At 42.7% G+C, this 1,153,433-nt stretch overlaps 35 protein-coding genes, 6 long non-coding RNA genes and 3 other non-coding genes across 76 annotated transcripts; 26 read left to right on the forward strand and 18 right to left on the reverse strand.

Annotated features, from left to right (window-relative positions):
• The first annotated feature begins 2,321 nt into the window (after window positions 1–2,321).
• LOC135255100 (V-type proton ATPase subunit d 1) lies at window positions 2,322–12,611 on the forward strand. The gene is made up of 8 exons (XM_064335850.1): window positions 2,322–2,551; window positions 3,786–3,957; window positions 5,162–5,340; window positions 7,545–7,624; window positions 7,797–7,874; window positions 8,891–9,067; window positions 9,663–9,740; window positions 10,335–12,611. The coding sequence occupies exons 1-8, from the start codon at window positions 2,425–2,427 to the stop codon at window positions 10,494–10,496; spliced, it is 1,053 nt and encodes a 350-aa protein (XP_064191920.1). The 5' UTR covers window positions 2,322–2,424; the 3' UTR covers window positions 10,497–12,611.
• Window positions 12,612–18,971: 6,360 nt separating this feature from the next.
• Window positions 18,972–20,689, forward strand: LOC135256120 (uncharacterized). Its single transcript, XM_064337976.1, has 2 exons — window positions 18,972–19,152; window positions 19,531–20,689. Exon 2 carries the CDS (start codon window positions 19,576–19,578, stop codon window positions 20,287–20,289), a length of 714 nt encoding a protein of 237 aa, XP_064194046.1. The 5' UTR covers window positions 18,972–19,152; window positions 19,531–19,575; the 3' UTR covers window positions 20,290–20,689.
• An 8,958-nt stretch (window positions 20,690–29,647) lies between these two features.
• On the reverse strand, window positions 29,648–61,983 carry LOC135255101 (11-beta-hydroxysteroid dehydrogenase type 2-like). Its single transcript, XM_064335851.1, has 5 exons — window positions 61,557–61,983; window positions 48,124–48,336; window positions 42,135–42,320; window positions 38,187–38,324; window positions 29,648–33,260 (listed from the first exon to the last, which is right to left on the reverse strand). Exons 1-5 carry the CDS (start codon window positions 61,828–61,830, stop codon window positions 32,881–32,883), a joined length of 1,191 nt encoding a protein of 396 aa, XP_064191921.1. The 5' UTR covers window positions 61,831–61,983; the 3' UTR covers window positions 29,648–32,880.
• Window positions 61,984–139,905: 77,922 nt separating this feature from the next.
• tppp3 (tubulin polymerization-promoting protein family member 3) lies at window positions 139,906–149,152 on the forward strand. 5 transcript variants are annotated; one of them, XM_064335853.1, is made up of 5 exons: window positions 139,906–140,091; window positions 143,285–143,371; window positions 145,552–145,750; window positions 145,931–146,084; window positions 148,175–149,152. In XM_064335853.1, exons 3-5 carry the CDS (start codon window positions 145,560–145,562, stop codon window positions 148,364–148,366), a joined length of 537 nt encoding a protein of 178 aa, XP_064191923.1. In that variant the 5' UTR covers window positions 139,906–140,091; window positions 143,285–143,371; window positions 145,552–145,559; the 3' UTR covers window positions 148,367–149,152. The 5 variants fall into 5 exon arrangements, with proteins under 5 accessions (XP_064191923.1, XP_064191922.1, XP_064191924.1 ...); XM_064335852.1 differs by lacking the exon at window positions 143,285–143,371 and having other exon boundaries at window positions 139,909–140,091; XM_064335854.1 differs by lacking the exon at window positions 143,285–143,371 and having other exon boundaries at window positions 140,082–140,217.
• Window positions 149,153–153,642: 4,490 nt separating this feature from the next.
• On the forward strand, window positions 153,643–159,584 carry LOC135255104 (leucine-rich repeat-containing protein 36-like). 2 transcript variants are annotated; one of them, XM_064335861.1, is made up of 11 exons: window positions 153,643–153,856; window positions 154,166–154,260; window positions 154,368–154,492; window positions 154,935–154,986; window positions 155,409–155,828; window positions 156,373–156,671; window positions 157,240–157,387; window positions 157,884–158,083; window positions 158,326–158,428; window positions 158,558–158,669; window positions 159,132–159,584. In XM_064335861.1, the coding sequence occupies exons 1-11, from the start codon at window positions 153,825–153,827 to the stop codon at window positions 159,310–159,312; spliced, it is 1,767 nt and encodes a 588-aa protein (XP_064191931.1). In that variant the 5' UTR covers window positions 153,643–153,824; the 3' UTR covers window positions 159,313–159,584. The 2 variants fall into 2 exon arrangements, with proteins under 2 accessions (XP_064191931.1, XP_064191932.1); XM_064335862.1 differs by having other exon boundaries at window positions 157,944–158,083.
• Window positions 159,585–159,777: 193 nt separating this feature from the next.
• On the forward strand, window positions 159,778–171,340 carry LOC135256146 (BTB/POZ domain-containing protein KCTD19-like). The gene is made up of 16 exons (XM_064337990.1): window positions 159,778–160,527; window positions 160,806–160,957; window positions 161,123–161,399; window positions 162,601–162,854; window positions 164,301–164,446; window positions 164,560–164,675; window positions 164,868–165,101; window positions 165,151–165,164; window positions 165,573–165,656; window positions 165,841–165,973; window positions 166,514–167,021; window positions 167,199–167,339; window positions 167,562–167,594; window positions 169,560–169,714; window positions 170,820–170,921; window positions 171,248–171,340. Exons 1-16 carry the CDS (start codon window positions 160,246–160,248, stop codon window positions 171,338–171,340), a joined length of 2,724 nt encoding a protein of 907 aa, XP_064194060.1. The 5' UTR covers window positions 159,778–160,245.
• A 118-nt stretch (window positions 171,341–171,458) lies between these two features.
• On the reverse strand, window positions 171,459–247,811 carry LOC135255103 (uncharacterized). 3 transcript variants are annotated; one of them, XM_064335860.1, is made up of 24 exons: window positions 247,690–247,811; window positions 232,344–232,541; window positions 224,479–227,391; window positions 222,942–224,385; window positions 217,652–217,870; window positions 217,280–217,403; window positions 217,085–217,178; window positions 213,063–213,149; window positions 211,817–211,933; window positions 211,484–211,582; window positions 208,711–208,859; window positions 203,310–203,448; window positions 201,327–201,449; window positions 200,912–201,103; window positions 185,177–186,066; window positions 181,922–182,171; window positions 180,734–180,823; window positions 178,938–179,162; window positions 177,163–177,333; window positions 176,510–176,690; window positions 175,876–175,992; window positions 175,288–175,518; window positions 173,802–173,986; window positions 171,459–172,519 (listed from the first exon to the last, which is right to left on the reverse strand). In XM_064335860.1, the coding sequence occupies exons 1-24, from the start codon at window positions 247,690–247,692 to the stop codon at window positions 172,514–172,516; spliced, it is 8,247 nt and encodes a 2,748-aa protein (XP_064191930.1). In that variant the 5' UTR covers window positions 247,693–247,811; the 3' UTR covers window positions 171,459–172,513. The 3 variants fall into 3 exon arrangements, with proteins under 3 accessions (XP_064191930.1, XP_064191929.1, XP_064191927.1); XM_064335859.1 differs by having other exon boundaries at window positions 222,942–224,328; window positions 224,398–227,391; XM_064335857.1 differs by having other exon boundaries at window positions 222,942–227,391.
• A 25,830-nt stretch (window positions 247,812–273,641) lies between these two features.
• Window positions 273,642–280,109, reverse strand: LOC135255106 (uncharacterized). Of its 2 annotated transcripts, none has more exons than XR_010330081.1 (3): window positions 280,039–280,109; window positions 279,337–279,463; window positions 273,642–275,102 (listed from the first exon to the last, which is right to left on the reverse strand). It is a non-coding gene; the product is annotated as an uncharacterized LOC135255106 (long non-coding RNA). The 2 variants fall into 2 exon arrangements; XR_010330080.1 differs by lacking the exon at window positions 273,642–275,102 and adding an exon at window positions 277,581–278,229.
• A 341-nt stretch (window positions 280,110–280,450) lies between these two features.
• LOC135255107 (uncharacterized) lies at window positions 280,451–286,304 on the reverse strand. The gene is made up of 3 exons (XR_010330082.1): window positions 286,171–286,304; window positions 281,864–281,953; window positions 280,451–280,603 (listed from the first exon to the last, which is right to left on the reverse strand). It is a non-coding gene; the product is annotated as an uncharacterized LOC135255107 (long non-coding RNA).
• LOC135255105 (uncharacterized) lies at window positions 286,285–290,786 on the forward strand. The gene is made up of 3 exons (XR_010330079.1): window positions 286,285–286,449; window positions 286,554–286,612; window positions 290,120–290,786. It is a non-coding gene; the product is annotated as an uncharacterized LOC135255105 (long non-coding RNA).
• Window positions 290,787–306,411: 15,625 nt separating this feature from the next.
• On the forward strand, window positions 306,412–431,036 carry LOC135255108 (synaptotagmin-7-like). 3 transcript variants are annotated; one of them, XM_064335865.1, is made up of 11 exons: window positions 306,412–306,968; window positions 365,589–365,692; window positions 386,925–387,004; window positions 391,672–391,806; window positions 403,446–403,562; window positions 420,279–420,402; window positions 423,122–423,389; window positions 425,033–425,202; window positions 427,796–427,910; window positions 428,652–428,851; window positions 430,395–431,036. In XM_064335865.1, exons 1-11 carry the CDS (start codon window positions 306,935–306,937, stop codon window positions 430,497–430,499), a joined length of 1,452 nt encoding a protein of 483 aa, XP_064191935.1. In that variant the 5' UTR covers window positions 306,412–306,934; the 3' UTR covers window positions 430,500–431,036. The 3 variants fall into 3 exon arrangements, with proteins under 3 accessions (XP_064191935.1, XP_064191934.1, XP_064191933.1); XM_064335864.1 differs by lacking the exons at window positions 391,672–391,806; window positions 403,446–403,562 and having other exon boundaries at window positions 306,414–306,968; XM_064335863.1 differs by lacking the exons at window positions 306,412–306,968; window positions 365,589–365,692; window positions 386,925–387,004; window positions 391,672–391,806 and adding exons at window positions 395,202–395,330; window positions 399,552–399,923.
• Window positions 431,037–446,213: 15,177 nt separating this feature from the next.
• Window positions 446,214–447,060, reverse strand: LOC135255116 (uncharacterized). The gene is made up of 2 exons (XR_010330085.1): window positions 446,630–447,060; window positions 446,214–446,547 (listed from the first exon to the last, which is right to left on the reverse strand). It is a non-coding gene; the product is annotated as an uncharacterized LOC135255116 (long non-coding RNA).
• Window positions 447,061–449,554: 2,494 nt separating this feature from the next.
• sdhaf2 (succinate dehydrogenase complex assembly factor 2) lies at window positions 449,555–538,939 on the reverse strand. The gene is made up of 5 exons (XM_064335872.1): window positions 538,934–538,939; window positions 455,071–455,140; window positions 454,171–454,394; window positions 451,373–451,482; window positions 449,555–450,139 (listed from the first exon to the last, which is right to left on the reverse strand). Exons 2-5 carry the CDS (start codon window positions 455,095–455,097, stop codon window positions 450,009–450,011), a joined length of 492 nt encoding a protein of 163 aa, XP_064191942.1. The 5' UTR covers window positions 455,098–455,140; window positions 538,934–538,939; the 3' UTR covers window positions 449,555–450,008.
• LOC135255110 (cleavage and polyadenylation specificity factor subunit 7-like) lies at window positions 455,489–474,567 on the forward strand. Its single transcript, XM_064335870.1, is given in 11 exon segments — window positions 455,489–456,007; window positions 457,321–457,530; window positions 461,780–461,883; window positions 462,148–462,293; window positions 467,930–468,025; window positions 468,028–468,134; window positions 468,137–468,297; window positions 468,761–468,879; window positions 472,522–472,669; window positions 473,064–473,337; window positions 473,965–474,567. Coding segments are annotated over 10 exon segments (1,449 nt in total). The 5' UTR covers window positions 455,489–455,923; the 3' UTR covers window positions 473,965–474,567.
• LOC135255111 (leucine-rich repeat-containing protein 10B) lies at window positions 481,786–484,773 on the reverse strand. The gene is made up of 2 exons (XM_064335871.1): window positions 484,691–484,773; window positions 481,786–484,514 (listed from the first exon to the last, which is right to left on the reverse strand). The coding sequence occupies exon 2, from the start codon at window positions 483,663–483,665 to the stop codon at window positions 482,412–482,414; it is 1,254 nt and encodes a 417-aa protein (XP_064191941.1). The 5' UTR covers window positions 483,666–484,514; window positions 484,691–484,773; the 3' UTR covers window positions 481,786–482,411.
• On the forward strand, window positions 484,808–486,961 carry LOC135255115 (uncharacterized). Its single transcript, XR_010330084.1, has 2 exons — window positions 484,808–484,894; window positions 485,628–486,961. It is a non-coding gene; the product is annotated as an uncharacterized LOC135255115 (long non-coding RNA).
• On the reverse strand, window positions 486,861–488,526 carry polr2l (RNA polymerase II, I and III subunit L). 2 transcript variants are annotated; one of them, XM_064335873.1, is made up of 3 exons: window positions 488,282–488,526; window positions 487,797–487,951; window positions 486,861–487,167 (listed from the first exon to the last, which is right to left on the reverse strand). In XM_064335873.1, the coding sequence occupies exons 2-3, from the start codon at window positions 487,889–487,891 to the stop codon at window positions 487,059–487,061; spliced, it is 204 nt and encodes a 67-aa protein (XP_064191943.1). In that variant the 5' UTR covers window positions 487,892–487,951; window positions 488,282–488,526; the 3' UTR covers window positions 486,861–487,058. The 2 variants fall into 2 exon arrangements, with proteins under 2 accessions (XP_064191943.1, XP_064191944.1); XM_064335874.1 differs by lacking the exon at window positions 488,282–488,526 and adding an exon at window positions 488,170–488,279.
• On the reverse strand, window positions 490,007–538,389 carry LOC135255109 (epidermal growth factor receptor kinase substrate 8-like protein 2). 4 transcript variants are annotated; one of them, XM_064335867.1, is made up of 21 exons: window positions 538,050–538,389; window positions 524,801–524,851; window positions 524,007–524,053; window positions 510,419–510,483; window positions 507,399–507,560; window positions 505,274–505,423; window positions 503,327–503,406; window positions 503,121–503,230; window positions 501,995–502,047; window positions 501,671–501,797; window positions 501,049–501,137; window positions 500,779–500,850; window positions 500,499–500,647; window positions 499,377–499,530; window positions 499,153–499,187; window positions 497,141–497,246; window positions 496,489–496,620; window positions 495,601–495,691; window positions 492,749–492,932; window positions 491,985–492,117; window positions 490,007–491,613 (listed from the first exon to the last, which is right to left on the reverse strand). In XM_064335867.1, exons 2-21 carry the CDS (start codon window positions 524,833–524,835, stop codon window positions 491,536–491,538), a joined length of 2,052 nt encoding a protein of 683 aa, XP_064191937.1. In that variant the 5' UTR covers window positions 524,836–524,851; window positions 538,050–538,389; the 3' UTR covers window positions 490,007–491,535. The 4 variants fall into 4 exon arrangements, with proteins under 4 accessions (XP_064191937.1, XP_064191936.1, XP_064191939.1 ...); XM_064335866.1 differs by having other exon boundaries at window positions 538,046–538,388; XM_064335869.1 differs by lacking the exons at window positions 524,801–524,851; window positions 538,050–538,389 and having other exon boundaries at window positions 524,007–524,166.
• Window positions 533,399–533,470, forward strand: trnae-cuc (transfer RNA glutamic acid (anticodon CUC)). Its single transcript has one exon. It is a non-coding gene; the product is annotated as a tRNA-Glu (tRNA).
• On the forward strand, window positions 534,589–534,660 carry trnaq-cug (transfer RNA glutamine (anticodon CUG)). Its single transcript has one exon. It is a non-coding gene; the product is annotated as a tRNA-Gln (tRNA).
• An 8,052-nt stretch (window positions 538,940–546,991) lies between the features above and the next one.
• On the reverse strand, window positions 546,992–551,052 carry LOC135255114 (uncharacterized). The gene is made up of 2 exons (XR_010330083.1): window positions 550,848–551,052; window positions 546,992–549,910 (listed from the first exon to the last, which is right to left on the reverse strand). It is a non-coding gene; the product is annotated as an uncharacterized LOC135255114 (long non-coding RNA).
• An 812-nt stretch (window positions 551,053–551,864) lies between these two features.
• Window positions 551,865–599,585, forward strand: dagla (diacylglycerol lipase, alpha). The gene is made up of 20 exons (XM_064335875.1): window positions 551,865–552,718; window positions 568,972–569,073; window positions 569,953–570,164; window positions 571,582–571,683; window positions 572,308–572,446; window positions 576,271–576,358; window positions 576,645–576,779; window positions 578,043–578,120; window positions 578,345–578,469; window positions 579,966–580,116; window positions 580,679–580,762; window positions 581,546–581,623; window positions 582,145–582,225; window positions 583,217–583,359; window positions 583,844–583,912; window positions 584,194–584,266; window positions 584,517–584,722; window positions 585,526–585,652; window positions 592,709–592,872; window positions 594,341–599,585. Exons 2-20 carry the CDS (start codon window positions 568,979–568,981, stop codon window positions 595,455–595,457), a joined length of 3,267 nt encoding a protein of 1,088 aa, XP_064191945.1. The 5' UTR covers window positions 551,865–552,718; window positions 568,972–568,978; the 3' UTR covers window positions 595,458–599,585.
• A 3,123-nt stretch (window positions 599,586–602,708) lies between these two features.
• myrf (myelin regulatory factor) lies at window positions 602,709–654,099 on the forward strand. Of its 5 annotated transcripts, none has more exons than XM_064335876.1 (27): window positions 602,709–603,553; window positions 625,658–625,748; window positions 626,800–627,060; window positions 628,528–628,589; window positions 632,004–632,232; window positions 632,441–632,541; window positions 632,868–632,982; window positions 637,034–637,229; window positions 637,424–637,500; window positions 637,691–637,801; window positions 638,692–638,791; window positions 639,924–640,124; window positions 640,531–640,639; window positions 641,229–641,338; window positions 641,453–641,613; window positions 641,859–641,931; window positions 643,282–643,364; window positions 643,676–643,744; window positions 645,025–645,108; window positions 645,570–645,640; window positions 645,815–645,931; window positions 646,065–646,295; window positions 647,160–647,253; window positions 647,659–647,733; window positions 648,219–648,324; window positions 648,460–648,534; window positions 649,051–654,099. In XM_064335876.1, the coding sequence occupies exons 1-27, from the start codon at window positions 603,508–603,510 to the stop codon at window positions 649,138–649,140; spliced, it is 3,138 nt and encodes a 1,045-aa protein (XP_064191946.1). In that variant the 5' UTR covers window positions 602,709–603,507; the 3' UTR covers window positions 649,141–654,099. The 5 variants fall into 5 exon arrangements, with proteins under 5 accessions (XP_064191946.1, XP_064191947.1, XP_064191949.1 ...); XM_064335877.1 differs by having other exon boundaries at window positions 602,710–603,553; window positions 638,692–638,782; XM_064335878.1 differs by lacking the exon at window positions 602,709–603,553 and adding an exon at window positions 613,330–613,499.
• Window positions 654,100–655,410: 1,311 nt separating this feature from the next.
• tmem258 (transmembrane protein 258) lies at window positions 655,411–659,057 on the forward strand. 2 transcript variants are annotated; one of them, XM_064335883.1, is made up of 4 exons: window positions 655,411–655,561; window positions 656,725–656,834; window positions 657,354–657,482; window positions 658,576–659,057. In XM_064335883.1, exons 1-3 carry the CDS (start codon window positions 655,559–655,561, stop codon window positions 657,478–657,480), a joined length of 240 nt encoding a protein of 79 aa, XP_064191953.1. In that variant the 5' UTR covers window positions 655,411–655,558; the 3' UTR covers window positions 657,481–657,482; window positions 658,576–659,057. The 2 variants fall into 2 exon arrangements, with proteins under 2 accessions (XP_064191953.1, XP_064191952.1); XM_064335882.1 differs by lacking the exon at window positions 655,411–655,561 and adding an exon at window positions 656,138–656,191.
• Window positions 658,822–668,551, reverse strand: LOC135255119 (transmembrane protein 138-like). The gene is made up of 5 exons (XM_064335881.1): window positions 668,430–668,551; window positions 664,807–665,753; window positions 662,469–662,640; window positions 662,178–662,253; window positions 658,822–660,101 (listed from the first exon to the last, which is right to left on the reverse strand). Exons 2-5 carry the CDS (start codon window positions 664,932–664,934, stop codon window positions 659,989–659,991), a joined length of 489 nt encoding a protein of 162 aa, XP_064191951.1. The 5' UTR covers window positions 664,935–665,753; window positions 668,430–668,551; the 3' UTR covers window positions 658,822–659,988.
• A 2,208-nt stretch (window positions 668,552–670,759) lies between these two features.
• On the forward strand, window positions 670,760–692,570 carry LOC135255121 (CD151 antigen-like). Of its 2 annotated transcripts, XM_064335884.1 has the most exons (9): window positions 670,760–671,068; window positions 677,388–677,472; window positions 678,074–678,265; window positions 686,013–686,087; window positions 687,213–687,236; window positions 687,947–688,051; window positions 689,262–689,420; window positions 690,012–690,098; window positions 691,147–692,570. In XM_064335884.1, the coding sequence occupies exons 2-9, from the start codon at window positions 677,389–677,391 to the stop codon at window positions 691,204–691,206; spliced, it is 786 nt and encodes a 261-aa protein (XP_064191954.1). In that variant the 5' UTR covers window positions 670,760–671,068; window position 677,388; the 3' UTR covers window positions 691,207–692,570. The 2 variants fall into 2 exon arrangements, with proteins under 2 accessions (XP_064191954.1, XP_064191955.1); XM_064335885.1 differs by lacking the exon at window positions 687,213–687,236 and having other exon boundaries at window positions 670,768–671,068.
• A 2,326-nt stretch (window positions 692,571–694,896) lies between these two features.
• taldo1 (transaldolase 1) lies at window positions 694,897–705,438 on the reverse strand. Of its 2 annotated transcripts, none has more exons than XM_064335886.1 (8): window positions 705,226–705,438; window positions 701,672–701,795; window positions 701,421–701,528; window positions 700,775–700,906; window positions 700,068–700,243; window positions 698,616–698,813; window positions 696,566–696,711; window positions 694,897–695,296 (listed from the first exon to the last, which is right to left on the reverse strand). In XM_064335886.1, the coding sequence occupies exons 1-8, from the start codon at window positions 705,326–705,328 to the stop codon at window positions 695,264–695,266; spliced, it is 1,020 nt and encodes a 339-aa protein (XP_064191956.1). In that variant the 5' UTR covers window positions 705,329–705,438; the 3' UTR covers window positions 694,897–695,263. The 2 variants fall into 2 exon arrangements, with proteins under 2 accessions (XP_064191956.1, XP_064191957.1); XM_064335887.1 differs by lacking the exon at window positions 705,226–705,438 and adding an exon at window positions 704,887–704,907.
• Window positions 705,439–708,872: 3,434 nt separating this feature from the next.
• Window positions 708,873–714,743, forward strand: LOC135255124 (zinc-binding protein A33-like). Its single transcript, XM_064335889.1, has 6 exons — window positions 708,873–709,345; window positions 710,966–711,061; window positions 711,233–711,463; window positions 711,644–711,666; window positions 711,751–711,869; window positions 712,492–714,743. Exons 1-6 carry the CDS (start codon window positions 708,941–708,943, stop codon window positions 713,040–713,042), a joined length of 1,425 nt encoding a protein of 474 aa, XP_064191959.1. The 5' UTR covers window positions 708,873–708,940; the 3' UTR covers window positions 713,043–714,743.
• A 5,238-nt stretch (window positions 714,744–719,981) lies between these two features.
• Window positions 719,982–730,552, reverse strand: LOC135255123 (fatty acyl-CoA hydrolase precursor, medium chain-like). Its single transcript, XM_064335888.1, has 13 exons — window positions 730,394–730,552; window positions 729,289–729,478; window positions 728,684–728,822; window positions 727,176–727,309; window positions 726,694–726,847; window positions 725,338–725,442; window positions 725,060–725,161; window positions 724,623–724,766; window positions 723,317–723,394; window positions 722,721–722,868; window positions 721,666–721,824; window positions 721,462–721,534; window positions 719,982–720,636 (listed from the first exon to the last, which is right to left on the reverse strand). Exons 1-13 carry the CDS (start codon window positions 730,470–730,472, stop codon window positions 720,453–720,455), a joined length of 1,689 nt encoding a protein of 562 aa, XP_064191958.1. The 5' UTR covers window positions 730,473–730,552; the 3' UTR covers window positions 719,982–720,452.
• A 2,604-nt stretch (window positions 730,553–733,156) lies between these two features.
• trnar-acg (transfer RNA arginine (anticodon ACG)) lies at window positions 733,157–733,229 on the forward strand. The gene has a single exon. It is a non-coding gene; the product is annotated as a tRNA-Arg (tRNA).
• A 28,465-nt stretch (window positions 733,230–761,694) lies between these two features.
• On the forward strand, window positions 761,695–971,598 carry LOC135255125 (zinc finger protein 469). Of its 2 annotated transcripts, XM_064335890.1 has the most exons (5): window positions 761,695–761,808; window positions 792,774–792,805; window positions 835,809–835,862; window positions 918,106–918,233; window positions 957,744–971,598. In XM_064335890.1, the coding sequence occupies exon 5, from the start codon at window positions 957,905–957,907 to the stop codon at window positions 970,481–970,483; it is 12,579 nt and encodes a 4,192-aa protein (XP_064191960.1). In that variant the 5' UTR covers window positions 761,695–761,808; window positions 792,774–792,805; window positions 835,809–835,862; window positions 918,106–918,233; window positions 957,744–957,904; the 3' UTR covers window positions 970,484–971,598. The 2 variants fall into 2 exon arrangements, with proteins under 2 accessions (XP_064191960.1, XP_064191961.1); XM_064335891.1 differs by lacking the exons at window positions 761,695–761,808; window positions 792,774–792,805; window positions 835,809–835,862 and adding an exon at window positions 886,391–886,626.
• A 4,848-nt stretch (window positions 971,599–976,446) lies between these two features.
• On the forward strand, window positions 976,447–988,502 carry LOC135255126 (junctophilin-3-like). Its single transcript, XM_064335892.1, has 5 exons — window positions 976,447–977,201; window positions 980,370–981,174; window positions 983,198–983,322; window positions 983,917–984,749; window positions 986,293–988,502. The coding sequence occupies exons 1-5, from the start codon at window positions 976,820–976,822 to the stop codon at window positions 986,371–986,373; spliced, it is 2,226 nt and encodes a 741-aa protein (XP_064191962.1). The 5' UTR covers window positions 976,447–976,819; the 3' UTR covers window positions 986,374–988,502.
• A 686-nt stretch (window positions 988,503–989,188) lies between these two features.
• Window positions 989,189–998,018, reverse strand: klhdc4 (kelch domain containing 4). Its single transcript, XM_064335893.1, has 12 exons — window positions 997,819–998,018; window positions 997,407–997,498; window positions 996,918–996,996; window positions 996,672–996,770; window positions 995,172–995,308; window positions 993,617–993,709; window positions 992,683–992,845; window positions 991,800–991,878; window positions 991,324–991,532; window positions 990,708–991,122; window positions 990,288–990,416; window positions 989,189–989,866 (listed from the first exon to the last, which is right to left on the reverse strand). The coding sequence occupies exons 1-12, from the start codon at window positions 997,915–997,917 to the stop codon at window positions 989,697–989,699; spliced, it is 1,764 nt and encodes a 587-aa protein (XP_064191963.1). The 5' UTR covers window positions 997,918–998,018; the 3' UTR covers window positions 989,189–989,696.
• Window positions 998,019–1,001,502: 3,484 nt separating this feature from the next.
• Window positions 1,001,503–1,011,454, reverse strand: ccdc135 (coiled-coil domain containing 135). Of its 3 annotated transcripts, none has more exons than XM_064335894.1 (18): window positions 1,011,178–1,011,454; window positions 1,010,689–1,010,825; window positions 1,010,330–1,010,498; window positions 1,010,043–1,010,168; window positions 1,009,579–1,009,773; window positions 1,009,270–1,009,428; window positions 1,008,953–1,009,171; window positions 1,008,032–1,008,145; window positions 1,007,788–1,007,866; window positions 1,006,938–1,007,066; window positions 1,006,573–1,006,701; window positions 1,005,556–1,005,779; window positions 1,004,678–1,004,893; window positions 1,003,732–1,003,842; window positions 1,003,474–1,003,584; window positions 1,003,142–1,003,336; window positions 1,002,480–1,002,619; window positions 1,001,503–1,001,789 (listed from the first exon to the last, which is right to left on the reverse strand). In XM_064335894.1, the coding sequence occupies exons 2-18, from the start codon at window positions 1,010,823–1,010,825 to the stop codon at window positions 1,001,708–1,001,710; spliced, it is 2,535 nt and encodes an 844-aa protein (XP_064191964.1). In that variant the 5' UTR covers window positions 1,011,178–1,011,454; the 3' UTR covers window positions 1,001,503–1,001,707. The 3 variants fall into 3 exon arrangements, with proteins under 3 accessions (XP_064191964.1, XP_064191965.1, XP_064191966.1); XM_064335895.1 differs by having other exon boundaries at window positions 1,011,309–1,011,453; XM_064335896.1 differs by having other exon boundaries at window positions 1,010,330–1,010,495; window positions 1,011,178–1,011,451.
• Window positions 1,011,455–1,012,099: 645 nt separating this feature from the next.
• LOC135255130 (zinc finger protein 319-like) lies at window positions 1,012,100–1,023,517 on the forward strand. 2 transcript variants are annotated; one of them, XM_064335899.1, is made up of 3 exons: window positions 1,012,100–1,013,023; window positions 1,015,932–1,016,049; window positions 1,018,316–1,023,517. In XM_064335899.1, exon 3 carries the CDS (start codon window positions 1,018,695–1,018,697, stop codon window positions 1,020,453–1,020,455), a length of 1,761 nt encoding a protein of 586 aa, XP_064191969.1. In that variant the 5' UTR covers window positions 1,012,100–1,013,023; window positions 1,015,932–1,016,049; window positions 1,018,316–1,018,694; the 3' UTR covers window positions 1,020,456–1,023,517. The 2 variants fall into 2 exon arrangements, with proteins under 2 accessions (XP_064191969.1, XP_064191968.1); XM_064335898.1 differs by lacking the exon at window positions 1,015,932–1,016,049.
• A 912-nt stretch (window positions 1,023,518–1,024,429) lies between these two features.
• LOC135255131 (casein kinase II subunit alpha') lies at window positions 1,024,430–1,034,194 on the forward strand. 3 transcript variants are annotated; one of them, XM_064335900.1, is made up of 13 exons: window positions 1,024,430–1,025,180; window positions 1,025,283–1,025,442; window positions 1,026,043–1,026,154; window positions 1,027,034–1,027,135; window positions 1,027,850–1,027,900; window positions 1,028,311–1,028,370; window positions 1,028,478–1,028,561; window positions 1,029,436–1,029,546; window positions 1,029,837–1,029,938; window positions 1,030,114–1,030,214; window positions 1,030,781–1,030,929; window positions 1,033,216–1,033,288; window positions 1,033,404–1,034,194. In XM_064335900.1, the coding sequence occupies exons 2-12, from the start codon at window positions 1,025,339–1,025,341 to the stop codon at window positions 1,033,278–1,033,280; spliced, it is 1,041 nt and encodes a 346-aa protein (XP_064191970.1). In that variant the 5' UTR covers window positions 1,024,430–1,025,180; window positions 1,025,283–1,025,338; the 3' UTR covers window positions 1,033,281–1,033,288; window positions 1,033,404–1,034,194. The 3 variants fall into 3 exon arrangements, with proteins under 3 accessions (XP_064191970.1, XP_064191971.1, XP_064191972.1); XM_064335901.1 differs by having other exon boundaries at window positions 1,024,430–1,024,598; window positions 1,024,937–1,025,442; XM_064335902.1 differs by having other exon boundaries at window positions 1,024,430–1,024,598; window positions 1,025,048–1,025,442.
• Window positions 1,034,195–1,037,856: 3,662 nt separating this feature from the next.
• Window positions 1,037,857–1,049,469, forward strand: LOC135255132 (fatty acid 2-hydroxylase-like). Its single transcript, XM_064335903.1, has 7 exons — window positions 1,037,857–1,038,529; window positions 1,042,208–1,042,294; window positions 1,044,689–1,044,831; window positions 1,045,458–1,045,558; window positions 1,046,010–1,046,182; window positions 1,047,218–1,047,470; window positions 1,048,058–1,049,469. Exons 1-7 carry the CDS (start codon window positions 1,038,251–1,038,253, stop codon window positions 1,048,216–1,048,218), a joined length of 1,197 nt encoding a protein of 398 aa, XP_064191973.1. The 5' UTR covers window positions 1,037,857–1,038,250; the 3' UTR covers window positions 1,048,219–1,049,469.
• A 2,153-nt stretch (window positions 1,049,470–1,051,622) lies between these two features.
• On the forward strand, window positions 1,051,623–1,065,724 carry ano10b (anoctamin 10b). The gene is made up of 13 exons (XM_064335906.1): window positions 1,051,623–1,051,839; window positions 1,053,639–1,053,844; window positions 1,054,033–1,054,206; window positions 1,055,046–1,055,186; window positions 1,055,486–1,055,605; window positions 1,060,499–1,061,125; window positions 1,061,223–1,061,278; window positions 1,061,379–1,061,459; window positions 1,061,732–1,061,896; window positions 1,062,344–1,062,535; window positions 1,062,799–1,062,936; window positions 1,063,693–1,063,809; window positions 1,064,765–1,065,724. The coding sequence occupies exons 2-13, from the start codon at window positions 1,053,643–1,053,645 to the stop codon at window positions 1,064,771–1,064,773; spliced, it is 2,022 nt and encodes a 673-aa protein (XP_064191976.1). The 5' UTR covers window positions 1,051,623–1,051,839; window positions 1,053,639–1,053,642; the 3' UTR covers window positions 1,064,774–1,065,724.
• An 845-nt stretch (window positions 1,065,725–1,066,569) lies between these two features.
• On the reverse strand, window positions 1,066,570–1,087,498 carry LOC135255134 (E3 ubiquitin-protein ligase znrf1-like). Its single transcript, XM_064335905.1, has 5 exons — window positions 1,086,415–1,087,498; window positions 1,071,646–1,071,741; window positions 1,070,280–1,070,385; window positions 1,068,889–1,068,967; window positions 1,066,570–1,067,876 (listed from the first exon to the last, which is right to left on the reverse strand). The coding sequence occupies exons 1-4, from the start codon at window positions 1,086,800–1,086,802 to the stop codon at window positions 1,068,910–1,068,912; spliced, it is 648 nt and encodes a 215-aa protein (XP_064191975.1). The 5' UTR covers window positions 1,086,803–1,087,498; the 3' UTR covers window positions 1,066,570–1,067,876; window positions 1,068,889–1,068,909.
• Window positions 1,087,499–1,088,796: 1,298 nt separating this feature from the next.
• LOC135255133 (olfactomedin-4-like) lies at window positions 1,088,797–1,095,549 on the reverse strand. The gene is made up of 5 exons (XM_064335904.1): window positions 1,095,391–1,095,549; window positions 1,092,972–1,093,106; window positions 1,091,855–1,092,094; window positions 1,090,133–1,090,289; window positions 1,088,797–1,089,879 (listed from the first exon to the last, which is right to left on the reverse strand). Exons 1-5 carry the CDS (start codon window positions 1,095,448–1,095,450, stop codon window positions 1,089,053–1,089,055), a joined length of 1,419 nt encoding a protein of 472 aa, XP_064191974.1. The 5' UTR covers window positions 1,095,451–1,095,549; the 3' UTR covers window positions 1,088,797–1,089,052.
• A 4,890-nt stretch (window positions 1,095,550–1,100,439) lies between these two features.
• Window positions 1,100,440–1,105,338, forward strand: LOC135255138 (olfactomedin-4-like). Of its 2 annotated transcripts, none has more exons than XM_064335910.1 (5): window positions 1,100,440–1,100,597; window positions 1,102,111–1,102,272; window positions 1,102,520–1,102,732; window positions 1,103,708–1,103,840; window positions 1,104,477–1,105,338. In XM_064335910.1, exons 1-5 carry the CDS (start codon window positions 1,100,541–1,100,543, stop codon window positions 1,105,286–1,105,288), a joined length of 1,377 nt encoding a protein of 458 aa, XP_064191980.1. In that variant the 5' UTR covers window positions 1,100,440–1,100,540; the 3' UTR covers window positions 1,105,289–1,105,338. The 2 variants fall into 2 exon arrangements, with proteins under 2 accessions (XP_064191980.1, XP_064191981.1); XM_064335911.1 differs by having other exon boundaries at window positions 1,102,114–1,102,272.
• On the reverse strand, window positions 1,105,309–1,121,620 carry si:dkeyp-50b9.1 (uncharacterized). 4 transcript variants are annotated; one of them, XM_064335907.1, is made up of 14 exons: window positions 1,120,838–1,121,615; window positions 1,113,226–1,113,404; window positions 1,112,560–1,112,695; window positions 1,112,299–1,112,470; window positions 1,111,179–1,111,343; window positions 1,108,661–1,108,748; window positions 1,108,090–1,108,214; window positions 1,107,802–1,107,863; window positions 1,107,167–1,107,266; window positions 1,106,871–1,106,955; window positions 1,106,281–1,106,356; window positions 1,106,133–1,106,201; window positions 1,105,724–1,105,824; window positions 1,105,309–1,105,626 (listed from the first exon to the last, which is right to left on the reverse strand). In XM_064335907.1, exons 1-14 carry the CDS (start codon window positions 1,120,872–1,120,874, stop codon window positions 1,105,309–1,105,311), a joined length of 1,713 nt encoding a protein of 570 aa, XP_064191977.1. In that variant the 5' UTR covers window positions 1,120,875–1,121,615. The 4 variants fall into 4 exon arrangements, 3 of the variants coding, with proteins under 3 accessions (XP_064191977.1, XP_064191978.1, XP_064191979.1); XM_064335908.1 differs by having other exon boundaries at window positions 1,113,226–1,113,382; window positions 1,120,838–1,121,614; XM_064335909.1 differs by having other exon boundaries at window positions 1,105,428–1,105,626; window positions 1,105,728–1,105,824; window positions 1,120,838–1,121,617.
• Window positions 1,121,621–1,122,597: 977 nt separating this feature from the next.
• On the forward strand, window positions 1,122,598–1,138,333 carry LOC135255139 (sphingomyelin phosphodiesterase 3-like). Of its 2 annotated transcripts, XM_064335912.1 has the most exons (8): window positions 1,122,598–1,122,713; window positions 1,126,561–1,128,801; window positions 1,129,834–1,129,909; window positions 1,131,273–1,131,413; window positions 1,132,004–1,132,093; window positions 1,132,196–1,132,259; window positions 1,132,777–1,132,939; window positions 1,135,014–1,138,333. In XM_064335912.1, the coding sequence occupies exons 2-8, from the start codon at window positions 1,126,822–1,126,824 to the stop codon at window positions 1,135,113–1,135,115; spliced, it is 2,616 nt and encodes an 871-aa protein (XP_064191982.1). In that variant the 5' UTR covers window positions 1,122,598–1,122,713; window positions 1,126,561–1,126,821; the 3' UTR covers window positions 1,135,116–1,138,333. The 2 variants fall into 2 exon arrangements, with proteins under 2 accessions (XP_064191982.1, XP_064191983.1); XM_064335913.1 differs by lacking the exon at window positions 1,122,598–1,122,713 and having other exon boundaries at window positions 1,126,529–1,128,801.
• A 13,380-nt stretch (window positions 1,138,334–1,151,713) lies between these two features.
• Window positions 1,151,714–1,152,679, forward strand: LOC135255143 (C-C motif chemokine 3-like). Its single transcript, XM_064335925.1, has 3 exons — window positions 1,151,714–1,151,894; window positions 1,152,043–1,152,160; window positions 1,152,292–1,152,679. Exons 1-3 carry the CDS (start codon window positions 1,151,822–1,151,824, stop codon window positions 1,152,425–1,152,427), a joined length of 327 nt encoding a protein of 108 aa, XP_064191995.1. The 5' UTR covers window positions 1,151,714–1,151,821; the 3' UTR covers window positions 1,152,428–1,152,679.
• Window positions 1,152,680–1,153,433: the final 754 nt, after the last annotated feature.

A 1,153,433-nucleotide genomic window follows, 5' to 3' on the forward strand; every position in this document is an offset into this window, starting at 1 on the left:
ATGAAAAATGTACTATTTACTTTAAGAATGGGTAAAAATGAAAAATGATGTTGGCCAAATGTCTTTGGCATTGTGTGGAGCAGCTGTGTGGAGCAGCCCAAATAACCGTGAACTCAAGCTTAATACAAATACCCCTGTTTGGCTGAAAGTCTCTATCTGTAACCCTTTTTACTTTTCTAAACTAAAAAAAATAGTTTTTCTGGAGCAATGAATGTCTGAGTTGAGTAATTCTCAGCATGCTGGCATGCCAGCCACTGGGGCGCATACATGAAGGGATTAAAGGTCCTGCTGCAAGTTCTATCTCTGTATAGAAGCATGGGGTGTCTTGGGGGTTTCTCTCCTTTGAAAGTTTTATTACACGTCACAACAGATTCATTGGGGGTCAGAGACCTAGCATGGCCATGGAGACCACAGGAATAATGGTTTTCTCTTGGTCTTCCTGAACAAATATCACCTCTGTTGTTTGAAGCAGAAGTGCACGTTCATTTTTATAGAGATATTCAATAGCTGAGCTGGATTACCTCCCAACCTATTCATGTTACGTCTTGCTAGATAGAGGCTAAAACCATACATGTTTTGATAATATCATAATGTGTAGCTCTGCTTCCAACAATACAAGGCACATTTAAAAACGTGAATTTGTAAGCTTTCAGATAAGCCCGTCCTGATCTCTGTAACATTCTTTATTTGTTAAGGTTTGTACCTTCATCTTTTAATTAGACCTTGAATATTTGTTGTGGCTTAATAACTATTCTAGTTGTGAGTTGTATATTTTGATAAAGATTGATCCAACAGGCTTCTTTGCCTATCAACTATTTTGGCAATTTAATTTATAATTGATATCTTTGATAATAATTACCAAATTAAATCAAATAAATATATTTTATTTGTTGCATAAGTGAGAAGTTTTAACTGTTGATGCACTTGTATTTGGTATTCAGAATGCCAAACATTAAACAAGGCTGAACATAAAGTAAACAAACAAACCGTCTCTTCTCTGACACTGAAATATTGTACCAAATACCATCGCAACTTCACACACGGTAAAATATTCAGTATTAAATCAACTGGACTCATACGTACTCAGTTAGAGTTGAATTAACACTGGCAATTTTACTGTGTATGTAAAACATAGAAAGGCAAGTAGGCTACTGCAGACGACTCTCATGTATTAATCCAACACAAGCAATACTGATATTTGTTCTATATTGCAGCCCAAATACTGTCGGTTGCATTCAAAAATAAGTGAGAGATGCTGGAGCGAACTCACAGGCACAACAAAGGCTGACCACCAGATGTTCTATGCCAGTATTTGTACTATAGCAACAACCAGTCGGTTTTGACAGGAATTGGCAGGAATGTGAAAGAGAATGTAACTTTGTCTGACTGACCAATGAGCTTATATTGAAAGCCAATGGAGAATGATGTTTGCAAGCTGATGTTAGATTAATATACAATCAAAATATATGAATATTTACATGAATATTCAATAATAATGTTGAGAGCTAGTTTGAAAGATAGATAGCTGCCCTTTCTATCTGTCAGAAGTGTATGAAAATGTGAAAATTTGATCGAATTCATTATTATTGAGTCTGGCAGAGTGGGGAAGCTGCCAGACTTCATGTCAAAGTATCAGTTTAGAAATCAAATTGGTGTCACAACATCTGTTTATGTGATGTTGTGATGTTAAAGCACTTGGTTTTAGGCTGCTTTATCTTGTGGGTGGGGAGTTACTGACAATTTTTCATAATGAAAACTCAACCATGAAAGTATATTTTGAAAAATAAATTGATGTACCAAAATGTTTAGTGTCTGTGAGGTAAACACACTTTGTTTTAGACTGCTACAGCTTGTGGTTGGGAAGATATTGATGATTTTATTGAAAAGATTTATTAAAAATTTCAAAATTTCATAAAAATAAATATAAAAATAAAGGCTTTAAAAAATAAAATGGGTGTGTCTCAATGCCTCTTCTGTAAACACTGGGGATTTTTGATTGCTACAATGTGTAGAAAGAAATGTATTGGCATATTTAAGGTTCGTAATTTTCTATCAAATACATGAAACACAGTTTTCAATTATGACTGTGGACTGAGGATAGTACCACAAACTATAAAACGAATTTCACAAAATTCACTCATTGTCACGTTTGCATTTTCATCAGAAGATTGCTGAGCAAATCCCATGATTTCTGATTCAAACCCGTGCATAGGCAATGTTTTAGTTTAGGTGAAATAAATTTTAAAAAAATCCAACTTGTGTATCTTGCTAGCTCCTCTACCATCTTGGTCAGTGATTGGTCACATGAAGCTGTCATGTGATCGCATTTCCTTGTACAGCCGGGTATCTTTTCGTCTGTTAACGATTTGCGGAGCTGTGTGGTAATATTGGAACGATTTTATTTAATCGGTTTGAGAAATAATCATGCCGTTCCCGGAGTTATATTTTAATGTGGATAATGGCTATTTGGAAGGGTTGGTGAGAGGATTTAAGGCTGGAATCCTTTCACAGGGAGACTATCTCAACCTTGTGCAATGCGAAACCTTGGAGGGTGAGTATCATAATTTAGGACTGATGCGAGGATACTGACAGCGATGCGTTTAAATACTGCTTGTCTAATATATATAAGTACATTTTGAAATATTGCTACTATTCTGCTCGATTTTTTGCTTGCAGAAGTTGACTAACGTTAGCTACTTGTCCCCCTGTCTCTCGTCAAAGGGGTCGGTGTGGATCCAGCGTTCAAAGGTTTTGGAACGCTGGATCCACATATCTGGGCCGTGGTGACACGACAGCGTTAGAAGTGTTCGTGTTATCGGGAAGAGAAATTACGCATATTTACCTGATAACTAGAAATATAAGAGACAGCCACAAGTACGTATCTGTCAAATTTTAGCAAGATATAATTTGTGACTTCAGTTGTTAAGCTAACGTTAAGCCAACGTTAACTAGCTAGCGAAAATGGTTGCTAGCTTCCTGGGTAGCTAACACTAGTCGACATTATGCACTAACGACTGTCCTCCAAATTATGCAGGAAGCTAGCAACCATTCTCATTAGTTAGTAGCTTAGACACGTTAAGTCGCAAATCTCACCTATCGCTAGCTAAAGTCTGACGTATCAATTTATGGGTCTGTGTGTATGCTACCTATCCATGAAATATGTAATTTAGTCTATTTCATTATGGGTAATTAACACATTATTAATTAATACTGAACAATTTGCTCACTCCTGTTCTGTAGACTAGTAATTTAGCCAGCAATGCTGAGACTTTATACCATTATATAATTTCGAAATCACAGGTTAATAGTTGATCAACGTTTGACGGCTTGCATTCCAGGGAATATTGTGTTCGAATAATGTTTAGTTCTTTCAAGAAGAATAAGAGCGTGCATGGCCTAAGTGTATTTTAATAGCGACTGTTATGGTCACTGACATTTTAATCGCTTCTCCGGAAATGAATGGAATGTTTTCAATTAGCAACCGTATGCTAACGTGAACTCCATTATACAGGGACGTTGTTTCTGTAAGGTGTGCGTGTCTAATTTGGATTTTCAACACCAAAAAAAAAAAAAAACATGCCTCGAGATGCATTGGTGTGCGCTGTTGTCACTGACATTCTGTAATTGAGGTTAATACACCAACTGCCTCTAATCTAAGGGGAAAATAAAGGTAAATTTAAAGGAAATGAACTCCCGGTCAACGGAGTAGAGCCTCCTCTGACATGGTTAATCAAGAATTAGAAAATGCCATTTAATTTATCTCATGTTTTCTTTGTTTTCATTAGACTTGAAGCTGCATCTGCAGAGCACGGACTATGGGAGCTTCTTGGCGAATGAGGCTTCGCCCCTCACCGTCTCTGTAATCGACGACAAGCTGAAAGAGAAGATGGTTGTGGAGTTCCGTCACATGAGAAACCAGTCCTATGAGCCACTAGCTAGTTTTATGGACTTCATCACGTAAGACCGAAAAGTCCCACTGTAACACAACACTGTCTGATATTGTGAAATGTATGAAGGACTGCTTCCTCTCTGAAAGTGTATGGCTGCAAAGCAAAACCACAAACACCCGTGATAAAATTAAACATGGCACAATTTTAAATGAAGCTGAATTTGCCATTTATAGAATGGATACTTTCTCACTTGTACACTGGCATACATATTATATCAGTTTTGGTAATCACTTAGGCAATGCGCCTTCTAATACATAATATTTAGCTTGCCTTCTGAATGAACTGTTAAGTCAAACCGTAACTCATTTCTGGGCTTGTCATGGGGTTGCGAATACAGTAGTCTTTTAACGAAGTTAAATACCACAGCTGCCTGTGACATTGTCATCAGCCATACCACCCTGTAGCCTTTCTTTCCTATGACTAAAGCTAATAGGGGCTTGGCTAGCATTGGTATTGACTGGGAGACCTCCCAGGGAAATCAGCTGGTGTTGCCTGGTCAATGAAGCCCGGTCTTCCCTGTGAATCAAGCACAAAACCAGCAAATTGGTATGAACATGGCCATGAGAACGCCATGCTTTGTGTGAGATCATGAATTAATGCCCTGACTCGGTATGATTGTTACAGGTGGTGTGGATCTTATTAAAAGTGGGGGAGATTCCTGGAAAATGTCTCAATTTGACTATATGGGTATCTATTCATCCCCTAGTGGTGTGGCCAAATGGACCCCCCCCCCCATGTATGATGAACCACCTGGTGAAAAATAGCTGCCGTGCATCACTCGCATACTATGCGTTCCTGGTTTTTCATATGGGTCCCCAGCCTCAGTGTAAAGCACTTTGAGGTTCAGAAAACTTTTCGCTTCTTATTCTTTTTCTTCTTATTTTTTAAACACAGTTATTCCCTGTGTTTTTTTTAGATTACAACAGGTGTGGACCAGAATTTAACCACAAAAAAATAATGACTCCTGTTTCTTTGAGCCTGTTGTCTTTCGGTTTCTGACATTTGTGTTGTTTATCGATCATGATGAACACTTTCAGTTCCCACAGATAATGATGTGTGTAATCTATTAAAACTGTACCTAATATTTTCTTCATTTGGAAATAAGGAAAACGTTTCCCCGAGCTACTATTTCTTGTCAGTTAATGCTTTGGAACTTAATTTTGACTTTACAGATTTTAAAACTGGTACTTAAATGCTTGTCCTCTCTTTAGGTACAGTTATATGATTGACAATGTCATCCTCCTGATCACGGGCACCCTGCACCAGCGTGCCATCTCTGAGCTGGTCCCCAAGTGTCATCCCCTGGGCAGCTTTGAGCAGATGGAGGCCGTCAACATCGCACAGACCCCAGCCGAGCTGTACAACGCCATCTTGGTCGACACCCCCCTCGGTAAGGAAATGGGTGATTCCGTTACCATTCAAAAAAAAAAAAAAGAAAGAAAACTTTATGTAAATGAGGTGAATGCCTGTATTCATTTTTTGATGTTTTGACACATTTCAAAACGCAGAGATATCAAGTACAGTCAGAAAAACTACAGAGAACCTACAACCCTCTGGCTTTTCAGGTTAAACTTTATAGTCATCAGTATCCCAGAATATTACCAGTTTCATTAGAGCTGGAAATGCATCTTTTTACTGCCACTATAGTAAGCTTTCATGTCTGGAACTTCAAATGTACGGTATTATTTCCTCTGCTGTTGTTTAAAATATGGTCTTAGTCTTGATTCAGGGCTGCATTTTGTCACAAGGTTTTCTGGGAAATAGAGTTAGTTTGTGTGAAATGACAAGGGTAGTGTTGCTTGACTGCGAAAGCAGCCATGACTGAGATCATGCTTGATGTATGCTTGATTGTCCCTGTGTATGCTGGTTTAGTCAAAGTTAATGTGAAAATTTATCATTTGCTATCTGTAAACCCACACTCTCAGCTATTTCTGGAATAATGTGGCCTTCAGAGGGTAAATTGTTTTTAAATAGATGTAACTAGGCTAATTAAGAACAATTTGCGTCCAATTAAGAACAATTAACAGCTTATTAAAATACAGAGCCTGTTAATATGGTTGGAACAAAAACCTGTGTACACAGTGGGTCCCCAAGGCTACTAGGGTTGATAAACACTTCTCTAGGCCATTTCCTTCTCAGTCTTGAAAATTTAAATAGCCTACATTCTTTCTGTGATGCTGGAGGAGGACAGTTTGCCTGGCAGTGAACTGTAGACCTTTGGCTAGAAGGCTATAAGCTATTAGAGTTCCCATTGCTTTTTGTAGTGTCGGTTAAAGGCTGCTCATTGTCTTGACCATGTAATCGGTGTTAAGACTGTTTTGGCTTGACCTAGAAGTGAAGGAAGCGCTGTGTCTAATTGTGTATAAATCGGTTTGAATGGTAACTCCTGTAATGTATGTACAGGCATTCCATATGGCGCAGCTCTTAATGGCAACATGCATAATGCAGTAGCTAGCACATTAAAACAGACAGATTGTCTTTTTCCTGTGACTGGTGCATGACTGAGATGAAAAAGTGAGAACCAAGTCAGAGGGAGAGTGAGTTCAGGGATTCCATATATGGCAAATGCATGTTTTTTTTTTTTTTCTTTTTCTCAAATCTATATGTAGGCACTCTACTCAAGCTGATTCACTTTTCACTGCATGCAAAACTGTAAACTAGTAATATCTTGTCTAGATAGTGCAATAAATTTTAAAAAAAGTCCTTGTGATATTGTTGTAGAAAAATAAAACCGGAACAAGAAACATAAAAAAAAACTTCCACAAAATAGCGTGCAAATATACATGTCCATTCATATAAAAAATATAGTGTCATTATGCATAACAGTGCACAGTGATGCATAATCCTGCCTTGTCATCCGGCACTGTGTTCAGCCTGAACATGAACACCCCAAGGATCTTTACAAAATGGCAAACTGTTCCATGCACTGATACATATCTCTTTATCAGAACAGGCGATTTGATGTTACATGTATATAACTTTCATAGTTTTGAAAGCAAGCTGCAGTACAAGTCAAAACAATTTCAGAAAACATTGTTATAGACACTAGAGGGCGCCAGACATTGTCACTCACACCTCTGGAAAACTGTAAGAGGACTTAGTTTTAGGTGCAAGAAACCTGTAGTTTGCATAATTTTCCCTGATAATTTATGTTTGTTCATCAAAATCAGGTTATCAGTTTTAAGTTGTCTGTATGTGTTACATTGAACAAATCAGAATGGCAACGCAATATTCTAAATTCAGCACAATTGCATATTTATATCAGTCTCCAAGGACCATCTTAAGATAATCCCGAAGTTCCTTTAAATACATTGTTTATTTAAATATTTCATGTATTTAAATTGAAAAGCGATTTCTGTCACAAATACTGATTGTTCTAGTTTGCTCTGGCTCCCAAGGGCAGTTTGAAGACAGGACCAGGGGTCATAACATTAAAGACCCACTACAGGATAATGATTTAGATGCAGTGCTGTAAGTTTTACACAGAGTATGCTAAGTATCATCAGGTCTCTTATGATTGCATCAAGAACAGAAAATGGCATTTATTTATCTACACAATGCTGATGAGCGTTGCCTTTTCTCATTGTGTTACAGCTGCATTCTTCCAGGATTGCATATCTGAGCAGGACCTGGATGAAATGAACATTGAAATAATTAGGAATACCCTTTACAAGGTGAGCAGTACCATTCGTTTAAAAAAAATGTATAGCTGTGAGGTAATTGTTGTGTCTTGCTCTACCGTACAGCCTGTTTTTGTTACTACACTGATAACACTGACCACAGTGAACATGCTAAATGCTAATTCTTTTTTTCAGAGAAATTTCAATCATTATCTTATATTTTTAGGCATACTTGGAGGCTTTCTACAAGTTTTGCTCTTCCCTGGGTGGAACCACTGCTGATACTATGTGCCCCATTCTTGAAGTGAGTACAGTAAGAGCACACACGTCTCAACGTTAAAAAGCAGGTGCTCGACAAAGATTGTAAGACAAATTAAGAAAATAATCCGCACACTGCAAAATGCTTCCTTGTGCCAATTTAATTTATTATGGAATGCGAGGTTTCAAGCTACCACTGTCTTCATCAGACTTTTGAAAAAAGGCAAAAAAACAAAGCACCTCTATTTAACCTGTGTAAAAAGGTCACCTGACTGTTTATCGGACAAGTCATAAGAAAGAAGATTACCAAATTCAAATAAATAGCACACACTCAGTTATTGCAGCCTTGTAAGAGTAGACTACGCCACGCATGCTTTCTATTTGGGGGTTCAGGCCTGGTTTTTGGTCTTTTCTGCTGCTCTGTAAATCATCTTTGTGACAGCTTTCTGTGAAAACCGCTATGCAAAATAGATTTGATTTGATACATAAATAGAAGTAGCAAACACCACAGTCGTTAAATATGTATATACAATATAGTCTATGCAATATTTACAGTACGTGAACAGCATCGCGAAAAACAATGAATGATAAAAAAGGACATGAAAACAGCGACAACGGGGGACCAGTTTCTGCGTTTTTAAAGGGAAAATCACAACGTGTCTAGTGTCCATGCCAGAGGGGCAATGTGAATTCCCAGCTTCTCAAAAGAGATGCCCTTTGGATTTGCACAATTGTTACCGTAGCTCTTAAAGGCTTCAATGAGGATTTTGATTTACATGTTCCTTACGGACTCTGGTCCTATGTTGTGCCAATCGTATCAGGATGCATAGTTTTCAGGTGCTGTACTTTACACTGATTATTTGGTAAATAAAATGTTTTATTTATTTAGCTGTTAGCTGTGGTACATTTATTTATTACTTAGAGGTGCCTCTAACCTACTATACTGTCAGCAAATATATTTGTTTCTTCTATAAGGTCATGAGTGTATACTGTTTTTTTCGTGCAAAGTGAACGTAAGGGGTTTGTTGTAACGCGCTACGGTCTCCCTGCGTTTGCGCGCAGTTTGAAGCGGACCGGAGGGCCTTCATCATCACCATCAACTCCTTCGGGACGGAGCTCTCCAAGGAGGACCGGGCCAAGCTCTTCCCCCACTGCGGGAAGCTGTACCCCGAGGGCCTGGCCCAGCTGGCCCGCGCCGACGACTACGAGCAGGTCAAAGCCGTGGCCGACTACTACCCCGTGAGTTACCCCGCGAAAGCTTTCAGCTGAATCTGCTGATCTGTGTAGTCCCAGCTCAGAGAATGGTGCCTCTTAGTTGGTATGACAGGACGGAGTGTGTGCACAGTGGTAAGGAACTGCGCTTAACCGAAAGGTCGCAGTTCGATTCGGGTTGAAAACTGCCGTTGTCCTTGAGCAAGGTACTTAACTGCATGCTTCAGTATCTTATCCAGCTGTATAAATGATACAAGGTAAAGTGCTATTAAACAGTTGTGTAGTCGCTCTGGATAAAGATGGTCTGTAATGGGCTCTGTATGTAATAAGTCTGTATGAGTCTGCAGCAATTCTGGATAGTTAAAAACATTTAAAGCTGTTTGTAACAGCTGCTTATCAGCTGGCGACTGCATGCTTCATTTGCATATGTTGATTTCGATAATCTCGGCGTTCTGTCATTGTGTAAAGTAGCTCTACAGATGGTCAGCTCCATCGCTCCTACCGGTTTATAAATATTCACAAGGGTGCCCAAAGACTGAGCATCTATTCCCACTGTATTTTCCTCAGACACGCCTCGGAGCAGCTGAAAGATGTTTAGAATCTGTATTTGTGCATCTTGCAGGAATACAAGCTCCTCTTTGAGGGTGCTGGCAGCAACCCAGGAGATAAAACTCTGGAAGACAGATTCTTTGAGCATGAGGTAAGCAGCAGACCTTTCCTTAAAGGGGTGAACCCTCAGCAGAATCTTTGCCAACACACGTCTGAAAAATTAAATCTGGGAGGATAGCAGGCAATTGTGTACAATAAAAAGGGTTTTTCATTCGGAAAGATTTTTCATCTGTTGATGTCGAGCATCAGATAATTGAGAGATTTACAATATAGGTGTTATGAGTTATGTATTTTCGAGTTTTGGCAGCAAGGTCATGGTAAGTTTCTGCCGAAAATCACGTGGTTATTCTCAAATGAATCGATTTGACAGAATATCTCTAGGGTCACGAATGCAAAGAGGCAAGAGTCACAAGCGCAATTCGGCGAGGGTCAGCTAAGGGCCTTTTACGTATTTATGCATTTGACATTGTACACTTGCAGATCACGGTACACAATGTGTATTCGTGAATTGCATTCTGCATTTGCGAATCATGTTCCCTGTATTCACAATGCTTTGGCAGTTATCTCCATGTGTTTGTAATGTACAGTGGGCAGTTCCGTATAGGGAGAAAAGGGGAAGGTAGAGGTGCCTTTCTAAAATGGGATTTTTTTTTTTAAATGACCCGTCCGACTCCTTGCCTGGCAGGTGAAGCTGAACAAGCTGGCCTTCCTGAACCAGTTCCACTTCAGCGTCTTCTACGCGTACGTCAAGCTGAAGGAGCAGGAGTGCCGGAACATCGTGTGGATCGCCGAGTGCATCGCCCAGAGGCACCGCGCCAAGATCGACAACTACATCCCCATCTTCTAGCCCAGTCCCGCAATGCGTCGCGCCCGCTGGATTCCACACGCGGCGGTCCGCCGCTTCTTCGGCGTCTGGTCGTTTTTCGGAAGAAAAAAAAAATTGTCGCATTTACCGATTTGCATAGTTTACATCTTGATTATAGGTATTGCTCTTGAAAGTGAAATTCCTAATTCCCTCCCCTGGTCCCTTCCCTTTGAGTCCTTAATGTATTTAAATGCCTTTAGTCCAGTGGTTAGCATACCTTTTTTCTTTTTCGTCTCTCAAATCCCCAACTTTTCTGCAGGTGCATTTATTTATTTGGCATTTTTCAAAAACAGCCAGTAATGAGTAAAAAAAAAAAAATTTTTTTTAGGTTTAATGTACCCGATAGACAAACTACACTGAATACTACTCCATACGCTACTTCTCGCCTGCATTAACCCTCAGGAGCTGTTAACCTCTTGAAGAATGACACAAGTAGATAAGAATATCACTGAGATATTGGGTGTGGTGTCATTGCAGTACATAACCTTCACAGCCTATACCTGAAATGTAAAACTCAACCTGCCAGCGTTGGCTAAATCTCAAGATATGCTTTATTATAGAGCACGGAGCAGGTCTTGAAAGATTAATCCAATGGCGGATAATATGTCGAAGAGATTGCTGTCTGCACATTTGGCATTTGGCATCACAGAAGAAAAGTGTAAATGTTGCCGATTTAAAAAAACAAATGCATTCCACACCACCAAGCACTTTTTACCCCCACATTCACAGGCAGACAAAATATATCTTGTACATTTTTTCGCTGTCTAGCTTTTCATTCTCGTCTGCCAGTAGTCACAGTATTTTCTTTATGTGCAGGATTCTTTTGTGTCAGAATGTCCACACAATGTTTCAGCTGTGTCCAGAGCGATGTTTACATTTGAGAGGTACCGTTCATATAGTAGGTGTCGTGTAATGAATTCCATCCCAAATGTCTACTCTCTGATACGTAACTGCAAACTACTGTAGGTTCAGAGAAGTAGTTTGTCTGTAAATACTCAGAATAAGGTGATTTAATGCCAGACAGTGTGTTGCAGTAGTACACGGTGTAAATAACAGCATAATAAAAATTCAAGTTTATAAAACCAGATACATTCTGCAGCTGTTTTACAAATGACATCCAGCATAAAAGAGGTTAAATGTATGCGCTAGAGCCGGGGGTCCCAACCCTGGTCTTGGAGAACCCCTGGGTATACTGGTTTTCATTCCAACCCGCTCTTAATTAAGGTTATTTGAAGAAATGGGATTAAGTTCCATACATTTGTGCTGAAGCAGACTTTAGCACAGTACATTTTTGGCTTGTTACCAATTGTTTTTTTCATTTTCCACAAGTGGATTAGTTATAAATGGCCAGTTGTCCACCCTTTCAGCATTTAGGATCCATCAGTAAAATAATACAAAACATATCTTTCAAAAGGAACCCTTTTCCCCCCATGAATTACAGAAAATGTAAGCATTAGTTGCCTGAGAACTGATTTGACTGATTAAAAATTAATTGATTAATATGGAATATTCCTTTTTATATCTGATTCGGACATAATGTGCCATGATGAGAGAATAAACCGTCTTTCATTAGACACTTGCATTGAATTAAAAACAATTAAAGGGTCTTTGTACGTGCAGTTGTAACTTGGAATTAATGTTGACAATAAAACCAAAGTACACAGAGACCAGGGGTTCAGGACCAGGGTTAGGTAACCCACCTTTGCTATGGTAAACTTTGCTTTAGTAGGGACACCCTTTTCATGTAATTTCTGTGCTCATTGAATGCCATCTTGTCTAGATTGTCCACTGAAACTAAGATGTGTGTGAATTGTGCTCTTCTGCTCTGTAAACCTGTAGACTAACCATTATAAATTTAAATAATCAGATGTTAATTTATTGAAAGGAACAGATTTTAATGTTCTTGTACGAAGTTGAAATATGAAGCATTTAAATTGATATGCATATATTTTAATTTGATGACTTCTTCAGGTCTTTTCTCTTGTAAATATTCATATACTGCGGTCAGTGACTCGTGATTGAACCTCGAGTGTATTTCTTATTTTGTGATGTTTCCCACACATATGAGAGTATAAAGTGTATGTCCTGTTCCTGAAAGACTGTGTGTTGTACAATGTGTTTGTTTCTTCTATCTGTAGATTTACAGTTTTCGAGTTTCCCGCAATCTGTGTTTTGGTTAGCAACTATTAGCCAGTGTTACTGTATGTTACAGGTTATTGATTGCGGTGGCTTGCATTGCTGCCTCCATCTGGAGCCCCACTACATGAAATGATCAGAAGTAGTAACTGACCACTGGTTTATCTGCAAGGCACATCCCCCTAATTTTGACAGACATTGTTAACCTGGCCAGGCTTACAGTACAATACAAAGTCAGGCTGAAGGTCTTATGATACATAATACATGCATACAAAAAGTATTTGAAAAAAACAATATGAAGGTTTCTGTGTTTTGATGACCTGTCCAGGGTCTATTCCTGCCTCTTGCCCAATGCACGCTGGGATGGGCTCCAGCACCCTCCGCGACCCTGACCAGGTTAAGCGGGTATAGATGATGGATGAATAGATGGATGTGTTTTCATAATTTTCTGTTACTGAGAACTGTTGTGATGTTCCCATTTTCTATTTGAGCGTTTGATTTAATAGAATTTGTGTGACCTTGTTCATTGTATTCTTAACAATGGGGCAAAATTGAAATCCTGATAGCTGGCTTTACAAAAATATCATAGTTGCACTTTCTTCCCTTGTGCCACTAGAGGGCAGTGTTTGGCTGGTTATTGTTCTCGGATTCACGGGTGCCACAGATGCCATCGATGAATAACAAAACACTAGAGCTAAATGGAAGCTCCTGTGATATGCCTGTAACCTCAGCCTTCACATAAACATTTGTCAAAGTATGATTCAGGGGAATGTAAGAATTCAAAAATGTTAGATTTAATTGTCGAGTAGATTAAATGTGGAAATTTCTGAAAGATTACTTCATAGTCTTCAATTTAAGGTGAAATTTTACTCAAATTCAATTTTTGATGTGCCTTTGTTAATGCTCTAGTATATATGCAACAGTAGAACCTTGGAGATGAAATCCTCAGCAGTTACTGACTGCTCAACTGAACGTGCTATGAAACTAGAAGTGGGATACACAATTACGCCTTGCCAATCTGTTATTACTGATGCACAAAGGTGAGAATTAGGGTTAGAACTAAAACGAGCAGCTCTTCCCCAAGCATGTCAACGTCTGCCCTCTGCAATACCGATAGGAGATGTAGTGTCACATAGGTCCTATTTAAAAAGGTACAGTGAGCGTGGTAAAAAAGGACATTTTCTAACGAGATTCGGATTGCCACTGTTTCGAATAATAGCTCATCTAATTTAAAGTTGCTGCTACAAAATGAGAGCAACCTTTTAAAAAAAGAAAAGAAGGTGTGAGTCATTTTGCTAATGGTTCTAATTAGAGCCCAGCATGCTCACCCCAAAGGAATACTGCTGGAACCGAGTGCGTCTTGCTACGTAGGACGAAGCCTTGCGGGAGAAACTTCCTGCCCTGTAATGCAGCCCTCTAAATTAGTAAGATGAGTGTTTTGTCATCACTTCAAGTTTAAGTTACAGAAAAGTCTAATGGAAAAGTCTAGAAACGTCTGTCTTTAATTCATTCGGGTCAACCATGAGCATGTACCTTAAGACCCTGCACTGAGGCTCACTGGATTCAAAGTTGAAAATTCAGTTATCCATGAATGTTCTTGCCTGTTCCCTGACCCAAATTACTAAATCTTTTAGGGGGGAAAACACTCAAGTCACAGAAAATTTTATAGGCTTCTTCACAACTGTCTCAAATGTAGTATTTATACTAAATGTAGTAAATGTACATTTTGGAGTGAAGACAATTTAGTGGAGACCCAAAGGTAAGTCCCCAATGGAAGAGTACTTGCTGACTAACAGCAATGGGAGTAAATTCCATTGCAGGCAAACAAATAAAAAATTCCATAAACTGTCAAGCCTTTCCCCTGCTGTAGGATGGCAGTGGTAACCCTTGCATGCCAATTTATTAATTTAATTATATTCTCTTTTGTGACACTACCAATGCACTCAAACAATAAACTGGGAGACGTAGCCCTTCCATATCTTGAGTAGCACTCCCAATGTTAAATTGTTTCTGGCACATAGGCAGGTGCAAACCATTGCTTAGATTGGGTCTGTCTTAAGGAATGACCTGTCTTTTATGGGAATCTCACTAACATTAACTTATTCCACTGCAGGCCCTCCCTTTCACTGTGAGAGATGGCTGGCACCATAACTGGGAAATCTCACCTCGTCAAAGTGCATATTGCGTGGTCTCTATTTCTTTTCTCCCCCACCCCCCCTCTCTCTCTCTCTCTCTATTTCCCTGTCTCTCAGTATAGTCAGAAAAAGTGGTGCTGGAACAGCAATAATCTGTCTAAAATACTCTTTCTACAGAGTTTCGCTTTTTTGTTTCCATGCTCTCATAAGCCATCAAATGTCCCCAGCTTCTCATCTCAGTTGTAATAAAAAGTAAAAAAGAAAAATAGAATAAATAGGCTCATTAAACACTCTTAATTACTAGGAACAATTGTGGTAATTTAGCTGGGCTTGCCAATGTTCCAAAGAAAATGTGTGAGGGTGAAGGAAATTTGAATGTAGCAACTGTATCTAAAACAAATGCTCTTGGAAACCCTCTGACCCTTACCCATGGCTCTCTGCTATTGTAAAGAGAAGAGTGGATGCGACAGTGGTTTGAAACTATGAACCATTTATTGTCAGCCGGCTGCTAAATATGTTTGTAAAAATGCCCACTGCCTGCAAGTTTTTAGAGCTGCAGTACTCCTTTCCTACTCAATGCTTCCGCTTAAACAATGTTTTAGAAGACCGCACCTCAAGCACACCACAATGTGCATTGATGAAGGTCCTCACGAGTTTCACACATCAAAAGCATGTCATGGTGGTCATGAATTCAAATGGCGGTTTTCAAATGTGGAAAATAAAATCATGAAATCTTCATTGTTGACAATCAATATACATGTATTTTACATGAGCTAAACTAAGCATTCAAAATTTTTATTCCAGTTTTTGTCTTCATTTCCAAATGAGAAATACTCATGCCACAATATAATCCAATCTGAGAGGGCACTGACTAGTGCACTTTGACTCTGACGCCATGCAACTGCATGCTACTCTGTGGGTGAAATAATAAAACTGTAAGTCAGGTGATGTTCATAATACCTAGCAATAAAATTGTGCAGAAAGTGCACAACATGCATTAAGACAGAGGTAAGCACATGAGCTTGTTAGCAAAAAACATGAGCTTGTTATTTCATTGGAAATCTTCCATGCTCTCCCAGGCCATCATTCTACCTTTTGCTCCTTAGTGTTAATGCGTAAAATGTGCTAGAGAATTATTTTCCAAATTCATTGATACTGTAGCTCATTTACTAGCTATCTGACTTAAACCAGGTGGTCCACTTACAATGCTTGGGTCACAGACATCATTGTCGGGAAAATGTAGAGCCCCTTGGATATATGCCACATCACAAAAGGCTTGGTTATATAAGTGGTATTTCATCATGTTTGGCATGGAATGCAGTACAGGGGGGAGATATCAAATGGCTTGGGCGCAGTGAAAAGTGATGCTAGATGAACCATTATTCACTCTTAGGTTCTTTAGGTTCACTAAGTGGAAATGCATTCGGATGATGTAAATTCACCCAATGGCTCATTTCCGTGATAGTAAAGTGATGTTTTCCACCTACGTGTGAAAGAACATGGCGGTACACCTGATACCTGATATGAACTTGACAGGACCTATCTTCATCCGGCATCACGGTTGGGAGGCAGTGCTCAAATGTCTGCTGAGGCCATAATGAAGACATTCAGGTTACAAATAAGATCTTATAAGTTGACTATATCACACATTCAAAACATTTTATACAATGGCATAATGGGCATGGAAAATGTTTTAAATACATGCCTTAATCAATTATAGTAATCTACTGTGTCTACTTTGTGTCACATTGAGCTCTGCAGAGGAACAGAGCTGTTTTTATAAACTATTAACACATGTGGAGTATAGAGAATACAGTGCTGTGATAAAAGTATTTCCCCTTCCTGGTTTCCTTATTGCATATTTGTCACACTGAATGGTTTTAAGTTTTTAAACAAAATATATTATTAGACAAGGGGACCTGAATAAACACATCTTCAAAATGATTTATTTGAAAATAATTATTTATTGATAACTTTGTGGTGACTACTTCACTCTGATGGTAAGGTTCAATATGAGTGAAGTTTAGATTCAACCAGGCTGGCTGCAATCAAGCTGTCAAGTGTGGCTGTGTTCAGTCATCTGAATCTAATCATCAATTAAATTTGGTTATTTGGTTCATCTCGTAACTAAGGGGGAAATCACCTTTTTTACATGGGTAATATGACTGTTTGAGAAAGTATTTCATTAAATAAATGAAATAATGGTATAAAAATATAACATTTTGTCTAAAGATCTAAAACCATTCAGTGTCACAAATATGCAATAAAAATGGGAATCAGGAAGGGGGAAAAACTTTTTCATCATTGTAGTGATTGAACTTTTAATGGAACTTTTAATATCAGTTCCTGACACTCTCTCGACCCCTATTGATAAGCTCATTGTAATGTCTCATTGTAATATCATACTCTCCTCATATCTAGAATCACTAGCTCCTCTTAAATATCACACTCTCTTTCACTCGCACTGCACCCTGGTGCACTCACAGTCCAGAATTATAAAGTCCCATGGCCATCATTTAGGATGTCTGCCAAAGATAACTAGTTTAGTTGTTCATGCTGAGGCCTATTCTGAACACTTAAGAAATTATTAAAACACCCTCTCATTTGCCAGATCTGCTTACTACTCTAACACTATTCCCAGTATTGGAAATACTAAAGTTTTTTCTCTATTTCTGTTAACGAATTTTCAAAATATTATTTTTTTCCATTAACCAAGTTACTTAGCTTCATTCACGTTAAAATGGAAGCAATCCACCAACAGCTCCTCTTGTCTCGTACTGAACCTGATCAGCTAGCTAGCACAGACGAGTTCTCTCTCTCCGTTCCTCCCTGTCAATGATTCTACTTAATCTGAAGTCATCTCTAAATCTAGGACTTTGACATGTCAACATGATCCAATGCCTACCCCACTGGTCAGTTCTCACCCCCCTGCCCTATTTCCTCTGTTGCTGGGTATTATCAGCTGCTCTATCACCTCTGGCACTGTACCTGTCAACCTGAAGGAGGCAGCAGCCACACCTATTCTCAAAATAAAGGTACTGAACCTGAAAACCTACACAACTTCAGGCCCATTTCACATTTTCCCTCATGAGCCAAAACACTAAAACAAATAGTTACTGTTCAACTTCAGGGCTACCTTTCCACCAATCAGTTACTTGAACCGTTCCTATCCCGTTTCCATGCAAAACACAGCACTGACACAGCCATGGTAAAAGTTACAAATGATCTTCTCTGTGCAGCTTACAACAGCCTCTTAAACATCTTAGGGCTACTGGATTTGAGTGCAGCTTTCGACACAGTCTGTCCTAACCCTAACCCTAACCCATCTTGCTATTGTGTTATTTGAATCATACCTATCTGGTAGGCAACAATACTATTAGGAGCCACCGCTATGACTTTAGTCCTGTCACTATGGGTGTTCCACAGGGTATGGTGCTGGGGCCACTCCTCTTCATTATTTATGTTCAACCACCGGGTCAGATATGCATCGTCTTGGTGTTAGTTTCCACTGCCACGCAGATAACACACAGCTTTATATCAGTTCCAAACCCTCCTCTGAACGTTCTCCCACATTTCTCATCAACTGTCTGCAGGACTGTAGAATTCAAATGACCTGTAATTTCCTTAAACTTATTGGTAACAAATCTGAAGTCATGCTTGCTGGATCTAAGACCACATTATCCAAAACCCCAAGTTTCCATCCTTATTGATGGTTTCCCTACCCCTCCTTCCGCTAAAGTGAAGATCCCTGGTGTCATTCTTGACACTCTCTCTTGTGAACTTCCAATAAAATATGTATCCAGATCTGACTTCTGTCTCTGCGACATACAGTATCAAACCTCTGGCCCTTCCTATCTTACTCCACCAGAAGAAACTAATCCATGCCTTTGTTACATCTCAGCTGGATTACTATAACTCCATTATCACTGGCATTCTAATCCAATCAATCAGAAAATTTCAATGAATCCAAAATAATTAACCTAACTTGCATTCTGATGTTTCCCAGCTCCTACTCTCCCACCACCCTACCACCTGTGCTCTTGACCCTATCCCTTCCTCCCTCCTCCAGACTATCACACCTGACATCCTCCCGTTTGTCACCTCCCTTGTGAACTCCTCCTTGTCTTCTGGATGTTTCCCCTCTCCCTTCAAGCTGGCCCACGTCACCCCACTGCTGAAGAAGCCCATTCTGGATCCCTCCGTCATCCAGAACTACCGTCCTTTTTCTCTTCTCCCTTTTTTTATCCAAAACAATTGAAAGAGCTGCTTCTAACCAACTCTCCTCTTTTCTCTTGCAGAACAACCTCCTAGACCCCCACCAGTCCGGCTTCAGACCTGGCCACTCGACAGAGACTGCACTCCTCTCGGTCAGTGAGTCGTTTCACGCCACACAAGCAGCCTCCCGTTTGTCCGTCCTGATCCTCCTAGACCTTTCTGCTGCCTTTGACACAGTCGACCACCCCAACCTCCTGTCCTCCCTGGAAACTATGGGGATCTGTGGCATAGCACTAGACTGGATCGAGTCCTACCTCTCCGGTCGCTCCTTCCAAGTCGCCTGGGCTGGTGCAGTATCGGCACCTCGCCCCCTTGCCATAGGAGTTCCCTAGGGCTCAGTCCTTGGTCCCCTCCTGTTCTCCCTGTACACCCAATCTCTTGGTCCTGTAATCTCTGCCCATGGTTTGTCTTATCACTGTTATGCCGATGACACCCAACTCTTTCTCTCCTTACGCCCCTCTGACACACAGGTCTCCACTCGCATCTCTGCTTGCCTGAGGGACATCCAGAGCTGGATGGATAACCACCATCTTAAGCTGAACCCAGGTAAGACAGAGATGATCTTCATTCCTGCTCCATCCTCTAACCTCCTTGACTTTTCTATTTCCCTAGGGGACACCTTGGTGTCATCATTTCCCACTGCCAACATCGCGGCGGTGAGTCGAACGTGCAGGTTCTTCCTGTACAACATCCGGAGAATCCGTCCCTTCCTCACCACCTACGCAACCCAACTCCTGGTTCAAGCGAGGGTCCTGTCCCACCTGGACTACTGCAACTCGCTGCTGGTTGGTCTGCCAGCATACGCCATCAGACCCCTGCAGCTCATCCAGAATGCTGCAGCTCGTCTGGTCTACAACCTCCCTAGACATTCCCATGTCACCCCCCTGCTCACTGACCTCCACTGGCTGCCTGTTATGGCTCGCATCAAATTTAAGACTTTGGTGCTTGCATACCAGGCGGCTAAGGGGTCAGCACCAGGATACATCCAGAGGATCATCAGACCCAACACACCCGCCAGACCTCTCCGTTCTGCCACCTCTGGACGCTTGGCACCTCCCCCTCTTCGTGTCTGTATTTCCCGTTCGCGTCTGCTGTCTGTCCTGGCCCCTCGCTGGTGGAATGACCTTCCCCTGGCAGTCAGAACAGCAGAGAATCTGACAACCTTCAAGCGCAGACTAAAGACTCATCTCTTCAGGCTGCACCTCTCCTCACCCCTCGCTAGCCTCTAGTTTAGCTCTACTCTATTTACCTCAATGTACCTAGTTAGGCTAATGCGATCTCGTTTTGTATTTCGCAGAATTGTTTTTTTTTAAATTCTGATTAGGCAAATGTGATTTCAGTGCTAGTTTTGAACTTGGCATGATTGTTTTGTTTATTTGCTCAACAGGTTACCCTACAGGGTTGGAGTCCTGATCTATGTGGTCACTTCTGGCACTGCGATCTTTACTTCACTCTAGTGTGTTTTTCTGCACCTCTGCACTTTGAACTGATGCACTTGTTGTACGTCGCTCTGGATAAGAGTGTCTGCTAAATGCCTGTAATGTAATGTAATGTCTTTGGACTGTGATAGGAAACCCCTACAGACACGGGAAGAACATGCAAACTCCACATAGAAAGGCCCTGACCAGGATTCGAACCATGGACCTTCTTGCTGTGAGGCCATCCACTGTGCTGCCCCATTAGTATTATTATTATTATTATTATTATTATTATTATTATTATCATTTTGCAACAGATTCGTTTTTTTACTAATGATTTGCTTCCTTTTTTCACACTGCAGTTCACAAGCGGAGCTTCAGCTTGTGTCAGGGGAAGATGTGCAGTTCGAGCGAGCAGACTGTGGCTGCCCAATCGACCGTCGGTGACCAGCAATGACACATGGTCACCTCGACCAATGAAATTCCTTGTTCCTGAGCAACACTACGGCCAATTATGTAATGTCCTATGGAGCTGCTGGCTGCCGTCAACTCGGGCACAGTTCAAATTTGACTCTAGACCAAGGGGCCCACTAACACACTGGAACAGTGCCACAGGATGAGTCATCCAGCAGCCCCACTAGCAAACAAAGCCCAAAATTATATATCTTAATAACTGTCTGGAGGCATGTCTACCAAAACATGATAATGATAATGAAATTAATTAAATTGCCAAATTATAATTACTATGACTAATTATAATAATATTATATAACAATAATGATAAAATCCCTCTCATCAGGGAATGCCAAACTTGAGGTAGAACCAGGGCTACATTTTAAACAGATGGAGTGCTATGAACAAACATCCATATCACTCCAAACGGTGAAGATGAAATTGCTTGCAAGAACTGCCAATTTTTTTTTTTTTAACTGCAGTTTCTATTACATTTTGTGTTTTATAATCTTGTTTGTATTTCTTCTGAGGGAACAGTAAAGCTGTTAGCTTTACCTATCATTTATAAGGCATGCTAGCTCCAGGTGTCTTATAACCAAATAACAAGAGTATAACTGCAATGCAGCCCAACTAGCTCACTAGCTATCATTACTGTCAGTACAAGACATAAGTTTTGTGTTTTATAACCTTACTTTTTTTTTTGAGGGAATTACACACAGTGGCCACTTTATTAGGTACATCTATCTAGTACCTGTTGTCTTCGGAATAGCCTGAATTCTTTGCAGCATGGATTCAAACATTGGTGCTGGAAACATTCCTTAGGGATTTTGGTCCATGCTGATAATGCAGTTCCTGAAGATTTTCAGCCTCACATTCATGCTGCAGACTTCCCGTTTCTCCTCATCCCAAAGGTGCTCTATTGGATTGAGGTCTAGGGACTGCAGGCCATTGGAGTAAATTGAAGTCTCTGTCATGTTCGTGGAACCAGCTTGAGATGATGCGTGCTTTGTGGCATGACACATTATTCTGCCATTTGAAAAAGTGGCCTGTGGACAGTGGCCACAAAGGAATGAACATGGTCAGCGACAATGATCAGGAATGCTCTGGCATTCCAGTGGTGCTCAATGGACATTAAATGGTGTAATGTGTGCCAAGAAAACATTCCACACACCATTACGCCACCACCACCAGCCTGAACTGTTGGAAAGGATCACGGACAGAGGGATGGTTGAGACACAAATTCAATACAAACTACCAGTAAATTTCTTTCATCAGTTACCTGGACTTTAAAACACAGATTTTCTGCCTCTACTACATGTCCTGTCAGGCTATTCCACACATTTACTACTCAATACATTTAGTTATATTGAATTTCATTTCCAAATCTACTAAATTACTTTAGTAGATTTGGAACTATTAGCTGGGCCTCCCAGTTTTGTACTGTAACTAATGTACTTTCAATGTCCCTGTCAAGGTCATTGATACAAATGAAGAAGGGCAGTGGTCCCAGCACCGATCCCTGTGTGACTCGACTTTCCACTGTACCCTTTCTCAGATAAAATCACTCCTACTACTCTTTGTGTTCTAGCCAGTTCTGAACCCACTCTGAAATCCTGTAATTCCTACTGTTATCACTTTGCTAATAAGTTTCTCATGTGGTACCTCATCAAATGCTGACGCACACACACACATGCACAGTCACTGTCTTTTCTTTCAAATGTGGAAAGTATGTCTTTATAGTGAACTCTTCATAATTCCTAACAACCAGGCACAGACAGCCCACTGGTGAAGTTTCCCATTTTATACTATCAGTCTCTTGAGATTATGTGGCATTTACTCAGGGAACTGTTGAAGTTTGTCCCACTGTTTCTATGGCTCTTTTTTCCGTGGCAACAGCTCCCACTTGGATACCAGAAACAGGCCTTCCAGCAAAATTAATCGCTGGTGTGGGGCTTGATGGTATGCCTCAATAAATATCCTTCTTAGGAGTTCTGGACAAAAACTGGTATGAAAAAATATACAATGCTGATTCAAATATCAGGAAAGGAATACAAGGTTACGAATGTTTGAAGCAGACTTAGAGTTTATACATTCAGGAAAATTAAGTGAGATTCATGGAGAATTGTTGGCTGGGTATTGAAGACAGCTCTGTTCACAGTTTCCTTTAACAGGTTTTGGTTAGCAGAGTGCTGGCCCTTATGTTCCCAGGACATCCCACACACAGCAAAAAGTCCAGTGTTATTTCAACTCTAACAGATAACATTTGCTCCCCATTGGGGAACCAACAACTACTACTACTACTACTGCTACTACTGCTACTACTACGACTACTACTACTACTAATAATAAACTTAATTTGGAATTTCCAAAAATGTTTAATTTAAGAAATGTTGTCCATGCAATATCAGATAAAACAATAGAGGAAATACAGAATCGACAATAGACATACAATCAGCTTAATAATAGCTTAATAACCGTAATATTAGAAACATTTCTAAATATATAGAGTATTATATGTTTTATGGTGGCTTTTTCGATAAAGTTCTGTCAAGAGTTCACTGTGTGTTTTCTTTACTTGCCCTTCTGCCCTCTGACTGGCCTCCCTCTGCTTTGTTCATTTGGAAAAAGGGACCTCAAAGTAAAACAAGGGACCCAACTGTGAGAGGATAGCATGGCCCTTGGTTTTGTCAACATCTTTTTCAAACCTCTTCTTCAGATGATGCCTTTAGAGATCGGTGGGACAAAAGCACTCACCTCTGCATTTCTGCCATCTCAAAAATAAAGGTTTTTTAATACATAAAATGAAAGTCTGGTAAAAAAGAAGAAGAAGAAGAAGAAAAAAAAACTGAGATTCCCTGTGAAGATGGTCTGTACTGTAGAGCTCTGAAATAATGGCACTGCAGCTGTTGCACAGAGAGCAGACTGGGTTAAACAGGGTCTTTGAGAGAGCTGTAGCAACTCAAAGTCAACAGGACATACAGATAATAAAAGAAGGCTCCAAATGTTCTGGTTTTGAAAAGCAGTTTGACTTGGCCGTGATGGCTTTCATTATTCACCAATTTGTTAAAAATGTGGGAATATGTGAGAACTCCTACTTCAGAACAGATGTTTGAATGTGTTTGTGCACAATGTTTGTGTGTGTGTGTGTGTGCTTGTGCATGTGTGCGAGTGTGTGAAGTCAGTCCTTAAAATGAACAGTAAAATCTTGTGTAGGAGCCTCAGGGATAAAATCGGATTAAACATTTTTCTCATAGAGAAAAAAGGGATGTTTCTTTGGCCTGGATTCAGTCAACTTTGACATTTCAGTGCAAACTCTTTTTTTCATGAATTGAGCTGATTCAGTAGAATGATTCAGCAGAATACATTTCCATCCAAGAGACTCTAAAGAGTTCAATAAGAAATGCTCTACACTGCATTCCAAACATTTCAATACAAATGATCTTTGGCTTGGAGTTCAGAGACAGGACTGCAGCTGCCCATAAGGACAACATAGTTGTATTTGGACAGCAATGATGACAGAGAAGATAAAAATAAAAGACATAATGTATGTGGAGCGGGAAGGATACCATAAAGAAGTGGAAGTACATGGCCATTTATACTTGTAGGAAAATAGGTACAGCAGTTTATTGTATTTGTAGGGGTTCACTGAAAATCCCAGCGAATCAAAAATATCTGAGATATCAAAACATATTAAAAAATCAATATCGTGTGGAAAGAGGAACAACTGTGAAGAAGAGCTTGTATTTGGCTATAGTGTATAGTCAGTATTATCAATTTGTTCAAATGAGGCCATGAAAGAACTTTAATTGGTTAGTAGGCTGCATCATGTTAGCACTACATAAATATCAGGAGTTTTAGAGCTTGTGGGCTTGTGGTATTTCTCTCACAAAATACTTTCCCGTATATGTTCAGGTGCAGTATGGTCAGTTTGTCGCTTTTCGCGATAGTGCCGAGACTTTAAATGTTAAAATGGTTGGCATGCAGTTATGCAGACCTATAAAGTGCTTTGCAGTAGATTTCCCCAAAACGTATGCTGCTGCCTGCATTATGCTATGCCCAAACATGCTCTGCCAATTAAAAAAGTACAAAAAACATGCTTCAAGTATATACTTAGAATTAGGACTCTCCAGGCTGTTCTTGGAAACCCCTCGTAAATTTGGACACATTCCACCAAAGTGAATAAAGCAGATGTTTAAGCAAGCATTTCCTTTTTTTTTGAGATGCCATTAAATTAGTCATGGGAGGATTCTAGAACTACAACTGTATTTCTCCTCTGCATCTGTTCTTTCTCGAAAGCCCTTCTGATTATTCATGGTGTTCTGAAGGTCTAAGCCTTCTTATTTTAATATGGAGTCCATGTGTTAACACCTGTTAACGCGGATTGATTAGTCCACACAAACAATGGGAGGCATGCTCCTAATGTGGCAAGCAATGCACAATTGCCACATGCCTGCACACTGACACTTGATCACTTGATTTATTTCACCACCCTGACCCCCCCCCCCCCCCCCACCAGTAAAATGACTTTGAGTTTTAACGTAAGCAGACCCTAAAGACAAGATTACAACCAATGCATTCAACTTTTGCCATATTTTTGTGATCTTTACAAAAGATAGAACTTAACTGAATGCAACCAAATTCTGTATTTTTATGTATTCTTTGGTTTGCAACCAAAATTAAATTCAACCAGCTAAATGAAATCATGACAGGGAGATTCTTTGTCTTGACAGTTGATAGATACACCTGGAAGAACCAGTGTTGCATAAAGTCTTCCACTGAGCCTGCACAGGTTTTACTGCCATGTTCTACATAACGTGGACAGAGACATTTTGACTGCACTTTCAGAAATACGGTCCAATAATGCCTAGAATATAGCACATTGTCAATTTTGAATAGATTGCCAATAGATAATCCTCTCTCTCTCTCTCTCTCTCTCTGTTTGTAAAGTATGAAATGTTATTCATTATTCATAGATTAAGCAAGTGCATATATTTATAGCCATAACATTTCAGAGAAATAAACCATGGAACTTTGATTGGGTGGTCTTGAATTATTTTGCTTGCTTTTTTTTTGTGTTACATAAAGCAATTGTCATCCCCCTGCCCTGCAAACAAGGGTTGTTGGTAGTGTGGGGGGTGGGGTGGCAGAGGACATAAACATTTATCTCAGAGGCCCAATAGTTATCATTTGAGGCTGGGCAGCACAAATTTCGTACTACAATTGGACGCTATTGCCCAGCAGAACATGGTTCAAAACATGCACTGCTCTCAGGCCTGAGGCACAGCTAAACAAACACGTTATCTCTCCATCCAGCACCAGCCTTAAAATAACTCAGTAATTATCCAGGGGGCCCTCATTATCTTAAGGAAGCACATAAAATGTTTCAAAGAAACTTCCAACTGTACAAAGTAAACAACAGTAGAGGAAAAAACATCCAATTTCCTTATGGGCTCTTGGTTCTGTAGTTTTCAGCGGCAGTTCTTGATGCTCATGATCTGTTCCCGTTTTATTTGTGTGCATTACCCAGCGTGACTGCTCCTTGACAAGGGCTGAATTCAGTTTCAATCAACTCATTACAAGGGCCAAATAAATAAAGCACGTATCTGTTTCTGCTTCATTACTTTTTATGTTTTACTGTAAAGCATTTTGATTTATGACAATGTATTAGAAGTGTGATATAAAGTTTATAATTATAAAGACATATAAAGAGCTGTTCTGTGTTTCACTCATTGTTGTTATCCAGATAACTCAGTCATCCTGCTTCATGATAGAGCCCCTGTTGATGGTAAATATTTTGCAATGATGTGTTGTGTAAATCTGACTAAAGAGGGGAATAAAGACGTTTGGATGATTTGAATGGAAAGCAATTTTCTTTACAGCAGTTGAAAGACTTCATAAACTGAAGCTGTTTATCTGGACAATATTCGATTGAATCATAAAACAAATTGGAATCAACTGAATGCCCATTTGTGATGATAAGAAATATTTGAAACAAATGAAAAACATATGAATTAGCAAAATAACACATTGATGTTCCATAGAGTGTATCATGTTCCAACAACTACAAAAATGCTGCAAGCAGCAATACATGGGGTCCAAGCACACAAAGCCAATATTATGCCACTTAAGTGGCCAATCAGTGCCAATATCACACAGTGGCCAAAAGAGAGGTACCACACGTATCATAGGTCTTACCAATGTGGTTAGGCCAAAACGGGACAGAGGATGGGACAAATGGTTAAAGGGGAATTGCACTTTATAATACTTCTGGGCTCATTTTCACACCTACCCGGAGTTTTGTGTGCATCCCAGGCGGTTTTTAGGTTGCTTGCTTCAATATTTAGATATTTGTAGATTTTCGACCCCCCCCCCCCCCCCCATCCAATAGAAGCCCATTAAAAATCAAACTCCACGTTAGACTCATTGTAAACACACGTCCCTGTTTCTCATGGCTGATATTGTCCTTCTAATGAAATCGTCGCCCTTCATTTTTCGATTAGTTATTTCATTTAAAATTTCCTATGAAATAAAAAAAGGGGGACAATTCCGGTTTCATGTATTTTGACCATGGTAACTGTTGTACTGTAATACACTATGGTCTTGAAAAGACGTTTGTGGTGATGTTGTGGATTCACTTGACATTTGCTAGCTTCTGGTCGAGTTTTCCACAGCAGTTTTCTCTAAAACTAGCGCGAGCAAGTAGTTAGTAGAAGAAGCAGAGTGATATGAAGCTGCTATAGCGAGCAGCCACCTTTGTTAGCCAAAACAAGCACAACGCGATTGGGAGGTCAACTGGTATGCTCTGCTGCCCGGGCTTTCTTGCCACATAAAATATTATTTCACTTTGCCGTCTGTTTTTAACGCACAGTTAAAAACAGGGACATTTCCGGGGACAGGCCACCAAAAACGGGGGCTGTCCCCGTAAAACGGGGACATCTGGTCACCCTATCGGGAAGTGAAGTGCCTCGCTGTTTTTTATATTTTCACGATGTCTGCAAGTGCGCACCTGGCGGAAAAAAATTTTTGCACCCCAAATCAACCTGCAAATTAGCCAGCTCTTCTTCTGTGTATTCCAGCTCGAATCAATAGGGAACAACAATCCCTTCGTCCTCAGAAATTTTTGGTTTCGCTAGCTAGTAGTAACACAACACTACTTCTACAACCAACCTAATGTTATTGTCTGCAGGTACGCCCACATCAGAAGTCGCGTAATAATATGCATCCTGGAGTTAGACACTAAACTGCCTGGATCTACTTCCTGCATTTGTGAAGGAAAGCAACAAAACAGCCTAAAATATTAACATAATGAAATAATAACTAATTGAAGAATGAAGGGCGACTAATTTATTAGAAGGACAATATCAGTCATGAGAAGCAGGGACGTGTGTTTACAATGAGTCTAACATGGAGTTTGATGTTGAATGGGCTTCTATTGGATGGGGGGGGGGGGATCAAAAATCTACAAATATCTAAATATTGAAGCAAGCAACCTAAAAACCTTCTGGGATGCATACAAAACTCCGGGTAGGTGTGAAAATTATCCCAGAAGTGTTATAAAGTGCAATTCCCCTTTAATTGCATTTCCAAGATGAAAGCAAATCAAGATGGTGTTGATCAAAACGGTACTGTAATATTTTCCAGATGATGACATAGATCTCTACAGCAAGTTTTAAATGTCTAAACAACAACAGTGAATTTTCATGAATTTATGAATTTAAAAATATATTGTGACCTATAGTGCCACCATGTCATTCATTTGAGCCAATACTTTGGGGTGGCGCTCGGGTTATGAGTATGAGTGCCAGTATAGAGCCAAATTTAATCAATTTACATCAAATCCAATATGGCCAACTTTAAAGGTCCTTGAGGCAAATTTGTTTGTAATGAGCCTGGGAATCAACGGAAAGAGGAATTTTGATGATAGCCAAAAAAGTCACTTTTCTGCAATAGTGCCACCATCTGGCCAATTTGGGTAATTTTTCTTATCCCTTGGCAGGTGGGAATGAGAACCAACCTGCCAAATTTTGTACAAACACTTTTAATGCAGAAATAAATCTGAACAATTACATTATGGTTCCAGAACCTGTGGTGCTTGGGCCCCTAAAAAACTCAAACCATTTGTAAACTAGCCTAATGTGGTGCTTTGTTACCCTGCTGCTCCTTGGTTTATAATTCTTTTTGTCTAAAACAAAATTACTGCTGTTGAAATTAAATGATGTGACATTTCGAAAAGCAACAAATGATAATGAAAAGGAAAACATTTGGGATCACAGAAATCTGGCAGCACCAACCAGCTACGATGGCCAAGGTTTCCATCCATCCAATTTGGGAAAACTCGGTTAGTGCAGCTGGCATTGCTTCCGTCAGATATTAACTTCTAGGAACCAAGAGTTAGCTCCAAGAACAGGATTGCCAGGTGCTGGGAATGGTCATTGTTTTCAGAGGCCAGGTGAAATTACATCTGAAAGGTTTGTATTGCTGGGCAAGTCAAAAGTCCCTACTCTGTGGTTTTTCCCTATGTTTTGTTTTTACAATTCTACCAGTGAAAAGAAGAATTTAGCTTGTATAGAGCTAAATACTAATTGACGCATTTCAAGCACACAACACAAGAAAAAACAAATAAACAAAAAAAATATCTTCTAGTCTGCAAACAGGTACCATCCATTACAACAAAAAAACTTTTTTCTAAAATTGTAAATACCAGAGACCAAATGCATAGTTTATAAAGGTGAATTTAATACATTTAATATCAAATAAATTGAACAATTGACAAAGTTTTTCTTTTTTTTAATAAAAATTCACAGCTCTAGAAGTTATTGAAGAAAACTGGCATGAATAAATTGATTTGAAGAATTAGTGGGAAATAAACAGAACCCTCCCCCCAAAAAACAAAAACAAACAAACAAACAAAAAAACAGTTGCACAACAAAACAACATAAACAACAAAACAAATAAAGAAAAAATAATAATTGATATCTTGGATCACTGAATACAAGGTGCAGTGAATCTGCAGTATGTACAAAACAGCTATTTGAGGTAATTTCTTGCTGTGTGTGGAGCATAGTATTAGCCAGAGTATTGTTGGAGCCTCTGTATGTGCGTGTTTACCCATTTCCATTTGACAGAGGGCTGTAACCAATTAATTAAGTCCATATCAATGGCTGAAGACCAATGAAGGAAGAGTGGGGTTAAGGTCAGGGGAAAGTTCACTCAGTAAAAATCTACCTGAATCAAGAGAATCAGTGCCACGGAAATGGACCTGTAATGGCAATTGAGCTTGGCTTGTGAGCAGAACCAGATGAAGACAGGCCCTCACCCCAAAATACTGTGTGTCCAGTCCAGTGCAGTAGGATGAACACATTATGGTGTAGTTTGATTGGTGCAGTAGATCCATTCAAAAATATAATACACAAGCAAATAGCATAATACAATGCCAAAAAGGCCACTAAATGTGTCCAAAGTGGTCCTATAACTTGTCTTTGTACAGTGAGCCAATGTATAATGAATTAAGTCAGGCATCAAGGTAACTGTTCTCTGAAACCCTTATCAATGGATACAAAGGGGCAAAAACTCTGAATTCCATCATCAACCTTTATGGAGACACATACATGTTGAAGTGTTCCTGTGTTGGAAGTTGCAATGCAAATAAAAAATGAAAGAAATACAGCTTTTTGAGACCAAGTGAAGCTACAGAGCCAGAGAAGAAGAAGAAGAGGCAGCTGGAAAGAATTAAATGGGCTGAATACAGACTAACACAAACTAATTTAGTCAATGCATTCATGTTAGCTTGGCTATTTAACCTCCACTGGTTGGTGTCCTGTTAATCATACAGCAGCATTTGCTAACTTAGCTATGTATACTCTAGCCCGTATAGCATTAGATGTTAACTCTGATGGGATCCCCAGTTTTCAAGCAAGGTATTGTATTTGATGTTTGCTACGTAACTATGTAAGTTACCCCAAGTAGCTACTGTTGCTGTATAGGAGGTTGGCTAATTAGTCATTAGGTAATGTGCCAGCTTGCTGAGATGACAGCTATGCAACTTCAAACAATAATAATTAATTATATAACAGTTACACAATTATAATTCACCACAGATAAATTGTATTGGAAACCTTCATTGAATCCATGCAGGTCGTTTTTGATTGTAGAAATGTATTTATCCTTTGCTGCAAAATTGTGGCAGTACTGAACAAAACACAATCTATCTTTGCATTACTGTTGCTGCATCTGAACAGAAAGCACTGGTTTTGGGTTTAAATTTATGCATTTATACAGTGCAGTTTGTACGTATTTGGACAGTGAGGTTTTGGCTCTGTACTCTGGCACACTGTATTTTAAATGAAACAATGATATGAAGTTAAAGAGCAGACATTCATATTTGGTGATCCAAGTAGGAATTACAGCCATTTTTAGTAATTTGACAATTAACCATTTACCAGTTTCTTGGCCAGCTGTGTGTTGCATTATTGGTTCATGCACAAAAAAAGCTAACAAAAGGTCTAGAGTTGATTCTAGGTGTGGAATTTTCACTTGGAGCCTGCTGCTTTTGTCTCTAAACAGGAGAACCAAATAAGTGACAATACCAGTAAGGCAAACCATAATGGGTATGAAAAAATCATATCATAGAATAAATTAATCAGAGACACAGCCAAAACATTGTGTGTGTCGAAATAAACAGTTTGCATGGTTAGGAAACAAGAACACACAGGCCAGCTCAGCCATGGCAAACAACCTGGGAGACCACGATCGCTCACTGTAGTGGATGACCAAAGGATACTTTCACTTTTGAAGAAAAAACCTTTTTCAACTGTCAAACAGATAAGGAATCTTTCCAAGATGTAGGCATAGATAGATGTGTCAATGACTAAAATAAAGAGAAAGCTACTCCAGCCTAACCTCAGAGGATTCATTGTATGATGAAAACCACTGGTAAGCTTCAAGAACAGAACAGCCAGGTTAGAGTTTGCTAAAAAGTACATTTTAAAAACTCCAGTTTAGGAACAAACTTTTATAGAAAGATGAGATGAGCATTAACCTGTACCAACATTTTTAAAAAAAGAAAGAAAGGAACCTCATCTTTGAAATTTGTTATGGCTTGGTCATGTATGGCTACCACTGGAACTGGATGAATTGTCTTTATTTTTTTCAACCAAGTGCTAAATTTGCCCAATTACTTTTGATCCGCTACAATAGGGGGAACTATGCATAAAAGGGCTGTCATTCCTACATGGATTACTAGATATAAATGTAAATAAACTCAAATTAAAGATGACAGTCTGCACATTAACCTCATAGTCATTGATTCAATTCAAATCCAATGTGCTTGAGTACAGAGCCTAAACAACAAAAATGTGTCACTGTAAAATCCAAGCTAAATTTTGTATAAATGTAGATGGCCCATTTGTTTATATAGCTGCCTTTCCCTGTAGGCTCTAGCTGATTGTTTGTAATTTTGTCAAGACCAGTAACTATAATAACTGCATAGTAGCTGCATTTAACGATATATTTTACATTACAACTGATGTAATTAACTTGACAGGACGATGGATATCCTTTGACTATATATTTTAATAATCACTGTACATGCTAAATATTCAGTCCCTAAATTACATGGGAACTCAAGAAGGTAATGATAAACAGGAATTTGTTGGGGGCATTTCTTAGCATTACAGATCCATGGCTACTTACAGTCCCTATGGATATTTCCAAAGCCTAAAAAATGTGGCAATTTACCTTGCTAGTGACCTGCCCAAAAGACTGTCAAAATACTTGTATAATATCCTGACAGAATGTAACAGTACTGATGAACTACAAATTAATTATTTAATTTAAATCTATTTTCCCCACTGAAGTCAATGAAGCAGTTGCCCCCTTCCTCAGTCGTGGCTGGGGAAATCCCATGATACCAGGTGTCACATGACTTGTTCCATTTGCGGTAATGCCTCTTCATGTCTTGTTAATGTTATTGTTATTGTGATGGCTGCCACTGTCTATCCTCAGGCCCCGGGGCAGGACCTTCTTCTTCAGGAAGTGCATCTGCAGGAACCTGTCGCTGATGTACATGGGGAAATAAGTGTAGATGAAGTACATGAGGCTTACGCCCGGCCCGGCATAGTAGCGCAGTTTGGGATTCGGGGATGTGAGCGCCTCAGCGATGGCGTTGATCACTGGGCTCAGGTCTTCGTTGGCCGTCTTGGAGAACTCCTGGTAAAGCTCCATGGTCTCCAGCGTGTAGTCTTCCCCATACTCTTCCAGCAGCTCTGGTGGCAGGTTTTGGATTAGGTGCCTGTACTGCTCCTCCCAGTACTTGCTGTTGCTTGTCTGGGCTAAACAATTGAGGTGAGAGAACGCCATTTTAGTTACAAATAGCAAAACATCAGTACAGGGGGCCACTACAACACCCCCAAAGATGATCTAATGTATCTAAATGTTCTCTTACAACTACGTAAATTGAAACTGCACATACAAAGATTGAGACATGCATGCATTTTAGTATGTGTACCAGGTCTGACTATTAGCCTTGGTATTTTGGATTTATCAGCAATGTTGTTGTTGTTGGTTTGAAGACACAGGGAAATTGTTCTAAAATAATGTGTATATTAGAGCAGGAAAAGCAAACAGTGCTGTGAAAAAGTATTTCTCCCCTTTCTGATTTCCTCAATTGTTGAATTTGTCACACTGAACAGTTTCATATCTTTAGACAAAATGTAATATGACACAAAGTGAAACACATTTTTAAAATTATTTCATTTATTTAATGAACAAAGTTATCCCACCCATATCACCCATGTGAAACGTAATTGCCCCCTTAGTTACTCAATCAACCAAATTAACCAACTTTAATTGATAATTATATTCAGCTGATTGAAGACAGGCTTGATTGCAGCCAGCCCTTTTGACTCTAAACCTCACTCATATTGTACTTTATCATCAGAGTGAAGTCACCACAAACTTTCTACAAGCATACTATGCCACAATTGAAGGAAATTCCAATAGAGTTGAGATAAAAAGTTGAAATATATCTGGAAAGAGTTACAAAGCCATTTCTAAGGCTCTGGGACTCCATTGAAGCACAGTGAACACCTGGAACAGTGATGAATCATTCCAAAAATGCCCAAATTGAAAATAAAATAAATTACTCAATAAATGAATTAATAAATAAATATGAATGCAAGAAAATGTAAAAATAAGTGAATGTACACAGAAATAAATTAATAGATAAAATCTGACGAATCGGTATTTCTCCATTAATTATTTCTGTATTTATTTCGGGGAAATGTGAACCACCACTGAAAAGTAGGAGGAGCTGGTCTGCTGGAAAGTGGTCTAGCTATAGAGCGGGGAACTGAAATAGTTGTTGCTCTGTTTTACTTTATTTTGTCTTTGTTATTTTAGCTTGTTGTTTTAGTTTATTGTTTTTGTCTGGAACCTGTGAGGAGGAAGGATGAAGAGGGTCGTTTATTTTATTTTGTGTTTGTATGGGTGCGCTCTCACTCTCTCTCTCTCTCCATGCAGCAACCAACGGTGTTTCCTGACACTGCCACATCTCCCTCCCATTATGCCAAGCTCTGCCATTCGACGGTTAAATGTTCTCTCACCAACAACAAAAGAATTGCGATGTCAAGCTAATAACTCCCCACAGCTTCCACGGGCAGGGCCGTTGCTAGGAATTCTGGGCCCCCTGAAAGAATATTGGTGTGGGCCCCCGCCCCCTGACTTTTCATCGCCAAAGATCAATTTTACACAACTTTTTTCTTAGACTATGTATTATCATTTTTTCTTTATTTTTCTGTTCACTTTATTATTGTATGAGGAGGGCAAGCTGTAAGATTAGCCCCTGCTTAACGTTAACAAGACTCATGTCGACAGGCTAACGTAGCAGTTTAATTATAGTAAACACTCATGTAAGAATGGAAAAATGTGTCCTGCTGCTACTGGATTTTTTTTTTTTACAGCGTATCGTTTGGCGGATTATAACCTTACTGATCTTTTCTGTGGATGATATTTAGTGGATAATTTAGTAATGTCAGCCTTGTCAGGCGACTATTTTACACCGCTGACCGGATGTAGCGTTAAACGTTAGTGTCATTTGGTCAACGTAGTAACGTTAGTTGCTGGCTAAGCCGCAGGCAGCCACAGGGTGCCTGTACAGATAGCTTAATACTCTCACCTTTTTTCAAAAAAATCTGTTATATTCTGGGCTCCTGATCTGCTCCTGGCCTCTCTTTCCTTCTTCTCCACTCTTTTTTGGCATCCCGATTTATGTTTCTGTTTCGGCATTGCGCTTCTCTATTAATAACCTGTTGGCTGCTGCTGCAGTTCGGGAGCAATAACTTTACATGCAAATTCTCAAAAAAGGAGTGACCAAACCATTTTTTTTAAAGAAGGGGGTTATTGCTTGGAAAATAGAAACTTCTTTCATCAATATTGCATGATTTTGTGGCTTTGTTTTAACTCTGATGCATTAGTATGAGAATTAGTTAGGCCTATGCATAATAATTTCGTCATAGAAAGGGGGGCCTACATAATAGGCTACTAGGGTTTTTGTGGGGCCCCCCAAGGACTGTGGGCCCCTAGAATTGTCATCACCTGTCACCCCTAAACGACGGCCCTGTCCACAGGCAGTAGTTGTGCGAGAAGGGTGTCCAACTGATTTGGCATAATCTGAATTTTGGAGTGAAACCACTAGGGTCAACCCCTGTGATGCAGCTAACTGGGACAAGTTGTCAAAGCATCCATGAGTAAATAAAAAACAAGGAAATAATCAGGATTAGCATTTTCAGCTATATTAGCCAGTCTCAAATCTCTGGCTATCTCTTCCCAGTAGGTTATAGGCATTAGTGTGGGGGAGATCAGGGAAATAACTAACCTAGCCCATATTACACTAGGTCTTAGTAACCAAAACCAATCTTCATCTTACATTTAAAACCTTTAAGACTATATTTTTACTCTGTATTTGACATTAAGACAGACAGGTCATGAAAGCAAAGACATTGGATTCCTTGACATTAACACACAATACAGCACCCGAAAAATACTTCCAGCAAAAAAGAAAAAATCACTTAAACATAGTCAAAACAGACTTTTATTTGAAAATATCCCTCAGTATATTTATTGAAATCTCTCGCCATTTGACAGCCCCCTCCTTATAATATGGACAAAAAAATACAGAAATAAATAAATAAAGAAATAAATATATACAGAAATGAATTATTCAATAAATAAATATGTAAACACATTCATGCTGGTTTAATTAATTAATTTCTGTGTATATCAATTTATTTTAATATTTTTATTGCATTTAGATTTATTTATTTATTCATTAATTTATAGCGTCATTTATTTATTTATTTATTTTGGCATTTTTGGTCCTCCATATAGAGTGGTTGGCCAGCTAGAATTTATCCAAGGGCACAGCAGTAACTCATCCAGGAAGTCACAAAAGATCCCAGAAGGACATCCAAAGAACTTCAGGCCTGGACACCCCTTGGTCTGTTTTTCATGGTTTGGGCTAGACCCCTTAGCTCCAGTAAAGGCAAATCTTAATGGTACAGCATACAATGGCATTCTAGATGATTCTGTGCTTCCCTAACAGTTTGGGGAAGGCCCTTTCCTGTTTCAGCATGGCAGTGCCCCTGGGCACACAGAGAGGTCCATATAGAAATGGTTTTGTCGAGATTGGCATGGAAGAATTTGACTGGCCTGCAAAGAGCCGTGACCTCAACCCCATCCAACACTTTTGGGATCAATTGGAAAGCCAACTGTGAGCCAGGTCTAATTGCCAAATCAGTGGCTGACCTCATTAATGCTCTTCTGGCTGAATGAAAGCAAATGTCGGCAGAAATGTTCCATCGTCTAGTAAAAAGCCTTCCCAGAAGAGTGGAGGTTGTTAAATCAACAAAGGCGGGACCAACTTCATATTAATTCCCATAATTTTGATGAGATGATGGATGTTAGGTGTCCACATACATTTGGCCATATAGTGTATTTTGTCTAAAGATCTCAAACCATTCAGTGTGAAAAGTATGAAATAATAGAGGAAAATACTCTTTCATGGAACTGTAGCAAGCCTTTCACTCCATGTTAAGTGGCAGTGCCTTCTGATAATGTGGTAATGTTTCAGCATCATGGATCGGGAGACCTCACTTTCCACATCCAGTGCGGAAGCTGTTCTTCATGGAACCACATTACTGAAAATACACTCTGAACAAGATATTTTAAATCTCTGCTTCTCTTACCAGCAGTGTGAATAAATGTGACTTGTCATGGTTTTCCATTGGGTGCATTACAGTCTAGATATGAGAATTTAAAAAAATTGATACAGTTGCATCATGCGCCAATACAGAAAACATACAAAATTGATCGAAAGATAATGAAGAATTGGCTGGAAAACCGTGAACAAAAAATGAGTTTATCCACGAGGTTTAATTGATCAAAGCAACCTTTCATAGATATATAAACCAAAAAGTATTGTATGTAGATACACAGCAGTTTGTCAGCTATTTTGAATGTATCTGGAAAGTGCGAGGACAGCTTTCTCAATTCTAGATGCTATTGAAGAGCAGATTCAGATCAGAGGTCTACAGGTGGCTTACAGCTTAGATGTCTCGTCGATGGATGCATTCTTCCGTTCACTTTCCTCTGCTTGTTATTTTGTTTGTCATAGTGTAAGGATGCATTGAAAACTTAGCACAGGTTCTCTAATTTTTGATCACCCAGATGGCTCATCCCATTCATTTCCGTGAATAAGCACAGCACAGAGTGTACAGTCTCTGTGCAGCACAGCTCCCAAACACACTACTTGTGCTTCTTGAGCAGCTGGAACACATCACATTCTCATACAGTGGGACAGTGTGATGTCAGCACCTTGCCACATCCTTGGAACAAACAAAGAGTCCTTAGCAACTATTTCCAAACAAAAACAACCAATTAGATGACTGTGAAGAATATAGAGCAACTTATGTTGTGTTATCTCAAATAAGCCTACAGCCTTTACTTATGGACCCCCTAACGTGGGTTCAGGAGAGCCACATGATCTGCTTAGTTGATCAGCAACCAATTAAGACACAAAAAACCACATGAAGTGAGCTATCTGTGACATCAGCTGTGTTAATCAGACAATTAAGTGCTCAATAATGACAAAAACCCAGAAGACCCTGTGGCTCCCCAGGGACACGGTTGTCCTAGAACTGCCACATCAAGTTCACAGAGCTGTGACAGATAGAAAGGACCGGAGTGTGGACTATCCTTACCTGTTTTGAAAGCTGAAGGGAGGACAGTGGACACCTTGACCCCCCAAGGCTCCAGCTCATGGCGTAAGGTGTTTATGAAGAGACCAAGAGCCGCTTTGGAAGCTCCATATGATGCCAGACAGGGAAATGGCTGTTCCCCTGCAGAAAAGTACATGCAGGAAACAGCATACATCACATTATGACATCACATTGCACGACCTGAGTACCATTTTTGTAGTCCAAATATATGGACTGTAGCTCCACGTGCCCAAGTTCTGACCACTTGCCATTACCCTTATGAAAAAATCACATGTTAAAAAAAAAAACAGATATCTTGTTTTGATTATTTGATGTTTGGATGATTTTAAATAATAATCTGTAATACAGTATTTAAAAATAAACAAAATAAATGAAAAAAATTATTACATTTTTGTACATGAATTTCATATTTCCATAAATAATGGAAATACATTTTTCATTTGAATAGGTATAAAATATTTGATTATTTGACCCGATTGCAAAGTGAATTGTTTTCAGGGCTATTTAGTTTAGGGATGCCAATAATAATGTTAATTGTCTATTAGCACTGATCCAAATAAACAAATGCCTCTAATGAATTGACCACAACCACTAGAGATAATTGATTATATCTAAACAGAAGTGCAAACATTTCAATAGCAAAGAATAGGATGAAATACATTGTTCGGACTGGTCTTAAATTAAAGTAGGAAGCCATTGTGGAAGGCTTACATGTATCCTTCCGCAATTTGTCTGAGTGCTCTGATGAAGCTGTCATCAAGCACAAAGCATCTAGCCTTGACTTTGCTTGTAGGCCTGTAGGTGATTTCCTGGGGAAAGAGGGTTTCAGCTGGAAGGATTCTCCCTGGCTCATTGCATAAGATTGACTCCCTTTGTTAGCAAAGGCTTACAGTCTATCTGCACCAGAGGCAGCATAGACTTCAGATAGAAAGCATGGCTGCCAGGTGGCTAGTTTCATTAAGATACTGTTTCAGCGTGTAGATGGGCCCCACAGTCTGGACAATAAACAATTGGCTCTAGTGTTGCCCAGGGATTAGAGTTACAATTGGTTTTACAGCTAGCCAAAATACAGCACCTGATTGCCCGCTAGTGCCCACTGAGGCCTGCTAGAAATCTGTGTGTTGAGCTCCGTGTGAAGTGTTTTTCCCTGATTCATGGCTGCGCAAACCTAACTTGCAAACTCTAGTGTGAGTGGCCGCTGACATCGCGTGCTTCTGGGATTTGTGGTCCAAAACAACTATAAATCCCAGTTGAGAAATAGCTGCAACAATCCTAAATGTGACCTCATTGCTTCTTTTGGCTGTCCACACTGACACATCTGTTATCTGTGTTTCATAATCAGCCCTTTTCATAAATGCTGAGTGCTTGGGTTCTGCATTTCAGCAACATGGGCACTATAGCAATAAAAATGGTTTAATTATAATACAGTGAAGCCCCGACAATGCCTGTCAGTTAAAAAAAAAACAAAAAAAACAATGATTAATCCACATGGTGAAATAAAGCAGCAGAGTGTACAATGCCCCTCTTGTTATTGACTTGTTGTTCCCCAAGTAGTAAAGGCAGTAAAGACAGTTGCAGGATATGACAGGCTGATGACAGAAAACCTGGGGCAGATCATCTTCCTCTAGGATGCAAAACCAACAAGTAGGATCAAGTACAGAACGTGAAACATTATAAGGACAAGGGTCAGCTGAGGGCTTGGCATATTTAATCAGGTTTTGTGCACACAGTGCGTTCTAAATCCCCACCCACGCCAACACACACACACACACACACACAGTTCAATAATGGTTTGGCTACCAATCAATAATAACATAAACGCTTCATAAAACTTTGAACACAGGGAGTGTCTGGGCTCATCAAAGCACCATTGTGATACAATGGCACAATTTCAGGGCCATTTGGTCCAACTCTGGATTTGGTCAATACAACAGAAGAGTAAAGCGATGGGAATGGGGAAATATGCACATTCAATGCTTCTTTTGGTGTTGCCAACGTCTAGTGTCTGACTTTTGCAATTGATGTCAATCTGTTCCAACAATTACCTGACACATACCAAAAATACTCTGCCATATCTCATCAGAACAAAAGCCAACAATCGGATCAGAATATGTTGTTACTAGCTGTGATCTCCCTAAACATTATGCTTGCAGCTATGTGAAATATAAAGGTATGGTTTCTAGTAAGGGCAACACACAAAAAAAGCTTATATTTTAGGTGAGGGGTGTCAAACTCCAGTCTTGGATGGCCACAGTGTCTGCTAGTTTTTGGTGTGTTTCAGCACAAGTGATTATTGGAAGTCATGTGTCAAACTGAAGCCTTGCAGGTCAGATAAGGCCCCACATGAATTTTGATCTGGCCTGCATGTCAATCCAGATAATCAATTAAATCTGGCCCCTGAGATAGGCTGGACATTTAGTCTCTGGCAATATAGAGTGCTGAAGTCCCGCCCACTGCAAAAAAGTGACTTGACAGAGGAAATGGTTTGAAACAATGGGATTTCCCATAGAGGAAAACATTAATTGTATCTTCTCATGAGCAAACAATTATACAATGTGTTCCTCCAAACAATGTGTTTCACATATCAGTTGATTGTAAAAAAAAAAAAAAATCCTCTGATTTATGGTATTGTTAAAAAACAACAGACGTTTACGTCACTGAGCTCTCCACAGCATTCTTGGCTTCGTTGTTGCCTAGCAAGAGCTCGATGACATAAATGCTCATTGTGTAGTTTTTAAACAATATAGTAAATCAGAGGATAAAAAATGCTTATATCATTTTTTGCAATCAACGGATATGTGAAACACATCATTTGGAAAAAGCGATTGTGTAACAGTTTGCTCCTGAGAATTTTTTTGTCATGTTTCAAACCACTTCCGAGGTCCAGGCACTTTTTGTGGTGGGCTGGACTTTAACACTCTGTTACACTTTGCAAAAGGAGACAAAATGACCATGTTCACGTCACATGTAACGTTGACCAATTGGAGAAAAACTATGGGCCATTGAAAAAGTGCCATTTTGAGAAAGCAGTTTCCTATACAGTTCTGAGGCTATGTGAGAAAGATACATATAGATTCACACATGATGCGCAACACCATTGTAATAGTTACTGCAATCCCAACCGCCCTCCCACCCCCACCCCCACCCCCCACCCCCCAACCACCACCTCAGCCTGCAATCGCATTCCATAATAGTACTTAATGTCTAGTCCTTGATTTGATAGAAAAATCTCTATATGGCCCTCACTATGACTGAGCTTGATCCCCCTGATATAAGTCACTGATTGGATAAAGTTCACACACCTAGTTCTCAAGGCCTTAATTGGCTGCTGATTGAAAGGAAACCACAAATACCTGTGACCATCCTGTACTGAAATTTGACACCTGTTTTAGGTAATCAAAATCTCATTAGTTGATTCTTCCCTTACGAAAAAATCATAACATCATGTGAAAATGTGGAATTTCATGTGAGTTCATGTCACTTTTGTATTCACATGTGTAAATTTCCATTTGCATGTGAAAAAAGCCAGTTGTGAGAATGTCCAGTTCACAAAATGTGAAAAGAATGTCATATGTGAACTGGACATTTTCTCATGCTTTTTCACATGCAAATGAAAATGTAAACATGAGAAAACAAAACCTGCGACTTGAAATAGCTTAGGCAACCTTTTCCTGCTCTCATCTTATAAGTTGGATTATTTTTATAGTACATATGTATACTCTTCACAAGTTGTGATTTTTGGACTCCACTACACGTGATTTTGGTCTCCACGTGTGATTTTTGGACACATAGTTTTTTCATAAGGGTTAACATCCTAGCTTCTGCCAGACTCACTTCACCAACAGTACAAATATAATAAACATATTCTAAATGAATACAAAAAAACATACAATTAATGACATTCCTCATCATTTGTTTTTTTTTTTTTACCTGCAGGGCTGGAAATGGTCACAATCCTGCCTTTGGCTTTCCGTAACAGCGGGAGGAAGGTCTTGGTGACATTCACTGTCCCAAAGAAATTGACCTCCATGCAGCCTCTGTAGTTGGACATGAGTGATAACTCTGCATCGCCAAAGTTCACACATATCCCTGCATTGTTCACGAGCCCCCATAGACCTGATGAAAAAAAAAATAGAGAAAAGCTATCAAGATTATACATTATGTTCAGAATGACTTTCCAATCAGAATCATGATTGTTTTACATTTGATTGGCTGTGCATTACTACAACAGAGCTAGTGCCAACTGGAGGGGAAGTGCACATGTGTACATCTCGCTGTCAATCACTGGTAGCCTGTACATGTCAGTGAAAAGAGCAAGTACAGCGGTATTTAGAGTATACCTATCCAATGTATAACTACCCTGCGACTCCAATGCCAGTAGTAATCAGCTAATGACAGCCCAGACTGAAACTGATCCACTTGAGAGCTTGGATAAGAAACATCCTGTGGGAAGAAGCTACTCAGTTCCAGTTTCTTTTGTATCTCCATATTATACTGAATACTGAGATAGAGCATGTACATTTATTATACCAAAGCTGCAGGTACTGGGCAGAGTCCAATTCAATAGGAAAAAACATGGAGTCCGCACACAGTAGCTACTATCCAGAGGAAGACCAGTTTTGGGTCTGATTATTGTAATTAAATCGGACTGACTTTGTGTTTTTGCCTGACATTGAATGCTTAAAATTATAAGCCAGTTTTACCAATTTCAAGCAGGGTCTTTTCATTTTTTCCTTGGTGGCACCCCTATGCCCTAGCCAGAGGGTTAACTCTTTCATTTTTATCTATACAGAAGGACCAGCCTCTGTCTTTTTTCCTCAGTAAGTCTTTCAGCACAGCGCTCTTCACAGTAGAGTTGTTGGTGAACATATTGGGGTGTGGGGGTCAAGGAGATTATTATACTGGTAAAAAGAGGAAGGGGAAAAAAACGACACATCCTGTTTCTATGGTCCACACAAGTGAATTTGGGGTTTAAAGGCTTTGTTAAATAATCAAAAGGAGAAATCTGTGCTGTGTTAACATCTTCAGTCTTTTCAGCACCTCTACTTCCAACTGTGCCGAAAGCAATATTCTCTTTTATGGCAGAATGTGAAATAAATGACAAAATTTATGTTGGTATCCCAACCCCCCCCCCCAACCCATAATCCCTGGAGAGAGGCAGCTGCATTGCACTGCAGAGGAAAGGAAGGAGGCGAAAAGTATTACAACAGGCATGTGTGGTGGCCAAGAGCAGAAAACCAGATCAAGAATGAAGAAAAGCTGAAGCCCTGCCATAGTAAGCAATGAGCTGTGACCAACAAACTGTTCTGTAGCACTATTTCAAGACCCAGTGATACACTATATAGCCAAAAGTATGCGGACACCCCTTCTAATGAGTGGGTTTGGCTACTTTAGCCACACCCATTGCTGACAGGTTCATGAAATCAAGCACACAGCCATGCAATCTCCATAGATAATCATTGGCAGTAGAATGGGTCATCCTGAAGAGCTTCGTGACTTTCAGCATGGCACTGTCATAGGATGCCACCTTCTCAACTAATCGGTTCTCCAAATTTCATCCCTGCTAGAGCTGACCCAGTCAACTGTAAGTGCTGTTATTGCAAAGTGAATCATGCTTCACTTTCTGGCTGTCTAATGGACAAATATTGATTCGGAAAATGCCAGGAGAATGCTACCTGCCCGAATGTGTTGTGCCAACTGGAAAGTTAGGTGGAGGAGGAATAATGATCTGGGGTTGTTTTTCATGGTTTGGGCCAGGCCTCTTAGTTCCAGTGAAGGAAAATGTTAATACTAACAGGATGCAATAATATTCTGGAGAATTTTGTGATTCCAACTTTGTGGCAGTTTGGGAGAGAACCGGTTTCAGGATGACAATCCCCCGGTGCACAAAGCGAGATCCATAAATGGTTTTCCAAGTTTGATGTGGAAGACCTTGACTGACCTGCTCAGAGCCTTGAGCGCAACCTCATCGAACAACTTTGGGATGAATTGGAACGGCAACAACATCAGTACCCAACCTCACTGATGCTCTTGCGGTTGAACGGAAGCAGCATGTTCCACAATCAAGTGGAACGCCTTCCCAGAAGAGTGGAGGCTGTTATAACAGCATAGGAGGGACCAACTCCATATTAATGCCCATGGATTGCGATGTTCAACAACCTATGGATGTGATATTTGGGAAGGTCCATATACCTTTGGCTATGTAATGTACCTATAAACTTGGAGCCAGTAAGGACAGGTGCACAAAAAGACGTGTGTGGCCCTCTGATAACCTGACACATAGCCATTCTTACCTCATGCATATAAATTGTGGTTTTGGCTTCAGGGTGTGCTAATGTACATTAAAGGCTGTTCTGGATCCAAACTGAACCATAACATGCAATCAGTGACTGGCAGGTTTATTTTCAATTTGGCCAATCTGTATTCCGGTTTTATGATGTAAGAAATGTGAGTTCATTCGCAAGGTGCATTGGATTGCTGCTGCTATACTGCTTCTTTCTAGAAAATGTTAGCCATCTGGAAACAATACAAACTGTGTGAAGCAGGCATTAAAGGTCTACTTTTTCAACCAGGGTCTTATTTTCATAATATTTTTCACCAATCATATCAGTTCTAATAGTATTTTATGTAACTGTTTCATTGTCAAGTTTTGGCTTTTCGGCTTTTTTTTTTTTTTTTGCCAAAACTTAACCACAGCAACTATGGTACATGTCAAGATAGGCTACACAAGTCCAGTTTATTTAAACCTGTTATTGGGAGGTGAAAATGAATATGAAATTTGAAATGTATTTGTTGAAATGAAAAATAATTCCTAACCCTAACTTGCAAAATTGACCGTAAGCTACACTATTCTGTGCGCACACAAATTTAGCTCTTCGTCTGTGTATTTCGGTTCAAATAAATATAGTCGCCATCAACGTGAAGAGGTTTGACAACATCCTCGCAATAGACTGATGAATTAGCTAGTGTAGCATGTTCAGGATTTTGATTTTCAACATTATCTCATAAAGGTCATCTACGTTAAAGGTAAAACACGTTGACTCTACTTGCACCTTTTGAGGAGCTTAGAGAAATCGACTCTTCTGCAGCGAACGCGGCAGATGCCATTTCGTCGATCTCTTAAGATGTGAAGCCTTCAAAAAGCATTCTGCTGGAAGCAGTTGAAAAAAGATTCAGCCACATAGAATCAGAGCTCCTGCACTGTCTGGCTATGACAACAATATAACAATAATGCTGTTAATAGTAAATATTATATATCACAAAAATATATCTGAATGTATTGGTAACCAAGAAAAAATTATATTTTATTTGTTACCTGTTTATCTAAAAGTAAATTTAAAAATGTAAAAAAAAAAAAACTTTAAAAATCGGCTATTGGAATTGGCTGATTTGGTATTTAAAAATCGGCAACCAGAATCAGCCAAAAAACTAATGATTCGTGCATCCGTAGTCAGTGGCTTTTAAGCTCCTGCTTTCTGTCCAATTACGCACGCAGTTCTGAAACAAGATCTTCCTGTGTTTTGCCAAATATGACAAAATTTTGCTGAACTTGTTTTAGTAAAACATGCCTTTTCTTTGTCTTTGTAAAGCCAATAAATCCAGGAAATTAACTAATTTAATCAGGACTACAAAATTCCTCATAAAGCCAAAAAGAAAAAAAAGCTTTAGAAATAAGACTGGCATACTCCCAGTCACATCCTGTCCCTGATACTCCTTTGTGTGTGGTAACCTCTCTGGGCAGGAAGTATTTATGTCCCTGCTGTGAACCCTAGATCCCTTTGTCCCTCCTGGGACACTCACACTACAAGCATGACGTCTGTTTGCTCACATTTCCCAGGTTCAAATATATACAGTAGTGAGCTCCATTATGGTTGGAACAAAGGCATTTTCTTTATATGGCACTGTACTAAACAATTCTAGAATTACATGTGGTTAAAATGCAGATAATCAGCTTTTATTAAAGGATTTAAAAAAAAATACATTTTGGTTTCACCGTGTAGACTATACATAGTCCTCCCATTTCAGTGCACCATAATGTTTGTAATGTGTTCAATTGCTTCCTTAATGCAGGTATAGGACAGCTTTCAGTCCCTAGTCTTGATTCTATGCTTTTGATTGCCTTTGGAGTCTGTTATTGGCATTTGTCCACATGAGGACCAGAGTTGTGCCAATGAAAGTTAAGGAAGCCATTATGAGGCTGAGAAATAAGAAAAAAAAAAGTCAGAGACATAGGCCAAACCTTAGGCTTAATAAAATGAACGGTTTGGAACATCTTTAAGAAAAAAGAGAGCCCTGGTGAGCTCAGTAATCGTAAAATGGCTAAAGAAGACCTCAACAGTTGATGATGAAAGCATTTTTGCGGCCAAGGGCGCAGTATTTATTAAGTTTGGAAATATTAACATAGTGTTATGTGGATTAGGGTGAATGACACAGCTGACCAGCTGCAATAGCCCATCATAATGCTGGAACCTAAATGCACTTTTCATGCAGTGAGTGGTATGCCAAATTGCAACTGAAAATCCTGTTTTATAACATTGATAATGTTTTTAGAAATCTTATACAAAATATTAATAAAAAATGAATAGTGATATAGTGTCTGCCTTGCAGCTAGCTACAGTAGATGGTAGCAGAATTTCATGTGGGCTTTGTTTTTCTTTGTTGAATATCTCCTCTTTGATAATGTTTTTGATAGCTGATAGACAACTCTGTAGAATCGGAACTGTTGTGCAATCTACCATTACCAATGGAACTATATTTCACTAAGTGGTGGGTTTTAGTTTTGTACTTGATTAGAAGTTTTTTATTTTTATTTTTTACTGTTTTTTAAAATACCACCATGCCTGTGTATATACAAAAATATATGGCACTTCAGGGTGTTTAATCCTGCTAGGCCATTTATTCTTGTATATGCATGGCATGTTGTGGTTCATATCATATATATGTGTATATTATGTTTTATAGTGTTAAACTTTGCCATCAAATAAAAGCAGGCATTACATTCCTCTTCTGTAAAAACATTGTTTCACTTTTGCTTCTGAAGACAAAAGAAAATTAACGGAATCCAGACCACTTTTATCTAACTCCCATTTCAGTCGCAGTAACATGAACAGTACTTTTTAACGGCGTAGGATGTGGCTGCAGAAGAACAACAAAGAAGAACAAATAGCTCTTGTCGTTCTGCAGCCGTTTTGCAGACATTCTGGCATTAATGAGAGACTGCTGGACACATTACATGCTTGAGATAAAATGCAGGAGGCGTAATATTGCCTTATCTGTAATTTCAGATCGATCGGGATTAAAACACACGTGCCTGGCACAGACAGAGGTGTTCATGATGAAAAAGAAAATAACCAGTTCGTTGATTAACAGTCAAGCAGCTCACAGCCAACGGTGAAAGAATGAATCCCAGGATGGGTTTGCATCCACTCTACCCATGCTCTTTCCCCAAGCTCTCATATAGCATCTGACCACATGATGATCTGACCTTACATGACTCCCATAAAGCAATACAACTCCAGTGAAATACTTTCTTAGGCAACATGCTAATGGGTAAATGATTCACTTATTGTCCTTATAAGTCTTCTATCTCTGCTTCCTTTTGAAGGCACTGTGCCTCAAGATAAAAAGTAGACAATCCATTAAAGGGGTCGAATAAACATTTGATCCATCCCGGAGTACACTACAGTTTTATTAACAATTGCTGCATCAATGGAACTGGCCTACTAAACAGTCTGACAGGATTGCTTCATTATAGAGTGAAATCCACAGTGTGAGTCACTGTGGATTTAAGAACTTGTTGTCCACATGTACACTTATTAATGAGGAGAAAATTAGACAGGAGTCTCCAGAGCCCTTTCTCAGTCGATGTTTTGGCAACCTAAACAAATGGCTTCTGTACTTCAGCAGAGTTTTCTCTCACCTCGTAGGCCCAGTTTAGCCTTGGTGGTGAGCAGGGCCTGCTGGACATCCTGAGGTTTTGTCATGTCCATCTGTAAGAGTGTGAGCCTAGAGGAGCAGACCCGCCGCAGTTCCCCGGCTCCTGGCCCGCTCAGGTCCAGCACGCTGGCGAACACCTCGAAGCCCAGCGCGTCAAGCTGCTGCGCCGAGGCTTTCCCAAACCCAGAGTCACAGCCTGCAAGAGAGGCCATCGCTGTCAACCCCAGAGCCCCACAGCCAGCAACAAGACCATTGCTGTGAAGCCCTGAGTTACGGTCCACAAGAGAGACTATCATTGTGAAGCCCAGAGTCACAGCCTGCAAGACAGACCATCACTGTGCAGCCCCGAGTCACAGCCTGCAAGACAGACCATCACTGTGCAGCCCCGAGTCACAGCCTGAAAGAAAGACCATCACTGTGCAGCCCCAAGTCACAGCCTGCAAGACAGACCATCACTGTGCAGCCCCGAGTCACAGCCTGAAAGAAAGACCATCAATGTGCAGCCCCAAGTCACAGCCTGCAAGACAGACCATCACTGTGCAGCCCCGAGTCACAGCCTGCAAGACAGACCATCACTGTGCAGCCCCGAGTCACAGCCTGTAAGACAGACCATCACTGTGCAGCCCCGAGTCACAGCCTGCAAGACAGACCATCACTGTGCAGCCCCGAGTCACAGCCTGCAAGACAGACCATCACTGTGCAGCCCCGAGTCACAGCCTGAAAGAAAGACCATCAATGTGCAGCCCCGAGTCACAGCCTGCAAGACAGACCATCACTGTGCAGCCCCGAGTCACAGCCTGCAAGACAGACCATCACTGTGCAGCCCCGAGTCACAGCCTGCAAGACAGACCATCACTGTGCAGCTCCGAGTCACAGCCTGCAAGACAGACCATCACTGTGCAGCCCCGAGTCACAGCCTGAAAGAAAGACCATCAATGCGCAGCCCCGAGTCACAGCCTGCAAGACAGACCATCACTGTGCAGCCCCGAGTCACAGCCTGAAAGAAAGACCATCAATGTGAAGCCCCAAGTCACAGCCTGCAAGAGATTACCTTGCATTTGAAGATAGTTCAAGGTTTTAGTTGTAAACAGTAGTTTTAAAAATTAAGTTCAGCATACAGTATGTGCAGTAAATACAAATTTTATAACTGAAAATGAATTGCAGTGATTTATAATCTGACATGTATAATACATTTATAAAACAAGCTGTAAAACAATCTGTAATCTGTAACATACAGTGTACAATGAACGATAACTATTTACAGTTTGCATTCCTGGAATTTAAGCTAGGGACGCCCCATTACATACCAAGCTGCTTTCAATGAATGCTCTCCATTACCTTTCCAGCCCACTCAGACAGGCTAATGAAGGTACTTGACTCTCCAAAACTTGCGTACTATATCTGAGGTCTTGTTTTCTGTACTTTCTGTTTCTGTAAACATTGATCATAAGAAATACTCAGATTGTATCATGTAACTCAATAACCACAACAGCAGCACAACATTATCAACTGTCAACCCCTGCGGAAAAATAAAAGCATACTTCAGTACAAAATACTTTGAATTTATATTGTAAAATATGATTGTAATAAAATTCCCATTTCCTGAATCGAAGTGTGTGTTGTAATTGTAAGTTGTATCTGTGTAAGGGTCAATGTCTTTTACACACACAAAGTTGCTCTGCAATTGACATTTAAAACCAGATAAAATGCACTCAAGATAAAACAAAAGCGTAAGACTACAATTACTGTAATCTCAAATGTTGTCCTCAGTTATCAGCAAAGTAACTTCTCTTATCACACATCCTGTGATAAAAAAAAACAAAACACTGACAGTAGTAGTAAGAAAACACCGGTGTCTGTATGCATACTGAGAGTGCAAATTAAATTTGAATAAAAAAAAAAAATCTTGATACTAAAAGTTAAACTGACATAAGCACAGCAACAATAAATAAAGGGTTAAATCTAAATACACAGTTTGTTTTACAGTACAGTGCTGAGGGATGTCTAAGCATTATGCACAACACATATGCCCCCTACCACACCCTTTTCTTCCTTCAACCTTTTGCCTGGATCCTGTGAGCAATGTATAAGTTTAGAATGCGACATTGTTATCATGACTACACTTTAACAAAAGCATTTCCGCCAAACTTAATTTAAGGGACAAGGTATTTTGAGGACACTCACACTCTAGCCTCTAGGCTCTCCTCTCTGTGGAATTCTGTAACAGTGCATTCTGTTCTCTGCAGGATTCTTAAACTTGCCAGGAACTCTGAGGCAGTTTTCCAAGGGGATATAACAAGTAAGAGGGGAGACACATGCAAACACAAATCAGACAACCATATAAACCGAAATAAAAGTCTGCTAAATGCCAAGCGTGTTTGCGCTTTGAATCAAGTGTCTTTATTTTCCCTACACACCATGCAGGTGTTCCCTACACACCAGTGTTTCTGTATGCAGATCGGTGGACATCTTCCAAGTTTAAAAAGCAAAATTTCACAGTGCAGAGGGATGCAAACTTACAGATGGGATATATATAGGTTTCAATCCCCAAGATACATGTTTATAATTCTGTGTAAGCGGCACAGAGGCCGGTGGGAGGTGTGAAAGATTAAGGGATTCAGGGAATGGGTGAGCAGACAGGGGTGTGAGCAGTAACTCAATCTCTTATGTTGTTTTTATTCCTGCAATACTCAAGCAGCGTTTTGGTGCTGTACTAACTGAAATATATAACAGTTCACCACACAAACTCAGCAAACGCCTCCTGCTTACTAGATTACTTTATTACAGCTTAAAATGCCACATGACTGTTCCTTGCCTATTTACCTTTTCAAGTAGAAAAACACATAATCTTTAAATCATGCATTCAGGCCCCACAGATTGTGTTTTCCTTGGCCAATGTGCCAGGTGGAAACTCACAATGAACTAGTTATGAGTTTCTAAGCCCAATGCCAAATGGTAACTATGTCCTTCGAGGCTTTGATCCAGTGCAGGCCTGATAAATTAATTTCTGTTCCATCTTGCTTGTCAATCATTGTCACATTGACAGAAGCATTAAAATGTCCTCGTTTACACCCTCCTCCCCACCCCCACCCATGCTCACTCTTCTCAGTCCCTGACCCCTACCCCGTCTCCTGCTCACTGTGTGTTGGGTTTCTGAACTTGGATGGAGATGGAGATTTGGGTCTGCGTTACCACACAGCTGGTCTGAAGCCGCTTTACTGAGCGTACGAGCAGGGAGGGCCCAATGCAGCTGTTTCTGTAGGGTGCCAGAGGAGAAAACCACATGCTCCCCCATCCTGAATCCACTACATGCCTTTGAGGGAGCAAAGGGCTTTCATGGGTCACAAAAACGAGAGGAGGCTCATAGACTGATACCAGCATTACGCTGGGGAGGGCAAATGCTGTTAAGCACTCCAGCATGTACCTAGCTTCCTGGAACTATTAAACTGTTACTGCAATAGGTCATGAGAAACCGGTGTTCTTAGGGACCACCTTAGTTTGACCGCTTTTATGTAACAACTATTCAAAGCATCTGCATGGGAAAACATTAGATGACCTGAGGTTACCTGAGTTGAGTTGCACCACAAGGCAGACACAATTGTACAGCAAAAAATGTACTGTAGTTGCGCATATCTTTGGTAGTGACAGTGTAACAGGTGAAGACAAAAATTTGAAAATCAGCAGCCAGTTGGATTGTCCAGATAGCCATGCAAACATAGCATTTAAAATAATCATAAGGCCATGACATTAGTATGCCTTAGTTTCTTTAAAAATCGTTTTCTAATTTTAAGAAACGTAATTTAAATTGTTTGCTATTCTCTGCAGTCACCTAAACTAGCAAGCACATGCTAGTTTAAGTGGTCAGTGAAAAGAACCTGAAAGCTAGGGTTGCCAGATTTAGAATTTGTCAAAACCAATGCTGGACTGGGTGGCTGTTCTATCAAACCAGAGTGCCGCTGCCATGCTAAATTCATTAAAAACTGCCAGTGAGTTTCATTACATTGTCTGGTTGGGACAACATATCGGACCTGTATAAATAATTTCAAAACCAGACATTCCAAAAAACCAACTGGAATGTTTCACTAATTAGCTATGCATTAAAATCTGGCATGGTGCATTGACGCAATTCCCAGTATTTCGACTTCTGAGAATTGTCTCTTTAAAGTAGATTAAATGCAAAAACATAAATCAGGAGCAAAATTAAGCTTTGTGAGGGCTGCATTTACTCCGAGACAACAAAAGTATAGTGGGAGAAAAAAAATGTTTACTCACTGAGGCATTGAGTTTTACACTTGAGAAAATATCGGTTTTGCTAATCTGACACCAAAGATCTGGCAATAGTACAAGGCAATGTCATTTTCAGTCCCCATACTAAACATTCACAAAGCTGTTTGTCATACTAAACATTCACTGTTTGGAAGGTCTTCGATTCAATTTTATTTGTATAGTGCTTTTTGCAGAGAACTGGTACAAAGATGCTTTACAGAATAGCAAGGCAAAAAAACAGAGCAAAAAGAACAAACAGAGCAAACACCAGGTCTTAAGGACCACACCAGGTCTTAAGGACAACATGACTTTCATCTTACAAGCCTTAAAGGTGACATTTTAAGATACAAGCTTAATATTTACAATTTTATAGAGTAGAACTTTCAGAAGTGGAACAACTTTTGCAGTTTGGCAGTCATTGAACACCATGCTTGAATAAACCTGAGTCTGCACCAAAACACTGAAATTCCATTGATTGTAACCTCACATTAAGCTGAAAAGAATGTTTTGCACTTCTGCTTTTATCATACATCAGTGAATGGCTAATATCTGGTATAAGATTGTGGTGCAAAACACTGCTCTGTCTGTCCTAAAGGAGGTTAGTTACGTCAACAGCAGGGTTATGACCAGTCTCTGTCTATGTGCATGCTCTCAAATAACTTTTTTGTTAAAAGAAAATGCCTGTTGCTTTGAAATATTTAGCAGTGGATTCCATTTGGGAACGCTGTGCTTAGTCTGGGGAACACGCTTATCTGATCACATTTTGTCAACAAGTAAATGCCAGTCTCCTCGGGTAGCCTTGGCAAGGAAACAGAACAGAAGACTGTTTAATCTCTCCTGACAAGATTTAGTGCAAGCACGTATTTCCTAACTGAAGTATTAACAAATTCAAAGCTAATCTGTTTGTATTCAATCTTGACTGTAATGTACCTTAATGAAGAGTAGCTATGTGCCAACCGCACCATGGGAACAATAAAATCTATTGGAGAAGGCAATCAGTTTAATCTATTTTAATCAGTCATAACCAACAGACAAATAATGTTTCGTTATTAATAACTCAGATATAAATAAATGGAAAATACACAGTTTTGATTATTAGTCTAACATTAATAAGTATCTTTACATTTGTTATTAATAAGAATGACAGGGAGCCAGATTCATAAAATTCCCCATAAGGTTGTAATTTTACAAGACAGTGTGGTTGCGTAATATATCCTCTGCTCAATCTGGCAACATATAACCCTTCCAAACATCTGTTATCCATGGGACATCAACAATGTATCTGCTAAGAGAGAATACATATAGTAATTGAACTGGTTTTTAATGTTACAGAGGAATATAAAAAATAAAAAAATAAATTAAGAAAACTATTTTATGCCATATTTTCTGCCCTGATTCCGAAGGTGCAGTCATTGCAATCATAGTTGCTAAAATATCTTCCCCCACTTCAGGAGAGGGAAATTAGTATGCATGTCCTCAGAAATCAGGTCTATGGATGCTGAAATCCACCAGGTAAATGTTTGCTTTACTTAACACCACAGGAATGAGTATGTGTCTGGTGCAGGCAGATAAATTGATCCCGATTGACCAAAAAAGTCACATTATTGAGAAATGAATGAATCCTGGATTGACACCTATATATACCATTTTGGGATGGCAGAATGCAATCCCTCAAAGTTACGCCTTATGTCTTATATAGCACAGATAGTTTGGCACTTTTCAGGGTTTCCTACAAAAATAACCACAATACCACAGGCTCTCAGCCCTTAAGGACATCAACTTCAACTCAACTGTACCTTCTGACCTCATGTAAACAGACAAAATTTGCAAACAACTTCACACGTCCACACAATAAAGCCCCAAACTTGGGTGATTTTGTGTTTTTTCTTTCTCATGTTTCCTGCTGATTACATAACCACAATTGCTACAGCACCACAATCAATAATTCTCCCTAGTAGACATTTAACTACATCAGCCAATAACAACATCGAATACACATGCAAAATGGCATTGTAAGGAAGTGCACACGTTTATAAAAAAACGTTGCTGTCACCATCTTTGGTTTGTGTGGAAGCTAAATTGCTTGCTAACTAGTAAAAAAATGAAACTATTGCTTTTACAGCTGTATAATCCTTGTGGGAAATCTTTGTAGGAAATTTATATTTATGAAAATCATTCTCTATTATTTCACATGCAAACCCTACATAGTATCATTTCATGACCAGGGATGGGTATTGCTCACATTTTGACGATACCCCAGTTAAAACATCAAATCTGAACTGGTAATATAGCTACCTTCTTTAAAATAACAAGCAAACGAAAACATTAAAGAATGTATTTTTTATTGTAAATGCATGTCCCATTGTTTGAAGGATAAAATACAGCCACACTTTATACAGTTTTGCTTTTGCCATTTTGACTGAGTTTAACATTAGCTAGCTTACTAACGAGTCAACCAAGAAAGTCATAACTTTAGTAGCCTACAGATGGCAACAAAATTAGGCATTGAAATCTGCATTGTAATTCAGTTCGGTAGGTAACATTACTAGTCATATGGGAACTGGTGTCTGCTATCGGGTTTTGGTACCAAATCCTATTAGTGACTGAGACAGCTACATGACTACAAGGTAGGCCAAAAACCCTCGGACTACTTTGCCCATCTAGGGACTTGTTCTGTGGGGCTGCAGCAACAATGTTATACAAGCAGTGATCTAAATCATCAAAAGCACACAGGCAGGATAAATGAGGGTCAATTTAACCATTCGTAGCCATTCAAGTAAGTGTACAACTTTATTTCCTTACGTAACATTGATATTAAAATTATATCCCAATGTTCAATATATTTGTTTAGGAAAAGTCACGAAGGGGAAGCCATAGACTATAGATTTCATGACGGCAGGTTTACTGGTTTACTTAAAGCAAGAAGGGTCAGATTGTCTGTTAATTTGTTGTGTTTGAGCTTGTCTTGCGTTTGCTAAGACTTACCTTTTCTAAATAGGCTAGCTGTCCAGGTCAACCTGGACCACAAGTCAGTGTTTCTTTAAATTAATGTTAACTATCCCTATAGATCCTCTACTGACATACAAACACTTAGAACAGTAGGTCTGTTGTGTATACAATACTCCATTAAAACACTTACATTTAAACATACTGTATGACAAACACTGCCATTTATTTGTCATTCATGGCTGTAGGGATTACTGAATCCATGCCTATATGTTTCTTTGAGCTAAAATGTATGTGTGATTACATGTATTTATGTGTATGCATGTCACTCTCATAGCCTGTATTTACATGCATTACTACTATTAGTTACTCATAAAAAACACAGTAGGGGCCTACAAAATAAATTATATCTGAAGAAAAACATATTTCCAGCATACAAAAATAAATACAGATAAAATATTTAGGCAAATGAAATACTAAATCTCACAAACCTATCCAGACATATCCTTGCCTCATTAATATACTGTTTGCTTGTGGGTCAGACAAGTTTAGCCAAATAAGTACAACAGTAAAAGTTCATCTAGAGTGTAAAATAGTAAAAAATCTTTTTTTGTGAACATGATTTTCAAACAATTTGCTAACCCTCTATCACTACAATAAACAGTCTGTTTTCTTTTGTAGGTCTGATAAGGAGCACACTTCTGTAAACTGCCTTACATTAGTCTCCTCTTGAATGGTGCAGACACAGAGACACAGTCAACAACACAAAGTTGCAAATTCAGCCAGTTTAATGACTATACCCTTCATCCTCAAAAGAATTCAGTCTGTGTAAGAGGTTTAAGACTCCCCCCCCCCCCATAAAAAAAATTTCCACTTATAGAGTCATTTAACACAGCTTTAGATGAAGCCATTTAACAAAATCTCTCCATTAAAAGTCATTCAGAATGTATTACAACTATTTCAGTCCGCCTTGCTCTCATTCTCAGGGGACAACACTTAAGCTTCCAGTACTATTCAGCTGACATCTTTAAAGTGTCCAGCTTTATTGAAGACTCAAAATGAGTGTTGTGTCATTCCAGGCAAAGATGAAACAATTAAAATAAGCAAAAACGAAGCTGTTGGCTGAAAATCCCTTTTCTTCTGTGTTGGAAGCCGTGTGCCTAGGGACAGAAGCTTATTACTGTTTGTAATCTCTGTTTGTACTAAGGTGGGGGGGGGTTGCAGGCCCAGTGGGATAATTTAAATCTTAAATCAAATGAATTTCTAAAAGGGGATTCTGGTTTCCATGCCACTAGACAGCCTCCAGGAGTTCAGCCCCAGGTTAGGCCCAAAGCTGAGAGCACCTTTCTCAATCTGATTTTGTTATTAATATGGTGGGTGCATGCACAGTTAAAAGCATAGAATTCACAATGGACAGCTTTGCTGGAGCTCTTTCAGCATGTTGGCAATAATGGGAAAGTTAAGCCCATATAGGTTAATAAGACTGAGTGTGTACTTTTTACAGTAACTTTAAGCTAAACAAATGTTAAAATAAATAAATAAATAAATAAATAAATTGATCTGAGTTGTTTGGAGGAAAGACACTAGAATAATAGTTTTGAAGCAGCTCTTCGCCAGGTTACAGTGGTAACAGAAGCCATGGATGACTGAAAAATCCTATGACAAAAGTACTCTACACAGTGGGTAGTTGGGCTGCTTGATGGACTGATGCAAAGTCCCCATATGTTTATTGTAAGGTCATCACGAAAGCAAGACTAAATGATGCACTGACTTTTGCATTACCCTCAGAAATGCAAAAGGAGAAATGTATTCACATGGCTTCATCAGTCTCCGGACCGGTCTCAGTCATTACAACGAACCACCTCTGAGCCACAGCTAGTGTCTTTTGAGAGACAACGAATTCACAACATCAAACAATGTCTTCATTGGAGCAATGACGACCATGCAAAGAACTGGCCAAGATATGGCTAAATCTCATGAAGCTATTTGCAAAAATGACCTGCAAACCATCAGGTCTTCCAAAGCGGTGGACCTGACCACACCAGAGGGGTTAATGAATAAAGTGTGTTTTCATACATCCTCTTTGGATACAAGAAGAAATCTATGAGTCATTTCAGGTCACTGTGGACGAAAATGCCCAGCAATATGTCGCCTTGACATTTAACGAGGCCACCAAAAATCACCAAAACCCACAGGAGTGCAGGAAAGACAGCAGATGGGGATTCATGTATGCGATGCCAGGGGATTAATGCTGTCCAGTCACTTCTCAGAAGAAGTACTTGTCACTTCTGCCTTCAAATTTCCCTGCATTCCACCTGTACTCAGATACACCAAACAGCATCAGGGTCACCAACTGTAAGAAACCAGAACTTATCGCGTCGAGGTCACCAACTGTAAGAAACCCCTTCACAAACCAAAGAGCAAAAGATCTGAGTGGCGAAGGAACTCTCGTAGTCTTATCCAGTGCTACTGAAATGGGATGTTATCTCATTTATCTGATTCCAAAATAGTATTTTAACCTTTCCTCTGTTCTAACAGTTATGGATAGATGAAGGAGTCTGCTGTCCACCAGTAGTGTGGCTCCAGCCGAATTGCTATATAACTTACACACGGACGTGTCTCTGGCTTGTGTAGCCTGCATAAATACAATTGTGTATCCTGCTACAACACTAGTGTATAGGCAAATGACTATGGGGTGCAGACATCCTGAGTTCTCTGTGTATGTTAGGACCTTAAAACTGCCAGGTGTGCAGTGGTAAGAGTCAAAGAGGAATGCCAGGTTAAAATGAATTCAATGTATTGTATAGAATGTTAATAATGACAATATACAATGGCGTAAAAGTGTGTGTGGAGTTGAATGGCTATACGCATATGCATAGGAGTCCGTGTTGACTAGTCTCCCCGAAAAATTGCATGTATCCCCATATATACCCAAAAGATAAAAGCAAAACAGCAAGTTATTAAATCAATACACATTCATGAAAAAAAACAGTACAGATCAATGATCTGTAAGCATATCACACCAGATTAACCTTCGTATCTGGCTGGGTGCTGACCCATTGATACCAAGATCTTTAGTCAGCACCCCACCACCAAGACATCAACTTGTTCCCCATGACATCAGCTTTCCAACAATACAAAGTATGATTACATTGTATTATGGAGAACTTAAGGTTCACATAATGCTGATCCAGTAGGATGTTTTGCAACCAAGCACTGTATCCTTATCACACCTACTGACTCCCTGTCAGTACAGTAAACAGTCTGTTTTCCTTTGGAGGTCTGATAAGAGGCAGACTTCTATGAGAGGCCGTTTAGGCCATAAATCATACTGCATCTCACACACACACACACACCATTATACTCTCCACAACACACCATCAAACTCTCTCACATGCACCATTATATTCTTGCACTCACACCGTTATACAGAATAGTAGTTTGTGTGAGAGAATAGTAGTATGTGCAAGACAGAGTGGTAGTATGTGTGAAAGAGTATGACTGTCTGTGTGATAAAGTATAGTAGTATGCATACAAAAGAAGAGTAGTATGCGTGAGAGAGATTGAAAAATGGAAGGTAGTTTGATTGAAACGGAAAGGCAGTTTTGGAATCAGTTCCTGATTGGCTTACAGACTTTTCACTGACAAGGCCTGCCCCCTCTCAGTGGCCCCTCAAGCGTTCAAATTGACAGGGAGCATCTAAGTCAAGCTAGTTTAATAACACTGCTAGTTTCGATAACACTTCACAATTCAACTAGCTTTGTCAATACGATAGCAAGGTCTATAGCGTTGGAGAAGTGCCAATAATCAGACTGCTGAGCGGCTGGTGGTGGCTATATCCTAACCAAAGATGGCATCCAATCTAGCTACTGATGGTAAATGAAAGGTGGTCAAAAGCAGCTTGTCAAATAGAATTTTTTACATGTCTGTTTACGCCATTTAAACTAAAACCCTAGCTTCTAAATTATTAAGAATTATTTGGACATTAAACTCTCATGAACTTGAACACAACTGAGAAATACAACAGGGATGATAGCATCCCGAATTAGCAGCAAAATGATCTTTGTTCGAATACCATATTTCTTCATTTACTATCAGGGCCGGCCCAAGGCATAAGCGAACTAAGCGGCTGCTTAGGGCCCCCGTGGTCACCAGGGGGCCCCCATGTGGTATTCTTGCCTTATTGCAAAACTAGCGGTAGTAATTTAAAATGGAAGGACTACGGAATATTTCAGAACAATGTAACGTGAGATGGACTTAACAATGCAACCCCACCTCCCCTGGTCGACAGATTCAAACGGCACCACCACCTGCCCCCCCACCCCCGGTCGACAGGATTGGTTAGGGCCCCCGAAATCCTCAGGCCGGTTCTGTTTACTATTATTTTTTTGCTTTTTGGAGAGGGGCACTGCCTATTATTCAACATTGCTGTGAATGTACCAGTATTAGCCATTTTGTTATTGGATAAGGTTTGAAATTTCTGTCTGATGTATCCAATTTCTACTGCTATAAATTTTGGATAAACGCTGCGATTGTTGCTGTTTCAACAGTTCACTGGAATCAGCATGGCTATAGCATAATGGTAGTGAATTGTAATACTAATATGATTGCATTTACGAAAATTAACTCAAAAACGAGTGGGCTTTTGGTTCTCCCTGAGAATATGTTTCATGGCTTTTAGAAAAGCAGCTGCATTGAAAAACCTATAAAATCACAGGTTTTAAAGCTCAAAGTACCTCTAGCATGCCACTATATGTTCCCATTTTATTTGCCGTGAAACAGTACTAAAAGCATCTCAGTGTGAAACAGTACGAAAAGCATCTCGGTTATAATATTCCCGTTTCATTTCTGTAAGTTTTTCTATGTTATTGTTTTACTTGATTTTTCTGATAAAGAATACAATGATTGACAACTAAATGAGTAAAGTTCAACTTCATGTCAAATTTATATGAGATGGAAAACTGGTTGAAAACAGATTCATGTTTGATTTATCCAATTACTACTGCTATAAATTTGGGGAAAACGCTGTTATTGCTGCTGTTTCGACAGGTCACTGGAAACAGCATGGTTTTCCTACAGCATAATGGTAGTGAATTGTAATGCTACTACGATCACATTTACCACACACTTTTTTGTGAGTCGTTACTGGTGTTTATTTTTCCTGTATTTTGTTTGTTCATCCCTTCTTCGCCCAGCTCTGACTGCAGCTCATAACATATTTAGTTAAGCAAATTGGGGGAAGGGATGGTGGGAGGACAGAGACGTGATACACATTAACTATTTGTAGGAAGCTGCATTACTATCTTCTACCATCTAGCTAGCAGCAAGACACAATCTATATCACTCTTAATATTTTAAATGAATATTTAGCATGACATTTCAAAAAGTTATAATGTTTATAAAACAGGATTTTCAACTGTAAATTGGCATGCTGTTGCATAAAAAGTTAACTTAGCTACTGGTATCGTGAAATGCTATAGCAGCCAGCCGGTTGTGTCATTCACTTTAATCCACCATGTTAATATTTCCAAACATCCTTTACCCTGCCTATACACAAATATAATGTACAGCTGTCAACCAATCAGAATTGAGTCTTTAACCAAGCCAAGGTATATGTATCCATTTAATTTCAGGGTAGGCTATTTACATACAAATCTATATATGTATGTATAGCAGCCCATCATTCTGCACATTATATGTTATGCAACTGCTATGCAAGCTTATGCAAAATAGTGCTTATACTGAGCAATTAAACTGCATAAACCCTACAATGAACAACAGTGTGCATCTATGACAGCATGTGAAGATATGCAGCAGCATTACACTTTATTTACTGAAGTTGATGCATTATATTTTAAGCGTATAACCACTGTAAGCCATTGCACTACACATATTAACACTGGCTTGCATAGTATAGCTGCACCAATCACAATGAAAAGATGACTGCAGATGACAAGTCTGCAATGGAAACTCATCATAGCACAACACACAAGGCAGTTAATAAGCAGATCTGTTGCATAATAAGAGTAAGCTTCACACTGTCCTCCTCAGAAGAAATGTAACTTGATGCATTTATAAATCCAAATCAGCCGCACGTGTCCTAGAAGAGCGGTCCGCTCAAGCCGCGCCAGCCCCCCGGGGTTACGAAAGAGGAGAGAAAGGGAGAAGTTGTGTAACTCCAGCGCGTAGCCGTAAATGACCCACCTGTGATGAAGACGGCCCTGCCCTCGGCCGGGAGGGGGAGCCCGCGGGCCCCTCTGCCGGAGAGAAAGCAGCACCCGGCGTAGAGCACAGCCAGAGCCAGGACGGCGGGGGGCCAGAGCGCGCACAGCCTCTCCACCAGCACCGCCGCCCCCAGCCAGGCCACCAGCGTCGGGGCCGCTCTCACCTGGGATGCCAGGATCTTCTTCACGGCCCCTCCGACGAACATGGACATCACCCCCATGTAAATCCAGTACGAGAGAGAGCAGTCTTCCATGGCCTTTGGGATCAGAGCTGCAGCACACACTGTCCCTCTCTCTCTCGGTCTCTCTCGGAAGGGGTGTGTGTGTGGTGGGGGGGGGGGGATTACTTACAAACGAATAACCACGTGCCTCCCACTATGCTCACTCACAGGCAGTGTGTGAGCCGATGAATGGGCTCTGCACACTGTTTATATATAGAGCTGAGCTCCCTGGCTGGGAGGGGAGGGACTAATCTAAAGGAGATCAAATCTGCGACCAATGGTCAAAGTTTCCCTTTAGGTTTGACCTTTTTAAATGTATTATTCTGTACTGAGAGGGGTGAGTGCCATTTAACTTTTTTATTTTTTGGGTGAGGGGGAGTGGGTGGCACATAGGCACATACGTCAATTGATCATGTTTGTTGTTTGGAATTCAGCATTGATCTGAAAAAAGCTGGATTCCTTTAAGCTGAATAGGAGACAATAATGTTGACATACATCTGTTACAAAATATTATTCTAGAAAATTCTAAATGTAGAACAAAACTTCTGCCTGTTTGACATAATTCATTATTCCTAGAAATGCTTCATAACTGAGCCTGATTTTCACAGGTCTTCAAATGTTCCTTATATTTGAAAATACTAAAGATTTTTCTGGACCATTTAATGTGTAATTTTAACACTCTCCCTGGGGCACAGCTGCCTACCTACTATAGTCTCAAGACTGCAACAGTGATGCAGTGAGGTTCACAGGGAAGACCATATTGTGGAGCCATTCTTCCAGCACAGGAACTCACCAACAAAATGAAAGCATGACACAAATGTAAACAGACAATACAGCAGTGTTGACCAAGTGACCTGTTCACATACACCAGGAGCTCAGATTTCCTGTAAGCTTTGGATGCAAGACAAATTTTCGTGGAAACGGACAATAAAGTTTTATCTTATCTTAGCTTATCGTATCTTTAGCGTAACTTAGTGGTGGTGATGGAACCTTCACTAGCCACTGCTAGCAGGCCACAGCTTTCAGCCTGCTGTTGAGCCTGCCTTCTTGGAAGCACAGTGAAATTCTGTAAAATAAGCATGCATACTCACAACCATACAGTATATATCAGTTGATCGTCCATTTTATTTCTTTGTTTTCTTTTGCATGTTAACCTTGTGTATTTTTTTACTCGCCTGTGTTAGATGTAGCCTAAATGTTATTAAGCCAACATTAAGTCGTTAGCCACAGATCAGATGTGTAGGCTAGCCCACAGATTTCAAAGGTCAGACAGAACAAAGAAATAAAGCAGTTTTTATTGCAAAAATGAATGTACACAAACAGTACAATATGTAGTACATCATCAAACATACATGAAAAGTTAATAAAATGTATCCAACATTTACGCATTAAAGCTAAATATTAGAAAGCAGAACAAAAGAAATTAATAAATCTTTTGTGTTTGATCATATCTAGGCCTACTTGAGTACAAGTTTATCATAGATCATCCAGCTATCCAAGTTGGAGCAAAGTAAGATGAGATGATACATTTATCATAGCCACATGATCCATGCATGCATGGGACTTTATGATTGGCTAGCTGCCTTTAGGAATGATCTAGCTAATCAATTAAGAATAAAGATCAATTTTTCAAAATACAAATTAAATGCGCAAAGCAAATATGGTACTTACATGTTGGTGCTATGGAGCAGCGCATCATCCTTCAGTTAATTGCGTTTAACTCTCTCCCTCCAGTGCTGCTAATATTACAGAACAGTGAATTCATTGTTTCCACTTTTTAACTCTTGTATCTGTATAATGATGTTCATGAGCCATTTTGCAGTGAAACAACACCAAAAACAGTGTCAGACACAGAGCAGCATGCATTTCCTTTTTCTTTTTTCGACTCTGACCACAACTACTGGGGCTTGGGTTCCAGTTATGGATCTGACTCTGACATGGTCAGCTCAGGCCTAGTAGCTGTTATCTACTATTTGCCATATAAATATTTAGATTAGTTAACCCCTTGTGTATCGCCCCCTTTTTTAAACACAAGACTGACATACACAAAATAGCATAATCCTGGTCTCTTCTGAAAGGTAAGTTTGTTTTCCACGAGTCAGAGAAAGAGTTTTTTCTCACCTAAAACATTTTTAAAAAAAAATGGATACAGGCGTTTTTTGGGAACCACAGTCAGAACACTGGACAAATACTGGTTCAAATTTGATGACAATACCACCAAATCTGAGCATTCTATGTAGTTTTTTTCTAAGCTGTGTCTAGTTGGGTTTCCAAAAAGGCCATTTGGAGACTCCAAAAGGAAACTTGGTAGGTGTCGGCAAAGTGAGGATTAAGTGAAATATGTACAATTTTCTGAACCCCGCAGTTTTAACCGCTAAGACCTTCGTTTGATGCCTGGCACTCTGAATACCAAACACAAATGTATCAACAGTTAAAACACCTCACTTATCCAACATGTAAAATATATTTTGTCGATTTAATTTGTTCATTGTTATCAAATATACCAATTATAAATTCAATTGTCACATGTGCTGATAGGCATAGCAACCTCTTGGATCAACCTTTATGCAATGTACAACCCACAACCAGTTAATACAATTAAGAAATGTATTAAGTTACAACAAATATTCACGTTTGATCTGAAGACGATGTTCAACTACCCTGAGCAAATGTTACAGACATTTGGTTAGTCACACAAGAAATGAATGAAAGAAAATACCAAACCACAGCTTTCTCCCAAAACAGGCCCATTCAAAACCAAGATCAAAGTCCAAAAACCAAAAGACAGCCGAATATTCCAAAAAGCCAGGGATGAAAATGTAAAAATGCCAGGTGAGCTGTAAGACAGAAATGTCAGATCCTGAGTGCATCGAACACCATACAACACCAGGCCCAGATGCAAAGTTAGAATTCCCCCATTGGCAACTGCAAATATCCATCCTAGAATGTCCACCATAACAGATGTTACTGGCTGATGTTAAGCCTCACCAAGAACAATTTGGTTCCTCCTGACTCTGACTGACTAGCTAAAGAAAAGTCTGCATTTTAAAGTGCTTCTGTGAGGGAGGAGGCACGGTTGCAGACAGGGACTTATCTCAAAACTGATCAAATTTGCATATAAAAATTTCATTATGTTATTGGAAGCAGAGCTAAGAACTATGATATTATTATCAAAAGATCCCTCGTCTTAAGCCCTTTATAAAAAGATCAAACATGTCTATGTTGGAGGGGTAATTCAGCTCAGCTATTCAAAGAAAAAAAGTTGCAAGTTTACGACTGCTCCTGACAGCAAGAGCTGAATTCTTGTAGATGAAAAATTGGGAAATCTTGCCAGGTGTCATTTCCACCTTCAGGTAAAATATTTTCCATGTAACAAAAACCATCTTACCACATTGTTTTCTGCTTTTAAATGGAATGCCATCATGCACTCTGCTCTTGCCGACTGGCTGAAGCTAAGCAGGTGTGGGCTTGGTTAGTTCTTGGATGGGAGACCACCAGGGAATACTGAGTTGCTGGGGGAAGTGGTGTTGGTGGGCCAGCAGGGGGCAATCTTCCCTCTGGTCAAATAAACGCCAATGCCTCAGTGCAGTGACGAGGACACTGTGCTGTAGGAGATGCTGTCTTTTGGATGAGACGTTAAACCGAGGTCCTGACTCACTGTGGTCATCAAAGATCCCACGACACTTTTCGCAAAGAGTAGGGGGTTCCCTGGAGTCCTGGCTAAAATCCCAGATCTGGCTCTCGCAAAAACTTGCCACCTAATCATCCCCTGATTTATATGGCTAAAAAAAATGTTCTATCCCTCCAGTGGAGCTGCTCAGTGGCCAACAATAGAGAATTGTGGTTATACTGGGCAGCTCCCAGGTGTGAATGTGTATGAGTGTGAAGCAGGGCGTTGCTGCAAATGAGCATCTGTGCTCAGGGAACTTACCCTGGGTAAATAAAGGTTAAATAAAATAAACAAAAATAAAACGCAAATTTCAATAATTAGGCCTCAACAATCCTTATTTATATAGACATTAATATTTTCACTCAGTGATTTCAATAAAATCACATATGGCATTCAAATGTCAGATCACTAGGAGCATACTTTTTGTGGCATATAGCTCCAGCCTCTGAACTGCCTTGCAGGACTGTAGAGAAAGTAACTACTAGTTAATACCTACTAGATTTTTGAAGCAGTTAAGGTTAGCAATACGTTCTGTGTGGAGTGCAACTGTCCGCTGGACATCAAGTGCAGTTAAACCAATTATTTCGTTTTTTACTCAACTGACTACTCAATAAAAACCTTTAAACATTTTTTTAACCATGCAGTGCTCTTTTCCTTTTGGCAAATTGCAAAAAAAATTGAATATCCACATCTGAGCTGTAAAAATATGCACTAATCAAAACATAGTTAATGAGTGCCACAGATGTTTTCTGTGTTCAAGTATTCTTGAACCCAGTACTGAACTTCAGTGTTGTTCTTCATAAGAAAACAGAAACAAGAACTCCCACTTGGCTCAACGGAGATCACAGTGATGCACAGTCGTCGTTAAATCTCCAAATAGACTTGTATAAGTGCTGCCAAAGTCAATCAGCATGCTCACACTCAATTGCTCCGAGGGCCATTCTGAGCACAGATGAATAATCATGGAATAAGTACCTCCCTGATTATTACTCAAAATTAATGAGCAGGTTCGTGTGAGGACTGGCACACTGATGTCTATCTGCAGTTCACCCTAAGACACCCAACTCTGAGAGTTACTGGGAGGCACAAATAAAGCAAACACAGTGCACATTTGAAAATAGAGGGTTTCCAAATAACACAAAACATAAAAGGTAAAAGTCAGGTCCACATGATTAAATCAAATAATTTAGCACTGAACTGCAATCTCAACAAATCCAAACCATTTCCCAAAGAGAAAACATTCTAAATGCATAGGAGTGAGTTTGTTGTAATTCATGTTTCAAGCAATACTGGAAGCTTATGTGCTCTCTAAATGGGAATTAAGTGTTCAGACTAAGCAAGAATTAGTTTTGTTGCATTGCTCTGTAATGATGAGCAATTATGAATGACAAACAGATATCTTTATTGAGGAGTATATGTTCATTCCAGGAAGTTGTCCGTGTGTAGAATTAGAGATGATTTCAACTTTTGTCACCGATTGAAGAGGCTTTATAAAATTGAGGTCTGGTTAAACACCTCTTCTTGTTCCAGTGTCTGACTGCAGGAATTTTCATAAAAGGACTGAAACAGGACAGTGCAGCGGGTTTACTTGAAGCATGTTCAGTGTCATTTAGGTTCAGTTCCAAAGGCCAATTCGTGTTGTGTAGGTGGTATGAACTTTTATACAGAGCTTTACCAAACAACATTGTGGTTTCCTGAAAAAAAATATTCACTTTGAATATCTGAACAGATATAGTCTGACACATTCTCAGCAATTACAGCCAAAAAGCAGCATCTGCTCAAAATGGAAGTTCAATATTACTGTATGTTGAACCATTAAAAGCTTATGGGACTAACCCTGAACAAATTTGTCTGTTGAATTCAAAATGTCACCATGAACTATGAAGGGTAATCATCAGCAAACTAGCAGTAGGTATTGACAAGATGTGGATTCCTGTCTGGCTGCAGATAACATCACAGATAACAATACCTGCACAAGTGCTTCAATGGGATATGCTGCACTGGAATGTGTTCCATTCTTTCATTATATGAAAAGTGCAGGTAGGGAGAAGTGCACCCACTAACGTCCCGAACACATTTTAAAATAACAAATACAGAAAAAGGTGCACAAATTTGATGAAAGTGCATACAGGCAGAGATGTTCAGTGCATCATAAATATGCTTTAGCATGGCTATTTTATAATGTTTTCAAGGTAAAAAAAAAATCCTGCATAGTATGCCATCTGTAAAGTTTGGCGGAGGAGGAATAATGATCTACGGCTGTTTTTCATGTGAATGGAAATCTTAATGCTACAGCGTACTATGACATTCTAGAGAATTATTTGCTTCCAACTTTGTGGCAACAGTTTGGAGAAGGCCCTCTCCTGTTTCAGAATGACAATGCCCCCGTGCAAAAAGCGAGGTCCATAAAGAAATCGTTTGCTGAGTTTAGTGTGGATGAACTTGACTGGCCAGTCCAGAGCCCTAACCTCAACTCCATCAAACATCTTTGGGATGACCTGTAACGTGAATTTGCGCCAGGCCTAATTGTCCAATCAATGTCTGGCCTCCACTATTGCTCTTCTGGCTGAATGGAAGCAAATCCCTGCGGCAATGCTCCAACATCTAATATAAAGCCTTCCCAGAAGAGTGGAGGTTGTTATAGCAGCAAAGCGTGGACCAACCCTCATATTAATACCCATAGTTTTGGATGAGATGTTGGATGTCAGGTCGCAAGTCCCTACAATGAAGTATGCTGGTGATGGCATCATGCTCTGGGGATCCTTTTCATCTGAAGCGTGTCTGGTTAAAATTGAAGGAAAAATGGATGGAGCTAAATACAGGGAAATTATGCTAGATAATTGCTAGACACCATTAATCAGTCTGCTAAAAACTAAAGCTTTGGACAAAGTTCACCCTTCGGCAGGATAGTGATCCCAAGCACAAGGCCAAAGCAACAACTGAAGAGGCTCAAGAACAAAAGGGTGTGGTGTACAAGCATCATCCAACCATCCAGAACTACCTGAAGAAAACCTGTCCAGAAGAATGGGCAAAAATTCCCAAACAGTTTGCAAAGCTGTTGTTGTATGTTGGAGCTGCACTAGGAGTCTATACCAAATGTTACTGTGTGGGGTTACTTATGCAAGCAGTATACATTTAGTTTTACGATTTAAAAAAAAAAGTATCTGCCAAAAAACAGTTTTACAGGATTGTAACCATTTTATTCAATACAATAAAATTGTTTTTACTATTCAATGTCATGGTTCTGTGTTTTCCTGTCTGTGTTTCCCTTGTTGGGCCGCCAGATGGCGGCACTTCTGTTTTGTGTCCTGCTCTCCCCTGTTAATTGTATTATTGTTGTCTCGTTATTCTATCATTGTTCCCACCTGTGTCTTGTTATCCCCTCCTTTTCTGGTTTGAATGTTTTTTGAGTTCACCTGTGTCTTGTTACCCCCTGTCTATTTAAGTTCTTTGTCCCCTTGACTTGGGTGCTGGTTCCTTGTGTTCGTTTCCGACTTGTGTTCATTTCTGAATGTATGTATTCTGCCCGCTTCGGTCCTGCTTGTGCGTTGTTTGTTTCGTACCTGTGTTTGCTTCCGACTTGTGCTTGTTCCTGACCTGTATGTATCTTCTGGTGTTTCTTTTATGTGTTTGCCTGTGTGTTCCACCTGCCTGTACCCTGCCTGCACCCTGCCTGCCTGTGTTCTGTTCTTGTTCTGTTCTGTTTTTTTTTTTTTTTTTTTTTTTTTTTTCGTTCTTAAGAATGTTGAGTTTGTTGTTTTGCCCTTTGTGGCCTTACCTGTTCCCTGTTTGTGTTTGCCTTTTTTTTTTTTTGTAGTAAAGTCCTTGTTCGTATCTATCCTTTTGAGTTTCCTGAGTTTTTTCCCTCTGCTTTTGGGTCCGTACCCCCCACGAGGCCTGACATTCAATTAAAAAAGTATCATTAGTAATCAAACTGTCAAGAGGTCTGAGTACATTGCATGGCACTGTAAACAGTTGCTAGTACAACAGATTTTAAACTTAAATCCAAGCACCTGTAATTAATATAAAATTGGAATTTTTAAATTAGTATTGCATTATGCAATTCCCCAATACATATGAGTAACATGTTCATGGTGTTTTTATTTGTATTGTGGAACAACATAAAATGAGTTCATGAGTTAACCGACTACAGAATACTGTTTTCAATTTTAACATGCTAGGAACTGCCAATTGAGAAATTAGGCCTAATTTTAGTGTGGAAAAAATACAGCTTAAACCGAAAATGACAATAGGCCTCAAGTCGTGTCGTCATTCCCTTCAGGTTTGTTAGCATTTTCGAGACTTCCGTTTCAAAAAATAGATGCCCCTATGGGACAAATGAATGGTGATTTCCGAATTCCTTTAAAATAAATTATGACATTTGAACGTTTTTTTGTATATGAAAAAATAATGCTTTTTACCCATTTTTTTATAATCTGAAAATGTGTCATTTTAAAAAGCCAATTGCTAACGGCTAAGTGGTTAGCCACCTGAGATGACCCGTCGCACAGTTACATCACACACAGAGCTGTTTCGATACATGCACGAAAACTGTTTTATTCCCGTTGTTTCCCGTTAGTGTAATAAATGATACATTTTTCTATTTTTACAGTTGTATATATTGTTGTAAACACCTTAATATAACTAGGCTACTTGCGCTTCACAAGCGTTGCCAGGGAACCGCAAGAGCTGTGACGTAAATAACATGCGCAGCAGTGTTAGCTTTTTGTTAGCAAAATAATTGTTTCGGTTGAAAAACGACATCGGAATTCAGCGGATCCTGTGTCATTTAATAGAGAAATGCGTCCGGATAGAAACGTCCAAGTTTTAAAGGCCAGCTTAAATCACAGACTGTGACAGGGATGGTTATGTGAAAATCCATTAATTTTTTTCCATAGAGAAATTTCCCTTTGAACCGGAATTCCATATTTGGGTAAGGTTTTTGCTCTTCGTTGCGTCAGACTTCTGAGGCCTATGCTGTTCTCTTTGAAGTTAGGTCTGAGTTATTGTTTTCCAGAAGAATAGTTTGCTATTTGTAGGATAAACTATTTTTGAAGTATAAACATGTTACATTTTACTTTGACATGTCTGTTTATGGATTTTGTGTTGGGGTTGTTTAAAACAAAAATTCCACTCCTTGTGAATTGTCAGGCCTGTTTCCCTTTCTTCCTGATCCTGCCAGGTTCAACTGGATGTCATACTAAACCATTCTTCACCAAAAATGGTGGTTGTCTTTGGAGACAAAGAAGTCCCAGAGGCACTTTAGGTCCACATTACAGATTCAGAGACGAGCACCAATGTTTTTTTTTAAACACCAAGTAACACCAAAAATATAATTTATCATTCTAAAAAAATTAAAAATAACACATGTACCTCACTATCTTGTTCAAATCCTCAGAATTATGAATTTAAAAATGATCCATCCTTCTGGTTATTTTTTCAGTGCCAAGTCTCTCAATATATGCTTATATTTGTTTATTTCTTTATTATTGTGTCTTCCTCGTGTCTGCCATCTTCATTTATATTGAGTTCATCTCTGCTGATGCTTTTATGCCTTCTGTTCTTACCCACTTGGTCTCAAAATGTATTTTTCAGTCAGACAGGTTTGTACTGGACTATTTGGTGGGTTAACTGTAATCCCAGTCTCTTTGGCCTCTATTTTCTGGAAGTAATGCTGCACGACAAAGGGCAATGGCTCAGTGCATCGATGCACTGGGCGTGGCTATTGAATGTTTGAATTTTGGTGAACAGAGTGCACAGCTCAAAGGGCGCGGTGAAGGTCGTAAATGGACTGGATTATGCTGAATATATTATCAGTGGGTGTGCAGCAGATGGATTCATTCATAGCCAATCAAACAACCTCTTTTCATTCCCTTTAGGAGCCATGCTTTTTGTGCATGATGTACTAACAATTTCCGTGATCCGCCACTGCAATGGAAGATAAGGATAAGGACACATTAATCAGACATTTCTCTCAGGCTGTTCTTCTGCAGGAGGTGCAGATTTGGGCTGTCACTTATTTCAAAAATTTAGTTTGAACGAATCTAATCTAAATTTGTTCAAATTTGTTCAGATTTTCTTCCATCATGATTAGAACATTGCCTAAACATTTATTATGAGCCATTTCCTGTTAAACTTATGGAAATGGCTTATGCTGCAACTGTTGACCAATGGCAACAGTATCTTTTATTTTATAAGTTTATTAAAAATAAATCCAGAGGAGACCATAACAATGCCAGTGATTTTGTTCGCAACAGTAAAATGACTCTGCATGAACTGTTGCTCAAACTAAAAGAAATAAACACACAATTCCTTCATTATTTCACAACAGTGGCATTGCTTACTTAAACTAAACTTATCTGAGAGCAGAGAAGGGCATTTTTCACTAGAGCTGCTTCATAGTTCTGCATTATACTGTTTCTCTGCATGCTATCAGAAAACAACCAACATCCATTCACCCTATCAACATCACATATTAACCAGCCTTGGAATAACTTTCTGATAATACTGAAATCACACGTTCTCTTTAGTTTCATATAACTCCACTTTCAGCAGTCAATATTAAGAACAAATGTTTATTGCAGTGGTGCATACCTCTGGTCCTGGAGGGCTGGTCTGCATGCTAGTTTTTGTTGCAAATAGTTACATTAGATTTAGTTTTCTGACAACTCTATGAACTATGCTGGTTCAACTCCTATATTTGAGCACAGTACAATCTTTAGTATATACTTGCAGTTTTAGCTGGTGCTTATACAAATGTTACATCACAATATGATCGAGCTACTTAAATAATTAAGAGCAGAAGTTGTCACGAAATCCTGAAAGGGTTGGCCCTTGTGTACCGCTGGTTTAGTGAATCCTACTGAGAATGTATTGCGTGAATGTATTACTCAATCAGCATGTGATACTATGACTTCATATCACAGTGGGTGGCACATATTGACAGGAAAATCCTGCTATTGCTATGTGTGGCTCACATCAGTGTAGAAAAGCCAAAGCCTTGCCATAAACCTATGTGAAAGATTATATTTTTAATCCTGTATGGTCAAACATGGTCAAACATTCAGTGAGATTGGTGTCTCTTTCTACATTACAATGTATGTAATGAGGATAATCACACTCCACTTTTGCATGTAAGAGCTTTTAGTGTAAACTCTAGAAATGATCAATAATGGTATGTATTGTTATGTGGCAAGCAGCTGGTGGGGCAGCAGTGAAAGGAGATGAGAATTCATGATAGAATTTTAACATGGGCCCCCATAAGCCACGAGACATCCCTGGTTGAATGCTAATATAATTGAGTAAATTTCCCACGTTTAAGTAAAACATACCACTATACAACATACTACCTTGTGACTCATTAGATAATAAGTGCCACACCTCAGAGAGACACTGTAGAACAATGACCACAGAAGTCACAAGAGCAGGTGAGGAATTACAGTCCTGGAGGGTCGGTGTATATGCAGGTTTTTGTTTCCACCAATTACCCTGGCTATATGAGGTAATACACACCAACTGTATACACCAACATTGGTTCACTTGTAGATTAGATCACAGTAAAATGTTTCAAATAGGGACACAAGCAAAGTCTTTGGCTGTCATTATCAAGGAATGTAGCTGAAATGTCAGATGGCATACTGTAAATGCTAGGGCTTATTAGGTTTTCAAGGCCAGAAGTTTGCAGGAAAACCAGAAAAAGATACTTGCCTGCCACTGCACCGGGGTTACAGGGCAAGTATGATTGAAATAAGTCAAGCCTCAGACATGACTCAGCACCCTCGATTTTGCACTGGGAAAGATTTAGACTGTTTGAAAAATCTGGATATTTCAAAACGGCTGTAAACTAGGTCCAAACATGCCAAGCGCCCTTGCGGTGGTATAGAAGTCTACTCCATGGTAACAAGATCATTGCAACAATCAAGTGCTACAGCCTTTTAAAAAAAAGAGGCTTATTCAAGAGCGCAGCCTTATAGCTGGCAACAAGCTGATCCGTGGGCCCACACACCTGGGTTCAGTATCAAGTTATGGGATAATCCACAACTGATGTGAAGGCAGGAGGGTGGAATGCAGGCAAGTCTACGGATTAGTCAGTATTAGAGGGAGACCCTTATTAAAGTGTGCTATGTGCAGTATATTTCTGAAGGTAATTGTGACCACGTGTGGCACTGATAAATTCTTTTTTTGATATCCCCCTCAATCAAAAATAACTAAACTGTGGAGTACCTTTGTGTCAGATATTCACTGCGGTATTAGTGTAAATACACAAAATTTTAGAAGCAAACTGGAACCATTCAGGCATTCAGATGACTGGTGTTGTAACATAGAACACAGAAATACAAAGATTTCCATTCAGCTCTGTTCATCACAACGTTGTTATTATCTTTGGGGCGAACTGCAGGGGGGCAAGAGACACTTAATCCCCGCTGCTGTTACTCAACTCCCAGTTTGGTGAAATACGGGAAACATAAAATGACATTTTTAATGATTCCAAGCTGACGTGGGGGTCAGGTGTAGGTGAGCCCAGCGAAGAGGGATAAGGATATTACAGAGGTTGTGAAGAGGCCAGCGGCTTTAACTCGCCCAAATGACGTGAGCACGCTCCACTACAAAAACACCGGAGGAAATTGGGCACACGCACTTTCAATTCCTGAAGCGAGTAAAAATGCAGATCCTTTTTTTTCCGAATGCCCAACCCATATCCATATGCAGCCTCTTCTGTGCTGCTTCAGATTTACAGTGGTTTTTAGTACCGTTTGTAGCACTATAATCCGTAGTAAGACATAAAATTGACTTCAGAGTTACAACAGAGGTATATATCCTCATGTTAAATAAAGTGGATGTGCAACAAGGTTGCTGCTGGGGATAAAAAGAGGATAGTAGCATAGCGGCGGCTGGTTTACTAGCTTGCCGCCGCTTGTGTGTATAGTTTAATGGTCACGAATGACTTCCTTGTTTTGATGTAACTAGTCCAAGACTGGACTGTGAAGACAGGCAGTAAGGCTGTTGCAGCTATGTGTTTGGCAGATTCAAATTTGGGCACCAGGTTGCATTATAAAAAGAGCAGATGACCTACGCTTGCTCCCAGTTCTACTCTTTCTGTGCTTGTGTTTGAAACTGCATTCCTCTGCATTAATAAATGAGCACAATGGTTCAAAAAAAGTGAGCCGCCTGGTATGTCTCTTGCTGAAATCCCTACAATATGTTATAGTTGAGGCAGAACTGAAATAGTCATTTTTAATCAATATTGAATTAATAAACCTTAAATCTAGATTTGAAAAAAATATGCAGAAGTAGCATTCTTAATAAAGTCTGATTATCTGTTCCACGAGTTTTGTCCATAAAAACAAAACAGCCTTTCATTTCTTTATTTCTTTTGTACAAATGGTATACAGCGTAAGCAAGCAAAAACAGATCAAATAATTCTTTGGCCAACAGGGAATCAAAAGTTCTTTTTTAGTTATGAAAGGAACTGAAACTTTAACAAAACTGTAAATACAAACTGACTATAAAATTATGATTGACACTCCAATAGTGAACAGTGAAAAGAACATTGAAAAGAGCTTTAAACAATGGGTTGTGTGTGTGTGTGAGCGTGTGCATGCTGAAGTGTGTGTGTGTGTGTGTGTCCATGTGCCTGCATTTACCCTGAAGTATAAGTTGTCTAATGGTGCATGTCTGTAACACATTCTTGCCAGTCTGTCCCTCTCTCCTGCTCTGGAGGCTCAAGTGGAAGGGCGTTATCTGCCCCTTCTGGCTCCAGTATGTGCCCATTTGACTGGCAGATGTTGTACAGGACTGTGCAGCAGGCAGTGACCTCTGGGATATATCTGGGATATATTTGGATGTCGACTTCCAGTGCCTTGAGGAAAATGAAGCACTGCTTCATCTTCATCACTTCACTTCATCAAATGCCCTCTCCACAACAGACTTGACTTTTGATGGGTTGTGGTTAAACCGTACCTGTCTTGCATTGCAAAGGAGATGCTCATGGGGTTTCAGCCGGGGGATGGGTACAGCTGCTGACTGTGTAGAGGGCTGTGCTTCAACACCATACTCACTCATATTCATACACCATCACTCACATCATACAGAGACCCTGGGATGACAATGAACACATGAAGAAAGCTCCTCGTGTGGAAAAGCATATAATTTGGTTTATATCAAAATGCTGGAGGATTCTAGTTGCCAGCAATTCTGCATGGATTTTGTCCAGAAAAAAGGACTGTGGTGCTGACCTCCAGAGAAATTAAGACATTATACTGATTCCTCATCAAAACAGCCAGAAGGAGAGAAGGCTCTTCTGCCACAAGCCAACAAGAAGCCTGCTATGCCTTTCCAGGGAGGCAATTCAGGCCATAACAGCTTGGGGTTATATCTACAGGGATGCTGCAAGCCATACAAATTTTGATGTTTTGTTAGCAGACTTTTAAAGAATAAGGACATGACATTTAAATAAATAAATAAACAAATAAATAAATAAATGACCACCATGGGAGTATCATGTTTCTTTGAAATATAGAAAAACAACACAGATCTAAACTGCCTTTTTGCAAGGTAACAGTACACTTGTTTAAAGTGGGACTACAAAAAGATTAAACTAAACGCTTACACTTTTGAACCCTTTAAAAGGCATTATGAAAGCTTATGTAGTCATTCATTACTCATGGTACTTGTACTCCATTTTAATCCTCGCAATAATTCTGAATGTCCGGTCTACCTCTTTACAAAGTACAACAAAATAAGCACCACATCCATCTATCAGTTCATCAAAGTTTTCTATCCAAGGACCCTTATAAAAAAAACTATTAAAAAGTATTTCCTTTGGAGAAAAAATGGTTATTTGTCTTTCACATGTGGAGAAATTGCATCCACAAATCACATGAGGTATTCTCCACTGCACATGGCCAGCTCTTTTAACTGACAGTGATTTAAACAGTGCCTTCTGTGTAGGCCTTCCCTCATAACCTAGCCACAATTTAGCTCTCCAGAGTATATCTCAGACACATTAGGATCCACCGTAATATTCAAACCGGGAAATCAATGTTTCTTCCAGAAGTAAAATGGACTCACTGGAAGTAGAGAAAAAGTATTACCTTTTGCAAGTTTTAGCTACATTTACAAGTTAGCTTTTGCCATTAAGCAAACGTAACCATGAATGTGATTATTGAAGTTCAAAACAAGTGCCAAGATTTTTTTAAAACAAGCCCAGAAAACCACAACCTATGACCTCTGATTTTTTAAAGTGACTTCAGAAAAAAAACAAGCCCAAATTCACCTATTATAAGCAAAACTTTGCTGAATTAAACATGATGGTGTCTAGGCCGAATGACTGCAGTGCAGTGTAATAATCCTGAATTTAAGGCATTTTCAAAGCTATAAAAGAAATACATTCAATGGATTATTGCAGACACAAAAATGCACAACAATGATGATAACTAAGCAAAATTGGTAAAAAATAAATAAATAAATAAATAAATAACAAAAAAACGATAATAATTATCCAAAATCGCATCTCATCATGCATGTTTGAAGGCTGGCCAACTTCTCATGATACAAAGCTGACATTGCTCCAAAATCCATTGTTCTCCCGTTTGTCAGATGAAAAATGAAATGCAATTGCCAATTGGAATTTTAATTTGAAATATGACAGAATTATTCTTTCATACCTGTTGATGTCGGTGCACATATTGTAAAAGGGCTTTATGGTCAGTGACTTTTTTTTATTAGAATGATGCTAAAAGATGCATTTAGGCTAAAAGTTAAATTCTCAAGTCTTAATCTCATCTCCCATCCCTCTCCAATGCACTGATGAATGATAATTCATGAATCTACCATCTTACAATTAAACGGTAATACCTTACTCTTGCTCTCTCTGATTCTGTGTGGGAAAAGACTGGGTTTTTATCATTATCCGCTATAAACCATAAACCGCTGAAAGAATTATCACTGAAATTGAACTCAATTAATACACAAACCTACACGGCTTAGTCAAACCAAATCATCTATAATTGATCTGATATACCAAGTAAATAAATATAAGATCTATCCATTATCTATACCCGCTTATCCTGGGCAGGGTTGCGGGGGGTGCTGGCATCTATCCCAGCATACATTGGGCAAGAGACATGACAGGCCTCCAATCTATCGCACACACCATTCACTCATACCTACGGGCAATTTAGAGTCTTCAATTAGCCTACCGGCATGTCTTTGGACTGCGGGAGGAAACCAGAGTACCCGGAGGAAACCCACACGGACACGGGGAGACCATGCAAACTCACACAGAAAGGCCCAGGCCAGATTTGAACCCAGGATCCTCTTATTGTGAGGCAATTCAAACTAATATATCTGGTCATTTCCTAATTTAATCCATCAGGAAAATTAAATGGCCAAATAAACAAGCAAAAATGCAACCCGTACAGTCTTCTAGAATCCCAAGAAACATGCTGTCTGCTTACAACAATGAAAAAGCAAATAGTGAAAATCCTGATGAGATACTTGCAGCCTTCTATGAAACTATTAACAGTATTAGCAAAACGTATACAAAAACCTTCAAAGGTTACAAGTAAAACTCCACTCTTCCCTGGATTGATGCTGAGATTTTACAAATGGTAAATGTACTGTATTTATCCAAAGCGCTTTACAATTGATGCCTCTCATTCATCCATTCACACACACACTAACACACCAACGGTGAAAGGCTGCTATGCAAGGTACCAATCAGCTCGTTGGGAGCAATTAGGGATTAGGTGTCTTGCTCAGGGACACTTTGACAAGCCCAGGGCAGGGGATCGAACTGGCAACCCTCCGACTGCCAGACAACCGCACTTACCTCCTGAGCTATGTCGCCCAGTGCTCCAATTACTAGATACTTGCTACAAAACAAGATGTAATCTAAACTACAAAATATCAAAAGTCACAAAAATACAAATTTTCTACTCAGATTCTGAAAGTCAAGAAGGAGTACTACCAATTAATTATAGCCAATGTTGCTACACAACCGAAGAACCTTTGGCAAATCTTGGTGGCTAATGCGCTGAATGAATATTTAGCCTCTTCTTTTCTAGAGCTTGCAAATTAATTTGAATCTCCTCCTATCACTAACCATGAAATGTATTATGAAACAAATTCTACACAGTAAAGTACCGTTATCTATAGTATCGAAAACACTTAGGTCACTGAGCAACTCAAAAGTTAAGGACATCTACGGTCAAACAGCTATGTTCTTAAAAGAACTTCAACTTGGCTCAGTAGCAAAGCTCAAAAAATACTCTCATCTATTACACCTTGGACACATCACTGTTTAGTATTACAGAGTTCACACCCTCAGTTTTGACAACTATTGTACCTTATCAGCTATGAAACTGTGTACTATCAAATCCAACTCCAGCCTGAAACCATCTGTCCTCTGCTACCAACTGACTGACAGACAGTCACAACTCACTAGGTCCATAACCCTACAAAATAACCCAGTTTCAAAACAATTATGAAAAAAAAAAAAAGAAAAAAAAAAGATAAATGTATGTGTTTGTGTTTATGTATACAGTATATGTATGAGTATGTACATATATATTTTTTCCTCAAATGTACTCTTCCTCACTCCCCCTCTTGTCTTCTCTTTTTTATCATAATTTATCTTTCCTTTTCCTCTTTATCCTCCCTGTCCCTAAACTCACATTTTCCCCTTTACTCACTTTGTAGGAAGGAACTCACTGAAAATCAGATGGTCTGAGTTGGACCTCAGACTTTGTTTGTTCTTTTAAATGTTGCTTTTATTCCAGAAAAATAGTAGTAAATTCAAAAATAAAGTATAATAATTAAAGTTGAGCTACTTTCGTATTACAGGACCCATAACTGCAGTGGTATCCATAATATATTGTGTCATAACTGCTCCGAATTGTTACCTTCCTGCTCCACCTTGCCCAGTGTTGCCCAGGGTAGCTCCCTCCTGTTCCCCCAATAAGAGGAGTCCAAGGGACATTGCTGCGGCATAATATAGAAAAATTAAAGGAACGGGGAATTTTTGATTCCATACATCTGGTGTGCCCAGAGCAGCAATTTAGATCCCATTTTCCTGCTAGATTTCCAACAGTATTCCAGACCTGCCAAGCGTAATCCAAGAAATGCCACAGTGAGTTGATTTTAGTAATTGTGAGTTGCTGCCACAGCACTGTTTTTGCCAGCTTTGGTACATCCAGATGAAAGCCATGAGCCAGGGGCTCCTACAAGAAGCCTATGGAGAGAAACCTGAGCAGCCCTTTGTGCTTGCAGCAGATGCCACTCTTCCACTACAGAATGGCATCAGCTGCAGAATTGAAGCAGGAATGGTTACCCAGGTCCTTTCTAGCAGAAATGGTTTCAAGTCCAAAACTGTGCGGTTTCAAGTCCATAAATTCTGCAGCCACCGCAGCATAAATTCTGTTCTCTAGGGATCATCATTATTGGGAAGCATTAGCCTCTGCCCCTCTTCTTCCAGAAGTAGAAACAAGACACTCTATCACTCTAATCCACACGCTAAGCCCACAGCCTTATTAATGAACATATACATGTTTGTTTCCTACCCCTCAAGGAAAATGTAGCCTTAAATATGTTCAAACATGGAAGCAAAATGTATTCAACATTTCCAAACAGTGCCTGTATGCTGCAACTAGTTTGGTGCTAATAGCTAGCGCAACATTTGATTTGACAGTTGAGAATGTCTAGCACAACATTTGATTTGACAGGTGTGAATGTCTAGCGCAACATTTGATTTGACAGGTGTGAATGACACCTATAAGAACTATAAGTTTTCTCATGTGTCATATTGTGACCAACCTCAGCCTATCCCATAACCCACAACTTCTCCCAGGCCCAGTGTAGGTTGTCTCAATAGCATGGCTCCTTAGTTTCACAGAGGGAAATTGAATACATACGACATTAATTAAATATGAGCTTTGCGTGGTCTTTCTGGGTGTATATGGTTTGTAAAGAATAATACATGAACATTTGCTTTTTTAATGCATTTCAGGTACAATAATTTTAGAATGACTTATTCAGAAGATACCATGTATAGTAATATTTTTAAAACACTGTTTTCAAGTTGAGTGGGTTGGTTTTGACCCTGTGCCAAAGGACACAATGTGGTTTGTGTCCTGAGCTACTAGAATCCACATGTTCTTACAAGACCAGAACATAGGTCTGGATTCTGTCAACACATATGCCTAACTTTGAATTGCAAATAAATGAAACTGGTTTTTTTTCTCCTCCAATTGAAACAAATTTATACTTTCATTAATTGCTGAACTCACTAAACTTTGTTTTGGAGAAAAATACTAGCATTCAATTTGTTGAAGCCAATTTGATTGAATCCAGGCCGCTGCAAGGTAGTTATGTGAAAACAGGTCATGTTATGCAACACAGTAAAAGCAAAATAAAATGCCTCCTTCAGTAAATATCAATTTTTAGAATACACAATTACACTTTCTACAGCAACAAAACAACGCTTACCAATGTAAGTGTATTGCAGCTTTGTATTTAGAGTCAATCAGCTGTATATCTTGAGTTTACAGTGCTAGTTTCAATTGAATTTTACTGAATATTCTCTTTCCCTTGATTTGTACTTGTGGTGGTGTTTGTTTACATCAGGAAATAGGTTTCCATTTGTAATTAATATATGAAGGATACTTATATATATATATAAGTATATATAAAGCAATATTAATGATAAATTTGGACTCAATGTAAACACATATTTATGAATTGAATTTAAATGAAAACTGTCTGGATGAAAGAAATAAATGAAAGGAAAAATATTTAATAAAATAAAATAGTATATTTTACTACTTTTTTACATTTCAGCAAGTTTCAAGCAGCCTTAGCAACATAAGGACTTCTGGAGAACATTCAGTTCAGGTCCAAATGAGTATTTTTCCTGTAGTAAAGCAGACTATTATTTACATCTGTGTGTGAATCTGACAGTTTTAAAGAATATGTTGATAGGGGTGGGGTATTTGACATGAACTTCATACGATGGACCTCAATCAATGGATTAGTAAACTAGATAGCTAATGTATTTATTTTATACAATCTTCAAGACCTGCTGCTGTCAGAGGTTGCAAGGCAAGAGCCAGGAAGGTGGAGAATGATAGGGAGAGGGGGGGGGAGGGTGACAGACAGGGGGAAAGCAAGCCAGTACTTCTTCCATAAGCATATATTATAAAGTACATATAATTTTACACTTCTAATAACCAATAATACCAATTGGTTACCAAGTGTCATTTTGGGAGTCTGCAAATGGCTTTTATGGAAACCTGCCTAGATATAGATCAGAAAAAAATCCACGCAGAATGCTCATTTTAGGTGGTATTGTCATCAAATTTGAACCACAGCTTGTCCAGCATTGTGTCTGCATTATGTTTCTAAGCCCACCAGGTACAGCCTTAAGTATCCACTGAAAAATCTTTCAGTTGAGAAAACTAATTTCCACTTCCACTGTGTTTGAGCTTCTGGTACTTTGTTTCAGTAATAATTAAAGTGTTTCTTACTCTTGGACAGGGCAACCTGCCCTGGGGGTATTCCTGCCTCTCTCCCAAAGCATGCTGGGATAGGCTCCAGCCCCCCAAGACCCTAACCAGAAATAAGCAGGTAAGATAATGGATGAATGGATGGATAAACTGCAGATGGATTAAGTTCACCATATTGGATTTCTAAGCTTTTTAATTAAACAAATTGTATCTCCTCTGAGGCTGTGCAATGTATTGACATGTAACTTTGCAGTTGTTTTGCAAATGTATTATTTTGACCCTTGTCTTTAAAAGTGAAGACCAGAAATGTGGCGAATACGTCATGGCTGCAGAATGCAGAATACATGTAATATGCAAATGAGGTGCACAAGTAATAGCCATTCAGCATATCAGTACAAAGCTTGATATTTACATAAAGCACTTGTGTAAAGCATTTAAGCATTTAAGATGTTTTCCAGATAATTCCTAAGCTCTTTACCTCTAAATGCACTTCACAGTTATGAGGTTCTGTTGCAGCAAGAACTCATGTAGGCCACTTCAATAAATGCTTTTGTTTCTCTTTTCAAATGTGGCATATAACCATTAAGATATATGTATAGTACACATACATATCTACAGTGTTATTCTCTGGAAGATTATCTTCAGAAAATGTATTACTGTCTATTTATTATAATATTGTTCTTTTTTCATAAAAATATCCAATCCTCAAATGTAAGTCAGTCCACATTATAAACTCTTTACTGTAATCCTATTTTCTGCCAAAGATTGAAACAATGGAACAGAATTTCAAGATCAGAAATACTAGGAAACCGAGAAAAACCAGGACTCTTTCATAATGTCTGACCTTAAAAAATGAATGTTTCCTGGAATTAACTTCTATAGTACAGAGAACCAATGGGTTTAACATCACGCATTATAGGATGATGAATCCCTGCCCAGTGCTATGCGATTACTCATTCAGCTCTTGTGCCATTCACAAATTTTCCAAACTTTGCTTACCTTCCTACACTATGCCTTGTGCGCATTCTCTGCATCAAGAGCAGTTTCAGTTTTAACCTGTCGGTATTCCAGATTGTCTTCACTGAGTGGCTGACAAACTATACCACAGCTATTACATGGGTTATGGTCAGTGCAATAGACCCAGTGCTGCCCTGAAGATATGACAAACAGATTGGGAGGACAATAAATGGCCAAATATCATTTTACTCATTTGAATGATTTTGTTAAAACTCTAGGCATCAACAGCAGATGGGTGGTAATTGTTCATTCTTCATCTTCTTATATATATGAACACCTTAAAATTACCTGGATTTCTGCATTAATTACACATTAAATGTGGTCTGATCTTCATCACAATAATACACTAGCGCAATCTGCTTAAATCTTCTGGTCTATACTGAATGCATCATTTAAATAATCTTAGTCAAGTTTGGAAAATGTATGTGAACCTCTCAGCTAATGACTTCTCCAAAAGGAAATTGGAGTCAGGTGTTCTAGTCAATGAGATGAGATTGGAAAGGGCCACAAACACATTTCTAAAGGCCTGGGTGTTCATTAATCCACAATGAGTTGTCTTCAAATGGAGGAAATTCAGCACTGTTGCTACTCTTCCTAGGAGTGGGTATCCTGAAAATATCACGGCAAGAGAGCAGCGAGCAGCCATAGGAAACATTTGGTGGATTATTGCTGCTAGAGGCACTACCAGTTACTAAATTCAAGGGTTCACATATTTTTCCCAGCCTGAACCGTGAATGTTTAGAGAATGTTTTCAATAAAGACATGAAAAGTGCAATTGATTGTGTGTTATTAGTTCAAGCAGAATGTGTTTGTCTATTGTTTGTCTACACATATAAAGGAAAGATTTTGTCCCACAGCTTGTCCCACAGTGGTGGACTGATGAACTCATTCGCCAATCAAAAATGCAGTATTTTTTTCTTTTTCCAACATCCAATATTTATTTTTTCTCATAACTCTGCTGATTTAGTTTATTTATTATTTATTATCTTTATTTTTCTCCTCCAGTCCTGGATTTGCTTAAGGAAAGTTGCCACTAAAGTGTTTATGGAAAACAGCCAAACAATGCAGTTTGCTGCAAGAAGAATCCCCAGAAACCCCTAAGCTAGAGAACACAAAAAAGAACAGGTGAATTGGATTGTTCTTCAAAAATACTGTAACATCCAAGTCTCAAAATATTACTGTACTTCATATTGTTTTAGTATTTACAATTATATATATATAAACATTTTAAATTGTATTTAGTAATGATTAAAAATGATCTTCAGTTATAAGTTATGGTTATGTCAATACCAGCAGCCAACTGAAAGTCCTGACTTATTTAATACCCCACTTCAAAAAAGATTTCAAGGGTACCATTTGACAGGCTGCATGAGGATCAGTATGAATGAGTAGCTGATTTAAAGTGTCAAGAGGCCATGATTGCAGTGTTTCTCAAAGGAATGATGCAGTCTACACAACATACAAAAACATCTAATAAATTATTCATCAGTAATCAGTATATTTTTTAGTTTTAGTACTTTTGGAAATGTGCAACCTACCATTAAATCACAAACCTCTAGTTTCATTAGCATAACCAAAATTAAGACACTTGTGTTAATTCAGAGCAAACGGGATTTTATTCTTTGTTAGCCCTAGCTGACCACCAATCAGTGCTCATTTGTACGACATGGCTCAGGAGGTAAGACTGATTGTCTGGCAGTCGGAGGGTTGCCAGTTCAAACCCCGCCCTGGGTGTGTCAAAGTGACTTTGCGCAGGACACCTAACCCCTAATTGCTCTGGTGAATAAGAGGCATCAATTGTAAAGTGCTTTGGATAAAAGCACTATATAAATGCAATCCATTTACCATTTATGACAACTGTTTCTAACCAGCATTAAGCTTTTGTTTCATGGCATGGTGTGTTAACACAGCAAGTGCTAGGAACAGCATACATTTGTTTATTTTAAAAAGATGAAACATTGCAGTGATGGCAGGTATGCCCATCAAATTAATGGAGTGGATTTTATTCCATTCCTCAATTTGTGGTTTAATTTAGGGAATTAATTATGTGTGAATTATGGGGGAGCTAAGTTCCCCTGAATGAGACATCAGTGGCCTCTGAAATATTGAATTTATTACTTAATTATAGCACGGTTAGAACGTTGTATTGGCCAAGCAGCAGCAAGGACTGGAAATATCCATTTTATAACAAACAATTCAACATCGTAACAAGAAATTATGTGCTTAAACTGTTTGAAGAATATCATTTCATCTTTTTATATTAGACTTTTATCACAACTGCAACCTATTTGCATGCTCGGTCTGCAGTCATTTGTAATTTGAGAATACAAAGTCCATTTTAGTACTTTCTGTGGAAAGCCTTATTTATATTGAGTGCAGAACTCAATTAAAAAATTCCTGTCATTGCAATGGGCCAGATTGTCTTTCTTGCATCTCATCTGGGAGTACATCTTTGTGCACAGGGTGCAGGTGTGATTAAAGGATGTCTCAGATTGTAAGAATTATTTTGGTCATTGAAACTATAGGGTCCATGATTATATCTTTGTTTTCTGCCCTGTTTAGGTCATTTAGGGTCTGGTGGGGGAGTGGTTTGGCCAGCTGGCAGTCGCAGCTGTAGGCAGTTACGTGATTGGTTCAAACCTTTATCTGTGCTGCCTGCAGTGAGACCCGAGGAGTTCACGACGGATGCACATGGTCATGGACAGCAGCAGCAACAGAAACTGCAACAGCAGTAACAAGAACTACAACGGCGGTGACAGTGACAGTGTTGTGGCTGGTTTAATCAATAAAACCGTGTGCATCATACAGCTCCGTGCCTGTGTGGTTGTGTGGGACTTTACAACGTCCTTTTCCAGAAGTTGCTTCATTAATTAGTGCCACATTAACCAAAGGCCAACATGTGGTTTAAGAACCCTCAGGGTCCATGTGTTCCCTGTCCCAGGCACGTACGGGAACCTTGGAACTTTAATATAATTTGCAATTCAGAGCTTTAGCTGTATAAAAGGGTTTATACATGTCTGCATTGTACATCTGCTGAGGACGTGTAAATAATGTAATGATCAATATGAGGACATGATGATTCCATTCTCACTAGATGCGTAGGTAATATTTCTTGGTTCTTAAGATATTTTGCATCATGAGGTATGAGCAAAACAAACTGTCAATCATGTTATGTTTTTTTTTTTTTTTTTTGCAAATGTAAGGATGTAAGGTGAATTATTTGTGTTCCTCTGTATCTCCTCAATTTTCATCCATAAAGACTAGCTGTTGAGCCAAGCTGGGCATGATTAATAGTAACAGAAAATGTCCATTTGGATTGGGAATAGTTCATTTGTGAAATTTCTCAAAACTCAAAAAAAAATTTTGAACAATATTTTGTTTATGTAAAATCATGGGTTATCCCAGATGCATTTCAGTCCTTTACCAACAAATGAAGCAATGGAGCTACTATTTCATGTCGTGTCAAACAATCATTAAATGAATTGTGATTATATTTGTGGCAATCATTCTCAGTGAATGATTCGATTTGCTCTTAGTGAGACCCATGAGAAGAATAACATCACATTTTTACTCCTCCAGTGTCACTATGCAATGTACCAGTTGGCGTTCACATTTCACTTCCACCTCTGGCATTTTATTGTTGTGGACTGAACATCTCAAAATGAGTCCCTAATTAGTCATGTGTCTGAGCTGACTGCCAAACAACTGCTGGACATGGAGTGACTGCAGAGATACCTGTAGGATAACTGCTGAAATGTATCATGGCAGCACAGATACTACACTCTACACAAGTACTACTTGAAGATGGTAAAGTAATGGACTGTTATATGCGCTTATCAAGCGCTTACATGATCCTGCATGAGATGATGAAACCGATGAATAGACCACACTAATGGCATTTGCAATGCCGAACTTGGCGCATGCTCATTGTGTAGCTTGCCAGATTTGGAAGTATGTCAAGGGGCAATAATAGTACCTAATTTGCCTTTGGGAAAATCACCTTGAGGCTGTAGCCTTCAGTCTGACTTTTCAGTGAATTAATGTGGCAGCTGAACATAAGTAGTCTCCTTTACATATTGTTATACAAATGAAAGTGACAAAATCACTTAACAAATAAGCACATAGGGAGATATTAGACAAAGAGAAAACAATTATTGCAACTACGTGTTTTTGTAGGGAAAAAAATGATTGACTTTGTATTTTAACCACATTGAATTGAAGTGGGTGGCTGAAAGACCTGTACTGGAGCCAACCACTGTGGCTAGAGAGCAACTCACCAAGACCCGGTCTTAGCCTCTTGGCTTTTAAATTTTAAAATTTTGTTGATGCACATTTTTGCATGATCATGTTAATAGAATAATAAAAATAATCCTCACAGAAAAAAAGAGTTCCAGCACCTACAGTGTTTGGAGCACTAATACTTAGGTAATTTTATTCATGGAGCAGCCAGCAAGAGCACAGTTTACAACTATTCTCAAACTTCCCATAGCTCTTTTCCTTCCAGGACTACAGAACATTAGTATGTCAGACCTACAGTCATGAGACCCATGAGAAGAATAACAACACATTTATTCAGTGTCACTATGCAATGTACCAGTTGGTGTCCACATTTCACTTCCACCTCTGGCATTTCCACCATTCATCTGGTATGTCTATCCACTTGTGTGGCCCCAGACACTAATTCCAGCCTTGGATACCACTGTCCAAGACGTATGCATTTGCTATTAAGCACCTGCCTAAGTATTAGGGGGATTATGAAGATGTATTAGTATCACAGGCCTATGGTACAAATACAGTTGGTTTAACTGCAAATATTAAGTGACTCAGTGGATATATAAAAAGTAGTTATAAGTGCTACTGCCTGACTGAGCCTAGCATTAAGTGCTGGCATGAACTTTTTGTGATAGCGAAGACTCATTTGTGCTTTTAACATTCAAGTCCTACCTTCCTATTCCTTTACCTTTCCACATTTCTGGAACCAGATTTGATTTTCTTCATGCAGTGGTCCCATCCAAGTCATCCACCAGCCATGACAACTCAATGAGGTTACTCTTGGACCCAGAATTGGAATGGGATTCCCTTCCTCATGTGGATGACCCCATTTCCACTTTGTACCTCCTAAGCTGTACTGCACACAGAAAGAGCAGAATCAGATGACTGACAACTTCTTCCAGGAAAATGAACTTTGCAGTTGTCATGGGGACACAAAGGCTTTGGAGACCCTTGCATCTTGTCAGGCAGGGTTCTTGAAGTTTCTTTAAGTTCTTGAAGACCAGTTATTCTGATCCCCCTCCTGTCTATCTGCAGTGATGGCTTCTAAATTACAGGCCATTAGGAGGCATCTTTCGATATCTCATTCTCTCAAAAATATTGTTGTTCTGCTTATGCCTCCTGTAGTTCCTACTAAAGTAGTAGGACTTGGAGTTGTTGATATGCTGAGATACTCAAGGGAGACTGAGATGCGTAATTTGGGTTTAAGTCAGCTCAATATTTCTGATTATTGAGGAAACTGATAAGGTCAATGTAAAATGTTCATTGAATAAGGAAAAACAGAGTTTTAAATTTAAATTAACATTTCAATATGTAATTCTAAAAAATCTTACGTGTGTGCTGAAAATCCAACATGTTCCATGTTTCAAAACATGATCTTCTGTATCTTCATTACTTTTGAATGACCATTTTTTCACCACTGGTGCATATATGGTTTTGAATAACAAAATACCATAGCTGACCAATGATCTGAAGCAAGACATGATGGTGCATGGAAAGCAAGCACCACTAAGAGTTGACCAGATTCCTCTCTTGTGATGGAAAACCATTGCACAGCGAGTCCATAAATATCAGTGTCTTCCTAGCACTTCTGCATTAGCTGAACATTTCTTTTTTCTTTGCAGGGTACATTGTGAATGAGAAATGTGCAGCACTCTCTTGTGACAGTGTGGATCATCTTGTGTTTTGGCAAATATACTGTCAAATAGCATGGTGCTAATGCAGTTTCTCAAACTGAAACAGAACTGTTTTCAATTTTTCATCAAAATATAGGCTATTTTGTTCCACAGGCCATTCATACAGAATTATAATATTGTGTTAAATATAAAATAAGGGATTGAATGTTATGTTAGAATACATCACCTAGACTGCTGATACATGATCTAGACTTTTTATGTTATGACGCAATAGTGCAGCCCTTTGTTTACTTCAACGAATAATTACAACAGTAATTCCCTGTCAATTTGCCAGTAGTAAATAAAGATTAACCAACCTACCTTTCTGTTTTTGTACTGTCCATTGATGCTTTATGTAAAATCGAGTAAGATTTAGGAAAAAAAGGCATAACATTACTTTCTTTTACCTTTCTGTCCTTCTTAGTAGGTCCTGAAAGCACCCCTTACATTTTATGGCAATGCAATAATTAATCAAATTATGCATTAACTATTCAAATATATTCTAATCTATGTTATTTATTTATTTATTTATTTATTTTGGCATATACTATTCAAGTTTAATGTTTTGGTGCAGTTGACAGCCCTAATAAATGCAATGATCATCAAAAAATATATATATATAAGCCACCCCTACATTGTATGTGAGCTGACAGTTATTTTTTTTAAATGTTTTGAAAACAAATAATATAAAATGAAATAAATAGCAGTGTACTATAAATGGCAGGATTTTCTTTAAGAATAACAAAACGGTGCAGCTATTTATCCATTGTTGGGGAGGATAATGGCTGAGATTTTAAAAAAAAGTTTGTTTATTGTAATTGCTTTTGAGCTTGGGAACCCTATACCACTGCCTAGATGGTAAAAGCTGAAATTCAAAAAGAACATAGAAGGCAAATGTACAAGGTAAATACCTCCTCTCTGGCTAGCCTGGTCTTCAATCCAAATGATATGTGTATGTTTGCCGTTAAAAACATATTCAACCTTAAGACACAGAAGAAAACACAATTTAACATTGTTTTATTAAAATTATTTCGGAAAACATAGTAATCTTCTGGAGGAGAGGGTATGGGGTTTAAATGGATGACCAAATGTTGTTTGATTAGTCTGTGTGGGAAAATGATCCAACACAAAAGGAACCTTATAATGTGCAAATGCATGCCTATTCTGTGTGCAGGGTAAGACCTTTTTGGATAGTAATATATAGATACAAACTGGAGTGACTAAGATTACAATTACTGTTCAGTATTTCTTTCATTCCCAGAGTCTTCTCCTTTTGGCATGTAGGAATTTTGTTCATTAGAATTCCTTCTGAGGGCAGCATTAGATGTGATTGGTTCTATCAGGTGCCAATCAGAAAAAGGAGCAGGTGGGGTCATTTGCATTAGGAAATATGAGCTTGATCTCCCATCAAGACATGAATATATTACCTTTGGGCAATGACCCATTTTTATGTTTTGTTAGACAAGGGACGTCGCTGAAATTAAAATTAATGAACAAAAATGATAAAGCAAAAGAAATTAAGATTGTTTCCTCCAAACCCCCATCTGTTGAACTGAATTGAATAATATCAAGCATCAAGATGTGTTATTGTAGCAGTTTTTAAAAAGTGAGCAAAATAAAGGCTAATGGAAAGGATTCAGTGGGTCTTGAACACAGGTCTCCAGCAAGAGACATCATCATGCTAACCACTACACGAAACCAACGGGGGTGCTATGGCCGCCACTTGAGCAAACGAGGCTGCAGTCCAGGCTGTTGTAGTCTGTATCTCCCGGTCACTTGTCTCCCCAGTACTGTCTCTGTGTCTGAGTTCCCTGAGCTGCTTCACTCCCCTGTATTTGTGTGATTTCACTATTCGGGTGGTTCCGGGTTTTCGTGGTTTCCCCCCCCCCTCCTTCCAGTCTCGTTTTTACTTACTTCCTGCTTATATCTAGTTTTACTAATTTCTACTAATCCTTACTAACTTATAGATTGTAAAGTACTAACCTCATTAATATACTAACATGTAAATATTACTAATGGACTAACACACACTAGTTTTGGGTTTTTGATAGTTTAGATCACTATACTAATACATTAACCATTCTCCCCTTTTCCATGCTGCGCTGTAGCTCCGCCCCTTTTCTTTCTAGCCTGCTCTAACGCTGAGTTCTGCAATTGCCTGCACCTGTCTCTTGCTCTGACTGCACCTCTCTCTCTCTGCACGCGTTTTTACCTGCTAAACCCAGGCCGTCTATTATCATTGTTGTCTATGTGATTCCAGTCCGCGTTTTGTCAGTCCCCTGTCTTTTAATTAGTTATCCTAATGTTCTTCACCTGTATGTTGTTTGTTACTCCGCCCTCACTCACTTAACCCCTCCTTGATTGTTACCTTCCCCAGTGTATAAATGTCAGTCTTTTCCACCAGCTCCTGGTCAGAATGTTGATCGAATTCACTGTGCCGATGTTTAGTAAGCCTTTGATTATCGAGATTCCTGAGACACCCTTTCTGAACGACTTCGAGTTTGCCTGCCCCTTTTGGTTTGTTTGCTTTCTGGTTTGACCTTCGCTTTGCTTTGACTTCTCTTTTGCCTGTCCCTTTGTACCTTCGCCGATCTGATCTCCTGGTTTTTGATTTTTTGCCCGTTTACCACAATTCTTTTGGGAACTCGATTTTGCACCGTCCCTGGCTTCGAACCTCTGACTGAATAAAGACAACGTTTTTCGGATTTCCCTGGTCTGCGTTTGGGTCCTTGCACAGAACATCACACAGGCATGTTGAATCATGACCCCACCTCCCCCTTTTTTTGATTGGGTGCCTGAACCAATCACATCTAACGCTGCCCTCAGAGGGAATTCCAATAAATAAAACTCCTATGTGCACTGGGTGACCTGAGTCTGCATAGTTTGTTTTGTCTGAGTCGCAGCACCTGCAGTCTCGTTATTGTTATGCTTGATGGGCGTTCCTATCCCTTGAAGTCTGTTTATAGATTGTGCCTCTCTTCAGCATCTGTCGCTTCATAAGTTTGTTCAGTGAACTCATTTAATTATTGATAACCTACACTAAGCAAAAATCTGGCCCGGTTAAGATTTTTGTGACATAGTTTCAAAGATTTTAGAACAGTGTGAACAGCAACAACAGTATGTGGAAATGAACTGAATATGTAGCCACATGACTTGCATGCGATTCGTGTGGACACTCGAAACTGAACTGGTGCATGCTAGCTGGGCAGGCTAAGCCCTCAATCAAAGACAGGCTTAGTACAAAATGCCATTTCCTGTCCAAGGGGTGGCACACTGGTGAGATTTATGTCACTCTCTATGTGAGATGATTTTTTTTTTATAATTCTGCTGGGCTCAAAAAAGAATATGGACAGTCAGTCTAACAAATGAAAAATGAAGAGTACGGTCTGCAGGATGAATGTAGCCTTAGCCACACCCCCAATGTAAAGGTAAAAGACTACATCCTTTACTCACAATGTGTGATAACGACTGCATTACAGGCACAAATGAATTGAATATCTGTGAATCCTGTACAACATTCACATTATATTCAACCATATATTTTCACTCGTGCAAGTATGACAAGCAAACGATGCACAGCCAAAGCAAAATCTCTGACACATTTACTTTGTTATATTCAATTAGAAACTGTTCAGTTTCCATTGGCTAATAATAATAATAATAATAATAATAATAATAATAATAATAATAAAGTATCCAAAGACTACACATTTCAGGTGTTTACAGGTATTTAACTTCAATTTCTTATTTTCCGATTCACTAATCAGTGAATTTGTGGTGCAGTATCTTAATGGTGCAGTATCTCAGAATATATACATTCTCTGTGGGGATTATTTCAGCACAGCATAACTATTTTTAACCTACTTTTAAGTGGTGCTTTAAAAATGACTTTTTTTTGGCATGCAATCATACTGCGCGGGCACCTTAAATGCCCGTTCCCGTTATGGCCTGAGTTTTCGTCACATCCGTGTTTTTGGCCAGTACAATGAAAACCGTGGCCTGCAGCTGCTCGCTGCATCTCTGAGAGAAATATTAGCTCAGGGTTAAGCAAGGACAGAGATAAAAAGCGTGGCAAAGTGCCATTGCGGGGGAAAAAAATCCATCAAGCGTTTCCAAGCGTAATATTTCAAGACCTGTGGAGACGTCTGTTTGCAGCGGTGAAACAGTATTTATGAGCATTCATTTAATGCAGACAAACTCGGTGTACCGACTACCCCTCTGAAAATAGCACTCTAAAAATGCATGTCACATAATTTAGAAGTGCAAACTGTATAATATTCTACAGACATTTTGAGCTTTTGTCTTATGAAATATGGGCTTCTGTCTAGAAATATAAAATTGCATTCGTGAGAAGAAGTTGTTAAATACCGAGACTCGGAGAGTGTGTCAAAAGATATAAGCGATTGCTTTTCGGTTTCTTTAAACATAAAGTGAGAACAAAAGTGAGATGTGTCAGCAGGAAACTGGGCCCTAGAGTGAACCAGATTTAATGCTGTGCTGTGGTTCTGCGTGTTGCAGTTATGACAGCACATGAAGACGTGCAGTGCTTACTTAGGAGTGCTCGCAAAAAAAGACTTCGTCAAAGACTTCGCGCCGGCCAAGGACTCAAAGCACTTTACAGCGATGAGGGGGAAACTCGCCTCAAACACCACCAACGTGTAGCACCCTCCTGGGTGATGTACGGCAGCCATGAGGTGGCAGGTTGAGAGAGCCCGATTGGGGATTTAGCCTGGACACCAGGGAACACACTACTCTTTGCAATGAGTGTCATGGGAACTAATGACCAGAGTGAGTCAGTACCTCAGTTTAATGTCTCAACCAATAGACGATGTCTGCTACAGCAGTGTCCCCATGACTGCACTGGGGTTTATTTAACCAGAGGGAAGATCGCCCCCTACAGGCCCACCAACACCACTTCCAGCAGCAACTTGGTATTCCCAGGAGGCCTCTCATTCTAACCAAGCCCACATCTGCTTAGCAACAATCACTTGGCAGGAGTGAACCAGATTTCATGCTGTGCAGTGCTTACTTAGGAGTGCTCACAAAGAAGACTTCGTCAAAGACTTTTCACCAGCCGACGACTCGAAGCGCTTTGCAGCCCTAACCCTAACTCGCCCCAATCACCACCAATGTGGAGCACCCTCCTGGGAGATGCACGGCAGCCATTAAAAAATGTGTGCAAGTTGGGTCTGAATACCTGCTTAGGGAGACACATATAGTGCCGACAAAAACTAAAACAAACAAACAAATTAAAAAAATTAAAAAAAACAGTGAAACAGGTGTGTAAATGAAACAGACCCTAAAAAAGCACCAAGGACGTACTCTGCAGTATGTAGGATGCAGGCTTTGGACCATCACGGATAGGGTGAGTGAGGGGAGGTCACACTCATTGGCTCAGGTTGGAGATTAAATTGTCTGGAACTCATCAGCTTTTAACTTTTCCAGAAATGATGAGCTGCTACTATGCCAGAATGGTTGAATAATGACGCATATTCTGAGAGCAATATAAATCCTGGACAAGTAGCTCTAAATTACACATAGCCGTGATTTGGAGATGTTTTCCTTTTTGCAGTGAGGTTACATTCAAGTGAATGAAGGAAAAGTTGCTCGTCACCATGCTGCGTGTAGATACATATGAAAAAATTGTACCTCTGTCCCTCAGCTTGGCCCAACTTGCTAACTAGCTTTTGGCAACTCTGCATTAACAAACTGATTTATTGATTCAATGATGTCATACTTTTTTGGTAGGAGTGGCCTGTAACTTAGGATAACATAGCATGTGACCGTAGCAAAGGAAACAGAGACACATTTGTGAAACAAAGAAATGTGCCTAAAAAGAGCAGCTGAAAACCCCCTACAGATTGGACACAAGCTGTGGAACAGCTGTTCACATTAGTGTCTAAGCAGATACACACAGGCAGAGTCAACTTAATTCCAGAATCAGTCACCTTGATAATTAAACTAATTCAGAGACCAAAAGAGGTTTCTGTGCTGGGTCTTGCTGCTGACTGCTATTGACTGCATTCCTTGAAAAGTAGCTCATTCTTCCTCAGTTCACTGACTTGGTTCTCTACATCGCAATTACAATGACGACAAGGTCAGGAAAAAAAAAGCCAAAGCCAAGCACAGCATCAGCACCCTAGTTTCTCTAAAAAGCCCTGTCCTGTCACATTAGCTTGCTACCTACCTAAACTATATAACATTATTTGACTAGACTTGATGCAAAGTTGCTAGTAACTACAGTAGCAACAGAAGAAAACATAGCTAGAAAACTTGCTGCCACATGTGAATTCTTAACACTGATCTGCAGGGCTATTCATACAACTACTTTTACTTGGTCATTAAACATACTCCAAACCAAAACTTTATTGTGTTTATTTTGTTAGTAGTATTGCAGTGTGGTTTGCTTCATTGTATTGCCATCACTGACAGTTTTCTTTTTTAAACAACATTGTAATTTTCCATGTGTTCTCAATGACTGGAATACTAGTCCACAAATTTCCAGGTTTTCCGGCATGCGTGTTAACCCCAAGCAAGTAACCCACCTGGCTGAAAGCTGCAGGGCAGTAGCTACCAGAAAGCTAATTTTACTAACTGGATAACAAGCAGTGAAAATAACTAGATAGGCTATTTTCCAAAGGTAACCAAAAGATGATTTAATGTGTTTTTCATCATATTCATTCTCACCATTCTATTTTTATTTTATTTTTTTCATTTTATTGTGCAATAAAGTGGTAACCAAACAAGTGGAGACAAGTACAGGGACGCCTAAACAAATGAAAGGGATTGTACAAGTAAGACAAAGACAAACAACAAAGACAAAAGGGGCAAAAGCAAACTGAGGAATACAACATGGGTTCAAACTGGTGGGTATGTAGTAAGAGTGAAGAATTGAGAGGGAGGGAAAAAATAATAATAATAAAGTAGAAAAATAAATAAATAAATAAAAACAATAATAAACAAAACCATGTTAAGCAGTTTGGTATGAATGTGGTTAGTATCAGGGATGGGGGAAGCTTCCATACACTACACAATGAAACAGGATTGCACAGTACTCACCATTCTAGTTAGCCAACTGACTGGCAGAGCTGCCTCGATGTGTGCCACGAATCAGGTACCAACAAAGGTGTGCTAAGATGTTGTAATGGCCGCTCATTCCAATCCAGTCCTAATGTGCATTTAGGGTCGAGGTACAACCCTCTCCCATTGAGGTAAAATCTGTTTTATTATCTCTAATGCCAACTGACTGGAGGAACGAGCAATATGTTTTTATCTGTGTTCTCAGCCATATGTTGAACAATACTTTTGACTCGTATAATCAGAGATCATCATGCATACATATTAATATTGATGAATTTGAAAAAAGTGTTCATTTGATATATGGGAGAAGCCAAACAAACAAAAACAAATCGGAGGAGTCCTGAGAAGCCCATTCAGATTCATATTTCTAATTTTATTTTTCATGCACATTTTACTCAAAAAAACCTGGGATATCTAATGCTCTCCATCAGGGAATGCTGTGTAACTTCAAGTCAACTGAATAAAATGCTTTGTATTTCATATAGAAAGCTTAATGAGTGATTACATGTTTAGCTAATTATTAATTAAAATTATACTATAATTGATTAATTCCAACATTAATTTAAAATGCTTACATCAACCTTATATGAGGATTTACTGTTCTTCTGTAAATTTTATCTCACATCTCTTTAACTAATGACTATAAAGTGTTTTTTCAATGATTAAAAAATTAACACAAGAAATAGTACATTTACCCAAGATTAGCAACCATAATTTGAGAAATGCATATAATGGATATGTCAATAATTGGATTATTGTATTCAAATTGTATTGATCATAAATACATGAATAAATACATAAATATAAAAATACATAAATACCATAAATACAGCTCACCTGACAATAATATGTAGACTATGTCAGTGATGAGTATGTGCAAAATATAAAGTGAAATGAGATAAACACCTTTCCTAATCTGTGCATAAAGGAGTCAGAGATACTAGAAATGTAATTCATTGTTGTGTGCTTAACCTGAGCAAATTTACTCTTTCCAGTGCGGGCAAAGAAAGTGCCTCCCAAAAGCACATGCACAAGCCGAGTCTGAATACCTGATGAAAAACACATCTTCAGTAACTTTATTTTTGTGTTATTTAAGTTTCTTTAATCTGTTTGGTGTACCAAGCAATAGTCACACTACACTACAGTCCGTGTCATAATCACTAGGATACTGCAGTATCTCTGGGCCCCCCTGCAAGGTTCCCTCCCGCTGAATGTAAGGAGCCACATACACGTCCATCATTATTTCAGAACTAACAGTGATCGGAACATCACATAACAATGAGGAGTAAAGTAGGCGATAGGAAAAATTCAGTCATGCCTGGTCTTTATTGTAGACAGCAGGCTTTTGTCTGGCTATTACACAAATGGGCTGCAAAGCTACAGTCAAGGTAAAAAAATCACATCAAAATAAATCAGCCTACTCCCATTTCCTTTAGTCCAGTCCTCCTGTCCTTCTATAGTAGCTGCGTTGCCTTGCATGTCTTGTCCTGTGCAATTGTTTTAACCATGGCTTGTAGGTCCAGCTTGAAAGCCCAACTGTTTTCAATACTGAGCACTGACAGCCCTGACAGTCTGTCCTGAGACATGATGCTTCTAAGGGAATTCTTGATTGGTTTCAGTGAAAATGATCTCTCCCCACAGGAACAAGAATTGTTAAAAAGAGCTTAAATGCCATGTCAACGCCAGGGAAAATGGGACAGAAGGGAGTGATTCTTTAAATAAACCAGATCAGCAAGATCTTTAATTGAGCTCATCTTATTCTCCTTAATTTCTGGCCTCAGTGTGTTACAGAAAGAGATTAACTGTATAGGAAACTCTCAAGACAGCCTGACTCTGTTGGGAGGCAGCAAGATACTGCAGTGAAGGTAGCAACCTGCGATTGCTTTTCGTCAGTAGATGTGGACTGGTTGGAATAATAATTTTCGGTATTTTAGCTTTAGCTTGTTCAGGTAATGTTTTGTGGTGTTTTGTGGCACCACTGAGAAACTTCTCACTATCATGTTGAGAAATAAATCACATAATCACTGTAATACTGATTTAGCAGTGACCAGCTCCAGATTTTCAATTTTTTAGCTGTCTTTTTTGAGGCTCGGATATTTTCTCTTAATTTTGGAAGTGTTCCTAGCTAGTAAGCAAACGTAGCAGCCTTTGCAACTATAGTTTTGAACATGATACCTATCCATTCATTGGTCAGCCACAGAGGGATATGTTCTACTTGGGTCAAACCAGACATGATTCAATTGTAACATGATAGATGGGTCGGGGGCCTCGCTATGATGCAGCGTATTGGCTACTCAGGGTGGTCAGGGGGTGTGGTCTATTTGCTGATAGCGGCCCCCTGCTTGTCAACACTACAGTCAAATCTCGCTTGTTCAGTCAAGTAAAAAATAAAAAGTAAATAGGTTATAAAATAATTTAAAAAACAGATTAGGGTGGGGCTCTCTGTGCATGGGGCTTTGGTTCCACGGGAATAAGGGAGACTGGTAACCAAAAACGCACTGGAAGAGAGGCAGAGATAGTTCTGGGTATACTCTGCTTAGGGAAGAACTGGGCCCACTCACCCTGCTGGTCCTGACAGTGGCTTTGGTGGAACCACCCAAGTTCCTGATTGGTCCATTCCACCTGCCTGTTAGCCTGAGTGTGGTTACCAGAAGTGAGGCTCACCATGACTCCCAGCTTCTTCATGAAAGCCCTGCATACTCATGATGTGAACTGGAGGCCACGGTCTGGCCACACAAGAAAACAGTTTTGTGAGTTACCATGTCTTTGAGAGAGAGATGCCCCCACACCTACCTCTGAAGCATCCTTCTCCGGAGTAAACTACCACATTGGGTCTGGATATTTCAGTAGTGACGCAGGGGTGAAACATGCCTTCAGCTTGTGGAAGGCAGTGTTACTTTGTTCCATGACTACTTGGCTCCCAAACATGTCCCGGAATAAGGATCTTCAACATATTCATAAAGACCAGGGGTGGTGCTGAAGGCTGTCTTCAGATACGAATGTCAGATATGGATGAGGTTGTAGGCATGCTGAAGGTCCAATTTCATGAATAAGTGTAAACCCCTGTTTGATAGCTGCAGGCATCAGAGGAAGCAGTTTAGCAATATTTAACTGCATCGACTACAGTTCAGCCCTCTGTAGTCGATGCAAGGATCCATTCTTCTTTTCCACAAAGAAGAATCTGGCTGATGCTGGAAGAAAGGCAGAGGGTGATGAGAAGAAAGGCAGGTGGTTTTAGACTTGGAAAACATCTCCATGACATGCTGGTAAACTTATGAAACTTCTGGCTGGAAAAAAGCTGATGGACGATTCACTGAAGTGGAACCATACTGTAGTTGCAAACAGGTCTTCCAATGATGGGGTGACTAGGTAATGATTGCCATCTCAGTCCATGATAAGGTGTGACAGAGTAGTTGGAGCAAGGGGAGACTAAGGATGACTTTGTTGACAGGTGCTCAGATGACTAGCAATGGAAAGCTCTCTTTGTCAATGACGTTCCCTGCCCTTTCGGAGTCACAAGAGCTGTGGTAACACAGGAGGGCATGAGGCAGTAGAGAGTAACAGGTGCCAGGAACGGCTCATTCCACCCACTGGAGGTGGTCACAGTGCGGAAGTATTTGGCATAATCTGCAGCAGCGCTGGAGCCTTGTCAAAGTTGGAGAATCCCTCTGTTTTCCCTATGGTGGATGGTCAAAATCTGCCCGAAAAAGAGCCATGAGCCTGTTAAAAAAGCAAGTCCCGACATGTCCTCTCTCCCAGATGGCTGTTACCCACTCCAGCACACACCCAGTTATCAAGGAGATGATCGTTGCAATTTTGAAGTCTGGAGTAGGGGCTCCGGACTGGTGGGTGAAGTACAGAGAGCACTGAAGAAGAAACCCCCAGCACTTAGAGGGAGTGCCCTCATACCAGTCTGGGAGTACAAGTCGCACATCCAGAAAGGGAGTAGCCTGAGGGGCAAGCTGGCCAGCTGGCTGGCTGCCCGGAGAGGACAGCTGGGTGGGTGCAGCGGAGGGGTATTCACCCTCAGCAGCAGCAGTCAAGAGGCAATGCAGCATGTGGAGGGCCTCCTCTACATAGCTAAGCCCTGCTGGGCCGGCTGGAGATGGTGTTTGCCAAGGAAACAATCCTGCCCGACCACAGCCTGGTGGAGACCCAGTTTATCTGCTGCGTCCAGCTTCGAGGTAACATTCGGTAATGACTCTTCCTTAACACAGGATGCAATTGCAGGTACAATTTTATTCCACTATGAAGGCAGGCATAAACACTGGCTACTTTAGAGGAAAAATAAAAACAATAAATCAAGGGAAAACCAGAGTTAAATTTCAAGAGGAAAAGAAGGAATGGAGATAGTTTTTTTTTTTTTTTGTTTTTTTTTGCTGAGTACTCATAGCAGCCAATAAACACAAAGGAAATCAAGTAATGTTACCCACGGAAAAAGAAACAAACTGAGGAAAGGGAGAGCAATCAGTCCTATATACAGGAAATGGGTGCAGGTGATAATGGGGAACAGTTGCTGATGGACTGCTGCTGAGGGGGGTCAAGACAAGGGTGTGCTGAAGTGTCTGAAATCGTATTGTGCTTTATGTGCCTGTCCACTTGAGATGCTGTCATCTCTGTTTCTGTCTGTACTGCTACTAGTGCATCATTGCTGTATGACCTCTTTCTCTGCTAATAAAGTTAAATGAACATGATCATAATCAAATTGGTGATTTACTTTTGCCTAGTATTCCTGGGACAAAACTTCAAAACATGTATAATGTGCATAAAGCATCCAGAGGTTTACGGATTTTTTAAGGCAAATGTGCCCCATGTGGATCATATTGTGCACCCCCCCACTTTGCCTACTTCCTTAAACAAGCAGGAGGCCAATTCTCTCCATTTGGCTTGTGGAATGCAGGTCAGCATTGTATCATTGCAAATGAAGCGTGGTGACTGGTGGGCCTTTGGAAAGCTGTCATGCCAAAATGAAGTCTTTCCCTGCATTACCAGATGCTGCCAGATACGTATTTAGTAATTGCACAGATGCACGGGCCAAGTTTTCTCATAGCTTGAACTTAGATGTTTTTTTTAAGCAAATGCCCTTTTGTTTTATGGTCAGTATGTTGAATGCTGATTATTAAAAAAACGAATCCTTGACATATCTTTTCCCTGCTGGAACACCCTACACAATAATGATTTTCACTTTGTTCTCATTGAGAATAATTATTTATCTTCAAATGTCTAACCTGAAAATACATACACTTCATTAAGTATTGGATTTTATGTCATTATGGAGCAGAGAATGCCAACTGAACTGATAAAAATCATCGGACCATAAATGGCCAATCCATCAAAGGGGAACTTCACCCTAAAATGTATTTCTAAAATTGAATTAGTCAGTCCACATGTAAGGAAGATAGTTAGACAGTCATAGCTTTCCCCCAAAAACTTCTAGATTACAAGATTCTAGATAAGTGTTGGATTTGAGGTTATATGCATCCGAAGACATTCACATAAGTGTAATATTCTGTAAAACATTATTCTGACGCAATGTGAACAGATCTGTTCCAGTAAAGTGTACATTTCAATGACATGATATGGAGTTGTGTCTGCATCCAATATTTAAAAAAATGTTGGGCAAGCATTCAACCAAGGGCAAGCAATTTTTGTCAACATAATTCATTCTGTGATTACTCCAATAAAGTCTAATGACTACAAATGCTTTTTGCAACTCAAATCAAACATCCTAAAGGCATATCTACATGAACACAATAATATTTGTGTGAGGGTTGAAAATACACCTCAAGGAAATTCCTTTCTTGCTCCACAAAAATGCTGCCAATATTTGTCCACAATCAAGTCTCATCACTTTGTGAAGGTTTTTGTTGGGAAGGACCTTTCCTATCAAAACTGTGGATTGATCCAAACATTGTTTTAGAAGATCCTCTAGAGACTTATTCTTCCTTCCTTGAGGTGGTTTCCCAAAAATAAAGTGTGTCCTTACATGCCCTGGATCATCTGGGGAAAGAATAAAAGAAAGTGAACTGACCAGCCCTCAATATTTTGGGAAAAAAGCAGCTGCTTTGTGACCTCCTGCATCACTTGGAATTGATGAAAGTCATTTTTATTTACATATTTTATTATAAATCAATCTCAAAGTGCTTAGAGTACTTTAAATAAGACTGTTTTAAGTAAGGAAATGGAACAGTTACATAATAAGCACATTTAGGCCTATGTCGCAGATGATGGATACAGTTCTTTTACAGTTAAACCATGGTTTACCAGTCATGGTTGAAAAGTTCAACAATTCTCAGTCAGTATACACTGCAAATTGCTACTGAGTATCATTAGTCTTCCAACCATATTTACAGCTCAAAACACTCGTAGGGAGAGGTGTTCACAGATAATTATTCAGGGCCCTTTTGCTGTCACATTTAATTTATTCAATGGCCATTGACATCTGTGTAGAGAACTTCACATTTTGTTCTGCTCTGAAATTTAAATTATTGGTTAGTTGTGGTCTTTGCCAGGGCCTGACATTTATCTTCAGTGTGTGCCTGTGCCAACAGAGGAGCAACAGTCAGGAATCACTGCCACTTGGCTCAGGCTCCACCTGTCAAGGACACCAGCCCTGCACTCATTCCTGGAAGTCTCAATCAGAACAAGATCTGGACGGCGGCCAGTGCAGCACGGGGGGTGAATGCGTCACGAAAAGCCGGATAGCTTCTGGAACATTGCATAAAAGTTTCTGTTTCTGATTTATTGTATCCTTAGCAACGGTGTCTCTCTCTTTACCAAATCCTTTCATTTCAAAGTGAGGTGCGCACAGAGAAATTACACTTTCCTCTGTACGTTGCTACTAGTGGGTGACAAAGTTCACAGTGGGACACCAATGGCCCCATTGATCGTACTTCCTGGAACAACGCGTCAGGAACAGAGCCAGCCAGGGTCACCTCAAGCTAACTCTGCTCTCGGCCCAATCCCATGGCTCCCTGCTGCAGGGGAAGTGAGTAGTTTAGCCAGAGGAAGTGTAGCCCCGTCTGCGTGGCCTGCCGTGACAATAACCCAAACTTTCATTCAGACAGAGGAGAGGCTGTTGATGAATCTGCACACCTACACTTGCTGTGATCTCAGGAGCAGTACAGACTCAGACCTGCTGACTTTCAGAAACTTCTGTGCAGCAAAGGCAATGCATCATTTAGTATAGTCAAAGAGAGGAATATAATTTAAATCCATCCAACCATTCAGCTGCAATGACACATTAAGATCAATCCGCCATTCCCTTACCGTACATTTTATTAAAGATACCAAGCACTATTCCAGTCCATACATGTACATTTCAACTCTATCCATGTAGAATGAAAATAAACATAAACAAATATCTGTAAAAATAGTACTAACCTTGCATATTGCTGTTGTGTACTTTTTATTTTAATAGCTCAACCAATTGTTGTCCATATATCTATCCAATTTGAATGCATCATTCCCATTTTTAACGATGAAACTCAGTTAAGCCCCTGCGGAATATAGCATGTAGCATGGGCAAACTAGGTAAAAATCTACCACTGACAATAAAATATTCAAAAGGTACAAGGGATAAATACCCTCTATAGGTTCTGTATGTGTCCTTTACAATGTTTCTTTATTTTTTTACAATTAAAAATAAAATTCTATAAAAATGAATGTGCCAAAGTATAAAAATATTAAATAGAAATAAAATATAAGCCCACTCCAGATCTTTAACACATATTTGTTCATCTCATATTAAAATGTTTAGGTATGGTTGGGCTTAATGGATACTAGGCCTGAGCTGACGATGTCATAGTCGAAGTTGGCTCCGTATCCAATATCCAAGCATCAGTACTGGTGGTCAGTCAGAAAAAAACAGGCTGCTCCATGTAGCTGACACTTGCTGGTTTTGGTGTTGTTTTGTTGTAAATTGGCAACATCATCAAGCTGCAGAGTGAGGAAGAGGAAATCGTTCTGTAGGTGCTTAGTTCAGCCCTGGAGGGAGGGAGTTAAATACAAAGCAGATGGATGATGGCCCCGCTTTATTGCACCAGTCTATAAATACCATATTTGCTTATGCTCATGCCTTTTATATTTTGTTTAATTGAACTTTATTGATCTACTGTATGTTAGAAGCAGTGGCATTCTGTAAAACAAGCACGCACATTCACACACATAGATATCAATTCATCATCAATTGTATTACTTTCATTTATATTCCTTTTATCTTTTATACTCACCTCTATTGCAGAAAAGTTAGGCTGTGTCATGCAGGGGTAGCTTTAGCTTAGCTTGGTGGTGGTGGAACCTTTGCTAACCACTGCTAGCAGGCCACAGCTTCCAGTCTGCTATTGAGCCTGCTTTGTTATTAGCAAGGCGAATCACACTCATGCACACAAACACCTTTGTAAATCCTTTCTTTGCATTATGACTAGTGCTGCATATGAGACACAGGTGTCCAACGAGAACTGGCAAGCAGCAACACAAATGGAGCCATGGTATTTATAGATGGGACTCAGGGGAGCATCTAGCCTATCATACAGCAGCTTTAAGATCACTTTCCATTCAGCACTGTGTACACATTCAACTAATATATGCAGTGTGTTTCTCCAATCACAGATATTGGTCCATAATAGTCAGACAGCAGCCATATCATATCCGGAAAGAACACAATATCTGATCAGATTTTCTGACTATTCAGCTCACCCCTAATAAGTGCACTTCCCTTATGTCAAGTTTGAATAACATAATTCATGGAATTATTAGTACTGGCATTCCTATTCAATATGCCATATAGATTTGTGTCAAAAGGTTCCTGCTCTGCCATTCTCTCAGCTAATAAACTGCACCTTGATCTTTAAAAAATATATATATTAGCAAACTTTTAAAGTATTTTCATAAATGTATAGTTTTTACAAGGAAAATGACCTGTTTTAACCTGTTTTATTGTCTGTAAAATAATATTTATGAGCTTTTCAATGTAAAATAATAGGAAAAATTCTGGACTTCTGGAATCGTGCATTTTTGGAGCATTTAACGTTATCTATACTTTCACTTTTACATTTTAAAGATATTATATGTTATAATGAAAATTCAGCCAACAGACCTTTTGGATATGTGGTAAATTTCTTTCCCCTTTTTGTTAAGTTTTACATTCACATACAAGCAGTAATTTATAAAGAGAGATTAGTCTCAATATTGACAAATTTGTGTATAATGCATAAGAGACCCATTACAAATGTGTTTTACTATCTACAAACAAATATCTCTCAACTTGTGTATAGTAAAGTCATTTAACAAGATGTGCAATGATTTGTACAAATGCATTCATATTTGTGAATGCATATTTTCCCTTTTGCAGAAATACCTCATACTTTTTATAAGGAAAGCAAATATATGTTTCCTATTTCTGCATTCATTTTTTGCCATAAGACGTTCTCAAATGTAAAATTGGCTGGTGAAGTGTTGAATCTGTATTTGCGGATCAAGTGACGTGTGCATTTAGTGACGTAAGTTTGTGAGTTTCCTTTGATTTTGAAAATTCCCTTTCACTGTTCCTGTGCCGCAATTTACGAACAATCTTGTTCTTCTTCTGTGGTGGTCAGGCCCGGATCTGATCATTTTGCCACAATTACGCATGACAACCATGATAAAAAGAGAAACAAAAGAAAAGAAAAAAAACTACACTAATGACTGCACATTTCTATCAATAGCAACATTTGTGTTACAGTATACACATCATTATATAAACATAGTTTTAACGTAATCTGAAAGAACAGAACAAATAGTAAGACTTTAATGCTATTTACTTTGGCCTACCAGGGCAATTCTCGCCTAGTTTTCAAAAGTCTCATTTAAGTGTCAATATCTCAAAAATTATTCAGTATACATACATTGTTTAAAATTTGAATTTAAAAGTTGCAGTTTCTTTCTGAACAGCTGCAATATTGTGAAAATCTAGCTCCGCATCTGTTCAACCCCACCCACTCCCAAAGCTCTCACCACCTTCTGAATTGTGCTCCTATGTTTATTCAAATTCTAGAGTTAACTCTGTCCAATTTTGTTATTTTGGCATTAGATAGGGTCGGCGATGCAGGAGCATATTGTTTTTTCACCATTGCTGAAACTCTCTCAACATTTGCATTGAGCTAAAGATACTTGATCAAGCTACAGTATCTGTACTGTTATGTGAAAGTGCAAGGTCAATCAGTCTCAAAATCAGCAGCTCTTTCTAGGATTGCTACCAATTAAGCATGACCGTTCCCCAATATCGTTCCAAAAAAAAAGAAAAAACCAGAATAAATTGATGCCATAATGGTTTATGCCATACAGCTCATGCATAATATACATAAAAATACAAAACAGTACAGGTAAAGTCAGGTGGGGAGGGGTATCTTCAATGTCCTCTCTGAAAAAGACAAATTCAAGTGCATGACTAACTGTAATCACTAAAAACGAACACTCCAATTATGTCAAAAGAATGGCAAGTATTACAATTGAAAGTAATTCTATGTATAAGTACATATAAAAAATGCATGTATAAATTTTTTTAAAAAGCTAAATATTACATCCAGTTGTGCGTCTGATATTAGCTGCAACGTAACAGGCAAACCTTTTTGGTTGAAATCATAGCTAACTAGGATTTATGGATTCGTTTTTGATAGTCAGCTTGCACCAAATAAATTACATTATTATAATTAGTCCCTCCAGGAATTAATCTAAATTCAACCAAACTCCGCAATATTTGCGGGGGCTTGCAATTTTGCAAAATTCCCGCGATTTCTCCGCATCAAATGTCCAAATCCAGAGCCGTATAAATGCGTTAACGCATATGTGTGGCGGTCTGGAGAAACCCGTTGGATGTCGCTGCGAGTCATTGTTGGAAAAATGCCAAAAAATTCGTAAAATGAGTTTTTTTGGGTAAAATGAGATATCACACGATTTAGATTCTGTGAAGTCTTTACTTTGTCATGGTAAATAAAGATATCGTGAAAACTTTTATTGTAAAAATGTTTATTTTTAGGTATTTGTAAATGTTGTTTGCTAGCAAAAAAGCAACGTTGTTAGCTTGGGACGGCGGTCTGTTTCTGTAGGTAGAGATATGCCTGCCAATTCAGTCTTGTCTTGTGTCCAAACAAAGCACTACAACAACGTTCAAAAACACTAAATCAGTAACATAGTGTCTGCAAATTTAGCTGACTTTAAAGAAATCTGTCATTTAATATTTCTGAAGACGTGTGTGGTTTCACACGTCTTCAGAAATGATGCGAGATGAATTCGAGTTAGCCGACATGCCTAAATTTGGCTGTTATCCTCTCGTGATCAACAGGCTAATATTGCAATTGCTAAGGGGTTGTGGATCACTCAGTTAAAATTAAACATAGGTTATGTAAACATTTAACATCAATATACGTTAGGTTAGTGTTTCATTTTCACATAGCCTACTTTTCTCTCTTGATCAATCAGATTACACTAGCATGTTGGTGGTTCAAGTTACGGGTTCTTTCGACTTCTTATTCCCTTTCCATAAATTCACCGTCAACTATTTTGATTTGTTGGAATTGGCGTTAACTGGTTGGAAAGGTTAACGTTACAAGTTACAAAACCGCAGTTGGCAGTCTTAAACATAACACAACAGGCACAAAACACCAACAACAGCTGCGTTCACGCGCAGATCAGCTGACGGCTGACTGTAGTTGACGGCTGCTGTCAGTGAGAGATGGCGTCTTTACAGGATAGCGATGTAGCCCGCTGTTTGAATGAATTGTCTTCTATTAACATGAGTAATGTTTCCAATAGCTTTGAAGCAAGACAGTTAATCAGTGGTTATTTCACAAGTGGTCCTAATCTCAGAGACAGTGACAGTAAGGTATCTGGATCGAGTGATTAATCAAGTGACAGGAATTACGATAGAGATCCTGCTCCTCAGAAAACGGCTCATCTTGTTTTCGCGCCCGAAACTAGAGAGATGGACAGTGATGAAGACGATGAGCTGTCATGGCTTATAAATAAATTATGGTTATTATTCACTATACTGACCATGAGTGAGAATAAACTAGCTAGCTTATTTGCATGAAACAGCTGCATCAGCTTTCTGTATGAAAACATCAAACATGTCATATGGTAAGGTTAAGCCTAAATAAGTTTAAATGCAAATAAATAAATAAGGAGTTACCCTATAATACATTACAAACATTACATAAGGCTTGTGAAAATAAATTGTTCTTTGAGGGGTGATTGTGTGAATGAATTATTATTATTATTGTTATTATTATAGTAGTAGTAGTATTTTTTTATTATCAATACCAAGGACACAAGGAGATCCACTTGGCTCAGTAGTAGACTTCGGTCTATGAAATGCATTCGTTTTCACATTGACTTTCTTTTTTAAAAAAAAACAGAGTCACATCCAACTCTCGAAAATCTGGCCGATAAAATCATTCCTCCTGGCCATGGTGATGCTGGCCCTTCTGTAGTAGATTGTCATTGCTGCTGCAAGCTCAATGAAGGAAAGCCTTGCCATACCAGATTCCCTAAAGAGGAGCTCCTTGATGTTCGTCTGCAGTACCTCAACTTGTCTCGTGAAGAGCTTGACATTGCCATTCTCTCCAAGCTCTCTTGTGGAATGCATCTCTCTGACACAACATAAAGGTCCAGGAAGAGAGAGCAGACACAGCGTTTAGCCCAACGTACTGATTATTACTATCATGGGTATAGGATCTGCCATGATGTTTTCAAGTATCTCTATGGGGTTGGGCAGGACAAATTGAATGCATTAATGAAGCATTACAAGGCTGCTGGGGTGGAAGCAAGGGTCCACAAGCTGAATAAGAGGCTTCCTGCAAATGCATTAAAATTTCAGGATACAAGAGCCATTGTGGATTTCATCCTCAACTATGAGGCCAATGCAATCATTCTTCCAGGCCTCACACCAAGGCATTGGAAGGCTGATGTCAACTGCAGCAAGAGGAAGGTCTATGAGCAGTACTGCGCAGCAGTGGGGAATGCTGGCATGCCAATGGTAACCCTGAGAACCTTTCGGCGAATATAGCAGCAGTTAGTACCCTTTATGTCGACCATGCGCCCTGCCACTGACCTGTGCTGGTACTGTCAGTCAGGTGTCGCTAAACTTACACATGCTGCCAATCATCCAGAGGCTGAGAAAAGTGCAGCCGTGATATTGGAGAGCACTTGGCTAAAGTTGCAATGGAGAGATCCCTCTACCAACAAATCTGTAAAACAACTAAGGAGGAGATGCCCTTTGGTGCAGAAATAGGACCCCATCCTGCCTGCAGCTTCCCTGGGAAGATGCATTACAATTTTGATTTTGCGCAGCCGGTCCATTTCCCATCAGACCCCTTACAGCCTGGTCCAGTGTACTTAAAGTGCCCCCGGAAATGTAGTCTCTTTGGGGTGGCATGTGAGGCTGTCCCAAATCAGTTTAATTTTTTACTTGAAGAGAGCTGCCAGTCAGGGAAAGGTGCCAACTGCGTAGTGTCACTCCTTCACTACTTCTTCGAGCACTATGGCATAGGTGAAGAAGATTCCATTTACATGCAGATAACTGCAGTGGACAAAACAAGAACTCCACAATGATATGGTACTTGATGTGGAGGGTGCTAACAGGGCATCACAAGAACATCACCTTCTCCTTCCTGCTAACTGGACACACAAAATTTAGTTGTGACTGGTGCTTTGCTCTTGGGAAACGCTTGTTCAGAAGGACAAGGGTAGACTGTCTAAATGACATTGTCAAGGAATCCTCCCATGTCAACATTGCTCAAGCCTGTGGCAAGGAAAATGGAGAGGTCATTGTGCCAACATATGACTGGGCGAGCTTCCTCAGCACATACTTCAGGAAAGTTGGAGGAATAAAGAAAAACCACCACTTTCACTTTCGTGAGGGGTCAGGCATAATTGAAATACACGAGTTCTGTGACAGTGGTGCAACCCAGCAAGATCTTCTGAGAGGAGGAGTGCCCCTGCTAAGCAAAATGCCAGACCAGATCCTACCAAAAGGACTTGATGCGAAGTGGCAGTGGTACCTCTATGAATAAATAAGGCCATTTACTGCTGATACCTATAAAAACACCACCTGTCCGTGTCTGTGTCACTGTGCAATGTGTATGAATGTAAATTCTTAATATGCTGCGGTTAAGCTTGGTTGTGTGCATGGATGGATGGGGGTGGTGGATTGTTCTGTCTCTGACCCCATAGTATGCTACTGGCTATACAAATGTGCATCACTGACACCAGCTACTGAAAATACAACCCATAAAAATGATCAATGTGCTCCATTTTAAAGTAAATTTTGTAAAAACTACACTGGTCAGAGATTTTCGTGATAATAGGCTGTATTTTATGAAAACAAAAACGTATCTTTCTAAGGTGTATTTCATTATTGTAGCAGAGGCTACTGGTAGAAGCAAGACGACAAGCTCGGTTATTTACGTCATCAGCTCTGGAAAAATATGCAGACCTCGGACCTGAGAAATAAATAGGAATAAGTTTCAAATCGCATGTACTAGTAAATGTACAAGAGGCTTATTTGTTTGTGCAATACATCGAGAATGCCTGTGGTCTAATCCAGCGGTGCACAAACCATGGGCGATATCTATTTGGTCAGGAAATCATTATGAGTAACCGGATTTACACAGAACACGGCATTCTGGCAGCGCTCGTGCCAAAAGTAATTTATTTTCAAGAGGCTGACCCATGAAATTCACTTTGATTTTCATAAAGTTTATGGTCTTAATAAACAGGAACAATATGAAAATGTATCTTGGTAATTTCACTGACATTTTAGCTTTATTATTATTATTATTATTATTATTATTATTTATTTTTAAACACATATACATTTTAAAACAGGTTTTACTGTGTGGCACAGCCAATTATGCTTTGCATGTTTTATTTAATACAATGTACATTGCTGTTGTAAATTACTAGTTGGACTTTGGCATGCATTTTGGCAATGTTATTGTGGCATTGGCAAGTAGCATTTAGCCAAGCAATTCCACCCAAGAGTTGTCAAACTTTTTGTCAGTTGTTGAAACATGGTTTTTAAAGCAGAACAGAAAGTTCTAGTAAACAAGGAATTCATTAACAGAACACATTTCATACCAACTAATAAGGTTTACACTGCCTGGTAAAAGTGACGCAATTCCAAGTTTTTGCTCACATGTGGCACAGATTGGGTATTATGAATGTGTAAACAGGAAAAAAGCACATGGAATTTGATGTTTTCAGATCTGTTTTGGGCCACATTCATATGCACAGATTGGAATTTCCTGGTCATTGCGATTTGCACGTCATTCAAAATGTGATATTCTCATACTTTTTTCATATTTGAATTATAAGTAATATATATTACATGCACGGCCACTCTCTGCTAGTAACTAGCTAGTATGTTTCATGAAATTTCCTCAATTGGACTGTACTCAAGCGACCAGCAGGGGTGTTTCTAGTGATCTGTTTTCCTGAGATGTGTGATTTAAAAATCATATTCAACCGCAATTTAACTTAAAATACAAAGTGCGATAGGTGCAGACAATCATAGGAAACAAGCAGACATGCGATATATGAGAAGCCAATAATCCAATTACAATCAACCAAAGTAGACACAAGACACGAAACACAAGGTAAAAACAAAACAAAGCACTAGCGTTCTGAAGCCGGAGGCATAGCTGGACCCCATTACCATAACCTTCCCAGTCCGCCAGGTACTGAGTTGACCTTTGCACCCTACGACTGCCAAGGATGCAATAGATGGTGTAGGCAGGCTGTCCCTCGATTGGAGCAGAAGATGGGTGCTCAATGGGCGGGGCCAAGGGACTGGACACAACCCAGTTTGAGGCGGGACACATGAAAGGCAGGGTGGACCCACATGGACTGTGGCAGGAGGAGCTTGTATAGTAGGTCACGATCCACAGCAGGATATTGAACGGGCTAACAAACCTGGGGGCTAACTTCTGGGGCTCCACCTGGAGAGGGAGATCATGCGTGGATAGCCATACCTTCTGTCCCGGTTGGGAGCATGGAACTGGGTATCACTGGCGGTTGGCCTGGCATTGGTGTCTGGTGTTCTGCTGGAGAGCCGCCTGGAAATGCCTCCACATCTGGCCGCTGTGGTGGACAAAGTCTCGGGCAGAGGGCACACCTACCTCTTTCTCTAATTCGGGAAACAGAGCATCCTGGAACCCAAACTGGCACTCAAATAGTGGCAGCCCTGTGGATGACCATTGAAGGGTGTTATGGACATACTCAGCACAGGTGAGTAGCTTACTCCAAAAAGACGGGTTAGCTGCAACATGGCACTCCTGGATGGTTTACAGACATTGATTGATGTGCTCCATCTGCCCATTAGACTGAGGATGGAACCCAGATTACAAGCTGGGAGAGGCCACTATGAGGGAAGAGAAGACCCTCCAGAACCTGGTGAACTGAGGGCCAAGATCAGATACAATGTCCAGTGGGAGACCATGGACTCTAAACACGTGTTGTACCATAAGTTCAGCAGTCTCCGGAGTGGACAAGAGCTTAGGCAGAGGAACAAATTGAGCAGCCTGGGAGAACCGGTCCACTATCACAAGGATGGTGATAAATCCATCCGACTGAGGGAGACTAATGATAAAATCTAGTGACAAGTGAGACCAAGGACGGGTGGGTATGGGCCAGGGATGTAATAAATCCACAGGGAGCTAGTGAGAAGTTGTACTTTGTGTGCAGGTGGAACAGGCAGCAACAAAGGACTAGACATCAGGTTTCATCGAACCTCCTCCCCAGAAAGCCCATAGTCTGCCGAGTGGAGCATTGGCAGCAGCTCTGTCGCACAGTCAAATGTAACATGGGCCATAAGGTGTTAACTCCCTGAGCAATGTCTTGTTGAACACTGCACAGAGATCCTAGTACTCTAGTGGCACCAGTGAGACGTCCGGTTCCTCACCATCAGCAGGTGCAGGCTGAGACGCAGAAACACGAGCGCAGGAGAGCTGGGAAAACTATCGGACACTGTTAGACAGTGAGATATACAACTGACCCCCCATGTTATCACAATTCCTGTAGACCAGTAAATGTGGGGGTTGTGCTGAGTGAGCCATGGATGTCTGAGCATTGGGGGGACCTCTGGTGAGTCCACCATGTAGAACTGGATAGTCTCCATGTGGGAATCGCAAACCTTGAGCAAAAGGGGAGAGGTGAGGGATAGCAACTACCCACAAGAGTTAAGGCAAGTTAATAAGTGGTACTTTCCACTGAAGGGCTGGCGAGCCTGTAGTGCCAAAGTCAATAAAAACTGCAGACTTTACTGAGTGGTGGACCAGCGGAGGTCAGCAAGTTCAGGGTGTGAGAAACCGAGGGGATGGGGGAATTGAGTTGACTTATCAGAGGTATCCTAGTCACTGACAAGTCTGCTCATTTTCCCAGTAGCTCTGGGCAAGAGTTATGGAAATGACCAGACTAAGCATAGTAGATGCACAGCCTCTCTCACACATACCGTTCCCTTTCCTGGGGTGTCAGTCTGGTTCTGCGCAGCTGCATGGGTTCCATTCGCAGAGGGGGGGGGGGGGGGGCGGGGGGTGATCTGGTGAGTCTTGTCGGTGATTCAGTAGGGGTAGAAGGAACGAGTGAGGAACCAGGCGAAGCCCATGGGGCATCAGATGAGGCTGACAGGAGGCGGTGTAATCCTGATCTTTCCCTCACTTGCTCGTGAAGACGCCCATTGACACAAATGGTGAGGTCGGTGAGCGGATCCAAGCTGCTGGGAAGGTCCCTTGATGCCAGCTTGTCCTTAAGTGCCTCCTGATATCCCTTGCTGGAACAAAGCCATGAGTGCCTCCTTGTTCTGCCTGCTCTCCGCAGCGAGACTGAAAAGCTCCACAGAGAAGTCTGCCACACAGCGCTAACCCTGCCGAAGGGAGATGAGCTGGCTAGCAGTCTTGCTGGGGAAACCAGCGGCTGGTGAGGCTAAAAGTTAATGTCAAGCCCTGGCTGTGTTGAACCATTCTCAGTACCGCAAAATAATGTTCCAGATCTACAGATGGACATAGTGATGTGTTTTCACCAATTCCTATAGGTAGGCTATGAAAAACATTGCAATGCAATCAATAAATAGATAGTCATACTGTGTTTGTATCTCATGACATCAAATTGTGTCGTGTTAGTTTTTTCCCTACCCACGAGGTTAAATGTAACATTTCACTTCCCTGTACTTTATGAACAACACAACCCTGTGCAGTATAGACCAAAATAATATTTACTGTTAGCCTAATAAACCAAAACATGACAAAGTCATTTGGAAGGCTGAAAAGCCAAGGTCAGTGGTTTGAGTATCCCCAGCTGGATCCAGGTATTTAATGTGTTCCACCTCAAGCACACCCGATGGAACTAATGAAGCACTTGATAAGTTGCATCAGGTGTGCTTGATGGAACACATCAAATAACTGGATCCAGCTGGTTACAGGAGGCCTGGCTTTTCACTGGCCTAGATTAAATAAAACAGGTAACGGATATATCTGCTGTACTTTCATTTAATGACTTGGAACAACAACGCAAGGCATTTCTTGAGAAGCCAAGCTACGCACTCTAAAGTTCTAAAGTTACATAAATGGAACCCTTGTATGTGCAGGTAACCTTATTCACTCACATATTCTTCCGAAAAATAAGCATGTCTAAGGGCTCAGATGACTGACAGGACCTGAATATATTGATTATTAAGCCATCTGGTACTACAGCTGTGGGCACGTAGATAGCTGTTAGCTAGATGTCTAAGTTTCTTTTGTTTTGGGTTATTTCACACCAAATGAAACTTCAGTGTTCCAATAAGGACACTTAAGTGCAGTTAATTCAGAATGCTGTTCGGCAAAATATTTTTTAAAATAGATAATCATATGATTTAATTTGTAGGTATTGTGTTATACATAATACATATTTGTGGAAAGTACTTTGAAAACCTGCATGAGAAGGATTGCATAAATGAAGCCATGAAATATCCAGCCTCAGTGGCAGTTTCTCATTTAGGTTATTCCATGTCTTTATTTATGTTTCAACAGCCTAATACAGCCTAGCATTGTTAATTGCGAATATAGACACTAAAGCAATCTGCAATCATTGAAATAATTTGTTTAGGGAAAACAAAAGTAACTTATAATCCTTTAACACACATGGAAAAGGTCCATAAAAAGTGTACCACAATTGTTCTTGTTACGTGTGCCATGTACGGTTTAAGTTAGCAAACTTTTATAAATGAGCCATTGTGAACATTAAGCTACTTTTCCTTCAGAGAAAAGGACTTGCCTCAAATATGTGGCAATAAATACATCATAGATATCTGTGTAACATCTGTAGCTTTCTGGAGCCTGTAAGGCATACTGCCTTTCTTCAGTTCACACATCATTTAGCCACATCCTTTATCTCCACTACACCAGCCAAGCTCAAAAGTCTTTACATTGTACTATTCAAGGAAATCCTGTTTCTTATTGTGTCTTATACTTATTCAGTTGTGATTAGCATTCAGATATCATACTGAATTATACTTAGTAATGTTAGCTTCATCCAGCCTTTTATTGCCTTTATGGCTAAAATGTACGTCAACCTTATTCTGAACCATGTTGAAGTATTTGACCATATAGTTTATTGCTTCATTAAAGTGTGTATTTAATGTAATTTATACATAAATACAACAAAAATAAATGTCATTCAGACAACAGTGCAATTAGCGTGTCATGTAAGAAAGTGGTTATATGATACAGGTGCTTTAAGGACATTTTATCTGGGCTTTTTCAGGTCAGATTGGTTTCTGTTTTGTGAAAAACAACAGCTCCATCTCCTGGTGATATAAATACCAAATGACTACTACAAATAATCTTCCATCACATTAACCTGACAGAGAATATTATTTTCTGAATTATAAGTAGTGCATTACTGCAGTTTTCTGGTCTTGCATTTGTCTGTGGGGACAGGTTGAAAGGCATGCAATACTACAGAATATAATATAATACTGCAGACATGTTTTAAAAATAAATACAGATTTTTGTAATTTGACAAAAATGACAAAGAGGTGCATCAAAATCTTTATTATAATTATTTACCACACTGGTGCTCACATTTGCAGAATGAGTGATTTGGTATACTATCTATACATTTTGACGGAAAAGAACATTTGGAGATTGAACCTGCATGCATGTGAACTACACAGCACTATAGAATCCAGTGTGAATGGGAACATTTTTATTTAGCTAGTGCTTATCCCAGTTACCTTGCATTGGACCTGCAGGCTGCATAATATCGTCTCACACACACAACATCCCTGTCTCTTTTTCTAAACAGTGCATGTGGAAATGAAACATAGAGCTGTTCATCAGTGGATCCACATGAATGCAATTACAGCATATCCAATGGTTATACACTCTGGAAAATGGTTTAACTTGAAAATCTCTTCTAAATGTTAATAGCCTGCTGCTCCATTTCCATAGTGGCTATGGATCCAAATTGCATGAACATTTAAATAAACAAAACTGATGGGACTGTTATGTTTGGGAAAGCAGCCTGGCAGGTTGTATCTTCCTGAAGTTTAGGGGAAAGATTGCAGTGCACCAGTTTAGAAAAAAGCATTATTGGTTGTTTTACAATTCAGAAATAACATGTTATACTGATACTGGGCTTACACTAGAAAACTAAAGTTTGATACACTCTCACATTTAACAAGAGTCTGTCCTAAATCATGGGTTTTTAGTCTTTGAGGTGCACACATCTTAAGACTCTAAATCTTGCAGCTTCACACGGTAAAAGACTCCAACAGGATTCTTTTGGCTATTTTTTAACTTAGCCCTCCTCCAGCCTGCTGGTGTCAGACAAAGACACCGCATCTATTGGCAGTTGGCAGTGTAAGATTATAAATTGCGTCGCTTGACCATCACAAACCTTTTGAGCAAAGACTAAAAACTTATGATATTAAACATGTTTGATTTTGTCAGAACTGTCAAGATGAGGAAAAAGACTGTCAGTTGGAGCCGTCTTAATACAATCTCACGCTCAGTCCACACATTTTCTATGGGATTCAGGTCAGGGCTTTGTGATGGCCACTCCAATACTTGAAAACACCTCCGTCTTCATTGGGAACATCAGTGCAGGATTAAGACCCATCAGTGGAGCATAAAAGAGGCAGACACGGCAACAGGGACTGTGGGAGATAGGAGTTGCCTCAGCTACACTTTGCCCTGCATTTTGCCTCATTGGGGATCTTAGCAAGCTCAAAACTACTAAACACTCCAGTAAATTGATACTACTCTCACTGACCATAGTGAAAAAAAAGTCATATTATATTGGATTGACAAGCAAAATCTCTCGCATAATGTATATCGCTGATGTTTGACAACTTTCAATTAGAAAAACTGACTATGACCATTAATAACCAAGCAACATAATTTCAAGAAATCTGGCACCCGTTTATCACATACTTCAGTCTGGGATGCATTGATGCCTGATCATTCACCATGTATTCAATAGCTCCTTTCCTCTGAGGTACCAAATCAGAGCTCTTTTGACCCCCCCCCCCCCTTCTTATTACTTCTACAACCTACCATCCCTCCTCATACACACAAATACACACATACTGTATGCGTACACACTCACGCACTTACAAACATACACTCACTATCCTACTGTGCTTCTGCCTGAAAATTTACAAACCTAAGTATTTATTATTACTTAGTAGTAAGTAATTGTGTTTGCCTGTGTGAGTACCCCCTTCAGGTTTCGACCATCGCCTGCCTCCTGACAATTCTTTGTGCTTGTTCCTGGCTTCAGCTGCTAGTAAGCACCTTTGCTGCCCAGCGTTCCAATTAGGGACTGCTGTGAGTTAGTTTGGCTTGACTCTGAGCTAGCGTGCTGGACTGGTCCTGATCACCCCAGACTTCACAAAGGGGCTGGTTCAGATGGATGCTTCAGAAGTGGGACTGGGGGCTACATTCTATTGGACTGATGGTGCATGACCTTTTTTCTGACAGACTACCCAATTGAATCTCGTTTGAATCCTCTTCAGAATATTTGCATGACAGTAGTTGATGGAAACACACACTGATTCTTTTTTTTTGCTGACTTTTTGTAAATTTGCTTAACATTTATGAAACATATGGATGGAAACTATTGTTACACTCACAACCCTCAACGGCAATGCAGAAGCTGCAGCAAGCAACATATGTAGCCTGCAACTTGTCCATTAGTGTTGTTGATCAGCTTGAAGTAATTGGGCCAACTTTCGACAAAGATGTCACCCTTCTTATGCACTGCTCTAATCAATCAATGTAATTGTTAAAAGAGCTTCCTAAATATATTGGAAATCCTCAGTATTCACCTGTTACTGATGAGTGAACATACATTGCATCCCTCAAGCAAGTAGTAGTAGTAATTCACAATTTGCGTGCATCTCCTCCTTTTTGGGATTGGTGAACTTGAATGGTGTAACAGTAAAGGCAATTGCATCAACTCTCACCAAGTTTCTCTAGATTATTGACCTTCATTTCAAATAGTGCATTGAGATACAGGGTGATGGTGAAGAATTCAGTTTTCATCTTCAAACAAAAAAAAAAATCTTCAGATGCTCAAGTATGCGTGCCATTCCATACAACTGTGCGAGCAAGGGAGTTGAAACACATCCACACAATCTTGAATGCTTAGTTCCACATTCTCACAATTGGTTCTCACACAGTGATCTGAGTCATCGTGAGTATGCAGGTAAAGGTCTACAGCAGTGGTGTCAAACTCGTTGCCATGGAGGGTCGTGTGTATGCAGGTTTTCATTCCAGCCTCAGATCTTGATTATATAATTAGTTTAATTATTTGCTGAATTAGGGATGCAGGTTTGTGCACAATGGTGACCCGACGTCTATGGTGACCCGCATTGTCTAAATAAAAATTTTCTTATATTCTGTGCTTCAATGCAGTTAAACGCATATGGCTGAATGAGTAATTGGACTCAATTAAGGCAGCATTAATTGGTTGGAATGAAAACCTGCATACACACGGCCCTCCATGGCAACGAGTTTGACACCACTGGTCTACAGCCTCATCAACCCTGGTGAAATGCCTGATGCTGATGCAGGTACAGTTGTCAGGCACAAGGTGGCGTTCTGTCCTTGACTGTTGCATGTGCATATTATATCAGTGGGATGAACTGAAACTCCATTTTCAGTTGAGGAAGGGCAAGCAAAGATGCTATGATGCAGATATACTGTACCAGATGTACAGTGATCCTATCAACAAAGTCTGTCTGTAGTTTTTAATGTAATTTATCAAATAGGATCAAAAACTATTCTAAATGGACACTGGAAATCCATTCAAAACAGTGGACTGTCTGCTCCTGTTCTTTTGTCCTCTTATTTTCAGAGTGGTGCAACCTGATAAAAGTTTGGGGAGGAACTACAACAGGTGCCCACTACTCCAGCGACCCCAGTGCCCAGCAATCACAGCCAAAATAAGCAAGCATTATGTGAAGGCAGCTGGACCATAAATCATTCACATGACTCAGCATTTAAACTTGAATTAAAACTGCTGAACTTGAGGGTGGTGAAGTTGCATGACAATAAATGATCTACAGCGAGGATTTACTGTTGTGTAATGTTGAATCTGACAACAACACTGGTTCTCAAGTTTGGTCCTGGGGGACCCCCATGTATACTAGTTTTCCTTCTAACAGAAATTTCAATCCCAGAATTTTAACAAGCTGTTAATTTACTTAATTACACATTTAATGTTTGGAGGGATTAACCACATGTCAGAAATAACTGTGCATGCCAGAAAGTCCCCTATTCACATTGTGCTATATTGCACATGATTACATAATTTTTTTTTTAACTAATCAAATTAGAGATGATTCAATGAGATTAAATTTAACCATTTGCTTGATAATGATGAATTAAAAATCAATGAAAATGTTAACGGGCAAAAGCTGCATTGTGTTAACAACATTTGCACCATCTCCCCCTGAGATCATGTAGCTTTTTATGGAGAAAACAATGTTGCAAAAGGCATGCAGCCAAAACACAGTTCTTCCAGTTTTCAGATGTGGTGTCATTTTATGTCTCTGGAGATCTAATAGTAGCAAATGAGGTAACAGAGACAAATGGTTTTCAACTTTGAGCATCTGAGGGCAATAGTCAGACCACTCAGTTCTGTAGTTTACTTTGCTTACTTTGACATAAAACACGACACAGACTTTTAAATACACAGCATAGGAAATCAATGTAGAACACACTGAGGTCATTGTATTTTGGGCGATTCCCAGAAAAGAACATCAGTGGAATAGTTTGAGTGTGGGTTATGCAAAAAATTCTGCCTTCAAATTTAAATTGTTTTCTGGACATCGTCCCCAAATGCAAAAATTGAATCAACACTGCATGCGCTACGACAGCCTTGAAATGTATCAGGATCCAGTGTGTGTGTGTTCTACGTGAAAGCTATTTGAATACTGGTATTGTTACTTACTACTGTTTTAACTGCAAATTTAATTTCATTTAGATTCCGTTGTGGTAAAAACACCCTCAAGATGTATTTAATGCGCACAAAGATTAATGTCTGCAAATATTTAGTCTTTTAAAATGATCCCCAATGTTAAATGTATAGGTTACAGTTGTCCGGGGGTCTGAGATGTGGTAGGAGGTTAAACAGAGAACCTCTTTCTTTTCCCCCACCTAGATTTGAACTGGCAGTCCAATCGTCTGTGTTTATTTGAGTTACCTCACTGGCCTCTGTAACTGTGTTTTTTGGCTGGTGGTACACATGATTTTGCGCGGCTGGGCTGCTTCGTCACAGCTGGCCCCAGTGTCAACCCTTCACTCCCCTTCCTGCGCCTCTCTCCGTGATCCCAGGCCATGTTCCCATTGCCGTGACAACCTCCTTGTTAGGCTCTTCGTCCGCAGCGTGACTGAACACAGGTCCTCCACAGCCACCTGCACTTGACCTCAACACAGAAGAGCGAGGTTGAGGTTCAAACTTTGCAATTTTAAACAGTAGTTGCAATGCTTACACTCTTTTTATGATGTAATGCTGAACCAGTTCTAACACAAACGGCCCGATTTCCAAATTTGCGTGAGCCATTCCATTGAATATTGCTGCTGGGTTGGAGTTTGCTGTAAGCAGCCATAATTAACACTCTTGTAGCTGTATGCAGGCTGTGATTATGTCAACATCAGCCTGATGATGAGAAGTAGTTTAGGCCACCCCATTTGCTGAATCCTCCTTAGTACAGTGACTCTTGAGTTTATCTGAGTAGACATGTTCATGTGCATCACCCTGACTTCACTACAATGTGCACATTCTGTCGCAATTGGCCCTTCAATCAGTCAATTTGTTTACGTTAGCAAATTTATTTTATTTATTTTTACTAAATTTTTACATTTTTTACAAATGCTTTGCAAGCATTCTATTTTTTTTTTTTACATAACAAAAATTTTTAGTACATGTATTTTTAAGTGTATATTCTTGAGAGATCACACAGAATACTTAAATGAAGTCCAGCTATGTTGATTTTGAATCCACCTTTGTACAGCTGGATGGTTACATAATAAATATCACCGACTTCATGAGGTCTCGCTGAAACAGAGATCAAATCAGTTACACTCTCATGATGACCAAGGAACTGCCTGTGGAACATCAGGATGAAGTTGTTAGGAGGCAAAAAGTTGGAGAGGGTTATAAGAGTTTGAACCTTCCTGGGAGCACCTTTATATCCACTGTATAAAAATGTAAAATAAATATGGCACAACCCAGACACTGAAATATTAGAACATCCTGAACGAATGCAAAAGTCCCAGCACGGGTCCAACGCAGGTCTGGCTTCACTTAAAAGTGCCAGTGCCAAGAGGGTATTACTGAGCCTTCAGTCTCCTCTATCAACACTCAGAAAAGAATGCTATTATTAGGGCCATTCTCCTTGAAAATTAACACTGGTCTAGACTAATCTGATATCTGTTATGTACCCAAAACTCTGTTGCATAGGCCAGTTTAACCTGCATTATCAAAGTGTAATTTACTGTCTGGAACACAAACACAGATCGCAGTCAGGGTGATGTATTGGATAGAGAGAGGCATATCACATGCCATTGCCTTTAAATAACTGTGGTCTCTCAGCCAAGACCAACCAGGCCGGATATTTCATGCACTCTTAGGTGAATGCTATATAGGCTTGATTTATTGCTTGTTTTGTTTGGCTGCTAAGGGGGTTGAAACTACTACAAGCCATTAAGATGTTTAATGTTCTGGGTGATTTTCTATGACATTTCTAGATATTTCTACCATTTTTACATTACATTAATTCCATGAACTTAGCAGACACTTATCCAGAGGGAACTAGAATGCAGGAGAGTGCTCACGTGTGCACCAGTAGTGATAACAGGTGGCAAGGAAACTATCAAACCCTGAACATAAATGAGAAAAAAAAGAGAAATGAGGAGAAATTCTCAATAGGCAGAACCACCTTAAGGGAAAACAGCAGTTAGCATTACCCTGCAAAGACAGAAACCAGTCATTATGCAACATGCGGTCAAGGGTCAGAACATTTGCTCTTCATCACCACTATCATTGTACACGATTATCATTCACAGAAGTGATGGTAGAGGGCAGAGGACACTTATTCTCAAAGTTTACCCCAGGATGGTGTGGTGATTGGACTCACTATCAGTTCACCCACCCCCACTTGAACATGGACACCTATTAGGTGTATGCAGATGTGATGGATGTGTGTATGTGGTAATTAAAGAAACTGGTCATTTGGAGCAATTTGATTGCAATGGTGTGCTTTGGGGAGTGGGTTGTAGCTCAACGAGATTATGCTGTTAATTGCTGTAAGTGATTTATAATAATTATCTCCCTTTATTCCAGATGCATTTGCTAATCACAGTGGATAATTAAGGACAGATGTCTGTCATACAGGCAATTATCATTTTAACCAATCAGTGTGGGAAGGCTTTTTCCTCTGAAGTCTATGTGAACTAGGAAACATGTGACATTATTTTTTTGTGCTGCGATATTCTTTTAAACTGTGATGACTATTGCAGTAGTACTGGTAGCAGCTGCTTTGTATACGTGTTCTAAGGAACAGTATTTATACAGAAGTTGCCTGTGAATGTAAGTTAATTAATGGCACTTTCTCATAGTGTGGATGAGGCTTGTGGGAGCGAGTGTGTCACTTCCTGGTCTTTAAAATTGTGTCCCCCAGCTTGCATAGGTTTTAAGCACTATTTATTAATTTTTTGTGTGTTGGACTGTGAGTGTGAGAGGTACACAGCTTGGTGGCTGACTTATGATGAGGTTGTTGGGAGGAGTGGTGATCTGAATTTATTTATTTGTATTTTTGTTTTTATTAATTCACAAAATGTATTAAAGTGTAGTTATCCAGACTCTGTTGCAAATTCCCTGTACATTTGGTGATACTCAGATTGGTCCTTGGGTGGAGTGAGTCATTTACTTGCTGTGAAATAATATCACTGTTTTATCACATTGATATTTTGCTGCGTAGTGCTGTTTAAGGTGTTGGTATTGTGTCAAAATTTTTTAAATTGACTTTCCTTAAATTGTCTGGTCAATGAAGTCCCATACCAGAGCGTTATGTGTTTGTGTTAGTGCGCATTACACATACTTTAATGCATCTGTAGAAATGAAACTTAAATTAAGTGGATGCTACTTATTCAGATACATTTGTGGCTGCTATGGGAAGTTACACAGTATGGTAAAAATGTGTCACAAAATCACATGGGGCTGCTGGGACTTGGAAACTGTCTGCTGGCCAATTCACTTGGCTATATATAGGTTAGATGTCGAATAAGATACCACCTATTCCACTTCACACTCTGAAGAGATAATGGCAGGGGCACAACGAGTTCTAAGAAAGGTTCTACCCCATATGTCTTTCAGTTGACGTATTGTGACTTTTTTTAAACAAAATATATTTGTGTTAGTAGTACTCACTGTTAGTGCTGGCTGTAGCTTGTTACCTGCTTGCCTGCTGTCCCCCTCCTCCCTCATTATAGCTAGCTACTTGTAGCTTGCGTACAACTAGCCCCATCACTATCTTCCCCTTTCTGTCACTGGCGTCAAGACCATTCATCCATCCACCTATAAGCAATATAGTCTCCAATTAGCTCACCCTGCATGTTTTTGGGCTGTGGGAAGAAACTGGAGGAAACCCATGCAGACACAAGGAAAAAATGCCAACTCAAACATTTTTTAAATTCCTTCCTCTTTACTGCTTTTATGTTGTGGTTTCTGGGCTCCTGACAAGTGCCTTTTTGCTTCCATATTTTTCATAAAGTGCGCCAGTTCTTACGTTCTGAATAAAAGTGGTGCGTCCCATGTTGCATGTAAAATTTACTGGAGAGACAGGAAGAACTTGTTGCTGAAATCAATATGGTGCCCAGTGCAACTTTGCCACTTCCTCAAAACTATGAGGTTTTGCTCTAGTCCATACACATCATCCTCTTTCCATCACGGACCGGTTCTTGGAAAGTTTCAGCTTCCATTGGTTCTTGGTGATAGCCCTTCCAGCTACTGGAAGAATAATCATATTTTTAGATGTTAATAGTCTGGTTATATTGAATAGGCTGATGGTTGAGATTGTTTTCCAGTTGAAGGTTATTTATTCTAAACTTACTTCACATTGTTTTGCCATCACATTGGTTATAAGCTATAGGTAATGTGCAGAAAGCTGGCTTAACCTATTTAGCCAACAAGCTATATGTGTATTCCATGATGTAAATAGGTTAATTTTGATACAATGCTTTTCATCGTCAGATGCTACAGTGTACATAGTCTACAGCACTAAAATTGAGATGTGAAGTCTGTCCTCCAAAATAATATACGCAAAGCATTTGAAAACATTTTATTATGCTCAGGATAATAACATAATGGCCATTGCCACTAGCTAGCTAAGTTAGTGAAATTAACTGTAAGCTAATATTAAGTAGATAGCAAGCTAGTTAGCTGTAGGCCATTTGTGAGCGAACTTGTGTAGTTTGGTGGTCAAGCGGCAACATTGAAGCTACAGTTGGGCTAGGACTCCTCACGTGATGAAGCTGTGACGCTACTACGGTCGCCATGTGATGCTGTTACAAATTGAAATGCATGGTTGAGTTAATCAGTAATACTATTTCTTGCCGTGGCAGCACTTGAGGAAGTACCAGATAAAATAGGGTTGAATGGAACCACATGACCATTTTACATTTCTAGTTCTTATATGCTGTGTCCCAATACTTTTCACTCCTCACCTCCTTTCCGCCACTCTCCTCCACTACCACTCATCTCTTGCATGGAAGTACATGGAGGAACGCAGCGAATGAAGAAGTGTAAAGACAATTGGGACAGCTTATCTGCTTCTCAAAGTCAATGTCAACTATTGATGAAGCAGACTTTGAGGGGTTGGCAAAAAAATTATGCTTATTATCATAAGGGTTTTTTTTTTGCCAAGCCCACAAGTAGTCACATAGCCAATCACAGTCCCATACACATGATCAGTCCATTTAAATCTGCAAAGTAGCTTGTAAGTTTCAGGTACAAGTAGTTGCAGGTAAAGTATACAAATATGTACCCGGCATTGCGATTTGCATTGTGACTCTAATAAGTAAACATCTCATAGTATATATATATAGGGCCAAGTTACCTGAAACTATTGGGTAGCACCGCTTTGGAATAGAGCTTGTTCAATTTGTGTAGCCAATATTCTTTCATGTAACTTGGCACAATTTTGATATCAATACTTTTGGCAGGCCTAGATTTGAATGAATGAATGACTTATAGACAGTGCTTTGTATGTGTGAGCAACTTGCCATTTTCGTATGTTGAAAACGTGTTTTTCATCAGATTGAATATACAGTAAGCACATTATATTCACATAATGCTCAATACTATCAGATATAGTCAGTTGTCTTCAGCTGTAGGGGAGCAATAAAATAATTTCTGTGGATTGTGGATACATGTACTCTTCGTTCTTTGCACTGAGACTGACTCAAAACCGAGCGTAGGTGGCACTGCAATTGGGCTGGCTTTGCTGGCACTGTCAATACGCAATCTCCCTATATTTAGTTACATTTAAAATGTCAATTTCTTGTCTTCAAGAGACCAGGACAATGCACTGAGATGTGGGAGAAAGAAAATAAAACAGTACAGTATCATTCACAACCAAATAGTGGGCTAACAGTAAATGCACTGACAAATTTCGAATTGTTTTGCAGCCTTTTTTTGCACAATTTCGCTTACACACACACACACAAACACGCACACGCATAAGCATACACACAGTTTACTCAGGTTGGATAGCTGTTCAAATAAAATGTTATGTCCAAACAAATGCATGCAGCTACATTGTCCAATTGTTTTTTTTTCCCTTTACATACATTGTCCAATTGTTTTTTTTTTCCCTGTACATACATTGTCCAATTGTTTATTCTTTTTTTGGGGGGATGAGGGATTTTGGCTGGTGAAAACGCTGAGTGACCGATGACTGGAAAACCACTCGCCACAGTGAATGGTGAGCCAAAAGGTTAACATCAGGCTCCAAAATATTTCTACCCTACTGGCTTAAGTGGGCCTTTTAATGGGCCTGTTTGCAATGGCCATGATTTCTGCATGGACATGCCATATGGAATGAATTAGTGAGCTTGCAGGATTAGGTTAATTGGGAATTTGTCTGTCTATACTTTTTAACACTGAATTAAAATAAGATAATGTACTAATATTTGAAACTCTTCTGATTTTCAGTATGAACCAGCAGGTGCTTTCTGTACAATTTTTTGGTTTACTGGATTTTCTTGCACCCCTATGATAATATATTAAATTACCTTCCAATCTGGTGATTTTGGGGCCCTCTTGTGGTGTCTGGGGGCTCCATTCCTTGCATACCGTGCATATACTATAGTAGTACCCCTGGATAACGGGCCTTTCTAACTAACAAAAAGTAACCAGATCCTCATCTATCTCACAGGGTTACCCCTGGGCCTGTTGCTTGCAGATAATCAGCTCTGAGGGAGCGGTCTTGCTGTGGGGAGAGTGTAAAGTAGGCCTGTGTCAGTCAGCAGAACACTTCTGGTGATGGTTACCGTTCAGGTCCTGACACAGCTCAGCTCGTCCTTCAGGTGTATTGAGACCCAAGTGTCAGATGAAAGATCAGAAAGAAAAGCTGAGGATCATTCATTTCTGTCTTATTTAGACTACATTTTAAAGCTGAAAAAGTGAGAACATGATCTTCACAGCTGTCATAGATGATGCAATGTTTTATACTTGCCCAGTATGATTTTGAAAGCTTTACCAGCATTGCCGGAGCATTCCAGGTCAAAGCTGGGCACGCACTCACAGTTCAGTACCGTCCCACAAAATATTATCAGCACAATGCCAGCTGCAGGACCGGATGACTAACCCAGAGGACGAATCCTGGCTGTGTGCCTTCCGTTTGTTTTCCTTTCCTGTTTCGCTGGCGTTGGTACCCTCAGTCTGGCTGTCATCTGCCGGAATGGAAATGGAGGAACCGCCATCCACGCTGTCTGCGGAGCACAAACAGGCCACCCACCCTCATGAACATGTCCGAATAGAGGTGTGCCCCCCACAGACACACACACGTTAAAAAAAAAAAAAGGAGCAGGAGTAGATCAGCAATAGGGGTCACAAATTTGCAATTGGACACCCCACTGGCTCCAAGCAGACGGAAAAGATAAAGTGGCAGACAACGATATACCCATTATACTGTAGGAGACCGATGCAAGGATTGAATGCTACCACTATGCTAAAAACAAAATAAACATGAACCAGTAGCTCATCAGAATTGAGTTTTCACTAATGGTCATCACACCTTTCTGGTATGCACAAGTAGCATGGATTTTGGCATAAACCAACAATCTCATATCACAACAGGTGAGATTTGAGGTAGCTTCCTGTTGGATGTATCAGGATGACAATGCAGCTGTGCAAACAAGCTCTGTAAAAACTTCCATATTCTTTTAAACAGAGGATACAATAAGCAGAGCTGTTTAAACAAATAGGATGATCTTCACTCCTGCATTATATTATTTCAATGGTAAAATAAAAATGAATCTTAGTGAGAGGTGGAGAGCATAGAGATTTCTGGAACCCTGCCAGCGGGGTCCATTGTTACAATGAAAGTATCAATTTGTGGGCTACCTTGCACATTTTGATTTGAGTTGAATAAACATCATCCATAGTTGATAGAGATAGAAGATATTCTGTAAAGAATATTTTCATTATTACCCAGGTGGTGTCTTAATAATTGAGTAAAAGACAAAACGTGTCACAGCTGTAGGTACTCTCTATCAGTCCTGTACCATCCTTACGCAAATAATGTCTCTTTCAGAACATGAAGTGCATGACATCATCTTCACACAAAGCCTTCTTAATCTTTGATACACAACACCAGTGTGGTGACTCTCTTCCCCACACCCAGTTAATGAAAGTGACCAACAGCAATCACTTGCTGTCTCTTCCTGCCCTTTCATCCAAGGTGCCATTGTCCTTTGAGGCAGTGCCGGCGCTAGTGTCCTTTGGGCCCATATGCAAAGCGGGTGAAATGGTCCCTCCACAAAGAACAATATTGGGAAATTACCGAAAAGAGTTAACCATGACGTAAAGTATATGAACCCTTTAAAATGAGCTATAGTATCTCCGCTTTGACGTTAGCCTATGTACCAGAATGCTTTTGAAAACAGTCACGCAATAATCAGGTTACTTTCAGTGGTGTAGTGGGAATTTTTTATAGTGGAGGAACGCTATTTTAATTACGTCATCACACATTGCGCTATAATAATAATAATAATAATAATAGACTGTATTTATATAGCACATTATAATACAATGTCTTCTCAAGTTATGTGGGCATTAAGAATCTCTTATTTTCAGATAAAACACTGATGGATAAACAAACAATTACAAATGCCACAGACCCACACTGACACACACACACACACACACCCAACCAAATAGACTGTTAAGATAATCGCCAGATACAAAAGTGAGAAGGTAAACAAACTAGCTACTGTATTAAAAAAACTAACATCATCAACAACATTCATTATGCTACTGTGTGCAGCATTGCTTCATAACCACACAAATAATCCCAATTAAATAGCATTAGCAGACTGCAGAGTAGACAGACAGGATCCCCAAACTAACTCTCTAACCGGTACACAGAGTTGCCGTGCGTGTTTGTTCTGGGATAACGTTAGCCTCCGTTTGAGTTGCATCTGACGCCAGTGACGTGGACGGTGTCGCCTCCGGTTGAAGTGCATTTACCATGGATGGTTCAGGCTCCAGGGAAGCCTCAGCTTGGGGTAACGTTACATCTGCCGATAGCATTACTAGCATCGTCTCCAATAGAAGCCGTGGGCGGCAAATTCGCCGCTGGTGCTGCGCCTGTGAACCACGTTGAATAAACCTCTTTGGCATTTCTAGCCTATTTTTCTGTAATTTCAAGCCTTCTTTATTGTCTTTTCGCTTTAGAAAGCCCGATTTTGACTTCTGCATTTTTGAGAAATAACTTTCAAGAAAAGTGTAAGCTAAGTTAGCTAACGTTACTGTAATCTATGTTCAGAAATGCACGCAGCCGCGATCAAAAACCTTCCATTAATGACAAGATAATAATGAAAGCTGCTATTTGACAGAGACCCCCTGCGGTTACCGGGCACACCCTCATTATCCACATATTGTTCTCTGATTAGACAAAATGTGTAGTTACTTTTCAGAGCTGAGATGTTGCGAGTATTTTGCGCAAAGGCTATTCAATGCATTTCACCCACCATTTCAACGGGCCCTATGGGCCCCTGGTCAAGCTCGGGCCCCCGTGCAATTGCATACGTTGCATACCCGCTAGCGCTGGCTCTGCTTTGAGTTCCCACATAATCTTTGATTTAATTATTTGATCATAAATATTTATAACTCTGATTATTCATTGAAGTTATCAATTTATGGTCAGATATTGTGAATAACTGTAATTTTTTTTGTAAATGATTTTTAATTGTGCGGCTGCACCACTACACTTACATAAGTGGTGGCTTATGTATGGCTATAGAGTCATTTCCCCTACACAATGCCATTTTGTCTTTTTCAGACAGATCAGTGACAGTGGAGAGAGACAGGAAGTGAAAGGTTTTTTTGTCATCTTCTCGAGGGTTTTACGGTGTGGTGTGTTGCTTTGGCTCTGGGAGAGAGGCGGTGAATCTGGGTGAACCTGTCTCGTTTGGGTCTGTTTTTCGCAGTTTTGGGGTTGGGAATGGCGCTTGAGATTCACTGCAAGGCAGCCTTGTAGCTGCAATGCATGTTGCCAGATTGTTTAGGGGGGCTATTATTTCACCCAAAATCATCATCTGAAACTCCATCAAGCAACACGGAACACGTGATCACATTACTGAATGTGAAGACATCTTCAATATTTAAACTTTATGACATTTTAAAATTATAATGGACAACTATTCTGCTGTCAAAGGGACAGGAGGCAAGATGGATTTGTATTTTGGATCCCTCATCTGGGGGCCTCCATTCCATGGTGGATTTGTATTTGTATTTTTATGGATACCAATTTATAGTTTTAAATGATTTTATAGGCATTTTAACACATAAAACAAATATAGAATACCAATTAATTAGAAGTGATGAATGCATTTTGAAATACAGGGGCTTTGAAAGATTGGAGTGAAACAATTCTCATTAAGTAAGCAAATTAATGTAGATGTCTTGCTAGCTAGTTGGAAATTTTTTTTTTATTTTCTAAAAATGACTGCTTACAATTCATTTGCACAGAACAGTTTACATGAACATAAGATAAATTCATCAATGAGTCAGATTAAGTGTGAATTCAGGCCAACTGGTGTTTCATACCTGATAGTGTTAGACAACGCTAAAAGGATATGTTGCCAACACCAACATCATTAACTAATTTGGAAGCTACTGCAACGATTACAAGATGATTGTGCACTGGTACAAAACACAAACATGTTAACAACATTCAGCTTCCACATCTGCAGGTAATTTATCAGCCCAATAGAAACAGTGAAAGGGTTTGGTGTTTTAAAAGCTGTTTTATTTTGTCCTGCTTTGGAGTACAGTATGTGTTGTTTTCAAATAGGTAAGCCTATAGTACTCAAAATGAATACAACTGAAAGCTATAAATACAGCGGATTTGACAATATACAGTATATTTAAAACATAGAGATTACATCAAGTGCGGTACTGCAGTTTCTTACCTATTGTCAGTTTCATTGACTCCAAGCTGATTTTTATTCTTTTTTTTTTTTTTACCTCCGACTTGTGCATTGACACTAGGTGCTGATTGAATACTCCCCATACACAGAGCATCCCTAGACAGAAAATATGCCCAGAGGAGTGAATCAAGCTGTAGAAACTCAGAATAACATTAGTAGTACTTGATTTGCTCCTAGTAATATGTAGCTTCAGTATGAATGGAACTCTCTTGCTAGGTATTTGGAGTGTGAAAATGAACTTTTGTGACCACCAGTCACCACAGATGTCACCAAATCCACCAAAACTGGGGGACCCAGTATATGTATTCAATAACAGCATCTACAATAGCTGGAATTCCTGCAAAAACTGTGCACTTGTCAAGGATTTTTCTTTGTACAAACCAATACTTATCCTATTGATAATGTCTGCCATAGCAAATATCATTGTTATACCGGATTCTCCACTGTTTGCAAAATAGTTTCATATCATGGAGCCAGAGCAATGCAATTCATCCCAGAGTGGTGAAGCATACAAATGAGATTTACTTCGTAAGCAGACACAAGGTGGTAAGCGAAGCAGCATGCACACGAGTTGTAAGTGGACATTCATGAAAAAGGATAGAGCCTCAAATGAGGAAGAAACTCATCAATGCATGAAGCCCCATGTTAGAAGCCCTGTTTTGTGTCAAGTGCCTCCAGCTACCTCGTTGGAATCTCCAGTGCGGCTGGTGTTGTACCCAGTGTGGCCCAGGCCATCTGGAATTGCCTGGTTGGAAAGTTCACAGCTGTGCCAAGGAGGGACTTTTTCAAGGAAGTTGCAGATGCCTCCCAGCAGACAGGGAACTTCCCTAGTCGTGTGGGGCATTTGAGGGAAACACATGGTGATCGAAGCACCTACCTCCTCCTCTTCCTCTTCCTCCTCCTCCTCCCAGTGCTTCCACTACAATGCAACATTCTCACCATTGTTCTCTTTGCACTGGTTAAGCTCACACCTGTCCCAATCCAGATGAATGGTGGAGCTATAACCAATCAACAGAGAATTCTAAATAAGCCCTATAAAAAATGTGTAAGAAATTTACCATCTGCTATTTTGACTGCTCACCCTTGCTAAATAACTTTCGTAAATGACAGTAATCGATCATCAATAATTTCTCAAAAATTTTAAAGGCATTGATGTTGTGATGCTTTCTTTTGCCCAGAAGTTGCATAATATTCATGCCTTTCATAAGACACAAAGTAAGTAAGTGAATTATGATTAAAGACTGAAAATACAACAAAAAGCATTCTTATATTCAAATGGTAAGTATATTCTGGATAAGGTCTTTGTAAGACTAATTTTCCCATATAACAGAACCATATCCCATTCTTACAAGTATACTGGCTCATTTGGGTTTTTGAAATAATTTGCACAACTCATAGTCGGAATGCTTGAATATTTAAGTTAAAACAGGAATATTTGTGTGTCTAAACACAGTCACTGCCAGATCAGTCTTCTTTCATGGATTGATGTTTATGTGTGAACGACACCGGTCATATTGAGCAATGAGATGAAACGGTTTTCCCAAAACTGTACGTGTCTTCCAACAAGGTTCTAAGCTCCTTTATGCACCAGGCCCGCGTGTAACATCCAGCTCCACCTCTGCAAACCTTGAATAAAACATTATGCATTTAAAATGTTTACCCAGTACCCCATCTGCTATTGCACAGCTTAAGAGGGAGACTTATTGGCAGAGAACAACTTTCCCATGCGAATGCAGACGTTCTGTGTAACTTATTTTTCTATACATTTAACACATTTCTTAAACATTCATACCATTCTGGCTGATCCACTTTTCAATAAGAACATTTGCAGTGACAAATGCCTCCATTAAATGATAATTTAAATCGTGCCACCTCTCTCTTTTTTCTTTTCGTATGCTTTTTGACAGCTGTTCAGCTGGTCTGTCTCTTGCTGTCATTTCTGTGTTTCAGCAACTTGAAGTGCAGCCTGTTGTAATGTTTGTCTTATGATCTTAGTATAAGTTGCACTGCTCAAATTTGTGAGAGGCACAATGTGACTCTACATTCTTATCCAAGCAATAAACGCGACATTTATTTCTGCTGACAACGTCCCACACTACTTCAGTTATGCATATGCGGACACAGTAAGGGCATGAGGGTGTGACACAATGACAGTTATTTGGCTTGCGTAACAAGTGTACCGATTGTCTTCATAATCCACTGGCAAGTTTGCCCATTCTCTTCAAGTTAGGGAATGTATCTAAAAGACAAGACAGAGCTCAGTTCAGTACAGTAAAATGTATTTACCAAGTACAAGCTACACCTAAAAGATAAATCCCTGTGTTATCTCTTTGTGCTCTCTGTGCTTTCTCATGGGGAAGGACGAAAAGCAAATGAACATACAGTATACAGAACCCCAAAGATAAAAACCTCAGAGTTATGGATTGACTAGCCGACCAATTAAGGAATGAACCTGGAGGCACCATAAGTAGGTATGCCTTTTCAAACTCCTTACTATACAATACACAGATTCTCTTTGTTATAACACTTCTCCCTCCATCCTGTTGGATCCATCTTAAATAAGTGAGTTGGTCATAAATTTCAGAAGGAGCGGCATGGCAACATAAAAACAGTACCTCCTCCTACAAAATACAACAGGTTTTAATAAGATTTCCACAGAATGACCACATTAACAAGTGTGCTAATAATAGGATTTTACTACAACAACAAGGCAAAAGCCATGTAAACACCTTACTCTTATTATGCTACTGTGAACATCTTAATTTAGGTGAACATAATTACAGTAAAATGTAGAGTACTCCAATTTTACCCAAATCATTGTGTAACAATTAGAGCATGTAAACCCCCAAATCTGACTTCTTCATTAACACTGTGTGGTTAAAGCTGCAATCTACTAGCCTTGCTACTAGCAATGGCCACTATGGTGAGTGGAATGCCCTGGGAAGGCAAATGTGGGGATGTTCAGGGTTATTGCTAGTCTGCACAGATGAATTCCACTGCAGAGTTGTACCATTGTCTTCTGTGTTCAAAACCATTTGTCATAACTGGATGAACTTTTTGATAAATGAAATAAATAAATAAATAAGATAAGATAAGATGAGATAACAGTATAAACATGCAGATATAGGCCTGTTTTTTTGTAAACAGAAAATATTTATAATTAGATATAAGTTTTGAGTATATCTCTAAATTGAAACCAACTTAACAGTGTGGTAGACATGAAAACAGTTTCAATTTGAATGACTGTGACAATTATAAAAAGTAAAGCTTAGTACCAATTAGTAAACAAAAAAAGGCTTACAAAAAATTCCTGGTTTAAGCTTGACTTTTTTAACAATATTTTTAATCAATATTGTTTGTGCAGTTTTCTTCTATGACAATACCTAGGAATGTCTCAGTAGTAATGGCATTTCAGATGATGTGTATTCCACACCAATGTATTATGCATTTTAACCTGTTGAGCATTTACTATTACATGTTCCTCGTCTATTTTCACAGTTTGTAAAAAGCGTGCTTTAATCCTCATTGCATTTATCCTGATGCTGCATCATAGGGGGTTCTCACACCCTGTCCCTCTGATGTTACAAAGTTGGGTTTGATTTTCATATGTCAGCATGCTTGCCATGCCCCATCAAGTAAAATTCATACGTGAATGGGCATTTTAGCCATCATTTATACCCTATTTAGGACAAGAAAAAATGAAAACTATTTTCAATATGGTTTAAGCAATGTTTAAAAATGGCACAGGTATCATCCCTGCTCTGTACAGGCTGACTTTTATTGAAGCTGTAAAGGAGTTTTCATGTGGACAGCATTTTGTCATGGTTTAAAGTAATCTGGCTTTTCCAGATTGTTGCACTTACAAATGCAACTTATATTTGCTATCACGTTCCCATGGTAACGTCACTTGTCTGTCTTTTGAAGCACAGTCGTTATTCAGTCTTCATGGCAACAGTTCAGACAACAAAGGCTGAAATCACATGATCTAACTGTCAAGTATGTCGATGTATGTGGCACAGTTCACGCAAACTCAAGAGTAGCGTTTTTGAAACAAGTTCAGAAGGGCTATGTAAGCATATTCACACACTGCACGTGTTTGTAATGGTGGTGACCCATCCGATTCGTGTTTCCCAAGCCGTGAGTCGATGTCTGTTTCCTTTCATTACCATGCCTGCTGCCTCTGTTTAACATGTGCATGATGGGATAATAACTAGCAATGATGAATGCTCCCTATTCAGCAGAAGCACATAAAAACAAGAGAAGCTGTTTCTTGTTAATGTCAGAAGCAGGTCAATGCCCATTAAAATGTTTCACCTTGCCATACACTGATAGGATGTTAAAGCACACTGTCATAGAGGTAGGTTTGCAGCCACTAGATTGAAGGATTCAGTGTGAGTATGCCTCTTCAGCTTGACTCTTCCTTCTCCATAGTAATAGAACAGTCTCCTGGTATAAAATGAAAGCTGCATAAGCCTTAACAATTCAGTAGGGAAGCATTGGCTGTTAGGAGTCCCTGCTGCGAGGGCTTTTCATGCTGAATTTCTTCCTTAAAAACATTAACTTCTGTAACTTCTGACCTCGTGTAAACAGACAAAATCTATCAACAACTTCCACGTCCGCACAATAAACCCCTGAACTTGGGTTATTTGGCTTTTTTTCATCTTCTTTGTCCTTGTTTCTTTTCTTTTTAAAAAAAAAAACAATATTACCTTTGTAAAATAGATACTGTACAGAGATAGATAAGTAGATAGAATACTTCTACTTATCCCCATGGGGACATTTTTCTAGCAGCGTTAACATTCACATTTACAAAGCAGACATTTGTACCAAGACACATACAGCCATTTATACTAGAGAAAGGGGGAGATGAGTAAATTAAAAAATATATAATTATTAAGGCCAATTAAATAAATATTGAATCTTACAAACCCATCCAGGCATATTGCATTAGGCATTTAGCAGCAGCTCTTATCCAGAGTGACTTACTACACTTTTTACATAGCTTTTAAATTGCATCCATTTATACTGCTGGATATAGTATACTGAAGCAATGCAGGTTAAGTACCTTGCTCAAGGGAACAATGACAGTGTCCTACCCGGGAATCAAATTTGTGACCTTTAGGTTACAGGACCAGTTCCATACCCATTATACTACACTGGTACCTGCAGCGTAGCATGATATGTTTGCCCAATTGTTGTATGTTTGTGGATCATATCAAGTTTAGCCAAATAAGTACAATAGTATAATTTATTTGATTGTGTAAGACGCTAGTCTAGCTAAAACAAAATGGTAATTTCAGAGGAGTTGACCAACGTACTGCATTTGCGTCCCGACGGGAGGTCAGTCTGCACAGATAAAGGGTGAACACGCAGAGAAGTTCAGGTTTTTTTATTCCCAGGCCCATTTGGTCTACATAGCCATTCAGAGATGTGCAGATATGGTTTACCACTATATTAAAATGAACTGTGGTCAGAGCTCCCTTTAATTTCAGACATATTTGTCTACCAACAACTTAAATGTACGCTTACTCAAAGGCTTGTCTGCATTTGGATATTTCAGACCTTTCATTTTCAGTCCAGATAATGTTTTATTGCAAAATTTGGCCAGCAGAGCAAGTGGGATTGTTTACAAACTGTTATCATTTTCCATGGATCTAAAACCGGAATTGTAATGGATAGTCACGCCTAAATGTTGCCAGGAGTTCTACCAAACAGAATTTCAACCCTTGCAGCTGCTGTCACAGGACTGAACCACTACAGAGGACTTCCCTTCATCTAATTGTGTTCGTATTCGGAAACCCAAATAGCTGTCAGTCCCAAAGGACTCATTGTTCTATAATAAATTATCAGTTGTGTTCCATGACGTTATGCTGTTAGATTACATTACATTATATTCGCCTTTCAGGCATTTGGCAATGTGTGGCTTGCAAATTTATATTCATTTGACACATAATCCATTAATAAAGCTGGGTATCTACTGAAATAATTCAGGTTAAGTAACTTGCTTAAGGGTAGGCCACAACAGTAGCACCCCACTAGGGAATGTAATCATTTCTCTAGCAGTTATGATTTGGTGTAACCAAAGGGTATACACATACGCTTAAATAAAAGCTAAGAATGTGCACTTTAACCACAAGTGAATTGTTTGATTACAAGTCGAAAATTTCAGAGTACAGAACCAAATAAAGATAAAATATGTCCTTGTCCCCAACATTATGGAGCTCACTGTAAACGTTTAAGTGGATCTCTTCAGTATTCAGTAGTGGACCTGGGTGCAAAGAGTTAAAAAAGTAAATGTCCCATGTAGTAAGGATATAGATCATGAAAGATCCTGATTAATGGCTCCACTGTAGCTGCGGTACACACAACACTTGACATGCTGGGACTACTGTTTCCATCAGTACTGGCTAGATGCAGAAGGGTGAATCCCCAAATAAGCAATACAGAACATAAACCATGCCTTTTTCAGTGTTAACACAGCGAGTGTCTTTATAAACCAGGGATTCCCAAACCATTAGGGCTCCCTAAAATGACCACACAGTGCCAGAGAAGCCCTATCTCAATAGCATGCTTAACTTTTGGCACCTTTATATAGCACCCAGTGCAGAGTGGTATAAAGTTGCAAGCCATTCACACCTGCATCTGCTGTAAAAAGAACACTTAATATTCCAGCAGCCGGTTTGCTATTGTTAGAAATGCCAATTAATTTTTTCCCTCGTCCCTCTGCTGAAATGCAACTGTTATAAGGAGGCAGAAGGAGAGAGATGTGAGACAACATAAAAGCTAACATTAGTTTATACCACCGCAGGTCATTAAGAAAGATTCTCTTTTTTATTAAATTAATATCAAGATAAAAAAAATTCAAATATATGTCTATTATCTAATATATCATGCGAGTTAGGTCACAGTCACATTTGGCACTGACTCACGTAATGGCTCATGCTCTCACGCGTTAATGTCGATCCTAACTATAGAATGGAGAGGAAAAGGGAGGGAGGGGTGGCGTCGGCCCAGAAAATTCTAACAGCTTAATTACCTGAGCGGTGCCGGGGTGGGCGAGGCAAGGACTGAGCATGTCTGGACGGCCCAGTGTTTTAGACTGAATAAGTGCACTTGCTTACTATTGAGTACAGTTGTTGAGTACACTTGAGGCAAAATCTTCTCTAAATGTAGAGTACTTAAAATCCTAGAATGTTATACTTATTTCTGGGGTTTGACTGAGGGTATTCAGGAGCATTTTTATAGGAGAAAACCATTTTGGTCCCATAAATATGAGGCTTCTCTTTAATGTGGTGCAGCTTTGCTGAAGTTTTCCTTGAACCTTGAACACCTCCACAGTACAGTTGGAAAATAGTGTGGAGGATATTTTTATCATACTGCCCATCGCACACTAAACAGTATGCAGTATACTCAGTACACACTTTCAGAACACAGTAGCTCGGAGGCTGATTCGGGCACCCTTGCCCCATCACAGCACATCCAGGCTAGAAGACCCTGTGCACATCCTGCAACAGTGTTAGTGAGCACCAGCCCTGCTTATGCTGCCTTTATATTCAGAGGTGGAAATCCAGGTTCAGAAAGTAAAAGTCCTCCCCAGTATTTTGTTCAAATCAACTGGACTTGCTGCTAATTGGCACAATTCTTCAGCCAGGAGGCAGACCTAATGAGTGAAATTAGCTGGCTGAGTTCATGGATGGAAGAAACACATGGCCAGACTTTTACTTTCTGACCCCTGGACTTTCCAGTGTTTATATTAGATTTCAAATGCTGCCTTTGCTGCAGAAATGGTAATGTTTTTTTGTCTTGTTTTGTTTTGTATTACTTTGATTTTTTGTTACTGGTCGTAGAATATTTCATGTGCTATTTACAGACACATTGGCTGAATGGATGTCTTTATTGACAGAGCTGCTTTGTGCTTTGGAGTAAAGCAAGGTCCACTTGCCTTATTCACTTTACCTCTCTCCATTCACAGAAATGTTCAATATCTATAACCAATTTAATACAGTACCTAGATGACACACTATCATTAATTCTATAACATATACTTTTTTTTCACTACCATTTAATGCAAACTGCTGCAACTTTTATTTACAAAAATATTATTTACACAAATCACACATTTAAAACAATCTCATAACCATTTTTAATAATCATATTTTGTGATATCCTTTCATGGGAGGTTCGGAACATTAGTTTCGGTAAAAAATGAATTGTGTACATATGTTCATGTACAATTAAAGGGTAATTTACATCACTCATAAATGTTTGATGATATGCATATTAAGTGTGCTTCATCAACATGCAGTGTCTGGAAGATCTGATCAGATCATCTGACGAAAACAGGTGGAAGTCCAATTCAGCCACACAACTCTCTCTCTCTGTGGTTCCTTGTTTCTCCCTGTGTACACAAACTGCTGCAGGCTTGCAACTTCTTACCAAAACTTTTTTTTTTAAATGCAGCAGTCCCAGTTCCTCTGCGCTACCTGCATGGCAGCCCACACCGTCTTGCTCGCTCGAAAAAAGGGGGCCACTGCTGAGCGTCTGATAAATGACCCCGGTCACTCGGTTATGGAGAGAGAACTTTCTCTCTCTCTCTCTCTCTCTCTGTCTCTCTCTCTCCGGCTTTTTTCATTGCTTTCTCATGATGTGCAACAGGATGGTCTCTATGGATACGAGGACAAACAGAAGATAACAAGTCCTCGGCCACTTAAAGCGCACCGGAGCCGCGGAGGACGCAGGCGAGCAGGCAGGTGGCCAGACGGGGCAGGCGTGGCGTGTCGCGGTGCAGGCGGAGAGCGGTGCGGTGCAGGCGGAGCAGGCTCAGCAGCGGGAGGTTTGCAGAGGTAAGCGGAGCGCTCGCCCCCGGTGCTGCAGGGACACGCGGCTCTCTCTCTGAGGGCTCAGCTTTCTCTGCACTGACCCACGGCTACGCACACGCTCATTGCATCCATCCATCCGTCCAACACATGGTATGCATTGCTCCACCAGCGTGGAGCATTTTATGCACTTGCTTGCAGTCTTTGGTTTACTTTGGAAACTTACTTTTAAGTTACTTTTAATGCCATGATGGCCAACAAGGCATACATGTGTTTAGCTGTTATGTAGCCATATTGTTTTATTGAGTTGAAACATTGGGAGCTGCTTGTGATACATAAAATACGTTTAGTATTGCGAGACCTTATAGCTTTTTTGAATGGTTGACAGAAATGCTAGATCTCAAAAGTGCGAACCCAATAGAACATGTTTCATTTGTTGATGCACTGTTAAAGGGCAGTGATATCTATGATAATTCTATTATTATACTTGGTGGCTGTGCATGAGGATTCAGGTGTCAGTTCTGTTTCTTCCCGGTTGGATGATGTAATAGATATATTTTACTGTGTTTAGAGTACAAACACACCCATGTGTTCACTTTACCCATGTGCTTATGACTAATCCTCAAAAACCTGAATAAAAATGTGGGGAGTTATATTTGAGAGTGAATACAAAATTATGCATCCAAAATAAATACCACAAGCTTCATGTAAACAGAATTTTTTTAAGAATCTTGCTTTTATATATAAAGTAATTCATTCATTGCAATCAGTATTAGTAGCATTGGTTTGAGATATAGTAGCTGTGTGGTTGGAGTAATATTAATACAAGCCATTTTGTAATATTCTGCTAGTAAATTTGGCGTCGTAAATCTTTCATTGTCATTTTTTCCAAAATAATATTACCTTACCTTGTGTACATTTTACAAAGTGGTGTGATTCCCATCCACAGATCATTAATGGGAATTTAAGAGCACCAGAGCATAGATCAGAAAAGCAGAGAGACGTGTCATGACACAGTGGTGGCAGCGATAGAAACTCATTAGGTTGTAAACGTGAGGTCTGTAAATCAGTGGGATTTGCTGTCCTGACAGAGGGGTGGGGATGACTAGCTTTAAAAAGCATCACAAGCTGTATCTGCTGGCCTCTACAGTAGCACATTTTGGGGGTTTTACTTCTGCAGTGTTACACTGATGTGAATAAATAAAACCACACTATTGTAAATTTCACCACAGAAATGACAGTGTACCTTGCAAAATTTGTATGTGATTTGTATAGGTTTCAGCTCACTTTTGTGAGTAAACCAAGAATATCATAGAAAGGTGAATGATGCTATCAATAACCTAAAGTCGGAGGAAAACAGCAGCATAAATAGTGGGATTTCATTGTGGCAGAGCAGTTTCCCATGACAATGTTCTCTGTACAAGCAAAAAAGTACAGGCAGAATTGAAAGGAAGTAATCAAAACAAAATTAATCTTCAAGATGCCCATTGGTGTGACAGAGCACAGCTACGTCAGCTCTTGGCTTCAGTGTCAGGGCAAAAGAAAAAGCTTGCAGGTGGATGAAAATGTCTGTAGAGTGTTTTCATCCACTGACTGCCTATTGATATATACTGCAAACATGGTCTGGGCCAGTATGGCCCACATACGAGAACAAATGTGGGTAAAAAATCAAATAAAATGGTTATTTGAAAAGCTGTAATTCTAACCGCAGTGTAAACATAATTGTGAGTGTAATTGTTGGACTATTTTAAGGTACTAATCACAGGCTAATCAGGCTTCTGTCTGGTCATAAAAATAATGTATTCAAGTATGTGTCAATGTTAGTATTTGCCATAGGTTAACTCAAATTAGTTGTGGTTACAAAAACATCTGTTTGGGAAAACATCTGATTGCAAGTTTTTAGAATGCTGTCATTGGCTGCTGCTCAATGACATATGGCTGGGGAAATATTGTATGGCAGTGCTGGACCAATACTAGTTCTGGACATGTTACTAATTGATAGTTGATTACAGCTTGGCCAACAATAGTTGGCCTCCAACAGTGATTGTCGCATTACCCACCATAACCACTAAATCCAACCTGGGACCAACCAGGTCATGCTAATTGGGTTGCTCTTGAGTACTCAGTACTCACTGATTGTGTAAGCAACATACACTTAACCTGAATCACTCTGGTGAATATCTCACTACATAAATAAATAATACATAAACATCTACAGTAACCATTGTCGGTTTCCCTGGGTAGGAAAAGCATAGGATATGGTGTTCATCACAATACTGGGCACCATAGCCTTGACATTACAGGTTTCAGCCTGCATCATTCGTGCAGTAGCCAGCTATGATTACCAAGAATCCACAGTGGCAGGACAAACAGGTCTTCATTTCCAGGTTGGTTTAAATCAGCCAGTTTTCCTCTTGTCACCATTATATTAATTCTTCCCACTGGACCTGGCTCTATGTCTGGAGATACCATAGCTTCTCTGCTCTCTCCTCAACAAGTCCAAAAGAACTGCTATTACATTAAAAGTACTGGTGATGTCTTCAAGTTTTTAGTGGCTAATGAGCTTCCTCTATGTGGGGATCAGGAGATACTTTGCAGTGAGCACAAGGAGGATTGTCTAGCAGCAGGGCTTTTGGCGAAGTGCACTTTGGAAAATAATCAATTCCTTACTGACATTGCATCAGGTATCCCCCAAAATGCATAAGTGCTCAAAATGAAGTGATTGAAATTTTGGCTACTATAGTCTTGAGCGATATAAAGAAACAGTATGACATTGCAGATTCTGCTGCTTTCTGTTTAAAGAGTGATGGCATGAGGGATGTGTGCAACACTGAAGATTTCTCTGTTGTTGTCTTCTTTGTGTAATGGTGTGCCAGTGAAATTCTAGTTTGCAAACCGATGTTTGACGCTGATTGATCTGCTGTTTGCAAACCCCTGCAAGAATATAGAGAGCACTTACAGGCCTACATAAAATGTATGTGTCTGCTCCCGTCATGGGTGTTTCTACAGCTGCTTGTGAGAGCTCATTCTCCACGCTCACATGAGTAATGACACCCTCTAGACACTCAATGCTCCATGACAGAAATAAAAACCTGGTAATACTAGCTCATGAAAAGGCAGAGCACTCACGCACTGGACCTGGATGAATCTGTCTCTGAATTTTCTGAAAGAAGCAGAAGGTTAAAGGTATATTATGAAGGTTTTTTATGGGCCTTTTTAGACTCTGTGTTCATCTCCTCCTCCGTCTTCAACCCCACCCAAACCTCCATTGAAGACGCATCCTTGAGCGCTACAAGCAAGCGAAGAGGTGAGGTAGTCAGAGATATTGAAAATAGCATTTTTAGCAACATGAATGATTCCATATAGATGGTAACAGTATAACAGTGTTATAACAATCTTTAACACTGAGTGGACCCCTTAACGTGTGAGAACATCGTATGGTACACCGTAGTGCAGCTATTTTGTTTCTGGTATTTAGCTATTCTGGACTTTTAGTTATAACTGGGATGTAAACATGGAATCGTGTGTGGAATAAGTAACATTAGCAGGCCATTGGTACAGCACATTATTGCTAGCTGATTCACAAAGTTATCCATATCCTATTCAAATATTAGCCTCTTAATTTTCTCAAATACAACATAATATGCATATGTCCATGGTTATGGCTATGGTATTTATGCAAATTGTAGCTGCCTTACCTGACCTGTGTTCTGGAGTGTTCTGTGTTCGGTATGCAGTAATTGTGCGTTGCTTCAGACAAAGTCACTGCCCAATAAAATGAAATGTAATATTGCATTGTTATATTCCTGAGGTATTAAGGTAGAAATAAATTGTTTAAATATTTGAAATTTCAAGTTATGCTGTGTTTTATAATCTGTGAACATTGATGAGGACAAGACTCTTTGTTTGCAACTTTGTTAGTGAAGTTGACTACACATAGCTAGATAGCATGCATGCTGTATCAAATTCATTTCCCCTGATTGAAGTAAATGCAGGTGAAATACCGATGCCTAGCCAGTTATGTACAAAACTACAAACTGGCCATATTTGAAACAGTTAATCTTGTAATGATAAGGGGGGAAAAAATCTTTTTCAAGCATGCCTAATTTTTTACACTATTAAGTCTCTTCACAGCTTATTAAAGTGAATTGACTGAGCCAAAATTATTTCAGTAATCCATTCTGAAATGTGAAACTAAGATACAGAGGAACAGTACTTGGATACAGTTGTCCAGTAAATAAGTGCCTGATGAGAATCCCTGCAGCCAAGATGATCACAGCAATCCCTCAGGAAATTTGCTACCAAAGTGAACAATACAGGTCTAGATTAACTCATATTGCATGATTTATGATACAGAACTCATACATCTGCTAATACGGCCATTTAGAAAAATGGTTTAATTTAAGAAAGTGACACATGCTAGAGTATTTATACTTTTTCCGGCATAATTTTATTAATATAAGTGCATTAATGGCTTCAGAGGTGGTCCCAAACAACAGGTCCCCACAGTGACAGAGAGGATTGCCTCACCATGTGTGGGTGCAGGTGTGGGGTGCAGACAGGATGAAGTCATGTCTTGCAGTCACATGGTACATCTCTCTGCAATTAACAAATCAAAAGATCTGCCATCTCCAGCCTGCCCTTCTATTAAACCAAAACATCTGTACCCAGTAAATGCACATTATAAGCCTGGGGTTCGTTAAATAAAGCACCAAATGCACCTATTCATTAAACTCAGTTTGTTTTTAAGGATTTTGAACACGGACATTTCAGTTAACAGATGGGTTGGTTGTGCCAGTAACTTTTCATTACACTGTTAAATCAGGGCTTCTGGTGGGTTCGTAGTGTTTCTCCTCTCTGCAAGTAGTGACGCCATATGGTATCAGGCAACATTAAGGGCATAGATTGTTTATGTACAAAACAGACGTCATTAGGGAACAAAGAGATCGCAGATAGGATGGACATGCGTACCCAGTCAAGGCCCCAGAGGGTATTTAAACCAGGCTAGAAGACCAGTGCGGTGTGGGTAGCTGTACCGCAAACTTATGTTGTGTTTCAGTGACCTTCCCGTTGGCCAGTGTGATTTACAATAAACTTTTACTTTCTTCAGTAAATTGTTTGTTGTCTTAGTGAGTTCCTGCATTGTCCTGACTTTGATTCCACGGGAAGAAGCTGGGTCCTAACACTTCCCAAACCATGCCCTGGGCTATATGACTTTAATGGCCTACCTAAGCACTTGCCACTTAATCTAAGGCAGAGCCAAATATCTCATAAGAATAGAAGTATTCAGTATTCATTAAGTGTAAAACAAGGAATTTAGTTAGGGGAACTCTCCTCTCCATATGCATAAGTGACTCTATAGTTATTTTCCGCACACTTTCATGTGATGCTTCTAAACGTATTTTCTAAAATATGTTCTGACTATTGTGGCTATCACCTTGGCATATAGTATTTAGAGATTAGGATTTATTTGACTGTCTTTTCCAGATTTTCTCATGATGGCACAAAACACAGACATGGAACTGCTCTTGGACTCCTTCAAGAAGTTTGCCATCCATGGAGACACCAAAGCCACTGGGAAGGAGTTGAATGGGAAAAACTGGGCCAAACTTTGCAAAGACTGTAAGGTCATTGATGGAAAGAACGTCACCAGCACCGATGTAGATATCGTATTCACTAAAGTGAAGTAAGTGAATATGTTCACTTTTAAATGTATCTTTTAAACATTAGAAGCTAAGGCTGGACCATTCTTTGTTAATATATTCAGTGTTCAAGACAATAAATTGATACAGTGATTAAACATGGCATTTTCTTTGACTTGTTCAGACAGCAGTGTGTATTTATTTATTTTTTTGTAAATGTTCAGAGCAAAGACTTCTCGGGTCATCACTTATGAGGAATTCCAGAAGGCTCTGGAGGAATTAGCACCAAAAAGATTCAAAGGTCAGAGCAAAGAGGAATCCTTGAAGTCCATCCACAAGTTGATCGAGGGCAAAGAGCCCACCAATGTTGGCATAACGGTAAGAGCAAGCAAAACTAAAAATTTACTCATTAATCTGAATAAAGGTTCCTATGGCCGCGGATCCCACGTGCTTAATGTTGTCAATGTCTAACATTAATTTTGCCAAGCATGCTACCGAGGGTCGGGCAACATACACTCTACAATACCAAGTACAAGCAGCAAAGGTTACATTAATTTTATTGACAGGTATATATATTTTGTTTAGTTGGCTGTTTACCCTGCTGGCTGGAGAGCAAATAGCTTTTTAATTGTGCTTAACACTCATCTACGTATCACTCACTACCCCAGTTTTTGTGACCAGATATTGCCTATTGGCAAAGCTAGTCTTGCTGGCTACATGCACTGTATGCAGTTTTATGAATTACATTGGAGGGATGACAGGAATTGTTTTATAAATGGGATTATTGAAAGTGAAACATCAATAAGAGAAACTAAACATGCATATTTAAATATTTTTTTTAACACAAAACTATGGTTCTACAAACTCAAATATTTCAGAACAATCTAAGCTGCAGTTTTATGCAAGTAAAGGTTAAAACTCAATCCAGGCATTGTAACCTACAGATCATTTTTCAAATCTGCCAACTGAACATTTTGTGATCAATCCTATCAATCCTATGCTACTGGGCTTGCATGAGCATGCCACAAAAAGCCTGTCCAACCTGCATGGATGAAACACATTCTCACACCTTATCACTACCAGTAATAAAACCTGTAAATCTTTGTTAATGTTTTGTGGTGTAACTGTGGTGATATTTTGCAGAGCTGCAAGCACTTCCAAATGTCAACCTGGTAATTCTTGTTCTTGGTGGCAATGATTCATAATAACTCTGTTGCACAATATCCCGTTGCCGTAAATCTGTCGGTGTGTGTGGTCACAGCCTGCCAGATCCACACCAGAAGCTCATGGTCTTCTCCTACAATGACTTACAGTGTTACATGGCCTATCCTAATTTGTTTCTGTCAACCTGTGCTTAATTTGACACAATACACCAATTCCATACTCATACAGTAATTACATTGGCAACAGTATGTATTGGGCCACATGATTCTCAAATGTCAAAGCCAGTACTCATTCAAAGACATATACTAAATACGGCATAGTGTGAATTGCGTTATTCTAATATGGTATGAAGGATTACGTACTGACACAGAAATGCTTAATTGATACAAATACTATAATGTGTAAAAATTCTTTAGCATTTACATTTTTATTAAACTGTTGTATCATGTCATTTAAATCCCAAATTGTCCTGACAAAAATATTTACCCTTGGTGTATTGGTATATCCAGAGAGTAGAAGACTGGAAGTGTCAGATGATACAGACTGATGACGGCACTGTCTCAACTACTCTTTTGTGATCTTTTGTAAACTCCACATCACAATTATAGGTCATTTACGCTGCAACTTCCATTTAAACCCATTGATTTGAACTAAATGGCTTTTATCCTTCTGCACATAACAGTTGCCCCAGCTCAGTGTTCATCACTGACAGGCAAAGTGAGCATTTGAATTTGGGAATAAAACCCTACCTATGCTAATTGCTGCATTGATGTGAGTGCTTAATATTGTATAAATTCAACCATGTTTCTACACAACTCTTTCTCTCTGTTCGCCAAATCGGAATGTCCTCTCATGACCGCAGACCTGTCACATAATTGCAGTTTCAAATGCTTTGTGAAATTGGGATGAAACATGTGTGCTATAACAGCCAAGCAGTAAGCCACTGTCTTATCACTGTGCAGTTCACCAGCTGAGCTTGGCAGTTAGCATACCAGAGAACCGCACAGCTAATACAGCTGCAATTAATGAGAGGAACTTCTATTTTGCGATGAATGTTACATGGATCCAACTGCTGTTCCCTGGCCTACTAGGCCTGTGCTCTCATACTGTATGACTCCCTGGGGACACAGTTAGGGTTTGATTCTGGACCATGGGAAGAATCGCTGCAAGAACCAGTGCTTTAGCAGGATATATCAAGATTCAATATTAGTACATTGTGCCAGTTCATGTTAGCATATGAATTATGACACTTTTGCAGGAACATTTAAGATATAACTCTATGACTCATTTGTTTTCGTCTTCAGAAAATAGCCAAGACTGCCACAGTGGAGCGCTTGACGGACCCGTCCAAGTACACGGGTTCCCACCGAGAGCGTTTCGATGAGAGCGGGAAGGGGAAAGGCAGGGGCGGGCGGGAGGAGCTGGTGGAGAACACCGGCTACGTTAGCGCGTACAAGAACGCGGGGACCTACGAGGAGAAAACCAAAGCCAAGTGAACCCTGTGACGTAGGGCGGAGTGAGACGAGCTCGCTCATCCACGTTCGGGGGCTTGAGACTGAATCAGAGCTCGGCCAACATCCGCGGCCCGGTAATTAACGGCGGAGAGCCGCGGTTTCCTGGAGCTAACCGGACTGCAGAAACGATTGCCTTTTGATCTCCGGCAAATATCCCGCGGCTCAATTTCAACGCATAAAACGAGACTCACAAAGCGGGAGCCTGCTGATGGAGTGGATCGTCTCTTTATGGAGTCATCTTATTAATTCTCCCTCTTTGTTTAAAACCCAGAGGAGTAATAACACAATCTGCTCTGTTTTGCTTTGTATGATTCTGAATATTTCTGTGTTAATGTATTGCTTTCAATTGCTGACTTCAATCATGTAATTCATGACATACTTAAATATGCTCCTGTTTGTAACCTATGCACTGCTTTTTAGTTACTGTTATACTGCAGTCTCATTCCCCATTTCTGGTTTGTAACTTGTTAGTTTACTGTCTTGTGTAACTTTGTAACTTTGTGTTTTATGTGAGGATCCCCCTTGCAAAAGAGATTTCGATAACACAAATATCCTTTTCTGCCAGGTTGTTTACCAGCCAATTACAACTTCATTTATCAATTGCACATCTTTATTTGACCTCTTTGTCCCTTAAAGCTGTTACCTTCAACATAATCAACAATTCATTGTACTGTAATTACATTTTCTAAATACATATTTTAAGACTATGCTAGCATTTGTTCCATAATCCAGGATGTTCAAAATCTATTAAACAATTATTTGTGCTTACTGCTTTATTGTATATTTCAGAAATGTTTCTTTTTAAAAGTGATGTCCTTATTCTTCCCTATTATTGTGGTATAAGCAAGCTGTGTTAAAACTGGAAAAATAAATACATTACAATAAATACATACATAATACATACAAGTGAAGTGTCACTACCTACAATTTTTTATTGATAAACCATATGGCTCTGCAATGTTCAGGTTGTGAATTTCAATAGTATATGGAGTGTGAGACTGACTGATAAATACTTTCAAAACTGGATAAAAAAGTAAAAAAAAGGATAAGAATTGTTCATAACCCAGATATATAAATAAATATATAAAGGGCATTTTCAACATATTTTGAGAGTTATGCCATTAGCTTTTCATTTTCTGTTTACATTTCTTCATGGTCATTTGACATTTAGGAGCAATACAGGAGCTTCTGCATTATGGCTGTATGCATTGTAGCTTCAAGGCTGGCAGTCTTCCAAGAGAAATGCTGCAGGTTTTGAAGTCACGCACACGCATGCACACACACACACATGCATACACACGCACACATCTGAATGAATGCACCCAGTGAAATTCAGCAGACTTCGAAGAGCACCTGCATTTCATTCTCGCACATTGACAGTCCTTGCAGAGTGTGCATCAGCATAGCATACCTGTGTTTATACCACACATTTCATCCACTCCTTCCCTATAATTAGCCACATGGCCAGAGGCGGTTTAAAAGCTCATAGGAGCTTCTCCTTACCGAAGCAGTATATCAGACCCGAGTTAACGACCTGACGACGTGCTCCGCCCTGAGACGCCGGACCCAGACAGCTGATTTGAGGTCAGGGCCCCGTAGCCACTCCCCACATTTTGCTCTTCCCTCTCCGCGCCCTCCAGCGGGAAGCAGGAAGCCGCTGTGGGTGCCTCGTTGCCACGGCAGCCGGCGCGTACACAAAAAAACACTCCGGCACCTGGCCCCGACGGACCTCTCTCTCCGCTCTGTGTTTGCAACCAAACACGGGCGTTCATGGCAACGCTTGTTTGGGACATCTCTCTGGAAGCCCTAATCAAAAACATCTCGCAGACGAGGGGCGGCCCTTCGCGGCCCCTCCCTTCGTCGCCGCCTGTCACAGGCTGACGGATGACATCACGGGCAAGTCCGACGCGCTCTCGTGAAACTCCTGGGGGCGTTCGCAGAAGCTGCTAAATTGGCTGATTAATTGCCCATTAGCTCTTCGGAGCAAGACAAGCCTGACCGGGTCTGCAGACGTAACCAGCCCCACATGTCAAGCCCCGAAGCCCCGGCCATATTTCACAGGAGCTCCTTCTGGCTGTTCACCTGCCTCCTGACATCAGGCTGAATTTCAACACCCTTCCGCGCCGTTTTCGGACGCGCGTCGGTGGCGCTGAATCAGCCCGAGCGTGCCTCGCTGCTCGGTGACCGGGCTTTACTGTGAGAGAGGGAGAAAAAGGGGCACGGGGCTGTGAACGTGTGATGTCATTACCGCGTGATGTCATCGCTAAATGGCTAAGTGTCATTTCAGACACAAACCTGAAACCTTCTTCAGGTGCTTTATTGTTTGTCAAAGGCAAGGAATTTCACTGGGTGCTAATTTTATTCATGCGTGAATTTAGTTTTTATTTTTTAATTTTTTTAAAATAACTGTTTTTCTCTGTTGAGGACAATCAATAACATACGTGAGTGGACTACTCTTGAAGCCTGATCTAATGTTTATTTTATTCTTAAAGCCATTGTTTCAGCAGTAAAAACATTCCCTTGCAGAGGGCTCGGTGTTAAGTGCACTGTGCACATTCTGCACTATGACTTCTTAAACAATGAGCGATGGAAATCTAGTCCAAGTGCTATCCAAGGGCCAAGGGAAAGAATAAATATTATTCCCCATTTTATTCGTTGATTAGGAACAATGCCCGCAATTACATAACAGTTAATGATCGTGCAAATTACACCACAGCTCATGCATGCTTTGTTAATGGGGGCTATTATTTTTGGTCTGTAGTTTTCAATTGAGACTGAATTACTGTCACAGAGAAAAAAGGAAAACAACAATAAATTACTTGCATGGATTACATCCAAATATAAGAGAAGTGGTACTTTGGCACAGCCTTTTGTGCTCTGGCTACACACATTACATGAAAACAAATAAAAGCACAATACTATTTTAGGGACTGCCTGTGTTTTTAGTACCCATAGAACTGCTGTACAGATCTATAACATGTTCTCTGTTAAAGTAATTTTAAATTATCCTGTGCTCATACAGTATATGCTTATTATAATGTGCAACTAGATGCATTCAAACAAAACAGAGCCTCCAAAAAGTCAGGCATGATTGGGACAACATGATTCCCTTCACATATCTATGCATATATTCATAGACTGACTTTATGCCCTTTGAGTGGATGAATTCAGTTCATAGCAGCATATAAACTGTCGCAACCTGACTTGCTACTTCTAAAGCAAGGCAACAACAGAGAGCACTGAGTTGCATTGCCAGTTCCTGGAATTGAGCACAGATGAAGGCAAACTTTTGAAGGTTTGTATTTACCACATGACTAATCAGGCAAACACCTCAAAGGCTAATACAAATGATACAGAAAGAATGCATTCAGGACCAGTCGTACACGTACGTTAGCCAGTCTGGGCATGTAACAGTCATGTGCAGCTTTGTTCAGAATGGCGGTATGTTTGAGACCAGAGTTTGACCCCCACCTCCTTTCTTCCGCAACTTTGTATGTTGGCTTTGTCGGTGTTATGCCGTCATTGATTCTCTTGTTGGGAGGATCATAAATCATACACTCGTTAAATTCTCTTTACATTTCAGAAGGTGAAGAAGAGTAATGGTGGCTTTCAGAAAGGGGTCAAGACTTTAAGGTGTGCCTTATAATAATTATGGAATTGGAATAATTAATGTGCTCCCAAGGGAAAATGACAGTCACAAATGATTTCTACTACAGTGGATTTCAGTCTTTCTATTGTTTTCTAGTTTTCTTGGTACGAGGTGATATTACTGGGTTTACTCCGGGTACTCCGGTTTCCTCCCACACTCAAAGACATGCTAGTGCTCTAGTTGTCTTGACACCTGCCTCGGGTGGTAACTTAGAGTAAACTGACCATTTGTCACCAATCATAACAGCATTCTATTGGTCTCTCATGAACTTGAGTTGGGTTTTCCTCCGGCCTTTTTACTAGCACCTGGCTCAGAACTGAGTTGCCCGGGCGCGGCACTGCGCTGCCACTGCCAGTAACTAGGATGGGTCAAAATGCAGAGGACAAATTACCCCACGGGGTTCAATAAAGTATATCTATCTATCTAATCTATCTATTAACCAGATCCATGTGTGTAATAATACAAGAACTTGAATTTGAAATTACCTTTTAAAATGCATTTTAAGTAGTTTCATGTTCATTGCTGGACAAAAATCATTTTACATTAAATGAAATTCACACATTCATTTTATAAGCTTGCTTTTACTTAAATCTCACTTTTTCTTTTACTTATTTTAATTGACTAATTTATATTGTGTTGTATTCTAGCCTTAGGCTATGTTTTATTATTATTATTATTATTATTATTATTATTATTATCCAGAGGAACTTACAATATAGGCTAAATACCGCATTGAATTCTCCCGATCAATATGAAAAATAGTAGCAATGCCACTTGCTTTTCAGACCTGGATCAGGGGCAGGCAGGGGTTGTTTCGGTTTTATTAACCAGAAATCTGACCTGGCAGATATCCTGCATAAACTTCTGCCAGTTGTTATTACAGATCTAAACAAGCACACAAGTTAGCATCAGGCCATTTCAACTACCTGTCCCTGCAGAAAAGTACCGGGAGCCCCATAAAAACGGGTAAGATGGCTATCAATTGGAACTGATGGAATTTTAGCAAAATTATCAGCCAATCCAATATGACTTCTGGTTAGTAATCCAGGGTCTAACACATGTGCAGATCTTTTAAATTTGACTTGGGAGGAAGAGGAGGCAGATTGGTAATGAAATAAAACGAAAAAATTCTCTCTCTCTCTCTCTCTCACACACACTCGGTATCATTGGCAAAGCTATGTTATGAAAATAGATGCAATGAAAACACTGCAAATCAGATTCTAGCACAATCCATCTGACAAATGATATTCACTTAGGTAGGTTTCTTTTTCTGCAATTTTTAAATGGTTAATTTCCAAAGCTTTCCATCCTTAGTACAAAGATGTATGAAATAATAATCAGCATCCACAATAAACCACTTAGAGACACATCAATGCTTCTAGTTCTAATTCTGTTGCATGTGTATTTCATAATAATCAGAATCAATGAAGAGTCGTTTGTGAGAAACTGAAGAAACAATCTTCAGCAGTATTACTGCGTTGCACTTCAAATTGTTTGCCAGTGTACGCACCTGTGAGCAGTGAGCTGGGATTGGCCAATGCAGTACTCTCCTCCCTTTCACCTGTTGCAATGTTTATCCACCTCAAACTGTATCCATGGCTACCAGGAATGCTGTATGAATTGCATAGGAACCCAACTGCTTTTAACTGCAAAGAGCTTCTTGTGGAGGTCAATTTGTAAAACCTATTTTTCAATCAGTTTGTCATTTATTTGCATAGCCTGCTTCCATGAGTGGCCAGGGCAGAATTTGTAAGCTAATAGCCAAAGTTTTCTGATAAAGAAGACAAGGAGATGAGCCAGGAGCTTGAAAAGAAACCAGGAAGGTGAGAGAGACCAAAAGAAAGGCATTAGGGGATTATATAATGCTTCTGTTAACTGAAAAGCATAACGATAAAAATAGACCCAGAACAAAACAATCGTTACTTGCAAGTTAAGACAAATGGATTATTGTGGCTGTAACCTGAACAGTTACCGTTAGAACTGGTATTTTATTTTGGAAGCATGTTTTTATTTTGACACAAAGCTGGGTTCTTTAGAATGGAATGGTGTTTATTTTCTCATGAAGAGCTTGAGAAATGGAATGACAGGGTTATTGAATAGCCATTGCTGAGGTACGTATTCTTTATTTTCAGTGCCATGACACAAAGTGAACTTCAAGAGGACAGAATCCACAAGTTTGACGGAAAGAACAGATTCCAATGGAAAGGCAACTCAGACTCTGGCTCAGGTACTCTAGGGGCCGTCAGCTGACTTCTTCTCTGAGGATAGGCTTGGTCTCAGGCCCGTGAGAGTCCTATTCACAATGACATACACTTTTATGATTTCTGACTTTAGAATTAAAGAAGGACATCAGCAGCACTGGACTGATGAGAAAGGACATGAATGCTGACCCCTTGAAATTCAGCCCTGGTACACTCAGTGACAGACACTCTGCTTCGTACAGGGCACGCTGCCCAGAGGTATGGAACAGTGAGCAAAATCAATCTGAATCAGTTCAAACAGACAGACAGACAGACAGACAGACACGCACGCACGCACACACACACACATACACACAGCGGTAAAGGGATGCCAGAAGTAATGACCATTAAAGATGCTCCCCAATCCAATGGTTTTAAAAATAAAGAATCAAATGTGTGGCACAGTGTTCTATATGAATGCTTATTACAGCTAGAAATAATTCCAAGTACTTTGTATAAAATTATATAATTACTGTCAAATGGGGGAACAGACTTAACAGGATTTTAAAGGTGCTTTTCACCACTAATGTATTTCTCCAATATGCAATTTTTCACATTGAAAAAAATGTAAGCAATACAAGCAAAATGAAACATGTTTAATTAATGCTTCTTTTTAAAACTGGCTTCATCATGTGGAAAATAAATCTTCTGTTTCTGACAGATCTTGGAGATGAAGTGTTACACAAAGCTGAAGAGTGCAGCTTTTGAAGATGGTAAATTCATTACAGTTCCATCAGTCATTTCCCTCTGAGTACAAAAACGCATTGTCTGGCAGAAGAAGTAATAAGTTGCATGTGGGTGTGATGTGGGTATGGAATGGTGATTATTAAATGATTTTGAAAGGAGTAATTTTTATTGTTTATTATGAATTTTATATTGGTATACTGTTTATGCAATATGGGTTATATGGTTATATGAGTCATTGGTTTTTTTGAGTGATTTTCCTCTCATGGATAAGGATATTTTCATAGTGCTGTAATCATTAAAGCAGTGTGGGGTGTTGCTCCAGGTTAGTTAGCATGAGGTGTTCCCTGTGATTAGAGCAGGACACTATAGGAAGACGAGGCAGCGCCATCACAGGGTAGCGCCACCCCCGTGATCGGTGCAATAGGCGTGTCCAATCTGTGTGTTTCAGAATATCGGCCCCTGCCATCTTCTGCACGCTTCTCTCTGCGAACAAAGCGCTCTCCGTCCCGGTCCAAAGAGGGGGCGCGCGTAACCTTTGCTGAGGACCGTTCCGATGACCTCCCCCCGAAAAAAAGCTCCGGGTCCCAGACAGAGGCTCTGCCGTCCTCTATGGCAGAGAGACCGGAGGCTTGGTGCTTCTCCCCGCATCCCAGGAGAGGACACCCCCGGTGGGGCTCCTTAACCGGGCCTGAGGCTCTCACTGATAGCCCTGCGAGGCGTAGGGATGTTAGGGCCTTCCAGCCCTGCTCCGATCTGTGTCCCTGCAGCACTCCCAGTCAGCTCACACTGACGCAGCCCAAGACTGCAGCCCCTGACCCTAAGCTGGAGCTGGAACCAAACTCCAGAAGTTTTTTCAAACGCACGTCAGGTAAAGGAGCTCATTCATCACATACAACCACAGAATACAATTAAATGTACTGTATGATGTACGGTGATTTGGGTGGCAGTGTATGTGTTTACACACTGCTCTTGTAACTCAATGGGAGTCATAGCTGGCTGCTGCTATTTCACCCAAGAGTAAATAATAATAATAATAACTATTAAATAGTATATAAAACCTTTAGCTAAAATTTAGCAGTTACAATATAGCAACATAAATAGCACTATGTAAAATAGAATGGAATACTTTTAAAAGGCTGATAATTCAAAATAAGTGACTGTGTAGGCTTACTTTCATCCACTAGATGGTAGACTAACCCAACTTTCATTTGTTGATTTGAAAGTGATCAAATGTAATCCCACTCGGATTTATTAAGGAGGACGGAGATTGGAAGACAAATGGATGCACAGAATATGACTGCATGTTATTCTTACTTTTCCATAATGTCTTTTGCATCGTGAACCAAAGCGTTAGACAGGTCTCTGTATTTGCAGAAGTGAACAGGAGGACATGTGTTGTTGTCCCCATTTAGATCTCTACGTTGCCACTCACCTGCCAGAAGAAGCGTCACGTTTCCGGAATTTTCTGGAGGTGTCTCAGAGCTGCGGTTCTTCCCTTCGCAGTCACTCGCTTGACAGATTACTGGACAGCCACTTACCTGGGACTCAAGGCGCATCTCAGAGTCACACCTCACAGCGTCCCAGTCCTCCAGCCTCTCCCTCTGGACTGGAAAGCACAGACCTGCAGTCCCTTTCCTCTTCACTCTGCACCACAGTATCTGCATACCAGCCCCGGACCGCCATCAAAAATTACCCAGCCAGAGGCCGAGAGGTCAATATCCGCTTGCCATTTTGTCGCTCTTTCTTCATTTCAAGACTTCCCCAAATTGCTTTATTTGATACACAAACATGGCTGCACAGTTTCCATTGCACACAGCTGAGTGACTGGTCTAAAGTATATAAAGTGATGAGAGCTATCAGCTTGTGCATGAACACCATCTGTCATTAATCTATCATTAGGAAACAAGCTGTTTGCACCAAAGGAGACATTTTGAGATTGATATTGAATAAAAATTTGTGATTGGAGAGTGAGGTTTCCTGAATCCCATAATGCGTGGAGCTATGATGTGATCTGTCAATTACTAATCAAAAATTTAACAGTTGTATTTGATCAATGACTCATATAATAGCGTAGTACTTTTTATGAGTCATTAAGTCTCTGTAGGTATTATAAGGTAAATACAGAAGCAAAACCGTGCATTGATGTCTTGTTGATTTCTAAGGGCCGTGGAGTTCTTGGTTGACCCTATTTAAAATGACAGATTAGTGAGTGATTTATAGCCTGTGTTTAGCACTGTGCTTTTTGAAGTCTTGAAGGCCTTCCTCTTTATTGTTGTCAGGATTTGGGACTGAGAGAGGGCGAGTGCCTGGCCAGGACCCCTCCACCCCCAATCTCGGAGCTCTCCTCAGTGCTCCGTCAGCTGCTGGACCTGGTGGACCAGCACTGGAGCGGCCCTTGCTCCCTACAGCTCAACCCACGATTCCTCAGTATGAACAGCCTGATGGGAAGGGGGGGTAGAGGGAGAGGGTATTAAAGCAGGATGGAATGATGGTGTAATGCTGGCAGGTTCTTCATGCTTTCTGTCCAACAACGCACACATACCTTGTGTCTGTACTATAATATAAAGTAAGGAAGAGTAACAAGCACTCACAATATGATTTATCATTGCGCTTATTCAGAATCTCATTTTATTCAGCCTTCAATTCTTTTAGCCTTCACCAGACAAATAGATTTGGAAAGGGCATAACAGCAATGATACCATCATACAGACTTAAGGTAATTAGCTGCAATTAGCTAACTTATTAGTAGTTAGATAATAGAGGTTGAGCATTTGTTCTTTACAACTCTGCTTGTATGCTGCTAAAGACTGACTAGCATCCTGTTGCATTGTGTCCCACTGTGACTTTGTGAGCAGAGCACATCATTTTCCTGTTAATGCTAAAGTATATTCCACAACACTGTCTGTGCTGGTATTTCCTGCAGCTCCTGCGTATGATCTATTAGCTTCTCTGACGTCACCCTCTCTTGCCCGGTTTGAGAGAGGCAGGAGCCCATGGAGGATGAAGGATGTGGATAAGAATGGAGATAAGTCAGAGAGAGTGAAAGACAGCATTGCCCTGGGCCTGAACAGCTCTGATCTGAAGCACCAGAAAAACCAACCAACACAAACACATCAGCAAATGGTCAGTCATTCCAGTCATACATCCAGTCACATATACTCCAGTCACATATCATTGTATCTTTAACAGAGGCCACAATATACTTTCATGACCCTTATTTAAGGAACAGTTTTAGTTTTCAAATGAATTATAACTTATTTGATTTTTAAACTTTGACAGTTAGTCAGTGTATTAGCATACATACAGTAATACCGTGTTTCATATCAAATGCAGCTGATAAAATAATGTAGTATGTCATGTTTCAGGAGTCACTGAAGAAGAGTGCTACAACCGCAATGGGGGAAAGAAACAGTTTACACTGTGAAACAGTCAACTCAAAACCAGAGTCCGCCTTGAACATTTTTGAAAGTGGGTTAGATTTTACTGGCTCTGTTCAATTTCACTACCTCCATATGCATTCCGTAATGTTGACTTGCTCATGACTGAAAGCTTTGTGTGTGTGTGCGTGCGTGTGTGTTTGTGTGTTTTCTTATCTAGCTGGCAGGGAATGGGACAAGTGTCTGCAGAGGCAGGTGGAAGCTCTAAGGGAGCAAGAGAGACACTTTAAACGACTGGAGGAGACAATGGGTTTGCTTCAGGACAGCCACAGGTACTTCATCAAAATGCAGAGACACTAAGTCAGTATACACGCATGGGAAAAGGGGTTACAGTATAAACAATGTCTGTTTCCTCAGCAATTATATATACAATAAGCTCCATAATGCATTCAAACAAAGACATATTTCATCTTGATTTGGCTCAGCACTATTATTTAAGAGTATTTCTATGCTAATTTTGGTTTGACCATGTAGAAAGTGTTTAAACTTTATTCTTCTCCACCTAAAGTAAAAAAAACAAAACAAAACAAAACACATGTGGGCTAATACATTTGGCCTGTAGCCTACTGTATATGTGTGTGTGAGAGCCACATATGTGTGTGTGAGAGAGCTTGTGTTTGTGCATGTGTGTGTGTAATGACTATTGTGCAGTAATTACAAATGGAGTATTATTTGTTTTTAAAATCATTTTAAAATCGTTTTCATTTTATTTTATATTTACTTTTCTGTTACAGATCTCTGCTCTCCAGCAATAACTCCCTTATGGAACAGTTTAACAATCCAAGCAGCAACCAAAACACAGACACACATAAATTTGTGTCACACCATGAATTTAGAAAGGCAGCTAATTTATTGTCTCCTTCCTCAATGCAGCACTCACAACAGGACAAGGGCTCCTTGACAGTTACTAAATAACTTGAAGTTCTCTGAAAAAAATGTGTAGCCAAAGTCATTGATGGCGTCCTGGGTGTCAAGATAAAGAGAATCACCATTTTCTGTTCAAATGGGGAATGATATTGCCTACCTGGTGTTAATCAGCAGCTGATTTAAAAATTCCCATTTTTTATTGAATATCTCCAACATGGCTAAATTGCCTGCGCTATTTTGGGAGAAAGACCTTGCTCCAGTTCACTTAATCTTCTAGTCTGTTTGTTTAAATATTTGATATAAACACCATCTGTTTGTGTGTCAACGTGTTTTTGTACTTACTAATAGTTTTTGTTTAATGCAAAATAAAACAATAATTGAATGAACAATTCACGATGTCTTTCTTTTAAAACGGGCTCATGACAGCAGATTTAACGAAACAAAAATCGTTATTACACTGATATCTAATATCGTTAATAAACATTGTATCGCTTTTATGCAGAGTATTGGCCTTCTTGTTTTCTTGATACGTTGAAAAACTGGTCTTCGATTCTACACGCCTAGCCTGCTGATAAGACTGACTGGTGGCGCGTGGAGTTATTTTGGTTAATAGAACGTTCCACAGAAAACGGCCGAATGTGATAAGCTGACGTTACTTTTGAATGCAAAACTCTGTTAATGACATCCGAAACTAAATGTAAATCTAGCGTGTTTGATAGCGGATGTTGGGATCCGAAAGCTGCATATCTAAAATCTAACGATCTTTCCTCAGAACGACATAAGTATAGCATACACTTAGCTAACTAAGGTCAAATTATTTTGATCCGGTTGATTTTATATTATAGGGCGAACAAGCTAACAATCTTGGCTTCATAAATAACGTGAATTAATTGCGATCTTGCTAGCGATCTTAACATCCTTTTCATTTTTTATATACTTAATTACATGTACTGAAATTGTGTCACAGAATAGTCGACAGTGATGGCATCAAGAGAGAATAATCAGACATCTCATTTCTTCAACGTTGGAGGATGCTTATTCTCGATTCCTTTGAGCAGACTCTCCCTCTTTCAGGATTCTCTGCTATTCAGAGAAGCTCTCACCGTTGGTCAGGGTTCAAGATTATTTATTGACAGAGATGGTTGTACCTTCAGGCATGTACATTATTATATGCATACAGGGAAACTGGCATCGTCTTGCACCACAGAGGTAAATATTCTCTATGAGCAAGCAGCAGGTCTACACCTAACATCGCTGCAACAGGTAATTTAATTGGCTGACCAAACCACCATGTCTATATTTGCAATACCTTTCAGTGTTACTTTTTAATGTTTTGCTATTTACTGTCAAAAATTTAGTAACATTGGGCAAGATATTTGTCCATAAACTATTTGTCCATGCTAACAGCTTTGTTCAGTACCCACAGGGAACAACAGATTGTCCCAATGCTATTATTGCAGTGTTATCATAATATTGTATTAGTAAAATGAATATTTATTGTTTTCCCTTATTTATGTTTCACAACTATTAATGTTTTACAGGCTTTAGAAAATCTTCAATCTGGCAAGCACTTCTTGCGAGCTCGTCCTGAGGACCTTCAGGTCACAGAGAGAGCGACTCTGAATTACTGGAAGACACGCATCTGTAACCCCAGGCTATCAGACCCCATGACTAGTCCTGTATCCACAGGTGAGTCCTGGAATTAGACAGTGTTATCATGATGTCTGGCTCAAAAAATTGAGCAGGACTCCACTTTCTCAGGCTTTCGAGTTGAAACAAGTTATGCTTTACTGTGTGAGGACAGACTTAGCTTTCGGTTAGTAGCCACCAACTTTTTTTTTTCTTTTTTCTTTTTGAGTGCAGTGCATGATGCCATTCCCCCGGGATTGGTTGGTGCTCCCCTGGTAGACAGTGATGAGGAGGTCTACTATTGCTTCCTACCACTGGACCAGGTCAGGCTGCATCCCAGTTTGGTGACACAGGACAACCTGCTGTGGCTTTGTGAAGATGTGGTCGTCATTGAGTGCGGCAGCCGTCTCTTCAGGTTCTTAGGCAAGCCTCTCTGCTCCTTGCTGTGTAAATCTACAGTGCCTGCGCTCATCAAGCAATTACATTTTGCAATTTGGAATTATAGGGCAGTGTAGTATAATGGTTAAGAACTGGGCTTGTAGCCTAAAGGTTGCAGGTTTCATTCCTGGATAGGACACTGTCGTTGTACCCTTGAGAAAGGTACTTAACCTGCATCGCTTTAGTATGCATCCAGCTGTATTGGATGCATTGTAAATGCTATGTGTAAGAAATGTTGTGTAAGTCGCTCTGGATAAGAGTGGCTGCTAAATGCCTGTAATGTAATTTCTAATGTTTTTTTTTTTTTTTTTTTTTGCTAAATAAGACAAAATTATTGACTGTGAGGCAGGACAGTTAGACTCATTTCAAGATTTTCCAATGGGGCAACACTTATCAAAAAACAGTAACTTAAAACAATATAATATTTTCTACTTGAGAGAAAAAAGATTTTAAGTCTCATTGCAAGAATAAAAAATTTGTTAAGACAGACTTGACAGACTGCAGTGTAACCTTGATCCTGTTTGATCCAACATAATGAAACTGAAAAGAAACCAACATTTTCTTGGTTTAATCACACCCTACATACACATTTCCTTTTAATACACTTAAATCACACCTGATTTTTCCTGTTTCAGCCGTTTCCACTCAAAATAATAAGAAAAAAATTGTGACAACACGTTCATTTTAGGTGCTGCCTTAAGTTACTCAGGTTGTTTCATAAAATTTATATTTGTATATGAACTTTTTGGCACCAAAATCCCTGGCACAGACTGTACAAAAAACCCTTATTGCTTGACATCTGGTTTTCTTTTGACATAAAGCCTTGGCTTGTCATTGTATTTTACATTGTACAGTTATTGTGTATTGTATCAATCATTACTCTTGCTGGAATTATATCTTATATGAAATTATGTCTTTATGTCTTATATCAAACTTACTTCCTTTTTAAGCCAACTTTCTTCATACTGGAAAGATCCTACTGCCAGAACGGTTTCATGACTATGAAACGTTAATCTGTGAAGCAGAAATGGTTGGGATTACAGAATTCACAAAGGCTCTGCAAGACCTCCAAGGTACAGCAGAGTTCATTAATTACCACACTAATGATAAATGCCCCTGGAGGGTGAAATATATTACACAATATTATATCATTAAATGTTTTATTGTACTTGTACTAGAACTGCAAATGGAATATGCTGTGAAAGATATCAGGTTACTTACTAATGTTTTTTTGTTTATAAAAAATGTAGTGAATTGTGTATTTGACAGCCAGGTATAAACATTTGCCCAGGCATCTCTAACATGCCATCAAACACAGGGGCCACTTATAAGGAGGACTCATTGATCCAAGACTGGTGCCCAGAATCAAAGAAGCAGTCCAGTTCACTGCCTTTATATGTCATGACCTTCAACCTCCTGGTTAAGTATCCGGACTCTTCGCTGGGGCAGCTCTATGTGGACAGCAACGTGGATGGGAGTAAAGTGTACATCACTGGAAGTGGGGTCATTTTTCAACATGTGGAGTAAGTCTATGATATCGATGGTCATAATACATGTATGTGAAGTGAGACATTGAAAAATATGTAAAGTAAGATTACTGTGAAAGCGTTTAAATGATTTGATAAATAAACGATACATTAATTCTAAATCGGGGGCTGCTGGGTGGCATGGTCTAGGACTGAATCCAGACTATGCCAGTGCCATCTGTGACCGGGTAGCTCCATAGGGCGATACACAATTGGCGATTGTGTCGCCCAGTGTGTGGAAGGGTTCAGTCAGATGGGGGTCTGTGATTCATCACAATGTAACAACCTCTGCTGATTTATTGGAAGCCTGTGGACTGTATGTCGAAGTTGCATATGAAAGGTCTTCCTCCAACTCCACTCTGTGTGAGCTTAGCTGTAGTCTGCGGTGTAAAAAGTGTGCATCAGAGGAATTGGCAAAATGAGATTCACGCATGAAACGACTGTGGTTGCAGATAATTGGACATTCTAAATTAGAGTGAGAATTGGACATGATCCTCCCCACATTGGGTGCCAAATAAAAATAAATGTTTCATCCATCCATCCATTCATCCATTATCTATACCTGCTTATTCCTGGTCAGGGTCTGGAGCCTATTCCAGCATACATTGGGCGTGAAAAAAATATTCATATAAATAAATAAAAATGATGTGAAAATACAGAACAGAACTTTCAAATATAAATCAGTCTGTAAAAAAACCCATCTGGTATTACAGATATACTTTGTGATGTAAATCAGGAAGTAAATCATAAGTAACAAATAAAATATTTACATTCAGACAATGTCTGGCATATTTATTGCTTGTGAACACAGTAGCTGTTGGATCTGCTTTGCAAGTGCAGGTACAGTCATGACTCACATTTTGTGGACTAATTTATGGCCATGTGATTTTTGTCAGTGATTTCCCATGTCCTTGCCACCAGAATAACTCACTCACATCTCTCCTTGGTTACTCCATAGAAAACAGCTTTGCATGACCAAAATAATATTGCTTCGGGTTTGTGATACAAAAACAGTATCCCATTTCTGCTTTGCACTAAAATTTATCACTGCCAGCAATACTAGGTCAAATACGAATTTGAAGTACTGAACTCTTGAAGTTAAATGTGGGCTAAATTGTAAAACACATGGATCCCTGAGAATTTGAAATTAAATTACTTGTATAAATGTACTGTACAATCATATGAAAATGATATATATATATATATATATTTGTTTTGTTAATTTTTTACATTCAAAATGGTAATCAACAGCAATTTACTGATTGCTGAAGTGTTCAAATATAAGTATTTTGCCTAGTTTTGGACTGTCCGTTTCATAAGGTATGTTGTGGGCAATTTCATGAAAAGGACAGTGATACCTGTGTGCGAGTAGCTGGAGGGAAGCAGAGATTTGTGAGTGTGCTTTTGATGCCGAGCCTCAGCGAGCCTTTGGGAATGTTTCAGGAACTGGCTGGGAACTTGCCGTCTCCCGTTGACCGAGACTGCATCCCAGCAGAGCAGACTGTGCGAATACCTGGAGGGACAGGACGAGCTCTACCTGGCCATCAAGGAAGCTGTATGGGAGTTCTTCAACAGGAAGGCCTCAGGCAGTAAGTCCTTAGTTATACTCATAAATCCTTACTTATTTTCTTTTTGAAGATATAAAAAAATAGTTTTTACCTTTCTGTGACTGTGGACCGATGTCCCCCCCTCTTTCTTATAGGGTCTCTTACAACAGGACCCTGGTCTGCTTCAGTCTCAAAGTTCACCATTTATAAAGTCATTAAGGTTTATGTTGGAACTCATTGGTATGCCACTTATTTAAAAACCCTTTTAAAGGTACGTAAACTGGACAAATGTCTTTCTAGGGGATTAAGTCTGTCATGATATGGGATGATGTTTATAAAGATGCTACAATAGATATTTATTGAAATGTAGAACCACATTTCTTTATTCTTCCAAAATTCTTTTGCATTGTGCTTTATATTGACGGTTCACAGTATAGTAAGTCTGGTTTGTTCTCCCTTTCAGTACCCTGAGCTGCTCTCCAACTCCAGAAAGGTCAGCTGGATAGCATACGGGCAGAGCCTCTATGTGAAGGGTGATGGACTGATGTTCCGACACATCCTCAACTTTCTGAGATGCGGTCAGCTCATGCTGCCAACTGAGTTCAGGTCAATATGTGAACTCACAATCAAGTTCCTTCATTGTGTCATCAGTAATAATCACTCATTGCAAGGACAGAATTTTCTTTTGGTAACTCCAGTAAGAGGTATTGCATCACTTTCTATTAATGTTTCCTGCAATCTGGCAGAAACATGAGGTGAAGTATTTATTCCAATTAATCCCAAACACCTTTGGGATTAATTGGAAAGCCAACTGCAAGCCAGGCCTAATCGCCAAATCAGTGTGCAACCTCACTAATGCTTTTCCTGGCTGAATGGAAGCAAATCCCTGCAATAATGCTCCAACATCTGGTATAAAGCCTTCCCAGAAGAGTGGTGGTTGTTATAGCAGCAAAGGTTGGACCAAATCCATATTAATGGCTATAATTTCGGATGAGAAATCATCATCATTGGATGTCAGGTGCTTACGTACTTTTGGCCATGTTGCGTATGGTTCATGAGATTAAAACCTGAGTCGTGTGTCCCCTACAGGGGACAAAAATGAATTGTTCTTAGAAGGTTAAATCAAGGATTGAATGTTTAGCTGTTTGTACCTGTGTCAATGCTGTAGTGAGTGGCCTCTGCTTCACCATGAAATTGAAGAGTTTCAGATCCCGGCTCTCTCTGATTCCTTGAAGGACTGCGCAGACTACAGGTGAGAAAACCATTTCTTTGTTTCCTGGACTGTAACTGCAGTTGTTGTTTCATTAGCATTTTTCTTTCTGGCTGAGGATTTGATCTTTGAGAGTCGGAGGGTGCTGAATTTATCAAACGACGGAGGGTCTGGGGCGTGGTCGATCACTCTGCCCCCGGACTCCCCTACTCCCCCCGGGTCACAGTGCGGTGCTGTTTCCATGCAGAGACTGGCGAAAGAGCCAGGGGTCCACCAGAGACACGTCTGCCTTTTCGGAAGAATCCCTGCTTATTTACGATGAAGATGAGGATGAGTTTGTGCAGATAACTTATGACAAAGTACGTTGTCTTATTATGTTACTTACATGGCGTCTTTGATAGGAATACCTCTGCTAATATTAGACTAACCTATTAGTCCTATTTTTCCAGGACATTCCTTCTTTTTGGGACTAAAAATAGATATATAAACATAAACATATAATCTGTATATGAACAAATAGCCTAGTATTATGTTAATAACGCTCGTTTGCCCATGGTCCTTTTTTAGAAATCCGATATATGGTCATAATCATTAACAACAAACAAAAATTTGACTGGAGGTCACAACTACTTAATAAATTACCTGGCCATAAAATATTTGCAATCGTCTGCTTTTTTTGTAGCAACTTGTTCGAGGGAATTAATTACCAAATTCTGATTAATTGTCATGTGGAGTGTACTCAGTTCAGGCAGCTAAATTCTTGATCAGAAGAAACTACACCTCAGGATGCACATGTCCAGAGTTGGGGTGTGTTTCTCAGCCTTTAAAGTAGTGGGGCTGGGCTATACTTGTGTATCAGTTGGTGTGACGCTTCTGTTCATGCTGGTGTCACTCTACAGGACCTTCAGTTCTGCGTCGGGCAGCCACAGTGGGACAGTCTGGATGACTCAGCAACCTCAGACATCATGGAACTCCAATCATCCTCCTGCTCCTGCACAGATGTCTGCAAGCCTCAGAACGCTGAGATGGCCAGTCCGCCCAGCGATGCCACGGGCAGGAAAGGGGAGGTCCCGCTTGGTAACGAGATCAAAACAGAGGGTGCTAGCAAGCTGTTAGCCTCACCGGAGAAACTAGAGCCTCTGGTGCAAGACACTGCGTGGACCAAGCAACAGGCAGGTATGAGCCGGGTGCCAGAGGGGCAGCCAGACAGTGGGCCTACAGCGGACCAGGCGACCGGGTGGACGGAACATCTCCCCAAGCAGGACCCGGGTCGGCAGCCTAGCATGCCCTCGGAGCTCAGTGCGAGTGGGCAGCCCAACACTTCGCTCAGCGCACAGGAGAGGGGGATCTCCAGGGAACCTCAGCAGAGCCAATGGGAAGGCAAGCTGCACACCTCTACCATGACAGGCAAGGAGTTGCACCAATAACCTTGCCACCTGTGTTTTGTAGTTGTTCCAATGACCTTGATATGCACTTTTGTACGTCACTTTGGATAAAAGCGTCTGCTAGATTAAATGTAATGTAATGTAATGAAAGATGGCTCTACAGTGCAAATGGCTGACTTCCTGTATTACGTGCTCACAGGAAGAGGTGAGAGGAGTGGAAGGAGGCCGTCGGCCGGAGGCTGTGTGCTCAGGGTGCGCCATCCTCCTGTTGTTGGGAAGGGTGGGGCCAGCAGCTGCTTCATCGAAAGCATCATTTACGAGGCCACGCCTCCACATACAGGTGAGAACTTCTACTTCAGTAAGATGATTGAGAGCATAAATCATGATTACAGAAATTTACTGGGTGATTTACTGGTTAATTATAGAAAGTGGAAATGATCACCAGTGGTAATTGTAACTGATATTGCTGTTTTCAGCATACTGAATGAGATGGATGTGTGTGTTTGTATGACACAACAGAGGCGAATTACGTGGAAAAATTACATTCTTGTTTTTTTTTTAGTGCATCCTTCACCAACGACACAAGATCTTCAGAGTAAGTCCTGTATGTAAGTTCTTATGAATGAGAAAAGGTATTTACATTTATTTTATCTTTATCATATTTTTCCTCCAGTCTTAAGTAGTAAAGTTCATAATGGCCAGAGGAACCATGTGGAGTTGATCAAAGGCATGTGACACCGTAGTTACCATGCGCACACGCAACCCTCGCTTCCTCAATCACTTCTGGAGCAAACATGCACTCTTCGGAGCATTTTAGTGACATTGTTTTTATTCGTTTTAAAGTTATTGTGGATATCGATTTAAGTGGCAAAATGTTGATGGACCTGTTTCTCGATGTTTCTGTATGTTACTTACATGTTCTTCTCTGCAATGTTGTGTACAGAAAGCTGGAACACTGAGCACAAAATTAAGAAAACCTCATTTGAAGCTGGTTGATAAAAAAAGCTTTCAAACCAGTATTTAACAGTCTGTCAGTCATTACTTGGATTTATGGAAATGTTCTGAAACTGAAGGATCTGAACTCCTCAAAAACTCAGAAAGAAAAACTGGTGAACAATTTGGGGCCTTTTGCTCTACAAGAAAATCTAAATTAAAGAATTTAGGGACTCAACCTGAGTTTTAGAACACAAAATATTAGTAATAACCTTTTTTATTTCTGTACTAATGCTTCTTCGGAGTAAGACCTTTTCTTTCACAGCTGGATTCTGAGAGGTCAATTTATGCATTTATTACAAGCATACATCATTGGTCCAATATTCTTTTTATTGTTCCTCAAAAAGAATATTGATAGATTGAAGGCTGTTCTAAATGCAGCTGTGAGAATTCTATTCAGGACATATAAGAGCTCACATCATTCGCCCTTGCTACCTTACATTGGCTACCCTAGTCCTCTGGGATTGATTTTCTTTCTTGAAATTATTTTACTTGTGTAAGAAAAACAGAACAAGGTGCTCATTGAACAGAAGGGCAGAGATAACTCGAAGGGAGCAAAGAAGGGTGCCTCCGTGCAAGAAGTATAAAACTGGACTTACTTCAATGCAGTCGAAGGCCCTCTTGTTGGAGGGAGGAACGAGTTTAAAAAAGCCTTTATTCAATTGGCATGAGGAATAAAAAAATAAAAAAACAGTCAAAGTGTTTCGGCCACATCAGCCTTCATCAGGGCATGAAACGCGTTGGCGTTAGACTGGGTTATTTTACTTGTCTTTAAAGCGCAAAATGGTTCATTCCCAAAACAGGTAATTGCTGGTTCAAATGTCCCTAGTCGAGTCATACTATCCTCTAGCACTGATCAGCGAAACATTTTGACGGTACTTTTTTTTTCTTTTTCCTGGTTTTACTTTGTTTATTTAATCTGTTTTTAAATGAGCATATGTTAAGCAGTTTGGGTGTCAAATCATTCTATACAAAGTGCTCTATAGTCTTTATTAACGAGACTTTCAGCAAAAAATTGCTTTCCATAGCACTGATTGGTTTAAATCCCATTAAGGTCACTGGAAACATGTTCCACCCGGTTGTAGCTCATCAAGCTTCACTGTCCTGTCACCATCGGTTATAGGTTTATCTTCATATTATTGTGCCCCTTCATGAGCATGTTTTCTTGCCAACTTTGTGCAGTACATTTATTCTACCACATGGTGGAGTTAGAGCTTTCTTTAAAAAATTTTTAAAAACAGCCCTGTTTTGTACTTTCAACTCTCTGAAGAATCCCTATTTTTAATATTAAGTGATGAGAGATTTGCTAAATATCCTTCCTGAAAAGCAAAACTCAGTTGGAAAACCATGCACTGAAGGTGATATTTTGTTTCCTGGCATGATAAAGCTTGTGGAACTAAGGTCTCATGAGTTCTTAATTTTGCTAATTAAACATCCTACTGTGATTAAGTATTGTCTGATTTGAAGTTTTATCATTTTAGATGAAATGGAGCAAAATATAGCTTTGGAAGACTATTTGTTGTCACTGCTATTGTTACTGGTAACTGTTTGACATCTTACCTTCCAGACATTGCATTGGTATACTTCAACATGACTTATGATAACATGCTGTATGCCCGTGAATGCCATGCATTCTTGGCCGGGATCATCGTAGACTCCAAAAGGCTGAAAGATCCAAGGAACTGTGGTCTGAAAATGGCTGGTCTTGTCTATAGTTTATGGGTAAGAAAACACTTGCGCTTCAAGTGTTTTAATCAGACCTGGGTCAAGTACATATGCATTTGCTTTTTCATCTACATTTTAAATGACATTTTAGATATAACTGAAGTATTTTCAGGTTTGATGCGAAAAGTGTTTTGTATCTAAATAGCTGAAATACTTTATTCAGAAATCAAATGCATTTTAAATATTTAGCAAATCCTTTCTGAATCTATTTCATCAAGTATTCATTTATAAGTATTTGATGAAATACATATCAATTATGTATAAAACTTTCAATGCTTGCTTCAAGACAAGGAATTTTAATCATGTTTCAAATAGTGGAAAAAATAAATTCTGCTTACAGTTTGGGTTGCAGACCCAGTGTTTAAGTGCAACATGGTAACTTGGCTTTGCACTGGGCCACATTCACAAAACTTTTCTGAAATTATTCTCTCTTTTGTTCTAAAAATTTTCTTATGAAAAACCAATATGGGATTCATGACACATGTGCAGACCTTTGGTTTTGTGCATATCCCAGGTGTATGAGATGATGAATGCTTACTGTTTAGAAATTGTATGCGCTATCCTGCTCATGTGATTAGCATAAGGAAACAGCCATGAACAAGTACAGATACAAAAAAATTGATGAACGCTCTTGGTTCTTGGAAACGTACTTATACACAGTTTACAAATACAAATACAAAGAAATGTGATCGTACACATGATTTGTGAATGAGGCCCAATGACCGTAAACATTCAAAAAGAAAATCTAAACTATAAATGTCCAGATTATGTTTGTGGTTTTTTAAAAGTACAAGCACATGAATTTTAAAATTCACCAAAATGAAATACAGTGTATTATGAGATTATGGCATATCAAATACTACTTAAAAGTAGTATTTGTGTTCTCAAATGAATTCTTTCTAAATGCACTTTCAAAACCTACAGTATATATTCCTGAATTCAAATACTCTTTAATTCAAACACAATCATGAAAAGTGAAAATACAAAGTCCTTTTCAGCACCTGTTAAATCCATGATATTGGATGTTTGGTCTTTGTGACAGTGAACATAGCAGGAAGAGTCTGTCATCCGTGGTACATTGCTGCCTTTTTTCTATCTCCAGACTGAGCAGGCTGAACCAGAAGACTTTGTGGGGGAGCTAATGAAACTCTCTTGTTTTGAAAAACAAAAGCACATCCAGGACAGGCTACTACAGTGGGTGAAGGTACGGTGCTTTCTGCCTCAGCGATACTTGTTCCTGTTTCCACACTACTGCCCACTGATCCTTCGAGTTTTCCAAAACAATAAGTAGTCCTTGCATCTACGCTGCTACCTATGAGTGTTTACTTCCCCTGGAGCCAGATATCCACCAGCTTTCAATATTATACATTGTACTGTAAAATGTATTTAATTATTGGCTTTGTTGATTTTTTCAGATCGTACTCAGGACTTAACCATTTCAATGACTACAGGTGGCAACTGTTATGATATTCATTGTTTCCAAGACTTCCTAATAAACATCCTGACGGTTTCGTCTCATTGCTGTTACAGTACACACTGAGATTTGCAAAGCAGTACAGCAAGTGCATTGAACTACTAGGGGAGGACCTGTGTCAGATAGCCACACTGTTTCCTGAAGATTGAACTGTGCCATCTCTGTCCTCATACTGGTAGGTATGGCCTCATTGGTCCAACATAATCTTCATTCAAAAAAAAATATTATTAACTGTCAAGTCAAGAGAGATTAAAGAAAACTCCAGACTTTAATTTTGGATACAGGACTATCCATCTTTATTAAATACATGTGAACCTGTTAGGATTAAGGTATCTTGAGACTTGGTAAACATTCATGCTCCAGCTACAAATTTTTTTTCTTGTTTTTTGTTTTTTTATATATGTTAAGAATAGCACTTCAGTGATTCCCTGCTGTGCTCGTTAATACAAAGATGTTCAAAAGTTATCACAAACATTTTTCCCTATTCTTTAAGAAACTAGAACCACAGAGCATTGCTGTCCCAAACTATTTACAAACAATGTACATTTTTGTCTTTTTTAACGTTAACAACACAGCGAAGTTAAACTTGGCTCCTCCCCTCCGAAGAGGCCACTGGATTCCCTGTGATTGGTCAGTGCGGTGCAAGGCTCCAATGATGGGCGACCAGCTGTTAACTGCCTTGGAGAACCAGCAGAGTTATGTTCACAGACCACCTGCTTTACCTTAAGAGTACACAGAACTGGATTTTTACAGCCACAAGCCTGACATACCTGTATTATTGAACTGCGTTACCACAGCATAATGCCATCACAGTAAGAGAAGTCATAGACATTTGACCAAGGGTCAGTTCAGCAAGGACGTAATACAGCCATTGTGTGAAGACCAAAGGAAAGAAAAGCAAACAGCTTTTTAAACTTGGAAGAGTACTTCTGTACCCTCTCTCCAATTTGGAAGTACCTTTTCTTTTGAAGGTACATATATTTCTGCTGTTTTAACTGCAGTCTGCAGCAAAGTGGTCAACAGAACAGGACAGTTTTTAACTGCGTCGCAAGGTATTAAAATAATTATTTACAGTTTTTCAGTATAGTACAGGGCACTACTGCACTGGTGCGTTTGAAAAAAAGATAAATACAAGAATATTTAAATCAATTTTTTTAAAACAATATAAAAAGTTATGCTCAAAAAGTGGCTTTTTTTTTTTAAACAGTGCTATGTCCCCACTCATTCAGTGTCCGTTTTAGATGAGACGTGCTGGCACAGTGTCGGAAAATAAATACTTTCTTCTGGGGCGGCGTCGCTGTCTTCTTGAGAGCAGCCGGATATTAAACCTGCGAAACAGACGAGGGCCGCGTTACAGGGTGCTGCAGGGAGAATTCCCGAGGCAAACAGGAAAGGCCTCAGATCCACATTTGTACACGCTAAGTGCTAATATGAGCGTCTCGGGCAGAAGGAGAGTGAATGATGAAGCTTAACCAGCGAGGGCCTCGCTTAAAGCAGATTATCACACCGCGGGGGATGAGCTCATGACCCGCTGTCATTAGGCGGGAGCGGAGAAGCTTCAGTTACTCGTGCATTGTGGGAATGTTAAGCGCAGCGGCGGAACGTAGTATTTTAAGAAGAGGTGGGAGGAATTGACTTTTCACCGATTAGCAAAGCGGCAGTGTCTTCCATAACATCTTTTGTGCGTTTTGTTTCTTTTATGTGAATGGGCCACGTTACGGATTTAGATTAATTTGGCCAAAAGCAAGCGATTAATCATGTGCTCGCTGGATAAGACTTTGTGTGGCTTTGTTTAGCTATGAGGCTGAGCGATAATAGATGAGTACATTTGGTAAAATGGGTTTGGTGACCTTATCTTGTTTTAACCATTTGGTAATACTTCAACTGTCTACTGTATGACCATTCTCTATAGGCAAAGAATGACTTTCAGCAGAGCAATACTGTGAGACATTGGTGTAATTGTAAATGTAAGTCTTTTTACACCTACAAATAACTTTAAATTAGAATGTACTATCATCAGTAGTGTTTCTTAGTGTTAAGAGTATATACAGTGGGGCTCAAAAAATCAGAGGACACTACCAAGAACTGGAAATCAAGGGCCAATAGAATTACGCTACTCTGTTTATATTCCTTATTCATGACTACATTTTTAAAAAATATAAGTCAAAAAGAGTATGCAGGTATTAAAATAAAAAAAAACTGTTCGTACTTAGTGTGCCTTTTGCCTTGATTACTGCCCTCACTCTGTTTGGCATTGATTCCACTAGCTTATGCAAAATCTTATCTTCCATTTCAACTTTCTCAACACTTCCCATAGATGATTTGTTTATGTTACTGGAAGTTCTCCCTGTTCAGCTGCTTCCACAGATGTTTGATTGGGTCCAGGTCCAGGGACTGTGATTCCAATGCCATCCTAATAAGCACCCTGTGTTCTCAGTAATGCATTCTGGAAGAAGTGTAATTTGCATAGCGTAATTGCATTGTTCCTTGATAAAGATAAAAAGCCAGGACTCGGTAGTGTCCTCATACTTGTGGTCCCCAAAGTAAGTGTTCCCTGCGCCCGCAAATGAGGGGTGACAGACAGTCAGGGTGAGAGGACTCCAGACTCACTGCGGAGATGTACTGGCTGTTGAAGCAGGGTTTCTCCTCGATGGGCGAGGCCACGGCGGAGTAGCAGGGCGGGTGGCAGGGGGAGCTGGGGTCCTCCGGGAGGTGGCTGGACACGCAGCCGCTGTCCGAGCCGCTGGAGCCGCTGCCCGACATGCAGTGGGAGGACGACTCGGAGCTCTCCGTGGCTGCGGGCGAAAGGGGCGGGGATCAGAAAACCGCTGCGGTGGCACGTCGAAGCCACGCATAATTAACGAGGAGCAGGTGTGCGTTTTGCACTCAAAAGGATGAGTTACTTCACTACTTGTTACTACTTACTATTGCTACTTGTAAATGGTTTACTAAGAGACACTTCAACAGAAGCAAGATGGACGTTCAAGCCATCAATAACGTGGGTGACGCAGGAATGGGGGTGTTCATGGACGAGCGTGTTTGTGACAGAGGGCTCTGTCCCTAGCCTCGGCCTGCACTTGACAACATTTCCCCATCAGAGATAAGTTTGTGCTAATGTTTTCTGTTTTAAATGTTAAATGTCATACACTGCTAGTTAGAGTCTTTATTATCCCCATGGGGCAATTTGTTCTGCAGGATAGTATACAATAAAAAACCATAAATAACAATAAACACCCACAACAGGGGTAACAGATAAACATTAATAAAACATTAAAAACGAATTACTTTAACTCATTAAGAAAGCGAATGGCAGTTGGGATAAAAGAGTGTTTAGTCATGTTTGTTTTTAATATAGGTAGCCTACTGTATATCTGCGCTCTGAGGGAAGTAATACAAACTGATTGAACAGGGGATGCTGGGGATCCCTCAGAATGGACTGGGCCTTCCTTATGGCTCGTATGCTACCATTTTGTCATAGACTGCATTAGTTTCAGGGGTGGACACCTGATTCCTGGCTCATGTTCCCTGGTACACACACACAAACATACCCACTCCATATTCACCTCTAACAATTTGTTCTCCACACACACCTGTGTGTGTGTGTGTGTGTGTGTGTGTGTGTGTGTGTAAACCAGAGAATAAAGCTTGTTATTGGATTATCTGTTTCTGGTCTTGGATGATCATTCTGTCTATTTTTCAGTATTTTTCACCGTATACATTATTTCCCCTTTTCACAATTTTTGCACTTTGTGGATTTCTGGGAGAAATTTTAGCACCAAATTGCTGTTGCGGCAGAACCATTTTTTCATTAAATATAGGACTGCGTTAGAACCCTTTGGCCTACCCTAGACCACAATGTTAAAATCACAGGTATAGGTTCTCATAAATTTTAGAGCTCTGTGTAGCTACTGTGTAAAGAGAGATCACTGAGGAGTCCATATGGCAGGGCTCCAGACTGTGTCAATTCAAAGTTTCAAACTAATCTGAATATTTAGGGGTGGCCTGCCAACCCAATGTAATGGTAGGGAAAGTTCTGGACTGGTTCCTGATTTTAAGGGCTATCAAGGCTGGGTTGACTCAGTCACAGGGAGCTTACTCATGGAGGGCTGGCTGCTGGTCTCATGCTCCAGCTCGTCCTCCTCGATGCAGGGGCTGACGAAGGGCTGCTCCCTGGGCAGCAGGGCCTGGTTGCTGTACATGTGCAGGTTGAGGGGCCCTAGCAAGGACGAGGACAGGGGCCCGCTGACTGCCGTGTTCACTGGCGCCCCCTTGAAGGGGGTGGAGTGGTCGAATAGAGACACTGCTATCGACGCTCGTGTCCGAGCTCCTAAAAGGCCAAAAAATGTTTTTTTACTAAGACTAGAGGAAAACATTTCTTAAGCAAATTTCAAGGGGTTTTTCAGTCTTTTCTGCAGTGATTTGAAGTATAGCCCTTTTTTTGCTGAAAAGAAGTAATACTTCAAAGCACAACGTAGCTGTCGCACTAATATGGGAAAAATAGTTTTAAATACATGGGAAAGTAGTTTCACACACCCTACAAGGGGTTGAGCTACCATTCTCTGCCACTCACAGACGCAGATTAACAAATTTAAAAAATGTAGTTGCGCTCACACTGAGGTCCATGAAACCGCACTCTCCCATCATGACATAAAAATAATAAACACACCATCACCATCAATATTACCTCTTCCTTTCATGATGTAGTCAATGGCCCTGTCGTTGATAGCAGCATCACTTGGTTTTATGTCGAGGAAAGGTTTGTTACCCACTCCCATGGATACCATCTCCTGCATTCGAATTTCTGGACAGCAAACACCAAATATATTTAGAGTGCCTTACAGTCCAAATGGGATTACATATGAAGGAAAACAGCAATATTCTCAGTCTACATGAATATAAATGTATTCAAGTAGCTGACAGCACAGCTGAGATTGTATCTGCAGCTATGCATCTGAAAGGGGAAATTATATCATTGCGAGATGAAAAGTAGCAAGCATTATTTTAGAGGTTAATGGTTGAGTTGGATTGCTGCCTATATTTGAAGCCTAATCTGCACAAGCTCATTATTCATCAGAAGTAACCAACCATCGGTCCATTGGCCACAGCCCTAAAATCTGGGCTGACTTATCTCAATCAGCCTGATCAGGTTTACAGTATCATTAGTAAATAGAACCGCAAGGTTATGAGCCTGATAAATGAGTCTGTAATAATACAAATCATGTTTATGTACTTGTATCATTTAATAGCACATGGTCGAAACAACGCCAGTGACACACAATGCATCTGCTGTGTACAAAGTACTGCGCTTCCTGGGTCACCTTTGTTTCTGGTGGCCTGCTGCCACAGGATCCTGGCAATGTCGGAGGTCCAGGCCTGTTTGATTTCAGCCGTTCCCGCCTGCAGCACATATGTCTGGTTTTTGGTGGTCCTCCTCCGGAACCAGATCTCGAACCGCAGTCCACTGTCGCCCGAGGTTTCCGTCATCCCCACGTCGGCAGACTGAAGGGAGGGGACAATCGTCATGTCATTGTTGGTTTTACTAGTCCACCAGGTGTCTTGTCAAGTTGCTGTTTTTCCATGACAACCAGTCACATAATTTGAGCAAACCTCAAAAGTTGTGTCAGCAACAAATGAATCATTTGCATTAGAAACAGTTGATTTTTTTTTTTGCAAGGCCTGGGTATGTTTTGTATGAGCTTCACATTTCAAATTTCCCAAATTGTTGACTTACAGAATGTAAGAATCAGAAGGTCTACCATATTTAGAATCTTACATACAAAATTGTGTATCAAATGTCCAATGTAGCATACCTTCATACTAATGCATATGTACTAGTAACTGTGTTTCAAGCATAATGATAGGTGACTTATGCCGAAGAGTTCTCATCTCACAAGACAAGGACAATCATGTACTTCAGTCAATATTGCTTTACTTGATGAAATTGAGGGCTGTGGCATTTAGATATTGGCACCTTAAATGAATGCTTGTAGATGTAGACGTCGAGCCCTCCCTCAATTTTTCTAGGCTTGCTGAAGAGCACCAGGTCCTCGAACAGGAAAACGTGTCTCTGGCACTTCTTCCTCCCGTACCAGATTGTAAACTCGTCCTGCCGTACCAGCTGCCCCTGTTCCTTAAGATTGACCTAAGAGAAGGAGCGGTAACAACGTATTGCATCACTGCACTCTACAGTATATTATATTTACAACATTCTTATACTCTGAGTCTCGTCAAAAAAATCAAGTAACACAGTTCAGATAAAAAATGTCAGCTTGGTACAATACACTGTTTACTTTAATGTTTGCAGAAAACAATGTCATTTAATCAGGTTTTCTGATGAAAATACAAAGAGCATGTGCTGTAGAATTCACAGAACATGTTGAATATGTTACAAGTATAAAGTTCATTAGGTCTCTTGACACATTTCTCATGAAAATCTTTTTTTTTAATTTTTTATTTGGCATCTTCAATCCCATCTGAATTTGGAATGTCCAAACTGCAAACTATGCACACGCATGCTCATATACGCTGACGGGAGAGAAGAACTCATGGTTCTCCCTCAAAATATATGGTGTTAGCAAGCTGCTGCTTTCCACACCGCAGCCACAAGCAGTGCACACTCACAGAGTAGGGGGGGAGGAAACCCAATCATACATGTCAACAGAGAGCAAGTCACAGGTGCCTGCACAGCCAAAAGGGGTTACTTGACCAATGACCACAGCTATCCCCATCAACTGAATTCCTCCCATATATCTCTTGGGTGACGCAAAGCCAATTGTGCAGAGCTACCGGCACTGGCTCTGGCACGGATCAGACTCAATCCAAGACCGTGGTGCTGTGAAATAACCATGATGAAATACAATAACTGTAAAACATCAGTGAACAAAATTACCTGCGTATCAGGAATTAACCCTAAAAACATCATATGGTATGACACTAGATGATTCCACATGTGAGCCCACAGAAACAATGGACAAGGAGAGAGCAAAGTACCTCCTTCACTTCATTTAGAAATTCTCAGTCCCAAATGTGCTGTAGCCCTGTAGCATCAAAGTTCCACTGTCAATTTGGGAGGGCACACATGCAAGCGTGTCCTCGGAGATGTGTACAGTCAGCCGAAAGGTTGTATTTCACTCTGCAATCCACCATCTGCGAATATGGTCCTGGAGGACTGCACAACCGATGCAGCTGTCGCAAGCAGATTGCAGACACCAGACTGACTTGAGGGGTCACTTTAGTACTGACTCGTACCCCGTTTACTAATGCCCTCCCCTTCCCACTCAAAGCCATATCTAATTACAGGACTCTTGGCTCTTTGGGCAGTCTGGACTTGATCCAGCCTGATGGGTGTGTCGTTGCCCAAAGAACGAGCGCTAAGACCGGTCACCACCATTCACGGAATTCCATGTTTTTCAACAACATTCCAAAGGAGGGTTCGAAGGTTCCTGATGGTTGCATGTTCAGGGCTTGGAAGCAATGAACGCCTGCCCTTAAATTTGATTTACAACTACAATTGTTTATTTTTTCCCCTCACAAACAGTTTGGCAAGTTCAACAAGTTCCGTTCATTAACCTGAACAACCGACGCATGTTTATGGAGGAAAAACAGCAAAAAACACCCTGTATTTGTAAACCGAAGCGAAGGAGGAGCATTGATCGAAACCAGGCCCGTAATTTGTTTTTGAAAGCATCACCCGGTGAACGCGCGGGCAGGGAATGTCTGGGGGGGGGGGGGGGCGGGGCTACTCACATCGCAGTTCCGGATGGCGTCCATGGCCAGCAGGTCGTTGCCGTGGCGCAGCTGGAACTTGACCATCTCGGCGGCGGCCCTCAGGTAGCCCAGCTCCTGCTCCTGCGCCTCGCTCACCTCCTTGATGAGATCCTTGAGCAGCAGGGCATACTTGCTCATTCGCTGGATGGGCTTGAGCAGGTAGGACGCCAGGTCCATCTTATCCTCCAGCTCCAGCTGTTTATTCTGTGCGCGAGGGGGCGGGAGCATGCGTCAGACAACTGACAGTTCGCTTTATAATTTATAACCTTCTTCATTCCATTATGCAGTGGGTGGCCAACCCCGGTCTTGAAATGCTGGGTTTGCCCACCCTGATCTGTTCTATTTAACGAATAAACAACATAACAGCACAGCACTGTAAGTAAAGTACAGTCCACACACGGTAAAATTTTAGACCAGATATTTTGCATCTTTGCACAAAGATCAAGTGTACAATTGGCAGATCCACTAAGAAAGAATACTGAGAAAAATTAAGCGTTGCTTTTTTGCATGCTAGCTGTTAATGCTTCCCCCACTACCGAAAGATTAAATGTGAAGTATTTATGCAAATCAGGTAACCACACAACTCCACCGAAATAGTCAGCTAGTGCAATTAGTAATAGAATAGAAACACAAGGACATATGGGAATAAGTGAAAACTGTGTCAGGGGGAAAGTGAAATGTTTGGAGGTCTTGGCAGTGCTGTAGTTGCTCCTTCATGCAATGCGGCAGATGTAAAGAATTTAGGGAAAGATCTTAAAACATTTAAAAATGGTCTTCAGTTCAAATCAGGTATTAGGAACAGATGAGGACCCTCCCTCCAGAAACTTATATGGCAGTTTTTAAAATAAACATTACATATTTTTTCACAATAAATAAACATGCAAAAAAAATTTAATAGAAACAAAAGCAGGAAAGCAGAAATAACGAATAAAACAGTAAAAAAATTTTAAAAAAATAAATAAATAACCAGCTGCCAGTCTGTACAAGCCTATTAGCTGGGTTCAAATACACATCACATATCACACATAAGAAAAATGGTCCTCAAATAGTGGAATATTTTTGGGATCAGGTAGTCCTCATGAATCAAAATTCCTCCATTTGTATATTGGAGGCCAACTAGCGATCCATCTTTGCAAAGGGGGAGGGGGGGGGGGGGCGGTGGGGGGGAGATTCTGAGTGAGATTCTGTCAGGAGATTCATCATCTTTGCTGCATTAAGTTACATTTGAGAGTGTTTCAGTTGTCCAAGCACATTTTTGTGTACTCAAAGACAGGTATTTTTCATTCAAAGTCATCTCTCAACGCACAAATAAAGTAAAAAGCTGGCTTCATTCACACCTATTCTTGAAGTTGGCCAACTGCTGATCCAACAGCATTCATTGAGAACTTGTCTGTCATTTCAAAAGGGATTAATTTGAAAGGTGCCTGAACAATAACAACCAAAAAAGGAACCAAAGAGCCATTTTAAATTATCCTTAAATATGTGTCCTTCTTTAAATAGACTCCACCTATTTGCTGCAAGTTTCCAGGTCATATTAAAAAATCTGTGCCAATTGGGTGTGGCAATTTGTGATCATTGTTTTGAAAGGACACGCCCTGCATTGAGCCCCATTTGTAAAACCTTTTTTTAGTATGTAAGAAAACAAAGCAACGCACCACAATCACAATAGAAAGAACACCTTATTACTGAATGACTGCACCACCCTTACAATAACAGTGAAGCACTGAACGCTGGCTGTTCAGTCAGAGCATGTTCAGTACCAGTCGTCCACTTACCCTGAAAAACGTGTTCCCATGGCTGGCCAACAGAGTGTCAGACTTTGGCTTGTTCTTGCTGTACAAGGCATACAGCCCAAACTGGTCTTGCTGTGATGAATAGAAAAAAAGTAGGCTCTTTTTAAAAGTGAGGCATTTTGCTTCAGTATGCTTTACTTGTAAATGAAATTCACAGCAAGAAATGTAAATTATTTTTCCATTGGCAGAGGAATTTATAGTTTTACTTGGATAGCTTTTTGCTTGATGGCAAAATGTTTTATAAAGGGTTACTTGCCTTGGAATATGCAATATTTTAAACAAAGTACTTAATACAAAGAATAAGGCCAAAAGCAAATACATGGGTTTTAGCTTACAGGATGATCCTCATTCACTGTGGCTGCTGTTCTGTATGAACCTGAACAGCAGAAACCCTGAACTTCCTGCCCACATAAAAGTTTTAAATTGAGCCTCTAAATCGTGCCAAGTCTGAATTCACCACAAAAAGGAGAAAAAAAGCAAGGCATTTCTAAACTAGTTTGAAGTACATGCCTAATGCGGGCTTCTCCGATTGCCACTCGGTGACTTACTTTTATGAAAGAGCTACATTGCCTGGAGAAATGGCTATATGTGATGAATAGATGTTGCCAGAAGCTGAACCACCTACTGAGACTGATCGCACAGACAAAAGGCCGCTTGGCCTATTTGAACAGCTGGGTTTTTAATTTTCTTAAAATAATCCAGGTAATGCACCACGCTCAAGGGCAGATATTGCCCAGATATTAACCCTATAGCCACTGGCTAACATCAGCTGAACTGAGGTAACACAAAACATCTCTGCAAGTTTTTTACAACAGTGCAGTAAGCTTGTGTAAGGTGGAGGTGAATAACAGCATTACAGCAGTTCTTTTTATAACCACCACCAAATGGTGGCCGGATTATGAATTTAAAATGGTGATCAAACTGACTGGACCTACTTGCCACAGGTATGTGGTTATCAGTTTTTAATGCACACCTTCCAGTCAATCAGAATTGAGTATTCACCCAGGTATAACAGGAGTTAACCAGTGCGGTTCACCATAAGTATTGTGAAAGATTTTTCTATTGTTACATGAATGCCCACGGTTATTACTGGGCAGTTTGAGCCTTGGTGCCTACGCGACGATGGTGGAAAGCGGGGCATGGGGCGGGGCACGGGGCGGGGCTGCTCACGTGTCGGAGGAAGCAGTGGCTGACGCGGAGGGGGTGGTTGCAGCAGCTCTCCAGCTCCTTCAGGAAGTACTGGCTGTGGAAGTCCACCAGCTTCTCCAGGTTCCCGAAGATGACGCTGCGCTTGCCCCGCAGGTCCTGGGGCAGGTCGGGCCGCTCCATCTCGGGGAAGTAGTAGTTGATGATGTAGCGCAGCGAGCGCACGTACTCCCGCTCCGTCGTGACCATCTCGTCCACGATGTGCCGCAGCTTGCTGTGAGAGAGAGAGAGAGAGACAAACAGTTAGGAAAACGGATGAGACATTGTAGAAACCCACCCTGCAGAGACCTGCAGAAAACAATGGTTCTTGTCCTCTGAAATACGGTGAATTGTTATTATTATTATTATTGTTGTTGTTATTATTGTTATTATTATTTTTACAACCTATGGCTCAGCTGTTTTGGTGGTAGTACATCCCTTAACAGCACCACAGCATAAATGCACAACCAGCAAGGAAAGCTGAACAGATCAGGACAGTAACCATGTTACAAACATGTCGTTAAAGAAAAAAAAAATGCTTCTGACGGCAGAGCTCTGACTCACAGTTCATTTGTTTTTACAGACTTCGAGGGGGCTGCTCTCCTTCTCCATAGCCTGGGTCGCTACTGTGCTTTTCCTATGAGGCCCTCCCCATCTGTCTCTCATCACAACCCTCCTCATCCCAAGCAGCCATGCTTACACACTGCAGGCTGTGCGTGAGACACAAAACAAGTCTCTCTCCCCCTGCTGACTGCATGGCAATACCAGTGTGTGCTAAATGTGAGCTGACACACACACCTCCCAGCACCTGTCTCTGCTGAACACCAATACAGGCCCAGATTTGGCCTTGGCCCGAAAGCGGGTCCATGCGTGATGTCACATGGACAACTCTCTTGTGACATACATACAGTATCTTTCATACACTAGCATCTGCAATGCACTCCTTTCACATTCTGCTTTATTGCCAAAGCCCCTTTCCCACTGGCCCCACTCACTTAGCACACTACTTTTTCATTCGGAATTCATTCCAGAGAGTTATGCAGAAACCAACTGTTACTGTATGTGCCTGTATTTCTAAACTGGGAATTTGTGAAGGGAGCTTAACTGTGGGTAGTAGACATACTGCTTTTTCAGTATTTCGTTATGAATTATTTAGGTTTCTGGGGACACTACTGCTGACCTACTTTCTACTACTACTTTCTACTTTATGGAACCTTAGGACAATATATAGGCAAAGTTAAAAAAAAGGAATAAAAATTCTATATTATATATTTCTTTCTTTCTTGCTTAATTTCTTTGACCTGTGCTTACGGCACCATAGCAATAATATGGGGACATGTATTCATGATACATCTGCATATTTGCATTAAGCCCCAACAAATGAAAAGTACTAAATATATTGCACATCGTCATGTGTAAGAATAGAACCAATCATTTCCAAAACAGTCTTTAGCGGATTAGGCTACACAACTAACTGGTAAAACAGGTATGCACAATATACCGCCCAACCATAATTGAAACAGTGTCCAAATTGTTGCAGTTGAACTTTGGTTTGAGAGTGTAAAGGTAGGGCTTGCATTTATTAAAAATGTAATAAAAAAAACAATAGACTGGAACAACCTACCCTCACTCAGCCAACAAAATACAGTGAAAGACCAAGAGGTCTAGGTAGGTCTAAAGCTTTATACTTGGTACACAATAAAAACCCCCTCTGGACTAAACCACAACCCACACTGGTCTTCCACTGGCTGAAAACCCTGAGATCCTTCACATCCTGGTAGGCTATTCCACACATTAAATCATTCCTTAGCACTCAACTGGTTTTCTTGTCAGTGGAGATCCCTGTTCACAGGAAGTTCACAAGTGAGAGCTGACACTGCTCGTCAAGTCATGGTAAAGCCATTAAAACAATGGAGTGGTTTCCAGCTGTTAGTTCAGAGTTCAAAGTTCAAAAGGTTTTGGAATTTCTTTGATATTCTTTCAGTTTTATTGTGTGCTTTTGATCAGCCTAGTTCGTTTTTGTGTGCTATGAATGATAATTTAGACACATACATAAGTTCCTCAAAGCAAGAAAATACACCTCAAGTAACTCCGAAACAGCTTGTATAGCAGTGTTATGCCTCCACAGGTTGTATGTGTGTATTCTTATCTTTGGTGGAACTATTTCCTATGACGCATGCAGCCTGAGACCGCTGTGCTCAAGGAAAGAAGTAGCATGACTTCCTGTATCAACAGTAGCACGTGCTAGAAGTGCCTCAGAGCAACACCAAGTTGACAGGACTGAAAATGATTCCTGCTTATGCAGTTCCAGCTGGCAGGGGGGAAAATGACACATCACTTTCACCAGATAGCCTTGACCTATTGAAAATGTGATGTCATAAAACGGGATGCCGGCATGTCAGTTCACCTTCCCTCTTGGACCTTACAGCCTGTCTGTTACAACTTCTCATCAGGCACCAATTAATAATGTTTGTATCTGTTTCATAGACAGATATAATCAAAGCCTCAATTTCAATTTGCACGTAGCTTGACGTATGATAAGACATGCAAGAATGGGCAATGTGGTAGCTACGCTTTGGCCAGGCCAGCAGCATGTCAACCATGCCTCTCTGGTCTTTAACTTTATGAGTGGAGAGTTTGTGCCACATTAACTGAAATAAAAACTGAATTTTATGTTATTCATTGTGAATAAACACTATTCAATTATGCAAGTATATACAAACATGTGTTCATATGTATAGAAGTGTCTTTTGCTTTAAACTATGACCCCACAGCCACTGTAAAGGCAGCAGGTTGTTAGAAATTTTTGTAAATATATAAAATAGGCTTCACACAAATCCGTCTGGGCTAATCAAGATAATCATAGCTATCACTCAAACTGAGATAATACTTTAAAAAACTCCAGAAAGTGAAACATCATTTTAAGGGGATGAGCTCACATAATTAATTTAATCTGTCCATTTTCATCTTACATTTTTACACTTGATTTCATTTGCCAAAGCCACTCAGGAAAAGGACAGATGTTCCATTTCTGTGAGTTCAGGATGAAAGCTGGTTTGTGAATTGTAGTGCTTTGTTGGCAAAGAAGAGACTTGTCAGGATACAGCTATGCTCCAGTGTACACTAATTGGCAGTATTTTTTTCCTCATAAATCAGTTCACTGTACAAGCATTTCTCTGTACAAGTATGGTTTACAAACATATCTGTGTTCTCTTCAAAGACGGGGCTTTTGGTACATACCTGCCCTTGGCCTTGGTCTCTGGAATTGGGGTGCTGTTCTTCGGGATGTCCGATGTGGCCCAGCCCTGGGGGGGCAGCCGGGGGCTTAGGCCGCGCTCCACCACGTCCGTGCTGCTCACCTCCAGGCCCTTGATGAAAACGCCCGTGTGAACCCGCCTGGAAGGCTCGGTCAGGTTGCGGTGGCAGGACCCGTACCGGGCCGAGTCCACGGGGACGTCGAAGCTCTGGGTCTTCCTCAGCACCCGTCGCCCGGGCTCTGGCGCGGGCGTCCCGGGGCTGTAGGCGCAGGGCGGCGCCCTGGACTGGGCCTCCAGCCGTACCGGGAGCGGAGGCTCCTCGGTGGAGGTGCTCCGGGTCAGCCGGTGGGACCGCGACGCTTGCGACACCCTGCGGTCCAGGCCAAAAAAGTTTGCGGTGGGGCTTTTTAAGTCGCCGGGCTCCGGGACGTGGGTGGTGGGGCTGTCGGGGGGACGCTGTCTCCCCCAGCCCCGGGAGAACACCCTCCTGCAGGGGGAGGACACACTGCTGCTCCGCCTGGAGTCGCCGGCCTCCGGTTGGCGCCCAAGCGATACGTTGTCTCCACCCCCCTCCGTGAGGTCGCCGGGCTGCGAGCGGCGGGTCCGCAGCGCGGCTTCCAGCTTCTTCTCGAACATCTGCTTGGTCTCCTGGCACTTGGACCAGGCGAACTTCCACTGCTTCAGCCCCTTCTCGCTCTTCAGCTCCCCCGCCAGCTCCTTCATCTCCTGGAAGCGGGCGTCCGGGATGGCCGGGTACTGCCGGCGGTAGCTCTCCAGGCACTTGATGATGGCTTGGCACCTCTCCGGCGTGCTGCAGTCCTCGGCGCTGATACACGCCAGGTGGCGCATGCCCTCCAACGCCCACTCGTACGCCTGCGGTGAGAGAGAGAGGGACGAGAGAGTTTTAAAACGGGTAATGCGCTAGCACTTTACCCCCCATGCACTTTGACCACTCCTTCCTGGTCACAAAGGATGTCCAGCTGGTCTGGGCAGGAGTTGCCCCCATCCTAACTATGTATTTATTTATTTATTTATTTACACCTAATTTATTGCGATGTGTGAAGTACGTGCATGGCTATGTCTATTCGTGATCTTTGTGATGTTATGCTGAAATGCCTTGTGATTATGCTGCAAACCAACTTCCCCACGGGGACAAAATAAAAGTATCCATCTATCTAGACGCCATGGGGTCATCTTTAGCGCCAAAGAAAGGAAACATTCACCGGCGGTGCCGCGGAGCGCATGAAAACGACACTGTGTGGTACAGGCGCTGGCAGCCGGGAAATGGCCTCGCCGGTTTACAATGGGGCCGTTTCTCCGTGCGCGTTAGAGGGCCAACAACGGCGCCTTTATGGGCGAGCGTCAAGCTAAAATGTAGCCCGAGCGAGGGAGTCCTTTTCATGCGGTGGGATCTAGGAGAGCCGGTTGAGGCCTAGGTGCTCTGGAAGGACAACAGCTCTTATCTGAGGAAGACGGGAGAGGCCTGCAAGGGTTGGGGTGAGGGCCTCTCAGGAAAGCTCCCTTTCAAGTAAACAAGGGAGGAATTTACAGAGGTGCTGGGAGGTCTTAGCACTCAAGAATCCTAGCAGACGCATCACCAGGAGGCAAGGTAATGGATTTAGCACATCAAAACACTCCTCCTTAATGAAGTGAAACAGCTCGGAGACCACGGTCTCCCCGGCCATTATGAACACGGTCGTGAAAGGAATGATGGACATACACAGACTTCCACAAGATGTTTCTATCAAGATGCGTACATTTTCTATCTCAGTTGTGCAGTTGAGTGCAACATATTGGCTAAAATGCTAATACTAATGCTAACATCATATCTTCAGAAAAACTACAACAAATTCTGGCATCAAGTGAAATTAAAATTATATATCCACAAATAAGTATTGTCCAAATGGACCAAAAAAAAAACTAAAAAACAAACCACTAGTTTCTGTATAGACTCAAAATGAGACTAAATTTCAAATTAAGAATGGAACCGCGAGAAAATAGCTTCGCTCACTCAGAAACGTGACAATGCAATCATGCTGGCCGCTGTGCTCAGAGAGAGATGGCCCTCCCTTCTGTAGGCGCTCTCTGCTGACACACAGCGCTTTTCCCACCTCCCTTAATAGGTGACATTTTCAAGCTCACCCCAATGGACCCTGACTCTTCTACCCTCGCATATGACACATGACCTTTAGGGGAGGGCGAGGTGACACTCTGGCCACATACCAGCGCTTCAGTGTGATAGCACTAAGTTACTGGTGTCAAAACGTGGCCTAGGGGTCACCCCCCAGCAACAAAGGGGGCTGTTAATGGGTAAAAGTCTGGAAATGGCAAAAAAAAAAAAACCAGAACGAAGGTTGACAATATGAAAGTTTGTAATCGAATATTACAGACTATTGTCAAAGCGTTTTCATGGGGAGAATTTTACAGCATGAGACCATACGTAAAAATATCATTTTTGGGATTTAAACCTATTCAATGCATTTTGGAGAGATGACAGCTTTCCTTCTGTATCACAGTGTGAGTGCAGGTGTGAGTTCTATGGGAAAACTTAGAAAGTCCACAAGTAACCAGAATGTGTGCTGAAAACTAAGACAAACAACTGCATAGTCGCTTCAATGTAATCCACTGTAATCTGGCCAAAAGGAATTATCCTGCATTCCTATAACAATTTACCCCTAGTTCTGAAAAGCATTCCTGTCGCTGGTTTCAGGTTTAAAAATGAACACCCGAGCCGCGAATCGGAATCGGTCTCATTATGGAATTAAGAATGACATCATCCCCCCGGAGTCATTAGTGGCCTGCGGGCTTTGAAGTCGGAGTGATTTGTGTTGAAAGGCGCGTTTGATTGGCGAGGGCCCAGGGCGGGTTTTCAAATAAAGGCTCGGAGGAGACCCGCGCGCGCGGCTCAAAAGCACTAGAATGTAGCCTCGGCTTTTCAGAGGGCACAAAGAGGGGCGCTCTACTGAGAGCGCGGGGGGTGGGAATGGGGGGGCGACCACGGAAAAAAGCCTGGGGGTTGGGGGGGGGGGGGAAGAGAACGCCTCTACCGGGCCCTTAGCTTTTGTGCACACATAAAGTGTAACTTCCAGCTAAGTGGGCCGAGGTTTGCTTTTCCTCAAATTAAGGTTTTTAAAGCCCTATTTCATTACTTCTGAGCTCACGTCTGAGTCATTTCAATGATCTATTCTGGCCGATGAGGTAGATAAGTTCTTGCATTGAGACACCTGAGTCCATCAAGCAAAAATGAGGATTAAAGAAAGACTTCGAGTAAAGTGTTATGAAAGAGATATTAAGACCTATTTCTCAGACCCTGAAGATCCCGGAGATGGTCACATGCGATATCCGTGTTTGTGAATAAATGAACACTTGCTTTTATTCAAGAGTCACGGCGAAAGACAAACGTTAGATTCACGGCCAAAGTAGCATGACTAGTCCAAAATTACCTCATGTACTCAGGTACAATGAGCTCGACCAGATTGACATTCTCAGAAGATGTGCTAATTAACTAAGGGTTACCAGATACTTCTCTGTAAATTCCCTTGTAAAGACAGAACAACTGGGGCTGAGACTATGGGTGTAGTGAGCCCATAAGGGAAAAAAGCAGTGCGCAGGACCGATTGGGAAGTGCAGGGCAGTTCAGCAGTCCATACGCGGGAGAGCAGCGATAAAGATGACCCGACTCTAGCACAAAAGGAAATGCAGGACCGAGCACTTCCATGTTCTGGAGACAAAAGACCACCCAGCGAGAGACAGACCCTTCTAATTAGCAGGCTCGACGGCGTGCCACAAATAAAGCTGCATGATTTGCAGCTATTATGAAGGAAACACATTCGCCGAGGGCATATTCCCAGATCACCCTTTCACAAAATATGGACGCATTTATGTGTGCTATAAAAGTTTTCAGTCTGACGGGTTCAAATCTGTTTGAATTTGCAACGGACCCTGAAATGTTTTCGGGAGGCTACTTTTAATGAAAAATAGAGAATTTAAAATCCAATAAAAAGTAAAAACGAGAGATATGTGTGTCTGTTGTTCGTGTGTCTGCATGTGTGTGCATGCACGTGTGTGTGTGTGTGCGCATGTATGTGTGCTTACAGTTGAGCCTACGGCACTGTAAAGCACATTGAACATCACTGGAACTCTCTGTTGTGCAGTTATGCATTGAGTCCCTTTGTTTTGAGGACTTTTCCCCTGGCACGTTTAGTTCATTCTTCATGGAATTTAAATGTTTAAAAAGACTAATGGGCTAGACCCCAGTAAACTGAACACTGCTGTCACACTGAACAAAGATCATCCCACTTGCAATTCCTCTATGTGACAAGAAGTGGGATTTATTTTTATTGTTGGGGTGACACGCATGCTAATAAAATGAATGGGAAATGCATCAGGCCCATCCATCGCTGGTTGGACAACAACCACGCACGGCTAACTTTAGTTAGCCAAAGTCAGTTAAAATGGAGAGTGCATCGATAACCTCACAGGATATGCAGACAGATTAAAATGAAGGCCAGACAGGAGAGGCAGGAAAAAAAGCCTTTCCCCCCCATGTACTAAATCCAAAATTTGCCTGGTCTTTCTTTTGCTTGGCATCCCCCACCTCTCTTCATCCACATTATGAAACCCAAACCCAGATGCAAGAGCCTTTGGACTCCAAATGAGTTAAACTTTAAAATTCCGAGTAATTTTTGGCGTGTGCCGTCTGTCTACATTGTTTCCCACCAACTGCGCAGTAACCATGACACACTTCCCAAACATGTTTCCTCCAACTTTATATGTTACAAGGGTGCAAAAATATAGAACAGATGTTTAAAAACATAGTTAATGCCGAAACCCGTCCCTCATTCACAAAGGTTCAGTGCTTTTACTGCAGCTAATGAAGGCTCGGGAAGCAGAGACAAGCGATTGTCCGGGTTCTTTCAAATATCCCACTCGATCCCATTCACGACCAATTAGACGCCGGTAACCCCAGGGTTTACCTTCATTTCTTCAACAGGAAATGGTTAACGGGTTAATTCCTTCCCACTGTCTGGACACTTTTTTCACACAGAGGGAAAAGTACCCAGATAAAGCTGTGAGCGGTGTACATAACTCTTCATGAAGTTTCACTACAATTTTGCCAGCATTTTAAATGCAAAAAAAAAGATGATGTCTTTCAAAACTCTATACATGACAGAACTCTATGCATCAAATCAAAAAAAAAATTCAAATCAAATCAAAGCATGACATACATGACAGGCTGTCCATGACTCTTTAAATGAATTAGGTTCATTTTCCACATTTGGGAAATGAGTCAGGGAACAGGTATTAAACAGCATGGACAATTTTTACAAATCCACAGATTTTCAATATAGGGTCTCATGGCAAGTGCACATGGCTGTCCTGGATATTCATAATAATGACAACAATACTTTTTTTTCAATAATCAAACTTTACACAAAAACTGAAGATGAACAAGGCATAGCAGAAAATGACAAATGAAAATACATTTTATATTGGCAAACTTCTCCTTTAAAGGTTTGAGAACACACAATGCATTTTTATTAACAATGTCGTTTTATTTAATTTAAAATATTAAAATGACCATCTTTAATGTACACGCCTTGATTATCAGAATGTATTGAAAGAATTATCAGAAACCAATCAATGACTATAATTCTAGCCATCTGGCTTACAAACCGCGTGTCAGCGTGAACTGTACGTTCTGATGAGAAACGCATATCGCGAAGGTAAAGGGAGAGCTTTGTGAAACGCACAAACCGACAAAGCGCCGTCGAGCACCTTTATTACTTTTTCGATATTCAAAAGCGAGCGCTTTCAAAAGACCCGTGGGAACGCCGTTAAAGCACCGCGGTCTCATTTCACAGAAAGGTCGTCTGGGTGTTCGTGTTACGCGGTGCGGGAGCGCGGGCCCTCGGGCAGTGTGTGGGAGGGAGGAGCCGTTACGGGTGATTTGACCGAGTGGAGCTCGGGAGGGGACTGAGAAAACAGCGCCTGCAGAGTGAGGCTTTCACTCCGCATCACCGGTCAGCAGCCAATCAGCCGCTAACAAGGTGGTGCCCGCGTCCTTGCTATGCCAGCGCGGTCTGACACACATTCGCTGCCACACTTACTGATTAAGCATGGCAGCCGAGCACAAGGGGAGCGCCCCGGTTTAGCGCCGTGTTATCGGGGTTCTTTCTCCGCTTGACAAAGGCGCGCCTTTGTAAAGCAGGGAGATCGCTATCGAACATGACAACCACATTTACCATTCGAGACTGCCAAATTACCTACCCGTCTGTCAATCTATCGGTCTATGTCCTGCATCTATTTACAACACACATTCTTTTCATATTTAAAAGCCATCCAAATTCTCAGAATGAATGCACCTACTCAGCTGTCCAAGAATCAAGACTCTCACCCTAACTTTCATCAATACTGCACAAGCCACCAGCCACCATCAACACACATTTATCTAAAACAACACATGGCTAATTTAAGCAGCTGCTTCAATTCACAATAAATAAAGCCTGTTATTCACAATTTAACAACAGAATATTTGGAGAAGTTTTGGAGGGTCTGCCAATTTGTGGTTTCTGGAAGACAGAATGCGCCTTGAGCCCTGCAGCCAAACACTGTGAGGGTTAAGGCCATGTTTGGGGGTCATGGAGAAGCCAGTGACCCTGCACACCTGCACCGCCTCAGTCTAGCTGCGCATCATGATCAGAGACTTGTTCATTCATCCACAGTACTCAGCAGACTAGAACAGAAGGACAAAAGGAGCTGGTTGAGTTAGTGCAGGTATGGATAACTCCGCCATTAGAGTTCTTCCTGGCCTTTCCAAACCCATTACTGGACACACAGAGTGGATAACTGTCACTACTTTGTCACGCATAGTAGGTGCTACAGGCAGTGACCAAGTATTATCTTGAGTCAACACAACTGAGGCTCTTCATTTTCAATGAAGGGCTCAACAATAGTGGATAATTGTAGCCTGGCTACTGAGTCACTGCAAATGAGCAGTTATGGCTACCATTCTTTGCTACATGTTTGTAGGATTGCCAGATGCCCAGTTTTCAACTGGAATGTCCATTTTTAAATTATTTGTACAGGTTGGGTTTGTGGTCCTGATCGACAATGTAATGTCTGGTCGGAGTAATTGATTGAAAAAATGTACCATTATTTGTAATGAACATGCATCTCAACAACCCCTGGTCCGTTTAGTGAATTTGTGACTCAACTGCCCCCGGTCCGTGATCCATTCCAGTACTTCCACTCTTACCCCTGAATGCAACCAACCCCCCACCACCTACCCCGACCCCGATCCACTATCAGTTCCGATCTTCTGACAGCTTCCCCCCTGGCTTCCAGCTCTGCATGTTGTCCGGTTTTGACAAATTCTAAATCTGCCAACCCTACCTGGTTGTCCTTTTTAAGCAGAGATGTAATTATCACAAATGTAAATAAAAAGGGCAGAATGTAAGACTGAGTTAGGAATACTATTTCTGTGAGTTGATGGTCAGTTAGCAGATCAGTTAACATTAGCTATGCTACCTAGCTCGTTAGCTGTTTCCCTCCTAATTTTGATGTCAAACTGAAATGTGAAACTGAATTGTGACTTTAATGTAAATGTAACTTTAGACAGCATCTAAAATAAACACAACTAAAAGAGAGAAAAACGCAATACCATTAAATTAAATTAAATTAGTTAAATTAAGTAAATAATCACCCAGTTTACTTAAACTTTAACAGTCAACAAGCTAAAAAATCAGATTACCATGAACATGGTTAGTCCACGAAGACAAGCAAGACAACACACGATTGTGAGTTCATAAGTAGTTGGAATGTTTACAATGTTTTGGTCAGTTATTGAATTCAACATCAACATTCTACAAGCAGATTTCATTAATCAGCTTACTTTTTGTCAATCAAGTCGCTGTATTGTTCTTCTTAAAATACCTAGGTTTCTTAAATTGACCCAGGACTTTTGGGCTACCATCTACCAAAAATTATTGGTAGCGTGATTAATCAACCAATTTTCAATATAAGAGTCAGACCCTACTGTATTTCCCATTATTGAACTCCCATCCACCTTGAAAACCCTAACCCTGGGACACATTAGTGAGAAGAGCACTTTATAAAGAATTACATTTTTTGATCCAATTGACTACCCATACCCTAGATTCAGCTGCTCAGGACTAAACCCATTTTAAATCAAAGGGGTTTTAGCTTTGTGGTCATCTGACCTTCAATTCACTATTCTTTGCACAATTGTTTATAGGACGATGGGTGCCACTTGGATGAATGTGTTCTACACAGTCCACCCAAAGTAAACTGTGAAATATCCCTTCGCCACTCCAGACAGGAACAACTGCATTGCCCAGGGCTCAACATCAAACAGTAAGGGTCCTTAGAGATTTAAGCGCAACAGCAGAATCAACACACGACTCTCATTAAGCCATAAACTCGGTACGCCTCGTTAAATCCAGGATGGATTTAAACACTGCCTTAAAGTAAACACTGCCTTAAAGATTAGGCGAGTTCCCTCTACATTCCATTGATAATGGATTTTTCATATTTAATTAAGACGGCTCTAGTACACTGAGCAATGCTACAGTCTGTGTCTCAGCGGCAAAGCGCTCTAATGTGCCAGTGAACCTTCGCTACAACCAAGCCAACAATTCAGGCTGTAACTGACACCCACGCAAAGCGTTCAGGCTTCCCACACATCACACATCTGAATTTTACACATACACAGGATTCAGAAAGAGAAAATAAGTACCCACACCACTTCACAGGCCAGCTCCACGTCCGCAACCATCATGGTCCAGATGACCGCTACTGTGCATGTCCAGAAGCACACTTCATAACCGAGACGGCGCGCAATAAGAACTGAAACTGCACGGAGCCTGAACTCTGTGCGGTCAGAGAATGACCGCATAAAAAGCACTCAGTGGAAAAGAAAGCCCCACCATTAAAACCTGCTCAATCCAAGGAAAAAGAGACAGATCTCAGCACAATCCTGTGAAGATATGGGTGGGGGGGCTCCTACCTGGCTGAGGTCAGGGGCCTCCGGTTCAACGCATGGAGCTGCTGTGGTCATCCTGCTCTAGGAGCGCACTGAGGCTCTGGTGCCTGGGTCCCCCCTTCTCCTGCTACCCCACCCGCCTCCCTCTATTCACAGGCAAATGCTACTCTAAATACCAGATGGGTGAACCCCAGTAACGGGGGCGGGGGATGGGTGTCGGTTGCCGGGACTACAAAGCCACTGGAGTGTGGAAAGTGGGGTGGGTGGGGGTGGGGGTGGCAGAGACAAAACTTGGCACATAAGCACTACCTGGATTGAAAGATTCCCCAAGAAAGCCCACAGCCAATGGGTCAGCCGGATTATGTCCCTACCTTGCTGCCCTACTGTTTGGGGTTATATGCTGTGTGGGTTTTTGACTTAAGTGGTGAAAAATGCCCAGTTACAACGTAGCATGTGTGTTCCTGAATATATCAGCGGTGTAATCTAATTAAATTAATTTCAAAGAATTCAAATACTCAAGGGATGCACAGGCAGCATGGGTAGGAAGGGGGTGGTTTACTTTCCCTTTGCCATTTTCACTGTATCATTGTTATTTGACCAGTGGTTATGCATTCAGATGCTAATATCCCTCAATACTTAATGGGGAGGGGTAAGTGTGGCTGATCCCCTTGAGGGTAGTGAGGGGTTCTCTGGGCTCTGTAAGGACGCTTGGTATCGATGTACGGATCAGGCCGCAGCAGGGCTCATTATAACACAGCTCGTATCAACGCTGCCTCAATCAGTTCTTCACCGGCACCCCGTCACCTCCCTCATATCCACTGAATATTTCAAGAAAGCTTTCTGAAAGACTCCACAGACATGGATTCAGGATTGCATTAAAGGTGCTTTTCTGGAGGCCAACAACCTAAAAAATATAATCTTGCAAAAAGCTAACTCAGCAGCCTAACATCTGATTATTATTATTTTGTTATTCCTCACATTCTCAAACACTTGGCACACTTACAGGCACACTAATACTCCAATCTTAACCTGATTATGACAATACTGATTATCGAAATGGTCATGTAAACTCTCTATCTGATTATCTTTATTGGTGCAAGGTCATGATCGGCATGCTGAAATCCTGATAAGACACCTGGATTTTCGCGGAGTCTTTTTTGGTGCACGTCTTACTCCGATTTCTTTTGGCTTTTGGAAAATGTGCATGTCAGGCAGAAGCAGAAGATTCTGGATGAAAACAGGCATGGCTGACGTGTACACCATTTCTGCTGAGCACATGAAGATTATGGAAAAAATCATGTAAACCAAATCATTGGAGTAATTGCATCCTCATTGCATATTTGTATCCATGTGTATTCAATAATCAAAATACTTGCATAAACTGGTTACTCCCAATAATCGGGCTATTGGTGTGCGTGTGAACGTAGCCACTGGTCATTTGTTGTACTCCCGAGTCCAGCACGCTTGCCTCTTTAGTGCTTAAAGTGCTGTGGTTTGGTTGGATGTGTGCAGGCGGTAAGAGGGGCCTACTCCCTCATGTCATATTCCTTTGTGGACACATCACCCGCGACTGGAATCATCTCGCTGATTCCCCAACACCCCAGCGGGCCATCTGCCACGGTAAGGAGGTCAGTGACAGCGCGCGTGACAGCGAGCGATGTCCAACCTCTACACGCCCCCCCGAAAACCCCCCACCCTCGCCCCTGGGGCGTATTACAGGATCAATGCAGGATCGACACAGCACCCACACTTTCTCACAAAGCCATGCTGCTCCTCTCTGCAATCTGTCTCAATTGATTTTTGATGTCTATAGCTGCAGGGTCTTCCATGTAGACATTGAAATAACATGTTCACTGCACAATTTGTGTCAGAGGTCTGCCATGAGTCTTTGTTCACAGTCCTGAACCAAGGGGAAAACCCCCTATAGTCTAGAACAGAGATTATATTCATGATTCTGGTTTATTAAGCCATAAAGCAAATGGTTTTTTATTGCCAATTACATCATTGTCATTTTATAACGGAGGAAATGGTGTCTACATACAGCCAATATTCCAAACACTCTTGGAGACTTTGGACAGAATTCAAAACACGTTATGAAGGAGCTGCTTCTAACTCTCGTACTCTTATACCATTCACCATTATCAACATATCACCATAAACACTCCTCTTATTGCCTGCATGAACATACTGGTATGGTTGCAATGCACTGAATTGCATGAACTGTATTCTACATTTGAACTGGGTTTCACTCTCATAAGTGATAAATTAACAAAAGGGATGGGTCGGGCCACCGCCCCTCCTGGGGTTTAAACAAATCGCATATGTGCATACACACACACACACACACACACTCACACACACACAAAACTCCCCATGAAACATTTTATAGACAAGCAGCGCAGACCACACACAACACAAGATAAGCAGTGGTCCACTGAGAGATGAACAGTTAAAAGGGGTTTCAGGTTTCAGGTGCTATATTCTGTGCACTTGCTTGCTTCAAGTTATTAGTTTGACTCTGAATGTGGTCTCCAGAACAAAGAGAACGCTTGAACGGATGTGAAAGAAAATGAGTTTTGATAGGAAGGGGGAGAGACGGCAGACTAAGGAAAAACTGTACTTGGCAAGCGATAATGAAACATCTGTTCGAACTGTGAGCATATATACCAAAATTATATTAAAATGCAAATTCATTTATTTGCTCTTTCGTTTATAAAAAAACAAAAAAAAAGGCAGCCCACGTCAGCAGTCTGTTTGGGTTACACCAGGTCAAAGACGCATTTCCCCCCCACGGGACAGGATCTCTGTTTACATTTTCACACTTACACACTATCGTTATCCTTAAAATGACACAGTATTTCTTAACCTGCTGATAAATTAACATTCAGCACTAAACAATACATGAAGGCAAACACACATTTGCAATAGTGCTTCTGTGCCATATCACATATATCAAGATTACACTACAGTTCAATACATGGCAGCAGATGGTAAAGACTTCAGAAAACTTCAGTTCAGGAAATGTAGGCACAGCACATTCGTGGTTGGGGTGGGTAAACCACGTGACAGTTGAGGAGGGAAATATAATTATGCTAATTTATAAAATCTGACACTGGTTAACCTCCCTCACAGCTGTCATAGACATCAACGTGTGAGACTAACTGCCAGGCAGGAGGACGTGACCACCATGTACAGCAGTTTTTGTGAAAGTCTAGACTTCACTGTGCAACTGAGGAAGCTAATCATTCAGCTGAATGAACTGAACAGAAGACTCATCAGCAGGAGTGATCTTGCAGAAATGACTGCATTACATTTTGAGAGGTTCAATACCAGCCTGTCTCTCAGAAGATTTTTTTTGTGTTGAATAATTTGGTGGTGGCATGATCCGTACCGAACCCAGACTGTGGGGTTCATCCATCCACCGCAGTGTGGTGTCTCAACCAAAAGAGCCACCCAGCATCCCTGTCTTCAAGAGGGAGCACGAGTTTGCTTCTGATGCGTATTTGCTAGCTGGTAGGCGAAGAACATAGGTAGGAATCGTAAGCACATCACTTCATTGCTAGCTTTTTAAGTTTACTGGTTGTAAATTGATCTAGCTCACATGTTGCTTCATTCAGTGCCTAGTTTGCTACAGACTCGTATCATAAACATGCATTACATTACATGGCTCAACATTAACAGTAGCCCTGGGCTACAAATCCATTGCAAATGAGCAGTTTTGGTTACTTTTCTTTGCTAACTGGTTGCTAGGTCAGGCTAACATTATCAGTTTCCATTACTTTTTAGTATGGTTGAAATTATCGAAAGTTAACTAGCTAGCTAGCTACCTTGGTTCCTAGCACTAGCTGCAACTTGCTTGAATGGGTGAAATGTTATAACTAATCTGGGTGAAGCCACACAACCTCTGACGAGAAGTTAATTTCACAGGCGATGGCAACACCTCCAATCATTTTCAATGAGAGGCAATTTGTCATGCCTGCAAGGCATGTTGGGATAGCTCGCAATGTGAGAGAAGCCGGCAAAAGCAACCAGAAGCGACATGGTGCTGGGGGAACTTTTGACCCCAGAGTGGGACAGCTTTGCGGCAGGATAACCAATCAGATTAAAGATCCGACATATAAGTAGTTCCCCATTTCAAATTTGATTTCACTATTCCATAGTTCTGTCACTGAAGATGCATTAATTATTGCTGTGCTGGGATTAACATAGTATATGATTGTATACATTTAACAAACACAATTTGTCAAAAATAGAAGACACCCACAAGCAACCAATCGTGGGAGGCGAGTGCAGTGCCAGTGATCTCAGTGAAGCCACACACTGCCTCCGACTAGTAGCAAATTTTTTGGGCAAAATTATTTTCTGATTTTCTTATGAAAAGTCAGTTGTTCCATCGCTGAGCTAGATCGATTTGCGCAGTTTTATGCCACACACAAACGCATTTTATTAGCTGGCTAGCTCTCTCTGCCTTCTCTGTCACACAACTACCTGAAATGCAATGAAAGATGGTGTGAAGGGGGATATTCCATTGCATTCGTAGCCAAACTTGACCAGCTCAGCTGATCGATTAGGGCAAATGAGATGTTTGTTACAAAGTAATTTGATCATTCTGAGAAGTTCTATTTCTAGGCCTTGACACATATACTTTTGGGCAAAATAATTAAAATTATTTATTTGCTGTAGATTTTACAAAGAAAATAAAATAAACATATTTTCACAGTCTGCATTTCATGTGAAAAGTAACAATTGTTAATGGAGTTTCCCTTTGGGGAAGTTTTATTTCACCTTCAAAAGTCAATATTGCGCTCACAGCGCAAACATACACGGCACAGGCATATTTCTGGGTGCTTCACGGCTTAGGCTGGCTGAAGGCGTTCTTTCCTGTCTCGTTAATATGCATGTCTATGGCGGGCACCCTGCTCGAACTGCAGCCTTTTGGAACTTGTTACCGACAGTTGAATGATCTCACTGGCACACATACAGCAGTGTCTTTATGCAGTGGGTTTTCTCTCCTGAAACAATGCCAGCCCTGCACACCGTACATTTTAATCCTTTTTAGTCACAGACTTCAACCGACAGTGAAAAGCACAGTCGCATGAACCACTCCATACCAGTCTGCAGCCCAATACAAAACAGATAAAATCCAATGGTCTAAAATACATGCTCTTGCATTTAAAAATGGAAGGAAATGGCATGTAAACAATCAGTACTGCAAGTAAATGCTATTGCATGATTTTCGGGAAGTGGAAATTTCCTCTTCTTCCCTTGGGTGACTACCATCTTTCCATGAATCTCTGCATCATGTCATTCATTCAACACTGTGGCCATCAGAGCCCAGTCAAGACAATGGCCACATAGAGTATCATCAGATTCTAATCAGAGGCTGTTCATTGTTATGGGTTTATAGTGAAGTCACACTAGAGTAACATTAGCTGCGCGAGAACTAAAAATTCCTTCATTTGAAAATAGCACCCACTTCAAATTAAACCAGACTTTTGGATTTGCCCAACAAGCACTGAAATTGCTGTGAGTTAATCAAAATCAAACAGAACTGCATATTTAATGAGATTCATCATCAAGCACCCGCACAAAACAGCTCTGTATCGTTATCGGCACTACAAACTCCCAATTAAACAGGAGCAACAACACCTTCATAAAACTAATTTGCACATTTCCACTTATTAATTCTAATCATGATGGTTTAGCCTGTCTCAAGAGGGGAAAAAACTAGAGCTGTCACAATTATCTGTTAACTCATGCAGTTAATTAGAAAACCTGTTTTTTATTTTTTTATTTTTTTAAAATTGTAATTAATAATAGATGTTACTTGTTGAGTAAATTTCCACAGCTAATTTCAGCCTCATGGTTGTAGACTGAGTATTCAGTTACACAGTCCATTGCAAGAAAATCCATTGCTCAATATGTAGAGGGTACAGGTTGGATCAAATTGATTTTATGATGACATTTATTAAATTTGCTTAAAGCCTTACATTCAAATGAATTATTTAATTTGACGCATTTACCAAATTCTTGAAATTGTTTGAATGACTACTGAATTTGTACATTTTGTATCAGTTTACAGCTGATTGGTGTAGCCTTGTGGATCACAGTACAAAGGTTTTTTTTATTTTTTATATTAGGGCCATTCAACCACAGCCTGTGCATTTCAGGAAGTGACTAATCGTTTTAGTCATTTAGTCATGTTTCAAAGTCCAAATCAAAACTGCGCTGTTCCATTGCTGCCAAATCCTCATATTTACTAAAACATATGTGCTCTGTATGCAGTCCAATGACCTCCTCTCCTCCTTACCGCAATTATCACACTGTTACCATTTCGTTTGCTGTGGCTACCACATTGCTGCTCATTTATCTTGCAATTTTTAAAAATCAAAATAATAAGAAATCATTTTACAGCCATGCAATCTTCCTCAAATCCCACTACAACACATTTTCTTCAGTCAACACTGCAGAACTACAAAGCATTTCATAGTCAGATCGTCAGCCATAATTATTCAGTGCCACTGTGCAATTATCACTCTACAACTCTCAGCACTACTTTTATCTGGCATGTAATTTAAGCCCACTTATGTTCTTCCAAAACAACACAATAGCAAACAATCTCTAATAAGCATTGAATGATTGTATTTCTTATTTTCTTTAATGCAGTTCTTGATCGGAAAAAAACAGACCGAAATGGCGCTTCACTACTTTTACCTTGTCAAAAAACTCATAGAGTTTGACGGTCTTGTCGATTTTGTCCTTGGTGTCCTCCACTCTCTGGGAGAAGTCATGGAGGTGCACCCAAAAGGAGCGCACCTTCACCTCGTACACCTGCAGCTGGGCCGAAGACACATCCTCCCACCTCTCCAGCCTCTTCAACAGGGCCTCTCCGCTCTTACAGTGCTCCTGTAACCAGGGGAAACGGTGAGTAACCATGGACACCAACACTTTGCCTCCCCCTCCAATTAAAATGGTAAACGCCTCAATACCGAAGCCTGCTATGCAGTTAGGCAAGACTATGGCCAGTTTATGCAGACTATGGATGGAATTTTTCGATAGCAACATTGGAAACAGTGTTGTTATGCTGTCTAACTGCTCACAGAAGAAAGGGACTTCCATTCAAGCTTACGTATGCGGCAGAGTAGAAATCTCTGAAGTGGGCTTGTTTATGGTGGAGCTCCTCCAGGGAATCCTCCAGCTCACTGAGGGTCTTCAGACGCCTCTCCCCCACCTCCTCGATCCAGCCTCTCACCTGACCGTGCACACAAGTCACTTCCTGTTAGTCTGAGGAACTATCACTGAGTCACCACACAGCATCCACCAGCGGCTCCTCTAATAATCACATAACTTTCTGTACGATACCCAAAATCTCTGAAGTGCTCTACACATAAGGCAATGGGAGAATGAGCAGTTACCCAGTAGCATATTTTAGAGCATATATACATAAGAAGTACAGGAAATATTTTCATAAAATCTTCTACTGCTGTGTCAGTGATAATATTTTCTGGTTTAACTCTTCAGTAATTGACCTGCAGTCAAGACACTTTCAGTCTACCTTATCACAACACTCTGAGGAAGACATTAGTCAACATGCATCAACATTTTAATTATTGCTCTGCATGATAAATTACATTATAATCATTTGGATGGTAGATCCTTTTTGTGGGAGTTACAGACCCCTTTTGTCATCATGTTTAGTACTTGGTGGCATATCCTTGAAGTCTGTGACCCATATAAATCACCAGGTGTTGAGTATCTTCTCTGGTGATGGTTTGCCAGGCCTGCAATGCAGTCATCTTCAGCTCCTTCTTATTTTGGAAGATATTTGCCTTGAGGTTTTTATTTTCAACATATGAAATGCATGATCAATTGGATTCAGATCAGGAGAATGACCATTCAGGAATTTTCCCGTTTTTGGCTTAAAAAACTCATTTGTTGCTTAAGTTGTATGTTTAAGATCATTTTCTTGCTGTAGGGAGAAGTTCTGTCCAATCAGTTTGGAGGCATCTGCTTCAACATGAGAAGATGAGAGGCTTCTGTACACTTCATTATTCATTCTGCTGCTGCTTTCAGTAGTCACATCATCAATGAAGACAAGTGAGCCAGTAGCTGTGGCAGCCATACATGCTCAAACCATTGCGTGCTATTTTGTGCAGTTTGCTTCGGACTCCATGCTTTCCTCTAGGCATCACTGATACAAGCGAATCTTGGTCTCATCTTTCCACAAGACCTTTTTTCCAGAATGCAGCAGGCTCTTTTGGGTACTTCATGAAAGAGACCATACTGTTTAGTGGTTTGGATCTTGCAAAACTAACTCTGTAGTTAGTTTGTGAAGTCTTCTATGAACAGTAGTCACTGACACATCTGTGCATGAGTTCTGAAGATTGTTTCTTATGACCCAACACAATCATCCACCCTGAAGTCAACTGAACATCCGTTTCACTTGCCGAAGACAAGACTGCAGGAAAAATGCCCCAGAAACAAACAGAAACTGAAAATGACTACAGGTCTGGCAGAGCATCACAGTGAAGATACCCAGCGTCTGGTGATGTCTACGGGTGGCAGACTTCAGGCAGTCATTGAATGCAAAGGATTTGTAACCAAGTACTAAATTTGATGACTTTATTACAGATTATGTTAATCTGTCCAATTACTTTTGCTCCTCAAAAATTATGGGACTGTGTGTAAAAAAGGGCTGTGTACAGGTCCCCCAATATGGATGTAAATACTATAAAAATAAAGCTGACAGTCTTCACTTTAACATTATATTCATTGTATAATTTCAAATCCAATACCCTGGAGTACAGAGCCAAAACAACAAAAACTGTGACACAACTTTTTAATTTAACTGTACACACACAAATATATTCAATGATACACACATTTTATGTCTGGCTCATTTCTAACTTTGAACATTTGAGTATGGCTTGTCATAAGACATTTTCATGAATCCATTCCACTGTTTTTCTCATAGTTTCCACCAGTAAAGACAATATAGCCACAATCTCTCAAAAAATCAGCTTGTCTGATAAACTTTACCATGAAACATTTGTTCTATAACCGCAGTAAAAGTGTGCGTGTAGAGTGTTATGTACGTACGAGTGGCCCTCACCTCAGTGAAGCCTTCCTCCAGGGTTTTGAACTCCATGATAAACTCCAGCTCCTGGGTGCACCTGTTGGAGAGCATCACCAAGGTGTGCACCAGCTCGTCCACCTGGTTGTACAGCTGGCTGACTGTCTCGATGGCATCTCTGAAACGACACCGGTCAAAAACACGGCTTCAGCCTTCCCCATCCAAAAAACAAACAAAAAACGCCTTTGTTTTGCCCTTCACCGCGACAGTGCTGCCGGGAAGAGGACTGTCATTGTCTCTATTGTACCGAATTCATATCTGTAGCTCATCTTATTTCTTTTATTCGTATGACTGAAACAGAAAAACTCCCTTTGAAAGCTCCGGGTCACTGTTGATCCTTTGTAAGAAAGAATTTGTTTTAAAATAAAGATTCTATGAACAGTGTAATGTAGTAACTGCTGAGAGTAATTTCTTTGGCTGAACCTGGTAGGATCCGATGTGATCTGAAGAAGGCACTCACCAGGGCTGCCTGGGTGGGAGGTTCGCAGTTGGTGTGAAGTTAGCGAGTTGTGTGCGTGCGTGTCTGTGTGTCTGTGTGTGTATGAAGCTTCTGTGTAGCAGAGAGAGGCAGTTCTCTGTCCCTGACCTTCTCAACCCTCATTCAGTCACATGGGGCAGCTGCACACACACTGGCCCACTGTAAGCGTGTGTGCATGTGTGTGTGTGTATGTGTGTGAGCGTGTGAGTGTAGGTATACAGTATGTGCGTGCATACATGTGTGCCCCTGGGCGTGCACATTTACGTACGCGTATGTGCGCATGCATGAGTGTGTGTGGGTGTGCATGTGTGTCTGTGAGTAGGAGTCCGTGTTTCAGCGTGTGCTTCTGTATGTGTGTGCACATAATAGATTTTCTCAATCTAAGACTGTGTTTAACTTCCTGAGGAAATATTTGCCCAGCACTGAAGAGCAGAATGACAGAGCACATTGTAAGGGATGCCTGGTGATGCTGGTTTAAAGAAAAGAGAAAACATGACATCACTGCTTGAGCTGTTCAGTCATACAGTACTACACATTGTACTTTGTTTAATATATTCCTCTGTCTCATCACACTTGGACTCTCAGAGAATCTCACCAGTTCGGCAAGGAAAAGATTTGGGACAGGATTCAATGAACTTTTGTCCTTAAATTGAAAATAAATTGCCAAAATTTAATCTGTGTTTGTGAAGAAAAATTACATTTATATTTTGTTTTCAAATCAAAGTTAGGGACAAATTGGCAAACTCCAAAACTCCAAAAGTTCTAATAAAAAGTTTTGCAATGATGACACAGAATAACCTATGTGAAATTACATATAGAATTTTATAACCACAGATTTTGAGATAACCAGAACAGTTTTGGTAAATAATTCTGATCCATAACCAAACACTTGTAAACTAGAGAGCCATGCCCCCTGCTGACAGAAAATTACACATGACAGCACACACACACACATACACACACGCTAACACCCAAATACAAATTTAAAAACAAACTCGTAAAAAATTGTATTATTAATACAACCAAAAAACCATCTAAATTAGCCTTTATTAAATTTCCATCACAGCACTGTCAGTAATAATATGCCACCCTAGTGACAGCGAATGATTTTCAGGGAACAGCACCCCACTGACGCCTGGGAGTTCCTGCTTGATTGTTATGCAAACCGCTGTGCGCAGACAGGGCCGTCCTTTCAATCACAGGCCTTTGTCATCAGCTCCGGCTGCAGAAGGGCACTGCATGATATCAGGGAATATTGAGTCCCCTTTGCTCCGGTTACACTGGAACGGGCAGCACAGATTCGAATGCAATTACGGGTAATCGGTGCTAACAAGGTAATGAGCCTTTTCCTCAGAGGACAGTCCTTATTTGACTGATTGTTTAATGTTTTCATTGAACTCTATTTTCCGATGAAGACCTCAAGGCCTCAATCTTCCCATTTCATAGCTGACGGTCATGAGTGCTGTGAATTTGTGCCTCAACCCACTGGATTATATAACTATGTGAAATGTCAGACAAAAATTTATCAGCCATTAAAGAGCATAGGGGGAATAATTCTGTAAAAAAGTGTCAAAAAATTAATTGAATCCCATTAGCAATGACGATTGATATTGCTTACAGTAGGCTGCATCATTCTAATAACAAATATTTCTGAAATCCCTTTTAGTATTTAGACATACTAATTTTGGTATAATGTAACGTATTGGTGGATATGCGGATGACGTGTAGCCCGGCAAAGTCAAATTAGACACATCAAATACTCAATGTATAATTATACACAATGTTCAACAAGCCATTTTAGACGCCCCACGTGTTAGGGAAACAGGGAGTGATTCGTGGGAGGAGGCTCAATATCAACGATGAAAGACAAATGACTACTTCACATGCCTCTGCAGAAAACTTCTCTATAGCTTGAAAAAAAGAGGACCAACCTTGATATTCCTAGACGGAGAAAAATGTTGCACTCACACAACAGGTACAAATCACAGCACAGCATTTTCCAAACTGATGTGGTTCTAATTGCCAATTGAAGTCAAAGTGCTTATTAGATGGTTGTGCTCTATGATATTTGAAAATAACACACATCTGAATTGAGCATAGGTAAAACAGAGAGAATATGGTTAGATGAACTTCAATCTATAAATTAACTCTCTTTCACATAAATCATAAATTATGAGGCCAGTATAAAAGGCTAGCGCCATTGCTTTCCAATACACTGCTTTCTCAAGTTTTCTGTGGTGTATTATATTCCTTTTCCAATGAAAAAATGTGTCAATTCTTCAGGCATAACAGTCATTTCTCAAGCTTGGCAGAACAACACACACTATAGCTGTGGAATAAGCACTGTCATCAACGCTGTTGAGAGGACAGGCAGCGGCACGCTCGCCCAAGGGACGTAATACTGGAAAATCAACCTCATGAAACAATATCTCTTCATTTCCTGACTCTACAAAGGCAAATGGCAAACCTTCTGACAGGGGGGAAATGCCAGCAACGTTGCTTCTATTCCAAGACCAACACCGAGCAGGAATGACGTGTTCCCCGTTAAACCCACGGGAGAGCTCAGTGGTTCACAATAGGAGCACAGGGGCTTGTTAGCCCATTTCAAAAGAGGAGGAGACACCCTTCTTCACCTTTCACTTTTAATGCATCACAAAGTGGACTCAAAAAAAGAGGACAGTAACTCGAGCGTTGATTTCCCTCAGGCGTCAGTCGAACGGCTCATTCAGGAAGCCGCGATAATCCCCTCCGCCTCTCGGCCCGTAAGCTTCGCCGCGACACGGACTCCGCCGACGTGAGAAACCGAGACGTTTTAATCAAGAAAGGCTCGATCAGGAAAAAGAGAGAGCCAAAGAAAAGATTTATCAGAGCGGAGCTGGGAAAGAGACTTGCTCACTGCTAAAGAATGGGGCTGCCAAATATACACTTATCCCCAATAGACTGGTGTTTGATAGGGCAAATTCTTGGTGCAACACAGGCGTGGACAATGGGGTTAAAAGGAAAGGCTAAGAGTGAGGGAACTGAAACAAATAAACAACATGAAATCCATTCTACTCAAAACTATTTAAAACATGTAGTGTGGCATGTGCTGACAGAATAAATACAAATTAAATTTTATAAGCTTTAACTAGCCAAGCATCCAGAGGACTGCTAGCAGCCAATGAATTCTGTGAAATAAATAAATACATAAATAATGATAATAATTATACACCCAGGATCTACAATGAACTGGTTCCAAAGGTTAGGGCAAAAACATTTACTTAAAGACTTAAACACAATATCCAGCAAGTCTGCAAACAGACAACAACAACATAGCAACCTTATAGTAATTCCCAGTGCTAATTTCATACTAGTTCCAGGCCCAGACAACGGTGAGAAAATGTGAAAGGTTGTTTTGATGAGAAGCAGAGCCACGGAGGGATGAATGCGGACTGGCAGACGTGGCATCTGACAGCTGCCTGTGAGAACGCCGAAGAGGATAAGACTGTATAAACAGCGAGAGAGCCGGGCCCGTGACGAGGACTTCAAAGCTTTGACCTCGGACATCTTTCACCTCAGCCCCGTACGCAAACAGCTCTATTATTGTGTTTATAGATTCAAAATCTCTTTCAGGGCCATTAATAGAAAAAAAAAAAACATATTGCAATTTACAACTGCATGAGTAAATGGGACACCGCATTTTACAGCCAGAATAAGTTTAATGTGACAAGTTTTTGACGCATCACAGGGTCAACATTAACAAGACCTGTCTCACCGATGACCACTGGCAACAGCAGCCTGGACAAAGCTGTTCTGAGTGAGACAGTACGAAGGACTAAAAGAGATACATTCTCCTCTCGGCTCTCGCTGGATGAACACACTCATGGTTACACACAGCTGCAAAGGTCTGCCTTAGAGTAATGGAAGCACTGCTGATTTAACACCATCTTTGTAAAGCAGAAGCCACACACTATTTGTCAAATTTCACTATTTATCTTGCCATCTTCATAAAACCAAAAAAAAAACTTATTTTGCAGCTTATTGTGCACACATTCAACACCAAAGAGAACTTAGGGTAGGGGTCATAAGCTGGTAGATTTAAAGTCTGTGAGTGCAGTGAATCACGGCATTTACCAAAAGAGTAACTGTGAGAAAAAAACATGAAGGCAACAGGAGCTGATCTTGTAACCTAAAGGTCACTGGTTCGATTCCGGGGTGAGACACTGCTGTTGTACCCTTGAGCAAGGTACTTAACCTGCATTGCTTCAGTATATATCCAGCTGTATAAAAGTCACTCTGGATAAGAGTGTCTGCTAAATGCCTGTAATGTAACAGTAACTGTGCAAAAAGAAGTGCTTACACTGTCCTGTACTGCAGCATAGTCAGTGAACTTTACAGCAAATCTAGTATTAAATTAGGTTTGTGAATTTGTTGAAGTGATAAAATAATTACTGGAAGAAACAGAACATTTTGCCTAAATGTCCAGCTCTATAATACAGATGTAGCTAAACTGGGGACCAAGGATTCCAGGGGTATGAAAAGAAGCCTGAGGGGGTCCACAAAAAATGCAAAAAATATATATTTTTTATAATTATATATTTAACACATTATATGTATTCCACTTTCCAATAAAAGAAACCTAGCTTTAAAAAGTTTAAGGCCTTGGTTATATTAGGATCCTTGTAATTTATAACATATTTTTATTGTGCTGATCCATAGTATATGAAATCCTGTTTCTAAGCATGCTTCCATGCGTGAGTGTGTTAAGCAGAAAAGGCCTTGATACTTGTACAGCATGGTACTTAAAGGTCTCCTCCATGAGCTATTTCATTGAGATGGAGGTCCTCTGCCTGAGGGTGCTCATTTTAGGGAAACCGTGTCATAACGCATACCCGTGAGAGCCAGGGAAAGAGATGATGGTACCTGTAGTCCTCGGTGAGGCTGATGCTGGACTCCTCCCTCCGGAGGCGGGACAGGGTGGCCCCTCCCTGCAGCTGCAGACGCACCAGCCGGCTGTCCTCCAGCACGCTGCGCATCAGGGTCCGGTACCGGCACAGCAGCTCGTGGGCCTCCTGCAGAGACGAACATTGCAATACATTACATTCATTCAGCAGACGCTTTTATCCAAAGTGACGTACAAAAGTGCATATCAAGGTCATTGGGACAACCACAAAACACAGGTTCGATAAGGCACAATACTCATTTTGTAACAGTTATTCATAGCCAAAGCAGGGTTGCGGGTCACCGCAGTGGCCCCGGGCACTCGCGGCAGGAAGGGGGAATCGTGCTGGTTTCCCCCAGGGCAACACAAACAATCCGTCACTCCTCAGGTGCACGCGCAATGTCAGAGCGTTACCAAACACAAGGCCTGGCCGTGGGTCCGGCTTATACTTTCCCTACTTCCTTCAGTTTCCCTGATTACAGAGTACTTAAAAGTAAATAAAACGATACAATGTTGCGAGCAAATACAACGGCAGGTTTCTTAAGAATGAGCGAGGCAACATTTACCATAGATTAAAAACACACACACACACACACAAAAAAAACAATAACTCAGTCAGCCAAAAAAAAAAAAAAAAAACTCACAAAGCCACTGAACCAGAAACGTGAGCACGAATCAAGGCTTTGTCTAGCTTTAATTCATTTTAATCTAAGATTCATTTCCATTTAAAAACACAACAGCAGCACATCTAGGATAAAAAATATATATAATTTAATTTACAGTCATCACATTTATGTAGTGTAGACAATTCTGAGGTTTATATACAGCCACAGGGAAATTACTTTAATTACGTGTTTGGATCCCTTGTTAAGAGTCCCACTTGAATGCTTCAGGGTAACATCGTAATACAAAAGCACCGAGAACGCAAAAACACAGAAAGGCTGTAGAAGCTAGACTTTTAGGATACGTAGCTGACTGAAAACTCTTTCCAGGGGCAGGTTGCTAAGAGTAATATGTAGGTTGCCTGCAGAAAGCCCTGGTTGTCAAATACCTTGATCCATGAGGGCCCCTTAATCCCGAGGAGGTAGCCTCAGGCGCTCATGAAGGAGGGAGGGCCCGAGAGCCTGGACTAGCCTTCAAACAGAGCCGCCCACTCCCTGTCGGTGCTAAACACGCCCTCAAGGCGTAAAGACTCCTGTCCAGCCCGTTTACCACACCGACAGAAATCAATACCTAATAAACGAGCCGCTCGCTCGCCCAAACACCGAAATTACCGAGGAGGCTTCTAAAAAAGACTTTTTAGAAAGCAAAGCTCCTGTCAATTACCAGCTCCCTGTGGACTCTCAGTCCTCTGTGACCATTGTGACCCACAGTGACAATGAAAGGTCACCTACAAAAGTAAAATTCAGAGATGGCTTGAACCAACACTAAACTGAAGGAAGGTGTTTAATGTTTTTTTTTTTTTTTTACCTCTTAATACACACAATAATGTCTGCCTCTGACTGTATTCTGAGACAGAGACAGCACAGCCAACCTATCCAGTGCTGCTTTGCTTTGATCGCCAAACAGAACATTCCAGCATGTCCTCATCATGAGATTTGCTTAATTAAGAGATGGCTGCCATCTAGAATGTAACAGATACCAGTGCCACAGTGATACGTCTGGGTAAATATATCTCGGGCACTGCTGAAACAGATTAGTCCTTAAACTCAATGCCCTCCAACACATACCGCTCATACCATTAATAATAACAATGGCTTGCATTTATATAGGGGTTTTTTCACACTCAATTTGCTTTACAGTGATGAGAGGAAAACTCTCCTCAGACACCACCAATGTGTAGCACCCACCTGGACATTTTGTACCAGAATGCTCACCACACCTCAGCTGAGAAGGAACAATTTTAACCAATAAAACAGGGGGATGATTAGGTGGCAGGTTGAGAGAGCCAGATTGGGAATTTAGCCAGGACAACAGGGAACCCACTACTCTTTGCGATAAGTGTTGTGGGAGCTTCAATGACCAGAGTGAGGCAGGACCTCGGTTTAACATCTCATCAGAAAGACGAGGGACTCCTACAGCAAAGTGTCCTGACCAAACTATGGACCGCAGAATTATCGGACTAAAGAAAGGTTCATTCTTCTGCTGTGCCTGTAAATTTAGGAAAATAAAAGAACAAAAGAGTTTGCATCACTGCAGGACTGAAATGGAATTTGCAAGTTAATTCCATTTCAATTCCTGAAACAGAAGTGGAACTGAAAACAATATGTAGTTGTGTCAGGAAGCTATTCTCCACAGGAAATGGAATACCGTGCATTGATAGAAAATTGCACGGTAATACCATATGTAGAGGTAAAAGGGAATGTCAAGCAGATGCTTTGTCCATCCATGGATCAATCGCCAACCTCATTGAAAGTCCTCATTATGATTGTATGCAAGAACAAATTTAAGATTAAAATAAGGGTACAAGAGCAGTGTGGTGTGAACAGTAGTATGAAAGCAGTGTAGTGTGAACAGTAATATAAAATCCATCTGAAGTGAACTGTAAAATAAGAGTAGTGAGAAGTGAAGAGTAGTATAACAGTAGTGTGTGGTGTAGCATAACAGTAGCATAAAATCAGTAGAGGATGAACAGTGTTATAAAACAAGTGAACATTGGATAGTAGCCTAGAAGCAGAGTGGAGTGAAGAGTAGTGTAAAATCAGTGTGACGTGAAAGAGCCCCTTATCCCAAACTCTATGCTTCAGCAGTTACCTCAGCCGTAGTGGGCAGTGGGGTGGTCTCCAGGCTGGAGATGGTGCCCTTGAGGAGGGAGACAGCATCCTGACAGCTATTAGTCAACTGCTCCACTCTCTGTGTGACAAGCAGTAAAAAATATCAATGAAAGTCATTCATGGAATAAACTTTATCATTCAAACATAACGGAAGCTTGTTCTTCAAAGCTATGCAATGAAGTATGAATGAAGTAAAAAATACCAACTGAATTGTCACTTCTGCAGTTAATAGTACTGCTGCAGAACAGCACATTAACATCCATTTTATATCTAAGTAACCATTCTGATGATGATGATGATGAAAGTATCTCACCATTCTGAAGTTAATCCAGCTGCCATGGGAAAAGGGGAAGGTGCCATCAAACTCAGTAGGCAATTGGCTGATGTCCACATGTTTATGGAGAGACTTGAGGGAGGTGAGGATCTCAAACTGCAGGGCAGAAAAAGGGGCAGAGCAAACATGGCTGAAACAGAACACCTTCCCTCCAACCGCACACAATTTGCCAATGAAAACAATGCTGAATGAAGAAATAAAAACAGAATAAGAGTCCAAATAAAATGTATTCACACTGGCAAAATGCTGTTGAACAGCATGCAAGCAATTCTAAATAAAAAGGGATTTTAATTTGGAGCCTTGTGCACCTCTGGGAGGTGCTGGGCTAGCATGAGAATCAAGCCAAGTTGGAAGCATACTTCAGCGCATGTTTGTCAGCTTGAAGAGATGTCAATGCTCTACATAGATACTTGGGTTTTAAAATAACTTCCTATCTCTTACATTGAGTGGACACACACAAAAGAATTTGGGCCACCGCAAGTTCAGTGTGAAGCAAGCTGTTCATGTTGCCCTTGAAAATTGGTTTCACTTCTATATTTTACACACAAGCTAGGGTTCTGACATAAATATGTCAGTACAAAATTCAGAGAGCTGATTTGCTGTGTCTTGGTGTTACTCAGACTTAGTATTAAAATGTCCAGTAACAAGCTATGTATCATGTGAAAAGATGCTTGGAACCTAAATGAGTGGGAAGTTAAGCTACTTGGGGCTAAGTCCAGGCAACTGTGTCAAAGCCAAGGCAACTGATCCTAATTCTGCAAGAGCAGGAATTTTCCAGTAATAATAATTCTGCAGCACGATGTACAAGCATAATTGCTTTATGATGGGTGGGATACTGTAACAAATTCTGGTATTTATTATTTTTTAAAAGCTATTGTTTGTTCCTAATTTCCCCAAAGAGGCATATCAATTCCTGAATTAGGAACAGATAATCGTAGTAATGCAACTACAGTATGTAATGTGCACTATGTGTTAGATGGTATTGTGCTCCAAACCAGTTTCAGTTTGTCCTCATTAACCAGTAAATATGCGTTCCCAGTACAGATATAAAAAACGTCCCTTAAAAAAACTGCTATAAGAATGAAAATTCAGGATTTGCCTAATACGCTAGCTGCTGCTGATACAGTGAACAGTATTCACCAAAGCAATTTAATTATGTTATTTGCATCCTTAGATAGGGCAGAAGGTATAAGAGAAAAATTAAAGAAATTGCATTGTGGGATACCTGCATAGTGGAAGGTTTCTCCATTTGGAAGGTGAGGTCCCTGTCAGCCAACAGCAGGATGGTGTGAATACATTCTGGCACAGCATCCTGTTGGAGGAAGAATAAGTCTTTCTTAAAATTTCTTTAGACATTTTTTTTTAAATAGCTTTTAAAAAAAATAAATAAATAAAAATAAAAAAAACAAATGCACTATAAACGAGCCTTTGCAGGAGTTTGTTTATAATATTGCAATCTATTTTTATAGCTGTTTGACCCAGATTCTCATAAGAAACAAAGAAAGTTGATATTCTGTGGAGCATCTTTGGCTATTTCTAGAACTGAGTGAGACAGGACGGCTGTGAGCTGATATATCTTCTATCTGTGGTGGAGTATTACAGCTCCAGTTCACCAGGGGTAATTGGTGCACATGGCTGCGCGTTCTCTTTCCAACAGGCCACTGCAGGTTTATTAGGGTTCTACAGGCCTACAGGAACCTGTTACAATAGGCTACCCTCCTCTACTGAGCAGTGTGAGCAGTGGCACTATATAGGACACAGCCTTTCCAGGTTTTGTTTTCAAGCTTATTTCCTCTGAGGAGAATGTTCACGTTGCTATAGTCAGGTACACAACCATTAGCTCAGCTTATTTCTGGGGGAGTGAATGTTTAGGTAGTCTAGACTAAATGTTTACAGGAGCACACTTAGAGAGGAACACAGGAACAAAACACAGGAGGAAATACATTTGGAAACAGAAAATAAGAAAAAGGCAGAAGAAAGGATGGTGTTCAAACGAACCACAATATGCCTTTAATGGCTGAGTAGGTACGTAAACAATCTTCAAGTTCAGGCCTTTGAGTGATTAAAACCTTCAGAACTAGGAATGGCTAGGTTAAGTATGGAAGTGGTCAGGGACTACTGTGGAAGGGACTAGCTGATCTCGTCAAGCTACACTGCGCATTTCAATCTTTCCAATGGACAATGCTTTAAAAGATATATTCGCCACAGTAAGTATGGTCGTAAGGCAAAATAAATGAGCAGCTGCAATAATAAACCTAAAAAAATCACCGGCATTGTCATTAAGATTATAAGAGCTGCAAATAATAATGGGATCGTAGTCAGGCTAAGAGCAGGTTGCGGCAGTCATGCTTGTGCTCGTCCTTGCAGAGGAATTTGATATGGGACAATGAGTCGCGGAAGAAAAACAAACAGTACAGAAGGCCTGTCCCAACTGAGTCTCCCTCACGGTCTAAACATGTGCCAAACCAAGACAGATGGCCAGCTTTAACAAGAGACCAAACTTACAGTCACAAGCCAGTGCTCTTGGCATGAGAATTCTATTTCATAATTCAAAATGGCACAGGTTTGTCAAGACTGAGGCCAGTTAGTTCTGCGATTATTTTATTTATTTATTTATTTTAACTGGCATTGCAATAATATTCTCACAATAACACAGCTGCACTTTGCAGGAACCACCATAACAATCAAAATGCATTTGGTCTTCTTCAAAGAACGAAAAATGCGCTAGAAAATTAAAAATAACAAATGTTACTTAAGCGCAATTTGAAACCAGGTCTGAAGTAATTTGACTTTCTGTTAAATTATTTTCGGATTTACTGACCATATTCTGATCTCCCTGACAGGAGTTAACATAAATATGAAAGTAGAGACTTTTCATTTTTTTGAAAGTTTACGTAAGAACCTCTCATTCATTTATGAGGGGACAAAATTTATTGAATGCAACAGGAATGGAGTGAGACAGCGGAATATTATTTTCATGGAATCATATACAACTTTTCCATAACATTTTCCGTACTTCTTCCATACAACTTTACCCATAACATATGATTAATGATATACTTCAGTTATAAATAAATTAATACAGGGGGCTCCAAATGAATAATGCATGTAATAGCCTTCATTAAAGAATGATAAACAGGTGACTTCACTAAAGAACTGTAAGCATGCAAGTACTAGGAACTAGGAATAAATTACAAATGGTAAATCTTAATACTGCCAACACTGCACAGTAGGTATGCGGCACTGCACATACTGGCTGTACTGTATTTACTTCCACAGCACATGCTACAGTATTGCCCTGTGCAGCTTTTGTACAGCAGCGATTTAACTTATTTTGATAATGCAAAAATACTGCCTACATGCATTTCTTCTGTTAATTCATACGGTACTGCATTATGCTTTCAGAGATTCTTGTCTCTGGACTGACACACATCCACCCAGAAAAGAGCCACGGTATAAAACACAGGTGTTGGGAGTATGCATTGTGTGTGTGCGGTGATATCATAGGGTGTATTTTTTTTTATTTTTTTAAACTTGGCAGCAGTAGGTATGTGATTCATTATTCCCTAAGGTTTAATTTCAGTCCTGCCGCCCCTCCCCCAACCTACCACACACCCACACATACACACACACACACATACGCACACGCACATGCAAACACACACGCACGCACACACACACACGCACCTGACTCACATGCCTAAATCAGGTTGTCACTGAACCCATGAGTCACCCAACAGTACCAGTTGTGTCATGTTTCTTCATTTTATGAACCATTGAAAGAGGGTTGGAGTTTGTCATTATTTCAGAGAGAGCAAACCCAACTGCTTCTTCTCAATAATTGAAACAACAAATCGTTTTTCCATTAGGCACAATGAACATCTGTAAACTACATGTAAAAGGAGACTAAATCTGACCAGAAAACCTTTATCAAATCAATAATGAGTATTAAATATTTTAGACAACACAGATAATAGACTGAAGCAAAACTAAGTACTCCGTATTGCACAATAGGCCACTTCTTCCGTATAAAAAATGTATCGGCACAGGGTTACACTGTCAGGTCAAGGACTCAATAAGAGATAGTAGCTTAAGCAGTTGTCCATACAATAGAACCAGAGGCTATTCCACTGAGCGGAGTATTTGACTGCATTCATTAAAAGGGGGTGCTATGCTGCAAATGATTTCAATGGTATCGCTGACCTGAAACAGAGTCAAGGTCACTTTTCAGCACAATAAATGCTAATTCTCAAACCGAAAAATAAAAATTCAGTATTGTCAAGTTTCCACAAATAAAGGGGCTATCTGTGATGTCCGAACATCTGCAACGAAAGTTTCTGAGCTTGAACAAAATAAAACCATCAGGATTTGAATTTTCTTTTTTTTACAAATTTAAATATAAGCGCCTTTGATTCCATATCCTATTTTCACTGCCAATCCTGTTTAGTATTATAAATAAAAAGGTTGACACACAAACGTAAATAGCACACACTCTAATTGGAATTTAGTTTGTGACCTAGATTCACAAATGGTTTGACATTATAAATGATTGGAATGGGACCATAAAGTAAACACAGCAGTCAGTTGGCGTTCTCCACCAATCCTAAAAAGCAGGTTCAACGTTTTTGTCACAGCATTTAATTTGCTAAATAGGTGTGGCGCATGTGCTGTCCCTCAGCGAGTGATTTATATCAGTCTGTGAGCCGCTGAGAGAAGTCGTGGGGAATGAACAAATAGACACAACAAGGCAAGCCGTTAATTCCCTGTGCTGAGCCCCATTCATCAAGGTGCTGCGTTAGCCACCAGGACTGCCCCTTAATAAAGCACAGCCCAGTCTCATTGTTCACCTCAGGCTGGCTGTGACCAGCTAAGGTCAAATTCAGTTTGTTCACAGCGAGCACAAATCATTCACAAAGCCTGTTTAATATATGCGCTGCATTCATCAATTCATCAGTCAAGGCTGTTGGGGGGGGGGGGGGGGCTGGGGAGTACCTTGTGTTTTTCATCCAAAGAAAGCAATCAGAAATTATATATAGTTGTTCTTATGGAAAAAATGCCTCTCACTCTACAGGTGCTTCATTCATGAAAGTTTACTACACATTAAGGCCTATGCCAAACTACACACTATTTTCAGGTCCAGTGGCTGAATTGCATTGCTCATAGCAGCAAATATCCTCAGAAAACTAGAGCTCTGCAATGGCTTGGCTTCAGTCAGGCAGGTATTGCGTCTGTGCATGACTGGCTTACCTGTATGATACTAAAGGCTTTGAAAAGAGCAGGAACAGGGGAGCATCTACGCCCGTCCACCAAAATGGTAAAACCCAGGGAGCGGACCTCCTTCCTGTGGTACACAGGAAATGAAGTCACTGGTTTATAGCTTAAATGTGGACACAGAGCCACCCAAACAACAAGGCTTCTCTGAAACACAGCCAGATTCATTACCTGAGTATGGCGTAGAAGTAGACCAGAATCCGTACCAGCTCGCTGGTGTTGCAGCTTGGATTTAACCAAATTGTGTTTCTAGTAGTCACGGTAACCAGGGCACGCCCACATTTGTCTCTTGTTCCTATTAGGGAGATGAAAGAGGTAGAGCGAAACCTTCAGCAAAGCTGATAATTACAAAAAGTGATATTTACATTCAGATTTGGCTGCTGATTTTTCTTTTTACATGACCATAACTGCTTGCATTAACGAAGACAAAAAAACAAAGACTTGCATTCACTTGTAAGTTAAAGGCAAATACGGTGCCAATGTGCCCCCTGTTTTGCCACTTGTACCTTGCAGATTCCTGATGTACAGACGCACTCTACTCACCAGGTAGAGAGAGCACACCAGAGGCCAGCACCTCTGTGTTGATTCCGTTGGGGTCAGTGAGCAGAGGCTGGGGCTTTGAAGATGCTGGCAGGAGACAGAGAGAGTCCTGCTGCTTCTCCGTCACAAGACCCTGCTCAATGCCGGCCCCGCCAGCCTGCCGTCCCGGGGAGAGGGACTGGTGGCCTGGCACTGGGCTCTCCCCCGCCCCCTGGCCAAGCCCTGCAGGGCAGAGACACACAGGAGGTCACTTTCACACACACGCACATGCACACTCACATGCCCACACACACACATACACACGTGTGCGCACGGACACACACGCACACACCCAAACACACATGCGTACACACACACATACTCTCACACGCACACTCACGCATGCATGCACACACAAACACACACAGCCATTGATAATTCACTGATACAGTGGACGAACAATAAATAAAAAGATGTAAAGATATGAATCCATAAACATCAATTATAATGATTAAACCTGGATTACAGAAAGCATCAAAGTTTCAACATAAGTAGATTTGACTTTCTATAACAACAATAAGCAGCAGGGATATTTTCCACTCAAAGAAAGAAAGAGTCATTCGTCATAATGCTGGGGATTATTTCTCCGCCGCCAGCTCATTGGTCGGGCTTCTGAACGTGTTCTAAACCATTCCGCAACCGCCGAGGCACACGAGACGCACGTGAGACGTGGGGGAAAAAGAAATCCAGAGAACATTCTGGAAGTAAATCCCCGCTAACTCCCAGCGCCGTCTGCGGTAGGCCGCGAAGGCCCCCCGTACCAGCGCCTGCCGCCGGCAGGCTTCGGAGCGCGCGGCTCCGGCGGGCTAATCCGGCGCATTCCTAGCGGCGCTCGCCAAAACCGTGGGACAGAATCGTCTCGCGGAGCCTGCCGGCGGGCCGCGTTCGGAGGCATGTGCCGCGGAGGAGTCCGCGGGCAAAACGTGCGCTCCGAACTCGCAGAGGGCGATAAAACATCGCCGCAGACGTTCTCACGAGGCCGTAAAAAAGCTGCGCGGGATCGAAAGCAGGTGGGACGAGGAATTCCAAAAGCTGCGCCGCTGCTGTAAAAGCAGCTGACAAGTGTACGGGAGAGGAGATAAAGGAATAGGAGTAAATCAGCGGGGCGTAATTTGACAGGGAAAGCCGTATTTCACACCAGAATCTCCGCGGGGACGCCCAGAGCATTCGTCAGCAGGAGCTATCTGGAATGCTATTTCCTGCAGATAACGCACTACGCGATCAAAAAAAGGAACATGCGAAACAATTTGCTTCACAGCTGATCTCAAATCCCTCCGCTAATATCCTCTTCCCTCTGTGTAACTGTGCGGGAACAGAAATGGTGACAGCAGGGCCTGATTTTCAGCCACTGGGTTTCCACTGTAGGGTGGATTTATACTTCTGTTTCCCTCAGCCAGAAGCCATATAGCACAGCACGGTACAACCACGCTAGCATTGCTCTGGGCCTGTCTATGCTAGATCATACACAGCGGTTTTATATACAGCTCTGGTCATAGCTATTACAAATCACACAGAAAAACAGTTACACTACACTGGCCAAGTCTGTTACAGTCTGTACAGGCAGAGCATTGTACTACACTGATCATGTCTGATACAGATTACACAGGTAAAGAGCTAAACTTTAGTGGTCATGTCTGTTGCAAATTGCACAGGTGGAGTTATACTACATTGGTCATGTCTGTTACAGATCACGGAGATAAACCGTTATACTACACTGGTCACATCTTTCACAGAACTCACAAGTAAAGAGTTATACTACACTGGTCTGTTATATTCTGTTATATACCACACATGTCTGTCATAGTCTGTACAGGTAAAGAGTGACATATTACAGAACATATACAGTTGTGTGGGCCATAACTGTGGTCATAGCTGCAAACTATCATGTGCCCTACTCACAGGCTGGCAGCCAATCAAGCTGTAAGGAAGTTTATTCAAGGAGAAGGAATTTATTTCCTCTTGCTTTGCTCTTTTTACAGTACATGTTCTGAAACACTGCTGTTGGCAATGAGCGCCATTCAAAGAGCTAATCCTAGGGATTCACGAAACATATTTTTACTTTGTTTTGTTCTGCTTGCCTTTCAGTAAAAATGAACAGTTTGGCTCTGGGACAGAACACATTTGTTGCTGCTTGCTCTCCAAAAGCTTGAGAAAGAACATTTGTGATTTATAATCCTTGAAAGATACTTAAAAGTGTGCCCACCTCCCATGTGTGGATTTGTGTCACATTTGATTCATTTTAATTCAGGCAAATGAGGCACTGCGTTTTATATTGAAATAGGCTGAAATGAAGAAACGCCACACACAGTCTAATTCAATCATATTTCACCAGCAATGACTAAATGAAAAATATTCAGCAAAGAAGTTGCTTTTCCCTTCTGGGTGAAATTTAACTCGATATCCCTACAAACAGTGCAAGTGATCCCTGAGGAGATCTGCTGGAGAGCAAACACCAATATGAAAACTGATTATTACAGCAATCTCACATTTGTACCACTCTGTGCAGCTATTTCTTTAGCATTTCTAAGTGCAGTTAGCGACCCACAATAGTGCTATCCATCCCTCAGATTTCACAACAAAGCCAGCATGCTTGGGCACGCCTTCTTCTCGACTGGGGCTGGACAAGTCCCAGAACACAATCAACATGCCGCTGCGTCACACCAGGATTAAACACTCTACACCTCCCTGAATCTCACTTAACTCTAGAGTTGCTGCATTACACCACTGACACAGCACTGTCTCAAACCAGAATGATATGCCGCCCATCTCCCTGAATGTCACTGAGCTCCATAGCCGCTGAGTTATTCCATCAAAATGCCAATGCGTCACACCAAGGCTAAACACTGTACACCTCCCGAAACACTGTCAAAGTAAAACTATAAATGTGGGCCCACATAATGCTGGCTCTATAGTAACAACATTTAGATGTTGATTATTTGGTCATTTGGAATTCATTCATTCCAATGGACATTCTGCTTAAACTGTATGTATGACCGCTGCATTACTACAATAAATTTAAAGGAACTGTTTACATGTCAAAACACGAAGTCTGAACAGAACCGTATTTGACTTGGCATATAAACATGTTTGCCTAGTTTGCATAATACTGGTGTTTTATTTAAGACTTCTGGCTCAACAGGAACTCATCCTACTTCAAATACTGAAGACAATGACTTGATAGGCTAGAGCTACTCGTGCTATTCCAGTTTAGCCTTTTGTACTTTCTTGCTTAATTTAGTTGACCACTTAAATTAGCCAATAGTTCTTCAGAACTCAGCTTCCTTAATCTTTTCTCACATGATTTAAGTTGTTCTTGACTGTATGAGCATTGAAGTGTTTTACTATGACCAAATATCTCAACATTTACCAGCTATACCAGCAAGCAAGTTAAATAAAAGATAGTTTTCTCCATAAGACGATAATTTGGCTAGCTAGCTTGCATTGGCTTCGGTTAATTTAAGAGTGAGACGACTCCTAACTCAACAATAAGGCGGAGAATACCCTCTCTCCCAAGGTGATGCTGCAGCTAATTATCTGCCACAACACTCCCAAATACAGGTCAGGATTTGATCGAGACCATGGGGCATGTCCCCGCTATTGGGGCTAGTGTTTTAACAGGACACATCCTCTGGGAGTGGTCCTAACTGCCATTTCAGGGTTTGCCACAAAGCGCTCATTCAAGAATCTTGGCAGATCCACACAATGGAGCACCTTTTCTGATTTAATCAAACAAGCCAAGAAACTAGTCAACCAAGATCTTGTATTGGTAGAAAGCAAAACATAGATAATCATTCATCCTCCAGAGTCGTTCCTTCCAATAGACTTGAAAATACACAGTGATACCACACAACATTGCAGGCCAGTGAAGTTCATTTAAGCAAGCTTCTGTAGTGCATCTGATGTCTAAAAGGATGAAATCAGATAGTCTATTCACTGGGATGACATAAAGATAAGATTTGACATTTAAGGAAAATCTGTCACCAGGACAGGAGATAAAAAATGATGCAATATTGAGGTGGTAGAAGATAATCCATCTTATTGACACATTTACAAAACGAAAAAAGAAGTCCTTCATCTTAAGACAGAATCTATGAACAAAAGAGGATAAAAGTATTTTCGGGGGTTATTGTAAGCCACCTGGACTGTACTATATATGCATAACAAGGGCAAATGTTAGTTTTTAATTGAGAAGTTAAAACGTTGCGTTAAAAGTGGATATACAAAATTAAATGAAAACATGATTTATCGTGGTCACAAAGGAGTATAAAATATCAACTGTGTGAATTTTATCCTCCAGCAGTAGAAGAAAGTACTAAATACTATCCAAAAGAAAGGGAGACAAAGAAATAGGGAGTGTTTAAATTAACACCACATTAGGTGCTGTGTGTCTACATGTGAACATGAACAAGATGTGGACGCATAACACATTGACAAGTGCGTGGGTGTCTAAAATAATGAAGTGTCTGTTACACTTTCAATACCAGTGATGACATGACCAGGCATTCATTCAGGGTGTCACATTTCTTATATGGCTTTCAAAAAACATATTTTTAATCAGGAGAATTTTATATCATACAACTGTGCCTTATGAAGATTTATGTGCCTTAAGAATATATCATTTTAACAGAAGCGTCTTCATTGGGAAATTAAATCAAGTAACACAGCTGTTTGAAACCTTTCTGAGCTCGTAACAAAAGCAAAAACATTTTACACTTCCAAAGGTACATACATCGCTGCGTGTAAAGTGTAAACCTGAGTTCACCCCATATTGTAACTTCTGAACATAAAACAGAAATGCAACAGTCCAAAAAATCTAAAAAGAAATGATTAAAAAGGGAGAAAGGACAGGTGGAGCACATGCCTCTTTATAAAAGTATGTTGTTTGTTAAACGGTGCAGGGGAGCGATTATGACATGTTTTTTAAAGCATACCGATGAGCTGAGGTAAAAGAGGAAGAAAAGGAGGAAGGGGAGGAGGTGAAGGAGGAGTGTGCAGATGAAGGAGGGAGCAGGTCATTCAGCATCATGGGAAATGTCACATCTTCAGAGAGAAAAGAGAGCTCTATTTTTTTTTAAGCCAGTGGTGCAAAGGTAGCATCTCACCACAGAACATTCACTTGCAGATGAGCACAAAGCACAGTACTGTAGTTCTCAAAAAATGTAGTGGCTTGGGAAGGAGGGAAATAATAGATGGAATGTGGTTATATCAGGTGAGATGTGATACAGCCTGTTCTACATGTGAATTAAAAATCTACCTTTCAGGCGGGAGTCCATGGATGGGCCTTGAAGTTCCCCTAAAAGGGGGGTGTTAGAGCTGGGAGATATCCGAGGCTCACTCCTCTTCTCCTCCACCTTCTGCATCCGGTCTTCACCCACGGCTCCATTCTCCTGCCTCCGCTCGCCTACGGCCGCCGCGGGTGCAGCGTGGCTGTCATGCGGCTGGCTGGGGCTGATCTGCGTGCGCTGGGTGTGCAGGCAGCTCAAGGCAGCTTCAGCCCCACCCACAGGGGCTGGGCCGTGTGATAGTCCTGTCTTGGCACCCGGGGCACTGCTATTACGAGCTTTCTCACTTTCCTCTCCACACTCTGTCTCCCGTGCTATTGGCTTACCGGATTCTGAGCCCTCCTCCATTAAGGTCCCTCCCTGCAGTTGGCTCCCTTCCTCCTTTTCCTTCTCTTTTTCCTTCTTCCAGCAGCCTGAAACTGCCGCAGCCTCGGCTGCTCCAATGGCTGAGCTGCTCTCCTCCTGAGGTGCTGCTGGCGCTGCTCGCTCAGGCAGGGGTGACATTTCTGAAAGACACGTCTGTGGCTCCTCTGCTGTCCCCACCATGGCCATGACTTCTTCAGGTAATGAAGTTTCCCTACCCTCCTCCACCTTCTGTTGCACACTTTGTTGTTCTGTGCCATTTGATGTCCTCCTCATGCTCTCACCATTGATCGAGCCCTCCCCCTGCTCATCCTCCAGACCCTCCCCCTGCTCATCCATAAGGCCCACAACATTCTCACCCACCAGGCCCTCCACCTCCTCATTCACCAGGCCATCACCATTCTCACACTCCAGGTCCTCCTTCTTATCCACCAGACCCTCCCCCTGCTCATCCTCCAGACCCTCCTGCTGATCATCCACCAGACTCTGACCATTCTCACCCTCCAGACCCTCCACCTCTTTATTCACCTGTCCCTCACCATTCTCACACTCCAGGTCCTGATTCCTAGCCACCAGACCCTCCCCCTGCTCATCCTCCAGAGCCTCCCGCTGCTCATCCACCAGGCCCTCCACCTCCTCATTCACCACGCCCTCACCATTCTCACACACCTGGTCCTCCTTCTTATCCATCAGGCCCTCACCATTCTCATACACCAGGCCCTCCACCTCCTCATTCACCAGGCCCTCACCATTCTCACACACAAGGCCCTCCTCCTTATCCACCAGACCCTCTACCTGATCGTACAATAGGCCCTCACTATTCTCTCCAACCAGGCCCTCCACCTCCTCATTCACTAGACCCTCACCATTCTCACACACCTGGTTCTCCCCCTTATCCACCAGACCCTCTACCTGATCATACAATAGGCCCTCTCCATTCTCTCCCACCAGGCCCTCCACCTCCTCATTCACTAGACCCTCACCATTCTCACACACCTGGTCCTCCTTCTTATCCATCAGGCACTCGCCATTCTCACACACCAGGCCCTCCACCTCCTCATTCACCAGGCCCTCCTCCTTATCCACCAGACCCTCTACCTGATCGTACAATAGGCCCTCACCATTCTCTCCCACCAGGCCCTCCACCTCCTCATTCACTAGACCCTCACCATTCTCACACACCTGGTTCTCCTCCTTATCCACCAGATCCTCTACCTGATCATACAATAGGTCCTCACCATTCTCTCCCACCAGGCCCTCCACCTCCTCATTCACTAGACCCTCATCATTCTCACACACCTGGTTTTCCTTTTTATACACCAGGCCCTCACCATTCTCACACACCGGATGCTCCACCACCTCATTCACCAGGCCCTCCCCCTGCTCATACACTAGGCCTTCCTCTTGTTCATCCACCAGGCCCTCACCATTCTTGCCCTGCAGGTCCACTTCCTGCTCATCAACCAGGCCCTTCTCCTGATCATCCACCAGGCCCTTCTCTTGCTCATCTACCAGGAGCTCACTATGCTCTTCCTCCAGGCTTTCCTGCTTCTCATTCACGAAACCCCCTAACTGCTCATCCACAGGGCCTTTCCCCTCCTCATCCACCAGGCCCTCCTTCTGCTCATCAACCAGGCCCCTACTATGCTCTTCCACCAGGCTTTCCCACTTCTCATTCACCAGAGCCTCTAACTGTTCATCCATAAGGCCTTCCATCTTCTCATCCACCAGTCCCTTACTATGCTCTTCTGCCAGGCTTTCTCGCTTTTCATTCACCAGACCCTCTAACTGCTCATCCACTGGGCCCTCCATCTGCTCATTCACATGGCCCTCCCCCTGTTCACCTGAAGAGCCCACTAACCTGGGAGCATCAAATTCTCTCAAGTTAATGCTGTTTTTAACATCTTCCCCTTTTTCTGTCCCTGAAAACAGAACATCGTCTGAACTGAAAAGGATATTACCCTCCTCCAACAGGGTATCTGGTGGAGGCGCCAGGGTAGCATTATCAGTACTGTTTTTGGAGTGTACGCTTTTCTCTAGGGTAGAGCAGAGAACTGTAAAATCAGGAAGTTTTGGCTCAAGAGTATTTTGCTGTCGGATAGAGAAAAAAGCTGAGGCATCATGAGAGTCCTGGTGTGGGGCAACAGTGAGGGGTATGCAATCATTAAGATTTTGTTGTGGGGGTGAGAATATGGGCATCTCATTTTGACATGGGACTGGAGAGGCTGGCAAAATCTCAGGAGTGTTCTGGTAGAGAGTAGGGGAGAGAGGTGACACACTGGTAGAGTTTTGGTTTGGAGTAGGGATGGGGAGAGAAGTACTGGCACAGATCTGGTGCAGAGTGGGGGAGATAATCAAAATATCAGGGTGTGTGTGGGAGAAGGAAAAACTGAGAGGTTTCTCATGGGGAGTAGAGTAGGGGTATAGAGAAGAAACTTCCGAAGTGTTTTGATGAGAGGAGGGTGAAGTGTTATCAGGATGGTTACAGTGGAGAGTGGGAGGCAGGGGTGGAAAATTGCTTGTGTCACTTTGTGACATAGGGGGTGAAGTTGTGGGAATGTTTTGATGAAGTACAGATGAAGTAAAAGGAGAGTTTTGGAGTGGGGTAGGGGAGGGGTGTAAAGAATCAGGAGTATTTTGGTGTGGGGTAGAGGAGGGGTGTAAATTATTGGAAGTGTCCAGGTGCGTTGTAGGGGAGGGTTGTAAATTTCTGGGAGTGTCTTGGTACGGTGTAGGGGAGAGCAGAGAAGTAGCCAGAATGCTTTGGTTTGTTGTAGAGGCGGGAATACAATCTGAGTCCCCCTGGTCCTCACCTATACTGTCCTTTTTCAGCAAGTACTCTGTCAGCAGATTTGCATCAGGGTGCTCAGGGTCGCTTTTCTTGCCAACATCACTACCAACATCCCTATGCTTCCATGCCACTTCTGCCCTGCTTAATGACTCGCCACTCTGGGCCTTCACAACCTCCTTCAAAGCTAGACCCTCCCTGCACTGTTCAGCAGCCACAGGGCTGCTCTCAGAACTCATCACCTCATTTGTCAGTTCCAAAGGAACAGCAGAGCCATCTGTCTGGTGAATGTTGGTGCTACTGTGCAAATTGTGCGAATCAATAACAGATTCCGCTGCGGGCACGACGACAGCATTCTCAGAGGATGTACCTTCCGAGCATCTTGCCTTGGAGTCATTTGGAGCAATGGTCCCGCTCGCGACTTGTGTGGTAGTAGGGGTTAAGATGACAGGGTGGTATGAGTCCTCCAGGTTTTCTATGAGCTTTGTGCAGATCATAGTCTGAGAGCAAGTGCTGCTTTTGAAGGGGGCGTTTGCATTGTTGTTCTGCGTGTGGCCGTTAGTCCTTGCCTTGTTTTTGTTCCTGTAGTTCAGGCTAATGGACTGGGTCAAGGAGCCCTTCTGGGGGAAGAAGCGAGGCAGCGAGATGTCAGCCAGCTCCACGTACTCGCCCTCCAGGTCCGAGTCATCTAGCGGTTGGTTCCCACGCGACTGTCCCAGGACAGGGATCCTGATGCCCTGGTTATGACTGCTCTCATCTTGCTGGGCCTTTTTGTTTGTTAAAACATTGCTATTAGCCAAAAAGCTTGTGGTCCTTCCTGAGGGTTGGCTCTCCTGTGCCTGACTTTGAGCTGTCCCCTCGCCCTCGACCTTCCCCACCCCAGCCGTGCGCTCCGCCCTTTTCGGCCTGCTGATGAATTCTGGGCGCACCACGTCCTCCCAGGGCATCCGGAATATGTCCTTGTCTGTGGCAAGAAGGCAGCGCGCCAGCGGGGTTCCCCTCCTCCGCCCATTCACCGAGTCCAGCCAGTCCATGGTGAAGATGGAGGCGTGGGCTATCTTCGGCACCTCCAGCTCCTCCACATCCTGCCCGTCTTCAGACAGATACCTGACCAGCACGCAGGGGTTATTCTTTCGGGAGGGCGCCACCTGCAGGTAGAAGTCTCCAGGCCGCAGCACACGCCAGTCCAGGGTAGACAGCTGGATTATAATCTTTTCGTGAATGCACAGGGGCCAGCCTTCAAAGCGGAACAGGAAGCCGCGGAAAGGAAACTATGGAGAGACGGAGAAGAGAACAACATTTTGAAAGCAATAGCAAATTATATTCTTTACATAGTTCTTTTAAGGAATTTAGCACCAATCACAGCACAGGACCGATAAAACAAGTATTATAACATAAAAGAGGACAAAAATGATTCAGTAATGGAAAATTGACATATAGGAATGATATGCGATGAAAAGAAAAATAAACTGCAGAGAAAATAAAAAGAAAGCTATCTTTAATTTTCCATTCACAAAATGCTGTCAGACACCAAGACAAACTGACCATCACAGGGAGTGCGTTATCACTTTTATATAATTTTGCTTTATTTTGTACTGTGGTTTTAGTCTTGTGCAATCATGGTTCTCAGAAAATTGTGAAAGTTAGGCTTACAGTACATATATTTGTCACGTTTCTTGTCATGTCCCTCAAACATTATCACATTAAGTTTCAAAGAACACTGCAGGAACAACTTTAAAACATTTTTCAGTCTTGTCATTCAAGTTGTAAAATATTATTTGAATTCTGGATGGTCATTCATGTTAATTTAATGAAAATGTTAGCAATATTAGATACATCTGGCATTTCATTTAGAACATTCTGAAAATGTATTTTTCACATATCCTTGATGATGTTTTTCAGGACTAAATGACTTACAGGATGTTGCCAGTAAGTCTGTATGCAGCCCGCCTGGGAAATTTATTTGTGACTATGACAGAACTTGTTTGGAGCAATAAAATGCTTGGATTACATTCTCCCTGAAATCATCACAAAACCAAGTGGGAACATTGCCCATTGTTCTGGAAAAGACTTGTATTAGCTGGTTTAACACCTTAAATAACTGGTTTTCTTAAATAATGACTAGTGAAAAGCACAAGCTGCTTTAGGCCAAAATCACAGACCATAACTTGGCAAGATTCTAAAAATAAAAAATAAAAATAAACAGTGATAGACAGCACTCCCCATGACACACCTCTGTATTATTAATACATTTGTTCTACAAAAGTTAAAGTAACCCTGTTTTTATATTTATTTTTTTGAGTTGATGTTTTCACCTGCTAATACTACAACCAGCGACACCACTTCTGCTCGGAGCTTGCCAACTATTAGGCCTATACGCACCACAATGGGACAGCAAAGTGTGTGCCTATTAATGGTTGAGTCGTACCTTGTCAGAAAGCTAGAACGCGAAGATAGCCTATTGTGACTGTGACATTTAGATCATGATGGAGGTATTCTGGATAGCCTAATATATTGTTGGTGATGCTTTGCCAATGTCTTTGATTTTCTTACTGAAAATGAGTAGGCCAGTCAGTGCATGTCATTGCAATGAGTTCAGGCCCTAGCTGCCAAGCGATTGCTTGGCTGTGTGAGTGGTATCATTTCATTTTTAATGTTAGGCTACTGTGTAAGTTACCCCGGTGCAACTGTTAGAGGAAACAATGCTGATTCATATCTCTCGACTTGGACAATGTTGAAATTACCTTCCATTTATGTTCAAGTCATTGGTTGGATGTAACTTATGGAGTTAGTATAAGGCCTGTATTTCAATGAGCTCGGTAGCTGCTGGTACACTACTCCTTGTAAATGCCTGGAGTTGGAGTTCAGATTATTTGAATGTGTTTCTGTTGCTGGGTCACTTCTGATGGGACTGCCCCCAGTCATTTCCCTGTATAGAATCAATTCTAATCTGAATATTTTGTTGTGGTGCTATATTTGCGGTGTCAAGTAATTCATTTCGGTGTCATATTGTTTGCAGCTGTGTTTTTCATCATCCACAGAATGTGTTTTCTAAACCAGTGTTGGGTAGTGATGGGGTGGGGTGAGGGCTTCATGTAGGCAGTCATATTAATGCAACAGTCAAAAGCCATGTGCATCTCAGAGGATGACTGCTGCCACACTAAAAAACAACTCTTCACTTAACCCGTACTTATTATTCTTTCTGGAAAAACTGTCACGAAGATAATAGGTTTTGAGATAGGTAACTAGGCTGGTTTCAATGTTTAGGAGGTGGGAAAAAAAGTTACAAAATTAACCATTTTGTTTTTTTTTATTTTGTTCAGGAGGAACAAAAGAACATAAATATTACAATTCTTATTCTGCTTACAATGAATGGAGAGGGAAAAATGTTTTCAAGCCCTGGTCACCACCCTAGGACCAGGCAACAAATTCTGAACAATATGGTTCTGCAAATCAGATAGAGAATACCCTATTCTGAGCATAAATGTCAAACAGTTCAGAGAACAAAGCGGATGACTAAACTAACTGGAGCTGCCCAGCTATTTCCTTTTATGTGTAACTGTTTTTTTTTTTTTTTTGTTTGTTTTTTGTGGTAGGCATCTGCAGATGGATCAAATAGAATTCAATTTCTCACCAAACAGCTCAAAAAGTTCCTGTTCTCCCAGTGGTTTTGGGTTCTTTCACTGCTTCTGAGTCTGACTGTGGTTCTACAAGACACTGCTTGCAGAATAAAACTCTTTCAAGAAAGTCAAGAACTACCTGGCATGTGACACAATCTGTGGTGTTAAACAGGGGCACAGTTTCAGTGCCAGAATCATACATTTTTGAAAGGACTCATTTAAAGCTACAATTGCTCAGCTGATGTGTTCACATGGTCTTACTGCTGTTCATGGTGTAAAAAAAGGTGTATAAAAGTTCAATAAAACATTTTTTTCTTGTATAAACCTTCTGGCCATTCCCACAATATACTCTGCTCAGAGCATTAACCTAACATAACCTTAACAAAGACTTCAGCAGCCTACCAAAGGATTATTCTCCAAGAGCCTGACTTTGAATTGTTTAAACCTGTCCTGCCCTTTGAAGTCAATTCAAAGAAAGGGAGGTAGGACAGGTGGCTGGTGACCTTGAGCGGGGCTACAGAGTAGGCGAAAAGGCTTTGACTCCCGGCTTCTGTTTTCAATTACCCATTTACAAACGCGCTGCTTAACAAATGTTTCCAATTACTCCAGCCCATTCCCAAACAGTCTTTCTAAACAAAGGCTGGGGGGGGGGGTTTCAACTACACGCGATTACACAGGGTTTGCCCTGACCTCAGGAGAGTTCACATTTCCCCAACACAAGAGAGACTAAGCACACGTGGGGATCTCCCCAATGACACTGAAGAGACGGGTAAACAAAACAAACTTGCCATTTCTGCAGTACGGGTCATCTTTCAGTCGGACCGATGTTTAGAACGAGTTCACGCATCCTGCACAATTAGACCGAGCCTTAGGAAATCTGCTATGCGTCAGATACCCTGACACCACCATACAGACCTCTTTGTCTTTGTGCTGGTTTCCCTTTGTGGTGAAAGAATGAGCCAGAGGTTCAACATGGCAAGCCCCTCCAGCTTTATTTTTTTTTACAAGGTCGCTGAACCGTCTATAGTCGAGGCCCGACGATGCCAATTGAAACACAAAAGATCAAACTGCCACATTCTAGTACAGTGCATATCATGTTATTTACTTCTGCAATCAGTGCAAAGGTACTCATTGGCCAAAAGTCTGTTCCTCATTGCAACAATTAGTGGAACGATGTTGTCTCCTTGCATGCAAAGTTCATTTAAAGCTGCCTCAAAGAGCTGTTATCATTGGTATACTATCAGAATGAGGTCATCTCATCTATTCAGGCCTTCAATACTTCCACCAATAGGACAGGACCAATTCTGAGCATATAAACTGGCAATGGAAGCTTTCTCTCCTAACAAATGACAAGTCTGATGACAGCAAGATATTATTTTATTGCTAACCTTTGTGTAGCACACCTGCATCCTTTTTGAGAATATTTGTGTGAAATACAGTGTGCCCCATATTGTCTGGGAAAAATAGATTTTTTTCTTTATTTGGCTCTGTAGACCGCAATTTTAGGTTTGTAATCAAACAATTCACATGAGGTTGAAGTACACATTCTCAGCTTTTAATTGAGAGTATTTATGTACACTTTGGTTTAACCATGTAGAAATTACAGTACTTTTATACAAAGCCTCTTTCAGGGCGCCATAATGTTTAGGACAAATGGCTTCACAGGTGTTTCATTAGTCAGGTGTGTTCAATTGCTTCCTTAGCGCTGGTATAAGAGAGTTTTAGCAACAGCTATCAGAGATGGAAAATCCAGGTTCAGAAAGCAGAAGTCATCACCAGTATTTAGTTCCATTCACTTACATTTGCTAATTAGCACAATTCTTCAGTCAGCAGGTAAATATAATTAGTGAAATCATCTGGCTGAGTTGATGGGTGAAAGAAACACTTTCTGATCCCTGGGCTTTCTAGCTCTCTTAACTATACACTGTATGCTACCACAGCCCAATATTCAAAATTGAAATAGAATATCTTAGCTAGGTGCTAGGGCAAATTTGATCTTAGTGAGTGGCTAGGGTTTGTGAGAAACTTGTAACTAAAAGCTGGATCACCACCTTTAAGAGTACACCATGTCATTCCAGAAAACAAAAATGGCAAGTATGTAGCCAGCTGGCTTTAAATTAAAGTAATGAAACACTGGTGACAAGTTATTCATTTAACATTGTTTAAAACTGGTTAAGCTAAGAAGAGAAGTTAACCATCAGAAAGCACATAGACATTAACTTACTATCCCAACTACTACTGAGCAAACCCTCGCAGGGTCAAACGGGCAGTGCACACGGCCAGCAGAAAGGGGTAATTATTCTTTAACTCAAAACGCTGTCAGTCTAATGGACATTTTTACGTGTTTAATGGCACGTGACACTGAAAACTTTCAAAAACTATTTAAACGGTTGGCAAACAGAGAATGTTTTGAAGCTGAACTCATGGTGGGGCCTTCAGGCATTGCCCACATGTGGCCTCATTCTCAGATAACCAAATAAGTGATGACAATAACAGCCAGGCCCCTTTACGCACGGTCTTTGTTTGCCTGGTTTCTCTGCTATAGCTGAACGCACATGACTAATGGTAGAGCGGGAACGGTCAAAGGGGTGGGTGGTACGCACGCATGCATCCTGCTGAATGCGCTGGAGGATGTGCTTGGCCGGGATCAGGAAGTCGAACAGGTAGCGGAGCCCGTCCCCGTGGTACGTCCCCTCCACCACGTCAAACACCTGGCAGAGCGCGGTGGCGGCAGTGGCCCGGAACGGCGGGTACAGCACAGAGAGGGCGCTCTGGATGCAGCCGTCCAAGGAGTCAGAGTCCTGCACAAAGACATCAGTACTGTTATCGTCGGTAGGGCCAAATGCACAAGGACAGTGAAGTTCTCCTTGCTGTCATCAAGAAGAGCACACACACACACATACACACACATACGGAAAGAAGAAAACAAGGAAAGAAAATGAACACATCCACATGCTCAGCACGGAATGTCTGGACTCTACATGAAACATGACTCCAGAAGAATAAAGAGAAGCATGAGGTCACAGCCTGTTAAAGACATCAGCTGAGGTCAGAGACATGGCAACTGAGAATGGCCCTGGTGGTCGTTCCTACTCTTCCTCTGTCTCTCTGACGGACCAGACATAGTGGCATGGGGTTCCTCTTTGGCCTAAATAGAGATTTCCCATGAGATACTCTCATAACCCAATGACACACTTAGTTGTCTGTGCAGATTCCTCGTCCCCTGGCGTCTCTACTCTGACCCTTCAGTATGTGCCGCTAACTGTCATGCCAAACCAAACCAATGGCAGCATTGTAAACAAATAGTAATTTGCCCTAGACGCGATCATTAACTGACCTTAACTGACTTGCTAATATTATATGTTAATATTTTAAAAGCCTTATTTTTTGTTGTTGTTGTTGTTGTTGGAAAAAACAACAGAAAAAATGTTTTTAGGACCACTTTCAGTCCAGACCCTTGGGATTGTCATACAACCACCCCCCCCCCCCCCAAACCGAATCCCACCCCTTAACCACCACCACTCCTCACAGGTCTGCACTAATCCAGGTTGTGCATATTCCATATTGAAACCATTTGCTTTTCCTTGGTTTAAACAATAATGTTTTTTAAAATAGGAAAAATCTCAGGTTTTACCAATTTTGAAAAAAATGTTATAAACTACAAAGCGCATGTTTCCAGTGAAAACAATCATTCATACAAGGAAAGGACTAACTTGGAAAGCAAATTCAATGCATACATGCCAACATGCTGCACAGACAGCCAAACTGCTGTTCTCCTTCAGGAATAACAACATTCACCACATCTACTTCCCTGAGATAAGCTGATCATAGCATCTTCAGGTAAATTATTAATTAGGTTCAACATACACTTAATAATCAGAAATAACTGAAACCACTGCGATTTAAAAGCATTGTTTACTTTTTGGGTGATTGCAGGAAGTCAGGAAAGCATAGCAGCCTCAGACAACATCACCTTTTGGTTGCTGTGGCTTAACTTTCTGTTTAGTTCTCTTCCCATACAAAATGCATTCAGGACCAAAGTATCAGACACCAAAATCCGATTCATTTTGATATATTTTGAAAACATTTACAATAACTCTACTAATTGTTTTCATGGCTACATCAGTTAATAAAACTATAAATTTGATATGTTTTAAGATTTAAAGTTGGGAAAATATTTTTTAAAGAAACAATACTTTTAACAACTATGTCTGCAGACACACTCTCAGATGTTTCCAAGTCTCCAATGGCTTTTACCGACCACTATAAATGTTCAAATTACTAAGATTGCCAATGTGCAATCTAAAGTGTATTTGTGATATCTTTAATGAGCACACTGACATTCCTAGATTTGATAGTGAACTGCATTAATGACTTAGTAAGATAAATATATTTTTATACCTTCAAAGAAACTTTATTTCCTTACTAGATTTAGGCAGCTTTTTATGAGAACGTATCCAAAGAAAGAAGACTTGTAATACACATCTGAGGCACCATTGACCAAAACGTCTGCATTCTTGTCTACCTTATCAGAGATAAAATCTGCAGGAATAGAGGTAGATCCTGGCTCTTCAACAAAGGCTCCTATTCTTAGAGTGCTGGGATATCACTTTTTATCAATTTATTTTATCAATCCTCCAACTCACTGTTTATATAAGGTAGCAGGTTTACCTTCCTCTTTGGCTTCACATTCATGAAGCATTAATGCTATATATCTGTGCTATTTTAATTGCAGCCATGATTGTATTAATAACTATTTGAGCCTACTGACTTGAATCGCATATGAGTATGTGGGAAAGAAAAATCACTCTTACCAAGAATTGATCTAAATGAATGTCTTTTACTGTCTTTTCGCGTAATGATCAAAGAAAACAGATTTTTTTTCTCATACTAATTTCAGGAGCCTCAAGTAAAAAATAATGTGTCATAACTAAAAGCAGCACACTCGTTTGAATACATTACTCAAACAGACAGTAAAGTGCACAGCGATTAGATTGAACTGGGCTAAACCATGATAAAGTTAAACTTCCTTTTCCTTTTCTAAATTCTCTTGATGTGCTTTTTATTATCAATACTTTTTTACATATAACAGACCCTTCTGTTTGGTGGTTGATGTTTGGTGGAAAGAATGCAATGAAATGCTAGCAATAACATAAACAAAAGTTGACACAGGGAAAACACTGAAACAATTCAGTCTTTCGGAATAAAGAGTGACATCTTCCTCAAACGGATCCTGAGGGATAAATCTAGAACAAATTCCCAAAAGAGATCCCAAAATGTCACAGACACCTCTTTAATTCCCTGAGATGGGAGCCAACAAAGCATCCATCTTACGCCGAGGGGCCACACAGCAAGAGTCCATCCGGAGGGGATTACGTCTTATTTCCATTAAGAACCAAAAGAGGTCGCTGAATAATGCAACGGATCATTAGGGCTGCGGTTTCAGCCCGCCACTGTACAGAGGAGGAACCCAGAAGGGACCCCTTCATCCTCCGCACAATGTCTCCCGACTGAATTGGCAAACAAAGTCAAAATCTGCTTGAAGGCTAGCTGCGTTTATTCAGACGTGTCTGTTCAGAGGCCATCTGAGACCTGTTACCCCGTTGCCCCTACCCTTTGCAGCCATGAACATTATTTTGCCAACAGACATTTTAAGCGATTGCACAGGAATATACTGAGCTGAACATGGTGAAACAAAAATATTTTGTGGATTAAAGCAGATAAATGTAAAGAAAATATACTTCCTGTTGACAACAGTTTTTGGGTTAGGCTTTGCTGGCTACCCATTACCTACAGAAATACATTCATCCTTGTAATTGTGTTATGGATCCCAGTTGTCTGCACAAACCAAAACCTAGTCAAATAGGCTATATGAACCTCACATAATGCCAGTTTTCTTATGGAGAAGAAAAGACAAACAGAAGTAGAATTATTAATATCACGAAGAACAGTCTGATTGTTCCAGCGGCTTCCTTGAGTGGCCATATATAGTGTTTGAGAATAAGGGTGGTGTTCACAAAAGCATGATTCAACAATAAAACCACAGCTTTGCCTGCAGGATTAACACTGTGCATTACCGTGGAAGACAGTCTTTCAGGGTGCCAGCACCAATTAATATCAAGGAATTACATCATCCCAAATGCTATAAAAGCCCACTGTGCATGCTCATCTACAGCAACATACAGGACAAGTCCATCAATAACTTGCCAAATTTACCAAAGCAGCTTGAAGACTATTACATTAGTGCTAATCTCATTTCTCCTGGTTACATTTAATTCAATGGATAATCAATAAGGGCCTTCTCTGGGGAGCTGAGTTTCACTCATTTTATAGGTTTTGTTAAAAGCTTTGCAGCAGTAACACCGCACTGAAACTAAAGCTGATATTGCTTCCCACACCCGTTGACTTTCCAAAGCTGAATCCAAGGAGGATTTGAGGGAAGAGCAGAATGTGATTACATTCTAAACGGTGTTCACTACATTTAAGGCACTGATAGAACCGAACCAACAATCTCAAAGTTATAAGCCATTATGCTACATGTGCCCATTATGTGTATCATACGGAGGCAATGCCACGACTGAGTATTTAAAAATACACTAAATACAGTGGCGCTAGTCTTTCATTGGAGCAATAATATTCCGACATAAAATCTGGGCCAGGATGGGAAGTGATGAAAGGAATATTTTTTTTCGATAGCAGCAGGTCAGTGAGTGACTGTCAGATGGAAACCCCACCTCTACCCTGTACAGCTAAATATGAGAGGCCAAGAGGAAGCCAGGTCTATGGGCATAAGACCATCAACAGGATAACTATAAATATCACTTTAGGCAGGACAAGCGGGTTGAGGATGATACCAGCGAAAGTCCTGGTGAACATGTACCTTTTGTGTAACACTTTTCCTTCCCTGAAACAGATGTTAACCTTAGGCAGCTTCAGAAGTTCCACTTTTAATCAGTGTAGCAATGTTTCCGTTTTGACTGGACCTGCATTGTATCCAAGTCAATTCCACCTAGACCAAAAAAAATCAGGTTCTGGAAAATGTTCTGACTAAAATATAGGGCAGTGGCCAAAAACACTTTACTCAGGAAGCATTATTAAGGTAAAAAGTGCTTGCCTGGCCACACAGATCTAAATTTGGCCTTCTGCATTCCCTTGGAGCTACTAAAAAGGCCAGTGCACGTGAATTTTGGGAATACTGGCTGACAAACACTACTCACTGATTTGCTCCATGAAGTTTCCCAAATAAACAAAGGGTTGTTGTATGACAAATAACTTGATGTTCTCAAAACAACACAGCATGCAAGCTCTGACCCAACACTCTGGCCTGGATCCAATCAACATTTGCTTTCAATCCTGATTGAAGATTAAACGCTCGTGTCAGTTCTTCATATTAACAGTTTAGTAATAACCAAACTAACACACCAAACTATGTTCACAATGGGAGAAACAAAAACACTTGATTAAGTTTGAAAAGTTAAGGACAAATGTGGCCCAATGAGGTCAGTCCTGGCCGTTGACAGATGTGTTCACAATGCATGTACTTTTGCTTATTGCTTATACTGTAAGTCAACAAATCTTCCATACAATAGCAAAAATATCATGTTCTAGAAAGCTTGGATTATGAAGTTTATTTCTGGGGTCTCAAATGGGAACTAGAAATTGTTCATTGTAAAATGGGATCAATAAGACAACAAAGCATTCATTATTTAAAAGTACTGTCCCTAGGAAACTTACTTAAAAGCAAGTAACAGAATCTATATATATCAGTGATGGTAGTGGAGCTAAATTAAGGCTGTGACGTAGGCTTGAGAATATTGGGATAAATAAAATTTAAAATAATGCAGTACAAGTACCAAGGACAGACAAGAACGAATCAAATTCTACAAACGAATGGTCAGAAATCAGACAAAATAATTCCAAACTTCCTCTATATTCTTCAAAAACGAAATACGCCATCGTCTAATGTCCTTTAGTTCCATTCATTTATTAATTAATTAACTTTTTGGAGTGAATTTCAAAAACAGCATGCACATATCCACAGAGAAAACAAAATCTGCGATTGTACCTACAAAAATGAAATTTCTTGCACTGCCATCTTTTCGTCCTTCACCATTTTACTGAACATTACATACATTACAGGCATTTAGCAGACGCTCTATCCAGAGCGACTTACAAAACTACATAGCACTTTACATTGTATCCATTTATACAGCTGGATATATACTGAAGCAATGCAGGTTAAGTACCTTGCTCAAGGGTACAACGGCAGTGTCCTTACCCGGGATTCGAACCTACGACCTTTCGGTTACAAGCGCAGTTCCTTACCCACTGTGCCACACTCCGTCCTAAGATATTGGACAGTACGTGAACAGTACGTAAGATATTATTTGTGGAGGTTTATTATGAGTTACTACACTATTATTTTTCAATTATGTTTGTATCGATTGTGACAAGGAAAAGTTGCACTTATGTGTAAATTAGTCCAATAGCTTACCCTTAAAATCAAGAGTCACTGTCTCATTCAGTGTGACCTTGAGACACCACAGAATACACATCTCATTTTCTTACCCTCGTACTGTGTCTAAGCACAAGGACAGAGAGCGAATCACTTCCCACTTTACCGGGAAAGGCATGTGTAAAAAGCCTCTGACCAGAGAAAGCAATATTGAACGAATCAAAGATAACAGATGATTATACAAACGCTGACTTGACCTACAAAAGAATATCCCATCGTGAATTTCAAGAGGTTGCAAGCACAGCACAAGAGACAACCTGATCTAGCCACCCTTAAAGAACAAGGAGAACAGGGACAAGCCCAATGTTAATTACTTTCACACTTATCCATCTTCATTCTTGTAGCAGACCACGTACCAGCCAAGCTGAATGTGAAAGGCTGCAAGAGTGGCTGCAGATATATCTTGGAGAATTTCAGAAAAAAACTAAAGCCAGCCAGTCTTTTGTAAGTAAGGTGACTGACGAGCTAACAAAAGGCCTAGCCAATGCTTGCCATTTCTCTGCTGACAGAATAAAAGCGACACAGTGAACTGTTTGCTCATTGGCTTTATGCTGTAAAGACAAAGTAAACTAGAGCTAGTCTATTTAACCTTAAGGAGTCTTATTTCAATGGATAAGTGGTTATTTATGATGTGATTGGACAGTGCAATGGAATGGGCGTGGAAACAATCTCAGGAACAAGGAGGAGACAGCAGCTATAGCATGGCTGTGGGAATACAGCACCAGGACCTTTCACAATGGCAAAATTAGCATGCAAATCACAGTACTTAGCCTAATGGCCCATGTTGGTTAGTGTGCTAAGGAAATGGTCAGACTCAGAGGGTGGTAACAAAAAGGGGGTAATGGGGTGCACGCTCACCCTTTGAACCATCCCAGAACCAAACCAACAATATTGTGGGGACACACGACTAAAGAGTGACAGGTGTCAAGGTAACAGAGCTCCTAAACCATAGCTGGGGATACAGGTAGTAAAACCATGTTTATGATGGCCTAGATTCTGCACTCCATATGCACACAAGAACCCAACTCTGGCTGGCTTGAACCCACTGTATGCCTACTGTGTAGCACCACTGCAGACTCACAATCATTGCTAATGACAACAGATGAGGTTTACATTTGTGGCTACACCACAGTCTCTGCTCAGGGTGAGGGCCTTCATAGACTGAGCCACTGGGAAACCAACTGTTATCCAACAGCCCATAACCAGTGCATAAAAGAGAGAACTGTCCTCATAAAACAAGAAATAAAGCCAAAGTGTCACTTCTTTGGTATGCGCCAGCATGCCGAGGCAAGAGCAATGTACAGTAAAGCAATGGCATTACCACTAGTACTCCATGCATTTTATTAACCCGTGAAATGCTGCAGTTTTCTATGCTCACCCCACCTCCTGCCTGTAAACAGTACATAGGATTCTCATCATTGTTTCCAATGCTTCAACTCTGAAAGGCAAGCGATCATCCTCAGAAACGTTTTTTGGTGGATATTTTTTCGAGCATTGTCATCATGAAGATTAATAAAAAATATATTTAAAAAATATATATATCTAACTTATTGCTCAGTCCAAACAGGCTTGGTATGTATACAACCAGGACAGATGGCTTGAGATTGCTTTAAGTCTTTGTAGAAGCCCAAAGCCTCAGTCACTACCATTTAGATTGATTATATTGATACAGTGGACATACAATTTGACTAATATACGCACCTAGTATTCCTCCTCATTAGTTACTTTGCTTTTTTCTATAATAATCTATAATGTAGCCAAATCACAGTTCTACAGTTATAATTATGGACTTAGTAGCTATTCAGAAGTATACAGCATTGTATTACACAACAAATAGCAATACATATTTGGTCACAGAGCGTGCATGGCTAATGATCCATCCAAATAATCAAAGATAGTATGGTGCTGTACTACCCTGATTACCAAAGTTGCCTAATATAGCATTCAAACTTTTTATGCTGGTATAAACTCACAATACCTTCAGGGGAATACTGAAGAAAGAAACTGACACATTATTTCTTGTTTTTCCGCCAAATCACCAAAGCTTTTCAATATTGTTTTTTTTTTTTTTTTACATATGTGTAGTAATTCAACCATGTAGTAACAGCAATAGCACAGAACAGGCAGTCATTTGGAAAGAGACAGTCTGCTGTCCATCTATTTTTATCAGCCTGCAAGTATAGATGTTTTCACCTTTCTTAAAATAGATCACTGTTTTAATTAAGCAAATGGAGAGCTGAGCAATGTGACCCATTTACAACCACTGAACTGAGTGACACACAGATGCATTTCTTCTGTCATCGGGTCTGTTTCCTGTGGACAATTCTCTGCTCAGAAGTTTACCACCCAAGTGATTTATTCACATTAGTTATGTACATTAACACTAATGAATTCATATTCTCTGGTACTCTGGTGGCATAAGGTATCTTGAATAGGAATTTCAGGGATAAACCAAAGGGCTGTCTTGTATAATGATTTATATAGCTATACAAAAAAAACAACATATGGTACAGAAATCCACACAAAATTTTGTTAACACTGGCAATTCATAATGACATGATTGTCGTGATGACTGAAGTCACAATGCTTACATGGTTCAAAATTACAGACGACGAGCTAAAAAAGTACAGTTTTACGGTTAAATACCAGTAGGAGTATTAAATGAAAGACCATTTTTTATGTTTCTATGCAAATAACGATATTATCAGGGATCATATTTTGGTCCAATTTGCATTAAGCATGTTCATGCAAGAAAATAGGTTCATAGCATGTCTGTCGACATGTTCATGTGAATAGTTAATAATACTATAGACATAAAATGGCTTGTTTAAATTAATGTGTATGTGGAAGAACATTTTTTTCACTGTTTTATTTATTGTGTGTTTGGGCCTATCAACATTTGTTATTATGATGTATAAAACTAATTGAGTTAAATTTTATACAGTGAATTTAGTATATTTTAGTAAATATACAAACACTGTTTATTTTGTATCCTGTACCATTACACTTAAGATATGACAAGTATCTCTGTGACATTCCACTAAAAAGTAGTCATGTGTAAAGCCGATTTTTACAATTTTTTACCAAGGAATAATGTTTTGATATGTTCAGTCTTCAGAAAGGCAGTGCAAAGTTTGGTGCTCTCGGGACAATCGCTATAAATGATAAATTACTTCACTGTTCTCGAGCATAACATTTTAAAAACCTTTCTTAAAAACAGATCCAAAGTCCAGTTCTCTGCTTCCACTCGAGCTATACTTTGCAGGGGTATAGAGGTCTGGTTGCAATATATCAACCACTTTTAAGTAAAACATCAAAACAAGTGTCATCTTCTGATTCTTTTATTTGTTATGAAGAAATAAAGTGCCCTCCAAAAGTATGGTAATGGTAGAGTTAAATTTGTTATTTTTGTTATCTAGTCAGGGCATTTGTATTTGAGGCCAAAAGATGAGAAAGAGTAGTACAGGCAATCACCTTTTATTTCACAGTATTTACATGCTTATATGTTTTACCATCTTACAAAAACAGCTGCTTTTGTCTTGAGTCCCCCCCAAGCTAACAGTGAAACTTAAAAGAAAATCAAAGCAATAAAATGTTATATTTGGTTGCATATTCCTTAAACATTACCAAAGATCTGATATCATATTTGGAAATGCCTTTCCAGGCCTTCACTGCAGCCACTTTCAAACAGCTGATCTTTGTTTTAGGGGGTTTCTGTCTTCAGTCTCTTCTTCAGAAAGTGAAATGCATGCTCATTGGATGTAAATCAGGTGACTGACTTGGCCAGTCCAAAACGTTCCACTTTTTCCCATTGAAGAATGCATTGATTGCGTAGGCAGGATCTTTGGGGTCGTTGTCATGTTGCAGGGTGATGAGGTTGGAGGAATTTCTTTGTACATAGCCAGACAAAACTTGTCTGTACACTTCCAGTCATCCTAATGCTTCCATCTGCCATAACATCAGTAAGGATCACTGAGCCTGTTCCAGAAGCAGTCATACATGCCAAAACCATACCACTACCACCTCCATATTTCAAATGAGGCTGTATATTTTGGATCATGGGCTGTTCCTTTCTCCACACTTTTGGCTTTCCATTGCTTTAGAAAAGGTTTATTTTGTTCTCATCTCTCCATAAAATTTTGTTCCAGAACTCTTCTGGCTCATGTCTGTATTTTTTATTTTTTTTTATTTTTGTGAAATCTGGGCATTTGATTCTTGCTTCTGATGAGAGGTCTGCATCTTGCAGTGTAGCCTCTATAATTCTGCCCTCAAAGTCTTCTGTGTATGGTGGCTTGTGACATTTTCACCCCTGCCCTCTGGTCTGATGGTGATGCCACTGACCGTAGCTTTAGGGTGTTTCATCACAGCTCGTTGGATGTGTTTGTCATCAACGGCAGGTGTCTTCATTGGCTGACGTGTATTGTGCACACCAGTTGTTTCTTTTCAAACCGCTGTACTTGACATACCCAGTTTCTGTGTTATCCTTCTTAATGAATTCTTCTGTTCTCTCTGGTAACAGAGTTGTTAGTTGTTTTTCAGCCATAGTAAGTTCTCTGGTCTTCATGATGATGTATGCCTCTGACTCCAAAGGCAATCTCCACAGATGAAAACAAAGTCTAAAACCAAGACTAGGCACTCACTTATGCATGAACAACCAATCCAAAAATGAAACACCTCAGCAACAGTTAACACCTGTCAGTCGTCCATTAGCATATTTTCACACCGATGAAAAAATGTGGGCACTCAAAACGAAAACAGGCGCTTCTGTAAAATGGTAAAATATGTACACATTTAAACACCATTAAATAAAAGCAGATTGTCTGTACTTTTGTTTCATATTTATCTTTATATCTCAAATCCAAATAAGTATATAGAAAAAATTGCAAATTGCACTCTTTTGTTGCCATACTTTTGGAGGGCACCGTATATTCCCAGACAAAAACAAATACTTCTTCACATCTGCACTTTATCGCTTTGCATACTTTGATACACACAAGCATATTTATGAACACCGATACGCAAGCATGATTGTGGGTTAGCGCGGTACATTTACAGAAGGGTTTTCTGTACTATGGCATATCACCAAGGCATTAGCTGAGCCCGTGTTGAACACAAACAAGAGGCAATGCCAATTACAATCATAAAAAGAAACATAGAAGACTTTTGTCTGGTGTCCTGTGAGATCTGTATGTGAGAATGGGTGAAACATGCCTTTCCGCTGAATTCCACGGGCAGGCCAAGGGTATGACAGTTGAGCCCCTGCGGCAAATGATGGATCACTCCCTCGCCCATGTTATGCTGGATTTCATGCACTGCGCTCTATTCGTGAGCACATGGCTTTAGTTTGATGTGCATTTCAAGCCAGTTACGAGAGGTTCCAAGCATAATGCAATATGCGAATGATTTAAGAGTGGCTTGATCTAAAGATGCCTTTCAGAAGGAAATTCTGAACTTGTAAATGTGTTTCCAATGTTTTGAAAGCACCATTGTGCATGTTTAAATGCCTACAAGTTTGAAATGTATATGTTTGAACAATTGCCTCAGAGGTGTTTAGTCCATTTGTAGATCATTAGAGAACCAAAAAATAAGAAATGAATGTGTCTCAAAACCACATTAATGATTCACCACGACTGCACTTGATCTTAATTGGCAGGTCTCTCAGATTATAGCCAATCATTCAGTGAATAATGTCAACAATTGAACTAATTCCAATAATTGATACCACAGAATTCTGAGCTGATGATAGCTAAGCAAAACACGAAACCCAAACTCTGCCACTGATCCTCATCGTAAAGAGCTCATCCACCATCTTCCATTGTATTCATTGTATTGTCATTGTATTATTTGTTTCTGGGGGAATGGGTTTTATATTTGATATAAAAAACCAACCATGTTTACACAATTTCAAAAAGAGGGATCTGGATTCAGCAAACTTGTTGCCGCAACAAAGCTACATCAGCAAGCCAAGAGAGGAACACCCTTCAAATGAGACAGGCTATTACTGAGATTAAACCTCTAAAGAGCTGAATGTTGATGTTTGCTACCGCTGTGTTCTCACAAGCCAAATACAATTGAACTTGGCATGTTCAGAATGGCCATTTTTGACTAAAGAGCAACTTCAGAGGGGATTCATTGCCCCTTTTGCTTTTCTTTTTTTTTTTTTGAATGATGCAAGCGTAAAGTGGGTTGCTTTCGTCTGCGATGACTCACAGTCTGTAGAACAGACAACAAGCTTTGAAACTTCACGTAGATGCATGTGTATCCACAGACTGCCAAATGAGGCTAGACACACCCACTCCACCAACCCACCAACCTCAATCCACCTCCTCGTAGCCAATGATGCAAAGACATGAGACAAAAATCTGTGATTATCAATGGCTTATTCCTACAGAAAGCAAATTATGTATTTTAGGATCAAGGTCATTGGACTAACCATATGTCTGTCACCTGACATATGTGGTTGTATTTATTTTTAGCACTTAAGTTATTCTTTAACTTCCGTAGGCAAAACTAGTCATAGACTCAAATTATTTCCAAATAATTTGTACAGGTCCAGCTAGTGGTCCCAGCCGGACATGATAATGTCTGGTTTGACCAATTGATGGAAGAAATTTACCAGTAGTTTATAATGAATAAGGGTGTCAATGCCCATCCAACCCCAATCCGCCCAGTCCAACATTGGTACCGAGAGGGGACCCCCGGCCCAGTCCCTCAGCTTCCAACGTTATTTCTGATTACGCTTCCAGCTGTGCATGCTGTCTGGTTCTGACAAAAATAGACACTAAAATGGATGCAACATTACTATCCTACAGTTCTATAATATATATGCTTATAAAGGATGTTTCTTTACCTGCCCAGTTCATTCTCGTTCAGCAAGCTAGCAGTAATGAAATTGCACATTATTATATTCATTTTAGTGCCATACTAAAATGAAACATTTACTATAACATATAAATATGCTCATTCAAGGTAATCAAGGTTTCAGTCGTGTATTTAACTACTTTGATATGTGAAATTAAACTGCACTTACACAATATTCTCCAGCCCCACCTGAGCAGATCCTACTATCCCTGAAATCAACTCCAGGAGTTCAAAGCATTCTCAAACACTTTGCGAACCTCATTACAGTCTGGCTGAAATAATAAAAATAGCAGGTAAAATTTTTTGCCAACCTGACAATTTGGCAAGTATTGTCTTGGATAGTAAGCCGGTAATGTCTTGGTACTTTTAGCCTGGCTGAAGCAGATTTGGAGGCAATATAAATTAGACAAAAACTGAAGTCACATGTAGCTGAATATCATAGCAGCACAAGAAATATGACGATAAAATGTGTGTGGATCCTTTGAAGATCATTTTTTGGGCCCAATCAAATGCAATCAGCTGGTCCCTGTTTTGTATATTGTATTGGAGCATAAGTAAGTGTTCAAAACCTGAATTAAATGTGACTTAAAGTTGTTGGGAATACTTTTTCTGCAATACCTACAGATTTTACAATGATCACATGACAAAAATGATATTATGTATGTCTCAAAAAAGGCATTGATAGAAAACTTCCCTCAGTGCAATCTATGAGACAGATAGGGGAATTTGAACAAGAGCAGAACTGGTGTAAAGGCTGTGGCATTTTAATCTGATTAGCAAATTATGCTAATAATATGATAATAATTACAGTATCCTTTCTCAGCAAAGTGAGGAAACAAATGTTCAGAGGTGTATGCTCATTTTAGTGCTGGAATACTCTTTCCCAAAAACAAAGAATCGCTGGAATATTACAGTGGCCAGGAACACAGTCTGTCAATACTGTGAGACAATAAGGCTTATGGCAGTATCACCTGGAAAGCTTGTTTATTTGATTATAAATTAAGTTTCTTAATCTTCATTTTTTCATCAAATCAAACTAGATTGATTTTCTAATCTGACTTTCCTTAGCTGCATGATAACTAGGCAACAAGAGTAGCTATATCTTAGCTAGTTGACAGGCAGAATTTGACTTCTGACAAAAGCAATTTCACTGTTAGCATAGCTAACATTTTGTTCTCAACACAAACAGAGGGGTTAGCCAAGTGCTACTCAACTAAAAATGACTAATGAAGGAACACCAATCCTACAACCATGTACAACCATGTTTATTTTGAAACTCAATCTAGCAGGCTTGGTAATGCAGTAATGATAAAAAAAATCTGCAGCCTTTGAAGAGTATTTAGTCTACATTTCCTTCATTTTTCTAGCTACTCTGGCAGCCTTTCACACACCACATTGTGAGAGCATTTCCCAAAGGTGCAACAGACCTACTGGTGTGTAGGTCTTTTTTCAAGGTTAACACAACACTAACCAAGATCTGGCATGCCTCTTTAAAAAATGGCACCTTGGTTTTTTCCAGCCTGAACCCTACAACTGGAGACAAGTAAACCAGATGGCAACATAGACAGAGAAAAAAAAAACTAAAAAAAACTGAGGAAGCTCACAATTTCTCACAGAAACACCACAACATTATAAACCTTTTATAAGGTTGGAGGTAGCAAAATACAAGAACAACACATGAAACAAAATTAATTAAATAGCACATTGGCATCAGTAAGTAGCCATGAAGTGGCAGAAATATCATGGAATAGTAATTATGGAGAGTGGAAAATAAAACTAGGCCTATGTCAACAAAAACTGAACTATTTAAAAACACCTACACTGTACATCACAAGCTGAAACTGAAACCATTTTGACTTTATTGGCGCATTTGTTTTTAGTAATTTACTCAGATACAGTCTATTAAAAGCCAGACAACTGAGAGAGGCATTAGGATATTCTTTACGAACTGAAATACAGCCTTGTTCCATTTACAGATTGCATTTTAAGAACAACCATTCTGAAAGTTCTTCTTGAATTCAATTTATACTTCTACATATGCTGAAGATGTGTTTTATAAGAGTCTGACTTCTCCGAACAGATGCACAATTCAAGCCACTAAAAAAAACAATAACAAAAAAAAAAAAACCAAGAGCTCAGTTAAACCATCCAAAAAAAAAAAAAACTGTACATAGGAACAGTCATCTGCTGGGCTTCAGAGTCAATCCAACAAAATCTCCCAACTCCAAGGACAAGAAAAAATAATCCAAGGGATATCTGCAAAAGGGACTATGCACACACACACAATCTGCAGTGCTCACACACATGAACTACGGGGCAGGCCAGCCCTCAAGAAAATGTAACATCAGCAAATGCACCTCCTCTCCCAGAGGTTTTTCATATTTCCAACAGCCTTAGTTTTGGCACTAGTGCTGGTTTCCAGCCAACCTGTATCAGCAGCCCCTCAGCGTTGGCACAACCCCTGCCCCCACCCCATCCCACTAGACCCAAGAGGTGAAGTTATTAACACCTTAAGCAAACAACAGGGAAAAACCCCCCCCACACAGTAAGCATGACCCAGTAATTCAGCTCACCATTTTCAGCAGCCTTTCCTATTTATGTGGGGAATTTCCTCTGGTTTAGCCATGTTGTAACTCTCCTTTGGTATCACAGGTTCCAGCCTTTCCTTTAAAACTGCAGGTCTATGGCTCGGGTTATGTTGCTGTGCATACTGCAGCAACTCTCAGGGTTGGCCCCGCCTCCTGGCCATCTCCTGTCCCTGCCCCTGCTGCTGCTCCTCCCTCTCCACACACTACTGCTGCTGAGGCTCTATGGGGGGGCTGGGGGGGAGGGGCAATTCTACAACCAAAAGAAAACACAGCCTGTGCAGGATAATCTACTGCCAAAATCATTGCAGAAATTCACTCAAGCACATCACCTTTTTGATTCGAAAGGACATGTTTTACTTGTTGTATTTTTCCCCCAGAACTTGTTGTCTTCCCACAGTACCTCACATTTTGTCTTATCCAGTACATTTATTTCAGTGATACTGCTTTTTTTTTACTGACACAATCTTTGGTCAGAGCTGCGGAAGTTTGGAGCTTCCAGAAAATACCAGGGGTCCAGTATCACCCCCAAACAGAGCATTTGTTCCCTTGTAGAGTCAGCCACATGGACTTGTCATTCAAACATGCTAATTTAGGGGTCACACAGGGGTTGAGACAAAGCCCTGTCTTTCAGTACTGAGAGAGCAGCACAGTGTTTGCTGAAAGAAAAAAACAGGGCCGGCCCAGGTTTTCACTCGCAACGCTGGGGAGAGGGAGCCGGACTCCAGGGGCCGCTGTGGTGGACTCGCCTTTGATCCACAGAGCGTTAAACCTGGCCCCGACCCGCTCTCTCTCAGAGTTTCCCAAGGTCTCACAAACACCGCGAACCATCCAACGAATTCGCGAACACACCGGGAGACACACTCACAAAACTCTCACGCAGCCAACACCAGCCAAGTGCACGGACTGACCCCGCTCCAGATGTCAAATACTCGGCCCAGCTGTGGGAAAAGACCCAAAAGGCGATGATGACAGACGTGGACTAATTTAAGAGCGGTCCGCACCGAGCGGGGCCAGATATCACCTTGTCTCAGAAGTGATTGATCCACGCCCTGGAATCTCCTTCCCGTGTAACCCTCACCACTGTATGACCCAGATGGGAAACAGAGGCGACCCTTGGGTGAGTTCATCTCCTAGGCTGGCCACATTCTGAGATTTAAAGGCCCGGTTTCCTTTCGGTCTCCCGGGCCTTCTCTGGCACAGCTGCAGAATCACTCTAGCAGGTACGGAGTCCCTGTTTTACGGCATACTGACAACAAAGCCATGTCTGTTGCTGCTTTCCGCACTCAGCTTCAGACCTCCGCTACTTCTCAGCCTTACAAAAAAGTTTTAGTCAAGATTAGCAATCTTGTTAGGATTTTGATGCAGTCTCTCATATGAAAATAGATAAAAGACACAAAATTGTTGTTTTCAAAAGTCTTGCATTAACAAAACACAGTTGAATTTTGTATTTATCGGATAGACTCATTTTAAAACCGACAGAAGACTTTTAATTTTTATGTCAGATTTCATGAGCTATGAAAGTTCTTCCACTTTCATATTATTTTAAAGTTTATCATTGTAATCTGACACCAAAATAAATAGAAAAAAATTCTGCTTCTTATCCATTAAATTCATCAGTGGCTTAAAAATGCTCTAGGGTTGGATGGTATCCAAATTTTCACAATGTTATACCATCATTGAAAAATATTGCTGTGCACAGGTATGCGGTTTCAATAGTAACAGCTGAAAAATACCACATTTGTACTTCTACAACCTGTTCACAACATTTACATCAGATAATATTATTACACATATCAAAAAAAGAGTTGCTCTTGTAATGGTTCTATTAACATTTCATAAATGGCTTGCTAATACAGTTGGGTAATCTGCAGCCTATCAAAGGCCTCGTTGTACAGTCCGTTAAACGCTGGCTACTTCAGCTGCAGCAACAGACAATGAGCTTTGGGTTTTAGGCAAAATGTGGCCATTTACATGCTTGTCTGTTTCTGCACGACAGTTTTATGGGGAGACATGTCACTACACATTCCCTTCTCTTCCATGGCGAAACTGAGAAAGATATATACTTGGCTCTCTTCGCATTGCCTTTGAGATATTCACCCAGGTGTAGGCTACATTCCATTCCCATTTATATATTGTACTGTACCAACAGGTTTGTTTCCTTTTAACTCCATGAATTTTTCTGACAATGATCTACCCATATAACTACCCATATATGGCTAGCTATATGAAATTCTTAGTGCATGACCAACTATATTTGACTTTGGTTTGGACGGAATTGAAATAAAATCGTACTTTAATATATCAAAGTATATGGTATTACCATATATTAATCCATCTCTATTGTACAAAATGATGTCACCTCCGATCCAATCATTTAAAATCAGATCGCACACTTTAATCGAGTCTCTGAGTTGGACTACTCCACAGATATTGACAGAGGAAGTGTTGTCATCTATGGATTACTATGGAGTTGTTACTTTGCGTGTACTTCAATCCTACATCAAAAAGGGGTGGATAGACTATTTCTATTTCAAGCCACAGGTTGAAAAACCATTCAGTAAACTGCCGCAGTCATCTTGGTTAATCATTCAATTGCCATTTTAACCCAGCACATGAGAAAAATGACAGCACAGTGTTTATGTTCCTTGACGTTTAACATGTGTCAGACTCAGTGGTGCGTGTTAGTGCAACAATAAATTATAACATCCACAATTAGGGGGTGAAGGCGCAACCTGCTCTATAGAGTTCAATAACATTGCTGCAATATCAGGGGAATATCACACGTGAGTAAAGTAAAGGATAAAGTATATATGAGTGGCATGGTGGTGCAGTGGTTAGCACGGTTGCCTCACAAGGAAGAGATTCTGGGTTCCCGATCAGCTGGATTCTCTCTGTGTAGAGTTTGCATGTTCTCCCCATGTTCATGTGGCTTTCCTCCCACACCAAAAGACATGCATGTCAGATTAGGTCTACTTCTGCCATTGCCCTTGACCAAAGCATTGGCCTCCAAACTGGAACCAGGTTAAATGCAAAGGAAAAGTTACCCCATGGGGTTTAATAAAGCATACCTTATGTATATATGGCTAGCTACATGAAATAGTTATATATAGTGAGTTCCGTATTGTTTGAAATCCAGTGCACTTCAAATATCAATTAGTCTGCAGCCTAATTCCAAGTTTCCCGTCTGGTTTTGAATGGCTCAGGGGTAGCATTTTTGACTGAGAGCAATCTTCCCATGTGAATGTGTCTCTTTGATGTTATATATCATTGTTCATGCTTAGACATGTCCTTACATGTATACCGTCTTTAAATAATGGCTTTAATTTTTGGTCATCCACTTTCTCAACCAGAATTTTTCCACTGATCAATTTCTGTTGTTAAATCAATTCCAACTGTGCCACCTAAGCTGATCTGTTTGCATTTATGCTTTTTGACAGGCCTATCACCTTTGCCTTTGTTTTTGCAAAATATGTGCAAAAAATGTAACACATAATTATGCAATGTATGAGGAGATTTTTTTAGTGTTGTCATCGTTCCTGACATTGTTTGTGCTGTATCTCCATTTCCCCCAGAGTTATCAGAGTGTCATTTTATTGCTGTGCACTGATTAGACCATAAATGCATATTTAGTCGCATGTCTTTTGAGACCCCAACAATTTCTAGCGTGTGTACGGGGACACTAGGGGGATACCTGCTGAAATTCAAGTTGATGGCCCAGATGGTCACATGCTCAGTTTTCTCTGGGCACCAATTATCACCATTAAGGAAATGGAGGAGACAAGCAAGGCCAGGGTATAGCGAGATGCCCTTCAGGAATAGTTCCTTAAGACCAAATGCATGAAGCTCCAAAAGCAGCAGGAGGAGTCAATGGCTAAAGGTTGCACCATCATTGACGTTTCAATAGTTTGAGACAACAAAGATGAGTGTTGTTTGTCGTTTTCTCCCTGACCAGGAACTTATGGACGCACCGGAAATGTGTTGCTCCTTAGAATGTCGGAGGGTTTTCCGTGATGGTGACTAACGGCATGCTAGTGTCACATAACTGTATTAAGTTTTAACCCCTAAACCTGAAAACCATCCATTGTGAAAAATGTCAGCCTTGTCAAAAGTAAACTTTTACACATATGTCATATGTGTTGTCAGATGTCATATGTGTTGAGAACATGTACGGTATAACCAAATGGCGATGAGTTTATACACTCAATGGACCAACAGACTTTAGGGAAATCCATTCCCAACTAACAGGTAACACTCCACTGTCGGCAAGAGAACAACAAGTTTGGAACACAACAAAACTTTGGCAATGCACATCTGCATGTTAGAAATATCTGACAGACCACAAGTGTTGAAGTCCAAACAGGCTAGCGGTGAGCTGAGAATGCAGAGGTTGTCTACCGGCATGCCAAAAATTGCTGTTGCTAAATCTGATAGCTTCAGGCCCTGACCTGAAGCAAGCATGTGAGAATCCACAGATGGCGGAATTTCATTTTTATCTTGTCCTTATACTTATTAATTTTACCAATTAAATACAAAATGGTTTGTTTCATTTCATTTATTAAGGGACAATGTATTTCATAGAAACTTTCATATGGCTCAGGATGTAAGCAGCATCCTATTCATTTCAGGTACACGTGAATGATTATAGCTGGAAAGGTGCATTCCAATGGCATTCATATGGACGGAGTGTAGCAGAGTGGGTAAGGAACTAGACTTGTAACCGAAAGGTCGTAGGTTCGATTCCTGGGTAAGGACACTGCCGTTGTACCCTTGAGCAAGGTACTTAACCTGCATTGCTTCAGTATATATCCAGCTGCATAAATGGATACAATGTAAAAATGCTATGTAAAAAAAGTTGTGTAAGTCGCTCTGGATAAGAGCGTCTGCTAAATGCATGTAATGTAATGTAATGCATTCAGGCATTATGTAATTGGTTAACCGAGGAAAAAAACAGACTAACCTGAGATTCTTGTGAACCCAATAGCCACTGTCCATGAACTGCCTTCCTTCTCAGCAATAAATCATCCCATGTGCATCCTGCTATTTGACAAGAGTATCCATCAGCCAGAAGCAAGGCATTTTCTAGCCCCTTCTTACAATTAATGTAAGCCAATAATGGGGGTTCAAGGTCCAACAAAAAAATATGCTGTTTGACATTTGCATAAACCCAGTTTTAGTATGTGAAGCAACAGAGCCAAGATTGCCCTAGCTTGACAAATGAACATTACATGAATATTATATTCCTGTGATGGAATGCAACGTTCAGCTCAGAACATGCAGAATGCCACTGAAAACAGGGAAAAGCATTGTGCAATGCTTGGCTCGTTTTTCAAACATGATACCTGCCTGACACAGTCACTGCCACACAAAACAACAGAACGCAGGTAAAATTCCTGTGCCACTTGACACAGGAACACCCTGGAGCTTACTCTCCACTCCACAATGTAGCTCTGCTAAGCTCTGTGTATTACCAAAACACATTTGTGCACGTTTTGCTTATCGAAAGCATTTTTTCACACTTTTTTCCTCAAACATTAGAAGGCATTGGTTGGCACTCGCAACAAACCTTAGATTTTTATATTTTAATGAACAACTACTATTTCTCCCAATCCTGGGAACTCACCATGTATACTGCTATTCTTTCCCACCGTAATTGTAAACTCTGAACCGCACTGGCCTATGGGGGTATTATTATAATAAATTAACAATCTGAACTTTCTCATGAAGAGTATGAGATTCACAAATCTGTTTTGCAACTTACAAAGATATGTTTATTATATTACATTGCCAAAAAGACGGATTGTTGACTGTTTATAATTTAGTCTATCAATAATCTGTGCTAGTACTGTAGCTATGATTTTAAGTACAGCCAATTAAAATGAAAAAAAAGAAAATTGTTTAAGTTGCCTTTAATGCCATTCGTCTCATTACAGATGGGATTGCACTGCACTATGCGATACTGACTGACACATCCCCAGCAGAAGCTCCCCTCCCTGATATACCCTCTAAAGGGGACATTATGGACAGCTATGTATGCTATGAAGAAGAAATATCCCACATTTACATCCCAGAACTTTCAATTTGTGCAAAAAAATAATAATTTTATGCAGTATAATGCATAGTAGATTATTCCTTTAGAAAGACTATAGGCTGACTAAGGTGAATTCATTGGGGTACTACCTGCTTTTCAGCAATGTTAACTGATCAGGATATTGGCTTTGATTAAACAGAGCAGACACAGCGGATTCTCAGGGAATTGACCTATTTATAGTAGAAAATAAAGCAAGCAAATAAATAAGGATCTGTTTTTCAGGGGATTTAGTCATTTTCAAGATATGATTAAAAATAGAGACAAAGACTTTTTACTTTATTCTTCCAAAATGAATTTACTAAAGAGCTAATCTCAAGATTAAATAGAGCGTGCTATCCATTATGCTCCTAATGGGTCCGTAATATGTTAAATCTGACACGAAAGGGGCTGCCGTGAGTCAAATTCAATTATATTTTCAAAGAACGCTACAGCTGTCCTCTAAGGAAACCAAGACAAATAGTCTATTAAAGCAGAATCTGACAAGCGCCTTGAAATATGACCAAAATTAAGAGTCAAAAAGCATGACCTGGTACTTTTTCAATATACAAACAATGGCAGGTTTTATCTGATAACCAAACCAATATAACAGCCTGACAAGAATTCATTTGAATTGTTGATTACAGCTGGATAAAGGAAAGCCATTTACCATCATTTAAACAAACACCACAATGCTGCCAAATGTTGTGACAGGTAATTGTCTTGATTATATTGGATGGAAAGAAATATTTGCATTTAAAAGCAACATTTAAAAGCAAAATGTGATACATGTACATTCATTCAAAAAGTAAACAAAATACAATAGATCAATATTTAACTTCCTAATGCATGCTTTACTGACAATAGTATTATCCTGAAATGCCTCAAATTCAGAACTTGAAAGGATTTGCAAATCTCTTTGGCTTTTCAACAAATAATTTATGCAAAAAATGCGGAGTTGTTTATTTTTCTTTTGCTTTGCTGTTTCTCTCTGTAATTATACTAAAATGCCAAAATTAGTATGCTCACTAAAGCATACTAAAAAGTATTTTATCGCAGGGGATAGTAAACAGAATGCATTTAAAAAATCCCACTTCCAGTTGCTCTTTCATCAACAGCAGACTATTCGCTGGTTCGGAGGCTAAAATGTAAACTATTTAACAGCTGTGACTGAGCTCTCACCTTATCCGTGAAGAAGGAATCCCAGGCATTCCCACTGAAAACACTCAATAACTATTCACTTCAAAGTACACATTTTCTTCAAAAGCATAAAAATGTAGTCTAAATATTACAATTCCACATTCCATTAAGCACTTTGATTTACAATAGTTCAGTGACCTGGGAATATTATGAAAGGACTATTTTGCTACTCATTAATAGATGTTGTTTTTTTAAACCAGGAGCATATTGAATTTCACTGCAGGACCATAAAGCATTGCACAGATCCACTGATAAAGAATGAGCCTCTGGCTTTTCCGCAAAATCCATGCTCATTCAGACTGCAGGTGTAACTACCACAGAAATGCAACAGGAGCAAGAATAGCAGTAAGAGGATATTAGCTGACTGTACATGTTCAAGTTTTCCAGCCTCAGGACCTGTTCAAAAGACCCTTAAGTCATAGGCAGTATATATATATATATATATATGGTAGGTAAAATACTGAGAATCAATCTCATAGAAACAGTGGTACCATTCAATGTTGAAGACATAAGTCATGTGTGATCAGTTAATTCAGTTTATGTATGCGCTGGTATATTTAAATAAATAGGTCACATATGTATGAGGTAGCATCTTGGTATTATTCACCTAATTTAAAAAAGATTAAAAAATAAAAGATTAGAAACAGCTTCTCTCTCACGACAGGGTATTCACCCCACCACTTCAGAAACCGCTACTCAAGACTCAAGGTCACCCAGCTTCTTTGTGTGCCGAAACCCGTAACATCCTTGTGGGAACATGAGCTCACCCCCTCCTCAGTGAATGGCTAACACAAGTCAAATATTTGCTCTTCTCATGCCAGGGGCTTACTTGCCTCTAGACATTAGCAGGAGATGGACCTTCCTTATAAACTCTAGACATTCCTTTTTTCAAAAAACTGCTTTCAGGAAACATCAATACAGGGGACCTTTAGAATTTAGTCATTCCAACAACGTACAATGATTCACAACTAACAGAACACGTGTGTAAGTATTTGTGAGGTCATCAAATGTAAGAGTAGTTTTGAATTGAAAAGGTCAAAAGTTTTGATTCAGTAACTCACATTTGCACATTAATTCTAATATATCATTAGAATATGCACATGGATCTATAATCAGGAGTCAAAGCAACAATAAACGTACTGGTATACCAAGCCAGGTATGGACTCGTGTTTAATTCTGTTTTGACCTAAAAGGCTACTTTAAAAGGTTGTTTTTTGTATTCTCGGTTACAGCATTCCCTCGTTAAGTACACACACTGCCATTTTGTTCACATTTATAATATGGGAGAACCTGTAAAAAAGAATGTGTAAAATGCACCTATGGTAATAAAATATACAACATCTATATAAGGACCATTTGACTCTGTATTTTCCTGTCAAAGATTTTTTCATATTCAAATTTACAGCTTAAGGTGTCCTTTCGACCCTGTGAGAGACAATTTGTTACAAATGAAAAATTAACTTGTCAGTAGAAGCAAAATACCATTATGTTTACTTCCACTCCTGCACAGCGTGAAACAGGAGCTTTCACAGCAGGCTTGTGTGTCTTCCTGTCCGCTGCACCCTTTCACTGTGAGAGGCCGAGTCTGGCCACTGGGTCTGTCTGAATCCACCCTATCTGATATGGCACACTGATATGGTGACATAACTGAAGAAGCCAGTCTGATAAGCAATGCATAGAAAACCAAGTCGATTACAGAGAAGGAAAACCAAGAAAAGTTCCCACTCATCACCATAAAGCACTTTGAGCATTCAGAAAAGTGCTATATAAATGCAATCATTCATTCATTCATTCATTCATTCAAGAAAAGAGCAAGATACATGAGCTGGACTGTGAGTTCAAAGAAAGCAAGGGACTCTAGTCATATGATATCCACAGACACAGCAATAGAGAAGGCAACCCTGAAAAGATAACAGAATTGTGCCAACAAACAGATAGCATCTAACTACCCAAATCCACTTAAACTGATTTGAGCAAGGTTAATAATTATTTTCTAGTTATGTTTTATCAGTGAAAAGTGTGACTCATTTATGGTTATTGGCCCTTTTTTGCGTCGGTGATATTAACACAGAATCTGCATATTGTATAAAACAAATTGAAAATGCACAACTGCTAATGCTACTTACAGGTTTATATCCTGTTCAGTCTACTGGTCAGTCTAAAACTCAGCTTAGTGTCTTTTAGGTTCTACTAAATTATCCATAAGAAGTGCCCTAAATGCTCATGTTAAAGACAGAAAAATCGTCTTTTGAACAGCACACAATGCACAGACTACTGCCTCACTCTCATTAAGGAATTTGGCATAATTTCACAATGCGATATCCAACAGAGGTCCAACAATATAAGTGTGCAGATTAAATAAAATTTCAGGTACATGTCAGTTATCCAATTTGGAGACTCGGCGCTTACCAAATTTGCTGATTAAGTTAAAAAAAACTCTGGTCTTCCAGCTCTCTAAACACCAGACACTCTCATAACTGGAGGAACACTAAATTGGCCCAATCAAGACAGTGATTAGTTGAATTAGGCAGTTAACCGTCTGGATGGATTCAATCCCTGGAGACAGTCCAGCTTCCTAGGACCAGAGAGGCATAGCAAGAAGTGTGACAAATATTTTGTTGCTAGCACAGATGTGCTGTTGAGTTTACAAGCAATAGTACAGAAACAAATATGTAATTTAGCTGTGGCATCAGGGGGTTTGTAACAAGCCATTTGCTACAGAGTACAATGAGTACAAAGAGCTGGAAGAAAGCTTTCAGTGCGAGACAACAAAAAAAGAATTTGATATATAAGCTTTCTTACACCAATGTTATGCTTCTCCCTTGCACTTTATGTGGGTGAAAAACAAGTGAACATGAACTTCACAAACAAAACCCTACTTTAAGTATTGATAGTACAGTTATGTGATCAAAAAGCTGCAATCGCTACAGAAAGTCTCGTTAGTCAGGGCGCCATGACAGAATACATTTTGATCATTATTGGTTACCTTGCACAACTGCATTGTGAGAAGAAGAAAAAATCCCGCATAAGCAGTTTGCCAAAAAATAGATGTACACGCCTTGATTTGCATGAGGAAGAAATACACTGGAGCTTTTGTATATACCCATGACATGACACCTGTTGTGTTTTGTCACAAAAAACTTGTTTGGCCAGATGAAAGAAAGAGATTAATCTGACCGTTCATTTACCTCACCTGAAGGGAAGGTATGATGACCATGTCAGAAAGGCAGGAGTGACATCGCCATTGGATTTTCACATTTCCTTAGCCTCAAGTCTTTTGTGGGTGACATGCTTTGAAGGATCATGGTTTTAAGACTGACAGACCTGGTCACTGTAAGCAGTAAGCCTTGCGGTAGGAAATACATTACATACACAAAAGGAAGAGAACCGCAGTCTTTTGATGATAAAGATCCAGATCTGCCTCAGTTTCCTTCTCTGTGCTCAAAACTATATCTGATACCCTATACTGGAATAGCATGATAATTATACTGAATATAAGACACAATTTCATTAGTAGATAGATAGAAATGTATTAAAACTGAAGCCTTGGAGTTGTCTGGAGAAAAAAAAATGCAAAGACATATGGAACACCACATCACCATTACAACGGCTATCCCAGATTTTAAGGGACTGTGGATTCAAAACACAAAGCTGTCAGAACAGAACTGCTTGTTTTTGACTGCCACAGACCATTCTGTGACTTTTTTATGCTTTATTATATTACATTATACAGTAAGTGTGCAAGATTCTGGCTTTTTGGAATTCACAAAACATACTAATGCAGTTCTAAAAGGTAAAACAGTGTAACACAAATGGGATTACACTGTAAATGAAGGTAATAGCATTACGGTGCCTAAACTCAATAAGTGGTTTCTGGCTTTTTCAGAAAGCCAGGGCAAGGTAACGGCCAAAATTCTTAAACAAGGGTGTTGCAGACGATGGCAGGGTTTCAGGGAGGAAATTAAACTCTGATGTGGCTTTGACTAAATTAGTGGGCATAACCCCGTCTGGAGATACAGTAATATCCTGTGTCTTCACTGAAATCTCATCGTATACTTAATATACGTTTAGCACGCAGTAACAAAGAATTGTAAGCGAAAGCTTTTATGTATAAAAGCTGACCAGAACAGAACACTAAACAGAATAATTGCAATGGAAAAATCTTAAAAAAAAACAAGAAATGAATTTCTGCCCAGCAAAACCTTCCAGAAGTATTCCTCAGATCTTTAAATAACCTCTCACACAAATCACATAACAGCAGCTAATTTTCTTCTTCGTGGCTTTGCCCTTAAGGATTCATTTTTGGCCGCAGAGACAATATGCACATTACCTTCAGAACTTGCATGTAAGCAACCCTCCACACTGAGCCAAAGCCCTTCATTTCTAATCCGTTCTGCCTCCAGTTAATCCAAGGGCCTCTAGCCCGCTACTTCTACTGAAGGAGTTAAACAGGCACCCCAAACAGGAATCATCCAAGCACACACCTGCAGCAAATAGCCCAGTTCCTAACGACTTTGTTAACATTTCAGGCCTGACTAAAGTCTCTATGGGGCTCATGCTGGGCACCTATTTGCTGGGGAGATGTGAGCCTGCGCCTTGCCAGATGGAGGGGAGCCATGCTGGATCCATTAAGCTTTTCCACATCACAATACTGAGAAAGCTACTGTGGTGTAAAAAGATGTGCCCAGCCAGGACCTGGCAAAGTTTGCAAACTCAGTTTGCCAAGCCAGGGAAAATCCACACTGCTGCTCAACTCAACGGTTTTTAACAAGAGGCGCTCGCAGCGCTGAGACGTCAAAGAAAGTTAATGTTGCTTCTTCAGTTATCTGTGTCAGTGGCTAAAACTGTAAAGAATGTTTCTTTTTAAAAAACCCTGTAGGACTCTGCATGCGCTTGCTACCATGATGCCCTTTGGTTTTGCTTTCTGACATTTAAAAAGGGATAACTAGGGTTATTAGTTTCATATAAAGCCGTGAGCATGTTTGCTTAATTTTGTAAAGGCAGTCTATAACATTATCTGTTCTGAGAAGGCTTCTTTAGTTCAAAGGAAATAATTTTAGTAAGTACACACACTCTGAAACCCCTGAAGCAAGTCTCAACACAATGCAGTCTGTTCCAACCTTAAAACATTAAAAAACTCAGAAGTCCTACTCCGTAAACGGTGCCCTAACTAAAAATCTCAGATCAGTTACAATACAACATTGGGGGTATAGACACATATCAAATGAATGTTTGTGGTCTGGAAAAGGTAACTAGATCTCACACAAGTCCGCCTTGTGTTAGCCTGTGAGGTTTTTACAGCAGTCTGAGCTCGGATCTGCGCACCGAATTCCAGAGACAGGTGACAGGAGGCACTTACCCATGAGAAATCACAGCCGACACGACTCTCAGTCTCTCAGCCCGGCCACCGAACTTCGCAAAATCCAAAAAAGTCAGGTGAGGAAAACGGATCAAAGTGGCACAGGGGCAGACCGGTCTGGTTTCCTCCCCAGACAGTTCTGAAGAAGCCTACGGAGAGGTGTAAGGACAGATCACGGGGTGAGAACGCACGCCTGCTCTTCACAGGGCTCGCTCGCTCGGTCTCTCTCTCTCTCTCTCTCTCTCTCTCAACGTCAGCCTGGAAACTCATTCAAAGCGCTCCTCCCCCTCTCCTTTCCACCTCCCCCCTCCCCCCATCCAGAACCCTAGTCCCCCTCTCTCCCTCATCCTTTGCCTGTTCCAGCACGTGAGGTTGCCTATCTGATCTTGCGCGAATGCAGCAGACAGCTGGATGGAAAAGAACCCCCTCCCCTCACCCCATCCCGCTGGACAACAGCACATACAGGGGCAGGGCTCTATGCTACCATTTTTTTCCTAGGAGCTACATGTGCTTCAAACTTTTTTTAGAAACGCACAAATGCATCCCAATTAGTAGACGTGCTCCTGAATTATTTTTCCAGTTAGCACACACCCATTTTCAGGGGCAAATGCATCTAAAATAGGAATACCATTGAGCCCTGAGGGAGCATTTTACACTTGCCTCCACGGTTAATGGTTGGCAGTCAGACTCTGCTCAAAGTGTGTTCTGTGACAGGCCAAACAACTGATAACATCACGGACCCATCTAAAGTATTACACCGTTTTTTTTATCCACATCATTAATTTGTCCCAATGTAATCTGTTCCCAAATTGGTTTGCTATGCAGGTAATGTCAATTAAATAATGTTTCTTTGTTTTTAACGTTAAATGGTGAATTTGAATGTTTGCATCTGGCACAATATTATTATATTTGGAAACTGTATAAATGGACAAAAATTGTGCAGATTAAACATTAGTACTAGTCGGGCCTGGATTACGTTTTAAATGTTTAGTACTGTATGCTCATGCCTACAGTGCTTTAAAATGAGAATACATATTTATTCAAACATTAGCACTGACGGAATCTGCATAATGAAGGGAAATGAGACCTACAAGTCAAGAAAGTTGATAGCAAAGTCACACTCACAGTCAATACAATGTAATTTAGAGCTTTTAAAACATCAAGCTCTTTATTAGAATAATAAAAGGCCATTGTGACAACAATTCTACAAATCCCTTCTGACAGGATGTTTTTACTTCCGTTATGTTCGTATTGAATTAAATTCATGAAAGGAGAAAAGAGAGTGTCTTTAAGATGAGTGTAATTCCAAAAATGGTGCTCAAGACACATGCTGAAATGTAGCTATGCCCACCTCCATTTCCTCTTTGCATGTCTTAAACAAAGAGCACGGTCAGGACATTTGAGCGTAATTTATGTTACCTTTCCGGAGTCTTGTAACCATCTAAAACAGCTATTACATCTTTCCAAAGCATGTCAAGCGTTGTCAGGGGAAAACTTAAACTGAGATCCACGGAGCTACTTCCCTCTCATGGGGCTCGACCAAATGATAGTGTTAACGGTGTTAACGGGACTAGTGTTCATGCAATTCAGAATGCTGAAGAAAATCAGTAAGTCAAGTGATGTTCCTTTGCATGTATTTACATGTAGCTTCCAACATTTTGCAGTTCAGTAAATAATCAAATGACTTCCTGATATGTACATAAACTGTTCCTTACTGTGTAATATGCAAAGACAAATGTTGGGCCTGGATGCTTTAGACACAGTTCCAATAAGGAACAAAATAATTGGAACACCAATGTGAAGTCACTTCATACTGTAGGAGGCTGGGCTATCAGTTTATCTTTTTAAACTGGGTGTAATTGCTCACATGTTTTGCCTTGCACTTACAGTGAGCTCTGTAAAGTTTTAGAGAAAGACATATTTTTCTTGATTTGGCTTTGTACCCCACAATTTTAGACTTGTAATGAAACACTTCATATGTGGTAATTCTCATTTAAGGGTATTTTCATACAGAGTGTAAACAAAGTGTGCAACCCTTCTTTCTTTTTAAGTTATACATTTTGGTTTCGCCATGTTGAAATTACAGCACTTTTTATACATAGGCCCTCCATTTCATGGCACCATAGTGTTTGGGACAAATCTCTTCACAGGTGTCTGTTATTAGTCAGGTGTGTTCAATGGCTTCCTCAGTGAAGGTATAACAGAGTTTTCAGTATCTAGTCTTGATTCTAGGCTTTTGATTACCTTTGTCAAACATGCCATTATGAGGCTGAGAAATAAAATAAAAATGCTGTGTGGAGGTCAAAAGGAACACTTTGTCATATGTATGGGTCACACACTTCAAGCAGTCAATGTATGCAAAGGATATGTGGACTTCAATAGTACATTAATATGTCCCAAATATTGTTTGCGATGGGGGGCTATGTAAAACATAGTGCAACCAAAGTATGTAAAACATGTGAAATGTTTGATGACAAATCTAAAAGTGTGGAGAACCATATAAAAAAAAGTCTTTGTCCCAAGCATTATGGAGTTCACTGTATATTTAATCTCAACAAAAACATGTTTTCAGCGTGCAAAAATGGCAAGTTACTCACGCATATAAAGCACTGCCTATAAGCCATTAATTAAAACTTGAAAAATCTAGGCCTGCCATTAAAAGTATTGATATTATAATGAGGCCAATTTACAATAAACAATATTGACTGTCCTAGCTCATGCAGAATAAATAAGCTTTATTCCAAAGCAATGTTGTGCAATGTTTTATAAATTATTTAATGTAACTTGGCCCTGTGTTTTTTTTAAATCTTATCATCTGAACACTTTATTTATCACATGAAATGCAGTTAACAATACATCAAATAGGCAGACTTCAGTCTCAGTCATAATTTGCAAACACTTTAATCACTTTGGCTACTTTCATCAGATGACTTTGATCCAAGCGGTTGGCTCCAGTATAGGTATTTCAGCCACCCGTTTCAATGCAAGTCAATGGTAACAATATGGTCCAAATACAAAGTCAATAATTTTCTCCCACAAGAAAATGGGACTGGGGCTTCGCAAGCTTAGGTTAGCTGAAGACACGTTGGGCTGGCCTGTTTAGTTGAATATGCATTGCTATGGTACTTCCCAGGCTTCAAAAGCGCTTTTCACCAAGCTGATGGGCGATGTCACAGTGACATTGTGCATATTTTTTCTACTGCCTATGCTTCGATCAGATGTTGTTATTGGCAGATGTAGCTAACTGTACAATTGGGAGAATTATTGATTGTGGGACTGGAGAATTTGTGATGACAAAATCAGCAGGAAAAATAAGAAGGAAAAAACACAAAATAACCAAGTTTGGGGAATTATTTTGTGGCTGTGTGAGGTTACATCTGAATTCAGTGTGTTTACATGAGGTCAGAAGGTACAGAGTCTGCGGTCATTGCGATTATTTTTGTAGGAAACCCTATAAAAAAGTGCTGTATACGTATGGATCATATCCCTCCCCTCTCCACTCCTCCCCCACCCCAAGGCGCAACTTGGCGGATGGCATACCTGCCATCCAAATAAACATCTTGATACTGGAATATGTGCTTCCTGCTCATTATCCACCCTTTGCACACACAGGGCGTCAGAGTTGTGTACTGACATCACCTTAGACTCAATCGAACTCGAAACATCAGAAATTTGAAATTTGAGTCATCTTGGTCACCCAAGCTCACGTCAAATGTGTCTCCGCAATCATCCACCCCTCTTTCAGTGTCACCAAGACCTCCTCTTGCAACCATTGGGGTCATATATATTAATGGACAGGCTGTATAGAGTTGCAATGTGTAAGGAGCGAATCTGCAACAAAACTGTCTATGCTGCAATTACGGTACTCTTATCAGTGATTGGACAGCAAAATTCAGCAGCAAAACAAAATCTCAAAAAAACTGTGAAATGAATTTCGCTGAACGATAAGCTAAATTTGCCCTGCACATTAATAGAGCACATCATCAATATTAATATTTTTCATTCATGGTTTTTAATGTAATTTTGCTCTTGATTAATAATTTTTTTTTTTATTGTACCTGTTGATCAAGGTTATCAAACAACTATGGAGTTGTAATTATAAAATACATTCTTTGCTTGAACCTTAATCAAATTCATAGTACTTTATATCTCCACAGCACTGATTTCAAATGACTACTTTCGCTTAAGCAATGAACACAATATAATTTCTAACTCTTATTTAGCCGTAATAACAACCATTGTGAATTTAATTATTGTTTCATGAGCACAGGAATTATACATTAACAACAAAGATCTTACACGTTCTCCACTGTAATGAACCGGAGAGAAAATTATCTCGGCAACCTCAAATTATGTGCTTCAGGTCTGCAGTATGTAATTTTTTTTTATTCATATCATATAGGCCTATTCTGATTGGACAGCCTCACAATGTGCAATGCGGGAAGACCAACTGCCCATTTCTACAGAAACGATTGTCATTTGGGCAAGCCAACTACAGAATTTATTGATCTGCTGAAATACATACATTAATGTAGTACATTATTGCTGCATTAGGCCCTACTTCTATTTAACTTTTCATTTATGCATTCCTTCGTAAATTTGAGTTACTTGTATGAGTTATACCAGACCATAGTTACATGCTGATTTAAGCACTCCCGTCCTCTCACTGCATCACCGCCATGTTTAAATGTTATGTTTTTTTCAACATTCTCTCTGTCCGATCCCAGATTACTAACAATTATTGACTTCAAATGAAATTCCAGTCTAACGGTCGATGGAAATCTGTGGTTGGCTCAGCATTCAGAATTTGCAATCATGGGCATGCAGGAACACAGGCAGGCCTATAAAACTAATTACAACATTACATTACATTACATTACAGGCATTTAGCAGACGCTCTTATCCAGAGCGACGTACAACAAGTGCATAGGTTTCAAGATGTAGAGGCGCAAAAGAAACACTAGAGTGAAGTAAGGATCGTAGTGCCAGAAGTGACCACATCGATCAGGACTCCAACCCTGTAGAGTAAGCTTGTTCAGCAGCAAGAATCCTACCAAGTACAAAGTACAAACTAGCACTGGAATCACACCTAATCATACAAAAACAATCCTACCAGATACACTAACATAATCAAATTATCCTAGCTAGGTACAATGAGCTGAACTATAGGCTAGGGAGGGGTGGGGAGAGGTGCAGCCTGAAGAGATGAGTCTTCAGTCTGCGTTTGAAAGTGGTGAGATTCTCTGCTGTTCTGACCATCACGGGGAGGTCATTCCACCAGCGAGGGGCCAGGACAGACAGCAGACGGGAGCGGGAAGTGCAGACGCGAAGAGGGGGAGGTGCCAAGCGTCCAGAGGTGGCAGAACGGAGAGGTCTGGCTGGTGTGTAGGGTCTGATGATCCTCTGAATGTACCCTGGTGCTGACCCCTTAGCTGCCTGGTATGCAAGCACCAAGGACTTAAATTTGATGCGAGCCATAACAGGCAGCCAGTGGAGGTCAGTGAGCAGGGGGGTGACATGGGAATGTCTGGGGAGGTTGTAGACCAGACGCGCTGCAGCATTCTGGATGAGCTGCAGGGGTCTGATGGCGGATGCTGGCAGACCAGCCAGTAGCGAGTTGCAGTAGTCCAAGCGGGACAGGACCATCGCTTGAACCAGGAGCTGGGTTGCGTAGGTGGTGAGGAAGGGGCGGATTCTCCGGATGTTGTACAGGAAGAACCTGCACGTTCGACTCACCGCCGTGATGTTCTGGGAGAGGGACAGTCTGTTGTCCATCACCACTCCAAGGTTTTTGCGGTGGGTGATGATGACACCACAGTGTCCCCCAGGGAAATAGAAAAGTCAAGAAGGTTAGAGGATGGAGCAGGGATGAAGATCATCTCCGTCTTGCCTGGGTTCAGCTTAAGATGGTGGTTATCCATCCAGCTCTGGATGTCCCTCAGGCAGGCAGAGATGCGAGCAGAGACCTGAGTGTCAGAGGGCGGGAAGGAGAGAAAGAGTTGGGTGTCATCGGCATAACAATGATAGGACAACCCATGGGCAGAGATTACAGGACCAAGAGATTGGGTGTACAGGGAGAATAGGAGGGGACCAAGGACAGAGCCCTGGGGAACTCCTGTGGCAAGGGGGCGAGGTGCTGATACTGCACCAGCCCAGGCGACTTGGAAGGAGCGACCGGAGAGGTAGGACTCAATCCAGTCAAGTGCTGTGCCACAGATCCCCATAGCTGCCAGGGAGGACAGGAGGATGGGATGGTTGACGGTGTCAAAGGCGGCAGAAAGGTCTAGGAGGATCAGGACAGATGAATGGGAGGCTGCTTGTGCGGCGTGAAGCGACTCATTGACCGAGAGGAGTGCGGTCTCTGTCGAGTGGCCAGGTCTGAAGCCAGACTGGTAGGGGTCTAGGAGGTTGTTCAGGGAGAGAAAAGAGGAGAGTTGATTAGAAGCAGCTCGTTCAACATAAAACGAAACTCTGTAACAGCAACTGGTTTTCAACATATTTTTTGTGTAGTTCAAAAAAGATAACAAGCAATATCACATTAAACTACAATGCAAAACTGTAGATGGGACCAACATTGTATTGACTGAATTTTATTCCCCCTAAATGTAAGTTAATCTCATGTCTGTGGATGTAACATCAGTATATAGTCCATAACGCAAATCCAAGCAACCTTATTGGAGTTATATGCAGTATGAAGTTAACATTGAAGCATAATCTGCTGAACCACTGGCCAAGTTGCATACCAAGATCTCAATGTTCAATGAAACAATATTAATTTCCTAAATCTCACTGGCCGTTTTCAATCCGAAGGTGGCAATCGGACATGAATACATTTTTCAGTAAATATGAGTACCCTGTATTTCTAAAGGTCAACTTGACCTTTGAACTCCAACAGTTAACCCTGACAGCATTAAGTAGCACTGGCCTCCTTGGAGACTGGCAAATGTAGAAATAACAAAGAAAAGAGTCATGGCTTCATTAATATCTATAAATATTAAAATATTTCTTTTAGATGGACTGTTAAAAATGATGGATCTCAAGTTTTGTTGAATAATAAATGAACCACGTATCTATTTGAAAAATAGAATGGCTTAACTCACACCATACATAAGATTAATTGCATGTCACAAAAGATTATTAGATCCTTTTTTTCTATGAAAAGATGAAAGCCATCCAGCGGTATTCCAGAAGTTGAATTCCAAGTAAATATCAAACCATTACCAAGGCTGATGATAAACAATAAAACACCTATTGTGCATTTCATCCTACCTGCATCTAGTGTTAAAAGGATGTAACAGCATTTGAGTATCAACATACATTGCTTATTGCTGACCCCTGCTGGTTTACTTGCCCTGTCTCTTCCCTACTGAACCTAACAAAGAAAGCAGACAAGCAATTAAGAAATTATTGAAAGCATGTTTCAACTGAAAGAACACATTCTGACGGTATGATGTCAAAACAGGGCCATATAATTGCAACTGTTTAAGAAACAGCAGGCTGCATTGCTTGTTCATTTTGTGTTTTGACTGAAAGCTGGATTGCTGTGACAACACTTTGTTCTAAATTATTTTCAAACGTACCTATTTTTTACTAGTTATTTATTTACTGACTTTAATATATTATGGTGCATACAAGTAACCAGCCATTTTCTTAATGATGAAACTGTATAGCTGCCAGCTAGGTGTTGGTAAAGCTGAAACTGAAAAGATGTATACAATTAGTCAATGCAAAATCTACTGGCTGATTATGCTAATGTTTGTTTAACTATACATTTTACATCTAATAACAGACTAATGGTGAGAAGAAACATCAAATCATATATTACTATAGCAGTATATCCAGTTTAAGTGTGAACATCCAAGAAAATGATGAGCATGATTGTAAGTTGAATTCCTTCTGTTCATATTTAATTTATATGAACTCAGCCCATTATACTTTCAAACTGGGCCATGAAGGATGCTGCCACTTTTGGAGGTACCCCATTTTCAATTTCCAAAGTTCTCCATTGCTTGAGTCTTCATTTTGTTTTTTCCCCATGGGCACTCCCAGACTGGACCTTGCCACACAAGTACTTCCAAAGAAAAGGACAGTGTTCACAGTCACTTAAAGATCAACAGCGGCTCCCCGACCGAAACCTTTTCATCTCTGTGATAAATAAACATCAGGGTGAAAGAGCTTCACCCCTTGTGTCACCTGATTTAATGTGGCTTCACTTATAATGAGCTGCACTTTCCCCTTGGAATAGCCCCACTGTTTACACCCAATTACCAGTTTATGGCTGGCATCTGAAATGTAGGTGGGAGTATCAGCCTTCAAATAATAAGATTATTTTTCCTTTACTTTGTACTACTATCCACCAATTTCATCAGTTACTCTAGGACAGTGGTAACAAACCCAGTTCCTGGAGATCTACCATTCTGTAGGAGGCCTCTTTCAACAGCTAGTGATCTTTGTTGAGCAACACATTAATAGAGAAACAAATTAATAGAGTCAGGTGTACCAAATTGGGGTTGAAATGAAAACCTACAGGATGGTAGATCTCAGCATGGGACAGGGTTACCACTGCTCTAGGAGAAAGTACTGTGTGGCAAGGTCTAGTCTGGAAGCGCCTATGGAGGAAAAACAGAAAGAAGGCTCAAGCAATGGAGAAGTTTCTCTAGGAGAGAGTACCAGATACTCACAGAGAGCTTTCAGTAAGTGGTAATATCCCAAACTGAAAGAGACATGCTTCTGTAAACAAACTCTCTAAATTGTTGACACAGTGACATAATAACATGACAATGGAAGATAGCACTGGAGTATCTAGCGAAAGCAATCCAAATGCATGCACATCTAATGTACATCGACCAATTTTAACTTGTGTTATATTACAGGCCTATTATTTTCTGGCAGAGCTAAGAACATGGCTCATCACTGGCCATTTTCCAATGAAGACTGATGACCTCTTCAGTCTGCAAATCCTTCTTCCTCCCTTCCTATCCCACACTCTACCACTCTTTTCTCAAGTTATTACTTTAGGATGGTAGCACGCTTTATGTTTTTATATGGATTCTAGCAGTATAAATCAGTGGCTTGTATTTTGGATGGTTCAACTCGACTTAAGCTTAAGATAAATTAATGCTTTATAGATGTAGTAATCTCTGGTCTGGAAATGGCATTGGTTTGCCTCTGTTACTGGCATAACTCAGGTTAAGCTGGGTGAACAAGTAGCGATTTCTGTGAAACAGACCATGTGAATCAATACCTTAAAGCCATTGCACTCATTTATTAACATACAAGATCAGTGCAGCTTTAAACATGAACACAGACAGCGACAGCAACGGGTTCGCACCTGGGTTAAAGCACCTGTTGTCTATTGTTGGGGGGTTGTGAAGAAATTGGTGCAAACTCCCAAATTTGGAAGGAGACAATATTCAGGGGGAACGCATAATTCAAGTGCTCCTCCATGTTGGAAGCGAACCATGCATGCATGTTGCATAGTGTTTGCAACACACTCTCAAAATAAAACAAAATGTTTTCATGGGTGTTTGTATGGAAGAGATGGGTTACAATACCAAAACCATCACACATTTAATATGTAATGCAATAGTACTGGTAGCAGGTGAATATAGAATATTCAGGTCCAAAGAACTTAATTACAAATGGGATTTCCCCCCGATGGGCTATTGAACAAATAATGCCCCTAGAACCTGTAGTCTCCAGCTATCAAGAGATTATCAAGAGCACTGAGCACCTATGTGTCACTGGACCTACACTGTACAGTCTGAAACCTTTCTGAACAAAGCCTGTCATATTTTGTTCTCTTCCTCAGTTAAACTGAAGAGTTACTTTTACCAACAGAAACCTAAGACCAGGTTGGACTGTGAGGTTTATAAATTCTCTGTGCCAACAGTCCTTCGCCAGACACAATATGGATGCAATCTGACACCGCATGGTTCATAGCAAGCCGTGCTGACAGAATATTGCTCCCAGTGAAATCTGGTTGTGCTTTATAGCTTACAGCAATCCAATATGGTTTTAATTATCCTACATAAACTGAAAAATATTGAGAACGAGGGAAATGACAATTAAATTAAACATGAACTGTAAGGTAGTTCTGTCAGTATAAACACCAGACACTGATGTTTCTGAGCAATTACAGTCATTACAGGTGTGTAAAGTTTTCACTGGATTATACCTTTTTGACAATTTTGACAATTCTTTTTGGCAACTTCATTTTGAGAGCAAGTTTTATAATTCACTTTATGGAATCTTAAAATCTTTGCAGTACATCATCTAGTGTGGTTGTGAAATTCCAAAACTTTTTTTTTCAGTTTTTTCCCTGTATTTCTTCCAAATTAAAAACACTGCAGTAGCACAAAACAAAGAAAAACTGGAGAGAAAAATATAGCAAATATAGCAAATAGGAATACAGAGGCTAAAGCTAAGATATGCTTAAACAATTTCAAAAGAAAGATTTCAAAGAAACTGGTGATGTTTACAAAGGTGAAATGTTCTTTCGGATTTAAAATGTGCAGGCAAGTGCAGGCAATATCTAGATTAAAGTACATATCTACATATTAGACATCAATAGATCTTGGTTCAACAGAAAGATTCGTTCCACTTGGAAACCAATCTCTTCTGTTACAGCCTCTGGGGCATAAATTACAATGTGAATGTGCAGACAGGATATGGAGCCCGACATTGTGCTCTCCTTGGGTAAACTCCATTCAGCCCATTGCTTGTCACTCTGCTGGGGAGTGTGAAATGAACAGCACTGTTCACAAACTGTGAGGGATTACATTCTCATGCAAGCAGTTACCACAAACTGGACAGGGCTTTTATATTCATGTCATTACATCAGACCTCTATTCATATTTTAAAAACAGAGAGAGAGAGAGAGAGTGAGAGTGGAAAAATAAACTTGATCACGGCTGGTGAAATGAAATGCCAGGCTGATTGCCCCTTGCCTGGAAGGATCCCAGTCTGGATGAATGACTGTATATCAGTAACACTGTACTGCTGAATAAAAAATATACACATAATAAGGGGGTTTTGATTGTCTCACTTAAATTATTCTACCTATGTTAATGTACCAATCAGACTAGATGTACTTATTTTGACAGCAATACATTAAATTAACAATTTCATACTATTGCTGACCAGTTAATAGTTAGAAGTAAGATGGCTAACTAGTGAACTATGTTTCAACACCAATTTCTTAATGGTTTTAAGAGTTTTTATTTTTTAGAATTTCAGTATCGATAAAACTATCATTTGGAGGAAGCAAGGAAAATTTTGATATTAACTGGCTTATCTGATATTATGAGAAGCCGTGTATCTAGCGAATAACATAACAGCTAAAACTCAAATTTAAAGATTTTGAGAGCAGGCCTGTATCTAATTAAAAGAAAATCTCTTCTAATCCATGACAATTGCACTCACCATTTAAAATATTTCCATCAGCTCTTAGATTCCATCTGCATGTTAAATTCTGAAAATTATTTACATCATCTACCCGACAATTTCCATTATGAATAAAGTAATGATTTGAAATGGAATTTAGTTTAATAGATATGACTACCAGTGTATTTATTTTTTATGTGGGAATCACAATAAATTAAGGTTGTGAGTCTAGTTATAGATGTAATCCAACTGGACAAAATATTGCTTTTGTGCTTGAGTCAGTGCTTGCTCTTGCGGGGGATCTGGTTCTGTTAAAGCACCATGTGACAATCCTGTTTCATTAAACATGCCATTCAGTAAAACTGACTTGACTTGAATTGGGCATATGTAACAAAATTGTAACTTCCAACCAGCTCAGCAGAAGCCAAGTCTGGGCTATGACTACATTACTTTCATCTGTTCTCTACACGTGTGTGGGTTAGGGCTTAGGGGACTATTTTGGGATGGGGCCAACAGCACTTTCCCCCTCCTCTGACACCTTTAAAAGCCATCATCTACTTTTAACTTTTATGCATTTTTTTCTAAGGAACATGAAAGTATGTTACTTACTTTCAGGTAGAATTTACCTGAACAATACAGTAAGTACTACAAAGGCAATCATTTTAAATTTCTCATTTCAAAAGATAATTATTGATCATTTTCATAAATATCTTTTGTGAATTGTGGTGGTAAATACATTATATCTGATAGACTACATATTTTGGACTTATTCAGTCAATATCTTGAAACAAATACTGTATTTCTATTGATTCAAGTTCCCCCTACATTCAGTTTCACTACAGAGACAGCATGTATAAAGTAGATTAGAAAGTTTGCACTAAAATAATAAAGCCATACTCAAACTCTATTACACAAACTGCATTCATTTAAAAAAGCTTAAAATAACGCATTTGTGTATTTGCACATACCGTAGCATGAAAGCCAGAAACAGAAATTTTAAACACTTTTAAACACTGGGTAACACCAACTGCCAAATGAAGCAAACGCCATGTTGTATGTACTGTATTTTGAATTCATCCATGCAGTACATGTGCAGGTTTCACTTGGTGATATGACAGAGGATAATATTTCAACAATGGTAAGATCAAGCTTATGGGCTCTTTGAAATGAAGTTGATGTTTCTTTCAACAAGTGTCGAGTCTCCTTTGTTTAAAATGGTGCAACCGTACATAGGTATGCAAGCTCTATTCTCTCATAGCAATATCCATGAGCCCTACCTTGGCTGCTGGTATTGGGCAAAAGGTGGAAAATTCTTCTGTGGAGCAGATGTAAAGACAGTGGTTTAAGAATAATAAATTATTGTCAGAGGTTATGGTGGTGGTTTGATTTTGTTATGGCTGATCAGATCAGGCCCTTTATTTCCCTTTAATGCTCGTGCATAAAACCCATATAGAATAAAATGTAGCAAATTCAATTTGCTGAAGAAAATATTTCAACTTACTTTATTATTACAAAGAGAGCATGAGTCTAGAGAGCAAATGAGTCTGTACAATTTCACTTGTGCGGTTGAATGGTAAAAATGGCTAATTAAAAGTAAATAAAAAGGCAGAAATATTCTGCTGGAAAAGGATGAAATGAGATATTATGCCCAGTACCCAGACCCATTTGTGCTACTATGGTCACTAAATTATGGCCCATTATTCTATACAATTCTCTGCAATCTACATCTAACTATTATATCTGTTATGTGATTAATTGCTGACTTCTGTATAGTTACGATAAAGCCAAAGCAAATTTAGACTGAATAATGGCATTAGAGAATGAAGCGGAACAAGTTCCTACTGCTTATGAAGTATGAGTTCAATTCCATATTATTCTTTTGTATATTGGCATTCAAATGTCTTGCACAAAAAAAGACATAAGCATAAAAAGTATTGGTTTAAAAGTTGGTTGAAAGTCACTGAATGCTGTATTCAAGGGGGCACCATATTTTCTGTGGATTTAAGCATGAGGCTTGGCCCTACCTATAGACCTAAAGTAGGTCAAGTGGAATCATTGCTGTAGTTATTATTGACAGTAACTATTTCTGGTTATACTTATAAACGAATAGAAAGAGATTCGCCCCATTTCTGCTGCATGTCTCAGTAACAATGTAAGGACCACATTCTAGTCCAAAGCCATACGGCAGGCACATAATCTACTCTGTTACAGTGCACTAGCTCTGCCAATTGTATTTTATTAAAGGAAGGCATCTCAGCTGAGCTGCACTCTGTCTGACAGATTTGTTATGGTTTTGTTGGGATTTCCAATTTGGACCATGTCATAGCCATTTACTACCTTTAAACTGTTCCAAATATTATATTTCCAAGGGGGGGGGGGGGTGTTAGAGGAGGGGTTGGTCCTCATAAAACCCTTCTTGCTGACATGCCCAGGGAGTCTGGGTTATATGAGGTCTGGACAGATTTATATATTTACCTTACTTTCAGATATACCTTAAAAGCATTTCTTAAGATATTTGCTTAAGCTTGTTCAAAAAATCAAGGAAAGTTAGTAGGAATGAGAGAAATAAAATCACACACATATGCAACTTTTTCTGTCTCCTCCACTCAGTGATTAGTCCTGATCATTTGTTCATTCCTAACTTAACATGCCGTGTGTAGATGTGATCTATAACCATACTGTCAAGATTTCATTATTGTAGAAGGGCACAACATTCTACAGCTATTGCATTGTAATTTCACAGCAGGTTCGCTCTTCTGTTTTACTCCTTTAAGTGTTGGTATAAATTATCAGAATTGCAGTTGCCACTATACGGTATCATTTTGTAAGTGTGGGCATGTTGGAATGAGTGAGCTGCGAACACTTTAAACTCATAACTAAAGTGTAACAGCCATGCTGTGGATTCACTGAACTGGACTAAGGCAGGTGTGCAAGCAGTGAGAATGGAACCTGAAACACAGCAGTGGGACACTAAAGCTGGTGGGTCCCCACCAGGAGGGGGCGCTGTCACCAGGCTCGTCATAGTCAAGCATGGACTCTCGCAGTTGGGCAGGACCCTGCTTTCTGTGCCCGGAGCAGAGGGAATGGGAGGAGCTGGAGGAGGCAGCGTGGGAGGCATGAGGTGCTGCACCTCCTGCAGCTCTGGGGACTGAATGCCAGGCTCTCTAGGGAGGAGATGGTCTGGTTCCAAGCCTGCAGTACGTCAATGGGGATGATTTTGGTGGTCTCCACGGAGATGCAGACAGGGAGGGTTCTGTTCTCCTTCCAGAGGAGGTGTTTCTCTTCGCAGGTGAGGGGTGAGGGAACGGCCAAGGGTTCCGACACACCTCCAGTACAGCGCATTTCCGACACACTTCTCTTCCTCACAGTCCAAAGGGTCAACCACAGGTGCTGAGTGGGGAAGGCCAGTTTCAGGAGTGAGTGGGAGACACCAGTTTGAAGAATGAATGCAAGAGACAGTTTGAGGAGTCAATGGGGGAGACCAGTTTGAGGAATCAATGGAGGACACAAGTTTGAGGAGTCAATGAGGGAGACCGGTTTTAGGAGTGAATGAGGGAGACCAGTTTGAGGTGTGAATGGAAGAGAGCAGTTTAAGGATTCAACATTCCCTCCTCTTCTCTTGTCAAACTCAATTTAAAATGACAAGCTTTTCATTGCCACAGAAATGGACATTACTAGGTCCTAATTAAGTTTTAATATTTTTTAAAATAGTCAGGAAGCATATCATAAACAGATATATATGCCACCAGGAAGTGAGCAAACTGTATTGCAATTGCAAAGAATATGCAACACATTCACTCAAAATACGTTACAAACTATGGCACATAGCTCAGGAGTAAGACCGATTGTCTGGCAGTCGAGGTTGCAGGTTCAAACCCGCCTGGCGTGTCGATGTCCTTGAGCAGACCTAACCTAACCCTAACTGCTCTGGCGAATGAGAGGCATCAATTGTAAAGCGCTTTGGATAAAATCGCTATATAAAATGCAGTCCATAAAATGCAGTCCATAAATGTAGTCCACAAACTGGAACTCTGCAGCACTCACAGGTACTTAATGACCTCAGGGAATGATGACCTACTGGCCATGGATAGTAGAGAGAACCTTGCAGAGCTAGGCACGTTGCCTCCTTAGAGAGACATAAGAGAGCCAAGAGACTATAAAAGTTCTCATCGTTCATTTCACCCTGGAGTCTCTCCCTTTCTAGACTGACCACATTTTACATACAGTTATGCACAGGTAGGCAAAGGCTTGGAACCATCAAGGTAATTAGTTGACAATGTTACGACATGTATGCTACCGTAGCATTCATACCACTACCTTACACCTGAACCCTGAACTGGCACTTTACACTGTGAAGAGTGTGAAAGGTAATGCATTCCCTCTTTGACCAATGATTAAAAATAGACTTCCTCGTTGCTTGAGTCATCTCTTTAGTGTTTACACAACACTGACACTATGATTTTTGTACCAGTACACTGCAATTATGGGATACGATTCGGTTCTATTACCTTCTCACACCACAGGAATAGTTTGTGTTTCTGGTTTACATTTGTGGCATGTTGCAGATGCCAAAGCTTTAGACTTTCATATAAAAAGCTGTGATCATTCAGAGGAAGAAAGGCAAGCCTGTCAAAAAAAATCTAACAAAAATATGGAACCACAGGCTCACGGATTAACTCAAGAAGAAAGGAAAATCCATTAGCAATCTTGTCATTACTTGACAAAATCACATAAATCACTCATTTCGAACAGTTGAAGCCAGTTTAAATGGAACTAAATTGTACGAAAGTTCCAATAACATCATATCAGTTATTATCCTTTCATGCCAATATTTCCCTTCTCTGTGCTGAATGTTTGGACTGTTTCCTACCTCCCTGCAGATGAGAAGGTGGTCTGCTGACAGTTTTAGGAAGCACTTTTTTAGTGCTAATATTAGCTGTTAAATTGGGCTCAGGAAGCTATGTGGAATGAAACTCAAGGATACAGGAAACTACCTTTTTAAAGAAATCTAAATCATCAAAAATATTTTATGGCATGTGCCTCAGCACCAGATTATTATTTTTTGTGCTTGCCCCTGCCCATGGTACATCATGTGCAAAATCCCCTTTAAAAATAGCACAAAATGGGCTGGGACTTTAAATATACAAATGAAAAAGATATATTACTGATATTCCTATTACTGTGGGCCATTTCGTATACCATGATTCATCAATGGTAGCTATGTGGCAAGATACCAATGCCCTGAACTCCTTATCAAGAATTTTGATGATGTGTGTAATTTGAGTGAGAAACATTAATATTTCATATTGAATATGAATGTATTGCTTCATTGTTGGTGTACAGATCGGTGCATTAGTTATATGGTTTTTCTGTTGCTAAGAGGAGAAGGAGGAAAGAAGAGAAAAAGAAAAGCTTTGAGGTGCAAAGAGAAGCGGACATGGGGGAGGGGAGTGTAGTTGAAGAGAGGATAGAATGAAAAGATGAGAATATTCTTTTCATCCTTTCTTTTCAAAAGGCATGACAGAAGAGAGCAGAGTGGAGGAAAAAGAGAGGATAAGCAAAGGAACAGCAGAGGAAAGAGTAGAAAAAGGAGTTTCAAAAACTGGAGAGAGTTGCAGAGAAGAAAAGGCTCAATTCTGACACCACAGACAGGCAAAACTCAGCGGATGGAGGGTTTACAGCAGAAGCACATTTGATAATTATTTGAAATACTGTAAACCTTTTAGGTCGTAGAATCTGACACATCCCTGCAGATTCTGACAATCTGACAACGAGCATTTTCACCAGTATTCAGAATAAAATTCTTATTTCATGTGATCACACATTTTGGAGAGAAACATGTTTTGTGAAGAAATACTCACTCAGGGGTCAGCAGGACAAATTTACCATTGAAATTTACAGGCATGTGAAGAACAAGGTTCCAGAATTCAAAATAAAGTATTTGAAGCAGACCTGGCTTACAGCATACAGTGAAGACGTTTACGGTAAACTCCTCTAGATGACTGCGCCATTTCAGCATCCGCGCGATCCCTCGTGTATCCCCAAAATCCACCTACTCTCGCTTACGCACCAATTACAGCCTGCTGGCTGTAATGGCAGTCATGCTCCTACCTGTTTCGAATGGCCTTGCATTGCATACCCAACCCTTACCCACCACAGCACTCTAAACTGGGGACCAGTCTCAAAGACACACCAAAGACACACAGGCAAAACCACTGAACAGAAGGACAGAATACAGCACTTCTCCCCGTCTGAGGGTTGCACAATTACAGTGTGCTGCAGTCAGGCCTGGAATGATATCACCACCAGAGGAGAACCTATACCGCGTGCTGGTTTTTGTTGATGCTCGGCACTTAGTCATTAAATTAAAGCTTATTACACAGGTAACTTGCCTCAACTGCTTTCTTGGGTACAAACTGGTTGCTGACTTGCAGGGGGAAAAAAGTCTGTCACTCTGCAGCAGTCCAAGGGCAAAAGTTGCATCCTGGTCAGGTTTTTTTTTAAATGTCTCCGTACACTGTGCAAAAAAGCATGTTATTTTCATCTTCATTGTAGCATTCTTGTCATGTAGACTTGGGCATTATTTTATTTTCCTCATCAAAGCTTCTCATATTGCTAGAGAACTGTTCTGATGTACTATGTCTATGGAACAATGACTCATCTTTGACAGTTGACAACTTACCACTGACTCACAACTGTGTGTTTTGGTAATGTGTTAAGGCACTACTCCACCTAGTGGTCAAATGTGGTACTATTATCCAGGAGTGCCATAAACTTTACACACTGCATCTCACCTAGAATAGATGTTCCCATAAATCAACATATGCTGTTCATTGATTTAAATGAATTATTATGAGATTAAGTCTATTTCAACCACTTCAGGTTCAATGTTGCCTTTCCCTGGTCCTTAATATAATAAATTCAGTTTGGGACAAAGATATATATTTTATTTATTTGGCTCTATGATTACTGAGCTCACCATGACTCTCTTTCTTTTTAATGATGTTCTAAACAGTTGCTTTTGTTAAGCCTAAAGTTTGGCCTATGTCTCTGACTTTATTTATTTTCATCCTCATAATGGCTTCCTTGACTTTCATTGGCACAACTGTGGTCCTCATGTTCACAAACACCAATAACATGAGCCCCAGACTCCAAAGGCAATCAAAAGCCAAGAATCAAGATTAGATACTAAATGCTGTCTTATACATGCACTAAGGAAGCAGTTGATCACGCTCGACTCATCAGAAAGACCTGTGATGGATTCCCCTGGGAAAATAGTAGAGGGTTAAATGCCTCAGGGTACCGAGGGTAGAGAGCCTTGGTATTCACATTGTATAGCCTACACCTGGCCTGGTGAAAACATAACGACACAATGCCCATATTTCTTAAATACCGCATATTTGATGAATGGTTCAACATAAGATTATGGAGAGGTTTTATTTATTTTTCTCATGTTCGTGGAGGCCCTCATGAATTCAGCATAGGTGCGCTGCCTGTTATTAATACCTGAGGGAAATCATGTATATCTTCCTTCGGTGAGAATTCTTGATTTTTGATTTGTGGTCTTTGATAGGGTCACTGGAATACATCTCATCCCATTTTACGATAAATAGGAAAATCTTACCTGGTCAATGATGGTTATGGCATCTCTGATGTTGATCTTCTAGTACGCGTCCCATAGCTCACCCTTGCGGTACACAGACTTCCTCATTAGCAGCTTGCTCAGATACTTCTGATCAAACTGCTTGCATCTACACGCAAGAGGAGAATTATAAAGGAGGAGAGTTATAGAACAGCAGTTATGCAGTGCAATAATATTACAAAAACAGAAAAATAATATTAAAATGTATAAAGGGTGTGATCATGGGAAACACAGCATTAGTGCTGTTTCACCATGCTGTAGAGCAGTGGTCTCCAATCCTGGTCCTGGAGAGCTACAGGGTCTGCTGGTTTTTGTTTTTACCTTAAAATCAGCACCCAATTGAGACCCAAGACACCAGGTGAGTTGAGTTAACTGCGTAATCAACTGCTCTAATTGATTCATGAAGTGCAGAGTCACTATGAAAACCAGCAGACCCTGTAGCTCTCCAGGACCAGGGTTGGAGACCACTGCTGTAGAGTGTGGTGAAACAGGGTGTGAGATCAGGGAACAATTGTACACTCAATCCAAAAATGGTTACGAGTGACAGGGTTAAAGAGCAAATGAAACTGTAACTGTGAAACAATGACAGCTGGATTGTTGGATTTTTTGTGAAATGAATGAAATAATTGTTCACAAAGAAATAAATAAACAAACACAGGACTGTGTGAACAGAGTCATACAGACTTGTCTCTCCAGTGGTGGTAGCCGCTGAGCCCGACAATGTCTCCCACTGCAGTCAGGGTGTGGTCAAAGGTTTGAAGAGGGGTAGAAACAAGGAGGTCATTGTCTAAACACAAACCCAGTAGCACCGGAAAAATCACAAATCATGTATCTGGCTTCAGAATGTGCGTCTATGCTGTTGGATAAAGCCAGGTCATGAAAAGATCAGGCCAATACACTACAGGATAAAGATCGGTTTATGGCTGTATTTCAGCTGTCTTAGTGGCAATATATTTACAGTGTAGTCCGTAAGTATTTGGACAGTGACACAATTCTTGTTGTTTAGTAATTCTGTACTCCAGCACATTGATAAATTAAAGTGGTCTTAAAGTGCACTGCCTGCTTTAATTTGTAGATATTTAAATCAATTTTGAGTGAACCATGTTGCTTTTAATACAGAGATCCCCCATTTTAGGGGGATCATAAGCAATTGGACAAACCAACAATCACATGAAATAGCCGCAAAGCTCTTATTCCAGGGTCCATGCAGCTAGTGCAACTTGACGCTGCACAAGGCTGGAGACCAAGTCTGAAATTATACAGACCAAGAATTAGTTGACTCAGCATTGTACGCTAATTTTCATGTACTGAAATATGATTGCTGTCATTTTGCCATCTTTGACCGCATAAACCTTTTTAATTTAATTAGGCAAGTTGAACAGTTGAAGTGCTCATGTTCCAAATTGCATGTTGATCAAATTTACGCTTTATGAGAAGATGATATTTACGTATTATTCTTTCAGACGGAACAATGGCCCACAATACTAAATATCCAATTTTTCTATAGTGGCCATGTTTCTCAAAATCAACAGCGTTCAAATTTGGATTCATTCATAATTAAGTGCCCTATGATTCAAAACATGTTTCAAGGCCAAAGACCAAGTCTGGAATTAGTCAGACCAAGACTTAATGCTGTCACTTAGCATCACATGTGAATTTTCATATAACAAAATATAATTTCCTTTGCAATTAATTACAGACAATAGTAACAGACTCCAGTTGCAAACTGGAGACCAAGAATCAACTCCATACTTTTTCTTTGACATCCATGGACATCTACTGTAGCTCATTGCTCTATTTGCTAAAGAAAGATTATGTTCCTTAGGAAAACAAGTCCTTCTCCTTTCATGTCAAAGGGGGACTTTCTTGTTGGTTGAATATTGGCAAATTAAACAATAGGTTTATTCCCCCTTTTGTTAATTTTACCCCAATTTTCACTTGATTTTGAACACTGTTTTTGAAAACAAACGTAACAGTCACTGCTTTCGTTCAGTCAGCCGTTCGTCAGTTAAAGGATAGTTGAGGACACTCATTTTCTTGCCTTGAAAAAACGTATTTTGACAGCAACTCTCCGCTGCACCTTTAGGCAAATCTTTTGAAAGGCTTCAAAAGCTGTCATTGTCAAAGCGTATTTCTCTTATTTTAAAAGAATAATAAAGTTTTTTTTTTGGGGGGAAGTATCCTTTGAAACTTGTGCAGACCTTTATCCATAAAAGTACCCTCCATGTGCCATTTGTGCAGGCAGACTGTGGGTGACTGGGATTAAAAATGGAAGGTATTAAAAATCAAATGCCAATAAATTCAAATATTTGACATCAACTCTAATATTGACATAAGGTCAAAATGTTTAACTACTTAGTGCTGAATCCTTCAAAGGACAACACAGAAGACTAAGAAGTCTATCTGAATAAGTACTTCTATTTCATCTTATCAATTTAAACGCCATCAGCTTCTAAGCACATCTCAGTATTTCAGCTACATGCAGTTGTCTAGCTGCTATAGCATTCACCCTCTTGTGAATCTCCTTGTTAATGGTGGGCTTGAGATTTGTGCTTTGTGGAAATTCAGGCTACTTCACCAGTGGTGTAATGGTCAGGGCCTGTTTGGGACAGAAAGAAAAAATTCAGTTTCACTTTTCGCTCCATCCAGCAACTGACCTCAGAACAGCTCATTCTCAGATCCCAAACACACTATCAGCCTGCTCCATGCAGCAACTGACCAGAGAACAGCTCATTCTCAGATCCCAGACACACAATAGAATCAACCTGCTCCATCCAGCAACTGACTTCAGAACAATTCATCCTCAGAGCCCAGACACACAATTGAATCAGCGCACTCCATCCAGCAACTGACCTCAGAACAGTTAATCCTCAGATCCCAGACACACAATTGAATCAGCGCACTCCATCCAGCAACTGACCTCAGAACAGTTCATCCTCAGATCCCAGACACACAATAGAATCAACCCGCTCCATGCAGCAACTGACCTCAGGCAGACCTGATGCACAATGGCATCAGCACGCTCCACTTAATGGGTCATGTAGTGACTGGGAGGCAGTCCCAGTCTTCAAAGCAGGATCAGCAATTGTGCCAATGCTGTACTAAGAACCCAGAAAATTACAGCCCCACCTCCATTAAGCCTCTTTCAGAGACCCAGCTAAATAAAGAAGAATGTGCAGGAGTTTACAGAGGTACAGTATGTACGCGGGAGAGCGAGAGCTGGTGTTAATATGAAGGATTGATTGCACAACACATTGGGCTCCGTTTTGCAGCTAGCGCATGGCATGTTGCAAGCTGTCACACTAGCAAAATGGTATTTTTGTCATAGGTTTTGATGTGCCTGATCCATTTAATAATGTTGTGCCTCATCGTGCGCCGAAGTGGGAGGGGAGCTGCAGTCAGTATCACATAGCGCTAGGCAATTATCTTCAGAATTTTGGTGTTAGTTAAGTCTGCCATTTACACTTTTCGACGCCCGCCTGCTCAAGCCACGTCTATCGCGCAAAGTGCAGGCCCTTGTACTGCGGATAGCTAATTTTGGGAATTTTCCAAGGAATGCGTGGATGACCACAGTCCTGCAGCTGCTCTTGACCAAGGCACTGGCCTCAGAACTGGAGTTGGTCCCCGGGCGCTGCACTGTGGCTGCCCACTGCTCCTAAGTAACTAGGATGGGTCAAAATGCAGAGGACAAATTACCCCACGGGGTTCAATAAAAAGTATATCTTATATCTTATGTATTCAAAAGGCAATCAACAGTTTTAATGGATCATATTCTGTTGAATTTGACATTGATACACTCATCCTTACTTAGAACTGCATAGTAGGCTATGAACTACATGAACCACATCAACACCCCTACCTGAGGTACACTGAAGTCAATTAATTTTAAATTATAAAATAGTTCCTTATCTTCATTATGAATTATTGTATGCAATTAACCTGCAGAATGAAAAAAAAAACTGCAAAAAAACTGTATCAAAGCATCGGTCATTCAATTGCTAAATAGTGTGCTGGAGTAGACAGCGACACATTCACACCTGGGTAAAAGCACCTATTGTCTGGTGGGGTTTTTGTGAAGAAAATGACAGAAACTGCCAGTATTTTTTTACTGAGTTTATTTATTCTGAATTTTAAAAACACAGTTATTTAAATCCTAAATAATTAAGAAAGTAATGAAAAGAGGATGATATAGCATTTATGGTGTTGGATTAATTTAATTATAAAGTCCCCAAAGCGCAATGGCCTTGCTCTAGCCCATCTAGTGTATAAGGAAAATCTCACTCGCTGTTTCTCTGCTGCTGGGTTTCTAATAGAGAAACTTGGTGCTGCCTTCTGAGAAAATCACATCAAAGAGATTGGAAAATAGATGCAAATCTAAATAATATTGGTCAAATTCAGGAAGAGAATGCATTATCCGAGTGTTGCCAAATATGATATTTGTATTCAGTACCATCTCTAGTGTCCACTCTGCGCAGTAGTGCTGCACAATTTCTTCTGGCAACTCCAGAGACAAAAGAGCAATACATTAAAAACACAGAGATGCTATAAAGACAACAAAGCCATTGTATTTCTCCAAAAGTCACACACCATATGACAGAAAAGCTAACGTATGTTGAGAGGTAAACTGGAAAGGTATGCTCTCACTGGTCACATATACTGCTTCTCATTGTAAGAATAAACAACAATTCTAAACAATTTGTATGACCTGGTTGACTTCCCTGTTTAATGTAAACGTTAATTGATTGGTACTGGGGAGACATAGCTCAGGAGGTAAGAGTGGTTGTCTGACAGTCGGAGGATTGCCGGTTTGATCCCCCGCCTTGGGCTTGTCGAAGTGTCCCTGAGCAAGACACCTAACCCCTAATTGCTCCCAACGAGCTGATTGGTACCTTGCATGGCAGCCTTTCACCGTTGGTGTGTGAGTGTGTGTGTGAATGGGTGAATGAGAGGCATCAATTGTAAAGCGCTTTGGATAAAAGCGCTATATAAATGCAGTCCATTTACCATTTACCATTCGATTTGGTCTGTTCATTCATCAGCTAGTCACATCACATTCATAGTATGGCTATCGTTGTGTTTGTGTTTGTGTTCGTAATGCCAATTGAATAAAGGCTTTTTAAAACTCATTCCTTCCTCCAATGAGAGTGCCTTCAACTGCATTGAAGTAAGCCCAGTTTTATACTTTTTGCACTAAGGCACACTTCTTTGCTCCCTTCGAGATATATGTAAAGGTGTTGGGCCTAACCACCCACATAGGACTGTAGCTGGAATACAAATGTCAGATCAAATGGGCTAAATAAGAACTGAAGTTGACACAATATCCCAAAATAAATTGGCCCTTGTTGTGTACCCCTGGACTAATACAGAATCTGTGTCAGGAATGTTATATTTTGGTTACATCTCTGGAATGTTTAACCCCAGACAACTTTTGACAGAGCTATATTGTATATAACTACACACAAATTACAATGCATATTGTATCATTTAAAGAGCATACAATACGATTCAAACGGTGTCACTAATTACTTATCAAAAGGTGAATTGTTTCAGACTTCCATATTCAATTACATCACGTCACAATTCGTTAAGCTAGAAACGTAGCTTACAAAAGTGTCACCACATCAAAGCAAATCAAAAAACATTTATTTGTATGCGCTTTTTGCACAAAACTGTCTCAAAGACGCTTTACAGAGTGGCATAAAAGAACAAGAACCAAGCAAAAAACCGTGCCTGAATCTCCGAATATGAAGCACACGAGGTAAAAATAATAACAAAAACTCTCAGTGGGGAGAAAAAACCTCAAACGGAGACAAGAAAAAACTCCCTGATGAGAAGAAATCTTGGGAGTAACCCGGCTATAGCAACACCTATGCAGTATTCATCGGTGGAACTAGAAGAAAAAAAGTCCAGGAATATCACATTTCTTACCCCTGACGAGAAGCTATAAATCCTCTGCCGAGTCTTTCCCGAGCAGTGCGTTCTGGGGTCAGCTTGATAACCCAAAGAATTATGCCAAATTCTCCGATCCCATTCGTTTTTGACATTACCATATTCGCAGACAACGGATAAACCAGTTCAACTTCGAAACGCCACCACAGTGGCATGCATAGGCTACTTATCAGTCCTAATAGTGTTGCTCTGCAGGCTATTCCGAAACATTCAACATGCGATAAATTCATAATAAATGTCACAGAGCCTATTGAATACACTGCAGGGTTCCCCCCCGCAATAGCATGGTAAGTCACTGAGGATAACACAACTGCCCTCACTATTATATTATAATATGAATAGGAATAGACGGTCTGAATATGACATGATAATTGCACTGACAGAAACAATGTATATTTCAGGTATTACCCATAGGCCTACAACTAAATAATAATAATAATAATAATAATAATGGGAGAAGTCTTATCGGTTGATTATAATCACAGTGGTGAAAACGTTGGTGAACTTGCAAACGATAGCGTTTATTTTCGTTTTAATGTTCGCTTACCAAGACGTGTATTAAGAGAAAAATCATTCTTGCTTATACTTGTTCGTCATGGCTTAGCAAAAACTTTAATTAAATCGCACCCACAACTTCTGCAACCAAGAAGGTAGGAAGTGTCACATTACGAACACTTCTGGCCGGATACATTTATTGACGAAAGTTCTTAGCCTGCTTCAGTCACGGGGTGGTATTCACTTTTCCCCTTTTGTTTTCAACATTGTATTAACAACCGATTCAGACCCAAGAAGTTGGGTGAGGTGAGTTAATGGCGATATCACATTTTCAGCACAACAATTTAGTGATGAGTAAGAACAGAAACCTACGCTTCCTGCAGCTCTCAGGATAGAATTCTATTAGTTATGAACAGTTTTAGAGGCGGAGTACTGAAGGTTTAAGTCTTCTTTCAATTAGCAGTAGATTAGAATCTGAATCACCAGGTGAATGTATTTCATGTCAAAGAGTCTTCAAAAAACCACTAGAGAGGTAATATAGAAGACACAGTAAAAAGCAACATCTTGTTCTAGGCTTGGATATTTTCCCTAGCTGAAGTCTAGTGGATGCGAACTCTGAATGATAGTTATGTCTCATGGATTGTGTTTAGGGTATGTTGCTTTTTGTTGCCATTTTTTAACATTAGGTAATCATGTCATCGTATCATAAAAATACCTTGAAAGTGTAAGGTAATGAGTACGCCTTGTGTCTGCAGGATGCTTCTACTCTGCTCAGTTTGGGCATTGGGTGTTAATTTTGCGGATGCCTCTGCAGGTAAGAATCACGGTTGAAGGCACATAAGCTACGTTTACAGGCTACATGCACACCGATACTCTTATTAAGGCTAATCAAGTTAATGCAATATTCAAATTAAGGCTTTACATTTTTTGGATTAACATGATCTCTCTAGTACCAGGATCCACATTGATTCTTTAAAAAATTGGTCGAAGGTATGCGGAACTGACGTAATCACCCGCTCTTGCAATGTAAGAATGGAGAGTTTCTTCATCTGTTCAAAAAAGATAACTTACGAATTCTATAGCCACTGCTCTGCTTTTTATTCACCATGTTAGTTTGAGTTTGATTAACCCAAAATGACTCAACCATTCTAATAAATCGAAAGAGTGAGCAAAAATCTAGGTGTAAATTGCAGCGTGTGTTCAGTTTTTTTGTAGGCTACACAGCTGCATATTAACGAGGATTTGCAAAGTACCGTACTAACAAGGGGTTTACTGCATATTACGTTTAGGAAGGTCTTGATTGCAGCGAGCGATTGGAGTTCCTTATCTCAGTGGTTCTCCAGCTCGGTCCTGGAGGCCCCTTTGTATGCTGGTTTTCATTCCAACCACAATTGCAATCCCAGAATTTTAACAAACTGTTATTTACTCTTTTAAACCATGTTATGCCAGAAATGGCTATGCATGCCATGAAGAATAAAATCCCCATGTTCATATTGCGCTATATTGAATTATACTGCAAACAGTTACAACCCAAACCTACAAATTGCTGCAACCTGCACGCTATTGAATAAGTCAACCTAGTTGTAAAACTTTAAGACCCAAGTGAATCAATAGCCTCCTAATTGGGGAAAGTGGACACCTGACCACGAAAACAACCATCTGCTAATATTAACGTGCCAACCCTGCACTGTGCTAATATGTTCAGGATCTTACAGAAATTAAGCATGAGTTCAAATTTGGAACATATCAATTAACCTCAGTCTTTCATTTGATTAAAAAAAAAAAAAAAAAACTATAATTGTATGCAATATAGCACAATATGCACATGGAAATTTTATTCTTCATGGTATGCATAGTTATTTCTGGAATTATGTGTTTTAAGAGTAAATAATCCCTTTAAGGCATGAAATGCAAATCTCTTGCCCTGAGTAGGCCTATGTGCCTCCTACTCGCGAAGTTAATTTTTTTTCCGAGGTTTTGCGCATATTCCGGAGATTTAAAGGTGACACTGGTTCTGTGTTTGGCACAGCCAAAAACAGAGAATGTAAAAGTTTAATATTTGGCATGGAATATTTTTTTAATTCCTGAAACATCTGCGATTGTAACGCAAAGCCCATACTAACGTATGTAATAAAGATACATTTACTTGTTTTGTCACTAGGTTTTTCTAAATGAATGGTACAAATTCGAAGTTTCCCGGTCTTATGTCCAAAATGGAGTGTTGGTAACATATTGAGTCCTAACTCAATAAGTAACGGAAATGTTGTGATGACAAAATTTGAAAGGACAATCAGAAAATTATTATTATTTCGTATAAAAAATAATTAAATAATAACCTATATCCATACACTAATTAATATACTTAAGAATGGTGACTTTGACTGAATGTAGGCCTAATTAAGTTATCAGTAGGCCTACAGCTTAGCCTACAACAACTGCGGTTAATAAAACCCTGACCAAACACATGCTGCAATGATGATTTTGGGCTGATCAGGGAAATTATATAGGCTACAATCCGAAACGTGTGCGAGTCATTGTTTGTCAATCAAGCGAATGATGAATGAAAGCTGTTGAGCGGTAAATAGTGGTGGAAATTACGAATCGCGTTGCTCCTTAAAATTGGTTTGTTCAGTTCAGTACAACGATTGGAGTCACTGTCGTGATTCGTTCACTGATGGGGGACTAGCGTAACTATGTCAGCAAGACATCATTTGTGGTATTTTGTTGTGTGACGTAACTGCAGTTAGTACTGTTTTCAATAAGTGTGCAAATGAGCAAGCTAACTAGTGAAATATTAAGTTATAACTAGCAAACTGTAGACTGTTATCAGGATGCTGAGAATATGTTGCACGTCTTTAAGTGCAGCTATGTTTGCCATTTCAGTTTGTTACCCATCAACTCGTATCGATTGATTGAAGGGAGGACATACGTGCTGTGATTGGTTGGAGTAATGTGGGCATTAAGGAAAGGATGTCGTAAAAACTCAGTGGGGGAGAAAAAACTATTTGTGGATTTATTTTTTATTTATTTTTGTTTTTTATTTTTTGCAACTCATGCAAAAATCATGTGGGGATTGTCTCAAAAATACACAAATAAATGCAAGTGATTCCACATTTTCCAGGCAAGGCATAAATGCACATTGAGTCATTTTCCAGGAGAGATTTGTCCGTGATAACAAAAAACACATTTGTGAACCAGTTCTTTTTATTTGTGGATCAGCTGCATTTGTGAACAAAATATTTTATTTGTAAGTTATGAAAAATATTTGTGAATCATTTTATTTGTAAAATGTTCATGCTATTTATTTATTTATATTTGAAACAATAATACCCCCATAGAGCACCCTCTCCATTCTTCTGCAGGGTTCTCAAAGAACGGATATGCGATGAAACAGAACCAGTCAAAAACATTCATTTTTATACCCTACATAATTGGATCCAATATTTCCATGAATTACCGTCTATGCTGAGAACATCTGTCATAGGTCCGCAGACCACTTTGCCTATTTCCCGCCTATAAAATATTACAGAAAGGCTTCTTTTGAAATATGTTACAAATAAAAACCACATTTTAAATGGTTTAAGCACGTTAATCTGCTCCTGACAAGGTTAGCTCAAACGGACATGTCACCTTAGCAACATAACTGGCATCTATTCAAGCTTGCTTCGTTAAACAGAGCTATGCAAGAACCTATCCCATTTAATGTAACTAATCAAATCGTAAATCACGTTCACGCCATGCTGATAAAGTTTCATTTAGGGCGTTTTCACTGCTGTTAAACTTATAAAATGGTAATTTGACAATTGGAAGTTTATGATAATCAAATGTGTTTATATACCTTCCATACGTGGAGTATACATTAAATATTCTGTCTTAATACAACTTTTACAGAGTACATACAAGTCAAATAGGGACCATATGTACTCTGAAACAGATTTAACAATGAAGATTTTCCTGAATTGCTATAATTGGGTTAAAATTGAATTATTAGTGTGCATGTAATCATGATGCTTAATTTGTAAATGTGTAGACATTACATCTGGGGTGAAATCAATAATTAGCTTGACTTATTTTGCAGTAATGCTTGTAGGAGTTGAATGATCTTCCAAAATTGTGCCTTCCATTTGCACATCTATTACTACACTTATAAAACATGACCATTTTGACTTCCAAACTTCTGTTTGGACTGTAATACATAAATAGTCCTTTATTACATTCAGATTTTAGTCTAACAAGGACCAAAACATTTGTAATGTATTTCCATGAAGCAACTGTGTCTTCAAGCAATTCATTCTGACATTCTGACTGAATGTTTTATTAGCCCACAGCCTTGGCTCTACCCAGAGTGGAAGTGACCCCAGCAGCAATGGGCCAAGAAAATGTCAGCATCGACTCAGCTATACCCCCCATGCAAATGGCCTTCCTACCATCCGCTTTGGATCTGACGGCAGTGTGCGTTTCCCACGTGTCAACAATCCTGGCAAGAGAGGAACTTCCTATAATGTATTTGATTTCGGTCAGAGAAGATTAATCACCACTGTCTATAAGAGAGTTTGTTTACCACATACCTTCCATAGGGGCTGTATCAGTAGCAGAGATGATCATTTCCAAGGTGGAAGTGCCACCAACGGATATGCACCCAGGAATATTGAACATCAGAGGCATTATTCTCCAAGTGTGGTCAATTCTGGCCACACTGGAAATGCTTTTGTCCGCTTTTGGTGTGGACGAGGCAGAAATGACCCAAGTGGCTATAATTGCAAGTATGTCCCCTGTATTGTCAGTCCTTCAGCCATTCAAATAAGGTCTCTCCACATTGGGAATCCACCCAGTGTTGATTACTCTGGCCTGAGTGCCACCGATGTAGCAAATCATGGACAAAGTGGACATTCTTATCGTCACTTTGGGTCTGAAGCTAGTGGATCTATTCCCAGAAGCATGCCTAGGAGTGTTGTTCCTTCCACCATACACTTTGGGTCTGCCCACAGTGGGAACCATGGCACATCGGAAGTGTGCAAAGACAGTCAGGGAACACAGTTGGAAAGGTGCAAACAGGTCAACCCCCTGGAATGCTGCCACAAAGTACAAATGATGGAAATCACTATGATCATAGCAACCTTGCCCCAAGTGAAATCAATCCTCCCACCATCCACTTTGGGTCTACCCACAGTGGGATTGCTCCTAGTGTAGACAATGCAGAGCACAGAGGAAATGCACACAGCCAATCTGGTACAAATGGCTATGATCACAGCAGCTTTTCCGCAAGTGAAATCTATCCATCCACCATCCACTTTGGGTCTGCCCACAGAGGGACTGGCCATGGTGCAGACAATCAGGGACCCGGTGGAAATGCATACAGCCAAACTGGATCTGGACAAAGTACGAGTGAAGGAAATCACTATGATCATAGCAACCTTGCCCCTATTGAAATCAATCCTCCCACCATACACTTTGGATCTGACCACAGCGGGATTGGCCATGGTGCAGACAGTCAGGGACACGGTGGAAATGGATACAGCCAATCTGGATCTGGACAAAGTACAAATTATGGAAACCACTATGATCACAGCAACCTTGCCCCAAGTGAAATCAATCCTCCCACCATCCACTTTGGGTCTACCCACAGTGGGATTGCTCCTAGTGTAGACAATGCAGAGCACAGAGGAAATGCACACAGCCAATCTGGTACAAATGGCTATGATCACAGCAGCTTTTCCGCAAGTGAAATCTATCCATCCACCATCCACTTTGGGTCTGCCCACAGAGGGACTGGCCATGGTGCAGACAATCAGGGACCCGGTGGAAATGCATACAGCCAAACTGGATCTGGACAAAGTACGAGTGAAGGAAATCACTATGATCATAGCAACCTTGCCCCTATTGAAATCAATCCTCCCACCATACACTTTGGATCTGACCACAGCGGGATTGGCCATGGTGCAGACAGTCAGGGACACGGTGGAAATGGATACAGCCAATCTGGATCTGGACAAAGTACAAATTATGGAAACCACTATGATCACAGCAACCTTGCCCCAAGTGAAATCAATCCTCCCGTCATCCACTTTGGATCTGCCCACAGCGGGATTGGCCATGGTGCAGACAGTCAGGGACATGGTGGAAATGAGTACAGCCAATCTGAATATGGACAAAGTACAAGTGAAGGAAATCACTATGATCATAGCAACCTTTCCCCTATTGAAATCAATCCTCCCACCATGCACTTTGGATCTGCCCACAGTGTGATTGCTCCTAGTGTAGACAATGCAGAGCACAGAGGAAATGCACACAGTAACTCTGGTGGAAATGACTATGATCACAACAGCTTTTTGTCAACTGAAATCTATCCATCTACCAACCATTTTGGATCTCTCCACATTGTGAATAACCCTAGTTCAGGCAGTCTAGGCCATGGAGACAGTGCTCCTCCCAGCAATATTCCCAGTGTAGTTAATCCTGTTCAGCTGGAAAGCTCTTCTATCCACTATAAACCAAGTAAAATCAGTCCTGTTAACATCTACTTTGGGATTGCTGAGAGTTTAAATGACCAAAATGCAGCAAGTAAAAATGATGCCAACAACTATGACCAGGGTACATTTGTCCCCAGCGCAGTCAGCCATCAGCAGAGTGAAAGTTCATATAGTCCATTAGAGTCTGAACAAGTTACACATTCACCTAGAAACATTGTCCCAAATGTTGTTAATCCTTCCACCATCCACTTTGGGTCTGCCCACCATGGAACTGCTTGGAGGGCAGACAATCAGGGACGTGGTGAAAATGCATACAGCCATTATGGATCTGGACAAAATACATATGATGAAAATGGCTATGATCACAGCAGCTTTGCCCAAAGTGCAGTTAAACCATCCACCATCCAACTTGGATCTCTCTACACTGGGAATAATCCCAGTTCAATAGGTCTTAGTGACAGTGCAAGCCATATTCCCTATGTAGTTAATCCTACTAATCTTGAGAGCCCTTCTCACCACTATAAACCAAGTGTTGATCCTGTCAACATGCACGTTGAAGCTTCTGAAAATCTAGATAGACTAAGTCATAGCAGAAATTCACTTGGTAATTTTGGATTTGTTCAATTGAGGAATAATCCAGCCAGTTACAGTCATAGCAGCTCTGTCCCGAATGCAGACAATCCTAGCTATATATACTTTGGGTCTGATCATAGTGGGACTACATTTGATGAAGGCAACTATGTTCAAAGTACAAGAGCTCCTCGTATCTATGAAGTAATCAGTCCAGCCCCTACTTTTGCAAAGGAATTTGTTCCAAATGCCTTGAATACTGATACCAGAAGAATTTACCCCATCGGTGCATATGAGAGCATCCATCTTCCTAGAACAGGCAAACCACTCTCTAGGCTTTTTAAATCTGCTCTGCAAGAGAGAGTTGTCGGCTACAATTCTCCCCATCCACAAAATCCTTCCACTGGACACTTTTTTCATGATAGATTTGTCCATCACATTCATGCATTGAACTCAAACAACTTCAAGCAAAGCACAGCGTTGCCAGTTCAGGGTACAATTTCCACCAGTGCTTCCAAATCTGCGCCCTACTGGCTTGGTTATGGTCAAGGTAGAAGTGCATCCCATCGCAAGAAGAGAGGCTGATTTGTGCATTTAACAGCTTTGACCCCATTGAGACTGAGAACACATAATGTATGTTTTTAATCCAGCTACACTACTTGCACTACACTATCATTCCAATCAAGATATAGTTCCAACTAGTTGCCAACTAGTTTGTATAATATTAAATGCTTATAAACACATTTGCATGACAATAAAGGTAAAACATAAATTGAGACAAAAATATCTGCATTCCTATCCTGAATCCTGAAAGAAATAATTTTATTTTTCTTCACAAATGTGATTTCCTGTCAATGGTTAAAGCATAATATTCTTCTCATTTTGTTCCCTTCTACATTTTTGGTGTGTTATTTACATTTCAACCTTGGGACAGACAAACATTAATCATTTGGTGTGCCTACCCCATCAATGTTAGTTCAGTAAAAGCAAGAACAACTATGCTGAACACACCAGGAGTGAGTTCAATACTTGAACAATTAAGGCTTTGTGGAATTTTTGGATATTAAGTCAACAGAGTGGTATTTTTACAATATGTCATGACTATGCAGATCTGTCTCGGATCTTGCATGAAAAATTCACCTTAGTGTAAATTGTATTTATGTATTTATTTTTTCTCCAAGTTTTGACCATGAAAAAATTGAGAAAATCTAAAGCATTGCCTTTTATTTGCAACATCTCCCAAGGGGGATTTTAAACTCACTATTGCATGCAGTAGCCTGTTATCAATTCATTATACAAAAAACTGAAATCCTACTTAAGATGACAACTGTCAAATAATAAAATAAAAAGTCTGAAAACTGGAGAAAAAAAACTGGTTTGTAACTCTGGAAACCATCTATTCATGAGGACTGACTACATCCAGTTTTCCCAGTGTTGTATTTTCCTGGTGAAACCTGTTGCAATCCTGTGAACAGATTATTTATAAAGTGACTATAATTCAGTGGTTTGTAGTTAGCAGCCACCCTTCAAAACAGTGACTTAAACTGATGTATAAAACCATATGGGTTGTAGATCTCTGGATTCAGGGTTGGAGAACATTGTCTTACTGAATGATGAGTGGAGCTGCACATGCCATAATTCCTGTTGGTTGACGTCCCAAGGTTGCCAAGCAGGATGACATTAATCCTTCCCCTGTTCGTATTTAAAATAGGGTATTTTAGAAATGAATGGGTGGGTGGTTTATGGAGGAAGAAATAACCCTTCAGAATGTCAAGTCTTTTAAAAATTTTTGTAAAAAAATAAATAAAGAACAGAAAATGCAGGGGGTTGCTGTGTGGCTCATTCTGTTAAGACATCTACTTCATGAATTTGCCTCACAGTCTGCTGATAACTCCAGACTGTGCCAGTGCCAAATGTGGCTGGCTGTACCACATGGCAATGTATGCTGGCTCTCAGGTCACGCAGGTTGCACCAGCAACCCTCATTTGTCGATCGGGCACCTGCGAGTCCACCTGTTGTCCTGTATGTCTTCCTGTGACTCATGCCTGTGCAAGCTCGACTTGCAAACTGTGGTGCGATGAGAAGCGGCCCTTGGCATCGTGTGCTTCAGAGGCGAGCACATGCTTGTCTGCACTCTCCCGAATTGATGGCAGAAGTTGTAGCAGTGAGTTTTGATATGTACATATGCAAAATGGCCATTCCAAATAACAGAGAAAAAAGGGGGAAAAGCATTTTTAAAATTTAACAGTCAGCAGAGCAGTTGGATCAAGACTGTGGATGCTACTCTTCTGTGCCAAAACGCGTATCTAGAAGGTGCATTTATTTTTATTTGCATACAGCATATTGCACCAGTATTAGATTGCATAGATGACAGCCTCTGTGACTGTAGGCAGTATATTTAATATAATTTACTTGTTTTTATGCAGGTGTGGGAATGAGGTTGGGACAACATGTCAGTATGTACTCTGTCTGCACGTGAACTGTCCATTAGGTGCAGGACTGTGGTCATCCAAAGGTTGTGGGCTTTGAGAGGAAGGACCATATACTGGATGGAATTGTAACGCATACCCACATGCCAGCCTCCAATGCGTGAAACTAACTAGGCTTTAATTCCTATTCAGGTTTCATAACAGCTCTGTCTACTCCTGATGAAATTCATCCTACTATTCATACTTTACACTGCTCATCTTTTCAATTCAAACATTTAACATCCCTAACTTCAGCGACAGTGGACCTATAGTACTGTAGGTGCCATCTGAAACTAACTGCAACAGCACTGGAAGCATGTCCTCGCACAGGTTATACAGTACTGCCCAAAAGTCAGAGACCACCTTTTCCTTTATTTTCCAGTGAAAACAGGGTTCTACAACTATGCGCAATATCAAATATTTCAGTATTTAGTGTGTCCTCCCTTTTTTGAATAGTTCCATGTTTCTTGTAAACACCTTCAAAGTTCAGTCTTAGAAGTTGGTTGCTTTTTCTGCTTCTCTTGATCCAAGTAATCCCAAACACATAGAGTGATTTTGAGGTCTTGACCTTGGGGTGGCCAGTCCATTGTTTGGAGAAGGCCAGCAGCTTTATCTTCTTAGCAGTGAGCATGGGGTCATTGTCTTGCTGTAGAATGAATTTGCTCCCAATAAAGTGTTATCCAGATGGTATTACATTATGTATTAAGAATTGTTTGTATTGATCAGCATTCATGCCAATAAAAACCAAATCACCAACTTCAGACATTGTTATGCAACCCCAAATGTGCACTGATCCTCCAACATGCTTGTTTGATGGTTGTAGACATAGTTCTGGAAGTCTTTTATTGCTTCAGTGCCGTACATACTGCCCTCTCTTCCAAAAATCTTACATTTTGACCCATCGGTCCATAGAACCTTACTCCATATATCAGGTGTCCAGTTTTGGTGTACTAGTGCAAATTTTCTTCTCTTTTGTTTATTTCCTTTTCTCAGTAGTGGTTTTTAGACAGCTACATGTTGTATCCTTTCAGACCCAAGGCATAGTGTTGTCTTTTCAGTGATTTGACAAACGCCTGTGGATTTCTTCAGATACGAAACAAGAGTGGAGCTTGTTTTTCCCCCATCTGTCAAAGATAAAATCTTCAAATACTGTCTTTGTGATAGTGATAGTGATTCTGTGGTCTACCAGTTCTTGCACGGTTGTTAGGAGCCCCATCTTGCAATAATCTTTTGATTTTAACCTTCCTTGTGCAGTTAAATTATCTTGTATCTGATCTCATCAGAAATACTATATCTCCTTTACCAATTTTATATGCACAAGACAAAGAAATCTGCAAGGCAGTGTGTTTGGGTATGTGTTTGAATGTTGATCACTTTTTGAAGAGTTCTAACATAACATCATTAACACTTTTGGCAACAACGTTTGTTGGGAGAACAAAGCTCTAATTTGTTTATTGATTGGAAGGATGGATGATTTAGTTGTACTAGGGTGCACAAAAGAAAGAGCTGACAAACACTGATAGATTTGACTGTCACACGTCGTGACGACCCTGGTAGGGACAGAAGAGCTGGACACATGGAGAAGCGGGAATTCCAGGATTACTTCGTGGGATTTATTAAGAGAGAGAGAGAGAGAGAGAGAGAGTGTGTTCTCAATACATGAAAATAAACAATGCAAAGACTTCACCCATCATCCTCATGGGATCGGGGTAAAAAAAAAAAATTTTTAAATGAGAAAGACAAAGTAAATAACAAATCGTAGCTCTCAGCTCACTTCTCTCATTCCGTGTACTCTCTCTCTCTTGGTCGTGGGGGATCCCCGGTCTCAGACGCCTACTGTGGAAAGAAGCACACTTTTAAATCCTGGACTGATTGGTGACACGATCCAGGTGAGTGCCTACTTAACCAGTATGCATGATCCTCTCATTGCCCTGAATTTCTCCCGCAAAACGAGCCCTACCACACTGACACGTAGTGGTGGAGGATTTTCTGTAAAATGTTTCCTGCATTTTTGACTGACTGAAAAAATGGCAGCGAATGGCTGGGTTGACAGGAATTTGAATAAACGAACAGGTGGTCTCTGACTTTTGCACAGTACTGTATGTTTGATATAATGGCAGGTTTAGCAGTGTAGGCTTACATCAATACAAATCCCATCATGTCCTTCTTTATGACATAATGCTCTGTGGGCAAATGTATTGGGCATTACAGATTGCATCTCCTCCTGTCTTATGTCTCATAGTGTCTCCACAAAAGGCAGTTTTTTTTCCCTCTTTGTGTCCGACCTGAACTATTTTTGGCCTTTCCTGCTTTTCATACGAGAGAAGGAGAATGACTAAGTGGAAATGAAATGGAGAGAGTGTAAAGGCAGGCGGGGGTGGCAGGGGTGGGGTGGGGGAGTGTGATGCTAAGAGCTGAGGGGAAATGGGATGGACAGAAAGCAGTCGTGTGTGTGTGTGGGATGTGGGGGTGGGGGGGTGTGGGCTGTATATAGGTCACCAAATCAATGGGAATCAGGTTCTTGGAGAGAGGATGGAGGATATTTATAGATCTAGGGTGGATGATGTCACTGTGAGGCCTGGAAATTGGCAATGCTTCCTCTGATCGCTTAAGTGTGTCTATGGGGAAGCAGTAATTTCTTCTCTTAAAGAGGCAGGCTTAAATATGATATTGTTGGGCAGAGAAAATTATCCCCTTATAATAACCAGGGAAAAATATTATCTATGTACAATATAAGATTCATTTCTGCAGAAAGAGTCTGACACTTACACACCGCAAAATGGACAAGCCCAACCTGAAGAGAGACAGTAGTCCCAGCTTCTAGTAGGGTTCACTTCTTATAATTGAAAAGTACAAGCACATGATTTGTTTTACTAATAGCATGCATAATACTAAATCTGATTGGGAATGGTTAGCAAATAGTGAAATATTAGCTATATCTAACATACATCATGAATACTGAATACCAAATAAGCACACAAGGACCTCTACCCTTATGTACACATTCTCTAGATCTACAAAAACATTGTGTAAGTCAGGAGCCAGCCTTTAGTTTTTGTCTAACATAGGTTTTGAGAGTCCAAGGCAACATGGCTCACCCATCTGGACACCTGAGAATGTATAAGAGAGAGCGAAAACACACACACACACGTACATGCATGCCAGAGGCCCCTAGAAGACCTAAGAAATGCAATACATACTTTTAGTAATAATAAAGATATTCTCTAATATCCCCTTCAATATACGGTATGAGGTTGATGGGGACCAGATCTGCAGCTTTCCACATTATCAGCATGTCTCGTGTTGGGTGTCTGTCTATTCTGCCGGACACAGAAAGGGGAGACCAGTATCCGTTGAACCCGGGGTTGTCCCTCATTTCTTTCAGCCAATAAAAGACATCCTAAACTGCTGCTATTGATTACTTTTAATACCTTTTATAATATCCCCTTCTGGGTCAAGACACAAGTCGCAGACCCACAGAAATGTATAAGAACAGCCCACACATAGTTGTGGAGATTGGGGTCGGATTTTCCCTGGGGTTGGTTGTTCCTTGGTGTTTTCACCCAATACAAAAACAACTTAAAGTGCTGTAGATCATTTTTTTTACAACTTTTGTAACATTCCCTTCTGGGTCAAGGTGCGAGTGGCAGAACACACAACGAGCATCTCCTTCTTTTGGCAAAACATCCAAGAACTCAATGCAGCTAGCGAGGAACCAGTTCCCCTGACTACGGTGAAACTGAACTATGATCTGGTCTAAAAGGATATTTTTGGTCCTGTGTAGATGGTGCCTCCCAGTGGAGTCTTTTTTCTTGTTAACGGCGTATAGCAAGGGCTTTTTCCACATCCTTTTGGACCGGCAGATCATAGTTGCTGTTTTCCTGTAGTCAGGGGAACTGGTTTCTCTCTAATTGCACTTTGCTCTAGCTGCTCTAGTTGAACTCTAATTGAGTTCTTCCCATAGTTGTGGTGCAGTTTTATGACGGATTTCTCTAGCGGGACAACAGAAGATATTTGTCTTCTGTCTCTTGATCTTCCTGATCTTCTGCTGTTAACATTATTGCCCATCAGCTGGAACCTTCTGAGTGTGTACTGAACTCTGCACCTGTAAATCGTAAACTTCTTTGCAATTTATCACTGGGATGAACCCTTTTGTCACAATGCATATTTGGCCCCGCACATCTAAGCCTAACTCCTTTGCCATATTTCTTGCAATTTTAGGACCTATTTTACATGCACTACATGCTAGAGGTACTAGGCTATCCGGGGTTTTAGAAAAACCTCAGGCAGATATTATTTCACTGTTTATTTACCCCTCCCTCCCTCCCTTCCTCCTCCCACTTTGCAAAATGATTGGATAGACTTCCAATAATTAATTTCATTGTAATTAAAGCCAAAGGAGACTATTGGAAAGTGATGTCTAAGATTAGTTAAGTATGTCATCTTTTTGTGTTACTGTAGGTAAACATGGAAAAACAAATTGTTTGGTGGATATTCAATAAATGTGCATATATTGATTGAATTCTTCTCTACCTGAAGTTAAAATACAAACTACAGGTGGCCTAATACTTTTGGCCTGTACTGCGTGTACACACACGCACACACACACACACACACAACTCTACAGGCCTATAGCGAACACTATAGTGGTTGCACGCAATATTAAGTAGACAAAAAAATAGTTGGATTTATTTAGTACACAGTAAAATGTCCAGTGTTATTCAACTCTAACAGAGTAGCACATTTTTTCGTTACCTTTTTATTTAGGCTACCTTCACTTCGTATTTATTTTCTTTTGGCACCAGTTCACGACAGAAGAGGTGCTGCTCTACCTTTCATCCCATTTCTGTGAAATTTTATTGTAGCGTTTTCAAATAATCCCATTTATATGTCGATTTAAGGTGGACCGGAAATTTCTATTCGGGGGCTGCGAATCCGGGAGCCGACTTCAGCGTTGTGCCCAATTACGATTTTTTATTTTATTATTATTATTATTATTATTATTATTATTATTAATAATAATAAATTTCATTATTTATTTAGGGGGGTGGGGGCGTAGATACGTTTAAGACAAGCAACAAACTATGTTCAGTTTGCTATTCATGCTCGTTTATTAGCAAGATATGGGCTTGCAATGTCCGGTCCGAGTAACTGATGGGATAAATTTAATATAATGAATTCGCGTAACAATGATTCCCTGGTCCGATTTCCCCCCTCGGTCAACCCGATATCACTACACTGGTTGGTAAATCACGTTCTGTTGGCCCTTGGAAAAGTAGACCTCAAGCCAAAAAAATAGAACACCCTGCAAGGTTTGAAATGCATCTAAATCAATATATATTCTCCATACATTTCACACTTGTATAATGAGTAATTATGACAAAGACCACAATTATTTCAGTTAATAAGGTGGCAAGACACATGATGTCAATTGCAGCATGCTTAGCTGGAGCTTAAATCCCAGGTTTAAACCACAGAACAGTATTAGGCCTTCAACTAGAACAGCTAGTCTGTATTTCACAGACTTTGATAGCTGTTCCAGTTGTAATGTACCTCTGTGGTTTATGGGTTTAAACATCCGGTTTAAACTCCAGCTAAGTACATTGCAACTGACCCATTGTTACACAAAAGAATATCATGTTAAAAAAGGTAGCTCATTATATAGTATCGGACTTGCACACACATGTTCTTGGCAGTAGGTGGTAGCAATGCACTTACAATGGCAGGTGTTCAAGCATGCAAAAGAAGGAGGTGTTTGGGAAGAACTGAAATTAAATGCAATAGTATACGGGCTATTTTGGCCTAGATTGAGTAGTAGATTGAGCATGCTAAGTTTAGCCATAATTAGTAAGCAATATTGAGGGAGCAGTCTATCATTTAGTGATTTCAAAAATGATTACAGGCTTCACCATTTCACATGACGCACACTGTTGTAGCCATGTTAGAATTCACTTTCCCTTTCAGGTAGATGCATATTATAATTACTGAATTAGTGTAAAATTATGAAAAAACTATGAATAATAAAGTTCAGGGCTTTACTGTGTGACAGTGTGTGAGGTTGTATATGTACATTCTGTGAGCTTACATAAAAACAGAGGGTGCAGAAGTATATTGAAGAATGTTTGTAAGGACTTCAGGAGTGAGAATCTGTGGTCATTGTAGTTATTTGTTTGGAAAACCCTGAAAAGTTCTGAGGTGCCAAAAGGTAAGAATAGTGGATTTAGATATGAAAAACCATAGGACACAATTGTTTCTATTCAGATGCTATGTAAGTATGCAACATATAATATTTAAGCATTTATATCAGTCATAACATCAATTATTCATACTAAATCTGTCAACACCTCAAAATGCCTGTTTTTATGTTCCCATGCACTTTTGCAATACATTCAGTAAACTGTGGCTTCTAAATTTAGCAAACATCACATGTAGTATAAGGGCAAATGATTTGATGTGTAAATACTGTGTCCAAATGCAACACTTTCCAAAATGAACAATGCATACAAATACATCCTATGTTATGGAACTCTACCCTTTTTCATTTACCAAAATATAAAGTGTTTATGGAAGCACATGACAAATTCAGTAATAGACTTTTATTGTTATCCTACATTAAATACAATGCAGGACAACAAATCCAAACCACAAAACTGGCAGGATTTTATTGGAGGATATAAAAACAGCACCCTCCAAAAATTGTTCACTCCCTTGATAAAAATGTGCAAAGAAGAATGTATGAAGTAAACAATACAAGTGACAGCTACATTTTATGCTCAAAACCATTAGGAAATAGTTTCCTTATATTAATTCAAAAAGTAATGTTCCCCCCCTCCCTACCCCCCACCACAAAAAAGATTTGTGTCCTAATTAATATTTTAAATAAAATCCAGCAAAAAATAAATCTGCATGTTACATTTTTAAATTAATTAATTAGGCCTCCTGTCACTCATGTAAAATCCATGTGTCATCCATCAACACTGGGTAAATAATTCTTAGAAGAAACAAGTCAAGGATTGATGGCCTTCACGAGTCAGGAGATGGTAACAAACAAATAAATATTTAATAATATATAATATATATAATATATTTCCAGTATTAGGTCGATAATGAGGAAGATTCACGGAATCGTGGTAGACCTGCCTAGCAGAGTGCAGCAAGATTCTGCTTGGAGGAATTGTCAAAGATCCTTCCAAAATATGCTAGCTAGTCTCATAATACATAGTAGAAGATGACTTAGTATTCCCTTGTAAAGGAAAGGTTCACAAAGTATTTAAAACATGGGTATGAATATCTATGACACCTATAACTTATGACACTCAACTTTATACTTTGAGCAGTGTTATTTTGCTTGATTCCATTGAACGATTGTTGAAGTAAAACATTTTCCAGCTAAATACTGTACTTGTATTATTCATTTCATACATTCTTCTGTTCATCTTTATCGAGGGTGTAAATAAATTTACAGGGCACTATATAAACTGCAATATGGTTAATAAATTATATGTAGAAATTATTGCATTGTCTGGAATGCTTTTTTTATTTTTAATGTTTCATTTCAGTGCTTGAATTGAGCCAGCACAGCCCACCAGTAACTGAATATCAACTGCTCACACGCATTGCATTATGTCAGCGCCATCATCAGGAGACCTGTCATTTTCTTTTTAAAATTTTGGAACCTACAGATTTATAAAACTGAAAATACACAAGCTGCTAATACTATGTATACCATCCATATTGGCCGGCCCAGTTACAGTAATAAGGGGCTGAAAACGGGGGACTCAAGACTAAAGATCTCACTGCTAAACCTTTTGGATAAATCAATAGCAAATCTAACTCGGTCACCAGGTAATGATTATGAAACAAGACTAGGAAACCTAGTATATGGCTGGACCTAACACACGTGATCCGGCCGACCAATGGTGTAACTTCATAACTCGGCTGACCAATGGTGTAACTTCATCACTCAGTCATTCAGTCAGTCACAGACATTCACGTTTGTAGGGCTGGCCCCGCTGTTGCGGTCCAGCCAAAAAGGTAATCGCCAAACTGATACTTAATAACAGGCTGTGCCCAGTCTGTTATCTTTTCAAAAACATTTTGTAATGCTTCTCTTTTTTTTTTTGGTTTTCTCCCAGTTGTATTTGCAGGCCCACGCACTGCAGCGCCCTCTGTCAGTTTGAGAGAGCACATGCAAGCACGCATCTCTTCACAGCTGCGCTCTGCCAACCGTGGCTTCATTTAACTGTTCAGACCACCAGCTCAGCTTCCACAGTTACATTATAACAGGACGTTACCTGAAAATGCTGAATGTGTGCACAAAGGAAATAAATGACCCTCATCAAAAAATGTTGTTTCAAAGTGATCATGAGGACTTACGAAGTCCCATATGTAAATTTAAAATAAACAAATATAACAACATATGTTTCACTTAGAGGGATATTTTTAGCCTGAAATATTTGTTATAAAGAAAAAAAATCAAGATCCGGTGTGGGATGAGAAGGGATGAGAATGGATGAGAGAACTTGGGATGGGAATGCACCATACCAGTGACTTTGGAATAACCGTACCAAATGGGTCAAGACACTATAGTGATAAGACACTATAAAATGGCTACATGTCTACTTCCCCACTTCCATGTTTCTGCGAATTTAGAGATGATATGCCCCACACAAAAAACTCTATTGGTATTACACCAGAGAATGTTATTAAATCTGCATTGGTTTTACAATGGCTTTTTCCATGGAATGAAGTTAAGTGTCCTGAGAAGTTGGGTCTAACAATATTGTTGAACATTACAAGCTGGAATAGATGACAAATCAAACATGAAACTTTTTAGGACAATTTAGGACACTGTAGAGTTTCAAAATGAATTCTTGATTGCTCGTCATAATGTTTATACAAATTGAACGGATTCCATGAAAGAATTTTGGAGTAAGGGTTTGAAGAATCATGGGTAAAAGAAAATTAACATGCGGGAGGCTATTCATTTCAATTACAGAGATTGTGCCATGTAATAAAAGATTCAAAGGTGACCATTTAGTTAAATTCTTCATATTCTGTAAAGTAGATGAAAAAGTGTCTCTAAGAGAATAAAAAAGATGGAATGAAGAGTAATGTGAGTTCTTCACCCAAATATGTGAAGCTAGATTGTAAGCATTGATTTTAGATGAAAGAAATATGAGGATGATGGTGCTTATTATTCTTATTATCATCATCATCATCATCATTATTATTATTATTATTATTATTATTGTTATTATTATTTGTTATAGTAGTATTGATCCTTTAAGATCTTTTAAATTTGTAAACCACTGAAATAAATTATACAAGTCTATACTGTATGTGCTTATTGCCAAGATGTGTCTTTGGTTGGCCTTGTATCAAATACCCTCAAATTGAATATGACTACATTGAATGATCCATGTTTGGTACACAGCCAAGTGCAGATGAATTCTGTTAATTCGTTATGAACCTAAATCTTCATTCAGACATGCATGGGAAAGCATTCCAGGCACCACTGGCCAATTTCTGTTGAGCAACGAACCATCTCATAATCTGTTGATTTTGTAAAATTACTTCATGAACCACGTAAATGTATGCACATAGATGTGGCAATAATGAAGTATAAGAAGAGTTATATGAGACTCTGTCTGAGGGTGGGTGTGTGCTAGCCTTTGGAGGAGATTTATAAATAGTTGAGAGAAAACTGGGAGAAGCAAGCATCCAGAGAAAGACTCTAACCAGCAGACGTTGGTGGTGGCTTTTTAAAAATATCTTCCATCAGAAGACCTCCAATTCAGTGAGAAAAAGCACACTCCAAGGACAAGACTATAAACTTTGATCTTGGAAACAGTACATTTCCAAAAGTTTGTGGACACCTGAACATCACACCCATATGTACTAGTTGAACAAATTTCAAAACCATGGGCAGTAACATGGACTTGGTCCCTCCTTTGCGCTGCAACAGCCTCGACTCTTCTGCGAAAGCTTTCCATAGATTTTGGAACATGGCTGTGGGGATTCACTTCCACTCAGCCAGACAAGTATTACTGACATTGGGCACTGTTGTTGGGCATTAAGGCCTGCTTGCAGTTGGCATTCCAATTCTTCCTAAAGGTGTTTGATAGAGTAGAGGTCAGGGCTCAGTGCAGGCCAGTGAAGTTCTTCTCCAGAAAACTCAGTAAACCATTTCTGTATGGACCTTGCTTTGTGCACAGGGACATCGTCATGCTGAAACAGGAAAGGGCCTTCCCCAAACTGTCGCCACAAATTTGGAAGTGCACAATTCTCTAGAATGTCATTGTATGCTGTAGCATTAAGATTCCCCTTCACTGGAACTAAGGGGCCTAGTCCAAACCAGGAAAAACACCCCCAGACCATTATTCCTTCTCCACCGAACTTTACAGTTGGCATTATTCGGGCCAGTACAGTTTGTACTATGCATTCCGCCAAACCCAGTTGTGCATGTGTCATTAGATTACACTATAAAGCACTCAAAGTTAAGCCCCAAAATATAATAAACAAATAAATAATAAATAGATAACAAAGAAAAAACATCATTTGAAATCCAAAATCATTTGATTTCATTGATTCCACTCCCCGAATGCATAGTATGCCTCAAAATGTATAGACAGAGGGTTTAACGTTTCTAAATAGGAGGCAGGCATATATACATATATATATATATATATATATATATATATATTATATATAAGAGAGAGAGAGAGAGAGAGAGAGAGAGAGAGAGAGAGAGAGAGGACAAATAGGACCGCATGCAGTTCGTATGTTGTGTCGCTAGAAGTCTCTGGTTAGCCATTTAGCTTGACTTGCCCCAAAGGGACAGGCGTGTACATCTGTGCGGGCGAGATTGTACGCACAACAAAAATTCCGAAGGTATATACAGTCTTCATTGCATGTACTTCTTGCTATTACTGGCGAAGAAGAGAAGAGTATTTATGGTGAAGAAAGGGAGTACAGTAGACCATGTTCCCCAAATCAAATTCATCACTAGCCATTGCATCTATGTCCCTACCTGCAGAATGACCTCTATGGAAATCAACAGTTGGACGTTTGGAGAAACTTCTTACCTACCGAAATATACCTTAACAAATGCTATAGGGGCCATGGATCAATAACATTGTGCGAACTATTAAATGAATCGATGTACAACAAAGTGAAGATAAATTATTTACTTTATCTTTGCATGGCGAATCTGCTCTCTCCATCGCATACGAAACACGAAACAAATAAATAATAAATTGTTCCATCAGTTGGAAAGCACATTACTCCAGTGAGCGACACAAACGCACGAGACTGAGACGCTGGACTGCCCGCTTCATCTCCTCCCCGCTCTCTGCGCACACTTTCTCGCGGCACTGACCGGGAGGACTTTGAGAGAGAGAGAGAGAGAGAGAGAGAGAGAGAGAGAGAGAGAGAGAGAGAGAGAGACTGACAACCTACCTGCTCAATCGGAATACGGAAAACACAGTAGCGCGCGCGTACTACTGAGCAACAAGATTATAACCAGCAAGAACAAGGAAAAGGAATTTGAAAGAGTTCCAACGGGAATTGATGTAATCTAAATAACGTCGTTAACCAAACAGATACTGAAGGGGAAACTCAACAACCATGTATCTTAACAGGGAAGAGGAGAACAGCAAAGGTACGGTGGGAATGCGTCTTTGTTTCTACTTTGCCCACTATGAAGCTCTCCTGTTTTTAAAGCCAAAATGTACATGATGTTTTATTGACATTCACGATTTGTTATTGGCTTCAGTTGGAAACGCGTTTCTCTGTGGGTCATTACTACAGACACTCCTCATTTGTACATTATTATTGCATTCCCCATTTTTACTATTAATAATAACAACCCTTTCCAGATGTCTGAATATGTTTTTGTCTGAGAAAATCATGCACTGGCACAGGCGTTTGTCTCACTGTTGTGAATTTGTGAAATGTGTGCATTATTGCAACGATGACAGCCTTTATAATAACAGGCAAACGGTTTCAACAGTGCTTGCAAATTGACGTGCGTTACTTGTTCTCCCAGAGGATGTGCCTTGGTTGTGTCACTTGCATGCTCACATCGTTTCACTTCTAGTGAGGAAAACAATACACAAGGTCATAGCGTTCACAATCATGGCCATGAGTAGCCTGTGTGTACACAAGTGTATTGGTGCGTGGCGCTCTGGTCGCTGGCATTCTCATACGCGCCTTGCTCGTCGTTGTGGTGCGCGACGTAACCAGGAGGCTACCCGTTGTAGATCCATGAAGGAAAGGGGACATCAAGCACACAGGGTGGTATGAGGAGGCATTTATTTCAGACATTTCCCCCACGTGTTCCTGGGGTGTGATTACCCAATTTAACAGTGAGTTCAGTACAGCCATCTGCTTTCAGTGTCTTCCCATATGAGCAAGCTAGATATCGGGCGTAATATCGACGTGATTAAGGAGGTTATAATAAAGAAAACACAAAAGATACACGACCAACACCTGCTGCTACTGAGAGAGAGCGAGAGAGAGAGACAGAGAGAGAGAGAGAGAGAGAGAGAGAGAGAGAGAGAGAGAGAGAGACGGGCAGGGAGAGGGGGCGTATATTTTGCTCACTTCTTTTTGATGTTAGATAATGATTGTGTGAAGTGTCAATGATACGGTAATGAGACATTTGCGTGAATCATGGTGTGTGTGCGCGCGTCTGTGCGTTTGTGTGTGTGGAGCGTACAATAAAACAGCACATTTTTGAAGACAGGCAGTCCTGAGAAATGATGCCTGCCTTGTCAATGAAGGAGAGGACGTCTTCCGTGGATTTTCTATTATTGCTGTATTATGGCGGTAGTGCGTTTTTGAATTTGATATGACACCGTAGTTCGTATATGGGAAATTGAGCATACTTTAAGGCTCTAGGACTTACTTAGACAGTCCGTCGTGAAGGCAGAACCCTAGAAATCGAGTTCTAGTGAGCAGATATGTAGAGATGCCGTGCAAGGCCGAAGACGTCGCTTTTTTGTTGTTAGAAGTTGTTTTATCATACCTCTGTAATTTTGGTGGTTGAGCTCGTATATTCGAGCGTGAGCGGTGGTGACATTCTCCTGATTGGCTGTTCATTAGTATGACTGATAAGCGCAGGGTGCGAAATCAAGCGAAACGAGATGGGAGGGATCATTGTCTCACTCTCGGGCTGGTGGTTTCCACACCGCGTGCCCTCCTTGTTGTGAATTCCCTGCGCGTCTCAAGGTGGAGTAAGAGAGAAACATGGAGTGAGTGTGTGTGCCTGCGCTTCTCGGTTGAGAACAAATATTGTTTCCAGTGAGGGGAGACAGGCAAATATGACAGTCACAGATGAACACGTGCTCAGTATTATTAGAACGAGAGTCACCACCGATAGTAAAGATACCTCTTGCCACCAAAGACCGGTAATTGGACTCTCATTGGTCTCTTGACTCACTTCTTTGCACATGCAAGAAGTGAATCAATATCAGTCAAAGCATCACTTTATTGTTAAACATGGTTAAGCATGCTTTCAGTTTTCTTGCAATTTGTCCACTTGTTGTTTCCTGTACCCCTCACTTGTTTCACACATTTGGTGAATTCAATAGGCCAGAATTATTTTGCAACAGATCTGATCGTTGGATGAGGTCAAGCTGCTAACAGATTAACGTGCTGGTTGATGATGGGTACATTTAAGTCCTTTAATCTCTCCCTCCCAATTCTTTTTGAAGCAGCTGCTATCTGTGCAGGGTTAATCAAACATCATATGTGCAAGTGTTTCCTCTGAGAGAGGACAGAGGTAGGACACTTTCTCTCACTCTCTCCCTCTCACAGCCTGTCAATCAAAGCATGCTGGAGTATGTAGCAAGAGCTTGTATGCAATGAGAGATTAATTTATTTAAAATTTGTATTTTTTCTTAACATTTTGTTTTTTTTGCATAAACCTTTTTTATTTCATTTTGAACAAACTATGTTAAGCAAAATCATGTGGAAAAAAAAACAATATACATTAGGGAAAATGTGTATATTTTCAGGCCCAATACATAATATTTACCTTTATTAGATGTCCTTTTATTTGAATAAGAGATGTATTGAACAAAGTTAGATTTTATGGATTCGGAAGTGCAAAGGTCAGATTTATCAGTCATTTTCACTATTTGTGTTATGATGTGGTAAACCTGTTGCTGTGCATTGGATAGGATAATGATAATTTGAATACAGTGAGGGGAAGTAGCATTTTTGCCAGAATTTTGATGACCTGATTTCATTCATTAAAATTCCTTTCTAATGAATTAAATCAGTTGTACAACAAATAGTTGAACAATGTCAACTGTCAAACTAGAATAAAGCTCAGTGTTTTTAGGAATCTCATGTTTGTTCAGTGTTAAATCAACTCTTTTCAAGTACATAACCGAAAGTATGAATACACTGCCAAATCCAGGTTTTTCCCTTATTTACAAAGGATTCATGTAATTATGATACTCCAATTACATTCTTTCTTCAAGAATACATTCTTGAGAACATGGTTGAGATTACTAGGATGGTATTATTACCACAGTCACTGGACTTGATACCTATCAAACATTTTTGGAAGCAGTTCAAGGGGGGAAAGGCCAAACATCAAGTAACTTCCCCACATCATCTATGGGAAGTGTTGAGAAAGTGCTGGAGTGAAATGGAAGCTGAGGTGTTGCATAAGCTGGTGACATTAATGCCAAGCAAAGTGAAGGTGATTATCAAGGTAAATGGCATATACACTTTTATATACTAACAATTGTTGACCTTCAATAAATACCCGTGTACTTTTTAAACTTATATTATTCAAAAATAATGTATTCTTGAATAAAAAGTATAAACGGAGTAGAATAATTGTATTAGCCCTTGAGAAAAAAATTAAAACAGTGAGTTCTTGGTTGAGTCCTCAGGCTTTTGGTCCCCACAGAATGGTCCCTATTGGACTCAGATATAAAGTTTGAATTAACACTGGACATTTTACTGTGGAAGTACAGTTGACTATAAATGGATTCCCCCTTGGGTTAAAAACAGATGCATAGCTCTAGGAATTCAGTAAGTAATATTCAGAAAAGGTATGTTCAGTCGGTTTTTTTAATCCATCAGACTTACATTCACGCATTGGGGCATATTTCCTTCCTCTGTGAAAAGGTATTGTTTGTCGATAACAGTCGTGTATACCTAATTCTTTTTGGATTTGCTGCCTACAGCAAAAGTGTAAAACATGTATTTTTAGTGGGTGAACATTCATCCGTCGGTTGCTATTTCATTTTGTTCCATTGTGATTTTATCAATATGTTTTCCTAATCTTTGTACTGTTGATCATCTACCTACCTCTCTCCAGCCCAGACAGGGCAAGACTTATGTATTGACTATGAAACCAATGTGGTGTCATTGGGAATGAAATGCCTGACCTCAGCAAACACACTGCACAACTTCCAACAAAAGATGTGATTAAGTCAGTGTGCGAAAACCCCAGGCACTTCGCACTTCCTTTTCTTGGCTCGAGGGGATGACATCACCATCTGTGGCAGTCTCATGCACCAGGCTCTGCTACACATGTCACCCATTTATAGAGATGGTCTGTTACTAGGACACATCTGTCAAAATGGCTCATAAAGCAGTGAAGCCTCAGCATTCCATGAAGGACAGTTTAAACTCAGAACCCTGAGGTCCGGTATCTAGTGTGCCTGACACCATGTCCTGCGACTGGGGCAATAGGGATTTAACGTCCGCACAGAAAAACTTGCTAAGGTTCGAGCAGAATTAGGACAGCGTCTTGTTGGAAAAAAACAGCTAAAGAAGCGATTTCATTGGCTCTGACCATTCAGGTTTAATACTTTGGTGTTTTTCAAACAAGGGCAGGCAAATTCAATACAGTAAAAGGAATAAAGAGCTTGCAAACTCCATGTATTGATTGGTCTTTTCATTTGTTCACTAACTGATGGATTTGTAGGGCAGGGGGAGTGAGTATTGAATGATTAAAGTGTAAGGGGCAGTCTCAGTTGGGATGGGGAGAAGTGGTAAAGTTCAGATCTGCCCCCTTCTTGTAATAGACAAGGGCCGTGATGACTATGATGAAGTGGATCACAGGAGGATGATTGACTATCATGTATAATACATGTAATCCACACCGCTCCGCACTTGGTCTGTGTCAGCGCAATGCTGCTATGGCAGCGCAATATAGCTGAGGGGCCAGGATAGGGCCAGCGGGGGCCTTGATTGAGGTACGTGATCTGCTCGGGTTGGAACCCGGAGTTTAAGCGAGCCTGAGCGCGCTGCACAGCGTAAGGTGCCTTTTGCAGTGAGGTCACGATGAAAAATGACAACTTTCAACACCGCTCACAAAGCAATGCCTCAAAGCATTGCCATGCTGCTCGCACACCTGGCCCTGGTCAGCCTTGATCTAAGGCTGACACACACATTTGGGCAAGGCCACCGGCTCAGCTGAACAATTCAGTCACAGATTAATGATCTTGTTGTTTTAAATACTCCCTAGTCAGCTGACTCCTGGATGGCACGTTCAGCTAAAGAGGCAATCCTTGGTGCGGTGACACAAACACGCCCCACGGTCTGGAAGACAACCCTGAACCGAAATGCTGACTGTTGCTGGTATCCCTGCAGAATGAATCACCGTCATTTATATTGCCCAGGGAGGGAGGGTGTTTCTGTTGGCAGAACTCCATGTTCTAGCATGTTTTATTTGGGCAGGGAGGGGGGGCAGACAAAGTTTGGGATGGAATGGGATGGGGTGGGTACTGAGGGGTGTCAAAAATGTGTTTTGCTTTTTATTACAGTGCACTTTTTTCATGCACATTAAAAAACACCTTCCTGATTCAGCGAGCACTTCCTCTAGTCATTCTTTCAGTTCATCCTTGGAATGAAGGTGCTTGCCAACTAAGCTATTTAGTAATGCAAGGCACCTTTGGTGAGTTCGTCACTTTGGATTCATGAAATCATGAACAAAAAAAGTGGCATAAATGTTTCTGGTTAGCTGATATTAGGCCTTTCTTTAGTAAAGCTGACCAACATAAGTTCATGAGAACGTACCATTCACATTTATTCCCAGAACTAAACTTGAAAAAACATGTAGCTAAATCAACTGTCAACATAATAAGTCATTTATAGAGGGTCTGAGCAAAACAGTGGAACTGGCCTATGTCTGGCATGGCCTGTAGGTGACCCAAGTTTTTCCATGAAGCAACTCAACATCGTTAACTAAACAAAACATACTTTTTAATAAGTAGTGAACTCTCTTTTCTCTTATTGGTAGGTGTGCTGTAACTTAACTACTTCCAGTGTTGGGTAATTCATCGGCAGGTTAGTTAACCACATTATCTAACCTACCTACAGTAGCCTAGTAGTCTGTTGTGACACACAGACAGCCTATGTAGCATATTCCCCAGAATTCCACCAACTAAATGACAGAGACGCAGTGATAATTCAAGCTGTATTGGTGAATTTATCAGATTGAATTTTCTTTATTTTCTTATGTTGGCCTGCTGCTCAGCTATGCTGCTCATTTGTGTGCAATTTGCAGTGTAGGCCTAATGATAGGCTTAATAATTGAGCAGCTATATTCTTACCCATGAACTCATAGCATGAAGGAAAACTGGCCTGAGGGCAAACGTAGTTGCCGACCCCTGCTCTCAGCTGCATCCCATTCTGGGGCGAGTACTGACCTACCTTAGACACTCATTTGAAATGATACACCAGTGCAAACTGCAGTTGAGACAGTAGCAGTAACTGGCCCCCTGAAAAAGGGTAAATTATATTTGTATGCTTTCTAGATTTGAGTCCGCCAAGACTCCTCAGAAATGAAAGACTCCTTGAGTGACACTCTCACTGTCTGACGGGGTGTCTGGAAATGGTCCAATATTTGAGTTAGACCTGTACAAAAGTAGTACATTTTGAACAGATTTTGAACTGGTTAAATGATGAAAAATGTGTTAAAAGTAAAAATCCACATGAAATGCGGATACATTTGTAACACGTTGAATGATAATGAATGCAAGCTAATGCTCTCAAACACTTTTTATTTTACCTATGTAAGAAATCATGCAGTGATAATCTAGCTAAAATGCCCCAATACTCAAATACAGTGTATATTTGTAATGCAGCTCTGTTGAGTAAAAAATAAGTAAATTCTTAGATGAGGTAAACCCATGGTATGAATCGAAATATATGAAACTTAGGTACTCACTGCTCCCCGACTGCCAGTAGCTTTGCTTATACAAGGTGGAGTTTTGTTTGGCAATTTACTTGAAAACTTAAGCAGAGTTCAGGTAACTGTGCAGTGCTCAAATATCTTTGCTTTAGAATGGCTTACTTGTAAATGTCGGCACTTGAATCTGAAGACGAGAGACTGGGAGACAGGTAGCTTAGCACACTCTTCCATCATCTGTACAAAGCCGCTAAGTTGTACAGCGTCAGAAAATAACTTTGTTTAAAATGCAGTAGCAAACGAAATACCCACAATGTCATGCAGTAAAAAATAGCAGCAGTACAATAATAAAATTAGGTGATTAAAAATGGAAACTCCAGGTGTCAATGAAGCGCATTTAAAATGCATTGTGCCCAGGGGTTTATGGGAAGTAGGGTCTGGAAAGAATACTTATGGATAATGTCTAAAATCATAGTAAATTATTATTTTTTTAATTACTTAATTAATAAAGAAAAAAAATCGATCGAAAAAGTAACAATTGTGGGTTATTTTAACATTTTTTGGGCAATGTTAAACAATACCTTCTTATTGTTTAAATATTTAAAACATTCAACAATTAAACGTTTGAATTAATCACAGAAGGTCTTGTGCCACTGATCTGTACATACCACCTTAAAGGTTAAGCAGGCATAGTAATAACTAGGCTTGTGATTTATGTTTACTGGGAAGGAGAAGGATTGATGTACTGTAATTCCAGTACAGGGCGCATGATTAAATAAAAATTATCTGGCCCACCCAGGTGACATGATCTGTGTAGTGAGTAGACAATTTTAAGGTGGAACTTCCAAATGAAACAGAAAAGAAAATCAGCTACTGTTAAGTGCTCTGTGGGTGTGGCTCTACTCTATGAAAGGAAGTGGAATATGATAAACAGTGGAAGTATCCAAGGCAACAGCTGAACCTGAGGGAGAGCCTTGGCCCTCTTCCATTTACTCTGCAAAACTGTGATCACCCCTACTCCACAACATTGCTCTGTGATTTTGAAATGGCAAGAAATTTGTTAACCTGGGGGGTGGTGGGTCGGGGGGGGGTATGGGGGTGCTGAGGATGTATTTCAAATGGAAAGGGCAGTGGGAGCAGAAAAAAGATGGGGGGAAGTTGACAGGAAAGAAAAGACATTGAAGCATCTTGCTGCTCAAGGGTTTGCATTTTTATCCAGATAGTTTGTACACGTCTGTGGTAATTGCTTATTAATAGTGGTATCTGGCTGTACATCCAAGCCTTTGTCGCAAGCCCTGTTAATATTAAACACAGAAAAGGAGAAATAATTGCTTGTAAATGATGTGCTTATCACTCTTTTTTGAGAAATGGAAAGGGCTGGAGAGAGAGGAAAACAGTCTAATCATAGTTATAAAAGGCTGAGATAAATGTATTTATAATGTATTTGGTCACATTACATTTGGGGCTAATGCTGTGAAGGGAATAATCTCCAGTCATTTTACTGCTTCCATGGGAGTTGTGCTGTGGTTGAAACGACACTGTAGGATAATGTTGTGGTAAATCTAATAGCATGTTTATTTTAGTCCCTAATTCTGGTACACCTGCACATGGCCTTAGGTATTAAATTTTTGTTTTTGTGCATTTGCATTAACCTGACGTGCATACTAACTTGTTTTGTAGGCATACATGTCACCTTAAAAATATGAATTGTAGAAGTTATAGTACTACTGATGACTTAAGTTCAAATGAAAATAATTCTGTTGATACTGTGCAACCCAAGATAATAGGTGTGTAGACTTGTAGAAATGACACATCTAGCCTGCTGTTTTGTACTTCACAGCATGTTTATTGAAGCAAGTAATGACTACAGATACATTTAATCATACGTTGAGCAATCACATGAGTGACAGAAGAAGAAACTACTGTGCATAGAACCTACAACCTAATTGTGGGAGAGGAAGAAAAATACTTAATTTTTGCATACTGAAACACTGACTGGATCATCTACTCATTATATTCTTTAGTGATGGTGAACCAACATATTTGACTATATATGGAAACGTATATCATTCATTTTATGTATTTAGCCACCTGTTATCATGCTGTTCTTCCTCTTCAAAGTGATACTAAACCCCAAAAACAAATGTAATTTTATGTTGTTTCTTACCTTATGATTTTGTGTGTTTCTAACCTTACTTGTTAGGCTCACAGACTGACACTGTTGTATGAGATAAATCCACTAAACGTCTGGTGATGTGCATTGCTTAGAAACACATCAGTTACTTCTGACATAACATGATCTTTTGTACATGCGGCTTCAATTTGAAGAAGTGGTTCAAACCAGGTCAGTCATTGACCCTGTAACCTAACAGTGACTAAAATTGGTAGAACAAATAAGATTCCAGGAAACCAGTGCCACAGACGTATCTTCTCAGATGCTCCAGAGACATTGTTTCTGGGGATGAGACTTGGGGGGTCCATTCAGTAGGCAACAAAGCATCTCAGAGGGATGGAAATCTTCCTTTCTTTGTTCAATTGTTAACCTATATACTCTGATGTCATTATTTGTTTTCTTCAGTGAGAAGTGAATAGACTCCTGGATTCAGATTCAGTCGCTTGCAACAAGGCAGGATTTTACAGCATATAAACACACCCTCAAAGCACGTTCAGGTACCTGCCTAAGTCTCATTAAGGCACATATATTTTTAGAAGGGCATTATTGTTAAATGAATTTTCATAAATGGATGTCTTTGACCTTGATCCTACTGCCATTCCCCAGCATGCACTGTGTTGTAGTGTGTTACCATTTCCTCTCCTCCCCATCAAACAATGTTCAAACAGTGGGCTCCTTTAGTCAGATGTACTCTGGAACAATCTAGCTGCTGCATTTGCTCATAAGGTTTATGGTGGCTGCTTTTCCTAGTTCTGTGGTGAGCTCGAAGAAACCTTGCTTGAACTAAATTGATCAGAGGGTGAAATTCAACTGTATAGATTTGAACCAGAATATTCTGAAGAGCAGATGAGCCAAAGATTTTTTTTTTAAATGCTCTGATAACAGAGACGGAAGACATTCAGGTCTACTGAAGACATTCAAGCATAAAGAAGTGACCATTTTAGTGCTTATCTGATGTGTAATGTATCATCCATTATGAAAGACACTTCTAACAATCTCTGTCTCCATCTCTGTCTGTAATCCTCTCTGCTTCCCCCGCTCTGAGTAAAGTAAAAAAAAAAGAAAAAATATAAATTGGATGTTGGTACAATTATGGCTCATCACTGCCAAATATGACCTCCCCCCCTTCATTTGGCCCAAAGCTGGCCTTGTCTCATTTGCCCATCAGATTTAGTTTTGCTTCTTTCCAGCATAAAAGGTCAAGTGCTTCCAAGATTAACTACTAACAAAAACAATCACAGGTGGGCCCTTACTTTCATCCATCCATCCAAGCTGTCCCGCTTATTCCTTGTAAGGGTTGGAGCCTATCCCAGCATGCATTGTGAGAGAGGCAGGAATACACCCTGAACAGGTTTCCAAACCACCGCAGGGCAACCTTAGTTTACTTTGCTCTAGGAATTCAAACAGCATCAGTTACTAGACAATTCAAATCTATCAGTCCCAAGCCAACATGTTATGCTGGCTGATATTCACACTTGGTCATATTAGGTATATGCAGCTGTGTGCTGATGGTGGCAGTTGACAGATGGCCACTTTGACCTTGACATTGGTTGGTCACTGCTGCAAAATACCTGTTTCCGGGGAAATTTATTGGGCCGTTCTGAATGCCAACATTGGCCATTGAATGACTGATGCGATATTCTTGTGGGCTTACTGGACCAAACCTGACGGCTATTAAATTAGGGATTAGATTGGTTACAGCAGGACTGTCATGCTGGCCTTGCACAAGGACGGTCATCCACCAGACCCACCATTATGGAGGGCAGTTGCAATTGATAGAGTAATGTTTTCTGACCACGCCCCGTATGTCTTTTTGGGTGGGGCTTCAGTTCAGCAAGAGAGACAGAAAACGCAATGCATTCTGTGGATTGTATGACATAGGGATTGCTGGTTATGGAAACATGAAATAACTTGATATAAGCTTGTTCTACTGCCTATTCAAGAAGAAGAATGTTTTAAGGCAGCTGGTTTTACTAAACTGAAGTAGCCCCTGCCATTGTTGTCCAGAGTCTAAAAGCCTGAATTTGGCCAGCGGTCCGCATATAAAATGGCACTCATTGATTTTTATTCTGGGTAAATGGACAGAGACTGCCCAATGTACAGTGCTCTTTAGCAAAATTCACCTTGAACTTTTTGCGGAATGTCACAATAAATGGCAGTAATCTTAATGGATGGGGAGCTGTGCTGGTCCCAGTAAGGTGGTGAGTATTGTGAAATGACCGTGAGTTAGGAGAGGCAGCACTCACTGGTGTAGCACACACTCCTGCAGGCCCTGTGTTGTAAGGGCCCCCATGACCAGAGGGCCCTGCCCTAGTCTGATTTTTTTTTTAATGAATAAGCTATTATTTATGTGACTGAACAAGGCGAGATTTGACAATATTGTTGATGCACAAGCAGGTTACTCTTATTGGCTACAAGGCAGTACAATACCCTGCATCATCGCGGAGCACTCTAGCTTTCTATCGTGCTACCATTGAATCATGTCTAGTTCAACCCAAGTTACAACTTACCCCTCTGGGGCTGACCACTGTGAATGGTGCTACATTCAAAACATATAGCAGCAAAGGTTGTAACTTTCTTTTGCTAACTATCTAGGCTTACTTTTAAAATGATGAGAAAATATCTCAACAAAATGCGGAAGGAAGCTAAAGAAGCTATATCAGGTGAGTGAGTGGCATGTGGTTTATTTCTCGGGATGACTAGTAAAGTCTCTCAGTGGTGGCCAAAAATGCCACAAAAACATCTGAATAAGCTAAAGCTAAATACCAATGATAAAGCCGTTATTCCAACCAGTACAAGGCAACAAAGCTTCCACATCAACTGATGAAAAGCAATCTCAGGTAGATGTACATCTTCTGCAGCAGGCTGTCCTCAGAGCTTCCTAGTTAATCTCTTTCTGTAACACACTGAGGTTGGAAATTAAGAGAATAAGACAGGCTCATTTAAAAATCTTTTAAAACCCCACTCCCTTCTGCCTAGTTTCCCTGATGTTGTCACAACATTTAAGCTTTTTTCCCCAAGTATTTATTTCTGTGGCCTGGAGCTTCTGCAAATGGGAGGGCCCTACCTACAAATGGGTGTGGCCTACCTCCAAAGAGGACGGTTATGGTTAGGGTTACATTAAACTCTGCCCATTTGGAGCTCGGCCACTGCCCTTTGGAGCTAGACCAATCACCTTTGGAGCTGCTCCAGGCGTCAGTATTACCTTCTCTTCTTTTAACAATTCCTGTGGCTGTAGTTTCTACAGTCGGGCAGGTGTTTGAGGTTTTTTGAGAATTCTTGTCGTCAACTGTAGAGGTTTTCCTTAGCCTACCTGGGCCTTTGCGATTACTGAGCTCAGAGGTGCTCTCTTTCTTCTTAATGTTCCACACAGTTAATTTTGGTAAGCGTAAGGTTTGGCCTATGTCTCTGACTGTTTTTTTTTTCTTTCTTATTTCTCAGCCTCATAATGGCTTCCTTAATTTTAATTGGCACAACTCTGGTCCTCATGTTGACAAATGGTAAACAGACTCCAAAGGCAATCTAAAGACTAGAATCAAGACTAGATACTGAAAGCCCTCTGACACCTGCAAGACAGTAACTGGACATACCTGACTAATCAGAAACATCAGTGAAGACATTTGTTCCAAACATTATGGTGTCCTGAAATGGGGGGACTATGTATATGCTTTCTGCATAGTGAAACCAAAATGCATAAATATGCCCTTTAATAAAGGCTGGGTGTCTGCACTGTAACCACATTTGCATTGTTTGGTTACAGATCAAAGAAATTGTGGAGTACTGAGCCAAATAAAGAGCAAATATGTCTTTGTCCCAAACATGGAGCTCACTGTTTGTCCTATGCTGTGTCTTTTTGGATCGTAAGTATGACACGCTGTGTGGAGTGGAGAGGGAATAAGAGCGAGAATGGAAGAGAAAGAGAGATGAGGAGAGAAGGATGAGTGCAAGCCAGTCAAGGGCACATAGAGGAGAGGAGGGACAGTGTGTGGGTGTATGCAGAAGGACAGAGAAATAGCTAGAAGAAGCTAGGAGACATTCAGGGATGAACAGCAGATGATAGACAGCTGTTTGGGTTATGAAGCAGAGAGAGAGAGAGCATGAGTGAGAGAGACAGAGAGAGAGACTAAGAGAGAGAGAGAGAGGGGGAGATTCAGAGTGCAGTGGATGAAAGGGGCTTGGGACACCCTGAGTGTGTGTCACCTGCTAGGGGTTAATTCTGTGTGCGGCATGCTGATGGCTCCCGGGGTGCATGGACCACTTCAATAAAGCCATTACGGCTTCACGGGAAGCTTGCGCCCGACTTGAATTGAAGGAATTTAAATTGAACGATGGGGAAGGGAGGTGGTCCGCGTGCGCGTGCATCCGCGTGCATGCGTGTGTGTGCATGTCATTACATAACGCTCTCTCTCTCTCTCTCTCTCTCTGTGGTTCAGTAGAGCCACAGAGGTGTAGAATTGCTAGCATTTCGTGCATGAGAATGCTCACGTATTTTCACTGCATTTCTCGTATTTTTTTGCTCACACTTTTCCTCGCTGTCCTCCTTCCCTTCAGCTCTCTCTCTCGCCCCTTTTGGAGCGCACCTCCCTCTGCCGCTCCTCCCTCCGCGTTGGTCTCCCTCTCTTAGCCGGCTCCCCTCAGCCCTCTCGATGTTCTCAGAGTCGGTCTTTTGTTACAGCGAGTGCAGGTACAAATTTAAAAAGTAAGAGCACGCTCAAAAAGTAACGGACGAAAAAGTCTGAGGAGAAACCTTTGAGAAATCGGCCTCCGTCAGCCGCCGACTTGGCTTCTGACGAAGAACGGAATGCGTAAAAGAGGGGGAGGTGGCGCAGAAAGTCGGTGTGCTCTGGATCGGCTGCCGCGGATCCCGTACTTCTGAAGGGGGAAAGAGACGAAAAAGAAAGAGGGAAAAAAAACCTGTTTTAATCAATGTGCTGGAAGCGGTGCTGGTCTCCAGAGGCTGAGCTCTGAGAGAGAAAGACAGACTGAGTCGCTGTTTGTGAGAGGAAATCAGTGGATTCATTTGATTGTTTCTGTTTTTTGTGCGTTTGTACGGTTGTACGTGTGCGTGTTCAAATATGCATTTGTATGCATTTACACAAACCGTTGTCACGTGTGTGGTTCTGTGTTTGTGCATGTGGGCATGCATGTGACTATGTATATGATGGTGTGTATATGCACGTGCTACAGTATGTGTGTACTGTACGTGTGTATGTGCACGTACACTATATGACCAAAAGTGGGTGTTCTATGGTTTGGCTAGGCCGGAAGCAATCTAGCCAGCATTCAGACAATTCTGTGCTTCCTCTGTGCAATTTTGGGAGGCCCTTTCTTTTTCAGTGAACCGGCAACAGCAAGGTCTTATAGAAATTTTTGTCCAGATCTGTGTGGCAGAACTAATGGCTGCAAGGCCCTATTACCCATCCAACACTAGGATCAATCGGAAAGCCAACTTCAAGCCAGACCTGATCACCCAGTCAGTGCCCGACCTCACTAATGCTCTTCTGGCTGAAGTGAAGCAAATCCCTGCAGCAATGCTCCAACTTCTAGTATAAAGCCTTCTCAGAAGAGTGGAGGTTATTATAGCAGCAAGGGGTGTATCAACTCTATATTCCCATAAGTTGAATCACGCAGTAGTGCCACACTTGCAATGTATGTTGTGTAATGTGTAAAGCATCTCTGAGCTACAGCTTTCAACTTTAGCTATAAGCCTTATCTCACAGAGCAGTGGTAGGTGTTTTAGGCACGCAGCCAGGGGGGTTTGAACGTCAATCCCTGCAATGCCAAGACATCAAATTTATCCACATGTTGCAACTGTAGTGTATGTGTGTTTGTGCATCACAAGTCATTGTTTGAGAGAGCATACAAGTCATTTTTTTGTGCAGCAGACTGTATGGTTCTCTACAGGAACCATCTATCTCACCTGGGGCCTGCTGGTTGGGATGCCAGTGTTTTAGGCTTGCCCCAGTAAAAGCCTGCGGTGTTTGTCTAGGTTGTGAAATGTAAGCACTGCAAGCTGCCCCGGGCAAGGATGTCCGGTAAGCTCAAATAACCTTATTCACTACACATTAATCCACATACTCATAATTCTTGTGAAATGTGTTCACAACTTTGTTGGTGTGGATTTGTGTAAAGAGATATAACTATGCAGTTCCTATGTGTTAGTAGCTGGTTTACTCAAAATGTGTGTGTGTGTGTGTGTGTGTGTGTGGAGTGTGTGTATTTACGTGTGTGTTTGTGTGTATGTGTGAGAGAGAGAGAGGGGATGTGGGTGTGTGTGTGAGAGATAGAGAGAGAGAGACAGAGAGAGAGCGCGAATGTGTGGGTGTGTGTGTGTGTGTGAGAGAGAGAGAGAGAATATGTACCTTTTGGGGTGTATGCGTCCATGGGCCAGTACCTGGCTGCATGTGTGTGTGTGTGTGTGTGTGAACGCGAGTGTGTTAGTATCTGGCACCGTGTGGAGACTGGCAGATTGTGCTGACCGCACGTCATCTCCTCCACCCCTGACGCCTGTTGCGTTGGCCTGGCAGAGGACCTGCTCTCCCACCCACCCCACCACCCCCACCCCACCCCACCCACCCACCCACCACCACCCCCACCGAACCCACCACCCTTAATCCCCAGCCTGTCTACGAGACTGCGGGCTCTTCCCAGCGTGGCGGCGCCGGTTCCCTGTTCCCTTCTTACCAAGGAGGATGACGGAAGCGCTCCCGGACCTCCCCGCCCTCCCAAGGACCGGGAAATGGCATTACGGAATTACTGTGCGATCACCGTGGCGACGGGAATACGGGGTGTAGCGAGGGTATTAAGTGTACTGTACCTGTCCGTCAGGTGCCTGGTCTCCTGATTCTTCACACAGAAGGACAGAGAGAGAGAGAGAAAGACAGAGAGACTGAGCGAGAGGGAGAGAGAGAGGGCAAGAGAGATAGGGAGAGAGAGACAGACAGACTGAGCGAGAGGGAGGGAGAGAGAGAGAGAGACTGAGCAAGAGGGAGAGAGAGAGGGCAAGAGAGATAGGGAGAGAGAGAGAGAGAGGGCAAGAGAGATAGGGAGAGAGAGAGACAGGGAGACTGAGTGAGAGGGAGAAAGAAAGAGAGGGAAAGAGGGATAGAGAGAGAGACAGGCAGACTGAGCTAGAGGGAGAGAGAGAGAGGGAACGACAAAGAGTGTTACCCTTTGGAACGGCGCTGCGTTCCACTCAAACATCCGGCGAGGGAAAGCAGGGCCTGCGGCCGGGACTCGCCCCCGCCTCGGAGTGGGGCGGGGGGAGGAGGCCTCGTAAAAACGAACGCCGGCGTCGTGATTAGCGATGTCAGCGGCCGGATTACAGGCGGCGCGCGCGGCTCTCGCAGCGCGGCCCGGGTTTCCCCGCTTTTAAAGGAGGCCGCCGGGGGGGAAGAGCGACGCCGCGGCGCTGCTAAGCCCATCAATGCGGAGGGGGAAAAAGAGAAGGGGGCGACGCCCGCGCTCTTACCTCCCCGCGGGGAACACCCACCCCTCCTTGCCCTCGCGGCGTAGGCACAAAACGCGGAGCGGAGCGGAGAGGGGCGAGCGAGGCGGGCAGGCGGGCGGGGCACGGATGCAGCGCTGCCTCCCGTAATCGGATTAGGGGGGATGGCGACGGAGGGAGGGGAGGTTTTAGAAAGAGACGGAAGATAAGACGGAGGTGGAGGGGAGGGGGGGGGGGTGGAGCGAGATGTTCCCTCTCTCTCTGGCTGCCAGGCTCCCGGGTGAGAGACGGATGGAACGGAGGGAGGAGTGGAAGTGGCAGCACCCGCCGGGGGCCGGGGGGGGGGGGGGCAGAGCGGTCTGGAGTGGGAGAGGCAGAGCGGTCCGGGGAAGACGAGCGGGCGGGCGGGAGGGGCGGGCGGGGCGAGGCGCGCTGAAGCGATCACTCAGGCGCACGGTCGCGAGGATGACACGCCGACGCCCGCGCGTGGGCAAAATAAATTAAACGGACTGTCAGTGCTGTACCCACCGCAGACAGCTCCCAGTCAACGCCGCCTGGAGGAGTGAGGCTCACACACTCAAACCCCCCCCCCCCCCCACCCCACCCCCCCCCCCCCCCGGGCAACAAGACGGGGGGGGGGGAGTTTTTACTCTTAATCTGAAAAAACTGTAACTGTAATCCTTTAGACAAGCAGAGAGAGAGGCGGAGGATGGAACATTTTCATCATGTGAAATTTTTTTACTGGTGAGCCGTGACTGCCGCCGTGACACGGTCCTCCGGCGCACGGTCGCTTCACGAACCTCGCCGTCTCGCTGGGGCATCGCCGGGGGAGAGCCGGGAGAGCCGACGAAATCGGCTCGCCGCTCGCGACGTTCCGCGAGAGGGTCGCAGGTGAACTTCGATAGATGGGAGACGCGCGGGGACAGATGGTGCGACAGATCTTTCCGCGAGAGAGAAAACGAGTCCCTTTCAGACGTTCGGAAAGGACGGCCTTAATACCAAAGCCTGTTCGTAGATAACAAAAATATGGCAGCTGAACAATAAAATTATGGCGGCGCACATTTTCCCTTTCCCTCTTGAACACCCACAGACACATGTACATGCTTATTCTCTCCTGAATACACACACACAAAATAGAGCTCACGCAATATGACACACACACAACTGGCACATGAAATAGAGCGCGTGCAACGTGACACACACACAGATAACTGGCACACAAAATAGAGCGCATGCAACATGATACACACACACACACAACTGGCACCCAAAATAGAGCTCATACAATATGACACACGCTCAACTGGAACACAAAATAAAGCGCATACAACATGACACACACACAACTGGCACACAAAATAGAGCGCATACAACATGACACACACACAACTGGCACACAAAATAGAGTGCATGCAACATGACACACACGCAGCTGGCGCACATGAACAACCACAATAGCTGCTTTTACTAGTCGCTGATTGAAATGAACGTTGTGTGTATACGTGAAAACGCATGGTAAATATTCCTCTGCTGTCTTCATCACAATTCTTGGGATGTTCTTGATGTAGATGCATCCTGGTGACTGGTATCAGATACCCAATGAAAAAATGTCTTTAGTCTCCAGCATCATCAACCAGTGCAGCAGTTGTGTTACTGTGAGCCATGGTTCTTTTATGTGATAATCTACATACACGCAAGCAATGTACACATACAAACACAAACATTTGCACACGCACACAATATGCACACGTGCACACAATGCAATACGCAATAAACCTACACACATACACAAATGTATACAATATACAACATACATTTACATTTCACAACATTACATTTCACAACATTTCATCAACACAAAACCACACATACCCGCATGCCTATACACACATACACACATGCACACGATACATGCACACACAAAAGCAGACATGCCTACACACACTTTCACACAGTATACACACACAATACGCATGCACACGCACACACACGCATGTGCGTACACACAAACAAGCAGGCCCAGTCGGGTTTGTGGTGGCTGATGCCGTCCCTTCAAACAGCAGGATGAAAGAGAATCCAGGATGCTGTGGGCACCATCTCTCTACCTTCTGCTCTCCCCCTTCCTTTCCTCTTCTCCCTCCCTCCCGCTCCCTGTGCCATCTTCTCTCCCTCCCTCTAACTTCTCTTCTCCACCCTTCATCCCATCTGCCTCCCCTCGCTTTCCTCCCTCTCTCCCTCCCTCCCAGCATTGGAACCAGATCTGAATCTGTCGCTTAGTTCCCCTAACGTGATCAGTAGTCATCTCACTTATTGAATGTGCGTCGTCTGTTATTTGCTTTGCCAGTACTGTAAATTAGGAGAGTGCTGTGAATTGGAATTGTGTATTTCGTGAGAGGAGATCAGGTATAGTGGAGGGGGTGGGGGTGGGGGGGGTGGTGGATTGTCAATGCTACGCCCCAGTTTGTAGCATTGACTCCTCTGTTTTGGCCGGCTGGGCGGGCTTTAACTGCTCAGGTGTAGTTTTGGTTGGTTGTTTATGTATATTGATTCTACTCAAGTGCTGTGGGTTTGGCAGCTCTGGCTAACGGCCCGGTCTTTCAAGTGTGTGTGCTTTAGATCAGTCTTTGATTCTGCGCCGGTCTACTACAGGCTGATCTGGTTTTTTGCACGTGGCTGCTCATCAGGTCTATTCTGGACTCTACCGTGCCAGTATGAAATAGACCGCCCTTAACTTTATTACAAATAAGTAAGTCTGAATTGATCCGGACATGTGATAGTTGCTCTCTTCTTTCTCAACACAGAAACTGACACACATATACACACACATACGTGCGCACATACACACACACACACATGCACACACACATACGCGCGCACACACACACACACACACACAAACACGCACACACATCTCACACATTCACATCTTGTCATACTATAAAGAGCTGAAATAAAAAGAAAAGTCTTTAATACCAGAGTCACTGTATAAATTATGAGCGGGTACATCTGTAGCGATTGCATTGTGTTTTGCAGACTGGCAGGCTGAGCACGCCCCTACACACAGACACGCCGCGCGCGGGTCAGCGTTTCGCTTCTGAACGCGGTCCCCGGGCCCCGAGCGCTCCGAGCCGCGGCGGCTCCCGCCTCTGTGCGCGGAAAGGCAAACGCGCTCATCGAACGGGGGGGCCGCGAACCCGGCGGCGGCGAGGCACGGCGGGAGCGAATCGCGGCGCGCCGCGCGGGTCCCTCCCCTCCCAGGTGCAGCGCGGTCGCGGCGATAATCATCTTGTGCGCTATCGGCGGCGATAATCCACCGGCAAAGCGGCTCAGCGCCGCCGCTTCGCGCCGCGGGGGGATTCGTGCTTCTTTGTGGGCGGGCGCGGCCGCCTGCGCACGCGTGCGTGAGCAGCTGCGATCGGCTTTTGTGTCACTTGTCACTTTGTTGTTTGTTTTTGTGCTCGCGCAGGTGGGTACCGGTCTATATCGCTTTCCAGAGTCTCTTGTCACCTGCCTCGGTGTCTATATCAATTAGTGTACGAGTCTGCATGTGTGTGTGTGTGTGTGTGTGTGTGTGTGTTTGTTCCTGTGTGTGTATTGATGTGCATGTGCGTGTATCTGAGCAGATATCAGTGTCACAGTAACTGCTTCCCCAGCTGCCCCCCATCTCTCTCTCTCCATCTCTCTCTCCCTCTGTCTCTCTCTCCCCCATCTCTCTGTCCCTCTGTCTCTCTCTCTCTCTCTCTCTCTCCATTCCTTGCTCTGTCAGTCCATTGCACTCTCAAGGAGAGCTGGGTGGGGCTGGGCGTGAGGGGAAGGGACGGAGGCAGAGCGGAGAGAAAGAGACAGAAGGATGAGAGCCTGTGGAGGGAGAGGAGAGAAGGAGGAGGGGGGGGGAAGCGAGACGCGAAGGAGAAGGAAGGAGCGGCGGGAGCAGAGGTGAAACGGAGGGAGCGGTAAAAATACCGAGAGAAGGGGAGAGTGTGATTATAGAAAGCCGGCCCGTGTTTATTTATAAATCAACTCATGAATAAATCATAGCCGCGTTTGAGCGGGCCACATGGGTTCCGTCTGAGCCGAGAGTGGAGGGGGGAGGGGGGAGGGGAGGGGCGGGGCGGGCGGCGTGCTTCCACACGGGCCAGACTCGCTGATGGACAGACCGCAACGGCTAAATCTCCTGTCTTCATTTCCCCCTTTCCCCCAGGTTGCACACTCGGAGCCGTTTTCCTTTGCTCCATTAATTCAATAAGGATGCTCGTCTGTGTCTCGGTGTTTGTTTGCGTGAGAGAGAGAGAGAGAGAGCGAGAGGGAGGGATAGAGGGAGACTGAGAGCGGGAGAGGAAAAGACAGAGACAGATAAGAGGCGAGGAGGAGTGGGGAGAATGATGTCAAAATAGGTGACGTATATTCAAATTAAATCAGTTATTCTGTACTTGTATGTAAATTTAAGTGTACGCGAATATACAATCACGTATATGATTGTGGCAGTATATGTATGGCATATTTTCACACTAATGCAAAGTTTTTTTAATATTTTAACATAAATTAGTTTGCTTCTTTTTCATAAGGGACTGAGGCAGAAAACCAAATTCCCTGGAGGACCTGGGGTCAGATAAATCAATTCAGCAGACACACTGTAGGGTATCACCAATTAGTTATACTGTATGAAGAAATTTGTCAATATCCAATGATGGGACTTGGAAGTAGAGGTCATTCAGTTTTTTTTTTTTTTAAGTAATTTGCTGTGAATGTTTTGTCGTTCAAGGTGTAAATATATTGAATATCGCACTGAATGAATCCTTTTGAGTTGAACCTACTAGACCTTTAAAACGATGAATTTTATGGAATGCCTTTTCATCAAGTATATTCCTGGCTTTTTGTCATTGTGGAGTGTGTTGTCAAGTTTGATTTACTTTTTTTTATTATAAAAGATTGTTTTCAATGAGTGAGAGGTGAGAGGGGGAAGATAGAGAGAGAGAGAGAAAGAGAGAGAGAGAGATTTTTTTTGAGATTTAAAAACCCCTTTTATTGGGACATCATTCAACCACAGAAAATTACTGTACTTCTAAATAAAAATAATAGATAAGCAACATAAAGAGAAAATCAAAAAACTAACCACAGGCAGAAAAGAGGGAATAGATAGAGAAAAGAGAGAGAGAAAGAGAGAGAGAGAGAGAGAGGGAGAGGGAGAGGGGGAGATAGAGAGATCCACTGTCTCCCAGTCGCGCTTCTCTGTGTTTTAAGCGTAGTTCACTCCCCCCGGCTTCGTGTCCCAGACTTCACTTGGGCCGTTCCTTCTCCCCCTGCCACTTCCTGTCGATTACGCGCTCTTTACGGTGGCCGCATTGTGTAATGCCCTCCGAGACAGCTTTGGCAGAGCAGCCCAGGACTATAAAGCATCAACGTCCTCCTCCTCCTCCTCCTCCTCCTCCTCCTCTGAGAGAGAGAGAATGAGAGACAGAGAGAAATGAAGAGGGAATGAGAAACAGGGAGAGAGAGAGAAAGAGGGAATGAGAAACAGAGAGAGAGAGAGAGAGAGAGGGAAAGAGAAACAGAGAGAGAGAGAGAGGTGGACATGGTGTAAGAGAGAGATGTGCAAACTGGCCAAGAAGGCCAGGGAAGGAAAGAAGACGAGGGGTCATGGGGTGAGAAACAGAGAGCCAGACAAGAGGGTCAGAGAGAGAGAGAGAGAGAGAGAGAGTAAAAAGAACGAGAGAGCGGGAGAGAGAGAGAGGGAAAAGGGCGATGGGAGAAATAGCAGTATCGAGACTGAGAGAGCGGTCAGTGACCATAAGGAGTGCGAGACAGCCTCACAGGCCGAGGCGCAGATGGACAGAATGGCGCTCTGCCACGAGCAGCGGCTGCGGTATCCTCGCGCTCGTCGGGGGCGGCGACGGGGCGGATCCCGGGCCCTCCCTCTTGGGGGGGGGGGGGGGGGGGGAACGTGCGAGTGCCGCGACTCCGGCCGGTCCCGCCCCCCACTCGCTCGCTCGGCCGAGCACACATCGCCCCGCCCCGCGGTCCCCGCCCCCAGCGCTGTGTACCCACAGCCAATCCGGAGTACCGCTCAGTTCCCCCTCCCCCTGCCCGGACCGGGGAATTAGCATTTGTACCAACGAAGTGTATTGTTTGTACTGTATATCGCTCTGTTTAGCAGGCTCTCCAGTGTAACCAAGCTACAAATTGAACATGCTCTTCTGGATCCTTCGGTGACCTGGAGGTTTACGGGGTCATTTCTCATTTAAGTCGCTACCGCTGTTCCCTGGAGCCCGGAGCTTTATTAGGATTGCTCCGGACTGAGCGTGAGCACGCCAGGATGTTTCCATTCGAGAGTGTCGTATCCTGCAAAGTGTCGGCGCGGCTATATCTTCCTGTAATTTCCTCGCGTAGTTCACGTTCTGAAAATATTTTCTTAGCTTTGTACGCTCACTTCCAAGCCACCAGCCAAGTTTTAGTCGCTAACAAAACCCGTCAACAAAACTTTCAGCAAAAAAGTGTTTGAAATCCACAGATAACATATTAGAATAAGCAAAATGCTACGCAGCTAATTTACAGTAAGTGAGTCTTAGTCAGACGCTGCAAAAACAAAAGTTTTCTTTTTTTTTTTAACTTCGTTATTTTCAAGTTGAAACCTGAAAATAACACAGTCTGCGGCACACAGTCTGTGAATGCAGACCCAAATATAGTTCAGGCTGAAGGGGAAAAAGCAGTGATCCGATTGCCGAGCTTCCGCTTCCCCCATCTCTTTGGCCGCGCCGCGTTTATACTGCCGCCCAACCCCGCGCAGCCTAGGGACACGCTCAAAGTGACCACTCTCAGCTCACTGGTCATCTGATGGCTGGGGCTGGGGGTGGAGTGGGGGTTTCCTCTTCATCTCTCTGACTTCCCTTCTTCACTCCCTCCCTCCCTCCCTCCCTCCCTCCTTCCGACATCCCCCTTTTTCCCCCTTCGGCCTCTCGGCCCCCGCAGAGTTCCTCCGCCGCGGCTGGGTGAGTCACCCCGCGTCCACTGGCTGAGTGAGCCTGCAATTATGCGCAGCCACGGGCTGTGACCCCCCCCCCCGCTCACGCGCAAACATGCGTACGCACGCACACGTGAACACGTGAACACGTGACGCATGCACACGAAGACACGCAAAGCACACGACACCATATACGCAAAGACACGCAAAACAAATGTATGCAAACAGAGTCAAACCTGTACATATACACACGCTCACACACTCACACGCATGCCCATACTTGCACACACCAACAAATAACATGCACAGAATGCAACCTCAACACAAGATATGAACGCTCCACACAAAAAAACAGCAAACACCAAAAATGCATGTTGAAACTGAATGAAAAACAGAAGTGTACAGATGCACACAGTGTCATGTCAGAGTAAAAAAGCTTTTGATCTTAGGGGACTTTTTTCTGGTAAATGGATGAAAAAATAAATACAATTCACACAAAAGCCTACACAAACTCACATGACTAACACAATATGTACAAAATTACAATACACTCACAGTTCACGCACACAAATCACATTAATGCAAACAGTAAGACAACACAATATACACACAAAATGTAGTACAAAACACAAACAACCGACACATACACACACAACATAACACAGAAAAAACATAACTCCACAGACAACATCATCATGCACGCAACGCACAGATAGCACACTAGCACATACATAAGCACACACATGAGCACGCATGCACATGCACACACATACATGCAGGCACATGTGGACACGCATGCATGCACACATTCGTGCTGGCACTTTGAGTTATTCCACAGAAATATCCGCTAACTGCTCAATGCCCTGCCCATTTGAAATCGTAGAACATTGCTGTGATTCACAAAACCGCCATCACACACGATAACATCAAGCTCAGCTGACACCATAATGGCTCCTTGGACGTTCTTGATCTAGAAGCATCTTGTGCACAGCTGTCAGATGCCCACTGAAAAGTGTGTGAATCAGTACCTTCAGTCTCAAGCATCCCCTGTGTCAGGCAGTGCAGGGGAATTGTGGCACATACCATCCACGTTGATCTGGGGATGTTAGCCACCAATAAAAGTGTCAGATAATCAATGATACAGTGAGAATGACCGCCTTCAATCTCCACTATAGTAACCCAGTGTGAGAGGAGCTATTGTGGAGGCACTTTTTAAAATATCAACCGAAAACAAACTTTAAAATATCAACCTAAAACAAATGTAAAAATATCAACTGAAAACAAAATTTATTTTATCCCATTTACGGCAGAGTTAACATGATCTTTGTGCACATATAATGTTACTCCAGAGCAGTAGTACTGCATAAGGGTATGCTCTGCCTTCACGTGTATTTTATTATAGACACAGTAATGAATGAAGTCACGAATGAGAACTGCACAAGAAAAATTGCATTCTTCGAAGCATTAAATCTTAATTCACTCACAGGAACTCATTATGGTTTGAATTATAATTTTGTTTCAGTGCGCATAATCATGTTAACATTACACAGCAGCCATGGCCTTTGGCTCTTTTGCGATCAGTGCCATGTCTCTGCGCATTATTTCATAAGACCCTGTAACCTTGAAGACATATTGAGGAAGAAAAATTACAAGCGCACAAATATGAGTTCTCCACATTTTGTTAGCTTTTATTGTGAAAAAATATTTGCCTTCTTCGTCACACTTTTTTGCCGTGAGTGTAACTGTGAAATTATTTGTGCGGAGATATATTAAGAAATAGTTGAAAGAATGAAGAGGAAACAGTTTGAGAAAGAATTGCTTTCCTTGAGGAATGTGATGGTGGAACCACCGGTAGGGGAGCGCATGCCATATCCTTTGATTTCAAATCGCAGGGCTGTTACACAAATTAAGCGAGGAGGACCGTGTGTCGAGCTCCATTTTGGATTCCGTAGGCTTCGGGTCCGATTCTGCCATTGTCACAGAGATAATGACTTTATGCGCTTTTTGTTTTTTTTGAATTCATTTGTATTCCGACCCTAGCTGCACACCTGCACATCTCCGAATTTGGGGGCGGCCTGCCGCCGTTCACGCTGAGGTAAAATTAAATTCGCTCATCTTTCAACTTGCCCGTAGCTACATGGCCAAAATTTCCGCAGTTCGACTTCACAACGGCTGTTTCACCTTTAGACATGCGAATCCTTAATAAAACAACACAGTGAGCAGATGCTACATCCAAATGCTAAAAGCAGGGCCGACCAAGAGGGTAATGAATATCATCATCCGTGTAATGGGAAATGGTCACATGAATCAGTTTTATTTTAAAACAGTCGGTTTTCCCCCCTTGTGTTATAAATGCTCAGTGCACATAGCATGAGAAGATTAATAAAATATATTTTGACCTGCTGAATTGCTGGGTTCATTTATATATTTTTCGTTTTATCCTCCAATTTTTCTCACAATTTGTAATACCCAATCACTACAGCAGTCTTGTCCTACCGAGTGCAAACCAGCATGCGCCTCACCCAGAATGCATCCTGCCAGCCGCTGGCACGCAGCTATTGTACCGGAGGACTGTGCTTCTCGCAGGCAGATTGCAGGTGCTCAATTGACCGGCGTTCCAACGTAAACCCCTCCCACCTCGCGCAGCGCCGTGGCCAATCGCCCATCAGCCCGTGGGACTCCTGGCCGCAGTCGGATCGAACGGGTTTCGATCCCGGACCGCGGGACACATCGCGACACAAAAGACTAGCATTTTAGCCAGAGGTACCACCTGGGCTGCCCAGAATTGCGCTTTTCTTCGAGCCGCATTTCCAGTAAGCTTCGGGGAGACATGGCTCTGATTGTGTGACCTTCAGAATCAGCGCTGAATAGCTCACTCAGGTGGTATGTTGCCTCTGTGTTCCAAACAAAATGGCAGCATAAACTGGGCAGCTGGTGACTCTGTGTTATGGAGATATGGAGGTTAGATTCCATTGGTTCCTGCCCTGCTTGCTTGATCCTCACTTTGTCTGCTGCCCCTCCCATTGATCCTCCCGTAGGCATTACTGTGGACATTCTCAGGAGCATCTGCATGTTGTGATACTGTCTCAGATATGGCTGTCGCATATATGTCCAGTTAGTTTTAGATCTGAACTCTCATGTACGCACAATATGCAGTAGTTCTGTGAGTATCAAAGCTTGGCCCTCATTATCCAGAGGAAAAAATCTAAAACTTTATTCAAACTCCGGGATAATGACATCAACTTCTGCATGACGACTTTACATGCTTTCTTCTACTGCCAGATACCTCCAGATTATATGAGCTGTTGGCAAATATCAGTAATGAAGGCATTAGATTTGAGCTTGGACTCTTTATTCCATGTGTATCAGGTTTTTCTTTTGAATTCATCTGCACGTAATAGGCGTAATGACGTTACAAGTCTTCAGGAAAATATGCATTTGTGGAAGTAGCATGCTGATATAATAAACAGTCCCCGAGGGGATGTTTAATTGTTTCACACATTTATCCAATATTGCGTAAAATCCAATATGGCATACAACATAATTAGCAACCAGGTACATGCATGAATTTCCATGGCTCAATAGCATCACGGTTATAGTTTTTATTTAGGTTCAATGTGAAAAAGCACAGCATGCTGTAATGCCACAATAAGCACAGACTGACATCATGTTGTTGAGCTACAATACTGTTGAGTCTTTTCACAGATCACACACTAGCCATGTTTTATGTGGTTTTGATAAACTATGGTGACTTTATTAATAAATGAATAAAAAATTGTACCATAACAATTGAGAACCATGTTGCCCTAAGGTGCTTGGCCACTGACCTAGAAGCTATAACGGGGTTATATCACCTTTCATCCATCCATCCATCCATCCATTATCTATACCCGCTTATCCTGAGCAGGGTCGCGGGGGTGCTGGAGCCTATCCCAGTGTGCATTGGGCGAGAGGCAGGAATACGCCCTGGACAAGCCGCCAATCTATCGCAGGGCATATATCACCTTGCTGACGCTTATTTGTTTTCAATAGTCACAATATTGGTGTTGGCTAAGGTCAATTTGTTATTTTTTTCCACCGGAACAGCTTCCGTCAGGGCAACTGTCGAGAACCCTGCACGCCACCCCTATGCCATTTTTCACCATGTCAAATTCCAGCTGCAGATGCGTTTAAAATGAGTGTTCTGAGTGTGCGTATGTCTCGGAGATAAAAGCGCACGAACCCCAACTGTTTATATTTGAAGAACATTATCGCCTTGTGCACCCTGAATGGTAATGTGAAGACTCGTCATCGGTTCGTGTTTTGAACTGTTTCAGTTCATAAGGCTGAATCGATGAGGCTGCGGTGCTGGTGAGCGTCGCGGAGCTGAGCTCTGTCAAATCACTGTAGTAAACGGAAAACTGCGCTGAACAACACTGGGCACGTCTCCGCCCACATTCTTTCTTCTGCTCTCAATCTCCCTTGAGGCCATTTCATTTCTCACTGTTAAAATCTAATGAATATATTTCCATTATTAGTCTACTAGTACATATGTATGTACTCCTAGAGGGCATCTATAGCCTAAGTGCTAAACACTGTAACAGCCTTCACACAGTATACGTCAATAAATATTCATAACATCTTTTGACAAATGACCTAGATTTTCATTTTAAATCTGGCTCTATGATGATTCATGTCATGTTTCATATGTGTGGTGAATGTCCCTGGGTGTTTATGAATGGTATAATGCTGTAAGAGTTTTATTGTTTAATTTTTTGCAAAACTAAAAAAATACATTTTTGCAAACCCCTGGTTTATGCAGTAGGATGAGTATTCATTTGCATGTGCTTCGAAATGTGAAGGAAAAGAATGGGAAAAGCTCCCTGTCAATCACATAATTGCCTTGACTAGACATACCACTCCTTCTGCTGTGTTTTGAAATAATAATGTGGTTTTGCGCCTTCTCCTTCTGGACATGGAACACAGGACTCTGAAGATTGTACTCTGTGTGGAATCACTGTTTGGGTCAGACCTTGGCCATTTTTTTTAGCCAAATTTAAATCACTCATGTCTCAGGGTCTAAATAAATTGCTTTGTTAAATATTCCAATAAAAGCTGTACCGCCGTGGCCTTGCTATGGAGGGTACTGAATATGGATGAACTCAGTCCCACGAGCTTCAATTATGGCACGCACTTACGTGGAAACGTTCCCCAGACGGCTTTAAATTTTTAAAAGCTCAAGGGTCAGAGTGACATACAGACCGCGCAGTGGGTGTCCGTTCGCTGGCGGCCGCTGTGATTGGGTTTCGCCACGGCTGCACATAGCTCACAAGAAAAATATAGTCCATATTGCCAGAGTCCTCTCACGCAGGACTGAGAGGCCTGTAAAACTGTTTATGCGTTTACACTTACTTTCCGTACCTATGACCAGAAAGGATGCGCCGTTCACTGTTTGCTCAGTCAGGATGATTTATACCGCCGTACCTTTTCAAGCAGATTTTATATTGGCGGGCCGTTCTGGGAGCCGTTCTCATGCTGGGGCACTGAAATAATGATCCTTCTGGTTAAATCCTAGGCAGCGTCTCTGAGTCCCGCAAGACGGCGGAAATAGTTCCGAACCTGTGCATTCGTCACATTTTCCACGTGTCGGTTTCAAAGCCCTGTGGAGAGGAGAGATAAATAGGGAAAAACGATGCAGTCATTCATTAACACGGACGACTATAAAAAGTGTGCGTGTTTACACCGTCAAGCCGGGTGATAAAAAGAATGCTGAACGAAGGGTGTGTACCTTGACGAGCACTATCACTTGCACTTGCTTCTCGAACGCCCCAGGCCTCTGTTTCTTTTTGAGAGCAGCAGCCTCGGAGGCAACGTGTTGAGGGATTTTTGGTAAAGCATCCCACACTTGCCCTCCCACTGTGCTAGGATCTGAAACAGGGCCGCCCAACCCAGTTCCTAGAAGATCTACCATCCTGCAAGTTCTCACTCCAAGCACACGTCATTCAACAGCTAGAGATCTGCTAATTGGAGGAATCGGGTGTGCCAAATTAGGGTTGAAATGAAAAGCTAGAGCTCCACGAACAGGCTTGGACAGCCCTGTTCTAAAAAAGGATCTAGTTATGTCATCAGTGCAGCCGTGTCACGTGACCAAAGGATCTCACCTTCCTCCCTGAGATTAACGGCCTCCGCTAAGATGGCTGTCCTCTCCCGTCCTTCCAGACGCGAACTCCCTCACGCCGAAGGGGAGGCGCGAGGATTCCCACGGTTTCTCGCTCACTGTTGGTGCCCAACGACAGCGCTGAGGGTCATGCAGCTCCAGTCATCATTTTCAGTTTTGTTTTTAATGGGCCGCAGGCTGTCCAAACTCCTTTTGTATGTTTTTTTTTTTTTTTTTTTTTTTAACAAAAACTTTGTTCAGAGATGAAGAAAGCAGAGAGGTTTACGGATGGAGACGGGGGGGTCAAGGCACGGGAAGCGTCACGGGCCGGGGATCGAAACCCCCCCCCCAGTCGCGCGGGGGTTTGCGTTGAGGTTTTGAGAGTCAGCTAGCCCGACGGGCCCCTCCGCGGCCCCGTTCGATACCGCCGTTATTAGAACGTCGCGGCCCGCCTGTGCGGGGAGTCAGAATATCGCGGCTGTGGCGGCTCACCGGGGTCCGCGCGGCGGCGGAGCTGGGAAAGACGGCACTAAGGTGTGGGTAGACAAGTCTGGGCTGTGATTAATCTAATGAATCATGCTGCAGATCAGGGTATGGGGAGAAGGGAAAAAAACCGTGTTTGGGAGCTTGCAGAAAAACCCAGGCTGGTTACAGGGAGTTTGAAGAGAGACATAAAATCGGATCCGCCAAATCTAAATGATTTGTTTTCGGACGCCAGGAGCAAAGTGCTTTTTTGTTGAATCGCTCTCACCCGGTATAAAAATCTACCTGTAAGTCGGTCGTATAAAACGTCAACTTTAATAAGCACGCCTCATCCTCGAGATGCGTTTTTTCCATTGCTTGATTTTTCAGGGGTTTTTTTAAACAATAGCATCCTCCTGTCCTTTGTACTCCGTGGTAGGAAATAAGGTTTATAATCTTTAATTGTATAAATTATAAATGGCAGAACAGTGCGCTTTTGAATTATTCCCTTTATTTCAATGCAGATATAGACAGCGGTAGTCTGACTGCATTAGCACAATACAATTATCTATGGAATTGTCATGTGGCCAGAATAAAGAGATGAATTATAATAGGGTTTAAAAAAAGACTAGTTAGCAACAACGCTCAAGGACGAGACAGTATTGTTTACCTTTCTGCTGGTATACATTTCCCTTCATTCCCCTTCAATACGTAAACATCAGCATTTCATATAGCCATTGAAATTAATGAATGCAAAAAAAAAATGTGTTTTGAAAGAGCCAAAACTTTCGTATTTTTAGTTTTGACACGTCACTTTTGATTACACTCTGTGTCGGAGGTTGAGCTGGAAATTAGAGCAACATCACTTCCCTCAATTTTGACCCTGATCTCGAGAAGCAGAGAGGCTTTCGTATACAGCCTTATTTAAGGGAGAGGAGGACACTTGGAGTGAATATAAAGAGGTACAACATTTTTTTCAAAAATATATCAGCACCAGTAAAGCACTGGGCAACTATGCTGTTTTCAGCACAGAAAGGACAGTGTTGCCTTGCTGCATTCAGTACTGAGAGCATAGGGCAGCTTTACTGTGTTCAGTACTGAGAGCATAGGACTGCTTTATTCAGTACTGAGAGCATAGGGCAGCTGTACTGTGCTCAGTACTGAGAGCATAGGCCAGCTGCGTTCAGTACTGAGAGCATAGGACAGCTTTACTGTGTTCAGTACTGAGAGCATAGGACTGCTTTATTGTGTTCAGTACTGAGAGCATAGGCCAGCTGCATTCAGTACTGAGAGCATAGGGCAGCTTTACTGTGTTCAGTACTGAGAGCATAGGGCAGCTGCATTCAGTACTGAGAGCATAGGGCAGCTTTACTGTGTTCAGTACTGAGAGCATAGGGCAGCTGCGTTCAGTACTGAGAGCGTAGGGCAGCTTTACTGTGTTCAGTACTGAGAGCATAGGGCAGCTGCGTTCAGTACTGAGAGCATAGGACTGCTTTATTCAGTACTGAGAGCATAGGGAAGCTGTACTGTGCTCAGTACTGAGAGCATAGGCCAGCTGCGTTCAGTACTGAGAGCATAGGACAGCTTTACTGTGTTCAGTACTGAGAGCATAGGACTGCTTTATTGTGTTCAGTACTGAGAGCATAGGGCAGCTGCGTTCAGTACTGAGAGCGTAGGGCAGCTTTACTGTGTTCAGTACTGAGAGCATAGGGCAGCTGCGTCCAGTACTGAGAGCGTAGGTCAGCTGCATTCAGTACTGAGAGCGTAGGGCAGCTGCGTTCAGTACTGAGAGCGTAGGGCAGCTTTACGGTTATTCAGTACAGAAAGGGCAGGGTGGCTTTACTGCATTCAGCACTGAGGCCTTATGGCAGCATTATCGTGTTCAGTACTGAGAGCATAGGGCTGCTTTATTGTGTTCAGTACTGAGACCATATGGCAGTTTTATTGTGTTCAGTGCTGAGACCATATGGCAGTTTTATTGTGTTCAGTACTGAGACCATATGGCAGTTTTATTGTGTTCAGTACTGAGACCATATGACAGTTTTATTGTGTTCAGTACTGAGAGCATAGGGCTGCTTTATTGTGTTAAGTACTGAGAACATAGGGCTGCTTTATTGTGTTCAGTACTGAGACCATATGGCAGTTTTATTGTGTTCAGTACTGAGAGCATAGGGCTGCTTTATTGTGTTCAGTACTGAGACCATATGGCAGTTTTATTGTGTTTAGTACTGAGAGCATAGGGCTGCTTTATTGTGTTCAGTACTGAGACCATATGACAGTTTTATTGTGTTCAGTACTGAGAGCATATGGCAGTTTTATTGTGTTCAGTACTGAGAACATAGGGCTGCTTTATTGTGTTCAGTACTGAGACCATATGGCAGTTTTATTGTGTTCAGTACTGAGAGCATAGGGCTGCTTTATTGTGTTCAGTACTGAGACCATATGGCAGTTTTATTGTGTTTAGTACTGAGACCATATGGCAGGTTTATTGTGTTCAGTACTGAGAGCATAGGGCTGCTTTATTGTGTTTAGTACTGAGACCATATGGCAGGTTTATTGTGTTCAGTACTGAGAGCATAGGGCTGCTTTATTGTGTTCAGTACTGAGACCATGGCAGTTTTATTGTGTTCAGTACTGAGAGCATAGGGCTGCTTTATTGTGTTCAGTACTGAGACCATGGCAGTTTTATTGTGTTTAGTACTGAGAGCATAGGGCTGCTTTATTGTGTTCAGTACTGAGAGCATAAGGCTGCTTTATTGTGTTTAGTACTGAGAGCACAAGGTAGCTTTACTGTGTTCAGTACAGAAAGGGCAGGGTGGCTATACTGCATTCAGTACTAAGATCATAGGGCTGCTTTACTGCATTCAGTACTGACAGCATACGGCAGCCTTATTGTGTTCAATACAGAGAGCATAGGGCAGCTTTACTGTGTTCAGTACAGAAAGGGCAGGGTGGCTTTACTGCATTCAGCACTGAGGCCTTATGGCAGCATTATCGTGTTCAGTACTGAGAGCATAGGGCTGCTTTATTGTGTTTAGTACTGAGAGCACAAGGTAGCTTTACTGTGTTCAGTACAGAAAGGGCAGGGTGGCTATACTGCATTCAGTACTAAGATCATAGGGCTGCTTTACTGCATTCAGTACTGACAGCATAGGGCAGCTTTACTGTGTTCAGTACAGAAAGGGCAGTGGCTTTACTGCGTTTAGTACTGAGAGCATATGGCTGCTTTATTGTGTTCAGTACTCAGATCGTAGGGCTACTTTACTGCATGCAGTACTGAGAGCATAGGGCAGCTTTACTCTGTTCAGTGCAGAAAGAACAGGGCACCTTCACTTTGTTCAGCACAGAAATTATGAGCAGCTTTACTGTATACTGTAACGCTGGCTATGAATTGCAAAAAAAGTAGCTTGACATGTCCATAGCTACGATGGCAAAGGGCAGTAGCCAGACAGCTGGACTGAGGGACTGTCTCAGACAGATGGACAGGCGGGCCGCAGCCTTAGACAGGTGCCCCTTGTTTTTTTACTTTATGGATGCTCCTGGCAGAGAATCAGCTCAGAACCGCTTGGGTCAATATTACATCTCCATACTGAGGGGGCAGGGTTAAGTGGGCCCTGGGATTTTACTGCCTGTCCTGTCCAGCTTGGTGATAAAGACTATTTAATTGAGAGAGAGCCGGTAATCATGAATCCACAGTAATCGTTTCACGATGTTGTTTATAGCAAGTCCTGTTACCTGTTATTGAGTGGGGTCTGTCTGAGAGCTTTCAAAAGGGACCGTCAGGTTTTTACTGTAATATCCACGCCGTACGTAATAGGTCGCACAAATCCACACGTTTGCAATGGAAATACAGTTTTAGAAATAATAGGCAGCTTCATTTTTTTTGTCAGTGCAACAACATAAATCTTTTTTTGTACAAAATGGGTGAACTCAATAAAAAGTAATTTATCATATACAGTGCCATTCAAATGAGATAGTCTAATGTGGCTACATTCAAACTTCTTTTGAGGAAACTACCAGTCTGAAGGAGCAACAGTTGCAGCCATATTTAGAGTATCACAAAAGTTTGCAGCATAACAACAATTTGCCTCCAATGACAGTTCTAATAATGTCATACTATAAATAAGCATGAAAGCTGCACTGGGAACTTCTTGTCCTCTAAAATGAGCCAATTCATTGAAGTTTCACTCTTGATTTATTATTTTTAGCTAGGAGGTTCTCAGTTTATTGCACCAACTTGCAAGAATACAAACTGTTCGCTGAGCGGCTACTACCAGTTGTCCACCACGGTTGCCGTCCATTTGGAGCGACCCTGCTAATCTGCATATTAACTGGACTAAACAAGTGGTTTCGCAACCTGCTTCTAGCAACGCTAACTGCTGCCGATATCACTACCCTCCAGAACCTTACTGTGTGTCAATCTGTCCATTTTAAATGCTACAACGAGGACTCATTTGTGTTTAGTGTTGGTGTGTCCCAGTCCTGGATGAAGTGTTCTTGAATAACTGCGAAGAAAAATTCATCTTTCAACTTAAGTGGGAGAGAAGCTCAGCGTCCTGTGTAAAAAGAGATGTGGTGACAGAATTGCTGTGAAGGGCCAATGTGCAGGAGACCACCACCCTCTTCATGCTGGGAACTGGCGTATGACTTCTGCAGCATCATAACCAAGGTTAAGCTGTGTGTTGTCTTGAAATGCATTCTTCAAAGAAAAGGCACATTCCTGATGTACTCTGGTGGTCTTTGTGATAGATTGTGCTGTGTGTGTGCGTTTGTGTGTGTGTGTTTGTTCAGAATAAGACTAGAAAGAGAAATCATACATTCTTGATTATTTCATATGACCATGAAGTTTTTGTTTTTTTTCAAATATCACAAATATCACCGTTATTGCAATGCAAGTGGCCTATTTTATTCACCGTTTTGGTCAGGCCTTTCAAAGGTTGTCAGATACAGTAGGTACACTTGAATGCTCCATGGACCGTGAAGGACATGCCAAATTACTTATTCATTATGATTTTTATTTTAGATATTCCCCCTTGTTCAAGATGACTCCAAATATGCTACTTCCTAGAATAGTTTCTACTTTCACAAATTGTGAAAAATGTTCCTTTTTATTTTCATCTTGCTTTTCCGAAGGTTACTCATATTTTAAAAATATTTCAAATTTTTTAATAAAAAGGAAAGGGTGTTCAGAATTTAGTATTCTGAGTTTCTTTGTTTCAATAAATCTAACTCCCTGACTGATTTATACCTTTCTCAGTTGTCTGACTTGAATTACATGTGAGAGTTGAACTACTGTATATATTTTCTAGGTGGTGTAAAGCATGGATTTCAGTAAAGAGCATTCGTATGTGTAATAGAATGCGTGTTTCCCCTGTGCCAGTTGTTTGTGTGCCTTTAACTGGACACTGTATGGTATGTGCGTGTTAGGGAAATCATGACATGACTATGTATGTTGTGCTTTGACCATCTCTCACTTTATCGTATAAGCTCAGTTATTCAATTACCATCATTAATTAGATCTCGGCTCACGACTGATTTCCTGTCCCAGAGGACAGAGCACTTGACAGATGAGTCTACCTGCGTGAGTCACTCGCGTGGTTCCAGTGCGATCGACTGACACCCTTCGCGCAAGGACAGCGTCGCCTACGCACGGCCGCGGCCTCGCCGAGGACCCCGGCGCGGACCCCCGACGAAGACGCAGACGCTCATCCCCGCAGATACTTATCCCCGCAGCCACTTCCTGTTGACCCCTGTGCCGCCCGGGTGTCCTCCTGCCGGAATTCTGACTTCATCAGAGCCGAGCGTGACGCACGGGCAGGCGGAGGAGAATCCAGGGAACGGCCGTTTCCCGGAGGGACCGGGATCGATCCCGTCTTCGCCTGCCCGTGATTTCCTCTGCCGCTCAAAAGAGAGAGGAAGTGCAGAGGACGGAGGGAATGGCCACACCCCCAGGAATAAAGGTACAGCGGAGGGAAAATCTTTGTTCTTTAAAGATCAAATTTCCCAAATGTACCGTGAAAGTACAATCATTTTCTATTTTGGTCCTAATAAGTACCCTTTATGAGCAAAAAGGATCCAAATGAATTATGTTTTTCTGGCTAAGGGTGCAATTTTATGTAACTATAGGGTATTATCCCCAGTGACAAGCGTTTGTACCTTTTTAGGCATTTTTTCTAAGGAGAAAATGTAAAAAGAAGCCCTGGACATATACCGACTATAAGAAGCAGGTAGATGGTGAGTGGAGGGAAGGCTGGTCCAGAAGAGTGAAGAAGGACTTGTTGTGGTCATCGTGAGACCTTTTCCAATGCGACTTGTGGAGCAGCAGAAGGAGCGGGGATGGAAGAAATATGACCTTTGCTGCTGCCACTAATTAGAGCGTTAACGGGCATGCTGATTACTGGAGTAGGGGGGTGGTCACGAAACGGACACGTGCGCACATGCAAGCAAATCTTTGTAACCCCGGAAAAAGGCTTGAGTGCGTCTACAGAATAGCCTTCCTTTCTTGCTGAGCACCAACACAAGGCAGGAGGGCAGAGTAGGGCTAGAGCTGGCTATAACACACACACACACACACATATGAACACATAATTAAGAGCAACGTTAGGCAGGAGGGTGGAGTAAGGGTGGAGGTGATGGACTCCCGGCCCGAATGCAGCACGATCAGTCTCCTGGTGGTGAGGAGACTGCTGCCATATCCCGGAGCTGCTGCAGGCACTTAAACAGCATTGCCTCTGAAAACACCCCACCGTATAAATAGGTAATACAGGAAATGTGAGCTTTGTGAGCTGCTCGTGGCAAGGGCATCCATCCGCCAAGCAAATGGACGACATTATGTAATGTAATAAAGCCAACGCGCCTAGACAGTGGCTCCTGCAAATGGGACGGAGTGGACTCCGCTGGCCGGCAGTTCTCCTTGTCATACCGCGGCCCCTGATCTGTACTCCAAGCACTACCTGTTCCACGTGACAAATCGAGCTTTTTTTGATTTCCCCAAGACGAGTAGTCGTCTAATCTATCCATTCTGAAATGGAAGATGTCTGTGCATTAGATTTTAGATGACCGTTGTACAATGTTCCTGCTGTGTTGCAGTGGGCGTGGGGTTGCCCAGGGCGACATTTATATTACCACCTGCGCTTGTGACGGGTGCGCTGCCTTACCCTAATTTTTCTCCTGGAGTTCCCTGTTGTCTGTAGTATTTCATAAAGTTTAGCTGTGGTATCTTATGTAAACAGCTACTTTTATTGGAGTACGTAAGTTTGGAGCACGGCTACATTAGGAATAGATGGACAGCCCCATCGGGTTCTACTGCGGTGGAATGGTTGTCTGAACCATATGTTGAACCGTCTTCGTTCTTGCAGCGAAAAAAAAAACGCAACTTTATATTCAGGAGGTGTTATTGCCAGAGGCTGGTCAGGCTTGAAACGCTGCTGCAATCTCTCCCTCAATCTCTTTCATCTCCCTGTCTGCCCCCAGCTCTCCCCCTCTCTCCCTTTTAAATCCCCATCTATTTCTTCTGTTCCTCTCCGTAAACACATACCTATAGACTTGGTCTTGTTGACCCCAACATCCCACCCCCCACCCCTCTTTCTCTCTATTTACTGTGTGTAAATATGATCTGGCTGGTTTCCACAACACAAGCTACCCACTGGCGAAACAGTCGCTTGAAAAATCCTTGCACTAGCAGAATTATATCATGTTGATTGAAACGGGATTTGGTGCATCTGTATGTAGATCACACTGTTACATTTGATAGGAAAATAGAATGAGGACCTGCCTTATAAAATGAATGTCTGCATGGTTAGGGGGAAATACACCAAGAAACAGATTGCAGGCCATCCCCTATCTGTATCGATATTTATGATATAACATGGGTTCATGTTCCATGTCACCTTTTTTGAACAGATCCATTCACAGATGTCCATAGAGGCTCAGAAAAGTTTGATAATTTGACAGAATTATCTCCTTTAGCAAGTTGATATCATTCAGCAAGCAGTAAGCAGTAAATTCCATTTCTGATATTAGCAAACATTTACGCAAATCTGTATTGATTCCAACTTTCACTGTTGTTCTGAAGGTTTTCACTCCTCACACCAAAACGTGTAACACTGAACAGCCCTATGGTGGTTCAAGGAGATGTTAAAACAAAGATATTGATTGTACCACAGACTGCAATCTTACTGGAAATCCCATTCACTTTTATGGGCGGCTTCCATCATGGTCTCAGTCAATTTAAAATATCAATGGATTAATATACTTAATTGAGCTCTTTGGGTTAAAAAAAACAGAGGTGGGCAGATCTAAGCAGTTCAGCTACATTCAGTGGTGTTATTGTACACTTATGGTCTTATATACCTAATTTAAAGCATCACCACTTGTGCAAACTAATTAGAGAGGAGAAAACAATCAGAGCCTCTATTTTCAGGTAGACTAGTAATGAGTCATGGCAGAAAAATAATAATAATACAAGACTATACAATAGTCGATGCATTGTTTTTGCGTGATACTCTAGCTAACAACAGATGTGCTTAGTTGAAGAGCTATTCATAGAACCAATTATGTTCCTGTTGGAGCTCTGCACTTTAATGTCTCTGTGGCTAGAATATAATGAGCTGCCCAAGTTTGAGAAAAAATTTGAAAAATAACACACTGGTTGCATTTGTATCATTGAAACTCCCATCTTTCAAGACCTGAAACTTTTTCATCTTTAAAGTAGTCTCTCTTTGCACACAGCTACCCCGGTTCAGACTCCTTGGGGCTTTGAAAAGCGTTCTGTTTTTTGAGCTTTTGAAAAATCACCTTCCTTGTGATATGGGAGGCTTTAAACAATGGCACAAAGTGTTCTGGCCCAGATTTCTTTTCAGCAAGAACAAAAATATGAAGTGAATTATTTCTTGGGCAGAAAAAAACAAACTGCGTCTAATGGCCGGGCACTTTGGTCACATTAATTTTCAAAACTGTATTGAAATTGAAGTGCATCCTCCATTTACTGATAGCTATGATTGTGTAAGCTTTTGTTTCTCTGTAGGAGATTAGTCTCTTCTCACGGGGGATGTTCCGCGTAGTTCCTGATTTGCCGGTGGCCATGGCCAATCTAGAACATCCCAGAGGTGCTCTGTTGGGTTTCTGTTGTGTAAAGTGTGTTGTCCTGGTGTGACCAACATTGTTCCACACAAGGAAAGCCTATTGGAGCTGCCATTTTGCCGTAGGGGAGCTGATTTGTTTGCAGCAATGTCCAAGAGCATTGAAGGCAGTTTGGTTGGTATCAGGATGTCAGATACACCAGCTTTGAGCGGAGTTGTGACGCACGGCTGCCCTGGCCAATGGTGGTCTGGGGTTGAACTCATCGGAATATTTCACAGATGCAGACGTGTGTGATAATGGTGTCATGCTAAACAAAAGTCAGATCCTAGATACAAAACTTCCTGTCTTTGGCATCCAGATTCCATCCACACTACCAATAATAATAATAATAATAATAATATACTTTATTTTTTGAACGCTTCAGTGCCATTCTGTGTGCTTTTCATAAAAAGTGAGTTTTATTTAATAAAATACTAAGAACAATAAGATGGCAGAAAATATAAAAAATAGAATTAAAAGATAAAAGCACATTTAATTTAGATCATTAGATTTCTCTTAAAAATATCAATATCAATAAAAAATACCAAGAGGCAATGATGCCATTTCTGTTTTCAGTTGGAATTAAATTTTGTTTACAGTTTTCCTACCCACAGTCAGAGGTGCAGGAAAGTATAAATTCATGGTTACCTCTAAATACATCTGATAATCACTGCATATGTTTGGTGCCAATGGAAGTCACAAAATTAGTTTTTCAAACACTGTTATTTGGTAGATAGGTAATTAAGTGAACTTGGATATTTTTAATGATAATTTGTGAATTCAGTGTGTTTGTCTATTATATGCATAAGAATTACTTAGTATTTAAACTTTTGTGAAACACCTTTGATAGAGATGAACAAAGAATGCTGTATCAAATAAATAATATAGATACACAAGCTAAATATATTATACGTTCAAAAAAGGGAAGTCTATTATTTTTTTAATAATATGCTTGCACAACAAAAAACAAAAATTTGTTTAACACAATCATTCACACCCCAGCTTTCAGTATTTTGTGCACCATTCCTTCACAAAGATAACACTAGTCATCTTTTATAGTGTTTTATGAGATTGTTGAATATATTGAGATTGACCTTTGACCATTCCTCCATTCACTGCATACACTGACAGCGTCCTTCAGTCAGTTTATTTGGCATTTGTGATCACCACATTGGAATTTAAAAAGTGCAGAGTTCATCAAAACAAATAATACATAAAAACACACGACGACAAATACTTCACAAAAAAATAAAAATAAAACATGAATAGAAAAAGGATAAAATGGCAGCAATAGGGGAAAAAAATAGATGACCATACAGTGCTAGTGCTTGTGTCTGGTTAAGCCTTGCGTTCACAATGTGTTGCACATCCACCTATTCAAAGCTTATGGGATTGCTCTAGAGTGCATTTGGCCCATAGAAATTTTTAACACTTAAATAAATTGTTTTGATCACTGCCAAGGTTGCTCTCCTGTTGCTTCATAATAATATGAGCTATGCTTTGGATCTTTCGTGGCCAACTCTGAGCTTCCTGGAGGAATACCTGTGTATTTCCTAATATGTGTTAGTACTTGCTGGAGTCTCTGATTCTATTGACCTTAATTAAAGTCCCAGGACCAACAGATTCAAAACAACAATGTAACATCAATGATCCACAAACACACAATTGTGTTACATAGAAACAGGCAATAGTAAAGACTGAGCCTGGAAATGGATTATTATGTACAGTGTCTTGAATTGATTTGATTGCTTCCTTCGATTATTGCATATTTGTCTCACTGAGTGGTTTCAGCTCTTTAGACAGAATGTAATATTGACAAAGGGAAATCTGAGTAAACACAAAACACATTTTTTAAAATATTACATCATTTATTTAATGAAAAGGGTTACCAACACCCATATCACTGATGTGAAAAATTAATTTCCCCCTTGATTGCAGCCAGCCCTGTTGGATCTACACCACAGTATTGAACTGTACCATCAGAGTGAAGTAGTCATCAAATTTTCTGCAAGCACACTATGCCACAACCGCAGGAAAGTCCAGAAGAGATGAGGCAAAAAAGGTTGTTGAAATATATCAGTCTGAAAAGGGTTACAAAGCCATGTCTAAGGCCCATGGACTCCATTGAACCATGGTGATAGCCATTATCTCCGAATGGAGAACACTTGGAGCAGTGGTAAACCTCCCCAGGAGTGGCCAGCCTGCCAAAAACTCATCCATAAAATTACAAAAGATCCCAGAAGAACATCCACAGAACTACAGACTACTTTCTATCCTCAGCTAAGGTCAGTATTCATGATGCTACAATAAGAGACTGAGAAAAAATTGTATTAATGTGAGAGTAGCAAGGCAGAAACCACTGCAAACCAAAAGAAACATCAATGCTTGTTTTGCACGATTATCCCCAAGACATTTGGTATAATGTTCTGAGGGCACGTGAGTCAAAAGTGCAACTTTTTGGATGACATTATGTCTGGTGTAAAGCAACAACAGCATTTCACTGTAAGAAAATAATACCAACAATCAAACATGGTGGTGATAGTGTGATGGTGTGGGGATGCTTTGCTGCCTCTGGACCTGGATGACTTGCTGTTATTGAAGAAACCATGAATTCTGCTCTGTACCAGAAAATTCTTAAGGAGAATGTCTGGTCATCTGTCCATGACCTGAGGCTGAAGCATAATTGGGTTCTGTAGCAAGACAATGATCCAAAACACAAAAGAAAGTCCTTATCTGAATGGGTGAAAAGAAACAAAATTTAAGTTTTGGAGTGGCCTTGTCACTTAGTTACAGTTATTGCTGCTAAAGGTGGTGCAGCCAGTTATTAAGTTTAAGGGGAAAGTGCTTTTTTACATGGGTGTTTGATTAATTTTTTGTGTTTACTCAGGTCCTCTTTGGCTAATGTCACATTTTGTCTAAAGATTTGAAACCATTCGGTGTGACAGATATGCTATAACAGAGTAAATCAGGAAGGGGGCAAATACTTTTTCATGACAATGTATATTATTTATTTTATGTAGCCTTCTTTTCTTATCTTTATCAAGGCTATAAATAAGTTTAATGAGTTTAGAGGGCACTATGCATGTTCAACCAATCTAATCTATTCATTAAACATTTATTAAATTCCACATGAAAATACAAACACTTTTGTGTTGCTCCATAATGGCTACTAACTACGTAGCTAATACCTTAGCACTCTGAAAATTATTGCATGTTGGAATGATGTGCCTCAATTAAAATATAGCTAACTACAATGTACACACACTCACCCTGAAGTCATATTATTTCTTAATTTAAAATTAAAAGGCAATATGCACATAAAATGTATCCCCACATGCACACAAATGATCCTGCATAGAACAAATACATTGATCTATGATATACACACAGTGCAGTCTGTGAGTATTTTTGGACAGTGACAAAATGTTTCACTCTGTACCCCAGCCCCAGAAATGAAGGAATTACAGTCTTATGTATACATAGTGCCCCAAATTTAGGGGCACAAAAGTAATTGGACAATTGGGTGTTCAACTGTTTTTTGGCCAGCTGTGTGTCTTAGTGCCATTAGTTCATGCACAAGAATGGTAAAAATGAAAAAAATAATAAAGAAAGCAGGCCATCATGAGGCTGAAACATAACAATAAATTGATCAGGGACGTAGCCAAAAGATTGGTTGAGTCAAAATCAACTGTTTGATACGTTGTTATGAAGCAAGAAGTGAGTTCGGCCATAGCAAATGACCTGGTAAAACATAGAAGACCACTGTTGTGGGTGACTGAAAAATTGTTTCAATCGTAAAGATAAAACCCCTTTCAACTGCGGAACAGATCAAGAACACTCTCCAGGATGTAAGCGTAGAAGTGTCCAAGAGTACTCTAAAAAGAAGACTACCAGCATGACCTTGGAGGGTTCACCACAAGATGCAAACCACTAGAAAGTCTCAAGAACAGAACGGCCAAGTTAGAGTTTGCAACAAAAAAAAAGTGCATGGAACAAAGTCTTGGACAGATCACAGATCACAAGTATTAACCTGTACCAAAGTGATGGAAAGAGGAGAGAGTGGATAAAGATAGGAAATGCGCATGATCCAAAGCACCCCCTTATCTGTGAAACATGATGGAGGTAGTGCTATGGCTTGGGCATGCATGGCTGCCACTGGAACTGGTTCAATTGTCCTCATTGATAATGTGACTGCTGACGGCAGCAGCAGGATGAATTCTGAAGTATACAGAAACATCTTATCTGCTCAGATCCAACCAAATGTCTCAAAACTCATTGGAGGGCATTTTACTTTGCAACAGGACAATGACCCTAAACATATTTTAAAGCAACCAAGGAGTTTTTGAGGGCCAAAAAGTGTAATGTACATGACTGGCTACGTAAAGCACCGGTCCTGAATCCATATGAACATGCATTTCACTTGCTCAAGATGAGACCGAGGACAAAATGCCCCAGAAACAAACAAGAGCTGAAGATGGCTGCAGTACAGGCCTGGGAGAGCATCACCAGGGCAGATACGATATCCAGTGTCAAGGAATGCCTATGGGGCACAGACATCTGACAGTCAATAAATACAAAGAATTTGCAACCAATTACTTTTGCTCCCCTTAAATGGGGTACTATGGAAAAAAAGACTAAGTCCTACATGGTTCCCCTGACATGGATGTAAATGCCCTCAAATTAAATAGTCTGCATTTTAACTTAACATGTATTGTTTTATTTGAAAACAAATTTGCTGGAGTACAGAGCCAAAACAACAAAGGTCTCTGTCCAAATACTTACAGACTGCACTGTATATAGTGTGTGTGAGCGTGCATGTGCATGCATGTGTGTTTATATGTGTGTGTATAATATTGATGCTTCCCGTAGGAAGAGTGAGTGAAAGATAAAGTACTCTTGAATGCAGGCTGGAACTGTGTGAGGGTCTGTGGTTCTGTACCAGAGATGGGAAAAGCAAAAGAAAAGGACAGCATGTTTTCCCCTTTATTACTGTGGTAAGCCCTTTTGTCAACATTCTTCCCCAGTCTTCCTCTGGGCAAGTGCGCTTATTTATGCTAGGGTTCACGGGTTCAAATCCACAGTTGAACAGTGCTGCTGTGCCCCTGAGCAAAGTTCTCTGTGGAGATTGCCCTCACAATCAATGCACATGAGCCTGTCCACATTTGTACGGCTGTCAGGATATAAATATCTGTTCAACAGCACCATGTATGCTCAGAATATTTTTTTAATGCCTTAAGAGGAGACAGCACTAAATGGTGCACTGACTATATTTATATATATATTTATATATTTTGTTTTATTTGTTTGGTCGGGGGTGGGGGTGGGGGGGTTCTGTCTGCAAATATATTTTGTCTGTGGTCAGCTTTTAATTGCGTTATCGCTAAAGCTTTTTTAATAATCCAGGCTAAAATGAGCGACAGGAACTTCAGCTTCTTCTCCTCTCTCTCACGCCGCATCTTCCGCCTACCCTTGTAGTCTCGGGGAACGTGAAGAGTGTGGGGGGTGTGAAGGGGGGGGGGGGGAGGTGGGGAGGCAGTAAAGACATGGCGAGTGGGAGGGAGAGAGATGGTAGCTGCTGTTCTGGATAAGGAGCCTAATTGTTCCTGTTTAGAAAGTGTAATCGTTCGAGGAGGGAAAGGCGAAGGCGGCCGGGCTGACACGGTGTGGGCTAAGGAGGGAGACGGCGAAATCTTAAAAAAGGAAAAAGGAGAAGATTTTTGAGAGACGGAGACGAGAGATGGTGGGCGGCAGCCGAAGACGTAGGAGAATGTGACAGATGCGGGCGCAGCAAGACCGCGGCGGTGGCATGTCGTGGAGGGGGTGGGGGGAGTGGCGGGGGGGGCGGGGGGGCGGTGAAGTGCGGGGTGGTTCTCGATCTGGGGGGGGGGGGGAGAGCTAGCCGAGGGTTTGCCGGCTCGGGGGCGGGGGTTAGCGCGGTGTGGGAGGTTTGCCCCGGCAAGCGCCCGACAGATGGGGAGAGCCGCCGAAGCGGGTCGGGGGGGTGACGACCGCGCCAGGTCCCCGCACCTTCCGCTTTCGGGGCAGAGCGTGACGGCCCTCCCCTCAGAACCCGGGCCGCTTGCGGAGAGGGGGCAGAGTGCAGCTTCGCCTGTCCGTTTCGCTCGCTGGGAATTTGATGTCTGATTAGCCGTGACTGAAACACTGGCACCTGGGGGTTTGCGGTGGAGGGAGAAGTCGGGGGGGTAGTCGGTGCTGTCAGTGTCTTGTGGCCAGGCGGTCCATCAGACTACACGGCCGAGGTCAAGAATTCCCAGAGCCAAGAAGTTTAAGTCTAGACATCACGACTTAGGCTACCAGTCTTTTTTGATAGGGAACAGGTCTCCTTTGAGGGAAAAGGCTCTTCTGTGTGATCCAGTTAGAGCAGCTGGCTAGTTTTTGCATCCCACCCATCACTCTGATTATAGGCCTGTGCTCAGCACCTGCCTGACAACTGCAGCGTTAGCCGCACCCCGTTGGTAGAGCTACATCTAGACCGCGACGGGGTCTTTCCTCTGCCTCTTCTCCCTCACTGCAGTGGGGGGAACGGTAAATGTAAAAAAAACCCAGGGCACCGAACCCTCAGACGCTGGGTATTTTACTTGCCGCCCTCAGCGCGGTGCGGCCCGGTCCAAAGAGGCGAGGCACCTGGGCTTTGTCTGAGCCACAAAGGAAAAGCGACGTGTTGTGTAAGTCAGTGATGTTGAGGGGAGTGAGCGCGTTCATTTAGGCCGGGGCCGGGCCCGCAGAACCAGTCAGCTCAGTTTGAACGGCCACGCCTTGCCAAAGGAGCACGCGATCGCCTCAATCAAGAGGACCGGGAGCAGAATGAAAAAAAAGGGGCGAGGTCACGACGGTCGTCCGGGGGGCCGGCGTTTAGAGGCCGAGCCCGGCGGCCGTGGATCATCCTGACCGAGGGGAAAGATGGCGGTCGGCAAAGGCGGGCCGACGGCGAAGACGCGGGCAGGGAGGCTCTGCCCCGCGTGCGTCAGCTCCATCGTGGGAAGCCTCTGTGGCAGGTGCGCTGACGGTGGACGCGGCTCGTCTGATAAACAGTTTGCTACCCGCCACCACCCCCACCCCCACCCCCCAACCCCCCCCCCTGGGGAACCGGGCTGTCCGCTCACCCACATGGGAAACCGCAGTTTTGATGAATTCACTCCTTCCCCAAGACCTTAACCGTTATGCCTAACATCTTGCCGTTTGCCGTCTGTCTACCTCAGGTGGAAACCATCTTTTTCGTAATGACTGGAAAACACCGGATAATCACTTCCCCAACGCTGACACCAGCGCCACCGGGGAAAGCAATCTCTCCCTCGCAATTCCGTCGCCACTCAATCTTATCAACCCTGCGTGCGCATGTATGAATGTGAAGCGTGCACGCGGGAAATAAGCTCATGTTTGGATTATTTTATGGGGAGGGCCAGCGAAATTAGAACATTCTTGGTCTGAAAGACTCGGAAGTAATAATATGCAGGATCCATCATGATCTAGACAAAGCGGTGAAAATTGCAAACTGGTCTGCTGGAATTTATTGCAAACCATATCGAGTACAACTCAAGGGACATTTTATAAATACTAATGTATTACAGATGATATTTTGGGATTATGTCAGCAGAACAGGGGGAATGGGCAAAATTTAGCTCAAGTAATTTTAGTCAGTTTTGCTCTGATATCAGAAAGTATTCTTTCACAAAGAAAATTGTTAATATGGTTAATACCTTTCCAGGGTGCTTATGGCCTTCAGAAGTCATGGCATCATTCCCGACAGGTTCCTTAGCATTTTCGAGGTTTCCGGGTCAAAAAATAGACAACCTACTGTATGGAAGAAATGAATGGTATTTCCTAATTTCTTCAAAATAATTTATGACCTTTAGACAATTGTATAGGAAAAAAATCAATGCTTTTCACACATTTTTTTTAATCTAAAAAATTTTTGTGTAATATTTTTTAATAATTGCTAATGGCTAAGTGGTTAGTGTTGCATAATTACAACATCACATATAGGCTACATTTCCTGATACCATTCACATGCGTAAACTGCTGTTATCTGTTAAATCTGTTTTTATTTTGTATATATTTGTATATATATCGCTGTGAATATGTTTATTGTTGCTATTCTCAGTAGTAATTTCAATTAATTTTAATGTTATTTGTTTACTTTCTTTTAATCTCTTTGCTGGCTAATGGTAGCTTTGACCAGCTTGAAAGACTACCAGGCTAGTTGCGACGTAAATAAGCTTGCTGTTAGCAAAAATAATTATATCGGTTGGAAAGCAGCATCGGAATTCAGTGTATCCAGTGCCATTTATGAGGGAAATATGTCCAAATTTTTACAGTATTTTTACAGGATCACACACACACACAGACATGCTCCAACACACACTCATAAATACAGCAGAGCATCATTTCTGTTCACACCTAACCATTGATCTAACCATGTATAATAAAGAAAAAAACTTGAAAAATAAGTAAGTATTTTTATATCAGAGATATGCATACACATATTTAGATTCTCCCGTTTTGACTCATCTGCGATTTGAGCATGAACATGACTCAGCCGACAGCAGCGTTTGGAATGGTTAGTTGCTTCTCTGTAGCAAAGAATTTCCACATGAGAAGACCTCCTCAGGCTGGTTTCAGCAAAGACGGTTCCATATTGTCACCTGCCTCTCCCTCCCACATCCATTTCTCCTCTCTCAGACGTGAGAGAGATCTGTCTCCTGTGTGACAGCAGGCACAACTCCCCATGGGGAAATCAACCATCACTGGCATAGCTAATCCATCCTAATGTGGGGTCATTTCTCCTCTGTCCTCAAAAGAAAACTAACCCTTTGAGCAGGACTATGACAGAGTGGTTTAGAGAAAAAGCTGTAGCCACAGAGTTTCAGATGCTAATCCTGAGCGGAACAAGCTACTATTGTAACCTCGGGTAACAAGGGACACACACGCAAGTCACAGGGCAGATATTGCAAATTGAATATCTGTACTGCATGTCTAGCTCTGCAAATTGATATATCTGTAAAAATGTGCTCCGTCAAGGATGAGGACAATTTCTATCCAAATGAGTAATGCTTTGTAACGTGTGGTTATCACGTACCCCACGCACGGTGCGGGTCGCGGAGCTTGCGCTGAGCCCCCTCTGTCCCGACCTTCAGTGTCAAACGCGGGAGTCCTTCCCTGTTATCAACGGCAATCAGCGCCGCCCACCGAAGACAGGACGTGCCTCGGCATCGCCCCGCCGGCCGCCCGCCCGGCAGACTCCAGCTGCCGGCTGCTGACTTGCTGAGCAGCGCGCTCTCTGCAAACTCAAAGGCAGGGCCTCGGTAACAAGGGATGAACTGAACCCGGGGGGGGGGATGGCCAGAGGCCTGCATTGCAAACGTTTCTGTCGCTGCAGTACCTGGGGAGCATCACTGCAAATAGGTGCAGGCACCAGCCTTTCAGAGGACATTTTAGTAATGATAACCGACCTTAGGGAAATGTTAATACCTCCTGTGTGTGGAAGAAAAGTTGTGGAAATATCAATGGAACCATTTGAGGAGAAGAGTATGACTAGACTATGATTAGATTATTATCTAATTGCAGTCTGTCACAAATATAACTATGATCAATTAATCTAGAGGGTGTTTGAAAATCACAGATGTAAGATTTGATGTACTTGTAATATCAGAGTGTGGCGTACGGTCATTAGGCCAACAACGCAGCCTGTCTTCCAGCAAGAATCCCTCAGACCATGATGTCAAAGGACCTCAATGCCTGTTGTGGGAGAGTGATCAGATGGTTACCAGCTGACTGCATTGGGGTCACCATCTGGAAAAGACATGTGCGCTGCTCTGGTGTAGGGTTGCCAGATGCTCGGTTTTCGACCAGAACGTCCGTTTTCAAATTATATGTACAGGTCCGGTTTGTGGTAGCAACTGTGAAACATGACATCCGGTCTGAGTAATTGATTGAAAAAATGACCATTAGTTTGTGGTACCATTAGTTTGTACCCATCCCACCCCACCCAACCACGGTCTACCATTGGTTTTGAAGTTCCCCAACCTTGTTTGCGATAAGCTTGGTTAAGCTTCCAGCTGTGAATGTTGTCCAGTTTTCACAGATTCTAAATCTGGCAACCCTGCTCTATTGTAAAGGCCTGGCTTTGGACCCGACTTGGCGTTATGTGGAACACTAAGCAGAAATATATTCATACTGTTTTTCAAGATACCAGCTCGCCTCAAGCTTACACCTGCGGCCACCCTGCATCCGATTCCTGTCTGATGGCTATAATTTAGCGTGGCTGGGCTCGGTTAGTACGGCACTTGAATAGGAGACCCCCCTGGGAAATCCCACAGCAGCACCTCAGAGATACGAGCCCTTCGGGAATGGGGAGTTGTTCGGAACTTGTGTAACTTCGTAAGTGAAGAGAACTTTTTAAAAGTTGTTATACTACTTTTTTTTGGAAATTTCATATTATTCCACAAGGTCTTCCAAACCTGTTGGTGAGGGTTTTTAAGGGAAAAAATACTGCAAAACAATTTGAAAATATATAAATCCAGTGAGCTGCCATCCCCTTCCAGCTGAACTGGCCATTTCGGGTGGATGTCGCACAATGTTTTTCACATGCTCCGTGTTGATTGATTAACCGACCGGGAATGACACGAGCGCCCCTCCCATCTCCTGCCCGGACTCCCGCTCCCGGAAAAGCTAACGAACAAACATGGCGTCCGTAAATCAACCGGCACGCCATATGGTTGAGCCGGAGTCGTATCTCAAATTTAAAGCCCCAGAGGACAAGCAAGCACCGATTTAAGAATCAGGGGCTCTGCAGGAAACCTTTTTATATCTAATGGCAAACTGTAGGTTACCAATAGCACACCTGGCTACTTTGCTCGAGAGCTGTGAAGAGCATCAATTGACAGATTGATTGCTAGTTGTAGCTCCTTCGTCATTGTCCTGCAGAATAAACTGGCTCCCCCTTTTCCAGACCTTCTGTTCCTTTAGAAGGCTGCACAGTGAGTTACTTGCTGACTGACAACCTGACACAGCACATTTAGCGTGTCCAGTTTCAGTCGCTTGCTTGTTTGCTCGCAATTATACTCTGTAGTCGCAGATGCTAAATCATGGAAAGGTGGGCGTTACTCTGTTCTTACAAGAGGCTGATGGGCGGGTTTATGTGAACAACATAATTTTAAAATGATGGGCTGTTTTCACAGGAGCCCAGTTGTGAGGCAGAAACTGGTGGTGATTCTGGACGAACCGTTTAGCCTGGTGATATTTTTTCGTGGGGGTGGCACGGTGGGTAGCACTGCAGCCTCACAGCATGATCCTGGCCTGGGCCTTTCAGCGTGGAGTTTGCATGTCCTCCCCATGTCTGCGTGGGCTTTCTCCATGCTACACTGCACAATCAATGCCAAAACGAGGATTTCTAAGACATGGGACCTTGAATAAAATGAAATTATTTGAATGTATACATACACCATAAATGCAACACATTTGATGTAAATAAGGTGAAAATATTATGCTCCAGTAGTAGCCTAATTATAGTCGTCTGAGCCACTTGTAATCATTATTTATTTTTCATTTATTATTTTTATAAGCCAATTCATCAGCAAAGCTATAAAGACTCAACAGCTTATTAGAATAATGCTCTTTGCATAATAGTAAATAATTATTTTGTTTTACAAATGTAATTGGTTACATTTTACCTTTAAGTTTTCTACATTTGTGCTCATTTATTTCTTCCATGAATGTGGAAACTTGGTTGTACTTTGCACGCATACAGTAATGTACAGGACAGTATCAATATTGGCCAACATGCACAGACAAATATCAGCTATAAATATCAGCCCGTAGTTTAAATATCATGTGTCCCTAATGAAAACATTACCAACTGTTAGCGTCATCCAGGATGTAGTATGCAGTACGTGTGTACAGAAAACGGAAACTATGGACAAACAAAAATAGCTAGAAGGACATGGGGCTAAGTGCAAGTTCAGAACAATCAAGGTATGGTTATTGTTGTGTCCTTAAATACATGGCATTAGTGCGGGAACCTTGAAAGGGAAGCAGCAGTCTGCGGATGAACAGGCACCTTCTGACTACCCAGCTCAACTACCGTACATGAGTTTCCTTTGTTTTGTTTCATTACGCTACTTCCCTAGAAACTCGCTTCCAGTTTTTTATCAATGGGAAATGCGGCTCAGTTCTGTGTAGCGTTCACTCATTTTGCACCAGCTATGATAACAAAGAGAATCCGTGTGTTACATAATAAGGCATTTGAGGTTCCGCTGCATGTTGTGTACAGTAAGTATTATTAGCTTGTCAGGCCACTACAGTCTTCCCTCTGGACCAAGCAGAAATACAGCACCCCAAAGCAATGACTGGAGCGCTGCTGTATGCAGTGCTGTCTTCCATATGAGAGTTTAAATCTAGGTCCTGCTCATGGTGGTAATTACAAATCCCCCAACTAGCTATCTCAATCTGCCCAGCTAAGCACCTCACAGTTTAATTGGCCTAATAATCCCTCCCTCTCTACCTCAGCTGAAGTGCGGTAAGCGCTCTGGCACCAAACAGCTGCTGCATGTTACCCAGGGGGTGGCACGTATTTGCCCGTCGTTGAGGTGAGGGCACCCTGCCTTTGCCGTAAAGTGTTTCGAGATTAAAAATCTCTAAATAAATTCTTTTTATTTTTTTTATTTTTTTTCCTGAGCTGCCTCTGCCAGTCGTTTAGAACAGACAGAGGTGAAGTGCTGAATGTCTACCCTTTTGGACCTGGCATATTTTGAGGTACTCCATGTTCCTAAAGGCGATTTATTCTGCTAGTGACAATGAGGGAACAGAAAAAGAAACCCCCTGCCACCAAACTCCCAGCATGCTTAGAGAAAAGGAGGAGGTGTGTGTGTGTGTGTGTGTATAGGTGTGTTTGTGCATGTGTGTGTGCATGTGCATGTGTGTGTGTGTGTGTGCGTATACGTGTGTTGTGCATGTGTGTGTGCATGTGCATGTGTGTGTGTGTGTGTGCGTATAGGTGTGTTTGTGCATGTGTGTGTGCATGTGCATGTGTGTGTGTGGGTGTGCGTATAGGTGTGTTTGTGCATGTGTGTGTGCATGTGCATGTGTGTGTGTGGGTGTGCGTATACGTGTTTGTGCAAGTGTGCAGTGGGTGGGCTGTCATGTTGTAAAGCTAAGAAATAAGAAGGAGAGAATTAGAGAGAATGAAAGAAAGTGGAATACAGAGAGATGGCATGAGAGTGAGGTAGGATGAGAAAGGAGGAGTGCACACAGGGAAGGGAGCTGAAGAAAGAGCGGATTGCTAACCTATTGTTTATGTCAAGCTGTTTGGCAACACTTGTCATTGGTTTTGAATTCAATTCAGGAGAGAACGACAAAAAGAAAGAAAAAGCAGATAACCGTGAATAGAAATGTGCTTCTCTTTCCTTCTTGGAAATTCCAAAGGAGCTTTTATCTGTCATGATTGTGCTGGTGCTGCAGATGAATTAACAAAAGCAGGAAAAACACAATGGATGAAATCAAATCGCAAGCAAAAAAAAAAAAAAAAGAAATATGCATTCTGCTAAATGTACTGTGAGTACCATCAAGTGATTGATTTAGTCGGATGTATTGTCCGAATGGCCTTTTCTGAACCAACTCCAGTTGTTCTTCATCTGACCAATGTAATTAACATACAGTAATAGGTCTGTATCAATCAACCACAAAGACTGACTGTATTTTCTATTTATATCGGCCTCCCTTTTTCTTTGACATACCTCACTTTGGGCTTTCTGTGATAAATAGAGAGGTATGTTACCATTCCTTCTCTTTGTCTCTTGCTCTGTCCTCCCCTCCTCTCCCCACCCCTCTCATTCTGTTTCCAGAAATATCCATAAATCATTCACACTCATATCCTGGGACCTCTTCTCTCTCCCTCCCTCCCTCCCTCCCTCCCTCACTTGCTCTCTCTCTCTCTCTCCCTCTTCCCCTCTGTTTTCTTTTACTTCACATCCAGTCTAATAGTAAACAGACCATGGCATTTTGACAATGATAAGTGTGTGTTTGACTGAGGCTCTCATCCATTTTTTTGGAAACCGTTTATTCAGATGTTTTCCCGTATCTCTGCCTCAAAGCTATGGTGACAGCACAGTTTCTCTCCAGCCAAAATAGTGAGTTTTTAAACAGGGGTGCCGCCCCCCCCCCGCTCAAAACAAACGCAACCGGTAACATATCACGGTGGGTGGTACTCAGAGATCAACGTCTTGAACAGCCGTGGGATGCAGCTTGTTTGCTGTGGGTTGCCTAGCACTTTGATAGCGACAGTGCTGTGTCGCATGGGGCTGCTAACTTATTTCATAGCGCCAGTGTAATATAGTGCACTGTCTGCACGATGATGTCGGGTTACAGTACAGTTACTGTGAGCCAGTGGTGTGTGCTGGGCCTAGAGGCAGGTCATGCTGTTTGGTTTTTTTTTTTTTTTTTTGGTGACAGGACACCCCCCCTCCCCCTCCACTTTGCCAGAATTGCTTTCAGAAATTCAGATTAAATAATTCATCCTGGCGACTTCTGAAAGAGGGATATTACTGAACGCATCTATTAAATATGGCAGCCATAAAAAGATAGCTAATTATTTATTATTAAAAAATGCTATTATTTTCATAGATTTTCTCTGTGCATCACAACATGTTAAATCCTAGAAAGAAAACACTCAGGTTGTTTTACTAAGGACTAAGAAGCCAGAGAAATCAGGCTTAATAGAGGGATCACATCCAACATGTAAGAAGGCAGTAAAGTGCCCGTAACACAGAAATTGATGCCTTTATTTAAACCTAAAGGATAAGCACTCAAAGTAATTACCGCTCGATGACTGTATAAATGGCACAGTTGCGTGCCTGTCCAATATTGGGCAGCTGCCTTTCTCGTGGTTGTACAAAGTATTTTCTGTTCAGAAGTGTCTTGTGAATTCCTTTATTGCATGCTATCAGCTGTCAGTTGAATTTGGATTGTTAATTGCAAATGGAAAAAAACATGAAACACACATTCAGAGGTTGCATTGACAATAAAAAATCAATATCTGACAAGAAATGGAAAAGTAAAGGGATATATTTAATGAATATACCGAACATTCAATTGGAAATTCACAGATGGTTTTGATTTTGTCCTTTAAATGTGACTTCAAACAGCTTGCTAAGAAGTTTCAAGCATTTTCCCTGTAAAAGTTACAATGCATGAATTACGTCAAAAACCAGTCTCTGTGGTGCTTGGACACCAAAATAGGAAATAGCTAATAAAGATAAAATAAACAACATATCCATGCCCTGGGGCTGCAAAATGTTATAATATAGGCTGGTCTTTCACTAGAGTTTCCAGATTTGTTCATAAGATGCAATGAGCCGTAAATGTTCTGTTATTCTGGGCTGCACTACTCTTTTTGACCTAGTTTTAACTGAAAACACTGACTGAGAATCTTTCCTGACTGTAGTCACTGAATTCTTTAGATCAATGAACCTCTATTTTTAACCAAGACGGATTAAATAAGAGCGCAGACCTTTTATATTTAAAATTACTTTTTGGATTTGCTACCCTGAGTTAAAAAGATTATTATAGACAAACATTTCTATACCTGCACCTTGATAATTGAATTGATATTTCAAAAAAATGGTAGAAGTCATTTTGATGTCAATGTTTTTATTGCTCAAAAGTATTATAATAAACTGAGGTAAAACTGGTCAAATTTTCATGTTTTGTAAAAATGGAAAAATTTGCATCCATGTAAATTCATCTTTTCTTTCACAAAACTAGAAGTGGAGAATCTGGAGACTTCGCCCACTACCTACTCAACCTAGCTCTTTCTCAGCCTAGCCATTTCTGGTCATTTCTGGTCTGGTCACTGGCTCTGGTCGTTTCCTATCTGGACTACTGCAACTCCCCCCTTGCTAGTCTCCCTGCTTCCCCTACCAGAACTCTACAACTCATCCAGAATGTTGCTGCTCACCTGACCTGCAGAGTACGCAGACTCAACCATGTCACTTCCTGTCTCCTTCCACTAAAAAAGTAACAGAAATTCTGGGGTTACAACCCTAGTTGGAACACAAACACAGGGGGGTCCCCAGGACCAGAGCAGGGAACCACTGTTACAACAGCACATAAAGTTACTTGCAAAAGACAATAACAATGTACATTTATATTTTTAATAAATGTGTTATCAAACTTTATGAATGACTTTTATTTTTAGTTGGATAGTCTAGAGTATTTTTTCGATCACCATGGTTTTCTCTCATCCTTAAATTTCACCTCAGCCATATCGATCGATTCATCTTCTCATCTTACAATTTCTTAATAGCTATGAGGCTTTTGTGGGGTTTAGTCCGCTTTGCGAAAGACATCGTCAGATTGATATTTATATTCAATAAAACACAAACAGCTAAATCATCCCTCCTATAATAAACTCACTCATAAACTGTGTTTATTAACAATAAATGCACATGTATCATTTTCTTTTGCCCGCTACATGCTTAATTATTGATAACAAACCCGTTGTACCATTGTATACGCCTTTACATAAATTGTAATAATGGAAAACGTATAAACCATGTGTCATCAAAGACCTACCCTTAAGTTTTTGTTTCAGCCAGTCAGATATGTCAAACCATACAAGGTAAACTTAGCAGTACTAGCCTAAGTGAAAGTCAAAGCATGAAAACTAACCAGAGTTCACAAACCTAGCTAACATTACATTATTTCACTTGCCCAGAACATTTTAGATGCAACATTAGTGAGCACAGTAACAGTCTTAATATTTATTTAAGCTTTATTATCCCCTGGGGGAAATTCTAGGTGTGTAGTTGTGTACATGAACCTGTAAAAATGAAAAATAAAAATACATTTTAAAAAACAAGACACGGGAGAGACAAAACATCAAAATGACAACACAGCTAATGTGTTCAGCTAAACAGCCTATCGAGAGGAGCAATAATAATGACTGCAGTGTTGAGTAAATTGTAATAAAATATTGATATTGATGGTGTGGGCATAAACATCTGTGTCGGTTTGCACATTGCATGCCACCGGTTAAACTGAACACCATAAGCCTAGGTCTTGGTGTATGTTGCTTATGTTTCTGGTTTGTAACCTATACAGTAAGCCAAGCTGCCAAAATGGAGGCCACACGTATGGCGATGCATTGATATGTTGCTTAGCATTTCTATTCTAGCGTTAGCTAGCTCTTGAAAGCACCCGTCTTACAAACGAATCGAGACTGTAACCTACGTTCAAAATGAACTAAGGTTATTTAGAACAAACAGAACTCAGATATTCTTCCCAAAAAAGAATACAGCTTTCATGACTTTCATGCTGATAAACTAATGTTAACATTACTACAGTTCTTACACTTTTGCCTATCCGACATTCTACCAGGAAAGACAGATGGCATCAATTAAAACAGGTCAGAAGAAGTGAAGGGAGCGCCGCGATTCACTCTGGGCAATATCACCACTTGGAAAGATGTTTTTTGTTGGCTACGTTGGAGGGAGGAAGATCAAGGGATTGAGGGAGCATGGATCCTCCCTCCACTCAATTAATTTGGATTGAAATGCCCTTGCTGGCAGCGGCCATCTTACATCTGGGTCACTTTGGCGATTCTTCCCTGTAATCAAGAATGAGTGGCATCAAACAGTGAGCTTTTTTTGGGGATCTGAATGGTGACTTGGTATTAATTGGCCTAATGTGTGTCAAGAAAACATTCCGCACACCAATACACCAAAAGCAGGAGGCAGCGTAATTGACACAATGCTGAATTGACCCATTGCTTCATGTTGTTTTCGCCAAATTCTGACCTTACCATCTGTAGCACTGTTACATCCCAAATCTTCCCACAATACAATAATGACAACAAGAATTGGAATGCAACACAGTTCCCTGTGCCCAAAACAAATCAATGTTCTAAATAAATTTACCCCAATATACTATAACAAACACATTTATTATAAAGACACACAAAAACTAAACCCAAAAACCACAATACATACAAACAGTTGTGGACAAAACAGGTCAGACCAAAGCAGGGCCTACATAAAACTAGTAACTACTACCAGGCTACAATAAGTAATCATCTTTCTCCTGATGGAAACAAGAATGGTGAGTCGTCCACCAGTTTCCTACTCTGACCTAACACCTGCACATAAAAGAAAAATAACTTTCCCTGCCCAACACCACACAAAAAGACAAAAAATAACCAAACAACGCCACAAGTCTGCATCATTGTGGAGAGTCCAGCCACCCAACTGCTCAGAAAAAAACATCTCCTCTTCTTCAGCTGCAGCAGGACTTAGGTAGGGCCACCGGCAGGTGAAGCCAATCAGCAGCTTGTTAAGGTGCAGCTCCTAATCACAGGTAGAGGAGAGAAGCACAGATCACCTGCAAGGGGTTCTTCTAATCACCAGCATGTAACAGGTACAAATCGAGGAGGGATCACAGGAGGGAAGCTGTTTCTGAAATCCTGGAACTACCATGTCTAGCAGCAACAATCACACCACGGTCAGCGGTTGCTTACATTTCACATCTTGCTCATTTTTAATGTTTGGTTGAACAACAACTCAACCTCTTGACCATGACTGCATGCTTTACATATTGCAGCCACACGATTCGCTGTTTTTGTGTTAACAAGCAGGTGTACCTAATGAAGTGGGCACTGAGTGTAAAGCCAGGTTCAGACAACATGAACAATATCTTTTGTTTGTTCTAATTGCAGCAGATTTCTGCACTGATCACATGACCTGAATGATTATATATATATATATATATATATATATATATATATATACATATATACATAAAAATCCTTGAATTAATGTCTGCTAAATGCTTAGATGAAATGTATGTTCATTTTTGAACAACAATACAGGTCCTGCTACAAATAGGCTCAAGATTTATTATGCATCGTTAGAAATTTCACTTGTGCCTTTTTTGAAACCCCTTTCTTTTCTATTATAGGTCCGTACTTTCTTCTTGGTGGTTATATCAATCCACAGTAGAGGTACCAAGTGATTGGGTTATAGAACAGTAACTACGAGATATTGAGTAATTGGGTTATAGAACAGTGACTGTGAGGTATTGGGCAATTGGTTTATAGAACAGCGACTGTCTGCAGTTGGGTTATAGAACAGTGACTGTGAGGTATTCTTTAATTGGGTTATAGAACAGTGACTGTGAGATATTGGGCAATTGGGTTATAGCGCAATGAGAACATAGACCACGAGTCACATGCGCCAGGTCTGAGACAAATGGGTCACTTGCAACTTGCTCTTCGTTGTTTTCAGGAGAGAGAAGAGTGCAGGGAGCTGTACAAATAGCGCTGTGACACGGCGAAGTTAAAAATACTTGAGCTTGTCCTAGTGGAAAGTTGAATGGCCTCTGGCGCTCGTTTGCTTTCCGAGTGAAAGCCCCATCACAGTGGGGATCAATCTCACGCTCACATGCCCGCCTCCAAAAATCTCAAGGATTTCAGCGAAAGCGGCTCCGCTGGCTCTTCCCTGGCTTAGACAGCGAAGCTGGCGATTTTTAAAAGCCGACAGTAGGCGAAATTGGCATATTTTTCAACAGAAACATGCAGGGCGCCATTTTGGATTTCAGAAAGTTGAGACCCGCAGATCCATCAGGATGCAGCAGAATGACTGGAGGGAATTCAACTGGGTTACGGTGTAACTGTGAGGTATAGCACAGTGACAGGAGGGTGTAGGTCGGTGGTCCTGGGGTAGCACACAGTGACAGTGCGACAGGGCGGTCTGGAGTGGCAGAATGTAAGCTGGAGGAACTAACTTTCTAACTCCCCCCTCTCTTTGTTTCTCCAGGCTCAGTGTCTCTCAGCGTATTCCTGGTGTCTCTGGCGGTGACGGTTTGCGCCGTGTGGCTGGTGGCTCTCTGCGGCGTGTGCGGCTGGTGCCAGCGCAAACTGGTGAGTGGCTGGCCTCCCTCTGGAGGCGACACCCCTGAACACGCGGTCACGCCAGTCACAAGCACACGGACCTCCAGGATGGCCGGTTATGCCCTCCATCAAGTCACTAATTAGCGAGGCATGCCCCATACCTATACAGCATGGTCAGTTGAGCACAATTCATGGTTTCCTACAGTGGCCATACACACAGCACTCAGCCACACAGGTGAAATATGCACGGCTTTACAATCAATAGAGTCGACCGTGCATTCTATACACTTCACACTATTTATAGCCCCATTACGACATTATAACATTAACACACACTGCACGATCTCACACACATACACCGCAGTACAGAAAATTGTACACAAATCCATGCAGCACAGGTGCAGCACCATTCAGCTCAGTCCTTTCCCAGCAGGATTTCAATCATGTCATTAAATGACTTTTTACGGAGAAATGGATATCATAATGTTTTTTTTTTTAGGTTTTATAATGGAAGGGAAAATGCTGGAACATCAAAGAATTTCACATCAAATTAATTTGTACAGTACATTATGATAATATCCTGGCTTAGATGAGTATCGAGTTTTCAGACGTAGTTAGTATCCACTCTTGTGTTATGCTGTATAAAACTTACCCTCTACATCTGTATTCTACCTGATAGCTCTTCACACACACACACACGCACACACACGCACACACACGCACACACACGCACACACACGTATATATACAGTGAGCTCCATAATGTCTGGAATAAAGACGTATTTTTCTCTTGATTTGGCTCTGAGCTCCACAATTTTAGATTTGTAATGAAATAATTCACATGCGGTTAAAGTGAACATGGGGACCAGAGTTGTTCCAGTGAAAGTCAAGGAAGCCATTATGATGCTGAGAAATAAGGAAAAAACTGTCAGAAACAAAGGCCAAATAGTAGGCTTACCAAAATCACCTGTTTGGCACATCATTACGAAGAAAAAGAGCAATATTGAGCTCGGAAATCACATATGGCCTGGTAGGCTAAGGTAGACCTCTACCAAAGAATTCTTAACATAATGATGAAAACCCCTGTCTGATAGATCAGAAACACTCTTCAGGATGTAGGCCTGTGCGTCAGTGCCAACTGTTTGTAGAAGACTTCATGAACAGAACTACAGAGGCTACAATGCAAGACGCAAACCACTAGTTAACCACAAAAATGGGATGACCAGGTTACAGTTTGCAAAGAAACACCTAAAAATGCTATGATGGCATTATAAACAGATTGAGCGGGTGATTGATGGGTGTGTGTTTTTTCCATTTGTAAGCATGGTAGGTTTGATCTAAGTGCATTTACAGCATTTGGAGTTTTTTTTTCTCCCCAAAGATGGCATTTCTCTATATAATTCTGTCGCCGCGATAACAATTCTATGCTTGTGGGTTTGGCCCTATTCACAATTTTAGGACAGCGCTTCCGATAGCTATTGCTTGTGTCGAAAGTGCTGCGACAAAAACAGTGTAGGTTTACTCGGCAGCCACATCTGTCCAGAATGTAAACAAGTCAGCAATTCTTCAAGGTTGGGAGAAATTTTACGACAACGAGACGGCTACCTCCAAACTGCACTCTGGGTACAACTTGTATCCCTAGAGGCCTGGGCCAGCAATGTAGATGTTGAATTTGCTATGAGCTACCCTATAGTAATAAGTTACTATATAGTTAACTCTGGCGATATTAGAATAAAATACATGAGCCCCCATATATATATATATATCACTAAACCCACAAATCAGTTAACCCAAAGGTATATTTTAGAACAATTGTTTTACTTCACATAGCCTTCGGTACTAATGAAAAAACTACTTGCACAATACACATACATTCCACACATCCATTTTTTTTTTTAAATCTCTACAAATGGGCATTAGAATGTACCTAGTTAGGATAATACGATTACGTTAGTTTATTTGGCAGGATTGTTGTTGTTGTTTGTCTGATTAGCAAATGTGATTCAGTGCTAGTTTGTACTTGGTGGATTTGTTTGCTGAAAGTTACTCTACAGGGTGGAGTCTGATCGATGTGGTCACTTCTGGCACTACGATCCTTACTTCACTCTAGTGTGTTTCTTTTTCACCTCTACACCGTGAACCAATGCACTTGTTGTACGTCGCTCTGGATAAGAGCGTCTGCTAAATGCCTGTAATGTAATGTAATGTAATATAGAAAAAACCTGTCGGCTCACTTCTCCATGGGGTTGGAACCCACGTGTATAGTGTACTCACGGCTTCCTTCAAACTTTCGCTGAGAATTGGTGAGGAAGAACTTGGAGATTCCTGCATTAGGAGACTAATTTAAAGCCTACTGAAACCACAAACTCCCATAATGCATTTATTTTTCTTCCACCTGCAACAATGCAAAAACCTTGTAATGCATTGGGGAAAAGAAAATAATGAATCTTGTCTCAAATTAAACAAAATTCTGATGCCGTCATTTCAGTGGCAATCACTGAAATTGTCAGGACATCTGAACAGACCATGCAAATGCCTTGACCTAGCACTCTGGCTGTCTGAACTTACCTCAGATCTGAATTCACCCATTCAACTCTGCATCTCTTTAGTGAAGGTGACACATTGCTTCATTAAGTCAAAACTTATATAGCTGATATAGCATTGTAAGTTGTATGACGTACATAATGAGCAGTGTCAGTGATGGTGAGGAACTTCCAGTGGCATGTTGGTCCTGCCAGGAGTTGGGTGGGTTAAAGCTGGCCACTTCGCCTCACTTTCTGCAGCGTAACTTCCTCCTCAATGCAATTCAGGCCCCAGCAGGCTCCCAGTGGTCATCGCTGAGATCGGATCAATCCCTGCCATGGTACAGTGTGACCTTTGGTCTGGAAAATAGTCTTCGAGGAGTTTATCAGAGTCCGTACGCTTCAGCTGTGGCACTCCTAGCTATTCAGATCTGTGCAGAATTAGTGCAAAAATACTATTTTTACAAAGTGTTTAGGTAGATATATATTATGACCATCACATTTCATGTCACATTACATTACATTACATTACAGGCATTTAGCAGACGCTCTTATCCAGAGCGACTTACACAACTTTGTCACATGCCATATACTCAGTGTTGTCCGTATACAGAAAGAAAATGTGTTCGACCAGCTCTCCACTTGAATAAAAGCGAACTCATCTCTTGAGAACAAATGAAGATGACTCATTAAAAAGTTGCCATCTTCTGATCTGAGCACAGGTTTCCAGTGTAATCCCAGCTCAGGTGCAACTCTCCTAATTGGCAGGGAACAGGAAGGAGAATTATCTGACCTTCTGTCACGGAGCATGTTGACACCCATTATGCAGTATGAAATGTGATTGATTAAAAGGAAGTTGCCATTCATTGAGCCAACAAAGTTTGGCTGATTTGTTTAGTTTCTTGTGTGTCTGAAGTTAATTGAATACTGATTCATCCTACGCTTGTAAAACACTCTGGATGGCAGATGAACGACTCAGGTTCAGTTGTGGGGCACCAATGCATGTCCACAAATAAATATACTGCTGTCTTGAGGAGGTTGGTATGCAACCTCGGTTTAACCTTGTATTTGACAGATGCAATCAGTGGGCGTTTGGAATGACTACATTACCCACCATCCTTTGAAGGTCATTTGGATTGGATTTTTTCATTTACAAGCAGAGAAAAAAATTCAGGCTCACCCACAAAGATAGATCTCCCTTACAATCTTACAAAATGAGTTGGATTATTTATCTTATGTTTTATGAAATAAAACAAATTTAGCCTATTACAATGTTGCCATGGATTTGATCGGCTGGATTCAGGGGCCCTTTAGTGAAAACTTGTTTAATTTTTGTTTCTTTATACAAGTTACGTTGGATAAAGAACCAGTAATGATTAAAACAAGCAGAAGCACACGCACACACATACACTCACACGCGCGCACGCACACACACACACACACACACACACACACACACTGCAATGAAACTAAAAGAGGCAAAGGCACACTATTATTCTGACAGGAATACTGGAACACAGAGACCTAAGTGAATGCAGTGTTCTTATTCCTTTGGCATTAAAGGGTATTGTTGCCTGACACTGATACTAATGTTGACACAGTAAGAGACCGTTATGCCACATTTATTTATAGATCATTCACCTTCAGACTAGAATTTAATAATACTGAAATCATAGTGCACGCATATTTTCCTTGAGGTAACAAAAGGTTACCATAAAGCAGTCAAGTGCAGACTTCCATGTATATGCTCAGCCCCTCGAGTTTGATTAGCTGGCATACTGACACAATGATATGATCACTAGTCCCAATACACTGGCGAAAACAGCACAGTGACAGTGAGGAACAGCACAGTCATAGAGAGGAACAGTACAGTGATAGAGAGGAACAGCACAGTAACAGTGAGGAACAGCACAGTCATAGAGAGAAACAACACAGTGATAGAAAGGAACAACACACTGACTCTGATGAACAGCACAGTGATAGAGAGGAACAGCACAATGACAATGAGGAACAGCACAGTGATAGAGAGGAACAGCACAGTGACAGTGAGGAACAGCACAGTCATAGAGAGAAACAGCATAGTGATAGAGAGGAACAGCGCAGTGATAGAGAGGAACAGCACAGTGATAAAGAGGAACAGCACAGTAATAGAAGAACAGCACAGTGATAAAGAAGAACAGCACAGTGATAGAGAGGAACAGAGCAGTGATAGAGAGGAACAGCACTGTGACAGTGAGGAACAGCACAGTGACAATGAGGAACAGCACAGTGATAGAGAGGAACAGCACAGTGCCAGTGAGGAACAGCACAGTGATAAAGAGGAACAGCACAGTAATAGAAGAACAGCACAGTGATAAAGAAGAACAGCATAGTGATAGAGAGGAACAGCACAGTGATAGAGAGGAACAGCACAGTGATAGAGAGGAACAGCACTGTGACAGTGAGGAACATCACAGTGATAGAGAGGAACAGCACAGTGACAGAGAGGAATAGCACATTGATAGAGGAACAGTACAGTGATAGAGAGGAACAGCATTGACAGTAATTAACAGCACAGTTGTGATGAGGACCAATATAGTGATTTAACAGGCCCAAACAACAATGCAGTTCCGACAGTCAGGAGACAGTTCCATCAGGAGAGTATTGTGACAGTGATATTCAACAAAGAGAATAGCAATGAGAAACATCCATCTCTTCCTCCAGCACCTGCCGTGAACACAACATAACTTTATTAGCTCATTCCTCTCTTCTCCTTTATTCTCTCTTTTTCTCTCATGTTCTCCATGGCAACACTATTCCCCAACACACCATTAAAGAGGGAGGTTTAAAAAGAATGACAGTAAAACATACATAAACCTACCAACACAAATTGCAGCTCAGCCACATTGACAGATCCACAAGAAGATGTACACACAACATACACACACGCACACACACACACACACACACACACACACACACACACACACACACACACAAACACGCACAATATGCAAGCATGGATAAGCACATGCAGACACATACTCTTTGTCTTTCTCTTATTCTCTACCTCTGTTGAATTATCATGCACAGATTCAGAATACATGTGTGGACAAATACAATGCCACCATACACAAGTAACATTGGTGCAATAACACATTTCTCAATGTAACTGGCAGCAAGCCAGATATGGTTTTTGTCATAGGTGTGGGCCTATGGTTGGTTATGTAAGGAATATTTCATTTCTAGAATGATAAAAACTGTTTGTTTTTTTCATTTCCACATTCTGCAAGTAATCCTTCAGAGAAAGAGTATGACTTAAATTTTACACATTCTAATAAAATCTAATGGTAACTTGGGCGTATTAAGATAGCAGGTAATGAGAACTTATGAGATCATTTCTAATGGTTGCATCTACTTTGTGCTGAAAATAGATTTAACTATAGATAACGAAAAGTAAATTTCATGATGCATTCAGTATGTTAGTGTAGTCATCTCCACCACTGACTGCATTTCTGACTTGGACACATGTGATCCCATTTCTAAATATTTGCAACGTCTGTATCTATGTCTAACATATTTTATATGAATGGTTTAGTGTTGCTAAAGGTTTTTCACAATTTCTCTTGCAGGTTAATGCAGTTATGATGAGCAGGATTCAAACAGATTACAAAAAGATGTAAAGGGCACATTGTAGCATTACTAAGAAATATATATATATATATTCAAACAAATATAAAATATAAGAAATATATATTAAAATCAAAATTACATTCTTTGAGCATGTGCCCACCCCAGTAGCCAGGAATGTCTATTAAATTAATGAATGCAATTTCTCATTTGTTTAATTAGATTTGTCATCTTTTTAATGATTTATGTATGCTACGTAATACACATTTTATATTTTTATATTTTCACTCATTGCCATAAGATTGTTACTGCATCTGCATGAATATCTTCTTCTTTTTTTATTTCTATTTTTTATTTTTTTACAAATTTTACTCAAATAAAATGCCAACACATTGCTAGGCTGGCAGCATGCAATGTTAAGTTCTAATGTTGCATCACACCATATAATATCAGTGTGAATATTTTATCACATATTAAAATGGTGGTCAACTCAGTTAACCAGTTAACATTACCATTAACATTCACTGACATTTGAACAACCAAGCTGGCTGATTTGATTGCATGCACTATTAGAATCTCATTTACTCTGCTTCTGTAAAACATATGCACTTGTCCATGTGTGGCTATAGCTTAACATATATACACCATTATGACACTTAGAATAACAGAACTGAAAGTAAATTGTAGTTGCATTCACTTCCCATTTACACCACTGAGTCCTGACAATGAGATAGCTGCTTAATTAACATTGGTTTCTAGCAAATCTAGTCAATTTGATTAGATTATTTAGCAAAATGGCATGGTCCTATTTTATTGTATGGCACCTGGCTTCTGTAAATTGCTTTGAAAAGAATTTCTGTGAGCAGGAATCCTTCTCCATTCACTGGATCTGTCCACTTTTATCATTTTTGGCACTTATGTTCTGAAATGTGTATCACTTTCCAGACACTTACCAGCCATTTTGTTTTTGAATAATCATGGTCATTAAGAAGATTTTTGCAATGATTTGCTTAGGTTGACATTTAATGTTCTTTGGGTTATAAATACTGAAGAATTGTGCCTGTCAAACTGGAATCTAATTATTATTATTATTATTATTATTATTATTATTATTATTATTAGCGTCTCTTTGTAACTGAGCATTATAATATCAAGTGTTATAGTTACTGATATAATAGTATACTTATAATAGATAGGACATCAGGACCTTTATGATGCTTTTGCTGAGGCAGATATGCACAGGACTCTTACTGAATTGAATGAACAGTTGGGTACAAAATAAATGAATGATGGAACACGATGCATTTGGGCCATTAGGCGAGAGGAAAGAATCTCAGGTCGGAACTGAGACAGACGCAGATGTCTGCTCTAAAAAGTCACGACACTTGCCTGGGAAATGTGCATATGAAACGTTGGAGCATATCACTCAATGTAAATTGTGATAATGATGGTGGTCTATATAAACAAATCAAGTTTACAGGTATTTTATTAGCTTTTAAATACACACTAAACATTTCCATGTTAAATTAACTGTCAAACAGTACATATAGTCACAATTGGACTTATTTGTATTCTGTTAGAGCTGAATTAACTCTCGACATTTTACTGCGTAAATGCACTGTTATGATTTTTAAAAATATGTTCGATATTTCATATTGCCTTATTCATAATTATTCATTGAAAACTAAAGTTTGGTCATGCAGATGTCCAGATGAGATGTAACTGTGATTTGACCTAACTGGCTGGTCTTATATTAAATTCCATATGGAAATTCTTTTTTTGGTACAGTACAATATGAATTAGGTCAGTTAAAGGGCACCTTAGTCCATCTACAAGAAAACTGAAAAATACGCATTTTTCTGGATTAAAATCCACAGAATCACTGTATTTTTACTTTCCTGATGTTTTATCATTGAGCAATCCCACTTCCTCGGCCCCTAAAATAAATCCATGATACCCTTCAGAGATAATAGGCAAACTATTTACTGTTGTTGTGGTTGTTATGTGGATTTACTGAATTAAGGTGGGCTGCCAGGCACCACTGCAAGCCTGAAACTGTCGCCATGAGGAACTGCAGCCAACATCAAGGCATGGAAGGAAAATAAACTGTAACCACTACCTTTACAAAAGTGAGACAAGCAACCTGTATTAGGTCAAACAAAAACATAATTTGTTAATTAATATGCAGCGCTGTGAAAGCCACAGAATCCACTGTTAGCGTGTCAGTAGTTTCAATCGGACATCTTTGTTTCACCTAATACAGACTGCTGTCTTGGTCTTTGTATGAATTATGTCTCTGGACCATTTGTCAAGCAACCTCCATCACCACCATTTCGATTGTCCCGCTAACTATAACGGATCTAGCTGTCTGTTCTCTCTACGTCTGCCCGCAGAGTCATTTCGCTCTTCCGTTCCCTTGTCACCCCTGAATTTCACCCAGGGGTCTGACAGACAGATTTTCATGTGGTACCGTAATGTGGAAATACCATAATGGTTTTCAGTGGAGGCTATCTGGTGCCGTGCGTCAGAATTGACCGCGTGGCGGTACGGTAAGAGCCTCTTTGCTGCAACCAGAAATTTTTTTCAAGCTTTCGCACCGTTGTAATTTTCTCTATGTGCAACAGATCCCCTGAGGTCGGTGGGCTATCCGCTTGAAAAAAAAAAAACAAATGCTAGCTTGCGCCCTGGCTTTACACCGCCTTCTGAGCTGCCCGCTTGTTGTTCTCCAACAAACGTATGCGGCAAGGAAAACAAGTAAACAAAATTTCCATCATCTATTATTCCTCTCTGTTGGCACCCTTGGCTTCCGGCAGTGCTGTATCAGTGTGAGGCGGGTTTCTGCACACAAGGCCCGCCTGTTTCTCTTTTTGTTGTCAAACTGGCGGTTTGCTAGCACTAGCACTAGCTAGAAGCGACGGGACTGGTTCTCCACTCAAAGCGCACCGTCGGTAGCCTGTGGGGTCCCGCTGCCGGGGCCGTGTGCTCTGTGCCTGCCCTGCGTGCCTGAGGTCGGGGGGCTGTGCTCTGTTGTTCCCCTCCGTCTCCACCGAGGCGGTTTTTGTGCATCACGCCGCCATGTTTGCGCAGGTCTCGTCAACACCCATTAAAATGTCATTCTTCATTCTCGGCTGCGTGACTGAAGCTCGGCTCAGTACGGAAGTGCACTGGGAACACTGTTTTCACTGCCTGCCGCGCGCAAAGAAAACATTTACTTCGAAGACTGGGTCGGCGATATTTTGTATTTATTAAATCGTGCGTTCAGTCGTTCATACAAACTGAAGAAAACTGGAATTTTAGCTTTGTGTACTCGTTAGCCTGTTTTTATTCCTCAATTTTTATTCTTTTACTATTCCTCCATGCACAATCTTTCAAGGTTATTCACATCCTTCGGTGTTCATCTTTTGAACAGACCACATAGTGCTGTACATACAGTAGCCGCACAGTATGGTCCATTTCATTGGCATGAAGCATGAAAAGCATGCATAGCTCACATTTTTGCATAAAGTTTATATTACTTCATTGTTTTATGGACAATAAATGTGTAAGTTTATTTTTATTTTAAATGAACATTTTTGTTAGGTGGGTTTAAAGGAGACACTAATAAAAGTAACACTGTCTGAAGTGGATATAAATGAGCATAACTATTTCTCTGCATGATCAACTATTTATTGTCATGTTTTGTTAGTGCATAATATTCAGATTTAATCCATATTGGTTTTTTAATACCTTGTATGTAGAATAAGATGCCTTTTCTGTCTTTTATCCATAAAATATTCCTGTTCCCATTAAGCCTACTTGTCCGCTTCAATGAGGATTTCCTTGTTGTTGGCCTTGAACCCTTTCTCTCCCAATTGTGATTGCAGCTGACTAATTAGCATTAATAGCATTCGTATTGAACCTGCAAATTTCAGTCAGGAAGTAATCAAAAATCTTCAAAAAAAACTTTCTGTACTTTCAACAACCTGGCTGGATCAGGTATTTTTGGGCAATTTCAAATACCAAATGCAGGCCTGTAGGGTGTACAGAGTAGGATGTAAGAAGAAAATTGCAACACTTTTGAAAAATAATGTCTTGAAGAGTAATGTCCACGATATTTGTGATTCTGTATCTAAATAGTTTTTTTTTTTTTTTTTTAAAGCTATATTCCATTTCTATGTTGACAACACAGAAAATATGCAGGTCACACCGATTTCAAATGCCGTTTACAGGCCATAGGACAGGAGCGTGTACACAATGAAAATTGTAACAAATATTAAGCTATGAATTACTGAAACGATTACATTAATATTGCTGTAAACTATCGGTTTTATATCACTTTGCAATGGCTTTGCAGAGAGTATCCTCAAAATCTTTTTCACTGAGCAGTTTTTGTAGAAAGAATATAATTCTTCCTTTTTGAGCAGGCAGTATAGCTCATTACAAGTAATTTCATATTTTATGCAGCTCTCTTTGCCTGTTCTATCAAGGGTGTGAATCAGGCGTCATCGCACAATTGTATCTTGACATAGCACACATTTATTTCGATATTAATTTAAACTGCATATGTGGAGGGTTACAGTATAATGGCCATTTATCAGGATTTGAGGATTCACACATTGTTGCATAGTTGTTTTGCATTTTTTCCAAAGATTTTTTCATTAATGCAATCCACTACTCTGGGAAGTTAACTTGTGTTCTGACTTTTCTCGCCAATACAGGAAGCCTCTTTGGAACATTCTGGAAAATATTCAGAAAAAGTGTTAAATTTTAATTTTATATGTCAGTTTATATATAGGTATTTTACATAAAAATATTATTACATTTTTATTTTATTTTTTTCACAAGCGAAAAGACCATGGTCGATGCCTTTGGCAAAATCAAAAATAGACCAAAGAAAAGTTCTTATTAATATTAAACCATCGTTAGGTATGAATAATGATTAAGAAACCAATGTGAGCACAGTGTGAGCGCATAAAATGATGTAGGTTATCTTTCAAGCAAAACTCAAATTATCGTTCAGGTGCATAAAAACTTTGCTTTATAGCCCATGCAAAAGCACAATGTTCAACATTAAGCAGGTTGATGATTTTAATGAAGCGCACTTAGCTAATTAGGCAGAGAGTGGGGTAATGTTGAGAGAGGATGAAGAGACTTGAGGCCCACTTGTTCAGTACAAACAAACACAGCTGGGATAGAGAGTGCCAGCTCGCTCTCTCTCTCTATCTCTCACTCTCTCTCTCTCTCTCACACACACAGACACACACACTTTGTTGGAACTATATATTTCATTGCATTATCAAAATCTGTAAAATAAAGAAAACATCAATATCTATCAACATTACATTCATTTAGCACAGCACATCTTATCCACAGCAACTGAAAATGTTTCAGAAAATGTATTCATCTGATTAATGTAGATGACTAGCAATACTGCCAGACCCGGCTAACTGCATTCCCAGGCCAAACAGTATACACGAAACATCACATTAACTTTGTTGACTATAGAAATTTTGAATTTATGCAGGTGGCACATAAAACCAGAATAATATAACCTCGAACCAGAAAATGGTGTAACCTGAATTATTATAAAAAGGTGGGGAGTGGGAATGGGTGGGAAATAATAAGCGTCTGTAGAGGTGGGTCTTTAGTCTGCATCTAAGATGGTCAACTATTGTGCTGTTCTGACCACCATAGAAAGTTTGCTCCACCACTGGGGGCCTAGTACAGGCAGGCATCATGGCTGGTAAAGGCAGCCATGCAGAGAGGACATAGCCAGTCGCCTCCATTTTGCGGAACGGAGAGACTATGGTAAATGGACTGCATTTATATAGCGCTTTTATCCAAAGCACTTTGCAATTGATGCCTCTCATTCACCCATTCACACACACACTCACACACCAACGGTGAAAGGCTGCCATGCAAGGTACCAATCAACTCATTGGGAGCAATTAGGGGTTAGGTGTCTTGCTCAAGGACACGCCCAGAGCGGGGGGATCAAACCGGCAACACTCCGACTGCCAGACAACCGCTCTTACCTCCTGAGCTATGTCGCCCCTGGCCAGGGTGTAGGATATGACATTGATTGGAGCTATGGTGGAGCTCTTACATTCACTTCGCCTGTAAGTATGTACCAATGTTTTAAACTTGACGCTAGCTACAGGTATCCAATGAAAATAAAAAAGGAGTGGAGCTACAAGAGAAAGCTTAGGCAGACTGTAAATATGCCAACGTGCTTTATTACCAGCAGGAGTTCAGTGGCACATGCAGGGAGACCAGAGGGATAAGGAAATTGAAATAGTCCATGCGTAAGAATGCTGGGGTCTGGGCTAGGAGCTTTGCAGAATAGGTGGTGAGGAAGGGGTGGATTTTGTTAGATAATGCATAAAAGGAATGTGCACACCTGCATAGAAAGCATTGAAATGGTACGAGAAACCATGAAAGAAGATGACAGACCCGAGAGATTGAATGCCAAGGGAGGAGAGGAGGGGGGCCAAGTACAGAGCCTTTGGGCATAACATGATTATCTTTTGTTTTCTCACTCTCTTCATTCCTTTTTTGTCTCCATTGCTCTCTGTCGCATCTTTTGCGATGCCCTTGTCCATTTTTCCCCGTGTATCTCTCCATCCTCCTGTGCGGAGGATGCGCTGGTCTCATCCCTCTCTTCTGTTAACCCCCTCTTCCCTCATCTGTTGCCATTTATCTTCCTTCCTTCCTCTCCGCGCTTGTCCTCCATCTCATTGTCTCTGCTTATCTCTCCGTGTTCTTGTCTACGTGTGCATCCTTTCGTTTCCCCTCTCTCTGCATTTGCCCCTGTCCCTTTTTTCGCTCTATCTCGCGGTGTCCTTGTCTCCTGTCTCTCTGTTTATCTCCCTCCCTCTAGTATCTGTCTCCTTCCCCTCTCTCCCCTCTTCTCCTTTATCTGCCCCTCTTCCATTTTGTCCTTTCCTCTCTCTCCGATTCTGAAACTGGTAGTCCAAGCAGCGTCTCAAAGAATGTGTGTTTCTTCAATAACCCCCAAGAATACTATCTATTTTTCAGGGTTAGCTTAGCACAACTAATTCACTAATATACACTATAAAAACATTTATCACATCGCCCCCCTCCCCAACACACGCTCTCATTCACACTCCTATTATGATCAGTATTCTCCACAGATAATCAGTATAATCCCTCTGCATCTTTGCTTCAAAACACTTGCCCTCAGGAACAAAAGGACTTTTATGAACATCTCCATGTTTTCTAGATAAGAAGTTGTGAATTGCATATTCTTTCATTTGACCAGGCAATTGATAATATTCAGTCGTTTAAAGTTATAAAAAAATACTCCAAATAATATTCTGTTATATAAACAGAATGTATCAGTTTGCATAGCTATATCTACATATATATTGAAAATGTGAATATGAAATAATTAATATTGTAAGGATTTAAGGATGTCACGAGACATGCCAGGCGGATCGCATTTTTGAGGCACTGCGCTCATTTATTAATCCAGAACAGTGCAGCTTCAAACTCAAGCCTGTCACCCAAATTCAAATCTGCCAAACACATAACGGTGAAATCCACACCGACTATCTCACCCTAATCCCAGACTAGTTACATCAAAACAAGGAAGTCATTTGTGACCATTAAACTATACACACAAGCAGCGTCCTGCTAGTTACCCAGCCGCCATTACACTACCCCCTCCCCCCCCCCCCCACAATTAAAAAAAACCCTCCAACTTGTCACACGCCCACTTTATTGCAGTTCCTGCTTTAAACAAACCAGTGGGTGGCATGAACGTGAGCTTCTGCCCACTCCCGGCGACTGCGGCCTGTTGCTGGGGTGCATTGGCGGCTGCCACTAGCGAGGTGCTGAGGGACGTGGGTGGCTGCTGGGGATTGACGGCTGCAGACTGCTGCATGGGGGCGTTTACTGCAGTTCTGGGTGCAGGGACCCCTGTACGACACCAGGCACTCAACATACAGGATCACCTCCCACCAGTGAAGCTGATGTCAGACCCAGTAAACCACATTGGACAATTGCTGGAAGACCATGCAGGGACCTCTCAGTCATTTTACGACTTTGGTGTCCGGCCCTTTCGTTGGTGGGTGTTGTACACTCAGGCCGTGTGCCTCAGCTGGATCACCCTGTTGGAGCAGTGCAGTGCAGGTCGTAGTTCCTCTTCTGCCTTACACTTGCACTGCTGAGGTACTCCTGACCCAGCTCGTGGATGCAGTCCAGGCGGTCCTGCAGCTGGTGGATGTACTCTGGGCCCAGTGTGGTGGGCAGGTCAGTTTGAGGGGGCCTGCTAAACACTAGGTCAACCCAAACAGTAACCCAACCCATAGACACCTGCACAGCCATCCTGTAGAACATCAGGACTGGGGGCAGGTACAAGTTCCAGTCACGGTGATGGTGAGCTGTAAGCAGTGTCAACTGAGTAGATCGTGTACGGTTAAACCTCCACTAGACCATTGCTCTGGGGGTGCAGTGGGGTGGTGTGGGTCTTCACACCGGTGGAGGCAGACTGGCTTTTGACGTTCCTTTGAGAACATGCCTGTCACCAGACACTCTGGCATCACCAATGCTTGTTGTGAGGGAATTGCATATGCCTCTGCCCACTTCATGAAGTAGTCAATGGCCACCAGCACATAGAAGTTCCCTCTGTCGGTTGTCAGGAACATGTTAATGGCTAACCATGACATGCTACCTGCTAACAGTCCCAGCTGAATTAAACTAATGGCAGAACCTGTGTCAACTAATGCAGTTATTGGTGTGCCGGCTACCTCACAGTACACATAAATGCTATTCTCGCTGCAGCCCAAGCGACTCACCCTCTTCTTCTCAGGACACTCCAGTCCACAGACTGACAGTGCCCCAGTTATGCCAGTCTGCCCCTGTTTTCTGACTGCAGTTGCCATTGTGCATCATCCTGCAGCTTCCAGTTACACACCCTCATCAGATGACATTTCTTGCTGCATTTCTTGCAGCGCTACAATGCATGTCGCTGTGTCGTCGCCGCCCGAGTCGGAACTAATGTCACTTCCAGATCGCCCCTTTCTTCTGAGTGGCCCGCCACTCTTCGGCCTGCTCGACCTCGGCCTGCACCAGGGCCTCGCTCAGGTTGCCGCGACTGCGGACCTACTGCCTCAAGTGGCATGGATTTAGCCCCCTCAGGAACATGAAGAGGGACAAGCTGAATCTGTAGGCACGCTGGATTAGCCGCTGAACGTCCACAGCATGCAGGCACACGTTCTCCCCAGGCCTCCTCTCTTTCGAGTGTAGTGTCTTTAAGAGCACCTCCCCAACCCGACTGGCCAGTGCTGAACCGAGGCTCTCGAAAGACGCTGATGTCCAGGAGTGCCTGCAGTGCCTCACCTTCCAGGGATGCCGCCAAGTTGACATCCCCCTCCTGCTCAGTCCAGAGAGCTGTATCTGTGATGAGGCTAAACTGTGCGAGGTGAGCTTGCTGGCTCCCTTTTCCATCAAACCGCTGCACTTTCATGCTCAGTGGTACGCATCCCCACATAGCTAGTGTTAGCAGAGGGTTCCCCATGCCAGCTAAGCCATCACAGATGCAACTCGAAGGGAGATGCTACACTGGGGCTAACAGAGGGTACCTCTGACCTCCAGTGCTACAGTCAGGGGCTCCACTAGCCTCCTTGTTATTAATAGCTAGGCCACGTGACTCTAGCTCATTAGCCTGCCGAGCAGATACCAGCAGAGGATTCCATCAGTCCATGGCTTGTGGGCCATAGGCTCCAGCAATACTCCTGGAACTAGCAGTCGAACCCTGCACCACCGACTCGCTAGTAGAGCTAAATCGAGGGTTCCCGCAGTCCCCAGCTGGCCAGCCACAGGCTCCGCTAGCCCCATGTGAGGTAACCAGCTTGTCACCTCAGCGGGGGGGGGGGTGGGGTTGGGGGGGGTTTGGGGTGGGCTGCAGCCAGCAGAAATTGAACTTTTTGCTCATGGAAGCTTTGCTTAGACTCGCCTGGCAGCCAACCCATTAGTCCCACCTCCCCGCTTGCCCTTTCCCGCCATGGGGTGGCTATCCGTGCCTCTGACCTCTTGCGCTCGCTCATCCCCTCCAGTTGTCTCTCACGAAGGCATTGAAGTTCATCTTCGATTTGAAGACCTACTGCTGACGCCAGTGTAAAGATTTCAGCGAGAGACATGCCAGGCGGAGCACATTTTTGAGCCATTGTGCTCATTTATTAATGCAGGAGAATGCAGCTTCAAACGCAAGCACGCAGAGTGCAGAACTGGATGCCAGGTGGGTTGTCTGCTCTTTTTATAACGCAACCTGCTGCCCAAATTTCGAATCTGCCAAGCACATAGCGGCAACAGCCCATACGGCTATCTCACTCCAATCCCAGTCTAGTTACATCAAAACAAGAAAGGCATTTGAGGCCATTAAACAAAAAATAGACACAAGTGGCAATCAGCTAGTTAGCCTGCCATTACAGCATTAATCATTCCCTGTTGGCTGTTACATTGCTGACAATGAATGCTTGCGCGGGTATTTTTGCCAGTTATCACTGAGGGAAAAGATGGCAGTTACAATGCGTGTATGTCACACCAATGAACCACTATAATGTCGAAATATCAGTAAAATAAATGGAAAACATTCTTAGAATAGACTTGGACTTTTTCTCCCTAACTACAGCATGTGACTTTCTTTCATTTTGTTACAGTTTAATGCACACTGATCACCAGCCATACTGCTACAGTGAAAGGATGAATTAATTAGGATCACAGATATACTAAAGGTTTTGTAAGTTACCATTTATCAGGTGATTAGGAATGTTAATCGATCAAAGAACAGAAAATAACAAATTACATTTTAAAAGCAATTAGAAGCCTATGATGTCAGCGCTCGCGTGCTCTCCAACGCTTTGCATCTTCCCCCAGCTGCTCAATTAAAACGACGCGCCTTGACATCAGGTCCTCGTTTCCAATTAAGCTGCGTTAGAGGTAATTCAATCCGCTTCGCCGTGAAACAAGAGGCGCGGGGTGAAAAAAAAAAAGAAAATCGGCTGTGTGTGAAAATAGGCTTACGTCTCCACTGCTGCTGGGAGATGGGCTTCTCTTTGAGCTCATTTTCACAGGTGACATCATTTCTTTGTCCCTGGAGACCTGGCAACCTCACACCCTTCCTGGGTCAGAGGTGGGACTCTAAATGTGGGAGAGGATGGTCCACTGTAAGATCTAGCCTAAGAGAGCCAAAACAGCAGCTCTCACTGCATTGTTTTTGTATCTTTTAACTATTTTTTGATGTTGTTTTTTACGTGCAGATTCACACAGCGCTTTCGAAAACTATTATAAGTAAATACTGATATATTTGCAATGTTTTGCACTGTTATATACCCTATATTTTACCCTATTATAAGATTTTAAGATAACATTGCATCACCTAATGAGGTAAAGCGCAATCCAAACATTTTATAAGAATTCTTATTTAGGTCAAAAAGGTATTTAAAAGGATATTTATACAGCCTTTATACAGTTACTAATTAATGTTTATTTCAGTTTGAATAGATTCGCAAACAGAGGGCAGAGAGCTCGTAAAAACTGCTTTGATGTTTTCTGGGACTGAGATGGTATTTAAGACCTGTGCGGTTTCAAAATAAAAATGAAGACGTGAAGAGTGTCGGCGGTGCCTCTTGGGTAGAGGGCGCGAGGGAGGGAAGCGATCTGTGATTGAGGCCGAGCGAGCGAGCGAGCGAGCGAGCGTCCGCGTGCGGCCCCTCCGCAGCGGTGACGATTACGGGGCCGAGGGCACGCCGCGGCCTCCCTGCCTCAGCGGGGCATCCAGATCTCCCTGTTCCTCTCCTCCTCGTTCCTCTCCCTGCTCCCTCCCCCAGCCGAGCAGACTGTCATTTTCTCGCCCGCGATGTCTCTCGCTTTCTAATTCCTCGTCTCTGTTTCCTACCGGTCCTTACTCTCTCTCACTCACTCTCTCTTTCTCCCTCTCCTTCTCTCTCTCTCCCTCTCCCTCTCCTTCTCTCTCTCTCTCTCTCTCTCAACTCTCTCGCTGTTTCTATTTTTGGTTCTATTTTAATCATTCCTCCCTCCTGCTCTGTTTTTCTCTCACTCTGTCCCCATCTTCCTAAACATTTTATGATGCCTTTGAATGATAGATGAGTTGCACTTGATAGCTTGTTCTTGCCTGTCAGCAGTCAAGTCGCTTCTGCTTTCCTAGGAGTCGTCGTGTGTTTAAGTATGTGTGTGCGTGCACGTGTGCACGCGCGTGTGCACATGTGCGTGTGCGTGTGTGTGTACATGTGTATTTCACCACGTCCTGTGGGCCCTTGTACTCATAGCCGCTAATTTAGGTCCAATCTGTTAGCACAGGCATTCCACAGATAATTGATAATGACAAGGGTGCCAGGGTTTCTAATGAATCCATCGTCCTCTCAATATCATGCGTGGTGTGGTGTCATGAAGCTCGAGCACAAATTCTCACGCAAAACAATAATCAGGCTCCACAGCTGTGCGATTAAACTGGTGCCCTGGCCTTTACTGGAAAATGGAATGCAAATATGATAATGTTTTTGCATAATCTGTGAAAAAGCCATGTTTTCACGAAGCATCCATTTCAAATGTATTGCCTAATTGGTTCGGATGAAAAGAACGGTTTGGCTTTTACCTGCATCTAATTCATAGGCTCCCACATTCATTTTAAAGATAAATCAAATGCTGTTTGCTAATGGCTTTCCTTTTTGTTTTGTAGGTCAATAATCTTCTAGGTTAAGGTTAACTGTAAAATGGACAGAAATTAAACTACGGGTTCGTCAACTAAAAGCATGCATTTACTCCCAGTACGTCTCTCTTACTTAGCAGCGTGACCTGTGATTCCTTCCGAGAGCAACTCAGCCCAGCTGATGTAGCAATAATGGAGGATCATGGGAATCACAGATTTTTATAAGTCCTTGTTAAGTTACAAAATACTGCCTATGACATTATCTCTTCCAGTACTACGGTCTCTAGAGCACATGACAGCAATTATCTGCTAGATATGCTGTACCTGAATAAGTGTTACAAGAACAAGTTTAACTCAGAGTGAGTGCCTTGTGTAGTTGCATTTCTGGTTAAATGAGTGAGCAAAAAAAGGACATCTCAAATAATGTGTGTATTGTACATGAACATGAGAGAAACGTGTATTAAAAAAACAAAACCAAAATGCATTGGGGCGGCTTGCCGTCCCCTCCCTGCGATATCCTGGTCAAGGCTTGGCTCTTCTCCTGCCTGGCACCCAGGTGCTGGAGTGACCACCCTCCTTCAGTCGGGTAGTGCATAGTGACATGGGATAATTCAAGAGTATATGTTAGGATGAGTATACTGTATGTATGTCAGGTGCTGCAGCTGGGTGTGAGGTGGTGCTTGAAAAGATGAGATTTCCGTTTGAGATGAAAACCGGACAGGCGCTCATCTCTTCAAGCAACGCCTCATTCCCCGCCCTAGCCACAGCACATGACAGGGTCCATCCTAGCCTATACACTTGACTTATCACTTGTCCACTATGCCCTTATGCTTGGACTTTATGGTTATGAATATGACACACTGCTGCTTGTTTTCTATTAAGTTCAAAGTATAATTTGTCTTTTGCTTTGTACTAAGCTTTAATGTACGTTCTTTATTCCTTACGGTCAATGCACTTATTGTTTTCGTGGCACTTAGAGGTTAGTCATTGACCCTGTCAGTGTTCACTCTTGATGCTGTAAGGCACTCTGAGTGTCTGCTGAGTGTCATGAATGCATTAATGAATCCAGAACTTTTAGAGTAAATCAGTATTTAAAAATCCTACAGTTTGATAAGTTTGTGTCTTGGGGGGGTGGGGGGGTGGGCGGTTGGGGGGGGGGGGTGGTTGGGTGGCCTTTAATACATCTTGAGAGTTGTAGATATGCAAATATTGAAAGGATCTAAATAACCATCCCTAATGTGTATCATTATCTGGATGACAAGCGGAGATTATCATTACGAATATAAAGTGTATGGCTCCATTCTGGGTATTTTGCATATTGTGCTGGTTGCTGTCCAGAATAAAATATTTAATTGCATATTTAATGTTCGGATTCACTCCATCTGATGTACAAAATGTTCTTTATACGTGGTGAAATGCAAGCATCGTATAAAACAATTAAAGTTGCATTTCTTGTTGTTTGCCTTATTTTGAATATAAATTAAATTACCTACTTCTCAATTGGCCATACATTACAAGAAAGGATTTAAAAATTGGATTATAACAAAAATAATGGAATTTATTAAGGCAATTAATGAAGTATCTTACAAATACACAAAAATAATTAAGTATGGATAATGACAGCAAAAATGTGCTCTCTCAGTGTTAATTCAGGACTGGTCACTAGTTGATAGTTGATAAATTGATTTAATTGAAATGTTAATACTGAACAACTATTAATCAGATTATATTAAGTGGTGCCTTTTTAGCTTGGAAACTGTCTTTAGACTTTTTTTTTTCTCACTGACTTATTTGGCAATGATGCTTTTCAAAATATATTTTATAACAGAGATGATTGGAACAAGCTAGCTACTAGTTCCCTAATGTGTTTTAACTAACAAAGCAAATCATGAATACACTAGCATGGAAATATGATTGACTAAAAGCAGTTCATTATTTAACTTAATTGTGTATATCGTAAGGTAATTGTGTTAGTAAAGAGCACTTTGGATATATCTTTGATATTCAATTGACCTTGGTTGTGACCTTGTCTGACAGAGGGATATACACCCGACAGCAATAGTAGCCCAATGTGGGGCATATCACTATTTCTGAACAGTCGTTTGACTGCAACAGTGGCTAACAGCAAACTTACTGCCATGGTGCTAGCAATGCAGGATACATTTGCTATAGCTAGCTAAATATTTCAGATATGGAATTCACCTGTTTATTTGTAATGATATCTTTTATTTCCACTGTTCTAAGAAAGACAAGTGCTTTGGTGCTTTCCTAAGCTATGATAACGCCACCGATATTTTAATATTTTGTCTCGAAGCTCCAGTCAAACCACCCATTCCAGAACCCATGAAGTAGGACGTCTGTTGCACTGAACTGGATGTCCCAGTCAAAGAGTTTTGGTTATGACTGACACATACCTTACCACACTCTTCTTCTCTCTGCCCCCTCCCTCTATCCTACCCAGGGGAAGAGAAATAAGCCCGGAGTGGAGACAGCAGGCACTCCGGACTCTGCACGCGGCCGGGGGGAGAAGAAAGCAATCAAGTAGGTGCCCGGGTGCCAGGGGCGGGGTCAAATTCCCCAACGATACACCTTTCGACCTAGTCCAACCCATAATGCCCCTCACCCCCTCAGAAACATGTCCTCCCTGGCTCAGGCTCTCCTGGTTTTGGATTGCAAGCCTAATGTTCCAGCTGAGTTCCTGAGCTTGCCAGAAAACTTAATTTAGCTCCAGTATTTTAAATGATTTTTTTTTTAATGCACGCCCGAAATCTGCAAATGCTTCTTGAGAGCAAAACCCTGAAAAACACACTCTGGTCTTTTAAACTGCTTGGTCGATAAATTAGTACAGCAGAGCAACAGGAAGCTCAGATGGATCTCAAACCGGACACCATTCAGTGCAAGGACTAGAGTGCTTGTGGAGTACAGATGGTCCCTAGTGTATCAATATTCTCATCTACTCTATAAATATATGCCCTTCAATGCACTGTATTTATGGAGCTACGTAATGTTGGTACTTCAGAGGTGGCAGTTTTTCACATAGTTCAAAGAGTCTTCTTTCAGTGGCACATACTGCCGAATTGAGCAGTATTAAAATAGAAAAAAAGATTTCCCGATTGAGGATGTGTCTGGACACTTTAAGAAGCAATCTGCGGTTGTTAATAGGTCTGTTTCTTTTTTTCTTTAATGAATCCTTTACCAGACCCTTTACCAGAGTGTTTCCATAGAGGGATAGATGATGATCCTCAAGCTGATGATGGTGAGATGCAGGTTGGGTCAGAGAGAGGAAGGGCAAAAGAATTTAATAACCGGCCCTGTCAAAAAAACAGCCCATGTTACACGGCATTACAGAAAGAGAAGGATGTGACCAAAACATGCACAGCTGATCCCAAATTAAGATACATTCAAATTTGTGGGCTAACAGGGAGTGATGATCGTAACTGTCTTGTTTTCACATGTTTATGGATGCTGATGACATGAGTCAGCGCCTATGTGCCTAGAGTAGCCTAACACTCGGTGATAAGAGAGCCCAACTCATTAACCGCCAGAAAAAGGCGCTTGACCCAGTAGACAGGTAGCAGGATTGGTTGTAAATGACTATTGGCCACAATGGAGTTTAATAAGGTAGTCTTCTGAATTTTAAAGTCTGTGACTAGGCCCATTGGAATTCTACAGAAAGTGTAAAAAAATAAAGGAAAGCAAAGATTCATCTCTGAAAAGCAGAACACCAGGAAACAGCATTTAGTAATTGGTGCTGCTTATTTAGTGTTCAGCAGGTATATCCAACAGACATATTACTTGGGCCTCATTTGCATAGGCCCAAGATCTTCACCTTCATTTGTATGGAGAACCAGACCTATGGAGAACCAGACCTTCCCAGATACGAAATAAATAAATGAATAAATAGAAAAACAAAAGTGAAAAAAGAATAAATGTCTCAGTAAATACGGAAATTAAAGTATATGTGAAAATAAATGGGTGACTGTAAATGAATACCTAAAATAATTAATAGTTTATGTATACTTTTCTTTTTAAAATATATTCTGTATTTATGTATTTATTCATTCACCTATTTTATTTCTATCCCTGTATTTATTTTGTCTTCATCCATGTGATAATGAGGGGATGTGACTTTGACATTCAGGCATGGCAACCCAGAGGTACAGTAGAGTGGTGCAGGTCCTACATAGGTCAGTTAGTAACAAAGGACAAACAAAAAGAGTATACACTCAAAGGGAAATGGCACTCCCAATAATCAATCATTGGAATACAACGGAAATTGTTGAACACACCAACATATTGCTGACTTTAGCTGGCATTTGTGATGGTTAGCATGCTAACGAGCTAATGTTAACTAGAACAGAATACCTCTAATTAAGAACCTATTGCTTGCTAGCTAGGTAGCAGGGATAATTCTGCTAGCATCCCGCTCTTGTCTTGTGTACAGAAAAGGTCTGCATAATACTGTACAATCATACAGCATCGCTCGCTCCTCTGATTTATTTAATGCAGTCACAGAGCTGGTCAACTGTAACTCAGAGTGTGTGAATTCCATCACACAATTCTGCATCAGCTGTGTTTACATGTGGTACTTGCGCCAATCGAGGTTGGAAAGACGACCACAGTAATTGGGTTGTAAGCCTCTGTGTTCACCAGCGGATTTGAGCCCGGCTCAGCGGCCGATCATTTTTAATTAACGAAGTGTGTTTCCTCCTAGCCTGTAGGCCCATGTCATGCCTACAGGGTTGGCCTGATACCCTGTGTATTAACAGGGTTTGAGCCCTGGTACGCCTGTGTATTAACAGGGTTTGAGCCCTGGTACGCCTGTGTATTAACAGGGTTTGAGCCCTGGTACGCCTGTGTATTAACAGGGTTTGAGCCCTGGTACGCCTGTGTATTAACAGGGTTTGAGCCCTGGTACGCCTGTGTATTAACAGGGTTTGAGCCCTGGTACGCCTGTGTATTAACAGGGTTTGAGCCCTGGTACGCCTGTGTATTAACAGGGTTTGAGCCCTGGTACGCCTGTGTATTAATACTGGGCAGGAGATGCCGGATCCACACAATTAGGTCCTGGAACGCAGGCAGTCCAAAATGGATAAATCCGGGGTCCTGTTCCAGCAGGATCCGGCACAAATGAAGCACTGCCCACATCTTCTGATGCTCAAATTTGGACACATCATCTGTGATTTTCAGATGCACATTACAAACTCACCTGATGCCATATTCTGCCATACAGACGTGAACTGTCCTTTCACCCACCCCAAACAGATTGGCAATGTCCCGGATGGACAACCCAGCCAATAAATAATTCTCCAAGGCCTCCACAGGCACGAAATGAGATGGGCATCCAACCCTGGCGAAACCTGGACTTTGTGACCGATTCAGGCGACGAGCCACTTCCTCCAAATTGCGCAGCACTATGGGATCAACATCTGTGTCCATAGTTGCTGCTCTTTCCACCAAATTGTCAGCCAGTGCCTCCACATGGAACATGAAATAGTCGAGCTCTGCATTTTCAGCCAAGTTAGCCAGGAGTCTCAATTCTCTAGCTACCAATTGCCTGTCTGCAGCCATGTGTGAATTGTGTGTGCCATGTGCTTCTGTAGCCTAGCAACCGATGGGGAAGCAAGGCAATAAAAGCAATACAGAAAAAAACAGATTAAAAATTAAAAAACAATATACATAAATTGAATTATTTCTTCATATATTTGTCGATGTAAGATTTTATTTATTAATTTATTTCTGTGTACATTTATTTTTGCATTTATTTTCACATTCTTTTATTTGTTGTATCCATTAATTTAGTTTATTCATTCACTCATGTATTTCTTATTTGGCAGATGTGGTCCTCCATACACACAAGTGTAAGGTAAAATGTTATGTTTTTGATCAAGCAAACTTCAGCACAATTTAAAGTCATTCAAAAATATGAAATTCCATATTCAGTGCAAAGTTAATCTATGGATTTAGTTACTAGAACAGATACCTGAAATGCCATTCTTGGTGTCATGGTTGTAATATAGCTACTCCTTTAGGTGGTTGAAGTCTCCAGTATCATCACAAAAGTTGAAGTTAAGTGCTCAAAATGGAACACTTTTTATTTAAATAGGGGTCAGTCCGTGATGTTACAATTTTACTAGTATACTAACATGGTAACTGTGAAGTCTGTGTATTTGCTTGGATACACCAGCAGTGAATCAGTCTTAAAATGGAGGCAAGCTAATTATAAATGTAAGCAGTCCCTATAACACCTTATTCCCTAGAGTAAATCAGTACTATCTCTTTAAAAAAGAGTCAGCGTGACCCTTTAATACCAAAGGGAAAAAACAACAACTTTCTCTATGCAAATGTTTGTTGCAGCAGTAAGCATGCGAGACCTGCCAGTTACAATTTCCATTGTGACATAATGAAATTATGATGTGCGGTGAAGAAGGTTGACGTGCTGGCGAGGCTTCTGTTGTGATTGTTGATATAAGTGTCTGGACGGTTTCCTCTCTTCATTTCCTTCCCTCCCCTGTGGCAGCGGCAGTGGCGGCAGCCTCTCCTCCCTCTCCGGCTATACATTCCAGTTAACAGCCTTCTCCTTCTCTGACCACTCATTCTCTGTCTCTCGCTCACACTTTCTTTCTCTATGATGGGTCGTTGCGTCGGGTCTTGTGCTGTACCTGTGGAGTGCCAAGTGCTCTTCTGTTGTTTTCACTTTGACTTTGACTCTTCTTGGCTTTGTGACAGTGTCCCATATATTCTCTGTGTTATACATCCTTCACCTTTTTTCTTTTCCCTCTTAACAGAGAGACTTCTGGGATCTGCTGCTGAATTTAACTTTTCTCTGTCCATGTGCTGTGTTACTGGGAAATGTATTAATACTGCCTGGCGGGAGGGATTTTGGTTAAATGGCCATGCCCATTTCCCCTGGCTCCTCCCATATTTGCCCAAAAGTGGAAAAGCTGGATCTGACATATCCTGTTCCAGTCACACCCTTTCTATCCCAAGACCCTTTTATGTTTTAATGACGTCCCACACACAAATAGTCCCTCCCCTTAATGAAGGCAAGACCCCACCCATTCTGTTTTAGTCCAACCACTCCCACTGTTTAAGATTTAAAAAAAACAAGCAATTGTCCCTCTCCCGGGTATGAAAATGCCTCCACCCCTCCCCTCTCAGCTGTGATTGGTTGTGTTGCTCTGACCTGTCTCTCTCTCTGGCCACAGTGATCTAGACAGAGACTTTTGGAATAACAATGACAGCAGCACAGTGCAGCAGAAATGGAGCTCCTATCCACCCAAGGAGTTTGTACTAAACATTTCTCCCTATGCCCCTTACGGAGATCCTCGCCTTACACTCAAGTGAGTCTCAGTCGCGGCTGGTAAGAGACCTCTCTCTGTGCAGGGCTGTAATGAAGAGGGGGCACCCCCTCCCCCTGTATGTACTGCAGCCCCTCCCACCCCATTAACATCCATTCTCTAAATTACACCCACGGCCCCATTACATTACACTGAAAAATGGGAGAGCATACATCCAGTATACATGTATGCACCATAACATGCCTTTGCAGCTCCAGGACAGCCCTATCAGATTAATTACATTTGCACATTTGTAAATGAAACATGTTTTTTTCACATTAGTTAGTATTTGCTTTCAAAATTGTATTCAGTCACCATCATAGTGCAATGATTAAATGACTATTTGTATTCTGTGCTCGAACGTATTTATCCATACGCGCTCTCTGAGTCACTAACATATAAGTGTGTGTTCCAATGAAACATTAATGTTATCATCAGTCACCTTCAGTTCAGTGGCTCATAACCAAAAAGCATTTAAAAGTTTCAAGAAGGCCTCATGGCAACAACCAATTTAAAAAGTCTGGAGGAGAGCCACAATAGTGTTAGAGTTCCATGTCTTTCCATTGCTGTCTTATTAAGAAATTCTCTTTCTTGTCTGTTATTATGTTTTAGTCTCCCTCTGCAAATCTGTTTAAAATGAGATTCAGCACACGCTGAAATTACTGTCGGCCCATCAAAGCCATCAGCGTGAGAAAAGATGCACAGCGTGCACGTTGCATTGTGCGCGAAGTTACTACCTCTGTGGGGAAATTCTGTCCCGTTTCATACAAGAGCAACAAACATTACTCCCACAGGGTTGATCCTGATGCGAGCTTCAAATTGCCGCTCATGCACATAAATATTGTTTTGCTTGGGTTTTGCTTGGGAGACTGTTCATACTTTCATCGTGGCGCATTCTCACACAAACTACAGGAGCCGGCAACATTTGTCCTGTCTCTCTCTCTCTTAGCCCAGTTTACGTGCCCCGCAACGCCTTACAAATAGAGACGCGCATACATTAAAACCCCCCTATTCCCTACAGCCCTGCCAGTCTAACTGACCCCTAGCCTCTAACCTTTCACCTCCAGCCCATGGGCTGTTACCATGGAGACGGACAACCCTCAAATCCACTCATCGTAAAGAAAGCACATGCACACAAGCTCCAATCTTTGCTAGGACTGTCCCCCTTTTTATTTATTTATTTGTTTATATTTATTTATTTATTTCATGGAGGGTTGACCGTTGGACTTGGGCATGGTGTGGCTCCTCTTTCTTGGTTTTGTGTTATACAATATACCCTGTAATAGATTATTATTATTATTATTATTGTTGTTGTGCCTCTCACTCCCCCTCCCAATCTCCCCCAGCGTTAGGCTCTGGCTGTTTGTCTGTTTTAACACCAGCACTGTCTCCTAAACCCTCTCCTAAGTAATCCAGTGACTTTTGCCCTTAACCCAGCACACTCTAAAGATTGGGTATCTCATGCATTGACTTGCATGGTGTGGTCATGGGAGGCCCAATCCTGACAGTTATAAGCCATCTCTGGGCATCCAAATTCTCTAGCCCTTGCTTGTGAAGACTTCTAAGTTTGACTTCCAACTGACCTCTTCACATGACTGTCCTGGACACTCTATAGATCAGATGGTTGCTTAGATGGGCCTGACTAACATGGACCCCCAAGTTTTTAGAAGTGTGGCTGGGGAAATATGAACACTAATGGATTAATGGAGGAATGAGGGTATCTTTAGCTGCAGAGTTTGAGAGCTTTATAGCCTGAGGTGATAGCTGCAGAACTTTACCAAAATCCATCCGGAGTACCACTGCTAATGTTTCGTAGGGCTTCATGGCTGGTCTACATAGTCTGTGAAACATTTCTCAATCTCTTTTTTCATCCAAGCTTTCAAATTTACTTGCGTCTCCAATAGAATTGTGTGATGCAGTTTGTAAGACCAAGACCAGCTTTTATACCAGATTGAATTATATCAGCAGTACATGTGCATCAGGTGATCTGATGACTGTTGCTAAGCATGGTCTTCAGAAACACCATTATGACTTTAGAGACCAATTTGACCATGAGGATAAGGCTCACTTAAACCCTTGGTCACAGCCACCCTTAGGTTAACCCCACTCTTAATCCACTTTCTCCACTGTGACCAGTGTCTCTGGAACATCTAGTAACATCTGGATTTTGTTGGAATCTGCAGCTCACAGTTTTTATTCTGACCGTGGCTGTGATTTTGTTGTTCTCAGTCTTGTGGTGGTGGCTGGTGTCTTCGGTGTTAATGTTCAGCCCGAGGCTGGTCAGTTGGTCTCGGTTACACGGAGAAATATTTTGGCCTTTTGTGGATGCATTCACTGGGGTGAAGAACTGTGGACCCATTTCCCCTCGACACATGGACTAGAAAACCTAATGCTCTCACACCCTGTGCCTCCCAATGGTAAGGTAAATGATGACGCATACAGCTGTATGCCTGGCATAGATGCAAATCCTACACTGTAGTCACCAGGGGGTGCCACTATGCCTTACTTTGAATATCGCTGTTGTCTTAAATACAGTCTATATTCCCTTCTGGCCCAGAAGTAATTGTATTGCGATGATGTAGGTCGTCATGGCAGCATCAAAAATTCTTTGGGCATCCCCAGGGTACTGAAAGCTGTCACAGTGCCCCACGATTGCCATCAATCATTTACTCTTGGGTTTCCAGTCATTTGCCCTAAAACATGGAAGGTTTGATACATTGATGGGAGGTTGTGCACCCCTGGACTCCCTGGCTCTCTCCTCAGACCTTCCATGAAAGATTCTGAAAAAGGCAAAGCAGGCTGAAGCCAGTCACTGGTTCCCCTATGTGCTCAAATAGCTGTTCTTGTCTTACATTATTTAGTTCCTGGCAGATATTACATCTGAGGCCATGTTTTGCTGCATACAGTTCAGTTTCTGGATAACCCATTCAAACAGAGAGACTTTTTTTTTTACCACAGATATTTAGGTGAAGTGCCTTGCAGAGGGTGTAGTGGCAGAGCCAGCCGCACAGCTCATGAGCAGAGGTTCAGACAGATCCGGCTTGAAAAGCACCTGCTTTTTCCATTGCATGTACAGTACTGCAGACACATCCACCCACCATGTCCAAAGGGTTCGCAGATGCACCCAGTGAATCCCTCCCAGCTAACCTGGCGCCGTGACCGGACCCGATCCACATAGGTGTCCCCGTAAACTGAAACGCTATGGCACGAGAGACTACCCCCCCACCCCCACCCTTCACCCTCTGCTTTGCTGTGTGGCTTAACCATGGATTTTTTTTTTCCGCCTGCACTGACTACCCTGTCACTCTCCACTTCTCTCCCTTTCTCTCCCTATTTTTCTCATCTACTCACCTCCTCCTCAGTGGGGCGGTACCTGGGGGTCAGAGGGGGGCGTCTGGTGGGGGTGGGGATGGGGGGGGTCCATGTCGCAGTGACAGCGTGAGGAGTATGGTGTCGGGGGGCAGCAAGGCTGGGAGGTGGCAGACCGTCCAGGGTCACATGCAGTCCGGCGCCCTGAGGCCCAAAAAGTGAGTGTCGGGGGTGTGGAGGACTTTGCTGGGGCGTGTTTGGGGGAATGCTGTGTGGTGGGGAGAAGGAAAAGGGGGAAAAGGATTCTCAGGTGAGTGAGTGTGCTGTGAACTGGGAGGGCAGGGTGGTGGGTGAGGGGGTTTATGCAATGACTGTAATTGCTAACTGAGTGTGTTGGAGATACACTTTGGATAATGTGTGCATTGAAGACTAATAATAGTAGCAGAGCCAACACTGACTCACATATTGAGCTGACACGCAGTGCCCATGCTCAGAACATCCAGGAATGCAATGTGCAAGAATGCAGGAGATAGGAGATGGATCTGAACCCGAATGCCCTATTTGGAAATACGCAGTTAATGTATTTTAGACAGATATTGTTTTTTCCCGAAGTTGAACAATGACATTTGGAAGACTTTTTTTTATTTGTTACTCCAGAAATGGACTTTCTGATTTGAAAAAAAAGAGCATTAAATAGAAACAAGTCACTCTTTCCATTGATTAAATAAAGGGAAATACACGTCTCACTCTGTAACTCCGTGTTGGTCCATCTAAATGAGCTAGTTCTGCAGGAGTGGCATAAGAAAACAATAGTAATTTCCGTGCACAATAAAGCATGCATTCAAATGCATTTCTCGACACGTTGACAGATGCATTTACTCATGACAGGTGACAGAAGCAGATTTAGGTGAGCTGGGTTGTTCACAGCTGCAGACTGCTGCTCACCTTTCAGTGTTTCCTCACTGATGCCGTGCTTTGAAATTATTTGTGATTTGACTTCCTTTGCAGAGATCCAAATAGCCTATTCTCATTGGGTTCACATCGCTGTAGTAGGGGGAGACACACACACACATACACACACACACTCACAAACAAACAGAAAAACTGAGGGAGTGGGATACTGCATGGACCTACTAGCTTAGTTACACCTCTAAAGTGAGTAGTATTTTGCTGTGTACGTCTAGTTATCTCTACTCCTGTCTTGAGCCATCCACATCCAGCACCAAAATAATTTGTGCGAGGCAACACGCTTCACAGAGGCTAGCAGTAGGATCTTGCTTGACTAGCTAGCCAACAGTGACCTGCTAGCTAGTAACAGCCCATATTGTTCTTTCTGATAGTTACCAATGACTCAGAAGACTAAATAGTTGAGGTTGGTAGAGATTTGCTGGAGCTGCCTGCTCCCATAGCACCTGCAGTGTTTGAAGTGGCTGGAGCTAGCACTTGTGTTGCTCAGAGAGACTATTATAAAATACAGTTGCCTAATGCCTAATCATCTGGAACATATAGGTTTGTGTTGTTAGTGAAATACAGCTTTAAAAAGAAATGATCTGTTATAATGACCATACTTCATGATTCATGATATGTCGGTGCCAAATAATGAGTTTGGTGCTTTGAAAGCACAACAGTTGCAATCCTCATGTACATGTAAACTATAAAACTTGCATTTCTCTCAATTACGCACCGTCCAATTGAAGCCCACCACCACTTCTGGCTTTCCATCCAAATTCAGATGCAGATACACATTGTTTTGTTTGTTGAACCGATAAACATTCATACATCTCTGCACACCCCTCACACTTTGCAAATGAGTGTTTCCATGGTTTTCCACAAATGTGCAGGTTTTTTAATTACTGTAAATTAAACACAAACTCTTAAGCAGTATGTCTTGTGGTATCTAGAACAGCTTTGATTGCGTTTATCAAATCGCTGGAATGACCTGAAAGCAATGTGTTGGTGCAGAGAATTTCAAATCATCTTTCCAAATCAAACCAGAGTTCATTGCCCGAATAAAAAAATCTACACAATAATTACCAAAAACGAGGAACCTTATTCTGAAACATATGCACTAAAATGTTCAAACCTTCACAGTTTCACGCTCAACATAATTTTAATTCTAAGTATATAAATAATAGGCCTAATTATTTTAATATTCTTATCCATCATAGCTTAAAATGCATGACAAGTATGCTGTGGAAACTAAAATGTTAATTCAAGTAAGGAACAGATAGGTGTTATCTGGAGCTCACCATTCAACACAGAATTGAATAAACAGATGCTCCAACCTTATTGGGTGCTACTTCTCTGGTGGGTTATTGGATGCTACTGACAAGCCCACAGCAGCAGCCACCTCACTGCAGTGTCTCGGCTACCTTAGAGGTGCGAGCTCTGACGATCTGCTTCTTGGGGGCACTGTTGTGTAAGCCATTGAAAGCTGAGCTCCTGAGTTTAACAAGTCAAAAATAGAAACCAATTTCGTGTGCTGTATATTTAGAAGTTTGGCAAACGCTGCCTTTCAGGCCCAAACACAATGACAGCAGGAACGTTAAACCCGACGCCAGATTCTCCGCGATCATTCCGTCTTAATTTCGCACGTTGTTTTCGCACCTCGTGTCTGTGAGCCCTCCCCCAGTCTTTATGCACCCCCCACTTCCCTCCTTCTCCCCTCTTCTCTCCACCCTTTCGCTACATCACCCTTCCTGCTTTCTGTTCTATCATCTCTTTCTCTGCCCCTCCCTTTCTCTGTCTATAATTGGATTCTATTTTCAGGCTGCTATAAGTGTCTGTGTCTCCTGTGTGTGTATGTGTGTGTCTCGCGCTCTGCACCCCCCCCCCCTCCACTGTCACCACCAATCACTCTCTCCTTCCCTTTTCTGCCCTCCATCAAATATCTCCCTCGCTTATTTCCCCGCCGTTTCTGCGCATCCGTGCTGATTTTCGCTCTCTGTGGGGTCCGTTTCACTCCTGCCTTTCTCGCGCGTGTCTCATCTCTTTCTCTTTCTTACGCTATCCCTCTCTTTTTTTTGTCATTTTCATTTTTTTTTTTAAAGAATAGACATCAAAAGGGAACAGAGAGCCGAAGACTGCGATAACAAAAGAATAATTAGACTTAAACCGATATGACACGCTGAATTTACCGCTTCCTCGTGGTTATACTGAGTCTGCTGTCACTCAGGAAATGTTCTACCTCCCAAGTTCCTCCTGAATTTTAGGATTTTTTTTCGTTGCCGGAGACAGCGACTCGTGTAAGCGAAGTGAATTTGCCGTTCGGTATCTCCTCTTGGATCTGAATCAACGCTAACTCGAGGCACAGCCTTGTAACACCCCCCCCATTCAGACGAGCATATAATAAAATATAATAAAGGCTGCGCTGCGTTTAAAGTGAATCATGCACTTAGGGAGACAATGAGGGAGAAATTGCAAGCAAGGAGTTATTGCCATTATTAATTTGTTCCACAAAAGCGGCCGTTCAGAGTGCTTTTTAATGCTATTTAGGCATTAACCCGATGAGCAATGCGAGGAAACAGACTCGCGGAATTACAAACAGAGTGCTGGAACTGGATGTCGTATCAGAAAGGTTGATTGAATGAAACGTAGAGAAAATGGAGAGGGAAGGGCAGACGGATAAACAGAGAAAAGGAATATGGCAATTAAAAGGGTACACGGTGTAGAGGGGATGGAGCTCAATTAATGGGCGGGGAGGGAAAGAAGGACGGAGGACTGTTTACCAGAATTCTTTTCCTCTCGGAGAGATGAGACAGCATTTGTAAGTGGGAAAGGGGATGGAGTCATGGCAAGTTAAAAGAGATGATACGTTCGGAAGGAAAGTAAGCAAGTGTTTCGTAACTGATAGAAATAAAGTAGGACAAAGTGAGAATAGGACAAGATCGGACCTCGCAAATCACACAAAAACCCACACACAGACACCCCAGTAGTGGGCCTATCTTAGAGACCCACTCCTGGGCAGACACACCCACTGCTCAGTCCTGTAGTGCGTGCATATGACCAGGACACAGAAGAGCATCGCATACACACACCATGTGGCCACAGACGACACAAGCAAACATAACACAGCAGCATGCCATGCAGTCACACACTAGCCAATCGCATGGGAGACTGACATGCTCTGCATAGCCGTGTAGCTGTGAAGAATGGGTGTGCAACTTCTGCTGGTGCTACCACTCTGGCCTCACCCTGGTTTCTTTCTTTCTCTCCCTCTCTCTCCTCTTTTCCGTCCCTCCTTCCTCTTTCCCCATCCCAATTCCCTTCTCCCAATCCTTCCCTCCCTTTCACACTCTCTTCAAATCTTGCCCCTCCCTTCTTCCTTCCTCCTCATATTTGGATCCTTCTCTTCCGCAACCACTCCTTCTAACTCCTACCTTCCCACGCTGCGCTCTGCTCCTCCCCGCCTCTCCTCCCCCCCGCTCTGGGGCTGCCAGCTTCGGGGACCCTTCCCTCTCCTCGGCCGCCACCCTGGAGCACATCCCCTCGTCGGCGGCCGCCCGGCCGCGCACGCTGATGCGGCAGCAGAGCCTCCAGCAGCCCCTCACCCACCCGCCGCAGCCGGGCCCCAACGACCTGCCGCCCACCTCCCAGAGCCTGGGCCAGCTGCACACGGGGCCCGGCCAGCCGGGGGGAGGAGGCGGCGGCGGCCTGCGAGGGGGCCCCCGGGGGGTGAGGGGGAGCCCGGCGGGGGCCGGCTCCTCCCGGTACAGGGGGGCCGGAGGGGGGCGCTCGCGCTCCAACCCGGGCAGCTGGGACCACGTGATGGGCCAGATCCGTAACAGGGGCCTGGACGTCAAGTCCTTCCTGTGAGTCTCTCGCTTTTTTACGCTTCTTCGTTCTTCCGGGCCTTCCCTAACCTGTCTGTCCTTCCTTTACCGTCTGCGGAGTTCATTATCTGTCTGCGCTATTTAAACCGCGGGTAGCAAACTCCGGTCCTGGAAGGCTGCTGGTTTTTTCTGAAGTCCTTTCAATCAGCAGCCGATTTAGGCCTAGGAAACCAGGTGTGCAGCCGACCCAATCAATTGCTTAAATTAAGCACTTAAGTGCAGGCGCACATCAGAAAGCAGCAGGCTCAGCGGCCCTCTGGGATTCGAGTTTGAGACGCCTGCTTTATACTTTCACTGGCCTTCGGTCTGCATTTCATATCTGATTTATTCCCTGTTACCGATTCACTTGTACTTCTTTGCTTGAATTGCTACACTGTTCTTTGTTTATCTTGTACATTTGGGCTTCTGAACATTGCCTTCATTATGTACTTATTTATTTATCTTCATGCTATGTTATTATTTTGACTGTCTGTTCAGACTGTTCCTTGCTTATCCTCTTACCGTCTCATTTAATCGTAAACCTTTCCACCTGTTTCAGTTATTCACGCTTCACTTGTTTTTCATGGCTGGGTATTCTTTTTCATGTCTGTCTGCTTTCTCTATGATTTCTTTTTCAACTTTGACCCCCACCCCTAATTGTCCAATGACACTTCTTGTGCTGATGTCTGTGCATGTGTACATGTTTACAGTTTGTGTGTATGTGTGTGTGCATGTGTGTGTGTGTGTGTGCCTGTGTTTGTGTGTGTGTGTACTTATATTACTTAGCTAAGTAATATGCATGCTAGTATTATTGAAAGATGAATGTAAAACTGTGTTTTCTGGTATTCACAAGCATTTCTGTGCATGTGTGTATGTCTGTGTCTGGTGGGTGCACGTGTGTGGGTGCATGTGTTCGTGTGCATGTGTGTGCATGTGTGTGTGTGTGTGTGTGTGTGTGTGCGCGTGTGTGTGTGTGTGTGTGTGTGTGTGTGCATGTGTGTGTGTGTGTGGTGTGTGTGTGTGTGTGTGTGGTGTGTGTGTGTGTGTGTGTGTGTGTGTGTGTGTGTGTGTGTGCGCGTGTGATAGTCTGTATAATGTGTTTATATCACTGTGTGGGCATCAGTGTGCATTAGTGTAAAGACGGGTTAAGCTACTGTGCATGAATTCCCTTTAACCCCACCGTCAGCACAGCATTGATCCTCTGTCTGCAGCATCATTACTCCCACAATGAATTGTCACGGGTGGCCAGAGGGAGGGGCGGGGAGGGAGAGAGAGAGAGAGAGAGAGAGCGCGCCAGAGACAGCGGGTGAGAGAGAGCAAGCCAGAGTGATAGAGGGAGAGAGATGTGGAAAAAGGAAAAAGCAAATTACTCGAAAATTTTAATGGGAAAAAAACGGGGAGAAAAATCATTGGAAACTGCTGAAAATCGATGCTTCAAGAGGCAAGATGCTTCAGCTGCTTTGGTGTAAAGACCAAGACATTGATCACAGTGTGTATGTAATGTAAAAAAAAATAATAATGATAAACAAATCATTTATTCCCAGGTAATGGTCTTCCAAGATAATAAATTATGGTAATGAGGTAGCGACGTGTCAGATGGTGGACAAACGCAACCCATTATCGTAACCCTTTGTTGTGTTGACCGGTGTGCCCTCTTATCTAATTCGCCGTTTAATAAAACTTGCAGGTGTGAGATGTGGCCTTGAGTTTTCAGCGGAGTGAATCATGGGAGGTGGGGCGGGGGCTGATGTGGAAGTGATCCTTTTATGTGACCAATGGGACGCCCCGGTGTTAATGACACCCAAGGGCCCTACCGTATCAAGCACCCCCTTGTCATGGGTGTTTTGGCAATATTGTTCTACCAACAACACCTATTTAAGCATAAAAAGTGTGTCTGGGGGGTGGTGGAGCACTGTGATCAATGGATTAATGGAGAGCAAAGGGATGGATGAGCGAAAGAGAAATTAAGCTTGTGAGAGGAAGTGTGGAAAGGATGGGAAAAAGTGAATGGAGATTAGATGGCAAAGAGAACGAGAAATACAGAAAGGAGGGAACAGGGAACAGGTGGAATTTTAAATTTAAGGAAGATGGTCGGATAGGAGAAGGACAGGTAGAGGTTGGGGTTGCAGGATTAAAAAGAGGGGACAGCATGACTGAGCAGGAGGGATGGGTGACCGGTGGAGAGAGTGAGACAAGGGGATGGCAAAGGTGGATTAACTGAAAGAGAAATCTTGGTGAATTTTTGTTGTGTAATTGAAAGAGCGAAGTTGTTTCATTAAAAAAGGCATGGAAATTGAACTTTGGCATCATAATACCAGTATTCTTTTGTAATTTTGCATGTAGACAGATTTTTAATTTTAGACAGATCTTTAGATTTTCAGTGCATACAGTATGCTTTCACTACCAAGTAAATGTCTGTAAGTTGAAAGAGGAAAGACCTGGCTAGCTAGCTGCATCTCAGTAGTTTAATTAATTGTAATGAAGTGTCTAAAGCTAGCAAGCAAGATAAGCTACTTGTTTAAAGAAATCATGTGTAGCTAGATAGCTAGCTCAAAAAACATATAAAATGGATGGATATGGCTAGTATTATTTTCCATATAATGTCATTTCAAAAACAATTTGCATTTCTGAAGTGAGCTGTTCTTTTGAACTGCAATACAGCAATAGCAATCAGACGTGGGTCAAATTCATGAGAACATTGAGTATTCTTTTAGCTGAATCGTCTTTTAATTGAAGTTTGCAAGTGCTGGGATGGATGTAGGAAGGGGAGACGAGGAGAGGGCATGAGGAGGAGAGGAAGCCTCTAGCAAGGGACAGACCTATGGGAATGGGAGAGAGAAATGGAGACTGGGAGATGATGTAAAGAGAGAAAGAGCAGTGACCCAGAAAGCTGTGACACGCCGAGCTCCTCAGGATACGGTGACACTCAAATAGAAACAATTAGTCCAGATCTCCTTAATGAGGCTTAATTAAATCTTAACTCTGGAGGAGGGAGAACGAGAAAGGTGAATCTTAGGGGAGGAAGAGAGGGATGAGAAAGGGCACCGTAGAAGATACTTCCGTTCGTGTGCGTCTGTGTGCATGCACATGTCTGCCTCAGTGTGTTCGTACTGTATATGTGTGTCTAAGACTTGTGTGAATGAGTGTGGCATCTGTTTGTGTGTGTGTAAGAGAGACTGTGGCCAATGGAGAGAGATAGAGAGAGAGAAAGTATGTAAACATCTCTATATCGTATGTTGGGTGTGTGAGAAGGCCTTTATGCCTTCTCATCTGAGAGACTGTACCAGTGCTTATTCGCTCACCTTTTTCTCTTTTCCCCTTTTCCCCATGTCTGGTGGGATACCCATCCTTCCCCTGTCTATTCGTCCTTCTTTTACACTCTGTTTCTTTTTTCTTCCACCACTTCCTACCCTATCTTACCGCCTTCCTGCCCCACGTACTCGCACCCCCTGCTGTCCTTGGCTTTGGTTCTCTCCTTCTGTTTATTTCCTGTTCCCCTCTTGTCTCGTTCTTTGGGATCAGTGAGGGGAAGATGGTGGTCCTCTCTCTGGCAATCGGGCTGGCAGAGCAGGACGACTTCGCCAACATCCCCGACCTGCAGGAGGTGCCAGCCAGCCACGAAAACCCGCCAGACAAGAGGTACCAGCCAGAGAGTGCACGTGAGAGAGAGAGAGATGGGCGGGGAAGGATGAAGGGAGTGGCGAAAGGGAAGGAGAGAGTGAGAAGAAATCCGCAAGAAAATGTATGTGTGAGGGGGACAGGCAGATGCGGGGTGGGGATTACGGTTCATCGTAAAAAAAAGTGTGATTTAATGTCCAATATGAAGCTTCTGCAAACTATTTCCTCTAAGCTCATATAAAATGTAGAGGACATACACCCATTTGCAGATTAGCCAATTAGCTCGTAATAAAAAATTTGAAATCGGTTGCACACTCTTGCGCCCCAATTTAGCTTTGCCTATGAAATACAGTAAGATCCAAGATATCTGCATTGGCAGTGTCTTTGTCACACCCTGCCAAAGCAGTAATTACCATATTTAATAGAGTCAAATTGTCTTCTTCATCTTTTCATCATTGAGCACAAAAGGACTGATTCTAACTAGCCGCTGATCGCCGCGGTTAGCGCTGAGAGCCAATGGGGAGAGCTTAGTTAATTTGGCGAGGACACTGAGCGAAGGCCCATTGAACTGGAGAGGCTGGTTCCGATCTGATTGGCCGCTTTTGTATTTTCCTCCAGGCTGAGCAGGGAAAGAAAGCCTTGAGCGAGTGGTAATGGGATTAATCACTTTCGCCGTAAGTTGTTAATATACAATGAGCTCGTAAATCATCTTAATGGGATTCTCATCCGTACAGTCACCGGTTGATCGGCCATTGGCTAGCCCGTGAATCGGTTGAGAACGGCCGAGCCGCTAGCGTGTAATTGGCTTCCTTCGGAGCAACACGTATGCGCGCGTGTGCTACTGTTCATCTCTACGCTGCCCTTCGTTTTCCCCTCGCTCCTCGCGCTGTCCTCTTCTTCTTCTCTCGAGTCGCGGATCCTCGTCGTCTTCTCTCCCCTCGTCTCTTCCTCGTTTTCGTCTTCTGGTTTCGACATTCGCTTTCTTCCCCCCTTTTGGTCTGCATTCTCCTTTGTCGCTCCCACCTTCTCCATCGCGTCGCTTCTCCTCGTTAGCCTCCCTCGTCCCTCCATCTCGCCCTTTTTCCGTCTCCGGCTCCTCGGCGGCAGACGTGGCGAGAACGTCTTCGTTATTCGGGAATGTGGCGAGTCTCTTACGCAAAACAGCCGCCTATAAATAAGCCGCCTCCTGTCAGCCGCTTCACGGCCGGCATCGCGGAAAATTTTTCTTTTCTGTCGTCAGGTTCGGGAGAACGACGAAAAGATTGACAGGTACCGTGGCCAATTCCCAGATGGGGGGAAAAAAATGAGCTCTGTAATCAGTCTGGTGATAAATCCCTGGAAACGCCGTAAAAACCGCTATTATCTCGCACGGCGCTAAAAATGCAACGATCATATGTCTTCAGGATGCTGATGCCGTGTGAACTGTTTGCTGCATCTGGCCAATTTTGTCGTTATTACACCTGCAAGTGCTCTGCGGTTTAGTGTATTCACATACCGATGTGGTGCGCGTATACGGTTGGCAATTAGAAAGTGGGCCAAACGCAGTGTATGGGCTTTTCCTCACCTCGTTTGAGATGTTTCAAATTAACTTTGACAAGGAAAGGAAGGGACCTTAAACATTTATGCCCTTCATATATCTTTTACCGCGTTGAAACGGCAAGTGGAAAAGACGAGATTTCGTCCCCGCTCGATGTTCCTGTGAATCGGGCCAGGCTCAGAGCGAGCTCGGAAACCACCTATAGATCTCCGTGACATTTGCGCACGCTCTCCAGTTCTGTTTCTGTGGTCCTCCGGATTTGTTTTGCCTTTTGAACCTCCAATGTCGTGGTCAAAACAATAAAAAAAACCGTCGTTTCGTCTTCCCTTCCCTCCCCTCCCCCGGACATCTGTCAAGTGCTGGGTTTTAATCAAAGTGAATCCTAAATGTGGTGGGTGAAGCCAGCGAGTGGAGTCAAGTGTCCCTTGGGAACCAATAACCGCCTCTATTCATCACCGGCTTTTCCGCTCTTCTGCCCGAAACACCGTCAACAACAACTAAGACCAATTTGTCTCCCGCTTCACCTCGGTCTTGCTTCCTGCCTCCGGATGCCCTCTGGCCCTTCGATGGAGCCAGCAGGCTGAGAATGATGGGGAATTTATAATGCTTGTGAAAAGACAGGGATAGGTGGGGAAAAAAAATATGGTTCATCCCCAGAACTGAACCGATTTTTCACAGAATATTTATAAAGTTTCAAAAATAACCCCCCCCCCCCCCCCTTTTGATTTCTGACAGTGTTGTTTCAGACCGCGTGCGACGTAGCCTGTAGCTGGGCACCTGAAGCCACCTTAGGCCTATTGGAGGAAACAAAGAATGCAAAAAAATACATATGATTTACATATTGCTTGCGATGTATTTGTTAAAAAATTCTGATATTCGCTATTCTAAGATGCCCTAAAAATGTTACAAAAGGCTAACTGTCACACAGGTTACGCAGCTGATAAATTAGCTGGCAAGCAAATTATGTTCTGTTAATAATAATAATAATAATCATAATAATAATAATGTTGTTGTTGTTGCCGTTGTGCAAGCACTGAGGTTTGTTATGACTGTTGTTGCTGTCCACCTTTTTTTTTTTTTTTCTGCCACTAATTTTCAGATGCGACACCTTCGCCGCTCTGATAACATTACCATAACAGTGTACCTGCACAATATCTCTGATCTAATAACAGCCTAACCACATTATAAATGTCACTCTGGTCACATTCTAAGCACTCCAAACGTTCTGACTCTGCTTCTAATCACAATCTGATCTCCGCGTTAATTACATTCTAATTAGGCACTGAACACATCCTTATCTCAACTCCAACCACTCTCATCACATTGCAAATAACATTCGCAAACAGAATGGCGTGCCACCCCCAATTTGCCCCTGAATAAAATAATAAATAAATTAGAAATTAGAATAAATTAGAATGCCTCAAAATTAGAATCTGTTGCCCCTCCTTGTTATTGCATGTGCCTTCTGCATTTTTTCTGCCATTAATTGCTTTCTGATGTTTTTCTAATGACTCTCAATTATTACAACATCACCATTCTTATTGCCTGTAGCCATATTTTTTTCTCATTATTGCTTGTATAATTATCCTGATTTTGAATGTTTTTTAAATAACTCTTTAATGATTGTGAATGTGGGTGTAACATAACAATAAGCACCGTTTCTGGCCTAATCGTAATGTCATCAATCATTATAAATACATTTTGTCCACATTGGAATTGTAGTCTAATCTGCATTCTACCTCATTCTAATGAAGTTATAACCATATTCGAAACACATAAGAAGCTTACATTTAACCAAGTTGTACTCTTACCACATTCTCATTACACTCAAGCATAATCCAACTGCTCTCATTATAGTGTGGCTATACACACAACTGAAGCTTGAAGCTTGGCTTAATAATAAAAAAATGTAATTCAAAAATGGCTTCATTAGGGAAGTCTCCTTTATTAATTATTATTATTATTACTTTTCCAGCCATTTTCTTCCACCTTTTTTTTATCGTGAGAGAATCCCGACTTTTATCACAACAGCATTTGCATTCTGTTGTGAAAGCATGAACATCATAATGACATTCCCCATACCATCAGTACATGCCTCCCTAATATTGTCCAAAATGTTATTTAAAAGTGGGTTTATTGCACTTCTTGCAGCTATAATAATAAAAATAACAATATTATTATTGTATCTGTTATTATTATTATTGTTGTTGTTGTTGTTGTTATTATTATTATTCATTGTAGTAGTAGAAGTAGTTGTAGTGTTGGTAGTGTATATCCCTGTTACTTCCATAGAGGACAGCTAGCCGGCTTCTTTACGCTGTTTATATGCAGAGACGCTCCACATCGCAAATTAATTTCAAAGCCAGTGTAATGCGCTGCGTATTAGCCTGACAGCATTGCACGGTGGCAGCCCCGATAAGGCTTCTTGGCGGGGGGACTCGTATGACAGTGTGCAAATTGCTCGATTTCGATAAGGTTATTGAAAATTAATGTCACAGCTCAGCATTTTTACAGTGCGGCGGAAATAAAAATTTGCCCGCGTGTGACAGTTTGATCCAGGCAGACCTACAGCGCGGAGGGCGCCGCCGAACTCGCGGCGTGGCTAGCGGTGACGGAAATAAATTATTTCGCCCTAAAACTTCGAAGTCCCTTTCACGCTTGTAAAATAGAGGCCCGTCCTGAAACTGTTCAGTGCCACTTGGGATTTACGGTTCACGCGACGCTACGTCGCGGCGATACGTCTCAAGGCCGTTCTACAGACTTCAATCCCGGGAGTTAGATTTTGCTCGATTTGCTCGGTCATTCTTAGCGAAAGTGAGCAAGCCGGTGGTTTTAAGCTCGACGAAATCAAGTCCGCTTCTGACGTTATGATACATTTTCGCAGGTTTTCCGCCGCGCTTTATTTTGCGAAATCGACAAAAGCCGATGAGAACCTTTTATGCCGATAAGGGGGAAAAAAAAAAACACGTTTCTGCGGCTTGGTCGCTTCTGACATCCTCGAGAGATTGATCGAAGGGCCTGTTGTTTAAGAGTTGATTGAATCTTTGCGGCCGATCCGTCACGCGCTAGCCTTGGCCGGCGCTAACGATGAGCGGCGTGAACCGGAGCGGAGCTGTTTCCCCCATCTCGGGGCCGCGCTGACGGGTAGCCCGACGCCTGACCGCGGCCCCATCAGTCACGTCCGGCGGGGAGGCCGTCGCGCGCCGCCCGTCGGACATCGTGCCGCCGTCACCGTGGGCTAAGCGCGTGTTTATGGATGCTCGTTCCCACGCCAGGCCCGCTTCGCTCGTTCGTCAGTCGTCTTTTTCTGTCTTCCCTCGCTTCCCCCGCGCTCCTGCGCGCATCCCTTTTCCCCCTCCGTTTCCATCCTCACCTATTCACCCCACCCCCTGCCCTCCCTCCCTCCCTCCTCCCTCCCTGCTTCCTTCTCCTCCTCCTGCCCTCCTCCCTCCCTCCTCCTCCCTCTCTCCTCCGCCCTCGTCTCTCCCTCCCTCACCCTCTCTACATCCTCCACCGCTGACTGCATGTCACTGCTTCCAAGCGAGAAGCGAGCATCTAGCCCCCCCCCCTCCCCCCCCCAGCCCCACTTCACACTTGATGGAAGGTCGATGCGGTGGGAACACGGGCCTCAGGAACACTGTAACGTTGTGAACTAAGCCAGTCCGGATCGTGGTGCAACAATGGTGTCTTAGTAGAATGACAGAGTTGGGCGGCAGTGTAGTATAATGGGTAAGGAATTGGTCTTGTAACCTAAAGGTCACAGGCTTGATTCCTGGGTAGGACATAACTGTCGTACCCTTGAGCAAGGCACTTAACCTGCATTGCTTCAGTATACATCCAGCGGTATAAATGGATGCGATGTAAATGCTATGTGAAATGTTGTGTAAGTCGCTCTGGATAAAGGTGTCTGCTAAATGCCTGTCACGTAACGACAAAAGAAGGGAGTACGGCTAATACAACGGAGCTTATCAGTCGGCCATCCGGCGTGTGTTTTTCCACACGCTCCGCACGTCCTCACTCACAATGCATGCTCACGTAACCCAAACACTTGTACAAATAATGTCACTTAAAGGGCCATACATCCCAACCGACTGTTACCAGGGCCAGGGGTGTTTTCGGGGTAGGTGGAGACGTGGAGGGTGTGTGGGGGTGGCGGGGGGGGGGGGTGGGTGGCTGGTCGATTGGATAATGTCAGAAAGATCCCAGCTAAGTGCAGAAATTCCTTCCCGCCCCTGCTAATAACCACCCCCACCCCCCCCCGCCCCTTCCCACTAAACCCCTGCTTTTGTGAGGCCGGGTAACCGTCAGCTACAACTACCTCATCTAATGTCATAAACAGCTATCGCTGCGCGCTGGAACAGCGGTTCTGAGATTTCCCCGGGGACGATCAGCGGAGCGCCGCCCCCCACTCCGCGTTCGGCGACACGGCGCCGCGCCTCTCTCCGCGACTCCTCTCGCCCGCGGTGTCGCTTACGGTAATATCCTTTTAGGCCAGGCGATTTTAGCGCGGAGGGGTCCTGGTGGGAAAGGCACGTTCCGCGCACACGCGCGCCCGGCGCATTAGCCTGTCCTTCAGCCGCGTTACGGCGGCGCCGCCGCCGCCGCCGCGGCGTGAAACAGCGAGCTTTAATTAGGGCCCCGTCAAATTCCTCCTCCCGGTTGCCCACGGAGATGCATATTGCTTCATTTACAATTACGGGCTTAGCAGCTACCGGGGGACCGCTGGGAAAATGAGTCCTGTGGGAGACGGAGCGATCTCGTGATGTGTCCTTCTCGCTATTTTTGACCAGCCCCCACCCCCATCTTTGGGACCTCCAGACCTTTTTTGTATTAAATAAATAAAATAAATAATAAAAAATAAAACAGCTGATACGCGTGCTGTCTTGAATTCGAATATACTACAGAAGACAGACAGTAGTGAGCTCACGTTCTGGAATCTTAGATGCTGCTGCCAGACAATAAATAAAGATCTCCTTCTGAATTTTAAGAAGGGTACTTATTCAAGTGCTTTTAATTGATAAAAACACAACCTTTGGCAAGAGCAACAGGGGGTGCGTGTGTGTTGTTTACAAATGGTGCAGTACACTGTACGTGCCTGTTTATGATCAGGTTAGGAACAAATTTGAAATTAATTTTATGTATGAGGACACTAAGTATTATGTACTCTATGCATTCATACAGGATGTGGGAAAATACTGTATGTCTTAATGTAGACACATTCAAATACGCCTTAAGTTAGAATGAGCAGTATGGGTGTGTTTGAGCACAGAAGGCATACATTGGACCAATTAGGCATGCGGTTGACCTTTGCAAAGTGGAATAGTTTATTTGCAATTTGCGTGGCACTAACTTCATATGGCTTCATATGACACACAAGCACTTCACTTCACAAACAAAAGAATGAACAGGATGCAGCGGCTTCGGTTCCTGCCAAATTTCCACGCATTTCAACCAACGCGCTATTCCACGAGCAGCACTGGGGAGCGCGCCTACAGGCCGCGATGTGTCTGTGAGGCTGATCGCTCGCAGGAGTGAGCATCACTGAAAAGCAATACGTGCGCAAGAGTGCGTGCGCAAGTGTCCGGGCGTATTCATGCGCGTAACTGTGGTAGGTGGTGGGCAGTAAAAAGGGTAACGTGCCTTTTATTTGGTAATTATCCCGATGATATGTTTTTGCTCCGTTTTCATGCTTAAAAAAGCATTTCAACAAAGGAGGCTCACGCGTTAGTCTTTAATTCCCATTTCACTCGATTGTACTGCTGGTGGTTTTTTGTGCGATCCCATTAAATAATTTTGAAATTATTTTTTTTAAAACTACTTGTTTTGGGTTTTAACCAGTCTCCTATCTTATTGGTACACCCAAAGTAATTGCTATAATAATAAAAACGGTTAAATTTGACCTGCGCAGAGAGGCTGTAATGACGGTCTTTATTAAATACACGGCAATCACCTGCCCTTATGCGATCCTTTTCTTCAGTCGGGAAGCTTGTTAATCGTGGAAAATTGACACTCAAGAGGCAGATCTGATTAAAATTATCGGAGCGATGGCAGTGTGTCGGCCTCACCTGTTTCCAGCTCGTAAACCACGGACGGTTCATAAAATGTAAACAAGGTGTCACCTCGCTGTGAGGACGCTGTACGTGGCTGTGTGTGTGTGTGTGTGTGCGTGTTTGTCATCTGTGTGTACGTGTGCGTGCCTGCCTGCCTGCCTGCCTGCCTGCGTACGCGCGTCTGCCCGGGTTTGTTATTATTTCCTGTATGTGCAGTCAGACAGATATAGCGCTTCCTCCCCGGTGTCTTCGGCAAGCGGCACTGTCCCACTCCCCGAGGAGGCGGCTCTGCACGGCAAAACACGCCCCGAAGGATGTACCTGTGCCACCAGGCGCGTTGCCGTGCGTTGCCGGGGCGGCCAATAGGCACGAGGGAAAGGGGAGAAGAGGGAGGAGGAGGAGGAGGAGGAGGAAGGCGCAGAGAAAACGAGAGAAAGAGCGACCGGCTGCCCGTGAGCGAGGAAGGATGGAGGAAGGCTGAGGGAAGGGCGTGGGGTCGTCGGGGGATTCGCGGCAAAGAGGACGGGGGAAAGCGCTAGAGATGGAGGGGCGCGGTAGAGGCGGGGAGTCTGTTGCCGGGGGTCGCGGTTCCGCGCGCGCGGGACTTCTCCGGCGTTTCTGCGTTTCTGTCGGTGGAAACGTCTCCGCCGAGACGCTCAACGTGCGCAACGAGGCCAAACTTTGCTAAGTCTGGTTTTTCGCTGCCAAGTCGTTGCCGTGGCGTCGCTCTGACTCTCCCGCGAGGGAAGACTCGTTAGCTAAATCCTGCGATGCTCCGTGGCCCTTTTCTGTTTTTAGACCTCGATTCAATTCACTCGAGCTGCGAAAGAGCTTCTTTGTTCGCAAAAACTGCACACTTGGGTAGCCATGAGTATTCATACCATAGCACTATTTTCCAGAAAACAGTTTTTTTAAATTACTTCAAATAATGGCACGATTATGTTTAAGAGTGATGTGTCTCATGAAGGCCAAGTGAGTCTCATTGAGTCGCCTTGTTTCTAAGAGATTGCTTTGATTATGTACTGATGGGCCCCTTCCTTGGAAAAGTTGGATACGGTGTCCGTTATAAAGACATATGTGTAAAGAACACTAAGGCACAGCATTTTCTGTTAGCTAAATGTCTTAGTAATTACTGTTGGTGAATTGTTTGCTTTTATGAGTGTGTTATCATTTGTGTTTTTGTAATTTTAAGAAAAATGGGACAGTTTGCAGAAAGCTAATAGATCTGAGAATATCAGACAGGTGCATCTGCTTGCTGACGTTCGGGTTTTGAAAATACTTTTGGATGTGTGTCGGTGTTATCTGGTGCAGACTCTGCTCGCGCCTACAAATAATTCAGTCTGTGCTGCACTGCAGTCTATAACTGGATTTTTCGAGATTTCATCCAACTAGTCTGGTTGGCTGATTCCAACAGTGACACAGAGGCTATAACGGAAACGTGCCGGTCAGACTATAATCATTACCACGTTTCATTAAGGATATTGCGATTATATTTATTGTTCAATATGCCAAGGAATCCATATAAGGTCATGAGAAATGGATATCGTCTGATCTGCTCGTAATTGCTTTGTCTCTACCGGGCTGCGTCCAGGAAATATATAGCGGGGCTTCGACAATCTCGACACCGTCGCCGTCTGCGCCTTGTTCGCCGTTCGGCACTGCCCGTTCGGCGCGCCCGCCCGGTCCCGCCCGAAATTCCCGCTGTGCGGCTCCGGAGAGAGCCGGCTTTAGAGCAGGGGGCCATTAATCGCACGAGCGCGGCACGCAGGTGCTTCCACACAGCAGGGCGGCACGCAGGCGCCGCGCGCGGCTCCAGAACAGGTGTGAGGTGCGTTTGCACGTATGGGCATGTGCGTGGCTGTTCGCTGATATTTTTTTGTTAGCACATGCACGTGTGTGCGCGCATGTGTGTGTGTGTGTCTGTACCCGGGTGGATGATTGTGGGTACGTGCGTGCGGCAGTATGTCTGTGTGTGTGTGTGTGTGTGTGTATGTACCCGGGTGGATGATTGTGGGTACGTGCGTGCGGCAGTATGTGTGTGTGTGTGTGTCTGGGCAGCGCAGGCCTCTGTTCCATATCTCTTAATGGAGAGCTGTTTACAAGGATCTAAGTTACTCTGGGATATTTTCCCAGCACGCAGAGTGGTCTAGGAGTTGAGGATTTTAATTGCACTTCATGGTTTAATCAAAAGGGCGAGCTAGATCACAGATTGGATGGGGGAACTGGGAATGAGAGAGAAAGAGAGTGAAGACTAGTGGGCACCATGGTGAAAACTCTGGAGCAGGAGCAAGCCTTCCTCTGAGCAGAAGTTTCCACTGACAAAGCACAAAGGAGGTAAGCGATATTAATCGACCTCCATAGGCTCTAATAATGCATTCACTTGGGAGATGACCCCACATTAGTGAGACGCTCTTGTGTTACTTCAGTGTTTCGAACAACCTGCTTATACACCTCTGCAGACAGATAGCAACCTCCAAAGCACAGATACCTTGCAACCTCAACCACTGGTCCTGGCTCTGAATGGCTGACGTGGGTATAGGATGGGGTTAACCAATCGTGGATCAGAGGTTGGGAGCACCACAGACGCAGAACCTAACCACCTCTGGAGAGGAACGAGCCAGATTCCTTGGACCAATAGCGTGTCAGGAGGCGGCAAATCCCATCTCCCTGAAGCAGCAGATTCTCGGACTCTCTCCTTGAGAAAGAGACACTGCTGGAGCTCAGGGTACCGGTGGAGGTGGAGATAAAACGGTAGGGCACTGAACCTCGTGACCACAGGTTCCTTTGCCTGGAGGCAGTGGTATTCAGCAGGGAGGATAAAGAACACCTGGGGGGGGTGAGGGGGTGGACGGTGCTGGTCCTGTGACTTCAGCTCCTCAGAGCACCCCTCCCTCTCCCTGTTCGGTTGCAGGTGGAGAAAACGAATGGATTTCAATTTCTCAATAAAAGCTCAAATAATATCTCTCATTTAGCGTATTTCTGATGTAGCATCGTCCAGTGAAACCTCGGGAGGGTCAAGGGACTGGGACACAGGCCAGACAGCCAGGAAAAGCCTCGTGGCAGAACGTTTGCACTGTAAATACCGCGAGGCACCAGAGCTCCATCCCGTACAGTAGCTGTTATGTAAGCGGCGCCGCGCCGAGCATCGACTCCTCGCTCCGAACTCCGCGCTCGTGACGAGCGGCAGTCTACAGTAGGGAGGACCAAGGAGGTGAGAGTGAATGGAGTGTCGGTGGTGCGGACGGGGAGAGAGGTGGTCGGGGGGGGTATGTGTGCGTTCGTGTGTGGGACGCCGGTGGGTTTTTTGGATTGGGGTTTGAGGGGGCGGGGGGTGGGTGAGGGGGCGGGGGTGGGTGGGGGCGGGGGGGGGGGGGTTGGGTAAGGGTGTCTCTCTCGCATTTCTCTCCAGCCTGGAAGCGGAGTGTGTCTCTCTCCCCCTCCCCTTCACCAAGCGACTCGCCCGCGGTCAGGTAACGAAAAACATAAAGGATAGTATCACAGGTCACGGTGAAACCCAAAGTGGCCCTGCCCGCCTCCGTGTGCGTGTGCGTCTCCCCCCCCGTGCGTGTGCGTGCACACACGCGTGTGCACGTCTGTCTGTGTGTGTGTGTGTGTGTGTGTGTATCTTCTGCGAGGCACTCACCCGTACCTGTCATATATCCTGCCTTGTCTGCCTTGTTCTCAATGTGTCTGCTGTTTGCTGCCCTCTTCCTTTATTCCCCCCCCCACCCCCAAGGCCTCCCTCCCCTGTCCCTGGCTCTCTGTGTTTCTCCAGCCGTTGCCATGCCGACAGCCCACTTTCTTTGCTGGTGCTGTGGGAGTAGTGGGCTCCCGTAGCAGCTCTGTGGCCCCCTCTGCCCCCTGCTGGCTGCTACATGCCACTGCAGGCTGAACGACACCCGGGCATCTAGCTCTATGCCCACATACAGTACATGTGTTTCCAGTTACGGAGTTACACCTGTACACATTAGCAGAGTGTTGTAGTAGTCCCATACTTACTGTATTATACAAATCTATATGCCCCTGTATTTATCTTAGCTCAGAGCCTCAAAAATAAAGCCTCTTCCTTATTTATTGGGAGGGGGCATTAGAGCCTGATATACTCTGTATTTTCATGTAGAAATACATTATATTGGACAGAATAGTGGGCATAATAGTGAATGGGCTGACAAAGTTTGGATGCTCTCCTGCCTGAACGAGCAGCTCCGTTCTCAACAGTCCTTGCCAGCCAGGCATCCGGCTGCTATTCTCATTCTCATTCAAAATATGACACCATTCGGTACCTCCTGTGAACCCAATCCTCGCTCAATAGTCGATGTAATTTTACCGGTGGCAGAAAGACTCTGGCTTGGGCCTCGGTGTTCCTCCCAGGAAATGGACTGTACCTCTTGAATGAAGCATGAGGAGGGATGTATTATTTAGTCCCGACAGCGTTTTTTTTTTTTTTTTTTTTTTTTTTTTCCAGAAGGCCTCCCCTCCCTCGAACGGATAGTGGGGAGGGAGGAGGAGGCAGAGGGAAAAGGAGGAGATGATGGGCAGAGAGGTCTGGGGCTGGTAGTTTTCTGCCGACGGAGGAAGGGCCTTCGGGCCTTCCTCTGACCTCAAAGAGCCTCGCTTCAGGGGGACGTCGGCGTTCCCCTTTCGTTTCCGGCTCTCTCGCCGGGGCGCGCCTGCGGTTTGGCGTGTGGGCTGTTTTACCAAATCAAAAATTCTTTGGCTTCAACCCCCCCACCCCACCCCACCCCCCGTCAACGCACAACTCTGTGAATCGATACCTCCCGGAGATCAGAGACCTTCCCCCTTGTTGTGGTTTCGCTTCACCCCCTGTTTCTGTAACCTTCGCCAACGGTTCGTCTGCCTGTCCGTCCCTCCGTCCGTCCGTCCGTCCGTCTGTCCGTCTGCCTGTCTTGCTTTGCTTGCCTTTAACTGTCTGTCTCTCTGTCTGTCTTCTTTTATTTGACTGTGTCTGTATTTTTATACTGAGAAGAGAAACGACAGGATTTGTTTGTTGCTCATTTTGGTTAGTGCTCATCTCCACCCTTCAGAGGGTTCAGACGACCCTCCAAGTGACATCCCCTCCAAAAAAAAAAATTTGTTTTAACTGTCAGACAGACAGACAAATGGTGCACCAGACAGACAGACAGACAGACTGTCTGTGGGGACCATTCCTCTTGGATGTCGAAGGCCCAGCTTTCGCTGGAATGGCTACCGCCTGTGTGCTTTTTCCAAAAAATGTCAGTTTAAATTGTACAAATCCAATAGGGGGGGGGTGGCTGATTTGCATATTTCCCACCTTGCCCCACGCCCTTAGTGCTGCACCAGTTTAGCTCTGTGCCGGTTAGTGTGAACTCTCCATTACCCTTCCCATCTGAGCACCAGAGACGTTCCAAATACACCGCCTCGTCCCCCAGACTAATGGACAATGGGCACGGACCACCTCCTGCGGTCATGTCGCGGTCGAGCTTGGCTTTTGGTCAGAGCGCGGTCTCCTGGCAGCAGGTTGGAACAGCGCTCAATTCTAACTTTGGAACGCCCAGTCATCTGGCTTTACTCTCTCCCCCGATGGGGAGCGCTGTGCGATCCGGTCAGCTGCCAAGGATTTGACCGCGCCCCCCCGCTTTGTGTCGGAATAAACGCGCAGATATCGGCGCTGCGAGCGAGTGCGGAAACGATCGTCGCAGGACAGGGAAAAGCAAACGATGCCCTGCAGAGGATGGGCTCTGTATTTCAAATGTCTCTGGTTTCTACAGCCGCCCCCTAGATCTCTCTCTTCATTCATGCCTCCTCTAGTCGCGTAGCGCCGTTTACAAGATGCGGACATATGATCACCTAACTCTCTGTTTTCTTCCCTTTTCCCTGTGTCTTTGTATATAGTCTCTTTAATCTGTCTCTCTCTTTCTCTCTTTCCCGCTCTCTTTCGTCCTCTGTCGTTATATTTCCCTCGCTCTGTTAAGCAAGTGCTATTTCCCAGTCCCGGTTTCTTTTCTGTAACTAATCAGTGTTTTTATTTCTTTCCTCCTCCCTCCTCTCTCCTGCCACTCCCTCCCTCCCTATGGGACCTTTCAGCATCTCTGTTTCACCCTCAGCCTTTTCCTCCACTGTGTATTTTTGTACGTGTGTGTGTATTCGTCTATTTATTTTTAGTAGTAGTAGTAGTTCTTTCTTTTCTAACTGACCGAAATTAAGTCTTTCTTGTGTTTCCAGGCCTTTTTTTTCTTTTCTTATACCCCTCCTCCTTTCTTTCTTGCAGCTCAGTTTTAAAAAAAAATAGATAAAAACAGGCAAACAAACGCACTGGCGTGTGTGTTGATGTCTCACTCTTGTTTTCGTTTGATTCCGTAACCTCTCTTTGTTCATGCTATTAATCTACTGCCTCTCCTCTTAACGCAGATAAATGTCTCTCCCTCTCTCTCGCTCGCCCTCCTCCTCACCTGTCTTCTCCGCAGCGCCTTCTTATAATTTTCCGTGTGCCTCCATTGCGTGTCAGCACAACCTGCCCGCCCCCCCCCCCGCTCTTTCTCCTTCTTTCTCTCGCTTTCCTTTTCTCTCTGTGTCTGTCTTTCTTGCTAACTGCTCATTAGCGTCTTGCCTCTCGATGTGCCTTGACCAGTCAGTCTGCTCTGGAATTCTGTGTGTCTTCTGCTCACCAGACTGTAACCTAACATTAGCTGGGGAGTGCCTTTTTCTGTCCTCTCTCTCCCGCTCTCTCTCTCTCTCTCTTTCTTTCTCTCTCCTAATCTGACCCTCTTGCTCTTGTTGCTACTGGGATCTTGCTGTTGTTATTGTGCTGAGGGGCAAGGCCATTGCTAATTACACAGGAGCCTTGACTTTGCCTCTGAAAGTTTCCAAACCCCCCCAACACACACACACACACACACACACACACACACACGCACCCCTCAGATTCCCATCCCTATAAATAACTGATAGTGGTCTCTCCGTGCCCCCTGAGGTGAGCCTCCTCTCCCAAGCCGTGTATTCTCCTGGACTGTGTCCAAGCTGAATTGTGACAAATGAACGCGCTCTCACCAGAACAAACGTCGCACTACGCCACAGTCCCCTGTTGATTGTTTCCTGTCATTCTTCCATCTTTCCCCCTCTCGGCGAAATCACCTGTACCTCTTTTCCTAAAACGTCTCGGTGAGCCGACCGTGTTCACCCCAGGGACGCCGGAAATAGACAAGCAGAGAGGTCTGGGCTGTGCTAAGCCTCTGGTGCATATTGATGCGTGCGTGTGTGTGTGTGTGTGTGTGTGTGTGTGTGTGTGCGTGCGTATGAAAGAGAGAGAGAGAGAGAGAGAGAGAGGCTGGAGACATTAGCCAGTTGCACCAGGGTACAGTGTAGGCTTCCCCTTGAGGAGGGAAGATGGGCTTTACTCACTGTGTGTACTGGTACTGGGCTAGGTCATTCTTTCATCCATCTTTTTGCTTCCTTATTCATCGATGGATGGGATTGTAAGAATCAATGAATAATTTTGCTTCAAGCTCAGCTCAGTTTTTGAAATAACCTGCTATACATGTGATTTTATCATCATTAACCTGGCAATGTGGGAAGTCACCCCTACAAATGATCATCTTCGGTCTCATATCAGTTTCATTGGTAGAGCACCCTGAGTAATTGTTTTTGACATGCATATGCAATGTAATCACGCTATACCACCTAGAATGAATTTTTAATTTAAATTTAATGACATCATTTTCTAGCGATGGGGTAATGATGCTTCAGGAGCCCCAGAAATGCAGGAGTAATCAGTGGCTAACTGATCCGAACCCATAGAAAAAATATTTTGCCGCATTAATTTTACAGTCTCCCCTTTTCATATTGCTGACTATGCCCTGTCATTTCCGACTTGTCAGTTATGGAAGATTTGCCTGCGTATTGCTGGACATCGAGACCATAACCCAACATCATTGCCCAAATCAGTATCTCGGCTCTCAGAACGCTCATTTTCATTTGGTGGCACCGTTACGATGCTCCGAGCATTCCGATTGGCTGGCGACAGCTGTGTGTGAATGGGGGCTGCCCTCCCCAGTGTCATTTTGGGTTCCAGGGTTCACATTTTCACACAACAGCCTGGCCGACCGGTCTAGCCTGTCATTACCCTCGGTGCGGTATCTCAGCTGCATTGTCCAGACATCAGCCCTGGCGTGACGCCTGTCAGGCCCCAGCTACGGAGCTGTCGGGCCCCAGCTAGCGCTTAGCGTCACTGCAACCCCGTACAACACTGTAGCAAGGCCACGTATGGTTGTGCTGTTCTAGTCATTCAGTTCGTGGAAAATTCCAGAGAATTCATATTATGATTTCTTATCAAGAAATGCCTTTGTTGCATCGCAAACGTGTTCTTGAAATGTTTTCATTCAATCTGGATCTGTGCATCATATTCCTGGAAGTTGTGGTTTGAGGTCTTTGGGAAGAAAGTAAGAAAATCCATAAGAATCTGTGGAACAGCGTTGTTATCCACTGCGACTTTACACAACCTTACTGCAATGCTGTTAAAGTTTGCAGTATGCCTTGTGCTAGCGTGGTTCAAAATGCATATGCCGTGATCAGGTCCAGTCCTCAGGTACCGCTGTGCGCTTTGCTTTACAGATACAGAACTCCATTACAGGCTCCAACCGTGGAGTGTTCAGTGCTCTGGTGGGGTATTTATTTCAATGCCTGTACTGTAGTACTGTATGAGGTGTTAATGTGCGGCTTTGAGGTCATGTTAAAAATTCCCAGTACCAGAGGTGGGTAACCTGGCTTCAAAGAGTAAAAAGACTGACCATGTATTTGCGCCACCAACATGCACTAAACCAGCTGATTATAATAATTAGTTCTCCTACCATGGTGAAGAGTTATGCTAATTAGAATCAGCTGGTTCAGTGCATGGTGGTGGAGCAAATACATGGTCAGTCTTTTTACTCTTTGAAGCCGGGTTACCCACCTCTGCCCAGTACCAGACCCATCATGGTGGGGAAACACGCATGAGAGTGTGGAGGGTAAAGGAAGATCGCTCGACAACCCGCCAAAACCCTGCAGCCCCTTACACCACCCCAACCCCCCCCCAATCCCCCTCCCTTCCACCAACTTGCCTACTGACCCGTCATCGCCCCCTCCCGTTCCCGAATACCAGAGTTTCCACAGTGATCCTGACCTGTGCTCCCACAGGGCCGGGGGCAACAAGCCGGGCAACAGCCCCAAGGGCCACCCCCCCGAAGAGGGCGACCGGCGGAACGACGGCCACTCCTCCGTCTCCGACCTGGCCAACTCCCTCACCAGCGAGATGCTGATGGTGAGATACCGCCTCCCCTCCCCTCCCCTCCTCTCCTCTCCCCTCCGCCGCTCTCCCTCCTATCTGTTCATCTGTTACCGTCCCCTTCCGGTGCGGCCCCGGTGCAAGGTGACCCGCGGCGGACGTTTTCAAGCAGGAGGCGCGGAGGTAATTTGCCCGAAACGCCCTCCGCCGCCGCCGTCGACGAACGCCCCCCCCCGGAATCCGCGGTGACTCACGGCCCGCGGAGGCCGGTCGGGCGGCCGTCCGTCCGTCCGTCCGTCGCGGGCCGAGGGCGGCTGCCAAGGTGAATTACGCCTCGGCCCCCCCCTCGTTCCGGATCGCGCCTCGGAAGCCCGATCGTTAGCGTGACCGCGGCGCGATGCGAGCCGCCGCCTTGTCGAGTCATTAAGCCCTCGCGGGGGCTAATGAATAGCCTGCGCGCGCGCGGCGCGAAGCCCTTCAGCTTCGTCCTGCGTTTTTTTAGCCGCCGCTAGGGCTGAGCGTTTAGCGCCGGCTCGAGGTGCTCCTCCGAAGCACTTTCGAGCAGCGGCGATAACGGCGGTCGCGACAGAACCTGGTCGTCCCGATAAGGATGTCGAATTCGATTTTGAAATTTATCGTTTCCGGATGCGGCTTCGGTTCTCTTCCTGCCTCTGTCTTGTGTGTGTGTGTGTGTGTGTGTGTGCGAATATGCCGCTAGCTAATCCACGAGGACATTTGTCACTCAAAGCCCATAATTTGTCAAGCGAAACTGAAGGGCTAATTATATCTGACTGCGACTGCCAAAATTTATGGGTAGTTTCTCATTTTTATTTTGTTTGTTCACAACAGCACCCCGTGTGTGTAATCCACCAGCCCAGTCAATTCACTGCCCCCCTGTTCCCTTACCTTGATATTAATATCCGTTTGGATATTGCTATGGTGTGCAAAACCTGATGTTTCGATCATTTATTAAGCACTGCTGAGGAAATTCCTGACTATTTATTGCAGGGTTGCCACACTGGAGTTTTTTTTCCACCGAATGTGGGGATTTGTGGGGAAAAAAAAGGCATGGGGTGAATTAAAGATGGCAGATTGTCAGGAATATCTTTGGCATTGAACTGACGAGCATCTGGCAACACTGATTGAGGGCAGCTCACCTATTGCCAAGGAGTGAGGAAGACGCAGGTGTTCCCAGGGCGTTGCATTCCTGTGTGTGTGCGTGTGTGTGTGTGTGCTGTATACACATGCACACGCAGACATGCACACACACACACACACACACACACACACACACACACACACACAAGCACACATCTGCACACTTACCCACAAGCACACATTAGCATACATTCATACACACACACACACACATGCACATGCATACACACATACGCACACAAGCACGCATCTACACATGCACACACACTTACACACACACACGCGCACACACACACCTTTAGCCAGTAGAGTATGTGGGCTCACTCCATTAAAGGCAGCCGATAAGGGGGCTTCCGCAGGGGGGGCCGGCCGGCCGGCCGGGAGAGGCCTGGACAGTGCTGCTGAGGTGATGTCCTGCCACTCTGTGGGGAGCTGTTATCTCCCTCTGCCATCCCTCCATCCCAGTCCCCTGCTAACCCAATCAGGCCTCAGCAAGGGAGAGAGAGGGGGGGTGGGGGTGGGGGTGGGGTATGGGGAGAATACAGCAGTCTGCCAATAATGAATGTCATGAGTCTAGGAAGTCAACCTTGGGCCATGCCTCCAGTGTCTCTGCCTCTCCCTCTCTCTCTCTTTCTCTCATTCTGTCTGTCTGTATGTCTGTCTCTCTGCCTCTCCCTCTCTCTCGCTCTTTTTCTCTCTTGCTCTCGCTCTCTCTCTGTCTCGCTCTCTCTCTCGCTCGCTCTCTTCTCTCTCTGTCTCGTCCTCTCTCTCTGTCGCTCTCTCCTCTCTGCTCCTGCTCTCCCCTCCCCCTTCCTTTCCCTTTCTCCCCCCCTCCCTCCCTGTGAGACGCTGGCCTTTTAAAGGGATTGCCGTCACACTCTCCTTGCTAAGCAGTGGCGGAGCGGAGGTCGCGTGCGAGAGAAAGGTGGAGTGCTCTATCTGCAAATCTGAGCACCTCCTGCCTCTTAAAAAAATTAGCTGGGAAATTAAACGCCACCAATCTGGCTAATGTTATAAAAACATTTCAGTCACCCCCCCCACCCCCCCCACCAAAAAAGGATTAGGACTGCAGAAAAAAGCCAGAGGGGTACAGCCGCGATGCTAGCAATGAGAGTGCTTCAGGTACAAAAGATTTTCACAGCGTCGACACACATTACACCAATGTGCTTATAAGGTTACAGGGGTACAGGTTAACCAGTAGGGATCGCAGGGTAACTGTAAGTAGGAATCCAATCTGGACAGCGAGGAGCTGGAGGAAATGCTATACTGGTCCAGCCCAAACAAACTCAGCATGTGTCAAACGCAGTCAGTGTGCAAGTGATTGATTCCGGTATTGTGTATATCCCAGTTTCAGCATTTCGTTTCATTCCACATGTAACAGGATTTTCTAATGTTACTGCGATCCTGTCACTGAATATGAGGTTTCTCTGGGATGATGTCTGTGGGACATCTCTGCTTTCAAAGCCACCGACGCTGGTAATTTTAACAGAGTGTCAGTGCTTTGGTGTGATGTCAGCATAGAAGGTTCTCAGCCTGTGAGTCTGTGTCTGTGTCTCTCCCTCCCCCCCCCCCCCCCCCCCAACCTCTCCCCCGGCAGTTGTCTCCAGGCTCGGAGGAGGACGACCACGAAGGCCACGTGTGCGAGAAGCTGGGGCGCATCCAGTTCAGCGTGGGCTACAACTTCCAGGAGTCCACCCTCACCGTCAAGATCCTGAAGGGCCAGGACCTGCCCGCCAAGGACTTCTCGGGAACCTCCGACCCCTTCGTCAAGATCTACCTGCTGCCCGACAAGAAGCACAAGCTGGAGACCAAGGTCAAGCGGAAGAACCTCAACCCCCACTGGAACGAGACCTTCCTCTTCGAAGGTCAGCGCGGGCGACGGCCTCGCCCCCCCCCCCCCGTTCTTCCCCCCCCCGAAGCGCGCGTCCATCCGTCACCGCGGGGGGCTTTTGTCTTTCGGAGCCCGCTGGACCGCGGCCAGCGCTAGTTTTTCCACCTCGGAGCGGACGTGAATGCACTCGTCTCGCCGCGGCCGTTGTTCTCCAGCGAGGCCTCCTGCCGCCTTTTTTTTCTTTTTTTTCTTTTTCGCTTGGAGCTGGATGACCCGTGTTTGATATTGAAGAAATATCAAATGATGATGCTTAAGAGAGTCTGTGGCGATATGTGTGTCTAAGTGTGTGTGTGTGTGTGTGTGTGTGTGCATGGGCATCTGTGAACTTGTAATACTATCTTTGTGAGAACCAGATATCCTCACAAGGATAGAAAGATGAGGAAAGTTTATCTTTGTGGGGACCTTTCGCTGGTCCTCACAAGTTCAAGAGGCTGTTTTAGGGTTAGGACATAGGGTTAGAGTTAGAATTAGGTTAAGGTTAGGGTTAAGGTTAGGCATGTAGTGGTTAGGGTTAGGGTTAGAGGTTACGGAATGAATGTAGTCAATGGGAAGCCCTCACAAGTATAGGAGTACGGGACTGTGTGTGTGCGTATGTGTGTGTGTGTGTGTGCAGGTGTGTGTGTTCGTGTGTGTGTGTGTGTGTACAGGTGTGTGTGTTTGTGTGTGTGTGTGTGTGCATGGGCATCTGTGAACTTGTAATACTATCTTTGCGAGAACCAGATATCCTCACAAGGATAGAAAGATGAGGAAAATGTATCTTTGTGGGGACCTTTCGCTGGTCCTCACAAGTTCAAGAGGCTGTTTTAGGGTTAGGACTTAGGGTTAGAGTTAGAATTAGGTTAAGGTTAGGGTTAAGGTTAGGCATGTAGTGGTTAGGGTTAGGGTTAGGGTTATAGGTTACGGAATGAACGTAGTCAATGGGAAGTCCTCACAAGTATAGCAGTATGGGACTGTGTGTGTGTATGCGTAGGTGTGTGTGTGTGTTTGTGTGTGTGTGTGTGTGTGTGCGCATGTGTTTGTGAGCATGTTTTGCCTGCATCAATGCTGGCATTGGGTCTGTTATAGTGATCAAACGTCCTCAACAGCTTGCTCTGTAGTACAGCGTCTTCTGCTCACGAGGAGATAATCTGACATCGGCTGGGGAGGCCTTTTCTCAGATCACCTTAATCTCTCTCTCCGTCTCCGTAATCTCTCTCTCTCTCTCTCTCTCTCTCTGCTTGCCCTCCTTTCTTTTCTTTCTTCCCTACTGTCATAGTTTCCCTGTCCTACTGTATAAATCACTTTTCTACCCTATTGTCATGTTTGCTCTCTCTTACTCTGAATCATCTTTCTTCCTCTCTCACCTCCCCTTCTCTCGCCTTAATCCCTCTCTCGCTCCTCCCCCCCCGCCCGCCTCACGCTCCATTTCGGCTCACCTTCGGCTCAAATTGTTTTAATTGACCCGACAAATATATTTTCGCGTCGCCGGAGCGTGTAGACAAGCGGACAAATTAAGCCGCGGACCAAAAGGAGGCGTAGCGTTCCCGAAAAGGAAAAAAAAAAAAGGGAGCGGAACGGAGGCGTGAAATGGGAGAATTAACGCCGCGCGCGTGGCGCGACCGGCTCTGTGTTCCCCAGGGTTCCCGTACGAGAAGGTGGTCCAGCGGACGCTCTACCTGCAGGTGCTGGACTACGACCGCTTCAGCCGCAACGACCCCATCGGGGAGGTCTCCATCCCCCTCAACAAGGTGGACCTGGCGCACATGCAGACCTTCTGGAAGGAGCTCAAACCATGCAGCGATGGCAGCGTAAGATGGGGGTTGGTGGGGGGTGGGGGGGTTGTTTGGTGTTTGAGGGGTGGGGGGGGGTAGAGGGAGGGATTGTAGTTGAAGAGGGAGAGGAGAGAGTGGAGCTGTGGGGGGGTTGTTTGAGGGGTGGGGGGAGAGGAGGGATGTAGTTGAAGAGGGAGAGGAGAGAGTGGAGCTGTGGGGGGGTTGTTTGAGGGGGGTGGGGTACGGGGTGTTTGAGGGATGGGGGGAGAGGGAGGGATGTAGTTGAAGAGGGAGAGGAGAGATTGGAGCTGTGGGGGGTGTTTGAGGGGTGGGGGGACGGGTGGGGGTTGAGGGTGGGCGGAGAGGGAGGGATGTAGTTGAAGAGGGAGAGTAGAGAGTGGAGCTGTGGGGGGTGTTTGAGGGGTGGGGGTGTGGGGTAGAGGGAGGGATGTAGCTGAAGGGGAGAGGAGAGAGTGGAGCTGTGGGGGGGTTGTTTGAGGGGAGGTGGGGTAGGGGGTGTTTGAGGGATGGGGGAGAGGAGGGATGTAGTTGAAGAGGGAGAGGAGAGAGTGGAGCTGTGGGGGGGGTGTTTGAGGGGTGGGGGGAGCGGGAGGGATGTAGTTGAAGAGGGAGAGGAGAGAGTGGAGCTGTGGGGGGGTTGTTTGAGGGGGATGGGGTAGGGGGTGTTTGAGGGGTGGGGGAGAGGGAGGATGTAGTTGAAGAGGCGAGGGAGAGAGTGGAGCTTGTGGGGGGGGTGTTTGAGGGTGGGGGGAGAGGGGGGATGTAGTTGAAAGGGGAAGGAGAGATTGGAGCTGTGGGGGTGGTTTGAGGGGTGGGGTGGTGGGGTGGGGGACGGTGGTGGTTGAGGGTGGGGGAGAGGGAGGGATGTAGTTGAAGAGGGAGAGGAGAGAGTGGAGCTGTGTGGGGTGTTTGAGGGGTGGGGTTGTGGGGTAGAGGGAGGGATGTAGTTGAAGAGGAGAGGAGAGAGTGAGCTGTGGGGGGGTGTTTGAGGGGGATGGGGTAGGGGTGTTTGAGGGATGGGGGAGAGGGAGGGATGTAGCTGAAGAGGGAGAGGAGAGAGTGGAGCTGTGGGGGGTGTTTGAGGGGTGGGGGGACGGGTGGTGGTTGAGGGTGGGCGGAGAGGGAGGGATGTAGTTGAAGAGGGAGAGGAGAGATTGGAGTTGTGTGGGGGGGGGTGTTTGAGGGGTGGGGGGAGAGGGAGGGATGTAGTTGAAGAGGGAGAGGAGAGAGTGGAGAATTTGGCCAGATGGCAGCGCCAGACTGGGATCGAATAATACTTTGAAATGCTTGTAACCCTTTCGGCGCCAGTGTATCGTTGAACATTCTCAGGAACATGCTGTTTTTTTTAAAAATGTACTGGTATCTAAGCAGCTGGATTCATTCAGATATGTATTTGATCCAGCTGTGGGAACGCTGGGAGGTATAGATACTGCACATGCAGACGTTTGCTGGGTTTTTTAGCAATCTGACATTCATATTTTAGCATCATAAAAAGGGCGAAGATGCGATAAACCATGAAACATTGGTTGCATGTGTTAAAGGCCGATTGAATCCTATGGAGAACTGCTATCGCATTTCTATGCGTGGGCTATGGACGGTTAGCCGCGGAATGAAAACCGCTTCGAGATAATTGTCAGGTGTGGGTTTTCTCCATACCGAGCGTGTGTAACAAGTCCGTTATTACTGCGCGTCGTCTTTACAAATCCATCGTAAGCTTTTTTTTGCGGGCTATTTTATCGAGAGGGTTGAGCCCAAGCAATTTTGGATTTGACTGTACATTCCAATTTAATGTTTTACATAACGGTCATATGTAATCCTTCATAAACCATTGCCTTTGCATGGAACGGCATGTGAAGATATTGCGGTCTTTTAATTAGAGCATTAGAGAGGCTTTGTGACAGTATATTCCTGGTAAAATGTGATGAGGTAACTGCTTTGACACTCACGCCGGGCAGCGCGTCTGAAACTGGAATTGATAAAGACGGGGTGAAGACGTCAAAATGACGCACAGTAGGGCCCTGTCTGAGAGTTAAAACACCTGGAACACGTGTGCATGTGTGTTACTGTGTGTGTGTGTGTGTGGTGTATATGTGGGAGTTTGTGTGCATGTGTGTGGTGTATATGGGGAGTGTGTGTGTGTGTGTGTGTGTGTGTGGTGTATATGTGGAAGTGTGCGTGTTAGTGCGTGTGTGTATGTGTGGGAGTGCGTGTGTGTGTGCGCTCGTGTGTGTGTGTGGTGTATATGTGTGAATGTGTGGGTGTGTGGTGTATATGTGTGAGTGTGTGTGTGTAAGGGAGTGTGTGGTGTATATGTGGGTGTGTGTGTGCGTGTTGTACATATGGGAATGCGTATGTATGTGTGTGTGTGTGTGTGTCTGTGTGGGAGTGCGTGTGTGTGTGTGTTGTATATCTGTGAATGTGTGGGTGTATGGGTGTGTGGTGTATATGTGTGAGTGTGTGTGTGTGTGTAGGGGGGTGTGTGGTGTATATGTGGGTGTGTGTGTGCGTGGTGTACATATGGGAATGCGTATGTATGTGTGTGTGTGTGTGTGTGTGTCTGAGTGTCTGTGTGTCTGCACTTGTGAGTAACTCTCCCCGTCCCTCTTAGGGGAGTCGAGGAGACCTGCTCGTGTCCCTGTGCTACAACCCCACGGCCAACACCATCACTGTGAGCATCATCAAAGCGCGGAACCTCAAAGCCATGGACATCGGGGGCACCTCAGGTACCGCCTTTGAAGCTTAGCCGCCGTCTCCGTCTCTTACTCACGCACCGCCGTCGCTCCGCACCTGTTCACCGTCTCCTTTTTTGGGACAATCATAGGTTCAGACCCCCATTCTGACTCAAAGCTGGAATCTACCTTTTAGCATACCGAGGGCCTGCAAAACCTTTTAGCACATGCAGAACCAATAACACGACCAGTGATTGGTCATGGTGTTTGTTGTGCACCAATCGTTGGTCGTTTTACTAATTTCGCTTGTGCTGTAAGGTTTTTCACATGTTTAAGGTCTTAGTAAATCAGGCCCTGAATATACCTCACTAATCCTTCTTGAAGAACACTGCTACTGAATCACCTGCTCACCACTGTCTTATTAGCATGCTTTACTCATCTGGAATAATCAGTCACACTGTGTCATGCACCCTGCTGACCCTTTCTCTTTCGCTCTCTATCTCTCTCTCGATTTCAATTTTCAATTTCAATTTGCATTATTGGCAGGGCAACTACAGTCATATTGCGAAAGCAACACATATAACACACAGAAACATGGCAAGCACAAATACAACATGCAACAAGTATGACCCACAACCCTGACAACAAACATATTTAAAAAAATAAACAACCTTATTCATATAGTAAAAAAAATAATTAATTAACATTAGTTAAGGTGTGAAGGAGATAAAAATGATATATAATTACAATAAATCTCCCTCTTCCCCCCCCCTCCCCCCCCCCCCAATGGTGCAGACCCCTATGTGAAGGTGTGGCTGATGCACAAGGACAAGCGTGTGGAGAAGAAGAAGACGGTGACGATGAAGCGATGCCTGAACCCTGTCTTTAACGAGTCCTTCCCCTTCGACGTCCCCGCCCACGTGCTGAGAGAGACTACGATCATCATCACTGTCATGGACAAGGACAGGCTGAGTCGCAATGATGTCATCGGCAAGGTAGGCCTCATGGGTGGAGCCCACTTAAGCTCGCTGTGCTGACACTGTGACCCACTGATTCACAAACTGACTGACACTGTGATCTACTGAATCACGAACTGACTGGCACTGTGAATGAGTGATTCACAAACTTACTGACACTGTGATCAACTGAATCACGAACTGACTGGCACTGTGAATGAGTGATTCACAAACTGACTGACACTGTGACTGAGTGATTCACAAACTTACTGACACTGTGATCTACTGAATCACAAACTGACTGACACTGTGATCTACTGAATCACAAACTGACTGACACTGCGACCGAGTGATTTGCAAACGAACTGACACCGTGACCGACTCATTCACAAGCTGACCGACATCGTGCCCGACTCATTCACAAACTGACTGGCTCATTCAGAAATGAACAGCACTGAAAAAAACGAATCAGCTTCCATCTTGCATTGTGTCTTCTTTACGATCCTTTTAGGAATTGAGCCCCCGAGCCCCAGCATTTTAAATCATTTTCGGAAACCCTCTGTTGCACTTTACGCATATGGTTAGATTAGACCATAGGATCCAGTACCCAGTGGAACTGGAATAGCATTGCCAGGACTGGCCGGCGGTGACACTGTCTGGGGGAGTGCATGCACATTCACACTGATTTACTGAGTCACCCAGAACTGATTTACATCCACAGGGCTTGGGTTCTCACCCTCTCCTGCCATTTTCACAGCACTCCGAATGTGCTTAATCAAAAAGACAGGAGTGTCCCACCCCTGCCAAGCAGTTCCAAGGCAGTATAGGCATATGTGCTTTCTCTCTACCCTCTCTCTCTCTCTCTCCCTCTCTCTCTCGCTTGTTGTCTCTCTGTCTCTGTCTTTCTCTCAAATTCAAATTCAAATGAGCATTATTGGTATGACGTATATATATATATATATATACTTATCGCCAAAGCATGAGTATAACAAACAGAATAAACACATCTCTCCCTTTCCCTTTCCCTTTCTCTCTCATTCCCATTCCATTTCCCCCTCTCCCTTTCTCTCTCTCTCTCTCTCTCTCTTTGTCTTTCTCTCAAATTCAAATGAGCTTTATTGATATAATGTATATATATATATATATATATATATATATATATATATATATATATATACATATTGCCGAAGCATGACTAAAATAGGCATATCTCTCCCTTTCCCTTTCCCTCTCTCCCTCTCTCTCTCTCTTTCTCTGTTCCCTATGCAAAGTATCTTTGCAGGCAAGCAACGTGCGCTTTGCTGGCACTGTCTCATTTAGGAGTCTCTCTGTCTCTTTCTCTTCCACAAATTAAAATACAAAAAAAGGTTTATTCCCAAACTTTATGTTTTTTCTGTATTTCCTTCTCGATTCAATTCAGTTCAATTCAATTCAAATGTAAAATAGGTTTATAGGCAGGCTGTACTGCAACACTGAGTCCCGTCTGGTCTAATTTATCTAATAAAAATGCATCTCTCTCTCTTTCTCTCTCTCTCTCTCTCTCTCCCCCCCCTCTCTCTCTCTCTCTCTCCCCCTCTCGCAGATCTACCTATCATGGAAAAGTGGCCCTGCGGAAGTAAAGCACTGGAAGGACATGATTGGGCGCCCGCGCACTGCAGTCGCCCAATGGCACGCCCTCAAGGCCTGATTGCCCCGCCCACCGCCCCCTTCCCCTACGTTTAAGGCCACTTCCCCCTCCCTCCCTCCCTCCCAAAAAAAACCTGTCCTTATGCACAAGACTGACTCGCTGCCAGGCTGCGAAACACGGGTACAATTAGCCATCCATAGGACTCTTTTAAGCCCCATTGGTCCTCTTCTGTTTTTCTCACTGCGTCCCTCTCTCTTTTCCCGCTCTCTTCCCTGTCTCTGTCTGTTTGTCGATTCTCCCTCCCGCCAATAGTCCCCCTGTTTCTGACTGTCTGTCTGTCTGTCTGTCTGCCCTTCTGCGCTTGTACCCGCCCTTTGTTCTGGCCCCTCCCTTCTGTGACGTTCTTGGAGTACATTGTGGGCGGAGCCAATTAATCCTTTACAAGTCTAAAATTGGACCTGGAGTAAATGGCATAGTCACGTTAAAGCTAACTGACCAATCCAATCTGACATCTTTGTTAAGTTGTGGCCCCTCCAGGAAGAGGCTCTGTCTCTTGCTATATTCATGGATCCGCGGGTCCGCCTCTCATTTCCAAATTTGGCTAGAACCCCGTCCCCCTTCCGTCTGTGATTTATCGCTTTATCACCACTGTTTCACATATGCTCCGCCCATTTATGTGAGGGATGTCCCCGCCCACCCGTCCTTCCTCGTGTTCTCCTCCTTTCTCCCATACTCTCTCTTCCTCTCAAAAGAAAGGGAAGACAGCTAGGCGGAGTGGAAGAAGAACGTCGATGGGATGGACGGACGGAATAAAATGGATTCGCTCTTCTGGACTTGGACTCTCGGCTCTCGTCCCTCCTTCACTCTATCCCTTCATCTCTGGGACAAAGATAGTGGATCTTCCCTCTCTGGAACCCCTTTGTTGTCCATGTGTGCAGTGGGTGCTGTGTTGTAGCTCCATCAAAAGTAGAGTTTAAAAAAAGGAAACGACAAAAAAAAAATCCGAAATCCGAAAACTGGAACGCGAGTAAAACGGGATAAAATTTCCAAGGGACAAATTTTCGAAGGTTGGGAAAAGGAGAGCGAAAAAAAAGGATCCGAGAAAAAGGAAAAAATTGATGTCATTTGTTGTTTTTTTTTCCTTGTAAAAAGAAAAAACAAAAACTGAAGAAACCAATCAAAAAAAAATGTTCTTCCAGACTTCAAGCGAAAAAAACAGAAAGCAAAAAGTCAGTTTTTTTTGGGGGGGCCACGCCGTGCGCCTGAGTTCAGGGCTTCGGTGGTTCGTTTCGCCCCGCGCTCTTCGCTTTTATTCCTCCCTCTCTCGCTGCCGGGGGGAAACGCTCTTGCCGGAAGCTTCCGGGCTCTTGAGAAACCCCTTTGACGCAAGCCTCCTCCCCTCATCGGAACCCGCGTTGACTGGTGCGTGTGCGTGTGAGAGTGCGTTCCGTCCTCGTGTGTGCGCCTGGAAATCCAAGTTTGCCGGCGGGCTCCGCTCTGCTCGTCGGGCTCCTTCTTCGCTTTCCTCTCGTCCCTTGCTCCTCCCCCCCCCCCTCCGCCATTTTGGCTTCGTCTCTCTTCGTCTTTTCTTCTCTCTGTCCTACTGTCCCTCTCTTTATCTCCCTTTCCCCGTTTCTCTTTCTTCTTTGCTTTTCTTTCATCCCTTGCTCCTCCCCCTCTGCCATTTTGACTTCATATCTCTTAATCTTTTTTTTATCTCTGTCAATCTCTCTCTCTCTTTCTCTCCCTCTCCCTGCTGTCAGAAGTGGGGGAGAGGCGCTGAGCTTGATCTGCACTTTTTGATGACTAATAATAAGAACTATACTAATAATAATGAAATGCAAATGTTTCATATTTTCAAGGGAGGGGGTGCTACAAAGGGCAGGCGGTGGTTGTGGGGAGGCGTGGTCTGGCTGGGCCCGGCTATGTCACGGCAAGGAGGGGGTGACCTGCGCCAAGGCGGGGCGGGGCGGGCATCGCCATCGCTCGCTAGTTTGTTGCGAGCGCGATGGTTTTGCCGCACTGCCTGCACGTACGCCATTTCAGACAGGAAGTGAATATCACCGCGCAACGTGAATACGCTGTTACCGCTAAGACAGGGAGGCTGTTTGGCCACACCGCCGCTACTTGCTTTTGTGGGCGAATGCTGTTATTTCTGTCGGTTTCATCGCACGTGCAGCAACGGGGGCTACGTGGCGCCCCCTTGTGGCTGTCACGCCATATAATGTAAATGGAGTCGAGGAAACTCCACGGTTGCTAAAGGGGTAATATCTGGGCAGCTCCGACTGATGAAGGGAGTGTGACAGTGACGGACAGAGGAGTGCGTGGCAGTAGTGCCTCGGCCTTCTCCAGGGCAGGCGTTGAGTCACTGAACACAGGGAACCTGTACACATCAACAATGAACTGAGATAAGTCACAAACATGTTAAGGCATATGTGTTATAGTCATTCTTCCATGCAGTTATGCTGCATTCTGACAGGAAGTTTCAGAAATGGTGCAAAATTATCACTTCAAGGTGCTTCATACACTAATTCTGAATGAGCCACAAACCATTCAAGAAAAATAGGTATCAATTTATTCTCATATACATGTTTTGTCCATGTGTATGGTAGATGCCCAATACATGGTGTTGAATATTCAAAGTATCTATATTAACGGATTAATTTATCATCAGGCAGCAGTTGTTCCATTGCACTACAGAGTGAGGCAGAAGCCGTGTCCAAAGTAGCACACTTGCTTACTATTGAGTATCCAAGGTGTATACAACTTGTATGCAACTTGTATACTCAACATTAGGCAAGTGCGTTGAGATAGACACAGCCAGGGCATGACACAGCATGTGCACTACAGAGTGAGCAGGACATTAACTGAGCAAATGCACTAAAGAGTTAGCAGGGCATTACTGAGCATGTGCAATAGAAAATGAGCTGGGCATTAATGAGCATGTGTGCTGCATAGTGAGGCAGGGCATTACTAAGCATGTGCACTAGAGAGAGTGCAGGACCTTACTGACCATGTGCACTAGAGAGAGAGCAGGGAATTACTGTGCATGCCCAATAGAGAGAACTGGGCATTACTGAGCATGTGCAATAGAGATCGCAGGACATTACTGGGCATGTGTACTAGAGCTTCAATAGGAAATTACTGGCGTGTGCACTAGAGTGAGAGCAGGACATTACTGAGCATGTGCAGTAGAGCGCGAGCAGGACATTACTGAGCATGTGCAGTAAAGCAAGAGTAGGACATTACTGAGCATGTGCAGTAGAGAGAGAGCAGAACATTACTGAGCATGTCACTAGAGCGAAAGCAGGACATTACTGAGCATGTGCAGTAGAGCGAGAGCAGGACATTACTGATCCTGCGCAGTAGAGAGAGAGCAGAACATTACTGAGCATGTGCACTAGAGCGAAAGCAGGACATTACTGAGCATGTGCAGTAGAGCGAGAGCAGGACATTACTGAGCATGTGCACTAGAGTGAGAGCAGGACATTACTGAGCATGTGGAGTAGTGCGAGAGCAGGACATTACTGAGCATGTGCAGTAGAGAGAGAGCAGGGCATTGCTGAATATGAGTGAGGGAGGGGCTGGCTGCTTATTCCTTCCTGATGCTGACTTGATGACACGGGAGACCACTGAAGGGAGGCGCTGTAAATTCAGGCACATCGTAAGTCTCCCCACTCAGAGCGGTGCCGCACCTGCGCTTTACACCGGCGGGAGGCACGCAGGGTGACGGGCGGCGCCAGGGGCCAGTAGCCCGGTTATTTACGTCGGCCCGACGGCCCGTCGGCCCGTGACAGGCGGAAGACCGAAAGCGCCGGCGCTTAGAATGAGTAGCCGCGCCGCGCTCGGGCGCGCGTTCGCGGACGGACGGAGAGGCAGGGGCTGTCAGTCACGCCTGGGACGTGATTTATCGGCGGTGTCGAGCGGCCGGGGAAAGCGCCGCTCCCGTCCTGACCGCTGGCATTTGTTACGGTAGAAATGAAAAGCAGATCCTGACGCGGGGGGGGGGGGGGAGAGCGATTTGCGGCGGGCGCGGATCAGACCGCTTCGCCGCGTTAAACAGGAGAGCGCCGTGGCGTCGGCTGACTGCGCAAAGGTGTCTCTCAGAGCGGAAAAAAAAAATTAATAAAATGACCCACTTTTTGGATTTCTGACGGGGTTTTTGACAGGTTTTTGCTGTGATAATGAGATATTAGCATTTTTTTTTTCCCTGGTAGGGCTGAATTTCCTACCGCGTGTCTGCGTAGCTCGTGGGACTGCGGTTAATGAGAGGACTGGTGCTGTGTGCTGGGGCCAGGACTCTCTAAAACCCGCTCTGGGTCGGTTGCCGGGAGGGGACGCAATAACCGCAATCGGGCCCTGTCGGCGCGATGGCGAAGCCGCGGCGCTTTAGCGTTAGCCTCGCTCACGTCATCAGCGCTGCTACAGGCTGTAGTCCCAGCCAGGCGCCGGCTGCCTGAACCTCTCCAGCCCCTTGCCGGGTCAGAAGCTTTGACGGACAGGCAAGCGGATAATTGGTCGAACTTTCGGAGCGTAAGGCCGGGTGCGTGTTAAGGCGCTCGTGAGGCGTGTGAACAGCGTGTGTCCCGGCACACCGTGTTCCTATTAACGCGTCAGGGGTGCACACGCGTTCCCTTGGGGTATCCGCCCTCAGCTAGAAAACCAAAACAGGAATTGAGGGGGGGGCGGGGGGGGCATGTTCGCGTTGCTTCAAAGTATGAGGCTCACCCTCCGCAGGTCATCGTTTAGCTGTCGTTCCTGGTGCATTCTGGGTAGGCTGAACCAAGGGATGTGGGGAGCAGAGAGCAGAGTAGTTTTGAGGGGGGGAAAAGAAGGTAATGCTGTGTGGTACCGTGCTGCTGTAGTCCTCTCCTTAGCACTTTACTCGGGATTACATCATCCTGTTAGCGTTACGCTAACGCCGCGGCGGGGTACGCCGCTGCCACAACGGGTCCAATATTTTAGAGGAAAATTACGACTGTTACTGAAACAAAAATGCCTTCCAGCAGAGGATACTGGTCACACCCGTCAGCTAATAAGTGACATTTGTATAATACTGCCGTTTCTATAAAGAGAGAGAGAGAGAACAGGAAAGAGAGTAAGAGAGAGAGAAGGAAAACAGAAGGGGAAAGAGAGAGAGGGGTGCGTCCCCTCTGTAAGGAAGCCAGCCGAGCTGACATGTTTATTTGTGACACGGCAGCTCAGCTTCATCACTGTCGGTGTGGCCACGCCCTCCCCGTGGCCTCCGCTCCCCGCTTCCCCCGTTCAGACCGCCAAGAGATTTATCGGCGCGAGGAAAGGTCACGCCCATTTGCCGAAGGCGTCCGTCGTTCTCTCAATTTTTTATTTTTTTCCCCGAGCGCTCCTTTCTCGATCGGCCGCGCCTGTCAGCCCCGCCTTTTTTCCCGACGACTCAACGGTTTCCCTCGGCGCGGGAAGCAGCAGCTGGGGCGGGCGGGCGGGGGGGCGGGTCCGAGATTTACGGCGCCTCGCCGCGGCGGCACCTGCTCGCCGTCGCGCGCGCGTACCGCCCGGGCGCGCGCGCCGCGACGTTTCACCCGCCCTGAGAAATTAGGCCGCAGCGCCGGGTCGTATATATTTTCCCGCTTCCCCCCGTCCGTCTCTCTTTTCTCTCTTTCCCCCCGCGTCTGCCCGCCCGCTCTCCCTTTCAGAGTGCCGTTTTTTTTTCTCCCTCTCTGTTCCCCCGATCTGTCGTTCTCGCTCCCTCCGTCTCGCCGGCCGCCCGTCGGCTCCAGGAAACGCAGGCCGCGGGCGCCAGGGGAGGAGCGATGAGATTCTGGCCGCGAGCGCCAAAAACCTTGGACGGGTTTCATCTTTTTTTTTTTTTGGTTTCAATTGCCTTGCTTTGGGGGAAGGGGGGAGAGAGCACGCCTGGCATCGCCCGCAGTGTGGGCTACTGCCAGGTGTTTGTGGCATCGCTCCACACCTCCCTTATTTAACAGTAACTTTAATCAGCCCGTCAGTCGCCGGGTCAACGGGCCCCGCTCGGGGGGTGCGGCTGCCAAGGGGGGGGGCGAGGGGGGGGCGTTTCCGCTACGAACGCACGCGAAGTTGAACTGAAAAACTGAAAGCCGCTGCTTCCTTTGGAAGAGCAGAGAATGGCAGGGGAGCAGCACTGCTGTCGCTGGGCTCTACCAGCTCAACTAATCCATTCAGTTTGGGCAGGCACCGGGGCCCACGGTATGCAGCGCGATATGTCCCAGGTTCTACCCTGACACTCGAACACAAACGTAGAACGTGAAAATGGTACTTTTTTGCTATGGAAGCTTTTCAGGTAAAACTAACCCTAGGCGCTGCCGTCTCTCGGTCAGCACGCGATCGATTCATCAGGAAATACTATTTCGTCAGGTCTACGATGTTTCTACGCCACGTTGTTTCCTGGTGGCTTTTCTTTCCTCTCGGAGGAACCGGCCCAGGAAGTGACGCGAAACGCTGAAACCCGCCTCCGTCTGTCATTAGGTCTCTCTAGGTCACTAGGTGCTGTGGTCAGCCCGAGTGGCGATTGTGTTTGGGGCCAGGTCAGCCAATCCGGTGGCGGGAAACCGATTATTGGCGCACGTGACAGTTAGCCTGGGCCCATCCTCCCAGACTCCGCCTCCTCCGAGCTCTGCCCTTTAATTTTTTTAAGCGTCTGGCGCAAAGCCAGATGTGACCCCCCTCCCGATCAGGGTTCAAGGAAGCATTATTCTGAATAACTACATGAATATGTCAAACAGTAATAAGAGTAATAACGATTTTCTGTTTACATTTGACTGTTGGTCTATGTGTGTGTGTGTGCTTGGTGTTCTTCCATCGGGTTCATCTCTCCGCTGAAAGGGGAGACGACACCTTTTCTTCTTTTTCGGAAAACTTTTGTTCTGTACAGATTGTCGGGGGAAAAAAAAAAACGAACATTTGTTGTAAAATCAAGTTTTCATTTCTCACTTTAAATGATGACGAAAAATCACACTAATGACGATACCGATGATGATGATGATGATATTGATGATTATCATAATAATAACAATAACCGCCCTTCTTGAATAAGGGCGCTTTGATGTCTGCTGTATTTTTGTTGCTGGTAGTGTGGGGCTGTCAGGGGCGGAGGGAGAGAGAGACACAGGCCCTAGTCCTTGCCCAGCACTATAAGGACCAAATTCAAATTGAGCTCCCCCGTCCACTGAAAGACACGTGCTGATACCAGGGATGTCTAACCAAATCCCATTGCAAACGTCAGGTGACATGGCGGCACTGTTAAATTAAAGTCTGGCTGTGCGGAATTCTACAGGAGTAACGCCGGCTGGCGTGGAGGAGTATTTCGGTGCTGCGCAACGCGAGGGCCTCGTCGCCACGTCGACCTCCGCGTCTCATTGGCTGGAGGGGGCCCTCCTCCGCTCAGGGATTGGCCCGTTCTTTTGAATGCCTTCTATCAGAAAACCGAGAAAAAACTGCCAAAGTAATTATATCTTCAGCCCATTCCTCTTGTGCAAATGCTCGTGTGAAGGGAGTGCCGATCCACTTTAGCCGGACCGGAGGTGGGTACGGGTGAATAATCAGACCGCGATGGGAGGGGGTCGCTCTTAGCGCGCCTGAAAATAATAAAAAATACGAAACGAGCTAACGTTCTGAAAGGAGCTAACGTTCTGAAAGAAGGCATCGCCGTTTCTGTTCGATTTTAAGGACGTCCGTCCGCAGCGGCGTCCGTTACTGATGTCAGAACTGCCGTCGCTGGGTCTGAGAGGAGAGCTTCCCGTCCACGGAGAAATGGAGGGCGTGGTTCAGGGGCGGGGCTTCAGGAGAGCAGTCGCTGTATTTTGGGAGCCCAGGCTTTTGAAAAGCAGAAGGGGCAAGTTTTTTCCCCCTCCCCGAAAGCTTTTCTCAGTGAAGTAAATGGTAAACGAACTGCATTTATATAGCGCTTTCATCCAAAGCGCTTTACAATTGATGCCTCTCATTCGCCAGAGCAGTTGGGGGATTAGGTGCCTTGCTCAAGGACACTTCGACACGCCCAGGGCGGGGTTTTGAACCGGCAACCCTCCGACCCAGCGAACGGCAGGGCCCCACACACGTCACATGGTGACGCCCGACCGTCAGGTCTGGTCGAAAGAGAGAGAGAGAGAGAGAGAGAGAGGACGAAGTGAGTTGGCTTTGCTCCCGAGAGGTGCCGGCTCCGCGCGACCTAGCCGACCCGTCGTACCCTTCGCCGTCGCGCCCAGAGCGGCGGTATCCAGGAAGCCGGCGCCTGACGCGTTCCCGACCCGCCGCGTCCCGAGCTCCCTCGCCCTCTCCGAACCGCTCGCGCGTTCAGAGAAACGCGTACCTATTCCTGTGCCCCGCCCCCCCCCCGCCGGTTCCCCATATGCTCTCCCTTCGATCGTCTGGCCGAAGTCCCGCTTTCCGCCGGGCGCTTATCGACGTCAGGCCGGCTTTCGCCGCAGTCGAGCCAAGGGCGCGGACGCGCTCTCCGCATCAGATAGATACCAGGCAAGCCCGTGTCCCAGACACCCGGTTTGAACACCGTCCGCTCAGATAACAGTCACGTCCTTCCTTATAAATATCACTTTGGTGAAGCAGCTGGAAGGGGTGGGTGGGGGGGTGCGCTGTAGTACTCATTCTGAGGTGAGAGAAAATTTGCCTTAAATCCAAACATTCCATTACCTTGATGCTCGGAATCGCCAAAAAAAAAAAAAAAAAAACGCAGACGCCTGGATCTTAATACAATAGAAGTACGAAGCGAAGCACTTTACCGTGACTCAGACGTCCTCTTCCTTTTGAATTCTCCCTACACATTCTGTCAGAAATATGAACAGTAACTCATAAGATCTCACAAACAGATGAGATTCGGCTAGAAACAGCAGAGCCTCGCTCAGCAGCCATGGGCCAGGTCTTGTAGAGCTGCTAAGCGAGGCTAAAGTCAAAAAGCTAGCAGTGTTGCACAGATATGCCCTACGAAGCTACGCAACTGCACAAAGATTGGCAGCTTCTGTTTGACTTCTTTGTTCTGAATATACCAGAAAGTATGTTGCAGCCACTAGTTTGGTCTGTTTTAAAATGGCGTGTAGACCTTTGGTAGTGGTAGTGTGTGAGATATCGGTGCAACACTTCTGCATTGATCCTTGGGAGGGACTTCAGTTTTGAAGGATCATAGAATTTAACTCTGCATGGGGTGGAAATCAACCGAAAAGAATAATGGAGGGTCGTTCTGAATTTCTTACAATCATTAGGACTTGAGTTTTGAGAATTGAAATTACGATGAGTTTGGATTTATTCTTTACAAAGATTTGACAATGGTCTATACTCCTTGCAAGAACAATTAGAATGAGCGCTTATCTTTCCCCCCGCGGTCAGTTTCATTTTAAAAACTAGAGAAACCAAAAAAAAAGAGAAATATTTTAGCATGAAATTCATCCCCAGCGTTTTGCATAGTGAAATTGCGCCATGACTTCGATAGGTCTTCCCTTTCGCTAATTGACGATTGCCAATTATTGTCACATGCGTCAAAGAGCTTATTGCTCATTGCCTCGTCTGCCTCGAGGGAGTCAAAGACAATTTCACCTCTCTCTCCTCCCACTTTTTCTCTCGGCCTCTCCCAGCCCTACCTACCCAACAAAGTGTTTTAACTTTCAACACAAATTGTGATGTGTACAATCTGATTACATGTATTTGTTTACTTATTTATTTATTTATTTTTTGCCAACTTTGTATAGTGTAAAAAATATCTATAAATATATATATATATATATATATATAAAATAAAAAAACTGACAATACTGTATAGATTTTAGCTGCCTGGTCAAGGTGAATAGTATATACTTGGTAGACTAAAAGAAGAAACGTACTGCTGTTTAAGAGGAGAAACTCCGCTCTGTATCCGAGACCCAGATGGCACAGATGCTTTTTTTTATACCTAAGGTTTGTTTTCTTCTCGTTTTCTTTTTTTTTTTTTTTTTTTGAAATCATCTGGTGGCATCGAAGCTATGTGTTGTTCTTGCTCTTTGTTTTTTTTTCTCTCGGTGGTTTTTCTAAAAAGTAACGCAGCAAGGTTCTGGCAACCAGGAGAGTGCGGCGGAACCTGGGAGACGGGGACATTCCGGACAGCCGTTCCGTCGAACGCGATTGTCCGTACGTCTCTGTCCGTCTGTCTGTCTGCCAGCCAGCCGGTCCATATTTTCTCTGCCTTTTCATCAGCCTGTCCCGACCCACCCCCCACGACTGCATTTATGCATATTTGTACGTCACATCGGGTGTTTTTTGAAGCATTGGACAGATTTTGCAAACCGAAGCACACGCCCTCTATTTCCATCTCCCGCTTCCTCCCGGCGTATCTCTCAATCGGTCGGCCAAGACAGGGGCTCGGTAATCGTTAATCCAAAGAGCAGATAACGCACGGATAATGGAGGCTCTTTGTATCGATTCATTTGTACCTCCACCTCTTTGTGTGTCTGTGAGTCTCTCCCCTGTCTCTCTCTCTCTCCACCAGTCTGTCACTGTCACACTCCTCTTCCTCCTCCCACTCCTCAGGAACATACTGACACACACAGAAAGATAACCGAGGAAATAGACAACGGCCGGGGAAAACCAATCACAGGGTAACACAAGTCATCAGGCGCCGTGGATAGAACGGCCAAGCAAATCCATTTGACAAGCTGGGTATAAGGCTCCGCCCACTCGTATTAAACTCAATTGATTCTAATTGGTAATCATCACCAAAGGAAATGGGGGGGGGGTCCACCCACACTTCCTCAGGGAAGAGGCCCTTTCCACTGGCTTCACGGCTCCTCTGTATCCGCCCATCTTAATTTACTGATATGATTATTCTTTTCATCGGTCCAGGAATAGACTTGAGCGTCTTTGATGTCTGTTCTCGTCTCTTCCTAAATTCCTTCCATTTCCCAGCGGCTTCAGGCATCACTTGTCACGGTGAGGTGCCTGCACTTGCCCGGATTTGCCTGAGGTCCCCTCCCATCTGCGTCCCAGTCCCTTGGGTCCTTTCTCCCCAAGCCTCCCCACAGCCTTCCCTGTGCCCCTCCTCTGTCTGCGCACCCCCATCTCCATTCTTACTCTCTCTTTCTTTAGGAGAGCGGTGCTTGTAGTAGGAAGCTATCATGATCCAAAATCAATTGAAATGGACTTTCTCAGATCTTTCCTTTCTCGGTGTTTGAAATAAGAGCATAGAAAGAGATGAATACCCCCACCACTCTGCCTCACACACACGCACACACACACATACACACGCATGCACACATACGCACACACACACACTGCACTGCCAGTGTGAAGTTCATTTTTGGATGTTTGTTTAGCTGTCTGTGTGTGTGTTTGTTGCTGAGTCAACACAGATCTCTTCTCTGTTCTCCTCTCTGTTGATTCAGTGGGAATGGTGGCAGTGGGGGGGGGGGAGGTAGTGTGGGAAATCATCACCCCCCCTCCCGCCCCCACCCAGGACCACAAGCCAAACCCATTAAAAAAATGTTTGTCCTCTCATTTCCCACTGCACCCGTTGTGTGTCTCGGTGTATAAGTGTTCCCAGTGTCTGTGGATTCTCAGTAAAGTGCTGGGCTGCGGTTGGGCATGGTTGGACGCGTTCTCCCCTCTTGCCACACCTCCTTCCTTTGCCTCCAGAGGAAAAACCTAAAGACTCGAGACATTCCAGCCGAAGCGACGAGCGTTCGATGGACTCCGTGCTTTTCGGTGCGCCGCTCCCCGAGGAAGGCGCTTTGGCAAACGGAGAGGCCGTGGGCGTTTCGGCGGCGACTGAAGGAAACGCCTGCTCATCCGGCTTCGTCTCCCTCCCTCAGACGCGAGCCCCGAGTGGCACCCGCCTCTTTTTGTCGCCCCCCTCTCCCTCCCCCCCCCCGTTGGTTCCGTATGGACGCCGGGTCGCAGAGCTGCAAAATCTGTGGGCATGTGAATCCAGAGAAAAAGTTTCTGACAGGGTACCTTGAGTTCCCACCTGTACCCTCAGAATGGGATGTTAGCAGATAGTGGAAAAAGGTCATTTCTCAGACCAAGTGGAGCTCCAGGGGCTAACGGAGGGGTCTGTCATTTTGACTCCTAAGGGTGTGGTTTGGGGGAGGTAGGGGGGTGGCGATCAGGTACATTCTAGCCCCAGCCCAGAAGCGCTTGGATTTTAAGTTCCAGGTTTTCCGCCTCTCCTGTTTTTTTGGCCGAGTGGACTGTGACCTTATTGATTGATTTCTCCTCCTCCCACCCCCCTTCCCTGCAATTGGGTATGTGTGGGGGGGTGGGTTACTGGGGCGGGGGGGTGGGGGGTAGGTGGGGGCACTGTGGAGCTGAGCTCTGATTTTGTTCCACATTAAAGAAACATTTTTACTAACTTGGTTGTCCAGCCTTACTTATTTATTTACTGAGTTCAGTTAGTTAGTTCGTTAGTTACAGTAGTTAGTTATTCAATTTTCACACAAATTTCCATTCCGTCTCCTTTCTACCAATTTGGAATGCCCAATCCATCATCCCTCCCCCATCAGTGCTGTTTCTTCCATTAATTAAGAGCAGAGAAAATTACATGTACTCCTCCAAAGCACTCTGCCAGCAGCTGCCTCTTTGACTCTGCAGCCCACTAGCCAGCCCATGGGAGCACACTTCATCATGCACAGCTGCCACTGATTACAAGTATCCAATCAACCGGAAGAACTGCTATCTCAGAGCAAGACAGGGATACACTGCTAACCGAATCCCTCCCTCCCTGGGTGTCTCTGCAGACAGGTATGGAGGGAAACATGGGGGTTTTCAGTTATGCTGTTTCCTCCATCTTAGAAATACTGCACGTTGACAAGTGAATTCATATCCCATTTCAGTTTTAAAGTGTGCATACTCACTAAGAATTGTAACAGTACACATACAGATTTCACACATTGCAACATATACAATGCATTAATGCAAAGTCACAGAGTACTGTTCAAGAAAAAAATCCAGTAACAATAATGTAGAAACCACATACTGTAACATACAAACGCATTCAAAAAAAAATGCTCTGAAAACGTGCACGTTCATTTTCAGGCACCGGAAACAATCTGCAAAGAGCTCTGGTTTCTAACGGTGAAGTTCGTTCAGCCCGAGACGTTTCAAACATGCAATCATGTCTGTCACGCCAGTTTCTCCCACACCTCCCCGGAAAAGCTGAAGTAACAAAGGAGAACTTCAAATTATCGGCTTCACTTATTGCCACTTATTGCTGTCTTTCTCCTACTCGCTGTTTCCTTGTCTGCTCTCCTCCTCCGCTTCCTCTCCTTTCCCCTCAAACGCCGCTTGCCCATTCAGTCTGAGCCGCAGCTACGAGCACAAAAGCACGGCGTATGCAAAAGCAAGCGAGAGTGGAAATGTTCACTGAATTCTATTATGCCTCACAATGTCAGCGTGAAATGGAATTGTGCATATATAAAGTATATGAATAGAAAGGCATAATGAGCAATAAACTGAAAGACTGTACAACCACCCTCCTCCCAATTGCCTTGTCTTATTTAAATATCGCTAAAATTCCCTGTACACAGATGTTTAGGATGCCTTGTACACAACTGAAATTCCATATGCATAAAAATAGGTGGAATTGTTTTTACAGGCCAGCTTATGTTGTTTTACAGAATGTCAACTGACGTGCTTGTGAGGAGTCTGTGTGTTTGAAGGACTGTTTGACACAATAGATTACATGCCAAGACTCCTGTGTTTTTTTTCCTCCTTCAGGAAAAGATTATTTTTGGGGAAAATAGCTGTCTCAGACAGAGATGAACTGTTGTAAAGCAAAGATAATTTTGTTTGGTTTTTCCAGCGCGCTTGTAGACGTTCAGAGTTAGGATTTCAGCAGTTAAAAATGTTTTCGAGCATCTCTGTGGGGAGCCTGGATCCCTTCAATACAGGAAAAAAAATGCACTTTGTGCGAGTTTTTTCTTCTTTCTTTTTCTTTTTTGATGAACGAGGACAAGGGGGACGACAATGCACAATCATTTTTCCCAGCTAAATCAATATTTAACTAAAAAGGTGACAGGCAGAAAATGCTCCCTTCCACCTGGGCTCCCTACGGCTCAGTGCTGTAGACCTAGTCGGGGGCGTCCTGTCAAACGTAGGCCGATGTGCGGGAGCTGTTTAAACGATTTGAAATGTATTATTTATTTTCTTTTTTTTTTTTTTTTACTGTAATAGCTTACAAATACACTGGAGTGAAATGGAGCCTTTTAAGTGTGCGAATTTGAATTGTATTCCAAATGGGATCGAAGAGTTACCCTGCGAATACAGTAAAGTGTTTTGTGCCGTCGTGCGTTTGTGCATTCATAAATGAGAGTTCTGAGAAGATAAATATTTTGTTTATTTTTGGGCAGCCAATCTTCCCCAGTCTTCTCTCGAGGATAGGCGGGGAGGGTGCAGGGGGGGACAGAATTTTATCACTGAAATTCCGTAACAGAAGTGAGCGGTGTGAAAGTGGAGTGTTTGACAAAGATGAGGCGGCAAACCAAAAAATGATGTTCTGGCTGACAGAGCGAAGCGGCCCTGGGAGACAGACCGAAAGAAATTCTGCTTCTCGACAGGCTTTACTGGGGTGACAAGCCGTCAACACAAAATGTTTTGCGCATCCACAAGCTAATTATAAATCATTTAGCCGCGCGCAAAGCCACTGAATAATGGTGAACAAGCAAAATAAGCATACGGGATTAGCTGTCGTGAATGTCCTGTAGCTCCGACAAGGGCTGCCAGCAAAGTGGGAAAAATGACTCAGGGAGCAGATGGACAGACAAACAGAAGGAGAGACAGACCGCCGCGCTCCTGCAAACAGGGGGGCCCCGAGGTGGTGTCCTTCTCTGAACCGCAACAGAAGGCGGAAGGTGCGCCGAACAGATCGCTCAGCGGGAGACCCCTGCTGACATCATGGGAGGCTATTTAAAGAAACACCGCGCTTCCCCGTCCTCTTCCCGAGGACCCGACGCCAAAATAGAAGTTTGTCAGCGTCGCGTGCGCCACGTCTTTGTCATTAATTTTTTTCCGCCGCTGCTTTTAATGCTAAACTGCTCTACTGCTAAAGGCGTTTGAAGGCTCACGAAGTTCATCGGTTGCATTCGTTTATCTTTGAAATCACAACGCGAGCTCCCTTTGGTCCGTATTTCGGGTAGAAAGCTTCGAAAGTGTTGGCCTACGTGTGTGGGGATGTGTGTGTGTTTGGGGGCAGGGGCAGGGGCAGGGTGTGGTCATATTCAAGCATTCCTTCTGTTTCTCTAGGATATTTTAAAAAATCCCAAAGGCCAGTTGCAAACAGCGGCCTTGTAATCTGAACACACACAGTTTGCATCCCGGTTGAGATATTTACATTAGCTTCAATATGTCAAGGAAACAGAATGAGTTAAAGAACAGAGGAATTCTACTTCTGTCAATGCAGATTATGGAGAAACAGGATCCACATACACTGCTTAAGGACAGATGGAGGAAGTGACAGACGGTGGTTGGGGACAGGACGAGAGGCACATTGGCATATCTGTGAGAGACCACTGTGAGAGATGTGGGAAGCTGACTCACCTCAAGCACCGAAAAAGAACCAGGTAACAACCAGGCTACAAAACACAGGCACATCTAATGCATATTAATGTTTCTTATACATATACTATACACTCTCACTACGTACACATCCAGCAGACAGTTACAGACACATAAAATTTGATTAATAAACACATTATAACAGTTACCTCAGGCTGATATTCATTAATACACATGCACACATACACTATGTATTCACACGCACACGCACACGCGCCCGCACACACACACAGGATCCATACCTATAAATTTTTCATTTAGCAGATTGCCAGACAAATACAAGGAGGTTGATTTATACGACTTGTATGATGGTATCATATAATGACATTTATACATACTGATGTATTGCAATTCATTCTTACGCACTCAGTCAAGGAGACAGAGATGCAGGGCGAGATCTAGGAGTGGGTGAGAAAACTGAATAATCAATTATCTTGATCCACCCTTAGAAAAAATACTACTCTTTTTTCAAGTTAATATTTCTAACTTTATTTCCTACTCTTTCTCTACTCAGAAGTCTTAGTCAATCATAATAATACTCTGTACAAAATAGCAAATAAAATAATTTAACCTTGAACTAATGCACTTGTTGTACGTCGCTCTGGATAAGAGCGTCTGCTAAATGCCTGTAATGTAATGTAATGTAATGTAACTAGATACAAAAACTTAACAAAAAAAATAACTTTCGAGACATTGCCTTGGTTTGTAAGCTCTCGCTTAATTGTTGAAAACTGTCCTGAAGTTCAATGTATTAGGTTTCAATGGTCGACGGTGATGCATATCCAGTCCCCTTTCATGGACAGCCATTCCACTGTGCCACCATCTTGTATACACTCAGCTATGCTTTAGCGTCTTTGAACAGCTGGAGAGATACTTGGAAATATGGTAAATGGTAAATGGACTGCATTTATATAGCGCTTTTATCCAAAGCGCTTTACAATTGATGCCTCTCATTCGCCAGAGCAGTTGGGGGTTAGGTGTCTTGCTCAAGGACACTTCGACACGCCCAGGGCGGGGTTTGAACCGGCAACCCTCCGACTGCCAGACAATCGGTCTTACCTCCTGAGCTATGTCGCCCCATAATATCACATTTTGTTATTGTTTACCTGCAATATTAAGTTGTGTTCTGTGGTTCCTGTCATCCTTTTGAGAGTAGAGGGGTGGCATTAGAGAGAAATGCTGTTACTTTGTGGTACTTTGAGCAACGAGAGTGTCCTGCTTATTTGGGGTGCTTCCTGCTGCTGCGCTGTCACTGTGACAACCTGGGGGGAAAGCTGCCACAAAAAATACTTGGAATTGTCAACTTTTGTTATTGTTTATGAGTAATCTGAAGTGATGTCGCATCGTTTCATATTATCATTTATCCTTTCGCGAGAAGAAGATCACTGGAAATTTGTCACGTTACAAGTGAATCCTCGAGGTCAGGGGAGTCCAGTCTTATCCGAAATGGGCCGGTGTGGGTGCATGTTTTTTGTTTTAACCCAGCACTAAGACATCCGATTCTACTTATCGTCTTGATTGAAGACCATCATCAGTTAATTAGTTTAATCGGGTGTCCTGGTGCTGGGCTAAAACAAAAACGTGCACCCAAACTGGCCCTTTTTGGATAAGACTGGACACCCATTACATTACATTACATTACAGGCATTTAGCAGACGCTCTTATCCAGAGCGACGTACAACAAGTGCATTAGTTCAAGGTGCTTAGTTCTAGTTCACCCCTGCTCAAGGTGATACCTTTCTTTAGCAGGATCCCTGTATGCAGTTGCATGCTGTATGTATTTGGTTCACAATTAGGATGTGATATAGTCATTGATGTGCATATACTGTAGCTCCTCATTAACAATAATCACCACAGAGGCAAGGAGGTGTTGGGGAAAATCTCAAAGAAAAATGGACCAAAAAACAGTCGCGGCAGCTGTCTGAAATTAACCTCCTGACCACATAACCGGGTGTGTGTACAAAATCAAAGGGAAAAGATTTATTTAATGATGTTGATTTCAAAAAACCACTGAGCAATGCAGGCCTATACAGTTAGCTCATCATTTAGAAAAATAAAGTTGTATGAGACTACAACTTGAGAAGAGAAAATTATTATACGGTGCGATCCATATGCATTTGGACAGTGACTCAATTTTCGTTGTTTTGGCTCTGCACTCTAGCACACTGGATTTGAAATGAAACAATGAATATGACATTAAAGTGCAGACTGTCAATTTTAATATTTGGTGATCTGTATAGGAATTAAAGCCCTTTATATACATAGTCTCCCCATTTTAGGGGATATAATACACACTGTACTATACAAAGGATGCATCAGAGCAGTCTAGAACCAGGACAGTTTAGATAATGGTCAAGAATAACTCATTTGTTGAACACCTCATATTACACTGGATACCAGGACAGATGAACAGATGAAAAACTGTTTATATTCTCATCCAATAAAGAACTAAACCCGCTGGTCCATTTCACGTAAAACGTTGTCATGAATACTCGATGTAATGATGGATGCTGGAGTTCATACAAAATTCAGGGCGCACTGCCATCTTGTGGCCATTATAAGGATAATAATGCGGCCAAAATTCTCAATTGAAATTCAAGCCTTCACATTGGTTTTATTTACTTGGAGTCAAGTTCAAATTCAGAAATTATTAAACTTATTAAACTTTTTGAAGCCGGATGGAAATCTCTCGTGTATATTTCAGAAGACCAAATCCTCCGGCTTTTCGAGACACACGCTGGGAGACTTCAAACCCTCGGAACACGCGTGACGCAGGCCAAATGAAGCTGATCTGTGCAGCGTGATTGATGAATAAAACTAAAAAGTGCTGGGACCAGCCAGCCAAAAATGGCATTTATAAACCTTGCATACGTCTGGATTGGAATGCAGAAAAGATTAATGACTGAAGTATACACTAGTCAAAGGAACAGCATGCACGAGTACTTCTTACTTTGTGCTTGCCTCTGTCATGAATTTAGAAGAGTACAAGCAGGCATGGGGCTGTATTATACCATCTAGCCTGTAGGTAATCAGAGCACTAATGTGGTAAGAAAAATGGCGAGCATCGTTGGGCTGAATGGCCGGTTCTCGTCATTATGTTATGTTATGTTAGGTACACCTGGAACGCCGCAAGTCAGCCAACTGTTTCTTTTCCACTCTGTCAGTGGAGGGCTGCGCAGCTGAAGCAGCCGAAGCAGCCGACGCAGGCAGCGCAGTCTGAATGAGCCAGGGGAGCCGCTACTCGCTAGTGAGGTGAAGGTTACCCCTGCCAACCAAACCCCTCCCTTGCTCTATGACTACGAGACATTGCGCATCGCCCCGAGCCACGCCCACCCACCCGTTCAGCGCCAGTACGGTCTGGATGCAATCTGGCCCAACGGACGCCAACGTTCTTTTGCAGACTTCTCCTCCCTTTCCAAAGTTGCAGTGTATTTTCTGGTGTTTTGGTTCTTCCATTTGATTTCGGGGCCTTTTATCAGAGCCCTTTTTTTGGGTTTCACATTCCTGCCCGAAGCACAAGGAGTTACTATTTTAAAAGGGATCCCCTTGTGAAATTACTGACATTTGAAAGAAGCAGGCCCAGAACAAAGAAAGCTTTATTTCACAGCGATACAGAGCAGAGCTGTCTTTCCTGCTCGCTGCACTCCGTCGAATTTAAAGCCCTGAAGGTAGGGCGTCAATCATTCCGTAAAACAGTCTCTCAGCGTCGAGGTTGTTAAACACAAAGGCCCCGCGGACCGCTGCTGCCCAACAACAACGGCTTTCCGCGTTCGGCGAGAACGAGCAAGGGAAAAAAAAAAAAAAAACGCTCCCCGTCTGAGGTGCGTTTTTTTATGAACCTCGCTAACACCGCCGCCGCTGCGCAGGCGAAACCGAGAGGTGCCGATCGGGCAGGCGTGTTAACGGGATTCCGTACACGTCGACGAATACAAATATTTACAAGGACGTCGGAAAAAGGACATCGCGTGGCGATATTAACCAGCGGCTCTGCGCGCGCCGCGCGTAGCCTCCGGACGAGAGCCGGGGCGTCGGTCACTGTTTCCCGGTGTCCAGGTACTCCAGGTCGGGGGCCCTCAGCCTCTGCTCCTGGTCCCGGTTCTTGGTGAACTCCTGCAGCAAGTCCATCACCTCGCTCTGGTAGTCCGGGGGCGTGGGGTGGGCCCCTGTGCGGAAAGAAGACGGGGCCCGGTTGAGAAAGGCAGGCTGAACGCGGCCCTCACTCGAGGCCACAAGTGAACTAAGCTTAGGGTTGTAACTAGGCAGCTGTTTCGTAGGTGACTTAGGTGCATTAACTGTCTTAACTACTGCTTGTATTTTTTCCGTAGATTGCATTGTTGCCGTTCTCGTTGTGTTAGTGTTAATCAGTTTAACCTTCAGGGTCCAAGTTGAACTATGCGGTTGTTCCCTGCACTTGGACCGGTACTTCTCTCTAGGGGTTTCGTCATACTTGTTCCTGGTTATGGTTATACACTTTGTTGTACGTCGCTCTGGATAAGAGCGTCTGCCAAATGCCTGTAATGTAATGTAATGTAATGAACTGGTGCAGTGCTGCCAGATCTGGCTGCCCAATTGAGCTACTTTTTTTTATGTTGTTGTGCGGGGGGAAAAATGAGTTTGAGCGCGGTTCGCCGGTTTCAAATCTGGCGACACCGCACTGGAGTAAGCAAGGTCAAAAACTTTGCAGCAGAAAGACAAGAAATTGTAGCGCGAACCTCGTGGATAACGTGTATAATAAGAAATTATTTTATCAATTTAATTAAACGAAGAGGGAAAACATCAATTACACCAGGCAAACCTCAAATATAGGTACCTAACAGACTGCACTACTGCCCAAAACTTGCAGCGTAAGGCGGGTGTGTATGTATATATACACAGTATATCTGTAGTATTTCTGTTTAGTCAGGAAATATTAGCCTGTTCGCTATGTTCAGCCTTATAGGGCTCTACAGGTGACGCTGGATTACGGTCGTTGATGATTTGCAGTTGATGCAGAGAAGCGGTCAGGTTTCCCACAGGCAACACGAGAGCCAGCGAACAAACGCTAATCACATCGATTGGCTCGAACCTCAGAAGCGAACCCTATCAGAGATCCTAACAAGATAAGGCAACAGCAGCCCGTTTAATTTTGTCGATGGGAGGGACTCTACGAGCAGACCCCCTAATGAGGGAGCTCTCGGGTTAAGGTGGGGAAGATTGGTTTTTGTCGCCGGCCAATTTGCCGCCGTTTAACGTGGCCGCTCGATCTGCACCGGCGTGCGCGAGCTCGTCCGGCAACAGCTCGAGCGCCAAGCCTTGGAACATCTTCGTTATTTTCCCTGGCTCTCCCGTCTCTCTCCCCACCTCCTCCTCCTCATCCCCCTCTCTCCACTCCTCCTCCTCATGCCCCTCTCTCCCACCTGTGGCCCAGTAGTAGATGTCCCAGTCGTTGCTAGGCTCGTTGATCAGCTTGTCGTACTGTTGCAGCTGGGTCGCCGTCATGGTGTTCAGGTACTGCTTGGCAAACAGACTGCAAAAGAGGAATGGGGGGGGGGGGTGTTTAGCCAAGTGTTGCAGCATGTGTTTTCGAAACTGTCATCAATTCACTCAGGTAAAACTAGACCGGTTCGTAGCGCAGTCTGAATGTGAGCTATTGTACAAGTGTATGCCACTCAGCAAACAGACCATTGACTGTAGAAAAAGTATGAACCGAGTCACTGAGACGTGACCCGCTGACTTTCCACACGCTTGGTGAAAAGCGTTTTGAACCCGCGGAAGCACAGTTTTCCAGGCACCGCCATGTTCTACAAATTGGAGTCTGAGACTGTGCGGTAGAGAAAAGGGTCTGGGTCGAGTCTGGGTCGTCCACTAAGTGCGTGAGAGACAGTGACTCGACAGCAATGTCAAGTGTCCCATATTTGTCCACAAACCTGTCCAAATAACACAGTAACGTAAATTGGCACACAGGGAGACATTGGACGAAGAAAAAACACCTACTGTGAGTACCTACTGAGAATAATCAAGTGGCTGAGACTATGGCTAATTAATATTAAAACATTCAGGTTGACAGAAGGAGGGAAGCCAGTTTGGCCCTACTTCTCAACAAAGAATTCAATGCAGTGTGGCTCAGTTTGCGTTGACACTATCATTTTTATTTCACTTTTTTTTTTTTTTTTTTAAAGAGAGCAGGACAACGTGCCCTCATATTCTTCATATTCATATAAATATTCTTTGCTTTATTCAGACAGGTAGAAAGCAAAGAAGGTAACAGAGAGAGAGAAAGGACCACAGATGAGAATGCGCTGCGGTGTGGGGTACTGAGCCCCCACCCACCCACACATGGGGACAAAACGGCTCCAGTCCGCTGCTTTACGGACGGCAGCACGTGTCTCACCCATTTCTATTTCACTTTTAACACTGAAAAGACCGCAATATTTACACAATTTGTAAGCACAGTGACTGGAGCACTGCTTTTAACTGATGTAGGCTATTTATGGTTAAGGCTGAACTGACACCTGCTAAGATGCCTTCTGTTTGACTTTGAGTGCTATGTATTTACCGCGGAGACGAACAAACGGTGAGTGACATTACGGATGACGTAATCACAGGTATTAAAGTGATGCTGCCTGTCAGTGGAGATAACAGCGACCACTGGGTAACCGTGCCAACTGTGGCGAGGATGTCACAGTAGCAGCCTCTATGAAGGTTACGATGACCTAATCAAGGCGACAATCATTTTAGAACAGTGCGAAGCACAGCAAATACACATTTACAGATATAAGCTATATCTCCGACCGCACAGTAAACTGTATGACGTAGCCTACTAATTGTATTTTGCAAAAAAAAAAAAAAAAAAAAAAACTGTAGTTTGTAATTAGGCCCCAGAAAACTGTAAAGAGCAAAAACTGGATAAAAGCACATTGGCATTCATGAAGGAGGAAGCCAGTCTTTTGTAGAGTAATGACTTGATTCTGATGTGTGGCTAAAGTAACGTGCTGTCAATCAACAACATCCGGTAAGAAGAAAATAATCATATTCCAACAACTGCTATCAGGAATGTAGTATCAGTTAAGTCCAGGAGGGTTTAGATTGACAGCTGAAGCACTCAACATCAGAGAGTCTTTTTCTTTTTTTAATCAAAGAACCTTGAAGTACCTCCTAGAAAAAGGTATTCCCTGTACAACCTCCGTAAAGGGTCCTTCAGTGTTTCTAAAGCAAAATCCAAGGACTTTTCAAGGACAATTTTTACTCCAACAATATTTATGATGTAAAATTCAAGAGCTTTTCAAAGACATCTTCATCATTTGCAAACGTATGTTTCATATCAGACCTGAGTAAACAAGATTGTATTTGATAAAATCCCACCCTCACACTGGGTCTGTTTGATATAGATGGTGTGCTTTAAAAAGTGAACAGCCGATTTCAATTCAGTCACTATAGCTTGAATGCTTGTTGTGCATGATATGTAGCCTATAGCTACAGAAATAAAAATAAGACCTAAACCAACAGATGGTCCTAATCAAGCATATTATCGTATTATCAGGGGCAACATAGCTCAGGAGGTAAAAGCGGTTGTCTGGCAGTCGGAGGATTGCCGGTTCGATCCCCCGCCCTGGACGAAGTGTCGAAGTGTCCCTGAGCAAGACACCTAACCTCGAATTGCTCCCAGTGAGTTGATTGGTACCTTGCATGGCAGCCTTTCACCGTTGCTGTGTGAATGGGTTAATGATAGGCATCAATTGCAAAGCGCTTTGGATAAAACACATTGTGGCCCAATATTCGCAAAACATCAGAAGAAAAAGGTATAACAATTTTTTTTTTAACTGAAAACAACCAATAGTACGTCTTGTGAGACCTCAACACGTTTCAATCTAATTCAACAATGCAATGTTTCGTCAGCAACTCTGACAACAGAAACAGTGTGATACCCTATAATTAGAGCAAAACAGAGCCTGCTCATATGCAATGTTAATGCAATGTATTATGCAATCTTAATCTCCAACAAGTTCACTGAATGGTTTGATTTGCAATCACTGAGCTTGTCATTACTGCACATCTGCCTTTTTATTAATTATGATGATTAATTTTTAAAAATACAGATATTTTCAGACACTTCCCATTCGGTGGGCCGATTTCTGTATCATTGGGTGAAATTCCGGTGAAATAGCGTGTGAATCCCTCATAGCATTTTTAATAAACATCTCCCTCTCGCGCTCACCTCAGCAGGATGCAGTTCTCCAGCATGCCTCTCTTGCGGCTCTCGTACAGGAGCCGCCGCCTTTTGATGTCAAGCGTCTCGCCAGGCTTCTCCTGCCACGGGGGCAGGGGAATCTCTATGAGGTCATTGCCAGAGTCATCAGGTGCATCACCTCGGTAACCACGGGTTGAAACTGTCCCCAACACAGCCCGTTGCCATGATGTCCGGCAAAGGCCACTGACAACCTATCAAAGAAAAACAAATCATGATTTATAAGAATTTCTAATGCCACAATAACAAGATCATCATCATCATCATCATCTTCATAATCATTAGATTCCCTTACGTAGAAACTACGTAACGCAACTTCTTCCTCAGTTTATTTGTTAATTAAAATACAATATAGATATGCATATAATACTTAATTTACCAGAACATCGCAATAAAGTCACATGACATTTCTACAGCGGGTCTGCTAAACTGCGTAATACATAGCATGCCGGAACTGAATGTCGCTCAGGCAACCTTACACAATATCATTACAGTCAGTTACAAAACACTACGATGGAACGAGGCTCGTGTATTTCGTAAGAAAGTCACACTGCCCTCTCCTGCACAACATTGGGACTGAAGCACAAACCCAGCCAATCGTATCGCCTTGACAGCTAATTCACGAACAAAACATTTATACTTATTGTGTCTGTACTTCATGCCACTACAGATCTGGTATAGTATGCTGATTATACATACAGTATTAAAGAATACTTGGCGACTTTTGTCATTTCTTCGACCATGACCTCCCTGGTAGTTCGTTCACGGTTAAAATATTTGCTAGTCACATTTACGATACTCCTACCCAGTGCACATTTACTACGTGTCGATACACTAAATTGGATCCATTCGCTCTGTTAAATCACTCACTTTGTTCACAGTAATGGCAGAAAACATTCTTCTTTTCCTTCTCCTCACATCGGCCTCAATGCGCTTTCGCAGAGCGTTTTGTACTACGAACTACTAGGGTTGAAAGGTCGCGATGAAATCAGATGACATATTTAATCGCCATATTGGTGAGGACATCCAACTTTGTCATAGGCTGGTATTAATCTTATAGTGTGTATGAACACAAGGCACGTCATGTACAGAAACAAAATAGTTCAGAAAACTAATATATTAAAGGAAACATTATTTACACATTAAGACATCTAAGTGTTAATACATCTGATGCTGGAAAAGTTTCCGATATGGGTGTTACACAATGTTGCTACCCCCGGAACCATACGGAACGATGAGTGTTTCGCACCAGATTCTCGCACGCTACACAGCGAAGGCAGGGGTAATTGGTTCCGGCGTGTGTGGGATGTGTGTATCGAGTGCGGATGGAAAGTAGAAGGACTGTTTGAAATTGACTGAAATCCAAGAGGATGTATTTGTTTTAAAGGGACAAGAAAGAAGTACTGAGGTTTTAGGACGGTTCGGAATATAGGCATTAACTGTCACGGCACGACCGAGCTACATAACTACAGGTTATCGTTGGTGAGAGGGAAGGGAACGGGAAGGGGAGGGGTTGGACATGTTAGCAAAGTAGCAAGCTAGCTGGCTAGCTGCCTAATGCTTGCTGGAAAGCTGCACCACGAAGCGATTTAAATACACATTCAGCACGCTAAAGGGCACAAGTAAATACAAGTACATTCAGCGTGGATTCTATAAGTATTTAGTTGCGAGGCTATATTAAATTGCATAGCGCAGGGCCCACGTTGCTCATTCGAGTTTGGGGATGGCGGCTGCGGTGGGCCCGGCGGATGCAGCGGAGCTCATAGACATCTACGGTGAAGACGATTTCAATCAAAACAGTGGCGAGGTGAGACGGAGGGGGCGGCGTGTGGGCAGCATGTACTGCAGCCCGGAACATGTGGGAATTTATTCTGACTAACTGGTTGTGGCGTGGGACTAATGATAATGACTGATAAGGATAGGTTGCAAGGACGTTATATTACTAGTTTGCAGCTGGTTGATGTTACCTAGGACATTGCTAGGTATTATTGTCGGTCGATTAGCTAACGTCAGCACTAATGTAGCAAGTGATGGACAAACTTGACTAGGATGCTGGCAAGCTGATGTCTGACTGCAAATCAAGAAACATGCGGGAATATACCGCCACTGAAATCCGGATAGTATGAGCAGATTTGAATTTTGAATAGAATACCACAGTTAGCTAGTTAAGTTAGCTACGAAAGGATCAGCAATCTCGTTTCTAATTAGTTTGTCACAATAATGGCCTAAATAACAGTTATGTTATTAACTAGCTTTTTAGGGTTTATATATTATTATTATTATTATTATTATACTATCCAATACTTCAGACCAGTGATGACCATGCCTACCTTCCTCCATGCCCTTCCTAGTTTGTTGTATAACCCAATTGCCAGTGAGCTAACATTCATAAATGTTGCTAATGTCACCCATCTAACTACATGTGACAATATGTTCTTTTATAAGATGGCCTGTTAGTTCATGTAATTATCAGTTCCCTTTCTCATTTTGGTAACAGTAGTTAACTTAATCCCAGGGCTTCCTACGAGCCAGAGAATTCTACATTTATTTTGTATATGAACGACTTTTAAATAGGTGCTAGCAGCATCTATGGTAGTGGTTTTCTCAGCCTAGGGACCCGTGTGTGTGCTGGTTTTCATTTCGACCACAATTGCAAGCCCATAGTTTTAACAAACTGTTAATTTGTCTTAATTACTCTTCCTGTTTTGAGGGATTATTTACCCTATGTAGCCACATTATGCAGAAGTGGTTATGCATGGCATGAAGAATAAAAGTCCCATGTTCAAATTGTGTTAGATAGCAAGTGATTACATAAAGGCAGGTAAACATTTTTAAAATGCTAAAATTAAAGACTGGGGTGATTCAATTGGCTCCTGTTTGCTTTGCAAATGTTAACAATCCAAAACTGCTATCCCTAGTAGCTATCCTTAGCACTTGCTGCTGTTAGGACTCTTGATATTACTGGCTCAGCTGTCACCTTGCCTTTACTAATGCTCTTGTTTATTTTTGTATAGCTTTCGTGATTTTCTCAACATTCTCAAGTTTCTTTAAATGCAGAATCTTTTAAATGCTGTATTTAAATGCACAACAGAGACACTGTGTTTAATGTTTCCTTCTCAGGATGGAGAATTTGTGGGAAGAGCCGAGCCGAGTGATCTCTATGACGATGTACTGACAGGCTCCGTAAGTCAAGATAGGCTGTTGAGGGAGGAGGCCACATCTTCCAACAAGGCCCAGCCAACCAAACCTGAGAACAAACCTGCTATACTGTACACTTACAGTGGTGGGCGGAGCAAGAGGCTGGCTGTCTATGTGGGCAACTTCTCTTGGGTGAGTTTGCACAGGAGCCCATTTCCAGTTTGTTCACAATATTGGTTTGGGAAAGCAAAACTTATTGAAAGCAGACCATGTGAAACAGTTAGAATGAATAGTTGGACTAGGAAAAAGTGATGCACACAAATTGTATTAAATGCTTCCAAACAAGTTGGAAGGTTGCTGCCATTTCATACACTGTACAAGCATCTCTCTTTTCTCATTAATCTACTTCATACCCCTGGTAACTGAAATTTGTGTGACTGGTGTGAGATGGGGCTAACATTCTACACAATTAAAGTTCTGAAATAGGAAACTTTCATTGTATGCAATGAGCTCCATATTGTTTGGGCCAAAGGCATTTTTTCCCCTTGATTTGGTCTTGTATTCCAAAATTTTATATTTGTAATCAAACAATTCACTAGTAATAAAGTTCAGATTCTCAGCTTTTTAATACATTTTGGTTTAGACTATGTAGAAACTGCAGCACGTTTTTTACATACCCCTCTCCTCCATTTTAAGGCACGATGACAATTGGGACAAATCTCTTAAGTGTTTCTGACTAGTCAGGTGTGTTCAATTGATTATTTAGCACAGGTATAAGAGGGCTTACAATATCTGGTCTTAATTCTATGGTTTCGATTGCCTTTGGAGTCTGTTATTGGCATTTGTCAACATGAGGACCAGAATTGTGCCATTGAAAGCCCAGGAAGCCATTAAGAGGCTGAGAAATAAATATAAAAAATTTTAAAAAAAGAACAGTCTGAGACATAGTCCAAACCTTGGGCTTATCAAAATCGTCTGCTTGTAACATTGCTAAGAAGAAAGAGTGGACTGGTGAGCTCAGAAATTTCAAAGGGCCTGAAAAGCCAAGGAAGACTTCTACAGATGATGACCAAAGATTTTTCACCATAATGAAGAAAAACCCTCAAACACCTGTCCAACAGATTGGAAACACTCTTCAGGTGGCAGGTGTGGATGTGTCTGTTACTACTGTCCACAGAAGACTTTACAAACTATCTAACTAAACTAAAGAGGCACTGCAAGATGCAAACCACTAGGTAGTCACAAAAACAGGGTGGGCAGGTTACAGTTTGCTAAGAAGTGCATAAAAGAGTCTGTGTAGCATTATGGAAAAAGGTCTTGTGGACAGCTGAAATCAAGATTTACTTGTATCAGAGTGATGGCAAGAGAAAAGTGTGGAGGCCAAATGAACTGCCCCAGATTCAATGCATCCCCCCGTCATCTGTGAAACATTTGGGTGGGGGTGTTTGGTTTGAGCATATATATCTGCCACAGGTACTGTCTCACTTGTCAGGCATTGGTGATGTTACTGTTGATGGCAACAGCAGAATGAATTCTGAAGTGTACAGAATCATCTTATCTGCTGATGTTCAACCAAATGGCTCCAAACTCATTGGACAGCGCTACAGCAAGGCAGTGATCCCAAACATATTGCTAAAGCAACAAAGGAGTTAACACAAGTGGTCAATGTTATAGTTTCAGTTTACTTTAAAGTTGACTGTAACTTTGGCACACACTACCTTTCCATTGTATAACATAACTTAGTGCGAAAACTATGAGGTCTGATCAAACTTGCACAAGAAGCAAACCACACAATTATATGGAAGATCTGTCTATACCTTACATTAAGCAGTGTATCAGACTTAAATTATTTTGTTTGTTGTTGGATGTGCTATCACTATGAAAATAGTTATGAATTTTAATTGTTATTTTTGGAAATTGAGTGAAATCACTCACAAACTTAGCAGAATAGTTTAGTCAGTTTTTCAGATGATTATGAGCGAAGCTATAAACAATCACTTGCAACCGCCTACATTCTCTTGAGTTTTTTTATGGCCAGCTGGCAAGGAGGACTGCTAATGACCAATGAAACATGACTTTCCAAAAATGCTCAAATAGCTCTTCCTGCTTGTAGCCTTGAGAGAGTCTTGGAAAAGAAAGAGTCAAGGAAAAAAACATCACCAAGGTAAAAATAAAAAAACAAGTCACACCAAAGAGAAAGATTAGAAGGACACTTTTATTGGTCCACTCGTAGATTAAATGGACAAATCAGGGGATGATCTGTTCAAAGAAAGCCGCTTTGTGGAACTGGCAGGTCATTTTGTAAGTGGTCTGCACTTTAAAACCTCTGACCAACCTTGCAAGAAAATAGGAAGCATGCAAAGGTTTGTAAGTAATAATGAAAGTCCCCTATTTCAGAACTGGAGTTGTGTGTAGAATGTCTGCCGAATCTCACAACAGTCCCACAAATGCACTTCCCATAATGCACTCTACAGACTGAATGGGAAGAAACATGTAAGTCGTTGGACTATAAAATACAGTTGAGTTGTCTCCCTCCCTGTATAGTAAATATTAAAAAACCGGCTGGTTTCACATCCTGGGACGTACTCTGCAGTGGGATTCTATGGGTTAGGAGCGTTTGGCCCTTAATCCCGGGATCCACAAATGAGCTTCTTCTGTATACGTAACATTTGTAGTCCACATTGACTCTCGATCGAAGAGAAAGCTTGATGAAACCACGTGCTGCCCGCTGTTGCCTGTCGTTTGCGCATCTCGGAAAATCGTTACGACCGAGGTCTTCGCCTCCCCGAGCAAGAGGCGGTGAGAATAGTGACACGGTCCTCCCTGAAGATATGGAGCCGTTGACTTCTAGCGAGCTCTCTTCGCAATCTGAAGACGTTTTGTTCCGCTTCTTGCCCGATGGGATGGTGGTTGCGGGGATATTGACGTTCATGCTGCAGTATACATTGGAGGCTTTCACTCAGGCCCCTCTGGAGCTCATAGCAGCTTGTTGTTTTGCAGGTTATTGTGCATGAACAATTTTGCCATGGGTTGCAGTAATTGGGCAGGTTTTTGTAGGTGAAACCAGGGAACATTGAGGTGGTACTGAACACGGCTGAATTAAGAAGTCTTCACGGGTATATCATGATCTGAACATGGGAAACCCAAGAGAGCCAGTGGCCAGAATTTGTTTGGGGCCTTTGTGTGTTCAGGTACCACACGTGTAGTTCACGTGTAGTTCTGGTACCACATTGTGGATCCACGAAGACCTCGATGCGGAATTGTTGATGACAATGTGATGATGTGAATGTGACGACAACAGCTGCAGCAGCAAGTGATGAGGAGTGTGTATTTGCCTTTTCTGTTTAAAACAGGGCGCCCGTGCTCTCTGAAATCTTTGAGAAACCTCAGGTTAAAGGATTTGAAAGTGCTTGAAAATAACTGTAAATTCACATGCTTTAAAGTTCTTTTTTTCTGAGTGATTTTGATCAGTGCACGTCTATAGAAACCAATGTTTGTGGTTTGGATTGGGGCTGAAAGAATTGATCCCGGGATGACTGTCTTTAGCGACACTCTGGCCTGTTTTATGTTCCTCTTTCGACGGGCTGCCGCCCGTGTGATAGAGACTGCCGTAAAGTTTTTTATGGGTTCTTCAATTTGTGGGAATCAAACCTTGAACAGATTTAAAGTCCTTGAATTTGAAGCGTAGGAAGGGCATTTAAAGTATTAAATGAACCAAAAGGAATAAATAACGTTCTTCAATCAAGGGAGCGATTTGGGAGAGGCAAAGGGCAGAAATCTCTTTTCACTGTACTGACAGCCGATATAAATATATTTTGGACATATCAAAACAAATCATTTGTGCTCACCAGCAAAAGCACTGGAGTTTCTCAGAAGCTTGGTCCTCGTGTGAAGAGACTCCATTGCGGCACATTTGATTGTGGCTCTCCAGAGCTCCAATAAGAGGCAGTCGCTGGCAAGACGTGCCGAGCGGCCCACAGGCCAGCCGACTCACGGCCACACGCGATTCTCCCCGGGGCCAGGGGGCGGGGTCAGTCCCCACCGTGGCGCTTTGTCGGCTGTGGCCCCTTCCATGTGTGTCCGGTCCTCTGCTTTTTTTTTTAACTGAATAAAGCAAAATATAACGTGGACTGATCTGCTCTTCTTAGGAGGGAAGAAAAGATGCAGCCATTTTTCAGCATGGGTTTAAGCAAGCTTTGGTTCACCTGACACCCACCCCCCAACTCGTAATTGGGGAATCAGGTCATCGCGCAGTTGATTCAGGTCATCGTGTGCTGAGTTGTTGTCAGAGATTCACAGCATTAGGTTTCCTGTGCAGCCCTAGTTTCTGCCCGCTGAACGGGCTGTGCTTTACTGTTGCCTCACTCATCCAGCGCCAGAACTGAAAGAGGCGAGAGGGTGTAAGGTTCAAACCGATCTTTCTCTTCTTTTTCTCCTTCAGTGGACCACAGACACCGACCTGATCAACGTGGCGAACCGGATCGGGGTGAAGGACATCCAGGAGATCAAGTTTGCAGAGAACAGAGCCAACGGCCAGTCCAGAGGGTGAGCTTCAGGGAGAAGGGTCGGCCTTCGCCGCCGTGCGAGCTTGGGCTCTGGTGGACTCTTTGCTGCAGTTTTGGGTCTGCCGTGTCATTTGACCACCGCGTTTCATGCCGTTTGATTCGCTTTCTTCTATGAACGCAAAATGGCGGCCGAACGCTTCGCTTTCCCGTGCAGGCCGCGGGCGCACTTGTGCATCTCGTCCCTGCTAATAGCCGCGGGTCGCATCGGCGCGGCTGACGGGCGCGTCTCCTCCCTCCCCCGCAGGTACGCCGAGGTGGTGGTGTCGTCCGAGTCCTCCCTGCAGCGGCTGCTGGAGTCCCTGCCCCACTCCCACATCAACGGGGAGAAGGTGGACTGCCGCTTCGCCACCCGCCAGAACTTCTCCCTGTTCGAGTCCCAGGCCAAGAAGCGTAAGGGAGCCAGTTCGGCGCACGCGCACACTCTGACACACTGCTATTCCTGGTATTCTCAAACGTTAGGCTCACACGGTATTGATAGATCTGGATTCAGCCAACAGGGGGTGCTGTTCTGATCAGTGTCACTGTAGCAGAGTCCTATAAGCTTTCCAGGCTTTGAAGACTTATAAACCAGGCTCTCTCTAACCACAAAAGATGGCCTTCTAGATACTTCAAGTCAAAATTGGACAAATGTATTTGATGAATATGGAATAAGATTAGAAAAGAGAAATATCCAACAGACAGTCAGCTGCACGTCTTTAGTCATCAGTAAGTAATGTCTTGAATGGCAATGCGCTAATTACAAAAAGATTTCATTATTAAAAATGAGCTCGGCAGCGGTGGCTAACACTGGAAAGCGTGGGTCAGGTTTGTGTAATTGCGGGAATGGAAAGATGAAAGCGGTGCAGACGTACGTCTCTAGCTTCTTAAAGCCCTGTACTGAAGGTTCAGGGCTTTGTGGTGACGAGATGGGCCAGCCTGCCGGCCTCTCAATCCCAGTAAATCTTCCTTTATCGAATAGCTACACATGTACCTGTGTTCATTCAATTGTCTAGTCATGCATTTATTTTTTAAATAATGCCATTTCAATCCCGTTTATGTCCTGATTCTTAGCATGTTTTATTGGGTGACAGTAGAAAAACGTATATATAGTGTATATAGAGTAGTGTCTATTTAGTGAGTGCATTACAAGCAGTTGGCATTGACAATTCTCTGAATTTAAAAACTTAAAAATTAAAAAAAAAAAAATTTATATTGAATGTCAAGGCATTGACTCCTGCTTAAGGAGCACCATTCTTTATTTTGAAGCGATTTCAAAACGAACTTCGCCGGATCCTCTTTGTTCCGCAGAACTCCATTCATTTTGGAGGCGAGGCCTTGCGATGCGCTTCTGGTCGTCTGACCAAACCGACGCTTAGTTTTTCAGTGAGTCATCCCCCTTAAACACGGCCAGTCACAGCAACTGTACAAAAACGAGTTGCCGTTAATGGCATCGTAGCCCACTGTGAAAGCGCTCATTCATTCGTGCGGTGTGTCTTGTGGCCCTGTCCGTGTCGTCGTCCTCTCATACAAACCCCTTTTGTTATTCCTGCACAGTTAGACTGACAGTTAGAATGAGAGGGCCACTTATTCCGATGAAGATGAATTTTATCCTGTGACATAAGCTTTAGATTTTATAAGCATTTTTTTTCTGCAGACTTCACAATTTAATTTTTTTTTGTTGGGATTTCATTCACCATCACATGTCAAGCCCATTTAAGGGCTATGAATCTGGGGGCCTTAATTTGAAAAAAAAAAAAATTGCTGGCAAGGCATTTATTTGAATTTAGTCATCACCACAGGGTAATCTTGAAAAAGATTTGTACCCAAGATTGTGTTTACTCATTTAATTTAATGCAGAACAATAATAATAATAATAATCAATATAGCTGTAAGCAACAATGTGGGGGGGGGGCCAAGCACCAAGGGTGAAGCACTGACCATTGAGTGCAATTTGTATCTTTCTAAAAATGTCTGCAAAAATATAAACAAAGTTTTGCGACAGTGTAGTTGGCAGCATACCACAGGTGTGTTGTGGGGCTACGCAACATGCTGCAGTGGGAGAGGGATACACGCAGAGTGTGCAAGGTCCAGTCCTTTGTCGTAAATGTGCTGGTGCACCAGCCTATTTGCCATCGTGGAGCAGAATGCCCCTTTGAGTTGCTAATCACCACCCCCCCCCCCACCCCCCCCCCCGGCATTGCCTGGAGTTGCCCATCCTTGTCTTGCTGCCTGCCAGTTTGTGCTGTGATTTGCTGACGCTTTCCATGGAAATCGTAATGATTTCCCTGCAGCTAACTTTAAGCAGGTTAACTGGGAAATGATTTCATTTCCATGGAAAGCATGTGTGTGGTCACATCACAAATTACATCAGATACTGTAAGATGACTTTTTGAGGTCATGAAAACATCCCTGACCCCTGGAAGGCAACAAAGCAATAATATTGCCGTTTCTGTATTCATTAGCTTATGACATTGCCTGAAACACTGCATCTTCTAAAGAAGATCACTTTTTTGAAGGACATCATCTTTACATGGAAATGTTTTATGAAATGTCATAGTCTAGCGAATATAGAAATGGCAATATTGTGGTTTTGATGTAATTCCCGGGGTCATAAATGTTCTTTACCTGAAAAAGTCTAACGTAGTTCTTGAAATGATGGATGAAGCCATTTACAAGGCCATTATACTTATAGAAAACAGAATGTAGGTACATATTAAGCCTCAGGAACTGCACAATGCAGTTGTATGTGTGTGTGTGGGGCGGGGGGAGGAGGGGGGTTTATGGCCTGCTTGGAGCTACTGTCAGAGTGTGAATGTGCGGGGGGGCGAACGACAGGGGAGGGCAGCTCTGAGTCACAGTGATCTGTATGTGAACTCAGTCCTATCAGAAAAGTCATTGTTGTTCAGCATAAATTGATTGTAACAACTTATACTTTGGCAAGGACTGCAAACCTTATCCAAAGCTCATCCATACCAGATTAGGTGTTTATGAGTCTCGCATAGCCAGACCGATCTCCACACTTCGTTTCAGCTGTGCCAGCGCTGGAGAAAGGTCTGGCTCAACCCATTATCATTCCGGTATAGGGGGAAAAAACGCTCTGGCTTGTTTGTATTTCTTTAAACCAATCACAGTCGTCTTGGGCGGCGCTAAGCCCAGGATGCAGTGACGGTGCCCTTGCAAAAACAGTAACACGCTGATAGCAGAAGGGGAAGAGAATTCCGACTGAAATATTCGGCCAATGGGAGGCTTATACCCACAGTCTATATCCTGTGAGTCAGACTAGGTGTTTATTGGATGTAAAGGCACATCTGCAATAATGATGTGAATATTGCAATTTAGAAGGGGTACTGTACAGCCACCTTTGGTAGTAGGTTCACGAAATGAGACACATGATCTACATGGGTCCCTATTCAATTTGTATATTTCTAAACTTTGAACAGTGGCTGGATGTAAAGGAGGTGTGGTCAAATATCTTTTCCACAATTTTTGCATATTCATATTTCATTTTCTTTAATGGACGGAGGTGGATAGACTTGTCAGGACTGTTGGAGGGAAGCTATCGGAGGGTTCCTGTGAAAGAATTTGGCCTAAAGGAGTTTATGCAAATTAGCATTTTGCAAAAAGCACCACCTTCAGGCCCATTGAGCCATGACACCACGAGCCTGTGCATGCTTGTCCATAATATGGCCGTCTGTCATCCCCTGAGGTATCGCCACAATCAGCAGAAAATTGGGGGGGGGGGGGGCATACACATATTTTTGGCATGGTCAGCAATTTTTGTCTACATTGGAATTAGAGTCCAGTGGCCATCTTTTCAGACGTCAAAATTTTCTTCGCAGTTTAACACAGGGTACATGACACATGCCAAATGTGAGAATTAGGCAAACATTCTGGAAGTACGGAAAAGTTCGAACAAGAAAATGGGGGAAAAATCAATAAAGCAGACTCTGATTTTAGAAGTTCAAAATGAGGTGGTGGACATGAGGAAAACGTCTGGTGAATGTATGTCAAAAGGAATGGCCGTAATAATTTTTGTTCAAAGTTGCAATTTTGCGGGTGCCACTGTAGCGCCACCTAGAGTTCCAGTTGCATGCATAATAAATTGGCAGCAATACCAAACATGGCGGCCAGATTTAGTGAGTTTTTGAGCATGGGAAAGGGGTGAAAATGTAGGGAGAAGAAAAATGATCCTAGCAAAAACAATAGGGGTCCTATGCACCTTTGATTCTTGGTTCTCTTATAATAATAATAATAATAATAATAATGTGCAATTTATGAATTGTACATGTGAAAACTTCAAGTTATTCAGTATCAGATGTTGCAACCATTAATTGCAATGCAGTGGAAACCCTAATCTTAATTTTACACTAGTGAAATGAGATGGCATGTATTCACAACAGAAGACACCTGTCAGCAGCAGTAGTCCATCGTACAAAGCAAATTTAGAAATTAGCTGTAATTAAATGAGGTTCTGGTCCAGTGGCCAGATGTGGGTGGCTTTCCTGGACGGTCATTAAGTCGTAGACGTATTGGCAGGAAATGCACTGCTCTTAATTTCACTATGCTTATAAAGGAGCCTGTACTGATTTGTTTCTGTCGAATTTATAAGGAAGAAGATAAAGGTTGTGGCCAAACACACAGAAAGCAAATGGTGCCATCAAGACTCAGTACAGGGGTCTTGACCTTCAGTCCAAGACGGCCAATGGGTTTGCTCATTGTTTGGCGTTTCAGCACTTCAGTGCTCATTGATTCTGTTATAACACAGAAAGTATGTGATATGCAGATGGCTCATTGATAAGATCACATCTTTGATTGGCTTATTAGGCAACAAACCTTGTTTGCAAGACCTATACTGACTGCTTGTTGACAGGAAATCAGAAAACCCAAAGACCTCAAACCCCCCCCAAGTCCTCCAGGACTGGAGTTTCTGATTCCTGCCCTAGTGGACATCTTAGTGCCATTTCATTCACGCTTCGTAATCAACGAAAGATACAGCAGCAGGCTGAGTAAATACCGGAACCCTGCCATTTTAAAGGAAGGATTTCCTCGCCGTACCTAATTTGTGTGCAGAAAGCTTACTCCGCCCATATTGTCATAGCTGGGCTGTCGTATTTGTTCTGTTGTTGCAAGGAGTTTTGGGTACAGATGAATATAACTGCGTATTTGTGAGCACACGTGGTCACTCTTGTTTTTGGCTGTGTCCGCACCTCACCCCCCAGCCCCCTTTCGCCTTTTCAGACTTCCTACCTCCGTTCTTCTCAGATGAGAAGGGACGTGCGTGGAACTGGCTGTAAAATTCTGAGATGTCAACACGGGGTTCGACTTTCAGCCGTGTGTCCCGATACCCGCTTGAGTTTCAGAGCACTCAGCAGTGCCGTTGTGAAAACGTGCTCGCATCATCCGTTAGGTCCAGAAGGGCGCGTACTCACGCCACCTGCTGGTGTTCTACATGAACTGGAGTAGCGCAGCATTGGGATCCCATTCATTGTCACTGGGGACGCCAAGGGGAGGGCTTCAAACTCAACTTGGGCATTAGCTGGTTCAGGGTGTTTTGTTGCTTGCTACTTGATTCATTTAGTCATAGAACAAAGACAGAATTGTGTGTAAATTCTAAAAAATAAAAAAAAGGTTTAACTGTTAACTTTATTTAGTTACTCAGCTGAAAAAAATTATTCTAAATATTTTTTGACATGTCTATTATTAGAGATCTAAGAAGTAGGCTGCCAATCCATTTTAATTTCTTCCTGAACGTCCTGCCACTTTGACTAAAGCAACACAGCAGCTGTTACCTTGAAATTCTATCGCAGGTAAACCAATTCTAGGACTGATCTATTGAGATCCTTCCTGACAGACTGATTCGGTTATAAACTGACAGGTACACGCACATGTGTCAATGGTGATGTACTAATCCACTGACAGGTGTAGAAAATGGATATGGTACCCAGAGAGTGATACCAGCGATTACTCATACAATGACTGACAGGACTGACAGCCTCTCTCTCTCTCTCTCTCTCTCTCTCCCCGTCCCTCCCTCCCTCCCTCTCCAGGTGTCCCACAGCGCTCCAACTCTCGCGAGTCGGACTTCACCGACGGGCGGCCCCCCGGGTCCTCCCCCGAGCACCCGCCCCTCACCCACCCCCACCCCCACCCCACCCCCACCCTCCCCACCCCCACTCCAGTAAGCCCTCCTCCCTGCCCCCGCCCTTCTACGCCCGGCCCCCTCCCTTCGGCGGAGACCTGCCCCCACATTTCAGCCACCCCCGCCGCCCCACATCCCCCCTCCGCCCCTGCCCCACATGTACCCCCCGCCGCCGCCCCACATCCCCAGCCAGCCCGCTCCCACCCTCCACCTAAACCCCGCCTTCTTCCCCCCGGCTCAGGAGAGCTACAGCAGCACAGCCTACAGCCGTAACAGGTGAGCCCCTCCCACTCCTGTTACCCAGCCCCGCCCCCCCCCAATGACGCGGTCACTGTCGGGGGCAATGCAATTATGAATGTTGGGAGGATGACTCGATCAGAATCACTCTAAATTGCCCTAAATTGGATGTGAATAGTGCACTTAACAAGTAATTCTATTATAAATGGTAAAGGAGAACGCTTATGCTATTATCATTGCAATAATGACGTGCCCATGAGTTTTGTGGGCAGACATTGCAGTGCACTTTGTTGCGGTCTGAAGAGAACAGTATTTACTGCCTCTTGCAGTAAATGGCTCGCTAACACTTTCAGCGCATGTTTTATGTCCGTCTTGGAGTCTTTGGTTGGCCACGTCTTACAGTAAAGCAGGAGTAATTTGCTCCAGTGGGAAGCGGAGAGTGTTCTGGGGTCACCACCCTCGTGAGCGCGTGCGGTAAAACGCGAGGCGTGTGTTTCTTCAGCAGGGACGCCGACGCCCCCACGCCCCCCATGCCGGAGGGGGAGTACGAAGAGCTGATGAACAGGAACCGGACCATCGCCAGCAGCGCCATCACCAAGGCTGTGACTGGGGCCACTGCAGGTCAGACAGCGCTCTGAGACTGAGTTAGGAGACTTCTCACTGAGGCTGAGTTAGGACACTTCTCACTGAGACTGAGTTAGGAGACTTCTCACTGAGACTGAGTTAGGAGACTTCTCACTGAGACTGAGTTAGGAGACTTCTGAGACTGAGTTAGGAGACTTCTCACTGAGACTGAGTTAGGACACTTCTGAGACTGGAGACTGAGTTAGGAGACTTCTCTCTGAGACTGGAGACTGAGTTAGGAGACTTCTCATGAGACTCTGAGACGAGTTAGGAGACTCTCTCTGAGGCTGGACTGAGTTAGGACACTTCTGAGACTGGAGACTGAGTTAGGAGACTTCTCTCTGAGACTGGAGACTGAGTTAGGAGACTTCTCTCTGAGGCTGGAGACTGAGTTAGGAGACTTCTCTCTGAGGCTGGAGACTGAGTTAGGAGACTTCTCTCTGAGGCTGGAGACTGAGTTAGGAGACTTCTCTCTGAGGCTGGAGACTGAGTTAGGAGACTTCTCTCTGAGGCTGGAGACTGAGTGGGTAGGGACTTCTCTCTGAGGCTAGAGACTGAGTTAGGAGACTTCTCTCTGAGACTGGAGACTGAGTTAGGAGACTTCTCTCTGAGACTGGAGACTGAGTTAGGAGACTTCTCTCTGAGGCTAGAGACTGAGTTAGGAGACTTCTCTCTGAGGCTGGAGACTGAGTTAGGAGACTTCTCTCTGAGGCTGGAAACTGAGTTAGGAGACTTCTCTCTGAGGCTGGAGACTGAGTTAGGAGACCTCTCTCTGAGACTGGAGACCTCTTACTGAGACTGGAAACTGAGGTAGGTGACCTCTCTCTGAGGCTAGAGACTGAGTTAGGAGACTTCTCTCTGAGACTGGAGACTGAGTTAGGTGACCTCTCTCTGAGGCTAGAGACTGAGTTAGGAGACTTCTCTCTGAGACTGGAGACTGAGTTAGGAGACTTCTCTCTGAGGCTAGAGACTGAGTTAGGAGACTTCTCTCTGAGGCTAGAGACTGAGTTAGGAGACCTCTCCGAGTCTGGATACTGTGTTAGAAGACTTGTCACTGAGAAGGGAGATTATTTGACTGTAGAGTGAAATGGGAGACTTCTGAGATTTACCACTGAATTAGGAGACTTCTCAGACTGTGGACAGAGCTAGCACCCACAACACTACAGCCACTTGAAACGGCTCCAAACTGATTGAAAATAAATCTGCCACAGACTGGTTTTTTAATAGATACACCTTCATGTAACCCTGTAGCCCAAGAAGAAAGAGAGCTGCACTTCAGCTCATAATTTTTTTATGCGCACTTACATAACAGGTCATTTTGGATGCCTGAATTATGAAGGTTTGTCTGGACAAAGGATGATCGCTTTAAACAAACAGCTAGTTTCAACTTTGAAATAGCAACTGAATCAAACTACTTGTAAACTAAGCATACAAAATGTAAACATATTGTATGATGTAATTGGTTACTAAATTCCATGCAACATAGTGATAACATTGTAGTGTAGGGTCCAGTCATATTTTGATATATCGATATTTTTCTCTGAGAAGCTCATATTGATATTGACATCATGACAAATTCACTAATATTGAAATGTTGATTACAGTATAAATATTAACCAACATTTAAACTGTATTCAACATTTCAGTATTAGTGAACCCACCGTAACCCTTCAATTTAAAATGATCATAAATGAATACCATGAATGCTGCAATATCGTTCCTAGTCCCATCCCAATACAGTCTGGGTTTCGTTGGCATACATCAGGAGTAAATTTTGCACATGGCTAGCTAGCTAGCTAACTAACCAGCTAACTAAGGCGTGTTTGCTAGCAATCCACCAGACTTTTGATACATTAAAGACTTATTGTTACTCACAATACCGAGCCCATACTATCAATATCTTCTGGGATAATCAGGAATACTTCTGTAAAGTTTAATCCAAAGGTCATTTTCAACTAAACAAAAATAGTCCTTCAGAATTTGTTCTTTCAGTCGTCACGCTGCTAAGTTAAGCAAATGCTGACAATGCGATCCAAGCAGGACCGTTTTACCTCTGAGGGTATTCAGAGGGCATGTCCCACCAATATTCAAAATTCACATATTCAGTTAATATTTAGAGGGTGTGTCAGGCTTGAGTGGCATGCAGGTCTTAATCAGGATATGATTTTGAGTCAAAAAATGTGCTTAATTCTCCAAGTAAGGATTCCCCCTGTATTATCAAATGTTATGTCACAACACAGTTTTTTCAAACACCTCTGGTAACTGAAACATTTGATGGGGGAAGATAATAATAGTTAAAGAATTAAAAAGTGAATTGTTAAAGAACCATAATGTTTTATTTCCAGTATACACACGATCACACGCTACGGTTCGTCGTAAAATTTAGAATACATTAAGTTATTTCGATATTCTCCATCAACATATCGATACTGTAAAAAATCCCAGTATTGCTAGACCCTACTGTAGTGCGATATAAGGTTTCACAGCTGCCTAAACCGTGCTGTGAAAATGACAAGAATAGAAACGTTTGGATGTTTCTCGGTCTCGTTTGTCTGTTTCTGATCGGAGCGAGCGGCGCGCGGTCGCGGTCAGAGCCGTTTCGGTGGCCCGGAAACGCCGTTCGAGGAGCGCTCCTCGGGGCTGATTACGCTGATTGCGGGCGAGGTCCCCCCCCCCGCGCGGAGGCCTTCCAGACGCCCCCCGGTTTGAACCGGCGAGTGGGTACCGCGTAACTCGAGCAGGGGCGACAGAAAAAAGCTTCCTTCCGCGACACCGGAGGCGGAGCCAGGGACGCGTCTCTTCCTCGCGACGGCGGCGCGTCGACCTCGCGAGCCGCTCGAAGGCCGCGCGCCGAGCCTTTGTGTCGCGTGGCGACGTTTTCTTCATGAAATCCTGGGGTCGGCTGTCCCAAAAGTTTTATCACTTTCGTACAAAAGAAATCGCGCGGCGCTCCCATTGCTATTACTGTGAGTGCATTTTTCTTTCCTCTGTGGTTTGATACTGACCCAGAGGGCCCATGAAAATCGAGCAACTCCAGACATTCGTAGATTTTGATGACGCAAATAGGTTTTTCTGCGTGTTTTTCTAGTTGGTCTTGGATCTGCGTGTCTCTATAAACCTAAACGAACGCTTCCGTTTAGCTAACGGTCCAAACTGGCAGACAAGAAAATGCCTTCTACATGCTTCGAAATGAAATGCTGACAGTAAATTATTGTGTTTGACCATCATTTCCAGATTGACCGTACTCGTGTTTCAATCAAACTTGGATGCTTTTGCTTTAATACTCTGCAGATATTAGGCAGACCACATAGCTAGAGTGCCAGAGTTCTCTGATCGTTTGACTTAATCCAGGGGCTTTTTTCCTCACTTACCGTTTCACTATCGTCAGACCTGCCAGAACAAACCCGTGAGGAGGCACTTGCATGTCTTGCCTTCGCTTGGTGACTCAGCTTGAGCAGAGCCTCTAGTGCCTTGTGGTATGGTTCACCTGGAACAGGCCACTTGCATGTAGCTTATTACCTTCACGCGTTTGGTGGACTCGGCTGTTGGAGCAGAGCCCTCTAGTGGCCATTGTGTGTATGGGTTCACCTGTGAACGCAGTTCCTTGCTCATCGAGGCGTTTCCCCCTCCCCGTCTCAGGAGACTTCCCCCTGGCCATCGAAACCCTGCTAACGGCCATCGCCGTCATCAAGCAGTCGCGCGTCTCCACGGACGAGCGCTGCCGAGCCCTGGTCACGTCTCTGAAGGACTGCCTGTTCTCCATCGAGAGCAAGTCCTACGGGTCCAGGTAAGCGAGTGCATCTCTGTGCGCGTGAGTGTGTTTTCGTGTTTGTGTCCGTGTGAGTGTGTGTGTGCTTGTCTGTGTGTATGTTTTATGCGTTTGTGTCCGTGTGTGTGTGTGTGCGCGCACTTGTCTGTGTGTATATTTTATGCGTTTGTGTCCGTATGTGTGTGAGTGTGTGTGTGCTTGTCTGTGTGTATATTATGTGTGTTTGTGTCCGTATGTGTGTGTGTGTGTGTGTGCACGCTTGTCTGTGTGTATATTTTATGTGTTTGTGTCTGTGCGTGTGTGTGTGTTTGAAGGTGCCTGTGTGTGTGTTGGTGTGATGTGTATAGACAGCTTAGTGGCCTCTGTCAGGTCGGCACTCTCACATAAAACTGACGCTGGGATCTCTCAGCAGGAAAAGGCACCGTTCCCGGGACAGAGACAGAGAGCGGGACCGGGATCGGGACAGGGAGCGCGAGCGGGACAGGGAGAGGGAGCGGGAGAGGGAGGGCTCCCACAGCCAGTCCTGGGACATGGCGGGCGGCGGCGGCGGTGGTGGCGGCGGCGGCGGCGGCGGGGGCGGGGGCGCGTCCCGCAGGCACCGGGACCGCTCGGCCAGCGGGGAGAGGGACCGCATTCGGGAGAGGGAGAGAGAGCGACACAGAGAGTACAGGGAGCGGCATCGCTAGGTGAGCCCCCGGTTCAAGTTCGCCCCTTTCTCGAGCGCGCGTTATTCAAACGATCACCTGACAGAAATGGCTGCTCGCGCGGACTGATTGTCACAGTGATTGATGAGCGCAGCAACCATTTTCCTCCCCTTTTCACCTTGTACTTTCTCTGCGTTCTCTGCACTACTTTCCGCTGCCCCCCGCCCACACACACACACACACACACACACACACACACCACTCTTTTCCCCATCTACCCATTTCGTTCATTTCTGTCTGCCGCTGTCATCTTATATCTCCCTCCCTAATTCTATATTCCTCCCTTTACCTGTGCATCTCTTCAGTTTCCTCATCCCCCTCTTTTCTCCACTGCGCATTCTCTGTCCATTCGTATCTCACAGATGCGCCACTTAGCCTTTCTGCACGCTTTCTCGGTTTTTTAATGTATTTTATGTAATTACATTTCTTTCTTTTTTAAGTCTGTGGGTATTTTTCCTTTTATTTTTTTTGTTGTTTTCTTCTTTTGATTTCTTCTCTCTGAATATTTTGGATAACAATAATGGTATGTCTCCTTTAACTGTTAAATAAAGGGGAGTCAAAGGTCTCTCTCTCTCTCTTTCTCTTCCTCCCTCTGCTTTTCTGCTTTAGGACGTTTTCCTGCCCTCCGACTCCCCCCCCGCCTCCCCCTCCCTCTCCCCAAAGTCACGTGACGGAGCGGGAGAGGGTCTTTTCTACTCGACGCTGCTGAGGAACGTGGGATAGCTGGAGGACGGAGACGGAGAGAAAGAGAGACGCCGAGAGAAGGGGGGAGGGCGGGTTTTTACGGAAAGAGGGGGGAGGCACTGCTCATTCCCCATCCAGACTCAGCTGCAGCACCTGCTCCGATCTCTCTCAGCCACGAGCGCAGCTCCTCTGAAGAACTCGGCCTTGTGCTCTCCACCTTGTTCTCTCTCTCGCTCTCTTTCTCCGTCTCTCTCTCCCTCTCGCTCTGTACATACAGGTGTCCTTCGTGGAGAGCCTTTGTTTTATTAGTATTGTTTTGTGATTTCATTTTGATTGCAGGATAGTGGGCGTAGGGACGCGGGAGGCAACTTTCCCCCCCCCCCCCCCGACCCAGGACACCGCTAAGATTTTTTGATACGTCCGTTTGTGCGTTCGTTCGTCTGTATTTTGTGTCCTTATTTTTTCTTTTTTTTTTGTAATAACTAAGAAACTGAATAAAAACAAACAAATCAGTTCAGCCACGATAAAGGGTGTGTGTGTGTGTGGACTCTTCTGTTGGTCTCACTATAAAAAATTATAAGGAAAATTATAATCTAGTGGTTGAAGGGTTGACGCCAATGACTTAAATCAGGTAGATACGCCAGTCACGAATAGGTAAGATGAGTTAATGTTTTTATTTGGGCAGGTAAATCTTTTAGTGGATTTAGATTATGCTTCAGCCTGTGAAGGGATTGTTGTGTGAGGGATGCGTGGTTTGCAAACGACTTAGTTTGCGCCCCTGGGATGACATCAGGGTCCTCCTGCCCTCAAGCGGCAGAAGGTGAACCTGGAAGAGTGAATGCTGCGCTCGTGCGGACTATGACCGTTCTACGTTTCTGCGCCTACGGGAAGCGTCTTGTCAAAACAAATGCGTTTATAAACCCGGAAATACAGAGATGAAAAATATCACCCGTGCGTCAGAAAATATTCCGCATATTATTTGTTTTGTCACGTTTGTATTTGGATGATTGTCAATTCTTTTGTGCAGTCAAATATTGTAAGACTTTGGCAACAGGTGCTGAATTTAGTGATTTAATACATGCGTGAATGGCGGACGGGTACTGTACACTCCGTAATTTTCAGAGAATGCTATCGCCTACCATAGGAATAATTAATATTAAAACGTACAGACGGAGTAAACACACGGAAATCCAATCCATAAAATCAGAATGCAAAAGGCAGTCGCTGGCATCTCTGCCAAAATGAAGCCATGCTACATAACTGCCCCTCTTGCTTTTCGTTTGTGGTGATGATGCCAACAGTTCAAAAGAATTAAATGACTCGGCGCCCCCCTTTAATGGAGTTACAAGAACCGCGGGGGAGAGGTTCGTGCCTGACAGTAACCCCTGCCTCCATCTCGAATAAATGCCCTGTCGCCCTTTAATGTGAGTACTGCCTTGCGTTATGTTGAAACAAGTGCATACCTCTGTCATTGACACAAATTCATAAAAGGCGTGAATCACTGAGCGAGTCGCGCCGGCCTGCGGAATCCGCGACGATTCAGGAGTCTTGATTTTCTTAAAGCTGCGCAGGGCACATTCTTCTCCAACTTGGCCTTGATCTCAGGCGGTAGAATCCAGGTCTGCTCGATCGCAGCGTCCGCAGCATTCGTTCCAGCAAGGCACTTACCCGCCCTACTAATTGCCGATTGATCCGTTTTGACTTCCTTCCCCTGCTCGGAGAGTAGCCTAGTGTTTTTATGGAATTGGAGAACATGGTCGATGCCAATACGGATGGACCACAGTTAGATCTATTGCTAGTCTGCTAGTCTTGATTAAAATGTAAAAGTGTATTTATTTATAAGATGCTCATACCCAGAGCTAGCTACGTGCACTACTACCGTATCCCCATGATTCACTACTCGCACCTCTCGATTTTAAATCTTGAGTACAGAATTGAACACTGAACAAGACTTTCCACGGTAAAAGTATAGGTAACCGATAAGCTAATCATAGATAAGAGATCGCATACTTTTTCACTGGAAGCATTTATGAGAAGGTTGCTGGTCTTGCAGCATTTCTGTCACAACTGACATAAAGCACCTCAAACATGTGAAACGGCTTCAGGGAATCAAAACTGTCTACGCCGACAGTTGATTTAATATACGAACATCACTTGGGTGAATGGCATTTTGCTATTAAGGAAATAACGGAAAGGACCAATAATAAGATGTTGACTGAGTGACCAAAAATAGCATTTTCATTTAAATGTAAAAAAATATGTTAATTTATATAACTTAGAAACGATGTATAGCCTACTGAATGAAAATATGCATGATTGTGTGCAATGAAATGAGTAAAGAAACTCAGGGTTCTCTTTAATTTTTTTTTTTTTTTAAACTAGCACTATTTTGTGCTCTGTTTTCACAGTTTTTCCAAAACGACATTATTGGTGAAAATAGGATTTGAATAAGATAAGCACAAAAAATACAGCACAGTATATCACGTTATATCAAAACACCAATGAAAAATTGTCATTAAAATCATGAAGTTTAAAAGTCACCTAAAACTGTTATATACCAACAAGATTGCATTGTTAGAACATTCCAGCAACATTGCAAGAATGCTGATGGTAAGACAGCCTTGAATTTGCGTTCTTTGTCTTCACAGGAACACTGAGGGTGTACTGCCATCACTAGTGAGAGAGCTCTTAATCTATTAAAGCAGTCAGAATTCTACATTTTTAATGAATTTATCTAGCTATGCATCTGTTTTACATGGCGGTGTTCTGTTTCGTGCTTGTCGATTACTCTTTGCCATATCTGTAATTGGATGTGCGTGCTCTAGAGTTTGCATGTTTGTCCGCGTTCGTGTTCTGTGTACACATGTCTGTACACAACTGTCTAGAGACTGTTTCCATGACAAGGGCTGTCTGTTTCCATGGTGATGGAACAAGCCATCTAACAAAGATATGCAAGTGGTAGAGTGGAAGTGTTGAGTCATAATCGTTTTTGCACTTTCAGCAATGAGCAGAGAGGAGAGATAATATATGGATGATTACATAAGGAAATTTGAATTTCTATATGGAATTATAGACATGTTTTCCACTGCTGTTTGAGCAACTCCATATCATACTAGTGACTGCACTCTAATGAATGTTACCACGAGCTGGTAATAATTAATTTATCTTGAGTTATTTCTAGACCTAGGGCACACTTTAAATTAGAAGTGTGAGGGCATCTTTGGAGTCACAATGAGGAACTGATGTTGCAACTGAAAGGAGGTTGATTCTTTTGGACTCACATAATTATTTAGCAGTTATTTTACCATTGTGATTCACAGAGAGTGAAAGATCTAATAAGAAACCAAAGCTGTGATAATGTACATTGACATACAGGCTCCTACAGAACCGTGTTCCCCAGCAAAATGCTAACACACACACACTCAGATACACACTTACCCACACTGACAAAACTGCCAACTGATAAACATGTGTACACATCCCCATATAAATTGCCCTCCATAAACATATAACCAGATGTGTAGCAACAAACCTGATATTTATTCCATTTTTTGAGTATTCAATTGTTGTAGAATGTACCCGTAGGTCAAAACAGAGATTAATAATTGTTTAACATAACAATAATTACAGCACTAAAACAATTAATTTGAAGCTGGCTAAGAGTCAACAAACTTTTAAATAGCATCTGGATTGAATTTGTCAATATAATACACTACACAGAAGAAATCATTTAAAAAATCAGGAACTAATTTCACATATTATTTGGAGGCCACCGCTAACCAAGAGAAACATCAATTCTTGCCTCACATTTACAAAAAAGGCACCTGTATGATCCCCAGCCTTCTGGGATAGTGTTCTATAGACAGATGAATCAAAAGTTTTTGAATGACATAGGTCCCCATTATGTCTATCGTAAAGCACATACAGCATGTCACAGTAAGAACATCATACCAACAGTCAAACATGGTGGTGGTAGTGCGATGGTGTGGGGATGCTTTGCTGCCTCAGGACCTGGACAACTTGGCAGTATTAAAGAAATCACAAACTTGGCTGTGTTCCATAGAATTCTTATGAAGAATGTCTAGTCATCGGTCCGTGAGCTGAAGCTGAAGTATAATTGAGTTATGCAGTAAGACAATGATCCAAAACATAAAAGCAAGTCTACGTCTGAATGGCTGAAAAAAAATGGCCTAATCAAATTCCTGACAAACCCAATAGAGATGCTGTAGCAGGACCTGAAACAAGCAGTTCATGCACCAAAACCTACCAGTTTGTTTAATTAAAGCAGTTCTGCGAAGAAGAGTGGGCTAAAATTCCTCCACAGTGATTTGAAAAACTGATATCAAATTATAGGAAGTGTTTGGCTGTAATTATTGCTGCTAAAGTTGGTGCAGCCACTTATTAAGTTTAAAGGAGCAATTACTTATTCACATTGACGATATGCAGGATTGATAACTTTTCATTTAATAAATGAAATAATTTTTAAATTGTGTTTTGTGTTTACTCAGATTCCCTTTCTCTAATATTATGAGAATATTATTTTGTCTAAGGATCTGAAACCATTCAGTATGGCGACTATACAATAATAGAGGAAATCAAGAAGGGGGCAAATACTTTTTCACGGCACTGTATGTGGTTCTTAATATTAAGACCAGAGACTCATGTCCCCTGCAGGGGACAAAAATGAAATTCTGGCTGATAGGAGGATATGGAAGTTGTCTGACCTAAATTGAATACCTGAATGGATCAATTTACTGTAAATTAGTCTGTTGGAAGTAATATATGTGTGACCAGAGATATCAGAAGCAGCTTGTGAGAGATATAACAAATAGGAATGGAATGAGGCCTATGTGTGAACCCTTTTGGTTTATAATAGCAGTTTTGACAGTTCATATAACTCCTAAATATAGTAAGTTATGAAACTGACACAATAAAGTACTTTGAAAAGGTTTTTTTCTTTTTAAAATAAAGTACATTGCATTGTCACTTCTTCTCAGACCACTTGTAACATTTTGCCACTATCTTAATTTAATATATTCATGAGTCTTAGTCAGTGTCCACGGTTGAACCTCAATGTTCTGGAATAAAGTAGATGATTTCATGCACATTTCAGAGAATACTGCAGTCACTGCATTGAGAACCCCCTTGAATTGCCCTGTTTCCCCCATTTTTAACCCAATTTGGAACATCAGACAACAATCAGAGAAACCAGTACAACACAAGGCAGGGAATATCCTGTGTGAATCTTCTCTTCCCTACCCTTCCAGTTCAGGAAGAGTCCCCACATAAATATTCACAAGGGGGTGCTGCTTTTGCTTCAGCAACCACAGTGCGTGATGACGGTCGTTAGAAAAGGGGCACAGGTGGGCATGCCCGTGCCGTACGGCCCAAGGGAAGTGGGCCATTAGCATTCAAGGTGCCCAGACGAATTTACGATCTGCACTCCCAGCACTTTCTCAGCCAGGGAGACCAGCATGGCAAGGACCCAAACGAAATGAATTAAGATGTGGGCCCTGCCAATATTTCTGCCCTCGACAACACAAATCCAAAGTACTGCAGATAGGTGCATTTGGCATCTCATGACTTAGATTTATTGCATGCTGTTCTTCAGCACTCTTCGCTCCCTCATATGGGGGAGTTCATTCAACTTACCTCCTCCCTCAGGCTGAATTTCTCACATTAGCACGACAATGTCCATCACTGAAACTTTAGTGGGCCATCATGCGCCGGCTTGGCACAAAGGCCGTCCCAGGGCTCTTTTAAAAAACCGAGAAGGGCAAGGGAATAAATTCAGCGTGGGGTGGATGCAAGTTCCCTATCTGCCGCGGCCAAAGATCAGTTATCTGCCGTGAGTCACAATTTTTCCATTCATTCCTGCAACTGATAAGGAGTTCCAGGGAAGGCCTGCCCTGGGTCCCTGTCCACTCGAACGCTCACGAGCGTTCAGGTTCCGGGACCTGTGTTATGTTCCGAATGGTTTGTGGGAGTAAAATGCAGCATGTATCCAGTGGTCAGAATCAGAACTGAAGGGCTTATGTTTTGGCAGTTCATGAATATTCAGAGACAGCTGCCCTCCTCAGAACTGTGGGTGCGGAGATGCGGGGACGTATCGGTTCGTGTTAACGCCGGTAGCGCGCGGTTGGATATCAAACAGAACGTCCCTGGTGCTTCCGTCTTCAGCAGTCGGGGGAGAAGGCCCTGGAGGCAGGAGAAGCAGCATTGTGTATTTCTCCATAAATATTTCAGGGCCAGGATACATATTTCACACATACACAGTTTCAAAGGAGGGTTGTGAAAAAGAGGACGGGGCAGCGGATTCACACGCCCGGCACGCTTTACGTTCGTTTCCTCGAGGGGCTTGAAGCTGGGAGGGAGAGAAGAACGGTCATCAGAATGAAAGACAGAGAACAGCTGATGAGGAGAACAGGGGAGGAAATCACAAGTACTGGAGAGAGCTGCTAAATAAAGGTGGATAAAGAAAGTACAAAATGTGGTGTTGAGTGGAAAGGTGAAAAGAGCTTAGAGAAAGCAAAGCAACACAATGAGGTGAATGCAAGGGAGGTCAGACAGAATTGTAAACTGACCTCTGCCCTTCCATATTCCCTATTCACAATACCACAGTGTCATCTCTCTCTCTCTCTCTCTCTCTCTCTCTCTCTCTCTATCACTCTCTCTCTCTCTCGCTCTCTCCTGGTTCCTTGGTAACATTCCATCTTTTGTTTAAAACCTCTCCCTCTGCTTGTCTTGCCCATTTAAGGAGAAGTACCCCCTCTGCGTCTCTTGAAGTTTCCTCCCTGGACAGCTACTGTGTAAAACTGTGAATCACACCCCCCCTCCCCCAACTTAATTCAGCATAAACATGGCCACACTGTCAATGTAAATGATATTACTCAGTGCTTTCACCAATCAACAGACTACATTTACTTTGGATTCAGAAGAACAGAAAGGTTGATATTATTTACACATTGTACCATTAATCAAGGGACAGCAGATTAAATTTAGCTTGATAGCTAATTCTAGGACAGCCAAATGGTTGTGCACTGTCTCTGTCAACTGTATTTAATAGATTCATTGGTTCACTGCAGTTTGTCTTACAACTCATAACACAAATAGATAAGCATGCCTATAATAACTGGTTAGCTAATTGTAAGGGACTATAGGAGGTAAAGAAGAATGGTGTATACCATTAGATTGAATGTTGTTTGTTGTCCCATGATTCCACATCTGTGGAGACAGAATGCCATGCTACACAACAACATAGCTGGCCCCAGAGTGTGACACTCAAGAATGCTAATTGTATGTTGCCAGTTTTACTTTTACTTTTTAAATTTATTTTTAAAATGCGCTGAACTGCTTAAAAACCTAGCACCTGGTTCACTGGTTCCAATGCAATCATAATGGCTGATACAATACTAGTTCCAACAGCTCCTTCACAGCAGGAGTACAGTGTAGTGACTCAGGTTTTGGATAGTAAAAGAAAGAGTTGTGGATTCCTAAACCAGGTGGGCAAGTGATGTATCCTTGAGCAGGGTACTTAGCTGTAATGGCTCCAGAACAAATCCAGCTGTATAAAAGGATTACTAAAATGTGTGGGATGTAAACCCTTAAGCACTGAGTCATCCTGGATAAAGGCATCTACTGAAGAACCAAATAATGTAAATAAATTGAGGAAGATAAAAAACCCACAGTGCCGAAACAAGCCTCCCTCCTTCCACTGAACCACGAATCACCACGGTAGACTTCTGGTCAACTCAGTAATTATTTAATGAGGCGAGATCCGGTTTCCTGAACACATATCACATCAACAGGCAGTATCGCGTCATGGGTGAACCACACCGCGGATTGACATCACAGTCGTATCCCTGTCAGGCGACACAGTCAACTTCGCGAGGGTTCATGTTACACCTCGTCCCAGTTCCCCCCGCTCTCCATCGTCCTCTTTCCGCCTCTCCGAAAGAGGACAGCGGGGAGGTGGGTTTCTGGGTTCTTTCAGGGTTTCTGCCCATCCTAAAAGTGCACTCATTGCTCTTCCTCACAAAAAGGATTAAAGATCGTACAACACATAGTGGTAAGACCCTCATGTTACTTGATAAAACCGCCAGTCTTTCAAGTGTCCAGTCGTGCTATTGCCGTTTCCCTGAAATTTGGCGTACCTCACTGTAGCCAGGTTTGCAAGGGAAGCTTTTATCAGACAAAAGAAATCAAGATCAGGAAAACAGTAGCATGACCGTTCATGTTGAAGGTTATGCTCTAACATAATTCCATCGATTTGAGGTTAAAAAGGTCCCCAAATCCTCCCCCACCCCATTCGTCAGTCTTAACGAGTGCAAAGATACAATTAATGAGAGATCAAGTAGAGGACAATTTAAACATCATGCCCCCCTTCCCTGCCTTTCTGTGTCATCAAACTCCTCCTCTTCCTCCTCATACTCATAGTCCATCTCCGCCCTCTCATATACCAGCTCTGTTCCTTCCTGGTCAAACCCCTCCCCTTCACACACTAGCTCCTCCCGCTCATACTCAATCCCCTCCTCCTCGTACTCCAGCTCGACCTCATCGTACTCAACCACAGTTTTATCACACTCTACCCCTTCCCAATTTTCCTGTTCCTCCTCCTCCTCTTCTTCTGGCGGTGTAGCATCCTCTGCTAAACCTTCCTCCGTCTCCGCCGAAACCCCGTTGGACGGGTGGCTGGGAGCGGAGCTACTGTTCTTCAGGATGCCGTGAATGACCGGCTCATCGGCGCCTCCCCCGGCGGCCGCCGCCGCCTCCTCCTCCGCCTCCTTCTCGGCGGCCCGCCGCCGTGCCTCCTTTCTCTGGGCCCGCGCCTCCAGGGCCTCCTCCGCCCCCTCCCCCACCAGGAGCACCTCCTCTCCCACCTTGGGCGGGCCCTTGACGGGGTTGTGGTCGTAGGAGAGCAGGCGCAGGGCGGGAAGGTGGGCCAGGCTGGGGAACTCCGAGATCTGGTTGCGGTCGAGGTCCAGGATCTCCAGCCCCTCCATGCGCAGCAGCACCCGGGGGAACTCCCGGAAGCGGTTGCCGTAGAGCCAGAGGCCGCGCAGCGCCTCCATGCGCCACAGGTCGGCCGGGAGGCTCCGCAGGCGGTTGTCCCCCAGCTGTAAGGAGCGGAGGTGGGGGAGGTCGTAGAGCTGGCGGGGGAAGCGCTGGAAGTAGTTGCTCTCCACCCACAGGCAGCGCAGGCTCTGCAGGTTGCTCAGCTCCGGGGGCAGGATCATGAGCCGGTTGCTGCCCAGGTAGAGGCGGGTGAGGTTGGCGAGCTGGCAGACGGCTGGCGGCACGTCCTCCATCTTGTTGAAGTCCAGCGCCAGGATGCGCAGGCCCTGCAGCTGGGCCAGGCTTTCCGGAAGGCCCCGCATGCGGTTGCCGCACAGGTACAGCTTCTGCAGGTGCTCCAGGGTGCAGACCCGCGAGGGCAGCTTCCGCAGTTTGCGGTAGCTCAGGTCCAGCACTGGGTCCCCACTGTCCAGCAACTCGTCCACCCCCATCGGCAACTCCTCTTCCTCCTCCTCCTCCTCTTCTTCCTCCTTCTTCTTCTTCTCGCCTGCCGTGCCCCCGTCCTCCTCCTCTTCTTCCTCCTCGCCCTCTTTTCTAGATGAGTTGCCCATGCCGTGCCCTGCCGGCCTCCGCTGGCCTTCCCGCCGGAGCTTGCGGGGTGTGGTCAGCGAGCACGGGGTCGGGCTGACAGGCCGGCCCTGGCTCTGGCTGTGCGGTGCTGGTGGAGGAACCCGGGTGGAGAGCTGGCAGGGAGGGGGGGCATGGTGGTCCCAGCGTGCCAGTGGCCAGCGCACTCATAGGCTTGTGGAGCCCATCTCATGCACAAACCCCAGAGTCAGCGTCTACGTCTGAAGGGATTATTTCCCCTTCTAGTTTTTCTCCTTCACCTTCTGTTTTTCTAACTTGATCGATCCTTTCTCACCAATCCTCTCAGACCATGTTACATGGACTTAAACAACAGCAAACACCAACAACAAAAATGTGATGATAATAATAATAATACTAATTATATTTATAAGCTAACATTTCTTCGAATCAGTGCAGCATGTCTTGTTGTCCTACGACAACGTCCCAACGGCAGTGTAGTAGAGGTTCTCCCAGGTCCTGTTGTGCCGCTAGCTGCAGTCCGAACTTGACAGGACATGGGGTTTTCTGAATTGCTTTGAAATCGGGGCTCACCTCTGTATTTGTATTGCCATGTAATGCTGTCCGTCCGGTCTCTTTTGTTTTCCTTCAGATGCTTTTTTGCACAATGTTTGTACTCATTTAACTATATTTTAAATTATTTCACTACGGGCAGATGTCGTCCCTCGTGGCGGTCTGTGCACCCCGCAAATCCACCCAGAATATAGCGGGGTTGTCGCGCTTTACGCAGCGCAATGTTGGGGGTAGCCTGTCCCTCTCTCCACGCAGGTCGAGCTGTTGTGTCCGGCATCCAGTGTGCAGTCCACCACTGTGACCTGGCCGGCGGCAAAGTGAAACAGTTCAGGAAAGTCCACTGATGGCAGTTAATCGCAGCACCATTGCTCGGTTTTAGTCAAATCATAACATCCTCGTCAACTCGTTTTCAAAACTTTCCGAGCTAGATTATTTTTCAGTATATACCAGAGAGACATATTGTACAAAAAGAACGAACCGCGTGCTGTACTCTCCCGTTGTCGCTCTCCCCCCTCTCGCTCGCTTTCTCTCGACCTCTCTCAGTTTGGGTTTGCGTAAAACGTTGCCTAGGACCGTCTCTCTCCCCCTAGCAACCGAAGCAGCGAAATAGAAGTCAGCTGGATCACATGGCAGACGGAGAGGAAAAACCGGAGAGCAGAGAAGAGGTGGAAAGACCGTCTCGGTATGTCATTTTAAGCATGATAAAAAAGAATTATCCACGAAATACACGCATTTCGTTGCACTGATGAAAATACTACAACTGAAAGCCATTTTGATTTAGTAGCAATTCCGCGTAAATCTTCAACTTTTAGGATAACTCGCATTTAAACCCATCCAGTTCAGCATCTTATTCCATATAGACTGTTGAATACCTGTCAACGTTCATCAAAATATTATAGCACAAAATATGATAGTGTCTGCTACCCACTAGACTCTCTTCCGCCGAACTGTCGATGTGCTGTTATGTCCTGCTGTAAACCGATGTAACTGTTCTGACTCATGTATCACCACATTGAAACACTGCGATTGTTTCTGTATACTTCATTGTCAAGGTCACTTTGTTCCACTTGCTGTTACTGTGCTGTAAGCCTACAGCACTTTTCTATGGCATCTTCACAGAAACCTGAACCAGGAAAATAACATCTGTATCTGTGATGTCCGTCCACATATTGGACCAAATCCAAATACAGCAGCACAGATACAATCACACCACTCCCGATCATCATGGGTATTCCTTAATTCTGCTAAGATTCATAAAGATGTCTGAAGTGGCTCAGTACCTACAGTGGAAGATTGTTAGATGTAGGATCTCTTTGGAGTAAAAGAAAGGATGCTCGCGCATGAAGTCTGCTGTCATCCAGTGGACAAGCAGACATGGAGCCAACCCAAATTTAGGAATGTTCCCAATATTCCAGGAAGCAAGGAACATCCAGCCGATCCGACGTGAGAACCTGCTGCGTCCAGTGGAGGTTTTCAGAAGCAGCCGTGGCCTCCCTCAGACGGAAATAAAGAGCTCCAAAAACAGCAGAGGAAGAGGGCGGCCGTGAGCCCAGGTTCAGAGGTCGCACCTCGTTAGACGATCGGTCCGTCCCCCCCTGACGCTTGACAAATTGGACTGAGGCACGCAACCAGTGACAGCGATGTGCCCGTCACATGGCAAAGGCAGGGGGTGACTCATGTTCCCGCGTCAAAACAGGCAGCGCACAGCTGGTGCGGAACAGAGCGTAGGTGCATCTTCTGTGTACAGATACAGAGCCCTCTGGATTACCTCTTCTGCACATGCTCAGAAACCTTGCTACAGACAGTCAACTTCTGAGGAATAATACAATTGTGATGCTATATTTGGATTGTCAACAGCACGAATGTTTGGATCAGAACTCGGTCCCTCCCACAAAGCAGCATACTTACGAACAGAACCTGATAGAAAGACCTCGCCATTGTCACAGCTGCTATTGGGATGATGTTCAGACATGTACATGAACGGATTGTCACAAAATTTTGGCAAAGCAGAGGTGCGAAGGAAATCGATTAACAGACACCCACTCCTACGGGTGGCTCTGATCACTGATGCACGAGCACTTTTCTAACATCACGACCCTGTGCTGGAGTCAAGTTCAAGCCAAAGATAACGACACTATTTGCAGTGTCATTCCGAGTCTGATTCCACAATTTAACAAAATGACATTTTAATAGTCACCATGGCAGCACACGAATGTCGACATTCTAAACTTACTAAAATATAACTTGCCATAAAAGTCACTATTTTGAGTTCAGTTTACTTAAGTGAGAAAATAACAGGCCAAACCAGTAAGGATAGTCAGACAGAAAAAGACAAAGCAGGTAAATAAGGTATGAAAGTACCTTCTCAGATACTCAGAACACTATTAGTCCATTACATTTTGGGTCAGCAGGCCAATAATTAAGCTCTATAAGAAGGATCACCCCCATTAAAGTTGACCATAAGCCTTTGGGGGGACAGAAAGGAAAACTGTGTTCCTGAGGATACGACTCACAGAAGAGATTAGTTTTAGGAAGCAAGACCTCAGCCTTTTTGGGAAATCAGCTATGCATAAAAAAAGTTCAAATGTAAAAAAACAAAAAAAAACAAATATTGCCTTTCATAATAAATCACTCCAAAGAAAAACAAATGGAAGAAAAATCTTTTATTCAGAAAACAACCTTACAAAAATAATTTAAACTGAAAATACAGGGTGTGAATATCCATCTGTAGACGTGCTCCCAGCCTGTACACGATTCTGTATGCATCAGTTTGTGAGTACCGGTTGATGTGACCAGTGACAGTGTGTATTCAGAGTGCAAGTGTCTTTACAGATTCCGAATAACACTCATTTCTCCAGAGGCGCGTAGTTAAGCAGTTTTTCAATGAGATCCACGTGAGCCAGCAGCATCCTACGACAGCAGTACCTCTTCAAGCCGAGGGCATCCAGAGCATCGCTAGCAAAGACACAGGAGACCTTATTAATGCAGTCGTTATTACGTGGGTGGGTTAAGACTAAATAGAGTCGTTTTATGCGATCTACTGAAGAAACAGGCAGTGAACTTGAAGCAATACTGCAGAGTGAGGAAGAGAACACAATATAATTTGATAACTTTAATATTCTGATAAAATAATGCATTCATTAAACATAACTATCAATACTATTAAGAGCACTATTAAAAGCACCACTAAACCTGGTGCCGACAGTCGAAAGAGGCGTGCAATATTCATTTGACGTTACTGTGGGTGGGGAGAGTAGTAGACACAGAAGTGTTTTTAATATTACCATTACACAGAGATTATCGTATGCATGTTGTTAGCGTCAAAGAAAACAAAATGGAAGGGAGCGGCAACTAGCTACTTAACTTGGACATTAAAAGAACACTAACGTTAATTTACAAATGGAAGATGTGAACCAGCCTGCCAATCGTTAAGTACGCAACACGGGTAGGAGGCTGAGTGCTAAGCTAACTCGATAGCTACATTATTTAGGCGGTTTCTAAGCAAAAAAGAATGTAGTAAATAACATAGTTCCTGTGGCAAACTAGCTGACGTTAGTACAACAGTGTTATAGAATCCTTCTCACCCTTCTGTGTACTCGGCTTGAAGCAGGCCAAGGTACGCCTCCCACTTGTTTCCTACGATCTTCCCGCATGTGAAACACCGAACTGGGATGATCATGGTCGCGGCGCTAATTCTAAGGTTTCTTTTGAATTTCAGCGGAGAGATGAAGCTCGATGACTGAATAATCAGAAAGGAAAATGGGCAAATATTAACGTCTATAACGGTAATTATACAAAATATAATTTAATTTTTTAAAGTATTACATCAGACAGAAATAAGTCTGCATTAAATTAAAACCAGCACGTTTTAGCAACAGAAAATACGCAAACAGCTAACGCTAACAGAGCCAATTTAGCTTTAAGTTATTCGACAGGCATACAAAGAACAATTTTTACTTTTAAGTAATGAGCTTAATACATATATATCTTCCGTTTAACTGCACACTGACAAATTATGAAATTATGACTAGCTAAAACGTATAAAAATGAAAACGTTCAACACGCTTACCGGTCCTTCCCACACCAACAACTATCTGGCACAGTTGGTTTGTACCATTTTAGGTATAAGGTATGTACCACCAAATAGAAAAGGTCAAATAGATTTTTAAAGTTTTTGTAAATTGAGACAATTTAATTATAGGTTTTGTAAAATAAATAAATAATGTTAACTCATTTTTGCGTTTATAATTTGTGCATTTCTTTTTTAATTCTAATTTCACTAAGTAAGACGTTACCCCAGCTTTCCCTACTTTTGGAACGTGCAAAGCTACGGTGCTCCGTTTAGGTCTTATGCGTTTGCTAATGTTCTGAACGTTACAGTGATGGCGTCTTTTTGTAGGCCAACCTTTCCACCATGGGTTTGCTCGGCAGATTTCCAATCTTTTGTTTTACATAGGGATTTCGTTTTCTGGCAAATAAATAAATAAATAAATAAGGTCTGTGGGTAACGTATGTCTTGAGACAGTTTCACATTTTGTTCTGCGAGATAAATTTATATCCATTAATATCTAAAACATGAATTTCGAAGCCGTTATGTGCTTTAAAAAACTAAGTAGCTAACGAGTTTATATATTGAAACTACAATGGTTGTCGCGTGCAGCTGGGCTAGTATTGAAACTGGAGTGGTGGTTGCCAAAATGCGACCATTGTTGTAGTTTCAATACAGCAACTCGTTAGCAACTTATTTTTTAGAAGCACATAACAGCTTCGAAATCCACAGTTGAGATATTATTTTGTGTAATTTGTGTAATTGGCTCAAAATGCGAACTTACTTCCGGGTTTAACATTCTATTGGTCTCTGTATTGGCACAGTTCAATAGCAAGTGCTGTCATCAGAATGTGTTTATGATGATGATACCTTATGTTTCTCTGGGAAAATGGTATTTCCTCAGACCAGTGAGCCCCAGAGCCAGTGATTTGTGATTTTCAGTGAATTGTGTCATACGAAATCATAAATATGCTCAAAATGCTGTGTTAAAACATGACACATTCACACATACCAGTGGGATTGATTCCTATCACAGACTGAGAAATGTAGCATTTCAAATATTCATTGTTTGATGTACTACACAATAAACCAAAGTACATTTGATTTGGGAGTCTAAACTATGTCTACAAATAATTGTTTATTTTTCCTGAAAATGTGCAACTCTCAATGAATCATGGCACGAGCCCTATTACAGGATGTGTGCTCTGTGATTGTAACTCACTGAATCACAGAATGAGCCCTGTCATCAGAGGCTCAGGAAGTAAAACTCTTCAGTATTTTGTTCCAATCATATGGATTTGCTAACTAGCACAATTGTTCAGCCAGGAGGTAGAACTAATTATTAGTGAAATAAGCTGGCTGATTCTATGAGTGGAAGAAACACATGGCAGGAGTTCTACTTTCTGAGCCATGGACTTTCCACCTCTGCCTATCTTGTGTTCTGAGATTGTAACTCTCTCACTGAATCACAGAAAGAGCCCTCTTTTGGGCCAAGTGCTCTGTGAGTGTGTTGGAATTTCACTGGACTTCGCTGCTCATTGTGTAACGTCCAGACTTTTACAGTGATCCTTGAGCTGTCTCACTGTTTCACTGCCGCACCTTTGCAATGTACCATTATTACTGTTTTGTGCCTAACTTGCTTGCCTTGTTGCTATCCCCTTCACTTTCCTAGTGCTTGTTCTAATCTCAAAACACAAGTACATACACGGATTTACACAACACATAGATAATCACGCAACACCAGTATCAACCCAGTATGTATTTATTAGGTTTTCTTAAACTACATCCATGACAACAATATAAACAAATGTATTACTTGATTTGATGGATCTTTAAATGATGCTTGGTCTTGACATGCAATGAAATCTCAGGAATTAGAACCTTTACAACAGACCTAAACCCTTTAGAACATTTATTTCTGTCATGTACCACAGACGCATCGCAGTGTGTCCTCGGTTGGACAGCTCCATGGAATCATAGAAAGAACAGAGGTACACTGAACCGTCATAGCTTACTTCCTCCCGATGGCCCTTTACCTCAGATCTTGCCCCACTTGTGGTCTCCAGTTGTGTTTAGGAATGGCATCTGCTTTGTGATCTCCGGCAGATGAAACTGAAATGGCTGAATACCCTGCTATTTTTTTTTGCACAGAAAAAGCAGACAGCAAATGTGAAATGAAATGGAAAGATTTGCTCAAGCCAACTTGCTCAATTCTATTGTTATTCTAAGGAGGCAGGGGGCAGGGATTAAAATCAATGGTTTCCATGGGCCGTAGCTTGAATGTGCTCGCAGAAAGCAAGGCAAGCACAACCGACCCGCTGTGTGAAATGTTAGATTCTCATACCCTGGCACAACCATGCGAATGTAAAAAAGTGGCATTTGTTGAGCTAAACATCATAAAATGGAATAGAGTGTATCTATTCCATTAAACAGAAAATGCTTGAATAGTTTTCCAAATGTACTCATGTCAATAAAAAAAAACATTTACTGTAAAAATGTAAAATCTGAATTTCATTTTAGAAAACAGCTGTTTTTGCTTTCTGTGTTTTGCTTCATGTCCATTTGCACTGATTTTTGATATTGATGTTGACATGTCAACTGAACTGAAATATTGCAGGTTTCCAAAAACAGACACATGATTGGAATACGATTACACTGATAGTATTCTCATTTAACACTTCTTACTTAATTTACAATGTTCTTACTTAATCCATTAATATACAGAATAACAATCATCTTATGTTTATGGTCAAGTCAGTCACTTAATAAACATATTCAGCAATATTTACAGGCTTATCTTTGAAGACCAGTACAAAAAAAAGACAAAATCAAATGTAATTTCATCCCAATGTCCATGATATTCCACTGAAGCACTTTTAAGCACGAAACCATGCATGCACTCAACAGAAATACACATAGAAACAACTTGCTCTTACGTCTTGTGTCATCCACACAGTTAACCACAAAGACATTTTAGAATAACAGACTTAGAAGTGAAAGACTATGGACTGAAATGAGACATATACATTCCGTAAAAAACAAAATTAAAAAATAAATATGCAATTAACAAACATAATATATCAATATTTTAGGAGTTTGCGGAATCTTGTGGTGGGTTGCGGTAAACAGGAACAAGAGGATATTAAATGAAGGCATATGGTGTTGGGGGGGGGGGGGGAGCGGATGTCCATGGATTGAATGAGTGAGCTGCTGATATCATTATGATGAGATGTTAGCCCGGTGCAACTGGCATGGCTGACAGGGTGTGAGCGCGCTCACTTATTGGAGGAAGACTCAACCTTTTCTTGACGTCTCTTCATGATCTCCTGAAGCTCCGAGTCCCCACGGCTCTTCTGTAAGAGGTTAAAACAGATGATTGTATGATGTGCGCGCTAATGAGCCACGTTCACAGAGCAAATTCCATTATAATCAGTGCAGTATAAACAAACATATGGGTGAGTGGTCTCTTTACAGATATCACATATATAATCGGAAAATTTGGGAGGCATATGCGTGCGCACATTCTACACTGGACTGCTATCCACTTTTGTTCTTACGGCAGTTAAGTCTGAACTGGTTTGATCTGATAGGGGGCACACTGTTGCACAAAAGCTATTTGTAGCTAATCCGGGATTCGGACCCGCGTCCCTTGAGTGTTCTGAGAGCGTTAGCCCTAACCCGGCCTCCGCGCTGAGGCCGTGCGCGAGAGTGCGGGGCGACGGACCTCGAGCTGGGCTTTCTGCACCGTGATCTGGCTGTAGACGCGAGAGCCCTCGTCGCCGCACACCGCCTTCAGCTCCTCCTTGTTGAGAGAGAAGAGCTGAGCCCCGGTCAGGATGCCCAGGCAGTCCACCGTTCTGAGAGAGATCCAGGCGAGAGTGGAGAGGGTGAGAGAGAGACAGAGAGAGACAGAGAGAGAGAGAGCAGAGAGGGACAGAGACAGAGAAAGTTACAGAGAGAGAGGGGGGTGAGAGAGAGACAGAGAGAGAGAGCAGAGAGGGACAAAGAGAGACAGAGAAAGTTACAGAGAGAGAGGGGGGTGAGAGAGAGACAGAGAGAGAGAGAGCAGAGATACAGAGACAGGGACAGTGGTGGGGGAGGAAAGAGGAGGAGAGACAGGAAGAAAGGGGAAGGAAACAGGAAAGTAAGAAAGACAAAAAGTAGGGGGAGTAGGGGGACAGAAAAGAGGCTCATGGGAGAAAATTAGGCTAACACAGTTCAGACTAATGGGAGTGATCAATGACAGAGAAGTACCCTGGTGGCACTGGAGTTCATCGTGACCACAAAGGGACATCAGCAACGCAGATGCCAATAGGCACGAGGGACGACGTGCACACACAGACGCTGTCTGGCAAATACGTTCACAGACACCTTTTACAAGCACACAAAAGCGTGTTCACGCGTACAGCATTGAACAGTACACAAAAATTCTATCAGATGTACTCCCACACTCGAATGCCACTCTCTCACGCACACTGGGAGACTCACGGTTTGCTGAAGCCCTTGGCGTTGAGCCAGGCGGTGACCTGCTCGGGGGCGGAGTCGAAGCTGAGAGGGACGGTGGTCGAGGACTGCCGCTCCACCCGGAAGTTGCGAGCCGGCGGCAGGCTTTTGTTAGTGGTGATCCTCTGCAAAAGCTCATCGTTCACCTCATCCATCTGATGTGTCAGTGCTGAGAGAGAGAGGGACAGAGAGATTATTAGTCCCTAATAGCAAATAGCTTATGTGGTAGTCTTTATGGTTATTGCTGTTCACTACCATTATTTTATTTGTTAATAAAGTCCCCCCCTTACCCACCATCTCTGCCCGTTACTGCTAAGGGTGTACGCACCACATTGTTTACATTATTATTGTTTATACAGCATATAGTTTGCCGCTACTGTTGTTTTATGTAAACAGTCCCTTTGGAAGTAGTACGCTGACGTGTGGATGTGCCAACAAAGCTTATCTGAATTTGAATTTGAGAGACAGAGAGAGAGGGAGTTTCTGTGTATTGTACGTGCTGCTTTGACTATATGACTGTAGTTGTCCTGCAAATAAAGCAAATTGAAACTGTAACCAAGGGAGAGAGAAGGTGGGATTCAATGAAATGGTACGGGTATATGCAATTCAATCAAACCAAAACAAACCCTTCCTTGTTAATCCAACTATTTATAACGTCTGTTTTACTCACTGTATTGTTACAGCAATACAGGTGCATGAATTAAGTTTTTGACCAATGAAAACTTGCTTTTATCAAGTTATGGGAGCCAAGGTCAATTGTTCGACCAGATATTAGTAAAGAAGAAAGTGTGAGCATATGGCCACAAAAACTGACAACTTGGTAGATTAAACGAGACAACGCAAAGCAAATGATAACGAGCCAAACCTGCATTGCATTAATAAATTTAAGGAAAAATAATGAACAAACTGAAACACGTGTGTGGAACAACGTAAGTAGGTTTGCAATATAACACAATAAGCACATTGTGAACACACCATGCATAGCTATTTCTGATATAATATGGCTTAAGAGGGTAAATAATTCATCTAAACATGAAAATCAGCACAAATAAGAAAAATTAACAGCTTGTTAAAATTTGACTGTGACTTGCGACACTGGTTGGGGATCACTGACCTAAACATCCTGGGCAATGCAATCACCAATTGCATGTTGCCTTATGGAGCTACTGGCCACAGTCAGCCCTGACACAGTCCAGATTCCAGAGACCATGGGTTCATCCATTGCACCACAGCATGTAGCCTTAACCGAATGAGCCACTCAGCAGCCCCCATTATTTTTTTTTTTGTTTTTTTTTAAACTATGTTAAATTGTTATGTGCATGAATGTGCACAAAGAGGTTTCTGTTTTTTGCCTACAAAATGAACTTGGCAAGAAAAACTATTCTTGCAGAATCATTTGTGAAGCTAATGTTAAATTATATAACAACATACTAATTGGTGGTCCAAAGTCATTCATGTATACAATCTGCTTTACATTAATATCATATAAAAATGCAACTTAGCCTATATTTGGCAACAAAAAAAAAAAAAAAGATGCGGCACAACAAGACATGACAGAACTCTTGAGCCAGAACAAACTGATGGCAAAAGCAACGTGCACTCAGCATGGTACAGCAGCCTATGGAGCAATGCAGTCGACTGGTGTGATCTTCAGGAAACTGAGTAGCTGTAATGGCTAACTGCTAAAACCAGGCACAAGCTACAGTATATGTATATGTGACCTTTGCTAAAATTCTGAACTTGTTCAGAATCATCATAAAACATCAGAATACAAATTACCGCCAAATAATTGAACTAGTAATTAATTATATGGAATATAACATTTTTTTTATTTTGTGGGTAATAATAAAACTGGCAATAATAACAATAACAACATTATTATTATTATTATTAGTAGTAGTAGTAGTAGTAGTAGTAGTAGTAGTAGTAGTAGTAGTAGTATTGTTGTTGCTGTTGTTGTTGAGCATGTATATACCACATTTTTATGCTCCATTAGTTATCCTGGTTATATAGAGTTTATAGTTTATCTATATTATTATTTATTACTGTATGCTTTCTAAATGTATGTTGTGCCAGTAAAGTATTTTGGATTTGAAACTGAGAGAGCATCTGTCACTCAGTGTGTTGATCGGTGTCATTTTTGGTGTGCTATGTCTGCATTCTTGTCAGTGCACTAGTACAGTATTACAGCAGGTACATTACTAAAGTTTATTGCTGTGCTTAATTTAGCCATAAAGTAGAGCTGAAAAAAAACAGAATTCCAGAAGAGCTGTTGTTTATATCGATTTTTTTCTTCCATCTAATTTCCCTTGACCGATTGGGCCCTTTGTATAATTACTCGGCAGTATGCATTTAAACTGGTGCGTTTCCAAATATACACTGAGCCTAAGTATTTGCGTACAGGTCATACGTGCAATCAGCGGTTGTAATGTATCATTTGGTCATGAAGTCACTGAACTGAGAAATTAAGCGGACTACTTAAGGAATTAAAAGTAGAGGCTGGTGCCAAGAGTACCGTAGACACTGGCTTTCAAGAAGCAACACCACAACTGTAAACAATCTTTTTTCGTTAACTGCTTTGGCAGCACTCTGGCGACAGCCATAAAGCACAGCGAAATTGAAACAGAATTGAAAGAACAGGAGACCAATATAAAGACTGACCAGACAAAGAATGGGCGCATTCAGTAAACAGTAAAAATCTGTTATCGTTTTGCTGTGCTCATTGCGGAAACATATTTGAATATGTTCCATAATCCACAGTGTAAAACTAGAGGGCTTGTATTTTGCAACCTTAAGAGCTAGCAGAATGAATCAGCAGTTTAGAGAGAGATACTCACAGTCTTTGTCCCGGGGAGACCTCAACCCTTCAAAGCTGTCACCTCGCCCGATGGGGCTGGAGGGGTTAGTTGCTCTGTATGGCTGGCCAGGCTAGGGGACACAGAGGGAGACATTGCTATGAACTGTGTGTGTGTGGGGGGGGGGGGGGGAGGAGGGGGAGGCTAGTTTCTTATGTGATGCCGCTCTCACATCGTGGCCTTGATGCTGTTTTTCATGACTGGAATCATAATTTAACGAGCCGCAGGCATACGTGCGTGTGTGTGTTTTTCTGTGAGTTTGTGCGAGTCGTTATGTATTTGTATAATTGCGTGTGTGTGTGCGTGCGTCCAAAAGAGTACATCTGTATTAGGATGTATGTTTATAGTGTCTGGCTGTAGGTGTCTGTGCACATGTAGTTCATGAGAATGTGTTTATGGTGTGGATATGTATGTATGAGTATGTAGTTTATGTGCATGTGTTTATGGGTACCTGGTTGTATACATGTATGTTTGTAAGTATGTAGTTTATGAGCATGTGTTTATGGGTACCTGGGTATGTGTGTCAGTATGTAGTGTGTTTGTGGCTCATGAGGATTTTCTTATGGGTACCTGGCTGTACATGTGTATATGTGTACATAGTGACTATGCAGTTCATGAGTTTTTGTTTATGGGAATACATGTGTACATGTGTAAGTGTACATGTGAATGTGTGTGAGTACATGTGTATGTGTGTGAGTATGTAGCGTATGGGTACCTGGCTGTGCATGTGTATGTGTGTGAGTATGTAGTTTATGGGTACCTGGCTGTACATGTATGAGTATGTAGTTTTGTGAGAGTCTGGTTATGGGTATCTTGCTGCCCATGTGTATGTGTTGCATGTAGTGTGTGAGCACGTGTGTTCATGAGTACCTGGTTGTAGCTGAGCTCTGGCGGGCCGTGGGGCTCCTCCAATTTCACCACGTCCAGGATGTTGAAGGGGACGTAGCCCGCCTGCCCGCTGCGGTTCCGCAGTTTCCACCACTGTTTGTCGTCCTCTAGCACCTGCAGGGGGCAGCGCAAGCACAGTCTGAGTGATGCACGCGCTCGCGCATAAATAGCGATGACACCCTGGTCCCCACATTATCAACAGAGTGACAGCACACACTAAACGCACATAAACAGACTGACACATACAAGAGCTTCACATACTGAGATCAGTGCTCTTCTACGAATGTCAACTGAATACAGTGTATAAATATCAAAGACAACCCACTGTCTGAATCCTCCCCGAATGAACAAACTTGAACCCCATAATTATAGACGCCAAGCTAATTTAAGTTTCTAATAATGGCGAACTACACATACAAGTGGTGTCTACTTTTTATGCAGTGCTAATCCATATGGATAATTCAGCTGGATGATGAGTTTGCACTATAGCTATAAAGATAACTGGAGGAGACGTGTCATATGTGAATAAGAGACATACTGTGCACGCTATATATGCAGATGTTTTAATTCTGATGGCGACTTTAAGCATGCTGCCCCCCTCCCCCCCCCCATCCCAGTTTCTCTTCAGTCGTACCTCTAACACCTCGTCCTGCAGCACCGACAGCTCGTTGGCGTTGCGGGCCACGAAGCGATAGCGGATCTTGGCGTATTTTCGTGAAGGGGAAGGTGCGTCGTACGTCCTGGACAGAGGTAAAAGGGGATAAGATATCCTAGCTACTGCTACAGCTAACACTCTGAGTGCTCTGCAGTATCCCATAATGCAACGGTCTACAAATAGCTACCGAAAGGGTAGGCACTCTCACGTCTGTGAAGGGAATTACCCTCTTGTGGCTAATAGTATGCCACTTCACTGCCCGTCACAGAATTAGCAAATATAATGCTTATATTATATACTGGAGAGCAGTATTCCAGAAAATTACCCTTTGTTCTGCAAGTTAATAGAAACAATTTTACTTTGCATTACATGTCAATCACTCAGTGGATGCTCTTGTCTATAGTGACACAGAGAAGTGGAGAAAATCAGTGTTAATCTCAGAAATATCAGCAATGAGGCATAGAAGGCCCATTCCCAGGGCCGGCTCCTGGCATAAACGCACTATGCGGTTGTTTAGGGCCACAACCGCTAGGGGGGCCACACAACCACGTGGGGGGGCCCCACACAATCCTGTTTATCTAAGGTAAATAATGTTATTTTCATAATTACGTTATTCATGCCCTGTCACGGAACTAGCGGCTCCCACTCGACCACAGATTTGTTTAGGGCCACCAAAATCCTAGGGCCAGCCCTGCCCATTCCATTAGTATAATGTTAAACTAAGGGTGTAACATTAACCTGAGTAGCACATGATGTGATTCCAGAAAACAGCTGGAGACTGTTTAATAGAGTGATGCAATATGTCAAGGAGAATCAGCTGAAATCCTACTCAGCATGCAGCCCACCAGAAACTACCAAACATGAACAATGGGTCAATGGGTACGTGGATGCAAAATTAATTTCATTACATTTTAAAGTAAATGAAATTAAAGTAAAATATTAATGCGCAGCATTTGCAATCACAATTTCATAAAAAGGCCTAGACCATTGATAGCACATAATGCCCTGCTAAGTTTTGTTTATCAGCCAAACATTTTAAATATACAAAAAACCTTTTAATCGCTAATGTTGTTCCTTTTTCTTTTGTCAACTTCTAACTTTAAACCTAGTTGGCACAACTTGAGGAACAAGTTCACCATGGAATGTTGATGGTATATATTTTCAGCCCATTTGACCCCAAGCACAGTTGATAAGGGTAATAAAACCTTAATAATCCTTCTCAAAAATCAAAGTTCTGCACGTACATCTGTGGTAGGTAGTTGATTTGCCCTGTTTAACAGCAAGCCAAAGGGTTCTATCACAGCTAAAGAGGACCCACAAGATACAAGATCACCATATGTAGTCCATCCTATCCATCCATTATCAATACGTGCTTATTCCTGGTCAAGGTCACAGGGGAGTGCTGGAGCCTATCCCAGCATGCATTGAGTGAGAGGCAGGACTACACCCTGGACAGGGCTTCCAGCACTAGGCACACACACCATTGACTCACACACTCATACCGATGGCCAATTTATAGTCTCCAATTAGGCTACCTGCATGTCTTTGGACTGTGGGGGGAAACCAGAGTGCCTGGAGGAAACCCACACGAACAAGGAGAGAACATGCAAACTCCACACAGAAAGGCCCAGGCCGGGATCTGAACCCAGAACCTTCTTCCCTTCTTGCTGTGAGAAGACAATGCTACCCACTGCACCACCGTGTCCTTCCAATACGCAGTAATTATAGTATTGTGACAACATAAGAATGTTTGTTGATAAGAACAGGCCATTCAGCCCACCTAGGCTTATAATTTTGCCAGTTGTTCATAGACAATATCTAGCATTGTTTTAAGCTTTGTCTAAACACCCCTAGGGCCCCTGTTTTTACTACATGGTCTGGTTGAACATTGCATTGTCTGTGGTAACCTATGCTAGTTCCTCATGATCAAACAGATATATTTCAGGACATTATGTTTGACTAGATTTGCAAGATAGAGCAGCTTCACCTACCCGTTTGATGGGCTATAGGGCTTCGGTAATGGAAACTGAAAGAGAGCGAGACGTGAGATGATTTTGAGTAGTGGAAATCAGATGGGAGGAACGTGATTGAAATGGTTGACTGTCTGAAACCCAAGTGGAACACTTCTAATATGAATTAAAACACGTTTCAGTTTCTTCCAATGAAATGGAACCATGTTACGATTAGAGGAGTCGTCCGTCCAACTCTCTGTCACCTCGTTGGACGTCTTCCTGTAGTCCGGGGAGAGCGGTAACGCAGACCCCTCTGTCTCCCACGGCGACGTTCGGATGAGCTCAGCCGGGGGCTCCCAGCCGTTGCGGAACTTTGGAAAGTAGGGAGGGGCAAACTGGTCCCTCGGCCAATCGGCTCTGAGAAAGAAATGACAATGGCCATCTCGTTTTTACTGCTGTCCTTATCATTGCTGAAAGAAAAACTATTTGCTACATGGAGCATAACAGATGTTCACAATTAAAAGCATATGTCCACGTTATTCACACAGCAGCTTGGACACGTATGTTTAATTGTGATTTGATTTAATGGTGACAGTCACAAATAACCTTGAGTGTTGTGAAAATGTGCACATTTACAAGTTGTGAAATTTGCAGGCATTTACTGAAAGTAAATGTAAATGAATGCTGTGTGATTGTACTGTTCCAGGTCATCTTACACCTCATCCAATAGCTTTAGTATTCCATACACGGGACCTCATAGGATACAGTACTGTTTTGTTCAGGCAAACTTAGAGTAATGTTTGAGCAGGACATACTCTCTACTTTGAAGTAATCTCTGATGCCAATGTCACCTCCTACTGACAACAATGACAGCTGCTAACAATGCTCTCATACAAAATTACACTTATTTTCCTCAAGCGCAAAAAATATGCATAGTTATCCTGCCTGCAATTTCAGTCAACCTTCATGAATCACATCAAGTCATTCATATGCATTTATCTGCCTACTCACTTCACGCAATTTTTTGTTTTTAGTTTTTACATTAGCATCACATGCATCGAAGCTACTGTAACTCAGCTGGCCTGCTTTTCTCTCATTTCATATTCATCATGTAAATCATTCAGGGATCTACTAAATAAATGAATTACATAAAAATAACATGTGAGAAATTTACAGTATGTACTGTTTGTCTATTTAAAAAATACAGATCATCAGCTTTCTTGTGTATGGTGGGAGTCTTTCATGTACTGTACTAAGCACTAAGAAAACACTTGAATCTGGCTTATTATGCTCATATATCTATCTACCTATCTATCTCTCTCTCTCTCTCTCTCTCTCTCACACACACACACACACACACACACTCACACACACTCTGACAGTACCTGGGTATGGTCCAGCTTTTTCCCAGAAGCTCAAAGAGGGCCATTTCTTTGGGGGAGAGGGTCCCTCTCAAGAAGTCCACAGCATCCCGACACAGGTGGGGCGAGTGGACAGAGCGAGCCAACTCGGGTCCCCCACAGCTCTTCAGCACCTACAAGCCACACACACACACACCGTTAAACCCTGCAGACCCGCACACACCTGTCGCACACACCACCGCTGCAGTGCTCGTCTTATTCGATCGATCGGTCTTTGTGCCAAGTCGGCATGTTTGTTTCTCACCAGCTCCATGGGGCCGAACAGGAAGTGGACCAGCTCAGAGGCGCTGGGCTTCTGGATGTGCTTCAGTTTGGCCTGAAGGGGGCAGAAACGAGCAGGGCGGGGTTTAAGCTGAGTCGCATCCGAGGTCATGGAACACAAAACTATCATACACGAAAGTGAGGTGATAAAAATCACATTTATTACACACAGGGGCAATTAAAAAGAATATAGTTGGTGACAAAATACACAGAAAGAGCTTTGGCAGAGAGGCATCAAGGGACTCAGACTCACTAGCAGATTGAAGGCCAGCTTCAGCTTCTGTAGCGTGTCAACAAACTCGGCCTCGGTGGGGGGCTTGGCTCGTAGGGTCAGCATGCCCTCTGTCAACAATCAGACCAAAGCAATCAACAACACCACCACCATCACTGTCATGGTCGTGCCCAGCCTGAATTACATCCAATACAGAGTTTAGCCCATCCCAGTTCAACCCAATAATTACATTGCACATCTCTTGGGCAGCAAACCAACAGCATCACCAATGTGAAACCTTTACTTAGGCAATTCGTCTTTAATTAACCTGTATTCCTGTGGTGACATAGAGCTTGGTATGTAAGGTTGCCATCATACCATTTCACTTACGAAGGTAGTACGCATTAAGTTAACATCTTTAGCTTTGACTCATTAAAAAAAAAACACTGAGCACCGATCTTTTATGAATGCAGTTGCGGGATCCTTTAAATGTACGCGCATCTGTTCTTAGCTTCAGGGCTAAAATAAGAGCGGGGTTTAAAAGCACACTCGGGTTCATGAATTAATGACACGTGAAAAAGTGAACAGAAGGCTGGATGTAAGAGGACCTGAACAGAAGGACGCATGGGAGGGATGAGTATAGAGGGAGAGGAGTTTGAGGTACCTGCCGGGCCCTTCTTCTTATTCTTCTTGCTCTTGTTGCGCTGGTTGAGCTGGGTGAAGGCTTCGGCGGCCTTCTGGAGCCGCGCCACGAAAAACTCGATGTCGTCCAGGGCGCTGTTGAGGAGTTGCTGGGGGTTGAAAGTATCGGTCTCAGACTCGCCGCGTGACGGTACCTCACCGGCCCCTAGCGTCTGTGTTACCGCCTCCCTGAGCATACAAATATTTCTTCCTGCGTGTCAGCGTGTTAGTGTCAGTGCTTCTAGTTGTCAGTGCCTCCTCTTGCGTGTCCTGCAGTTTTGTGCCCGTGCGACAGAGCAGGACTCACCACGTCTTTCTCCATGCGCTGGTCCGGCTGCATGGACCCCTGCCTGTTCATATCTAACACAAGGCAGAGGCAGTCAGTCACATATTGTTCAGAACTGACACATCAAGGAAAATGGACAGAAAGATGGTCGTACAGGTCTGTCATGACAGTCTGTCTTGGCTTCCTGATAAACTGTCAAGAAGCCAAGACAGTGCTATCTGTAGACATGGTAGTTTATGTGTGTGTGTGTGTGTGTGTGTAACTGTGTATCTGTGTGTGACAAAAAGAGAAACAGTGAGTTTATATTGTAAGTGTGTCTGTGCTTGTCTGTGTTTGTGTGTGTGTGTGTGTATTTATGTGTGTATCTCTGTGTGACAGAAAGAAAAAGTGTGAGTATATACTGTAAGTGTGTGTCTGTGCTCGTGTGTGTGTGTGTGTATTTATCTGTGTATCTCTGTGTGACAGAAAGAAAAAGTGTGAGTATATACTGTAAGTGTGTGTCTGTGCTTGTGTGTGTGTGTGTGCGTGTACACATGAAAGGGAGTATGGGCGTGCAGCAAGGTTATCATAGTTTTATGTTTATCATTTTATTTTATTCGTATTCTAATTTCATTTACACTTTCTAGGCTAAGTTTCGTTTTATTCAGTTTTGTGTTTTTCAATGTGCTCCAGTATGGTTTAGTTTTAGTTTTTCAACTTATTTAATTTCTATTTTAGTTTGAGACATTTTATTATTTTTTTCCATTTGATTATAACATCAAAAACACACAACAGCTATATATTTGGATTTCTCAACCAACCAATCTGAAGGTACTCCCAAACTGGACTTCAATGTTTTCTTTCAAGTTTCAATTTGACACTAGCCACAACAGGGGTCAGAGTGGGACTGTCCTAGTAGCATCACAATCTCGTGACACAATCACAATTAAAAGAGAAGGGATAATTTTATTCAGTATAATCTCATACACGCTTGCGGCCGGATTAAAAACGAAAACTGAAAATAATGAATGATCACTTTTATTTCATTTTCGTTTTGGAACAGCACAATAGTTTCAGTTTAATTTGAGTTTTTTCACGTAATTTCGTTTTCGTTTTCGTTTCAGTTAACAATAATAGCTCCGCCATTGCATGCAGAATATCAACTCACCTTGCATGCTCATAGAAGGCACCCTGCCCTTCACTCCTGGCCCTGGGCCCTTGGGGGCCAATGGCGGTAATATGGTTTCTCGATGGTGTTTCATCTTTTCCTGGTTGACTCTGAAGAGGAGGAGCAGAAATTAAAGCTAGTCATTGTATCAGAATAAGACGTAGGACTGAAACAGGAGAGCGAAGGAGCGAGCAGGGAAAGCTTACTTCAGGGTCTGTGGGCGCATCTTTTTGCCGTGTTTGTTGTCACCAAGGGCGCTGTCAATGTCAGCGTGGACCATTTCAGCCTGCAGAGGAGGGACAAAAAAAATATTTGGAGAGGGCAAGAGAAAACATTCCATAGCAATCAAACATTATCTTGTGTGCGCGGCACATTCCAGTTCAAAGTTCAGATAGTCTCCACATTGTCAGCTACTTGCACATCATGTGTGCCTGTTGGAGTAAGAAACCATAAAGAATTAAAAAATCAGAGAGAATCACTTAGTAGCACACTGTACATATATACAGTGAGCTCCATAATGTTAGGGACAAAGACATGTTTTTTTTCTTGATTTTGCTTCTGCACTCCGTGTGGTTAAAGTACAAATTCTGAGCTTTCATTTAAATGTATGTTTATATACTTTTGGTTTCACCATGTAAAGATTATAGCACTTTTTATTGCCTCCTTTTCAGGGCACCTTAACGTTTGGGACTTTCATTTTACGTGAAGCAGTTCCTTGAGCATTTCCTCTTGGCCTCTACACTTTGCTCTTGCCATCACGCTGATACAAGTGAATCTTGGTCTCATCTGTCCATATGACCTTTTTCCAGAACTCTGCAGGGTCTGTTAGGTACCTCTTAGCAAAATGTAACCTGGTTGTCCTGTTTTTGAAGTTAAAACACTATTTGCCTCTTGTAGTGTATCCTCTATAGCTCTGTTCATGAAGTATCCCATGGGCAGTAGTCACTGATACATCCATACCTGCCTCCTGAGTGTTTCTGATCTGTCAAACAGGTATTTTGGTGTTTTCTTCAGTATTGTGAGAATTCTTCAGTCATCAAATGTAGAGGTCTTCCTTGGCCTACCAGGTCCTCCGTGATTACTGAACTCATCAGTGCTCTCGTCCTTCTTGAAGACATTCCAAACAGTTGCTTTCGGTAAGCCTAAGGCTTGGCCTATGTCTCTGACTCTTGTTTTTCTTATTTCTCAGCCTCATAATAGTGTCATTGCCTTTCCTTGGCACAACTACAGTCCTTATGTTGACACTAATAACAATGCCAACTGCAATAACAGACTCCATAGGCAAACAAAAATATATCATATACTTGCAGTAAGGAAGAAATTGAACACACCTGACTAATCAGAAACACCCGTGAAGCCATTTGTCCCAGACATTATGGTGCCCTGAAATGAGGGAGGGGGGTGTCTGTGTATAAAACGTAATTTTTCCATGGTGAAACCAACGTATATAAAAATTCCCTTTAATAAAAGATGATAGTCTGAACTTTAACCCCATGTAAATTGTGGAGTTCAGAAAATGTGTCCTCCTTGTCCCAAACATTATGGAGCTCAGTGTATATATATATATATATATATATATACATACACACATACACACAGAGACACATTAGGGATGCAGTGTACCTCTTCATGTACCTCTATCTCTATCTTTCTCTGCATACTTAATATAGTTCCTTACCTCCTCAGTCAGTGTCAGTGTATTGCCTCATCTCTACAAATCCACAAGCAATCCATCATCCCTACTGGTCCCAGTGTACATAGAACACTCAGCTAAAATTTTTCTTAGTGTATGTAGTACAATCTCTCACCTCTACCAGTCTCAGTGTACTTAGTACAATTACTCACCTCCATCAGTCATAATGTACCTAGTACAATGACCTCACCTCCCATAATCTCACAGTAATTAGAACAATCCCTCACATCCATCAGGCATTGTGTACTTAGTAAAACACCTCACATCCCACAATCTCTGTGTGCGTTACACTGCCCCCCACCTCCATTGGTCTAAGTGTAGTCAGTAAGTTCCCTTACCTGGCATAAGTCTGTGTATTTAGTACTGCCCCTCACCTCAGGTTCAGTGCATGTAGTGAAATCCCTCATCTCTATCAGTCTCAGGTTACTCAGTACAATGTACTTCAGTACGTGCCCCTCACCTCCACCTCGTCACAGTGAAAGAAGTGAATGTCGGGCCGGTGCTGTTCGTGGTCCTGGCACACCAGCAGCAGCACGGACGGGTAGCGGGTCTGGTTCAGCACCGTCTGACTCATATGTACCGTGGATAGAGGGAAGTTCTCCAGCTCCTCCTGAGAGAGAGAGAGAGAGAGACACACACACAAAAAAAGAGACAGACATTCGTTTTACCTTGAGCGCTGTACATCAATTCACCTGTAGTGTTAAGGTGAATGTATTGAAAAATAGGCACTGAAGTTGCAAGAAATATGGCAAAGAAGGAGGACTTAGGCTTAGATGTGTGGAGCCAAGTAAACATATTGTGGCAAGAAGGTTATTCCCAGCAGGAAATTGCAAAGAAGCTTAAGATTTCCAGGTGCAGTGTTCGTTACACACTCCAGGATGTGTATCTGCCTTTTCCCAATCATTCCTGGTTCAATGTTGATAGCGCTTGGCTCACTGAAGTCTTTTCGTCTTGTTAACAGCACGTTGCAACAGCTTTTTCACAGATGCACTTCCTTTTAGACCAGCAGATCGTAGTCACCATTTTGTTGTAGTCAGGGAAACTGGTTTCTCTCTGGTTGCGTTGAGTTGTTCCTGTAGCTGTGGTGCAGTTTTATGATGGTTTCTTTTGCTGGACAACACAGGATATTTGTTTTATGCCTCTTGATCTTCCTGTTATTCTATTAACATTAATGTCCATCAGATGGACCCTTCTGAGTGTGTACTGAACACTACACCTGGAAATCTTAAGCTTCTTTGCAATTTCTCACAGGGAATAACCATCTTGCCACAATGTTTACTTGGCTCCATACATCTAAGCCTAAATCTTTTTTCTTCACCATATTTCTTCCAACTATAGTGCCCATTTTACTTTCACTACAGGCTAAAGGTATTTGGCTACCTGTGGTTTTAAAAAACTTAAATAGATAAGATTTCACAAAATTTTATTATATATACTATGTATTATAAACTATTATAAACTAAGTTTATACAGTTTGTTATTCAAGAAATATATTAACTGAATGAATTCTTCACTGCCTAAAGTTCTTTTTTAAACCACAGTTGAACTAATACTTTTGGCCTGTACTGTGTCTCCAAAGCTGTTTCTAAAACTGTACCTTCATGAACAAAAGACAACAATTATGTCATATAAGCATTTGATCTTGATTATTATATGTAGAGCTTTGCCCAGCCTAGGCGGAGCAGCGTTGGGCAGGGTGGAGCCCTTGTTTTTCTGTTAGTTCACAGCAGTAACTTTTATTCAATGATACCGTACATTAAATGTATAAATACGCCATTTTCATATTGCAACTAAATGAGCTTTGCAGATAATGTCTCTCCTGCAAATTATATTTTCAGTAAAATGTAAGGTATAAAGTATAATTGTACAAGTTGATCTATTACTGTATTCTGGCTCCAGATCCAAATTATGAACACTGCTGATTGAATGCTCAGATGCAGCCGCAACAAGGAAACGTTTAACAGTGTTGTGCACTTGCATCTCAGTATGTCTATGGTATTCCACATGAATTCTGGTATAACTGAAAACACTGGAAGCATTCTCAGACATTGCAATTACAGGATTTAGATTGAGCGGTTAACAAAACTGGATTGGAGCTTTCTAGAACCGTGACGCCAATGCCTGGCAGCATAACCCTGGTTTAGTCATTGTGGGAAAGCCACAGTACTGGCAGGTCTATAGGTGTTTCACAATGCAGCTGCCCCAACGACCATGATTAAAGCAGGTCATAAATATTTTAAGAAGCATACAAACCTGCTACTCTACAGCTGTCCAAGACCAGGCTTTAGGACCCCAGCCTCCTAATATGCACATGCTGTTTCGCATTACATTGCAGTATGTTCATTAAGCAGATGCTATTAGCCAAAGCAAATTATGAAAGGAAGCACATAAGGACATTAAGAAGTTTTACAAGAGCCGCAGTAACTACAGAAGAGGACAGTTAGCACCCTTAGTGCCTGTGGCAGTACCGTGCGACAGGAGCAGCCATAACCCTCCATACTATTGGGTATAATAAAGCAGCCTGTCAATCACAGTCACTCGGGGCACCGCTATTCGGTTATCTTGGCTACAGGGGCGGGACTTACCTGTGTGTCACAATCCAGAAGCCGGATAGCCTTGTCGGTGACCTGCAGTAGCATTTCCTGGGTCCAGATCTTGTCTTTAGAGTCCAGCAGTATCAGCTTCTTAATGGCATCATCCACTGTGGCAATGGACTCAGTCTTATCCATCATGAAGGTGGAGAGGTGCTGGAGGAGCAGAGGAATGTTTTGGTTTATCAGGCCTGAGGGAAGGAGCTTGCCTTATTGTGGATATAAAAGAAAGAAAAGTGTACTACTGTTTACAAGAAGAAGTATACTGGATGAGAAATTCAAGGAATTCACATTTAGATTGTACTACACTGTACAGTCAAATGTAAATGCATTTGCATTTGAATGCTACTAAATTAGAGTATTCACCCAAATTGTAGTCTACGCAGTCTATTCATCCAACCTAAAGACATTTGGAATGTATCAGGACATCTGCCCAAAAAGGAACAATCATTAACATAAGATTTGTACTGAACAATAGTATTTTAATTTGGCTGTTTGAACTCTGTTTAGGTTTTAGATGTTCTTTTACAAATAAAGAAACAAATGTGAAAGTACAGTATTCCAAGGGGTAATTTGTCTTTCTTGTGTTTCACGCCATGTTTGGCAAAATAGCATTTTATTTTGTATTTGAAGGAAGGGTATTTGCGTTTTTATTTTCACAGCTACACATTCTGTTTGTTTTTTATAATGAAATTTTTCATTTTTGTTTAAAACAAGACAAATGTATTTGTATTTAAGATTCCATGCTTTTAAGTTAAGCCGGTCTGTGCATATAGCTGGAATTTTATGGTTGGAATTTTGGAGCAGTGCAGATGGAAATAACAGACAGGCGCCATATTCATTAATTCATTTATTCGCACTGCAGTTTCATTTAATTGTCACCACAGCTCTCAATGCTAAATGCTAAACGCCCTTAAACTGCCACCATTTCCTGACTGAAACTGATCTGTTGTATTGACTAATGTTGTGCATGAAGCATATGATCTGGTTAAATTAAAAATAAATTATACTGTACATATTTCACAACTCCAGGTATTATTATCCAAGTGTATATCAATTATATGTACAGATAATCACAGTAATATTGTCAGAGAGATTGCACAAAATTGTAATCTAACACTGTAAACACTGAACGCTGGCATGTGCCAAATATGGTTCACAGCTCCTGTACCTTTATATCTATCTCAAATGAGGAAACTGAATAATTAAATATTAAAAACAAATGCATTACAGTAAAAAATTATCTGTATTTTCACCTAATTAAATAACTGTCACTTACTGCTCGGTCAACTTTAACCGTGACTCATGAACCAAATGAGGAAAAACAAATAACAATAATATTCTAATATTATTCATTGTGATTGTACACAAAATAAAAGGAAGGGCATCAAAGACCATAATCTGCAAAAGAGTGCTTGCTTTGGAAACATCAGTCTTTCTTCTCGCAAGAGCACCTCTCAACCATGCTTTTTGCTGTTTTCAGAATTTACAGAAGGTACTTCAAAGACCCTGAATGGCTATAATCCATACAATGATTTACACATTTTGACCAAAGATAGCATTTCCGCCTGGAGTACAGTTGGCCATGGTCTGTCAAGTAACTCATTACAAGCAATTATAAGCCGGTATACAGGATCCCTTTTAATTGTTAATGCTTAGTTACTGGCCATGCGTGCACACAGGCCACATAACTCTTATCACAGCCTTCCTCAGTTACAGCAGGTTTTCGTTCCAACCACACATATCAAGTCAACCAGCTCAACCAATCAGACTCAACATCCTGTCTGAATCAACTCCACATTGTTCTCCACATTTGTGAGACAGTAGACAATTTAAGGAGTGCAAAGATGCCTGTTGAACCGCAGACCTAAAGAAAATAAAGGACTCTGATGCTACTTTGCTAAACTATCACAGCCCTACACAGCCCCACACAGTAATATGGGTTGCCTACTTTGGTCACCTGGCTGGAGTGAGTTCGTGGACAGGGGAGGGGGGGGACTGAGATAATAGACCAGGGGGTCAGGAAATCAAGACTGCAGACCAGGGAGGGGGGGGGCTAAGATTGTTGATCGGGGGGGGGGGTCAAAGATAGGTAGCCAATCGACAGTCTCTGTAATAATTATGAACCGAAATATCTTTGTCCCGCAAGCTGGTACATAATCAGCTTTGGTTTTAGCCGTGGTCATTTTGTTTGCCGTGAGACAGAGCCTGAAGCGTGTGTCTCGCATCGAAAGCATGAGAGTAGGCAACCCCGACAGTGATACTGCCCGATTCATGAGCTGCATATCAGAAACATTTAACATCTGGAAGCACACTGCCCAGTCTGCAAACATAACATGCTTAGCCCATCCCTGTTGCCTGGGATTTGGTCCAGGGCTCGCCCATCGCATTGTGTTTGCAAACTGGGACGTGTGTTACCACATATTCCACGTTTAGTACAATGAATTGGGAAATAAAAACTAGATGAATCAAACAAGGAAACTGCATGAGGATTGGCTTTGCTGAGATTGACTCCTACAGGTATAGCAGGGCAAAGGACACGCCACCTCTGACAACGCAATAAGGAGTTCGCAATTTCAGCCAGGGCTTCGGTCAATGTTTACAATGCAGAATAGTTACTGTAATGATGCGTCTCAGTATGTAGATTAAGTGCATCAACCGGTCAACACGGTTGAGTGCTTCCCGTCTCCACAGGTCTCAGTACAACTTAACAGCACACAATTTCCCCATGGAAGATGTGTGTCGGTGCAGGTCAACCGGCCTGATGGGTCTTTTAACCGCACAATCAAACATTAACCCACATGTCAGCCTTTGGCTGAGTTCAGATAAAAGCAATCCCATTTTACAGCCGTCCCTCTCTTCGGTTCCAAACAGGCAACCGGAAAGAACGAAAACCGAAAGTCAAAGGAAATTTTAAAACGAGCAGAGAGCATCGGAGAGCCACAGAGGTAGAAGGAGGGCAGGATCAAAGTGAGAGAAGACAGCAGGTAGAGAGAGAAAAGGAGAAGTCTCACCTCCACATGATACTGTGATGTTTCCTGCATGATGACGTTGGAGTTTGAATATTTCTTTCGCTGCTCTGTGAGGTGAAGAGAGAAAAATCTGAGGAAGTAAGTCTCACACACACACACACACACACAAACACACAATGTAAACCCACCCACACACACACACACAAGCTCACAGCAGATAATTCAGGTACGCAGACTGTACACAAAAGCGGTAACACTGACTTGATCCCCACATGTTGCTCCTTGCGGTTCACGGCAAGCGTAGAGTGCAAAGACTGAGACGCAGGAGTCTCACTCAGAGCAATAAGGAAATGAAGCGGATCGCAAGTATCTGACCCGCGAGTGTGCACGCACGTACACACACACACACACACACACACACACACGCACGTGCGCGCCCTCCGCGCAAACAAGCCTGCCGCGCACACAGGCGGGCTCCTCCGCAGTCTCGCTGGGGAAAGCGAACCCTTTCTGGACGGGGCTGGCGTAGGCTAGCGCTCCGACGGGTTTATAGCGTGTCTCATTTTCGCACACAAAGCGCCCTGACCTCCCTTGTTTTGATTCGGAATACCTTCTTCTTCGTGTCCGCAGAGGCGTTTCAACGTACACAATAGGGTCCGACCTTCTTAAAGTACAACAACGTCGACAATGTAAACGGGACGTAGGACATTTCAAACAGAAAATTTTAAATCAATGCAGCTTTTTAAATCTCCTTTGGCCCGATCCTAATGTTGTGCGTAGGCTTTAGTATTTTGAGAATCACTCCCTCCTCTGCACGCTTATAAAACTAATAGCGTGCACTATTGTGCTTTCTGTGATCCCATCTTCATTAAACGCCCTCTTTTTAACAAGGACCACTGCTAAACGTCCAGGGCGTATTGTAGCAGCTTTGTAGAGGGGAACAGATCACCTCTTCACTGGCAGGTGCTTTTGAGTGCCTAATGCACCACGGTCTGAACAGGGACAATAGCTTGCATTTTCACTAATACAACCACACATTAAAATGATAAATCTCCACCAGCACTCCTTTACCTGGCTCCACCCTGCCCACCCCTGCCCCACCTGGGCTGGGCAAAGCTCTATAATGTTCAAGACCAAAACTGGTATTTCTGTTGCCAACTGAGCTATGCTCATGGTAGTAGTTCTAACTGTCGTGCCATTCGTGTGGCGTAAAATTTGGATCACGTTCAAAACTTTTATAACCTGGATTAAATGTTTAAAGGTCAAATGATAAGTACTGTGTGTAGAGCATTAATATTAAGCTGGTGAATTATGGCAGAATTCCTTGTTAGTAATAAAGCTGTTTGATTAGTTTTACACATAATGATACATTTGTAACCTTTAAACAAATTAATTAGCAATATAAATATCAATTGTTTGGGGCATCAAGATGGTTCACTCTAAACAATATTCCTTGGTTTGTGTTTCAAGTACTGACTATAATCTGATAGATAGTTAAGTTAAATAGAGTGAGGTGATTTCATGTACTTTATTACACTTCTCAGAAGACATTTGATACACAAAGTCCAACTGGATATGCGCTGACAGGCTGAAATGCGATTATTCAGGCATTCCATTCGCATTGTAAAAGTATGGCAATTAACATTGGAGTTTAACTCCAAAAACAAAAACATTAAGCAAACAAACAGACTTAATCAAATAAGGCTTTCTACAGCATGCTGGTAAATTTGTTGGAAAGCAGTACAGATGGCTAAACCGTTACTAAATGTGAGATCCACTCAGATCTAATGGCTAAATAATTGATGTGCCCCCAATAAACCGATTGTGGCTAAAGAACAGCAGATCAGTGACACCCAGGTATGCCACATGCTGATCCTGGGAGAAACATCTCATCCTGTTTTCCTCCTTAAAGAAGTGCAGTAAAATTTTACAGTAAATTACTGGTAACCATGTTGCCAGAACTTTACCATGTAAAAAATGGTAACAATATGTAGCAGGCTGTGCATCTAACAAATGTTATATGTATTAATGTTTCACTGTAAATAATACAAGTATTTGCATTTCAGCTGTTTACAGTTTCATACCTTCAGTATCTTACAGATTACTATAAAATTCACAGACATTTTGCTTCACATGGCAGAAGCCCACAGTCAGCAGGGTGGTGCTTTCTTTCACACCGTGATTATGTAACACTCAATGGGCATTTACGCATAATAACTTAGTCAAACTAATTAAATGCCCATTGTATTATATCTCACAAAGTACATTGCATTTTACATATACTATATGGTGCTGCCCATTGCTCTACACTGCTGTCCGCCAGTACTGATGTGAATACATGCTGAGCAGGTAGTACACAGGTAGGCAAGGATTGCTTCTCCTCACAGTCTTGACCAGTGTGAGTCCAATAGAAGCAATAGGGCTAGATGCAAGAGTTGACTATAGAGGATTTCCTTATCTATATCAGGCTCTCTACAGTTAGCTTTAAACGAAGACTGATGTACCTCTATTATCTTTTCACAGTGTACTTGCTTGATTTTAAAATCCACAATCGTGACCTTTGACCTTTCAGTGTTTTTGCTATCACTCAACCCTACCAGTCTGTGCATTAATGAACATAAATTAATTTTATTCTTAAAAAGAATCATGAATTACCTTACAGAAACCACAACCAGTCAGTCTGCAGAGGTCTGCTGAGTTCTTTTTGTTAAAAGCAGTGGTCATCAAGTAATGGTGACTTCCTGGATACTGAATGTAATCAAGCCAAATGAATGGGTGAGGCAGTTATTTGACAAAGCAGGACTAGACACCATAACTGCAAGTTACCTTGAGATGTCACAATGCGCATTCATGGGTGAACTCTATTTCACAACAATAGTCTACCGTAATTCAGTTATCTTGACTAGGCTGTCAAAGGGAACTAAGTACATGTTACAGGCATGTTAAGCCATTAAAGGCATAGAAGATACAAACAATTGACTTGGGAAAAGATGTCCAGTGGACAATTTGAACTTGAACAGTGATACAAGGAATTTGGGGACATTCTTCATTAAATGTGAAAAAAAATACTGAAGGGGCTGGGTAGGAGAATATAGGCACAGGTATTAAGCAAATTTTAAAATAGAAGATAAGCACAGAAAAAAAAGAATATTCTTATTTCCTGTGTGATTCTGCAAATCAATTACATCTTAAGCAAATTAAAATTTGAATCATTTTTTAAAACAACGTACTTTTATTTAGAATTTTCTACCACTCCACACACCTGTTGCTCAAGCTAGTTTCATTATATGCTTGCAAAGCAAAAATTCAGCCATTTTTAACGTATGCAAAGTAGTCTAATTTGTACAGTAACTGTAATTAAAGTAGCACTGAATTGTCAAGGACTACTTTTTTAAAAATAACAGCAACTTGTATAATCTGTAGTGTAGGATACGTAGTGTTTAGATTCTGGCCTTAGAGAGGGAAACAGTAAATAAGAATGTGGCCTGGCCTCCCCATCACAAGCATCAAAGCAAATGTGATTGGGGCAATTTTAAATTCCACTGATACCATAATCTAGGCTGACAATCTATGGGTCTCACCTCCCCAGAAGAGACAAACCATATGACACAGGACACCATATTGGGGGTTGGAGACCCTGCATGCCTAAAACATTTCCCATTACTTTTAGTTTGAATGCAATCTTTAGGTAGGCCAGTCCTTGCCATAAATTAGTCTGACCCCCCTTCCCTTTTCTCCTAAACCTTAACCCGGCATCACCCAATCAGTGCAAACATCGCCAAGCCATGCTGGGTAAGGTATTTAAGATGGCCACAGGAGAAAGTTGTTTGTGTGTTGCGTTTGGTTCAGAGCCTGGAAGAAGAAGAGTTTTCCTCTTTTTATTTTGGTGGTGGTTCCTTGATTGTGTGCTTGTAGCTGGTTTCCTTTCATCCTGTGGTGCTTATACTGGAAGTAGGTGATACTTTGGCAAGGTCTGGATTATCCATCTCTCTCTCTCTCTCTCTCTCTTCTGGTATTTCTAAATTAGTTGTTTAATGTTTTGTATTATGTCTTCTGTTGGGTAATTTAGAAGTAGAGTGCCTGCATTCAATAAAGAATGTATGTTTTCAATTCATTAATATAACTGACTGCTTCTCATTGAATTCAATTATTTAATCTTAAAACCTGGTATAGAACTTGTTTTGGCTTGTTGGTTGATTCCACCAGTGAACTGTAGACTGACATATCAATGAATTTGGCGATTCTAATTTTAAACATAATTATTAAATTAAATCTAATAAAATATATTTTACATGTAGGTTAAGTAAGGGGTTCTAGCAGGCAATATCGCTTGAGTTCAGTATTCAGAGTGCTGAGCATCTTAACAAGGACATTGACTGTTGGAACCGCTGGATTCAGATAATAAATATATTCTTAATTAATCCTTGCTTGTCCGACAGTAGATACAGTTATATTTGTATTATCTGGGAGAGGACTTGTGTTAGTTTTTTGTTTGACTCAGTGTGCACGGTGCCCTGCTGAATTACACTGATGTTTGTGTAGACACGGATCTTGTGTGACTGTAATAACCCAGAAATTCTACATGCAGGTGGCAGTAACATAAACAGATGTTTGTTGTGTGATCATACTACACCACACATTAGAGGTTTATTATGGAAGCATCATCCTGCCATATTTCAAATTAAAACGCAAATCAGCAATTGCATTTCATTTACAATCAATGTATAAAAAAGTCAGGACATAATTCAAAATAAAGGGCAAAAGTCCTGTTTCTGTTTTCATTTTCATACTGACACACTGAAATGGAAAATTCATGTACAAAAAATACTTTTATACTTTAATTGCACTTTAATTACATTATAAAAAAATATATTGAGTATATAGACAGATGAAGACAACACATATCCAACCAAATGAGTCACTACAGCATTGATGCCAATGAGGGGAGTGGAAAGCTTTGAACACCAATGCTGCATAACATGGTGCCCACAGATTAGCCAGCAGTGGGGTTGTGTGGTTAGTCCCCCCCCACCCCACCCCACCTCACCTCACCTACCCCATCTACCCCGCCTCTCTCTCTCTCTCTCGCTCTCTCTCTCTGAATAGGCCTTGGAAAGACAGTGGTATCCACTGAGATGTTGATTCTTGTATTTGGTTTATTGAACTATTCAGATTTGGAATGTTTGTGATGTCTGACTTCATTTTTGACTTAATCAAGGAAAGTGGCCTATGGCCAATAAGGCATACTCGTGAATTAGCAGTATAAAAACGTTTCTTCCACCCATACACCTGCATTTTCCACCACTGATAATAGGGCTCATTCTGTGAGTCAGTGAGTTACAAAGCCCATATTAGGCACATGTGGAAGGTCCAGGGGTCAGAAAGTAAAAGTCCTGTCATGTGTTTCTTCCACCCATAAACTCGGGCCATTGATTTCACTAATTAGTGCTACCTCCCGGCTGAAGAATTGTACTAATTAGTAAATCCAGGTGATTGGAACAAAATACTAGGGGGGACTTTTACTTTCTGAACCTGGATTTTCCACCTCTGGTATCGATGAAGCTGCCTGATTCTTTGGACAACTGAAGACTTTATATATATTTATTATATATAAAATAATTTATTGACAATGAAATAAAGTGGCAGCTGATCTTAGTAGAGACTTTACATATTTGTGCTACTATTACTTGTACTATTACTTGAACAAGTGCATCTAAGTTGTTTTAGAAATTTAGAAAAAAAATCAGGCAACAGCTTTGACACCATACTGCCCAAAGTGAGTTGCACAAAAATGAACCAGATAGATATTATCACGAGCATTACATGACTCTCCAGGACTAAGGTTGCAGACCTCTGCTTTCCCGTTTACACTGTTTCGATATATTTAAATAAATCATTAAAAATGCATAATGAAATGTTGTGTCGGCTGGCATCGCCCACTCCTGAAACGACAAACAAATGCCTGCTCTCTCCTAAACAGGAGGAGTGCAATGGCTCCATCACTCCAATTAGGTGGCAATCATCTGCAATCGGCGTTTTAGTTTGGGAGTAATAAAGAAGAAACTGATTTTCTAAATACATTGAAGAAATGGTTTAAACAGGCTGATAGAGGCACATATAACTACATTTTTTTTTAAAACTCCTCTTGAAGAGCTGTCTAATTCTGGTACAGTATGTCCGTCTGTCTCTTGTTCATTTTTCTTCCGTATCACCGGTTCCCAGACCCCCTGCCTCTCCTCAGTCTATTGATCTCATGCTTGTTTTTTTTTTCTCTCTATCTCACCTTTTCTGTCTATCAGGGTCAAGTAATATATACCTTTGCTTCCCGTCCTCCTGCACCTCCTCCCTCCGGACAAAAACAAAGGCCCTTTTTCCCCTCCATCTCTTTCTCTCTCTCCATTCACCATAAAGCAGACGCGGTTCATTTATTGTTTCCTCTGCTCTCTCTTTGCCCGCGGCTTTCTTGGAAGGTGAAACATAAGCGTGCCGGCAGGTGCCTTTGTGAAAGTCAAGCCAGCCCCATTTCTTATTGATGACTGACGTTTGCGCTGATCGGATCGCCGCGGCCGCGACAGCTTGCACCGGCGGCCGCACGCGCGGCGGCCAGCAGGCGCGCGGTCGGAGCTCGCCGCCCTCAACAGACCAAGTGGGCCGGCATTTTTTGGCCGGAGAATCTGGCCGCGTTCTCTCCGAGAACCTGTGGGAAATTACGGTGAGGCCGCCCGAACGTCCGCGCGCGAACGCACCGGCTAGTCTGGACTGCTCAGTCACGAACCAGCACGGGGCAGCCCGGGAGGGTGGGGCTTCTAGTGACCCTGCCCTATCGCGTGACTCGAATGCTGGTGATGTAAACATCTTGTTCAACCTAAAGTGCAGAACATTTGACCTGGTTTATTCTTTTTCAACCTAAAGTGCAGAACGTTTGACCTGGTTTATTCTTTTTCAACCTAAAGTGCAGAACGTTTGACCTGGTTTATTCTTTTCATTGAACCTAAAGTGACAGAACATTTGACTGGTTTTATTCTTTATCAACCTAAAGGCAAACATTGCACCTGATTTATTCTTTTTCAACCAAAGTGGCAGAACGCTCTGACCTGGTTTATTTTTCAACTATGATTCTAGAACATTTGACCCGGTTATTCTTTCAACCAAAGTGAGAACGTTGCCTGATTTACTCTTTTTCAACCTAAAGTGCAGAACATTTGACCTGGTTTATTCTTTTTCAACCTAAAGTGCAGAATGTTTGACCTGGTGTTGAATTAACAGTCAGTCTGCTCATTTTGAGCCCTGGCAATGTAGTTGTTTAAAGGTCAGATTGTGATGAGAATATCTGTGAGGTAAATCACCTGATATATGCTGGAAAACAGGAGAGCCAAATACAGTGAGCCCCCCTGAAATGACTCATTTTGTAGTGAGCCAGTCGGAGATAACCTCATCTACCTCCCAATTTAGTCAAATTGATTTCTTTGATCAGTACCTCTGTGTTACATTCTCTACCCCAGATGGGCCAATATGAGGTAACCTCGTCTGCTCCCTAATCCAGTCAGATTCTCTCCCGTTGATATGCAGTGGATTTCTGTGACATCCTCTGCCCTCTACCCTCAATTCTCACACACCTTGTTTCTCCCTCCAGATTTAATTCCCCATCTCCTTTGATGTGCTCACATTCAAGGAAATTACCATTTGGTCCCATGTTTCCTTTGAGGAGCAGGGTATAAGTGTGGACATTCCCCCTCAGTTGTTGGTTTTTGTTGACCTGTATTTGGGGTCAGCAAAAAACAAAATTTTTGGAACAAAAACGTACCTGCAAGTACGGAGACATAAACTTAACTCAAATTCCACAATATGATATTCCATTTGAATTAATTTTAACTTACATGAAAAGTATTAATATTGTGAACTTCGTCGAAAAACAAGATCATGCATCCATCAATTATCTACGCCCACTTATCCTGGTCAGGGTTGTGGGGGGTGCTGGAGCCTATCCCAGTGTGCATTGGGAAAGAGGCAGGGACACACCCTGGACAGGTTGCCAATCTATCGCAGGGCACACACATTATTCACTCACTATTCATTCATACCCTCATACCTATGGGCAATTTAGAGTCTCCAATTAGTCAACCTGAATGTCTTTGGACTGTGGAGTACCCAGAGGAAACCCACGCAGACACAGGGAGAGTATGCGAACGCCACACAGAAAGGCCCGGGCTGGGATTCAAACCCAGGACCTGCTTGAGACAACAGTGCTACCCACTGCCCACAAAACAAGATCAGTTTAATAAAAAAATGTAATCCTTTAAGGTGTAAGATCACAAATATGTGATTAGAATGTTCTTAACTGAACTGAATGCTGAAGTAACAATCATTACAGGTAATAGAATGTAATTCTAGAATGTTTGGAATGTTTTTTTTTTCTTCAGAAAAAAAAAACATTCCAAAAACCTCCTCTTCAAAGAGTTAAACAACTTGGGAAATAAGGAATGCAAATATAAAAAGATTTCATAGAACCATAGAACCAACCTTAGATGTGCAAGGTCATAATCAATAAAAACAGACACATCAATAAGAATCAGACCTGGGTCAAACACGTATTTATTTTGGATTCAAATACTTTTCTACGCTTCACTGATCCTGTCTGGTGTATTGGAACCACTGAAATACTCTCAAAAAGTGCAAACCCCACCTTCTAGTCATATTGCTAGGTTCAATTATACCAGACAAGATCAACAGAGCACAGAAAAGTATTTGAATCCAAAACAAATATATATTTGACCCAGGTCTGATAAGAATAGATAATAGAAAATACTCCGTTACCTATGTGGATCTATGACAAAAAGGCCTAAAAGATCCACATAGAAAAATATTTTTATATCTCTTCGGGTTTTTTGATGAAATGATTTATCAGTCACACCCTGTATTTACCAAAAACACACTTTTTGACCACAGTTATTAAACCATAGCCAGAGTTCTCTAACCAGAGGTAACAGACCCAGTCTCGCTGGCCTTTGCGGGACACAACCCTTTTTTTTGGTGCAAAATGAACCGTCCCTTTCCACCAGCATGCAGAAAACCCCCATTACCTGGTTCAATGGTTCAGAACACCAAAGTGTAACACAAACAGCGCCCCGCTGTCCAAGCTAACCGCTCCCTGTCAGCTCTCATTGTCCGCGTCCTTTTCTCCGGGGCTGGTCGTAGATTAGACCGCCATTGTGGCTCTCGTTGACCTACATCAAGCACAGGAAGCTGTGCTGTGTGCACGCGGCCGCGCACGGTCGCTGAGAGCAAGTACGTTCTTCTACAGTTCACAGGCGTCAGGTATTAGCCACAAACTCTAGAACTTTCCTAGAAAATAAACCTCAGCATTTTGTGAGCATTCCTCGGTTTTTCGCTGAGGAAGGACTCCCAGCCAACAGAAACACGTGGTTTCACATTTCACTGCCTCTACAAGAATCGCGCTCACTTGCCACAGTCTCACCCCAGTTCCCCAATGTGAGAATCTGATGAATATGCACAAAATAAAAAAGGACCAAACCAAAAAAGGACCAAAAAAAAAAAAAAACTAACACGAAACATCACTGCGCACACACGTGGACAGCCAGAAACGAAAGCAGACAAAAGCAAATTCACAGACAGGGATGGGCACGTAAACCACAAATACAAACACACATTCCCACGGGAAGACTTTGTGCTTCCACAAAGTGAATGCCCTACCAGCTCATCCCCAGAACATAAGCAGCAGCATTATTGGTTATAATGTGCACAGTACGCTGTACCTGAGTCTCTTTCTCTCTCTCTCTTCTTCTCTTTCTCTCTCTGTTTCTCCCTCATCTGCAGCTCAGGGCAGACTGTACCCGCTACCCGCTAAGACCTGTATCTCCCGTCCCCCAGCCTCCCACCCCGATCAGACAGATATCAGGGGTGGCCAAGGAGCCCGGAAAAGACTTTGCATAGAGTGCGGAACAGCATCAGATGAGCGATTGTGTGAACTTTGCATGGAAAAGGAAAGTGACCTCACCATGGAAACACACAGTGGAAGACACACCTGCACGCAAACCTTCGCTGCGCTGACAACCATGGTTACGACGGACGCGGTGTTAAAACACGGAGTTGCGGTGCGTGGCATAAGCATCGCGTCCAACACCTGTCTGCCAGACGTGTAACGTAGGCGCGCGTGCAGACGCATACACACACACGCGCAAGTGCTGATCCGCACACAAGTCTCGCAGCCTGGTACTGTGAACATATTGGAACTGGCCACCCCACGGTGTAGGTATCAGCGACCATCTGTCACACAGTCTCACACGACAACCAGTATTAAAGGGATAGTTCACTTTCTGGAGTTTTAGAAAATATTTCAGTCTAAATTTGTTTTCAGTTGGCCCAGACAGTTTCCATGTGCAGTTTATCAGTGTAATGAAAGATATTTTATATACTTAGAGAAGTTCCTGACAATCTTTATAACAGCTGGTATAGGGGATCTGGAGTTACTAGAAGTGTATTTTCTTGCTCTAAACCACAAACTCCCCAAAGCCCCAATACCAGCCATTATAAAGCTGGCAGGTCATCGTAAACTTCAGTAAGTATCTAAAAGATACTCCATCACACTCAACAAAACTATCTACCAATTTATCTACTACCAAATCAAATCATGCTCCAAACTGAAACAAACTCCAGAAAGTAAACTATCCCCTTAAGGCCATGCTTCTCCAAGTCCAGTTTTTCAACATCAACTTTTGTCTGAATGAATAGGCCCATTTCACCATTGTACAGTCCGCAGGACACAAGCACTCTAATCCCTCATAATACCAATAACTCAAAAGGATATTGCACACCATTGTCCTCGTATTGTACCTACCATTTCAAACAATACAGTTGCCTTGTATTTGTACAAAGCTCTGAAGGAGCGGACACCTGCAACTTGTAAAGTTGAGATACCGGAACACCATGTTTAGATTTTATCAGGACTCAGTCTTAAATTTCACCTTTGCGATACAATATTTGTCAATAAAAGTGAATGGGGAAAAGGCTAACAGTCAGATCCTTCCATGGTCCCCTTTAAAAAGAAAATAATTACTGTTTCCGTTGGTCACTATTGTCTACCACAGCTCTTTGCCACAATACTAGACCCTGAGAGTAGTATGGTGATGACTGGCTTGCAAATCAGGAGTTTGTGCTTGAAAACTTTTATCAAACTGCTGATGTAAACTTGCATGAGATGCAGTGCATTCATTAACTGATTACTTTTAAATGACCTGTGTTTGACTGTATTTGTCAGCTGGGGGGAAAAAATGAATAATAACTGCGATGATAGCATTGCAGTGACAGAGCAGGTCTAGCAATATGGCATGACTGATTTGTGAATATTAATTTGAAGAGAAGCAGGTATGGCAAAACAGACTGCAAAAGACCAACGATATACAGTGAGCTCCATAATGTTTGGGACAAAGGCATCTTTTCTTTCTTGATTTGTCTCTGTACTCCACAATTTTAAATTTGTAATCAAACATTCTCTGCATGTAGAAATCACAGCACTTTTCTCACCAGTACTCTCTTTCTTCTTAATGCTGGTGCAAACAGTTTTTTTCTTATTTCACAGCCAAATAATGGCTTCTTCGACTTTCATTTCAGTGTCCATTAAACACAAGTGGAGTCCCACCCAATGTCTCACTTAGGAAAGATACCTTATGAAGGTCACGACGACGGAACGTTATATCAGAAATAAGTGAGACATTGGGCGAGACTCCACTTCTATTTTATAGACACGTATAATTCCCAAGCAGAACCCCATAAACTTTTGCTATGCACTGTAGAACAGTGCATTTCGCGTATATTTATTTAACGCTCACATTTTGCCACGCCTACTGTGACAGGTCCAACGCACCCGTCACGTTAGGTGTGGCAAAGTCTTTTCTATAATTTCCCGAATTATAAGTGTCCGTGATGCTTTATGAACAGAGGCCTGGTCAGCGGTTCATTTTTGACTTTTGTAGGGTGGAGCGTGTGGGGAGTGGTGGAGAAAGGAGGGGCACACAAAGCGCCTCTGTGCTGGCGAGACGGAAGGTGGTGCCGGCGCTGCCCAGTGATGTCCTGCGTGCAGGACGGCGACGGAGGAGTGGCGGGTTGCCGTTATAGCCAGCAGTGGGGTTCTGCGGCTCAGTCCTGCTCCACTGCTCCCTCCCTCCATCTCTCTCTCTCTCTCCCCCTCTCTCTCTCTCTCTCTCTCTCTCTCTCTCTCTCTCTCTCCCTCTCATCTCTCTCTGAATAGGCCTTTCATTACCTGCAGGATGCAGTTGTACACACCCTTTTCCGACCACATAGCAATGAATGATGCACACGCCCCACCTGCCTCCTCGCTAATACAGTTATTGATGTTGTACACACACACACACACACACACACAAACCTGCAAACTGAACGCTATGTCCAAATGTATAAACCGGTACACATGCTCACAAACTGGCACGAAGTGTCTCTCATCCCATAAACACATAGTGCACACTAACTTCACAGTAACATACATACTCACTCAAACCGCAGACATACTGAGAAACTATATTTAGCAAAGACTGTATATCAAATATGCATTCGAGTACAAATAAATCTGAACCTGCTGACCCCATGAGGGGTACTCAGGTCCATTCCGGACTCTTCCAGCCCAGTGGAAGTCACAAGTCAATATTCTTACTGCTAAGTTCTAGAATACTTTTAAAAAACAAGCCAAACTTTACTTACAGTACTTCGGGGATTTTACCAAGAATGTGTCACACACACATAACACACTTCACAGTGTACCCTGGCCTAACCGCCATAAAGCAAGCCTATTTTCTGCCTAACTCACAAAGCTACTCAATCATGCTCAACAACCACTGATCCGAAACAACTATGAAACAACCAGCACAAGCACACGTATAAACAACAGGACCCAACCAACCAATGTGATATTGAAAGGGTGAGAAAGTGTGTTTGTGTGTGCGTGTGTGTGAAAGAGAGAGAGAGAGAGAGAGAGAGAGAGAGAGAGAGAGAGAGAGAGAGAAATAGACTTACTATAAAGACATAGTAATATAAGTGAAAGAAAAACAGAGAAAAAGAGAATGAGAAAGAGACAGCGAGAGGTAGAGTGACAGAGACAGAGATAGGTAATGTAAATTTGTCACCAGGGCCGCTGGAACCTTTGTCCCTCCTTATCGGTTTGAAGTGGGGATTGTATTAACAAGAGGGCACACAGCAAGGCTACAGCGAGGCTGGTCTTGATAATCATAACACTCAGAGGACTGGATTTCCTGGCGCGTTCATTTGATTTGCAAATCGACAATATTGTTTTTGACTCTACACAATTGTAGTATTGATCGCTAACTGATCGGTTAAATGCTTCAACTTCAACTCTCATCCCCATTGTTTGTGTGTGCGCATACTGTACATTGTACTGTATATTACACAATATATCCCACACACACAGACACACACACACACACATAGTCAAAAGACAAAGGGAGCATATGCAGGTATATGTACACTTTCACGCAGTAACTCAAAGAGGCTCACACCGATACAGACACACCCTTTCCGTGTCACTTTCTGTTCCGCTCTCCCTGGCACTCTCACACACACGAACGCAGGTCCACGCGCTTACCGTACAGGGCCTTGGCGCTGATCTTGCTGTCGGACCGGGCCACCCCACTGCAAGCAGAGGAAGAGGAGGCAGGGTTACGCTGTCTGCCCTTCATCTTTCCCCTTTCGGTCTCGCCGCCTACGGTTACTACGCGCCGCGCGCGGGGCCGAGCGACACGGGGCGTGTGGGCAGGAGAGCGAGCACGAGAGCGAGAGGGGAGAGAGACAGCCTGAGGGAGGGCGGGATGCTGTCAGGGAGCCAGGCAAAGCAAACATTCCCCAACAGAGCCGGCTCTGTCGGCCGGGGGGCCCTGAGACGCACCGCGCCCGTCCGCCAAACGCGCCGCGCCCGGTTAGCGGGTTACGCGTGTGCGCACGTCCGAATCTGTTTGCGTGCGAGTGCGTATGTCTCGATTGTTATGTGTGTTTGTGTCTGTGTCATTGTGCGTCCATGTGTGTGTGTTTATCTTACATTACATTACAGGCATTTAGCATACACTCTTATCTAGAGCGACTTACACAACATGTGTAGCATTTTACATTGCATCCATTTATACAGCTGGATATATACTATAGTATACTATAGATGGATATATACTGTATATTAAATACCTTGCTCAAGGGTACAATGGCAGTTGCCTACCCATTACACTACACAGCCGCCTACTGTATCTGCGGGTACACTGTATGTATGTATGGATGCATATATGCATGCATGCGTGTATATGTGTGTGTGTGTGTGTGTGTGTGTTTGTGCGTGTGTGTGAGAGAGAGAGAGAGAGAGAGAGAGAGAGACATACAGAGAGAGGCACTCACTTTGTTTCTCTCTTTGGGGATCCCATGAGATTCATGGTTTATAACATTCACCTGTCAGAAACATAGGGCGTATGTGTTAGATATACGGTTAATAACATCTGCCTGTCAGAAACAAAGATGGTATATTAGGTTAGATACATGGCTTATAACTGTCAGAAACAAAGATGGTATATTGGTATGACATAAACAGCCTTCATTTCACACATCAGAAATAGGCGCACTGTAAAGAATCCCCGATTCCTCATTTTCTTATAACCTCCCTATTTTTGTCCCCCCCTCCTCTACTACTCTTTCCCTCAGTCCCTCTGCATCTATCATCCCATCACCAGTTTCTCAGCTTTCCACCTTCCGCAAACAATAGTCGACTTGTCTTTCTTCCTTTCCTACAACTGTTGCAGGGGTAGCAAATGGACATGCGTAATTGGCCAACAGCATGGCTGAACAAGGCGGGACTTCTGTCCACCACTTTATCACCCAATACTGCCTCCATTGGTCAGTCAGGGACCTGCAATCTTTCTGTGGCGGCTGTATCAGCTGTGCAGTCCCCTGGCTGATTCAGAGACTCTGCATGCGTGTTCCTAACATCATATGTTAACACTGAGCAATGGAATGGGGGAGAAAAAAACTCCCCCAAAAAAGGAAAGCACATTCTTATTTAAACCTTTTCAGATGTTCAGCTTTGTCTTTGAGTGAACTACATTGACAAACACATGAATTTTCTTTTTGAAGCGTGTTATTTGGTATGTTTTTTTATCAATCACGGGCAGCAAATCCAACGTCCACTTCGTATGGTACATGACACACGTGCCCACACTAACAGGGACAGACAAAGCGCAGTACAAACGATGATCGGTTTCACGCCAGCGAGGTCACTGGAGCCTGACACTCTGTGAGAAGCTCGCTCCCATATCCTGTGTCACATGAGGCCAAGGGAACCCAGGCAGGAGATGCTGGTCACATGATCTCATGGCAAACATTACAGCAGGGGATGACCTCACTCCCTCACCGACTCCACTAATATCTCTCATCTTTCCGCTTTCACACAAGTCCCCACAAACACCTTTCAATTAGCAAAATAACCAAAAATTACAAAAAAACGCACATGGCACACAACATATGCAGTCAAGTAGGGTCAACTGCAGCATGCTTCGATGGAGTTTAAACACCAGCTTAAACCCCTAGACCACAGAACTGCATTACAACTGGAACAACTATCCAAATCTGTGAAATAAGGATTAACTGCTCCAGTTGTTTTGCAGTTATGTGGTCTAGGGGTTTACACAATTGACCCTTAGACATTCTATTATGAATTAAACTTGAATAACAATACTAAACAACATTCTAGCACTGTTTCAGCAATGTTCCTTGTGAATTGAAGGCGGTATAAAGTTTAAATAAAGAATGTCAATATGAACATGCTGTACTTTGTGATGGAACAGGTATAGAGCAATATAGGTGTAACAGCCTATTTAAAAAATGACAGCTCTGTAATGAAACTCATCTTCACCTATCCCGCTTCCCCTCTCCAGGTTTTTTATACAAACACAAAAACAGACAGACGGACTGTATTTACTTCAGCTTAAATGAAGGGAGAGAGTCTATCTCAGCACGCCAATCAATCACAGGGCACACACACCATTCGCTCACACGCTCATACCTATGGGCTCTCCAATTAGCTTAACCTGCATGTATTTGGACTGTGGGAGGAAACTGGAGCACAAGGAGGAAACACACACAGGCATGGGGAGAACATGCAAACTCCACACAGAAAGACCCAGCATCCTCGGTGTAAGGTGACAGCGCTATCCACTGCACCACCGCGCTGACCCACAGAATCCATCGATACGAACTGACTGAACTGGAACCCCAGCCCTGCTTCCGACCATCGCAACACTGAGTCTTTAGCTAGTCGGCACATTAGCAGCCACTTACGAACAACGGTCATGTCATAGATAGGTCTGTCTATGACATCAGCAGACTGTAACTGTAGTCAAGGAGGATGCTGGTTAGACCTAACCTGACCTTACCGGCAGCTAATTCACTTTCCCATCATAACGAGGGGGGTATTTTACAGTAGTGTTGACATTCATTCATAACATGTATTTACACATGCAATGAACTGAAGCCACACAAAGAGCAAGCACACGCATCTGCACACACACACACACACACACACACACACGTGACCCTGATAAAGCGACCAAGGTACACACTCATAAAGGAACATCTGACATTAAGGGGGATGCACTGCAGAACGTGTACAGAGGCGATTATTTGCATTGTGTCATGCCGATCGTCAGCAGGGCTATTCTTGGCAATCTCGTCCAGCTGCAGTTCCACCAGTGTTCTCCAGCGTAATTTGGAATGTACCGGAGAGAAAACGTTCCATTGATCATTTGTTTACACATTTGTTATCTACAAACAATATCCACGAATCGTTTGAAATGAATCCATGAACTCTGAAAGAACTGTGACTGTTTTACGGCTTGAGTTTGTTTACAAAGAGAAATACATCCAACAGAGCCGGATCTCATTCTCCCTGTTGATCCATGGTGATTCATATTACCAAAATAAGGTCAAGTTATTCATACTTGTCCTGGGACTTGCAAAAAAAGCATGAAATGGGCTCTCCCTCTACAGCCGGGTTCCTCCTGAGATGTTTTCCCACCGGGAGTTTTTTCTCATCACCGCTTGAGGGTTTTCTCCCCATTGGGAATTTTTTACCTCATGTGCTCGCTATTCGGGGGTTTAAGCCTGGTGTTTGCTCCGTTTGCTCTTTTTGCTCTGTCTCTTGCCTTGCTACTCTGTGAAGTGTCTTTGTGACAGTTCTCTGTAAAAAAGCGCTATAAAAATAAAATTGAATTGAATTGAACTGAAATGTGTGCCCGAAGACTATTTGCGTACTCAAGTATCACACGAGCAGGCGATTTGTTACCAACACCTGCACTGTAGAGGATTAAGTGACAGGACACCACTGGTGAGTGAGCCGTCGATGACCTAACAGCCGCTGATGTACTGTGATAACTCTCCCTTCAGAAAGTGTCATAGTCCGCAGGTCATTAAACTTTTTTCCAAAATGGAGGATAGATAGCAAACATTGCACAGCTTTTATAACATTATCACATGTTAAATGAGAATATATAATATTATCTCATATTATACTATTCATGAAAAGAACAGGTACAAAACAGCTGGAAACAGAAATAACATAACAATGCTGAGATATGAGGTCACAAGTGAATTAGTTATAAGGAATCATCCCTAAAATATCTTGCCAAAATACCTCTTGAACTGCAGAAATAACATAGATATTTTTTTGCCCTCTATTCAAAATGAGCTTAAAGCAGATTTGTCTCTGTTTAACTTGGAGGGTCACTGGAGTTTCACTTGGGCACAGTACACAACAGAAAAGCTTTCCTGTCTCTCAGCCTTTATCTCCACATCCACCTTTGTTCGCCATTGTTCTAAGTGCTGGCACACCCCCAGGTTTCGGGCGGGCAACAGTGTAAGAGGAGTAGGAGGATTCACCATGCTGTCATCAGGCTGACACTCATCTTTACAGAGTCTACTATGGGAATGCCTTGGCGCTGTCAACAATTTGTCATTTAACTAGGTAACAGACACATAGTTCATTGCACTGAATAACCTTTACATTAATAACTCATAAATTATGAACAACTTTTTTTCGTTATCGGTCAGAAGGACAAGTTATCGGCTGTACATTTCCATTAGTGAGGGCTTTCACTTTAAGTAAAAGGAAAGTTACAACTCCTCCCACTATTTCTATTCCTTATAATACTCCTGCTTCAACTGCTGTTCCTGATTCTACAACTGCCACCAAAAAGGCAGTAACCTCTCCAAAGGTCTCTATGCAGAGGTGCCAGAACTCAGCTGAATACCAGGAGACTCCCCTGGCTCCCCTTCCTCATGATGGAATTCAGCTGGGGGCATCAACTACCATGCGGCAGACTCCCTTCTGTCAGACACCAGTGAGGGTGCTGGCAAATTGCATAACAATGTCATAAAGCATTTCAAAGAGCACAAGGAAGGGCACTGATAACACAGGCCTCTTGTGTCATATTTCTCACGCTCTGAGTCAGCAGAACACACAAGAGTTACTGAGCAAAACTACTCTTACTGTACCGTCTCTGAACTTCTCGATTCAGCGCCCAAAAATGTTTAGCAGACTAATCGTACTAAACGTTCTTATCAGCATCAGTCAAGCTCATGCCATGTGTTATTCATCAGATAACGCGTTAGTGAACGAAAATATAGATAATGCTGGGAAAGTGAAGCACGGATTTGTGTGTCTGATGCAACGAACAACAGAATCTCTGAATCAAGCTTACAGTCTACGACCCCTAACTTAGCATTTAGCACATTGCAATGTGTATAAGAATATTGCTCTGTGCTTTGAATGTGCAGAGATTAAAGCATATATTTTTGGATATTGTATTAGAAAATAATTTCTTGCCAGTAAAAACCTGCTGTAAAACTGCTATTGAAAAGCTAATTAAAAATTTTTTTTTTTTTTTTAGATATTTGGTATGGGTTAAATATTGTGATACGATGGGTAGACATTCAAACAGTACCACCTACTTGTATGCAGTGTAAAAGCTTGTGTACTGAGCAAGGCTTAACAATGTGTGATGCTGTGGCACCTCATTTCTGATCAGGCATGGATGATAGTTTGTTCTAGCCTGACCATATTGCAGTATCTGATGGAAGGTCCATTCCACAAGAGTACAGGTCCCGGGTTTTCAATCTCACATAGGACTGGCACAAATTTTCTCACTTGAGCCAGTAACTAGCATAGTACGCTGATCAAACTTAGTAAAACTGTCGAATGAAATATGTTGTATCTCCGCAACCTTTGCCACATGGAAAATGTTGCGTTAGCTGGGACGTGTAAGCATTTTATAATCCAAAATATCAACCATCAATGAATTAAAACCCCAACGTAAATCTGAAATAAATTTTGACCCGCCCACTGATATGAAAGGTGGTGTCATATTACAGCTCTGCAGTACTGGGATGGGCTGCAGGTTTATAGGTTCAGATTATTGAAGATACAGTGCAGTAAAAAAATATATATATATTGCCCCCTTCCTGATTTCCTCAATTACTGCATATTTGTCACACTGAATGGTTTCAGATCTTGTACGTTAGACAAAGGGAACCAGAGTAAACACAAAAAACATTTTTATTATTATTATTTTTTCATTTATTTAAAGAAAAATGTTATCAAACACCCATATCATTCATGTGAAAAAGTAATTTCCCCCTTCGTTACTCAATCAACCAATTAACCTAATTTAATTGATAATTAGATTCAGTTGATTGAACACAGCCAGGCTCGAATGCAGTTAGCCCTGTTCCTACTTTACCAGGAACTAAAAGGTTCCTTCAGCCCATGGTTGTCTGCGTTTCCACCGCGGTCTAAAGTCCCGCGAAGATTAGGCAAATTAGCCCACTGACGTATGAAAAAACAACGTTGTCGTCGGTTCATCTGTCATATGATTTCTTCTGTAACCCCATACTACCACCGAAGTAGCCTACATTATTTTCTAATAACCGGGACAGCCCGGAGGGGTTTATTCCACTTATATACAACGGGTTACCAACAATGACTATATATGGTTACTTTTGTATTTATTGATTTTTATCGATTTAATCACCTGGAATTGAAATATTCTTCTGCAGCCGTTTGGGCATATTTTACCGTTGTCAAGCAAAACTGTCGTTGGTAGTTGAACTTGGACCGTTGTTATGGAACAAATAGGATATAACAGGCCAATAGTCAGATTGTAACTGTTTTATATATCCTCTCAAACACATTCATTATGTTTTTATGTGAACATTCGCTTTCATGTTTTGACATCCGAAGCGACCGAATGCATTCACATTTATATGTATAACTGGCAACAACAGCAGAAAACATGCACACGTTGTAAACAATTTGCTGTTTGATTACTTTCTCATCGTCAATTCCATATCGCAAATCGCAAAATGACAAGAATAGAACGAAAACTCAGACTTGCGTGAAAATTTAAATTAGTAGTGGTACAGTCACCGTTTGCTTTCCTTCGAAGTTACTGCTAGCCGAGCAGCGAAGTGTGCCCTCCAGATGCCAACCATACACCATAAATTAGTCCATAGTCTTCCTGGTCTTTTTGTGGAATTGAAGAATGGCAAAGTAAAATTACGGCAGTCTGAAAAAGCTAAAGGGACGATTACTAGAAATAACCTGTTATTTTACCCTGACAAAAAGTGCGGAAGGTGATTTCCAGTTTGCTTTTACTGTATCACCAATGTGAATTACGCAGAACTACCGCATACCTCACATAACTGTATCAAACGTTTTACGGGCTAACAAAGAAAATCCGGAAGAAAATATTCAGCAATCGAATTCATCCGTTTGAATGTTTTGGTACGTAATATGCTGTCCCAGCACGAATGCTTTTTATAAAAAAAGTTTATAAAACGAATACTAAAGCAAGAAAAGAACAGAAGAGCACACGTTATAATTCCAAGACGTTGGCAGGCTATAACCAAAACTAGACTACTTCAAATCAAACATACAAGTTTGATTTGAAGTTATTATGAAAATAAATTGGTTTGCGGCTGCATATTTTTAAACATGGCGCCTGAAAATAAACACAAAAAAAATGCTGTAAGTACTCGACCAATCAGAAATGTTCAGCGCTGCAAGCTCCACCCAAAAGGTTCCTGTACTTTCGGAAAGTACTACCCCCTGAGCAGGAACTTTTTGGGGGGTAAAACAAAGCCCCCGGAACTAAATTTAGACCCTAGTTCCTGCGGTGGAAACGCACTGAGTTCCTCAAAAGGTTCCTAGTTCCGGGGTAAAGTTCCTGCGGTGGAAACGCGGCTTAAACCTCACTCATACTCAGGGCTGTGTCAACGGGTGGGCCGGGGTGGGCGTTGTCCACCCAGAGATAAGCCTTGCCTACCCAGAGGAATCATCTGCCCATCCAATGAAAACTCTGAAAAAATCACCATTATAGCTATTTTTTTGAGCGGTCATAGTTTTCTGTAATAGTCATTTGGTCATCAAAAAATGCACTGCTTTCCTATTGGCCATTTTGAAGGTGTGGGTGTGTTTAGTCAGTGCTGCTCCTTTACGTTATCGCCAAACCACAAAACTTCTTCACACATGCGTTACAGACATGGACACGTGGTTAAGTGAACTGCAAAACCTGTTTGTAGCTAGCAACTCTCAGCAATCCAATTTAAACTGTTAATACTTTAGATTTTTGTTCATTCTTTTCTCTTGTTCTTATAAGTTATATTAGTAGTCTCATATAGTTTCACAGTTGAGTTTGCACGTTTTGCAAGCTGTGTGTTTCTTTTAAGTTACCAGCTCACTTGGTGGCCATTGGTTTAGTGATTAGCCAGCTAGCTAGCCACCATTTTTGTATAGCCATTTCCGTGGATAAAATCGCATTTCTAATTGTTATTTTCTGTTAATTCATATTCAGGGAGATAGCCAACTACTCGCAAGTTAAATGACACGTAATAGCAGTTTATTAATACCATCGCACCTTTTCAGGCTGAAAAATAACCTGTTAAAACAGAACAATTGCCGAGTTTAGAATCTTTATCGCCGCAGAATGCAGCAAAGCTGGCAGCGTTGGCATAGCAATGAACGCCACAACAAAACTTCACACGCACGTCACAACGGGTACAACTGCTGTTTAGAATGTCATTGCATCGTTTTTGCAGACCGGATCAAAATCGGCATGACATTACCAAATGAGACATTTGTTTAGTGTTACAGAGTTTAATTTTTTTTTTTTATGGGGTAATGGCCCTGGACCCCCCTACAGAAAATGGATACTGTAATTGTATTCCTTTTGCCCATCCCCCCCTTCTCAAAATTAAACTACGCCCTTGTTTACATACCCTATTTATGAAAAGCAACATGTTTGTGGTTGCCCACCCAAATAATCCAAAGGCCCACCCAAAGATGACATCCTAGTAACACCTCTGCTCATACTGAACCTTACCATCAAAGTGAATCAGTCACCACAAAGTTTCTACAAGCACACTATTCCAAGATCAAATGATATTTGAGAAGAGATTAGAAAAAAGTTGTTGACATATCAGTCTAGAAAGGGTTACAAAGCTGTTTCTAAGGCACTGGGACTCCATTGAACCACAGTGAAAATCACTATCTCCAAATGGAAAACGCTTGGAACAGTGGTGAATCTTCCCAGGAGTGGCTGACATGCCAGAATTTCTCTGCTAAGACTGCTACGACAACTCATTCAGGAAGTCACAACAGGCACTCCAGAAATACGTACTCATGAAGAGAACTGCGCAACTGCACCATGGTGGTTACAGTCTCTGGGTGGTGCCAGTATTGTAGGCGTATCATGCAAGATTCCCATTCTTGTGATACGGGTTCGATTCCCGGCTGGCGCAACAGCTCTGGACTCCTCTGATAACGTGCGGTGATTAGTTCATTTTTATTTCTTCTAAAGTGCCATAGCGTCCGCTGTTATGAAATTGTTATGTAAGTGCCAGACACAAAGATCTGCACACCGACAGGACAGCATGGGCAGATACAGGCAAGTGTCCCTGGTGGTCTAGTGGTTAGGATTCGGCGCTCTCACCGCCGCGGCCCGGGTTCGATTCCCGGTCAGGGAATGTTTTCATAACACTCTGTAAACATTGCCATCTTTACTGTGAGTATTCCAGGCTTGTGGAAATCTCAAATCATGCCTTTCACTGTGATAGCCCTACGAAGACTGTCCTATGGCCTGTAGCATTCCAGAAGAGAGAGCAGAAAGAAAACAAGCAATTCGTAGAAGCGCATTTGAACCGCTCACCTAAGGATGGCTATGATAATTATTACAGTCCTACCTTTTACCAGCTGGTCCATCGAATGCTAGCGGAGACGAGGAAGTGACGCACGTGGGCTTGAGAGACATGTCTCGCACTCCACCTTTTCACAGGAGAGGCAAGAAATGTTGCTAAATCATTATTTGGTAGAAATGTAGTTGATGACAGGATCACATTCCGGAAGATCAAATATATTTTTCACCTAAATTTATAAATTCTAATCCTTGCGTGAACATGCAAAATTTTGTTAGATGTTGGTACTAGTTAGTCCTCTATCTATCTATCTCCCTCCTTGTACTGCCCTAAATTAATCATTTCTTATTTTTCTGTGGTTGACGCCTCGCTTAATTTGGCAGTGCGACATGATGTAGCATTGTTTTGTTTTTGCGCCGCTTTCTGAAACAGATAAAAGTGATGGCTCTTGGCTAATGCTAGCGATTTTCCGGCTAATGTCATTCTGTCATTTCTGTCGACAGTGTTTTCCAGTGGAGTCTGATGCAACTTCTTTCTGGCTCTGCAATTCTTATAATTTCCATGTCAACCGGACAGCTGACCGCAAGCTTGATCAGAATGTAGGCTAAATGATGGAATGGATTGGGAAAGATGTTTGCACATTTCTGCTTGATTTCTATGATGGTTGGCTGCACAGTACAGCTACATAATCAGTCTCTTACAGGCTAAATTAGTTTCTGTTTTATATCAAAAATAAAGATCTACATTACTTACACAGCCTTGGTGTTAACACCTTGAATCAACTCAGCCAGCGTTTGGAACAGTGTGGTCTTGATCAAATGTCCCACTTGACAAACTTGAGTGGAAAACAAGCATTATCTGAAACTTGAAGATAAACAGCGGGTTGATTCGTCCTGCATGATTCAGACGCAAACTAGTCTGGGGACACGGCGGCATAGAGTGGGCATGTATCCCTGGTGGTCTAGTGGTAAGGATTTGGCGCTCTGACCACCATAGCCTGGGTTAGATTCCCGGTCAGGGAATGTTTTCGTTATACTCTGTAAACGTTGCCATGGCTATCTTTACCATGAGTATTCCCGGCTTGTGGAAATCTCAAATCTTGGCTTTCACTTTGATAGTCCTGCGAAGACCGTCCTATAGCATTCCAGAAAAGTGCAGAGAGAGCGGAAAGAAAACACGCAATTCGTGGAACCGCCTTTGAACTGGTCACCCAAGGATGGTTATGATCATTATTCTCCCTTTTACCAGCTGGCCCATCAAATTTCTAAGGCACTGGGACTCCACTGAACCACAGTGAAAGTCATTATTCTCTATTTGGAGAACACTTGGAACAGTGGTGAATCTTCCCAGGAAAAAATACTGCTAACCAAGAGAAACATCAATGCTCATCTCACATTGCAAATAAACACCAGGATGACTCCAAAGCCTTTTAGGACAATTTTCTATGGGCAGATGCATCAGAAGTGGAATGTTTTGGATGACATGGGTCCATTATATCTGCCATAAAGCAAATAAAGCACTCCACAGGAAGAACATCATACCAACAGTCAAACCTGGTGGTGGTAGTGTGCTGGTGAGGGGACACTTTGCTGCCATGGGACCTGGACGACTTGCCATTATTGAGGGAACTATGGTATGAATTCTACTCTGTACCAGAAAATTCTTACTGAGAATGGCTGGCCATCTGTCTGTGAGCTGATAAAGCTGAACCTGAAGATTATGCAGTAAGACAATGATCCAAAACACAAATGCAAGTCCACATCTGAATTGTTGAAAAGAAACAAAATGTTATGGAGTGGCCAAGTCAAATTCCTGACTTGAACCCAATAGAGATGCTGTGGCAGGACCTAAAACAAGCAGTTCATGTTCGAAAACCCACCAATCTGTCTGAATTAAAGCAGTTCTGCAAAGAATAGTCAGCTAAAATTCCTCCACAACGGTGCGAAAAATGATAGCAAATTATATGAAGCATTGGGTAGCACTTATTGCTGCTAAAGGTGGTGCAACCAGTTAAGTTTAAAAGGGCAATCAATTTTTCACATGGGTGATATGGGTGTTTGGTAACTTTTTTATCAAGTAAATAAAATAATTATTATTTTAATGAATCTTGAATTGTGGGTAAAACACAGAATACCCTTGAGTACAGTACCTGAATTGCTTCAGTATTTGCAACTCAATCTATCTATCTATCTGCGTAACATGTACAAAGCTAAGCTGACTAAGATGTCTGGAGAGGTTTGTCAGCTGAGCACAAGACTGATGTAAGCACCTGAGACTGGAAATTGACTTAAACCAGACACTTTCATTATATTGGACAGGAACTGGCCACTATGCTATATCTATTTGGTTCTACTGCTGCAATGTATAATATAAAGAAATTTAGAAGGCGTAAGTATTTGCATGGGCCAGAGCATTCATGAAATCACAAAGCATCATTGGTTGTCGCTTTGTGATTTTCTTCTCTTCAGTCTGTAACCAAATTGTCAAGTCAGCATACTTGTCAGACAAATGTACTTGGCATTCAGTTAGGTAATGTGTGGATTTACTATGAGTTTGTGTGTAGTCTTACCCGGTGCAACCGGAGCAGGATGTTATCTTGATTATCTGACTCCAAAACAGGGCTTTAACATTTCCTCTGTGCTGACAGTTATGCATAGACAGAGGAGACTGATGTCCGCCAGTAGTGTTTCTCTATACATATACGGATCACTATCTTACCTGGTAGATGCGGACATGTTTTTGGCTTGTGTAGCCTGCATAAATACAATTGTGCATCACTAGTGTATAGGCAAGTGACTACGGGGTGCAGGTATCCTGAGTTCTATGTGTATGTTAGGACCCTAAACTGCTAGGTGTGCAGTGGTAAGAGTCAAAGAGGAATGCCTGGTTAAAATGAATGTAGTTAATTGTTCAATGTGTTCCGCAATAATGACAATATACAATGGTGCAAAAGTGTGTGTGGAAATGGCTATACGCACATGCATATGCGCAGGGGACTGGGTCGACGAGTCTCCCCAAACCCTTGCACTTCTCTCATATATAAGGAAATAGTAATCAAATAAAGACGCAATCGTGAAAAAACAGTGCAACAATGAATCCTGGTTGCGCCATCTCTGTAAGCATTTCACTGGGTTAACCTTGAAGATGACACACCAATTGTTCCCCATGACATTGACTTTCCAACAATACAAAACATGATTACACTGTATTATGGAGAACCTAAGTTTTACATAATGCTGTTCCAATTGGATGTTTTGCAACTGAGCACTGTCTCTTAATCACACTTGCTGACTCCTTGTCAGCACAGTAAACAGTCTGTTTTATTTCGGGGTCTGATAAGAGGCAGACTTCTGTGAACTTCCCTACAAAAATGAGTATTATGTAGTGCTGTATTTGTCTTACATAGGATAACTGCTGTAGTCATGAGAGACAGATTCCAGCAGGCAACGAGCAGGCAGCAGTTAGCTGGCTGTTATGGCGTCACACACTCACTGGCTGTTAACCTGGCCTTCCTCGCAAAATGGCTGCTCAGTTGCCAAATTATGGAAAAACATTCCACCAAAAGCATAGCACGGAACAATAGTGACCTGCTATTCTACATTAACAGATATGGCCCAATGTTCCTGGACAGAATATCAAACCCACATAAACAAAAACAGTAAAAAGCAAGTCAGTTATAGCTAGTCCTTACAGTATCCCCTCTCATTCCTCAAGATAAATTCCAAAATCTTAAAAAATAAAATAAAAATGCTTTCAGAAATTCACATAAATGATAACTATTGCTTAAATCGGCACAGGTCCAAAAATAACATTAAGTACTCAATGATGACATGCTCTCGAAACAGTTTGCTCCTCATGTAGATTTATTAAGATCATGAACATTCATTAAGATTTACTTTCTTAGTATATTGTGTGCAGTTCTGTTGGTCTCCAATTGATAAATGGCATCTGTTTTAGATATCTGCTGTCTTACCTATACTAACCTTGCATTATACCTCAATATAGTGATAGATGCCTTATACTGGCAACACATATTAGGTCTGTGAAACGTTCTTTTAATTGCGTGTACATCTCAGTGATTTTTCCCCACCAGTGTCATGCATGCTTCATTTATTTAAACTGTTAGGTCTATCTGAAAATGAGAGCCAACTAAATTCATTGTTTAATTTATGTAGCAAAGATTCGTAGTCAGCGCATTAATTGTTTACAATTGCCGTTACCGTGATAACCATTTCAATCTTGCAATTGTGCCATATTTGTGTCATCTTCAATATTTACTCGAGAACGGAATGCATTTCCGAAACGTTTACACGCCCTCAGTGGAACCATTCAGCTAATGAACACTGTTCCGACCACCATCAGGTTTAAAAAAATTTAAAAAAAACTAGGAAAGTAAGGTGTTCTTACCCACCGCAGGATCCCAACGCGGTCTCTAGTCCTGTACACCTTTCGACTGTATGTCTTTTGATCCAACTCTAGTAGATCAGCCTATCAGACGCGGTAGGTTGCCATGTATGTCCACAAGTAGCTTACAGTAGCTATCGCTTTTGAACTTTGGTCTTCGATCTATAATTATATTATTTCCTTGGTCGTGTGTTCTCTTTGTAGTCAAGGGGGACGCTGGTGCTTGTTGTTTCCTTCGGAGTACTTTTTAATTAATGCATCGTATCGGTTGCTTGAGATGTCAGAAATTAGTAGATCATTCTCGAGCGAGACAGGCAGTCCGTGCTACTGAGCAACAGGTGACTCTGCAGGTAACTTCACCTGCGACTTTAAGGGGGAGGAGCACGGGGGCACCGAGAGGGCAGCAATAGCAATTACATAAGCCTTACGTTGAATAAGTTTTAAAATGATGGTTTTCCTGCAAGTATGAACTAAGTAATAGTAATAATGTTAATAGGGTAAAACCAGATACTGTTTGGCAGCCTGGCATTTATCAGTCTCATCCTTGAATGAAAATGGAAGTGATACTTGAACCACATTTGTATGCAGCTGTATGGACCTGGCCACTTATCAATCAGCCAATCATTTATGGTCACAGAGCAATGATCAGTGAAGGAGGAACAAAGATGTACCGCCATTTTGCACTTGCAATACAGTAAGTGTTTCCCATTAACAATATATTCACTGGACATTTGTGTATTTTACTCATTTTACTCACACTAATTTAATGCTTACTGAAATGCATCTGAAATCTGAAAATGTCTAGCACCCTCTCTCTTTGATGGTGACAGATCCTCTGGGAAAGCACTGTAGCATTTATTAATTCAATGTGTTTTTCAAAAACCTTTTCGATGAGCGTCCTGTGTGTAATCACCTGGCTTCCCATCTGTTCCGCTTGTCCCTGAAAGGCCTTTGTTCCCAAAGGTATGCGATTTAGAAAAACAGGCTCCCCTGTAAGAGGCTGAGGAAGTGGAGCAGCAGTATGGAACACTGCTCAGGGCTCAGTGTCACAGGGTGCTGGGAATGTAATCAAAGGCCCGGTTCTCGTAGCGGCCAGCTTTCTGCTTGATTAAAGTCCTTGGGCACTCTGTCTTCCTGCGCAAAACATATGGCAAATGTCAAATTTACCAAAATGGATTTCAGTTTAACCTGTTCCAGAAAGCCTGGCAATGCTAGATGTGGGCCGAGGAGAAGCGCTGGGATGTATTGTAGGGGGGGGTCATGGCCCCCATAATTTTAATCTGTTTTGTCTTCCCTCCTAAGCAGTGAAGAGGATTGTACTGACAAAACTAGCGTGCTATTCAGTTAGCCTGTGCTGTTCAACTTGCGGCTCTCTAATTCAGCTCTCCCACTAACAGTAGTTGCTACTTTGCTATCACTGCATTGGACGTGTGTGTTGAAGGTCGGGTCAGGAATTTTTCTAACCCCCCGGTCATCTAACTCCCATCTTCTGCTGAAAATAAACATTCCACAGACCGCTAACTTATGCCCAGTCACACATCAATTAGCCCTGACACTGCCATGCATGGCCTTATAGGTATTCTAGAACTATGTGCACACAAAGATAATGTGTTAGTGACAGAAACCATGGAAACCCACAGTGACCTCCTGAACCAAGCTGATCATTAACCCCAGCTGTCACTGAAAACAGATGGGCTGTGTGAGCAGGGAACTCTTTGAGGTCAGTGCAGAAGTACAGAGAGAGAGAGAGACAGAGAGAGAGAACAATAAAATGGTGCATACAGTAATACACGTCTATATTGTATAATAACACAGAGGTCAGGTCATATAACAACAAGTCATCACTGGGAAATGGAGTCTTTCTGTGGTACACAACACTGTGCTTGTGCTTTATGCAGTCTGTGTGCTACTGAATATAAAAAACTGAACTGTTACATCTTTCAGTGAAGCAGCATCATGCTGCATAAGACTATTAGCCTTATGCAAAACTCTCCAGTTGCTGAGGCTTATTATGCCCTTAATACTGCTGTGAAATTACTCTCAAGACAATGAACCCCATTGCATTAAGTGTGATTGTGAATATAGGTCATTCATAAATTCATGAGGAATATCAAAAACTACAATGAAAATAACCTTAACCTTAAATGTAAGTGTTCCAGAAATATCTTGAGAACTACCTGGACCGATCTACAATGTTATGACCTTTTTTTACGATCCTGAACCGCAACCTGTGAGACTTTTCCAAATACAATCTCCCAACCCAGCCAGAACAGTGCTACTTACGAGTCACATATTTTTAAAGGAACATGGAGTATTATAAGGGGGTTAGTGGGTCGGGAACAAAGTGAACAGTGTTGCATATTAAACTGCATTTTTGATAAGCATATGCTGGTTTAAAGAGAGCTGCAGGTGACGAATGAAATGCTTGTCACATTATTGGTACCTCTCTTCATTGTTGTTTTAAAAAACTACTTCTTCTTCAAACCTACTGGTTCAGGCATCACATTGTTGTATCATACACCTAGCACCCAGTACAGTATCTGATCCCTCGAAACCCCGCATGAAATCTAATCTTGTCACTCTACCAGATCATTGTTAGCCACTGTGAGTAATTTAATGAAAGGCAATATTGCTGTAATGGATTATATATTATCTGGTACCGTGTTTACACTGTAATGTAAGGTAATATCACTCATTAGCCTTATGGAAATATTGTATGTGCACATTAGGAAGATATAGTTATGGTGCTCTTATGGATAACTTTTCAGTGCTATGTTTCTTAGGAAAATAAGACTATTGTAAGATAGTGTTTTAGTTTTTGTAGTCTCAGGCTCGATCTATTTGTTCTGGTCTGTTTTGTGTCTGTGTTCCTGTACTGTGTTTTCTTGCTGTTGCTGTGCATTTAATGTATTTTGACACTTGATACTTCCTGGATACTGTGCACTCCCAGATAAATGCTTTAAGAAACAAACATAACATAGCTACCATTCAAAGGAAATGTTCTAGTCATACTGTGTTCCCTGAAGTTTTGTAATACTTGCTCATGCCTTTATATTGTGTGTGTGTGTGTGTATGTGTGTGTGTGTTGTGTGTATATGTGTTTTATTTGATTTATTTTAGTTACCTGTTTTTCTGGTGAGGGAATGCAACTGGACAAGGCAGGCTTTTTTACACTGTTTACAACTGCTCTCTGATGATGCTAAGGCACGAGTAGTGGATTCTAGATGGCAAAGAGGCTAATTGGAAAGACCCACATTGCACTTAATTTATTATTATTTTTTTATTTATTATATCTTTTTTTGAAGATTTTATAAATGTTCCACAGTTTTTGTTTTAAGCAGTTCTCATTAAACAAACCTCTCCTTTAAAATTATTTTTAATTTTATTATTTTTATATTTTAGAAAACACTGGTAGAAAGTAGGGCAATGAAGAGTACTCTTTCTTCCAGAATGACAGATAATGAAGAGTACTCTTTATTCCAGAATGACAGATATTTCAGTTAGCTTGCAGTACGGAATTTATTTACTATGCAAGGTCACCCTCTAGTGGTAGACTTGCTGTATGAAGACATAATTTTATTCAAGGAGCCAGGCTGTGTATTCCTTGAATTAATCCTAACATGGGCACATTTATATTTACTTCTACTCATTTTTCAGATGTTCTTACCAGAGTGACTTACAGATTATATCCTGTATTAAGGGAACATAAAAAATAAAAAATAGCAGCAATAGTCTCTCACGCAATCAAAACAAAGCCATTGTGTTAAACAATGTCATAACAGTCAGTTGAAGGGGGCAAACTGAAACAGTCAAAAACTAAAAATGCTGTAACAGCAATGGTATTTAAACTCTGGGCTGTGCTACTACCATCAGTCCAATGTTCTTGCTGGTGCTTTGTCTGAGCCTCTGTTTTTTGTTGTCTTTGTTGCGCCTGTCAGGCACACCATCATCATTGAAAATGGGAACCTGTTCTTATTTGACCCGCCGGGTTAAATAAAGGGTTGTGTGCGCTGGGCAGTGCTGACAATGACAACAAACATGCCAGCAGAACCTCTCAGAATGTTAGCTCAAGGGTGTCAGGTGCTCTTTCCAGAGGGTTGTGTTTCACAAATGGTTACCATTAGCAATTGTGCATTTGTACAGTTCCGTTTCTAGCACACGGGAAATGTGTTTCGTATGCGGCAATGTGTAAAAAGCAGCATACAAGTCATACAGAGATCTTTTCTCCTGTTTCAGAATGTTTTTCAGAAAAGTGAGAAGTATCAATGATCTCTTCCTTTAAAATCTGAGACTTGGGGGAAGAGCAGAGGTTATGCATGTGGTCTTTGAGGTAGAATGCACTGACCAGCACCAGTGCTGTGTTAAAGAGGAAATGCAGTCATTAAAACTGGCAGTGAAATAGAGCTGGGCAAGAAGCTCTCAGGAACGAATTAGGGCCATTGTTTATGATTTAGGGCACTTGTTAATGAATTAGGATCCCTTGTTAATGAATTAGGGCCCTTGTTAGTGATGTAGGGCCCCCATGGTGAATTATAGTCTTTAGTAGTAAACTATGACCAGGCAGTAAGCCCTTGGTAGTGAAGCTGGCCCATTGGTTGCTCTTCAGCCTATGGGTGATCAGGCGTAAGCCACTATAGACTGTAACATCTTTGCTGTTGTTCCATGTTCAGATATTAAAGTTTGCGACATTGGCCTGCTGGCACAACCACAGACAAGACTACTACTTTCTCTATGACCTTAGCACAGCTCCCATAGCAAATATTTTTGCACCATCTTGGCATGTAATAAATAAAACTGACAAGGCCAGCAACCCCATCTCATTGGGCAGCATCTATAAAAAATGCTTCACATAATACATTCAGTATGGCCAGTTGGAGGACTGTAACCCTATGTGAATGCGCTGTTAGAGTATGGCATCACCATACAGCAGGTGGGACCATTACAACCGATAGGACGGCACTAGCAGCACTGTGGCCTTGGTCTTGTCGCCCACAAAGCCAGTTCAGTCCCTTGCAGGTCCAGGAAAGCAGCATGATAAGCTGGACTGTATGGGCCATTCAAATAGTTTCATTTGGTTTGCTAAATAGCACATGTTTGTAGTGTGATTAGCTATATGAGCTTGTCTGATGTTTGCTATTCTGCTTGTATGTTGTGAAAGGGATTTACATGCACACACACAAAAAAATGGCTTTACTAACAGAATGGAAATATATGCTACAACGATTTACCAGAGAACTCTTTATTATCCCGGAGAGGGTATTTGAAAATGGAAAATTCCAGTGACAGGACTCACAGTAAAACCTGACTAGTTTAATTTTTCTATCCTTTCCAGCCGCCACTGAGCGGTGATTGTCGCCGTGACAGAGCACCTGAACGCGTCGGAGAGCGCACGAGTTTGTATTCCGAGTCCGTGTGACAGCCAGCCACAAAGATTCTACACACACCGCGACAAGGCTGATTAGAATCGGAGCCAAACAAGCGATGGTCTCACTGGTAGTGAATATTCATGGCCACCTGCCTGCACCGGAACATCGCGTTCAACAATGTAAGGCCAGAACTGTCAATACGCAGCATTAAGTCAGACTGCACGCCGATGAATAAACGATTCCTAATAAAACACTGCCGTCTTTGTATTAGCCATTTCCCATGCTACCCCGCATTTGTCTCTGAACATTGCATTGGTATCCTCGTTGGCCAAACAAACAAACCGTTTCAGTTATATAGCTTGCGAACACAGGGAGTCGCAGGACTGATACAAAACAAAGTTACTCCTTTTCATTCAGGTTGTCCAGATTAGAGCAGTATCTCAAGCAGTGGCACTCTTTAAAAGGGTTTGCGAACATATTTAATTGACCTTACTGTTTTTTTTTTTTTTGTTGTTCTTGCTTTTTTGAGAATTGAGGACATTTTTTTGCCCGCTGGCTCTCAGTTAATTATTAAGGTTTTGCATTTATGTTTCAGAAGTGCGCTGTTGTCTGTCGCTAACTATTCATAAGTCTTTACTAATGAGTCTTAATTCATTAAAAATAAGTTTTTGAAGTGTGCCACATATTTTGACATACATATAAAGAAACTAATTTCATCAAGTTCAGCATGGTTCATACTTCACAGTGTCAGAAGATTCAGAGAGACCGAGCAAGAGCAACTCTCTGCTTTATCCCCAGAGTGTGATGAGGTCCTAGGCTGGGCATGGCACAGCAGTAGACTGACTCAGCTAGGCCTGAGAGATAAAGTGGCTTTCAGCACAGTGTCTGACTCATTTTTTTTTTTCAACAAAGGAAGCTGAAGAGGAAGCAGACCGGGAGAGATGCCGCTGAAAGAGAACTGAGAGCATCAGGAATTGAGGTTAAGGGTGCTTCAATACAGTAGGTTAGAGGATGTGCCAGAATGACCATCATTTCCTGCTTGCGCAAGAAAGTAAACACAGTAGGAATTTTCGCCCACAAACATTCACACACGTATACACCCACAGTACAATCCCTCACACACTACATACAGTGAGATTGAGCATCTAGAAAAAAAACTTGAATTCAGTCACTGATTTTCATTTCCCCAGCGTGTCTGACTTCCTTGCGTAAGACTGGAAAACTTCTTTGTGACTCCGCCCATTTCTGCCATTGGCTGTAAGCTTTGCATTCCGCCCTGCTTCTTGGCACAGTGAAACTCTGCTTGTTGAGTGCTATGATGAAGTAACGCACACTGAAATTCCATTCATGTCGACATCATTAGTCACCTGGAACACAATGTTGTGCCATTTCTGACAATTCTGGTACTTACATCTAATCATTCATTATATTGTTATTTCCTGATCAATAAGTATTCAAATAAGCCAGTGCCTATATTAGCCATGGTTATATATGTAAATATAACATAAAAATATATATGTACATGCATAACCATGGATAATAAAGTATTATACACATAACAGCAGGGACTACCTGTATTTTAAAGAATTGAGGCATAAGACCATGTTGCTCTAGGAAAATGCATATAGGTTGTTCCATTTGTTTCCATTCTGAAAATGTTAAATTATGAACTGAATATCAAGGTAGTTGTTTGACTGATTAAATTGAAACAAGTGGAAAAAGATGTGTTCTGTCATAACAGGAAATATGACCAATGTCAATGACTTTCCTGCATGAATCTGTATCGTTAGCAATGTTCACTTGACCGATCACCTCTATCATAAATAGCCCTAAATCTAAATAACTGCCAGAATAAGCACTACCACCCACAGTATTTTTACTAACATTTTCAAAACTTCTGCTTTTTGCATACATGTGCAAGATAGATATAAAAAATCGTAATTGTTGTTATTTTTCTAAGATCACATAAATGTACAACTGTCAGCAAAGCATCAAAATTGTATTGATATTTGTTGCTTAAAAGGTTATACAAAATGTTTTTAAGCTGTTCAGATCAAATAATTTAAATAGTAAAACGCCTGATGTTGTCGTTTCACATGCAGGCACACTGCATGCAGATTTATACATTGTTTCCTTTGTTTCTGAAACGCACACTGGATTTCTTTTCTCAAAATAGAAACTGTTTTAACTTTTTTGAGTGATGTTAAAGTGCCTTGTTTACATTTTGCTCTGATGTCGCACAGTCTACATTTCACACAGGACATAAGACACAGTTGCAATTCCATCGCTGGTGTGAAATATGAAATTCCCCCACTTCCAAAACAGGATTGTATTAATATTAGTGTCTTTTGCACACAGAGCTTTAGATTTTCATTAACCATCTTTTGGTATCATTTTTGTATCAGCTTTTCCAAAGGACACAGTTACTTTTAACCATGTTCTTTTTAAATGTCCACCACTGATAAATGATTGTATGAAGATGCTTCCTGTAAGAGCATGATTACCATCATTCTACATGTTGTGACATCATCATGAATTTGATTCTTTCAGTTGGAACTTCATTAAATAAATAAATAAATAAATTTAATGTGGTATATTTTTGACTATGCAAAGGCTTGGCAGAATCCTGAATTCTCATTGGCTAGGCAGTGTTCCACGTTATTTATTCAGAGAACCCAATAGGCATATGCAGCACTATGTCGTTTCCAACAGGGGAGTCACTGTTGTAAATATGGAATTGCTTGTAAATGTGGAATTTGTCACTTTGAGCAGAACAAATGTAACATTCAGAGTGGATTTTTCTTAATGGTAAATGGACTGCATTTATATAGCGCTTTTATCCAAAGCGCTTTACAGTTGATGCCTCTCATTCACCAGGGCAGTTAGGGGTCAGGTGTTTTGCTCAGGGACACTTGGACACGCCCAGAGCGGGGATTGAACTGGCAACCCTCCGACTGCCAGACAACCGCTCTTACCTCCTGAGCTATGTCGCCACTTAATAAATAGATATTTTCCCCAATCTAAAAAAAGTAGTCCTTTAGTTGCACACATACACACTAACATTTCCCGGGATCTTATCCAACATTGCTGCTAAACTTTGTCACAACTTCAGTTGCTTCTCACAGTCTTCAGCTGTAAATCCAGTCATTCCTCTGCCCATGTTTTTCTTAGTCAGTAGGAAGTTACTCATTCAATCCCACCTCTCATCTTTTTGGCTGCTTATCCCCTTTTGTTTTTGTTCCCCAACTGGGAACACCAATTTTGTCAATGTCTGTCCCACTGCAACGTCCTCCATCAATTCAGGAGGGTGCATGCTAGCACAAGGGCACACCAAAATGTGTGCAGTTAGATGCACCAACTGGGATATAATATTGGAACCAATGCACCATAACACCATAACATTATTGCAGTATTCTCTTCTGAAGTGGCTCCTTTATTTGGGAAAAACATGTTTATACACTCAAGTTCAGCATCTTGGTGAGCTAAAGAGAGCTAAAACTGAATACATTGCAGCCTGTATGGAAATCAGTCTGACAAGGTCTGGTTCATCATATTTAATATCAGACACTTCACCAAAGAGCCATTTTATAGAGAGCACTGGGGGTGGAAGAGGAAACAGAGGAGAAAAATATATATAGTACAGGAAAACTGAGTGGATATATCAAGCGCAATAGTCACCATCCTTGTCTTTGTTGTGTTCATCATCAAATCACTATGTGTGCTAAAACGTGAAGTCCTACCCGAATTATTGCATTTATACGCACTGGAGAAGAAGAGGAAGAAGAAGAAGAAGGAGAAGAAGGAAATTAAGAGAGAAACTGGAACAGTTTTTCTTATCTGTGTTGTAGTGACAAGTGGCAGGTTGAATGCTATTTGGGTTTACAGGATGCCTACACATGGTGAGTGTGTGTGTGTGTGTGTGTGTGTGCATGTATGTGCATGCGTGTGTGTGTGATGTCTGTGCTAGAGGTATATTATAGTGAGCCAAGTGCCCCTTTGCAGAGAGGCCTGTGATTGGTCAAGTTTTTTTAAAATCTGAACCATGCAGAAGGTGCATTGGGGCAGAGGTGTTTCTTATGAAGGGACAGGACAGACATGTGGAAATTGGCAGCCACTAGGACCAATAGAGGAGAGATACTCATATTTCACATGCAGTACAACAACAAACCTTAAACTTTCTATATATTTATCTTTGTTATTTAGCATACATACATGGTCCTAAATGAACCTCTGTCAATCTTGGTTACTGTGAAGGTGTAAAATATCAAATCCATCTGTTGTCTGCTGGTCTGTTTTCATTACAACAACCTGACCACAATGGGATTGTATTTCAAGAGGGTGAACAAAAAGCCCTCTTCTGGTTATATTGCATTATAGAAACTGTAATACTACAAAAGCCTGTAGTAAAATCATAGTCCAAAATCTCACAAAGGCCTTGCCTAATATGTATTATAATACATGAATGCAAATAGTGTTTTGCATCATAAACAATGAGACAGTCAGGTCAGTTGATGCTACAAATTATCCAATTGGTCATGCTTAATTGTGAAATATTTTATGCTGTAATATACCAAAATTACAGCATAAAATAACCAAAAAAAATTGGATAAAAGGTGTACCTCAAGGTCCTGGCTTGAAACCATTTACTTTCTGGCATGGATCTAATTCACTTAATCTTTTCTCCCTTAATGGCCCACCATGCATAGATTGCCTTTACCCATGTATTGCATTTTGTGGTAGACCTCCACAACCTTAAGCAAACAGTTTTGCTTAAAGGTTAAATTGTCAACGTATACTGGATCTTTTGGGCAGGAATTGTGCAGACCATATATTATGTGTAATTTCTTCTTTGTTTTGACATTAATATACTTTCAATATTTGAATACTATGTAAAAAAAAAGTGAAAGGTGTGTAACTAGTTCTGAATACGAGTGTCTGCTACATTTCTGTAATGTAAAAGTGTGCTGTTACTGACCCACTAAATATACAGATATTGGTCAATCCACAGCTTCTGCAAGGGGGCCGTTGGTAGTTGAACCATATATTTACATATTATCTTAGATTTACGTGTTATCGTAATGTAAATATTATAAGAGGGAAATTGTTTTGCCATGGACTTCAGAATCGGAAGCTCCAAATGGATGATGGAGCATATCTGTGGTGTGTTGATGTCAGTCTCACCTAACAGCCAACACCCATCTTCTCTTTCCTGGCACAGATCTCACCACTGCACCCTCCATCCTTCCTGGAACGCTTCCAGGTCTCATTGTGTTTCACCAGCTTGACTCTGCATTGACTTTAAGTGACATCTCTTTAATATTAGACATCAGTTTGAGTGTGAGACCCAGTAACGTCTGAGTGACACCTGGTCCGTAACCTGTGGTACAATGGCCCTCTGGACCCGGCAATGGACTTACAAAAAATTTGAAGTGGCCCATTGCATGCTATTTTTTTTTTCCTGTGTATGAATGAATGTCAAGCTACACATTATCATGGATTAATTTACCACTGAAACTGAGGCCCAAGCAGAACTACATTTGGGTGATCAAAATCATTCATTTTACTAGATTAATTTTGCTGTGAAACATTGGTGGTTGATGTCAATATTAATGTTGAAATTGCTTGGCCAGCAGAATACTGGGTTAGTAGGTTAAGAATTGATGACTATTGTGATACAGGAATGTTTGCTTCCATGGCATTCAGCTTCAATTGTGATAAAGTTCTCATTAGCAAGTGTTAATGCATTGTATGCTTGTGTACATGTTCTTGTTTAACAGCTAAGCTTCAAAGTGGGCAACTATTTATGTCATTAGCAGGTGTGTATACATGTAGATAAGTGGGTATGTTTGTGTGTGCAGGGTGGTACAACTTATAGTGCATGTATATGCTTGTATTAGTGTACAGGCCTGAATATATCTGTATTTTGTACACACCAGAAGTCATTCTAACTACCAGCTAAACTGAACTACACTTCTAATATGAGTGAATGCAAACTCTCTGCTCCCTTCCACCCATACCCCAAGATACAGTCACTCCATAACCAATAAATTAACCAATCCGCAAACACGCTGCTAACTAATCCACCAGTAGACTCTGAGCGACGCTCTCAATTCCTCCGTGCTAACAACAGCGCCCCCAGCAGGATAGCAGCAACTGCGATGACAGCCCCACCGATAAGGAAGGGTTTCAGGCTCTCCAGGGAGTCTGTGCCGGCTTCCCCGGCGTCAGCGCCCTCTGGTGCTGCGTCCTTGTCAGTCACCCCGTCCTGGTCGGCTGCTCCGTCCTCCGGGGGCTTCTCCGGGGCAGGGGCTACTGGGGGAGGATCGGCAGGGGCGGGGTTCTCTTTCTGGGGTGGAGCCTTCTCCGTGGGTTTCTCAGCCTTGGGGGCAGGGGCTGCCTTTGGTGCCCCGGCACCACTCTTAGCTTTGGCTTCCATGGGAATTGGAAATGGAGACTGCCAGTCAGGGGGAAGGGGTGGGGTCCGGTTTCAGGGTGTCTGTACCTAAAGTCAAAAAGAAAGGCAGTGATACTGTCATATATAAAGGTACATAATATAGCTACATTAATGCATAATTGCATACATACCAGTGTACAAGTGTGAATGTGTGTGTGTGTGTGTGTGTGTGTGTGTGTATTAGAGAACCTGGTATGATTTATGTTTTAGTAGCAGGCGTCCCTGCTTGTGGATTAAAAGTTACATAAGAGCCAGAGAGGTCTGAAGTTGGGAATTGGCTAACCACTTATGTGAAAATATACCACTCCCCCTTTTCAAGGTGTTTCATGAGAAAGACTGAGGTGACTGTGACTGGAGAGGAACCCTCCAAGGAAAGCACAGAGACAGTCCCCTGGCTGGACTCTCCGACTACCTTTAGCATTGTGTAACACCATTTTAAATAGGCTGCATGCGCATCAGGCCTAGCTTGTGTGCTGTTGCAGCATGCAAATGCCCTTTCCCTATCACACACTCAGATAGCATGGGTCAAACAGCCATCCTAATGAAGGATGCGAGAAAGGGCAAGAGATATGGATGGGGAGTGAGTTGGAAAAAGAAGAGAACTGAAGAGAGAATACATGGGATGCAGGTACAGGGAAATGAAATTACACGTCGAAGTGGGAGTGATAGAATAGAGGCAAATGGAAAAAAAACCTGAGGTAAAAACATGGGAACTGGAGCAGCTCTGCCCAAATCTGAGACAACGATGCACACTTTGCCCACACGCACAGGCAGACAGCATCCCGTGCTTGCAACTGCATCAGGGTGGCATTGCACCAGTGCAAGGTACAGAAGGGGGGGGGGGGGGGCAGGGGGGGTGGAAGCTGAGACTAGAGTAGGGAGGAGGGGAGAGTGCAGCCAGAACAGGCCATCAGAATCAATGAGAGCCATAACGATGCTAACAACAACAATGAAAAGATTCATGCACCAAAAGATTCACGCCTACCTTTTTTTCCCCTCTGTCCGTTCCTCCTTGGTCCGCACTGTCCCTGGCTGGTTCAAGGTGTAGAGACGGAGGGAAAATAAACAGAAACTAAGGCCACAGGATTAGGGCTTACTTCTGTCGTCAAGGAGAAAGAGTCGAGAATGAGCTAAGAGGAGAGATGGAGGACAGTGGAGAAGAGAAAAGGAGGAGGAGGAAGAGGAGAGGAACAGGGATGTACCACTGTGTCTGTGAATGGGGGGTGATGCACTATGTGTGATTTAGCTTTCTGTAAACAGGTCTCAGCTTGTAGACTTTATCTGTTTCAGTATATGGAAACATTAAATAAAATTCTTAATAATTATGTTAAAGCCATAGTGAAATTGTACGTAAGCCTATGGATGATAAGATTTTTAAAAATTTAATGTACAACAACTTCTATCAGAAACAACATGAATAAAATTCAGGCAGTATTACTGAATATGCTTCTACATGATATTGAAGGTCTGTGAGGATCATCAAATTAATTATATTTCCATATTATGGTTATTGCCTTGAATAGGTTGTATATAGTGGAAAAGCATGATGTGAAATCATGTCACTGCAATGTTACTACATGAAGTCGATTGCTTCATGCTATATTCCAGATTACTGGGTGGTATATTGATGAGCTCATATTGGTGCGGATGCGAATGCGAATCCCATCTCCACCCCCAACATACAAACGACATGCTCCAAATTCTCTTAGTGTCCTTCTTTATGTTGAGGTATTAATAAATGCGCGTGCTTGCTACTTCATGTGTGTGTTTCCCTTAGCGTGTCAGTGCCTAAGCAGCATGTTGTGGTTTGTGCGTGCCACGGTATGTGCAACTGTGTTTTTCATAGAAAATATGAACTGTGCGCTGAGACACACCCTTCTAATTAGAGTCTATGAAGATCAGGAAATGACGCAGCTGTACCAACCCTCGCCGAGATTTTTTCTATTCACCAAGGTTAGCCGTGCTAATTCGGTTGCCTGAATTTGCTTCACAGGACTAAGGAAATTTCAGAGGGTTACGCTAACAGCGTATTTGAGGCGGACTGGAGGGAGATGCCAGGGATGACGTCAACGGCGTATGTCGCGCCGCTTCCAGCCGTCATTTGCGGTTGGTGAAGCCTGCAGCTGCGGAGTAGGGTACATGAATAACGACGTCCCTCCTCTGGAAAAGAGCTCTGAGAGGAGGGGGGAACGGCAGCGAAGCAATCGGAACTGCTGCAGTTCCAGCGGCCGGAGTTAGAATCGGGAGTAGTCTTATTTTGTAACTATGCTATACATGATGTCACACCTGAATAAGAGAAAAACATTTTTTTAATTTGCTATTAATTTCATAGTTAACCAGCTAGCCCATTTATAGTTACATTTCTGAGTACCACTGAGCACAGAGCGTGATTGCAGGAGCGAAATATTGAAACTTGTCTGTCATGAAAAATTGAGACATGGCGTAATATATTGAACTTTAGAAATAAGATATTGACTGTGTAATAATACCAGGAAGGACACAAAACACTGCTTTTTGGAGGTGGACATTTGGGACAGCCGCGATCCACGACCCTCTTCAGAATTGTTTGACCTGAATTTTATGCTAGCTTCCCTGGCTAGCCTACTGATTGGGGAGGTATTGGAATACCATTGCTAACATTACAGCGTAATTGTGGTCCAGACTGAGCTGCTCCCAAGCCCCGGAGTCAACTAGATCGAACAGGCGGAGGACAGAAGCGACATCAAGCTGACTCCCTAGAAAGCAGAGTCGTAGTTCGGGCCGGCTCGAGAATGGGATAGGGGGCGGACAAGTGGACGATGGGAGAGAGAACGGAACCGGAGCAGTGGGACACAGGAAGGTTCCGACGCAATACAGGTGAGTACGCCAGGGTTTGTGGGGTCACTCACTGTAAGAATACTTGACCACGACCGACAGTCCAGTATGTTTTCCCGTGATTTTAGACGACTGGTTTCAAGGGAATAGGCGACGCTGTATATGGGAGGAAATCGATGTGTGTCAGTTTTCGTTGTAGGGCGGCTCTGTGTAAGATGTGCGCGCCTGCTCTGCTTGAGCACATTTCCGTCCACTGTAGACCTGTAGCTAGAAAATATTGCTGCCTTCAGTACAGGAAAAGCATTGGCTTCAGTGCTGCATGTGCTTATTGTGATCCGCGGGCTCGTTTTCGTTCTTGGTAGGAACACCGCGTCCCTACAGTCTCCTGGTCCTTCTGTTTGCTACTCTCGGTGTGGAGAGTTCCTCCATTGCATAAGAGCCCAATCAATAATAGATATCAGGAACCCTACAGCTAGTAGCTACAGCACTCTGGCAGACAAGATCTGATATTAATGTTAATGCACACTGTTTTCCTCTACTGTGGGCGTGTGCATTTTTCAGCTTCACTCTCCCTCCTTTCCCTTCAAAGCCACCAAGCAGCTGTGGGATCACACTTTTCAATGTTTGCTTCTGTGTGGCCTGAATGTATTTGCTTATACCAACCTGAGCACGGTAACCCACCCAACCTGTGTGCGTGCTTTGACGTCCCCAGGCAGGTGACTCGCAAACTCGCACATTCCCACACTGGCTGGGGAGCTGAGCAGCAGGTTTTGCCCCGGCTGTGGGCTTTCTGTTCGAGTGCCGTAACAGTTGGGTGCCCTGGAGCCAGTGTACTCATCTGCATCTGCGTCTGTACGCTACAGAACCTGAGGGGAATCTTTATGTTGTGGAGGGGCTCATTCACAAAAACGTTACGGCAGCACGTTACGAAGGGTGACTGGTCACAGAGCTGGCCTGAAGACTGGTAGAAGACCACAAACGGGGAAAAGGGTAAAAAAAAACAAAAAAACACAGGTTCTTTGTAAATGTTTTACCGGAATAGAGAGAGCTGTATTAGTGTTTATTCTCCAGTCTTGTCTCTCTGTCTTATCTCAGTATGCTTTGTAGCTTGGCCTAATGCTTAATGGAATTTCCAGAGGGAGTTCATTTATTGGTTCTGCGGCCTTGCGGTTAGAATATCCGTCTTCACAACCCTTCAGTTGTTAACCAAGGTGGACATGCCAAAGATGGTAACAATGTTACCGGCTGCCTTATGTGCCTGACACTGTCCTGCCCTGCTAAGGGAGTGCTTCGTACACGAAGCTTCTCTCGGCACGACCGGGACTAATGTCTGATTCTGTCAGTTGCCTAGATTACGATTCCCGGTGGACGCTTTTATTAAATGGTAGGAGATAACTGCCATCGACGAGACGCCGTCAAACACTCCTCCGTGGATGCGTTTGGCCTTGGACCCCCCCGTCGGGGATTTTCGTTCCCCCGGAGAGACGCGTTCCTCAGCACTCTTTGGTGCCCAGCCGTCGCACGTTATTCCCTCTCTGTAGCTCCCTGTGGAGATTCGTGAGAAACGCAAGCATGGCAAGCCGTTCCTCTCTGGACGAGGGTGTTTGCTCAGCAAACAGCGAGCGCCGCACGTGACGTATTGAAAAGGTGAGGAGGGGGGTGGGTCGTGGGGGGGGGGGTGTCCAGAGCACTGCTGTCCGGGAGCTCTGTGCTTCTTTTTTTAGCCACCGGTGGCCCCACTGAAGAAATTTTGAGGCTGCTGTCGCTGCGCGGGGGCCCGTTAAAGTTTTCCCGGGATGTGCAGGTCGAGCGGAACGCATCGCGTCCGGAGATGAGCAGACGGGCGGCGTGCTGTGCGCTCGCAGAGATGAGGCGGCCTCCGAGCGACACTAACCATTGCTGGCAGTGTGACGCTTGGTTTTCCATGCTCTCTCTCTGTCTCTCTTTCTCTCTTTTTCTTTCTCTGTCTCTCTCTCTTTATCTCTCTCTCCCCCTCTCTCTGTCTCTCTCTCTGTCTCTATCTCTCTGCCTCTCTCTCTTGCTATCTCTCTCTCTCTATCCTCCTCTCTCTGTCTCTGTCTATCTCTCTCCCCCTCTCTCTGCCTCTCTCTATCTCTCTCTCTCCCCCTCTCTCTATCTCTCTGCCTCTCTCTTGCTATCTCTCTCTCTCTCTTTTGCTCTCTTTCTCTCTCTCTCTCTCTCCATCTGTCTGTCAATTAAAATGAGAATTTCAAGGTGATTTATTGGCATGCCCTCACACAGTGTGGCCAAAGCAAAGGTGACAAACAGCAACAATAACAGAAATAATAATTATACCATTCTGTAATTTGAAAACGAAGCGATTTACATGAAAATATAATGTCTGTCTCCCTATCTATCGTCTCTTTCTCATCCATGTAATTCCATCTCGTAATTTGAAAGGGTGTGTGAAAGTATGTCGCTCTTCCTTCTCTCTGCATCTCCCCAGCCCTCTTTATCTGCACTGTCCACATTTTGGTTCTGGCACCTTTTACTTCCCATTTTTAGCCTGAAAGCTGTGCGTTACTCACTCCCACTCTCCATCTCTCTCTGCCTCGCTCACTCTCAGTCTCTTCCTCTGCCTTCTCTCTCTCTCTCTGTTTCTCCCTCTGCCTCTCTCTCTCTCTCTTTCTTCCTCCCACTCTCTTCCTCCCACTCTCTCCTACGCGTTCCCCCCCTCACCTTTTCCCTCCACATTCTCTGTTGTAGAGAGAGCAGCCGTGTGGGCTGTTTCTGTGTGTGTGTGTGTGTGTGTGTGTGAGAGAGAGAGAGTGTGTGAGCTTGCACGCGTATGTTTGCATGCATGTGCCTGTAGATGTACATGCACGCCTGTGTGAGTGTGTCGGCATCCACAGAACAAGTGCGTTGTGCTCAAATGGCTGCTCCACACTCGAGAGTCAACACAGTCCCTGTCTCTAAGGGGTGCACAGTACGTGCACAGTTTGCACTGTGCTGTCTGCACACAGTCGCATGTTTAGACAGCGGGCTGCCATGTTTCTCCGGTCACGTTGTTGCGGCGGTGCAGATCTGTCGCAAATGACGCACTTCCACTGCAAATAAACACCCTTCAGAATAAAAAAAAAAAAATTAGCTTCAGATCACGGAGAGCACACATCCAGTGCACGATTTTGAGAGCGGGTGCATATGCGAGCTGATTCGGTAAGTGACCCCCTCTATCTCGCACACACCATGAGAAATTCTCTCAGCGAGAGCGCAGTGTGCAGGTGTGTACATGCGGCTGTTTCACGGAGTGACTGTAACGTATGCGAAGCATTAGCCCCAGGCGTGCTAACTTTAGCCGAGGTTTTACTTTGGTTTCGCATTGACTCGCGTTGACTTGTTTATTTGCGACCGTGAGACTACAGCGCTAGAAAACCACATTGGGACAAACCATACCCCCAGCTCGGCGTAAAAGGCCAAATATGAAAGCCGGGCGGTCACGGCTGACTTTCGAGTCGTTTGTCTTGCGCCGCGGCCTTCCTCGGCGACGGAAGCGCGGCAGTGACCGCGGCTAATGGCGAGAAGCGGCGGCGATGCGAGCGGACATTCGATTCCGCCGTCCTTCCGCTCCGACGCTCCGCGAACCGCGAGCAGTTAAACTCCCAAACTGCGAGACGGTCAGTTACCAATCGAGCCATTTCCAGTTTAAACTCCCCCACCACCGCCACCCCAGTCCACTGAAACCGATGGGGCTAAACGTCGAAGGCTTATTTACGCTTGCGTTGAACGGAACGGGGGGAGAGTTTAAAATACCGCGCGACTCCTCCGTGCCGTCGTTAAAATCACGTTCGGCGCGGTCTGATTATACGCGTCGAGCCTGCGGATTCCGATAAGCATTTCGTACGGGAGGGTTTTTCCGTTGGGCCCCATCGCAAACAGTTTGAATCGGCGATTAGAAGCCCAATTCGTTAATGGGCTGTGCTATAAAAATGCTAAGGCTGTCCGTCTCGGCGTTGAAGTGCGCGTTCTCGAAGAGAACCACGGTCGTCTCCCGAAATGGCATTAAGGGTCGACGACAAAATAATGAATTCATATTCAACATTAGGGTGGGAATTAAATATCCTCAGAAGTCCTAGTACCACGTTGGGCGCTAGATTTATGTATTAAAAATTAAACTATGCGAGTCCCTGATCCTTAAACCGGTTTTATCCGTCAGGCTTTGTTTGCTCCCTTGCCCGTGGGATAGCGGCTCAACACCTGCAGTCGTCAAAAAAATAAATAAATAAACAAACGCCGAGACGCTTCGTTAATTAATTAAGATTTGATTGTGAATTAAACGGTGTGCTTTCTTTAGCATCGCGTTCGGAGGCCGGATTAATTCGGCTCTTAACGAGCGCCAGGCTGCGGCATAATGCGATCCCCTCTGATAGTTTAAAATAGGCTGCCGAGAGACGGACGCGGGTAATGACTTTTGCGCGCGAGCGTCGTTCAGTCAGGGCCAGAAACGGGGGCGCGGCCGGTGAAACGCGGGGCCGGTTTGCGCTGGGAGAGAGAGAGAGAGAGAGAGAGAGAGAGAGAGAGCCCTGGTCGCATGGAGCCCTAAATATAACCGGGCTTGAAGGACAGGTGGGACAGGATCGGAAAAGGAAAGATTTTTTTTTGGTATTTAGCAGTCGCTCTTATCCACAACATTCTACATAGCATGTACCTTGCATCCATTTATACAGCTCGATATATACTGAAGCAATGCAGGTTAAGTACCTTGCTCAATGGTACAACAACTGTGTCCTACCCAGGAATCAAACCTGTGGCCTTCAGGTTTCAAGACCAGTTACTTACCCTTCATACTACGCTGCCGCCCTGATTTGCTTTAACCCATTTATTAAGGCAGCCTGTTTTGTAGCAGAGCAGTCCAGATGGAGAGCACGGTATGAGCTGGAGGCAGGGGGTGTGCCCAGAACTTAGAAGTGGTCCTCAGGGACGAACCGACAGACCGTTCCGCAGCGACTCATTCATCTCATTCGGAGCGGATTAACACCCCTCATCCGGTTCCCCTTCCTCCGCCTACCAGGGCTCTTGACGCCACCCGTCGCTCCCCGCTCTGTTTACTCCTCTAAACCGACCCACCTTTAACCTCATTGGTCACCCATGTCACTTCCTCTTTTGCGTTCTACTCCCCACCCACAGAACAGCGCGTGCGATTCAACAGCCGTTTCCTTCTGACTTTGGCTCTGCTGAATCAGGCGTTGGGTGACGGGGCAGTTTGTTGACTAATAACTAGACCCGCAGGCTACTTTTGTGAACGGGGGCCCGCGTCGCCCCTCCAAGCTCGCTCGGTTTTTTGGGTCTCGCACCCCTTCGGTAAGCGTATTTCGCGGGTCCGCTCTCTCTGCTCGTAGCGAACGTCTTGAGTTTAGCGTCGTCGAATGGCGATGATGGAACAGGCTAATGCTGTTTGGGAGGTGTCGCCCTACCAGACTGAAGCTTTAGTCATAGCACGCCGCGGAGATTAAATGGAATGTTGTAATTAGTTCTAAAAATAGACTTACGTGCTAAGTATAGACCGGTAGTGCATCTCAGCCATTTTTTTTTTACTCCTGTAGCCCCCCCCCCTACTTTTCTTTCCTCGAATAGAGCCAGTTGTGCCTCCCTAGTCGCCACTGCTCCCCTGAAACCGTGTAAGGAGCACAGGGGGATCAGTCGGTACTGTCCTCCAACGAAGGCCATTCCACACGTCGGGTGTGGGGTGGTGTGGTGCTCTAGGAGAGCTGGGGGGAGAGTCACGTCCTCTCGCTCATGATGACGGTGGCCTTTGGGCTCCTGGTGTAATGTTGGGAGGAGATCATCCTGCGAAATCAAGAGGGAACCCCTTTCCAAGCCAAGAGGCCTTTTTCCAGACAAATGCCCCTTCCAGTTTCCCTGTTTTGCGGGCGGTTCTGAACGTAAAATGCAAACTTCACAATATGCGCTACAGGAAACTGTTTACTGAACAACTTCAGTGTTTCCTTGCCTTGTGGACCCACAGAGGAGCTTGACATGCATCGACCGACACGCTCTTTCATAGGATCCAATAACGATTCATGTCACGTTCTGTTGACATTCTCCTGGGTCAGCTGAAAGGTAAAAACACAAGGGCTCACACCAAATGAAGATTTAATGACCTGCCTTGAGCTTTCCTGGGGCTTTCGACCAACTGGACCTGGCTCGAGTAATTATTTGAAATGCTTTACACCTTCGGACAGCGCCAAAACTTCCGCACATTACTGTGTTGTAGAGACTAGAGAGTTTTGAATACGTATTTTTCCCAAGTCTGTTTGGCGCAAGAAGTGTGGCGGTTTACCTAGAAGGAACTCTGTAGCCTTTTTTTTTTCCAGAAAAGAATCTCAGTTGATGTTGTTACATTTCATTTGATTTAATTTACGGTAAAGAGATCAGGGAATAATCGGATGATACTCCAGTACACAGCAAACCATTCACTGCTTCCCAGCAACGGACGCTTGGACAACCGTGCCGAAAAACACATGCCCAAATCGGACCGCGTCGAACGAAATGCAGCCAAACATTCAGAGTATGCAGCGCTCGTTTGTTTTCAGAAAGCAACCGAAGCTAGATTAAAAAACAATTACCATTCCGCAAACGAAGGCTAATGTTCTGCAATGCGATACTGGGAGCTGTTGTTGGAGATGTGCAGTTAAGAGAGACCCCTTGAACCGCCTCTGCTTCCGCGCATTCTCCGCCACCGTCCCCGCCCACACCGCTGCTTTTCTGTCCCGAGCGGTTGGGGGTGGGGAAGCCTTTCACAGTCAGTGTGAGGAAAACACCCGGAGCACAACGGCCACCAATCAACAGGCAACGTTTCCTGCCCGCCGGTGCACTCCCTGCATTGTAATGCCTGGGCAGGGTGGCCGCATTCCGCACGGCTGCAGGGGTGCTGACAAGCACGCGCGCGCAGACACACACACGCGCACAGACACACACGCACACACCAGACAGCACACACACAGACACACACACACACCCGCACAGACACACACGCACACACACAGACACGCGCACACAGACACACACGCAGAGACACGCACAGACACACACGCGCACAGACACACCGACACACGCGTGTACAGACATGCACACACACACGCATGCAAACACGCACACACACACACACACGCACAGACACACACGCACACACACAGACACGCGCACACAGACACACACGCAGAGACACGCACAGACACACACGCGCACAGACACGACGACACACGCGTGTACAGACATGCACACACACACGCATGCAAACACACACACACACACACACACACACACACGTGGGTTTTCACTACAGAAAAACCTTTATCAGGCATGTGTTTGGGAGAGTGACCAAACGCTGTGGCTATGTGTAAGAAAAGCCAGTTGTAAGTTAGTGGGGCAGAGACCATTTTTGTTGTTTTGCCTCCAGCACATTGGATTTGAAATGATACACTGAATGTGAGGTTACGGTGCAGACTCACAATTGTAATTTGAAGGTATTTACATCCACATCTGGTGATCCGTGTTCGATTTACAACCCATTATATACATCAAAAGTAATTGGGCATTTGGCTGATCAGCTGTTTCTTGGCCAGCAGTGTACTTTTGCATCATTAGTTCATGCACAAGTTCTATAATTGATTCTAGGTGTGGAATTTGCATTTGGAGTCTGTTGCCATTGTCACTCAACATGATTAAGAAGTGTCAATGCCAGTAAAAGCAGGTCATGATGAAATCTGAATAAATCAATCAGAGACATAGCCAATGGTTGTGTGTCAAAATCAACAGTTTGGTACATTGTTACGAAGGACGAACATATTGGTAAGCTCAGCAATATCAAACGCCCTGGGAGCCCACAGAAGACCACTGTAGTGGATGACCGAAGAATGCTTTCAGTTGCGAAGAAAAACCCCCTTTCATCCATCAAACAGATCAAGAACACTCCTCAGGATGTAGGCATGGGTGTTTCAAAGCCTACCACGAAGAGAAGACTACACCAGCGTAACCTCAGAGGGTTCATCGCAACATGCAAACCAACAGAATGCCCAGGGGAGAGTTTGCAACAAAATAACAAAGTCGTACTGTATGGAAAGCTGGGACTTGTATTGTCCTGTACCAAAGTGATGGAAAGAGGAAAGTGTACAGAAAGAAAGGAACTGCTCATAATCAAAAGCATACCACCTCATCTTTGAAGCGTGGAAGTAGTGCTATGGTTTGGGCATGTGTGACTGCCACTGGAACTGGCTCACTTTTACTCACTGATGATACGACCGCTGATGGTGGCAGCAGGATAAATTCTGAAGCATACAGATCTGCTCAGATCCAACCAAATGCCTCAAAACCTATTGGATGGTGCTTCACCTTGCAGCAGGACAATGAATCCAAGCATACTGCTAAAACAGCGGAGTAGCTTTGTGGGACCAGAAAGTTGACTGGTCTTGGCTGGCCATGTGCTTCACTTGCTGAAGACTGAAGGCAAAAAGCCCCGGAAACAAACAGGAACTGAAGATGGCTGCAGTACAGGTGATGTTTATGGTCTCAGACATGTAATTCACCGTTTGGCCTTTCTCAGCCATCGGAATCTTCAAAGTGCTCAGCCAGCATAACCCGGAGATAAGATAGTAACCCCCCAGTCCCTGCTCTATCTGAGGTATGAATCTGTGTGTGTGTGTATGTGTGTGTGTGTCTCTGTGTGTCTGTGTGTGTGTGTGTGTCAGAGAGGATGTCCATGCCCCTTCCCCCTCCCCTTTTGTTTAACACATCAATTATGCTGCTTTTTTTGGTCAGTTGGTTAAGTTTAGGCAACTTGGAAAAAGTGGTTTGGTAACAGTTGGAAGTGTGCATCTGAGTCTTGCATCTAGGTATGCCATTCTACATTTCTCAGATCTCTGGTTCTTTTGGACTATTCTGCTGTCTTTTGCTTTCTGTATTATGGATTACTTTGAGACAAAAGCTGTGGTTTGGTATCTTCTCTCATTAATTTCTTGTGTGACTGTCCATGTCTGTAAACTTTGTTAATTGTTTTAAGGTAGTTGAACCTTGTCTTTAGATTAGACGTGAATATTTGTTGTAACTTAATAAATTTCTTAATTTTCACCTGCTTGTGAGTTGTACATGCTGATAAAGCTTGATCCAAACTGTATGCACTACCTATCAATGAATTCGGCGATTTGATTGATAATTCATATCTTTGATAATAATTACCAAAAATTAAATCATATAAAAATATTTTACATGTTGGGAAAGTGAGGTGTTTTAACTGTTGCACTTGTGTTCGGTATTCAGAGTGCTGGACATCAACGAGAGTGTTAATGGTTAAAACTGCTGGGTTCAAAAAATTAAACAATTAGGCCTAATCCTCACCTTGCTGCTTGCTGACAATGGGTTGTAGACTTTAGGCAGTCATCAAGTGCAAATAATTCGCAACTAAGTACTGAATGTGACAGATTTATTCTGATTATGTTCATTTGTCCGATTGCTTCTGCTCTCCTAAAATGGGGGGACTGTATAAAAAGGGGTGTGAATACCCCCAAATTAAAGCTTGCTTGAACCTCATTTTCATTGTTTCGTTTCAAATCCAATATGCTGGAACATATCCAAAACAACAAAAATCTTGTCAGTGTCAAAATATTTAAGCACTGCGCTGTAAACCGAACTTGCTTTTAGTGACCTGCTGATGAGGCTCGGATTGGCTCGGAAGGCCTCTGTCCTTTGTGTGTGTGTGTCCGCATACCTGTCTGACTGCGAGCAAATTTTTGACATCGTTCTTTCACACTGAGACCTTTCACCCTCAGGCTCGGTGACCGTAGTCCCATTACCCAGAGTGCTTTGGGGCGCGCGTGGCGCGCGCATGCACGGGGGGACTACGTGACATTGTTAACAAACCTTCACATGTGCTAATAAATCAAGATGCACTGCCATTCCGCCTCTTCACAATGGAGCACGCGGCGGCGTCGTGACCTCTACCGCCTTCGGAAAAACGAGCCTGTTCCCTTCTCAGGAAACGAGGCCTGAAGTCAAATTGCGTTATGTGATGACCACTGTTGGGTTTTGCTGGCTGATTCGATTATTTTGCATTAAGATGTGGCCATTGCCAAACCAAAAGCTTCTGTTGGCATGGCAGGCTATATTTAGATGGGAGAGTTTCATTTGGTATTAGGAAAGTGTTTTTCATTCAGTAATTGATATTAATTGGCTTATAGACCTAACTATCAGTGGACTGTTTGATAGTTAAGACTTTTTTAACGAAAACTTTTCATTATAATTCTGGTTACTGTGGTGAGCATACCAGCTTGTCCTTGAGTCTGAACATTTGCAGAGGCTTCTTATGCATTGCACATCTTTCCGGTTGACTGCTTAGGCGACACGGCTGTTATTTACTGTGCAGCCGAAGGCACCGGCATTCACACGTTCATCCATAGGCTTACATGAGCTTCTCATGAGAAGTTATCAGATTACCCCATGGCTCATCGTCGTCATATTCGCCACAGCTGACATTGGTACATGCAGAAGTAGCATTTGCTCAGAGAACAAAATTATTTTACATGACTTAAGTACCTCCTTTCTGAGACTGAACCGAGCAGAAATGTTTGAATACCTGTGAGTTATTCAACGGGTAGATTGGAGGGCGCGGCAAAGACGAGAATGAAATTTGTCCTCCTTTGTTGACTCTGTATTAGGACGGCAGAAATGTGACTGCTGGATTTGAAAGGCAACTCCACCCCCCCCTGACTCGTGACATTCTGTCTGTCTCCACCCAGAAATCCTAATTTGGTATATTCTCTTCTGCCCTTCGTTGTCTGTATTTCACGCATCAGAACCAATTACTTGATCCGCGTCTGCGGAAGACCATTTGGAGCCGCATTATCATTGGCTTGTCACTTGTCCTCCGCTTATCGTTTAAGTGTCTTAATTGAATGGTGTGTATTGGTGACAGATCAATTATTTTCTCTATTTCTGATATGGAAATCACAATATTTAAGACATAGGCTTTCTGATGGTTTGGAGTCTTGTAGTTTAATCTAAGCTGCCACCTCCACTAAATCTTCTGTTCTTGACAGTGCAGCAAATGGGAGTCTTTTTGCCTGAGTGACATCATACTGGGTTCCATTTTTTTTGGTGTGGGTTACAGTATTGTGCGCATTAGACATAAGATTGATAAGCTATTCTTGATCAACATATGAAATACTGTTTTTTGGCAGAAGTTCCCCTTTAATAGTCAAAAATCACATGATTGACTATTGGTGGCTAAGACGTGTAGTGATTTTTAAGGAATGTTTGTTTGAAACAACAAACATTTCACAGCACTACTTGCTTGCAACCTGGGTCTGGAGGGTTAATGATCTAGTAATATCAGTAGTTCAGCAGAACTGAGCTAGTGCTGGTAGCTGTGGCACTAGTCATAGTTGCGGTACAGGATTATTAGCCAAGGAGTGACACTGTGAAGCAGCCTCAGCTGTGACTGCAGTAAGTGCAGTTGAATTAACATAGAACGGAGGATGATGTGCGCTATGAAAAATTGACAGAGAGGGAGGAGGGGGGAAGGTGTTGGATGTTGTGAGAGAGGATGAGATAATTCGCATTTTGTAGGTCATGAGAGAGAGCGAGAGAGAAAAGATTTATAGGGACAGAGAAGGAAGGGGAGGGATCAGGTTTTATCAGCTTATGAAATGGTCGCGTGCTTTTTTTTCCAGGACGTTGCACGTTCGCCGACTCCTGACATTGTGCTATTATGTTTTTGTTCATGTTTGACGTACGTTTGGGAATCGATGTAGAAATCAGAATGAAAAGAAAAGAGAGAGAGCGGGAGGGAGGGAAAGGGAAAAAGATGGTTTGGCTTATGTAACATCTCTTCTTGAAAAAGAGAGAATAAGAAACCAAAGGATAACAGTATATACTCTCTTCAGTGCTCGCATGAAATAATTTAGGTTCTTCGCTTAAACTTGTTGATGTTAATGAGGGCACCGCTGACTTCTTTTCAAAATTTCAGCGATGGTTACGTAATGGGAATAAATACCAGGAACAGCGGTTTCGCCCAGTATCAATCTGTTCACCGCCAGACACGATCATCGTCAAAATGCTGTACCGGCCCGGTCGCCCGAACGCGGCAACGAAATATCGAGTCGCGAATCGCTGGTCCCGGTGACTGGCGAACAGGCGAGTCTTTTTCAGTGTTAATCTGCATTTATGCACAGTCAGTGCCGCAGTAACCCTTTCTTACCAGGGTTTGTGTCCCAGCACGATGTTGAGGGGGGGGGGGAAATCCCATTTTCAAATACTCATCCTGCATGCACGCTTCATAGCATGGGTTGCCTTTTGTTGCTTGCAGATACACTATATGGCCAAAAGTATGTGAACACTTGACATCTAACATCTCATCCAAAATTATGGACATTGATATGGAGTTGGTCCTCCCTTTGCTGCTATAACAACCTCTCTTCTGGGAAGGCTTTATACTAGACGTTGGAGCATTGATGCAGCAATTTGCTTCCATTCAGCCAGAAGAGCATTAGTGAGGTTGGGCACTGATTGGCGATTATGCCTGGCTCACTGTTGGCTTTTCAACTGATTGCAAAGGTGTTGGATGGGGTTGAGATCAGGGCTATGTACAGGCCAGTCAAGTTCTTCCACATCACTCTCAACAAAATAATTTCTATATGGACCTTGCTGTGTGCCTGGGGGCATTGTCATGCTGGAACAGGAAAGGGTGTTCCCCAAACTGCTGGGGAAGCACAGAATCATCTAGAATGTGATTGTATGCTCAAGCATTAAGATTTGCCTTCACTGTAAATAACGAGCCTAGCCCAAACCATGAAAGACAGCCAGACCAAGGGGTGTCCAGATAATTTTGGTAATATAGTGTATTTAGAGGCTGGAGGCTACAGTTTTTTTTTCTACCATTAATCATTCCATCAGTGACCTGAAAAAGCCTCAGGAAATTTTAGACAGAAGTTGGTGAGCTTCCATTTTGGAAGACATGTTTCATGTTCTTATAGAGCTGTTTTGTTGTAGAGGGGTGTTTTGTTATTTCTGTCAAAGCTTTGTTTTGCTGTCAAGTTAATTTGTGGGATGTTTGTAAAACTGTCAAGATTTCACTGAAAAGATCTCTCTGCATGTATAGCTACCCAATTAATTATATTTTCATTAAAAATGTAAGAAAACAATACAAATACCAGGATCATAGACATACTGTAACTGCTGAATTGGCAACTAGCCTACATCTACAGAGGATGCAACATGTAAGTGTGCTAAGTGCATGCTAAGTGGCTACCTAGCTACAGTACCCACTTGTCTTTCTGAGTGAGTAATATTGAGCTCTCCGGATAATGTAATATAGCTTAACATCAGGGATAGGCAGCTAAACCAACCAAATAGGTAGAAATACTAAGGAAGGCTGGTTTCTGTTAGTCAGCCAGTTATCTCACACTAGCTACCAATCACTCAAGCAGTTTTGGGTCAGACAACAGCAAATGTTATCATAAATAAAATACAGGACTTAACATTTAGTGGTACTGGTTAAGTATACTGAGACTTATCTTGGCCAAAGCCTACGCCTCCAAGTCAAACAGTGTCGGAAAAAAAAGCATTCTTTAATTATCAATGCAGAAGTGTGCTTTCATTCAGGCTACCTCCAGTTCCAGTCAAGTAAATGTTTGTTTTGGTTTGTCCTGTCTTTGCTGTTTTGCTTTGTGTACAGAGGAACTCATTGGGAATGTAATATGAGTGTCACCTGTTCATCTCAGCTCTCTAGAGAGTAATCCAGTTTACATTAGTACTAATGGTACTAATGTAAATGGGAAATGTGGCAAGTAATTGCCACACTCGGTACCAATATGAATTAGTAATGTGAATTTTTGCTTCACTGGCGTCTTGTTCTTCAACATCATGGATGTATAGAAAAATATTAGTTACTGTATCATTTATAAATATAATATACTAGAAATATAATATTTTTAAATATCAGAGGGAACACTTGGTTAGTGAGCGCACTTTGTCCGGTCTACAGTTGGTCAGGTTTAGGTTTCCCTCTTTTTCACGTGTGTGCGTGTTATGACCCGGTCTTGGTCATACTGTAACAGCAAAAAGGAAAAGGGTAAGTGACTGGGAAATGGGAATTATGGGAACTGTAACTGACAAACAACTCCGGTCCCTATCTGCCTATCCAGAACTAACTAACCTGGCTAGTCTTGAAAGGCTTGCCTGGTATGGGCCCGCTTTGAATGCTGGGCTCTGGGACACTTAATCTGCAGGCCGAGACCAAGAGTCAGAATAGCGTACCCCCAACGGAGATTTAAACTTCAACCCGTCACCTTCAAAAGCAATTAAGGAAACATAACAAAGCAAAATAACAAAATAACATCCCAATGGAAGGATTTGTGATCCAGCTGGGGACACTCTAAGTAATTGGAGTCACTATACAGTGAGCAGAGGGGCAAACAAGAGTCGAGGTTGAGTTTAACAAAACCGAGTCATTCACACGAGATCTACTGGGTAGACAAACTAGAAGGGCAAAGGCAAGAATCTGAGTTGAATAGAATGAGTCAAAATGGTCAAACATGAAATCCAGTAGGCAAACAATCCAGAAGGGCTCGACCAGAATCAGAATTTAACAAAACAAGGTCAAATACGCAAAGTCAAAATGAGTAATCTCTGCCCACAAATACAGAGCAAATTCGAAGAGCTAGTCTCCACTGGTTAATGGCAAATGGCAGCTTTTTTAAACCGAGTAACTGGAGATGGAACGACCGACCTGATGACGAACCAGAAGAACGAGACACACGCAGCAGAGGCAAATGTAAACACAAAACTTATGAGGTCTTAAGAGTGCTGTGTGTGTATGTACGTGTGTGTGTGTGTGTGTGTGTGAATGGGTATGTGTGTATGTGTGTCTGTCTGTGTTTGGTCTTTACCTTTAGTTGCTTGCGTTGATCATGTTAAACAATTTATTTTAAATTACATTCATTAAAATTACCAGTGCTTATTTTGGGATACTGTGTTTAGTAGGCTTTGTTAGTGATTGTTAAATTTTCATGACTTGGGAATGTGTTGATAAGTCTTGAATACAGCTTATTGTTCAAGACTTGTCAACTCATTCCAAATAAGTTATCAAAATTTAATTATTACACATCACTTACAGTAAACGGTGTATAATAAACATGGAAGTACTTCATTTTTAACAACAGGTTTGTTATTTCATTGGAGGGGAAAATCCATCCTTTTGACCTAGATGTTTAACACGTGCACGCACATCCTGTGCTGGTTGTTGATCCAATGTTTCCCTTAAATAGCACAATGCACCATTTTGTTTTCTTTTCGCAAAGCTGGAAATCCTCACACTTCTCTCTCTCGTGGCAGCATATCCTGAAGACTCATTGTTGGCCATAATTTGCCGGGTCTTTATGCTTTCCTTGTCAGGCGTGGGCTATTTTAGATGTGGGCTTTGAGCTATGTTCAGCACCCATAGATCTTGACCTTGCCAACTGGACAAATACACGGCTGCACTTTCAAACACAACTGAGCTTAATAATCAATGTTTTTATCTAATTATCTAGTTAAATGTGGAAGATTTGTAGTGTACTCATCCTGGAGTTATAACTATTTCCTGTATTTCCATAAAATTGTGTTCTAGTAATAAAAATCAGCATTGTTCTTTTTTAATACCTCAGCCATGTTTGAGCCACAGCAGTTAAACAGACTCGCGCAATATGTTGTCTTGCCTATTACTGGTGACTTTGCTCCCTTAGCAACTGCTTGACAACCGCACTAGCTTTACCAGGGTATAATCTACACAGTCCTTGTCGATTCTAGTTTTTTTTTTTTTTCCTCTCCCAAAAAAAATAACCCTCTTAGCTCAAATTAAATTCTGACTGGTTGCGCTGCGGTTTTTATTTAATAATGGCCCAGTGTGTTGCCGTGATCTGGCCCGGGAGAAAACCGTGCGGTCTCTCAGCGCGGTCTGCGTTTGACGGAGATTGACTGCTGCAGAAGCACCCCCTCGATGCGCTGTTGATACGCAGCGGCGTCATTAGCACCATTTCAGTGAAGTGTTAATGTACTGCTGTTTCCAGCCGCTACCCGTCTTATAGTAGCGCTCTCTCTAAATCCTCTGTTAATGTGCTCTGCTCTCTCTCTCTTTCTCCCTCTCCCTCTCTCTCTGCATCGCTCTCTCTCTCTCCCTCTCTCTCTGCATCTCTCTCTCTATCCTCTATCTGTATCTCTCTCTCACTCTCTGTAACACTCTCTCTCTCTATCCCTCCCTGTATCTCTCTCTCTATTCCCCCTTTCCTCTCCCTCTCCCCCTCTTTCAGGGCAGTGATGCCGGGCATGGTGGTGTTTCGACGGCGCTGGTCGGTGGGCAGTGATGACCTGGTGCTCCCCGCCCTCTTCCTCTTCCTCCTGCACTGCACATGGTGAGGCGGGGAGAGGAGGGAGGGGGGGGAGAGGGGAGAGGGGGAAGGGGGCGAGGGGTTGACGGCTTCCCCAATCGCGGCGCTGACCTGTCTTCGTAGGGAGGTCAGAACCCTACAGTGCAAGACCCTACACACAGACAATATTTACGTCTGCCATTATTACACGTTGCTGTGAATGCGGCCACAGCGGCTCCCTAATGCCGGTAGCCATGATTACAGTACAGTCAGTGGACAGCAGAGGTGCCCGAGCCTGGGCCTGGCAATATGGGTCCTTTGGGGTTTAAAAAAAATGTTAACCAAGCCCATTCGTTACATACAGTGCGCATTAACAGGGCCGAACAAATGCTGCCTGCCCTTTGTCTCTCAGAGCCCGCGTGCCATTCATCGTCTGGAAAGATCTAGAAAGTCCACGCGGTCGTCACGCTCCAGAAATAGGATAGCTGACCCCTTACTTTGAATGAGAGTCGAGGGAGCCATAGCAACTCTGCACTGTTCTTTATGGTGCTTTATAGTGCAGGGACTGTGCGTGCGCGTGTACACTAGTGTGTGGACACGCAAACATTTTCTGCATTCTGTCTGTGTTCATGACTTCACGTTTGCCATTAGATATAATTGTGCACTTGCTATACCGTTATTCATTAATAACATTAAAGGATAATTTGCACTGTTTAGTCGACGTGGATATACTGGATTTATGGTGCCTTATGTACTCGTTTGTCAGTTTGAGAGGCCTGGGCCCCTCGGTTGTGCTATTTGCCTAATTAGGTGCCTGTTTAATTTAGGCTTAATGTGTGTGTGTGTGAGAGTAAGCCCTGAGGTATTGCGAGGATTATGAATCTGAAAAGCGGTTTTTTTTCTAACACGGTTTCGCGACTCCAGGCTGGTGGTGCTGTCCGTGGTGCTGTTCGGACTGCCCTACGGCTCGGACCAGTCCTGCTCCGTGACGCTCGTGGACCACGGGCGGGGCTACCTGGGCATCCTGGTCAGCTGCCTGATCTGCGAGGGCGCCATCATGTGGCTGAGCATGAGAGGCAGCATCCTGTACACGCAGCCCCGGGAAGCCGTGCAGTACGTGCTCTACATCAGACTGGGTATGCGCACCCACGCACACACACACGCATGAACACACGTGCACACACACGCACACACACACACATGAACACACGCGCACACACCACACACACACACACATACAAACAGGCATACGTTAGATAACAACTTGCAACAGGAAGTTTACAAACTTCACAAACAAACTGGAGAGGCAAACCAGTCTGTATGAATTAGCGATTAGCTAATTAGCTCGCAAGCTAATGTGCAAATGACATGCACAATCAACCCTATGTCAGCCAAACTTAAAATGGAAGGAAACATGTACATGTTTTAGTACTATAAGTAGGCTATATGCTTGCCTTCCTGCTTCTTCCTTGCTCTGGCACCAAAACGAGGTTCTTTTCAGCTTCATTTTTCCCCCCTCATCTTTTAGCTGATGTTCGCTTGAACTCATGAGCATGGATAAATGAAAAGGCCTCCTGGCTGCTCGCTTGCTCACTTCAGGCCTGCTAGACAAGGCCCAACGCATCCGGGAGGGCAAACAGATGCAAATGGAAATTTAAATTCAAGCAAATGCCATATCTCTGACCTTTGAGCACTCCTCGTTCTTTTTTCCTCAATTTCACCATTCTGATGTCATGATCTTCTGCAAAACTAGCCATCCAGCTAATTGTAATGCATAGCTATTGGTTTGAGTACTGGAAATAAGACAGACTGGGTCAATATCCTGCTGTATGCAATTGGTATATCATGTTTTATGTGTACCTACGCAGCCAGAGATATAACTGCTTTAAAAAAGAATATCTTACTTTTGTGCCTCACCTTGAGAGGAGAGGCTCCTACTGACCAACTAGGCCCATTGAATATCATGAATGGCATGTTCTACATCACTTGTTCTGTACAGTATTGATGTGTATGTAATGCTTTTCAATTATGTAGAGGTTGTGGATAGAACTGCGTTGAGCTCCACAGTCAAATAGACTGGCTGTGGTAAGTTTGGCATCAGAGTTGAGGATGGTGGGCAGTGGGGGGGGGGGGGAGTGGGGAAAGCTCAAGGGGGTAATAAAATAGGCTTTACACATATCACTAACTCTACAGTCCTGGGAAATAGGGACATGGGAGGGGAGGGAGGAGGGGTCTCAAGGGGGCCCCCTTGTGGCCACGGGGCCCATAAGCGAACGCTGTTAGTTTTATAGCGAGGACGAGCCCTGCGTACAATTATGAATGAGTAAGACATGCACACACTCACGCACACAAGGCTGCGATTTGAGGTGTTTTCTCACATTCTGCGACTCAGCAGAATGCTAAGAGCTGATTTGTGAGATTCCTGCCGACTATTGTCTCCCGTCTTCATAACAAGTTTAACTACAATTGTGCGTTGTTTACATGTTGGGTACCAGCAACGTCAACAACACCTTCTCCTCTACACCCCCCTCCCCCGTTTCTCTCCCTCTGTAGCTATTTTGCTAGTGGAGCTGGTGTACGCAGTGGTGGGAATTGTTTGGCTGGTCCGGTTCTACCAACCCTGCTCTGACATCACTGCCAAGAACCTGACGCTGGGTGAGGAGCGAGGGATGGTGAGGGTGGGGGAGGGGAGGAGAGGAGAGGGGTGGGGATTCCACTGGTGTGGGAGAAGGAATGAAGAGGTTACGAATTAAAGAGGTGTGGGAAGCTAGAGTGAATATTAGTCATGAACCTGTTGTATGATTTACTTGTCAACCATTTTGAACACAGACTTTCTTTCACCATGTGAACTTGTTCAGGGATTGATTAGTTTTGACTTAAAGACCTAAAATATAATGTTTTTTCAAATTTGCTCTGATATAACCACCTTTTAAACTCACAGTGAGAACTTTGAGAGCACATGTGACATCATATGTGTAACTGCTGCACAGCATTCCCCTGTTAGGTCCGCTGTAAAAGTGTGTATTGTTCGTAAAATGATTGTCCTTCATGTAAGTACATGAATATATACATGAAAATATAACCGATCGGTATGTTCATTGAGTATGTACACATCTGGAATCAGTGTTCTGATTGGTGTGTCTTTTTTAAAGAAGAAAATGTTTTTCCTGCAAAAAAAAAAGTCTAACAGAGATGTAATTTTTGACATTTAACAATGGAGGCTTCTGTTTCTCCCCAGGAGTGCCAGAAATGCTAATCTTTGTCTCCAACGTTCCTCAGGTATCGTGGTGTGTAACTGGCTGGTGATCTTCAGCGTGTGTTTCACCCTCATGTGCACCTTCGACCCCACGGGCCGCACCTTCGTCAAGCTGAAGGCTACTCGCCGGCGTCAACGCAACCTCACTACCTACACACTCAGGTACACCCTCACTACTTACACACTCAGGTACACCCTCACTACTTACACACTCAGGTACACCCTCACTACTTACACACTCAGGTACACCCTCACTACCTACACACTCAGGTACACCCTCACTACTTACACACTCAGGTACCTCTCACTACTTACACACTCAGGTCGCCCTCACTATTACACACTCAGGTAGCCTCACTGCTACCACTCGGTACACCCTCACTACTTACACACTCAGGTACACCCTCACTACTTACACACTCAGGTACGCCCTCACTACTTACACACTCAGGTACACTCTCACTCTTACACACTCAGGTACACCCTCACTACTTACACACTCAGGTACACCCTCACATTTACACACTCAGGTACACCTCACTTTACACACTCAGGTACACCCAACTACCTACACATCAGGTACACCCTCACTACTTACACACTCAGGTACGCCCTCACTCTTACACACTCAGGTACACCTCACCTTACACACTCAGGTACACCCTCACATTTACACACTCAGGTACACCCTCACTACTTACACACTCAGGTACACCCTCACTACTTACACACTCAGGTACCCTCACTCTACACACTCAGGTACACCCTCACTCTTACACTCAGGTACCTACATACCACTGGTACACCCTCAACATTTACACACTCGGTACACCCTAACTACTACACACTCAGTACACCCTCACTACTTACACACTCAGGTACGCCTCACTGCTTACACACTCAGTACACCCTCACCATTTACACACTCAGTACACCTCTCCATTTACACACTCAGTCCCCTCCATACCACTCGTACACCCTCACCATTACACACTCAGGTACACCCTCAACATTACACCTAGTACCCTACACCTACACACTCAGTACACCCTCACTACTTACACACTCAGTACACCTCACTACTTACGCACTCAGGTACGCCCTCACTGCTTACACACTCAGGTACACCCTCACATTTACACACTCAGTACCCCTAACATTACACACTCAGGTACACCCTCACTACTTACACACTCAGGTACCCTCCTACTCCACTCAGGACACCTCCTCTTACACACTCAGGTACACCCTCACTCTACCATCGGTACACCCTCACTACTACACACTCTACACCTTTACTTACACACTCAGGTACACCCTCTCCATTTACACACTCAGGTACACCCTCACTACTTACCACTCAGGTACCCTCACTATACACACTCAGGTACACCCTCACTACTTACACACTAGGTACACCCTCACTACTACACACTCAGGTACACCCTCTCCATTTACACACTCAGGTACACCCTCACTACTTACACACTCAGGTACACTCTCACTACTTACACACTCAGGTACACCCTCACTGCTTACACACTCAGGTACACCCTCACTACTTACACACTCAGGTACGCCCTCACTACTTACACACTCAGGTACACCCTCACTGCTTACACACTCAGGTACACCCTCACCATTACACACTCAGGTACACCCTCAACATTTACACACTCAGGTACACCCTCACTACTTACACACTCAGGTACACCCTCACTACTTACACACTCAGGTACACTCTCACTGCTTACACACTCAGGTACACCCTCACTACTTACACACTCAGGTACACCCTCACAATTTACACACTCAGGTACACCCTCAACATTTACACACTCAGGTACACCCTAACTACCTACACACTCAGGTACACCCTCACTACTTACACACTCAGGTACGCCCTCACTGCTTACACACTCAGGTACACCCTCACCATTTACACACTCAGGTACACCCTCAACATTTACACACTCAGGTACACCCTCACTACTTACACACTCAGGTGCACCCTCACTTACACTACTATCACCTACACTCAGGTACACCCTCACTACTTACACACTCAGGTACACCCTCACAATTACACACTCAGGTACACCCTCACATTTACACACTCAGGTACACCCTCACTTTACCTACACTCAGGTACACCCTCACTACTTACCCACTCAGGTACACCCTCACTACTTACACACTCAGGTACACCCTCACTACTTACACACTCAGGTACACCCTCTCCATTTACACACTCAGGTACACCCTCTCCATTTACACACTCAGGTACACCCTCACCATTTACACACTCAGGTACACCCTCAACATTTACACACTCAGGTACACCCTAACTACCTACACACTCAGGTACACCCTCACTACTTACACACTCAGGTACACCCTCACTACTTACACACTCAGGTACGCCCTCACTGCTTACACACTCAGGTACACCCTCACCATTTACACACTCAGGTACACCCTCAACATTTACACACTCAGGTACACCCTCACTACTTACACACTCAGGTACACCCTCACTACTTACACACTCAGGTACACCCTCACTACTTACACACTCAGGTACACCCTCACTACTTACACACTCAGGTACACCCTCACTACTTACACACTCAGGTACACCCTCACTACTTACACACTCAGGTACACCCTCTCCATTTACACACTCAGGTACACCCTCACTACTTACCCACTCAGGTACACCCTCACTACTTACACACTCAGGTACACCCTCACTACTTACACACTCAGGACACCCTCACTTACACACTCAGTCACCCCTCACTTTACACACTCAGGTACACCTCTCCATTTACACACTCAGGTACACCCTCACTACTTACACACTCAGGTACACCCTCAATACTTACACACTCAGGTACACCCTCTCCATTTACACACTCAGGTACACCCTCAATATTTACACACTCAGGTACACCCTCACTACTTACACACTCAGGTACACCCTCACTACTTACACACTCAGGTACACCTCACACTTTACACACTCAGGTACCCCACTCTTACACACTCAGGTACACCCTCACCATTTACACACTCGGGTACACCCTCACCATTTACACACTCAGGTACACCCTCACTACTTACACACTCAGGTGCACCCTCACTACTTACACTAGTCTGCACCCTATACTACACATGTGGGTTTTCCTCACGAATGCTTCATACTAAGGACACCAATCAGCAGTTAACACTCAGGCTCCCATGATTGAACACAATCACATGATCACATACAATGTCGGTTGTTCTGCTGTCTTCAAGGATGTTTGGGAAGCACTCACAGCAGCAACCTTGCGTTTGCTCCCGTAGATTGAAAAGATTCACATGCCCAGGGCGCGGTTCGCATGTTTCTAAACCACTGAGTTATTGAAGCATTTCCATGCGCCTGACACACAGTCGTTCACTTAGTATTTACAACTCTCACTACCACCATCGCTCTTATTACTGTCTTAACCACTTCAATACATCCTAACGGGCCCTGACTTACACATCAGTACACCTATTTTACACACTCACCCACTCTCACCCTCAGATACACCCTAACTGCTTACACACTCAGATACATCCTAATTACTTACACACTTCGGTACACCCTAACATTACTCCAGATACATCCTAACTAACTACACACTCAGATACATCATAACTACTTACACACTCAGGTACACCCTCACAACCCACACTCAGGTAACTTTCTGTTCAGGTATAGACCAATCTCGACAGGCCTTATCAGCTCATACCGATGCTGTACTCTGATAGTTTGTCCATTGACAGGCTTAAATTGGATCACTTATGTGAAATCTAATGATGTGTTCTGAATTTCATACAGCCACTTCCCTATGCTGGCACTTTGCTAAGGAATAAATGGTAATTACTCAGTGAAGGATTTTGCGTAATTTTGGCTTATTTGTTACTAACAGAGATTTTGTTCTCTCTCCCCTTCTCAGACACAGACTAGAGGAAGGGCAGGCCAGCAGCTGGAGCAGGAGACTCAAGTTCTTTATGTGCTGCACCAGAGCACAGGACTCCCAGTCAGTGAGTGGCTCCCCCTTTTGGACACCATGCAGCATTACACCATTAAATCCACAGAAAAATAATGTGACAAATTGGCACATCTTTAATTTGGAACACTACCAAGGCTATTGTTTTTACAAAAGAAAATGTTTGGAAAATAGCAGATGGATGGTGAATAATTGATGGTGAGCTTTCTGTGTCTCCCACTCCCTTTTCCTCCCTCTCTGTCCCCTCTCCTCTGAAGCCTTGCCAAAGCTTTTGTGGCCTTTCCTAACTTTTGATAAACATCCCCTTCTCTCCTCTCCAGGACGCGTACTCAGAGATTGCCAGTTTGTTTGCGGAGTTCTTCAGAGACCTGGACATCGTGCCCAGTGACATCATCGCTGGCCTGGTGCTGTTGAGGCAGAGGCAAAGGTCCAAGAGGTCCGCCATTCTGGATCAGGTGAGAGTGCGAGGGATGGAGCAGGGAGAGAGTGGTAGAGAGGTTTTAGTGGTCTGCCATTTTGGATTAGGCGAGAGAGCGAGGGGTGGAGAAGGGAGAGAGTGGTGGAGAGGTTTTAAAGGTTCCCCATTCTGGATCAGGTAAGAGAGCAAGGGATGGAGAAAGGAGAGGGTGGTAGAGCGGTTTTAATTGTCCGCCATTCTGTATCAGGTAAGAGAGTGAGGGATGGAGTAGGGAGAGAGTGGTAGAGAGGTTTTAATGTAATGTACGAACAAGAACAAGGGAGGGTGAGGGGAAAGGGTTAGAGAGCAAGAAGAGAGGGGGGGGAAAGAGTTATGAGAGATGATCTGGACATTCCAAATTCCGGACCAGGTGAGCGAGTGAGGGATTGGGGGAAAGAAAGAGTGTGAAGGAAGGGAGGAAGGAGGGAGAGACGTAAAAAAGCTGGTTCTGTCAGTCAAAGATGAGAGTGCATGAATATGCGATTTCCTGTGCTGACCTGGCACCCCTGTAAAACCATTGCAGATTCACTGTGTTTTTTTGTTTTTTTGCCCGAATGTGCCCTCCCCGCTCTGTCCTGTTCCTCAGAAATTCTAATTACCTAGTTCCAGCAAACACTGCCCCTCTACATCAGTGCAATTTGTTATGTTGCGTATACTCAGTTATAATATTCATTTTCACGGGAAAGAAAATCGACCAGTGATTGAACTATTTTACTCTGCTGTGCCATTTAGTGTTAAGTAGACTGGGTAGGCAGTATGACAAAAAAAACAACTTCAGTGAACGACTGAATGAATTATTGAATAATCGTAGATAGCTAAATGGGAACTTGTAAATAATTTATACACCGCCTAGGAGAACGTAATAAATTAGCTGGACAAATGAGATTTTCCACAGGTAATATTATTTATTTTCTTATTTGCTATAGAATAGCTAAGTTGGTCAGACTGTGATGAAAAATGAGTTCGTCTTGACATTAGAAGCACGTATCGGTGAGTGGATTATTTCAGAGCATTCTAGTTTGAATTCATTATCTCTTTGCCCATGAATGAAGGGAGCCCCCCAGTGGTGAGAGCCCCCCAGTGCCCCAGAGCTTTTTAGGTTTCTGCCGCAGTGCCCCCCCATTCATCTCCGCATCCAGAGCTGAGAGAAAGAGAGCGTAGAGTGGGGTCGCGTGATGGAAGAGGACTGGGGATCAGTGGGGCCGATGTGTAGGCCGTGTGCCTAACTGTGTTGCGTAACTGTCCTCTGTCTCACCGTCAGGCCAACAACGACATCCTGGCTTTCCTGTCCGGAATGCCAGTCACGCGTCACACCAAATACCTGGACCTGAAAAATTCGGTGAGGGTGCGCACGCGCGTGCTTGTGTGTATGTGTCAGAACGTGTGTGTGTGTGTGTGTTTGCGTGTCTGACATGTGTCGGTCATGTAGCTGCAGAGCGTATCCACCTTTAGCTAGCCTAGCGTGTGCGTGTGTTTTGTATGGCGCCTGTCGGTACAGATGCTTTATGTGACGGGATGCGCGTTTGCTGAATTCCTCTGTGTTCTCTCTGCCCCTCTCCGCAGGCCGAAATGCTGATGTATAAGGAGGTGTGCTACTACATGCTGTTCGCCATGGCCGCTTACGGCTGGCCCATGTACCTCATGCGGAAGCCCGCCTGCGGACTGTGCCGCTTGGCCAGCTCCTGTCCGTGAGTCTACCCGCCTCGTACAGGTCATACTGTAGCCCCCTCAGACACACCAAACAATGGAAGTATCTGAGTGGCGAAGCAACGTGTGCAGTCTTACCCGGTGCTACTGGAATGGGATTCATTGAATGGTATCTCGATTATCTGACTCTAAAATAATGTTTGAACCTTTCCTCTGTCCTAACAGTTACACACAGAGACTGCACACTATCCGCCAGTAGTGTGGCTATCTATCTTGGTATGCGTGTGTAGCCTGCAAAGATAGAATTGTGTATCTTGCGATGACACTAGTGTAGGCAGGTAGGCAGGTGACTACAACTACAACTACTAAACCGCTAGGTTTGCAGGCGTAAGAGTCAAAGAGGAATGCCAGGTTAAAGTGAATGCCATTTATTGTTCTGTTCAATAATAGCAATGTACTGTGTGTGCACTGCAGAACATGTAGTGGAATTTCTATATGCGAAGGTCGTGCAGGAGGTCGTATTTACGAGCCTCCTCAAACCATTTCACTTTTCCCTCGTATATTCAAGGATCAAAGAAAAACCCCCAAGTCATCAATTAAAGACGGACTCATAACAAAACAGTACATCAGTGATCCTGCTTGTGTATTCTCTGTAAGCCTATCGTAGTGGGTTAATTGTTGTCCCAAAGGTATTAAGATATTTTTAGTCAGCACCCACTATACCACACCACCAAAAACTACAACTTGTTCTCCATGACATTGGCTTTCCAACAATTCCCAACATGATTACGCTGTATAATGGAGAACCTAAGGTTTACATAATGCTGATCCAGTAGAATGTTTAGCAACTCTGTCTGTTAAAACCTGCTGACTCCCTGTCAACATGGTAATCACAGTCTGCTTTCCTTTGGGAGTCTGATAAGGAGCACAATTCTGCAAACCACCCCCGCAATACCCTGCAAAAACCTGTGTACCAAAGCCCCTGTATTTGACGGACTGGCACCGAGTGCAGACTGCTTCCCCAAGTATCTGATTCCATCACTGAGTACTTGCTGACCTATTTATGCTCAGATCACTTCCTCACTGACCGAGTTACACTTGAATCACTTTCTCACCGAGTGATGTACACGCTGCTGACTTGACTACTGATGGATTTCCTAACTACTGTATTAACTGCTTAGATATATATTTTTGGTAAATGTTGCTAGATTTTATTTGGTTTTGCTGAACTTCTCTTATCTGCAGACTTCTTTGTTTTGCAGTTTCAGTGACTGATATCATTTATCTGATATCTTGAGAAAACTATTCAATGTGTCTTCAGCAGAATATAGCAAAGCATAAAACTCTGAAGTTTTAATGAAGCAAACGGCTCTTGCCAAGCAGAACGTCTGTAAGCAGTGTGACATTTTATAGTTGTTTCTATTCATCGTTCCGGTATAGATTTATAAACTGTTTCTGTTGAAAGCAAGTTAAGTTCTGTGCACCCGGGCCTTTGGACTCCAGCGGTTTGTGACTGACGCTGTCCGTCGCTCCCCAGGAGCTGCCTGTCCGTGTCGGGCTCCCGCCTCTCGCACGTGACCGTGGAGGAGGACAACTGCTGCGGCTGCAACGTGCTCGCCATCCGCAGGAACTTCCTGGACCACGACCTGAAGCAGGTCCACATCGTCTACACCTCCTGCCACGATGCCGTGAGTCAGGGAGGGTGGGGGGGTGTGTAGGGAGGAAGAGGAGTTCAGGGATCGCTTTCTGTTTTCAGGCCGGTGTGCGATATTTGGGCTGGTGATGTTTCTCGACGGAAAGAACGTCAAATTTGAGCTGTCTTGTTAAAGAGCTGACGCTTCGTTTCTCGTGACCTTGTTTGCTTTTTCGCAAGGCTCCACGGGTGAACATAAAGACTTCAAACAAGACTTTAATATCTTTATTGGGTCATTCATTAAGATGAAGAGGAATAACAAATTATCATGTGGCATTAAGGCAGTACATACTGTGAACCTTTGTTGTTTTGACTAAGCTAAAAGTTATTCTTAGAACAGGAGTTCTAAGTGCTTTATTCTTGCATGCAGAGTATTTTAATAGCTGGGGCAAGGATTCCATCCCATGGATTTCTGTATCTACATGATACATCCATGTTATTCTTGCATCCAATACCTTTGTAAGCGGGTTCCTCCATATGATACAGTAAAATAAATATTGTCCAATATTTTCTCATGCTGTGGATCTTTTTCCTCTCTCTGGGGCTCTGTTTCTCAGGTATATGAGACACCTTTCTTCGTGGCAGTGGATCATGAAAAGAAGAAAGTTGTCATCAGCATCCGAGGAACTCTGTCACCCAAAGTAAGATTGGCTCATAGATTCATCCTCTCATGCACACTTCTCTCTCTCTCTCTCTCTCGCTATCCTCATTTCTTTCTATCTTGCAGTCCTCTCTCTTGCGCTCACTCTCTCTCTCTCTTTCTGTGTTGCTCTCTTTCTCTGCCATAAACCATGATGTGAGCTGTTATTGTTCGTTTTGTAACACAGGGAAACTGTCTTTCATTGTGTTTTTGATTGTATAAGGCATACTTTTCTGTTTTGTTTCTTGGGAAGGCCTTTTGCTGCACCGAGGGAGGCCAAAGAGATTTTTCTTTTGGGTTGATTTTCTTCTTATGTAAAAAAAAAAAAAAGAGAAGGAACATCTGCCAACTGAATAATTTTATTTTGGGCCAATAAAAAATGGCAGTATATATCAGCAGGAAAAGCACAATAGGACAGAGAGCAGAGAAGGCGGCAGTGCCATTCTTCAAAATGATGCAGGGTAGAGTTAGAGCTTCCTTGAATTAGAGGTAGAGTTCTGCGTACTATAAAGCTATCAACACCCTCAAGCATTTTAAAACCGTTTGGTGCTACCAGGAGGCAATATGCTCTGTAATGGAGGGAGAGTTAATATTTGCAGATGCTTTTGAGTGACTACTGAGTTTTTTTTTTTTGTCTTGTTTATGTTAAACCCTTTTTATTATTATTTGTCTTGTTTATGTTTTGTCTCGTTCTCTTCATTTGTTTTGAATTTGTCGGCCGTGCCCCGACACTAGTTAAATAAAGGGAATTGTTTAAATTCAAATTCAAATCTCTCTCTCTCAGGATGCAATGACTGATCTGACAGGAGACTCTGAGCGTTTGCCTGTGGAAGGGCAGCAGGGTAACTGGCTGGGACACAAGGTGAGCGCTCCAATTAAAATATCACCCCACCGCCCCTCACTTTGGCCTGAAATCTGTGCTCCATGGCAACCTTATCTCACAAGTGAGAGAAAAAAATCTCTTATTAGAACGAGCTCTAAAAATCCCAAAAGAACAGTGCAATTACAATGCAAAGCATTAAAACGTCAAACAACTGGAGCAAATGCAGAGAACTGTAGGCTAGGTCAATTCTATGTAATTACGAATGTCCTGAATTTTTAAAAATTAACAGTATTCTCGCAAGAATTGTCGCAGTTTCTTTTGGTAAGAGTAACACATCGGTATTGGGGGAAATCAGTGGAGCAGTCGAAGGGATTTAGGCTACTCCCTGGCCACTAGAATTTACTGGAGAACCTGTTCAGAAGAGTCTATGTGAGCAAAACCCAAGCATCTGCTCTCTGCAGGGCTAACTGGTCACTTCAGATGCTTTCGATATGTGTGAAAGGCTGCTGAGGTTATTCTTCCACTCTCCTTGATCGCTCGTTCTCACTCTCTTCTTCCAGGGCATGGTTTACTCAGCCGAGTACATCAAGAAGAAGCTGGAACAGGAGATGATCCTGTCACAGGCCTTTGGAAGAGACCTGGTACGAGAGCAAGCGCTCCTTACTGCATGAAGTTACATTACAGTACATTAACAGTACATTACAGGCATTTAGCAGACGCTCTTATCCAGAGCTACTTCAGCAACGTTTCACATAGCATTTACATTGCACCCATATATATATATATATATATATATGTATATATACTGAAGCAATGCAGGTTAAGCACCTTGCTCAAGGGTACAACAGCAGCATCCTACGGGGGGAATCCAACCTGTGACCTTTAGGTAACAAGACCTGTTCCCTTAGCCGTTATTGTACACTGCCGCCCTGCTGCAGTGTATGTCCGAGTGCACAGCGACGATCTGGGATCAATAGCCACTGAAAACTATCCACCCGGAAAAACTGTCCTTTATTAAGGCTGTGTTCTTGACTTGACTCTCTCAGGCTTTTCAGAGTGGCAGGGCTGAATTAATGCTGCGGCCCGCGAGTCACACTGTGACTTACTGAGGAGCAGAAATTTCCCAGGAAATGAAATAATTGAACAATTTCCGTGTTGTGTATCGCGGGTGTGGGGGTGTACTGTAGAAAACTTGCCTAATACCCAGGCGGTCAACAGTCTGAATCTCAGTCACGGTTTGAACTTTGATATAGCTTCATCCCAGCCCTGGTCTGAGCCAGGAAACTTTACAGAGTCAGCGGTCACCCAGACACACTGTGGACCACACGCTGTCCTATCGTAGTGCCAGTAACATGATACATTCCCCTTCACATCAAACTTCCAGTTTAAAAGTATGTGGTGTCACCCAGCTGTGGTTCGTACCCTGAACTTCCCGGAATCCTGGCAGCAACTCCTAATGATAAAGCTGCCGAACCGACCGTGCCAAGATAATCTACAATGCATCATCGCGATTGCGCTGGTAAACCCTGACAGGCTAATAAGTGCTGCGGACGTGTCGCCGGGGGTGACGAATGCCCGCTGACAGAACACTGCGGGGAAACGCTGAGCCGCGCGCGTCTGCTCGTATTTCAGGGAAAGGGCACCAAGCACTACGGGCTGGTGATAGTCGGGCACTCCCTGGGCGCGGGCACGGCCGCCATCTTGTCTTTCCTGCTGCGCCCCCAGTACCCCACGCTGCACTGCTACTCCTACTCGCCGCCCGGCGGGCTCCTCAGGTGAGAGGGCGGGGTAGTCGGGCTGGGCGGGGACTGATGAAATCGAATTGTCCGGAAAGGCTAGCTTGAGTTGTCAAAAAAAAGAAGCTGAAATTCCATTTACAATAGCTTCCAATTTGGGTGCTCTAGTGGATAGAGCCATAATATTATCAGCTAACATTTAACTTGCTGCCGTATAGTGTATATTATTATCTGTGTCTAGGCTGATTAAATAAATTAAATATTAAATATCATTAATTAATGATATTCCCAGGCCTGGGCCTCCACTTACACTAGAAGTATGCCTTCACCACAGGGACTGTGATTCTGTTGTCTAGGCGACACAATGAAAGAGCCATGTTTGCATAGGAAAAGGGAAATGTTGTGTCCAGGTTTATGACTGTTTCAAATATAGGCCTACACACCACAGAAGTGGAGGTCCCCGCTATCTTTCATTTTCATGCTCTTTCCTCCCCTCTTTCTCTTCCCCCTCTTTCTCATCCAGCGAGGACGCGATGGAGCACTCGAAGGAATTTGTGACCTCTGTGGTTCTGGGGAAGGACCTCGTGCCCAGGTTTGTGTTAGCAGCTGACAGTGTACCAGCACCTCCTCAAAAAAGTGTCACAGAATGGATGTATGCTCAAGCCATGGATGCTGAAGTACATGCATGTGTTTGGGATGAAGGCATGATACTGTCTGTGTGTACGCAGCATTAAGTGAATAGTTGCATGCGTGTGTTTGCGCATGTGTGTGTGCGCGTGTGTGTGTGAGTACATCTGTCTGTGCTTTTGTGCTTTGTGTGTTTGTTGTTTTTCTCTCCAGTCTATTGACATTGAAAAAAAAATCTGTCTACAGAATTGGTCTTTCTCAGCTGGAAGGGTTTCGTCGCCACCTACTGGAGGTTTTACAGCGGAGCAACAAGCCAAAGGTGAGTTTCGGTTTGATTGAGCGTTCTTTGACGTATTGCTCATCTCAACTTGTGCTCACGATATTTGCATGTGACTTAACTGTTTGCATGAGGTATTGGAGGAAAGTTAGCCTTGTTTTCACTAGCAAATGATTTGCACTAATGTGGAACTGTCGTTGCAGTCATCTCTAAACCCACAAGCCCCATCGTCTGTTAAACAGGCCTGCGGAGTGAATACTAATCATCCTGTCCTCTCTTTGCTCTGGCCCAGTGGAGGATCATCATGGGGGGCACAAAGTGTATTCCCAAATCTGAACTGCCGCTAGAAGGTGGCCCCGAGGCCCAGACCACTGCCCCCCCAAGTACTCGCCTTTGGCTGCACCCCAGTGACCTCAGCATCGCCCTCTCTGCCTCCACCCCGCTCTACCCCCCGGGCAAGATCATCCACGTGGTCCACGACCACCCTCCAGAGAGCTGGTGAGAGGAAGGATGGATGGAGTGGGGGAGGGGCATTGAAGGTTGAAAGTAGAAGGGAAAGGGAGTGGTAGGCCTTTCAGTGCAAGACTGATAAAGAGCACTGTTTCACGCTGGTAGCATATTGCCTGCATTAAACAGACTCTACAGTATACTACTACTATTCTAGTGCACTTCTCAACAGAATATAACAGAATATAATATAACAGAATATACCTAAACTGAATATATCACCATACTACTCCATACCTCACATACTGTACCACACTACTAATATCAGATCTCTGTTATACCTCAATGCACCACACTCCTGCTATACCACACTGTTGCTATCATATTTCTGCTATATCACAATACTGATACCACACTTTTGTTATACCAAACCACTAATATCACACCACTGCTATACCACACTACTGATATCACACTTCTGCTATACCACTCTACTGATATCACACTGTTGATATACCAGGCTACTGATATCACACTTTTGCTGTACAACACTACTGATATGGACAAATGTGTATGAAATAAAGTCAAATTGAATTGAATTGATATTGCACTTCTACTGTACAACACTACTGATATCACACCTCTGCTATACCAGACTACTGATATCACACCTCTGCTATACCACACTACTGATATCACACTGTTGATATACCGGACTACTGATATCACACTTCTGCTGTGCAACGCTGCTGATTCTGCTATGCCACACTGCACCACACTAATGCTGCATCGGCACACTGTACACTCCTGTGCTGCTGGTTTGGGCTCTTACAGCTCCTCTCTCACCCCTGCAGCTGTGGTCAGGAGGAACCCACTTACTCAGCCCTGTGGGGGGACAACAAGGCCTTCGACGAGGTCATCATCTCACCCGCCATGCTGAACGAGCACCTGCCCCACATGGTAATGGACGGGCTCAACAAGGTACGTGTGCACCTGTGATTGGCTGCGGGCTGAGGGCATGTGCGATAATGCAGCAGTGTGAGTGAGCAGTGCTTCTGCAGGGAAGTGTGCCTCTCTCTGGCAGCACTGGGAATTTATCCAAGGTTGTTTACTGTAATATTTATTCCCGAGCAGTAAATTGTCTCTGAGCTTTTTGTTTGCGTCCTCCTGATTACGATGCACGAGCCGCTTTGGGTGTTAAGAGGGACGAGAGTAACGCGCTCTGGCTGCTTAAAATGCGCTGTGTGCTGGAAACGTGCCAGATCGTAGGCGCACCAGAGCACACTGAGCTGGGTACAAGTATGAGGTCATCCAACAGAGGGTGATCGCTGCATGGGGGTTATTATACTTAATCATTATACTGACTGGGTGTTATGTCTGCTGTCTGGGAACCTGGGCCAGCTGTTGGAACATGTATGCCTGTGTGTGTGTGCGTGTGTGTATATTTATGTGCTTGTCTGTGTCTGAATAAGCCTGTTAAACATTTCACTGACGGAATGTGCTATAATGTTCCTGAGCGAGCGCAGGCTGTTAGGAATGTGTGCAAGAAGGATATTGTTTAGCTTTTCGGTTTTCGTATTATTTGGACAAATGTCCATTGAAAATCCATTGCTATGTACGGCAGATAATAACCGGGAAACTCATGGCACTTCGTAAATCCTGTATTTTTCTTAAAATCTAAACAAGTATTGCCTGAGTCGTTCTTGTAAGTTATAAAACATCATTAAAAATTCTGGTGAGCTCTGCAATACCTGTCCAACTCGGCACTATCGTATGATTACAGTCGAGCGTTTCTCCAAAATGTCAAACATCAGACGGCGGCCGCGATAAACTATAAATTTCGCAGCAACGGAAATGACTGGATGCGCTGTCTTTTGAGACGGGTTAAGACAGAAACATGACACGCCAAATTGCCGGATCGACAGAGGACAAGTACCCGCGTATGCTGGCTACAAATGATCGATTTTCAAATCACAAAGACAATGACAAATAACCGCGAGCTTGAATGTCGATGTAAATGTTCTTTCTGCGTTAAACAGGACCGCGTTCACCCCACCTGATTACTGCCAATTGTCTCAATCATAGAAGTAATCTTGTCGAGTAGGGTATTCCGTTCATCATACTCTGGGTATTTGTGTTATGTACAGATAGTAAGAATCCCCTTTTTACATTTGTGTGTGAATTCTTCCTGTTGCCCTTAACAACATACGGAGAAAAGCAGGTGGTGACTGCTGTACCTCGCATGCAAGGAAGCATTTTGTGTTTTCAAGCTTAGAATCCTTTCACCACGTAGTAAAACATGTGCCAAACCACAGCTAATGCCTTTTCATAATTGACAGTTCTAACAATGTTGTGCATTCTGTAAACAATACATGATGGCTATTGGATTTTACTTATTGGATTGTTTCACTGTCTAACTGACATTACTGGAAAGCTGACTTCATTTTCTGGTTGATGACGATGGTTGTACTAACAAACTGATTGAACTCTTTTCTAACGTGATTTGTGCAGTGTTTTCCATGTAATAGAGCATGTGTGTGCCTGCAGACCTTCAAATTGTATGTTCTGCGTTTTGGTGTACACACCAATAAGACCTGTTTGCCTACTTTTTTTATATGGCAGACCTTTGTGTTCTCTTGCTTATCTTGTCATTAGAAAACACAACAAGATGGCAAGTTCATAAATATTTAAATTCATTAATGATTCAGCGAGTTAATTAACAATTATTTCTTCATAGAAACTACCTTTGCAGAGCCTTGCATTTGACCCCCTGCGCGTTGGAGACTTTCTTTTCGGGCTGTGATTGACAGAATGAAAAAACAGAATACGATGTGGTTGATAAATGCATTTTACAAAGTTAACAGGCTGGCGTGCCGGTGATTAGGGCTTTTGTCTTTTCTCTTTTTTGTCTTCTTTTTCATTATCTATAAATAATTGTGCATTGTATAATGCAGCAGTGACAAAAACAAGTCTTTCTGTCTTGCTGTTCTGTGGTGTGCTTACAATGAGTTTGTTTGTGTGTGTGTGTGTGTGTCTGTCTGTCTGTCTGTGTGGATGTGTGTGTGTGTGTGTTTTTGTTTGTGTGCATGCGTGCCTGTGTGCATGTATCTGTGTGTGTCTGTGTGTGCGCCCGCATGTGTCAGTGTCTGATGATGATGATGGTGATGTCTCCACAGGTGCTGGAAGCCATTGCTCCCAGTGTGGAGACAGATTCTGAGCCAGAGGAGATCGAGGCTGACACACCCCCAGCCAGCCCTTCCCTCTCACCTGCCAAAAACACCCCACCCTCTACCCCCTCTTCCTCTGTCACAGACCCCCTGGCTCCTGAGGAGAATTCTGGGAAAAGATCCCGCCTTCATCCATCCCCCACTGAGACACTGACTAATACGCCCGTTTTCTCTTCAGATATCGTGTAATTGGCGTGGTTCCCACGGTTACTACAAATATAACCCACCTGCTTTCTCTCCTGCATTCTTTTTTTTCCCTCTTTTGGTGTTTCAGTGGCAAAGCGGGGGTCCTCACAGTGATGGATGGGCACTTTTCATTGGCTATGAAAATGGCTACGTTTTTCCCTCATATCAGAGCAAATTAATAATTGAAAGTAGTCTAACTGGACCGAATAGCATTACTGTTATTGTCCTATCTTCGATAACCGAGTTTGATAATGTGTTCGAAATGAAGGCTATAGCAATGTGCCTCTGACTGTTTCTTCCGTTTCTCTGAAGCCTGTCTCTGATAGTGCCCTTTAGTATTAATCTGTGGCTGTCGCGGTCACTTGCATGTCGTGCGCTCCTGGTTTGCATCCGCTGTGCTGCTGTTCTCGTTGTGAGCTGTTGCGCTTTTTCAGCTTGTCGTTTGCCCGGAAGACGGGGGTTTACTGGGCTTTGCGCGCGAGTCGTGGCTTTCCGCAGTGTCCGGAACCACATTTTATATCTTTTTTTTTTTAGGGCTGTTTGTAAGCATGGCTTGTGGAGAGCGCATGAATGCTCCTGGCTCTGTCCGTTAAGCTCTTCTGCGCATCAGTTCGCTTTGGTGCTGTTCATACACACATTTTTTTTTTCAAATGAGTATTCGCTTGTGCCTTTTATTATTTATAGTTATACCTTCGGCTTTTATGTAGCTATGTATTGTCCATACATTTCGTTGAATGGACCAGTTGTGCTTTTGCACCACTGGAATTCAGGTCATGACCTTGTTGCTGGGCAGTGGAAGTCCCACCGAGTTAGTTTACATCAAAATCCTTACATGTTCCTTCATCTACATCTCTCCCCATCACCGTCCCTCTCACAGTAACACTGAATTAACAGAATAATTTCAGTCAAAATTGTCTGGATTCATGTTGTCTGTTGTTCTATGGTATTAATGTTAAATGGAAGGGAAAGCGTTTTTATTTGCTGCATTGGTTCATTGCATGTTTTGTAACAGTTGTTTGCAGTCCTCACATTGTGCTGTGTCTTGAATAAATGCATTTGTCTTGTTTCTCATTAAAAACTTCATTTCAATGTGTGGCACCATTGATTGTGAAAAGTAAGTGTTTTGCCTTTATGGAATTGCAGCATCTGTCTGTGGATACGTGTGTCTCCATGAATTTGTTAGTCCGTCTGAGTGTTGAGTGCACGTAATGTCAGTCTCTTGGCTTTTTTGCTCTGTTGGTTTGTCAGTTGGTGTTTGCTAGCATCTATGGCGGTCAGTCAGTGCGTTACTGTCTGTTTTGTCTGTTTTCACTCAGTCAGTCAGTCTGTGATCGCAGTTTTGTGTGTTTTTGTTGTTTGTGATACATCTAAAATTCTGTGTTCATCTGTTTTCTGTTATCTGTAAATAATCCTGCATACATTTAAAATTCTGTGTTCAATCAATTTCCATCATAACTCAGTCTAGTTCTGCTTCACTTCATTATTACCTTCGCAGCCTACAACCAGCAGTTGTCCACAGCACACACTCACTACTACCGTGTTGAGTAACCCCCTATTGGGCTGTCCCCAGTTCAAACACTTTTTACCATCCACCGAAGTGTGCAAATACACGTACTTGTTCACTTTCAGGTGAATTTAAAAAATATTATGTCAGTTTCATTGCTTGTTTTTGATTGGCCTGAATAGTTTTGTGCATTCACTGACTTTTCTAATGACCTGCTGACTTACAGTAAAATGACTTGTATGCGTGAGATCACGCTTCACGTAACTTCTAAGCGGCTTTTATTCCTCCAGACGTTTTCGTGTATTCACATTACCTGATTGTTTTTGAGTTTAATATTATTTTTTGGTTGCAACTCTTTCTTATGGCTCATGCAGCCTGAGACTGCTGTGCGCAGTGAAATACGTTCCGGTGGTTTCCCGCGTGAGCGAGAAACGAATTACCGCATTAGCGAGGAGCACTCAAAACAACAACAAATGGACGGGACCGAAAATGGTCTGTGCTTGGGGAATTTCAACTTGTGAGAAAAATTTCGATCAACCTTTATTTCATCTCGAGAAACCATTGAGGAAGAATTCTCATTTACGACGGTGTCGAGTTACAGAGATTGAAATGGTAAAACAAATGTTGAAACAGTGTGATAAACAAGCCTTAAAAATTTTTAAAACATTTAGCGCGGAAATATTTTTAAGTCAGTAAGGGCAACAGAAAAAGGAAATGGAGGAAATGGTCTTCGTGTCACTTTCGCCAGCTACCCTTAGACAAGCCAGTCTGACTGGGAGGCAGACGCACAGTTCATGAGACATCTCTGCTTCGGTCTGCTGCACCTCTTCATCCGTGAGTTCAGGCTCGAGTAAATTGGGTCCGGAAACATAGCCGAAACTCTTCTGTAGCCAGTAGGTTGTCAGAAACAGCCGTGAATGTCTAAAAAAATACCCTTCATTCCACACTAAAAACTGTCAGGGCCAATCTAAAACATCCACAAAAACTCAAGCCATATTTTTTTTCAACTTCAGAAAGTGAACTGTCCATTTAAATCACTTGTGAGCCAAAAAAAGAGAATAAAAATCAGCTGGATGCATTCACCCAGTGTGTAGGGTATCATTCATTCATTCACACATCAAAGCCAAATTAAGAATTCATGTTGATTTGAAGGTTTTATGTTAATGACAACATTTTTTAGCCGATTTTTATCCTGTACAAAATTAGCCCAATGAGGCTGCATGCTTTAATTTATATATCAAAGGAATTTGAAACGCAGTTAACCTATTTAGGCTAATCAACTGTCAATAAGCATACTACATTTATGCCGTATGCAATGTGGCATAAGACCTAGCCAGTGGCTGATTCTTGCACATTCTTACACATATAAATGGCATTACATTATAAAGCTGTGTGATTTACAGTTTAGATTTTTTTTTTTAATTTTCTGTTTGCATGTCCTCACCAGACTGCTATGCTATGACAGTTTGTGCGAAATATCAGTGATATGCAATAGTCTTGGACCATGCATGAACATATGCTGACCGTGGACCATAAGGACTACGGCCACAAAATCAATTCAACCTCAATTATTTTGTAATTTGGGTAGGCTGGAATGGAAAATGGTTCAGCAAATTGCTCTGCAGGAGACCCATTTAAAAGCAACATATGGTAAACATGCTTTGGAGGGTTCAGTGGTTAATACCACCAAATTATGATATATAGGTTGACCATTATATCTGGAATGTGTATTAAAAATAAAGGTCTTCCCATATATGTGGTAAGAGGCTTATATCATACAGCATGTACCATACAGTGTGGAAAAAACCCTGTGGAGCATGTCAATATTAGCTCTCATCGCCACCAAACCATACGACGTGTTGCTGAATACTCCACAGATTAATTACTCCAAGTTTCTTCACAATATATCTTAAGTGTGCTGGAGACGTACCTTTTACAACCTACTTTTTTTTCTCCACCCATACCAGGCACGGTTTTAAAGAAATGAGTTCCAAAGCCATTACAACGTTAGACAAGGCCTGATATGCCTTCCAGATTTTGGGTTGATTGCACACATATTTGTCTACAGCGCAAAAGGAAAAAGAAAAAAAACTTGGAAAAAACAATAGCTTTTCTGGCCTGCAGGCCTGGCATGTAAAATATGAATAAATAGAGTAAATACTGGCAGAAACAATAAGACGCCTGCCCTTCAGGCTTTGAAGCTAAGGAACAGATGGCAGACAATTGTTTGGGGTTCCAAAGTCCATAAAAAGGCAAATATGATTAAATTAACATGCACTGTGTTGAGGTATATTTATATTGCAGTGGGTATTTTTTTTTCAAAATTATGCATCCAAACTTGATTTCATGAATGCAATACCACTGCACTTCTGATTTGGTCAGTTGTTATCATGGCCAACTTGCCCTTTTCCCTTATTTTACCTCCACAATTCCTTTCTAAACTGTGAATGCCAGCAACTTCACAGCACTGAGGATACTGTGCAAGCAGACAATGATGAAGGATTATCATGGCTATTCTACAGTACAACCCTTGGTTTTTAGAAGTTAAAGAATGATAATGAAATCATTTTTAAAAAGTGTATTTAAGCAGGAATTCATGAGGTAAGGCTTTATCAGTGGACTGACAGGGACTTATTTGGGAAAGTTGGAGATTTCTTCAGGAAAGTTTTCCCAAGGTGCTTTGGATTTCAGTGTTTTAACATCCAGTCAAAGTCGAGCTTGTTTGGGATTGTCACTACCAGGCAGTGTGATCTTTATCTCATTGTTTTCATTCTTGATTCCTTTTCCTGAAGTTCTCCTTCCCACCTCTCTTTCTCTCCCGCTCTCTTTACTTTCTTCCTGCCTTTTTCATTCCGTCTCTCATCTGAGCCACACTCTCCACCACGTCGGTTCAGGACCACCTTCCTTCTCCCTTCCTCCCGAGTTCATCCTGCCCTTATCTTTTCCTGCGAGCCTCCACACTTCCCTTTCATCACACCTTTCACCCTCTGCCTCCCTCCCTCCCTCCCTCCCTTCCATCTCTCCTGTTTCTAAATATAATTCACTTTTTTCACTGTTTCTCCGCACTCCCGGGTAATTCCGTCCGTGAATGAATTGAGCCCCACCTCTCTGGCTCGGCAGGTGCTGGAGAACTACAACAAGGGGAAGACGGCCCTGCTGTCTGCGGCCAAGATCATGGTCAGCCCCACAGAGATGGACCTCAACCCGGACGCCATCTTCCTGGCTGCGCCGGCCTCCCAGGAGCCCACACCCACCGCCCACCATCGGAGGAACAGTAGTGTCCGGTCAGTCACATGGGGTGCTTGGGGGGTGGGGGGTGGGGGGTGGGGGGGGTGGGCGCTCAGGTTTGGGTCATTAAATCTCTGAACGTTTTTCCTCTAAATCAGGGACATGGATGGGCATGTGCGTACAACACGTCACTTAAGTAGCTCTTAATTAGTCAAATAATTTACTTAGCCTACAATTTTTTGATCATCCATCACAGCGGAAAGTAGCAAATATACCATTGACTCAGGTATTGTTTTGCAGAGCATTTTAGGATATACATCTGTGTCGTGGTGTATTTGAATTGTACATGTTTTGTCAGGATTATTGGTTGTGAGGAAAATCTGTAAATATACTAGCTGTCCAGGAATTCAACACACAGGTTAATAGATAATAATATAAACATTCAATATTGCCATGAAGGTATTCAGTTTACTGGTTAGTTTTCAGTAAGCACTAAAAAATATTTTTTTAAAATATAGTGTCTACTTAAGTTTATGGCACTGTAATATCAGTATGTGTTAGTGACTAAATAGCATTAACTTATTGAATGAAATGAAATAAGCAGTGTATTTCTCAGCTAGCCCACTCGTCCATTATTTTCAGTGACTTATGGACTAAATTATGTTGTTGATGACAAAAGTAGAAAGGCTTGAGCACATCACTCAAAGCTAAGGACATTGCCGTAATATTTTCTCTGGGCTTTTCTCTGTCTGGTCTGTTTATCAGTCTGTCAAGTTGCATATATATTATGCCTCTGCAAGCCTGTTCTTCTGTCTGTGTTCATTAGCGAAGGAGCGTGCAGATGCTATTTGCTGGAAGTATTAACAGTCCCTCTGCCTTCTCTGTCCTCTGTCTGTCTAACTCTGACCCCAGTGCCTTGTTCATGTACAGTAGTGCTTGGTAACCCAGTCCTCCATTCTGACATAGGACGTAGGAGAGCTAGCGTAGTCTCCAGATTGAGTTGGATAATTGTAACCCCTCTCCCTCCCCCCCTCGTTCTCCCTGTTACTGCTTTGCATGGTGTACTGTCTGTTCCTTCTTCTGTTCCTTCTGTTAAACCTCCACCTGTCCCACAATCCCCCCCTCTCAACTCAACTCCCGCTGTTCTACTTTGCCGTCTCTTTTCCCTTTGTACCCACCTCGTCTGTCTCTGCTTTCGTGCTCGTTCTTCAAAATCCCCCTCCTTTCATTCTTTTCTTCTTCTCTTCCCTCATCTCTTCCTGTTTTCTCTTCTTGCTTTCTACTGACTTTTCGCTCCTCTCCATGTCGCCTGTCCAACCTTCTTCCTTTCGTTCTCACCTTCTGCACATTCCCTCTCCCGTTCGCTCCTCCCTCGTTTAAATCCCTCTTCCGGCATCCCGTCTTATTCCCTTTGCTTGTCGCCACTCTGTTCTTCCTCCTTCTTCCGTCCTCCCCCCCCCCCCCCGTATCTCTCTACCCTTCCCCTCGTCCTTCCCTCTCTCTCTCTCTTGCTCTCCCCCCCAGCTCCTGCGCTCGCTCGGAGATCTCCCTGAACGGTTTCTCCGAGTGCCCGCCTCCCCCCGTGCCCGTGGTGCTCCAGGCGGCTCAGGAGCGCCTCACGGTGGAGCTCCGGGAGCGGCGGGCCCCGCTGGCCGTGATGGAGAGCCTGTCGGACGCCGAGTCCCTGTACAGCCTGGACTCCCGCCGGTCCTCGGCGGCCCTGCGGGGCTCCCCGAACCTGGGGAGCCTGGGCTTCTCCCTGGGCACGCCCATCCCCGAGGAGAACCCCTCGCTCAGCTCGCGCACCGAGCTGCTGGCGGCCGACTGCCTCGGCCAGGCCTCCGCCGACCACGACCTGGGCGAGAACGGGCCCTACTCCACCCCGCCGGACTCCGGGTCCACGCCCAAGTTCTTCCACCGTCTGTCCCCGGCGACGCCCCGCTTCGGAAGCCCCGCCCCGTTGGCCCAGACTGTCCTGGGCCAGCCGGCGGGCCGGGGGACGGCGCGCCCCTCCTCCTGTTCCCCCTCGGAGTCCCCCGTCCCCGCCAGCCCCGAGAGCTCCCCCGCCCCGCCCGTCCGCCTGAGGGCCGGCGGCGGGAGCGGGAAGGAGGAGGAAGAGGAGGAGGGGGAGGGCGAGGACCAGGCGGAGGGCCCGTGGGAGAGGGAAGAGGAGAAAGGAGAGGCGAGGCCGGAGACGGGGCCCGACTCCCCCGCCTGCCCCGACCCCTTGCCCAACGGGGCCCCCAGCCAGGTGGTGCTGGAGTTCGCCCAGTTCCTGGACTCCCTCTTTAAGCTGGACGGCAGCTCGCCCCCGCTGGAGCTCTCGGACGGGGAGTCGGAGTCCGGGCGGGGCTCGTACGGCCAGGAGGACGGGCCGGGGGAGGGGCAAGCGGCCGACGAGCGGGTCCTGCTGGCCCGCGCCACGCTGGAGCCCAACCTGGTCCCCAAGCCCCCGCGCACGTTCGCCGGCTCCGCCGACCCCTCCTCCGGCATCTCCCTCTCGCCCTCCTTCCCCCTCTCGTCCTCCGGCGAGCTCAACGACCTTTCGCCCGCCGACGGGGCGCCGCCCGCCCTGCACCCGCTCCGAACTACTGCCCCGTCCCCCTACCCCGGAGAAAACACCCTGTCGTCCATGGTCTGACTCTCCCTGCCCTTCTCTTCTCCATTCCATCCCTTCTTTTCCCCCTTCACTGAATGCCCAGGACTGAACCGGGCTCTCCCTGCATCCCTTTCACTCCCTCTATCAGCACTCATTGGGACCTCTCTGTAATGTATCATTGTACAGTACAAGCAGATGCAAGCAGAGACACCGGTGTATAACCGATTATTTCTTTAATACCTGACTTCATACTACGGAAATCCGATACAACAGGGGTTACAGTGTGCGGAAACCATTTTATCGCTTCCAAGCCGCCCGCTGGAAGCCAGTTGTCGTGCCTGGTATTAATGCGTTGTTTATTTATTATAATTTCTCCTCGTTTTTTTTATGCAGAAAATGTATCTGACAATATCGACTGCCGTGAAACTTTTTTTTGCCTTGCCAGGTGTGGTAGGGCAATGCACATTTTACAGATTTTCGGAGCAGTCAGTCCGTCGCCGAGGCCAATATGGCCAACGGGTTTTCGTGCAAGCGAGTTGCTGCAAGCAGAACAATCCGGAGACCCTTAGGTCAGGAATCGTCGATGTGGGAACCCGACCGACGCGCGTCGAGTTCATAAGTCGTGCCATATCGCGTCCTCGCAGGGAGCAGCTTACCGAAGCCCTTTTCCGCGTGGGCGCTCGCGCTCGAATGGCAGGGCCTGAAAACCGGCGCGCGTAGCGCGGAGGTGAGAGCACAATGAAGTTTGACCGTACAATGCATGTTGGCGTGACCCTTTAAAAGCCCGTTCCTTCAGCGAAAAGACTAGCCTCTGTAGGAAACTGCAGAGGACGTACCTCCATCGTTGTGAACCTGTGGACCTAGCTCAAAGTGCTATCCTTACGAAGCACTCTTAATAATGTTCTTGACATGGCACTCCTGTTGATGCATCTTATTTGTGCTTGCATGACAGCACCTAAAAAGGCTTTGGGGAGCCAATGGCGGTGCTATAGCAATTTTTGATTTGTGTTTTAAATGAGTTTGATATTTTTAGAGTCAAGAGGCTGTGAACTGTACTGGGGCCTGTTACTTCCCCAGAGCCAAAGGGGCCTCTGCCCCCCACCCCGACCCCTACCCCCTTCCACCCCAGCTCCATGGCCAATTCACTGACAAATCATTGTAAATCTCCGGAACATTCTCGTTCATTCCTTCTCGTGCCCCTGAGTAGAGGTCTGCATGGAGCTAGAGATGAGGCCTGACCCAAACCAGCTCGGCAAGGTCTAGCCATATTTTAAGCCGGAACTTGACAGAACCCAATCACTGAAATAGCAGGCCGCAAACACTGTTCAGCACAATAGAAAATAACGCAGTGTTTCCCACTGGAATGCTGCTAGTGAAGGTGCTTGCGATCACAGAACACTTCTGCCGGTTAGCGATTGACAACAACGTAAAGCAAAGCTTCCAGTTTTTGTAGTGTACTTTCGTGCTCAACTAGTAAGTTGAAACTGCCACATTTGAGCTTCCACACTTATTTTTTGAACTTTTTTCCTGTTAAACAGGTTGTGTTAAGTTCGTCACATGCACCTCTGCAACAGACAGCACAGGAGCAACATCCTCTTTCTTTCAGTATTTATTTGCATAAAGTATTAGTATGTTTGTAAAATGGAGGAAAAGTTTATATTTTACGATGAAAGCTAGCTAGCTTTAGCACCGTTTTTCCTTCTGTTAAATGTTACGTTAACCATTTTATTTCTGCTGGGCTGTCAGATACAGATGTTTTAATTTGCTGTTTGAACATAAGGATACACTTTCAAAACTGAAAGTTTTGCTCCATTGTTATCAATTGTTGATAACAGAATTGTTGGTACCCTAAATGTTTGTGAACTTCTGGGTTGGCAGTGGGCCCGTACCCAATCTAACCTGAGTTAAAAATTACCCGATTGGCCCGATTACCGGCCCAATCACAGCGTACCTAAGGGGCGACTGGGTTCCGGGCAGGATGCAGACCTCTGCTACTGAGTAATGAGAAAAGGGCACTTCCCCAGTGGAGGGGACAGTTGTCCCACCCCACTTCACGCCCCACCCAGTCCTGGCCTCCTGAGTTATGAGAAATGGATACTCCCACACACACAGATGCCAAGGAGACAGACCCCACATCCCAGCCCACCCTACCCCACCCCACAGAGCCTATTTTGGCTGAATCACAGGATATGCAGCAAATTTATTTTCTGAATTTTTTAAGCCATGAGAAAAATGTTGTGCAAACCTAATGCTGGGGTCAAGATGATGTAAAATCTTTGCCCCCTCAAGCAAGCAAACTGCCAGCCTACAAAAGTGATTCCCTGCTTTAGCGTCAAGGTAGAAAGGAGAGGGAAGAAAAAGAAACAATTAAGGGACAGTGAAGAGATAGAAAGACAGAGAGTGACAGCATAATTCCTCAGGTTTAAAAGGAGGAAATTGAGTGATATGCAAAGATAACAGAAACTGAAGAATTTGTAAAGGAAATGGTGTGCTTTGTCATGTGAAGATTTATTGATTAAGATTTAAAATGTTACGTTATTAAAAAGTGATAGGAAACAAAAAAATATACATAATTGTTTGATGGTTCCTTGAAGGGTTGGCCTGTTTGTGTTTTGGTCAGTATTATGCTTTATTGTGTGTGATAGGGTAGATAGAACATTTTATTGTGGCAGAATCGTCCTTGCCTTCGAGAGAACCTCTTAAAACATCCAACCCGCGAATACACAGATACTCCTGCCAAGACCCCATGGCAACATCTCTTGTGTTTGTGGCATTTTCATATTTTATGTGTCTGTGGGTGTCTACGGTGAAGAAGCTGGACACACGAAATAGACTTGCACAACTGCCACGCGACATGCCGGGTCCATACCGGTTTTCGCTCGCCCGAGGTTCGCTGAGAGGAACGGTTGCATGCCGTGAACAGTCTGGCATGTCGATCGTTTAGCCGCTGCTCGCGAGAACTGGCCTTAGCGCGGTGCCGGCTACAGCGCTGCCGTTGCTTCCGGGTACGACTCGTCGCCGAGGTAACCCCCAGTCCAGGAGTCGGCTCGTTGCCTTCGCGCGTATCCCACTGCTGCCACCAGATGGCTCTTTACGCTTTCGGGTGCCTGCAAAATAAAAAAATAAATAAATCAATAAAAACCCGCCCCAGGTCTCAGATAGGAGAGATTTCATTGCATTCTGATGGAGTTGGTTTTTTTCTCGAAATGCTCTGGTCGTCGGCGTGTTTTTTGGACTGGACTTGAAAGAAGGAGCGTGTCCTTCTCTTTTTCGCTGCACATTTTCTCAAACGAGTAATCTCCATATCTTTGGTTTTTTTTTTTTTTTGAATGCGTAATCGTTTGTTGCATTATTTATTGCTACTTAATGATCATTTACTAGTCACTGTATAATTATTACCATTGGATTTGCCTTTTTTATGATTTGAGTGGAGTATCTTGAGGTGAGGGATTTCGTACAGAAATTCCTTGAGGATCTTGATTGCTCCCGGAAGGGAATGTTGCTGATGGTCCAAGTGGAAAGGAACTGCGGTGTACCATGGCGGTCTGTGACAGAACATCCTTACAATTACACTAAACTACAGGGGACATCATTCTGCACAATCTCTTATCTGACCAAACTATTTCACCATGATCTTTGGTGTGTGAAGGGCACTATAGGCAGTTATAAGTGTATCATATTGCAATTACTATATTACTTGTCAGTGTCCCCTTGTACCACATAGGACTTACCATGGTACAGTTTTCACCACAGCCCTGTACAGCACTGTCTACTTTGTGTAATTATTTATATATGTAAGTGTCTTGTTTACAATTATTGTAAAGAAATGAAACCCCATAGGAAGTAATGTAGTAAGAAATACTATATGCATTATAATACTGACTTTATTTTAAAAAAGATCTATATCGATAGTGATATTAAAAATATGTATGAAGAAATTACTCTATATAGTGAGAGATTTATGAGATCTATTAAGCAGAGTTAGACAGAAATCTATGTTGAGAAAGAAATATAAGTCCATTATGTCTCAATTAAGTCCATGTTTACCTGGTTTGCACCCCCCCCCCCCCATCCTAGAATGAGAATGTATCAAATACCCTCACCCACTGCCCTGCCTGTAACAGAATAAAGACAAAGCAATTTTAAACAAAACGTTTAAAAGAAACAAAACGCACCACTTGTCTTTTGTTTATTCACTACTGTGATTACTTGATGGTTATCTGTGTTGCGAGAGTGTCAGTTATACATCAGACTATGAAGCCAAAATACAAAAATTTCTAATTATAATGAAAATATCAGCTGTTTATACTACTAAGGCAAGAATCTGCAGCATATGACAGGGGTAGGCTAGTTTTGTTGTACTCACTACTGTAAGAATATTGCATGCTCCCCCTAGAGGTTTTCATTAAATACTGCAACTTTAGTGGTGGCACCATGTTATGAAAAACAATGCAATATACAGACAGGTGATTTTAATTTTGACTCAGAAATAGGCATTCAGAAAACATTTAATTGATAAGTCTGTTCACTCTATGAAACACTTGTTTTAGTGTTGAGAAGCACAGTAAATGCACTCTGTGGTCCAATGATTCATAGAACATTCCACTGGGCCTGCTTACAAGAAAGCAGACCACAGAAATACACGACATAGGCCAAACATTTCACATCTGAAGTAGTGAAAGTACTGCAGCATGACAAAATGGAAAAATAATGGTGGTGGTGATGATGATGAAGATGATTGCTACTACTATTACTCCTACTACTACTACTACTACTAATAATAATAATAATACATTATTTAATTAAAATAACAGCAGTATTAATCATAATAATGTGGATTACATTTATATAGCTCCTGCAACAATCTCAAAATGCTTTTCAGCAAATGGCTCAACTTGGCATCAATGTTCAGCAACCACCTGGATGTCTATCCCTCAAGTACAGTGTCACACATGCCGTATAATACGTTTATTCTCTCACACAAACACACATACAGTCCACAAAGCCTGATATATCTTGGAATGCGGTGCCTACTGGGAACATTAAGTATGAGGGAACACACCTGTCAGAAACCAAGGGAGGGGGAGTGGGAAGACACGGGGCGATAGTGGTTCTCCAGGGCTATCGCTAATACGCTTGCACCAAGGGAATTGTCTTCGCTATCAGCCAGGAACACAGACAACTGGACATTTGTGCTGCAGACTGCAATACACTGCTGATGACATATTCTCACCAAACAGTGGGTCAAAAACGTATTTCGAGTACTTTAACTCTTTAGATGCCAGTAAAAATTGAAAACACCCCTGCAAATCCCTGAGAATTTTTAGTGAAACATTTGTGGACCAGAGCCCACAATGATAGAAAATAATGATTAGGCTAGATGTTTCTTAAAAATTTTTTAAGTAACTAGAAGGATTTTATGCTGGTGTCTAAAGTGAACATTTTTAAGTAATTGTTTGATCCAGATTGGTTAGACAGTCACTCATAGACAGTAAAATTTGTTCCACGCTACTGTATTTGCAATTCCTCACAAATAAAAAATATACATATTTGTCCCATTCTGCAACCGTTTTTCTTTTTTAGTGTACAGTATGAGTTATAGTCACTATCATAATTGTCACGTTCTTGTAATTATAGCGTACTACTGACCCAAATTGCAGATACTCATTGACTTTACAGCTGTTTACCATTTTGTGTGAAGTGAACCATGATATAATAACAGAAATAGGTTACTTAACATGACTCATCATTAATTCCTATAGGGATGGCCTTCACGTAATATAGTTAGCAGCGAGTCACTCTTACTGGGACTATGTGGTTGTCTTTCACGTCCGCTTTGAACTTTAACATTTTTATTTCATTTATTTGTGCCATTTATTTTTCACTATTAGGCAAATTCTTCCTTCCAAACTAGCTTCTGAAAATGTTAGTGATTCAAAGAGACTTGTGGGATGTCACAGCCAGTGTGAACGTATAATGCTTGTTAGCTGATTTTATTTCTTTACAATCTGAATGTTAAAGATCCTGTTAAGAAAATGTGTACGGCTATGAACATGCACGCTGTAGCTAAAGGACCGCGCCACTAGTTAGCCCTCATTGGCCTGGAGGCTGAACTTTGAGCCCAGATGTTGCAGCACACAATTTGTATTCATACACGCATGCAGTCACACACATCGTTGTGACCCTTCCACTCGCACATACGCACACACCAGAATGAACTGCATTAAGGAGCCCAGCTGTTTCATTGTCATTTGCAGTCTCTATCTCTCTCTTTCTCGCTTCTGTCCTCCCAAACAATCTGCGCAGTGTGACTGAGAGAACGGAGGTGTTGTTCTGGGAAAACAGAGGAAAAAGAGAGAAGGAGACAGAGGAAGGGAGGGGGGGAAAAGATGATCCAGCTGTGACTGACAAGCCAACAAAGCTGCATCTCACTTGGAGGGGGGAGGGGGTTTGCAGAAGGGGCGCACACAGTGGCATTGTTTTACCAAGGCGGGATTGGGGTACTGTAACGTAAACTGATGAGAACTGGACGATGCACCTGCCCAAACTCTATTTCCCAGCTTGTGGTTTCCACGGTGAACATCTAACCAATAAGATTTCCCCAGTTTCAGTAAAATCAGAAATAACCGTTAAACAGCACATTGATGGCGTATTACTGCCCAGCTATGGTGCCGGAAGGGCATAGAATGGACCCTGTGGAGTATGGCATTGTGACAGTGTTCTTGTGTGTATTGCTTCAGGTCTAAGAGCTTTAAAACCAACATAATGGGACAATCTGGCCCCAACTCCAATATCAGGTGGATGATATCCTCCTAGATATGGAATGTACAGTCAATGAACTCTCATTCTTCGTTTGCAGTTATAAAGTCACATATTGATCACTGAAAGAATAAAGTTTGTGATCATCAAAATGACTGATAAGGCATGTTGTAGCATGAATTTTGCAAATTCCAAATCCACTACAGTGCATTTGCATATTCATCTCATCTTATTAGATGTGCATACATTGACATGCATGCTTCCAAAGACCACATCAATAACAGTAACATTACTGGTGAGGAAACATACTGAAATCTGAAAATAATAATTTGTTGAACAAGTTTTCCAGGAAAGTATTTCCAATTCAGCATTTACAAATTGATGTAAATAAAAATTCCTAATAAATGGCCTCGGAACAAGCTACACAGTGACATATTTTTGCTCGCCAGTGACGTTTTTTTATTAGTCACAACCCCTGGAATACTCGTCACATTAAGTGGCTTAACCCGACCGCTACTTTAAGGTATAGCAACTGGAACTGAATGATTATCACGAATTAGTGCAAGATAACGTCCGTTACGAATATGACGTCCTGAAGACACCTGTCGCTGCTCCTCTTCCACATGCACGCGATTTGCACGGTGTCTCCGTTTTGTGCAGTTCACCTAAGGAGAGACACGAGGGAGCGAGAAAGACAGTTACAGAGACAGAGGGTGAATGACAGGAGATCTTGCTACTATAATACAGTGCCTGACGTCGCTTTTACAGTCCTTTCAGTGATTAGAGAAACATTAATAAATAGGGAATCTAGACTCAATTAATTATTATTAAAGTAGACTCCATCTTTATGACAGGCAGTTTTAGCAACAAAATTATGAGCTTGGAGCGGAAAAACTGCGGTTTGTTGTCAATTACCCCATATTAGTTACAGGAGGGTACACTGGGCTTCTAATTCTGATTGTGCAAGAACTCGCTTGATAGAGGGACGGAAGGACAAAGGGAAAACGAACTACGAGTGAACAGGGTATGGAGATACCTGGGAACTCAGGTTAATTAAGTAACTTACGTCAATATTTCCGTTATAGGCTACATCATACAAATGAAAAGGGAATAGTCGTTAAACATCGGGAAAGAGAAGCTGCTTTCAGAGCATAACCTGGCATTGGAGCAGCATTTCTACTGGGAGCAGCTCCCTAGGGAGAGCAAGAGAACGAGTTGGGAAATTTGGAAAACACTCGTCGGGATGTACTTGTGGTAGATCCCCGATCTACACAGCCCTGATTCGGTCTGGAGCGGGATACGTTCATGGATTTTTCGAAGGAGACTCGCTAGGATGGACGTGGTTGATGAAACAGAAGCCTTGCAGAGATTTTTTGAAGGTAAGGCTTCTGTTAGTATTTCGCTATGCTTGGTCTATTTAGTTGTTTCGGAAGGCGCGACCCACACCTGAACGGAGCTAGCCGCCCTTAGCGCGCCGCTTCTTTCAAAATGTGAAAATATAGAAGTAAATTAATAGACAAAGAAAAAAAAAATAGGAAGAGTAATTTCCCACCCATCAACCTATCCGGATGTTTGTAATCTGGAATTATATGTGAAAAATTATGAGTATATATATTAAGAAATTATGTTCTAAATTACACGCGCACGCATACATTTTTGTTACCGTGTTTTGGTGTTTTTATACGCTGGCTGATAATACGCATATCTTACTGTTATTCTCATCATCATCATCTTTGACTTCTTATAAAATGTGCATATTTTTCCTTTTTTAATACTTACTCTGGTATTGGCCATCAGTGTAGCTACCAACCAGCCCACAAGTGGCAGGTCAGGTTAACATAAGAAAGTTATATCAGTTGGTCAGATTGTTTACGGTCAGACTTGTCGTTGTTTAAATTCATCAGATCACGGTAGACTCATGTAGCATTTGAAAGGTGTTTCAAAATGAAATTGGGTAGGCTACATGCTGTGTGTGCGTAAAGACAGATACGATAAACATGTTGCAGTGATGCCAGTTAATGCGTTTTAAGGTAAACGTGTGTAATGTTTGGCTTTTAGGGTTTTTTTTATTTATTTTTTTACTAATTGCACAACAGGTGTTTAACTATACTTATACACGGGTCATAACCCTCTTTGTGTAAAGGGCAGTAAATTCTGTACTTGGCTGTTTCACGGCATCCAGTAAACGCACCACAGAAGAGATTATTAAGGTTAAAGAAGGATGGGTAAGCAATAGAGAGTGGAGTGGGTGGTGTGGATCACGCATTTTGTTACTGAATATACAGAGAAAGACTGCGTGTTAAAGACGGGGTTGGGATTTAGGAGAGAACAGTTAAGTATTGGACAAACGAGGGATGGGGAACTATGAGAGTGAGAGGAACGGCGAGAGAGTACAGAGGTTGAGAGGATGAAGGAGTGGGGGATGGAGTTCAGAAGGTGGAGGAGGAGGAGAGGGGGAAAGTAGAGGAATGCATGTACGAAAAGATAAATGATGTGTTTTGTAATGAGCGAAGCAGGGCTGCACAGAGAGATAGAGCAAGAGAAAGAGAAAGAGGCAGGGAGAGAAGAGAGAGAGAGTAATCTGTCATAAAATATGATATATCCCAGCTGAACAGCATCTACTGTATATTCCAAAGTTTTGCCACAGTTTAAAATCTTTTCAGCACACTCCCTACTTTGAGTCTCAATTATGGATCTCTCGGCTGAGTGTTGCCAAGGTACTCTTCACTCCAGTAGTTGCCCCAATACCTCTCACCTCCAACTCTCATAGCTCATCTGCCATACTTAACAGTAACAACAATTTTACTCAAACTGGAGCAATACCTTTCATGACATTTCTTTATAATGCCATGCTCTCCTCTATTAGTGCCCTACTAGTAGTAATGCACAAGCTGATGCTTGCCATTCATAAGTATACATTTTCAGTGCTTTTTCAAACAGAAGTTGTAAATAGTTGTTTCCAGGAGATTGTAAGTTGCAGTTTTACGGTGTTTGTTGTACACGGTGGCTTTGCTATTTTCCAGGTGCTTTCTAGTAAGAAAATCATTTTTGGGCTGTTTGCAGTATAATCAGATTTACTGAAAATTTTTGCTCTTTATGAACTTGTTGATTTACCTAACAGACTTTATCCTGGCATCTGCATTTAGACATCTAAGAAGATGGCTACCATACCAGAGGGAGTGTTTGTGACTGGTATTATTTGTATTGATTACTCATGACGGATACTTAAAATGAAGACATGAGTAACCAACAAGGGAACCATTTTGAATGTTAAGCCTTGAACTTCATAAGTTATGAAAGCATGGAGTAATAGACAGATAACTAAACTATGAAAGGCAACTATCTCCATTACTGTCTATCATAAGCGGCTTAAATGGATACACTTGTCATCTACATTTGCCATATTCGTATCAGTCGGGCTAACAGACTTTAGCCTGGATTCAAATACTTTTCTATCATGACAAATTGAGTTTTCATCACTATTAAATGTGGGTGTTTTTTAAATTCACAAACACAGTTTGGTGAGTTCACTACAATGCATTTTAAAAAAGGACTACATTGTCAACAAGTTGTATTTATTTTTCAAGTCCAGATTGCGGACACTTGTTTATTGAATAAATGCTTTAGTAAAATATTCAGTGTTCATTTACATTCCAATCCAAAATGGATGAAATCTACACTGATAAAGTACATTTGGACTCATGTAAATGAACACTGAATGTTTTACTATATATGTAGGTTTTTGTTTTCTGCAATGAGAAATGAAATATTTTCTGGTGTGTGATTTTTTGTGTTCTTGTAGCTCTTATTATATGCATTTTATATTTTATGCTATGGGAATCATTTAATTAAAAAAATTATAATGATCATGAAATAGATACTACTATAATCATTCCCTCAGAATTATCTTAATCACTGGAAGCAAGGCAATGATGGTGGTATAATTGCCTTGATAATGATGAAGCTAGTCTAATAAGCAATACTGCTTATTAGACTAGCTTAGACTAGCTTCCTTATTTTCATGATGAGGCATTCCTTAGGTTTAAAAACATTAGTGAATGATGAGAAGGCATGAGTGTTTGCTACTGGTGTGGCGTGCGGTAATTGGGAAGAGACTGTTCTCAGTTCACAGTGCAGACTTGGCTGCATATATTGCACTGACCCCTATCTGTCTATCAATGTGTGTTTTCATTCCTGAGGTCATAAGAAAAGCGCTGTGATGGTACATTTCGATAAAAAAAATTCAGTTTTTCTTTAACTCATTTCAAAGGCGTAATTCACACAGCTTTAACTGAGGATTGCTCCTGTCATTAGCCGTGACAACCTAATGCTTATTTTATTTGCTTGAACATTTTACTGTCTTCTCATTTATACTGTCTTGTGTATTTGTGTGTATTTTCATTCCCGTATGCTGCTCTTAATGTATGTTGAGGTTCCACTTGAAAAAGAGGCATATATCTCAATATATTCTCTGGAATACATAAATAAATAAATACATGTTATGGCAATAACTCAACTTTAAAACTGATATTGACTTGATATTGAGGATGAAGTGGCAAATATTTCAGATATATTTTTAACATGTCAACGTTATTTGTAAAGTTATTAATAATTAATTAATTAATTTTTTTTTTTTTACATATCGTGTTTCTTTTTTAAGTTAAGGCTTTATTGCATTCTTATAATGAATGAAATCTTTGTAAGATAGGGGCAGCATTTACAGTTAACAGATGGTTACAGTTTATGTGAATAGTAAACCCTGGGCTGTGGTGTTTAACCACTTCATGTAGTATGCGTTAATAACAGTGGACCCTTTAGTATACAGGGAAAGTCAGAAAAAATAAAAATTTTTTTTACAAAAGACACAATTCACACTTCTTTGCGTAGACATTAAATGTCATGGCTTTATTTTGAAATTGGTTTGCTAACTAGAGCTGGAAGTCTATTTGTTACTTTTAGAGATACAGAGTCTCTTATCAGTGTGTTAATAAGTAGGCCTATGGCCCTCATGCTGTGAGATGGATGTGCAAATGATGGAACAGAACTGGCTATTAAGAATATATTTTCTCTCTTCCAGTCAATTTCACATCTTTGATGTGTACGTTAAGTAGTAGCACTGGCTTTGAATACATTACATTTTCTAAAACTCAGATGGGATATTATGAGCACAAAACAGGGCTGCACCTTACCTCACTATGTAGGTTATCTTTCTTGGAAAATGGGAGTTTAAAAGTTTATTTTTTTGATTTGGTTATCTCTATTCCACAGAAGCCCGCTAGACTGTTATCAGTTACAAAGAGCCAAAACTACACTTCTTTTGCCATTCATCAGTGAGATGTTTGTAATATGGTGGTAAAGTCATATTAAAATAAAAATATTTTTAAAAAATAAATATTTTTCATTGGTTACCTCTCCTGAATTAGTCATCTCACTACTCAAATTATTTTTGTGAAAAAAAAGCATTTGTGTTAAGAGGAAATTTGGTGTGGGGTTCATACCTGTGACTAATTGTTTCTTCCTTTACAGTATTTACCGAACGTAGAGCTGTAAGATAAAACTTTAAGTGGCTGTCCTTAAGTGGCTTTATCAATCCAACAATGCACCACACCAACCCGGTTAAATTTCCTTATGGTTAACAATATAAATCATTCAATAATTTGGCTTTGATTCAATCCACATTTCTCATTGTCATTGACTTCATAATAAATGTAAGTGTCAGTTGTTTCCTACATAAACCGTGTTTGTGTTTAAAAAATGCATTCAACTGTGAATCAAAGTTTGGGGCAAATATTGACTAAATCTAGTCCTGTATCTTTCTATCATTTTAAAGCCATGGTCCTTTGATAACTGGCAACATTTCCAGAGCAGACATTAATACAAATATAATTACTGGTGTGTCCTAACAGGTGTTCTACTGGAGATTCTATCAGTCCTAGTACATTATATCATTTAATGAGAGCAGCCCTTATGGAAATGGAACAGGCAGAAATATACTGTAAATATGTCGACTTTTTTGGGAAAGTAAAAATCTCAATATATTTTATTACATTTTATTTTTTTAAAAACATCATCTATGAACAGCAATAATATTTATCCATATCCATGGCGTTGAAATTTCTTTTGTGATCTTGATGGGATATTTTATTTTGATGTATTTCGCTACATTGCATGAGTGTAAGGGAGTAGTATTGTGTATTGATTACTAGTGCTCTTAACTGAGCTTACCTGGGTGACAATATGTGTTGGATGTATGGTTGCTAGCGTTAGTCACTGATAAAAGCAAACACTCTGCAAATGATTAGATCAGTGGTGGGATACTTTGTCTCACATGTATGGCAGATTCTCTTCAGTGGGCTAAGAGGACTGTGAAAGCACCTGCATTGGCAATATATGGCTCATTGAGAATAGATAATACAGTAGGGGAATACAATGTGAACACGAAAGTCCTTGATTCAACCAACATTTGTCCTTCTATTTTAAGTAAAGCAAATAATTTGCTTTAACGATAAGTACACAGTCACAGTCTCGCAGCTAGTGATTTTTTTTATTTTACTGAACAAAATCAGCTATTACATCTGAAAATTATATATTCGGAAGGAAAGGTTAAGGATGACTGTTAGTCTGGGTGCAGGCAAAAGCAGGATATGAATTTCAGTCATACATTCAATTGTCTTTACACCGTTTTTCCTAAAGATTAACTGGTGGCTGCCGTAAAAAATTTTTTTTGACATATCGCTCATCATTTTACAATGTTTCTCAATGAGCTTGTGTCGCATATAGCCGAGGGTTCTTGCAAGCTGTATAGGTTGCGCGTCATGGGATTTGATTGCGTATTGAAAAATAGCGAGTAGCCTAGTTCGCTATGCATCGAAAACAATTGCGCCCACAGAAAAGCACGGACCACCAGCTGTCGGCGGAACAGGAGGTGGTGAATGGGACGGGCGGAGCAGGATCGGCACCTGAGGAGGCGATGACGGCCCGCCGCCGATCCCCGTACCGTATTAGCGGAACGAGCGCAGATGTGTTTTGACAACTCGCCCTCCCACGCACGCACGCGCAGCCCCCCACATAACGGCCATGACTAATTCGAGAGATTTGACCGTGCGGTCTACTGTATCGGCACAATGCGGCGTTTGTGTGTCGGGGGAGGTGTGCGGATTTCCCTGTGTGGGGAGCGTGGCCGAAAGACTGCCGCTTTGTCCGGTCGAAGCCCCGTTTCGCAGATTCCCCTGTCACTCAGATACACGACGTAGGCACGCCATAATGCTCAGAAAACATCTGAATTTTTTTTCGTTAGGGGTTCCTGACTGGGTTACAGGGGCACCTGGGGGTCTTTGAAATGGATGAAATTTTTATGTCTGAATATTTTGTTTACCTTTATATATTTCAGAAAATATTATGTGTTTCAAATAAAAGAAGCTTATGCATATTTTTGGCAATATTCAATAATTATTATGATTGAATATTCATGTTTTACTAAATAACTAAATGACCCATAATGCAATGACTCGATTTTGTCATGCTTAACTAGTATGTTAATTAGCCACTATATTGAAGTCTGAGGTGGGTACTGGATAAATATGTCTAAAAGGTAACTATTTTATTGAGGTGGGGATCCTCAGGATGGTCATTTTAGGGGGCTTTCGGGGTTCTGAGTCACTTGTTCAATTGTTATTATCTTCCATTGAAAAGGCTACTTTGCCACTTGGGAGGTTGCGGTGGATCTGCCAGTGTTCCGCCTTGCACATGGCTTTCGTTAAACCTGTGGCCCAATCTGTGCGATGATGCAGCACAAATCTTGTGGAAAGCAGTAAATCTATATTTCTTGCTGTATATGTATGCATACACTGTATGTGTGTGTTTGTGTGTGTGTGTGCGCACACATGCGTGTACCAGGACAATTGCAAAATCAATGATCTAAATGTAGAGTGCCATAGAATGTTATTATTTTATAGATTAACAAATATTATGATTAATCTATAGGTGTTTCTGTGGGACATGGTTTCTGTAGTGTACTTCATTGTGGTGCACGTCACATTGTGGATGGCAAATGCAGCTGGTATTGTCTGAAGGTTGAGAACCATTTTAAAAAGAGAAGGAGTGCTCTTTCACAGCCCTCAGCATAGGGTCTGTACAATGTGTGCACGTCATTGTACAAAATTAAAAAGTTAGGGGCTGCCAGTAACAGGCTGTCCATCAACATGCCAGGCCTCAAAATGATGTTGAATGGCTTTTCGCCAAACTGAAACGGCTCTGCATTGTAACAGCAGGAATCAATTGCCTCTGTTTGTCCAAGGTGTTGGACATCCAAGACCTGTATGGCTGCCACGTACTGACTCAGTCCCATGAGCCACAGGGTAGGGGAATTTGCTTGGGTTTTTTTGGCTGTCGCGGGATGCAGTTGTAATGCGTCTTTCTGGAAAAAAGGCTAAGCACATAAATTGACTATTGTGTTCCCAACCACCATTGCCCCCTTGCGTTCTAACACACACAGATGACCCGGGGCCATTTAAAAAATGTATGACCATAGCTGAGACTACAAGGTTGGTTTAATGCCTTCTGGCATTTGAATCGGTGACCTTTCTGTGGCCCAGACTGTCCAATAAGAATGGTCAACCCTCCATAACGAAAGATTCAGGAGACCAGTAACTGTTCCATAGGAGGCAGGAAAATAATGAACACATTTAATTTTTTGTTAATGAGTACATTTCAAAACAACAGTAGAATTAATGCTACCACAAAGGGACTTTCCATTCACATCACCACAGTACATCTATGAGAGCGGTGGAGCTGGTTTTGAATCAGTGCTGTTAATTTTCCTTGAAAGCACGTTGATGTCACGTTTGTTGAAATGACCTGTTGTGGAGAATTTTTATATTGACCGGAGTTTACCGCGGTTGACTGTGGTTCAACAAAAGGATTACTGTTGTACGCATGCAGACACACACAAATGTACTCTCCACATTCCTGGCATACCGTAGCAGCCATTTAAACAGAGAGAGGTGAGACCAATGTTTCTCTCTCTTCTCTCTTTCCCTGCCCTCTCTCCTCACGTCCATTAGTGTGACAGTGTGCAGACAGAGTGCGGGTGAGAGAGAACAGATACAGAGGGCGGGGTGAGGCAGGGCCAGGGCACTCAGACCTCTAATACACACACACACACACACACACACAAGCGCACGTGCACACACACATGCACACATATACACACATACATACACACATACTAATGACAACACACGCAAACACACGTGCACACACATGCACATATGAACACACACACACACATGCACACACACACACATCCACACATGCTTACACCCAGAGGCATAACCGCACACACACGTGTGCAAATTCCCTTATGAACACACACTGAGAAATGCAGACATGCCTGTGCACATACTCACATACACATACAAAATTCATGGCCACTCACGGACACTCACGGACATACAGACACATGCACACACACATGCAAAAAACATGCACATTCACACTGATAAAAACACATGCATAGACTTTTACTCATCAGCAAATGAACATAGACCTGTTCTGACGCATACATTTGAAAACGTGTACATTGTATTCTGTGAGCTGGGATTATAGAAACACACAAACCCTCACACATGAGCATGCACGCACACACACACACACACACAAACACACACATCTAAGTGGGCACAAATATTTTGGATGGCAGTCCCTCTCTGCGTATGAGTGCTCTTTCACCCCGGTCTGGAGAGTATCAGTCCAGCAGGTTTCTGGTGAAATGAAAAAGTGTCCTTCTAGCCTGAATTAGCACAAGACCTCAGGAGCCATTAGACCAAGTAACATATAAGCATCTTAACCGGGCAAGTGACTTTCGTCATTCGGTTACTAACGGGTCACCAGTACATTATCCACAGATGATTGACTGTGATCTCCAGGGCTCGACTCGGGCCATGGTGAGACCTTCGAGGGCTGAATCGGTACCGACGAGGTTTAGCACGAGGTCGCGTGGCTCTGTGCCGTAACCCGTAACCATGAGGTTCTGTGCGCCGGAATGCATTGTTTTTGACCAGTCAGGCTTAGAATGCACGAACGGCCTGTTCTCCACCATTACAGCGACTCCTCGTTTACTGCCGATATATTCATTCTCATCGTTTATGCGAAAGTGTGCTGTAAGAAACTTTTGTTTACATTTTTTTTTTTACCCCCGTTGAACCACGAAACAAAAAATGACGGCCATATTGGAATAGTTTTCATTAATTTACTGGTCTGCTGAGGACAGATAGCCAAACCAAACGGCCATTTTCAAAAAGTAAACTTGAAGGGGAAAAAATGTTTCATCGCGAAGCGCCTGAACCCTTTTTTTTCCCAAAGATTTCTCGAAAAGAATTTGAAAGTGTTTATGTTTTTCACATTTATGACCGAGTACCCTGACCTCGTTGCACGCAAGATAGACAAGTAAAATATCGCTGTTTACATTTTTCTGTATGGTTCATTTTATGGTGTGCGCTAGCCTCTCAACAAGGAGCATGTCTAGGTTAAGCATTTCAATGAGCAGACATGATCTGTGAGATGTCTGTGAGGCGGGGTCTGTCTTCTCGGGGTTTTGCTGGAGACACTGTTGTTTTTCTCCAGTCTGCGGAAAATATTATTTCTCTTCTCCTACTCGGATTTTTGTGCGGCTTTCTAATTTCACGTTTTTGTCTTTTTCTCCTATGGTGTTACACTTTCCCTTCATCCACACACTCTCCCTCTCTCCCCCCTTTTTGCTGCTACTCCCCATTCTTTTCCTTGCTTCCCAGTTTCCCCTCTGATTTTGTTCAACTCTTCCTCTGCTTGTACCTTCTTCCTGTTTCTCTCTCTTTCGGTCTCTCTCTCTCTTTCCCCTTCTGTCTCTCTCTTTCTTTTTCCCTCTCTTTCTCTGTTTCAACTCTGTCTCACCCCATAAGTCCCCTCTCCTTGCTCTCTGACTCCGTGCTCCCGGTCCCTCTGTCCCTCTCTCTCCTTCTGTAGCAGTTCCAGCTCAGGTCTCCCAAAGCGTTCATCTGGTGCTGGTGGGAGACAAGGGCTATGTGTGGTGGGCTGGTACAGCCCAGTCTCATGACCAGGGAATAATACCTATTACAACACACACACGCACACACACACACACACACGCACACACACATTGTCACAAACACATACCCCCAAACGGCAATTCTGAAGCCCAGCGAGGAACACGAGACAAAGCAGAACAGGAAAAGATGTGAAAGACAGAGAGAACGCGTTTTTTTGCTTTCATCTTCCGGCTAAGCCTCTCTTCTCAGAAGGAACCAAACATGCTTTGGTTACGCACAGGTACTCCGGCTCTCTTTCCCCATTGCCTGCATCACTCTTGCCTCTCTGTGTGTCTCTCCTGTCTCTCTCTGTCTCTCTCTGCCTCTCTGTGTGTCTCTCCTGTCTCTCTGTGTCTCTGTGTGTCTCTCCTGTCTCTCTCTGTCTCTCTCTGTCTCTCTGTGTGTCTCTCCTGTCTCTCTGTGTCTCTCTGTGTGTCTCTCCTGTCTCTCTGTGTCTCTCTGTGTCTCTCTGTGTTTCTCTGTGTCTCCCTGCTTTTTTCAGGTTCATTGTTTCTATGTGTTTCTGTCACTCCTGGTAGTATGAGTCTTTTTATTTTTTTGTTTTATTCAGTAGCTTTCAGTAACCATACAATATACATGTTATTACGCTAGACATGTTACACAGTAAAATGTCAATTGTTACTTAAAATATAACTGTGTTAATTCAACTCTAACAGATAACTGGTAGAGTTGAATTAACACTAGAGATTTTACTGTGATATTCAATGTATAACAAACATTGATTTATTAGTCATGTATAGTCATACAAAATAGAGACATATTTGACTTGAATATATTCACTTTATTATATTATACAGAACGTAATCAGGTCTGTATAATATTATAAAGTGCAGTACTGAAAGAATGTACTGCACTGAGGGTCAGATGTGTGTGCATTAAGTCATTCAATTTATGAGGCACACTCTTAAATGTATGTAAATTTCAGTAAAAATACATTACAAAATAGTTGAAGGACATTGCTTTGGCTCCTGTGAAAATGGATGATTCACGAAACCACATAATGATTCATATGTGGAGGTTTATACATTTAAGTGCCAAATGCTGTGACCTTGTAAATGTGGAATTTTAAGACAGAGAACAATTAAATGCTTGATAAAATGCAAAAGGAAAAGAGCAAACTGCGAATAAATCCAGTGTTCGGGGAACTTTTGGACTTTGCTGAAGCGCTTGTCGTTGGGCAATGGCGGTAGGCCAGTATGGTGAGATATAATATTATAATGGTACCAGATACATAGCCCCGGTTGCACAACGCGGAGAATGGCACCAGACGCGGAACAAAATGGCCCACACATTGTTAAACAGCTCAGCTTAAGTGGGTCAAAGCGAAGGCTTTAGAAATGTTTCCATTAAGTGGATGAACCAGAGCACCTGGTGGAACTGTACTCTGCAGAGCCAGGGTTGGAAATACTAGAGGCTTAAGTATCACTAAATGTACAAGCTCCTTGATGGAGTAGTACTGCTCAGGGCACTAATACTGTATGTGCTAATATATACTAATATGGGCTATTCAATATGTGGATCTTTAATTTTTTTGGCCAGAATGGTTCAAAAGTCCAAACCTAACTGTGAAAGTGAGTTGATGAATGTTACTGACCAACGGTAAAGTTTGGCAGCGTTTATCTGAGTGGTCAGACCCAGGGTTTGGTGGACTGTAGGTTCAAGTCAGGTGAGGTAACGTGCTATAAGGTAACTGCTCAGGGGTCAGTGCACTTGTGGTGTAAGTGTGAGTGTCTTGGTCTTGGAGACCAGCTGTGGTCTGGCTTACGTGTGCATGAAAGTGGTCATTTATGCGTGCGTCTGACAGCGGTGTAGAGAGTGCGTGGCATGCCCCAGTGCATGATGGACCATGTTTACAATATGATAATGCGGTGGACTTTGTTCTGCTACAGTATGTGAGCCTGAATGTGTTATTAATCATTAACAGGCTGGCACATATGCAAAAACCCACACTGAAACTCAATGATGCACACAGACACACACACACCTAGCAGGCCCATGGATGCATTCGAGGCATTGCCTCTTCTGAAAAAAAGGAAAAGAGTCACAATTGATCAACTGATTAGATACTCCTACAGTACAGTATAAATGAAAAGTCTAAACAGTGGCCTCTATAGACAGAAGGACACGTGTTTCCTTGTTAGGGCGAAGGCAGGAACTGTATTGAAAAATAATCTCAGTCAAAATCGCCTTGTCATTGGATGCATGCAGATATATGAGCAACACTACATTTAAAACTTAACATCCCATCAGAGTGCAGGTTTAATATATTGTATGTTTTTGTGGGTTTGGTTATTACACTGCTTATCATTACAGAGAAATCATATATTATGAATATCTAAAACACATTTAGAACAGAGATTGTGGCTTTGGAAATATTTTAAAATTGATAGACGGTTTCTAATCATAAATTGTATATTTATTTGTACAACAATTCACATTTTACAGTCAAAAGACAAACTACTTTATTTTACCTTGTACCTTGTTACCATTATACCTTGTTTGATGGGTTTGTACCTTGACTGAAGGTGATTTGATTGTGTGGTCCCATGAATTAGCAAGTGTGTTGGAAAATATCTAGATAACAAAGGGGTTCTGCTTTGGAATACAACAACCTTAGAGAGATACTGTATTCCAGTTGCTTAAATAATTAAAATGTAAATGTAAGGTGACTTGCAAACTAATCTTAAAGTGCTTGATAAGGATTGGCTAATATTAGACTGAAATGGTAATATTTGTTGTGTAGCAGTGATATCTCAAACTTTGTTTAGCTGATTTCATGGGCAGTCTGAAGTGGACCAGTGAGAATCATGTTTATTCTGTGTTAGCTAGCTATATAGTTAATTGTAAGCCTATATAAACCGTCTGCACTTGTGGAAATGGATATAGATTCAGCTAGCTAGCTAGTGAACTAAGCATAATCACTGATTTGCTTATTAGCTATCCAGCTTTAAATAAAAAATAATGGAAACTATTTTGCACATAAGTCTTTGTATGCAGAAATTTGAAGTTACACTGTGTTTTATGTGTTGAAAAGGACATCACACCTGTGGTGAAATCTGGTGGATTTTTTAATATTATGGGGTTGCCCTGCTTCTGCAGTGTCTGGGGCTCCTAAAGTCAATGGAATCTGGAACTCCAGCGAGCACCATGACATTTTTGCCTTAAACCAAGAAGCTCAAACCTGGCCACAAATTGAACTATAAGTGAGACAGTGATCCCAAGCATACCCAAAGGTCAAGCAGAAAATGTGGAACTGACCAAAAAAAAAAATCAATGGCCACCTGAGTCTCAAGACTTCAAAACCGCTTTAAAATTTTTAGTTTGACTTATAAAGAGTGTAAGACCACAAGTGCAGACCAAAGAATCTGATGGATTTGGAAAGCTTCTGTACGGAGGAATGGTCACTCCCCGACATGTTAACTAATCTCATAAAACACTATAAAGGAAAGGGGGAGCAAAGGGAGAGCACAGGGAGTACTGAAAACAGAGGTGTGAATTATTATGACGGCAGTTTTTTGGGTTAAAAGAAATATTTACTTGTTAAACAAAATATTTTTGTCAAAACCGTTCTTTGTATCATTAGTAATAGTCATTTTTTAGTAACATCATTTTTTTTAACAGAAGATACTTATACGGTTTTGTACAAAATATACATTTTAACAGATGAAAATCAAATAGAAACTTTCAGCTCGCAGCTTTTACGTACTTTCACAGAGCACAGCCAATTTAGAAGAATAGCATGTCCCAGACAATTGTATTTCAATAAGCAGAACATTATTAAAACTGGGGTATGTTCAAATGAATGGAACAAGTGAATTTGTGTATTCACAGGAAAATGTATACATAAATCAGTCACATTTTATTCACACAACAGCGAACAATGGCATACTTGTTTTAACACAGCTTTTAATGAGATGCAGTAATTATAATTTATATAAAATATAGTACATTTAGTAGTATTTAATGAACCAATAATAGTATATGCAATTTTTAAATGACAATTTGTACCACAGGAACCTCAATGTGACACTGTACCTGAACCGAGGTAAAAAATGGTGCATTTCACTCAACTGAAACAGAAAGTGACATCTTATTTCAGCTTTATTTCATTATTTTTAAGAATGAAAGTGATTCTGCTACACTGCCAACCTATTCTGAATATATGATACTGCTGCTACCAACTGGCCCTAAGCACAAATAAACTAGTTTACTGCATAGTGTTGTGATCTGGCACAATTCGCATTGTAAAGTTACTGTAGTTAAGTCAGTATTCTCTATCAAATAAAATTCCTTTAATTCACTTATTTATTATTCAGAACATTTTAGCTTATTTGAGCATATTTGCTATTCAGAAAAGAAAAAAAGACATTAACAGATTGTGTGTTTTATTAATAATCTGTGTTCAGACAGAGCCGAAAATCTTTCTTAGAGCAGAGTATTTAAACAGCATTTGAACAGCAATGATTAGCAAACAGCAATGATTATTTTATTGTATTTTATTGACTGAATCATTGCTGTTCAAAGGCTGCTTAAATACTTTGCTCTACTCTGGATTTTCAGCTCTATCTGAACACAAATAAATGAAAATACAGCGGATTTTGAGGAGGAATAAGGAGAGTCTGATAATAATGTAGTGTTTATGGAGTTATTCTGTGGGAATATAGTATGGTATAATCTACCATCCAGGCATGCACGCAGGTATAGCTTTTTCTACTTTAAACTTACAAAGAATCTGCAAAATAATACACTTTTGAATTAATTTAGATTTAATATTATTTCAAATGGTAATTTAAATAATACAGTTATGAGCTACCTTATCACAGATTTATCAGATGGAGCAGCCATATTTTACTTCTACTAACAGTTTTGGATATTTAGCCTGTATGAATGTATTTCAGGTCATATTTTTAAATTGGATTTATGGTTAAGAAAGCACACAATGATTTAAATCTGTCACACGGATTGAATGTTTCTTTGTGTATTTGTGTGTCACTGTCTAATCATTTAAATAATTATGTTAATATATTGCACAGTATATTTAGATTAAATATTTTAAATATACTTAAATTAGTGGAGACTTGTGATTATTATATTTATGATTTGATCTGTTGTAGTCTATTAATCAACTCAAATCTCTCCTGTTGTTTATGTCTCTTGAGTCTAGTCTGTTCTCTGAAGCCAGTCTGATTGGTCTTTCACCTTTATATCGAAGGGCGTGCTTATGTTGAAAGGCCAGGGAGTGTTGTGTTGATAAATGTATCGAAAGCCGCGTTTGAAAGCTCCGTAGGTGTTTACATGTGCACACGCTGAACCTGGAGCTCCCAATGAGAACATGCGCGGCTGCTGTGTGTGTATGCGTGCGTCGGAGACTCATTTTTCATTTGAGCCTTCCTTACAGTAAAACGGGTGTGTCAAGTGTATGTACAGCAAGATTCATCCATGAAACTCACGTAATGAATACAGAGAACAAATATTTGCACTTAAAAATGAAGGATAACCGTGAACCCTGTTTATTGATGCAAAATTGAATCAAATTGCTCATGTGCTGTATGACCACAGGGTCCAGTCCATGTACACAGTAGACACACGTACATGCACACACACACACACACACACTCACACAGGCACACACACATGCGCGACACTCTCGCACGCACGCAAAGGCGCAAACACACACACACACACACACACACACACACACACAGGGGCAAACACACACAAACTCACTCAGGCACACACACACACACACACACACACACACATTGCTGTGTTTGCCCTCCGTTGTTACACCCAGGACAACTCTGGCATTGAAAAGGTGGCCTAACTCACACACACTGACCCCTCCCAGCCTCTTTCTGTCGCTCATAAGGGCAGTCTGTATTGAACCTCTGCTGACAATCAACGCAGTGTTAGCTGACCAACACAGCTGGACTGAGAGACAGAGAGAAGAGAGGAATATTTGTCTGTCCCTCCTCTATTTCAAACTCGCATCTTTACCCCAGTGAGTGACTCGGTGGGGCAAAACAACACGCCAGTGTCACTACGACCATTACGGACACCACTCAATCCATCTTTCTGTCATTTTAGCTCTCTCTCTCCATCCACCTCCCTCCGTTTTCTCATCCCTTGCACCTCCCCTCGCTCCGGTTTACCTTTGCACCTCAGCCTCCCCTCTTGCACTCCTTCTCTCCTCTGCCCTCTCCCAGTTCTCTCCCTCTCTCCTCCCGTCTTCATGCTCACCCTCACACACGCCCTTTCTCTCTCACTCTCTTATCTCCTCTGGCAGACTTTTCCAGATTTACTGCCCACCTGGGTGGGGTGCACATCTGGATCTTATTAAAGAGAAGACAACGTAAGGAGAGGACAGTTTTGAGAAGGCTGTCGGCATTCCATCTGTCCTTTACGGCGAGGAAGAGAGACAGAAAGATGGAAAGATGCTCAGACGTGCTTGTAACAAACTTACATAAACAGAAAGTTAGTAAAGAACTTAAATAAACAGAAAGGTGCCGGTGAAGTAAGAAGTCTGTGGAGACTGTAGGCACTGTGCAGTAGATGTCAAAATGTATGCAGTTTCTTTTCATTGCTAAAATTCTTTTCATTGCTCGTGCCCCGTTTTAAAAAGAGAGTCTGTTATAGTGAGCCATTATGTGGCCAACGGGTGGATCCGATCTACAGTTCATTTGGTGATGCAGAAGCGAGTGAGGAAGAGATGGAAGGATGGGCGGAAAAAGGGAAAGGGAAGATATAAGGAGAGACAAGACAGGAAAGACAGAGGAAGAGGGATTGAAGCAGGGGCAGAAAGAACGAGAAGGGTGGAGGCACGGAGCGGGAATATGAAAATATATGGAGAAAGATAAAAAAGGAGGGTGCAGAGAGGCAGTAGAAGAAAGAAAAGCAGAGATATGAAAGGGGGCTACTGAGAGCTGAGAGGTTCTGCTGGTTAGATTTCAGAAAGATAAAATGATGGAAGAAAACTGGATTTCCATAGTGAAGATTAAAATAGCCTTACTAGGGAACATATTCCTGTCATACCTGTAATGCTTTCCGGTGTCCTGATACCATGCCCATAAGCTATTACACTGTGTTCTTCTGTGTTGGCAATGTACTAGTCCTCATTGTCACTGTGCTGTTCTCCTCTGCCACTGTGCTCTTCCTTTTCATCAATGTGCTGTTCGTCACTATCACTGTAATGCTCCTCTTCATCTCTGTGCTGTTCTTTACCATCACTGTAATTCTCCTCTTCATCGCCGTGCCATTCCTTATCATCACTGTGCTGTTCCGCGCCATCAGTGCTGTTCTTCGTCATGACTGTGCTGTTCTACACTGTCACTGTGCTGTTCCTCTCCAACACTGTGCGGTTCCTCATCATCACTGTCCTGTTCCTCACAGTCACTGTGCTGTTCCTCACTGTCACTGTGCTATCCTGATGCTGTGTGGAAATTGTTTGGGTGGAAAGAGTGAATCTTAATATCCCAGAGTGGCACTAAAGGCTGAAACTGTGGATTTGGAGTAGGATAATGAGAAGGCAAATGGAGAGAATAAGCAAGCAAGGGTGAATTTTTCCAACAAAAACATAGGGATTCCTGGCATTCCTAGCTGGATTGAAGCTTAATCTATCAGAGAGAGGGAGAGGGAGAGAGGGAGAGGTGGGTGCCTGCCCACTTGTACCCCCCTCTCTGACAACATCTCTCTCGCTCTCTCTCACACTCTCTCTCTCTCTCTCTCTCTCTCTCTCTCTCTCTCTCTCTCTCTCTCTCTCTCTCTCTCTCTCTCTCAGTCCATGGCTATGTGGTGGGAATGTAAAAGGTCAATGCTGACCCTCTAATTGTTCGAAATTGAGCATGTGACTTTTCCAGAATGAAGGTGATGTATTTCGTGTGGGTGTGATGGTTAATGTATTGTTCCAAGTAAATGCTATAGCCTAAAAGAGGCCAAGACAGTTTATTTAATTTAATTTTTTTTGGCTTCCTTTTAATTATTTGTAAATAGCAATACTGTTTTATGACAAAATTAGAGTGAATTCGGTGTCAGTCAAAGTTTCTCTTTCTCTCTCTCTCTCTTCATCACTTCTCTTATTTTCTCTTTGTCACTATCTCCAGAGCCTCATCATTCACCAGTGATGTTTTTATCAGTAGTTTCTGTGCTACTTCAGATAGACGAAAGACTATCCTGTGCCTTTATTTAGCTGGAGATCATTTCCTGTGCTACAAGTTAATATTTCCAGATCAGTCTTGCATCCTTAAATCAATGGGGGGATTTTGTTTATATTTTTAATAGCCATTGCACATACACGGGAGCATAATGCAGCGTGCCTTTGATCCATGAGCTAATTACAATGCAAAGTGCCTATTTTTTTTTCTAATAATCTTTATGAAAGGAATGTCACATATCAATAAAAATACAATAAACAATGGGCAAGATTCGATTGGTTTAATATTAAGTGGAAGTGTTGGAACCTACTTTTTTCTTCACATAGTTTGGAAAGATATTTCATATGTCATTTCTGAACTTGCGTTTATTTATGTTGATTTTTAAGGACAAATGCTGATTAAATTCAGTGCAATGCCAGCAAGGGCATGTTAATATAGTAGAAATAATATGCTACTAGAAAGATAGAATGAAAAAGCAAAAAAAAAAAAAGTTTAAAAAATGTAAAAGGTAGGTGAAAACAAAGGATGAGGAAAGTGCTGAGGTATTGTTTGATATGAATCTCCTTTGTAGTGTAGGTTTCAGAATTGATATTTAGACCAGAGACCCTTTAAGCCTTTGTCTTGTAACTTCACACTGCAGATGTTGGTGTGACCCAAGACTGTTTTATGAAGGTTCTGAGAGTGTTCCTCAAGAGGAAACTTAACCAACACCAACAAACATTCAGTTTAAAAATAATTTACCAATCAGGGAAGTTGTCCAAAAGAGCATCCTGACAAAAGAGTATCCTTTAGTTAGTCCCTGTGCCACCAATGAATAGCACATGTACACACTGGAACATCATAATTTATTTGCAGGATTGGACCCGTTTTAAGGCTCTTTGTTGTCAAGGTGTAGCCATAGAATTGTATGTGTGTGTGTGTGTGTGTGTGTGTAAGTGTGTGTGTGTGTGTATATATATATATATATATATATATATATATGAATATATTTATGAGTGAATATATATATATATATGTTTTTGTGTGTATGTGTGAGACAGAGGGAGAGAGAGAGAGAGGGACAAAGAGAGAGAGACATACCACCCTTTGGGGACAGTGCAGTAGGTCTGGCGACATCATGTGCTTCTTTTCTCAGGGAGGTCTGTGGTTTGAATGTATTAATCCCCCATTTTCTCCCTCCTTCCACCCCTGCGCCTTTCTCACCCCTTCTTAAGCAAAGCTCCCCAAATCCTGAACACATGACCCCCCCCCCATAATCTCTACAACCAGTCTAACACTGGACACAACACAAACAGCACCACACACGCACACACGCACACACACGTACACATGCACACACATACACACACACGCACACACGTACACACACACACACACAAACACACACACACATGCACGCATGCTCACACACATGCCCGCACACACACGCACGTACACACCGAGGTAGTCTGGTAAAGTGGTGGAAGAGATGCTTATGCTTATACGGTATGAGTAATCAATTTGCTCCAGTGAGTCACTTGTCGACTTTTAGTAAAACTCCAAATTCAGGCACATCCACCCCACCCCTCTTCCCTTCTCTGGAAAACGTCAAACATACACGGACAACTATAGTATCCCCCACAACGTGGCATTCCAACCCCCTGATTCAGTTACCATATTCCCATCTCACAGAGCTTACCATATGTTACCTGTTTTGGTTCATTGTCATCTCAGTGATATCATCACTGTGATGAGCTTTTCAGTGCAGGTTGAGGGGCTCCTGAATCATGGATCCAGTTAAGGTACTTCTTCAATGTACAGTAATGCGCCCTACGGCCTGGATCAAACACACTATGTGGCAGGTTTGGCCACACCCAATGGGCCTGGTGGGTATTAGGCTATATAGTAACAAGCTTCAGTATGAATAATTCTTGGAGGCAGTAACACAGCAGAAGGAATGATTATAATTTTGGTGTAGAAATAAAAGTGAAATGAAAGATATCATGCGAGAGTGTGTACAATATGGGTCTGAAGGAAACTTACTCAAGTCCCCGCCCCTCTACGAACCACTTCCTCATTGCCCATCTTTCGCCGTAGTCCGAAGACGCATCGCTTCAGACTATACCCAAACTAATTAACTATCACCACTCTGCAGATCATTTCTATCACTTAACCCTCCTGTTATGTTGCGGGTCAAATTGACCCTTTTTAAAGTTTGAAAATCTAGGAAAAATACTTAAAATTATTTTTTCAGTATGAAACTTCTTCTACTGGCCTTAATTAGTGTAATCAACATTTTAAATGAAAATGGTTCATTTCATGTATTTGCAAACCCCCCCTGTATGGGGATTGACCCGGGAACATTTTTGCTGTACCTAAAAAATGAACAGAACAGGAGGGTTAAATTCCCCTTTCTCATGCTACACATGTACCTCCTGTGCCACTCATGTTACATGTACCTCCATCCAGCACTTATTGTGCCTTGTGTCATTGTCTTGATGTTGCAGCTTGTAATGCCTCCTAGTTTGACTTAGCATAGGTTAGGTCAGTAATGTTCACTGTTTGAACTGGACTTAATGTGTTCATGGCTACGGATAACTGTACAAAATGAGTATTGTCCCTTATCGGACCTGTGTTTTGTAGTTACAATGACCTTTGATATAAAAACATCTGCCAAATACATGTAATGTAAATCCCAAAAGTGTAATTTTATTATGTGCACTGTTGGTGTAAGAATTAACTGTTTAACAACTTACTTAATTTTACCGTTTTTAAGTGTACGCCTCTGGTTATAATATTTCACAGTAATAATAATATCATAATGATATTATTAAATAATATAAATAGACATTATGACATGTTTCAATACAAGTAACTAAACATGCAATATTTCTTATCGTTATTCATTCAAGTTGTTTGTTTCCAAAGGAAAAAGGCCCTGTGACTCACTGTCTTTCTGCGTTTAAGGGTGAGATGGAAGGAAGTGTGATCAAGCAAGGGATAGCATACAGTGATTTCTGTTTTTAGATGTTTGTTTGCATGAATCTGTTTTGCGTCCCTTGTCCTCACTGCTCTATCACAGACCTGCATTCAGTTTTGTTGACAATCCACCATCCACCAAACAAAAACATGCAAATGTGCAAACAAACGTACTGTTTTTTTTGATGTCTTTGAAATATATATTCCTGTGACATGCCATGTCTTATGCAAGCTTTGACGTTAATTATGTTCGAAGAATAATACACAAGATCCTAGATTCAATCTATATTTTTCCTCAACTTAATAGACATACAAACAAATGCAATTTGCATCTTCGTATCTTTTCACAAAAATAAGTTTGGCCGGTTTATTTTGGTGATCTGTGAATTGTGATTGTGATGAAAAAAACACCTGTATTTCACGCGAGTCAATGTTCAGGCCAAATTATTGAATCCAGACAAAGTACTCAAAGTGCAGATGATTAACTGGTGCTATTTTGAAACTGATATTGACTTAAGGTTTCAAATTGACTTTTGAATCCTCTACTTCTGCTTTTCCAGAGACAGCATTAATTAATAAAAATAATAAAGTCTGATTACTGTTAATTTTCTCCAGGACTCCAGGTATTGGAGTTCTCTCTCTTTTCACGGAACAGGAAAGCGATCAAAAATGAAAGTAGAATCATGTCAGTGACAATGGCATTAGGCTTCATACAGCTGTGACATCAACAGAACGTCCCGGCAGAGTTATTTAAAGAGTGTGTGTTGTTCCCATGGTGATACATCAATATGAAATAAAATGTAGCGAACTGCTACTTATCCGTGGTGAAATAGTAGTGTTGGGTGGAACACTTGAAAACCACAGATCCAGAACATTGGTATGCTTGGAACAAATGGTACATACTTAATAAATCAGTGCATTTCTGAGTAATGTCTTCCAGTTAAAGCAAGCTGATAACATAAAATAAAAACCTTCAGCATAATCAATTCTGATGAAAGATATCAAACAACATATTTCATTATTCCACCTACTTTTATCTCTGAGTTAAAATCAGCTGTTTTTCAAGAACTTTTAAGAAAAGGCACATTATGATATGCTTCATTTACAACAAGCACAGCACCTGGAAGGAGGTACTACTGAACCTGTGCCAATCATTAATAAATTAAGAAAGCTGGAAGGAAAACAGTGTTGGTATTTTGTTACCAGGGTACCCAAACTCATACTTTAATTTCTCTCGCCCCCTCTCTCTCTCTCTCTCTCTCTCTCACAGGTCATGATATTAACAGCTCCTTAGAGCCAGCCAACATTGACACCAGTATCCTGGAGGAGTACATCCAGAAGGAAGACGACAGCGCTGACATGTGAGAGAAGCCCGGCGAAGCGAAGCGCGGCTACCCCGCCGCCGCACGAGATCGCAGCCGCTGCCGCCGCTTTCCGAAATGAGGCCGCGCGGCGCCGCCACCGCTCGGCCACGCGGTCACTCGGCAGCGACGCACATCCCCCCGATTTGACGCGGTCTCACACAGGCCAGCCCCTAGTCCGCCAGCACGAGCACGAACAGCCCCGCTGCACAGAAACCCGCCGCTTCACGCCCGTAGCTGTTCTCTCTGAGCCGTACGGCGTGACGGAATGCACAAGAGGCTATGCTAACTGTAAGCCTCTCCTCAAATATAAGTCAGTTAAATCAAACATTACGTTGTATTGCGTCGTAGATGGCCTTATCCAGAAAAGCCTACAGGGCTTACGTTTATACATGGCACCCATTAACTCAGCTGGATGTTTACTGAAGCGAGTCGGGTACCACGCACAAGGCTACGCCAGCGCCTCACCTGGGATTTGAAACCGCTCCCTCAGAGTCGCGGGCCCGGGGCTCGACGTGTGAAAAATGTGACGCGCGGGCAAAAACGTCTGCGAGCACAGTCATTTTTCCTCTCTGTTTATGAAGCGTTTTGCGAAGAAATCGCCGTTTCGTTCCACCCACGCACCTCGCTGAATGTGTGCGCGGGGCTTCAGGAGAAATCGGCCGCTCGCCAATCATTCTCAGTGCCCTCGCTTCGTTTCTACGGTAGACCAGGCGTACAATGGAGGCGTGAAAACTGGTGAACTGGTTGCAACCATCTACACACTATTTTATCACGCTTCCTCTTCGTGCAAGCGACATGAATGGTAGCTGAAAGCCAAAGGCCTACGTAATAGACGTACGATATTTGTGAATTAAGAGTTTCCCAAAATGCGCTTTGACAATGCTTTGTGATATGAAATTGCACCGCACTGTACTGCACTGCTATGAATACATTGATGATTGATGATGCTCAGTTTCTGACCTTTTTTTCTGTGTAATCCCCCCCCCCAACCGCTTATTCCTCCTACACCTCCTCCTCCTCCTCCTGCTCCTCCCCACCTCCTCCACAGCTGTTTCTCGGAGGTACACAGTGCCCCCGGCCCCAGCTACTCCTCTCCTCAGGTGGGGGTGTCCTCCGGGGGGGTGGTGTGTGGTGTGAGCCCCCCCATCCCCCTCCGTCAGGGGGCCCAGCCATCGCTCCCACCTCCCTGCCAGGGGCCCTACCCACCTCCACCCCCCCTGGGGCTCCTGAGGCACAGCTACACCTGCCTGGGACCACAGCAGCAGAACCCCCACGTCAAGACCGAGCACTCCTCCCACTACGCCCCCGGGTGAGAGAGAGAGAGAGAGAGATAGAGCAAGAGAGATGTGATGCCTTTTTATTAGAACATCACTGAAAATTCATTACTAGAATAAAGATTAAAATAATAATAATAATAATAATAATAATACATTTATTTTTTAAAATCGATACGCAGTATTAAACAAAAAACATCAAAATAATATATAAAATAAATAAAAATAAACATAAATCATCAACACAACGGTTGTTTTTTTTGTTGAGAGAGAGAGAGTAACTCCTGCTCTGGGATGAAAAAGAGAGATAGAGCAAGGACCAGAGAGTGACTGCTCAGAGGTGCCAGAGATGGAGGAAGCGACAGAGGGAGAGAGAGGGGGGTTATTGCAGTCTGAGGTGAGGGAGAGAGAGAGAGAGAGAAGAGGGGCAGGTGATCTGGGGAGAGAGAAAGGGAGGCAGGAAATTCTATTGATGATGGGAAGATGATGGAAATGTGAAGGGTGGCAAAGGAAAGATGAGTGGAAGGGTATACCAGCTAGAGGGAGGCTTAAAAACAAATGCTACCAGCAAAGGTGGGATGCAGAACTGCCGCAGGGCGGAAAGAGAGAGGGAGAGAGAGAGAGGGATGCTTATTTATGTCCGCACATACACTGCGACACTTCAGCTTGTCTTCAAATCAACACCCAGTTCAGACCCTAGAGACCAGGTGAGGCAAGTCATCCGTGTGAGCAGGTGATCAGCTATGGCCCAATCAGCACTGGCAACCTGCAGACTGTACTAAATCCAGGGTTAGGGGCAACTGCACCAGATGTGCATTGCACTTTCACGAACGGTTACAGACTCAGCATAAGTGAACTTTTACAGACTCAGCATGTCTTCAATGAGTCGACGAGCCGGCTAGGCTTGTCCTTAAATCAGATCAGACTCTGCGTTAGCAAACTTGCTCCCGCGCGTGCACTGCAGTCCAGACACATGTGTGCGCACACATACACACACCCTGAGTACTGAGTACGGTTCCATTATGGAAACTCCTTGTTTAACTTTACTTGCACAAACAATGTGTGGAGGAAGAAAGAGAGGGAGGGAAATGGATGAGAGGAGAGAAAAAGAGTGAGAGTGTGAGATGTAGATACCCTGTAGAACATTACAGAATGCTTCCAGTTTAGCATATAGTACACACAGTTGGAAAGATATGTACACGGAGCATTTGTAAAAACAACTAACACAGCTTATGGTAGAGACTATACAAGCTGCAGTAGGCTACATTAAAATGTTCAGTGCAACACAGCATAGAGAAACAGCACAAAGCATAAAGAATATCACGGAAGTCCTAATATCACTGTAGAGCACAATAGGTAGCTGTATATACTAAGAATGATGAAGACAGCCATATGAAAATTAGTTTCTGCTACATTTCTAAGTCGGAAGAAAACGTGTAGAACCTGGTTAGTACTGATTTGAAATGCTGGGCTCTTACCACGTCCACCTCTCATTCCTGTAGGACGCTACCTGAGTCCCCCCCAGACTCCAGCTCGGAACCCTACTCCCCCCAGCAAGTGAATGGTACGTACCCTCTGCCCATGCATCCCTTTGCAGTCCTCTACCACTGTAGAAACAATAGAGGGGACATACTGTATGTGTGGCTGCAACTTTTGTTGGCATTGAGCGAAGTCAGAAAGAGAAATCAATATGAAAGCACCTTATAATGAAACGCCTATTATAACGAAAAGAACAAAAGAATGAAACGCCGAAAGTACTGAAAGAGGGTGAAAGGGCATATGTGGGAGGAGAAGGACAAAGTGGAGAAAAAGAGGGGAAGTAAGAGAGCAGGAGAGATAAGGTAGGAGGTAGAGTACATGGGAAAAGAGTGAGGTGACTTAAAGAGCAGGAGAAGTTACACAGAGAAAAGAGACTGACATAAGCAGAAGACAGAGAAAGAGAAATCTGCTGAGTAAAGGGTGGTGAAAAGAAGGGGGGACAATGAAGGAGAGAGGAAGTTAGGAGGTTAAAGCGAGGTGAGGAATGGTGAGCATGGGTGAGAGACGCAGAGAGACAGAAACGAATATGACATGGCCGCCCAACAGTGAGAGGGAGAGGAGGACCAAACACAGGACTCTCGTTCAGGTAGGAGAGCGCCCTCCGCTCCACTGACACTACAGGGCTTACTAATTATCTCTTAACTCACATTATCAATGTCAGCCATGGAAGTCAGGAACTCCTTACTGTCTGCGTTGGAAGTTAAAACATGCTCATCTGTTTTAATGTGAATCCATTCCACACATTTCATACAAACATATCTGACGTGTCACTAATTTACAAATCAGTAAATTGCCGCTCAGGAAAGAAAGTAGTCAATAGTAACTTTGGACTAACTTGTAACTCCGTAGGATGGAGTGTAGCACAGTGGGTAAGGAACTGGGCTTGTAACCGAAAGGTCGCAGGTTCGATTCCCAGGTAGGACACTGCCGTTGTATCCTTGAGCAAGGTACTTAACCGGAATTGCTTCAGTATATATCCAGCTGTATAAATGGATACAATGTAAAAGCTGTGTAAGTCGCTCTGGATAAGAGCATCTGCTAAATGCCTGTAATGTAATGTAATGTAACTTGACAGGGCATTTCAGGGAACAAATGAATTATTGTACTGAAGGTTAAGAAGGGAAATTAAAACAAAATAAAGGCTCAAATATTTTTTTCCAATCAAGCTAAAATCTTTTGACGCACTGCTCATCACTATTTTGGTAAAATGTCGTTCGTAGGTGTTTTTTGCAATAGTATCAATTTTTTTTTATTTCAGATGTACTTTAAATAGATAAATGAACAAACACTTTGAGTGCATGCTCATGTGGCACTTGCATCAGGTTTTACCTTCTGTACCATAATTTACCGGGTTTTTGTATATCTGGTTATTTCCTGCTCCCTACTGCTCTGTGTTGATCTTTCCCTTATGGGAAAAAGAGGTGTGGAGTCCGATAGACTTAATGGCTGAGGTCCAGTGAGGAACAATGCATTCTAGCATAAGCTAAGGGTGGGGGCCTGTGGTGAATGTATTCATGAGAAGGAGTGGCTCTAGGGAGAGAGAAAATCGGTTTTTCTACATACATGTATGTATACATGTATTTGTTTGTATGTACACTTAAATATACATTACTGGCAGTATGGCCAAAATACCATGGTATTCTGTCCCTATACATTCTGCTTACATATTTGCTCCCTATGCATGAGCAAAATAGATGTTATTTTGTACAATTGCATAGTATTAAACTAATATTTTTATCAAGTTTAAGAGGTTTTAATCAGGCTTGCTGACATCCTTTGTATGTACAGTTAAACTAAATATCCAAGGAGTATAGAGGGTAGAGGCTGTCACCACAGGGTTTTCGTCTTAAGATCCTGTATGGTTGTTGGTTTTTTGAAATACCTCTAATACGAATGTTTTCATGTATTCAACCATGATCATCATTTTTAATGAACCTTTCAAGCATCTTATGAGAACGTCACCTACATTGTTTTGGAAAATCCTTTATGTTCCCGCAAACCAAATGAGCAAGAGATGAGGACATCTTGTTAAAGTCACACAGGTTTTTTTTTTAATGTGGGCAATCACTAAATGTTTAAGGCAGTGCAACCCACTCACTGGACCCCTTCATCTGTTGTGTGAATGAAAACAAAATAAGCAGTAGAGCTATGCCTGTCTGTCCCAATTAGCCTCACATTCAGATTTTAAATTATTTAAAATAGAGAAACGGTAGAATTTCCAAAAACCATTGCACTGATGTGTATTTCACTAATTACAAAGTGATTGTGATTTCCCCTTCATTCGCAATGTAAATATTTGGGTTACATTCTCCCAGGTATAGTTAATAATAAGTAATACCAAATGATAAAAATAATTTGTGTCATATGGCCAAAATTATTGGTGGCTTGTACTTTTTGTAATTATTGGTGGCTGCAAAAAGCTTTTCTGAATATGTACCCCTGCAAACAATATGTGGAAAGTAATGTTCCATGTAAGTTCTAAATCAAATTTTGTATTGGTCCACAGAAGCTAAACTCTTGCTAGAACACAAATATATCATTCATGGCCAGAGAAAAAGGAAATTTGAATAAAACAATGGCTATTTGCCTTTATATCTGTTCATGTAATTAGTTCTGCTTTGTGTTTTGAAAAAATAATGAGTGCCCCCATACTAATATCTACAAATACAAATATGACCACTCTCCAGTTTTTATTGAATTTATATTGACTCATGCATAATGGCCATATTCTTTCCAATGCATATTATCCTTTTTTATTCAGTAATTAATAAAAAGTTATTTTATTATGATCTACAAATTATAATAGAATTGGGAGAGAAATTTAATTTAAAAATGTATTCTCTTTTCCTCTTGTTGTTACAATGAATACTGAAAACAATGAAATGTATATGATCTTGAATGGCATGTGCTGTTTCCATAGATTTTGGGTGGTGAAAGTGAAAATAGGTTGTTAGATTTTCAAATTGTTATCCCTTGGGGGCTGATTGTATGATGTCGTCCTGATGATATTTTAGATTACAATTGGAAGTAGATTAAAGTTCAGTGTTGATTTCAGCTTTGAAACAGAGAGGGATCATTCACGTTACCTACCCACTACTCCCCTAATATTAATCTTCATTAATTAATTAATTTTGTTCTTGAAGTAACACATACAATTACAAGTATGGTGAATTATGTTATTTGACCTGTTAGAAATGTTTCAACTTTCTTGGAAATGTGAAAGCCTCAGCTGAATCCATGAAAAGTTTTTTTCACCATTTTTGATATTACAGTACAAGGGATTTTTTAAGCAACTGAAATACATCAAACCCAGCAAGAAATTTAAAACAGAATTTCCAAGAAGATATATTTAAGTAAAAAATACATGTACGTATGGTATGTTGTAGGAGCGGAAAAGGTCTTCTTAACCTTTGAACTCCCTCTCCATTCTGTATCTCAGACTCTCACCTTCTCAGGACAATGACGCCTGAGAACATGTGTCACATGACCCCTCCGCCGCCCCCTCCCCCGCACGCCCATTACCCCGCCATGCAGCGGGACATGTACCTGAAGCCGGAGCCCATGATATCGCAGTACCCCATTGGCCCGGCCATGGGCGGGGGCGGGGCCGGGGACATGCAGCAGACCCAGATGCTTCACCAGCTGCTACAACATCCCCAAGGGCAAGAGTGAGTGAGGGAGCAAGGGGTGGGTGGGGCTTGTGGGTTGAAAAAGAAGGGGATAGGACAAGGAGAATCAAAGGGATAAACTTGTTTATATCGTCATGATAACCTCATTCCTGTTATCTGCGTCTGTGTTTCTGCCTGTCTTTGAGACCCTGCGTGTGTGTTTCTCTCTTTTGAACCTGTGTGTGTGTGTGTGTGTGCACCCACACAGTGGTATTCCAGTCCACCAGGCGAAAAAGAGGAAGCATTCAGACTCTCCGCCCACCACTCTGAATGCACAGATCCTTTCTGGTATCATCAAACAAGAGCCAGGTACACACTGGTGTCCCTTCTCACACACGCACGCACACACGGACACACACACACACCATACATATATACATACACACACTCACGGACACCATGTGCGCATACATACATACACACACACGCACGCACACACATTCACTCACTCATTCACACATTCACTCACACACACACCACACATATACACATACATACTCACACAAACCCTCACACACGCATATATGCGCATGCACATACATATGCACACACACACCTACATACTCACAAATTGACTTTGTTCATTCCTTGCATACTGTATGGGTGTGTGTATATCTCACTCTTTCACCCTCTAGGTTTGATGCAGGATGCAGAGAACTCTTATCTGGACCCCAATTACCAGTGCATAAAATGGCAGCCCCACCAGCAGAACAAGTGGACTCCATTGTATGATGTCAACTGTAAAGAGCTGTAAGTACCTGCATTTCCCCTCATTTTATCTACATCCCATCCCCTGTGTGACGTTCTCTTGAAGTAGGTTGCTGAAGTCAATTTACAAGTTGATTAATTGGTTTGTTATAGCTTTCTCCTGCTGCATTCTTGGATTGAAAACCTTTTTTTTTTTTTTTTTTTTTGAACATTTTCACGTTTTAAATGTATTTTACTGACACAGGTATAAGTTGTGTTGAATGTTTATAAATATATATTTTTTATTATTTAAAAGAATGTTCAAATTTTGTTTCTAAAGCAGGTTCGAAATAAGTGGCTAATACATTTAGCATATTATTCATACAGAACAAAGTGACGTTTCACCTTCAGGCTTTGCAACCATTGTTGTTGAAGTGCAGTATGGCTAACATGGTGTTATGAAACTGTTTTTACCCTATAGTCACCAATAATATTCCCACAGAAGTCTGGCCATTTTGAAAAGGAACATGTATGTATTTTCATGAATGCTGGGAACAAAATTCTTGGATTTGATTGGATATGAATTGATTGGACATTTAGGATAAAACATGTTTCATTGAATATTCTTAAGGTGCTTCATGAAGGATTGTTCTTTTGGAAAGAATATAAAGAGTTCAATGTGGGTATTTGACCATGGTTTGGTGTGGCAAGTTGGTATTAGGACCTGTAGATAAGGGTGAGCATGGTAACAACCCAAATTAACGGTGGGCATTGACACGTTCAACATAGTTCATATTTTTCAGGACAAAGAACACACAGTGTTAATTCTACAAGCAATTTAAAAGTTTTATGTGTGGCATTGATACGTCCCACTGGATATGCAATGAATCACACATATTAAAGTGTCAGCAACTGATATATGACATTTTATCTCAGTGTGTATGTGAGTGGTATCCCATGAATGCTGCAGCTTGATTGGCTGCACGTGTGGGTAGTATTTGCCTGTTTTTACTTATTTCCAGATGTGAGGACTAGTACCAAATGGTTGTGAACCATTTGAAAACCTAGAACATGGTCCCTGTCCAAGACCTTGTTCTAGGTTTTCTTAACAGACCCATCAATAGTACTAAATAAAAGGTTTATTTTTGAATTTAGCATCTTTGTCAGATGTATTTAGATGTATTTCTCACAGACCAGGTAGTTGAAGTCTAATAACCCATGAAATAAATAACCCATGAAGAATATTCAGTAATATTTGGGTTCTGATTTGGGTCTGTACTCCTCAAGTTTGTAATATAACACATGGTTAAAGTCCATCAGCTTTTATTAAAGAGTATTTTTATACATTTTGGTTTCACCATGTAGAAATTATAGCCCTTTTTATACATAGCCCCACATTTCAGGGCACAATAATGTTTGGGACATATTAATGTTATGTAAATGAAAGCAGTCATGTTTAGTACCTTTGTATCCTGTGTATCCAATGACTGCTTGAAGTCTTTGACCCATAGACATCACCAAGTGCTTCTCTGGTGATGCTGTGCCAGACCTGTACTGCAGCCATATTCAGCTCCTGCTTGTTTCGGGGGCTAGTTGCCTAAAGTTGCCTCTTCAGCATATGACAAACATGTTCAGTTGGATTCAGATCTGATAAATGACTTGGCCAGTCAAGAATTTTTAGCTTTGAAAAACTCCTTTGTTTCTTTAGTAGTATGTTTGGGATCATTGTCTTGCTGTAGGATGACAAGCCATCCAGTGAGTTTGGAGGCATTTGCTTGAACTTCAGCAGATAAGATGCTTCTGTACACTTCAGAATGAATTCTACTGCCGCTTTTAGCCAGTGCATCATCAATGATGACAAGTGAGCCAGTACTGCCACAGATGCCCTAAACAAAACACCCCCACCACTATATTTTACAGATGAGGGGGGTGCTTTGGATGTTGGGAAGCTCCTTTTGACCTCATCACTTTGCTCTTGTCACCACTCTGATAAGTCAATCCTGGCCTCATCTGTCCACAAGACCTTTTTTCCAGAACTCTGCAGACTCTTTTAGGTACTTCTTAGCAAACTGTAACATGGCCATCCTGTTACTGCGGCTCACTAGTCGTGTACAGCTTGCAGTGCAGCCTCTTTAGTTCTGTTTTGTGAAGTCTTCTGTGGACACTAGTCATTGACACATCCACGCTTGCCTCCTGAAGAGTGTTTTTGATCTGTCGGACAGGTGTGTTCGGGGGGTTTTATTCATTAGAGAATCAGTCATCTGCTTAATGATGTTCCAAAGATTTGATTTTACGAAGCCTAAGGTTTGTCTCTGACTGTTTTTTTCTTATTCTGAGCCTCATATTTACTTTCATTGGTCCTAATGTTTACAAGTGCCAATTACAACATAAAGGCTAGAGTCAAAACTAGATACTGAAATCTCTCTTATGTCTGAACATTATGGTGCCCTGAAATGAGGTGATTATGTATAAAAAGTTCTGTATTTATACATAATTATAAAGAAAGTATGCAATTCAATATATGCAATTTTTATATAGTCTATATAGAAAAATAATGCATACTTCCTAGCCAATCAGAATTGAGTATTCAGCCAAGTCGTTGTATAAATATATAGGTGTGCATTATTTTTAATTGACTATAGACTATATAGAATCACATGTTTTGAAAAGCATATTTTGATTCCAGTTATCTTGTTTGTTGGTATGCTGTTGTATTAGTGGGATAATGCCTGAGGGGCTGTGTTGAACAAAGTGGGAAATTTCACAAAATTAAAGTGCAATTCAAAAATCTGTTTTGGAATTTTGTTGTTACACATAGAGTATGGAAAGTTCTCATCCCGCTCTATCTACTGTAAAAGGTAATAAAGTTGGTTCAAAAGCCCATGTGACTACACCACAGCTCTGTGTTCGCAAATGGAAAGAAAGATTTTTTGCTGTTCTGGTGAACAGACTTTTAAAAAGATGCCGATTTAGCATGACACAACCATTAATTTAATGTCATCAGGGACTCTTTTGAACTGCGATTGAGTGGACGCACTGCCACTGACCAAAAGCTGTAATATAGCAGCCCGGCTGTTGGGGGGAGGGGGGAATTTGTGGAGCCAAATAATGGGAAAACATCTAAATAAATGGGGTACAGTTATACTGAGGGAAAAGGACAGAGAGGGGAAGAGAGGACAGAATCATGGAGGCCCGTGAATTCCTGAGAGGTGAGCTTTGCGTGGGAGAGAGGGTGTGCTGAGTTTCGGCTGAGAAAAGAGAGGAGGGAGGAAAGGACGAGGTGGAAAGGGTTTACGTGTGCACCTTTTTACGAACATCTCTTTGGCAAAACCACACAACCCTTTATTTCATCCGCAAGGCAGATAAGGAGAGAGGGGGAGAGAAAGAGGTGGGCTACTCCCAGGGCTGGAGGGAAAAGCATCATCATTATTGGTTTGGCTTTGCTGATAAACTTCCAGAAGGTTCCTCAGGTAAACATGAAGAAACTGTCACACGTGAAACATTGCTAGGTTAAAGAAACAGAAATTAAATAACACAGAAGGAGGTTCAGATTGAAGGTGATGTAATTTCCGTGGTTAATTTTAGATACATTATAGTTTCCTGTAGTTGCAAAAGACCTGACTCTATTTTTATAAAAGAGCGAGCACTTCTGGGATTGTATGTGAGAAAAAAAGTGTGCAGTTTTCAGCTATGCATTTACATTACATTACATTACTTTTCACTATTTAGCAGACACTTATTCAAAGCAACATTTTTATAGACAGTAAATGTATACTGCTGGTTGTTTTACTGTAGCGATTCAGGTTACTTAAACTCAGATTCAGGTTAAGTAACATGCTCATGGGTACAATGGCACCACCCCAGCTGCTTGTCTAGCCCACAACTTGAGTTACAAGCCTAGTGCCCTAACATTATGCTACACTGCTGCCTATGCTACATTACAACACTTTAATGTTGATTTGAGCTCTCATTCTCACTGGGAAGAAAACCAATAAAGAAGGAAGTGATCCAAAATGGCAACCTAGTACCCATATTCCTTATTTGATTACACATTGTTGCCTGTTCAAAGAGGGTTCACAGAGGGTCTTCCTCTTTTCTCTGTCTTGCCTTTTAGCCCGATGCCCACCTACCGAGTGGATGCTGACAAGGGCTTTAACTTCTCAGTGCCGGACGACGCCTTCGTGTGCCAGAAGAAGAACCACTTCCAGGTGACGGTGTACATCGGCATGCTGGGAGACCCAAAGTATGTCAAGACCAGTGAGGGGCTGCAGCCCATTGACTGCTTCTACCTCAAACTTAATGGAGTCAAGGTGAGTGGGAAGAGAGATCAAAATGACTTGAAAAAATCATATCTGATTTCACTGATTTCATCTGATTTCACTGTACGTGGATGTCATATCTGACTGACTGATTGATGAGCTGAGAGTGACAGAATGACGGTGTGCGATGAGCTAACTGGTTGACACGGTGGCCTTGCTGACACGATGGGTGTCCTCTTTTCCAGCTTGAAGCCATGAACCAGTCCATAAACGTGGAGCAGTCCCAGTCTGACCGCAGCAAGAGGCCCTTCAAACCGGTGCTGTGAGTTTCAGTGCGAAGCGTGTGGAGTAAGAGAGAGTGAGAGACTGCGTACGAGAAACCGAAAGAGAGAGCGTTCGTATGTGCACGCGTGTGAGTTAGCATGTTAGCGAGAGAAGGAGAAGCAGTGGACCGTACGGACAGAGAAAGAGAAGGACAGTGCTGTTACGAATGTACGCGTTTGTGTTTTTAGGGTGACTGTGCCCCCGGACCAGGTGACCAAGGTGACAGTGGGGCGGCTGCACTTCAGTGAGACTACAGCCAACAACATGAGGAAGAAGGGCAAGCCCAACCCAGACCAGAGGTAAGAGCAAGGGGTGACAGTGTAGTATAATGGGTAAGGAACTGGCCTTGTAACCTAAAGGTACAGGTAAAGGTTACAGTTTCGATTCCCACTCTGCCGATGTACCATTGAGCAAGGTATTTATCCTGAATTGCTTCAGTATATTTCCAGCTGTATAAATGGATGCAATGTAAAGGCTATGTAAAAAGTTGTGCAAGTCGCTCTGGATAAGAGCGACTGCTAAATTCTTGTAATATAGAAGCACTCAAGTATGCACTCATGATGAGACCTTTCAGACTGTAGTGTCACCCCAGCGTCATTTGACAGAGTCATCGGTTGCCCATAATAGATGCCTGGGTCTTTTAGGAAAAACATTTGAAAGTCTTCCATACCGTTTGGTGGTTTATGGTTGTCATTTTAGCCACCACCTGGGAGTAGGACACATATACACACAGTCCCACATATTCACATACTGAATCGTACATACTCATGTAATGTACCAAATAAGTACGCATACGGTTCTGGACAAGCACACATTCTGTATAAAACTAAAAGGCCTAAAGAGTGCAGTGCAGTGTCTACAGTACACTCTGAAGGACACAGTCAGAGCCTTAGCATCCCATGAATCCATAGGGTACCAGGTTTTATGTGTTCTAATTGAATATATGTGTGAGATCTTCCAGTTTGCCCATTTTCTTTACTTTTTCAGCCTTGCTTCAGAAACATTGATTGAACAATACATTAAATTGCACATTTAGCCCTCTTTGACCACTTTGTATCTGTGCCTGTCTGTTTTATATTTGTGTGTGCACATGTGTTTGTTTACGTGTATGTGTGCGTGTGTGTTTGTTTTTTGTGTGTGTGTGTGTGTGCGTGTGTGTGTGTTTGTGTGTGTGTGTGTGTGTGTGCAGGTACTTCATGTTGGTGGTGGCTCTGCAGGCACAGTCCCACAGTCAGAGCTTCACTGTGGCCGCTCAGGTGTCCGAGAGGATCATCGTCAGGGTAACCTCTGTCAGTCTGGCCGTGTCTGTGTGACCGTCCTCTCCAATGTCTGCCTGTTTGAATATCTCGGTCTGTGGGTCCGCGTCTTTCTAACTGTCTTTATTTTTCTATTACTTGCCTTTGTCTTTGTTCCTGTTTGGTTGCTTACACCTTGCTGTCTGTGGTGACCAAAATATCCTCTTTCACATTTTGTTTTACTGTTTTTTTTTGGTCATGGTGCAGGCAAATTTCCAAAAGAGGAGTTAGGGAAAACAAAAATCATCTGATTATTGACAAACATAAACAAGCTTAACTGAGTGACTTAACAAACTTAGCAAACAAAAAATTCTCACGTACTATCTAAACCATTTATTTATTAAGACACTCTAATGCACTTAGCTGCAGATAAATGGTAAAAAGACAATATGTGCTCCAGTAACACTCCATCCAAAGCCTTGGAAACACGCACCTTTTTTGTTTTTTTACCTCAAGAGGGAGCACACATTAGAATGGGAACAAAAGACTTATAATGACTTATAAAATTAAATATAAAAACATGTACATACAAAAATACCCTCGATGGCTTCGACATTGTCTGTCTGTGCACCTGTCTGAAAAATGCCATTTTGTATATCATTCTGCATTCCATTTATATGCCTTAATTGATTTTTTTTGTCTTTGTCTGTGTCTACACCTGTCTATCTCAATTTATCCTACTCTTTCTGTTAATGCTTGGACATTTGTTTTTATTTGTTGTTGTTAATATTGTTCCTACATAAGATGAACTTCAATATTGTATGTAATCGGCAAGATTACATCCATGTGTTGGCACACCAATGTCTGTACATTACAGATTACATCATCTGTTTACCACAGTAAACAGTAAAATATGTTTTTGTGCCTGTTTGTTATGGTCATTTTGACCTCCCCGTGAATCTGTGCCTAGTATTGTACCTTTTCTACAGTATGTGCTGTTGTTATCTTTATCATATGAACTGACACACACGATGATTATCTGACTGTCTTGTTTCCATATTTTGGTGTGTCCCTCTCTGCTTCTGTTATTATCTCTGCATCTGTCTGAACTTCTGTTTTTTTGATACCCGCTTTTCTCCACTCACCCCCCCTCCACGTCCCCCCACCTTCGCACATCGACCTCCAGGCATCAAACCCGGGTCAATTTGAGAGTGACAGCGACGTGCTGTGGCAACGGGGTCAGCTGCCGGACTCTGTGTATCATCACGGCCGGGTGGGCATCAACACTGACCGTCCCGACGAAGCGATGGTCATCCACGGCAACCTCAAGGTCATGGGTTCCCTAGTGCACCCCTCCGACATTCGCACCAAGGAGAATGTCCAGGAGGTGAGGCACGTACGGCAGCCATTACGGCTCTGGACTGATGACCAGTGACCTGTGGGGTTGAATCCTGTGTCACATACCATGCCATTCTGATCTATTCAAGCAGTTGGGAATTCTACAGCAGAGCCTCAGATTTAGAATGTTCTGTAAATGTGATCTGTGTATGTTAACCTTGATTAGATAATGTACAATATTCCTGAATAAAATGTTAACATCCTGTATCCATTGAATAACCTACATTTTTGAACGTATAATGTGTCTAGATGTTCATGTGTCTTTTCCGTCTTGTTTGTGGAAGTGTCCTCATCTGTGGACCCAGGAAGTACAAAATAAAAAAGTGGGGCCTCCCTCTCAGTCTGCCTGAATTTTAACTTCACGATTAGCATGTGTCATTTCCTTTTTGTGTCAGGTTGACACCACAGACAATTTGAAGCGGATCTCTCAGATGCGACTGGTGCATTACCAGTACAAGCCTGAGTTTGCAGCCACTGTGGGCATTGAGACCACAGCTGAGACAGGTAAATTAAAGAGTTTGTCACACAGCACGTAGTCTGAAATACATAGAAAGCGGTCTACAGGTCACCCCTGTGTGGGTGAATGGGACTGTTTAGCACAGAGGTGAGCTACTCTGGCCCTGGTTGACCGTGGCATGTGCTGATTTTTGTGTTTGGCTAAATAAAGGAAACCAGTTAAGACATATTTAACCAGGTCCATAAAATAACTTTAATTGATTTATGAAGTGATGAATGAGAAGAAAAGCACAAACCTTTCTCCAGGATTGATGTTAGCCACCCTTGATTTAGCAGGTTTATAGTGCAGTCATCACCCCCAGAAATTGGAGCAATGGCATACTCATTCATTTCCGCTATCATGCAAGTTTGTTCTCATAGATATCTGAGACATGTAGTATATAATACATAAGTCTGTTTGATTGAACATTTGTGTATAAATATCAGTTACTCACAAATGGACACCCAGCCAATCATACCTCAGTAAAGTTGAGTTGAAAACATAATTATTGTGCTGTATTTGTATATTATTTGTCTTTGTGTGTATGTGTGTGAGGGGTGCTGTTTGGTCCTCACAGTGCTCTTAACTGGTACACAGGAGTGATCGCCCAGGAGGTTCAGCAGATTCTCCCAGAAGCAGTGAAGGAAGGAGGCGATGTGGTGTGTGCCAATGGAGAGACCATCCCCAACCTGCTGGTGGTCAACAAGGTGAGAGGGCCTCTCTGCCGCACCCCAAACACAGACACGTGTGTGAGTGTGTGTGTGTGTGTGCATGGGTGTGTAGGCACACACACCTGCCTAACCCTCACTCTCCCTTCACAGGACCGCATCTTCATGGAGAACGTGGGCGCGGTGAAGGAGCTGTGCAAGCTAACCGACAACCTGGAGACGCGCATCGACGAGCTGGAGCGCTGGAGCCGCAAGCTGGCCAAACTGCGCCGGCTGGACAGCATGAAGAGCACAGTGAGCGGGGGCACCGTCAGGTGAGGCCCAGGAAGTGACCTAACCAGGAAGTGACAGACACACAACTGTCAAAAGAGTGAAAATGTTATACGACCATTTTCTAGAAACTACAGCATCAAATAATATAATTAATAAGATTGACAGTAACAGCAATAAAAAAATATATATTTATGTGTCTGTTATGATTATTAACTCTTGTGATATTATATATTATGTATTGTTTAATACTGCAGGTTTTGCAATGTAAATTTTCATTTAATTCCAGCCAATCAGGAAGTCAGTTCAGCCGTACAGGAAGTGGTCCACACAAAAAAAGGCCAGTCAAATCTGGGAGCAAGGTTTGTGTCTGATGGTGTCTGATTTTGTCCAATCGTATGTGACTGCATTTCCTTACTGCGCTATATATAGTAGACTGTGGTACTGGGTTTGTTGAAGGTTGATTTGTACATTTACAGTCTATGAAGTTTTCCTCTTGCTAACTTATTTCCTCTTGCTAATTATGACTCATCAGTGATAAAAATAGGCTTTGATAAAGTTTGACTTGATAAACAGAAGGAAACAACAGGATTTTCTTCAGAAAATTTCTTGTGGACATTGTAAAATACATAGAATTAATATTCTGCTCACATGAACTTTAACAAAAAGCTGAGAGGTGCACAGAAGGGGATTTATGAACGTTCGATAAACAGTTTAGATTCATTTTCTAATAAGGATCCCATTATTTTTGTGATTTGCTCATTGCCTTTCTGTATTTCTCATATTTTGAACGGCTGCTTCTTTTGGAATAGCAAATGATTCAGAACTTCAAATAAAAATTATTTTTGAATTAGAATTTTTGAATTTGAATTTTCCACACATGGAAAAAAATAACTAGCAATGTTTATTATTTGCTGAGACTTTTGAAGAATCATTGCACTTGAGAAATGCAACCACAATCTGAACTACAAGTAGGGAAAACCTCAAATATCAGGTTCTATTTTCTTTGCCTATTGATATGAAAATACATATCTACAGTTTATTCAATATATGCATACAGAACTTTATGTCTGTTCATTTATAAACAAAAAATGCTGTATGTATTTCCAAAAATCACCTTTTACATTCGCGCAAGTGACCAAATGTCCAGTACATATACACTATGCACATCTGTGAGTTTGGGTACTTACTAATGTAGCCAATGCTTGCTCATGCTGTATTCCTGTTTTGAATTTGCACGTGGGTGTAAAAGAACCCCACTTAAACGGGGCAAGAGTGTGACGGTGTTATCTGTCTCTCAGCACTTGTTTAAGCAGTTGGCTATAGTTAATCGTTTGAGAAGTAGGTTTTTTGGAATGTTTTTTATTTTATTTTCTATTTTAAGTTAGTGTTCTTGAACTCCATGGCTTTACATTTCCAGTAGTGATTGTTACACTAACATTAGAATGTTCAGCTAGGAACATTCTAATCACATATGTGTGATCTTACACCTTAACGGTTAACTCACCTGAGGTGGATTCTTCGGTTTAAAATAGCTGCCGATTGTAACACTGAAAACAACAGCCAGCAGGCTTTGTGGCTCTCCAGACCCAGAGTCAAGGGACACCAGCTATAAATAGATTGTGATTGTATTAGCGCACTGAGTCGGTTTTGTACACACTGACCACGCGTGGTACACTGAGCGTTAACCCTTGTGTCGTGTGTGATGTCAGAGCCCCTCGCCAGAGCACGGCTGCATCAGCCGCAGGTTCCTACAGGGCACCATCCTCGCCCTCGTCATCATCATGGCCTTCAGGTGAGAGAGTGCGCGGAACGATGATCGAAAATGAATTCCCTGGGCCAGAGAATTCATTCTGGCAATTTCATCCTTTTAATGCTTTCCTCATTGTTTCCTCCAACCGCTGCAGGGTGAATTGACAATAAATATTATATTCTGTCTGAAAAGCATTCACGGTTCAGCGTTTCATTAAAATTGAATTTTTAAAATGCGCCATGACAAATTAATTTTGCTTGATTTGCTTATTGGTTGATTGATTTACTTAACAGTCTCTTTTACTGATTAATTATAAGGTTTGCATTAACTCTACCCATTCTGTCCCTCTGCAGCGTTATCTCGATGTCTGTACTCTATGTGTTGACTCTGCATCACCGTGGTGATGTCACGGAGACAAACGGGTATGTCCAAATTGAATGCTACCCTCACAACTTTGGATAAGGCCCATATCACACTTTCGTGCATGTAACAGACAATGGTCTGCATTTACACACAGGACACAGATACACTCTTCACAGTGCATCCTGGCCTGCATACTATCCTTATCTGTGATATTTATTAAAGGGTATTTTGCAAAAAATATTCTGAACAACAGAACATCCTTTTGAGCAGTGGTTCTCAAACTCAGTCCTGGGAACCCTTGTGTATACAGGTTTTAATTTCAGCCACAGTTGCGATCCAAGAATTTCTAACAAACTGCTCGATTTTTCTTATTTAGATGTTTTTCATGATTGTGGGATTACTAGCCCTCTTAAGCCATATTACAACAGAACTAGCTATGCATCTCGTGAAATTCCTATATTCACGTTGTACTTATTGTGATATATTGCAGCCAGTCACATAAAAAGAGTTTCAATAAATGTTTCTAACTGATACATTTAAAGACTGAGGTGAATCAATGAGTGTGGATACTTGGCCACTAAACTAACTATTTGGTGGATAATGAAGAATTTAAAGCAGATGTTAATGAGCTAAACCTGCATTGTGTTAATAAGGAAAAAAATTAAGACAGAACCTAAACACAAACTGTTTGCTCAACAATCTTAATTGGTTGTAACGAAAACCATGTATACACATGGGCCCCTATGACTGAGAACTCTGAGAACCTCTGCTACGGAATTCTGGTCTGCTGCATTTTGTAAACCAAAGCAAAGATATAAAACTAAATCCTTGAAAACCTGTTCATCATAATAAACCAATAAATCTCCTATAATGTAAAATACTGAAGCGAACGTCCAGTTGCCATTGTTAGCCTGTCCTATTGCTCCAGCACCCTCCCTCTTTTTAGGAGAGTGCAGATTAGCACTAGCTTGTACTTCTGCAACATATAGCTAGCCGCTGATTCTTTTCACCAAGTAGTCCACCAGCTAAGCTGTGCAGCCATTGTGTTGGAGGCCTGCACTTCCTGTAGCAGGCAGATAGCAAGTGCTTCATTGATCAGAGGAGATACTATGGCACACTGAGGCAGAAATACCCTGCTGACTGAAACCATTTCCCCCCCTGGGCACTACTATGGCCACTAAGTCTCCAACCCGCCTCTCTAAATTTTCTCAAACTTTTTTATGGTGTAAATTTTCATTTAAATTTTAATCACCAGAAGCTACAAGACCATGAAACAACTCTCACTTTCTTCTTCCTTCCTTCCCTTCCTTCTTCACCTGCTTCCCTGTCTCCTCCGTAGCCCTGCGTCTCACTGCGCTCTTTTAGTGTCCTGGACTCCCATCCTCACTGCCACTGTCATCTTCTGTCCGTCTGTCTGTCCGTGGTAGGTCTCTGTTCTCCTCTTTCTTTCCCTCTCTCTTTCTGTTTTTGTCTCTCGTATTCTTTCTCTGTAATCATAGGTAAGTTTGAAGAGGATCAGTTATTGTTTTTTTAATGTATCCTGAGATTTCATGCATAATGAATTCTTGTTTTTCCACCCAAGCATGTATAATGCCACTTTCCAAAAAACCTGAGAGCATGTTTGAACAAACTTCAAGTGTAAATGAGGGTATGCCAACGATGTGCTACATCATGATCCGCCTCCAATAGACATGCTGCATCTCTGTAAACCTGGTAAAGCATTAAACGGAGAACCTATGACAACTCTTCAGCATGGGTAACGTTCCTGTAGGTCAATCTCTGTAAGACTCTGTAAGAATGTTCCTCATTCTGCCCAGGCCTGCCTGACTTTCGCCTCTTTCTCAGTCCATCTGACCCACACTGCGTGTGTTCTGACTCTTTCAGGTCCATTTCAGGATTGGGTTCATCTCGAAAGGCCACTTACAACCCCAGGCACACCACCCCACCACCACAAGGTCAGTGAAATAAGGAGGACAAAACTTTCTATGGGACATAATTGGTGTCAAACGTGTCAATCTCTTGATTTCATTTGTTGCTCCTCTGCTTGTTTAAATATCCATTCAATGCAAAATTGCTTTATTTGGCTATTATTTGGCCCTCCATTGATGGTTCGACTTTTAATTGTTTAGCTGCAGATTCGACTTCTCCCTCCCTGCCGAATCATGTGGCTTGCTGCGGGTCCACAACTGCCACAAGTAACCAATCAGACGATGGTCAGTTGCAAACCATCAACCAGCCCACATCAGGTGAGATATGACTTGCCATAATGCCTGCGAAAGCGCTAATCAACAAAATGGCTTCTGTCTTTACGTTCACCATGAACTAATGTTTTAATTTGAAGATGCTTGGACGTGTCCATCTGATCCCTATCCGCTGTAGGTGTCAGCAGTCCTGTCCCCACGCCGGGCAGCTCCAATAAGAAAGCAAAGTCCCGCCTGTTCGAAAAGGAAGGTCGCTATAGGAACCGGCTCAGCCACACCTCCTCTCCCACGTACCTGACCAAGGACAAGAGGTTCCCGCCCGTGGAAATGGAGGACATGGGCGTCAGCAACTTTTTGCCGGGCGCGCAACAGCACCTTCCCCGCCGACAGCGCAGCGCCACTGCTGAGGGTAAGAAGCACCACGACAAATTAAAAGCCCCGACTAACCAGAGACTTTTACATTTGGGATTTGCAAAACACTTTTATCCAGGGTGACTTACATAAGTGCGTTCACATGGGTTTAGGCAATGAACAGAGACTCGTATTCAATCAACATTCACCCATTACAGCGACTTACATGAAAATACAAGTGGGTTTCTTGTACAAGGCACAGACTGGCGATCTCAGGGATTCCCCAGAATGATTTTCCCTAACTGTGCTTGTGAGAGAAAAAAGTAACACTTCCCTCAGTGCTAAATCGTGAGCTGAAGTGTTGAGCGGGCATTCGGCCCTGTACTTCATCCCAAACATGCTGGCAGGCCGAGAACAATGGATTTACAGACACACTGAAGTCCAAACACTGGAACACAGGCCAAGATGCAAGCACTGACTTCTGCAGGGTCACTGTTAACATGCTGAAAGCATTGTGCTAAGATTTTTACTATAACAATATATTAGCATTACACATCCTGTATTATTGTTATAGTTGATTCTTTATGTACTAGATTTATTTTGGTATTTTTGCAACCTGTACCCTATCCCATTGAATATAACCATCATATTTATCCCCATAATTGGGGATAGGATGCAGTTATTACTTTCTTAGTATGTTAAGCAGTGAAGCCTTTAATGTTTAAGCTCCATATAAGTGCTCTCGTGGAGGGAGCGAACTTAAGCCATAAATGGTAGAGACACTGCAATTCACATTGAAAAGGAGAAGCAGACTTACTGAGAAAGCCAAATACCGCGTATGTACTCAGATAAAGGGACATTCAGATCCTTATCGGCCACTCTGCGCCTTTGTGTTGACTTCAGTTAATGCTGTTTGTTGTAGGCCAGAGCCCCACCCCCTCGCTGATAGGGCTGCGAATCCTGGAGACCGACCAACCAATCATAACACAGTATTGTCCATCTCCTGACAGCTGCAGGTGTGTGTGTGTGTGTGTGGGGGGGGGTTAATACTAAGGTTTCCATGCAGAATTTAAAATGAGGTCAGTTGCCCGTGTTAAGACTACATGTTCACATTGAATATCATCCATGTGAAAGAAATGTATCTAGTTCATTTAGCTAAACATGTAAGAAAATAAAATGAGTGGTAAAACAATATTTAAATAACATATTTATGTTTATAAATGTGCAAGTCACCTTCCTGTAATTGGAAACGAGGGCCTGTGTAACTTGCAAATGCACGCGATCTGTTAGAAAATTGCACTCATTCACGTAACCTCCACTGAGTACTTAAAGTTGCTGACATTGTGCTTGGTGGGACTGAGAAGGCGTCCATATTTAGTGTAGTGCACGTTGTCATTTAAGGTCTCTGCTGTGTGTTTCAGAGCGGGGGTCTACAGCTACGCTGCAGCTCTCCATGGAAACACCAGTGTTCCTTCACACATCACCCTGCAGATGAGGTACTCATACGGCCCTCATTCTCACCCGCAGATAGATATCAAAGCACACCTGTTCATTTTATAGTACTGATTTTATATTACTTTTATTATTAATATTACTATTATTAATATTATATTGCTTTTATCATTAATATTTTAATTATTAATATGTTTTTCAGTACCCTTTTTAAAATTAATTTCACTTTATTCCATGTTCTTTGTCTTTCCAATATATTTTCCCTCCTTTATAATTCTTTTGCTCCATTTTACTTACAGATTTCCTCATGTCACACCACTTGTTTTGATACAATACCTCTTTTCTTTTTCTTTCATTATTAATACAATCAAAGTTAAACAGGCTAAACTGATCTGACAGTTCATATGGGCGGATGGCTATATGACTATAGACTATATGACTATAGAGTTGAAAGAAATGCCAGACAGTAAAAACCTATTGCAACTCACTCAGTTAACATGAACTCTGTTTCCTGCTCTCCCCACTGCAGTTCCAACATCAGTGTGCTGGTGTTGCGGTGTAGTGTCACCAGGGGGCGGCCATGTCACAACCACGTCGAGACCGAGCAGAACAGCGAGAAGACCGCCTTCACAAAGGTAAGACCACAGAACTTACACCTGGAAATCCAACCTGAAATCTAATATCAGATCCACCCAGCATCCCTACATGATGTAGTAATTGACTGAGTTGTAATAAATACTCATCTCTCTTCATCCTATTTTCTTTCTAAGGGGACAGAGCATTTGTGGACTGTGCCGGTGCAGTCGTTCCAGGAAATCGCCTATCACTTCCGCGTGGCTCTGTCTGTAAGTGAACTTACAGTACGCATTCAAACGGTGAAATGCAGGTGGTTTCTTCGAACACTTCAAGAATCAGTGTGTTAGGTTGTCAGTGTGTCAGAACAGTGTACCAATAACTGAGTCAGACAGTGTACTGTATGTTAGTTAGAGCATGGGTTCCCTAACAGGGGGTCCAGGGGCCTCGTACCAGGGGAATGGTACAGAACTGTTTTTTTTGTTTTTTTTTTGCTTTTTTTTCCCCAAATGTTTTCTCCTTTAAGAATCTGTTCCTCCTTTATAAATGAATTCCTCTGGTGGCACTGCAGCTGTTTTCAGCTTCCATTATTTTAACGAAAGTAAGGAGCCTGAGGTAATCCCAAAGATCTATGGGATATCCTATCTGATGAAGGGTACATCGATGCTGCCTTAACTGAAATAAGGCACCTTAGAAGGACACGTTTTTGATTATTTTGGTTTGGGACATGTCTTATGTTAACTATTTAATGTCCTCTAAGTGAACTTTGACCTTTTTGCCTTTAACAGAGGGAAATAAGCTGTGCTGGTGAGGAAGGTGAGAAAAGGACTGGCCCATACTCCGATTACCACTTCCTGTTCCAGAGCAGCTGTGAATGAGACCAGCATTTGTGTACATAGAGGGTTGGTGTTTGCCAGTGCATTGTGGGAGTGAAACAGTGCACATTGTATCTCCTGTCTTCATGCACTTAAGAGCACTTCCTGTATTTCTTGTCTCTCTGACTCCTCCCCATCCCAGTTTGAACAGGGGATCGAATGACCTACAGTATGTTAAATGTTTTAACTCTTCTATTTTTGGTTTGTTTTTAAAAAATATATTTTATAAGAAAAAAACTAAAGAAAAAAACAGCACATTACACATTTGCCCCCTCAGATTCAGCCTTTATTTTGATGTCTCATTATATAGTTCACCACAAGGAGGCAAAGTTTGTATGCACTCTGTTGTTGTTTCTGAGAATATTCTTGCATTGTAATTGACGTATGAAGCAGATAATCGGCCAGAGTCTCCCTGCAACGCTTATGGCGGGGAGTACTACTCCTACTCTAGCCTGTTCATCACTTCCTTGGTAATGAGTTACATAAATGTCAAATGTCTTACAATGTAATGCCAGTTTCTCAGAACTTGGACCGTGTATTTTACCGTAGCATTCTATCCCAGCCTTGATTTGAAATATTGTTTATTTTGTGTGTATACTGTAACCGTGACATTCCCAAGGACTGTCTGTTGACTGTTGGTTGGACTGATAACACTGGAAAGTGCCTTAGCAACTGCCTGTTATTGGCACGGTGTAGCAAGAATAGCATGCACGCCGTGCCAGACTGAATAACTCACTGGAACACTGGTACAAAATGTACTAGAATATCTTGCAGCGCACCATGTATCAAACTGTTGTTTTCTGTGCCTGCCTAATATCCTCTCTGACTCACACATTGTCTATGTGGCAGTGGTTTCAGTATGGGAAGGGTCAAGTATTGCAATTAAATTGTTTGGTATTGTGGGGCTCAGTGCCTTTTTTGGGTTTGTATACTTAGAAAAAAAACTGAGATATAGGACAGAGGATTCAAATTATGAAGTTAACATTTGGCTAGCCTATTGTCCTCTTTCGTATAATGTTAACACAAGATGTTGAGAGACTATATTGATTTGTGTAGTACCGTAGATATTCAATATATCACAATTAGCAAACTGACCTACAATTCTAATCACGCAAACAGGCCTGTCAGAATCACTCTTTGGTGATTTGAATTTACTTCATAATACAGTCAGCTCATTGAAAGTAGATTGTTTTTTTTTTTTTTTTTTTACAAAATTGAACTACCATCCCCCAAAATAGGGGACGTGGATTCAAAATTATGTTTTGTACATGCTTGCTCCATGTTTGCAGGCAAGCACCACAACAATGTTACTATACAATGTCAAAATAGATACTAAATATTGGAAACTGTTGCTTAGAAGTGAGAAATTCCAAATTAAACGTCCATCTTCATTCATTTAGGAATACAGTAAAATATGCATTTACTGTATTAGCCAAAGCATGTGCATTTACTTAAAAAGTGCATTTATTTAAAACGCGTGGCCTTCGAGCACTTGCTTTTTCAACTGATTTTTTTGGAGAGTTGCCTTTGTAGCATCTCAGTTAACTGATGGTGAACTTGGACCCGCTTAGACTGTGTTTGCTAGATTATTTGTGGTCAACTCCACCTACTCAGGAGAGGACTCATAATCCTATGCCCTTTGATTACTCAGGACTCACATTAGCCATGCAAATGCCTGGAGCTGCAGTCAATCACTGTGGATATGCTATACAGTATGTGACAGCACCCTTATATGTGGCTGGAACTGAAGTTATGGTTTGAATGAGCTGTTTTGGGGATAAATACAAAATTAAATAAAACTTTTGCGTAAAAAAATATATATTTGAAGGATTCCAGTTAAAAACTATGGTTTTGATTGTATCGGGATTTTTAAAAAAGGATTTATTTAGTCTCACCACTGTGGCCACATAGACAATAGTGAGTGTTTGAATTAAGACCATAAGTGCTGGCTTTCACAAGTCTGCGAGAAAAAAAAAGAGGATATCCTAACTGGACCGTTTTAAATTGTAGACTTACAGTTTCACTGGAATGCTAAATCACTGGATCATAATGAGGTATCTTACTCATTAAAATAACTGGAACTCCTGTTGCCACTGCCTTGTGTAGATACACTGGAGCGTGTGCTAATGTGATAACTGGATCGCTCTAGTCTGACACTGATATGCCGAAAAAACCTGAGGTCGCTGGTAATGTTTGCGCTATAATTTGAACATCATTTGAATTCAATGTGAGTCACATTCCCCAATCCCTTGATCGTTTTCCAGTTCAAGAGCTTCTAATGACTAGTTACTGTCCAGCTCTGAACCCAGGAATGGTGGGGTTTTGACACTGGAGCTACCCTTGGACCCAGCACAGTGGACACCAGCCAGCTGGAGGAGAACTCCAGTCTCAGCCAGTCTGGCTCAACTGACCACTGGACACTGTTACCACTCTCATGCAGTCTCAGTTTCTCTCTCATCCCTGCATATCCTTACACTGTTATCTTACAATGATGAGTTTCCTTTTTTTTATAGTTTGGGTTGCTTTGATATTTCATAATTACTCTGCATTACTTTGACCATTTTTTTTTTGTTGATTTAACTTGTGTTCTGGGTACATGTCCCGGTGTGTGGGATGTGGGATTCAGGTGATGAAGTATGTCCGAAATAGAGTTTGAGACCCGATTCTCTCATACATCAGTGGATTTCAGCTCGTTGAGGAATGGACTCGGTTGAGATGATTGTCACCACTGGAAAGTAATGGACTCTACTGGACTCAGTAAACAGAACTGTGATCTGATGCATGACTGGAACCCTGATAGGCAGCGCTCTACATCTCATTACCTGCATGACTGAGAAAAAAATGGTAAAGAAAAGAGTGTGGTTAACTGTCTATATTACTTATAATTTCATCTCTCTCTATCCTTCTCTCTCTTTATTTTTTCTCAGATGTAGCTTGCTTTGCTACCTCTGGTTCCATCTTTCATACAACCATATTTCACTCCTTTGTCCTTTGTATTCCTCACTAATCATCCATATCTTGTTATCCTCCATTTCAGAAAAAAAGCCTGTCTTCATTCCTCTGTGTTTTACGATACAGTATGTCAGCCATAATTATTACTAATGTTTTTATTGTTACTACTGTCATTGTTGAAATGTCGCTGACACCTTCCGCTGGTGTAACTTCCCAAGACCAACGTGACAGAAATTTACAAAGATACAGTGTTGCCACAAGCCTTTAATCTGAATGCAACTGGAAGATGTCCAGTGTATTCATCAACAGAAGGTTCCTGGCAGAGATCAGAATGAGAAGGCTTTATGTTATAGATGAATCTTGCGAGCTTAAGTATCAGAAAGCAAGAATTTGACCAAGGAAAGCCCTACATACAGATGGGTTTGCCACAGTCTGAAATGGCCCACAAAGCAAAGCCCTAGTCAATAGTTTTTAATGAGTATATTCTAAATTTTGGCCCTATGTTGACGTAGCATTGTGGATATTTTTCTGTTATTTTGTGAATAAATTAGAAGGATAATCCTCAGAGAATGAAAACGATTAAATAAATGCAGGAAAAATGCATATTTACTGATTTATTAACTCTGTAACAAATTCAAACACTAAACTGATTTATTATATTTCAAAGTGAATTGAATATACTGTGTCCAGTGTTCTACAGTATTGTATACAATTTTATTGTAACTCAAACAGTAGACCACATAAGAATCTTTAATTGTTTCATTCTCAGAGTGGGTGTTAATGTGGAAATTAATTATTCTTTACTTTAAATGTGATTATTTGCATTTGTAGGTATGTCTTTTACTCTCCTATCACCACATGTAAAGAACTTCTAAAGGAAGGTACATTTTTGACTAGGTCTGCATGTTACATTACAATGCATTTCAATCACTGCAAAGTTTAGTGCACTCGAAGTGAAATTTCTATACAAAAAATCCTACTTTAACCTTGTGTTAAAATTTTTTTCCTAAAAAAGAATTGTAGTAAAGATAATTAAAAAGACCAAAAACAGTATGTACTAAATATATGTTTTTAAACAATGATTTTTGAAAAGTAACCAATTATTTTGTGTGGTAAACACTTGTTTTATTGAAAAACATGCCTGTTGTCTTATTAAATGTAACACAGCACTTCAAGCTTTTGTAAATACAAAAAGCACTTACTCGTACCAAGAACATGAACTGGTCTTATATGCTCTCGTTGAAATGGCCTAATTTGTATTGTACTGCTTCATTTTACAGTAATCACGTGTCTTATTGTTTTACTCATCTTATTTTACTGTTGTCATTGTTATTTTCAGTGGTATGACTCTGTAACCATATATTAGGCTTCACACTCTACAAATCAAAAGGATGACTCAGTTTAATTCCGACATTAGTGCATTTAAACTGAATAGTAAATGTGTTTTAATGAACTGTCCTGAGACAGTTTTTATCGGCATTCAAAAGAACATGTTCAGCCATACTGCAAGCACGGTTACGGCGTCAACCTTCTGAGGATGAAAATATTTAATGTACAGCTTTCTTTGTCACTCCATGTTGCCCACTGCTTCTCTCCTTCGTTCTCCTGCCCTTCCCTTTTCCCTTCCGTGACCCCTGGAGCACTGGCATGTCCTTTGTTTGTAATACAAGTTTGTTACTTCGTCTAAAAGCACTACAGTGTTTGTGATCTCTTTCTCATGTAGTAGGTATGTACTTTCCGTGTGGTGTCAAAGGGTACAGGGCTGTATGTGTGTGTGTGTGTGTGTGTGCGTGTGCATATGCGCATGCGTGTGCGTGAGTGAGCTAAACTGATAGCTCTTCCAAGGGCAATGTATTAGGCACAAAATCACAGCCTGTCCTATAAGCCATATTGTGTCACACCCTCAGCATGCCTTTAAAGTTTGAGAAATAAACATTGCTTGTTTTTAAATAATCTGTGCCCTGTACAACCTAACATGGCCATAAATGAGATTAAACATAAATTGTCCAACCCAAGTATGAGTCAATCTTTGAGCTTGCCAGTTGACTTTTCCCAGCTGAGCTTACTGCCCCTCCATATTGCAATATTTCATCGATTGAAATTTGTTCGATTCTTTTTTGCTACATCTTGCATTTTAAATAATTAATTAAGCCATGTATCTACCTGTCATTTCAAAAACATTTTATTGTTGTCTATAGAATGTGTATTTATAGTTTATAAATGAAAAATGAACAAAATCTCTGCTACCAAACATCTTGGCTACTAAACTAAATAGAATACATGTTTACAATATATGTTATATTTACAAATTAATTGTTACAGCAGTAAAAAAGAATATCCTACAATTTATTTTGAAATCTCACCTATTAAGTGTGTATTTCTGAATTATACAGATTCACTTGAATAGATAGACTGGTAGATAGATATAGATATATTCTTTGAAACGGCAGACCTCTATAAACTACAAATAGCAAGTTCCACAATATTCTGGCTTCTAGAGATGATATTTTATGTTCAATTTGTTATTAATATGTATAAATGGTAATATGCAGCAATATATGAATCAGAAATCAAATCTACTGTAGAGCACTTGTTCTAAAATGTAGTTTTCATTCAGTCTGTCCTCAGTGGTTCTGAAACTCGGTCCTGGGGACCCTTGTGGATGCTGGTTCTCATTCTAACCACAAGTAAAATCATACAACTCTACAATTTTAAACTGTTAATTTTTCATAATTATGCTTTTCATGTTTTGAGGGATTTTTCCCTCTTAAACCAAATGTCAGCAATAGCTGTGTATGCCATGAAAAAAAGTCCTACATTCACATTGCGCTTATTGTGCTATATTTCAAATATGTATTGCAGTACATAAAAAGAGGTAAAAGAAAAAATATATATTACATATCTAATTAAAGACTGAGGTAAATCAATAGGCTCCTAATTAATGAAAGTGTGGACATAGCCACTAAAACCTACCATTTGGTAGATAATTTGGCAGTTAATTGTGATATATTGCAACCAGTTACATAAAAAGAGTTTCAAAAAATGTTTATAACTGATAATTTAAATAATTAAATAATTCCCCCTGCCGCCATGTCCAGTCTGTCTGTCCCCCTTGTGGTGCAGTGGAGGAGGAGGTGCTTCTGTGGATACCTGGCCACTAAACTAGCCATTTGGTAGATAATGAATAATTCAAAGTCAAAGCAAATGAAGAGCCAAATCTGCATTTCTTAATATGTGGAAAGAAAGAATATGAAAGAACGCATATTTTCAACAACCTTAACTGGACAAGAGAGTACCTGCAACAAAATCAGCATGCCCATAGTGGTCCCCAGGGCTGAGTTTAAAACTACTGAGGACGGACTGGATGAAAACTATTATTCCCATCAGGCAAAGCGAATCGTCGACCTTTCACGTCAGACTTCTGAACATACGTGGCTTCTCCTGAAACTGGCAGCGTCTGGAGTGCACAATGGTGAGTATCTAGCACTGTTTTCACTGACCCGAACAGTTTTAAATATATATAAGTCGTTGTTTCCTTAATGTTTTTATTTTATATATATATATATATATACTTGGAATTGTGTCCAACAATCACTCGCACAGAGACAGTCATTGGCTAGCTAACTTGCTAGCCACGCTGCAGATCAGCTGTCATTACAACTAACGTTAGCTGGCTAAGTAGTTAGCTATTAATGTTGAGTGCAGCTATTTTGGCCAATTTATCAAATATATACATTGTATATGATCAGTAGATTAAAAGTATTTATATGTATGTACGCTTTTTGCATCATCCTTGCGAAACAGGAAACATGCAAGCAACAAGCTAGCTAGCGAGCTAGCCAGTGTTAGTTAGCATTGTGCCGATTTTTGCTGGGTGCCTATCTAGAGAATTTCCAATCTAGCTATAAATGACTAATGTTAGCTGTCAGTTAACCAACAGCTGTACGTTAACGTACGACCTAAAGATGTTGGTAGCTATCTCAACATTTATATCGCTAGCCAAAGACACATACGGATGCTCCGCATTGGACGCTCATTTGGTCTCAGTTCAAAAATCAGTGGTATGGTTTCCGAAGTGTTGGCGAAACAACCACTAACCAGTGTAAGCGTAACTACTGTAGAAGGAAAGAACGTTTAGCTTGAAATCGATGTCTTTGCATTGCTAATTATCTTTGTACGTTGGCGACATAATTTGCTTTTATATACAGGGCTATAGCGAATTTTTATACCATCTATGAAACCGCAAATTTGGTTTACTAATGTAATGTTCACAAATTCTGTTCCTGTTCTCTGATACGTATATCTAGCCCTCAGAATTTCTCATCCACTGTTCGCGTTCTGTGCATTTTACCGTAGCTTGTTTCGGAAAAACATCCCCATTTATATTTTCAGAGTAAGATAAATGTTGCCTGAAAACTCCATGAACGTGAAAAGACTGTGATTGCACTCTGTATTAAATTAATATTTAATTATTTTGATACTAATTTTGATACTTCTGATATTTAAATGGTCAGACGTTAAACACATTTCCCTTAAGTTTGATCTTGTCGTGTTTGTACAGGAGTCATATCCGTCCCTGGTGTATGCAGATCGTGTATGCACACCTTGGTGAATTTTACATGTGCTTGCTTGTAGGATTTGGAGGCTATGACCAGATACACGAGTCCGGTGAATCCGGCCGTGTTTCCACACCTGACCGTCGTCCTGCTGGCCATCGGAATGTTTTTCACGGCATGGTTCTTCGTGTATCCTCTTCCTGATTGATGTCCTGGCACAGGACTAAGTCGTTACTGCACTTATGGATATTCTATTGATAACTGAGAACACTGAGTGAGTCGCAGACAGCTGTTATTGGAGAGACCCGATGACAAACAAATAGCAAAGATATACTGCACTGTGCACAGTTTGTCTTTATTAGCATGTGAGCTTGCATCCCTACTCCGTTCATTTCATTCTTTTATTAGACAGGCAGATGATAATGAATCTAGTTTCTAATGAAATTGTAGTCTGGGATTCAATCAACATTTGTCTTTAACTTTGATTCTTATTTAGATATAAATGTTTCTTAAATTTCAGTCAACAAAAAGTTTGACTAGTGATTGCTGAACTTGCCAAATTGCATTTATGAAGAAAAATTGAAATATTGCATTGAGGTGGGAGCTGCAGTTAAGGTTAAATGCTTATTGAATACTGATCATAGTGTAGAAAGGAGAGGTTTGCAGTTTGATTAGTGGTGATTAGGCCCTTGACTCACTCGCTCCTAGTTATGAAGTGACCTCTACAAAGTACACGCGGGACGTCTACAAGGAGCTGCTTATCTCCCTAGTGGCGTCCCTCTTCATGGGCTTCGGTGTGCTGTTTCTGCTCCTCTGGGTTGGCATATACGTCTGACGGTGAGGAAACCAATGATACGATTCAATATAAATATCAATATTCATAATTATGCTTAATTTTTAGCTATTTGCAGTGTATTACTGTAATAGATTAAGTGAGGTCCCTAAGGCCATTCTGCCCCATGTAGTTCTGTATGTTACACAGTATATACTGTCCTTTTCATGTACAATTAAAAACAGAAGGTATAATAATTAAAGTACATGCTAAATCAGTGTGACAAAGACAGGACATGCCTGAAATACAAATGGTCTGTGACAATTAAATCGCAGTAGCATAGTTTATGGACTGGTCCTAGAGACCCATTGGTTTGAGGGACTTTGAGCATCAGCACTTGTCTTTAATGTGTAGTTGCTCTTTAAATACAGTGATGTCATTCTTTTTTGGAGGCTCACAAATGGGACCCTGCAAGAAACATGAGTTTCTTTATTGCCACCACCAGTTGTTTGAGAACTTTTCACCAGTGCACCAGTTAGAGATTAGACTTCTTGTGATGTTTAATTTTGAGGCTTATAAGGAAAAATTCAGCACTGAATACATTCTGCGCACAACTAAAAGTTGAAGGCAAAGTTGGTGTGTGCTGACTCAGATTCAGCGTAGTTTATATTCAGAATAAAAAGGAGGCAGTCACCCTATTATTGCGGATGAACGCTTAAAATGGCATGTGACAAATGGAGATTCTGTTGCAGGGAAAGGTAATAGTCGTAAGATCAAATAATTTTGAATGGAGGAGTTCTGAGTTATAATTTAACTCCAGTTAGTTTTTATATCAGAAATAAACCTTGAAAATTTATGGATTACAGACTGGGTTTTTTTATGGCTGGACCGCAACAGCGGGGCCTCCCCTACAAACGCGAATGTCTGTGACTGAGTGAGTGATGAAGTTACACCATTGGTTGGTCGGATCTCATGTGTTAGGTCCAGCCATATACAAGGTTTTAACCTGGTCTTGTTTCCCCAGTTACCTGTATTGTAATTTTAACTCCGTAATACTGTAGTTCTCCTTTGACTTATGCATTTACTAATATGGATCGGTAAAACCACAAAGCTGCTGTATGCTCTGTCAGATTCCTTCCATTGTGTTTTGCATTACAGGTAACGGAGACAAGGTCAAAGACAAAGGCGAACATTCCAGTGTGTCAGAAGTCGAACCGCATCACCATGGCACCACAGGCCATCACCATGGAAATTGGGATTGTAATTGGACTTTGCACTGACAAGAGGGTGGAGATGGGTGTGACATGGTTGTGGGCATTAGTGGGGCTCAATGGCGTAGGGCTTTGGATGGATTCTATTCAGAAATAAAGATTTTTGTTTAAAAAATTACAAACAAAAAAAAACTCAGGTGCCCTTGGAATTTATTATGATACACTAACGCATGAATTCTCTGTACATTAATGAATTAGAATTGATTTTTTCATATTCTTCACTCAACAAAAACTTTTGCACATGAAACAATAAGTTTGATTGAAATTAAGGGCAGAGCACACAGAAATATGTGTGTGTGCAATACCACAAAATGAATTCAGTAGTGTACTGTAACTAAAATGGTACAAGATAAAACTGAGTGGGACTAACTTCTTGTGTATTGTGCAGATGGTTACATTTGGCCGCTCAGGTCAAGCATAACGGCCTATAAAATTTTATACACAAGCTGCACTTTATATGGACCAATACAACAGTACCCAGTTCAATTCAATTGACCGTTAAAAAATAATCAATAAACCAAATGTGCCATCCTCTGTTAAACAAGGAATATTGCATTCTGACACAGGTTTTGCACAACCGGGAAGAGAAAGTGTCAATTGGAATCCCAGACAACGTTCTCTGTTCTTAATTTTGCATAAACATGCTCCAAGGCCACTAACACTGGTATATGACATTTAAAATATGGGGAACAAGCACTTAAGTTATGACTTTCAATTCTAATGGCAAATGCATTCACACTTGACTCAGATTCCAACTGGAGTGATTCTACATCACTGAGTATGAAAGATAAAATCCTACTAAAGACAACTCCTTGATCCACTTGTGTCAGTTTGAGCGCGTTTACATTGAGCCATCCAAAGCAAAGCAGAGATCACTGAGTAGATGACCACACAAACGGATTTGACAAGCTGTCATTTTTGTAAACAATGAAACAATTTAGGAAACACTTTTTTCCTGTTCCACAGCGTCCTCTCCTACGCGAGAAGCCCCATGTGAACGCCGACTTTGCAGAATGTCTCATTAAATCACAGCCAAAGCAACTCCTCAGTCCAGATTAAAACTGTTCCAAACTCGCTTCGTCATGCCTGTGGAAAGTTGTCTTAGTGTTCAGTCCAGCCCCCTGGATCAATCGTGCAGCCCGGTCCGCCGCAGTCTCTCTCCGCCTCTGTGTCCACGGTTTCCTTCAACCTGGTACTGTTCACTGCGATGTCTCCTTCGTGTCTGCAGTACCGTCCATCTTGGCTCTGGCCGTTGCGGGTCGACTTTCTGACCCCTGTCCGTCCCCTCTGTGCCCCGCCCTTACTGACGGGCTCGGGCAAACGCGTCGCGTAGCCAGATGGAGTCCTCGTAGAGCTGGGGGTCAGCGAGGTGTTCTGCCGCCCGCTTGTAGAGGTAGTAATATAACACTGCCACTGCACAAAGAGAAAACATGCAGTGCTTCAGTTCATGAAAACATGACATGCTACAGCATACTTGTATACAATGTACCAGGGACACTCAAATCTGGCCATAGAGGCCAGTGGGACTGCAGATGTTCATTCTTCCCCTCCAATCAGGGACTGATTTAAAACTGACATACCAGAGGAGCAAATCACAAACATCTCATCTGTAAGACGGCATCTCCTACAGCACAGTGTCCCCATCGCTGCACTGGGGCATTGCGGTTTACTTGACGAGAGGGAAGATCACCCCCTGCTGCCCACTAACACCACTTCCAGCACCAACTTAGTTTTCCCTTGAGGTCTTCCACGTCCACACTTGATTAGCTTCAGCCATTCGACAGCAGCAGGATACATGGTATGGCTGCTGGCTGAAATTGTACAAACATTCCTTTGTGTGCAGTATCCCTTGGTGGCCAGCAAATGTTATATTAAGACATTTTTGAGTTTTCAGGGCAAGGCACCTTTACACAGTGGCTTTTCCGAGGCTCTTGGCATCCCCAACAAAGGAGAAAAAAAGGTACCCAACCCACACAATTTGCACTACACAAATGGACCGACCGCGATGCATGTCGTTGCGAGATCGGCCCCTGGCAAAGTGCGAACATAGATTATTCTCTCCCTGGAAAATCTGAGGCATGCATAGATGCTAATCTGGATAACCGAGTAGATCCAGTCTCGGAACATCCCCTCCACTCGAAAACACTCTCCTTGCGATTTGTGCCCCCTCATCTACAGGGCAATCAATGAACAAACATGGCAAAATTTAAACAAAACCGGTCAAAACACATTTGTTTTTATACACTACATAATTGGGTTGAATCGTAACTTCAGTGTCAGCATTAATCTCGTCAATCCTATCAGCCCTGATCATAAAGACCGTCATGCCTGATTTATACTTAGCATGACAAAAATGGCATATTTTCAACAGCAAAAAGTGTCACACAACACATTTCCAGTGTCGCGCACCCCAAGTTTTTTTTTTATGTCGCAGAACATACTTTGTCGCACTGTTGATTGGACAGCCACCGATTGGAACACCGAAATTCACTGTTTTTCATTCATTATTTTCGGTTTATCTGACTGACAGACCACTCTGTTTGCATAATTTTTACAAAAAAAAAACAAAAAAACAAAAGTAGATATTAAACTTATTCCTCCCCTATTTCTCTGTAATTTTACCTGGCTGATTTTACTGCTGATGTTTTCACAGATGTAAACATCAGCAGTTTGGCATGTCATCACCGCAGACAACAGAACTCTCTCCACAGCCTTTTGTCGAAGTATAAACGCAAAACGTAGCGCGACAATTTCATTTTCGTCGCACGGCACTTTTCAAAAGGGTTGTACTATCGCTAGCAGCACTATCTCAGCGCGTTCTCAATCCAAAGTACGCGGTGTGATAAAGGCCCAGCCTATAGCTGAGGGGGCAGAAACGATTCAGGGAACAATGTCATGGCAACACTTCAGTGGCTCGGTTACAGTTCAGTGGCTCTGTGTTCTCCCACTCCGCTTTCAAGTGCAACTTTCCTGATACTGCGCTGGCTCAGAGCCACTGAAATGGGCTATTTGCGAAATTGGCAGGTATAGCTCACCCAGGACGCATTCAAGAAGAATCAATAGCTCAAGAGGCAGTCAAATGCTTTTAAATTAAGTGGCTATGAGGGTTGTATATACACACGTTGTTTATGTTGTCCAGGTGGAAGCAGGCTAGTTCTTCCCGTGATCAAACTGTGTGCATTCGGAAAATCTAAATTAAAGCAGATGTTTTCACATGCATGTACACGAAACAACCAGACTATGACTTTGGTGGTTATAGCTTCATTAATTACTTTGTGCTTCCTGGGTAACTAAATTGTCACTCAATACGTACACCACGTCCACTTATTGTATTTATTAAAATATCTGTGCAATGCACAACATTTAACTCAAGTTATCTGAATTATGTAACTATGGAAACTAACCAATTTCATTTAAGAAAGGCCAATTTCACCTGAAGACGGAAATTTCAGTATATGGCTCCATAGAAGTAATACCACAGAAACTCACCCATTCTCTGGAAGAAAAACAGCGCTTGGAGACCATCTGTCCAGACAAATTTGTTTAAGTTCAGCCACCGCAGGTTCTGTGTGCCGAAAAAAAGAAGCATATCCACTGAGTCCAATGTAATGGCGCTCTACTACATATCTAGAACACGTTCCTAATCACACCCCCTCTGCATACACACACAAAAATACACGCAAAATACCCCAGGAGTCCTAAGGACATCTGCCTCTTTGTCCACTGTCTCAACATAATCCCAGTTCGCTGTTATGCACCCCACACTCTGCCCCGCAGTACCATGAGCCAGCAGTGGGAGGCGATGGTGAGGGCCAGGTAGAGCAGGCAGACCAGCAGCAGGGCCCTGAAGCGCTCCAGCAGCAGGGACATCAGGCCCACCTGGAACACGTAGGTGTTGAACAGCATCAGCAGGACGATCATCAGGTTGAACAGGACGCCGATGTCCTGGATGCTGAAACAGGGAGACGTCCTTTTTTACTGAGGTAATCGTATCGCACTTGCACTTTGTCATCACACATTTCATAACTCACAGGTTCTTCAACTGTGAGAAAACCATCTTCTCTTCCCTTTTTGGAAAAGTACCTGACTGTGCATTCAATCTGTTGCCTCACTGGGGTAAAAAAAAAAAAACAAGGCTGAAAAAGGCTTTGGCCCGAAACATTGGGTGTTTTACTGTACTACTCTGTTTATAGGGAAAGCACTAAGATAAAATTTTAAAGAATTTTGCTCTAATCCACAAATTATTAGAACTCTTTGTTATTTATTTTATTTAACCATTTTTTAACCAGGGAAGCTAATCGGAAACAAATTCTCATTTGCACTTACGAACTGGCCAATAAGTCAAAACAGACATATAATGAAAGACACAGACAAAACGGTTTAAAAATACAGGGCTCCGAGCAGGCAAACCAATTTAAGAAAGTGCAGGAGTCTGTGAGGTTAATGAAAGTAACATAAGTTCATACAAATATACTTAATAAATCTGTTCTCTGCTTTCAGGGAATACTGACAAAAATATCCCTTCATCTGCTAACTTTTGCAGTTCATGAAAAGGTCGATTTATATTTGTTTGCTAACCTTTAATGTGTATTGCCCTCAAAGATGCACACTGCACCCAAAGTGATTGCCTATCAAAGTTAACAGCGTTTCCTGTAATAATTAAGCTGATTTGACTAGTGAGTTCTGTCTGATTGTTTACGTCCTCTAACATGACCTGAAGAATCACTGCTGCAGCAAGAGACACATTTAAGAGAACGCTTTGGAATTTACCAATGGATTACACAGATAAGTGGAATGCTAGTTAATTGGCACACCTGTTGGGTAGTGTTAATCCGTCCCATTCCCTAAGACATAGCCACCACAACATAAAGAGCTAAATGAAAAAAAGTTTGGCAGCGCAGTATAAATGTTTTGTGGATTTGGTATGGCTTCGGATTTTTGTTATGTTCTTTAAAATTAAAACAGAAAGAATACAGCAGGCTTGGTAGTGCACCATGTGAGGCACAGTAATGCCCCTAGTCTCACCATGAGGTAGTGACACCTACCATCTGTGCCCTCTTGCTCCTGCCATAGAGGACAGAGGATTTACAGGGCAGCATTACATCAGCTTATCGGTCTGCGCTTTTACCCCCACACGCGTTATTCAATACACTGCAGACGCACCGGGGACTTGCCGCATTAATCCCATTAAATCCTACCATGCCCTGAAGCTTTCCACAGAAATGATTTACTCATATTGGGAAAAAAAGGTTTCGGCCCTGCGATTGTGAAGAGAAATTTAAAACCTGTCCAGATGTAATGTAAGCATATTTGTGTATTTCTTATTGCAAACAAATGGAACTGTTTTGGGTGTACTTTTTCCCATTATTATTCATGTTGTTGTTTTAATACGTGGTGTTTTAATACATGGAAACCGCTTACTCCTGGTGAGAATAACAGGACGGCAGCCCATCCCAGAATACATTGGGTGAAAGGGAGGAATACACCCTGAACAGGTCACCAGTCCATTGCAAGGTTACATGGTATTATGTGTCCACCATTACCTTGTGACTGTAAATTTGTTATTGCACAAAGACATGGACAAGAACAGGCCCACAGGTACAGTGAAGTTCTCTATATTCAGTCGTACTACCTGGTAAAAAGCATGCAGAGCTGATATTAGACCTGATGAAACTACTCATCTACTTTATTTTAAAGCCACTGGTATCTAAACATGGACATGGAGTCAGAGGAATACCTTTCATGTACGGCTTTGACGTGCAGTCAAATGGTGCCCAATTTACCAGCAAGGGTCACAAGATAGCAATAGAATGCAGACCCCTAACCAACTGAATACTCCCCTAACCAGAGGGGTAATGCAATTGCCAATTGCGCGTCACCCTATGGAGCTACCAGCCAGTTGACACTGGCACAGTCTGGATTCAATCCAGGACCATGGGGCTCGTCCATCTACCACAACATGGTACCATCATCAAATGAACCACCCAGCAGCCCCACACTATAATTTTGATGTTCTTCCTCCGTTATCTCTTTCCCTTCTTTCTGCACTAGTGCCTCACTCTCTCCTTCTCATCTACCCCTGTTAACCATCGCCCTTCTCCCCCTCCCCTTGACTCACATGTAGAGCACCAGCTGGGCTACAGGTGTGGTCCAAAGCAGCTCGCTGAAGGAGTTGACCAGGAGGTCGTAGGTCAGCAGCATGAGCTGGACCAGCAGCACCAGTGAGTAGTTGTCAGTCTGAAGCATCTCCCTGCAGATCCAGGCCTCTGGATGCAGGGACTGATTAGTGAGGAGGTCCTCGAAGCCGCCTTCCGCCCGATTCTTCCGTCACCCCAGCCTGTGCCTGATGGGACCAACACCTGGGATGACAGTCTCTTTCTCAGAACACTCTCCGTGACCGCAAGGGAACGCCCGTATGGATCAACAGCCTAAAACTAACAGTTCCAACACTTCACATGGTCCAAATGCACGCACAGACCCGGGGTGTTCCAGGATTCTGATTAATCTCAGGTAAGAGACCCAGTCCATTGTGCCAACATTTGGGACTGGCAAAACACACACACTGAGTGGCTGTCTGAACACACTACAGTGCTCTGATGGGTCTCTGTATGTTCAAGGGTGTCAGTGTTCTTCTGGCTGTGGTCCCGTATCCATGAGCGTTTCTTCCTTTGACTGCACTTTGAGTCTGCAGACCTTATAATAGTGTGAAGGCATGTGGTCTGAAGGTCTGGCACGTCTTCACAGAAGGCTGGACGAAGAGCACGCAGTCAGACCTGGTCTGGTGAGGTGGAGCCACATGTTGGTCACGCCCAGACTGAACCACAGGACACTGAAACAAAGAGAACCGGCCGACTTGTCTAAAGACAGAGCACACGTGCTGGTATATGGCCAACCTTGATTTTAGGACATCAGGGGGTTTCTGTGCATCGCTTGTGCTTCTGAATGACTGCGCAGTCGTTGTTATCAGAGATGTCTCATGTTGCACATTTGAGTCGGGAGCATTGTTCACAGTGACCGTGGGCTACTTGGTGGATATATTCGCTGTTCAAAACCTCCAGACATTGTCTGTAAGAGATGAGAGAGAGAGCCTAAGGTTAAAACATTTGCAGTAGGAATCTCATGACACAAGAGGGTTAAAAAAAAGATTATTTTCATAAACATTTCATAAGAATTGATTTAATTACTAAATGTATTAAAGATTGAGAAAGCACTGCATAATAACATACATATAATACATGCAGAGGGGTACTGCATTTGTGGAGAAAATTCTAGGTCTTACGATATATTTAGGGTCATATGTAACAATATGACAATATTTTACTCAAGAATGTTTTAAAAATACGCTAGAATAGAGTCCTTGGTTCTCAGTCTGATGGTTCTCTTGGGTGAAATACCTGTCTGTGCATTCGATTCTTTATTATCTCTTTGAACAAACTACCTTGGGAGGTGCCCTTGTGCTAGACAAGGTTAGCATATCTACATTACATTACATTTATTTAGCAGATGCTTTTATCCAAAGCGATGTACAAAAGTGCATTTCATGGTCATGGACAACTACAAAACACAGGTTCAATAAGATACAATACCCACTTCGTACAGCTATTTTTATCTATTTATATATACAATAGTACAACATTCACATTAATATATGGACTTTGTCCACGTCAAAGTGAATCCAAGCAGCTTTTTTTCCAAGTGGGAGGTCTGTTTCTAAGTAAATACAACAGCCTTCAGAGGCAAGGGAATTTAATTTCTTTGCTGTCCAAGCGTGCAAATCCACCAAGCTAACACACTATGTAAAAAGCCAAGCTAGCACACTTATATGCTATAAATAATGGTTATTGCAGCCTTTCCTCCAAATTGATCAACAGGACTCATTCTTTAGTGGATGCTTCATGGAAATGATTAGGATGCTAAATCATTGTAGTGATTAATCACGGTGTCAAAATTCAAGTTATTTTTTATAATTGATTAAATATATTAGCTATATTAACTGTAGCATGCATAAACTGAATGGAAATTGAATTCAAGACAAAGATCTTTCAAAGATTTTTCTTTTTCAGATCATTTATCCACGCGTGTTCCTCCTGTGGAGTTTCAGGCAGCCGGCTACATCTTTACTGGAATGATGGTCATGAGCAGGTCTCGCTTACAATTTGACCCCACACCCCACAGACACCTTCAATATCAGGTTCACAGACAAGCCCAATTACTGCTGTATGGCCTGGTTAAGGTCGGTTAAGCAGAGGACACGGACACCCTGTGCTAAGTGTTATGCATGGTGTTAGGAAGTAAGACTGTTACACAGGCAGGGAAAAGGCTCACGGAGAGGATTAACTTTCATTTTGAATTACAGTTTTCACGGTGTTAATCTTGGTTTCAAATTAGGACCACTGGGACAGACATGAGTACACACACTCTTCCTAGCCAGGCAATGTACCCACCCCTATTCTGAGCTCAGTTGATATTAGAACAACACATATTTGGCTAAAGTTGCACCACAAAGCCGAACTACAACCTTAAACCCAAGGTGAAGCTGCCAAAACAGAGTCCAAAAAAGTCATATTGAAGCAAGGCTTTTAGACTAGGTCCTCTATGATACAGCAGACTGTCAAGTTGTCGTTGTGAAATCCCTCCAACATGCAGCCTTTTCGCTTACAGTAGATAGTACAGTACATATTCAAACACTCAAAGCTTCACTGTGGTTAAATTTGGTTTATTTTGAGTGGAAGCTGCACACTGTGTGTGACCTAGTGACACCACCCCTATTATTTTCTGAAGCTGGTGGTATTTTTAGGTCCACTTGGAAATGACAGGGATTAAGGCCCAGTTTCACAGATTTGAGATAAGACCTTGTGTGACCCATACTTGAGAGGAAATCACTATATTCCTCGAAATACCAGTTAAATCAGATTACATTCACATTGATTCAACAATTTAGAATCTAATGCTGTTGTGATTTTCCAGTCAGAAATCATTTGGGAAAAGCGACGTTTTAAATCATTGACAGTGCAATCTAGCTAACATTAGCATACTTCAACAGTTACCTAATGTCATGACACCATCCGCACAATAATTACACGCTTTGCTCATGTCTGCAAAAAGCACAATTGTCCATAAAATAGATATCCCACACAGCGTTATATTTACAAATATGTTGTTTCTACCGAAGCAAATGACAGCCCTGCACAACTGATAGCTACATAATCAGTCATAGCTACTTTGATAGGTGATTATATCGATAGTTCGGTAAGGCCATTAAATGATAGCTAATGACGTGGGTCCATATGTAACATTATGACCATGAAAACAGTGTTAACAAAACGCAACATTAAATGCAACGATACCAAACTCTCGGCAAGCTCCAGGAGCCTTAGCAACAAATGACAATCCTTGTTCATGACGCTAGCTAGATCAATTATATAGCTAGGCAGTTATAAAACTACAGTAGTATTTATCTCGCAGTACCAAAAATAACTGATTAATTTGGCATAAACTTTCAGAAAACTATTTAAAGTAGTTAAATTAATCTCCTTACGTTGGATCTAAGTTACAGCTAAAGATAGCTGTCAGAAGCTGGCGAGCTAATAAAGTAAAATAAGTCAGCTGTATATATATATATATATATATATATATATATATATATTATATATATTATATTATATCTATAATATATATAATTTTTATTTATTATCAGTTACGTTAGCTACAGACTATACACTGGTTCTTACAACAACAAACCTTGAATTCTCGCGGTGCTCAGTTTGAATGTCTTGTCGTGATTGCTACGAGCCGGTTAGAAGCTGGTGTCTCCCTTCTCTTTCCTACTTTCAACAGTGTGCGCATTTTCTCATTCCCCGCGCGTCTCCCATAGAAACGAATATGAGGCGCTTGCCCCATTAACTTTCTAATAGCAACGCATTAAAATTTAGCAGGATAGGTAAATTAGGAATAGACTTATCGTTTTGTTAGCTAGCGACAAAAATGGCAGCTCTTATCAAGATTTGAATAATATTATGCGAGTAAATATGCATCACTACAAAAATCATTAAGAACAATTGTTTAAAAATATAAGTTAATGCACGAATACGGTAATACATTACCTGCCCATACGGTAATACATCAAGTGGAAAATAAACATTGCCATCTAGCGGTAAGAAAAGCGTACTTAGCTAATAAAGTAAAACAAATGCAAACTACGCCTTCATGAGGGTAAATATCAGCCTACCTAAATCCGTCAATACAAGTCCCATGTTTCCATTATAGTTGTATAATAGGATCATTTTAAAAGGGAAGTTTTGCCTGCTGAAGGATTGCAAGGTGTAAATTGTATAAAACTGCAAAACGTATGCCACTCCATAAACATCATCAATAAATGGAAACTAAGAGATACAGACCTGGTAGTTTCTATAAAAGCATATTTTGTGCAGTCATGCCCTGTGACTATGTAATTATAGCAACTGCAACCACCGTAAGAAAGAGAAATCATCAACAAGTCAAAATACCAAAAGAAATGACCTATCACCTGCTCTGTCGGCAACAGCTGTTACACTGACAGTAGTTGCTCCTCTCCTTGGTGGTCTACCAGTTGCAAGGCATAGACAACATATTTTCTAGACGTTTCTTTCTCCTGTAAACTGTTTTATGTGTGGCATTTCCAAATGATCAATTACATATCATGACATTCCATACACTCCCACAACAGAGTAGGCCCTAACAGTAAATGTGCCTCATGGTAAACATGTTGTTAGCGACATTATCACATGTAAAGTACATATTGAATACCTAATAATAGAAAAAGTACTTTTTATTAGCTAAAAGATTATAAGATTACATTAATTACAATATTTGCAAGGTACCAAATAGCTATTTATAAAAGTAACTGTATCTTGTTTATATGAATGTACTCTAAAATACTCAATTATATTGAAACCAATTATATTTAAGTGCAACATCATTATATATATATATATATATATATATACAACATTGGGATGATCCTTATGGGGTCTGTGAGGACAAGCAGGTTAGTTATGCTATTGGAAAGAGGAACTGGTCTGAATATCTGTTTTTAAACACACTGATTACTAACAAAGCAAAATAAGGTATACATATCCTGCCCGAATGATTTAGCTGGCAACAGAGAACTCTCTCATTTGGAAAACAAAGTGAGTCGGGACAAAGGCAGGAAGTCGATCAAACAGGAAAAGAAGAAGAAAAGGTGGGAATGTGAATAAAACAGAGCACAGAAAATTCAGACTTTGTCAGAAAGGCTTTGGTACTGAATTTGCTTAAAGAACAGATATCTTTGAATGTACAGGATCATTTAACTGGAGGCCTCGAGACCAAATGCAACTCATAGGAAGAATCCTACTAAAGAACCCTGTCTGCACGAACAACTCCAGCAGCAGTAATTTCTTTCCTGAACATTAAATTTTCTGTTTTGTGTAACCACACACACACACACACAAAAGCCATATTAAAATAATAATAATAATAATAATAAATAAAAAAAACATGCGCACATTCACACACCCATCTCAGAGAAACATGAAAAGAAACCGACAGGCTTTCATTCCAAAGGCAACGTATTAAAAATGCAATATGCAGTACAATTATTTGTAAATGCTTAACAGCAGTCCTGCAAGCAGTGTAGACAGTGCTGTTGGACTCACTGGTTTTATTTCGGTGGTGTCGGTCAAATAGTCTGGTGTTGAAACATTCTTTCAATTGCTTATTAATGGATATGTAATTATGCATAGCCAGTGTATATTATTTGTTTATCATTTAGACTAATGTGTTTGCTATATCATAATAAGATATTTTATGAATATTTTTCATTTTTTATTTCATGTTCCATTTCACTAGAGGCAGTTCAGGGACAGATCATAAATCTGTGCTAAATTACAGTAGGTTGGTATCCTTCTTGGATAAACCAACCTGCTACTATTTTAAGGCGTAAATCTTTGGCGTTTACATTTCAATTCCGAAACTATTTAGCTATAGTTAGTTTGCTAGCCAGTCATAAGACACGCGCGCGCACACACACACACACACACACACACACATTTTCATGCCAATGTAATACCAACTCTGTTCACCAGATGATCTACCTTTTCCCCCACTGCGGTAGTGCGGTTTTCAGTTCTAAGCAGACAAGTGCGTGGGGTGGAGTTGGTCGCTACAATACGGGGGTTTGTATTTTCTTGCCAGCTCATATTGCCTAAATATACGGAGCAACTGCCAGTTTGTGCCCTTCATTACCCCCAAAGGACACCGAAGAGAAAACAGGGAAAAGGAAAGGACGGCCGATTAATTTGTTAACTCCGGGCTTTGTGATACTTCTGAAACGAGAAGAGGAGGACGTGTGTATACAGAAGGTAATTCACTTGGACTAGCTTTAAGGCTCGCCAACTGTAACCGATTTAGCTAGCTAACTTGTATGAAGTATTTTGGCGAGCCGATTGATTATCGCAAAAATAGGCTAGCCACCACTGTATCGCGTCCTAACATGTTACGTTTCACAAACGAATGCTTAATATTTTTGGTAAACATTAGCTAACGTTGTTGAGTAACGTTAGTCTGTAGAACTTGTATTGGTTGTAATGGCTAACTGAGATAGCTACATTAATGTCTCCCCATGATGATGATAGCCAACATGCTAGTTAGCATTAGCTTGTAGTGATTGTGTTCTAGCTAGAGGTAGCTACGTGAATAGTCATTGGGTGCTGTGGAGTTAACCTGCTGACCATGACCATGTTAACTAACAGTAGCTGATCCTACAGTTCGAATAATACTAGCTAATCATTATGAATTGCAATCAGCAGTAAGTAGACGTAACGGTGCTATCTTTACTAACCTAACATTAACTAGCCTGACGTGGAGTTGTACAGTTTTATAACCACATTGTGAACTGGTCATTATTCAACAATAAATATGTGTCTGAAATGAAAGCACACTAGTCCAATTCGAGCTGTGTAACTTATGCAGTGATGACGGACATAACCTCGGGAAATCTCCATGCAGTGTTATATTTTGGCCATCGTTCCTTTCCATAAGGAAATGCTTACTTGCTACGAGTACGACCAATTGTGTTTTGGTCAGAGCACAATTGCATTGATTTTGCGGTTAGCTAACTAAGCTAGCAAACTAATGGTTTGCGGATCGGCCGTCGTCCGTTAACTAAGATTCAGTGTACGAAATTGGAGTTTCATTCAAACTTTTCCGGGTTTTCTGAAATACGAGCTGCACGGGATAAATGCATATCGCAGTCTTGTAATAACATCTAGCCTTTCCTTAGGGACGATATAACGTCACCGCTGTATAAGTATAATATAAATGTATGTATAAATATCTAAGGAAACCTGTTGACTATTTAAAACAGCGTTTTACTGTCAAAAAAGAGTTACCATATAACTCAAGTCTCGGCCTCCATGTACTGCCTTTAGAATTGATTTAAAGGTATCAATGTTTACTTCTGAAGTTCTGCATGCGTTAGTTCCTCACTGCTCTACAAGCTAGGGAAGCAGCTCAGATCAGCCGAGAAGTATCTGCTAAGTGTTGCCTTTGAAGAGTTAAAAACAAAAGCTTTGAAGACTGAACCTTCCCTGTACATGTTTCGAAACTATGGAACCCCTAACTTTTTAAATGCACAAACATACAAGTTTTCGATCTTTTTCTGAAGTCAAATTATTTTGGACTTTTTTGTGTTCTCTTTTTTGCATATGTTTGCACATAGATTTATATTTCCTTATATCTCGAATTCATACACTGTATAAAAATAATCATTATTAAACAGGAGGTATGCACACAGCACAGGTGAACGGCCATGCTATAATAAATTCTTATGTGAAAGTAGGCTAGGTCATGTTTGTCTGTTAGGTCCAATACAAATGAGCCCTGTCACATTTCAGCACTAAATAATGGAACACACAATGACTTCCATTAAATAATGACTAGCTGTGCTATCCTAAGAGCAAACCGTTTTAAAGACATTTTGTCAAATTTTTAGAAGTCTACATTGTCACTACAGGCATTGCCATGTCACAGTGTGTCGTTTGAATGCCATTATGTGCACCACTATCTAAAGAGTCTTGTAACGTACACCTGCACAACCATGACATTTAGTATTAAAGTGCTACTAGCAATGTGGGCTGTTTATCAGACCTTGAGCTGAGCAATGTTATGACATATTTTATCTGAAAGATGGAGAATATCTAATTACTGCAAATAGTTTGAAGGCAGATGAAGGCCTTAATGCAGACTTAGAGGGACTCATTCTGCATATTCTTTAAAATGGTGGTGCAAGCATCTATGAAGGCCTTTGTAAGGAGGTTTATGCATGATTCATTTACTGTTCTGGGATTCAGTTGCAGGCCATTTTGTGAATGGTCTGGTGTCTTGTAATGAAGTTACGCCAGTATGGCTTTGTTTGAATTTAATTGACAGGCACACACTAGAAGACGGATGCACACAGACAGGCTGAGACTCATTATCCTTAGGTGTCTGCTTGCACAGATGTGTAGACTGACTGTGTCGGAGAGAGAGCGCTTTAACTCATGAAGACTCACCCCAACATCCCACAAATCATAGGATTTTCTCTTCTGCTATTATTGTATTAAGGGCACCAATGCACCATGGGAAACTCGGCTCTGTAAGCAGCCTTCGTTTGCTAAACTGCCCAGGTAAAAAATTAACATGTAGGCTAATACTTAAAATATTCTCTTCCCAGTATGGTAGCTTATTTTGATTGCACTGGCTAGACAATCTCACAGAGGAACTACAATGCTTGCCAAGTTTTGTGGTGAAGTGAAATAGACAAAATCTCAGTCTCTCAGTCTCCTGTCTTTGATAGTGAGCAGTGGGTGGGGGAGTGGGGGGTGGGGGTTGGGCTGAGGGGAACCTGAGGCAAGTCTGTGCTTGAGAGCCACAGACAGACCTGGGGGTAGAATTTGTCTGGTGAGGACACTGATTGTGTACTGTATTCTGAGAAGGCAATCTGTGCATTTCTTATGTCCTGTTAAAAGCTTGAGATGTAGGCCTATGTACAAATCTTCAAACAGTGTTGAATATATCTGTAAATCTTACCCCCCTGTCAGTGTGTATTGCTTTGTCTGGATTTACATCTGTTACGTGACATAGTCCATTAAAGTTTTCTGTTACATCTGGACCAAACACATGCTTTTCTTTCGGTTTGCACAACTGGTGCCTGAAGGCCAATGACGAGGAATATGAAAGGAGCGAGAGACTCTCCTTTCAATGTTATAAGGTCTCCGCCCTTATGAGTGGCACAGAGACGCCGCCCGCGTGAGCAGAACAGCAGTCAGAGAAGGGGGGAGGCAGGAAGAAATCCAGTCACTGGCCAAATATTGTTATCGGCCTGATGATATCAGACTGTCTGGCTGTTGAATCATACGCTCCCAATTCCAGTGCCTACCTGTCCTGTCTCTCGCTGAAATTCAAAAAAGAAAAAGTGTGCAGGTGGTGCAAGGAAAGGCCAGTACACATGGCTATTGGAAGGGATTAGAGGGCTCCCTTTGGCACTCCCTGGGCTTATGTGGGGAACATTTAAGTAAAAGTGTAAGCAACTAGCTAGGCTGTCACAGAAAATAATCTTGCTGACCATTCATAATGTCCTAATGCATCTCCTAATCATCATAAAAGCAAAACTGGCGAGCCATTGTGTTAAAATATTCTTCCTTCTGATTGGTTCGGGACCACATTACCACCTGCTACAATCTTCCTTCTGGTTGGTTCATGACAGCATTACCATCTGTTACAGTTTTCCTTCTGTTTGGTTCAGAATAGCATTACCATCTGTTTCAGTTTTCCTTCTATTTGGTTCAGAGCCGCATTACCATCTGTTACATTCTTCCTTCTATTCAGAACAGCATTATCATCAGTAACAATCTTTAAACTAGTCTGACCAGGCAATGTTCAGGGTCTTAGCTGGCTCAAAATAGGACATAGGTGGTGACTGTGTGTGCCGGTGACTGTGGGCAGTCCAGCTTTTCTGCCATCATCAACTCAACGCAGCGTCCCCTTATATTTAGCTACATTTACAATATAAAGTCTTCAAAGAGACCACCACAATGCACTGAGGCTATAAAAAAATGAAATGAAATGAAACATTTAAATATTAATTAGAGGGTTTCATTTTGTTAATGCCATAATTGGGGGGGGGGGGGGGGGTAAATATGGCCCATAGCTACTGAAGGATTAACACATTGTAGGGGGGTCATTCTACAGGAATAGTGGGGTTTGGAATTGCAATGTCTTGAAATGCATTTCATTTTTGTCACTTAAAACTTAAAGGGTATCATTAATTAACATTTTAACTTCACTAGAAGAATGCTTACATCATCCTTTTTGTCGCTGGTGTTCCTTGTAGGCTACCTTAAATCATGTCGGTAGCGGATGGCTGAGTGGCATGCGCGGTCGTGAGCACTGTCTCGTTCTCTTATTTGATTAAGCAGCTTGTACTGCAGTTAATTCAGCATACCTAAGGTTGCACGTAAACTTGAAAGCAATCAGAATCATTCATGACCAAATTGTACCAATAAACGCACAGATAATTTCCAATTGTTTTACTGATGTTTTTTGTGTGATTTCTCCTGTACTGTAGGTGGCTTAGGCAGCTTGAAAAACACTTAGGTGGCCCACCTAAGACATTTCAATGCAGGAAAAACTCTGAATGTACCCTCGTGTAGATTGGCTCCATGAACTAGCCTGTAGTACTAGTACAAGCTTATAGGGTATATGTTGCTTTATTAAAATGCTGGGCATGTACTGAGTGCAACTTTGTGATTAATGCATTTTTAATCAAATGTCCTTTGTTATAATTTTGACCCAAAATGATCAATTTTTCTTCTTGAAATCTCATTGATCTTAGTAAGTACAACATGACTTCTAGCCAGCATTATGTTATAGCTCAATGGTCGAGTTAGCTTGTATTACCACTTGTAGTTGTCGCCCCAGCTATACAAAATAATGAATCATAAGAAGAAGTGACCATTGGATTATTAGCAATGCAAGCTATTGAAGCTTGGTTGATTTAGGCTATATCATAGAATCAGTCTGGTCAGGCACACTGTACTGTAAGGCTGCTTCTTTGCCATGTTTCCTAATTTTGGATGTTTTTTTTTTTGTCCACAATTCCCCTGAGTAATTGGGACTTTCCACCCAAAAATGAAGTTATGTGGGTAGCTGGAAAAGGAAACCTCCTCTTTCCCATGGTTTTCCCAAATTGACTTTGCACGTCAACTATAAACAGCTTCTCCAAATTTCGCCAACCATGTACAGGTACATGGAACATTCTGAAGCACCAAAAGACAATCATCTTTTCAAAAAATAGAATCAAATAACTTTCCAAGTAGTTGCCAATGTCCCACTCAAGATTTAAATCTCAGGTCACCAGAGTAAGATGTCACACTCTTCACTCACACCCTTCTGGGTTTTGAGTTCACCTTAAAATTCCTTGGAAAGGACCACACCTCTGCTAAGCAACCTTTTAATGTTGCTTTTTTCCCTCAACTGATGACTTGATGTAGGGAACTCATGACCACAACATTTTAGTATGGTCTGTTTCTATACACCCTGTATAGAAGTTGGTGCTCACCGTCCCTAACATACATGTTAGTGTTACCCCTCGTGCACCCTGCTTCACATCTTATGATCTGCTAAGAGATTTCCGACAGGCCTTTAGGACAGGAAGTATAGAATCTTGGCAGATGGCCCAGTAATCTTCACTTCCCTTCCAGGCATCTTAATTGCACTACCAAATCAGGTCTGGACAGACACCTTGTTAGGAGTCATCGGTGTACACTCCTTTTGTTTTTTTACTTTTTCCCCAACTTTTTTCTCAAACTTCGAAATGCCCAACCATGATCACACTGCATCCTCCATTGTCGATTCCGGAGAACGCAGAGATGCATGTTCTCTCCTCAAAAGCACGCGATGTTAGCCTTCTTATCCCTTCGTAGTTCCCAAGTTGGGTTTAAGTATAGACATTTTACCTGCAGCTTAGCAGGGTTGGGCACTGGTTGACCGGCGGGATGTGCTGTTGCACACTGACACCCTGTCATCCTGGCAGCTGCCCTACAAGGCTAATGCCACGGTCCAGATTCAAACCCAAACTGCAAGGCACATCCAAGCACTGAAACAATGACTTAACAGGAAGAGTCAGTAACCAGCCCCAAAGTGTAGTCCTTAAATGTATCAGAGCACTATGCGGCTCTGTTATCTGCCAGTGATGTCTAGTTCTTCCAGAGATGGCTTTGCTTCTGTGTTCCTCACGGTCTCCTGAATGCCACATCTGGCTCAGGCATTGGTGCAAGGTTCACTAGTGCGTTCTTTTGCACCTGCAGTGTGTCCTTCCACCATCTAAGGAACATTGTGAAGCTTTGCTCCTCTCTGCAACTCTCAAATGCTGAGAGGCTCATCTATGCCTTTGTATCCTCGAGACCCCACTACAACACATATTTACAATAGAAACGTGATTTTTTTCTAGAAAACAACTTTATCCATTTTAAAATTAAGCATTTGTTGACTCCCCAAAGCCTTGTAAGCTGTGGACCAGGCTGTAGATTGCAATCATTTTAACAACTTTTCAAATGCACAAAATTTGTGTTACGAACAACGAATATTTATATAATGTGTGGTTTCTCTCTCTCTCTCTCACTCACTCACTCTCACTCTCAGGATGGGGGCCTACGATGAAAAGAAAGAAACATGCGGAACTATCTGCCTGAAGTACCTGCTCTTCACTTTCAACTTCCTCTTCTGGGTGAGTGTTATCTCTCTCACTATCTTGATTTGTCATTTTAGGACTGACTGACCTTTTTCAACCGAGGTCTGTCTGCCTGACGGTCCTATATGTAAAAAATAATCTGCAATGAAACGCATTACATTTTTTTCAAATTTAAGTTCAGATAATAAGCAAATATTTTGTTGGCAAGTGAGTTGGGGTACTGTCCATAACAGGATAGAAATCGTAGGTTGTTAGAGGAAAAATAATACGGGGTGATGTAGGTGTGCGAAGGACAAAGTAGACTGATGGGGAAAAGAAAAAACAGGAGAAAGGAAAAAAAACTGGCCAAAGAAGAGCCGTTTCTGGGAGAATAATAACTGGAACAATGAAGACATTGTTGGCCCATAGATGTTAATCTCGGCAGTGTAGGATTAAATGACAGATGTAAATAAAAGCAGAACGGCAACACAATCTGTTCATGAATTTCAGTACTATGCTAGAAAATGTTTTTTTTTTTTTTTTACATAAAGTATTCAGCAATTTTTTAAAATGTTATTCATATTATTAGTGTATTGGTGTGTCTGTCATGCAGTCACTTTCATATAGAATTTGAATCGACTGCATTATGTCCTCCCAGTTGGCAGGGGGTGCTGTAATGGCAGTGGGAATATGGACTCTGGTGGAGAAGAGCGACTACATCAGCCTGCTGTCCTCCAGCACTTACGCAGCCTCTGCTTACATCCTGGTTCTGGCGGGGGTTATCGTCATGGTGACGGGTGTGCTGGGATGCTGTGCCACTTTCAAGGAGCAGAGGAACCTTCTGAGAGTGGTAAGCATAGACACACATGGGCGGGCGGGCATGGTGGCATAGTGGTTAGCACTGTTGCCTCGCAAGGAGGAGGTTCCGGGTTCGAATCTGGGTCCGACCGGATCCTCTCTGCGTGGAGTTTGCATTACTCCGGGTACTCCGATTTCATCCCGCAATCAAAGACAGGCATGTTAGGTGCACTCCTGCAGTTGCCCTTGACCAAGGCACTGGCCTCAGAACTGGAGTTGGTCCCCGGGTGCTGCACTGTGGCTGCCCACTGCTCATAAGTAACTAGGATGGGTCAAATGCAGAGGACAAATGACCCCACGGGGTTCAATAAAAGTATATCTTATCTTACACGCACACACACGCAGACACACAGGCAGACGCGTACAAAATCTCATTCCACGCAACCAATGTGCACACACCTTTTATGGGCAGACGCACACTTATGCAAAATAATCTCTCCACTGATTTATACACACGCATATGTTCTCTCACACATCTCGCATATGTTCTCTCACACATCTCATCTGCGTTTGGGCTGCACGACATTTCGATTCACTGTTTTTCAAACGTAAGAAGAATAATCGCTACCATGGGGCATACAGGCAAACTTCTGTCTTCTTTTTCTTTGATCACACCTGACGCGATAGTAGTCAGCCAAATCTCAGAGGCCTTGTGAAATGCTTCCTAGAAAAAGCATCTCTGATATCTCTATAGGGTGCTGATAAGACAGCCAATCAGCAGCGAGGCCTTGCAGCTTCCATGTGACTGAAAACACAAATCACTTGATCGTACACAAGCTGTACGACCTTGCTCGTAATTGGCTGTCTTATCAGCGCCCGATAGACATCGGTGATTTTTTTTGTTTGTTGCCGGAAGCATTTCATCGATGCGGCAAACAACCAATCGCCTCTGACATTAAGTCGTTTGCCGCATCAGGTATGATTAAAGATAAGTCGAAAGATGGCCTATGCAAAATATATGAAATACCACGATTCAGTACGTTGTACAGCCTTATCAGCGTATTCACCCTCAGACACCCCCTCACAGAAGTGTGCACTGATACGCTCTCCCTTTGAGCGTCGCAAACACGCGCGGTGCTGATACAGCGAAACGCACGGCTCGTGCCCGCACAAACACCCTCGTAAACCTGAGGGGGGGCGTGTTGAGTGACAGCTGGAGGAGACGCCTGTGGACGGGGGGCAGTCCCGAGGTGCGGTGCCATGCGAAGCCTCCTTTCAGCTGCTGCAGTAAAAGCTCAGCTGTTATGCATGCTAAACGGTAGCATGCTCGCTCACCCCGAACGGTTTACGTGTGGCTAGCAAGTGACTCGGACCCTTTAACCGGTCTGTCCTGCTGACAGCTATCGGTACACACCCAGAAGCTTGAAAGGGGCGACCGTGTTGTGACAGCGGTCATGTTACACGTGCTGCTGAATATTAAACATGAGTGTATCACACTCAGAGATGACATGCTTGGTGATCTGTCTGTCTCCAGGCATAAATTTAGCAACATCTTTTTGGTGCTGCGTTGACTTCCGCTTACGTACCAACTGGAGAGGGGCTGACACACGCACACATTTCACTGGGAGCGTAATGGAACGTAGTTCAGAGATAGAGAATTTGAAGCACTTTGACTGGCTCCGGACTCCATCTCCCATCAACCTTTCCAGATGAGATTCTTTGCAGCTTTGCCGACTGAATGCGCCCCATGTGCTGGTATAACTGTGAGGTTTTCCATCTTCCCTTTCTGTTTTCAAAAACCTGCCAACAGAGCACTTCCAGCTGGAAATTGAAAGCAACGGCTTCAGGTATTTACTGGTTTTATCCACCCTGTCCTGACTTAGGGATAAGCCCCACTAGCTCACTGTATATCAAACTGACATGCTGTAGCAGAACACCAGTAAGCAGCTTTCAACATATGAGGGCAACAAAAAGAACATTCACGGAGAGGGGCAGATATGGACAGTGAGTCAAAGACAGGTGGAGACCTGGACAAACTCTCATCGAGAACCAGCCACAGACAGAACTTTAAACAAACTAGACCTCTAAGCAGCTTTTCAGTTCTCTCCCACCAGTGCCAATAATTGCATACTTTATAGCACCTCAGTTTTCTCACTATGTGTCAGACTGCGTATTATTAGATAGATTATTATTAGTCTGACGTGTGCAGCATTAGTTTTCTCACTATGTGTCAGACTGCGTATTATTAGATAGATTATTATTAGTCTGACGCGTGTCGCATTCGATACGAGGTGTTTTCAGCTCAGAAAAGTGGAACTTAATGGACGGAGAGGGCGGAGCTCGTTTAAAAAACCTCTTCAGTCTCAGAAGCGTCAGCGGAGAGACCGCTGATTGGCCGGGCAGCACGCTCGATGGAAGAGGGGCAAGAGTATGCACAAGCGCTCCATTGTGTTGGGGAGAGCCCGAAATAAAGCGATGGGGTGGGTAGAGGAAAATATTTGTCCTTCCCAATGGACTGATTTAGTCATTTCGAATGACTCACGGGTACCGGTGGAATTCCTGCACATGCAGAGACACAAACAGTGAGGTTGTGTCTGATATACTGTACAGTAATGACTTAATGCGGTTATGATTCAGTACTTCGCTAATCTATAGTGCTGTAATGCTGGACAGTCATCCAAATTGGTCTGGTAGCTGTAATCACAGGTGGTTTTTACACCATGTGATTACACAGTGATTTGTCACATTTTGTGAATTAAATGTTATCGATCAAACTGCTGCCTAGTGACCTTTGAAATAGCTCATAAAGAGCAAAGATGTAGTTCTTCATAAGTCTTTTTGGAAAGATAGAGAGGGTATGATGTGTTGCGGTGAAAGGTGTAGGCTGTTCCTAGAAGTTCCTCCCTTGCTGTAATCCTGCCTCATTGGCTGGATTACAGCCAGATCAGGGCTTTCTTGTTTATCTGTTCATCCCTGTACCCTTCATCCTAAACATTCCACTAGCTGCTAAGCAGGGCTTTGCCCCCGTGTGTAATCTGCTGCGAACACATCAACGCTCGCACATTCTCTCACGCGCACACACACACGTTCTCTCTCTCACGCACGCACACACACACACACACACACACGTTCTCTCTCTCACGCACACACACACACACACACGTTCTCTCTCTCACGCACGCACACACACACACACGTTCTCTCTCTCACACAGACACACACACACACGTTCTCTCACGCACACACACACACAAACACGTCCTCTCTCTCTCACGTGCGCGCGCGCGCACACACACACACACGCACGCACTCTCTCTGTCACACACTGACGTGTTCATACTCTGTCTCTTGCCCTCTCATACACATACACACCCAAAAGAGAGAAAGCACAGAGCCCCCTCGAGGCTCCGCCCCCTCGGGCTCTGACACGGGCAGTCTGGCACATGTGGACCAGGCCAAGGGCAGAGAGCCAGCAGAGCCCATCCCTGCCGCCTCTCTGGGGCTGCTGACACTTTCCTGCTTATTTTGGGTTGGGGAAAAAAAAAAAGAATGTGGAAAATTCCAAACTGCAAAAGGAAAAGAGGCAGAAACGCAGACCAGAACAAGTTGTTCTTAATAGAAGCTCTTCCAGGAGGGAGACATGAAATGTTTTATTCAGTACTATATTTTGTAATAATTTCATCTGATCTTACTGAATATATTTCAAAAATATTTTCTTATTTTCACAGCTTACACTTCAGGGAGCACTTACAGGTGCTATGGGTGTGGCACTATGCTGAAGTGTACTGGCTGTATCCAACTAAGCCCAGGCTCCTTCTGAAAAATAAATGCTTATTTTCCTGTACTGAATTGGTTCTATAAAGAGCAGCAGTAATTTTCACCTCATCTCTTCTGTCTCGCTGTTTTGTCATTACACTTCAATTCACATGCATACATACATACACACGTATGTACATACGCAAATGTAATATATCCTATTAGTATAGCTTATAAAATGCTGCTTAGCTACTTCAAAGTTGCAATAAGAAGACACAAGCTTTGTTATTTATGGTGGGATCCATTCTTTGTGTAATTAACTCATTCTTTTTTGACAGTTTGGAAAGTTGAATGACCTTGTGAGGAGCAGTGGCCTGGAGCCACTCTTGTCTCCATTACCTTCCGTAAATTCCGCGCACGGCCACTGTCCGCACTTCCCTCTCTGCGATCCATCTGGAGATTAGCTGCAGGAAGGTGCCTTCGGACACCTCAGGGCTGTAAATTCAAACCCAAGGTTGATGTAACTCATTTCAGCCAGCCAAGTGAATGCTTTGGGCAAAGGCTCCTGCAGTTTCAAATGTTTTAAAGCACATTCATTATTATCATAGATTGTGAGTGCATTGTGGCAGTTTAGAATAGAATAAAATGGAATAAACCATTTACATGAATTACACTAATAAATGTAAATATCTTCATAATTAAACTTTTAAATGATTTCATTCATTGTGATTATAGACCCAGTACATCTACAGTTTACGCTCGCATTTTGTCTGATTTTCTCCAACCTGTCTGCCGTGTGCTTGAACTGCAATACAGAGTCCGTGAACAGCTGTAGACTGTTGGTTGGCACAAAGTGAGCACAATAAAGTGTAATGATAGTTTAATTGGTCTGTGGCAATACTTCCAGAGGACAGATAGAGTCAGGCGTGGCTCTGGTAGATATGTTAGAGCAGTTCTTTCTGTGGTAAAAATCCTCTATGTCAGATGGTTTTTTTTTAAATCTATGATGCATTTATTTAATATTTCATGCATGTTTAGTTTTTTCCCCCACGGAGATTTGCAACATTTGCTGCTTTATTTATATATTATTGGAATTTTAAAAAATCTTAACTATGTTTCTAAATGTGTTTTATAGTTACTGTAGGTGTCAGTCCTCCCTGGGGCTCACTGAGCTCTGTTCTTATCGGATTGAGTGTTTGTGTAATCCGCGCTGCTGCGATGTGACGGAGAGATGCACTGGAATGCGGCCTGTCTCTTTAAGGGATTTCGGACTCCAATGCGTCACGGTCGAGAGAATGAGCGCCGGGGGGGGGGAGGGAGGGAGGGAGTCTGGTAACTTGACCCTGCAGTTGGGCGAGCAAGGAAGGGAGAGAGGGAGACCGATATGGTGAGGGGTTGGGGGGGGGGGGGTGGGGGGTGGTGTACGAGGAATGCACTGTGGAGCGCAGCGAAAAGAACGCAGTCGCCACAGCTTTCATCAACTCCTTGGCCGACGCACTGCATCTCTCTGTCTGTCTTTCGGTGCGTTCTGTTACTTGGTTTCATTGCTTAGGGAGACGCCCTTGTCCAGAGTGGCTCACCTAGCTGATATTAGTACATGAGTAATCTTAATTATTTACTTTCCTAACAGTGCAATGGCAGTGCCTTGCTTGGGAGTGGAGTCACAGGTGGTTTGGGGGTGAAAGGTCATCGGTGTCACACAGTTCACTGTGATACATTACGCACCTGATTATTTACAAGCCACGCAATTAATCCGCCATGCAGGCTTAAGTCGTAATGTACAGCATCGTCAGGTGCCAGACTTTTGTCGTGTGATGCGCTCAAAAAGTTCTGTGAAGAGTTCTTGATATTTTCTCAGCTAGGTGCCCTCATGCAAGGCACTGTGCCAGTCAGGTACGGTTTTAACTTTAACTCTGTTATTGTAATTTGATATTTACGAATTCAGGGGAGGTATTCCGCTCCTGAGCAGAGTTGTGGGAGTCGATCCCTCCGCCTTCTGGTTACCGGACCAGTTCCTTAAGTGCTGTGAGACCCTTGCCCCATTTACCATTTCTCCTGATGCTAAATGTGGCTGTTGCTTTCTATCATAACTGAAAGCACATTTTCGTCAGCATTGTTACAGTCTCGAACAAAGAATTTTTAGGGAAAGTGCAAGGTGCGGAACTGTTGCCTGAACAGTGAATTAGCTGCACAAATCCGTTGTTTTTACGGTGTTAGCACTGAACGCAGGTCCTTTCATTAAAATTCCTTCTTACACAGCGTCAAAGGCTATCACTGAGCATACTAGAAGGTGTACTTCGTGTCTTTTGTTAACAATGGCCGTCTAATGAGCAGCTGCAGTATGCCGGGTCTATCTTGGAGATTTAGAAACTGCTGCAGTTTAATAGAATGGGTTGAATGCTTTACCTCTTCGTCAAAGCAAAAAGAAAGCTTCACGGTAAGACAGGGTTCAACATGCTTCCTCTCTCCGGTTATAAATTAACCAGGCGATAAGGGCAGAGCAAACACTTAGCTTGAAGATGAAAGCATCAGTGCATTTTTGTGCTTGTTAGTAAGTACTTGTGTGCTGTTCTCTTGAGAATACATAACCTGCCATTTTGTAATGACGTCCATCCGCACGTTTGTCCATATGTCTGTGACAGAAGTATCTGGAAAAGTACTTTCCATTTTTCCAGGAAATTTGCTGTGCATATTCATGCTCCCAAGAGGAAGAAACGTATTGATTTTGTTGACCCCCTGACCTTTCCTCCCCTGCCACCATCAGGCCAAGCATATCTCGAAAGATAATGACTGCCTAGACATCTGCTGTGCATTGTTTTGAGAGACTGTTGTGCCTTGGCGGAGGTCTGCACTCTACTGAGTGCATTCTTTCTAGTAAGTTAATGAAATTGCCATTTTCTGATGGCAAAATTCTGTGTGTACAGATGAATCCTGAGGAAAATGCTCAGTATAACACACTGAAAGAAGCACATTCAAATTAAAAGTTACTTATATATGGTTGGTATGTCCAACCAAGCCCTTTTGTTGTGTTATCTCCTATTTAACGAATGATTGGGGAAGGAACACTCCCATGCTATGGGAGTGTTTGCAGCTCCACAGCTGAAATATCCCTTATGCCAGTATTTAATCTAACTACTGCGTCTTTGTCCTTCACTGATTTCAGCAGGGTGGACCGTTATTAAAAAGGAGACTTTGCACACAGTTCTGTCTTTTTATCTTCACAGTCCTTCCCTGTTTCTTATCCATAGTTTTTGGTTGCATAGTTTTTGGTTCTCTGGGAATTTCAGCTTGTTTATGCCACAGCTCATGGAAGCAATCCACATTTTGCACAGTCCGGGGTCATCAGGGCAACTATGAAATCTTGCAATTAAAATACGACCTTTAGTTTTGTTAAAACAGTCAGGCACAAAATGGCTGATTTTGCTCGATTTTGACACGCAGCTACTCATAAGACAACTGCTGGTGTCTTATAACTGAATCATGTTCTCAGTCATGGTCAAAATTTTCCAAAAGTTGCATAGATTTGATAGCTTTGAAATGAGACTGTCAGGGAATACCTGCAGAATTGTTTACAGTGGCTATGTCAAATAGTAGGCTACTTTGCATTTGGAAAACATCTGTACAATTAATTATAGACCTATTATAGAACCAGGCATCAATACTCCATATTTAATTCTTATGTGGGATTCACTGACGACACAATATGTATGATCTGTTTAAGGGGATTAAACATGCATTTTTTTGACCACTGACTCCCTGTATTTGGACAGAAGATGTCACTGTAACAACTGGAGAAAGTGTTTTACGAAATACTACTCGTATGATTTGAGAACACTCAGTGTTAGTAGAAGGTCTTGGCTTTTTGGTGGACTATCCCTATAAGGCTTAAAGACAGTAGGAGCCAGTATTGATTGCGCTAATGGTTGAGCTTTAGCCTGCCGCAGTCCTCAGTGGCTCTGCACAGTCTCAGCGTGCTAACGTGCTCATAAGATAACGTGCTACATGTGTGGCTCATTCTCTCTGATTTCTCTCCTCTCCCGCAGTACTTCGTCCTGCTGCTGTGCATTTTCCTGCTGGAGATCCTCGCCGGAGTCCTGGCCTACATCTACTATCAGCAGGTAGCGCGTCGACGCCCTGCGCGTGGAACACACCGACATTTTAAATTCGATCGACGTTTTCTGGCCTCCTAGATCTGTTTAACTGAACACAGATGATATGTGTTCTAGGCCTAGCCTTTATTGGCCAGCGGCTAGGAATTAGTGGTTAATCCCTATAAAGGAAAATGACCAGGGGAGATTCACTGTATGATGTCATCACTGTTTTAGAGTGAAAGCACACAAACACTCCTTTGTACTGGAGAAATGGAACATCAGCTATCAGTGTTGTTGGGGCAGGTTTCTTATTCAAACCTATTTATTCTCATTCTCTGACACTTCTTCTTTTTCTCACTCCCATATATTGACACCTCAGACAGTGCACACAATAGAACAAAAATTTCAATGTGTAGAGAAGAGTTGTAATACTGATATCACCTGATCTGGGTCAAATACGTATATTTGTTTTGTTTTCTGTGCTCTGTTGATCTTGCCTTGTGTAATTCAGCCTGCCAATATGACCAGAAGGCGGGGTTTGCACATTTTGAAAGTATTTGATTGGTTCCAGTGCATCAGACAAGATCAGTGAAACATAGGACAGTATTTGAATCTGGGAATTTGACCCAGTGTTTGACTCAGCTTTGGATATCACTGTTGCAACTCTTCAGTGCTACAGCGACCCCTTCTGTACAGATGGTGAACAGCATCAGTTCTCTCCAATGATGAAATGGATGAGCTTCTGTTTCTTGGTCATTTACAATGTGGTTTACACTCAAAGTATAAACCGGAAAAAGCTCATTGTGCAATGTTAATGGCAAATAGAAGTGCATTTATTGGTACGTGAAATGTGGTCATTGTACATTTTGTGTTTATCAGTTTGGAAATTTTGTTTAAAGGGGATAATTCATTTTGCCTCAGAATGCCTGTGGCTTTTGCTTTGGGTGCTATGGTAACTGGAATGACGTCTGACAGTCAAGAGGCTAGCAGTCCGAGGTTGGCGAGCCGCCGCGTGGATCGTCGCTAAGCAATTGGCCGGGATCATCGGGCACCCGGCCAATGAGCACTGGGAGCAGTCGGGTCTTTTTAACACTCGTCCCTGTGTTTTTCCGTCCTCCTGTAACCCCTCTCTCTCTCCTTCTCCCGCTGCAGTGCTCCCCTTTTCCCTGCTTCCAGGTAAAACTCTCTCTCTGTCCCCTGTTCTTCTCTCCAAGTCTTTGTCCGGCACCAGTATCGTTGGGCCATCTTGGTGATGTCGTAAAGTTTTGGTCAGCATGCGATTTCGGACTTCGCATGCAAAGATGGTGCCGTCGCATGCAAAGATGGATAAGAGCGATCGCCGTCTCCGGTTTGAAACTGCATTCGCCAAAAAAAGACGTGATAAAAAGCGCATCAAGAGATGCGGTCCTGCGCAGATGCGCAAATGCATTTCCTGGCGGATCTGTGGGACTGTCTGACCCGTTTTAATTACACGTGTTCTGATTTGTTCTTCTGGTTTTGTTGTTAAATTGTTTGTTGTCGATATTTGTTTTTGCATTGCGATCTTGTTATTTTTTTTGTAAGTTGTACATCTTGCTATTGGTTAACCCTCCTGCATTTTCCCTAACAGGCTTAACTAGTTTACAGTCTATCCCAGGTTTTCACATTTGCAGTCTTGAGTGTTTACCTCCCGCCTCTCGGGTTACTGTTACTCTTGCTCTTAACCATGATGTATGCACTTGCCTTGTCGTTGTGAGTCGCTCTGTATGAGAGCGTTTGCCAAATGCTAGTGATGTCATTTATTGGGATGCATTTCTGAAAGTCAGCAGAAGAGCAGAAGTTGCTCTGCAGAGCTGCAGTTGCATTTGTGTGACTGTTGTCTGACCGCTGGGTCTTTCTTGTTGCAGCTGAACGAAGAGCTGAAGCAGAACTTGAGGGAGACCATGGTGCAGAAGTACATGCAGGAGAATGAAAACCACATCACTAAGGCGGTGGACAAGCTGCAGCAGGAGGTGAGAGCGCTCAGCAAGGAATAGGTCTGCAGCAGGAGGTGAGGGAGTTCAGCAAGGAGTAGGTCTGCAGCAGGAGGTGAGGGAGTTCAGCAAGGAGTAGGTCTGCAGCAGGAGGTGAGGGAGTTCAGCAAGGAGTAGGTCTGCAGCAGGAGGTGAGGGAGTTCAGCAAGGAGTAGGTCTGCAGCAGGAGGTGAGGGAGTTCAGCAAGGAGTAGGTCTGCAGCAGGAGGTGAGGGAGTTCAGCAAGGAGTTGGTCTGCAGCAGGAGGTCAGGGAGTTCAGCAAGGAGTAGGTCTGCAGCAGGAGGTGAGGGAGTTCAGCAAGGAGTAGGTCTGCAGCAGGAGGTGAGGGAGTTCAGCAAGGAGTAGGTCTGCAGCAGGAGGTGGGAGCACTCAGTGAGGAGTCGGTCTGTAGCAGGAGGTGAGAGTGCTCAGTGAGGAGTAGGTCTGCAGCAGGAGGTGAGAGTGCTCAGTGAGGAGTAGGTCTGCAGCAGGAGGTGAGAGTGCTCAGTGAGGAGTAGGTCTGTAGCAGGAGGTGAGAGTGCTCAGTGAGGAGTAGGTCTGCAGCAGGAGGTGAGAGTGCTCAGTGAGGAGTAGGTCTGTAGCAGGAGGTGAGAGTGCTCAGTGAGGAGTAGGTCTGCAGCAGGAGGTGAGAGTGCTCAGTGAGGAGTAGGTCTGCAGCAGGAGGTGAGAGTGCTCAGTGAGGAGTAGGTCTGTAGCAGGAGGTGAGAGTGCTCAGTGAGGAGTAGGTCTGCAGCAGGAGGTGAGAGTGCTCAGTGAGGAGTAGGTCTGTAGCAGGAGGTGAGAGTGCTCAGTGAGGAGTAGGTCTGTAGCAGGAGGTGAGAGTGCTCAGTGAGGAGTAGGTCTGCAGCAGGAGGTGAGGGAGTTCAGCAAGGAGTAGGTCTGCAGCAGGAGGTGGGAGTGCTCAGTGAGGAGTAGGTCTGCAGCAGGAGGTGAGAGTGCTCAGTGAGGAGTAGGTCTGCAGCAGGAGGTGAGAGTGCTCAGTGAGGAGTAGGTCTGCAGCAGGAGGTGAGAGTGCTCAGTGAGGAGTAGGTCTGCAGCAGGAGGTGAGAGTGCTCAGGGAGGAGTAGGTCTGTAGCAGGAGGTGAGAGTGCTCAGTGAGGAGTAGGTCTATTGGTGGGTGTCGTTTAAGCACGTCTGTACGTCATACTGAATTATATTGATGACTTTTTTTCCCCTCCCAACCCTCCAGTTTAAGTGCTGTGGGAGTAACAGCTCCTCGGATTGGGCCGAGAGTACGTGGGTGAGGTCCTCGGAAGCCGGGGGGAGGGTGGTGCCCGACAGCTGCTGCAAAACCCCCACCCCGAACTGCGGCGAGAGGGACCACCCCTCCAACATCTACAAGGTGGAAGTGAGTCAGCTGAGCTGGGCCTCCAGGCCATGGCGGCGCCTGTCAGCGAGTGTGTGTGGCGGTTAAGAGACATAAACATGTCAGCACGTGTGCACACGGTGTTTAAATGCTACCTACATACACACAGACCTAACCTAAACCTGCCAGCATCTATGCACATGCTGCTTAAATGCTACCTACATACACACAGACCTAACCTAAACCTGCCAGCATCTATGCACATGTTGCTTAAATGCTACCTACATACACACAGACCTAACCTAAACCTGCCAGCATCTATGCGCATTGTTGTTTAAATACTACAAACATACACACAGACCTAACCTAAACCTGCCAGCATCTATGCGCATTGTTGTTTAAATGCTACCTACATACACACAGACCTAACCTAAACCTGCCAGCATCTATGCGCATTGTTGTTTAAATGCTACCTACATACACACACACCAGCCATTACTGTCCCATAAGGTATAACAAATATGAGACGAGGGGCAGGGTTCTTGATGGCATTAGCAGACGGTTTCTCATACAAGTCCAGACCGCCCAACGATCAGTAACGGCGTGACTGATCGTTCATCTCTCCCCTCCCAGGGCGGCTGCATCTCCAAGCTGGAGAACTTCATCCTGGATCACCTGAGGATCATCGGAGCAGTGGGCATCGGGATCGCCTGTGTGCAGGTGAGCCGGGCCAGGTGTGCCGGATCCTTCCGGCTCTCATTTAGCATCTCCCGCTCAACCACCCGCCTACCCACCCGCCCGGCCACCCTTGCTTTTAGAACATTTCTAACCCATTTGTTCTTCCCGTTTCCCTCTCTCCAATGTGGACTAGCCTGCAGTGCCTCTCATTGCCAGCCAGTAAACCCAGCAGTGAGCACTGCGGCTGAAGCATGCTAACGCTAACTCCCAGTGCCTGTTTTCCATACTGTAGGCCACACTATGTAGCAGGAGCGTTAGCGCCCTTTAATAAAGAGACTTATTTCTCACTGATGACAGCTGGGGGCCTGAGTGTTTTCCGAGCTGTAGGGAGGTAGTGGCGCAGTGGTAACCTTAGAAACCTTTGTCTCACTTTAATCCAACCCCTCTTAGTGGGCTGAAGCAAATTTAGTCAGATTTTGTGCTAAATGGTAAATGGACTGCATTTATATAGCGCTTTTATCCAAAGCGCTTTACAATTGATGCCTCTCATTCGCCAGAGCAGTTAGGGGTTAGGGGTTGGGTGTCTTGCTCAAGGACACATCGACATGCCCAGGGCGGGGTTTGAACCGGCAACCCTCCGACTGCCAGACAATCAGTCTTACCTCCTGAGCTATGTCTTTTTTTGTTTGTCCTGCAATTCTGTCCTGCAACTTTGTTACAAGCAAGGCAAGCGGAACAAACCTATAAATAGCACTGTCATAAAAGGTCCTTTTATCAAAGTTCGAGTTGGTTTTAGAGTTCCCGTGGAAGTCTTTTGATCGTACTATTTATTGGACTGTGTGAGTAAATAGAATTGACCTTAATTCTCGAAGGCACCCTTGAAATTTACGTTTGAGAATCTGCACGATGATTTATGGCGCTTCCAATTCCATTATCAGAAACGCGGCCTGTGAGAGTGCTGACTTGTCGTAAAGCGGATTCAATAAAATCTAAGGAAAACAGCCCAGAAAGAATAAATCAGGTCAAACCAAGAGTGCAGCAATAATAATCAGCCTCTCCTTGCCCCCCCCCCCACCCCTTTCTCTCTTAGATTGTCGGAATGGTGTTCACGTGCTGCCTGTACCGGAACTTGAAGGCGGAGCCGTACTGAGGACGGAAGGAAGGGGCGTGTCCCAGCCATCTGCTGTACCACTCGTCGTCTCACTACTGTGTGGCCTGACTATTTAACTGCGCTTTCTCTCTCTCAGCCTGTCTGTCTGTATATGTGCCATGTAAATAGAGGGAGAGAGAGGAAGGGGTGAGGAAGTTAGAAAATGAAGAAAGGAGGGATTGTGGAGAGGTCCTGTTTTTCACTCACCTTTTTTAGTTCAAAGAAAGGTCGTTAGATTTGTGTTAAATTTTATTTTTAGCCAGTTAGCCCAATGGTATCATTGATATTTTAAAATGTTTTTTTCTTTATAGACTGAACCACTCATTGACTAAACGCAATAAGAATACAGATATGAAGTATATTTGAAGTATGGACAGATAAGGACAGTAAATGAGCCATAGATTGTTTTTGAACTTGGATGAGCTTGAGTTTTTTTTAGGAATGATATTTAGAGGGCTGTAGGGCCATTTTCTTCTTATCTAGAGTCTTAGGATGAGAAACGGTGATGAGCCTGTGGTTTTTACTGCAGCCATCAAGGTTTCGGTCAAGAAAGTGAGACGGAGAGGGAGAGAGACAATTTGGCGGATATAAAGTGTAGCTGTTCGTAAAAATGATCATGTTGACTGAATATAACCTCTGCCTTGTTGCCTTTTTTGACAGTTCTGTCTATAACAGCACTCCGTGTTTAAGTACTTTTTAAGTATTTTTCTATGAACCTACAAGTAGATGATTAACTCAGGCAATTTTTGCATCTGGTTAAATTCACCTTTTTTTTATACATAAAAGGGTTTTCTTTATCTCACTACACATGCCCAAGCGGTCAAAACTGACAATTGTAGATAATTTTTTCAAACTTTCATCAACTTTTATCGACGCCAAACCAGTTCAGGCTGCTCTCTATCATCTCTCATGCCTTTATTTTCCTTTTTTCCTTTTGTTGTTCTCAAATGATAAAGTGATCACTGTTTTTGTAATGCATTAATAGTTACTGTATATGCCAAACAGTATAAGGACATGATATCAAGTCAGAGCAGACTGATAATGAACCAAGCTGAAAAGGTGCCTGTGGATGTTCTTTGAAAGTGTAACAGTGAAGATAGTTTAGCATCATTACATTGACCTTTTCCCAGAAAGTCAATAAACAAAAAGCCCAAGGTGAAATGTATAGTTGGACATACCGAACATGCGCTCTGGAAGTGCTTGATATATCAAAGCTAACGCTGAACACTTTGAAACATAGCTGGCAGCCTAGGTGCCTTTTAAATGTGTATGACTGTCAAATAAACTGACTGAACTAATAGTTTTCATTTTATAGAACAATGTATAACTGAGTATATAGTGAGAATAAACCTATGTTAATCCAACAGTTTGTCTGACGATTCGTGTTTTTCTGCTTGGTTTTTGGGGAAGCCCGTCAGCACGTTGCTTCCTCATACTGCAGCTCGATAGGTCACACAGCTTCCCCTCTATTTCAGGAACCAACTGTAAATACCTTCCCCGCAACCCCACCCCTCCACACACACACGCACACACACACAGTTGTGGAGGTGAAACCAGGTTAGTTGAGAAGGAGAAGCGCCACCCAGTCTGAAAAACCATCTCTCTGGACTGTGTATTATTTATGGATTTTTTAAAATATTTATCTCAAGATAGTTGTATCATAGACAATTTTACATCATGGTTTTACATGTGAACTATATGGCCAAAGGTAAGTAGGTAGGTCACCTGACATCCAACAGCTCATCCAAAATTAAGGGCATTTATATGGAGTTTGGTTCACGCTTTGCTCCTATAACAACCTCCAATCTTTTGGGAAGGCTTGATACTAGGTGTTGGAGCATTGCTGCAGGGATTTGCTTCCATTCAGCCAGAAGAGCAATTGTGAGGTCGCGCAATGATTGGGCGATTAGGCCTGGCTCGCAGTTGGCTTTCCACATACTGTAATCCCAGTGGTTTTGGATGGGGTTGAGATCAGGCTATGTGCAGATATATGGACTGTGTGCCCGGGGTCATTGTCATACTGAAATGGGAAAGAGCCTTCCCCAAGTTGTCTAGAATGTAATTGTATGCTGTAGAATGAAGATTTGCCTTCACTGGAACTAAGGGGCCCAGCCTAAACCATGAAGAACAGCCCCAGACCAAGGGGTGTCCAGATATTGTAGTCATATATGTAAATTGCCATTGTTGTTTTTAGTGATGCTATGCATACATTTGCTGGTTGAGGAATGCAGGTAGGTCTGGCATTCTTGGTTATATATCTTGGGTGAGTGCACTGGTGCATTTTAATTGTAAGTCAACTAAATGAATCTAGCATAATGAGTTTCTAACCAATAAACTGTGTTGATCATTAAAATGTTTTGAAGGAAAAAGCCAGTACATGTCTGATAGAACACCACTGCACACTAAGGCTGCCTGCTATCAGCAGTATGACCGTGTGTAGGAGTGAGAACTCGAAACTTAAACCAGTGAACCAATTAGACGCAGCATTCAGAGACTGCTATAAATTTATATTTGACTCCAACTCCCACTGAATAGCATGCATAACACTACAAGACAGAAAGTGATCATAATCGTAAAAGGGGGAGTTGCACTAAATATGGCCATGCTTTTGAGACTGCTTGCAATTGATGACATGGTTATCCCTAAGAGAGAATTAGGGCAAGTACAGATTAAGCATCAAAGTACTATACCAGCGGCATTGCATATGACATCCAGTTTCCAGTCCAGTGTGTTTTATTACATGTTATTTCTATTCAAAGAACTAAGGCCAGCATCTCCAAAGTCAGTAATGTTTAGCTGTCCAGTCTCATTATCTACACTCTTGTCTTGAACATCCAAATTCAGCATGAACATAATTTGTGGGAGGGAAGGAGGGAAGAATTGAGGGAGACCAGAGGGTATTTCATGAAGCAGGACTACTGAATTAGTTAGGATAACTGCACTGAGTAAAAACAGTCCTTTTTACTTCAGTCCATGTTCCATATTTGGGAGGGTTCCAGGTTTTACTTAGTGCAGTTATCCAGCAAACTCGGCAGTCCTACTTCGTGAAACAGGGCCCAGAAGTAGTTAGCTTGTCTGCTTGCATGGCTAGTAAGCTAGCATGTCATGGTTTGCTAACTAGGTAGCAACAACACAATATTGTTCATTTTAGTGTTGTCAATGGAGTCAGAAGCTGAAACAGTTAAGGTTGGTAAAGATTTGACAGAGCTGCCTGCTCCCACTGTTTTGTTCAGAGACTACTATAAAACATTACTATGGCTTATTTAGAACATGTAGGCTAGTGGTTAATGATATGATGATTAATATGTCGTCAGTGTTACCACACAAAGTTTGGCACTTTGAAAACAGCCACTGCAATGCCACTAGGTTGCAAAACTTCCAGTAAAAGCTACACCCACTTCTGGTTTTTGAACTCTGCATAAAACCTTTTCATAAAAATAAAATCAAAAGTTGAATTAGCTAACTTGAGTGCTTAAGAGCTCAGTATATTTTTGTATCAATAATGCATACAAGTACTCAAATGTCTTATTCTACGAACAAAATACAGTGAGGTCAACACAATATATGCACCACTGACAGACTTGCGAGCTTTCAAATGACACCAGAAGTCATTCTGTATCCACAGAAATGCAAAGATGTACTGATGCAGTGTAGCTGTATTACCAACCCAAAAAATAAACAACACCCAGAGAAACAACAATTTCTTTATTGGGTTTGAGTACCATCATCGTTAAGTTTGGAAAATTTGGTCAGCAGGTGGAATGTCACATGGGACTAGGATAGACCCCGCTAGGGAAATGTAAAGGAGAAAGTGCGTCGTCCTCGAGGAACTACAAAGTGCACTCTACTGCCCACTGAACATAGCAATAGCTACACTCTTCAGACCAGAAGGGACCCTACTGACTGTCCAGTGCTGGGTGGACGGAAATCGGCCACTGAGACCCTGGTTACAGCAGGATGAACTGCAGTTTCCCCCCCCCCCACCACCCCACCCCACCCCACCCTCATCCCCACCCCCACAGGCGGCTTGGAACCGCCCTCATCTTCTGTCCTGCTTTCACTGTCCGTTCTTCACATTCAGCATCTTCTCCTGGAGAAAATGGAAATTAATTTAAATAATGACATTGGCATACACCAGTACTCTGGACATTAGGAAGAAAAAAGAAAAAAAAGGATACGAAGCCCAGGACACAGGAAATTCATTACCCCTCGATATAACCAGATCCGAAAACACTTCGCAATAAACACTTGAACGAGTAGACACCAACCTTTCTGTCAATTAATGATAAACCGTATCTGAAATGCTGGAAGTTCCTTTTTTTCTTGAATTGCCCTACAACTCAGTTGCTTTATATTGGTATACTGCTTTATAACTGAATATGCCTCTATAAAAAACACATTTTACATTATGGTCCAAGTTCAGGCATTTTGAACATTTATACCTTCATTTAAAAGATGTGGCAAACCATTACTGCAAACCATCTGTTGTGAAATTTTATTTTATGGATGACATTGAGGTGATTTATATTTATATATACATTTATAAAACCTTAATTTTATAAAGAGCAGAGCAGTCATTGGAGTATTTGGAAAAATAGTTTCAGCTGCATAATAGAGAATATTCCTATGCAAGACCACTAAGAAATACAAATGATATACTGCCCTCTACTGGGCAACAGTCGCAAATGTAAAAACCAACAGGGGGGAGGACCGACTCGGGAAGGACAGTAGTGACATAACGAGTGGAGAAATCAACACCCAAACTTCCGCAAAGGGCAGATCACATTTCTGGGTAAGAAATTCCAGTTGCCTAAATATCAGTGTCAGCTGATTGATTGATTGATTGATAGCTTTCAGTTTTACCCACTAAAATATATCTTTGGACTTGCACTTGTTGCCAAGAGCAGCAACAAATGTTTTGTGACACGCGTGGTGTCTCAAAAAGCATTTTTCAGTTTCAGAATGGACTACTGCAGCATGAAATATAATGCTAAAAAATATCCATCTTAAAAAAATTATCATCAGAAGCGTGGCATTGTTTGGATTTGGCGAGAAACACCAAGTTTTCTGAAAAACATCTTGTCTGAGAAAAAGGGAAATTATTTGCAAATCATACATAAAAAAGTCAATGCAAAAGCAGAGAGACATAACCCAGTTTTACTGGATTAGCCAATGCATTCTCCAGCCTGGTCACAGTCCAACTGAAAGACTCAATATTCTGAATCTCACCATACATTTCGCTTCCCCCTCCACCCCTCCCCCCCTTTGAGTTCCCAACTCTCAGGCCCAAATGGGACGACCCCACTGCTCTCTTTTCTGGTAAGGGTGTCCCCTCCCCTCCTCCCCCGGCCTCCCTCACCTTGATCATTCCCTCCAGCTTGACGGCGTCGGCGGCGAACTTGCGGATGCCGTCCGACAGCTTCTCGACGGCCATGCGGTCCTCGTTGTGCTGCCAGCGGAAGTCCTTCTCGTCCAGGTGCAGCTTCTCCAGCTCGCAGTCCTTGGCTGGGGGACAGGGGGGGGGGGGGGAGGCAGAGGAGACCGTCAGTCAAACCAACCGATCACCCGTCGCTACGGCGCGCCGTTCTTCTTCGTCAAAAGGTAGCGAATCAATTGCGAAATCGAGTAGGGGGGAAAAAAAAACTGGGTGCGCGGTGGGAAAATGTCACAAAATTTAAATAAGTGAAGGCGTGTCATATTGATACACATGTAGTCTGTAAATATTTGGACATGGACACAAAATCTGTTGTTTTGGCTCTCAGCACAGGATTTGAAATGAAACCATGAATGAGAGGTTAAAGTGTATTTAAAGTTCACAACTTGAAAATGAACGATAAATCACGCGAAGACAAAACAAAAACAGTCTGAGATCAATATCAAGGGAAAATTATCAGGGTGGGGTGGGTGGAAGACCGGCTTCAGCCTTAAATCTTAAGATGCAACAGAAGTGTTCTGAAATGCAAATAACCCACTGGAGAAAATGCAGTTTTAAACAAGCATGTAACAAATGACAGGGCAAATCTGTCAGCAAGACAGCTATGACAGACGTAATCACGGCAGAATGAAATATTTCCTAATTCTACTCAGAAGGCAACAGTACTCGTCCGTTGTAACCAACACTGTTAATGCAGATACGAGTCTCCCAAGCACCGTCAATCAATGACAGAAGACTCAAATTTGTTTCTCCTTTTAAAACACCTTTGCTGCAAACCATTATAATTATCATCATTACCATTTTTTGTTAATTTCTGTGAAAGTTAAATGCATTACAACCCATTTTAAAATGTGTGCATGAGTATGGTTCCACTGCTTTAAAAAAAAAAAAAAAACATCCCCTGAGCAACATTTCCATGTACATTTTCCTAAATAATTGGACCAAATGTAACAAGAATGCTGCTCATCGACATCACGGAGTCACTGACTGAGCTTATCAGTGAGCAAAAGCCTGAATCTAGACGTCTAGAGGAAAGGATATCTAGTTTCAGAGATGTTTTGACAGACTAGGTGAAGCCCAATGCTGCTCAGGTTTTACTCGGATATAACCTGGCCGGCTACGTCCAAGTCAGCTCAAAAAAACGCTCACTTTTCAACCAAACGTATCCGGGTTTTCACTTGAACGCCCAGACAGTGCGTCACTGACTTTATCACAAAAACATTAACTGGGTAATTAGTGGCCGATAGTTTATCAACGTAGGTTATTAGGGTGGTGCAATTGAGATAAACCCTCGGCACAGCTTGGAGACACTGGAGGCCCTGGTTTTACATAAGCGATTGAGCAGGCTCTTCAGCTCCGGGCTAGAGGAATAAAGTGAACGGACGTTACTTTCAAGTAACTGAAATACAAGGTTTTGATAAACCTATAGGCCACATACAGTAATGTCTCTCCCCACTGGTTATCAGGCTTGCAATACCGGTTTCCCCCCACCACATACTGTCAAGTACAAACAAAGCAAAGGGATCAGTGTTCCCATCAGAGGAGGAAATATTTCGTTGCACTTGTACTGGAAAATATCTTCTTACTCAGGGCCACTGGCAGATGGCATGTCAGCACGGATTCTTTAAATTCACCACAGTGACAATTACGTCTGCCAGCCGCTGAAGCCAAACCCTTCCTGTTTATTTCCTCTTCAGAGTACACATTCAATGGTTTCAACCAAGAACAATACCGTAACGGTGGATGTTCTGTACTGGAAACTCATGTTACCAACTGGAAAATCCAGGTGTTAAGAAGCAGAGATGACAGAAAGAACGCAGGAGGAGTCAAACATCCGGTGGTTCTAAAGACTGTGGGCCCCAACCATTTGAAGGCCAAAGAGCTTCTAGCACATTCTAGAGTTCGGGGCAAACTCTATAAGTCAATCACACACACTAATAGGAAGCCTTTGGGAGAGGCCGTGCCGGCTCCTTACCTCCTTTCGCTGTGAGCATGGGGGTCACCGTGCTGTGGTCCTGGTTCAGCTCGGCCAGCAGGCCCGGGGAGATGGTCAGCAGGTCGCAGCCCGCCAGCGCCTTCACCTCCCCCGTGTTGCGGAAGGAGGCGCCCATCACCACCGTGCTGTAGTCAAACTTCTTATAGTAGTTGTAGATCTTGGTCACGCTAATCACCCCTAAAGAAAGGGAGATGGCAGTATAAAATAGAGGGCACATTATTAAAGCAAGCAATTAATTATAATTATTATTATTAACAACAAACCTTCGGTGACCTGCGTCCATTGGCTTTCCATAAATTCATATCAAGGAACACCATTAAAAATATATAATAATTCCACCTCTCTTCAACCACCTCCATGAGATGAGATCAGTTGACCGTCTTAAGGCGATTCAAAGTATCTGTATCTACGAACGCAGCATGACGTCTGAAACTGAAGGCAATCCACAGTATATCACTGTCTTCCCTGATCGAATTACTTAATTACATCTGTTCGCTTGTCTGCTTCCTACAAACTATACTTAGAAACAGTCACTGGGCACAGCATCAATGTTTCATCAACCTAATTGAGTTTTTGCCTGCCTTCTGGTACCCCTTTTGTGGGAACCGATTGGCTAGTTGGGAGCAGCAGTCATTACCAGTAGCCAGTTAAACTGTCTTTTGGTGCCAGGCACACTCGAGATCGAATACCCTGCCAAGAACATTAAGGTCCACAGGCCCCTTGTGTCTTAGGCTGCCCTTCACCAATGCTCTTCTAATGTAGCATCTATAAGACCAATAGCAAGACTGAGCACCCCCCTCCCCCTGTGAAAAGGAATCCGAACACTCCAATTGAGAGACATACTTGGGTGAAAGGAGGCTGGCAATGACGCAAACTCCCGCTGTGCCTAGCAGAGCAGGTTTTATTCTATCCATTTCCTTCTCCTCAAAACACAAGGTTCCAGTCTAACCTTAAACCAGGAAGCCATTCCCATAAACTGCTGCCTTTCTGGTTTATCACACCATATTCCTTTCGTTTTGAAAAGGGGAGTGGTTCACAGCAGTGCACAACGGACATTGTGCTTGCCTTGACATCTGCACGGCAGCTAGTAGCATTCCAGTTCTGGCAACAACATTCAATATCTGTTACATAAAAGCTCCATTTAGTTTGCCTACGAAAAGAACACGAACCCTGAACTTAACAAGAATCCTTTTGACACTTTCGACCTCTTCAAATGCCCTTAAAAATTAACTTGGAGGACTTGGAAGTTAAACTTAGACATTATTCCCTTTTCAAAATGCATATTATTCAATAAACTGTTCACTTGCGGTTAGCCAACGGAAAGTCCGGATTTTCCTTAACCGTTCTCGACCGTTAGACCACGACGGCGCAAGGTAATGATGCGGCCAATCAGGCGAGAGGATTCGGGCCGGTGGCGGGCGCGGCGCGTACCCGGGTCCTCGTGGGGCTCGTAGCTCTTGCGGTCGGTGTTCTCCTTGTGCCAGTCCAGGATGCGGCCCACGAAGGGGGAGATGAGGGTGGCGCCGGCCTCGGCGCAGGCCACCGCCTGGGCGAAGGAGAACAGCAGGGTCATGTTGCAGTGGATCCCGTGCTTCTCCTCCAGCTCTCTGAGGGGGCACAGACGGACGCATCGGAGGTGAGGCGGGAAAACGGGCAGGGCCGCGAACGGCGACTAGCGAAACATTTTGACTTTGATACCAACACAAGCTTGTCGTAACAAAAAGTAAAGAAATAACTATTTAAAAATAGATACGACAAAATTCATTTTTTTTCTTTTTGCCCTTTATCTTTTTGCCAGTGTGATCTACTGCTGCCTTTATATCTAGCTAACTTTTCTTCCTCTGTGAGGACAGAGCTACACAGCCAGCTTTCTCCAACTCGCAGCTCCACAGAGACACACACACATACCCTCACACTCAAAGGCCACTAGGTGTCAATGTCAGGCGTGTTTTCTTAAATTCTTAAAAGGCACAGTATTTATTTTCCAATGGATAGCAACCATTTTGCGGCCACAAAAATCAACGTCAGGCGCGTTTTCATAAAGTACTCAATTCTGCAAAATGCTGATATAGTAGCTTAAATTTTGGTACAGCGGTACTTTAGTACTGGTATACTGTGTAACCCCAGCGGAGACTCACCGTCCGGCCTGGATGCCCTCCCAAGTGGAAGAGAGCTTGATGAGGATTCGGTCCTTGCTCACGCCGGCCTCGTCGTACAGGGAGATCAGCCTGCGGGCGCGGGACACCATCGCTTCCTTGTCGAACGACAGCCTGGGAAGATAAGGGGGAGGGGGGGACAAAAACAAAATTTTTATTCATTTATTTAAAAAAGAATAAAGAATAAAGAAAAAAGAAAGAGAGAGAGAACAGAAGGGGGTAGAGATTACAACAAGGACGGGTGAATTTACAGTTGGTGCCCATAAACCTCAACTGAATCTACAGGTGTGCCACATATCAGGTACGGACTGCACTGATGTTCAGGAAGGACGAAAGAAGCCTGAGGGAGACAAAGCCAGAGGCCCCAGGCACTCGCATCCCTGGATCCAGGACTGGAAAAATCCAGGTACACAAAGTAAAAGCCTTTCCCAGTATTTTGTTCCAATCTTGCCAATAAGCACAATTCTTCAGCCAGGAGGTAGAACTAATTGGTGAAATCAGCTGGCTGAGATCATGGGTGGAAGAAACACATGGCAGGACTTCTACTTTCTAACCCCTGGACGTTCCACCTCCGCCTGGACGCTGACGGGGTCCGGAACGAGGCTCGAAAGCGTGCCCGGGACGGTACCTGGCGTCAACTTCGGTGGAAACCCTCCCAGGGATTTTCTTCAAGATCTCCAGACCGAAGCTCACAAACAGCTTGTCCATGGTGTTCGTCACCTGCTCCTCTTCACTCCTAGAAGAACGAGACAAACCACACCAAAGCAGAGGGTCAGTGTCATGGAGTCCGGTGAACGCACCATTCAGTCAGAATGTCAATCAAGTCAAATGGGGGCTGAGCACAGTGAACCACTGCGATCCTCGGCGTGGGATACTCACCCGCCTTTGGAGATGCCGTACTTGATGGCCTGGTCCAGCAAATGCTGGTAGGCTGGCATCTTGGCCGCCGCTAGGATCAGGGAGGGGTTCGTGGTGGCATCCTGAGGCTTGTACTCCTCGATGGCTGCAGGATCGTGTGGGAAGAGAGAGAAATGTGTCAATGCTGGAACAAACGCTCCGATGCACTGGCCAAACACATCCGCATTCCTAGCCGGTATTTCTCCCTTCGCTACGGAAAGCTGTGAAAAAAAATCAATGGAAAGGAAAGAGATAGAACATTCATCCGATTAACATGCATGTGCACACAGCACACAAAATGCCTGTGCCTCAAGGCCTTCATTGACAGCCTCTCACGCTTCACTGAGAGCCCCTCTGATCCAGTCATGGGACATGACAAGACAGCAGCGCATGTCACAGCCTGTTCAAAATACTCTTACATATATATACATTTTTATATACACACTCACACACACACATCCCTTTAAAGTTATGCTGATCATCTGCATACTGTGCAAATAATCAAGCATCTGCTTTAAATGTACTTTGGCACATGTAACAAATACCAGGTTATAAATAATCTTTCGAACTAAATAACAGAAGAAAGTATTCCAATTTGTTTTAACTGCTTCTGGGGTGGTAGTGTGGGATAATGGTTAAAGAGCTTTGCTTGTGGGTTTGTTTTCGACATAGCTCAGGAGGTAAGATCGGTTGTTCGGCAGTCGGAGGGTTGCTGGTTCGATCCCCTGCCCTGGGCATGTTGAAGTGTCCCTGAGTAAGACACCTAACCCCTAATTGCTCTGGTGAATGCGAGGCATCAATTGTAAAACGCTTTGGATAAAAGCGCTATATAAATGCAGTCCATTTACCATTTACCATTTTCCAGGTGGGACACTGTCAGGTACCTTTGAGCACATCACTCAACCTGAAATGCTTCAGTAAATATCCAGCTGTTTAAATGGCTCGCATGCCAAAATGCAAGCTGTGCAAGGCAATGTGGGTAAAACAGTCCATGGTCTAATAACTGCCAGAATGTAAAACACAATGCTGCCAATCAACAGGTTTTTAAATGAATAACAATAGAATTGAAGTCAGGTCAGCAGGAACAATTCTATCACAGCTTGCATTTAAAGCTAAACGTTTCATTGAGGAAATGAGAAGGCAAAGAGGAAAAGAGAGAAAGTTCCTTGTCTGCAGCTCTCAAACAATCAGCGCTTGCAGCCGTCCACGTACTCAGGGCATTACTCAAGCTCCAAGTCTTACACATATAACCGTTACCCAATACCAGCTCAGTCAGACATTAGGAAACAGCCAGATAGTCAGGCCACAGACTGCTGAAGAGAGAAATGCAGAGGAAGTATCTGTTGGCAGCGACACCAGAGTCCAGCCCACTGTCAGCTGATCGGCCTTCTCCCCACCCAGGGCACATTGTGCCTCTGAGAAACAGCACACAATGGCTACTTGCAAATCGGGCCACGCTACCCACCCCCCAACCTCACTGTCTCCCTCCCTCTTCCCTTCATGCACAAAGTTCATGCTTCTGTCTCTCAATTGACTTTTTTGAGAACTAAATATTTATATTAATTTGAAAAATCCCACAAAGGAACATACTTTAACTAGTGCCAGTTCCTGCAAGCTTAAGGATCTGCTAACACGGATTAGCTTGAGATGGGAGGTGGGCCTTCAGTGGGCTGCCATTCAATCCTGGCCGTGTGCCAACAAGCATGCATGGACATGGTGTAGCTTCTCCCACTGTAGTTAGCATGATGCATGTGTCTGAGGGGGTTTTTAATGACCCACATAAAATGAAGTTAGTCCATGGACAAGGCCACAGAATGCCAGCCTCAGCAGAGATAGCATCAGGGGTAAAACAAGTCTACCTGTCCTCTTCAATCCTTGTTGCTTCACATACTGTATATTTATGAATGCCTGGCAGAGAACGGATTTCAGGTGCTTTGTTCACACAAGTGCCCTTATAGTCTAAGGGGGCAAGGGAGAAAAGTGAAAATAGTGGAAAGGAAAGCAGGAAGAGAAACTCACTTTGTATAATTACAGCCACGCTTACTTGCAGGGGTGGGTATGCCTCAACAATAAATCCAGTTATCAGTACAAAACTAATCGAGTGCAAGAAAATGAGAACATATTAAATATGGCTAGTGGGTCTGGATGAAAACCACTCTGAACCTGCAGCAATTTTCACAAGGATAACCTTAAGCGCTCTTTTACTGTTATTCTCCTCCAATATTCACGAGAAGAAACAATGTAGCGGTGTGCAATTCTCCCTGTTACAGAGTTGGGACAACAATTATTTGTTCAAAAGCCTTTCAATCACATGATACAACCTAACGTTATGTGCCATATTATGTGAAACCTTCGGCGAGTCTTACGAGTACACACCCCAAGAGTTCCCAATACGTGTTCTCATTTAGCCAGCTAATTTAACCAACTGACCAAGGCAGTAAGCAAACTAACAGTAAATTTACGAAAGAACAGAAAATAATGTACCCGGTATACACTCTTAAATAGGCAGTGTTACGTTCATTTCAGATACGACAGAGAATCTCCAATACGCGCGGATCTAGCATCGTCATGTTGACGTAACGAGTAACTAGTAAGAAATTCAGATATTAATGAAGGTAACGTTATCCACCAAAGTATTTCTGTCTTGTCATCCTGACTTGCTAACAGACTGAGGGCTGAGGAAACTGTTGGTCACGCCATACTACATATACAAGATTACACCATCTTCACACTTCGTAGTCTGGATCGAATCATTCAGCTGCGCACACACAGCTACAAATTGAGCACTGCAAAAACTGCACGTTGTTCCATTCTGATGACACACATGGTGTTTACTAGGTACGCTGCAGATCTGAACCGATTAATGTCGCTAATGTAATGTAGTTAAATTGTGCAGCTACACAGGAAGGTACGAATATACTTTTAAGCCATCAAAACCGCAAAAAGCCATGCCATATGAAGCAAACAACCCACCTAACATTAGCTAGCTGGTAACTTTATAGCATTAGTCTAATGCTGAGCGGTCAAAATGCGCTCTTTGGGGTTTGGCTGTCGACGTTTAGCAAGGCAAGCTACGTTGGTAACTTACTATCTAGAAGCTGTTCCAAGCTAGCTAGCTAATGCTAGCAATTAACGTTAGACAGGTAATTTTGCTATATATTAAACCCAATCGTAATCGTACAAGACAGCAAACTTGCCTGAATCTAGCCTTCAGGTACAACCCCCAAGCTGTGAAGTCTAAAGATACGGCAGCAAGAACCTCCAGTTAACAATCCGATTACCGGGGTCAGGGAACTCAGTAAACAATGTGACAGCTAGCTACTACGAATTGGTGCTACATTTGGTAGCTAATGTAACTTTCGCTACGAGTGCACAGCTATACTGGATGCATGCATTGCATAAAAATAAAAATAAAATTTTAAATTGGCTGACTGGCTTTACTAGTATATTAAAACAACCAAGAAGTACCGTTAGCGACATAGCCGATTCATTAGCTCGTAGCTTCCTAGCATAGATTTTATTTTTTTGTTCTTTACCGTTAAAATCCCCCGTGTCTGCCACAACCACTGTGTACTTTTTCAGCTGATCCAACGCCGACTCCATCTTTCGCCGTTTATCAGGGGAGACGGACACTGACATGACCACACAAAAACAGGGGGCCCTTTTATACCAAAGCGCGTGAATCGAGGAAGAATTTCGAAGCCACGAGAAAACGTGAACGCGGTCAGAAAGGACAGATGTGCGCTCGTATGGAGACTAAGAGAACTGCAAGCTGTTGCCATCTACCAATGAGAGACGGCTTCTTTTATTGTTTGCACATCTCCAGTTTCTCACCAGTCATGTCGCCTGTAGCATATTTTTTCTTACATCTTAAAAATATATAGTATGATGCTTTTTAAAGGCATTCCGGATCAAACGGTGTGATCTGACACGGGTATTAGCTATGTTAATCTGGAAGGGGTGGCTTCTGAAATTCTGATTACTTCAATGAGACGGATCTACGACTGTGGTGGGCGGGTCCATCTTCCAAATCACTGCCTCTTGTGTATGTTGGCAAAGCGAAATATGTTCACATAACATTTATGGAAACCATCCATAATCAGAACATATTTTTCCAGGTTAACAATCATAATCCATTTGACATCAATTTTCAATACAGAACGTAAATTTCAAGTACACTACATTTCCAAAAGTATGGACACCTGGACATCACACCGATATATACTTGTTGAACATCTCATTCCAAAGCCATGCGCATTAATGTGGATTTGCCCCCACCCTTGCTGCCAAAACAGCCTCCACTCTTCTGTCTTCTGCAGGGCTTTTCCAGTAGATTTTGGAACATGACTGGGGATTAGCTTCCATTCAGCCACAAGTGTATTACTGAGGTTGGGCACTGATATTGGCCTTAAGGTCTGACTAGCAGTCAACATTCCAATTCATCACAAAGTGATGGGGAAGAGGTCAGGGCTCTGCCCCGGTCAGTCAAGTACTTCCCCACAAAACTCAGCAAACCATTTTTTACGGACCTTGCTTTGTGCACGGGGGCATTGTCATGCTGAAACGGGAAAGGGCCTTCCCCAAACTGTTGCTACAAAGTTGGAAGAACACAATTCCCTAGAATAGTATTGTATGCTGTAGCATTAAAAATTTATCTCCACTGGAGCTAAAGGGGCTAGCACTTTACCGTTGGCACTATTCGGGCCAGTACAGTTGGTACTATGCATTTTGCCCAACCCAGATTTGTCCATCAGACTGCCAGATTGTGAAACGTGATTAATTAATCCAGAGAATGCCTTTCAACTGCTCCAGAGTCCAATGGTGGTGTGCTTTACACCACTCTAGCCAACGCTTGGTATTGCACATAGTGATCTTAGGCTTTTGTACAGCTGCTAGGTCATGGAAACCCATTTGATGAAGCTCTTGACAGTCCGTTCTTGTGCCGACGTTGTTTCGAGGTAGTTTGGAACTCTGTAGTAAGTGTTTCCAACAGAGGACAGGTGATTTTAACATGCTGCATTCTTCAGTACTCTGTGGTCCTGTTCTGTGAGCTTATGTGGCCTACCACTGAGTGTTGCTCCATCCTGTATGTTTACACTTCGCAATAACAGCGCATACAGTTGGGTAGGGCAGTTCTAGCAGGACAGAAATTTGACAAAATGACTTGCTGGAAAGGTGGCATGCTATGACAGTGCTACATTGGAAGTCACTGAACTCTTCAGTAGAACCCATTCTACTGCTACGTTTGTCAATAAATATTGCATGGCTGTATGTTTGATTTTATGCACCTGTTAACAATGGGTGTGGCTAAAATAGCAAAAACTACCAATTAGAAGGGGTGTCCACATACTTCTGCAAATGTAGTGTATGTCTAAAACGAGCCCTTAAAGTGTCTTCTATGTGTTTATTCCTTCTTTCCCTTCTTTTATATTCTCTGAGCAGGGGTGTAGCACAAAATTCTGGGCCCTATACATAAGCACTCTCCATGGGCCCCCTTCCTCTCTTGATCCATGTGTCTCATGCATCATTCCAGGCTTTTCGGGGGCCCTCCCCCCATTCGGGCCCTGGGTAGTCAGTTCCACTTTCCCCCCCACTACGACGCCCCCGCCTCTGAGTGTTAATACACGCATGGCTGAAAATTCAGCGCGGGATTGCGTGAATTACGCCTATATTTTATGAATCCTGTATGACTGCAATATAGCAGGAAAATCCCGCTGATACATTTAGGATGAAAAGCAGTTTTCCTTAATACCCTAACTGTACAATTGAAAATATAATTGTAAGTGCTGTTCTTTAGGCTGCATAGGCCATTTACAAGTAAATGAGTGCGTGCAAGTGTGTCGTCTGCTTTTGTGGAATGCCGCCAAACGGGAGGCAAAATTTTACGCTATTTAAACCAGGGGCCAGGACATCTCTCCTAGAGCGTTCCTGTGGAAGTAACAATTATTGGGCTTCTCAGCCAATGAACAGTGTTCTCAGCACAACTAATGAGCCATAAACCTGCACCTTCGAAGGACCGTGCTGTAATGTTTGAAGAAGAAGCTCCCTAAAACTCTGATGGAGGTTTGCCGTATGGAAAGTGAGGGACTATCATCCACACTGCATGTTATAGCGAGGTATTGTGAGAATATGAGGAATAATTTCATACATATTCTGCCACCACCCATCCCTCACTAAACCCCCTCCCAAACCTTTGAAATATCCCCAAAAATTTTACTCATAAGGGGGGAAATCCTCCTCAAACCAAAAATGAATTTTAAGCAATAACCTGTGTGTTACCTGTCTGTTTACATTTGTATCTAACAGTTGCCATTTTGTTATATTTTGTCAATCCCACGGTGGCAACATTGTAATGCGCTGTAAAGATGTAAAAATAAACACATTCAAATAAGGCACATCCAGGATCAACAGTCAACAATTTTATGGCTGGCTAGAAATTGCTAGAGCCAATCAGATTGCAGGAAACCAGTCTCACAAACTGTAACTTCTCTTTCCAGAAGCTCTTGAGGTAGAGCTTCCAGATTAAAGAATAAAAAGGAATATAATCATAACCTATAGCTTGAGAAGTGTTCACTATTGCTACTGGATTCATATATAACATCATAAAATCAGTAAACAAGCTTATGACCAACAGCCATACATCTTGTGAACTTTGAGTTACAAGGATCCAGGAAGATAGTTTGATCATAATCTGCAGTTAATAACTCTACCAGTAGCTGTTAGTTTTCTGGAATGTGTATCAGAGAGCCTGGGAAATAATGCCAAATAAACGGATAAGCAGCAGAAAAGTTTTATCATAACATCTCTAAATTGTACACTGAGAGAAATTCTGCCAGCACAATTTGTTGGCCAGTGAGTTTGAGTGAGGGTCTGCCACAATAAAAAAAACCATACATGAGCAAAGGATGGGAGACCTTGGATCAATTTAACAAATGACTTGACTGCTAAATGATCAGAATCTGTCAGACAGCTAAGGGTTATACCAAGTCAAAAAAAACAAACAATACTGGAGTAGTAAAAGGCTTAAACATACAAAAAAAATCTTTTGGAAATTTAAAATATGGTTGAAAAATTGAGTTCTTTAAATAAATGTGACGCATGTCTTTGAGCTTGCTAATGTTCCTGTTCCGCAAGCTTTCCCCAGAAAGAAATAGGACTGGTTTTACGGAATGCATACGTGCACGGAGCAAGAGCACCTGAACCTAAGTAGACCAAGAACCCAGTGAGGGACAGGACGTATTTTATTTCCGGATGGCTTCAGTTATGCCTCTTTCAGAAAAAGACCTTCACTGCCCTGTGTGCTGTGAGGTGTTCGTTTTCCCTGTCACTCTAGAGTGCAGGCACACCATTTGCAAAATTTGTGTGCAGAAACACTGGGAATGGAAGGGATCTCGCGAGTGTCCTGTGTGTCAGAGAAGGTCTTCCACGGACAGACCTCCTATCAACCTAGCTCTAAAGATAGCCTCTGATTCCTTGATGGGTCTGAAGCTGCAGAACGCTAAGATGGATTCCGAGGCCTGGTGCAACCTTCATAATGAGCAGCTGAAGGTCTTCTGCCTGTTTGAGGAGAAACCAATCTGCACTGTTTGTCAGGTGTCAAAGGAACACAGGCTCCATTTGTGCTGTCCGGTGGAAGAAGCTGCTTTGGATCGAAAGGTGGGAAAGTTCATCTTGTGTTTTAAAGCGTCTGTAAAGTGAAGTGGTTGGATGTTTCATTTTTTTAGGGGAGGCTTATTTTAGGGCTGCATAGAAATAAACTGAGCACAAATTATCAGTTTGATTTGTTCAGTTCAAATGAATAGACCGTAAAGCAAGTCATTTACCCGAGTGTTCAGACAAAAAAAAAAATGCTTGAACCATATTTCCAGTATACAGATTATTGTGTTCACTGTATCAGTTGGGCTAAGTTATGTAACAAATGGTTTCAATTGCATATTATAAATATAAAATACTTTTTTTATTAACACAGAGTTAAATATCAAGTGCCACAAGTAAGACATGCTATTTGTTTTGTGATGGATAGTCTCCCATCATCACAGCAACCCAGTGAGCAGAAGCCAGAATCTAGATGTCTAGGGGGTGGAAATCTAGGTTGAAAGATGTTTTGACCTAAACAAACTGGGTTAACGGAGGCATCATGGCATCATGCCATCCAGACGTTCATGACATCTGGAAGTTAGATGAAAACCTGGCTACATTTGGTTGATAAGTGAGTTTGTAAAACATGGAGATGAATTGGAGCTAACTGAACTAACCTAGTCCGTTTATGTCAAAACATCCCTCAACATAGATTTCCACCCCTCTAGACGTCTAGATTCCATCTGGATTTGGGCTTGTGCTCGCTGGGAAGCTGTCATAGCAAGGGATTCCTCCTACTGTACTTCTCAAACTTTTTGCAAGTCTCTCATACCACAATTTAAAATAATCTGAACATATAAATTCCCAAAAGCTCAGCCTATGTTTGATTACAGAAAAGCTGCAAATTCTCCAACAGTGTATCTTAACAGTTAAGTAAGTTAAGTAACAGGTATCTTGTGTACTGTATTTCTTGTACTTCTTGTCTTCTTATATTGCTTCATGGTTCAGGTCTTTATTGAAAATGAGAAGTGATCTCAGTTACATTATCTTGTTAGATAAGAGCTAAATATAAAAATAATTAACAGTGTAATCAATTTCCTATTTAATTGTAGATGAGAAATGTGTATATCACTATTTCATGTTCCATATTTACTTTGAATCATATCACATTGAACTTTGAACGGAAGTGTGATATGCTGTGGAATGAAGAGTTACTGGATATGGCGTTTACAGTGTTTTCCCATTCCTTCCTCATAGTGACTAACAGTCACCAGATTTTTGGAGTTTGCGTAGACGGCATTAGCATGAGGACAATGCTTTTGTTTTTGTTTTACTTCATAACATTTAGATTGACCTTTGGCCAGGAAACATAAATGAAATTCCTTGAGACAATATTGTCTTTCAAAATACTGGTACCTTTTTATGTGTTATATCATGTAGAAATCTCTGCCATTTTATTTACCTAAATCTTGGGGAGTCATTACTGGGAAAGGAATATTGCCATACAAGTGTATTAGCATTTTAAAATTGTATATTCTACCAGTATGCAAGCCCCTGTAACTGTCACATGATAACTTCAGCAATGGATGTGGGTAAAAGCTGTGCACAAAGGCCATAGTCTTTATTTGTGATTAAACTATAACCATAATATTCTGAAGACAAGACTTATTGATTCCCCAAATAAATTTTATTTTTCAGCGTGAGATTTCAACACAACTGAACTCATTCCAAAAACAACTGAAAGCATTTAACGCAATTAAAGGAGACTGGACAGAAACAGAAAACTACATAAAGGTATTCATCTACAGTTTCCTGACAATTTTCATTAAAATACGTTAAAACTCCAGAACATAGCTTTGTTAATGTTGAAGCTGTAATGTAATGAATTGGCCCTCGACAATGAATGTAATAGATGTATATATACCTATGATATGCATGCCTTTTGATCCTAATACTGTGTCCCAGGTCCAGGCTGACAAAACTGACAGACAAATAAGGACAGAATTTGAAAAGTTACATAAGTTTCTCTGGGAGGAAGAGACAGCCAGGTTGGCAGCCCTGCGAGAGGAAGAAAAAAAGAAAACCCAAACTGTGAAGGAAAAGCTTGAGGGTATTACAAACACTATTGCTGTTCTATCAGACACTATCAGCAATTTACAGAAGGCTATAGAAGCTGACGATGTGTCCTTCCTACAGGTAAATACTATGAATCGTTTCTGTATTCATTTTGACTTTATTATGAATTCTTATGAATCATCTAAATTTCACAATGCTGGTTCCACACAAGAACACATTTTTATCTCTACATTAGTGCAACTCCCCAGTGTAGACATATTGGTATAAGTTATCATACAAACTTCTTTTTGTCTTTTGCAGGACTTCAAGCAGACAAAGAGCAGGTAGGTAAATTTAGCATAAACCCCAACTATGTTATGTTGTACTGAATTCCAATCCACTGCAATGGTGATTCATTAATATTACAGAGCGATATCTAGAACACCAGAGGTCGAGAGAATTTCAGGAGCTCTGATAGATGTCTCTAAACACCTGGGCTCATTGAAATTCCATGTCTGGAAGAAGATGTTAGAAATCATCAATTACAGTAAGTACTCACCAATGTATTGTATATAATAATAAAGGTCCTTGCATTATTCACAAACATGCTAATATCAATATTCTTAACAGGTGATGCCTTTATCAGTTAAGAGAAACTAATAATTGTATTTCAGTAAATGCTTTAATGCACAGGTGTCAAACACCTGTTCTGGAGGGCCACAGTATCTGCTAGTTTTCGGTGTGTTTCAGGAAAAGTGATACATTTAAGTCATTTTGAGTGATTGGCTGAAACTTCACACACCTTGTTCTCAAGGCCTTAATTGGCTGCTGATTGGAAGGAAACAACAAATACCTTCAGACACTGCAGCTCTCCAGGACTGGAGCCTGACACCCCTGTCTTAATATGTATAATTACCCTTTTATTTCACAATCCAGTTGATATCTGGTGTAATCAGTTTATGTGTAGATTATTTTTTCATGAGCAAATTTTAAATTTAAAGCTTGCCCCTACCCTCATTGAGTATTTATTGCTTGGAATAGCTAATTTTTCTACATGGATGTTCTGGTATAGAACCTGTGTAAACCTGTGCATGGCTGCTAACGTAGGTTTACGTTCGAAGGAGCTTTGCAAAAAGGATTTTTTTAAGAACGTATTTGTCCTGTTTTAGCTCACATCACTATGGACCCCAACACGGCACATCCAAATTTGAGCTTCACTCTGGAGCTCAGTAGCGTGAGGTACAGCAGCAAGCACGAGGTGCCCGACAACCCCGAGCGCTGCACCAGCCGCATGGCAGTCATGGGGGCCGAGGGCTTCACCTCCGGCAGATACACCTGGGATGTGGAGGTGGGGGACAACAGGGACTGGTGCATCGGGGTGGCCCAAGAGTCCATCCTTAGGAAGAAGACCATCTTCCTAAAGCCGGGGGAGGGTTTCTGGACCATCAGCCTCTGCAACGGAGACACATACTGGGCCCAGACCTCCCCCCGGACCCGGCTCTCCTTGAAGACCAAGCCTCAGAGGATCACCGTGGACCTGGACTACGACAAGGGGAAGGTCGCCTTTATCGACTCCATCAGCACGATGCCCATTTACACGTTCAAGCACAAGTTCAATGAAAAACTCTTCCCGTACTTTTCACCTGGAATTAATGTGGAGGGGAAAAACCAGAGCCCAATTAAAGTCTGTCCTTTGACAGTGTCTGTAATGACTAAATAAATCAGAGCAGGTAGTATTATGAGTAGTACCAATAGTAGTGGTAAAAGTAGCAACAGGATGGTTACAACTAATTCTCTCATTCAGAGACTTCTAAAACATTTTCTACATATTTTTCTGCATATTTGTTTTTCATATTCACAACATATTTACATATTAAGTTTTTTTCAGGAAAAGTCTAATCTAAGTGTATTTGAGTATGGGTATATTCTCCAAAATCCAAAAGCCAGTGGTTCCCAACCATGTCCTGGGGACCGCCCGTGTATGCTAGTTTTTGTTCCAACTAGAGTTGCAATCCCACTAGACATGAAAAGCACCTAATTAAAAAAAAAAAATTGCTTGTTAAAATTCTGGAATTGGAACTGTGGTTGGAACGAAAACCAGGTGGTCCCCAGGATCGAGGTTGAGAACCACTGCCCTTAAGCCTTAGTGCTGCCCAAAGATATCAACAAAGACAAAAGGCTAGCAGTCATCCCACACAAGGATGACCAAACTGTACTGGGCCAAAAATGGTACAGGAAATAACAAGAAAACACGATAATGCAAGCCAATGGAGAATAGTGTCTACAAATTGTAGTGAGAACAATGATATTCAGAGCTAGCTCAAAAGCTAGCATGCTAGTTAGTCTTTTTGAGGAAGTGTAAGATGATTACATTTTTTTAAATAAATGAAGGACAGTGTAGAATGATGGTAGTGTTATAGGTAGTGACATATAAAATGATTTTTAACAAAACTGGCATATTTACATCTTCATAAGTATGTTTTCTTCACCACTAATCTCTTCATTACTAATCAGTTATTCCAAAAATATCACTTGATTACGTTGTGAAAAAATAGCTTGCTGGTGACAATGGGGGGAAAAAACCCTAAGATTTCTAGTACTTCCTTCGCATAATCTTGTAGTTCTGAAGGACAGAAAATCCACTTAGCAAGCACTCTCTGACCCAGTCAGCCTGACAGGGCAGTCCCTTAGTGCTTGCTGTAACACAGATGAGCCAGAGGGGGCAGCACAGTCAATATTGAGTCAATAGAGTGCAGAAGGCCAGATGGTTGGCTCCCAGTGTAAAGAACGTTTTATATGCAAACTGAGGATGCCTTCTGTTAAGAACTAGGTGAAGCCATTTTGGAATTTAGTTTGGTTTGGCACAGTACGTATGTCAAGTGACATAGCAGGGAAGTTCACATTTTTAAAAAAGTACTCAAGACCCAGAAAGGTTGGTCAATGGAGAGTATGGAGGTATTTTCAGATTAAATTGCTTTAAAGACAGAACAGGACCAGTTTTGTTTGTTATTTTTTGGAAAGGATGTTTGTTTTGTCTTGGGGCTCCAGGCAGTTTCTGTCCTTGTGGAAATGCTGTGGTACCAGGCTTTTCTGTAAGTCACCCTTATTTTGTGAGTATGTTAAGGTAGGGTTTTGTGGTTTTTGCATAAATGTATATTTTGGACTGTACAGTAAGTATCTGGGAAGGAGCAATTTATTTCACTTAAGAAAATCTCAATTTCTGCACATGTACCTTCATGAGGATGTGATATAATGACTTCAGAAACAAATTGTGTCGAGGATATTCATATCTAGCCCATCTAGGGGTGGGAGTTTAAAATCAGTTTAAGCATTCCGCTACAATGCATCAGATGATTGCTTATTCAATGTATCAATCTGTTTGTGTCTGTTACTGTTTAAATAAACCATTATGCATGACATAGATTTCATATCCACTCACGCTTTCGGATGTTCGAGATCATGTAGGAATCCAAATGTTTTATCTATTGCAATATACGGTGCAGTCCTTAAGTATTTGGACTGTGATGCTTTTTTTGCCTCTGTATTCCAGCACATTGGATTTGAAATAGAACAATGAATATGAGGTTAAAGTGCTTGCTGCCTGTCAGCTTAAATTTTTGGGTACTTACATTCATGTCAGGTGAATCGTGTAGGAATTAATGCTCTTTTTATCAATGATCCCCCCATTTTCAGGGACCAAAAGTAATTGGAAAATTGGCTGCTCAGCTGTTTCATGGTCAGCTGTGTTGTTGTATCATTAGTTCATATGCAAGAAAGCTAAAGGTCTAAAGTTGACTCTAGGCATGGAATTTGCATTTGTAGCTATTGTCTCTCAACACGAGGACCAAAGAAGTGCCAAGGCCAGTAAAGCAGGCCATAATGACATGTAAAAATCAGAATAAATTGGTGAGAGACAGCCAAAGCATTGAGTGTGTCAAAATAAACTGTTTGTTACACTGTTATGAAGCAAGAATGCACTGGTGAGCTCAGCAATATCAAACAACCTGGTAGAAACGGAAGACCACTGTTCTGGATGACCAAGGAATACTTTTGATTGCCAAGAAAAACCCCTTTTCAAGTGTTGAACAGATCAGGAACACTCCCCAGGATGTAGGCATAAATGTGTTAAAGACTAAATAAAGGGAAGACTACACGAGTATATTCTCAGGAAGTTCACTGCAAGACGCAAAGGCTGACCTCTGGTAAGCCTCAAGAACAGAATGGCCAGGTTAGAGCTAGAGAGCATTTAAAAAAAGTTTAGAGTTCTGGAATAAACACTTATGGACAGATGAGATGTATTAACCTGTACCAATGTGATGAAAAAAGAAAAGTGTGGAGAAAGAAAGGACTTGCTCATGACCTAAAGCACATCTTTGAAACATGGTGGAGGTAGTGTTATGGCTGGGCCATGTATGGTTGCCACTGGAATTGGTTCACTTGTCTTAATTGATGATGTGCAGCAGGATGAATTCCAAAGTGTACAGAAACATCTTACTCAGATATCCAAATGCCTTCAAACTCATTGGACTACGCTTCACCTTGCAGCAAGACAATGACCCAAATGCACTGCTAAAGCAACTAAGTAGATTTTCAGAGCCAAAAAGTAGAATTCATTTGACTGGCCAAGTAAATCACCCGACCTGAAACCAATTGAACATGTGTTTCATCTTCTGAAGACAAGACTAAAGGCAAAAATCCCCCAAAACAAACAGGAACTGAAGATAGTTGCAGTACATCAGGCAGTCATTGAATGCAACAGCTTTTCAACCAAGTACCAAATATGATGACTTTATTTAAAATCATGTTTATTTATCCAGTGAAGGGACTATGTATAAAATGAACTGACTTTTTATACTATGCATAAAAAAAGATGTAATTCCTACATGGATCATTGGATATGGATGTAAATACCTGTAAAGCTGACAGTTTGCTCTTTAACCTCATATTCAATGTTTCATTTCAAATTCATATGTACAGGGTACAGAGTACTGAGTCAAAATAACAAAAAATGTGTCAGTGTCCAAATGCTTACAGACTGCACTGTATTTTTTTCTTTAGAAAACAAACTTCCCTATAATTACGAAAGTATGATATCGCTTCTCTGTAATTACCAGTAAAAGAGGATTTAACTCTTATTTTATGCAACTGTTTGTGAAACTGCTTCACAGTTGAATCAAGCACAATACAGACGACATTTAAAACACTCCTGCTCATTTTGATATCTATTTGTTCAAGATTCTCAAGCCCTAAGTGCAGAAATATTACATTAGCTTACATTAGATTTAATAATTCCACAATGGAAGGTGGCTGACGCTGTGTGGTGTTCACAAATCACCACAATCCAAAGATATACATATAAAATAATTATTTACTTTGACAAACAAGCTAAAATGAATGCCATACATAACAACTACATACTTAATGTACAGCGGACATGAAACATCAGGGTAATAATACTAGGAAGCATATACAAATGTTGTAAAGTTCTACTTTCTCAAAACCTTGTTGACAACAGTGTTACCAAATCTCAGAGTAGCACAGGGAAAGCCAGGAAATGAAAGTAAGGTAAAGATTATTTCAGAGCAGGAAAAAGGTCAAAATGTATCAAGCTTCTCTCAAGGTAAGGATTTTACTCCTGACATACCACTGAAAGAGATTCCAAGGTCAGCAAAATTTACATAAATGGTTAAAGTAATTTTATTATTCATATAATGTGTATGTCAATTTAAAATAAAAACTTAAAAAGTTAATAAATACAAATTATATTTTGAAAATTATATAAAACTAAACTTGTTAATGGACGTTTTGCATGCCTTCCTGACTGAAATCATACACAATCAATACATTCTTTTGTGTGTTAAAAATAGCCTATATGGACAGTTTTGGCTGCTGCCATCCTTAGTGTTCATATACTGATAAGTGAAACTGTTTTTTTTTAAATTCAGTGATCATTAGCAATTATATCATCAATTGGCCATATAATAACCAATTCATATTGGTTATATCATTAGTTCACTGGAAACACATGGCTATACACAGACTTTTCACAATGCAATACAATAAGCCTATAAAATTATTCAAGAAAACTAAAATAAAATACAGAAAAACTTTCTCCTGAAGAAAAGAAACATGAAGCCCATTTGTATTCTAATGAACTCAGAGTTATCTTACCTGCACTGAAACTTTCAACAGAGCCCTGTATAAGAGAATGGCCCTTCAATCAAAAGCAATGCTTTCAGGAAGAATAATTAGACAGAGGTTGGGTACACAGTATATCCTGTATATCTACCCATCGGACACAGACAAACAATTCCTTATATGCTGTAAGTATTACAAATGTAAATGAATTCTGTTCCAGTTGTGGTATTATAATACTAGTAAAAGAAAGGGGTTGCTATACACTGTACAGAATTTTTTTATTTTCTTTTTTTGATATTTTATCTTAAAATTTCCACACAATAGTGACATTTTAATGTTACTACTAGCATTACTGGAAATACAGGGATTCCTCACCTCACCATTCCTTCATCAGACAGGCTCATTCAGCCGCAAAAACAATTAAGTAATTACTGTCAGTAAACAAACAGCAGTTTTCTTTTTAATAGTTTTATATGCAATTGCATATGAAACCATAAGGTGGCGCTCCTATCCTGTTTATCTATTTGGAGCTATGTGGCCTCACTAACCACAAGACATCTGAAACCATCGTAATTCACACTAAACTCACCCAACTGGCAGGTGCTGGTAGAGGGCGTGGGGAGAGTGGGGAAAGAGTCACAGTTCTCAACATGACCCATCGATTTTGAAACTGTAACTTAAGCACGAAAAAAAAAAAAAAAACGCAACGGAAAGCACAGTGATAGAGATCAGAATTGTCAACAAGGATATCACCTACAGACACTTTCTGTCAATACTGTCAATAACCTTAAGTAAATGAATTAAAATAACTCTTTTATTAGCATAAAACAAATACACAAAAATAATTAGGCCCATAGGCCTAGACTTTTAACAAAAAGAAAGGCCTGCTACTGTGTTGTACCCTCTTTAGGCCTCCTCCTTGGCATTCAGAGAATGAAAAATAAACATGTTCACCGTGTCACGTTTTAGGGAATACAGAACTGGGGTGATATATTTATTATCTATTTCCTAAAGATATGTTCAAATATATTTCCTCACATATGTTTCCAATAAGACTGACTCCACAATCTAAACAAGCTGATTTAAGAATTTGAGTGTTTTGAATATTGTAGGACAAATCAAATTTACTTTACTGAATATGCATGGTCCCTTTCAAACAGACATTAGTTGTCTTTGTATCACCATGAAGAAGATTTAAAAAAGAAAAATCATTGCCTCATGCTGAGAACTGTCAATCTTTCCCCACACTGCCTGTACCCTCTACCAGCACCTGGCAGTTGGGTGAGTTCAATGTGTAGGCTTCAACTCGTGTTCAGTAGGGGAAAAGTGCATGCAGCAGAGAGTGCACATTACAAAACGCAGAAGACAGACGGCATTACAGCTGTTTCTTGCCCTAAAATGGACATAACTGCTATTTAAAAAAAAATAAATAGCAGTTTTGTCCAATTAAACTGAAAATGTGTACAAACGTTTCTAAAATCACCGTCACAATGACAGAAATTTCAACTGCGTGGAGATTTTTATTATTGTTGGTGTGATGGTGACTGCTTAAATCTCTGAACACATTGCATTGGTCAGTCCGGACTATTTCTGACCAGACTATTTCTGAGTAGAACTTAAGAAGTGTTTTTGATCATGATCCTTTTTTTGAATTAGATTTTGTCACTTCAGGGCAAGGTTTCTACCACAATCAAAAACAGTAACTTCCAGCATATTCTGTTTCCAAGTTCCAACTTTTGTGTCACAAATATTCAATTTATCAGTTACAAAGGGAGACTTTTTCACACGGACTGTACTGAAAGCAACACAAAATGTGTTCTTAATCTAAGCATGGTGTTAAAAAGTGACATGTTATGTAATGTTTTTAACACATCTGTTTTGTAAGTGTAATGACTGAAAATTATATTTCAAGTGGTAAATTTAAAAAGGTTATGCTCATTAACATAACCTGAAAAGGTCTTCAGTCTCTTACAGGTGTGGTTTATTGAACTACTACTTACTTATGTAATACAACCATGATTCTCTGTCTTTCAGGTCATTTAAAGCTCTTTTTCAGCCTAACTGTCAACCTCCCTCCTCAGATTCCTGGCCTCGCTCCAGTCTTTCAAACAAGAGCTGAAAACCCATCTGTTTAGACTTGCCTACACCCAGCCCCAGTTTTCCCGCCTTATACTTTAACCCGTTGTATCCCAACCTTTGTGTCCTTCTGAGCCAACTGTATGTATGTAACTATTTCTAAGTGTACTATCCCTTTTGCCCCTACGTGTACTTATAAATTAACTAAGATTTTCTGTATTTTGTACTTTATCCTGTTTTACTGTATTGTACTGTGCCCTGGCTTCTTAAAGGGTGCATTCCAAATAAAATTGATAATAATAATAAAATAATAATAATAATAATAGTAATAATAATATAGCCTGCTTTGCATTATAATAGCCATGTGTAGCCATTATTTGATTTTAAATGAACACGTACCCACCATTGGAAAGCATTAGGAAAGTTCTACAAAATCAAAGCAAGATTTCTTACACTTGGTTTCTTTATTTATGGACAGTCAGTCTAGGATTATAAATCATCATTAGGATGCATCAAAATGAAGCCATTATTTTGAATGATTGAGAATAAAACAACTGAGAAACATTTATGAAAAGGCAGAACATTTGGCCATGTGAAGTGCAGCTAAATTGCTCAGACTTAATTCCACTGATTTGCCTAATAGCCAATATAAAAACGCACACACACGCACACACACACACATGTAAACACACCCACACACATTCTGTAATTCACAGTTTTAAGTGTACTACCACTCGTTTGATCAGACTTAGCGATTTAACAGTGTTAATTCCCTTGCCCTAAGCGTGTTATAGCCATCATAGTTTTAGTTGTGCTGTGCCTGGTTGGAACGGACGCAGGTGTAGCGTAGCCGTAGCGCAGGCAGCGCAGGTAGCGGAGGTAGCACAGCGAGGCTGCGGTACGGAACCGCCGGTCCTCACAGCTCGCTGCGCTCCTTCTCCTGCTGCAGGGCTCGCGCTTTCTCCGGCACCGTCTGGGTCATGAAGGCGAAGTGCTTGTCCTTCAGCCGCCGACCCACGGTCTGCTTCAGCCCCAGGCCCAGGTACTCCTCCTTCTCCCCGTACCGCGGCCACTCCACCAGACCCTCTCCGTTGGGAGACCTGCAGGACATGCGGGAGAGGCACGCGGGGTGACAGAGTCGAGGGGGTGGGGGGGGGCGGGGGGCAGGCAAGGAGACTCAAGGTGACTTATCAAAATTCTCCGGTGCGTTCGTCAATAGGTAGCAGTCAGCGCATATCGCCGATTCGCCAGCGAAGGACGTACACCGACACGCTTGAACCCAAAACGCCAAACAAACTGACTGCGGCTCTTTTATGAATGTAGTAACTGAATTTTGTTGATGTTCTCTGACCAGTTTTATTTATTATTAATTATTTTAATTCATATTAAAACATAATTCATACTTTAAGAACTATCGCTACATTCAGTGATATTGTATGCTAATATTGACACCATATTGATTATATATATATAATTTATTTATTATAAATTTCAATGCTAATATTGCAATATTTCGCTTTAAATGTGTTGATCAGTCTTTTCATTGAATTGATAGTTCCCCCTTAAAAACTGATATTATGCTCAACTGTACTTTGTATTGGGGTACTAGCTTAGTCTGTACTGACTGCACACTGGACCACAGACGAAGGTGTGGGATGAAATGCAGTGATGGATAATGGGCTACAGTGCTGCATATTGTACTGAACCCCCTTAAACCGAACCAGCGAGTAAAGTAACAGTTTACCTAACTGGTGTTTACTGGTGCACAGTGCAGCCTGTTTAAACTCAAAGTGTCTACAGTAGCAACTGTACCGTTACTTGCAGGAAACGGTCAGACAAGACATCAATGAATGCCTTACTATGGGACATGAATGCAACGAAAGTGCAGCAAGTTGTTTTGAAATGTTACCCCTAGCAGGCCTTACCCTGTCCGAGCAAAGTTGCCCCAGTACTCCATCACAGTGAGGGCCAGCTTCTCCTCTTCCTTTGTGCATATATCTGTGAGAGAGGACAGCCATTGAGAGAGCCGATACAGACCTTCTAACAAGCAGGGAAGCTCCCACTCAAAACACTAATTATTGAATTATTCTATGGTACTCATACGTTCCATAGAAGGGAAAGATTCTGACCTCCGTTCCTAATGAACTTGATGTGCCCGTCCCAGAAGCAGCCACCAAAGACAAAGTGGATCTCGTCTCCGTGGTCAGCCTTGGCGAAGCTGGCACGTTTGCTCTGGATGAAACTGGGAGCCTGCTGGAACTCATAGAGGTAGACGGGTGCACCTGCATCTGGGGGGGAGGGGAGGGGAGGTGGATGGGGGATCACAATTGGGGATTTTCATTCATTTGTTGGGCACTTTTTCTTTAGCCCCCATTTTGTTTTGGCATAGACTGCACAATGACAGAGTCATATTTTCCCCAATGCAATCTGCTAGCAAAGCCACCGTAACAACCGTGCAGCAGGATTATGCAACTGCCCAAGAAACTAGCAGGTGGCCAATCAACCAGAAGAGAAGCTGATGAGTGAGGCGGAGAATGCCCCGCCAATAGAAACCCTCCCTCTCTCCCTGTGTGAGACTGTGACCAATTAAGTACACCCCGCGTACTTCCGGGTACAGCCAGCATGGGAGTGATGAGGCTTCCTTCCAGATTACCGGATGGATCATTAGCAGCCTCACTAAAAGTCTGGAATATTCCGTTGAGTGTGGAGTTCAGCAGGGTTTCCATTATATTTTCCTATATGAGTGGTACCCACCGTGATTTTTGATCAATTTATTGTAATTGATATGACACATTGTGCTCAGATTCCTTTCTTTTATGTTGTTAGGTGTTTCCAATCATTTCGTTCATGAGACTCAGAGCATAGTATTCAAAACAAATGAACCCACAAGAAAACAGCCGACAGTCTCACAGTTCTACTGTATATACATTTTGTTTTACCATAAATGGTCAAGTATTAGTGAAAAGGAAAAGATAAGCGTACATTTAATAAGGAAGACCTGTAACATATTCATTATGAAGCTGTTATTAAGTTACCATTTGTGCAGTTAATATGTGCTGAATACGGATATTGGGTGCACTAAGATACTCACTATGAAACCATTTTCTCTGTGGCCTTCAGGTCTTTAGACAGTGTTTAGAACAGCATCATAACGACCTCTGACCTATGACCCCGAGATCGTTACCTCTGTGAAACTTAGCAGTCTGGATGGCAGGAATGTTAAAAAACAGGTCCCCCATTAACTCCAAGCACCCGTCCCGATTCGCAATCCGATCTCCCGTGGTGCCGAGGTACTCGTCCAAAATCAGTTCATTTAGCCTTGGATCTGGGACCTGGAATAGATTCTGCACTGAGCTTTTTGTATGCACTGATCTGCACTGAAATCACTGGTGCTTTTTTATCTAGTGAGATAAATATGACAAACTTTGAAAATAAGTGCACAAAACATGATGTGATTACTAGTACCAGGTTTACAAGAATCACCCAATGGAGTTATTTAATTATTGTTGTTGGACTGGAGAATTCATGATGATTTTCAAAAAATTGTTACAGATCTATCACTAAACTATCATCCACCCATAAAAGAGAGAAGGTTTCACTGATGCTATCCATATACATTAGTCTATTGACAGTTGAATCTCTTTGTCTATGTACTAACTTATCTCAAGAATGATATGCTGAGGCATAAATTACCCGTCTATATATGTCAAGTAATACATTTAATCAGACTGAATCACATCTTCTGCAAACTTGACCCTTGACTGACCCTTCATTTCTCACCTTGGGGTTTAAACGTGACAAAATGGGTGCGACCTGCTCCCGGTCCAAACCGTCCACCCAGCCTGGTGGAGCAAGGAGCTGTTGGGAAAATATGTTTGTTCAGTTTAAAGCCAGAAATGAAATCCCTGCAGCTTCATTCCAGTCTCTCAGACAAAAATGCAAGTGTATAACTTCACCCAAGTGTACAACTAACTAACGTTAACCTCACCCAAGTGTAAAACTAATGATAACCTCACCCAAGTGTAAATCTAATGATAACTTCAACCAAGTGTAAAACTAATGATAACTTCAACCAAGTGTAAAACTAACGATAACTTCAGCCAAGTGTAGAACTAATGATAACTTCACCAACGTGTACAATTAACGATAACCTCACACAAGTGTAAAATTAATACTAACTTCACCAAAGTGTACAACTAAAGATAACCTCATCCAAGTGTAAAACGAACAATAAATTCAGCTCCCAAGTGTAAAACTAATGATAACTTCAGCCAAACACTGTGACACTTTAACAAAAACAGTAACACTGTCCTTAACATAATGAACAATGCTGCCCTTTCCCAAGATGACAGAATGAGTCGGAAGAAATAAAGTATTTCACAAACTAAACAGTTTAAACATAGATGTGCAAAGTTTTTTCAGGTGGGACTTTTTATCGAATGACAAATAATATAATGTTTTGTCCTTGCTCAGCTTGAATTTTAGCTGCTGTTTCACATATACAGTAAAGCAAAGAAAACACGATTCAGTCACAGCGTGCATGCAGTCTTATTCTTTCAAACTCCATGCTTTGTTCTCCCGAAACAAGAGAATGCAAGTTGCACGTGCTATAACACACACTTTCCTTTCACTGTTCAAGTCTTGTACCTGTTAGATTCTCTCATATTTCATGCAGCTAAAAAACATATTGCTAAGAAGATACTTTGTGCATGAAGAAATCTGAAAATAGTTTCTTGCCTTTGGAATGTTCTTGTTTCACAATCCAAAATATTGGTCATTTTAGAACATTTAGGAATAAAAGAAAGATGCTTTACTGAAGCCATTGAGACTTCTAAATAATCAAATCATTTTTTAAGCCAATTCACTTTAAATACAGCATGCCTGAAATATATAATAACCTGCCTAGTTAGAACTTCCCTACCTTACAATTCCCAATTTAACCCCTGTACAACTAACAAGTAAACTTGTGCAAGTAAAATATTCACCCATGCTATAAACTAACACCAACCTCTTTAAAATGTACAACCATATACATTGGTAAGTCTTGGAAGATTTCAGTTGGATTTCAAACCCGCGGCAAACTTACATGGGCCAGCAACCAACCACATTCCAGGTTTGTCACGCCCGTCATAAATGGGACCGTGTTGACTTCATGGTTCTGAAATATTTCGTCCCTTGGCTTTGTGAGGAACAATCCATCCATTACGACCCCCAAATGAAACAGTTGTACCTTTAAAAGGGAAAAAGAAGTGTGAAAATAACATTATCACTTTTCTTTAGACAAAATATCAGGTGGTCTGTTGATTTTTTTTTTTTTTTTTACATCAGCATCCATGTTTAACCGCTGGTCTTTATATCAAGCCTGAAAGACATTCAATTCAAAAGAGGACGATGTCATTGTGTTATGGAGACACAAAACAGGAAATTCACTTCTCTTTCTGATTTCCCATAATCATTCATCATTCTGCAGAGGGTGGACTGACCTTGTGAGTTATCTGTCAGCAGAAACTCAGCATGTCTCACCTTTTCAAAGCTATTTATAATATCCTCTTCAGGCAGCTGCTTCATGCACTCCGCAATTGCCTTGGTGCTGGTGATGTCACAGCCGAACGCATCAGCCACATGCTACGAGAGAGATTCGGAGATCGATAAATTGTCTAGAAGTGTTCAAGGGACTATAGGCAATTCTCGTTCCAATAATAAGAAGCCGGAGCGCTTTCTGTCCACACAGCAAATGCGAATGAGGCTGATTCCTATACAAATGGATGTCCGTTACTCTCACTATCATTTTCCTCAAATACCTGCGCAATAGGCAGAGGGTCGGTATGGATGAGCGCGTCCATCATCGCGGTTCCACTCTCTGCAATTGCACGATGAAAGAGTCCCGAGGACAGAGGAGAGAGAAGCTGCACAATACATAAAACAATACAGAGAGAGAAAGAGAGAGAGATACTGTAAAGTCTCTCAGGAGCCATGGTGACACAATAAATGAAAGTCCAATAAGAATAAATGCAATGGGTTTGTCTCTATGGCAGATACATACCAATTTATTTTCTATTTATACACACATAAAGCCAAATAAACCAGTCATGTAATTAAGCCAGTACTGAAATATAACCTCATCGGTGACTACAATAATTCAGTTTAGTTGTGTATATGCCCATGACCTATGAGTTTGGTTACACTTGTGTCTGCTTCAGTTTTTGGTTTTTTGGCATCTGCAATTCCACCCAAATTTGGAATGTACAATTCACGAAATATGTACAAAACATGCTCATATATGGCCTTTGCTGCCGGTTTGGGAGAGTGAAGGCAATCCACGGTTCTCCTCTGAATCAGAATAGAATTGCACAGGGGAGGCACGGGTATGAATACATTTTCCCCACCCACCCTCTGTTCGCGATTACGCTTCCAGCATGCCCGGTTTTGACAATTTCAAAATCTGGCAACCCAGTAAGTCTTCATTTTACAATTACCCTCATCACAGTTGAAATTACCTCACGGCCTACTAATAAAACCAACAGAATGTTGAATACCACACATACGTCTCTTGTAGGGAAAAATTCTGAGTTGAGTCTGTTCCGGAAAGATCTTTTTTTTACCAAGGACAGTGACATTGTTAAATCCATTTCTACAATAGGCTAAATGTTCAAATTACCCTAATAAAAATGCAGCTCTAATATCTTCTATTAGCAAAGATTTGTGCAGGAATTGTTGAAAGGGAAAATTTGGCAGCCTAAAATATTTAACAAAGAAATTGAGCAATAACGTCATAACCTATTACATGCTCTATCCGTAAACATTGCTGCTTTTGTTCACACTAGAGCCATGGTGGAAGTACCAGCATGAAAAATTGGAGGAAGGCCTTACATGGAAAATCAGTTTCGGTGTCCAACAACCGCCGGAACATTTAAAGCTTACGATGCATGTGTGCGAAAGCTGAGGCTTTATATTTGCGTGATTTTTTTTAAAACAACAGGTGCTCACTAACGAAACAGCTGAAACTCTATCCACTCCGACTCAGTGTGATTGACAACCTAATGACCTATCATTTTCCAGAGTGTGTGGTGGCACCCGGGGTGGCCAATCATATTTCTGGAGGGCCACGCCCTCACACAGCACCCCAAGGTTTTGATTTGTGCATTCTGGGTTCACACCTGCAGGGACACGCTCACTCCCCCGGCTGACTCTCCGAAGATCGTGACCAATCCTGGATCCCCTCCGAAGCTGTGGATGTTCTCCTGGACCCAGTGCAGGGCAGTCACCTGATCCAGCAGTCCATAGTTCCCAGGACAATGCTCATCCCCAGTGCTGAGCAAACAAGACCAGGTCAAAACCTAGTACATGGCTGGATCGGCCGACCAATGGTGTGACATTATAACTTGGCTGACCAATGGTGTAACTTCATCACTCACTCAGTCACTCACGCAGTCACAGACATTCGTGTTTGTAGGGCTGGCCCCGCTGTTGCGGTCCAGCCGAAAAACAACATAGTGACCACAGACTCCGCAGACTCCACTCCAATAACAGCACATTCATACACGCGGCAGTGACCAGATCCCAGTAATTCACTTACACTGCTGTTTCCCCTCAGTACTCTTTAAAATAAAGTGGTGGGTGGGAGAGGGCTGGCACTTACCTGAAGAAGCCCATGATTCCGAGCCTGTACTGGATCAGAACCACCACCACATCCTGGTAGGCTGCCAATGCAGAGCCATCAAAAAATGAAGCTGCGCCCAGGGCTAAACCTCCCCCATGGATCCATACCATGACCTGGGAAGAGATCAGTCATATGCATGCTCTCACTCATATATACGGTCTCACATATACACACCTTTTCACACACATACACACACTTTCTCACACATGCACACACTCTCTTACACACAAACACACAGAGAGCCCAGTGCTCCCGCTCAACATAGTGCAACAGATGACTAATGTCACTGCATAAAATTAGAGTCACCAGTTTGTCTCCCCTTGTTTTCTTGCATTGTACTTCAGTCCTCCACCAGCTAGAGTTCACAACTGGCTCTTCATCGGGCCCCTTCTTAAACATTTATTCCATTTGTGCCACTGCAATAATATATTTTGATAAAGGAATTGCCACTAACTAAGCATGGATGATGATTGACAGTGAAGTTTGCAAGCAACAGGTGTTAAATTCAGTTTGATTACTAACTCTGGAGATGCTTCAGTATTTCTAAATGTTACACAGAAGCATGATAGGTTTTCTTAGAAACACAAAACATAGAAGCAGTTCTATAACATTTAAGCTGCACCAAAAAGTTTAAACAATAACTTCATGATTCAACTAATTAACCAATCATGGTCTTCAATCAAGACTTCAAGTAGAATCAGGAGTCTTAGCACTGGGCTAAAACAAAAACCTGCAGCCACACCAGCCTTTTTCAAATAAGATTAGACACCCCCTGCTTTATATGGATGCATTTTTCTTTTTACTGCAGTGATATTCAATCCTGGTCCTGGAGAGCCACAGAGTCTGCTGGTTTTTGTTTTTTCTTTAAGATCAGTGACCAATTCACACATACACAAACACACACACAGACCCAAGAAACCAGGTGACCTGAGATAACTGCATAATCAACTGCTTTAACTGATCAAGTGCTGAGCCATTTAAGTTCTGAGTAACAATGAAAGCCAGCAGACGCACTGGCTGAAAGGAGTTATTCTGAGTGATCACCTTTACGCTATGATGAAACATTTCTATGCTGATGGGAATGGTCTCTTCCAGAATGACAATTACCCCATCCACAAGGCACGAGGGGTCACTGAATGGTTTGATGAGTATGAAAATGTGAATCATATGCTATGGCCTTCACAGTCACCAGATCTAAACCCAGTTGAACACCTATGGGAGGTTTTGGACCGACCTGTTAGACAGCACTCCCTGCCACCATCATCAAAACAACAAATGAGGGAATATGTTTTGGAAGAATGGTGTTCCATCCCTTCAGTAGAGTTCCAGAGACTTGTATAATTTATGCCAATTGAAGCTGTTGTGGTGGCCCAACATATTACTAAGACACTTTACGTTGGTTTTTCCTTTACTTTATGACCCAGCTGTATAATGTATCATTGATAAATATTTGTAGTTAAAATAAGTTTACTAGCATTCAGACTTACAGGTAATTTAATGTCTGCTTTGGGCACTGCAGGGGTGTATATATTCAAGTAGAGGCAGTCTTCTGATATTCCAGGAATGTCCAATTCCACTGAAATATTTTTAGCCAAATCCACAGCTATCTTTGCATCTTGTAGACACCTAGAATGTAAAGTCTTGTGATTACTGCTTTCAATTACTAAATCCCAGCAAATAAAAATATAAATACTGCTTCCTATCTATGCATTTTTGGGACAAATACTGTATAATATATATATATATATATATATATATATCAGGTCAGATTTGAGTGTGTGACTGTGAGTTCAGTAATGGCTGTGAGTATGACATGATGACTGTGACTCTAAAGTGAGTAATGAGTAATGAGTGTGTGACTGTGAGTTCAGTAATGGCTGTGAGTATGACATGATGACTGACTCTGAAGTGAGTAATGAGTGTGTGACTGAGTTCAGTAATGGCTGTGAGTATGACATGATGACTGTGACTCTGAGGTGAGTAATGAGTAATGAGTGTGTGACTGTGAGTTCAGTAATGGCTGTGAGTATGACATGATGACTGTGACTCTAAAGTGAGTAATGAGTGTGTGGGGAGACCTCACAGGCCTTACATTGCTGGCTGCTGTGTCGCGTCCCGCTCTCCCTCCCATGGCACTGCAGGTAGCGGGGGGGCCAGCCTCAGAGATCCCACTGGCGGCTGGGCAAAGGGCACGCCCAAATAGGCGTGCACCACAGTGTCCGTTCCCTGCACGTTCACGTACTTACCTCTCAGGCTGCCTGATCTTAGGTGCACCAATGGACCTGTCAATTAATGAACAAAATGGCACGATAGTAGATAAGGATTCACTAGTGCTGGTGGTGTACACGTAAGGTAATGCATCTCTATTCCGTCTTTATGTGCAATGTAAAACTGTAAATGGACGTTATGTGCACACACAGTAGCAATCCAATATATTCTATTGGATTCAAATAAACGTGAAATCCCATTTTAATATGCATTAAAAATGTATTATAAAAAAGAAATGACCACATAAATATATATCTAGTATGTCTTTAACAAAATATTGTTCATTTTTTAGAGAACATTTATCTATTACATTTGGTTTGAATGTAATAGATAATTATTTTAATGCATGAATTAGTCCTATCTCAAATGAGACAGTGCTAATAGACTTCTGTCTCAAAATCTGTCCAATTTATTTATATACACCCCTTATCCACCCATATGAATAAATGTGAACTTCGGGTTATATCATCCGAGTAGTTTCTAAAAATGTATCGTTCCAATTCAGTCCGAAGTTGGCTGCACTGTGAAGAGCAACAACCGGGTGAAAGGCGATAAAAGAATTGTTTCAAGTTTTCCCTGCTCTGATCCGCTACTCATAACCGGTGTCGCAGTGGAAAGACGGTTTAAGCCTACTGTCGCCTAAATACTAGCAAAAGCAGGCTATACGTTCACGAATATATACGTCCCTAAACATGCAGTTGTTCTGTTCCTCTTGTATAATGCAATCGGAAAAACTATCTAAATTATCAATACGTTTAATCACGAACAAGGTAACATTCGCTCCAGCAAATTAATTAATAAATACTTTCTAACTATCTTTCTTTTTTTAATTTATTGGCACGAATCAATCTCGCGCGTTACAGCAGTGGTGCTTGCTTGTGTTCTTTAACAGTGCAGAATTATTAACATAGATTCACTTTGGTACTTGCCTTTGGGATTCGCTAAAGAACTGTGCAAAAATAAAAAGCCGATTGTTAAACAGAAATTACGCTTTGCTTGGAGGTTCATTGTGGCAGTTTCAACTGCGTTCCCGAATAGCGTTTGGCGAGCCTCCTTGCTTCGCTTTATGTGAGCACAGCAACAGTAGGTGTTACCAGGTTGGAGGATACTCCCCATATTTATGGGGAATTTTCCAGTCAAGGGAGGAGAAAAAAGGGACGATATAGGCCTATTTTTAAATTGGTAGTTGAAATATACGTATTAGTAGTTTTAATTGCCTCATTTTAAATATTTCAGAATACTGTAAATCAAACAAATTATTTGTATATATTTTAAGTATTTAGTCAAGTAACCAAATAACTGTATTTGAATTATTTTTTGTTTGTTTGTGCTTGTGTGTTTTCCTGTTGACAGCATGTTGTAGGCAGAGGATTATTAAATAATTTAAAATGAAACACTGTTGTACTCCCTGAATCAAGGTGGTTGAGTATTCTGGATTAAGGCATGTGGGTAATCTGTGAAAACTGCTTCAGATAGGAGATTTCTGACTCAAAAATAGAAGAGTCTGGAATGAGGATCTGGCAACAGAGGTGACGACAGTGCAAGTATGAACCTTAGACTTCTCCTTCTACTTTATCACTACTCTTTGCTCTAGATTTTTAAAAAATCATGATTAACTCCCTTCTAAGGCTTTTCTCAATGCTCAAAGATATTACAAGATATATAATACTGACCAGAGATTTGGTACTTTACAGTGAATTACATTTCTAGTTTCTGAGCATTTGTTTAAAAAAATCATTTGACTGCTAAACTGTAAATGATGCATTATACTTTTAGTTACATTCCTCATAAGAAGCTGTCAAGAATTTACAAGGCATGACGGTAAATCCATTCTTGGCCCCCTAGTTACTACTGCTTGCAGCTACATTGATTATCATTAGGTAGCCAAGAACCAAGGACCCCATTTGATATGATAGGGTTCTTCTTATTTTTCTTCTTCTTTGTCTTATTTTTCTTCTGTATCTCGCTAAATCTTAACCCCCTTTCTAAGCTAAAAAAGTCATGAATTTTGGCAGCATGCCTGCAATATGGCTGCCAATTTATTATGCATGACACCCATGCAACGGACACTCAGTGATGCAAAAGTGCCAAAATTGCAACATTGAAAAAATTGTTACAGCTATCTTGTTTCACTTAAAGTCCCAAATTTTGTCCTGATGTTTATTATTATTATTATTAGTAGTAGTAGTAGTAGTATTGTTTTATTATTATTACTACTAGTTCTACTTCAGGGAAAGCAGCCATCATCACTGAAGTAGTAGTCCATTGCCTTATAGTGGGACAACTTTTAAAATTTGAAATCATACATGATTCCACTAAAACACACCCTCATTGGCCCATCCAGTTCATGTGAGGCTCCTGAAATCTGCAAGGTGCACACAGTGGCAATATAACAAAGGGAGGTTTGAGTTAATGATGATAAAAAGATCAAGAGCCAAGAGTAGGTGATAATATAAAAGAAAGGGTCCAAGGTTGACAGTAGTACTCCCAGCCCCACTTGCACAATTCCTCTACTGAGAGCCAAAAACTCCCTATTTAAAGCTGAGTGGACTCACCACAAAAGTAGCACTTTGCTACATTCATAAGATAGCTTATCTGCAACATGTTCAACAAATTCTAACCCATTTCATCAGTTTACTGTATACAAAACACATTGATATCTTGCAATTAGATGCTATCTATTCAAGGTGGGCATACCTTTAAATATCAATATGAAACATTTTTTTAAAACAACTGCAGTATTTAAATTTATCAAACCAGCTAGTTAGTCAAGTTATCCAAGCAGAGCATACCGTTCGCTTCAACCTTATAAACAGCATACCTTTTAAATCACCCTATTTCATAGGACAAATCCACCCTATTTGAATCTCTTTTTTTTGGGGGGGGGGGGGGGGGGTCTGCCTGGTAATAAGCTGCATTTTTACGTGCCCATGACAGGTGAACTTGCACGTGCTAATAGTGCTTTCCATCAGCCTCTCTCGGGCTTCAGCGGCACTTTGCCTGTCCCTCTGGGAGAACCCTTTTATGGGATCTAGACCAATAATTATATAAAGCTATGTCCGCGAACTCCGACAGTAATTGTTATTCTTGGTATTTCTTGGTAGACATACACGCCCTGGTTGGTCACACTATTCTTGATAACGACATGGCCTCTGGATTGATCAAATAATTCAGAATCTTGGTACAGAGATAAGAGCTTTTATTTGATGTACCAAGCACTTCTTGGTAGTAGAAAATGATTTGATTCGATTGCACAACTACGAAATAGTCACTACAGTCACGACTCCCTTGGATATGCTTAATTTACCGCAATGTCACATGTAAACGCGCATGTATATTTTCAGTAGGCAGAAACAAATAGATATAAATTATAATGATCGCATAAACGCGGGTAGCCTGGTTTAAGTGTAGGTTAACGTTAGTTAGTTGGTATAATTTCAACGGCAATCTAATAATGAATTAAACATAGGCAAAAATGTACAGCTATACTATATATTTTGTACATCGTAAATCACAGCGTAAACTCAGATTTAGCTAAATAATGAAGCTGCACAACTGTTAAATGAGTCATTAAAAATTCGACAGCGGATAGGTAACCGAGTAAATCTCCAAAACATCCAAAAAGCTAAATGTTTTCATCGTAATAATATGTGTAAGTATATATACCCCTGCAGCGTATCTGGGATTACGTCGGGCCAGTGGCGCAATGGATAACGCGTCTGACTACGGATCAGAAGATTCTAGGTTCGACTCCTGGCTGGCTCGAATCTTTTCCTTTTCGAACACTCACTCACACAGACAACGCGATGAAGGGCTGCAACCATCGACTGCAACGAAGCTAGACCAACTTTCCCATCAATCCTGTCGGTTCTTTTCTGGCATTTAATGTCTTGACCCACCAACTTGCAATAAAAAATAAAAATAGATAATAATAATTTTGAAATGAAAAAAATAAAAAATTAAACCGGTCTGAGGTAGCTGCAGCAAACTCTCTAATATTGTTAATTTGCTAGCTAGTTTAGCCAGATAGTAGTAAGCTTGCTAATTTATAAAAGAGACTCGTAGATAGCCTAGCCATCTAGCACGTTAATAATACAATTAGATGCTCCATAAGAAGACAAACAGGTCTGCTATTATAGGCCTACCTTTAGGTTGAAAAGATGACAGAAATGGACAGCATTTGGTTGAAAAAATGTAAGAAATCGACAGCAGTGAAATATTTGATTCTGAATCAAAATCAAAATTACAAGTGACTCAGATGACTCTGATGAGTTATGAGAAGGCAGAACCGTATTGGTTTCAGCTAGAGGTGATCGGAGTCATGGCTGGATTATGGACCGGGCCAGTGGGGCCAGTGCCCTGGGGCCTCAGACTGCCAGGGGGCCTCCAAGCCTCAGGCCGCACGTGGTGTGTGGCCCAAGACTTCCGAAGGAAGTTGAACGCCAGAGCCCTCAGTGTGCACAGCGCAAGCTGACCACTAGGCCCCTGGGTGCTTATAGCGTGAGATAACCACTAGGGCCCCCCAGACCCCTTGGTGTTTAAAACGTAAGCTGACCACTAGGGCCCCTGGGCCCCTCAGCGCTTACAGTGTGACGGCCCCTAGGCCCCTCAGCGCTTACAGTGTGAGGGCCCCCAGGCCCCTTGGCGTTTAAAGAGTGAGCTGACCACTAGGGCCCCCAGTCCCCTGGGTGCTTACAGTGTGAGTTCACCACTAGGGCCCCCAGGCCCCTCGGTGCATACATAGAGCGTAACACCTGGGCCCCTTTTTACATACAGTGCATGCTTAAAACGAGAGCCTCTCGGAGAGCACAGTGCTGCGAAACCCAGCCAGTTTGAAGGGCGTCATATCATGGCATGCCGTTCGTTATTTGACTTACCATAACTAGCTATCCCTTTATTTTAGCTAGCTGCCCATTTTCCCTAGCTAGCTGCCCATATGATTCTGCTTGTTAACAGAAATTAGTAAGCTCATAGGCGTAGATGTCACAGCGGACGCAGGGGAATACGTCTCCCTCAATATTTAGAACATGTGCATTTGTCCCCCCCAATAAAAACATGAAAGAAGCATTTCCACCATAAATTCATGCAGAAAAGGCACAAATTGGTGCATAAAAATTCACCAGAATTCACGCTCGTTTAACATTAGCGTTGTTGCAACATACAACTAACTATGTCCAGAGCAAAACACTCTGTCTAATTATGATGTTATTATATGCATGAGATATTTGTGAAACAAAATAAATTAAAAAGTGATCAATATTATGTTTCAAATTTATTAATTCAGTCATTTTTAATATGTCTCACATTACAAAACACAGTCAAGAAAAGTGGGCTAGTGAAGGGATAATCTAATGAAGGAAAGTGATCCCATTTTACATTAAAATGGGATAATTTCAGGTTTTCAGTGTAATTACTTTTTTTTTTTTTAAACAGTGATTGATTGCGCTTTGCCAGTAAAAAAAAAACGATTATAGTGTTCATTCAGGTTCCTGATAGTTATTTGGTGTATTTAAGCTGTCTGCACCATTAAAATATATATTGCAATGCACGGCATTATAGCTTGTTATTGGGATTTTGTTATAATGCATTGGTCTACCTCTCCCACATTACCTAATGAGCTGGCCCACATTCCCAAATGCAAATATCATGCATCCTCAGAGTAAGATATCTACATTTTTCCTTTTTATTTGGTCAGATAACATCTTGAGGAGTGTGTGCTGTGTTAATGTGTTGTATTGATACCGAAACAGGTAAAAGAAAGCAAAATGGCAAAAAGTGACCCACTTTATCTGAATTCACCCTAGGTCAGAGGTGGGCACCGAGGGCCGTATCCTTTCTGGTTTTCATGCCACCTTCTGGCCTTCATTACTCAATTAGCCCTTAGTCTTTACGTCATCTGACAGTCTTGATAAGCGCATGAACGACAGACGAAGACAGTTTTCGTGTCCCTGAAAGAAACGTGTTGCTATGATCTAATATACGAGTGAGCCAGTGTTGTTCTATACAGCCAATTGGCTCATTTAGCCAGGGTAATTTGTGGAAACAAAAACAAGCATACACACCGGCCCTCCAGGAACGGAATTGCCCTCCTTTGCCCTAGGTGGTAATTCCTACAAGCGAAAAAACGGAACTGGGCATCAAGATCTGCAGGGTAAACGTAGCCTAATAAAAGAACACGGTTTCATCAAGCAGATGTGGTTCAAATGTCTCTGTTCACTGTATGACGCCAGGGGGAGCTCTATGTCCTTCCTTAATACAAAAATACGTCAACGACGAGAAATTGACGTGAGTAACATAGAACACTCACATTACAAATGTAAAAACTTTTCACTCATGGGCTACTTAAAATAATCTTAGATAACTGGCTGAAAAAAGGAAAATTTTCTATCTCACAATCTCACAATCTTACACATTATCTAACTAACTTTCCTCCACTTCTTTCCCAGTCTTTCTCTGTCCTTTTCTCAGTTCACCTATCAGTCTCTCCATCTTTATGTTTATTTTTTCCTTTTATTTTTATTTTGTTACCCCTAATTCAAATGCTTAAGTATGATGAATTATGGTGAACGTGGATAACGGTGAAGCTTTTCTGGACCTGACATTTGAGTCATATCCCTGTTGTATTTGTATTTCTCCAGAAGAGGGCAGTGTAGTATTGCTACAGAGCTCAACACAGATGACCCAATAGTGTACATCCATTTCAGACAAGAAAACAGGAAGGTAAAGGTGGTGATTATTCGTTTACAGACAATATAAGAAGACCGTCTCCCACAACCCCCCCCCCCCCTCCCGCCCCACAGGCACACACATGCGCTCTTACACTGTTTCACTCTCATGCATACAGTACATACAGCACCCACACACTAACACATTCTGTCACACATTTATTTAGGCCTACACATATGCAAAGTACCTGACACACTCCCTGTAACGGTCACACAAACACACATTCACATTCATGCTGTCGCTTTCACATTTCCACACCTTACTCCTCCTTTCACACATGCACTGACACACAAATGCTGCACACACTTGCTGAAGCTTTGCTTTTCCTCCAGATGTATGTTTCCTTTCAGAGGAAATGAAAGTGCTTGAATCCTTGACTCGTGCCTGTGTTTGAGAGCCCCCCTCTTTGCCCCACCAGTGGACCGTGGAGGAAGGGGGGGGGGGCGAGTTGGGGGGGGCGTGGGTCCTGACCTCACAGCTGCTGGGATCGGAAGTCTTTGATAAGGCCTGGCTGACAGTCAGAAGGGACGCGCAGGAAGTGATGTGTAACAGCTGGCCATGCCCTAGATGGAGGAGCAGACAGGAAATGATGAGTCAGACTCACGGCTCTGTGTGGGGACCCTAATGGTGCAGTATTCTTCTTAGCCTAAAAGTCAGTTGGTACCAGTGCCTTCATGATCTTACAGCACACACACTGTCACACAAGGTGAGCAGTACATAGCAAGAGAGGCAAAAGACTGAACAGAGCAAAAATATCCATCAAATAACAAAAGCTAAAGAGCAACGTAAACAATTTTTTAAAAATCACAATATAAAATGCATGTAAGAGTATGAGACTGAGCCATTTGTTAGTGTACCACAGTGCAATACTGTATAATTAAGTGAAGAAGGAACCCCTTTAAACTATAAAGATGGCCTAAAATCAGACGAAAAAGATTCATACCCAGTAGACAGAATTCTATATACATTTATGTACATTTCAGGACCCACAAAATGCATACAGCTTTGCATGTAGGGCATAAATAGACTACTAAACTGTCCTAGGCTTCCAGGAGCTGGTTTTGATATTACAGGACACAGCTTGTGATTCACAATCATCTGTAAACTTTTATACATGTCTCATTCAGTTTTAATTTATGGCCAGATCTCACCATTAAGGGTTTAGGGTGATGGGATTAGTTGTTGAAACATTATAGGAACAGAGTTTCCAATGGCTTGTCATTATACATTTTTGGAGTGGGTGAAACATAGGGCCAGTCAGAGGTCAGGGGCTGAGTTTGTGCAGCAAAATAGCTGCGTGAAGAACAGTGTGGCTATAGTAACATCAGAGTCCCGAGGGACACATCAGTGCTGTTTTCTTTTGTTTGCTCTTCCCACTTTCTTTCTTGCTCTGTCTCTTTGTCCTCATTGTTTCTATCCGTCATGGGCAGAGCTCTTCCTCTTTCTGTGTTCCATTCTCTCAGATCAAAGAACGGCTCATGACCTCATTCAGATCAAAGTGGATGCAGGCCGTTCTTATTTGCAGTCTTATTGTCCCTATTTAATAATTTGACTGATTCTCAGAGGAGAGTGACACGCTGATTAAGTCACATCCTTTCTATGTATTGCCACAAACCAGCCAATCAGTGACGCTTTGTCACATCACAGTGTGTGTGTGTTAGTGTGGAAGTAGGTGAGACTTGGTTAGCTGGTCCTTTGTGGTAGAGTATATAGTCAGAAATATGGTCCAAACTCAGTGCATGTTCACAGTTGAGCAGTGTATCTCTCAAAGCAAGTACATTTCTCTTACACTGGGTAGTGCACACTGAGTGCAGGTAGTGAACTCTCAGGGTGGGTAGTGCACACTCAGTGCAGGTAATGAACTCTCAGAGTGGGTAGTGCACACTCAGTGCAGGTAGTGAACTCTCAGAGTGGGTAGTGCACACTTGTTCCATGCTTTCAGACTCTCAGACACTAAATGCTAATATGCAGCTGAGATATGGCGGTGCCAGATTCTCATAGTTTAAGGGAACTTGCTTTAACAAGGGCTCCTGTTCCCATTGGCAGTGCATGAGGGCCTTGGTTTTTCTCTATTTTTACTTTGTCTATTAAATCAAATGAGGCGGCCAGAGCAAACATGGTCACTTATTTCCCTAGCCTGACATTCCAGCTCTGCTTTAGATGCACAGAGGCAGACGACAACAAATGGCATTTTCTTTTACTGAGAAATCTGGAATAGCACAACATGAACCTCAGCTACGCTAATCAAAATTTTATAGTTTTTTTCCCACTATAAAACTGTGTAAAGATTGTGTTGAAAACAGGGAATCTTTAATATCTGACAATGAATCTGTATTTAATTGGTCAGCAGCCCAGAGCTCTCTGAGCCTCAGCGTGTGAGTGTGAGTGCTGTGTGTTAGCGTTGTGTGCTGAAGCCGCGGGTGAAAGTACATGTTGGTGCTTTCTGTGAGAGCGTGTGTTGTGTTGGTGCTGTGTGCAGAAGCTGTGGCTAGGAAGATGAATTGGTGCTATGTGTTGGGGTTGGATAACCCCCAACCCACTGGTATTAATGAATACGCTACTCTCGTCATAAATTATGCATTGGAATAATTTATGCTCGTCTGTCTTCTCATTTTCACCTGCCGTGTTTACAGTTTTTAGCAATTGCCTTCCTGTTCCTGGAGACATGTTGTAACTGGGAGGACCAGCCTGCCCTGTGCATGATCAGGAAGAGAGGCCTGTGCCAGGAGGAGGCCTCACCCCCCCAAAAGTGAACTCTGAATGACTTGAATTTGCACTGAACCAGGCTAATTCAGACAGTAGGTGATTTAACAACTGGCAAGGATGAGATAGTGGTGATGCCAAGCTACAGAACACACACAGACATGCACACACACACTACAGAGAACTAACTAACAGGCACACTACACATAAGCTAACTGCACATAAATACACATACACACTGAACACATGTGCACTACATACACTGGCGATATACAAAACATAAACATATACAGCAAAGGCGCTCCGACTGTACAAATACACACATGAACAAGCACGCCCATATACTGACACCGACTACATACACACAGTATACTGATACACACACACACACACGCACACGCACATATGCACTACACAGAACTAATAAACAGGAACACTACATATATGCACACACACACTACAGAGAACTAACTAACAGGCACACTACACAAATGCACACTACACACATGCACTGAACACATGTGAACTACATACATATACAGCACAGGTGTGCCTACTGCATAAATACACACGTGAACAAACACGCCCATATACTCATATCTGCTACATACACACAGTATACTGATAGATAAACACACACACACACACACACACACACACACACATGCACACACCCACAGGTGCAGAGCAGCCTTTGCTACATGATGGAATGCTACACAAACATACAGCGTGTCCTTCTGTGGTGCTTCCAGTGGAGAGCTGAAATCAGTAAACAGAAGGGAGGGACTTGTAAGGGGTCTCACACACACTGCCTAATAAAGACAGGAGTGTCTCGCATTCCAGCTCACTGAGGACACACTTCTTCTTGAAGAGCCCATGCACAGATGCCTTTCAAGTTGACCTGATTTTGTAGTGCTAGTCCATAACATCATAAAATATCATTTTCCTGCAGAATTCTGACCCTTACAAGATTTATATATTGTTTTTTTTAATGCGTTGTAGTGTCTCTGCTGCAGTTGCACATTCGAAAATGATTGTTATTGTTACAGAGCATTAAGGAATAAATTCATGAAATATGAGTTTATGTCTCGTAAAAATGTGAATTTTTTCCATGCTGAGCTATTTAGAAAAATGTGCTATTGCTGCAGGGATGCTGGCCTAAAGGGAATAAGTACAGTGGGAGTGGGAATACAGAAAATGAGGGTAAGGAAGATACAGAGCAAGTGGGGTAAATGTGGGGGGAGTGGGGGTAGATACTGAGGAAGTGGGGGTAAATACAGCAGAGTGAGGGTAGATACTGAAGAACTGGGGGGTAAATATGGGGGAGGAGTGGTTAAATACAGGGGGAGTAGGGATGGATACTGAGGAAGTAGGGATAAACATGGTGGGAGTAGGGGTAGATACTAAAGAAGTGGTGATGAGTACAGAGGTTGGGTCTAGACTGTGAGAGAGCAGGGGTAGATGTTGGAGCAGTTGGGTAGATGCTGGAGGGAGATACTGTGGGAGTGGGGGTATGTACTGTGAATAGGGTAAAGATACGGAAGAAAGGGCTAAATGCTGGGGGAGTAGGCATTGATGCTGGAGGAGTTGGGGTATAATCTTTGAGTAGATGTGTTAAGTTAGGGACAATCAGAAAATACTGCTGGAGAGGGCGGTATAAACTAGAGGTGTGTGGAGATGACACTGTCTGTATCTGTCCAACCAACAAAATTATCTATATTTGTATCTGTATTTGAATTTTTAAAAATTGTGTAAAAGAAAAGAATGCAAATCTTCCACCCTGATGTACATTGACATTGCAATTGCAACTCATGATTTAATGCTGACACATCGTTAATCATGAAGCATAATAACTGGTGATCATCTTATCAAAGCTGTGTTTTCACAAAAATGCTTTCCTCCTTGAAACGAAAACATTGCAATCTGGCCTTAGTTAACGTCGTAAAGAACGCAGCCTGTGTGTGTCCACTGCAGAGGAACGGGAAGCCATTAACCAGGACACGGCTAGAAAGTCACATGGGGCTAACTGTGAGATAAATTAAGCTGGGGGTGAAATTTGCCATGCCGTAAAGGGCATGGCGTCAGTGAGAGGACGTTGAAAGATGAGCAGCTGCCTGTTAATTAATAAAAATCTGTCTGCGTGTCAAGAAATGCATTAAAACACAAGTTTCATTGTCCACAATAAATTACCAGTGTTTTCTTTTCATTACGCCTCTCCTTCAGTACAAGTTCATTTTAAATGTGTCAAACACATAGTCATAGAGCGATATGTGCATTTGCAGTTTTTTTTCCTGCAATTCACTGTGAATCATACAGTAAGTTATTTTCTCGGCTGAACTGACTAAACTCTGGGATTTCCGTGACTTAGCTAGAAATGAGAAAAGAGAAACCGTTCCAAATATAATTGGCCAACTTCAGGAAGAAAAAACATCTGTTTACAACACATTATGTGCATTTCTGAACAGGTCTCCAGGATTGGATACACCCTTAGCATACACTGTGGAGCCAGGAAGGGCTATAAACTGGGAGTGGGGGAGTGGAGGTGGGAGGGGGTGTATGATGAGGGCATATGCAAGGGAAGAGGTAGATACTGTGGGGAGTGTTGTACATGCTGTATTCTGTGCTCACCATCCACATGGCAGACTGCAGAGAACATTCTGTACTACCCACTCAGACTCCACACACCTGGGCAAGCTGCACCAGCTAGGCATAAAAAAGGTCCCGAGTGCTGAGTCAGATATTCGCAGTTTGTGATCCGAACCGGCAGCTGAAGACAAGCTTAGTCATAGCGACAGTACATCTGGTGCGTATAATGCCTGCTCATGGGGGAAAAATGAATTGGTGAGCGGTGCTATGCTACAGCATCATCTACTTTCAAAGTTTCAGAATACCAGCAAACAAAAACAAGTTTCCTCGCACATTTGAGGTGCTAGCAAGACGATAAATAACGGCCTCAAAAGCACGAGGCCTCAAAAAAGTACCCAGTATGCTAGGCGACAGTGTTTCCCGGCTAGGGTGTTGCAACACTAAACATTTGCGTTCAAAGCTCTGTTTAATCTTCAAAGAACCCCATATGTTTCAGCCCAGTCTTGTTTGCTACGATAAAAGCTGCAGTGGAGAGATGAGAGGAGATGGGTCTTCAGAAGAAATTCTGAGGCGTTCTAAAACTCCAGCATCTCAGAGATGCCAACAGAGGTTCTAAAACTCGGGGGGTTTCTGACAGGCTTCTCTTGTCTCATTGCATTTTATCGGAACTGGGCATAGAACTACAATTACCAGATGTAATGGCAAAAGATTTATTTCCCTGTGGTATGCAGAAATATGTAAAACACATTGAGTGTTGTTTCAGTAATGGTGCTGGAGGTGCAGAACTGCATGTTCCACATGGCTAGCGAACAGAAGTTATCAACTGTAATAGCAACAGTGGAACTAGCCCTGGAGATGAATGCTAGGACTGTAGGGCTAACAGTAGGAGCGAATGACATGATGTTAGCCATGCTGATTACGTGAACCTTGCATTCGAAATGGAGAGATGAAAAGTATGACAATGTGTTTGGAATTCATCCGCTGAAAAATGCCACTTTCAACTCAAATTTAGGCTGCCAATGCAAACATGTGAGAGTTAAGATTGGTTTAATTTCATAGTTTATATATTGCGTCTGCTGTGGCACAGTCTTGGGATAACAATTGAGACTTCAAAGTTGCCAATGTTCATAACTTTAGCCGCTCGCTGTTGTTTCAGGATTGTTTGGCCTGCTATGCTGGACTGGTATGGTTCATTTATTCAATTCAGAATGAGCAGGCTGGACATGTTGTCTTTCACTGCTCGTAGTCAATCTAGACTAAGTAATTACTGGATTTTGGCGCTGGACAAGGTAAACTCTACTGATGAACACTGACACAAAGGATGTCTCTTTTGAAAATCAAATTCCCATCTGACATGTTCATTCTGCCACTAAGCCTGTGCATACTGAAGTAGTCTGGCATCCTAGTACTTTGTTGGGCTTCCTGTACATGACAAAATTGACCGTAGCCGCTAGCTTTTAATGAGAAATATCTAATAGCCCATCCTAACTTTAATTCATTTAATGACAATTTGCTTTTTTCACCAGTATCTGGCCAAATATAATTTTGCACATTTGAAAATGAGGGTATTTGTACGTTTTTGTGGTTGTTTTATATTCGTTAACTTAGTTCTGATTTGCATCATTTACAAAAATAGTATCAGTAATGTGGATAACTGTAATCAGTTTTGAGTTTGGATGTGACACATACAGTACATGTCCAAACTGAAGTCTATGCTCATTGGTAAATTGACATGTTCTTCATCTAAACTCACGTCTCAAGATTTTAGCACCGGAGTACAGCTGCTGCAGTTGCAGTAAATTAAATTTGTGTTACCGTGGGAAACAACCTCATAGGTAACGATTTATACTTTACTGAGCATAGGATTTATTCCTTGGTGTAACATAGGGGAGTGCAAGTCCAGGCAATGTCCCAGGAGTAAATGTTATGAGTTAAACCTAAAGTCCATGTTGAGCATAGCACTACACCAGGCATACAAATGACTGCTACAAGTGGTCACTGATGAAGATCAGAACTGGGACACCTCTCTGTGATGTCTTTGTCATAGGCATAGGGACCTTTTACCATACAAAATGAGTATTGTACCTTATCGGACCTGTGTTTTGTATTTGTTCCAGTGACCTTTTGTATGCACCTATTGTACGTTGCTTTGGATAAAAGTGTCTGCCAAATAACTGTAATGTAATGTAATGTATTAGGTATGAAGGAAGACAGCCATGGGAATCTTCTGTTGAAGCAAAGTTAGTTACTACACACAAACCTGAAATAAATTCACACAAGTCGTCCCCCCACCCCCCCACTCCACCCCCCACTACCACCACAAGCACAGCATGCATGCAGGGTCTATAACGAACAGTGATGTGGTGCGGTCTCAGCTATTGTTTACAGATGTTTGTGAGACGGCAGTCTAGTGATGTAGACTTTCTCAGACATTGTTCATAGATACGTGTGAGAGAACAGTCAAGGGATATAGTCTGTGTCATACAATGTTTACAGGTATGTGTGAGTAGGCTGTAGTATCGCAAAGTAATCTGTTTCAAACTTTGCTAACAGTGTGTTTTGCGTGTGTGTGTGTGTGTGTATACATGCGCACGTGTCTGTGAATACAGTGTACTGTTATGTTTTACTCTCCCTCCCAGATGTTTAATTCCAGGACTGTATTGCTGTTATTGCCCAGGCCCCATACCGTCTTGTCCATCATCATCTGAGGTGAGCAATGCAATGTTTTATTGCTGCCTCTCTTGTACTGAGAGTTCCCTGGCTCTGATTAGGGGCTGTGGCTCTATATGGTTGCGCAATGTTTGACAGACACAACTCACAGACTGTGTCTGAGTGGTGTGGGAAAGGAAGACTGCAAGGAGGGAACCTCACCAACTGGTATCAAGTATTAAAAGATTTATCGTCTCTTATCTTTGTCCGTGTTTGGATTTGTCTTTGATTTCCTAGCAACGTATCACATGGGAACTCAATGCCCACTGTGTAACCCAGTACAGCAGGGAGTACTGTCAGAACAAGGCGCGCGCGTGTGTGTGTGTGTGTGTGTGTGTGTGTGTGTGTCTGTATGCAGACTTTGCACTTGAGGTAGTGTAAGGCAGCAGTTGAGAAACGTGGGTTTTGTTTTCTTTTTCAGGACTGATACAGTATAGCTTTTTGTGAACAATAACGTCAAAATGAAGGACCTTTCACTATGATGTTGTTTAATTATTGAAATGTTTTAAATGTCTTGAGGGAACATGTATTCTGTTTAACATATTCTGCTTAACACATCCTGTTAAAATCCCAGTCTACCTTAAAATACTAATAGTCTCAGAAGCTGTGAATGATTAGGGCCAGTTGCACACCTGCTGGTAATTGCAACTGACCTGTCAGAAGCTGGTGTGTGAGGCCATTTCGTAATAAATAGGGTTGAGAACTATTCTGTGATAAACTGAATTTGTATTTTTATTGTAGCAGTTTTAAAAATATATTTTTGTAATTATCATCTCATCTCAAATGCTTTTTTTAATCATAAATGAAAGGCAAAGCAATGCACAGTTTTGTCACATTTTGTATAATGTAGATATATGAATGCGCATATGTCAAATGTAATGGTTCACAGAAAATATATGATGCATTTTGTTTTTTAAAGGTCTGATGGCCTCATTTAATCACTGAACCATTTTGTAATTGTGTTTTCCCCCAAAGCTTACATTGTTGCGGGTACACATTGAAATCGGTCTACAATTGTACTTCACTAATTGATTTCTCTCTCTGCATTGAGTAGAGCGTGGCCAAACACTGCATCTTAATATGAAAGCCGGTTGGCTGGATTCAATGAAACATGCATTTGTGGCCAAACCCACATTAAAGTCGAACCAGCTGACTATCATGGGCTCAATGTTCGAGCTCGTGTGAGCTGGGAAACGTGGCGCCAGTTCATTCGGTGTTTGGTATTGTATTCAGTGCGGTTAGGGGCCATACTTTGTGCTTTGTCTGTATTTGCCAGGTCCTCAAACTAATATCATTAGTCTAAATTAACTTCAGTGTGCCCCAATTCGCATGTGCTTTTATGCATGGCACCACACTGTTGCACTTGACTTGTTTTGCCGGAAACCTGCTCATTGCCTTGGCCTTCTTTTAAAGCATACTTTGAAACCCCTCATTCCAAACCCCTAACTCTGCTGCAGGTTTTACACCATGGCCATGGCCATCTCCATCGCATAAAGGGATATATTTTGCTTGCTAAGCTAAAGACCAATGTCCCAAAGTGAAGGAACCTGTTGCACTCTAAAATATGGTCTAGGCGCTGACGTCGATTTCTGTGGATAATTTTCCATGGTCAGAGAGCGGTAACAAAGTGCACGCTCGTCTTAACAAATTGTCTAGCCATTGCTTATTTTGTCTCTGTAGTCGACCAGCTGAGCTGTGCGGGCATTGCAGTGGACCACACCACCTACGTGGGCAGACTACAGATACCTGCCCGACCAGAGGAGTTACTCTTCCACAGCTTGGCAGGAAGCTCCCAGCCAGACAAAACTCTCCCTCCCTGCGTGATGTTATCGCCAAATATGCACAGCACTACGGCTGTATTCCACACTGGCAAAATCTGAATACGGTTACATATACTGTTACCTATTTGGTTAAATTTTTTTTTACATGAACAGCCCATCGCTTATGTCCACCACTGGGAGTGAGAGAGGTGGTAAAATGGAGTTACTCACTGCCATGGGTGTATTTAAAAATCATATATGGCCTCTTGCCATTGTGTTTCTCTTTGTGCCTTGGCTTGCTTGTCCAAGGAACAAATTTTCCAAATGGACCCAGAAAGTACAATAGCGTCCATTTTGGGTGCTAATAAGTAACTTATACAAGCAAAAGGTACAAATGAATTATGTCTTGTTTGCTGAGGGTACAATTCTATGCAGGGTCCCACCCCAGTGACAAGGATTTGTACCCTTTTAAGCAGTTTCTCGTAGCTTTTTTTCCTGCGAGTGTACAGTAAGTATCCTCCAACTCATGTCTGTGCAAGATCACATTTTGGACAGTGGTGTGAAAAGAAGCAGTGGCTTCACATCACGTTGTTTTGGTAGAGATCAAGTGCTGCTCTTCAGACTCTGGAAATAATAGCCCGATGGGGGCTGCGGCACCAATTGTAGTTGGCGACTGCGATTGGGCCGTCCGCAGGAGGAGGACATGGAGAGGTGGAACAGAGCAGTAAGGAATGGACAGAGAGCATGAATACAGGAGTGAAACAGTAAGAGAATAGGGGATGGATGGAGAGAATGAATACAGGAATAAGGAATGGTCAGAGAAATAAAACAGTAAGAGATGGATAAAGAGCAGAAGGGGATGGATAGAGAGAATGAATACAGGAGTAAGGAATGGTCAGAGAAATGAAACAGTAAGCAATGGATAAAGAGCAGAAGGGGATGGATAGAGAGAATTAATACAGGAGTAAGGAATGGTCAGAGAAATAAAACAGTAAGAGATGGATAAAGAGCAGAATAGGGGATGGATAGAGAGAATGAATAACAGGAGTAAGGAATGGTCAGAGAAATGAAACAGTAAGAGATGGATAAAGAGCAGAATGGTAAATGATGGACGGACAGAAGAGTGCTAAGTGAGGAGGGATGGAGCGAGAGAACTGAGCAGAATGTAATGGGCGGAACGCCCCGGAGGGACACCAACAGGAAAACATGTCATCCCATGGAAAGGATGAAGATGTGGACATCTTGAAAGTTTCATTCTAAATTATTTTTTATTGACATTCTAATTGGAGGAACAACAATGCAATAATTTATTAACATCTGATGCCTCTCCAGGGTAAAGTAAGTGGGGACTGTTGAGATGTGTGATAGATGTCTGAGAACTCAGTGATCCTGGAAGGGCCGTGAGGGGTCATTTTTCTGCCTCCCAAAATGCAGCAACAATGCACAGAGTAAGATTATTATTTAGAAATATTACAACCATTTAACAAACTTAGAGCACACACTGAATAATAAATAATAATAAATAAGTCAAGTCTGACCAGGTGCAGTTCTTCAGATCAGATATGGAAAATATGATTGTAAATCTTGTATCATTATTTATGATATAAGCCTCCCACTCAAGACTATCCTTGGCTAATAGTCCCTGGAACCAAAATTTAAACACAACCAATCCCATTTGATCGTGTGATTTTCATGTTATATATTCTTATTGCACCCCCACCAGAGAAAGCGAGCCCCCCCCCCCCCCTCCCCCTCACTCCCTCCCTCCACACATCTGCTCTGGCCTGCCCCAGCCGCAGATGTTGTTGATCGCCGTGGATCAGGGAGGAAGTTCGCTGTGTTTGTGTCTCCATGGAGAATTTGCACAATAAAGTTAAAATGTCTGATTGCCATTGTGATTAATGATATCTGTTCCTCCCTCCCCAAAAAGTAGCACAGCGAGGAATGAGAATGTGTGTAAAGTCAGAGCAGAGGTACTGCAGATTCATTCTTCAGACCAAATAAAAGACACTTAGCTCCTACATTCCTTCTGCTTTTTGCTAGAGGAGGTTCTAGTTAATAACCGTTTCCGGTGCTATGCTACAATACAGAGTGTCCACTGCCATGTTATTGTACCTGATCGAAACTCTCAGTAAATTTTGAGACAGTATATATCTACAAGCTACAATGGTGGAGAGACAGAAAGTACAGTGTTCAGAATGCAGAAATGAGTATCAGGTGGGTTTCCAGCATCTGTGACAAATCCCAGGGTGCCTGCCCTCCTGTAGCTCTTTAGCACAGCTGTACCACTATCTATATCCATCCCAGAGCTGCCCTAACACTCTGTAGTATTGCTGCCCACACACATTTCAGCACCACTTTCCACAAAGAGCTGTTTATAGCCATTTATGCCACTGCCCACACACAACTAGCAGTGTAATTTGAGGCTTCCAGCCATTAACTTACTTTAGTTTACAGTTTACAGTCGCGCAAGAAATTATCAATCAATCAAACAATCAGCCAGCTCCCAGCATTCCCACTCCACAAGTTTATGTGCCCACCCAATAGGGGTCTAGCGTCAAGCACAGACTCCACCAAACAAACCCATCTGCAATTAATCAGCGTCAGTCTGCAGAGTCGAGGGACAGGATACAAGCCATACAAATTGTTTGAAATCGCTGGAGAAATCTTATTTCTCATGTAAGAATAAAAACCAGTGCCGCTTTAAAAAAACACAATGTTATTTGTGTATGACTGTGCTAAACAACCAGGTTTTCTTTGATGGTAGGAAAAAGGCATACAAAATGCAAAAAGGCTGCTTATCAAAATATGCAATCGCTCAAGTAGAGATTGACATGATAATCATTGATCACCAGGTCAGCAGTTCCCAGAATGCACCTCTTCACAGCACAGTGATTACACAATTACGCTGTGAACACAGCAGGAGCATCCAGGGTATGCTTAATATTTTTTGGGATGAGCAGTGTGGTGGGGAAGGACTTCTTATAGGGTGAGGTTTTGCTTCTTATAGGGTGAGGTTTTACTTTTGTCCTCCTATTTTGGAAGCCCCCTGCGATAGATTTGCGACCTGTCCAGGGTGTTTTCCTGCCTCTTGTCCAATGCGTACTGGGATAGGCTCCAGCATCCCCTGCGACCCTGACCAGGAATAAGCAGGTTTAGATAATGGATGGATGGATGGATTTTGGAAGCCAAGTCATAACTGTGTCCCATCAGTTTCTTTGTCAGGTCCAAAGTGGATAAACACAGACACAGCTTGCTGCTAAACATTTTCACACTGCAGTTTACAATCTATAATGCACAGTGACTGCCATACAGGACTCCATGAACTCTGCAACTGGTACAACTAATATAAGATGACTGCAAGCGCAAATTGAATCAGATGAATTGTAAGTATACAGTGGGGTCGGGAATCCTGTAGCAAATTAAACCCTTCCTGCAATGTTATGGCCAGTTATGCATCACCCATTATGGCACTGTCATGGCCAGTCTCATAGTCATTTTATCCTTACTGCGGAACATATCACTATACTTAAAACAAATAACTGAGCTGGGTACACCATTCTAGAGCCTCAGGTTCAAATATCATGGAAACAAAGAAGAACAATGTACCTGTGTCTCAAGAAGTTAATTCAAAATCAAATGCAGAAGGCTTGAAGTAAATGCTCTGTTTCATATTAAATAAGGTGGCAAACACAGCAGTTCACTTCTGGTTGAAAGACTAGCACTGGGAATGGACTACATTGCCAACTGCCAATTGGATTCATACAGCGCAATTGTTTAAAAAATACAAAAGAGAAAAAAGTTATTGTGTGCTTATGTCGTTCAGGAATCAGTCCATCTGGCAGTTACAACTTACAATTGATGTGTATTTCGAAAAAATCTAATCTAATTAGAATTATTTTTGGGGAAAAGGCCAAGAATAAAAAAATAAAAAATAAATAAAAAACTCCAGCTGGATTTCTAGGCTCAGCAAAGCCAACCTATTATGAAATAAGTGACAATTCGGTCATTTTGGCAGAATAATCAGAACTGCCAGCTTCCACACGCACAATAAGTATAATATGCCTGCATTTTCTCTCTTTTTGGTATGAAAAAAATGTGCCCTGTTCACTTGAACATTTTATTAACATACGTCAACGCATTAACTTTAAATACAACATTACAGGAAATATTATTTGGGTTCAGTTGATAGCGTTGCCGAGTGAAATACAATAAAATGTGTTCAGTTCTCAACCCAGTCTAGAAATAAAGTAATAAAGCAGAAGAAACCTTTGGAAAGATTCTGGTCATGTAAGCTTCCAGTTTTTTTCACTATGGATAAGGCACATTGCATTGTTTGGTATGGTGAAGACTAGCTGTGTTGTTTGTTAGGGTTTTTCAGGCAGTTTTAGGCCAGGAAACATGCTGGACGCTATTTTCATGTGAATGTTCTATGTCGAGCACAGAAAACTTTTTAGTTGATTTAAAAATGGTTTGGCACTGCCGACTCCACTTTGATTTCAGTTGCTCGAGAAAAGGCTTATACTGTACCTACTAGTAGTGTTGGTAAAAAAAGGTTCAATACCTGGTTACTTCAAAATGTCAACAGGAAGCAGTAGTCGCTTCCATGTACTGTTACCACAATATTGCAGTCATGAATGTGGTAAAAGCCATAGCATGTGCGTCTGTGTGTGTGTGTGTGTGTGTGTGTGTATTAACGCGTTGTTATGACGGAGCATGTGTGCACACATTGAAGAGAAACATGTCTTCTCTTAGACTATGTATGTACTGTGTTCGCCTCCCATTGCTCTGCGTTCCGCACTCAGTGTCCTGTACTGTTACGATAAAATGAACATTTACAAATGAAGAAAAAAAAATTCCCTTGGACCAAAATGGAAAGCATTTAAAGAGGAAAGTAACTATTAACAACATACTTCTGAGTCCCTTGGAAGCAGAGGTCTGAGAATGAGAGCCATGTGTGGATGGGGGTGACGGGATGACAGGCCGCCTTTCTAAATTGGACAAGCGGGTACATTCTCCTGTTTTATACAGCACAATGGCACACGTCAAATTTCCTTCTTTAGTTTAGTTACTTTTGTTACAATTTTTTAAAATGTATGTTGTTTAGAAACATCCATTAACTGATTTATAATAGTGTAGAAAACATGTCCTTAGAAAGGCAGTTTTCTTATCTGTAGCTACGACCTGTTCAAATACAAGTGAAAGTCATACTGGCTAGCTATCGCTATTCTCTGTACAAAGACTAGTACACTTCCACTAGCTTGCTAATTTACCATAAGGTACCTTATCAATTTTGAGTTTTTCTTCTGATGGGAAAATGTGCAGTTCCAGTTTTCTATGAGAGGTCAAGTGACATTGCCATGGTGTCTGTAGCATTGTGGACTGGATTGTGCATTGTTACAGATTATGTCAGTACTTACACTATAAACATTCCCTGCTGAAAATTTCAGGCAGGACCAGCTAGGATTCTAACCTGGTTTAAAATGGTTTAAACTCTGTTTTTCAACTCTTTGTGATGATTGTAGCTGGCCTGTGGCTGGTCAAAGCCGGTCTCCAGGTGGACAAAGCTGGTCAAATCTGGTTGAGCTGGTAGAGTAAGCTGGGGGTCAAACTGGTGGACTAGCGGGCTCAAAGCTGGTCTGTGGTTGAATGGCTGGTTGACCAGCAAAAAGTGTTGAAAGCTCAGCTCAAACTAGCTTGACCAGTTTGGGCTGGTTTAAGATGAAATTTTTAGCAGGGTTGTTAAACTGTTATTGGCAGACATCGTTCATGTTTTTTCATTATGAAATGAAAAGTTATCAAGGGATGTTACGAGTTAGTTTGTCTGACGGAATATTTTGGAAGATGTTTGAAGACTGTTTGGTGGAACTCACAACCAAAATATTTCTCAGTATTTGTGAAATGTCTTTTGTTAGCTGGGGATAGATTTGTGTAGGGTTTGTCAGATGTTTGAAAATTAACAAAATTAACAATGGGCACTTTAACCATTCTACAGTATTTTGTGATGCCTAAACAACATGACTGAAACAGTGCTGCTTCATTGGTCAATTATTAATAAGCAGAGCGGTCAACCAGTAGTAGTGAGTTGTCTATATGCAGTGATGTAGTGAATGTGGGTTTGGATGGAGTCCATTGCCGTGAATGTTGGAGTGGGTTTGGGCCACATGTTTGCGGTGAATTTTGGCATGGGATTAGGGCTGATGCTTTGCCATGAATGCGTCTGAGTTCATCTATCTCAGTTGCTGCCCTTTTCAAACCTATTTTCCTCTCATTTGGACATACAGTAAATGGCAGATACATGGTATCCTCACCCCAACCCTTTGTTCTGCTGTCTCTCCAATCCAGCCCTAACTGATTGTATATGTGACTTAGTGAATATTTCTGTCAAATGCTGCTTACTTTCTGGAAAGGAAGAGAGGCAGACATCCTGATTTGTGGCCAAGCGCATTTTGTTTGATTATGGCTGAGTGCACTGTATTTGCCTGGCAGGTTTTCACCCTAGTGTTGCAACAATCATCTCTGTTTACACTGCATTGCTTTGTTTAATTCTGCTTTAATGTGAGGTTGTTTTGTTCAAAGGGCTGATTGGGCACAGACCTTTCCATACTAAGGAAACCGATTGTGAACTTATCAATCAGCCTCTTCGATCTCCAGCGCTGACAATGGCCGGCGAACCCACTGAGACTGCAGGCTTAAGAGCTTACACCGAACGGGGACTGGAATGTATCAGTGGCATTGCATGATCACTATGCAGAGTCCAGCAAAGGGTGTTTGAAGGCTACCATAGAAACAGACAATAAAAGGTGCATTGAATGTTGTCATGGACACGGTGGGGTCAAGAGTTCACTGAAGCCTCAGCTCTTTTTTTTGTTTTGTTTTGTGTGTGAAATTTGTTGAATCAGGAGAATGGATCTCATCTGGCCCTGAAACATGTGGCAGTACTTAAACAAGAGCTTGAAAAATTAGTTATGCTTATTGTTTATTTATCTAGACATTTTTCATTTTTTTTTTCTCGTTCGTTTCTTATTTAATAGTTTCCATAACATACTGGATCAAAAGGAAGGAAACAGGCCCACATTATATCATATTTCTGGACAGGGCCGTTGGCTTTGTAAAGCTCATGGCTGCTCGCAGTGATGATGTGCTTAAACTGGTCCTGTGTTAGTACAGACCTGTGACAGGCTTGGGAAAGGCCCCAGACCTCTCAGGTTAGCCATGGGGTCATGGTCAATGGTGTGAGAGCCATCCATCAATGTGATATGTCAAAAAATGACAAACCATGACTTTATTACACTTAAATCCCTCCTGAGCTACTAAGTGTTCAGTAAGCCAAAAGGGAGTGTATTAAAAATGTTGTTTTACGCCCGTTGGTTGACTGTGTTCTCAGCAGGAGTGTCCTTTCCTAGTGGGGTTGTACTATATTGTTGGGTTTGTCCTATACTGGTGGGTTTTGTCCTATACTTGTGGGTTTGCCCTATACTAGTGGGGTTTGTCCTATACTGGTGGGTTTGCCCTATACTGGTGGGGTTTGTCCTATACTGGTGGGTTTGCCCTATACTGGTGGGTTTGCCCTATACTGGTGGGGTTTGTCCTATACTGGTGGGTATGCCCTATACTGGTGGGTTTGTCCTATACTGGTGGGGTTTACCCTATACTGGTGGGTTTGTCCTATAATGGTGGGTTTGCCCTGTATTGGTGGGGTTTGTCCTATACTGGTGGGATTGCCCTGTACTGGTGGGGTTTGTTCTATACTGGTGGGGCATGTCCTATACTGGTGGGGTTTGCCCTATACTGGTGGGTTTTGTCCTGTACCGGTGGGGTATGCCCTATACGGGTGGTTTTGCCCTATACTGGTGGGGTTTGCCCTATACTGGTGGGGTTTGTCCTATACTGATGGGTTTTGTCCTATACTGGTGGGGTATGCCCTATACTGGTGGTTTTGCCCTGTATTGGTGGGTTTGCCCTGTACTGCTGGGGTTTATCCTATACTGGTGGGGTTTGTCCTATACTGGTGGGTTTGCCCTATAGTGGTGGGGTTGTCCTATACTGATGGGGTTTGCCCTATACTGGTGGGTTTGCCCTATACTGGTGGGGTTGTCCTATACTGATGGGGTTTGTCCTATACTGGTGGGGTTTGTCCTATACTGGTGGTTTTGCCCTATACTGGTGGGGTTGTCCTATACTGATGGGGTTTGTCCTATACTGGTGGGGTTTGTCCTATACTGGTGGTTTTGCCCTATACTGGTGGGGTTGTCCTATACCGATGGGGTTGTCCTATACTGGTGGGGTTTGCCCTATACTGGTGGATTTGCCCTATAGTGTTGGGGTTGTCCTATACTGATGGGGTTTGCCCTATACTGGTGGGGTTGTCCTATACTGATGGGGTTTGTCCTGTACTGGTGGGGTATGCCCTATACTGGTGGTTTTGCCCTATACTGGTGGGGTTTGCCCTATACTGGTGGGGTTTGCTTTTTGGCTTTTTGTAATTTGCTTTATTTGAATGGGTATGTTTCAGTGATAAGATGTCCACAATTTCAACAATTAGGACATCATTTTTTCACTTGTTTTACCTGTAATTTTATAAATTTAAATGCTAAAGCACAATTTGTTGACTTTACTGATTAAAGATCCTGAGATGTGAATATGGGGCATTTATTTTTTCTTCATGGCATGCATAGCTTCTGTATTTCTGACATAAAATATTACCAAAGGGGATAGTCCACTTTCTGGTGTTTTTTTAAACATTATTTCAGTTTTAGTGTAGGTTTTCAATTGGCCCAGATAGTTTTGTGTGTGGTGAAAGATATTTAAGAAATTTACAGGAATTTCTGACAATCTGCCAGCTTTACTACGGCGGGTAGTGGCAAACATGGGTTAGTGGTTTGGAGTAACTTCAAGTAACTCCAAAGCTTGTACAGCAATGTTATACCTCCAGAGGCTGTACATATAAACACATTCATTTTATAATGTTTATTCACAATTATAAACATAAATATATGCTTTAAATCATGGCTGCACTTCTTTTCTTGAATGCAGCTGTCTCAGGTTGGATGTGCCATTGGAAATAGTTCCAAACGAAAAGAAGATTAAACCTAATACTTTAAAAAATCATCAGGTATCATAACATTTGCTGTGCAAACTACTTTTCAGTTCCTTAATATGAATTTCTTGCATTGAACCACAAACCCGCAGCTGGCCCTATACAAATCATTGTAGAACAGGCAGGTCGTCAAAAACTTCTGTAAATATTTAAAATATCCTTCATCAAAACTGTCTGGGCCAATAGAAAACATACACCAAAACTAAAATAATATTTTAAAAACTCCAGAAAGTGAACTCAATCAAGATTAAGTGTTAGATGAAGAACAATTAACAACTCTTCACAATTCAGAAAAAGCCATTGTTGTTGGAACATAAACCAGCATACACAGGCATCTCCCAGGCCCTGCTTTATGAACCCCTCTGTGATGGTCTAAGAGTGGTGTAGCCCCAATTTAGTCACAAGGTTCTTCCCTGAAACCTAGAGCACATGGGTCATCCCAACCATTCATTCCATTCCATTCCATCCCTCCCCTTGCTCTTTCCCACTTCCTCTCTCTCCCCATGCTTTTCCAGTAAAACAGCAAGAACACAATCAACCATCCAAGAAATCCTCAACCAATACATGGCACATGATATTACATGTTTAGGTCATCACCGTAGCCATTGTCCCAATGGCACTACACCTCATTCTTTACCGTTTATATGTTTATATGCTCTTGTAATGGGCTTTTGTGTGTAATTGGGAGAATACCAGCAGAACTATGAGTCGCCAAACCTGATACCATTCATAACGAACATGTTCAGGATATATTTGCACAAATATAATTTAACGCCTTCAAAAAGCATATCTAGTTTCTCTTTTACTGGAAGGGTATTCTTGATCACAGCTGGATATGTTTCTGATCACATCCATGAATACGTTTTATCAGACTGAAACTGTCAAAGATGCAATTAGACATGCGGACTGAAGCAATATTGTGAGCTTGTCCTACCTAAGGTTACTCATACACGTGTGCATGTGTGGAATATGTGGATTTGGTGTAGTATAGGTATGGAACATGTGGGTGTGGTATAGGAGAGTCACTGGTTATGTGGGTGTAGTATAGGAGAGTTACTGGTTATATGGGTATGGTATAAGAGAGATACTGTTTATGTGGGTATGGTATAAGAGAGATACTGTTTATGTGGGTGTAGCATAGGGAAGCTATTGGGTATGTGGGTTTGGTAAAGGAGAGTTGTTGGGTATGTGGGTGTAGAATATGTGGGTGTGGTATAGTATAGGTATGGACTATGTGGATGTGGTATAGTCAAGGTGTGAAATGTGTCGGTGTCATACAGAAGACGGTGTGAGACAATATAGGGAGAATTTATTTATATTATTGTATTTATATTACAGAGTGATTTAGTAACAATGGAACGACAGTGATGGTTATTACAGAGAGGTTGGTAAAGGGTCGTGTACATAGCTAAATGCAATGTTTTAGGAGGGACATTGTAAGCTCTGTGAGACAGTTCCCATAAAATTCTTAATATAATGGTGTACTCTGGATCATCTCCACAAAGCACAAAGTTAAAACCTGATAAGAACAGCTCTTCTGTTTCCTGTGTTTATTTCTTGCTCCCTCCATTCTTTCTCTTCAACCCCCTCCCCTTCCTTCCCTTTTCCTTCTCTCATTGACTTGCCATATCCGGTCCAGACGTACAGTACCTCCTTGTCCAAGCCCTTAGGGTATCTCCTTGTCTTTTTTTCCTGAATTAGAGGAGATGGCCCAGGAAGCTGTAGTCAGAACTTTTTCTTGTTTAGGGCCTTGGCTCCCGGCCAGGCCCTATGTTTGTGATCATGGTAACGGTGGCCGTTGAGTGATGACAAGCGGTGACGCAGGAAAGGCCGGGATGATAGAGTAACAAAAAGCAAAGAAGTGACAGTTTCAGGCTGCTCAATGTCCACACCTGCGCTTTAGCATGATGCCCCGCCCCCTCCTCGCGGACTGCCCATCTGGAGGCCCTCTGGAGCAGCAGAGAGGTCTGCTTTGCGCTTATATACTGCGTTTCATATGTGTATGCACTGTGTTTGACCTTTAGGCGCAGTGTTTGTGGACGTCTTGTACAGTGTGTTTGAAGCTGGAACATGTCAGTGTCACATTCTAAAACATAGCGTTTGTTTCATTTCTACACTCTGTGATGCAAAAACTTTGTGGGGCATTGTATTAATTGTGTTTCACATCACGATGCACAGCATTTTTGTTCTTTAACACAGTGTAGCACTCTTAACTGGCAGCACAGCCAAGTATTTGAGCATCTTTTCATATCAAAATTAGTTAATTTATTTGTGTATATTAATTTCTTCCTTGTTTATTTAATTTGCTTGTTTACTTTTGTATATACTGCACAAATTGTAAAATAAATAAAAATACATAAGAGATAGAAGACATAAGCATGATCCATACAGTCAAGCACTATTACATATATGATGTATTCATTCTTTGTTTGTTAAATATGTTTGTTGACCTGTATATATTTCTATACACATGTATATTGTACGTATTTCAAATTGCGCAAATAAAGTGCAGTTTCAGGGTTATAATAGACTCTGTCACTCCATAAGGATTTTCAATGGGTCTAGGTATACTCAGATAGTCTGATCTTTTCACAACAGGCAGTCAGAACATGTATGTTGTGGTGTTAGTGATGACACAGCATTGACATACAGTCTAATTCCTTAGCAATACTGCAAGTTTGAATGGATCACATTTTGGTCTCCTGTCTCTTGTGTTTTTGTTTATCTTATTATTATGTATTAAGCTGCTTATGATTAAAAACTAATTTTCCTTTGGGGATTAATAAATTGTCTGTCTGTGTCTGTCTGTCCGTCTGTCTGTCTATATATCTATCCTGTGTGTCACTCAAAGGACCTGTGTCTGACACTATAGCACATTGTTTTTGGCACTGCATTTGAAAAGAAGTCTTCTTTGTTTCAATGGTGAGATTATGATCTCTCCATTTGGCTGCTTTTATTAAGCTGTTGAATTATCCAAGGATATACAAAGTGCAGAGAGTTTTTGGGCATAAATGCAAAAATGCTGAAAATAAATTACATCATGGTTGACTTCCTGGTTAATAAATCAGTACTTGTTAATCTTTTAAAAACAAAGCTATAAACAGCCAAATCTGTCTTGAGCTTGTGATAGGTTGGGGACAGATCACACAAACAATGGCTCATTCAGGCAACAAATGTGTCCAGTTGAGTTGTCTTACACTTTGAAAATGTTAGACTTTAATGAAGAGATAGTTTCATTGTGGACTGGACTGTACCCACAAACTGTATATGTGTCTGTGTGTGCGCGTGTATGTGTGTGTGCGTGAGTGTGTGCACGCCTGTGCATGTGTGTGTTTGAATATGTATAGGCTGTAGTTTCTCAGCATCTGTAGTGCTAAATTAATGTGTACATTAGAATATAAATTGGTCCAAGCAGTAATCTGAACTCTCCTGATATTCCTTCAGTATGATATAGTATGCACTGTATGCTATTCCAACCACAATGTAACGACAGCTTATAGTTATATGTCAACTGCACTACTTTATCACCCAGTGTTCAGATAGTTTTACCTCATCTTGCGTCAAGATAGTCAACATTGTATACTCCCACAAGGGCTCTAACAAGGGGATAACAGTCGACCAAACGACCAGTCTTAGTACATGAATAAAACTTCCCAATCAAAGACATAACTGGAGAGGCCAGTCCACTGACCTGGACTCAGCCTTTTAGTCTGAGGTTGAAGAGGCCAGAAGCCTATTGCTCCTAGAGGCTGATAGCAGAAGGAATAACCAGTGCAATCACAATCATTATGTTTTGTATAGTAATATTTTGCACAGAATCAAAACATATTTGATGATTTTTTTGCAAACACATTTGAGGGCCAAGTTACTTGAAACAATTTGGGAAGCATTGGGTAGCATTGCTTTGGAATACAGCTTCTTTAATTTGTCTGAGCTAAGATAGTCAATATTGTTTCATGTTACTTGATATCAATACTATATAATTTTGATATCAATACTTTTAATGGCGGGCCTAGATCTGAGTTAATGACTAATAGGCAGTGCTTTGTATGTGTGAGTAACTTGCCATTTTAGTACGTTGAAAACGTGTTTTTCATCGCATTATTTGGGACGAACTACTGAACTGTTGACATTCTGGACCACCATCATGTTAACAAATTGATAGAACTTTATCCTTGAGTTTTCCCCACGCATGGTCCAAAATCTTGTATAAAGCCGTCCCAAAAGAGGGACGGTTTTTAAAGCAGCAAAGGGTGGACCAACTCCATATTTATACCCATAATTTTGGATGATATGCTGGATGTCAGGTGTCCACATACTTTTGGCCATATAGTAGACCTAAAATAGATCGATATAAGACAATGAATATAAAAGTCACTTTCTAAATTATGTCGTGTTTTTCAACATCAGGTAAATGTGTCAAATGTTTCAATTTCCATATAACGTATTAAATAAAAGATGAGCTCATCTGACTGGTTAAAAGGCCTGTGATTTGAATATGGAACATTTGCTAATGGCTGAGTAGCTGTTGGTTACATAATGGGGCCTTAAGAGGGTAAACATCACACATTAGACAATAAAAGTGTGTAATTTTGAACAGTTCACAGCTTGTTTCAAATCAGGGGTAGCAACTGGCTGGAACAAAACCCAATATACATGGGGGCCCAGGATCGAGTTCAAGTAGCCCTGGTGTAGACAAATAAATAAACACCATGTGTTGGTGAATACAATATGTCTATACATTTCTAAAGTGTTAAACAACATTAAAATGTTTTTGGCCCTCCTGAAATGTGCTCTAGTGTTTATTTATTGATTTTTTAAAATTTCTAACCAACACAGGGCTGAGCATATCCAATTCCCTCCCCAGTCTGAAATGGCTGCTCGTCATGCACATTGACCCCATTGTCAATTTGGGAGAGTGTTGGTTCACCTCCAAAAGATGTGGTGTTGCCAGCCGGTTCTTTTCACATGGTCCAATACAGCTAAGCTTGCATAGAGTACAATCAGAGGAAGACCTTTCATATGCAGTTTTAGAGTGCAATCTATATGCACCTGATTGGACAGCAGGGGTTGATAGATCGCAATGCATGCGGAATCCTATCTCACAGAACCCTCCCATTCTGTGGGTGATGCAAATCGCCAATTGGGCTTATGCAGGTACTGGCACGGTTCGGATTTGATCTGGCACCATGAGGCTTATCCGTGCACCACTGTGTGGTGAATGAGCCATCCAGCAGCCCTCACTGTTATGGTTTCGTAGGATAATTCATGTCCTTAAAGTGTTTTCTAACTAAAAATAGCATGCATGTGATCTGGATCTATTTACAACATACAGTAACTGGAAAGCTCTTATTTTGAAGGTGGTAAAAAATGTTATACACCACAACCTTACATAACCTTACTGCGATATTGTGTGAAGTTGCAGTGACATTTTGTTCTAGCTGGGTTTAGCTGAGGATTATATAACATAATATTACCTTGGAAAAATATTCCAACATTGCGCACTTAATATTTTACTGTAACACATTGATTTACTGAAACAAATTGATTGAGCATGGAAGTGGATGCTGATTTTTTCAGACATCTCTAACCTGCTATAAATAATGGGTGAAATGAATGCTCACTCAGCACATTTTTTGACAATATATTCCCCATTAATCAACAGTCTCCAACAATCATGGTGCAGCTGGACAGCACCACTCGAGAACACACAACCATAAAACAACATAAGTGTAAACAGTACATGGCTGTAACCTATAACTAATTTAACCTATTAGTACCTTATAATTACAACAGCGGGTGGTGAAATTAGCCCAGCTCATCAGAGGGCGAGAGCGACCAGCTATACAGGACATCTACTCTAGGAGATTTCTGGAGAAGGCTCATCGAGGACTCCAGACAGAAATAGTTTTCTCTGCTACAATCTGGCAAATGGTATCAGCGCATCCAGTCTTGGACCAGCTGGTTCCAAGACAGCTTCTTCTACCTCCAGGTCATAAGGCTGCTGACCTCTGGACCCCAATCCCCCCCCCCCCCACCCCCCCCTTCCCCCCCGCCTCCCGGCCCACACACACACCCACACACACGTTAAAACACCCAGTGTCTCCAGTGTATTAACTGTACATAGCTCCTGCTATCGGTACATATACTCACTCATCTAAACATTTATGCCATAGCATTCACGGAACTGTGCATATTTCAATCTCAGTTCAGTTCTGTATTTTTAACATCATCATTTATAACAGAAATTCTGTATTTTAATATCTCTTTTCAATTTTGTATTTATGTTCTGCATACAATGTTTAATTGTACAGTTATGTATATATGCAATGTACATTAGTGTACTTTTTATTTTACCCTGTTTCATTTTTTATTCTATTTTAATCTTTATATTTTTTATTACCTTTCCACAAATGAGGTAGTTCGTAGAGCATTTAATTGCCAGCTGACATCTGCTGACATGCTGCAGTGGACGTATGACAAATACACTTTGATTTGATTTAATTTAAGGACTTAAATTGATATTCACGTTCATTCGTTAACCACCCCATCAAAAAACCAAAAACAAAAGCGGGAGCGTAGTAGTTAACTGCTTATATTTTGCTGGAAGGGAATCCCCTGATCTAAACTTGGGAGACTGCACGAGGCTGGGAGATGAAAGAGAATAGCGGCTTGAGAGTGCATCTGAGAACATGATTTTTAAAGAAGGTTTTTTGTCAGCGGCACTGTTTACGTCTTGATCGTACTTGCTTCTGCACGGGTGAGTCATTCTCTGCACCGTGCACATGGAAGGACGCCATGTACTTCAATTTTGGCTGATAACGTACAGGGGGACATTGTATCCTTACACTGAACTTGAAATGTGAGGGCTTGAGTATAGAACGGCGGTATGCCAGGTTACTAATGCAGCTCTATATCGTGTGCTGTACGAATTCGTTTCGAAGTGACTAGCCTACAATTCACGTCCACCTAGTAGTCCATGCATTTTCCATTGGAAAACCTTAGTACATGCTCTGGAGTACATGTAAGGTTTTACATGCATTTAGCAGATTCAGACCTCCACTAGTGCGTGTTGACCACGTAAACATTTATTAATGCTTTTGTTTGTCTCCAGCCCAAATTAAGAATATTTGACCCTGTCTGAACACAGTTTCCGTATTAAAAGGGTTTGGGGCAATTCTATAAACATACTGAAATGCACACTATGATTTTATTAGCCGTAGGTAAAACGCAGTTTTAGTCATGCACAGTGCGTTACGCACGGTTCACAGCAGCTGGGACATGCTATATTTGGTTCACATCCGATGACCAGAGGAGCCGTTACATCAAACACGTATTTGACTTGATGCGTGGCGATTGAGCCCTCCCTTGTTTCGATCAAACGCTTTACTGTTACTATTTTCCGCAAAGTTAAGTTGCGTTCAAAGGGCCATAGAAACAGCCACTGACGCGGTGATCTCCGTGACTCCATCTCTAATTCGCAGCCAGTACCTTCTGAACAGGTTGTGCAACCTCTCCTGTACTTTTTAAGTTGTTATGCCTGAATAGACTGCATCACACAGAGCCCAACTTTGTGCTAATCGGAATGCCAAAGCTCCCAGTTGGAAAACCTTTGTTTTATATTTTCTGCATGTACCTGAGATGCATCGTCATGTTGACGTGCTCAGCAGGTTCCTATGCATTTTTCAGTATTGACGTGGTGTAGCAGATACTTTGCTTATGTAACAATACCATGGGAAGCCTAAGCATGCCCTGCGCCCATGGGATGAAAGCAGCTAGGTCTTGTTGTTGCAGACTCCTTGTCCTAGTATGTAATGCCACATAGCCAACAATAACTAGTGATGATACAGCTCTTGGACTCAGGCTACATTTTTGGTAAGCACCTTCATCATTTGAATCACTCAGGAGCTGCATAATTAACGCTTCTCAGCAAATGAGACGTGTCCAATACTTTACCCTCATTTGGATGTTTTTTTTATGTTTAGAATTTTTTTCAGTCCATAAATCACAGGGTAATTGTTTTTCAATTATTATTATTTTAAATTATGATTAATCCTTGTAGAGGCAGATGCTAATCTTAATTGTGCGGCTTGTAGCTTTCCAAGAAACTCCATATTTTGACTTGTTTTTTCTATAACCTCAGGGTTTGACTCAAAATAATTTCCAAGATAAATATGAATAGTATGGAACTACCCACTGCACTGGTGCTAGGTCCAGTTAGAGTTGGGGATACACTGATGCCAGATTTCATATAACTGCAATGGTATTAGATCCTACAGGACTATAGTAGGAGTAGCTTACTTATGACAGACTTGACAGGGGCTTACATTACCGTAATAGCACATTTGTGTCCTCTCCTTACATGGACAGTATGTACTGTATGTTAATGAATATCCACCTACCCTGTTTAACCTATAAGGGCTGTCTTACCAGTAACTCTGAGTGATTTCAAAACAATCGCTCAGCATTAATATTTTGTTAAAGTATTTCAAAGCATCTTATTGTTTTAACATTTTTAAAAATACTATTTTTTAAAACCTTTCACCATTACCAGTTAGATAGGCATCAGAGCTGAAACATGTACGTGTTATTCTAGGGTTTATATGGCAAAGTCAGATCATTCCCAGAAGCGGCTAACCCAGTTCAAGTTTACTGTTCAGGTCAGTATTTTCTGTCTGAGACACACGATACACATGAGTGGCAGTGAAATAAGTTTCCTAATTATGTTGGCAGAGCTCTTCTTAACACCAACAGAACATTATTGCTGCTAGATAGCACAAAGCATTGTGGGCCAAATCTCTGTGTGAGTGCAGTGCTCTTTTCAGTTTTTATAAACCCTGGTCCTCAGAGCTGCAAGGTCTGCTGCTTTTTGTTTTCACATTAAAATCTGCAACCAATTCAGACTCAAGAAACCAGATGAGGTGAGTTCAATGTAATCAACTGCTTTAACTGATCAGTTGGGAACTGAGCAACAATGAGTGCCAGCACACCCTGTGGCTGTTTAAGACCGGGACTGCAGACCCTTGGCTCATTGGAATCATGTCAGTGGGTCTGTGAGACTGTATTTAATCATTTGTAATGATTAACATATTAGACTGTAATGATTAACATATTAATCAGAGCTGTAAACTGAATGCTATTTATAGCTAATGTTTTGCATTCTAAACTGCACCATGCATTCAACATAGAGAAATATGTTTTTTCTGGGTACAACGGTTTCCTCCCATGGTTCAAAGACATGCAGGTTAGGTTAACTGGAGAGACTAAATTGCACCTAGGTATGATTGTGCGAGTGAATGGTGTGTGTGCCCTGCAATGGATTGGCAACTTGTCCAGGGTGTATTCCTGCCTCTTTCCCAAATCACATTGGGATACACTCCATCATCTCTTGGAACCCTGACCAGGAATAAGCGGGTTAGATAATGGATGGATGGAATGATGGATCGAAGGCAACATAACAAGACATTTCCTGAGTTTAATATTATGGGCAAGCCTGAGGTACACTTGAAGTAATCATTTGCTTGCCATTGCTAGTAGACTACCTGATAACAAGCAACATTTCTTGTGTTACGCATACAAAAAAAACAAAAAAAAACAAAAAAAAAACATCCGCTGTTCTATGCAACTACATTTGTAAAATTCCATATTTGATACAGTATTGAGTGATTTCACATATGTTGGAAATTAAGCATATATGAGCGGCTGACAGTTTTTTGGCACTGAATTCACTCCATAGTGCAGGCGTTATGCGCTGCTGAGGAAAATAATTTGCTCTCCACCGGAGATATAATTTATTTGTTACCAAATATGATCAGGGCACTTCATTTTTCATTGAAAAAGTTCAACGGGCTTGGGAAATCTAGTCTGTTTTTTTATTCCACATATCTTTGTTATGGTTACAAATATGATTATTCCAGACATGGAGTGAGTGCCTTGCTCTGGTTCGTGCCAAAAATGTTTGATAATTCTGTCAGTCCAAATAAAATGCTTTCCAGCAGCCTAGCAGTGCCAGTGGAGTCCAGCCTATTCCAGCAGTGCTGAAAGTCAGCTGTGTGGGTACTTGTGTTTGTGTATGTGCATGTGCGTGTTATGATTATAGTACTTCTCTGATTCTTGGATATCAGCAGCATTGTAGGCCAGTCTGAATCAGAATGCATTATGAATGAAAGAATGAATGAACAAATTAAGTAATTAATGAAAGAAAGAAAGAAAGAAAGAATGAATCAATGAATGAGAGGTCATAATCTGGATCTGGAACCCAGAGATTAAGCTCACTCCTGAGCAAGCTATAAATTGTGTTTGGCATCATGATATGCGAGATGACAGACAAAGACTGAAGCAGTAGTACTTTTACTACTGTACCGAAGCCTATGTGATTCAATGCAAGAATATTTTATTGATACTTTATTGGTTACATGATCACAATTCATGGAGTCCTTTAATATCCAGTGTTATTTAAATGGCATAACATGTTTAAGTGTGGTTTTGTACATACTGTACGACCTCCATGCCACTACTTCCAAACGTCTGAGATGACGCTCCACAGCCAAGCAGCATGAGGGAGACCTATTTCAACACTAGAGGCCACACTTACACCATGCCTATTTATCACCCAATGTCTAGGCATGTCCGCACACATCCCCCCACGTGTGCACATGCACACTCACGGACCCTTTGAATAATAGAGAGGAGAAGAAGAAGAATGGATTGCAGGGTGGTATGGTTTGGGAAAAGTACTTCATCAGCCTGTGTGTCATACCTCATGCTGCCCTATGTACAGTTTCACCAATCAGAGATGTGTGGGTTGTGTAGTCTCTGTCCTCCATCGCTGCCTATGGCTTCAGTAAGAAGTCCATTAGCATTTGGCTTCGTGCCAGTAAGAAATCATATTGTGACACGGTGAAACTTTCAGTTTTCTAACGTAATAGGTAAAAAAAGGTTCAAGCCATTATGGGAAACATCTGCAAAATCCCCTGAACTCTTATTTGGAGATCATGTTCATGTTTAATATTGGGATAAAAAAAAAAGGAAAACGGTTAAATTTCAGGTTGAAATCGCAGGACCCACATAGCCTGGCTGTGAGTTAGCCCAGAGCTTTCAGATTAGTTTAAATTGCAATGAGCTTAATTTCAGGCATGGCCACAAATTGAGCTGATGGATCAGTGCTGCTATATAACATATGGAATGGAAACTTATAATAATGTCAGAGGGAGAGAGAGAGAGAGAGAGAGATAAAGCTCTCCTTCACTGACTGATTGCAGAACTGCATGGTCAAAGCCAGTGAAGGTCTCTTCAACACTCCTCGGAGACTCCAGTTCTGCAGTGTGTCGTAGCGTTCTACGCATGGGCTGTAATTGACCTGTACTATGTGGACAATGGAAAGAGAGAGACGGTGAGGAGAAGGCCATTGAATTGCAGTCACAGGAGTCCAATGAAATATTTCAGTATTAATTTCTCTTTGAAGCAGCAGCCTTGGCCAGTAATCAGTGTGCCTGCCTAGCCAAGTGGGTGTAGCATTGTCTATGGGAATCAGTGTTTTGTTCATGTAGTAGGTGGGGAGCTGGGCTTTGGCATAGCTCTTAGGGGAATGAGGAGGGGAGCATCATCTGTAATTGCACCAATGTGTAATCAACAGTAAAAAACCTTTTGTTTCCTTTGTTACGGTTCTCATGTGCTTAGCCCAGAGGGGCATCATTATCTTATTTTCTGTGGGTGCACTTCAGGACTGCTGTGTCAGGACCGCTGTGTAGGTTGGGCTGTCCGCCTACCTTTTTTTTTTTTTTGCTAGTTCTGTGTACAGTGTACCTGGAGTACATCCAAATGAGAGGGGTAGAATATAATGTATCCACACGCACGCATTCACACACGCACACACGCTCGCACGCACGCACACACACACATAAACACATGCCTCGGAGATGTGTTTTTCCAACACAACCAAAACAACATTTCTTCTGAGGATTCAACTAAAACAACATTTCTTCTGAGGATTCAAATGAAGTGTTCAATAGCCTAGTACCAGCTGTGTGAGAGTGTCAAATCAGAGACACAGTGTACAAATATTAAAGCAGAGAGAGAGAGACTGCAAGTAGTAAAGCAGAGAGAGAGACTGCAAGTATTAAAGCAGAGAGAGACTGCAAGTATTAAAGCAGGGAGAGAGACTGCAAGTATTAAGGCAATGTGAAAGTACTGTATTACCGCGTAGACCCAGTGTCAGAATATTAAGCAGAGAAATGCCAGAGAGCAGAAAGAACAGAAGACGAATCGTACTGAATATCTTGCTGTCTGACAGCAGTATCCTCCTCCATATCAGTGTCCTCTGTCCGCCTTCTCCCCCGATGTCCTACAGCAGATGTGAGCTGTGTGGGTCTGCTGCCCCAGTCTCACCCCGAGCCTGCAGCTAACTGGAGCGCTACGAGTCTGCTTCCCCAGTCTCACCCCGGGCCTGCAGTTAACTGGAGCTGTGTGGTTCTGCTGCCCCAGTATCACCCAAGGCCTACAGTTAACTGGAGCTCTAAGAGTCTGCTTCCCCAATCTCACCCCGGGCCTACAGTTAACTGGGGCTGTGGGTTCTGCTGCCCCTGTCTGACCCCGGGCCTGCAGTTAACTGGAGCTGTGTGGTTCTGCTGCCCCAATCTCACCCCGGGCCTATGGTTAACTTGAGCTCTATGGGTCTGCTGCCCCTAACTCACCCTGTGCCTAAAGTTAACTGGAGCTATGTGGGTCTGCTGCCCCAATCTCACCCCGGGCCTGCAGTTAACTGGAGCTCTATGGTTCTGCTGCCCCAGTCTCACCTCGGGCCAACGGTTAACTGAGCTCCGTGGTTCTGGTAGCTAAAGCCCACCCTGTCCCTTTAGTTACCTGGAGCCGATAGGGTCTGCTGCACCCTATTCTCACCTGTGCCTAAGTTAACTGGAGCTCAGTGTTCTAGCTGCTATCCATAATTATACCCTGCTATGCCTAAAGTTATGAGGCCCTGTATGTGGCCACTCATCTCCCCTTCTAAGCTCAACAGATTGCCTAAAGCTATAACTGGAGATTTTGGTTCTGTGCCCCTGTCACATCACCCCGGGCCTCAGTTAACTGGAGCTGTTGGATTATGCTGCCCTGTTAGCCAGAGCCTGACAGTTATTTGACTGAAAGTCAGACACTGCTTCACCCAATTTTTCACGCTCAGTTAACTGGAGCTCTATGGTTCTGCTGCCCCAGTCTCACCTCGGGCCAACGGTTAACTGAGCTCCGTGGTTCTGGTAGCTAAAACAGCCGCGCACGTGCCCGGGCTTCTGTCCCCCTTGTTACCGGGCCGGATACGGCACAGATTTCGCCGCAGCGCTCAGTTCCCATTCTCAAGTTTCCGTCGATGTTTGGAGCAGCGTGGCCGCAGTGTATACACATAACATAGCTTATACCATTAATTATACCCCTGCTTAATGGAAACTCGCCAAATGCCTTATGCCAAGGCCCCTGTTATTGTGCCACTCAATTCATTTTTCCCCTTGTTCTTTTGTTAACAGTCAGTCTTTAAACAGATATGCACTGTTGGAAAGGGTCCATACTAGAAGCACAATGGAAGACATTGTTGGGGGTATGGGCTGTATGGTACCCATTAGATATGTAGGAGCTCTTTTTGCGCTACATCAAACAAAGCGCCATTGAATGAAGCTCTCACGTTACCGCGCTGCTTTGGACTTATGCGTCTGTTAGGATCAGATGTCTTCATGAAGTTATTTTGATCAAAAATGAAATTGTCAGACCAACTGAAACTTCACTCTGACATATTTCTTGCCAGGACAATTAAAATACAGTTCTGACATATTTCTCACCAGGCTTGTTTATAAATTGACAATAGTGAGTATCAAAATGAATTTCCATGTTTCTTCGGCGGTGGTCCAGTGGATAGCATTGCTGCCTCACAGTCTTTCTGTGTGTAGTAGCTGGTTCTCATCGTGTCCGTGCAGGTTCCTTCCAGTTTCCTCCCACAGCTCAGAGACATACAGCTTAGGCTAATTGGAGACTCTACATTGCCCATTGAGTGTGTGAGTGAATGGTGTGGTGTGTGGGCCCTGTGATGGACTGAGTGTAATCCTGCTTCTCACCCAGTGCATGCTGGGATACGCTCTAGCCCCCAGGGTTAGATAATGGATGAATGGATGGATCCTTTTGAATAGATTTAGGTTTTGTGAATAGGAATATGTGGATGGGTGGTGACTTTTAGGAATGGAATATAGGTCTATTCAGAGGTCTCACCTAGGAGACTTTTCATGCACACCTATCCGCATCCCTGATCTTTATATCTAGTGCAACTAAACCAGACCTCAATCAATTCCATAGCTATACAGTGGCATATATATCAAGTTCATAGCTATACAGTGGCATATATATAAAATCCATAGCTATACAGTGGCATATATATAAAGTTCATAGCTGTACAGTGGCATATGTATCAAATCCATAGCTATACAGTGGCATAGGTCCCCACCATCAAACCTCCGATGGAAGCAAATATTGGGAGCTGCATCATGTGAACCAATTAAATTGATTCCAAATGATTTTGATGCATGCAATTCTGGATTGGCCACAGGGGAAGCTGGTGTGCCACATGCTTGAGATTTGAATAGTATTCCTATAGTTAGGGAAGTCACACCTGTTCTGGCGATTCTTCAGAAAACATATTTTGACAGTTTATTTTCAGTCAGTTTCAAATCTAGTGGTCCTGTGGCTTCAAAATTCCATTGCAGTTGGGGACCCGAATCGACCCGTTTTCACTGTTATAAAAAGAACACCCATTCATAAAGCTGAAATACTTCATACCACACTGTAGACAAGATCTTGGTGAAGGAATACATGTAAAAAAATCTTTGAAGATCCAGAAGGCAATCCAGAAGGCAGCGTATGTCTCCTTTCAAACATAATTTAACTGAAAACTAAAATGCTTTATACCACACTGTAGACAAGATCTTGGCAAAGATAGACGTGTAACAATATCAGTTTCATTGTTCAAACAGGTTTAGCTGTCTAGCCATGTCAGAGAATATTTTATAGGGCCTCTTTCCTAGCATAGTCAGCATAACTTGGATGAATCGAAATTGAACAATCGGAATAATGTCCAGACAAGGGGTCGGGTAAAATTTGAATAACAGTTCATTTCACCAATACAAAATTCCTTGGGGGATTATATTGAATAAGACAGCGAGCACCGTTTTTTTCCCGGTGCTGTTTCACTCAGGACGCTGGCAGCTGTAACGTTGTACCGAAATATACCAACATATGAATCAATAATAACCAATTAACATATGAGACATTTAACAGTAAGATCTTGTGATAAATTGTATAATAATGCCTTCCACATGGTTAGATTTTTTATGATAGCCCCATTGATTTTGATACAGGCACAAATGCTTGTAAATTGAGTCAAATTAGCAAAATCATTTCTGATATCTAAAGTAAAAGAGTAACATCGCTGAACTGTCAGTGCACTTTGGAATTGATTTAATAGCTTTGACCTCCCTACTATAATATTAAGCCCCTCTATCGAGCCGGTGTGTATGCAGGTTTTTGTTTCCACCAATTGCCCTGGCTAAATGTGCTAATTGGCTGGGTACACCAACACTAGTTCACTCATAGATTGAATCATAGTCAAGTGATTCACATAGGGAGACAAGAACTGTCTTTGGCTGCTATTCATGTGTTTACCAAAAAATGCTACTAAAATGTCAGATGGCATAATTGTTTGGGCTAATTAAGTAACGAAGGCCAGAAGTTGGCATGAGAACCAGAAGCAGATACAGACCTCATCGCCCCCCTCTGCTCTATCTTTATGATGAAGACTATTTGTTTGATTAGCTAACGTACAAAGGTGAAGGCTTTTTAATGCTTAATTGCAAGGCTTAATTTTATCAATTTGTAGAGCTTGACATTTGCTGAATAATGATTTTATTTTCCTTGGTCAAGGGTGAAACATTGCATTCCACCTGCATTATGGTTAAATGCCCATATCTACACTATGCAGCTTCAGTATCACTGAGTCCCACGGATGGATTGTATCCACGTTAAAATTTCTTATATCAGAACTGATGTTATGAATGAAAGGCTTAGTATTTTATTTGGGCTTAAGAACCCCAGGATTTAGATGCTGATCCTATGAAGGCATTGGCCCCACATAGATCCTTCACAGATGTAGGTGCTGACCCAGTCCAGATAACAGATGCTTACCTCAAATTCAGATGCAAGTGCTGAAATTCAGACAGAGAGCCTGACCCTGCTTAAATGCAGAGACACTGTCCTTGCTCAAATGCAGTCAAGGACATTAGCCCTGCTCAAATGCAGACAGAGACATTAGCCTGCTCAAATGCAGACAGAGACATTAGCCTGCTCAAATGCAGACAGAGACATTAGCCTGCTCAGATGCAGACAGAGATATTAGCCCTGCTCAGATGCAGACAGAGACATTAGCCTGCTCAAATGCAGTCAAGGACATTAGCCCTGCTCAAATTCAGACAGAGACATTAGCCTGCTCAAATGCAGACAGAGATATTAGCCCTGCTCAGATGCAGACAGAGACATTAGCCTGCTCAAATGCAGTCAAGGACATTAGCCCTACTCAAATACAGACAGAGACATTAGCCTGCTCAGATGCAGACAGCGATATTAGCCCTGCTCAGATGCAGACAGAGACATTAGCCCTGCTCAAATGCAGACAGAGACATTAGCCTGCTCAAATGCAGACTGAGACATTAGCCCTGCTCAAATACAGTCAAGGACATTAGCCCTGCTCAGATGCAGACAGAGACATTAGCCTGCTCAAATGCAGTCAAGGACATTAGCCCTGCTCAATGCAGACGAGACATTAGCCTGTCAATACGTCAGACTACTGCTCAGATGCAGACAGAGACATTAGCCTGCTCAAATGCAGTCAAGGACATTAGCCCTGCTCAAATGCAGACTGAGACATTAGCCCTGCTCAAATACAGTCAGGGACATTAGCCTGCTCAAATGCAGACAGAGACATTAGCCATGCTCAAATACAGTCAGAGACATTAGCCTGCTCAAATACAGACAGCGATATTAGCCCTACTCAAATCCAGACACAGTTACCGATTCTACACAGATGCAGGCCGTGAGGACAATGTTTATGCCACACAGATTTTCTGCTGTCTGTGCTGGGGGGTGTGGAACGGGGGGGGGGGGGGGGGGGGGGGGGGGGGCTGCCGTGCCTCACATCCATCTGTATTTGTCTGATTAACATTTCCAGGAGGTTTTTTGGGAAGAACGCAATGGAAGGAATTTGGCAAACGTAGTCTGGGTTATTGGAAAAAGACATTGGAAAAAGTTGTATATTGTCTGTCCCCTTTTTAGAGTGTGGATTTTAACATCACTCAGGTCCTTGTGTCTCTTCAGGTGCTGTTTCTGTGTGGTTGGCTGAAAGGCCGGGCGTGTCTGGAGATTGAGAAGTAGGGGAAATGGGTGTGTTTGCGCTGAAGGAGGGGGGTTGTGTCCGAGCTAGGGGTCAACCTTAAGGCTTGTATGAACTTTTGACCCCTAACACATTATGATTGGTCTTTATCTTAGCATTGAATGGGGTCATTGAGATTGTGTTAGTTCTGCTTGAATAAGAGCTCTCAGTATTAGTGCAGACTGTCTAGAGTAGGTGTTACTCACTAATTTTCATTGATTGTCATTTTTACTTTTGCCTGAGTTTGTCATAGAGAGAGCCAAATAGGGCTTGTTCCTTATCTAATGATGCAGCACTGAGCCAGCGATGCTATTTTATGCTGCTTCTATCAGACCAGAGGTTATTGCTCCGTTGAGCTGAGCCCTGAAGGTGCTACATGCTACGTGCGCTTCTCTCACCACTCGTCATAATGGGCGAGGAGCGAGAGGGGGCGGTGGGCAGGGGCGAGGGAGGGGGAGGCGCTGGCTTCATTGATTCCCGCCTGGGGGGGGGGGGGGCATCCCAGGGATGATGCGGGCAGGGGCCGCGGTATAAACACAGCTTATAAACACAGCTATTATTACATTCAGCCGGCTAACGCCCAGGGAAGAGGCCACGGCCTGAATCAGGAGGATCGCCTGCCTGCCCAGCTGCACCATTTACCTACCTGTCTATGCAGGCGCACTTGGACAGCCGTAAAAAAAAAAACTGTTTTTCCGGGCATCGGAAGGACACTGCAAAGCACTGCCTGCATTTGTATAAACTCAGGGCAAACAGGAGCAGGCATCACTGCAGCCTAGTGATTTTTGGGAAGTGGTTTGTTTGCTTGGTTGCCTCTTTAAGTGGCTTTTGGACTCTGAAAAAGATTCTAAAACCAAGTAATACAAAGGTAAATGTTTTTGTTTCAAATTATTATTCTAACAATTAGGAATTGTTATTCTTTTGAGAGGTTCTGTGATCACCCCTCGGTGCTGAGTGGGGTTGGGGTGGGGGGTGTTGGGGGGGGGGACCCCGTCAAAAATCAAAAGAGCCAACAGAGCATGAGATTATAGATACAGGAAAGGAAGACTTGGCAGAAAGAGGGATGAAAGGAAGACAGATCATCAGAATAAAGGAAGGCGAGGGAAGTCTCTGTTTGTTCTGGATGTTATGTCTGTAGAGGAAATGAGAGAACAGCTGGTCCTACTCATACACACGCACACACACACACACACATACACATACACACGCACACACATGTATGCAAGCACACACACACACATGCACTCACAAACATGTGCACACACCCAAACGTACGCACATACACATGTACAAACTCGCACACGAGCACCCATGGGATAAGTGTCCATCAAAAGGTGTCATCATAGCAGAGGGGCATCTTTTCCTGTTTTCCATACCATTTCCTGATTATTCTGAGTAAAGGAGAAAGGAGAGAGGGGATGAACATCAGGTGGGCTGGTGGACTCCCGCCGCTGGACTCAGATTGTGGTCTTTAGCGACTTCCTGTGGGAGGCCCAGCCCTCTGCACAAAGGTGCCCTGTGTCAGGATCTGCGCTCCATGTGTGTCTCATCCAGCCGTCTTATCTCATCACCAGCAGGCTAGCTAGCGTGCCTCTACCAGTCAGCGTGACATATCTCCAACATGTGAGAGCGTCTCATCCAGTCCGCCCCACTGTGCTGCTGCCAATCAGCTTGTCACACTGCCAAGAAGCAGGACTGCCAATAAGCAATCAGCTCGTCTTTTCACCAGTATTCCAGTGCCACATTCTCTTCTCTGATTCTCCTGATGGACAGTCACATTCCTTTGTCATGAACAAAAGCCTCTCTATATATATATATATATATACAGTAAGCTCCATAATCTTTGGGACAAGTACATATCTTTTCTTGATTTGGCTCTGTATTTCACAATTTTATATTTGTAATCATATGTGGTGAAGTTTGTAATTCATATGTGGGTGAAGTGCACAATCTTGGCTTTTAATTATGGCTGTTTTTATGCATTGTGATTGCACCATGTAGAAATTTCATCACCACCCCCCCATTCACCCATTTCAGGGCACCATAGTGTTCGGGATAAATTGCTTCACTGGTGTTTATAATGACTCGAGTGTGTTCAATTGCTTCCTTAGTGCAGGTATAAGATAAATTTCAGTAACTAGTCTTGATAATAGGCTTTTGATTGCCTTTGGAGCCTGTTATTGGCGTTTGTCGACATGAGGACCAGAGTTGTGCCAATGAAGATCAAGGAATCCATTATGTGGCTGAGAAATAAAAAAACCTGAGACATAAGTTGTCCTTAGGCTAGCCAACATCAACTTTATTGACTTACAATGCTCATTGTAAGCCAAGGAAGTCCTCTACCGTTGATGACCAAAGCATTCTCACCAAAATGAAGAAAAACCCCCAAACAGCTGTCCAACAGACCTGAATCACTCGGCATGAGGCAGGTGTGGATCTGTCAGAGAAGGTTTCACAGACAGAAGTGCAGAGGTTACACTACAAGATGCAAGCCAATAGTTTGCTGCAAAAACAGGATGGCCAGGTTATAGTTTGCTAAGAAGCACCTAAAACAGCTTGTTGATAAATGAGACCAAGATTCACTTGTATAGGAGTGTTGGCAACAGAAAAGTGTGGAGGCCAATGGGAACTGCCCAAAACCAAAGCACCCCCCCCTCCATCTGTGAAACATGGTGGTGGGGGGTGTCATGGCTTGGGCTGGTATGGCTGCCACAGATACTGGTTCATTTGTCTTAATTTATGAAGTAACTAGGAGAAGCAGAATCATTTTTTAAATTCATTTTATTCACTGTAGAGGTCATTCTTTGGCTTACCTGGCTTTTTGTGATTTCTGAGCTCATCAGTGCACTCTTTCTTCTTGACAATGTTCCAAACAGTTGATTTTGGTTAGCCTACGATTTTGCCTGTTTCTGGTTTTATTATTTCTCAGCCTCATAATGGCTTGCTTGACTTTCACTGGCACAACTCAGGTCCTCATATTGACAAACACCAATAACAGACTCCTAAGGCAATCAAAAGAGTAGAATCAAAACTAGATTCTGAAAACTCTCTTATACCTGCACCAAAGAAGTAATTGAACGCATCCGACTAATAAAAAACACTTCTCATTTGTCCCTAACATTATGATGCCCTGGAACGGGGGGGGGGGGGGGGGACTATTTATAAAAAGTACCGTCATTTCTACATGGTAAAACCGAAATGTATTGAAGTACCCTTAAATAAAATGTGAGAATGTGCACTTTAACCACATGTGAATTTTTTGGTTTACAAATCAAAGATTGTGGAGTACAAACCCCAATAAATAAAAAAAAGTCTTTGTCCCAAAGATTAGCTACACACACACACACACACACACACACACAATGCCCTCCAGAACTGTTGGCTCCATTTGTATGAACAAAACATCCTGGATGAAATTAACTTTATTGTTTATCAAATGCTTCCTATGCTCAGCAATATGAGACAATTATATAATCTTCTTGTGATAACATTGCTCGGAATTTTAACCTTAAATAATTTAGATTCAGAAGATCTTTCCTTGGTCCTCACTTGTAGACTCTTCTCCTTAGCTCAATCTGATAGATTGGGGGACTCAGGTGGCCATTGTAAAAGCTTGATTCTGTGGTCAGTTGACCATTTTTTGTGGACCACAATACAGAAGCAGCCCGATTTTGATTTAAAATTTGGTGCCTGACGGACTCCATGATGCCACGTGTTCTAACAAGGTTCCCTGGGCCACTGGGTGCAAAGCAACCCCGAAGGACCATACCAAACCTGCCAGAAAGCCCTATATCAGTCTCATCTGCCAGAGAATCAAGGTCCAAACGAAAAGTTTCAATGACATTTAGCGATGACAGAGCCTTTCATCTGGCAATCCCTCCCAAAAAGCATTTTGGCCTGGAAGTGGTGCCGCATGGTAGATTTGGAGACTTTCTTCAATTGTGGCCCTTGCAATTTACCGTAACATATTTAATACATGGCATGTGCTTTTAGACAAAGCAATTTATAAACGTTCCTTTTTTGCCAGACCATCTGCCTCTGTGTGTGGGGGGCACAATGTGTTCCTGTTCTCTTTTGGGCTCTTTTACCGCTGTCTCATCAATTTAAAACCTTTTGATTATTTCCCTATTTGTAGAAAGTGATATCTTTTTGTAATGACTTGTTTTGTTTCTCCATTGTGATGGATGAAATTGATTTTACATGAGTGTTACCTCATTTTTGTGCCCCAGTGAAACAGGAAACCATGGGATGCCATAATACAATTTCCTCAGTTTCAAATGAAGTTGAAAAGTAGCATGTTACTGCAGATTTATGTGACATCATTTTGGAAGAATATGGCTTGTTAAACGTCTTTCCCTTTCTTTATTCTGTGTCAACGGTGTGAATAGCTTTGGGGATTTGGAGGGGACTAAACACATGCACATGTGCACACACACACACACACCCACCCACACACACACATTAGTTTCATATACATCATGGAATCATGAAGAATGTGATGCAAACAACCACAACAGTACTGCAATCAACATGTGCAATGCTATCATCAACCGCATAATGGAGGCACCCTGCTGTCATGGATATGTTGAAATCAGTCATACAAAGCTTTGATATCAAGAGCAGTTATGTGGAGATCAAGTGACCGCATGTTTGATATGGAACTGAAAGATATTTTCTTATATTGCCGCACTTGTTGAAACCACAGATTTTGATATCAAATATTGACACCTGTAAACACACCACAAATCAGATCCCCAAACACAGGTTGCATGCTGGGAAGAGTGTGTAAACAGTTTCGCAATCCTCTTGGCCATGTATGGCTGTATTCATTTAAATTGAATGCAACTGGCTGGGAAATTTGTAAGCCAACTGACTGCTAATTTACTCTGGGCGATAAAATCGAATGTTTTGATGTCATTTTCTTGGCAAAGTGAATAGCTGTCTAATTAAGTCCAAGTATAAGCTGTCTAATTCATTGCATTTCTAATTTTAGAACATTATAAACGGCTGTGCCTTTCTTTTTTAATAGCCTAAAGTTGACTAAAATGCTTGGCAAATCAAAGCCAGAATAAGGGATTTAATACGTTTTAACATGATTTTCTGATACAGATACAGGGCTACATACAGTGTCTATGATCCAGTATAACAGTATAATACTGGGCCACTAAAATTGGGCTGGGCTCCCAGATTTGGTGCTTGATAGAACAGAGGATAACACAAATTTATGATTTGTCCACCCCTGCTCTATGTTGATATCAGGGAAAGTAAACATTGTTATCAATTTGGTTTGTGAAGACAAACTGTTGCTTTATGTTTTCAATTTGCAGTGTCATGCAGTCGACTAGTAACATGATGTAACCAAATATTAATGTGATGCGATCATGCTGTTAACCATTTAATAATAGAATGGTTGCCAAGACTGGACTCTGGGTTTCATATGAAGGGGTTAATATGTTTTCAGCGGTGAGACTGAAATCATTTCAGTATATTACGTGGAGCCAAGGGCCAGAATATTATACACTATAGTAAGACTCTTGGAAACAGAGTGCCACACAGTGCAATGCTTAGGGCATACAATGATATTAACTGTGTTGTCTTTGTCTCTCTTGGGATGTGAACCCACCCTCACATGAGACGTGCATGCTCTCAAATACTTGTGTACGCATGCAGTTTGTGTACACAACTGTGTTTTGTGCATGCCTCTGCATTATTGTGCATTTGTAAAGGCATGTATGTGTTTACATGTGTTTGTGTACGTATGTGTATGTGAATCTGCATACATGTACCAGTAAATCTGCTGGTGAGCCTTCTTTCTTGGTTTTTCAACTTTTTTCTCTACTGTATGGCTGATACTGTGGCGCATCGCTGGCTGTACTATTTTGCACCACAAGGGGGCAGGCCTTATGCACAGTTGCTTGATAGGCCTGCCAGGGTATAGGTTTTTTTTTAACCACATGACTGTAGATTACATAAAAATATTAATATGTATTTTTGCTTCTGGAAGCTTTAAGACTTAACATGAATATACGAAACATCCATAAAAATCACACGCACATGCTTCATTTTGCAAAGAGTTTCGACAAGCTGACAGTACCAGGCTTTTTCTAACATGCCACAAACAAACCCTACTTCCATTTTAAGCTATGTCTGGTGTGACCTTTGCAACCATTACAGCACCCTCAAACCTCAATCCTCAAATTGAATTGCTGTTGCACTGAGTCTGCTACCCTGTTTTAAAATGGGTATTATACTGAGAAAAAAAACAAAAGGACCAACCATTGTGCTGGTTACATTGTGACTAGGGGGTATGGTGTGCACTAGTGCTGTATTGTGTGTTGGTTACATATTGACTGTGTAGACTACATGCAAGTCTCATAGCAATTTCTTGAATGTGATGTTACATGCATTATATTATGTCAATAATATATGCACATGATCTCAGATATGAAACTCCAGTCTGTTGTCTGAACTATTAACCAGTAATTTATTTTTAATTCCCCAAAGCCATTAGATGTGTGTTCCTTTTTGTATTGTTGAAATTGAAACCTCACCCTCACTTGACTACTTCAACTTGATTCCCAATAACCCAGTTTCTGCTTTCTACTTTTCTTCTTATTTCTTCTTTTATGTGCATACAATCAGATCTAAAAATATTGGCACATAAAATAAACAACACAGGTAATGAGTCATTGTTTGCGCAAAAAGAAAATCAGAGAGGGGGCAACTATAAATTCTTGATCGGTTTTCAGTCTGGAAACTGAGATGGCCTTTGCAAAACAGTAATTTTGTGGTCAGTTTACCATTTCTTGGTTGATTTTCAGGTATGCTTGTGATCAGTGTCTTGTGGAACATATCGTTTGCAGCCAAGTTTTGGGTTTTTCTGACCAAAATGTCCTTGTTGCAGTTCATGATTTCATTGACCTTAACACATTCTCCAAGGACCCATGGGTGCAAAACAACCCTAACAACATCAAATGCAACAACAGCCATATTTCACCATGTGCATGACGTTATTTTCAACATAATCCTTCCATCCTCCCGATGCCAAACCTAGTCCTGGTGTGCCTGGCCAAAAAGCTCAATTTTGGTCTCTTCTGACCATAACACCAGGTTCCAGTCAAACTTCCAATGCTGTTCTTCGATTGGAACCGGATGCTACGGTCAGATGAGATCCAAATAGAGCTTTTTGGCCAGGCACACCAGTGAAATGGTTGACAGCCCACAAAATTACTGTTTTGCAACGGCCATCTCAGTCTCCAGACTGACTAACCAATCGAAAATGTGTGTTTCAAATTGAAGAGGGTAGCCCACATTCACAGACTGAAGGATCTTGAAATCTTCAGGATACAGGATGGTCAAAGATTCCTCCAGTATGATCACTAATCTCATAATACTGTATGGAAGACGACTCAACAGTTTTATTCACATGAAGGTAGTGCACAAGTATAACAGTATAATACTGGGCTACTAACACAAGTACTGAAAAAGGGAGGCAATAATTTTGACACATAACTTTTTGGGAAATAAAATTATTACTAGTTTAAACTGAAACCTTTTCTCTGAATACTTGCATTTATATGTAAAAAAATAAATAAATAATAATAATCTGTTAATTTTATACAGCAATTGTTGTCAGGTTTATCAAGAATACAAACTGCCCCACTGCCCCACAAGCAGGCCTGAAGGTTGTAATGAGGACTACTCTATTTACAGTATATGGAAGTTAGGACTACAACACTATAAACAGAATTTATAAAAAGATTTATCAAAAGTACAGAAATGGGCATCAAGATTGCAAAAAGCAAAATAGTTTTATTTTGGTTTTTGGTTTTTAATAAGGTTTTAAGGTGTTAATGTTATATGGCCAAGAGGGAGTAGGAGGAAATTTGTTAAAAGAAAGGTTTCACACTGAATTTTTACACGTAAAGTGATAAATCCCTGAAATAGCTGGCTAGGACTTGCAATAGGAAGATAAACACTTGTAGTCAAGACCAGGATTAACACAATGTGAAATGCACATATGCCTTGGAAAATTTACGAGCCTAGGTGAGCTTTATGGCCTTTCATTATATGTGGCCTCATGCTTGTATTCTTTTGTAATTACCTACAGTGTGAAATATTCCCATGTTTTCATATGCTGAAAATACTTGAAAGTGTTTGTGGAACACAGTGTTTGTTTTTTCTTGTCATCTTGTTGAACTCTCCACCCTGTGCAAAAAATATTTCACCTCCAGTGACGGAGGCCACTATGATAAGAGTTTATGGACCTGGACTGTATCCATGCATGATTCACTCAATTCACTCAAATGTTCCATCTGTGCTCTTGTCTAAAGTTGTTGTTTGAATGCATTGTTTGATTACCCAGCAAGCAAAAACAACCCTAAGATCAAATGTGAAAAATTACTGTTACAGTATGACCAGACATAAAGACAGGAAAGAGATTTGTATAGTCTCAAGAGAGGGAACGGTCCATTGCCCATGGCCCCCTGCCCATGTAAGCATTCACCCTGCTCCTGTGCAGACACTACAGGGGGAGGAGCTGAGTCACTACAGGGGGAGGAGCTGAGTCACTGCCAAGAGAGGAGCTGAGTCACTGCAGGGGGAGGAGCTGAGTCACTACAGAGGGAGGAGCTGAGTCACTACAGGGGGAGGAGCTGATTCACTACAGGGGGAGGAGCTGAGTCACTGCCGAGAGAGGAGCTGAGTCACTGCAGAGAGAGAAGCTGAGTCACTACAGGGGGAGGAGCTAAGTCACTGCCGAGAGAGGAGCTGAGTCACTGCAGAGAGAGGAACTGAGTCACTGCAGGGAGAGGAGCTGAGTCACTGCAGGGAGAGGAGCTGAGTCACTGCAGGGAGAGGGGCTGAGTCACTGCAGGGAGAGGGGTTGAGTCACTGCAGGAAGAGGAGCTGAGTCACTGCAGAGAGAGGAGCTGAGTCACTGCAGAGAGAGGAGCTGAGTCACTGCAGGAAGAGCAGCTGAGTCACTGCAAGGAGAGGGGTTGAGTCACTGCAGGGAGAGGGGTTGAGTCACTGCAGGAAGAGGAGCTGAGTCACTGCAGGGAGAGGGGTTGAGTCACTGCAGGAAGAGGAGCTGAGTCACTGCAGGAAGAGGAGCTGAGTCACTGCAGGGGGAGGAGCTGAGTCACTACAGGGGCAGGAGCTGAGTCACTACAGGGGGAGGAGCTAAGTCACTGCTGAGAGAGGAGCTGAGTCACTGCAGGAAGAGGAGCTGAGTCACTGCAGGGAGAGGGGATGAGTCACTGTAAATAGAGGGGCTGAGTCACTGCAGGGACATGAGCTGAGTCACTACAGAGAGAGGAGCTGTGTCACTGTAGGGTTAGCAACTGAGTCAATGCAGAGAGTGGAGCTGTGTCACTGTAAATAGAGGAGCTGTGTCACTGTAGGGTTAGCAACTGAGTCAATGCAAAGAGAGGAGCTGGGTCACTGCAGGGAGAGGAGACATTCATAAGGTGTGTTTTGCAGTTCTGCATAGGTTCCTTTGTGTTGTACACCTCTGTGTTGTGGTCAGTGTATTTCTGTGGTGTGGCTTTGCAGGGCTATGTCATGGAAGTGAGAGTAAATGGAGTGCAGAGCACTTGGGTTCATGCCCGATTGACACTTTCCAGAACCAGGAGGCTGCCCTGCTCCTGCTGATCTGACCCCATTAACCACACCCCCAAGAGCCCTTTAACCCCACCCCCAGGAGCACATTAATCCGGCCCTTTTGGTGTGCATCAAGCCCATCCCATCACATATTAACTTTAACACAGTTGCAATAACCCCGTCTCTTAGAAATGCCTTAACCGTACCCACAGGAACACAGTAACTTCACCTACAGGAGCAAGAAGGACCACAGGAACTCTTAATTGAGCTGTGGTTTTGCAGGAGCTGTGTGCAATGTCTATTTTAGGGTTAGTATGGACTTCGTCTGCATTTATTTATATTTATATTTGTTTCTTTCTGCTGTGGTGTCAATCTGTAAATTGCACAGAATAATCAGTGAAAAAATGGAAACAGCAAAAATAAATAAATAAATAAATCCAACCTCTTCCCCAAAAAAGTTAGCCTGATATTCAGGAAAAAACATTTCCAGCACAGTAACATTATTCATGGAAGACATGTCGTTATGGATATTAGATGTTTATTTCACTGTGTTACCACTTTTATTGTAAGACACATTTACTGTAACTGTAATTTTTACAGATACAGCATTATATAGATATTATATAGAAGTTATTTCTATATAACCAGAGGTGGAAAATCCAGGTTCAGAAAGTAAAGATCCTCTGTAGTATTTTGTCTCAATCACCTGAATTTGCTAATTAGCACAATTTTTCAGCTAAATGAAGGTCAAACTATTGAGTGAAATCAGCTGTTCGTGGGTGGACTTTTGTTTTTTGGCCCCTGGACTTTCCACCTTTGTGTATGACCAAATTTAATATTTTGTCAAGTTGGAAAAGTGACGGACTCAATTCACATTCAAGCCTTTGGTCAGATTGTTGAAGAGCAGACGGAACCACAAGATAAGCATTTGGCAAACGGCGCTCTAAGAAGGCAACAAATAAACCTCAGTTCAAGTACTTCTCTCTTGTACCACCCACAGTGCTCATGAAAAAGTACAAACGTATCAGATTGGCCAGCCATAAGTCAAATAACCCGACTGTCAATCAAAAGGCCACTTTGCACTGGGACTGGGGTCTGTGTTTTGTTATATTATAGAAATGTAAAATTTTGAGTGCATAACCTTAATACAGCCTAGATTGCATACCTCAAAGATCATGCCCCAGGTATTGATATGCGTTCAATAACACTCTCTAGATTAGATATTAAATTATCACGTATTTGTACAGGCCCGATAGCTGACTTCTCCAGTTCGGCAGTTGACTCACAGTTGGCAATTTGCCTTTTGGTACTTGGTCATTAGTTCTGTTCCTTTCATTTAAATTTTGGCTGTCAGACTGGCTGTTAGAGAGGAAGCAGCTGGCTGATATCAAGATGCCATGGCTTTTTCTCTCATTTCTGCTCTGACTACTTTGGAAGCAGTGAAGCACTATCTTGGTTGCCAGTGGCAACTGTCATCTGCCATGGCCGGGAGAAGCAAAGTGGGGGGTCTGTGCACGCATGGCCACCTACTGCATTACTGTGAACATGCACATGCACACACACACACACACACACATACACACAACCACACACACACACACACACACACAGACACACAATCAGTCCCGCTGTTTACAGAGTGTGTTGTTATCACAGGCTGAGTGAATATCAGCAGTGGGACAGGAGCTGTCAAACTGCTCTGTGTGGTCTCATTTCAGCTAAGGAGGACAAAGTGAGGGCCCTGCGGTGTGTGTGTTTGTGTGAGCATGTAGAGGGAAAGCGCTGATGACAGTGATGAGGTTGGGCATAGAGTCAGTGGTGAGGCAGTGAGGTGTGATATTGGATTTGAGGAACTGTACCTTTGCTTCTTCGATTTCTCAGAGGTGAAACCGATCCTTTAACCTTGAAGATTAATCAGTAAAATATGCGTGAATAACCATGACATACACTGAAACATGTGTAAATGATATGTGACATTATGGTGCCCTCTGAGTAAATGGCATGTCAGTTAGGTAGGTATTGAAGACAACAATGAAGTGCAGTGCACTGATTGACCACAGACCTGTCTGTGCATAGGCAGAAAATTGTGCTGAAAATGGTCATCAGCAAGGTTTTTTCTTTTAGATAACTGACTAAAATAATATGATGACCACAATGACAACTGAGGCCATTTTATTACTGACAGAAAACAAGATGAAAAGATTTGTCTGTCATTTCAAATGAAGAAGAATGATTGAGTATCATTGTGAGCTTGCCACTTTATGTTAGCCAACCTGATGTTAGTATAACATACAGTTGAACCTCAGGGGTAAAAATCTCACTGGTAAGGACAGACAGAATGGGTATGGAACTAAATGTAGTAAGATGATAAAAAGCTTTATATTGATAAGCCATGATATCTGGTTTATTTGTATTTTTATTATTATCAAGCTCATTATCATCACTTACACAAAAAGGCTAACATTAAAACAAAATGAGTAATATGTACTTTCCATTGATAGAAATCATGAAATACTATACTATATTTAACATTGCATACACATGCCTTAAGTATTGTAGTGATCGGCACCATTGAGAGACCAGGCAGATCTGGGACACTTCTTTATTCAGCAATGGAGCAAGTCTCCTGACCAGAACAAGCTGACAGACAATGAGATATGCCTGAAGGCCATTCTTTGGCTAAACAAAGAACCGACGGTTAACCCTTTACAAAGACATACACACAGTCTTGTCAGTGATATTACTGCGACATCACAATGCAAACCCAGACAACACAGTGCAGAACAGAATTAGCCTTTCAGTGTCTAGCTAGCTAGTTAGTTTGACTAGCCACCGCATTGTTTTCCTCTGTTGGCCGTTATAATCCATCATGCATGGAAAAGGGGGAAATTAATTCAAACATTACAAATAGTTTCAGTCACTGAAGGAATGACCACATCAAACAGAATTCCAGTACTTGGCACCGCGGCCATGTGACAATGATTATGACTGTATCGCACATATTTTCATCACAGCTTGTCTGGTGGCAAAATGCCAAAGAGGGCCTTTCACATGTTACCTGACAGAGAAATGAATAACTCTGATTGCAACACTCCTCGGTGAAAGGACAGGTGGTGGCGACGATGACAACGATTACTATGTTACACATGCCGCGCAAGATAGAGAAAAACTGCATGTTGGTTATATGTCACAAAGTTCACTGTGGAGGAATATAATTTAAATAGGCTGTGGCTTGCCTACAGAGGTAACTGAAAACTGGTGAACGCGAACAGTCATGTGAATTGGGTTGCTTGTTGCAATGGTTACGTGATGAAGGAGACTGTATGAAGTCATTCAGCTCTGCCCGACCCATGTTGTGTTGCCCAGGAGATGCATTGCCTGGGCTCAGTCGGCATCAGAGACGTGTTGTTTTTGCGGCCGCGGCGTCGGAGAAGTGCCGCCCGCGGAGGTTGCTACGGAGGTATATTTGCGATGTGTCTGAGATATATCGCCTTCGCGGGGCCCTTTTGAAGGCGCTTCCTGCTTCTCGCAGATGTGTCAGAGACACGCAGGCGTGCTGGAGGAAGGCTGCGGACGTGTCGGAGATGCGTTGCTTGTGTACCCCGGAAAGCTCCGGATAAACAGCGCGCTTCGCCGCGCGGCAGATGGCCGCTGTTTGCTTTCCTGTCGAATCGTCCGCCCGCCTGTCCTGCGCACGCCGGGATTCGGCGCTGGAGGGGGGCGCGGTGGAGTCATCGCTCAGGGCCCTCCTCCGGGCGTGCAGCGCCGCGCGGCTCTCGGCTCTGCGCTGCCCCCCGAAGCCCGCTCGGTACCCCGCAGCCGTCATGAAAGCAAACCGCCCCGCGAGACCCTCCAGCGCGGATCGGGGCATCTGCAGGATTCACAATTCTTAGCGCAAGCGATAGCTTGATTTATTTATGTGGCTGTGACACAATACCTCCTCCCGGCTTGTGTTTGGGTAAAAGGAAGAGGAGCGCACAGCGGGTATATAAAGAGGTGTTCTATTCCTCTAGCTTAGTGTTAGGTCTCTCCCCAGGGTCCCGCAGCAGGTGTTCAGACATTAGGCACAGCGCAGTCGCTGTGTCTATATAATTATGCAATACAGACATACATTTTAGTGCGTTAACCCTGAACCAGATGCGTAAAGTGTTCATCAGGTTTGTTTATGCTGTGGGTGGAACTGCAAATATTCCATCATCATCAATATTATATTGTTATGTTATTCTTGATTCAATATCAAGAATAATATTATCAAAAATGACAATAAGATTGATTTATTCACTTTTTTGTTTGGTGCACAACACTTTGCTTGTTGATGGAAAGGAGGAGATGAAACGGTGACAATATTACGCTTGAAGGAAGAACACTTTGAAGATTATGACCTGAAACAAAATAACATATATTTTCCCACAGAGTTGCTAATGTTGTGTTTTTTAGCCTGAGTTCTGCAGATGGAGGTGATTATGTCCAGCAGGGAGGCGTGAGTCTGAGAAACCAAGATGGTATCAGACTCCCATTCACCGTAGGGCCGCATTTACCCAAGAACCCAAAATCACCCCAGGAAACGGATAAACCCTTCACCATCCTGGGAAAGATACCCTGTGCCTTGATTGATGGCATCGCCACTTGGCCTCTTTAAACATTGGGCCATTGTGAGGTGATGAGAGGTTTGCTGCTCTTGAGACATCACACCTAATTAATTCTGATGGGCTCATTAAGTCACAGAGAGCCAGGATCAGTCAGACTCAGCCTCTGTGTGACTTCCTTCATCTCTCTCTGTTTGTCTCTTTTCTCCCTCATTCACTTCTACACTACCCCTCTCAGTCTTATCTCTCTCTCTCTCTCTCTCTCCCTCTCCCTCTCTTGTGCTCTCTCTGTACATGGGTAATTGCTTGCATGGGCTGCCTTCTCACTCAGGCATAGACGCGTGAGAGATGTCCCTTAAAATGCACCCATACTCTAGAAGCTTCCTAATTTTCATAGCATGGGGAAGTTTGGTGTGAGACTGTGCAAGCTGATGGCCATTACGATAAGGAGTCTTGTATAGGCTGACGGAATTCGACCGGGCAATGTTTATCACTGCCCGAAATTCCAAGCGGTTGGCAGAAAAAATACTTAGTTCAAGTACTGTATACTGTTGAGACCACCTACATTCATAAAAGCCTTAATTGCTTTGAAATGTCAGTTAGATCTTTTTGAATATGTTCATAGATGTGTTTATTAGTTTGCCTCTCCCTTGTGGAATCAGACACCACTTTGTATACGACACAATATACAGCCAATAAATTATAAAAAATTAACTTAAAATGAAAAAAGTGTATTTTTACTTGCTGCGTTTGTAATATGAAACATGAGTGTGTGATACCCAGAGGAAAATTTTATTGCTCAAAGTTTACTCTTTTATTGCTCAGGAGATAAAATCCTCATTTCAGCCCCTAATTTGGTTCTGTCATGGCTCTGGCTCCAGACCACTAATTTCCTGTTTTGTTTTAATACTGTTTGTACTGATGATTTGAAGATTCAGTAAAGACTTATTACTTGATCCATCTCTGCCTCCTTGTCGATCTCTGTGCTTGGGTCCAAATTCCTCCAGTGAACCGTGACAGTAAGACCAAGCCAAAACAATGGACCCACCAGAGATTAGCCAGCTGCACAATTCCCTATCAAGCCTGGGAAAAACCATTAGTCTCCGCAAACAATATTAACAGACCATCTCGAAGAGCCTGCTGTCCTTAGCAGTGGCTGTGCGGTGCCTGTCAGCCTCAGCTCCTCCCAAGCAACATTCTGTTTTGCCTGGGGATGCCAGTCCTGCTCCTGCCACTTCCTCATCCAACCTCCGGGAGCCTCAGCTGCCCCCACCAGAGCGTTATGATGGACATTTTGGCAATTTTCGAGGGTTTTTAAATCGGTGCTCCCTTGCGTTCGAGCTTCAGCCCTCCACCTTTCTCATAGACTGTGGCAGAGTCGCCCACATCATTTCCCTGCTGACAGGGAGGGCAATTCCCCAGTCAACAGCAATGTGGAAGTGTTCCCCCTCTGCTCCAATTTCCAGCAGTTCACTCAGGAGATGAACAAAGTGTTCCAGTACCCCGGAAGTGGAAGCGAGGCAGCCAAGTGGCTCATCTCCCTTTGGCAAGGTTCTCTGTAGGGTTTTTATTCTCTCATTGCGGAGAGTGGGTGGAATGAGGGGGCGCACATGTCTTTGTCTCAGTGGGGTTTATCCAAAATGCTGAAAGAAGAGCTTGTGCCGAGGGACCTGCCCACCACTCTGGATCTACTCATTGATCTTGCCATTTGGATTGATGCCCATCTTCATGAGCGTGTGAGAGAGAGATCAGGGTTTCCAACTCCCACGGCGAGACAGCGCCTCCCGTCAGCCTGATCTGATGCACCACAAGCTTCACCCGGTTCTCCCTCGCCCACCTTCCCTGCACCTACTGGAGCAGAGGCTAGGAACAAGTCTCACAGGATTACCCACCCCTCTGCTGGAGAAACTCATGCACAATCAGACTCTCACCCCACTGCTACCTCTCACAGTCTGGCATGTGAGAGGTAGCAGTGTATCTACTGTGGTCAGCCTGATCATTTTCGTGCCTCCTGATGGTTCCTCCAGGCTCACTGGCAACCAGGAGACTTCTAATGAGTTGGCTCACCTCTTCTCACCACTCCATGCCCTACATCTTATTGCCTGCAAGTCTTCACTCTTCCACCACCCAACACAACCTACGGGCTTTGATTGAGCCCTCCATAGCCAGCCTCTCAGCTCAGGCCTCGTCAAACAACTCACCTCTTCCCTCTGGCTCAAGGATTGCACTTCCCATTTGAAGACTATTCAGTTTTACCTGGTGGACTCACCATGGAGGTTGAACATCCATGGCTGACCCTGCACAACCCCCACATTGACTGGCCTGCGGGTACTGTGATAACATGTGCGGCCCACTGTGCAACTCACTGTCTTACTTTATCTGCTAGTTTCCCCAGCTTCCCTACGCCTGTGTCTCTGGAGCCCCAGCCTGCACCTGCCCACAGTGAGGAACCGGACATATCCCTGGTGCCACCCCAGTACTGGGACCGCCACTCACTATTCAGTAAGAAGCTGGGCAGGGAGTTACCCCCTCATTTACCCTACGAGTGCACTATAGAGCTGCTGCCAGGCACCACCTCCTCGTGGAAGGCTTTATTCTCTGTCCACTCCTAAGACTGCTGCCATGGAGGGCTACATAAAGAGGCCCTCACAGGGCACATTTGACTCTTCACCTCTCCACTGGGGCTGGCTTTTTTGTGGTGAAGAAGATGGCAGTCTGCAGCCCTGTATTGATTAAAAGGACCACAATAAAATCACTGTAAAAAAACATTATCCTTTACCGCTCATGTCCCCTGCTTTTGAGTCTGTCCTTACACAGACTTCCTCCCGGTTCTGCTGGTCTCCTGAGATTGATAAAGCATTTCTGCAGCTAAAGAAACAGTTCCTACAATATATCTCATAGAATGAGATGTCATATTTGGTATATGCAGATATATGTCCAAATTTGCATTGAAAATATTCAAAATATGGTTAAAATGTGTGCAGAGGAACAAATGTTTGAAAGGTTGACTTAATACTAAAGGTGTATATTATCAAGATTAAGGTGGAAACTAGCAACTAATGCAAATAATTGCTGTGACTGTGATTGAGAGGAGCATCAAAACAGTTAAGAATCTTGAGTGAAATTTGAAAAACATGAAGTCTGGGATGAGAATATATTGAGTTAATCAGTCTGAGATCAGCATGAGATGCATGTTCTGGCTTAAACTGAGACTTATCAGAATGCATTGAGATATTTTTTGAAACTCATAAAGGGAGTGAAATCTGAGACATACCAGGTTTATCTATTAAAAATGGGATGAGAATTGAGATCATATGGAGAGCGCTCTGATTGAGCCTGAGATCAGTATGAGATGCATGGGTTGAGGCTAATCTTTTGAAATTCAAAATGCAGCTGAATTGAGATGTTGTGGGTCTTTTGCTTAGCCAAAAAGAAAGAATGACATTACACATAAGCTGTGGTATCATTTTGGCCTCACATTGACCTCACTGTGTGCTTGTGTGTATCATTTAACACACACAGAAAGCAACACCTGAAACTCATTAGTCCTAATACCTCTACCATTAATTTAACACAAATGCAGATAATGGGAGGTTTTATATACGTACTGCAGTGATTAAGGAGTATTTTATTCGTAATATTTTTTGTAATTTGTAGCTGTACTTGTTTACTCATTTGTAACCAGCATTGCATCACCATGTTCCATTGTGAAATTTCTGGTATTTAACAATCTCAGCTGCCTTAGGGGACATATAAGTGACAGTAATGTATCGGTTCCATGTGGGCTATAAATTTACCCATCTTTTGGGACCTCTGCCCAAGGGTTTGAGTTAGTTTTGTGTACACAATGTGATGCATGTGAGGACACTTTGTAGGATAGGCATGTGAAATATTTGCCAAACACGTCATTTATTTTTTCGTGTATTTCGCCTTTGGTCACGAATCAGAATTATTTTGATTGACATGACAAATTGTATTTTTAAGCTTGTCTTGTTACTGCATTATCCTCTGTAAATTAGGTTCTGTCACCTGAGCTGCTGTCGTCAAATTGGGGGAGAGGACTCGTGGTAGAGGCATGCTGTAGGCATACCAGAGAGAGTTGCTGCTGTGGATTGAGACATGGGCAGCCCTGTCGCTGACGCCTTCCTGACTTAGTGATGCAGCAATCTATTAGTGATGCTTGGGTTTCACTCTGCCAGGGCAATGGCCACACTTGGCACTGTACCAAAACTCAGGGTGCATCCACACTCCGAAACTGTGTTTTAACTGTATGTGGTCCCTGCACCCCTTGTATGTATTGTAGGGTGAACTTATTTAGGTTATTATTATTTTCAATAATCGAGAACAGGGTGTGTGGGGGGGGGGGGGGTGTCATGAACAGAATTTCAAGCTATTTGTTTATTTATACACGGTCTATGGGATGAGCAGACCTAAATTCCAGACATTTTTAGGAATTTTGAAACCCTGCCCAGACGGATATTTTCTGTCATAAAAACAGGACATGCTTGGGAAAACGCCTAGTGTATTCTGACACTCCACCTTTTCTGGAAATGGCATTTTATTTGTTTATGATGTCACCCACATCACATTGTATTTCCTATGTTGACTTCAGGAAAGGTTTAATGATGACAGAGGGAAAATCTGAGCACTTTTGAAAACCTTTTGAAATAGCGGTGGATTGAGTATTGTCTGACTTAACATGCACAACACACTCTATCGTGCTTGATGATTTGGTGTGGCAAGATAACACCAAGTCTGCATTATTTTGTGCATAATGTGTAAATTCTATATACCTAACTGAGAAAGTAAAGAGGTGTTCCCGAGGAATGAAACACCTCTTTAGATACCCATGCGAGCTCCTCTTCCTTTTACCTAACTTAACCTGGTAACTTCTGTTCCCAGAGAATTTAATGTACCCACAGAATTATTTTAGGTTTCAAGTGCAAATTCATTTTCTTTTGGTCTAGAATTTGTGTTTTAATAGTGCTATGTTTCCCACCCAAAAAAAAAAAAACAGTAATTTTTGTCTTAGTTCTGCATTTTTTTCCCCACTGCTTCTTCTGCACTCCTCTTATTACAATTTGAAAACTGGTTAATGGAACAATTCTTTGGAGTGGTCTGGAGTAGATTGCTTCATAATTCAGTGATTCAGGAAGTAATTTCTTCATAAATGCATTTTTAAAGCTCTTAATCGCTACAGTGGTGAGAGACCACTGCTTCGGTCTCTCCGCTGCACATGTTTCAGACCTTTAAATAATGTCTAAACTTCACTCCCTGGTAATGAACTGCACTTGGTGTAAAACGAGAGGAAAATGCAATGTCGACTGGTTTTAGGCAGTCCGCGTCATTAATAACCTTCTGTTGATGTTAAATATTAAATCTTATATAAACACAGTTTTTATCAATTCTATTGGAGTTAATTCATAACAGAAGGCTTTTGGTTTGTTCTTTAGATTATGCAACCAGTAGTGGTTTCTGTTCATCTTTAGATACCCACATAGAATAGTGTTAAATGTCAATGTGACCTGTACTGCAGTAGCATGGTGGGCTGTGTATAGAATGTGCAGTAACTGTCAAAGTCAATATTTTCTGTCACTCTGAAAGCGAGCCGCGCATAAAATGAATTACCCACCCTCGCCGCAGATCAACATAACAGTGCTGATCTTGGCAGTCCTTCCATTCGAATGTGTTGAAGAAACGCTCTGCTCTGCTCACAAAAGTGATGCGAGTCGCTGCTTTTCGTAATTGTTTTCATGTAGTGCTGTTTAATGTGATATGTCTGGTTGGACGTCCACAGGGGCTAGCACATAAGCTGTGTTTACATGTGCCGCGTAATCAGTTGTTTGACATCCCCCGTACTCCTAAAACTAGATCTGGCCAGATGTCAAGGCCACGTGTTACACTACGATGGTAATACTATAGCTATGACCTGCAAATCAGGAATGGGGGAATTCTTGTCTGCGTTTTTGTCTTTGACAGCAAATTTTCAAGTGACCAGAAGACGTTTAAACATGATGAACTGTTTATGAATATCCCTTAATATGCGGTGTTATCATTTATCATTCTCTTGTGTCTCCCATTCAGGTGCCGTCAAAGCACTCCATAAGCTTCCACAGGTAAGCCTAACTTTTCTTCAGTTAAGATTGTGACACGTTGCGAAACCCCTTTTGTGGACAGAAGAGGAGTTGAACAAAAGGTCTTGATTTCACCGGCGTTTATTATGAGCTGAGCGAGAGAGGGGCTTTTCAATGAAAATAATTAAACCAAAGAAAGTTCTTCTCCCTTCCCCCTCACGGGTTCCAGGTGACAAAGTCATGAAGTAAAATAACAAACTAAAATAACCAGAACAAAATAGCACAACAGGGAAGATTTTCAGCCATTTTTGTTGCTAAGGCACTCTCTCTCTCATCGGTCAACCCCCCATCTCAGACACCTACTGGGAAAAGAACGCATACTCTTAAACTTTGGACTGATTAGTAATGTTATCCAGGTGTGTGGGCCTACTTAACCAGTAGGCGTGGTCCTCCGATTGCCCTGATCTTCCCTCACAAACCGAGCCCTGCCACAAAGATATTTTCACCTATAGGTGCATCTTGCTCTTTTCCCTGGTGAGACATTATTACCTAAAGGTGAGTCTTGCTCTTTCTCCTGGTGAGGTATGTTCATGACTTTTTTTTGATGCATAGTTAAATGTGTTCATGCATATGTATATGGAGTGGAGTGAATGTGCTAAAACAGGGTGGAGATTATGTAAATTAGAACAATTAAGTATTCTGTCTAATATTATAAAGCATGAATGAATTGCGACTCCTCTCTTAGCCTGAGAATTTTTACAACTCCTAAAAGCAGGCAATAATTTGCACTGATATAGCCTGTAGCCTATAGCTCATACACAGGCTATTGGGCTGTACGCACATCCTTCACAGTCAGTTCAGTTTCCCTTGTGGGCTGCATGGGGTGGACATGAACGAATGATGCATAACACTCTTTATAGTAATCACTTCTTGTTTAATTTCAGATATAATACGTAATTATATTTGTTTTATTTAAGGGATGCGCAACTTTTGTCTTCAGCTAGCAATACAGTGTTGTGAAGCTGTACCTCATTGACTATTACCTGTATTTCCTGATCTGTAAATTTGTGGTTTTTTTTTTGTGGTTCCCTGCACCTGGCTGCTCCGTATCCATTTCTTAGTGCCTTGTAATCTGGACGTGTAAGCATCCTGTATTGTTTCTGACCCTTTTTAAGTGTCGCTCCTACCGCAAAATTGCGAATGAGGGCGTTGAATTAGTTTGAGTTGCGGAAATGGAACCGCCTTGGTAAATCGGTCGTTAATGTGCTGGTATCTGCGATCTCGACAGAGCTGGAATATGGCGAATGTTTTGCGCTTCGACTATTTCCTCTCATCAGGAGAAAGACTGGCCCTCAGTCTTTCCCCTGATGAGAGATTGTCATCTACAGGTGCTCCCAAAACTCTCAGGTCCTGAAGCAGGTTCCTTCACATTGTGCCAGAAGCCTGACTGAAACAAGCCAGCTCTTGGAAGTTGTTGAAAACAAATCGGTTCTTGTGGTTTGGCAAGTTGACAGTTAAAAAAAGAAAGAAAAAAAAAGCAGAAAAAAGCAGCCTGGCTCTTTTTTTTGTTAAGCCAGAGCCCTATCTGGGGTTTTCCTGAATTACTGTATAAATGGTGTATGAGCCTCCCTTTCGCATCGCGATGGCTTCTCATAATAAAGTGGACACCACTCGCTTTGGTATGTTTATCTTACTGCTGTATGGTCTAGAGGAGCGGTAAGCAACCCTGTTCCTGGAGATCTCCCGTCCTGTCGATTTTCACTGTAACCCTAACAAAAAGCACCTTATTCACAGCTAGGGATCCTGTTGAGCTGTTAATTAGAGTCAGGTTTGCGAAATATGTGGCATGAAAACCTATAAGATGGTACTGTAGATCTCCAGAAACAGGGTTGGTTATCACCGGCCTAAAGCACGCATCTAATGTGCTGTTGCTGCTTCAGTGTGATTATGAAATGCGCTGTTCGGACTTGCTGTACACAATGACTGTGCTTTTCCTCAGTGTGTACGCTGAGCGCACCGCCCTGATTGAGTTTTAGCGTTTAGCATGTCAGTCTTCGGCATGCACAGTGGACGCGCTACCCTAATTTAGCGCTTTTGATCCCGCTCGGCCCGGGCTGTGAATGTTCTGCTCTGGCTGTAATGCTGGCGCGGCGCCTTCATCGGAGAGATGTTGACGCGAGCGGCTCGTTAGCCTTATCTCAGCCCAAAAGCGTCGACCGCGCGGCGTCAGTCTCTCAGGAATGCGTACCGCTCGGAGGTTTCCGAGCGCGCCGAGTTATTTTCCAAATTAAACCGCCCGGAGGCGCGTGCGTCTCTTTCTCTGCGTGTCGGGATCAGGCCGCCGCGACTGCAGCTGCGCAGTCCTGCCCGCGGTTGCGGCCGCGCATCGCCTGCCGCCGCCGCAGTCGAAAAAAGGGGGTCCCGCGGGGAGCGAGCGGACACGCTTTTCCCTCAGCGGATGACACGCAGGCTCCGCCGGCGCTCTCACCTCCGGGAGATAAACGCCGGCGATCGGCGCCTCGCCGTCAAGGGAGTGAATCGCCTCGCTGACCCCGCGGCTCCCGGAGGGCGGGGCATCGAAGCACCAAAGGCTCCGCTTATCAAAAAGGTCCGCGCGCCAGCGGACGGGGTCCCCGGAGCCTCGTATCGGAACCCAGCCGGAGCGGGGGGGGGGGTTTTGGCCCCCGCCGCCCCGCCTCGTCCCTCGTCCACCTTGCGCGCGTCTGGAGGGCGTGTCTCGCCTGAGGCCCCGGGCGTGATTTACGCGCTTGGATGGAGGGGCTAATTCGGCAGGGGCCCCGGGAAGCATTCCTGCGCTCCCGCAAGCCGCCCCCAGACCGCCGTCCCAAAAACAACACCGTCCCCGTCCAGTCCTCCCGACTGCAGCGCTGCCCCACTGCTTTTTTAAGTACTGCGCAGACAAAAAAAAGATTTACTTTCTGGAGTCTGATACTCGGTTATTTGTAATGGAAAGCGGCGTTGTTTTTTTTTTGTTTTTTTGGAGTTTCGGAAAGGGGAACGGCGAGGCCAGCCGCCGCGTCCAGTTTTGCGAAGACTGAGTTACGCTCGATTCGAAGAAACAAGCTGTTGGTGGGTCAGAGGTTCTGTTTGGTTACGTGAAATGGTAGCAATGATAGTGGCCATGATAGAGGAGGCCTCAGTTGTAGATGAATTCGGCCAACGATTCAACGATTATTTATTTCACCGCAGACACTCCCAGCAGGCCCTGCGATTCTGGTCCTTCTGGTCCTTCTGCGAGAGAGCGCTATTATAGAATCTTCTGGCAGTTTTTTTTCCCTTTGAAGAAATAACCACGGGATATTGCTTTCTCCTACCTTGTTCTTCACCTAGTCAAGAGTCTCCTTCCCGCATACCGCCACTTCCATCGCCTGGAATTTTACAGTCGGACAAACGTCTGTTCAAATATGAGCCGTATTTCATATCGGCGCGCCGTCCTAAACCAGACGCAGGTTTTTACATTACGGCAGGAATTCGGAAACGCACGCTGGCAGTTTAAATTGGGAGTACATGAAAGGTGTGGGGGGAATATTTAATTTAGCACCGCTATGGTTTGCGTTAGCGGCGTGTTATTTTCCTTATCGACACCATGTGTGTCCCTTAATGGGACTGTAAGGGGGGTTTTGTGACCAGGCGGTGACCTCTCTGACACGTCTGAGTTTACTGTTCGCGGCTCCTGTGGCACTTTGTCGCGAAAGCACTCTCGCCTCGTATTTTATCCCACAATCCCCGCCGATTCACGAGTGCCCAGCCCCACCGCCCCCCCACCCCCCATCCCCCCAATGAGGGAGTGAGCCAGGGTGGCCTGGGACCCGGGGCCCGGAAATCACCTTTAAATCAAATTTGCTTTCATCAGGTTTTTATATCCTGCTCACTTCCTGCTTCTGTGCAGCGGAGACTGGAACTGCCCCCCGGGGCACACGGGACTGCTCCTCGCCGCCCCTCGGGCTTGGCCTGACCCCGCCCTTCCCCGACCCTCCCTTTGCGGCCCGAGCGCTCTGAACCCTCCCATCCCAGACTCTCACAATGCGGGTCCTTGCGCTCGCGTGCCTTTCATCTCCCGCAACGCCTGAATTATCTCCTGGTCTGTCACTCATACACTTGCACTCTGGGCTGGGGGCACGCAGGGGTGTTGGGGGGGTGGGGGGTGGGGGGTGTTGGCTGGGGGGGGTGGGTTTCGGAGAATGAGAGCGTATGAAAGGAGTACTGGGATCGTGTGGAAACGGGGAAGACAGAACGTATGTATCTAAACCACATGCAGAAATAATAAACTCCCAGCAGTCTGTCGAGGGACTGGAGGCATATTTGGGGAGCCCCCCCCCCGCGTTAATGAGGTAAGGTGATGATGGGGGGAACCAGGGCTCTCCGTGCGCCCCTTCTCCGGCTCCCCTCTGAATGGCTTTCTGTTCTGTGATGTCCCATCTTTCATCTCCACCCCATCAAACCCCAAAACAAAGTATTTCCCCGCAAACCTCATGCTCTCATCACGTCCGTTTGGACCAAGCTGCCCCGGCAGGTTTGCCAAAGGTATGGTAACGTTACACTATACCAAACAAGGTGACCACGGGAAACGTTAGCTAAAATAAACAACGCTTCATTATAAAGTAAAACACGAGAAGGTATATTCTCAGATATCAGGCCAGATGCAGTCCTCTTCTTATGCCTATACATACAGTATATCTCGTTCATCCAAGTTCAGTCTGCGTTCTGGTCCAGGGAATTTGTTGGTTTTTCCGTGTTTAAAGACATTAAGCACATAAGCACTGTAATGTAATTTAACGTACTGTACATAAGCCTCCTTTCTCTCTGACTCATCAGTATAATGCTTGATACGCTCCTTAAAGCATCATTTACATTTCATTTATTTCATTAGTACATACAGTACGATGTCTTAAAGTGGAACTGCATCATTTTGTGAAGTTTCGGTTCGATTTTTTGAAATGATAAGTAATGTAAGACATTTGCAGCCTTTAAACATACAAGAAAACAAGTAAACAAGCATTTAAAATTGCACAAAGACTAATTAGCTCACATATTCTTTGATTTCTCCTGATGACATCAGAGGTTCAGCAGCAGCTCTTGTCTTTTGTTTATGCGCTGTCCGATGAGCTGGAGTGTCAGATGCAAAGATGCAAAAAACATGGAGGGCATCATTGCGGTGCCCCTGCGTGTAATAACAGCTTTTTACAGCAACAAAGACCTTGCGGCATTCGGTCTGTTGGCCTGGCCACACCTACTGCTGGAGAGAGCACACGCACCTGGGTTGTGTTATCAGTCCAGGTGCTTAAAACCGAGCTGCTCTCCACGGTGCGGGGCCGTGACCGGGAGCACATGCCGAGAGAGAGAGAGAGCGAGCCTGTTCGTCAGAGCGGTAAAGCAAAGCGAAATTAACGGGCCCGAAGAGCTGAGACGCTGGTTAGCTGAGAAGCTGGCACCTGGACAGCGAGGAGCTGAGAAGCTTCCGCTGTGTTTGTTTTGTGTTATTGGTTTATTGTTTATGCTCGGAACCTGTGAAGAGGAAGGGGTAAGGCGTTTGTTTATTTGTTTGTGTCTGTGTGTCTGTGAGGGTGCTCTCTCTCTCTCTCTCTCTCTCTCTCTCTTTCCCTCCCTCCATGAGGCAATTCAGTATGAAAACCCAGAACTGCCACCCAAGTTCTGGGGGGCCACACGGTGTTTGACAGATTTCAAATTTCATTACTTACATACATACACCTAACTCATCCAATCACATACACACATAGCTACATGTTCTCACTCTCAACCAATCACATGCACACATCACTAATGGAGTTTTTGAACTGACAGTCAGATCTCTCCAGTGCTGCTCATTGCCCGTACTGCTTTTCGCATGCTCCATTTGCTGCTGCTCACAGAATTGCACTCACCCTCCTCCACCCCAGCTTCCACCTGTTGTTTGGTTCGGCTACTAGGTAATGAAGAGGGGGGGGGGGGATTTAGTAGAAGAGATGTGTCCTTCTCGTTTGATGGTTGTGATGCTATGCATCCGAATACTAAAGCGATCGTTCAGCGGCAAACCAAAATGATTACATTGCATACTCATTATTAATAAATGTAATCTAAATATGTGAGTAGAGTTGTCCTGACTGAAATTTGTTTTAAGAGAAGAGTCCATTTTTATAGAGCACTTCCATGAAAAATGTAGCCTTTAAATGAAATGGCTTGAACGGGTCCAGAACAGCTGGGGTATCGTTTCCATGGGTGGGGAGGGAAGGGGGGGAGGGGTGGGGGGGTTAATGGACTGGCTGCTCAGATGGACAGGAAATAAGCTTACTGTTTGATTATCCCTCAGCACACGGCTCATAATGGTGGACATGTCAACAGGACAGAGGGTGGGGAGAGAGAGGGAAAAAGTGACAGGGAAGGAGAGAAAGTGGGTGACAGTGCCAGAGAAAGAGGGAGGAGTCGTTGTGTGGGATTGGCACCATGGTATGTTGACAGTATGGCATTGGCAGCAGAGTATCTTGGCGCCTGCAACAGACTGAGGGAAAGTAATAGCAATAATAACAATGAATGAATTAAAAAAGGACCAGTTCATTCAGGTTCTGTTTCTGTGGCCCATACATCTTGCTCCATTTGTTAACTCTTATTTCAAAATATGCTTGGGAAGCATAAGTTTATACTTGTCATCCCAATGAAGTGAAGTTGAATTACAGAGAGATTTGACTCACCAAAGCTCTTTATTCAACATTATTTTGTATGACCCACCATAGTTTGTATTCATCCATACAAGAATACAAACAGAAAAACAGAATAATCAAAAAAAAAAAACAAGAAATAACATACAGTAGATTCACCAAAAATGATCACATCTCACATTCAATTTAGTTTTAAGGGAAAACATTATATTGAATTTATATTGAGAATGAGATGTGGTCAGTTTTTGGTGAATCTGATCATATTTTAGATTAGAAGTCCTTCCTTCTTCAACATCACACTTTGCCCTGTTCAGCACCCCCTTGCGCAGGGGTCCTCAATTTTATTCAGAAAGGGCCGATGTACATGCAGGCTTTTGTCTCACCCAAGCAGTAACACACCTGACTGATTCTACTAATTGAGGTTCTCAGCAAAGACTCTAGTGGTTGATTATAAGAAGCAGGTGTGTTACTGCTTGGTTGGAACAAAAGCCTGCACCCACACCGGCCCTTTCTGGATAAGATTGAGTACCCCTGCCCTTGCGTCTAAGCTGGGGCTGCCCAACCCTGCTTCCTAAAGATGTACCATCCAGTAGGTTTTCACTCCAGCCCTAACAAAGCACACCTCATTCCACAGCTAGAGATCTTATTGAGCCGCTAATTAGTAGAATCAGGTGTGCCAAATTAGGGCAGCCCTGCTCTAAGCTAATCTGGAGGGGGAGAGGAGGGGAGCTGGCCTCAGATGCGGCCGCCCTCTTGCTCGGATGATGCCAGCGATGAAAGCCCTGCTCTCTGAGTTGGTTCCATCCAGCCTGGCCTGGCTTTGTGGCGGCTCTGTTTATCCCCGGCCGCCGTGCGTCGGGGAGCAGACAGTGGGGCTCTGTTCTGTCCCCGAGAGCGGGGCCTTCAAAACCCGACAAATGAGAAAGACAAAGAGTCGGTTGTGCGCGCGCGACTGGGCTTCCCTCTCTGTAACGCCAGCGTATCAGAAGGGGGAAGTGTTGATAGGAGGCTTTCCAAGAAAAGCACAAGGGCAAGAGCTTCGCTAAGACCTGTTGGCTTCTGGTGCGCTGCCCTTTCAGCAAACGTGTCACTTAAAGCTGCAGATAATACAGAGTTAACGAGTGAGGAGGCACTGCAAGCCCCAGTGGAGTCCTCCTGGAGAGTAACTCCTGTGCAGTTCTTCTTGTGGTGAGTCACCTGTCCTTCCCTTGTCCTCACCCCTCTTTTCTGGCCGTATCCTCTCCTGAACTGTCCTGGCTAGTCCACAGGAAAGAGAGAGGGAACAGCGGAGAGGCAGATGGAAAGAGAGAGTAGGCCAATTTGAAACGATTGAAAGATGTGAAAAGGTATTCCGTAGAGAGATCGTCGAGTTTTGTTACCGGATTTTTAAAAGGTGGATCTAATTCGACTGGACAGTCTGGGGGTCTTTCTCTCATGAGCACACATACACGCCCTCACACAGGCACAAAGTGCACTTACACACATAAACACTTACGAACACACGCTCACACAATGTTTACAAGCACACACACACACACTCAGTCACACAAGCACGCAGTGCTCATACACACGCGCGCATGCACGCGTGTGCGCACGGATGCGCATATGCACACGGACAGCAGAAGTGTTGAGTGCCAGAGAGTCTGCTGCTGATGTCTTCTTGGACGTGCAATTTTTCAACTTTAATTCGATTTCATTTAAATTTTTCCTCCGCTGTCTTTTTTAGCATTACATAAGGTCATGACTTTACACATGCACTGGTAAGCTTGCATACAGAGTGAATAGTGGGATTCAAAACCTAATAAAAATGCTGCAGGCAATATAAAAGAAACAAAGACAGACTCCCAACCTCCTGCCTTTTTTAGAATGCCAGAAAAATGTCTTGATTGGATCTGAAGCCATTTGTCATTCAGTAACATATTCCATGTGTACCTTCCAAGTGTGTGTGTGTGTGTGTGTGTGTGTATGTTTCTGGCAGAGAAGGCTTCCAAAGAGTCAATTTTTCACTTGACTTTAGTCTTGCACCACCATGCATTTAATTCATTTGAGGACCGTTGGTCCTTACATATTTGCTGAGTGAGGATGAGGTGAGGATGAGGGAGTGTCTGCATGAACTTAAAAATGTACTCAGGTATAATGCAATGAGCACACAGGAATGCCTTTATAAACACTAACTTAAAGCAGCCAAGCGTGCAAACTAGTAGAGACAAGCAGCCAAAAGCAGGGAAAAGGTCAAACCAGTAGATACAACAGGGGCTCTTCTGTAGGTATGTAAAGCAGCTCTGAGACCTTGATCATTTGACTGAATCCAATTTTCTCTCCATCAGTCACGGTTACTGGCCAGTTCTGCAGTTCTGTCGTCATGGTTACTTCCTGGTCATTTAATCACAGTTTCTGTCTGTCGTTGTCTTGGCTTTCTATATTTCAGGCTTGCCAGCACTCAGACTTACTAGTCCTGAGGCTGATCTGGGATCAGTTAATGTTGTGCTGTAATCAGTTACCACTAATTCATACTTAATGGGTTACACTGCAGACAACCCTGATAACTCCTGGAGCAGGTTAGCGGCACTGACTACATGGTTGCTGGTATGTCTGTGTTTATAGCTTTTAAATGTGCGATTCAAGAGGATTCTGTAGACTTTCAATGTAATTGAAGTCACATGTATGACTGCATTGAATGGCAACTTATCATTACTGTGTGAGTAAATACAGCAGTAAGTCCATCCATCCATCCTAACCCACTTATCCTGCTCAGGGTCACGGGGGGTGCTGGACCCTATCCCAGCATGCATTGGGCAAGTGGCAGGAATACACCCTCGACAGGTCCATCACAGGGCACACACTGTCATTCCTAGGGGCAATTTAGACTCTCCAATTAACCTAACCTGCATGTCTTTGGACTGTGGGAAACTGTAGTACCTGGAGGGAACCTATATGGACACGGAGAGAACATGCAAAATCCACACAGAAAGGCCCCAGCTGGGATTCGAACTAAGGACCTTACCTTACCAAGGTACCATAAGTGCAACATATAAATAGGACAAGAACACAAAGACCAGTTGCTTTGCTGTTCATTCACTCATATTTATTTAGTCATTCATTCATCTGCTCACATACTTATTTTATCAGCTCTAATGTGATTCTTCTGTGCGATGCCAAGATCATTCTGTGCTGTGTTGTTCTTCCTGTTTTCCACTCTCTGCCTTCAGACAATAGTATGTTGATGGGTAATGTAGTTTCCAGGTGCTATGCCTTCAGGGTAGTCTCATGTCCGTCTGCACATGCTGAGAAACACATGTGCCTGAGATGTGCCAGGTCCCCTGCTCTGGCTCCCCATTGTTCTTGAGGGAGAGGTGGACTCTGGATCAGTTACTGGTAGGGAATTGTGGGAAGTGTTGTGTTTGGAGAACTTCGGTCCTCAATCAGCCTTTGCACTCCAGAGCTATACTTATTCTTATTAGCTGCAGTGCCCAGATTTCACGCCACAGTGGCTATTTAAGAGCAAAGGGCCACTGGAGATGAAAGGCATTCTGCTACATTAATCTCCTTTTCCCTGGAAAGAAAAATGAGTGCTGTTACTGGGGAAACACACACACACAGACACACACACACATGCACAGATCTTCCACATGCATACTGCACACACGTGCAAATGTGCAAACACTGTACAGGCACACATGCACACAAATAGACAGGCACATGTGCACACCCACATACAAACACAAAGGCAGCCACGCAAGAACACATAGACCTACAGGTAAGGGCTCCCAATTGTAGTATGACAATACTGTCAGTCGTTATGGTGTGACGTTGGGTTGTTCCATTGCAAAACCAGGACCAGTACAATATGCCAGTCAGGCTCAGTAGAGTTACAGCACAAACCTATTTAATCAACACCATAGCTTCCTGACTGCCCTGAGGTCACAACCCATGAACTCTTTTGACCCCCACAGCCCCCACCCCCCCAGCCTCTACCCTCACCATCATGGCCATAGCAAATCCCTGCAGGACACACAGACTTTGCATGACCGAGGCGTTGGACTTACTCCAACGCCTTAACGCAGGCCACTGATATACTGTGCATACGAAAATATGAAAATAATGAGCATGACGTGTAGCAGGAGCCAACAGCAATAAAACTTGCATTGCAGCTGGCCAGAACAAGCCTCTGTCTGCTGCAGTTTAACAAGCTTCCCCAAAGCTCTGCCACCTTATGTGGGCTAATTATAGCATTTTGCATCATGGTCCCTGCCCCCTATGTATGCTATGATGTGATGTGACACGTGATATGTAAGTTGTATTATGCTGCACTATTATGTGATATTATGCTCAGGGTAATATTGGACCCCAGGACCCTGATTTACTCAAACCTTTAGTGCGTGAAAGTCTTTTAACAAATGCAAAACCAATGACATGACTGGTCATGGTATTTGTTTTGCACCCGTCGTTGGTTGTGTTATTACTTTTGCGGGTGCTACAAGGTTTTGCACATACTAAAGGTCTTAGTAAATCAGGCTCTAGGTCTCTTGCTTGCAGTCCATAACTGGGCTGGCATTTTCTGCAGCAGGGACTTTCATGCCAGAGGGGCTGTAGTTTTCATTGGTCAGATTCTCATTAGGTGGTTCGCAGGAACTTGATATATTTGACACACCTCCTTGTACTATTTGATCACTATCCTTTGATTGACAGTTTATGTTTCTTAAGCAGCTTTACTTCTTGGCAAGCTAGCATGGCCACAACATTTGCCCAGCATGCGGATGAATGGAATTCAGAATTACAACAGTGATGCCATTTCAGAAGATTGCAAAATAAATGATAAATAGCTCTCGGCATTCCACCTCATATCGTAAAAAAAAGTTCCTGCCGTGCATTTGTAAAATCTGGGTTTACAGATGAATCTTGGCTTTTCAGCAAGTTGTATTTCTGTCTGTTTTTATATATATATATTCTGCACAAATCCAGAATTGGTTTTGATGGTGCTTTCCTGCTGATGGCTGAGCCATTTTAGAATAGGTACATAACCTTCTGTGCAAGCTAGACTGAACCAGGCACAGCCTGTTTTCAGGAAGACCTTCTTGACTGAATTGCTACCTCTACCTGTGAACCCACCTTCAATGAGATGACAGCTACACATTAGGCTAGGCTTGGTAACAGGCCTGAATCGACAAAGTGCTTGCTTCCTGAAACTTGTGCGTTCCAAAAGCAGCCAGTGATTCATTCAAAACTTGAGCTGCAACCCTTAAGTATTGTATACTCTATATGTCTTCAGTCAGTCTTACAGTGAAAAAGTATAAGCATGTCTCATGAGGCTATCTGTTGGATATGGTGTAAAATGATATCATTTAGTGTTATGTGATGTACCATGAAATCACATGGTGTTCTGTAATAAGCTATTATTTCACATTGTTTTCAGTGTGGTACTGTGATATCTTCTGCTGTTCTGTATTGTGCCATGATGTCACAGTGTTCTTTTATATGCTATGATGTTGCATGGTTTTTTGTGATGTTCTATGATGTCACATGGAATTCTGAAATCTGCTATGATATCACATGGAGTATCATGTGTTCTCTGATGTGGTATGATATGCAGTGTTTCATGATGAGCTGTGGTGTATCATGATGCATTGCGGTGTGTTTTTATGAGCTACAATTTGATGTAAATGAATGTTAGGTGATACAGTATGGCATAACATGAAAATGATTTAGGAGAATGACATTGTGTGAAATGGTATAGTATGATATACTAACATGTTTACTAAAATTATAGAGATTGTAAAGGTAAATTCGTCAATGACTTCAGACTACATTGTATAGAATTATTATGGTATTAAGCATCAGCAACAGTACAAAAAACAATTGCATTGCAATATCGATTTATGCAAGTCTAATAATTTCCATTTATTCCAGTGGGGATTAAATGGGTGGAAGTTCAATTTATTACCAGGCTCTGGTTTAGTCTCATTGCATATCTCCCATAGTTTGAGAAAAATAAAAAGTATTCTGTCCGGCTAAAACAGAATGGTTGAATTATCAATAAAGGTTTGTAGTAGCTATTTATTAGTTATTTTGCCATTTTCAGCTCTGAATACCTCTACCAAACTTATCCCTCTCTCAGTCCCCCTCCTTCTCTATCCCGCTGTTTCTCTCACCTGCTCCATACCTTTGTGGTGGTGCTACCTAGCTGGCTGGCTAGCTTAGCTAATTGTATTGCTCCTAGAGCTAAAGAGCTGTCATTTTTGTTTTGTCATCATTATTTCTTCCATTTTGTAATCAAGCCTCCATTTGCATTGCAAGCATGCAGCATTTACCTCGTGTATGTGCCCTCCCTGGATGGACAAACATAGAGAATGCAGTTGAGGGTAACATAATGATGTCATATCTTCTGTTTCCTATTTAGCTAACAAGCTAGAAGCTAACTATAGCCTGTATTGCTAATTTACTGAATCTGGTAGACCTAATCTGTTAGCAATCTTTTTGATTAATGATAGATTACATTGATGCTGTAATACAGAAGAATCATCTTAATATAATCCATTTGTCAGTGACTTTTATGCAATTATCTGGCTAAGGGGAGTCAATCCTTCTTTGAATAGATATTTGGTGGATGTGTAGTCGATACATCCCTCTGTGATAATTTATTGTTATTTTAACTATTTTCAGGCCCTTTACAATCAAGTTGTAATTTATACCCTCGTGATGGAAATTGAAGTAGAGTCCTGCATGCCCCCACCCAGGCCCCGTCTTATTGATTGAGACTGAACTGTTACCATTCCTCAGAAAAGAAATCATGACCGCAACCTGCTAAAGCATGGCCGTGAACCTGAGGCCCATCGCAATGCCTGTCAAAATATAGGCTTATTACACAATATTCCCTCTGTAGGGGGATATAAAAATGTCATGCTATGCCATTTCAATAACATGAACAAGACTGACCATAAATTACACAATAACAAGATATGATAAATCAGTTCATAGAAATCACTTGTGGAAATGTAACCCCCTGAACACACGGGCACACACACACACACACACACAGTGCCATGAAAAAGTATTTCTCCCCTTCCTGATTTATGCTATTACTGCATATTTGTCACACTGAATGGTTTCAGATCTTTAGACAAAATGTTATATTAGACAAAGGGAAACTGAGAAAACACAAAACGCATGTTTAGAATGGTTTCAGTTATTTAATGATAAAGGTTATCAAACACTCATATCACCAATGTGAAACATTGCCTCCTTAGTTACTCAATCAACAAATTCACCAAATTGAATTGCCAATTAGTTTCAGCTGATTGAACCCAGCCAGGCTTGATTGCAGCCAACCCTGTTGAATCTAGACCTTACTCATATTGAACCTTACCATCAAAGTGAAATAGTTGCCACAAAGTTTCTACAAGTACATTATGCATGATCAAAGGAAATTCCAGAAGAGATGAGAAAGAAAGTTGTTGAAATGTATCAGTCTGGAAAGTGTTACAAAGCCATTTCTAAGGCTCTGGGATTCCACCAAACTACAGTGAGAGCCATTATCTCCAAATGGAGAACAGTGCTGAATCCTCCCGGGAGAGGGCAGCCTGTCAGAATTTATCCATTATTGAAAGAACCATGAACTCTGTAACTGAAAATTAATTGGGTTATTCAGGAAGACAATGATCCACAACTCAAAAACAAGTACACATTGTAAAGGCTGAAAAGAAACAAAATTAAGGTTTTGGAGTGGCCTAGTATAGGTCAGTCTTGAACCCGTTAGAAATGCTGTGGCGGGACCTGAAGCAAGCAGTTCATGCTAGAAAACCTACAAATTTGTCTGAATTATAGCAGTTCTGCAAAGATGAGTGGGTTAAAATTCCTCCACAACAATGTAAAAGACTGATATCAAATTATAGGAAGCATTTGGTTGTAGTTATTGCTGCTAAAGTTGGTGCAACTAGTTATTTAGTTTAAGGGGCCAATGACCTTTTCTCATGGGTGATATGGGTATTTGATAATGTTTTTCATTAAACAACTGAAATAATAATTTAGAAAACATGCTGAGTGCAATAATAGAGGAAACAAGGAAGGGGCACACACTTTTTCACAACACTATAAAATGGGCAGCACAAAAAAGTATTAGTTTAGGATTTTTTGTTACATAATTCCAGACCCAGCCCCGGACCCGACCCCAACTTGCGCCATTCTCATTTCTCTCCACAAACCGAACCACAGATTTTTTGTACATTGTCATGCACCTACCAGCTGTGTTCTTATGGGTTTTCTATAGGTACTCTTGGATATCCTGGCCTAGCACTACAGGACTCTAAATTGGATAAGAAGGGCGGGTATGTTCTGAACACACTACTCCATGCTGTTCTTTGGCCACAGCATTTAAAAATGACTTGGAAATGGGAACAGTAACATATTCATATTTGGCATGAAAATCATTCTGCACATTCAAGAACATTACGTGGCAAGTCAGATTTTCTCTTTTTGTCAGAAATCCTGTCCCAGCTCATTGTTTTAAGTTGCTCACTTTACAGTATGTCTATGCTCCAAGAAGCACCTTTTTGGGTAAGAATGAGTTTCAAAGTCCATTCTCAAAGGTTACATTGAGGATTTTGATGACTATGGCCTTTGATGACTGCTATCCTTCCAGGGCCCCACCCTAACAGACCGGCCTCACAGATGTGATGACAGCGGCTGTCCACTGTCTGAGATGTGTATCTGTAGACAAAGCAGGAACTAGAATTCTTTAAGTCTCACTGCCACCATGTTACAGCTGAGCATCGAGAGACATACAGAGACCTCTATATGTTCAGAGACACCTACAGCACACTACTCAAAATTATCTATATGTACAGAAATACCTACAGCACACTACTCAACAATCTCTATATGTACAGAGATACACTACATGGCCAAAGGTATGTGGACACCCCTCCTAATTAGTGGGATTTGGCTACTTCAGCCACATCCACTGGTAACAGGCGCATACAATCAAGCATACAGCCATGCCATCTCCATAAACAAACATTGGCAGTAGAATGGGTCGTACTATACTTCTCAGTGACGTTTCTGCCCTGCTAGGGCTGCCCCAGTCGACTGTAAGTGATGTTATTGTGAAGTGGAAATGTCTAGGGGCAACAACAGCTCAGCCGCGAAGTGGTGGGCCACACAAGCTCACAAGAACGGGACCACCACGTGCTGAACCGTATAGCGCATAAGAACTTGATTGGCCTGCACAGAGCCCTGACCTCAACCTCATCTAACACCTTTGGGGTGAATTGGAACTCTGGCTTCGAGGCAGACATTATCGCCCAACATCAGCGCCCAACCTTACAAATGGTCTTGTTGCTGAATGGAAGTGAATAGTGCAGCCATGTTCCAAAATCTAGTAGAAAGCCTTCCCAGAAGAGTGGAGGCTGTTATAGTAGCAAAAGGGTGACCAAGCCCATATTTCTGCCCATGATTCTGGAATTAGAGGTTCAACGAGCACATATGGGCATGATGCTTGGGTGTCTACAAATTTTTGGCCATGTAGTGTACCTACAACCCAGACATTTCTGTTTGCACTGAAATGCTTACCCTATGATACACTTTGCATTATTCTCCATGTGATATACAGCACCCAATAATTGACACCCTCGATAAAGATGCGTAAAAAAGGCTGCATAAAATAACGACACAGGCAATGGGCAATATGTTATGCTCAAAAATTGGAAAATTATATTTTTCTTCTTATTAAAATAGACAATTTTTTAATAAGTCAATTTATTTCACAAAAAGATACGGGTCAAAATGACTCACAGTCCTATTTTCACCCCTTTCACGACTGAGATGAATTCTATGTTGTTTTATGAGACTGGAGAGCATATAGGGGGGAGATCTTTGACCATTCCTCCTCATTTCGTGGTTTATTTTGACTTATACTTGGGATCACTGTTTTGCGGAATCGGTTTGCAGCCAAGTTTGAGCTTCCTGGCGGGGTATACCAGTTTCTTAGCCAAAATGTCTTGGTCCTTGATGGAGTTCATGATTCCCCTGACCTTAACCTGGGCCCCAGGACCCGTTGATGAAAAACAACTCCATAGCATGAAAGATCCAGCCCCATATTTCACTGCAGGTATGCTGTCCTTTTCAACATTTGAGTTCTTCTTCTGAAAACCATTGTTGCCATGTGTTGGAGGCAGCCCCTCCATTTTGGTCTCATCTGACCATTGCACACTGTTCTAATCAATGTTCAGTATCAGAACCACGTTTTTTTTACAAAATTATATAGAATAGATACAGAAATGATGTAGAAATTATAGCTCATTATCTGTGTTTTTATTTTCCACAACCTTTTTGCTTACATTTATCAAGGGTGTCCCCCTGTCTGGACCCTTGTATTGTTTGTTCATCGTACTCCACAATGTCTATCTCAGCGATGTGTGTTGGCAGGAGGGGATTGGGCAGTCTCGTTTTTGCAGGAGTACAAATGGAAACTCTGCTAACGCCTGCTGCTCTTTTGAATTTATCACCCAGGTGCCTTTCTTCCAGACATGCATGGCTGTTTAATCTGGCAGTCTGGGAGACGGGGGTGGGAACAGTAGTGATGCTGTTAGTTATCAAAAGGATGCAGCGCACAGAAAAAGCCGTTCTAACATCAGGCCAGCATCTGACTCGCTGGAATCGCGGCATTCTTTGTATCGTGTCGCTCGTTTCCCCTCTGCCTCCTCCGTCATGGCACCGCTCTTCCCGGGGAACATCTGGATCTGTCAGCCATGGCGAATGCTGAGGCTTAGTGGGCTTCACATCGCCGCCACAAGGCCTGAAATCTTACAGCTGAGTTTGATGAGAGCGCTTCGCTTTTTATTAGCATTAGCACGCGCTCCCTCAAACAAGCTCTTCACGCACCCATTCCCTCTGCTCACTCTGTCAGTCTCTCTCTCCCGTGTCCCTTCCAAGGTCCCTCTCTCACACATTTATCTTCCCTCACATATGCTCCCTCTTTAAACACACACACACACACACACACACACACGCATACCCTCTTACACATGCTCCCCCTCACGTACGCTTTCCGCTCGCACGTGGTCGCTGCCATATGTGTGCTCTTTGTTGTGCATTCACTTGCCCGCAGTCCCTCTCACACATGCAGCCTCACACACACACATACGTACGCACCGTCCCTTACACTCAGTACCTCTTGCACACGCATTATCTCACACACGGTCCTTGTCTCACACGTTCACTCACACTTTTCACGCACTCGTTCCTTCAAACATGCTGTCTTTCTCACACATAATCTCACATGCACTCACTTGTTTATTGACAATTCCTCACAATCCCACACTCATCTACCTCCTCACATACATACTTCCATGTAAACATTCGCTCTCTTACACACACACACACACACACACACACAACACATACTTCACTCACCTGTGTTCCCTGGCACAATATCTCAAGAACTTTCACACATTCTCTCACACACACATGCACGCACGCATGCATGCACACGCCCACACACATATACATGCGAGCACATGCACGCACACACATACACAAACACACACACACACACTGATGCCATCAGAGATATTCGCCCACCAGGGGGCACCAGCCCTGCCTGTGGGCTGAATCTTGGTTGACTTTCTGCTCGCATAAGCAGTCACTCTGTGTTCTTAGAATTTGAAAGAAACGATTCTTCATGTAGATTCCTACCCAGTCCTGTGGTGGTACAGATGATCACAGCTAAATACCCTCATTTTTCTTCGGTGGTGCTCCCCATCCTCTCCAGTTTCTGTGGTCATATTTAAGGCATTTTCCTTATTTTCCAAAAGACATCATTATTTGATATTTTTTTCCGAAAATACGTGGGCTTGGAACGGTTGTTTGTTGAACTGAGCTCTGGGTGAAGTCAGCAATAACAGAATCGGAGGAGCTTGCGCTCGAATCTGGATGTTACCCTCAGCGCTTCTCCGGGGTTCATATGTTTCTGTCACCATCTGTAATGCTGTTCTGCTCCGTTTTCCTGTTAGTAGAAACAAAAGGAACTTTACTAATAGCATCTTGGTTGTGGTTCAGGCGTTCATACCATCTTTGGCCTTGACATCCATCCTAATACATTTAAGCTGTGAAGAGTCCGGTGTCATATAAATGACTGATTGCCTTATTGATTTGTTTGTTTCTTTATTGGTATGTTTTGTGCTTTAGCTATTTTGGCAGACTGCACAGATTAATTACAACCTCTAATTGTTTTATTTTATTGTTCTGGATGAGTAATCGCTGGTTATTCTATTATTGTGCTGTTTTATTATTTGCCAGTTGTCTGTGTATTTGGCTGACTGTGTGGGACTTTTGCAATGGCGTAATTAGGCCCAAACTTTAGTATTGCTGCGTCTGTAACACACACACAAATCATTATCCACATGAGGGGCAATAGTCAGTTTCTGTGTGTGTGTGTGTGTGAGAGAGAGCGAGAGATAATATATATGTGTGTGTGTGTGTGTGTGTGTGTGTGTGAGAGAGAGAGAGAGAGATAATATGTGTGTGTATGTGTGTGTATGCGTGTGTGTCTTTCTCTCTGGGTGTGTTACTTAGTCTACCTGTAGACATTTCTCTCATTGATCATATCATCATGCCCTATAAGCAAGTCTGCTCTTAAACACAGTGAACCACGCCAATTCCTCCTCAGTTTTTTGTCTGCTACAGATGAATTGTCCTCTTTGCGAACCTGGCACAACAGCTGAGAAAGAAAGGGGTCCCAGCACAATATAAAACAGTCTAAATAAATTTTGCTGTCTGCCTGAAAGAAAGTTCCCCTTCTTACCAAAAAAACAAAAAAATAAATAATGAATTCTGGCAAAATGCTTACACACCAATCCAAAACCTCCATGACTATTCTGGCCCAAATGTATGGCAGTGGACCGCCCTGGCGTGAATAGGATGCGTTCCTCACACAGTACTGTATCTTGGTGCCCGAGTTTCTCTGTCTGTAAGGGCCTGATGAGTGATTTTTGTTTTGGGTTGCCTTGGTTCCCTGTGTGGGCTCAGCACGAGTAGGTTCCTTAGCTACCTTGGTGACCAGTGCTGCTTACTCCATGTCCTGTCAGGGCTCCGGACGGGGATGCAAGCTGAATAACACCATTTTCCTGGAAGACGAGAGGCTGACTTTGCCATTTATCCTCGTGGTAGGGCTCGTGTACGAGCTAGGCCTCTCCTTTAGGTTTACGCCAGTGGTAGAGCTACATGTGACTAGGCTTGACTGTTGGCTTCATACCTCAGTGGTAGGGCTACACGGAACAGAGTTAGGTTTGACTGTTGGCTTTATACCTCAGTGGTAGGTCTACATGGAACAGAGCAAGGCTTGACTGCTGGCTTTATACTCCAGCCGTAGGGCTGCATGGAACAGAGTTAGGCTTGACTGTTGGCTTTATACCTCAGTGGTAGGGCTACATGGAACAGAGTTAGGCTTGACTGTTGGCTTTATACCTCAGTGGTAGGGCTGCATGTGACAGAGTTAGGCTTGACTGTTGGCTTTATACCCCAGTGGTAGGGCTGCATGTGACAGAGTTAAGCTTGACTGTTGGCTTTATACCTCAGTGGTAGGGCTGCATGTGAGGAGCTGTGGCTCACTGCTTGCTTTACCCCTGGGGTACGGCCCCTGAGGGCAAGCAGGCTCAGGTTACCTACTTCTGTTTTTATTCATTTCAGCTCTGCAGTCGGCACGCGAGTCTTGACAAAAAGACACTGCAGGCCGAAACGTCTGCAGGTGATTCCAAAGATAATTGGTTAGTGGGGGGGTGGGGGTGGGTGGGGGTGGGGGGTGAAAAGGGGAAATTAGCTGAAATTGTTCCACTAATCCTGCAGCCACTGGAAGACACTAACCTCCTCCCAACATGTGTTCGCTATTAATCCTCGCTGTAGAGAATTGTTCTTGCGGGTTTGGAAAATGGGAGCCTCTCAGCCCTCGTATTACTCAGACTGACCGAGCCCTGCGTCTGTCTGTCAATGCCAGCACTGCCTCACTGCATCTATCACTGGAAGCTCTGTGTCTGTCAGTGCCAGCCCCGCCACACTGCATCTATCACTGGAAGCTCTGTGTCTGTCAGTGCCAGCCCCGCCACACTGCATCTATCACTGGAAGTCCTGCATCTGTCAGTGCCAGCACTGTCACACTGCATCTATCACTGGAAGCTCTGTGTCTGTCAATGCCAGCACTGCCACACTGCATCTATCACTGGGAGTCCTGCGTCTGTCAATGCCAGCCCCGCCACACTGCATCTGTCACTGGAAGCTCTGTGTCTGTCAATGGCAGCACTGCCACACTGCATCTATCACTGGAAGCTCTGTGTCTGTCAATGCCAGCCCCGCCACACTGCATCTATCACTGGAAGCTCTGTGTCTGTCAATGCCAGCCCCGCCACACTGCATCTATCACTGGAAGCTCTGTGTCTGTCAATGCCAGCACTGCCACACTGCATCTATCACTGGAAGTCCTGCGTCTGTCAATGCCAGCACTGCCACACTGCATCTATCACTGGAAGCTCTGCGTCTGTCAGTGCCAGCACTGCCACACTGCATCTATCACTGGAAGCCCAGGAAGGGTCCGGAGTGGCGGGCTGGTCTCACCCTGCATCAGATAGTGCCCTATCATTCACATTTGCAGTTACTGAGATATTAGAGTGCTTGTGGGTGTGTGTGGGTGTGTGCGTGTCACAGAGAGAGCGAGATGAAGGGGAGATGTGGCAATGGAAGTGACTTTTGGAGGAGGTGGAAGCATATGTTTGTGGCGGGTAGTGGAAACGTGTGTGTGTGTGCAGGGTAGTGGCCTGTTTGTTTGTGTGTGTGTGTGTGTGTGTGTGTGTGGTGTGCTGGTGAATGGAAATGTGGTGCAGATTATTGCCATTCCCTGAACACCACCAAAAGGAAAAAGACAAAAGCAGTATCAGCTGACAAAACAGTTAACTGCACTGTTCTGTGTGTGTGTGCGCATGTGTGTGAGTGAGCATATATGTGTGTGTGTGCGCATGTGTGTGTGTATGCATGTGTGTGTGTGTGGGTGTGCATATGTGTGTGGTGGGGGCAGTTATATTGGTTGAATTCCCTGATTGTGCTGGTTCGCCCTTTCAAAGCCTGCTGTATTAGACCCATATTTGCTTGGATTGGAGTTGCATGTGCTGGGACACCAAATACAGTCGCATGCAGTATCATGTCATAGCGTTCAAAAACCACTGCCAAGAGGGAAATTAAATGCGCAGGGCAGATCTTTGATCTATGTTCCAGTGGCATTAGGCGTTGGGATTCGGGGACTCTGTCTCCAGCCACCACCTGCATAGGAAAAATATTCAACGATGATTCAGTTTCACCAGGGATTACAGTGAAGTGAAACGTGGAAGGTAATCATAAGAACGCTTTTGATTAGTTCATTTTTCAGCATGTTATCAGCGGGTTACTTCCCACATTCTGGCGGAGCTGCTGGCGAAGCTGATTAGCTTCTGGAGATGTTCCGCTGATTGAGTTGCAGATAGGGGGAATGAGATCACTTTTTGATAACGTTTGATTGATTCATTCTTGGCGCGTCGCCGACGGACGATTCGGTCGCGGAAGGTTAGCGGTTGCGCCTTTTGTTTGTTTTAGCGATGTTTAATGGACAGGCGGCCTGTGAAGTTTGGCAGGTGGCTCATCAGCTCAGCTCCACGGTGAGACTTTGGTGAAAAGCGCACGAGCGGGACGTGGCGGCTTTCCAGCGCTGTGCCGCTCCGGGCAAATTGTTCTTGTCCTGCTTTGGCACCTGGAAGGGGTTGCCAGTTCTGATGCGTTTGATCCCGCGTGTCCGCTGAGTTTCATTCGCGCAGGTTAGCACTCCAGGTGCGCCGAAGGGGAAGCGTCTTAAGCGCAGATTTATTTCACGCCGTCGCTCCTTTTTCCACTGGCTACTCTCCTGTCAGAGTGTCAAAACGTGTTTCAATGCAGCTGAGATTTTCAAGGACTAATAACTCACACTTTTCACAATGGATTAAAGCGAGAAAACGTTGCGTTTCCAAAGCTGGTTAGTCATGAAAACAGAGGAGCTGCACCTGGATTCACAACTGTCCTGAGCCAAAGGTCAAGTCACATGTTTTCATGTAGTTCCATAAATGTGACGAGGGAAAAGGGAAAGCCACTGGTGGACTGACGCAGTGCTTCTTCAGACTCGTTTGACCTGTCTCAGAGAAAGCCCTCAGACCAGACCTGGGTCAAATACACATTTGTTTTGTATTCAACGCTTTCTACGCTTTACTGATCTTGTCTGGTGTATTGGAACCAATGAAATACTCTCAAAAAGCGCAAACCCCGCCTTCTGGTCATATTGGCAGGCTCAATTACACCAGGCAAGACCAACAGACACAGATCGGGCCCAAAGCCTCAGGACAAGCCATGTAGTCTCAGAGCCTTTAAACAGGGAAATGGCTACGCAACGAGCCATACAAACTCAATACAGGCTTATGGCCTCAGAAGAGGCTGCACAGACCATGGACAGGCTGTACCGTACAGGCTGTGCAGACTCAGAGCAGGCGGTGTGTGTTTTTCTGAGCGATGGTATGCTTAGTGTTAGCGCATGACTGCACAGTTTGGAGAAGACTGAAGGCTGGGGTGTTCAGATGGTAAGGCGGCTGAAAGCGTGGCAGAGTTAGTAGCAGAATGACTGAAAGGCACGGGCCCACACTAATCACTAGAGACTCTCCTGTCCGCTTCCAGGTCACGGGGTCAAATGTCAGTGTCAAAGGTCACCAAGCAGGATAAGCCTCTTCATTTCTGTGACTCAACTAGAATTTTACCTGTCTTCATCTTGGCTTGACCACTTGTGAATTCTGGATTTTAATTAAGCGTTACACCTTACAGATGTCTCAACTGTTCCTAGAATCCTTTGAAGCATCAGATATGACGGTAGCTATTACTACAGCTTTATTTTTTATTATCATTGTGAATTGACAATCAGATAGAAACAAACATCTACCCTTTAGGCATTCTTACAGTTTCATTCCTCAATGGATGACCACCTTGGTGTTAGTAAAAATATATGTCGCTCCCCTACATTAAATTGATATTTGTGTAATGTAGCATTTTTTACAGTTCAGTCGTGCTTCATTTTCTGTGCGTTTGGCATATATCTGGCCCACTGAGGATGGCCTAATATGGAATATGTCCGGTTAAAGGATGTTGTGATTCAGAATTGACCTTGCTCTGACCTTCCCCCGGCAAAAATATAAGCTGTATGACTCCATTCCTGTTAGCTAGCTAACATGTGTTAATGAAATACAGGCTACCACCAGCTGTTCCTAACAATTCTAAAGCTATTTTCAATCGCTCACATTTGCGACATTGGCTTGCAACTGCATTTTTGGACTTATGGTTAAACATTTCCAAAATTCCTTTCTGACCCTGTGAGTCTAACCACTTATGAAAAATGACAAAAATTAATTTCATAGCTTTCAGAATGGGGAAGAGGAAAGAGGCCGTTGAATTATACTTAGGGTTTATACATAAATAAACCCTTTTAATTTAGTACTAATTTTATACCGTACAATTTTTTTTAGCAGAGTTGGCTATTTATAATGAATGCTTAAGGATTATCTAAGCTTTTACATTTTTTTTTACATTAATACAAAAAGTCTTCATACAGTATTCTGACCGCTCCTTCTGATTAGCACCTACACCTTCTTGAAATCAATGCTATAATCCAAAATGAATGTATGTTCTATTGAAATATTTAGCCCCTAACTGCCTTCGGAACATCAGAGCGCGTTCGTTTCTTGCCCAGCGTGAGACTGCAGTTTCTCTATGAAAGGAGCGTACATCTGCAGGGGTGTGAAAAGTATCTTTTAGCTTTCGGGAGCTTCTCGGCGAAACCCAAATACACGGAGGTACGCTCGAGCCCGTCGAGCCGGCCAACTATAACAGCAGTGTTTGTTTGTTTATTTGTGTGGGTTTCCTGTGTACCTGCCCTGAAACTTGCTCTGAGGCACATTGAGAGAGCAGGTCTATTTGGCTCCCCCTCGCACGCAGGATGAAGGTGGGTTTTATGTTCGCGGCCGAGCCAGATAATGATGCCACTGTCCCGTCCCCGTGCGTATCATGCGGCCGGCCTGGCCTCGCGGAGCGCGTGCATTTCGGCGCAACCTTCCCAACCCAACCCCCCCACCCCCTTCCCCCCACCCCACCCCCCCCCCCCCCTCGGGGCCTGGGATTCCACTGAAGGGAGGCGTCTCCGCCGGCAGCACAGAGGAGTGTTGTGAGGGGTCACAGCTGCTGACAGATTTGATGCCTCGCAGGGGTATCCACGGCGACACTGCCGTTTAAATCTCCACTGGGCTCTTTTTCATGCGAGGTGGATAAATATTAGCTCCGGTGTCTCTGTCGCCGAATTACCATGGCGATTAGTGTGTTTGCTTCGTCTCTGAAAGAATGTGAAATTATGTGGCCCAGAGAAGGGTCAGCTATATACCATCCCTGCACTTCTCCCTGTTTACAGATACCAGCACCAGGAGGCAATTCTCATGCATACATGTCTGCAAATACACACACACACACACACACACACACACACACATGCATGCACACAAACACACACACACACTTCCCACCTGGTTCAGTGCTTTAACATTGAGGCACTTCCTGGTTTCAGTCCAAGTGGATTGTTATGACCTTGGCATGACCTTTGCCTCACTCCCCTTGGATTTGTTTGACAGAAAAGCTTAGCTGATGCACTGTACCCTCGTTACTGCTACCACACAGAGCTGTCATTACTCTTATCGTACTGCGGTCTCATAAGTGCTACCACACGGCGTCCTCATTATTACTGTGTGTGTGCACGTGCGTACGTGTGTGCGTGTGTGTGTGTGTGCGTGTGTGTGTTTGTGCGTGTGTATGTGTGAATGAGAAGGGGGTGTGATAGGGTATATATGCATGTGTGGCCATTTCCATATGCTTGCTAGTCCTGCTTATTTTGACCCTGGTCTTGCCTTAGTTTTGATGGGGAAATGACTTTGTTTGGAGCAATTTGTTGTTAAGGGATAGCAATGATGGGATTGTAATTATAGGACAATAATTACAGGATATTGTGCGACTGTTTATCTGTTTATATATTTGAGAGCCTTTTACATGTGGAAATGGAAAACTAGCAGTCCTCAGCTGAAAAAAATATACTTAAATAGCTTTAAATTTGCTTTAGACTTAAAAATGGAAAAAAGTTCTCAAATCTACTAAAGCTTGTTATTAAGGGGTGACATCAGTGTGGTAAAATTATGATAACATGCTGCGGTTAAAAGCAGTGAGTTTTGCAGAAAAATCAAGGCATCTTGGTTTTTCTGGAGGTTTTAAAAAAATGTTAGCTGCATTTGTGTACGCGCATGCACATACTTAAATGCATGTACACTTGCATCATGTGGTCAAGCTTCAGCATTAGCTTGTGGTCAAGTGTGTGTGTGTTTGTGTGTACAGATGTGTGTGTGTGTGTGTGTGTGTGTTTGTGTGTACAGATGTGTGTGTGTGTGTGTTGCTCACGCAGTTTCAGCATGTGCATTTGTGTGGAAAGAGTGGCATAAGAGTTATACCCTTCGAGGAGGGCATTTAATTGGTGGGGGGTGCTACCCATAGGACAGCCCCTTTGTCATGCACTTATTATGTCACTGCAGGAGTCTCTGTTGAGCTGTAGAACTGCAGAATAGGAGACTGTTGATCTCTGAGGAGATTGCGCTTTCTGCATTCCTTCCTGGTCTGGATAGGCAGTTCCAGTTGAAATTCCAGTTCCATCCCGTGTCAAAGACTTCAGTTGGTGGAACATTTGGTGATAAAATTGAAGGAACAGAATTTTAAATGTAGGACAGGCAGAGTGTATCTTGCTAGAATGTAGAATGTCTTTGGCAGCGCTTTGCAAAAGCACATAAAGGCTCAGTTTTGATTCCCCCGGACCACCAACAGTCTCAGAACTCTGCTGTGAATCACAGGACTATATTTCACTGTTTAAGAGCAGGGGTGCTTAGAGGGAGAAGAGAGCCACTTTCCCGCATCAGCCAAAATTAATATAATTACACGTAAGTTTTGCCGCTGTGAAGCAGACATGATGGAGGGATGGTTTACTGGTTAATCCTTATGGGCCATCTTAACGACGGGCTGTTAACAATAATAACACTTAATGTAAACTTTTTTTTTTTTTTAAGTGCATATTTAATCACCAGTTACACAAACTAAAGTAGGAACGTTTGGAAAATCGCCTGCAGATCGATGATGTGGTATAATCCTTCAGCTTCCTCTCATTACACCAATGTTTCTTCCACACCACAAATATTTTTCAAGGCTAATAGACTAGCCTGTTTACCCTAATAATATGACATTTGTTTCCTTGAAACTAGAAGACAGGAAACATTGCTCTTGGCAAGTGTGGCATTGCTTATTTAAAGACTATAAAACAGTTCTTCAAAGCATGCTATTTGCTGCATTTCATTGCTAAGATGGCATAACCCCAGAATAACCTAAATGAGTCTGCTGTACCTTAATTGGAAATGGGAATTATAATATTCCGGGCGACAGGGTTGAATCAAAATTGATTTATTTTCATCCATCCATCCATCCATCCATCATCTATATCCCGCTTATCCTGGGCAGGGCTGCCAATCTATTGCAGGGCGCACACACCATTCACTCACCATTCACTCACACACTCATACGTATGGGAAATTTAGAGTTTCCAATTTTCCTACCTGCATGTCTTTGGACTGTGGGAGGAAACAGGAGCACCAGGAAGAAACCCACGCAGAAAGTCCCAGGCCAGAATTCGCACCCAGGACCTTCTTGCTGTGAGGCGACAGTGACAGTATTTCGACAGTTTTCACAATATATGCAGATGTTACAATAAAATACTTTCATTTTCAATGTAATCCTGTGTTATGATGAGCAGAGAAACAAATATTGAACATAGCTAGTAAAGTCACTTGCTGAAGAACAGTTTTTCAACATTTAATTATTGATGCCAAAAATTAGGTCACTGACTTATATTTGAAATTTAATCAGTTTTATCAGATTTAATCAGTTCTGTTTTTACCTGTTATTTGCGCACCTAAAATGATGTCCCCATTCCAGAAATATGAATGTGGGATATAGGGATTCAGCTTCTCCCCTAGGGCCAGAAGCATGTCGGGATATTATTTGTCTCTATACCAGTCTGAGCAGGAATTTCTCCAAAGTTATTTCAGCAACTGCATCACTGATTATTTCAACATGAAACACCTCTTCGTTCTTCACTGCAGTGCTCCATGCTGCCAAGACTACTGTTGGCAGTTAGATCACTTAAACTATTTAAAATGTAAATCATTTTCGCAAGTATGCTGCATATTTCAACATGATTGACCTGCATGGAATGATATTTATTTAAATTTCATGGTGGAGATTACTGGAGCTTTTCTATGCTTCACATTGTTGTTCTGTGTAATCCTCAGATTATTTAAAGGCCTGGTTTAGCATGAGCTGAAATTACTGTCAAATTCATCTAAATTAATGCGGAAATGAATTGAAATCAACTGAATTGAAATCAGTCCTTCATTTATGATTGAAATTCTTTTATTTTTTCTGTGAGGATTTTCAATAACTAGCTGAATCTCTGGAATCTCATTTCTGAAATCGACTGAATGAAAAAGGAATTGGCCCCACCCAACCCTGATGTACGCATGCACGGACACACAAGCACACACACAGACACACACACACATGCGCGTGCGCACACCACTGGATCCGGGTATATTTGGGTGAATCTCAGCAGTGGTCTCTGCAGTAGTCAGGAATGGAGATTTCCACTGGGATCTGGGAAAATCTGGATAGAAATGACAGAAGGTCAGCTATACATTTACTTACAAGCTTTAATTATATGCTCATGAGATTATATGTTAGCTTCCTGACAGCATTCATTAAGATTTGACATTTGTCACTGTGCTAGCCAGCTGCTTCCAGAGAAGAGCAGATTATGTGTGAGTTCACTCACCACATGCTGTTGGTCCCAAGTGGTCTTCTGTTTCCACGCATATACCGGCTTTCACTTTGGGCTGGCAATAGCGTCACCGTCATTCAAAGCATTCTTTGCTATATTTAATGTTTTTATTTATCTACATTTTTATGTATTATAAAAAACAGACTGTATTTTTTTTTCATTTTGGTTTTTTATTAGTTGATTACTACACCGTTGCTTTTTATATGCCTTATGCAGTCAATTTTTTAAACTCTGAAGTAAAAAAAAATATATATTCTGGGTTAAGATGGATAACTTTAACAGTAAGATACCATTAAATCAGAATAGGCACAATGGAGTGGGTAGGCCGTGTGTGAGAGTAGCGGAAGGGTGTTTTTGGTGATGTGGGAGGCTGCGGGAGGCCGTGGCCCCCTTTTCCTCTGCGGCTCCTGGCGAGCCCCGGCCCCGCGGTCTCGGGGTCGAGGGGCCAGACGCGACCGGTTCCTGGAGGACCGTTCGCGATCGAGTTTCCCAACGCCCCGGCAGCAGGCGGGATCAGCCGGGGCAAAACAGGACACGGTGACAATGCTTCCCATTCAAAGGGCTTTCAGCTGGTCAGAGCCCCCCCCCCCCACCGGGTTAACTTAACGTGTTTGGAATATTTAGAGGATGGAACATAAAACTAATGCAGTGCCACATCGCACATGTCTCAAAGGAAGCTCGCATATTTACCTTTCCACGAGGCCAGCGCAGAAGCAACAATACTGGATTTATATAATGTGGCTGGATGCATGACTGACTTGCTGATGTATACCCCACCTGAGGGAGATCTGACCCAGGGAGATCGTTATCTCGCATTTTTTTCACCGGCAGGAACACGATTCCGCCGCTCGGCTTAATTCGGCCGGCTATCGAAACCGCGAACGGTCGGCGTGCCCGCTGAGCGAGTTTCGCGGAGAAACCAGTGAAGCGTACTCTCGAATTTTACATTTTGACATTTTTTTCAAATGTCATTTACGATCTGAGGTAAATGCATGCGAGGCCTCGATCATGTGGGCCGAGGCCACGTGCTTTACATTTCTCTGGCCTCACCTTTCTGAAATACCTCCGATACCTGCTCCACTGGAATGCAGATGTGCAGAAATACCGTATCTCTTCCAGATGGTTAACGTGCTGCGTCTCCACTGTTTTTTTTTATCAGTGTGTTCAGTGTAGACTTGTACGTTTGACATCGTGAAACGTTTATATTTTTCCATTTTGAACAAAGTGATATGCGCTCCGTTGTTTTCATTCTCTCTTTCTCTGCCTGTCCCGCTATATTTTTAGCTCCCTCTCTTTCGCTTGCCAGACTTGTCTCATATCATTCTTGTGCTGTTATAAGAACCCTCAGTGGCTGGTTTTCAGCTGATGCTAAGCCAGCTACCCTTACTGAGGTTTTAGCGCACAATTTCACGCGAAAAGCTGTCACCCTGTGGGCTTATTTTCTTTGTGGAAATTAGTGAGCTTTTTCCATGATTTTTTTTTTCACATTTAAAATACTATTGTTAGAATTTTGAAGGAAGATTTATTCCCCCCCTCGTTCTATGTGCATTTTTCCAATCCATCTTTACTTTTATGATTCACATGGGAACCACCTAACAAGGTACCACAAGCAGGCAAAGGTTGATATCCCTACTGAAGGATTGATATCCGTACCGAAGGATTGATTTCCATAGGGTCTGAATGCTGCCTCATTAAAACGTTTGGATCTTCTTGCAGTGTGGAACTGCCTCTTTAGCTTAGCATCTGTTTTTGCTCAGGACAATAAAGTAGGGCCCAGTGGCTTAGTGCACTGAAAAAAATCGGTTTGGCCAAACGAAAGAGCGTACTAGTGCGCATTAGTGTACAGGCAGGCAGCCTCAGTGTTGCGTTTTGGCACTTCGTTCGATCACTCGATGTTGTTTCTTTTTCTTAATGGAGGAAATACAGCCTGTGTGACAGAAGTGCCATATGGATGAGCTCCATGTTGCATTTTGGCAAATGTTGCACTTCCTGGTGGCAACTTAAACATTGATGAATGCTGCAGTTCCTGATCGTAACAAAAACACTGGAAAATGTTTATTTGCTGTGGCTGAAGCATTAGATCAACACTGTCATGTGAGGATAGCAAGCTGCCAAGACCCCATCCCAAATTCTGTGTATCTGTCTGATTGATGGTTCAGATTATATACAGAACCTCATTGTGCCCTGAAGATGTGGGAGAGGAAGGCAACGGCAACCTGAAAACCGACTGTGAAATGTAAAGATTGAGAGATTGTTCTCTATGAGTGAGAGGGTGAGGAGTTCTGTATGAGTGAGAGGGTGAGGAGTTCTGTATGAGTGAGAGGGTGAGGGGTTCTGTATGAGTGAGAGGGTGAGGAGTTCTGTATGAGTGAGAGGGTGAGGAGTTCTGTATGAGTGAGAGGGTGAGGGGTTCTGTATGAGTGAGAGGATGAGGGGTTCTGTATGAGTGAGAGGGTGAGGAGTTCTGTATGAGTGAGAGGGTGAGGAGTTCTGTATGAGTGAGAGGGTGAGGAGTTCTGTATGAGTGAGAGGGTGAGGAGTTCTGTATGAGTGAGAGGGCGAGGAGTTCTGTATGAGTGAGAGGAAGAGGAGTTCTGTATGAGTGAGAGGATGAGGGGTTCTGTATGAGTGAGAGGGTGAGGGGTTCTGTATGAGTGAGAGGGTGAGGAGTTCTGTATGAGTGAGAGGATGAGGGGTTCTGTATGAGTGAGAGGGTGAGGAGTTCTGTATGAGTGAGAGGGTGAGGAGTTCTGTATGAGTGAGAGGATAAGGGGTTCTGTATGAGTGAGAGGGTGATGGGTTCTGTATGAGTGAGAGGGTGAGGAGTTCTGTATGAGTGAGAGGAAGAGGAGTTCTGTATGAGTGAGAGGGAGAGGAGTTCTGTATGAGTGAGAGGATGAGGAGTTCTGTATGAGTGAGAGGGTGAGGGGTTCTGTATGAGTGAGAGGGTGTAGAGTTCTGTATGAGTGAGAGGGTGATGGGTTCTGTATGAGTGAGAGGGCGAGGGGTTCTGTATGAGTGAGAGGGTGAGGAGTTCTGTATGAGTGAGAGGGTGAGGAGTTCTGTATGAGTGAGAGGGCGAGGGGTTCTGTATGAGTGAGAGGGTGAAGAATTATGTATGAGTGAGAGGGTGAAGAATTCTGTATGAGTGAGAGGGTGAAGAATTCTGTATGAATGAGACAGTGAGGAGGGCTGCCTGATTGAGAGAATGAGAAGTTATGCATGAGTGAGCAAGTGAGGAGTTCTGTATAAGTGAGAGGGTGAGGAATTCTGTAGGAGTGAGAGGGTGAGGAGTTATGTAAGAGTGAGAGGGTGAGGAGGTCTGTATGACTGATCGGGTGAGGAGTTCTGTATGAGTGAGAGGGTGTAGAGTTCTGTATGAGTGAGAGGGTGATGGGTTTTGTATAAGTCAGAGGGTGAGGAGTTTAAAGAGGTTGAACACCCTGACACAAGTCAGATTGCTATTACTGATTTGGGATCAGTTGTAGAAGGAAAATCAGCAACATGCTTCATTTAATAGCAGCAAATGCTATTACTGGCCAAGCACGAACAGGTGGTTACTATAAGCAGACTGGCAGCTCAGCATGAATAATGTGAGGGGTTTATAGGGCTGCGTCTTCTCTGTGCACTCTGTACCTAGAGCCAGGATGGGCTGCAGACATTAAGCCTGTTGCCAAGCTCTGAATAGTTGGGTCAGCCTTTGCCAATAACCACAATTCGCCTGAACAAACTACAGAGACTCCTCTGCCAAGCCAAATCACTCTCACCATCTCTTCCATCAAAAGCCTCCAGAATCCTGCCTCCTCCACTCGAACAGGAACGAATCACGGCCATTAAATCACAGGGCCCCTAAGATGGAGGAGAACTCCCTCATTGCCAAAAGCAAGGTCCGGTCACTTCATGGCGGGACTGACTCAGCATTTATGAGTGATTTGTTTAAAAAAAAAAAAAAGCTAGTCAGAAAAGGGGGTCTGTGTGAAATTATATTTTGCAGAGTTTATAGTGCTGCCCCCACATATGTGGGAGACTATTCCACCAATGTAACTGTGAGGGAGGTACAACTATGCCCACAATGCATTATGATAATCTAAAGTTCGTAAACTATTATTACGGGGATGGACTTGCAGCTCGCAAGTGCTTCTGTATTTATGCAAAGACTAGCCACTATCTTTTCAGTGGCAGTGTGGACTGACAGTGATTGTTACTTATTGTTTACTGGTTGGTGCCACCTCACACACACACACACACACATGCGCGCACACACACACAGTTATACTGACCTAAAAAAAGAACGCTGAATTGCATTTATACTGTAAAACAATATGGTAATCATCACTGTTTTGGAAAATACAGTACGGTCTGACATGATGACGAGCACACACCATGAGCAGTAAAATTTTATGTAAAATGGAATACGACACCGAAGCATGCAGCAGAGATCATAAACGAACGTTGTACTAGTCAGACTTCTTGTGTCGATGCCTTGGGAGGGTAAGCTCATCCGTCTCAAAGAGGAGTCGCCCTGTTGACCTGCGCAGGGTAATCTGCACCTTGAGGGGCACTGAGAGCACGCTACGCGGTAATGCGCTCTCTCGAGTGAGTGCTAATCACTCTGCACACCTGCTCAACGTGCAGGAACAGCAGCCCGGTGCTGGCAGGATCACTCCCCATTAACAAGTGACTTTGTCAGCCGCTCCTCATTCACCTGAATGCGTCTCCCTCCTCCCCCCAGGGACCGCAGCTCCGCTTCCTAAAGCGAAGGGTCTTTCTTTTTTGGACGCGGTATTCGGGCGAAATCTTACTCGAACATTCGGGGTGGGGTGCGGGGACGGGCAGAACCGATCAGTCAGGTAAATGATGGGTGACGAGTAAATGGAAAAAAGGAGAGGGCGGGGGGGTAGGACTTAAAAGTCAGGTGAATAACACAGCGATATGATTGAGCAATCAAGGGAGTAGATTGGTTGGACTGGGATCGGTCAGGTTAAAGGGGGAGGGGTGTAGGACTTAGCATTGAATGCTGTGTGTCGAGGTAGTTGGCATCCTGTCGTCATAGTGACCTGCTGAGTTGATGTGAAAAAACCGTGTTCATTCGGATATTATGTCTAAGTCAACTCCATGCTTTCCTCATGTTAGTAAAAAGACATTTAATAGAGAATGATGCGAAACACAGACAGGCATGGTCTGGTCCATTTATTTTATCTTTGAAGCCTTAGCAGAGCATTTATTTAACTTAAACATAATTTGAAGATGTGCCAGAATATATGTTGGGCGGCCTGACAGGAGTCCAGAATTGAAGAGACAAAAGCATTAATAACGTTCACCTCAGCTTTGCAATGTTGAGAACATAATTAATACGCAAATGTTTCTGAGATGGAGGAAATTAGCCCTGACATGCTTTTATACATGGCACTCAAGAGACAAATCTGGGTCAGTTTTGCAGGTTTGTAATCTGGGGTAACAAGAGTTCATAAATATTTAGCCCAAAAGTCTGTAACATTATCACAAAGCTGTCCGGGTCCAAGAAGCACAATCTCAGTTTTATCAGAGTTTAATTTAAAAAGTTTTCCATTATCCAGATTCTTGAATTCCAAAGGCATGAAACACTGTAGTATACTTTATATACAGAAAGCATACAGTAGAAATACATGAGCAAGTTCATAAACCTTGCATTTAGAGAACCAATTAGAGAACATAAAATGTATAAAACATAAAATACTCAAGCATGGGGACCTTTTCAAGATACAGGATATGTTCAGAAAATATACGTAAATGCAATCACTTTGCTATATAGTAATAAGGCTTAAGTTTTATTATATATTGTATTATAATTATTCAAAATAATTATGTAATGTTGTGCAAGCATAACACAACATGATTAAACATTCTTTCCTGAAATAGGTTCACATAATTAAAAAATGTTTTGCTATAATACAGTGTGATTTACTGTAGGAGGAATTACAGGCCAGTCATAGCTACACTAAGATCAAGAAGCAGGTAAGTGTGCCTTTGATTAGAGGAGAGACGTGTATCATTAAGGACTTCTGTGAGAATGTATGTGCTGTGTTGGCCTGCTTAAAAAAGATTTTCCATAGGTGTTATTTGAGCAAAAGTAGTTTTGTAGGCTTTTGAAAATTCTCAGATGGCAAGCTTGAAAACTGTCTCTGCACTGTAGCTTTAAAGATATTTGAAGTTTGCATTTTGTAAAGCAATGGCTTTATGAAGACTAGGCTGAAAAATCCAAGCACAAAGAGAATCACTGGTGACACTCACGGTTCAACAGGAAGAAACTTTAAAAGCTTGGTTGAACAGGATCCAGTGTGTATTTAGAGGATTTAGATGCTATTATGCATAAGTGTTGTCAACTCAGCCTGGTTGATATTTTAAGAGAATGATTCTGCACATCTTGGCCTTGGAATTTTTGTTGTCACATTTTCCATTATAGCTGGTTGATTGCTTACTAGATTTATATTGTCCCAGTTCCTTTCAGGTAACAAATCATGACTGGTCGTATATTTATTATGGTGAAAATTATTTGGTCATCAACTGTAGAGGTCTTCCTTGGCCTACCAGTCCCTTTACAATTACTGAGCTCACTAGTGCTCTTTTTCTTCTTTATGGTGTTCCAAACAGTTGATTTTGATAAGCCTAAGGTTGGCCAATTTCCCTGACTGTTTCTTTTCTCAGCCTCATAATGGCTTGCTTGACTTTCATTGGCACAACTCTGGCCCTTAAACTGACTAACACCAATAGCAGACTCCAAAGGCAATCAAAAGCCTAGAATCATGACTAGATACTGAACATTTGCACCAAAGAAGCAATTGAACACACCTGGCTAATCAGAAACACCTGTGGAGCCATTTTCTCCTGAACATTATGGTACCCTGAAAAGGGGGGGGCTATATATAACAAGTGCTGTCATTTCTACATGGAGAAACATCGATGTATCTAAATACCCTTTAATAAAAGCTGAGCATCTGCACTTTTGAATTGTTTTATTATAATTCTAAGATTGTGGATACAGAGCCAAATCAATAAAAATATGTCTGTCCTAAATGTTATGGAGTTCACTCAGGTTCTGTTTAGGTCACCAAAACTCTTTAAAATCTTTGGCCTGCATCCAATCAACATTTAACCTTAACTTTGACAAAATAATTGAAGTTTTAAACTTTTTGTTCACAAACTGAGTTTGGCAAGTTAGTGTTAGTCATTACTGAACATGCAAAACCGTGTGAAAAAACAAGGACACTGAATCCCAGTTTAGGATTGTTCTTAGGAATGGAATGAAGCCAGAAAAGTTGGTTGACCTTGCTATTGAAAGACATGTTTTTATGTTCTTCTACAAAGCTGTACAAACCTAGGGGGAAAAAAGCTTTATAATTAGTGACTCCCTGTCTGGACCCGAGACATCGGCATGCCTGTTTCAGTTTGTGTTTTCTCATTATACTGAAGAGCATGCTGTTTTTGGTTCAATTTCAAGAGGTGTTTTTTTCTTCTTGAGGATAACATTCAATGTAGTTTTTTTCTTCTTGAGGATAACATTCAATGTATTCAGCATAAAATCTCCTGAGTAATGGTCTGCTCAGTCTTGGATCTGGCTGTACCCTGCAAGGGTTCTCACGAAGTGCGTTGCAGTTGTGGAGTTTGCTCATGTAAGACGTCACTCAGGGGCAGGCCTGGTGTGGTTGGATACCGGAAGATCAAATTGATGAGAGACGGCTGGTTTATAAGGGGATGAAGGGGTGGAAATAGGCCTTTCGACTGTGGATGTGCATGTTCTCTGTTAAATATCAGCTTATGAACTAGGGAGTGGAAATTATTTTTATGAAGGTCAGTTCCTGTATCAACATGAATATTGGAAGTCCCAATAACCAGGGCTTTATCTGAGTCAAGTGCAAGATGAGATATATTGTTTAAATTCCAGTAAGCATGGGGCTTCAAGGCCTATATAAATATTTACAAATGCAAACTGAGCCAAATTCAAAATCCCCAGTTTGGAAGATGAAGAGTCATAGTAAGGTTTTTCATCAATGTGCACGTTCCTCCTAGATTTGTGGCAGGTCGACTACCGCAAGAAGCTTTTTTTTTCTTTTCCCAATCGCTATCGTCTTCACTTTTACTAGTGCTCTCGCTTCGCAGCTGTTCCAGCCACACCCGTGCCGGGAGCATTGTGCAGGAAGTTTACGGAGGAAGTTTTTCCAAAGCAATCCTCCAACCGTTTTCACTACTACGAACCACACAGTGTACTTCAGCACCCTTTCACTATTTGCTGGTGTTTGGTGAGTTGCTAGGGGACGCTGATAATGATGTCCATAGCGCATTGGCCAGCCTATGACCACTCTACCCCAGCAGGACAAGGCCAGTTGCGTCCTGCAATGGTGGACTCTGTCATAATCGATCTACGACACACTACGAGTTACACTACTGTTCTCTAAGGTGTAGTGCTGAGACTGTTCTGGCGGTGAGTGCTTTAACCGACTGAGCCACTCAAGTGTGCTGAATGAGAAGCTTTTTGAAATAAGGAGAACCACCTCAGTGTTGCTTCTTCTAATGACATATTTAGCTCTGGTTCAAGTCATATTTCTGTGTTCATATTGCAAACAGGCTGTTTAAGTACGTTAATCTTGACTCTCGCAGAGAATATTACTCCCTGAAAAAATAATAATGATCAAGGCCTTGGCTTCAAATCTCCTTTGACTTCCAGTTTCTCAGGTTTCAGTAATTCCTTCTTTTTTTTCTTTTTTTTTTTTGTTGGAAGCCCAGCAGGGTTCCTAACAAAAGTGACTTTAAAAGAGAGAACTGAGAGAATTTCCAAAAGCTTTTTTACCCGGTGGAAGTAGTCCAGCGAGGTCCCGCTGTTCCCACGTCCTCACTGTCTCAACGCAGAATGCTCACTGTTGTTATTCTGAACTTTCGCCCCCGTTCTCCCTCTGAGAGGTGGGAGAAATCCGCTCAGGTCACGGCGTGTCTGCAAGGGAGTCCCGTCTGAAAATGAGGACATTTATTTCTCGCTGCTGATTAGAAGTCATGAGGCGCATGCCCCGGTGTCGCTCTGCATGACTCTCAGTGCCTCGCTGAGGCTGTGCACATGTTGGACACGTGTGTGTGCGTGTGTATGTGTATGTGTGGGTGTGTGTGTGTTTGGGTGTGTGTTTGGGTGTGTGTGTGTGCGAGTGTGTGTGTGGGTGTGTGTGTGTATGTTATTGTGTGTGTGTGTTTGGGTGTGTGTGTGTGTGTGTGCGAGTGGGTGTGTGGGTATGTGTGTGTATGTTATTGTGTGTGTGCGTGAGTGTGTGTGTGTGTGTGTGGGGGTATGTGTGTGTGTGTTACTGTGTGAGTGCGTGAGTGTGTGTGTTTGAGTGTGTGTGTGCGTAAGTGTGGGTTTGTGTATGTGATACTGTGTGTGTGTGTGTGTGAGTGTGGGGGTGTGAGTGCGTGTGTTTGCATGTGTGTTTGGGTTTGTTTGTGTGCGTGTGTGCGTGCGTGTGTGTGTGTGTGTCTGTGTGTGCTGGCATCGATCCATCCATCTCCTCTTCCTCCTCATTAATGCCTCTTCTTCCACTGGTATGGTACAGAGAGAGCAAGCAGACTAAAGTGAGTCACATGACAAATTTGGGTTTGTCTCATCAATGACACACCTAGTACATATTCAGACACAGCAGCATGTGGTCAGAATAGATGTAAGTGAAAAAGAACTGTTCTTCTGTTCCTTTTTACACACACACACACACACACACACTAATGTGCACACAGAAATGCTGATGCATGCACACACATACACAGACACACAGGAATGGATGAGACTCTCAGTATGACTCAAAGGCCTTCGTATGGTAATGGCCTGACCAGACCACTGCAGTGTAGTGTATGAAACAGGTAATTCACACAGTATTACTGACCTATGCAAGAGCAAACATTATGAACGAAGTTAACCCTCAGAGAAACTATGCACTGACATAGCAAACTCTACACTCGGAACGCCATAGGAACCACCCCAGGAACAGGGCTGTAGCCAGACCAACATTTTAGATGAGGTCTGTACCCTAAATCTTTGGTGGGAGGTCTGGGGTCCCCTTCCACCTCAACAGCCCCCCACCCCCCCCCCCCACCCCCACAGAAATTTTGGCTATTTAAAACCAATTTCCTGCATTTTCAAAATAAAATTCCATGCTTTATACCCATGTGAACTATATAAAAAAAATGGCATAGCCTTAAATTCCACACAATTATTATCTTAAAATTACAAGTGGGGAGTTGTGTTCAAAGCAACATATTAAGCATGGCTGCATGCAGATGCAGCAATAAATAATAATTTTAAAAGCAGACCAGATGCTTTCTTTCTCTGAAAAAGGATTGTATTACATTTCCAATTATTTTTCTGCAAAGAACGAGTCGAGTGTGGTAGCCTACAATGGCGCACGATGGGGAACGCATACATGCAGCTAATTTGACCAGAGAGGAGCGCTTCAACAACACAGGGGGGCTAGGGGAGCAATGGGCGTACAGCTGAAGACAGAAAAACATGTTATGTTAACATGAAAGAAAAATGTACGAAAAACATGTTATGTTAGTGTGAGGGAAAACGTACCGAAGTACGGACCTTGGCATCCTCATACATGGCTATGGCACTGCCCAGGTGCCATTATCCTATCTACCTACTGATCCAGGAACCACTGTACTGTACACTGATCGTGGATTTTCTTGTCCTGCACATTGAGAACGCTGCAGGAATGATGTATGTTGTGTTCTGATCCCAACGCTAGCTTTTCCCCTGGGCTCCGCACCTCAGCGAAAGCTCAATTTGTTTTTGCAGTCTGTCATAAAATTGACCACCCCTAGAGCGTGGGTTGCTTTGCCTTAAATCCTTTGAAACGAGGAGACAGCACCTCCCAAGCATTGCTCGTATTTTCAGGAAGCGTTAGGGCGCGTTTTTTTGGGGGGTTTTTTTGGAGCTCAGGACAGTATGAAACGCGCACTGCTGACCGCCGGCAGCTGTGGGTGTCTTTGAGCCGTTGTTTGCGCTCGAACCGCTGAGGAGGCTGCTCCGTCCGCGGAGTCGGCCCCCCGATCACGAGTCCAGCTGGACGGGGGGAGCGACGGACGGGGAGCCCCGCAGACCATCGGCTTTGAGCCGTGCTGCGGGGGCGACGGGGGGAAGACGAAAAGCCCCCTTTTTCTCGCGAGGGGGAAGGCTGGCCCCCCGCGGAGCAGCTCTCCGGAGCACACGTCCCCTCGAACCTCCGCATTCCTTCGCGGATGAGGAGCCGTCTCTGGCGCTCGGGGCTGCTCAGACGGCCCTGACCATCCTGACGCTTGTTCCCCTCGGGGTAACGAACGCTGATGGAAAATGAGTTCATCATCTTGAAGGCGGCGCCGTTCCTGCGCGTGAATGGTAGGTATGAGAGCCAGCCCCCCCTCAGGTGATCCCTCGGTAAATGCTCAGGTGTTTGCTCCCCCCCCCCCTCGTCTTTGCACCCACGCGGGCTCCACCCCTCACCTGATGCGCTGATTCTAGTTCAGGCACTTTCGCCGGGGATGTCAAATCCTGATTAAAATCTTAAAATGAGATCTGAGCCCCCTCCGCTCACACCTATGGCCGGAGGGATGTAGCTTCGAATGGTGTGGGTTTTAATTAGAGTGGGTTGCGCAGCTGCAACCGAGAGGGGGTGCGTGCGCTGCTCAGTGCTGTGTACTCGCACTCGATGAGGGATGTCGGACAGTTCGTAGCTGGTGGCTGTGTTCAAAATGAGAAAACGAGGTGCAAACACTTGAAGCGGTGATTGTGAGCGTCTCTCCTATGTTACAGTGTTTCCAGAGTGCCCCCGAAACCTTTCAAGCCCAAGAGCTGCTTCATGAGAAAATACATTTTCTGGGATGGAATCCTTATTAAAATGTAGTCCAACCGTGTTCAAATATAGCATTAAAATGTGCTGGCACACGCATCATCATAAAAACATGTGCCCCTTCAACTTCTATTCCATTCTGCACTCCACTAGCTGAGATGCTTAGCTAAAGTGCTACAGGGCTGTACAAGTGGCCTGTGGTCACCCGATGGACCAGCAGTCACTACACTTCAGTCTCTACTGACTGAATCCCCCTTCATGGTCAATGCCATGGCCAGTATACACTTGTATGAATTTGGTTCTATTCTGGCCATTGGTGTGAACTGGGTTCTCCACCTAGTAGCTCATTTTTCATTTCTGTTTTAATATGAGCTTTTTATTTACTTCTGTTTATTCTTTATTTATCATCTCTTTTATATTTTTACATTTTATTTTTTAAAATACTGGTAGCTGTAATTAGCTGCATTAACCGTGTGGTCCTATTTTTTCACCGGGCCTTGGTCACACATGTTCGAAAGGAGCTTTACTGTACAAACAAAATTGAGTCCAAAGTGCTTTTGTTGGTGTACTGTACGTAGGCCAAAGGTACACTTTGGGTGCAATGTGTCTTCCGAGCTAAAAAATGTATGGTGTGCTCACAGTGCGGAGCGACTGTGAGTCTGTGTGGAGAAGCGGGGGGTGTGTAAATTAGCCGTGACTGTAGTTCGTGGAACAGTAGGCAGCGCTGATTGAAGCCGCTGATGTGGCCCTTGGGCTAATTCCAAACACACTGAGGTTCATGCACCAGGCCTCATTCATCTTTAGCGGGCTGCAGGGGTGGTGGGAGGGTGTTCATCGGCATTATTTATTATGTATTTTTTTTAATAGCATGAGCTAAGTTATTTATTTTTATAGCGCTAAGCGAGGTCGTGTTTTCGTCTTTAAGCCGGGTCTTAATCAGCAGTCTGGTTTCAGGGAGTCTGAGAAAAAGTTCAGATTTTACACCAGTTTGTTTATGTTTTGGAAGAGAATGCTCAGGCTCTGACTCAGAAATTGAGATGAATTACCCAACTGATGCTAACATTAGCTTTTTTGTAATTTAACCCTCATTCACTTGCCCCCCGGTCCTTCTCTCGGGAAGATAACTTCCATGTGTCCGGGCAACGAGGAGGTGCACTAGCAGTCTCTCTCGCAGTCATTCTGGAAAACCTAGGTCTATTTATTTTATGTATGTTTAATTTCATACGCGTAAGATCTGCCAAGCGTGAGGTAATGGTCCTGAAGCCATAAAAGTGTGATTAAAGCTGGGCTGCCGTCCCCAGATCAACCCCTCCCGTCGCCCCGCCCCGCCCCGTGCGGCCCTCGCTCCGCTCCGTGCCTCTCCGTCTGTCCCAATTACGCTCGCCAGAGCGTGCGTTTGGCAGGACAACCCGCGCGTGAGCCCGTGCCGCGCTCCCCTGTTCGGACGACCGCGTTCGGGTTTTATGGATTTTATATGCGCTTTACGGGTTCCGGAGGAGGAGGAGAGCGACTCTTTCACCCAAGAGTGTGGAGGCTTATACGACTCGACTCTTGCCCCTGCGCAAGTCGAGCCGTACAAATGATTTGCGCGACGTGTCAGATGTAAAGCTTCTCAGCATTCTAAACTGTGACGAGTCTAAAAGCTACGGCGTACGCTCCGTATCGGGCGGCTGCCTGCTTTCCCAGACGGCTGTATTAGCGCTGAGTTTTTGCGCTGTCTGACTCCACCCGAATGGCAACCCGACTGGCAGGCGGAGAGCTTGAATCGTTAAGCCGTGTCCTCGTTGTTGTTTCTTAGGTTGCGGCCCTGTCCTCCCTCGTCTATCAGGAACGGAGGAGGAAAGTGAGATGGCTTCAGACTGGAGCAGCCGGGGCATGCGGGTTTCAAGGCACAGGCGTTCACAGTTGACAACTCCGACGTTTTCCTAGACGGCTCGCATGTTAGCGCAGTCACGCTACTCATAAATTGGAATTACTTCCAAACGAAACTCGCTGTTTGGTTTGCTCTGAGCTGTTTGAAAGCCTAACGGTGAGGGGTGACGTGTCCCGGAGTGACATATTTGTCTTCGCTTCAAGTGTCTCCTCCTCTCCAGATGTTGCTCTTCCAAAATTTTGGAATTCTTTTCCAAAAGCAGAGTATCTTCACCAGAGACTTCACCAGTCACAACGCATTATCCATTCTGCCTCTTCAGTTTCTGCTGCGGTTAATTGGTAAAACCCCAATGACAAATGAGAGATGCAAGACTACAGTACAAGAGTGTCAGTGTTCTCTGTGTCATGTTTTCCAGAAATATGTTGCAGTCCAAAATTCATCGAATTTTCCTGGTCGAAAACAAAAGGAACCTAAATGAAATTAAATAAAAATATAACTGCCTTTGAAATGCTTTAAACTGTACCAGCGTGCAAATAAGTTAGAGTGAACTTGTGAAACTGAATACGTAGTGTGATATTGCCCTAAATATGTGGTCATTGCATTGCATGGTTTCTACTGTTTTTTAATAGAAATCAATCTTTTTTGTCAATTGTGGTTTTTTTTTTTGCAGCCCCTGAAGAATTCCCCAGTTCTGTTGTTTTGAAGACTGAAGACTACAGTATCTGTGAGTAGGAATCCTAAACCACTACCTGTTTCCACTCTAACTGACTCTTTCCATTTGAAATGGAGTACAGGACCATGTTTTGCTTTGAAGAATAGTAATAACTATGCACACAGTAATATCTTACATGATCTTTCATTACAGCAAAAAGAGGTGATCCAAAACTCGCTGGTAAGAACTTTAAAAATTGAAAATTATAAATGACAAAACTTATCTCCCACAACTCCAATGCACTCTTATATGAAACAGGGAGAAAAGAAAGAAATGCCTTTCAAAAACCTTTATTATATTACCATATTGCACAGAAATATTAAAAGAACACTAAGCAAGATCAGCCAACCGAATCTGCCCCCATGAGTCTTCATTAGGCCTTCTTACAGTGAGCTTTGGATCCCCCTCCCCTCGTTTTGCTTTCATTGATTTTACTCTGGTTCCAAGAGCACCTTGTTACTTTTCTTTTTCGTTGCTTTGATCCACTGAGCGTGTACTGTTCTCTCATCTCAAGCATCTTTGAATTTTAAATGATCTTTGAGCCAGAAAGCACTTCTTAAAAAATCCTCAAGGCAGGATTCATTCAACATTTGTTTGGCAGGCTAATTTTTGTGGTGCCTTTTTTGCCAAAAAGTGTAAATAAAGGGATAACCAACACTTGCATTTAATTTTGAGCTGAAGTTAGGAACGAATGTTGACTTACTGCAGGCCACATTGTTAATGTTCCCCACCTACCACACTGAAAAAGGTGATGAAATGGTAAACCTAAAAGGAAAGGATTTAGTAGTTAGTAAAAAAGCTAGGAATTGCTTATGGACCGCTCAGAACTCAAAAATCAAAACCTTGTGTTTAATTCCCTTGCTGCATTAAGGACACAACCTCTTTGGTTATGAACCGCTTGTGATAAACATTCAAATATGAGTTCAGTTCCGTTTTTCCCAGGCAAGCATCCCAGGGTGCTTTGTGTCCAGTGTTTACGGGATCGCTCATATTTGGACCATGACACAACCACAAAAACACTTGCTAACAAAGATTATCCAGATCTCTCCAGACTTTTATTTTTCTACTTTATATTTCGGTTCTTTTTATGCCTTCTATTCATGAGCGTGTTTCTGAAGGTTTGTGTGGGTGACTCACAGATGTTGAGTTTGGACGAGGGCAGTATTATTCTGCAGTTACCAGAAGTGTTAGGGAGCGGGTCCCGTTAAACCGTATTCTTCCTGAATCTCAGCAAACAACCCCTCTCTGTTCCTGAAATAGGAAATTAAGTACGACTTCTGATTACTACAGCGTTCCTCTGTTGGCCCAGCAAACACCACAAATATGCCAGGCTGAAACACAACTACCCCAGAATACAGCAGTCAAGGTCACCAATAATATCGCATTCATTAACTGAAAATCTTTCATCGGAGAGTGTTTGTTCTGTTTACAGTTTCATTGCCCACTGGAGGATTGTCAGGGCTGAATATCCAGAAATAACTGCTCACTGCACTGGGTTGGTGTTAGCGATGCAATTATTCGGAGTAAATAAAAGGCCTTGTGGGTAACGGAGAGAAAATGTGTTCGTGGCAGAAACGTGAAAAGCTAGCTAGCTGCCAATCAACATACAGGCAATGTAATTCAAATGTTTCTGATACCTTATTCATTTCCACACAAGAGGCTGTTCATTGGTCCACGTAACGTGCACAAAAAACTGCCAATGGGTATTTCATTCAACATATTGTTTTACTAGGGATCAGATTACGTGAAGCTATTAACTTGTGGCTCTGGGTGACAATGTCATTGGAAAAATGCCCAAAAGCTTTATTCTGTCAAAAAATAAACTTTTGAGAACAAGGCCTCAGAGGCAGAATAGGACAGGCAAAACTAGTTTTATAATAAATAAAAAATAGACTTGGAAAATTATATACATTTTTTGCATGGGATCTCACCGAAGCCAAAGTAGCTTTTATTGTTAATGAGACATTTAAAGACAGGATGATTAAAACCATCCTGAAATCAGCAATGTCAACATCTGTTATATTTTTTGATGAATATCACGTGTGATAAAATCGCTGATTGTCATCATAATGTCTGAGACGTTTGCAAGGAACTGGCTTTTCTCTTTCCGTTTATCACTTCTAACAGCATTAGATAAAATCTCTTGTGACGGAATACCCATCATGAGCAGATATGAGTGATGAATGAGAGTGTGTGAGAGCGAACGTGTGTCAAATATGCCGAGTAAATAATAGCACGGCCTTTTCGGTGGGTGCTATTTCCAAATGCTTTATTCCTTGTCAACGGGTGTGAAATCTTCCAGGTAAATAGTAGCATAGCTGCAGTTCAGAGGCAGTTCTGGTCTGGAGGTAAAACGGAGGCTAAATGCTGGTTGCGCTAAGAGCCCTTCGGTAAAAACGGGTCATTACCAGGGCATTGCATAAGCTCCATAATTTCCAGGGCAATAAATAAATGGAGCCATTATTCATAATCCTCATCATTTCCCTCCCGTCCCTCAGGTGCAGAATCTTCCATCGTGTGGGTTCAAGGCCATAGAAATGTTAATGCGAAAGAGTCTAATTTAACAGCTGTGTGATGATATCTCTGTCCCAATTACGTCTCATTATGGGTGTGATAAGGAGACTGCAGCAGCTCCCCTCAGCCGACGAGCATCAGTTCCAAACTCACACATCTTGAAGTAATCTAGTGCTCATCTGAAAGAAACATCCAGCATCTCCATCTCCCTCTCCCTTTCTCCCTCTCCCTCATTCACTCTCTCCCCCTTCATCTCTCTCTACCTCTCAGATTGTGATTGGTCAGTTTATGGAATGCTCGCAGAAATCTGTGTCAAACAAAATATATGCATAAATAAACAGATAGTCATATCCTATTTATAGGTATGGACTTAATTGTGTAGGCGGCCTCCCTTTTAAAGGTATGCGCTTTATCGAGTATTTGGCTGATTACTGTACGTATGTGTCTTCAGAGCCTGCCGTTTGAGTTTTGATATAATAAACACGAGCATTCGAATGTGCGTGGGTGGCTGTTAAAGGCTTTTCCTTTACTTAAATATTACTTGTCAAGATAAACAAACTGTGGACATGTATCTGGTGCACTGAGGGGCAGGGGGACTCTGTCTGTGAGAGATATAGGCGCACGTCGAGGCTCCACTCCATCACTGACAGAGAAAACCAACATGCTCACTCTCTCTCCCCCTGCCCCCCCCCCTTCTGCCCCCTCCCCCTCCCCCTTTCCTTCTCTCTCTCCAAAATGCAAAGCATTTCTCATTTTCCAACCTCGCAGTTTGTAATCTGTGTGTAAGAATGATGGAGAGACTGTATAAGTTAAAGGTTTCATATCAGTTTAATGCTGAACAGTACCACTTGGAACCATTAAAGTGCTTAATGAACTGCAGTTGGACCGTGGCTCAGAGCTCTGAGGGGCGAGGGAGTTTTCACTGTGGACCTCCAGCAGGCCCATCAAAACTCTCGTCCAAAGGGCTCAGTCCCGTTTCGTGGAAAAAGTCATCAAACCTTGTCTGACAAACAATTATATCAGAACCTGCGACAGTCTGCTAATAGCATCAAGTTAACAAGAAACTCTTGTGTCATTGTTTAAATATTTGCTGCTTTCTGATATTTTCCCAAGGCTTTCAACGTCAAAGGCATTCGCTTCGAGCACAGGCTGCCTGCTGTAGTACAAACATCACTAGCCTGAGGCTGAGCAATGGCATTGGCCAACTAGGGCGCCAGAAGGAATATGGGTTCATCAGTTTTCCAAGCTTACCAGCTGTCATCAGAGGGAGGTCCACCAATCAGTGATAGCGCTCCTGGTGGAGCAGTTTTTGGCTTGCAGTGTTAAAGATTGTCATTCACATTGTGGGGTGTAGGAGGACTGCATTCGCATTTGGACTCGCTGTGTTTACTGAGGATTGTGTCTGAGAGGGGTGTGGTCACTGCAATTACAATGTTTGAGGTCAACAAAGAAGGAAAAACGAATAAAAAAACAAGCTATTTCAGGCTTTCCTGTTCAATACATTCATTTCATATCTGTATTTAAGGCCTTTCAGTATAGTTCAGATGTGTAATTTATACCATGTACAGATATGGCCTTCTGGGAAATGTAACTGAAATTATTTTGGCTCTAATTATAATGGATTAATTAACATATATATATATTGGGAGCATGCACAGACAGCACAGTACAGCACCAAAGGAGGCTTATTTCATTTTAGGCCTTATTTTTTATATCTGCTTTCCATTTGTATGAAGGAAACATAGACACACACAATTATACTAAATGCAGTGCATAAAATGTATTTAACAGATCATCTTTTTATGATGTGAATTGTCCTGTTTCACGTTTCTATGCTGTGAGCTGATAACAGCTGATATTAATCATGGAAGTTTATGTTGCATAACCAGACAATTTTTTTTTTTTTCATTTTTAATCAGGCATGTTTCTTTAATCAGGACTTCCATTGTCTCATGCACAAGCATCACACTCAATACTGAGAAAAAAAGGCAGTTCTCTGTTTCATGCTTTGAACTTGGAGGAAATTAGGGTTCGGTAGAAGCCTTTTGCTGACACTAGGTTTCTTCACATAGAAAAATCATCTTGAGAAAAACAAGGCCAGGACTGCAGATGAGGTCAATAACTACCGAAGACCCAGTCACGAGCTGTAACAGCCAATCAATGACTGGAGCTGTGAAATCTACTGCTGATTATATCTTCACTCAGTACAGTTTGTTCACTGAATTATGGAAATTCCCTGTGCTGTGTTGGTGGATCAAACTCACACTTCACCTTATTGTTCTTTACAACATGCCCTGTCCAAATTAAACCGAAGGAACCCACAACTTAAACTGAAATTAGCAAAAACGAATTTAAAAAATAATTACTTTTTACTGTTTTTAAGTTCTACAGTTAAAAAGCGATAGCCAACTGCACAACACTGTTTTCCAAAAAAAACAGCATAAAATCATCATATATACATCTGCTCAGGCCACAAGGTCTGTCACAGTGTGTTCATTTTAGTCATCAGCAGCAGTCTACTAAACATGAAAAATGTCTATAATCCTTGCCATAATGCACTGTTGCAGGATCTCGCGTTGGGCGCTCGATTGCAAACGAAGAGAAGATTGCCCGGGAGGAACGGGGCTAAATTCGCGAAGCGTGTACGAGACGGAACCGGCCAGCTGCGATGGCAGTCGGCTGCGTCGCACACTCAGTTTGCATTTGCGTTTATCTGCGAGCTTGGCCCCGGCGCAGGACTCTGCCTGCACTCCGCTGAAAAATTACAACTGCCAGGCAGAAGCTGGATTCTCTGTGCTTTTCCGCTTAAACGACTTTCACTTCTGCGTATGTGTGGGGGGGGGGGGTGGTGGCGAGGTGACGGCTGGTTCTTGGTTTTTGGGACGTTTGATCACGGCTGCAGGAAACCTGCATATATATTATGTATCAAAGCTTTGCCATTTTTCTTCTTTCATGTCCGCATCAACAGTGCATGAGCACACGTGCACAAATACACACACGCACACACAAGCACACGCATAGACGAGCACGCGTACATACACACACACCTACACACACACACACACTCAAACACACACACACAATAATGCTGTCAGGGCTCGACGCTAACATTTTTTCCAAGCTAACTTGAAAATTTAGGAGCATGCTAATGCATCCCAATTAGTACATGCGCTCTTAAATGACTTCTTCCAGTTAGCACACATCAATTTTCAGCTCCTAAAAATGCCTCTAAAATGGGATCGCTGTGGAGCCCGGGCAGCGTACCTCTGTAAACTGGTTTCACCCTTAGCCCGCTCTGCACCATCCACTAGCGCCCACTTTGTGCCCACCCTGGGTCGTCCCAACACTCCCTTTCTTTTCTCAGACCTAACGTGGCCCCTGCCTGTTGCTTTTCACCTGTGGAGACAAATTTTAGACTCATGGGTAAGTACAGCAGCGGGTTTTGTTAGAACTTGTGAGCTTTGGGATCCCAGTTTCCAGCTGCTTCCCTGGGTGGGTACCTGGGCTGTTTGTACAGTAGGAAGGGAGGGGAGGAGTGCAGATATTTCTGTTGGCTTTCTTTCTCTCCTGAAATGCCCCCTTAATACCATGATCTATTTTACCTGTCTCTTTATTTATTTATACTCTGCCACTGACAGAAATAAACATTCCATCTCTCTTTCTCTCTCTCTCTCTCTGTATATATATATATAATGAGCTCCACTCCATAATGTTTGGGAAAAATATTTTTTCTCAATTTGGCTCTGTAGTCCACAATTTAAAATTTTCAATAGTTAATTCCCAGATTTTATTTAAGGGTATTTTTATACACCATATAGACATTTTTTTAATACACGGGGATCACTGTTCTCATATTGACAAATGCCAAACACAGATTCCAAAGGCAATCAAACGCCTTGAATCACAACTAGATACTGAAAGTTTGCTTATACTTTCACTAAGGAAGTACAGCTTACTCATCAGAAACACATGTGAAGCCATTTGGCCAAAACCTTATAGTGCCCTAAAATGGGGGGCTTTGTATAAAACCTGCTGCAATATCCACATGGTGAAACCAATATGCGTACATACCCCTAAATAAAAGCTGAGAATATGCACTTTGACCACATTTAATTGTTCGATTACATTGTGGAGTGCAGATCCCAATCAATAAAAAATGTCTTTGTCCCATACATTCTGGAGCTCACGATATATAGTGGTAGCTACTGAGCTGAGAATTGAGGAGGCCCAACACTACCCCTTCAACTGATTATTGATCTCTAGCTGTTTTCAGTCCTTTTTATTGATTAACAAGTGTGCCAATGATTTGAATAATGAATTGATAGGCATACACACAGCTTTTTTCTTCACATTATGTCAGGGAGATTTAATGATAAATTACATTTTTAAAAATCAGTTATAATCACAAAACAAAAAAAAGATATACTACCCTGTTAACTGCTGCGTTATCTTTCTGCACAGCCTGCAATAAAGGTTAACAAAACGTGCATTTTAGGATTATTTAAATGACAAAGTATGTGTGTTGCAGATCTTCCCCGTGAATATTTTCAGATTTTTTTTCTCTAATACATGGAAGGGAAACAAGCGCAGACAAAATGTCAAGCCAAAATATTTTGAGCGACAGAATGCACCAGCACCTGGCTGCTCTACTGCACACAGATGGATTGAGTATATTCTGCACAGTTGAAATGTATCCACACAAAACAATGAGAGATCCACATTTTCAATAAAAGATCATTAACTACAGTGCAACTCATGTTGTACGGTGACCAACAGCAGGGAGGAATCGTCTGTCTGCAGGGCATAAGAGAGCGTTGAGCAGTGGGGAGTTGTCATCCACAATTTGACCGATGCATTTTTGAGGGCAAGCGTTCCACTAGAAAAACTTTATAGCCCCAAATTACATATATTTTTCAATGAGCATGTAATCAATGGCAGGGAAATCTTCTCTGCAAAACCACTTAGGCAGAATTACGTGCATTGGCCTGCTGACGCTCAGAAAAAAAATATAAAGCCAACTTCTCAAGTCAGCTGACAGCATGTCTGTGGTCACAGATGAATCAATAGATGGCACAAACAGTTATGTTTTGCATGTTTCTTTTTTGTCTAGCAAGGGAAATCAATGACATCTTGTTTGAAAGTAGCGCTAGCTGACACGGTGTACTTTGCTACTGTAAATTACTGTTCGCTTGCGGATACCATCAAGGAATGCCCATCGGAATTTGAGGTGGATTTCAACAATGCGACTGCATTCATCCGGAATAAGGCGAGTTACATTTTGGAAGCATACCAGGAAACCCTCAAAGGCTTGGTGCCAAACGCAGTCCATTTAACCTGCAGTGTCCGCATTGTGGCATTGGTGAGTGGCACTTGCCCAAGAATTTCCCCAGAGCTGACAAGCTTGTGAGAGTAGTTCAGGAATCTTTTTAAGCACTGCCCAGCCAGAAAGTCGTGCTGCGCAGCCCTTCCGAGGAATGCAGTACCTGACCAAGGTTCAGACCTACCAATCAAACGCCTACCTGTGCAACGCAAAATGGGATAGGGCAGTTGGTATTCTGTTGTGTCAGACCATTCCTAGTACCTCCATTTATATTCAAATGTGTGGACCTGGAGATGGACATCTTACCAAATGCTGCTCAGAGAGATGGTGTGTGACGAGGGGTTAGGGGCACAGCTCATTAATCAGGGAACATGGCAAAAGTTGTTGAAATAAGACAAACTCTGTTAAAACGGAAAGGTGTGTCTTCATATGGAAAGTTTACACCAAGCATGAGCAAGCAATGACAGAGAATACAGTTAAAATGGACTGTAATGATACTATTTGGTCAGTTTAATCTTTATATTTATATTCATTTAATTTCATTTTTAATAGGTTGGTATTTATCTTTTTTATGCAGTTGTTGGCTGGCTGTTCTTTCCACAGATTAAAAAACAGCAATATAGCACAACACTGTAAAAAAATATGCTACTGCTGTCTGTGGCTCTATGGACCACATTGAATACTGCATGTGACAGTGTGGGCACCAGTGTTGGGGAAGCTACTTTTAAAGCATGGCTTTGCAAGCTACCAACTACTTCACACTGGAAGAAGTTGAACTACAGCAAAGCTACCCTAGGGAGAAATCTAGTTTGGTTAACTAAAGCTATTCAGAAAAACTTTGTAAAAAAGGTCAAATTGACAATGTACGTGATACGAAATTATAAAAAAATATAATACAAAAAAGTCACATGCCAGCAAAAAATGCCACTCAATTGAGTTTATTGCAAAAAGTTCCCACTTGTTCACATGTCATACATAAACCAAAACAATTAAATACCACACTATTCATGGGAAAGTGCAAGGAATGTAAGCTTTGGTTTTGTATACAATGTCCATCAGTCAGACACCTGCCTTCCAGAAACTAGAGTCCAGGTGGGGGTATTGCACCAAGCAGGATTACTCAGTAAGCCAGGTAACTTCTAATATAGAATGGTAAATGGACTCCATTTATATAGCGCTTTTATCCAAAGGGCTTTACAATTGATGCCTCTCATTCACCCATTCACACACACACTCACTCACACACACACCAACGGTGAAAGGCTGCCATGCAAGGTACCAATCAGCTCGTTGGGAGCAATTAGGGGTTAGGTGTCTTGCTCAGGGACACTTCAACACGCCCAGGGCGGGGGATCGAACCGGAAACTCTCTGACTGCCAGACAACCGCTCTTACCGCCTGAGCTATGTTGCCCCTTAATAGCATAACATTTATAATGGTTCATAGAATTACCCTCTATATCACTAGATCGACTTTAAATAAAATTGTATGCTGTTACAATATTAACCTTAGGTGGCAAAAGAACAGCAAGCTAACCTCAGCCTAGCCAGACCTTCATTTGAATGATTCTGGCTAAGCTATTCATAGTATTGGATTGATTGCACACAGCTTGGTCAGCAAACACAGGTGATTGTAATCAAATAGTAGGTGATTATCATGAAAGACCGGTCCCATGCATTGCGCCATATTGTATGGGCGGCAAAACACATTGAGAATAGTATGACTAGGTCAGCTAACGTTAACTAATGTTTGCTTTATGTCAGCAAACCTGACATTAGCTGGTTAGCGACATGTTCGTTTTTGATAGAACATAATTGTTGTCAGACGAAGTAATGCTAAAGACTTAATTAGATTAACGTTAATGTTCACTGAATTAAATCACTTGCCTGTATGTAACATTACAATGTGGCTAACTTATCTAAACTAAAGTCAATGTTAATACACTCACCTTTATATGTGCTCTTAGTTTTGTGTTTGACGTCTTTGCAGTTGAGAGTGTATTTACTCTCGGCTTGCATAGCTCACAAGTAAAAACGTAGGTTTTGTCGGTGGAGCTAGTCAGTGTCATGTATTTGCTTAAGTATGGCCATGATGATTCTTCCTCAAGCTGAGATTTGGGAGGTTTATCCATGATGACGCTGTTGGTGTGTGAGCACTGAGCAACGCCCGCACTTTTGCAGATGCACTACACAAAAGTCAAGAGTGTGGTGGTGGCTGCCTGACAATTGCATTGCCTGGGCATGCCTTCACAACGGTCAGGATGAAAGAAAAAGGGGGCGGGGCTGGTCAAAGAGGGTTAAATTGCAGTAGAGAAGCAATGGTAAAATAATTTAAAAAATAATTTCTTTCCTTTTATGGCCCAAAATTGTTTGTAGTTTCAGTAGTTAACTACACAAAAATGGCAAAAAAGTAATTTAACTACTTGAATCACTATGCAAATATGAATGTAGTTGAACTTCCAGCAAGCTACTGCAAAATGTAGTTAAACTACTAGTTTAATTACATGTAGTTCACTACTCCCCAACACTGGTGGGAACATTGCTGTCAATCATTGTTAAGTGGCAATTGACTTTACAAACATGGATGACTCAGGAGGTTTACTGTGAAAATTGTCAATCTGTGTAATGAAAAAGGCTCTACTGACTTCATGCTGAGGGACGGCTGAAATGCAGGTGATAAAACAGCTTCAGATAAGAAAGTGATGACCTGTCTGTGTCTTAGTGGCCTCACATCTATGTTATCTCTCTTGCTGTGTAATCTGCCCCTAATGCCCTGCTGCATATGTTGTCTCAATCTTGAAATCTGACATGCCCTGTTTCCAAATAGCATCTGATTTTAAAACCAGGTCTGGTCTTGGCATTCTGCATCTAAATGTACAGCATGTAGCCTGCTGTCAAAAATGGATATGATTAGAATCTGATGTTTTCAGAAACTTGGCTGTGTAAGTCAGTTCTTGATAGTGATATTTGTATAAATGGTTACAATGCGTACCGCACTGATCGACCAAGGAAAGGTGGTGGGGAGGCTATTTATGTGAAGAATACGTTTCATATTAGTGTAGTCCTGTCTTGAACGATTTTACATTGACCAGAACTCCATGCATTGAATCATTACGTCTCTACGGGTCCCTCTGTATCTGCGGTTGGCAGTTATAAGCCTCCATCTGTTCCTTGTGATGCTTTTTACTCATTGACGCCACTCACATTCAAACTTCACTGCAGTGAAAATTGTCCTGGCTCATGATTTTAACGGGGACCGGCTAAGGATGGCGTCTGATGAGTTTAAATCTTCCTGTGATTCTGTGAGTCTTGCCAAGTTGATTAACTTGCCTAACTGCCCGAATCTTAAATGTCCTAAGAAATCAATTCAAATTGATGTGATTTTGACGAATGTTCCTCACAAATACTCTGCACTGGGTGTCTTCTGTAATGACCTAAGTAGCCATTGTGCTTTTTCTGCTGTTAGAAATACTAAGGTCCCAAAGACTAAGCCAAGCTTCATTCACAAGAGGAAGCTAAAACGCTTTGCATTTCAGGGTTTTTCATTGGATTTGATTTATTTTGATTGGAGCAGGATTTGGCTCATCCCTGATGTTGAATATGCCTGTAAATTTTGTTACGATGGTTTTCTTAGAAACAATAAATAAACACAGCCTTTACTGCAGGCAAGAGCAAGATAACCCTTGGATCTCCCCTGGGGGGTATTTAACGAAGCAACATTACTGGGTTTGCTGGATGACTGCGCTGAGTAAAATCCAGATCAGCTCGTTTTACTTCTGTCCATATTCAAGATTTGGGAGGGTACTGGGTTATACTCTGTGCAGTTGTCCAGCTAACTCAGTATTCCTGCTTTGTGAAACAGAACGGGTATTATTCAGGTATTATTCATAAACTTAACTTAGCCTGGGCCAAGGCAAGGAAATCAGCTTCTGATGGTGACTGGCTATTTTTGTCAATTGTTCATCTCTCATTAAGGCCATGTTTGAATTTTATCAATCTGTTAACACTGAAAATATGAATAATCCTGACCCTATTTTTCTGAAACTGGCAGTCCGCATTATTGCTTAACCATAGTCTTATCTTTTTAATCTAACCCTGGAATATGATGAAATTCCACGAATATGGAAGTCAGCACGTGTTTTGCTACTACTAAAGGGGAGAGATCCAACTCTTCTACATAATTACAGACCAATTTCAGTTCTTTCTCCGCTAGCTAAAGTACTTGAAGGTCTTGTTCGTGAGCAGCAGAAGAAGTATTTCTATGCAAATGATATTTTGTCTATATGCTAATCAGGCTTCAGAAAAAAGCATGGCACAATTATAGCAGCCATGGAGGTTCTTAATGATATTACCAAAGCCCTTGATAATAAACAACATTGTGTCTCTCTTTATGCAACTTTCCAAAGCATTTGACACGGTTGACCAATGGCATTCTGAGATTGCTGCACATAGGGCTTTCAGAGCATGCTGTTGAATGTAAAGTATATCTCAAAGTCAGTGCACCAAATGTAATGTTGCCACTTCAGATATGCTTCCTGTCTTCCTATCGGTCCCAGGGTTTGATTCTTGATCCTCTCTTATTCACAATTTATATAAGCAATCTTAGTCATAGTGTGTTAAATGGCTATGTGTTGATGGCCCTGTTATTTACTGTTGTGCAGCCTTAGCATTTTAGAACCTGCAAACTGTGTTTGACATGTGCAATGTACTGTACCTTGTGTCAATTGAAACTTTCCTCAATGCTGGCAAAACTAAACTCATGCTATACTCTAAGTCAAGAACAAGGCCAACTTAGGCAAAACTTAAAGGTATTTTTACTCTTCTGGGCAATGAGGTTGAATTTGTCTCATCACACAGATACCTTGGAATTTTAATTGATGACTGTCTTTTAAGCCACATATTTAGTAGCTTGGGTGGAAACTGAAGCCGTAGCTGGGTTTTTATTTTAGGAGCAAGGCTCCCATTACTTTTAAAGCTAAAAAGAGACTTTTTGCAGCAACGTATGTCTGTACTTGACTACAGTGAGGTTCTATATTTATGAGCATCCGCCCAGTGTCTTCAGACCATCGATACTCTTCATCATGGAGCTTTAAGATTCCTAACCAACTGCAAGGCACTCACGCGCCATTGCAATCGGTATGTGTGGTTGGCTGGCCTGCACTAGCCACCCACAGGCTAAATCACTGGTACATAATTATTTACAAGGCAATTCTCAGTGTACTGCAATCTTACTTATGTAGCTATATCTTGCAGATATGTGCTGGAGGTCATTGTCTTCATTCTCAGGATTTATTCCTGTTGTCTATCCCTAATGTCCATACAGAGTTGGGAAAAAGGGCTTTCATGTATTCTGCTCCCTCTACTTGGAATGTTCAATTCACTTTTATTTATATAGCTCTTTTTGCAGAGAATGGTCACAAAGATACTTTATGGAGTAGCAAGGGAAGAGACAGAGAAAAAAGAGCGAACAGAGCAAACACCAGGCCTGAACCCCCAAATAGTAAGTACATAAGATTGAAAAAAAAAACTCCCAGTGGGGAGAAAACACTCAAACAGTGGCGAGAAAAAACTTTGGGGGAACCTGGCTATAGAGCCCATCCTAAAAAGTGGGGTGGAGGTTGTGTTACTCAATAACATCAAACTTGCTGATCTGGTCTCTTTTGGTGTTTTCAAATCTATGATTAGGATCTAGACGCGGTCTCATTGCCATGTTTATGTTCTGGGTGGATTTGGTGCCATGTACCATATTTGTGCTCTTGATTTTAACTGATTTTGCTGTATTGATGAGTTTTTCATCTGTATCTTTGTGTAATTGAGTTGCAGCTGCCTGTCCTGGCCAGATTGCTCTTGAAGAAGATATTTTTAATCTGAATGAGCAGATCCTGGTTAAATAAAGGTTGAAGTAAAAGAAAATTTGATAATGTCCTGCTATCTATGGCACATTTCTCTCTCTCTCTCTCTCTCTCTCTCTCTCTCTCTCTCTCTCTCTCTCTCTTTCTCTCTCTCTCTTTCTCTCTCTCTCTCTCCCCCCCCCATGCCATGCTGTTATCACTCATCTCTACTCGCTAATTCCCCGTTATCCCATAGCAGCTGGCTATTGTATCGCGTTATCCCATTTCGCTCTGTATCTTGCTCCGGGTCCCTCCACTCCTGGGCTGCTCCCTGGGCCCTCCACAGGGCAGGGAGTTCTCAGTGTCGGGGAAGCGCTCGGCTGTGACTCCACCATCCGGAGGCTGCCCCGCGCTCCTCTGGCACAAGGCCCAGCGTCAGTGCAACAATGAGCCGCTGCTGTTGGGTTCACGTTTCCAAGGACACTGAAACAGCCCAGGCATGTCGTGTCAGGGCAGAATGCTACCCCGTTGAACTGGGGCTTTGATTTGGCACTAGCTTAGCGACTGGGGGGGGGGGGGGGGTGGTACGGTGGAGCAGGCTGTGTGGCAGGATGGAGCCAGCCGTAATCTGGCAAGTAGGGCCGGAGAGTAAACACCATCTGCAACCACAGGCATGGCATAGAAGGCTCAGGGATGCCAGTGACTGAATGATGGGGCTAAGGTGTGTGCACAGGTATGCGATAGGACATCCTTATCCTGCCCAATGCCAGCACAGCATGACTGAACTCTCCCTGTGTTTATTTTTATTGCCTTATATGCCAACAATAACAGTTCTCTGAGTATAATAAGAATCCCCTTGGTACTCCTTAGCAATGTGGGCTTGCAGTATACAGTATAGTTACATGAGGCCTGCAGGACTGGGAATTCCTGACTGGATGTAGGTAACATGAGCAGGGTGAGTATACTGCTAGGATATGATCAGCATATGAGAGAACGTAATACCTCCAATCTGTCTGTAACAAGTCTGTAACTGGTGTGTGGCAAGTATTAAATCATAAAAAGAAGTAAACGAAAGCATGAAATGAGATATATACGCTACATTATTATATCAAGAGTGGACACACATCAAATGGTAACTAGATGTAGAGATAAATAAAAACTCAATTGCTTGCTGTGTATTTAAAATTGGAATTGCCAGTAAGTTCAGTGAATACTTCAATAAGAGCTTGAACGTGGTAGTACCAGTAGTAGTCAAAAAACCTTTTTGAAAAAAGAAAAGTATAACATGACAGTTTTGCTATACCTATACTGTACTAAAGTATATCTATGCCTCAGCTGCACATCAATATTCTTCCTACACACTACCATATCATAAGTTGTACTGAACTTGTACACTCCATGTAGCTGCAGTAGTTAGCTAACTAACTCTCTCAAGTTATAACTGGTAACTATGCATCCACTAGCTAACACTCCCGTAACATTTTCATGTAAAATATTGGGAGCTTGCTTCCAGGACAATGTGATAATAGCGTTATTGTCTTCACCCAGTTATGTACCCACCAGCTATTTTAGTTGTACCTTAGTTAGCACACTATTGGAATGTAAGGTGTTGGTCAGCTATATTTATAGTATAGACAGAGGGATATTTTTTGGTAGCTAACTAGCTAGTGAATATTAATTAGCCTTAGAGCAGTAGAAAATTTCTTATATCATGGTAAATCTTTTCAGTTTCGATAACTGTCACTTTGGAATTCCACAAATGTTAACTAAATGGAAAGCATTGTAAAAGCTTTATAGTTATTAAAGGATGAAAAATATGACGCAAACAATGTAACACAAGCAATGTAATTGAGATAGGGAAGCATGTAGTAGAAAATCTTGCTTTATTTATCTTAAAAGTCGTATGATGATTTAGGTAAAGAATAAACCTCTAATAATATGAAAACTTAAAGATCCTTTTGAAGAACAGTAGTTTGCACCTTTTTGCCATTATACTTGGTTACTCTAACAACCCAGACATGCATTGTATAAGAATAAGTTTAAGGGAAATAAATTTGGTGGAAACACATGGTTTCAACAACCATAATTGATCAATATTAGCTGCAACAAAAATACAGCATATGCAGTGGGTTCAGGATAAGTAGGATAGTCAGGACCCCAGGCACTCTTTCTCCCGTGTCTGAAAAGGGAAGTTTGTGAAATTAGTTTCCTGGAAGTTGATTGGCGTTTGCGAATTTTAGCAAGCATTGTGTTACAGGTCAATGGCTCCTCTTGCATGAGATCATTATTTGTCAGAAGAATTAGCTGACCCTTGGTTTATTTGCAAAGACATCCCCAAGGAGATGTATATGCCAGCACGGTCAGGTTTAAAGTACCATACTGTTATAAACCTAAAACATGTGATAAGGAGGATAATACCATTGTTCCCTTTTTCAAAAAGGCAAGACTAAAGATTTTTAAAAAGAACAGGTTTCTGTTTCAAAAATGTTATGGGCATTTCAGTCTTCAGTGACCCGAGGTTCAGCTCCAGTGCAGAATTGAGTTACTGAGAGCCTTTGCAGTGGTAGTTATGGAGCCTTTAAAGTTCAGATGCATGCTTTGATTGAATAGGCTAATGAATAGCAGCAAAATAAATATATGATGTCAATCATATAGGGGGAAAGGACTCAGCAGTGCTTAGAGAATGAAAAGTGAAATAAAGATGAGAGTGTTGTGTTAAATAAAAATAAAATAAAAAATTCTGTACTGACCACCCATCCCTGACTGCCTGTGGTGAATATAAAATTCTGTTTTAATGAGTGAATTGCTACAGTATATGCAGACTGCTGTAGGGTGGGGCTTTATGTGTGATTTGTGCATGAGGGTTTGGTGTGTGTATGCGTCATACGCAAGTGGTTGGTGATTGTGTGCTGGCGACCGAGTGCAAGAGTTGAGCGGAGTGTAAATTGTTTGGGATGATGATGAGTCTGTGAATTGTGGCTTGATGGACTGGGAGTGAGTCAGAGGCAAATGTGTGAATGGAGTGTAAATGACTGGTTAGCATGAGACTGGATGGTGAACTTTTTAATTTATGTTTTGTTATGCTTCTGTTTTTAGTTCATGTTGTTTCTTTTTCCCACCACATTGGAACACCGTGTCCCGTTTCTGTGACATCCTCCATCAGTTCGGGAGCCTCTGAAATGCATCTGAAATGCATCCACCTGGTTTATCTTTTCACTCTGCAATCCACCACCTGAGTTGTGTTGACACAATATGGAGTACCGCACATTCAGTGCAGCAGGCAGGTCGAAGGAGCGGCTGCCATATTGATCTGTGAAGCGGGGAAAATCCTTCCTACCGGAGCCCTCTGACCCCGAGCGACCCAACGTCCAATCGGGCGCTTCGGGCCCGAGGCACTGCCGGTCACGGTCCGGAGAACGCGGCGTATTTTGAGAAAAAAAAGTCTCCAAATGTTATCTGTACGCAGTCACCTATTCCCTGTCGTAATACTATAAACAGCCCCGAGAACCAGGCCAGGCGCTTGGGGGTCTGCCTCGAGGCTCGTATTTCACACCGTGTTTGAAGGGCGTGATTCTAGTCCCGGGTGAATGCGAGTCGCACTCGCGCGCCAAGGTCCACGTCTCTCCTTCATCGCCGGGGTAAAGCAAACACGGGACAGGAGAAGGCCTGAGTTACCGCTGGTGGCGAGGCTCCGTCCACGCCGCTGCGAAGACATAACAGGAAAGCTCCTCGCGGAGTTTTTATTAGCAGGAATCACAAACACCGCCGCCTTTCCTTGGAACCCGGTCTCTTATTAAATACAAAAGTCAGAGCGTGTCCCGCGGCGTCGGGCGAAGAAGCGAAAAGTCATACACTGCGATGCTGTTCTCCCATAGGCTCATAAAGTTTCATACTTCAGGAGACGGCAGGGTGCTGAGCTGGTGTGCGTGCTACTGTGGAGGGCGTCGTTTCTCCGGTGCCGCGCGTCGGTTATTATTTAAATCAGCCTCACCCGACTCCTGGTATAAATGACACTCTTGAGGAGGCCCGCTGTGGGCAGGTGACCCTTTTATGGAGACACTGAAATTAGCGAAATATGAGTAGGGACACTGAAACCACAGCTATATGTGCACAGAGTCACTGAAATCAGGAGCGACTGAAATCTTGGGTGGGTTACTTTCAGTTTTTAAGCATGTATTTTCGTTAAGCTCTGAGCTTTGCTACACAAAGCACAGACAAATATAACTGACTTCTGGCCTGCAGTATACACAGGCATCCAGATTAGGTTTCCTGGGAGGTTCTGCCAGCTTCACTATCTGTCTCAAATCTGCAGTACGTGTACTTGTACCGGCAGTCAAATGTGGGATTAACACAAATATGTGGCTGCTGGAGAACTGAAAACACCTTCTACCTCCAGGTACCTCCCTGACAGGTGAGCATTTATAGGAGCACACTGAAGGCATATTCTCCCCACTGTTTCATCAGTTTCTATCATTGCTGAGTGGTAGCTATCAAATGTTCATATCGGGTATAAATAGTCTTCCAGACACAAGTACTGCAATTTAAGTATAAAGTGTCTGTGTAATTGGATGCTTTGGGAAAGCTCTTTTGGAGTTGTTTTTTTTTTCCCAGTGAGAATAAAAATATTATTTAGATGTTTGTCAGCCCTGTCAAGGCTAAATAATAGCACAAAGTTTAAGTTTAAGTGCAGACCTTTTAAATTAAATCCAGCTGTAACTCTTATTTACTGTTTCAATGCTGTTGCGAGTCAACAATTTCCAAATTGTCATAAATAAAAGCTAATTTAAGTGGTGCGACTGTTTGAAATGCTGAAAGCGTAAATTTAATGAGAACACAATGTGTTCCAAACCCCAAAGGCCATGTTCATTTAGCCTACATTTGGCGGAGGTGTGGGGAGGTTGGAACAGAAGCGGGGGGGCGCGTGGGGGGTGCTGGGAATTCCGCTCTGAGTCATGCCACAGTTTGAGTTGAGAGTCTGGTCGTCTGGTCCTATAAGTGGTGTTGCTGTCTTCCCTTCTGCGTTGTGTCTGCTGCATCACTTTCTGCCAGCCCTGGCCCAATTTCATATTCTTCTGAGGAAGAACACCGGTCGCTCAAGCATGGTGTCAGACAACATTTGACCTTTGCTTCAACTAATGTTCAAACACTAAAGCCAACTTGCCAAACTGTGAAGAAAAAGCATAATGCTTACGTTTGCCTGTACGTCAACGTTAAGGACGAATGTTGATTGAATACCGGCATTTTTCTTGCTCCCTTGACCTGTTGGCGTAACAGACCACAGGGCTGAATTAGGGACTGTCTCGTCCCGTTGACCCAATTGGACCCAGCAGAACAGAGTGGGCTCGGTCAGCTATTGTTTGTCATCCCCTTGACCCGTTCGGACCCAGCAGAGCGCGGGACTGGGTGCCCTTTGGGGCCGTGACTAAGTAATCCCCCCGCCAAAGGAAAAAAAAACAGAGAGCGATCTCTGGGGCGGATGTGGCGATAACAGATGTTTAGCGCGGCGTCGGGCTCCGCGTGATGAATCAGGAGGGAAACGCTCTGCTCCACAGGCCGAACCGCACTCCGTCAGGGCCCACGGACCTGCACACTAGGGCCTCCCACGCGGGACGGGCTCGACGGTGACTGCGGCGTTATCGGCGGAACGGTAAATCAGCGCCGACTAGGAAGCCCAGAGAGAGGGGAAGAGAGGGTGACTGGAAAATTGAGAGTTAATGGATGGATGAGTTAGAAAGGAAAGGGAGTGAGTGAGATGAGGGATAGAGAGAAAGGGAGGAAGTGGGGTGGGGGGAGGGCAAACAACTGGGGGAATAATTACCATTCATCCCAGCGTCTGTGATGGAAACATACACACCTTTGCTTGGCTGAGCTGTGGGTATATGGGTATAAAATGGACTTTTTAATGGTGGTGTCTACAGAGCTCTGTATTGTATGATTGCAAACAGTATTAATTATTAGCTTCAATTAAATTAATCTTTTCCCTGTATTCACCAGTTTGTGAAGACCTTTTCTTTTACGGTACATAGTGGATCTTACTTTGACTACAGTCACACACTGTTACTCCATATATCAATCCAAACCATCAGCTTGCAGATTAAGATGAATGTCAATGCTGGATCCCCACAGCTTGAAATCCCACATGTCATTAACAGGTACCCTAAGTGGGGTCAAATGTAGCACACTGAGGGTATCTTAATAAAGACAAATTCGAGGATGAGGTCAGTGGCCTGGATTCAATCAACATTCGTCCTTGATTTGGACTTACAAGTTTATTTTTCTTTGCGAGCACAGTGCGGTCAGTCGAGTGGTTGGCAAAACGAAAGTGCCTAACTACTGTAAAAAAAACGAACGGTGTCGTTTCTTTGTAAGTCAAAGTTAAGGACAGATTTCGATTGAATCCAGGAAACTCTGAGTGGGAGCCTGGGAATGGGGGGCTAATGCGCCTGCATGCTGGTGGAGGGGCATCTGTTTGATTGACAGGAGTATAAAAATACTGTTTTTGAATGATAGGCTCTTGTGATAAACAGGGGCTCTGACATACCCATTTCTTACGTGGGCAATAAAGGGTCACTGCATCAATAAAACAAAGACACAGTTGTGGCTCGCCTTCTGCCAGCTGCATGTTCATGCATCATTTCAAGCAGCGTCTCTGCCAGTATACAATCATACCCATTGGATTTAACAGATTGCAATTTACCGATCTAAAAATATGTTATTGAATTATGTGAGCTTTTGTTTGGACTAGCTTGCAGCACTGTGTCCCATTAGTTTATATGGCATCTCAGTGCTTTTTAATGAGTCCTAAACTCATGACCTGTATCTGAGGACTTCACATTTGTTCCATTTGAACAATGTTGGCTCGGCCTCGTCTTTGCCATTTGTGAAATGACGGCAAAGCATTTATGTGCTCTTGGCGTCTGCAGTCATGTCATCCTCTGATGTACGGTATATCATTAGAGAAACAAGAAGTGTAGCTATTTCGCATACGTTAATTTGCAGTGTCACTTTTTTTTGAAACATTACCTGAGCAAACATTAGTGTTCTGTTAAATAAAATGAACGTTAATCAAGCTGTAACGTGACTTAACATTAGCCAGCTAGTATACACTGACATTACCTAGAGAGCTAACTAACTTAAGTTAGTAAACATTATCATTCATCCAAAGAATTACATTTTTTTTAAAACCAAAGAGCTGTCGTTGTATCTCGTATAATGTTCTCAATTTGGAGTCTTTGGGGAATTGATAAAGCTAATGTCCCTGTTGTTACCAAGGGTAAAAAGTGCCAAGGCTGTGAAGCAGATCACCATTTGGACAGTTGCTGTATGTGTCTCCAGCAATCAAATGATGCGAACAGTGAAGTCTGTATCCATTTTAATTGTTGGTGCTTCTTAAAATTTTGCCGGCGCACCTAACATATCTAACTGAAGAGCACCAGCGCTATCAAGTGAAGAAAGTTTTGAACACCATCTTCAACGGATGATCAGGAAAAGTGGATAAGCCGCCACTGCTGGTTTTGATGAGGGTACAATACCATAGCCAAAAACATGAGATGAGTATAAATTCAATGTTCTCGGATATAAGTGTGAGTATTGGGGGGGGTGGGGGGGGGAGTGCAAAAAATGAAAGCATTTGAGATATTTTGGAAACAAATCGCTAATTCATAGCAATTCAAATGACTTTTTACACTGTTATTGAGGAAGTTAACTAAAAATGAATTGACCAAATGACTTGCTCTGGTCTCCAAATGTGAACCATATTATTGGCTGGGTTGATATGGAGAGAAAGGCACATTGTTCAATTGATTGATTCCATATAGCCTATAAGATTGTCATCTCCTTCAGAATAAAGCAGGTTGGGCGTGGGACGTTGAATATCAATTTAAAGTTATAGAACTGGGGTGCCAGTGCAATATAATGGTGTGAAAACTAAGCATGTAACTCAAAGGTTGTGGGTTATGATTCCCAGCTGGGCCACAGTCGCGCCATTGGGCCGGGGTGCTTGTCCTGAATTGCTTCAGTAAATATCCAGCTGTATAAATGCATTGTATGCAAAAAAAAATGTAATCTGTTTAATTTGTTCTGGACTGGAGCGTCTGCTAAATGCCAAAGTATAATGTAATAGTAAAGATTAAAACTGTGCAGTTTTAGGTGCAAGTCATTTTCCAAAGTTATTTGTGTCCTCTGTGATCTTGTGCAATGGCATGCGCAACACTGTTACCCTTGGAAATTATTTGGCTTTGACTACAGAGATCTGTTTTTCTGGAACCTTCCGAATCCTTGGAACTGTGTGAGTTTGAGTTGGAGCCTTTATTTCTCCTTCAAAAGCTGTGAACTGATGTGATTCACCATGGACTGACCTGGATACAGATGATCTTAACAGCATATCTAGAGCACAGGGCATAAACAGTGAATACCTACAGCACAGATCAAGGTCAGATATGTGAGTATTTAAGCATTTCTACTTTAAAATGAGATTTTCTGTGAATTTTCTAGTTCAGTGCCCTGATACAACTACTCGTATATTTGAATGCCTACTGTACCTGGAAAAAAAATGCCAAATTGTATTTGAAGTAATTTAAAATCATTTCCTAAAATACTATTTCAAACCACTTTCAAATGTTTTTTTTCTAAATACATTTAAAAAAAACATTGAAACACTTTGTGCTAAAAGTTGGATAAAGGTTGAATGCATGTGCATAAATTCTATGAATAGATTAACCTAATCTTTAAGGTAACTTTGATTACTTATTTCCTATCCTGATTAGTCATTTGGTAGACATTTGGTAAAAATTAGGGCTGTGCCATTTAAGTGGAGTTATCGATCTGATTAATCAACTGATATTTTTGAATAGACTGGCTTTGAACTGAGCCATACAGGCATAAGAGCATATCAGAGTAAAGTGTTACCAGGAAGGAGACAAAGAGAGGAAGATGCTGTCGATTAATGAGATGTACCTCAGCAATACTCAGTGACTGATTCATTCAGCAAGCTTCTTAACAAAGTTCCTTTTTTTGTGGTGACATCAATCACGTTCTAGTAGAGGTGATGACAACTGATGTAGCATATAAGCTACTTGCTTAATCTGCTAAATGGCTAAATGTAAATATAATTTGTGTGATGTGTTTAGAGTTGTTATGAAAAGAATTTATACCGGGTACTGAACTTCAGTGTGGTTTGACATTTGCTCGTCTGAGAATCCCCTCTGGCTACTGACCCCTGTTAAATTCCCGCTGGCTAAGAAAGAGGAGGCCTCATTTGTTTTTGTACTTGCTTAAAAGCTTTTAGTAAAATGTTGGCCTCAAACTTGTGACCATGGCAAAAGACAGTTATGGCAGATGTGAAATCCAAGATTGTACATCACTACATCATATCAGAAGATACTTAAAGGTCAAAGCTCTTTGCAAATACTGCACTGGGAAATACCCTATTCAAAGAAGCCTCAGCCCAACCTGCATGCAACATTAAAAGGTAAGTCATATAACTGGAAAAGTTACTTATTTTACTATTTTGTATAAATTTACCACTATTTTTCATTCATTAGTATTCGCGCAAAGTAGTAGTATCCAGTCTTCTCTGCAAAGAGCCAGTGCGCTCGATCCTGCCAAAATCATTAACACACCGGATTGAACTAATTATGTATTTCTTGAAGGCAACAATTGGTTGATTGGTTGAGTCAGCTGGGTTCCTGAAATTAATAACAAAGTATATGTGAATCAACAATGAGTAATATTTATAGGTCTGCAAGGGTGCACATTCCATGGAACATGCAAAAATATTTTTTAAATGGTCTTCGTCCCCAACTCCCATCAGTCCCAAATGGTTTATTGAAGCGTATACAATGGCTTGGTCGAATACTTAATTCTGATTGGCTGCAAGGTGTGCATTCTTTTTCCATGTACCCCCAGCTATGAAGTAGTGCCATGAAAAGTTTAATCACCATTCTAAAATAATGTGCATCAATGGTGTTTCCATCAGCAACCGTGTAAATATGTAAGAGCTAGCAATCCAACTGTTACAATACCATATTTGCAACAGTGTTAATGATCTTCAAATTACATAAGGCATGCATCCAGCCACTGCCAACTCAAGCATAGTCAGCTTGATGTTCAGAAAGTAGCTAGTTTAGCTTGGCATTAGGGTTGTCAACTGTCCTGTAAAACATAGAATCGCCCCATAATTGTAAAGTAAATAACATGTTCTGTATTGAACTCCTATGGGATACGTTATATTCTGTATCTTTTAGAATGCTCATCTCGTGTTCAATATTTTCATGTGTGAATGTTGGCAAACGTACCATGACTACATTCTCAGTTTAGGATCTTTTGAATGTAATTCACTAGTTAGTTAGCTAGCTATCTGTGATAACAAACACGCTGTGAGACCATTTTGAAGAAAAACCCAATTGAACTTTAATACTGGGGAATGTGAGTGGTGGCAAACCTAGCATAAAGCTAGCTCCTACCTACCTAACATGGCTGAGAGGGACTAGAGAGACGCATTCGTTGCTTAGTGTTATCGGGTTTGGGATATTTCCTAGAATACTTAAGTAACATTTCGATTGGAGTAGATTCACATATTTTGAAACGCATGTTTTGAGTACAATTATGCTTTTTGTTGGTAAGCCGTTGTATAAATAGGATAATGACCTAGGGGGCTGTGCATTAAGCTGTTTGAATAGCTTTCGTGGAAGGGAATTTACTACCTCTGCATCAGCCATTCAAACTGAACAACGCGCAGTTCATTGGTAATCATCCCTTACAAAACACATCAATGTATTTCAGTCTTTGGCAGAGCTCTGTTTTTTTGCTAATGTCCCCAACTGCTGAATTTGGCATTAATTACCCAAATATAATGGGTATATATGGGGCAGCACTGGCAAGTTCCTTGGACAGATCAACTCTAAGGAGACTACTTTCAAAGTAATGTAATCTGCTAACTCTTGTAACTTGCTTTAACTCTCCTTTTAGCTTGGGATTGTGGCCCCAAGCACCACAGGCTCTATTCTTTTATGACGAATTTGACATTTTAATATGTGTTGTAGCTTGATACCTATTTGTATTTAACAGCAGACAATATATGTTGCAGTAAAATAAGGATGCCAAAACTAGACATTTAGCTTGACCTATTTATATTATAACTTGACATGGTGCCAACTAGAAGAGGATGTGTATGTATGTATGTATATATATATATATATATATATATATATATATGCTAAAGATAAGAAGGTTTATGTATTTTTCTAAAATGTTTTGAGAATGCATCTTAGAGTGAAGAAATTTTCCCCAACTTTGTCACCAAATTTGCCCAGTATTATCTTTTTTTTTCCAATAAATTGCATTGAAAGTGTCTCAGGAATGTTCTGACAAAGTTTGGTAAAATTCTTGATCTCCCTCATCAGTGTTGCTATTGATCTCTGGTCTAGTTGCCACATGAAATCCAGTGGAATGATGGGGGAATTCATCGTGAACTGGAATCTACATGTTAGAAACATGAAAATGGTTCAGATGTCACCACACCAGGGTGTAGATTAAAAGTACATATTAGGAAATCTAGGGCCACTATACTTAGTGACTTGTAGACCCAGGTCAGCACTGGTGACGGACACCACCAGTCAAATGGTTGCTGCCGAAGATGATTCATCATTCTCGAAGGAGAAGAGGTCGAAGGAAAGTCTGGATCCTATAAATTCTACTGATACAAATTCTTACTTTCCCCAACATGAAAGGTCGTTTGCTCACCATGAGAGCTGTTGTATGTGACTCTGCAGATCACTTCAAAAAAGCTATGTCCAAAGTTTCCGACGTTATCTCCCACTATCACATAACAGTCTTAACACAGGATCTGTTTAATGTGGAGAATTGGCAACCTGCCAATGTCAAAAGGTGGGACTCCCAACTGAAAAGGATTCACTCTGTTCTCAGTCCTGATCAAGCAAACTTGGATATACTGCCTGCCTTTCCTTCAAGGTATCCATCCACTGATGTTGTAGATCTCCTAAATTCCACCAAAGCTGCCATAGATTGTCTGCAAGGATCTAACATGGTTTGCAGTCAGTGTCATCATCTCAAGTATTGGAGGACTTTCCAACTATCCCAGTCTTTGCTGTACAATGTACATTGTTACGCTTGTCCAAAGCGGAAAGGAAGCAGAGAAACACCTGAGCCACAGCTTCAAACCAACTAGGTGCAATGGCGTTGAGAGGGTTACACGTACTGTGTAGAGGTCACCTGCACGTTAGCGGATGTTCCACTTAGCGAGCCCTCACCGGAGGACGTGCTGTTTGGTTTCATGGGCCAATTCAACTCATGATGCAACTCAAATACCTCATCACCCAACATCAGCCACCACCTGCTGGTCCTCGGTAGTCATGAAAGGAATTCAGCAGAGTGCTTGTGTGTCCCAGCATGCTCTGCAGGTGTGGAGCAATGCAGGACATGTTTTCACGTGAGATAGCTGCTCATTGACAAGTCATTCATGTGTAAAATGCCAGCTTTTCCCCTCCAGTGATAAGTAAAAGTGTGGGCTGCATAATATGATTAAAAGTGATATTAGAGCAGAGAAAGTGTTCTCATTACAAATCAAGCCATTGAGAATATGAGAGCATATACAAGATATATATAAAGAAAAAATAACACAATGTTGCAAATTCTTGCCAATACTTTCCAAATGTATTTCCAAAAACATTTCAATATTCAGTGTGTATCTCCAAATTATTTCATTTTTTATAAATTGTATTTTAAAGTAACTGACATGCTATAGATATGTATTTGAGCAAGGTTTTGGCCCAGAGTATAAACAGTTATACAACAGCACTGGATATAAACAGGGCACAGGTCAAACCAGCACATAATATAAACAGTGTATCTATAGCACAGGATGTACGCAATGAATATCTACAGTACAGCATATGAACAGACGATATTTTCACATATCTTGCAATATCTTTAGTATGGTAAATGAATACTTTTATCTGCAGTGAGTATAAATTGCGAATATGTGTATATATATAGTATGGGAGTGTGTGATTATGCCGCTTCTACCATCTCCTCAGGTCACTCTCATTATAACAATCAGAGAGGATATAATGTGCATATTAGATTATAGCATCTTCATAGGGTGAAATATAGTGCTACCATAATCTACTGTGGTTGTGATTTAGTGAATGTGAGGAGGAGGAGGAGGATGAGTGTGTGTGTGTACGTGTGTCTGTGTGGGGGGTGTGGGTGGGGGGTGTGCATGTGTGTGTTTGATTCCGTGTGTGTGGATGTGTGAGTGTTTATGTATGTGCACGTATGTGGGTGTGTGATGTTGAGTATGCAGGTGTGTCCTTGTTTAAGTGTGTGTGTCTGCATGCGTGTGAGTGTGCGTCTGGTAAAACCACGCCCATTCAGTCTTTCAGTAGCAGGACTGAAGGGGTGTGGTTTCCAGAGCTTTCGGCAGTGTTTATTAATTAAATGAATTTATACTGAACCCTAACTCCTCTACAAGAGGAATGCACTTGTTTGTGCTAATGCTCTAACCTTTATGCATTAAATAGTAAACGTGTCATGTATATATAATCATATATGATCATAATCAACAGTTTTGTTTAAAATTCTGCCCTTCAAAGTGTAATAATTCATCTGAGGAATTTGTGGCATTAGCTCTTCCAATGTGTGTTGCAGATGTGAACTATCTGTAGCCCATGAAAAACAAACCCATTTCACCCTCTGTGCCTGTGTGTGTATGTGTGTACAGTATGTGAATGTCTGTGGACGAGAGAAAGCCAGACAGTATGTGTGTGTGTGTGTATGTGTGTGTGTGTGTGTGTGGGTGTGTGTGTGTGTGTAAATGTGTGTGTGATTCACTCTTGTGTCAATGTAATGTGTTGTTTGAAGAGCTTCTTGATGAGCCCATAAACTGTTTTTGGGAGTCCAGCTGAGCTGAGAGTCCTCCTCTGATAAATCATATTAGTGTGCAGTGCATCAGCTTACAGCACCCTGCAATCACGTAAAAAACCCTTACCTCTGTACACTACACACGCGCGCACACGCACACACACACACACACATGCACGCGCACACACTTCTTACTCTTGTGTAGAATTTCCCGCGTTGTGTTGTGTGTTCTGTGTTCTACTGCTGTGCGCACCGTGCTGTATAATCCGCGCGCTCGCTGCACTGTGGCTCGAGCTCTGTGTGCCATGTGCTTTCTGCTGCATGCTCTCCTTGACCGAACGTGCTATGATTTCAGATACGTGCATTTCAGACACGGTCTGGAAGAAGGACAGATTCGGGGGAAGAAAGTTGGAAGAAAGTCGGACTTAGGCTTGATGGGAGCTTACAAATTTAGGCGGGGCCGGGATCCGTTCTTACATAAACTGCCCCGGAGAGATGAGAAACGTCACAGAGTCCCGAGCAGCTGTTCGGGGAGGCCGCTTCTCCCGCCGCGGGCGACGCGCGCGTCAAGCGATCAATCTGGCGGGCAGCTCCCCGCATGCCGGGCGCCCTCTCCGACGAACGCCTCTCTCCGTCAGCGCTGTCCACTCCCGCTGATGAATTCCTTTCTGATAAAATAGCTTGTGTATTAGTCTCGTCAAGTCCACCTCCTGAGGGAGGGCAGTGAAGCTCGCCATCCAGCGCGCCGCGAAACTTAAATTATGCGATCGCTATCTGTCACCCCCCCGGGGCTTCTCCCTTCTCCTCGTCCCCCTATCGCTTTTGGTTAAGGTTTTTTTTGCCAGGCTCCTATCGCATAATACAGTTATTGTCCGCTGTGCGCTACACGATTCAAAGCGAAAACCGCATTCCATTGTTTTATCTAATACTGCTGTCGCCTAATAAGATTTCGTACAAAAAAAAAAGAAAAAAACCTGGAGAAGCGTTTCTTACATTACGCTATTGTTTATTTGGCAGGCGCCCCCGTTCAGGGCGAACCACGGAGCGCGACTGCATCATCGCACCGGGCATTGAGGACGAAATGAACTTGTCGAGGACCGCGTTCGTAAAATCAGTAACAGGCGCGCGTGCGCAAGGAAAGCGCTAATTGTCGGGCTGATGGATGTTGAGGCATTAACCGAAATGTAGTAGGAACGCGATACATAAATTCCGCCGCTGCTATATTAACTTTCCGACGCGTGTCAGCGGCAGATACCGCCGTGAATCCTACGGGGGGAGACGGCGGCCAGATTTCCCTGGCGCGGCTATAAGTTGTCTGAGGCGTACAGTTATGATGTACACCGACGCTGACCCTGCTCATCATTAGCCTCTCTGCGCATGCTAGTATGATGTAAATATGCTGCTCTCGAGGATAAGAGCTATGTGCATGCTGAAATATTTAATGCTGTGCGTTATCCATGTTATCACTGCTTCCAGCTATAAACTGCTTCCAGCTTCTTGTCACTCGTATAATGCATCATTCCAAGATGGCCTTAAACAGGGGTTCCCAAACTGGGGGTCAGGGGACCCCTGAGAATCTGTGGAGTCCTGCGTGTCCAAAGCAAAACAGACAAAATATATTCCCTATAAAAATGTGTGTCTTTTCCCACATTTCATAAGGGGCATATTTTAACATCCAGATCAAAGAAACCTTGTCTGATTTACACATTATTGGTTATATCATTATAATAGTAATTTATTACATGTTTATACCTTACTGAACGTGTGTGTCTGATGGAGATTTGTAGTAAAATATGTAACATCCCATTTTAGGCATGCTTCCAAGCACTAATGTGGACCTGAAGTAGATTTTGGACAAAGGTGTTGACCGTTTAATGAAACTGGGGGTCCTCAGCCAATTGGAGGCCATTTTTGGGGGGGCCATAAGATTATAAATTTTAATATCTGTTCTGCTAGTATAGTTATTGCTGTATTCTTCTATTATAGCTATTTCAAGTTTGATGCTAATTTATTTAATTACCAGCTGGTCTCTGTGAAGATTCATGCTCTTCTTGCAGTTATTCAGTGCATCTCGCCATAATAGCTTGAGTCATTGTGCATGCATGTCTGATTAACTCAGTTTGTGAACTGAGAGTCTGCAGTCCACAGTGAAAGTCCAGCTGAGCAAAGATGCTGTGGTGGGGTGCTCGGGTGTGTCGGTATTCTTGGAAATTGACCCAGTTCTGTGTGATTGATCACTACTTTGCCTAGCCCCCCTCCCTCCCCCTCCCCCCTTAGCTGTGCCTCACATAGAGATCATATCACAGTGCTGCCTTCACACACATCCACACACGCTGACACACACACATGCATACGCCCTCGCACACACTGGCACATACATATGCACTGACACACACGCATACACACTGGCACACACTAATGCGCATGCACTCAGACACACACACGCGCTCTCACACCCACATGCACACACACGCATATTCACACACCCACATTCACACCCATTCACACACTCCCACACATACACACACACACGCTCATAGACCCACATGCACACATACGCATATGCACACACCCACATGCACACACACGCTTACACACACGCACACATTCACACACTCCCACACATACACACACGCACGCTCACACACCCACATGCTCACACATGCGTACACACACACACACACATTGACACACTCCCGCACATACGCACACACACGCATCTGCAGGTTGTTCAGCTGTATCCTCTTGTTGTACCTCACGCAGGAATGCAGTCACTTTGAGGGGAGAATGTCAGATATGAGGAAGATAATGAGGATGAATGAGGGGAAAAATGTCTGATGTTGGGCTTGTTTTCGTTTTCAGCTGACATATGGCACCCTTTGGTTGAAGCCCATCCCCTTGACAATACAGAGATTTATTCTTTCTTTCAACGGTCACTTTACTGTAAGTTTGGCTATAGCCACACCTTGTGAGTGTGATCTGTGAATTTTCTGTTTGAATAAGTAGGATAAGATCCCTCTTACATTGATGCCAATGATAATATTTTCTTAAATTTCACCATTAACACATTAACATTGCAATGTATGCTCTATTTAATTAACTATAACTTCCTGTATGGTCCTGAGTAAAGATAATTGCATGAAAAGTTAGTTTCATGTTTGATAATCATCCATTGGGCTTCCCAATATTCTGAGCCATTGCAATTGTTCATCAGGAAACTTGTTTTTAGATTGAGATCAGCACATTAGATTGCTTATTGCTGACAGTGACTGCCGTGTTACCTCACTGGATGTCAACAGTTAATAAAACCTTTTTAAAACAGTTGATGGATTGGAACATGAGATTTACAGAGTACTTTACTCTAAGTGCAGAAGATACGGGGCAATTTTAGTGGAATTGCATATTTTTTTGATACAAGCATCAAATTTTACTAGGTGAGTTCAATTTCAGTGAATGGGTTTACTGGACAGTAACTTCATCGGATGTTGCTCTAACTGGACACATGAACGGTATAACATATCCTTTTCTCACATGAAAATGAGATAAACGGGCCTCAGAGCTTCAGATACAACACTCAAACATAGACTGGCGAACCATAAGTAACAACACTTTCTCTAACTCAGGCAATTCCAAGACACAGTTAATACAATATTAAATTCTTAACAGAACACATATTACTACTCACAAACTTTACCTTATGGGATACATTGATAATAATGAATGCTCTCGATGTCCAAATTCAACTGATAACCATTCCCATGCCTTCTGGCTCTGCTCATACATTCAGCCATACTGATCAGAGGTTGCGAGCAAACCGTCCTCTATTCTCGGCCTCAGCATTCCCCCTGTCAATCTATTTCTTTACTAGGCAACCCCTTCTTCATCCTGATTCCTGCACACCTTAAACCATTCATCTTTACTGGGCGATCTCTTCTTCACCCTGATTCCTACACACCTTAAACCATTCATATTATCATCCCTAACCATGAATGAAAAGGTCAGTCTCCTGAAATGGAAAAGCATAACAAAACTCTCCGCAAGTCACTGGCTTACTAACAGAACCCACCACATTAGAAAAGCCGTCCTCCACAACGCTTAAAATAGACACCAAATCATTTGAAAGATCTTTAATCCGTTTAGTCTCCTTTAATCAATAGCTGATTCCTCCTACCTCTTCTACCAGTAATAAAAATAATTATTAGCCTCTGGGAATGATATTTTTACATTAGTCACAGTGATCCATGAAGAATGTGTCTTGTTTTGGTTATTGTTACTGTATATGCAGAAATGTTTTGTCTTTGTTGTTCCACATATGTTATTACAGTATGTTTTATGGCTTTGTTATTCCATATATTGTACCTTTCTTTTATGTCTTTGTTATTCAATATGCCAAACATGAATGAATGAATGAATGAATGAATGAATGAATGAATGATTAAATTGGCACATGATGGCTGAAAGTGTCTGTAGGAATCTAGACAAACAGGCTAGACTGTAGGCAAAAATATCAACATAGAAATGATGGTGGTCAGCTCTTGTCATTCACTCTTCTTCTGTTTCCTATAGTTATGGTGTGATTAGATTCTTGTGCGCATGTTTATGTTTGTCGGTCTGTTCTCCCCATAGATATTATGGAGTTTCACAGGTCAGTGAATCCACTTCTGGGTTTCCTTACTGAACCAGACATGTGATTCTGTCTGGGATCCTTGAGTATGAATGAGTAGTAAACTCTGTCCTATTTATGAATGAATCCCGAGGTCACACATAGATACATGTTTACTCTCACACATATTTGCTATCTTACACTGTTCTACTACTGTGACAAATATTCACTCAGACTGGTGGACCATAGGCTTCTGCTCCCATTGATTTCTAGGCAACAACCTCTTGTGAGAAAGGAAAGAGGGAGATCAGTATTAATGTCATCATCGGCATTGAGGTCTAGTCTGGTCACTTTCACAGTTTTAAAAGACATCATTGTGATGACATCATGATAATGGATCTGGTGTATCATGGTGAAATCATTTAATGATCCATTTTGGTTAAGTAAAAATAAAAAAGTGATGAGATGCATGCTCAAAATGAGAAAATTTGTTTATTTCATGGTTATATAACTTCTCAAAATCTTTTTTTTAAAATACAATCATTTTATTTACGAACACAAAAGATTATTGGCACCCCTGTTTTCAGTGATTTGTGCACTTTGCCTTCACAAGTATGAAACTACTGAGTTGTCTTCTATAGTTCTTTATGAAATTGGTGAACATATTGTGGGTTCTTTGATCATTTGTACACACATCTTTCTAGATCCTTCAGATTCTTTGGTCTGCCTTTGTGCTCTGCTCTCTTCAATTAAAACCAAAACTTTTGGATTGATTCAAGTTTGGAGACTGTGCTGACCATTGCGAAATAATAATGTTGTGGTTAGTTAACTGTTTCTTGGTAGAATTTGCTTGGTATGCTTGGGATCATTATTGTGTGAAAACTCCTATTTAGGCCACATTTGAGTTTCATGGAGGAGGGCATTTTGGTCAAAATGATTTGGTTCATGATGCCATTGATCTTAGCAAAAGCCCTTAGGACCCACAGATGCAAAACAAACCCATAACATCAAAGACCGACCACCATATTTTAACATAGGTATGACGTCCTTTTCAGCATAAATGTCCTTCTTCTAATGCCAAACCCACCACTGGTATGCCTGGCCAGTTTTGGTCTCTTCTGACCATAGCACCCGGTTCCAATCGAAGTTCAGCATTGGAACCTTAATTGGAAACAGGTGTGTGCATTTGTAAGTCACCATTTTCCTTTGTTGTCATTTTTTTTTCTTCTTCCATTTGTATGAATTTTATCAGGTCAGAGAGCTGGCAGATGGTGGACAGTTGGAGGGGGGGTGCATTTAACTGACTGTAAATGATACTGTGCAAATGTAAAATGCTTTCAAGGGCTGAAGTGCGTGGGTTACTGCTGTAGGAATCTCAAAAAAGGGCTGAACTGTTTAAGTATGAAGTATACCCTGCCAACCCAGAGCTTGGAAGGTAACGTACCTGCCGTGCCAGAATATTTCATTACCAAACCCTTATCAGTGTATCTACCACACAACAAACAGTGAGGGAAACAGATGCTGGGTAAAATAAAATGCAAGATAATAAAGCTGACGAGTGCCAGGCATTAGTAGATACGTCTATTTGAAATGCTTTTGGTCCTGCTTTGAAGGTTAGGCTAGGTTAGTACATCTACTCTATCAGAGCTGGTCCACTGCCTTGTGAGGGAGTACCATTTATGAGAAATAAGATTGCATTGGAATGGATTCATCGGAATTACACAATTGATTGAAAAACACCTGGTAAATGCTTTGCTATTTCCCAATTTTCTTCTCTGGATCTAGCTGTACCTACAGTTTGCAGCTCAGATGACTCAAATAAATCTTCTTTACATTATAGGCATCCTCCCGCCTGTAATGTGAAGCCCTTTGAGATCATGAGATGAAAGGCCTTATATATATATCTTACACACTTTTGCACCAAACCAGGCACTCAAACTTTATCAGTGTCTGCTATTTGCTACCTGGGTACAACGTTCCTTCCTGTGACTGTAATCGCACTCCTGGTTCAGATGCGCACATGCTAAGAATAAGACGGGCCAAGTCGTGCTACTGAGATTGCAGAGACTAAGATAGGGAACTGAGGAGTGGAAAACAAGGTCCTCTTCAGCAGTTTCACGGACATTAAAATGATCTCCTTCGGCATCTGTCTTCCGTATGTCAGCTACGGTCTGATGCAAGTCACGCAGCGACATACCCGTCTCTGAGGCCAGGCTGTGTCTCCACCCTCCTGTGCTACCCAGCCTCGAGGGCTAGCCTCAGGTAATTTAGCAACGTTGTGCCGTATGGCTACCTCATCACTTCATCAATGCTAATACAATTACAGTAGTACAAAACAATGTCAAACACGCAAAATCAAAACTATACGGTGCGTCTCACCGAAGATCAAGAGACGTGTTTGAAAAACATTGCATTCGCCATGAATGGCATTTTCAGGTACAAGCAAATTACATTGTTGGTTGATTCACAACCAGTTCCGTTTGTTCTACAGTGGGTTTGGAGGGCTGCTATCTACTGCTCTGAGCTCAGTCTAATTTAATGGAGGGAATGATTCAAGCGGTCTGTGAAATGTGAGTTATTCGTTGCTTTTTGAATAATCTCTGAATAATCTCTTCTGGAATGTTTCACTTAAATAAATGCATGGCATGCTATTGTATGAACATACAGCATATCCAGTAAAACGAACACATTCCAGCATTGTGCAAGAGTATATTTGTGAGATACCATATTTGCATTACCGTGTAGCATTAGTAGGGAAGCCTTGACTAGAATGAGATTTGGAACCACTAAAAACCCAGGTGATACCAAGCTCTTATCATGGATCCAAAGACATCTCAAGAGTGGCTTGGACCTCTGAAATTGCTGCTTATAGGTATATTCATAAAGATGTTTATACAAGGCCACCCAGGCATGTATTCAGCAACATTTGTGCAATAACACACTTCATGATCTGGGATCAAATACTAACCAGGCTAGTGTCACCTGTGGCCAGATGTTCAGCAGAACAATGCACAAATAGCCTTAGCATCATTGAGAGGTGAAAGGGCTTTAGTCAGCAGGAACTGTCTCAATGGACAATTGGGTTGGTTATCGAACAGCACTGATTTCGGTGCCTCATTTCAGTGCCACATGCCTTCACTAGCTAACGTTACACTGACTCTGTGGACTCAGTCAGTGACAGCAGGTACCATTAGCAAGCTAGTTAGCTAATGTTAAACTAGCAAGCTAACATTTGGCAAAATGCCAAAAGCGAAACAGTATAAATTATCAGTATAAAGTACAATTTCAACAGTTAATTGAAACAAATACAGTTCAATTTCTTTGCCTTTGCAATAAAAAAGAATAATGTCGCCGTTTGCTCTTCATTGTAAAGAAGGTGTCAGTCCACGTTTAGTCACCGGTACAGTTTTAAAAAATATCGTTTTAGAACAATGCTTTTGGACAATAATGGACAGTAACAGCACCTGTGGTAGATTATGTACCTGCAGTCTGCCTGTGGTCTGCCTGCACCAGCTGGTGGACTGCAGGCTGAAAAGCAGCTGTGGGTAACAGCATGTGCTTTGCAGGGCTCTCAGAAATTCACGGAGGCTTCTACAAAAATGGGGCCCACAGAAGCAAGGGGGGAGGGGGGATGAAAAATAAGTGATAAAACAAAGAAATGTGTTAATATGTAGCGAGAGTGGGCATTTGTGCCTACGCTTAGCCATTGTTTAACTCAAATCGACAGCTTTATTAACCGTGCTCGGAACTCACTGAATTTTTTAAATGGCACTTCCCTCACAAAAAAGATTTTTGCAGTTTGCTCTTGAAGTTTCTCGGCATGATTAATGATACGAGGAAATTCTTACATTGGTCATGGAACACCCTCCCACACACACACAAACAGAGACACACACTACTAGCATGTAGGAGCGCTATCACACTTCATTCTTCTGGGAGAACACTGTGTCCGCTTCCACAGCCTCTAAGAGCGTTCTCTGGTATTCTCTTCACACTACAGCTGGTAGAAGCAAGCTCAGACTGAACACAGCTGAAATCTGGTATGATCAGCCTCTGAGAAGCAATACTACAAGAATTCACAGGCGGAACAAAATTAAATGGGTGTGTGTGTGAGAGAGAGAGAGTGTGTACATGTTGCCCATGCATCTGAATGCACGCATGTGAGCACATATAGGCATGTATATAGGTGTGCGAGGGTGTATGCATGTCTGACAGCGTGTGCGTGCATGTGAGGTTGTGTGTGCATGTGTGTGTGAAGCTGTGCAGGTCTGCGCATGAATGTGTGTGACCGTGTGTATGTCTGCATGTGAGGGTGTGCATGAATGACCTTGAATGTACGTGTTCATGTGCATGCATGTGTCTGTGTGATAGACAGTATAACTTATGAGTACTAATGTTTCTTGCACTAGAGAGCAGCAGCTGGATACTGTATGCATGGGGAGTTGTGTGGCTTTGACAGCGCTTGGGTCTGAGTACAGGCCGTGATTCAGTGCGTGGTGACTCAGCTTTCTCGTAAAAAATTTCACCAAATCTTTCCAATCGCGTTGTCTGGACATTTTAGTCATTCGAATTCCAGTCAATTAAAATGTGCTTGCGTTAAGGTATCCTGTTCACTCTGAAATAAGGTGATGCTAAGTTGGAACATTTGCTGCGTCATATGCTGCTTGTGGGATTTTTTCTGTTTTTTAAAAAGAGTGAGCTGAATCTGGTAATGCTCAGGTTTTCCATGAAGGAAAATCTTGTCACCCTTGTTTGCTCATGCTCCTGCCTCTGTCTCATCTCCCACCTACAGAGTTGAGCCTTCGTGTCTCTCTCTCACACACACACACACAGTGTGGCCTTCACCTCTTTATCTTCTCAGAACAAGTGAGCCTTCAACTAGAATTCAATTATGGGGGCCCAATTGCCTTTAACACTGCATGCTCACACTTGGATTGCTATGGAAATCAATTGGGCAGAGTCCCTCCACCCACCCATCATTTTACCCGCTTATTCCTGGTCAGGGTCGTGAGGGGTGCTGGAGCCTATCCCAGCATGCATTGGACGAGAGGCAGGAGTACACCCTGGACAGGTCGCCAGTCCATCGCAGGGCACACACACCATTCACTCACAGACTCATACCTAGGGCCAATTTAGACTCTGCGCTTAACCTAATTTGCATATCATTGGATTGTGGGAGGAAAGCGGAGTTCCCGGACGAAACCCACGCAGACGCATGACATGCAAACTCCACACCGACCGGGATACGAACCAAGAACCTTCTTGCTGTGCTACACACTGAACCACTGTGCCGCCCCAAATGGGCGGAGTGCACTGGTGATTAAGGACCACTAGCTGAACTGCTTTCCTTTGTGGTTTAATGAACAGCGCTTGTTGTATACCTTTCTGAAGCCCTGCCCTTCTGGGGAAGTGCATGTCCTGAAAAGTTGGTTAAACCTGGAGCCAAACAACTGGCTCCATGCTTCTCTGCACAGAGACAGTCTCAGCTGAGCACACCGAGGTCAGTGACGTTAGGAGACACCTGCATTTACATAGCCTCTGGCCCCATCTTGTCTTCACCGGGTTCTTGCACATTACCTCTGACATTTAATAATAAAAGCCATTGTGCCATTGTTCACTCTCTACTCACACCTTTCTCACTCTCTCACTTCTGATGACGTTCGACAAACTGAAAGGCAGTTTTTAGTTTTGTTCCGCACTTGCATCAGGTGAGTTCATATTAAGCTATTAGCTATTGTTTTTTAAAAAATTCTGCAGATCCAAGTTCATTTGGGTTCATGAAAATGCAAAACATGTGAATCTCTTTTAATGAACAGCAGCTGCTATTGGGATTTTATGAAATACAGTGTGGTGACAATAATGAAAATCATCTCATAGTGTTATGATTGGTTTCATAGATTGCATTATCCTAATTAATCATCAAAACAGCTGCTTGTATTTTGAACATTTTAAAGTGCATTCAGCCTCTGGGTCTGGCAGTTGGTTTCAGTGCGTTCCGGTTTCTCAGTACAGACACGGACACTGACACATCTGATGGATCATCAGAGGAACATCCCATCATGAGTCACCACCCCAGCTTTGGTTTTTGATGGCTTCAACACCAACAACACTAACCCACTGTGCTGCCTGAACCCTGACTCTGACCCTGCCTTTTGGGGGCAGCGGGAATCTTCCCACCTGTTTGAAAAGCACAGAAAAGTCCAGAGACTGCAGCTTCACTTTCAGAAGGTGGGAGATGCCCAGGGCTGGAATTCAAGCAGTGTTTGTCCTACACCCTATCTGTGCAGATGCTCCATCTTCTTTTTAAATCTTGAGTGCTGTGTTAGGCAAGTGTGTTACCGTTGAAAGAGTGAAAATGAACACCTTACCTCTGTGAGTGGTAGTTAATTGGCACGTTCGCCATCGCCGGTGTTGGTAGTTTCCGAGACACTTCAGTTTGATTCTATTGCCAGAAAGTAATTTTTCTCATGTACAAGAAACATGAAACTTGGTCTGTGTGTTAGTGTTTTTTTAGTCCATTTGGTATTTTGCATGGGCCAGCACTGTTGACAAGCCGAATCTTTAGCTGCTCATTCACTCAACGGGATGGCTGTCACAGATCCATTTTGTATTGCGCCTGTTTCACAATCAAGGCCGAGATTTGCAGAAATAACCATGTAAGAACGATGAAGATTCCAAGAACTAATATATATATAACCTGGAGGTGCACTCTATCCAACCGACAGTAGTTAATGGACACTGTCACGTCAGAAAGCGCATTGGCTGTGTGCTCTATGTGTTATCACACGCTGCTCCGGCTATACAGACAACTGACATTCCACAACCATGAACTAGGCAGAACTACTCTTCTTCTCATCTGTCATCTGAAGATATCCGCAGAACTAGTAAACTGTGTGGAAGAATGAGAGGAAGAAAGGAAGAAAGCTAGAGAGGGAAGAAGAAAGGGAGAGGAAGAGGGCCGCAGTCTTTAAGACGGGTTCTGAAACGGGAGGAAACGGTACCGAGCGTTTCCAAAGGTACCGTATGAAAGAACCAGGGGCCTGAGCTGGGCTCAAACAGCTTTCTGCTTTATAAAGTACAGTCACGTTAATGTAAGTTCAGAAACACACAATTTTGTTTGGGAGGATTGCTTTGCCAAGCAATCCAATCCTTTGCCGTGTGTGCTTCCATATTATTTTGGCACTGCGTTGGCTGTTCAAAGACATCCATAACGCAAGCCATGTCACGGACCTCAGGGCTTTCTTCCTGAGCTCTGTTTTTAATGAATTGTTAATTCTGCTTTAGCCATTATTTTCCAACTTGTTTTTATTTTCTTTTTGATGAAGGGGTCAAACATTAAAACACCCAGCCATTGCTGGCTTTTCAGTCACCTCTTGTAGACACATGTGCCTGTTGTTTGGTTTAGGAATGGAAATCCATGTGTTCAATGCACGTTTCAAATGATGGATCTGTTCCATTCTGAAATAAGTCCTGCGCCTGGGTATCACTGCGGTGGTGGGATGAACGGAGCAGTGTGACCAATCTACCACAAGTCAGTGAGCAGTGATATACCTTGTGGTCAGTCATCATTTGGATAGTAGAGATAATGAGTCAAGATGCTGGGATGTTAATCTTTCTCAAAACACAGCTTGGTATTCCAGACAGGAATTACTAATGTCCAAGTAGACACATCCGCAGTAAGGATGCTGTGTTATATATTAGGGGGTTCAATTTGAATATATGATTAGTGTTGCCACATTACGTGGAAACTGGGTTGTGTTGTGTAGTAAGGAATATTTTGTATAATTGATGTCAGATTAGTTCTTTATTTGGCACTCAGGTTAGATTTCCATATTGGATTGGAGTCCAGTGGTGTTGTAGAAACGGGGTTCGGTTTTCATTCTGGACTTAGGCCAGGTTGTGCTGGAAAATTGGGGTTAAGTTGGGAAATAGTCGTAGTGTACTGCAAGATTCCATTGAGATTTATGAGTGGGAGGTGGATGGACTCCCTTCTCCACCCCCTCCTCTCTTTAGAGATGACAGACAAACTCGTAACACTCACTAAGTGTCCTCCTCTTGTACAAACCTTTCAATTTCAAGTCTCTTTAAAAAAAATTGGGTATGAACACAAAGGTTCCCAAACACAGATTTAGCATTGGATTGCAAGTGAAAATATACAGTATGATTCACAGGTAAGATTTGTTTAACCACAGAGGAGTTTTGTAACATAGAAAGTAGTTTTTGCATGGAGCACTATATAGGATTTCCTCCAAAAAAAGAGCAGTTGGGCATGTAGTGGTATAATGGTAAGCAAACTGAGCTTGTAACGTAGAGAATTCAGGTTTAGTTCAGCTGTAAATTTCCAGCACAATAAATGGGTAAAATGCTGGTCAAAATTATACACAGTAGCTTGGGGAAAAACTGCCATATGCTTTTTGTAAATGTGAATACCTAAGCAAATGCAGAGGGTTAGGTTTATACCTTACAGTATATGGGTTCTCTGTAACTTTTTCGGTATGTAAGATCTTGTATTCCCCCTAGAAATATGTCTTTCTTATCCTTTGAGTTTTTAGGAATCGAGAAGAAGTGAGGACAGTTGCTGGAGGTCATGTGTGGATCTTCATACAGTTGACACAAAAATACAGTTATTTTTGGGATTTTGCCAGCATGATGAATAGAAGCATATTGATCAATGTGCATGGTATGTCTTGCAGATAAAACATTTTCCTCACACTCTGAAGGATGAGTTCGCCTCAGGTGTGTTCTGTGTCAGGTCGGGAATGGCAGTGCTTGGCACAAACAACGCTCATGCACATGCCCTGCAACTCATCGCTCATCTGCCTGCCTCTCTGACAGGCAGCAAGGAATTCTGTGTTCTGGATGCTGTCTGTAAAATGTGAGGAGTCGATAACCTAGCTGTGGTCTGCAATATGCAGAAGCTGGTTTTTGCAATATGCACAAGCTGTGTTCTGCAATGTGCACTAGCTGTGTTCTGGAATATACACTAGCTGAGTTCTGCAATGTGCACAAGCTGTGTCCTGCAATATGCACTTGCTGTGTTCTGCAATGTGCACTAGCTGTGTTCTGCAATATGTACAAGTTGCGTTCTGCAATATGCACTAGCTGTGTTCTATGTGTAGAAAGTGTGATGTGCTTGATTTATTCTTATATGGATAAAGTTGGGACACCATTTATAATAGGGATGCTGTGTGATTTGTCTTTGCCTGGTTTTGTGATCCTCTGGCTCCGATGAACCACATCTTTCTGCACAACGAAGGACGATAGCTATACGAATTGTTGGAGAGCAGAGATAGAAGTGATCAGATTAAGTTTTCTTAAATCTCCTTTGACTCCAGTACAGCAAGAGGGCTCACGTTTATGCTTGGTTGTGTTAGCACTGACTCCTTTTTTTGCTATTGTGTGTGTTTCTGTGTATTTATGCGCTCTAGTGCACCATGTGGTCACGTGTTGTTGCGTATCGCTGGGTATTGTTGTGTGTGGCTGTGCTTTATTGGGGAGAGGTTGGCCTGCAGGTCCTGTTTGGGATAATTGTATGGTGCTGTGGTCTGTGGTCCCCTTCTCCACGATCCAGATTTAGCCCAGTGTCCCTGCCAGCCAATCATGTCCCTCTCCAGTATGCCTCCTTTCTGGAGTCAGCCTTCCAGAGTTCTGGCTCAGCCCGCTGGTACCAGACCAGGCCTTTCTGACCTACGGATTTTAGACTGAACTGATCTGGACCTGAACGTCACTCTGAATAAAGGATTTCTGTCCTCCGTCTGAACACATATGGTAGCATTGTTAGATAAACTGTCTTTTTGTGCTTTATATAACTACAGACGTTCACTAAGTTTTGAAGTTGAGCCAGTGTTTTCTTTCTGTTTTTTTTTCCTGGATATTGGGAAGAACCACATGTTATAAATATATGAAAATATATTTTCAATATTTTTCAATTTCAAGCATGAGTTTGGCTGCATTACTTCATAATGCATATTTCAGTTGAAGCAATAGACTGGATAGCCTGCTTTTGACTCAAATTTCAGTTTTACATAATTTTACTACTTTTAATTATTAGTTCATTTACTTAGCAGACTTGAATGACGTGGTCATTTATGGAACGCTGAATGTATTGAAGTGCATGTTTCAAGAACAACAAGAGCAAAGGCTCAGGTACAAAATGATAAGTTGCTCATCAGTTAAGAGGCATTGGGCGAGCAGAGCTTGACTTTATGTATTCAACAGTGTCTGCTTTCAGTGTGCTCAAAGTTCCTAACAGTGATCTTGGTTGTATGATTTATCATTCGGTAGATATTTTTGTTACATTTTCATTTGTTTAATGATATAATTTCAGCTGTGTTTGCATTAAAGGATCAAAAATAAGCCCGCTAAATGGTGGTAATTATCTGTTAAAATATTAACAGATGAGTCATTCATCACAGAATCATTACTGAAGTGAAGCAGGTGTCGAGTTCAGCTCGCTAGACTTCAACACTCTGTGAAATTATGCTGGATTTACTCCAGATTTCCATATAGCTGCGCAGTTCATTTCTTACCTGGGCTCTCTCTGACCATGACCGCCCCATCTGTGTCTCAGTGTGTCTGTCCTCTCTCATCCATTTCCACTAACATGGCTGACGTGACAGCGGGAAAAGATGGCAGTTTAATGTTTCAGTGAAAAAAAATGGAGACCGTGGTCAGTCACATGGGACTCTGGTGCGAGTGCTGAAAACACTGCAAGGTTTTAAATCAAAACAGAGATCTGACTTCCTCTCATCTATTGTTCGTGCTCCGCGGCGCTCTGACGCTTTGAGGTTCAGACTTAAAGCTGTCATGCGCGCGTCTGGATGCCATATGATCCTTACGACCGGGCCTCTTGCCCACCCGCTCGTCACACGCCCACCTCGTGCTGCTCTTGCTTTTCTGTCCCGGAGAGCACCCCCCCCCCCCCCCCCAGCGTCAGCGCGGTGCGGTCGAAAGCTCAGACCTCCTGCGGTCCCTTTTTTGTCCTGACCCCGTGTCTCGGCGAGCTGTCATCGGTGATGTCACATCTGCGCTCCTGATGCCGTGGCCACCTGTTGGAGAAACGTTTCGCTTAGATTTACGCCTTTCCTCGGTCGCGCCTGTTCGTGTTCGTGTGAAGCTCGTGTCCCGTGCCACACGAGCGACAGTTTTAGTGTGTGTGCGTTCCAGTGACTTTAACACCCATTAATAGCCAGCCGGAGTCCTAAAGGAATGTTCGAGTTGATCCGAGGAGAGGAATTTCTCTGATGATCGCTGCTAGACTGTGGGTGATTGGCGTGCCTTTGGGAGTAATTAATCTGTGGTGCGCGGAAGGAGCAGACTTCAACCCTTAGTCACACCCAGCTCTGGGTTGACCAAAGCCAGTTGTGTTCAACCACTGCAGACTCCCAGTCATTGCTGGCTAATTGCATAGCTGATACTTGAACTTGCTAATCCTGGTGAGTGCCTTTAAGGAGTAAACCACTTGACGTGAGTGTGTTACAGAAAGTGAAATACTTCATCCCAAACAAGGACCACTTACCCCAGACAAGATGTGCTGTGCATGACTGTTTACATTATACACAGTAAATGGCTCTGGGCATTGTGACTGTGTGCAGTGCAGTTTGCATTGTGTACATTTATAATGGCTCTGCGTGTTTATGACTGTGTTTATGACTGTTTACATTGTGCACATTTAATGGCTCTGTGAATTTTGATTGTGTGCAGTGCAGTTTTTCATTGTGTACATTTACAGTGGCTCTGTGTTTATGACTGTGTGCAGTGACTGTTTACATTATGCACAGTAAATGGCTCTGTGTGTTTATGATTATGTGCAGGGACTGTTTACATTATACACAGTAAATGGCTCTGGGCATTGTGACTGTGTGCAGTGCAATTTGCATTATGTACATTTACGATGGCTCTGTGCATTGTGACTGTGTGCAGTGCAGTTTTCATTGTGTACATTTACAGTGGCTCTGTGTTTATGACTGTGTGCAGTGACTGTTTACATTATGCACAGTAAATGGCTCTTTGTGTTTATGATTATGTGCAGGGACTGTTTACATTATACACAGTAAATGGCTCTGGGCATTGTGACTGTGTGCAGTGCAGTTTTCATTGTGTACATTTATAATGGCTCTGTGTTTATGACTGTGCAGTGCAGTTTGCATTATGTACATTTACGATGGCTCTGTGCATTGTGACTGTGTGCAGTGCAGTTTGCATTGTGTACATTTATAATGGCTCTGTGTTTATGACTGTGTGCAGTGACTGTTTACATTATGCACATTAAATGGCTCTGTGCATTGTGACTGTGTGCAGTGCAGTTTGCATTATGTACATTTATAATGGCTCTGTGTTTATGACTGTGTGCAGTGACTGTTTACATTATGCACAGTAAATGGCTCTGGGCATTGTGACTGTGTGCAGTGCAGTTTGCATTGTGTACACTTATAAGGGCTGCGTGCAGTGATGGCCTCATGAGCATTTGCAATGGTTCTGTGTGTGTTTACTGTACGACGGCATGTTGTTAAACTGTGTATTTACAGTATGACTGTGCAGTGACAGCGTATGTTTATGAGCGTGTGCAGGGACAGCATGGGATTATGACCCCGTGCAGTGGCAGTGCGCTTATGAGAGCGCACAGTGACTGCATGCATCATGTGCATTAGCACAGCGCGTTCGTGGGCTTGTGCAACGCCTGCCTGTGTTTTGAGCACGTGCAACGCCGCTGTTTGTTGTGAATGTGTGCAGGTCTGGACCGACTCTCAGCCGGCGTGCCGCGTCTCGCCCCCTGTCGCCCGGGGAGATGTAGGACGGCAGCAGGTGTGACCGGCGGGAGAACTTTTTCCTCTGTCTCATTACGAGACTCTTTGCCAAGTCTTCGTCAATTCCCAGCTACATTTTTGCGCATAAAAGTGCATGCGTTCCCATAATGCCAAAGGTGAAAACCTGCGCGTCGTATTTGAGTGATATTGTAATTGGTTTATGATGAAAAGTTGAAGACGCTATGCAATCCAAATCACATTTTTTTAAATGGTTGCATTCTAAATAAGAAAAGAAAATACATTCTGTATTAAGCATTGTATGATACTATATTATTCAATTTTTACGGAGTATTTTTCCATCCTGAAAGAAAAAGCTCTTGTAGTGCTCACTGCTGGAAGATTTGGTTTTGGTCACTGAAGACCATGTTTCCTACAAGGTGATTTACATAAAATATTTCTTTCACCAATATGCTGTGCCAGAAAGTTGTATGAATATGTTCATATGACTGCTGGACTCTTTACCATGGCTGACTGCATCACAGAGGCTGTGAAGGGATTATGTTGCATAAGAGGTGGCATTCAAGTGTAATGTAACTGTGAAATATAGCTGTTCAGGGAGGAACAAATCATTGCTAATATGCGCTAACAAGCTAAATTAGCCGGCTAATCCTGTGCAGTCTGTATGTGTGTGTGTGTGTGTCTCTGGGTGAATGAATATGAGTCAGCTTTTAGGATCGGACTTACAAGCTGTTTTGAGTAGAGAACTTGCTGGGTAAGGGTAATTAATCCACTTTATGAGATGGGACCATAAGATCTGCATCTAAAAAAGGAAAAAGGAACTCTACTTCAAACAAAAGCAGATGTTTACATGAGATGGTTTACCCGAGCCTGCGACTGTGGCCTCACGTGTGGCCTGTCCAGCTGAAACGCTGGTCCAGTGGTCCTTACCCCTGGTCCAGAATTGAAACCAGAGTGTGCCGTTACTGACTGTGGTATGTAGCAATGGCACAGTCTGGCCTAATTACCAAAAGCCACGCTCTTGTTCTGCGGGGTGACCCCCGCCCCTTTGTAGAAGACTGACTCACGCGGTCGATGGGCGCCCTCGGCCTGTCTGCAGTCTGTCTGCAGCAGCTGCGCATGACGGTCGCTCATCTGATGGGGGATGCTGGACTGCAGAGGGAAACAGAGGGGCAAGGGGCGGTACATACGTCTGAAGGCTCTGCTTGAATTGCCAGGGGACTTCGGGCCCCACAACTGTAAATGGGAATTACATAAAATGAAAAAAACTAAGAAACAACAGGGAAGAAATGGCAAAAATGTGTTCGTATACACACGAGAGCGGTTCACTGAATCAAAACTCACGAAGCCTCATGTGAAATAGTTACTAATCTGCGTTCTCTCATGGATCAAGTGTAAAAATGCAGCTGGACACAAAATTTAGACAAAGGAAATAGAAGGAAATGCATTAGTAGTTGCGTCACAGCGTAAACGAGCTGGATTCTGAACATTGTTCTCCATCTTAGCCATCCTTCAGCACCGGGCGAGGTCAACCGATCTCGGTGTGGTCCGCGGATTTCTGCGGACCTCTGGGCCGTCCGCGAGGGAGGGGCCGTGATCGATGGGAAAATGAGAAACCCTCAGACGGGCGGCCCTGCTCGTGACTCACGGGTCGTCTTTCGTAAGCAAACAGGATTTTTTTCGCCCTTGATTCAAGCCTTAACTCATGCGGTTGTTTACAGGAAAGCTCGTCGGCTTCCCCCCCCCCCCCCCCCCCGTCCCAAACATCTCGGGCCCTTGCTCACTCCGCAGCCCTCTTTCCCAGGCGCGGGGAGCGTGACTCATCTGAAAGGTTATCTACGGCGGGGGGTGACCGCGGCACATGAGTCAGAGCCCGTGGTCTCGGCTCTGATACCCACTTTCCACACTCCGCGATTCCTTCTCCAGGCGTCGGTCGCCGCAATTGTAACATTGAGATCTGGCTCAATAGTTCTTCAGAGGTGAGGTTTTATTCTTTTGAAGATTTTAAACGATGTATTTGTTTTATTTTTGGTTTGGGGGGGTGGTGGTGGTGTCAGGCGATGCATCTAGTGAACGCAAGGAGAGGTGCCTCATGGTCTTGCGTCGAATCGTGACCATGCGATTGCCAGCTGTAAACAATGACAGTGGCGCATGGTTTCCCATAATGCACTGTGGAAGGGTACTCCTCTGGTATATCATGCTGCTTGGGCCTACTGAACCAGTAGCCCACTGACTGCATGGTTCCCCAGGCAGACTGCTGAGAGAGTTCCAAGCTGTGAGAACTGAAAATGAGGCAGAAAAAGAAATGGAAAAAAATGTTATAAATAATTATCGCTACAATGCCCAAAGTTGCTATTAACAAATACTAAAAAATGCATGTTGTGAAAATCTAGGTTGTGACTTCTTAAAGCGAGTTTGTGCTATATTGGAAGAGGCGGAGTTGAGACTGCCAATTGGCTGGTTTTTCTGTCCGTGAGAACTGCAAAATTATGCAGAGAAAGTAGTATTTTGTTTTTAATGGGAATCAATGGGATGTTTTTCTGCCTGTTTTCCAAGTCACAAGGACTTTTCTGTTTATTGAATGAGTAAATCTTTAGGAAAATTATTTTGTATTACAGTAGTGTCATTGTACACGGTGTTTCCTCATGCATACTTATGAAGTAGTATGCCACACTTTCTGACATCAAATAGATGGATTAGGCAAACAGTTAGTTTGTTTGCTTTTGAGCTATCTCTCAAGATTTCTGTTTTGCTTCATGCCTGCATGCTGTGTGGATAGTCACATAAATATTCATACCTTAAGATTGCTTGAACAGGTATACATGAATCTTCCAAGGAACTATAATCTTTCTACAACTTACAGCCACTGTTCTCCATTAGTGTTGTTGCCTCTCTTTTTCTTGAGTTCAGTGAAACTATGATATATACTTATAGAACCCTATTCAGACTTATGTGCCTGCTTAAACATGTTCTGTTGGGTCCAAAGTGTGTTTTCTAAACATATTTCATATTCGCCTTGCACGCACAATTATCTTCCAAAGCAGCTTGTATACAGTAATGTTATTTTTCCAGATGCTGTATGAACAGTTTAGTTTTATTGCATTCATTCATAATTTTTTAATTGAAGTGTCTATCCTTAATTTTTCCCCCAGCAATATTGATTCAATGTGTTTGTGTTCTGTAATGCTCCTCTATATATGCTATTTTCTACTGGCATTGTCGGGTGTGACACTTCCGCCAAGTATTCAAATGTGATGACGCACGCACAGAAACTTGCATGCCAGATTCAAGAAAGCAAGCACCAAAAATCCAAAAAGCATCTTTGAAATTAGGTTTGATATGTTTCCCAATATTGCTGGGTAAGACAACATTGTTTGTTGTCTCTAGTCAGTTTTCTTTCTCCAAAATACGATACTGTTGGATTATCTTCTCAGAAAAATGGACGCTTGATGTGCTCCCAGTAATAGCTTTTTGAATAGATCTCAGGTATTTGGAGTGTGAAAGCTTTTGTGAACACCAGGTACCACACATGTCCCCAAATCCAAGTGGATAGCCACTTCAAATATGAGCACTACTGTTTTAACTTTTAGCAATGTTATGTAGCATGTGTATGTCTGTGGGTGTCTGCCAAAAATGTGTGTAATGTATTCATTGAAATCATTAAGTTACAAACCAACAAAGGTATTGCTACTTGCAAGCCTACAAATCCTCTTCCACTTTGTATCGAATGCCCAAATAAATGTAATGGGCTGTTATTGTCCGATGAGCTTTAATTATGTGGAAATCAAAAATCCTAATCCAGTAATTTGACAGGTGACAATACTGGGCCATCATATTGCCTTTGCTATAATACCTGCACCAGTATCAGATGTGTGTTCAGTGGTACAAACGATGATGGTGGCAAAAAATGGAAGCCTCAGTTTAGCCAGGAGCTGAAGGCACTTGGGCAGCATTTGGCTGAGCACCGCTCCTTGCTGTGTGGTTCGCAAGCCGTTCATATGGACCATGTCTGCTAGCAGGCAGTGAGAATGGTAGGATGTTGACCTGTGGGCAGCCATTAAAAATAAGTTTGCCAGCCACAACACATTAGCGGGTGGAACAGATGGTAGACCTGTAGATACGCAGACCTGCATTACATTGCATAATGTGCACTTCTCAGACCTCTGTGGTTCCAAAATTTTAAGTGAATGACTAAAGACCCACCTCTTCAGATTGAACCATGTCTCCCCTGACCCCCACACTAGAAATCCCATCCGTTTTGTGAGTAAAATGGAAAGACTTGGAACAGTAGACTTGGAAATAACACATTTTATTCAGCCCAAGCGCACGTAGCTCAGTCTTCATTGAGACACACCCCCAAGCTCTGCCCCAAACTTGTATTTAACTCTGTTTTACCCGTGAACCTTTGAGCATCCCACTCTGAATTCACCAGGTGCCGAGGTGCTCAGTACTGGAATTAAACTGACTTTGTGTATGTGAGTCTCAAGTATGAATAGGCCCCATAATGCACATTACTACCACTGCACAAATCTCATGACAGTCTTAAACTGACCCAAAGCGGGATGCTGGGTGGTTCATCATGTTAAAGCACTGTTCAAGTGTATGGATGGGCCCGACAGTCTGGTTTCAAATCCGTACCAGCGCTGACCGTGGCTGGCAGCCCCTCAGGCCAACGTACAGTTGGTTCTAACATTGCCAAGGGATAGGAGATTTTAATTCGGCCGGGATTACGTCATCACGACTCACGAATGACCCTTATTGGTCGATTGGACAGGCATTGGAACATATCCAGTCTATACTCTCAAAATGGGGCAAAATCATGCAAATAGGAACTTCATTTGAGTTGAAGGCTGTTTTTCACAAAAAATGTGAAGGACTTGTAGAATACATTAACATAATTTTCATTCTTTGTATCTCTCAGTTGAGTGGCTGATGAATTGGGATTGGTGGGTTTAGCCACCATGATATATCATATTGTTGTTTTTGTACTAAAAATTTCCATTATTGAAAAATTAGAAAGATTTGTGAACACATTTTCTTTACACAAATTTGCCCATTCCTTTAGAATATTTGAATATTATCCACTTTTTTGCATATTCAGCTTGTAATCCACTTCTGCGAATATTCATATATCTGCGAGTGTTTCAAAGTCTAGTTTGATAGCGTACAAAGACAGCCGGTGTGGTAGCAGTGCTCAGACTGCTCAAGGCTGAAATCAGTGGTGACAGTGGAGAGACAGGCCCTTCAGAATGCAGATGGAAAAACAGTCATGTCTGTCTGAAGGGTTAAACCAGGAGGAAGAGAAAGCTAATTGCATGATGACATCAGGAAAGGGGGGTGGGGGAGGGAAATTCCATTTGACCAGGAATCGTCCCACCTTAATCAGATTCAGGCAGGTGTGCTCTCTACTCAGCTTTACTCCACCCTACAGAGAGAGTGAGTGAGAGAGAGGGAGAGGAGCAGAGAGAAGGAAAGAGGGGAGAGAGGGGTGAAAGACAAGAGAGAGAAAGGGGGAGGGAGAGGGAGAAGAGAGGGAGAGAATGGGAGGACGAGAAAGGAGAGGGCAGGAGGGAGAAAGAGAATAGGGGAGGGACGGATTGAGAGGGAGGGAGAGAGGGATTGAGAGAGGGGAAGAAAGGAAGCAGGAGACAGAGGGAGACTGTGAGGAAAGTCAGAAGCTCCAGCCCTGCCTCTCCTTTGGGGTGTTTTTGTGAGCCTGTGGAGGACTGCTCTCCTCCTTCATCCCCCCTTCTCTGGAGCTGTGCACAAGACAAACCGCACCATAAGGACAGGATGAGAGAGAGACAGAGAGAGAGAGCGAGAGAGAGGCACTTTGGAGTCAGGAAACAGTGAACAGCTTCCAAGGTAAGAGGAGAGAACGTTACCTCTCTGTTTGCTTCCTCCCACTGTAGAAATCAGTGTGCTTGCGTGTGCACATTTTCTTACTGTCAGCTGGAAAGTCTGTGTCTGTCTGCATGTTTGTGTCTGCACGTGAGTGTGTGCGTGTGTGTCTGTGTGTGTGTGTGTCTGCATGTGAGGGTGTGCGTGTGTGTGTCTGCATGTCTGTGTGTGTGTGTGTGTGTCTGCATGTCAGTGTGTGTGTGTGTGTGTCTGCATGTGAGGGTGTGCGTGTGTGTGTCTGCATGTCAGTGTGTGTGTGTGTGTTTTGCCATGTTGTCACAATCAGAATGTTCACATGTGTCTTAGTTTGGCAGCTCTTAAGTAGCTAAATGACTGGGGGTTGCTGTTAAACTTGTGGGGAGGGTCACTCTGTGATTTAGGGTTGGGGTGGGGGTGGGGGTGTCTGTGTATGAGTTAAAGGCATGAGGGGCAGGTCAGCGTGTGTAAGTTGGGGTTGTTGGAGTTGGAAGGCACGGGTCAGGGGTGGGGGTGTGTGGGGTGCAGTCTCATGCTCTCGTGGCATTGCTTTACAGTAGTGGTGCGGCTACGTGTGTGGGTGGCGGGGGGGTGGGGGGCGTGCATGAAAGACAGAGGTGTGTGTATCATGTTGATGAAGATACTTTTTCTGCAATTGCATTATTGTTACTTGCATTTTTATTGTTATCAGGATCATAATCACCATGTTTGCTAATGCTAATATTCTTAATATATGTTATTGAGTTCTTGATGTGAATGATTTCATGCTTTGTAAACTGCAAATGTCTTTCATTCCACTTGATTTTGAATTTGAATTTGAGAGGACTGATAATAGGGAAGTTGGTTGACTGGTACTTACCCCCCCCCCAACCCCCTACCTTCATTTTCCCTGTGCCCCAATACTTTCATTTAGATTTTGTTCTTTTTCCTTCTGAGGTATGTTTTGGAGGACGGGGTGCCAGACTGTCTGTGATTCATTTTAAGAAATATATGTACCATACCTCCAAAGAAAAGATTCATCTTCTTTACTACCTTGGAATGATTGTGCCAGTCATGCATGATGAGCACTTCCCAATAAAAAGCTTCATGTGGAATGGACGAGCTAGGGCCTGTAAGAACTGTACCCAGCACTAAAAAAAACCTCTCTGTGACTGTACTGCACATTAACCACCTCTGCCAATGTACTGTACCATTGTAGCAATGTCTATCACTGTACATATAACTATAGTGACCAATACAGTCATACTACAGCATCTCTGTGGCTATACTTTTTATCTGTTATAATTACCAACTCTATTCAGATAGCTGCACTCAATATCAAAGTACACTATCTGCAGCTGTATGCAATATCCATCACAGTGTTGAGCTTAATAACTATACTCTGCATCGCGGTACTTAGCATCTGTGCTAAGGTTGAGAGTAAAGCACTTCCCATGACTGAACGGAGGTAATGTCTCGCACTGCGCCGCGTGTTGAACCAGCAGATGACAGACCCATATGGAGAGAGAGAGAGAGAGAGAGAGAGAAAAGAAACTTCCCCCTAGAGAATTCTAAGGTTGAGGGGAAATCCCTAAGTCATCTGTTCATCATCTTCAAACGGAAAAACGCCCCCACCCCTCCCTCCCTCGTCCCACTTGTCCACACCACATTCATTCTTCTGCAGAATTCATGTCTTCTGCTATTCTTTTTTGCTGTCTTTCATTCACCGTTGGCCAGCCAAAACTGGAATGCTCACTGTAATTGCTGCCCACTGCTGAAACATCCTTCATCAATTTGTGAGGGTACGCGTTGGCACAAACGCCCTGGAGGGCTTTTAGAAGACTTGCCAGAGGAATGAATAGCTGTTGCTTCCTGTCGACCAGAAGGGGTCGCTGTTTCTCAGTGTGGCAGGGAATGTCCTCCCTGTTGAAATCCCCCCTCCCTGGATGATGCTGGGGCGAATTATTGCATGCCCGACCCGGGGGGGCCTCCATGTGCAGTCACCACTGCAATGGACAGGATTTGTGTCCAGACCAGGGGGAGCACCAGATTCGGTCAATATGCCACCAGATACGCCTCCAGTTACTTCATCAGCTCAACCCCCCACCGCGCCCTCCAACCCCAATAGCGCCGACTTGCACACACTGCCTCCCCCACCCCCCACCCCCCGCCATCTATGCTGTGTTCTTTTATGCTTTTAGTCGGTCAATCAATTGGTCACCAACTAACCAGCTTATGTTGTCAGCTAGTATATAATTTTGACCACCAGCTAACTGTCCCAGTTCAACCAGCTTTGAACAGCTTTGTCCACCTAGTGACCAACTTTGACCAGCCACAGTCCGGCTAGAAGTGTCGAAAACACACCTCAGACCATCGTAAACCAGCTTAGAATCCCAGCTGGTCTTAGCTGGAGTTTTCAGCAGGACTATATGCCTGAGCATTCAGTTTATCTTGAGTACAAGTCTGGAACACAGTTCTGGCACTGTCCATGCATGAGAGAGGGGCATTCTGAATTCTTATTGGGGTTTGTGTTGAGCATTCTGCTGGGATTTCCAACACTGAGGCTACATGTTATGTTCCTGACATTTATGTGGTTTAAGGATTTGCACAGGCTAATGCAAGTCCCGTTGGTGCTTGTATTTTTGTTGTTGTCAGCCTCAGTAAGTTATGCTCTAGGAAAAAATGAAACGCTAGCCTAAAAATACATTTTTAAAAATCATGCGTGGCGATATTTTACTGTGAAAGAGCAATTTGAGAAAAGCAACATGTGCTACATCCAATGTTAGAATTATCTCACTGTGGAAAAGAGGCAAAGGAATTAGCCTCGCTGGATTGATGGTGATTACAATTGCAGACGTGCGCTGTGTTTTTACAGTGTGAAGCTTTTCAGGCACATGGCAACACATCACAACAAATTTGTTATGGGAAATACTCTGAAATATTCAGGTGAAAATGTGAATTAAAATGTGAATAGGCCATAAATCACAATAATAGATCCATTAACATTAATTTTAGAAACTGGGTATTTACATTCATGGAAGGCGTATGATTTAGTATTTGGTAATTTAGCATTTTTAATAGATCTCTTTTGGCCTTAAATACAGACAATAGGGAAAATGAACTGTGAATTTGATTCATGCATACTAATTATTGTGGCTTATGAATTCCTAATATGTCATGTGCACTGCCCATGTGTTTATAATAAACTGTCAAATATGACTATGATATTTAGAGTGAAAATGGGTAAGAGAGTAATTTGCCCAAATATTTTTGTTGGTGAGCCAATAATGGGCAGTCTTCCAATGCCTACATGTAGGAGATAAGATGACACATTAAAGGAAGGCTGTGACTCACATGTACTGTGGTACTTACATCCTGGTGCCCTGGCAGATTTCCAAATCTAATTGTCAGTCTGGGCATTTTAACACCCCTGAGTAAGTGTTGTATTATATTCTATTTTTGTTCTATTTTGTAAGAACAGGAAGGTAGTCTGTGGGGACAGTGAGATCCAGTGTCAGGTATTTGCTTATCTAAGGAGTTCTTTCCTTGGGATTGGCCAGTGTGAGCTCTGATCAAGGTGTAGCCTGGGCATTCTCTCCAATAGTTACTGTATGAGGAAACAGTACAGACCTTTCTGAGTGCAGCACAGTATTGACCTTTCCGAATATAGCACAGTATTGACCTGTCAGAGCAGAGCACAGCACTGACCTATCAGAGTGCAGCACAACGCTGAACTGTCAGAGTGCAGCACAGTATTGACCTGTCAGAGTACTGCACAGCACTGACCTATCAAAGTACAGCTCAACGCCGACCTATCAGACTACAGCACAGCGCTGACCTGTCTGAGTACAAACCAGCATGAAGACCTCTGCAGAGAGTATTACATTTACTGTTTAGTGTTGGGAAAGTTCTATCCCACACACATAAATACAAAAACACGTATATCAGCTAGTCACTAAGGGACCCCAGTTTGAAATTTGGTCTGTAAAAAATATTTTTTAAGCTCAGAATGCTTTACTGCCACATTTATACACTTCTTAACCAAAAGTGCACACCTACTGGCCACATATGGACTCCAGCATGAAGTCAGTTGGAAGATTTAGTGGATACAGAATAATAACCTGAACTGAAGCTAGGACATTGGGAAATTGGAACATGAGGGAAATGACCGTTTTTGGGACAGGTTTTTTGGTTACTGCCCCTTTATGCACTTTATCATTCTGAGTTGTGAACACTAAAGCTGGGCTGTTCTACTGGTGAAATTATTAGTTTCTGCTGTCTCCAGCTACGCCAGAGCCAAACCACATCAACCCAACAACAAGCAGAATCATTCTAACAATGTTCATTCATCTGTCACATCTACACAAAACAACACAACCCCAGAGGACTGGGTGGGGACGAGGGGAAAAATGCTGAGGTGTGCTTGCCAGATCCGCATTAGAGTTATATGCTGGGAATGTCTTGTCTAGTGAGTACAGATGCATGGTTGCCAGACAGTGAATAATGAAAAGGGGGGGTTTCAGAGCTGCATGTTAGTGAGGGCTGTGGTGTGTTGGTGATTAGTAAGATGTCAGATCTGCATGAAAGTAAATGATGAAGTGAGGTTGCCAGATTTATCTGTCATTGTAGGCTGTGGTCGTGCATATTGAGCGTTTGTGACTGCATTGATTAGCTTGTGTGGTCTGTTGATTTGTTTGTTGGTGCATATATGTGTTTGTTTGTGTGTGTGTGTGTGTGTGTGTGTAGGCGTGTGTGTGTGTCTGGGTGTATGTGTGCGCGCGTGTCTGCTAATGTATTGCGGTTTAAATGTGTGTATTGTGTTTTTATATGTACCTGTTAATGTGAGTCATGTGGTGCTGCTGGCGTGTTTTTTTGCACCTCGTTAATGTGTGTGTGTGTGTGTGTGTGTGTGTGTGCATGTGTTGGTACGAGTGTTGTGTTTTTCTACATGGGTCTGTTGTTGTTGTTGATGTGAGTGCTGTGGTCTTGATGATTTTGTTGGTATGCATTGTGATTTAAGATGTGTTTGTCGGTGTGACTGTGTACAAGATCACACTGTCTTTTTTAGTCCACGCACAAGGCAAAAGTGTCCCATAACTATAACTAGGGCCACCTGTTTCCACTATGTGACCTGCAAGAATTTAAACTTGTATCCTCAAGGGGTCACCACAGGCACTCCAACGAGTGACAGTGTATAAATGGCCAACAGGACGCCGCTATTTTCAGTGGGCGAGATTGGTGGCCGATCGCATCACTTCCTGATTGGTCTCTCGTGCAATGGATACTGGGAATGCACAAGATTTCACAGGTGCCAGGTCTCTGGTTTGGGACACAAAACACGTACTTCTTGCAGTAGCTGCCCTGTAGAATGAGTTAGATTGCAGCATTCTGGTTAGAACGCAGAAACTTTGAGGTATGAAATGATTCCTCACATTCTCAAAATAACTCGCTATAATATGTAGTGTGGGTGAAGTTTTCCCACGTTCCCTACGGCAAACCTTCATCGGAGTTTTGGGATTTTTAATGAGCTTCTTCTTTGAACCTTACAGCACAGTCCTTCAAGGTTGCAGGTTTATGGCGTCATTATTTGTGCTGAGAAGGCCAAAAGTCATTACTTCCGCAGCACAGGCTAGGAGAGAAATCCTGGTTCCCTGACTCCAACTGTGCAATTAAGCGACCATTCATACAATAGAGTTTCCAGTTGCGACATTTATAAACAATTAGTTGATTTAATACGGGGAGAGTCAGGAAGGAAGGTAAACAGGGATGGAAGTTTAAATGCTATGAAAAGCATGTCTTTGAGCCAGTGGTCCTCACTCTTGCTCTTGGAGAGCTGCCAGGTCTGTTTGTTTTTGTTGTCGCTCTGCACTTGAGTGGCACTGCAATTGGTTAGTCGAAGCAGTCGATTTCACAGTTTACTCTGGTCACCTGGTATCTTGGGTCTGAATCAGTCGCTGATCTTAAGGAAAAAAACAAAACACCAGACTCTGTGCCTCTCCAGAACCAGGAATGAGTATCAATGCAGTACTAAGAAAAAAGCATCCATATAAAGCAGAGGTGTCTTATCTTATCTGAAAGGGGCTGGTGTGGCTGCAGGTTTTTGATTTAGCCCAGCACTAAGACACCTGATTCTACTTAAAATCTTGACTGAAGAACAAGGTTATTAAATTAGTTTAATCATGAATTAATTTTTTATTTAACTTTTTTTGTGCAAGTTAAATCTTATGTAACTGCTCTCATTTTTATTGTGGGCATTTACCTTTGCTTCTGACTAAATTCATACCCTTGTACAACATTTAAACTGCAACATGTCCACTGAATTTAATGTGTGATTGTCGCTTGTAGACAACGCTGTCAATCATCATCTGTGCTTAATTAATGTCAATTACTTTATCAACTTTGAATATTGAGAAGGTGCAAATGGAATAATTGCTGGGAGGGGGCTTGACAGAGAGGCTATTGTGACCTCTAGCTGGTGGAGGACTGAAGTACTATGCACGAAAACAAGGGGAAACAAACCCCACCCGTAACCCAGCCAGTGGCTGCTGCTGGTGAGGTCAAGTTAAGTTCCAGCACGGTAGACATGCCTTAGCCTGTGGTAGGTAGGCGGTGTATGACCAGGTTATGCACCATAAACACAAGCATGTTTAAGTGAAGTCTTTCCATTCCCATATATCTGTCAATCAGGGATAGAGTTGTACATTAACTTTGGAACTACTGCTGGCCTAAGGGCTTGTATTGACTGCTGCCCTTGAGATTCTCATGTGTGAGCTGTGTGTTGTGTAGTGAAAGTACAGTTGTCATGGGACACCTTCACACTAGTCTGGTGGATCTTGTAAATCACCCGTGTTGACCTTTGACATAGGCAAACACACCCCCATCTGGGGGGGGGGAGAATGGAGGAAGCGGAGCAGTCTAACCAGGGTTTTGTTTTTGAGGGGGGAGGGTGTGATGAGAGAGAAGAAGGGTTTTTTTTGCTAGGGCTGAGGGGAGGGGCAGTAAGGGTGTTTTGTTCCATTTCTATAGATACTTACATTTTAATGTAAGCCTTCAACCCACTGCTTAATTAACTGCATCTTTACTACAGTATTACTGCAGTAAAAAGTATACGAGCCCCACCCGGAGGCATGCTGAACATCATAACAGGCCTCTGTCAGTCTGCAGGACAGATCTCAGATGCGCTCCTGCTTAGATCAGAAGACATTAAAGTGAGCGTGTCTATGAGGGCGCAGTGGGATGTGGGTATCAGGTCACGTGATTCGCGATCCCACACACCTCCCTAAAAGGCGCAAATGCTCTCATGACGCCACTGAGTTTTATTGTGTGTAATGGTGAAAGGAAAATCTGCTGTCATTTGGCACAGGGCCTCAAGGTGAGGACATTACATTCCACTGCGTATTCCTGCTTGTGGGTTTTTCAGGGGAGTGTGTGTGTGTGTGTGTGTGTGCGTATTAACATACCTCGTTAATGTCTGTGTGCTCGTATGTTTTCTCAGTCAATCACAATGTCTGTTCACACAGGTAAACCATTTTTTATGTAAGGATGTTCACACATGGTGCTATTTCAACCAATAGAAATACCATTACCATTTTATACTTTTGCAAGCTATTATTACTACCTATTATTGTTATTTATGCAGAAGAATAAAAGAAACAAGGCAGGTTACTTGAATAAATATAAAACATACAGTAGGTAGCACTGCTTTGGGGTTTGGCTCATTTAGCTAGTGTGTGCTTTGTGTGTGAGTAACTTTTTAACATTGAAACTGTTTTTGCTGAGATCATATTTCAGCTTGCACAAAGGTGCCCTGTGGGGGACAGTCCATACTATCATAGACACATAGACACATAGCTATGGATCAATGCAGCCACCCTTATCGGTTGGAGAGCCTTTTGAATGTAAGAAAGGCTAAAGCGGAGCTTTATATCTGTATGGTTACTTTAAGGGGATATCTGATTTTGGCACGTGATGAGGTAAGTCTTTACAGAATTCAGGCAGCCCTTCCATTGCTTTTTATTTTCGTAGCCTGAAACTATGAAACTCCATCAGTATGAGGAAGAGACCATTCAGTATATATGAGTTTAAACATATATGAGGCCCTTCACTGGATACGATGTATGTGGCCTGTCGGTACGCATGGAAGTATGCATCCACGAGTCCATTCGCTGCTTTGCACTGTAGGTAAATGGCCCAGTCGTCTCTCGCGTGCTCTCGTGTTTGTGCTCGGGGGCGTGCGATTGGCTGGACCCTCTCGGCGGTTCGGGTCGCATCGTCAGGCGTCGCTCCGAGCCGCGCGGGAGCACTCGGGTGACCTCGGCAGACAGGCTGGGACAGAGCCGGGCCTCTGGGGCATGCGAGGAATGCTCCCGGGAGGACGGGAGAGCGAGAGGGACCCCTCCCTGCCCCCACGACGGCGGCGCCTCTTCGCTCGCGGGCTAGCGCGCGCGAGCCGGAGCGCGGGTTACCCGCCCGCCGAGCTTCGCTCCGAGACGGGGCGGCAGTAAATTACGATTAAAAAAGGCATTCCGCGTGTAACCGCGGGGCCTCGAGAGCTCTCCGGTGCTTTATGAAGGGGTGGAGAGATGGAGAAGAGAGATCGCTGATAAGAGGAAATGGCGAGGGGTAACAGGTTAGTAGCCATTGGCCTCTTTGTAGACTTGACAAACAGGGTGAAGCTCGCCATTAGAGGAAGCTTTGAGGTTGGAATGGGGTGGGGGGTGGAGGTGGGGGGGGCCGGACTGCCATCTGTTTGCCACATGCAACCCTAAAGGAGCCGTGTAAATCACAAACACATTCAGCGATTCAGTGCCACGTTCCGTCTGGCTAAACCGACTCTGGCCATCTCTGCAGAAATTTGTCTCTTTCTCTCTCTCTCTCTCTCTGTCTCTCCCTCTCTCTCTCCTCGGGGCAGAGACACCGACAGACGGATCGGGATAAAATGAAAGATGGCCGAAAGAGATGACAGAGCCGCGAGAGAACGGGACACGGTCACTTGAAACGAAGCCCTCGTAAACACCGACAGCGTAGGCGTTTACGAGGCGGAGTCGCTACAGTGGGCCTTGAGGGTGGGTGGACGGCGACTCGCGTGCGTCGGCGGCGGTGTCCGTCGATGTGAACTTCGTCCCCTGGGACGGCGAGCCTTGCTCACCGCGACCGCCGCCAACAGGTCCCACGGCCCGGCGCGGCCCGGCGCGGCAGACTACGCCGTCGGGGTGGCGTGTGATCTGCGGTTGCGGGGGACAGCGGTCTGAGTCACTTTTTGTTTTGGAGAATGTCAGCACGCAGGCCTCTCCCTGTTTTCCCATGCCCCGTTGGTATTCCCCGCCTCGGTTTGCTTTATTCACGGACGGCAGGTCCTCAGAGAACAGCCCTTGCTACGGAAGGTGGCGGGGAGGTTGGAGGGGGGTTGGGGGAGGGGGGTTGGGGGGGAGGCGGGGGGGAGGCGCGGCCATGGTGAGCGATCAGTGACCAGGAAGGCTGTCTTTCCAGACGCCCCGTTTACAGGAAACAGAAATCAAATACAGGAAATGAAAGGAGGATTGTTTTCTTCTCCAGTGCAGTGTGTTACAGATGAGGTGGAATGGAGGACAATTGCGTAATGCCCTCAAAGAGAGAAGGGCAGGGAGATGGGCCGACTGACAAAGACTGACTTGGGGGAAGCAGGAATGAGACAGACAAGCTTGCAAGCATGCATGCGTGCACCCATGCACACATGCATACTCATATTAAACAAATAGGAATCAGACAGACGGAAAAACAGACAGGCAGGAGCCATGTACTTTCACACACATTGCCCCTTACGCTTGCAAGATAGGACAGGCCTGTAAGCAGAACCTGAGCTCAGTGACACTCTTTCACTGACACCTCAGACATACAGACCTCAGAGTTACAAACTGACCGACCAGTCAGCTGAATATGATGAACCCGGAAGTAGCAGATGCTCCTTATTATAAGACGCCCAGACGATCTTTGTTAACACTAATGCAAAAAAGAGTGAGCACTAAAGAGAAACGAGCCGCACGTTCCTTTGAACAATGGAAATACACCCGTGCGTGTATATGAAATACACCTCTCCTCTAACTGCTTGCTGTGTCTGTCTAAAATCCCTGAGTTGGAAGCAAGTTTCCAACAGAGCGACATAATGAAAGGAAAACACTGGGATCTTGTGTACGATAAAGTGCGCATTTTAATGTGCTTCTCGACACATTGACAGATGTATTTATTCATGTGCAGAAGCCAGAAGCCGTTTAAGTCGAGCTGAGTAGTGAGCAGCTGCCTGTGGATCTGCAGACCGCTGCTCCCCTTCCAGTGTTCCCTCGCCGGTGCCTTGTCTGACGTGGTGAGCACCTTCCATAACTTGTTTTGAACTCGAAGCTTTCTCCGTGCATTCTTCTAGAGCATTTCTCGATCGGTAGCTTTCAGTTCCCCTGCCATCGACACTCATAGTCTATGTTCTTTATGAGAGTACAATGTGTTTTCATTTCTGAAAAGGCAAGACAGGTAGCATTTTTTAAGCAGTTGTTAGCTACGCACCAGTTATTATAATGTAGCATCCGATTATGTCACATCTAAAAACGACAAAGAAAACAAAGAATGTCCTCATGAGATCCCCCTTGCGCTGGTTTGACGATTGATTTTTTAACGGCTAAAATCTGTATAGCTACAAAGAGCATCTTTAAAACGATTAAAGCTAGTTGTTCCAATAAGTTATTAAAATTAAAATAGAATAGAATGAGTGCGTATTGACTTTACTTTCCAAGTTACAAGCATATACCCCCCCCATTCCCAAAGGGTTTTGTAATCACTGAGGTTCTTCTAGACATGTTAATCGCAGCCCAAATGTGTCCTCTCCCTTTCAAACTTTCTGTCTGTTGCCTTTGTTTTTGTGCGCCGTACATAATGATAACTGTTGCGCAGCTTCAGAGTAAATGGTGTGTAACGGGCGAGACATAAAAGAGCAGATATGACGCTTGCTGCAGATTTATTACATGCGGTTTTTTTGCCATTTATTTTCGTCCATTTCTCCTATTTGGAATTGGCAGTCGCGCTACGCTTTCCCGTCACCGCTATGCCACCCACACTCAACCAGAGAGCGTGCATTGGTCCGGCATAGAGTCACTGAAAAAAGAAGTAGCATTCTCTACTCTATAAGTCACGCCATTTATTACGAGAGAATTAGCTCAGGTCAGAGGGGACTCACATCTTTCATTGAAATTATGCCTGGTGAGTACCTAGGGGGTGCTAATTCTGCGCTGGCCGGGGTGATCCGGGCTGACGTAATCCGGCCGGAAAGAGGTCAGTTGTAACGCGATCATAGCCAGTCAATTGATAGCCTTGCCTCACTCTTGTGAAGCTATAGGGTTCAGCCTGCTCTTGTGGGAAGTGCCTTGACTGACTGAGCTACTCAGGGGCACACATTTTCAGGTGCATGCATAGCAACAGAGTAGCCTCTGTGATTTTTGATAGTGTAAGAATTCAGATTCCCTGCAGTAAGAACATCATGTACAGTACCACCCCCCCCCCCTCCCCCCCCTCCATCCAGCAGGGGTCAGTAGCAGATTCCAGTGATACGCCGCAGCACAGGGGCCATATCGCTGGAATCCGTAATCCCGGTGACAGGACCCAGCACCTGTCAGGCTAATGTGCACATGATGGCATAGCCTGTTTCAGATCCTTTGGAGTCTCTTTGATCTTTATGTTCTGTGTCAGTCATTTACAGCTGTTTGTTTTTATAGTGCTGGAATAATGGAATTCTTTAAGAAATATGACCTTGTGCACCATACATCTCAGACTTGGCCTCTCTCTCTCTCTCTCTCTCTCTCACTCTCTCAGTGTTGCTGAACACATGGTGGCCACTCAGACGGCTTAGACCATATTTCTGGAGGTTCACAGCTTTTGTCAGGCAGCCTTACTGCATTAGGCTCTTCATTATGGACTGTTCTGCTCTGGAGCCCCGTGTGGATAGTGCACATTTCTTCTCCAGAGGGAAACAGTGCCATCTGGAGATGTGTTGCTACCCCACTCTGTCACTTAGCAACATGGCCCACGGTGCTGAGGCTAGACAAGGAGAGTTTGAGGCTCGCGTTTCAACGTTTGTGCAGTTGGGTGTGTCTGTTCGTGGACTTGCCTGTGTATGTCTGTTTGAGCATCGTGGGTGTGTGTGTGTGTGTATGCGAGCACACATGTGTGTTTTCTCCTGTCTCCTGGGGGTCGTATCCATGCTGAGGAATTCTTTCCTGGAATTCTCTGATTTTGCCTGCAGCAAGGGTCAGACTACTCTTGCCTTGAGCGGCTTTCTTCCTGCTCCCACAATGGTGTGAAAGTGCTGTGCGGGGGGGCCTTTCGCTCCCAGAATTCCCCGGGTAGAGTCGCCACCTCGGGGCACCTGTGGCGGTCAGAGCCGCCGCGGCCCGGCGCAGCCTGGTACTGCGTTGCCATGGTAATGTGGCATCCACCAAAGGTCGCTGAGAAAGGACTGAGGTGAGGTCCGGAGTCAGGTGAAGTCCCCGCTGAGCTTTTAAGTTCTCGCGTAGGCCTCCATCGCACACGGCTTCGCGTGTTATTCAAGGTCACGTAAAGAGCTGTTAGCAAAGTGACATTTCACAGGCCTCCGCATGGGCACCGCGGCTCACAGAGAACGCTCATTCCCCGGCCCCAGCCGCTAGCGCTTACCGCTACTATAAACCGAAGCACTCGCCTCAGAGTTTGATGTTGGTTTGGACACGTGTTTGACTTATTTTTACTCGTGTAAATTGTTTCATTTGGAGGCGTTAATATCTGCAAGACTTTTTGTTGAAATCTACCAGCATATTGTATGGCTTTCACCAACCTGTTTGTTTTTAGCAATGAGGGGGGTGGGGGGTTACTGTAGAAATCAAAACTCTGATTCACATCCATTGGTTTTAGCTTTTTCTGCGAATGTTGTGGAATTTAGCATTGAATCCAATTATTTATACTGTACAAAGAAATTTGAACAATGATCCAGTCATCACAAATGTTTTGCCACACATTTGAAGTTTCCCTATATTTAGAATAGTATGATTAATGTTTTTTGTTCCCTGATGGTAAAATTCAGCCAATATGCAAGCTGTGGCCAAACTCTGATGGCCTATAGCGAACCCCAAAGGTGACATCATGTCCTTACAATGCGGTTGATGGATAAGGAAGAATGTTCCAGAACATGCAAAAATCACAGCTGGTGGTGAAAAGGAATAAATGTGTCAAATGTTGAGAGCACATTCAGAGAAGCTCCGCCTTTATTGTTGTATGGAACTGCATCTGGAGATTATGAGCTCAGTTCAATGATTTATGACGTGTCAAGTCCTTGGTCCCTCAAACACAGCGATTTCCTGCATTTCATGCATATACTGTACAAGAGTGGCTGTAGGACGTAGCATATGTTATGTTGAGGGAAATTATTTTATTGACATTATTACAAATAGCTGTGATGAATTTGATACGTTTCGCTTATGCAAAAGAAACATGTGCGCAATCTATCAAGAGGGGAATAGATGTGGGGTCTGCAGGAAATTGGGGGGTGTTCCCAGCCTTGGCTCTTCGCCAGTGGATTGGTTTTCACCCTTAACTTACTCTTAATTAACACGGTTTGATTGATCAGAGTGACCCAGTGCCTCATCACTGGGCCATTCCCTCAGCCACAGAAATAAGAAAAATGTGTGCGACAAACGAACCTAATGAGGAATGAAGTCACACGGCGCAGATTTCATCTTGGAGGATGTTTTCCCAGACTTTATTCAATATAGTGTAAAATAAGATTCATTTTCATGCAATTTCTTTCAGATTAAAACAACCTTTTTAGGCTTAACCTCCATCTCGTTTTGATGAAACTGAAGAAAGAAAGAGGAATAAATGAAAAAAAAGAGATAAACATTTAGCTGAAGGGACAGAAATCACTGTTTTTTTGAAAGCGCACACTTCATGTCATTTAATGCTAAATCTCATTCTCGCCTCCGCTTTCATCCTAAGCCAAAAGAAGCCTTTTGGATGCTTTAGAAGAAAAAAGGGATGGAGGGAAGAATAAAGCCGAGAAAGTTCCTGGAGAATATGGCTTGCATTAATGTGGAGATATTGCTTTACCTCATCTGAACTCAATTAGAGGCCTGAGCTCTCTGTCTCCGTGCCAGGGCACAGAGCCACTGTCAGCCCAGATGGGCAAGATCAGGCCACTGACCTGATGGATCTGTCAACATGGCGTCCAGGACAGGACCAAGCCCAGTAACCCCTGGAGGTCAACTGGAACTCTGGGGCAGCCTCTGGAGACCTTCCCTGACAGCAACAGAAAGGTTTATTTAGAAGACTTCGGGCACAGTTGTCCATCCTGCCACAGAGAAGGGAAATGACACTGGTGGAAGATTCTAGAAAACTCTGAACTCTGGCTCTGAAAACTTTGGTTGGCCATCTTTTCTTGTTCTGCAGTAGAAATAGCTGATGTAATGCAGATAGGCTACCAGTCAGATTCAAGGCCTGTGCTGCTAGCTGTACATTCAGCCAATCACATTCAGCCATTGTTGTAAAGTGGCAAATTTCCATCAGAGTGCATGGTGAAATTATGACCTCACTTGCAGTCTTGGGCATTTCAGTGGAGGGCTAAAGAAGAGTGAATGTGATTTCATACATTTCAAGAAGAAGTAGTGAAACAATGCAACACCAACACAATAACATGCCTTTAAACTTGCTATTTTTCTTTTTCTTTATAGTAACCATTTTAATTGATGGAAACATTTGCAGATACTGTGTTCTAGAAGTGATCCCTAGTGATATGGGAAGTGGTTAGGATGTTTTCAAGGGAACCTGGATTTACCTTATCTCTGTTATGGCTTTGAGTAGTCATATAAACTTTCAAAAGCTAAGGTCAACACGAGACAGACCACCAGGTTCAACTCTGGGTTGTGAAAGTAGCTGTTGTTTTTCTTAAACACTATAAGTTCTTTGCCTTGAGCTGTCCTGATTTTCTTTCACCTTCTATTCATGAGATGTGAATAGAAATTCAAGCCTTGTGAGAATCAAGTAAAGGGGTCTGACTAGGCTTGGAGTTGGATAGACTGCAATCCAAAGTTTTGTATTTTAAAAGGTTGGGTAGTGAGAATTTCACTAAGGAAAGAGAAGCTTGCGTTCCCATCTCAGACATGGCAGTTTCCTGCTGGCTCTTCTGTGACGCTCGTGGGAGAGGGATTGACACGCCCACACAAGCATCCTGACCTGGCGCGGCTGGTTTTTCGAAAGGCAGGCATTATCTGCGTCTCCTGTCCCCGTCAAAGGACACGGCGCAGGCGTAAATATACAGTGGCCGTCCCAGGCTCCTCTGGGGTCGGGCCATGCGGCCGCCATTGAGGCCAAGAGCCAATGACATCGCTCCCGACCTCTCCAGAAAGTATTTTTAAGGTCAATTACAGGGCGCTGTGACTTAGGCGGCTGGCCGCGTTTTAAAGCTCCGACATTAAATGTTTATGTAGCGGATCTGGTGAAAGGCTGTTCCTAAACTTCACAGAGGAACAGCAGTCTGAAGCCAGTGTTGAGGGGCCTCCAGAGAAATTTACTCCGGACTGTTTGATGTGTAACTGGAGGTTGTGAGTGTCCTCTGTTTCTTCAGACGACACTCAATGACTGGTGTGTTTCACTGAGGAGTCACATCCCGCCTCAGCCTCTGCACCTGGACCTGACTGCTGCTCTCTGAGAAGACCTATTTATACACAGGTACTCAGAGTCACGTTCCCAGGCACACGGTCACTCCACCGCACACACACACAATCACTCTGATACACCCTGTCACTCCACCGCACACACACACAATCACTCTGATACACCCTGTCACTCCACCGCACACACGGCCACCCTACCTCACACACACACACAGTCACTCTACCTCACACAGCCACTCCACCTCACACACACAGTCACTCCACCTCACACTCACAGTCACTCCACCTCACACACGGTCATTCTACCACACACACACACAGTCACTCCACCTCACACACACACTGGTCCTCACACACAGTCAATCTACTACACACAGTCACTCCACCTCACACACAGGCACCCTACCTCACACAGCCACTCCACCTCACACACACAGTCACTCCACCGCACACACAGTCACTCTACCTCACACACAGGCACCCTACCTCACACAGCCACTCCACCTCACACACACAGTCACTCCACCTCACACTCACAGTCACTCCACCTCACACACGGTCATTCTACCACACACACACACAGTCACTCCACCTCACACACACACTGGTCCTCACACACAGTCAATCTACTACACACAGTCACTCCACCTCACACACAGGCACCCTACCTCACACAGCCACTCCACCTCACACACACAGTCACTCTACCTCACACACGGTCATTCTACCACACACACACACACACACAGTCACTGGTCCTCACACATAGTCACTCTACTACACACAGTCACTCCACCACACACACAGTCACTCTACCTCACACACACACAGCCACCCTACCTCACACACACAGTCACTCCACCTCACAGTCACTCCACCTCACACACACACTCACTTGTCCTCACACACAGCCACTCCACCACACACACACACAGTTACTCCACTTCACAGGCACAGTCAGTCCTCAAACACAGTCATTCCACCTCACACATACGGACATGCCTTCTCAGTTACTGTCACATGAGCCAGATACATCTAACATACAGACACAACCCAGCACCTAATGTCCAACACTGCAAAAGCAGACAATGATGGATTTACTCATCCTATGAGATATCTAAAGAATCGACTTTGCTTTTATTACCGATCACGGAACAGGAATGGGAATAGTAGCTCTTCTTTCAGCCAAGAATGAAGGTATTTCATCGATAATCAGCGAGGAAAAATGAATGTTAGCAGTTCTGTGACCCAGATGCACAAAGACACTACAGTGGGATTAGCTGAAATAGCGCTTTTATTGTACAAGCGCAGCGTGGCTTCCTCTGCAGAGCTTATTTTGGGAAGAAAAATGTAAATGAAGCCCCCTCTGCCTTTCAATTCCTGTTAAGAATACACTGGCCTCTTTAAATGCTCTGTACCTCTTTTAGATGGGGGAAGGGGGACACAGAGGTTCCCTTTCACCTGTGTGCAGGGGGAAGGCAGGGGGCATGCAACAGAGCACACTGTTGAACTGACTAGAGTGGGGAGGGGGGGAATGGTGGGGGGGGGGCATACTGTTAATGGGATGAGATTGCGGGGTTTTGGGAGAGAGAGAGCAGTGTTCTGAGGGAGGGGGGGCTTCAAAAGACTGCAGTGTTCATGGGATACTGGTTCCACTTGTGTCTGGCAGGGAGAGGGGCTATGCGTTGGGGGTGCTGGGCTCCGATAAGGCATTTATATTAGTTGGCAGAGTCGCAGTGATCACACAGACATGTTAGTCTAGTTAGTGGTCAGATTTATAGTGAATGCACAGATATATATTAGGATTCTGAGTCACTGCCAATTCACTGTACCTTTACAGTTTAATGGCAGATTCATTTTTTGCAGTCAGGGTTGCTGAACTCACAGATTTATATAAGCAGTCAAGGTAACTGTGAATTCATTGACAAGGGCAGCAAAGATTTGGGGTCGAATGAAACAAAGTCTGTCAATGAGCTCTCAAAGGAATGTCAGATTTCTCAACAATCCTCTGTTTGCTTTCTTGCACATGCTCATGTGGTCGAATTCGGCGCGGGGAAGATCTGGAACACTGCCCGCATTGTTGACACACGCGGCGCACACGGTACGTATGTACTGTAAAGTAATTAGTGGTGACAGTTATGTAATACAAAGCCATACAGTTTTGATGGAGTCCTCCCCCCCCCTCCCCCCCTACACCTCATTTTTGCCTCAGGGGAGGTGCAGGGGTCAGAAAGGAAAAGGATGAGTGAGAGGCCCCATATGCAACCAGACTCCGGTCACATGCCTTGGCACATGCATGTTGTTGTCATGAGGTGGAACGTATTTCACACATGAAAGAGAGCCCTTGCACGTGTGGCTCCCTTCCCGCCGCGGCGCTCGCTGCTCTTCGCTGGCCGTACGCGGATTGATTTATGGTCATCATCTGCGGGGCTCGGCCCCGTCTGCTCACCTGAGCCCAGGGTTTCCCACCAGAAAGCCTCCCTGTTTGGAGAAGAGAAAGCACACGGCTCATTATCCGCAGTGGGGGGGGGGGGGTCGGGGGGGCAAGTCGGCGGGTGGGGGCCGAGCGGAGGGTCTTTGATCGCGCAATTACGCAGTTTCCCGCCATTCGAGGCCTTTCGAACCCAAACCGATCCGTCAATCAATCGAAGCGCGATCGCGTCGGCATTGTTCCGTGGTCCCGTCGCCGCGGCGGCGGGCAGGGTTTCCCGTAAAGAACACAAAAAATGTTTTTGAAAAACCCACTTGGGGAAGAGGGTGGAAAATTATGTCCTGACCACAGAGAAAAGTTGGGAGACACTTGGAAAATGATGATGGGGGGGGGGGGGGGGGCGTCATTGCAGAATGGAAAAAAATGAAGACTTGTAAACAAATTTATCCTCCGTTTTGCTACATAGATTCTATTAGCTGCCTAAAAGGTTGGCTGCCCGTAGGAGACACCGTTGCAAGGATGGGACTTTCTATCCAGTGGATTTGGGAGAGGTGTCGTCCTGTCTGACAGCTGTAAAGGGTGAAAAGGATAGAAGGAAAATGGAGAGAAATAGATGGAGAAACAAGTAAAAAAAGAAGGGGCAGGAGGGAGAAGGAGAGAGAGAGAGAGAAAAGTAAGACGAGCGGTCAAAATCTAAGGACAGTGATTGGGCACAGTATGTAATGGCAGAGCACTTTATAGCCTAATCAGGGAGGCTATTCCTCTGTGGGAACACACAGTACTAGAGAAGTGATCATCAAAGCCAAAAACTGGGGATTGTTGGCCTGTAGGATAGCTGAGACTAACCTAGTCTCATTGTGAACCGGACGCAACTGAAACAGGGGGATACATCCACGATAAATCTCAATGGCCACAGCATGCTCTTATTCCCATTAGCCACGTTTAATGAGGGATTTATGATATATTTCTACTTTCTTATTTTTTTAGGATACGCTTAATCTGCACGTGAAAAATTGAGATCCAAACCACGGACACGTTTCAGTAGGCTGCTCCATAGCAGTGGGGCTTGGTTTTAAAAAAACAGAACAACTGGACTGCCTTCTTTTCCATTAAGCCATCTAGGGAGGTTTTATGGGATTATAAGATATTGTAAATAAATTGCTGTTAGCCTTTTTAATGTCTTTAGGTTAGAACAACAACTAAAATTAGGCTGACAATTTACTGTGGTAGCCTGAATGCAAATTGCTATGCATCAATGTGATGTGATGCATCATTCATTTTTGTTTTGTTTTTATTATAATCCCAGGGCTCTAGATGGTCTAATTTGTATAAAACAAAACGACTGGACCATTTTTTAATCTAAAAGACAAAGAAATCTCCTAACTTTGCAGCACTTCCAAGATGGATGCTTACTACTGGAATTGCATGCTATACAACTGTTAGAAAATGTATCTTAATCAATTGTAATGCACATGACCTTCGAGATTTGAAGTCACTAAAAATTTTGGTTGAGCACAAATTTTTATCAGTGCTATGACCAAAACAACTGACTGAGACACCTTGAAAATTAAAATATGGGAAAAACAAAATCTGTTCGGAAACAATTTCTTCTGGATTGTTTTAGATAAGAGTGGGGAATTTGATATTGGAGGGCTTAATTACAACTCGTTTTAGGCAAGCTCGTTTATAAATTATTGGTGAAATTTATGTTGGGAATGGGAACATTTTAATGAGCTTGGTTGATGTTGAATCAAGTATATAGGATGGTAGTCAATGGTGTAGTCAATTCTTCAAACTAATTGGCCTCTATATTGAATGGATAGACACCACTTTGCTGAGTTGAATGAGAGTGACATTATTACAGTTTGTTGTTCTTATGAATGATTTTCCTTCCACTGCAGTCTTGTGGAAAGTTAAGGTACAGAGTGACTATTAGCGTACAATAGTGTTTAAAAGGAATTTAGAATTACTGTTAGTTTCATCTATTAACAAATAAATTAGAAAACGAAGGCCATTGGGCAGATGAGAAGGCATGTTTATAGCTTAAAGACTGCCCTTCCAAACCCCTAATTTAGTTGATTGTCGTTCGTCTTCCATTTTATGGCAGGGTTCAGCTCGGTATACTCTGGTGGAAGAATTTTTCTTACCAGCTTCTTTCCTTCTTAGAACTGGAACAGAATAGAAAGCATGATGCAATACGTTGAAAAAATATAGCATATAATATGGTGTGATGAGGTTTTTGTATTTATTTATTTAATTTTATTTTTTGCACTCCAGTGGTAAAAATTCCTCTTTCATAAATTATGTAATTAAAGGCAAAAGTGTTGGGACAGAGACTCATTTTTTTTTTTTTTTTGGCTCTGTACTCCTACACATTAGGTTTGAAATAAAACAATGAAGATGAAGTTAAAGTGCAGACTGTCAGCTTTTGTTTCATGGCATTTATATCCATATTGAGTAATTCATGGATTACAGCCATTTTTATACATAGTCCCCCCATGTTAGGAGAGCGAAAGTATACGAACAATTGGCTGCTCAGCTGTTTCTTGGCCACTGTGTGTCCTTGCATCATTAGATAATGCACAAGAGAGCTAGCAAAAGTTGATTTGAGCTGTGGAATTTGCATCTGTGTTGTTGTTGTCTCTTAACATGCGGACCAAATAAGTGTCAATGCCATTAAAGCACGCCATCATGAGGCTGAAAAATCCGAAAAAATAGGTCAGAGTCATAGCCAAAACATTGGGTGTGTCAAATTCAGTTGTTTGATGCATTGTTAGAGAGCCAGAATGCACTGGTGAGCTCAGCAATAGCACGACCTGGTAGACTTCAGAAGACCGCTGTAGTGAATCAGCATAGAATGCTTCCAGTTGTGAAGAAAAACCCTTTCCAACTGTCAAACAGGCATAGATATGTCAAAGACTACCAGAAAGAGAAGAGCCTCAAGCACAGAAAGAAACAGTTTGGACAGATGAGATGAGTATTGACCTGTACCAAAGTGAAGGGAAGAGGAAAGTGTGGAGAAAGAAAGGAACTGCGCATGATCCAAAGCACCCCCCTCATCTGTGAAACAAGGTGGAGGCAGTGTTATGGCTTGGGCATGTATGGCTGTCACTGGAACTGGTTCACTTGTCCTCAAGAATCCAGAAACATCTTATCTCCTCAGATGCAATCAAATACCTTAAAACTCATTGGACAGTGCTTCACTTAGCAGTAGGCCAGTGACCCCAAACATACTGCTAAACCAACCAAGGAGTTTTTGAGGGCCAAAAGGTGCAATGGCCTTGTCAATCACCCGTCCTGAATCCAAATGAACATGTGTTTCACTTGCTGAAGGCAAAATGCTCCAAAAACAAACAGGAACTGAAGATGGCTGCAGTAGAGGCTGGTGATGTCTGTGGGTTGCAGACCTCAAGCAGTCATCAAATGTAAAGGATTTGCATCCAAACGCTAAATATGATGACTTTAAAACTTGGGAAATATAATAGCAACTAAATTTAAATATTTAGGGTTTTGGCTTGAGGAATGCATGATTTGAATTTCAAATGTTTTATGGCCTTGATCAGTTACTGTAACACAAGGTTATATAGACACATCAAATCTTTTATATCAGTAGGGGAGAGTGGAACAAAAACGCAGGGTGAAATGTAACACAGGTATTTTTAGGTAGATGCATCGATCTTGAACGACATATTTCAGGTTAAACACAGAATTACTGTGTCTTTGTCTCCGATGAACAGCAGGAAAGTTCAATAAATATTTTGGGAGATATTGTCAAAAGTCTGTTTTGGCTATGTGCAAGTGCATTTTTTTACTGAAAGTGTTTTTCGGCTAACGTATTGTGTGTGTATGTCAAGGACTCCAATTGTATGTAATCGTAAGCAGTCTTTTACTGACTAACAGATCGCACAGTTTTGATATTTAGCGTATTAGCTTGCTGTGCTTGCTAGCAAGGCAAAAATGCAGACACCTGACCTGCAGGGTTAAACCGAACGTAGTTGTTAGCCTGTTGTCAGTAGACTATTAATTAACCAGTTGGTTGGATTTGTTCAACTCGACTAGATCTTTGTACATTTATTTAACTCAGTTCTGACTTTAGGCAACGTGGTCGCATCGACTGATACAGCTGTTTGGATCAAACAGACATTAGATGGGAACCAGAGAATAATGTACAGTCTTGTGTTAAATTTTCGCTGATATAGGTAGCCACAAAAAACATTGTTATGGTTGTTATGTGTACCCTGCGCCTTGTTAGTTTTTACCCCAACCTCAGAGTTAAATGTAACATTTCACTCTTGGTATGTTCGGTCAAATTTCTAGTTAGTGGTATGTCCCAGAAATTTCATTGAGGTGTGTAATCATAGCCAAGGGATGTAGGTTGTTTGTATTTTAAAAAAGGATTAATCTATCTCTAGTAATATTTTCAAAATAGAGCCTAATATAAAAACCGTTTGTTATTTCCCCTGCCAAAGACACTTACCTGATACTTACCTGGTATGTACATATTCAGAGGTGCCAGCAGAGTCAGAAATAGGTATGAATCCCAAGGGTCACACACTAATAATGTACAGTATACATTCTGTAGTCCTGTCCAGTCAAAAACCGTGTCTGCAGTGACTACTGCATTAAAGAATTCAGCAAACTTATGTAAGGAATCTGGAGGCCATTCAAAACCAGGCCATTGACAAATATTTACAAACAAGAATGGCAATGGTTGGCTGACAGATAACTACTTTTCGACAGTTTGAGCAAACAGTACTTCTCAGATGGAGAAATCAAATCTTCTGGGCTATTGGCTGATAGATTCCAGATTAGGAGTGGCAGTAACATGTTTCCCTCATCTCTTAGCCCATTTTTTCATATAAGTTCAAGCTCCATTCTAGTTTGTGATAACTTCAATTACAAGACTAGAATTAGAAGATAGTTATCTAATATTAAGAAGGCATCTTAATTGGTAAGTTATCACAAGGCATTTCACTCTGTGATTTTGATTACTTGTATTGATGCAAATTAGACTATTTACTTAGGTTATTAACAAATATGCATCATGTGTGTTGAGCAATGACACTGAAATCTGGCCCTTGGGCCCAGTAGTTCTGCTGATTTTTATTCTTCCCCTCCAATCAGGACTGATTTAAACCTGGGACACCAGGTTAGTTAAATCTATGGCCAATGAGTGACATTCATTGAACAATTAACTACTGGGTAGAAAAGAAGGTACTGGCCTTGACGGCCAGTATTAAGTATTCCTGGCATAGCGCTTCCATTGACATCAGACAGATTTGCAATTTGGTAACTATTCCTGGTATTTGAGAAGCTGGAAACTACTGAACTGTAGACCCATAGAGCTGTAGAACCATAGAACTGAAGAACCAGTACTGTAAATTTTAGCAAAGATCTTGGCAGTATCTCCCGTGTTTGTATAGGAGCAGAGAACCCCTCTTCTATAGCCTTTCTTCTATAACCTTGACTTCCCCCAAAAAATGTATACAAGTTCTACATGAAGCGCACATGGTTTGATGCACACCAGTCAGTGATTTAAGGACAAGAGTGTGTTGTCTGGTTGCCTTTGAATGTTGGAGTGGAGCCAGGGGAAATTATGGGCTGGCTCAATCTTTTGGCAGCCTAGCAAAGCAAAAACAATGTTGCACTTAAGGACTTCCGATTGCCTTAATCAGACGTTGTTAACGCCCTGCATGCATTGCAGTTGCCACTTACCTTTAACTAGTGATTTTGAGTTTGGGTTAGTGTCATTCGCTGTGGAACCAAAAATGTAGCTTCCTGTGTTTGTTGTTTACATGCCAATCACAAGCACATACTTAGTGGGTGTATTACTAGGGGCAAGGGGTTCTTTTGGATATATGCATAGATTGCTGATGTGGCACTGTAGAATTTAATTTTAATCAGTTATTTTTTGAAGTCTCTTTAAAATCTTTAAAAAGCTGTACCAAGCCAAGTACTGAGTGTACTGAGCAACATGTGCATCTATAGCAACCAAGAGAGTGCATATGAACATTTCACTGCCTCTCATTTCATAACACTTCTGTTTGTGCTCTTCTACTATGACAACCTTCTCTGCCAATACTGCATTGAGGCTACACGTATGATGACCATATCCATGTAGTTAATACTGGTGGAGTTAAAGCTGAATGTGTCTTACTCAGTCAAAACGAGGGGACTGTGGAGCTGCTGGGTAGCTCACTTGGCTCCAAGCGACCCCTGTTAGTTGTCTGAGCGCCCGTAGCTTGCTCTCTGTGCACATGTGTTTGATTGGGTCTCCTCTGCTTTGTTCTGAGCATGTACAGCTTGTGACTGCGTTATGAAAGAAGCAGCTAGCTGACACCAGTTGTTTCGGAGGAGAACCGTGAGTTCTTTCCTCTGCTGAGCTGGCAGCAGGAGCCATTGACAGCATGACGTTACATTACATTTATTTGGCTGATGCTTATATCCAAAGTGACATACAGTATGCGCACACCAAAGGTCATTGGAACAACTACAAAACACAGGTCCGATAAGGTACAATACTCATTATGTAACAGTTATTCATAGCCATGAACACAGTTAGCATAGGCTAGGTCAGAGTGTAATGTTAAGTCCAACTAGGAGGGATGACAGCAAGCTACAACATCAAGATAACAATACAAGTGCTGGATGGAGGTGCATGTCACATGAGAGTCATACAGGAAGTGCTTGTGTAACATGAAAGTACTACAGGAACAAAGTAGACCAAACGAGAAACATTCACCTGGATAGCAGGGTAAATGGTAAATGGACTGCATTTATATAGCGCTTTTATCCAAAGCGCTTTACAATTGATGTCTCTCATTCACCCATTCACACACCACCGGTGAAAGGCTGCCATGCAAGGTACCAATCAACTCGTTGGGAGCAGTTAGGGGTTAGGTGTCTTGCTCAGGGACACTTTGACACGCCCAGGGCGGGGGATTGAACCGGCAACCCTCCGACTGCCAGACAACCGCTCTTCCTCCTGAGCTATATCGCCCCTGCATAGCAGGGGGTACAAGTCGCCCTGTTTCAGCAGAGCAGAGTGGTCGAGCTGGCATGTAGGATTGAATCAGGTTCTGTAAGTTGGCAGGGGCTGTCTTGTTGGCTGCAGTGTAGGTGAGGGTCAAGACTTGGAACCCGATCCTGGCAGCGACCGGTAACCAGTGGAGTGATCTCAGCAGGGGAGTGACGTGAGAGAATTTAGGAAGGTTGAAGACAATTCAGGCAGCAGCATTCTGAATCATCTGTAGTGGCTGTATGGCACAAGCTGGCAGGATTGCAAGGAGGGAGTTACAGTATTCAAGATGGGAGGTCACCATAGCCTGGACAAGTAGCTGGCATGAGCGCACTTGTACATAGTTTGCAAATTGAACGTTCCAAATTCGGGTGGAACTGGAGATGCCAAATTGAAAAAAAAAAACATAAGAGGACTTTGATGCTGTTGCCAGGATATTATCGTGCACTTTGGGTGGTCAGGAAATATCCACAGTATTAGATTATAAAAAATGATTTCCATTCTCATTATATATTGTGGTTATCAACAAGCTTGTGTACAAGTTGCGGGATAAGAATTCTTTTATTTTCTATATTTAATTTAGATGAACAAGCTCAGAAAGGAAAGCAGAGCACACCTTACAAGGGACTTTTGGTGAAATAGCAGTGTATTTCCTGCTGGTGGTTTTAACAGATTATTTCCTTTTTAGCAGTGTGTGAGAGTGTCTATCCTGCTGGGGCTTGTTTCAAAAGGTATTTCGGGTTGAAGGTGTGACAGAGGGTGTTTCCTGTTCAAAGTGTGTTTCTCATGGAGTTTGTGGGATGTGACAACCCAGCACGAGTTTCTGTAGTCTGTCAAGGACAGCACATCCTCAGCAGTGCTGGTAGTGTGTCCAGGCCTGTAGCTGTGTCTCTGTTTGCTGAAATTAAAGGGAAAGTGAGCGCAGTACTTTGAATACAAGCTCGAGACGAGCACCCGTCTTGGCCCCCTACAGAGTCAATAAATCAAATGGACGTCATAATAGGTTTACGACACACAGGCAGTAATTAGAGACTGCGGTGGGGGAATGTGTGTGAGCCTGAGCCTGGCTAATTCAGAACAGGCTCACACTTTCCAAATGAACCCTGTATAGCAGCAGTAAAGGGAAAAGGCCTGGGGTTTCAAGAGTAAATAAACATACAGTCAGCTGGGGTCTTTTTAAGCGTGTGTCTGAGAGAGATAGAGAGGAGTGTGTGTGCTTGCGCGTGTATTTGTGTGTGTGTGTGTGTGTGTGTGTTTGTGTGTGTGTGTGTGTGTGCGTGTATGTGCGTGTGTGTGTGTGTGTGCGTGTGTTTGTGTTTCATGTGGTAGTGGTGGGTCTTATTGATTGACCACACCCCCCTCCAATTTATTATTGAGGAATCCCCCTGGTGTGAGAGACAGATTGTGAGCAAGATAATATTTTCAGTATTATAATATTCTGATATTACAATATTTTTTTAAATGATAATATTATCATAATTACTATAATGTTTATACATTAACATTTGTATGCTATACAATACAGCGTGGTTAGTTATTTTGTATACCATTTGATATGCACTACATGGCCAAAAGTATGTGGACACCTGACATCCAACATCTCATCCAAAATTATGGGCATAATATGGAAATGGTCTACCCTTTGCTGCTATAACAACATCCACTCTTCTAGGAAGATTTTATATTAGATGTTGAAGCATTGCTGCAGGGATTTGCTTACATTCAGCCTGAAGAACATTAGTCGGGATGGGCATTGATTGGGTGACAAGGCCTGGCTCGCAATTGCCTTTCCAATTGATCCCATGTTGGATGGGGTTAAGGTCAGGGCCACAACATTCTTGACAAAACCACCTTTATATGGACCTCACTTTGTGCCTGGGGGCATTATCATGTTGAAACAGGAAAGGGCTTTCCCCAAACTGTTGGGGAAGCGCAGAATTGTCTAGAATGTGATTGCATGCTGTAGAGTTAATTGCTTTCACTGGAACTAAGGGGCGTAGCCCAGACCATGGAAAACAGCCCCAGACCAAGGGGTGTCCAAATACTCTAGTTCAATATAGTATATTCTGCATATGTTTTCACAATACTGCTGCAATTGTCATGCCAAGAAACCATTGTAATTTTAATTGACTTCTAGTTAATACCTTTTGAGAAGCAATGCTTTACCTCAGAAAGGGACTGACCCTGGGTGCAGGTAGAGCTTGGTAAAGAGATAGCTTTACCTTAGAACAGGAGTGACATTTAGCTGCTGGTAGACTATGATGATGGGTAGCTTTAGCTTAGAAAGTGGATAACACCTGGCTACTGGTAGGATTTTTGTAAAGGGTTAGCTTTACCTTAGAAACAGGTTTGACGCTGGCTACAGGTAGGGTTTTTGTAAAGGGTTAGCTTTACCTTAGAAAGAGGTTTGACCCTGGCTACAGGTAGGGTTTTTGTAAAGGGTTAGCTTTACCTTAGAAAGAAGTTTGACCCTGGCTACTGGTAGCATTTTTGTAAAAAAAAATAGCTTTACCTTAGCAAGGGGACTGACCCTGGCTACAGGTAGCATTTGGGAAGGCAGGACATTAGCCCTGCGTGACCCCGTGACCAAGGTCACCCGTTTCTCCTGCCCCTGGCCGACTGACCCACACTGGCCTGGGAACGTCCACACTCCTGGGTCCACACGGCGGGGCGAGTACACATCGCCGGGCCGCTAAGTCCACAGTCCCTGGGGTGGCCTGAATTTGCACTGGTGAGACCATCTGTTTGTGGGTGCAGGGGAGGCGGAGGTGGGGGGGCATGACACACCAGGGTGCGATGGCCCTAAGTCACGCCCCTCTCGGTGCTCCGCCAGGGCGCCAGGGTCAGTGTGAAATTCCAGGGGAGTCCCCTCCCCCTTTCTGCATCTCCTGCATTGTGAGACACTCTGGATAAGAGCACCTGCTCTGTAAAATAACTACGGAGTAAAATAATGCCATTTCCGTGACTAGGAAGAGGCTGCAGTCATTCTCGTCTGCGTAGCTCTGGTACTCTCATCTGCGCAGCTCTGTCACTCCTCTACCTGCAGAACATTTTCTTTCCTCTGCGGTGTGACAGCGCGTGTGTGTGTGTGTTTGTATGTCTACGTGTGTGTATGTGTGCGCACGTGTGTGTGTGTGTGCGTGCATGTGTGCGCGTTTGTGTGCGAGTGAGTGTATGCATATAAGAGAGGAAGAGAGACAGCGTATGCCCTCTAGGCATTAACCCGATGCCCCTAGACTAACCCGAGCTGGTGAAACCTGGAATTACCATTCTTTAGTTAGCTTTCCTTCATTCTTAGACAGTGAATACTGAAAGCACTGCCTGTACCTTTTCCTACAGTGTTTACTTTGCATGGAAGCTCTAATGGTTCTCAAGTCACACCCTCGTACTCTCTGATTGGCTCAGTGGCTGACCGCGGGTTGCCAATAGCCAGCTGAGGTTCTACGTGCAGGAACTGGGCATATGGCTGCAATCTATGCCTGTTCGTGACTAGCTGCTATGGCAGACTGAGTAGATTTTCTTAGCCAGCCTGCAGGTGGTTATTTCTGCATTGATCAGCATGGCAACGTGTGTTTTACAGCATTATGGTTGATGTGGGTGTCAGCTTTACATTACTGTAAAGTAATGGGGGAAGCTTTATTGGCTGCGCAGTGACAGAGGAAGCTTTAGAGTACCACACAGTGATGGATGATGTTACTTACTGCTACACAGTGACGAGGGACCTTTTATGCTGCTGCACAGTGATAAGAAGTCGTTTATGCTGTACACCTTGTGTAAACCGCTGCACAGTGACCTGGGACCATTTATACTGTTGTGCAGTGAGGACAAAGTCTTTATATTGCTGTTTACTGACTGTGAGAAACGATGTAACCTGGACTATCCAATTCCTCACTCTGGCAGTGGGCTCAATCCTTAACTGTCACCACTGAGCAATGCATGTGTGTGTGTGTGTGTGTGTGTGTGTGTGTGCAAGCTTGTAATTCTGCATGCAGGTATGTGGAGATATGTACATTCGGATGTGTTGGGTAGTTTTGGGGGTGAGGTCAGTTCTCCAGTGAGACTGTTTCTCCTTCCCGGTTGACCTGACACAAGTACCATGACTTCCCCCCCTGTTCGTGGAAAACTTAATTATCACTGTGGGGATTTCCTTCGTCTTTATCAATGAAGTAACAACTTAAAAGGTATGCAACCAAGTATATTTCTTCTTTTTATTAACATAATTTGAGCCATTTACTTTCATCTGGTGACATCACATCACAAAGACAAGTGGTTAATGCAATTCTCATTGCTCATTAATATGATAATTGATGAGATTGCCTTGCTAGCACCCTCTAAAATCAAGATTTTTTGTTTATAAAAAGAGCTTTTTTAGACACCAGGTTTTCAGACAAGACAATTTTTCTGACTTTAACAAGATCAGAGTTGGGGGTCACATCATTTTTCAGATGGGACCAGTTCTCAAAGTGAATAAAGAGGAAAGTCATGTTGCAGGCTGAAGCGAAGGACACTGGCTTGGTTTTAGGAATAAAGCCCTGCACATTGGCGCTGAGGACGCCCAGTGGTGGAGAGCGGTACTGCAGCAGCATCGGTCCCTGTTGTCTCGGTTGGACGCCGGACTGAAACAGTTGAGACAGCTGGTTGTTATTCGTGCATTGTTTTTCACGTTCTGCTCCGGAATTAATTGAATTCCCATCATTTTGATTTATGTGCTATACATAATAATGCATTACCGAAGCAACTTAGACATCAAAGGTCCTGTTTCCATGCTAGAATTTAAATGGGAAAGCGCTTTAGGTTATGGATTTTTTTTGTTCTGGGTTGTTGTGAAGTTAGGCATTTCTTAAGCGCTAAAGGCTGATTGTGTTATGTTTCGTTTCCCCCAGACACAGCTGTGCGGCTGTGCTGGTTCTGAGGCACGGGGAGATAAAGTTTGAATGCCGCTCTGTGAGCCCTTTACAGCAGCGCTTCCACGGACTGAGAGGTTGCTGTTGTGTTTCTGTTTTGCTGTCAGTTGTTTTGTGCAGATGCTCATCAGTATAGCTTCAAAACTTTGAAAGGTTTTGGCTTTGAAATGCACCCCTCCCCCTACATGCTGTATCTGATCATGTACCTTCTCTGTTCTATAGCCCCTCTCCTTCTGTTCTATACCCTCTCTTTACTGTGGTTTATACTGACTCTCTCTCTGTTATATACCTCCTCTCCCTCTGATCTATACCCCTTTTCTCTCCCTGATCTATACTCTCTCTCCCTCTGTTCTATACCCCGTTTATACCCATTCTCCCCTCGTTCTATACCCTCTCTCCTTCCAATTCTATACCCCCCACTCCCTCTGTTCTAACCCCTTTCTCTCTCCCTGTTCTATACTCTCTCTCCCTTTGTTCTATACCCTTTCTCTCCCCCTGTTTATACCCATTCTCCCCTCATTCTATACCCTCTCTCCCTCCAGTTCTCTACCTCTTCTCCCCCCCCTGCTTCTCTACCCTCCCATTCCCATGTTCTATACCCTCTCTCTGTTCTGTACACCTTCTACCCCCCAGCCTGCAGGGAGTCAGACAGGGTGCTGGACAGGTTTAGTCAGACACAGTGTGGTCTGGTCTGGATTGGAGAATATGATGAGTGGCTGCAGGAGTATAAAAAAAGGCACAACTGCTGCTCTCTGTTCCAGTCTGTTCTGTCTGTGGGCTCAAAAACCTGATTAAAATTATTTTACTCCTTTTCTCCATCCTGTTTTTTCCCTTCATTAGAATAACTGTTCCCTTCCATCCTCTTCCTTCCCCCCCTCCCCCCCTCTCTCTCTCACTGTCGCTCCCTCTCTCTGTCTAACCAACCCTCCCTCTCCGTGGTGCAATTGAAATGACAGCAGGTAAACAGTTTCCACAAACACTCCAGAATTCCCAGCTCCCTCTGCTCATTCTGTCTGCATTCCCTACGTCTCCCGTCTTCCTACCTCGCTCTTTTATATTTATCTCTTTTCTCCCTCCCTGTCACACTCTCTTCTTCCTTCTCTTTCTCTTCCTCCTTCTCTCTTTCTTTTCCTCTCTTTCATCCCCTTCTCTTTTCCTCACGCTCTTTTTCTCTTTCACTTCCTTCCTCTTTTTGGTCCCCCCCTCTCTCTCTCTCTCTCTCTCTCTCTCTCTCTCTCTCTCTCTCTCTCTCTCTCTCCCTCTCTCCCTCTCTCTCCTCAGTTCCAGCTTCCTCCTCCACGTTGCACGGTGTTGGCACGCTGTTAGGGCTGGAGGTTTTCTTTGGCAGATAAATCACTTTCTCCTTGGCCGGGGCTGTCTGTGCCTGCCAATCTAAATGGGAGCGCGCTACTGGCTGGGTGTGTGGAAGGGGGCGTGTCCTGGGCTGGTAATGAAGACTTCTCTTTTCATCCCCAGTCTAGAGACGCTGAGCGTACGGCCCGGCTGCAGCTGCAGAGCTCTCCACCACGCCACATTCCTCCCAGATAAACAGAGTCAGATATGAGGCTTTCCCCTTGCTCTGGCCGTCAGCTGCTCCGCCTGAGGTAAGGCCCGATTCCTCAATCTCACCCGCTCTGCTCCTGGCTTGCTGTCTTGTTTCTTTGTTTGTTGTCCCTTGTTGCTATCCCCCCACAGACACAAATGTGCCCCCCCTACCCCCCTACCCCCCCCCCCCCACAACCTCAGAATGTGCTTTCTGTTTTCTGATTCCTGTGCGTAACAGCCACAGATGCTGACAGCCTTTTAATAGTGACTCACAGAAATGACAGGCTGGGCATTTTTATTACAGCTGCTGTCCAAATGTCTGGGTTAATAAGGGCAGGTATAAAAAAGGGTTTGTTGGGAGTTGAGCCTCTCAGAATCCGGGATGGGTGTGTGTGCGTGTGTGTGTTTGTGGGTGTGTGTGGGCGGGTGTGGGTGTGAACGCGTGTGTGTGCATGCTTGTGTGATGTGGTTTTATACTGAGAGGTATTTGTACAATTTTTTGAAGGAGGACTTTGTTTCAAATCTGGAATTATTGCAGATGCTGCTTGTGAATATTTAAATGTTGCATTCATGCTTTTTCTTATGGGAGGAAGAGACTGAGTGTGTGCCAGGGGGTCATAATGGTGGATTACTGAATGGGTATAATAGTGTCTGGATTGGGAAAGGGCTGCTTTTTATAAGCATATACTGTTGAATGGCCTGTGCTTTATGGATATGGGACAAGGCTGCACATTTTAAACATGGACATGGGACTGGGCTTCTCTTTATAAACATGGACACGGCACGTGGCTGAACTTTTTAAACATGGACACAGGACAGGACTGTCTTTTATAAACATGGACATGAGACAGGGCTGCACATTTTAAACATGGACACAAGACAAGGCTTCTCTTCATAAAAATGGATGTAGGACAGGGCTGTCCTTTATAAACATGGACATGGGACAGGGCTTCTAACTGTAAGCATGGACATGGGACAGGGCCTCCCTTCAGAAGCATGGACATGGGACAGGGTGCCCTTAATAAGCATGGAAATTGGACAGGGCTGAATTTTTTAAATGTTGACTTAGGACAGGTCTGCCCTTTATACATATGAACTGGGGGTCAGGGACATTGATGACAGTTTTTCCTGACGTATTTGGGTCAAAACTCCAAAACCAGCGGACCAACCCACTTTCGATAGAGAGTCCGATGGAAACGGTTACCATGCGCCGGTCTACTTCCTACCGTACTTCCCCCATGTGTTACAGCTCAAAGGCCGGATTCTCACTTCCTAGAACTACTCTGAGGTCAATAGCGACTCTTATTTCTGGTTCTAGTCATCGTTTCTCTCTCCTTCTAACCCATGCGAACAGGCAGCCAGACTTCTGCATAATGGCCTTTTCCGAAGTCCTGCCTGGAAATATTCGTAGATGTGCTTTTCGGGGGCCCTAAGTGACTTTCCATTAGCCGCTGCCGAGCCCTGAGAATTATGCTCTCCCAAACGTTCTGCTGAATAGCGTACAGTAGCCTGCCCTAATTCAAAAAACACAAACCTTTACTGCCACGGCAAAGAGCAGCCTCTCTGTGCTCTGCAGGAATGAACTTACCAGAGCTTACTGAATGGAGCAAAACAGAAAAAGAGAATGTGTATATATATATATATATATATATATATAGAGAGAGAGAGAGAGAGAGAGAAAGAGAGGGGAGAGAGAAAGAGAGTGTTTTTATAGTGTGTCAGAGACCGTGTTAGTGAAGCGTGGAAGACACTATAGTGTGTTTAGTTTCTGGCCTGTTGAAGACTGCTCTGTGGCGGCGCCCCATGTTGCACACACATGCACAATGGACTCATGTTACCTCTTTTCATTTGATTTCCAGATTTCTTTATCCAGGGCAACATTTAAGTCAAACGTTTATTGATATGTGTTTATAAAGCTGGATATTGTTTTACGGTATTTCATTTTACACGCCTCACTGGAGGAAACAGCAGCAGCACAGTGGGAATCAAACCTACAACCATCTGGTTGCAGCTCATTTCCAAAGTGCTGCTGCGTAATGCTGTGCGCATCGTGCACTGCACGCGCACGCACACACAGACACACACACACACACACACGCGCACAGTACGGGGGCATTTCCTGGTGCTCTCAGAAGGTTTGTGGATGTGTAATAAATGGGATTTGGGGGTTGTGGTTCCCCTTGACAGAGAGCAGGTTCGGCTCACTGTTAATGTGAAACACATGATGCACAGGAAAAGAACCTCTCACATTTAATTCTTTAAATTCTCCTTTCATCAAAAGAGAACGCACCCACGACACACTCGCCACACCCGATTGCGATTCGAGCGCAGGATGCGCAGAGAACGCGTTTGAGACACACATATGCACGCGTAGCACTCAGAAAAGTTAGGCCGAGCTCAGAACACATGCAAAGGACACAACACGTGCAGAAAGGACACAGCACATTCAGAATACAATAGATGCACTCATAATGGCCTGCCTGGCAGAGGGAAGAATGACAGATTATCTGTGACTGGTGGCATCCTGTATGGAGCTCTGCTAGGGTGTCAGGTGACTGTTTTGGTTTGGAGCTCCTGTCCATCTCCCTCTTGAAGAGAGAGGCAGCAGGGGGTCTGTGTGTAATTTCCCCTGTGAGTCATCACAAAAAGTGTTGGGAGATTAGAGACTGGGAAACTGGTCAAGACTTAGAGAGACTGCAGGAGTCTGGGAGAGACTGAGAGAGACTGGAAGAGACTGAGAGAGACTGGAGGAGACTGGAAGAGACTGAGAGAGACTGGAGGAGACAGAGAGACTGAGAGAGACTGGGAAACTGGTAAAGACTTAGAGAGACTGTAAGAGATTGAGAGAGACTAGAGGAGACTGAGAGAGACTGGATGAGTCTGGGAGGGACCGGGAGAGATTAGACTGGGGCAGACTGGAAGGCAGTATAGACTGGGAGAGACAGGGAGAGTACAGACCATGGAGCAGACTGGTGGAGAAAAAATACAACGAGAGACTGAGTAGACTGGAGCAGACTGAGAGATTGGAGACAGAATGGAGGAGAAAAGACTGGGAGGGGAAAAAACTGGGACAGACCGGGAGAGTTTGTTGTATCTTCCCTCTGCTGCTGTGTGTTTAAACGCGTGCCCCGTTCTATTCTAGCCCGGCAGATTGGACAGTATTTACACGTTTGCGCTGTCGTCCAGAGGAATTCCATGTGTTGCGACTGTTTGGGGGAAACAGTCAAAGCTTTCATTAAAAGCCACTGCTTTCCAGGAGGATGGCAGTCCCAGTGTGACCTCATTCAACCTCCCGGTCTGCTCAGGTGATCACCAGCAGCAGCTGTTCCTGTGGCATTATTGACAGACCGTGGGGGTTCCAACAATGCTGTTTGCTGGGGCTGTTTTCTGTTTGCTGAGAGGTTGACAATGCCTGCTGGTTCAGAGCCCCCCAGCAGAATTCAGCTTTTGCAAGCGAAATCCCCCACGCAAGGGGCTACAGAAAGCTATGCACACATCGTTCTTAGCGGGCTGCGCAACCAGCCTCTCTCTGGCCTATTCTCCTCAGGATTTGGAGCTTTTTCATGGCTGAGAGCACCAGTGAAAATAGGACAAATAGCGGTGCGAATAACATTGTTTAAGCATGTTCTTAGTTTGTCTTTCTTTTGTTTAAGTAGGTGTGTCTCTTTAGCTTCGTGTGATCTCTCTTTAGCTTCGGCGTGTTTCACTTCTGTCTCAGTGTCAGTTGTTAGCAGTAGCGTGTTTATCCATTTAGACTTAGCGCGCCTTCTTTAGCCTAAGCGTCTCTTGTCTCATCGTGTCTGTCTCTAGTTTCATCGATTGTTCAGCTTTAGCCTGTCTCGCTTTAGCCTCAGTGTCTCTTCAGGTTTCATCCCGTTTGAGTCTCCTCAGTTGCAGTGTGCCTCTTAGCCTCAGTGTGTCTCTTTTTAGTCACACTGAGAGTAAAGAGGGAAAGACTGTGACTAAAGAGAGACACGCTGAGGCGTCTCGGTGCATCTCTTTATTCTCAGCACGCTCTGTATCCGTAGTCTCAATGTCCTGCGCATAGCAGGCATATATGAACTGTAGGGAAGATATGGCCGCGACTGTAGCGGCGCACGGCCACTGCTGATAATGGGAGTCCTGCAGCTTGTTGACAGGATAAGGGGAGAGATACTCCATGCTGGACTCCGCAGGTGTCCCTTCCTGGACTGTTGTTTTAGGTTGCGCAGTGTTTCTGTAGCCCCGAGAACGGTGTCCCGCTACATGTTAACACAGTATTAAATCATCTCTTGTCAGCAGCATTATCATAAGATTGTTGATCCTGGAACCCTGGGATCCAGACTGTTCCAAATCCTGATTCCTTGTGCATTGCATAACCGCAACGCACATCTCTGAGAATGTCATTCGATTTTAGGTCGCAATCAATTTATTTTCCTGGTTGCCGTTTGCTGCCTGGTTGAATTTATTCGAACATCTTTCGACCGGGTTTGATTTCATACATTGACCGTTGAAGATGTGTTCCAGCTCAGATAGCTTTGGGAGTGGATGTTCTGTCTTTATCTTGATCTTGATTTTGAAGTCTGAAGTATGAGACCCAATGGCTTAAGACAGCAGGGCTGAGGGGCCTGTAAGCCAGGGGGTGTTTGAGGAACATAGATGGACTCCTGATAGCGGAAGCAAGTGGGCCGTGGTAGAATTAGCGGATTTGCGGGAAAGTGGAGGTCGGCCGCCGATCTCCGGCTGGGACGTGAGCCTGAATATAAAGCGCCCGTCCTCGGAGAAACAGATCCGCAGGTGTGACAAAAAAAAAAAGGGGGGGGTGGGGCGGGGGCAGATCCAGGGCCCTGGAGCAAGATGGATTTTCCTGATGAAACCCTGGAAAAACAAACCCAAGCCATCCGTGTCAGCGGCTTTCAGCCTGCCATTCACCCGACAAAGGGGGCCTGACGAGCGGATCATCTCCCGGCCCTTAAACGCCCCTCCGAACACGGCCTTTTCATTCAGGGCTTAGGAGAATTTTTTGTTGGAGTTTAGCGCCGGAGCTGCCGGGGCCATTACACCTGGATACAGGAGGAGGCACTCCGAGGAGTAGGGGAAGGGGTGGGGGGGGAATTCTGATCTGCAGCTCCTGATGTTCTGGGGTGGGTTCAGCCGGTGTTTTGCGCCCCGCCTGGGGTCTGCCGTTAGACGGAGGATAAGGGGTAGGAGTAAATTGAAAAGCAGCTCGCTATTCCAGGGGTTTGCCAGGTGTCTCGCGTGTAACAGTGGAGCAGCCCGTTTTCCGGCGGCTTCTCCAAAGGCGTGGCGGGGCTATGCGTGGCTCGCAGAGGAGTCTGCCTTCGCCTGACGTTTGTTTATTTCATCACTTCGGAGCAAAACAACATGCATGATGGCATTTGTAGCTAAGGCACAGCTGCTAACTCTGCCAGTGAACTCATCAGACTGTTTTTTTTTTCTTTGCCTTATTTGAGAATTCTTTCTGGGTCACGGGCTTCCTGATGCACGTGCATTATCCTCGAGAGTGATGACAGAGTCACTTCAGTTCATTGTGGTAAACTCAGATGCCTCTCAGTGGCCTGTCAGCGGGATGTGGTGTTTTAGATTTCCGATCGCTCTGGGATCGGCGTGGACAGTATGTTAGAGTCCCGACTCTTCTGGGATCGGTGCGGACCATATATTAGATTCCGGGATGTTTAGAGATCAGTACGTCCAGTTCTTTAGATTCCTCGGGGATTGGTGTGGAGCGGGTGTCTAGATTCCACAGGAAAGTGTACAGTAGTTAATGTGCCACAGCTGACACAGCATCTGCACTTTGTTTTAGGTAATCCTGGAACCTTTCCAGTTCTCTGGCGTTATCACACTGGGTCCCACCTCTGTCACTCCTTCTGTCTGATTCCCTTATTTCTTTGTCTCTCTCACTCCCTCCTTCCCGCTCTCCCAGTTGCCATAATATGGGAAACTCGAAGGAGATGCTCCACTTCCATGGGCACAGAGACCAAGCACACATTTGTATATTCGCAGCCCTGTGAGTGAGTGAGTCCCCAGAGACATAAACACACATCCTGATTATTAAACCATGTGGTCGCAGTCTCCTCTTGCATTTCCTTATAGCATAGTCGGTTCTACGAGGGTGCAAAAGCATGCATTGCGCCATCAGTCCAGTTTAGTTAAAATAATATGAAGCACTGTCTGGCTACTTGGCGATAGGTTCGGTAGAATCAATGCATACAGGGAGTGACTCTTTTTTCCTCAGAAGTAGTGAGACAGACACATTGCTGACGAGGAAGTGACAGAAATGTGTCTGGTTTGTTAAGGTTATCTCATTGCTTATTAAAACTGAACTATGTTAAGTTCATGAGAACTCACCCCGAACATTTTTCCTGTAAAATCAACTTGAAAGAACGTGTGGCTAAATGAATTGTTTACTTATGAATTCATTTTATGTTACTTAAAGAGGGTCTGAGCATGAAAACAGTAGCATTAGTCAATGTCTGGCATTTCTCCTAGATTACCTAAATTCTGTTTTATCATGAAGTTGCTTCAGTGTAACAGATTTTTTAAAGTAGCTGTAGTTAACTACTTTTCTCTTATTGGTAGCTGTGCTACAGTTTAACTACTTCCAGAGTCGGGTAATTGGTAGCTTAGTTAACTACATTTTTAGAGGTGCTTCCCCAACACTGATTATTTCACTATATTTCCACAGCATATTAAGATGGATTGTAAAACTTGAATGGACGTTCTTAAATTGTGTTTTTGTTGCAACTTGTTTTTTTAATTCAAATGTAGGCCTGTTTCCCACAAAAATACAGTTGCATTGTGATAATTATTTTTGTTATTTTCATACTTTTAAAAAATAACCAGAATGCAGGAAACTTAGTCCTTGAAATTCAAATTTTTCTGTGGGTTAATACTTTAGCTTCTGCTAACACAAAAAACAACAATGGGGCACCATTTCATAAACCAATTGGTGTCCATTGGTGCCGTCCAATGTCCATGCTCCACCTGAATGAGAACTAAGAGACAGCATGACAGTGTGACCTTTATGTTCTCTAGCTCTGAGACCACAACGTGCCACACACTGTAAAATAAAGTCAAAAGGATAATATACAAAAAACAATAATGACCTCAATACATCAAACAACGGTCTCAAACATCTCACATATTGAAACCTCTCAGACACGGCGGACATCTTGCTTGTGAAGGAATCACACTTCGTTGTGAGCCGAGTGCCTGAGCTCCTGGTCTTTTCTTCTTCAGCGACCTCAAAATCAGTTTCCTCATTCCAGGAATACTGGGAGACTGTGCAAGATGCTTAACTCTACAAACAAGCGTAGTGCTAGGTTAATGCTGGGGAACCGGATGGGTCTAATGTTTTTTCCATGTCATACGCCAGGTTACAGCATTTAAAAATTCCATAGTTGAAAAATTGTAACTAAGTGAAATAAAATAACAATGCATGGACAATAAAAATCAATTGCAGATGTTTGTTATAAATAGGCTATATAAATAGGTCCTGAAGTTTTCTCGGTAAATATGAGCTTTAATGCTTCTTTAGAATAGTATCACTCACTGACCTCTCTGTGTTTGGGGAGTTAACTTATTGTGAAAAATTCTTTTAATGTGGATTGTTTCCATGGAAATATTACTGTCCCTAGTAATGTGTATTGGCAGGCAGTCTTCTCCACCAGCTGTGCCTTCACTTTTTTCTCCTTTCTCTCTATGGTTCATCTCTGGTTGGCCTCGGAGAAACATATTTGAAGGATAGGTTCTTCGCATGTTCTTAGCATGGAATTAGACCTGTGAAGGATAGAGCTCTGTTTGGGTTGTGTCTAGGGAGCTGCGTTTAATTCAGAATGGAAATAGGGTCTTAGTGTGGAATATCCCTTTGTTGCTGTGATATTGCAAATGAATGCATGTACGCTGTAAGGTAGCGGTTACATGTTTGCCTGCTGTAATGTTGCTGGTGACTATGTCCTATACCATAATGCTGTGGATGCTCGAATGTGACTCCACTAAATGGTTGCCTAAACGAATGGGGTTCTTTCGTGTAATTTTCTTTGTGAATGAATGTGTGCTGTAAAGTTGCTGCTGAATGACTGTCTGTGCTGTAATGTTATAAGTGAATGAATGTACCGCCCCTGTAACATGGTGGGTGAATGAGTGTGTCTGTGCTGTAATGTTGTGGTGAATGAATGTGACTCTGCTGTTACATTGTATCTTAGGTTAATCAATGCACCCCTACTGTTAAGTTGCAGTGAATGAATCTGTCTGTACTGTTAAGTTGTGGTGAATGAACGTGTCTGTACTGTTATGTTGAGGCTGAATGAATGTGTCTGTACTGTTAAGTTGCGGTGAATGAAAGTGTCTGTACCGTTATGCTGTGGGTGTATTAATGTGTTTGTACCGTTTGTACTGAATGACTGTGGCCACATGTGATCACAAACCCCATAGATCTGAGACACATGTAAGGGTCAGCGAGGCTCAGCCCAGTAAAAACCACACCACTGCGAGTCTGTTTCTTTTCTACAGTGGGCATGGAAAGGGGGGGGGGGGGGGTATGGCTAGACACCAGTCAGAAGTTGTGTTGCATAAGCGGTACAGAATTGTTAAAGGAGCTCCCAGGAGGAAGCATATAGTAAAAAAGGACGAGGGGGATTGGGGGGGGGGGGGTTTGATTACCAAGATGCTGAGCCGTAAGGATCTGGCTCGCACCCATGCGGCCCGGCCAAGCAGTTTGTACCATTACGCACGCGGCGGGGCGGCATGATTTATTGCCTTTTTAACACGCTTGTGCAACGCGGCCTGTTTGGGTTAGCGCGGTGGGTAGTTACGCTGACGAGAATGTCATGTCTGGAAGCGGCAGGGATGTAATTATGAATTAGCCTCGCGTTCCTGCGGCCTGTCTCCTGATGTACCGGAGCGGGGGGCCGCACGCCGCATCGGGCAGACGCAGGGCGCGCACGCGGCCCGACGCCGGGCTCGGGGGCTCTGACACCAAGGGGGGCCCGGGGAGAGAGCGCGCGGACTGGGGGGGGGGGGGGGGGGGGTGGGGGGTTGTCTGAAAATACCGAGCGTCATGAGAAATCTTTCTTTCTGCCGCTCTGCTGAGGGAGGGAGGCTTTCGGGAGGCGGGAGAAATAACTTCCGCTTTCAATTGTCTGGAATCTGAAATACAGTCTTCATCTGTCTGCCACCCGCTTGGGCGGGCGGTTAGCCGAAGAGGGAGAGAGAGAGAGAGAGAGAGAGAGAAAGAAAGAAAGAAAGGCACATAAACTGGAGCCGTGGTGCCGCGTCTGCTTTTAAGCTCAAAGACCGAGGCTGTCGGTTTGTTCCGCTCTCAAAACAGCGCCTCCTTTCAGCGAGGACAGCGAGAACGTCATCTTTCCACACCTACTGGGCACGGGGACTCGCTGCTGCTAGAAAAACACCAGGCGCTTTGAGCGGCTAAAATAAGCACGCCACAATATTGGGCCTTTAGCCTTTGGTTTAACGATGAGCAATAGGTCACACTGACTGAGCACCGGTCGAATGGAGCGGTATACCTTCTCAGCTCCTGCCTTGCTTCATAGTGCTGCTTTAAAAGAGGTGCTAAATCACTGATTAAAATGCGTTTCAGAAACTTAATAGTGTTTTTCTTCGGTGCTAATATTTTTTTTTCTGTCCCTCTGAGATTCGTATAACAAGCTTTGCCGTTTCTTCAGCTATAGCTCTTCCGAGAGTCTTGGAGAGGGCTTCTCTGCTTCTTGAGCGTTCTCTAAAATTAGGGCCCAGTAGCTTTGCTATGAAAAGTATTTGTTTCCTGCCAGTATTCCTGTGCTTTGCTGAGGAATGCTAGTAATGTTTGATACCAAAGTGTCACTGAAAGGGCAAGTTCTGTTCCGGTATACAGTGACTTTTACTCCTGTGAGGAGTTCATTGCAGTGCCCTTAACCCCTGTGTGGATTTTAGCTTTTATTTAGGTCAGGAGTATAGTACAGTAACGTTTACTCAAGCTGGAGGCCCCCTTTTTGACAGCCTTGTACCTCACATTAGCAGACGCTGTGCTTTACAGTAGACAGACGAAGGATTTCAGACATAATTTAAGAGCAGACTCTTTTTTGTGGTCGCTCTTCTGTAAATTGCATCCCTAGTTGCGGAAAATGTAGGTGGAGTGTGTCTGTTTGACGGCGCACGAAAGAGAGGGGGGAGTGACGTGTGTGCGTGAGAGTGTACGTGTTGGATATGTTTATGTGTGTCTGATTGAGTGTGTCTGTGTCTGTTTCTATGCGCGGAAGCGAGTGTATATCGGTTTGTCTGTGTTTGTGAGTGAGTGGGAATTTTATCTGTGTGTGTGTGTGTGTGTCAGAGAGGGTGAGTGTGTGCGCAAAGGTGTTCTTTTACTAGAGCTCGCTGTGGTGCTGTAGAGGTGGTGCTCAGATTTATCAGTTCAGTTTTCACCAAGGATACAGCCACTGTGGAGCAAAGATGATAAATGGCCTGGAGGTCTCTGTGCCTGGACCACCAGCTGCACAATTCACTGGCTTCACAGACCCTGTCTGCTGTTCGGTCTCTGCGCAGCATGACCACTGTCTGTATGAAGTGAGTGGTAGCTCTCACATAAAGTATAGACTGCAGTTGTTCTCCCTCTCTCTGCCTCACTCACAACGTAGTGTGCACTATGCCTGTCTCACACAGCATAGTGTGCACTATGCCTGTCTCACACAGTATAGTGTGCACTATGCATGTTTCACTCAGTATAGTGTGCACTATGCATGTTTCACTTAGTATAGTGTGTACTATGCATGTCTCACTCAGTATAGTGTGCACTATGCATGTCTCACACAGCATAGTGTGCACTATGCATGTCTCACTCAGTATAGTGTGCACTATGCATGTTTCACTCAGTATAGTGTGCACTATGCATGTTTCACACAGTATAGTGTGCACTATGCATGTTTCACTCAGTATAGTGTGCACTATGCCTGTCTCACACAGTATAGTGTGCACTATGCCTGTCTCACACAGTATAGTGTGCACTATGCATGTCTCACTCAGTATAGTGTGCACTATGCATGTTTCACTCAGTATAGTGTGCACTATGCATGTTTCACTCAGTATAGTGTGCACTATGCATGTCTCACTCAGTATAGTGTGCACTATGCATGTTTCACTCAGTATAGTGTGCACTATGCATGTTTCACTCAGTATAGTGTGCACTATGCATGTCTCACTCAGTATAGTGTGCACTATGCATGTATCACTCAGTATAGTGTGTGCTGTGCCTGTCTCACACAGCGTAGTGTGCACTATGCCTGTTTCACTCAGTATAGTGTGTGCTGTGCCTGTCTCACACAGCGTAGTGTGCACTATGCCTGTTTCACTCAGTGTACTGTGTGCCAAGCCTCTCTAACAAAATGTGTGCACTGCGCCTGTCTCACTCCGCAAAAAGAACACTGACAGTAGTTAAAGGGAGATTTAGAGCCTCTGTTTATGTCTCATGCTCAGTGATAGTGTTAAGAGTAGTTGGAGGGGTCTCTTTAAGTTGGTTTACTCACTGCTCAGTGCTTGGGACTCATGTATTTGACTTTGCCTGATGTGGGCCCCTTCGTCAATAATGTAAAAATGTTAAATGTATGCAGGCAAAATAAGATAAAATAACAAAACTCTACAAGATGGAAAACTTTAAGCACAAAGCACACCCAGAACCTATACATACAAAATGGTCGTGTAGCTTTTCCAAAGTAGTGGATGATGAAATTGAGTTTATTCTGTATACTTGAATAAACAACACTTTATTCAAGTGGAGTGGGTGAGGCAGGGTTGCAGTAAGAGTCCAACTTTGTTTGATGTTCACTCTCACCATAAACAATGCTGAAGTTAAATCTACTTTATGCAGATGACCTGATGCTGCGGTCACCCCCGGTACAAGGGATTCAGTAGCATCTGGATCTACTAGAGCAATACTGTCAGAACTCGGCCCTGGCAGTTAATCCTAAAAAATATTTAAAAATTACGATCTCCCAAATGAAGTCCAAATCTCAAGAAAACAGACACTCCCTGACTTTCAGCAACCTCTTATCTTAAAGCGCATGTTACATTATGATTTACCTTGAACTGAAAATCAGTGCCTCAGGGAACCTTGGTTGAGAAGTGAATGCATTAAAAGAAACAGCATGAAAAATGTTCTGTGTAATCAAAAGAACATTCTGCACAATAGACACATCAATTAAAATGTTGTCTGAAATCTTTGACAGTGTCAAACTGCCTATTGCAGTATTTTAAGGTGAAGTATAGGGTTCACTCAGTCAGCAAAGCTATACTAGATAGAGATTAAAATCCTGCTTCAATAAATGAGTTGAGATGTATTTAAATATGCAAAGAAATAAACCAGCCAATACATACATGGACCTTTATTAACGTGCCATAGTTAATAAAGGTCCATAATGAGTGCTAACATTATAGATCAAATCATTATAAATCAAATCCTTGTGATATGGATCTCAGACCAACCCTGAAACAGCTAATGTAGCATACATCAGCTTCAGACCAGCACTGCTGACCAATCACGTGCAGTGAGCACCATAATGTTTGAGACAAATATATATGTTTTATTGATTTGACTCTGTACTCCAAGGTAAGCCAAGAAAGGCCTCTATGGTGAGTACAATGAATTTGGAGGCATTTGGTTGAACTTTAGCAAATAAGGTGCTTTGGTACACTTCAGAATACCTTCTGTAGTTACATCTTCAATGAAGACACGTAAGAAAGTATCTGTGGCAGCCGTACATGCGCAAACCATAACACCCCCCACCACCATGTTTCACAGATGAGGATCTTGGGCAGTCCCTATTGGCCTCTGCAGTTTGCTCTTGTCATCACTCTGATACAAGTAAATCTCCATCTCATTTGTCTACAAGACCAGAACCTTTTCCCAGAACTTTTCAGGTCTTTTAGCAAACTGGCCATCCTGTTTTTGTGGAAAGCTAGTGGTTTGTATCTTGCAGGGTAGTCTCTCGATTTCTGTTAATGAAGTCTTGATAGATCCACACCTGCCTCCTTAAGAGCGTTTCTGATCTGACAGCTGTTTCGGGTTTTTTCTTCATGATGGTGGGAATTCTTCGGTCATCAACTATGGATGTCTACCTTAGCTTACCAGGCTCTTTGTGATTTCTGAGCTCACAAGTGCTCTCTTTATTTTTAATATTGTTCCAAACAGTTGATTTTGGTAAGCCTAAGGTTTGGCCTATGTCTCTGACTTTTTTCTTCTTATTTCTCTGCCTCATAATGGCTTTGTTGACTTTCATTGGCACAACTCTGGTCTTCATGTCAGCAAATGCCAATAACTGACTCCAAAGGCAATCCAAATGCTACAATCAAGACTAGATGCTGAAAGCTCTCTTATACTTGCAGTAAAGAAGCAATTGAACACACCTGACTAATCAGAAACACCTGTGACGCCATTTGTCTCAAACATTATGATGCCCTGAAATGGGAGGACTATTTTAAAAAGTGCTGTAATTTCTACATGGTGAAACCAAAATGTATAAAAATACCCTTAAATAAAAGCTGAGGACAGTGCACTTTAACCACATGTGAATTGTTTGATTACACATCTAAATTGTGGACTACAGAGCCAAACCAGTAAAAAAATAGATGTATGTGGCTGTATGTAAATAAATCAAACAATAAAACGTAAAAAGGTCATATCTATCTGGAACTCTGGGGCATAACAAACAAAATTCAATACACATTGAAGTGCTATCAGGCCATAAAAGGGATTATCTTCACTGGCAAAGAAAAGTGGCAGATACTTACCAAGCACAGTCTTACCTTTAAAATAGGCACAGAATAGAGTACAGTGTGTGCTCCCTCACTCACAGTACAGAGTTCAGTGTGTTCTCTCTCCTTCACAGTACAGAGTGCAGTGTGTGCTCTCTCACTCACAGTACAGAGTACAGTGTGTGCTCTCTCACTCACAGTATAGAGTACAGTGTGTTCTCCCTCACAGTACAGAGTACAGTGTGTTCTCCTTCACAGTACAGAGTGCAGTGTGTTCTCTCTCACTCACAGTACAGAGTACAGTGTGTTCTCCCTCACAGTACAGAGTACAGTGTGTGCTCTCTCACTCACAGTACAGAGTTCAGTGTGTTCTCTCTCCTTCACAGTACAGAGTGCAGTGTGTTCTCTCTCACTCACAGTACAGAGTACAGTGTGTTCTCCCTCACAGTACAGAGTACAGTGTGTTCTCACTCACAGTACAGAGTTCAGTGTGTTCTCTCTCCTTCACAGTACAGAGTGCAGTGTGTTCTCTCTCCTTCACAGTACAGAGTGCAGTGTGTGCTCTCTCACTCACAGTACAGAGTGCTGTGTGTTCTCTCTCACTCACAGTATAGAGTACAGTGTGTTCTTCCTCACAGTACAGAGTACAGTGTGTTCTCCCTCACAGTACAGAGTACAGTGTGTTCTCCCTCACAGTGCAGAGTGCTGTGTGTTCTCTCTCACAGTATAGAGTACAGTGTGTTCTCCCTCACCGTACAGAGTGCTGTGTGTTCTCTCTCACTCACAGTATAGAGTACAGTGTGTTCTCCCTCACAGTACAGAGTACAATGTGTTCTCTCTCACTCACAGTACAGAGTACAGTGTGTTCTCCCTCACAGTACAGAGTACAGTGTGTTCTCCCTCACAGTACAGAGTGCTGTGTGTTCTCTCTCACTCACAGTATAGAGTACAGTGTGTTCTCTCTCACTCACAGTACAGAGTGCAGTGTGTTCTCTCTCCCTCACAGTACAGAGTACAGTGTGTTCTCCCTCACAGTACAGAGTACAGTGTGTGCTCTCTCACTCACAGTACAGAGTGCTGTGTGTTCTCTCTCCCTCACAGTATAGAGTACAGTGTGTTCTCCCTCACAGTACAGAGTGCTGTGTGTTCTCTCTCCCTCACAGTATAGAGTACAGTGTGTTCTCCCTCACAGTACAGAGTACAGTGTGTTCTCACTCACAGTATAGAGTACAGTGTGTGCTCTCTCTTTCACAGTACAGAGTGCAGTGTGTGCTCTCTCACTCACAGTACAGAGTACAGTGTGTTCTCCCTCACAGTGCAGAGTACTCACAATGCTCAGAGGAAGTAGACTCAACCATACTGGCGGAATGGTTGTTTGGTTTCTTTTTCCAGTCGGAATGAAATGGCTTTGTCCTGACTGTGGAGGTATTTTTAAAAATAAAATGTCTTCTCAAACACATTTTTCATTCTGCTGTAGCATTTCACTGACCTTTAAAAACCCAGGAGAGAGATGTCACTTTTTCTTCTTCAGAGGTGGTTCAAAGGCTGTCATGAATTTATGAGCTTATTTTTCATGTTAATTATCACCCATTTTCAAACTGCAGAACCTGCAGGAAAACTGGAAAAATGTGACACTCATTCTGTAAGATTTCCTAAAGATACCAGTCTAAGATAAATTGTTGAGAGGAAGAAAACGTTTTTCTTTTTTCTTCTGGAACAATTTCAAGGATTACTTGTCCATAAATTCAAAGTTTCCCTTCCCCTGCAGTTGAATGCATTATTTATTTTGCATGGAATTTCGATGTGAGGCATCTCACACCATATAGAAGGGGTCTTGCATTATATGTTTATTTTTTCTCATTTAAAGCTGTTGTCAAAGCTACTTGTCAAAATTGAGTTAAAGGGTGTAATACCTTCCAACTATACCCCACTATCATTGGGAGATGCTTAAGCTGCTAAAGGCTTATGCTTTATATACGATCCTATTGCAGGTGGAACCTTTCTTCTACGGACAGATGAAACTGTTCCTATATAGGCGTGTAAAAGCTGTTGCTTCACAGACAAGCAAGACTGCCCAGTTTTGTTGCCCAGAGAAAGCATACACTTTAATAGTGGATTCACTATTGATTTGTAGTGCATTGTCATCTGACTTTTTTTGCTTGGCTGAGCTCTAGTACTGTCCAGACGTCTCAGGTATAGTCAGTGGCTCATTACTGCTATAGATTGAATAATCACCTGTCTTTTTCGTCTTTGATGAATGAATTATGTTTGGTGATGTTCCGTTTATAATGCACAGTTTTGAGGTTCAGCATGCAGTGTTGATGGTCAGCATGTAGTGTTGAGGTATCCAGCGTACACTGTTGAGGTTCAGTATGTAGTGCACAGTGTTGAGGTTCAGGATCCAGCATACAGTGTTGAGGTTCAGCATGCAGTGCTGATGGTCAGCATGTAGTGTTGAGGTTCAGTATCCAGCGTACATTGTTGATGTTCAGTTTGCAGCGCACGGTATTGAGGTTCAGTATGCAGCGCACAGTGTTGATGTTCAGTTTGCAGCGCACGGTATTGAGGTTCAGCATGCAGCGCACAGTGTTGAGGTTCAGTATCCAGCGCACAGTGTTGAGGTTCCGTATGCAGCACACAGTATTGAGGTTCAGTATCCAGCGTACAGTGTTGAGGTTCAGTATCCAGCGTACAGTGGTAAGGTTCAGTATGTAGTTATGAGCTGCACAGTGTGCTGTGTGCAGTGGAAAGGATTAGTGTGAAGTGTTAATGTTCAGCATTAAGTGCCTTGAGGTGTGGTACAGTGTCTAGTGAAGAGGTGCTGAGAGCGGATTTAAATGCAGACCCCTGGATTGTTTCCTTTCTGCGTGCTTCTGATTTCAGTAGCCAAGCAAAAGGTTTATTCATCAGTGCAGCTCAGCGCCATAGTAGCAGATTTCCTTAGCTGAAGTGACACATACATTACTGACAACATTCCTCATTTGTTTTTGGTTATGCCATAATAGCAGATTAGGTTCTATTTTTGTCTCACATTTTCCCATTCAGGAAGTGTGGAAAGGCAGGGGTAATGGGTAGGAGCATGAGGTATAGTTTATACAAGCGAGGTTCATCATGATTTTTTTCTGGATTTAAACACTCAGGGGCAGCCAAGAGTAGTGATCAGAATAACGGACCAGAGGGTTGCGAGTTTGAATCCTGAGAGGAATGCTTTTTTTTCCTTGTGCACATATTGTTCCCTTGCACGTAACCTCCCTAAAGATGCTCAATGTCTCGCCATGCTCAAGGGCTTATGCAGATGAAGTGTGACTGAATCTCAAAGTGTGTGTGCGTATGTGCGTGTGTGTGTGTGTGTGTGTGTGTGAGGCAGAGAGAGAGAGAGAGAGAGAGAGAGATAGATCAGGTTGTCTCCAGCTGTAAAAATAGGAAAATGCAGGGAAATTATGACTCATGAGAAGGAGGACGGGATTACAGGGAGCTGGTGCTGGAGAGGGGACTGTGAGCTGTCGGCGAGGGGGGTCACTACTGCACCCAGTGTGGGGGAGGCAAGGGGGGGGGGGGGTGAGCTGTCTCAAAGCTGGCCTGCTGGTGTCCAAGGAGAACTCATCCTTTCAAAACTTCGATGTTTACTTTTAAGATAACAACGATCTGCAGCACGATCCCGGCCTCGTCTGTGCTGATGTCATGGGAAAAAGCTAAAAGCACAAAGAGTTTTTAACGCACTGCGGATTGGTGCGTGTAGCCTCATTAAAAACACTGCACTGTTTAAAACCCTTTCCTGTGGGAATCCCTTAGCTTGTCTCTTTATTGCTACGATTTGGGTTTTCTTTGCCACGTTAAGATGAACTGCGCGTTTGAGGGCGCGTTATCCGGGAACGGAGAGACTCCCGTGCGCCGTCGTGCGCCGCCTCCTCCCGCCTCTCACTGGACAGGGTCACCCAGCGAGCGAGAAGCATGACGTCAGCCCTGGCCCTCCGTGGGGGATAAGCCCAGATACTGTCCCTCTGTAAAAGTCGTCCCCCTCTTTAAGACGGGGTTCAGATCGGCCTGACCTGCCGTACCGCTGCGCTGAAGGGGTGCTCTTTCATGCCAAACAAACAGCGGGAGCGTGGGTGGAAAGGAGCCAGGGAGGCAGGCAAAGTCCTCAGCGATATTTATCAGGAAGCCACGAGCATCTGCTGCTTAGATATGTCACGATTTTAGCCCTTCCCTTTGTTTTCGCTGGGAACACTGCAGAACTGGGTCAGTGTGGGATCTGTGAGTGAGGACTGGGTCAGATTGTGAATGGGTTGGATAAATGCTGTTTCTGTGAGTGATAGCGCTGGGTCAGTACCGGTTCTGTAAACAAAGACTGGTTCATTACTGTCTTTGTTAGTGAAGGCTGGGTTAATACTGTCACTGTGAGAGATAGTTGGGTTAATGCTATCTGCGAGTGAAGGCTGGGTTAATGCCATCTCTGTGAATGAAGGCTGGATTAATGCTGTCTCTGTAAGTGAGGGCTGGGTTAATACTGTCTCTGTGAGTGACAGTTTTAATAATACTGTCTCTGTGAGTGAGGGCTGGGTTAATGATGTCTCTAAGGGAAGGCTGGGGTAATGCTATTTCTGTAAGTGAGGGCTGGGTTAATGCTGTTTCTGTGAATGAGGGTTGAGTTAGTGCTATCACTGTGATTGAAAGCCGGGTTAATACTGTCTCTGTGAGTGAGTGCTAGGTTAATACTGTCTCTGTGAGTGAGGGCTGGGTCAATGCTGTCTCTGTGAGTGAAAACACTGGGTCAGCATTGGCTCATTTAAAAAAGCATTGTTCCCTACTATCTCTGTGAGGGAGAGCTGGGTTAGGACTCCGAGTGGAGTCTTGGTCAGAAGTTGTTTGTCCCAATGTCTGGAATTGAATCCTGACCATGCCAGTACTGAATGAGTTTGCAATTTCTGTGTGGACAGCTAATAATTGTGGGTTGGAGTACTCCCTGGCAAATTCTTAAACGCTTAGGAGGATATTTCATTGGAAAAGCTGAGAAATGTTACACAAGCACGAATAAACATTTCAATGTTATGTTAATAACCAGGCTTAAATGTCATTGAAATGTGTTTTCATAGTGTATCAAGTTTGCTTGATTACTATAAGTAGCTTCCGAGCGGTTCCGTCAGTCATTTGCACGTTACTGTTTTCAGCTTTTGTTTCATAATATCTCATTATCTGATGTCATAAGGACGTTAATTTCACTTCTGTGGTTCTTGGGCATACAGTGAGCTCCATAATATTTGGGACAATGAAGTACTTTTTTTCTTGATTTGGCTCTGTACTCCATTTTAAATTTGTAATCAAACAATTCACTTGTGGTTAAAATCCACATCAGCGTGTATACAGAGCACTTTTTATACAGAGTCCTTCCATTTCAGGGCACCATATTAAGGTCATGCAAATGAAATTAGTCCTATTTAGTACCTGCATGCAATGACTGCTTGACCAGTGACCAGTAGACATTACCAGGTGCTGAGTATCTTATCTGGTGGTACTCTGCCAGGCCTGTACTGTAGCCATCTCCAGCTCCAGTTTGTTTTGGAGGCTGGTTGCCTTACGTTTTCTCTTCAGCAAAATACACATGTGTTTAATTACATTCAGTTCCGGTGAATGACTTGGCCCGTCAAGAATTTTCCTGTTTTCGGCTTTGAAAAACTCCTTTGTTGCTTTTGAAATGTGTTTGGAATCATTGTCTTGTTGTAGGATGAAGCTCCGTTCAATGAGTTTGGAGGCAGTTGGTTGAACTTAAGCAGATAAGATGCTTCTGTACACTTCAGACTTCATTCTGCTGCTGCTATCAGTAGTTACATCATCAATGAAGACATGTGAGCCAGTACCTGTGGTGGTCATACATGCCTAAACCATAACACCCCCACCAATACGTTTCACAGATGAAGGGGAGGGGTGCTTTGGATTTTGGGCAGTTCCTTTTGGCCTTCACACTTTGCTCTTGCCATCTGATACAAATAAATCACCATCTCATTTGTCCACAAGACCTTTTTCTGTCAGGACCACTGTCATCAAAGTAGAACTTTATTGACAATAAAGGCAATACAGTTATGTTTGGCGGTATGGCTCTGTTCTGGAGCTCTCCCGCCAACCACGCAGCCCGCGTGGATAAGGCGGAGGCCAGCAGCAACCCCCTTAAGGGGTACACACAGAACAGATCAGCAGCAAAGCAAGTTCTTAACACATAGGGATGAGCAATATAATTTCTTAACACATAGGGATGGAGCAATACAATTTCTTAAAACATAGAATGGAAAATGCAATTCTTGACGCAATGGGGATGGAGCTGGGGTGGTGGAGGGGATTTACGAAGCAACGTGCAGCGCTTGCATGCAGGAGGAGCAGCCGAATGAGTAGAGGAAGGCTGTTTAAGTAGACCGCCCTGTTAGTGAATGTACTGTGATAGGCGAACATCACTCAGCTGAGCCATCAGCTGATTCAGCCGGAGCGCTTGACTCTCGTGGCCTGCCAGAACTACACGATGCTCCATTTTTGTCTGCTCGTTTGGGTATTTCTTAGAAAACTGGCCATCCTGTTTTTTGCAGCTAACTAGTGGTTTGCATCTTGCAGTGTAGCCTCTGTGGTTCTATTCATGGATACCTGCCTCCTGAAGAATTGTACTGATTTGTCTGACTGGTTTTGAGGGTATGTCTTCATTATGGTGAGAATGCTTTGGCCATCAACTCTAGAGATCTTCCTTGGCCTACTAGGCAATTACTGAGCTCACCAGCACTCTCTTTCTTCTTAATGCTGGAGTTTCATTAAATATGACTGCTCTAACAAAAAGACAAACAAAAAAAAGATAAATCATGCAATCAGTCATTTACTGTTGGTCTTCTTTATTTTCTTGGCCTAAAATGAAATGCTGTTTTGCATTGAATGCTGTAATGAGTATACATTTAAAAGCAGTTGGATCCAATGTTTGAGAGTTTTTCATATGGTTAATGAATATATTTCCTGTAAAAGCAATGCATAGATTCTGATTTGGTGGACAAATGCTCCCAGACAAAAAAAGCCAGGACTGTCCGGTTGTTTTTGTGTAAAGTAAAGTTGGATAAAATGCTATGTGACGCCTTTAAGTGAGTCGGCTGCTGCAATATGGACACCCCCCAAAAAAGTACTTGAGTAAAAGCAAGGACAAATCAACATGTGCTCATTTAGAGAAAATCTAAAAAGCTCCCTCCCCCACTAACAATAATAGTCAGCACTGGCCAGGGAGGAAGGGTTCAATTCAGCAGGGAACACCCCACCTGTGCTAGCTGCAATCTTTGCAGCTGCTGTCCTCAGTTTGTTGTGTGTGCTAGCATTCACTCTCCCAAAAATATGGAGGATGCTGTAGCATTGGGACGAGTCTGCAGTAAGATTTTTGTATTCCACATTAGGAGAGAAGGAAACGGGGGGATAAAAAGTTGTTAAAAATAGATTATTACTGGCTCTGTTCTTGGAGAATGTGTCAGTACTGGCTGGCTCAGTATTTATTTTGCGAATGAGGCCTGGGTCAGTTCCGGCTGTGGGCATTTGGTCAGTACTTGATTTTTGAGTGACAACTTTGTCAGTACTGGCTTTGTGAAGGAAGGCTAGGTCTGTGTTTACTTTGTGAATGAGCCCCTGGTTGGTAATGGCAGAAGGCTGGGTGAGTATTTACTTTGTGAATGAACCTCTGGTCAGTAATCACTCTATGATGGAAGGATAGGTCAGTATTTCCTCTGTTAAGGAGCCCCTGGTCAGTAATTGCTCTGTGAGGGAAGGTTAGGTCAGTATTTACTCTGTGAATAACCCTCTGGTCAGTAATTGTGGGAGGCTGGGTCAGTATTTATTCTGTGAATTATCCCCTGGTCAGTAATTGCTCTGTGATGGAAGGCCAGGTCAGTATTTACTCTATGAATTATCCCCTGGTCAGTAATTGCTCTGCAATGGAAGGCTAGGTCAGTATTTACTCTGTGAATAACCCTCTGGTCAGTCATTGTGTAAGGCTGGGTCAGTATTTACTTTGTGAATTATCCCCTGGTCAATAATTGCTCTGTGATGGAAGGCCAGGTCAGTATTTACTCTGTGAATAACCCTCTGGTCAGTCATTGTGTAAGGCTGGGTCAGTATTTACTTTGTGAATGATCCCCTGGTCAGTAATTGCTCTGTGATGGAAGGCCAGGTCAGTATTTACTCTGTGAATGGGCCCCTGGTCAGTAGCTGCTTTGTGAGTAACACAAGAGGTCAGAGCCAGAGGTAGGCCGTTTCTTTCCCCCTGGCTGTATCGGGTGCTGTTTTAATGCGTTTAAAGAACAAAAACAACCCAGTCTCAAGTAACTGAAGGAATGACAAGGACAGGAATAAAAAACGTTGGGAAAACGTTCGAGGCCCCCCGTCCGCCCCGTGTCCTTCAGATGAGCTGCGAGAGAAGGAAAACATCTATTCCTGCCCCGGGCCCGTGGCGAACTGGGGTTTGTTTGTATTAAAGGTATCGGTCCTGTTTGCCATTTCCCCAAGAATCTCAAACCACCCCGCTCCCTGGAGCAGAAGACCCGGGCCTCTACGAAAATAGGCCAGTGAAAGAGGGCTTACTGTTGGGACTGTCACCTCAGCCGATGCGGTGGGGCACCGATCTCGGAGGATGGACATTTTATGAATAGCGCCCTAAGACGCTAGCCCACGCACCCTGGTCCCGGTGAAGCACACACGCTGACCGCACCGCTCCCCCACGTGCATCGCTAAAAATGCAGTCGCAGTAATAACCACAGCAACCTAAACCACGAACGGCATTCTAAAATGTTCCACCCCCGAATGCTGCTTACGTGCTGAAAGACTGTAGCCGAAATACCGCCGGCATGCAAGTGCGCTACACAAACGCCCTCACCCCGCCCCCCACAGGGTACAGGCATCATAAAATGTTACACCCTAAATACAACAAATGAACCACACTCCCTAATACAACCGTAGCGCTGTAACACCAGCAATGCAGTAGGATCGCGATGCTGAAGCATGGCGTGCGCAGTCACGACTGCAGTGCACTGCAGGCAAAGCGTCAATCGCGACCAGGAAACCGAAGCGGCCCGAGCCCCAATGGCGGCCGCGCTACGAGGCGAATGTTTACCCCGACGCGGAACGCGGCGGATGGCAAAGGTGAATATTTGCGTGCCGAAACGAAGCTCCCCTCAAAGGAATGGGGCAGATGAATGGGGGCCTGTGCTCCAGGCCGAGGCGAGCTCCTGCGCCTCCTCTTTTTTGGGCGGCGGACACAGGGCCGCCTGTGCGAGCCCGATGATCAGGAAGTGGCCCCAGTAAGGCGATCCGGCCCGGCAGCACAGAGCGCCTTTTGAGCGCGGCTCCTCCGGCGCGCGCTGCGACTCGCCACGCGGCCGACGCTAGCGTAAACACCGGGGCCCGGGGCCAGCGCTCGCCAGGGGAGGACGCCGGCGCGCGGAAGACGCTACGGCTGACAAATCTAAATACCTCGGTCACGGCTTCGGCGATAATTAAAGGGCCTTTATCGTTCCTTTAAGGCTTTTAGAGGCGTGTCCCGTTGGGGCTGCGCAGCCCTCATTTACAAATAATCCTTTGCTGCCCTGCGGGCCCAGATATGAGCGAGCAGAAGTAAGGAACTCATCTGGCTGCGCGACAGAGAGATTGAGAGAGGATTCTGGGTAAATAGGTCTGTATGGGCGAGGTTTAATATTCAGGAGATGTGGGTGAGGTTTCATTTCCGTCTGTCTTGTCTGTGTGACAACTCGCTGTCATTGGGTTTTTGGTCTTCAGTGCAACCCCTGAGAGAGAGATAGACGGGGTCTTTCCCCACCGCCACCAGTGTTGTGGTTTTTCCTCTTCTCCTTCCCTTTAAGGTCCTCGGGAGTTCGGGGGTTGTGATTTATCTCGGTGCTCGACTGAACATTCTTTAACTTTATTTCCAAGTAGCAGACAGCCCTAAGCCATTATCCCCCCAACTGCGTTTTACTGTGAGGCTCCGCAGCTTTGAGTGAAATCCCTGCTCTCACCGAGGCGGCGTCTGCTAGGCACTTAGCGTAAGTACCGGGGCGGAATGTTAAACACTACAAAACAGTCCATCCATTTCCCTTCATTTACCTTTAATTATTCGGCTCATTAAACGTGCGATGTCTTAATGTAAATCTTCATTATGAGAGGTGCATGAGGTTAGCCTCCTACGCAACGTCTCAAATATGGGCAAACGTTCACTTCAAAAAGGGGTGCTCCTGAGTGTCAGTCAGTCAGACACCAGGTTCTGCCGATGCTGGTTCTGAGAGACGCAAACCACAGGGGACAGAACTATTTCAGTCCGAGCACAGGTAGAACAGTGTGTTGGAGTCACTCAATACCAGCACCAGAGATCACAGAGCGCTCTCTCCCAGCATGAAGAACACAGAGCAGAATTTACTTAGTACCTGTGCAGAGAATACCAAGCTCTCTCTCCCAGCATGAAGAACACAGAGCAGAATTTACTTAGTACCTGTGCAGAGAATACCAAGCTCTCTCTCCCAGCATAAAGAACACAGAGCAGAATTTACTTAGTACCCATGCAGAGATCACAGAGATCTCTCCCTTAGCATGAAGAACACAGAGCACATAGTTTACTTAGTACCTGTGCAGAGATTACAGAGCTCTTTCTCTCCCAGCAAGCAGAACACAGAGCACAGAGTTTACTTAGTACCTGTGCAGAGATTACAGAGCTCTCTTTCTCCCAACTTGAAGAGCACAGAGCAGGGAGTTTATTTAGTACCTGCACAGAGTTCGCTGGGTGCGTAGGGCTCACTCAGTCTCAGCACAGGGGCTGAGAGCTTCGTCCGGTACTGAGTTCAGAGTCCCCAAGAATAGCATGTGGGACACAGCAGCGAGAGAAAATCACATTCGCATTTTTTTTTTCCAAAATTAGAGGCTAGCACAACAAAACAAAACCGTAATTGCAATAAAGAGAGGGAGCACAACAATCACTTTTATTTCTTGCATGACATTTTACGTGCAGCCAGCTTCTGAAATACCACAACGTCTGCCCGCCTCGACATACTTAGAAAGGGCAGAGTTGTAATTAGGTCATTGGGATATTTCCTTTAGGGCTATTTAAAGGCAGGGTCACATTGGGAAAAGTCTGGTACAAAGTGACTCATACATTCACAGTGCCCGGAATTCCCGTTTAACATTTGGCCAGGAGGCTACTGGTTTTGGCAAGCAACAGAAAGTGAAACGGAATTTAAAAAATAAATAAATGGCCAGTATTAAGCTTTTGCCTCTGTGTGTGTTTTTTTTTTTTTTTTAAAGAGCCTAGGAGGCTGGTTTGGGCGGAGAAGGCCCTGATGCCACTGACCTGCAGCTGGGCACGCGGCCACACCCCCCACATTGTCTCATTCATTAACCCCAGATCAGAGGAGGAGCACCATAGCACCAGAAAGCTTCTGAAAAAGCGGAGGAAAAGAAAATATTTTTGCAAAAGGAGGCGAAAAAAAAAAAAAGGTCCCGGAGAGAAGAAAACGGCAGCAAAATATTCCATTTTCATTCGTGAAAGAAAAAACCACACGGAGACTGGTTTTTTCCTGAAGTAGACTCCCACTGCAGCAACAGGGGGGTTTGACGGTGGGGGGGCGAAGGGGGGGTGGGGGTGGGGGGGGGGGGGGCAGGTACTTCTAAATCAGTTTCAGTCAGGATTGTTTTACATAATGTGGTGGCTAGAACTGTCTGAATGTTTATTTTGACATAGCTAAGTTTGTCTCGTTCCCACCCACTCCATCATAGTGCTCTCTTTGCCTCTCTGTCATCCTCTGTCAACTCTCTCGTTTCAATTCTAGTCAATTCGACGTGATTTGCTGGCATAAATTACAAAGACGGAATATTGGCAAAGCGTTTCTCCCTCTCCCTGTCGATTTGGGATATGCGTTATTGGCATAGTTCTGCATCGCTGTGTTCCACAGGATGCTGCCTTCTCCGACACACTCGTCCTTCTCTCTCAGGCTCAGTCCCACTTTCTCACACACATACTGCCTTTCTTTTCTGCTACACACTCTTTCTCTCTTGCCCTCTTACTCTCACACATATGCACTCTCACTCTCCCCACTTACTCACAAACAAAAGAATTTTCTGCTCATCTCTGTCACTCTCTCTCTCCCTCTCACACACATACACACACACACACACACAAATAATACGAGCAATGAAAAACAGACTACAGAGATAAACAATACAAATGAGTAAGGAAGTAATACAGTTTGAGGTCTCTAACGTTTCGTGACAGACCGTCATATCTTGTGCTGCAGATCTGCCATCCTGGGCCTCCTTCTCTTGCAGTTTTTCACAGTTAGCCAATAAGTGCAAATGGCACCACCTGTCTTGAGTGTTTGGGGAAATAATTATGCTTCCCCTATCTGGCAATGTTTAGAGCAGGATAACAGGAAATCCTCCTCAGCGTCAATTATTATTTTACAGCAACGGCTTAGCCTGTCCTGTGTGGTCAGCCAGCCGTTATTATGCATTTCACCCCGTTTCAATGGCACGGCTCTGTTCTCTCCCTCTTTCCCTCCATCACCCCCCTCTCTCTGTTTCTCTGGTTCTGTAAGTTGTTATTCTGCGCTCTACCTGCCTCTGACCCTGAATTGGTTCCTTAAAGCCGTTTCCTACAGTATTCATCACGGCCGACGTTGCTAGCATTTTGAGGAAATGTGCGACTTCCTCCCCATCAATCTGCCCTCGCGTCTCCTCGGACGTCACTCCGCCGGCGCCTGTAAACACGCGAGTGTTTACCCCGCTCCGTCGCGCGGCCTCTGAAGCGCCAGAGGCGGGTCGGGGTAACGTCAGTCAGCGCCGCTCACGAATCGCGCGCACGCGAGCGTACGCCATGACCGGGGGGTCAGTGCACATCGCCTCCACAGTCATTGCTGCGCTTTCCTGGGGGGTTGGCTAATGTGCGCGCCGTATGGAAGCTCGCAGATATATCGTAACCCCCCCCCCTCCCATCCACCCCGCCACATACACATGTCCAGATGGGGTTATGTATGCAGGCCACTCCCATGGCCTTCAGCTGCGTTATTTTAGAACTCAAAATTACCAGCCAGGGATCCTTTCTCTGTCTTCTTTCTTTCAAAAAAGCAGATGTGTTGCTACTCGCATAGAAAGCCTCCTGACTTCATACCCTGTCAAAGCAAAGGTTAATTCACGGGGTCAGAGGTCGAGAGGTCAACCCTGGACAGGGGTCTCTGAAGTATTTTCCTATTCCTCCCCCAGTCCAAGAAGTCTGTGTGCCACTGGCTTTTCACGTATACTCTCCCAAGTCTTCCTCAAAGATTTTTAACTATTACCGCGTAGCATAGCAAAAAAGACAGTATACTCTTATCCTTCACAACTGTAATCAGTTTCTTATTTTTTAGTCAGAGAAAATGCTGGCAACATACAACTGAAATGAGTTCAAAGTCCAAAAAAGGTAAACGGTACGCTTAAACTATAATCAGGTATCATGTAGTTGTTGTTTCTTTTTTTATTGTTTGTTTTGTTTTGTTTCCATCAAGCATAATTTGATCTTTGGCTGAACTTTCCAGCTGTTTGGAGACTCATTCTTCAGTCACAATGGCCTGTCTTTAACCCCTCTCTGTGAAGGTGATTATAGTGGAAATAAAACGAAAGGAGTGAGAAAAACTGGAAGACTTTTCCTTTTATTTCTCCCTCTCTCCTGGCTTTCTCTGACTGCGTTGCACAATGGAAACGAGAGCATTTATTTCCACGAGCACCATAGGTCTGCATCTGTCAAACGGAAAGGAGGATGTAGTTTTCTAAATAGCTGTGTTTTCTACTGGGAGACTTGGCGCTTATGCGCTTCCAGCCGTCCAGAGCAGAGTGGTGATGAGCCCCCCCGGCTGTGGGGTTCTTGGCAGGCACACGAAAACACACAGAAGGTTAATGTCTGCCTGTTGATGCACCGCCCAGCAATGCTGTTAGTAGTTTGATAACCCACCACTGCAGGCATCAGAGACCAAGTGAAACAAGCCCTGCTGTGCAGCTCAGTGCTGGGGCTCACTTACCACCTCTGCAGGTATTAGAGACCAAGTGAAACGGGCCCTGCTGTGCAGCTCAATGTTGGGGCTCACTTACCACCTCTGCAGGTATTAGAGACCAAGTGAAACGGGCCCTGCTGTGCAGCTCAATGTTGGGGCTCCTCCACCCCCACAAATATCAGAGGGCAAGTGAAACAGGCCCTGCTGTGCAGCTCAATGTTGGGGCTCACTTACCACCTCTGCAGGTATTAGAGTCCAAGTGAAACAGGCCCTGCTGTGCAGCTCAATGTTGGGGCTCATCCGCCACAACAAGTATTAGAGACCAAGTGAAACAGGCCTGGCTGTGCAGCTCATTGTCGGAGCTCACTTACCACCACTGGTAAAAGAGAGCCAGTAGAAACAGACCCAGCTGTGGAGTGCAGTGTTGGTGTTCATCTACCACTGCAGGTATCAGAAACCAAGTGAAACAGGCCCTGCTGTGCAGCTCCATGCTGGGCTCTTATACTGGCCATCTGTTGCTTCAGCTTGGAGGATCCTAAATGTTACTGACTAAAATATGTATTTCTTTTTAACTGTGTAAAACAACCCTTCGCTGAGACTATGCCCTGTAATTAGCAATTATCCAGATCCAATTGTGCATGAATCAACCTGCCATTTACCACTCTGACAGACCAATGAAAGGTTCATATTCAGTTGTGTAGCAGGTATTCAGTTTTCACTGTGTGTGTGTGCGTGTGGGTGTGTGTACATTAGTTCATGTGTGTGCTTGAGTTTAGGTGGGGGTTCGTATGTGCATGTGTGTTCGTGACTGGAGGTGGACAGTATCGTGCAGTATGCTTTTCCGAAATGGGATACATTGGAACAGTAGCAAATTTCTGGCTAACAGTACTGCCTTTTGTTTTGCTCTTCAGAGGAATGTTTTGGTTTCTGAGGCTTGTCCCCTTCTCAGACTACCCTGGGGAGAATGTGGCAGCCTCTGATCTCTGAGTGGCATGACTGTGGACTTGATTAATTTGCTGTTAAATAAACTTTCCTGCCATTTCAGGAAATTCTTATGGGGGCGCTGTAATAGCTCAGGCCATACAGCCCCAGTAGTGCTTTCTCTCTATGTGAAGCTCTCAATACTCTGTATTAGGCTACTCCCAGGACTCTGTGTAGAGCTCCTCTTAGACTCAGGACTTTAGAGGTAGCTCCTCTTAGACTCAGGACTTTAGAGGTAGCTCCTCTTAGACTCAGGACTCTATGTGGAGATCCTCTTAGACTCAGGACTCTATGTGGAGATCCTCTTAGACTCAGGACTTTAGAGGTAGCTCCTCTTAGACTCAGGACTCTATGTGGAGATCCTCTTAGACTCAGGACTCTATGTGGAGCTCCTCTTGGACTCAGTACTCTGTGTGGAGCTCCTCTTAGACTCACATTTTTGTCACAGATGGCTCCTGCACTGCTCTGGGGAAGATGTTCTGGGCTGCATACGGCTTCCGTCATAACAGTGCAGCCTCTCAGTGCACGAGCGCGGATATGCCAACACTAGCTGAATGAACATTCCTGTGTAGGAGAGGTCCTCTGAGCAAGGAAACCGGGCTTAATTGAGGTTTCCATTTAAAACAGTAATTGAACGAAATGCTGTTTATTGCGAACTGTGACCCATACAATGCTTCCCCAGCGCTGACTTCCACATAATGTCATCCCCCTAATATTCCATGGTCTCTGCACCCCTCTCCCCTGTACATGAGTAATGTTCCAGAAACTGGGTTAAAAAAGGAAAAAAGTCACTTTTTAAACACCGGGAAACTAAGATTCCATCATGGTTGCGGAATGTTGTGGTTACCAATATGGAAGCGAAGTCGCAACTCCAATGGTTGGAAAAAAAACATGTCTGGAAGAAAAAAATAAGAACAACTTGGGCGAGAGAGGGGGGGTGGGGGTGCTTCTGGAATTACACACTATACCCCCACCCCCACCTAGCTTATTCTCCCACTTCCCCCTGCCTCCCCCACTGTGCCATGCTAACCACACATTTTTCGGGAGAGGGAAAACAAGCCTTCTATGTTGCGAAGTGCTGCATTTGGATCACCCAGCCAAGATCCTAAGTGACATCCTGAAATATGACATCTGCCCAGCCCCCTCCTGCAACCTCTCATAAATTTGACGAAATTAAATAAGAATTGAGGAAATGAAAAGTATTAAACTTTTTTTTGCTTTGCTTTTTAAATTTGCCAACTCAAAAGATAGAGGCTTTGGCAAACTACTTGGAAGTTTCTAAAATGAATTGAATTCAAACCAATAGCCAGTGGCTGTTTTCCCCACTCCATGTCTCACTGGGCGAGAGATAATGTTTATTGGAGGGGAGGCACCTGGTTGGACAAGCACAACTTTGCCTTGCCTCTACAGACTGACATTGGCTGAGGCCAGACTCCAACCTGCAGCCACAAAAAAAGAAAAAGAAGAAAAACATAGAACAAAAATTAAATTTGTACATTAGGATTTCTTTTGTCCTTTTTTGATGTGGTTGAATGTATTTCATTATCTCTTGCCCTGTAGTCCACCGTGTGGTCTCTTTCAATGGAGGCCTTTGGAAATGGAGGCTCATTGTTTAAGTATTTGATGCTTTTCCCTATCTGGGTCTTAGCTGGGCAGTGCTGTGCTACGCTGTGTCAGAGAGGTTCACTGTGTTTGTGTTGTGCTGTGTTCACTGTGCACTAGCACTATTCTGCAGTCAAGCTCTGCTTTGTCAGGTGTGGTGGGAGATGTGAGCTATTTCAGGTGTGGTTTGAAATGTGTTTTTCTCAAGTCTGGTCGAGGTTGTGTCTGTGACTGTGGAGCGCTGCACCTGGATTGGCCGTTGTGACAGTAATGAACCTATAAGAACCTTGACCTTATTTACTCCCTGCAGAGCTCAGCGCCTGCAGGGCTTCTTCCCTGCAGGGGCATCCTGGGAGATCGGGGGCGGGGCTCTCCCTCCCTCACCACCTGCTTAACTCTGATTTATGAACGCAAATCTGGCAACGGGAACCCATTCGGGGTCCGGGGGGGGGGGACCTTCCCCAACTCGGGGTGTGACCAGCTTGACACAATACTGAATGTGCCTTTGGCTGTGAAAAACCAGTTTTCCTGGCCCATTTACAGTAATGGAGGTGTGAACATATTTATCTTGCCTGATGATCCCCCCTCCCCCTCCCCTCACCCTCCAGGAGAAACGGCAGTATTGTTTAAATCTTTAATGACTGGCTTCCTTAATATGGGGGGTTCAGCGCACCCGTTCCGCACAGTCCAGGGCGCTGAGGTAGACTCCAGCTGAAAAACCAGTGGCTCGCTCCCGCCTTCCCCTGTTTAGTCTGTTAACATAGACAGTCACTCTCTGTGTTTCAGCAAATTACAGCTTTGAAAGCTAGCACCTTCACAGAGACTCCAAAAGTTATTACCCTTCTGAAAAGAAAGCAAAAAAGTAAAAACACAGAATGAGAAGATCAGTGTAATACTGTGAAAACTGCTACACGCACACATTTGAGGGATTCCACAGACATCATATGACCAATTCATAATGTACTTGGAGGCGAGACGGTGTGGTGCCGTCTGAAGAGAGGCCAACTCAGGCCATACAGGAGTTCCCTGCCATGGTACCCTCAGAGCTATGATCCCTTCTCCATCTGTTACCCTCTCTGCTTTCTACCTGTCTGAATAAAGCCAAACAATATGGAGGGGGTGAAGTATTTGCCCTCTTTTGAAAAAATAAATAAAGTAATGAACTCCTGGCAATATATTACTGGCAAGGCTTTGAGGTATGGTAGGATGGTTGGAGGAAGGAGTTCAGGCTCATTGGTTTGTTGGTTGTTTTGTTGATCACATGAAGGAACGCAAAGTATTTGGTCCAGCGCTCCACTCCGGTCCTCCTTGGCAGAAGCACCATAATGACATCTATGAGGTGGATTATGTGAGCCCAGTTTGTGTCTGAGTACACACTCCTAATTGCTTTCTCATATGCTGCTGAATTCAGCAGAGATGTTTGAGCAATGGGCTTCCAAGCGTTAGTCTCTTTCCCTTCCTGTTAAGGCCCCCACATTCTGCACAGACGTTTATTGAAGGGGAATGTTTTGTTTGCGTCCTTAAGTGCAATCATATAGGCATGTGTTACCTGAAATCTTTCAAGGGAAGCAATTTTCGCCATAATGGAAAACCACTACTTCCAAAAAAAACCAAAGGAAAGTATGAAGATTCAACTATGCCTGGGAGGAAAAAGAATGGACTTTCAAAATAAAAATAATCAGAAAAATAAGGGCAAAAAATGGTTTCATGCATGAGATGTGGAAAACTCATCTCATTGACTTGACTGCTTAGCAGTACATGCTTATTGCATTCTCATGGGAAGAACACTTGCAAAGCAATGATGACAGTGACAAAGATAAATGAAAAATAGTCAGGTTTGGCCATTTTAACTTAAGCATGACAGTGGATCACTGGGTGCCATTTAAATGAATAATCTTTTCATCCTTACTTTTAAACAAAAATGTGAATAGCAAAACTGAACAACAAGGAGTGATATCTACTAGTAGAATCACAAGCTGGTGCCCAATCTGCAAGGGGGTATAGCAAGCACGTCATTTTAAATAAATACCTTATACAACAATAAAAGATAAACCAATGATTTTTGCAAAAACTAAATTTTCTACTAAAACTCAGAGAAAAATCATTACTCAAGGAGAGGGAGAACATTCCTGCAGAGAAATATCCTGCAACCATATCCTTAAAAGTCTAAACTCAAACTTCTAATTTCTGGTACTCTAAAAGCTCTCGGCAATATGCAAACTCTAAGCCCAAACCTTTGATGCTCTCAAATCCGAACCCAAAACTGCTTACTCTGCAAACTCTAATCCAAAACTCTCCATACTCTCTGTAAACTCTTAACTCCACATTCCCTAAAAACGATAGACCCAAAACACTGCTCACTCTATAAACTCTAAACACAAATCTCTGGATCCTTAACAAACTCATAACCAACACTGTACTCTCAAAAAAAAAATCAACTCAAACTTGAGGCATTCACAAATCACAACCTCCACCTTCAGGAAATCCCATTGGCAGTGTGTACTCAGAAATCATTACAGAGGATGAGTTGAGCGGTTTTCTCCGAGCGAGTGTGCTAGTGAATGCAGCAATAGGCATTTCGTTTCCTCCGTCCTCTGCAAGCTTTCACGGTCTGTTTGCACGTTTCCATCGCATGTGGTGTCTCCTCAGAAAAGAGATCAGGGGGCGTCGCACGAAGCTAGAGTTTTTGTGGTATGCCACTTTAGCATGAACATCTTGGATTTTACCATTTCAGCTCTTTTATCAAATTATTTCCATAGATGGCTTCTTTTTGGCGACACAGTTGTTGCCAGGCTCAACCAGTTCAATCAATGAATAAATTCATTTCTGGTTTCAGGTTCCTGGCCAACGTGGTCAAACTAAGCCTACTTCTGATTTTTGTAGATGGCTTCCAAAATGTAAGAGGTTTAGTAAGAGGCCCTTTCTCTTTATGAAGTCAAGTATTGTTTATCCATAAACGATGCCACTTTTCTAAAGTGAATGTTTATTTGAAACAAATCTTTTCATCTTTTATTTGTTTACTGACTTTTGTTTGGAAGGAGATTTGGAACAATCAGACAGTGTTTATATTTCTCCCACACTTCTGTTTCTTCTCGCGTCCTCCTAAAAACACATACATGCATGCTTGCATGTATGCTGACTTTAGTGGTTGTCTGTGTGCTTGTGTACTCCTACTTTAGTGCAAGTGTATGTATGTGTGTGTGTGTGCGTGCGTGCATGTGCACGTGCATTCTCACCATAAGTACTGAGGGATAATTTATTCTAGTCCATGGTTTGAAATACCACAGCTGCTGATTGTGGAAAGCACAGTTTGACTGCATAACTCTAAACACATAGTGACATTGTGTGGAAGTGCAAAAATACTCCATCCCACAGTGCTCTCAGTTCTTATCCACACAACCCTGCCCCCACAAAACACACATACGAACCGCACGCACTCTCCAAAATGATTCATATTTTCATTATACATAAAAGTGAATTATTTTACAAAGAACTGAGCCCTATTTTAATTGTCATATTTGGAAAGTATTCTACTTGAATGATGATTCAGGGGAATTTCTAAATTACAAATTCATTTCCAAAAAAACAAGTGCTATAAATATTCAGTTTTCATTACTTTGTAAACCCTCCCTTTGCATGGATAAAATGACCGAGTCATTTTCTGTAATGTTTCATGCTAAAATAATGTGTGGATCTTCCATGCAGAATCTTCCAATGTTCTTCCAGTCAACCAGGCTGCATCTGTGGATTGACCTCTTCAGTTCAAACCACAAACTTTTTTTATCAAGTTCAAGTCTGGTAGCTGAGATAGTAAGTTTATGCAAATGTAAACAGGACATTTGTGGTCTTTTAATCTTTTCTTAGTTGATTCTGAGGTAATCTTGCGATTGTTGTTCTGATACTTGCTGGAGTTCTTGGTTGTATTGACCTTAACAAAAGCCCTCATGACTACTTTTTCTATGACTTCTTTGCCTTTCTTCACAGTGATGGAGTTTACTTGTGTGTTACCTCATTTATACACCCCAGTGAAACAGGAAGCTAGGGTATGTCATAATACAGTTCCCTAAGACTGAGTTTAACTTAAAAATAGAATATGAGTGCAGATTCATTTTTGTTGGATTTTATTTAAATAAATTAGGTTTATGAGCAAGTGTGGCATCTTCTTGGAAAAAAAATATCTTGATAAAAATAAATGTGTATTGTTTATTTTATGCAGCCTTCTTTGATCATCGTCGTGTGATTAGGGTGTGATTAATCTTGGAGGGTATATAATCGCTGCACACTGAAGCATTCCATCCACCCAGTTTGGAGTGATGGATTGATGTGTGAGGAGGGGGTGAGAATTAGCTGGTGATCCTGCTGGGGTGTCTGTGGTTTTGGTGCATGCAGAATATGTGCATAAGAACTAGGAACATCCTGAACTGGTTTGGGAGGTGGGGGGGTGTATTTCCACTGGCCCTGACTTAGCTGACTTGCAAAACAGACTTTTGTTGATTTTTTTCTTAAATTATATAGAACGCTTTTGATATAAAGTCCAGTAATCACATCATTTCCAGTAAAACAAAGTTACACACATAATCCAAATCTTCACATGCAATCCAGCGCTTCAGGTAATCCAAAACTTCACATGCAGTCCAACGTGTCACGTAATCCAAAACTCCACATGCAATCCAACGTGTCACATGTGATCCAAGACTTCACATGCTCAATTGGACGTTGTGTTTACTCTCAACAAGACATTTTTTCCTTCTTTAATTTTCTCCTTGCTCCCACATCAAGTTTCGAACGGCTGGCAGATAGAAATTACGAAGTTTTTCTGTTTCCAGATCACACGCTCAGATTCTGCTGTGGTGTCTAAGCTTTTCCAGTTGCCATCAGTTTTTTAGCCGCAAAAAATCCTCAATATCCCTCTGCGCTGAAAGTTGAACCCCAAACCCCCGCCCCTCATGCAGAGTTAAACCCTTCCCCAAACCCGACACGAACGGAGGATTAAACCCTTCCCCGCTCCCAACACTAACAGAGTTAACCACCCGGTCACACACATGCACACGTCTAACACTAACAGAATGAAAGCCTTTGCCACGCCCAACCTCGGCTGAGCCAAAACACCATCAGACAAAAAAAAAAATGAACAAAGCAAGTGCTCCAAGAGAAAGATGGGGAAGCCATCTTTAGCAGCGAGGCAAAGTTCAGGCAGACGACAGCGTAGGGATGAATGATTCACTGGGCCTTAAGGGCTGACAGGTTGGACTCCAGTGTGACTTCTGTGAGGGGCCTGCGATCCCTCCAGAGGGCTCTTTGTTGTTGTGGGATGCGAGCGGGGTGTCCTCCCTCCGCGGGACGTCCCGGCAAACACAGGGACATGATGTATGGCCCTCGCCTGTTGACTGTCCGTCCGGCTGGCCGGGCCCTGACTGGGGCCGCGCCGCGTCCCGCCACGGGGGCCGCTTGCGCGCGGGAAGCCGGAGACACTCGGGCTTTGAGAGCCCTGGAGCTCGTGAGGGGATGCGAATTTTCACAGCAAAGCCCCAAACCTGGCTCCGGCGCACTTTCCCTAACCGCCCGGAGCTGGGCTCCGTAAATACCACGGACAAGTCGGGACGGAGGCCGGCGAATACCACCGAGAGGTTGCGGACGGGGAAACGGGGGGTTAGGGTTAGGGGGTAGAGGTTTAGGTTCGTCCACGTTAAGCGGGCCTTAAGTGACCTTCCTTGTCCTGCTCTCTCTTTAAAATGGAAAAAGCGTTACATTTCAGGCTCTTTTATTTTCACCTCTCTCACTCCTCTTGTCGGTCACTGAAAGAGAGAGAGCTTTAGGAACCCGTTGGACTTCAACAGAATACATCCTCAGGCAAATCTCACCCACCTGGTCACAGTAAAGGCAGCATCTGTGTGGACTTAATTTGTCACGGTGGACTCTGACTATGCCTGAACAAACTTTGCCAATTGACTCTAGTCATAGTGGTCTCTGGCACTGCCTGAACAAACTTCAATAATGGCACCAAGTTACAGTGGGCACTAGTTATGCCTGAATAAACTTCACTTCAGTGATGGACCCAAGTCTCTTGTTGGCTCTGACTAAGCATCAGTGATTTATGAAGCAGAGAGAGGATGGTGGTGAGAGTGCCAACTAGGTGGGGTTTCTGTCCATAAGAACTACAGAATTGTCCAGAGGAAGTTGGATTCTGTTTTGAATGAGAATCAGTGACATTTTTTCCAACACTGGTTACAAGTGAGCTATTTTGCTTTCAGACTAAATAAGTCATAAAAAAATTCAATTCATCTATAATGCCCAGGTGGTCAAGTAAATATTCTGATGGAAATCCAAATATAACAAAAGTCCGTTTTGTGAATAATCACTTTATATGACACTAGCACCATACTGCATGGTGCTTCCTTGTGTATTTATGAAGTAGTATTAATATTATTTCGGAAGTTAACTTACCAGAGTGAATGACACAAATAAAGTTGTTCATGCTGTCATAATTTTAGACATGACTAATGAAAAACTAGGTATTTATCTGGCTAGAAAGCTAGCTTTTCAACTAGCTTTCAAGATGACTATGTTACTAAACAGTGCAGGTTGAGTATTCATTTAAATATTCACGCACTAAGGTTGTTTGGTCTCAACGCATGTCCAGTAAGTTCCCAGAATACATTCTAGGTAAAACTTGTAGACACCATTCTCCCTTGATTTGGAATCACTTACATCTTTGACTTGAGTCATAGGAGGCTCTGACAATGCCTAAACAAGCTTAAGGTCACTGACCCAGGTCATAGTGGTCTCTGATAATGCCTGAACAAACTGCATTTGGATCTGAGATACAGTGACCCAGCCTTTGCCTGTGCATATTGCACCCCCCAACCCCCCTACCCACCCCCCATCCCTCAGAGAGCTGAGTTGTGCAGCTGTTTGACTGGAGCGTCTCATTCATTGTCTGCCATAGATCCTTCATTTTCTTTCCTCTGTACCTGTGCAAACATCAAGGAAGAATGTAAATTTGCAAACCTTAATCCACAGCTATTATAGGCTAAGATAATGACAGATAACCTGAGCCTTTATAGAGGGATATAAAGTAATTTAATGCTGCCTTACTCCCGGCTTTTTATATAATCATTATGTTGTGCGTTAGCTAAATGGGCGAAACCTCTGGTCCTGCCCACGAGAGTGTACCCATACCAGTTCCCTGCTCAGTTACATTTTACAGTTACAGTTTAGTCCTTTGGCAGATGCCTTTAGTCAAAGCATCCTACTGAAGTACATTTCACATAATGATCAAACGCCATTAAAATCTAGAGATGGGCACACTTATAGTCGCATAAGTGCCACCATCAAGGTGCTCGCTTCAAGACCTGAGACAAACGGAGCCACACCCATTCTGTCTGCCCACTTTAATCAGAGCCTTGCATAGAAGAGTTTAAATGTACTGGATGAGAAGCTTTTGAGGGGGGGCAGGGTGTGGCCATGCCATGTGACCTGGGTGGGTCATCAAGTGCAGTTGGAGCCTAACTGTGAGCTTTTACTTTAGAGAAGGAGCAACTGAACTTGCTCCTGTCAGACTGCCTATCAAACTGACTATAGGCGCAAAAATAATTGTACATTTGTGTGTGTGTGTGAGTGAGTGTGTGTGTGCGTGTCTGACTGTAAATGAAGAGAACTTGGGTTTCAGTGGGAAGGTGCAGTGGGTGAATTTCCAGGTGCAAGTGTTAATGTGCACACCCGGGGCTTCTGTAATGACCTCTCCATCGTTAAGCTGGCCCACACCATGTGCTTTAACTCCCGCACCTTTAAACCATTCTGCAGGTGCCGTGTTTATGTCAACTCGTTAAAAACCTTAAAACCTCAATATTTTTGACAATCTCAACGCCCTTCCAGGGCCAGTGATTTCTTGAAGGCTCACAACTTTGAAATAAGCCAGTAGAGAAGAGATAGCATTAGATTATGAGGAATTAAATGCATCATCAGACATTTGTTTCATATTTTACTCCATATTATGTGCATTTGGATCTGGTAAAAAAAGGGGAATAAACAGCATTGCATTCATTTACCAGTACATTGTTCTACCCATTTGTTACCAGTATCATGAGTACAAAATTGGTTTGTAAATTCAGTATTCTACAACATTCTCTGCATTATGTTTAACTTAAGCACAATCCTTAAAAAGAATTGTCTGTCCAGCGCCTTTATATCTACAAGAGTCCATTGTTGTAGTGGTCATTTTATAACTTTTTCATGCATTTTGCCACCACTTTGGAATGCCCAATCGACAATCCAGGGGAGCACAGACAAGCGTGCACTTCCATCCACTGTTTATTATCCACCGCAGGTCTGGTTCACACAGACATGCGTCAGAGGAAGACATTTCGTAGCCAGCTAGGCAGGCAAGTCTGGCAGGTGCTGGATCAACCAGTAGGGTTTGCTGGTGTGAGATCATCTCAGCCATGTGAAATCCTTTCTTCCTTGCAGGGCTGCTAGCCACAGTAAGCACTGGCATGGTTTGGATTCCATACCAGACTGTGGGACCCATCCATATTCACAAACAGTGCCTTAACAGGATGACCCATCCAGCAGCCTCAGTTTATAGCCCTTTTTTAAAATTAGGGTTAATTAATATTCTAATTAATGAATGAAAACATAATTCATGTAGTTATTAATGAATAAAACTTATGAAGCTGTAGAAGAGGGATATAACAGACCTGAACACAGATTTATACCTACATCAACTGTCCTGTACCACCACATATGATTAAACAAGCTTTTAAATCAATAAGATAATACTGTTTTAATGTGCAATTTTCTGTTACTTAAGTGCTTCATAATATTAAAATGCATATTCAGAAATGTATTTTGATTGATTTGGACTAATGCTACCCTGGAAAAAGTGAGACAACTGACAAATTCCAGGCACAGAGTTATTTTCCCCTCAAAACCAGATGTGTGCTCCATATATGCTGCAGCACTGCCCCCTCCTGGAAATGAAAGGAATTGTGTGTTTTGATTCCCATCATCCCCTGCAGCAGCCTCCTAATCTTTCTTGCAGATAGCTGGCCAGCTTGTTTTCCCTGCTTTTGGGCCAAATCTTTAGTTGGATTTGTATGTCCCATATCATATTTCGTCCTAAGAGCAACAAAGTGAGATGACTTATAACACAATTAACTGAAACTGCAGTGTATTTTCAAATTGTTTGTATTTTAAATGCCTGTAGTTGACCGCATTCTCTTGTTTCTTCCTCTGCTGTAGGACTGGCCCATGCTAAAGAGCAGCACGCAGAGCAGTGATGCGTGGAGCAGCGACGGCAGCACAGAGATCGGCTCTTTCTATGCTGCGCAGTCTGCCGGGAGCTTGTTGATTGGGAGACGCGAGGGCAATGCCTCTGGGTGCCGCTGCGGCCCCCCAGGGACATGGGCAGCACTGCTAAGGAGACGCCTGCCCGCCGCGCCCACACCATGACGGGAGAGACTCAGCATGCGCGCGCCGTTAAAGAATCGGACAATGTTTCTAAGCAGCAGGAGGCGGGGGCCTTGCCAGAGCGGTTCGGCGCGGAGCTAAAGCAGGAGTCCGCCGGGCAGTACAAGACTGGGTGTCCGGAGCCACGGGCCCTCAGCAGAACAAAGGAGTGCACGCAGCGCGAGGCCGTGATACGGCCCCAGCAGGCCGGCAAAATCGACTTCAAGTCCCTGCAGAACAGGCCCAAGTTCACCAGCGACAGGACATGGCACAGTAGCAAGGGAAGCCCCCAGTCCCCAAGTGGGAAAAGCAGAACCCGGGACAAGAGCAAGAGGTCCGGGAAGGCCGAGCGCGGTAACCCCCAGCAGCTATACAGGCTGAGCATCAGTAACCCCCGGGCCAACCCCACCATCGGGATCGCTTACCCGCAGCAGAAATTCACGCCGCCCAAGAAGCTGGAGGCCGGCCGTGGCCCCATCTCGGGCAGCTACAGATTCCACGTGCCCAGCATTCCTGAGCGTGAAGCAGAGCTACAGCAGGAAGAGCTCAGCTACAACCGTTGTTTCCAGGAGGCGTCTTCAAACATTACCTCCACAAACTATACCTCACAGGCAGACAGCAGCGCGGGGGGCACCCCAGCACACCAGCACCCGCCCCCCCCACAACAGCAGCCCAGCCTGAGGGACAACAATAACTCACAGCCCGGTAGCCAACTGCTCTTCCCAGAGTTCCCCGTAAACAGGGCTGTGTCTTGGCAGTCTCCTGATAAATCCTTCAGTGGTGCTAACTACGGAGCTTCCTCACAGAAGCTACCAATTTTTTCAGAAGGAGATAAAGTGAATGCTACCCTTGTGCCTTTGCAATTTCAGTATGGGTATCCTTCACTGCAGGATGCTGAGGTTGACCCCTTCCCTTGTGACCAGAATAACCGTCCCCAGGACTATTTAGACATTGCCTTGGCAACAGCCCAGGTGACTCACAGTTCCTTTACCTTTCACACCTCAGGAGAAGGGCAGGAAGACACACAAACTGACAGCCAGTTCAGTAACAAGCAACCTGAGGGGAGATCATCTTATGCCCAGCTTTCTCAGCATGCACAGTACCTGCAGTCTCAACACGAGACACAATCTTCCTTGCATTGCCACAAAGGCAGGAGCAAGCACCACACCAACAGTGAAAATTCTGTCCCTGGCTTGCACAAAATAGATCAGGGCAAGGACACTGTGCCAGACAACCCAGGCTCTTTCAACCAAGTTGATGGTGAAGGTGCAACCCCCATTTCAGTGGAGAAACAGAGCTGTCCTCCTAGTATTGAAAGCACTGCCAGTCAGAGGATACTCACCCAAGGAAACCCTCACCATGCACGGAATATTGCACAAGGCCAAAGCCCCCAAATACTGTCTCCAAGCAAAGCGTACAGCAGCTCTTCGGGCAACACCATGCACGTGGGATCAGTGCCTTTGGAGGAAAGTATCCCAGGAGGCAGCAGTAAAACTCACAGCAGGCTACTGGAGACTTGGGATGGAGCCAATAAGACCTTTTCTTCAATGGACCAGAACTCTGCACTTTACTCCAATCTAAATAACAAGTGTCAGTTTCAGTGCCAGCCAACAAGTGAGCAAAGACAGCCTTCATCCAACAGCAGAATGGCATGGCAACAGATACAGCTGACCTCAGCCATACCTAAGCAGAACAGAATTCAGCTTTCTAGACAGCTGAGCAATCAGAAGCCCACTTTCCCAATAGGGGCCATGGATTGGCAGGAGAGTAAAAAAACACATAAAAACAGACCCCTAAACAGCTTCCATAACAAAATACCCAATGAGGCTTTCACCAGTCGAAGACCTGAGAGCATCAAGGAGCACAACAACACCATTTCCACTTTTCCTTTTGAACATAGAGTGGACTCTGTCAGTTCTACAGTGTGTGACACCAGGAACAAGCCTGTGTACTTTGGGGTGAATCAGTCACTACCATATTCGAAAACAAACAGCCATGGCCCATCACAGGGTCCACCAGTGGGTTTGATGACAACAGCCTCTTATGATTCTCCACTGCCTTCTCCTCTCCAGAATCCTGCCTCCACCAGCCCCTGCTCCTCTGTCTCCCCTGCCTCCCATAGCCCTGTAGATATCAGCCCCGAAGACAGCCAGGTGCTTATGGCTGGGCCACCCCCTCCCTTATACCACCAGAATCAAGAAAAGACACTGATGCCCTTAGATCACCTCAACTCTAACCTTCACCATTTCCACACTGATCTCTCGAGGACATTCTCGAACCCACCCGAAAGACCCAAGGAAGATATGTTGAGTTACATGCACAATAACAAATGCTCAAATCCTAACATGGATGGTGGCAAGAGTTACCTGAACAGCTATGAAGTAGAACATCCCCCTCCCCCATACTCAGCACATCAACTGCTTGCCACCTCATTAGCTGCTGCCAACCTTGACCAGTTGGATGTGCTTCTGACATGCAAGCAATGTGATCAGAACTTCAACAACCTGGTCTCTTTCCTGGACCACAAGCAGTATTGTGGACAGCACATGTTAAATCAGAACAATATGTCTAAAATTGTGCCAAAAATGGAGGAGCACAGAAAGTACCAGACAGACTGCACAAAGGCATCTTCATCTGGGATGGGTTTTCCCCTATCCAGGTGCCCATCTGATCCTCACCTGTCTCTGCTAGGGTTGAGTAAGAATGGAGAATTAATGCCTGACTCTGAGACTAAAGGAGACATTAAGGATGAACCTTTGAAGCTCAACTTTTTTAGTGGGACTAACACTCTTCCTGTTACTCTTCCTGAATTGGATATGGATGATGCAAAACTAGATAGCCTCATTACAGAGGCCTTAAATGGATTAGGATACCAGTCAGATAATGCAGAAATTGACAGCAGTTTCATAGATGCTTTTGTAGATGATGATCTCACCACTAGCCTAAATATGAAAACTAAAGACTGTGTGATGGTTAATAGCAGAAGCAAGCATGAAACCACCACTGATCAGAGATCTCAGACACAAGGGAAAAATCTGTTTGACTCAGACAGGGACAGCATGAGCGCTGAAACTAAACACACACTAAACTTCCCTGAAAAGACTCATCAGGACTTCAAACAAGAGGATAAAGTTAACTCCAAAGAGGTGACCCCACATAAAAAATCAAGAAGTGTTTCATCTGAGAAATCCACTGAAGAAAAAGAGTGGACAAAAGAAGGAATAAAGACCACAGACAAGACTGGAGAAAAAAACAAAATAGATTCAAGGTTTCTATTGTCCAGAAAGTTCTCAGAGAGGTGCAAACTCAAAAGTTTCCAGGAGCGCTCCTCATTAATCATGCCTTCCCTTTCCCATTCCTCATCCGCTAACTGGAGCTTGGCAGCACCTAGAGCCACGGTGAAGGAGGGGAAGCGGAGGAAGGCTGGAGGGGGGACCTGGAGCAAAGAACTAATTCACAAAATAGTGCAGCAAAAGAATAAACCTCACAAGCTCAATGTAAAGGGAACCAAGAACCTGCAGTTCTCTCTGGTGACAGAGAGGCTTACCCCTGCAGCACAGAGCCCAAAGTTTGGAGAATATGACTATGTGTCTGATTCAGATGAGGAGTCAGAGCCTCTGAGGTTAGCTAGCCGTGGGAGACTGGGCCATGCTGGCCGATGCAAGTATACATACTCAAAGGAGTACAAAGGGAAGTACACTTACTCAAAGGAGAAAGGGAGAGACTGGACTGACAAAGGAGGATCTGTCTTGTGGAAGCACCTATCAAAGGACAGTGGTGTGGAAAAGGTGGCAGAGCAAATTTCTCCATCCCCAGCGAAAGAAAGCTCAAACCAAAGGATGAGGAGGAGGAGCAGCAGGTCCTCCAGCAGCAGTGAGCTCAGTGAACCCGCCAGTGTCTCCAGTGAGAGCATTACCAGCCCCAAGACCGCTGATCGCACAGATTCAGAGAGTGAGCGAGCACTTGCAATGAGGAGAATGAGCTCCAATAACATGCCACTCTCTGATTCTTTTGAACCAGACAATTGTAAAAAGTCACTGCATGATACGCCCAAAGAGCCTACCACACCTCCCACCCCTACGACCCCGACTGCACTTTCGTCTCATCCATTCTCCAAGAACACCAAGAAATATGGCTCTGCTAAATTTCTCCTCTCCCATGACAAGGGTCCTTTACCCAGATCCAGAATTCTAAGTTTGAGAGACAGAGGTTCAGAAAACACAGCCGAGCTCTCAAAGACCAGTGGTTTCCAAAGCCATGGAGAGGACCACAGCACAGAGCAGGAAAGGGAGAAGGAGCATAGTGCTGAAATAAGCATGACAGAAAGGGCTGAAGAACCTTCACCTATCAAGAAAAGTGACAGAATGGGCAATAGCTCTTTCACGGGAACACCAGTTACTTTCCAAACAACTGGAGGTCATTGCAAATTCATGGTGGCTGATGTAAAGAGCCCAGACTCTAAAAACAGCATTAAAAATGAAAAATGTGGCATCCCAACACAGGACAAATCAGTATATAAAAGAAATGAACATGGCAAGCTATCAAATTACAGTGTAGCTTTACAGCAAAGTTCAGAAATTCCAGCTATTCCTGCGTTTGAGACGATTGGTGATAATGTCTACACCAGCAAAGAAGAAATACATATTGACTGTGATATACTGCCTAACTCTTCTCAACAATGCACTGTCCATGTTGAAGAGGCGTGTCTTTGTCCACTGGACATGCAACGCCCTGCAATACAGGCCAAAGAAGATCTTGTTTCATACACTATAGAACCAGATCAGAGCCTAATTAAATCACCCCTCTCATTTGACACATCATCAATGTTTGGCGACCTCACTGTAGGAGGGTTTGAAAACAGCCTGTACACAGATGTATCAAAAGATAGTTTTAACTCTTTCATTACCAGAAATGACAAACGGGAGCTGTTTGAGTCATCCTCCCCTCATCTGGGTTTAAAGGACTGGGATCTCATAGCTGATGTTCCTCCTATGCTACCAGAGGAGATTTCTCACTTCAAAGATCTCTCCGAAAAAGCAATGACCAAAAAACCTAACTCAAACCATATTCACTTGCCCTTGCCGGACAAAATGATGGAGGACAACAGCAGCTTCATTAGTGGACTCTCTGAGGATGAGCTGGAGATCAAGAGGATCGTGACAGAACTGGAAACCCAGCTACAGATAGCCAAGCTCAACAGCCCTCTGTTGCTTCCAAACAATCATCCTAAACAACTGATCAAAAGTAACCTCTCTCCTTTGCCACTAGACAATACGGGGAATGAACAGAGCAATATGCATGTGGGTGATAATGAGGAGGCCAGGGGATTATCAGCTCCCAACCCCACACAAGATCTAAATTTGTCTTTATGGTCAAGTCCATCCCATTTGGGATTACTGGAGGCACAGCAGGATCTTCATACACCAGTCCATGATGATCATAGCTCTCTAGAACATCCCTCCACAAAGGAGGACCCCATACCAACCGAATCACAAGCACCAAATGAACTGCAGCTACAGGAAATGAAGGGCACTGATGAAATAAAGAACCTTGCAGCAGACTGTCTGAAGTCTGAAGAAATATTAGAAAACGAAATGTACACAGAAAACCTTATGAAAAGCCTGGAAGTGATTTCAGATTCAATATTCAACAAAGGATCTTTGACAGCTGAAATACAGACATCCAACTCCTCCCAATTTCTAAAGCAAGACCAGCCATGCAAAGAATGTCCAGATGCCAGAAAGCAGCAAAGCAAAAATCAGGGGAGTCCCAGTGCAGATGAAGAGAGCCAGAAACCTGAGGAGCACAACGCACTGGTTTTTCCAGGAGAGAATGCTGAGTGTTCAGCAAAGACAAGAAGTGACCTTTCACCCAAAACCAGTGAGTCAGAAATAAAAATAACAACATGTGAACCTGAGAGCAAAATGTGTGTCCCAGTCAATGAGAATGTCATTGGTGTCAACAAAAGCTTAAACAAAAATGACAAAGATTTACTGCTTGATAAGTCACATATCATTGAAGAAAAAATACAAAATGATGAAAGTCTCTTGCCTGAGACAACTGAGAACTGTCACATGACAGAAGAGGATGGGGATGTCCTAAGAGACAAAGAACATCCTTTACAACCACCAGAACTTTTTCTATCGAGTACAGTCCAGTCAAATGATAAAGAGCTTGTAATGGCTTCATATCCCACAATCCTGTCTGCTGATCAATCTTCAATTGTTTCTGACAAATCGAAGGAGGATGACCCACCCCTGCTCAGTTTGGAAGAGTTTCACCCTGCAGAGGAGAATTTTAAAGAACCAAGCAACTCTGATTCGTCTGAGAAGTCTGCAGTTTGTGAAGTGCCCAATAAAGGAAGAGCAGAGGATTTTAAAAAGAAGAAGAGCCCTGCATGTTGGGATCTGCTGCAATCAAGTGAGACTGAGGACGTCCAGTCAACAGCAATTAATGAGGAAGCACACCAAGCCACTCTCTTTAAGTGCAGCACTCCTGATAACGCAGCTTCTGATTCAGTTGCCAAAGTCAGCCATAAGAGGACTATAAATTCATCAAACATAGTAGACCAGGAGAGCACTACAGAGACACTCTATCAAGTAAATCTGGAGAGGACCACAGAAATACCTGGCCAGGTCAACCAGGAGACGAAAACAGATATGCCCTGTCAGATTGATCAGGAAAGAACCACAAATATACCCTGCCAAGTCGACCAGGACAGGACCATGGATGTGGTCAGCCAGATTAACCATGAAGGCACCACAAGCATGCTCTGCAAGGACAACCAGGAGAGGACATTGGATACAATCCTCCAGACCAATGAGGTCGACCAGGAAAGAACCCCAGATGTGCACTGCAGCCTATTATCTACAGAGGCAGAGGCCAAAAGTAATGAAAAGTCTGATCTGATGCTTGGAGAACATGCCAGCACCCTGGAAAAAGAGCCACTAGTGCTGACTTCTCTTGAAGAGGAAACAGTAGCAGGGCCTAAATGTACACCCACACCAACACAAGTTCTCTCTGCTTTGACAATGCTTCCACTGCATGCTATGAGGCTGAACAATGCAGTGAGGGCTGAAGAGAACATCACCGGGGATATTCCTCAATCTGGGCTGTCTCCACTAAGCTCTTCACTGCCATACTCTGAGGACCACAGCCAGGTACAGCAGGACCAATCTGAACCCATGTGGGTCAAATTTGATGAGCTCTCTCCAGATTCTATGCACCATCGGCAGTCTCCCAAGAGGGATGAGCAGAACTCCAGTGAAATGCAGCTATGTGACCCACCTATATCCATCATGTCTGAGATGCCAAATGTAATGACTGCTATTCCGCACATAGACATAGTCATAAATGAAAACAAAAGCTGTGGACCTGATTCGGACAGCATCATCTCTGATACTCCTTTGATCAGTACACTTGAACCATCAAATTCCCTGTTGAAAAGCCCAAAAATTATTGAAAAAGGATTATCAGAGTCCTTGCCTGCATTGAAACAAAACCCTCTGATTTATACTGAGATTTCAGCTTCTCACCATTCTCCTCCTGTGTACAGTGCCATAACCCAAACTTTAAATAAGAACTTGGAGGAACAGGGAATATTCAAGAGAAGCCCCAAGGACAACCATGATCACTGTGAACTCATATCCGTGGCATCAATAAGTGCAGTCAGCTCAGTGGATAGATCGTCATTAGAGGTGTCATCAGGTCCAGAAACTGCTATGTGCCTTTATTCACATGATACTTCTTCGCAAAGTGAAAGCGGTGCAAAGTTATCTTGTCCTGCTGTAGCATGTTCTCAATATAAAGACAGCAGTGTCCCTTCAATCTTTGGCTTAGATCACAACATACCCCAAGATGTGCCTAATTTGGATATTTGTCATCCTCCTCTTGAAACTATTGATTACATGGATCTACACGTTGACCTCTTGAAAAAAGCAGAGGCAGAGAAACTGGGCCTGCAGTCATCCCCATCTGAGCAAAATGCCCCGTCTTGTCAGCAGGATGCATCTGGTACTCAAGAAAATCTCCATCCCCTTGTGAGGTGTGCTGAAGAGGCTTCCGGAATTCCTTCATGTCAAACTGAGCCTTTGAAAGCAGAGGAGGGACAGTGTGCATCAAACAAAACGGACACAAAGGGGAACTTTAATGACTCTAGACAAAAGAGCATGGTTCAAAAAAAGAACACCATGCAAGGAGAAATCCTGTGCGAGATATGTTTGGCATGTTTCCGTACAGTACCAGGGTTAAAAAGACACAAGGCCATGAAACATTTTATGAAGAAAAATGGAAACGCAGCAATAGAGAATCTTCAGGGGAGTGTCAGCATTTTTAAAGATGATACTGCACTCCTAGATCCACAGGTCTATTTACATACAGATTGCCCTACCTCTCTACCCTATGAGACAAATGTGCCATCATTCATGGTGAACCAGAAGGAACCTGAATTAAATGTAATCCTCGGAGGAACTGGAGCAAGTGAGACAACCAAAACAATGGTGCCAAGGGCAAAAGAAAACAAAAGAACTCTGCAACCAGTTACAAAAACTAAAAAAGGCTGCAAAGCACAGAAAAGCAGAGATACTGGTGATCAAAATGGATGTTTTGAATTTAAAAAGGGGAGGTCATCGCCTTTTTCAGACGAGCTACTCAGCATACTGAAAACAGACATTTTACAGGCTATCACCCCAGATTTTCCTGCCACGCCACATGAATCCAGCTGTTTGCCAGAAAAACAAGACAAAATTAACACCACAGAATGCCTTGAAGTGAGAGTGCCTGAAAGTTTCTCATTTAAACTGATCGACAGTGCTGGCAAAAAAGATATAATCACAGGTCATACAGAACAAAATAATGCACACAAACAAGGCCTAGCTGTTGACCCAGTTGAAGCGGAGATGGAGGAGGGAAAAGGCCTCGAGCCCAAAATGTTTGGCTGTGATAGAACAACAGGAAATACAATCTGCAGCAAGTTTGAGGAGTCTGGAGAGGATTGTGATGACCTGAAAGAAACATGTGAACAAAAGGATATTTGTTTTGAGGACAGCATCTGCAGAGAAACGCTGGCAGAAGTAGCATTTGAGGTCAAATGTGAGAAGGCCACCTGCATCACAGATAGGGTGGATCCCAAACCCTGTAGCTTTAAAGCTGCATCAGCATTCTCACCAGGACCAGACCCAGACCTGGAGGCCCTGTTGGATGATGAAAGAAGATTTTCTCAGCTATTCCCAAGAGATGAGGAAATGGTTAGGAAAAAATGTACAAAGGTTTATGGCAAGAAGAACAAAAAGCAGAATTCCGATTCCAATCTGCTTTTAGGGAAATCATGCCCTGTTGACAGCATATCCTCAGATAAGAAGGAGCAGCATGCTGAGAGCCATGATGACGAAATTCCCATTACCAAGATAAGGGACCATTGTGAGTATGAGACTATATCCATTGATGATGCTATAATGCTGGATATGTGTCACAAAAGCACTGTAAAAAATGACTGTGAGAAAATTAGCCCCACACCAGACCAGCACGAAGATGATGTGGACAGTGGGAAGCTTGGTGCAGGTCACTTCCTGTGTCTGACAGAAGATCCGATATGCAAGACGGCAACAGAGTGGAGCAGCCCTAGACACTTGACAGACAGTGTTGCAGAGAAGGATCAGTCCTCAGAGACCCCAATATTGTGCAAAACTGAAGAGCCCACCATGTCCTGCCCTCCATTGCTTTCAAACACATCAAGTCTTCATTCCAGTGAGTCTCCTGCCCAGGAAAATGCTTCTCATTTCCATGGTATTGACATCCAGAATTTAAATACTAAATTCCAGCTGCCTGAAATTCAGTTCTTGGAGGCCAGTGAAGAGGTTCCAGTGATACTGCCTATTGGTAGTGATGATATGACAATCAGCCAGAGTACAAGACCCAACAAGAGGCCTGCAGAGCGTAGGGGGAGGAGGCGAGTTGAGAGAGGCTCAAAGCCAAAGGACAAGCAGTACAAGTGCAAAGTGTGTTTCACCTGGTTCCTCACATTGGGGGAGCTCAACTTCCACAAGCTCTCTCATAACCCTTCCCCACCACCTACTTGCTACATGTGTGTCCAGCGCAAGTTCAGTTCCCGTGAGCAGTTGCGGGACCACCTGAGAGAGAAGCATGCCAAGAACAAAGCAGGAATCTGGACCTGCGGCATGTGCCTAAAGGAGATATCTGATGTGTGGATGTATAATGAGCACCTGCGTGAGCACGCCACACAGTTTGCCCGAAAGGGCCAGACGCAGAGCTCCATCCTGGGTCTGCCAGGCTGCTTCATGCAGGAGACTGCTGTGAAGAACTTCATCACCTCCATCATGCAGCACCAGTCCAACAAGGGCAGCAGAGGAGAGTCAGGAAAAATGTCATCCAAGGAGGGGGCAAAGACAACCAAAGAGAATATGGAGCAGGATTCAAAAACTTCAGAGGGGGGAGAGACTACAGCAATCAAAACCAAAGTTCATTCTGGAGGGGGAGGGAAACGGAGTACACCCATATTATCAGATATCCCTCACAAAGCAGATGCCCCCCAGAAAAATGTGGAGATGCACCCAAATTGTAAAGATCCTTCTAGAGACTGCCATCATTGTGGCAAACAGTTCCCTAAGCCCTTTAAGCTTCAGAGACACTTGGTGGTACACAGCTTGCAAAAGATTTTCCTGTGCTCCAAGTGCCCCATCTCCTATCAGGATGCAAAGGAACTGAAGGACCACCTGAAGAATGAGCATGAGGAAATTGAGGAGCCAGACTCTAAGCACACTACACTGTACACCTGTGAGCTCTGTGCTGATGTCATGCATGTTATCAAGAAGTCGTTCATCTGTAGCACCTGCAACTATACCTTCTCCAAGAAAGAACAGTTTGATCGACACATGGAAAAACATCTGTCGGGAGGGAATAAGATATTTAAGTTCAGAGGGGTTGTGAGGCCTTCCAAGCCTTCTGCTTCCACAAATGATGGAGAATTTGATCTGCCACCTGTCAAGCGACGGAAGCTCCTGAGTGACAGCTTACTGGGGAACAGCTCAGAAAACAGCACTGCCAACATGGCATCTGGACAGTTTGATCAGAGCTCTGAGCTGCTGCTCCCAAGACCAATGTCAGCCGCTACTTCAGACTTCACAGAGACTTCCAATACCCCCTCCTCTGGTTCAAAAGACACCGGAATCAAAACTGAAGACATCGCAGGGGACGTTTCTGAGATTCCGTCAGAGTTGGAACCTTCCCAGCTACAGGTGGTTTCAGAACCATTGTGTCTTGGCGAGCACTGTCCTACTTCTGAGCCGACTGCTGATGCGCAGACAAGCAAGGCCTGTGAGGGAGATGAAATACCCTTATCAGAAATCTGTGACATTAAAGAAGAGAACCATGTACACTCAGATCTGTGTCAGAAGCCATGCAATGTACTTTCCTCAGTTCTGAAAGAATGCCAGGACACTGAAGATGAGGCAGGCAGCAGTGTCACAGCATTGAGCCCTCTACCGGAAGACATAGCCTTTCCTAATACTGTAAAGGCTAAAGTGCAGGAGGTGGACCTGTCTGATTCTGCTCTGTCCATTGAAGTATCACATGTTCATCAGAATGAAAACTTGATGAAAATCTCAGATGCTTCAGATATGCTTGAAGAAGACAGTCGAGCTTGTGACTACAAAGACGCCCAGAGGAAATCACCAGAAAATGCAGTGGAACTAACAGGTGGAGATGAGCATACCGGAGAAGTGCAAGGAAATGAAACCGAAGAGAAAGAGCCAAAAGTCATGAACTATGCAGAACAACACGTAGATGGACAGGGTAAAGAAGAAGTTGTGTCTAAACTGAGTGACAACACCAACTGTGGCCCTGATGATAGCCCTAGACCTGTGGCTCGGGGGCTTGGAGTGACGCCTTCGGCAAAAAACAGTATCAAACCCACAGCCATAATCTCAGGCAGAAGTGAGGAGAAGGATTTAGTTAGACAACAGAAGAAAAGGAAAGAAATGAAGGTGACTCAGAGCTCCAAGGTCTCGTCTTCCGCAACAAGAGAGAACCAGGATGTGGATGCAAGAAACAGGAAGAGACTTAGAGTTCAGAGTCCCAGCAAGTGCATCTGGACCGGAGGCTACAGGAAAGCTGACGCTGCCAACGATTACCCTGTGCTCTCCTCTGTGAGGGATGACATGACCAGCAACAAAATTCTTTCAAAACACAAAGCAGGAGGGTTGAACCTCCAACCAAAGAGAAACTCCATTGACAGCAACCCACCAAAGAAAGTAGAGGCCACACGTCATGCAATCGGTGCTTACAAAGGGAGAAAGGGAGTTCCTGGGCGACCCTTGCATCCTCCCGTTTCAAAAACATCTGTTCCCATTGTGAATAATTCCTTTAACAAGTACAGACCCTTGTCAGGGAGACCTGTGGAATCCCACTCATATCGGACAGCAGAGTCTCAGAATAACCTCCTGACCCAACTGTTTGGCCAAAAGCTCACCAGCTTTAAGATTCCTTTAAGGAAAGACACTTCTGAAGCTCTGAACTGAGACACGTGGTTGATGTGAAACAGGAAAAAACTATTAAGGAGAACCTTGAGGCCTTGGACCAAAGAGTCATTTGTGTGTGAGGGAACACAGATGTCTCTGAGTTATTATTGTTTGCTTCTTTGTCACTTTATGTTTTGTAATCTTTTTTTCCAAAATCAATCTTTTATCATGCAAATGTGAGCGCTGAGAACAAAGACGCAAGTGTTGCTAACAGAAAAACGGAATCGCAGAGGAGTACTGTGGGTCCCACACTCCGAGGTTAACCATGACAATGCCTCAATGACTGTAGTTTCATGACAAGAAAAGGACATAAAAAAGGAATACTTGAAAATGAACTGTTTTTTTTATTTTTCAGATAGTGCATGTTAGTTTCACATTCATGAACGGTTCATGTAAGGTATTTTTAAGACTTTGTTTTTACTACAAGATGAAAAGGTATCCAAATACACATCTGGGCCATGCATCTTTTCAGTATGCTCCAGATAGCTTTTTGTCACATATCTCTTATTTTACTGTATCAAAGTGAAATCACAGTATCTTCTGTATAAACAATTCCTGGTGCTATGTTTGTATTTTTATTGTAATGTGAATACAGATGCCCCTAAACCTAAGGACCCCTTTAACCTGCAGCAGTCCCATTCATCATATGTTGTCACTGATACTCTGTTACTTCAGTGGAGTATGGAAAGAAACAGAAAGTGTGGATATGCTTTTATAGTGAGGTGTTCATTTGTTGAAGAAACATTAGAAAAACCTTTAGTATTCAAACTCAGGTGCTAACAAGGACAATTCAAGTTACTGAAATGGAGCTCCTTCCATGCACTGATATAACCACAAAGAAAACATACCTAAATACTCTGTTTCAGTCCCTCAGCTGTTTAAATATTAATATTTTATAGATAAAAATGGTGCTCTATTATCTTGTTCATTTGTATCTTATATTGTATGATATTGTAGGTAGTTGACTTCCAGTGCAATGCATAATGTGCAAAGTTTTATTTTAAAATATGCAATATAAAGAGCAAAAAGGAAAGGGACTTGCAATACCTTGTGTAAGGTATGAGTGTACCACAAGTGCCTCTTATAAAGTTGGTTATTAAAAAGCTACTATAGCATCTGTTTGGTTGTTTGTTTTCCTTCTTCTCATCACTGTACTTTACATCACTGCTGCACATGGAGCACACATGCCAACCCCAAAAGGCCTCTTCCTTCCAGGAGAATGCTAGCTGACAGATGGGTAAAGAATTATCTGCAAACTACCTGTTAGGAAACCAAGGCCAGTGCTTAGACTGGGCCTTCTCAGGACCTCCCCATGTTTTCTGTTTTTCTTCAAAACTGTCTTCATCCAATTATTTACGTTTCTATGGCTCCATGGTTTTACTCAAGCAAGCTCAACTTCAGTTTTCATTTCCCATAGATAAGTGTTTGGTGGTTGTCATTACGACACTGCACCACACTGGTATTTGTTTCTAACTGCACATTTCATGCTGCACAGTACACCTCTGCAATTATGCCATTGATAACTGACATTACGAAATGCCCTTTGAAATAGGTACATATATTTGTTCAGTATTAAAAACAAAAATATGCACTATGGGAATTCATCATTCAAGCTTTAGAGAACTAGGAGGCCCCTCATGACAAATTTTGCTTTGATATATTTAATTGTCAAATATATATGCTAATAATATATAATGTACAGTACTGTGCAAAAGTCTTGGGCACCCTAGATTTTTAAATACAATATATAGTATATATTTGGTCTTAGATGTTTATTTTTTGTTTTCTGCATTAGTGTGTCAGTAGAAAAGAGCAAATTTGAGATTTCCAAACATGAATTTTCCAAAAAATGAAATTTTACAGATACATTTTTGTATTTTGTTAAATAAAGTAATATTTTAAGTAATAGACTACTTTCAGATAAAAACTTGATCAAAGGTCTCTGGGATTACCTGGAGAGCCAGAAGCAAGCGAAACAGCCAAAATCTGCAGAAGAACAGTAGCAAGTTCTCCAAAATGCTTGGAACAACCTACCAGCCGATTTTCTTATAAAACTGCAGGACAGTGTACCTAAGAGAATTGATGTAGTTTTAAAGGCGAAGGGTGGTCACACCAAACATTGATTTTATTTAGTTTTTAACTATGTACTGCTCTTTATATATTTATAACCTTTCATTTCATTATTTTTGAAAGCATCTTAGCTGTACAGCATTTTTTACAGGTGCCTAAGACTTTTGCACAGTACTGTATATCCCTAATATTATAAATAAAGAGTTATTTACTATTATTCCATGTGAGAATTGGAACCTTTTTTTAAATCAACATCAGGCTGTGTGATTACCTTTAAGGATGGAAATGAACGCCCATCACATTTGTATTTGTGCAAGTATTTGGTCTAACTGTTCTCTTAAGTGACCTAATCTGACAATTAGGAAATTATACTCCAAGGTTTTTTCCCCAAAATTCCCATTTTTATGATGAAATTCTTACATCAACCTGCAGAGATGACATATTCCTACGTAAATGCCCGAACTTTCACTGATAACTGATTTCCAGACCCTACTGCAGTACACACTGCGAGGCTCATCAAGCTGAGTTACTATATTAATTGCAATTCTCTTTTCAAGGACAGCACATCCATATGGCCTCCTCTGCTTTGTAAAACGGGTACTTGAAGAGATTAAGGGAAATGGCGGCTGACACGCAGCAATGTTCAGGAACTCGTACTGCGCTTAGCGCCAGCGACTCCTGCATGCTGCGCTGTAACGCGGACTCAATCGTCGTCATATCCGAAAACAACAGTATCTGGGTTAGCGGTTCACAGGTTTAACCTCCTGTTCTGTTCATTTTAGGTACAGCAAATGTTCCCGGTGATATAACATACAGGGGTTTGCAATACATGAAATGAACCATTTTCATTTAGAATGTTGATTACACTAATTAAGGCCAGTAGAAGAAGTTTCATACTGAAAAAATAATTTTAAGTATTTTTCCTAGATTTTCAAACTTTAAAAAGGGTCAATTTGACCCGCAACATAACAGGAGGGTTAAAATACTCTGAATCATAAGCAAAAATACCATGCAGATAGATGTGTCCTTCCTTCATGCTTCCATGTCACAATGCGGACATCCCTTGACAAAGCGAGTCAAACAATGCCTTTCGATGCAAGACTCTGAGATCTAGTAACGTCAGTGAAGGTAACTCCGAGTCATCAAGTCAGTGAATCAATCAATAGATACTAGTTGTATCCCAACCTGAATACCATATGCAGAAAAGCACAGATAATAATACGTTGCAGCCTATACGGATTTTTTTTTCTTCCTGAAGTCGACCAATATCAGAAAGATTTTCTCTTTTGAATTGTATATCATAAAAGTGAGTATTTAAAAATGTCATGTTCCAATGATATAAACTAAAATATGTTTCGTGCTCTGTAACTGCCTATTTCATCAAAAATTTGCAATAAATGTTCGTAACATTAAATTATGTAGTTGTATTGGGTTATGATCAAGATCACGCGGGGCTGAACTGGACAATTGTGTTGTTGTTGTTGTTTAGAACTGTGGATAATACTCAGCGTTGGAAAATAAACTCCTTTCTTTGCTGGCTTGTGGATGAGGGTTTCAGAAAAAAAAAAAACATTTTATTGATTAGATATAGCATAAAAAATATAATTCAGTTTAGAAGTGAATGACTTATGTTAAAAGGAAACTGTTAAGGTGAAGGTGAGCAGGTTCATGTGGCTTGATCCCACACAGATAAGCTGGTTTTGGCACTGAGGTGGGCGTTTCTCCTCAATGAACCTATATTCCCTTTTGCATGTAAAAAGGTTACTAGAAGGTATGCACAGTAGTTGCTAGAACTCCATAAAAATCCCATCATTTCTGCATCCAGTTAGATTGTGACATAGTTTGTACAGTGATGTTGCTACCCTGAAACAATTCCAGTGATGGGCTGACAACTTAATGCAATTTTAGTTCACATTACTGTACGCTTTCACAACAAAACCAATCAGGAATGAGGGGACTGAGGGGTGTCAAATGTCAAAAAAGTCAAAAATATAAAAGCACCTGTAGACTGTGGAACTATTGTCCAAATTCATTGGTTTCACCCATGAAGCTTTTCAACTGTGCCACACCACATCAGATGTCATAATGCTTAGCATCTAACCCAGTCCTCAAGAAAGTGCAAATCAATAGATTAGATGATTTTGAACTCACATGGATACAACTACAGGAAGTGACATCACACGAGGCTAATGGATAGATTATAGAGTCCCTCCCTGCTTCCTCCTTTCTAACGTCCTCCTTCCGCCTCATTTCCTCTTCCGGCCTGCCTGAAGTCCTTGTCTTCCTTCTCTCCGCCCCCTCCCTCTCCTGCTGCCACTGTCCAGTCCTGATCCCTGATTACAATCTCTCTGTCCCTCCGTCGCTTCCTCATTCTCTCTAATGCTAATCACTTCACAGCAGGCTGAACCAAATTGCCCGGATCTGCTGCAGAAGGACTGAGGACAGAGGATAGCCACGTTATCAATGGCGTATTAACTTTGCCCCCATCCCCGCTGCCCCTTGCCCACGCCCGCGCACGCCCACACGCAGATCCATCCTGAATCAGGCCCTCCGGGTGTCCTGGCGTGGGAGATTGGGGGGGGGCGGGGGTGGGTGCCAGGCCTCTGAGCAGTGTGGGCTATTTTTACCCAGCTCAGTCTGATCTGATCTGCACTAATTGACAGGATAACACACGGTGCAGTGTCCCGACGGAAGGACAGGGACACGGTCAGGGCAGCAGGGTTCGCTTACAAACCCAGGGTGACAGTGGGGCTTTAACCCCTAACACCCCAACCGCCAACCAATCCCTGTCCCAGTCCCCAAAAACTCCCGCTCCCAGTCCAGCAGAAGCCCATTGTGATTTCTTCTGGTTGGTCACATCTCATCCATCAGATATCGGTATCTGTATATACCATAAAGTTAACACAGAAGGCAAGAGTAGCGTGTTCTACAGTACATAAAATAAATCAATTTATTCCAAATTAATATTTCTGCTGAATACAGGTGTTCTTAAGCGGTCACACATACATTCCAGCCAACACACAAATTAACACACATAAAAGCCACTACCATTCATTTCTCAGTATAAACAGAAGATGGAGTAAGACAGAGAAAACACGGCACTTAGGAAAAACAGGACTGTGTGGCAGAGTGAGAGAGAGAGAAAGAGAGAGAGGGAGAGAGAAAGGCTAGCAGATATGTGTTCCCTGTCTCTTTAAAACCAGGGAGGGGGAGGGGACGCTGGCTGTGTTGGAACAGTCCTCCTCTAATGAGCAGGTCTGGGAGACACCACAGGGAGAGAGAGAGAGAGAGAGAGAGAGAGAGAGAGAGACCCTAGTGCAATGAGGGCTGGGGAAATATTATGAGGACCAAAAAAAGGACAGAGCGTGACAAATTAAAATAAAGATAGCGAAGCCTCGAAGAGGACAAAAACGGGAAATTAAAACCCATTTTTTTTCCCGACAGCAAGCTACGGGGCTTCAGCATTACGCTGCGCGGCGGAGAAGGAGCGAGAGCGAGAGAGACAGAGATAATCTAAATCAGATCAGTTGTTTGTTGTTTCGGGTATGTGCGTGTGAACGTGTTTTCCGCGCGGAGACGAACGGCGTCGCTGTCACCGGGGGAAGCGGATAGAGAGGCTCTTCGGCCGCGCTCAGCCTCCTTCCTGCGCGGCGGCATGCCCGGCGACCGAGGCGGAGGGAACGAGAAGCGGAGCCCTGACGCGGACGGGTCTGTGACGGCGCCTCTCTAGAGCGGATCCCACTCCCATTCCCCGCTCGGAGAATCACCGGAGGAGAGCAGCAGCGGAGGCGCCGACCGGGCCTAGCAAAAAGGGGGAGGAGGGGGGGGGGGGGCGCACTGCGTTCGTGCGTGTGCGCGCGCTTTGGGGGGGGAGGGCGGGAGGGGGGGGCAGGGGTTGGGACGCCGTGTTTTTGCGTGTCGGCGGGAGTACGCATGGCCGCTAAAGGCCTCCCGTTCCCCAGCCAAGGCCGCGAGAGGTCCGGGCAGGAGTGATCTCTCCGGGAGGATGGTCTGAGGAGGTCTGACGGGGGCGCCCTCCAGACTATTTTGTTTCGGGTGTCCCCCTCCACCACCACCACCACCACCGCCGCCACCGCCACCGCCACCGCCACTGCCACCGCCGGCCCCGAATCGGTTCGGGTCTATTTCTGTTTCCTGTTCTCTTTGCTTGTTCATTTTGTTTGTTTGGCTTCTATTTTTTTTTTTTTTTTTATTTTTTTTTTTTTTTGAGGTTTCAGGCGGGATTTGCCAAAACCTGTTTCATGCATGTCCACTGGGGGCAGGTTCGACTTTGATGATGGGGGGTCATACTGTGGAGAGTGGGAGGATGGGAAGGCCCACGGACGGGGCATCTGCACGGGCCCCAAGGGCCAGGGCGAGTACTCGGGCTCCTGGAGCCACGGCTTCGAACTGCTGGGCGTGTACACCTGGCCCAGCGGGAACAACTTCCAGGGCACGTGGGCCCAGGGCAAGCGGCACGGCATCGGCGTGGAGAACAAGGGCAAGTGGGTCTACAAGGGCGAGTGGACGCACGGCTCCCGGGGGCGCTACGGCCTGCGGGAGAGCATGGGCAGCGGCGCCAGGTACGAGGGCACCTGGGGCAACGGCCTGCAGGACGGCTACGGCACTGAGACCTACTCCGATGGCGGTAAGACCCACCTACCGCCGCCCTCCCTAAACCCCGCACCTGTGCTGCCTAGCAAGAAATAGACAGAGAGAGGGAATGAAAGAAAGAGAGAGAGAGAGTTTGAGAAAGAGAGAGAGATTGAGAGAGAGAGAGAGAGAGAGAGAGAGAGAGAGAGAAACAGAACAGGTGGGTTCCCCTGAGGTCATTCTCCTCCATTTCACCACCTTCAGGGTCTCTTTGTCCTCTCTCCATTACCTCGTCCAGCACCACCCCCCTGTTTTTCTCTCTCTCTCTTCCTGCCTACATCTTGCAATGTCCTCCTCCTTCTGCAAAGGGAGATAAATCTGGAGGCCCAAATTAAGGCCACCCAGACTCCATATTCCCAGAGAGAAATTCCAGGTCACTTGAAACTCCTTACCAAGCACTGACCTGAACCAGATTCAACCTGAGCCAAAATCAGGTCTGTACTAGATTCAAGCTGAACAAAAATCCAGACTTGGATCAAAACAGGACAAACATTCAACCTGAGCTCAAACCAGGCTCAACCCTGGCCTTTGCTATTTTCTCCGAACAAGACCTGAACCAGATGCTCATCCCAAACCAGAAAGGTACCAAACTCAACCTGAGTATGCACCAGACCTGAATCAGACGCAAATAGAGATGATACCAAGACCTTAAACTCACTTGGCTAGTATACAGACTCGTACTTGAATGCACAGACATACGTATCAGTGATTTAGTCCTTCACAAACTCACACTTCATAACATGTAATAGAGTGACGCTGTGTTGCAGTACTTGTAACGCTGGTTTAGAATGAGACCCCATTTTGGATTGTGTGAGTGTGTGTGTGCATTTTTTAATTTGTTTATTCCTGTTGAAATGATATCTGCCACCAGCTTGAAAGAAACAAATGAAAATATCAAAGTTTCCAGGTATGTCTCTTTCTGAGTCACGGCAGAACTTTTCGCTGTACGGCGCGTTGTCCTAGGAAGGCGCATGCATTAGTCACGAGTGACAGATTTGTGTGTGACATTGTGTTGCGCCCTGATTGGCCGCCTATCACAGCTAATGCCGTTTAGATGCTCGGGTGTTAATCCAGGCTGCTAAACCACCGGCTGGGAAAGTGAATGCCGTAAAAGAGGACGAGAGCAGAGGGAAGCAATAAGAGGAAGAGGAAGAGTCCACAGCAGACAGGTCACGGCAGTGGTGTAGCTTTCCCTAACTGGACTGTTCAATCAAGGGTTCAATGAGCTGTTATTGGTCTCCAAAATCATATGACTTCACATAGCCACAAGGCCTCTTGTAAGAGACCGGAGGACAATACATTTATTCCCCTAGCAAATATATATGCTACTGCTGTGTCCACGCTCAGTAAGGAGCTTCACATTAATGAAAGCTATAATGGCACATCACCTCACTGGACAGCACAACAGCTTCATCCTGTTCATTTGACTCACACGCTAGTATAGAAAGTCTTACATATAATCCAAATGCAAATAATGAAATCAAGCGCTGACTTAGTGAAAACTGAATTATTCATATTTAATGAAGAAACTTGTCCGGACACACGTCCCAGCTGCTGAACCCGCAGTCTTATCCTTACACGAATTTAACCCTGCCTTTGGCAATCGGTTAGCGAGACGGAACACACAAGAGGCAGCCTTTTCGAATTAGAGGCAGAAAGGAGCACATGCTTAGAGATTCGATGATTCATTCGGCCCAGAGGACGCCGCTTGATGAAATTTGAGCGTCGTGACACACCTGCGTCTTGGCACATGCCTCTCCGAGTGCATATTTTACAATATTATCCAGCCCCCCCCCCAATATTCATCTGTGCTACGATATTATCATTCGCTGTGACACGCAGCATCAGTGGCAACTTTTACTTCATCGATGAAACATAGTGGCAGACGAAAGCAGCTCCGTGGCAGGAAAATCGAGTCCAACGAACAGTGACTGGGCAAAGGCTGCAGAAATGTCTTCGAACATTTACGCAGAACTGACGCGTGGGAAATACGCCAGTCAGTTTCGGCCGGTGGCGGGACGCTGAGGTTTCACGGACACCGTAATGGGCGGGGCTACGCTGAGCTGCCAATCACGTGCGTGAATCAATCAAGATCAGATTGCTCCACTGAAAAACACATTGACTGAAGCACCGATGGCCCGTGGTCGCTCTGTCCGTTTTTGATTTAATGGAGCCTCATTAATACTTTCGCTAGTTTCATCTCCCTATGAAGAGACGCTGAACAGAGGAAGGAGAAGAGGCACACAAACAGGGTTAGAACAGACAGGTGAACAGGAGCAATGTCCGTTTCGAACCGCTCAGGATTCGGAGGAGAACGGATGTATACGTTAATACATGAGAGTGCATGTGAGATTAAAAAGGATTAACGAGGAAGGCTACACGCACACACGTGCACACACTGACAAACAGAAAATAGACATGTACCCTAATACTGTACATATTCAGGGGATTTAATATCCTTACTGTTAGATGTACTGTATATCCTATGACCCGGCAAGTCATTTTTTTCCCTAGTTTGCTGAATGGACTTAATCTCAAGAACCATATATTTATTCTACTATGTACACTACAAGGGACATTCGATAAATATAAAATATATCATGTTTCTGAAAATAATTTCACTGCAACATGTTTTTGTCATCCAAGACACTTGCATTATGTCAAGAAATTAAAATGCTTCAAACTTTTTTTCAGTAGGATGTAATCCCTGGAATTGTAAGCTAACAATGACAGGGCTTGACCTGCAGATTCTACAGAATTTAGACATCAAGCTTTTGAATTTTAATGACCTCTGTCAGATGTGTTTTATTGTAAGGTTTTGTATAGTAATTGATAATAACTAACACTGAGAAAAATGTTAGCTCGAACCCTACAATGCTATACTGAGTAGATAATGTCAAGGGAAATTCACATCTTGGAGTAGATTTTACTATCAGTTGAAGTTCATAACAGGGAAAGATGCTTAACTATTTATACATGAAAAGAAACTAAAAAAAATTATGATGTCAGTGAATTCCAGGAAGGATTTTTAAAGATTGTCCTTTGTAAATTCTGAGAAGCAGATATTATTCTGACTGGTGACACAGATGTTTAATTTTTTCAACAAAATTAGCATTCCTGTGTGTCGCCCACTCTCTGAAACCTCCCCTCTGTCCCCCTGTAGGGACTTACCAGGGTCAGTGGGTGGGTGGAATGCGGCACGGGTACGGCGTGCGCCAGAGCGTGCCGTACGGCATGGCGGCCGTCATCCGCTCGCCGCTGCGGACGTCCATAAACTCCCTGCGCTCGGAGCACACCAACGGCGCCGCGCTGCACCCGGACGGGGCCGCGGCGGCCGGGGGCGGGGCCGGGGGCGGGGCCGGAGCCGGGGGCGCGGCGGCGGGCAGCCCGGCGGTGTCGCGGGGCGGCTTCGTCCTCATGGCGCACAGCGAGGCGGAGCTCCTGCGCAGGAAGAGGCGGGGCCTGTTCCGCCGCTCCATCCTGAGCGGCCTGAAGCTGCGCAAGTCCGAGTCGCGGAGCTCCATCACCAGCCAGCACAGCAAGCAGAGCTCCTTCCGCAGCGAGGCCGGCGCCTCCACCTCCGACGCCAACTCCACCGTCAGCCTGGGCGAGGCCGAGGCCGACCTGTCCGTCGCCGAGGACGACCTGGACGCCACCACCACCGAGGTCTACGCCGGCGAGTGGCGCAACGACAAGCGGGCCGGCTGCGGCGTGAGCCGGCGCTCCGACGGGCTCTGCTACGAGGGCGAGTGGGCTTCCAACAAGCGCCACGGCTACGGCTGCACCACCTTCCCCGACGGCACCAAGGAGGAGGGCAAGTACAAGCTCAACGTGCTGGTGAGCGGCAAGCGCAAGAACCTCATCCCGCTGCGCGCCAGCAAGATCCGCGAGAAGGTGGACGCCGCCACGGACGCCGCCGAGAAGGCGGCCAACGTCGCCAAACAGAAGGCCGAAATCGCCCTGTCCAGGTGAGGTCTAACCTGCTGCGAGCCCCTCGCTGTTTAGCCTCAGTCGTCAGGCTCAAAACCTTATCGCGCTAGGAGCCTGACCAGGTTGCCTCTCTGTGACATTAGACTGCCCAGCTGTTAGGTAGGGTCGGCGGACCGGCGAAAACACAGAACATAACTCCACACTACTGAAATGTCAATCATAAAAAGTAGAAGGGAGTAATTTTAAAAAAGAAAACAATGGCTAAAATGTCCACCTGCTACCCAGCCGCTATCGTATTGCACCTCCAGGGTCATCAGTGTTGATAAGGCAGTTGCCATTTAACGAGGATTAACAATGAAGTTCACACACCGTCACACTCTGCTTCATAATTTGTAATTGATACTTGATCATTTGTAATTTGAAATAATAGCTGATGTCAAATCCTAGAATTGGGTCCATGAAGGTAGCTTGGTCAGGTCAACTGGCAGACTTGATTGATCCTGATCGTTTCAAAGAATTTGAGCACTGGTTGAAAGACAAATTCTTTCTTGTGAGTGTATCTCCACAAATTTCTAGAATGTTTAGGATCAATGGCTATTTATTTTGACTGGGCTGTGCATCTACTGATCCAGCGTTAAGTGTTCATTTTTGAGTTGTTTGATCTGATTGCATGTTACAAGCATTCTGATTTCTCTACTCTGAAACCAGTGGGCCATTTAAATTCTGCTTTTTTTCATTTCCTGTGATTAATATGAGCCGTGTCCCAAAACCCTTATTGCACAACAACCCACTATACATGGAATTGGCTGCATATTTAATCCACTAGCAATGTAGGTACTGCAGCTTTACCTAAGACTCAGACACTGAGATATTTAGTATGCAGTAAGAAGCTAGAATACAGCATATCTAATATAATATTGAATGTAATGGGGAAACTCATTTGTGAATGAAAAAGGCAGTGAACTAGTTATTGTTCTCTCTGTAGAGAGTGCAGACTGTTTATGTAAACACTATGACTTATATTCAATCAACATAGCACACATAATCCTCACAAACTATACATAGGCTGATTCAATCATTTGTCCATTACTTGTTTATAAAAGCAAGCATTACACTATTTCTTCACAAACTCAGTTTGACAAGTTAGTTTAACCAAGTTTAGTTTAACCAAGCTATGTTTTTAAAGAAAAAATAATAATAATTCTTGCTTTTAATTGTAAGTCAAATTTAAGGATAAATGATGACTGAATCTCAGCCTATGTGCATTCTGTGTGGATTGTGTGTGGATATTGTGCATAAAATATGGTACTGAGCAGCACTCTGTGTGGATTGTGTCTAGATTTTTTAGTGTGCAGACTGTGTAGATTGTGCATTCTGCAGACAGGATATGTGGACTATATTTTGATCATGCAGTGTGCATAATCAGTTTAGGCATTGACCCCCACTTCTATCCTTACAAGACCCCTGAACAAGTGAGGGAGAGAGAAGAATATCAATCATTAGTTGAAATGTGTTTGAAAATCTATAAATGACAAATAAATTCCCTGTAATGTATATTACCAGTGCTATTTGAAGGTTGTTTGTTTAATGTATTTAAGCGATGTAAAATCAGAGGGATTTTCATTTTTCTAGTGCTTGTGTGAAACCTCACACCATTGCATAATGTTAATGTTACCCATAATCCAGCAGAGACCTACTGCTCCTGTGTAACTGTGAAAACACATGCCCACATAAGCCCAAGACAATACTAGCCTATGTGGGAACAAAATAAAATGTGAACATTGCAAATACTGTTTTCATTGTTCTTAAATGCGACATTGCCTTTAAATGAACGTATTTGAAAAGCTGCATATTAGGAATATCCGAGCGGTTTGTGCCTAAGGAGAGCAGTGAAACAGTGCGGTAACGCGCAAAGAGGGAACATGAATATGGAGTAATTTTTCGCTGCAGTGCTACACGTGCGTGCGCTGCGTGGGACTGACTCACGTGGGACCCGTGTGGGTCCTGGTGAGCTCCTGGCTGTTGCCTTCTGCCTGCCAATAAGGCCTCTTCTCTCCTCAGGATGGCCCACGCCCAGGGGAAGGCGGAGGCAGCCATGGGCGTGGCCCTGAAGGCCCAGGAGGAGTCTCGGCTGGCCAGGGTCACTGCCAAACAGTTCTCCCCCTCCGTCCATCGCTGCAAAAACGGTTGGTGCGCGGCTGCCATGGCAACCAGCAGAGCCACACTACTGCATGCGGTACACGGCGCGCGCGCACGCCACAGACCTGCTGCGGCGTCTTACCCATGATGCCGTGTGGTAGTGTGAACTACAGCAGTGCTGAGAGGAACTTGGAAGGAGACCAGTGATGACCTTTACAACACAGACACATAGTCTCACTCACATTAGCATGATACTGTGCTCCAATGTACATACAGCTTTGTTAGCGCTGTGCTCGTCTGTCAGTTCTGTGCTGCATTTCAAGTGCTTTCAGTGATAAACTGTCAAATGTCAGAAGTGTATTCAAATTCCAGTGAGCAAAATCCAGAATCTAGACATCTAGAAGAGTTGACAGACATTTTGACATAAACAGGCGAGGAAATCCCAATAAAACTAGCAGATACAGCCTCGCTACATTGAACGATAGCATTTCACCGACTTTTCACAACAAAAATGTTCACGGGAATGTGTTTTGTCATATGGAGTGTCTTTCATTGCTGTATTTTTACTCTCCTGCTGTGTGTCAGTACTGCATTCTCATCGCTGTCTGTGCTGTATTGTAACTCTCCCTTCTGTCTGTCAGGAGTGGAGTGCCAAAGGCCAAAGCATCAGATCTCGAGTGAGAACAACATGGAAGCAGCGTCCAGTGGCCACAGCCCCGACCTGTACATGGAGAGCACGGCAACCCCCAAACTCACCCCAGACCTGAGCCCGTCGAAACACCCCTGCGGCCAACCCAAAGCGCCCCGCGCGACCAAGAGCACCCGCTTTCGGCGGCAGAGCGCCGTGGACGACGAGAGGGGCGCCGCTGAGATCCAGGTGCTGATGGAGAGGTGCGGGCGTGGCCGCGGGGCGGGCCACCAGCAGGACAAGCGCCCCCCGGGGGGCGGGAGCGGAGCCAGCAGCCTCTCCAGCACCTCCTCGCTGCAGGACGAGGTGGGGGGCGGGCACACCAACGGCTACAGCCACTCTTCTTCCAGCCACGAGTCTCGGGACCACGCCTCGTCCAATCACAAGCACCGGGAGCATGCCTCTTCCAATCACAAGTCCCGGGAGCACGCCTCATCCAATCACAAGGCCAGAGAGCACGCCTCCTCCGCCCACAAGGCCCGGTGCGCGGACTGGACCGCGCGGCGGGCGCACAGCGAGAGCCTGGCGCACTCGCAGCTGCTGGAGCAGGACGAGGACAAGCTGGCCAGCTGCGAGGCCCCGCCCCTGCTTCCGCCCACCGACCCCGCCTCCCACACCAAGCCCTGCCCCCTGCAGAGACGGAGGCCCCGGAGCCAGGATGGCAGGGCAGGGGCGTGGCCCCCAGGGGCCCCTGGTCCGTCACAGAAGTCAGATCTTCGTCTCGCGCTCCCGCGTGCAACTCTCAGATCAAATCAACTCACCAAATCGACCCACAAATCAAACTTGGTATGTAGCCAGGGACGGGGTAGGGGTGGGGGTGGGCGGGGTGAGTGAGTGTGTGGGGTGGCAGTAAAGGGGAGTAATGGTGATGCTGGGATAGGAGAATTAAGGAAGAAAAGAGAGGCCGTCCTTCATTCATAGTATGAAAAATGCATGTAGTTTTGGAAGGTCACTAGAAGGCACTGTGTGCAGACATGTATTTGTTCATATTCATATCTGTACTACATTAACCCAAACAGATCTGTCATTACCACAACATACACATAGACACGGGATGTATACAACCACTTTCGTTGTCCCTGTGTAGCCCCTGAGATGGCCTACTGTTCACTGAATGCCTTAGTAACAAGAAAAAGGCAAAGCGTCTCCTTCTGCAGCAAAGCCCCCCATTGGTTGTCTGGTGCTCTGTTGCCAGGGAACGGCTCATGCCCCCCTCCAGCAAGAGCCAATCAGCGGATAAATGTAGCATGAGGAGGGGGTTTGTTTGCAAAACAGAGGCAAGCAATGGAGAAAGATAGATCCACACACAGAATCACGTACGACACAGCCTTATTCAGCCTTTTCAAACCCTGGCTGAAATATTGCTAACCGTGCCTGCCTCTTATTAAGCTCTCTATGAGGAATTGCCTTTAATTTGCTGCATTTATTCTTAAATTCCCCGTTCTGCTGCAGAACAGGAATACTGACGGCAATGAGAGTCATAGTACTTCTGCATAAAATAATCCTACGGCAGACTAGTCTGTCCACAGACCACAAAGATATACCTTTAAATAATGAACAGATGCAACATAAGCGGACAGAGCATTGCACCACAGTACATCTTGCAGAAAACGACGATGCGTTGCATCACTCTGTGGAAGAAACTGTTAATTCACAAGGAAATTTTGCATGCGGTCACAATTCATGTGCCCTCCTCTGACAGAAAAAAAAAACCTTAGTGACAATTCATTTCTTGACATTTATAATCATCGTCATGGCTAGCAAATTCAGCTGATCAGTATTGTTTCAGCAAGCTAATTATAAGTCTTGCAGCATAAGTAAAGCAAAAATAAAGCATACTCAAAACATAAATTTATAGAGAATCACATTTCTGGTGATTCTTCATTAGATTCTTTATGAATTCCAAATGGCTAGATTGACTGTAAATTAGCTTATCATTATACACACACAAACACAGAAAGATCATACACTGTCACACACACACACACACACACACACTCATAAACACACGCAAAGAGATCATGCACAGTCATACACAGTGGTAGATTTCACAGCTAAAGATCATGATTCAACATTCTGTGTAGGTGTAGCGTTGGCTGAGAGAGCCTTGGGTCTTTTAGCTCTGCAAGCTGATTACAAGGGAGCGCTGCGATGGTGAGACAATGCTGCCAGGGAGAAATACAATGTCTGTAGATCAGTGCAAATCTTTCCAAATGGTGGGCAATTCTGGGCCTCGAGTGGGTGTGGGTAAGTGTGTATTAACTCTTCCTCAACATCTCTTTCTCTCTCTCTTTCTCTCTCTCTCTCCCCTCCTCTCCCTCCTACACAGGGCTCCAGCTGTACTCTGGTTGTCATGGTGATTTTGCTCAACATTGGAGTTGCCATTTTGTTCATTCATTTTTTTATTTAAATGTAATGCTGGTTATCTATATTATTATAAATATATTGCTGTGACTGTTCACCTCTTGCCAGTTTCACCAAAAACAGAAAAGAAGGTGAATTAAAGAACACACCCAAAGCTCTGCTTTCTCCAGAGCTCCCTTTGCTTCCACACGCATTTTCATAGCAAAGTCTGGTTTTAAAAGATCCTGTAAAACATATTTATTGATATTACAATAACTACTTTTCTTGAATTTGTATTCTTGACTTGCCTTTTTGATAGTGGTGGTGATGCTGGTGATAATTGGTTTTCTTAATGGGATTGTGAGTTTAACTCTGGGGTGAACAGTAGTTACGGGAAAGTGAGGCTACACTGACCCCAGAAAGGGTGGAGCTACCGTATGATGTCATCTTATGATCCAATTAGATTACTTTGCTCTTCTTACCAACACTTTCATCGGTTTACGTCATTATGACACATCACGGTTCCACCCATTTTGGGGTTCGTAAAGTCTAGGGCCATGTTCCAAAATGCATACTGCCTGCACCACAAAGATGCATGAAAGTTTGTGGCTAACATATCATATGCTATTCCAAAGCTCAAATACAGAAGATTAAGTATAAACATTCCCCAATGCATTTTCATATACTTGAGATAGAAAGTCATAGTATGAACCAACAAATATTCTACCCATACGTGTCTTTCCCAGATGCCCTTTCTATGTGCTGTGAACTATACAAATTCCAAGAAAAAAAAGCAATGTTTGAGGGAATTGTGGACAAATGTTCACAAATACACTGTTTTCTCAACATACTTGAAAAGAAGCATTACTAGATATTGCTTTTGAAACACTTAAAAGGCATAGTTCACTGCTGGAGTTTTTCCAAAATGTTTTTTAGTGCATGTTTCGATTGGTTCAGATAGTTTTTGTGTGCAATGAAGTTTTAGATACTTACAGATGTTTCCCTGAAATCTGCTGGCTTTACTGTGGTTAGTGTAGGGCATTGATGGGTTCATGGTTTAAAGCAAGAAAACACACTTCAAGTAACTCTATGCAGCCTGTATCGTGCATCGCACCCAATAACTGTCTCGGCCAATTGAAAACAAAACCAAAATATTTATTTTTTAAACCCAGAAAGTAGAACTGTCCCTTTATGGAAAATGTGTACATGTACTTGTATGCAACATACATACAAGTCATGGGCTATAGCAAGGTGATGATGTGAAACTGCACAGTTTTGCAGACTCTATTGTACGTGCACACCAGTGCCATGGCATACAAACTAATGGCCTGGTTCAATAAGAGTTTTAGAATGTGCAAAACCTTTTAGCACACACAAAAATAACAACACAATCTGGTGCAAAATACCAAGACCAATCTTTGGTCGTGTTTTCGGTTTTGTGTGTGCTAGAAGGTTTCGCACATGATAAAGGTCTTAGTAAATCGGCCCTGAACTACAAGTGAATAATATGCATACTAACATTTTGGAGCACAGGCCCAGTTCCCCATCTCTACAGAAGAGTGACACGTCTCGCCAGCGTTGCGGCTCCCATGGTGCCCGCTGCTGGCACTGCCCAATCCCCTGAAGACAGGAAGGCCCAATGGGAGGCTCATGCCCATGGTACTGGCTCCTCCCCAAACAGAGCCCCGAAGGACGCTAACCAGAGCAGCATTCTGAACACCGAAACAAACGGGTGTCTGAAGAGGCTCCATTACTGCAGTCATGGTCAGCATCCATTGTCAGCACGGAGACAGTGCGGTTATGAATGCAGTCATGGAGCCATCTCCTCACGATAAGGAACATACGAAGGCCTCTTCTCTCGTCCAACGGGAGAAAACGATTTTTCAGCCACGCAAAGGTTTTGAAATCCTGTGAAAATGAGTTTAATTTCCACTTATATTTGCTTAAAATTGTGTCCTACTTTCGCTGAGAACTGACCGACATGAAGGTAACCTTACGAGTGCTACGACTCATCCGTTCCTGTAGTTTTCATACTGTACAACTTACAGTGGAAAACTCCTCCACCTGTGACATAACTGCATGTCCCAGCATGCCCTGCTCCTCCCTCTCTCCTTTACGTCTTTATTTCAGGGGAGGGGAGGGGGTGGGTGTTTGTTTTGAGTTGTGTGGAGAAAATAATGAAAGTGTTTGAAATTATACTTCTGTTGTGTAGTTATTCTGCTTTCTCCACCACGGGGCTTCTTGCCTCTCTGTACAACCCTCCTCTCTTCTGTCTACATCTCTTCCTTTCTGTCTACTCCACTCCCTCTCTTCGGTCACAGCCTTTTGCATACTCTTTCTCCTGTTACTCTTCTCCTTCTGTTCACCCCCCCCCCCCCTTTAAACTTGCTGACAGACCCAATAAGTGTATTTCATGGAATAATATGGCTGAAGTTCATAGTATCAGTCTGAAGGAGGAGGTGCTTTTCCTGCCTGGTTTCTGTTAGTCAGTGCTCTCCACTGAGTAGCTCCAGCTGGCTGTGAGGTTGGCTTTTACCATTAGCAACAGAAGTGTGGTGGTGGTGTTGTAGGCTTATATAACATCGGAAAGGCCAATTCACGCCTGCAAGTATGTGATACATGCAAAATAAGGAAAAAAACAGGAACATTTCCGAGCAGAGCTGTGAAACAAACTGCAAAATGGTCCACTTATATAGCAAGCCCTACGTCAATCTAACCTGAATCCAGATTAGAACTGCAAATTACTCAATAGAACTGTAATCCGTTTCCACTTCTACTGATATCACTATCACTGTCGATTTAAAAATTCAACTTCATCTCACCAAAGCAGAGGTAGAAGTAGATGTGAAAACAAGCAGTAACAGCAAGCTGGAGTCAAAGAATGAACTGAATCAAATATTTTAAAATGACTGCAACACAGATTTGAACAGTAGTGACACCCAGGCATGCTCTCTCTCTCTCAGACACACAAACACACACACACACATAAACTCGCACATGCATGTACACACACAACTTTTTGGCATGTTTAACAACTATGGTAGTCAGTCATTTCTAATAAGTCATTTTATGAAGATATTTAATAAAGCACATGAGTGAGAAGGGAGTGAACGACATGACAGTGAGTTCAATCACTGCAACCCTGTCCATCTCCTGCAGTTTAACCTCTATACGATCTTCTGGGTCATCTGAACACCACCGCTACTGATTTCCGCTCGGCCTCCACGCAGGACAGTCTTGTGAGACACAGATTTCAACTGGAAAAACCGATGGCACTTGAGCACCCACGCTCTCACGCACCCACACATACACACACGCGCGCACACACACACACGCACGCACGCACGCACACACACACTCCCCATCTCTGGGCACTGGGAGAGGGCAGCCTCACGCCTGTTCCTCGTAGAACACCTTGGCCATGGCTGAGCCCACTTTAGCGACTTTCTTATCCTTGGCGTCTGGGCCCATGTTGGCCCGAGCCAGGCCGACCCAGTACTGCTCAGTCCGGCTTTGAAAGTCCGCCAAATCCTCGCCAGGCTTCACAGGGGGGTGTTCGGCTACAAGACAAAAACAAAAATGCAATGTTGATAATGTCCACAGCATGCCATCCATACAGCATCATACAGAGGTCATGTTTGGTAATGAATGTGTCACTGTATTCACAAGTTAGTTATTTTAATAATATTCTAGAATTTATTTTAATATCGTTTTTTTTTGAAGCACAAACATGGAACATGAGCGAAGCACCAATAAATGTGACTGTACTAAATGCAATTACACAAACGTGCATTACATACATTACATGACGTGCAACCAAGCATTGGTACAGCAGGTGCCACACATGGTAAATCAGATCACACAGCTGGCCATGCAGGATTTGATTAAACACTGGAATTCAAAACGTCATGCTGGTGCACTCGGCCTTTGTGTATCTGGAACCTCTACCACATTGGAGCCTGCATGCCAAAGAGCTCCTACCTTCATCTTCGTCGTCTTCGGTATCGTCGCTGTCTTCCTCAGACTCCCCGTCGCCGCCCCCGGCAGCCTTCTCGTCCTCCCCTTCCTCCTCTTCCTCCGATTCGGACTCCTCCAGCCACTCCTGGGACTCTGAGGGCAAACATTCAAAGGAATCCTTCAGTTCCTCTCGGCTGTGGCCTTTAGACTCGTCACAAGTTTAGACACGATAGTAAAACGCAAAATTAAATATCCTAAACTACTCCTTTCCTTTTCTATAACACTGTCGTTCACACACAGGAACTCCCTGAAGATCAGTTGAGCAGACCATGGCCTGACGTCACCATTTATCTCCAGGAAACAAAGCCCTATTCCCATATCGGTAAATAGCTAAACAATTTGTTTACAATAAATAAGCCACAGGACAGTTGGGTGGTCACTCACTTGGGTCCATCTCCACCAGCACCTCCCACAGGTCCATCTTGTGCAAGTCGAGGGCATACAGGTCGTTGAGCGTGACCTGCCGGTCCCCCACCTCAAACATCCCCCCGTATAAGTACAGCTTTCCGTTCTTCACAGTGGCCATGGCATTGGAGCGAGGGCAGGGTTCCACCAGCGCTGCCGCGCCCTCTTCCCCTGGCTCCTCATCCTCCTCGTCCTCCTCCTCCTCGCTCTCCTCCTTCGCCGTTCCGGGGATGACTTCCTTGATGGTCATCACCGTCCCGTCCTCCGCCACGATCTCCTTCACGATCTCCACCGGACCCTCCTCTTGCGCCGGCCCCTCCTCCTGCCCCGCCCCTTCTGCACCCCCCTCCCCTTTGACGCCCCTGCGTCGTTTTTTTTTACCTGACCTGTGACCCTGAAAGGGAGGGGGGAAAATTCACCAATGACAGACAGACAAAATATACGCAGATAACACTACAATTTATAAGCACACATCTGCACACACGTGCAATGACACAGACACACAAATACACAGATACTCACGAAAGTAAATCTGCATACATATACACGTATGCTGTACAAACAGACACTTAAACGTAATTCAGGTCATGTGTACCTTCAGCTGGGCAGGGAACCAGCGGTTCTTGGTCGTGTCATAAAGGTAGAGGTCGTTGAAGAAGTCTCCCTCCAGAGTCTCCTCGTCTTCCTCGTCGCACACCCCGCCGAAGAGCAGGGCGCGGCCCCCCGGCCCCACCGCCAGGGAGAAGCCCGACCGCGGGGTGGGCTTCACCCCCGAGGGGCTAACCCGCGACCACACCCACTTCGCTGGAGCAGCGGAGAGAGGACAGAGGATATAAATCCCACAGCATTCCCACAACCATCAGCAAAACAACCAAAGTGAGTTACACAACAGATGGCTTTCACATGTCCTGTACGTACACTGAACAAACACATGTGCAGGCACATGCCATGCATATTCTCATGTGAGCACGCACTTACACACTCATGCACATGCAGGAACGTGCGTGCGCACACACGCACACACTCACACACATACACACACACACACACACACCCTCACACCGAACTCACTCTGTTCATCTTTGCCTTCTCGTTTCAGTAAGCACATGTCGGAATGGATTGTGCCTTTGTCCACATCCTTCTTTGCTTTCTGCAAATGAGAAACATCACTCACAATACAGCATTGGCAGGGTCGCCACTGTCCAACGTCCCAGACGTAGAGATGAAACACTCACCACCTACGCAATCTGTTTCAGGTTAAACAAACAAACTGCATTGCCCACCAACCACAAACCCAACGTTAGTCTGCAAGCTGATGTTATTTGTCTTTATAGTTAGTTTTTGCATTGGTTCATTGCCAACACACAAACAAATTTCAACTCAAAACATCCCGTTTCGAAGCTAATCCATCTTTTGAATTACAAACCCACAGCGCCCCCCCTCCCCCCCACATCACACAGACAAAGTCAAAGTACAGTAGAACCTCAGAGACATGCTGCATCCTGTTACAATTTTCAGACTCTTGACAAGCTTGTGTTTTGATTGATTAGCCCATTCCCTATTAAATTATACACAGATGTAGTTACAAAGGAAGTGCCTGTAAAGGCTAGAGTAACCACTCCAGAAAATAATGCAAATCAAAATTGGTGCAGTTAAACCTCCTTCAAGATTTGAGTACTCCAGAGTCCCAAACAACCACTAGTGTTTGCATCTCTGAGATTCTACTGTAGACGGCCCTTGCCGTTTGTCGAAAAGGGTTTTGTAAAACGCAGCGACAAAACCATTCGTCAGTGACTTTCAAAAAAGCCCCCTGCAAGATTTGGCAATTACGGCAGGCGTCACCAAACGGAGCGCGGCAGAACTCGGGCGACTTGCACGGCGATATTCCGCTAGGCCTTGCGGCCCGAGTCAACCGGGCCTGGCGAAAATGAACACAGAACACAGCCGCGCTCACCACTTTGGAGTAGCCCCCGTAGATGAGCACGCCGCTGCCGTCGGGCACCGGGGTCATCTGGCAGGCGGAGCGGGGGCAGGGGGCGGAGCCGGACGCAGCCAGACGGCTCCAGGTGAAGGTGTCCAGGTTGAAGGCGTGGACGTCGTTGTAGTAGACGTAGTCCCTGAGTCGGCAGAGGAGACGGCCTCTCATTTTCAAACGGCGACACGCTAAGACTAGGCCCTCCAAGCCTCGAGCCTCGTTGATCATCTTCGCCTTCATGCCGGGAATTTATAGAGGCGTCCTGTTACCTAGAACAGACGGACTCTCTCCGAAGTAGCCTTTGATCGCGCTGCCCTGCAACCGCCTGAATGTAGGCTACCTTTGGCTCCCTTGCTCTACTAGACACATATTTCACTAATACCGTGGAATTCAACTGACCAATAGACGTCATCGATCTTGGCAAAACATGGCTATGATTAAGATCAAAGCGGTTTCTGATATGTTCGTGTGTAAGATAAGAAATACCGCGAATGCACAATCTATTGTACATATTAAACTGACATGTGTTAATGGTTTAGGATTTGAAGGAACATATTTCTGTAAAAAATAACCCATGAAGTGAAGCACTATTCATATATACAGTGTTTACTGTTATCAATTGAAACTTGCACACCCAGCATCAAACACTCTTTCCTGCTGCCACAGAATGGAACTGTATTTAAAACAGCCATCTCACACAGATTTTTATTATTTTTGTTTCTTGGTGTAACTGGCAAGAAGAAAAAAATTCCCATTCTATCTTGCATCTGCTCAGCAGAAAGGATACATTCTTCTGCACGGTCTGGAGAGTATATAATTTCATAAATGCGTCGCGCAATGTGTATGCTAATATCTTTACAGCCAATTAACTAAGGAACGTACGCACACTTTTTCTTTTGGCTCTGACACTCACCTAGCACTCTCGTGGAAGCCTCCGAAAACCATCAGCTGTCTCTTGCACAGGACCATACGGTGCCCGCTACGGCCAGAGGGGGCGCCAGACACCCTGCAGACGCAACAACATTGCACGATATACAGACGGTTGACAAATTAAAAATAAACCCAACATAAAGTGTCTTAGTAATGTGTTGGACCTCCATAACAGCTTTAATGCACCTTGGCACATTTTCTGGAACTCTCTGGACGGATAGAACACTATTCTTACAAAAGATATTCCCTCCTTTGGTGTTTGGATGATGGGGTGGAGAGTGCTGTCCTACACGACTGTCCATGGTGTATGATTCACATATCATACTCATCAAAGCATTCACCTCATGCCCTGTGGATGGGGGCACTGTCATCCTGCAAGAGACCACTCCCTTCAGGATAAAAATGTTTCATCACAGGATAAGGGTGATCACTCAGAATAACTTCGTATTGATATGCAGAGGCCCTTCCCTCTAAGGGGACAAGTGCGCCCAAACCATGCCAGGAAAATGCCCCTGACGGCATAACAGCATGTCCTGACAAAGCGGCCTGGCTTTCAGTGGCCTGACAAATATGTGTATCTGCTTGAGAAACCAAGCATGTATCTTAAAGTAAAACAAAGCATATCAGCCACTAGAAGCCCATGTACATTTGGCTACATTTGAGGCCACAGACAGAATATTAAACGTCCATGATCTTGTTGATGATTTCTGTGCACTGAGCTGCTGCCCAGACAGCAACGAGGATCTAAGACTGAGTCGTGCAAGACATGAACTGTTATGAACAAGACTAGCAACTATATCCTGAAAGCAGCCCATGCCATTTTTCTATATGCTTTTGTAGTTTTATGTCAGTTTGTGTCCCGCAATGTAAAAACAATCAGTCTACTGTTTTACAAACTGGTCAAGATGCGGTAATTTAAAGATCTGCTGAAGTAGAACGGACTGGAGGGATGTCACTGAAAATCACATAAGAGTGAAATTACAGCATGAACCCCATACCTGTTCATGCTGTAATTTCAGCATTAATGTCAAGGAGACCTTTCTTTAATAACATGTTCTAGTAACCCATTTGAGCCGATTAGGCATGTAGCTAGCTAAGACAGTCGCTCCAACTGTGTTAGCGAGATAACCAGGGGCCTGTATCCTGAAGCAGGATTACTGAGTTAGCTGGATACCACACAGTGTAAAACCTGGAACCCAGCCGAATCTGAAACATGAACTGAAATAAAAAAGCTGTTCCAGGTGTTATTCAGTGCAGTTATTCAGCTAACTCAGCAATCTTACTTAGTGTTACAGGCCCCAGGCTGCCTTGTTAAAAAGTAGGCTAGCAAGCTACTTCACCATGACAGGTACGGCAGGGTTTGGAGCTTTCAGTCCGCACTCATGACAAGTGAACGCAACCCATTGACGGCAAGTACATTAGCTAGCCATCTAAGCCAATCAGGCTTTAGAGGATGCAAGAGAAACACAGTGATGTACGCACATGCATATACTCACATAAAAATCCATTAACATGCATAGAAAGACATGGATGCTCACCTGATCTGTTCCCAAGTGAGAGTACTGAGGTGAAGAACCCACAGATCTTTGTAGTGATAGAACTGCTCGCCATCAGGTGAGGCAAACTCCCCTCCAAACACCCACAGCTGTCCTCCGCCCTGAGGAACCACCACTGCCTGGGGTATGGAGAGGTGGTGTGTGAGGGGGCGGTGGGGGGTGAGCACAAGTTATGTTTGTGGTAAAGCAGAACCAGAAATCTACACTCGAGAATTTGGGGGATTAAAGGGGAGTACAGTCTGAAGTCACCGATTCATCCATTGTATTCTCACAGTTCAACAAAAAGGTTTTATCACACTCCCCAGATATTGCAAAGTTCATCTGAGACACAAAGTGAATGAAAAACCCAAAGCCTCTGTCATAACATTTAACTTAGCAGCTAATGTTCCAGAGTACCAACTAGCCAGCTAGCTAGATTAACAAAGTTATTTTTTTTAGCATAGCAGAGTAACCTACAACCATTATACAAACATTAACTACGTTGATGGAGTGAGAAAAAAGTGACAAATGTTGATTAACATGAAAAACAATTTAAATGAAAAGCATTAACATTGCCTGTGCTACATGGCAGCATACTACGCTTTATTAGTCTAGGTAGACCCTTAAAAGTGAGATGATGACACACAAACTGGCATGAGATGCTTTTATATTCGTACTGCTTGTCTCCAGTCTGTTATTGCTAAGCACGTTACAACGTCAATGATGCTACATTTTCATGGCATGTTTACTGCACCAGAAAGGCCAACTACTGTTTCTGTACCAATGCTCGGACTCTATAATTGGTCATGAGTGGTCTCAGTGGGCTCACAGCACAAGAAAAATGTCCCCCTTGGGAACAATAAAGTAAATCGTGTATCTTGATAAAAGGGGAAAAAAATGTTTTTACTTCAAACATAATTTGTTATTCTGGCAACTTGAAATGTACTGTGGGTTCCAAAAGAACATTGAGTGAGTTCAGTTCAGTTTTGGTCCACTGAAAATTGCAGTTTAATTGACAGTTTGTTATATGTGCCCTCTGTGTACATGTTAGCCAAAAAGAAATAAAAAACAGATTTCTATTTACATTTCATTTTTGGATAGCGAGACCTTAAAATACAGCTATAAATGATAACCCTTAATATGTGACATAAATTTGGCCTGTATCTCAATCTACTTGTAGAATAAAATTCCAAATTTTTCATAAGTATGTTTAAGAAATATCCTATTATAGTGAAACTGAGACCCAGGGACATGCGAGATTGGTAGATCAGTGAAAAAGTGGCCCTAGATGTAAATTATTGTTAGTGAACGTATGCTTCTCTTCTTGCTCATTCAGTGAGTGAACCACTACATGCGTAGTTGCATACTCTATCAGCACAGGTTAATCTGCATGGTGACTAATTAAACAGATCAGTGGTTACTGAGGAGCTCATACCTCTTTGTGGGTTAATGCTAAAATACGCCATTGAAAGGATTTAGTGACTCAGATGAGCAAGGGATTACCTGGTGAGCACAGCGTCGTGGAGGGGGGTTGGGGATGTCCGACTTCACCCAGGTGTTTTTCTTGATATTGTAGAAGAACAGGTCGTTGTACAGGTATGTCTGGAAAACACACAATGTACCCCGCTGCACTTCAAAATGAACGTTCACATCAATGTTCCTCGCTGTAACTGAACAGAAATGTATCACATCACACACAAAACAGACCAATTCCCTGACGAACACCAGCTATCCCCAGCAAAGTCCTACCTTTTTCCCGTTAAAATATTCTCCTCCAAAAAGGATCAGTTCATCCTTTTCTGGGTGAGCCGAGAGTGTTGCGTTTAACCTGGGGGACAAAAAAGGCCGTCATTTGTCTGTTTTCCTGTTGCGTACAACACAATGGATTTGCAATGGCACAGTGGGCATAGCTCACAGTGGTAACGTAGAGGGAACAGCTGAAATATTCCAATTTCACCCTCAAGGCAAGTAGTATTGGGCCTATTTTCTGTCTGATAATTTATTGACTGATTCATTAATATCACGTTAATATCACTGACAGGCCAAAGATTCCACTTGACTGGTGCCCTAGGTCTAAATCAGTCCCTTATTAGAAGGAAAGAATCACTACAGAAATACCACTGGTCACCAGTCCTTGTGATACAGGTTACCTGGGTGTGGGGGCGGTGTTACAGACGTTCCCAGTGTGGGGGGAAGGGTGCAGGTTGAATGGGTGAGGGTAGCTGGGACAGGGCATACCTAGCGGAAGGGGGCGTGCACGCGGTTTCCACCACCTGCGTCTTCTTTGCGTCCAAAGACTGAAACTCGGCGATCAGTGCCTCTAAATCCTCCTGTCAATGCATGCGATTACGATTGAATATTTTATTATTCAAATACTTGTTCGCCTTCCAGCAATCAAATGTAAATTACACGTGACGGCTCGTTATCAAGGTACCCAATCTCAACTGAGCATGATAGCTACATAGTGTAGTTTAGAACATGCGCGAAATGTAAAGAATTATAGATCTGCATGTATACGTGTCGCAAATATGCGTACATTAAATCTGACCTAAGTCAGTCAGTCAACGTGAAATATAATGTAGCTTTAGCCTAGCTCACCTAGCAACCATGCTGGCTGGTTAGCTAGGTAAACAGCTGCAAAGAAAGTTACCTCTTCTCTCTTGGACCTTTTGGAAACTTTTTTCTCCATTTTGGCAGCTGTCTTCTCCGCTCCTTTCACTTTCTTGTCTTTTTTACTTTTTTTGCCCATTTTCGCAGTTCTCTGCTCTATTTAATACTGTAAAACTTACCCACATGGGCACAGTCCACGGCAAAACACGCAACACTTCCGCGCCTGCGTATTGTGCACAAGCCATTTCCGAGGAGAACCGTCTTTTCAGTAAAACTGTTCCACCTTCTGGCAAGGATGGTGTACTTGCCTTTTTCGCAGGGATTACATGCAGCGTGCTATTCCAGTCCTAATATAAATGCATAAAAAGAGCGCTAGGAATTGGGAATGGGAGGATGCAAATGAATTAATGAATTCCAAGCATAGCAGTACAATAAAATTATTTCCACTAAATAATATTTACAATTCTGATATAAAACATTTGCAGTTGTGTGTGTCTACAGTTTGTGGTTTATTAATGCCGCATTATCATTATATGACACACGGCCCAATCTGTTTCAGCCCAGAAAATTCTGAAACCTTAGACTTGACACATATTCTCAAATACATAATGTAAATATGAATCATGACATTCTTCTGACATCAACAGATGTATTGTTCCAGATCATTCTGCGATGGATGATGCAGTACACATCTGGAAGGCGAACATTTAAAAAGACAAATAGACTGTGTATGCAATACTATCACAATTATGTTTAATTTATGTTCAGTTGGTAACTGTTTTGCTAAGTACAGTTAATCGTTAATGACCAAAATATTGGAGCATTTTGTTAGAATAAATAAATGGTAAATGGACTGCATTTATATAGCGCTTTTATCCAAAGCACTTTACAATTGATGCCTCTCATTCGCCAGAGCAGTTAGGGGTTAGGTGTCTTGCTCAAGGACACTTCGACATGCCCAGGGCGGGGTTTGAATCGGCAACCCTCAGACTGCCAGACAATCAGTCTTACCTCCTGAGCTATGTTGCCCCTAAATAACATCTATGTTAGAATATTTAGTTTTTCAATATGAAAGATGTTATTTAATTTGATCCTATAATTTATTTATATGCATATAGTCTTCATTTTCATGTATAGTCTGTATTTTATGCTTATATTGACTCCCCTAGCCTATGTAATAACTGCTTCGGGTGTACATGTTACTGGGCATGAACTTAAAGTTAAAAATAGGCAGGAATTGATGAAGTTTCAGTGTCTGTGGATTGAAAGCCATTGAAGTAGCCATGAGTATTTTTTATTTACAAGAACAAATTCTTGATTGTTTGCTAGGAAGAATGTTTGATGAAACGTTCAATACAAAGGTTTGGAAGGTTTCTTTTAAACAATGATGAAAGTCATTGATTCGTGGTTGAATCGATAGTTGAAAGATAAGCTATGAAGTAACAGGAAACTTTTCTCATGAAAAAAAAAGAAGTAGTGCAAGTTCAATGGCACCCACAAAGGGAAGTCGTTCACATGAGAAAGTAACGAGATCAATCTGATGCTGGCGATAGTAAGGACAACGTGCAAATTCATGTTAAGATGTTCAATGCCACACTGTCAGAATTTATGGAGTACTTAAGTGTCTGTTCAAAGCATGTTGCCTGAAGAGGAAAAATAGGCTGATCAAATTGACTGGTACGAGCCAAAATGAATACGCTTCAGGGGGCTCTTAAATTTAGTGGGAATTTTGTAGCGTGACAGTGCAGGAGCGCTTAAGAATGAGGAGCCACTAGAGGGAGCCACTGAGCATCAGAACAATGCCTCCGTTGTGGTCAAGAGTACCAGTGCAACCAGCAGGTGTTGAAGTGCATCCAGTGCATTATGAAGGCTGCAGCAGTGCAGCCTGTCCTAAAAGCCAAGGTTGTGGCTTTAGAGAGGAAACACCTCGACAGCTCTTGATATGTAAGAGGCCCGAGAGAGAGCAACGAGATGAAAGCTAGTACTGGACGCGGAGCTGGCAGCATCAGACGTGTCTCTGCCACGTTTGTGTCAAAACAGGAACAAGTGAATTAAACAGACCAGTTTGTCTTAATACAGCATGGAGCTATCTTATCTGCTGTTATTAGCCATTTCTCATAGACGTTATACACAAACGCAGTACTGACTCTACCTGAATATACCGGCTTACACTGGTTTATTTTCTTGAATCCATTTTGCCCTAATTTACACCAGGCCCGCAAATGGGCTCTCCCTCTGTAGCCAGGTTCCTCCTGAGATTTCTTCCCTTTGGGGAGTTCTTTCTCACCACTTTTCAAGTGCTTTTCTCCCCACTGGGGAGTTTTTACCTCGTTTTCTTTTTGGGGGTTCAGGCCAGGCTTCTGCCAGATTTTCCTTCTGCTCTCTGTAAAGCATCTTTGTGACAGTTCTCTGTATAAAGCACTATACAAAAATAGATTTGATTTGATATACAAGGCACATACTATATATGCAGTCTGAGGAGAACATGATGAAGAGTTTTTGTACTTACGACATCTAAGTAACTGAGTAAGTTAACGGCTACTGCTGGGTTCGACCCTAATGACTTCGCATCAGTTCTTGCCAAACCTTAGTCCTATGCAATTGTGTTACTCAGTCTAGATAAGTGTCTACAAATTGCTTGAATGTAATTTAAAGTTTTTAAATTTCATTTCCATTCCAAATTAATTTCCATTATATTAAAGATGAATTCAGTGATCTTGTTAAGTTCAAAAATGTCGACCCATTAGTAACTGAAACCAAAGTTGAAAAAATTGGACTTCTCACGGTGAAGAAAACTGACCAGTATATTAAAGCATTTCCATATGTTCCATTCTGATGCTGGACACATCAATATTGTCGAGTGAACTCAAAAAAGCCTGCCATTAATTAGCACTAGTGCTCCAGTATTGACAAAATGCCGGTGTGTCAACATTAATTGCTCTAATCGGTCTGAATCAATGGGCAAAAATCTTTTTTTGCTGGTGCTTTTTGGCACTCTACAGGGAGGAAGAGAGAGGCGCAACTCAAAGCTAACATTGCACTCTATGTTTTGTTGGATATATTCAGGTAGTGTGTCCACTACAAGTCCATCCAAACTGTAAAAATCAAGGAATCAGCACAGCTCCCGCTATTAACCAATGCTTTCGAACAAGCAGCTAGGCTCACCCAGATGAGAAAGCAACAGATGCTAGAATACCACAGTGAACAGAGTAAAGGAGCACTGAGTACATCTAGTTACTGCCACCTGCAGGAAGGAAGGAGTAAAGCTTTTTCAACTGAACCATTTTTGAAAAATTGCTATGAATTGACATAAATACACACTGAAAATTATCATTATTCTGCTTCTTTTGGGATGTATGCAATAAAAAATTGTGTTGTTATATAACATTGTAAAGGACACCTGCACTTTAAAATGATTCACTTACCCCCAATGTTGCTTGTATAGAATACTTCATGTCTTTATAAAGGAATACATGTATGTGTTGTTCCTCACCTTTACTAAGGTACGAATCCAAACCAAAGGACCCTTATTTCATTTTATTTAACAATAAAACAAGCATCCAAAATGTTTTTGTGATTCCGTAATGAAATCTACAGCAACAAGTCTCCTACAAATCCCAGAATGCATTTTCATCTCTCTGCTACTCATACGGCCCCAGATTAACTTTATACATAAAACCAAATAATGTCCAAGGTTTATTCATGAAATAAATCCTCACTCACCCATAGGAAATAAACTTTTAATAAGAGCTGCTATGGATCCACTGTTTGGGGAAGTGTGTAGATGAGGAAGTATTCTGAAGGTCATATGAAATGAAAGGCGTATCAGGTGATGGGAGGGTACCGGGAGATAGGGTACCATGTGATAGGGTGTTTCAATTGTGAAGTTGCAGTGTGTCTGGTTTTGGGTCTGTGCAGTGTGGATATCTTCAAAGAAACCTGGCCAGTCTTGGGTCTTGTCTCAGTGTCTGGTCCAGGAGCTGGTACTTCTGTGGGGCTTCCTCCTTTTGCCTGGAACACAGGGATTATGATGATGATGATGTCTCTGGTGCCAGAGGGTTTTAAGGGCAGGACAACCCAATTGAGCACACCCTCCCTGTACCAGTATCCAATCATTCCCCACAATTAAGGCTCGGAGACAGATTACAGTACAATATCAATACACTGACCAATTACGGTGGCCAGATGTCCCATTTCCCATTGAGCAAAAGTCAGATTAGAGACCTCTAGAGCGGTGGAATTCTATGTTGAGGGATGCTTTGACATAAACGTACAAGGCTAACACCAACATGGCTCAGGTTTTATCTGGATATAGCTTGGCTACGTCCTAGTCGGCTAGAAAACTTTCACTTTTCAACCAAGTGTAGCAGAGTTTTCGCCCGAAAGCCTAGACGGCGTTTCACCAACTGTTAACCAACTTTTCACCAAAAAATGTCTGCTGGTTTTCCTGGGACAGTTCTGTATTTCAGCCTCTTTTCACAAGTCCTGACTTATTCTAAGAAAATCTCAATCTGTCCCATATTTCAGTCATACCATATTTCAGTGGGTTTTCTGACAGTAGTTGCCATTATTGTAGGTTCTCATTGCATGATGTACACAGTACTCCAGGGAACCTGGTCACCCTACACCAGATGTCACCAGATGTTACAGAGCACCCAGTGAAACGGTGAAATGGAGTGAACCCAAAGCGTTTCGTGGTACCTGCTGAGGCGCAGTTTTAGGGTGTGGATTTGGAACATGGCCTTGGAGCAGAAGGACAGGTACTCCTCCTCGTCCTGCTTGGTCATGGACAGCCGGTTCTTCTGGTACCACTGCTGCTTCTCCTCCAGCTGCTGGGTTTCCTGTACCGTGTGACAGGACATCATTACGTAGTAACCCTCCACATAAACTACAGTACGATTAGAGCCACCAGTTTGTCTCCCCGTGTTTTCTCACATGGTTCAGTCCTCCACCAGCTTCAGGTCACGATAGCCTCTTTGTCAATCCACTTCTCAAACAATTACCCCATTTTCAGCACCTCAATTTTCTAAGTCGATGAAGTAATTGCCACTACGTAAGCACAGACAATGATTGACAGCCTGGTTTGCAAGTAACACTGACATGTTAAATTTAGTTTGATTACTTACTAGTGCAGTCCACCAGCTGAACTGCACAGTCATTGCGATGAAGTACATCTCATTCACAGCTGGTAGACTGAAGAAAAGCAATCGGACAGCTGCTCAATGAGGCGGGGACAAAAACGTTCCCTATCTGTTTTAGCACTGGTCAGACAGATGCTGTGACTCACCTTCTCAAAATGAGCCTGGAACAGGTGCTGTGACTCACCTTCTCAAACCGGGTCTGGAACGGGCACTAAGACTCACCTTCTCGAAACGAGCCTGGATCAAGTTGGTCTTGTCAATGATCTGTTGCTTCAAGGCAGCCAGGCAGTCGTTCCGCAGCTGCAGCGCTAGCTGTCGGGACTGAATCTCTGGGGTGTCCAGACGATTCAGGAACGGCACCAGGAAGTCCAGCTCTTTCTCCTCCTGGCGCAAACGCTCCTCATTCGCCATGCGCTCCTGAGGGGGAGGAAGAGGAAGGGTGGAGAGGAGCCGGGGGCTTGCAATTAGTTTTAATTGTTGAATCTGTTTCATAATTAAGAGAAGGTTGTTCAAGGCAGAGTCAGCAAACTGTGAAGTGGTAATCTGAGGCTCACCAGCGCCTCCCGGTGGAGACGTGCTTTCTCGTTCCTTGCTGTGTTGTAGATGGAGATCAGCAGCTCCATGTTGCTCTCCTCCTGAACCCGCGTAGCCAGGATCTCCCACACCTACGCAAACGCACACACATACACATGCAAACACACATGCACACACACACACACACACACACACACGCACATGTCAGAACAACGGCCGCTGCAGCTGTCTCATGCACACACACGAATGTGTCTCACTGTAGTGCCTCCAGCTTATACCTCTGCTTCAGACTCCATCACGCGGTGGACCACCGTCTCCTCCTCCTTCGTCAGAGCAACCAGCAGCTCATACATACAGAGGTGCTTACTGGGCTTTTCAAATGGGTCCACCTGTAAACACACACACACAAAGTATGCAGACTATGACGCAATATAAATGTAACAAATGTACGAACAGTATCGTGCTACAATATCTGATACACACACTGCAGCTCTCTTGCCATGTGTCTGATGCAAATACATGAGACGCTCACATAGTATCTGACAAGCACACAAACAGTATTTCTAACTGTATTATATTTAGCCCACATTACAGATTTACACCCTTACAGCAGTGTCTGACACACAGGACAACACAGGAAGCTGCTGCTCTTCTATAGCCTCAGCAGCAGCAGCCTCACACGCTGGTATGCTCCCCAGAGGCTGATCCACATTCAGCTCGGGTGTTGCCCAATTTTCGTGAGTTACAACCTTTGGGAGATCTGGTGGAGCACAGCCACAGTGTGGGTTGCACTAGCAAGAGCTTTCCCTCTCTGCCTCTGCTAGAGAATTTCCTGTTTCTGTAGCTCCCAGACTTTGGGGATGTTTTGTCTGTTAACTGTTTTGCTTCATTGCAAAAGAAATCGGGTTAAGACCACTGCTTGCATTCAGTTAGAAGTTTCTAGCTCAGTCGCCCTGCACAGTTGCTGCCCCCTCCTCCTGACACCGTGCCATACAATCTCTGAATAAAATGTCTGACACATACGGTGCATGCACATTGGTACATCTCTAATGTAGTCCCACGCACAGGCCTGATTGCGCTGTCATGCTGTAATGCCTGACAAACACACGCATCAGCCTGTAATTCGTGCTGCGGAAGCCATTTGAAGCCCCTCGCCTTAGCGCAGGAACGGAAGTAAAACCTTCGAGGACGACAGATTGTGAAGACTGACGTGCTCGTATTTACCTGGTAGATGGAGACCATTTCGGGGGTGAAGGGCTGCTGGTTCTTGGTGTCGCCCAGGTTGCTGGGCTTGACGAAGCTGCGCCAGGCGGCGGTGATGCGGTCGTCCTCGCGGTGGTACGTCAGCTCGATGCGGTTCTCGGACACCAGGAAGACGCGCTCCGCCACGTCCTCGTCGGCGGGCTTGGAGCGGTCCCTGTGGAACTTCTCCACGATCTTCTGCTCGAAACCAGGACACACCACAAGTATGCATTATCCCTCAAACCGGCAAGACTTTATAACATCTCTTCCTGCTATAGATGACAAGAACCAGTGTTAGTGTTGCACGTGTAAGTGATGGTGTTCGCTGGCCTTGAAAACAACTTTTTTTCTATTTTTTTTTTCTGTTTTCTATTTATTTGTTTGTCCGTCAACATAACTTCTGAACCAGTTAAAATGAAATTTTAAAAAAGATTAATTTTGTTCCTTTTCTCCCACCTCCCGAACATTGGGCCTCATTCAAAAAACATGCATACGCTCAGATTTGATCGTTGACTGATCGGTAACACACGTTTCTTGTAACCTAAAGTTCACAAGTTTGATTACCAGGCAGCACTCTGCCATTGTACCCTTGAGCAAGGTACTTAACCTGCATTGCTTCAGTATCTATCCAGCTGTATAAATGGATGCAATGTAAATGCTATGTAAAAGTTATGTAAGTCGCTCTGGATAAGAGTGCCTGCTAAATGCTTTTATAAAAATGCCTGAGGAGGTGACGGAATTAGTAATGTTACCTGCACAGACAATGAGACTAGTATTAACATTACCTTTATGGGCAATGGTAGTAATGTTACCTGTATAGGTAAAGTGTTTAGTGTTAATAGTGATGGCGACATGGTTACCTTTACATGACGGTGCTCCTGATCCTGGAGCTCTTTAGCCACGGCTTTTTCCAGGCGCTCGTGGAAGATCACGTGACGGTAGTAGAGGAAGTCCGACCGCTCCTGAAAGCTCTCCGTCATCTCGGAGGGGAGCTCCTGCCTCTCGGCCAGCCCGTCCGCACGGGCGTGGCTGTGGAATTCCATCTGCCGCTCCGTCTCCAGTTCCATCGTCACATACCTGTGGGCTGGGGGTGGGGGGGGGGTGCATTAATTGTGTCCCTCCCTTACATGTTCTTGAAATGAAATGCGACCTGTATGCCTATCAATTATAGCAATCATCAGTATTAACCGACATTTATCCAGAGCCTTTCCTAGAAGAATTTAAAAGTGCTTTGGGGTGAAGTGAGGACCCCACTTACCACCGAATGTGCAGAAATGCACACAGCCAGTCAATGCGAATGCCCCCCAAGCACCACAATTTAATGGTTGAGAACTAACCAGGACAGCAGGAATAATAATAATACTTTTTGGAATAAGTGGCGCAAGATGGCCGCTACTAACAATACATCTGTGATACAATGTCTGTTGTGTCTACTGCTCTGGGTCCCTCTGGTGCCTGCTGACAAAGGTGGGGGGAGGGGCACGTGAGTTTCAGTTATCAGGAGCATGTGTCATAACTATGTACTGAATCATCTGGGAATCACATATTTATGGGGGGGGGGCAGGTGTATACAGAAACAAGGTAGCATAAATGTACACGATCAGCTCTAATATAACTGAGCTTAATTAGAGCTGTGTTCTTTATTGCGTTAATTAGGCTGGACCACTGCAGTAATCAGGCTGGACACAGTAATGGAGGTGCCTCAGAGGATATGCTGATATGCTGATATTTTGGAGGTTCCCACTGCTTTATCTCCTTGTTCTTTTCATATAGAGTGGAGTACACATAAGCACTCTTCAGCATGTAAATGCGTAACGCAACACAGTGAAATGTAGCAGTGACGCAGCGGTGTAAGTTCGGAGTGCGGGCGTGGTTACTCTTGAGGGCGTGGCTCCGCCCTGGCCGAAACCGCTCCAGAGTCATGTTGGTGACCACGTCCAGCTCACGCTCCTCCAGACGGTCCTGTCTGTTCTGGAACCACTGACGCGTGGCGCTGGGATGCATGCCTGGCATTCACAAAGCACAACAAGGACAGAGAGTGGAGGAGGGAACAAGAGAAAGAGAGAGAGATAAAGAGGAGGCCTAACGCCTCTCAGTGTACAGGCTGAGATATGAAGACTCATCTTCTATAGGGATGAAGTGGAAGAACATCCCATTATATAGGGCCTGCTCTCTCTCTCTCTCTCACACTCTGTGTTGCCATGGTAACTGCGGTGGCCATGGTAACAGGAGAACCCCTTACATTCCAGGTCAGTGAAGGTGGTTAGGCATGTGACCATTCCATCATGCAGCAGGTAGGGAGCGAACTTCTCCAGCTTGGCCTTCCGGTACATGATCACCTTCTTCCCTCCTGGACAACGCGTCTCCATGTCTGCAGAGACAGCGAGAGCATCCAAAAGGAAGTCGCATCACTGGTCAGGTTCATAAACTTACAGTACGAGCCTGCCCTCCTTTCATACTTTTAGTTTATTTTGGGGCTAAGCAGAGACGGTAACAGATAAAGATCGCAGCACCGAAGGTGCCACAGCAGAGGATTTGTGTATGTAGAGTTGGCCGCCCTGGCTATGCAGACCCACTGCCATGAGGTAAGCCCTGTCAAACACCAGGGCTGTGTTTTTCTGCTAAACCAATGGTCTTCTGAGGAGTCATGACCTTGCGAAGGTGAGGATTCGGTTTTTTTAAATTTTTTTAATAAAATAAAAAATCAAGCCTACTAAATTGCTGACCAATAACATAACGCTAGCTAAAACTTTGTAGAACCAATCACATTGCAGAAAAAAAATCTCACAAACATTAACTTCCCTTTCCAAGTCCTTTACAGCCAGAATGGAGAGAAACAAGGTCAAAGGGGAAGAGACAGGCTCAGATAGGGAGAGACCGATAAGGAAAGACATGATCAGACAGGTTATAGCAGTGGTATTCACTCTTGACCTTGGAGAGCCACAGGTTTTCATTGCTGCTAAGCTCTTAATTGATCTAGGAAATTTTATCATGTGAATACCACTAGGTTAGATGGCCAGACTTGGACAATAGGATCAGACAGGGAAAGAAAGCGTCAGGTTATCGCTGATGTCATAAACTGACAAAGAGACCTTTCTGTGAGATCGCGATTGGTTTCACCCAGGTTGGAGGCATCTCAAAGACCTTGGGCTCATCCTCCTCCTCCTCTTCCTGCAGGAAAAACACAGCACTGGTCAGCAGATAGTGAAACACAGTGTATTGGCCAATCTAACCGAGTTCAAGGGAACCACATGTATAGCCTCGAACGTCACTAACTTGCATTGTGTCTGAAGTGTGCCTACGCTGAGAGAGTGACTGATACGCAAGCAGACCCACCTCTTCCAGATCCTCAGACTCTTGCTGTATCTTCATGGCAGATATGAGAAGCGCAATGTCCCCTGGTAACAGGAACTCCCACCTTGTCGCATCACTCAGATCAAAGGTCATCTCCTGCAGACACGCCCAACACCAGCTACATGATGACTTGAATAGAGTGTTACAGTTTGTAGTCCTAAAACCCAGAAGTAAGTTTGTTTTTTTGGGCCATGGGTTCCCTCGTTAGATTTCTAATGAATTTTTCCCATAGGGACGTTGTTTTTTGCCAAAACATAAGGTCTGTGGCGAACGTAAGCCTAAGAGAGCTCCACGTTTTATTCTACGAGATAAATTACACCCATTAATATCACCACCATGGATTTCAAAGCTATGTGCTTTTAAAAAGTATGTTTATAACAAGTTGCTATATTGAAACTACAACGGTTGTCCCATGCAGGCGGGCTAGTATGGAAACTTGAGTGGCGGTTCATACTTAGGAGAAGGTTTTTCAAGGAAGACCGCCACTCAAGTTTCCATACTAGCCCACCTGCACGCGACAACCGTTTTAGTTTCAACATAGCAACTTGTTAGCAACTTACTTTTTTACAGTACATAATGGCTTCTAAATTCACGTTTGAGATATTAATGGGTGTAATTTATCACAACATGAAACTCTCTTCGACATATGTTGACCACAGACCTTATTTTTGACAGAAAACAAAATGCCTATAGGAAAAATTAATTGGCAATTTGCAGAGGGAACTGATAGGGGAAGTAACTCCCGAGTTGGCCAACAAAAAGACGTAATCACTGTAAGTAACACTCTGTTCATACACACCCGTAGTAACTCACATGCATGTGTAAATGAAACAACAGGCTGCCAAACACACTCTCCGGCTCCGCACCTCTCCAAAACACACAGACACACACACACACACTAACCGCACAGCCATTATGGCAGCTTTGCATGTTGACCCAGTAGTTCTGGTGGTTCCACACGCTCTCAATCCCCAGGAAGGAAGGGTCACCGGTGGAGAAGCTCTTCCCGGTTAACGGGTCGACGAAGAAGTTTTCCGGAACTTCCCGGCTGCCCGCAAGAATCAGAACCCAGCAGTGCACCCGCTGGCCCAGCAGCGGGTCTGGAGGGGGGCGCTCACGCTCCTGTAAGATAGCATCACATGCTAAGCATCTCACACACACACTCATAGCCCCATAGCCCTTTACAGCACAATATAGGGGCTACCCCACCTCTTACTCACCTCTCTGAGTCGCTCCTCTTCCTCCTTTTTCTGCGCCATCATGGCCTCAACTTCGGCCTGCCGTCGGGCCTCCTGTTGCTTCTGGAACCCACTGCGTAGGTCTCTCGGCGGCTTCACGGAGTACTTCTTAGACTGCTTCTTCTCCTCCTCCACCCACTCCTGATCAACACAGAAAATGCACCATCTTGCACGCAACCGCTTACGCGCTGGTCATAGACGCAAGGCCAAGTGCACACACGCAAATACTCAAAAGCAAGACACACAGCCACGCACAAATGGTATAAGTCAGGGTAAAAAATCGTCCCGCACCTTCTCCTGTCTGACTTTCAGGGGGCAGTCTTGGCGGGACTGGTCGAGCAGGCACATCTCTTTAACCGCGTAGCCACTGACACAGTAGGCATTATACCCAGCTCCCAGCAGGAAGGAACACAGAAGGGTGGAGAAATCGAAGCTGCTTCCCCTCTGATGTTGCAGCACCCAGGTGGGGGAAAAGAGCTGCCTGGGCTGGACATTATTATTATTATTATTATTATTATTATTAATAATTAAGTAAGAGACGTAGAAGGGTCAGAAAGTAAAAGTCCTGCCATGTGTTTCTTCCTCCCATGATCTCAGCCAGCTGATTTCACCAATTAGTTCCACCTCCTGGCTGAAGAATTGTGCCAACTAGCAGCAAATCCAGTTGATTTGAACAAAATACTGGGGAGGATTTTTACTTTCTGAACCTGGATTTTCCTCCTCTGTTATGCACTACCACAAAGATAAACACTAACCAGGCTGCTGGGAGGGTCAAGTGGGTCCAGACAAAGGTGGTCACACACAAAGCTGGCACACCCATGCCAGTTGTACAGCTCAGGGTACGAGAGAAGAGTGGGTTGCAGAGTTGTGCTCACAAATTTCTGTGCCATCAGAGAGACAAAGAGGGAGAAAGAAAAGCATATTATTAGTTTGAGCCATGTGGGCCATGTGAAAATGCTCACTGCTGTAATGTCAGCATCCTTCAGTGATCACTTTGAAATAAATATTGCAAGGTGCTTTTTGCTTGCACGTGTATGAGTACCTTGGTCCCACACTCGTTGAGTGGACAGAGCAATAGGGGTTTGCGTTCCGGGTGCAGGTGGACGTACTGGCAGCGGAAGTTCTCTGCCATTTCCAGCAGCTGGTTCTCATGTGGTGAGTTTTCCTTGTATGATGTGGGGAACTCCTCCTCTGTACCCATCTCGGGCCTGCTGGGGAAGGGGAGGGGGCATGAGCACTGCAAAACTAGTTGTCTGACAGTCTTGGGTTGACAGGTATTCAAGTTTAGCCGCACAGCCTAGCTTGGCGCTACATCTGAGCAATCAGTGTCCGTCAGGTGTTGTGGGGGTACCATTAAGTCAAGGATTATTATAATGGTATGGTGGCGGCTGCTTATCTCACAGTGAACAAACTGAGGGGATTATGTCGTTGTTTGACATGGCATCCTCAGACTCCTGTAGGTCTCCATCTCTATATCCCTCCCCTCCTTCTTCTTCCCTCTTCATCTCTTTCTGATTATCTGTCTCCTCCACATCCATCTGGAGAAACGAGAGAGAGAGCATCGCTAGAAATCACGAGGCTTCAGAAAAAGCTGACGTTTGCTGCGGTTTTAAGAGCCACTGTATGACGCTTTAGGCAAACCCTTGTGAATAAAGTGTAGGCTGGCTGTTCTAAAATCGCTGGACTAGCTATGAGTGAAAGTGACTGTAATGTCAAGTTTAACAAGGGATGTCTATCTTGCTAGTTCGTGTAAATCCACACCAATCTTGCAAACAATGTCAACGAACGTTAAATTATACTAAGCTACGTGAGTTCTCATAGTATTTATTAGTCTATCAAAGTATCATCCATGTTAGGTAGTTAGCTAGCTAACGTTAAATTATTACTTACATTAATATCATCAGATTATCCGGTCTACTATGAAGTCTAGTTCAGTGGCATTACGATACCAATCCAGCTACCTAACAAGACAAGTGTTTTTTGTATTATTGTTTTTATTTAGCTAGCTAAAATTGGCTTACATTAGCAGCTATCCACGCTTCCACGGTTGTGTATTGCGATCTGTTTCTATGGGTACACGAGGTGTATAATCACGTGATGAGCCCACGGTTTCCAATGTACCCTACCTTTTTTGACGGTTTATGGTTTCCCTACCTAGACATGAGCACTTTTTTATTTTATTACAGAAAGAAGTTGTAAAGGACTGATGACACAGGCAAAAAAAAATTTTTTTTTGAATTATACCCTACTATAACTAGTTCAGTGAATACAATTACTTTCCATAGCAAACGTAGTACTAGTATAATTTATGTTGGAATTCTGTGGTAATATTCATCTTATATTATTTGGTTGCCCTGAGTTATCTGTTCCTCAGAGTAGTTCTTGACAAAATGGTCCAAGTGCATATACAGGGAAATCCCACTTTAGACGCACATGGGAACTGCAGCTCTGATTCCACAGAAAATATACATAATAGAAAAATAAGGTTTTCTACTGCTTACGTTTTAATCTCATGCAGTTGAATACACTACTCAGGCATGTTCTTAATATTTCTCATTTTTGGTGTGTTTTATAAACCGACCTTACAGTGACAAACAATGACTATACATTTTAAAAAATTATTACCAACAACCTAATTTGATTTGTGACATTACTCAACTGAGATTAAATTATAGACATTTCTCCCTTCCTTGCCTGTCAAAGTTGAGGCAACGATTTTAGTGGCTTGTGCTCATTTGATTGCGTATGATCTCTCAGTGCAGTTGAGAGGGCAGTGTGTCTGTGGGAGTATGATGTGTGTGCGTAATGATAATATTTGAACCAAAGTTTTATGCATGTGCATTTATGGACGTTTTCAATAGTAAACAGAGCAGATGGTACTGTGCATTAGTGTGCATATCAACGCAACGTGTATATTTCACTGAGCTATTCTGAACATTCTCGTCAACTAAAATTCTTGAATCAGCGGGCAGCTAGTTGACTGATAAACAGGGTCATGTCTCAAAATGGCAAGCGGTACTTAAAAGAAATGATGACGGAAATGTATGCGAACTCTCTAAATGAGGCAAACTATTCGACTAGCACTCGTCTTCACTCCGATGCAAAAACCTTTAACCCACAGTTTTTTGAACACACTATTGCAAACACGTTTTGGTTGTATGTCTATTGCATAGCATTTGCTAACTAACCAAATAGCTGCATAATTTGCAACGTCGTTCAATTAACATTAAATGATAATTCTAGTTTTTTTTTGTTTTTGAACGCCCCGCCTGTGATGTGTGCGCTCACTAGCGCTACAGCTAGGGTGTTACAGCCTAGTTAGGTTTCCGGTTGTATTCAGGTTCCCGTGTACTGTGCCCTATTGTGAATATTTTCCTGCAAAAGTCGGGCCCCTGAACCGGGAGAGAAAAGAATAGGCACGGGCCTCTGGAGGGAGGGGGAGTTGAAGCTATCAAAGGGACCGCTGGAGAAATCGGCGGAAAAAACTCATATTAGGCTAGCTGCGTGTTTTATGTAGGAAATAATACACAAAGCCGCTCTTCCAACTGGGTCCGGCCTGCAACGGAGTGGTCGAAAGTACAGACGAGAGCAAGCTCAACCGGCCGAGTGTCCACGGATCCAGAGTGCTGGGCCTCCATTCTCCTCTGTGCAAGACAACCGATATAATCTCACATTTGTCGCAGAAATCAAGATTCATCTTGTGTGGCTTAGAGGAGTACATCAAACGCCTTCTGAGGTATTAAGTCAGTAATACTAATGATATAGCGTCAATGTATATGTGCCTTTGTAGCTTTGACCGAATTATAAACGGCTATGTTGCATTCTAGCTAGTTAGCAAACGTTAGCTAAGTAGCTAGCTACGTGACGTGTGTTGGGATATGCCCTAAAACCGACGCAAGCGAGTTGGTAAGCAAGCTAGCTGCCTGGTTAGGTGCTTTGCGGTGTTCGCTAAGTTAGATTGAATTTCGAAGTGTAGCAAAACGTGCGATCAAGAGTGCGCACAACAAGCGGATTTAATGAAAACTAGTTTGATAGTTTGTCAATGCAATGCTAATTACGTTAGATAACTCACTAGCCAAGGTACTCTTAAGGTATGGCAAAGAATGGTTCCCGAAAAAGGAAAAAGATCTTTAGTGCTACTGTGGTTAGCTTGATAACTGGCTAAGCTAGGCTGCTGAGTGCTTTCTGTTTAAAACGAATCTATCGAGACAATATTTGTCAAGGAAGTTCCTTATAAAGTGATATAGCGAGATTGCTAACAAGCTAGATACCCAACTATGCTCTATTAACGATCTCACGACATTTCAGATTTTGTCTTCGCTTCTAGCTAGCTAGCACTGTTTTTTTTTTGTTCGGTTTCCCTCCATTATTTAGCACTGGCTTCATAACCAACGTTACAGGAAGCGCATTTATGTACCGTAAACAATGCCTGGCTATTGTGTCCAGCGAGGCTTCCAGATCTTTTAAGTCTGAATTAACAAGGTTTCACGCTTTGGTGCTTACACTAGCTACTGCCTACAATGCATTTAGCATATAATTAAGACTGTTTCTGCACAGTTGTGTCAAAACAGCAGGCCCACCTTAGAACCCTCCCTTTCAGTTTCTTGAATCGAGCGGAATTGACTGTGACTTTTTTCCTGGCCCGTTAGCTACCGGGAAATGTAATGGACATGTGTTTCAAAAAGTTTGTCACAACTAACAATTGTATGTTGTGAATATTAGATTTTTGCAGTTAATATATCCATCATTAGACAATTATTAGTGCATTAACACCCTTCCTGAAGTTATTTGAAATGAAATGTGCATTGCTCAGTCAAGCGGATGTTTTAAAAAACTGAAGTCATTATTAACATTAAATGTATGCACATCCCTCAGAATATTAATTTACATGAGTGGTTTGTGAGTGTTTTGTTTTTTGGCGGAGTGCCTTCAATAGAGAATGCCTCTGATTGTCAGTTGAACTCCAGAAATCTCCAGTTGCGGTGTTCTGCGTGTGGAAAATATTGCGAGTAAAACAAAAGGAGCTTCACAGTGAAGGCCTCACACCAACATTGCAACAGAATCATTTGTTATTGTGTGCTGGAAATAAAACATTGTCTCTGCCACATGGAATTTAAATATTGCATAAGCTGTGCATTGTGCAGTACTGGGGTGGTGGGTTAATCATTAGAGATATGTGTACCCATATTTATAAGATATCACAAGATAAGAAGTACGGATCAGATTTGCATTTTAGATCCTAATGAATATGGTTGGGTATATTGACAGGGCAAACCTGATCCTCAGTCAACACTCAGCACTATTCATCTGAAGTTCTTTATGCATGTGAAGCACAACTTTTAGCTATTGCTAGTGACTCTAAGCTTAAAATGTGAGTTTGAACATTTTTCCCTTGTCACACTGCATTATGCATATTGCAAGCTTTATACTTTGTCATTTTTAGGGCAATGCCAGTTTGACCTTGATGAAGCTAAAATTTCATGGGGCACCAAGGCCAGATCAGAAGGGCAGTAAAGCATCAAGGCCAAAAAGCACATTATAAAAGCACTTATCAGTTTGTACAGTCAAAAGTCACCAGAGAATGGAGCATAAAATGTAAAATTCTTAAAACCAGAACTGTTTATACCCTAAAACAAAAATGTGGCAGGTAATGGCAGGTACCGATACATGGTCAGATTGTACTAAGAATGCTGTATATTTATAGATGTCCATATATGCATTATGCAGAGTATTTATCTTTATACACATGTAGTATGTACTGTATATTTATGTATTATTCTTCTTGCTATATGATTGTCATAAGATAATTTTAACAAACAAGTATGGCAGGTACCTGTGAGTTCAAATTGAAAGTTTGATTATGGCGAGCAGCATCACACATTTCTGTCCTTTTCAAACCATTTCATACCTTCAGTAAACTGCAAAAGTCCTCGTATAGGATGGAAATGATCTTAAATTCAAAATTGTGCATTTGCTGAATCACTGCTTCACTGGATACTGTCAAGGATACTAGGGCAGCTGAGTGTACAATTGCTGTGTAAATTGTCAACATGTTCCCGCATTGCTACATGCTAGCTCAGTTACGCCTTCCATGCCATAATTAACATGCATGGCACCTTATATGTCCATCTTCAGAAACAGTTTGAATTACTAACCAGTAATTTGAGACTTAAGTTATAAGGTGGGATTTTTAAAGTGTCCAGCAAAAGAAAAATAGCTGATAATACTTGAAGTTTGAGCTTGAGCCAATTGGCGAAGAAATTGGTGTGTAAAATTATTCAAGAAGAGCCAGTTACATTCAGATTAATGTTCCAGTAAATCTAAATTACACTTTGTTTTTTGGTGCTGATAAGGTCCTGCTAATTTGAGTTTTAAAGTCACTAAACTAGTATATTACATAAAAATTTCACATAGGGACAATGTTTGTCCACAGCATGTTAAGTTTAATTGGTTTTCAGATTATATGTGGATGGCAGTATATTTCTAGGTGTACTCCATATGCTTCTATTTCTGCTGTCATTAGTTAGCAGAGATAATGCTTATCGATAGCGAAATTGATTTAATTGAATAAGCAGTAAACTTCTCTGAGCAAATTTTGTTTAGTCGTCAGCTAATGAATAACACTTAATTTTATTTCGCAACAGGACTTGGAAACACTTTCAGGAGAACTACCCAGCTGTGTCACTGGAGTACTATTTCCACAAGCAGTGATGGCCGACTTTTTTTCTTTCTCCTTCAGAGGGAACCATGGCCATGTAGATTGTAAGGCAAAGCACAAATGACTGCAAAAGTACTTGTATAAAAGAGAATTGCTGCCAAAATGCAGTGAATCCACGGCAACAGTTGCATGGCTACCGTGTAATTCATGTCTTGATAATGATGGCGTATGTGATGCCGGGTTTTTTTTGGGGGGGGGGGGGGAAGGACACACTTCCCACTTTTTTTCTCTTGAATTTTCAACTAAGAAGCATTGCAACTTATGTGCATGCATTCAAGCTAGCAGCTATTTTCCAGATCACACAGTACTACAGGAGAGCTGTCACAGATCACAGCAGAGCTGTAGTTCTCACTGATGGCTGCTGGTGTTGTGCTGACACCTGGCACGTTGTTCGGGGGGGGGGGGGGGGTTATTTTGTGAAACATGAATAACTGATTATCTTATAATCTTGATTAATCACACCCTGACCCTGGTTAGATGAAGTCAGGGTGTCTAGGCTGTAGGGCCCTGCCTGATTTTGTGGTGAGCGCATATTTTATAGATCAAAATATGCTGTTATAACAAGGATCAGTTATATAATATTAACAAAACCTTATAAGCATACTTGTCATAAAAACATCACCAAGATGAAGAGGAATCTATATGGATTTCTGGATCTCGATCTTTGTGATTATGTTTTTTTTAATAACAATTATGCTTATTAAACTTTGTTAATATTATACAATTTATCCTTGTTATAACTCCATATATTGATCTAAAAAATATGGACAATATTGTGTAAAAAGATGATGCATTTGTAACGTAAGACTTGTTTTATTTTATGAAGTCTGATGTATTTATATTTATTTAGTGTACAAACATTGGTGGACACCATGTATATTGCCTGTCTGCTATCATTAGTGGATATAATGCGTCATCAGAAGGAATCAATCAGAGTGTTGTATAAATACGGGTATGAGTCAGCCATCCCTGAAAAGGGTTTCGGCTGAAATGATGGGTGTTTTGTTGTACTGCTCTATTTGTAGCCTACTGAATAAAGAACAGAGAAAATTTTTAAAAGAAGAGGAAAAATGCCTCCACCTTAATTTATACCAGTGTGTTCTCAAGCTCGGTCCTGGGGGACCCCTGTGCATGCTGGTTTTCATTCCAACCTCAACAGCAATCCCAGAATTTTAACAAGCTGTTAATTTTTCTTAATTAGGTGCTTTTCATGTTTTAGAGCTGGGGTTCCAGAAAGGGCCAGTGTGGGTGCACACACCTGATTCTACTAATAAATCACTGCTAAGTCATTGCTAAGCACCTTGATTAGTAGAATCAGGATCAGGTGTGTGCACCCACACTGGCCCTTTCTGAATAAGACTGGGGACCCCAGCTCTAAAACATGAAAAGGACCTAATTAAGATAAAATAACAGCTTGTTAAAATTCTGGAATTGCTGTTGAGGTTGCAATGAAAACCAGCATACACAGGGGTCCCCCAGGAGTGAGTTTGAGAACCACTGATTTATGCAATATTAATACTGCCCTTTCCATTGGCCTGAAGAAGGGTGGAGGTCAGAGGTCATCACTAGATTGAGATTTTCTTTTTTTTTCCCCTCTAACTTCACTTTTTCAAAAACGGTTCCAACTCTCCCATGACTTGCAAGATTTGTGGTTTTCACATCGTTAAGCAATGGTGGTCTTGTTCTTGTCTGAATTACTGTCATTATTTTTTGGAATAAAACCACTTCAGTCCCCTACGGTTACCGTAAACACTCAGCACCGTGAGTTTCAAGTGCGTTTACAACGCGTGCCCTGGATAATGACCTCTGCCGGAGAGGCTGAGCACCATAATACGTAACGTTCCGGGTCCTCTCTCCGGCCGTAAGTCAGCCTCTTCCAGCGTGTCCGTGCGACGGCCCCACAAAGTCCGCTCTGTTACAGTGAAGTCTTCCGGAACCACAGGGGGCGGGTTTCCGCTCCCGGAGACCACTCTGCTCGGCCCAGAGCGAGGAGCCCTGGGATCCCTGCCAAAGGCAACACACGCATCACTGAACTTAAAACGGAGCGCTAGCACTGAACACCCTGCAATCCCAGCCAGGAGTTCTTAGCCAGACACCCCCCCCCCCACCCCACCCCCAGTTTCCTGCAGTGGTGCTAAATACAAGGGAAAGAACATTTGTTGTCGGTCATCTTGAGCCATGAATTTAAAATCTGGAATCGTTTATGGAAAATCGTTACAAAACCATCGACAGTTTTTCCTTTAAAACTGCCTGCCAGTGACATTGTATGGAAAGGCACTGCATATTAACACGTTTCTCCTCTGCTTGCAGGGAATATTGGGGAAGCCAGGAGGACGTTGTCAATGCCAGCAGAACATCTCTTCTGGGCTGTTGTTGAAACTTTACAAGTTGTCCTGTTTTTCTGTGGACTTTGCTTACCCTCAGTGCTCCACCATCACTGGACATCACTGGGTTCATGAACTTTTTAAAAATCAGGGATCCTAGGTAGACTTGTCTGTAGACTAGACAGGTCATATCTTGTTTGAAACCATCAAATGCCCTCATTTGTCTTTGAAATCGTAGCATAGCTGTACCGCACACACATACAAGAGACCAGCGCACTGTGCTTGTGCCAGAGCGGTCTGCCACCCCCGATGACCCACAGACCCCCTACACAATTTGAAAGCTGAATCCATTCGCGAGAGCCAGGATGACGGAGGCGTGGCAGCAGCATGCCGTGGGCCCGCCCCCCGTGGTCCACGCCATCCCGCCGGGGTCGGAGAACGCCCTGGGCTGCGCCGTGTACGGGATCGTCCTGCAGCCCGACCCCGCCCTCCAGCAGCAGCACGGCCAGCAGCACGCCGCCCAGCCGCAGCAGCCCTCCCTGCAGGTAGGGGGCGAGGGCGGGCACAAGTGCGGGGCCTGCGGCCACGACATCTCCCACCTGGCCAACCCGCACGAGCACCAGTGCATGGTGAGCCAGGACCGCTCCTTCCAGTGCACCCAGTGCCTGAAGATCTTCCACCAGGCCACCGACCTGCTGGAGCACCAGTGCGTGCAGGTGGAGCAGAAGCCCTTCGTCTGCGGCGTCTGCAAGATGGGCTTCTCGCTGCTCACCTCGCTGGCCCAGCACCACAACGCGCACAGCAGCGGCAACCCCATGAAGTGCTCCATCTGCGAGAAGACCTACCGGCCGGGCTCCTCGGGGAACGCCACGCCCACCACCTCGGCGGCCAACCCCCAGCAGCCGTCGGCGGACGGCGCGGCCTCCAGCGGGGCGGCGGTGGGCATGCCGGCGCCCGCCGGCTTCGTGGCCTCCACGCCCGACAGGCCCTACAAGTGCTCGGTGTGCCAGAAGGGCTTCCGCCACCTGTCGGAGCTCTCGCGGCACGAGCGCGTGCACACGGGCGAGAAGCCCTACAAGTGCGACACGTGCGACAAGAGCTTCAGCCAGTCGTCGCACCTGGCGCACCACCAGCGCACGCACAGCTCGGAGCGGCCGTACAAGTGCGCCGTCTGCGAGAAGAGCTTCAAGCACCGCTCGCACCTGGTGCGCCACATGTACGCGCACTCGGGCGAGCACCTGTTCAAGTGCAACCTGTGCGAGCTCCACTTCAAGGAGTCGTCGGAGCTGCTGCACCACCAGTGCCAGCCGCAGGGCGAGCGGCCCTTCCGCTGCACCACCTGCGGCAAGGGCTTCAAGCGGCCGTCGGACCTGCGGCAGCACACGCGCACCCACTCGGAGGAGCGGCCCTTCCAGTGCGAGGAGTGCCAGATGAGCTTCAAGCAGCAGTACGCGCTGGTGCGCCACCGCCGGACGCACAAGAGCTCCGCCGACCGGCCCTTCAAGTGCAACCTGTGCGACAAGGGCTTCCTGCAGGCGTCCCACCTGCTCTACCACCAGCACGTCCACGGCATGGAGAGCCTGTTCAAGTGCGCCTCGTGCCAGAAGGGCTTCAGCCACTCGGCCGAGCTGCTCCGGCACAAGTGCGGCGCGGCCACCTCGTCGCCCGACCGCCCCTACAAGTGCGACATCTGCGGCAAGGGCTACAAGAAGTCGTCGACGCTCCAGCGCCACCAGAACGCGCACTGCTCGGAGAAGCCGCTCAAGTGCTCGCTCTGCGACCGCCGCTTCCTCTCCTCGTCCGAGTTCGTGCAGCACCGCTGCGACCCGGCGCGCGAGAAGCCGCTCAAGTGCCCCGACTGCGAGAAGCGCTTCAAGTACTCGTCGGACCTGCAGCGCCACCGCCGCGTCCACACGGGCGAGAAGCCCTTCAAGTGCCCCACGTGCGACAAGGGCTTCAAGCAGCGCGAGCACCTGGCCAAGCACCAGAGCGTGCACGCCCGCGAGGCCCAGTTCAAGTGCGTCTGGTGCGGGGAGCGCTTCGGGGACTTGGGCGCCCTGCAGGAGCACACCGTCCAGCACACTGCCGAGGGAGGGGGCTACCCCGTGCCCCCCTGCATCCAGTAACCCACTTCCTTCCCGCCCCCCCCCACCCTTTACACTAACTAGTGTCCCGACCCTCGTTTGTGCGTTCAATAACCAGCACTCACCCCCCCCCCACCCTTGTTAGAACAGAGTATAATACAGCCTCCAGCCCAATCCTTAGCATCCAGTAACAATCGCCCTTTTGCTTACAGTAACCAGTGCCCCACCCCCTCTTTTTGTTACAGCAACTAGTTCCCTGCCCCTTTCAGTATATGGTAGCTAGTGCTTCTCAACAAAGGACAGCAAGGCCCTCCACTGCCTTAAGTCAAAAATGGGAAACTTAAAATGAGGAGCGCTCCCCGCCCTGCTGGTGCGTCGGCCTCCCAGCAGCTATACGGTACAGTGCAGCGTCACATGCGCCGTGGAACACCCGTGTCACGTGACTTTTCTCTGCCCCACTCTTGCCTGGTGTGGATTCATCTCTTCGAATATCTTCGAGTCACCCAGCGGTTCGACTGAAGCCCGTGCCCTTTTGTTGCCAAAATACCCCAACGCCACGCCCACAAACTTCCCTCACCTGCTGGAGCGCTGGGTAGGGTGGGGGTGTCTGTGGCCTGCTTTTTGGGGAGTTAGAAAAGTTATGTTAACTCAAAAACAAGACGATGAAACAAAAAAAAAAAAATGGACCTCTAGACCTCGACAAGAGGAAGTTTCCATGACTTCATCCAATCCACTGCCCACCCCCTCCCCAAAAAGAAATCACATTGGCCTAGCAACCCTGTACGCATATATATGTAATGCATACAGTATTCCTATGTGTTTCTTGGCCTCACAGGTACAGTAGCCTGTAAAGCTATTTTAAATGAGAAAAGATAGTTGTGAGTCCAGTTGTGAGATATTGAGATTACAATTGTGCGTATGTGCCCGTCACTGTGGCTATTGCAGTATGTACAAAATCCAATATGTACCAGATCCCAAATATTTCAGGAACCAGTGAACACCTAAGATGACTTGGGCTTCCCCGAGCCCTCCACATTCTTCCATAATACATAAATGAGCATAGATATATACACACACACACACACTCATGTCATTATATACAGTTTACACATGTATAGATATTCATCCAGTCTCCTGCAAACTGTCTTGGTATTGCTGTATGTACATAAAAAAAAGTATGTATGCTAATGTTAACTGGTCATGTAGTAGAAATTGCATTGTGTGTTTAATGAATCTGCTGTTTTCTCTAACTTTTTATTCAGTGTATCTGTGTTTACTGTAGGCTTTTTTTTAACCTTTTTTTCTTTCAAAAGTTGCAAGGAAGGGATACATTTTGTTGCCCCTTGCGCCCCCCCCCCTCCCCCCCAAATATATGTGAGTTGGTGGAGTTGTATAATGCAGTTTATTTTTGGTGTGGAGGTCTTTACTGTGGAAAGGACCATATCAGTCCTCTGAAATTTTCAGTTAAATTGCAGAATTATTCATTGGTCCAGAACTGACCCAGGGTCAGTATGAGGACAAAGTGTAAAGGCTAACACTTGGAAAAAGTGTCGCTAGACAAAAATGAAGGTGTTGCACAATGTTTGGCATTTATACATTGGCAAAGGCCTGCAGGGAGGGTTCTGCTGTCTCTATGGTAATGAGATGCCAAACTCCTGACCCATTTGTTTACATTTGTAAACTGTCCAATTGCACAGAGACAAATCAAAGCTACGAAGTATAATGGCGTCCGCAACGTAACAGAATTCTAGAGGTGCATGACATTGAGTAAAAATGTCGTACAACACTTTTAAAAAAAATAAATTTGGTGCCCAGTTTGGGGCTGAACATCTCTACGTCCCACCCAAATTTGAAATGGCCGACGGTCTACCAAAGCAGCTGCGTTCTAACCCCACTGCCGATTTGGGAGAGTGTGGGCAACTACGGTTCTCCTCCAAAACGTGTGACATCGCCAGCCGTTTTTTTCTTTTTTCTTTTTTCTTTTGTCCTCCACATCACAGACTACAGCAAAGGTTGCGTGGAGTTGGAGGAAAACCTTTCGTATGCGGCTTTAACGTTCAGTCTACAGGTGCCCGATCGACCAGCGGGGTCACTAGATGGTGATGAAACGCGGACCGCTAACCAACTGAAGCCTCCCGTGCGTCTCTCTATGGAGCTACTGGCAGTCGGCGCTGTCGTGGTCTGTGGGGCTTAGCCCTGGGGCCTTACCTGAATGAGCCACCGAGCAGTCCCCCTGTAACAAGTTTTTCAGCTGAAAATGTGTCATTTTTGTCTGGCAACACTAGTCAAAAGTGTCGTGCCAGAAAGTTAAAAATGGGTTTAAAAGCCCCTTCTGCCTCTGATGTTCAGGGCTATGTATTGAGGTGGTGCCAGAGCAGATTTGGTATTATTCAAATATTTTTTGGGAACCCAAAGGGGCCTACTGGACCAGTAGCTTCTCTGACTCCTGCCAGCAGTGTTGTTAAAAGTTTCCAGCCAAACTGCAGTATAGACTATCAGTTTTCTTAATGACACTTCAGCCTTAAGCGTGGGAAAAAGATGCTGTGCGAAGTTCAGTGGGTCCCCAGATCTAACTTGACTGCCATTGTCCGTCCTTCCCTGTGGAGTCAGTCTCGTCATCCTCCACTAAAGGTCAGTAAAGTTTGTGTGCCGTTTCATTTTTTTTTTTTTTTTAATTCCCAATAATTGACGAAACACTGAGTCAAAAATTAATTTGGTTCAAAAGAAAAGGGTATGTTTTGTATTTGCGGAAGTTTAAGTGTTGTATATTTTTCTTTTTTTATTAATATCTTTATCAAATATAAATATATAAAATATATATACATACATATATATATATTCACAGTAGGGGATTTGAATGGCGTTTGGGTGAGAGTGAGTGAGGGTTATTTGCTGTGGAAATGACCTTTGACCTGCTCTGCGCATGCTCACAGTGGTAGTCTATGTATTTGGGAGCACATGTCCCTCATATCTTTTTTCATTTGTAGTTTGTGGAAGAGTCTGTAAAATCCATGTGTGTAGCAATGGATGTGGATATTCAAGCTAAAAAATATCTGTATGTAGCATTTAATACACAGCACTAACAAATAAACGTTTTTCATGAATACTGGAATGTTGCATATTTTGTACTTCATTATCGTTGAATGAGATCACTTTTTCAAGGGTATACCACATGGTGATTTACCCATCACACTCTGAGGAAGAAATATTCTGCAGTTTGAGTACTTTCGTAACTTACATTTTGGCTTGATCTATAGTAACATTACTTGTGTACTCTGATGAAAGAGGTTCCAGTGTGCTTTGTTGCTGTGCTGACTGAGTGTCTCTTTGACCATACCTCTCATTAATATTCATTAAAAAGTCAGTGAATCAGAATGCCCTTCAGCAAAAAAATACATTTCTAATATAAGTGCACATGTACAGGTTAATATTTACTCGGCAAAGAGAGTATTTGAGGTGCCATGCACAAACAGAAAATGGAGCTTATCTCTCCCAGCATGTGCACCACATACAGTCACTCAGCTCCTCAATTTTTGGGAACTTGTGCATGCGCATCCTGTTTGGGGAAGTGCAGAGCCTGTGTGCAAGCCGTCCATGTGTCCTGCAGCCTACTGCCAAATTTCAGGACTGCGTAAATAAACCATGCGGCTGTCTCGAAACCCACTGAACTGCACAAAAGTGGAAGGCGTGACTAATTTGCCATTTGATACTAATGTGGACATGCTCTTTATAGGAACAGTCTGATAAAGTGACATTTTGGATATTTAAAAATTAAAATAAAAAATCCCCCATATATATATTTTTTTTTTTTTTTCCCATCAGTGCATAACAGCATTTTGTCGATTACAACACGTTTGTTTTAGCTTCATCTCGACTGAAATATACAAATGCAGCGTTTCTGGTGGGGAAAGGATCGTTTAGGAGTACCAGCATTGCCATAGCCATCCAGGGCATTAGGTGGCGCCATATATTCAAGTAATACAACTGAAGCACTTCTATTCCTGTTTTACCCGCTTTGTTTCCCGTTCCATCAGTCAATAGTCCCCTGATAGTTTCCGGGGTTTCTGCTGCAATCCTGTTCCCTGCGGTCGGTAATTGCTACGGAACGGGGTTCCTGAGCTCCCGAATCCGGAGCCCGAGCGCATTCTGCCTGCCAGGGCTCGCGCCACCGAGTTCTGCGCAGAGGTGGGATTTTGCACACTGATCACTAAGGCTTAAACCTCGCCAACATCCATTCCCTCTAACCGGTTGCAGTTCTTAGTATTTCCTACGGCAGGGGAATGGTTAAATCATCTCGGCTATCTGTTTATTCGCTAACATTCAGATAATCAGTGCCATTCTTCCCGCTGGGAAGTCAGTCCAGCCGGCCAAAAGTCTGTCCCCTGGACTCCCTCTGTCCCGGTCTCATTTTCGGATCAGGGACTCAGGGCCCACTGGGAATGGGGGGGTTAAAGTTTGCCTGCAATCTTTCAACTCCACAGTCTCCCTTATAGCTATCTCACCCCCGTTTTTATTTTACACAGAGTTTGCTTGCTGGCCAACGTTGGGTGTTTGTGATTTAACCACAAGCGTTTTCTGTAAACGTTCAACTCATCCTATTTTTTCCGCCACCCCGCCGCTTCGCTGAAACGAAGCCCCTTTCGTCCCCCATATTCCCGAATTGTCGGTGCTGATGCCCCGGTCGGCTGAGGTCTGACGATCAGAGTGGCAAGAGATATTCTGCAGCCACTTCCCGCAACGCATCGTGGTCATCTCTCTTTGGATAAGGTGACTGACCTTAGATAGCGAACTTGTCTAAGAGAAACTCAGCAGACGGCTTGAGACCCTGGGCTCTAACAGAAATCCGGTGGTCCGCTCTCTTTGATCGAGATTTAAATAGCCCTGCAATAAGGCAGTCGTACCCAACCCAGGCTCCTGTGGTCGCCATGCCCGGCCCGGCGGCCGGTAGCAGATCCCGGGTCTACGCCGATGTGAACACTTTGAAGAGCCGGGAGTACTGGGACTATGAAGCTCACGTGCCCAGCTGGAGGTGAGGACCTGGTTGTAACTTGAAAATCAGCATAGGTATTAATTTCCATTAGAGCTATGTATGTAGCTAGTAAACAGCGTATGAATACGAGCCATGCTATTTTGAGCATGTCTTATTTTAACTGTTGGTGCTTGTAATTAACGTTATTGTCTGAATCATTTGCAGTTAAGCCGGCATTTCAGCAAATAGTGAACGACCTAGCTAACATCTGCGAGTAGTTCTGGGTGTCGGTTTTGGTAAATATGTGGTTGTAGCTAGTTGTGTAGAATTGTGCAGTGGTATTTTTAGCATTTTTTTGGTAGCTTGCTAACAGAGTGTTTCAAGTGCCTCGCATTGCTGAGAACACAAGCTTACATCGTGATTGCTAGCTTGCCAAGATAATTGAGTTGGGTTTCAACACAGTTCTGCATCTGTGAGGTGTTTATTGAAGGCCTTCACGTATCGTATTGTAATTTATTGGACAGGAACAGAAATCTAAAAATCTCAACATCCTTCCTTTTCATGAACAAAGAAGTTGTATTTTCAAATATAGCACAACACAGTGAATTGGCTCAATGGCGGTGTTGTCAAAATCTGTCTCCCTCTCTCTCTCCCCTCCAGTAACCAAGAGGACTACCAGCTGGTTCGGAAGCTGGGGAGGGGGAAGTACAGTGAGGTCTTTGAAGCCATCAACATCAACAACAATGAGAAAGTTGTGGTCAAAATCCTCAAGGTGAGCTGGTAACTGACCAGGGACCTGTGACCTCCACTGTGTAGTAGCTATTTCACTGGTTGTGTGTGCAGGTACTACTTCTTCTGATTGGTTGACAGTTCTGAGAGCTGGGTTGTTTATTGGTTATTGTAGTTCAGCGGGAGTCACAGAGAGTATCTACCACATGAACATCTGCTACAGATACTGATACCACACCTAGAGCATCAGTAAGACTGCAATTAGTTTCTTTTGTGCAGATTCATTATCTCAGCCAGCTAATTGTGCCTTGTGTTGTGCAATGCAATTGTGATGGGACCTACCTCTTTACACAGGCACACAGGTGGATGAATAGCATTGTTACAATGAAGGTGTATGAGTGGCATCTGTCAGTCTTTATGTAAACTCAGGTACTCATTCCAGCTGCTTGCTTACTGCACCTCTACCACAAAGATTCTAGTTCCCATGTCTAAAATAGGGTCCCAGTACTAAGGAGCCTTGGTGGGCTATTTAGACAACTAGCCAAATGCAGTTGACCTCAATCCTTGTTAGGCATTATATGTTGTCACACAGAGATCACATCTGGTCCTAGCTTATTTTAAAGAATATTTAGCTTATTTTTAATCTAATGTTAGACTCAGACTCCACAGACCCACCAGATAATGAGCTCTGAATTTTTAATATTGAAAGTTCTGTCTTCCTATCATTGAAATTGAAACATTCCAATTTCATACATCTTACTAATATTTATTTATGGACATATTGGCCAGGACTGTGGCAGTGGATGTTCTGTACTATCACGTAACACAGGAAAAATCCTGTCATTAGGAAGAACAGTGGATAGATGAACTATCTGGAATCTGTGCTGGGTGTCTTTGACATCATGACCTCTGACCCCTGCAGCCTGTCAAAAAGAAGAAGATCAAGCGGGAAATAAAGATTCTGGAGAACCTGCGGGGGGGAACCAACATTATTCGGCTGGTGGACACAGTGAAGGACCCTGTGGTATAACTCGCACACTCCCAACCTCTCTGTTGTTGGCTGGCTTATAGTCATGTGACAGTGCCTAACCAATCACATTGTCCTGCTAGGTCATCACCTAGTCACCCAAACTGCTGGGCAGCACCATGTGAGCATGAAACTAGTGAGATTTCAGTAGTTTCGGTGGTTGATGCATTTTTGTAGAATTATTTCTATTGAGAAGACCCCGGGTATAATGGTGAGGTAACTGGAATTCTTCAGATTGTGGAAATCGCCTTTGTACATCTTACATCTTGGACCAAAGAATTAACCAATGATTAACTGAAAGAGATGCAATGGTGACTTTTGCTGATAATACATGTAGTATTGAAATTACTATGAAATTAGAATTAGAATTGCTTTAGAAGGACATGGAGCTGGTGTGCTCTGTCCCTCATACACCATTTTGAATGGATATTGTTATAATATATATACTTTTAGCAATGACTCTGTTGCTGTAAATAACCATCATTTGGCAAAAAAAAATTCTCATGCAGTTACTTTCCTAATTATAGTTTCAAAAATTCAGAGCAGCACATGAACTTAAATTTGGTTTGAATGCAAGCTCATTTTGAAACGGTTTTTCTGTGTTATCTAATTGTGCGGATTTGTGTTTCCTGTAATGTTTTTGTTTTACTTCATTGACTACCCGTGCTTTTGGTTATGAGAAGTTATTGTTCTGTCTTTATTTTTCCGCAGTCCCGAACACCAGCACTCGTCTTTGAATTCATCAATAATACAGACTTTAAGGTATACTTGCCTGCTCATAACAATGTTTTTTAAATGTTTTTTCACATGCGTGGAGTGCTGATTGAAACATGAAAGTGGCTCCAAGCAGGAATTGTCCAGTCTGATTGGTCACTAACGGAGCTGTGCAACTGATCGTTAGCAACACTCTGATGAATACTGTTCAGAACAGAGAGTAGAGGATGTGGCATTGGTGCAGAGCTATGTGTAGATGGTGTATGTTCAGTGCAGAGAGGTTGTGATTAGTGCTGGATGCATGTAGTGCATCTGTATAGGAAATTTTTGTATGTGCATAGGAATTTATGTATTATGTATGTGTATAGGAAATGAGCAGTTTTTATTTTTTTATTTTTTATTTTTTTTATCAGTGTTTTTAATTAGTACTGTGACTCATGTTGTTTTTCTGTGTTCAGGAGCTGTACCAGAAGTTAACAGATTTTGATATTCGTTTCTACATGTACGAGTTACTGAAGGTGAGAGCATAACGAGCGTGTGTCAGCCGTGATTCAGCCTCGTTTCCTCTCGTATCATGTCCTCCATGTTTGACGTGTCCCTCGCCTGTATTCCCCGTGTACCCCAGGCTCTGGACTACTGCCACAGCATGGGCATCATGCACCGAGACGTCAAACCCCACAATGTGATGATCGATCACCAGATGAGGAAGGTAGGGGGCGCTGTACACTTCTGAAGTCATTCAGTTCCACTGACCCTGAGCTGTTTACCACACGGGGGCAGTGAGGTAACAATCCTGGAAGGGAAACAGGTTTTTATTTCTTGATTAAGAAATGCCATGGAAATTATGGACATGGCTATTTGCTGGGAAAAGTAATATCATAACACTGGGACTGTGGGGGTGGGGGAGAAAACAGGTTTATGTGTTATATATAACGGGTGATTCAAAGAAAAGAAAAATGCTCCAAAGCGTGCTTAAAACTTTCTTGGGACACAACGTTCAGTTTATAAAACCCGTTTTATAAAATTGTTTTGTAAAATATCTTTAAGAAGACCCTTTAACCATGGGGAAAATTTCAGTGGATGGTGCTGAAATTATGCATTTGAGCTTTACAAAACTTTGAAATACAAATGCATAAATTTTACATAAAATGCTAAAAAATACATTGAAACAAATAGCCTGAATGTTATTTCTAAACATCACCATCACAGTACATCCATTTCTTTCCTGTGAAAGTAGTAGAAACCACAGAAATATGAAGGCTTATGTCACAGGCAATGACATCCCTAGTAAGAACAGGATAGAGGGATGCAGTGAGACACAGTTAACCTTGATTGGACTGGCATATTCATTAGTAGAATTAATCCTTTGAAGAGTATATTTTTTGGAATGTTTTAAAAAGAATTCTAAGTGTATTCAACTCCATTGCTTTCAAGTACCACTAGTGATTGTTACATCAGCATTAGAATGTTCACTCAAGAACATTCTAATCACATATTTATAAAAGGTTGTATTAGATCACACGAGGAGGTAATATGAAGAACAGATACTGTGCTTTGATCAGTGTTGAAAATGGTCCTTTCAGCTACGCTTAATAGACTGGGGCCTGGCCGAATTCTACCACCCCGCACAGGAGTACAATGTCAGGGTGGCATCGCGCTACTTCAAGGGTCCAGAGCTCCTGGTGGATTACCAGGTGAGTCTGAAGAGGAGACATTCAATATACTATGTTCATACCCACTTTGTATAATGCTGACGTCCAGTGCAAGTGTGTTTCATTCTGGTGACTGATGGACAGTTTATGTGAATAATGTTGTTGTGATGTCGTTTTAATAACGCTGTGTGCTGCATTAAAGCCTGATATTTTCTTTGTAAAGTTCATTATGTATAAAATTGCTGCTTTTTTTATTATAAAACAATGTGTGTGATCTTTAGTAATCAGCGTGTTGCAGTAAACAACATGTTTGTTGCTTTGCTGGGGTATAGATGTATGACTATAGCCTGGACATGTGGAGTCTGGGTTGCATGCTGGCTAGTATGATCTTCCAGAAGGAACCATTCTTCCATGGTCAAGACAACTACGACCAGGTAACTAACCAGTCAGCAAACTCGTCTATCACAAATAACCAATCAGCAAATGGCACGTGTACACCTGTGCGTATGCACTCACACACTGGTACGCAGACATTATACACAAAAAAACATTCACTCAAGTACACACAGATGGGACCTTGCCCTGATACTGGTGTTGTCCTACTTCCAGCTGGTCCGAATTGCCAAGGTATTGGGGACAGATGAGCTCTTTGGATACCTACAGAAATACCACATCGAACTGGACCCAAGTTTCAAGGACCTGCTGGGCCAGTGAGTACCACCTGGAGGTGCTTGAGGTGGTGTTAATTGGCCACTGGCATACTAATTAGACTCAATAGTATGCACTATTTTCCTTTCTTGATAAATCCTTAGTTTAGGGGTTCTCAACCATGATTGTGGAAGGCCTCCTCGTATGCTGTTTTTTTTTTTTCACCTTAAAATCAGTAACCAGGTCAGACCCAATAACCCAGTTGTGGTGAGTTCATTTCTCACGATCAGCTGCTGAGTAGTGACGTAAACCAGCGAACCCTGCAGCTCTCCACGATCATGGGTTGAGAATCTGCCTTAGATTAAATGGTTTTGATGTGCAATCTCTGACGATAAAAGCACTTGAAGTCTTTGTTTAATTTAAAATCCAAGGTGCTGCAGTGCGGAGCCAAAACATCAAAAATCAGTATGCACTTATCATATGTTGCTTTGGATAAAAGCGTCTGCCAAATAAATGTAATGTAAGGTAATATAGTGCAAAGCAGAGACATGGTTATGGTGTCTTGCAGTCATTTTGAACCTGACTAATAACTGACTGCTGTAATACTGCTCTCCGACGCCCCCTCCAGACAGACACGGAAACGCTGGGAGCAGTTTGTCCAGTCGGAGAACCAGCACCTGGTCAGCCCCGAGGCCCTGGACCTGCTGGACAAGTTGTTGCGCTACGACCATCAGCAGAGGCTGACTGCTTCAGAAGCCATGGCACACCCTTACTTCTGTGAGTCTGTCTGTCTGTCTGTCCGTCCCTCCCAGCACCCTCATGTGGGAGTATTTGAGTGCACATATACATATAAATGCAAAAGTACTGGGAAAGTGGCATAATTTTTTGTTATTTTGTCTCTGTACTCCAGCACATTGCATTTGAAATAAAACCATGAATATAAGGTTAATGTGCTATCAGACTGTCAGCTTTAATTTGAGGGTGTTTACAACCATATCAGGTGATGTGTGTATGAATTACAGCCGGTTTTGTACATAGTCCCCCATTTTAGGGGGGAGAAAAAGCAATTAGCCGATTGGCTGCTCAGCTGTATGTTGTTGCATTATTAGTTCATGCATAAAGCAGCTAACAAAAGGTTTAGAGTTGATTCTAGGTGTGAGATTTGTATCTGGAGTCTCACTGTTTACCTAGAGGCAGCAGCAGCACAGTGCCACTGCAGAATTTCTATCACCATTTTGCTTTGGGTTTTTTTGTTTGTTTTTTTTGTTTTTGTTTTTTGAAGCTATGCTTCAACACAAATTGGTCTACTGGCTCAGAATAACTTTGTTGAAAACTTCTTTTTCTTCGACGCTACTACCTGCAGAACATGAATCTTTTGCCATATTGCTCATATTTAGACATTAAAAACCTGGGTAGATTGTAGCTCATTTACTTTCGCTTTTAAGTCAGTTTGTAATATGTAACATCTTAAGTCGCCGTTAGCTGTTTCAGGAAGCGTTACGGAAGTCTCTTGCAGTGTTGTTCGCTACCAACTTATCCAAACCCAGCAATAAGAGCGTATGAGTGGTGGATGATCCCCTTTATGGTGCGCATGAATGAGATGCTGATACGAACATCGGCTAATCTGCTGAGGCGCGAATCAGCCGTAGTAAAGTTCCAAGAATCAGCTGTGTGAGAGTGTGCACGCATGCAACATTGAGTTGCACCGTAAACCTGAGAACCCTTGCAAAACCCATGCACCACTGCTGGAAAAAAGATTCTAGGGGAATCAATGCTAGTAAAAACAGGCCATCACAAGGCTGAAAATCGGAATAAATCGATCAGGGACATGGCCAAAACTTTGGGTGTGTCAAAATTAACCGTAAGATACATTGTTAGGAAGCAAGAACGCACTGGTGAGCTCAGCAGTAGCAAACAACCTAGTAGACTACAGAAGCCCACTGTAGCGAATTAACAAAGAATACTTTCAGTTCTGAAGAGGAACCACTTTTCAACCACCAAACAGATCAATCTCCAGGATGTAGGCAGATATGTGTCAAAAAAGAAAACCACACCAGCTAAACCAAAGAGTGTTTGTCTAAAGATGCAAACTACTGGTAAGCCTCAAGAGCAGAACAGCTAGTTTAAAGTTTGCTAAAACTGTAGAGTTCTGCAACATAGTCTTATGGAAAGCTGAGAGTATTACCCTGTAGCAAATTAAATCAAAGAGAAAAGTGTGGTGAAAGAAAGGATCTATTTTTGGTACAAGCATACCACCTCATCTGTGAAACGTAGTGTAGGTCGTGTTATGGCTCGGGCCTGTATGGCTGCCACTAGAACTGGCTCACTTGTCTTCACTGATGATGTGACTGCTGATGGCAGCAGCATGATGAATTCTGAAGTTGACAGAAACATCTCTTCTGCTCAGATCAAACCAAATGCCTTAAAACTCATTGGAAGATGCTTTACCTTGCAGCAGGACAATGACCCCAAACATACTGCTAAAGCAATCAAGGAGTTTTTCAGGGTCAGAAAATGAAATGTTCTCGACTGGCTTAATCAGTCACCCAACATTGATCAAGCTGAACATGAGTTTCATTTTCTGAAGACAAGACTGGAGGCAAAACACCCCAGAAACAAACAGGAACTGAAGAAGATGGCTGTATTACAGGTCTAGTAAATCATGATAGGAAAAAAAAGAGAAAATACCTGGCATCTGGTGATGTCCATGGGTTGCAGACTTTAGTCAGTCATCAAATGCAAAGGATTTGCAATCAAGTACTAAATTTGAAACCTCCATTTCAAATTATGTTAATTCGTCCTATTTATTTTACTCTCCTAAAATGGGGGGGGGGGGTGCTGTGTATAAAAAGAAATGTGATTCCGACCCAGATCACCCGATATGGATGTACATACCCTCAACTTAAAGCTGACACTCTACACTTTAGCCTCATGTGCATTGTTTTATTTTAAATCCAATGTGCTGGAGTACAGAGCCAAAACAACAAAAAATTGTGTCACTGTCCTAATACTTTTGCATTTAACTGTATGTTTGACACGTTTGACATGTGTGTTTTTCCTCAGACCCCGTGGTGAAAGAACAGTCTCTCTCCCACACTGACAGCAGTGGCTCTACTACAACACGATGAGAGACTAGGTATGCCCTCCTGATATATCTGTATCAATGATAAGGGCAGATATCTATATCAGTCTCTGGTATTGTGTGCACTACATAGTCTGAGTATCCTCCTTCTGCCCTCCTTTTCTTTCAGGAAAACTTTGTTACCTCAGCTATTACCCCAGAAACCTCTTCAAGTGTACACCGGAACAAGGCACCGCCAGCCAATTACACATGCACATAGATGTAAACTATCCCTCCCTCTCTCTGTCTCTCTCTCTTTCCCTCTCTCCCTCTCTCTCTCTGTTCTTAAACTGTTGGCTTGATCCAGTCAGATGTCCAATTCAAGACCAGTCAGTTTCAAGTTCTAATCCACACCCCTCAGCTTCAGGTAACAAAGTAATAAGGAATATTCAAAGACTTCTCCAATTGATTCCCCTCCCCCACATTCACAAGCATGGAGAATGAAGAGGAAAATATTCCCCCTCCCCTCCCAGTCTGCTGTTCTGTGTTCAGCTTGGGAAAGACTCAGGGGACACCTGCCACAATATCCCATGATTCCAGTAGAAGCTGAAGTCCAAGAGGTCTTTAACATCAAACCAGACGCATATTACCCAACCCTTTTTGTCTTGTTTATATGCGACGTGCTGCAGGTTTTTGTGGTTTTTTTCCCCCCATTTCTCCGTGGACTTTGCTAATTCCGGTTAGTATCAAGGTTAGGTCATGTCGTTTTCTACCTCAACAATCACTGATATGCGTATTTCTTTGTTGCCAACTGGCTTAAGCTAACTAGTCCCTCTCAAATTAGCTAGCATATGTGTCATATAGTCATCAGGTGTCTTTCTGTTCAGACTCTGCACTGCAGTTCAGAAGTGGCATGGTGACCTCTGCTATAGGTATTATAATGATCATAATAATATTAATAATAAATGATTTTTATTTAGATTTATGTGTGTGGGATCATTGTGTCCGGGCAGTGCTGATATTGGTGATATTTTTGTGGCATTAAAAAGTTTTATTTTGTCTCCAGACTGACCTTAGTGAGGGTGTTTTTTTTTTACACACACATACACCAGCTTGACTCCTAAAACAGGCTAAACCAAAATGACCAGTTTGGGATTGGTATAGCTTCTACAGATACCAGACCACTTTAACATTGGTAAAGATGACACACATGGAGATCAAGCTGACCAGTTTGAAGTGGTGCAGATGGTGCACAAAGAGACCAGCAACCACACTGCTCATGGATTACGGTGATTTCAAATATATCATCAAATGACACGATAAAGATGGAGCAGCTAATATAAAAACAAAGAGCTCTTTTGAGGAAGTTGATTGACAAGCAAATTCTGTAGCAAACATATGGAGCATAAGGTCACCCCTGTACTTCTGCATGCTGCAGGTTCAAAAATGTCTAGGGGAATAAGCAAATTTAATCACAAAGAACATACACTATATGGCCAAAAGTATGTGGACCCCTGACTTCCAAATTCCAAAGTTATGGGCATTAATATGCAGTTGGTCCACCCTTTGCTGCTATAACGACCTCCACTCTTCTGGGAAGGCTTTATACTAAATGTTGGAGCATTGCTGCTGGGATTCGCTTCCATTCAGCCAGAAGAGCATTAGTGAGGTTGACACTGATTGGGCGATTAGACCTGGCTCTCAGTTGGCTTGCCAATTGATCCCAAATTGTTCCAAGCCTTTCTTGACAATTCCATTACTATATGGACCTCACTGTGTGCCCAAGGGCATTGCCATGCTGAAACAAAAAAAGGCCCTTCCCCAAACTGTTGGGGAAGCACAGAATTGTCAAGAATGTGATTATACGCTGTAGTTTAAGAGTTGCCTTCACTGGAACTAAAAGGCCTAGCCCAAACCATGAAAAACTGCCCTAGAACAAGGGGTGTCCAGAGACTATTGATCATATAGTGTTTATGACACCCAGATTGGTTGAAACCACACCCACATTGGCACCACATTATGCATTAGTGGGCTTGCTTCCGGCCAGCCCACTAATGCATCGGGTGATCTTGATATCTTTCATATTTATTATCTGCACTTTCTGCCCATTTTTCTAGCCCTAACTAGTCCTACAGTTTTTGCACTACATTCAAACTTTTTACACCAAAATGACCGGCTAGTTCCAGACATTGTTGCTTGTATTCAGATTTTAGAGATATTCAAAATTCTTTTGAAATATTGAACTTTTTTTGTGGCCACTCCATAGAGGGTCACTCATGGACGTTTAGTGAAACACTTTAGTAGGACGCATGCGCAGGTGGTTACTCACAGACGTTTAGTAGGACGCATGCGCAGGAGGTCACTCACTCATGGACGTTTAGTAGGACGCACTTCCAATGGCACGAGATTTTTAAGCACAGCTTTATCACCTAATGTTACTTTAGCTAACCCTAAAAAAAAAAGACACACGGAGCTTGTAAGCAGGCATGAGCAACATATAAGCAGGCACATGCAAATCTAGCCGAAGCCAAATAAAATGTAATGTAATATTACACTGTTATACATTCCTGAGGTACAGAGTTAGAAAAAAATTATTGAAGTATTTCAATATTTCAAGTTGAGCTGCCACTAATTTAACGGAAGTGAGGTAATCACAAAAAGACCTATGGGATATCTGTTCTGGTGAAGATCTATCAGATGTTGCCATTAAAATTTAGCCAAAATAAGCCACCTTAGATGGACACATTATTTGATAACTTCAGTTTAGGACATGCCTACGAAGGACAAGTGTGTAAAATAGTGTAAATTCTGCCTTTGAATGCTGCTGACTTTATATTGGGATACATTGTGCAAACAAGGTTTCTCGTATCTCGAATTACTTTAACTTATTTCTAATTTTGTTCTTTTACCTTCAACGACACCAAGGTTCTCTATTGTGTGAATGTTTATGCTATTATTAGCATGTAGCTTACATATGTAGGCTATCAATTTCAGCACCTGTAACTTGGCTACCAGCTGTTGGGTAACATTGCCTGCAATTACGTGAATGCTTTATAGATTATTATAATATTCAGTCAGTAAGCTGTATTCCTAGTTATATTGCATGAACAACCTAAAGTAATGTTGTAGATTGTAACATAAGTAATAAAAGTTATCCAGACAGACCGAATATTGGCTGGGGCTCCTCTGCCTGACTTGCTCAATTTTGTCGTGATCAAACAGAGAGCCTGAACATGCAAAAAATAAACTTCTGCTTAATATGGAAATTAACAAGATAAACAGTTCATTTGAATGTGGTATCAAGTTCATTTTATTGTAATATGCCTTCAGTTTTTTGTTACTTTTCAACTGCACCTTAAGATGTTTAATTATTAGCTATAGTGTCTAGCTAACGGTCCCGGATGGCCTCAAGATGTTAAGCATTAGTATTAAGTCTTTGTCATTGTGAGATAACTTTGATGAATAAACTATATTTTCACATTAAATTTTCTTGTTTTTGTGTTTATTATCTGTAATTAGTTTAAGTAACATATTTGTATGTATCACTGTAGAGGGACATTGAAATATAACAATCACCCAGCTATGAGATTAAATTTAACCAATATTATAATCAGTATAAACCATCATTTTGGTTGAATGATCAACCCACTGTGCTGGGCAAAATGCCTAACCCATATTGCTGGGTCAACTCAGAATGTGTGCTGTCGAATATTTAGCAGCAGAGTTAAAAAATAATTAAATTTGGGTTATTTTCAACACAGTATTTTTTGTGTTTTTTGATGATATGGCAATAGGTGATGCAAAATCAGAGATGGGCGAGTTAAGCAGGTTGAAGCAGCTGATGGGAGTGCACTGGTAAACGAGATATTCTGCATTCCCAGCAAGTGATGTAAATAAGGAGGGTTATTTTTAAATTCCGCAATGAAAAGCCATTCAGAATCCCCAGGAGTAGGATGATGATTCAAGATTTGCTAATTTTTACCCTGAACTTTGTGTTTGAAAACATGGGCAAGGCGCCAGTGTTCACACACACACACACACACACACACATTCTTTGAAAATAATATGAGTTGGCAAACAACACTTACTCACTTAGCTTATGGTTGCTGGTAGAGAAATCTTCATTCTGCAACAAACCAGAAAAATGTGCACCTCTAGACGGTTTTAAATATATATGAGTTTAAAGTACAAAACTTTACGGCGCAGCCCCAACACAAACTCACATTTACACACAAAACTCAATGGTGGATCTGCTGCGGATTCACCAACCTCTAAACTAGATTTCTATTTCCAACTTGCACAAGAACAGTCAGCAACAATACAGTCAGCAATAAAGAGGTGTATTTTCAGTGGTTTCACTGACAGTGCAACACATCTCAATGTATCAACTCCAGAGTGTCATTTACCTCCGCATGTAATTTATCCACTTAAAACTGGTACAATACGCATGCAATTTCCAACTATGCTCCTCCATGCAAAAAATAAACTATGACAGAATATTCTAAGACAAGTACATGTATGCAGAAAAATCGTAAGAAATAGACCATAATAGCCTAATTCTGTAAAACTGCGACAGGAAGTGAAAGGCTTCCTGAAAGAACCTCTCAAATGAAACGATGAATTCTCGATATCGGTGTTAAACAACAAACTCGCTGTCAGTTTAACACCAACGATGCATTCTGTAGCAACAGGAATGCGGCGGAGTTAGATATGAAGAATCATCCACCCAAAACTTCACAAAAACACCTTTTGCTGGGATACAATTGCAGGGACTGAGCGCATCATGTTTTCTTATGAAATGCCGGTGGTCGTGCGAAGATGAGTGTGTTCACGTTGCAGCCCGACAAATGCTGAAGAAATGGGTTGGGTCAAGTTTCGTCAGGAGTTTCTGATTAATTCATGGCATGTAAATGAGCTGACCAGGTGTTTAGGTCGGCGCAAAGAAACGAGGAAACTGCATATGGTATATCCTACAGCGCAGATCACACACTTTTAACTTTGTATTCCTCTAAAACCCATATAGCCTACGCCAACATCATGACTCCCTCGACGTCCCCTCGCTCGTTCTCACAGAAGGAGCTAGCCCAGCAATGCACCAAAGATTCGTGTTGGATAATGTTAGGGACTCGGGTCTATGATGTGACGGAATTCCTTCGATTGCACCCGGGCGGAGAGGCTTTGATTTTAAGTCACTCTGGGACGGACGTAAGCCGGTTGATGGATGGACCCCCGCATCGACATTCTGAGAACGCCCGACGGTGGATGGAGCAATATTACATAGGTGACTTGGACAGAAACAGTGCTGCAGAAACAGAGGTAGCCTATCACCTAACAAACCTGAATTTGAACTAATTTCCCAGAGCGGGGCCAGATAAACGCACATGCTTCGGTGAAACTGAGTTTATATTAGCTGTGGTGCCTCCGAATGCATAGCTAATATGTTTCGTCAGATAACTCGCATTATATTTAATGGTACTGTTCTGTTCATTTTACTGTCAAAGTAGGCTACTGTAGTTTGCATTTTAAAGTTTATCAGTTGTTCAAAAACCTCTTCTTCGTAGAATCTGTAAAAACAGTATTCTCATTGAATGTAATGTAATGTAAGTAATTGCTACAGATATGTTGTTTAAATGTGTGCTGGATGACGGCAGTGCACCTGTTCGTCACATGCAACTGATCATCAATTGCATAGGCCAACCATACGATTGACAATCAGATATTTTTGTTCTGATTTATGTTTGCATGTATTTATTTACTTGAGCAGAATATCACAGGAGTACGGAAGAGGATTAGGGCCACGTGCAATTTTTTTTTTAGTTCTGACTTTAAAGTCAGAATTCTGAGTTCTGACTTTAAAGTCAGAATTCTGAGTTCTGACTTTAAAGTCAGAATTCTGAGAATAAAGTCAGAATTCTGAGATTAAAGTCAGAATTCTGACTTTAATCTCAGAATTCTGACTTTATTCTCAGAATTCTGACTATTCTCAGAACTCAAAATTTTTTTTTCACATGTGACCCTAATCCTCTTCCATACAGGAGCCATGCATTGGTCTCACGTGATGTTACTTCAGAATCAACTTTGTATGTGTGAATAGATTCTTTGTGAGTCATTCCTCAGGAAATGGACTAGGCTGTCTGGCCTGTTCTTCTGAATCCCTTCATTTTACATAAACACATTCTTTACTTATCTGTAAAGACTGAAACTGAGGCTAGAGCTTCAGATACCAAATAGTTATTGAGAAATAAATGCTCAATGATCATCCAAAATGGCTGCCTTTTACTGAGGAATCATTTTCAGATGTCTGAATCTCTAGGGAAAATTTGGATAGGACTCTCATTATTTTTGTAAGTTTAAAAGGGCAATCAAAATAAGTTATTCACACATTAAATGAGTCGTCTATGCAAAATAATGGCTATAAATGTATATTGGTAATATGTCTTCAACAGAAAAAAAATCACATGTGGACATACAGTATTTTTTAGCCTCATATGCTCATTTCATGGAGATATGTACATACAGTAGGTCCATAAGTATTTGGACAGTGACACAATTTTCATCATTTTGGCTCTGTACGCCACTACAATGGGTTTGAAATGAAACAATCAAGATGTGATTTAAGTGTAGACTTTCAGCTTTAATTTAAGGGTTCTGTCAAATATTGTATGAACAATGTTGGAATTACAACCATTTTTATACATAGCCCCCCCCCCTCAAAAGTAATTGGACAAACTAACAATCATAAATTAAATTTTAATTTTTAATACTTGGTTGCAAATCCTTTGCATTCAATGACTGCCTGAAGTCTTGAACCCATAGACATCACCAGACGCTGGGTTTCTTCCCTGGTGATGCTCTGCCAGGCCTCTAATGCAGCTGTCTTCAGTTCCTGCTTGCTCTTGGGGCGTTTTGCCTTAAGTTTTGCCTTCAGCAAGCGAAATGCACACTCAATTGGATTCAGGTCAGGTGACTGACTTGGCCATTGCAGAACATTCCACTTCTTTGCCTTAAAAAAGTCTTGGGTTGCTTTCGCAGTATGCTTTGAGTCATTGTCCATCTGCACAGTGAAGCTCCATCCAATGAGTTTTGAAGCATTTGGCTGAATCTGAGTATATAATATAGCCCTATACACTTCAGAATTCATCCTGCTGCTTTTGTCAGCAGTCACATCATCAATAAATAGAAGGGAAACAGTTCCAGTGGCAGCCATACATGCACACGCCATAACACTACCTCCACCGTGCTTCACAGATGAGGTGGCATGCTTTGGATAATGAGCAGTTCCTTCCCTTCTCCATACTCTTCTCTTCCTATCATTCTGGTACAAGTTTACCTTTGTCTCATCTGTCCATAGGATGTTGTTCCAGAACTGTACAGGCTTTTTTAGATGTTTTTTGGCAAACTCTACTCTGGTCTTCCTGTTTTTGAGGCTTACCAATGGTTTACATCTTGTGGTAAACCCTCTGTATTTACTCTGGTGAAGTGGAGGGTGTTCTTGGTCTGGCCAACTGTTGTGAAGGGGTTTTTCTTCACCAGGGAAAGTATTCTTCTGTCATCTACCACTGTTGTTTTCTGTGGTCTTCTGGGCCTTTTGGTGCTCCTGAGCTCACCAGTACATTCTTTCTTTTTAAGAATGTGTCAAATAGTTGATTTGCCCACACCTAATGTTTTTGCTATCTCTCTGATGGGTTTTTTTTTTTTTTTTTCAGCCTAATGATGGCTTGCTTCCCCGGCCGTGACAGCTCTTTTGACTTCATATTAAGAGTTAACAGCAACAGATTCCAAATGCAAATTCCACACTTGAAATCAATTCTAAACCTTTTATCTGCTTACTTGTAAATAAAATAATGAGGGAATAACACACACCTGGCCATGGAACAGCTGAGCAGCCAATTGTCCAGTTACCTTTGGTCCCTTAAAAAGGGGGGGACCACATATAAAAAGTGCTGTAACTCCTACACCGTTCACCCAATTTGGATGTAAATAACCTTCAAATTAAAGCTGAAGGTCTGCATTTTGAGCTCATATTCAGTATTTAATTTCAACTCAAATATGCTGTAGTAGACGGATAAAATAACAATAACTTTGTCAGTGTCCAAAGATTTATGGACTTGACTGTAGCTGCTTTCTGGAAATGCATATTACCCGTACATAACTTCTTCATGTTAAAATGATAAATTAACCTCTTTGCACAGATGCCAAATCTGGCCAATTCACATCCATTTACTGGATGTTCGTCTCCTCACAGCATTACAACTGGCAGAAAGCAATATGCGAACCATAGCAGCACAGAGAAATGCTCTCTGCAAGTTCCATGCTACACAGGTTTGAATCAGCAAGTGGCACTGCTGTTGTAGCCTTGTGGAAGATGCTTACCTTAAATTGGTTTAGTGCAGTTTTACAAATGGGTAATATGACCTGTACAAGTTTCCCTGGAGTGACTCTCCACCAATTGACAAATGTCCCATTGAGTGTGTAGTTGCCAGTGGTGGAAAAAAAGAGAAGATTGGTGGCCTGAGCAGGTGAGCACAGAGAAGAGCAAAAGGGCAGAGTAGTTTGGGATGAGTGATTTTGTAAGCTTTTTCTGTTAGTACAGAGGAATGCAGATTGTCGTCAAGATTGTTCAGATTGTATTATTGGAAGTTGTTTTATCAGTTCAATTCTTTCAACGGTCATCTATTTTTGGAATGCAGCGATACCAAAACTACTCTGCCAGATCCAGAATGGGATATTTGTGTGCATGTGTGCTTGCGTGCACGTGTGCACGCCCCCATTCTTTGTATTACATGCCTCTGCTACATGCATGTAGTTGTCACATGTCTGCTAGCTAGTGTCGTGTTGAGTGTTTATGACAGAGGAGGGTTCCACACTGGAATGGTGTGTGGTGTGGGAGAGATGCAGGTGATGTGCTGTAAACTGTGAATTTACTGCCTTTTATGGATCAGTCACTGGAGAGCTGCTGAATTAAGTAAAGCTGTCTTGACCTCTGCATTGCAGACCCTGAGGAAGAGGAAGACATCCAAGAATGATGAGGAGAAAGAGCAGCCGTCAGCTATCAGCTACAGTAGAGTTGACCCTGAGACGGTAAGAAAGACCATGACAATGTGCCTGACTTTGGAGAAGCAGCAGACACCATTTGAGTGAGTGGGAGCGCGAGGTGTGAAGGTGTTTGTACATGCTCGTGTATCGTGCTCTGTGTAAGTATTTGGAGAGTGATACTTTTTTGTTGCTTTGGCTGTGTACTCCAGTGCAACTGTTTGGTACATTGTTAAGAAGCAAGAACACACTGGTGAGCTCAGCAATAGCAAACAACCTGGTAGGCCATGGAAAACCACTGTAATGGATGACTTTCAGTTGTAAAGATAAACCCCTTTTAACTGTCACACAGATCAAGAACTGTCTTCAGGAAGTCAGCATAGATCAAAGAGAACCATAAAGGAAAGTTTACACCAGCCATAACCTCAGAGGGTTTCCCTGAAGGTTCAAACCACTGCTACACCTCAAAGAACAGCCAGTTTAGAATTTGATTAAAAAAAAGTTTTTAAAAAACCTAGAGTTCTGCAACAAAGACTTATGGACAAATAAGACTAGTATGAACCTGTACCAAATTTCGGAAAATTAAAATGTTGATTAATAAACTGCTCATGATCCAAAGCATACCGCATCATGAAACATGGTGCAGCTAGTTATAGCTTGGGCATGTATGGCTGCCTCTGGAACTGGCTCACTATTGACAATGTGACTGCTGCAGCAGCAGGATGAATTCTGAAGTATAGTATGTGCTCAGGTCCAGCTAAATGCCTCAAAACACTTTGGATGTTACCTCACCTTGCAACAGGTCAATGAACCCAAAAATATTGCTAAAGCGACTAAAGGGCCAAAAGGTGGATTCTTCTTGACTGGCCAATTCAATCACCTGACTTGAATCCAACTGAACGTGTACTTCACTTGCTGGAGACAAGACTGAAGGCAAAAAGCCCCTGAAACAAACAGGGACTGAAGATGGCTACAGTACAGGCCTGATGGCGTATCGCCAGAATACCTAGCATCTGGTGATGTCTATGGTTTGCAGACTTCAGACAGTCATCGAATGCTAAGGATTTGCTACCAAGTACTGAATATAACGTCTTTATTTAAAGCATGCAAATAGGAATGTTTTTACTGCGGTGAGACAGTTCCAAGTGATACACTCATCTCTTGGTACTTGATCCAGGTGAATTAGAGTGCATGAATGTGGCATAACAGCAGGGGCTCTGTCAGCTGTGCTCAGGTTATGGCTGCTTTTGTACTTGATTGATGCCCTTTATTTAAATGGCATTCCTACTGGAAAAACAGACTGAACCTGTGTCCTTTACCGTTTTGTGAGCATGGTTCTCCGTCACACAGCATGGGAAAGAAACTGTAAAATTCATATTTGACTGCTGCCTGTTTGGCCGTTTATTCCACGCATATACCCGCACTAACAGTGAACTGGAGATAAGGTCAAAAAATACATTTTAGTGGAGGAATTTTGACTTGACACAGAAATATGGGGGAAGGCTTCCCCTGCTGACTAAAGTTGGGGGTTGGCACAACGAATTTGGCAGAACCCAGTGTGAGTCACCCCTTCCTTATGACTGCCCCTTAGGACTGCCCCCTCTCTCTCTCACACACACACAACTGCTTCTGCTCTGTCTTGTGCACAGTTGTATGGTGTAATAGTTAGCAGAGAAATGGGCAGAGTTAAGTTGAATCCTTGCGGAGCTTCTGCAGTTGACACCTTGAGGAGAATGCCAAATTCAATTAGTCAGATAGTGATAAACTTTCCCTCAACTTATCTGATAACATACAGATTTGTGCTTGTGCAGTTTATTATGTATACATTTAAATCAATGTTCCAAAATTGAAGATTGAGAATATTTAAGAGCCAGTCATTAACAATTGTAGTTGATAGCTATTAGCAAAAAATAATACTATACACTCTCAGAAACAAAAACATTATGAACTGTAAGTTTGAATGTCAAACAATGAATTAATGTGTGTCCATTTCAGAGAACCTGAAAGATATTGAACAAGAAATTGTGAGTTAGGGTCCTTGGGACAGGCTGTGATCTTAAAGTGTAGCGACAGACACTTTTATAGCACTGTAATAGCTCTTACAGTGTCATGAAAGACACAGCATCAGCATGGGTACAATGAAAGAGAGCTGCAGGCAGCTTCTGACTGATTATAGAATTCAGTGATATGTCAAACAATGCAAAGGCAACAAGTTGTTTCTGTTGTTCTTGCTTAATTATGCAGCCTCCTCAGGCACTCACAACCCCTCATGATCCTGGTAATAATTGATGGCTCTGATATGCCCAAGTTATCAAGGTTTTGGGGGGGAGGGATTCAGTCAGTTTCTGTAGTGTAATTTGCCTTGTATGTCGGTTAATGTGGAAGGTAAATAATAGTGATGTTCTGTCACCTCGCTCTGCTACCCCCTGTTGGTGGCCGCAGGACTTGGTGGACTGGCAGAAGCCTCTGGCGTGGCAGGTGGGGCACCTGGGCGAGAAGTACGATGCTTGGGTTCACCAACCTGTGGACCAACCCTTACGCTTCTTTCAGTCTTCACTGTTGGAGGCCACCACCAAGACATCCTGGTAAGACGTGAAACTTACTGTATTCTGTTGTTTTATCAATGTCTCAGAATGTGCCTGTTTGCTGGCTGTGACTTCACGTATTTTGTCTTAAAATATTTTCCTGTATCCCCTCTTAATGTTTCCCATTCTTTGCCTTGTGCTGTCCCTCTGTGTTCCACTGTGTCGGTCCTCTGTGTTTCACTGTGTCGGTCCTCTGTGTTTCACTGTGTCGGTCCTCTGTGTTTCACTGTGTCGGTCCTCTGTGTTTCACTGTGTCGGTCCTCTGTGTTCCACTGTGTCGGTCCTCTGTGTTTCACTGTGTCGGTCCTCTGTGTTTCACTGTGTCGGTCCTCTGTGTTTCACTGTGTCGGTCCTCTGTGTTCCACTGTGTCGGTCCTCTGTGTTTCACTGTGTCGGTCCTCTGTGTTTCACTGTGTCGGTCCTCTGTGTTTCACTGTGTCGGTCCTCTGTGTTTCACTGTGTTGGTCCTCTGTGTTTCACTGTGTCGGTCCTCTGTGTTTCACTGTGTCGGTCCTCTGTGTTTCACTGTGTCGGTTCTCTGTGTTTCACTGTGTTGGTCCTCTGTGTTTCACTGTGTTGGTCCTCTGTGTCTCACTGTGTCGGTCCTCTGTGTTTAATTGTTGTAGGTACATGGTGCCTTTGGTGTGGATTCCAGTGGTGTTATATCTCAGCTGGTATTGCTGCACCTCCTTGGCAGAAGAAAAGACCAGAATTTTCCTCACCAGAGGTAACACACACACACACACACTTTCTCTCACATACACACATGCTGCTTATGATAGTCCTTCCTTTGTCCTGTACTTCTGTATGAATTGGTGAGTAGTCTTATGGGTACGTTATCCAGTCCATGAGACTCATTGTCTTTTGCAGATAGGGTATGTGCAATGGCCATGTTTCTCCTGTGACGTTTTCGCTGTTTTAAGCACTCCTCATTTTTTCCGACTACAACATTCCTACTTCGCAGTATGCCACCATGTGCAAACACACATGCACTAACACACAAACACACACACACACAAACATATTTGACATACACACATTACTGCAGTAGATGTATATGGATCTAGGCTGTGTTGGTGGTGTAATTTCTCCCCTCTGTGATACTAGAGCCATTGCTAATGTGACTGCCATTATTACACCAGTGTCTTTACCTCTCTCCCCCCCATCTCGTTCTCCAGAATACTCCATCATGGTCCATCAGTACAGTTTCCCCTTCCTGTTCCTCATGGGCATGTTTCTGTGGACCTTCATGGAGTACTGCATCCACCGCTTTGTGTTCCACATGCGACCGCCCGCCCACAGCTATTATCTCATCACCCTGCACTTCCTGCTGCATGGCCAGCACCACAAGGTGGGGGGAGTATTACATTACATTATAATCCTATCGAGAGGAACGTGCAGAAATGGGAAGCATTAGCGTTACTATACTAAGAATACAAAAATCACCAAGAAGACACAGAGACTCATAAGTGCAATGTTAATCCTACAAACAACAATTGGTATTTTTGACTAACGAAAGTACCACTAGACCGATAACATATCTTTATATGGCCACAACTATATTTTTCCAAATGGAAATCCAAAGAAAATATGAAAATAAGAAAGGTTACCTGAAGGGGGTTCAGGGTGCAAGGGTGCTTTCTAAGAAGCAAGTCTTTGGTCTACATTAGAATATGGATTGGGTTTCTGCTGTTTCAACAGTGAGATGGCCACCAGGGGGCCAGAACAGACCAGAGATCTAACCGTAAGCAAGAGGGGAACATTCACATGTGCACATACAGTAGCTTACTGGAGCTAAAGTAAAAAAATAAACAAGAATATCAGAGGCATTCAGGTTCTAGCCATCTCTCAAAGAGCAAATCCTTTAGACATGCATGTCCAGCAGGTAGTAAGGTCATCTAAACCTTGCTGGTACGCCTATGCTGGTGGTGAGTGACAAGCATACAAATGTTTTAAAATGGCCACTTTGTCAAAAGATTTTTACAGATAAATCTGTTGAAAATATAATGGCTGGTTTAGGACTGCCTGTAGCTTTAGGTATATTTCTGGCATTAATTTTCCCGCCTTGTTTGACAACCGTATGGTATTTGAGTGGGCTGGAATTTGACTGGTAAACGTGAAACTGATGTGAAAAGATCAACATTGGAAAACCTGTTCTCTAAGCTTCCTTACTTCGGATGTAAAATAAATATATTTATAGTTGGGCCACATCAGGTTTCTGAATTCAAATCTAGTTCAGAAGAATCTTCGTCTGACACGCATTTTTTAATGCCAGTTTTGAATTTTCAAATTTTATTTTAAAAAGGTGTTCCTGTCATGCCTAACTACACAACAGTAATGTGATGTCTGAACCTTTGTCTCTCTCTCTCTCTCTTTACTCCCACAGTCTCCATTTGACCGCTCGCGGTTGGTCTTCCCCCCTGGGTTGGCCTCCCCGCTCATTGGGGGTTGCTATCTGCTCTTTTCCGCAATATTCCCCGAGGGGGTGAGTCTGTGCCTCTTCGCCGGGGGGCTGGGCGGCTACGTGGTATATGACCTCACCCACTACTACCTCCACTACGGCTGCCCCCAAAAGGGCTCTTACATGTACAAGCTGAAGGCGTACCACGTCAAGCACCACTTCAAACACCAGAGAGCAGGTGAGCAAGAGTGCTATGCTACAGAATACGACCACGATTCATAACCCTGTTCCTGAAGATCTACTGTCTTTAGCAACTGTAACTTTTCACATCAACCCTTGCAAAGCAGGCCTCATTCAACAGTTCTGGTTGAGCTGCTTATTAGTAGAATTAGGTGTGCCAAATTATGGTGGGAATGAAAGACAGTAGGTCTCCAGGAAAGGGGTTGGGAAGCACTGGTCTATGATCATTTCTGTGATTATGTGTATAGTGAAGATTCAGTACGGTAGCAAATAGCCGTTTGCTGGATTCGATCTCTTGAGCTATGGTTGAGCACTCCATGGTAACGAGTCGATAGCAAGACAATTTTTTGGGGTACATTTTTGAAAAACTTGCCATCGGTTTTTTTTAAATGTGCCATCAGCAGCAAACAGATGAAACATCAGTAATTGTCATATGTTTCTTTTGCGGGTAGAACGTTGTTTTGCTTCTTTTGACTGTTATTCTGTCTGAATGTTTGTCTGCCCTGTGCCTGTTTTTTTGTCTGTTGTGTGTCCGTATCTCTCGTGCTTCTGTGTGAATGACAACCGAGTGGTCTTCCGCTGCAGGTTTTGGCATCACCACTTCATTGTGGGACCACCCTTTCAACACTGCCTTCCCAGAAGAGCCTTCAGAACAGGGGACTCAGCACTCTCCGCCCTCTTCTTGGTTCCGCTTCCTGTTCTCCCTGCAGATCAGACCCTTTCCTGCCAGGCACGTTGTCTGGTAGAAGGGCTCATTTATGGAAATTTATTTAGAAGAAAGTGAACAAGGATAACGACAGATATTAATATCTGTAGATGTTCAACTCTGTAAGGGGAATGCTTCTGTAGTGTAGAGAACCAACATGTAGATCAGAAGTAAGCCCCTTCCTCTCACTGTGCAATGAGCCGGATCATTGGAAGAAGTGGGTGGAGTGTATTTGAATTAGCTTCATATGCGGAGCTGTCTTGTTGGCATTCAAAGAAGCGGTGGTAATAACCCAATATATGCAAAGACTGCTCTTTACCTACTCAAAGAATATTTTTTCTGGACACACTCCACCCATTTTTTCTCACCAATTTGCCAAGTGTGCCTTTTAAATTATTTTGGTGTGGTACCCACACCCCATGTATAGAACGCAGCACCTGAATGTACACTTTCCAAAACTCTCACTTGCAACCCATTGACTATTTTACACACCGCATACAAGCCTCAGAGTACTGCAAGAGAGTGCTGGCACCGAATGGAGAAGAGGCCTATCTCTCACCGATTTGGAGAACTGATACTGTGTTAACCCAAGGAAACCTCCCCAAATCAAACCCACCCTATCCATGTCAGGCTATTGTGGCCCAACTCTACAAACTTCTTTGTATACTGTAATCTGTAAATGTCATAGTTGAGCCTCACTCAAGTGACCTGTCTTGGCTATAGGCAGCAGCATATTCACGATAGGCACCTTTACTGACCGATTCACTAGGGAACCCTCTTTTCAATAGGATATGATTCTAATGCTCTAAGATTCGTATTTTCCCTGTCTAGTTTGTGGGTAGGAACACTGACGAGGCTCTGCCAAGTTTGATCAAACATGTGATCCCTCCCACTCCTTGCTGGCCAGCATCCCTATGCCCTCTGTTAGGCCCGAATTGTTTGGCTGGGCTGAGAAATCAAGAAGTCAAATCAAGTTTGTGTTTATTCAAAAAAATAAATTAAAAAATTCTCTTTATTGTGGAAGAATTCTGACAAATTCCTTCTTTGTACAAAATTAAGACTGAATTTTCTAAACCTGTTTACTGCTCAATATTTTTTTTTGAAAGTATTTGTTGTAGTTCTTTGTAAGTAAATGTATATTTCTGAGAACTGTTTGTATTTTTTGCTTTCTAAGACCATGCTGTGACATGGTCGTAAATTCTGTTTATTAATCTTTAATCTTGTGCATTGTACACAGAACAATGCAATGTAAGATGTAAAACTAAGGAATAAATTAATTTTCCTAAAAACATATCGTGAATTTTGGTTCTAATACTCTTGTCAATGTACAAAGTCTCACCTCACTCGGCTAGTTTTTGAATACATTTTGTGGTACAATCGACAGAGAATAGAAAACCAGTAAAAAGGAGTAATTGGGGTTATTTAATTTTGGATTTAAATTGTGACACTTGAGTACCACAAATAGAAACATGGTCAGTATGAACAGGGAGAACATTAAATGGGAGTGTTTCCTGTAATCCTAGGCTTCAATATTGGCAATAGAGGGTGGCATATTTTCCCTGTTCACTAAAGAAATGATGTAATTTCCATTTGGGCTGAAGCATCAGAGTTGGCAGAACATCAGCCTGTGACAAAATAAGGGCTGGTGTGCTTCTCCAAAAAGAGAGAAAATAAATAAATAAATAAATGTGTGTGTGTGTGCATTATATATACATATATATATATACACACACACAGATGGGTGACAAATTAAAGGAAAAACCTGAATAAATGAGTGGAGAAACATACATGCAGATGCTTCCATACAGATATACTGCATGGTACAACTAAGCAATTAACATCAGATCATGTTCTGTGGCATGTATGAAAATGCTGAGCAGGTCCAGTTGACCTCAGTTTTGGATCAAGATGGCAAGAGAAAAATATCAAAGTAACTTTGACAGTGGATTGGAGCATGGATGGCAGGAGCTTCAGTCACAAAGATTGCTCAACTGGCTAGTGTTTCAATAGCAACAGTGACTAAAGTGACACCTGAATTTAGATCTATGGGAAAGACTTCAGTAAATAGGATCGGAAATTGTTGTCAAAAGTGCCCATTCAATGACTGCGATGCTTGTATATCATTGTGATATGTAAGGAAAAACAGAAGAGCAACTCTTCCTCTGGTGACTGAGAATGTCAATGCAGGTTTGATCAGATTGTGTCAGCAAGAGCATTCCGTTGACAACTACATAGAGAGGGATATTATTGTAGGGTTGCATTGCATAAACCCCGCATTGCAAAGATGAATGTGCATTTGAGAGTTCAGTTGCGCAAATACCATAGGCACTGGTCTACAGAGATGTGGATAAAGACCAAGAGAACAGTACAGGCCTGAATGCTTGACCCCTACAATGAGGCTCTGTTATACAGTGGGGGGCATTTTCCTGGCATGATTTTGGTCCACTTATCCCTTTAGAGGGAGGAGTCACTGCAAATCAATACAGTTATTTTGCGTGATCATCTGTATCCTATGATGAAACATTTCTATCCCGATGGGATAATGAGAGAAAATAAGAGAAAATCTTTTGGAAGAATGGTGTTCCATCCGTCCTGTATTGTTACAGACACTTGTAGAATCTATGCCAAAGGGCATTGAAGCAGTTAATGCTAGTTTTTTCTTTAAGTTGTCACCTCTCTCTCTCTCTCTCTCTCTCTCTCTCTCTCTCTCTCGCTCTCTCTCTCTCTCTCTCTCTCTCTCTCTCTCTCTCTCTCTCGCTCTCTCTCTCTCTCTCTCTCTCTATATATATATATTATATATATATATATCTGAGCTATGTATATATATATATATATATATATATATATATATATATATATATTATATATATAATATATATATAATATATATATATATATATATATATATATACATAGCTCAGGAGTAGAGCAGTTGTCTGGCAGTCGGAGGTTGCGGTTCGATCCCTGCCTGGGCGTGTCGAAGTGTCCCTGAGCAAGACACCTAACCCCTAATTGCTTCCAACGAGCTGATTGGTACCTTGCATGGCAGCCTTTCACCGTTGGTGTGTGAGTGTGTGTGTGAATGGGTGAATGAGAGGCATCAATTGTAAAGCGCTTGTGATAAAAGCGCTATATAAATGCAGTCCTTATATATATGATAATGCTTTAAAATAATTTTATGAAGGAGGAATGCTGTATTGTATGATTTTGATTGGCTGTTATGCTCATGATTAATGTGTGTATGCTGGCCTGTTTTATTCTGCAGGCAAAGAGAAAGAGTGGAGAGAGGACTGGTCTTATGTGGTAATGTGGTGAGTGCAGTTGCAACACTGGATAGCTCCTGGCATTTTAATAAAGGCAGTTTGGGTCCATGAATCTACAGAGACAAAGAGAAAGCGCGTCAGGCTTTTGGACCCAGGGCAGACGAGAGGCCTGGTTTGGCAGGAGAGGGTGGGGCAGAGCAGGAAAAACAAAACGCTCTCCCACACCCCAGGCAGAGGGTGAGGTCTCTGCATTCCTGCAGCGCTGGAGCAATTTCACGTTCGCGGGACAGGCCGCCATCACAGGGACCCTCGCGGGACACCCCAGCTGTTCTCTCTGGGGGAGGAGTGCTCGGAAACCACTGGATACTAGTATCACAGCGGAGCTCATAGTTGGGACGGTAAGGTCCATGCGCACTTTCACTTTAGCGCTGATCACTAGATCACTCTCTCTTGCACCACTCTGTCACTTGCTTTCTCTCTCCATCTCTCTCTCTCTCTCTCTCTCTCTCTCTCTCCTACTGCTGCCCTTGTCTCCCTCTCTGGTATTTTTATGTCCATTCAGCAGGATATTTTCCCCCCCAGGTGTCAGCAGTTAAATGTAAAAACGTTCGGTGAATACAAGCTGCTCATACAGGAAGCTAGACCTCAGGGATCTGGTAAACAGACTCCTCCCCCAAGCCATAAAAACTGCTCTGCACAGTCCTGTTTGTGCTGGGACACAGAGAAGCTGAAGGGTTGAATGTGATGCAGATATGGGATAATAGCAGACGGTTGCTGGGGAAAGAGTGTTTTAAAGGTGCTGCAGTTTCATTAGTGTCAGTGTTGTGCTAGCCTGTCATAGCTGTCCTTCTCTGGAGTGTGGTTGGTGCATTAGTTGTCTGCATTGCACTGTGTTTCATGTGTGGGCTGTGGGTATTTGCAATGATGTTTGCATGTTAGTTTAGTGGACTTTGGCTTGGGTGTCAATTTCAAGTGCAATTTCATGTCTCTTCTGTCTTTAACGTGCCTTTGCAGTGCATTGAATTAGCATTGTGTACAATGTTTGTTGTCTGTCTTCATGTAAATTTATTCCTGGGTTACAGGCTGTTTCCTGGAGCTGGTATCAAGTACAGTGTATGTTTGCTATGTGGTTCTATGTGTCCTTTGTTTGCGAGATTTACAGGTTGTTTCCTGGAGCTGGTATTATGTACAGAGAGCTGCAATGTGGGAGTGGCTTAGATGAGCGCTCCAGGGAAGGCCTGTGTTAGTGTAGGCAGTCACCATCTTTACATTACATCACGTTTATTTGGCACACACTTTTATCCAAAGCGATATACAATAAGTGCATACCGAAGGTCATTGGAACAATTACAAAACACACGTCTGATAAGGTACAACACTCATTTTGTAACAGTTATTCATAGCCACGAACACATTAAGTCCAGTTCACACAGTAAACGTTAGTCTGACCTAACCTATGCTAAGTCAAACTAGGAGGCATGACAAGCTACAACATCAAGATAATAATACAAAGCACAATATAATTGCTGTACAGTATAACCATCTCCATATTATGGCTCTCTATCTGCACTATCCGCATCTATATAAATATATGACTCTGTCACCTTTGAGTGAAGGAGGTGGGGTATGAGAGCGACAGAGTGAGCGACAGGGTGAGTGAGAAGGTGAGTCGCAGATGAGTGGTGTAAGTCAGAGATGCTTTCATAAAATGGGGAGATATGTCAACAGGAGCAAATACAGTGGATGACAGCATAACATCATTCAGTAGTGCTAGCTTAGCATTTTACGATGTCTGTTGCGCTTTGCAACTCAGGTCCTATGTGGATAAAAATGAGATGCTGTATGTTGTGGTTTTCTTTTGTAAAAATGTTTCAGTGACAACAAGTGAAACATCACGTCAAAACTGTTTTTTAAGTTGGGCGTATAAAAAATAGGAATAGAAGATTGCTAATTGTTGTTATTCGGGTTTAAGGTGTACCCTAAGTGAAGTTCCCAAATGAGTTCCATTTATTGGCCGGTCACAGGCTGAGCACACATTTGTAGCCAAACCCACAGCCATTCACAGTGAATGTAAGATTTGCTAATTGTCACTACCAATAATATCTATGAGCATTACAGGTAATGCTAGTACTTGACCCATCTCTGCTAAAGCTGTCTCTGTATCAATCTGAAACTCCTCCCGTATACCATTTTCCAGAGTAATGATGGCGTCAGCAGGTGAGCTGGAGCACAAGGGGTCGGACCTGATGTCACTGAAGCCAGAGTCCTGGACTCAGGTTAGCTGTCCCTGTTGCCATAGTGACCAGGTGGAGCCCCTGGTTCTGATCAAGCTGGGTCCAAAAATCACGCCTGCCACTAAGAAGTGGATAATCTCCCGGATCGAGGCCCGAGAGACAGAAGGAGGTGAGGGACATGCACGGAGCATGAAGTTGTGTGACCTGCTTCCTGGTGCTGATGCTACCTGCCTTGGTTCCTGTCAACAATTTCTGGTGTTCTCACCATTGCTATCGAACCCATATGCTGTGTTCTTAGCAATGCTGAAGAAGTTCTGAAGCTGGTGAGACTATGCTTTGTATTGTGACTCGCTGCAGGGGCACATCTGCTCGCCCACCCTGGGGAAGACAGCGATGGGGACATTATCTTGGTTGCAGCTCCACGCTGCACTCTCCTGCGCGTCACGGAGGAACTGGGCCTCTGCAAGCCCTACGACGATGGCAGCATGGCTGCCTTTTCCTGCCACGACCGTGACAGCTTCAAGAATGTTGGTAAGAATACTTCACACGGCTTCAGCATTATTTATTGGAAAACAGATCTCAGCTTCAGCATCATTCATAGGAACATAGGGCACTGCTACTGCTTCAGCTCTGGAAAAGGTTCAAAGAAGAGCAACCAAATTGATTCCTGGTATGAAGGATAAAAGCTATGAGGAAAGATTTAAGATGCTTAACCTCTTCAAGCTTAGTAAAAGGAGACTCAGTTGTGATTTGATTGAGGCTTTTAAATTCATAAAGGGGATCAACAAAGTGAACTACAAGAGATTCTTCAGGCTCAGTTCTGTTAGTAGAACGAGGGGACATAAATGGAAATTAACAAAAGGTAAATTCCGTACAGGCATTAGGGAGACTTTCTTTCTCGCAGAGAGTAGTCAATGTGTGTACTAGCCTGTCAGGTCATGTAGTAGAGGCAGAAACTCTGGGGATTTTCAAGACTAGTCTTGATATGGTGTTAGATACTATCTAGTCTGTAGGTAATCAGAGCACTAATTTAGTCAGGAAAATGGCGAGCATTGTTGGGCCGAAAGGCCTGTTCTCGTCATTATGTTTTGCTATGTTATGTTATTCACAATAATAGAGAACAGAGCTTTGGCACCATTCACAGGAACACAGAACTCATTTTTAGCGACAATGGAAAGAGCACACACAGCTTCATCTTGCATAGGAGCACATTCTCAGCTTCAGCAACGATCACAGGGATGCATGACAGTGCATCTATCGCATGAGAAACTACACAATGTGTGGGCTCATGTGACTACTGGATGGGAGAATTAGCCCAGTGTGCAGCATGGGGAAGGTAATATTGATGGATAGCTGTCTCTTCTGTACAGATAACATGCAGGAGTTCTTGACAGCGGCAGAGCGGCAGTACATTGTGAAGTATGAACTGGATTCTCTGCACGTTCGGAAAGACCAGCACGTTCCAGGAATGCCACTGTCCAAGGGACTTCTACGGGCCAGAGAGAGCATCTGTAAGCATGTGTATGTGTATGTTTGTGCATTGTTTGTGTGTGTGTTTGTGTGTATCTGATGGTCAGATACATGAAATTGAGTTTGAAGGTTGATTTGAATTGATTTGATTTGAATTTAACAGTTATACTGACACATTGTCACTGAAATCTTGAATAAATCCTGAACTCCTACTTCTTCTGATGAGGTGGATTTCTGGAACAAGTTAGCAAAGTTTTTCCAGCTTAAACTTTTATAACGCAAGCATGAGAGCAACAGCAGCTGGAGCAATGTGTGTATGACCCCTTCCTCTCTGCTGCAGTTCAGAAGTTGCAGAAGATGGGGGTAGTGCGGTCCATCTTCCCTCTCCATGAAAAAAGGAGCCTGGATGACTTAGCAAAGAACTGGTACACCAAGAAGCAACTCTGGGGCCAGCCTCTAGGTAGATGGACAACTTAATGTTATCTCTCTCTCTCTCTCTCCCTCTCTCTCACACACACACACGCACACACACACTCATTCAAATTCAAATTTCTTGTATCCAAAACACAGGTAAATTTAAAGATATTAATAAAAATATCAATACTGAATAACCTTACTGAACAAACAAATAAAAAGTAACTGTAATTAATAACATGGTAGCAACAAAAAAAAAAGTGAATTGATGATGTAATGTAGAACCAACTACTGTCCCTAAATTTGTGGCATGAAGTCACATATTGCATTGCCAATGCTACACAGTTACACTTTTACGTGTTGGTGATTTTAAATATGTGCATTTCCTAAATGTGTAAGAAAGCTGTGTCATCTGCTCCTTTACTGCAGAGGGAGGACAGTCTGTCCTCTGCGACAGCCAGGTATGCCTGTGCCTGCCTTTCTCAATGGCCAGCCTGTGCTCACTGAGTCAAAGTTTTTCTTAATCTTTCATCCAGCACTATGATCTGGTAGTTTGCTATGGCATACTGTCTTTTTAGGATCAAATAACATTTATTGCTTTCGTTGTGCTTGTGTCTCCCAATTGTTGTATTTGTATTCTGTTGTAATTTGGTTACTTCAATTTATTCAGTATTGATGTTATGGGCCTAAGGTTATATGGTGTTGGAGGATGAAGTGATCCTTGCAACCAGCTGGCTGAGGAGACTCTCTTTGTTGCTCAGCTCATGGCAGTGCAGGGCTTTAAAATGTGTGGGTCTCACTCTTTTATATGGAAATCCATGAATGCATTGGTTTTTTTTTTCTTTGCACATGTAAGATACACTTACATAATTCTGCATACAGGGTGCATGCAGGGTTTCAATGAGATATTTGTCCAAATTAGCAAAATCTTGATTGGTAGGTAGACCACACACTACAGAAATATAGGATATATCCCAATTGGTTCAGTGATAGATTCAATTAGTTTAAGCCACATTTTGATTGGTTATTCAATTGGATTGTGTCTCTATGGCATTGGATGCTTGTGCACATTCTCTCTTGGTTCATTCACTGTAATGCAGACATTTACATTACTCATTTACAAAAGTATTCACCCCCCAGAGTCAATGCTTTTGCATTTGCCCCTGGCAGGATTTTCAACTCTGAGTCTTGTTGTGTATGTCTGTGTGAGCTTTGCTCATTTCAATTTTAGAATTTTAATCTGTTCCTCCATGCAAATTTGCTCCAGCTCTGCCAAGTTAGCATTTGGACAGAAATGGGTCTGGCCTTTGGCTGGGCCATTCTGTAATACTGACTTTTTCGTTTTTAGCCGTTCATGTGTAGATTTTTGCCATGTGCTTTGGGTTATTGTGTTGTTTGAACACGAATCGTCAAGCTAAATGTAGATTCCTTGTGGACTGAAACAGGATTTGACTGTATTTGGCTGTTCTTGATAGAAAAAGCTTCCCTTCTCCTGAAAATCAACCCTACAGATGACTATGCTTGACAGTAAGAATGATGTTACCTGGATGTTAATAGGCCGAGTTTGGTTTGCCTCAAGCATGGCACTTGACTTTCAGGTCAAACAGTTCAACTTTAGCCTCATTCAAGATCTCAGGGTCTGTCGCATGCCTTCTGACTAACTTAATGCCTTTCTCAGAAGTGGTTTCCATCTAGCCACTCTTCTGAAAAGGCCAAATCTGTGAAGTGCTGAAAATATTATTGATCTCTGCTCAGTATCTCCCATTTCAGACAAAGACAACACAATGATGCCCGTGTTGTAGCTTTCGGTCACCATTCTAACAATCGCACTTCTCATCCAGGTGCCCAATTGTTCAGTCTGGTAGGAAGGCTTGACCTTACTACCAGACTTCTGACCATTTTTTCACAATCGACTTAATAGTACTCCTAGTTCTAAGCTTTGCCACAGTTTTTATAGCCGTCTCCTGGTTTTTGCTTATTAAATATCTCTAAGTTCCACATGCAGTTAAACTGGTCTGCTGTTTTGGTTTTGAGACCTTACAAAGCAGGTGAATTTTTTTTTTTTTTTTTTGCGCAATCATACCATTGTACACAGGTAGATTTTAAAGCAACATAGATCCTTCTCTCTCTCTCTCTCTCTCTCTCTCTCTCTCTCTCTATCTCTCTGTCTCTCTCTTTGTTTTTCATTAGTGTTGATTCACTATTTTTAATCCTCCTGTAATCATGAGATTTTTTGTATAGGAGGAGGTGGATTGGTGAATTTCTGAATGCATTCTTCAGATTTTTGAATAGATTTGTCACATATTGTTCTATTTTGACAAGAACAGCAGGACGTACTTGGTATCTTGGTATCTTGGAAAACTGTAATTTTGTTTTTTAGTGAGTGTTGCTTTAGCTGGTTAAAACAACACCTGGATGAATAGAGGTAGGGCACCTCCTTTCTGACCTGTGACCTATTTTCTGTTACCCTCTCTGCTTTCTCATTCGCTGAATAAAGAAATAAAAAATTAACTTTGTTTAACACAAACGATGGTGGACTGTCCACTGTCCTTTAAAAAATATGGCTCCTGAACAGTTGCTCTTTTTCTAATGTGTGTTGTTTGGTAGGCATTGGCTCGTGCATTTCAGTGAAACTGGAAGATGTTTTCGGAAAGAAGTATTTTCAAAAGAAAACCTACCTGAACCAAAAAGCCCCTATCCTTAAATCCCATGAAATAATTATAGTATATGAAATAAAAATAGTTAACTAAACGAAACTTGAATCTCAAAGGAAAAAAGATGTAATGTACAATGTGATTGAAACCTGCTTGAAAATACTTTTTAAAGTCAAATAACATTAATTAAAGTGAATTACAAGTGGGAAATAAACAACGTGATTTGTGATGTCAATGAAAAAGGTGTCCTTATGATGACTCCCAGGACAAGAAATGGAATATGATTTTGATCTGGTTTATGTTTGTTTCTTTGTTAAAAACATTATAGCTTATATTTGTTTAAATGTGTACAATTCCATATTTTTTTCTGTGCAATGTCGATTACAAAAGGAATTGATTTTGTAGGTCTTCTCTGCTCTCTTTCTCTGTCTTTGTCATTCTCTCTCTCAATTTCAACTTCATGCATATTGGCGATAAGTATTAACAGAGAATAATAATAATAATAATAATAATAAAACAAATACAACAACAAAGAAAATAAAACTGTAAAAAAAAACATGTTTATTTCCATAGTTTGTAAAACATGCTTCCTCTCTGAGAAGCATTTGTGTTTGCTTTGTTTCAGGCAGGTTTGGGTGTCGTATTTTGAATTGTGAGAGAACTGCTCTCTAATTTGTTTATATTTTGCACATGTACTGAGGAAGCACAGGTCTGTCTCAATCTACAGCCTATCTTCCTTCTGCAGCCAGATCTGCCAGTGTTGGCTGGTCTCTTGGTATCTATAGACATTACATTACCTTTATTTAGCAAATGCTTTTATCCAAAGCGACATACAAAAGTGCATATCATGGTCATTGGAACAACTATAAAACATAGGTTCGATAAGGTACAATACTCATTTTTTACAGTTATTTATAGCCAAGAACACAGTTCAGTTCATGCAGTGAACATTATTCCGACCTAACTTATGCCAAGTTAAACTTAGGGGGAAAAACAACCTATGATATTAGGACAAAAACACAAATTATAAAAAATACTGGAATATAGCTAGGCTGTGCTCACTGAGTCTGTACTTTGTCAGTGTTTTTCTGGTTTCAACCATTTTTCACTGTCGATCAGATAATCTGTCATGATGTATTTTCATTTTGGGGCCAAATAGCATCTCAGGGCCTTGTAATGGCATGAGTCATTGGAACCTCACTGATTCTTTTTTCACTGTTTTTTACATTTCCCCAGAATTGAATGGCTCTGTTTGGGATGTTGGATAGTGGCCTAATTCTGCCCTGCATGCATTGTTTGGCATTTTTCTCTGTACATGAAGGATATTTTTACAGAACTTTCAGGTGTGTGTTTGCCCTAGTTTGCTCAATTTTGCTTTGTAAGCAGACCCCAGACTTCATTGCCATACAGTACAGTTGGTTCAATTTCTGAATAAAATATTTTGAATATTTTGAGCTTAATCCTGACTGGTGTATCTATTTTTATGTTCCTCTTAGTGCCATAGAACGCCTTGTAAGCTATTTCTTTGAGTTCACGGCCAGGCCATAGCTCCCTGTGCAGCTATTTTTTTAACCCTATGTATGTGTAATCTATAGTGTTTTCTGTGGGTATTTTTTTGCCCCTAGTGTAAAGTTAAGGCTGCTTTTCTCAGAGCTGAATCTTTTATACAAACATATTCTTGTTTTATTAAGTGACTGCAAGGGCCCAGGTCTGGGAGGATTGCTCCAATAAGTAAAGATTCTGCTGTTTCCCCTGTTTTGTGTGCAACCATAGAACCAGATAAGCTATATACAACATAAAATTAATCAAGTAAAGTGAGACCAGGGGCAGCTAATTGTTCCAGCTTTGTAGCCGATTAATTAATATACATGCTCTCTGGTAGATGGTCTCTCTCTCTCTCTCTCTCTCTCTAAATATAATAACTGCTTTCTCTGTACATACATTCATGATGCCTGGTCATTTTATGGGACTGTATAAAGACAGAAAAACATTTATCAGATTAATATGAATGAAAAACATTCAGCAGTATTGCACCAGCGGACAGTATTGACCTTCTTATCACAACTGCTGTGGCCATTTACTTTTATAAACCACACCTGCTCTGCTATTCATAGTTGTACTACGCATATTCCTCAACTGCGCGTGTGTGTGTGCGGGCATGTATGTGTGTGCTCAGTTACAATCCAGGGTATATGCCATGCCCATGCAACAGTTATATTTCCTGTCTTTCTGTGTCTGGCTGTTTCTCTGCGTCACTACCTGTGTCTTTCTGTACCTGTACACAGATTCTATCAATGCATACTTTGGTGGTCCAGTGGCATTCTACTTCAGCTTCCTGGACTTCTACACCTGGTCCCTGGTGCTTCCTGCCTTCCTGGGCTTGGTCCTGGCATTTCTGCCTGGAGGCGAGCCTGTGGGTGGGGCTGAGGCGAAGCAGGAGGCGGAGGAGGACGAGGAGGGGCCCTCAGTTCGAGGCCTCGCAGTGCAGGCGGTGTTCAGCATGCTGTGGTCCACGGTGGTCATGGAGCTGTGGAAACGGCGGAGCTCCTCCCTCTCCTACTACTGGGGGACCCTGCAACTGACAGAGCGCTTCGCCGAGCCCCGGCCCGGTTTCCACGGCACCATGGGCTACAGCCCAATCACGGGCCGGCTGGAGCCCCTCTTCTCGGAGTGGCACCGGAAGCTAAGAATAGGGCTGGTCTCCGTCCCTGTGGTGGGTCTCTTCCTGGGGATGGTGGTTCTGGGCATTGCCGGGTTCTACTCCGGTGAGGCGCTGGTGCAGGGCCTCCACGCCGAACGCGGCTCCATACTGACGGCCGGCCTCCTCTACGTGCCCTCCCTCGTTCACATCCTGTACGTCAACGTGCTGGGAAGCGTCTACAGCAAAGTGGCGCTGCTGCTGACCGAGTATGGTGAGTAGGTGGAGGAGGAGGCCTGGGCGGGGCCATGTTTGAGTGACAGTTTGAACGGGGGAGCTCCAGTGACGTTCTCTCCGCTTGTCTCCCACAGAGAACCACAGAGAGGAGTCCGCCTTCCAGAATCACCACACCGCCAAGACCCTTTTGGTGGGTGCTTCTCGTGCTCTTCCTCGTCTTCTTCCTCTCTGTTTATCGGTGTCCTCTGGAGTGACTGTGACCTTGTGTTTCTCTCCCCTCTCCCGTTCAGTTCACTTTCTTCAACTACTTTGCCATATTGTTCCACATCGCCTTCTTCAAGCAGCGACTTGCACACATTTGTCGATCAGGCGTATGATAAGACAGCGGTTCTTCCTGTATCCGTTTGTGGTATGTAGATATATTCATGTTTCTGTCTGTGTTTGTTTTGTACCTGTGATATAACTACAGCTGTGCTTCTGTATCTGTGATATAAGAGCAGCTGTGTTTCTCTACCTGTGATATAAGAACAGCAGTTTCTGTACTTATGAAATTCACTATGTACAGTGAATTTCAGAGTGAGATGCATCTCAGGCTTTATATCCTCTTCATGCATTCTTATGTACTGTTTGTCTTTGTCTGTAGAGGCTGTCCTCTCTGCTGATTGTGACCCAGGTGATTGGCCAGTGCACAGAGGTTCTGGTTCCGTACCTGGTAGACCGCTTCATCAGCTCTTCGGATAAGAACCTGCAGGAAGATGACCCAGAGGTGGACCGCATAAGAGTGCAGATCGGTCTGCCTCCATTCCCTGTGGGTCTCTCGTCCTTCATGCTACATGGACCGGAGTATAGTGTTTACCTCACTGGCTAAATGTATACCTGTAGCTACTTAGCATACTAGCTTCATGCCAGGCGTGGTTTGTATTGTAACTTACTAAATACATACTAAATCCCAGCCAAGCACCTGCCTTCAGACACTGGCAAAGTAATAATGCTAGAACTAGGAGGCTTGAGAAAATAATAGTTTATTGCACTGACAACAGTTAAACTTTAAAGTGAAATGGAATATTAACCTTGTCTATTAGAATGAAAGTATTTTATGGTAAAGATACTGTATGTGTGTGTGTATGCGTGAGCTTGTACATGTGCGTGTGTGCATGTGTGCGTGTGTGCAGGAGCGTGTGCGTGTATGTGTGTGTGTGTGTGCACATTTTTCAGTGTTATATGTATTTCAAGGTCATGTGTACTTGTGTTTCAGGGCCTGTTTTCTGAGTACATTGAGCTCCTCGTGCAGTATGGGTACCTGAGTCTTTTTTCGTGCGTGTACCCCCTCACTGCCGTCTTCCTGCTCATCAACAATGTTACTGAGATCCGCACTGATGCCTTCAAGATCTGCAGACTCTTCCAGAAGCCCTTCTATGCCCCTGTCTCCAGCATGGGGGTGTGGCAGGTCAGGAGCCCTTTGGTGGTGCTGCATGTGCTTGGAGAGTGTAATCAAGGAGTTTATGGGGATGTGTAGGATGTTGATTTTTGGAATCTGAGGTAGCACTCTTGCGTGTGGCTAGATTGTGTTAGATATAAATGCAGTGTCTATGAAAAGACTAAAAATGATCAATTATGATGTGTGAATTAACATTGAGTCTCCTAATGTCTATTTTCCCTGTATGTCTGCCTGTTTGTGCATGTACATCTGTGTGTTTGTGTGTCTTCCAGGCTGCATTTGAGATTCTGGGCTTTGTCTCAGTCATGTCCAATTGCTGGCTACTTCTGCTGTCTCCACGAGTCAAACACTTCTGCCTTGAGGGTGGCTTCAGCAGTCGAAATGCCCTGCTCTTTGCCATCCTGGTGGAGGTATGTGGGAACAGGCTCAGTGGGTAATGGACAGGGGATATGTTAGGTGCAGCATCATGGGGGTGCATGGTTGTGGTGTGAGAATACGGCAATCAAACTGAATGCAGATAATAAAGGAATATGATGTATCTGATAGTGGGGAGTATGCACTAGTGAGTTACTAGTGAGTTTGGGGTTGGGGTATAGACTACTGGGTTCAAGGTTTAAAGTATGTTATGAGGATCTGGGATAATGCATACTAGGTAAGTTCTCCAACAGCCTATTATTTTATGTGTCATGTGTGCCATTTACATATGAAACCAGTAGGTGGAGCTCCTACCTTGTCTTCATTTTTTTTACTTTGTTGCCTACTAGCAATGCAATGAGCGAGACTGTTAAAATTATCATTATTTATTAGGTGTTATTTAAGCTACTTCCACTGTTTCTTAAGGAAAAATAAATCTATTGAATTTGCAAAGAAGACACAGCCTACCACAGAGTATTAGCAGATACACTACATGGCCAAAAGTATGTGGACACCTGAACCCCACAGGCCATTTGTGCTTGTTGAACATCACATAGCAGAACCATGGGAATTACTATGGAGTTGGCCCTCTCATTGCAGGTATAACAGCCTCCACTATGCTAGGACGTCTTTCCACCACATTTTGTAGCATGGCTGCTTGAATTCACTTCCATTCAGCCACAAGAGCATTAGTGAGGTCCGCAAACCTTTTTTTTTTTTACACGCTTGCATTTGATGTGTGTGTCTCCCAGCACGTCCTGATCCTGATAAAGATGATTCTGGCCTTTGTGATCCCGGACGAGCCAGACTGGGTCAGAAGAAAAAGGGATGAGATTGAGTTCCGCTCCCTGCATGCCCTCAATGAACTGGTGAGAGAACAGTCGGGAATGCAAAACACACAGCATGCACAACAGCCAACACAAGAGCATCCATTGTGAGGACATTTTATTTATATACATTTTTTATGACAAATCAAATGACTAACGTCTAAATCAGGACTGCCCAACCCTCTTCCTGGAAAACTATTTCAACCCTAATTTGCCACACCTGATTTGCCACACCTTATTCTAAGTAGCAGCTCAACAGAATCTTTTGCAGTTGAATAAAGTGTGCTTTGTTAGGGTTGGAGTGGAAAACTACAGGATGGGAGATCTCCCAGAACAAGTTTGGGCAGCCCTGGTCTAAACACTGAACTTCTTAAAGTACCAATGAAAGAGCTGCCCAACCCTGTTCCTGGAAAGCTACCGGAACATTTCAACCCTAATTTGGCACACCTGATTCTAATTTGCAGCTCAGCAAGATCTAGCTGTTGAATGAGGTGTGCTTCGTTAGACCCGACACATACCCTACATAAGTGCGCAAAAGCTGTTTCAATCGTCACAGCGAGGGGCAATATAGCAGGTAACAACAGGATGAAGCCATCTTCAATTTGTGCTTCTTTCCACTTAGTCTTTCACAACTGTCCTGGATCGCCCCCTTGAGGCCTCGGGTTTATTACCTCCACTTTGACATAAGAACGCACGTGGAGTATTTACAACCGGGAAGTGCGTCTGCAGTGCGTCTGCCTGGTGTTTTTATTTGCGTTCGCGTACATGCGTAGGGTATGTTGCCAGCCTTAGGGTTGGAGTGGAAAACTACAGGATGGTAGATTGCCCGGAACAAGTTTGGGCAGCCCTGGTCTAAATACTGAACTTCTATTAATGAATGAGGTGTGGTTTCTGGTTTCAAATGAACCCTAAAAACTACAAGGCAAATATTTTAATGGGTCAGGAGTTGTAGTGATTCTGCGATTCTGTTGTATGGCAACTTCTTTGTCTCCATCAGAAGCCGTGATGGCACCAAGATCGGATGTGCCCTCGGGAATGCACCCTGACCCAGCACCAAAATGAATCGGGTAGGCGCAGGGAGGAGTAGAAGGGAAGTTTGAAGTTATACAGGCAACGCCAGTCGAGGCTCTGTAACCTGGATTCCAACACATCGCCCTCTGGAGGACACATTATGTCACTGCCTGGGAGGACCAGAATTTCCAAATGAGAGAAAACATTCCTGAAGCAAGACGTCCTGCTCAGAGGAACCTCTGATAGGAGAAATAAATAATTTATTCCGTTTTATCTTCAGTTTCTTTCAGCTGAAATTCTAAAATTGCACACAAATTTTAGACTTACACAAATGGTGTATAAATGCGTAGAATAAGAAGCAAGTACAATCTAACTGTATATGCATCGAATATGGTATTTATTGCTTCAGGAAATGCCACTGCTGTGACCTGATCCTGTCAGTACAGCACAGATCAGGGCACCATTTAAGGCAGCGTGTTTACAGCTGAAAGTATTGTCACCGCAAATGTCTGTCACTAGGGCTGAACCACAGGTACTAAGACATCCAGGGCCAGTTTCACAGACACGGATTGAGCCTAGTCCTAGATTAAATTCAACTTTGAATTGGGATTCTCCATACAAAACTCAATTTAGTCCGGGACTAAGCTTAATCTGTGCCTGTGAAACCGACCCCAAATGTTTTTTGCCAAGCGCACTTATTTGAGATGACCGATTAAACCATGTGGTTGAATCTTGTACTTTTTTTTGTATGGTACTCCTAAGGCCTGTAGTCATGGGTCCATATACGTAACAGCTGCAAACTTACATAAATGTGCTGAACTACTGGATTTGGTATATTCTCTCTGTCTGTATTCTCTCTACATGGCGCTGTCTCTCTAAAACAGCCCCATGCACACATACATACACTTTATGGTTGAAACAATTAAATAAATGTTAAAGTAAAATACTTTCTTATTGAGTCCTGATTTCAGTCACGACTGTTTGGTACTGAGCTGCCTTTATGAGTGAACAGAGGGGTGGATTAAGAAGACAGGGAGAAGACAAGAGTAAGAAGAATGTGCCTGGACTGCAGGTCAGTGCTCTAGACAGGGCATCACAACCCCTGGTACACTGACCCTTACCATATCCCATCTAATTATGAAATGGGCAAGACATCACCCTGATGTAAAGGCACTGATGTTCTGAATAGGATTCAGAATAGGGGGAATACACATGTGAACGTACAGTATGAGAGACATGGTGTGTGTGTGTGTGTGTGTGTGCGTGTGCGCGTGCGCGTGTGTGTGTGGGTGTGTGAGTGATTCTTCCAGGTCTGGTTCCAGACATCCACATCACAGACTGACTTCATTTTCTTTCTTTGTTTTTTTTACATAAAATATCAGGGTGGAAACAGGTTAGGCAAGATGATTCACTCACTGCTTGGGGGCCTCATTTGTTAGGCAGAGAGGAGGGGACTGTGTCGGAGATGCTTGTAGGAATATGCATTCTTGTTATTTTCATTCAGCTGTGCCTTTTGACAGTTAAACTGAACAGATAAGCTTGTTTGCTCACCTCGGTTTCAGCAGCCAATCTTGTCTGGCTAGTTGTGCTTAACTTCCATTTAAAACTGCGCACCCAAGTGGCCAATTCACGGTAAGAACACAAATTTTCGACACAAGGTTTAAATGGAGTTAGTTGTTGGTCTGTGATACATAAATGGAAGAATATGTATTGAACGCATTCTGTTATCTATATGTAGCTATTTTACATTTCCACCATCCATTGTAATCTGTAAGAATGAGTAGCATAACACAATGTTTCAATTTGTTTATTCTAATGCAATATTATTAATGTTCCACCCACAGATTTCACATAATATATCATGGCTTGGCCCACCCATAGGTGTCTATTCACTTTTGAGAAAAAAATAAAAATACAGCAGATATTAAAATGACGTTAAAGTAAAAAGTGAAGACAGGGTCTCCCTAGCTGTAGGTAGGCTATGCAAGAGAGCAGGTGGTTCTGGATAATTTATTGAATTGATCATTTTCAGACCATTTCCCACTTTGATGAGTCAAGTGCCTTCATTTGCAATGAATGCTGACTGTGGGCTATTTCACCCTGAAGGCCCTGACACTCACTTCAAATGAACAATTATGCCATCCTGAACAACACCTACACATACAGACAGCTCTCAAGCTCCCTCAGATTCATACGTACACGTTATAAGCACAGAGAGTAGAGTCGTATCTCACATTTAATTACAGAATTACCCAGAAGGACATGGAAGGCGAGAGAGAAAATAGTGCTTGTCAATTTGCTTTTAATTTCAATGAATTGTAAACATCAGCGCAAAAAAAAAGAAATACTCAAAAATACACAAACGTACGCACACATACATACATACATACACACATACACACACATACAGGGAAAGGACAAAACATATCTGTAAACATTTCAAAAACAGACCACCAGACAGCAGTGCCCCCAGACTGACTTCTGACCTTTGACCTCTAATTGCTTCACAGCATTGCATGCGTTTAATATTCACGTAGTCAGAGAAAATGAGAGATCTCCCCGTCCCTCCCAGCACAGGCCCATTTAGACACGCACACACACACACACACACACACAGACACACACACACACACACACGCACAAGCATGGACCACCACTTCAACCCCTACCCCCAATCTATATACAAATAACTCCATCTTATGTGACGTGCTTCCATGATCAGGAAGTCGCAGCTTCAGACAGGAAATGGAACCTGCTGCCAACTCTCAGCCGACCGCGAAGGCTCCTGCAGTCCCACCGCTTCATCCTCTTCCTCTGTATGATGGCTCTCGGTGCAGGGAGGGGGTGGACCATGGGGGGTAAAGTCTAGGTTCTGGAGAGAGCAGGAGGGCGGGGATGGGGAATCAGCAGAAAGCAGTCTGGAACAGGTTGGGAGGGGTTGCCCTGGATCCTGCTGAGGTGTCAGTGTGTTTTGATGCTAATTCATTTGGTTCATTTTGCTCTGTATCTGTTTTTATTGATTGATCGGTTAATTGGTTTGTTGGACAATTTTTGGTTATTTCAGTGTCTGGATGTCCAAGATAGGTCCATTAAGTGCCCTGATAGAAGGGGAAGAGAAAGGAAGAGAGAGGGAAATGTAAGGGTCAGACATATTGCAGTACACTGTAGCATCACTGTAGCAGTCCGTAAGTTTATTCCTGATCATTCCATTGCCGCTAGCAGCTCCACAGGACAGCACATCATTGTGTGGCTGGGTTCCAGTCAGCAGAATATTGCCACCATTTCAAACATCTCACTAGCTGATAGAAATATAGAAGATAAAATAAAAAATATGGAAGATACATGTGCATGCATGTATGTGTATGTACAAGTGAATGTGTGTGCGCGAGTTTGTGTGTGCCTGCACGTGGGTGCTCCTGTGTGCGCGTGATTTTGTATATGTGTTTGTGTATCTGTGTGTCTGTGTGTTTGTGTGTGTGTTTCTGTATGCGTGTGTGTGTGTGTGCACGTAGGGCTCTCTGTATGTGTGCATGTGCGTTTCTCTGTGTGTGTATGTGCGCACATTTCTCTGTATGTGTGTGTGCATGTGCGCACATTTCTCTGTATGTGTGTGTGCATGTGCGTTTCTCTGTGTGTGCATGTGCGCACATTTCTCTGTATGTGTGTGTGCATGTGCGTTTCTCTGTGTGTGCCTGTGCGCATATTTCTCTGTATGTGTGTGTGCATGTGCGTTTCTCTGTGTGTGCATGTGTGCACATTTCTCTGTATGTGTGTGTACATGTGCGCTAGGGCTGGGCAATACATCGATATTATATCGATATCGTGATATGAGACTACATATTGTCTGGGAGTTTGTATATCGTAATATCGTGACATGGCATAAGTGTTGTCTTTTCCTGGTTTTAAAGGCAGCATTACAGTAAAGTGAAGTAATTTTCTGAACTTACCTGACTGTTCTAGCTGTCGAGGTACCTCTCGAGGTATTTGGTCAAAAATATTGTGATATTTGATTTTGTCCATATTGCCCAGCCCTAATGTGCGCATGTTTCTCTGTATGTGCGTGTGCGCGTGTTTCTCTGCATGTGTGCGTGTGCGTGAGTGTGTACATGCCTGCAGAGAGCTATCCATGGTTCAGTCAGAGGGGTGTTCAGGACAGGATCGATTGATCTCAAACCAGGAGTCTATACAGCTGCAGAAACAAAAACACTTTACTCCTCTGGAACACGCATTATACAACATATTCACACGTATACCTTACTCCACCTTTAGAGAACATTAATTCTGGTCCACATGCAAAGTCACTATGGCACATGACTGCCATTTTGAAGAATATAACCGTGCCTCACAGAAGACATATGATGGAATCCTAATCTAGGCTATTAGGTCTATTATGAACTTAGCAATACTCAATAAGACATTCTAGAAATAACTGTCTGGTCTAGTTATGCATAATATAAAAATATAATTTTTATTCCTTAATTAAACCAGACAATTAAGGGGGACTTCTTTTTTTTCACTGCTGGCAAAACATTTTGTAAAGACATTTGGTCCCATTTCAAGTATCGTGCACTTAAATTCCCCACATTTTAGCACAGAGTGTACTATTAAATAATATTCCTATTGTTTTACATGACCATTCATCAGTTAACCAGTTAAAACAGATCACATCCCTAGGTCACGTACTACACATCTTACTCCAGCTTTGCTCTTCCTGTACATTTATTCAGTCAGAGTGAGATTTATTAGTTCACTATATAGCTCAAGTGCACTGGGGAAAAAAGAAACAAATTAAAACATTAGAAAAACCAATCAATCCAGAGCAAAAGAAGAAGCAGTAAATTCTGGTGGATCCACAGTCCTGAATTAATCAAGAACAGCTGGTCTCATTCTCTGAAAAATAGCTGCTATTCCTACAGCATGTACAGATTACATATCAACTAAACGTAACATATTATTTTTATAAATTTGGACGGTAGAGTTATCTGTGTTCATGTGTTAACCCCTCAACCAATTCAGGACAGCGTTCACATCCATAGTTCACCTCCGAAACACATGGTGTCCCCCGCTGCTTCTTTTCACACCGCAGACTACAGTTAAGCTTGCATAGTAAGGAGTCAGAGGAAGACCTTTCATAGTTGGCATTAACACATGTAGTCTGCAGGCACCTGACCAAGCAGCAGGTGTCACAAGATAATGAGGAAACACAGATTCTATCCAATGGAACCCTCCATTACCCAGTACAAAGATTACATGTCACCAATGGAGCCACTGGCCACAGTTGGCACTGGCACAGTCCGGATTCGATCCAAGACCATGGAGCTCATCCATGCACCACAGCCTGATGCCGAATGAGCCACCCAGCAGCTAAGTCACCTAGCTAAGTCTCTCTCTTACAGATATACTGCATGTGGCCGCACACAAAGGTAGACTGCGTGAAAGGGAAGCATCCAGGGCCGGAGCCCGGGTTCCAGGGCTGGCGGGAGAGGCGGCCGCTCTCTTGCCTTTTGTGGTAGATGCAGAGGCAGGGCAGTCTGGCGATGGTGTCTCCCTGCTGCAGGTCCTCCAGACAGATCACGCACTCGCCGGCGTCCCTCGCCAGCACGTCGTCTACGGGAACCAGCGAGAGAGCTTGAGCAGGACGGCGCGCGGCGCGACGCGGCGCGGGAACGCGAGCGCCACTACACACAGCGACACAGTGCGCCACGTCAACACAGCGTAAGCGCGCATCAGGGTTTTCACTCAGCGGTTTCCGCGGTGCATTTTCTGCGTTGTGACACGGTCAATGTGACTAAAAGCAGACGGAGCTGTACTGAGCAGAACCGTCCCTGGGGTCTTCTGCAGTGCTCAGCATCCAGGGCACTGTGCACTTACAATGCAATGCTTTTGTGATTTGCTCGTTTTAAAACTGATGCCATTAAAGTAAGAAGTACAAAACGACTCAACATAATGCAAAAGAGAGCGTATTAGTACAACACTACAGAGCAGGGATCTCAACCTCAAATGGTAAATGGTAAATGGACTGCATTTATATAGCGCTTTTATCCAAAGCGCTTTACAATTGATGCCTCTCATTCGCCAGAGCAGTTAGGGGTTAGGGGTTAGGTGTCTTGCTCAAGGACACTTCGACACGCCCAGGGTGGGGTTTGAACCGGCAACCCTCCGACTGCCAGACAATCGGTCTTACCTCCTGAGCTATGTCGCCCCATATCCTGCAGGGCCTCTGTGTCTGCTGGTTTTGAATGTGCTCCTGCACTTAAGTGCTTAATTTAAGTCACTGATTGGTTAAGGAGTCCAGGAACCTAATTTGGCTGCTGATTAAAAGCAAGCCACAAAACCAGCAGTAACTACGGTCCTCCAGGACAGGAGTTTGAGACCCCTGCTATAGAGCAGTACAACTAAACACAGCAAAAATAAACAAATAAATAAAAATCAGTGATAAGACGTGGCACAGATATTCAACTCAGCAACAGAACATGAGTTTTACACAACAACACAAAAGCAGAGAGCGGTCACCTTGGAACGGTGATCTCAAATGCGCAAACAAACTTGTGGTGCGTTTCGGTACTCAAGAGCTTAATTTGTCACTGACGGGAAAAACAAGGAGTCCACACCTTGTTTCCAAGGCCTAAATTAGCTGTTGACTGAAAGAAAGCCATGGGAGCATTTGTCCTCCAGGACCGGAGTTCGAAATCCCAGCTTTAGAAACAGCACTCTAAGCACAGTCACCAGGGATGATACCCTGGGAAGCAGAAAATATTGAACCAAACACAAGCATTTCCTCCTGATGGAAGTGCTCTCAACTGTGCATACCTTATTTGGCGTGGAATGAAGATCAAAGTGAACACAGACACATGTTTGGATGCTCACCATTGTAGGAGAGGCGGGGCTTGCTCAGACACATGATGAAGTGAACCTCCATCTCATTGGACGCCACGGATTTGGAACAGAGAGGACACTTAAACCCTGCAATGAGAGGAGAGAGGCTGCCTAACCACCAGTGGATTTTCTGTATGTGTGAGAAAGAGAACAGAGAAGAGAGTATACTTGCATGTATGTAAGTTTTTTTCTGAATGCTAAGGCAGGTGTGTAAGGAGTCTATTCATTGAATTTCAAAGACTGGTATATCGATTGTACTGTCTATACCTTCTGCTGTATCACATTTCCTTAACTACACCCTCCACAGTAACACAAGCATCAGTCACACCTTCAGCAGCAAAAGCATCTCCAACTAAACCTCTACTGTACCACAGTCCCCAACTACAACCATCATTTTTGATTGGCAAGTTCATTTTGGTGACTTCTAGACTTGCAAATCTGCGCTGGTGGAGAGAAAACTAGCACTTTATTGGCAGTCAAAGGCCACCTGTTGTTTGAATCCAGACGACTGTGTGGTATAGTAGGTGTGGAGGATGTGGGCAGGCTTAGCTGGCTGACAAACTGCCTGCAGAAAATTAGTTTGCAAATTATGAGAACAAAGACAGATCAGAACATGTCTATAATGTCTGCAATGCATGTTTATGGGACAGGTACATTTCATAACAGAAAGTAATTCCAATATGGGATGTTGTGATCAAGTGAGAACTGGATGAACTGTTTTAGGCTGAAAGTGTCCTCCACAAGGTGCAGTCCACTATTCATTAACAATCAGTTATTTCCTTTATACTTTATGTCTGAAGAAGTCACTGGCTACACGGCACAAGGCTGATCAGGTACTCTGCACTGTCATTGACCTGATTTCTTTATTTTAGAGCTTCCTTCACCCCTTTTAGCATTGTTACTTAATGGATACAAAATTTTAAACCATAATTTAACCGTTTAAATGTTAAGCGTTAAATAATATCTAGAACTGGACACATATTAAGCCTACTGGCTTCACTGAACTCTGTTAGACATGACTTTTGATACAGTACGCACTATGACACAGTCGCACAGCACAAACCGGGATCATCAAGCTTGGGGCAAAGTCACAGCCAGTCTTGTGAAACAGGGCATGACCACAGAGAAACATTTAGCCTAATTCCTCAAAGCTCAGTTCCCTTACATCCAAAACATTAGCTTTATTTGCTACTATTCAAATTAAATTAAAATGACCACCTTTAAGAGGAGAGGGGGAGAGAGGAAGAGAGAAAGACGGAGAAGGAAAGAAAGGCGAGTGACAAACAGTGAGGGAGAGAGAATCAGAGAGAAAAGAGAGTGAGGGAAAGACTGAACACAGCAATCCCCCCTCCACCACCACCACCACAGTGCCTGACCCAGTTCTCCCATGACTGCTATTTCCAGCTGTTCCTCAGGGAGACAGAGAGGGAGAGAGGGAGGGAAGAGCGAGGGCAAAACAGGGGTGGGTGTGGAGAGAAGGTGAGAGAGCTTTGCATGGACGTGTGTCACGCGAGAGGGTTTGACTCCATGGCCCTGGAACTGAACCCAGAGAGACTGTGCGATGCACAGGTTTGATATCAAACATTCTGATATCAAACAACATACCACGATGCTCTGGCTCAGCAGACTGAACCAGCAAGAAGCAGCGGTGAGTCGGCAGTGGACGGAGAACAGTGTGAAGCACATCAGAGACACTGCGAGGACATCAGAGACATTGTGAGGACATCAGAGACATTGCGAGGACACTGTGCCTGAGGTCCCCCAGGCCGATGTGAGAAACATCTTTCAGTCTGAAAGCTTGTAAAGCAGCCGGCCTGGACGGAGTCCCATGCAACGTCCACAGGGTTCCCTCAGATCAACTACAACCTGGCTCAACCGACATTTTTAATATATCACAAGACGTGCTCCCACACATTTTAAAGGGACTACTGTCCTACCGCTGCCAACGACATCTAAGGAAGTGTTTCAAATGCTGCCCAGAGGCAGTTCAACAAATAGGACACGTAGCGAAAATTGGAAGCTTTTCTTCTTCTTTGGTTCTTAATACCAGGGTGCCCCACAGTTTTGTGCTTTGTCCGATTTCATACTCTTTCTTTACCCATGACCGTGAAGCTAAATATACCAACAACCCTACTGGTATGTTAACACTGGCAAATTGATTTTAGACTTTTTAACAAATAGGACACAAGTGGTTAAAACTGGAAACATTGCTTCTTCTTCTTTGGTTCTAAACAGCAGTGCTGCCCATGGCTTCGTGCTTAGTCCACTTTTAAACTCTCTTTTTACCCATGACTGTGAAGCTAAATATACCAACAGCCATATTATTAAATTTTCAGATGGTACCAGCGTGACTGGTTTAATAAGCTTACGGCATGATGAAGAGACTGAGTATCGGAAAGGCGTGAGTGGCTTGATGGGGTGGAGTGCTGATAATCTTACTTTTAATGTCAGCAAGACCAAAGAAATGACTGTAAGCTTTACAAGGCATGGAGCCAGCCGCCATCCTGTTAGCATCGATCGTGTAGCTGGTGAGGTAGTACCCTTTCAAATTTGGGAGTGTTTATATTTCAACCAATTTTAGGTGCTCACATAGCACCGAGGCCACTGTAATGAAGACACAGAAGCCTTCGGTTTCTATGGTGCCTAAAAAGATTTGGTAGGAGCTGCGAGATGCTTGTGACGCACAACAGAGTTTATTAACTAGATGCATCATCCTATGGGTACAGTAATTTGGCAAAGGGGGACCTTAAGGCAATTTGGAAGATTGTAGGGACGGCTCGGAGGATAGCTGGTGCAGATCTGTCATCAGTAGGCAATGCGTGTGCCACAACAGGGCCCTTAAAATGATGAGAGTCCCCGGTCACCCATCCTTTCTGTCTGGCAGACCACACCAGACACCACACATAAAACAGTTTTTTTTCCCAAATGCCGTGCACCTTTCAAACAGCGCACCATCTAAATAGTTGAATGCAATCAAAAGGCTTGTTTCTTTTTAGTTCCATCCATTTAATCCTGACCAAAATCTCTCCATATAGATCGCCAGCTACATAAACTTCTCAGTTAACTACTTATTGTTATTTCTCAATTGAAGTAAATTGCATATTGCAGCTGCTGTTTAGCATGGTTTCTACTGAAACACCTTCTAGCATGGCAAGGGGTGTGTCAGTGGCCCTATGCATATCAAATTATTCACATAGATATGAATGCTTATTGTACAAAAAATGACAATTACGTGGTTATATTTTTATTTCAAACTGTGTATCAGTGAATGATGCAGGATAAAAGGTCAAGGACTTACTATGGGAACACCCTAAGTGTCAAAGGAACAAACAATGAAACTCATAAACTTGCTTTATTTGCTTTATTGACAAACTATACATTTATTTTGGTGTTGTGCAGAAAGCAGCATGATAAACATGGAAATCTGCGTTATGATTTGAAATGACGCCTTCCTTTGCCTTTACCAAAGTCAGCTAATTATGCCATATTTAAAATGTAGGCATTCTTTCATAATGTGACATAATGCCAATGTGCTGCCTGCCACATACTGCTATTGCATTTTTGGGAAGCTAAATCTTAGGCTACCATCTTGATCTCAGAACATTGCTTGGGCTGTTGTCATGTTTGTAAACAGCAGCCATGCTTACATGCACTCTAAAATTGTGCACGGTTTGGATAGAATTGAAAAATAACACAGAAGTTGCTTTATATACTATGGAATATGGTATTACTGGATATCCTTTCCCTATTGTTTATATTTTATTATTTATTATTTCCAACAACAGACTTCTACTTTAACTATATTACCCATAATTCTGTACACACAGCTCTATCACCCACACAAAAGTGTCCACACTGCATTGCCTACAATGCAAAAGCGACACCGCCTCACTAACACATCATCCACACTCCATTACCCACAGTGCATCGAACATTGCCTCACCTAATAACACTGAATCACACAATAACATTGCACTGCAGAAGTTTTCCATTAAGTCCTGTCAAAGCTGCTCACCAACCAAGAAGACTGCTCTCGACCACACACAGCTACACACTGACCAACTGTGCACACTGACCACATAGCCTACTAGCCAACACACAGAATACACACCAAGCATCAAACACTTCCTCCACTATGGTGTCGTCAAAGGCAAGATATGTGGTGTTCTGCATAGGATGTCGAATATTTTCATTTTGTTGTAGTTCTCCAGCTGAATGGGTCTCAGTGAGCTCCTTCATATGACCGACACACTTCCTTCGGGAAGACTACTGGTTCTCCCGTCTGTGTTCTATACATTATTCATCACAGCTGTAGTCTGCCCCAATTCCCCAAGGCATATAATACACAATTTAAAGCAGACAAACAGCTCGCACACGCACAGTTCAGAATGGAAGGGCCTGTTTCTCAGCCTTCCATGAAACAGAATAAGTGGATTTTCTGAAGTGTGGCAGAATAATCTGATATTAGGTTTGGACAATATAATAAAAAACACAATACAGCCCCATAAACCAGTTTGTCCAATATTATTATTATGTTGGGAACTACTATGGAAATTTTTTTGAATATAATTTGCTTTTATCAATTTTGCACCAAAAAACCCCAAATGAACCTGCTCTTCAATGTTTCTAGAGCTGACAAGAACTAGCAGACCTGTGAAGCGCTATTCTTTACCGTAATTTAACTGTAATATTATTACTATACTGTACTGTGATCTAGGTGCACATTATCTATCAGTTTCAAACACCAGTTTAGCTAAATTGAGAAATTTTACGTGCTACAATATACTCATTTGCATGTCGATATAAATTAGGACACTTAGCAGGTTTAAACCCTGCTAAGAAATTAGTGAAAAATTGCATTCTGTAGTATGGCCATTGAAGCCTTTCAAAACTTTAAACATAATTTGAAAAATATTTTTGGTAGAACCATACTTGACTTGTGATTGACCCCCAGTTTTCACACTAATGAATGTATGGATTTGTGGGCCTCAGTACACACAACCATACATATGTTTTTGTTAATTCTTTTAACACATTTCTGTTACTAGTTCTCCTAGCTTTCATCCATTAGATTAGTTTGTAGTTTGTAAACCACACCCTGGCTACACGCATGAATAGGCTGCTCCACAAACAGCATTCAGGACCAAACTAAAGAACAGATCAGCACTGCAGCGCAGAGACCCTACAGCAGAGTTTCTACAGAGAACTAGTGCTGTAGCATTGATATGCTTTGCTAAACCCCTCCACTTTTTCCGAGATCCTCCATCGAAGCAAATGGTCTTTATTTTCAAGGCTCACAACATGAAACCCAATGCAACTTACAATCTCGCCAGAATGCAAATCTTTCGTCTGACATGTGCCGCCTCTTTTCGCCTGAAGGACCTCATTTTCATAACCTCCCTCCTGCACTCACTGTTCCAGCAGAGTTTCCAGCCAACTTACTTTTCCAGTGTACTAAGTGACACTCCCTCACTGTAGCATTTAGTTAGAGTCTAGCACGTATCGTAGATGTTGTCGCTGATATATGGGTTTAGTAATTGTAGCATGCTACGATGCTACAATAAGCAATAGTCTTTTGCTTCTTTCTGCACTTACTGTATTGGCTGTTTCCATTAGCGTGCTCTGGATAGGAGCGTCTGCCACATAAAGAAATAACACGAGACAGCAGCCCTGCCCTCTCTCTTGGCCTGTCAGAGTGCCCGCATAACCAAGGCAATGAATTTAAATCCAGCCATTCCAGGTTGACAAGTCAATGACATTCCTGCTTACTGTCTCCATTTTCAATTAGACTGCTAACAGCAGCATTAGCTCTGATCTGACTCCGTGTGTGTGTGTGTGTGTGTGAGTGTGTGCGAGCCTGCCTGTGTGTGTGAGTCTGTACCTGCCCTTTCCTTTGGAGACTACACGAGAACGCTGAGCCGAGTTCTGGTTGTTCCACTTCTTGGAAGGAGCTCAAGGCAAGTGTCTCAATGACATCACGCCAATCTTTACGGGAAAGAGCAGCCATTCCCATGGAAACAACGGAACAAGAAAGAGAGGATAGAGCTTTCATAACAGCAACTATATGTTCCCCAGAAGTGCAAGCTAGTGCTGCATTTGTGAGCCAGGTACATTCCTTGGCAAAGGCAGGGAGCGTAGTGCGGTACACTGTAGTCAGTTCTAGTCGAGTATGACAGTCTACCGTGCTGGGGCCTAGCTTCCTGTTCTGAGGAGTAATGTGCACTGGGACGCAGTATGGTACAGTGGGGGGCCTTGGGAAACTGTGGGAAAGTGAGCGGTATGATGTTCTCTCGGCTCACTGCCTCCTCGCTCACAGAGATTAAACAGTCGGCTCTACTAAATCACAGAGAGCTCTGCAGTCAGACTCGCTCAATCTGTGCCCTGGAACACAAACAACCCAGATAAAGAGGGGCACGGTGGGAGCTGCCATCAAGGGCTCTGCACTTTTTTCTGGAAAGTCAGACAGCTGTCAATCACCGTGGAAGGTGGCGGGAACACTGTCGTGTCTTATCTCTTATCCTTCCTCTCATCTTGCTCTCATGGTCTCTCTCTCTCTGTTTATTGACAAGGTGGGGAGGGAGAGAGAGACAGAGAAAGAATCAACAAGGAGATGTCTGGCACAATGTTTCACACAAGTGAGCACAGGGCTTCATTTAAACAGCTGGAGGAGGAGTTAACTGGACTGAGAGAGAGAGCCCAGCATACAGCAAGAAACATCACAGACCACTCCCACTGTCCCCGCCCCCTACAGCCCACTCCCACTCCCTCCATCACAGACCATTCCCACTTCATCTGCCTCACCCCCACCCCCCATAGCCCACTTTCCAGATATGAACTGTCACCTTAGGCAGCCCTACCATCACTGATAGTGGAACGAACCTCAAAAACCATCCTCTCCACCCTGCTTCCACACTCGCACCATCAACACCATCCATGGCCAGCTCACCATGGTCTGTTCTCAGTTGTTAAACACACACCTCATCCCACATCTCACCCAGCGGGAACACCTCTGTGACTCCGAGCACCAAAATGAGGAAGAAGTCATCGTTTTTTTGTGAAATGCCCCACAGAGAGAACCTTGGGTTGCCAGTCATCCACCAAGCCAAGCACGCCCTGCCCCAAACACACAAATCCAATCACAGTCTGCTATTCTGAACCTCCACAGAGCCCAGCTGGCCCTGGGCTAAATTAAATCCAACAGGTTTCATTTGCTTCAAAAATAATGGTAAATGGTAAATGGACTGCATTTATATAGCGCTTTTATCCAAAGCGCTTTACAATTGATGCCTTGCATTCACCAGAGCAATTAAGGATTAGGTGTTTTGCTCAGGGACACTTCGACATGCTCAGGGCGGGGGATTGAACCGGCAACCCTCCGACTGCCAGACAACCGCTCTTACCTCCTGAGCTATGTCGCCCCCAACATCAAATAAGGGCCAAGAAGGAATAACTAAATAGACAACACACTGAATATGACACATATGATGCTCTTATGCAAAAAGTAATCATAAAAAATGATCACGATTTACAATAAGGGATGATTTCCATCGCAGAATTCGGTTAAATCATCTTTGTGGTTTATTTCATTCATCACTAGACCGGAGATCTTAATGTGGAGCATGAAAACTCTGAAATGTAAAGTTGGAATATTCAGTGCCTATGCTCACCAGCATCCAGCCAGCCTGAAGAACGGGGATCCTAAATCTGTAAATAATCTTTAATTTGAAAACATTTACATAGTGCTACCGCACGAAACCTCGGTGCCGTGCAGAGCTGTGCTTTGAATGACATCATACTCTAAAGAAACCATTATCCCTGACAAAGACTGAGAATGCTGTGTGTTTACAGAGAGGAATGTACCGAGTTTAAAGGAGAGGTTGAAGTTCAGCAGAAAATGACTGAAAAAATACTTTCAACGATATATACCTTTACACACATGATATCAGTATATTCCAAGATCTCTGAACAAAGATCTGCCACTTGCAGGCCCTGGGAATCGTGCTGCAGAAGCTTAACTGCCAGGAGTGAACGTCACAAAAACAGTCAAATGCTATCAGAAAGTACACCGTCCGGGGCTGATTATTTGGCCCCAGTATCTGTTTAAAGAAGCACGCGCAAGGCATAGACGCTGTGAGCACAGAGCCCAGCCACTGAGACCGGTCGATACGGGCAAGTCCCTCGAGGGAGAACAGGCTGTCCTCACGCCGTGATCAAAAAGATGTGAAGAAAGAACGGCATGTCAATAAAAAAATGTGCAAAATACACGCCTATAAAGGTCATCTAGTTTGACAAAAATTCTATTATACACCCACAGGTCTTTGCGCCGCTGGACTTTTCAAACACTGTCCACTCTGTTGATTTCTGCTGTAAAAACTATTTTAGTTTCATTCCCCAGGTGGCATTCAGAACACGTGTAATACAAGCAAAATCACAGCTGATATCTATTATCTGGGGATAAAAAACCAGGGTATAGAATCCATTGTCCTCTGTGTGTTTGTATTAGTCTACCATCTACAGACAGTACTTTTTATATTTTTGGGGAAATTTAACAAACCTGTTTGATATATACATTTCAAAAAAAACTGTTCACTGTTTATATCATCTTTTGTAAATGAGAAAAGTAATGGTGAATTTAATTTTAAATTAAACTGGGACTGCAGCCAAAAAATAAAGGGTGACAATACCTTTTGCAGGTCAGGGTCAGGGGTAGATTCCACTGTCAATTCAGTCAATTCACAAAATGAATAGAAACTCAATTCTTGTACTAAAAAATCCCTCAAATGTTCTTTGACAAATTTTCAGTTCATGAGATGAATTTCAGGACATTTTTTTTAATTGACTGGATTGAAAATGAAGCTGACCCTTACCCTGACATCCTGGCCGAGTCATTAGTCAGTGTAAGAGATGCTGACCCACAATAATGGAGTCCAGACTCGGTGATGGCAGATCTGCGATAGAAAGCTGTTGGCATAGGAGGACATGCCTACCCAGGAAACAGGCAATGTAACTGCCGCAAGCTGGGGAAGGCTAAGTCCCAGAAGCACTTCCAGCTTTCCTGCCCTAGTTACTGTAATCTGCATGCCTCCAACATTGATGATCAGGCAGATATTCGGTACAGTCTGGCCCATTACACACAGTGCCAGTTATACATAGACTGTACAGTATACAAGAAGGTCGATCACATCAACAGCTGTGGTAGAACTGATTCCAATACACGGTAAGCCCTACATATCAATTGTGGCAGGTGCGACAAGAGGGAACTACCTGTCCCTGCAGACTTTCCTTTCCTTTTCCATTCTCTCCCCAAGGTAGAGATCATACAAAAACAATGACTGGGCAAAAACAAGGACTTCCCATATTAAAATGGCCAACGACCAATGACCAGTTTTTGAAGCTGACACAAGAACATCTTGTAAGGTAGATAATACCATCATTAACTACCTTGCAACAAAACCGACATTAAGCTAATATACCATAAGAATATCTTGTTGCTTTACTTTTCTGTTAGCCTACCTTTTATTTATATTTGCCGATGAAGTTATACCCCAGCTCGCAGTTACACACTGACCTTCACTCAGCTGAACTAGCATTAGCATCACTCTCGAAATGACGTCAGCAGAAAATACAATGCAAAACAAGAAGCAGTACATTCTAGTCTTTCCCCGATGAGTCTCCATGGGCTGGATTCACTGAGGACCGTCACAGCGAGGAAATGTACAGTGGTAGTGTAAAACACTAACGCAAAAGGAAAATACAAAAGTCTGAAACACGTGACACTGAGGTGCACATGCAGCACAAGCTTAATTACAGAAATGCATTGTGTTGATCTGAGTACCACCTGTTTTTGTACATTTGTGTGTTGCTAGTTTTTAATTTTTGTCTTCTTTCTGTATTTGTTTTGAACTTCAGAGCCACTGTAGAAATCAAAAGAATTCTAAACAATTCTAAAAAAAAAAAAAAGGACAAGATTAGAATATTAACTCCAACTTTAAATAGCAGTAGTTGGAATATAAAGATTAATGGTACCTTTAGTTGCACGGTTCAACAGTTTAAGTACCTTTTCGATAATGTATTTGAAACTACTTGCACAAACAATAATAATCCAATAATGCAAAAGAAACACATTACAGGAAGTTAAATCCACTTAAATTCATATTCTGCATAAAATTTTACAACCTTGGAAAGACTGCACAGTGAATGCTACTCTTGTGTTTACAAAACTTGGTCCATTTATAGATAACAAAAATACATAACGATCCCCTGCTTTTCATTCCTAATAAGGTGTATTTTAATTTGGAGACTTTACTTTTAAAGCAGAAACGTTTCACAGAAAACTGGAGAATGTTCATTTGAAGTGGTTTTGCAGTACATTATTATTTGTATTGTTTTTATAAATGTGCTTAAATATCATGGAGCATTTAAATTAATTTGCATTGTATATGATATAATATTACTATATTAACATCAATAATAATTTTCCAAGCAAGCAATGCAATATTTATATATTTAATATTTATGGAGGCTCAATTAAAATTAAGCATCCATGCTTAATTTAAAATTCTTGATGATGATTGTGAATATTACTTATGAATGATAATATAAATATGATTTTGCTCATTTTAATGGAGTGTATCTTTTTCCCCCTCTATAGTCTTGAAACGAACCAGCAGGGTAAAAATCACCTTGGGACTCCTTTCTGTGTTCTGTTTTTAATGCGGTGTACGTTATGTACTCAGTGAAAGCTATAACTACATTTCCTCAAGTCATTTAGTTTGCCCTTGCCTACAGAACACAACCAGACAAGGGAACATGGCACTGCGTTTCCTGTCTGAAATTTTTCTTACAGTATGTGAGTCATATTTAAATTTATTGCCTTATTTCATATGACATTTTACTGCAGGTACAAGACTTCATATTTCACCCAAGAGTGACTTTTCTTAGGAGCAGTCTTACTGCAATGTTAGTTAACTTAAGTTGAGACTCTGTCTACAAATGACTGTCACCAATTCATTCACTAGTAATACCGTACACTGTAAGTTGTTGTACCTATTCAGTAGCAATACACTAACCTATAATAATTACTGGAGGGTGTATGCACGCTTGGTTTGTGTTTTAACATGCTCTGTTGCCTTATCTAGATGAATTCCACTCAGAAGAAATTCTGTCATGTCACTCAGATACATAGCACAGCAAACTTTCAAATGGATGTTGTGACCCATAGTTTGACTCACACATAGCAATATGGCAACATCTATTTGCATCACTGTAGTATCACGATGATTACACAGAAATTAGCTCCACCGCAAGTGAAACTACGCACTTCACCCCCCAGACAATTTGAAGACCTGCGTCACGACTTAAAGGCTTATCAACACTGAGGCATGACGTGACCACTTTTCTACCTACGATCAATCAGTGTTTTGTACTCACAGAATTACCAACATCAAAAAAACGTAAACTTCTGCCACACTAATCAACATCATATTGACCTCCATGACCAATGTCGATTAGATGTCTAACCGGCGTCAAAATGGTTGGTGGGGCACTGCAGTTTCAATGACCAGATTGAAACGAGCTTCCCCAATTGAAGAAAGAAGTATTATAAAATCCAATGTCCTCCTCAATGTCAGAAGAGGAAAAAAGCTAAAATTGAAATATTTGAATGATAAATATGGTTGAACATTCAAAAAGTGGCACTCTTCCTTTCAGTTCAAGAAATTAGAAATTATAGTGTCATCTTCAGTCAGTGCTTACACATAATCAAATGATTGGCAGTCACTGAAATAATTGGCTAACAGTTTTTAACTGACTGAAAAAAAATGAACTCCTGCTTGAAGTTGTCACCCAATGTGAAAATGGTTAGATGGAATACCCCGTCCACAATAAAAATTCTAACTTTGAACAACTTTGACCCTCCACTAAGTGTTACAGATGAGTGGATAGTATTATGATATCCATGTTGACTTCAGAGTTGTGAAAGGGCATCAATGTGCAATGTGGATATCCATATGTCATATTTAACCTTTAATTCAAACACTTTAGAGGTTAGTCATGAAAGCTGATGTTGTCATTTTGTAATATGAAAGAAACATTTCAGGTTGTCTATAAGGGAAGAACATGCAAGAATAATGAGTGTGAGGCATAGGTTGCAGTCTTGTAACTACTCTGGTTTTGTCTGAGCTGGACTGTGACATAAAGGAATCTCTCAGTCATGTACGCAAGGGGGCAGTCACTTTTCATGGACACAATGAAAACTGCCACAACTGCACCTGTCCCACCCAATCGCTCTGATTGGGTGGGACAGGTGCAGTTGTGGCAGTTTTCCCTGCTGCAACTGTCCCCACCCAATAGGAGCCCTGCTGCAACTGTCCCACCCAATTAGAGCTCTGCTGTAACTGTCCCACCCAATCAGAGCGCTGCTGCAACTGTCCACACCCAATCAGAGCTCTGCTGCAACTGTCCCCACCCAATCAGAGCCCTGCTGCAACTGTCCACACCCAATCAGAGCTCTGCTGCAACTGTCCCACCCAATCAGAGCGCTGCTGCAACTGTCCACACCCAATCAGAGCTCTGCTGCAACTGTCCCACCCAATCAGAGCCCTTCAGTTAGGCCACATAACAATTTATCCACTAGCAAATGTAAGATGAGAACCTAGGAACATGGAATAATAAGAACAACTGTTTCTCACTAGTTACTGACTGAAGGAAGAGAGGCCTCTAAACATGAGTAATCAGTTACCAATACAGAAAGGCCAAAAATTGTTACACAATGTTGTACCTCCTGGCAGTCCTCCACAATAACCAAAGAACAACATAATAACAGTTTTCATATACAACAGATCACATTGCCAAAGAAAATGTTGTAACTAGGGATGTAGGGGAGAGTTGGTATAAATGAAACAGATGTTGGATTTTGCTCATTTACTCAGAAAATATTTAGCCTAGCAGTATGAAATTTTCAAACAGCTTCAGTTACGTTCATAAATTAATCGAGCCAGATACAATTTAAACCAAAGTACACACAGTCTGATGTTACATTCATACAACCTATAGTCAGTAAAATTGTAACAGAGGGGCATATTAATTGTAACAGTAAATGAAAACACCATATAATGCATATATGGAGTTTTTTTTCCTGCACATACTAATGTTAATCAAGGAACACAATTCCAATAGTAACATGAGGCCAGACACATCCTCAGATTATGAAGCATAGGGCTTTATTTATGAAAAAAAGATTTCTAATATAATAATACTAATAATAATTTATACCCCCCCCTGTAAATGACTAAACTTAGGGGTGTAACTAGGCAGCTGTTTAATAGGTGACTTAGTTGATGCGCCAGTCTTAACGACTACTTGTATTTTTATTTATTTTTATTTTTCCATAGATTGCGTTGTTGCCGTTCTCGTTGTTAGTGTTAATCAGTTTAACCACCAGGGTCCAAGTTGAACTATGCGGTTGTTCCCTGTACTTGGACCGGTACTTCTCTCTAGGGGTTTCGTCATACTTGTTCCTGGTTATGGATATACACTTTGTTGTACGTCGCTCTGGATAAGAGCGTCTGCCAAATGCCTGTAATGTAATGTAATGTAATACGTTATCTACCTTACTTCTTGTATTAGCTTAACAATAAAGTGACTTGTGGTAACATCCAAATCAATGCTTTTGTTTGTTTCTTAACACCCTGGTAAGCTTATCAAAAGCAAACAGTCTACCATACTGACCAATCTGGTGTGCGCTTATTATACATTCCTGTGGCCAGGTGGCTGTTTCTTTTCCATTAATAACTTGGAGCAACTAGAAGATGATGCTATGTCAACACGGCAAGCAAATTAGCTGAACACACTTAACATTAAACACTGAACGAATGTCTCATGTCTCCAGCGCATACTGTATGTTACATCATCGTATCGGTCCCTCATATAGGACATATTCCTTCCTAGCATGAGACCGATGGCGATAAATTATCATTGTGGGTTTTGTTTGTTTTAAAACTGTCATGGGCTTAAATATAGCTTATAAATTAGTTTCTAAGCTGGTATACAAACACACTGTAATATTATCGTGCCTCGGTAGTTGCAATCTTTGCATCTTTACTCATACCACTCTACAGCCTAAAAATGTTCAATGTAATCTGCCGTCAGTAATCTACCTAAATTACTATGTTTCTATACGAGTGCTTCCGTGGATATTGTGCCTCAGCAGTGTCCACTAGTTAAAGAGAGGAGATCGGTTTTAGACCATAGGAGGCTGAATATAAGTTGTAGGCTACCCGCTTTCACACTGTGTTAAAAAGGGCTTCTAGACTAGGCTTGGGCCAGCCAAAATCAGTCCCATGAGACGCCTTGTGCTGTGGTCTGAGGTCAACGGATAACAATGACGCCATTGCTCACTAATCACCAGCTAATTGCCTCAGCCAGATTTGGCAACACAGTTTCTTCGATTCACGACTTCTTCCAGACAACACACTTCAAAGGGCACGAGGACTGTACACTATGATACCGTTAACCCTGCATGATGAGTGAGGGTGTAGTTTATCATCACTCATGGTTCTTGTTTATGAACTTCAAGAAGACCTGCACACCTTCACGCTCCGAGTGTCTGCACCTATGTCTCGCCCGTCTAGAGTTGACAACAAAATTCAGTCTATAGCCTAAGCTCGCATTCCGTTTTTAAACACATGTACAATTTAAAGTCATGATCTTGTGCTGTGCCGAAGGTGGTTCTGTTTTTTGCAGTCGGAAAGCTGCACTTACCGCTATGAGCGCTGAACCACCGGGGCGCTATGTGCAGGGGCAAGGTATCAGCCAGTGACCCCCGAGATCCTAGATAAAGCATGCCGTCCGTCGGGTGACCGCCGCCCGGTTCTTGGTAGCCGTTTCCATGAGCAGCATTCGACCCCGAACCCCCGCCAGCTCTGTCTGAGTCCCCAGTTCCTCGGTCATTGTAAAATCCAAACGGCACTGCAGCGCTGTGATCTATGCCCATCCCAGCAACGGAGCTGACAGAGCGGCTCCGTAGACCCATAGTGCCGCCCGACCGGTAGTGCCCGAAATGGGCCGTGGGAGGCACTGCGCTATCATCCGTTGACACGCCAGGAAAAGCTCCCCGGGGCCGCCCCGCTGTGCTCTGCTTGCCCCCCATCCAGCACTCGAGGAAGGGGGCGGTCGCTGAATCGGGGTTCTATGGTCAATCGAGAGCCGTCAGATAAATCGGCCCCCGATACGTTTTCTGCTGCAGTCTACAAGCCCAAGATCCGCTTCTGCCAGCGACAAATGCCAGCTAAAAAAAACCTGGGTTGTCAAGTCTGACTAAACCAGCTGTGCCTAACAGACGCAACAGCGCATTTCCCTAACCGGAACATGAGCAAGCTGAATGACCCAGTCACCCCCACAAAGTAACAACCTGGGACAGATTAATAAACGTTGTTGAATTAAACAGTGACACCGTTCCCTTGCTTAGATGCCTAAATAAGGAAAACGCAACACGTTCTTCCCGTTTAGCGAATGACAAGACAGCTTGCTCAAATCACAACAGAGGTTGACAAGCGCACGGAGAAACCATGGATCCAAGAGCCGCGCTCATCCGCAATATATTCCACTTAATATGTTTTTCTTCCCTGGAGTGCAATTGTAGGATCACAACATGGCAACGGTCGCTGCTGCTTATCTGTCTGTCATCCAGTCGACGTTGTGTGCCCGCTGTATTCTCCGTGTGGCCGCAGATTCGGGTCAGTGTATGCCGCTCCCCTGTTTTCCCATATCCGCGCTCGTTTTTTTTGCCCTGCCGCCGCTAGACAATAGAGGCGCTCAGTGCGCATACGCGGATTACCATCGTGAGGATGTGGGAAGAGGAAAACAATATTTACAACGAATCAATTTATGCAGAAAGTATAAGGCTTAAATGTATCTTTGACTGAAGTGCTGCATTTTCATTCCAGAGCGCGATGTTCGTCTGTCTCCCTCTGTTTCTAGTGTTCACGTAGTTACAGAACAGATATGTGACCTAATATTGTTGTAATTAGGAATGAAACATGTTTAAGGTGACAGAACTAGAAAACATCAATTCTACCTATCTTTAATATTCGCAGTAAATATGATAATATGCTCATACAAAGCCTTTGGAACTAGTAAATAGATTAATTGGAGACACGGCGACTTGTAACCTGTTGGTTCATTGGAAGTTGTCACATGAAAGATACATTTTATGTACAATACTTAAAATCTCATATGGAGATATGTAATGTTGTAATGAAATGTTCAGTGCAGAGAAACAAGTATGGGTATATGGTGGTACTTTTTTGTGACCTTATGATCAGCCTGTGTCAAGAAACGCGACCAAATGTTTTATTTATTTTAATGTTTTAATCATGCCATTAACGTAGTCGTTTTTTCAGAGTCTATGATAAGATAAGAAAGTAGCAGCGGCGGTTGGAAAAGGGCTGACAACAGGTGGAGACCAATAGCCAGTTTAAAAGGAAGTTTTCCGCCCCACCAATTTTCAGTTTACCAACCGCCGCTGGAAATGAAGGACTGGCCTTTTAACACATTGAAAACTCGGCTGGGCTAATACCGAATGACAGAACTTATATTACAATAGTGGTCGAAGTGGTCTTCCCAGCCTCAGATGTTTACACGGCCATACTAGCCACAAGTCGCCTCTGTAGTTTAATAACGACCAACGTCATATAACGTCATCTGCAGGAAATTTATATTACTTGCAGTGACTTTATATAAAAGTAATGCACTGACTGATGAAAAATGCGGCCTTAAATTAAGTGAACTTGATGCATGAATACGAACTTATCCATTTGTTTATAAATTAGATTGTATCTCTCTATTAATTTTTGGACTACTTCCTGTATTGCAAAATGACTGATTTACCATGATTTAATTTACTGTTCCCTTGATGAAACAAGCATTTGTCCTTAATTTTGAGTCAGTATAATGGGTCAGTCAGTATTGAGTATGTGAGTCAGTATTTTTCACAAACAAGTTTGGCAAGTTGAGTAACCACCAAAATTAAGAAGGGGTAAAGTAGAATAAAATAAACAGAACACTTGCTTTTATTTGATTGCTTCATTGTTGTCTTCCTGACATTCAGGGGAAATCGGCAGGTTGTCTGAAAGAACTGGGGGGCAGCATTTAAATGAGTTTTATTTACTCATTACAATGGTCTCGTACAATTTCATGCTTCCGAGAACAATGTGAAAGACTTGCAAATACAATACATATGACTTGTATTCATGACACAGTTGAAAATCATGAAAATATATTTGAAAATATTTTAAATTCTAATGAATACCTGTTAACATTAACATTCGGTCAATAAGCATACCATACGCGTTTACGTGCAGTATGCGTGCAGCAATGGGGAGCAGGTTGCGGATGCGCTTCATCCGAAGATGAGCTGGTACGTGAGAACGTGTGCGTCGCTGAACACGTAGAGCTGCTGGTCGCGGGGGTTGTAGTTGAGCGAGTGGATGTTGTCGGACATCTTCTTGATGCGCAGCCCCAGGCCGTACCTCTCCTGCCCGGAGACCGTGTCCATGGCGTAGAAGATCTCCTCGTTCTGCTTGTCCACGTAGCGCGTGGCGTACAGGACGCCGCAGGCCACGAAGGTGTTGGTGACGGTCCGCTTGTGTAGCGAGGTGCGCCAGGTGCGGCCCAGGGTGGGAGGGCTGCCGAGCTCCACCTCGCTCAGGACCACGTTCCCGTAATTTTCGAGGGTGGCGTAGACCACCCAGACGCCCGACTCGTCGGTGGACACGTCCATATCGGTGTAGCCGTAGCAGGTGGCCAGGTGGCAGAAGGGGAACTTGTTGTTGTGTCCGGCGTTGGGCAGGGGAGCGGTGGTGATGGTACGGTCGGTCATGTTGAAGCGGCAGAGGGAGGGTGAGTTGTAGCAGCCGTAGTACAGGGCGCCGCCGTACATGGCCACGTTGGGACCCTGCACCGTGTTGGTGGTGGGGTTCCCAGAGGCAATGGAGACATCCTCGGCATTCACGCCCAAGACGATGGCACTGTGGCTGCTGTACCAGCGAACGTAGTTGGCATAGATGTTGCTGCTGGTCAGGGCCACCAGCCAGTACCAGTCTTCCTTCCCTTTGACAGGCATGGGGTCGCGACCCCAGGCGCCAAACGCGTATGACGTCCCGTATTGAGTGATGGTGTAGGTACTGGGACCCGTCACGTTTAGCAGGTGCCCATGGATGCAGTTTCCTACAGAGCGGCAGAGTAAGTAAGAGGAACATGACAAAGAACTGAGTGAGTGTGTGCTAACTTTTAAATATGCAGAGAAAGGGTACTTAACTCTGATAACTTTGTTGGAAAAAGTTATTTAATTCTGAAAACTTAGTTGAAAAAAGTTACTTAAGTCTGACAACTTAGTTGAATAAGGTACTTGACTCTGACATGTACGTGGTGTCAAGTTGTTATTCAATATTTCACAGGTATCCAAGCAGGCGAGTCTTACCAGGCACAGGTATAATGGGTGGGGCCACTGTCACCTGCAGTTCAGCCTGGCATTGTTCTAGGGTCTTCATCAGCTGCTGATTCTTCTTCTGTTTCTCTACAATGTTTGTGTGGTCAAACTTCTCCAGAGACTCCATCTCCATTCTCATGTTCTTCAACTGAGGGTGGCATAGATCTGTATTAACGTAGACCCCTTTCACATGCACAAACACACTTATGCACATATAAAGACCCTCTCTCTCTGTCTCACACAAACACACACACACACACAGAAAACCTCTTTCACACATACCAGTGGTGACTGTGCAGGGGAGCTAAGGTAAGCCTAGCCTCCTCTATAAAATCATCTGTTTTTTTATGTTCCATTTGACTCTTATTTCAGAATTTTAAAAAAGAGTAAATGTAAACAGCAATTTACAATACAGTGGGTTACTTCATTTCCATTTTGACAAAAATATTTTGCAAAGTAGTTGCTATTGACCATTTTTTTAAATACCCTCTTGTTAAGTTCAAGTCCAACCTATGTCCCAAAGTTTACCCTTGAGACTGAAGGGCAAGCATGCTTTTTATCCATCCTATGGTTGTATTTTTAGAGGCTGTACGTTGTGTTCTACTCTGTTATATTCAAGTAGCTCATAATGTTCTGTCTGACGGGAGCTGGATGAGCAGCTATGTGAGCCAGATGTCCAGGCAGTATGGGGTAAGCTGGCATTTATTTCAGGGAAGCAATATGTACCCGCAAGAACAGTGAAAATGTCAACTATTGGATAAAATTGTTCTATACAACGTGTTGTATTGTAGATTAACATCCAGAACACCCAGACATCAGGCTCTCTGACTGTCCTGAAGGTTGGGGACAGTGGTGGCTGCACAGTGTCTTTGTTATGATATAGAGAAAATTGAGCGGTGTTGACTTACTTAAAATTGAGCTTACTACAGAAATGAAACACCCTGAAAATTGTGTCTGGAGTGACACGTGCTGACTGTATTGCTTCACTATCGCAAGACTGTGGAGTGGTGGCGTGGTAAGGGCGCCATCTGCAGGTGGAGAAGGGGCTATTCATCCGGCATGCAACTGCAACTTCAGACAATTTGGTAATCATCGGTATAACTTTATCTGTTCTGCCCTCGGTAAGATCTGGGGCAGGAATGAAAGATGCATGCTGGAGCTGAACTAAATGGCCTGGACTAATAAGGATCTTCCCTGCTCCTTTTGTGTCTGTTTGTTGTACAATGAATGAAACCTGTGTGTGTCGAACATCTACGGACTGTGTAGTTTGTGGGGAGATCAACATCCAAAACTGTTGCAAAGACTAAGGTGGATTCTTTCTCCTCAAACCAACAACCCCTCACACCCACAAATTGTACGTTCTCACTCAAGCGAGCAAGGGTTCAGGTTCTCCCATATGAGAAGTTTCTGTGTTGGCAGGCTTGTCAATGCTCTTAATGAGTTCTTCTCTGACGTCTGCATCTTCGGACACTTTGATGAATAAAATTACCCATAATTCTCTGCAGCATTGTGACGTTCCAGACAAAAAACAATTACAACAGCAATGAGGTCATGTTTTTCGCTAATACTCAAGCCACACATACACACACACATACACACACACACCACTCCGTTCAACCACCGTCATACTTTTGTGGTCGTTACCTATATTACTCATTTTTGTTCCCCTCAGATGCAATGTGTTCTTTGGCACTTGTACACAGGGATCCTCACCTTTGTGCTAATGTCTGCGGTTAGGCCCTGGTGATCAGTAGTAGTGGTGTTGAGTTTTGTAATGAGGTCCAGGATTTCAGCCAGCTCAATCTCAATGATGCGCAAGGCTACTGCCATGAAAAGGTCCCCTTCTTGGGCAGACCCATCATTGTCACTCTCATCCTCCAGTTCTAACACATCGACCTCCAGCTGCCGGAGGCGGTAGTGCAGTTTGTCCAGGAGAATGTTCACTTCTGACATCTAAAAGAAAAGGTATATTCAAAACTTGTGTATGTTCTTACTGAAAACGAAAGAGCAGAAACACCCTTCCAGGATTATAATGAAATGCACAGTTTGCCAGACCCTAACATGAACTGCCCACCATATTATTGGTTGATAAGATACACTCCTACTGCGGCTAATGCAGAAACAAATGTCGTTCCCTTACTGAGTGAGCAGTGATTGCCAGGACAGGGCAAAGCCTTATCTGGAGCCATATCCATATATTTGGATCTTGATAAAGCTTTCCAAAAGCTTTACAAAATTATACAGTTTCCAATTTATTTTAATTACTACAGTATATAAGGGCTGTGACTAGCAGTGACAAAAACAGTTGAACTTGTTAGTGTTTCACAAGCAACTGTGTCTGTGGAGATATCAGCACAGTATACAGTCAGCACAAGGGAAAGATATCATCAGCAAAGGACTGGTATCTCCATTTTGTCAATTCACTACCTGTAGAAAAAAAGTACCTCCTGCACTCTGTACAAAAAAATCTAATAGATTTTATTGACTAGTCTAGTGCAGACTAATTTTATGAAACTGACTGTCCTTCATTTTAGCCCACGATACATCCTGGTTGGGATGTGTGGATCATTTTGTTCAAAGGGTCGACCACCATTTCCCTCATGACTAGAGAGTAACTGTGTGCTGTTCCTTTCATAATGACATACTTTGCTTGGGCAACATTTGTGTCACTGACAGCACATGATAGCTCCACCCATTTTGGGGCTATTGAAGCCCCTCCCTTCCATCACTGTACTGGTTACTGCGTTGCAGCCACTTGCAAATCCATACTTTGTTACACTGGGTGGCGTTGTGGTTAAAACTGTTCTGTGGACGCACAGCTTGTTGGTACCTTCTGTGAGGTGATCCTGCGGGTGCAGTCAGTGGCACCAGACAGGACGTTCTGCAGTCGAGCCATGGGGAAGGTGAGCCCGGAATTATTCAGCTCACAGGTGCATTCCTGAGATTTCTCAGCCCCCTTTGTCACCTGCAGGATCAGAAAAGCAATCCCAGTGGAACAGATATATATATATACAAATATAACCGATATATATATACAGATATAACAGATATATATATATATATATATATATACACACACACACACATGTAACAGATATATATATATATACATACATACACATACACACACACACACACACACACACACATATATATAGTAAGATATGTAGTGCTTAGATTATGGTCTTAGAGAGGGAAACATAGTAAATTTGATATAATAATATATTGTTTCTAAGAAAGTGGCCTGCCCTCCCCTTGATCAAACCAAATGTTATTGCGGCAATTCAAAATCCCCTGATACCCTAATCTAGGCTGACAACCTATGGGTCTCACCTCTGGCAGAGTTTGTCTCAGAAGAGACAGACCAGAAGACACAGGACACCATATCGGGGGTCAGAGACCCCGCACGGCTACATGCCTAATATTTCCTTTCTCCATTTCCTCTTTAAGTTTGAATGCAATGTTTTTGGTAGGTCAGACCTTGTCATAAATTAAGTCTGATCCCCCTTCCATTCTCTCCTACACTTTATCTCGGTATCACCCAATCAGGACAAACATCCTCAAACCATGCTGAGTATGGTCTTTAAGACTGCCACAGGAAAAAAGGTTGTTGAGTTGTGTTTGTGTTTGTATTTCAGAGCCTTGGAGAATAGGAATTTTCCTGTTTTTATTTTGGTGGTGTTTCCTTGGTTGTGTGTTCTTAGCTGGTTTCCTTTCATCCTGTGGTGCTTAAACTGGAAGTGGGTGATACTTTGGCAAAGTCTGGCTTATCCATCTCTCTCTTTCTTTTCTGGTATTTCATAATCACTTGTTTAATGTTTTGTATAATGTCTTCTGTTTTGTAATTTGAAGTAGTGGGTTCAAATCTGCATTCAATAAAGAATGTATGATTTCAATTTGTTAATGTAATTGACTGCTTCATATTGAATTCAATTATTTAATCTTAAAACCTGGTATTGAGCTTGCTTTGCCTTGTTGGTTGATTCCACCAGTTTTCTGTAGACTGACCTATCAATGAATTCAGAGATTTAATTTATAATTCTAATTTTAAACATAATTATTAAATTAAATTAAATTAAATATATTTTACACGTAGGTAAAAGTGAGGGGTCCTGGCACGTAATATCGCTTGTGTTCAATATTCAGAGTGCTGAACATTTTAACAAAGGCATTGACTGTTGGAACTGCTGGATTCAGAAAATAAGAATATTTTTAGTTAATCCTTGCCTGTCCCACAATATGTATAGTGGAAGTCTTGTCAAAAGCTCTTGCCATGCAATGTATGCTTGGTGCTTGTTGCAAAAAGACTGATCTAATTGAGTCAACTGCAAGTCCCTAAGAAGAACGTATGTTGTGAAAAAACATAAGGAAAATAATAAAATTGTCATTAATAAAAATTAAAAAATGAATTCCTTGGGTATGTGGCACCCATTTTTCTGGGTGCCGCCATTGAAATGTATAAATATCGTACCTTCTCTGTGTCAGACAGAGTAGACTCATATCACTGCGTGTCTGTTTGTGCGGTCCACGCTGCATGAACAAAGCTAATTATTCACATCCAAACGCCGAAACAGAGCACGGTGATTTTTCTACCACAATATATATCAACAAGAGTTTCGATTTTATGTGCGCAATCATTTTATGAAGAGCAGGTGTCACTGTTTTAAATGGTGGCTATCCCCTTTGGAACCAAACTTGTGTGGCTTGTGACTTTGAAATAGAGGAGGATAAAATCTTGCTTTCATCTGAACATTAGTCTCAATCTGTTTTTTAACACATTTTTTCCTATTGTTACCTCATCAGCAAGAGACCACAGCATGACATGGTTGATATCTGACAATGTTTTAAGCGACACTTTAATTACAATGACACTTAAATTATTAGCATGTAAATTCTGTGTGCAAAGTATATTCCAAAATGAAATCAACTGTATTTAAAAGTGCATTTTAGTAATTTTGTAATGAATAAAATTAACATGAATATCCAGTGAGCTTATCCATCATTGACCTGTATACACATATACATCCTGTATATTATATTATTATATACAATATAACCAGAATTCCCATTAGTAACATATTCTTATAAAGTTGATTTATATATAAAGAGAAAATATATTCTTTGGATACCCTGACCTTATTCTGTCTGTTCTGACAACAATCTACATACCTGACCACTGCTTCACACTGCTGCCCTGACCATTGCTCCTGAAGGACTTTTATTCCCCTTAGTTAATTACCAATCCTTACCTGTGCCAAGACAGAGAGGATCACAGTGGCCATCACTGTGTAAACACGCAAGGTCTTCATGGTTGGTGAGAGGAGAAAGCAACTGATTCTGAAGTAGGGAACTTGTTATCAGTATTCGCACATGGCAGCGTTATCATGTGACCATCAGGAAGTAGTATGAGCTTACACATAAGGAAAGTTTTGAGGTAAGGCAGGGAAGAGGAACTGAAAGGGGGTTGTGGTAAGAAGTGTTGAGTGAGCAGGACATTACAAGTGGAAGTGGTCAGTAGATTGCTAAACTGAGATAGTACAGTTAGGAGAAACCCACAAAGCTGGGGAAATCTTTTTGAAATTTGAAACTCAGCATATCAGAACTTTGTTGCTGACCATGTGCATCTTTTTATGGCCACAGTTCACCATTTTAAAACAGATACATCCAGCAGGATAATGCACCATGTCAGAAAGCACGCATCAAGCTGGTTCTACAATAACTTCTGTTTGCTCCAATCCAATTGCCTGCACCAGTCACCAGCGCTAACCTTTGGGAGGAGGTTTGCAGCATGAATGTGTAGCCGAAGCATGATGCTATCGAGTCAGCTTTGACCAGAATGTAAAGCACTGTCTCCAGTTCTTTGTTGAATCCATGCCATGAAGAATTCAGGCTGTTCTGGATGCAAAATGTGGTGCTACCCAGTGCTGATAAAGGTGTGCTTAATAAAGTGACTACTGAGTGCATATATTATACTTTGTATAACACACATTGCTCATCAGTAGAATATAAAACATTTTCAACTGCAGAGCGTGTGGTCTACACTTTGTGCACACGGTTTAGTATAAGTTTTTTTTTTTTTTAACCTTTATAAGTCAGAATCTTGAAGTGTATCTATATCTCTGATATTTACTGTACCTTCAGAAAGATTTCACCCCCATTGGTTATTTCTTTTTACTGTGATACAAAATCAAAAATGTTATTTTTTCCACTCCTATATGTTTAACTTATTACTTTCTATAATATGAAAATGAAAGATGTCTTTGTAATTATATTACAAGTAAAACCTGAAAATTACTTTATTGATAAGTATTCCCTTTGTGTATACAACCTAAATAGGGCCGGGTGTATTTACTTTTCTGGAGTGATCACACAAAATAAGTTAAGGTCCAACTCTTTTAATTTAGAATTTACCTGTTCTACTGAAACAGCAGATCAGACAGCTGCCATGAAGGTCAAGGAATTGCCTTTGGAACTTTGAGATTAAGTTGGTAGAAGACAAAGAGCTTGGAACCTTCCTAGGATAAAGCACAACCCAGAAAGGTACTCGTCAGAGAAGTAACCAGAAGGTCAGCTACAATTCTAACGATGTCACAGAGCTGAAATGGGAGAAACTGTCCAGAGATCAGCAGTCCTCAATTCTTAATAGATTAGGCCTCTTTCTGAGAGTAGCTGGACAGAAGACTGGCTTGGCAAAAGTCACTTCTGAAAAGTCATGCCAGACATTTGCCAGGAACCATGTGACAAACCCAGACACTGTGTGGAAGAATGTGTTGCGGTCTGACGAGACTAATGTTGAGCTCTTTGCCTTGGAAACAAAGTGCTATTTGTGGCACCAACCAAACACAGCCAATCACCCTGGAAACATCATCACTACCATCAAGTGTGGTGGTGGCAGTGTCATGCTATGGCAGTATCATGCTTGTTTCCATCAGGAACAAGATGGAAGGAGCTAAATATTGGCAAATCCTTGAGTACAACCTGTTTTAGTCCACAGGAAATCTGCATTTAGGGAGATAAGTCATGTACCAACAGGGCAATGACCCAGAGCACATAAAAACTACAAAATAATAGCTCGAAATGGCCCAGCCCAGTCCAATACCATTGAAAATCAGTGGTATGACCTTAAAATTGCTATCTACTGACATTCTCCATCTAACTTGGCAAAGTTGGAACAAAACTGCACAAATGAAAATAGAAAATATTCCAGGTTTAGAAAGTTAGAAAGTTTATATATATACACCCATTGGCCACTTCATTAGGTGACAGGAGTGGCACCCGGTGTGGTCTTCTGCTGCTGTAGCCCATCTGCTTCAAGGTTTGACGTGGTGTACATTCAGAGATGCTCTTCTGCATACCTCGGTTGTAACGAGTGGTTATTTGAGTTACTGTTGCCTTTCTATCAGCTCAAACCAGTCTGGCCATTCTCCTCTGACCTCTGCCATCAACAAGGCATTTTTCGCCCAGAGAACGGCCGCTCACTGGATATTTTCTCTTTTTCGGACCATTCTCTGTAAACCCTAGAGATCGTTGTGCGTGAAAATCCCAGTAGATCAGCAGTTACTGAAATACTCAAACCAGCCCGTCTGGCACCAACAACCATGCCACATTCAAAGTCACTTAAATAACCTTTCTTCCCCATTCTGATGCTTGGTTTGAACTTCGGCAGATTGTCTTGACCATGTCTACATGCCTAAATGCATTGAGTTGCTGCCACGTGATTGGCTGAGTAGATATTTGCATTACGGGTGCAGTTTGCAGTTGAACAGGTGTACCTAATGAAGTGGCCGGTGAGTGTATATATATATGTATGTATGCATGTGTGTATGTATATACAGTGAGCACCATAATTCATTGGACAGTGACACATTTTTTGTTATTTTGGTTCGGTACTCTAGCACTTTGAGTTTGAAAGGATACAATGACAATGAGGTTGAAGTGCAGACTGTCAGCTTTAATTTGAAGGTATTTTCATCCATATCAGATGAACCGTTTAGAAATCACAGCACCTTTTGTACATGGTCCCTTCATTTTAAGGTACTACAAGTATTTGTTGAACTGGCTTCACAGATGTGTTTCGTTAGGCAGGTGTATTAATTTGTGGCGTTAGTGAATGCAGAAGAGATCTGTTGATGTCTAGTCTTGATTCTAGACTTTGCAATTGCCTTTGGAGATTGTTGTTGGGGTGTGACAACATGAGGAAGACAGCAGTGTCGATGCAAATTAAGCTGGCCGTCATAAGGCTCAGAAATGAAAATCAATCAATTAGGAACATTGCAGAAACCCTGGGCATGCCCAAGTCAACAGTTGGGTTCAGCATTAACAAGAGAAAAACAACTGGTGAACTCAATTATGTCAAAAAACCTGGTAGACCGAGGAAGACCACTGTAGTGGATGACTGGAGAATACTCTCTATGGTGGAAAAAACCCCCCTGACAACAGCCCAACAGATCAAAAACACTCTCCTGGATAAAGGTGTAGATGTGTCAAAGTCTACCATATGTAGAAGACTACACCAGCAGGACTACAGAGGGTACACTACAAGATGCAAACCACTGATAAGTCTGAAGAACAGAAAGGCGAGATTACAGTTTTCTAAAAAGCACCTAAAAAGCCCCAAGAGTTCTGGAACAAAGTCTTGTGGACAGATGAGACAAAGATTAACATGTACCAGAGTGATAGAAAGAGGAAAGTGTGGAGAAAAAAAGGAAATGCCCACGATCCAAAGCATACCATCTCATCCGTGAAACATGGTGGAGGGGGTGTTATGGCTTGGGCCTGTATGGCTGCCAGTGGAACGGGCCCACTTGTCTTCATCTATGATGTGACTGCAGACAGGAGTAGAACAATGAATTCTGAAGTCTACAGAAATATTTTATCTGCTCAGATAAAACCAAATGCCGAAACATACTGCTAGAACAACTAAGGGGTTTTTGACGGCCAAAAAGTGAAAATCCTTGACTGGCCGAGTCAATCACCGGATCTGAATCCAGTTGAACATCTATTTTACATGCTGAAGAGGAGACTGAAGGCAAAAAGTCCCCGAAACAAGCAGGAACTGAAGATGGCTGCAGTACAGGCCTAGCACAGCATCACCAGGGAAGATACCAGCGTCTGATGATGTCTATGCGTCGCAGACTTCAAGCAGTCATTGCATGCAAAGAATATGCGACCAAATATTTGAAATGATTACTTTATTCTACATTATGTTAAACTGTCCAATATATTTTGATGCCCGAAAATGGGGGGACTATGTACAAAAGCTGAGTACTGTCATCATTTCTAAACGGTTCATCCGATATGTATGACAATACCCTCAAATTAAAGCTGACAGTCTGCACTTTGTCATTGTATCCTTTCAAACTCAAAGTGCTGGAGTACAGAACCAAAATAACAAAAAATGTGTCACTGTCCAATGAATTATGGTGCTCACTGTATATATATATATATATATATATATATATACTGTAATTTATATTAAATTAACAACAAAAATACTTCCAAAGTAAAAAAGCAAAGCTATTCACAAACAAAAAGTATATATTCCATAAACTGTATCTTTAAAACATAATTCCTAAAATCTTTCTTTACACCAAATACAATAATTGATGCAAAGTTATAATTAGACGTAAGAAGTAAACGTTCATTAAACGTATAATTAAATGTTTCGCGAAAACTAAAAATGCCATTTTCCAACAGAATGCTGACTATGATTTATTAAATATTACAGCAACTTGACCCTGTATTTTGACATCTTCCCATGTCAAAAGAATGTGCATTACCAATATGTGCAATATCTTTGCTTGAGTCAGCAGAGGTTTGTGAAAATATAAAGAAAGTTTTGAAGTTACACAATATTAATGTCAATATGCAAAAATTTCATATTTCCTCCACATGAAGGACATGCAGTATGTTCGTGATTTTATGAAAAGAGGAAGCAAGTGCACTTCCCGAACCACCAATATACTGGAAATTTAAAAAAACTTTGGTAAAACAGCTGCAGAATTAATAACAGCATCCTTCTCTTTCATTATATTAGTGCCAACATCCCTATGCTTTGTACTCAATAATATTAGCATTAAGAATTGTGCACTTCCTATCAATTAGATTAGTTTAAGAATTTCATTCAACACATTGCCTAATCTCCCTGGTTTTGTGTTTGTGCATGTGTGTATTACTGAATGTGGCATGTGTGAGGAGGCCAGGGAGGAATATTTTGCACCGGTAAGCATGTTTTGTCAGAGTAGGAAGTTGCACAATTTGGGCAGCACAATTTGAGAGAGTGAGGGAAGGAGAGAGGAAGAGAGTGAGGAAGAGAGAGAGAGAGAGAGGGAGAGAGTGAGTGAGCGTGCGTGTTGTTTGTTTAAACGGTGGCCGTGCCTCATTCAGCCTCAGTATCAACATGTCTCCGATGGTGCGGTTCCTCTCGCTGCTGCCGCTGCTACTGTTTCTGGTCACTGTGAGTAACTAGCTGCTGCACACATGTATGATAGATATGTGTGTATTCCACATGTACTGTATGTGTATGAGCATCTCCAGGCATTTGTATGCCTTTTCTCCTGTATGAAATCAAATATTGTGATTACTGTTAAAGGACTCTACTTGCTGGTTCATTTTTACTGTTATTTATATAAATACATGTATAATAATAATAATAATAATAATAATAGTAGTAGTAGTAGTTGTAGTAGTAGTAGTAGTAGTAGTAGTAGTAAGTAGTAGTAGCAGTAGCAGTAGTAATACCCGTCATAGTTTAAAAATTGGTCTGCAAATCTAAGCCCAGTTACTGTGTGGTAGTCTCATGATAATATAATATGAATTATGAGTGAATATGTCTATTTGAGAAAATGTCAATGTGTATGAATGTCTGTTTGTGAGCGAATTAGTATAATATTAATATTTGTGTTTGCGTGAATTAATGCCTGTGTAAGGAAATTCGTTTTTGAGAGTTTTTGTTTCTGTTTTGCTCCTATTGCAATTTTAGTGTGTGGTAGAAAATTTTAGGAAAAGAAAGTGTGCAAGTATATTTATGAGTATGTGATTGCATACATTCATAGTTCTTTGTGAGTATATTAATGTATATTTTGAGTATAACCCACATATGTGTGAGTACATTAGGGTTGTCAATCGAATAAAAACATTTTTTTCTAATAATTCATCTAGAGGGCACTCTTGCAGAACTATGTAATTAGAATAGTTATGGTGCATTAAACTGAGGTTTATGTTTTTCCAGTGTTCATCTGGTGTTTGTTCTTATTAATTATTTAAATTCCAGACCTAGTGGCATTGAACCTAGAGATTCATTAGACCCTCTAAACAATTAATTGGACTTAATTGAACATACAAATATTACATTCTAAAATCTATTGCATTGGATGACCTGATTCGAGGTTGAACACTTTTTAGTCAAGAGCACTTTAATAAGTACACCTAACAGCTGAAAGCCAAACTTTTGGACAACTTCCTGTAGGTGGAACATTGTGGAGGAACTCATTCTTAGCACAATGCTTTTCATGCGGTAAAAGTTAACCAGAGGTTAATTGAACCCCTTTTTACACTGTTCATTGTTCACCTATGGCTAAATCTAAACCCAGGGTTAAGGATTGCCATTGCATCTTGTTAGGCTTGGGTTAAATGTCAGTTGATGCACGTAATGAATATTTACATTCTATAGAGAAATGTGTTATTCACGCACGCAACTTTAGCCAGCAACAACGACACCTCTTGGGCCCTATATAAAAACAGTGTTAAAACACAGGATAGAGAGAGTAAAGATTACACCAGAAATGTGTTTGGCTTTTAGGCTTGAGCACATTTTTGATTATGTCTGTGGAGTACAGACATATGACGCCATGCTCATTGTTTCTAACCTCTATTCTAACTTTAAACTGTTCTAACCTCGATTCACACTGGCAACAGTTAGCCCCTGTTCAATGTGTGTGTGCGTGTGGGTGTGTGTGTGTGTGGTCCAGCAGGAGGGTGACAGTACTCAGCAAGTAAAAGGCCAGAGGAAGGCAGACGCATGCGTGTGCACTGTTAACGCCACGCAGTGGGACTTTCCGGCACAGAAGTACGAGGGAGTGTCCCAGCAGGTGGAGTCTTGCGGAGACTTCCTTGGGAAGATGCAGACACAGGTAATGCTTTCTGGACTTTGCATTGGTGTTTACATGATATTTGTGTTGTCCTGACTAAATCTGATTAATCATTGATTATCGAATTTTCCTGGATCGGTTGGATCTTCTTGGCGACTAATCCACCGCCTTGCACTAGTTGGTGTTTCAGTGATCATTGTGTCGTCCTAGTCTGGTTTGGCTTCTCGGTAATCGCCGTGTTGTCCTGGACTCGCTGACCTGTTCGGTGCTCACTGACTTTCCCGTGCAGGTGTTGCAAACAGAGAAGAAGATGCCTCAGATCAACGCCACTGTGGCGAACATAACGGAGCGCCTGCTCGCGTTCGAGTACCTGAAAACCAGCGGCTTGTATAAGAGCCTGCACCTGCGGCAGCTCAACCAGGAGCTGCAGAAGCTCGAGAGGGACATCAGCTCCGCTCACCGCTCCAACCCCAGCGCCAAAACACAGAGCCTGACCCAAGAGGTGAGCCGCCATTCACCCCTGACAGCCCGGCTCTCACCCGCACCTACTGCAGGGTTCTGAAGGCACCTGCGGGGATTCTCTGTGTGTTGTATGTTTCAGGCAGCAACGTAGCCAGGCAGTAGCGTAGCCAGAAATATTCATATAGCTGGGCCTGTATAGAACTAGGTGGGCCAGAGCTACTTAGATAGGCATTCACAACTGGGCGTGGTGATTCAGCCAAGGTAAATGGGCGGGTCAGGATACTATTTAGGTGTCTATGGCCCACCCTGGCCCACCCGTGCCTGAGGGGTTGGTTTCCGGAGATGTTTTAGGACTGATAAGGCAGCTTTAGGGTTTCTCTGTGCATTAGATGAGTGATGTTTCAGGACTGATAAGGCAGCTGTGGGGTTTCTCTGTGTGCTATCTGAGTGATGTTTCAGGAAATGTTTTAGGACTGATAAGGAAGCTTTAGGGTTTCTCTGTGCGTTAGATGAGTGATGTTTTAGCCAGGAGATGTTTAAAGACTGATAAGGCAGCTGTGGTTAGCTGAGTGATGTTTCAGGAGATATTTTAGGACTAATAAGGCAGCTTTAGGGTTTCTCTGTGCATTAGATGAGTGATGTTTTAGGACTGATAAGGCAGCTGTGGGGTTTCTCTGTGTGCTATCTGAATGATGTTTCAGGAGATGTTTTAGGACTGATAAGGCAGCTGTGGGGTTTCTCTGTGCGTTAGATGAGTGATGTTTCAGGAGATGTTTTAGGACTGATAAGGCAGCTGTGGGGTTTCTCTGTGCGTTAGCTGAGTGACGTTTCAGGAGATGTTTTAGGACCAACAAGGCAGCTGTGGGGTTTCTCTGTGCGTTAGCTGAGTGACGTTTCAGGAAATGTTTTAGGACCAACAAGGCAACTGCGGGGTTTCTCTGTGCGTTAGCTGAGTGACGTTTCAGGAGATGTTTTAGGACCAACAAGGCAACTGCGGGGTTTCTCCGTGTCCCAGATAAGCAAAGCGCTCGAGGACGTTACGACGATGCAGGAGAGCAACATCTTCAACCTGGAGGCGGTGAGAGAGAACCTGCGGTCCCTGAGAAACAGCCTGGAGACGTGCAGGACCATCCGTCCCGGCTTCACCAGTGAGTGAGGGGAGGACAGAGAAGGGCAGGAGGGGAGTTACTGGGGGATTTGGAGCGTACTTTTATGCCAGGAGGGTAGGCGGTCATGGTTTTTTAAAATTACTCACTATTCAAAAATCAAAAGGCTGGCTTTTTTTCTTTTTTTACTTTGACAGAATTAGCGCCCCATGTCTTTGAAATAACATCTGCAAGCTTTTCATAAAGACACACTATTTTTTATCTCAAAAAACAATTATGTGAACAGTAATTATCAGCAGATGAGGTTTTACATTTATAAAGCAGTAACTGCTGGCAGCAAACAAACTTTTCAGGACTCTTCAATCCTGGGGATTTAGTCAAGTGGTACCATCGCAAGTAGGTTGATGAGTTCAGATCTGTGATACGTGACTGTCCATGATCGGACCCCCATCAAAATGGTTACATTTTTAAAATGTCATATTTTGCTATATTTTCCCAAATCCATATGTAGTCATTGTATATCAAGTCTGGCCAGGGACCCAATACACTACCTTCAAGCACCCCCTGTTGAAAACCTAAGATATAAACAAATAGAGGTGGCTTTGTAATGATTTGGCACCAACCTGTGGATACGCTGTCCAATTCCAGTTTAATTAACCCCGGACTCCTTCCCCGCAGGTACCTGCTCTCAGCGGCTAATGAAGAACATCAGCTCCCCTCTGGTGACCAAGCTCAGCCCCTACGGGAAGTCCTACCCGGCCGGCTCCTGGGGCCGCGAGACCAAGCCGGGCAGCCCGGAGACCTACTGGATCCAGCCGCTGGTCAGCGGCAACAGGCACGGCAACGTGGTGCGCCGCTACCTCACCTACGAGGACTTCATGGCCTCCAGGAACCCCCAGGACGTGGCGGTGGCCGCCTCCCACGCCGTGCCCAACGCCATCCAGGGCCCGGGCAGCCTGCTGTACGGCGAGGCCTTCTTCTACCAGTGCCACAACGCGGGCGAGCTGTGCCGCTACGACCTGCGGACCCAGGCCACCGTGCGCCGGCCGCTGCCCGGCGTCGGCTACAACAACCAGTTCCCCTACTGCTACTACAGCTGCCGCGACTGGACCGACGTGGACTTCTCGGCCGACGAGACGGGCCTGTGGGTCATCTACGGCACGCAGAAGAGCCACGGCAACATGGTGCTGAGCCGCCTGGACGCCGAGTCGCTCAACGTCACGCACACCTGGAGCACGCGCCTGTTCAAGAAGTCGGTCACCAACGCCTTCGTGGTGTGCGGCGTGCTCTACGCCACGCGCTACGACGACCGCTACCGCGAGGAGGTGTTCTACGCCTTCGACACGGCCACCGGGCGGGAGGACAACACCCTCGCCCTGCCCCTGGAGAAGGTGGCGGACGGCGTGGCCAACCTGCACTATAACCCGGCCGACCACCGCCTGTACATGTACAACGACAACTACCTGCTAGCCTACGAGCCCTACTTCTAGAGCTGAATCATTTTTTACCTTCAAATAAAGAAATTATTGTGTGTCACGTGTCTGTAATGTGGCCGTGTGGATTTTGTTTCAGTAATAAAGTCACTGAGTGGAATCTTGTTGGTGTGGGGTGGTAGTGGCCACAACAAACTTTTTGTCAGTAGAAATAAATATTCACTTTTATTTTCTAAGTTGTTGGTAGAGTAACACATACCCAAAAGGTCAGACATGAAGTGTGCACATTTGTGTGTGTGTGTGTGTGTGTGTGTGTGTGTGCGTGCGTGCGTGTTCTGTGTTTCTCTCTGTCTGTCTGTCTGTCCATGTTCCCTCTTTACTGGTGGTTTGGTTGCCTGAAAGAGGAACAGAATTTCCGGTTAGAAAGCTTTGAGTGCCATAAATCACAGTTTAATTGCTTTTTTCCCAGGACTTCTATTATCACAGCTGTACCTGCCTGATCTCTGGCCACTCCTCTGTCCTGCATGGCCCCTCCTCTGTAGTGTCCACTGATTCCGCCCCCGAATCTTCAGCCACTCTGAAGTCCTGTTCATCTAAAGAAGAAAGAACATAAGAACAAGAGCAAACTGCTACCAGGCCTTCTCTGTACCACAGAACTGCACCCTGAGCTAAAACTGAAAGGTCTCTGTCTTTCTACCCCCAAAACAGATCCAGGACCAGCTCACCAGCCTTTATTCCTAATCCCATCAACTATGTTGCAACTGACCCTGAATCAGTTACGAGTTGAGAGCCTGGGGCAATATAACAGAGTAAGAAGTACAGTATACTCCTGCAGTGCATTCCTCTGGCCACCAGAGAGAGCCCTCACACACATGCAATACACAGAGCGTAACATACAGACCTGTGCCAGAGTTGGGTCGCTCTACGAGCTGCTGCGATGTCATTAGCCTGTATTCCAGGAACTGTTGTTCTACAAACACACACACACAAGCAGTTACACACCTCTACATCACGTTGTGTCAGTGTTCAATGTGACGGCACACACACACCTGTCCTGCTACGTCGCTTTCTCTCCAGTTCCAGCTCCATCTTCAGAGCCTTTACTTCTCGCACCTGCAGTGATAACTGAAACACACGCAATTCATGCCAATTTAGTTTTCTCAGAACAGGGCGCGATTTATGTATTTCGGTGCAAATTTGCCTTCAACCAGGGTGAACTGCACAGCTTATATTGGTCATAGAATCCATTTTTATAGCAGGGAATTACAGCAAGGGCCTTGTTTTTACGTGTGTGTGTGTGTGTGTGCGCGTATGAGTACGTGTTTGCGTGCGTGCGTGTGCTTGCAGTACTTCTGCGTGGTGCGCAGGAGAGGTGTTTGCGTGGTGTTGGATATGTACAAGTGAGAGTACGTGACGCCTGCTCCATTTCTCATTTTTCACTCATCCCCCTTTTTACCCCATTTTAAATCACCAACCGCACTTCTCTCACCACATCGCCACCTACAGTCACACTGGGAGAACTGCGGACGTATGCGCGCGCTCCCACAGGACACTCGAGCCCTCGAGCCACGGACCACCTTCCGCGCCGCAAGCCCCCGCGACGCGCGACGGGTGAACGAGCGGCGCCCGCGCGTCTCACCTGCTCCCTCAGGGCGCTCACTTCGTGGACGAGGCGCGTCACGCACACCGCCTGCTGCTGGTACGCCAGCAGAGCCTTCTTCCTCCTGCCGGCGGCAACACAGCCAATCAGAGGGGTCAGAGAGAGAGAGGGAGAGAGAGAGGGAGAGAGGGGCCGGCGTGAGAACCGCCACCGCGACGCGCTGGAGACCGGGTTTGAGGAGCAGCAGAGGGGGAACTATAAAGGCTGTAAAGGTCACAGACGGGTCTGCGGTGTGAGTGTGCGTAGCAGGAAGGGAGCGGCGTGAGAACGCTCACATCAGATCCACCTCCAGCTCCACTTCCCACAGGTTCAGCGAGGGCCCAGGGGCACTGATATCCGAGTCCGCGTGGGGAACAGGGCTGTGATACGGACTGCCTTCAAAAAGCATGACAGAACAACACAAATGAGGCATATTATAATGTTAAATTAATATTAAAAATAGTAATAATAAAAAGACAAAGAAATACATCGCTTTTCTTTCAATAGAACAAAGAAATTTAATTTAAAAAAGAGAACAAGAGAAGAGAGGATTCAAAAATACTATTCACCCATACTAAAGGGCGTCAGGTAGCTCACCTATGCTAAAGGGGGTCAGGTAGCTCACCTATGCTATGGGGGTCAAGTAGCTCACCTATGCTAAAGGGGATCAGGTAGCTCACTTATGCTAAAGGAGGACAGGTAGCTCACCTATGCTATAGGGGGTCAGGTAGCTCACCTATGCTATAGGGGGTCAGGTAGCTCACCTATGCTAAAGGGGGTCAGGTAGCTCACCTATGCTAAAGGGGGTCAGGTAGCTCACCTATGCTAAAGGGGGTCAGGTAGCTCACCTATGCTAAAGAGGACAGGTAGCTCACCTATGCTAAAGGGGGTCAGGTATCTCACCTATGCTAAAGGGGGTCAGGTAGCTCACCTATGCTAAAGGAGGTCAGGTAGCTCATGAGGGTGGTGTTGGTCCATTCATCTCTCACTTCACTGTGAAGTGACAACAATTAAAATATTTCAGCTGATCAATAACACAGACCATACATCTCTGACAAAACGAATTGTTTCACTGATTAACACACTGAACAGTTTTTTGGTCTGATCAATCAATAAGGTGTATGTACGTGTGTGTGTGTGTGTGTGTGTGTGCGTGTGAGAGAGAGAGAGAGAGAGAGAGAGAGAGATTGTGTGTGTGTATGGGACAGGGGCTCAGTACCTGAACTTATCGTTCAGCAGGGGATCATCACTCAGGCCACATTTAGTGAAGAAATCAACCGCATTGCTCTCAGCGTGAGCCAGAAGCACGTCGTAAGGCCCACACACTGCAGGCAACTTCAGGAGCTGAGAACACACACACACATAAACATATAAACATATTACATACTCACACAGGCATATATGAAGATGTGATGTCAAATGTTCTTTGGCCACGATGCCGCTATGAAAGTTTTAGAAAATTTTCGCCCATTCTCCCTCTACCAAGTGCGACTGATAACAAGACTCAGCGAGAGACAGAATCACACTTTGTGTGCAGGATTGTAGACTGTCGTTCTGCTGAATGGTCAGCAGGGGGCAACCTGCTTACACAACTGGTGAGACTTTCAGCTGCTAAATTACTGGTCTGATTTCAGTCCCCAAACTACATGAAAGCAATTGTCACTCTGCATAAACACATGTAAAACACTTCTTAAAGACATTTTTTACAGTTACAGGGAATTTATTCTACTGCATGCCCACAATTCTACCCTCACTCGCATAACACTGAACCACACTGCCCTGTTTCATACCTCCACGATGTAGCTGCCCACGCCGCACTTACGGTAGCACCGCCTGGTGGTCAGCAGAGATAGCTCCAGCACCTTTTCGCCTATTTCCCTGCAATACAGAGAATTCATTATCCCTGTTGTTACCGACTGCCATAGTCTCCACTACAGCTCTAATCTCAGTCACTGCTGCTATTGACTGCTGTAAAGTCTGATTTCTACTTTGTCATACATCCCCTTACACAATATTCGCACAACAAAAATGAAAGTGTCGCACAAAGTTTTGCACTTATACTTCGGCAAAGGTCTGTGGAGAGGGTTCTGGTGTCTGTGGTAACAAGATGCCAAACTGCTGATGTTTACATCTGTGAAAACTTTGCGGTGCCTGGTGAAATTACAGAGAAATAGGGGAGGAACATATCGTATATCTACTTTTTTTGAAGATGGTCCGCAACTCAGATAAACCAAAAATAATGACGTATCCATAGCAATGGATTTCTGCATTCCATTTGGCTGTTCCAATCAACATGACAGTGTGTGACACAGTATTAAGTTCTGCGACATAAAATTCTAGAAGTCGGACTACGCTTTTTTCAGTTGAAATTACGTCATTTTTGTCATGCGACACTTGTCGGAAGTCATGTGATGAATTATAAATCAGGCTTAATCCCCATCACTGCTGTTACTGACCGCTGTAATCCCCATCACTGCTGTTACTGACTGCTGTAATCCCCATCACTGCTGTTACTGACTGCTATAATCCCAATCACTGCTGTTACTGACTGCTGTAATCCCCATCACTGCTGTTACTGACTGCTGTAATCCCCATCACTGCTGTTACTGACTGCTATAATCCCAATCACCACTGTTACTGACCGCTGTAATCCCCATCACTGCTGTTACTGACTGCTGTAATCCCAATCACTGCTGTTACTGACTTCTGTAATCCCATCACTGCTGTTACTGACTACTGTAATCCCCATCACTGCTGTTACTGACTGCTGTAATCCCCATCACTGCTGCTACTGACTGCTGTAATCCCAGTCACTGCTGTTACTGACTGCTATAATCCCCATCACTGCTGTTACTGACTGCTGTAATCCTCATCACTGCTGCTACTGACTGCTGTAATCCCCATCACTGCTGTTACTGACTGCTATAATCCCCATCACTGCTGTTACTGACTGCTGTAATCCCCATCACTGCTGTTACTGACTGCTGTAATCCCAATCACAGCTGTAACTGACTGCTGTAATCCCATCACTGCTGTTACTGACTGCTGTAATCCCAATCACAGCTGTAACTGACTGCTGTAATCCCCATCACTGCTGCTACTGACTGCTGTAATCCCCATCACTGCTGCTACTGACTGCTGTAATCCCAATCACAGCTGTAACTGACTGCTGTAATACCAGTGACTGCTGCAATCCCCTTAAATACATCAATGTCCAGTGCTCAGCCATTCCCCGTGGTCAGGATTTCTGCCCGACTGCACTGCCAGAGCTGCTGCCTCCCACTCCGTGCAGAGCTGGAAGGAGGGAGGCTGGCCGTGACCGAGCGCCCCAGTGCCCGAGCTCTCCAAGGCTCCCGGCTCCGCAGAGGCGGGGTCGACCGCAGGGCCACAGGAAGGCGGCGCCACGTGGACCCCGGGGCCAGAGGGGAGGGGCCCGGCCCGCCGGCCTGCCCTGTCATTCGGAGCTAATTACAGGCCGCGGCCGGCAGGGCGTCGCCCTCGCGGCCCGACTCCGCTCTCTAAATAGAAGCGGGCCGCAGACCCTGGACTCGGGGGGCGGGCCCGCTGGGAGGGAGGGAACAATGGGCCCTGTGTCATTTTCGACGGTAAAAATAGAAACCCGGGAAGACCGTGCCCCACCCAGACGTGATTTTTGGCAGGCTGTTTCAGAAGGAGCTGCGCTGCTGGCATGGCAAAAAATTATGTGCTTTTTTATGGGAGCTGTTTTCTGCACCCTGACCCTCAAGAGAGAAAGAGCCTTATTAACCTGTGCGTGGGAGAGAGAGAAAGGGAGAAAGACAAATAAAAAAACATAAAGAAAAAAAGAGAGAGAAAGAGAGACGGAGAGAGAAGACTGAATGGAAAGAGGTTATGTATTCTGTCATTATCATCTGATGTTTCACATGCTCCTTGCCATGCTTTGGCAATACAAATGCTAATTTTGTCATGCCGATAAAGCACTTTGAATTTGAGTGAACAGAGGGAAAAAAATAGATAGAAAGATGGGGATAGGGGGTCAGTGTACTCAAAAAGGGCTAGAGGAGAAATTTAGTACTGACATGATATGTTTGGGTCTTTGCAGGTGTGAATGCAAGTTTATATACCTGTGTGCTCATGCTTGTATGTGTCTGTGTGTGTATGTAAAACTTCAGAGTATTTTTTTATTTTAATTTGGAAGTTCCACAGAATACTCAATTCCAGGAAAAACACACTGATTGACTCTTGTCTGTTTGCAGAGACCTACAGTCACTCCCCACTTGAACCTAACTAAGGCCCTGGTACCCGCCACCTTCTCTGAACTGTACTTACAGTCTCCTCAGCTTGTATGTGGCAGCTGCCACAATGAGCGACTCCGCTCCCACAGCACTGGGCGGGATCTCCTGCTCCCAATTCAATCTGTTGCGCGTCGCTCGTCGCTCGCGCACGTTCACCAGGAACTCCGTCACCCCGCTACTGAACTTCTCCCACTCAGACCTGAATGGGGACAGAGCAGAATCACACACACTGATGTGTCCTGAGACACATTGACATACACTGAGACAAACGAAAATACGCTGAGACAGACTGACATACACTGAGACACACTAAGATACACAGAGACATGGTGAGATACACTGAGACACACTAAGACGCACTGAGACATAATGAGATACACTAAGACACACTGATATATGGTGAGATACACTGAGGCACACTAAGACACACTGAGACATAATGAGATACACTGAGGCACACTAAGACACACTGAGACATGGTGAGATACACTGAGGCACACTAAGACACACTGAGACATAATGAGATACACTGAGGCACACTAAGACACACTGAGACATAATGAGATACACTGAGGCACACTACCACTGGACATTGGATACACTGAGGACACTAGCTGTGGGAGATACCTGAGGCACACTAAGACACACTGAGACATAATGAGATACACTGAGGCACACAGAGATACACTGAGATACAGTGAAATATTCCATGTTTTTCAGTGAGACGGCGATGAACAACTCGCCCACTGGCAGGGCTAAACGCCGCACACCGGCAACCCCTCAAGGAACCTTCCATCTTTAGCTCAATTATCCCGGCTTTTGCCATCATTCTGTAGCGGAGGGACAAAGCAGACCCCCGTTTTTAAAAAAGCAACATGACAGGATGAACCCACGTATGCTTTCGTTGTCACTTTCCTCATCCATGCTTGTATAGGACCAAGCACTGTTCCAAAATAATAAAACTATCCCGCCAAATAACCATAGCAACGATTAAATGATGTTTACTGTGTTGTTGCGTAGTTTACCACCGCTACGGTCGTCACCAGCTCCTCGCTAATGCACGGCATACCTTTTTTTACCGTCAAAATGTGAACACTGCACAACACACAGTCAGCACCTGTGACTACTGTGGGTGAGTGCAGGAGTGTCTGTACCTGTCCTGGGCAGGCTCAGCTGAATCCCCTGCCTCGTCTGAGCTGTCGTCTGATTCGCTGAACACTTCACAGAACCTCCCCTTCTCTGACTCTCCGTCTCTGCTCTCAGCTGGGGGGGGCGTGGTGCCCGGGGGTTCAGTGGGTTCTCTGCCTCTGTACTCCTCCAGGACATCTGCAGTCGGATGGGTGGGGTTAATGCGTGTGACATAACTGAAATTAAACTGTAATTACTGGGTGGGGCCAGGAGGTTTAGGGGCGTACCTGTATGACTGCGCAGGAGAACGATGGTTTGACTGTCAGGGCTACTCACGATGTCATAGATTTCATCTGTGCCCAACTCTGGAAACGACACGTCGAATAGCGCCACTACTGCACTCAGGATATCCCTGTTCTCCACCTGGACACGCACATGCACGCACACACACACACAAGCACGCACACACACACATACAAACAGCTACACGACTGTACGCATAAACAGATATCCATACGCACAGTAAGTTCCGCTACCAGGAACCTGCGCTACATGTTTACAGAGGTCTAGCACAGAATATCTGTATATCACTGTCATATTTCATCACTGTGAAAGTGGATGCATCCAGGATGCTTCATACTCATGCTAGGAATTCCCTGAGCATGACACATGGACCGGACAGGGCTCATCTTCTATTGATATGTTGAATGGGGCGGGGGGTGCCATGTGCGGAGTAGCCTATCAGTAGGAAACAGATGTGTCTGTTTCAGTGCTCTACAGAGTTCACAATTTAAGAAAACGGATGTGTGCTAACTGGAAAATAATTTGGGAGCACATCTACTAAATGGAAGCATGAGTGTGCTATCAAATTCTTTCGAAATAGGAGCACGTGTGCTCCTTGGAAAAAATGTTTGCTTCGATCCTTGGTCTGTGTCTGAAGGGAGAGCACTTACCTCTGGAACCAGAGCCGGGGAATCGCTGAGCTGCACCAGCTCGTGGAAGTCAACTCTGCTCGGCCGCGCATTGAAGTCACTCCTGTTGCCAGTTTTTCTGGGCTTGAAGGCCACCGTATTAAGGTTCGTCACACTACCCTCCATCACCGCACACTGCCTGCAAACCCACGGTTTATGGTCTATGTTGCAAAAACAAGAAAAATTAAAGCCGCAAGCGGCGTTGGGAGGGGTCCAAGCATTGGCAGCAGCGCGCCCCCTATGGAGCGATTTTAAAATGTCTTTGTCCTCACGATCATACGCCTTCACCCAACATATCTACTGAATATCATGATGATCGTATGAAATATTGATGACTTATGGCCAATTTTGAGCTAAGAGACGCTGTCGGATGACTTAGTTACGTCGCCATGCATGTGTCCTGGCCGGTTCCCGTCAAGGCCTTTACTATGTCGTAACACTTAGATGGCATGTCATAACACTTAGATGGTCCGGCGTGCATGCACAGCCGCAGTGTTTCTGCGCCGCAACTAAAAAAAGTGCCACACTAGTGTTGTCACGATACCGAAATTTTGACTTTGATACTGATACCAGGTTTAGTATCACGATACTCGATACCGATTCAATACTCGGTACCTAACGATACTGAAATTACCTTAACAGATCAGAAGGGTTGACCTAATTTTCAAATTCATGGTTTATGAACAACCTGGTTCATTAACAACCTTTAAGTTGAAGCCTCTGCAACATATGAATATGCATAGACCTATAGTGTTACAACACTGAACAATGGAGAAATATGTTAAATATATTTCTGAAATTAAACAGTTGTAAACGAAATAATCTTTAAAACAGGTCTTCCACCTTTAAATAGATTTAAAAACAGCATATTGTAATAACAATACAGCATCTATCTATAATAAAATATTTCCAAATTGGAACACCTATTGCTACTGAAGTGAACTGAGTCAAAGCTTGCGCTGTATCAGGGAAGAGAATGCACAAGCGCAGGTCACCTCACTTGGCAACCTTAGTTGCTACTGCCATCTAGCGAAGATTCTGACAAACTACACTTTTCATCCTCTAAATCAGTAATAGGGAGACACATTTCCCTGGCTTTTACATCTGACGCAGAACTACCGAACGTCGGAAAATTCAAATACGAAACCGTTTTTTTTTTTTTTTTAAGTACCGAGAAAGTGCTGAAGTTTTGGTATACCGTGCAACACTACCTCAGACACATATTCCAATCCATTGCTCAGTTTAGCAGAGAATGCACATTTCAGAGCGCCACAGAGACAGATAGAATAATAACACATGAATGCACATTTCAAATAATGAATACGACATTGAGAAAAAACGGAAATAAAAGACCTAATATCAACTCGCCATCTGCGTGCTTCGCGCAAAGTAGCCTACCGTTTTATTTATTTAGACATTGGTAGAGAAGAAAAGTTTTAGTTGCGTTGACCTATAAAGCGCTATCCCAAAAGAAAAACCAGACATGTTATACATCGTTAGAAAGCTTATAATCTCACCTACTGAATAAATGAACTGTCAATCAAGCCAAATTGGACTAAGAAGAACGACAACACCGAACGCAACAGGTGTGGTATTACGCACAGCTATTTTTGAAAAAATCCGACATTTCACAAACGGATTATCCAGGACAATATATGGCCACTCATTCGCAAAAGGGACATCTCTACGCGTAAAACCAATGGTAAGATTGTATATTATTCAATGTGTAGTCCCAGATATTGACTGTAGAATGACGTGGTAATTTTTTTAAAAAGTTAGTCTCGCTTATTTCGTCATTCAGTTAGCAGCGTTTTCACTGCTGTATTGGCATATTTTAGGGCTAATGTCAGGTTCATCTTGTTGCTACGGAATATTGCATTACATTACAGGCATTTGGCAGACGCTCTTATCCAGAGCGATGTACAACAAAATGTATAACCATAACCAGGAACAATGTGTCGAAAACCCTAGAGGGCAGTAGCCTACCGTTCTAAGTGCAGGGAACAACCGCATTGTTCAACTTATACCCTGTAGGTTACACCGATTAACACTAACACAGACAAGAACAGCAACAACGCAGTCCAGGCACAAATACAAGCAATAGTTAAGACGAGTTAAGTCACCTACGAAACAACTACATAGTTACAACCCTAAGCTTACAGTCAATTTAGAGATTAAATTGAGAATACGATTTCTCTCAGCATAATGACGGATTTAAAGACTAAACGAACTCACCAGATATTGTCTTCAAACGGACCGTATTATTTATCTAGAAATTGGCAGACTACAGCATAAATTGCGTCTTTTGTTTATATTCAATATTAGTAATTGCAGCGAGAAACTGCAGCTCTAGGTCGTAGCAACGGAACGAAGCGGACTATATATGTATTAGGCTACCGATATTATTTCATTATACCAGCGTGTTTTCGCGCGTTTGCACACAAACTCAGAACCCATAAATAAAATGGTTTAGCTGTTTCTCAGCATAATGACGGATTTAAAGAGTAAACGAACTCACCTGTTATTGTCTTCAAATGGATCCATGCCAAAGAAAAGTAATTATTCGTCCTCTCAGAAAGGTTTTACTGAAAAACTTTGGGTAGCCTATCCTTGCATGCACGCTAGGTGGCACTGTCAGACCGTGCTTTCACTGATAAAAACTAGACCTACAGTGTCGGATTACTTGCGTCGCCATGGTTGTCCCTTGCCGTAAAGAAGTTTACTCGATGTCGTAACCGTTTAGATTTGGAGCTCCAGCTTTTTCCGCACCCCACCTAATGAAAAAGGCCAAATGGTGTGCAAACCATATGGCGGACTTAGGTGCTCCCAATAGGAAAGTTGTAGAGCACATTCAGATGCATCAGTCGATGAAGTTTTGTGTTGATCTGACTTATGGTGTGGGAGTTATGACCTTTTAAAGTATGACCCTCTTGTTATAGCGCCACCATCTGGCCAACATAGGTGATTTTTAGTGTCTGAGTAGTGGGGGCCCATAGGAACCCACCTGCCAAATTTGGTTGCTCTAGGACTTACGGTTGCTGAGCCTCAGACATTTTAGCGGAGAAAACTGCCACGCCCCAACTAAAAAGTCTAAATGGCGGGCAAACAATATGGCGGACAAAGGTGAGGCCAATGGCAAAGTTGTAGATCACGTTGAGATGCATAGGTCGATGAAGTTTTGTGTTGATCTAACTTATGGTGTGGGAGTTATGACCTTTTACGCATAACCCTTTGTTATAGCGCCACCATCTGGCCGACGTACGTGATTTTTAGTGCCTGAGTAGTGGGGGGCCATAGGAACCTACCTGCCAAATTTGGTTGCTCCAGGACTTATGGTTGCTGAGCCTCAGACACTTTTAGCGGAGAAAAATAAGAATAATAATAATAATTAAAGCCGCAAGCGGCGTTGGGAGGGGTCCAAGCATTGGCACCATCGCGCCCCCTATGGAGCGATTTTAAAAAGGCTGTGTCCTCATGGTCATACGCCTTCACCCAACATATGTACTGAATATTGTGATGATCGTATAAAAAATAGATGACTTATGGCCAATTGTGTGCTAAGAGACGCTGGCTGATGACTTAGTTGCGTCGCCATGGATGTGTCCTGACAGCTTTCCGTCAAGGCCTTGACTATGTCGTAACATTTAGATGGCATGTCGTAACACTTAGATGGCCGAGCGTGTATGTACAGCTGCAGCGCTTCCCTGCCGCAACTAAAAAAAGCGCCACACTAGTGTTGTCACGATACCAAAATTTTGACTTTGATACCGATACCAGGTTTAGTATCACGATACTCGATACTGATAAAATACTCGGTACCTAACGATACTGAAATTACCTTAATAGATCAGGAACGTAATGTCCACAAGGGCTGACCTCATTTTCAAATTAATGGTTTATGAACAACCTGGTTCATTAACAACCTTTAAGTTGAAGCCTCTGCAACATATGAATATGCATAGGCCTATAGTGTTACAACACTGAACAATGGAGAAATATGTTAAATATATTTCAGAAATTTAACAGTTGTAAACTAAATAATCTTTAAAACAGGTCTTTCACCTTTAAATAGATTTAAAAACAGCATATTGTAATAACAATACAGCATCTATCTATAATAAAATATTTCCAAATTGGAACACCTATTGCTACTGAAGTGAACTGAGTCAAAGCTTGCGCTGTATCAGGGAAGAGAATGCACAAGCGCAGGTCACCTCACTTGGCAACCTTAGTTGCTACTGCCATCTAGCGAAGATTCTGACAAACTACACTTTTCATCCTCTAAATCAGTAATGCGGGACACATTTCCCTGGCTTTTACATTTGACGCAGAACTACCGAACGATGGAAAATTCAAATACGAAACCGTTTTCTTTTTTTTTTTTTTTTAAGTACCGAGAAAGTGCTGAAGTTTTGGTATACCGTGCAACACTACCTCAGACACATATTCCAATCCATTGCTCAGCTTAGCAGAGATGCACATTTCAGAGCGCCACAGAGACAGATAGAACAATAACACATGAATGCACATTTCAAATAATAAATACGACATTAAGAAAAAACGGAAGAAAGACTGAATATCAACTCGCGAATTGCGTGCTGCGGCAAAGAAGCCTACCGTTTTATTTATGTAGACATTGGCAGATGAGAAGAGTTTTAGTTACGCTGACCTATAAAACTCTATTCCAAAAGCAAAATCAGACATGTTATACATCGTTAGAAAGCTTATAATCTCACCTACTGAATAAATGAACTGTCAATCAAGCCAAATTGGACTAAGAAGAACGACAACGCCGTACGCAACAGGTGTGGTATTACGCACAGCTATTTTTGAAAAAATCCGACATTTCACAAACGGATTATCCAAGACAATATATGGCCACTCATTCGCAAAAGGGACATCTCTACGCGTAAAACCAATGGTAAGACTGTATATTTATTCAATGTGTAGTCCCAGATATTGACTGTAGAATGACGTGGTAATTTTTTTTTAAAAGTTAGTCTCGCTTATTTCGTCATTCAGTTAGCAGCGTTTTCACTGCTGTATTGGAATATTTTAGGGCTAATGTCGGGTTCATCTTGTTGCTACGGAATATTGCATTACATTACAGGCATTTGGCAGACGCTCTTATCCAGAGCGATGTACAACAAAGTGTATAACCATAACCAGGAATAAGCGTGCCGAAAACCATAGAGAGAAATACCGTTCCAAGTGCAGGGAACAACCGCATAGTTCAACTTGGACCCTGTAGTTTAAACTGAATAACGCTAACACAAACAAGAACAGGAACAACGCAGTCTATGAGAACATTCAAGCAATAGTTAAGACTAAGTCACCTACGGAACAACTACCTAGTTACAACACTAAGCTTACAGTCAATTTAGAAATTAAATTGAGAATACGATTTCTCTCAGCATAATGACGGATTTAAAGACTAAACGAACTCACCCGATATTGTCTTCAAATTGACCGTATTATTTATTTAGACATTGGAAGACTACAGCATAAATTGCGTCTTTTGTTTATATTCAATATTAGTAATTGCAGCGAGAAACTGTAGCTGTAGGTCGTTATGTTATGGTAGCAACGGAACGAAGCGGACTATATATATTAGGCTACCGTCATTGTTTCATTATACCAGCGTGTTTTCGCGCGTTTGCACAGAAACTCAGAACCTATCAATGAAATGGTTTAGCTATTTCTCAGCATAATGACAGATTTAAAGACTTAACGAACTCACCCGATACTGTCTTCAAATGGATCCATGCCAAAGAAAAGTAATTATTCATCCTCTCAAAGCTTTACTGTAGCGTATTATTTATTTAGACATTGGCAGAGTACAGCATAAATTGCGTCTTTTGTGAATATTCAATGTTAGAAATTGCAGCGAGAAACTGCAGCTGTAGACACAAGATAGTTTGTTATGTTATGGTAGCAACGGAACGAAGCGGACTATATATGTATTACCGTCATTGTTTTATTATACCAGCGTGTTTTCGCGCGTTTGCACAGAAACTCAAAAACTACCAATAAAATGGTTTAGCTTTTTCTCACCATAATGACAGATTTAAAGACTTAACGAACTCACCCGATACTGTCTTCAAATGGATCCATGCCAAAGAAAAGTAATTATTCGTCCTCTCAGAAAGGTTTTACTGAAAAACTTTGGGTAGGCTATCCTAGCATGCACGCTAGGTGGCACTGTCAGACCGTGCTTTCACTGCTAAAAACTAGACCCTACGGTGTCGGATTACTTGCGTCGCCATGGTTGTCCCTTGCCGTAAAGAAGTTTACTCGATGTCGTAACCGTTTAGATTTGGAGCTCCAGCTTTTTCCGCACCCCACCTAATGAAAAAAGCCAAATGGTGTGCAAACCATATGGCGGACATAGGTGCTCCCAATAGGAAAGTTGTAGAGCACATTCAGATGCATCAGTCGATGAAGTTTTGTGTTGATCTGACTTATGGTGTGGGAGTTATGGCCTTTTAAAGTATGACCCTCTTGTTATAGCGCCACCATCTGGCCAACATAGGTGATTTTTAGTGTCTGAGTAGTGGGGGGCCATAGGAACGCACCTGCCAAATTTGGTTGCTCTAGGACTTATGGTTGCTGAGCCTCAGACATTTTAGCGGAGAAAACTGCCACGCCCCAACTAAAAAGTCTAAATGGCGGGCAAACAATATGGCGGACAAAGGTGAGGCCAATGGCAAAGTTGTAGATCACGTTGAGATGCATAGGTCGATTAAGTTATGTGTTGATTTAACTTATGGTGTGGGAGTTATGGCCTTGTACGCGTTACCCTTTGTTATAGCGCCACCATCTGGCTGACATACGTGATTTTTAGTGCCTGAGTAGTGGGGGGCCATAGGAACCTACCTGCCAAATTTGGTTGCTCCAGGACTTATGGTTGCTGAGCCTCAGACACTTTTAGCGGAGAAAAATAAGAATAATAATAATAATAATAATAATCCTAACAGATACAATAGGGTTCCACCAGCTTCGCTGCTTGGACCCCTAATAATAATAATCCTAACAGATACAATAGGGTTCCACCAGCTTCGCTGCTTGGACCCCTAACTAAACCCATGATAGGATTGCATTACAATGGTCTGGACATAATATGCACTACTGCTACACCAATACAGTAAAACCCTGGGTATCGTGATCATGAGCAGAACAAATTACGGTTACCTAGCTACGTAGCTAAAACATTACATCGCTGACACAGACAACTAGACAAAAGTAGGCTAAAACTTTGGCTTTGGGGGAATATCTGCGTTGCTGTCTCTCTGTGGTCGGGAATTTCACATCGCTAATAGCTAAATTTCTTTGCAATCAACCACGGGTGTAATGATAGAACTCTGAAGCCAATGTAGATAGTTTCCAACAAGGCAAGTTTTTAGCTAGCCGAAATTAGTAGGTCAGGCACCCGCAACCTGTGAGTTAGCTTAACCAGCTAGTTACCTAAATCGCTTCCTCTGTGCTACTGTGTTTGCGTTGGACGATTTTTCCCGCAGCTGCATTTCATGATTTCGATTCTGGATAGCTTATTATTTTTCTAATATTTGTGAAAATTTGAGGAACTGTGAATTACCTGAGTGATGTTCTAGTCCTCTGTTAGACAACTTCATTAATGGTAACCATGGACACGGAGTCCTGGTTCCTTCGCCAGTAGGGAAATGTAGTAAAAACTATTGGATAGAGGGAGTGTCGGTAAAGTGGTGACAACAGGCGACACGCACTAATGGCAGTAGGCATAACGTATTCCCCTCACGAAGTCCCAGTCAACAGGTGCGCAAAATCGGTGGTTGATGGCAAGTTTTTGCCCGTTGACCAGATTAGAACAGTCCAATAGGCTACTATTCTGTGACTAGGTACTGGCGTAAACCTTACCACAACGCCAGAACGTGTAGGTCTGGAACAGTATGACATCAAAGGAGAATTCTACCGTAAAATTAACTTTTTTGCCCTCCAGAATAGCTCTGAGCCAGTTGTCTATCTGTAGCGAGTGCATTGATATAGCCCCAAACAACTGCACATTCATGCTTCAGGTACCTGCTTTACGAAAAACTACAACGGGCAGGTGCAAACAGTCCATGGGCGGGCGTCAGACTGACAACGCCAGTCACAAGTTTTCACGCCTACTATACAAACGAAGGGCTGGGCGATTCTAGTTGGCCGAAGAGAGCATAACGTTACTCGCTCGCAAGCCAGCCACTAAAGAAAGAAAATCTTTCCGGTGGTGAGATGTGGGGAGAGGAGACGAAGGTGTTAAGACAGGCATACAGTGCTGGTAGGCTACGGATTCTCCAAAACTTAGCATTTCAATAAATTGTCTGACAAAAAATATCATGCTTGTCTCATCTTGTTCGTTGTCGGTTATCGTTGCTTTTCTAAACGACGCACAACAGTGAAACGACCTGCTTGACTTAGTGGAAGTAAAATCAATTTACAGTATTACCAGCTATAGCCTACTGCCAGTTAAAATATATATATAATATATATATATATAAAAATATAAAAATATATATATATATATATATATTTTTTTTTTTTTTTTTTTTTTTTCAACCGTAGGGTTTTATTCACTTACACGTGTAGTTACACTGTCCACAAGGTTTAAGTCGCTCTCTCATTCTACCGCAAGCCCAGACTTAAATGTTTTCTGTAAACCGTGTTGCGCGGCAGAAGTAGTTGGATAGCAGCAACCCCAAATCTCTCTCTGACGTGAGTTCGGTCAACGCACCCCTCGCCTCTGTCGGACGTAACTCCATATTCACCCACCCATCATATACTGGTCCTATAGGTGTTACTCGGTGCAGTTATCCGGCTATCTCAGAAGCCTCCTGCTTCTTGAAACAGGCCCCGGATGTGTTTGACCGATAAACAAACATCATATGTGCATTGTGAGATATTCTGAAAATTCAACTTTTGAAATAAAACAAATCGTTTGTGCATGAATTGTGCTTTTACCATGCCAAATCATAATTTGCTATAGCCTATAGATTAATAGTCCCTCATGTGTTAACCTACCTGAACCTCTAGAACCTCTAGTTCTACCTCTAGAACTTTTTTTCCCCCCCGACTATGTTTAATTATTCTTGTGCAGCATCTATTTTTGGCGTCACTTTGACGTCCGTTTCTATTGAACAGATATGGCTGTGGTTTTGGTCAAATCCAGAAACTAAAGGAATGGTTGGTATATGGAATTAAGATTGGAGTCAGGAGGGTCAGGATTCTTGTTTGTCTATCGCTTCGCGATTGGCAGAGGCAACGAAAGGGGCGTCGCGTCGTGGCTTGGAAGGGTGACGTCAATGGAGCTGTTCAAAGTGTGGAGTGCTGGAAAAGAGATTCAAGCAGTCTGGCGGCGGAAGGCAGGCAACTCATACGCACTAGAAGTTCACACCTTCAGAAAGGAGAAAAATACGGTACAAGTGCTCCATCTGTTTGCAACCAACCTCTGTGAACCTGTAAGTACACCATTCTGTTTCTTTCTCTTATGCGCGTCACTTATTTTCTATAGCAGCCAAGAAAGCAACGATGAAAAAAAAGATAACTTGAAAATGTGAGCCGAAGAACGTAGCTGAGGAAAGATTTGGGATGGCTGTTTTCTTTGCAAGTGCAACAGAAACTGTCTGCTATCTGTATGTTCCTAAAACGTTTTATTTGTAACTGTGCGACCTAATGTTCGCAACGTGATTTGTGATTTTGTGTTTATGAAAGAGAAGGAGAATGCTTGGATTTTTAGAAAAATAATTGGTTGCGGATCCACGCCTCCACTAAGGAATCAAGAAAGGAAAGCTGAAACAAGGGAAGGGTGCCACCGGGCAGCCTGTTCTTTTAATGTCTGGTTCACGCACAAATAACGATTGTGCTTTGGCTACCAATTTCTATAGCCGTTTTCTCTGTTTATCTGATAGCGCTGTCGTGTTGGGTAGCCTAAGCTTGGTCTCGCAGGAGAGGGACTAGTAAAGTCTCCCACTCGCTCACTGGCATGGGCGCTACTTTGTCGCGATATCCAACATTGTAGAGAAAGCTCTATTTTGTGAGTACTGGTCGGAAACATTTATTTAAACATTTATATCTATTTCTAGCATGCTCCTTAAATAACATGTTATTTAGGAATCTGAAAATTACGTATCTAATTTACGAATTGAACTATCTTTATCGTGAGAAATTAAATGGTCTGGTTTAAAGCTCACCGTTGAGGTGCAGTCAACGGGAAAGTATGGTGAATAGCCTATATTTCACGTTTGTCGACTTCAGTTTATCGGGTGAAACGATTCGGTTTGTTTTTGTTGGTGATTCTAGTGTTAATCTGGCTAAAATGAACACAGGGTTTCTGTTTCACGTTGGCAAGGTGTGGTTCCGATTTTACAGGCGTTTGCGTATGACCCACTGCCTCCTTCCGCTGGTGTGTGTAAATAGAGTAACGCGGAGCACAGACATTTCCATGTATGTTTAGTGAAAGCTACGTTTTTTCTGCCAGTATCGACGGAAAAGCATCACATTTGCCTAAAAGCAGCAATAAGCAAAACGTGGCACTGTTCTGGAAGGACAACAATGGCTTAGCAAACCACCCAGAGCACGGCGAAGCAGTTGAAGACGTAGCCTGCAGTGTTTGAAGCAATGAAGAAATAATTATCACTGATTAAAAACAAACATTGTATCTGATTCTGAAACTACAAAGTAGCCATAGTCCAAGTGTAACAATAGCACAGCCATTGGCTGCCCGACATTTTTAACAGGCTAAATTAATTGTGCAAAGGAGTAGGCTATTTCCTATTTAGTTACCTGGAAATAGCTGATCTCAAGTAAAGATTCGGTGATTATTCGTCGTTACATCTGCACTTCAAACCCCTGTCATGGTTCTGTGGTTTGTCTGTGTTTCCATTTTTTGACCGCCAGATGGCGGCACTTCAGTTTTTAGTTCTGTCCTTCTACCCCGTTTAATTGTATTATTGTTTTCAATTATTCTATTATTGTTTTTGGGTTGTCTCGTTTTCCCTTCCCTCTCTGTGGCCTGATTGTTCATTGTGCCCTCCCGTGTCTCGTCAGTGTCGTGTTTTTTAAGTTCCCTTCTTCCATGACTCAGGTGCTCGATCCTTTTGTGTGTGCGTTTAGGATTGTGTTTCGATTTGTGCTCCTTCGTGTTCTTGTGACTCCGTGTTTTGCCCCCACTGTTCTTTACCCTGCCCGTGCTCTGTTTCTACATCGTTTTTGGATTTCTGGATTTTCTTTGTTTTTTCGTTTTGCTAACTTCGCTTTGACTTTTTGAATCATGCCCTGCGCGGCTTTGTTTTTGTTCTCTTTTGTTTTTTGTACTCATTAAAAGTAACATCCTCGGTTTGTGTTTACCCCTTTGGATTTTGAGTGTTTTTTCGACTGTGTTTGGGTCCATTCCCTCGCCCCCCCTGACACCTGCCTCTCTGCCACTGCTTCTACACTCCACCCACCAACACCACATCATCCCATACCGATTTTACTCATCACCTGAGCATGCTATTTGTAATCCGTTATTCAAACTAAACTGGATGGTTAAAAAAACATGCAGCCTGTAGTGATGAACTAGTGAAAGGGACTGACTTGCCTGAAGAAACTGAAAAAATCTCTTTTTTAATCTTTGATTCTATGGCATTGAATTGACAATGATGTTCTAATAAAGGGACATCAGAGTCTATCTCTCTCTATGTATGTCTCTCTCTCTCTCTCTCACACACACACACACACACACAGTCCTGTATGAGCGTCAGCCCCTCCCACACCGCAGGCCCAAATGAGAGATCAGGAAAATAGCTGCAGTTAGTGATTAGACAGTCGCTACTTTTCTCTGCGGGTGCTCAGGGTAGTACTGTGGGGGAGAGAGGGGGACAAGATGATTGGGTGGGACACAGATTGGATGGAACTTGCATGTGAAGTGGTCTGGTTTCAAGGTGTAGGCCTAAGTTGCAGTCTAATTACAGATGAAAAGGCAACCACGAGGCCAGGAGCGGGTGCCACCCACTGCTGCAGCTCCATCTGGAAGCAGTCTGTAGATGCAGGATCTCTCTGCTCAAAACCATGTGATTTCCTATTCATGCCGTACTGATCCTAGGCATGTGTGTCACTGACCCACTGCTCAGATATGGAGGGGCTGCGGGAGGTGAAGGTTAGGAGAGGGTTCCGGGAGTGAGGGTATGGAGGAGTGGTGAGAGGCGAGGGTACGGAAGAGCTCCGGGAGCGCAGGTTTTGAATGAGCCGCAAGAGGCGGAGGACGGGGGATGAGGGTTTGAAGGTTTCATGTGGGTGAGGGTTTGAAGCTTTTATGTGTGACAAGTAGTAGCACACCAGCCTGTGCTCTGTTTGTCCTTTGCACACCATAAACGTTTGGTCGTTTCTGTGATACCTATTAAAAAGGGCACCTGCAATGGCGCTGCCTCCCTACAAGCCCCTTATACCTGATGTGTGTGTGTGTGTGTGTGTGTGTGTGTGTGTGTGTGTGTGTGTATGCACGTGGGCACACAGTGTAAGTGCAAGATAGCATATGTAGTTAGTGCTGGGTGATAAGATAACAGTTGACAATACAAGAATAAAACCGCAATGTTGATCTGCTCTGATTTGGACTTCAGAGTATATCTGTAATAACTCTGAATCATCATAATAATTCCATTTTCGCACCGGCATAAGATCAGATCATAAAAAACAGTCTATTCAGCATTAATATTTAATTAGAATTCATTCAGCATTATCTTTTCCAGCATTTATGATGTAACACCAACACTTAAACACTTAGCTTTTATCTGTGAGATAACCCGAGAGTAAAAATGGCACATCCAATTACATTTCAGAACCAGGTCACATGATATGGGCTCCTGAGTCTGCAAAGGGGAAAGATACTCTGATGTCTATCCTCAGTGATCAGCTAATTCACACTTAAATTACACAGTACAGAGCATTGTCACCCTAAAGGGAGCTCCCCCAATAGAGAAATGCAAAAGCAAACATTGGAGCAGCGTTGTTACTTTTGCATTTCAGCCAGTTGTATCATTTTTCTTCTGAATGTGCTGCCCTTTGTAAGGGAGAGGCCACACATTAAATGTTCAGTGTTAATTCAACTCTAACTCTGGCCATTGTGGACTCACATAAACTCTGTAAGAGTTGATTTAACACTGAACATTTTACTGTGCACAAGAAGCAGAGTACCTCTGACTGCAGAAGATCAATTATTCTTTGGACAAATGATTTGTTTTTCATGTCCTATAATCAAGAGAATTTATAGATTAAAAAAAAAAGTTCCTCCCCATTGTACTAATTTCTCCCCCTCGCTCTTCTCTGCAGGTTCAGGTTGGAATTGTGGATCATAAGGTTCCATGGGTCGGTGGTCAGTTTGTCTCCTCTCCATGACGACCTCCAGCAGCAGATTGTAGTGCCTCACGTCTTCGTCTCAGAGGGTGCGGGAACCCAGACCCTGGGAAGCACAGTCCCCCACAGGGAGCGGCGGGAGAATCATGTGACAGAGGCTTCTCCATCAAGGGGGGGCGGGGCCTATTTTTCAGTTCTTTTGCGTTCGCGTTCGGGTTAGGTTCCTCGGGGCCGAACATGGTCCTCCACACGCGCCTTTTCCCCAGCGCCTCGCTGCGCTTCCTGAACGACCTGTCCTGGGCGCTCATCCACCCCTGCTATTGGCTGCTGGACCACCTGGTGGCGTCCTTCCTGACCACCACGCAGGAGCAGCAGCAGTGCACGCAGGACCCCTGCGCCTCCCTGACGCCGTGCGTGCTGCTCGTCACCCCGCTGTACCTCCTGCTGGCGGTCGTCTGGCTCCCCGTCGCCCTGCTGGGCTTCCTGGTGTGGGCGCCGCTGCAGGCCGTGCGCCGGCCCTACGCCTACGGCCACCGGAGGACGGGCCGGGCGGAAAAGGGCTGGGGCGAGTGGAAGGCGCAGGGGCGGAGGAGCTTCGGCTTCGCCAGCGCCAACGTGTGCCTGCTGCCGGACTCGCTGGCACGCTTCAACAACCTGGCCGACACCCAGGGCCGCGCCTGCGAGCTGGGCCGGCGCATCTTCTGCGGCGTCAGCCGGCCCCGGATCAGGATCTACGTCGACTCGCCCACCAGCTCCTCCGTCTGCACCACTTCCTCCCAGACCTTCTCCTTAGATAACAAACCCGATGTGAATGGGAGGGAGGATGAACTGGAAGGTGGGGTTGAGCCTGGGCTGCAGAACAAGGAATGCGTACCCCTGACGGGGCAACACGCCGTTCATGAATGCCCTTTACACTCCACGGGGCCACCAGTCTCTGACTGCCGCCTGCACTCTACGGGGCATCACACCTTCCCTGACTGCCCCTTATACTCCACCAGGCAACCGAACTTTGACTGTCCCTTACACTCCACAGGGCACCCCAACTTTTACTGCCCCTTACACTCCACAGGGCAACCCATCCCTGACTGCCCCTTACACTACAAAGGGCAACCCATCTCTGATTGCCCCTTACACTCCACAGGGCAACCCATTCCAGATTGCCTCTTACACTCCACAGGTAAACCCATCCTTGATTGCTCCTTACACTCCAACGGGCAATCCATCTCCGACTGCCCCTTGCACTCCACAGGGCAATCCATCTCCGACTGCCCATTACACTTCACAGGGCAACCCATCCTTGATTGCCCCTTACACTCCACAGGGCAACCCATCACCGATTGCTCCTTACACTCCACAGGGCAACCCATCCCAGATTGCCCCTTGCACTCCACAGGGCAACCCATACCTGATTGTCTCTTACACTTGACAGAGCAACACACTCTCCCTGATTGCCCTTTACACTCCAGAAGGCAACATGCCGTCCCTTTTTGCCCCCTACACTCCATAGCGCAACCTCCCCACCCAGATTGTCCTGTGCATTCCACAGAACAGCCGACCACTCCTGATTGTGCTCTACATCCTTCAGGTGAACAGACCCTTCCTGACTGCCACTTACACTCGCTTATAGGACAACAGACTCTCCCCGACTGTACTCTACATTCTCCCATAGGGCAGCAGACGCCCCCCGATTGTCCCCTGCACTCGGCTGGGGTCCAGATTAGTATCAGTGATCCAGGGTCTGCCCCAAAGGGGGTAAATTCAGTGTCGTGTGACGAGGGCGTCTTCGACAGTTGCGTCACACCTCAAGAATCCCTGACAGGCCTCCACAGAGGCAACAAGGACAAGTCTAACGGCTCCCTGTCCAACCACGCCCCAGAGCTTAAAAAGTGCGCCAGACCCAGGAAACGTTCAGTCGGCGACGGCTTGGACCACGAGGTCTCCGCGTTCTTCCCCGCCAACCTGGACTTCCTGTGCCTGCAGGAAGTGTTCGACAGGCAGGCGGCGGTCAAGCTGAAGCAGCAGCTGCACCACTACTTCCCGTTCATTTTGAGCGACGTGGGGCGCTACGCCTGGAAGGGGTGCTGCTCCCAGTTTAAGTTCCTCAACAGCGGCCTCATGCTGGCCAGCCAGTACCCAATCCTGGACGCGGACTATCACTGTTTCCCCAACGGCCGCGGCGAGGACGCTCTGGCTGCCAAGGGAGTCCTCTTTGCCAAGGCGAGTCCCTCTCTCTCTCTCTCTCTCTCTCTCTCTTTTGAATTCAAACTGAAATTTAAATTTGAATGCTTCATTTGCATGCGTTGCACTTGTGCGTTGCCAAAGGGTACGAAAAGCTTGCTTCGTAAGCGCACTCGCACATTTTCAGCGATTGTGTTTGGCGGTTGGTTGGAACACGTATCTGAGTGTCCTGTACCAAATTTTATTTCAGTATGTTTTGTTTTGTTTGATCTCTCTAATTTTCTGCCCTAAGTACATGCGTAGTGCTTGTATTGTTTATGATATGATTTTTGTCCAAGGTAACAGTGCCTTTATTTTTCTCTGTCTTTCTCACATTCTGGCTGCCCATGCAAGACAGTACTGTTACAGTCATTTTCTGGGTTCTGTGTAAAGAACAAGTTTTAATAATGAAATGTTGACAAGGGGTTTTGGAACTCAATTAAGCAAGGCAATTTGTGCTGAATTTATTGTCTGTCATGGCACCCTGGGGGTAAATATGGTCAGTTACATCTTTATTTATATGCCTATTACCAAATATTTTAAAGGGAAAAAATGACTTTGCTCATTAAAGAAGTAATTCAGACATCAGCCCTCTAACAACCCTGCTTAGTTCTGAGAAAGAGTGAAAGAGAGAAACCACATTAATGTGTGTGTGTGCATCATGCACTCATTACCCTACAAACATTAAAGTTGATTAAAGATGTGCCCCTGAAAAGCCTCATAATTAACGAATGCCTTGTCTTGCTTTGATCTCTCACCCTAATGTAGAGCCCTGACTGTCTTTTAAGTGTGGGTTTTTATGTGTGTGGGCGTGTGTACAGTGCACACATGTGCACACACACACTCCAGAAATGAGGTGACAGTCAAGGCTAGCTAATCCGCTGTAAAGGCCAATAGCTTCCAGCTGCAGGGTTGTACAGGGAGGGAGAGTGAGAGGCGGGAAGCCGTTAAAGAGTGAAGGTTATAGTTGTGCAGCCTGGCTGAGAGAGACGGGGGAGAAGGTCTGAATCATTCTTCCTTTTTCCGTCGCAGGTACAGGTGGGCAAATCCTCTCAAGGTAAAAGTATTGTGGGATACATCGCCTGCACTCATCTGCACTCCATTGAAGGTATGATGTCACCATGGATTGGGTTGAGGTCCCACATGCTCACACACAACATACATGCAGAACATATACGTATACATATGCATCCATACATGACTACACACATACAAGGGAGAGAGATACATAAATAGAGATTTTGCTGTACTAAAATCCATGTCTTGTTTTCATTTAATCATCTGAGCCTGGTGTTTACATTTTTTTCTTTTCTGATAGTATTTTGCCATTTGGATTGGATAGAATCTTAAAATAGAGTTTAAAAAAACATAACAGAAAAAAGAGATGAAGATCTTTCTCATCTGAATCCATCATTGGCGATCGAACCAATATTGTGCTGCCACGCTGGAGTGGAGCCTCCCTCTAGCAGCGGCTAAGCTAATATATCTTTGCATATATCTAATTTATTCTGTACGCAGAAGCTAGTAAAACTCAGATTCCATGACTCCTCCCACTGAGGATACTCACGTCCAGCCCTCTGACATGACACTGCTCTCTGCTGCACACAAAGCATGTTTGTACCTCGAACTGCAGATGCTCAACTGTTGCCATGGTAATTGGCTCTGTTTGATGCCCCAGACTCATTTTTCTCATTTACTTCAAGAGCCTCCCACACAGTCAGCTGTTCCTCCAAGAGCCGTATTTCTAGACGATGGTGGATAAGAAATTTACTTCTAGATTGACTCACTTTTAGTTTGACTTCACTGATTTTCTTTCCTAAGAAGAAACTGTAGTCCAGCCCACAACAGGAGCATAGATCTGCTTTCAAAATGTAAAAATTGATCTTAGGAAACCAAGGGGGTTTTAATATGTTTGATAGTTGTTTTAAAAAAAAAAAATCATATTCAGCTTTCTTTTATATTCTCCAGATTTGGGATTATATGTGCGATTGACATTTTTGGAGGGATTTTTGAAGTTTTTTTCAAATAATTTTGCCATTATAAATTGTATTCGTGAATGTGTTTCATAAATCCCAGTGGTGAATGGTCTCTTCTATTTAGTGTAATGATTTATGTATTGATATTCTTTCTTGATATTTGTTCACGGTCAGTGAATATTTGGTTTGGTGTATCTCTTGACTGGCAGGTTCTTTTGTGTTACTGGGTTTTTTCTCTCTCTTATATTCTTGGTCAAAGCATTTCTCAATAATTTTGTTTCTTTTTGAAATTGATTTATTGTTTTTTTAACCTTGATATATTTATTTAAACCAAGCCATTGCTTCAAATATGTCATTTTCATGGTTATAGTAACAGAATGCATTCAGTTTCTATAAATTGTGGTAATTTTCTAAAAGGGTTAGTGGTTTTTATTCTCGGCCTGCTTGTTTTATCATTTTTGTTGTTTTCTGTCTATTTCGCTATGATTTTCTCAGGAGACTCTGTGGTTCGCTGTGAGCAACTAAATATGCTGCTGGAGTATGGGGCATATTTCAGAAAAGCAACCAAACGTCAGAAGGACCAGGTTGCTTTTGATGTCCTTCTGGGGGACTTGAATTTCGACAACTGCTCCTCAGGTATCAGATGGACGAGAGGAAGCAAGTAAAGGGGGAGGGGGGGGGGGGGATATGCCGGGAATGTGCCAGAAAAGTGCTCCTGGGGCCAATAGCCTTCTCCTCACACCTGGTCACCACTCAGGACAGCATTAGACAGAAATAGCCAGAATATATTAATTCATTGCTTGCCACATTTTTGTCAGTTCACTATGGCTTAGACTGTAGTGTTCTCTATTTCCTGTTTCTGCTCAGCATTACAGGACATAGTACTGCTGTGAGTTGGAGTCACTATTCTTTAAATGTTTCCATAATTTGCTGCCCCTTGTGCAAATTTTACTTAATAATGGATATTGGCTTAATTCTGCCCCACACACAATATTTGCAGTGTTTGTGTGTGCCAGTAACTTATTCTTACCAAATTCAGTTTTAATGATTGAAATAGGATATTTGATTGACTGAGCAAAATGAGATATCTGATAACTTACGCAGCAAGGCGACTGGCAAATTTGCAGATGATCAAATGATCTCAGCCAAATTTCACCCGAAGAAACGCTCACCGTTTCTCTGAATGACGTTTTCTCCGTCTCTCTGTCCTTCCCTTCTTTTTTTAGAGGATAAGCTGGAGCAGCAACACATTCTGTTCTCTCACTATAAGGACCCGTGTCGCGTGGGACCTGGGGAGGATCAGCCGTGGGCCCTGGGTGAGTGAAGGGGTCGTGGCCGGGGCACACGGAGGGTAAAAAGTTACTGTTAGATTCCGTCCCGCACCCCTGATTTTCTCGCTCTGGTGTGCATGCCAACAGGTACGCTGCTAGAGATCAATGGGCTCTACGATGAGGAGGTCTGCACACCAGAAAGAATGCAGAAGTGAGTCACGCACTCACAAGCGCGTACAAACATACACACACACACACGCACGCACACACACACACACGTACACACACACACACACACACACACACACATGCACGCACACACACACACACACACGTACACACATTCACATACACACACACACACACTCAAGAATGTATCGCTATATTCCCATTGACCACATTCGTTCCGTAACCTCTAACCCTAACCCCAACCACTACATGCCTAACCTTAACCGAATTGTAACCCTAATTGTCCTAACTTGTTATCCTAAAAGTCCTAACCCTAAAACAGCCTCTTGAATTTGTGGGGACCAGCAAAAGGTCCCCACCTTGTGTAATTTTCCTCATCTTTCTGTCCTTGTGGGGACATTTGGTTCTCACAAAGATAGTAATACATGTGCCACCCGCCCACACACACGCACACACACACATAGGCACGCACAGATCTGTACACCTGTGCATTATTCAGATTGTGGTCTATACTCTTTGTTTTTCTGTTTTTCCCTCAGGGTGATGGAGAATGAGGAGGGGAGGAATGAGTACTTGGCTTACCCCCCTGGTAAGAAACACTGCTTCAATCAGGAGGGCCAGGCGATACCACTCAAGGGCAATGGGAGGAGGATCGACTACATCCTTTACAGTGAGGAGGGGCTGCAGCAAGACTGGAAAGTGGTACGTTCTGCCCGAGGACATATCTATGGGCTGGGAATGCAAGCTTTGAAACCGAATTCACACAGTAGTGTCTCTGGCTGCCAAATAAACCTACATCTACTACTAAGAAACTAACCTTACAGGATACGTTCAATGTTAGCTACTGATACTTTTCCCTTCCCTCCTTAGTTTATACTATTGTAATGACTATGGGCCTTTTTCAGACTTAGAGATTTTACAGACCTTCTTTGCTAAATTGACATGTGCGCTTTCTAAGCAGGTATTCAGACTCACATTGCGCATGTGAATTTCTTTTGCATGCGCTTGAAAATATAAATTTGCTCAGGTAAAGCACATAGCCACAGGTGTACAAAATACTGGCTCTGGAATTCCACTTATGCTGTATCCTAGTGACTCCTATAAACACAGATGAGACTTTAATTATGAAAGATTATGAAATTAGAGAACTTGTCTATTCAACAGGTGCTTTCTGTACATTCACAGTAAATATCCCAATGCGTCATCACCCCAAACCTGGAGAACATTTGACAGATCTAAAGCCTTAAAGGAGTACCATGGTGGTTGAACGTGACACTTCCCAGTTGTCTTCAGGCAACAACAAAACAAATGTGCATAATTTTTTTATTCTTCAGTCATTTCAATGTACTTTAAAACGTATTTTTCTAAGCCTAAATTTCCCACTATAAAAATTCACCCGAACCGTCTGGGCGTGGTAATGAGAACTGTCAGTTAGCTATGATTGACAGACCGTTCCCCGTTACCATAGCTACCCCCATGATACGCGCTCTCTTTGGGAGACTGAATTTTCACAAGCTAGCTAGCTTAGTAGTATATCAAGTATCGATAGATAGCTAAGGTAAGGACGTTGACTTGTATCCAGTTACAATTTTTGCTATCTAGCTAGCCAAGTTAAGATAAAAGCACAACTATAACGTCCTCATAAAAGCGAACTAGCAAGCTAACGTTATCAATAACATTGCCTTATGAAAGCAAACCTCCTAGCTAGCTAACGTTAGCTAGCTAGCTAAATGAATATAACCAGAAATAATCTAAAGGAACTCTAATTTAAGTGAACCTAACGTTAGTCAAATATTTGCATTGTCTGAACAGCAATATGGTGTGTCCTGTCAGATTTCTTTACGGGGCGTGGAAATAGGAGTGGTTACTGTATTCGTGACGTAGAAAAATGACAACTTTCTCAACCGGTTGAAAATGGGACGATGAATTTAAAACGCATATTTCTCCAAAAATACAGAACGGACATATTTAATACTTTGCTCATTGTGTTTCTTCAATGCCTCTTGTGCAAATAGCACATAAAACAGAGAAAGTGTGAAAATCACCATGGTACTCCTTTAAACCAATCTACAATAAACCAATGGTGGCTAATAGCACGTGGGAGTCTTATTTATTGGAATGCTTTCAGAGGGGAGCATTAGATGCGATTACGCCCCATGCTCTCAGACTCCGCCTCATGCCCTCAGACTCCGCCCCATGCCCTCAGACTCCACCCCATGCTCTCAGACCCCGCCCCATGCCCTCAGACTCCGCCCCATGCTTTCAGACTCCGCCACATGCCCTCAGACTTTACAGTATGCCCGTATTTAGATCCCCTTCGCTTGTGTATAGTTTAAGTTCCCAGCTCTGAATGCACAAGTTTAGAATGAAATTGAATTTGAATATCTCAAGTAAGAATAGGCCGCTATGAGAGTAAAAAATGTACTTTGTATTTTTTATTTATTAAAGCATAAAAATTTGTTTTACCAATTTTCATCATACTTCATTGCTCATTCAAGGTTGGATAATAATGTCTGTCTGGAAATGTCATGCATTCTTACTAGTATATTGTTTAACAAAACATGCAGTCATAGCAATAGGAATAGTACATTATATTTAAACATTGAAGATTTGCCATTTTAAACACAAGACATACTGTTTGTTTACTGTATTGAAGTATACTATGCATATTATGAATGTGGATGAACAGAGCATAGCCTATTACGTGCCTTGCCTTGCTGGGAGTGGAGACAGCTCACCCAGCTGGTGGTTTATTTCCTTTTGTCGCCCCCTGCAGGGTGTAGAGGAGTACAGCTTTATCACACAGCTGGCAGGACTCACTGACCACCTGGCCGTTGCCATGCGACTTGCTGTCTCCATGGGGGAGGAGGAGCTGTAGGCTGAGGGGAACAGAAAGACGAGGATGTGAAGGGAGAAAGAGTACTTCCTGGCCATAAAACTGCTGCACTGCATCCAAGAAGAGGACATCTTATGTCTTTAGATCATCTTTCTTTCCCTTATGTTTTGTAAGGGGCACAAGGAAATTCTTAACCAAAGCTTTCTGGCTCGTTTTGTTTTTGGATTTACCCAAATCAGCAGGAATGGAATTTTTTCTACCATGATAAAGGCTAAGGGAGAAAACAGGGCCAGGTAGAATCAGAAGAGATCTCCCAGAATACCCTGGTGTTTCCTCCTCTCTGTTCCATCCTGCTCTCACATCTGAGCCCGCCCTGTGCCTCCACAGTGTCTATCTCCGCAGGATTAAATGTTTTTACAGGTGTAGTAGCTACAGAACTTTTTGGAGTTAATATGCTTGCCTTACAAACACATGCTAAAATATTTAATTTTACACGTGTTTGGAACATACACCATGTGTGGATACTCATAGATGATGTCTGAAGAGGACCATTTTGCTTTGAGCGGTTTCCATGGTGGGGAAGCACACCATGAGGTGTGTCAGCCCAAGTGAGGACAGCTTAGAATATTATTGGACTGCCAGGGGAGGTCTTATTTACTCTACAATTCCCGTTGTTCATGATCATGGTTTTTGAACAGAGTAAATTTCAGGCAGTCCCTTTTCATGCCTGTAGGGGGAGTTGTGGTGTAGTATTTACTCACTGAAGCAAAAGTTTACACTTACAGATGTTTGCTTCACAGGCATCCTGAATACAGACTCACCCTCGACCTTTCCGTTTTTACACTATTATAATTATTTTTATTTTTATCTGTCTTCTTATTATTATTATTATTATTATTATTTGTTGCAAATGATGTTTTAAGAAATATTTTCAATCGTCCATTATGTTCATGTAGTGCCAGAGAGAGTATGCCATGATGCCAGTATCACAGAGAATTATGACACAAAGTCTTTGCTTTTAGAGTGACACATCCTCCTATTGATGAACAAGGGAGATTAAGATCTTTTTGTATTTGATCTCCATACATTCTGACTATTGAGGTATACAAGAACTGCAGAAAGTTTAACTTGCCGGTTCCATGGATTCCTATGGGAGCTGCTCAAAGGCACATGAAGCCAGTTCATGGAGGCTGCCATGTTTGACTATGGGGATTTACTGGTTCCAGAGCATGCACACTGGGAACCTAAATGGGAAGGGACGAATAAGAATTTTTAAAAATTACTATTGAATATCTACTTCCGCGTGGCTCAGAAAAAAATGGTCCCTGGAGAGTAATTAGTTAATTGTGAAGAAATTTTAGAATTTCAAAGTACTGTCCAAAACAGTATAATTTCGCCTAGGTAAATTCACGGTTTTGAATGGACTTCAACAGGGAAATTAGCTTTATTAATAAAATTATTAATACATTTTTGGCACCAGAGGCTTAATTAAACTGCAATACCTCTAGTAACCACTGGAGTTTGCGAGCTTCAGTGGGAATATCAATCCCTGGTCCCCTGATACTGACAGCCACAGGTAAAACCAAAGATGGTGGAGGACATGACACAGTGGAAATTTTAGTTTAAAGTGTATGTTTTTGATTGGCCCAGTGCAATGAAGAGAGTTTTTGACACATAAGTTTCTGACAATCAGCCAAGTTTAAAATGGCAGGTATGTGGGCATTTGGGCATTATAGTTTGAAGTAAGAAAGTTAATCTCAATCAATTCCAAAACGTAGCTTGTTACAGCAATTCTATGTTCCAGAAGTGGCATATTTGAACAGATTTTTTTTTTTTTAATCATTTATTTTTAATTTTCGTCTGCCTTTTTCTGGCACTCTATTGAAGTTTATGAATATTTATGAAGAAGTGTGCCTATGGTTAGAACATGCATTGCCAACAGTTTTGTTCTTGGTCATATTTTTTTTTTCATGAGAATTAAAGACCTTGAGCAATCTTTTAAATACAAAGAAGTATTATTTTTGAACAGAAGTGCTGAAAGGCTAAGGGGGTATGCCCCTTCTGTAATGAATACTCACATGATCAGGTTTGCGGTACAGCAGCTAAAAGAACTTGCATTATTGTTTAGTTTGCTGGGTTTCAGAACATAGAGATCTATTACTGGAAAACATGGAGATCTACAATTATGTTACATCAATAACACTGAAACCAGCCCGATCTATGGTAGGATTGGAGCCCTACTGCCATAGACAAGCTGATACTAGTTAATCACAGAGCTAGGATCACTGCTGCTTCCAGAGTGGGATCTGAAGCTGTCAGTTGGGTGGATCAACATGTGTCAGAATGGTGACTGTCTGGGTAGCTAGCTTTCTAGGTTAGCAAGATTTTTATAAATAGTAATTCTGTCAGATTTCCAGAAAAGTTTCCACTATCAAAAAACAAGCTCAGTAGTGTGCAAGTTAGCTAATGTAATTTATTCTAATAATGAATCTGGTTAAATCATACCATACCGTCTTTTTGAATCTTGGTGGCATTGCTTTGTTGCTCACCGTGTACACAGCATAGCACTAGCTTGCTAACTTAGCTTGTTATGCCATCTGAATAATGACAGCTATATTTTAAAATGACACTTACATATTGATATTCCCACACAGCCATTTATACATGCAATCATGTACTGGCACAAGTTAGTACTGGTCAAGTGTCAAGCAGGCGCATATTTGTATAATAGGCAAGTTTTTCCATCACTGGTGACTGGTGAAAGAAAATGTTTACGCAATTCAACTTCGTGATGACATCATTAATAATATCTTCAAAGACCTATACCAGATCCTCCTGCAGTGGGCAGTATAGAAGCTTTTTTTTTTTTTTGCTTCCAAGATAAATAAAGATTTCAAAATCTTGACATAATAACAAATTCTTAATATATTATTTTTTATTTATAATATAGCTATTAAATAGGTATTTTTTGGTTTCACAGGGTCTTTCAAGAGGCATAATACTGGAGTATTTATAAAAAGGCAGAACTTTTTATTTTATAATATGCTGATCATGTGGTCTTATTTTGCAATATTATCTTCTCGTTTTATAGCTATTGGAATCATCTCAGTTGACATTTGTCATATTTTCAAAGAAAGCCATTGCCACCGCCTCAGCATTTGCCTCCATTAATGATGTGCAAAGGCTCTCCATTGTACATTTTATTATAAAGTTTATTATATAATTATTATATTATTATATTAAAAACATATTATTTTCAATCACTGGGCTGTTGTGTTCATTTGTTTACTAATATCTCAAGATAATAGAGTTGTCATTCTCGCACTGTGTGCAAATTGTCCCCACAAATACTCTTTTACTTCCTATTCTAAATCATACAGCAATGGCCATTCACATGCATATTTGTGCAGTATGGATGAAAAACATTATTTAAAAAATGGTGACTGTGTGTTTATAATTTAGACCAGTAAGTTTTCAAAGTCAGTCTTATATCAGGTGTTCTCCAAAATGTTAAATCCCCTTGATAAATATGAACAAAAAAGGCCTTGTATCTGTTCACAGAAGTCTGCCTCTTACCAGAGCCTCAAAAGAAAACACAGTTTACTGTGCAGACAGGGAGTCAGCAAGCGTGATAAAGAGACTCAGCTGTAAAACATCCAATGGAATCAACATTGCTTAAAACTTAGTTTCTCTATAATATAGTGTAATCATGTTTCGTAATGCTGGAAAGCCGATGATATGGGGAAGTTGGTGTCTCAGCTACAAAGGTTAAATCAGTGTCATATGCTTACAGAGATGGGGCAAGCAGGATTCATTGTTGTACTGTTCTGTCAGGATTGTGTCTTTATTTGATGACTTGTGGTTTTTCTTTGTACATGAGGAGAAGTGAATGGTTTGGGGACACTCATCAACACGGTCTTCTACGCATCACATATGTATAGCCATTTCACCACTCACTTTTTGCATATTACTACTTTTTGTACATTGTCATTATTGCTGAACACACTGAACAATAATCTGCATTCATTTTAACTTGGCATTCCTTTGAGTCTCACCCCTGCACACCTAGCAGTTTAGGGTCCTAACATACACATAGAACTCAGGATATCTGCACCCCGTTGTCACTCGCCTATACACTAGTGTTGTAGCAGGAAACAATTGCATTTTCACAGGCTACACAAGCCAGAGACATGTCCACATCTACCAAGATAAATAGCAATCCATATAGAAACACACTACTGGCAGACAGCAGTCTCCTCTGTCTATGCAATCCTGTTAGCACAGAGGAAATGTTAAAACACCATTTTGGTGTCATAACTGAGATAATGTTAAATTGACCCCATTCCAGTAGCTCCGGATAAGACTACACACATTCCTTTGCCACTCAGATACTTTCGTTTTTTGGTTTGCGGATGGGTTTCTTGCAGTTGGTGACCTGGATGTGACAAGGTTTGGTTTCTTGCTGTTGGTGACCTCAATGCACTGTTTGATGTATCTGTGGGGTTTTTTACATATCTTCCTGAGACCATGACCATGTTTTTGTGTGCATTTTTTATTTCTTCTTGCTATTTAACTAGTAGCCCCTGATAACTATGGAAACAAAGCAATGTATTTGGCCAGGAAGGAGTCTTTGTCCTAGTTTGAGGACAATGGGTGTGAGGGTGGGGAAGTGTTAACAACCACATGCAACTACAGTGAATTCAAAAGGAGGTTTCTTTAAGTTAACCACCGAAGTGGAAACCACTAGGCCTCAGTAAGAGACTTGAGGAAGCTGTAACGAAAAGAAAAGACTCAACTCCTAAGGGAGAATATCCCAACACAAAGTAATAGTCTCTGCGGGAGAACGAACTAAGGCATAAGGAGTGAGTAGAATTTTAGTAAGACTGCAGTACAGTCGGGAGAAAAGCAAAGAAAAGTGCCTCGTAACGCGGAAGGCAAAAACGGCGTTTAAAGAAAAATAAAGAATGCAGCTAAGTGATTAGTAGGACTGAAGTCTTACTACCAATCAAAACAAAAAGCTATATTCAAAGATCCTAAACCTTTTTCCTTACCACACTTTTCTCTGTACCCGGCTATCGTGTACATAAGTAGACACTAAAGCGAAGAACAGATCTCACGTGAGCGTATATAAGCTCTCTCAATCAGGTGCAAACAATCAGTAGTTATCAAAGGGAATCTCGGAGCGCCCTCAGGCGGTTCTGAAGATTACCACACTCAGTTCCCTGAATAAGCACTCAGTTTCCTCAACAGGGATACTGAGTAGCCGATTAGCACGAAAAGGCGTCGATTAGCACAAACCACGACGCCGAGTAGCAACCGGAATATGGAACCGTGACAATGGGTTTATGTTCACATATAATTATATAATGGAGATATAAAATAAATTATATTAATTATTATATTATTCATCCAATTAAAATTTCCTTCTACTGAAAAACACAAGAAAATCACCAATGTGTATGTCAACACAGGCTCTGCGGGGGGGGTGTTACCTACCCAAAACTTTCCTCTCCCCCCCCCAAATGTGGCAGATAACTGGCACTACATCAGGAAGGTGTGTTCATACACAAGCCCTTGAATTTGAGACACACATTACACATCAGAAAACACTTTTATTTTTCTAGTGCCATTTATTTAGTATATTGTTCAATAAGCAATCTCAACTCGATCATGATTAATGTGCTTCCTTTGTGCAAGTCTATGATCATGTCAAACTCAGTGTATATATCCATTCTACAGAAAACATACTGTTTAAACTATGCATTTAAATAATTTGTGGCCATTTCTTTGGAAACAATGCTATTTTCTGACTTGCAAATGTTGCTGGGAAATAGGCCTTTGTATGCTGTTGTCCAATATCAAATGTCTATTTGTCATATCTGTTAGCAAGCTAGTTTTGGCAGTGAAATGTTCAGGTCAGCTAGGCTAGCTGGCTGAGGAAGAGAGCAAAGGGGAGTCCCAGTTACAACTAAGCATATTACAATGCTTTATAGAGTCGTATGGGTTTTTTTAAATTTTTTTATTTTTAAAGAAATTGCCAGACTAACAACTCAACCGTGTCAAAAAAGTCTGTCTGACTGATCTATAAACTACATCCAGTAACCTTTGATGAGGTGTATAGATTATTATGGTTGTTATGACAGTGTCTGTCACAGTTACAACAGTAGAGCACTGTTTAAATGAATTAGTTTTTTTCATTAAAATTAATCAAGAACTACTTGAGGCAGGACCAGGCAGGAGAGACTGAACGGGCTAGCTATAGGATACTTTCTCAAGGGTATGAATAATTTTGGAAGTCATTGTATCTATCAATGCATTTTTGCTTAAACCTACTGTGGCTAGCTAACAACTTGACCAACATACCATTACTTTGTGAAATAACTAACTACCTATGTTCTGTGATAGCTTGTCAACAGAGCGTGTACAATAAGCGATCTCTCACTAAAGGCATGAATTTAAATTTGCTGCAATGATCATGTCTATTTGCATCTATGAAAGGTGGAAGGTTTAGTATGCACAGATGGTCAATATGTGCAACTGAAAAGAAGTTTAGGCCTACAATAACAGTAGCCTCACATGTCACACTCATTATTGATTGAGTATTTGGAATCAAAACCACAATTACAGCGATACTGTACACATCAGCTAAAATACCTAACTGGTGAAACACACTGTTCACCCAACGCAAGTGAACTGGCATTTGCTGATGTAGTGGGTGCTCATTCAGAATACTTAAATTAGACGTCAGCATTTCCAAAGACATTGGAGGGGGTTTTGGAGGATGGGGCCACAGGATGTCGAATCAAAATAGCGAGCCATTGTAAGTGAGTATTTGTTCTCGCTTCACAGGTTTCAGCAAAGTACTTCTGCATTCCAGTGCAAAATTGCGAAAATAAACTGCCATTGACTGATGATTCTGTGTACAAGTTCTGCCGGAACAAAGACGAGGAACCGATATAAAGAAATGGAAAGTAACAAGAAAAGCTCTTCCACGGTGTAGAGACCACTTTCTGTGAAAACGCATTTCCTCAGATCGCAGAAATATCCGGGGATGTACAAAGTGTTTTTAAACAATACCAAGATTTAAAATTAAAATGGGAAGTTGTCAGAGTTGTCACACAGAATGAAGTTATGTGCTAGCATTTAAAAAATCATGCAAAAACCAATCCATCCATAGATTATCTATACCCGCTTATCCTCACAAGGGGTGCTGGAGGCTATCCCAACATGCATTTGGCGAGAAGCAGGAATACACCCTGGACAGGCCGCCAATCTACCAGGCACACACACCATTCACTCACACACTTACACCTGTGGGCAATTTAGAGTCTTCAGTTCACCTACCTGCATGTCTTTGGACTGTGGGAGGAAACTGGAGTACCTGGAGGAAACCCACATGGACACAGGGAGAACACACAGCTCCACACAGAAAGGTACAGGCCAGGATTCGAACCCAGGACCTTCTTGCTGTGAGGCGACAGTGCTACGACATGCACAAATCAAGTTTGGATGAAGTATACAAGTGAATACTTGTTGTAGGGTGAAATTCACATAACATATTCATAAAGGTTTGTTAAAACTATAGTTTCATGTATTATATCAGCTTTAAAGAAACCAGTGTTATTGACCTAACGTTGTAGTAAGCTTTACAGTGAGTTTCTGAAATTAACTTCTCCTAGAGCGGGCTAAGTATCTGTTTTTTGCCATTAGTGTAGCTAGATTAGACTTCTACCTGTTTTGTAGTTTGCCCAGCATTAGTTTTGGTGTTTGTTTGTGAAGTGTAGTTTGAAGTGTAGTATCTTATTAGCCTCATTTGCTCTTAACTGACTGCATCAAGCAGGTATTGTGTGGAGCTAGTTAGCTGCTGGTTTGTGGGGCAATTGCTTAGTCACCAGCTGCTTTTCATTTGCTAATTAGGGCTTGTAGTCTGGCTTGGAGCGACGCTAGCGTCTCTGCTCGCATCTCTGCTTGCCTGAGGGACATCCAGAGCTGGATGGATAACCACCATCTTAAGCTGAACCCAGGCAAGACGGAGATGATCTTCATCCCTGCTCCATCCTCTAACCTTCTCGACTTTTCTATTTCCCTAGGGGACACTGTGGTGTCATCATCACCCACCGCAAAAAACCTTGGAGTGGTGATGGACAACAGACTGTCCCTCTCCCAGAACATCACGGCGGTGAGTCGAACGTGCAGGTTCTTCCTGTACAACATCCGGAGAATCCGCCCCTTCCTCACCACCTACGCAACCCAGGTCCTGGTTCAAGCGATGGTCCTGTCCCGCTTGGACTACTGCAACTCGCTACTGGCTGGTCTGCCAGCATCCGCCATCAGACCCCTGCAGCTCATCCAGAATGCTGCAGCGCGTCTGGTCTACAACCTCCCCAGACATTCCCATGTCACCCCCCTGCTCACTGACCTCCACTGGCTGCCTGTTATGGCTCGCATCAAATTTAAGTCCTTGGTGCTTGCATACCAGGCAGCTAAGGGGTCAGCACCAGGGTACATTCAGAGGATCATCAGACCCTACACACCAGCCAGACCTCTCCGTTCTGCCACCTCTGGACGCTTGGCACCTCCCCCTCTTCGCGTCTGCACTTCCCGCTCCCGTCTGCTGTCTGTCCTGGCCCCTCGCTGGTGGAATGACCTCCCCGTGATGGTCAGAACAGCAGAGAATCTCACCACTTTCAAACGCAGACTGAAGACTCATCTCTTCAGGCTGCACCTCTCCCCACCCCTCCCTAGCCTATAGTTCAGCTCACTGTACCTAGCTAGGATAATTTGATTATGTTAGTGTATCTGGCAGGATTGTTTTTGTATGATTAGGTGTGATTCCAGTGCTAGTTTGTACTTGGTAGGATTCTTGCTTGCTGAACAAGCTTACTCTACAGGGTTGGAGTCCTGATCGATGTGGTCACTTCTGGCACTACGATCCTTACTTCACTCTAGTGTTTCTTTTGCGCCTCTACATCATGAAACCTATGCACTTGTTGTACGTCGCTCTGGATAAGAGCGTCTGCTAAATGCCTATAATGTAATGTAATGTAATGTAACTTTGCAGAAACAGCGTCATAACACTTAAGCAGAGACAAGCTATTTGGGGTTTGCAGTAGCCGCCTCACTGCTTGTTTAATCAACTGACTGGTCACCCATCAGAGCAATGGGAAGAGTTATGGCTGATTTGCTGTAGCAGCGTGAGCTCCAAGCCTCTAGCTCCGCGAGCCTGTTTTCCATCTGCGTTAATGAATGCAACACCGGACAATGTACAAGCATAATGAAACAAATAACATATTTCAGCTTAATGTTTTAATTGTGACTACAGTGAGTCTGGCATTCCTCCCCTAAAGATTTGGTGGTCTGTGAATGCAGCAGTGGTGAAATATATACACTACCAGTCAAATGTTTTAGAACACCCCCATTTTTCCAGTTTTATTGATATTTAAGCAGTTGAAGTCCAGTGAATGACCTGAAATGGTACAAAGTTAAGTGGTAAACTGCCAGAGATTTAAAAAAAAAAAAAAAAGTTTAGGTTACCAAAAACTCAAAAAATTCTGTATATTTCAGTATATTTTCTTGTTCCCTGAAAAAGGCCTTTTTCAGGGAACAAGTAATGGGTTAACAACTTACAGCTTTTCTGCAGCGATGGAAGCAAATTAAGCCTTGAAAGTTGATGAAAACAATTCCTACAGGTGTCCCAACCTTTGTTGATTACTTACAAACCCTCTGTCTGTATAAAATCAGTGTTGGAACAGGCTGCATTACTACACCCTCTGAAAATATTGCACTGCAGGAAGTAGTATATTGTTATCATAATGGCAAGAAAAAGGCAATTAACAAAAGAAGATAGACAGACCATTATAACCCTTAAAAGTGTAGGTCTTTCCTTTAGAGAAATTGCAAAGAAAGCCAAGGTGTCAGTGAGTACAGTTTCCTATACCATCGAAAGGCACTTGGAAACTGGAGGAAACTCTGACAGGAAGAGGTACGGCAGACCCAAAGCCACAACAGAATGTGTCCTATCACTGCTATGCCGACGACACACAACTCTTTCTCTCCTTCTCCCCATCGGACACACAGGTCCCTGCCCGCATCTCCGCATGCCTGAGGGACTTCCAGAGCTGGATGGACAATCACCACCTGAAGCTCAACCCGGGAAAGATGGAGCTAATCTTTATTCCTGCTCTAAACTCTCCCCTCCTCGATTTTTCCATTTCCCTAGGGGACACCTTAGTGACATCATCACCCTGTGCCAAGAATCTCGGGAGTGGTGATGGACAACAGGTTGTCCCTCTCCAAGAACATCGCAGCAGTAAGCCGGGCATGCAGATTTTTCCTGTATAACATCCGGAGAATCCGCCCCTTTCTCACCACCTACTCAACCCAGCTCCTGGTCCAAGCAATGGTACTATCCCGCCTGGACTACTGCAACTCTCTTCTGGCTGGACTACCGGCATCTGCCATCAGACCCCTGCAACTCATTCAGAATGCTGCAGCTCGTCTGGTCTTCAACCTCCCCAGACACTCCCACGTCACTCCCCTGCTCACTACCCTCCACTGGCTGCCTGTTATAGCTCGCATCAAATTTAAAACATTGGTCCTAGCATACCAGGCAGTCAAGGGATCAGCCCCAGCATACCTCCACAAGATATTCAAACCCTACATGCCAGCCAGACCCCTCCGTTCTGCTACCTCAGGATGCCTGGCACCTCCCCCTCTTCGCACCTGTGCTTCCCGAACACGTCTCCTGTCTGTTCTGGCCCCACGATGGTGGAATGACCTCCCCGTGGAGGTCAGAACAGCTGGAACACTGACCCACTTCAAGCGACGACTGAAGACTCGCCTCTTTAGGCTGCACCTCTCCCCATCCCTCCCTACCCCCCTGTAAATGACTGTAAGCTTAGGGTTGTAACTAGGCAGCTGTTTCGTAGGTGACTTAGGTGCATTAACTGTCTTAACTACTGCTTGTATTTTTTCCATAGACTGCGTTGTTACCGTTCTCGTTGTGTTAGTGTTAATCAGTTTAACTTTCAGGGTCCAAGTTGAACTATGCGGTTGTTCCCGGCACTTGGACCGGTACTTCTCTCTAGGGTTTTCGTCATACTTGTTCCTGGTTATGGTTATACACTTTGTTGTACGTCGCTCTGGATAAGAGCGTCCGCCAAATGCCTGTAATGTAATGTAATGTAATGTAAGAAGACAAGTTTCTGAGAGTCAACAGCTTGCGTGATATTCAGATCACAGGACAACAGCTTCAAGAACAGCTTAACATTGGTCAAAGTAAGCAAGTCTCAACAAGAAAAGAAGACTTTGACCTGCAGGCTTGACAGGTTGAGTGGCAGTACGAAAGCCATTGCTAAAATGGCTAAATAAGAAAAAGAGGCTTGCCCGGGCCATGACGCACCAGCAGTGGACTACTGAAGACTGTAAGAAGGTCTTATGGACCCATGAATCAAAATCTTCGGTTCATCATGTAGGGTTTTTATACACCCTCAAGTAGGTGAAAGGATGGTTCCTCAGTGTGTGACACCAACTGTCAAACATGGAGGAGGAAGCATGATGGTCTGGGGCTCATTTGCTGGATTATGAGTTGGCGACTTGCTGTTGGCGAGTTGGCGAGTGACTGGCACCCTGAACCAAAAGGGCTACCACAGCATTTTGCAGCGCCATGAAATACCCTCTCGTCAACACCTAGTTGGCCAGGAGTTCATCATACAGCTAGACAATGACCCTGAACATACCTCCAGGCTATGTCAGAACTATCTAAGAAGAAAAGAATAAGATGGTAGGCTTCATGGAATGGCCAGCACACTCTCCACACTTAAACCCCATCGAGCTGGTTTAGGTTGAACTGAACAGAAGGGTGAAAGCAAAGCAACCTACAAGTGCAACACATTTGTGGGAACTTCTGTAACAGTGCTGGGAAGATCTTTCAGACCAATATTTGATTTCCATTGTAGTACGAATGCCACGAGTGTGTTCAACTGTTATATCTGCAAAAGGCTACTTCGGTGAGTCAAAAAATTTGAATAATTGTGTTAAACAGAACGATTCCATGATTTCTTTTTAAATCTCCACTTGTTTATTTGTTCTGTACTTTAATTTCAGAGTACATTGAGACAACTGTGTAAATTTCAATAAAACTGGAAAAATGGAGGTGTTCTAAAACTTTTGACTGGTAGTGTATTTCTGAAAAGTCACAAAATAAATGCCAATATATATCCAAATGAATAGGTGTGGATGAGCAAGTGTATGCCTGTGCCTCAATAGAGAAATTCATGGAAAAGGAGTTTCTGATACACAGAATGTACACCCTGTTCACAGTGATTGACAGCAAGAGAGAGATTCCAGCAGCTTAAGCTCTCTGAAATCAAAGAGGAACTTTCTCTGTGACACTTCCTTCTGCTTTCTGTGAATGCCTCCACCACAGGGGCAATGAGGGCGACGGCACACGCATGTACCTCTTTCATTTTAATCGTGAGAGCACAGCTTGTACGTCTGTGTTTGTGATTTAAATGATGTTTTAAAACGGAAGTCTGTTAACAAGAACAGCAAATCAAGGTTTATCAAAGTGCAGTTATTTTTCACCTCTCAGGATCTTCACATTACGAACAGCACTGTTTTCATAATGGCTTCTTAGCCCAAACTGTTTAAGTGCAGGTCTCTGTGGGATGGTAATCTTAATGCACACACTGGCTGTCAGATGGACTACATGAGCTCAGATTTAAAAATCTACTTGTTCGGAGACACGGCTCCTAATCACACATGGATGGAGTGAAATTTGTTATTTTGCCGTATATTTAAGGCATTTGGATTCGAGATCGATAGAAGAATATTAGACAAAAGTACGGACAATCAGTTTTTATTTAATGGTATTTTCATGCATATATGTTTTTGCCATTTTACAAAAATGGTTTGTGTTGCGTCCCCCCATTTTCAGCCGTAAAAATTTAAAAAAGTCTAATATTTGGTTGAATAGCTCTTGAATGTGCAGCCCTCCCACCATAATGCCCATTTACATAATATACAGAGGTAATACTGAAACCTATGAAACTTCCACTAATACACTAAAATGCATGGGAGGAGCTGTGATGGGATGCACCAGTTTACTCTATGTCTAGGGATCTCACCTGGGAGATCCCGGGAGACTGGGAGGCCTCAGGTAGCTTTAAAGATGTTAGTATGTAGCTATACTGCTTGTGAACAAAGACTCCCATGCATAAACACTTTGACTCACGAGCCCCCACTTTGAGCACTCACACTCAAAGAACCAGTTATTTTATTAACCTAAAATGGTGCTCTACTTGTGCGTAACATTTGACTCCATGTATAAGGAGTAAAACCACAATACACCAAATTATAATGGGCTTAATCAATTTCAAGAGAAAAATATGCAATAACACTATACACAGTCCAGAATATATCTTTAACTACAATAGTGGCATTTATTTAAAAAAACACCAAAGTGCCATCAACTTGACGCCATTCAAACTTAGGCAGCCCATACACACTGCATGGCCACTTTAACTGTCACAGTATTAAATGAAAGAAATGAACACGAAACCAAAATAACAAACTAAAGAAAATAACCCGGGGTTTTAGGCTGTTCGTGCACAGTTTGTCTTTATACGTTGGCGCGCATGTTGGAGCTCATATGAATCCACACAAGAATAATGTTGAGGTTTACTCACACACACAGGAAAACAAGTCACTGGCGATCCGAATGCAGGTGCGAAACAAACACACTCGTCCAGCCGCGTGCTGTCCTCTTCGTGTGGCTAGCTGCAGGTTAGCTAGCCCGATACAGTAGAGAAAACACTTCGTCGACAAAAAAAATGAAAAACTGGAATTTACACCAAAACGTCCGCACCTTCCAATCCCGTACCGCGACTTAACTTAACCAATGACGACGGCAAAAACCGATAATCAATTCCAAAACGTGCATTCAACTCAATTTCACTAAACAGTTTAACGATCTCTCCTGCACCGTGTACCATCTGCTTCTCTCTTCAGTTCGAGTCATCTTCTGCAACCCCAACTCGTTCCCACTTGACCTCTTGTCGAACCAACCATCACGCAGCGTGATTGGACAACATATCTTTTAATCAGCACAGCAATAGGCGCCAGAGAGTTCACTAAAAGTTTAACTAGACCGTCACTCTCCGTGAACCTTCTAAAGTAGTTCTCGTTTTGTCAGCTTCTATCACGTGAACCAATTATCTAAATCACACAGTTGCATAGGATAAACTGCAGCTAGCCCCACACGAATGGCACAGAAAAAAACACTGGCCTCTCTGAACAACATTACCCCACCCAAATCCAAGAATTAATGAATTAATTAAATTACATTGCAAATATCAGATCAAATTGGCAAACATCTTCCAAGGGCACTACAAGTGCAATAGCTGCATCAGGTCTTCAACCCTTTGACATCACCAATCTGTCTTTCCAGGCGTTCACTGCTGCTACCTTCAGCTGATCTTTGTTTAGGGGGAGTTCTGTCTTCGGTCTCCTCTTCAGTAAGTGAAATGCATGCTCATTTGGATTTATATCAGGTGACTGACTTGGCCATTCCAAACCTTTCCACTTTTTCCCAATGATGAATGCTTTGGTTGCGTAAGCAGTGCGTTGGGGGTCATTTTCTTGTTGCAGAATGAAGCGCTAGCTGATGAGGTTGAAGGAATTTCATTATACACAGCCAGACCTAAAAAAGCTGCCTGTACACTTCCAAATTCTTCCTTGTGCTCCCATCCTCCATTACATCGTCAATAAAGATGATTGAGTCTGTTCCAGAAGCAGCCACGAATGGCCAACCCAAGACACTATCTTTTCCATATTTCGCTGATGGGGGGGCAGGGGGTTGAATCATGAGTTGTTCTCCTTTCAGCATATATTAGGCTTTCCATCACTTTGGTTTTATTTTGGTCTCATCTGTCCATGAACATTTGTTCCGGAACTCTTCTGTCTTGTCTGCATTTGACGGTCATCAACTGCAGTCGTCTTCCTTGACCAACCCACATCTGAGTCCAACAGTGGTTTATTTCTTTTTCACGTTTTTCCAAACTGCTGTAAATGATAGATTGAATACTGTGCTATCCTTCTTGATGAATTGTTCTGTCAGTACTTTTTAAACCATAGATAGTCATCTGGTTTTCATGATGGTGTATGTCTCTGACTCCAGTCGCAATCTTCATAGATGCTCTTTTATGTATGAACCCATTTAAAAGGAAACACCAGAGCAACAGACCTGCCGGTCATCCTTTAACTTAATTTAGCTGAAGTTTTAGCTGAAAATGGGGGGACCCAACACAAAAAAACAACTGTTTCTGTAAAATGGTAAAATATACACATGTGTAAATACCATGAAAAAAAGTGGATTGTCTGAACTTTTGTCTCGTATTCATCTTTGATTTTAAATCCAAATTCCTTAAACCAGTGGTTCCCAACCCTCTTCCTAGGGATTAACCGTCCTGCAAGTTTTCACTCCAACCCTAACAAAGCACACCTCATTCAACATCTACAGATTTCGCTGAGATGCTAATTCGTAGAATCAGTGTGCCGAATTAGAGGTGAAATGAAAACCTACAGGACGGTAGGTCTCCAGGAACAAGGTTCGGATCCACTGCCTTAAGTATATGGCAATGGAAAAAATAACTTAACAAATTTCACTCTACTGGTCTCATCCTTTTGGAGTGCACTGTATGTTCACATTGTGTTCCGTCAATATAATTCTGACTAATGATGTTGAATTGTCAAGGAAAAAATCAATTAAGTAATTCAGTCATTCATTCACTTGTTCATTTATTAAAAATGGAGCATCAAGTTGTTCTGGCAGGCCACGAGAGTCAAGCGCTCCGGCTGAATCAGCTGATGGCTCAGCTGAGTGATGTTCGCCTATCACAGTACATTCACTAACAGGGCAGTCTACCTAAACAGCCTCCCTCTACTCATTCAGCTGCTCCTCTTGCATGCAAGCTGCTGCACGTTGCTTCGTAAATCCCCTCCACCACCCCAGCTCCGTCCCTATGCATCAAGAATTTGCATTTCTCCATTCCTGTGTGTTAATAATTTGTATTGCTCCATCCCTATGTGTTAAGAACTTGCTGCTGGATCTGTTCTGTGTGTACCCCTCTAGGGGGGTTTGGCTGCTGGCCTCCCGGCCTTATCCACGCGGGCTGCGTGGTTGGCAGGAGAGCTCCAGAACAGAGCCATACCGCCAAACATAACTGGATTGCCTTTATTGTCAATAAAGTTCTACTTTGATGACAGTGGTCCTTACAGAAATGGCTTTGATTTGAACCCTGCAGTAGTCCATAAACCAGGCTGTCTGTGTAGTCTCAAGTCTGCTTGCTCAAGACCTGCTCGTGCGCGCTATCGGCAAGCATTACAGATGACACATTAGCGTACTGAAATTTGGCTAAAATAACCGCTTTCGTTTTCACTTCCTTACTCACCGCATTTTTGCAACACACTAAATTAAAGTGCACTTTAAGAGCCCAGGGTAACGAGGAAGGCTATGAAAGAAATCTATCACCCTCATTCTTAGAAAGAGAATTCATGTGGACTTCCTCATGAATTAGGAGAATCTCCCCCCCTCCCCGACTGCTACCTCTCTGTCCAGTATATATAACGAGAGATTCTGTCATCTCACCCAGCACAGCTCCTCTCTCTGATCCAGAGTCCAGCACAACTCCTCTCTCTGATCCAGAGTCCAGCACCTCCTCTCTCTCTGCTTGCAGTCTCCAGTCAAAATGAACACAGCGATGAAACTGAGCGCTCTGCTGATCCTCGTGCTGCTCTGCTCTCTGGAGCGTGTCTCTTCTAGTGAGTCTCTCAAACCTGCTGGAGTGGGGTGTGTGTGTGCATTTGTGTGTATGTGTACGTGTGTGTGTGTGTGTGTGTGCCTGTGATTGTGTGTGTGTGAGTTGCAGTAATATTCAATCTTAGTAACTTAGTCTCTTTATCTCCAAAGCTGAGGGCGCTAACACGGGGGTGGGCTGCTGCACAAAATATGAAACAAAGAAGATCCCACTAGCAATGGTGGTCTCCTGGCATAAAACCAGCAGCAGCTGTGCCAAAGCAGCCTATGTGTGAGTATCCATGCCTCCATTAAACTGCACTTTCACAGCAGTGCTGACGCTAACTTGCGGACCGCATTGCATTCATGTTTTATGTGTGTTTGTGCCTTGGTGCTAAAGGTGCTCTGTGTTGTTTATTGCAGGTTTGTTACCAAACGCGGAAAGCGCATATGTGTGGATCCTACTCTTGATTGGGTGAGGAGCCACGCAGCTCAGGTGGACAGCAGGTCAGCCACCACTGTAGCGCCAGGAACCAGCAAGATGAACACTAAAGCCTAAGGCCAGCCCTAACACCCCAGCGGGCTGTCAATCTGTACGAAGACTTCCTGTTGGACACTGCGATGGGACACACAAGAACATAAGAGAGGAATGTGTCTAATTACATCTGATATTCCTGGATTTCATTCATGCAATATTGTCTGTTCTTTTCCTGTTCATAATGCATTGTTTCTTTTCCTACATTCATTTTTCTGTTTTATAAGTTGTACATAAAATTTTTCCAGGTAACTTATTAAATGCTTTTGTAACAAACTTTTTTTCTTGTTTAATGGTTCTTGATTATTCCTGCTTAAATTCACAAAGCAGGGAAAAAATCCTTACAGTATAGCAACTTTACTAAACATTTCAACATGTGCATGTTTGTTGAATGTCACAAACTAAGATCTAAGATGAAGTATACTTACAGCAAACATTGCTAGTTAAGTGTTCAGCTCAAATTGCTGATTTGTTTTAGATTTTGTTCAAACAAGGATGTGACTTATGCCTGGAGAAAACAGTCGTAAGTCACATGAATTTTAGCAATGAAATTTAGCACTTTTTGGCAATTTGCTATAAAAGGTGACTGCTGCACCATCCAGTAACTATTTTGTATCAGTTCAATATCATCATTTGTTAACATTACAATAAGACTAAATGCCAGTATTCATATGATTTGTATGATCAGGCCAGCTTCATATCATTTTGAATTTTTCAACACTAATGAATTGTCCAAATATCAAAGAGTGCTCATACTTAAACCACTCCCATCAGAATAACTGTTATCAACAGTAAAAATGAAAAACTGATTCATGGTGTTACGCATTCAGCTTTCCTTGACAACTGCAGTCATTTGTCTTTGGTTTTTAATGACAGTGGCCACATGTTCACATTTTCTGCAACCACAAGAGGACATGCACTGTTTTTGTATTTAAAGAGACCAGTGCACAGTCAATTTTCTATTGTTAGGCATTGAGTTGCGAGGCAAAAAGCTAAAACATTTAGCTTCTTATTGACTCACAGAGAAAAT

The sequence above is a fragment of the Anguilla rostrata genome, chromosome 5 (genome assembly GCF_018555375.3).
Source record: "Anguilla rostrata isolate EN2019 chromosome 5, ASM1855537v3, whole genome shotgun sequence".
Taxonomy (NCBI): Eukaryota; Metazoa; Chordata; class Actinopteri; order Anguilliformes; family Anguillidae; genus Anguilla; species Anguilla rostrata.

Bases quoted from the DNA above. Each gene is read 5' to 3' on its own strand.
- LOC135255121 (XM_064335884.1), top strand. From the start codon at position 677,389: ATGGGGGCCTACGATGAAAAGAAAGAAACATGCGGAACTATCTGCCTG. The intron at 689,421-690,011 runs GTGAGTCAGCTG...CTCCCCTCCCAG, and splicing joins CCAACATCTACAAGGTGGAA to GGCGGCTGCATCTCCAAGCT. The intron at 690,099-691,146 runs GTGAGCCGGGCC...TTTCTCTCTTAG, and splicing joins TCGGGATCGCCTGTGTGCAG to ATTGTCGGAATGGTGTTCAC.
- LOC135255104 (XM_064335861.1), top strand. From the start codon at position 153,825: ATGAGCCAGGAGCTTGAAAAGAAACCAGGAAG. The intron at 158,084-158,325 runs GTCAGTCATTCC...GTCATGTTTCAG, and splicing joins CACAAACACATCAGCAAATG to GAGTCACTGAAGAAGAGTGC. The intron at 158,429-158,557 runs GTGGGTTAGATT...TTTCTTATCTAG, and splicing joins CGCCTTGAACATTTTTGAAA to CTGGCAGGGAATGGGACAAG.
- myrf (XM_064335876.1), top strand. From the start codon at position 603,508: ATGGACGTGGTTGATGAAACAGAAGCCTTGCAGAGATTTTTTGAAG. The intron at 645,109-645,569 runs GTAGGTCTCTGT...TGACTCTTTCAG, and splicing joins TGTCCGTCTGTCTGTCCGTG to GTCCATTTCAGGATTGGGTT. The intron at 647,734-648,218 runs GTACTCATACGG...TCCCCACTGCAG, and splicing joins CACATCACCCTGCAGATGAG to TTCCAACATCAGTGTGCTGG.
- LOC135255143 (XM_064335925.1), top strand. From the start codon at position 1,151,822: ATGAACACAGCGATGAAACTGAGCGCTCTGCTGATCCTCGTGCTGCTC. The intron at 1,151,895-1,152,042 runs GTGAGTCTCTCA...TTATCTCCAAAG, and splicing joins TCTGGAGCGTGTCTCTTCTA to CTGAGGGCGCTAACACGGGG. The intron at 1,152,161-1,152,291 runs GTGAGTATCCAT...TGTTTATTGCAG, and splicing joins TGTGCCAAAGCAGCCTATGT to GTTTGTTACCAAACGCGGAA.
- LOC135255111 (XM_064335871.1), bottom strand. From the start codon at position 483,665: ATGGGCAACTCATCTAGAAAAGAGGGCGAGGAGGAAGAAGAGGAGGAG.
- si:dkeyp-50b9.1 (XM_064335907.1), bottom strand. From the start codon at position 1,120,874: ATGAAGTTGTCTAACAGAGGACTAGAACATCACTCAG. The intron at 1,108,749-1,111,178 runs GTAAGTACAGTT...TCTGTATTGCAG, and splicing joins ACATACAAGCTGAGGAGACT to GGAAATAGGCGAAAAGGTGC. The intron at 1,108,215-1,108,660 runs GTATGAAACAGG...GTGTGTTCTCAG, and splicing joins TGGGCAGCTACATCGTGGAG to CTCCTGAAGTTGCCTGCAGT.
- LOC135255124 (XM_064335889.1), top strand. From the start codon at position 708,941: ATGGCTTCAGTTATGCCTCTTTCAGAAAAAGACCTTCACTGCCCTGTG. The intron at 709,346-710,965 runs GTGGGAAAGTTC...TTTATTTTTCAG, and splicing joins AAGCTGCTTTGGATCGAAAG to CGTGAGATTTCAACACAACT. The intron at 711,464-711,643 runs GTAAATACTATG...TGTCTTTTGCAG, and splicing joins ACGATGTGTCCTTCCTACAG to GACTTCAAGCAGACAAAGAG.
- polr2l (XM_064335873.1), bottom strand. From the start codon at position 487,891: ATGATCATCCCAGTTCGGTGTTTCACATGCGGGAAGATCGTAGGAAAC. The intron at 487,168-487,796 runs GTGAGAAGGATT...TGTCTTTGCTAG, and splicing joins CAAGCCGAGTACACAGAAGG to CGATGCTCTGGATGCCCTCG.
- tppp3 (XM_064335853.1), top strand. From the start codon at position 145,560: ATGATGGCACAAAACACAGACATGGAACTGCTCTTGGACTCCTTCAAG. The intron at 145,751-145,930 runs GTAAGTGAATAT...GTAAATGTTCAG, and splicing joins ATCGTATTCACTAAAGTGAA to AGCAAAGACTTCTCGGGTCA. The intron at 146,085-148,174 runs GTAAGAGCAAGC...TTTCGTCTTCAG, and splicing joins CCACCAATGTTGGCATAACG to AAAATAGCCAAGACTGCCAC.
- LOC135255108 (XM_064335863.1), top strand. From the start codon at position 395,251: ATGGTGTCGGGGGGCAGCAAGGCTGGGAGGTGGCAGACCGTCCAGGGT. The intron at 427,911-428,651 runs GTACCGCCTTTG...CCAATGGTGCAG, and splicing joins GGACATCGGGGGCACCTCAG to ACCCCTATGTGAAGGTGTGG. The intron at 428,852-430,394 runs GTAGGCCTCATG...CCCCTCTCGCAG, and splicing joins GCAATGATGTCATCGGCAAG to ATCTACCTATCATGGAAAAG.
- LOC135255131 (XM_064335900.1), top strand. From the start codon at position 1,025,339: ATGCCCGGCCCGGCGGCCGGTAGCAGATCCCGGGTCTACGCCGATGTG. The intron at 1,028,562-1,029,435 runs GTAGGGGGCGCT...TGGTCCTTTCAG, and splicing joins TCGATCACCAGATGAGGAAG to CTACGCTTAATAGACTGGGG. The intron at 1,030,930-1,033,215 runs GTGAGTCTGTCT...GTTTTTCCTCAG, and splicing joins CATGGCACACCCTTACTTCT to ACCCCGTGGTGAAAGAACAG.
- tmem258 (XM_064335882.1), top strand. From the start codon at position 656,153: ATGGTTTCCGAAGTGTTGGCGAAACAACCACTAACCAGT. The intron at 656,192-656,724 runs GTAAGCGTAACT...GCTTGCTTGTAG, and splicing joins CGAAACAACCACTAACCAGT to GATTTGGAGGCTATGACCAG. The intron at 656,835-657,353 runs GTATCCTCTTCC...ACTCGCTCCTAG, and splicing joins TTCACGGCATGGTTCTTCGT to TTATGAAGTGACCTCTACAA.
- LOC135255134 (XM_064335905.1), bottom strand. From the start codon at position 1,086,802: ATGGGGGGCAAGCAGAGCACAGCGGGGCGGCCCCGGGGAGCTTTTCCT. The intron at 1,070,386-1,071,645 runs GTGAGCATCCAA...TGGTTCCCGTAG, and splicing joins GCCCCGCCTCTCCTACAATG to ACGACGTGCTGGCGAGGGAC. The intron at 1,068,968-1,070,279 runs GCAAGAGAGCGG...TTGTTTCTGCAG, and splicing joins CTCTGCATCTACCACAAAAG to CTGTATAGACTCCTGGTTTG.
- LOC135255133 (XM_064335904.1), bottom strand. From the start codon at position 1,095,450: ATGAAGACCTTGCGTGTTTACACAGTGATGGCCACTGTGATCCTCTCT. The intron at 1,093,107-1,095,390 runs GTAAGGATTGGT...CTGATCCTGCAG, and splicing joins TCCTCTCTGTCTTGGCACAG to GTGACAAAGGGGGCTGAGAA. The intron at 1,089,880-1,090,132 runs GTAAGACTCGCC...GCCGCTCTGTAG, and splicing joins ACCCATTATACCTGTGCCTG to GAAACTGCATCCATGGGCAC.
- LOC135255132 (XM_064335903.1), top strand. From the start codon at position 1,038,251: ATGACTCCCTCGACGTCCCCTCGCTCGTTCTCACAGAAGGAGCTAGCC. The intron at 1,042,295-1,044,688 runs GTAAGAAAGACC...TGGTGGCCGCAG, and splicing joins GTAGAGTTGACCCTGAGACG to GACTTGGTGGACTGGCAGAA. The intron at 1,044,832-1,045,457 runs GTAAGACGTGAA...TAATTGTTGTAG, and splicing joins GCCACCACCAAGACATCCTG to GTACATGGTGCCTTTGGTGT.
- LOC135255100 (XM_064335850.1), top strand. From the start codon at position 2,425: ATGCCGTTCCCGGAGTTATATTTTAATGTGGATAATGGCTATTTGGAA. The intron at 5,341-7,544 runs GTAAGGAAATGG...ATTGTGTTACAG, and splicing joins CTTGGTCGACACCCCCCTCG to CTGCATTCTTCCAGGATTGC. The intron at 7,625-7,796 runs GTGAGCAGTACC...TTATATTTTTAG, and splicing joins TTAGGAATACCCTTTACAAG to GCATACTTGGAGGCTTTCTA.
- LOC135255101 (XM_064335851.1), bottom strand. From the start codon at position 61,830: ATGGAAGACTGCTCTCTCTCGTACTGGATTTACATGGGGGTGATGTCC. The intron at 38,325-42,134 runs GTAAAAAAAAAA...ACTTTTCTGCAG, and splicing joins GACCATTTCCAGCCCTGCAG to GGGAACAGCCATTTCCCTGT. The intron at 33,261-38,186 runs GTAAGGATAGTC...TCAATTGTTTAG, and splicing joins CCCTTCAGCTTTCAAAACAG to CCCAGACAAGCAACAGCAAG.
- LOC135255126 (XM_064335892.1), top strand. From the start codon at position 976,820: ATGTCCACTGGGGGCAGGTTCGACTTTGATGATGGGGGGTCATACTGT. The intron at 977,202-980,369 runs GTAAGACCCACC...GTCCCCCTGTAG, and splicing joins TGAGACCTACTCCGATGGCG to GGACTTACCAGGGTCAGTGG. The intron at 983,323-983,916 runs GTTGGTGCGCGG...TCTGTCTGTCAG, and splicing joins CGTCCATCGCTGCAAAAACG to GAGTGGAGTGCCAAAGGCCA.
- LOC135256146 (XM_064337990.1), top strand. From the start codon at position 160,246: ATGGCATCAAGAGAGAATAATCAGACATCTCATTTCTTCAACGTTGGA. The intron at 164,447-164,559 runs GTAAGTCCTTAG...TCTTTCTTATAG, and splicing joins CAACAGGAAGGCCTCAGGCA to GGTCTCTTACAACAGGACCC. The intron at 170,922-171,247 runs GTACGGTGCTTT...TTGCTGTTACAG, and splicing joins GGCTACTACAGTGGGTGAAG to TACACACTGAGATTTGCAAA.
- ccdc135 (XM_064335894.1), bottom strand. From the start codon at position 1,010,825: ATGGATGTGGAGGAGACAGATAATCAGAAAGAGATGAAGAGGGAAGAA. The intron at 1,007,067-1,007,787 runs GTCTCTTTGTCA...CTGTCTCTGCAG, and splicing joins AATCGCGATCTCACAGAAAG to ACATGGAGACGCGTTGTCCA. The intron at 1,001,790-1,002,479 runs GTACCACGAAAC...CCTGTGTTCCAG, and splicing joins CTAAAACTGCGCCTCAGCAG to GCAAAAGGAGGAAGCCCCAC.
- dagla (XM_064335875.1), top strand. From the start codon at position 568,979: ATGCCGGGCATGGTGGTGTTTCGACGGCGCTGGTCGGTGGGCAGTGAT. The intron at 571,684-572,307 runs GTGAGGAGCGAG...AACGTTCCTCAG, and splicing joins TGCCAAGAACCTGACGCTGG to GTATCGTGGTGTGTAACTGG. The intron at 582,226-583,216 runs GTACGAGAGCAA...CTCGTATTTCAG, and splicing joins AGGCCTTTGGAAGAGACCTG to GGAAAGGGCACCAAGCACTA.
- LOC135255125 (XM_064335890.1), top strand. From the start codon at position 957,905: ATGGGCAGCACTGCTAAGGAGACGCCTGCCCGCCGCGCCCACACCATG.
- LOC135255138 (XM_064335910.1), top strand. From the start codon at position 1,100,541: ATGTCTCCGATGGTGCGGTTCCTCTCGCTGCTGCCGCTGCTACTGTTT. The intron at 1,100,598-1,102,110 runs GTGAGTAACTAG...TGTGTGGTCCAG, and splicing joins TGCTACTGTTTCTGGTCACT to CAGGAGGGTGACAGTACTCA. The intron at 1,102,733-1,103,707 runs GTGAGCCGCCAT...TCCGTGTCCCAG, and splicing joins CACAGAGCCTGACCCAAGAG to ATAAGCAAAGCGCTCGAGGA.
- klhdc4 (XM_064335893.1), bottom strand. From the start codon at position 997,917: ATGGGCAAAAAAAGTAAAAAAGACAAGAAAGTGAAAGGAGCGGAGAAG. The intron at 995,309-996,671 runs GTAATCCCTTGC...TCCATACCCCAG, and splicing joins CACGACGCTGTGCTCACCAG to GCAGTGGTGGTTCCTCAGGG. The intron at 991,879-992,682 runs GTGAGCGCGGCT...TCTCATTTGCAG, and splicing joins ACGGGGGCTACTCCAAAGTG to AAAGCAAAGAAGGATGTGGA.
- LOC135255123 (XM_064335888.1), bottom strand. From the start codon at position 730,472: ATGAACCTCCAAGCAAAGCGTAATTTCTGTTTAACAATCGGCTTTTTA. The intron at 729,479-730,393 runs GCAAGTACCAAA...ATTAATTGACAG, and splicing joins TTCTTTAGCGAATCCCAAAG to GTCCATTGGTGCACCTAAGA. The intron at 725,443-726,693 runs GTGTGAACCCAG...TGTATTGTGCAG, and splicing joins GAGTGAGCGTGTCCCTGCAG to CTTCTCTCTCCTCTGTCCTC.
- LOC135255130 (XM_064335899.1), top strand. From the start codon at position 1,018,695: ATGACGGAGGCGTGGCAGCAGCATGCCGTGGGCCCGCCCCCCGTGGTC.
- sdhaf2 (XM_064335872.1), bottom strand. From the start codon at position 455,097: ATGTTTTCTGCCATTACTGTGAACAAA. The intron at 451,483-454,170 runs GTGAGCGCGAGA...CCTCTTTTGCAG, and splicing joins GAGAACTGCATCCTGCTGAG to TCTGTTTGCCAAGCAGTACC. The intron at 450,140-451,372 runs GTGGGAGAGAGG...CTTTCCGCACAG, and splicing joins CATCTACTACTGGGCCACAG to GGGCCCACCCCACGCCCCCG.
- LOC135255103 (XM_064335857.1), bottom strand. The intron at 211,583-211,816 runs GTGAGATACTTT...CTTGTCACACAG, and splicing joins GCTGGATTAACTTCAGAATG to AGAGTGGAGCAGTTGACTAA. The intron at 175,993-176,509 runs GTGACCCAGGAA...TTTGCTGTCCAG, and splicing joins GCAGGCCACCAGAAACAAAG to AAATTCGAATGCAGGAGATG.
- LOC135256120 (XM_064337976.1), top strand. From the start codon at position 19,576: ATGGATAACCACCATCTTAAGCTGAACCCAGGTAAGACAGAGATGATC.
- LOC135255119 (XM_064335881.1), bottom strand. From the start codon at position 664,934: ATGCTTCAGACTGACAACTACTCACTGGTGCTGCTGGTCCAGCTCATG. The intron at 662,641-664,806 runs GTGAGTCAAGGG...TCCCTGTTTCAG, and splicing joins GCCCAGCTGGTGCTCTACAT to CATCCAGGACATCGGCGTCC. The intron at 662,254-662,468 runs GTACTGCGGGGC...TTCGGCACACAG, and splicing joins CCTCCCACTGCTGGCTCATG to AACCTGCGGTGGCTGAACTT.
- LOC135255139 (XM_064335912.1), top strand. From the start codon at position 1,126,822: ATGGTCCTCCACACGCGCCTTTTCCCCAGCGCCTCGCTGCGCTTCCTG. The intron at 1,128,802-1,129,833 runs GCGAGTCCCTCT...TTTCCGTCGCAG, and splicing joins AGGGAGTCCTCTTTGCCAAG to GTACAGGTGGGCAAATCCTC. The intron at 1,129,910-1,131,272 runs GTATGATGTCAC...TGATTTTCTCAG, and splicing joins TCATCTGCACTCCATTGAAG to GAGACTCTGTGGTTCGCTGT.
- LOC135255109 (XM_064335869.1), bottom strand. From the start codon at position 524,100: ATGAAGGGCAGACAGCGTAACCCTGCCTCCTCTTCCTCTGCTTGCAGT. The intron at 502,048-503,120 runs GTGAGTTGATAT...GCCTTGTGTTAG, and splicing joins GCCTTCTATGAGCATGCAAG to ATATGAACAGGCAGGGGTCC. The intron at 495,692-496,488 runs GTACTCATGAAC...TGTGTCCCCTAG, and splicing joins CAGAGCTCAGCTACAACCAG to CCTGGCCAGCCATACAGAGC.
- ano10b (XM_064335906.1), top strand. From the start codon at position 1,053,643: ATGATGGCGTCAGCAGGTGAGCTGGAGCACAAGGGGTCGGACCTGATG. The intron at 1,055,606-1,060,498 runs GTAGATGGACAA...ACCTGTACACAG, and splicing joins ACTCTGGGGCCAGCCTCTAG to ATTCTATCAATGCATACTTT. The intron at 1,061,126-1,061,222 runs GTGAGTAGGTGG...TGTCTCCCACAG, and splicing joins GCTGCTGCTGACCGAGTATG to AGAACCACAGAGAGGAGTCC.
- taldo1 (XM_064335886.1), bottom strand. From the start codon at position 705,328: ATGTCAGTGTCCGTCTCCCCTGATAAACGGCGAAAGATGGAGTCGGCG. The intron at 700,244-700,774 runs GTGAGTCTCCGC...GTGCCCCCTCAG, and splicing joins GAGGGCATCCAGGCCGGACG to AGAGCTGGAGGAGAAGCACG. The intron at 696,712-698,615 runs GTAAGGAGCCGG...CCTGTCCCCCAG, and splicing joins CATGCTCACAGCGAAAGGAG to CCAAGGACTGCGAGCTGGAG.